General features: G+C 35.5%; 1 protein-coding gene and 1 long non-coding RNA gene across 2 annotated transcripts in view; both read right to left on the bottom strand.

Moving 5' to 3' along the window:
- Window positions 1–55,925, bottom strand: part of LOC127543545 (uncharacterized) — a 592,679-nt gene extending 536,754 nt beyond the window's left edge. Inside the window, exon 1 of the long non-coding RNA XR_007949253.1 lies at window positions 55,832–55,925. This is a non-coding gene — a long non-coding RNA (uncharacterized LOC127543545). The remainder of the gene's footprint in view (window positions 1–55,831) is intronic.
- A 243,765-nt stretch (window positions 55,926–299,690) lies between these two features.
- SETBP1 (SET binding protein 1) lies at window positions 299,691–778,162 on the bottom strand. The gene is made up of 7 exons (XM_051969680.1): window positions 777,753–778,162; window positions 757,643–758,305; window positions 545,309–545,362; window positions 521,019–521,129; window positions 443,591–447,068; window positions 344,880–345,050; window positions 299,691–304,995 (listed from the first exon to the last, which is right to left on the bottom strand). The coding sequence occupies exons 2-7, from the start codon at window positions 758,126–758,128 to the stop codon at window positions 304,376–304,378; spliced, it is 4,920 nt and encodes a 1,639-aa protein (XP_051825640.1). The 5' UTR covers window positions 758,129–758,305; window positions 777,753–778,162; the 3' UTR covers window positions 299,691–304,375.
- Between the last annotated feature and the right edge of the window lie 369,338 nt (window positions 778,163–1,147,500).

A 1,147,500-nucleotide genomic window follows, 5' to 3' on the forward strand; every position in this document is an offset into this window, starting at 1 on the left:
ACAACTTACTTTAAAAAAATGCTGAGGAAAAATAGCATCATCTTCTAAGTCTGTTGTCTCAAATAGCAGTGTTGTTGATACTGGTATTTGTTTTTACCTACCATTAGAAAGCATCCTACCTTTCTTCCATAGTTCTCTGTATTTTTAAGAATGTACCTCAGTTCATGTCATCTTTTCAGAGAGAGAGGAACATGTGATGTAACACACAGTTCAGATGAAATGCCAACATTTGACTTACATCAGAAAGGAGATGACATCCTTCTTTAAATGGCCTGAAGAGACCACAGACATCTTGCTAATTTTTTTCTCCTCCTAACATAGCAAGGCAGCTAGATGATACAGAGGATAAAGTGGCAGATCTGGAGTCAGAAAGACTTATTTTCCTGACACCATAACTTGCCTCAAATACTTACTAGCTGTGACATCTTGGGCAAGTCACTTAAATCTTGTTTGTCCCAGTTCCTCATCTGTAAAAAGATCTGTAAAAGGCAATGGCAAACTACTGTAGCATCTTTGACACAAAACCCCCAAATGGGGTCTAAAAGAATCAGATATGACTGAAATAATTAAATAACAAAATAAGACATAAATCTAAATCAAAACATTCACATCTATTAGCTCTTTTGAAATTTGTAAATCAATTAACAACATTAATTCCAATAGCAATGACATCAGTATGATGATATTTTTTCCCTAACTGGTCAGAAAAGAACTATTACCATCATTCCATATGGAGTTTTTTCTTTGTTTGTTTGCTTGTTTTTGTCAGGATGGTGGAGTTCAGTTGAGTTATTTCATTTCCCAGCGTGGAAATTTCTTCCATCGGTGCAGATTAACTATTCTTCTATAATTTCTAGTCTTGGAGAGTGGCTTGGGTGACTGAAACATTAAGTGATGTGTCCAGTCATAGAACTAGAATGTATTAGAGGAAGGGCTGAATCTTCATCTTTTCAAGGCTATTCTTTTATTACTGACATACTTCTTTTCTCCTGTGGACTTAGAAATTCCAAAATTACTCTTCCCAATTTCCTTCAAACTATTTATAAACTTTTGATTCTCTTTCTCTAAAACAAAATAGAAATATAGAAGATTCTGCTTTTAATCACAACCTGACCATAACAGACACTTTTTGATGAGGAGGAAGTTGATGATAATGATAGTACATTTTGGAGAAAAGAAAAGTATTCTGTCTTTATGGCTTCTTTTCCTTCTATTCTCGAACATCTGCCTATTGTAACAACATTTTACATTCCTATTTTCCATTTCACATCTTCAAGACTCAGGTCAAATATTATCTTAGCCATGAAGCTTGCCTGATCATCTCTTTAGTAGAAAATAATCCTCCTCCTCATTGCCTTTAACATTTATTCTCAATATATGTTATTTTTCACATACCAATATATTTAAGTCATTTATGAATATGTTATTTTCCCAACTAGATTATAAGCTCTTTGAGAATAATAAAAAGCTTTGGGCTTAAAGCCAAAATGTTAAAGTTCATAATATCATTTATTAACTATGCAATATTGGACTGATTGCTCTTGATAGGCCTTAAACTCTTTGAGGACAGGGACTTTCTTTTTTTCTCTTTAATTTCAGTGGTTACACAGCAGTTACTTAATAAACTCTTGTTAATTGATTAAGACACAATCTTTCTGAAAGCCTGAGTTTCTCTAACTATAAAATAAGTATAACCATTCTCTCTTCCTAATTTATATTTTGCTTTTGAGAATATCACCATCCCTGCTGGTCACTCAGATTCACAATTTCAGTCTCTTCTTCAGCTTCTCCTTCACTCATTTCATCTTATCTTGTCATTTCTACCTTAATAACATCTCTTAAATCTCTCTTTTTATCTCTTCTTAAATAGCCACTATTCTAACTCATTTCCTCACCATCTCTATTACAATAGCCTCCTAATTGATCTCTTTACCACTCGACTCTCTTCCTACTCTAGTCCAGTCTTCACTCAGCTACCAACATGATTCTCCTATAGGACAGATCTGATCATACCAACTCCCTACTCCATAAATCCCAGTGCCTCCCTATTTCCCAGGACAAAATATAAACTCCTTCTTTTCTTTAGTATTCAAATCCCTTCACAACCTGACCTCTCCATACTCTTTCCCATCTTATAGTTTATTTTCTTACTCTCTGGCCCCTTCCACTTTCACTCCATGCACCATATGATCCCTCTACATTGTTCATTAATTTCAATTATGTCCAACTCTTCATGACCCCTTTTGGAATTTTTGTGGGTAAGACATTAGAGTAGTTTGCCATGTTCTTCTTCAGCTCATTTACAAATAAGGAAACTGAGGAAATGGGGTAAATGACTTGCCCAGGATCACACAGTTATTTCTTGCACAGAATACTCTCCTACTTGACTTTGTAACTGTAGTCCTTAAAGCATATATATATCTATGTGTATATATACATTCAGACACACACACATGCACACACGTATATATATATATATATATATATATATATATATATATATATATATATATACATATATACATATGTTATGGTTGCTGAAATGTGACAGAAATACTGGACTCAGTCATTTATGTCCAGGATTTTCACTTCCTGGCTATCTGACTTTAGGTGAGTCATTTTATTCCTCATAATCTAATTTTCTTTCTCTGCAAAACAAGAATAATAATATCTGTATACCTATCTTTATAGGATTTTTTTCAGATAAGAGCATTGCCAAGTCATAAAGCATTATATAAATGTGAGTGGTTATTATTATTCATCTCTGCATCCCTTCTAGAAGCAATGAATTAAACCTCAGTTATATGAAGTTAAGAGCTTCAGAACCAAGCTCCAGTATGAATGTACCACCCATGTGTCAATAGGAGGGGGATAGGTCTAGGGTGACATTTAGCTTTATGGCTGGGTAAAGTACAGGCCATTTTCTTTAATTACTCCATCTCCATCTCCATAATTGTGAATTGATGCTGTAAAACAGTTAGCCATCAAAGCCTGTTCCTTAGTCTATTTTAATGCTTGATTATATAATAGTGAAGTGAGGAAAAATTTATTCCCCTAGCTATTTTGCCCAAAGGACCACAGAAGCCTCAAGAATAAGTTCAAGTTCAAGTTAGTGTTTTAAGGCTGAGAAGTGTGGGGATATGTCTGCGACACACAAAATTCCTCATTGTTTCAGGATGCTGCCATATTTGAAGGAACAGAGGAGAGTTGGGACTTAGAAAGATGAGAATAAGGCTCCTTAAAGACTTGTCAACCTGCTTCTGTTAAATTTCAGGTTTAGCACTGCTAAATCATTCTCACTTTCTTTAACTTTACTGTGCTGGTGCAAGAAAGATATAAGTATTTTCTATGGAGTATACAAACTGAGTGAGCTATGTCTGCCTATGGCACTTCACCTTAAAATTTGTGGTTAATGTTCAAAATTGGCTTTTAACTCTGAGAAATGCCCTAAAAGAAGGTGGGGAGCTTTTCAATTCCTCCAACAAGTCTCAAAGCCAATGGGTCTCTGACTCCACCAAAAATAAATAAAAACCCAAATAACAATTTTTACAACAAAAACCCAAACCTTAGCCTCAGAGGCACATGGGCTCTAGGAGAGCTGGAGTTCTGATTGGTGGATAATTGGAAGCAATATCATTCTCACATTGTTATTCCTGACAACAATGATTTTCCCTCTACTATGGAGACAGGACCAGAAGACCTCAAAGTGAGTCTTCTTCGCTAATGTGCCAGTAAAGGTTTTAGAAATAGGCCATTGTTCCCCCCCATCTTCTACTTGCCCCCCAACAACCTCCATCTTGATTATTGCTCCTTTCTCTTTTGATTCTGATCTTCTTTTTCACCAAACAATAAGATCAGAGATTCTTAATCTGACGTTGGTGAACTTGTCTGTATGTTGTTGCTTTTAAATTTGATAATAATGTTTCAATGTAATTTGTTACCTTTGTAATTCAATATGTTTTAGTTCCTGCATTTAAAAACATTATTCTGATAAGGAGTCCATATGTTTTGCAGACTGAAACAGGACTCTCCATGACTTGCACAAAAAGAGAAATATCAAGAAATTCTAAATCAGAGCTTTGGAGAAGAGATAAAAAGAAGAGGAGAGGTGAAAGAAATGAAAACAAGAAGGTAAAAGAAAGGAGTATACAAAAAAAGAAAGGAGTATACAGAAAAGAGAGAAAAGAAAAAAGGAGGTATAGAAGAATGAAGAGAAAAGGAAGGGAAGGACTAAGAAAAAAGAAGGAAATGAAAAAAGATGGAAGATGTGTAGAAATTAAAAAAGAGAAGGAACAATCATTGCAAATTTGGATAGAATAATCAAATATTTTAAATATAAACATGTATAAAATGATACTTAAGGCATCTATTAAGTCCTGCTTTCAGGTTCTCAATTATATGTTTTCATGCATGTGTATATGTACACATAATATTAAAGTTAAGAAGCCCAGAGCAGGGACGAATAATTTGGGTCCTGTTTACTTATTGTCAAATCTAATCACTAGCTGGCTGGAAGTAAGCTTATCAGGGATCTATTCATTAAATTCATTAGTGCTTGTTAGTGAATGATAATGTGTTAAAATTTCTACAAGCCAGTTTAAATTTCAGGTCTTGAAATTCACAGTGGGGACCTAGCCTTAACTAATGTTCTCATTGTGGCCAAAGGAAGGAATCATACATATTCAATTTAGAATTAGTCTTTTGCAGAGGACATCCAAGTAGCATCCAAGTTATTAAATGCCCCCGTGGTTCTTCTGTTTGGGGAATGTGGGGTCAGTGGGTCTATTTATGAACATAGACAGCATGTCCACTTTCAATTATGTGAGCTAATAGAAAAGAATCACTCATAGCAATTCAAAGCTGGAAGAGATCATAAATATCATTTAGTCTAATTCTTTCACACTGTAGATATGAAACTGAGGATTCAAGATTACTGTCTTGTCCAAGGTCATGGTAACAGAGGTAGATTGAAAGTAAAAGCTATTATTTCACAATTCCTAAAATGTTTTTTCCATTATACCATAGAGTTATGAATTCCAAACATCTGATAATAATAATAGTAATAAACTTCTAATAATTGTCTTCAGAATGTAATATATAGTAGGTGAGGGGATGTGGAGGACAAGATTTATTTATCTAATTATGCTTTGCTTTAGCCACTGTTAATAGACCTTCTTAGCCCATGAGACCATGTCAAATGACACTGAGGGAGATTGGACCAATTATGGACTGTGTATACGAAGGAAAAAACCCTGGGATTTGACAAATAATGCCCAGGTATTTTCTTATTCATCCACAGAGTAAATATCCACCTATATGGCATCATTTCAGGAATACCTCAAAGAAAAAATTCTCCTGTGCCAATTCTTCAATGGAATCCTCATATATTTTCATTCTGCCTTTTAGAGATAAAGCTTAAAATACTCTCAAGAGAAGGGAACAATGACTTTTTGGCACACTCAGATATAAACATCTTATAATTAATCTCCATGTAACTCAATAAACATTTATTAAGCACTTAAGTATGCGAATATAAGAGAGAAATGAAATTTAGAAAAGTCAGACAAATTTCAAACATTAGAGTCCTACTCAACTTTTTCTTGTCCATTATTCTTCTTTCTCCAGCTCCCCCAAATCCTTGTCCCCTCTTACCCTTTCAATATCAGTCCTTCTGTTCTCAAAGCCCAGTGGCTATCCTAATTCAACATCCTTCCCTCTCTCCTTTCACAGGACTATTTATTATAGCATACTTACTGGTCCACACTTCTGGTCTTTCCTCATCTCCAATCCATCCCCCACACAGTTGCTGACTTGACATTCCTACTCACTGCCCTACTTAAAAGTCTTTAATAGCTCCTTATTGTTTCTAGGATAAAATGCAAAATATTCATTCAGTCCAGCTTTTCATAATCTGGCTGCTGCCTATACATCTCATATAACTCTCCTTCCTTCCCCTGTATTCTTCATTTTAGTACAAAAAGGTTTCTGACTTTTCTGAATATTCAAACTGTACTCTTGCCTATAATACTTGCTCTTGTCTCTTCCTTCTGGAAAAATCACTTTCATTCATACCCCATGTTCAGATGTTGCCATATTCCAAATGAGATCTTTCCTGATTTCTAGTTTCCTTATTCTTTCTAGTTTGTCTTTCCTTCTCCCCTCTCTGATCTTTAATCTGGAGAAGAGAAAGCAGAAGATGTGCTAGAGCATACTCCTGTAGACTCAGGAGTTAATTGTTAAATTCAGTGTAAGCATTTATATCTCAGAAATCAACAAAGGCTACATACCAGGGTTTGATTTATTGTTTCATTGTCTAGCTTTTTTTTTCCTGAAGAGCCAGTTATTAAACATTTACCAGTACATCCTTAATTAACAGAATCAGATAGCTATTTTTAAATATTTAAGGATTTATCCACTGGGAAGAGGAATTCAACTTTTTCTGTTTGGATCCAGAGACAATAGCTAGGAATTATGGGTTGAAGTTAAAAAAGGTAAAAAAAAAATAGATCCTATGGGGGAAAAGACTTTGTTAGAGTTTCCCCAAAGTAGAATGAGTGTTCTAGAGGAAGTGCATTTCCCATCACTGGAGGTCTTCAAAATCATAGAGGATACTTATTCAAAAAACAAAGGCTGCCTAGAAGACCTCTGAGATTCCTTCCAAATTTGAGATCTGCATTTCAGGAAACTTTAACTGCATATAATTGTACTGTATGTAAGTTAAGATAGAAGTGGAACTGTAAGGAGCTGCCAGAGTTTGAAGACTCTGAATGATAAGTAAAAGAGTTTGAAAAGTCAAGTTTGGCTCAGTAGGCAGCTTGCTCTTTCTTTCTTTCTTTCTTTCTTTCTTTCTTTCTTTCTTTCTTTCTTCCTTCCTTCCTTCCTTCCTTCCTTCCTTCCTTCTTTCCTTCCTTCCTTCCTTCTTTCCTTCCTTCCTTCCTTCCTTCTTTCCTTCCTTCCTTCCTTCCTTCCTTCCTTCTTTTCTTCCTCCCTCCTTCCTTCTTTCTTTCTTTCTTTCTTCCTTTCTTTCTTTTCTCTCTTTCTTTTCTCTCTCTCTCTCTCCTCCTCTCTCTTTCTCTCTCTCTCTTTCTTTCTTTCTTTTTCTTCCTTCCTTCCTTCCTTTCTTTTTTGTTTTTTAACCAAATGGATGATATGACTGATTCTTTTCATGAGGAAGATTAGACTGGAAACTACATAAAAGATTGATCTATTTCTGACAGTGCATTTGAAAAGGGAGTTTGGAGATAAATAAAAGAGATAGGAAGGCATGGAATGGCTGAAAGAAGAATACTGGAAAGATATCATATACAAATTCCTCATTCTTTACTATTTGAATTGAGTAAGTTCTATTCTAGCACAGATAAGAAACAAGGTGGTCAATTATTAGTTGGTTACATCATCAGACTAAAACCACAAAATATAGGCAGCTTTGCCACAGCAATAGAGATCAAATGGTACTAATTCTCTTCCTGTCCTTTTTTATTAATCAGCCAAAAACATTGCAAGTTGATATAATAATTCTTCATCAAACAGGAGGTCACTTACCCAGCTTCTCCTAATATGTGGGACATGACTTAGAATCAGACCATATGCAAAAAACAAAACAAAAAAAAAACTATTTCAATGAAGTCAAAGAAGATGCCAAAAGTACGCACTAAAATCCTCATCATATGAGGTATCCATTTCAGAAGTTCATAATGAGCTATTTTGTGTACAATTCAAGCTAACTAGGGGCATCTTATTTCCTAACCCTTTGAACATTGGACACAGAAAATTAGAGGACTATAATAGGAATTTGGAAGGGGCAAGAATATAGACAACAGCAAAAAATAGTGCAGTGGTTGAAGTGAACCTTGCATTAGGAAACCCTGAGTTTAAATGCAGTCAAAAAGAATTTCCTGCTGTTTGAACCTGGGCTAATTTGTATCTACCTCAGTTTCCTCAGGTATAAAGTGGGGATAATAATAGTATATAGTTCCCAATTCTATTGTAAATATCAAATCAGATAATATTTGTCAAGTGCTTTGAATGAGAAATGTGTTTATTGTTATTATATTATTATTATTGTCATCATCATCATCATCATCATTATTATTATGCCAACTATCATCAAGAAAAGACATCATGACCAAAAATCTTTAGTAACTAGACAAAAGAATTCAAAGTTACATCAGACCAGGATCAATGTGGAGGTAAAGAATCCTATGTTCTTAAATATTCTAATCCCCAATTATGGTAGAGATCTCCCAAGATTCTGTTTTGAGCCCTTTATACTTTCTATGGTTTTTCTTGTGATAATCCACTTCCATGAGATCAATAGCGCTTTCTGTGCAAATGTCTTCCAGATCTATATAACTAGCCCTATTCTCTTTCCTGAGCCCCACTGCCATATTCTAATAAATGGACCTCTCCCCATTCTTTTTCTCACTAAACTTCAGTGACTCTCTCTTGTCCCTAAGATCAAATACAAACTCTCTTTAAGTATTTCAATTTCTCCTTGGTTTCAAGCCTTGTTTCCAGAATTATTATGTATTGTTTCTCTTCACTGACTTTTCCATTCAGTTAAATTGGTCTTCTTATTGTTCCTCACATGTGACCCTCTCTCTGCACATCCCTGAAATTCCCTTTGCTTTCTTCAAAGCTCATATCAAGTGCCAATTCCTATAAGAGCTCTTTCTTGACTTCCCAGGGCTAAAGTATCTTTCCCCAGAAAGTATCTGGTATTTGTTTTATGTAGATTTCATAATTACATTAAGAAAGAAATCTAGCCAGTAAATCTTAAGATATCTTGGAAGGGTTTAGCAAGTCAAAAAAAAGTTTTTAATAGAATCTGTAAATAAGGTTACAATACCCTATATAATCAGAGGGGGGTCATGGGAGGACATGGGGGGAGTAATAGGAGAGACAAGGAAGGAGGGAGGAAGAAAATGGAAAGAAAAGTAGGAAGGAAGGAGGGAGGGAGAGAGGGAAGGAGGAAAAGAAGATGGGAGGGAGGAAGGTAGGAGTGAAGGAAGAAGTAAAGGAAGGAGGGAGGAAGGGAAGAAGGGAGGGAGGCAGGAAGGAAGGGAGGAGTGAAGGAAGGAATGGAGCGAGGAGTAAAGGAAGGAGTGGAGGGAGGAGTGAAGGAAGGAGGGAGGGAGGGGGAGAAGGAAGGAAGGGAGAAGAAAGGAAGGAAGGAAGGAAGAGAGGGAGGGAGGGAGGGAGAAAGGAAATGAGAGAGGGCGGGCAGAAGAGAGGGAAAGAGGGAGGGAGGGAAGAAGTTTCTTACCTGACCAGCTCCAGTTGAGTCCCCAGTGAAACCTATTCACAGAAGCTGTTTGTACTTCACTTGTTCTTGAAGAGGACCATGACATCAGGAAGGTGATGCCATGATATGAAAGTGAATTGGATTTAAGTGAGGGAAGACTGGGCAAGGTCACCTGCCTCACTTTCCTCTCCAAAAGCCACCTGAGTCTAGTGGCAAGATATAGATCAGGAGAAGTGGAAATGGCCCTTTGACTTTTTTAAGCCAAGATTTTTAACAGATCTCAGTTTGACTGAGGCCATACCTATTCATGTTTAAGCAAAACTAAAAGCACTCTGATTCTCTGATTAGCTATCAATGAGTCCCAGGTCAAGCCCCAACTGGTCAATGTTTGAGTCTTGATTGACTCAAGAGTAAATGCAAGCAGCAATCATTTTTACTTTGGCAGAAACTCTGAAGGTCTCCTCCTGCCAGATTTATTTATTTAATTTTTTTTTGACGAGATAAAAGAATCCATTATTTGCCTCAATTGCTCCTAGTCTTAATCATTGAATGGATGTGGCCTCAATCAAACTGAAACCTGTTAAAAAAAACTTTAGCAAAAAATAGGCCACTGTTTCCTGTTGTATCCAGGGCCATCTCCAGTAGTCCTGATCTTTATCTTTTCACTGCACCCTGATAGCTTTGGAGAGGAAAGTGAGGCAGGTGACTTTGCACAGCTCTCCCTCAGTTGGCAGCACATACCTGATATCATGATCATTTTATAGGGTGAAGAATAAACAATAACAACAACAACTCTTTGGTTCCATTAGAAATAAGCTCAATTTGAGGGGGGATTTCATCTCTGTTTTTGTATGCTTAATAAATAGTTGCCTCTACTTGATTGAATAGCACCTCAAGGTATATCTATGAAAAAATTAAGTTTAACAATTGATAGCCATATTGATTTCAAGCCAGTAATATACTGATATGTATTATAAGTGAGCATAGGCTCTTTTAATGCTTTAATCAAGTTTTTACAAAATTGAATCCATTAGTCAATCAGTAAGCACTTATCAAATGCCTTGTTTATGCCAAACAGACAGACAAAATAGTGTAGTGGAAAGAGAGCTGGTCTGAAAGTTAAAAAGATCTAAATTCAAGTCCTGCCTATGACTACTTTGTGACTCCAAGAAAGTCATTTTTGTTCTAGGCAATGCATTGAAACTGCAAATTGCAGAGAAGATACAAACCTGTACTCCCTATATCAAGAAAATCAGGCACTGTGCTAGGAAATCAAATTCAAAAGATAAACCTTTTCTTCAAGAAGGAGGCAGTTTGATGATTGGGGAAGCAGAGTATAGAGCCAGCAAAGACAAGTAAATAGAGGAAATATATAAATAAATACAAAGTGAAAGTGCTGGAAGAAATGGAGGGATGAGGGAAGAATTCTTGAAGAAAATAGCACTTAAGCTAAGTTGAAATGGGAGCTATGGATTCTAAGAGGCAGAAATTAGTTTTAGTCAGGGGGAAAATTCACTTATGTAGAAGAACCTTTTTAGTATACATTTATAGTTTAAATAGAGGCACCATCCTTTAGTTCTTTCTCTGTATTTGCCATTAACTTCCTTTAACGGGTGCCATTTACACATATGTACAAACTTGTGCTTGAACAGACACATATATGTATTTATATATACATATACTATAAAAAAGATGCTTCCAAAAAACCTCAAGTCCTTCCTTGTATTCCCCTGAAAAAAGACACCAAGTAGGATTGATTTATAAAAGAAGAGCATTATAATAAGTAAAGGGCAAAGAAAGTATAATTTTCCTTGTGGTTCATACAGAATTTGTTTTTAAAAATCTGCTCTCATTCCACATAGCAAATTTATTGCAAATGCATCAGCAAGTTCTTCATGTCCAATTTTTTCCCTGTGGAGGAATTTTTGACCTCCAACATCTAAAAATGGAGCCCAACACTGATGTCGATTGGTGATTTTCTTTCAAAAGCTATCCTGTGTTCAGCACTTCCAATCTTTTGTTCACTTCCAGTCAAAAAGACTAAAATTGGTCAGGGTGGATTCTGTACCTGTCAGGATCAATAGATGTTCCCTAAAATGCCAATTGGTTGGAAAAAAATAAATCTCTGTTTGGATTTCATGAATTTCTCCTTTTCCACAACTCCCTTCTCAAACAAGGAAAGGAAAAAAAAAAACCTTTTCCTAAAGCATTTTATAATGTTTCAGAGGAAATTGAAACTTGGCTGAAACATACCCAACCACATCCACAAGCTCACATTCTGCAGTGCTAGGGTCATATGCAATTCTGTGGGCAGATCTGAGGGGCTTCTGCTCATATTCTCTTCTGCTTTCAGTACCCTGACAATGATACTTAGCATCTCCCCTGATTCTTTGGGACTGAGGAACTCAGGAAGATCCACAAAGAGAAAGAGAAGAAATTCAACAAATACCAATTGAGCAAGAAGTCAGGCACTACAAATAAAGAATAAAGTCATTTATATTTGAAGAATAGAAGTGAGAAGTTTCTCTTTGGAACTTCCCATCTCCATTCTGATTTTTTGGTGCTCCTCCCAGATATACAGCACTGCCATACCTTCCCTAAGTCTTTACTAACAGGGAAAGAAAGCATCCAGATAGAGCAATAATTTATATTTCCCTAATGGTTTAAGGATTATGAAGTATGTTCCTTATAACCATGTGAAGTAGGTAATAGAAATATTTTTATTCCCATTTTACAGGTGAAGAAACTTTTCTAGAGAAAGGCAACATGATTTACCAAAAATCAGATGGTTAATAAATTTTATTGTCTGTTTGGACTTGTTCTCCAAATTCACTTTCTTCTATAATGTATTGCCCCACACAGTGATATATCCATTCTTATGAAGATGTTAGGAACTTAATGTATTATCTATTCCAGGTGTTTTTCCATTTTAAATGAGAGCACTTGGAGAGATAAACCCTTAACCCAAAGTGATGGATCACCAAATGTGGATTTTCAGGCATTCTGGGACTTGGGGATGAGAGATATATTAGTGTAAGGAAGGGAAAAGCCTACCCAGTGCCCCTCAAATCAAACCATGTAGACAGCTACCTACTTAGGTTTTGTGAAATGAGACTCAGAGGCATCAAGCTGGTTAGTCAGAGCCAGGCTCCTGACTCCTATGAGGAAAAACTAAGTGATTTTCTGAATAAAAATGACTTCTGAGCCAAGGTCCAGGATAATCTCCTTAACTACATTTAAGTTATCCCCTCGTCATTTCAGCCTAACTGGACTACTACTCCCTCAACTATCTTGCTTCTTTTCCATTCTACCAGTAACACTTTTTTTTTCACATCTCTACCTGTTGGAATCCTATCCATCCTAACTCAAAGGGTGCTTTCTACATGAAACCCCCAGAGAAAAGCAACATATCCCTTCTCTAAATCCCTATAGTACTTTATTTGTGCCTCTTTTATGATGCTTGTAATACTATAATGGCATTTTGTGGTTCATTCATTCATTTAATAAACATTTATCACTGACAATTTGGAAAGCCCTATGTTCATTTTGAGGGGAGGGTGTGGAGGAGAAACCTAAAGTTAAACAAATTAGCCTTTGCTTTTGAAGAGTTCAAGCCTAGTCAATAAGCAGTGTGATATAATAAAATGAGCTCTGGATTTGACATCAAAGAACTGGGGTTGGAATTCAATAATGATATTTATTATATATATTATAATGTATATAATTATATATATTATAAATACATATATATAATAGCCAGCATTTAAATAAATGCACTATGTAAAGCATTTCACAATTATGACTTCACCTAGCTGTTACTTTGTGTGACTCTCTTTGTGACCTAATTGAAAGTCACTCCTGTCTGTCTCAGTTTACTCATCTGTAAGTAAGGAGATTTGAATAGATGGTATCAAAGATTTCTGCTCTAAATTTTGTGATGGCATCACTCAACATTCTGATTATTATTTTTTTGTCTTTTTACCTTATATGATTCTGACTAGGCAGAAAACAAGTCTTATTCATCTTTAATCCTTTATTTCATTCTAGCACAGAGTTTTGAATATAGAGGGAGTTCAATAAATGTTGGTTGAATAAATCTTCCCCCTTCAGAATCAGATACTGGGGATATTTCAGAGACCAGAATTTGGTACAGTTTAGGTTACAGGTCAATACATTTCACTGCATCTTTTTTGCCCCTTTACTACTATTTCTTCAGTTCTTCATGCAAATCTATCTTTATGCAATAGATGGGATTTTAGAATGCAGTATAAATCAATTTTTTTGAAGAGCAAATCAAATTTTAAATGCACCAGTGGGACTCACTATTTAAAGGAATCCTACGGGAAACTCTTAGCAAAGTTAAAAAAAAAATCCCTTTGTAAAGCAAAAAAATTTACCCTGATTTATTTTGTGTGTAAATCTTGATTTTCATATAAAAGATATGCTTAAATCAGAGTGAAGTCTATACATTAATTTACTATCTTTGACATGCTGCTCAAAAACAGGGTTTTTTTTAGTTCTCTCATGTATACATATCTTCTCTTCCTAGCTAAGCTTTTTAAACTTCAGGACCATGCCTTTTCTTTCCTTCGTCATGGTGTTCTTCTGACTACCCTCACACTTGTCCATTCTGCCCTGAACAAGGAAAACTTTCAATAAAAGTTCTTGACTAAACTTTCAGAACATCTTTTGAAGAAGTGAAAGAAGAATGTAAGCTCCTCAAGGGCATCATTTCTCCTGTCTTCACATCCCCAAAGTGGGGAGAACAGAACTAAGTATAGAGTAGATCAATAATATGGTTACTTGTTGATTTATGTATTCTACCTCTCTCAGAATTCCTTGAGTAAACACTATGTACAGTATATAAATATGTATTTGTATATTGTGCATAGTATGTGTGTGTGAGAGAGAGAAAGAGACAGAGAGATAGAGAGATATGAACAGGCTACACCAAAGTTTGTGATCTAAAAAGACCAATTCAATCACATAGGTAGCATTAACACTTGGTAAGATGGTACCAAATACGGGGTCTTGGCTTTATTCAAAAGGAACCTTCTGGATGACTGTGAATAAGGCAGGAAGAATCAGGATATGAGCTCAGAGTGCAATCTCAGTGCAGGTCACATTAGCGCAGCCCCAGTCTTAGTCCCTGCTAAACAAAATCAGCAAAACAAGACTCTGAATTAACAATAGTTCTGGTGGCTTCCAGACCTCCCAGTCCAGAGACCCCAAAGAAAACTTAGAAGGTTAGCAGAAGAAGTCTGTGGCCAATAGGATGGGAGTCCAGCAGGTAATCCCAGAGCAGATTGTACCAGTGCAGATCCAGCACCAGTACCAGTGAAACAGGACTGTGTTGCTATGGTGGGGCAGGGCCACTCCTAACTTTCAGGGCAGAAAAAAGGTCTTATAGTCAAATTCCTAGAAGGATGTCTGAAAACAGCTGCACTCCCTGAAGCTGGGGAGAGTGAACCTAGGAAACAGACCCTACTTTAATAAAGAGTTAAAGCTAAATAATAGGCTAGGAAAATGAGCAGACAACAAGAAAGTTCTGATCATAGAAAGCTACTATGGTGACAAGGAAGATTAAAACATATCCTCAGAAGATAGCAAAGTCAAAGTTCCTACATCCAAGCCTCCAAGAACAAAAAGAATTGGGCTCAGGCTATGGAAGAGCTCAAAGGGGATTTTGAAAATCAAGTAAGAGAGATAGAGGAAAAATTAGGAAAATAACTATGAGTGGTGCAAAAGGGAATTTTAAAAGCTAATGAGAAGAATGCCTTTAAAAAGCAATATTGGTCAATTGGGAAAGGAGGTACCCAAGGAAAATAATTCCTTAAATATTAAAATTGAGCAAATGAAGCTAATGACTTTTTGAGAAACCAAGATACAATAAAGTAAATCCTCCCTCCCAAAAATGAAAAAAAATAGAAAAAAAGTGAAATATCACATTGGAAAAGCAAATGACCTGGAAAACAGATTAAGGATAGAATTATCTGAAAGTCACAATCACAAAAAGAGCATGGACAATATCTTTCTTTTCTTTTCATTTTTTTTGGAATATTTGATATCCTTTATTTTTTTGTCTTTTTATAGCTTTTTATTTACAAGATACATGCATAATTTTTCAGCATTGACAATTGCAAAACCTTTTGTTCCAATTTTTCCCTTCCTTCCCCCACCCCTTCATCCAGATGGTAGGTTGACCAATACATGTTAAATATGTTAAAGTATAAATTAAATACACTATATGTACATATGATGGACAATATCTTTCAAGAAATTATCAAGGAAAACTATCCTGATATTCTAGAAACAGAGAGTAAAATAGAAATTGAAAGAGTCCACTGATCCTGAAGAAATACCAAAATGAAAACTCCCAGGAATATTATAGTCAAATTCTAGGACCCCAGGTCAAGGAGAAAATATTACAAGCATCCAGAAAGAAACAATTCAAGCATAGTGGAACCTCAATCAGGATAACACAAGATTTACCAGTTTCGACATTAAAGGACCAGAAGGCTTGGAATATGATATTCCAGAGAACAATGGAGCTAGGATTACAACCAAGAATCACCTACCAGCAAAACTGAGTATAATCCTTCAGGGAAAAAATGGTGGATATTCAATGAAATAGAGGATTTTCAAGCACTTCTTATGAAAAGACCAGAACTCAATGGAAAAATTTGATTTTCAAATATAGAATTCTAGAAAAGCTTAAGTTGTTAATCAGGAAAGTGATATCATTGGGGACTTAATAGGGTTTCTCTGTTTACATTCCTATATAGGAAGATGAGAAAGTAGAACTTTCTACATTATTATGGAAGTTTGAAGAAGATAGAGGGCAAAGGTGTGAGTGACTATGAAGGGAAAATATCTAGGAAAAATGAAGAAATTAAGGATGAAATGAATGTATTGGGATAAAGAGAAAGAAAGAAGTGGAATAATGTGAATTATTTGCCATATAAAAGAGGCAAGAAAAAGCTTTTATAGTAAAGGAGAAGAAAGGGAGGAAAAGAGAAGTGAGTGAACCTTACTCTCATCAGAATTTGTTCAAAGAGGAAATAACATACACATTCAATATGGGTATAGAAACCCATTTATCCTATAGGAAAATAGGAAGGGAATGAAATACAGAAAGAATGGAGGGTGATAAGAGAGAAGCCATTTTAGGGGAGGAGGTAGTAGCAAAATATTTTTGAGGACACACAGAGTGAAAGGAAAGAGAGAATAGAATAAAAGGGGAGGGATACACTTAGCAAAGTAATTGCAAAACAAATTTTGAAGCAAGTTTCTCTGATAAGGCCTCATTTCTCAAATACAGAGGGAACTGAATATTATGGAATATTATTGTTTTATAGGAAATGATGAGCAGAATGGTCTCAGTAAAAACCTGGAACTCAAGGAAGATGAAATATGCGGAACACAAAATAATAACAATGCTCTGGGATAACCAGCTGTGAATGACTTTGCTATTTTCAGCAGTACAATTATTCATGACTGCTCTAAAGGACTTATGATGAAAAATACTATCCATATACAGAGAAGAAACTGATTGTGTCTAAATACAGATTGAAGCATTCTCATTTTTCTAATTTCTAAATTTTCTTAGAACAATTTCTAAGTTTTATGCAGATTCTCTTTTTCTTCTTTCCTCCCTCCCTCCCTCCTTCCCTTCTTCTCCCCCTCTCTTTTCCCCTCCTTCTTCTCTCTCTCCTTTTCTTCCTCCTCCCTCTCTCTTTAAACTTTAGTTTTCTTCAAGGTTTTTTTTTTATTAGGGTGGGAGATCTATATTTTCTTTCACAACATAACTTTTATGGATATTTTTTTTATAACTTCACATAGTGGTTTCTTAAAGGAGGCTGAAGGTGAGAATAAGGAAGAGAATCTGGAACTCAAGTTTTAAAACAAATGTGAAAAATTGTTTTAAATGTAATGGGAAAAATACTAAATCAATCATTTTTAAATAGCCAAAAAAACCCAATTTTGAATTTGCAGACCTCTGAAAGGGTATCAAAGACCCTCAGAATTCAGATGGAAGTTGAGTCATCCAAAGAGATAAAATGATCCTACCTTGGGATTAGGAGCCTCAGACTGAAGTAAGTCTATGTGTAGTCAATAGTCTTCTTGGTGAGGTACCTTGAGCCAACCAGATGAATAAAAAGCATTTTTCAAATTTTGAAGAGTGTATATGAAGATATTATTATTATTATTATTATTACACGTTCTCAATCTCTTCTCTTACTAATACTCGGTTGATTTATCAGTATTTTTATCACTTTACCTTGACTTTGTACATATTTTGTGTTTATCTCTCTGTGAATTTATTACTTCCCTGAGGAAATAACTTTCATTTTTGTCTTTGGATTCCTAACTGATAAGAAAGATGTGATCCAGTTGAATTGAACAGAATCCCTGCTCCAAATTCAGTATTGTATATACTCATATAGGCAGTTTTGGAAACAAGTGACTTGCATTCTAGTTAATGTTAGTGAGGGAAGATAAAGTTAAATGGTCAAACATGCCAAATAGATTTTTAAAAAAGATTTTAGAGGATTCAGAAAAAAAGGTTGTAAGGCTAAATTAGCCCAATAGGAATTGGAGATTCACAACTTAGTTCTTCTTGAATCTAAAGTCAGGACTCTATTTACTATCTCATATTGTCCCCAATATAGCTTTTAAAAATTATCTTTCTAACGATCAGCAGGATGCTTTGAGAGAATCCTGGAGAGACTTATATGAACTGATGCTAAGTGAAATGAGAAGAGCCAGGAGATCATTGTACAGAGTTACAAGATTATACATTGATCAATTCTTATGAACATGGCTCTTTCCAACAATGAGATGACTGAGGGCAGTTCCAGTGATCTTGTGATAAAGAGAGAGTACTGCAGGAACTGCACACATACATAGCATTTTCACTTATTTTATTGTTCTTTGCTGCATTTTTTTCTTGTTTTTTTCCTTTATAATCTGATTTTTCTTGTGCAGCAAGATAATTGTATAAATATGTATCTATATATTGGATTTAACATATACTTTAACATGTTTAACATATATTGAATTACTTGCCATCTAGGGGATAAGGTAGGGGGAAAGAGGGGAAAATTTGGAACATAGGATTTTGCAAGGGTCAATGTTGAAAAATTATCCATGCACATATTTTGAAAATAAAAAGCTTTTTTTTAAAGTGCCTTAGTAATAGTACCACATTTATAGAAGAAGAAACAGAGTCTGAGAAAGATAAAGTTACTTCCCAATATCATATTGTTAGAAAATATCAGGTTCAAGACCAACTTTTTATAGAACAAAAGTCCCACATTTTGTTGTTAAAAAAATTATCTTTCTTTTCCTTATGCCAGTATCAGCTCCTTCTGGGTTTTAGGATTCTTGGAACATGCCTTCCTATACTGCTGATATTTTACGTGTAATTAATTGCCTTTGCTTTCATCTTCTATAGACCTTGAAAAATATCTGAGTGGTTAAGAGAGATCCCTGGGTATCCACATCAGTTTATGCTTTCTTTCTATGCATCAGAACTATTTGTGTCTTTAGGATTTAGTCCTTATGAGTTTCCAATTCCCAAAATCTTCATTCCTCATTTGGGTCAAGAATTTTTTTTTGTTATTGTTGTTATTTACACACACACACACACACACACACACACACACACAGACACTTATATAAAGTTTGAGTCTGCTTCTCAAAAGACAATAACCCACTGTGGGGAAGAATGAGGAGCCTGAAATTAAAAGGATTTCTCTGTCTGGTAGGTATTGAACTAGAAAATGTATATTATAATCTCTTCCAAGGCCACAGGAATCTTGTTTTCAGTCTAGACCAGTGACAACCTCTGGCCTGCTAGATAAAATATAAGCTGTTCTGTTGGCAGAATTTGACTTCAGCTTCCCCTTTTAGCCTTATTATAGGTTATTCTGTATGCAACATTCTTTCATCTTTGTCTTTGCCAAGACTGTCCCCCATGTCTTTCTCCACACTTTCAAGACTCCATTCAAGTACTCTCTTTCCTACATGATGCATTTCCTGAGCTTTTCTGTTATTAGGACCATTCCCCCATATAATTTTGTATTTATTTTACTTCTTTAGGTGTTCTAAATGTCTTGGTACAGTTTTTAAATGGTATTCCAATAGCTTAAAACTGAGCTAAGTCTTTTTGGGACCCACTATATTTTGTATGCACTTTTGGGGGAAGGAAAGGAAAGGAAATAAGCATTATGTAGTGCCTATCTGAGATAGCTAAGTGTCTCAGTAGATAGAACACTAGGCCTGAAGTTAGAAAATTGTTTAGTTGTTTGAGTTTTGTGTGACACTTTCTGAACTCATTGGGGTTTTCTTGGCAAGAATATTAAAGCAATTTACCATTTCTTCCTCTAGCTCATTTTTACAAATGAGAAATTGAAATAAACAGGGTGAAATATCAGCCTCAGATACTGCTGTATGATCTTGGGCAAGTCATTTAACTCTGTTTTCCTCAATTTACTAGAGAAGGAAATGGCAAACCACTTTAGTATCTTTGCAAAGAAAACCCCATAGACTGTATTGACAATCCACAGGGTACATGGTGTCAGACAAGATTGACAATACCAGTATTTACTATGCAAACAATATACTAAGTGCTTTATAAATAATATATATGTATGCTGTATATGTGTGTGTGTATGTGTGTGTGTATATGTGTATATATACATACTTGGAGAGAGAGACATGTGCATATATATTATATATGTGTGTGCTGGAAAATGTATATATAGATAGATATATCTGTGCTTAATTATATCTTGTTTGGGAGAAATGGAGAAGAAGAATTGGGGAAAAAATAAAGCAACAAGTGCACAGTAGAGAACAAAAGAAAACCTACAAGGAAGCAAAGAAAAGATTACATTTATGAATATAATATCTTCTACCATCAAATTTCTTGAAATGGAAATTTATTGTTTCATATTTTGAATTCTCCTGATGTTCTGTTGAGCACATAATAATTTTTTCTCTTTCTGCCTTTTTTTGTATTTTGTTTTTTCTTATTTTGCTTTTTAAGTTTTAAATAAATTAATAAATTAAAATAAATGAACAGTATTTCATTTGATTCTTATAACAACACTAGGAAGTACATGTTATTATAAACCCCATTTTCATTTAAGGAAACTGAGGCAAAAAGAAATTAAGCGACTTTCCCATGTTCACACAACTGAGGTCATATTTGAATTCTAATCTTCCTGATTTGAGAAGTCCAGCACACCAGCATCTGTACCATGTAGGTGCCCTTTATCTGTGTACATATTATTTTCTCTCAGGAAGATGTAAGCTCTTTGAGCACAAGAACTGTTTTTTTTTTTTCTTTGTCTCCCCAGTCTTAGCATAGAGTCTAACAAACACACAATTGGCATTTCATACTGTAATTATTTCTATGTCACAACAGCCAGCTTTGGGCAGCATGCTCAAAAAGTCTTTGAAAAATATGCTATTTAAATACCAAAGTGTGTCAATGACAAGTACAAAACCAGATTTAGAGCTAAAAGAAGAGTTTTAGGTAAGCTAGTGCAAAACCTTTCATTTTACAGATGAGAAAGCTGACTGCTCAGGAGAAGTTTATTATGTATCAGAGATAAAATTTGCACTCAGGTCTTCCGGGCTACAAAACCAGCATTCTATCTACTACACCATGCCCCATTTAATCAAAAAAATATTCATAGCTCAAGAAATCAGAGTATTCCCTGCCAAGGATTAGCATGAGCAAGTTTGGGCTAATAGAGATATGACCTTTAGGTAAATATTATTTCTTGTTGTTCTAAATAGGCTGATTAGGGAAGGAACTGGGGTTTGCTGAGATGCACGTGTTCCCTTAGTTTGATCTCTTGCGTAATCCACATTAATAAGAAAGACACAAGACACTATCTTTCCATACGCCGGCAGTCACTTTACTGGACTCTAGATAGGATCAAAGTAATTGCTCCATAAAGCAAAGCAGTTAGTAATAACCTAAACTCCAAAAGCCTTTTAATTTTCTGATTCATATCTTTAATCAATTTGCAACACAGCGCAATTGAGTTTTCCCTCCAGTTTCCCAATTGTTTGCTCAAAAGGACTCTGCTCCACTGCCTTTGAGTGACGTGACATTATTGCATTTGTATTGACTTTTACGGCAATTTTTACAACATCCAAGGTGCATAAGTTACATGAAAATGTAGCACAGGCATATTTCAGGACAAAAGCAAGCCATAAATAGGGTGTCCAGCTCTAATGTCCTTAATTCACAAGGGAAGGAAAATACAAATGATATAGAATATACCCTTTCTGTACTTAAATTATATTAATTTCAAATACTTAGTAAATCAGGAAGCTTCATTTTCTAAGATCATCACCTCTGTAGCAGGGAAGGTAAGAGTCATACTATTTACTATTGATGGGGGTGGGAGGAGGAGGGAGAGAGACTTGTAATACACTATATAATGCCCCCTGTAGTTCTTGTTGAGTTCTTTTTAATTCTGAAAGCTCTTTTCATCGTCCAAAATTAAATCCCATTTCATCTCTAAATAATTGTCTTTTTTATTATAGTAAGTTTATATATTTTAATACACACTGCTTTATGAATCCTGTTGGAAAAGAAAAGTCAGAGCAAAAGGGAAAAACTATGAGAGAGATTAAAAAAAACAGAAAAAAGAAGTGAACATAGTATGTGTTGATTTACATTCAGTCTCCTTAGTTCTTCCTCTGGATGCAGATGGCATTTTCTGTCTAAAGTCTATTGGAATTGCTTTGTATCACTGAATTACTGAAAAGAACCAAACCTTTCATAGTTAATCATCACACATACTTGCTGTTATTGTGTACAATGTATTCCTGTTTCTGCTTGTTTCGCTCAGCATCAGTTTATGGAAATCTTTCCAGGCCTTTCTAAAATCAGCTTGTTCATCATTTTTTATGGAACAATAATATTCATATATTATAACTTGTTCAGCCATTCCCCATTTGGTGGGCATCTATTCCTTTTCCAACTCTTTGCTATCACAAAAAGAGCTGCTTCGAACATTTTTGCACATGTGGGTCCTTTTCCTTCCTTTATGATTTCCTTGGGTTACTGCCAGGTCAAAGGATATGCACAGTTTTATAGCCCTTGGGGTATAGTTCCAGATTGCTCTTCAGATTGGTTGGATCAGTTCACAGATCTACCAACAATGTCCCAGTTTTCCTACATCCTTTTCAACATTTATCATTATCTTTTCCTGTCATTTTAGTCAATCTGTGAGATGTGAGGGGGTACCTCAGAGTTATTCTAATTTGCATTTTTCTAATCAATACTGATTTAGAGTATTTTTTCATATAACTATAAATGGTTTTAATTTGTCATCTGAAAATTGTCTGTTCATATCCTTTGACTATTTATCATTTGGGGAATGACATATTCTTATAAATTTGACAGAGTTTTTTATATATTTTAGAAATGAGATCTATATATCAAATGTAAAGATTTTTTTTTCCTTTTAATCTTGTTTCTGTTGGTTTTGTTTGTGCAAACCCTTTTTAATTTAATGTAATCAAAGTTGTCCATTTTGCTTTTCATAATGTTCTCTAGTTCTTCTTTAGTCATAAATTCCTCCCTATTAACTCTGTTTGAAGATTAAAACATGACACCTGAGGCCCAGAATGCTTAAATTAATTAGTCTCCCACCTGCTGGTCCTTTGTTCTTTCAACTATATCACTTTGTCTTTTGGGTATAAATGAGAAAATTATTTTCTTTCCTCTGTTACTTTTCCAGTACCCTATATCTCTTTTCCATCTCCTCAGATGAGAGGAAATTGAAGAATTGAAGAATCATTTAGGCATTCTGGAGGAGACGTTATTTAATGAGGAGCCACGTGACCCCAAAATGAAGGTATTCCTAAAGAATTAGAACAGCATCCCTAGTCTGGACAGTACATCCTCATCTTTGCTCATTCCATGTATTTCTATTTGGTGCCCACATGGCACAAAAATAACTGGTAGAAGAATGAAACATCCAGTAAATCTCGTGGAGTAACTAGCACAGTACTATTATGTCCATTTCACAGATTAGGAAACTAAAGTTCAGAAAGGATAATAACTTATGACATTATCCATGCAATTCTGAGAATCACAAGATTTAGAGATGATCTCAGAGATTATATGCAAGTTGCTTAAATTTTGAATCTGTTTCCTCACATATAAATTGAAAAGGATAATACTTATACTCTTGTGGGAAAACAATTTTGTTAAAGTAAAAACTCACTATATAAATATCAGTTATTATTATTATAGCTTATGCAAGACTGCTTGATTCCCTATTGTCTGTTTCAGCCCAACTTTCTCCTGCTTGTCTTTCAAGATACCCTATAATTGTGTCCTAACTACCTGCATCTAATATACTGCTCCCCTACCTAACTTCTCATTGGTCCCTACATAAACCATCCTTAATGCTTTACTGCCATGCTTTTATCTATATTATTCCTCTTTCTTGCAGGATTTCTTCACTCTCCTTTTCCCCCATCAAAATCTTAAATGTAAAAGATTCTGACCAAGTCTTAACAGTGAATCCTTCCCTGGTTATTAACCAACCCTATGGTGATGAAAAAGCCCATTGCAGACAGGTTAGTAATTAATTGCAGCCTTCCTAGTCTTGTTCTCTGTTGTTTCATCTATGTACATCTTGTCATTCCAACTGTTTTAGAAGCTTCTTGAGGTTATAGAACATGCATGCCCTATCACCCCGACTACTTCCACCTACAGTGTCTGCATCATTCAGCATATAGATAAACACAGACAAAGAATTTCAGAGCTGGGAAAAAGTCTTTGAGATAAGAGTCCAACCTTGTCATTTTAGAAATGGTAAAACAAAGATCTAAAGAAGTTAAGCATTATGTTCAAGTGACTGAGCCAGAACTAAAATCCAATTCTCTGGTCTTTTGGTCCTATATTCTTTCCACTTAGAGAGGCTTCTCTTAGCCTACATTTGTGAAATTAACTTTTTGAACCCAACTGTAGAACTTTCCATTTATCCCCATTAAATTTCATTTTATCCAAGTTATTCTGCATTCCTCCCAAAATAATGAAAGCAGAGATAAATGAAAGACAGCAGTTATACGAACTCAAACAAAGATGATATGCTGAAAGCCAAATAAAAATATAGAGAGGCAATAGCATAATAAACCACCTCCCAAACAATTTAACGATCTCTTTCATAACTTTCATGTGCTCTAGTTGCTCACCCATCTAGTAAATTCACTGACAATTCATTTATCTTCCAGAAAACTATGGGTAGAATATAGTCTTTGCAAAATGCTTCATCATGTTATTGAGTAAATAGAAAATGTCACTGCTATGTATAAAACTGTCCTGTCAAGGGCAAATGTAAAAGCTGCTTTGGAGGAGAATTGTTATCTCATTAACATGATTGCTAATAATAGAAATAGATGCTGTTTGCTTTCTTGGGTTCTTTCAGTCCCTCTCTAAACCTATAATCTCACTGTGTCTTCTCCCTAATTTCCCAGGGGGTAAACTTCTAGGAGACAGAAGAGATCAGAGCTTGGCACCAGATTTTTACAAGTAGGCTATTGAAAAGTGAGAGCCACCCAGACAGAGAGCCCCTCAGCCCTTTAGGACTGCTTCTTAGGTCATTCGGATGATGCATTTAATGGGTTCCAAGAACTGCTAGTGTTACTCTTGAGATATTATGAAAAATTAGCTGTGAAACAAAGCCAACATTCAAGCAAGGCAAATGGCTTAGACAATTTATGCTTTCCCGCTACTATAAGGTCACATTTCCAATCACTAGCATGAGCAATGTGGAGATTTGTTAACTAAAAGTCATTTTGAGTGAGTTTAGCATATTAAGTAGTCAATCTGCAAGGGTCAATCAACAGACCTGGGTTCTAGGTCTGCCTCTACAATTCATTGTCTGGTGACTGTTCAATTCAATCCAATCTAATCAAATATACACCTTTTTTTTTTTTTGCAAGACACAGTACTAGACCCTACCAATTACCACATAAAGCACAGGCAAGCCAGCCTAATTGAAACACCTAGGTACTCTGAAGGAGAACAGGAAGACAGCATGTGCTGAGGAAGTCAAGTCACCACCATCAACTTGCTCTCATACTGGTGGAGAGTGTCCAGAACTAAGAATCCTAGAACCTTGGGAACAACACTTCTTCCAACCTAATGCCCTTAGCTATCAACCCTGGGAATCAACCCTTGTGAAGATGCAACCTCTCAACTTATGCTCAGGCAATAGATACTGAAGACCAAGAAACACCAATCCTTACCACAAAAGTCTGTAGTACTACCAAAAGGTTCGACATCAGAAGCTAATATGATTTAATTAATGGAAATAGCACAAAAAAGAGGAGATGACTTTTGCTTTGCTGCTGTTCTCTAAGGACCATGGGACCTTTCTATCTGACTTATAGCGGAAACCTTTCTTATGTGTTGAATTATAACTGCTGAATTACTCTTTAGGATATGAGCTCTTTGAAAACAGGGACTGCCTTACTTCTTTATTTATATCCCCAAGCCTTAGCACCAAGATTTGTACATAATAAGCATTAAGTAAACACTTAATAAATGCTTCATCCATTCTCTGGGGATTCAAAGAAAAAAAAAGAATTTGTCTTCAAGAGTAATGCAAAGTCCTTTAATTCTCTGATCCTCTTCTATTTAAATGTATATAAAACCAAGGAAATGGAATTGATTTCTAAAATTCTGTTCAGCTCTAAATCTGTGCATTTATACAAATGAACTAAAAAGTAAGCCCTCTGCCCTCGCCCCACCCCCAATATTAACTAGATTCTTTGGGACTTTAGAGTAGAATCTTTTCCCCTTCTTTCTTTTGCCTAGCCAAATCACACCATGAAATACTCAGCTTGAGAAGTTTTTAAAGTAGCCTTTGATCTCAAAATCATAGCATCAATTCAGCAAGTACTTGATAAATACCTATTTTGTTTATGGCACTGCAGTAGGAATTGGGGAGACATAAAGTTTATCTAAGACACACTGTCTACATTGATAGAACACATATGAAGGTCAGACAATAGAAACAGGTGCAAAAATGAGCAGACATAGTTGAAAAAAATACATAACAAAACATAAAACCAATGAATGAATTAATAGATTATATAGCATCTATCTATATAACTGGTTTAAGCATCTATCTTATGACATTTAAGAGGTCATTGGGACTATGGATACTTCAATTTCTTCTCCATTCACTGAATTCAGAGATAATTAATTTTTTTACCCACAAGGATAGTTCAATATCAGGCATATAAATAAATAACTATAATGCAGAACAATACATAATAAGATGGGTATAAGCCAGGTGTACTTTGGGGTCCCATAGAAAGTCAGAGCTGAAAAAAAAATTATAGAGATTATCTAATCCAATTCTCCCACCCCCATTTTGCATGCAGAGGATAGAATGCTTGAGCTCAAATCAGTACTTAGGCACTTACTAGCTGTGTGACCCTGGACAAGTCATTTAGCCTATGTTTACCTCAGTTTTCTCATCTGTAAAATGGGAAAAATAATAGCCGCTACCTGGCAGGGTTGCTGTGAGAATAAAATGATATAATATTAGTAAAACACTTCGCACAACACCTAATGCATAGTAAACTCTATATAAATGCTAGTTGTCATTGTTGTTGTGAAGCCTAGGGAAAGGAATTGAGGTCAATTGCTCTACTTTGAACAAATCAAAGTGGTAGAGTTGGGACTAGAATTGAAATCTCATTGATAAATGGGTTAAGAGAAATAAGCCTAAGATTTTATTTAACCTATATCCTTCAATGTCTTGCAAATAGTATATTCTTAATAAAATGTTTGTTGAATTCATAGTTAACTTTCCCTAGATTAATTCCCAAAGGCTTTATGTGATTTCAGTGCCTTAACTAATTTGTATCTACATTTTCCTAATTTCTTAAATGAGAACAAAAATTCATCTGAACCAAAAAGGCCAGCTCTACAAAATAACCTCTTCAAGGAAATGGTCTAAAAAATAAATAGTAGGGGCAACTGGTGGCACAGTGGTTAGAGTACCAGCTCTGAAGTCAGGAAGACTTCAGGAAGACTGAAGTCAGTTCAAATCTGGTCTCAGGGACTTAGTTGTGTGACCCTAGGCAAGTCACTTAACCCCAATTGCCTCAGAGAAAAAAGAATAAAAAATAAATGGTAATGAATGAATGAATGACTAGCAAGGATATTTTGTCATTTAAAAACGTTAAGTCTAAATTTTTCTGAACCATCTTTTCCTTTTTTTCTTGTAGAGTTAAAGAGCTTTTTATTTTGTGTCAATCTGAAGGAAATATCATAATGCAGGCATGAAACAGAAAATAAAATGCTGTCATAGAAACATTTCTTAGAAAAGTTTTTTTTTTTTTAAATGAAAAGAACTTGACAAAAGAAAAACCAGAATCATCCATGAAAGGCAATGTGAGTTCAGCCTTTTCCAGCTCAAAAGAAGTTATGAAACCCAACTAGCAAACCAAAGAAAATTTTAAATTAAGAGGTCATGTCAAGTGTAGGCCAAATTATAACTTACTTTTGCATTTCTCTTATGAGCCAAGTGGATAACTATTTGGGAAGGAAAATTTCTGTGATATTCAAGACCAGAGATGCATTTGATTTAGTGAGAAGACCCTCATATTAGGAATCAGGAGACCTGGATTCTAACCCTCATTTTGCTTCCAATTCTGTAATATTAATCAAATTACTTATTTCTAGCTCTCAATTTCCTCATTCACACACAGAGGCTTTTGTGTTTGCTCTTTGAGGGTTCTATCAGCTCTACTTACTAGGAGTTGGGTAAAGCTTACTATCAGCAGCCTCACCTGCCTTGTTTTTCCTTTATGTCATAGAGGAATTCACAAGAAGGTTTAGTGACTATATACCATGTGCTGCATTTTAAACGAGAACTAAGGGAAATACTTAACCACAAGGAATGACTATCCAATAGTAGAAATTTCAAACGCAGTGAAGAAAAAAATATTCTGGAGCACCCTTCAAGTCATACCACATTGGGAAGAATCTACTTAGTGTCTTTGTAAGATTGCTCCTTTAGAACCTCCTCTTTTACTGCCCTTTCCTCAATCCTTGGGCAAGCCAAACACATGTGGCTATCATCTTTCACATATACACAGCACAGGAAAGCCTGCTGATCATACATCATTCTCTTTGACCACACCCAAGGACAGTAGCACTATCATATAAATCTTTTAATATTCTTTTCCCCCCAAGGGATATTTCTAGTCACATGATGAGCCCATGCAGACAAATATTTCTTCTTGACTCCCGAAAAAAAGCTGACCTATCACATCATTGTCTCTCTATGTATTAACTTTGACTCAGTTGCCAAAAAGACTAGGTGGATGAAAAATAGAGGATGTAATCCCTACTGACTCTTAGACCTCCAGGAGTGGGCTGCTTTCTCTTCTTTCTGTCAGTCAGAATCCCTCACCTGTTTTCAATAGATTAAACAGGATGCCTCCACTCAACTACTGAAAAAAGCACACAGCTAGCAGCCTACTATGTAGAGTTTAGCTATCTAGTAGAGGGAAATTTATGGGATGATACTCCTGTTAGACATTCCTTGGTTGGGAAGAGAATATGCATACTTAAAGAAGAAAAATATTGAGTCAGGAGAACTATAGAGGGTCTTAGTTTTGACCCTTAATGAATAGAATGTTTCCTCTTGCTCCTCTATAAAATAAGGATACTATATTTTGAAAATTTAAAAATGTACATTTTTAAAAACTAAAATAAAATTTTTTAATTTTTAAAAATTTGTCTTTTGTATTAGTATATTTTGGTTTTCCTAGCACATTTCTTTCTGAATGTATTCCTGTTCACTCACCTGTCAAACAAGTCATCTAGTGTGTGAGTGTACTTTAGTTCTCACCATCCCAATCAATCAATAGGAAGTATTTAAATGCCAGCTTGTGCTAAGCATTGAAAATGCAAAGAAAAAGGAAGATAAACTTTTGTCCTCACAGAGATTCCATTCCAAAGACAGAGGCAATATGAATATAAATACATATAAACAATATTCATATAAAGTAGATAGAATGTAACCTTAGAGAAAAGCCACAAGCAGCTAAGCAGGAAAAGCTTAGCAGAGCACATATTTGTGCTGCTTTTTAAAAAAATGTGTATTTATTTTATTTTTAATTTATGGAATCAAGCAAACATTTCCATAACATAGTATAATGAAAAAATGATTGCACATCAAATTGCAAATCTATTATATACAATGTCTATTTCTTTTAAATCTATAACAAAGGTATCATATAAATAGTTTTCCTACCACTCCTGTCCTAGAGATGGCTATCATTCAACACAAATATTCATGTGCATGTATCTCTCTCTCTCTTTGTGTGTGTGTGTGTGCATGTATATATACATGAACATATATATATGTTTATTATCATTCTGTACATCCTATTTATCAATTATTTTTCTGGCTTTGTGCTGTTTTAAAGGACACTGGTAATATTAAGAGATTAAGGTATAGAAAGAAAGCATTCACAGATATGGAAAATTGTCAAGGTTTTAAACTTTGAAATTCCACTCTCTAAGCAAAATTTCCTGTCCTTCCACCTCTCCCCTTACCTCAATAGAGAAAAATCTGTGTTTCTTTCACTCCTTCCTACTCTCATACTGTCTCCCCTAGTTGTTTCTCTCCTTCCATATATACTCTAGACTCCATTCTTCACCATTTTAAAGATTCATAAACTCAGAATCACTAGAATTCACTAGCCACCATTCAAGACTCCCTCATTCACTTGACTTCTCATCATAAGTGACATGATAATTCAGCATTCTCTACAACCATTTTCTCCACTACAACTCCTAGGTTTTTAATCTTAGCTAGCATTTATAAATTGCTTTAAGATTTGCAATGTAATTCATAAATATTATTTCATTTTATGCTCACAACAACCCTGGGGGATAAGTACAACTATTATCCCCCTTTTACAGATCAGGAAAGAGAGACAGAGTTAGGTCACATGAATACTAAGTATCTGAAGCAGGATTTATCTTAGGTCTTCCAGATTTCAAGTCCTATATGCTATTCATTGAGTCACCTAACTGCTTCTAAGTGTTATTAAGTATTGGAGAGTTACTAAATCAATCACATTTCTTTTGCTTTGTAATCTTATCTATATTTTCACTGTTGCTTGGTAAGCTCTACTTTACATTTTTTCACTTCCCCTCTAATCTAATTTTACTCCCCTCTTCCCCTGTACCCATGATTCTGTCCCCTCACATCCAAAATCTTGTTCTAATAATCATTTTTCCTCTCAACTTCTCTTTATTCCCTCCTTCCTCTATGTCTAAAAATAAATCCCAAATATCTTTTTAAAGAGATTTTCTTTAAGCTATACAGTAAAAACAACAACAAATTTGAAGTTATAATAGCTGGATTCTTTCAACCATCTGTATTAATTACTACCTGAATAATTCAAGTTCTCAGTTTTCTCATATATTAAATTAAAGAATTTGACCAAGTGGCATCCTAAGTTTCTTTCCACCTATGAATGTCTAGTCTTTTTACCCTATCTAGGCATCATTCCATCTTCCTCTTTCTTTTCATGATCAAACCTTTTGAAAGAGTATTTTATAGTTAATGCTCTGCTCCCTCATTGCCTCCTCTCTTCTCAATCCTTGCATTGTAGTTTCAGCCCTTGCCAGTCGATGTAAATCCCATTTGTAAAGGTTGATAGTGACTTGCTCTCCTAATGCAAAGACCTTTTTTCACCCTTATCTTTCTTTTACTCCCTATAATGGTAAACTACCACTTAACTTCTCAATCTTCATGATTCCTTTTCCTTTTTATTATTTTCTAAGATGAATGCTGACCAAGTGATACTTGCCTTGAGTTTCTTCTCATTACATATTTTTCCTTTAATGATCTCCCTCTTTCCTCAAACTTCACCTATATCTACCTTCCCAGCAGATAACTTTTAAATCTTCTATATTTGTAGCCCTGACCGATTTCTCAGTTTCCAATGACCTGCATTGCCAGTTGTCTTCAGGAAATAGTAAAACTGGATGTTTTAAATGACAGTTCAATCTCATTATGTTCTAAATCAAACCTTTTGCAGAAGTTTGCTCCTATCTCTGAATTGACTACTTCTTTCAGTGGTACCAACATTCATGGTTGAAATCATGGTACCATGTGCCTAACTTCTCATTTCCATGTAGTTACTAGTCTTTCTACTTTACCTTGGGAACATCTTTCACATACAACCTCTCTTTATTTCTCCTTTAACCAACCTTAGATAGTCCTTCAATATTACCTGGTAGTCTATATAGTACATTCCTAACAAGTCTCCTCAATTACTAACAAGTGTAAGTCTAAAGGAATGTATTTCACCATCATCACCGCCTCTTTTCTTTACAATCCTAAAATCATTATTCTATTTCAATAGTTTAACACTTCATTTAACTAAATCAAACAAAATATTACTAAGTAGCTATTATGTGGAAATATTGGGAAGATACAAGTAGAAAATAGAATCTCTGTCCTTACATAATTTAAATTCTACTAGGTAATTATGACAGAAATTTAGGCATTGTATACTCATCATATGTCAAGTTCATTACAGAGTTGTAAAAATGAAATACTAGGTGAGATTTAAGGTGGGGAAAGGTTGTTACTGACTGGGGAATTAGGGAAGGCTTAATAAAGGAGAAGACCTTTGAGCTGAACTGAGAAGAAACAGCATGAACAGCAAAGAGTTAAGAGGTCATAATGGTATATTCCAGGGACAAAGAGATGTCTAGTTCTATTAAGCGACAGAATATGCAGAAAGACCTAATATGAGGTAAGATTAAAATTTGAGATATGATGGTATCATATTATAGAGGGCCTTAAATTTCAAGCAAGAGTTTGAATGATATTCCAGGACAAGGAATTCTCTGAACAGAAAAAGATGTGACCAGACCTTTTTGTGGGAAGGCTATTCTTTTATCAGGATGAAGAATTGACGAGAGCAAGAAAAGAGAGGAGAGGGAGTGAAGGCAGGAAGATGCCATTCCTAATGGGTTATTGCACAAGCAGGCCATAATGAAGATCTGTCCTAATTTATTTTTTTAATTTTAATTCACAGGAGAGCAGAGATGTGAGAGTTAAGGTAGAGGTAACTGACTGATGATTAGAGGAGTGAAGAGAATAATCAAAGCTAACACCAAAATTGCAGACTGGGATGACAGAATGCTCTCCTGAATCAACAAGCTCATGTCTAGATCATTTTTATATCTCTCACAATGACTAAGACAGTGACTTGCACAAAGAAAGTGTTCAAAATATATTTCTTGAATTAATATAAAGAACTGCTAGGTGAGGGAATAAGGGATTTCTATAGAAACAATTAGTCCTTGCCTCATCAGGGTTTCTGGTCTCACACAGACTGCACTGACATACTCAACTACGTAAGGGGCAAAATCAATGTAGCATACTAATTAAAAGGAGAGGGTATAAGAATAACCATATATGTGTATATGTATATGTGTGTATACATAGAACTTGTGCTCATTTGAGCAAGACAAGGCTAAGGAAGATTATTCAAAGAAACTCCAGATTCTCAAGATTGTCATCGATGGCTAAAACACTGATTCAAGTATCAAGAAACCCGAGTTCTATTATACCAGGTCTTAGAAATGCTTTTTCAGTTTCTATTATACCAGGTTTTAGAAATGCTTTTTCAGTTTGTTTAACCTCACCATACTTCAGCTTCTCATCCTGTTAAGCCTAGCAATCGGACCACTTTGTGTAATTAGTATTTTCTTAAGGCATGCATAGTGATTGTCAGAAATTCATGTGACAAATGTACAGCTTCCTATGGATTTCTCATTGTTATTATTACTTTATTACTTGTACCTTCATCATGCATAAAAAAGCAAAACACACCCACACACAATAAAATAATCCAAAGAAAAGGATGCAGAGCATAATGAGACATATTATCAATTGTAATCATTTTGAACAACCAACATTAACATGTTGTCTTCAACAAAACCAAACAAGAAACAATATTTCTTCTAGCCTTCCCTCTCACTTTGAATTAATATTATACACCTGAAGTACTTCCTGACCTGCTCAGGTAGCCAGCAGACTTGTGGAAGAGCCTTCACCCTTTGACAGCAGAGAAGCCCTTGACTCTCACTGTTCTGGGAAAGCTCTGTGGACAGGGCAAATTTTCAAAAGCATGGAAAAGTGGGAAGGGAGAGGAAAAACACTGCCTTGACGGTCAGGAAAACTGGATTCTATTATTCAAGTTTCAGTCTGAATGACATATGAAGAGAAGTGTATTTCAGAAGTGCCTACATTAGTAGTTTTTATTTTTTGCTTGGTGAAGATGGAATCCTTAAAAATATAAAGTAATCACAGAAGAATCACCAAGACTTTGAAATGGAAGAGAACTTAAAAGATCATCTAATACAATATTTTCATTTAACCGAAAAAGGAAATTGAAGTCTAGAGGTAAAAAGTAGCATAGTCAGAACTTCAACCCAAATTTTCTGGATCCAAGTACCAATACTTTCTCATTGTATCATGTACAGTTGATCAGATAAACAAGGCTCATGAGAAACAAAGTTTCCTGAAGCACAGAAGGTCTGGATATGAAGAAGGATATAGAGCAGATTTTTCTGCTAAGTGCTACGTCAATGACAAAGAAAGAGGAGAAAGATAAAGAGGAAGGAACAAAAACTGTGATGTATATTCTAGATTATATTCTATCTTTTATTAGATTATAATCTATCTCTCACAGACAAACTAAATTTTGGATCTAAATTAGATGAGGGTGGCATTCCTATGGCTCATTCCCAGCAGTCACCTGGGAGTTAAATGGGGCAATGCAAGACTCCTATCATGTGTAGCTACTAAATCACTAGGCAAATGAATATAATTCCCTAAGGGACAGGAGCAAATTCATGCATTGGCAAAGGATTCTGGGTCCCCATATCCTGTGTTGCCTGAGAAGACTCCAAGTTACACTAGGGAGCGACGCCATATTGTGAAAGACTCCCTCTGCCTCCTATGCTATGTTTCCACCTCTGAAAACAAAAAGTCTAACAGCAAAGAATGTCACAGGAAACTCTGTTCATAACAGTGTTGCTGTACTATACTTAGATCTTCATCTCACTCGTTTCTGTCTCTTAAATGAAAATTCCCTTCTTTTCCTCTCTATATTTCAGCATTTCTGCACATAAGGAAAGAAAGCTTTCCAGGTCAATGAGAATAGGGGAAAATACTGCTATTATTGATAGGAAAAGAATATAGTTGGTGTCACACTAGAAACATTATGCATTTTGTAGAACTTTTTTATTTATTAAAATAGACAAAATATTTCTCTCAAATGCAGAACTATGCCAACCAGAAGAAGTTTCTAAAAAGATTAGAATTATGCCTAGTAGTCAACATAGATTCTTCACAATGACAATATGCAGAGAAGGAGTTCTCACAGATAGCAGGGCACGTATGTTTCTTCCCCATTTCTCCCCATGACCCAGCAATCCCTCTCTCTCTATAGGACAAAAAAGAGATAAACTTCCTAAATCAGCTGTGAAAAAATGCCCATTTGCCTTTGTGCTCCCAGGGGAGTTCTATCTAGGGGTCAAATAGTAAGGAACATTAAAATTTGGGGAGTTATGGTTCTTTTAGCCCTAGAACTCTTTCTGTTAAAATTAAAATAAGGAAACAGTAAAGTTAAGGGGACAGGAATAAAGAAAAATGCCTAAGCATAGACTAAATTCAAATTTCCTAGTTTGACATTCAAGGTTATTGGACAATCTGACTACAGTCTACCTTTTGAATCTCTTATTCCATTATTCCCCCTCTATATACTCTATACAAAATGATCTACTACCTACATTCACATTGAGTTAGAATACTCATGAGTCTTTGTGTGTAACATATCTCCTAAGAGAATTTGCACTTTAATAGTGATTCTGTCTTAAAACAAAGACATGACTCTCTAAAGGCAGAACTGTAGGTATCAATAAACTTTTTATTATTATTATTATTTGGAGATTGAGTGGGGCAAAAGATCTTTCTAGCAGTTTTACATTATAACAAAAACTATTCCTGATTTTAATGAACATAAATCTCAGGGCAAATGACAGAACTCATTTCAGTCTGGGGCCTGGCCTAGATGTACAAGCCCTATTGTCCCTTTCTCACTCTAGGTTAGTGGTATATGTCAATAAGTAAGAAGGAATAAAGTAAAGGAAGAAAAAAATCAAGAAACAACATGAAAAGTAGGTATATAGATTGACCAAAAGATGGATGGATGGATGGATAGATGAACAGGTGGATGGATGGATGAATGATGGATGGATGAATAGATGGATGGTTAGATAAAACATTTAAGAGGTTGCTATGTGCCAGGAACTCTGCAAAGTACTAGAAAATAAAAGACACAGAAAACAGTCCCTATGTTCAAGATTACTAATAGTGGAAGACAACACATAAAAGAGAAATGAAAGTGTAAGGGGAGTGTGTGATGAAGGTAGGTAAAAAGTAATGTTGTACTGGGAAATGGTTAAAATAATAATAATAAATATGGAGAAACTGGAGCCAGGAAAGAAGTGAGCACAGATGACCTGAGGACTTCCAAAAATAGTGGTCTCACCCGTCAGAGGAGGGAATTTCAAGCATAGAATATTTTCAGAAGCATACTGGCAAAGAGGTATGAACATAATTCTCCAATTAAACTGCTTAATCTATGCAGGCACAGACAAATTATAGGTGATACCTTTTTGTATTAATGGCATGGTTATTCAAGACAATAGCTAATCCAAAAGCTTTGAAAGGCATTATGTGATTATTTTGGTAGCACAGTGACCTAATTACTTCCATTGAGTAATGGTGGCTGACATTTATATAATGCCTAAAGGTTTACAAAGTGCTTCACATATATTATTTCATTTGAGCCTTCTAATAACTAGCTCCATGAAATAAATACTATAGGTATAGTAAGCTTTATTTTACAGGTGAGGAAAAGAAGGCCTACAGAGGTATAATTATTTGCCTTTGGTCATTTAGCCAATAAGTTAGGGAGGCAAAATTCTATCCTAGATCCTCCCTAGATTGCTCATCCCTCTGCTGGACTCCAAATCTAGCACTCTCAATACCCCACTATTCAAGTAGAGGATGGAAGTGCAAAGCAGGTGACTGACAAGAAAAGTCAATCAAAAGCAAAATTTGCCACATATAATCTCCAAAGTGGATAAAATACTTCAAAGGTAACTGAAAAATGAAGGCTTTGCCAGCCTAACTAGGCATTCTATCAAGAGGATTAAATGTCCCATATGTGCATGTGGGTTAGACCACTCTTTTGCACTCCCAAGCAGGTCACTGATCCTATACAATTGCTAGAGGATTCAGAAATCTTAGAAATGTGGGGGATAGGCAGAGGATGGCTGATAGGAAAAAGTTGAAAACCAATCAGTATATTATATCAAAATTCAACAAATAAATTCAACATGCATTAATTAAGATCCTAGATGACAAAATTTACACAGATAAGTAAGTACAAAGGGCTAAAAACAATCAAGAAATATAAGAGAAATGGAAGGTATCTCTAGTACACATGAATTTTGTTGTTCAGGTGGGTGTTTTTTCATTCATGTCTAATTTGTAAACCATTTGGGGTTTTCTTGGCAGAGATATTGGAAGATTTGCTATTTCCTTCTTCAGCTCATTTTACAGATAAAGAAACTTATTAATATTGCAAATTAGTGGCTTGTTTAGTAAGTGAATGGGGTCATATTTAAACTCAGGAAGAACTTCCCTGACTTCAAGCTTGTCATTTTATGCACTGTAGCACCTAACTACCCTGTACACATGAGAAGATGGTATAATTCTTAAGGTTCTATGCACCCAGAAGGTATCTAAAAATAAACTAGCAGGGATAATATGGATCCTTTCTCTACAGCTTAGGAAATATGTACACTAATATCTGGGAGCTGGAAATCTCTTGCTATTTTTTACCTCAAAGAATATCCTGTGTCATACCAAAGGCTTCATCATTATGATCTTCACAGAACTCTGAAGAAACAGATAAACAACAAAACCCACAACTTTGTCAACTATAGGTTATCTGATTTCCTCTCTTTGCAAATGAACATTGGCTGCTTATTATCCTAGGAACATTTAGTTAGATTATCAGTCAACCTGGTAGATCTCTAACCCAGCTGAATGGAATGGCAGAAAGAACTCTGGCCTGGGAATCAAAGTTCAAATCCCTGCTCCTACCAGAGTCTCTGTGCCTCATAGGTGTGATTTAAGGTCACACAAATATTAGCCACAGAACCAAAACTTGAAACCAAACCCTCTCACTTCTAATTTGCGACTCTTTCTACTGTATCAAGTCAGCTTCAGTTGTCAAATGAGTAAAATGGGTTTCATAAGAAACTTAAACTACCTGTCTCAGAGGTAATTTTAGATTTCTGCTTTACAAAATTTAGTCAAGATGACAGGAACAGATAATGCGGAATGTTGGAGGGGATATGGGAAAACTGGGACACTGATACATTATTGGTGGTATGAACGAATCCAACCATTCTGAAGAGCAGTTGGGAACTATGCTCAAAAAGTTATCAAACTGTGCATATCCTTTGATCCTGCAGTGTTTCTATTGTGCTTATTTCCCAAAAAAGATCTTAAAGGAGGGAAAGGGAACCACATGTGCAAAAATGTTTGTGGCAGGCCTTTTTTGTAATGGCTAGGAATTGGAAATTGACTGTATGTCCATCAATTGGAGAATGGCTTAATGAGTTATGGTATATGATTGTTATGAAATATTATTGTTCTGTAAGAAATGACCAAACAGATGATTTCAGAAAGGCGTGGAGAGACTTACATGAACTGATGCTAAATGAAATAAGCAGAACCAGGAGATCATTATACACAGCAACAGCAAGATTATACAATGATCAATTCAGACAGATGTGATTCTTTCCAACAATGAGATGATTGAGGCCAATTCCAATGCTCTTGAGATGAAGAGAGCCATCTACATCCAGAGAGAAATTATGGGAACTGAGTGTGGATCACAACATAACATTCTCACTCTTTTTGTTGTTGCATTTTGTTTCTCTCATTTTTTCCTTTTTGATCTGATTTTTCTTGTATAGCAGAATAATTGTATAAATATATATATATATATATATAGACACATATATACATATATATATATTGGATTTAACATATATTTTAACATGTTTAACATATATTAGATTACTTGCCATCTCAGAGAGGAAATGGGGGAAGGAGGGGAAAATTTGGAACATAAGGTTTTGCAAGGGTCAATGTTGAAAAATTATCCATGCATATGTTTTGAAAATAAAAAGCTTTAATAAAAAATTTTTAAAAACAACATTTTACCAAACTAAATGCAACTATTTCTGTCACCAAATGTTACATAATTGTGTTATACTCTGTCCCACAGAGCAACAGTTGATAATTGGATAAATAGAACGTTTAAACCTCAAGGGGTGCTAGAAATCTAGTTATTTATGAGGAAATGTTGTCGGAAATGAAACCTAGATGGATAAAGTGGAAATGACACCGACTCATACAGCTAATTGATAGTGTAGGACCTTAATTTTGTGAAGCCTTGTCCAATTTCCTTTCTTCAGTCTACACCACTTTGCTCTCAGTACCAAGTCATACAGATTCCACACTTTGTGCTTTGTGGATTAACTAGCACCTATTAAATAAAGGAAATAGGGAAATTAGGATGTTTATCACTCCAGACTGCCCAGTCCCTCCTGGCATCTGAAGCTGCTCAAGCTATTCTGAATTCTAGGATCCTGACTTGAATGAATCCTCCTATATACCCTTTGATTCACTACAAGAGTATCTTTAGGATTGTTAAAAGGAGCTTTACAGCATCCCTGGCACTAAATAGAACAGAGAATGGATAGAATGAGGAAAAGTCACTTGAGTCTATCTTCCATCTCTCTCTGACCCCACCATGTGGGCCCCCGTTGCTAGAGTGAGGATGATGCTGTTGCCATAGTACCGGGGTAGCACATGCTGCTACAAAAGCTGGTTCCATCTCGTTCGAGTTCAGGGGATGGGAAAAATAAATTACTCAATGAGATTCTCTCCCCCTGGGAACTAAGGATTAGGCTGGAACTTTATTATTGCTTTAAATAAATAAATTACTCCCTTGAGGCCAGATAAAAACATGCTCTTATTAATTTTAAGGGGGGAGGGGAAGAACAAGGGAAGAACAAAAATCAAAGGAGCCTAAATGTATTGAAGTGGCTCCTCAGAGACTGACATAATAGTAATTTGTATTTATACAAGGCTTCTCATCAAAAGAGGTTTGCAAATAGTAACAAAGCAGTTTTTCAGAGTTGCCATCTTGAGGACAACACAGAAGGGCAAAGGGTACCCCAAACTCAAACTCTTGCCTCAGGGGCATGGTAGATTCTAAAGGCTCCTCTTAGGGTGTGAGTCAAGAGGATAAGAATATGACGAATGCTAAGTCATCAATGGTGTGACCAGTTCAAGCCCTGGGAAACATGCTGGGGAGGTAGAGAGGAGGAAGCAGGGCAAAGAAAAGAGAGAGGGGTCCATTGACCTAAAAATTTGTGAAAGTGTGTAAGGATCTCCTAGGTGATGAGATGCAGCCTAAGAAACATTCTCAGTATGAATAGGAAATAGGAAACATGACTGCCAAGAGACTGAGGAGAGCCCGAGACAGAGTAGACTGGGAGACAACTGAGAACAGGTATTGTCCTTTTCATTGATCAGATCAAATAGAATGAAATTATAGAGGATGAATGTGTCTCTACTTCTACTACATTGCTGGAGCGCCAAATTGTAGAAAGCACACTGGTACGCTTTTTGGTGGATACAGAGATTATCTGTTATTTACTATCAATCAGCAAGCATTAATAAAGCACCTATTATGCACTTAATTAAACATGGTGCTAAGAGCTGAAGATACAAAAATGATATTTTCTAGAGGACATGGCACTTACATAAATATATGTATACAAAAGAAATATAAGGCAAAGAAGGGAGAGAGGCTGTAACAGTAGGGAGTTCAGAAAAGGTCTCATGCAAAAGGTGAGACAAAGCTGAGTCTTAAAGAAAACTTGGAATGCTAAGAAGCAGAGATAAGGAGGGAGAGCATTCCAGGCATGAGAGCGGCATATACAAATGTACAGATGCGGAACAAGGAGTATTTACGCTGGTTGGGCAGAGTCATGCATTATTGGAGTGAGTGGCTCACTTGCAAGGGAGAGATTGGGAGGAGCTAAGAGGACCAAAGTTCCTCCACTTGTGTCATCACTATGATCTCTATACAAGGTACCCACCAGAAGTGATGTCAGCCCACTTATGGGACTTGGGCTGCTCTAGTGCCCTCACACAATAGATGGAAGAATTGAAGAAGTCAGCATGGATAAAGAAGTGTGCTTAGATCCAGTCTGGCATTCCCTAGCTAATAAACTGCACCTTCTGAGCTTACTCCATTTCCTAACCCTAAAAAAGGGCACGCTGCGCAAGTAGCCAATGTTGGATCCTCTTTCCTGAAGCACCATCCTACTTTGCCATCTCAATTCAGTTTCTTATAAGAAATAAGGGCTTCTTTTAGACTATAACATCATCCCTTTAGGGTAGATTACTCTTTCTAACCTTTTAAGGTCTGCCTCATCCTTGTAAACTTTCTGAGAAATACCAGAGCAGAGGACGGAAGGGTTATATCCTCCAATTCTAATCTTTAGCCATTCACGAGTTCAGCTATTAGTTTACCAAAGCTTAGAACAGTGCCTAGAACATAGTAGGCATTGAATAATAAATGCTTGATCCTCTTAAACCAGCAAACAAAGGACAGATATCTATTATTTCTTTTTTCCCAAACCCGGTACTAAGTGCTATGGAGAAACAGAAGTATGTCACAGGGTTCTTGCCCTCAAGAAACTTATAGTCTACCCAAAGAGATCATAAAGGAAGGAAAACCCACATGGGCAAAAATGTTTGTGGCAGCCTTTTTCCTATTGGCAAGGAACTGGAAATTGAATGGATGCCCATCAATTGGAGAGTGGGTGAATAAATTGTGGTATATGAATGTTGTAGAACATTATTATTCTATAAGAAACAACCAACAGGATGATTCCAGAGATGCCTGGAGAGACTTACATGAACTGATGTTAAGTGAAGTAAGTAGAACCAGGATTAGACATAGCAACATCAATATTATATAATGATCAATTCTAATGGACATGACTCTTTTCAACAATGAGATATTTCAGGCCAGTTTCAATGATCTTGTGATGAAGAGAACCATTTACACCTAGAGGGAGGACTATGAGAACTGAGTATGAATCATAACATAACATTCTTATTCTTTTTGTGGTTTACTTACATTTTGTTTTCTCTCTCATTTTTTTTTCTTTTTGATTTGATTTTTCTTGTGCAGCATGGTAATTGTATAAACGTGTATACATATATTGAATTTAACATGTTTTAACATGTATTATATATTTGGATTAATTGCCATCTAGAGAAGGGGGTAAGGGAAAGAGAGGAAAATTTGGAAAACAAGGTTTTGCAAAAGTCATTGTTAAAAAATTACCCATGTATATATTTTGAAAATAAAAAATCTTTAATAAAAAAAAGTTAGTTAAAAAAGAAAGTCTCGTTGTAAAACTAGGACCTCTAATTTGAGACTCCTTCCCTGTTATGATTCAGGAAACTGAGATTCTGAGAGGTTGAATGATTTTCCCATCATCACACAAGTAATAAGTACTGAAATTCTAATTTGAACTGTGATCTTCCTGATTCTGGGTAAAGAAATTCATTTACTATATTATGTTCTCTATAAAAGTTGAGAGAAGGAGAGATCACTGTAGATAGGTACACCAGGAAGATTCATAAAGGGATGAGGACTTCAATACCCTCCAATTCTACTATAAAAATGATTATATAAATATACATTATTCATACATGAAACACAAGCACCCTTTAAAGCAATTTGAACCTAGTAGATTATTCAGCAATTAAATGTGTGTGTGTGTGTGTGTGTGTGTGTGTGTGTAAAATCTATGAAGAACTGAATCATTGTGTGGTGGGAAGGAGAGGATAGAAATCCTTCACATGATCTTAGAGAATACCTTGTTCAGCCACATCATCTCACAGATGAAGAAACTAAAGTCCTGAAAGAGGAAATGATTTCCATCAGATAACAGATTCAAAATTAGAACTTGGGTCTCCAAATTTTCCATTCGTTGCCCTTTTCACTGCCCCAGGGAAGTTCCCTTCCCTTGCCCCCACTGCCTCCAGGGAATGTTAAGTTTCAGAAAGGGGCTTTAGACAAGAAAGAAAATGTTCTCCAACTCTCTCTTTCCCTCTTGGCAGTGGCCCCTTCCTTCCAGCCTCGAGCCAACTTTTTCCCTTCATGTCTATATCTTAATGGGAATTGAGTTTTGTTAGCAATCCATCAAACATTTGAAAAGGTAGCCTCATCTGGAGTCCTCTGTGGGCCCTCTGATTAATGACTTGTTCCACTAGGCTTTGCCCAGAATGAAGGCATTTTAATGATGTGAGAGAGCTCACTATGACTTCTCCCGCAGGCTGGGGTCTGTCACTGGCAAGATGTACAAGTGAACCCACCACAAACTTCCTGGCCCACGGTCTGCCCTGAGGTCCCAGATGTGTGATAATAGGGGAGAACCAGACAAGTGCACCTCTTCCTCTGTAGGCAAGGTTTACCTCCTGTCAAACCTCAGGGAAGCCAGGCTCAGACTCTTTGCTTCAGTCTCAAGTGTGGGGCATCTGCCTGCAAGGTTTCTGTGGCTAAATAATTCTAGCCTTTATGTGAAGTCCCACACCTATGACTGAGCATTGACTAGACTGACCTTCAGTCTGGACAGAATAATCGACTGGATAATTGTGTTTGCCAGATGACTTAGCATTTCATTTAAAGTGGCATTTACCTCAGGCAAAAACTCCTAGATGCACACAAGTCAGTGCTGTGATCCAGCCAAGCTCAGATCACTTTCTTTAATGAGGATCAGATGGTGATCCTTTCTCAGGATATTTTCCTAGGCCCAGTCGGCAGTTCCTAACTTGATGATAAAGTGAAATATTTCCTTGTTTTGGTTGTGTTACCAGTTCTGTCTGTTCCCTGAATCCTTTTGTCATTCATTTCCAAACCCCACATTAACTGAGGCCCCTGTAAAAGTTTCTTCGCTGAGCTATAATTTCTTTTGCTTCTAATATTTTGTTTCTGGATATTCACTTTGTTTGGTCAGGATATGATTTTATTGCTATAGGGAACTCCTGTTCAGGAAATTCCCTCCATCAATGCAGGTGAGCAATTTTTAAAGAACTGTTTTTGACAACTAAAGACACTTCGAGAATTGACAAGGAAGAAACCTAAGTAACTTATTTAAGTTCTTATAGCCAATACCAACCAGAAGTAGGAATTAAAAGCAGGTCTTCCTGATAAATTGATTTTCTACCCATTATACCACACTGTCTCCCCAAGTCAAAGAATCTAGATCTGAACAAAAGGCAATCTATACTTAAACGTGATTCTCTGGAAGAACACTAACCAAATAATCCATAAATATTCATTAAGAGTACACAATGAGCCAATCACTGTGCTAGGTACTGATGGTACAATGACAAAAATGAAACAATCTCTGCCTCAAAGAAGCATTCAGTCTGTTGAAGGAATCAACAAATACTCATATAAATATATTCAAAATAAAGATAAAAATTAATAAAAAGCATTTGGAAGGATGGGGAAAGGTTTTTAATTGTGCTGAATTTAGAAGGGATATAAGCAATATATAGATTTGCAAATCATCTCCACAGAAATGATAATTAAATCCAAGGAAGCTGATGAATTCACTGTAGATTAAAGGTCTCCAATAATGAGGAATGCATCACTTCCTAAGGAAGTCAAATAGTATTTCTAAACTCTTTGAGATTGCTTTAATTCTTGACTTATCGTTTTCTAAAAAGCCAAAAATCTCTCCTCCTCTTTCTGTTTCAGACTCTTTGTCTCTGCCTCTCTCTCATTATCTCTCTCCATTTCCACTTCATCTCTGTCTATGTTTCTCTCTGTATCTCTGTTCGTGTGTCTCTCTGCCTCTGTTTCTCTCTGCCTCTGTGTCTGTCTCTCTATCTCTGTTTGTCCGTATCTCCCCCTTAATCCTTCTGACATTTCTGTTTCTCAGTCTTTGTGTCTCCCTGTGACTTCTGTTTCTTGGGTCAATTTCTGCCCTCTGGAGCTAAAATCACTGGGTGCTTTCAACATTTGTCATCATCTTCTCAATATCATTTTCTCTCTCCTTTGAATGTCCTTCTGAAAATGTGGCAGCAGAAGTGAACATGACATTCTTTATGTGGTCTGGTAAGGAAAGGAGCTAGGGGACCATTGCCTCCCTTATTCTAAACACACTGTATCTCTCTCCTTCAGTTCAACATCAGATTAGCTGGTTTGGCAGCCATATTGCACTGTTAACTCAGTCATTTTAGTTATGTCTGATTATGACCCTACTAGTGTTTTCTTGAGAAAGATACTGGAATGGTTTGCCATTTCCTTCTCCAGTTCATTTTATAGATAAGGAAATTGAGACAAATAGAGTTAAGTGACTTGCTCAGGATCACACAACTAGCAAGTGTCTGAAACCACATTTGAATTCAGATCTTCCTTGACTTCAGTTCTGGCCTTATAACTAAGTCATCTAGATATATTTTAGAATACTCTAAAAACTCCCCAATCCTTTACTTATAGGAATTGCTCCTCAGTGAAGTGATGAATTTTTGTGCCTAAATTTAGGATTTTACATTTACTCCAATTCTATCACATTTTATTAGATTTAATCTAGTCATTGAGCTTCTTTAGACCATTCTTTATCTTAACTGTTATCTAAGGTGTTAGTGATTTTTCTCAATTCAGTGTCATCCAAAAATTGGCTCTCTGTGCCAAACCATAGATAAAAATGTCCAACAATACAGGTCCAAAGAAAGAACAATCCTTAAGGGAATCCTTCATTTCCCCCCAATGGTTCTCCTATGAGAACATTCATGAAAAATACCTCTTTGATTTAATTTTTTAAAAATAAAGTATTTGTCCCTGTAGGTAAATTTGTCACTTATTCTTGTTGTAAATTGAAAACTAAATAATTAAATGCATTTTGTTTTTGATTTCAGCTTCCAGGAAAATTAGATGTAATGCAGTGCATAGGTATCTCTCCATTGCACCTACTCTCTCCACTTTCCTCTGAGCTATATAGTGCTAATTTATTCTTCCATCTTTAACCTTTCTTTGTGTTTTAATCTGTGAAATGAGAAACTTCAATCCCAGGTATGAAACACATCACAAATAAATAGAAATTAAATATGTCTTTTTGTTTCCTTTAAAAACTAAATTTCTTACTTTTTTCTATTTGGTCTCAAGGGCTATGAGAAACTCGTCAGAAGTAGTCCTCACCTAGCAAGTGCCATCTCCTAAAAGATTAACTGTTTTAGAAGACCTGAATGAGCTTTTTAATGTGGAAAATATTGAGCCACTCTTCCCCCCAGAAAAAAAAGAAGTTTGAAGGATTTTAAAGATTTTTATTAAAGGATAAGTTGCAGTTAGTGATGCAGGGACTGGAGTTCAGAAAAGATGTTGTGGCTCAACAGGTAGATTAAGAAATCATTTGAATAGAGAAGATAATTAACTTGAGAATGGATAAAATAACCAGGGAAAGGTAAAGAGAAAAGAAGATACATGATAGATGCCTGAGGTATCAGATGTTTTAAAAAAAAAAAACTGGTTCAGGGAAAAAAATGCAGGAAAAGAGAAATAAAAATCAAAAAAGGTAGCAGGAAGCCCAGGAAAGAAGAGTGTGTAGTGGAAGCAAAAGTGAAGAATGCATACAAAAAGGGGGAAATTCAGCATGTGGTTCAGGAGAAGAAGCACCATTTTGAATCAAATGATCTAAATTCAAATCTATGTTTTGCCCTGTGATTTTTTTTTTGCCAGAGGCTTATTTCTTTTTAAATTAAAGCTTTTAGGCCTCATTTCCAAAATATATAGAGAACTGACTCTAATTGATAAGAAATCAAACCATTCTCCAATTGATAAATTGTCAAAGGATATGAACAGACAATTCTCAGATGAAGAAATTGAAACTATTTATAGACATATGAAGATATGCTCCAAATCATTATTAATCAGAGAAATGCAAATTAAGACAACTCTGAGATACCACTACACACCTGTCAGATTAGCTAGAGTGACAGGGAAAGATAATGTGGAATGTTGGAGGGAATGTGGGAAAACAGGGACACTGATACATTGTTGGGGGAATTGTGAACACATCCAGCCATTCTGGAGAGCGATTTGGAACTGTGCTCAAAAAGTTATCAAACTGTGCATATCCTTTGATCAGCAGTGTTACTACTGGGCTTATACCCCAAAGAAATACTAAAGAAGGGAAAGGGACCTGTATGTGTCAAAATGTTTGTGACAGCCCTGTTTGTAGTGACTAGAAGCTGGAAAATGAATGGATGCCCATCAATTGGAGTTGAGTAAATTGTGGTATATGAACGTTATGGAATATTATTGTTCTGTAAGGAATGACCAGAGGGATGAATACAGAGAGGACTGGTGAGACTTACATGAACTGATGCTAAGTGAAGTGAGCAGAACCAGGAGATCATTATATACTTCAACAATGATATTGTTTGAGGATGTATTCTGATGGAAGTGGATCTCTTCGATAAAGAGAGCCTTAATTGATCAAAGATGGACAGAAGCAGCTACACCCAGAGAAAGAACACTGGGAAATGAATATAAACTGCTTGCCTTTTTGTTTTTCTTCCCGGGTTATTTATAACTTCTGAATCCAATTCTCCCTGTGCAACAAGAAAACTGTTCGGTTCTGCACATATATATTGTATCTAGGATATACTGTAACCTATTCAACATGTAAAGGACTGCTTGCCATCTGGGGAAGAGGGTGGAGGGAGGGAGGGGAAAAATCGGAACGGAAGTGAGTGCAAGGGATAATGCTGTAAAAAATTACCCTGGCATGGGTTCTATCAATAAAAAGTTATTTAAAGATTAAAAAAGAAGAAGAAGGAAAAAAAATTGAAAATCAATTAATTAATTAATTAAAGCTTTTAATTTTCAAAATATATGCTTAGATAATTTTCAATATTCACCCTTGCAAAACCTTTTGTTCCAACCCCAAGATCCTCTCCCCTAAACAGCAAGCAATCCAATATATGTAAAACATGTGCAATTCTTCTATACATATTTCCATAATTATCATGCTACCCAAGAAAAATTAGATCAAGGGGCAGCTAGGTGGTGCAGTGGGTAGAGCACCAACCCTGAAGTTAGGAGAACCTGAATTCAAATCTGGCCTCAAACATTTAACACCTTCTAGCTGTGTGACCCTGGGCAAGTCACTTAAGTCACTTAACCTCAATTGTCTTAGCAAAAAAAAAAAAAATGAGAAAGAAATCAAAAGGCAAGCAAACAACAATAAAAAGGTGAAAATACTATTTTGTCATCTATACTCAGTTCTCACAGTTCTCTCTCTGGGTGCAAATGGCTTTTCATCTTAAGATCATTGGAACTGGCCTGAGTCACCTCATTGCTGAAAAAATCATGCAGTTTCTATGTATAATGATCTCCTGGTTCTGCTCATTTCACTCAGCATCAGTTCATGTAAGTCTCTCTAAGCCTTTCTGAAATCACCTTGCTGATCATTTCTTATACAAAAATAATATTCCATAACACTCATATACCATAATTTATTCAGCCATTCTCCAATGGATGGGCATCCACTCGGTTTCCAGTTTCTCACCACTACAAAAAGGACTTCCACAAATATTTTTGCATATGTGGGTTCTTTTCCCTCTCTTATGATCTCTTTGGGATACAGACCCAGTAGAGACACTGCTGGATCAAAGGGTATGCACAGTTTGATAGCCCTTTGTTGCCCTATGATCTTGAGAAAGTTCCTTACCAGCTCTCTGGGTCTCAATTTCCTCATGAAGAGATTGGGCTAGAAAAGGTCCTCTTGGGTAATTAGGTGACAAAGTAGATAAGTCAGGAAATCTTGTGTTCAAATGCAGCCTCAGAGACTTCCTAGATGTGTAACCCTGTGCAAGTCCCCAAACCCTGTGTGACTTAGTTCCTCATCTGCAAAATGAACTGGATAAGGAAATGGCAGATCACTTCAGTATCTTTGCCAAGAAAACCTCAAATGGGATCACAAAGAGTTGGACATGATACACAAAGTTCCTCCTTGCTCTAAATTTAAGATCTGACATCTCTTTGCAAAGTTTTGCTTCATCTCACTGGGAAATAGTAAGGGACAACAAAGACAAAGGAAAGAATAAATGAGATTGTTGTGTAACAAAAATTTGTCTAATCCACCTCACAAATGAGCACAAGGAACTGATTTAGGTGGTAAAGATACCTAGATAGAAAATGATTCTATCCCTGCTCTTGAAAATATTATAATTTACTATGAAAGTCACACCAGTATGTATGCTCCAAGGATGAAAGGTGTACAAAAAATAAGAGATCCAGACAAAGAATAGGAGAGGAATTTGAGAATCTGCTTAAAACAAAGCCATTTCCCTTTTTCCAAAGATTTCTCTTTTGAGGCAGTTTAAAAGTAAATCCAGAAGGCAAAGGAATACAGCAGATTTTGAAAGATACTCCATAGAAAAAGGAAGAAATTAGTCCACTACCTTATCTTTTCTATATAGTGAAATTTTGACCATCCTCCAAGACCCAACTGAAGTCTTAATTCCTCCATAAAATCTTCCCTGGCTACTCTACCCAGCTTGTCCTTAGGAGTATAGTCCATATTATTCTTTGTCTTTTTATCCCCAATGCCTGGAATGGTGCTAGACACATAGTAGTTGCTTGTGGGCTGATTGAACTTTATAGTCCCCCTCTGAGCTGTAACACATACTTAATGTACTACTACCTTCAGCACTTAGACATGTAGCTTTTATTGTCACTTACCTGTTTTATCTATTTTTGTCTTTCCAACTAGATGCAATAAATTCATATTCCATAAACATTTATTTAGTATCTGCTGTGTAAAGAGCACTATTCAACAAGCATCAAATTTAGAGGTAGAAGGCACTTTACAGATCATCCAATTTAATCCCTTTATATAACAGATGCAGAAACTGCAAGCAAAATAGTTTCATTTTACTCTTTCTACCTCTGGCACCTGGTACTGAGTCTTGTCAAATGGGCAATCAAAAAAAAAGTTTTGTTAAATTGAATTGGATTGTCTAAGGTCACAGAAGTAGAAAGTAGCCAACTTAGGTTTTGAAATCCAGTTTTTAGCACCAAATCCAGTGGGGATATGTGAAATTTTTAGTTAGGACATTATCACTGGCCTTATGAAATTTACAATCTAATAAAAGAATATAAGAGATAAAAATAGCTAACATATTTGGTCCAACCTATGATTTTCCTGACATTTGTTATTTAATCATTTGTCATATAAGATTTTTCATGGCTCCATTTGATGTTTCCTTGGCAAAGACACCGGGTTGGTTTGTCATTTTCTTCTCCAACTCATTTTTATAGATGAGGAAACTGATGCATATTGTGTTAAGTGACTTGTCCAAGGTAATACAACTAATAAGTGCCTGAGGCCAGATTTGAACTCAGAAAGATGAGTTTTTTTTTTTTTTGTTTTGTTTTGTTTTTTTACTTCAGGGAGGGCATTTAATTTATTGTGTCACCTAACTGCCCATAAGAAACTCTTTTTGCCAAGGCAAAGGGCTACTAGTACACAATTTAAAGTTTTTGAAAGTTTTCTACCCTAACCTGCCAGGACAGCTATATAAGAAGAGGGCCTTGAACCTAGATTTTCCTGACTTGATAGTTAACTGTCTTCTATGTGCTATCCCTGACGCTTCGCACAGATATGTGTGGTGCAGTAGAAAGAGGACCAAACTTAGAAGTATGGTATAGTAGAAAGAGGGCCAACAGAGCCACAAACTTGAACCCTAAATGTGACTCTTCAATTACTATGGGATAGATACTATTAGGGATACAAAGGCAAAAGAGAAATCTCCCTTGCCCTCTAGGAGTTTACATTCTAAGGTGCTCTTGATTCATAATACTACCTTCAAGTTCATCTAAGAATGTGAGGGCAGAGGATAACTAAGGAAGGCTTATTGGAGTAGGTTAACATCCAAATTGGACTTAAAAGGATACTTAGGTGGAATATGGAAAGGAAGACCTATAAGTCAAGGGAAATAGGATAAGGCAAAAGGCCCAAAGATAGGAAGGTACAAGATGTGCAGGAAATAGAGCAATTTGTAAAGAGGAGATTACTAGCTATATGCTATTTTTCCTGTATGTCTCCATAATGCCTAGCCCAATATTGAGCATTTAGCAGGAATATGTTCCATATGTATTTATTTATTCATGAAGAAAAAAAAGCCAACTCTACTTTATCCTGATTTCACATTTCACCAAAATCAAATGGAATAAGGAGGGAAAAGCACAGCATTACACCAGTTCCCCGAAAAATAATTCTAAAAAGAAATGATATTTATTTCTTTAAACTTGTAGTATTTATTACTTAGGGATTAAACATTTCACACAAGAGCCACAAACAGGCTATGGTTATGCTGATGTGTCAGTAAGCACAAGCAAGTATCTCTCTGAACCAGTACAATCTCCACAAAAGTAATAATCCAAGTTTTCAATCTTCTACAATGTTTGAAAGTCTTCCTCTTAGATAGAAAGAAGCTAGAAATCCTCATAAATGGATATTTCCCCTGGGGAACTAATATCTTCTCCAGAGTCAGTCTCTAGCACACCATAAGATAGGCTGAAGCAGGATTCACAAATATGCTCCCCAACTATTTTTGCCTTTCCTGGCTGACAGATCCAGGCAAAGATGAAGGTTGTATAGGAGTAAAGATGATTTTGCACCAAGATAAAAACAACATGGAGAACAAAATAAAGATGTGGTTTTTAAAAGATTTAATGAAACATTCATTTTTATAAAAACTAATATTTTCTTTAACTATTAAAACTAGTGACACTGACCTGCAACTAGATCATAGTCTTTTTCATTCCTCATGTGAAGAAAAATATATTTAATGATGAAGCTGTCCTCAGGATTATGGAGGGCAGATGAGTATTAATCCTCAGTTTTAAATACCCAAAATATTGATAAAGTAATACCATTACTATGCATATGTCCAAAGGCAAAGACAGAGTGAAGGAATATGTATAAATATATTTGTATGTGTGTTCACATGTAAACCATATATATTAAATATTCACCTATAGCAAATACATTTGCATATTATATATATATATATATATATATATATATATATATATATATATATTAAGAATACATATAGCAGTTTATTTGTAGTCGCCAAAGAACTAGAAACAAAACTGGTGCCAATTAATTGGGAAATGGTTGAAAAATGGTTTATAAATATAATTGAATACTATCTCATCAATATGTAACAAATGATATATTCACATAAACATGTAAAGACTAATTTAAACCAATGTAGAACTAAATGAGTAGAATCAGAAAAACAATTTACATGACAACAATAATGGAAACAGGAAAAAAAAAAGAAAAGCCTCAGAACTGGATCTTTTCAAAACACTGAGCAATAGCCACTCCAAAAATTGAGGAAGAAAGAGAGGTGCATTCTCAGACAAGGTCAATGTGTTAGGTTTCTTTTACTGCACTATTATGTTGGAAGGGATGTGGGAAAACTGGGACACTGATGCATTGTTGGTGGAGTTGTGAACGAATCCAACCATTCTGGAGAGCAATCTGGAACTATGCCCAAAAAGTTATCAAACTGTGCATACCGTTTGATCCAGCAGTGTTTCTACTGGGCTTATACCCCAAAGAGATACTAAAGAAGGAATGTTTGTGGCGGCCCTGTTTGTAGTGGCCAAAAACTGGAAATTGAATGGATGCCCATCAATTGGAGAATGGCTGGGTAAATTGTGATATATGAATGTTATGGAATATTATTGTTCTGTAAGAAATGACCAGCAGGATGAATACAGAGAGGACTGGCGAGACTTACATGAACTGATGCTAAGTGAAATGAGCAGAAGCAGGAGACCATTATACACTTCAACAACGATACTGTATGAGGACATATTTTGATGGAAGTGGATTTCTTTGACAAAGAGACCTAACTGAGTTTCAGTTGACTAGGGATGGACAGAAGCAGCTACACCTAAAGAAAGAACACTGGGAAACGAATGTGAACTATTTGCATTTTTGTTTTTCTTCCCCGGTTATTTTTACCTTCTGAATCCAATTCTCCCTGTGCAACAAGAGAACTGTTCGGTTCTGCACACATATATTGTATCTAGGATATACTGCAATATATCTAAGATAGATAGGACTGCTTGCCATCTAGGGGAGGGGGGGGGAGGAAGGGAGGGGAAAAATCGGAACAGAAGCGAGTGCAAGGGATAATGTTGTAAAAAAAAATTACCCTGGCATGGATTCTGTCAATATAAAGTTATTATTAAATAAATAAATAAAAATTAAAAATTAAAAAAAATAATCTTTTACTGCACTATTGTTTTAAGCCTAAAATTATGCTAAACTGACTTTTGGGAATCCTTGTATGTATTTGTTGGGGGCAGGGATCAAAGGTACTTCTATTATTGGGATAGAAGGAAGAAAGAAATGGTGGACTAAAAGAATGATAAGCTAAAAAAAGTATCCAAAAAACATTTTTTTCAATGCACAAACAAAAAAAAAAATTGAGAAAAGTAAATACGAGGTAAATATGCATAGAAAACTTATATTACTACCCTGTTAAATTTTATATGCAATTTATATCTAAAAAGATTATATCCAATAAAATTATCTATAGAGATCTCTTCCTTATTCTTTGTATACTGAATTGTTTGTATTTATTACTAATTATTAAATTCATGAAAGAAAATTTAATTTAAAATTAGTTTCAAAACAATATCACATATCACTTAAAGTAACTATTTTATGTCCTTATGCTTTGTAAAATGTGAAGGTTAGCTTTCTATCTCAAAGTCTAAAATAGTAAAGGTAATGAGCTCTATCAGGTTCAATGGAGATAGAAAGGCTGCAACTCAGTAGGGATTAATAAATCCTTCCAAATGGGAGCACTGTGCACCTGTTATTATTAATTTCAGAGAAACTCCTAAGCAGAAAATTGGCCACCTGGTGATGGAGGTTTTTTTTTTGTTCATTTGTTTGTTTGTTTTTTTTGTGGAGTTTTTTGTTTGTTTGTTTTGCCCGAGGAAATTCATAAAGACCATCCACTAGGGTAGGAGGAATTGAAGGTATACTAGCAGCAAAAATCTGAGTGAAATTATGAATCTTTGAAGTACTGAGCTAACTGGATAACCAACTCTCAAAAAGGTTGCTCAGAAATGTCTTGCTCATCATTTAAATCCTAGTACAAGTGTTAATTTTTGAATATTACAGTTTCTGGGGATGTACACTATCCTCCCACTAAATAAATGTTTGTTGAATTGAATTCCACTATCCTCTGATTTTCTACAACACTTAACAAGGGTTCGATTCATTTTGGCAGTTAACATATTCTATCTTATATTGTTCATTATCTTTCTGCAAATGCATCCTATCTTTCCAAATATGCTGTAGATTCCTTTCAGCATAGGGGTTATGTTTAACAACTCTTTTTTTTTTCCTTCTCTTACATAATGTGTTACACACAGTAGGTGTTCAATATATGTGTATTGGTTATAATACACCATATATGCCTCTGAAGCTTAATCTTGGTAAACTCGATGCAGCAAAAACGCAAATCATCATTTAACAAACATGCATGCCAAGAAATCAATATGAATGAGCACTCTGAGCATGAAGCTAAAAACAAAGTAAGGAGGTTATCCACACTTCAGCATTTCAACATGGTGATGGATTATGCCACATAAAATTACCAATAAAGACCAACACAATCACAGAGATGTCTAAACAGCAGAAGAAATATTGGATTCAAAATGTAACTGTACAACAGAATTGATAGAGCTTAGTAAGAGAAATAGATACATGCAGCCAAGATAGAAAGAGTTCCCATTGCTCTGGGAAATCAGTAATTTCAAAAATAAAGAAGGGACACATTCATTTCCATCTTTCATGTCTATCAAACCCAGATTTTAAAATGCTGATTTCCAACAAGATATATCCAATGGATGTCATTCATGCCTCTAACAATGATGTAGAAATGTAAACCTGGGCAGTCAATCACTTGGATTGGACTAACTCTTTTTTTTGAAGCATCAAACACAGATATCTTTTCTCTAAAACTTTCCTTGTGTTTTTTCTCTATTTTTTCTCTCAAGCATTCCCAAGTGTATGGATTTATTAATCTCTATTCATCTGGTCAAAGAAGACAAAGGATCTATTTACCAATTGATCCTAATTCATTTGCTCTTCCACAAGACCTAGTTTAATGTCCTATTGTAAATTTGGATCAAATGATTTCTGGAATGAATCCTGTCCTCCTTTTATCATTCTTACATTGGCCCTCTCCCTGATTACATATTTAACTTTCTCCTGTATGATTATTAAAACAAGGTCCACATGCTGAATTAAGTCCATCATTTTGAATACAATAATAGGTAAGTTTCACATACCTAAACAATGAAATTCTGAAAGAATGTCTATTGGACATAGATAGAATTAATTGCATGGGGAAAATAAGTGAAATCATTTCCAATTGTGTATAGAAGAACAATACAATCATCATTTATTAAGCATCTATCAAGGCCAAAGAAAGTACTATTATGAGAGACACAAAGAATGGAATCTTCAAATTTATAATTAAGAGGGCAAACCATCAACTTAGAAAACTAAAATATATATAATGCATTTTTGACAAAGTACAAAACAATATGGAGTCTGAGGGGAAAAGTCCCAAAGATGGAAAAAATTGATTGAATTTTTCATTTTTCACTGATGAGTAATATAGACATATTCAATCTGACTGATCCCTTGAACTGGTCAACTCAGTGAAATTTTGCAGTAAAGATATGACTAAAAATTCAACCCTTCTTTTAAAAAAATGAGGGATTAAATATTTGATTGGGTTTTTTATACAGGGGAAATGTCCACTTGTTTGACTTAACTGGTTAATCTGGTTAGTGCTAGCCCAAAATTTGTCCCAAATATTTGTTAAACTGAATTGAAAATAGTAGAATCTATTGTCTATAGAAAGAGCACCGTAAAGTTTGTTTTCCACTTATAACTGACCCTTTTAATACTCATAATTCACTGGCTACATAAAGGAGGCTACTAATTGGTGTGGCTTATTGACTAACTTCTGTAACCAACTCAGAGCTTCCTTCTCTGTCAAAGTAAAAACAGACTTGACCTCAACATTCTGAGACATTTGGCCTTTGGCCCCCTATTTTAGAATTTGTGGAGACAGCATGCTTCCAGGATGTGGAGTATACACAAATACTCTTATTTAGAAGAACAGGCAGAGTCCTGTAGTAACAACGTCAGAAATGGTTTTGGTTTTTGCTACTCACAGTTTTGCAGGTTTTTTCACTAGGGTCCAGAGTTTCTATTCTTTGTTCCAGGAAAGAAGAGGAAATCTTTCGTTGTCCTGTAGCTACAGAATGCTCAGGCCTGGATGGAATTAAAGCCGGAATACTCCATGAGAATAGACATTTACCCAACAGGATCTTGAAGACAAGAATTTTTCTTGAGGCACAGGGTACAGAAACAATTGCTCCATGCTCTTTGCCCTTTGGGCAGTTATTGGGAACAGGGAGAATGCTGCCTAAGGTAGTCAATTCTTGGAGCATTTGAAACTACACAAAAGATTGGGGATAAAGTGGGTATCCTATTTGGAGGTAGAGGACCTAGACAGAAGTAGAAGTCATACTTCTGTGACTTATTAACATCTGAACTAAGGCAAATCACTTCATTTTTTATAATATCAGTTTCTTCATCCATATAATAAAGAGAAATAATATTTGAATCATCTACAAACCAATAGTTATGAAGAAAGTGCTTTGGAAATGTGAAATAAATGAATGAACTTCCCAACATATCACAAGGCTTTCCTCATGGGATTGTGCCCTTTCTCCTATACAATCACTCTAGATATTCATCTTAATCTGTTTTCATTTGGAAAAATACATTATGGGCACATCCCAGTTTAACTCCCAATGTTCCAATGAGGAGGGATAGGTATGTGTGTGAATATGTGTTTATTGTCAGGGGAAAAGGTTATATACAGTACACCAAATATGTAATTACTACAGCTTTCCAGAATTCCTGACTTCCCCAGAGAGCATCTTACATGTAGGAAGAATATACATTATGCCATTTTTTTGCATTTAAAATACTCATGCATATAAAATGTACCTTTGAAATGAATTGAATTCAATTCATTTGAATAAGGTTATGAAACAAAAAATGGACATGGAATTATAAATCCTAGATTAGAGTCCTGCTCCAACTTACTAAATGACTATGGTAGAGGCTCTCTGGACCTCAGTTTCCTCATTTGAAAATAGGACTAATAAGATACCACCTGCCTCTCAAGGTCATTGTGGGGAAAGTGCTTTTCAAAAGGCACATTTCTATATAAATGCAAGTGAATATTATTGGGCAATTATATCTCTGAAAATCATATTACTAATTAAATGAAAGCAGCTATGTAGTGCAATGGATAGAGTACCAGGCCTGGAGTCCTGAAGTCACATCTTCTTGAGTTTAAATCTGGTTTCAGATATTTACTAGCTATGTGAACCCGGGCAAGTCACTCAATACTGTTTGCCTCAGTTTTCTCATCTATAAAGTGAGCTGAAGAAGAGAATGGCAAAAGGTTCCAGTATCTTTGCTGACAAAACTTCAAATAGTGGTTATAAAAAGTCAGATTCTACCTGAAATAAATTGAAGAAATTCACCTATTTGTTTTCATAAAGCATTAGGAAACACCACAGTCATTCTCTCATGGTTATGTCAGAAGAATCTAAAATCTGACAGATACTAAAAAAGCTTCCAATGTGGACCCAGAGATGAACTGAGTGTCTGTTATTTTTATTGGAGAGACTCATTCTCAAAAGTTGGCTACTAAATGATGGCTTTTGGGATCCATAGCAGTTCGCTAAACTATTTGCTAAGGAGTAAAAAAGACAGAGATAGGCATTAATGGAGGGAATGCTTAAACTGAAAAAAATCATAAATCCTTTCCCTGAAATATTAAAATGTAATTATTATGCATTCACAATTTTGATCTTTTTTGGATTCAAGGAAAGCAAAATATTTCCAAGTTCACCATAAGCTAATAGAAGCTTATATAATAGCCCAAATCATAAAATTTGACATGGATGAATTCCGTTATTTAGATAAACCAAAATAACATTGTACATAAAACACTAATGTACTAATATAAAAGCAAATGAATTTTAAAAGTCCATGTATTTAAATAAAAAAGACAAGATGTGGTAGAGGAGAAATCAGTAATGGATTTGGGATCAGAAGCACTGCTTTTAAACTCTAGTTACTACCTGTGTTACTTTTGTCAAGTTACTTGACCTATTGGGCCTCAGTTTACTTAGCTTTGTAAGAGTTAAGAGAATTGGACCAGATATGGCCTCTGTGGTCCCTTTCAGTCCTAGATCTAAGATCCTATGATCATGTGCTCCTGCATCTGAGCCACACTAACTTCGGACTCTGCATAAGCCTCTTGGCTTTTTAGGGTCCTGGGAACTCTCCAGTATTATAAACTGCAGAACAATTATTGATTTACATTGGCAGAGAATGTTTATTCTATAGGAATTTTTCACATCAGAGCAAGCATAAGTCAGATACAAACATATGTGCTCCTGCATATGTGTGTATTTGCACATGTATATATTAGGCGTTCAATATTTGCTACAGTGGACATTATTGTTAAGACAACTAATAGAACTTCCACTAAAATTGCTTTCTTGTGACCATCTTGAAGGTCATCTCTCTTCAGACTGGTAACACTGAAAGAACATCTAAACAGAAGTTCACACTCCCCATACCCATTATTATATTCTATACTGTCAATCCTCAATTGGTCATTTCAGATGTGACTTTCCCCAGCACCTGCTAGAAAATTTTTCTTTTTCATCTGTACAAAAAGAGATTTCCTTGAGGTCATAGAAGTTGGAGGGAGAGAGACAGAATAAGGGAATTTCAACTTATAAATTAAGGTCCTCCTGTGCTTTTGAGGGACATAGCATCAACCCAAAGTTATTTTAACCTTATACAAGGAAAGAATTTTAAGTATATTTCCCCTGCAAATCATGTCATTCCTGATATCTCAAAATGTGCATTTTCTCAACTCCACCCAAAGGGGAAAAAAGTTTAGTTCTTTCCTTTACAAGTTAAAGAAGATTGGGCTGATACATGACCTCTTATCTAGAATGAAGGCAGTTAAAAAGGAAGACAATGTGAAATTAGAATCCCATCAAATTTCTTTACATTGAAAATTCTATAATTACAATATGTACATAACTGAATTATGGCTGCTCAATTCCATTCTCACCATAGAAGCCAGCCTTCTTCAGGAAGAACTTAACTGAGCACAGAGGTCTTATCCTAAGGAAAGTTGTTCTAGTCACAGAGTAAACACTCAGGCATCTAGCCCATACTGTTTACTCTTTGACTGAACCTTCTCTCTCAGATGCTAGACCAAGAGTTTTAATCTAAGACAACCACATATTATTGTCATATTATCTCTGGTCATGGGACACAGGTTGTCCTGTCTGATTCTGAATTATATTTTTGTTTTGAAACTCTCCTAACATTCTTTTTGTAGAGATGTAAGATTTTCTGAAATGTATTGTATGCCAAAAATTTTTATAATTAGTTTTTCCCATCTAATTTACATGTCCCTGTACATGCTGATATAATCTTCCACTGCCTTTTCATAAAGCTTCAATGACACTTTCAAAGGGCTTCTGCCATGAAAATATTTTATGGTTATCCTTATGAGGATTCATTCATAGCTTCCACTTTCCCTATTATGATTGTTGATGTAACAATCTCTTCCAGGTTGTATACCCAGAGGGAGCCTGATACTTGCCACCTCCTTTATCCCTTCCTTCCTTCCTTCCTTCCTTCCTTCCTTCCTTCCTTCCTTCCTTCCTTCCTTCCTTCCTTCCTTCCTTCCTTCCTTCCTTCCTTTCTTCCTTCCTTCCTTTCTTCCTTCCTTCCTAATATTCTTGAGTCCCATCCTTATATCTGTAGCCCTAGATCATCTAAGAAGACATTTTCATATGTGGCTCCAAAGATCCCACACTTAGGTTTCAGGTCATCCTAACTTCTCTTGGAAGTCCTTAAGGTTCTGGGTTCTTGATTGTTCTAACATTACTACTGATCTTTTTTTTTTTTTATTTTTATTTAATAATTACTTTATATTGACAGAATCCATGCCAGGGTAATTTTTTTTTTACAACATTATCCTTTGCACTCGTTTCTGTTCCAATTTTTTTCCCTCCCTCCCTCCACCCCCTCCCCTAGATGGCAAGCAGTCCTTTATATGTTGGATATGTTGCAATCTATCCTAGATACAATATATGTTTGCAGAACCGAACAGTTCTCTTGTTGCATAGGGAGAATTGGATTCAGAAGGTATAAATAACCCGGAAGAAAAACAAAAATGCAGATAGTTCACATTCGTTTCCCAGTGTTCTTTCTTTGGGTGTAGCTGCTTTTGTCCGTCATTTATCAATTGAAACTCAGGTCTCTTTGTCAAAGAAATCCACTTCCATCAAAATATGTCCTCATACAATATCGTTGTCATAATGATCTCCTGGTTCTGCTCATTTCACTTAGCATCAGTTCATGTAAGTCTCGCCAGTCCTCTCTGTATTCATCCTGCTGGTCATTTCTTACAGAACAATAATATTCTGTAACATTCATATACCACAATTTACCCAGCCATTCTCCAATTGATGGGCATCCATTCATTTTCCAGTTTCTAGCCACTACAAACAGGGCTGCTACAAACATTTTGGCACATACAGGTCCCTTTCCCTTCTTTAGTATTTCTTTGGGATATAAGCCCAATAGAAACACTGCTGGATCAAAGGGTATGCACAATTTGATAATTTTTTGGGCATAATTCCAGATTGCTCTCCAGAATGGTTGGATTCGTTCACAACCATTGCATTAGTGTCCCAGGTTTCCCGCATCCCCTCCAACATTCATTATTATTTTTTCCTGTCATCTTAGCCAATCTGACAGGTGTGTAGTGCTATCTCAGAGTTGTCTTAATTTGCATTTCTCTGATCAATAATGATTTGGAACACTCTTTCATATGAGTGGTAATAGTTTCAATTTCATCCTCTGAAAATTGTCTGTTCATATCCTTTGACCATTTATCAATTGGAGAATGGCTTGATTTCTTATAAATTTGAGTCAGTTCTCTATATATTTTGGAAATGAGGACTTTATCAGAACCTTTAACTGTGAAGATGTTTTCCCAGTTTGTTGCTTCCCTTCTAATCTTGTTTGCATTAGTTTTGTTTGTACAAAGGCTTTTTAATTTGATGTAATCAAAATTTTCTATTTTGTGATCAGTAATGGTCTCTAGTTCATCTTTGATCACAAATTTCTTTCTCCTCCACAAGTCTGAGAGATAAACTATTCTATGTTCCTCTAATTTATTTATAATCTCATTCTTTATGCCTAGGTTCTTTATGCCTAGGTCATGGACCCATTTTGATCTTATCTTGGTATATGGTGTTAAGTGTGGGTCCATGCCTAATTTCTGCCATACTAATTTCCAATTATCCCAGCAGTTTTTATCAAATAATGAATTCTTTTCCCAGAAGTTAGGGGCTTTGGGTTTGTCAAACACTAGATTGCTATAGTTGACTGTTCTGTCTTGTGAGCCTAGCCTTTTCCACTGATCCACTAATCTATTTCTTAGCCAATACCAAATGGTTTTGGTGACTGCTGCTTTATAATATAATTTTAGATCAGGTACAGCTAGGCCGCCTTCATTTGATTTTTTTTCATTAATTCCCTTGAGATTCTCGACTTTTTATTGTTCCATATGAATTTTGTTGTTATTTTTTCTAGATCATTAAAATATTTTCTTGGAAGTCTGATTGGTATAGCACTAAATAAACAGATTAGTTTAGGGAATATTGTCATCTTTATTATGTTTGCTCGGCCGATCCAAGAGCACTTAATATTTTTCCAATTATTTAAGTCTGACTTTATTTGTGTGGAGACTTTTTTATAATTTTGCTCATATAATTCCTGACTTTCCTTTGGTAGATAGATTCCCAAATATTTTATGGTATCAACAGTTATTCTGAATGGAATTTCTCTTTGTATCTCTTGCTGTTGGGTTTTGTTGGTGATACTACTGATCTTCTTTTCTCAAAACTATTACGTGTATCTCTGTTCTATTAGAGGAAACTCAACTCCTTTTACTTCTGACTCTAAGATCACAATTGGTCTGATCTCACTAGCAGAATAGCTTTGCAGTAAAAAATAGAGAGCATCAGTGGAGTTAGTCTGTCTTACACATATTTCTTCTAATAACAAAAATAAATATTCCGTTTCTTCTTCTTTACGAGATGGTAATCCCTCCTTCTGGTTTTTATCTGAGAAATATCTCTGTTTCTCAGCAGAACAGAGATGTTATATCAGGAAAGAGCAAGTTCCAAATCTCTCCACTGTATATGTGGTTTTTTTTCCCAGAAACTTTTTACTGTTATTCTGGACATCTGCATAAATGCAACTTCTGTAAGATGAAGCTGCAGAGATGACGTCTAACAGGAGTTAAGCCACTCAGTTTTAGAATTTCTATACTGTCCTGATTATGAGATAACTAACCAGACCTAAATGTGATAATATTTTGCCTCAGACATATTTTTGACATTTGTCCTGCTGTAGTCCTTATATACCTTCCTCTCCTCCAAAGGATACCATTAAATCACTATTACTATTGTCTCTGATTAGGAAATATCACAGACTACCCCATCATTCTACTCCACACCCCTGACACTTCCCAAACTAAAACACCTTTCCTCAGACCATTATCTTCCTTTGTTGCCATGTAGTCAGGATTATCTCTTATTTTTATATTTATACCACAATATCAAACCTAATTTCTAGCACTTAGTAAGCAATTAATTTCTTCATTCATTCACATTCTAAATATAAAAATATTAATAGAGAAATAACAAACTATCACAGGAGCTAGAGGCATCATTCACTCCTATTTTTCCTAACCAAGTAATTTCTCCTCTAACATGATTCAGGAATTTTTGAATTAAGGCCTTGATGGGATCATATAGCCCAGAGTTTCTTAATCAAGAGTTCATGATTTTTGTTTTTAATTTTAATTACTGTTTCAATGTAATCGTTTTCCTTTGTAATTTTATTTTATACATTTAAAAACATTTTGAGAAGGGGTTCAGAGGCTTCATTAGATGGCCAAAGGGGTCTGTTACACACACACACACACACACACACAACACACACACACACATACCCCAAATCCTTATTTTAGTCCAAATTTCTCATTTGGTGAATGAGGAAACTCCTCTATTATTTATGACCTCTATCACTATTTTGTCACTTATCACAAGATGTCATTTGCTATTGTCTCTTCAACTTACATGTCTTTTCTCCTTAGTGAGAATATAAACTCCTGAGGGAGAAAGGAAGGGTCTCAGATTGAAAGGGATCTCAGGGGTCCTATAGGACAATTTCTACAAGAAATTATTTTTATAAGAGCAAAAAGTCCAAAACTAGAATATCTTGGTATATCTCTTGGTATACTCCTTGACAAAATGGTCATCCAACCTCTACTCGAAGACCTTAAATGATAGGAAGTGACTACCCCCATTGCATCCCAGTCCTCTTGGGCCCAGTGCTATTTGTTAGAAAGGTCCTCCTTTTGTCACTGTGAATTTTACTTCATTTTTCCTACCATCATTCATATCCTATCATTCCTATACATGCACACAACATTTAGCTTTACATTTTACTACAGAGGGAGGAAAAGAGCATTTATGTACAGCATTTATGTCAGGCTCTGAGCTAGGTCCTTTGCAAATATAATCTCATTTAATTTTCACAATGCCCTGTGAGGTAGGTGCTACTATTATTTCCATATACAGAAGAAACTGAAAGAAACAGAAGTTGTGATTTGTCCAGGATTACATAACTAGTAAGCATCTGAGGTAGCATTTGAATTCAGGTCTTCCTGATTCCAAGACCAGTGCCCTATCTATTGTGCTACCAAGCTGCCTAATGTAGATTCTTGACAAATATTCATTGAATGATGAATATGGAATTAAGCATCTCATGAGCATTCTACCTTATGAGCAAGTCTATGAGAATTTCTATTTGTTCTTCATTCTTACTCACTCTGCATCATAGGATTTCTCCATTTCTTGGTCCAAACTTGCAGTTTCACCAGTGACGGGAACTCAGGGTGGAAACTTTCTCTTCCACTTAGTAATTAAGAACTAAAAGGTAACTCAATGTGACATGTTCATGTTGACATAGCTGAAATGTCAGAGGTAAGAATTGAACTCATGTCTTCTTAATTCCAATGTCCTCTGTCTCTCAGAATAGCCAAGATTCTCTAAATTCCATATTATTGCTTCAATTTCTGTTGCTCACTTGGGTTTCATTTCAGTACATGGTAAATCCTCTTTAGTTTTGGCAACAATTTCTTTTCTTTCAGGCCCAAGGCCCTGCTACCCCAGTTGACAGCAGTGACCCAAATCAAAAATGGCATTGGATTTTTCCTATTCCATGTTTATTCTAGTTTTGGACTTTTTGCTCTTATAAAAATAATTTTTATATTCAATTTTTTGGTTACGTTTATGTTTTCTTGCTGTTATTTTTAAGAGTAGAAAAAAGACTACAAATATTTCTTTGAAGGTAATGCCATATATATATATATATATATAATATATATATATATATATATATATATATATATACATACACACATACATACATATATATGTATATATATACATATATATGTATATATATATGTGTGTATATATATACATATATGTGTATATATATATATTTTTTTTTTGCAAAAGTGACTATATCCACTTTCCTCCCATATACCTTCAATATATTTCTTTTAGCTGGAGATGTATCTAAATAACCCTCAGTTCTATTGCATACATCTATGTTAAAATAGGTAAAATGCACCTAAGTATGTCATTGCTTGCCAGTTAGATCTCAGAGTAGCCTGTGAAGTTAATTCACATTTCCTGATTACTTAAGGAACACCTTTTTTCAAAGCATTTCCTTAGTCTATAAGGGAAAATGTATCTTATGTGATATGATGGAATTATTTATTCACTGGACCAGAACAGCTTTTAAGGTCCTCAAAAGAGGCACTTTCTCCCAAAGTGGACTGGAAATCCAGAAGACTTAGGTTTCATACTTATTCAGGGTTTACAGATTACTGACCTGATAATGAAGCAATCCTATTGCTTCTCCAGCACCCTGAGCTCTGAACACATATAAAATCCCCTCAGGGGGTCTGTGTTAGGGAATACCAAAAATACACAGATATGCAGCAGCTGCTCAGTAACCTCAGGCAGCTCTCAACTCCCTTTCCTCTCAAAAATAAAGAACTTTTCTTGACCAAAAGTATATAAGAAGAGAAAAACCTTTGGAAATAAGTGAATAAGCATAGATGTATCTTTTTTTAAATAAGCCTCTTATTATGTGAAGATCAATTATGATAGACTTAACTCTTCTCAGCAATTCAGTGATCCAAGACAATTCCAATATACTTGGGATGGAAAATGCCATCCACATCTAGAGAGAGAACTATGGGGATTGAATATGGATTGAAGTATAATATTTTCACCATTTTTATTGTTTGTTTGCATTTTCTTTCTCATGATTTTTTCCTTTTGGTCTTTTTTTCCTTGCACAACATGGCAAATATGAAAATATGCTTTAAATTATTGTCCATATATAACCTATATCAGGTTGCTTCCTGTAGAAAGAGGAGGAAGGGAGTGAGAAAAAATTCTAACTCAAAATTTTACATAAATGAATGTTGAAAACTATTTTTACATGTATTGGGGGAAATAATACCATTGAGAAAATATATTTTAAAAAATAAATAAAATAGGCCTCTTAAAAATAAAGCTATTAAGAATAAATTTGTCAAATAAAAGCAGACATGGAACAAAGGAAAGAACAGAAAATTCAGTTAGAAAACTTGGATTCAAATCTTCAATATCTATTGACTATTTAAGTGATCTATGGCAAATAACTTTTCTATGTTCCAGTTTCCTCTTTAATAAATTGAAATGTACTAAAATAAAATGTACTAGATGATTTTTAAAATCATGTCTTGTTTTAAATATTTTGATTCAGAATTGGGAAATTCTTTAGACTTTTTATTAAGATTATTTATTTATTTACTAAATTGTATTTATTTTATTCTTAATAAAATAAAACAAGCATTTTTAATAGTTTCTGTTTTAATCATAAGTTTTAAAATCTTGAAGGTACATAACTTGATCTTAGCTCTCTAGCTGGAAATCAACACTTACATAAGATAAAAACTTCTGTTTAAAGAAACCATTAAACAACAATAGAAAGTTTACTAAAAACAGCAATCCATGGATATGGTTTTCCCCCTGTGTTGTCAAAATGCACAGAAAAAAGGAGTAATGCACTTGAACTTGGAAGGTCTGGGCTCATGTACTGATCCTACCATTTTATTGCTGGGCACACATTATTTCATTTTTCTGAATCTTTGTTTCTTTCTCACAGGGTCATAATCAAGATCAAATTAAATAAGAAATGTAAAATGCTTTGTGAACCATAGAAAAATATGTAGAATAAATAGGATTTGGGGCTAGAAGTGACTTCAGAGCTCATCTAATTCAACTTTTTCATTTGACAGATAAACTAAAGGCTTAGAGAAATCAAAAAATTTGTCAAAGGTCAAAGAGGCAACATAGAACAATGCTGGGCTTTGTACTTAAGTCTTTTGACTTCCAATCCAACATTTTTCCTCTAACCCTCCATTCTTCATAATTAGTAATTATCATTATTATTTCTTTTTAAATTTAAGTTTTTGTTACATTTTAAGTTCCAAATTCTCTCTAGTATGGGAATGGGGAGGGAGAGAAAAAGCAATCATTTGACACAAGTGTATATATGCACGTGTATATGTATATGTACATGTGTATACATATATGCGTATATCTATAACCATACACCCATATATATGTTTTTATATGTATGATATGTATACATGTGTGTAATATGTATGTGTACCTATATTTGTATGTGTGCTTTGCATAAACACATATAATGTGAATATGTGTGTGTATATGGGGGTGGATGTGTACGTAAAACCATAGTATGCATACTTTTTATCAGTTATTTCTCTGGAAATGGATAGTATCTTCCTTACTATAATCTTTATGGCTGATTTGAGTATTTATGATACTCACAAAAATTTAGTCATTCAGTTCTTCTTTAAACAATATTTCTGTTACTATATGCAACATTTTCTTGGTTCATGTCACTCTTCATTATTTCATGCAAGTCTTTCCATGCTTTTCTAAAATTGACTTGTTATCATTTTTTATGGCATAGTAGTATTTCAACACATATTATTCTTCATATCATATTTTAGATTTGTATGATTATAGATACTTGATCAGTTTATTTTTAAACTCACACTTAGGCTAAATTTATAAAAATAGTAGAGCAATAATTATGAGAAAGGTTGAACCCATGACACTTGGTAAAAATCAAACAGAATGCCAAACAGAAAGCTAACCGGGCATAAAAATCTTTACCTTTACTCAAACTACACTAAAGGTGGAGAATATGATCAATCATATTGGAAGGTACCATCTTTTTCAATCAATCAATAATCTTTTATTAAGCAGGATAGTGGGAACATAATTCTAAACTGTTCTGCTATCATATGAGCCTTTTTAGACATAGTCATAAATATGCATTCCCTTTCTACTAGAAGGAACCCTGAGGGGGTTATGGTAATCTGTCCCAAAGCAACTTCTTTGAACTCTGGTTCCATTCCCATCTGATCTTTTAATGTCACCAGATTTATTCTAGTAGAGTAAAGGGCACTAGATTTAAAGTTAGAATATCTGAGTTTGAATCTCTGCTCTGATTATTTGTCAAAGCTACTTCACTTCTCTGGTCATCAATTTCCTCATCTGTAAAATGGAAGCTCAAGCCTATATATAGCCTGAAATTCCTTCCACTTTTAAAACTGTGAGCTTATACATTTTTATAATTATGGAAAAGAATAGAAGACAGCTTTTACCTCATGAGGTACATGATTTTTAAGGGATTTATAGGAAAAGTTGCAGAAGACCAGGATAAATGGCATAAAAGTTGTGACTGTACTGTTGCAAGAAGAACCCAAACAAGCAAAGCACGGATCTGCCAAAGTGGACCCCAGCTGCCATGAATCGCAAGTCATCTGAACCAAGACTCCCTTCAAAAACATCCCCAATCAGTGCTCATTCATCTTCTACCTGGAGACTTTTAGTCAGCAGAATCCCCATCCTCCAGAAGCAGCCTAGCCCACTTTGTTGATAATTCTAATTGTTAGGAAGCATTTTCTGTCAAATTCAAATTTGCAGCCCTCATTTTTGGTGTCTAATTCTGTCCTTTAGAGCTAATTAGAACAGTTCCAATCTCCTTTCTTCACTTACAATAAAAAATTTGGCATCATGTCCCATTATATTTCTTCAGGTTAAACATCCCCATTTCCCTCAAGTGATTCTTCCATGGCTTGTTTCTGGTACTTTTACCACCTCAATTGCGCTCTTCTGGTTTTGCTTTTGCTTATTTGTGTTTTTCTTAAAATAGGGTAGTGAGAGCTGAACATGAATAAGGCCTTTTCATAGAAATTATCATTTATCTAGACCTTGTCCAGCCTATGCTGAAGAAGTTATTTTTCTCCTTATATACAATTAATTGTATTTCTCTTATATCTTTTTAAATTTAGCCATAGTTCTTTCCTGAGATCTTTTTGGGTACCGATGGTCATCTAGTACATCAGCCCATGATTTTACTTTGCAAATTTGGTAGGCATGAATTCTGTGGCTTCACCTAACCCACTGTGGAAGAGAACAGGGAGAAATTCTTAAGAGATTCTCTTTTAGAGAACTTTTTCCCAAGTGAGTATTATCCAATTAAGGACTACTATTTGGATCTGATTATTTAGCCAGTTCTGACTCCAAGTAACTGTTATATTCAACCCATATGCCTGTCTTGTCCATAAGAAAAGTGTGGAATATTTTTGTTAAATACTTTATTAAAAACTAAGTATGCTATGTCTACAGCATTCCCCAGTCTAGTCAGAACATCAATATAGAAAGACAGAATGATGGGGCTGTAAGAATCCTTGGAGATGCCCTAATTTAATCCCTTTGCAGAAATGATTTGACTAAGGAGATGTAATAAGAGGTAAACTAAAACTCAAATCCAGGGCTTCTAGAATCAATGCTCTATCCACTGCCCCACTGTTCCGTGCCCATGATTCTTTCTCCCAACCATTTCTCTACACAGTGTTTTCATGCCCCAAAGAGGAAAAAATAACCTTCAAATTATTCAGTTCTCCAGTTCCTATAGCAATGCAATTCATACTATTAATGTTAAGATTATTTCACTTTTATTCAGCTTTCTTAAAGATCCCAGGGCCTTGAACTTCCAAGTTCCTGCTATGAATGTCTATGTCTTTCATGCAGACTGATACCTATCTCTAGGCTCTTGTTATGTTATCTTCCCTCCCTCCCCAAACTCTGTTATATTCAGTTTTCAAGATCTAGATTAAGTTGCACCCTCTCCCTGAAACTTTTTCTGACTACTCCAGCCTCTACTGATCTCTTACCTCTGAACTACTGCACTAGGTTAACAATGATACTCCCATTTCTACGGGATTACCAGGTTAATAAAATAGTAATAAATAATAAAGATTAGATAATACAAATAGTATAATCTATTTTTTATTGATGAGGAAACTGAGGCTTTATGAAGTTTAGAAACAAACCTACTAAATGGTAGATTCAGGACTTCAGTTCAGGTCTTCAAACTGGAAACTAGAAGGTATGAGCAACTAAGTGGATCAGTGGATTGAGTGGTATTAATAGAATCAAGAAGTCTAATCTTCATAAATTCAAATCTGGCCTCAGACACTTAGTTGCTGTATGATTCTGGGAAAGTTCCTTCATCCTAGTTGCCTCAGTTTGCTCATCTGTAAAATAAGCTAGAGACAGAAATTGCAACCCACTCCAATATCTTTACTATGAAACTCTAAATGGGATCATGGAGAGTCAGACATGACTGAAAAATGACCAAACAGCATCGACACTGGAAGATTTGGTAGATCTTAAGACATATCTTGTTCATAGCCTTGCTCCTCAGTTTCCTTGTGGGTAAAAAAAAATGATCATTTGACTAAATTATCTCCATGGAAAAGATGGGGAAGCTGAGATTGAGTGATTTGCCCATGATACCTCACAGTTTAAAATCATTATTTTTTCACATGTATTAGCTTTGTCTCCCTTGGCCAAACTAAAAGTTTCTCTGGGTTTTTCATTTGTTACAGTACTTTGTACCCAGCAATACATTCTGGGTTGAATAGTTATTATGCCCAGAATCCTCTTGCAAGTCTGGTATAGGGGCTTTATAACTAAATTAAGTTTGTGATTATCATTTATAATATTCTGGATCATAGAAGCTGATTACAAGAAATTCCCAGATGGCCAGTTCTTAATCAGAAATAAACCAGCTGTGAACCTCTGTTTCTCCCTCTGGCTACAAACAAACCCTGGTGGGCCCTCATCAGCCTCCCACCCTACAGGGAACAGGCTAAAGAGCAGAAGTCAGAGAGGATATAGAGAGAATGAGAACTGGCCTTTTGTGTCTCTCATTTACTAGTTCTATTCTTGCTAATTGACTTTCTAGATTCTGTACCATATCTTTCAAATGGCCCTTTCAATTTCACCTTCCTTCTCCTGGATTTATTCGGCTTGGTTGGACCTAATGATATTCCTTCTAGATCTTCTTGTCCAGTCTACTTTCTTGGAACACTACATCTCACCTTCCTGTGTGACTAGTCTGGACCAGTTCTACTCAGACAAATCTGCTCCTACTGGTGTATAGCTGATGAGGGGCTAAATTTTTATTGACTCTCATACATTAATGAAATCCTTCTCTGTAGTCCATCACAAACTGCCTATCCTGCCTATTCCCCTAATACAAAGTCTAACTTTGCAGCTGGGATGAATTAAAAGAAAAACATTTGGTGGCCTCTGTTTCTGGCAGTGTCCTTACCTTAATTAATGTTCTAGATTTTGAAAGGTTCAGCCAGCAGAATCAGGGTCAAGTTGGGGTGGAATGTTGGAAAGAATGATAGACTTAAGAGTCAGAAGATTTAATTTGAGTCCCAACGTAACCCACATAGACATCACAAGCCAAGAGCTGGGAGAGACGTCAGAAGCTATCTAGTCCAACTCTCTCATTTTGCAGATATGGAAGTTAAATGAATAGCTCAAAGTCATACACATAATAATCACAGAAACTGGGATTTGAATTCAGATCCTCTGATTACAGAGTCATCTCTTTTCACTGTACCTCACTGCCTCTCAGTGCTTATGGAGCAGTAACTTCTATTTAGATTAAATTATGGGAAGGCCAATTTATATTAGATAAGGGTCTGAATTCCTGGTAACACTGCCTCCAGAATGAAACTAAGATAAAAGAAAAGGAGAGGGAGAGAAAGAAATCACCTAGTAAGAGCTTTTAAAGGAAGCATTTTAAGAACGGGTGAGTGATTTGTAATAAGAATAGCAACTGCTTATTAGCAAAAGGTAGTGAAAATTGTTCAAGAAACAATTTATTTTTTTAAGAAGTCAATCAAAAAACAAGCATTTGCTAAACTTCTTATTATGTGTCAAGTAGCACACTTAGGCATATGAATATTGTAGCCCCTGTACTTGCTCTTCAATTATGTTTATATTTATTAAATTGAGAAGTATCTTGGAATAAATAGTGAGTAGGGCATTGGACTTACAATCAGGAAGTTGTGATTCAGTCATTTCTATCATGTCGGAGTCTTCATAAACCTATTTGGGATTTTCTTGGCAAAGATAGTAGAGTAGTTTGCCATTTCCTTCTCCAGTTCTTTTTATAGATGAGAATACTGAGTTAATACACAGTTAAATGACTTGTCACACAAGTAATAAGTATCTGAGGCCAGATTTGAACTCAGGAAAATGAGTCCTTTTGATTCCAGGACAAGCATTTTAGCCACTACACCACTTAGACATCCCTACAGTTAGGACGACTTGTGCTCAAATCCTTTCTCAGACACTTGATACCTCTGACCTTGTACAATTCACTTAAACTCTTTTTATTCATTTATAAAAAGAGGGGATTGCATTCCACCTCCTTTTAAAGTCCCAGATAGAACTCAATTGTCTTATGAATTAACAAATAAATGCATAGCCTAGCCTCTACCCTCTAAGAAATTCTGAATTAGAGTATAAATCCATATGGTTTTACTGTTCATGGTATTGATCAAGCAACACATTTCCTTCTCTCATCCACAACAACATCTGCAGTGAATACAAATTTAGTAGTGCTTGTACCTTGGTATTTCTCTATCAAATGCATTCAAAAGAAGATGGAAAGTCCATAGTTTCTCCCCTACACTCCTATCATATCTCCAGCCCCACTGAAAATTACTTTTTAAAAAGTAAGAAACAAGGAACTTGACCACTCTGGTTCACCACTTATTAAGGGCAGGTGTTATCATGCCCTTTGTTGAGAAGAACATTATGAAGCATCCAACAATTAACAGATACAATATATGCCACATGCACACAGCCCCCTCGAGGATGGTGAGCTTTTTCATTTCCCCTATTGAAAAAAATGATGAATTATTAAAGCTCATTCTTTGAGCTCTGTAAAACCGACTCTGAGAACATGGTACTAAATACTTGGTGCTCTGGCACCTCTGCGTCCTGGCTAGAAAATTCATGTGCTATATTGTTTGACACACTCATTCTCTCAGGTGAAAAGCTGCGTGCAAAAATGCATAATTTATTAGGCTGATCCAGCTAAGCTGAATAATTAGATCATCTCCTTGTACCAACCAGGCCACATTTTATGATGATCTTTTTAACACATAATCTAAATTGGGCTGGGGGGTAGAGAGGGAGGGGAGAGATGGGGGATGTAAAGTATTTAGTGGAACAGAGATGCTCTTTCTAACTTACTAGCAATATCTTTCCATGGCAACAAAAGGAGACACCCTTCTCTAGAGCTTTGAATTATCCATTTCAATAACTAACAAAAGTCTCCTAAGTGTTTTAGTAACAGAAATGAGAGAGATATTTTTATTCTTTTTTAAAATGGCACTTTGATTTTTTTTTGAAGAAACAAAATTATGAAAAGCAAGAATTCCATCAAGTCCAATTAGAGAGACAAGGACTTCCAAGCATTCTCAAGAGGAAAGGAAATCAGAAAGAAAAGTGACTTACTTACCCTGTTTTCCAACCACATCTTCAAACCACAGAGATGAGATCTTTCTTCAAAGATGCTGGACAGAGACCAGAGTCAGAGAAACAAGAAAAGTCAGGGAGAAAAGTCAATGTTTAGAGTCCTTCTGGAGTGATCAAAGTGGAGATATGTCCAATATGGAAGATTTTTTAGTTTTTACTAACTCACACTGTCTTCCAGATTCTCCCTCTCTGGTTGCCACCAAGTACAGAAATGGATCTGTCATCCTCTGGAGATCTGTTTTTGAGCTGCCTTTGCTTTGGATTGCTGTCATTTGCATATCGTTCTTCTTGAATGGTCAGCAGAAATGCTTGGTCCAAGTTGTTCTCATATTGGTTTGGAAACCTCGGCCTCCCATTCAATAGCTGGACAACCAGTTCTTCTCTAGCTGGTCACGGACCTCAGCCAGGGCTGTCGTGAAGATAATTCTTCCTGCAATCAATCTGGTTCTGCATGGTCTCTCCTCTGCCTACCTGTTTCCTCCTTTTTTCCCCCTTACCCCATTATAAGAGGTTAAATTTTTACAAAATTTATATTCATAAGACATTTTTGTGATGGTTTAAGCCGATGGGAGATAAGAAGGGTTTGTACACCTGGCCTTCCCAGGGTGGAAAACTCCGTTTGAGAAACTAATCGGCTGTCTCCAATGTTGGTACACGGGCATATATTACAACTTATTGCACGCAGGAGAGGCAAGTTCACTGAAAAGGTCAAGATAGGCCCTCCATGTACTTTGTGATCAAAGAGAATCAGGCAGAAAGAGAAAAATTTGGCAAAAAAATTTGGCTACTGATGACCAAAATAATTTCTATAGTGACATCTTAAATCCAGTAGTATAGATTGCCAAGGCTTTCTTTTCATGGGTTTTCATTGTGTTAGGTATTCCTCTTTTTCAAATAATAATAAAAAGGGGGTAAAGAAGGAAGGAGAAAACAATATATGTACTTTCCCCCCTTGACATTTAACAAAATGACTCATATGAATTTGCCTGGGGCATATAATGAATACTATTGCTGCCCATGTATTTAGTATTTCCTTTGAACATCACATAATTGGTCCCTAGATTTCCCCGAAATCTTATATTTTATTCGCAAAACCTTATATTTGCTATGACTTTATCCTAAGGATTAGCTTCCTTTAAGGCTCAAGATCTTTTCTTTTACTTTGGATATGAAACTACACCCAAAGTTCAGGGTAGGCTCCACTAATAACAATTTCTCCATTAGGAAACAGTACAATTAAAAAAAAAAAAAAGATCAGCAATTTAGGTCTTTGTTTCCTCTAACAATTCAATCCAATTCAATACTTATGCTTATCACTTTTTGTGTATAGAGTATTATGATAAACACTGGGGTGAGGAGGGATTCATTATTAAGCACCTAATATCTCTGTGTTGAGAATACTAAGATAAAAAATGAAATTGTGCCTGCCACCAAGAGACTTATATCCAAGGGGAAAGGAAGAGGGAGGAGGAGGGAGAGAAAAAAAGGGAAAGGGGAAGAGGGGAAGAAGGGAGGGAAAAAAGGAAGGGAAGGAGGAAGGAAGAAAGGGAGAGGAAGGAAGAGAGGGAGGGACAGACCAATAGGCAGAAATAGGGAGATAATGAGATGAGAGATATATACAAAGCAGACACAAGGTTACCTTAATTGGCAAGTCACTGGTAGCTGGTGAAACTATGAAATGTCTCTTTCAGAAGATGATACTCAAATCCAAGGACACAGAGAAGTGAGACTGAGGAGGGAGAGCATTTCAGGAATGAAGGACAGCCCTATATAAAGTTGCAATAAGAAATTGTCTATTTGGAAATATGTGTAAAAGTATTGTACATTTATAACCTATATGAGACTGCTTGCTCTCTTAGGGAAGAAGAGATAAGGAAGAGAGGGAGAAACAATTTGGAATACAAAATCTTACAAAAATGAATGTTGAAAACTATTTTTACATGTAATTGGAAAAATAAAATATTATTAATAAATGATCTCTGCCCTTAAAGAGCTTTCAACAAAGATATCTTACTGTTTGCTATTCAAATAGTATCCTGAGTTCTGATGGGATGGGGAGAGATTTTTGTTGTTGATGTTATTGATGCTGTTTTTTTGGGGGGAGGGAGTTTTTTGTTTTGTATTTTACTATTATTATTGTTGTAACTAGGGATTTTGGTCCCTGTCACAAATGCAACTGAATTATGGGACCAGAAGGCAGGGTACTGTACAAGTGTCTATGAAATAGAGCATAGAAAGTCACAAAAATTGAGATTGGGATTAAGAGGGCTGTGACCTAGATGCTTGAATTATTGTGGAGGAGGAAGATTCTGCCTGGTCTGGTGGCCCACTGTACCTTGCATGGTGGAATAGCAAGAGTGGCCTATAATAGTGAGAAGAGAGGCCATGTGAGAGAGGTCAGATGAACAGCGGACTGATGGGTGTAATCCTGGGCTCAAACCAGAAACTAGACAAATCAAATAGCTGACACAACACAGCTAGGGATGGGTGGGAAGGGGAGAATATTACTCTCTGAAGAAATTGGTACCTGGAACTAGCCTCATGCAAGTTCAGTATATTTCCAACTTAATTGGTGGTTTTATCATGAAAAAATTTCCACTTGAGAATTCAACACAAGATTCACAGTGAGAGCAGAATTTGTGCCCAGAACAGGTAATTAAAAGTAAAATCCTGAGTTCTTTGCTTAGTGCTCTTAAGAGTTTGTTTTATGACTTAATGATAAGAAATAGTCAGAATGTTTCTTTCCTTCTCAAGAATTTGTTTCAAGAGTCTAGCTCTCTCACCCTTGGCATCCTTATGAGGTATGATCAGACCTATACAAGTCAACTTTACAGTTATCAATCTTAAAATTACATTGAGACCTCTGAGACACCTTGTACAATGCCGTCATTTTCACAGTTGGGAAAACTGATGGTCAACAAAGGAATTCACCCAACCTAAGATTTGAGGCAGAGCTAGGAAAATTACTCTCAGTCTACAAGAATAAATTAAGAGCAAATAGTCATTTACTCTTAAGTTTTTCTTCCACTCTTAAGAGAGTTTTCTTGGTTCTCTTCCTAAGAGTTATAACACACACACACACACACACACACACACACACACACACACACACACACACAAATATATATGTTCTCAAGATCTCTATGTCTTTTGTGGTCCTCAATTAAGCCTCATAAGGACCTCTCCAATATAAATTAATGTCAATCTGGGGATGAAGTACAAGGGAGAAATTGGTTACCCTCTCTCTCTCGGAATCTTCTTGGTGAATATTTATAGCTATATGTTTATATCTATAAATGTATGTATATATAGCCTAACTATGTATATATAAACACACACATATGTATATACTTTTACATACACATACAAACACACCTAGACATGCACACATACCAGGAAGACCCAAGTAAGAGAGTAGCCTATAAAAGATATATTGTAGCAAGATAGAATAAATCTGAAGATCCTATGATCACATGCATAAAACTAAAAAGAACCTTAGAGGTCACTTAGTTCTATCTCTAATTGATACAGATGAGGAAACTAAGAAACAAAGAAATTAAATTAATTTGTCTGAAGTTGCCCAGGTTAAGTGACAGAGCTAGGATTCAAATGCAGATAATCAATGATTCACTTTCCCTAAATGTCATGCTACCTTTCTTTGGTACCAAGGGAAAATACTGATACAGCTAATGTCAAAAACTTCATAATCTTCACCAGGAGACATATCTATCATCATCATCATGATCATTACTATAATCATTGCCAATGTATAGCTCTTTATATTTTTTGGTATATTGCCTTTTCATCCTTATAACTCTGTGAGGTATACAGAACACTATTATTTCCATTTTAAAAACAACTAATTTGGGGTCAGAGAAGCAATGTCATCATATGGGAAATGGGAGTTGGGAGAACTGAACTCGAATCCTGACTTTGCCCCAAACTAGAGGAGGTAGGTGGTTTTAGACAAGCACTTTCATCCCTCTTGATCAATTTCTTCACATGTAAAACGAGAACATGGGACTAGACTCTAGAGGTGAGTTGTGAACTTTGAGAAACATAGTTTGTACTTATCTTTCGATATAATTGGTTTTCTAATACTATACATTTTACATTATGTATTTTAAAATGGTATTTTAAGAAAGGGTCTGTAGGTTTTCGCCAGAGGAATCCATACAATAAAAAGGTTAAGAAGCCTTGAAATAGATTTGTCTCCAAGGCTACTTCTATGTTTGACCTCTGTAGAAACTAAGCTGGGATTAGAACTCTGCAGTTCATTATTTCACAGGATTTAGGGTTCAGTATCCTTTGCATCACATCCATCTTCCTGGATGTTTTGGTTCTAGTTCTGACTGGATGGATTGCTAAGGTCTTCAGATGATACTTTAAAATTCCTTCCAGCCCTGAAATTCTCTCATTTTCTCCCTTGTACTTCATCCCCAGATTGACATTAATTTATATTGGAGAGGTCCTTATGAGGCTTAATTGAGGACCACAAAAGACATAGAGATCTTCAAGTAGGCAGCTCTGCATAATTTCTCCAAGCAGTTCACTCTGTAGAATTTCATTTTCAACATGAATGGTCACACTCCAAGCAATGAATGAGATGGATTGTTCAGGGGGAAATGACGCACTCGATTCTGTAGTACTGCTCAATAGTCCCAGTGCAACTCAGCAGTGCGTCAGCATTTTCATTATAAACCCATCAGTGGTTTGGTAAGTACTTGGTAACGGACCCTGAAATCAATACTCTGAGTAATGTCTGAGAATAGCTAGACTGATTGACCTCACAATTTTGAAACAGGAACACACCTGAGGAAAAAAATCTTCTCTTCCAGGGAGGCTTACTGATCTAGATTCATTTCCACCTTTACTCTTCAATGGGATCCCTCTGCATTCAGAGTTACCGTTTATTTGCTAATTATTTTGCACCTGTTGAGAAGTTCTTTGGACAGCCAGGTGTTGCAGTGAATAGAATGCCAGGCATAGAGCCAGGATGACTTATTCATGTTCCTGAGTTCAAATCTGCCCTCAGACACTTCCTAACTGTGTAACTCTGGACAAGTCATTTAACCCTGTTTACCTGAACTTCCTTATCTATAAAATGAGCTGGAGAAGGAAATGGCAAACCACTCCATATCTAAACAATGTATTTGTCAAAAAACATAGGGTCTCTTTTATTTTCAACACCCCTTCTCCAACCATTTCCTCATAAAGTGTTCTTATAAGCCAAATTTACTAAATGAGACACAAAATGTTATCTGTGAGCATCCATACACCTGCAATGAAATGTGTTAGAGACTTGGCAATATATTGGGGCAAGGCACCTGGATTAACCATCACCTAGTCATATGTGGTGATTTAGACTTTTAGCAGAGAAAGCAGAATCACTGATTCTCAGAGTTAGGATAGACACCAGAGTTTTGTCCTGTCCCACTCTGATCTATATAAGAAACTAATCAATAAATTCCTAAGGGGAGGGACGTATATTCAGAGCTTCATAAATTCTTAGATTTGATGAGTTCCAATAAGCCATCAGTAAAGATTATTCTTTAAATAATTGCAATTTTACAAATGAGGAAACTGACACCTGGAGAGATAAGAGGTAGTTTTTAACTTATTCAAGTCTTCTGGCTCCCAATCCATGACTCTACCCATCTCACTTGTAGACTATCTAAATTTGACCAAGCCTTAAAATTTTGTACACAGGTTAAGTCTTCTCTCATTACTCTTTTCATTGATTCCCTGCCCCCCTCCTCTGAATTTATATAGAGAGTCCAGATCAGCAGATTTATCCCTAATTATCTACTGTCTTCTACCTAACTCTAATCACAGTTTAGTCCTAGATCCACAGTAAGACAGCAAACTCCCCAAAGGAATAAAAGAGCACTGCTTACACACCTTGATTCTTAGGTATTTCTCTTCCCCGCCCTCTTTAGGGTACTTGATGTTACAGTGGATAGAGCTCCAGATCTGGAGTCAGGAAGACCATTGTTCAAATATGGCTCAGATACTTAATAGTTGTGTAACCTGAGGCAAGTCACTTAACTCTGCCTCCATTTTCTCATCTATAAGAGTTAGAGAAGAGAATGGCAAAGCACTTCAGTATCTTTTTCCAAAAACAAACAAACAAACAAACAAACCAAAAAAAAAAAAAAAAAAAAAAAAAAAAACTCCAAATAGGGTCAGAAAGAGTCCTCCTGGACAACAAATAACAATACCTATTACTTCCCAGCTCAGCACAGCCTTAGGCACTTAGTAGCTTATTAACTATTTAATGAATGATTCCTTAGTAATAAGTACTGCTACAATAAGATCCTACTGTACTAGGAGAAGCTGGATACCTTAGCATCTTTAAACTATAGATTTGTTACCTTCATAAAGAATTAAGAGGTGTCTTTGAGCCCTGGAAAATTAAGGGGTTTTCTTCAAGTTCCTCTCACAAGTCCCCTAATTGGTGACTGCTATTTAATGTGTTTCTTCATTATCTTCCAAGAGTCAAAAAGTGTCTCTTTTGGAAGCAGATCTCAACTATCTTATTTTAAGGAAGATAAAGGAGTATTTCCACATCCAACAAGCTTTCAAACTTTCATAAGGCCCATTTCACAGATTCACAGGCTACAGAATGTTCTTTCTAATATATCCAAAGAGGATGATCTAGTTTCTACTTTAATAGCAGAGATGAGGAAATTCATTCTTTCACAGGATTGAGGGCTGAAATGGCTTTGGATTTCCTATTCATTTCACATCTGAGGTCTTCCTGCTTCCACTATCTTTTCAGTCCCTATATTCTGGGGGCTTGACCTGGGATTTCATTTCTCTACTAATTCAGATATGCACCTTTTTTTTTTGAAATTTATTCAGGCCTAGTGTCTGTGACACTAATGAGCTAAAAAACCTTGCTCAGGATCAGCCAGGCAATCTATGACAGAGGCAGGACTACAATCTAGATCCTTCCTGGCTCCAAGCCCAGTTCCCCATCTAATATGTCATGCTACATTCTTAGCGTTCTTAGTGTAATGCTGGAGAAACTGAGGCAAGATAGAGATTAGAGAGTTTTTAATATTTTATTTGAGAGAGAGAGATTGTGCTGGGGGCATGTTGCCCCTAGGGCTGATGTCTCAAAGCATCCAGCAGCAAATGTGAATTCTCAATGACATATATATATGCATGAGACTCCAAGCTACCAGGGGGTTTACACATTTACAATTTATAACCTCAGAGTAACTAGCCCTAAATTTATCAGTCCTAATGAAGGGGGGGGTGGAGAAGTTGCAACCAGAGGGATTAAAGCAGAACAATTTAGGGAAACTGAGGCAGAACAATTGGGGAAATTGAGTCAGAATGATAAAAGGGAATTGTGGCACAACATTGGCACTGCCATAATAATAATTACATTTGGACTTGATCAAAAATCTTTAGTGCCTTCCTGTCGCCTATCAAGAAAATTCTTTTCCCTGCTATTCAGTGTGATTTCACCTTACCTCTCCAGCCTTATCTTATTTATCCCTACATACTCGGTATTTCAACCAAAATGTGTTGCTCTGTTCTCACACATGCCTTGTACATTCTTGAATCCTTGCCTTTGGTTACACTGTAACCTATGCCTTTTTTTCCTGTTAGATTCTAACCCATCCTTCAAAGTCAGACTCAAATGCTAACTCCTCCATGCCTTTACTGACCTTCCTTATCAGTAATGACCTCCCCCTTTGACTACATATAACACCAAAGGTCTGTAAGTATATATTAGACAGGCTTTGTCTTATCTAAACTTTCTACTCTCAGCTGTCACAATATTCTTCACAGAGGAGGTGCAAATTAAACACAAAGAGAAGCCAGTTCAGCTCATCTCACTGCTGTCCCCCCTCAACACACGCTTCCTCCCAAACTGAAATGCCCTCCTCAAAGCTCATCAAAATCAGACCCACCATTCCCTTTATATCTTGTGTTCCTTGCTCCATGAAGCGCACTCATAGGGAACACTCCCTCCTCTGACCTCCTTCAGCTTTTCTAGTCTGAATTTTATCACTGCCTCAGATACTGCCTGGTTGGGGAGATCAGACTCAGAATGAGAGAACAATATTAAACTGTCAGCTCATCTAGGGAGCTGCCTCTCCTCCTGTTTTCTCTACTGAACCTAGCTCAGGGCAGAACACACAGCACAGTTCTAAATTGATTAAACATTCCTTGAGTGATTAAAGGAACTGTACAGATTGGGGAAAGGTGATAAGGTGAGGATGGCTGAAATTCCTTTTTAGCTGGCAATGGAGGAGGAAAATCTTCTAAGGGGATTTTTCTTTGTTTCTCCTGAGTTAAGAATAGGTAGTTTTGATTTAGCTCTTGTAGTAATGACATAGCAATCTAAGTAAATGGTCAGAGAAAACCAAGCATCAGGGTGAAAGTATTTCTAAAATTCCAAAAGGTAAAATAAAAGGACAAATCAATCACTAAGCACTAAGGAAACAAAAAAACAAAGCTCCATAGTAATACAGAGAAAAAAGTAATGTGGAATAGACACTGAAATCGACTGAGACTCTCTTCGAAGTTTTCTATAGCTGTACAAGGGGAGCAAGTAGCTTTCCCTTTTCTCCTCAGTTTTCCTCAATCAGAAAATGGAATCAGACTAAAAGATCTCAGAAGGCCTTTCCAGATCTGACATCTTCAAAGACATAGATTCAGCAGAAGAAGTGGCCGAAGGCAGAGATCAGGGTAACAGAGGTTCCAGCAGTCTAGCCCTACTTAATCAAACCTCAGTTCTTTTGAACTCCCAACTCCCAGGAAATTTGTTATCATTTGGCACGTTCTGGTTGGCAGTTTCCCTTTGTACTATCTATGGAAAGAAGAGTTTGCTAAGCAAATTAATTGCCCAAACAAGGAAAATGTTTAGCCTACTTAAGAAGGAAGGCCAACAAACTGTTTCCAAGCAATTATAAAACCACTTTGTATGCAAATAGTGCTGCTAAACAGTGAGTGTGCTAATTACAAATTATTCTTTTCTCTCCACTAGAGCACTTACAAGATTCTCCAAAACACATATTATAGCCCAACTCCCTTTACTCCAGCCCCCAGAGACAGCCCTAGGCTATAAGGAAGTGGGGAGGAGGAGGAGGGTGATTGCACCAGACCTAGTACTTGGGGACCCCCTGCCGCTTCTGTTGCTGAGTAGTGACTCAGGGAGTCAGCCCCCAAGAGGAGCGGCAGGTGCTTAAAAAGACTGATAGCTGTAAAGCATCAGCCAGAAATGCTGCTCCCCACCCCCACCCCCTGTTGTGAACCCCCTCAGGCTGCAAATGTCCCTTTTCTGACTTTTCCCCCCAACTCTACCAAGGCTGCCCTTGATACTCATTTTAACCTGATTTCACCTGGATAGAAAAGGTGAAGGTTGTGAAAAGGGGAGAGAAATAGAATTCTATTAACTAAGCCCTGAAAAAGTGAAGGTAAGTATGTATGTTCTTGAAAGTAATCACAAAGTGTCATTTTTGTTTAAAATATTTTGAATTTAGATTTTTTAATCAATGAAATTGATGCTTACTATTTCCCCTCCCCAAACATATTAGTTTAATTAAAAAGGGCTTTGTGGAATATCATCATTATTATTACTATTTCTATACTAGTTCCTGTTCCAATGTTTCATCATGGCTGGGAGATGGGGATGACTTGGAGACTTTGCCAAGTCTTATTAGGCTGAAAAAGCCTGTCAATAACAGACTGTAAGTCTGCTAAGGACCAGCCTGGCTAAATTCACAGCAGCTCATAGAAAGAAAGGGCAATCATAAGATAATTGTAATGTAATATATGACCTAAGTTATTTTTCTTGAGTTAAAAGTTTGATTATGCAACCACATTCATGTTTCTATTTTTATTTAATTATAAATTATAAATCTGGACTGACAGGATTCACTTTGTCCAATCAAAAAGAAAAAAAGTGTGTGTCAGGGAAAGCAAGAGTCTTACTGTTCACTGTCCAGAAAGCACTCATCAAATGAGAGTCATTCAGATTTTTCTCCACGGCACCAGTTCCTGTAGTACCGAAAGAATGGATCAGAAAGGGGGGAGGGGAGTTATATAATGGAGGGAGGGTAGGAAGTGAGAGAATAATGGGGGAGGTGTGTTTGGATAGGTAATAAACTTCATGATTGGGAAGATGGAGTCTATTTTCCTACTTTCTGATTGGTTGATCACCCTCCCCCCCATCCCCTTCCCCTTCATCTTGCTCCCTCTCTCTCTTCTCCTTCATCCCTTCCCCTCCCTCTCTTTACCATTATCTCTCTTTCTTACCCCCTCTCCTCTTCCCCCTCCCCCCCTACTCCCCCGCCCCGGCAGAAAGTTTAGGAAATCTTTGCAGCTGATTTTCAGTTGCACCAGTGGAGAGGGTTTGGGAGATAGTGGAATGAACACACGAATGAGATCACAGATATTTAAGATATTACAGTACTATTACTTGTATACTTTTGTGTACCCATCTCAGGTCTCCCTTTATTCTAATTCACCCTCTACAAAGTTGCCAAATTGATTTTCCTAAAGTCTCACCAAGTAATGTTCCCCACCCCATTCCTATTAATAAACTCCTGAGGCTCCCTGTAACCTATAAAATCAAATATAAATTCCACTGATATTTAAAGTTTTTAATAAACTGGGCTACACTTACATATTATTCTTCTCTTTTCTGTGAACATAAACTTCCTTCTTCTATCACGGTTCCCTTTCTTCTTTGCCTCCATCTTTCAGAGTCCCTGGCATTTTTGAAGGCAATTCAAGTGTGTACAATCTTAGAGTTTTCCATTCCAAGATGATCTTTAACCAATTAAATATGTCTTGTATATTCTTTAAAGCACATGCTCTCCCACTAAATGTGACCCTCCTATAAGCAGGGACTCTTTTCATTTTTGTTATTTATAATTCCCAGAACTTATCACAGTGTCTAGTTCACAGAAGTAGTTGTTACTTGTTTGATTGATGGATCAGTGATCTCACTGATGTGTATATTCAAGTATAGATTTTAGCCCATCTAGGATTTTTTGTCTTACTTGATTCTACTCCACTGGGAGGTTTTTTGATATTCATGGATACAAATAGAACACAAAGTATTCATTGGTTATCCCTTGCTCTTGATGAATGGCTGACCTATTTTTTCCCTTATCATACAAAGAAGTATAGTTTTAGAGCTGCACATTAAAGGTCATCCAGTATGCCACCTTCATTTTGATGATGAGAAGCTTAAAACTCAAAGGTGACTTGCTTGGGGTTACCCAGGTGGTAAATGACAAAGTTAGGATTTGAATCCTAAATCCATCATTCTTTCAATTTTGCCATAGTGCTTCTTATACATGTCTCTGATATTGTTATTTTATAATATTGAAACTTTACATTTCATAAACCAATTTATTTTCAAAATATTGTCACTTAAGTTATATATACTTTCATCCCTTTCTTGCTGGCTATCCCATTCATCCTCCGAAGCATGTCCTAAGTGTGTGGAAAGGTGAAGAACTTACAGATTAAGCACATATTGATCAGAGATTGTTAACTAAAGTAGATCAGGCCTATAGGCCTTAGTCACGTGATTTTAGCTGAGACCTGGACTGCATTCCATTGTCCAAAGAAGGAATTAAGTGGCCCAAGCTGTATATCACCTTTTTCACTGCATTCCACTGACCAAATAGGGGAATAAAGGTTTATGTAACCAATCACAACCTATAGAGGGTGGGATTTGGGGGGTTCTTTGTCTGAAATGTATAAAAGTTGTAAGCATTTTCAAGTGAATGACTCTTCTCCTGTGGGTATCCTTGCTGTCCACTTCTCGAGATTCTAATAAATTCTTTCTGTACATCATTTGCAGTGACTCCTGAATAGTTAGTTTGGGTAGATGCAATTGCCTCAAACAATTTTGGGGGGCTCATCCGGGATTGGTGTCTTTTGGGGAGACGGGTGCGCACCTTGAGCGGAGGCAGGCACCCACGGAGGAATTTTTCCAGTGGTCTCCGACTCAAGCGTGTGCATCCTCCCTCCCTATCAGACAACGGACCGAAGCAGGGGGACTCAGTGATGTACAGAAACTAATACTTTGGAAGAAACAAATGTCCTGACTGGCCGGCACAGTTTAGAATCCGTACCCTGTGGCTAGGTAAGCTCTTGAAATAGTTTGGGAGTCTTATTGGCTGGGTTTTAGAGAACCCAAGGGAATAGCCCTCGCTAAATTATGTTGAGTTCTGGACTGTGACAGGCCCCAGTGGTAAAGAACTGCCAAGAGAGGCTGCCAAGAAACTGCTGAACTTAGTTTGGGGAACTAAGTAAGATGGGGAAATCACAGTCCAAAAATGAGTGTCAGGACCTTAGGGAATTCCAGTCGACAGCCCATTAGGAAGTCGACTTAAGGACTGGGAAGAACTTCCCAGATACAAAGGAAATGACAAAAGAAAGATCATTAAATATTGCTGCTTTGTTTAGAGCTGCCAAAATATTGGTGGGGGAACGATTTGGCCGAGATTTGGTTCTTCAGAGGATTGGGTATGTCAACAATTGAATCTGTATGTGAATTGTAAAGACTCTTTTAACCCATAGGAATCTACCTATGCTAATCTCTGGCTTGATGGGTCTGCTAAAGTCTTTTTGAACCAGCCCCAGAAACCAGAGTCAGAGAAAACAGAAAAAGAGCCAGTGGCTAAAGAGAAAGTAGTAAAGGAAGAGAAGCAGGATTGGAACCCTTTAGAAGCTCTGCCCCATCCTTATATTCCACCCCAGGGGAGGTACAGTTGAGGCCCAGTTCATGGCTGAAGCTCTCAGAGAGCAGATAAGAGAAGGACAGTATGCTCCTATTTCCAGGGAATTGCACTAGGTGCAGAAGGATATTCAGAGCCTCCCCTTTAGGGAGGAGGCAGTATCACTCCCAAGAAAGACATGGAGTTCAGTGGGAGATGTACGTAGAGAGGTCCCCCTCCCAGCTGGGGATGCTGATATTCCCCCTCAGGGAAGTCCCATTAGGTGGGGCTCAAGGGGGCATTGGATATGTGAATGCACCCCTATCAAGAAGTGATGTCAGGGCATTTAAAAAAAGAATTAGTTTCTATTATGGAAGACTCAGGTGGGACATCAAAACAGTTAGATTGATTCCTGGGCCCCAGTTTATATAGTTGGGGGGAATTAATGCATGTATTGTCAATATTGTTTACTCCTGAAGAGTGCTGCTCAATTCGGGCATAAGCCATGCGGGAATGGGAAAGGAGGCACCCACCCCTGAATGATGGGGCAGTCCCAGCTGAACAGAAGTATCCCGTGAATGACCCAGGGTGGAATGGTAATAATCAGGCGTATAGACAGAATATGCAAGATCTGAGGGAGTTAATAGTTGTGGGGTTGAGGGATGCCTTCCCAAAGAGGCAAAATATAAAGGCCTTAGCTATCACCCAAGAAAAGGACGAGTCACCAGCGCAGTACTTAGAAAGAATTAGAGAAGGAATAAGAAAATATTCAGGAACAGATCCTGATAGCCCAGAGAATGAACAGATGTTAAAGGTGCAGTTTGTATGTAATTCCTGGCTGGATATAAATAGGAAGTTCAGAAGATTGAAGGGTAGATGCGGTCTTCTTTGGAAATTTTATTGGAGGAAACTACTAAGGTTTATGTAAGGAGAGATGAGGACCCGGCTAAGGAAAAAGAGTGGCAGAAAAGGGAATGGGAAAAGCACAGGGATAAGAGAGAAAGAGAGAAATAGGATCATGATTCAGCAGATCCATAACTCAGATGCTGCTAAAAAGGAATATAAGGGACCCAGGAGGGGCTGGGAGTCTGCAAGAAACAATAAAGGAAAGGGTGCATTGAGGAATCTAAATTTAGAATGTTGGACATGTGGAAAACAAGGAAACATATTGGGTAATTTGTTAACATTGTAAGTTATGCTTTATGGAGTTTTCCTAGCTATTCACTATATTGTGAATCTTAAAAGTTCTGAAGGGAACTGGAAGGAAGAATGTAGGAGATTTATGAGGGATTGATTTGTAGGAGCAAATTGAGAACCTGAATGATATCAAAAAGGAATCAGTTGGAAAATGAAAGGAAATAAACTGATTGCCTAAATCTTGAGAAGGATTCCTAAGTGGGAAATTGAGTGGAGAAACAGGAGGGAATCCTTTGTCTAGGAGGGCAGGAGTTGGGGAAGGGTGGCCACATGGAATCCTCTCTTCCCTTCCCCCTCCCCATCAAGTGCATTCCAGTCACTTTCTGTAATGGCTTGGTTAATTGACTGAATATTTGTCTCTTTGAAACATAATGGTTTTCTTGTTTAAGGAATATGATCAGGGATCTATAGTTTGAAAGGGTTATTTCAAAAAGTTTAATTGATGTTTTTAAGAACTTTTCAGATTCTTTTATGTGAAAATAGGAAGTTTTAATTAGCTGTATTGATGCCAATTATTTAAAGGGACTCCAAGGATAATAGTTTTTGCCTTTGTCCTTTTGAAAAAGTTTTTGTTATAGACAATATGTAATTTGGGATTTTTCTGTGTATTGGGTATTTTAAAAGCAAAATGATTGGTATAATATTCAATTTATGAAACATCTATTTGGGTATGTAAGAATTGTGTGAACATTCTGGGATAAATTTCTTACTGTTAAAATTCTTACAATATGTAGATGATCCTTTTGTGGCAGGAAGGTAAAAGAGTGACCTTGTCCAAGTCACTATCAGTTTGTTAAATTATTTAGGAGCACAGGGACTGAGAATTTCTCAAGACCAATTGCAACTGGTGAAAAGTGAGGTAAAACATTTAGGTCATTGTATAAGTGAAGGGAAAAATAAATTAGATCCTGCAAATTACTTGGGGGAAAGAATGGAAACAGTAAAGGTAAGGGATTGGCACACAGGGCATTGGTCATTGACATTTTGACTAATCTTAGGTCACCTAAGAACATTGCAGTGATTCATGTGCAGGGGCACCAAAGAGGAGATTCATTTGAGACAAGGGGAAACTGCTTTCTGGATGAGGAGGCGAAATGGGCTGGAGGAGAGGAATCTGTAAGTAGGGGGGAGATGATGGTGCTAATTCTGGCATTCTGCTTCCAATGCCTCCACCTTCCCTTACCCCAGAAGAGAAGCAGGAAATCCAAAGCCTTATTGCTCATGAGGATAAAGAAAGGTACTGGCTCCTGACAACAGTACCTGACAACAGAGAGGTACTGACCACAGCAGGTATGAGACATGTGCTCCAACATTTACATCAGGACAGTGCTTGGGGTGTCTGAGACCTGTGTGATGTGGTGCTGACTTAGTTTGGCACTGGTTTGTATACAATAGCAGGCAATTGGTCAGTGGGTGTCCTGTTTGTCAAAGGATGAATAGGGTAGCCCAATGACAAACCAAAAAGGAGGAAGGGCCCCTGGTATCAGGCCTTTCCAAAGCATTCAGGTGGACTTTACTATCAGTGCTGCCATCAGTAGGGCATCTCACCTGTTGGTCGTAATGGATCATCTGACCTTATGGGTGGAAGCCTCCCTCCTTGTCTGGGCAACTGCCTCAGCAGTTGTAAAAGTCCTCCCTGAGCATATCACTCCAGGGTATGGGATGGTAGAGCAGATAGATTCGGACCAAGGCACCCATTTCACAGCTAAGATCCTCCTATCTGTGGCCCAAGCTCTAGAAATATCATGGGACTTGCATACCCTATGACCTCCATCCTCATCAGGTAAAGTGGAAAGGATGGATAAGGAAATTAAACAGCAACTGACTAAATTGGCATTAGAGATACAATTGCCCTGGACCAAGTGCCTTCCCCTTGTCTTATTAAGAATAGAACAAAACCCTGAAGGGATGTGGGATTATCACCTTATGAATTATTGTATGGTCATCCTTATCCAAAAGGGATTCAAAATTCTTCCTTGGATCCAACATTTGAGACCAAGGATTTGTTTTTAAAGAAATATGTTCTGTTTTTACTGTAACATCTGAAAACTTCACAACTAAAAGGGTTTATTGCTCAGACTCCTCCCTTAGGATTCACAGTGCACAAGTTTTAGCTTGGAGACTGGATCCTGGTTTGGACATGGAAGGGAGGACAAGCTGATCCTGAGCTGAGAAGGACCGTTCCAGATCCTGTTGACTTCAGATATGGCAATATACACCAAAGAGAAAAGCTGGACACATCACACTTGAGTCAAAGGTCCCATGGATGCGCCAAAGAACTGGGCAGTAGAGACTGATCCAGGAACATTGAAAGTGGGGCTGAAATTACAGGAAACTTAGCAAAGACTGATGAATTGTGCATGTAAAATCTTTTTGACTTGTCTCATTTGGGGAACTCTCTTGGGACTTTTGTTGTTTGTTACTAGATATTACATTTTGTTGAACTGTATTGCTAGGATTAGGGATATTATATGCTATCAGGAAGAATGGGGTGTGGACCAAACCCAAAGGGTTGGAAACTGCACCTTGTATATGCATGTATGATGTTATGTGAGTACATCTTTTGTACTGGTACCTCCAGAGCAGTGGGGCATGAAAATACCTTTCAAACCCTGATCCAAACAATAGAAACTAGCTTTAGATTGACTGACTGTTGGATATGTGGGGGACCCTGGTATGTGGGGGCCACTTACACAGTGGCCCTGGGTTCTTGTTCCCTTGTCTCCAGCCTGAATCTCGAGCAACATGTCAGTGATACACAAAGGAACAGGTTTCTGGTCAGCAGAAGAAAAGCATACCTGGACTCTGACCAGTACAGTTTTAGGGAGATATTGCCTGAGTCAGTCTGGTACAGGGCCACGGATGGGAGAAAGTGAATGTACATGGACATTTACTCGCAGGCCAGAGAAGGGAGCTGCCATAGACTGCAGTAGGAATGTGAATAGATGGGACCAAACCAGTATAACTTGGTATGACGGATCAGTGGTTCGCTGTATCCAACGTTCTAATAGCAGTGAGGGGTGTGCAAGGAAAATGCCACCTGCCTGTTTAATCCCTGACCCAGAGGGACCCCAGATATGGACATGTGTAACCTTGAATAGCACAGCACCAGGTTCAACTTACACTTCAATGGAATGGAAGTGGGAGAATAGAGAAGGCACTGTTAGGAAAATGTTTAATAATTTCTGGAGCCATCAGGATCTAACTGGGAAAATGGTCGCACCTGTCAATGAGTAGTTGAAAGTCATCTTTGGAGATGTAATTCTAATACAGGAGGAGAACCTTAGGTCCCTGGGATGTCAGATATTTTCTACCTTCAAGTGGACCTGTTATATTTTGGTATGAAGATAATCCTGCCCTGAAGAGGCATTATTGGATCTGTGGTGAGAGGGCTTATACCCATTTACCCAAAAACTGAACTGGGGTTTGTTATATAGGTATAATTAGACCTAAATTTTTCTTTCTCCCATCAAGCGTTGGCAGGCAATTGGCGATATGGTTATATGAAGATTTGGAAAGGGAAACACGAAGTGCGGACCGCTCCCTAACCCACATTGACAAATGATGCCAATGGGTGGGGAGATGCCCGGCCTCCAGAGAGAATTATAAAAGAGTATGGCCCGGCAATATGGGCCCGGGATGATAGCGGGGGGCACCGAACGCCAATATATGTGTTAAATCGGTTGATTAGGCTACAGGCAGTCCTACAGGTAATAACCAACCAAACTGCTCAAGCCTTACACTTATTGGCTGATCAGGCAACTCAGAGAAGGGAAGCAGTGTTACAACATCGGCTAGTCCTAGACTGTTTGCTAGCAGAGAAAGGAGGGGTCTCTGGGAAACTGAATTTGTCCACCTGCTATATGCAGATTGATGATAATGGGCAAATTGTTAAGGAAATCACGAAGAACGTCTGTAAGGTTGCACATGTATCCGTGGAGGTTTGGAAATCTCCCTTTACAAATGGCTGGTGGTCATGGTTCGGTGGAAGTTGGTGGAAACAACTGTTGGGATCTGGGTTAATAGCTATAAGTGGAATCATCCTGTTGCCACTGTGTCTACCCTGTATGATTACATTGGTAACAAAAATAGTTCGGAGGTCACTGTCAAGAATCTTACAGAGGATGCCATTAAAATGATGATTTTACAAAAGGAGGGATGGGAGGCAGTAGCAGGGGATGATCCTGATGAAGAGATTAATGAGCAATGTGTAGAAATGTTAATCGAATTTGACCACAATGTTAGTTCTTCATGAGGAAATATATATGTACATATATATTTATGAATAACAGGGGGGATTGTGTGGAAAAGTGAAGAACTTACAGATTAAGCAGAGACTGTTAACTGAAGTAGATCAGGCCTATAGGCCCCAGGCATGTGATTTTAGATGAGACCTGGACTGCATTCCATTGTCCAAAGAAGGAATTAAGTGGCCAAAGCTGTATATCACCTTTTTCACTGCATTTCACTGACCAAATAGGGAGATAAAGGTTTATGTAACCAATCACAGCCTGTAAAGGGTGGGATTTTGGGGGGTTCTTTGTCTGAAATGTATAAAAGTTGTAAGCATCTTCAAGTGAATGACTCTCCTCCTGTGGGTATCTTTGCTGTCCTTTCGGGCCCACAGGCCAGGACGGTCCACTTCTCGAGATTCTAATAAATTCTTTCTGTATATCATTTGGAGTGACTAATGAGTAGTCAGTTTGGGTAGGTGCAATTGCCCCAAACATAGGGAACTTAACCATTTGTGTTCTGGGACTCCTTCTCTGAGTCCTTGATGTCCTGATTGAGTACCTTGCATGACCTACTCTATCTAGATGTTCTGAACATGCTTTATTTTATACTTTGACTATCTTCTTGCTTGTAGACCTAAATGTACCCTTCACATTATTAAATGATAATTAAATTGATACTAAAACTGCTCCTGGAAAAGATATTTCAGGTTCTGCCTCTATGACTTTATCCACCTTCCCTGTGACTTTTCAAATTAGAATCTATTTAGTTTTTCCCAGAAATAGGATGGAATCAGCTCAAATGAACTGCAGAGCCATTTGTTAAATTTTTACTAAAAGTATGTATACCCCTTAAATTATAAAACAACATCGACATTGTGGAGAAGGCCAACTCTTATGCCCTCAAACACACAAGATTAAGTGAAAGCCCAATAAATTCTCAAAGGAAATCAAACACATTAATACACACAAATACAAAACAATTATAACTTTTACACCTGTGATTTTATTTGGTCCTCATCACAAAAATGTGAGTTGGAGTACAAGTACTAATATATCCATTTCACAGGAAGCTGAGGCATAGGGAAAGGGAAAGGTTCTAAAACCATCAAAAAAGCAGGACCTTTTACTTGAAATCAGATCTTTAGTTTCCACTGTGGTAAATGCTAGGAATTTTTGCCCCACATTCAAAAACATGAGTTTATTTCTCCCTTCCATCTAATCCTGAATCAGCATAACAATCACTCTTATCACTTCCTTCCAAGATTATTGCAATGGCTTCTTCTACAGCAATTAAGCATTAAGTTCTATTATAGGGCAAGTAGTTTGCAAGCCATACAAAAGGAAAAACATGCAAGCCCTTGACTTCATAGAGTTTCTATTCTTCAGGGGTGCCATTTGTATGTATAACAAATATTTACAAAGTAATATAGAATAAAGGTAATTTCAAGAGTGAGAGGAGATATTAGCAGCTCTTGGGATTAGGAAATTGGTGTTTGAGCTGACTTTTGAAAGAAGCTAGGAATTCTAGGAAGTAGAAGGAAGGAGAGAAGGCATTCCAGGTACAATCAAATGCCTATACAAAGAAAGGCATGATAATGGACCATGGAAAACAGAAAGACAGTTTGGTTGAGCTATATAGTGCATTTACAGAAACCACATGTAAAAGAAAGAAAGGATGGAATCAAGTTGTGAAGGCCTTTAAATATTCAATGGGGAATCCCTGAAACTTATTGATCAGGAAAGACCCAATTTAAGAATATCACTGGCAGCTGTATGGAATGGGGAGAGATTTGAAGCAAAAAGCTCAATTAAGAGCCTTTTGTAATAATCCAGAAGAAAGGACGAGGACTAGAAGAGGAATGGTGGTTGTGTGTGTAGAAAGAAGTCATTCTTTCTGACCCCAAGCTCCTCTCTCCATTCTCTCCTATATAATGATCCAAATCAATCTTCTTTATCAAATATGAGTTAGTCTTCTAACCTACTCTACTCCACATAAGACCATCTACTCAGCACCTTCCTATTATATTATTATATTCTAGCCAAGTTCTTGGAATTCTGTCTTTAATTCCTTTTCCAAATAGGGACATGTAACATGCTAGCAGCAGCAACAGCATCTCAACTAACATTATTTAATGCCTTCTATGTGCTAGGCACTGTACTAAGAATTTTAGAATTATAATCTTATTTGATCCTCACAACTACTTTGGGAAGGAAATCCTATTATTAAAATTCCCATTTTACAGTTAAGGAAACTAAAGCAGAGGCTAAATGTTTTGCCCAGGGTCACACACCAAGCAAGTGGCTGAAACTATATTTGAATTTAGGTCTTCCTGACTCTAGGCCTTTTTCTCTATCCATATAGACGGGTAGATGGGATACATCCCAGTTATCCCATGTATAGCAGATATTCAATAAATATTTATTGCATTAATATTTTTCTTTATTAAGGCAGAGCAGCAGAAGGCAGGAAATCCGGACTTGTGTTGCCTCTGTTTCTGCCTCTATTTTTTTTTTTTTTTTTTTTTTTTTTTACTTTGGACAAGTTATTCTCTCTCTCTCTCTGAGGTTTAGTTTTCTCATGTCTAAAATGAGAAAATCTGAACATATCTGAAGATGAAGGGATAACAGAAGCTATTTAATACTGCCCACCCCCAGAGAAGTATCTCTTCTCTGCCAGCATCAAAAGGTCATCTTGAAACCTAAAGTAAGAACTAAGAACTACACTTGCTCCCAAGGAAGCCCATTCCACTTTGGAAGAGTTCTAATTGTTAGGAAGGTCTTTCTTTATATTGAATTGTTGTGCCACCATTCTTTTATTATCCTGACTCAGTTTTCCTAAATTGTCCTGACTCAGTTTCTCTGAATTGTGACTTAATTGTTCTGGTCAATCCTGCAACTCCCCTCCCTCTTAATCATCAGAATATTTGATAAGGATAAAAGAGCTTATATTTTAGAATATCAGAATGTCTCTCCCCACCCCAAGCTATCAGAATATCAGATACTATCATATCAAGATGCCTCTCCCCATCTCCGGGGTGCCTCCTCCCATTATGTCATCCCCATCTCTGGTAGCTCACTCGACCCTGTCATAGTCCTGTTTCCCATTCTCAGCACCCTGGCTCCACCCCTGCCTCTGTCTATTCCCTCTTTCTGAGCCACATGTATATAGGTCATTGAGAACTCACATTGTTTGCTGGATTCTTGGAGATGATAGTCTCATCCAGCTCTGGGACCAAACCATGGATCCCTTTGGTCCCAGTAAATCTCTCCCTTTCAAATAAAATATTAAATATTCTCTAATCTCTATCTTGCTTCAGTTTCTCCAGCATTACAGAACCTAAATTTAACTCTCTCCAACTTCATTCCACCAATTTCTCCTAGTTCTGCCTAACCAAATTAAGTTTAATCCCTCTCCCCACATGATATTCTTTCAAATACCAAAAACAGAGATGTATCATTCACACACGCGTGCACGCACACACACACACACACACACATATTTGGTCAATGGGTGGAAAAAAGGGGGAAAATTAAAAAAAAAAACCTGCAATCACAGCAGATTCTTTCCAACTGTAACAGGGTTTTACTTCTTCCCAACCTTAAAAGGGGGGTGGTGGTGGGGGAGTGCAGAGTAGAAAATGTGGCTAACAACTTTGCCAAAGCAATCTTCTTAGAACCACAATTATGGCTCATGCACAGTGAGGTAAATGATCAGAAGAGGATGTGGATCAGGAAATAACCAATGGGAGAATTACCTTCACAATGGCCAGGCTGCTGCTCAGATATCTATTGACACTGAAAATGAATAGCTAGCACTCTGTCATTGCTAGGGGAAAGGTAGAATAAGTGTCATCCTTAATAGAGATGCCAACTTGGTGAAGGAGATCTACTGTGACATGTTATCTGCTATGAAGAAAAATCACTCACTGGGTATACGTATCTGATCCACTCCATAAAAATAAAATAAAAATGGCTACTCTGATCATAAACTCTATGTATTTCTCTGAAGGTAAGAGAAAAAAAGTAATTAAATGCCAGAAAGGAGAAGTTCAAGTTTATATATTTTTTAATGTTTTGAAATTATTTTCTCCTTAATATGTTACATTTTCTACCCAAGCACAGATCCTGTGTCTAGAATTCTCTCTTCCCTCTCCTCTTTCTGCCTCTTTGAATCCCTATCCATAGCTACCTTCAGGGCTCAGTTTAAGTATCATTTCCTTCTAGAGGGTTTTCTTTGTTGACCCCCATGGCCATTCTCCAGTGTCATTCTTCAACCACTGAGCGTTTGTCTTGTATATTTCCTGTATTTACTTATCTGTGAATATATAGTAAAATAGAATCTCATTGAGAGTAGAAACTATCTTAATTTTGATTTGTATCTTCAGCACATATTACAGTCATATAGAAGGTGTTTAGTAAATGTTGCTTGATTAAATTCATGTATTTGCTTGTGATTTCATTGAAAAAGGTAAACTCCTTGAATGAGGAAACTCTTTCTAATGGAGGTAGGTACCTTCTCTGCAATGTATAGTCATAGAGAGTTGGTTAGGGGCATTGAATACTTAAGCAATTTTCCAAGGATTATATGACCAGATGGAACACAGGCATAGATGTAATAGATACAAAGGAACTTTGATGGAGAGGACACCAACATCTAAAGGAATCAGGAAAACTTTCATGAAGATAGAAGAATTTGATCTAAGTTTTGAAAGAACTATATTCTAAGAGAAAGAGATAAAGAGGCCATCCATTTCAAGCATGGGGACAAATAGTGCAAAGGCACAGGTGGCCAATGGGTTGTTATATATATGGACTAGGAAGATAGCTAGAGGGGTGGAATATAGTGTACAAGAAGGGAATGATATATAACATGGATGGCAAATTAGGTTGAGGTCAGGTTGTAAAGGAATTTTTATATCAAATATATGAATCTATACTGTATTCTTGAAGGAATAAGATAGCCATTGGAATTTACTGTATAAAGATGTGAAATATTTGTTTTGTTTTGTTTATTTGTTCGTCATGTTGAGTTCAAAATTAGTGCTAGTAGTACATTAGAAGAAGGAAAAATGTTTGAGTCATCCATCCTTCCTAGCCTGGCCCCTCTTGTAATCAGCTGTCTTATATGAAATGGGAGGCTAAGGTCCAGGGTATAATGAAGGCAAGTAACAGAAAAAAGATCATGACCTCTTTAGGGCCATTGTATTTTTATCTAAAATAATAATATTAGATGACATTTTTTCCATGCTTTACATATTTCAAAATACTGCTACAATCATCATATGATTTAATCCTCACAATACCCCAGGTGAAACATGCTGGTCATACATTCAAAAATTCAATTCAAAAGCTATTTATTTAGTGCCTATAATGTGCCAGAAACTGGATATGCAAGAAGACAAGTATTCACAAAAACTTAAATGAGAATACATTGTATTCCAGACATGGGGTTATAGGATTCATAAGCTTATGCAAAAGCAGAGAATTGGAAAACAGAACATTGAATTTGTAGAATAGCGGAATCATTGGTTACTTTTGAACAAAGAGTTCATAATGAGTGCCAGGTTGGAAAGATATGTAGGAGCTGATTATGAGGGACTTTAAATACCATACTTGGTGAAGTTTGTATTTTATCCTAAAAACAATAGGAAGTCACTGGAGAATTTTGATCAGGGGAATGCATAATCATACCTGGCCCATGGGAAGAATATTCTGACAAAGATGTGGAGCATGGACTGAAGAGAAGAGAAATTGTGCAAGAAAACAGTTAGGAAGCTAATACAGTATTTTGAGAGAGCAGTAATTAGGGTTTGAATTAGGATGGGATTTTGTGAATATACAGAAAGATATGGATATGAGAGATATTTTTTAGGTAAGAATCTGTAAGATTTAGCAGATGTGGGAGAAAGGAAAGGGTAACACAAAGGTTATGAACCTAGAATACTAGCAGGATGATGCTTCTTACAAAGAAAATAAAATACAAAAGTTTGGAGAAGGGATGTGTTTAGACAATAGAATGAGTTCTTATACACACAGAGAGACATATATGCATTGATAGTTATATGGATATGGATAGATATGTGTAGGTAGATAGATAGATAATCATTCAAGAGAATATTTCCAACAAGAAATTAACCACATGTGGTTAAATTTGAAGGAAATTAAGACTATAATTGAGAATCAAGTGAATTGAGAAATATTTGAACTCAGGAGAGTTTTTGATATCTTCAGGAAAGTTTATATAGTATCTGTCTGGGATATAGAATGTGTACTGGTGGTGGGTTAGTTAGAGATAGCTTGAGAACAGATTATCAAGGATTTTCTATGCCAGAGGAGTTTCTGGTTCATTCTAGACAATATAGAGAGACATTTGACTATGTTAATATTCAATTTATGGGAGTAAATATAATAGTTAAAATAAGAAAGTCTGTGTCTCTCTGTCCATAAGTAGATCAGTGTTTTCTTGCAGCATTAAGTAATATATAAACGAACTTGGGAAGCAGTATGTATATTCCCTAAATATATTCACCATTTTGTTTCACTTCCACAGCCAACTTTTGTCAATGTTCTTTCTAGGTCATGGGGAATTTTTTCCCCCAAGACAATTGGTTGATGATATTATGTATTTCATACTTGGTTTACATTTGGAAACTTCTCCAGGTCTGTGAACACAATGATGTGAAAGGAGTAGAAATATCTGTGGGAGAAAATGCTTGGGAAATAGCTCAAATATAGTACCACAAGATCATAGGTCTAGAACTGGAAAAGAAGACAGAGGACATTTAGTCCAACCACCTTGTTTTATAGATGAGGGAATCAAAGCAAAGACATTAACCAACTTGCCTAAGATCATATTGATAGGAAGAATGTGGGACCAGAATGTTTGAGCATCCATAAATGTTATCATCATAGATCTTAGAGTCAGAAGTGAAAGGAACCTTAAAGGGCACTTAGACTAAATCCAAGGAGATGAAATAACTTGTGCAATGGTATATTGGTGATATGTGTCAGAAATGGGATTTGAACTGCAAAAACAGTTCTTTCCATTGTACCATATTGTTTCTACTTCCATTAAAGAATTATAAAATATCAATTTTCTCAAGGGCTACAATGCTTGCAATTATATCTGATGAGTCTACAGGACCACTGCAGCATGAGTGTCCATAAATATTAACAGATGGTCGTTTCACTCTCTGAGTCCAGGAGGCTTCCATGTTTTGGATAATTAATAATAATTGGTGAATTGCATAATAGCTGCCTTTCCAGATTTGAAACCTAGCTGAAAATATACAGCTGCTTGTGCTTCCTGAAACAGGAAAAAGAATTTTATAATTTAACATGTAACCTTCTTCTTTCCTAAGATAAACCAGAGCAAAGACGATGTCCCAGGGGTATATTATCAATGATAAGCTTGGACATCTGAGTCTTTCTTCTTGAAAGACTGAGGAATGGAGCATCTATAATGGATTCATGAAACTTGTTTTTACTTATCTGCAAATTGTAGAAAATGTAATAATACTGAAAGACAAACAACACTGGTGATTTATTATTTCTTTAAGAATAATGGGAGAGGGGAGCTAGATGGCACAGTGGACTGAGCACTGGATCTGAAGTCAAGAGGATTGGAGTTCAAATCGGGTCTCAGACATTTGATACTTACTAGCTATATGACGTTGGACAAGTCACTTAACCCCAACTAACTTGCCCAAGAAATAAAAAAAAAAAGAAGGGGGAAAATACCACTTGTAGCATTTGGTAGATGCAAATCATGTCTGCAATGTCATCTCAGTTATTTTTAATTCTACTTACTGTTTTTAATCAGGGCTGGCATAAGACAAGTTACAATTTAGGTGAACAGGCAAAACAATCACTGAACTTAAAATAACAAGATCCAGAGTCCAGTTCTACCATCAACTATATGATCTTGACCAAATCACTTCATCTTTTTTAAAATCTTATTTGTAAGTGGGAAAGATTGGTTTCAATGATTTTCATGGTCCCTTCCAGTTCTCTACTTTATTTTTTTTATAATAGCTTTTTGTTTCTTCAAATACATGCAAAGATAGTTTTCAACATTCACCTTTGAAAAACCTTGTGTTCCAAATTTTTTCTCCCTCCCTCCTTCCTGCCCCTTCCCCTAGATAACAAGCAATCTAATATAGTTTAAACATGTGCAATTCTTCCAAACATATTTTCATATTCACAATACTGTGCAAAACAATCAGACCAATAGAGGGGAAAACAGCATGATAAAGGGAAAAAAGTAGGCAAACAAACACTACCACAACCAAAAAAGGTGACTTACTTTGATCCACTTGCAGTTTCCATAGTTCTCTCTCTGGATGTAGATGGCTCTTTCCATCACAAGTTTATTGGAATTCTAGCTCTTTACTTTCTAGGACCAGATTTCTCCATAGGCAAGGTGTGAAGTTGCCTTATTTTGGTCTCAGAGTTCCAAGGACTTCTCATACCCCTGGCAGAACAAACAAACACTCCCTCCCACTGCCTACTAATATATTAAATTATCACATCATCATCAATTAAGGTAAATTGAAGGTCCCTATAAAAATACACATCCCAGAGGCAAGACAAACTCAAACTCAAAGGTGCTCTTAGCACAGCAGTATAGAGTTTATTGCTATAGATTAGGCTAAGGACAGAGAATGAAGATATCAAGTATCTAAAAGAGAGGCATTAGTATTACTGCAGCTAGTGTTTGAGTAGCTGGCTAGTATCTTATATTTAAAGTGTATTGCTTCTTATTGATCCATGTATAGGTCTTTGTTTGGATTTTTTTATATAGATGTTACCAATGGGAGAAGAAAACCACAGATTTAAAACTTGAAAGGACCTTAGAGGGCATATAGTGCAACCTTCCTTTCATCTTTTACATACCCACCTACCCACAAATTAATAGATGAAAAAGCTGAGACCTAAATAGAGTAAATGACTGGTTTATGCTCTTGTAGGTATTGTCAAAGCAGGATTTGAATTCAATTCTTCTGAATCCATCACCAATAATATTCCCCTTATGCCATTTTATCTTTCAAAGACTTATTTTAAGATCATTGGATCAAAGTTGTTTGGTTTGGTTGGTTTTGATTTTTAATTTGAAAGGGAGCTTAGGAGATCCTTTAACCCAGAGAGGTTTTTAACCTTTTGTGTCATGGACTGCTTTAGCCCATGGTAAAGCCCATGAACCTCTTCTCCAAATGTGTTGGTATTTTTAAAAATTATAAATAGGAAGGAAATGCTAGATTTTAATTAAAATTTAGTGAAAATAAAGATTTAATTTTCCTATCCAAGGTCAGAGACCCTTTGAAATTTATCCATTGATTTATTGGGAGTCTTTAGATCTCAGATTAAAAATCTTGATCTACCTCTTATTTATAAATGAAAATTTAAGATTTGCAGAGATGGAATAGTTGGCCCCAAACCATGCAGTAAATGATAAAGTGAGAGGGAATTTAAACAAAAGGCCTTTGATGATTTCACAATTTTTTGAAGGAAAGCCCTATGTTGGGGTTGTAAAGTAGAGTAAAGGAAAATGGTGAAGAGGAAGTGAAAAAAAATCAGGGCATGATTTTGAACAAAGCTACATCCTGTTTATGTGCTTAGTCCATGCCAACCATTTACCCTTGCGACATGGATACCCATGGAAGACTAATATTTCTGGCACAAATCTGCATATAGTGAATGTACTTGTTTGTGGAAAAAAACAAGAATGAAGGCTCAGAATGTCCTTAAGTGACCTTATATCTTCTCTAAAAGGGAATGAATCTGTTTTTCAGAACAGCTAAAAAATTGAGGAAGGGTTCCTAATCTGTCCAATGCCACAAAGTGGAAATACAAACAGAAGTTCAGTATCTACATCTTATCAACACCTTATTACCTCTCCCTTCTTTGCCAAAGCAATATTGTTCTAGTTCTAGGTTTTAGGAGGTATTTGAAATAACTAACTGCTAGGATGATGTGGTATAAAGAACACTAGCCTGGATCATTAACTGTGTGATTTTGAATATCTTCACAAATTCTTTCTTTTGCAGAATTTGAGGATTGGAGAAGATAATCTCTAAAGTCACATCATCTCATGATTTAAATGTTCTCTATAGAGTACAAATACAATATTCATCCTTTAAAACTCAATTCAAATGCCATTCTCTTCTATTGAGCCTTTCTATTTGTCCCCATCAAGAAATGATTTCCTCCTTCTTTGAATTCCAACAGTTCTTTGTTCACATCTCTCTTGTGGTCTATGGAAAAGATTGATCACATGAAGGCTGTATATAGACCTTTCATATGCAGACCAAGAAGGGACCTAGAAACCAGTGATCCCAACTTCTTCCTCTTACAAGCAAGGATAAAAGAATCTTGAAAAATGATATGCCTTGCTCAAGATCACACAATTAGTTAATTCTAAATTCACTTGTCTTCTGCTTATATGTATAATTTCTCATAATAGTCAATAGGCTCTTTGAAGAAGGGATGGTCCCTTTATTTTATTTATATTTCTTAGAGTGGTTAGCCTAGCACTTTATGTAAAATTAATAAGTTTAATAAGTAACTATTGAATAATTGAATGTTTATAACACACAAATAATAATAACCTGGTTTATTTGCATACTTTTTTCATCTCTTTACTTTTAACATATTTAGGTGGCAGAATCATAGGATACAAATATTGTAAAAGTTCTCAAAGACTATCTAAACTAACTTACACCTGACTGCTAATGTCCTCGAAAATACCGATATGATAAATGGTTATCTAGTTGCCATTGAAGATGCTATAGCAATGGGAAATTCACTACTCTGATAGACAGCTCACTTGATTTCTATACCATTCAAAATATTAAAAAGGTTTTGTCTATATCAAGCAAAAATCTGTCTCCCTATAAATTTCAATCATAGTTTTCATTTCTGCCTCCTGGCATCAAAAAGAACAAATCATCAAATGAAACTGTTTAAAGTTAAGAAGAGTCTTCAAAGCTTACCAGTGCAGTTCTTCCATTCCTTAGTAAGAGGCTGAGTCATATAATTGAAGAATTTTAGAGATAAAAGGGACATTGGAGATCTTAAAATTTGGAATTAGATGACCTGGGTTCAAGTTTTAGCTCTATCACTTACTAATCACATGACAATGGGCAAATCATTTACATTTCCAGTCAAAAGTATGGTTATATACTAAAACCGTCTACTGCAGATGATTGTTATCAGAAGAATTGCTTAATAAATTACAAAATGCTATATAAATGTGGTATGGTGGAAAGAGCATTTTGAATAAAATTCATTTCTGACTTAATCATTATTATGAGTGTAATTTTGTACTAATTATGAAATATTTCTGGGCCTCAGTTTAATAATCTGTAAAATAAGAGGGTTGAAATATATAAGGAATTCCTCAGCTGAGGTCTGTGAACTTTTGTTTTAATGTTTTAGTTAACTGTATTTTAAAGTAATTGGCTTCCTTTATAATTCTAAGTATTTTATTTTTAAGAATCCAGTTCATGAAGAAAATAAACTCTTACAAAGTCTAATTAGTTGCATAGCTAGTTAGTGAGAGAGCTACAACTAGAATTAATGTCTTAATTTTACTTTAAATTGGTCTAGGTGAGAAATTTCCATACAATTAGAGATATGTTTTTTCTCTTCCAAATTTATCTTCTAAAACAGGTAGTTCTCCACTCTAGCCAAGTTCCTCTCTCCCAACCAAAGTAAGTAAATAAACATATTTTTTCCACTAAAATTTTTTTCCTTAACTATTCTAGTTACACAATGATCTGTTCTTCTGAAAGCCTGAAACATTCATTGTCCCTGGTATTTATTACTATGTGGTCATACATTGATTTAATTTTTTCATATGCATTTGTGAAACTAAATTATAGGCTCTTTGAAAGCAACAGTAGCAGTTGTACATTATATATTTTGTATCCTCATGCTTTGTGCCCAGTTTATACTCAATTAATATTCACTGACTGATTGATTACCAGGCTTTGGGAATAAAATAGATCACAGAGATCATCTAATTCAACATCTTCATTTTTAGATGAAAAAAATTGAGGCTTCAAGAGGGTAAGTAACCAGGTAACAAACTGCCAGGTAACAAGATTAAGTAGCAGGCACAATATTTGAATCCCATTCTTTTAATTCTATGCAAATCTAGTCAGTGTTTTTTCCCACAGTAATATTATTCTTTCCTTCTTCTATCTTCTCACATATCTCCCAAGTGTTAGTCTTTATCCAAGTTATAGTAATAGACATTCTTTAATTATTCAATCAAAAACATTTATGTTTTCAGGGGAGTTAGAGATAATTCTAGTTCTAAGGAATCTTCCAGTCCTAAATTCTCAAGGTCAGAGTATCAGACAGGCAGAGAAATGCCCATATCAGTGAAAGTTCCTGGATATCAACATAATGCAGCTATGTCCTTTTTAAACTCAAGAGATAGATGGTCAAGTTGAAATAGTAGTAGATTTGGAATTAAGAGACTTGGGTATGAATCCTGGCCCTTTTACTGTTACATGTATGACTTATGTAACACTTAACCTTTATAAGCTTCAATTTCTTCCTTTATAAATTGAAGGGCTAGGAATAAAATCATCTTTAGGGTTCTTTCTAGATCTAAATTCTCTGAACTGAATCATTTTTTACAAAGAACCAAATCTGTCACAAAACTTCATAATTATGACCAGCCTGTGAACAATCAGTAATGTATGATATAACAGAAAAGAATATTGTTTCCAAAATATAAGACATCTTACCTCTGACACTTATCATTTATGTGATCTTGTGAAAATTACCTTGTCTTCCTTTCCTTATATATACAATGAGGAAGTTGGACTAGATGGCCTCTAAAGTTCCTTCCAACTTTAGAGTTATAATATAATCATATCATACCCCTCTTTATGGTTCTATGCTTTTCTTTTTCTTTCAATTAACTCGCTAATCATCCCTATACTTCCATATTGGCAACCTGATAACTGATCTGGAAGCAGCTCCGCATTTTCCTTTCCTATAAGGCTGACTCAGCTTCCTGAATTCAGCTTGGCAACTATCGCTGGCCATGGTACTGACACAAATCTAGAAACCAACAATAAAGTTGATGGTTTTGCCCTCTGACACTAGAAGTATATAAAGGATATATTATATGTGTATTGTATTTCAAGGTTGGCAAAACTTGGTTTGGCCTAAGGGATTAAGCCAGAGCTATCATGACAAAACTTTTTGTATTATATTATCTTGTTTTCTGGTATTCATAAGCAAGCCCTCCAGAGAACCTCTACCACATATTTTCCCCAAGCAGAAGAGCTAGGCTGACAAGACATTTTCCAAGACACTCAGCAAGATGTTTAGATAATTCTTAGACATATTTATCATCAAATTTTCTCTTTACCGTTAAACCACTTTTCCAGCTGACCCAAAGTATGACCCTTAGACAGTAACCATTCATCACAGAATGATTTCAAGAATTTGAATGAATATATACCTAGAAGAAATTCCCTGGCTTCCTGATCTAGGCCTTCAATATTACTCACTAAAGAAGTTCAGTCTAAAACAAAAATTAACAATTCAATTCAACAACTATTAATGCTTTCTAAATGCATGATGCTATCCTAAGGACTGGAGATACAAAGGTGAAAAAAGAATAGTCAGTACTCTGAAGTAGCTTAAAATCTAAGTAGGGACACACACACATATGTATATGTATGTGTGTATATATATATATATATATATATATATATATATATGCAAAAATGTACATTGCAAGAAGGCAAATTTAGAGTCCATGTCAGGAAAAACTTCCAAATAATTAGAACTGTCCAAAAATGAAATGGCAGGTCCAAAGTTCCAAATTTCATTCTAAAATAAAAATGGAGGTACTTAATTAATTGATTACCAAGTGCAAATATGAACTCTCACACCTTGTTATTAAAGCCAAGTAATAGTTAAAAAATCAAAAGGGACATTCTTAGAAGTCTCAATCTACAGATTAGTAGGAGAAGAAAAGTGGCCCATTTTCATCACTAATATAGTGCTTGGGAAGAGGAACATAATGCCAGGCAAGACAAGGAGGCCAGGATTGTCTCATTTAGAATACTCAGCTACACTGAACAATCCTTTTTTATCCTTTCTGCTGCCACTTCATTTTGGTATTTCCCTTTCATCTCTGAGTGTACTGACACTGTTCATTATCCTACAGAACAGCAAGATTCAATTGGTTTCTACAGGGATGTCCATTTGAAGAGGCACAATGTGAATGAAAGACCTTGGATATAAGTGGTACACTTATCATGCCAAGACTTTAGCATGTCATTCATTAAGCAGAGAAATTAATGTCAAGCCTCTTTATCTCTTGTGCTATCAAGGGACAGACATGTTCCTTGACAGGACTCTTTGATGTGAACTCATTTGTACAAGAGAATGAATAGCTTTGTGAAAGTCTACATGTAAGTATCAATGAATAAGTACATTTCCTCATCACACAGGTACTGTGTCTAAAGGGAAGAACCAAGTCAGCCTCTCCCTTTGGGGCTACTTAATATTGTGGGCAGAAACCACATAGCTGAACCTTAGGGACTTGTATGTCCATTCTGGACCCCTGCTAATAACTTACTTTTTGACTTAAGACAAATCACTTTCCCTCTCTCTATCTTAGTTTCCTTTTTTGACAAATGAAGATAATCATACTTGTCTTACATGACTCACAGTCTTGTTTAATTTTGTTGACTACACTCTCATCCTGGATATCCTGTCTTCTCTGGATTGTCATGAAACTCTTCTTCCTTGGTTTTGCCTGTCTGACATCTATTTTTCAAGCTTTTTCATGTATTCCTCATTTGATCCACACTAAATGCATTTCTATCCCTAAAATTCTATTATAGAACATTTTCTCCTTTCACTCTACAGTCTACCTCTTCACAACCTTATGAAATGACATATATTTCATTCTCATTTCTATGAACATCATTCACAGATCTATATATTGAGATCTAATCTTTCCCTTGGGGATCAATTACTTTTATTGGACATTTCAAACAGATATTCTGTAGTCATCTCTAGCATAACACGTTTAAAATAGAACCAACTATCTTTCCCCCATAACCCACCCCTATTCCTAACTTCTCTATTTCTATACTGGCACCAACATCCTAGTCACCTAAATTCAGAATCTTGACATTATACTTAAATTTTCAATCTTACTTAGCCCACATATTCAATCACTTACCAAATTTCCACTATACTTTGCTGCCTCTAATGGTGTGATTTTGATATTATCGTTTATTATTCAATATTATTTCCTATCTTTGCTCTATTCACTGTGCCATCTAGCTGCCTAGAGGAGTGCTTTCTACTGGGGAGAAACCATATGCACCCAAATAAGTCAGTTTAAAATATATTACAAAGAGTACTGCATAAACAGTAACTCTTGGTTTGGTCCTTGAAGCAACTAAGGATTTTTGAAGGTTGAAGATAGAAGGAAAAACATTAGAGGCAGAATGGAGAATGGAATCCATAGCCAGCATCAGGTAGGCCAGTTTGGCAGGACCATAGAGTGAGAACATAAAAGCCAGGAAAGGAAAATCATAGATTTTCATGACTCTAGGGAATTTAATCTAGGCCCCTTCCAGCTCAAACACTCAATAGTTCTATGAATCTCATCCAACTTCATTCAGATCTATGAATCTCATCCAGACTTTATTCAAGTATGTTTGGCTGGAGAAGCAACTCATTTGAAGGTACTGCTATGGCATGAAACTCATGGCATATGGCCCAAGGACAGCTATTATGGAGAGGCCTTAATATACTATTATTAATTTTTTTTTAACAGTAATAACAATATTTTGTATTTACATGGCACTTTCACACCTATGATCTCACTTCATCTTTACCATTATATTAAAATAATGGTTTGGAGTGAGGAGAGGAACAAAGTTCATTATACTTATTTTATTTTATTTTTCCTTTGTAAATTTTATCTTTTTTAAGCTTTTAAAAATATATGCATAGTTTTCAATATTCATTCTTGCAAAACCTTGTGTTCCAAATTCTTTTCTCCCTCTCTTCCACCTTCCCCCTTCCTTACACAACAAGTAATCCAATATGTTAAACATGTGCAATTATTCTATTCATGTTTCCACAATTATCATGCTGCACAAGAAAAATCAGATCAAAAAAAGGGGGAAATGAAAAAGAAAACAAAAAGCAAGCAAAAACAACAACAAAAGTGAAAATATTATGTTGTGATCACATCAGTCCTCACAATCTTCTCTCTAGATGCTGATGGCTCTCTCCATTACATCCATTGGAACTGGCTGGAATCACCTCACTGTTGTAAAGAGCCAAATCCATCAGAATTGATCATCATATAATCTTGTTGTTTCTGTATACAACATTCTCCTGGTTCTACTCACTTCATTTAGCATCAGTTCGTGCAAGTTTTGCTAGGCCTTTCTGAAATCATCCTGCTCATAGTTTCTTTTAGAACAATAATATTCCATAACATACATATACTGTAAGTTATTCAGCCATTCTCCAATTGATGAGCATCCACTCAATTTCCAGTTTCTTGCCACTACAAAAAGGACTGCTATCTCAATTGCCTTGCAAAAAACCCTAAAAATAAAAACAAAGGTTTCAAAAATGCTTTACTTTAAGGACTTTGAAGAACCATATTATGTTGTGTGAATTATTGTATCTAAACAAAATTTCTAATATAATTATCATCAAAATAGTTCATGTCCTTAACAGCTTACTTATGGAATGGAGCCTTGGATCTTGTAAAATGTCATTTAGAAACTTGGACATTTCATAGAATTTCAAAGCTTAAAGGGTACCCTGAGCCCAGGTTCTATAACATTCTCTCAATTTCCACATTGCCTTAGGATTTATGAAGAAGGAAAGATGCCTTTCATTGAAACTCAGGACCCTTACTACAATAGAGGAACAAGGTTTCATTTTGTTTTCATATCTCGACTCTATATACTGGCCTACCCACATTAGCTGGTCTGAAATTTGTTGATTTTTGCCTCATTCTTGATCATCTAAGATGACATCCTGTGTCTTGTAGAAAAAAGAATACTAAATTTGATTGTTAGGGGAATTAGATCCAGTTCCACTTCATGGCTGTATGACCATAAAAAAGTCATTTTCTTTCTTTAAACCTCAGTTTCCAAATCTTTAAAATGCACTATTAATATTCATACCACATAAGCAATGACTATGCTCCAGAGCTTTAGTCCTGGAAAATAGCATTATTAAGCCCAGCCATCTTATAGATGATCCCAAAGAGACAATGAAAGATATAATTTCTTCCTTCCATCTGACAAATATTCATCTTTCTGATGGAAGGAAAAGATGTAGGCAGGAGAAATTGGAGGACAAGACTATATAAATATTTCAGGATGACATCTGATGTTGAGTTTGGAAAAAATATTTAGGGGAAATTCACATTTTGCCTACTGTGGAGGTACTAGTATGGGGAACAAGAACTTTCTCAATCAGGCAGGCCACACTTGGTATACAACATTTTTTCTATCATGCAGGACCATAACTGATCAATCTAAGAGATAGAAGAGATTCCATAAAACTTCTCTAAACAATCCAGATCTGCCAATAGATCTTTTGATCTTTTGAGTATCATCCCTACATTTTGTCAACAAACAAAAGTAATGCCTTAAAAAGTTGAGACTTGCTCAGTCATACAATGAGTACTAACTAGTCAGAGCAAGGTCTAGAAGCCAAGTCTCTTGACTGCTGGGTCAGTATTCTTTCCAAAATGCTATCTCAAAGAATACTCAAGGGGCTACAGAACACTCACTTGTCAAGAACTGCAAAAGATTCAAGACTCTTCAGTACCAAGGCAACTTGATAGATTCTGAAATGACTTTTCTTTTTATGGCCTCAAGGCTTTGCTGCTTTTTTCTAATCCTCTGATAAAATTCCTTTTAATAACAGTAGGTTTTCTTTAGACCATGGCATCAGAAAAAACATATTGTACAGATTTACTGCTTCACTCATGCAAGCAATACCTTGGTAGAAAGAAATTCTTTCTACCAAAATACATTGGCAACTCATTCAACTTAATTTGTTGGGGACCAAGAGTTGATGTGACTTAATCATAAACACACACACAAAAAAAATCATAAACACACAGCTAATATGTATAAGAGATACAATTTAAATATGGTTTTCTCAGATTGAAAGGTCATCAGTCTATGGTGGGAAGGATACTCTCTTAGTTTACAACACTCTTATTTGTACAAATCTCTTATTTGATTGATGAAACTGGAGGCTAAATGAGTTGCCAACTTCACACAAATAATAATCATCAGAAGCTTAATTTGAATTCAGATCCTCTGACTTCTGGAACACTGTTTCTTCCCCTATACTATATCGCTTCTTTTTTAAAAATGAGAGCACTGTAAAATATGCATAGAGGATAAGTTAATGAAGTGGACCAAAAGGACAAAGCAAGCTATGGCTCCCTCCCACTAACGTGACAACTGTTCATCTTTCTGACTTGAAGAGGAAGAGGGAGGCAGGAGAAACTGAAGCCCAGAGCCCTCATGGAAATGATTCAATCCCTTGTAATTAATGGGGACCTCCAAAATCAGAAGCAAAAGCCATTAATCATTCAGCCAACTCTCTGTGAGGCTGGCATCACCCCCTCACCCACATACCTTTAACGACTCAATTCACAACGGGTAACATTTAACTGCAGAGACAGTTCTCAGAACAGAGTTTTAAAACCCCTGCCAATAGAACATGCTGGATACTGTCATTAAATCAATGAGTCTGTTCCCTTTTCATTCCATAAAGGTTGCTTACAGAATGTTTCAAGACAAGCAAAAGAGAAATATTGCAATTACTTCAATGGGTGAGAATTACATGGAGCAAATTTTGACTCAGCATAAGGCAGAACTTTCTAATAACTGGAGCTACCCAACAGTGGAAAGGATAGCTTGGGAAGTAAGGAGCCTACTGTCATATGAGATATTCAAATAGGAACTAGATCATTATCAGTCAGGGATCCAGTCCTTGAAAGAAAGATGGCTTAGATGATTTCTAAGGCCAGATCTAATTCCTTGATTCTATGTTTCTTTGCTTGGTTTGTTTTGAGTATTAATTCAGTATTAATATATGGAAACAATGACGTGACTAAAAACCATAGAAAATGGCAGTTGTTCCTGGAGTCCAGCTCAGTTTTAATTTCTTCTAGATAAATTAATAATAGTGAAAAATCATCATTATAAATAATAAGCCCTCGGGATTCCTTAAAGATGTTGCCTAGCAAACCCAACAATTTCACTAGGAAGGAAGGAATTCTCACTGGTATTCTGGGCATATTAGGTTGCATGGCAAAGAGAGCATTGATTGGAGATAAGAAGATTAAATACAGATTTTGATACTTACTAGTTTGTGATTCTGGGCAGCTCACTTAATCTTTTTCACCCTCAGTTTCCTTATTTGCAAAGTGGGAGTTATATTAGTATTCACTTCACAGTGTTGATTATGGGGCTCAAATGAGATAATTATACAAGGTGCTCTATAATCAATATATTGTTGGATGAGGAGGATAATAATAATAACTGTTATTACTATTGCAATTTCTCCCTCTGAAAATTACACATTCAATGGACTGTGTGTTCTTTGAAGATTTAAATCATGTCTTTTTTGGGGTGGGCAGCTGAAAGACAGTCTCCCTTCCTAGTCTTATTAAAGTAAAACCTTTAGTAGTTGAAACCCAACTCACCAAAACCTATAATTAACTAGAATTATCCTGTATATAATTTATCAGAAAGAAGCAGATGTCAGAGGTAACAGATGCAGAGGTCAAAGATAAATCAGAGGTCAATAAGTTGAATCTCTTCTTTTTATTGATGAGGAAACTGAGGCATAGGGTAGTGAGATGACTCATCCAGAAGCACATAATCAGTAAGTATCTAAAATAAGACTAAAACCAAAGTGTATGCCATATCAACTACACTATGACATATTTCATGGATGAGAACAGCAAATCTTTCCTAATAAAATTTAAAATAAAAAAAATAAATAAACCAACCTTTTAAGAGTACCCTGGATTCAGAACAACTTCAGCCCTATCTCCTCTATTTACTCCATCTCTAGAACATGACAATAAGAATTCATGTTCAGAAGATTGACCCATAAGAAAGCCTATGGAAAAGAAGCCTCTGTTAATTTCACAAACAAAAATAGGATGTGGACTCATACATTTTAGGCAGATTTTCTCACACTTAGACATGCATGATTTTTAAGAAGTATCAAAATCAAAAGAGTTCATTGTTTAATATTCAGGTCACTGGAAACTTAAATTCAACTAAATTAGTCCATCCTCTTATGGTAAGTTGAAGTTTGATTCTGACTTTACATTTGGATAATTTTAGTTATTTAGACAGGTTTTATGTTCAGGAATCACTGCAAATTTACAATATTGAGCTATTTGGAAAATGTATTTTTATTAAACTACCTTGAGAAGTTAGTGGTATAAATGCTATTATCCTTTTTTTTTTTTTTTTTTTTTGGACATGAAGAGTCATAGAAACTTGCCCAGAGTAAATAAATGGCAGAGATAGAATGTCAAATGAGATCTCCTGACTTTCCTTTGTTCTTTCAATAACCCTAAGCTGTTTCTTGATGGATTAGATGGAAGGAGAGATCAAGAGAGATTTTCGCAGGTTAAAAAATGGTAACCATTCTAATTAGGGTCTGGACAAAATAAAGAACTCAAAGGCCACCCTTTGGAGAAAAATTTAGTCGAAATATTTGGAAGAATACATGCCCAAGAATAAATATACCTGGTGGCCTTTACTCAACTTGCAAGATTTGTTACTGAAGAAATTCATTATAATACAACAAAATAAGTAGATAGAGATATAGTTATGGATATGTTATTAGGTATAGTTTCTGTGTGAATGTATATATATATATATATATGTCTATAGTGATAGATGTAGGTATGGATATTGAATATGCATATAGAATTTGTTTTTTAAAGATCAAAGAGAAAAAGGGGCCATCACTTAGAAAAAGTAATGTTCCATGACATAAAATTGTCCACTCTAGATTTCATTTTTAAAGTTTTGATTTAACTTTTTAGAAAGACTAAGTAGAAAAAAGTTAAGTGAATACATATTTGCATTTACATAAATGTCAGTCTGTGGAACTGAAATATGTATTAAGATGAGGAGCCAAATTCACAAATATTCTCAGGTGCTCCTAATTTGGTCTTTAATAGAAACAGTTATACATGCACAACTTCATTGTGTATGCTTGTAAGAACATCTAACTTACATTACATGTCTAACATTCCCTATCTCAAAGCACACCACAAAATCCAATGCTCATGCTCTTTAATTTCTTTGCAACATTTAACACAACTGATCCACCACCCAACTGACCCACCACTCAGTCCCCAATTGTAGGGCACCTTCTTTCTTGGTGTTAGAGACACTACACTTTCTTTATTTTCCTTTGACCAATCTAGATTCTTACTTGTTTATCTGCTTAGTTAAGGAGTCTCTTTGTATTTCCTTAAGGGGCATATACCACCGGAGTTCTATCCTGGTCACTCCTCTTTCTCCATATTCTTTCCCTTTGCAGATCCATTCATTCTAACAGCATCAATTAACAATTCTATAGAGATGAACATCTTCAGTTGGAATATATTTCCTGAGGTCCAGTTTTTACTCCAATAAAAGTTAAACAAAAGTGAATCTGAGATAATTCCAAACTTTGAAATTTCATAATTCTGTGACCTGCATCCCCAAATGATATAATAGAATAAGGTCCTTTTCCCAGCCCTAGATCTGTGATTCTATGATTTTTTTAAAACATGTTAGTAAGTATTTATTAAATGTTTACTATATTCCCCAAATGAGATCACAGAGTTAGACCCAACTGTTAAATGACTGAAGAACAACAACTATGTTCCAGGCATTGTGCAAAGTTTTAAGGATACAAAAAAAAAGGCAAAAGACATTCCCTGCCCTCAAAAAGTTCACATTCTCCTGGAGGAGGCAACACACAAATACCTATATTACAAGTAAGCTATATACAATGATCCTATGATTTCTACCTGATTTCTCAATTCAAATTCAATATATGCTGACTTCATCCTCTTTTCCATGCATGTGATCTTCCATATGACTCAATGGAATCACCCTTGATTCAAACCTCCCCTGATTCAAACTTTGACATTATCTTTTACTTTTCCCTTTCTCACATATCTCTTGACCAATGACTTTTAAATTCTTTAACCCCTGATTCTATTCTACTAATACATATCTATGTAAAAGATATTATATATATATATATTATATATTCAGTGACTTTAGGAAATTATATAAACTGACATATAAATATAAGCATACATATTTATATATACACACGAATGTATTATATATACATTCTATATATATTAGTATATGGATAATAATATATGAATTCTAGATTTCCCTAAAATCTGCTTTTTTCTCTCTAGTCTCATTGCTGCTTCCCTATTTCTTACTCCTGCCAAACTGGACTATCACAATTGCCTCTTAAATAGTCTTCTACTCTTCACTGTTACTAGGAGATTCATCTTCCATATGCACAGATTTGATCACCTCACTCCTTTGCTTAAAAACTTGCAATGTTTCCCTAGTACCTGCCAAATAAGGCAAAAAAAATAGCTTGGCATCCAAGTTCTCTCAGTAGCCTAGAGTTTTTCTTCTCTACTTTATTAGTCATATATCTCATTATCCTATGTATGCCATGCATTAGCAAATATGACTATTCTGAACTTTCCTAGTCCTATCACATTGCTCACAATGTTCTATATGCCTGGAATGCACTTATTTCACTGGCTTCTCCATCTCTGTCTTTGGAAATCCTACCTCTCTTCTATAGAGATTCCTAGAACCCACAAATTGGAAATCTTTCTTTCCTCTCTTATATCTTGGATAGCACTATCTTTCTTGTAAGCTCTTACTGAATTGTATTTTGCACTCTCCATCATGTCCTTGCTTATTTTGTTTCCCATCCAAGGACAGTTCCAGCCTGTTCCTACCCCCCATCTCTACTTTTTGAAGTTCTTTTCTTCCTTCCCAGTCCATCCTGACATTCACTCCCAAATAACTAAAATATTCTCTATTTTCTCACCTAACTTTGCCTGAACATCAACTTGGAAGTTAGCATATTCCGCCTTGGGCCACAGTTATTTATGTTCCTGCCCCATCTCCCATCTCACCATTACACTATGAATTGTTTATAATTTATCTTTATCTCCAATATGTAGCAAAATGTTTAATAGAGAGTAGGCACCTAATAATATGTGTTCAATCAAACTGAATTATATATGTACAGTATTTTATCTGAGTTATATTCCAGAGCCCTGCTTCTTAAACTTTCTGCCCTCAGTGAGTACTGAAGAGATATAACATGTTCTGTCTGTGTAACACTGAGAAAGTAGTCACTCAGGTAACAAGTAGTAATCTCTCAGTCTCCTAAGCAACTCTATCAATTAAAGTAAATTTTCTCATTGGGAGCTCCATATAATAATAAAATCATGGGTCCTGTCAAAAATATACATAGAAACATAATTAAATGTGTGTAATAAAACAGGCATTGTATACCTTTGTGTATATATATAGTATGTATATATATATATACATACTAATAAATGTACAAATAGATGATATATTCTAACCATACAATATATATATTTTATATAGAGATATTATATGTATACAGATATTATGTTATCTATATTTTCCACAATGTACTATATGCACATATATACATACAAATACATGTACATGTATATATACACACACACACACACACACACACACACACATACGTGCATAGTTACTCATACAAATGTATGTTTCTGTTTTTTCCTAGTGGGTTCAGTCAAGAGAAGAACTCTCTGAGTGCTATTGAAGAATTCCCTTAATCCCACAGACTTCCTAGTGGTCAATGAGTATTAATGTTCAAATTCATCAGAGGGCCATGCAGTTTTTGTCAAGAGTTCACATGAGGTCTTCTAGGGGTAGAACCAAGATGGTGGAGTAAAGTCAGGAAGCTGATTAAGCTCTCCTAGTTTCCCTCAAAAACTACATGAAACCAAGCCTGTGAACAGAGTATGATGGAATGAAACCATTCTCTAGCTCAAGATAGACTGGAAAAACTTCAAGAAAGATCAGTCTCACTGTGGTCAAAAGGGTGTTCAGCCCAGCTCAGATAGACACTGGGAAAACCAGTGAGAGAGTCTTAATCACAGCAAATCAGCAACTAAAACCCTCAGTTCTGGTTCAGTAGAAGAGCAAACTATGGGGCAGCTTTCATTCCCAGCTCAGAAGGCAAATTCTGGGAAACCAGGTTATTTTCTGAAAAGAGCAGACAAAGCTACCCCTTGTAAACACAAGGGGCCCTTGTACTCAAAGTCAAGATTCAGAGCTGCACAGGAAACTTGGGACAGCGCTCTCTTTACCCCAGAAGTAGCATTCAACCATAAAAGTAAAAAAAGAGGAAATACCAAAAGAAAAGGAAATAAAATGAGCAAGAAACAGAAAAGAATCCTGACCACAGAAAGCTACTATGGTGACAAGGCAGACTAAAACACCAACTTTATTCATATATAACCTTTACATCAAAGTCACACAATAAAGTATTGCTTACTATTTCAGGGTAAACATAAAAGAAAAATACATCCTTCAATCTCGTTTAGATAAAATAAAATAAATAAAATGGAGGAATCACTAAAATTTCAATGAGGAAAAACTGAACTTATAGCTGCTGAAAATCTTCACTTAAAAATTGTCATTAAATCTTAAATCTTCATGCTGAAAATTCTTACTAAAAATAATATGGATGACTGAAAATCCACCAATGTATCAACTGAAACAGACAGGAAGTGGTTAAACCAGAATGGAAATTTGAAAAACTTTTTTTGAGTTGAATGTATAACTACCAGGAAACTATGTTAAGACATAATAATTGAATGACTCCAATTGGTAGTATACATAATTTAAATAGCTCATATTTGTTATAATCCTCAAAAACAAACACATACTTCTACAAAATTTGACAAAAGCAAGAAAACACTAGAACTTTTATGCAATATATACATGATACCTATGGCTATAATAAAAGTGGAACTATCAAAAATAATTCTTTTTTAAATTATGTTTTTATTTATTTCATTAAATGTTTCCCAATTATATATATTATACAATATATACATATACTATACCTATTATTTTTAAAATTTTGATTCCAAATTCTTTTCCTCCTGCCCACTCTTCCTTTACTCCTTGAAAAGCCAAGCAATATCTTAACCACACATGTGAAATCACACACATTTCAATATTAGCCTTCTTGAAAAAAAAATATGGCAACTAGATAGTGCAGTAGATAGAGTGCCAAGTCTGGAATCAGGAAGACTTGTATTCATGAGTTCAAATCTGGCCTTAGGTTCTTCCTAGCTGTGTGACCTTGGGCAAATCATTTAGCTCTGTTTAATGCAGTTTCCTCATCTGTAAAATGAGCTGGAGAGGAAAATGGCAAGGTACTCCAATTTCCTTTTCAAGAAAACTCCAAATTGAGTCATGGAGAGTTGGACATAACTGAATAAAACACACACACACACACACACACACACACACACATACACACACACACACACAGAAGGACAGCTTCAATCTGCATTCAAAATTCATCAGTTTTCTCTCAGGAAGTATACAACATTTTTTATCATGAATCCTTGAGAATTGTGTTGGGTCATTGTTTTGATCAGAGTAGTCAAGTCTTTCACAATTCATTTTAATGCTATTGCTATAACTGTGTTTGATATCCTCCTTGTTTTGCTTATTAGGCTTTATACCAGTTCATTTGAGTCTTCTCAGGTTTTTCTGAAATTATTGTGTTCATCATTTCTTATAGCACTATAATTGGAATACTATTATTATATTATAGCACTATAATGGAATACCATTGTAATGTCCCTCCTTCCCTCCCTCCCCCCCCTTTCTCTCTCTCTCTCTCTCTCTCTCTCTCTCTCTCTCTCTCTCTCTCTCTCTCTCTCTCTCTCTCTCTCTCTCTTTCTTTTTGCTGAGGCAATTGGAGTTAAGTAACTTGCCCAGGGTCACACAGCTAGGAAGTGTTAAGAGTCTGAGACCAGATGTGAATTCAGGTTCTCCTGACTTCCGAGCTGGTGCTCTATTTTCTGTATCACCTTGCTGCCCCTACCTTCTTACTTTGTAATTCTTTGCTCCCACAAAAAGAGCAGCTATAAATGTTTTTGGTCTTTTCTCTCTTTGATCTCTTAGGGATACAGACCTGACAGTGGTATTGGTGGTATTGGTGGATAAATGGATATGAACAGTTTCATAGCCCTTTGGCCATAGTTCCAAATTGTTCTTCTGAATACTTGGATCAGTTCACTACTCCACCAACAATGCATTAATATCCCAATTTCCCCACATTCCTTATTGTACTTGCTATTTTACTTTTTTGTCATGTTATCCAGTCTGATAGGTGTGAGGCATTATTACTCAGTTATTTTAATTTGTATTTCTCTAATTGACTTAGAACATGCTCATGTGACTTTTGATAGCTCTTATTTCTTTTTCTAAAAACTGCAAGTTCATATCTTCACCCATTTATCAATTTGGGAATGACTCATATTTTTATAAATATATCTCAGTTCCCCATATATTGAAGAAATGAGACTTTTATCAGAGAAATTTGTTTTAAGACTATTTCCCCAGTTTCCCACCTTCCAAATTTTAGAAGTATTAGTTTTGTTTCTATAAAATTGTATAATTCCATGTAATGAAAACTTTTCTTTCTGTGATACTACCTTATCTTCTGTCTGTTTGGTTGTATATTTTTCTCTTATCATAGATCTGACTGGTACATTTTTTCCATACTCACCTAATTTACTTATAATATCACCCTTGATGTCTAAATTATATATCCATTTTGATCTGTATATAATGTGAGATGTTGGTCTATGTCTAGTTTCTGCCAACCTACTCTCTAGATTTTCCAACAATTTTTGTCAAACGATGAGCTCTTGACCTCAAAGCTTGCATCTTTGAATTTATCAAACACTAGGTTGCTATGGTCCTTTGCCATTGCGTATTTTGTCAATTTTGATATTTTGATGTTTGCTGCTTTGTAATATAGTTTGAAATTTAGTCTTGCTAGGCTGTCTTCTTTCATATGTTTTTCATAGATTCCCTTGGTATTCTTGACCTTTTTTTTCTTTCAGACACTCTTCTAACTCTATAAAACAATTCTTTGATAGTTTGATTCATATGACACTGGATAAGTAACTAACTGAAGTAGAATTGTCTTTTTTATATTAGTTCATCTTACCTATGAACAATGAGTATTTCTCCAATTGTTCAGACCTGTCTTTATTTATATAAAGATGAATTGTGTTCACACATCCTTGAAGTTGTCTTGGCAGGTAGATTCCCAAGTATTTTTTATAATGTTTGCAGTGATATTTATCTTTTTATCCCTTCCTACTGAATTTTGTTGGTAGCATATAGAAATGCAGACGATTTATGTGTTTATATCCTGCAATTTTACTAAAATTGCTAACTATTTCAACTAAGTTTTTTTTTTGGGGGGGGTTATTATTGTTAATTCTCTAGAGAATACCCTTTCTAAGTATGCCCTCATGGTCTCCTACAAAGAATAGTAGCTTTGTTTCCCTATTACCTATTTTTATTCCTTCAATTTCTTTTTCTTGTCTTATTGCTCGCTCTCTCTCTCTCTCTCTCTCTCTCTCTTCATATATATATATATATATATATATATATATATACATATATATATATATATTTTTTTTTCTAACACAATATTGAATAACAGTGGCGATAATAGACATCTTTGGGGTCACTGCTGATCTAATTGGAAAGGCTTCTAACTTATCCCCATTACAGATAATGCTCAATCTTAGTTTTAGATAAATACTACTTATCATTTTAAGAAAAAGTCCATTGATCATAGGCTTTCTAATATTTTTAATAGGTATAGGTGTTGTATTTTGTCAAAAGCTTTCCCCATATATATCAATATGATCAAATAATTTTTTTGCTATTGATATGGTCAATTATGCTGATACTTTTCCTAATATTGAAATAGCTGTGCAATTCTAGTATGAGTCCCACCTGAACATAGTATATTATATCTTTGTATTATATGTTGTAATACACTTACTATTATTTTATTTAAATTTTTGCATAATTATTCATTAAGGAAATTAGTTTACATTTTCTCTATTTTAGCTTTCCCTGGGTTAGGTATCAAAAATAACATTTGTATCTTAAAATGAAGCAGTTAGGATGCCTTCTTTACCTATTTCTCATTTTACATAGTATTGGGATTGTTACTTAAATGTTTAGAAGAATTCACATGTAAATTCATCTGATCCTAAAGATATTCTCTTTTATGATTTGTTCAATTTCTTTTCCTAATATAGGGTAACTTAAATTTTTTATTTAATTTTCAATTAGTCTGATCAGTTTATATTTTTGTGAATAGTCTTCTATTCCACTTATATTGTCAATTTAACTGTCATATAACTTGGAAAAATAATTGCTTTCATTTCATCTTCATTGGTGGTGCATTTGCCCTTTTCATTTTGACTGTAGTAATTTGTTTTTGTCCTTTAAAAATCAAATTAACCAATGGTTTATTTATTTTATTGTTTTGTATTTTTAATAAACCTAACTTTTAGTTTGGGTTATTAGTTTGTTTTTTATGGATTTTATTAATATTTGGGGGGGATTTTTATTTTGAGATAATTTTGGGGTTTGGATTTTCCCACTAGTTTTTGTAGTTGTACATACAAATCATTTATCACTGTTTTTCTCTTTTAGTGACATATTTGTTTAAAGATACAAATTTTCTTCTATGTTCTGCTTTGGCTACATTCCACAAAGTTTGGTATGTTGTTTCACTGTTGTCATTACTCTAATAACTATGATTTGTTCTTTGACTCACTCATTCTTCAGGATTAGATTATTTAGTTTGCAATTAATTTTTAATCTATACTTCATTGGCTTTTTATTGGATATAAGTTTTATTGCAATATGAAGTTTTATATGCCAAACATTAGAGTTACTATTTGATCCTGGAGGTTATTAGGGAGCTATTGAAGTTTACTAAGTAGATAGGTGGCATGTTTAGAATTTCAATGTAAGAGCAAATTGTTTTGGTAATTTATGAGAATGCAATGAATCAGGAAGAAGGTTGAGGCAAAGAGACCAATTAGCTGGTTATTGCAATAGCCTAGGAGAATGGTGACAGCTAAACTAAGGTGCTGGCTCAGAGTATAGAGAGAAAGGAACGTATATCAGAAAAGTTGTGCAGTTAGAAATGATATTATTTAGCTACAATTAGATATGAATCATGTGAGAATATAGCGTCAAAGTGAGCACATTTCCTGAACCCAGGTAACTGTACTGATGCTGGTATCCTTGATACTAATAAGACAGTTCAGAGGAGTAATTTATATAAGGATAAAAGAAAATGACTTTTGTTTTAGGCATAATTGAGCTTGAGGTTCTACAGGATACATACTTTGAAATAGCCAATAGGCAATTGGAAGTATGTGACTGAGGCATAGGAGAGAGTAAAGCTGAATAGATAGATACATAGAGACAATCTAATCTATGGAAGTTGACAAGCTTACTAAATAGGTGAATATAGAGAGAAAAAAAAGAAAAGGATCCAAGTGGAATCCAAAAGCAAAAATAAAACCAATATACGAAGGTGATATTTATAAATACATTGTTCTCCTCTAGGCAATGTACAAAGATATGAAGGTATGAAGATATAAAAAAAAATCATCATTGCTGAACATATTAACATACTGGCGTCCTATAATCAAAGCTAATGGGAAGAACAAATTGAAAGCAATACAATACCAATTTCAAGGTACATTTTTGGAATTGTAAAATGGATCATATCTGAAACATATCTTAACAAGACCCCAAAATAATATTAATAAACACAAGGTTATCACTTCTTCACCAGAAGGAGGAAGAGAACTGCTAGTCATCCTTAAATATATATAACAAAGATTTTTTTTTAAAACCCTGAAGTACTTGTATACCAACCTGTACTATTTCTATCTGAATTCAATTTTTAAAAAAGCAGGATAATATCTGACAAGAGGTATTCACCCCTGGATGTTATAAAAGTAACCAAAACAACTTGCTCTCTTGATGTAGCCTATGAGATGGCTAACAACCAAAAATGTAATTAAAAGGCCTTTCATAGCTGATGTCTACATAAACTCAATCAACTCTTAATGTATAAGAGAAAAAAATATCAGAATCAATGCAGATTATGCAATATGATAGAAATCGTATAATATCACCAAACAATCTGTAAAATTTAGCACCTACCTGATACCTACAAAGATATGACCATGTAGCTAGAAATATATAGTAGAAGCTTAGCATCTTTTGTAAATGAACAGAAGAACAAATACTTTACACTACTAATATTAATCTGAAAACATCCTGAGTATTCAACAAATAAATGTATTAGTTCTGAGCACTATCAAAATTAGAAAATACCACCCAGATATAACATTTTATCCTAAAAGTTAGGTATGGTATTTTTTTAACAAGTCTTGCCATACCAAACACTCATAATATGCAAGCTACATAGAGGGAAAAGGTTACAGAATAGGGAGATCTAGTGAAAGAAATTAAAACTATGTGGGAATAGGATTAGGTATGTATCATTTCCATCTCTACCTGTCTGCTATTAGGCAATAGTCTCACATTTCAATATGTTTATTCAAGCACAAAGATGAGCTCACATTCTGACATCCTTATTCAACTACAAAAAGTGGTCATTTTGTCCATATTTTAACTCTAGTATATAGAAGATAAAATACAAAAGAATAACAGTGGCCTGGGAAATTGTCCTATCTATTCTTCTCTAAACTATTTTTAAAAATAAGAAATGAATTAGATGTTCTATTATTAATAATAATTTCTATATTACAATGCTTTTATTTTTGTAAGTACTATTTATGTAATATCTCAAATGGACCTCACAATAATCTTAAGAATAATATCAAAAATTTATATGACACTTTAAATTTGAAAGCATTTTTTAAAATATCATTTAATTTGATCCTTACAACAACCCTGAGAAATAGGTGCTATTATTATTTCCATTTGATAGTTGATGAGAGTGAGGCACACAGTTTGTAATTGTAAGTAATTTGATCTGGGTCTAGTATGTTTCTGAAATCAGATTTAGACTTAAATCTTTCTGATTATATGTGCAGATTTCTATCCATTGCATAACCTTGAAGCTTCATTAAATAAAAAGTAGGTACCATAGGTATTTTATAGATGAAGAAACTAAGTCTCTGGAAACTTAAACTATTCATTGTCACTCAGTTAATCAAGAGTCAAAAATGGGAACTAATCCTAAGACATCCTAACTTTAGCTAGAGATTTTGGAATATGATTTTCCAGAAGGTAAAGAATATATAGAATGACTTACTCAGCAGAACAGAAAATAGTGATACAAAGGAAAAAAATAAATATTTAATGAATTAGAGGATTTCCCACTATTACTGATGAAAAGATTAGAACTGGAGAGAAACTTTTAAGCTCAAACACAGGAATGAAAGGAAACATAACATTGTAAACACGAATGAAAAATGATAAAGGAATAAACCAGGAAAAAGTTCACATTCAAATATGGAAAGATGACATGTGTACTCACTCATCCCTATCATAATCTGGGTTCATAGAGGGAGTCTAATTAGACAATGTCTCAGAGTCACTTATTATGTCTTAATGATGTTGAGAATAGAATGGAGAATGGAAGAAAAATATCCGTGGGATGGGAAGGAAGAAAAAGGTTAGGGAAAATTAGCACTCATAATGAGGGTATGTAAGTAGACATCTATATAAACAAGAAAAGGGGGCAGAGTTGTTGACACTTGAATGTCATAGAACAAAAAGTGGAATGGAAAATAGGGATTTAGAGGGAGGGAAGATTAAAGGAAGGACTAGTTCTAATTTAAACTCTAAGGACGTACAAAAATATTTATAGTTCTTTTGAGATGGCAAAGAATTTGAATCCCCATAAATTGGGATGTGAACAAATAAAAATGGTATATAAAGATTATGAAATAGTATCTGGCTGAATTATTATTATTATTGTTAATGTAATGACCAACAAAGATTCCAGAAGATTATTGAACTTGAGATGAAATATGCTACCCACACTTCCTATCAGGTCTCAATATGGGGTGGGAGATAGTAAGGTGAAAAGGCAGCTCTTGGGTGATTAAAACTATACATACATAAATGAATATATGTTACATTATTCATACATAGATAATATATTGGGAGAGGGAGAATGAAAATGAGAGGAAAAAAAGATAGATTTTTGTTCGAAAATGAAAAAAAATTGGAAAAAAAACATTCTTGAACAAACTCCCATCCAATGCAAAAAACTTTTCTACACCTGAATTTTCTATTAATACTTCTAGTACCATGGAACTCATCTCCCAGAACAGGCTTTTGAACCATTCAATCTAAAAATTCTTTCTTAGATTCAGTTAAAATCTTCCTTCTTGTAACTTATAATCCTTTATTTTAGCTCTTCCCACAACATCTACTTACTAATCCCTCTTTGGTGTACTTCTGCCAAGTATCTGAAGATAGCTTATATTCTTCATCTGTAAAATAGCAAGAAAATCAAGACTATGAAGTTCAGAAAAATAAAGTGACTTACTTTAAATCACAGATTTAGTAAATAGGAAAGGTGAAATAGAATCAGTTAATCAAGAAGCTTACTATGATTTACTATGTGCCAGGCACTGTGCTGACTACAAATATAAATAAAAAGAAAGACAACCCCTGCCCTCAAGGAAATTATATTCTAATAAAATATAAACTTAAAATGATTTTTTTTAATGGGGAAGGAGGAAAGGGCTGTGAATATTGGGGGAGAAGGAGGAAACTAGTATCTGGGGCATGATAGAGAAGTTCTAAAGAGTTTAGTCTAGTGGGCAATAATGGTGGGCCAGTCCTATTTCCTTAAATTGACGTTCTCAAAATTGAGGTCTTTTGATTCTTAGTCCAGGACTCTTGACTCTAAATTATGCTAATATCTATCCTACTGGTTGCAAATAGTTGTCCATATCAAATGAGGTAATGGATATCAACGTGACTTGAAAACTGCAAATAATAATGCTAATAACAATGATGATGATAATAAATATTTACCATGAATAGTATATTTCCATGAGAGGAAAGATACCTGGAGTTGAGCTCCAGTTTAATACTTAAAAGTTATTAGGCCTTGAGCAAGATGCTTTCAGGAAAACCTGGAAAGTCCTCTATGAACTCAAGCAAAATGAAATATATTATACAAAGTAACAGCAATGGTATGGGATGGTGAGCTATGAATGACTTTGCTATTCTCAACAATACAAAAATCCAAGACTACTCTGAAGTATGATGAAAAAATCCTATCCATACCCAGAGAAAGAACCAATTGTATCTGAATACATATTGAAGCATACTGGGTGTTTTTTTAACTTTATTTTTCTTGAGTTTTTTTTTGGGGGGGGCAGGTGGAAATCTATGTTTTCTTTACAGCATGACTTTTATGCAAATGTTTTGCATAACTTCATGTGTGCCTTCTCAATGGTGGGGGGCTAAGGGAGAGAATCTGGAACTCAAAATTTTAAAAACAAATATAAAAGTTATTTTACATGTAACTGAGTAAAATAAAAAACATTAAAAAGCTATCTAGTTAACTGAAAATTTCAGAGACACATAGGTCACAGAGTATAGTTTGCCAGCTGTTGTTTGTCCTTTGTTCTTGAAGAGGGCCATGACAAAAGGGAGGAGATCCTTCCTACAGAACTAGTGTTCTATTTATTGGGTTATACTGCATTTGTGGGCATCAAAATATCAGAGGAGATACCACAAATTTTACATAGCAGTTTGGTATGCTTCATATAATTAAAATCTAGAAGGGACTTTAGGAAGAAAGTAAACATTCATTAGATGCCTACTATATGACAGGTACTGTAGCTAGGCACTTAAAAATATTATCTCAATTGATTTTCACAAAAACTGTGGGAGATAAGTGTTATTATTATCCCCATTTTCAAGTGGGGAAACTAAGGTAGACAGTTACTTGCCTAGGGTCAGAGACCTAGTAAGTATGTCAAGCTAGATTTGAATTTAAGTTTTCCTGATTTCAGGCAGAGATCTCTATCTGCTTCACCTTCTAATTGCCTCTAGAAATCTTCTCATGCAATCTCCCATTTAACATAGGACAGTAAATCCCAGGAAAGTTAAAAGGACACACAAGTACTAAGCAAAGATCTGGGACTTCTGTCTCCAAAGTCATGGTTTTCTATTTCAGCAGTAACTATTTCCACACGGGAATGCTACAGAAACCATCCCATGCACCAAAGAGAAAGGAACAAGAAAGCCAGTTTTCCCTCAGTACACAAGTGCATACAGCCACTCTCAAAAGGACCCTGTCCTCCCAGAATAGATGTCTGATCCACTTGGATTAAAATTAGATGTTAGTCAGCTGCCACTATTGACACAGTTCTCTCTGGCAGACAGACTGGAATCCAATCTACTCTTGCAAGATGACCAACCTCATTTGACTTCTCTGAAAACACACAAAACTTAAGGATCACAACTCCTTCTTCTCCTTTGCCATTCAACAGCACCTTTTTTTGTCTCCTCTCTCAAATACCTTGTCCTGGTCTGTTCTACCCCTTACACAGTCATCCACAGAATAACACAGAAACTCAAGATTTTTGCTCCAATAAACTATGTGGTTTGAAATGGGCATATCCTATTTTGGCTAAGAACGAAAATATATAAGACAATTTAGTGAACAAAAAAAACACTTCATTATGATCATAAGAATTGCCTGTTTGGACCTTTTGCACTTTTTAAATCATTATCTTGATGTATGTTAGCAACAGTGGTGAGGAGCTGGGATAGGTAATTCTATTCCTATTTGAAAGGGAAGGGAGAAGAGTTTAAGTAGCTTGCTGATGATTATCCAGTGAAGTAAGGACAAAAGTTGATGAAAATCAAGTTCTTCTAGTCCAGCAGCTCTATTGCATTTCAAACTAACACCACGTAGAAGAATGTGAGAGACTTGTTTATTCATGGTACATTGGTTATATTGAAAGGTGATTAATTGACTGAGTAGAAAATTTAGGAGAGTGGCTACCTCTCAGAATTTATGGGCATTAACATTTCCTTCCACTAAAAAAAAATGTTTAGAAGGTGGGCTGTAGTGTGCTATGCAATCCATAGATAATTCTCTGGGAAGGGAGCCACCAACTCTGTTACACAGAACACAGAAAAATCTGTTGCACTAGTAGCTAGACCTTAGAGACCAATGAAGATATAGACAGAGACTCCATTAAGAAAGGAAGACTTAGAAAATGAAGAAATTATCTAGAAACTAGACTAAGCTTTTGGATTTGGGATTTGTTAATATGGATAACAATCTTAATTCCCTATTTTGCTACCTTATCCTAGTCATCATCATTTCTTGCCAGGATTCCTGCAACTGCCTTCTAGCTGTTCTCCTCATGCTCAGACTACTGAGCAGCAAACATTGTGTGGCTACTGTATACAAAGCAGAGTTGAGCTCGAAGCTAGAAATATTGTCAAGCTACGCTCTACATATACTCTATGTAATTCTGAGCAAGTCATTTAACTATTCAGAGCCTTAACTCTTTCAAAATAAATAATGCTGAGAAGATGTTTAACTGCTATGGTACAAGGAGCTTCCTCATCCAGAATTCTTTATATCAAAGAAATCACAGGTCTAGTACCAATCCCTATGTACACAGACATTTTCCTTATCTATAAAGTACTATACTAGGCCTGAAAAAGATATAGATTGAGTGAGACTTATCTCTGCCTTCAGAGTTTACAATATGCGAATTTTACAATATGTTTCTTTTTGGTTTTGTCATTTCACTGGTATAATGAATTTTTTGTTTAAAAGAAGACTAACCAAGATCAGAGAAGATGGTCCTAGATAGAAAAGGAGGAAGGGAGAGAAAGGAAGAAATTAAAATACTCAGTGGGATAAAATGGAAGAGAAAAAAGAGACACATAGACTCAGTTGGCCCAGAGAGCAGCTTATTGACAGTAGCATCTTGATATTATAGACTATAGGTAAAGGAACTATCCCATAGGAATCACATGTACCAAAAAGCAACCTCAACCAATTCTTTCTCTAGCAAATCAAAAAAGATAACATATGTCCAAAGGGAAAATGGTACCCACGATGGGAAAAGTTTGCTAGATATCTTCCAGAAAAAGAAGGAAAGATTTCATAGCTGCTGAGCAACTTTAGTTTGTATGTGTGTAAGTGGTAAAAAAGTAAGTCTCTCTTATTCAATTAATTATTAACTTGAGTGCTTTCAGGATAGCTGAGTATCCTTAAAGTGATTTCTGCTAAATTCCAAAGTTAAAAGAACTCTAAGGGGTAGCATAGGTCAAACATTGATATTCTCAGATATCACCCTAAATCAGGTCCAAATGAGTCAAAACATATTTTTGTCAGAGAGGTGAATGGCATTCATAGTATCAGAGAGATGCTAGGGCCCAACTAGCATATGGCTTTCATTCAATGATTCATTTATTATCTCTCTGCATTGGGGGAAGCCATCTCCTATGTCTAGAATTCGGTCTGTCCTCATTTCTGTCTCTAAGCATCCTTATCTTCCTTCAAGATTTCTTACATGTTATCTCTTCTGTATAGTCTTCTCAAATCTTCTTAATTAAGGATATCTTAACTGGGAACTTTATGAACTCCATGAACTATTTTTTAGAAAATATTTTTGTACCATTTGGAACTGGCTAAGAAATAAAGTAATTGATTGGTGGAATAGGTTAAGTTCAGAGGAGAAAATAGTCAATGATTATAGTAATCTAGCATTTGACAAACCCAAAGACCCCAGATTTTAGGATAAAAAATTCACTGACAAAAAAAGCAAGGAAAATTAGAAACTTGTATGGCAGAAACAAGGCATTGCCTATGCCTAACACCATATACCAAGATAAGGTCAAAATGGGTTCATGATTTAGACATAAAGAGTGATATAAGCAAAGGAGAAGAACAAAGGATAGTCTACCTTTCAGATCTGTGGAAAAAGAATGAATTTATGGCCAAAGAAGAACTGGAGTTCATTATTGAACACAAAACAGATAATTTTGATTATATTATTAAGTTAAAAAGGTTTTGTACAAACGAAACTAATGCAGACAAGATTAGAAAGGGAAGCTACAAATTGGGAAAAAATTTTTACATTCAAAGATTCAGATAAAGGCCTCATTACTAAACTGTATAGCAAATTGACTCAAATTTATAAGAATTCAAGCCATTCCCTAATGGTCAAAGGGTATGAACAGACAATTTTCAGATGAATAAATTGAAACTATTTGTAGCCACATGAAAAGGTGCTCCAAATCACTATTGATCAGAGAAATGCAAATTAAGATAACTGTGAGGTACCACTACACATCTCTCAGATTGGCTAAAATGACAGAACAAGATAATGAGGAATGTTGGAGGGGATGTGGGAAAACTGGGATATGAATATATGGTTAGTGGTGAAGTTGTAAATTGATCCAACCACTGTGGAGAGCAATTTGGAACTATACCCAAAGGGTTATCAAAATGTGCATATCCTTTGATCCAGCAGTGTTTCTATTGGGATTATATCTCAAAGAGATCTTAAAGGAGGGAAAGGGACCCACATATGCAAAAATGTTTGTGGCAGCTCTTTTTGAAGTAGCAAAAACCCGGAAACTGAGTGGCTGCTATCAATTGGAGAATGGCTGAATAAGTTATGGTATATGAATCTTATGGAATATTATTATTCTGTAAGAAATGATCAGCAGGATGATTTCAGAGAGGCCTGGAGAGACTTACATGAACTGATGCTAAGTGAAATGAGCAGAACCAGGAGATCATTGTACATGGCAACAGCAAGATTATACTACAATTGGACTTCCGGCCAAGATGGCAGAGAGGAGGCACACAGCTGTGTAAGCTCCACATTTTCTCTCAGAATCCATTTCATTACAAGCCTCTGAATTAATGCTTGACTGAAAAAAAAAACCCACAAATAGTTACCAAGAAAAGACATCCTTGAAATTCACCAGGAAAGGTCGGTTTTTGCTCGAGGGCGGGCACGGTTTTAAATTGGGCGCAGGCTGAGGGCAGGCAGCTCATAGCCAAGCAGACCAGAGGGGGTCAGGTGTGATCTCAGCCATCTCTGCCAGGGAGGGGAGAGGGGGGAGGCTTTGCTACAGGATTGGATACTTTGCTCTGGCAGCAAGTCAGTAGCCCAGCAGAGAAGCTAAAAACAGCAGGGGTGAAGAATACAATCTAGAACAGCTGGAGTCTCTCGGGACCTGGCCACCCCTCCCTCACAGTGTCTCAGCAGCTCTCAGAGTCTCAGAGCGCAGGCACAGCACAGTCCTGCTAGTGCCTCGCTGCTGTCCTCCCCCCCCACACACACACAGTCTGTAGAGAAAGCTCGGTAACAACACCCATCCCCTCCCCCCAAAAAAAGCAGATTCCATTTGGGTTTTTTTTCTTTTTTTCTTTGCTAGTTTGTCTTTGATTCTTCTATGAAAAAATGAGCAAAAAATTGAAAAGGACCTTAACCACTGACAGCTTCTATATGGATAGAGAGCACACTCTAAACCCTGAGGAGATTAAAAGCAGACTGTCTCCAGGTGAATCCCCAAAGGAAGAGATCATCTGTTCCTCAGCACAAATGAACCTCATAGAAGAAATTAAAAAGGCTCTCACAAGAGAGCTAGAAGAAAAATGGGAAAAGGAGAGGGAGGCTTGGCAAGAGAGTCTGGAGAAGTCATCCCACTCATTTAAAGACAGGGTGGATAAAGAAATAAAATTCTTAAAAAATAGGATTAGTGAACTACAAACAGAAAATAGCTCTCTAAAAAATAAAATTGGCGAAATGGAAAAAAATTCCATAGAACAAAAGAATTCAATGGCACAATTAGAAAAAGATATTTTAAAAAAGTGAGTGAAGAAAATACTTCACTGAAAATCAGAATCGAACAAATGGAATTGAATGACTCGAGGATACACCATGAATCAATCAAGCAAAACCAAAAAAATCAAACAATGGAAAAAAATGTGAAATACCTTCTTGGGAAAACAACAGACCTGGAAAATAGATCCAGGAGAGACAATCTGAGAATTATTGGACTCCCAGAAAAGTTTGATGAAAAAAAGAGCCTGGACACTATTTTCCAGGAAATTATCAAAGAGAACTGCCCAGAAGTCATAGAAACAGAGGGTAAAATAGACATTGAAAGAATTCATCGATCACCTACTGAAAGGAATCCTAAAATCAAAACACCAAGAAATATAGTGGTCAAATGCCAGAACCTCAGATGAAAGAAAAAATACTGCAAGTGGCTAGAAAAACCAATTCAAATATAGAGGAGCCACAATAAGGATCACCCAGGATCTAGCAGCATCCACATTAAAAGAACAAAGGGCCTGGAATATGGTATTCCAAAAGGCTAAGGAACTCGGTATGCAACCAAAAATAACTTACCCAGCCAGAATGAGCATCTTTTTTCAGGGAAGAAGATGGTCATTCAACGAAATAAATGAATTTCACCTATTTTTGATGAAAAAATCAGAACTTAACAAAAAGTTTGATCTACAAATATAGAATGCAAGAGAAACCTAAAAAGGTAAAAAGAAATCTTGGGAACTATATTTTTGCTATAAAGATGTATAAAGAATACATGTATATCATGTTCTAGAAACTAGAGATGGAAAAGATATTGTACCAGAAAAAGGGTAAAGTGGGGGTACTAAATCTCAGGAAGAGGCAAAGGAAACCTAAGAATGGAGGGGGGTGAATATAGTGAGTATCTTACTGCCATCAGAATTGGCTTTAAGAGAAAAATTCTAGACATATTCAATTTATGGTGAAACTTCTCCTATCTCATTGAAAAGTGAGAAGGGAAAAGTGAAAAGGGAAGGAATAATCTAAGCAGCAGGGAATACAGAAACTGAGAGGGAAAGGAGTAAGATAGGGGGAGGAATTTTAAGGGGGGGAGGGATAATAAAAGGGGAGGGCTATGAGAAGCAAGTGGTGCTCACAAGCTTAATACTGGGAAGGGGGGTAAAGGGGAAAGAAGGGAGAAAAGCATAAACAGGGGTTAACAAGATGGCAAGTAATACAGAATTGGTCATTTTAACCATAAATGTGAACGGGGTAAATTCCCCCCAAAAGAGGAAGCGGTTAGCAGAATGGATTAAAAGCCAAAATTCTCCAATATGTTGTTTACAGGAAACATACCTGAAGCAGGGAGATACATACAGAGTAAAAGTAAAAGGTTGGAGCAAAATTGCTTCAGGTGAAGTAAAAAAAGCAGGGATAGCCTGATCTCAGATCAAGCAAAAGCAAAACTTGATCTAATTAAAAGAGATAAGGAAGGACACTATATTTTGCTAAAGGGTAGCATAGATAATGAAGCAATATTAATATTAAACATATATGTACCAAGTGGTGTAGCATCTAAATTCTTAAAAGAGAAATTAAGAGACCTGCAAGAAGAAATAGATAGCAAAACTATAATAGTGGGAGATCTCAACCTTGCACTCTCAGAATTAGATAAATCAAATCACAAAATAAATAAGAAAGAAGTCAAGAGGTAAATAGAATACTAGAAAAGTTAGATATGATATATCTCTGGAGAAAATGAAATGGAGACAGAAGGGAGTAAACTTTCTTTTCAGCAGTTCATGGAATCTATATAAAAATTGATCATATATTAGGACATAAAAACTTCAAACTCAAATGCAGTAAGGCAGAAATAATAAATGCATCCTTTTCAGACCATGATACAATGAAAATTACATTCAACAAAAAACCAGGGGAAATAGACCAAAAAATAATTGGAAATTAAACAATCTCATACTAAAGAATGATTGGGTGAAACAGCAAATCATAGATATAATTACTAACTTCACCCAAGAAAATGACAATAATGAGACATCATACCAAAATGTATGGGATGCAGCCAAAGCGGTATAAGGGGAAATTTCATATTTCTAGAGGCCTACTTGCATAAAATAGAGAAAGACAAGGTCAATGAATTGGGCTTGCAACTAAAAATGCTAGAAAAGGAACAAATTAAAACCCCCCAGTCAAACACTAAACTTGAAATTCTAAAAATAAAAGGAGAGATCAATAAAATTGAAAGTAAAAAAAAATCTATTGAATTAATTAATAAAACTAAGAGTTGGTTCTATGAAAAAAAACAACAAAATAGGCAAACCCTTAGTAAATCTGATTAAAAAAAGGAAAGAAGAAAATCAAATTGTTAGTCTTAAAAGTGAAAAAGGAGAACTTGCCACTAATGAAGAGGAAATTAAAGCAATAATTAGGAGTTACTTTGTCCAACTTTACGTCAATAAATTCGACAACTTAAATGAAATGGAAGAATACCTTCAAAAATATAGCTTGCCCAAACTAAGAGGAAGAAGTAAATATCCTAAACAGTCCCATCTTAGAAAAAGAAATAGAACAAGCTATTAACCAACTCCTTAAGAAAAAATCCCCAGGACCAGATGGATTTACATGTGAATTCTACCAAACATTTAAAGAACAATTAACTCCAATGCTATATAAACTATTTGAAAAGATAGGGATTGAAGGAGTCCTACCAAACTTCTTTTACAGCCCAGACATGGTACTGATACCAAACCAGGTAGGCTGAAAACAGAGAAAGAAAATTATAGACCAATCTCCCTAATGAATATTGATGCTAAAATCTTAAATAAAGTATTAGCAAAAAGATTACAGAAAATCATCCAAATATACTATGACCAAGTAGGATTTATACCAGGAATTTATACCATTACTGATCACAAAATAGAAAATACTAGGGCTGGTTCAATATTAGGAAAACCATTAGCATAATCGACTATATCAATAACCAAATAAACAAAAACCATATGATCATCTCAATAGATGCAGAAAAAGCATTTGATAAAATCCAACATCCATTCCTAATAAAAAACACTTGAGACTATAGGGACAAATGGACTTTTCCTTAAAATAGTCAGGAGCATATATTTAAAACCATCAGTAAGTATCATATGCAATGGGGAAAAACTGGAACCTTTCCCAGTAAGATCTGGAGTGAAGCAAGGTTGTCCACTATCACCATTATTATTCAACATTGTGTTAGAAACACTAGCCTCTGCAATAAGAGAGAAAGAGATTAAAGGAATTAGAGTAGGCAATAAGGAAACCAAACTATCACTCTTTGCAGATGATATGATGGTATACCTAGAGAACCCCAGAGATTCTACTAAAAAGCTATTAGAAATAATTCATAACTTCAGCAAAGTTGCAAGATACAAAATAAATCCCCATAAATCCTCAGCATTTTTATACATCACCAACAAAATCCAACAGCAAGAGATCCAAAGAGAAATTCCATTCAGAATAACTGTTGATAGCATAAAATATCTGGGAATCTATCTACCAAAGGAAAGTCAGGAATTATATGAGCAAAATTACAAAAAAACTTTCCACACAAATAAAGTCAGATTTAAATAATTGAAAAAATATTAAGTGCTCTTGGATAGGCTGAGTGAATATAATAAAGATGACAATACTCCCTAAACTAATCTGTTTATTTAGTGCTATACCAATCAGACTTCCAAGAAAATATTTTAATGATCTAGAAAAAATAACAACAAAATTCATATGGAACAATAAAAGGTCAAGAATCTCAAGGAAATTAATGAAAAAAATCAAATGAAGGTGGCCTAGATGTACCTGATCTAAAACTATATTATAAAACAGCAGTCACCAAAACCATTTGGTATTGGCTAAGAAATAGATTAGTTGATCAGTGGAATAGGTTAGGTAGTGTTGGCAAACCCAAAGATCCTAACTTTTGGGATAAGAAGTCATTATTTGATAAAAACTGCTGGGATAACTGGAAATTAGTATAGCAGAAATTAGGCATGGACCCACACTTAACACCATATACCAAGATAAGATCAAAATGGGGCCATGATTTAGGCATAAAGAACGAGATGATAAATAAATTAGAGGAACATAGGATAGTTTATCTCTTAGACTTGTGGAGGAGAAAGAAATTTGTGACAAAAGATGAACTAGAGACCATTACTGATCACAAAATAGAAAATTTTGATTATATCAAATTAAAAACCCTTTGTACAAACAAAACTAATGCAAACAAGATTAGAAGGAAGCAACAAACTGGGAAAACATCTTCACAGTTAAAGGTTCTGATAAAGGCCTCATTTCCAAAATATACAGAGAATTGACTCTATACGAAATCAAGCCATTCTCCAATTGATAAATGGTCAAAGAATATGAACAATTTTCAGATGATTAAATTGAAACTATTACCACTCATATGAAAGTGTTCCAAATCACTATTGCTCAGAGAAATGCAAATTAAGACAACTCTGAGATACCACTACACACCTGTCAGATTGGCTAAAATGACAGGAAAAAATAATGATGAATGTTAGAGGGGATGTGGGAAAACGGGGACACCGATGCATTGTTGGTGAAGTTGTGAATGAATCCAACCTTCTGGAGAGCAATCTGGAATTATGCCCCTAAAGTTATGAAACACTGTATACCCTTTGATCCAGCAGTGTTACTTCTGGGCTTATATCCCAAATTGATACTAAAGAAGGGAAAGGGACCTATATGTGCCAAAATGTTTGTGGCAGCCCTGTTTGTAGTGGCTAGAAACTGGAAATTGAATGGATGCCCATCAATTGAAGATTGGTTGGGTAAATTGTGGTATATGAATGTTATGGAATATTATTGTTCTGTAAGAAATGACCAGCAGGATGAATACAGAGAGGCTTGGAGAGACTTACATGAACTGATGTTAAGTGAAATGAGCAGAACCAGGAGATCATTATGTACTTCAACAACGATACTGTATGAAGATGTATTCTGATGGAAGTGGATTTCTTTGACAAAGAGACCTAACTCAGTTTCAATTGATCAATGATGGACAGAAGCAGCTACACCCAAAGAAAGAACACTGGGAAATGAATATAAACTATTTGCATTTTTGGTTTCTCCCTGTGCAACAAGAGAACTGTTTGGTGCTGCATACATATATTGTATCTAGGATATACTGCAATATATTTAACATATATAGGACTGCTTGCTATCTAGGGAGGGGGTGGAGAGAAGGAAAGGAAAAGTCAGAACAGAAGTGAGTGCAAGGGATAATGTTGTAAAAAATTACCCTGGCATGGGTTCTGTCAATGAAAAGTTATTATAAAAAAAAAGATTATACTACGATCAATTTTGATGGACATGGTCTTTTTCAACAATGAGGCCAGTTAAATGATCTTGTCATGAAGAGAGCCTTCTGCACCCAGAGAGAGGACTGTGGGAACTGTGGTTCACAATAGAGCATTTTCATTCTTTCTGTTGTTATTTACTTGCATTTTATTTTCTTTCTCTTTTTTTTTTACTTTTTGATTTTATTTTTCTTGTGTAGCAAGATAATTGTATAAATATGTATGCATATATTGATTTTTAACATATATTTTTACCAGTTTAACATATATTGGATTACTTGCTGCCTAGGAGAGGACATGGGGGGAAGAAGAGGAAAATTGGGACACAAGGTTTTGCAAGGGTTAATGTTGAAAAATTATCTATGCATGTTTTGAAAATAAAAAGCTCTAATAATGAAAAAAGTAAAGAAAGCTTCTTCATTGGGAGCTCCCTATGCTGAAGAAAACACATCTGGATTAAATAATATAAGAATAAACCAAATATAAAAAAACCAAAAAATGAAAAAAAATAAGAATATATTTTTGTAACTATTTAATACAATCAGTTTATTTTATTCATTTAGACACTATTAGTAGAAAAGGTACATATGCTTTATAAGACTGCCAAAGAAGTCCCTGATACAAGAAAGGTAAATCAACTCTGCTCTAATTAGTATTCTCTCCCTCCTCACATTATCTTCTGAATGGTCATTTAATAATACAGCACTTTTTGAGTTGAAGTAGTGCTTTTTTTGGTGAACTTGTACCATTTTTCACAAGGCTAAGAAAATAGTTGTTATTCTTATATTGGGCCCTCAATATTCATTTATTTAATTCAGTATATGTTGCCATTATTGATCACTGATATGGCTTTTCTTAGGGAGAAAGGGTGTAAAACAATATCAAATAACTCTTAATTTGTTCCTTGACCATAAACATTTTTAATTTCTCAACCATCCTTCATTCTGTTACCTAAGAAAATACAGTTATGTCCCCAGTAGTATAAATAACAAATCCCCTGAAGTGGCCCCATGTTTTTCAATTTGCATTATTTAAAATTGTAATTATGTAAAATATGGTAATTGGTTACAGCCCAATGGAAATATGCAGTACAAATTCAAATAACACAACCACTTGAGAGAATTCATTAGTTGCACTAATCGAGACCTATCTGTATTCCCAAAAGAGCACAGTGATCATGTCACTTTTCTGATGAAAAACTGTCACTAGCCTTTCAGAACCTAGTGAATAAAATATAAACTCTGTATCCTGACATTCCAAGACCACCATGATCTCTAGCTCCAACTTATCTTGCCATAATTAGCACATGATACCTCCACAGAATCTTAAAGCTGGAATAGACCTTGACATACATCTAATTCAATTCTCATTTTACAGATAAAGAAGTTGACAGTGAGAAGTAAAGTGATTTGCCCATGGTCACAGAGTGAAATATATAACATATCCAGGACCCTCCGAATCCAATTTTCTTAAATCCAGACATCAGTGTACTTTTTATGAAACTACCATTCTTCTCTTCACAAAATCTATATCCTATCCAAACCAGACTTTCATCCCAATATATTTCTCTTCACTTTCCAGTCTCTATACCTTTTCTTCATCTACTTCATGCCTTCATCAGATTCATCTCATCCCTTTACATGTCCATTAAAATTCCTTCTTTTCCATTAGGTCTAACCTCCTATACTAACCCTTTAATTATCTTCTCATACTCAAGTTAACTGTTCCACTTCAAGTTTCTCTTAGAATTTAAATTATATAGATCTCTATTTTCACTGTTCTACCTTGCCACACCCACAGCGATTTCCATGGGAACAGCTCTTGGGGAAGGAATTTCTTGAGTCTTTAGTTACCATGGTAATATCTCTGGGTGTGGTAGGGCCTATTACATTCTGAGTTATGATATTTGTCCTGTATGTATTTGTTCCTTTGTCCTTCTTTCCTTTAGATTGCAAGGCCCTTGAGACATATTTATCATTATATCCTTAACACAACACTTAGCCTTGCACATAGTAGACATTTAAACAAATATTCCTTGAATCAAATTGAATAATCAAAATTTAAGAATTTCAAAAATTCCTAAATTAATTAACAATAGGGGGAATCATGCATCTGAATCCTTCAAGTAAATCTTAATGGAAAAGAGTGATCTGTCTCTACTTTCTGTTTGCATTGCCTAAATTTTGATCTTCTTCATCTCAAGCATTATTAATTTTCCATTCTTGTTCTTGCTTTGGGAAGAGCTACTTTATGGGTTTCCTAGTAAAGCATTTAATATTACTATTTGTCTTTCCTCCTTGAACTCTGTGGAGATTAGCCTGAGAGAGAACAAGAAAGCTCATTCCAGTGAATGTTATAGTGCCCAGCAGGTTACTAGGGTATTAAGGGGCTGTTAGGGACAAAAGGCAAACATCCAGGTCACAGCATCCTTCTCTGTGGCATGATGCCTGAGCGAGAGTAACTGTTTCTAGGTCAATGTGGGCTCTGCCACATAGTCCTGAATCTCTAAGCCCCAAATCAAACAGAAATACCAACTTTGTCCTGGTTTTAAAAAACCTTTCCTCTGAACCTGCTGTAGCCATTCAAGTTCTTTTGTCATTCAGGTTCTCTAACTGGACTTTTTCTTCTTTCTCACTCCCATCTCCAGTCAGTTGCCAAGTCTTATCATTTAGCAATAGTCTCTATTACTTATAGGATAAAATAATAATTCCTCTGTTTAGCCCTATTCAGTCTATTTCCAGGTAACCTTTCCAAATTAATTATATAACATTTCACCTTCCTGTCATGAAGGTAATCATGAAAGTCTTCCCCATATGCTTTGATTGGGATATTTCCCATGGAAAATGTTTTGTATATGAGTATATGTTTTGTACCTTTCCAATGGCTCCATAATTAGGCAACTTCTGATAGTACATAAACCCTAGTCTTTTTGAAAAAGGACTCCTGGTGATAGGAACTCAAACCAGCCTGTTCCCTCCCTAATGCCAAAATTCCTGGATCCACTCTGAGACTATCTCCCCAACTTCTCCCTGATTCTATCAAATATCCTTTATCTCCCCAACTTCTTCCTGATTTTGGCCTTCAAGTACCTTTTCTCTGACTTTATTCTTCAAGTATTTCCCCAACTCTTCCCTGATTTTATCCTTCCTAATTTTCCCCAGGTTTCTTCAAACATTCTTTATCTCCCCAACTCTTTTTTGGTTTTCCCTCTATTCCTCCTGTCTATAAAAATTGTCCCTTCTCAAAGCATGTCACAATATCATTTTTGGATTTTGTTTGTGACAGGGAGAGCACCTCATTGTGAAATTGTCCCAATCTTTCCTACCTCATCTTTTCAATAATTTATTTCCTAAATCTCATCAGTAGTAGGTCCCTTCCTTTTTGTGAGGGAGAAAGGAGTATCTCAAATATTTACTAAATAGGAAGAGGTATTTCCCTTAGAAATAAAGAAAACTTTAGCTATGTTTTCATCTGTTGCTATGTTTTAGGACATTCTGTGTTCCACATTCTTCAAATGAGGAGGGGAAGGGATTTCACTCTTCTTTCACATCTCCCTTTGTCAAGGTGAGTCTAAGACTGGATGTCAAGGCCCCGCTGATATTTCTTCTTTGTTTTTTCCTGAGCTCAGATGACAGAATACTGAGGCTGAGATAGAGGTTTCTAGACTTGGAAGCAATAGTATGAGTTTTGGATATACAGCTTCTGGCTGTGGGTACTGGGCGGTCAGTGAAGTGGTACTTTCTGCTATTACAATTCTTTTCAGAAAAGAATATAACCATTACCAAGAAGATACCACAGATGAAAAGACTAAGAAGCCCAAACTGTGACACCTGACTTACAAGAAGGTTTGAACTTTGCACAAATTGCTCAAATAGTACAATTCCAAAGTGAAGATGAAATACATGTTCACCAGTTTCACAAAGTGTTTTGTCTTCTAAGTATCAGATTCCTAGAGGAATCTTGAGTATTAGTTAATGTGTGCTATAGTTATTTCTGTCTTAAGGTTTTCTTTTTTAGGTGGAGGAAATAGTTGCTCTATACCTGATCTACTTTGTTTTTTGTTTTTTTAATAATAGCTTTTTATTTCTCAAAATACATGCAAAGATAGTTTTCAAATTCACCCTTGCAAAATCTTATGTTCCACATTTTTTCTCCCTCCCTATACTTCCTTTGTCCCCTAGACAGCAAGTAATCGAATGTAGATTAAACATGTGCGGTTCTTCTAAACATATTCCCACATTTATCATGTGGCACAAGAAAAATAAGATCAAAAATGGGAAAAAATGAAAGAAAAAAACCAAGCAAACAATAACAACAACAAAAAGGTGAAAATACTATGTTATGGTCCACATTCAGTCCCCACAGTCTTCTCTCTGGATGCAGATGGCCCTTTCCATTATAATTCTATTGAAATTGACCTGAGTCACCTCATTGTTGAGAAGAATCAAGTCCATCATAGTTGATCATCACATAATCTTCTTGTTGCCATGTACAATGTTCTCTTTGTTCTGCTTACTACACTTCTGATCTACTTTGTACATTTAATACCTTTCCAGAAGGGACCCTATTAATTCCTTTTGGGAAGACCCTGTATATGAGTCAAACCTACGGTTAGGGCCCTAAACAGGGACTTTAATGAATCATAGTGTATGAAAAAAAACCAGATCCACTTCTTGTAGAGGTTAGTATCCTTGAGGATTAAACAGAATCTAGAATCAGGGCTCTTGCATGATAAAAGGTGCTTTTTCTTATTAGGTCAACAGTACTATATCCTAATTCCATCTCATGTAAACATCTGGAAAATTCTACCCCTCACCTTTACTTTTTGAAATTTCTTGCTCATTAAAAATCCTTTTACAAGACCTTTATACTGAACCTTCCAATTGTTAATTTCCCTCCAAAATTACTTTGCATTTACTTTGGATGCATTTTAAATCTCCTTATGTGAATATCTGCTGGTTTTCCCAGTAGAAGAGAAGCTGTGCGAAAATAGGAAATATTGTGTTCCCAAAATCTTGGACAGTCTCTGACAGACAGTGGATCTCACAAAGTATAGTAGAGTTGGGGCAGCTAGTCTTAGGACCCCCTGTGGAAGAAGAGTACCATAGGTACTACATATAGTTCAGTATTAGATTCCCAAGTAGAAAGTGAGATTTGAGGTGAGCAGTCAAAGAAGGGTAGAATCTGAATAGATGGAATAATGAAAGGACTAATGTTTAGACTAGAGAAAGAGTGTGTCCAAGAGTGATGTTGAACATTCAGGGATAATTTAGGAGGCTAGTATGATAAGAAAGGAAATCAACTAGAACAGGTGACTTTCAAGCCTCAAACAAAATTTTCACAAGATCTCCTTTTACCATTTATTAAACATAAAATAAGAACTAAACATTTTACAGAGTTCTGTTTTCTTCTGTTTTCTTAGTCGTTCTCCTTGTCTTTTTATCTATCATATGAGGGCTTGATATGGAGGATTGATATCAATGCTTATTTATGTTTAATTGATTGATATTTAAGGCAGGGGCAATCCTGGACAAAATTGTGAAGGGGTAAAATTGGCAAAGCTTGCCTCCAGGAAATAAATAACACTTATCTTGCTTTATTGTAACACTGCTGCCCTTCCACTGGTCACCCGCCCCAATCTTTTAAGATGCTGAGTGTCCTCATAGAATGCCAGAGTGATTCAGCTGTCAAGAAACACAGAGATCATGATGGAAAGTGGTAGAGTATAATAAAAAGAATATTGAATTTGGGATCAGAGTTACTGAGTTTAAATCTAAACTCTGCCATTCATTCTCTTTTTGAAAAATATTGTTTCTCTAAATCTATTTTCTTATCTATAAAAGGAGAGGATTAGACTAGATTAGGGGTTCTGGACCACTTTTGTGTCATGAACTACTTTCTAACCAGTCTGGTGAAGCCTACAAATTCCTTCAAATGTATAAAATAATTTATGTAAGATTACAAAAGAAATCAATTATATTACAGTGATTATTAATTTTTAAATTCATTAACTCTGACTTAAGAAGCCTTGAATTATATGTATTCTAAGATATCTTCAATTTCTAGAGCTACAATCCAAGTCAAATGCTTTTTTTTTGTACATGAGGAAACTGGTTCAGATGGAACCACTTTCCTAATATCAACTAATGACCCAAACAAAATAGGCAATATTATATCAGTTCCATCACAAGGGCAGAAAAGACTATGAAAGCCATTCAAAGACAAAAGAGTCACTCTCTAATTGCAGAATTCCAAACTTCATGATTGGTTGTTGAAGAGGCATTTGCAGACCAAGAAGCCTACTCAGGGACCACCTGCTCCTAAGGTTTAGCCTGCCAACACAAGCCTTCACTTTCTTTCAAACCTGACTTCCATCTCATCTCTTGCAGGAAACATTCCCTGATTAAACATCTCACCATTTTGATTGCTCCTTTATTCTGCATCTCCTCAGTATGAAATTAATTTGCATTAATTTGTGCTTAGCTTTGGATATGCTCTCTAGGCGTTTCATATATGTGTGTTCACTCTCCTGCTAGAGAGTAAGCTCCAGGGATCAAGCTTTCAATTTCTTTTGTATCCCGCACAGCACCTAGCAGAACACTCAGCACACAGTGGGCTCTCAATTTCTGTTATTAATGGACCAGAAATATATACTTTGTGTCCCTTTGCATATCCCTGGATTGTTCTCCTAGCCTGGTAGAGTGGGAAACACACTGAACTAGTTAGAGATGCAGAGACCTGGGTGCTAAGCCTAGGTCTTCCACTTTGGACAAACATCTTTTCCTCTTTCAAGTCTCATCCCCAAAGGGGAAGTTAGAATGCCCACTTTGTCTAACTCACAAAATTATTATCAGGATCCAATGAAACGATGTAACTACAAGTGCTTTGAAAAGTATAGAGAAAATTTAAAAATTTCCTTAAGCAAGATAACTTTAAGGTCAGCAGATAAGGGCTATGGGGAAATATCGGTGCACTGCCTGCCAAACACATGAAAATGCTTTATATACAATCATTCTAGGTCTGGAATGATTTCATTTTCCACACCATGGGGCCAGAAGTGGCCCTAAGGAAAAGTATTTATTGTACCCCAGAGTTTTATAGCAACATGATAACCAAGTAGGCATTCTCTGGGAATATTCTTCTAGTCCAAGGATTTTTAAACTAGGACCAATAGTCCCCTATTGGGGGGGAAGGGAAAAGAAGGGGTAAGCAATTTGCATGAAAACAAATAAAATCCCTATTGGAAATTTAGCATGTCTTTTGATTTTTAATGAAATATTATTCTGAGGAGTCTCTGGGTTTTACCAGACTGCCAGAGAAGTCCAGGACAAAAACAAAAGGTTAAAAACACCTTGTCCTAGATGCTGTCCATAGTCCAGAACCAGTAGCTAGGATTTGCACCAGTGTATTGGAATTCATAAGGTATTGACAAGATGCTCAGTTTTTCAACTGATAAAAATAAATGTGTGTCACTTAGTAATGAGGAATAAATAAACTTAGGAAGCAACCAGATAACCAAGTTTCCTCTGAAATACCTCCACCTATTGCCACAAAACAGAGAAGCTACTCCCCAAATCATCCCTGTTCATTCCATTCTATCCTTCAGTAGTGACCTCACCATTTATAGCCTCCACAGTATTGTTTCAGAGTCTGTCTCTCTATTCTAGGGCAGTGTACTGGCTTCTCTTCCCATAGAGAGAAATTATGTCTGCATTTCTAAGATTTCTACCTTGTTCCCAAACTGAATTTGTCTCAAAAATTTGATTTGTATCTTTTGTGGTGCTTGTCTCAGGCACTAGACTATAGGACTTTTTAAAAAAAAACATGGTGTGACCATTTTATTTCTTTTCTTTCCAGAGTTTGGGGATTATGGATGTGGAACAATGCACATAATGTTGGATTTTTTTTTTTGATGTGTTACTTAATCTTACTTTCTTTTTCTCTTTTTATTCTCTGATAAAAGAGATGGCTTTTTGAGAGAGGTTAGGCAGAGGAATATGCTGGGAAATATAGCTGATTTAAAACTAAAAGATTTTCAATACAATTTTAATGTAAAGATAAAATAAAATAAAATATGGTTTAGGATTACTTCATAGTCATTGAGACAATTGGTTGATATAATCAATAAGAGGAAGCCCAATCTACTAGATATGTAATCAGCCTTAGGAGTAGGAAACCTTGGGTTCAGATCCAGCCTATGATATATAATTAGTATGTGACTTTGTCACTTAACTTATGAGAGCCCTAAGAAACTCTCTGAGAACTTGATTTTCTGCATTGTTAAAGCAAGTCTCTGACTTAGAACTCTGAGCACTAATGAAATCACAGATCTACTAAAGGAAAACTTCATATTGGACATATCATTCATTCCCTCTGATTTGTCCTAACAGCCAACAATGTTGCATTTTGCGCTACAAAATCTGTATATCCCATTGTTTCCCTACAATTTTTACATAAACTGACCAACTACTCACCAGCCCATGATGTATATATAGACTGCACTGCAGGACCTGGCCTAGTGACACTTAGTTCTGGCCCTGCCAAATATGACATCTGATATGAACAAAAGGAAGCCTGAGCACAGGGAAGGCCAAAAGGAAGCAAATAAGGGGCTGCACAGGAGTGCTGCCTCCTCTTAATTACGATGGGATAATGGGGCAGCATAATGGAAAAATCTAGCATGGGGCGGACAGTAATTTTGCTAGGCCTGTTATGCAGCAGGCAGCGAAGCATGTTTTATATTTATAATTATTGTGTGCTGTTGTTAGAGGGTGGGTGGTTGAATTCCCACAATACATCACATTACTAGCCCTTGACATGCCCTATCCCTCTGGCTTCCCCTGGATTGGAATGAGCTGATTTGATTTTGCATTAATATCGTTGTTATTATTTCTTGAGACCCTTGCTTTAAAGTTTTCTGTTGACTTTAATTAAAATGTCCTTAGGCTCATGAAGCAAATAGCAATCCCAGCCACCAGGCAGGCTTTCCCTAGGCCTCTGGGCTCTTCAGGACAATTAAAAAAAAAATAGGAGTTCGAATGAGGAGACATCAAATATTGTCTGTCACATATATAAGAGCATAAGAGTACATTGTGGCCAGACATTAGTGGTTAACAGATCCAGATATCACTGAGAGGAGGTAGATGACGGAATTTAAAAAGTCAGTGAGTATGGTCACAGAAGGTCAAGGAGAGAAATCAGTTAGATAAGCAGCAGATGGATTGAGGAGCATGGATTTACCAGAGTCGAGAACAAACTACAAGTCAAGAACTCCTAACAGATAGACAGGAATATACATGCAAGGGACCATTTGAACTCAGGTCCTCCTAACTTCAGGGCTGGTGTTCTATCCACTGTGCCACCTAGCAATCCCAATATACAAATATTTGATACATTTCTTGGTTATTTTAAACAGATTTTAAAAAATAATTTTTATTTGGCTTTTAATAGTACCATATAGAAATACTGTAATGAATACCTCTTATAGCCCCTTAGAAGAAAGGAAGCCTTTTAAGACAAGGGTTGCACTTCTTAATGCCTAGAACAGTTCTGCAAATATTGTTATTAAGTCATTCAATCATGTCTGACTCTTTGTGACACTGTGGACCAAACTATTCATAGGGTTTTTTTGAAATGGATATTGATGGCTTGTCATTTCCTTCTCCAATTTTTTGCAGGCAAGGGTTAAGGGACTTGCCCAGAATCACACAGCAAGCTATCTGAGGTCAGATTTGAACTCTGGTCTTTCTGACTTTAGGCTTTATCCACTGTGCCACTCACGTGCCCCCCCCCAAGAATGTAGGAAGTTACTAAATGCTTGTTAATTGATTTATTATCTATTCTGTCAATTTTCCAAAAAGCTATAAATCTTTTCATTTAGCTTTTTAATTAATTCTCTGGGGTTTCATAAGTAAACTCATGTTTTCTGAAAATAGTGATTATTCTGTCTCTTTGATAATGTGTATTCCTTTAATTTCTCTCTTTTGTCTAATAGTTATAAATAGCACTTCTAGAATTAGGCCAAATACTGGTGTGCTAAGGTTGTGAGGGTGAGGTTCTCTCTTCAATGGTAAAGGCTCCAGGGTTTCTTTAATGTAAAACACACACTATTAGCTTTAGGTGTATATTTTTGATCATATTAAAGAAGGTATACCTATGATTTTGGTAATTATATGTGTATATACACATACATATTTGTATATGTGTATGTTGTATTGTGCCAAAGACTTTTTTTTTCCTATTGATATAATCATGGAGCTTTTGTTGATTTTATATAATTAATTATGGTAATGATGTTTCTAATGATGGATCATCTTGGAATCCATTTTGGTCATTGCAAATTATATTCTTGGAAATTCTGCTGCAACCTTGTTGCTAAGGATCTTATTTTAGATTTTTACATCAATATTCATTGCCTAATTTAATTGCCAATATTTGCCTTGCATTCTCATTCTTTACTTTTTTTTTTATCTTTGGTCTATTTATTAGATGACATCTGTCTTATAAAAGGAAAACAGTAGGGAACTTTATTTTGCTATCTTTGACAAATATTTTCGTAGCAAAAGAATTATGTTCTTTAACTATTTGATACAATTAAGTTATAAGTCCACATACACCCCAACCCTCAATTCCCCACTTAATCAGAGGATCATAAATTTATATCTTGAAACGGACATTAGAGGTCATCCAGCTCAACCTTCTCGTTTTACAGATGAGAAAAAAATGTGACCCTTAGAGACAAAAATATAGTACCTGTATTGATTTTGTTCATGTAAAATATATTTAATTTCATGGAGTTTTTGTGATCATTTCTATCCTTTGCTTGGTTGAGAATACTCAAGGTAGCCACAGCTCTGAAAAATACACAATTCTATTCTTTCCTTCTTTTAAGAAATGTGACTTTTTAGATTTGATTTATATATTCATTTGGGATTTATGGTAGAAGATAGTAAAATATCTTGGTTCAAACTTAATTTCTGACTGTTTTTTTTTTTTAGTTTTCTCATAAATTACTGCCCAATGGGAGTCTGCCTTTCAAGTAGTATATATTCTTAAAGTTTATTAGTTAGTAAATTATTTGATTAAATTCTGATTTTTTTATTGTCTAGTTGATTTCATGGTGATCTAATTTCTATTAAAAATACCAATTAGTTTTGTTGATTTTTGTCTTATATTGTTCTTTCATTATTACTACTTTTTGCTCATTTTCCCTTTAAATTCTAGACTTTTTGGTCTTACAAATGTCTTTTTAAAAATTGTTTTGCTATATCTATGGAGTATACTCTTTGGTTGTTTTTTTTTTTGGGATAACATTAATCTATAATTTAAGTAGTTTCAACATTTTTTGGTATTTTGATATGTCCAGTCTTTAATATCCCTGCAATTATTTAAATCATTCATTATTCTTCAAAGTGCTCTAAAATTGTCTTTATATTTTGAGAGTGCTTTTTATATTGACTCCCAAATTATGATGTGTAGTTATTTGTATAGGATTTAAATAAAATATCCCTTTCTATTATTTCTTCCTACATTTTAACATTGAAATATGGAACTACTCTGAGTTTTTGCAATTTTGTGTGCCATAAATATAGTTTATATAGATTTTAGCAAAGCATTTGATAAAGTCTCTCAAGCCATAATTGTGAATAAGATAAAGAGATATGAGCTATACAATAATATAGTTAGATGGATTTAAAATTATTTTAATAGTTAGATCCTAAATATAATCATCCAAATCCATTAAGTCTCCAGTGGAGGGCTCCAGGGATCCATACCTTGCCCTGTGCTGGTTACCATTTTTATCAATCACTTAGATAAAATAGCATCCTTAGGAAATTTGCAAATGATGTAAAGCTTAAAAGGGGTAGCCAACAAAATCAGCTACCTTCCTTTTACAATATATTTATCTAGTATGTATTGATTTCTGTATGCAAGGTCTCCCTCATTAAAATTTAAGTACTTGGAGGTCAAGGATCACAGGCATTTTTTTGGGGGGGGGTGTTTGTTTTATTTTTTGCTTTGCATCCTCAGAATTTTGGATATTCCCTGGAAAATAGTAAGCAGGAATAAATGTTTTTTAGTTGATTGATTGATTGATGACAGAGTCAAGATTCAAAAGATGTTTTCAGACTAAAACAAATATAAAATTTCAACATGTATGTTGGAAAAATCAGCTTTAAAAATTCAAAATGAGGAAAGTACATTTAAACAATTTATCTGAAAAAAGATATAAGGGATTTGTAGATTTTATATGCAATACAATCCAATAGCCACAATAATAATATCAATAGCTAGCATTTATATAGTATTTTAAAATTTGTAAATAGTACTTTTTGAATATTTTATTCTTACAGCAACCCTGGCAAGTAGGGACTATTATTATTCCCCTTTTACAGATGAAGAAAGTGAGGCAAAGTTTCAGAGATTGTCCAAGATGACACAGCTAATAAATTTCTGAGGCTAAATATGAACCTAGGTCTTCCTGACTCAGGGTTCTGATCCATTGCATTATCTAGTTGCCTAGGCAATATTATAAATTGCCAAAGAAAAGTCTAGTGTGACCTTAGACTTCATTAAGAAAGAAATAATATCTAAGATAATAGTAAAAGATAATGATAAATGTGGGAAAGGATGTGGGAAAACTGCTACACTAATACATTTGGTGGAGTTTTTAATTGATTTGGAGAACCATTTTGGAGAATAATATGGAACTATGCCCAAAGAGTCTCTAGGCTTGTCTCCCCCAAAAAATCATAAAACAGAGAAAAGGACCTTCATGTGCAAAAATGTTTGTAACAGTCCCTTTTATAGTAGCAAGGATCCGGAAACTGAGTGAATATCCATCAAATAGAGAATGACTGAATAAGTTATGGTATATGAATGTTATGAAATATTATTGTTCTGTGAGAAATGATCAGCAGGATGATTTCAGAGAGGCCTGGAGAGACTTACATGAACTGATGCTGAGTGAAATGAGCAGAACCAGAAGATCATTGTACATAACAATAGCAAGATTATACTATGATCAATTCTGATAGATGTGTCTCTTTTTAACAGCAAGGTGATTCAGACCAGTTTTAATAGATTTTTGATGGAAAGAGACATGTGCATCCAGAGATGGAACTGAGTATGGATGACAACATAGTATTTTTACCTTTTTGTTGTTGTTCGCTTGCTCTCTGTTTACTTTCCCATTTCTTTTTCCTTTTGATCTGATTTTCCTTGTGCAGCATGATAATTGTGGAAATAAGTATAGAAGAATATCACATTTAACCTATATGAAATTACTTGTTGTCAAATGGGGTGGGAGAAAGAGAAAAATATGCAACACAAGATTTTGCAAGGGTGAATGTTGAAAACTATTTTTGCATGTATTTTGAAAAATAAAAAGCTATTTAAAAAAATAAGGATCTTTAAAAATAGAGAGGAATAACATCCAGAAATAAACAGGTGATAGTCTCACTGTACTCCATCCTACAAAGAACATCTAGAGTATTGTGTTCTCCTCAACCACACACTTTAAGGAAGATTGTTATTTTTGTTCATGTTCATCCTTCTTTCTTGAAGAGGACCAATGATATTAAGACAATGATATCTTAAAATTTGCAACTAAGTTGGTTTTGAGTAAGGCAGGACTATGCAAAGTCACAGCCTTAACTCTCTCTAGTCCAAAGGCAAGACATAGGTTAGGGCAACTGACAATGTCCCTACGGGACTTTGGTCTTTTAAAGCTAAGGTCTTTCCCAGTTCTCAATTTATCTGTAGCAACACCCATTCAGTAGTTAAAGACTACGGGAAAAGGGAGGCCAGAAATGACCTAGTTTGCCTTCACCAAGAATCATTTTGGGAGGGTGAGGCCCTCAGAATTTCTGACCAGAACAGAAACAATTGAACCACCAAAACCCAGTAGTGATAAGCTGGAAAGAAGTCAGAAGAGAGCAGAGTGTTAAAAGGCCTTGAATACATATATAATAGGCTGAAGAAACTGGGAGCATTCAACCTGAAGAAGAAAAGTTTCTGGGCAAGGGCTTGGAACAGAATGAGAATATTCAAATATTCATCAAATATTTGGAAGGTTATTTTATGAAAGAAAAATCATGTCACAGAGAGAAATTAGGAGCATCTGATTGAATAGGTTGCTGTAGAAGGGTTTTCTCTCTGCTTAAGGTCCCCAAGAAAAGGCTAGATGACCACTTTGGGGATATGTTTTGGAGAGGTTTTTTGTAACTCTGAAATTCAGTGCTTCTATGACATTATGAAGACAATAAAAGTCACTGCAATGGAACTGCTTAATGACACTTGTAGAGGGAAAGAATGCTTGACTAGAAATCAGGAAGAGCCACCCAAATTAATAATAGGCTCTATGACATCAGACAAGCCTTTTTACTTTTTTGAGACATGGCTCGTTCATCAACAATACAAAATAAGAAGCTTGTATGACAAGTGAGTCTCAAGGACTCCTAAAGTAAGTGAATGAATGAAAAAACATTTAATAAGAGCCACTACGTACAAAGCACTGTGCCAAATGCTAGTGATGAAAAAATTAAAAGAAGTAGAGACCAACCCTGAGCTTAAGGAGTTCAAACACCTATTGGAAGTCTCAGCCACAAGTCACCCTATATTAGGTATAGTAGCTGGGCAGATGGGACTGCTCTCTCTTGTCATTCTACTGGGGAGCTTATATTTGAGTGATCCCTAAGATGCCTTTCAGATCCAAGAGACATGCTGACTCTAAAAATGTTGCATTATTTGACAGTCATAAGTCTACGTAATTGTTCCCAGAGTGATAAACAAATTTGAGCCCTCATGTATGGGCAAGTAAACGCCTACATTTGATTGGAAGGTTAACAATACTTACAGTTTTTTCCTACATTCATTTTATTGCATATAGTGTGTTCTATAAGAATATTCCTCCTTTCTCCAACCAATTACCTCCCCCATTCTCTGCTTTAAAATAAGGAGAGGAAAGAGAATTCTGGGACCCAAAGATTTCTATAGGATGGTATAAAAACAAGCATGGTATACACACATACACATGTTCATACACAGAATACTGAATTCCTATTCTGCCACTTATTATTCATGTGGCTTTGAAAAGCCCATTAAGCTATCTAGGCCTTAGCTTTCTATATTTGCAAAATAATGAACTTATCCTGGATGCTCTTTATGGTTTCCTCCAGTTCCAAAACCTATGATGCCTTGAAGAGAAAACAGCATTTTGAGGTGTAAAGAGCACTGTATTTTGCTCCTGCCATTTATTAGCTATGTGGCTTTGGTCAAGGTATTCTTCTTGTCTCAGCCTTAGTTTCCTCCTCTGTAAAATGAGGGACTTGATTAGGTGATCTGTGTTCCCTTATAGTTTTAAATCCTATTATTTAAAGTTAGCATTTCACTCTAATTATAGCCTTCAGTTATCTATTTTCTCCTTCTCCTCTTCCCTTCATCGTTTATCTGTGCAAATAGAAATCCATTATAGCTTTCAGTTCTCTATTTTCTCCTTCCCCTCTTCCCTTCATCATTTATCTGTGCAAATGGAAGTTCATATTGAGTAGGATTAGGGATGGAAAGTGCCATCCATATCCAGAGAGAGAACTATGGAAACTGAATGTCTTGTTTATTTTTTCCCCTTTTGATCTGATTTTTCTTGCACAACATGAAGAATGTGGAAATATGTTTAGAAGAATTGCACATGCTTAATTTATATCAGATTGCTTTCTGTAATGGGGAAGAAGGAACGAAGGAGAAGAGGGCGAAATTTTTTTTAATGCAAAGTTTTGCAAAGCTGAATGTTGAGAGCTATCTTTGCAAGTGTTTGGAAAAATAAAATACTATAAAAATAACGATGTAAGATGAGACTAGCCATTGAGCCTAGTCCTTATGAGCAAATTATGGTCCAAACATCAAATTCAGACTGCTGCCTGTTTTAATAAGGCTTGCTGTCCAGGAACAGTCTTTACATTTTTAAATAAAATTTTGTTGGAACATAAAAAAATACATCCTTGAAGGTTTAAGTCAAGTCCCAGTTATGAAAGACAAAAAGTTCTAGTGGAAAGAGTATTAGCTTTGGCATCAGAAAATCTAAGTTAGAAACTTGGCTCTCCCTTTACTGCCTTTGCAATCTTGGACAAATTATTTTAACTTTTTTGCCTTTTATTTCCATCATCTGTATCATCATAAGATAATTCTACTTGGTAGCAACTAATTGACTAAGTCTATGATCCTAATTCCCAACCTCCATATCATGAGTTCTTCTTCCTGTAAACTCCTAGAGACTGAATTTTTTGTGCCACTTCATTTGGAATCCTGCCTTGTAGATTCCTCTATTATATGTGACTTGTCTCCCCAACCATATTGTTTGCACTATGACTACAAGAGATCATGGGCTGTATATATTCCCACCTAGCACTGTTTGTCTTTTGTTCTCCAAGAGAGCCAGGATATCAGAAAAGTGATGCTATAACATACATGTGAGTTGAATTAAATGAGGGAGGTCTATACAAAGTCTCTCATCTCACTTTCCCCTCCAGAGCCATCTGGGTCCAAAACAGAACAAAACCTGAAGATACCCTCATCCAGCAATTTCATTTCCAAGTGAGAAAACAGAAGCTCAGAATTGACTTGTCCACAGTCATACAGGTAATGAATGGCAGAGCTGGGATTTGAACTTATATCTTATGACTAAATTCATCACTCTTTCTATGGTACCATGTATGCTGCCTCCCAATAGTAATCCATAAATCCTGGCTAAATGAAAATTGAATAAACACCATTTTCAAGGGAGTTGCCTGAATGTTAGTCAAATATGATCCAAATGCCTCTGTGCCTTACACTTGGATCCTCCTCCAGTGGAGGTTGTATGTACTGCAACCTGAAACACTCCTCTCAGCAACCCAAGGGTAGCTATGAAGGGTAAAGATTCCAATGGTTTTTCACTAATGGGGTGGTAAAGGAAAGCCCAGTCACCACATACTGTATTTAATGTTGACGCTGTTCAGTGAAACAATGATTACAATCAATTTGACTACTAATGTGACTTATCTTGTAAATTGCTGGGTCATTAACCTCGACAACATCAATGTACTGTCACTATCCAATTCCACCAAATTAGTGTCCGAGGTAATAGAAGGAAGAATGTATTAGTACATTATTGGTAGCTAATAGAGACAGCAAGTCTCTAATGTGCTATGGAGAACAGCTGAGACATCAGGGACACGGGCAGCAAGTCATTCAAAGAAGGTAAGTGTGAGACCCATAGCAGGATGGCATGGCTGAGCTGCTAGAATGTCTTATCTGGCCCTTGACGTTGATATTGTGGAAGCTGAGGAAACTAGGGACAGGAAGAAACACCTTGGCCTGCAATAAATGATTGTGGCTCTATTTCTTATAAAGGTAGAAATCACATGAGGGAAATATCAAATATTAGGCACATTGGAATAATCAAAAATAACTCAGGAAATATTAAATGTTGTGAGCTGATTTTTTAAAATTAGCAAACTTTCCTTTTGCTTTTAAACTCTTGCATCTGAAATATTCCTAGAATGTCCAAGTGAACTTCCTTCTTTCCATCCTTCTTCCTTCCTTCCATCCTTCCTTCTTCCTTCCTTCCATCTTTTCTTCCTTCCTTACATTTTTCTTTCCTTTCTTCTTTCTTCCTTTCATCCATTCTTTCTTCCTTCCATCCTTCCTTCTTCCTTCCTTCCTTCCTTCCTTCTTCCTTCCTTCCTTCCTTCCTTCACACAGTAAGTGGCAAATTTCTGAAGCCAAATTTGAACTTGGGTCCTCCAGACTCTAGCTGCCCCTCAATTCAAATGTACTTGGATGAATTGGATGATCTTCTATCACTTGAGTGAATATTTATTATGTGCAGAATACAATGGTTTTCGCTAAAGATATAAAATGTGATCATTTCAAAGATATTATTTATCACAATAAGTATTGTGTATAATCAAAGGATTTGTCTGGATTTGAGATCAGAAGACCTGAATTCAAGTCTCAATATAGCTACTTAGAAGTTAATTTCACTCCCTCATCCACAGTTTCCCTATCTATAATAGACGGGATAATATAAAGTCTTAGACTGATTTTTGAAAATTTGGTGGTTTTGTCTTCAAACCATAGTCATACCTCTTTGACCCTCTTCATCCCCCATTCCTTGACTGAACTTTTCCTTGAAATAAAGTATGTAAGCATATAATACATTCCAATTTTATATTCCATATCTGTCTACTAGAGGGAGGAATATGGGTTTCCCTATCAGTTCTCCAGGACTGTGGTTACTCAATATAATTTTTCAAAGTTTGAATACATATTAATATTATTGTTGTTATTATTATTGCCATTATATATTTTGTTCTCTTGGATCTACTTTCTTCACTATATCAATTCATGTAAGTCTTCATGAGTTTCTCTAAATTCTTAATCTTTGCGTTTTCTTATGGCACAGTAACATCTCATTATATTCATAAAAAGAAACACACCTTCATTTATTAAAAAAAACAATTAACCATTTTCTATTAGATAGGTATTGATTTTTGTTTCTAAGTTGGATGCTATACTATAAATATTTACATTTGTATGTCTGTGTGCATGTGTATATATGTATACTAGTATTTTATATATTTTGTTACATATATAATGAGTATAGAAACACATATTACATATCATATATGTTATATATTTATACATACATATATATATATATATATATATATATATAAAACTTTTTTCTGTCTGACTTTGTTAGTATCTAAATTCAAACTGATTTTCAGAATAGCTTTACCAATTCATTTCTCCATCATGAATATATTAATGTGTATATCTCCCCTCAGCCTTTCCAACATTTGGGGATTATCTTTTTTGACTGGATAGATATGACGTAAAACCTCAGAGTTGCTTTAATTTGCATTTCTATTTTTAGTGATTGGAGCACTATTTCCTATGACTGTTGATCATTTTCGTTTCTTCCCCTATAAAGTGTTTGTCAATATTTTTGAACTACTTAGCCATTGGAGAATGGCTCTTGGTCTTATTTGTTTGTATGAACTTCTTATAGATCTTTGATACTAGACTTCTATTAGAGATATTTAATGTAAAAAATCCCTTACTTAAGTTTTTTCTTTCTTTCAATAAAGAGACAAATGTTTGATGAAGAGATTTTTATCATTACTGAACCAAGTAACCATTTTCTCAGGAGCCTTTTTTACTTACTCTAAAATCACAGTATGGAGAATAAGATTCACTAATTTCCCACCTAAAAGATGAACTAGTCATTGTAGTTGTGGACTAATTCTAAAATCAAAGTGATCATTCAGTAAACTCTGGAAGGGCAGGAATCTGCTCTTGTTACTTTTCTTTTGTGTATCCCCTTCTTGGCCTCTAGGACAATTATATACCTACTAGAGGTATTCAATAAGAAAATAACTGCAATTTAAGAAGCATTGGCTTTTAGTTCTGGATCATGTATTATGTGATCTAAACTAAGTCTTCTCAATTCATTTCACTTCAATTCCACAAGAATCACAGAGAACTTATATGAGGTATGATAGATTATAAGCTCTTTGAAGATAGGGACCCTTTTTGTTTTTATATTTTCTATGCCTAGGACAATCTAGTATGTGATAAGTAATTAATTCTTGAAGTCACCATACTAGGAACAATAAATTCAACCTCCTTTTTCTGGGTCTTAATTTCCTACTCTGTAAAATAAGCAAGTCGGGCTAGATGATCTCTAATAAGCTTTTCAATAATTAAAAAAAAGTAGCACCTGGGCCTCCTGGTGAGCCACAGTCATAGCTGGCTGGGCTATCTTCTGTGAGTTTCACACTCTGTAGAGTGCCTGAAAAAATCCATATAGGTCATGACTGTCAACCATCTTGTCTTTTAGCTGGAGGGCTAGAAGTGACAACTTGGTCTGTTAAGAAACTTCTGCATGAATAGTGAGATGTCAAGTTTCATTATATAGAGACCAAACAAGAAGCACATGATAGTCATTCAACCAGGTTTTGTTGAACATCCAAATGGTTTGCAGCTGTATATCAGGTATGAGCTATGCATATTGTGACTATTTCTTACTGTGTATCTTAGGTCAATAAAATGCTTATTTCTATCATCTATTTATATCACTCCTATCTATGTTATTGCTTTTCTTCACAAAGCCCTCTGTATTGGTTCTTGGGTTTAAAATCTCTGCTCAAGAGGTATAGGAAAAAGGCATTGGAATTCACTTTCTTCTAGAAGCCTATCTTTATTTGGCATATTTTTCCTATGATTACTTCTTTACTCCATATTCATTTTTTTGGTGAGGAAATTGGAGTTAAATGACTTGCCCAGGGTCACACAGGTAGTAAGTGTTCAGTATTCTATTGTGCCATCTAGCTCACCATTCTCTTTAAAATTATAAAATTATTTGAATTAAAATTATGTTATCATTTTTTTCATAAAGTAAAAGAATATCAGAGCTGGGAGGAACCTTAGAGCTTATAATGTACCTGGTACATATTAGATTATTAACAAATGTTTCTTGGTTGATTGGTCTGAGTCAATCTTTGATGTTACAGAGAAAGAAGTTGAGGTCAGACAGAAGAAAGAACTTGTCCAAGATCATAGAATTAGCAGCAGCAGCAGGATTAGAACCTGGGTCTCAATTTCTCACCCAACTTAATTCAAAACTTGCTTATTTCATAGAGTTGTTAAAAGAATTTTAAAAGATGAACCAACTTTAACAGATAGAAAGAGTTCACATGAATGTTAGTTATATTCAGGGGATTGATCAGGGGATTCTTCTGGATTTAGGATTGTAGATCTAAAGCCAGAAGATCTTTAATGAGTTAAACAGGCTGCTTACGCTTTCTTGTAGGACTTTGCAGCTCATGGATTGAGGATCATTAGATGATTAAGACTTGCAGATAGTAGTCATTCACTTATTCCGGATTATAAGCAATAAAAGGCAATTTCAGAGTATCCCTTTTTCCCCTAATTCCTTTTTCTAAGAACAAGTTAGAGTACAACCTAGTTAAGAGTATAATTGGAGGCAAAACTAGCTTTCCCTGGGAGCCCTTCATGTTTATATTGTGCCACAGAGCATTGAAATATTGGGAAATACTTTATTTTCTTCCCCTCCCCCACTTAATAATATACCCCCCCAATTACATATAAAGATACTTTTCAATATGCATTTTTGTAAGATTTTGAATTCCAATTTTTCCTCCCTTTCTCTCAAAGACCGCAAACAATTTTATGTAGATTATAAATGTGCAATCATTTTAAACATATTCCCATATTAGTCATGTTATAAAAGAAAAATCAGTATGAAAGGGAAAAAAAAACACGAGAAAGAAAAAACAAAAGCAAAGTGAAAAAAAACATGATTTGATGTGCATTCAGTTTCCATAGTTCTTTCTCTGGATGTGGATAGCATTTTCCATCACAAGTCCATTGGAATTCTTGGATCTCTGTACTGATGAGAAGAGCTAAGTCTATCATAATTGATCATCACACAATGTAGCAGTTACTATATACAATATTCTCTTGGTTCTATTCTCTTCAACCTGCATCAGTTCATGTAAGTCTTTCAAGGTTTGTCTGAAAATTGCCTGCTCATCATTACATTCAAATACCACAACTTATTCAGCCATTTCCCACTTCATGAGCACCTTTTTAATTTCCTATTCCTTGCCACCATAAAAGGAGTTGTTATAAACAACATTCATTCTTATCATATAGTTGGATTCTGAGTTCCTAGACCATGCTCTGGGTAGAGCAAAAAGGATTTACTGAGTGTTAAAATGATAAGGAGAGTTCTGGGATCCAACTTTCTAGCAAGAGAAGAGGTAAAAATTAAATTGATAGAAATACCAGTCCATTCTGACTGAATCTTTTTTTTTAACATCTATTCTAAGAACTCAGAAGGATTCAATAGAGTTGGCCAAATTTGTGGACATTTTTTAGGGAAAGAAATCTAGAAATATAAAGAAACTTTTTGAGTGGGGAAACTTGTTGAGTTATATGGTGAGAGGAAAGGAATTGATGTTATTATATTATATATTCAATTGGGAAGAAGTTGTTGCTATAATATCCTCAAGTTTATTTTCCTTCTGAGAGAGGTTCAAGATTTTTTGGTAGTACTATTAAGCTGGAAGCCTATGTTGAAGTTTAAGATTGAACTTAGAATGTCAAAGGTTTGCTCTTCTAATCATTTCAACTTGTTTCCATTCCAAAGGAAATTTAAACCACAGGGAGGCACTATGAGCCTGGGGCTCTATAAAGAGTTCTAAATGAAAGTGGGATTCACCATAGAGGAAGAATTGTACTGATGTTTTATAGGCTACTGTGATTCTTGTGTGTGTGTGTGTGTGTGTGTGTGTGTGTGTGTGTGTGTGTGTGTGTGTGTTTGCATTGTTTATGAACCTATGTGATTCCTTTGTGTTTTCTACATTCTGTCTGGTGGGCGAAATAAAGGCACTCTTGTACCAGATATGTACTGCTACCTTGAGTGCTTGTATGGGAGCTAGGGACCCATTTACCAACAGCTGTGGAGACCTAAACATGAGCAATATACAAATTATATTTTGAGATTTCCTAGAAGGAATTCTGGGTAGGAGCTGAACTAGTCAAAATAAGAGTGATGAGGGACTGTCCCTAAAACTGAATTCAGTCTTTGTTTTTTCAGGGATGTGATACTGGTCCATAGCTTACAAATTAACTTTCAGAACTCAACTCAGGGTATAGTACTAAAAATTTAAGCTGGAATTGACTCCAATGTCATCTAGTCCACCCTTCTCGTTTCACAGGTAAGGAAAGTGAGGTCATTGGAAATTAATAGAAAACATTCATTTAGTACCTTAGATCTAGAATTTGAAACTAAGTACTCTAACTCTAGATTCTCTTCAAAGATGCCTTTTTCAACAACTGCAGTCTAGTCTTTATTCTCTGAAAACCAATACATATCAAAGTATATCAAAAGGTGTGCTAATTACTCCAACTGAAATAATAAATTCCCTTCTCTTTCCTATACTCATCTACATACAGCATTATATTTTGTTAATTCCAGATGAATAGTTTCTTCCAGAGAATTCACTATTTCCAAGGGGGTAGATATACTACCATGCCATCTCTTTAAAATAATAATAGCATTATATAAATATTTCCCATTTTTTAGTTTCAAAATATCTTTTCCATGCATCATCTTACTTAAGCCTCAAAATATTTCTGTATATATGTGATGTACGTTATTATCCCCATTTGACTAGTAAACAGCTTCAACAATTCACCAAGATCATAAAAAGGACTTAAGAATAGAACTCAAGCCAGAGTTCCTAACTCCTTCTCCACCTAGGCCTATATTGGTGAGTATTGCCTAAGAAACTAAATCTTTCTATTCATTTTAGTTTTTCCCCATTCATTCTGAAGAAATCAACTTCACAGCCAGAAACAAAGCAACTCCACCAAATAGGAGATAAAGCATGGAAACTCTGATAGTGGCCAAATCTGTTCCTATATTGGGTTTAATCTCAAGAGATCGCCGCAGACAAATTCATTATTATTTTTGTTATTACTATTATTAGTTTATCCAAGTTCACAAGATCCCTATCCATAGATCTCAGGGTAAGAATTATTACCGTGCTTTTAGGTTTAGGAAGTGTATTACAAAAAGCCCTTCCACATCACAACTTTTACCATAGTCATTTCAACATATCACAAGTTAGTATAAGAAATTAAATGAGAATTTGGGAGGAGTTTTGTGGACGCTATATATGATATACAAAGATCAGGATATTATACATTAAAAGTTTAGGAACTCAGAAATGCATAAAATATATGTATGGCTATATGTATAACATTATATAATATCAACCCAAATTTTGCAATAAGATACAGTAAACACCTCATTAAAAAAAAAATCAAATTTTTCTGGTAGGAAGGGATTGCCAAAAAAAATTTTACATGGATTTTCTAGATTGCAGGGGCACCACACTCTTAGCCCCCATGATATGGAAAGGATATGAATATATATATACACATATGTGTCATATACATACATAAGTATGTATACACACACAAACACACACACACACACACACACACACACACACACACATACATACAATCAGGATTTGAAGTCAAATATTCCAGACTTCAAATTCAGCTCTCTAATCACTGTGCCATTGATCTACCTTAATGAGAATGCCTTGGTACCAAGTTTCCTGCCCCATCAGGAAGGGCACAGTTGCCAACCCCTCAACCACAGTTCTCTATAGTCATTTACCTGCATTTCACGTCTGTCTTTAGCACTGACAGCTGGCATTGTGAGTGATGGAATATGGTAAAGTATCATAGTTTTTCCTCAGTGCACAATAAAGCTTCCTGAATTCTGATGGCTGTGAGCCAGGATGTGGGAAAATTTGCACTTGTGTTGGGGTAAAGTTCAGCATCTATGGAAAAAAAGGGGTCTGCTAAGCAAATTAACAGTGTAAACAAGGTTATAAGGGGAGCCATTTCTTCTACTCCAGAGACTAAGCTATTTGCAGGCATTTAAGTTGTACACATTTATAAACAAGGTGCAAATTACAAATGATTGATAGCTGCTCATTCAAACACATCTGGCAGACCCCCTGCTTTGCCCAACTTGGTTAGCCATCACTATTTGTACTTGAATGTAGTACAGATGTAATTCTTTCTAAATTATCTTATAAAAACTATGGAATTTATAATTTTTGGCCTCAAAATGTTTCTGAAAAACATAAAGGAAGATGTACCACTGCAAATTAGCATATCAAAAAGCAATCGGATTTCAGTCTTCCCTCAATAGATTAACTGTTATAATGGGTTTCATTTCTAATCAACGAGTTGGATCATAAAAATCACAACTGTGATTGACAATGTGTCATAAAAGCAGATAAATAAATATCCTGCTAGAATTATTTGAATAATAAAATTATGTTCAATACTCTATAAAAATGGACAGAAAGCCACAATTTACATAGAATCTGGTAGCTTTGCTTACTAACTAGGTCACCTTTAATAAGTTATTTAACCTTTCTGAATTATGATTTTCTTATTTCTAAAGTACAGTCAATAATACTTGTGCTTCCTTTACCATGTACTTGATGAGAAAACACTATTTTGTAAATCTGAGATTGCTGTATAAATATGAACTATTATTAAAATCACTACTATAAAACAGAACCTAATTATAAATTGTGGTCATGGCACATAGGAAATACAAATTGATTTTATTATAAATTTGACCATAAATGGCTAATATGCTACCTTTTAATAAGCATTTAATCAACAAATTTGACTTCTATTTTTAGAATTCTAAAAGTAAGATTCAAATGGTCCAAATTTCTTTAAAAGCTATCCATGAGAGACTTCTGGGGGTAGAGACAAGATGGACGAGACAACACACTATTCTTTCTGACCTTCTCCTACAACCCTCAGACTAATTAGCAAATCCAGCCTCTGAATTAGCTCTGAACCAGAACCCACAAATACTAGGAGTGCAACAAATTACCAGCAGAAGATAATTTTGAAGATCACCAGAAAAGGACTGTTTCAATTGGAAACAGGAGGGAGGCAGCCAAGCACAAGCGGATGAGTACAAATGCCAGTACAAACAACACAGAGTCCCGGGCCAGGGTGGAATTGGTGGGGTGGTGCAGAATCCACATAGTGGAGAATCTATGGGAATGTATAGCAGTGTTGGCCATTCTGCCCTGGTTTCAAGCCAGTAGATCAGCAGATAAGATATAAAATGTCAAACACAAACAGAAAGGTAAATAGTGAAGCCTAAAATGTCAAATTTCACAGGAGTTGGCCACACCCACACAACATCAAAAGTGAGTCAACACTCATCCAGTGCAATCACAGCCACTTATAGAGTAAGTTACCTCTTGTAGAGGAAGCTTGAAGCCTCCTCCACCCTGAAAGCAGACATTAACTTTTTTTAAAAATGAGTAAAAAAGTAAAGAGAACTCTGATGATAGACAGCTTTTATGATGAAAGAGAAGAACAGATATCAAATCCCGAGGAAACTAAAGGCAGATTGTCTCCAGATGAAGCCCCAAAAGGTGATATAACCTGGTCCCCATTCCAGAAGGCTCTCCTAGAAGAAATTTTAAAAGATCTTAAAAGAGAGATAGAAGAAAAATGAAGAAAGGAAAGGAAAATTTTGCAAGAGGGTTTGGAAAAGGCATATAACTCATTACAAGATAAATTTGATAAAAATGGGAGAAAAAATCCTAGAAAAAAAGAATTTGTGAAATGGAAAAAAAAATAATTCCTTAAAAAACAAAATTTGTGAGATGGAAAAAAATTCCATAGAATAAAACAACTCATTTAAAAAATCAATTGAACAAATATAAAAAGAAGTTAAAAAAAGTAAATGAAGAAAATAATTCACTAAATTTCAGAACTGAACAAATGGAAATGAATGACTTGATGAGACAACAAGAATCAGTCAAGCAAAACCAAAAAAAAAAAAAAATTGAAAAAATGTAAAATACCTAATTGGGAAAACAACTGACTGAGAAAATAGACCTAGGAGAGACAATCTAAGGACTATTAGACTCCCTGAAATCCATGATGAAAAATAGAGTGTAGACACTATTTTTCAGGAAATCATTAAAAAGACCTACCTAGATGTCATAGAATCAGAAGGTAAAATAACCCATTGGAAGAATTCACTTAACACAACTCCTAAAAGAAACCTGAAAATTAAAACTCCAAAGAATATTGTGGATAAATTTCAGAACTATCAGATCAAAGTAAAATTATTACAAGCAGCCAGAAAGAAACAATTCAAATACTGAGGAAACACATTAAGGATTATTCAGGACTTAGTAGTTTCCACTTTTAAGGCTCAAAGGCCCTGAAATCTGATATTCTGAAAGGTGAAGGAACTTGGAATGCAGCCAAGAATAAATTGCCACACTAAACTGAACATTTTCTTTCAGGCAAGAAGATGGACATTTAATGAAACTGGTGAATTCCATTTATTTTTGATGAAAAGATCAGAGCTAAACAAAAAATTTGACCTCCAAATATAGAACTGAAGAGAAGCATAAAAAGGTAAAAAGAAAAAAAAAACTTGAAAATTATTTCTGTTATGGGTATATATAGAGAATACATATATAATCTGATTTTACTACTAAAAAAGAAACTAGAGGTGGAAAGGGGATTATTACAGGAAAAAAGAGAAAGTGGAGGTGAAATGAGGGAAATTACATCTCAGGAAGAGGCAAAGAAAAGCTATTATAATTGAGGGAAAGAAGGGAGACTGATGATTATTGTGTGAATTTTATTATCATCAGATTTGGCTCACAAAAAAAAGAATATTAGGCATATTGGGTATTACCAAGAAACTTTTCTCACCTTATAGAAAAGCAGGACGGGAAAGTCAAAAAGGGAAGAGGTAGGCTAAATAGAAGGATAACAGAAATAGTAAAGAAATGGTATAAGAAAGGGGGAGGGTCTCTAAAGGGGGAAGACTGCTTGAGGCAAGTAATGCTCATAAATAAAATACTGGGTAGGAGGAAAATGGGAAAATGAAAGAGAAAAGTCTAATTTGGGGTTGATAAGGTGGCAGGAAATACAGAATTAGTAGTTTTAACCATAAATGTGAATGGGATGAACTCTTCCATAAAACATAAGCAGATAGCAGACTGGATTAAAAGCCAGAATCCTACAATATGTAGTTTACAAGAAATACATTTAAAGCAGAGTGATACATACAGAGTAAAGATAAAAGGCTGGAGTAGAATCTATTAAGCTTCAGGTGAAGTAAAAAAAAAAATCAGGGGTAGTCATCCTGATCTCAGATCAAGTAAAAGAAAAAAATTGATCTAATTAAAAAAGATAAGGAAGGAAATTATATCTTGCTAAAGGGTACCATAAATAATGAAGCAATATCAATATTAAATTTATGTGCACCAAGTGGTGTAGCATCTAAATTCCTAAAAAAGAAATTAAGAGAGTTTCAAGAAGAAATAGTCAGCAAAACTATAACACTGGGAGATCTTAAACTTGCATTCTCAAAACTAGATAAATCAAATCACAAAATAAATAAGAAAGAAATTAAAGAGATAAATAGAATACTAGAAAAGTTAGGTGTGAGAGATCTTTGGAGAAAACTGAGTGGTGACAGAAAGGAGTACACATTCTTCTTGGCAGTTCATGGAACCTATACAAAAATTGAACATATATTAGGACATAACGACCTCAAAATCAGATGCAGAAAAGCAGAAATAGTAAATGTATTCTTTTCAGATAACAATTCAATAAAAATTACATTCAATAAAAGGCCAGGGAAAAACAGACCAAAAAGTAATTGGAAACTAAATAATCTTATTGTAAAGAATGAATGAGTGAAACATCAAATCATAGACATAATCAATAATTTCATCCAAGAGAATGACAATAGTGAGACAAAATACCAAAATTTGTGGAATGCAGCCAAAGTGGTAATAAGGGGAAATTTTATATCTCTAAATGCATACTTGCATAAAACAGAGAAAGAGAAGATCAATGAATTGGGCTTGCAACTAAAAAAACTAGAAAAAGAACAAATTTAAACCCCCAATCAAGTTTTTATTCTAAAAATAAAAGGAGAAATAAAATTGAAAGTAAAAAAAAATATTGAATTAATAAATAAAACCAAGCTTTGATTTTATGAAAAAAAAACCAACAAAATAGATAAACCTTCAGTTAATTTGATTTAGAAAAAGGAAAGAAGAAAATCAAATTGTTAGTCTCAAAAATGAAAAGGGAGAACTATCCATTAATAAAGAGGAAATAAGAGCAATTATTAGGAGTTGCTTTGCCCAAATTTATGCCAATAATTTTGACAACCTAAGTGAAATGGAGAAATACCTACAAAAATATAGATTGCCCAGATTAACAGAAGAAGAAATAAATTATTGAAATAGCCCTGTTTTAGAAAAAGAAACAGAGCAAGCTATTAATCAACTGCCCCTCCCAAAAAATCTTCAGGACCAGATGGATTTACATGTGGATTCTAACAAACATTTAAAGAACAATTAACTCCAATACTGCAAAAACCTATCTGAAAAAACACAGAATGAAGGTCTCCTACCAAATTCCTTTTTTGACACATAGTACTGATACCTATACCGGGTAAGACAAAAACAGTGAAAGAAAATTATAGATCAATCTCCCTAATGAATATTGATGCAAAAATCCTAAATAAAATATTAGCAAAGACATTACAGAAAACCATCCCACAACCAAGTAGGATTTATACCAGAAATACAAGGCTGGTTCAATATTAGGAAAACTATTAGCATAATTGACTATTTCAATATCTAAATTAACAAAAATGATTATCTTAATAGATGCAGAAAAAGCATTTGATAAAATCCAACATTCATTCCTAATAAAAACACTAGAGAGTATTGCAATAAGTGGATTTTGCCTTAAAACAGTCAGTAGCATCTATTTAAAACCATCAGCAAGCATCATATGAGATAAACTGGAACCATTCCCATTAAGATCAGGCATGAAACAAGGTTGTCCATTATCACCATTACTATTCAGTATTGTTTTATAAATTCTAGCTTTGGCGATAAAAGAAGAAAAATAAGATTAAATAAATTAGAGTAGGTAATGAGGAAACCAAAATATCACTCTTTACAGATGATATGATGGTATACTTAGAGAACCTTAGAGAATCAACTAAAAAACTATAAGAAGCAATGCACAAGTTTAGCAAAATTGCAGGATACAAAATAAATCCATATAAGTCATTAGCATTATTATATATCACTAACAAAATCCATCAGCAAGAGATACAAAGAGAAATTCCATTTAAAATAACTGTTGATAGTATAAAATATTTGGGAATCTATTTGCCAAGGGAAAGTCAGAAACTATATAAGCAAAACTACACACAAAGTCAGATCTAAGCAATTGGAAAAATATTAAGTTTTCTTGGATAGATTGAGTGAATATAATAAAGATGGCAATACTACATAAACTAATTATTCATTTAGTGCTATGTCAATCAAACTCTCAAGAAAATATTTGACTGACCTAGAAAAAATAACAACAAAATTCACCTGGAAGAACAAAAGGTCAAGTATTTCAAAAGAATTAATGAAGAGAAAAGCAAACAAAGGTGGCCCCAGATCTAAAACTATATTATAAAGCAGCAATCATCAAAACCCATTTGGTACTGGCTAAGAAATAGAGAAGTTGATCAGTGGAATAGATTAGGTTCACAGAACAAAATAGTCAGTAACTATAGCAGTCTAGTATTTGATCAACTCAAAGGCCCCAGCTTTTAGGATAAGAATTCACTATTTAGAAAAAAAAAACTGCTGGAAAAATTGGAAACTAGTATGGCAGAAAGTAGTTATCACACTCTGCATACCCTTTGATCCAGCAGTGTTTCTACTGGGATTATAGCTCAAAGAGATCCTAAAAGAAGGAAAGGGACACATATGTGCAAAAATGTTTGTGGCAGCCAGTTTTTTAGTGGCAAGAAACTGGGAACTGAGTGGATGCCCATCAATTGGAAAATGGCTCAATAAATTGTGGTATATGAATGCTAGGGAATACTATTGTTTGGTAAGAAATGACCAGCAGGATGATTTCAGAGAGGCTTAGAAAGTCCTACATGAGCTGATGCAAAGTGAAATAAGCAGAATCAGGAGATCATTATACACTGCAACAAGACTATACAATGATCAATTCTGATAGACATGGCTCTCTTCAACATTGAGATGATTCAAACCAGTTCCACTTGTTCAGTGATGAAGAGATCCATCTACACCAAGAGAGAGAAGCATCAGAACATAATGTGGAACATGACATAGCATTCTTTCTCTTTCTGTTGTTATTTGCTTGCATTTTTTTTCTCAGTTTTTCTTTTTTTTTTTTTTTTTTGTCGTGATATGATTTGTCTTGTGCAGCAAGATAACTCTATAAATACACACACACATACACACACACACACACACACACACACATATATATATATATGCTTATATTGGATTTAATATGTATTGTAACATATTTAACATGTATTGGACTACTTGCCAGCTAAAGGAGGGGGTGAGGGTAAGGAGGGGAAAATTTGGAATAAAAAATTTTACAAGAGTCAATTCAAGAGTTGGAAAAATTACCCAAAGTTTTGTAAATAAAAAGTTTTAATTAAAAAAAGCTATCCATGAAAGTCTAAATGATAAATTACATTTCTCTTAATAAATTTCCCAGTAGCAAATAGACATTCAAATTCATTCCACTGCCTTGATAGCTAAACTGAATATTGACATCATTCCTTTCTAAAAACAACTACTGTAGCATCAAAATTTGAAAACCTTGCCAAGGAATTTAGCAATGAAAAGATGGAATGTAGGAATTTCTCAGATCTAGTCCTCTTGTATTATTTTGTTTGTTATAATTGCCTAAGATCATTAAGGAGAGCATGACATAGAAGGGATATCCCATAAGGATGACCTGGCCTTAATCTCAGTTTGTGATCTCAGTGAAACTGAGACTGTTAAAGATCTTAGCTTAAAAAGACCAAGGTCTCCCATTGCATCTAGGGCCATCTCCAGTTTCCTGGTCTATATCAGTCCACTAGACCCAGATGGCTCTGGAGTGGAAAGTGACCTTGCACTCTCTCACTTAAATACGATTCATTTACATGTCATGGCATCACCTCCCTGATGTCATGGTCCTCTTCCAGAATGAACAACAAACCAACACAACAACAACTTGAAGAGCAAGTAGGGTAGGTGGTACCATGAATAAGGCACTGGGACTGGAGTTAAGGCCTGATTTCATATTCCTCTTTAGAATCTTATTAATCTTTTTGTCCTCAGTTTCCTCATCTGTAAAATGGAGACACACTAGACAAAAAATGGCTAAGCAGTCCATTATCTTTGCTGAGAAAACTTTCAATGGGACAAAGAGTCAGACACAATTGAACAACAGAACATTATACAATAACAATAAACTGAATAGCATGAATTTTGCCTATGATGCAAATTTTTTGATGATTCAGACTACTTTTCTTCTCCAAAATAAATAGCATCATTGAAATACTAGATTTAGAACCAGAGAATGTAGGTTCAAATCCCAAATCTGTTAGGTTTTAAATAAGTCATGCTCTTCCTAGGTCTCAATTTCCTCAATTATAAAAATACTGTTGTAAAAGATGGCTTCCAAAGTCCCTTCCAGCTTGTGATAGATGATTCTAGGAACAGTTTTTAAAATGCCTGAGAGACTTGGTTACCAAGTAACAGTCAAACATTCCTCCATTTTGGGGGCAATTTTTTGTCCAACAGATATAGGATTCTCAAACAAAGGAACCCACTTGGTAGATCTTCCAGCTCCACAAAAGCACCATCTTGTTTTCAAAGTATTGAAATAGAACCATTATTCATTCTCCCTGTTGAAGAAATATTCTTTCTTAATATCGTCTGACTACATCTCAGAGCATCTCTTTGTATTGCATTAAATAATTCCTCTCTTCCTTGGAAGTTAAACACTTCAAATATTTATAAGATATTGCTTGAACAGTCTGGGGCTGATGGATCATTTTGCTACCTGAGGGACCTCTTCACTTTCCAAAATTGTTATAAGAGAATAATCTTTAATCATTCTTTACTTCTGATTTCTTCAGGTTAAGTGTTTGTGGGTGGCAGCACTTTTACTTGACACTGCCATGTTCTTCCTTTACTTAATTCTCCTCCATGCAGCTTATTCTGAGCTTCCAGGGGAGCAAATGAACTCTGCCTAACTCAAGAGAGCAAAAGGTTACTAAAAAAATAAAACCATTCAAAATAGGGTGCTCAGATGCCTCCTCAACTAAGCATCTGGTCAGACATCAAAGTATAATCTCAGCTAGCTGGAACTCTCTAGGTAAGGGGCATTATGAATTCACATGTTTTTTAGAAAGGGTCAAGATTGGTAATAACCAAACTTCATCTTTATCTAGTGTCTCTTTAGGTCAGGGTGGGAAACGTTTTTTCCTATAAAGAGTCATCTGAATATTTATGATTATATGTAAAATATATGTATATTTCATATGTAATATATAATTCATGGGCCATATAAAATTATCAACTTAGAAACTCAAGCAGTGGGAAGTTGTTGCCCCTAGCATTTAGCTTCTCTTCACCTATACTTGCCTTGGCAGGGCCAGATCAAATGATTTTGCAGGCCTGTGGGGCAGAAGTTCCCCCACTCCTGTTTTAGTTGGAATTTATTTACCCCATTTGTAAGTAGGACTAAACCAAGCCTAAGGTTTAATTGATACCCCCTTCCCCCAAAGACAGTGGAGAAAGGAAGACTCATAGCTTAGCATTAAGCAACTTTTGCAACTGCTCCAGTTCTAACTGTGAGACTTGCCTCTAACAACTAAGTTCTTTTATTATTATTATTTGTGATGGCTTTTTATTTTAAAAATGCATGCAAAGATAGTTTTCAACATTCACCCTTGCAAAATCTTGTGTTCCAAATTTTTCTCCCTGCCCACCCCTCTCCCCTAGACAGCAAGTAATCCAATGGTCATTTCTTTGAAATACATTTCCACATTTATTATGCTAGTAGTTAGGTTCTTACATTACCCAATAGATCAAGAGTCTGTCTTACAGCTGGTTCCTGATCATTGGATTGTAAGCTCTTCTCTTCATGCACCAAAGCTATAGGACTAAAGTTTTGTCTTATTCTTACCAAGTTTTTTTCCCAAGGACTATCCTAGCCCTGAACCACAGTTCTTGTGTAAGTGTTCACTTGATTACCCTGGTTCTCTCTTCTACCCACCTGCTACCTACCTTGTCAACTTTTTACATTCTAATTCTCACTTATTTCTTGCTGCCATTGTTTCCTGACTGAAGAACTAAAATAGCTCACATCAAAAGAGTGTTGTGTGGTTTATAAAGCACTTTTATAAAAGTAAGTGCTACAACTTTTGTTGATCAATCATTTCAGTCATGTCTAATTCTCCATGACTCTGTTTTGGAGTTTTCTTGATAAAGATATTGGAATAGTTTGCCATTTCCTTCTCTGGCTCATTTTAATATAAGAAAAAGCTGGGGGGTGGGGGTGGGCAGAGCCAAGATGGCAGAGAGGACACACACTTTTTTCTGGTCTTCTCCTACCACCCTCAACTAATTAGTAAATTCAGCTTCTGAATTAGTTCTGGACTGGCAGAATGCATGAATGCTGAAAGTGCAGCAGAAGATAATTTCGAAGATCACCAGAAAAAGTCTATTTCAGTCAGGCACAGGAATGGTGAGGTGCAGGATCCCAGCATACACTGTGCAGACCTGAGTGGGATGCAGTCTCCCCAGGGTGGTGCAGACTCCATGTAGCAGAGAATTAACAGGGAGGAATCTACACCAGTGTTGGCTACTCTGTCTTGGTTGTAAGCCAGTAGATCAGCAGAGAAGTTATAAAACATCCAACACAAAAACAAAAGATCAATAGTAAACCCTGAAGCACCAGTCTCACAGGATTTGGCCACACCCACCCAGTTCCCGGGAGTGAGTCAGCACTGATCCAGCACAGATGCAGCCACTTATAAAGGAAGCTGCTGCTTATAGAGGAAGCTTGGAAAATCTCCCCCACTCTAAAAGCAGATCCTAATTTAAAAAAAAATTAGTAAAAAAAGAAAAGGGAAATCTAACCATAGAAAGTTTTTATGGTGAAAGAGAAGAACAGAATTCAAACCTTGAAGAAACTAAAAGCAGATCATCTCCAGATGCAGTCCCAAAAGGTAATATAACCTAGTCTCCATCACATAAGGCTCTCCTAGGAGAAATAAAAAAGGACCTCAAAAGAGAGCTAGAAGAAAAATGGGGAAAGGAAAGGAAAACTTTGCAAGAGGATTTGGGAAAGGTATATAACTCATTAAAATATAGATTTGACAAAATGAAAAAAAGAAAACAACTCCCTGAAAAACAGAATTTGTGAAATGGAAAAGGTAAATAACTCCCAGGAAAATAGAATTTGTACAATGAAAAAAGAAAATAACTCCTTAAAAAACAGAATTTGTGAAATGGAAAAATATTCTATAGAACAAAACAACTCATTTAAAAACTCAGTTGAACAAATACAAAAAGAAGTTTTAAAAGTAAACAAAGAAAACAATTCACTAAAAATCAGAACTGAACAAATGGAATTGAATGACTTGATGAGACATCAAGAATCAGTCAAGTAAAACCAAAAAAATGGAAAAAAATAGAAAAAAAATTGTAAAATACCTATTTGGGAAAACAAGTCACTTGGAAAACAGATCTAGGAGAGACAATCTAAGGATTATTGGACTGCCTGAAAACCATGATGAAAAAAAGAGCCTAAAATTATTTTTCAGGAATTCATCAAAGAGAACTAGCAGTTCTCCCAGATTTCATAGAATCAGAAGATAAAATAGCCATTGAAAGAATTCACTGAACACCTCCTGAAAAAGACCCCACAATTAAAATACCAAGGAATATCATGGCTAACTTTCAGAACCAATGGACCAAGAACAAAATATTACAAGTAGCCAGAAAAAAAAAATTAAATACTGAGAAGCCACATTAAGGATTAACCAGGATTTAGCAGCTTCTGTTTCAAAAAATCAAAGGACCTGGAATCTGATATTCTGAAAGGCAATAGAACTTGTAACGCAGCCAAGAATAAACTACCTCACTAAACTGAGCATTTTCTTCCAGGGAAGAAGATGGGCATTCAATGAAACAGGTAAATTCACTTTATTTTGATGAAAAGACCAGAGCTAAACAAAAAATTTGACCTCCAAATATAGAACTCAAGAGAAGCATAAAAAGGTAAAAAGAATTCTTGAGAATTGTATTTTTGTTATGAGTATACATGGAGAGTGCATGTATAATTTGATTTTACTGTTATAAAAAAAATAGAGGTGGAAAAGGCATGGTACCAGAAAAAGGGGAAAATGGAGATAAAAATAAGGGAAATTACATCTCATGAAGAGGCAAAGGAAACATTATATTGAGGGAAGGAAGGAAGGGGTATGAACATTGTATGAATCTTACTCTCATCAGATTTGACTCAAAGAGAAAATATTAGACTTATTTGGTTTATAGAGAAACATCTTTCACCTTATTGAAAAGTGGGAGGGGAAAGGTAAAAATGGAAAAGATAGGCTAAATGGAAGGGAAAACAAATTGTAGGGGGAAAGTATAAAAAAGAGGGAGGGACTTTAAAGGGGAGGAATTCTAAGGGGGGAAGGCTGCTTGAAGTGAGTGGTGCTCAAAAGTTAAATACTGGAGACGAGGGAAAGGGGAAAAGGAAAGGGAAAAATTATAATCTGGGGATAATAAGATGGCAAGAAATGCAGAATTAATAGTTTTAACTGTAAATGTGAATGGGGTGAACTCTCCCATAAAGCAGAAGAGGATAGCAGACTGAATTAAAAGCTAGTATTGTGCAATGTGTTATTAACAAGAAACACATTTAAAACAGAGTGATACATACAGAGTAAAGGTAAAAGGCTGGAGCAGAATCCATTATGCTTCAGGTAAAGTTAAAAAAAAAAAAGCAGGGGTAGTCATCCTGATCTTAGATTAAGCAAAAGCAAAAATGATCTAAGTAAAAGAGATAAGGAAGGAAACTATATCTTGCTAAAGTGTACCATTGATAATGAAGCAATAGCAATACTAAATATATATGCAACAAGTGGTATAGAACGGAAATTCCTAAAGGAGAAGTTAAGAGACTACAAGAAGAAACAGACAGCAAAACTATAAAATATATCTCAACCTTGCTCTCTCAGAACTAGATAAATCAAACCACAAAATAAACAAGAAAGACATTAAAGAGTTAAATAGAATACTAGAAAAGTTAGGTATGTTAGATCTTTGGAAAACATTAAATGGAGACAGAAAGGAGTACACTTTCTTCTCGGCAGTTCATGGAAGTTATACAAAAATTGATCATATATTAGAACATAAAGACCTCAAAATCAAATGCAGAAAGGCAGAAATAGTAAATGCATTTTTTTCAGATCATGATGCAATAAAAATTACACTCAATAAAAAGCCAGGGGAAAATAGACCAAAAAGTAATTGGAAACTAAATAATCTCATCCTAAAGAATGAATGGGTGAAAGAGCAAATCACAAATACAATTAATAAGTTCATCCAAGAGAATGACAATAATGAGACAACATATCAAAATTTGTGAGATGCAGCCAAAGAGGTAATAAGAGGTAATTTTATATCTCTAGATGCTTTCTTGCATAAAATAGAGAAAGAGAAGATCAAAGAATTGGGCTTGCAACTAAAAAAAATCTAGAAAAAGAACAAATTACCCCCCCCCAATTAGATACCAAACTTGAAATTCTAATAATAAAAGGAGAGATTAATAAAATTGAAAGTAAAAAAAAACTATTGAATTAATAAATAAAACTAAAATTTGATTTTGTGAAAAAAAAAACAGCAAAATAAATAAGCCTTTAGTAAATTTGATTAGAAAAAGGAAAGAGGAAAATCAAATTGTTAGTCTTAAAAATGAAAAGGGAGAACTTTCCACCAATGAAGAGGAAATTAGAACAATTATTGGAGTTACTTTGCCCAAATTTATGCCAATAAATTCAATAACCTAAGTGAAATGGAGGAATACCTACAAAAATATAAATTGCCCAGATTAATAGAGGAGGAAGTAAATTACTTACTATTTAGTCCCATTTTAGAAAAAGAAATAGAACAAGCTGTTAATCAACTCTCTAAGAAAAAAATCCCCAGAACCAGATGGATTTATATGTGAATTCTACCAAACATTTAAAAAACAACTAACTCCAATACTATATAAACTATTTGAAAAAATGCGGAATGAAGAACTCCTACCAAGTTCCTTTTATAACACAGACATGGTACTGATACCTAAACAAGGTAAGATGAAAACAGAGAAAGAAAATTATAGACCAATCTTCCTAATGAATATCGATGCAAAAATCTTAAATAAAGAAATTACAGAAAATCATCCCCTAGATAATACACCATAATCAAATGGGTACAAAATCCAAGAAATTCCATTTAAAATAACTGTTGATATTATAAAATATTTGGGAATCTATCTTCACAGAATAGTCAGAAACTATATAAGCAAAACTACAAAACCCTTTCCACACAAAGTCAGATCTAAACAATTGGAAAAAAAATCAAATGGATAGATTGAGCAAATATAATAAAGATGGCAATACTACCTAAACTAATTATTTATTTAGTGCTATATCAATCAAATTCCCAAGAAAATATTTGATTGACCTAGAAAAAATAACAACAAAATTCATCTGGAAGAACAAAAGGTCAAAAGTTTCAACAGAACTAATGACAAACAAATGAAATGACCATGATTTAGCTGTACCAGATCTAAAATTATTTTATAAAGCAGTGGTCATCAAAAGCATTTGGTACTGTCTAAGTACTAAGACTTATAGGGAGTAGATTAGGTTCACAGGACAAAATAGTCAATAACTATAGTAATCTAGTGTTTGACAAACTCAAAGACACCAGCTTTGGACATAAAAAAAATCACTATTTGAAAAAATGTTGCTGGGAAAATTAGAAACTAGTCTGGCAGAAACTAGGCATTGAGCACACTTAACACTGTATACCAAGATAAGGTCAAAATGGATTCATGATCTAGACATAAAGAATGATATTATAAATAATTTAGAAGAACATAGGATAGGACTTCCGGCCAAGATGGCGGAGAGGAAATACACTGCTGTGTAACCTCCGTGTTTTTCTCTCACTATTCATTTCATTTCATGCCTCTGAATTAATGCTCGACTGAAAAAAAAACATACAATTACTTACCAAGAGAAACCATCCTTGAGACTCTTCAAGAAAGGTCTGTTTTTGCGCGAGGGCGGGGATGGTATTTGGAAGCAGTCTGCGGGCAGCAGCTGCAGCGAGAGCACAGATAGCAGCTCAGAACCGGGTAGAGCGGAAAGGGGGTGGGGCGCGATCGCAGCCGTCTCTGCGGGGAGAGCTTTGCTACAGGATTAGATACTTTGCTCCGGCAGCGAGTCAGCAGCCCAGCAGAGAAGCTAAAAACACCGGGGGTGAAGAATACAACCCCAAACAGCTGGAGTCTCTCGGGACCTGGCCACCCCTCCCCCACAGTGTCTCAGCCCGCTCGGATCTCAGAGCGCTCGGATCTCAGCGCGCAGGCGCCATAGCACAGTAGGACCCGTGCCTCACGAATACCCTGCCCCTCCCCCAAAGAAAGCAGCCTCCATTCAAGGGGTTTGTTTCTTTGCTAGTTTGTCTTTGATAAATAGACAGAATGAGCAAGAAACTGAAAAAGAATTTAACCCTGGACAGCTTTTATACAGATAAAGAGCAGACTCCAAATCCTGAGGAGACTAAAAACAAACAGTCCCCAGGTGAATCCCCAAAGGAGGAGATCATATGTTCCTCAGCACAGATGAATCTCATGGAGGAAATTAAAAAGGCTCTCACAAGGGAGCTAGAAGAAAAATGGGAAAAGGAGAGGGAGGCTTGGCAAAAGGGGAAGGAGGCTTGGCAAAAGGAGAAGGAGGCTTTGCAAAAGGAGAGGGAGACTTGGCAAAAGGAGAGGGAGGCTCTGCAAAAGGAGAGGGAGGCTTGGCAAAAGAGCCTGGAGAAGTCAGTTAAAGAGAGAGTGGATAAAGAAACCAAATCCTTGAAAAATAGGATTGGTGAACTGGAAAACAAAATTGGCGAAATGGAAAAAAATTCCACAGAACAAAAGAACTCAATTGGACAATTAGAAAAAGATCTTAAAAAAGTGAGTAAAGAAAATACCTCACTGAAAATCAGGGTCGAACAATTGGAATTGAATGACTCGAGGAGACAAGAAGAATCAGTCAAGCAAATCCAAAAAAATCAAACAATGGAAAAGAATGTGAAATACCTTCTGGGGAAGACAACAGACCTGGAAAACAGATCCAGGAGAGACAACCTGAGAATCATCAGACTTCCAGAAAAGTATGATGAAAAAAAGAGCCTGGACACTATTTTCCAGGAAATTATCAAAGAGAACTGCCCAGAAGTCATAGAAACAGAGGGTAAAATAGACATTGAAAGAATTCATCGATCCCCTACTGAAAGGGATCCTAAAATCAAAACACCAAGGAATATAGTGGCCAAATGCCAGAACCCTCAGGCGAAGGAAAAAATACTGCAAGCAGCTAGAAAAAACCAATTCAAGTATCAAGGAGCCACAATAAGGATCACCCAGGATCTGGCAGCATCCACATTAAAGGATCGAAGGGCCTGGAATATGATATTCCAAAAGGCTAAGGAACTTGGTATGCAACCAAAAATAACTTACCCAGCGAGAATGAGCATCTTTTTCCAGGGAAGAAGATGGACATTCAACGAAGTAAGCGAATTCCATCTATTTCTGATGAAAAAGCCAGAACTTAACAAAAAAATTGATCTACAAGCACAGAACTCAAGAGAAATCTAAAAAGGTAAGGTTAATCTTGGGAACTATATTTCGGCTATAAAGATGTATAAAGAATACATGTATACCTTGTTCTAGAAACTAGATGTGGAAAGGACATTGTACCAGAAAAAAGGGAAAGTGGGGGTACTACATTTCATGAAGAGGCAAAGAAAACCTAGTATATCTGAGAGAAAGAATGGAGAGGGATGAATATAGTGAGTATTTTACTGCTTTCAGAATTGGCATTAGGAGAAAAATTTTAGACATATTCAATCTATGGCGAAACTTCTCCCACCTCATTGAAAAGTGAGAAGGGAAAAGTGAAAAAGGAAGGAATAAGCAGTGGAAGGGAATACGGTAACTGGGAGGGAAAGGAGCAAGTTGGGGGGGGGACTCTAAGAGGGGGGAGGGATACTAAAAAAAGGGAGGGCTGTGAGAAGCAAGTGGTGCTCACAAGCTTAATACTGGGAAGGGGGGTAAGGGAGTAAGAAGGGAGAAAAGCATAAACGGGGTTAACAAGATGGCAAGTAATACAGAATTGGTCATTTTAACCATAAATGAGAACGGGGTAAACTCCTCTATAAAGAGGAAGCGGTTAGCAGAATGGATTAAAAGCCAGAATCCTACAATATGTTGTATACAGGAAACACACCTGAAGCGGGGTGATACATGCAGGTTAAAGGTAAAAGGTTGGAGCAAAACCTACTATGCTTCAGGTGAAGCCAAAAAAGCAGGGGTAGCCATCCTGATCTCAGATCAAGCTAAAGCAAAAATTGATCTAATCAAAAGAGATAAGGAAGGGCACTATATCTTGCTAAAGGGTAGAATGAATAATGAAGTATCGATATTAAACATATATGCACCAAGTAGTGTAGCATCTAAATTCTTAAAAGAGAAATTAAGAGAGCTGCAAGAAGAAATAGACAGTAAAACTATAATAGTGGGAGACCTCAACCTTGCACTCTCAGAATTAGATAAATCAAACCACAAAATAAATAAGAAAGAAGTCAAAGAGATAAATAGAATACTAGAAAAATTAGATATGATAGATCTCTGGAGAAAATGTAATGGGGACAGAAAGGAGTACACCTTCTTTTCAGCAGTTCATGGAACTTATACAAAAATTGACCATATATTAGGACATAAAAACCTCAAACTCAAATGCAGTAAGGCAGAAATAGTGAATGCATCCTTTTCAGACCATGATGCATTGAAAATTACATTCAATAAAAAGCCACAGGAAAGTAGACCAAAAAATAATTGGAAACTAAATAATCTCATACTAAAGAATGATTGGGTGAAACAGCAAATTATAGACATAATTAATAACTTCATCCAAGAAAATGATAATAATGAGACATCATACCAAAATGTATGGGATGCAGCCAAAGCGGTAATAAGGGAAATCTCATATCTCTAGAGGCCTATTTGTATAAAATAGAGAAAGAGAAGGTCAATGAATTGGGCTTGCAACTAAAAATGCTAGAAAAGGAACAAATTAAAAACCCCCAGTCAAACACTAAACTTGAAATTCAAAAAATAAAAGGAGAGATCAATAAAATTGAAAGTAAAAAAACTATTGAATTAATTAATAAAACTAAGAGTTGGTTCTATGAAAAAACCAACAAAATAGACAAACCCTTAGTAAATCTGATTAAAAAAAGGAAAGAGGAAAATCAAATTGTTAGTCTTAAAAATGAAAAGGGAGAACTCACCACTAATGAAGAGGAAATTAGAGCAATAATTAGGAGTTACTTTGCCCAACTTTACGCCAATAAATTCGACAACTTAAATGAAATAGAAGAATACCTCCAAAAATATAGCTTGCCTAAACTAACAGAGGAAGAAGTAAATATCCTAAACACTCCTATCTCAGAAAAAGAAATAGAACAAACTATCAATCAACTCCCTAAGAAAAAAACCCCAGGACCAGATGGATTTACATCTGAATTCTATCAAACATTTAAAGATCAATTAACTCCAATGCTAAATAAACTATTTGAAGAAGTAGGGATTGAAGGAGTCCTACCAAACTCCTTTTATGACACAGATATGGTACTGATACCTAAACCAGGTAGGCTGAAAACAGAGAAAGAAAATTATAGACCAATCTCCCTAATGAATATTGATGCTAAAATCTTAAATAAAATATTAGCAAAAAGATTACAGAAAATCATCCCCAGGATAATACACTATGACCAAGTAGGATTTATACCAGGAATGCAGGGCTGGTTCAATATTAGGAAAACTATTAACATAATTGACTATATCAACAACCAACCAAACAAAAACCATATGATCATCTCAATAGATGCAGAAAAAGCATTTGATAAAATCCAACAGCCATTCCTAATAAAAATACTTGAGAGCATAGGAATAAAAGGACTTTTCCTTAAAATAGTTAGGAGCATATATTTTAAACCTTCAGTAAGCATCATATGCAATGGGGAAAAACTGGAACCTTTCCCAGTAAGATCTGGAGTGAAGCAAGGTTGCCCGCTATCACCATTATTATTCAATATTGTATTAGAAACACTGGCCTCTGCAATAAGAGTCGAGAAAGAGATTAAAGGAATTAGAGTAGGCAAAGAGGAAACCAAACTATCACTCTTTGCAGATGATATGATGGTATACCTAGAAAACCCCAGAGATTCTACTAAAAAGCTATTAGAAATAATTCATAATTTTAGCAAAGTAGCAGGATACAAAATAAATCCCCATAAATCCTCAGCATTCTTATACACCACCAACAAAATCCAAGAGCAAGAGATACAAAGAGAAATTCCATTCAAAATAACTGTTGATAGCATAAAATATTTGGGAATCTACCTACCAAAGGAAAGTCAGGAATTATATGAGCAAAATTACAAAAAAGTTTTCACACAAATAAAGTCAGACTTAAATAATTGGAAAAATATTAAGTGCTCTTGGATAGGCCGAGCGAATATAATAAAGATGACAATACTCCCTAAACTAATCTATTTATTTAGTGCTATACCAATCAGACTTCCAAGAAAATATTTTAATGATTTAGAAAAAATAACAACAAAATTCATATGAACAATAAAAAGTCGAGAATCTCAAGGGAATTAATGAAAAAAAAATCAAATGAAGGTGGTCTAGCTGTACCTGATCTAAAATTATATTATAAAGCAGCAGTCACCAAAACCATTTGGTATTGGCTTAGAAATAGATTAGTTGATCAGTGGAAAAGGTTAGGTTCACAAGACAGAATAGTCAACTATAGCAATCTAGTGTTTGACAAACCCAAAGATTCTAAATTTTGGGATAAGATTTCATTATTTGATAAAAACTGCTGGGATAACTGGAAATTAGTATGGCAGAAATTAGGCAAGAACCCACACTTAACACCACAGACCAAGATAAGATCAAAATGGGTCCATGACCTAGGCATAAAGAACGAGATTATAAATAAATTAGAGGAACATAGGATAGTTTATCTCTCAGACTTGTGGAGGAGAAAGAAATTTGTGACCAAAGATGAACTAGAGACCATTACCGATCACAAAATAGAAAATTTTGATTATATCAAATTAAAAGGCCTTTGTACAAACAGAACGAATGCAAACAAGATTAGTAGGGAAGTAACAAACTGGGAAAACATCTTTACAATTAAAGGTTCTGATAAAGGCCTCATTTCCAAAATATATAGAGAACTGACTCAAATTTATAAAAAATCAAGCCATTCTCCAATTGATAAATGGTCAAAGGATATGAACAGACAATTTTCAGATGAAGAAATTGAAACTATTACCACTCACATGAAAGAGTGTTCCAAATCACTATTGATCAGAGAAATGCAAATTAAGACAACTCTGAGATATCACTACACACCTGTCAGATTGGCTAAGATGACAGGAAAAAATAATGATGAATGTTGGAGGGGATGCGGGAAAACGGGGACACTGATGCATTGTTGGTGGAGTTGTGAACGAATCCAGCCATTCTGGAGAGCGATCTGGAATTATGCCCAAAAAGTTATCAAACTGTGCATACCCTTTGATCCAGCAGTGTTTCTATTGGGCTTATACCCCAAAGAGATACTAAAAAAGGGAAGGGGACCTGTATGTGCCAAAATGTTTGTAGCAGCCCTGTTTGTAGTGGCTAGAAACTGGAAAATGAATGGATGCCCATCAATTGGAGAATGGCTGGGTAAATTGTGGTATATGAATGTTATGGAATATTATTGCTCTGTAAGGAATGACCAGCAGGATGAATACAGAGAGGCTTGGAGAGACCAACATGGACTGATGCTAAGTGAGATGAGCAGATCCAGGAGATCATTATACACTTCGACAACGATATTGTATGAGGATGTATTCTGATGGAAGTGGATTTCTCTGACAAAGAGACTTAACTGAGTTTCATTGGAGAAATGATGGACAGAAACAGCTACACCCAAAGAAGGAATACTGGGAAATGAATGTGAACTATTTGCATTTTTGATTTTCTTCCCGAGTTATTTTTACCTTCTGAATCCAATTCTCCCTGTGCAGCGGGAGAACTGTTCGGTTCTGCAAATATGTATTGTATCTAGGATATACTGCAACATATTTAACATATATAGGACTGCTTGCCATCTTGGGGGGGGGGGAGGGAGGGAGGGGAAAAAACGAAACATAAGTGATTGCAAGGGATAATGTCGTGTAAAAATTATCCTGGCATGGATTCTGTCAATACAAAGTTATTATTAAATAAAATAAAATTAAAAAAAAAAAAAAAAGAAGAACATAGGATAGTTTACCTTTCAGATCTGTAGAGAAGGAAGGAATTTGTGACCAAAGAAGAACTGGAGATCATTATTGATCACAAAATAGATAATTTTGATTATATTAAGTTAAAAGTTTTTGTACAAACAAAACTAATGCAGACAAGATTACTGGGGAAACATTTTTACATTCATATATAGAGAATTGATTCAAATTTATATGAAATCAAGCCATTCTCCAATTGACAAACGGTGAAAGGATATGAACTGACGAATTTCAGATGAAGAAATTGAAACTATTTGTAGCCACATGAAAAGGTGCTCCAAATCACTATCGATCAGAGAAATGCAAATTAAGACAAATCTGAGATACCGCTACACACCTGTCAAATTGGCTAAAATGACAGGAAAAGATAATGACAAATATTGGAGGAGATGTGAGAAAACGGGATCACTGATACATTGTTGGTGGAATTGTAACAAATCCAACCATTCTGGAGAGCAATTGGGAACTATGCTCAACAAGTTATCAAATTGTGCATACCCTTTGACCCAGCAGTGTTTCTACTGAGCTTATATCCCAAAAAAGATCTTAAAGGAGGGAAAAGGATCCACATGTGCAAAAATGTTTGTGGCAGCCCTTTTTGTAGTGGCTAGAAACTGGAAATTCAGTGTATGCTCTCCAATTTGAGAATGGCTGAATAAATTATGGTATATGAATGTTATGGAATATTATTGTTCTGTAAGAAATGACCAACAAGATGATTTCAGAGAGGTCTGGAGAAACTTACATGAACTGATGCTAAGTGAAATGAACAGAACCAGAAGATCATTATACATGACAACAAGACTATTCGATGATCAATTCTGATAGACATGGCTCTCTTCAACAATGAGATATTTCAAACCAGTTCCAATTGTTCAGTAATGAAATGGGCCATCTATACCCAAAGAGAGGACTATGGGAACTGAGTGTGTACCACAACATAGCATTTTCACTCTTTCTGTTATTGTTTCCTTTCATTTTTGTTTTCTTTCTCAGGCCTTGTTTTCTTTCTAGATCTGATTTTTCTTGTACAGCAAAATAACTATATAGATATGTACACATATATTGTATTTAACATATATATTAACATTTTTAACATGTATTGGACTACTTGCTATCTAGGGGAGGGGATAGAGGGGGGAGAAAACAATTTGGAACAGAAAGTTTTGCAAGGGTCAATGGTGAAAAAATTACCCAAGCATATGTTTTGTAAATAAAATGCTATAATAAAAAATTAAATAAGAAATAATTTTTTAAAAATTAAAAGGGAAGAAAAAAAAGAAAAAAACTGAAGCAACAAGATTAAAAGACTTTCCCATTGTCAACATCTAGGAAATATCTGAGGCAGTATTTAAACTCAGGAAGAGTTTTGCTGACTCCAGGAACAACACTCTAGCCACTGTACCACCAAACTGACCCACAATACAACATAAATATTGTTGATTTATAGTTTTCTCAGTCAATATGTAAATATAAATATATAAAAATAACAAATTTATTTTATTTTCAATTCATGGAACAATCCCATAAACTTATCTTGGAAGGATCTTATGCTTTGGAAATTTATTTGAATTTTTCAGTTTGGGAGAGAAGAGAAATTTGGAAATATAGGAGATAAGGGAATGCTTTCAGGAATACTTACCTCTTGGTGGTAAAATGGGAATGTTTGTGCTTAACTGAACTGTGTTTTCTTCTTTTATGCTTTTAAACTAGGCCTAACTCATCAGTTTAAAGATTCTGGACTGGAATGCAATGAAATATTGGTAGGCTATAATCAATAAAAATACATTTAGTTAATGTAAGAATAAAAATGATATAACAATTAATCTAGATAGTTGCTACTCCCCTCAAAAGTCTGAATCAGAAAGATCTTTCTTTTGTAAAAATTCCACTAAATTTCCTGTGTACCACCAACCCTCCACAGAATAGGCTTTTTATGCCTTAAGCAATAACCAGATTACAACAATTCATGTCCTAGTCCTTCTAATCAGTCAATCCCAGATGATAGTCTCCTTGACTCCTTAAAAGGAAGCCATTCTGGGGCAGCTAGGTGGTACAGTGGATAAAGAACCAGCCCTGAAGTCAGGATGACCTGAGTTCAAATCTGGTCTTAGATACTTAATACTTCCTAGCTATGTGACCTTGGGCAAGTCACTTAACCCCAATTGCTTTAGAAAAAAAAAGGAAGCCACTCCATACTATATAATATAAATTTCCTTGCTACAGCTCAAACAGCCCACAAATACTTTTGCATGCAATTAGTATTATATGGGCAGAACACAGAGAAAAACTATCAAACACAACTGGAAATCTAATAATGGAAAGGAATTTTTTTTTTAGTATTAAGTTCCAAATATTATAAATATTCCAACAGAGGTCCATGGTCCAGTAAACTAGAGAAAGAATTCCTATGTTAAGCAGGGGGATTAGATTAGATGAACTACCATCCAACTCTAAATTCTATTATTCTATGAATGGAATTTGTTGAGGTCATATCATAATAGGGCATTTTCTAGATCCCATAAATAGATTTTTTTAGACTAACCCCTTCTTTTTTTCCCATGCATTTTACTTGGACAATGGTCTTTTCTCAATCCTCCCTTTTCTTGACCTTTCTGCAGCACTCAACAGTATTAATCACCTCTTCTTCTCCCTGGAACATTGAGGCACTTCTCTGGCATGGTTTCCCTCCTATTAGAATGATATTTCTTCCATCTCCTTTGCAGATTTGATATTCAAGACCAATCCCCTGGATATAAGAAGACTCTATCCTAGACCCTCTCTTCCTCTCTCTTTATACTCTACATGTTCTTTCTTCATGATTTTATCAATTTGAATAGATTCAGCTAGCAACTCTAGACAAATTACTCCCAAAGTTAGGTTTCATTTCTCTCTTATTATGTCTTTCCAAATCCTGTTTGAAATCTCCATCTGGATATACCATAGGTACGTCAAACTCACCAACTTCAAAAAAAATTATTCTCTTTCTCCCCAGTTCCACCCATCCTAATCTCCCTGTATCTGTTGAAAGAATTACAATTCTTTCAGTCACATAAATTCACAATCTAGGAGCTATTTTTTCCAAATGGTATTTTAATTTTCCAAATACATGTAAAAATAGTTTTCAACATTCATTTTTGTAAAACTTTGTGTTCCAAATTTTTTTCCTTCCTTCCCTTCCCTCCCGTCCGTCTTCCCCCTCCCCAAGACAGCAAATAAACTGTTACAGGTCAAATATGTTCAATCTAGGAACTATTCTTAATCATCTACTCTCTTTCATCTCCCATGTCAAATCAATAGCCAATTTTTCCTGAATTTTATTTGCATCTACTATTTCCTTCTTTTTACTCACAACCAAATCATATTCATATACATATCGCCTCTTTCCTAGAATTTTGCAGTAATCTATACATCTCAAGTCTTTCCTCTCTCCAGTTCTCCTCCTACACATTACCAACCAATTGATATTCCTAAAGTGCAGATTTGACTATATCACTCTTCTGTTCAAGAACATTTAGTGGTTCCCCATTCCCTTTGGAATAAAATCCCAATACTTCCATTTGGCATTTAAAGCCCCTTACACCATAACTCTAGTTTATCCTTACAGAGTAATTACATGTTACAACTCATACATACGATTTGCTTTTTCTATAGGTACTAAAATATGCATTTTTCTTTTTTTAATTTTTAATAGTATTCTATTGTTCTGTTTGTACCAGCCCTTTTTATAGTGGCAAGAAACTGGAAACTGAAAGGATGCCCATCAATTGGAGAATGGCTGAATAAGTTATGGCATATGAATGTTATGGAATATTATTATTCTATAAGAAATGACCAGCAGGATGATTTCAGAGAGGTCTGGAGAGACTTACATGAACTGATGCTAAGTAAAATGAGCAGAACCAGGAGATCATTATATATGGCAACAACAAGATTATACAATGATCAGTTCTGATGGACATGGCTCTCTTCAACAATGAGATGATTCAGACCAGTTCCAATGGTTTGGTGAGGAAGAGAGCCATCTAAATCGAGAAAGAGGAATGTAGGAACTGGATGTGAATCACAACATAACATCTTCACATTTTTTTTGTTATTTTCTTGCATTTTATTTTATTTCTCTTTTTTCTGATTTGATTCAATTTTTCTTGTGTAGCAAAATAATTGTATAAAATATATGCATATATTGGATTTAACATATATTTACCATGTTTTACCTTTTTGGACTACTTGCTATCTAGGGCAAGGGGTAGGAAAAGGAGGGGGGGGAAGATGGGAACACAAGGTTTTGGAAGGGCTAATGTTGAAAAATTTTCCACGCATATGTTTTGAAAAATAAGAAGCTCTAATAAAGAAAAAAAAAGAAAAATAATAATTTAAAAAAGGTTTGTTTAAAAATTTATAGTTCATGATAATAATTGAATGAATTGTAAAATGTAGGTAGTATAATGTCATTCTCAACAAGGTTATAGTTTTTAAATTATTTTTAAAAATCTAGACAATGCATGCTTATAATAACATAGTTTGAAATTATCAAAAAATAGTATTCTATTTTTCCAAATACATGTAAAGATAGTTTTCAACATTCATTTTTGTAAGATTCTGTGCTTCAAATTTTTCTTCCTCTCTTCCTTACCTTGCTCCTCCATGAGATAGCAAGCAATCTGATATGGGCTAAATATGTATAATTATTCTAAACACATGTCCATATTAGTCATGTTATCATACACACTATCCTCCAGACAAGCTGACCTATTTTTTATTTCCTATAAAAAAGCATTTTATCTCCAGCCTTTGCACATTGTCCTTAGTGTCTAGAATGTTCTGTCCTTACTTCTACCTCTTAAAATTCCTTATCCAATTTAATTCAGTTCAAATGTCACCTTCTTTCCTCATTCTTTGAATTACACCTGCCGTTTTGCCCCAACACCATGTATTTATTTATCTCATTTTTTTATTATATCATCAATGCCTATTATAGATCTTAGAACATGTAGACACTTCATAAATTCTTGGTCCCATGTAAAACATAGGGGCAGCCAGGTTGCACAGTGAATAAAGTGTCAGGACTAGACTCAGAAAGACTTTTTTTCCTTGAACTCACATCCAACCACAGACACCTAATAATTGTGTGATCCTGTGCAGTCACTTAATCCTGTTTACCTCAGTTTCTCCATCTGTAAAATGAGGTGGAAAAGGAAATGGCAAACCACTTTAGTATCTACCAAGAAAACCTCAAATGGGATGACAAAGAGACATGACTAAAAACAACTGAACAATTTAGAACACACCTCAGAAAGATATTCATAATCATAATATGACATTTTTTCCCCTTTCATAAAGTGTGAATTAAAGATTTGAAAAAAGGGGAAAGTTGAAAGGTAAAGAGAAAAAAAAAATCAGAGGTTTGGAAGATCAGGACATGGGAGGGGAAAGAATTCTGTTTTCACAGTTTTGTTGGGGGCATAGGATAGGTAGAAAAACAGAGAAGAATATCTGAGCTTGATCTAAGGAATGCTTTCTTGACAATTCCAACTATCCTGAAGTAGAACTGGCTGAATTCCACATCACTGGGGATTATTAAACAGAAGCTAGATAACCACTAATCTAGGAGGTTGTAAAAAGAATTCCTTTTTGGGTGTTAGTTGGAGGGGATGAAGCCTGAGGTCCCTCCCAGTTTTCATATTCTGTGGTACTTACTTAACATCTTAGTGAAATCCTGACTACTGTGAATTCCAGCTTCCTCTCACCCAATAACAGCTTGGCTTTTTCTCTTCACTCATTCTGGAAGGGGCTGCTGCCACCTTCACTTCCCTGCTGATTGTTCACAGGTGGTTCCCCTTATTTGTTCCCACCTGTTCAGTTTCTCCCAGTGTCCAAACAGCTGTCCCATGTGCCTGTGGGGAAAAGCTCTCAGACTCATTAACACGTACAGTCTCCTGAATAGTTACTACTAAATGTCTTCTGGACCCATCCCAAATGTATCACTTTATACCTGTCCAAATGGCTTGCCATCAGCCAAATGATAACTTCCATTTCTCTAGTCTTTAAGGTTTCCAAAATGCTTTCCTCACAACAACTCAGTGAGGCAGGGAGTTCAGAGATAATTATCATTCTGGTTGCACATGTGATGAAACCTAGGCTTAGAAGAAGTTAGTTATTCACCTGTGGTTGCACTGCTAAATAAGTGACAGAGCCAATATTCACATTCAGGTGTGCTCCTTCCCAACCTACCACCCCCATGGTCCGGTCACCATGTAATATTCTCCTTAGAAAACTTCCCATCTTTCCACTAATGCATTCCCCTTGGAGTCTCTATTTTGCACTGGAAGCCCATAGAACTAACATTCTCGTTGGATCTATTCTTGGCTTTCTCAATATTTCAAAATCACCCCCCTAAAATAGGTAAACCTCCAGTCCCTTTAGATTCCTTTTGTATTTTGTCTTTCTGCATTAGAATGTGGGCTCCTTGAATGCAATAACTGGTGTTGTTGATCTCTGTATGTGTATTTAAATCCCCAAATGCTTAGTACAGTCCCTCACATGTATTGAACACTTAATAAATGATTTTATCTTTCCCTCTTTTCTTCCTCTTTCCTTCCCTCTTTTTCTACTTTTCACTCCTTGTTCTCTCCCCTTCCTTCTCCCCTTCTCCTTTCCTCTTCTATCTCTTCTTCTTCTTCTTCTTCTTCTTCTTCTTCTTCTTCTCTCTTCTTCTTCTTCTTCTTCTTCTTCTCTCTTCTCTTCTTCTTCCTCTTCTATCTCTTCTTCTTCTTCCTCTTCTATCTCTTCTTCTTCTTCTTCTTCTCTTCTATCTCTTCTTCTTCTTCCTCTTCTATCTCTTCTTCTTCTTCCTCTTCTATCTCTTCTTCTCCTTCTCCTTCTCCTTCTCCTCCTTCTCCTTCTCCTTCTCCTTCTCCTTCTCCTTCTCCTCCTTCTCCTTCTCCTTCTCCTTCTCCTTCTCCTTCTCCTTCTCCTTCTCCTTCTCCTTCTTCTTCTTCCTCTTCTATCTCTTCTTCTTCTTCCTCTTCTCCTCTCTCTCTCTCTCTTTCTCTTCTCTTCTTCTTCTTCTTCTTCTCTTCTTCTCTTCTTCTTCTTCTTCTTCTTCTCTCTTTCTCTTCTTCTTCTTCTCTCTCTCTTCTTCTTCTTCTTCTCTTCTCTCTCTCTTTCTTTCTCTTCTTCTTCTTCTCTTCTCTTCTTCTTCTTCTTCTTCTTCTTCTTCTTCTTCTTCTTCTTCTTCTTCTCTTCTTCTTCTCTCTCTCTCTCTCTCTCTCTCTCTCTCTCTCTCTTTTCCTCCCTTGATCCATTTCTCCTTTCTTCTCTCTCTTTTTCCTTCCCTTTCCCCCCTCACTCTCTTCCTTCTTTACTCCAGTTGATAATTTTTAAACATTGCCAACTTTTTATAGACATCTTCCTTTTTCTGCTTCTTAGATTTTGGCTTTCCTGGTTCCCAGCTCTGTGTTCTTTTCACTACTACTTGTTCTATCCATAGGATGATGCTTCTTACTACATATGTGAGGAAAAATAGCTCTTGGTCAGGCATCCAAATGAGGAACTGAAGAAAACATTATAGGGCAATGCTTCATCCAGTTACTTTCCTTTCTTAAATTTTCTAGATTTCAAATTTCTTTCTCTTTATTCTCCTACCCTCTTTTTTATGGGTTAACCACTTCTTTGTGGAAGAAGGAAAACTCTTAAATTAATTACTGATAGGATGTGATTCTTAGGGATTTCCCCCCATCTTCCCCATTAAAAAAGATATTTATAAATCCAAATGAATCTCTAATTGGTGAAAATTCAGGTATGAAAAAGTGAAGATTTCAGGTAACAAGAAAATATAGAAACAGTAAAAAATAATCAAAAGAAAATTTTATTGATTGTCAAACAGGAGATATGATGTCAAGTCCCAGTTCATTGATTTCATTCAGTCATGTATTTAGTACCTACTATATGCCAATCATTATGCTAAGTACTGGGGCACAAAGACAAAAAAAAGACTATTTCTGTCTTCAAGTATTCATATTCATGGGATGGAGGACAGAAATGTGCGTAGAAAATATAAAATACATACAAAATGATTTCTGAGGTAAACCCTCAGATAGAAAGGCATGAAATTATGATACAGTTTCAAAAGAAAAGCATGTCCCTCAAGTTGAGTTTTAAAGAAACTTAGGGAATCTACATAGTGGAGACAAGGAAAAAGTACATTCCTGGTTTAGAGGATTGTTATTATTTGGTTGTGATTTTGTTCACTTATTTTAATCATATCTGATTCTTTGTGACACCATTTTTAAGGTTTTCTTGGCAAAAATACTAGAGTGACTTGCCATTCCTTTTTCCACATTATTTTACAGATGAAGAACTGAGTCAAACAAGATTAAGTTACTTGCTCAGGGTCACACAATTAATAAGTGTCTGTGGCCAGATTTGAATTTATAAAGATGAGTTTTCCTGATTCCATACCCAGAACTCTATGCACTAAACCACTTACCTCCCATGAAGTCATGGATGTGAATGAGGTATAGCAAGACCAATTTAATTAAAGCAATTGATGGAGACTAATGTTTAATGAACCTGGAAATATAGGCTCCTGTGTTGGGCATCAGGGTGAATGCCTTTAACCCTCCAATTAGGGATACTAAGGTTGGTTAGTTGCTTGAATTTAGGAATTCTGAACAGGACTCTTATCAGATTCTATAATTCCAAAATCAATATAGTAAGCTTTCAGGAGTAGGCATGCCACCAGACTATTTAAGAAGAGGGTGAACCAACTCAGGTCAGAAATTGAAAATGAATAGTCATGAGTGGATAAATAAAAGGTAAGCACCAACCAAATTTAAAATTCTCTTAAGAATCATTTGTCAATACATTGTTGATGGAATTGTGAGTACATCCAGCCATTCTGGAGAGCAAATTGGAACTATGCTCAAAAAGTTATCAAACTGTGCATATCCTTTGATCCAGCAGTGTTTCTACTGGGCTTATATCCCAAGGAGATCTTAAAGAAAGGAAAGAGACCTGTATGTGCAAGAATGTTTGTGGCAGCCCTCTTTGTAGCGTTCAGAAACTGGAAACTGAGTGGATGCCCATCAATTGGAGAATGGCTGAATAAATTGTGGTATATGAATATTATGGAATATTGTTGTTCGATAAGAAATGACCAACAGGATGATTTCAGAAAGGCCTGGAGAGACTTACACGAACTCATGCTGAGTGAAATGAGCAGGACCAGGAGATCATCATATACTTCAACAACAATACTATATGATGATCAATTCTGATGGATGTGGCCATCTTCAACAATGAGATGAACCAAATCAGTTCCAATGGAGCAGTAATGAACTGAACCAGCTACCCCCAGCAAAAGAAATCTGGGAGATGACTAAGAACCAATACATTGAATTCCTAATCCTATATTTTTGCCTGCCTGCATTTTTTTTTAATTTCCTTCACAGGCTAATTGTACAATATTTTGGAGTCCGATTCTTTTTGTACAGCAAAATAATGGTTTGGATACGTAAACTTATTTCGTATTTAATTTATACTTTAATAAATTTAACATGTATTGGTCATCCTGCCATCTAGGGGAGGGGGAAGGGAAAAGGAGGGGAAAAATTGGAACAAAAGGTTTGGAAATTGTCACTGTTGTAAAATTACCCATGCATATAACTTGTAAATAAAAAGCTATAATAAATTTTTTTAAAAAAGAATAGTTTGTGGCTTGTCCTACAGGCAAAAGAGAAATAACAAGTTTCTTGGGCAAAAGAGTGGTCAAACTTGCTTTAGGAATATAAATTTGGAATCTGTATAGAGGATGGACTTGGGGGAGAGGAGTAACTGGAAACAGGGAGACCATCAGATCATCAAGGGTCTGAACTTGGACAGAGGTCAGATGAAAGGAATGGACACAAGATAGCTGTAAAAATTGAATCAAAGTTTGAGCAGCTACTGAGGGTAAGTTTTAGAGGAGAGTCAAAGATGATTCTAAGGCTAACAGCCTTAGGTTGTCTAGATTGGTAGCAGTGCCCTCTATAAAAATACAGTTAAGAGGATGGGAGGGTTTGGAAAGAGAATGTACATGACCTTGAGGCAAATCATTTCATTTTCCTGGACTTGCTTCCTCACCTATTAAATGAAGGGAGTGGGAATCCTAATGCCCTTTAGATCATGTAAAGCTGAATTTGATGTGGTATATGAATGTTATGGAATATTATTGTTCTGTAAGAAATGACCAGCAGGATGAATACAGAGAGGCTTGGAGAGACTTACATGAACTGATGCTAAGTGAAATGAGCAGAACAAGGAGATCATTATACTCTTTGACAACGATATTGTATGAGGATGTATTCTGATGGAAGTGGATTTCTTTGACAAAGAGACTTGAGTTTAAATTGATAAATGATGGACAGAAGCAGCTACACCCAAAGAAAGAACACTGGGAAACGGATGTGAACTATTTGCATTTTTGTTTTTCTTCCCGGATTATTTTTACCTTCTGAATCCAATTCTCCCTGTTCAACAAGAGAACTGTTCGGTTCTGCAAACATATATTGTATCTAGGATATACTGCAACATATCTAACATATATAGGACTGCTTGCCATCTAGGGGAGGGGATGGAGGAAGGGAAGGGAAAAATCGGAACAGAAGCGAGTGCAAGGGATAATGTTGTAAAAAAAATTACCCTGGCATGGATTCTGTCAATATAAAGTTATTATTAAATAAAATAAAAATTTTTTAAAAAGCTGAATTTGGTTATTTTAAAATAATCTCTCTAATAAATTTCAAAATATAAAAGTCCCGCAAAAGGGACTTTTGAGAAGATGGAATAATTTTAAGCATCTTAGTAACAGTTTTTGCATCAATAACTCAAATATTATATACCAAATGTTCCAAAATATGGACAATTCAGCAATGACAAGAAGAGGAAAAAATTAAGAATCTACCATAAGCAAATTCCTCCAGAAAAAATAAATGAAGACCAACACATGAACTTGAAATTCTTTCATTTTAGTAGATAAGAGAGAGCCAAAATTGCTCTGGAGTGTAAGTTCTTAATTGTTTCTGTGTTATAGATCCTTCTGGTCCTTGTGATGTCTGTGGACTCCTTCTCAAAGTTTTTAAATGCATATGCTAAAGTATATCAGATTATGAAGGAAATTGATTATATTAAGGAATAATTAACAAAATATTTTTTTAAAAAAAGTTCATAGAACTCAGGTTAAAAATTCCTTTTGTAAAGGGAAAAAATTGATGGTAATCAGATTTTCAGCAAGATCACCTAAAAAATCAGCAATATGATTAAAAGGAAAAAAAAAATTGATTGAGGAGAAATAAACAAGCATATGAAGAAAGGGCACATATCAGTGAATATATATTATGCAATAAAGAAAACTGAATCAATATTCTCTGAGGAAAATGAAGATATCATTCAATAAATATTTATTAAATACCTACTCCATTCTAGGTTGATTAATGGTTGTTGTCCTTCATGCTCAGAGAGGACCAAAACAGCATCATTATATTTGGATCAAGATCCAGTTGATGATCGTGGCTAATCAGACCAATATGAGCTCAAAGGGCTCTTGCACAGATTGGGCACAAATAGACATGTGAACATTTGGAGTGAATATGTCTTTAAGTTTGTGTAACTTGTGTTTTTTGTGCCAAGCATTATAAGCACAAAGAAAAAAATAATTTTTATTCACAATGAGTTTATATTTTAATGGAAAAGATGACAAATACATATAAAATTTGTTTCGAGGAGCTTGACACCTCTTGCCTATAGTTGCTGTTCAGTAATTTTTCAGTAGTGTCTGATTCTGCATGGCTTCATTTAGAGTTTTCTTGGCAAAACTACCGGAATGGTAATACTTATATATTCATATATACATATATATGTATATGTTTGTATATATGTGTCAAGGACCATGCCTAAGTGAAGGGTCAGGTCAATTTTCCAAGAGCCTCCACAGCTATGAATCATAACACTTGAAGAAGTTGCAAAGCAGTCTTTACTGACACAGGCATTGCTTGCGGACTGGGAATGAAATAAATTGGAGGCAGAGGGAAGAGGAGAGAGGTCAGACAATGCAATGGCCTCTCAGTCTCCTTGTATCATCATCATCCTCTCACATGAAGGGATCCATTCTGCTGGACTGAGTTAGATCTCCAGCAGCCACTGGCAAGTGGCTCCTGTATCCCAACATATATGTATACACACCCATATATACCCTAGCTTGTGATCCTGAGCAATGCACATATTATATATATATATATATATATATATATATAATATTTATTGTACATTACATGTGATGTAATACATATGTAGTACATACACATATAATATGCATGTATATTATGTGTGCATATGTGTATAATATGTGTGCATATGTGTATGATATACATATACATACACATACAGTGCTCAGGGTCACAAAACTAGTAAGTGTTTTTAAGTCTGATTTGAACTCTGGAAGATGAATCTTTCTGACTAGAGGCCCAATTCTCTATCTATTGTGCCACTTAGCATTCCCTTGTCTATAGTACTAAGGGGTTATGTGACTTACTTCGTTTCATATAATCATTATGGAGATATGACTTAAATTTGGATCTTACTGACTTACTAGTTTTGGATGCTTACTGACCCATTCTCTATGTGGGTCAGTACCTCAGTACCCCAATATCCCAATACTTTACTACACTACATCTCACACACACACACACACACACACACACACACACACACACACTCATTCATTCACTCATCCACTTTAGAAAAGCTAAATCAATTGCAAAAAGATATTGATAGTAACTAGACAAGACTATATAGTACACTTCAATATTAGTCTTCTCATTAGATAAATCTGAAAAGATAAACAAGAAGCAACATGTAGATTTGAATTAATTGTTTATTAAACCAATTTTGACTGACATGGCAACTTCTAAATTATTAAAATATATTTATAAAATATATATTTCTCAGCAGTAGTGATGCTTTTAAAAATTAACTATGCACTAGCACATAATTATAAACCACAGTATAAAAAGGCAAATATAATAAATGCATTTGTAATATACCTCTTGGAGTACTTCCAGGAGGCTTGGATATTAAACAAATGGAATTGGATGTTGGCTTTTGGCAGACAATTTTTCATCCCAGAATTTTTTAAGCTTTGAGGGGATTTCAGATATATCCTGGTAGCAGACTACCCATAGTGCTTTTGACCCTGATCTTGGAGTAAGGGAGTTTTATAGATAGTGTACAAAAACCAAATAAGTAGAGAGAAGGAAGCAGGAAAAAAGGCAGAATGAGGTCAAGAAAGCCACCACAAGTGAGAAAAATACTCATAAACCATAATTGGGAACTAGCGCTGAGAGATGAGCCACGAAGCTCTGACTGAGCCATGCTTTGCTATTGAGTGCTAGCAATGAGGACAGCAGTAGGTACTCAGAGTAGGCAGGGTCTGATGAGAGTAGGGACTGATCCATTAACTCCTTCCATCTGTTTGTGAAGCCAGTTGTCAATTTCTTGTGAGCACAGTGTATAAACTTGTTTGTCTTTTATACAATATGTTTGATTTAGATTTTATTCATGTACTATAAGCTGTTATTTATTATATTTAATGTTTACAGATGTAAACACGATAAGAAAGCATTCCTTGTTTCAGAGAAATGTAATATTTGGTTCAAAATGCATCTGGAGGCTTGGCAGTAATTGGGAACAGTTGAGTGGATTTAAAAAGGAGGGAGAAAACCAAATTGCCAATGTCCAAAATGGAAAGGAGGGGATTCACAACAAATAAAGTAGAAATTAAGTAAATTATTGGAAACTTCTTCTGACCATTTATATGCCAATAAAACTGATAATTTAAATGAAAGGAAATAAAAATTTTAAAATAATAAAACACTTAGTAAACAGAGCAAGAAATAGAGAATTTAAAAATTCAGTTTCAGAAAAAAAGTTAGACATTCCAAGGACCAAATAGATTTGTGATTTTTATCAAATATTCAATTAATTCAAATATTACATAAAATATTTTCAATAATAGGATGAAAGCCTACTAAATTCCTTCTCATATTGAAATACAGTATTGACATTTAAACCAGACAGGCAGTTATAGTTTTGTTTTGTTTTGCTTTTTAATAAGAGGGAGGTCAGTAACAAACTATTTCAAGCCTAGCAATGAATTTGGAATCAAGATATTCCAAGTGAAGAACCAAGTGTTGGTGAGTACTGTAAGGTGTTATTGAGGCAAACAGTAACATACCTTTTTGCCCTAGCAGCTACCAGAGTTTTGTTTGGAATGGGGAAGATTTAAAGACAAGCCATAATTCCATAAAGGAATGTGTAAACTTGTGGTTTGACAGTGGAAAGTCATACCTCTGAGAAAAAGTGATCTACTAGGGATCTTCTGGCCACAGAAATGGAGGGAGAGCAATGTTTCCTTTGAGTCTGAGAAAATGAGTTCTCTGGCTCAGGAGATAATTGCCAAGTATAGCTTTCCTAGTTTACCTATGACTTGCATATGCTTTATAGACAAGAATGTAATAAAAATCATCATGAATAAATGCAAAATAAGGAAATGCATGTCTAAATGAAGACTAACTAATGACACTCTGAATAATGAATCAATCAAATAAAAATCACATAAACAATTATGCTAACTAGAGCAATAGTAATGAAAAATAATAGGGCATAACTATAGCAATCCTTAGAGGAAAACTAACATGAACTTACATGTTCCAAATAGAAAAAGTATATATCAATGAAGTGACATTCAATTCAAAAGACTAAAAAACAAACAAACAAACAAACAAACAAACAAACAATGTCACAATGCAGAAATCTTTAAAACTAGAGAAAAACAAAGAAATTTGAAAACAAAACTGATAAAACTAAGCTGCTTTTAAAAGATTCAGAAAATTGATATACCACTTTTTAAATTGAGCATGATAAAAAGAAAAAAAATACCAAAATAAAAGTGGAACACAGTGATTTAATAAAAACAGCTAAGAATGATCAGAACTTGCCAAAATTACATATTGGTAGCTTCACCAAAAAAAAAAAAATCCAAGAATTATATATTGGCAAAAATGAGAATTTTTTTTCAAAGAATGGATATCTACAAAAATGTACATTACATAAACTAATAAAACAAAAAAACTTTTTAAACAACTCAATTATATCTTAAAAAGAAATCAAGCAAATCAAGAAGGAACATCTAGGTGAGGATTAAGGATCAGGGACTTCACCCAGATAGGGATGTACAAGAATTCTAGCAAAGGCTTGTAATGTAATTAATGTCTATGCTACGAAAAATTATACCCCCCAAAATACAAAGAATAGTAACTCTACAAACTAAGGGATAAATTTGGACCTGATAACTAAACCAGCAATAAACAAATCAGAAAACAAGAATCTTACCATAATCTATTTATCGAGAACAAACAGAGATAAAGGAAGTATGAATTCTCTCCACTAATACTTGACATATAAAACTTCATCAAAAAAGCTAATTGAGATGATTAATAAACTCAACAAATTAGCGGAAATAAAATAAATTACCAAAAATCATCAACATTTAAATCAATAAAAATCAGGAAAAAATTATGAAAAGAGAAATTCCATTAAAATGCATAAAATATCTGAGATTTGTCCAACAAGACTTGCAAGATTTACATAAATAAAACTATTAAACATGTTTTATAAAACTAGAGAGTGAATGATAAATGGGAAAGATAGACAACTGTTCACATTTGGATCATGTCTGTATAAAGTGATAAAACTACCTGAGTTCAAATACTTTTAAAAATCCAGACAACATAGTTGTACAAAGCATTTGTAGGCCTGTAGTAAATTCAGATAATGACAAAATTCATTTGAAACAAAAATTTTAGAATCTCAAGGAAAAAGACAAGTACAAATGAAGGAAATAAAAATTTATGAGACTTTGAATTACAATATATAGGATGAGTGCAGCTAGGTGGTATATTAGGCAGAGTCTTCATCCTTGGAAGAAGGAAGACTCATTTTTACCAAATTCAGATATGGCCTCAGAGACTTACTAGCTGTGTGTGAGACCTGGGCAAGTCACTTAATCCTCTTTGCTTAGTTCCTTATAAATAAAATGATCTGGAGAAGGACTTGGCAAATCATTTTAGTAACTCTGCCAAGAAAACCTCAAAATGGAGTCACAAAGAGTAGGTTAGAACAGAAGCAACTGAACAAAATCACAAAATGTGTGTGTACACATACACACACACACACATACACACGCCCATTTAGTAATGAAAACTAGTTGATGTCGATTCAAAATAGATAATTAAAATAGATAAAAATAGATAATTAAGTTAACTATTGCTTCAGAAACACAAAAAATACTAGTGAGAGATACTTTTTGGTAAAACTAATGAGAAAACAGGAAAACATTTAATCAACCAAGATTTAAACCAACAATTTACACAGTATTCTACAAAAAAGATAAAATTGATATGCTGCAACTACAAAAGATTACCCCATTAAATAATTCAGAGAATTATATCAGATGACTTTACAACTGTACTATGTCATTTTACTAGAGTAAAAAACTCTTAGCAAGAGAAGAATGAGAAAGATCACAAAAGATAAAACAAAGTTTGAACTGCATAAAATAATTTTTAAAGCTTTTATGTGAATAAAACTAATAAAACTAGTATAAGGAAAGAAATAATAGAGTAGAAAAATGACATTAAATATCACTGACAGAAGTCTAATATCTACGATATTTAGGGAACTGATACAAATTTATAAAACAAAGAGCCATTCTCCAGTGGATAAGTAGTCAAAAGATGGTGAACCGTTTTCAAATGATAATTTACAAATTAGAAATAACTATATGAAAAATATCACTGTTAAGAAAAATGCAAATTAAAATAACTTTGAAGTTGTTTTTAATCACACCACCCAAATTGGCACAGATAACAGAAACTAGGAATAGTCAGTGTTAAGGAGTTGTGGGATGACAGACACAGAAATATTCTTTTAGTGAAGCTGTGAATTGGTTCAGTAATTTTGAATATCAATTGGGAATTATATAAGAAAAATGATTGAATCAAGGAAAAGTCATTTAGTAAGCACTTCCTAAGTACAGCAGGGTAAGTAGGTGATGCAGTAGATAGAAATCAAAGTCTAGAGTCAAGAATATGTGAGTTCAAATCTCAGACATTCAAATACTTATTAATTGTGTGACCCTGGACAAGTCATCTAACTTTATTTGTCTCAGTTCCTCATCTGTAAAATGGGGATACACTGGAAAGGGAAATGAAAAACCACTTCAGTTTGCCAAAAAGACAGGGTAACAAGTCTATAGGACCTGGAAGAGCCCAGCAGAACTAAACCATTGTACACAACAAAAGATAAAGGAGCTCTATGTTGTTAATCTTTGATCATGCCTATATCTAAATCTATATTTATTTATATAAACATCCTTCAAAAAGGAGGTATGCCTAATCACCTTTGATTGGTTAATCAAATGAAAGGTGACCTTAGGTCCTTCAAAACTTGGTCAAAGAGAATCAATTTTCATATCACCAATCTTGATAATTAGGAAAACCAACATTTTCCCAAGACCTCTGAAGAAACACAATGAAAAGGAATACACCCAACAGTCTAAACTTAGAATTTCTTTTACTATCTGATTAGATCTTATCCATGCTAAATCTTTAAGAGAGATTTACCACATTGATTGATTTCTTGATGAAGAAATAGAAAAGGGCAAAAACTTGGCTCTAATACAATAATTAGTTGTTAAATATAAGAAAAATATTCAGTTTTCACACGTGGCATAATGAGCAGAGAAGCAGCCAGTATGATGCATCTGGGTCCTGCTAGCTAGGGAGAATTCTCACCAACTCATCAAAGCCCCACTAACCTGTCTGTATCTTTTCCTTCAGTGATCCCATTACTAGACTTATAGCTCAGGGAAATTAAATGGAACTAAAGTTTTCAAGTAACAAAATATTCAAGCTATATACGTTATAGTAGAAAAGAACTAGAAACAAAGCTGATGCTCCTCAATTGGGGAATGACTGAAAAAACAGATACGTCACAGTATTTGAATATAATTAAATATTATATGAAATGGGAAATTCAAAGAAATTGATTTTTCTCAAATGACATAGAATGAAATTAACAGAACAACAATAACAAAATTCAGTTTACAAAATAGCTATAACAATATAAATGAAAAAGACACAAAACCATAATTCTACTCAGTCCATCCTGCTTCCATGATCAGTAATTCAAATCCATCCATAAGGAGACCCTATGTTTTGTTTTTGTTTTTGTTATGCAGAGTTGGAACAAATTCAGAAACTTTCTTGATTAACATATCAAGGCAGACTATACCTGGTTCCAACACCAGGTCCCTCCTGGTTCCTTCCTGGCTCCTCCCCAAGTCTTCCCTAACCTCTCCCTTTGCCCCAGACCCCGCTCATTACTCCTCCTCTCCCACAAGACTTTAAAAGTCCCACAACTCAGAGGCATGTTGCTTAATCTTATATGTTTCTGCCTCACTTGCTTATATTTGGTTGAGCCTGTAACCTATTTCATCTAAGAAATGGCAAACTTTTATGTCCTGTGATAAATGTCTCACATAAATGTTTCATGAATCAAACCATAAGACTATCCCACTTGGCATTCTCTTAATTTTATACTTCAGAAAGATGACTAATGTGTTTATTTTGCTTGTAACATTTTTTACCTATATTGCCTTGAATATCTCCCTGTACTTCAGTATTCTGACCTGTAGAATGATAGAGTTGGATTAAATGGCTATCAAGTCCCTTCTAGCTTGATATCTGTATCCCTATGATCCTAAATTTAACTCTAAGTAATTTTAAAAACCAGTGTGTTTCCTGGAAAGCAGACAATGAAACATTTTACAACCACTGTTAACTCAAAAAATGCCAAAGAACTCACACAGTTTAAGAGCAAAAAAATTCACTTTATTCCACTGGGGAAGAGAAATTAGACACATGTGTTAGGGCCTCCTCTAACAAGAGATTTGAGGCAGTGGGGATAAACCTTGATTTATCTATTTATGGCTTGATAAAGAATCAAACATAATACAGTAACAAAAGTGGTGAGGCTTAATGGCAACAATGAAGCAAGGTTGTCTAGTCACAAAATGTCCATTCATGCAAGGCTCCAAGTCTAGACCTATTGGTGTTTGTCCAGGCTCAGGGACCATGGATTCTGTGATTTAGTCACAGCAAAGTTCATCCAGAGCTCAAAGGATTGTCTTTATGCTAAGCTCAGGGTGTCTAAAAAGAAAGGGGTGATTTTGCATCTTAATAGACTATATTGTCATATATATATTCACTCTAAAAGGATACTTTTGTTCAATTGTTTTTGTCACAAGGGCCAGATATACATTCATATCAAACTCCCCTTCTACTTCTTGTGATAAAAACTATTATTTTTTCCCCAGGTGAGTTGTTGCTGTTGTTGCTGTTGTTTATTTTATTGAAGCTTTTTATTTATAAAACATATGCTTGGGTAATTTTTCAGCACTGATCCTTGCAAAACTTTCTGTTCCAAATTTTTCCCTCCCCTCCCCCCCCCCCCCCCCCCCCCCGCCCCGGTACTCTCCCCTAGATAGCCGGTAGTCTAATATAGGTCAAATATGTTAAATCCGATATATGTATACATATTTATACAGTTATCTTGCTTCACAAGAAAAAGTGGGTAAAAAAGGAAAAAAAAATCTGAAAAAGAAAACAAAATACCAGCAAACATCAACAGAAAAAGTGAAGATGCTATCTTATGGTCCACACTCAGTTCCCATGTTCTTCTCTTTGGCCCTCTTCATCACTTAACAATTGGAACTGGGTTGAATCATCTCATTGTTGAAGAGAGCCATATCCATCAGAATTGATCATAATATAGTCTTGTTGTTGCTGTGTATAATGATTTTCTGGTTCTACTCGTTTCACTCAGCATCAGTTCATGTATGTCTCTCCAGGATTCTTTGAAATCATCTTGCTGGTCATTTCTTACAGAACAATAATATTCCATAATATTCATATACCATAATTTATCCAGCCATTCTCCGATTGATAGACATCCACTCAGTTTCCAGTTTCTAGCTATACAAAGAGGGCTGCCACAAATATTTTTGTACATGTGTGTCCCTTTCCCTCCTTTAACATCTCTTTGGGATATAAGCCCAGGAGAAACATTGCTGGGTCAAAGGTATGTGCAAGTTCATAACTTTTTGGCATAGTTCCAAATTGTTCTTCAGAATAGTTGGATCCATTCACAGTTCCACCAATAATGTATCAGTGTTCCAAAAACCATTATTTTAAAAGAAATCAATGTGTATTTTTATAGTAAAATCTTGAAACACAGAATAGGAGTAATTGGTTTACATATATTGTCTTGTTGCATCAACTTGGGTAACTATTAATTTTTAAATTCCTTCAACTTTATACAACACTTTTAAGATTGTTAAGTTCCAACTTTTGTCCCACCTCCTCCAGGAATCTTTTCTCACCATTCTAGGATACAAAGATTTCTTTTTTCTTTGATCTTCCACAAAACACTGCAAAAAGGAAACAACTGATCATTTGACTATATTTTTTATAGGATTTTCTCATGCTTCCTGTAGCTACATTTTCATTAATTCAACAAATATTTATCAATAATAATGTTTACTACTCTTTTAAGCTAATAAGGGGCATTCCTTAAGAAGTTTCTCTGAGTCAGGAAATACAAGTATTATTTTACCCATTTCATAGATTAGGAAACCAAGCCCAAAATTACAGTGAGTAAGCACACAATGAAACTTGTTCCTCAGTTAGATTATAAACTGTCTCTAAACCCTTCTCCAATTGAATTATTTTCCAAAAATACCTGCCAAATGAAAATATGTCAATAAAATTTCTTGACAGTTGCCAAACTACTAAACAATATTCTATAGTTACCTATTGGATCATAGTGAAGTAGTTTAGGATGTGTTTGGGTTTCAGCATCAAATGAAGAGATTGACATAGGTACTAAATGTTGGGGTTCGGTCATGTGAAAAATTCACAATGATCATTCTCTTTGACAAAAGGTGAATTTATTTAGGAGAAAAGATTACAAATAAAATGAAGAGATTTAATAGACAACAGGAATTGTCAAGAAGAAATAGAATTGGGAGAGCATATAGTTATCAAAGAAAGTGGTTTTTAACAATTGTTGTTGTTTGTCTTTTGTTCTCTAAGAGGACCATGACAACAGGGAAGTAATGCCTTCCATGATAAGCAAGTAAGTTAGATTTAAGGGAGGGAGGGTTGTTCAAGGTCACCTGTCTCACTTTACCCTCCAAAGTCATCTTAGTCAGTGGACACATATAGATCAAGATGATAGGAAAGGAACTTAGATAAAATGGGAGATCTTGGTCTTTTTAAGACCAACAATTAATAATAGAAAAGACAAGATCCCTAGTGGAACTCACAATTAATAAGGAGAAAGGAAACATTCCATGAAGCTGGAAGATGCCCTTAACTGGCAGGCTAAATCTATAGAGAAGTTTAACACCCTAAAAAAGTTAATAAGTGACATAATGGGGTGAGAGGAGAGAAATCATGTGACATGCGGGAGAGATAAAAGGAAAGATACCAGGAAACAGTGTCATGGCAGACTGACCCAAAAGGATTCAGCAAAGACAGCATGAGCCATTAACACATTTATGGGGGGAATTTAATCTCAGGGCTTGACATAACTCTGATCTGAATTTAGCAAGGCAGAGATGTTCATGACCTCTAAAGAGGGTGGGATTATCAGGTTAAACTGATCCCCATCAGTGCCCTTCCCTGCCTGCCCCAAAGAGCAATTTCATCAATACTCCAGTCCCTCTCTGCCAACCACGCCCAGTTACTCAGGACCTCATTAATAGTATCATAGATTTAGCATTTTAAGGGACTTTAGCAGTCATGAAGATAATAATTAAAAGGGATTGGATTCAAACTAGTACTTCTTTTTTGAAATAAGGTAAACTATAGCACACTGCCTCAAAATAGCCTGTAAGATAAGATATGAAAGCCTTAGCCTAAAATATAAAGTCCTCCACAATCCAAATTTGTTTTCACGATTTAATTTTTTTCTTATAACCTTCATTCCCATTTTTCTTCCTCTCTGATTCAGTCAAACTGATCTATTCTCAAAAGCTTACAGCCAAAACCACATTTCCCTCCTCTATTCTTTAGTAGAAGTAATCCCACATATGTGGAATGTATTCCTCAGTTGTCTGGTAGAATCTTGATTTTGGTTTAAAACAGTTCAGATTCCACATCCTTCTTCATTAGACCTTTCCTGATTTTCCCTAGTGCTCTCCCATACACAGTTAGTTATTAGCAATCTCTTCCTCTTGCAATTATTTTGGATTATATGGCCTTACATATTCATTTATTTTCTTGTGTATATGCTTATCTTATTCCTTCCAGTAGAATGTCTGGTGTTTGAAAGCAGGGACTGTTTCTTTTTTATATTTTGATACCCAGGATCTAACAAAGTGTAATGCACTCCATAAACATTTCCTTAATTGGATTGAAAGTGGGGGCTATTTCTTACACTTCCCATTTTTTCATCATTTTGGACACTAATATTAGGCACAAATAGGTACTTGGCAAATACTTTTAAAGCCTGAATTAATTAATATTCAAGAAGTTAATTTGAAGATGCAATACAATATGGCCATATATAGATATCATAAGGATCAACTCAACAAAATCATTTAACAAATATTTATCTAGCAACTATTACTATATATAAAAATTCATTTTATCTCCAGAATGGTGGCAACTACTACATAAATTTGCAAAGCATATGAAAAGTTAACAAAAATAAATACCAAATCCAGGATCCTGTTAAGCATTATTACCTATGTATGATATCTATTACCCTTTTAAAATTTCAGTGTCTCAGTTTTCTATGATCAATTGCAATTACATGAATACACAATAACTCTCTTATTAAATCTAACTTTAAATATTTGTTATAGAGCATTAATTTAAAGTCTGACCCCTTTTTTGAAGGAATGCTTTTATGAAATTTAATAAAACATGAAGGTCATAAAATTTAATAAACTATTGTACTTTCCATTTTTTAATTTTGAACAGACTAGATCTAAAGTAGATGGCAGTTTGCTATTTTGCGGTGAGAACAGACAAAATGGGAGACTGAGTAGCCTCCATTCCTGGGGGTGGAGTGGAAGCTCAAAACAACAGATTCCTATCTCACTAGGGTAGGACAGATTAAGTATTTGAAATAGAGGAATAAACTAGAAGCTAGATGACCTCTCCAGGATTGTTCCAAATCCAGATCACACAGCATATTGTGGTAAGCAGTTGCTTCAAAACAACTGTAATAAAAGAGTGAGATTCCAGATGCTCATTGTAAGAATATGACCATATCAAATGTTTGGACAAACTACTCCACCCAAAGCAAAACTGACTCCTTAGTTTAGAGTGTGGGGGATGTTGAATTATGGGGTGCCATAGTATATAGTGTTTTGTTTTGTTTTGAAAAGGCTTCATCCACTGAAATCCACTTCTGAGAACTTAATATGTATTGGATGTGGGTACCTATGATGTGCTAACAGATAACTGAATATTATTGAATAAGTGAATGAATATCATAGTAGTTTTAGAATAGACCAATCTCCCCTCACCCAATGATATTTATTTGAAAAGATAAATAAATATAAGTACATTCTGAAAAAATAATTGTACTTAGTTTTTATATAAAAAATACTGAATTAATTTTACGAAACCTGTTTTTTCCCCTAAAAAAATCATATAAAATCTTATAAAACCATAAGAAACCATAGCAAATCCCAGGGAAATGAGGGTATTTAGAAAAACAAATGAATTTGGGAAATTGTTTCATAGTCCACTGTATGTATTACCTTCAGCTATGGGGTAGGGAAAAGGAAAGTCTGGCTTTCAGTTATTGGTGGATGGAGAGGAGTAAAAGCACATGCCATCATAATATAACAAAATCAAGGACTTGTTGATTCTTTATGTAAAGTAAATTATCAGACTTTTAAGAATCCAGAGTCTTCTTCTATATGATTTTTCTTTACCTTTATCCCAAGTCCTCCCCATCCCACCCATAACTTATCTTCTCTCAAGCCACTTTCTTCATCTCTATGTTCCATATTGCTAAGGCAACTCTCTCCTCAGATGTTATTGTTTGTTCTTGATCCCCAAAGAGGACCTGACATCGGGATGTGATTCCATGACATGTAAGTGAATTCAACTTAAGTGAAGGAGGGTTGTGCAAAGTCACCTGCCTCACTTACTCCTCCAGAGATTTGTCCAATAGCAAAATATAAATCAAGGTAATTGTAGATAGTCCTGGATAAAATGGGAGACCTTGGCCTTTTTATGCTAAGGTCTTTAACAAGTTTCAGTTTGACTGAGGCTCCACCCATTCAGTGATTAAAACTGGAGACAAAGAATATCCTTATTCACCTAGTGGAGGAAAAAAAAAATCTAAACAAACAAATAAATAAATCAAGACCAGAACTAAAACCAATTGGGGCTTGGCCTGGGATCTATTTTTTTTTTTTGGCTAATCAAAGAAAGTCAGAGTGGTTTTGGTTTAAGATATCATCTTTAAGAAGTTTAGCCAGTAAACCCCAAGATATCTTGGGAGAGCTCAGCAATCTTTAAAAAAAAAAAGAAAAGAAAAACATGTTTTAAAAAACATCTATAGGTAAGGGAAGGAGTAAAGCGGGGAGAGAGGGAAAGAAGAGGGAGGGAGAGAAGTGTGGGGGGAAGAAGGAAGGAAGAAAAAAGGAAGAAGGAAGGAAGAGAAAGATGGAGGAAAGAAAATAGGGAAGGAGGGAGGGAGGGAAGGAGAAAGGAAGGAAGAGAAGTATTTTTCCAAATGGAGAGGATTGAAAATATTGGGATATTAATGCATTGTTGGTGGAGATGTGAACTGATTCAACTATTCTGGAGAGCAATTCAGAATTATTCCCAACTGTGCATACCCTTTGATCCAGTAATACCACTATACCCCAGAAATATAGAAGTGGGGGGAGAAAAGGAGAATCTATGTGTATAAAAATATAGCAGCTTTTTTTTGTAGTGACTAAGCATTGGAAACCGAGGGAATGCTTATTAACTGGGGAATGACTAAACAAGTTGTGCTATATATAATGAAATATTATTGTGCTATATGAAATGACAGGCAAGATTATTTCACAAAGAACTGGGAAAACTTACAAGAACTGATACAAAGTGAAATGAGCAGAAGCAGAACAGTGTACAAAGTAATAGCACATTTGTTTGATGGAAAACTATAAATGACTTGGATATTTTCAACAAAATGCTGATGAGACAATTTTAAAGGACTCATGTTGAAAAAATATATCTTTACAAAAAGAATTGATAATGTCTAAATACAAACTGAAGCATACTATTTTAAATTTTCTTTCTTTATTTCTTTTCTTATTGACCCAAAAGTTGTGGAATTTGATTGTAATATTCCTGAAAGTTTTCATTTTGCGATTTCTTTCAGGAGGTGATCAATTTAGGATTCTGTCAATAGAGGCTCTCTCTCTCTCTCTCTTTCTCTCTCTCTCTCTCTCTCTCTCTCTCTCTCTCTCTCTCTCTCTCTCTCTCTCTCTTTCTCTCTCTTAAATATAATGGCTACTGCTGGTATTTTTCTTCTTTAATATAATATAATATGATGGTTCTCTCTGGGTTAGAGCGGGTTTCTCTGGGAGGTTTTCTGGAGGGAGCCTTAGTATAAGTTCAGATCAATAATTACCCAAATTGCAGCCAGGTGATACAAGTTCAGATCTTTTATTGTCTCCAATATAACCTGGTTAGCGTAGAAGCCTATCTCTCTGCTTGGTTCCAAGAGCTCTTGCAGCTTTGTCCTTTGCTTTTGCCTCTGCCTCCAGCCAGCACCAAGGTAAAAGTTGTAATGAATCTTTCTTGCCTCCGAGAGAGGGCTTCTGGCTCTCAATCTCCCAGAGTGCTCTGTGTCTGACTCAGAATGCTCCTCTCCAATGTAATTCAGCTGAATTCTCTTCTACCACCAGCCAGCCAAGTGGAAAATGAAATTAATCTCCCTAATTGGACCTCTGCTTTCTTCTTATATATCAGAGAGCGGGATTATGGGTTTTCTTCCAGAGTGTTCTCTGGCCCTAAGAGCTTCAAGGGAGGTGTGAATTCACAAAGTTACAAAGTTTACTTTTTGAATCTCCCATACTTGTGAATTCCAATGAATAAAGGTGTAAACACAAGCATTGTATCAATTAGTTCTACTTAGTACCTTGTTTCAGGTTCTGGCCTAAAACATCAACTCTAATGAGTTAGCAGTTTGTAAAGATTCCAACATCTCCCCCTTTCTTTTGTTTTAGAATATAGGGTGGTCATGACCTCCCTGACTTCTCAAGGAGGTGAGAACCCTCCCAAAAAAAGGTGATCACGCCTTCCCTGACACCTCAGGAAGGGAGATGAAAACACCAAAGGAAATAGGAAGTCAAATCAGATTAGCGGGTTTCTGAAGGGGCTCACTTGAAACAGATACACATAAATCCATCAATATAAGCCAGAACTTGAAACAGATATACATGGTATACATAAATCCATCAATATGGGAGGCATTATACATAATTTACATAAGCACATAGCAATATAACCCAGGCTAGTAGTAATGTAACAAATAACATGAATCAACCTGAGAATTTACACATGTCCATAAGTCCTAGAAACAGTCCAAAAGGAATCCATTGTCCATTAGTTCATGTGCTAGGAATCCAATAGTTCCTGTAAGCTCTGAAGTACTGCAATAGTCTCATCAACAATTTTTCATCTCAAGGAATCCAATGATTCTTGCTGATTTTTCAAGAACTAAAACAGTCTCATCTTGTGTTAGGAAATCCAATGATTCCTGAAGATTTTAAAGTTCTTTTAACAGTCTCATTGTCAGCCATGCTCTTTCAGTGTCAGATGTTTCTTAAATCTCCTTTGTTTTGAAGTTTTTCTCTTTTTCTGTTTCATTTCAGGGAATCCAGTGATTGTTGCTGGTTTTTCAGGAACTGAAAGCTGAAGATTTTAAAGTTCTTTTAACAGTCTCATTGTCAGCCATGCTCTTTCAGTATCAGATGTTTCTTAAATCTCCTTTGTTTTGAGGTTTTTCTCTTTTTCTGTTTCTCTCTGATAGACAAGGCAAAATGCAGCTCATTGGCACCCATCTGATTCGTTCTCCATCTGTATCCTTCTCTGTCTATAAAAATACAAGCAAACCCTTTCTCCCAAGCAGTTAACCTATCTAATTCCCTTCTATTTACCATTTTTGGGATTTCTTCTCATCATCTGGTAATTATATTGGAGTTATTTGCACTGGATACTGCCTTGTTGTCTTAAAAGGCCAGTATTCTCCCCAACTGTAATCCTGCTTGCTTTTCTGCTAGTTGATGACATCAGAGTCCTGAATTTCTAAAGTCTCTCTGGGTGTAACCTCAGCTGCTATCATGCCCCATCTATCTTTTGATTGATATCTTGGAGCTGGGCCCTGCCTCTCACTTTTCTGGGTCAATCTACATTCAGAGGTCCAGTGAAAGCCTCAGTTGCATTTTGGACATGGGGTTTTAGGTTTTCTCTTACTCTGTCCTCTCACTCTATCTCTATATCTACACTGAGATCTAAGATGTCCAACTTTTCCACACTGAAAACATCTACGAGTTTCTCTAGAAGTCCCTTGCCAAGAAGGGACTTTCCATGTTCATCATAGCTTAGACATAATAAGCATTTGTGCTCACTGTGGCACAGCGCCTTATGATCTCCTCTGAAGGAGCATCTTTGTCTAGCCCCCATATAATTCTTTTGCAAACCTCATTGACATTTTCCTTAGCTAAATGTCTAGTCATTATTTCTGTTGCTGCATTGTCTGTTGCTGCAATGGTTCTTATTACAGCTGTTTGCAAACATCCCACAAAATCAGCAAAAGGTTCATTGGGACCTTGCTCTATTTTTGTGAAAGCTTTATTTCCATCTTTCTGTTCAGGGAGAGAATTCCAAGCTTCTATTGCACCCTTAGAAATTTGCTCATACACTGCTATGGGATAATAAATTTGTTCTGAATTCTCTCTATACTGACCTTCACCAGCTAGCTGGTCAAAAGCTCCTGTTTGCCTATTGCATTGGGCTTGAATCCTACATAATTCATGAAAACACTGAAAGCCATAATAAATTTTGTCCCAGTTCTAGACATGTTCTAGATATGGATTTCCAGTCATTTGGGGTTAAGATTTCATAAGACAAATTATCTAGTAACGTTTTAACATAAGAGGATGTAGTCCCATAAAGAGTGCAACCCTTTTTCAAATCTTTAATTTTTTCCAAATTAAAAGGAGTGTATGTTCTCTCTTTTCGACCTGAAGAGTCGAGTTTTTCAATCACAGGATATGCATTTATAAAATCAGATATATCTTCTCCTTCATTTTTTGCTTTAATTAATGCCTTTTCTAATCTTGTCAAATTCTGCTTTACAGGAGAAGCTGACTGTGTTTCTGCCTTTTTCCCTCTCCCTTTTTCCTCCCTCCAGGAAGGGGGAGAATCATGAGATGTGGAATGATCTAATTCCTCCTGCTGCCAAGTATCACACTCAGAATTGTAATTAACTCCATTCTCATCTGATTCACCCTCCTTTTCACCTAGTAAAGTTGGCACTTCTTCCTCCTGCACTTTCTTTTTCTTCATTCTAACACTTAAATAACTTCTTATAGCCAATTGTATTAAATTGTATGTATTAAGTATGTCTTTGGAAATTGAGTTAAGTCCATTTTTATTATAGAATTAACAAAGATCCTCTCCTACTAATTGCCACTTATCTAGATCCAATTCTTTTTCCAGAGAGAAGCAAGAACATATGTTTTTTACAGTTTCTAAAAGTTCAGTGATCTGCTGTAAAATTATAATTTAACCTTGGCTTTCCATAATTTTGACAATGCTCTCTAAACATATTCCTTGAACAGAAACAGAAGGCTATTTTCTAAACATCTGTCCCATCTTAGCTGAAATTCTACTTTAACTCTTTTAACAAAATTTCTTTGTTGTACTCACCCTAATTTCTGGGTTGAGGAGACTTTTCCACTGGATTCAGGATCTGAATCAGCCCCACGTTGGGCGCCAAAATGTGGTGATCTTTTTCTTTTTAAAAATATAATATGAGAAGGTTCTCTCTTAGGGAGAGCAGGTTTCTCAGGGGAGGTTTTCTGGAGGCAGCTTTAGTTGCAGTTAAAGTAATAATCAACCAAAATGCAGCCAGCTGGTAAAAATGCAAATGTTTATTTTCTCCTTCCAAAATAGCCCGATTAGTTGAAGCCTATCTTTCTGCTTGGTTCTAAGAGCTCTTGCAGCTTTGTTCTTTGCTTCTGCTTCTGCTTTCTCTAGCATCCCAAGCCAAGTGGAAAATGGAATGGATCTCTCTTGCCTTGGAGAGAGGGCTTCTGGCTCTCAATCTCCCAGAGTGCTCTGTGTCTGTCCCAGTGTGCTCCTCTCCAATGTAATTTCAGCTGAACTCTGTCCAAAAGCCTCTGTCTGTTTCTTATATATGAGAGAGAGGAATTGTGGGATACGAGAGAGAGGGATTATGGGTTTCTTCCCAGAGTGCTCTCTGGCCCTAAGAGCGTCAAGGGAGGTTTGAATTCACAAAGTTATAAAGTTTACTTTGTGAAACTCCCATACTTGTGAACTCCATTGAGTCAAGGTGTGAACACAAGCATTGGATCAATTACATTGAATTAACACTAGGATTTTAATATCTCCCTTGAGTTATCACCTTGTTTCAAGTTGAATTAACACTAGGATTCCAACATCCTTTCGCTGGGTCAGACACAGAGCACTCTGGGAGATTGAGAGCCAGAAGCCCTTTCTCGGAGGCAAGAAAGATTCATTACAACTTTTACCTTGGTGTTGGCTGGAGGCAGAGGCAAAAGCAAAGGATAAAGCTGCAAGAGCTCTTTGGAAGCAAGACAGATTCAACTTGGTGCTGGCTCTGGAGGCTGAAGAAAGCAGAGGCAGAAGCAAAGGACAAAGCTGCAAGAGCTCTTGGAACCAAGCAAAGAGATAGGCCTCAACTAACCGGGCTATTTTGGAAGGAGAAAAACATTTGCATTTTTACCAGCTGGCTGCATTTTGGGTGATTATTACTTTCAACTGCAACTAAGGCTCCCTCCAGAAAACCTCCCAGAGAAACCTGTTCTAGCCCAGAGAGAACCATCATATTATATTATATTAAAGAAGAAAAACACCAGCATTTTGGTGCCCAACGTGGGGTGCCATAATCCCGCTCTCTGATATATAAGAAGAAAACAGAGGCCCAATTAGGGAGATTCATTCCATTTTCCACTTGGCTGGCTGGTGGCAGAAGAGATTTCAGCTGATTTTAGATTGAGAAGGGAGCGTCAAGTGAGTTCAGCCAGAAGCCCTCTCTGAGTGAGAAGTTTTACTTCGGAACATTGACTGGGGTCGGAGAGGAGCACTCTGGGAGATTGAGAGCCAGAAACCCTCTCTCAGAGGCAAGACAGATTCAACTTGGTGCTGGCTCTGGAGGCTGAAGAAAGCAGAGGCAAAAGCAAAGGACAAAGCTGTAAGAGCTCTTGGAACCAAGCAGAGAGATAGGCCTCTAAGCTAACCGGGCTACCCTTCTCAATCTAAAATCAGCTGAACTCTCTTCTGCCACCAGCCAGCCAAGTGGAAAATGGAATGAATCTCCCTAATTGGGCCTCTGTTTTCTTCTTATATATCAGAGAGCAGGATTGTGGGTTTTCTCCCAGAGTGCTCTCTGGCCCTAAGAGCTTCAAGGGAGGTGTGAATTCACAAAGTTACAAAGTTTACTTTGTGAATCTCCCATACTTGTGAATTCCAATGAGTAAAGATATAAACACAAGCACTGTGTCAATTAGTTAAAAAAACTAACTTAGTTACTTAGTACTTTGTTTCAGGTTCTGGCCCAAAACATCAACGCTAATGAGTTAGCAATTTGGAAAGATTCCAACAGGCTACTAAGTCAAATAATTCTTAAATTATCTCTATTCAATCTATATTCCAAATAAGTTATTTTCCCAATGAGATATTTTGCATTTTGTTCTAGTATTTCAGTCTTTCAACTTTGTTTTATAATGTTATAATGTCTTGTAAAGTCATAGCTTCCACTTGACCAATTTTAATTTTTATGGAGTATTTTTTGTGTCTCTTTTATCAAACTGTTAATAATCTTTTCATAGTTTTCCTGCATTACAAATTTTCCCCTTAATTTTTTTATCTTTTACTCCTATTTGATTTTTAAAATCTTTACTAATTGTTATTTCTTTCTTTAGCTGTTCTAAAAATTCATGTTTGGCTTGTGTTCAGTCTGCATTTTGCTTTGAGGATTTGCTTATAGATGTTTTCACATCAACTAAAAGAGTGTGTGTTATTTCCACTGTGCCAATTTTTTTGAGAGTAGGGTTCAAACATTGTCTATCACTTTCCTATCTTCTTCTCCACTATAAAATTTCTTTTATGCTTCTTTTATTTGAGATACCCCATTCTAGCTATCCTTTCCCTCTTTAATTAGTGTAATCTGTTTTCTCACCCCTTAAATTTGGGGGGATAATATTCTATCATAAACATTTCACACTTGCATCTTCTATCTATGTAAACCCCTTCTAATTGACCTTATATTGATAAAGTTCTTAAGAATTATAAATATCATGTCACATAGGAATATCATCAGTTTAATTTTATTGAATCTCTTTCTTCCTCTTATTTTTTATTGCTTATGTTTCTCTTGAAACTTGTATTTAAAGATAGTTTTTTTTTTTTATTCAGCTCTAATCTTTTAATTAAGAATGCATAAAAGTCCTCTATACTGAGTTTTGCTGAGTACATGATTCTTGGTTGTAATCCATTTTTTTTTTTGCCTTTCAGAATATTATAATCAAGTCCTTTTGTTCTTTAATGGAGAACCTTCTAAATCCTATGTATTACTGACTGTAACTTTACAATATTTAAATTATTTCATTTTCGCTGCCTGTGAGCAGGAGTCAAGGTCTCCTTGACCTGTGAGCTCTAGAATCTAGCTATGATGTTTCTGCAAGTTGACATTTTGGGATCTTGTTCAGATGATGATAAGTAAATTTTTTCAATTTTTATTTTTCCCTTTGGTTCTAGGATATCAAGGCAGGTGTACTTGATAATTTCTTGAAATATAATATCCAGATTAATTTTTTTTTCTTTAGAGAGTACTGTCTTATACCCTTGGGATACAAAGCTAGAGATGAGAGAGGTCTGACCTCATGGAGTTTCTGGTTTAAGAGTAAAATGATATTTACCCACAGAACTATAAAACACAATCTTACATGATGATAAGCAGGATTCATAATAGTGATTTCGTTAGTACAGTATCCAGATGAGGAATCTTGCTTTGTAAATGTAGATTGCTACTTTCTCTATAACTGTGTTCTTTTGCTTCTGTATATTGTGTACCTAATCTACTCCAGTAATAAACAACTCTATTTCTTATCCAGTATCAAACTGTTTTGATAATCATTGTTCTTTAATATAGTTTGAAATCTTTTACAGCCTGACCCTCTTTCTTTACATTTTTTCCATTGATTTTCTTGATGGTCTTTTCTTTTTGTTCCTCCAGATGAATTTTATTATTAATTTTTATTTAACTCTACAATTTAATTTTTGGTACTTTGATCATTATTGCACTGAATAAGTAAGTTAAATAGACTGTCCTTTTATGTTATTGGGTCCCCTTATCCATAAGCAATTAATATATCCCCCAATATTAAAAACCTGCCTTTATTTGATGAAGAATGTCTTATAATTTTGTTAATATAGTTCCTCTGTTTGTCTTAGTAAATAGACTCCCACATATTTTATTCTATCTGCAGTTGTTCAAAATTGAATTTCTCCATCTCTACTTGATATATTTTGTTGGCAATAATTGCCCAGGATCACACAGCTAGTGTTAAGTGTCTCAGGTCCTTCTGATTCTAGGGCCAGTGCTCAATGCACTGCCCCTATTTCATATACTTCAATTTGATAAAAATTATTAGGTTCAACTGGATATTTAATTTACTCTAGAGTATAATGTAATTTTTTAAATTACAGGGTTTTAGAAAAGTAAAGGGCCTTGAAAACAGAATAAAAATTAATTGGAAACTAAATAGTTTTGTTCTAAAGAATAAGTCAATCAAAGAATAAATCATAGAAACAGATAAATTCATTAAAGAAAATGAACACAAATAACATTAAAATTTGTGGGATGCAAAGTAGTATTTATGAATAAATTTAAATTTTTATGTACTCACATCAATAATACTTACATATACTTACATCAATAAAAGAGAGAAAGAACAGATCAATAATTTAGGCATGCAGAAAGAAAAATGAATTAATAATGCTTAATTAAACACCAAAATAAAATCCTGAAAATCAAAAGATTAATAAAATTGAATATTAAAAAACCAAATGAACTAGTAAGTAAAAATAGAAGCTGATTTTATGAAAAAAAATGAACTATTGATTAATTTGATTTTTTTTAAAAAGAAAATCCTACCCCCAGTGCAGTCACTTCTTAGGCCATGACACTATTTCTGACCAATAATGAGATCTCACTGTCAGCGCTAGAAAGTAGCAAGCCCCCATATTTATTGGAAACCAGCATCAACACCCTGCCCCAAGACTAGGTCTGCAGTGAGACACCAGTCCCAAGGCAGATCCACAGGAAAGTCTGGAGCCCTGTGCAAGTCAGCAGGGAGGTCCCTCTTTAGTGCAAGTCAGTAGTTAGGCCTTAAGGTCTAGTGAATGGCAGCAGCAATTTTCCAGCTTGATATAGTGTGGGAGCATAGCCCAACTCTTACAGAGTCACAAAGTAGGCAGAGAAAAATGAGCAAAAACAACAATTATAACAAACTTGAATTTAAAAAGTTAATGTAGTGACAGGGGAGATCAATGCACATATGTAGAACAGGACAACAGTGTCAAAATGTCTGCATGTACAGCCTCAAAAAAAAATGCAAACTGATCTCAGGTTCCCAAAAAAGAACTACTCAAAAAGCTTTAAAAAAAAAACTTTTTTTAAAAAATGAGACAAGTAGAAGAAAACATGGGGAAAGAAATGAGTAATATAAGACAATCGTAGAAAATTAAGTTCCCAATATTAAAAATGAAAAGGGTGAATATACAATAATGAAGATGAATCAAAGCAATTATTGGGAGGCAGTTTACTGAGCTATATATCAAAATACAAACAAACAAAACAACAACAACAACAACAAAACATAGACTATCTAAATGAAATGGATGAATAATAAATAATCTCCTGTTAGAAAAAGCAATTAAACAAGCCATAAGTGAACTTTCTAAAAAAAAAAAACAGTACCATAAGTATTCACAAATTAATTATATCAAACATTTAAAGAATAATTAATGCTAATCTATATAAACTACTTGAAAAAATGAACAAGGAGTCCTACCAAATCCCTTCTATGACTCAAATATGATTTTAATAAGTAAACAAGAAAAAAATGAGCAAATAAATCTACAGACTAATTTTCCTAATAAATATTGGTACAAAAATTTTAAATAAAATATTAGCAAGGAGATTATAGCAATACATCAATGATCTTGTGCTATGAATAGGTGAATTTTTTAAAATTAAAACTGGTTCAATATTAAGAAGATTGTAAACATAACTGATATCAATAAGAAAAACAATAAAAATTATGTGATTATTATTAATAGGTACAGAAAAAGCTTTTGACAAAATAAATTATCCATTACTATTAAAAAGCGCTAGAAAGCATAGGGGAAAAATTTAAATAGATTAAAGATTAACCATCTTAAGATGATAAGTTGTATCTATTTAAACCAAGAGCAAACAAAATCTGTAAAAGCACTAACATAAAATTTTTCAAAAAATCAGGGATGGAATAAGTATGTCCATTATTATTTAATATTGTAGTAAAAGTACTAGTTATATCAGTAAGGAAAAAAAAAGAAAGAAAGAAAGATAGAAAAGGAGCAAGTATAGGGAGATTACTCTTTATGGACAATATGATGGCATACTTAGAAAACTCTAGAGTCAATTAAATATTCAATTGAAACTAATAATTTTTTATCAAATTGAAGTATATGAAATAGGGGCAACTAGATAGTGCAGTGCACAGAGCACTGACCCTAGAATTAGAAGGACCTGATATACTTAACACTAACTGTGTAACCCTGGGCAACTATTGCCAACAAAATATATCAAATAGAGATAGAGAAATTCAATTTTAAACAACTGCAGATAGAATAAAATATGTGGGAATCCATTTACTAAGACAAACAGAGGAACTATACTAACAAAATTATAAGACATTCTTCATCAAATAAAGGCAGGTTTTAATATTGGGGAATATATTAATTGCTTATGGATAAGGGGACCCAATAATATAAAAGGACAGTCTGTTTAACTTACTTATTCAGTGCAATAATAATCAAAGTAACAAAAATTACATTGTAAAGTTAAACAAAATTAATAACAAAATTCATCTGGAGGAACAAAAAGTAAAGACCATCAAGAAAATCAATGGAAAAAATGTAAAGAAAGAGGGTCAGGCTGTAAAAGATTTCAAACTATACTAAAGAACAATGATTATCAAAACAATTTGATGCTGGATAAGAAATAGAGTTGTTTATTACTGAAGTAGATTAGGTATACAATATACAGAAGCAAAAGAGCATAGTTATAAAGAAAGTGGCAATCTGCATTTACAAAGCAAGATTCCTCATGTGGATATTGTACTAAAGAAATCACTATTATGAACCCTGCTTATCATCATGTAAGATTGTGTTTTATAGTTCTGTGGATAAATATCATTTCACTCTGATAAACCAGAAGCTCCATGAGATCAGGCCTCTCTCATCTCTAATTTTGTATTCCAAGGATATAATTCAGTACTCTCTAAAGAGGATAAAATTAAAAATATGGCAGAAAACATGGCAGGATGTGGTGGAAAAATCTGGCAAGATAGAGGGAGGAATTGGATCAAAGATCTCTAACATTCTAGAGAACAGTATAATGTCTTTAATATTCTAATGTCATCCACAGAGAAATATTCCAAAGATTTTTAAAATATTCAAGAACCATTTTAATTTAATGGAAAAAAATCACTAAATTTAAAATCATAAAATCTAATTTTTTGATCCTAATTTTCTCACTTACAGAAATGACTCAAAAATTTTTGAGATTTGATTTTTCAGTTTCCTTGTCAGTGTAGTGTGGATAGCTAGGAGGCACAATGAATTAAGTGCTGGGTTTGAAGTCAGAAAGTCTTTGATTCAAATCTGACCTTAGACATTTACTAAATGTGTGACTCTGAGCAAGTCATTTAACTGTGTTTGCCTCAGCTTCCTCATCTATGAAAGGAACTGCAGAGGAAAATGGCAAAACATTTCAGTATCTTTGCCAAGAAAAACCCAAATGAAGTAACCAAGAAGGAAGTGTTATGAAAATCAAGAATGGAGCAGGATACAAAATAAATCCCCATAAATCCTCAGCATTTTTATATATCACCAACATAATCCAATAATAAGAGATACAAAGAGAAATTCCATTCAAAATAACTGTCGACAGCATAAAATATTTGGGAATCTATCTACCAAAGGAAAGTCAGGAATTATATGAGCAAAATTACAAAAATACTTTCCATACAAATAAAGTCAGACTTAAATAATTGGAAAAATATTAAGTGCTCTTGGACAGGCCAAGCAAATTGAATAAAGATGACAATACTCCCTAAACTAATCTATTTATTTAGTGCTATACTAATCAGACTTCCAAGAAAATATTTTAATGATCTAGAAAAAATAACAACAAAATTCATATGGAAGAACCAATGATCGAGAATCTCAAGGGAATTAATGAAAAAAAAAAATCAAATGAAAGTGGCCTAGCTGTACCTGACCTAAAACTATATTATAAAGCAACAATCAACAAAACCATTTAGTATTGGCTAAGAAATAGATTAGTTGATCAATGGAATAGGTTAGGTTCACAAGACAAAACAGTCAACTATAGCAATCTAGTGTTTGACAAACCCAAACATCCTAACTTTTGGGATAAGAATTCATTATTTGACAAAAACTGCTGGGATAGCTGGAAATTAGTATGGTGGAAATTAGGCATGGACCCACACTTAACACCATATACCAAGATAAGATCAAAATGGGTCCATGATTTAGGCACAAAGAACAAGATTATAAATAAATTAGCGAAACATAGGATAGTTTATCTCTTAGACTTGTGGAGGAGGAAGAAATCTGTGAATAAAGATGAACTAGAGACCATTATTAATCACAAAATAGAAAATTTTGATTACATCAAATTAAAAGGCCTTTGTACAAACAAAACTAATGCAAACAAGATTAGAAGGGAAGCAACAAACTGGGAAAATATCTTCACAGTTAAAGGTTCTGATAAAGGCCTCATTTCCAAAATATATAGAGAATTGACTCTAACTTATAAGAAATCAAGCCATTCTCCAATTGATAAATGGTCAAAGGATATGAACAGACAATTTTCAGATGATGAAATTGAAAGTATTTCCACTCATACGAAAGAGTGTTCCAAAAAAAAAAGTGTTCCAAATCACTATTAATCAGAAAAATGCAAATTAAGACAACTCTGAGATACTACCTCAGATTGACTAAGATGATAGGAAAAAATAATGATGAATGTTGCAGGGGATGTGGGAAAACTGGGACACTGATGCATTGTTGATGGAGTTGTGAACGAATCCAACCCTTCTGGAGAGCAATCTGGAATTATGCCCAAAAGTTATCAAATTGTGCATACCCTTTGATCCCAGCAATGTTACTATTGGGCTTATACTCCAAAAAGATATGAAAGAAGGGATAGGGACCTGAATGTGCCAAAATGTTTATGGCAGCTCTGTTTGTAGTAGCTAGAAACTGGAAAATGAATGGATGTCTATCAATTGGAGAATGGTTGGGTAAATTGTGATATATGAATGTTATTGAATATTATTGTTCTGTAAGAAATGACCAGCAGGATGAATACAGAGAGACTTGGAGAGACTTACATGAATTGATGCTAAGTGAAATGAGCAGAACCAAGAGATCATTATATACTTCAACAACAATAATGTTTGAGGATGTATTCTGATGGAAGTGGATTTCTTTGACAAAGGGATCTAACTCAGTTTCAATTAATCAATACCCAAAGAAAGAACACTGGGAAATGAATGTAAACTGTTTGCATTTTTGTTTTTCTTCCCGAGTTATTTCTACCTTCTGTATCTAGGATATACTATGTGACATATTTAACATGTGTAGGACTGCTTGCCATCTAAAGGAGGGAGTGGACGGAGGGAGGGGAAAAATCGGAAGTGCAAGTTGTAAAAAATTATCCTGGCACAGGTTCTGTCAATAAAAAATTATAAAAAAAGAAAAAGAAAAAGAAAATCAAGAATGGAAAGTATAATCAGGAGAAGGTGATAGTTAATGCCAAAAATTTCAGAGAGATCTAAATATATCATAACTAAGAAAAGATATGACAAGTAATAGATCAGTGGTAACTTTGGAGAGGATTGTTTAATGATAGATTGGAAACCAGACAGCAGAGAGATAAGATAGACAGAGTAAGAGGAAGTATGCTTTCTCAAAGAGTTTAGCCATGAAGAAAAGGAGAGAACTATAGGATGATAAATGCCAACGGCAGCAATATAAAATGAGATAATTTTAAGGATAGAAAAGACATTAATTTATTTAAAGTTAGCAAGAAAGATATTAATAGATGAAAAGATACTGAAAATGAGACAGAGAAAGAGAAAGACTTATGACAAATTTCTGAAGAAATTGGGTGGGAATGGGATCAAGGCTCTATATAGAAAGGTTAGCTTTGGCTAGAAGGGCCATCTCTTCATCTTCAGCCACAGTGAGGGAACATATAATAAAGGAATATTTCTAAAATAGGTTAGATGAGAAAGAGGGAAGATCTCAGTGAATGACCTCAAATTTTTCATTGGGGATGAGATAATGTCCTCACTATAGAGGGTGAGGGGAGAATTACCATGGTAACATTGAGAAGTGATATGAATATTTGGAACAACTTCAACAACTTCAGAGAGTATGAGGCTCCAAAAAATCCACTAATTATCCTGCTCATCAAAGATATTAAATGTCAGTGGAGCAACACAAGGATGCTACAAGAAAGTCAAAGTTATAGAGAGACCTGTAGTGTTGCCTTGGCTACCATGTTCTCTAAGTGTGTGCCTCTTTACTAGTGTACTCTTAAGTCTACTCTTCTCACTAACACCAGTCATGGAAGAGTATATTATAAATTTAGAAGTAGAATATTTTGTTATTATGGCTTTTAGCCTGTCATTTCAGTAAATACTTTGCTATAATCTAGTTGTGTCTATTGGCTATTAAAGATAAATATACCAGTAAGAACTTATGAAACATAATTTTGGAATGTGGACACACATTTCTTCAAGAAGATTTCCAATTCCCTAGATTGAAGAGGACCTAATTTGAGAGTAATACTGAGAAGATGTTATATCAGCCAGATAGGAATAAGATTTACCCTTTCGCTGACTTCATGGGATTGTGAGGAAGGTATTTTGTAAATTGTAAAGCACAATGGCAATGCAAGCTACTGTGATTTCAACCCAGGTTTTCACATTCAAATGTTTCATTTAGTTTTTATGTTTTTTTTTAAACAAATTTCTGTTACATACCTATTAGAGAGCTAGCCCAGTGTTTGGGAGGCTCCAAAGGAAAGTAGGGGAGAGAAGAGTTATTAGACTGACTACTAAACTGACAATCTACAAAGCCACCATACTGACCTCACTGTTGTATGCCTGCGAAACCTATATAGTATAACCACACCATGCCAAGAAACTGAATCACTTCTATTTGAATTGTCTTAGGAAGAGTCTGAAGATAGAATAAGATACCTGATAGAATAAGATACCAGACATTGAGGTCCTTTCTTGAATAAAATTGCCAAGTATTTTAACTCTATTGCAGAGAGCACACCTCCAGTGGGCTGGCCACATTGTTCAAATGACAAATGTATGCTTGCCAAAAAAAAAAAAAAATAATGGAGAATTCACATAGGGCAAACAATCATAAAGTGGTCAGAAAAAGCAATACAAAGATACTCTAAAGGTATCTCTTAAGAACTTTAGAATTGATTGTATGACATGGGAGACACTGACATTGGATCACTCAGCGTGGTGTGCCCTAATCAGAGACAGTGCTGTGCTCCATGAGCAAAGCAGAACTGAATTAGCCCAAAAGAACCACAAAAATATTTAAAATTAGAGAAGCTACTCCAAATGCTCATACAGACTATTTGTGTCCAACTTGTGGCAGAGCATTCTGGACTAATATTATTCTGATTGGCCATAGTTAGACACACTATAACTCAATTCTAACATAGTAATGTCATTTTGGTCCTATGAAAATAAAGGATAACAATAAGATTTCCAATCACTGTTTTAATCAGAATGTACAGTGTAATTATTCCTTGATTTCTTTTTTTCTTTTTGAAAAGTTGTATTTTGTCCACTAATCCTCTAAATAGATAAAAGCACCTATAAAATAAGCAAAATGATATGTTTTCTTTCTCCCATTACTAGCCCTTCAAAGCCTTTTACAATCTAACCTTCTCCTTTCTTTTCTGTTTTCTTATACTTTATTCCCCAACATGTTCCTTTTAGTCCCATGATACTGGCCTCCTTGCTGATCCTTGGATAAGAAACTACATCTCTATCCCCTGGGCAGTTTCAATAGATGTTTGCCATATCTGGGCTATCTTCCCTCATCTCTGTCACCTGGCTGACAGTTAAATTCTCACCTTCAAGAGAAGACTTTTCTAATTGCTCTTAAGAATAGTGACTTCCCTTTATTGATTATCTATCTGCAGCTTACCCTGTATGTTTTGTTTGTAATAGTTGTTTGAATTCTGTTCTCCTCAATTAGATTTCTAGCTTCTTGAAAGCAAAGACTAGCTTTTGTACATAGTAGGTACTTAATAATTGCTTACTGAAATTGCCTAATTGATTAGCTAGGCTTTTTTTTTTAAGAATGACACTTTTACTAATGTGTCTACAGCTTTACTTCCTTTAATTTAATAATTTCTGAAAAATTATTAGGCTGGATACCAATCCATATTCTGGAGCCAAGTTTAAATGCTCTATATGTTTTAGCTACCATTTTCAAGTATCATGTTTTACAAAGGTGACCAGCAACACAATGCTACTTCAGTACTTTGTAAACTATCCCAATAAAGGACTTCTGAAAAGGATGTTTAATAAGCTTTGACTTAATGATTTCCTTGTGACTTTCTTTGATTCTCTGTACTAGGCTCCTTTTTTTGATTTTTCCATATTCTCTCTCCTGGTTACATTAGAGTTAATTATCATCATCTTTATACAAATGACAGGTGGATAAATTCAATGTATAAATCCTTTCTTCGAAGCACCAACTAAAGGTCTTAAATGACCAAATTATAGAAGATTTCAAGCTGAATGTCTCATACCCTTTTCAAACAATATTTCTAATATAGAAGTGATTACCGTTTTCCACACATCCACCTATATTTTGAACTTCTTTATTTTGTTTGAGTATACTATTAGTTATCCAAAACTACAACCTTAGCTTTATCCTTGACATTTCAGTTTACTATATATATATAATCAGTAACTTATGAGAGCTTGTCATTTCTTCCTCTGTAAAATTTCTCATCCAACCATCTTCTTTCTATTAGCATGGCAATCACCTTAGTTTTTGCCCATGTCATCTCTCTCATGAAATACTGAAATAATCTTTTAATTAGTCTCTCTTCCTTAAAGCTCTTACCTCTCCAATGTGTATGGAAGATGCCCTCCATCCAGTTGCCCAAATCCTTTTTTCTAAAGTGAAAGTCTGACCATGTTTCACCTTCATTCAATGAACTCCAAAGTCTCCCTGACACCTGAAGGATCAAATATAAGTTCCTCTGCTGAGGTTCAAAAGTCTTTTGCCGAGGGAACTTCTGGGAGTCAAAATTGCAGACTAAAGAATGAATCATCATAACTCTCCCAAGTTCACCTCTGGGCAAGCATAAAATATCATCACAAGACAGATCCTAGAGGGGTAGAACATCATGGATATGGGTAAAACAATCTGTTAGCCTAAGAAACTTGGGTTGTCTCACTTGGGTGAGAAGAGATACACACAGTCCAGTACAGAAAGCTTCCCAGTGAGCCAGCAGCAAGCTCCACCTCAGGAAACCAGCAGCAGATTCTAAGCTCCAGTGTGATGGAGCAGGTGAATACCAACATCAGGAATCTCCCCAAAATATACTATCACATACACAAGAAATAACTAAGACATAGTCAGGAGAGCCAGCAGACTCTATCTCCATAAACTACATCCTTTAGTGTAGCTCCACATGGGCAGGCATCCTCCAAAGGTTGAACCACCTCCAGGGTTTGGTACAGCTCTGAATGGGCAGGTGTCATCTGGCTTCTAGGTTTTTACATGTTGGGCACTGCCCTGGATAGATGGGTATTCTTCAGGGTTCAGACCACATTGGCACAGCTTCAGACAGGCGGACACTATCCAAGTATCAGACCACCATGTGCTTCATGTAGCCCCAGGTAAAGGCAGAAACACCCTATTGGGACTCAGAACATCTGAGAACCTATCTTAGCGTCAGATAAGCTGCTAGATAGATCCCTATAACTTCCAGCAGCGCCAGCCACCAAACCCTACTCACCCAACACCAAAAACAAGGGTCTCTTTTGGTTCTTAGGCATAATAAGCTGAGACAATAGTCCTTCCATCCTGGAAGAAGAGCTCAAATTTAAAAGAAAGGGGAAAGGCAAAACAACTAACTAAACAAATAAAGGAAGAGAGGGAGGAATAGAGAAAGAAGTGAGGAAAAACAAGGAAAGGGGGAATATGACCATAGAAATGTATGGTGACAGGGAACACCAAGACAAACTCACAAGAGTACAATAATGTCATAAATTTATAAGCAAAACCCCAAAGAGAAATGGGAAGTAGTAGAAAAACTCATGGACGAACACAAAAATGAACTTAAAAATCACATAAGAGAGACAGAAAAAAATTGAGGGAAAGAAATTAAAATAATGAAAGAGAAGTATGAAAAAGGAGTCAACAAAATGATGATTTTAGATAAATGCTTAAAATCATCACCAATCATATGTAATGGAGATAAACTAAAAACATTGCCAATAATATCAAGAGTGAAACAAGGTTGCCCACTATTATTATTACTAATCAATACTGTATTAGAAATGTTAGCTTTAGCAATAAGAGAAGGAAAAAATAAAAGAAGTAATGAGGAAACAAATTTATCAATTTTTACAGATATTATGGTGGTATACTTAAAGAATCAACTAAAAAACTACTAAAAAAATTTAACAACTTTAGCAAAGTTGCACAATACAAAATAAATTCACATAAATCACCAGCATTTCTATATGTTAGCAACAAAGTCCAGCAGCAAGAAATAGAAAGAGAAATTACATTTAAAATAACTCTAGACAATATAAAATATTTGGGAATCTATCTTCCAAAACAAAGCCAAAAAGTATATGAAAACAATTACAAAACCCTTTCCACACAAATAAAGTCAGATCTAAACAACTGGAAGAATATCAAGTGTTCATAGATAGGCTGAGCTAATATAATAAAAATGACAATTCTACCTAAATTAATCTATTCAGTACCATACCAATCAAACTGCCAAGAAATTACTTGATAGATCTATAAAAATAATTTAAAAATTCATTTGAAAAAATAAAAGGTCAAGAATTTCAAGGGAATTAATGAAAAGAAACAAATCAACAAATTAAAAATGGCCTAGCTTTACCATATTTAAAGCTATCTTATAAAGCAGTGATTATTAAAACTATTTGGTACTATATAGCGGATCACTGGAATAAGTTAGGTTTACAAGACAATAGTCAATGACTACATTAATCTAGTGTTTGATAAACCAAAGACTCCAGCTTAAATCACTACTTAATGAAAATTACTGGGAAAATTGGAAAATAGAAAGGCAGAAACTGGGTATTGACCAACATCTTACACCTTAGTACCAAGATAAGATCAGAATGGGTACATGATTTAGACATAAAGGGTGATACTATAAGCAAATTAGAAGAAAAGGGGATAATCTGCCTCTTGGAACTATTGAGAAGGAATTTATGGCCAAAGAACTAGAGAACATTATGAAATGAAAAATGGATAATTTTGATTATATTAAATTTAAAAGTTTTGTAGAAACAAAACCAATGCAGAGAAGATTAGAAGGAAAGCAGAAACAGGGGAGGATGGAAATTTGCATCTAAGGGCTCTGATAAAGGCTTCATTTCTGAAACATAGAGAATTGACTCAAATTTATAAGAATATAAGCCACTCTCCAATTGACAAATTGTTAAAAGATATGAAGAGACAATTTTCAGATGAAGAAATTAAAGCCATTTCTAATTATATGAAAAAATGCTCTAAATCACTATTGATTAGAGAAATACAAATTAAGACAACTCTGAGATACCACAATACACTTCTTAGATTGGTTAAAGTGACAAGAAAACATGGGGGAGAAAGATGAAAAAGGGATCCATAGGTAAGGGGAGGTTAAGTAAGAGTTAGGCAAGTTAAGGAGCAAAATTAAAGCAGAAGAGTTAGCAGAGATAGGAAGAAATAGATACATCAAACTTAAAGATTCAATCAAGAGAGAAATCGACATTATATATCAGCCATACTGATATTGTGGTATATGTGATATTGTGTGTGTGTGTGTGTGTGTGTGTGTGTGTGTGTGTGTATCACATATATCTGTGTTCAACTATAGGCTGATAAGGAGAGGTGGGGTGGATGAAAGGAGAAAAAAGGAATAAAATCTTAAAAAGTGCCCAGCAGAGACCAAAAGAATAATCTACAAGGAATAAAAGAAAAGATGGACCCTCATGAATATAATTTCTTCTATAAGGCCAATATCCTTTCTTGAACTGGTAATTATTTTTATGTATTTTGAATCCTCCCTGGTGTTCTGTTGGACACTTGATAATGTTCTCTTTTGTTTTGCTTTTTCTGTTTTTCTTTTTTCTATTCTGTTCCTTTTTAATAAATTTTTTTTAATTCAAAAGAATGAGAAAAATAGAAGAAAATGTAAAATACTTCCTGGGAAAAGTAACTGACCTAGCAAATAGATTCAGAAGAAACAAACCTCAGAATCATTGGACTACCTAAAAGTCATAATCAAAAAGAGGAGTCGGACAGCTTTTTTCATGAAATTATTAAAGAAAACTGCCCTTAGAATTGAACAGAAAAATAGGAATTGAAAGAATCCTTCAATCACCTCAGGAAAGATCCCAACATAAAAACTTCAAATAAACATTATAATCATATTTCAGAACTATCAGATCAAGGAAAACATACTTTGAATAGCCAGGAAAAAAACTGAAATGTGAGGATGTCACAATCAGAATTATGTAGGACTCGATAGCTACAACTTAAAGAATCTGGGGTCATGGAATATTATAATATTTCTGCAAACAAAAGAGTTAGGACTACAACCAAGAATCACTTACTTGGGAAAATTAAGCATAATTCATGGGGGGGGGGAGGGGAGAATGTTCATTCATTGAAATAGAGGATTTCAAGCTTCATAAGGAAAAGATTAAAGTTAGACCAAAAATTTGGCTTGCAATATCAAGACCCAAGTCTTACATACAGGTAAGAAAAAAAGGAAAAAGAAAACAAAGTATTCAATAGAGCTAAATTGTTTACATGTGTACATGGGAAAATACTTATAATTCTTAGGAAACTATATCACTAATAGTACAACTAGAAAGAATATAAATAGAATATGTGTATATAATGTGAATTTGAGGGAATTTTTTAAAATTATAGTATCAGAAAGAGGAACATCTTGAGTGCAGAAGGAAGAGCTAGAATGGTATAAATTATTTTATATGAAGAGATGTGAAAAACCTTTTAGAGTGGAGAGAAAAATGGGGTGGGTGATGAACATTGATTGAGCCTTACTCTCATCAGTATTGGTTCAAAAGGGGAATAATATACACCATCATATAAATATAAAAACCTAGCTTATCTGACAGGAGAATAAGAGAGGAGGAGATTACGTAAAGGGGGAAAGGAGGAGACTGACAGAAGAGAAGACAGATCAGCAGAGATGGCAGACAGAAACAAAACACTGATGAGGAGAGAAAGTGTGAGAGAAGAGACAGGATAAACAGGAGAAAGAATAGCATAGAGGGAAATACACAAGTAGTAATCATAACTGAGTTTTACAAAATGCAAGATAGATAATTTTAATCATGATATTTGATCATTTGTACAAACAAAACCAATGCAACCAAGATTAGAAGGAAAGCAGAAAGCTGAGAAACAATGTTTACAAGTGTCTTATAAAAGCTTCATTTCTCAAATATATAGAAAATGGAGTCAAATTCATAAGAATGCAAGTCATTCTCCAATTGATAAATGATCAAAGCATCTAAAGATGCAATTTTCAGATGAAGAAATCAAAGCTATCTATGGACATATAAAGAAGTAGTCTTAATCACTTTTTAATAAGAGAAACACAAATTAAACCAACTCTTATCTATCAGGTTGGACAACAAAAAAGGGAAATTGATAAATATTAGACAAGATGTGGAAAAAGTGGGACACTAATACATTGCTGGTAGAATTGTGAACTTATCCAATTATCCTGCAGAGCAATTTGGAACTATGCCCAAAGGGCAACTAATTTATTCATACCCTTTGACTCAGAAATATCACTAATAATAGATCTAACTACTAAAGAGGTCATAAAAAGAGGAAATGACCTATATGTGTAAACATATTTATAGCACCCCTTTTTGTTGTGATAAAACATTGGAAACTGAGAGGATGCCCATTAATTGAGGAATGGCTAAACAAGCAGTGGCATATGAATGTAAAGGAATAGTATTGTGCAATAAGAAATGATGAATAGGTGGATTTCAGGAAAAACCTGAAAAGACTTGGGCAAAATGAGCAGAACCAGAAAAATGTTGGAGACAGTATCAACAACATTGTGTCGTGATCAACAGTGATTTACTCAGCTCTTCTCAGCAACACGATCCAAGACAAGTACAAGGACTTACAAAGGAAAATCTATCCATAACTAGTTAAAAAGCTGAAGGATTCTTAATACAGATCAAAACATATTTTTCCATTTAATTTATTTTTTCTTGTGTTTTTTTCTCTTGATCTGTTTCTTCTTTCATGATTGTGATAAATACAGAAATAAGTTTTACATGAAAACACATGTATAAACTATATCAAATTGTCTACTAACTTTTAAAGAGTAGAGGAAGGAGAGGGAGAAAAAATGGAACTCAAATTCTTATAAAATTGAATGCGAAAAATTTGCTTGGTATATAATTGGGGAAAATTAAATACTATTTTAAAAAATCTTTTACAACCTAAAACTGCCTTTCTAGTGTATTATACAACACTCCCTTTGCCACACTCTGTTGTCCAGCCAAACTAGCTTACTTAATGTTCCTCATACTTAAGACTCCAATCTCTTCTCTATATCTTCACAATAGCTGTCCTCAAATAATTCAAGTCAATAAATATTTGTTAAACAACTGCAAGCACAATCTAAAAACTGAAAGGACAAGTAGAAGCAAAAAGAAAGAGAGAAGCCTGAATTCTAATGGGAAATAGTGGCAATGAACTGGAAATTGCTCATCAATTGGGAAATGACTGAAAAAGTGGTGGAATATGATTGTAATGGAATACTACTGTACTATAAGATATGATGGGCTCAATGATTTTATAAAAGCATGGAAAAACTTGCATGAAATAATGAAGAGTGAAATAATAGAACCAAGAAAATATTATATACATTAAAATAATATTATTTTAAGGACTTTGAGACAGTAAGTTATTTTGTCTATTATCACTACCCAAATTAACTTTTATTGTAAAGGGTATTTGAAGAGAGATTCTACATGTATCTAGAAAAGAAAAGGATACATGCAAGCATTTGTAGAATAATTTTATTTATTTATTTTCCCTTTAATTTTTTTCCTCCAGTTACATGTAAAACAATTTTTGTTGCATATGTATATTCATTTTTACATATTTCTATATGAATTATGTTGGGAGAGAAAAATCAGAACAAAAGGGGAAAATGAGAAAAAATAAAAGAAGAAATGAAAAGGTGAAAATAGTATATGCTGATCCACATTCACTCTCCATAGTTCTTTCTCTGGAAGTGGATGGCATTTTCCATGCAAAGTTTATTGAGATTGCCTTGAATCATTGAGCCACTGAAAAGACCCAAGTCTATCATAATTCATCATCGCACATCCTGTTGTGGCTGTGTATAGTGTTTTCCTTGTTCTGCTTCCTTCATTCAGCATCAGTTTATATAAATCTTTGCAGGTCTTTCTAAAATGAGCTTCTTCATCATTTTTATAGAATAATAATATTCCTTTACTTCCTTATACCATAAATTATTCAGCCATTCCCCAATTGATGGACTTTTACTCAAAAAGAGCTGTTACAAACATTGTTGCACATATGGGTCCTTTTCCCTCTTTTATAATTTCTTTGGGATATAGACCCAGTAAAGATATCGCTGGATCAAAGAGTATGCATGACTTTATAACCCTTTGGGCATAAGTCCAAATTGTTTTCCAGAATGTTGAATTGTTTCACAACTCAATCAACAATGCATTAGTATCCCAGTGTCCCATTAGTGTCCCCTCTAACATTTGTCATTATCTTTTCCTGTCATCTTAGCCAATCTGAGAGTTGTGATATGGTCTTTCACAGTTGTTTTAATTTGCATCTCTCTAATCAATAGTGATTTAGAGCATTTTTTCATGGCTTTAATTTTTTCATCTGAAAGTTGTCTGTTCATATATTTTGGCCATTTATCAACTGGAGAAAATGTGTGTTCTCATAAATTTGACTCAGTTCTCTTTATATTCTAGAAATGAGGCAAAACACTGGCTGCAAAAATTTTTTCTTCAGTTTTCTGCTTTCCTTCTAATCTTGGCTGCATTGGTTTTATTTGTACAAAAATCTTTTAATTTAATGTAATCAATATTATCCATTTTAAGTTTCATAATGTTCTCTAATTCTTCTTTGATCATAAATGTCTCCCTTCTCCAAAGATCTGGTAGTTTATCTATCCTTTGCTCTCCTAATTTGCTTATTGTAGTGCTCTTTAGAGCATTTAGATGTAAAGAGCAAAGATATCTAAATTATGTATCCATTTTGAACTTATTTTGTTATGGAGTATGATGAGATACTGAGTTTTTGACATGTTATTTTCAAATAGTGAGTTTTTATCCTAGAAGCTGGAGTCTTGGGTTTATCAAACAATAGATTACAACAGTCAATGTGCATCTAACCTATTCTACTGATCTACTTCTATATTTCCTAGCCAGTAGCAGATGTTTTTGATGACTGCTTCTTTATAATAGAGTTTTAGGTCTAGCAGTGTTAGGCCACAATGCTTCACATTTTTTCCCTTGATATTTTTTTTTACCTTTTTTAAAAATGAATTTTGTTATTTTTTCCTAGTTCTATAAAATAATTTTAGGCAGCTTGGTATTCGTATTTGGCATTTAAGAAGTAGACTGATTTAGATAGAATTACCATTTTTATTACATTAGCTCAGCCTACCCATGAATAATTGATATTATTCTGTTTATATCTGATTTTATTTGTGTGAAAAGTGTTTTGTAATTGTGTACATACAGTTCTTGGATTTGTCTTGGCAGGTAGATACCCAGATATTTTATTTTGTCTACAATTTTTTAATGGAATTTTTCTATTTCTCGCTGCTGGATTTTTCTGATAACAAATAGAAATTCTGATGATTTGTATAAATTTATTTTATATTTAATTGTTTTGAGTATGTAGAATAATGTTAAACACACACATCTATTTGACTCTAATAGTAGCCATTTCTAGGGGAAGGGTAGAAGAAAAGGAACAAATTTTTATGATGATTTTGTTGCATATTTGAAAAGAATAGCAAATTTTGCATAGTAAATTTGTACTACTATATATAATCATCTTTTTTATTATGCTTTTATAAAAATTATTGTTTATTCCATAAATTAAAAATGAAATTTAAAAAAATTCTGATGGGGAAAGACAACACATAATAGTAAGCAGAATAGGTTTGAGGAGAACTTAGAAATGAAGGTACCTGGTGTAGGGTTATTAAACAGAAAAGTCTGAAAAAGTCAGGAGTGCAATTTGGAAAGATAAGACATAGCTAGCCTGGGTTTCCTCTTTACCATGGAATTTCTGTTAGAAACCAATCAAAGTAAAGGAAGATAGGACTTCCAGAGTGATCTTAGAGATCCTCTAGTCTAGGACTTGTCATCTAATCTATAGGAAATCCTCATAATTATGTTTTTATTTGCATAATCATATGTATGCAAAGATTGCCAAGGAAAACAATTACATTGAAATATAGTTATCAGAAAAAAAATTAAAGGCACAACTTTGGCATCTAGCTTAGCCATGATTCTCAAATTCAGATTATATCTGAAATACAGGACAAGTATTTGAATGAGGAAGTTTTTTTTTTTTAATGTATTTGATTATATAATACAATTGTCTACATAATTGAAGTAAATAATAGACATAAATTCTTTAATCAAAGATGCAGATACTCAGCCACTAAGAGATACAGTGATTTGCTACATCATATCCTACCTAGGGGTCTCTGCCTTCGAAATGCTGAATCAAGTATTCAGCATCACAAGTCCCAAATCAGTTGATAGCACAAGGATCTGAAGAGGTAGGAGATCTAGGACTTAGCTGCAGTGACCATGCATCGTCTTGCAACAGTAGGAATCCCATGACAAACTTCCTATGCTAAGGTCTGTAATACAGTTGTTGACTGGGTCATCAACCTCTTTCTCCATCTTATTAGAATTTTTTTTTCTATTTTATTACTTTTAGACCATTTTTTTGGATGGATCAGCAACAGGTCAATAAAAACTGTCTTAAATGGACCAGATCCAAAGCCATATGTTTCCTAAAACATGGAAAAACAAGTCAGAAAAACCAGTCAATAACTAAATTGTTGACCACATGCTAGAAAGTAAGCCTAGGCTTGTGATCACTGCAACCACAAAACTATAAAATCCAGGCTGAAACAGGAAGGCTCAGATTTATCACTGCCTAATTTCTATACTAATTGTGTCTATTTCAGCTGTCCTGTCTACTTTTCTAGGATTATGTTGACCTCTGACTTTTGTATTCATCCCTGCTCCAGATAGCTCCCTAACCTACTACTTTCTTCTAATTTTCTTTCCATAGTTTTCATAAGTATGAAATACCTTTTCAACATATATTCATTTTATAGCTTGTTGTCTCAGGTTTTCCTATATCATGCTATGATTGTCCATCAAATATGCAATTCAATGAAAATTTACTAAGTTTGATGATCTGTGTTAGGTGCTAAGAATACAAAGACAAAATGAAAAATATTTCATACCCTTAAGGATACTTGGATAAGTATTGTAGTCCATTTCATGATAAGAGGAGGAAGAAAAACTGAACAGAGAAATTAAGATAGGAGAAAGTAGAATAAAAATCAAGAATAACAAAATCATCTTTTTTAGCTAGAATTTGATGTACATGAAAGACTGTTATGAAATGGGTCTGAAAAAGCAAGCAAAATCACACTGAGAACCTTAAAAATCAGGACCAGAAATACCTACTTTATTCAGTAGATAGGACAGTTTTTTTTGAGCAAATGAGAGCAGTGTGCTATGAAGATTATTTGGTCAATTAACTAAACAGTTTATTGGACAGCAGGGAAACTATAAACTCAATATGAATCAATAGTATGACGTGACAGTTAAAAAAAGAAAAGCTAATATGATTATTTCAGATTCTGTGAAAAGAAATCTAGAATCCAGAACAAGGGAGATGGTAATATTCTGCCTTGGTCAGTCTTGAACTAGAATATTGTTTTCAGCACTTGGCCATAGTAAAGTTGAAGTAAATCCAGAAAAGAAGATCCAGGGTAGTAAGATTAGAGAGCATGTTGTGTGATTGTTCAAAGGAAATGGACATCTTTACTTTGAAAACAGAAAACTCAGGAGGGAATCGGTCATCCTCAAACATTTGAAGGGCTATCATATGGAAGAGGGAAGAGGAATTAGAATTGTTCTATTCATCTCAGGGCAAACATAGAAACAAAGGGTGAAAGTTACAGAAAAGCAGATTTAGATTTTGATGTAAAAACAAGATAAAACAAAACAACTTCCCAACCATTAGTGCTATCCAGAAGTAGAATGGGCTACCTCAGGAGAGAGCATATTTTCTTTCACCAGAGGTCTAGAAACTCATACGCAATTGAAATGGGGATTCTAGGTCAGATAAGGTTTATTAAATAGTTTCTGAAGTCTTTTCCAGCTCTGAAATCCTATGATTCCATGCGGGTGACCTATTTAGGCTCTGACAAGAGAGCTTAAGCAGGGTTCTGGGAATGAAGGTGAGAGACCAATGAGAAATATTGCTGGAGTAGAATTGGTGAGACTTAGTAACTGAACGAACATATGAATATAGAGGAGTGCAAGGAAAGAGACTTCAAGGTTTCAAATTTGGATGACTTGTAGGATTTTGGAGTCACATAGCAAAATAGAGAAGTTAAGAGGAAAAGTTGTGTGGTTTCTGTGTATATAATGGGAGGTAGAGGGATAATGTGGTCAGTTTGAAACATAAAATACTGAGTTTGAAGTAACATGCTGGTGGAACTATCTAGCCAATAATGAAAAAAATTGAGAGTGGAGCTCTGGAAAGGTTAAGGGTGAAAAAAACAAAGTTGAGAGTCATATGCATAGAGATAGTCATTGAAACCATGTGAATAAATATGATCACTAAGGGAAGAAAAATGAACCTTGGAAGACACTCACATTGAATTCGTTCATTAAACTTTCATTGAATTACACATGGCACTGAACTTAGCTCTATGGGGAATCTGAAGATGATGAAGACAAGATTCTTGTCCCTGGGTTCCTTATAAATAGTAAATATTAATGTGCTACAGTTGTGAAGCACTTTCTAGTTTTCAAGCAAATTTCATGTATCCTATCTCACTTGATCTTCATGATAATCCTGTGATACAGGAATCCTTAAATAGCAACATCTTGACTTTACAGATTAGGAAATGAAGCTCAAAAAAATGTCTCAAAGTAATACAGCAGACTCCAAGCCAAAACCCCAGTCTTTTGGCTCTTAATATTCTAGGATGAAACATTTATTGGATTTACAAAATGGAGCAAACTTTGGCACAGCTGAGATATAGACACTGTCCAGAAGCCAGAGATATCAAACTCTAGCCACATATGCAAGGCACAAAACTCCCAAGTGCAGCCTGACCCAAATCACAATGTAGCTGGGAAATTTTTAATAGAATAAAAATACAATATAAGAGGGATAATGTTCATTTGTATTTTTTCAAAGTCAATATGAAACCAGCAGGGAGCCATTTCTATTTGAGTTTGGCACCACTGATCCAGACTGGCCCATCTTGCCAACGAAAGATATTTAGTCTTTCAACATAGAGCATAATCAAGCACTATGCTTTAGGAGTCAATTTGAGGATCAAATAAGACATAATCTTTTTTCTTGAAGGACTTGCAAGATGTAGATTTACATAAGGTATATCATTAGAATATAGTGATTATTAAACAGTATGAGTACAAACATCTCCTGATCTTTCTTATTCAGGGAGTCTGATTGAAAGTAGGAGTTTTCAGGATATGTGGTCTAAATCTAGTAAATCTAGCCTCACTGTCAGGAATTAGATGAGATCAACACTGGATTGATTCATTATCATCACAGCCCCAGGGAGAACGTCTAAGAAATTTCTTATTCTAGCCTCCAGCTCTCCCACTGATTCAGTGGTGTTCTCAGATAATACACAATGCTAAGGATTCTACTAGATGGTCTCTCAGGTTTCTTCCTGTTCTTCCCTTGTATTATTATTATTATTTTTAATAATTCTAGGTTAAGTGGAAATCACCAGCTCCAGCCCTTGCCTGTGTCAACTAGGAAAAGAAATGGTCAAATGACAGTGGGTGCCTTTTAACTGAAGCAATAATGTTGACAACAATAACAACAAAAAAAACCCCCAATACCATATAACTTTGGTTCGATACACTCAGTGGGATATGCATACTTTAGGCAGCTAAGCCAGTATTTCCTAAGGTAACACACCAGTGTAGTAAGTTGAGGGAGATCAAGCACACCAGGTGATTGAATCCAAGCAGTTTTCTGACTTCAGCCTGTTTTCCACACAGCAGGCTCTACGTTTAATGGCCCAGTGTCTCACTGAACTCTTAGAATAGCAGCTGACTGTTTTTCTTTGAACATCTTATTATCTTCAGTAGTTTTTCCATAGGGGAAAGATAGCACTTTGCATTTTACCATTTTTAAAAGCATGAGCCTCTATGAATTGCTCCACTAAAATTTGGGGGCGCTTAACAGAGGTCCTCAAACTTTTTAAATAGGGGGCCAGTTCACTGTCCCTCAGACTGTTGGAGGGCCGGACTATAGTAAAAACAAAAACTTTGTTTTGTGGTCCTTTAAATAAAGAAACTTCATAGCCCTGGATGAGGGGGATAAACGTCCTCAGCTGCTGCATCTGGCCCACAAGCTGTAGTTTGAGGACCCCTGCCACTAAATGAATATTGGAGGTCTAAAAGAAGATACTGGGGAAAATAGATTATGGTATTCATTCAGTTCTATTTGGATCAACATGCATGAAATGTTCTAGCTCTTCATTTCTACCCTCTTGGCTTCTTTCTTGGCTCAACTCAAATTTCACCTTCTTCAGGAGACCTTTGCTAGCTTCTTCCCTCTAAGATTACTTTCCAGTTACAGTATATATAACCTGTGTACAGTTATTTGCATACTGTCTACCATATCAGAATGTGAGCTTCATCAAAGCAGGGAATCTCTTTTTGTATTTCCTTGTAACCCTAGGCTTAGAGTAAGTGCTTAACAAATGTTTATTGACTAAGTGATTCTTACATGACTAGCTCTATGTTAGGTGCTATGGGGAGTGAGGAAAATGATTGTGCAAGTATAAAAATCAAAGGAATAAAAATTAATTATTAAGTAACTATTCAGTTCAATTAGACCCTGTCAGAGATACCAAAAACATGAGAGATGTCCTGAAACCTCAAGAAATTAAAAGTTGTTGTTAAAACTAGAGATCAAAACATGGACATTTTAATAACAGTATAAGGTATAAACGGAATTTCAAAATAATAATAGAAAAGGTAATGCATAAAAAAATCTTATGGGGCAAAGTATTTGAAGGTTTACTGGAAAGGAAGAACTTGATGAGGACTCTGAAGAATGGATAGGTGTAAAGTATGTAAATCGATGGACAAATAGAACATTTATTAAAGACTTAGTTATGTTTTGTGAGTGTACAAATAGAAGCAAACTAGGCAGTCTTACATTTCAATAGAAGAAGACAACACATAAAGGAGAGCTAAAAGGGGTGAGGCGATGGCATGATTTGGGGATGCCCAGGGAATGACAATCAAACACCCCACACCACATTCATAAACACATACCTAAACACAGAAATCTAGAAGCTGATAGTCCATTACTCACAGGCAGGAAATAATGTAGAAAGCATTTTAGAGAAAAACTAGAGAGAATATAGTCCAGTGACCACTGTACTGCTTAAATCAAGTAACATTTGGAGTACTATATTTAGTTGTGGGCAGCACAATTTAAGAATGACATTTGCAATCCAAAGAGCTGCTCAAAGCATAGAAACCAGAACAGTGAAAGGCATTGAGTTTATATTATATAGAATGAATCATGGATGTTAACCCTAGAAAAGAGAATTTGAGCGTGAGGTAGAAGAGGTACACATTAAGTGTTTTTAAGTGTTATGAAGGACTCTCATATGGAATTAGGCTTGCTCTACTTGACCAAGAAGGCAGAACTCAGAACTAAGAACATACAATTTAGAGTGATATCAGGAAAAATTTCTAAACAATTAGAGCAATTCAAAAGTAGAATGAGATAGTGAGTTCTACCTCATTAGAGGTCTTTGAAACAGACTGGATGATTGCTTTTCAGTCATATTAAAGTGAAGTTCCTTTTCACATGTAAGTTGGGTTAAATCATAACTAAAAACCCTTCCAATTATAAATTTTGTAAGTCTTTATGTGATACCTAAATGCTAGTTTTGGCTCTAATAAAGTTGCTTGTACTACTTGAAATAAGATGGATAATAAATAAGGTTTCAAATCCTGCTGGTGATGATTCTTACTTGTGTGATTTGGGGCATATTATTTAACCTCCCCAAGTCTCAATTTCTTCATATTTAGAAGGAGGGAATTAAGTTAAAGAACTTCTGTGACTTCTTCCAACTCTTCACACACACACACACACACACATACACACACACACACACGTATATGCATACAAACACAAACTTTTCACCATTTCATAAAACCAGGTCTCCTCAACCCAATCCCTTGTGACTAAGAGGGCCTATGCATGAGATCACTACCTGAAGTTAAGGATATAATCTTTATCTTTTCAAAAAGTTTTCACTAGGCATTGGATTTATATCCCTCAAGCCTAGAAAGACAGAACAGATTGAAATTTAATAACAATTTAATAAATTGTAACAGACAGATTTAGAACAGTTATGAGAGTTCCTTTAGCAGCATTGAGTAACTCAGGGGTAGGAACAGAGATGGTGGATGAGGAAAGTAACTCAGGGGACTGATAAGGAAGCAACAGTAAAAACCAATGTATAACTGAACTGGTTCATTATTCAAGTGAAGAGAAAAAATGAGACCTGAACAGGAATTAGGAGTGGGAAGAGATGGAGAAAATGAAGGTCAGGAGAAGCAATAGTCAGTAAAGCACTGGGAGAGAGGGAAAGGTAGCATATTATCATATAGGAGATGTATTAGACTTCAAAATCATGAAAGTAGATGATGTTGAGTTTTATGATGTGACCTTTCCTATTTGTAGATGATGCAGAATGAAGGTATAGCTCTTAGAACTAGAGGGCCTATATGTTCAAAAGGTCAGTAAAGCAAACTTTCCAAAAATGAAATCAGAATTTGAAGTGGTAGCAATTTACATTTACAAATTGTTTTTAGATTCTCAAAAGCCTATATGTGTATTACTTCATTTGATAACCAGAATTCTATTATATAGATGCTATTATTATCTTTGTTTTACACATAAGCAAATTGAGGTTCAGAAAGGATATGTGATCTTCCCAGTCATACAGCTAGTATACGTATAAGTATGTGGAGAGTGAATGGTGAGTCAGATGCTTACCTCCTTAACAAAGAAAGAAGAGTGACTCAAAGGGAACAATAGGAATCTGGACAAAATGATAAAAATAGATGCAATAAACCTGGGTGACCAATTTCTGCCTCATCCTTATATCTGCAGAGAGATTGAGAGAAAAAAATAGCCTGCAAAAGAGAAGACAGCATAAAAGAGTCTTCCTAGAGAATTCAAAAGCCAGAAAATGCTCTTGTTCCACTTCCTACCATCTCAGGCAATGAATGGACAATATAAATAAAGATGAAGCCATCCAACTAAGCCAAACAAGGATAGGTAATTTGCAGTTCAATATATAGGACCAATTGCTGTGATAGATGCTTTTTTAAATAGCCAGTTCTGCAAAGGATATGAACTGTTTATGTATGATTAATTAAGAAACAATTATCTTTGACTGGGAGAATATGAGGCAATAAATGGACCATAAAATCTAAATAAACACCCAGGCTGCAGTCCTTATTTCTTATTGCAGCCTGGGATATTTATGATTTATTTAAGAAGATGGGAGCAACTGCTTCTCCCCCACCAAAAATAATCCCTAACCATGAAGTAGAGGATGGACCTTTTAAAATTGATTCTAGCTCAGCTCTATGCTTCCTGCCCACAGGTAACTTATGGCTCATAGGTGCTGATGATTCATAGTACTATCATTTTGATTGAACAGTAACCACACCACCACACTTTTTGTTTGGACTGTGACAATAGGCCATAATAGGCAACTCTGCCTTTAGTTTCCTCTGAAAACTGGGCTTCACGCTACTTATATCAAGAATTCTTACTTAACCTATTCCTTGTTGTCATGGACACCCATATTAGTGTGATGAAGTCTTGGGACCTCTTCTCAGAATAATATTTTTAAAGAATTGCAGTAAATGCTAAATTTCAGTTAGAAATTAGTGAAAATAAAAATGTAATTTTTTTGCCATCTAAGTTCACAGATCCTTTGAAATTTTTTCCAGAAACTCTTTGGACTCCAAGTTAAAAATTCCTGACTTAGACCAGTCATCAAAAGGCACAATTTGGATAATGTTACACTTCTGAGCAAACAAACTTTCAATAGCTACACTATTAACTATTCAATAGCCCCGACTCCTTAGCTGAGCATTCATAGCCTTCTATAATCTATTTCCAGTCTACATTACCAATAGATAATTTGCCTCTGTACCCCAAAACATGATGTATGCAAAAGAGCCTCCCCGTCTTTACATTTTTGTTCCCTCTAATGCTGCTAACTAAAATACTACTCTCCTGCCATGGCCTAATTTAAATACTTCCCTTTCCTGGAATCTTTCCCTGATATGTCCCAGAGATCCCTCCCTCCTTCTGAGTTGTGATCTCAGTGGTTTGGGTATATCTCCAATTGTTGGAGAACAGAACAACCATTTTACCTAGTTGAAAGTCTTTTGAGAGTTTCCTTGTCTGAAAAATTCATCTGTCTAAAACTAACTTGATGCTGAACTTTACTAAATTTATTGTTTGATACTCATGTAATTACCATATATTTAGGCCTGATTGCAAAAGCTTTTCACTTTGGAAGGCCTTGACAAAGCTTCTGTTCTGCTTCCCAAGGTCAAGCTCTCAGAAATCCTACTATAAGGTATATATTCCCAAAGAGCTCAAAAAAGAGAAAAGTGCTCTATAATTGAAAATAGTCACAGCAATTTTTGTGATTGCAAAGATCTAGAAACAAGAATAGATACCCATGGATTGCTTCACAACTAAACTAATTTTGATGTATAAATTTAAAGGAATATAAGTGTACTTTAAGAAATAGTGAGCGTAAATATATAGAGAACTGACTCAAATTTATAAGAAATCAAGCCATTCTCCAATTGATAAATGGTCAAAGGATATGAACAGACAATTTTCAGAGGATGAAATTGAAACTATTATCACTCATATGAAAGAGTGTTCCAAATCATTATTGATCAGAGAAATGCAAATTAAGACAACTCTGAGATACCACTACACACCTGTCAGATTGGCTAAGATGACAGGAAAAAATAATGATGAATGTTGGAGGGGATGCAGGAAAACTGGGACACTAATGCATTGTTGGTGGAGTTGTGAACGAATCCAACCATTCTGGAGAGCAATCTGGAATTATGCCCAAAAAGTTATCAAATTGTGCATACCCTTTGATCCAGCAGTGTTTCTGTTGGGCTTATATCCCAAAGAAATACTAAAGAAGGGAAAGGGACCTGTATGTGCCAAAATGTTTGTAGCAGCCCTGTTTGTAGTGGCTAGAAACTGGAAAATGAATGGATGCCCATCAATTGGAGAATGGCTGGGTAAATTATGGTATATGAATGTTATGGAATATTATTGTTCTGTAAGAAATGACCAGCAGGATGAATACAGAGAGGACTGGCAAGACTTACACGAACTGATGCTAAGTGAAATGAGCAGAACCAGGAGATCATTATACACTTCGACAACGATATTGTATGAGGACATATTTTGATGGAAGTGGATTTCTTTGACAAAGAGACCTAACTGAGTTTCAATTGACAAATGACGGACAGAAGCAGCTACACCCAAAGAAAGAACACTGGGAAACGAATGTGAACAATCTGCATTTTTGTTTTTCTTCCCGGGTTATTTTTACCTTCTGAATCCAATTCTCCCTGTGCAACAAGAAAACTGTTCGGTTCTGCAAACATATATTGTATCTAGGATATACTGCAACATATCTAACATATATAGGACTGCTTGCCATCTAGGGGAGGGGGTGGAGGGAGGGAGGGGAAAAATCGGAACAGAAACGAGTGCAAGGGATAATGCTGTAAAAAAATTACCCTGGCATGAATTCTGTCAATATAAAGTAATTATTAAATAAAAATTTAAAAAAAAAAGAAATAGTGAGCGTGAAAAAATTAGGGAAACTTGAAACTCATGTAAGCTAAAGCAGAGTAAAATAAGCAGAATCAGGAAAACATATACAATAACTAAAAAAATGTAAACAGAAAGAACAACTATCAACTCTGGGTGCTGTATAATTATACTGATCAACCTTGGACCCACAAAAGAGATGAGGAAATGAATGTACCACTCTCTTATCACAGCAGAAGTGGGAACTGTAAGAATAGAACAGCACATAATACAAACAGGATCTATATATTGGATGGATTGGCTAAACTACTTCTGCTAAATGCCTGCCTGCCACATACTATTTCTTTTTTAATCTTTATTTAAAAGTAACATTGTCCTGCTACTGTGTTAAGCATCTGAATACTCTGGCACTAATTTATCTAGCTATAAATTTAGTTATCTTGAAAAAACTTCCATACCTAGGAAAGGTGAGGTAGTACAGTATTTAGAACTATCAGAGTAGATAAAGCATTGAGAATGGAGTCAGGAAGATCTGAGTTCAAATGTGACCTTAGACATATAATAATTTGAACCTGGACAAGTTACTTTACCTCTCGTAGTCTGTTTCTTTTTTTTTTTTTTCATCTATAAAATTAGATAAATAACTTCTTTTATTTCTAGGGTTACTGTGAAGATTAAATGAGATAATAATTGTAAAGTACTTTGCATATTGCCAGGCACATAATAAGTACCATATAAAGGTTAACTATTATTGTAATTCAAAAACTATTTTTATAAATTATTATTTATTTTAACATTATTTTTTAAAAATTTTGAGTTCTGAATTCTCTTCCCCATTAAAAAGGCAAATAGTGGGATATAAATTAACACATTTAATAATGCAAAACGTATTTTCTTATTAGCAATGTTGTGAAAAGGCAAGAAAAATAAAGACAAAAAGTCATAGTTTTCTCTCTGAAGGTAGATACAATTTTTCAAAAACCATTTCTTAAATCTTAATATGCTCCAGACATTGTATCAGACATTTGCTCCACACAAATGTATACAGATACAGAACTAGGAAGAAAACAAGTGAAATTATATCTTTCCTCAAGGAGTTTTTAATTGTGGAGAAAGTGGATAAAAATCTATATACTGTGAAAGTGGTAGAACTCAGAAAAAAATAGCAACCTTAGAAGTCAAAGAAACAGAACTACTAATTGCTTATAGACTCTCAGGTTGGCAAGGACAGAATGAGCCTTACTGATTTATCTTGAAGGTGGCCTCCACAGCCTTAGAGTTTGTTTTTATTTTTGTTTTTTCTCCTTGCTAATATTTTCTGATAAAAATAACTTGAAAGAAATGCATTAGCCCACCACAACAAATTTGGTCTCAGGAGACTCCAAGACTAAAAGCTTCCAATTCCAAGATTAACATAATTATCTGACATCCTGTCCCTCATTACTCAATTTCTCCCAAATGGAAAAAGTCTGACCAATCTCACCTGATAAACTTCTCTTTTCAGCCAGTAATACCCCTCTAGTGCTGTATAAAACTCCAGTTACAAATGTATCTCCTTTTGTTCTCTGTATTGTTGTATCTCCCAACATCCCATCAGCTGATGCTAATTAAACTTTTTTATCTTCTAGCTCTGACTTTTGATTTATTGACCTCCAATCAAATCAACCATGGTGGGAGGAATTGCTCTTCAATAGGATCTTAGGAACTGTGGATTGAGGAATTTCCCAACACTATATTCTATGAAGGAAACAAAATGTACACATGAAATTACACGCAAAAATCTATACAAATCAATTCATTTTCATGACAAGTAAGAGAGGGATTCCCTCAGTTGGTCAGTCAACAGGAAAACTGAGGTCCCAGGGTCACATAGTGAATAAGTACTAGAAACAGGGTAAGAGCTTAGGCAGCCTGACTGCCAACCCTGTGCATTATCTACATGACTGGTCCCAGATAAATGGTCAAGGAGGCAACATTCCATTTTGGTACTACCAGCTTCCCTACTGTGCTCCCTTTCTCTCACTGGACAAGGCCCCTCCCTTGGTCATTCAGATTCCCAGTGACCTCAGACTTTTACTCTCTCTCCCATCAATCCCCTGTCCCCAGGAAAGATTGGATATCCTTTATGTATCACTATTGTGAATAGGGCTTGCTGTGTTTCTTTCCCACAGGGATTTGCATTTTAAGCCTTATCTTTAATGGTGGAAGGAAAAGCTTTTTGTTTTGATGAAGGAATTTGATGAAGGTGGAAGAAGCAGTTCAGAGAAACTAAAGGCTTTTCCTACTACTGGAGGGACCCAATATCTTTCTCAAGCATACCCAAACAGGAGGCTATGCCTCATAAACTCCTACTGACACAGAGGTTTTTGGCTTCAGGAGAACAAATCCATCACATAAGATATTTTTCAATGTTCTTCAGGTCCCAAACCCATAGCAGAGGCTTCATAGAGTAATGAATAGACAGTCTGCCTTAAAGGCAAGGAAAACTAAATTCAAGCTCCATAACAGATCCATAATGATTTTGTAACATCTGATATGTCTCTTGACCTCTCAAACAAATTTAACAAAATAAATATTGTAAAAAAACAATAGCATGTAATGCTAATTTGTGGTTTTCGTCAATATGGGGCCTACAAGGATTCATTTCTGTTTGAGTTTGACACTGTGGTTCTAGATAACTAGATAAGAATAAGTTCTAGAAGAGTTTCCAACCTACATTAGTAGAGCATGTTGCTCATCTGGGTTTTCTCTATAGACATGACATCACAGATTCAGTGCTTATGTAAAAACTTCTGTGAAAAATGAAAAGATATACAACTCAAAACTAGGCAAATAAGAGAATCTAAATCTTCTTCTTGAATTCTTACCAAGGGAATGGACCAGTAGGGCACAAACATGTTAACAAAGTTTTCTCAGGTGCTTCTCCCAAATAGTTTATTCTGCAACCCCTTTCCAGCAAAACTGAAGACAGCTTGAAGATCAAATTGATGTAAAATAGCTTCTATGGGAGACAGCAATGATTTTGAGGTCCCCTGGCCTTAGAGGGCTTCTGCTCTAACAATGTCAGTAATTCTAAATCTTCTGGCTTTGGAGTTTGCCTCAGGGAATTTCCAAATCCAGTCTAAGAATAACAATCTATCTGATTCTGAATAGACTACTCCTCAGTTCCTTGCTGACAGAGAGATAATCTGTTGGTCAGTCAGAATCAAATTCCTGAGACCACTCCTTTGTCCTACCTTGAGACCATAAACTTAGAATATCTATAACATAGATACTTGTGTCTCCTTGCTTCTGTTTCTCTGCTGAATTCTATTGGAATCTAGTCTTGTTGTAATGGCATTGCAATGGAAATAAACTTTGCCCCTTGCCCACAAAATGGGTTCAAGCCTGCAAATTCTTTTGAGACACCTCAAGACATTGCTATGTTACCCCAAAACTTTGGAATCTCTTTCCCAACCTCAACAAAATAACTTGCTTAATTTTGTAGACTAAAGCTATTCACATCTAAGGTGAGAACACCTTGGAGTTTCCCTAGGACTTCATTCTTCCTCCTACACACTGAGCAAGCCTAGCTTCCCTAATGCACACAATCCCCCTTTAAAGCTCACTCCAAATCCTGGCCTAAAGACTCAGTCTTCCTGGAGAATGTGAGCAGTAGTGTGAGCTATCTGACTTGGCAGATAGGCTTGTGTGGTATGGCAAATCCAATTTACAAATACTCAAGAGATATCTTAAGTAAAGAATAGAAGTGTTTATTCTAGAATCTGGCAAGAGACAAACTTCTCTAAACTGGAGTTCTACCAGTAGAGAGAAGTTAATTTCCACAGAGATTGAAATGAGTTATATAGTCATGACCACAAAAATAATGCTTGGAAGTAGCATGAACTTGTTAAATTTTGACCTGAATTTTATGATGGTCAGTTTCACAAAGTTTACACCTGTTTGCAGGTATGTTTTATGGTGGTCAGTTTTGCATCTGCTTACAACTGTTTACCCTATTTCATTTTCCCAAATTCCCCAGATAAACTGAATCTAAATTATAAGTTCAATCTACCCTAGTTAATGATTTTATAAGAAACTATATAAGCCCCCCACAAAGAGAACATTTGTTTAGAGGTAAGTAGTTCATTAAACTAGAATAACCAAGGAGACTTAGTTTACCTCAGCTTCCTCAACAAATAGAGATTACCAAGTTTATAGATCTCTTAGAATATCTCCAGGTCACTAAATAGTTAGATTCTTCTCTAAGCAATTAAGTAAAAGTCCAGAAGATCAGGTATTTCTACTGGAAGAGCAAATCTTTTGTTCTCCTTTCCAGAACCTTAACGATTAACAGACCTCTGCAATTGGGTCTGGAATTATCAAGTGACTATTCTCAGTTTCCCATTGTACTCAGGCTTAATCAGTTTGAGGGTAACAAACCCATTGGTGAGTTAGGGGGATGGCTGCCCCAAGCATGTGAAGACTTCCCCAGAGAAATAGACAGATGGGAACTATTTGTTCTAATCACCATGAAGATGGTTGAAGAAGGTGCTTTGGAGCTAGTTTAAGCTCAGTCAGATGCCAGAGACCAAAGTCATGTACTGCAATGTCAGCCATTGCCACTTTGTCCTGTCTTTTTTCTTGCATCTAGACTTGAAGAAAAAGTGAGACTGACCACTTTATATAGCTCTGCCTCATTAAAATCCAATTTGCCTCAAGTCAAGACATCATCTTGGCCTCTTCTAAAATGAATGACAAACAACAATTAGTAAATGAAGAAACACAGAATTTCCATTAGGGTCTATGTCTACAAGGCAATGAAGTACAGTGCTCAAATCTCCATCTGAACTTGTCTGAGGACTGAGCAAAATAACCTTTTATGAATTGCTTCTATAGGTGTGCATCAAGAAAGGTGCTGGTGTGTCAGCAAACCCTTGGGCCATTAGAAATCATTTCCTCAAGGGAAGGGACAATCCTATAGCCCCCTGAATACTACCTATTCTCTTAGATTAATATGATAGTTTACTATAAACCATATATTTCTGGGTTTCTTTTACTCCACACTGTTTTCTCACCATACTTGAATGATGAACTTGTCAGCAACATATATTGGAGCATAACCTCATCTTCCTTTAACTTCTATTTTTCTTTCTCATTCCATATATCCAGTAAAATCCCAGATCACTGTAATAACTCTTTTTACTTCATCTCTCCAACTTTTAAAGCCCATAACCACATTGGTCTTCTACTAGCTCCCAGAATTTCTGAAGGTGCTTCACAGACATAATCATTTTAACACAGATGCATGGGATTATGTGTATATTTTTCCTAAATGTAATTCAAACACAAAAATGCATATGTGCTAATGATCTATATACATAAATATAAGTACATATCTCTGTGTATATATAGACTCTGAGAATCTATCATTCTTTTGGGAAACTGCTACCAGGAATTCAAGAGCTAACACAGCATCAGTTACAAACTAATTGGAGTTCAGGTTGATGTATCTTACTGCCATGATGTTTACTCTGCCTTACATACATATATATCCCCCTACAGACACACACACACACACATATATACACAAATATCTTCACACTTTTATGCTCACATATTGTATGTATACTCAAGGGACACCTGTATGTGTGTATGTGTGTGTGTGTGTATATACACATATATTATACATACACACACACGCATACATATATAGACACATACAAAGATAAATTTACATGTGTATATACTTTATATATAGTGTGTGCATATATACACACAATGTACACATATGTGTCTCAAACCTGGGACCAATATAGTTATATATTCATAAATACACTACGTATACCCTGTCAACTTTCTTCCCCCTACTCCCAGAGTTTGGTCTAAGAAACACAAAAAAGTAAGGTTATATCCATGGCTTTATTCCTTCTAACTAGGCAGACATGTATACATGGAAGCACAGAATTGAGCTCCAGGTAAGCACAGGCAGCAAGAGTTATAAAGACAAAAATCACAGAGCGAGGCAGTGTAATTGCATAGTAGTCTTATGAGATCCTATCTGGGCTGTTGCCCCCCCCCCCCCTCCGATTTGGGAACTGATAGGAATCAGTCTGAATTGGTTACCTGGCATAGCAAAGTAAGTTGTGAGTTTAGTATGCCAATGCTGCAAGAAACTTCCAATGCAGGAATACTACAGAAAACTTCCAATCTACCCAACTTAAGGAATGCTCAATTTTATTCAATTTTATCTGATTCCTAGTTCAACCTGGCCTCTTCTGAATAGTAAAGGAGCTAGAACAAATAATTTAGTAAAAGTAAAGTCATTAACCATTCTGTTTTCACAACCCAGAAATATATGTAGCCCGTACATGTTTTCATGCACATATACAGACTTATTTTTTTAGGCTATTAAAGTTTAAAGCTACCCTAAGAATTTTGGGAAACCCTGCATGTATCCTCATTCAAAAATGTTCACAAATCTAAGAATTCTGTTTTCACAACCCAGAAATATATGTAGCATGTACATGTTTTCATGCACATATACAGACTTATTTTTTTAGGCTATTAAAGCTTAAAGCTACCCTAAGAATTTTGGGAAACCCTGCATGTATCCTCATTCAAAAATGTTCACAAATCTAAGAATTCTGCAACAGAACATCCTCTTCCCCTAGAAAGAGACAATTATAACTCTAGGAAATCCTGGTGGGGCTAAGTGACCTGACCTTGTTTAGGAAGGTATATAAATGACTGAATGAGTGGGCGTGTGAAAATGAATTTATTAAAGACTTATTATGTTCCAAGCACTGTGTTGAGTGTTGAGAATACATAAAAGCAAAGACAGTCTTTACCTTCTAGGAGAGTTCATTCTAATAGACAGAGAAAATACATATAAAGGATTAGTCAGAAAAGTATATTTTGATTTGGAAAGTTATGGGGGTATTAAGTAGAGTCATAGATTGATACATTCTTTTTATAAGCAATTATAGACTTATTTTGATTATGGTTCCAGGAATGGAAAGTAGAAGGGGCATCATGACAGCAAGACACATCAATCTGAACTCCAATGTAGCTTGTAACTATGCTGTGTTAACTTTTGAATTCTTGGTAGCACTTTCCTAAAAGAATGATAGGTTCTCAGTCTATATATATACATAGGTACATATACAGGATTTATATATATGTATATATAATATGCAACTACATATTTATATTGTATGATAATATAATTATATTTAATATGATGATATAAGCAATGCATTTGATTATGACCCAGTAGGGATTCATTTTCAGTCTAGATTGGGTTTATTGTTATCTGAGGTCCTTTCTAACTTCCAAATTGCATAATTTTGAATACTATGTTTTCAATGCAGCCTAATATTACAAAAACTTTTTTACCTTTTTTCCATCTGGCCTGAGTGATAACCATATTCTTCTCCTCTCCAGGTCATTTGAATTTGCTAACTTTCGTTCTAGAGGTTGGCCATCCCTCTATTATAAATATTCTGCACTGGAAATGGTCTTTCATTCTCGTCTCATATTTAAATCATAGGTAACATATTTCTTTAAGATGCCTAAACTGATCAAGGTTTGGACCTAGTCAGTTTGCTTTTGACTTTGCCTCAAAGAAATGCTTGCACAAGTGAAAACAAGTGAAAAGTATATACTCTATCCCTGGCTTTTATATCCCTCTCTCCTCTTGTAAGTTTTGTCTTCTGCTAGGTTATTGGCGTCTATAATGATAGATTACATGATCAAGTGCTCTGTGCTCTCAATACAGGTCAGAGTTTACTTGTTATTACTATACCATGACACAAAGAAGCTTCTGAACAGTCTTAGCTACATTAGCTCAGAACTCTCCTTAGAGACTAGTGGCCCCCACCTCCACTTTTTCTGACCTGTTTTTTAATATTCTAAGTAATTTTTCCATTATATTTACCATTACCAAAACCTTCAAGTTAATTGAAATGTTTCTGAACTCAGAGCCAGATCTTTGAATCACTGTATTACAAAGTATTGAATTAAACAAAGAATTGGAAATTGAATGGATGCCTGTCAGATGGGAAATGGCTAAGTAAATTATGGTATAAGAAATGATGAGCAGACCAATTTTCAGAAAAGCCTGGACAGACTCAAATAAACTGATGTTCAGTGAAGCGGCCAGAACCAGAAGTTGTACACAGCAACAGCAAGATTGTATGATGATCAACCATGATAAAACTTAGTTCTTCTTAGCAATGCAGTGATCCAAGCCAATTTCAATAGACTTTGGATGGGAAATGCCATCTGTATCCAGAGAGAGAACTATGGAGACTGAATGTGGATCAAAGCATACTATTTTCACTACTGTTTGTTTGCTTGCTTTTTCTTTCTTGTAATTTTCCCCTTTTGTTCTGATTTTTTCCACAATGTGAAATATGGAGATATGTTTAAAAGTATTGTAGATGTCTGACCTATATCAGATTGCTTGCTGTCTTAGAGAGGGGGGAGATAAGGAAGGAGGGAGAAAAAAAATTGGAACTCAAAATCTTACAAAAATAAATGTTGAAAACTATCTTTAGATGTAATTGTAAAAATAAAATACCATTGAAATTTTAAAATGTTAAACCAAGGTATTAAACATTAAGTATATTTAATTCCAATACTCTCACTAAAATAGTATTATTAATAATACTATTAATGAGAGTAGAGAGGTTTCCGACCATTAATAAACAAAATATTATTTTTTTTACAAAGGAAATAATGTTCTACCAGAATGATATAGTAGAAAAAACATTGACATTGAAATAAGAAGAGCAGAGTTGAAGTTCTTACTCTTCTCCTTACAAAATGTAGGACCTTCAAGAAGTTATTCCTTGATTTGGGCATTCATTTTCTTATCTATAAATGATGTGTTTGGACTACAATCATAGCTAGCATTTATTTATCACTATAGATAACTCTCATAAAACATTTTACATGTATCATCCCATTTGATCCCCATAACAATCTTGTACTGTTGTTGTTGATCCTCATTTTAATAGTATTTTATTTTTCCAAATACATGTAAAGATAGTTTCCAACTGTTATTTTTTGCAAACTTTTCTGTTCTAAATTTTTCTACCACCCTCTTCCCAAGACAGAAAGTAATCTAATATAGGTTAAATATGGGCTGTAATGTCCGGACTAGCTCTCTGAAGGCTCTCTGGACAAGCTTTGGTCTTAGGTGGAGGAGTGATGAAGGTAGGAGAGCCACCATGAGGATCTCTGCTTCTGTCTCCATCTTCTGTGTCTCCTCTGTGTCTGTGTCTGAGTCTATGTCTGAGTCTGAGGGTGAGTCTGAGATAGAGCTTGAGCTTGAGCTCTCTTTTCCAGTCCTTTCAGTCTTTAAATTCCTCAGTCTAATTACATTATTACATCACACTAAGTATATGCCAACTAGAGTGATTATGTCATTATTTCAAACTAGAGTGATTATATCATTATATCATACTAAAGTGATTACATCATTATATCACACTAAGTATATGTGAACTAGAGAACCATTATCTCATCAATCACACTGAGTAAACACCCTGCTGTAAGTATCCTTGCTTCAAATATATCTTTCCCAGAGTTCCTCCATTATCTGCAGTCCTCTACAATGGGCAATCCTTTTAAATATATTTTTTGATATTTGTCATATTGTGCAAGAAAAATTAGGTTAAAGGGGAAAAAACCATGAGAAAGAAGGAAAAACAAACAAACAAGCTAATGATAACAACAATAAAAAGGTGAAAATACCATGCTTTGATTCACAGTCTCCATATTTCTTTCTCTGGATATGGATGGCATTTTCTTACTCAAATATACTGAAATTGTTTTGATTTACCTCATTAGTTAGAAAAGGCAAGTCCATCACAGTTGATGATCACATAATCTTGCTGTTACTGTGTATAATATTATCATTTTAAAGATAAGGAACCTCAGCTAAAAAAAAAAAAAAAAGTTAAATAAATTGCCCAGAATTACTTAACTACTATCTAAAGCAGGATTTGAAATCAGGGCTTTTTGACTCTAAATAGAATACTATCTGCTATGCCACTGGAGCTACCAGATGTCCTTCTAAGTGCCCTTCTAATGTTCACATTTAGTGATTCTGTGATTTAGTTTCTCATTTAAATTTCCTTTAGTGATTTCTGTTAACAGTACCCACTCTTAACCCACAATGACTTTAAACTGATGGAGTTCATTACAATATACCACTGGAGTGGAGCATATTATTCTACTCCTTCATACCACCATTTCTGCAATGAGGACTTTCAAGGATGGCTAGAAATTCTATCTTTACTTGTAGACAATTTGGCATTAGAGGGCTCCCTCCAACCATCAGAAGAACGAGATCTCTGGCATGCAAACCTTTCTGCCTCCAATTTTTTCAAATTCCCAACAATACAAGTTATGCAATTTTGTCACCACAATGGCATAGGACTGAATCTTAAACAGACATTTCTCATGACTCAGAAAAAAATAGCTTAGTACAATGGAAAGAATTTTAGATAATAAATGATACAACCTGGATTCAAATTACAGCACTGCCTTTACTATTTGTCTGATCTTAGGTGAGTCATTTGAACTTTCTGGACCCCAATATCTCACACATACAACAGAAGGACTGGAATAGACAGCCTTTAAGATCTCTGGAAGCTGTAAATCTATAACCCTGTGCTTCTAAAACTGCCCCTGCTTATTGTGACCCTGTGTAAATAACAATTTCTTCAGGCCTTAATTTCATTTTTTTTTTTTTTGGTAACAAAAAGGAGGTAAATTAGATGACTTCCTTCATCTACATCTATGAACCGATGATCCTGTGAAAGTATCAATTCTTGCTGTCCAAAGAATCTGGGCAGAAAAGTGATGGGCTTGGCTTGAACCTCTAAAATTAGTTCCTGTTTCTTAAATATGTGGGCTAATCACAAGCCCAGCTAAAGAAGGAGACATATAGAACCTGTATACTTCGTGTCCCTGATGCAAAGTTTGATTTGATTCCCAAAGTTTCTACCATTTTGGTTCCTTGTTCTACTTATATAATGACTTATCAAGTAATTAGCCAGTTAATATTTGTTAAGTTTACTATGTGACAGTCAGTGTGCTAAGCTCTAAGGATACAAAAAAAAAAAAAAAAGTAAAAGTGAGCTCTTTAAAGGAGTTCACATTTAACAGGAAAGACAACATGCAAGTAATTATGTACATACAAGTGATACAACATCTTGTGGGGGTTGGGCTGAGGTGGAGGGGACTCATTTAATCTATACATAAAGCCTACCCTAAGTTTCTATTACTATAATGATTTATGACTAATACATTTTTTCAAGTGAAGGATACAGTAGTTATCCATGCTTCCAGAGTCCCATTTATTATTTTTTCAAGTTCAAAGGCAGCACAGAACAATTGAAGGGCCCCAGATCCTGTTGTCCCCTGAGTATGTATTAGTACTACAGAATTTCAGAGCCAGCAGAGATTTCAGAGATCACCTAACTCGTTCATTTTTGTGTTGTATGATTTTGTTGTGACAATTTCTCCAAGCTTGAGAGGTCTAAATTAAAACAAAAACAAAACAAAAACAAAACCCCCAATACTTGGATACTTCAAAAGACATGTGATTTCATCAATATGAATACTCTATCCATTGGCACAGAATTTATTTCATCTATACCTTAATGGATGTTTGTCATAGCTTCCTGGATATGTGTGTATGTATGTGGTATGTGTATGTGTGTGCATGTGTGCACATGCACATACACACAGCTACATATCTGTATCTGTGTATTATGTCAGTTTATGGTTACTCTTCTGATGATACATTTCTCCACACTTAGGCATGCTACTTCTTCTACCACCTATATACAGTCTATTTCTGGAACCACATCTCAAACTTTTCCAGGTTGATAAGAATTAAGAGAGTATATGTTTTGCCAGCATATACTGAGAATTCAAAGCAATTTGGTTGATGACTATATTATATGTAAAAATGAAATTAATGCCTTAACTGTCCAAAGAAAAGTATTAGATTCTTCCCGTCTTTGACTAGGAGGGTCTTATGACTTCTGGCAAAAGCACAATTAAGAATGAAGAAAATAATCTTTTAAAGGTGCCATCAAGGATGGACCTCTGACCAAACTTGTAACATAGATTTATCATTTCCCAGCCATTAAATATATGCATGATATGTTTTAAGAACTCGAGAAACTTGAAATTCAACCCACTGCTTTACTCTCTCCCAAATACAATGTAGGAGAACACAAAGAAAAGATCCTGATGTATAGAGAAAATAGCCCTAGAGTATATCTATTGTGTAAAGCATAGGACTTAACCACGTTCATTTGCTTTTAATTATCATCTCTATCATACAAGGGGTGCTCATTTCAAATCAGTGACAGCATATATCTTAAAGATGTCAAAGTTAAGAAGGAACAAAGATCCAAAATATTCAGAATACCATTCTTTTTATATACTAAAGGATTGGAAACAAAGAGATACGTATAAATTAAAGGACAGCTAAAAAAGTCAGCATACATGAATATACTATAATATAATTACTATGTTGTAAGAAGCAATTAATTTAAAGAATTTAGAGAAGCAGGAAAAACCTTTTAGGAACTGAAGACAAGTGCAATGTGCAGAATCAACAATCAAGCAATAGCTACAATATTATAAATCTTAACAACAGTCTCCCATTTCCCTCTCCAAAAAAGAAATACAGTGTAATTATAGTGTCTAAGTTGGACCCTAAAGAATTTGGAAGATTCATCTCCTTTCTTGGCAAAGGAGGGAAATTGTGGGTGTGGAATACTGCATATACTCTATGATGTTCTAGTTAGTGTTGTTGACTTGCTTTTTTTTTTCTTTGTCTTTTTAATTTTTATTTATTTTTTTAAACAAAGAATGAATCATTGCATAGGAAGAAAGAGGAACATATTTGGAAATGAAGGTGACATGAAAACCAAAGATATCTTTTATTTAAAGTAAAGAAATGTTGTTCCAGTAGCCTGGATTATCTCTAACTTTTTAAACTAGCTATGAGCAACTTCAGAGGGAGAGAGAAGCTGATTTTCTCATGAAGATTATTGCCAATAATTTGACCTGCAAATCAATATATCAATAATCTGGTACAGAAGACTAAGTCGCTTGATCTCTAATCATCTCCATTCTTGTCCTAAAATCTGTGCTTCTATGATTTCTAAATTGAGCTGCATTATTTCTCTGCTTACTAAAAGTGAACTATGATCCTATTCCAAAATTCAATATTCAGGTTAACATTTTTCATTTGAGCAAAGGTGAATTCTAAAATAATTCTTTTTCTTAAAGTAGTTTGATATGGAACAGTAAACTATTAAGTTATCTCAAGATGAATAATGATACATCACTCAGTGCATTGTCATTGCATGTCAAAGAAGAACTCCATAAAGTTAATATATGGCTTAGATGTCAAAATAACATTTCAGGAAATAAAAAGAAAATTCATTACAATCTCCAAGACAAAGACCATTCATTTGGCATGGGGAGCTCACCCATCTCTGAAGGTATCTTTACTCAGAAAATAATATCCTAAGCTTGTGAGGGATGAATGAATTAATAAAAATACATTTAAGAATATTTCATATGCCAATAACAGTGCTAAGTGTTTGGGATTCAAATATATAATTGTAAAAGCCAGACAGTTCTTGCTCTCAAGGAGCTAATATTCTAATGGAGGAGATAATACACATAGAGGAAAGGTGGTCAGCTGAGAGAGTTATGGTCTGGGAAATCACAAAGATGGTGAGTGGAATAATAGAGCAATTTGTTAACAATTCCAGAAGCAATGGTTGTGGGATCTGATTACAGTTCTTAAAGAAAAAGATAGAAATGGTTTGGGAGTTGGGTAGGGAGGAGGAAAGAAAAGAAGGTACTCACTTTTTGCAAAGCAGAAAATGGCTTAAGTGAAGATGAAGATGCATAATTCCAGGAAAAGATTCAAAGTCCAATAGTGGCTTATTTCCTCCCATGGGTGGCTTATGATTATCTGATTTGCAGGATGGAATAAAAAGAGCAGGAATGTCAGGGCTATGGTAATAATGAGAATGGATGTTTTTAGGGATGGGAAAACCAAAGAAATGACTATATGCAATAATATGGAGCTAACAATAATAACATAGCCCTTGAACTGAAGAATTACATTTATTTAAATCCAGCCAGTGCTTTTCTAAACCCTTCTTCCTATGATGTCTCTGAAAGAGTGTGTTGGAGGCAACTTAAACCATCTTGAGATAATTACTGTTAAATTTCAAAGTAATTATTTATACTTCAGCAATTGCCAAATGCTACAAATTATGGCTTACTTTATTGTTTTGTTGACTAGATTTTTCAGATTGATAGAGAAAATATTAATATCAAAGATCAAACTTAAAAGTATATCATGTATATACTTTTTCTTGATAGAGTCATCTATTACACATTGACTAGGACATCCTTATGTATTTGTCTTCCTATGGGATCATAGGAGCTTTGAGAGAAAGAATCCTGCATGTGGGAAAAGGGTATGTTCAAAGCAGCAGTAAAACAAGATTGTAAGCTGAGTTAAGCCAGAGTTCATGAAGGAACCATATCTGAGGGCCTCCACAGAAAGTAGGAAATGAGTTTGTAACAGGTATCTGTAAACTCACAGGGGCAAAGAAAACACACATGGGAATAGTGGATATAGGGGAGGCTACTGAATAATGTAATTCAACTTTGTCCACACTTCTTTATATTCTTTTAACTCTATGATGTAGAACAATAAACTGGTCCTAGAACCCTTTTTGGGTTAGTCAAGGGCCTAATCTTTGTTCTAGGCTCAGACAATTAGTCCTAGGTTAACTACTTGGAGAGGCAAGAGATGTATCTTCCAGTCCATGATCTGCTACTAACTAATTGGATGATGCCACTTCTCTGGGTCTCCGTTTCTGAGGTTGTGAAATTGACTCTTTTGCAGTCAAAAACAAAAAACAAACTCTGATGGTCTCACAATTTTGCTGAGGTTAAACCTTGCTAGTGAAGTCCCATATTAGAGAAGAATTGGTTTGCAAGGATGCTTTAAACATTTCCCAATTAGCATTCAGAACTATGTGTAGCCAAAGTCATTTCTGGGCATAGAGGATTACAAATGATGAGATTCAATTTCCTCACCTCTGAAGTAAAAAGGTTATACTAAATGGCCTTTGAGGTTTCCTTCCCGTTCAAGCTCTGTGATCTATTAATTAATTTTTGAAAGATAATTAATGACAAGTGACATTTATATATGAAGCATTCCATAAGCCTTAGTGCAGTTTTAAGTTATAATAGTTTAAGCTTTCTTAAATTTATTTATTATTATATTTATTACAAACTGTATTAAAGCTTTAATAGCTTAAAACTTCTAGGACACCCTGTATTTTGATATTTACAAAGCACTTTATAAATTTATTTGTGCCTCACAATTACCTTGCAAAAATATTAGATAAATATTATGTTTTACCATTTTGCAGATAACTAAGCTAATGACTCAAATAAATTATGGGACTTGTCCATAGTCACATATTTAATAATGTTCAAATCTTGGCCTAGTATCAATGAGGTACTATGTCATGAGACATAGAGACTTAACCTGTAAGCAAGATGATCTGGATTCAAATACTACTTTGGGCATATTATGCTTAGATGATCCTAGATAAGTTACTCTCTTAGTGCGCTAGATTGCTTTGTAAGTGTAGAGAACATGCTGACCCTGACTGGGAGAGGGAATTCTCTTTTCTGAGTATGCTATATATCATTGCAATAATAGGTCTAGTTCTTATTCTTGAGTTACTGATTTCTCTTCTGTAAATGAAAGATGACAAATATAATTTGAATCATGTGTGTGAGGAAAGGTTATTGTGAAACTTCTTTGTAAATGGGAGTTATCACTTGAATTTACTACATTCAAAACAGCCTAGAACATAGTTGAAGTGTTTTAGGGCTCAAAGCATTCTTGGCCTGTGGGAAAAGGCTATATCTTTGTAGAAAGCTCCCTTGCATTTTCTAAACTTTCTGATTTTCCTGGGCTCAGCATTCCTTCTGTACTGTCAGCAAAAAGGGACAGAGCAAGGTGATGTTTTTTATCGAAAATCAATTCACCCAATGTGCAGGAGATCTCTGCAACATGGCACCCAAATGGGCCAATTCCCAGCAATTTTCCGCAGAATTACCTTCTGTTCATCTTCACGGTTGACTGAGTCAACCTCCTTGTGAAAACAGAGCCTGGGATGACTGGGTTGCTCTGTAGTGCCAACCCTAACTAGAGTGCTGTCATGGAAAGTAAGAGAAGGAAGTGCACGTTTTACTAAAGGTGAAAACCAGGATATCCTGAAATCAAGAAGTGCTCCATTCTAAACATACAGGCCCCAGGAAAAGGGGAATTTGTGGGGATTATACCTGGCCCCTCTCTTACTCTCTATCCACTCTCAGGATGTTTAGATATCAGTCCTCTTAAACAAAGAATAAATCAAACCCGAGCTTTGTTAAGTAGGGTCAAGGGAAATGGGCTGACTCAGTAGTCAGTAGAGGGTCTATTGACAATCATGTTTCATCTCAAAAATCCTCTGAGGTATCTGGTCCTTATATGTCATATCCCATCCCCCCTCTTCTCACCTCTTGCCCTTGAATCAACACTAAAATTGCATCTGGAAATGGCATGTCAATCATTTCCCCTATGGCCCCATTCATCATCCTTATGATTTCCCAGATCAATACTTCCCTTCCCAGCTAACTTTCCAATATATACATTGTTTTCCTTTATGCCCATTACAATATAAACACTTTGGGGATAGGGATTGTTTATTTTTTTAATTTGTTTCCCTAGAGGTCAGGATAATATCTGGTATAATGTAAATGCCTGATAAATGCTTTTTCATTTATAAACTCTGTCATGCAGAGAGAAACCTCCATGGAAGTACAGTATCCAGATCTCTAAAGTCCATTCTCCAAAATGTGTTCCACACACCTGTGAGAAATTCACATTTTCTGACCATAGTCCATTTCCTCACCTCCCTAGCAAAAGCAGTACAGTTGTGATCAGGTCTTGAAAATAGTTCTGTGATGATCTTCTCTTTCACTCTTCATCTATGACTGAGCTCTTCAACTATATAGACATAGCTTCCCCCTATATTCAGACGGGGAATTTTGAATAAAAGAGGTGGCACTTAAGAATGGGCAATCTGAAAATTGTGGAGAAGCTTGGGGAAATAAACATATCCTGGTTTGCCCTGAAAACCAATTATGATATGTTGACCTGAGATTTTAGCAATGTGCTAGACTCTCAGCAATATTGCTTTGGGATTAATAATAGGACTAAGCCCTCATGTTTGTACATAGCATTTTTAACTCTAGTCACTAAAGTTGGTATTATCCGCAGTGTCTGGAATGAATAACTCCCCTTCCAATTTCAATCTGCAGAAATTTTTTCCTTCTTTCAAGACTTTCATGGGCCACTTGCTCCAAAAAAGTTTTTCCCTGAGCAAACAATAAAAGGATCCTAGTATCTCAGAGTTGTTTTTTGTTTTGTTTTGTGTATTTTTGGAGACAATCAAGGTTAAATAATTTGCTCAGGATCACATAGCTAGGAAGTGTCTGAGTCTAGATTTGAATTCAGGTCTTTGACTCCAGGGTAAGTGTTCCATCCACTATACCATCTAACTGCCCCACATATTTCAGAGTCATACAGGATCTCAGAGCCTATCTGCTCTAACTCATACCTAACTAAAAAACCTGTCTACAGAATAACCTGATTAGTGGTCATTAACGTTTGGCTTAAAGACTTCCAGAAAATTAAAACCCACTGTGTGTCATCTGGGGCAACCCATTACACTTTCAGAAAGCTCTAATTATTTGGAAGATTTTCTTTACATCAAACTTAAATCAACTTCTTTAGTACTTTTATTCTTTGTTCCTGGTTCTGTCCTCCAAAGCCAAAAAGAATACATCTAGTCATTCTTCCATGAGAACCCCCCAGATACTTAAAGATAAAGATCAAGTAAACCTGGAGTCTTTGTTTCTCCAAACTAAATATTCCCAGATCCTTCAAAATCCTACCTAGAACATCATCTCAAAGGACTAATTGTCATGTTATGGATGTTTTCTCATTCCTAAAATGTGGCATATGGGACTATACAAAATACTCAAAATGTTATCATATTAGAGCAGAAAGAAAACAGTGAAACTATTACTATCCTAGTTCAGGACACTCTGTCATTCTTAATGCTGCTTAAGATCACTTTCGTTTTCTTGGCTTCTATGCCAATTTTTTTTTAACACATATTTGTAGTCCATTAAGTCTCGATTTTCTTTTGAGACAAAGTACTCTCTGGCCATACTTATTCCATCCTGGTCACTGAAGTTAAATTTTGAAGCCCAGGACTACGATTTTTATATTTACGCTATTTGATTTAATCTTATTTGATCTGAAGATTTAGCCACTCAAGATTGCTCCGAGTATAGAATCTGTCATCCAGTGTTAACTTTCCCTCTCAGATTTGTATTATCTGCAAATTTGCAATAGGTACCTAATAAATTCTATTAAATGGAATATAATAGAGGATGCTTAATGGTAAGTGTGACCAATATTTTTATTTTTATTTAACATATGGAGATATTGGAAGACTGGAAAATGATGAAGTTTGTCAGAATTTGAATCTCTAGTTCCTGGCTCATAAATTTGTATAAATTTTCTGGCATGATAAGCTCCAAGTCTTATCTTGGGAAGCTTGCCATGTCAGGGAACTTCCTTCTTTTCCCTCCTAGGGATGAATGATATGCTAATCTAAAGTCACATTCACTAATAGAGAAGTAATAGGAACCTAGGCTTATTATTTCCTAGTATATAAAGTATTTAACAATACACTAGAAATGATGATTGTTTAACTTAATAGCTGAGATTCTCCTTCATCTCTTCTGTTCCCCTTCTGCTTTGGGTACTAGGGTCTTGAAGTAGTTTAGTATAGATAAAATGGTTATCTTTCCAGGAAGTAAGAATAGTATGGCCACTATGTGGGCAGAACCATGGTGCTGTGTGATAAATGCACTGTGATCATTGTGACCTTGCTATTCATCCATATTTAGCATGTCTCTCCTCTCTCTAATTTCAACCCATTCTTCATGGAGCAATCCAATTTACTTCCTTTTGGCTTTCTTGATTCTCAAGTTGCCTATGGTGTTGCTTGACTCTGAACTTTTACCTCATTGGGCAACCCATTGAGTGACTGGTGTTTCAGGTCCCTTACTCTTTCTTTTACTGGATTTATAATCCTAGAATCACAAAATGTTAGGTCTTGGTAAGGCTTTAGGGCTCTTCCTTTTTTCAAATCAGCCAATCAATAAACATTAATTAAACACTTATGTGCATAGCTCAATGTGAGGTGCTAGGCTTACCCAGATAGAAATGAAAGCCTACTTTTCCACCTCCCATCCAAGGCTTTCTCTTCCAAGTCCTATGTTCTTCTCAGGAACCTCCATTTTGAGAAAGATTCATACCAGCCAGCTATATTCATCCAGCTTAGTCCTTCAGATTCCCCTCAATTACTAGCTCTGATTTATGTGTTGTCTCCCCTTATTAGAATGGGAGCTCCTTGGAGGCTGGTACCATCTTTCTTTTTTACTTGTATCTCTATCCTGAGTGCTTAGTACAATAGCTGGCATAGCATAAGCAATTAATGAATTCCCCTCTCCTCCTCCCCCACCCTCTCTGTCTCTTTCCCTTTCCTTCCCTCTCTCTCTCTTCTCCCCTCTTTCTACTCACTCTCCCTCTCTTCTCCCTCCCTCTCCCTCCCTACCTCCCTTTTATCTACTCTCTTTCCCTCTCTCTCTCTTTTTCCCTTTCCCTGTTCCTCTCCCTCTCTCCCTCCCTCCCTTCCTCCTTTCCTTCTCCTCCCCACTTTCTCCCTCTTCCTCTCCCTCTCCCTCTCCTTTTCCCTCTCCTCCCTCTCTTTCCTCCCCTCCATCTGAAAGAGTCTGTCTTCAAGAAATGTATATACTATTGGGAAAGGCAACATATATTTTGTCTATAAGGATAAATGAAATAAGTAGATATAAGATTATTGTGGGTGTATAATATTAGGTAGGATATCAGGAAAGACCTCACATAGAAGGTGTCACTTAACCTAAATCTTGAAGGAGATTAGGGATTTGAAAAGAGAGAATTGGAGATAGTATATTTCAAGCCTGGAGCTAATCTGTTTAAAGGAATGACAGTAAGAAATGAAACACTATGAGGAAATTGTAACCTAAGATTACATAAGAAATAATTGGAAGAACTGTCTTTACTGTCCATCTTCCATATCTAGCATGACCAGTGAGCACATCAATAACCAAAGTCAATTTGCCATTGTCTTCTCCAAACAGGATTTCTTAGTCTTTTTGTTCCACAGACTTCTTGCCATTCTATTAAAGCTTATGAACCTCTTCTCAAAATAATATTTTTTAAGATTTTAAATGTAAAATTAAAAAAAGAACAATTTTAAATTTAAATTAAATTTTTTTCTTAAAATTTTTTTTTAAAAATTAAACATTGTGAAAGTTTAAATTTAAAAAGTAAACGTATGGGTACATACGTACATATGTATGTGTATATATATACACTTATATTTAAAGTTTTAAAATGTGTGTGGGTGTGGGTGTGGGTGTGTGTATCAGCTAAGTGCTAGAGAGAGCACTGGGCCCTGAAGTCAGGAAGATATGAATTAAAATTCGATCACTGATATTTATTAGCTATGTGAATCTGGGCAAGTCACTTAACTTGTGTTTGTCTCAGTTCCTTACCTGTAAAATGGGGACATACTGAAGAAGGAAATGGCAAACTACTACATCAGAAAACCCCCCATGGATGGAGTCTATGCAGTCACAAATAGTCAGACACAACTGAATGACTCAACAACTATACACACAGACACACACACACACACACACATACACAACCCTACATATATACACATACATACAAATTGATAAGAAAAAACAATATAAGGACACTCTCAAAGTTGCTTTTAAGAACTTTAGAATTGATTGTATGACTTGGGAGACACTGTCAGAATTCCATCTAGCATGGTGTGCCCTCCTCAGAGAAGGTTCTGGGTTCTATGAGCAAAGCAGAATTTATTTAGCTCAGAAGAAACACAAGAGTTAGAGAAGGCACCCCAAATGTTCATATGTACTATATGTATCTGACCTGTGGCAGCATTCTGATCTCATACTGGTCTGATCAGCCATTGTTGGACACATTGTACTATAACTCTAATATAGTGGTGTCATCAACTGAAAACACTGAGGAAAAGCTAAAAAAAAATGTAAAAAAATCAAGAAAAATAAAAAGCTTATGTAAAAAAAAGTTAACCAACTAGAAAAGGAGATACAGAGTCTCAAAGATGAAAATAACTTGTTGAAAATTAGAATTGGGCAAGGGGAAACCAGTAAAGCTATGAGAGACCAAGAAATAACAAAACAGACTATAAAAAATGAGAAAATAGAACAGAATGTGAAATATAAGAAAAAGGACAGATTTGGAGAATATATTAAGAAGAGAAAACATAAGAATAATTGGGCTGCAAGAAAGTTGTGACCTTAAAGAGAATCTTGACACAATAATGTATGAAATAATCTAGGAAAATGGTCCTGGAGTGATAGAACATGAGGGGAAAATAATAATAGAAAAAATCTACCAATCACTACCTCAAAGAGATCCTTTGTGAAAAACACACAGGACTATTATTGCCAAATTTTGAAACCTCCAGATCAAAGATATATTTTTGCAAGAAACAAGAAAAAAAATTAAATACATTGAAGCTACAATTAGAATTGTACAAGACATCAACAGCTACAATAAAAGACCACAGGTCCTGGAATTATATCTACTGACAATAAAAAAAAAAAAAAAAAAAAAAAAAAACTAGGCGTATGGCCAAAATATACATACAGAAAAATTATGTATGATTCCAAATGAGAATAAATGGATATTCAATGAACTTGCAGATTTTCAGGATTTTCTATCAACCAAAACTGAATTTAACAAAAAATTTAACATGTAAGTCAATGTAAAAGATCAGTTTTAAGGAACTTAACATGGACAAAATGTTTAAACATGGACTTATTGATTATGTTTCCCTCTCCCCCCCACCCAGGAAATATTTAAGATTCATATCAACAATAAGATAGCTCAAAAGAAAGATTGTCAGACTCTAAGTAAAAATAGTAATCAAGTTATAAAAATGAGGTGCAGAGGAAGAATAGACACAGAGGCATTAGAGGGGTAGGGCTACTCAATTGGGAATGGGTTAAGTGGGGAGAGATGGGCAAATGAAGAAGCAAAGAGTAACAGAAGAAGACAAGGGAGAGATCCTTGGGTAGGAGAGGTTACAAAATGGCAAGTTAGGGAGCAGAACTTAATTAAAGAAGCAGCAATGTTAGGAAAGACATGTGTGTATGTATAGGTGTGAATGTGTGTATGTATGTATATATCCACATATGTATATCTAAATATATCTTTTCTTAACTGTGTGTATGTATAGGTGTGAATGTGTGTATGTATGTATATATCCACATATGTATACCTAAATATATCTTTTCTTAACTGTATCTTGCTTGGGGGGAGGAGAATGAAAGGGGGAGTAAAGAATAAAGTAAATAAGGTGCATAGTAGAGAACCACAACAAAAAGAATGAAAATGCTATGTTGTGGTTCACACTCAGTTCCCACAGTCCTCTCTCTGGGTGTAGATGACTCTTTATCATTGAACAATTGGAACTAGTTTGAATCATCTCATTGTTGAGGAGAGCCACTAGACCTTACTTTCATATGAATTGTCTCAAAAAAGAAAGAATTTCAAACACACACACACATACACACACACACCCTCAATTGGGTATAGAAATCTATCTGAGCCAAATGGGAAGTAAAGAAAGGGAACAAGAGAAAGAGGGGGGTAATAAAAATAGAGGACTGATTAAGGGAGGATGGGTCAGAGGCAAAAACAGACCTTTTTTTTTTTTCAAAACAGACTTGAGGAGAGAGAAGATAAAAATAGAGAAGAATAAAAAGACAATAAGAGGGATGGAAATACATAGTTAATAATCAAAACTGTGAATGTGAATGGATTGAACTCACCCCCATAATAGAAATAGATAGCAGATTGGATTAAAAACAAGAATCCAATAATAAGTTCCTTATAAAAGACTCTTGAGACAGAAAGTATAGAATTTAAGTAAATGGCTGGAGAAAAATTATTATTTTTCAGTTGAAGTAGCAAAAAAAAAGGAGTTGTGATTGTAGAGATTAATTAAAAAATAAATTAGAAAATACCTCTTACTAAAAGGTACTATAGACAATGAAATAATTGAAATAATATCAATACTAAACATATATTTAACAAATGGTATAACATCCAAATTCTTCAAGGAAAAGTTAAATGAGTTACAGAAAGACAAACAGTCAAACTAAACTAGTGGGAGACTTCAATTTTCCCCTTGCAGAACTAAATAAATAAGAAAGAACTTATGAATGGAGCTTTTTTAAAAGTTAGATATATGGGGGGCTAGGTGGTACAGTGGATAGAGCTCCAGCCTAAAGTCAGGAGGACCTGAGTTCAAATCTGGTTTCAGACACTTTACACTTCCTAGGTGTGTGACCCTAGGCAAGTCACTTAACCCCAATTGCCTCAGGGGGAAAAAATGTTAGATATATCACTGGAGAAAAATGAATAGGAATAGAAAGGACTATACCTTTTCTCAGCTGTATATAGCACTTCACTAAAATTGAGCATGTTTCAGGGTATTAAAAACCTCAGAACCAAATGCAAAAAAGCAGAAATATTAAATGTATCCTTTTCATACCATAATGTAATAAAATTATATTTAATAAAGAACAATTGTGGTAAAAAATAATAATTGATTAGAAACTAAATAACCTAATTCTAAAGAATGATTGGGTTAAAGAACAAATTACAAAAACAATAATTTTATTAAACATAATAACAACATTAAGAAAACATGCCAAAATTTCTGGAATGCTGCCAAAGCAGACTTGGAGGAAAATATATATCTCTAAACATTTATATGAATAAAAGAGAGAAGCAAAAGATAAATGAATTGAACATGTAGTTACAAATCTAGGAGAAAAACAAACTTAAGAAACAGTTTTATGAAGAAAAATAAAGTAGATAAATGCTTGATTAATATGATTTTAAAAATAAAGAAAATCAAATTACCATTTTCAAAATGAAAAAGATGAATGTACTACTAATTAAAATGAAATTAAAGCAATGATCAGGAGTTATGTTGCTCAATGAAATGCCAGTAAAATTGACAATATAAGTGAGATATTTACCAAAAAGTTGCACAGAAGAAATAGAACACTTTAAAAACCTCTGTAAGAAAAGAAAATGAATGAGCCATAAATGAGCTCCCTCAAAAAATCTCCAGGACCAGATGGATTTATAAGAGACTTCTACCAAACATTTAAGAAAAAAGTAATACAACTATATAACTAATTTTAAAAGAATAGACAAAGAATCCTACCAAATTACTTTTATTACTCAAATATGGTTTTAATACCTAAATCAGAGAGAGCAAAAAGAGAGAAGGAAAACTATAGGCCAATTTCCATAGAGAATTTTGGTGCAAAAATTTTAAATAAAGTACTAGCAAAATTATAGATTGTATCACAAAGATTATACACTATGACCAAGTGGGATTTATAACAGAAATGCAGCTCTGGTTTAACATTAGGAAAACTATAGGCATAATTGGTCATATCAATAAAAAAATTGTAATTATCCAATAAGATGTGGAAAAATCTTTTAGCAAAAAACAATAACTATTCCTTTGAAAAGACACTAGAAAGCATAGGAATAAATGCAACTTTTCTTAATATAAATTGTATTTATCTAAAACCTAGAGCAAACATTATATGTAACCGGGAAAATCTAGACTCCTTCCCAATAAAATCAGGGGTGAGCAGGATTTAAATTATTATCATTATTATTCAACATTTTATTTAAAAAGCTAGCTGTGGCAATAAGACAAGAAAAATAAAATGAAATAATAAAAATAAGCAATGAGGAAATAAAACTATCCCCTTTGCACTGGAGAATCAATTAAAAACTAGCCGAATTAACTAACAATTTTAGCAAAGTTGCAATATAAAATAAATACAAGTAAACTATTGTTTTTTCTTATATATTGTCAACAAAATTCAGCAGAAAAAAATAGAAAGAGAAATTTCATTAAAAATTACTATTGGCACTATAAAATACTTGGGAGTCTACCTGCCAAGACAACTCTAGGTACTATATTTACACAATTATAAAATTCTCTTTGTGCAAATAAAGACAGATCTAAACAAATGGAGAAATATCCATTGTCATAGGTAGGCTAAATAATTATTTCATAGAGATAGAAAAGTAATAAAATTCATCTGGAAAAATAAAAAGTGAAGAATATCAAGGGAATCAATGAAACAAAAGTATGCAGGAAGGAGGACCAGAAGTACCAGATTTCAAATTACATTACAAAGCAGTAATCAGGAAAACAATCTAGTAATGACTAAGAAATAAGACTTGTGACTCAGATTAGATACACAATGCATAAGAATCACCCTAACTAACCTAGTATTTGAAAGAACCAAAGATCTAAGCTTTATAAGCAAGAACCCATCATTTGACAAAAATTTCTGGAAAAATTGGAGAGTAATTTGTCAAAAAAAAAAAAAGGCATAAACCAACATCTTTCACCATATACCAAAATAGAGTCAAGATGGATAAACAATTTAAATATAAACGGTAAATGTAAATCTGGAGAACAAGTACCTGCCACATCTATGGATAAAGAAAGAATTTATAACTAAACAGGAGATAGAAAGGATCACAGGAAGTAAAATGGATAATTTTGGTTACATTAAATTAAAAAAAAACATTTTGCACCCTCAAAACTAATATTTCCAAAATTAGAAGAAAGCTAGTAAACTGAGGGAGGAAGGAAGAGAACATTTACAGTAAATTTCCTTAAGTTCTCATTTCTTAAATATATAGAGAGCTGTGTCAAAATTTATAAGAATAAAAGTAACTCCTTAATTGATAAATGGTTAAAAGTATGAACTGGCAGTTTTCAGAAGAAGAAATCACAGCTATTCATAATTACATGAAAAAGTGCTTCCAATCACTAATGGGTAGAGAAATGCAAATTAAAACAATTCTGAAGTTACTGTCTCACACTGACAGGAATGTTTAATGTAACAAAATGAAAATGCTGGAGGAAAAGTGGAAAAGCAGATAGTAATGCACTCTTGGTAGAGTTGTGAAATAAAGCAATTATTCTGGAGAACAATTTGGAACTATTCCCAAAGGGCTATAAAGCTATATAATATCCTGACCCAGAAATACCACTACTAAATTTGTATCCCAAAGAGAACAAAGAAAAGGGAAGGGAATTTGGGATGGGATAATATGCTATAAGAAATAATAAGCAGGATGGTTTCAGAAAAACCTGAAAAGATCTCTATGAAATGATGCGGTGAAGTGGCCAAAATCAGATGAACATTGTACATAGTAATAGCTGTATTGTATGATGTTCAACTGTTAATGACTTAGCTATTCTCAGCAATAAAAAGATCCAAGACAATTCTAGAGTACCCATGATAAGAAAAACTATCCACCTCCAAAGCAAGATCTGAAGAATTTTGTGTACAAATTGAAAGATGCTTTTTTCACTTTATTTCTTGCTTTTTTCTTTTCTTTTCTTTTCTTTCTTTCTTTCTTTTTTTTTTTTTTTTTGAAACACGGCTAATATAGAAATGTGTTTTGCATGACTTCACATGTGTAGTTGATATCATATTGCTTTTCTTCTCAATTGGTGGGTTGGGGCCGAAGAGAGGAAAATAATTTGAAATGCAAAATTTTTTTTTAAAGGATTCTACAAATAATTAAAGAAATTTTCAAGAAAAAAAAAAGCTTCTTTTATCTTGCTCATCAGCCTTTTGCCTTTTAAAATAATGTTTCTACCATCAAAGGTGCCTACCCAGCAGCTTACTTTCCAGCTCTCTGTATTGCCAACCATATTTTTGGAATCAAAGTAATTATAGCTTTGCTCTTGGGCCAGCCCCAGGAAAAGTTCTGAAAATGGCTAAGATTGTCTTCAGAGCTATCTACTTCCTTCTGTTATTTTTCCCTCATTAAAGGTCCCATACTACAGCCATTCCCTTATCCCCATGTCTTAGGTATCTACTGCTGTGTTTAAATTCTTCCAACGGTGGGAAAGCTCACCATATCCTGAGGCACTCCCTTCAGTATTGGACACTTCTAATTACCAGAAATTCTTCCCTCCTTATATTAAGTAGAAATCTCTCTTCCAGTACCTTCCAGACAAAGATCTGAGCTCTGTTCTCTGGAGACAAATAGAACAAACTATGAATATCTTGACACATTAACCCTTCAAATATGGTAAGCTAGCTATCATGCCCTCACCCCAAATCATCTCTTCTCCAGACTAATATCATTAGTTCCTTCACCTGAACTTCATAGAGTATGGTTTATCCAACATCCATCAGAGTACTCAGAAAAACACCAATTTTTCATTATGTTTTCCAAAATGCAACAGAATGCAGAACTGAGCACATACTCCCAATGTAGTCTGATCAGCAGAGCTCACAAGTAAAAATAAAGACTGAGAGAATCTTTAACTGATAAAATGAAAAGTAAAAGTAATAAGTGAAATAAATTTTTTAGAGGCAACATAGTCAGAGGGTATTTATGGAGAGAAGAAAAGAGAGAGTAAAACAAGGGCTCCATATCCAACTTTACTTACTCAAACTTCCTCGAGGAGTTCTGGGAAACATCAAGAATAAGAGAAAAGTCTAAGCAATTATTATAGAAATGCCATCAGTATGTAATATACTATCTGAAACAGACAAAAGGTAATAAAAAGAGAGGACCCACTGTTTTCAGTTAGAAAGAATGGAAGGCATCCAATCTTGTCTCTCATCACTTTCATGCAGACACTATAAGATTAACAAGTGGGTTATCTTTGATAGGAAGAGGGGCAGAATTCTAAAATGAAGACCACTAGAGAAATAAAGATCTTTTGGCTTGGATATTTAGGTTAAAAGGAGTTTGGAGATCCTGAAGTCTTTTTGTTGGGATTGAACTCCACAACATGTCTTGTTTAGCTATATTAAATTCTTATTGTGTATAGAGAAATTATTGTGTATAGGTTATGGGAGAGGAACAAAGTGTAAAAAGGAAAAAAAGGAATGCCCTGCCCTATAGAGTTTTATCATTCTATTAAAGAGGTTAAAAAAAATCAATAGCTGTAGTGAACAATATTCCATGATAAATGAATTAGAGAATTAGAAATCAAAGGGCTGTGGAAAGTCTCAAAACTGTGATCAGCAATCAGGTTATTGGAGGAAACTTCATGGAGAAGATAACAATAGTTAGCATTTATATTGCAATTTATGATTTTGAAAAAATGATTATATTATTCTATTTTAGCCCAATAACAAGCTTGGGAGGTAGCTGCTATTATTATCTCCATTTTACAGATGAGGAAACTGAGATAGACAGAAGGTAAGTTAGTAGGTCACAGTATTTTAGCAAATAAGTGTCTGAAACAGGATTGAAATTAAGGTCTACTAATTCCATGTCCAATACATAATGTGTGTGCCAATTTGCTGCTAGGAAATAGGAGAGGGTATCTGATTTGGATGTTAAATGATAGGCAGAAATTCAACAAATAACAAAAAATTTAAAAAACAATTAAAAGTTTAGCAAGATGGCTCCAGTTTACCTTTAAGTGACTATTGAATTCCTTCTACTGCACTCTACCATATCCCAGATTAACTAGTTCACTTGCTACTTCTTAATTCCAATCATTCCCTTTTCCTCAGTTGTACTTTTGTATGTATAATGATACCCTTTCTCCACCCTAAAACATTCAGAGATACCAATTGGCCACCTTTAGGGGCCAGCTTCTATGCTTCATCACAGAGCCTCCTGACTACAGAATTGTAGGAATTAAAGACTAAAAAGATTTTTTTGTTTGTTTTTTAAAGAAGCAACAGGATTTTTGTTTGTTTGTTTGTTTTTCTTGCCTTCAGCTTTCGAAGGGACAAAATGAGGCTCCAGTGGAGGTCAAAGAAAAAAGGAATCTTTTAACTGTCTCTGTGTCATAGTGATCTTGCTTGCTTGCACAATTGTCAGCCAGTGATGAGAGCCAAAACTAGATGGCTAACGCTGGAAGCCTCCTTTCCTAGGTAACTTTATGAAAATTAAAGTCCAGAGATCTGGGAATGATGGTAGCACAGTCTATGGAAACATTTGAACAACACAAGAGCAGAATGACAATAAAGGGGACAAACCAGGAGAGAAAATTCCTGGAAAGATCAAGCTTGACTATTTGATTGGACAATGGCCAGTGCAGAGGTGAGATTCAAAATGCCTAATAAGCATCTTTGCAAAAGCTGCTTTACATTTTGATGAAGCTGAACTATGTACTTCTCAGACAACTGTAAGTGTAGTGATAAGTAGTTTCTGAATCCTGCTTAAATCATTCTATTAATGTACCTTATGATATTTCTATGACTATACTTTTTTCCTAAGTAAAAATAGATGTCTTGTTCTATACCTGATTTATATTGTACATCAAGTATCTTTCTCTTTTTAACCTCTCTCCTTTTGGCTATCTCTTAGACTTTTGAGCCATAAATATAATATACTTACATAAATACTTAACAGCTTTCCCTAGGAAGCTGGGGTGAGTGATAAACCAATGAATTTGAGAATAAAGATCCTCAGTTTCCTAAGAGGAGGTCAAGTTTCTTCTAGCTTTGGACTATAGGCTGGCTGTAACAATGGGGAGGACAGGTACCCTAGACCTCATGGCCTCAGTTAAATGTTATCACTATGTACTTTTATACACATGGAATGTATCCATTCCTCCTAACTGCTGCTTCTAAGAGGCCAAGGTCTTCCACTGCATCCAGGTCCATCTGTAATTGTCCTGATCTATATTTTACCACTGTACTCAGATAGTTCAGGAAGAGAAAGTGAGTCGACCTTGAGATGACCTTGCATAGCCTTCCCTCGCTCCCTCAAATCCAATTGCATGACTTGGCATCACTTTACTGATTTCATTGTCATTTTTGAGAACATAGGACAAACAACAACAGCCTCTGAGAACTTATAGCTCCCTTTTAGCCTGATCTAGACTCAAGCAGCATCCCACATGCAATCATTGTTAATGATGCTAGATTCAGAATGAAACTATTTTGCGATTTTTTTTTTTAATCTGTGTGTGTATTCCCTCCTAATGGAATATAAGCCCATTGAAGTCAAGCTCTATTTTGGTTTTGTAGTTGTATGCTCATTATGTAACAGATACTGCACATAGTAGTTGTTAAATTGATAGGAAGTTAATAAATGCTTCATGAATTGAATTGGGGGTAAGAGATATAAAGTTTAGCTAAGATGATCTTTACCTTCTTGAAGTTTACATTCTAGCTAGGAAATATGATACACAAGAGCTTTGACAAATGTGTGCTCATTTTAGATCATTCGACCATATCATTTTACAGTATTGGACAAGTTTTATTTATTAAACATTTTCTGAGCAAAGCCTGCAAGACTATAGCCAAGAATGTAAAATGCTTTCGTCTTAATTGGCAGCTTGGCCGGCTGCATCAGAAGACATTAAACTCCATAGAGCAGGATGTACAGGAAACACAATGTACTCTTTTGAGAGGGTAATTCAAAGCTCCCATTTCCTGGAACTGAGGCAGAGGCAGAGGGCTAGTTTGCTGAGGCTGGGAAAGACCCTCAGGATTTATGGGCTTGCTGAAACTCTCCAGACCTGGATCAAATATCGAGGGGAAGAAGAGATGTTCTTTCACCACATCAAGTTCTTAGACACAGGCTGTTTGGAAATGTTTTTCCCCCAGCCTGTGAATTGAAGGCAGATGGAAGGGCATTGATCAGGTTTAGTTGAATAAGTTCTTCTCATAAATGCCTGAAAGAAACAAGAATCTGGGAGGCACTTGAAGAGAAAGGATGCAAAGAAAACTGACGCTTTGGGGAGAAACTATCCCCCCAAAAGAGCTTGCTTAGTTTGACTTCAGTCTCAAGTCCTCCCCAATTAGGTTTCTTTGCTAGTCATTGTCTCAAAGTAGCATCAAGTTATCTTAAGTAACTTTTCTGTTTATTAAATGACTGTTTGAAAGGATAACTATACCTCTATCAAATCCTGCGTCCCAAAAGAAGAACTGTAAGAAGTGATTCTCGTTTCTCAAATCTCCTGCCAGTTAAGTGCAGGTTTCATCAAGCTGGATCACAGAATCAAAACCTGAGTATATCAGAAATCAGAAGGCATCTCTAGAATCCCTCCCTCCTTTTCTCATGCCCCCTTTCCCTGTCTCTCTGTTTCTCTCTGTCTCTGTCTCTTTCTCTGTTTCTGTCTCTCTCTCTCTGTATTTCTCTGTCTTTTTCTTGATGGATTCAACAAGTGGAATGTCACATAGCCTTTGGGGATGTGGGGATCCATGACATATGGACATAGTTAGTTCCATTCCTAAATAAAATTTTTTCCTTCCATATATTCAAAACCTACCTCCCACTCATTAGTTCTGTAATCTAGAACATAATAGAACCCTTCTAATCCCTCTATGTGACAGATCTTTAAATTCTTGAAGGCAACTATACTGTTACTCCTAAGCCTTCTTTTCTCTAAGCAGAAAAAAAAGACTTTGATTATTGGCCTTGGAACTGAGCTTTTTTTCTAAGACTACTCATCCAAAGACTGGGCAGACTGGGATGAATTTTATGGTTGCAGCAATCCATGAAGATTAGAAAGGTGTTTTGATTATTGTAGAATGGATACCTCACACCAATGAAATCACTCATCTCTTGAAATACTGAGGTAAAATTAGGAAGCTACTGTGCTAGATACTTTGGGGGATTTACAGGGTGTGTGTGTGGGAGGGAGGTATAAACTAAATTTCTGAATTCCAGGAAATTTGCTCTGATAGGATTTTGAGACAGAGGACCCAGCTTCAAAATTTGTCTCCAGTACTTACTTCCTATATGATCTTGGGCAAGATATTTAACATCCTTGAGTCTCATTTTCTTCAGATAAAAAATAGAAGACAGAACTAGATGGTCAATTAGGTCCCTTCTAGTTCCTGCTCTCTGTTCTTATGATACTAAGTTTCATTAATTTAGCAAGAATTTGTTGGTCACTTAGTATTTTCCAAATACTCTTCCATATTCCAGGGAAATATCAACAAAATAGTCCCTGTCTTCTAGGTTATACTCTGTGGGACAGGGGAAACAGTATGTATGCAGAAAATTAAATAAAAGACATATACATAGAAATAGGGAACAATGAGTGAGATTGAGATTGACTTGTAGGAAACAGCACTTACAATACTTTGAATCTTGAAGAAAGCCAGAGATTGCATGAAGCAGAGACATAGAGGATGATCAATGAATGCAATGAATCTAGGAGATAGAGTAGAATGAAGAAAGAACAGCAAGTATGAGAGGGATATTCATTAACAGGCCAGGGCAGTTAGATGGTAGAAGGAATAGAGTTCAGGTCCTAGAGCCAGGAAGACCTGAATTCAAATCCTACCACTGACATTTGCCAGCAGTCATTTTACCAGTCTGTAGCAAGGCAAGATATTTAAACTCTCTAACATGAGTTTACTCATTTATAATAGAAATAATGAGAGCAACTGTCTCCTGGGGTTGCAGGGAGTATCAAATGAGTTGAAGTGCTACAATTTTGTTGCAGAAGAAGCATGATAAGAAGCTGGAGCCAGACTTTGAAACAGCAGAGTTTGTAGTTTATACTGCAGGTAAACATAGCTGGAGCTTCTTTCTCAGGGTGGGGTGAAATGGACAGGCTTAGGTTTTAGGAGTAGCAATTTAACAGCTGTAAGAAGGATGAGCTGGAAAAAGGAAAGCCTGGATGCAGGGAGACTAAAATGAGGCTATTGCAATAATCTAAGTGAGGGTGATAAGCTTGAACTAGGTTTATGACCATGTGCAGAGAGAAAAAAAGGACAGATATACTGTAGAAGTTCAGTCTAATCAGAAAACTGATTGGATGGTAGGGTAAGGGGAGGAAAATGTAAAGAATTACCCCAATATTGTAAACCTGGATGACTGGAAGAATAGTGGTATTCTTAATAGAAAAGGGGAAAGTAGGATAAGGGGAAGTTTGGTGGGATAAAATAATAAAATTTATTAGCTTATAATATCTGGATATATTTAACAGACAGTTGTTGGTACAGGACCAGAGTTCAGGAGAGATAAACTCAAGTTGAATAGGTGGATCTAGGAGTCATCTGCATAAAATAAAAGAGCAACAATAAAAATAGTAAATGTTTATATAGTACATATCATGTCCCAGGCACTGTGCTAAGTGCTTTAAAAATATTATCTCATTTGATAATTACAACCACCATATGAAATGTGGTGAAATAGGTACTGTTATTATCTCCATTATACAGATGAGAAAACTGAGGGAAAGAGAAGTAAAATGGCTTTTTCAGGATCATAGGGATATTAAGAATATGAGGCTGCCTTTGTACTCAGGTCTCTCTGACTTCAAACCCAATGCTTTATATACCAGGTTATCTAGCTACCCCAAAGATTGAACCCATCATGCTAATGAGATCAGCAAGAGAATATTGAGAATGAAGAAAAGGGTTTCCAAAAAAGAGCCCTGAAGTACACTACACCTAGTGGGGGAGTGCAGAGTAAATGATTCAGTAAAAGAGCAACATTAATAGAAAAATTAGGGAATTAAAATTCCTAGTTTTACTAAAACTTTAAAGTTTATAAAAAGTTTTCTTACAATAACCTTGTACAGTAGATGATATAGAGTATTATTATTTATAAATTAGGAAACTAAAAGTCACAGGCATTCACTGATACCTATGATTCCATGGCTTGTTAAGTGTCCAAGCTGAAATAGAAAAGACAGTTTATAATTAATTGCCAGTGTCAAGGGACCATAGAGATCTGCCAGGCTGTGATTTGTTGCTGGGGAAAAGTAGGACAATGGTTAATGGTTAATAGCCTTTTCAGTCTTCTCTAACCAGTCCAGCATTTGTAATTTGTATAGAACAGAGGAGGGAGGCTGAAAGCCATTTTCTTGCCACAGTTTTACTCAAAATCATCCCCATTTTAAAGGAAAGTCCTGGAAGCACTTGCCACAGCAATGGGGAAGAGGATATGATAAGATAGAAATAAGAATTAGAATGAGTTTCTGACCAAAAGTGAAATGAGAGTTGAACTGAGGGGGTCAGAAGAGAATTCAAAATTCAGATATGATATTAACCTTGCATAGGCTTTCTAAGTGTAAACCTCTTCCAAAATGGATTAAAAAAAAAAAACTGGATGGAAAGATTATAGTCATTCTCTTTTCCCCCTATTATTTTTTTTAATCAATATTATGTGGCCATGATGGTAGCTGGACAACTGAAGGTTAGATGAAGCTTCCACGTACTCTAATTTGTTCAAAAGGGCAAAGGCTATAAAAGAGAAAGCCAAAAATAAGTAGAAAGTGATTCTCAGAGGGAGTAGGGTCTCTCCACTCATATAACTACAAGACTAGCTCAGTCCCTAGTCCTTTCTCCTTGGATTAGTGCAACAGTCTCCTGGTTTCTTTGGTTCTAGCCTTTTCCTTCTCCAGTACATTTCTTCCCCAGTAAAGAGCAGCACATTAAGAGAAGTCACCTGCTGCTCTTCAGTCATTTGCTGCAACCTCTCCAAGAGTAGGGTCCCTGGACATCAGAGTTCCTATTTCTGACATGTATACATTCTCATTCTTTCCTGTTGGGATCCTTACAAAGTGCTAATTTAGCGTGGTACTTAGCAAATCCTCTAGCTCACTAATGTATTTAAGTACTCATTGGAGTTCACACGTTTGGGAGATTTCAGGGTTTAGTATGAGATATCCGAATTCACACCTCCCTTAATCCCTGCCTCCAGAAGGAGGCAACTTTTGGGAGATTATATATAAAAAGGTTCTTAGCTTCGGGTTAGTTAGTTTATTTCAGAACATTGCCAGGGGTCAGAGGGGAGCACTCTGGGAGGAAGTCCACAAGCCCTCTCTTGGAGCCAAGAGAGATTCAATTCAACTTCCACCTTTGTGTTAGCTTGAGGCTGAAGGGAAGAGAGGCGAAAGACTAGCAGCAAGAGCTCTTGAAATCAAGCAGAAAGATAGGCCTCTAAGAAAAACTAACTGGGTTATTTTGGAGGAAGCAATAAAAGATCTAAACTTTTATCACCTGGCTGTGTATGAAGTGATTATTGATCTTAACTGAAACTAAGGCTGCCTCCAGAAAACCTCCCCAAGAAACCTACTCTCAGAGAGAACTATTATTATTTTAAAGAAGAGAAGAACCCCACACTTTCCACTGAGGGTTTGAGACATTGTGGAGAAGTAAGCTTCAGGGTGGGAGTTGGGGAGAGGGATGTAGAGAAGCGGATGGTTTACTGTTATTTTTATTACTAAGCTAAGTTATTCCACTAAAAAATTGTTTTGAAGTCAACATTAGCTAGATAGCTAGTAAAGAGAAGCACATTGAAAAGGGAATCTTGAGCTATTGTTTGTAAAGACTTGTCATCCATGAAGCACCTACAAAGTGAGATAATTTTCTGTGGCCACAGTGATGATGCCACCGGGGCTGGACTGGCAAGCAAGTACCTCAGGTTGTGAGATAATGATAAGGAATATGGGGGGGGGAGATTGAAAGGGGTTGGGATGTCTGGGAAGGCTTCATAAAAGAAGTAAAAGTTTGGTCAAGTTTAGAATGATTTGAGAGGATATGAGGAAAGTATTCCAGGTAAGAGAAGCACTATCCCAAAAGAGCTTGCAGAATGGAAGGGGCTTGCATAGCTGGAGTAGAGTCTATTGTTTTGGGAAGTCATGGGAGGAAAACAATACAATGCTGTGCCACATGTTTCAACACTTCCTATAGTTTAACCTCCAACAATTAATATATTCACTCTATAGTAATAGTGCTAGTCACAGATTCTCATAACTCAAAAGGATCTCAGAGGCCAGTTAGGGCCATCTGCACCCGACTAAGAATTCTTTTCTAACATATCCCCAAAGTGATCATCCTGCCTTCCTTTGAAAACTTCCAGTAAAGAAGTCTCCATTACATCACAATTTCAGTCACTCAGCTCTTGATCAATTCTAATTGATATATTTGTTTTATCATTAAATTATTCCTATCAGCTTCCTCGGTTATAAAATAGAAACAGTAATAGCACTTACTTTGCAGGATTGTTATTGGGATCAAGTGAGAGAACATTTATAAAAACAAAACTAAACTAAACAAAAAGCTTCTTAGCCTATGCCATGCATGATGTAGTTGCTATATGAATGCTTATTTCAGTGGTTCTCAAACTTTTGTTTTCAGTATGTTTATCTTATTAAAAATTATTGAGGATCTCTCCAAAGAGGTTTTGTTTATCTGGATTATATTTATAGACATTTACCATATTGGAAATAAAAACTATTTTTGAATTTGTAGATCCTCTAAAAGGGTTTCAGAGATTCCCAGGATTCTCTAGACATACTTTGAGAACCACTGGTTTTCATCTCATTCTTTCCTCAGTATCTCTTTTTTATATTCTTGAGATAAGTAGAACACATCTGATGACTCTTTCATGTGATACTTCATTGAATACTTGAAAATAGCTTCATGTCTTTCTAAGCCTCCTCTTAAAGGTAAAATCCTCAATTCCTCTAACTAACCCTCATATGGCATGATCCCTTCATCAGCTCTCCTCTGCACCTGATCTAGTATGATAATAGCATTTTCACAATGTTAAAATATAAAACTGAGTACAGAATTCTAAGTGTAATCTAAGATGACTTATAAGAGGATCCTGGGGACCTTGTACCATAAGGGCATGAAGAAAGCAATATGTGAGGTATGATTGGAGAAACAATAAAACATCCACTAGTCTAGATGAGAACAGTGGTAATGAAATTAAAGAAATTGATTCTCATTTCTTTTATTTATTCTAGGAACAAGTTGGTTATTGGAGGAGTGGCTTGATCTACCAGAGTCTTCCTCATTGTTTGTACAAATATGGACTTCAGGATAAACAACTGGCATGTAAAACCCCAGTTGGCAGGGGAGAGAGAAGCTTGTTACTTACCTTTAAAAAAAAACTTTTTTTCTATTTTTTCCTCCTTCCTTCCTAATCCCTTCAAATATATATTGGAAAAGAAAAAGAAAAACAAATTCCTTGTAACACATATGCACCATCAAGAAATTTTTGTTATTTTGAAAGAAAAAAAAAATCCCCAAAGTATGACAAATTCCCTATCAACTTGTTAGACACAAAGGACTAAAAGCAGTATAAACAATTCTCTACAACTGAAAAACTGGATGAACCTATTCAAATGAAGTATATTTGAATTTTCAGAATTTAGTTATTTGTAGTTGTAGTAGTAAATAAATATGTAGTTATTTGTAGATTTTTAATTTGTTTGTTTTTTTAGAGCTTTTTTCTTTTTAGCTGCCTATCCAATTCAGTGATCCGTTTTTTTTTTCTATTTTGTTCATGAAAGGATTTAGACATTTAATTTTCCCAAATGTTTAAATGGGTTGTACTCCCCAGATTTTGATGCTATTTCATTGTTATCAATATAATCAATGAATTTGCTAAAAAAATTTCAATGATTTATTTTTTGACCTACCACTTTTTTAGAATGAAGTTATTTAGTCTTCAAAAAATTTTAATGCATTTTCAATGACCATTTATTGAAGAAAATTTTATTTTATTATGGTGAATAAATGATGTACGTAGTATTTCTATTTTTCTACATTTGTTTGTAAGGGTTATAATGTCATAAAGAATTGAAAACTAGATGTACTCTTTTCAATTTTCCTTCTAGTAATAATTGGAGGTCTATTAGTTATCTAATGATTCTAAAATGCAGTACAAGTCTTTAATTTCTTTTTTTTTTGTTTGTTTATTTTTTGCTTATCTTTATCTAGCCCTGCAAAGACTTCATTGAAGGCCCCTGCTATTATATCTTACTGCTATTTCCCCCTATAACTTGTTTGCTTTTTCTTTTAAGTATTTAGATACTATATATTTGATATACATATATTAAGTATTGATATTAATTCATTGCTTCTGGTATCTTTCAGCATAATGTAGCATCTCTGGCTATTTCTTTTGATCAAGTCTATTTTTGCTGTTGCCTTATCTAAAATTATCATAATTAACTCTACTTTTTTATTATTGTTATTCTCTAGTGGTAAAGAATTGGAAACAAAATACTTATCAGTTAGGGAATGGTTAAATAATTTTTGGTTTATAAATATAGTAACATATTGTTTGGCTATAAGAAACAATAAATACAACCATTTCAGAGAAACCTGGGAAGATTTGTATAAATCAATGTAGACTGAAGTGAGTAGAGCCAAAAAAAAAAATTCTCCTAAAATAATATTGTTAAAAATTGAATATCTTTAAAATACCTAAGAATTCTGGTTAATGCAATAATTTCCCATGATTCCAGTGAATTAATAATGTCATTCATCTCCCAACAGAGTTGATATTAAAAATATGGAATCACTTACATTTTGGGGGATACTCCAATGTGGAAATTATCCCCCCTCAACTATGGATATTTATAGTGGGAATTGTATATCTCCCCCCACAAAGGGATGGGGAGGTAGAAGAGAGAAAATGATTGCTTGTTAATTGGGGGGAGCGAGTTTATATTGAAGAAAAATCTATTTGATTCACTTTATGCTTGAATTGTTGGGATCACATCTGGTTGAATTGAATCAGTAAGATGGTAGAAATGGAATTGATTAACTTAAGTCTTGCTTACTAGACAGACCAAAGAATGGATCAATTATCTCAACATTAAGGCCTGCTGTGAGCTGTTCTACTTTTGACTCCCTGTTCTCTCATCCTTTACTTCTGGCCATGTCTTAGGGAAGGTGGTTTGTGACTCTAATTAGACCTGGGAAAATCTGGCATAGATCTATTATAGCTTTTCAATTCCTAAGTAGGGTCATGTTCCAGTCAGGGAAAGGCATATAAGTTAATGATTAGTTAAACCCACCAGGTGGGATAGTGGGGTGAAAGAAGCCAGAGCATAAGCTAAAATCCAAGCAGAGAAGAGATAAATTATAAAATTTTAAAATTAGCCAATTTGGTACTAGTTTTATATCTGAAATCCAAAGTGACCAAATGAGAGAGAAGGTCGGTGGGTGAAGTAGACACTGAAGTCTAGAAAGCCAAAAATGTAAGGAGTTCTAGGGAATCAACTCTCTGCAACATAGCTTGAGATCATTTCTGAAGTTTTTGTTCTAGTTAATTAAAGTTGTTTTCATTTCCTGACTGCAACAGTATCTCTATGGTCTTTTGCAGAGTTTTCCAAGCTTTCTTCAGATTCAGCCCCTACTGTTGGTCTTGAAGGGAGTACAACTATGAATCTTTTCTACTTCATTCCAATAATTGACAAAGATGTTCATATCCTTGATCTTACCATCAACCATGAATATATCTCTTCCACATTTAAGAATTCTGAAATCTTATCTGACTATAATCTATGGATTTTTCATCTCTTCCCCTCCTTATGTAACCTTTCAACCAATTAATGATTTCCAATCTTTGGATTCCTCAATTTTCTCCCAACCCATATTTCTTGCACTATCCACTCTCTCCTCTCCATCTTGACTCACAAATTTATGTCACATAACCACAACTGTACCATCCTGCCTGCTGAGCAATTCTACAATACCTTTCTTATCAACTATTCCACTCTACATAATCACTCTTGCAAACATTTCCATCATTTCTAAAACCTCCCATGGTTCTTCCTTCCCCATCCTCTCAGTTGAAGACCTTGCCTTATATTTTGTAGAAAAAATTGAGACCATTCACTCTGAGCTCATTCTGCTCCCCACTTTCTCACCTTCTATCATTCAGATGCCTTCTGCCACTTTCTCCCCCTTTATCCCTGTCTCACATAATTAAGTGGCCTTACTACTTTTTAAAAATATTAATAGCTTTTTATTTTTCAAAATACATTCAAAGAGAGTTTTCTACATTCATTCTTGCAAAACTTTGTACTCCAGATTTTTCTCCCTTTCTCTGAACCTCCCTCCTCCCCTAGATAGCAAGTAATCCAATATAGGTTAAACATGTGCATTCTTCTAAACATATTTCCACATTTATCATGCTGCACAAGAAAAACCAGATGAAAAGGGAAAAAATGAGAAACAAGCTAAAAGGTAAGCAAACATCAACAATCAAAAAGGTAAAAATACTATGTTGTGCTCCACATTCACTCCCCATAGTCCTCTCTCTGGTTGCAGATGGCTCTTTCCATCATAAGTCTATTGGAATTGAGTAGCCCTATGCCTTATCAAAAATAGCCCCTGTACTTTTTTCAAGGACTTCCATTCTATCCTGTCTTCTCCAACAGGTTGCCCCTTTAGTCATCCCCAGTCTATAACTAATTTTTTTTTCTCAATAGCATTTTATTTTTTTAAATACATGTAAAGACAGTTTTCAAATTCATTTCAAAATTCATTTTTGTAAGATTGTGTTTCAAATTTTTCTCCTTCCTTTCCTTCCCTTCCCATTCCCCCAAACAGCAAGCAATCTGATATAGGTTAAATATGTATCACTAATTTTCAATCTCTATCTACTAGCTCACTCTCTACTGTCCACAAATATGCTTATGTCTTCCTATTCTAAAAAATAAAATAAAATAAAGCTCTCACTTGCCCTTCTATCCAAGCTATCATCCTTTATCTTTTCTGACCTTTATAGATAAACTCTTCAAAAAGCTATCTACAATAGTTCCTCCATTTTCTCTTCTCTCATTCTCTTAACTCTTTATAATTTGGTTTAGGATTTCATCATTACACAGGAATCCTCTCATCAAAATTATGAAACATCTCATAGTTGCTCAATTCATTAGCCCCTTCTTAATTCTCATTCTTCTTTATCCTCTCTGTAGCTTTTAAAGTGTCTTCTCTCTAGGTTTTGGGGACACACTCTCTCTTAGTTCTTCTACCTGACTCCTCCTCCTCTGTCTCCTTTGTTGTACCCTCCTCCAGATTAGTTTCTCAACCAGAGGGATCTTACATGGTTCTATCCTGGTTCAATTCCTCTTCTCCCTTTATACTACTTAATTTGGTGATTTTTATTATCATCTCTATGATGATGATTCTCAAATGTATCTTTCCTGCTCCCATCTCTGTGCTGACTTGCAAATTCAAATATCCAATTGCCTTTTATCCATCTTAGACTGGATGTGTGGTACATATTAGACTTGACATGTCTAAAAGAGAACTCATTCTTTTCCCCCTAAACTCTTATTACTGTAAGGACAATACTATCTTCCCAGTACCTCAGAATCACAACCTGGGAGTTATTCTGGATTCTTCACTAAGGCCTATCAATTTCAGCTTTTTAACATATCTCATATATTCCTCTTTCTCTTCTCTAATACTGCTACCATTCTAGTGCAGATCACTCTTATCATCTCATACCTTGCTACAGCAATAACAAGAGTTTGTCTGCTACAAGAGTCTTCACACTCCAGTCAATTCTCCATTCAGCCACTAAAGTGATTTTTCTAAAATATACAGGTCCAATCATGTCTTCTTACAATTCAATAAATTCCAGTGACTATCTATTGCCTATAGGAGCAAATACAAAATACTGTTTGGCATTCAAAGCCTTATATAATATAGCCTTCTCTTATTTATTCACTATTCTTAAACCTAACTCCTTGACATACATTCTTCAGTCTAGTAACTCTGGTGTCCTAGCTGTTCCTCAAACAAGACACCTCATCTCTCAGCTCTGGGCTTTTCTCTGCCTGCCTTTCTGCTTACTATGCCTAGAATGCTTTCCCTCCTCCACTCTATTACCTAACCTGGCTTCTTTTAAGTATCAACTAAAACTGCACCTTCTACAAGAAATCTTTTTCTTAATCCACTTAATTCCAGAGTTTTCTCTCTTTATTTATTTCTTATTTAACCTGAAATTTAGCTGACTGCGTGCAATATATTTGTTTACATGTTGTTCTCCCCTTCCTCCTGCCCCCAGGCTGTAAGCTCTTTTGTTTCTTTGTGTATCTCCAGCACTTAGCACAGTAGGCCCTTAATAAATTGTTGATTGATTGATAGAATTGTGAATAAGCAACTATTTTGTTACTGAATAACCGTTCAATTAAACAAATATTTATTAATCACTTACCAATTTAAAAATTTATTTGTTGCATCTTAAAAATTATGTAGTCCTTGTCCTGAAGAAACTTAGAATTTCATGGTTATGAGGTCTTAGGGACCCAAAGAGACACAACTCTGGTTTATTCTTGATTTTTATCTGAACAAGGGGTTGCAGTGAATTTTTCAGAAAAAGTTCCTTGATCCAAAGGGAATTGCTCCAATTTTCTATCCTTGCCTAAGGCAAAGTCATGCCTTGTCCTGGTTCTTCTTACAAAAATAGATCAGAGCCCTGGTTTATGACTTGTCCAGTTTGGTCAAGTCTGTCTGTCAGTCTCTCTCTCTCTCTCTCTCTCTCTCTCTCTCTTTCTTTCTCTCTCTCTCTCTCTAGTGTGTTTAACAATAAAACTTGAGCTTTGATCTGCCTTTGTATTTCTGTTCAGACTTTTCACTATGCAACCATAGAACTTAAGTCACTTGCCCAGACTCACACAGGTAGAATTGGATGTGGGCAGAATTTGTTGGGGTCTTTTTTTGAGACTAGATATCCCTCTCTTGTTCAGGATAGAAATGCAATTGAGACTGGGCCTGATCCTTTTGCTAGCAGACATGGAAACTTTGACCTGCTCCTTTTCTTATCAGGATTAATTCATCCTTCATTGGGAAGCTTGATGGTCCCCTTCCTCTAGAGTCTCATTTTATTAGTGCTATACTTAGTGAGGACATCTGATATACTTTAGCTCTACTGCACCTCAAAAAACCTGAACTCAAGTGATCTACCAACTTTACCCACCTAGTAGCCAGGAATTATATGTGTACCTCATCATGCTTTATAAAAAACCAAATTTAATCTCAGTTCTTCCTGATTCTAAGCCTAAACCTCAATCCAAACAGCAAGCAGCCTCATGTTTCTTATCTTTTAAAACAGAGGTTGTTTTACTGATACTGTCATTCTCCAAAGAATGTTATGTGAAAAAAAAAAAGCATCTTGAAAACTATAAAGTGCTCTGATTTTAACTTAGGCAAAGCGTGGTTATTCTCACAGTGTAAGTCTGTAAGAAGAGGGGCTTTATTCTACTTTAGCATTTACTGAAGGGATAAGACATGAAGAGTTAATAAGCTATAAAGTGTTTTCAATGAAAAGTACTACCTTGAAGTGGAAGGTAAAGAAGTTTCCCAAGGTACCTTTTAGGAGCTAGGAGAAGACATAAAAACCCCTATTCCATGAAATTTCTTTCAACCTTTCAAAGCATATCTGTATTTATGCAGCTTTAGCAGCTGGACATATGGAACAAAAATGGTGAGTATGCCATCCTGGGTTCAACCTGGGGCTTATTCATACATCTCTCTCTCCCTAGAATGATAACCTTCACCACTAAATGCAAAATCAAACCAAATTTTAAAATATTTACTGAACACTTCTTATGTATTCAGAGATATGGTCAGTACTGTGAGGACACAAGGATTCAAAATGAATAAAATATAGTCCCCCATTCTCAAGTTGCTGATGGTCTAGAGGGGATGTATTTGTAGAGAAGAAAGGTGTCCCAATTCTTTTTATTATTCTCTGTTTGGCCATGTATTAACCTCTAGAGGCCTTAATTTCCATATCTATATTAAAAACAAGTTTATATTAGATCATAGCTTCTTAAATTATCATGTTACTATATGTTGGGGTCATGAAATTATAATTTATTATCAGCAAATATTTAATTTGTACATCTATTTTACCTACCTCTATATATCCAGGTCACATAAAATTTACTTGGGCAAAAAGGGGTCATAAGTGGGAAAAGTTTAAGCCCTATACTAGATAACCACTAAGGTTCCTTCTAGCTCTATGAGCCTAATAATAAAAAGAGAAAGAGATGCCTTCTTTCTTTACCTTTCTTTATTCCTTTGAACTTGATTCCATATGTTTTTGTCTTCTCCAAAATCTCAATCCATTCATTATTTCTGCTTCATGCATTTTAATTCTCTCCCTCTCTATTACCTTCTTGTCCTGTGAATTCAAAAATGCTCCAGTCTTTCTACTCTTAGTCATAATCTTCCTTCCATTTTGCCACATATTACTACTCTACTGTCACCACCACTACACTACTACCTCTTCCTTCTCTTTCTTCTTCTTCTTCTTCTTCTTCTTCTTCTTCTTCTTCTTCTTCTTCTTCTTCTTCTACTACTACTACTACTACTACTACTACTACTACTAACTACTACTACTACTACTGCTACAATTAGGAGAACAATAACTATGACAACTACTACCATTAGCTAGAATTTATATAGTAATGTAAGGTTTGCAAAGTTCTTTGCAAAAATGATTTCATTTGATTCACATAATTACTCTGGGAACTAGGTGCTATTATTATCCCCATTTCATAGTAGAGGAGACCAAAGCAGTCATTCAATAAATTCATATTGAGTGCCAATTTTGTGCATTGAAGATTTAAAAAAATACAAAAGATAATCCCTTCCCACAGGAGTTTACAATCTGATGGAGAAGAGAAAATGCAAACAAAGATATACATATCAAGCTATAGATAGCATGAATGTTCGTCCTTTTGTCCTTTGTTTTTTGAAGAGGAATAATGACATCACCAACAGATGTTTTGATTTTCCCATGAATTATATATATATGCAAATATGCACGTGTATATATTTTTGTTATGTATATATATACATATGTATATATGCATATAATGTGAGCTAAATAGTGAACCTCTAATGAAAAAGATGGGATGGGGAAGAAGATAGTTTAGAATTTAAAGTACAACAACAAAAATTTAACTTAATTTAAAATACATCAATATGTAAACAAATAATTTAGTACAACTTTTTTTTAATTTGTCTTTTGTTCTGATTTTTTTCTTCCATGTATGTGTATTCAAAGAATATTTCCTTAGCTTATGAAAATTCTAGCCATCATGTTTTCTTATTAGATGCTAAATTTTTGTACTCTGCATTGATATATTCTATAGTTTCTATTTTTCTTATATAATCTGCAATGATTGAATGTTCTTTAGCCAGGATTCTTTAAGGATAGTGCTTCTATAATGTCTAATACTGGTAAACTGATCCCTGATATGGCATTACCATCATATAAAGCACTCTACATCATAAACGAATATACATGTTTCAATCATTTGTTTGAAGCTTCTTTGTTGAAGAATTATTGGTAGAGTTTATATGGATGTCATTCATTGAGGACCTTTTGATTCTCTAACTGTATTTTATTTTTTCATATACTCCATCTCAACAAACAAATCCATATCGAAGTTATTTGATTCTGCTTTTGAGAATTGTATGTTCATATCCTTTGGATACCTATCTAATGGGGAGTGGCTATTGGTCATATGCATATTTGTAAATTGCTTATGTATTTCTGTAGTTCCTTTATGATATATCTTTTTGTTTTCTTGAAGATTGTTTCATTTAAAATTCCTTTCTGGTCTTCTGATAGTTTGGGTATTTTATAAGGTATTCTTTCATTTTTTTTTTTTTTTGTAATCTAAGTTGTGTTGCCATATAAATGTGCAGAATGTTATCATTTAAAAAATTCCTTCTGGTTTTGTTTTGATTCACATTGCTCATTTGCTATTTTATTGATTTTTAACCTCTTTCTTTTAAACAAGATTAGCTAAAGCTTTATCAATTTTATTAAAATTTTCAAAGACTTTATTTGTCATTTCTATGTTTTTTGTTTCAAATTTATCCACCTATCTTCTAATTTTAATATTACTTTTATGCTTACTTTACATTTGTTTATTTGTTAGATTTCTAAATGTTTTAAATGCATATTGTATTCGCTAATCCTTTCTTTTTTTTTCTATTTTGTTAATGTATGTTTGAAAGGATAGGATTCTTCTTTCCCCAGAAATTTTGGCATGTAGCTTTATCATTATAATGTTCTTTAATATAATTACTAATTGTTACATTTATTTGTTTTTTGCTCAATAAATGCATTAATAAACATTTAACAAGCACTTACTATGTGTGAGGCTGTGCTGAGTGTTTTGATTATTTAGGGTTTCATTGTTGTCTTTATTTAAATCTGTGTATTGGGGGGAGGTGTTATAGTTTATTAAAGTATATTGATGCTGTTTCTGCCTTTTCACAAAATCCAGTACCTTAATATATGGTCAATTTTAACAGAGTTTCATGTGGTAAGAAATATGTTTTGGAATAGACTCATTTATAAGGGATTCTGCCTTTTACCTCTGGTTTCTCAGTAATTTGCTCAGTTCCCTCTTATTCTTTTTATTTATATTTCCATTAGACTTATTAAAACTGAAAGATTGAAATATTCTATCACTACTGTGTTCCTCTTTATCTCCTTGTTAATATTTCTTTTATGAATTTAGATGCTAAACTATTTGTTTTTTTAGTTATTTATTTAGTTATTTGAAGTGTTTTATTTTCTATGATTGTTTTCAGTATAATGCATTCAGTATAATTTTCAGTTTAATTTAGTAAAATAATAAAATAAAATTTCAGAATAGTTTTCAATATAATCCATTATGTTTTGGTGTAATTTCCTTTTATGTTTTGAATGTTTGTTTTGACTAATAGCATGAATTCAGTTTCTGCCTTTTAGATTGACTTGATCCATGATAAAATTTTTAACCACTCTTTCATTTTTACACACTGTATATCTCTGCTTTTGAAATTTATTTCTTGTAAGCAAAAGATTGTGAGCTTTTTCCTTATCCAATTTGTCACTTTTTTTTCTTTTTATCATGTAATTTAACCCATTTACATTTAAAATAATGACAGGCTTATATTTTTCTCCATTGGTGTGTAATGGTTGTTTTTTTTTTTTTTCAAATTATTTCAAAATAGGATATTTTCCTCCTTTGCAAACACAATACTATTTCTTGCCAGCTATTTCGTCTTAATCTATTTAGGAATACGAAGAAATCTTCTCATGTCTCTGTGCAGTTCATTAATAATTTTGCTTTTTTTTTTTTTCATTTCTCCTCATTTGCCTCAAAATTTCTTTCCCCATTCAGTATTCTCCTTTTCTTCTGGGTATCATTTAACTCCAGAGTTCAAATTTTCCTTCCCCATAGACAGGATGAGTGATCTCTCTAAGCATTAAATCTTTGAAGATAATCTCCACTGAAAAAAATTCCTATTTCCTTTTATAGAAAAATCTCTTTACCCATAAAATCATTCAACTCTCTCCCACCACTGAAATAAGATTGTCCCTTTTCATCTTCCTTTTCAAAACCTGACTATCCCTACTTTCCCCTTCTCCAGCAGGTACTCTTTCTACTGAGAAACTTTATTTCTTGAAGCTGGAAGCCAAAAGCACCAGAAACAACTCAAAAAAGACTAGTTGAAAAATTAAACTCTTTCACTCTTTCCAACTCCATCCTACCTTTCACAAAAGGATAGGATTTATCTCTAACAAGGACTTTGGGCTAGGGTTTACATTTATTTCTCTTTTAAAGTATTTAGGAATGTCTTATTATGGTACCACATTCTCTCTGGAATTTGTAAGATTGGGTGCTGATTAATTTACTTTTCCCTTGCAATATATATTAATATTTGCCTAAACTCTTCCCTGATCTGAAGGCCATTTTCACCTTTGTTAATAAAATTTCTTGTTAGTTTATCTGCTTATGCTCAAGGTCTTTAACTGAGTTTTCTTCCTTCTGAGATCTTTATAAATTTCAGTCTATTTCTCCCTTTCTTTTCTCCTGTTGCTCGTTTTCTGATTCCTTTTCTGTTAATAATGGTTTCACTGTGAGGCTAGATCTCCTCCAACATTGGACAATTAATTCCTGGTTCTTTAGCCACAGTATTGGTCCCAAAAGAATACCGACAAAAAGAAAACTTTCCCTAGCTGGAGGCTTAGTGGAGTGCTACACAACTACCAACCTCCCTTCCTTGTCTGTCCTCCTCCTCTTCCAATATGTGTCCTGCCGCTGATATCTCTGTTCTGTTTTCTTGACAGTTGCTGTATCATCATAACCTGAGCAAAATTCTGTCCTTTGTATCTTTGTAGCACTAGGAGAGGTTGAGAGGGAAAGTGTTCTGTTACAAGACTGTGAAAATTGGTTTGTACTGCTCAGTTGACATGAGTGTGGTGAGTAGTAGGAGAACACTTTTAGAATTGGAGTTTAGCCTTCTCTGTTGTTAGTTTATCAAGCTTTCCTTTTGACTGGGTTCTTGGCTTCCTATATTATGGAGACAGCTGAAATCTTTATTTCTTGCCCATGATTCCTATTTCGGAAAGATTTGAAAGATCATGAGAACTAGAGAAAATGCCTACTTCTACATCTTATTGGTCATATGCTCTAAGGAGTAAAGAGTTTTGTGGCCAAAAATCAGTACAAATCCCTTGCTTATACTTGATGAGATACACTTTAAAAAAATAAATGAACTAGAGCAGAATAAATTTATTCATGTCTTTAATCCATTTCATGCAGTATTCAAGGTTTATTTTTTTTTTTTAGTGTCAGTACCATCAAAGCTAAAAAAAAAACTTTCTAGCAGGTATTTCTGATATGTTCCAGTTGATCTTGCCTTCTTTTGATTATAGAAATTGAAGAGATATTATTCACTTAACTATTCTTCCTGCCAATCTGATCATCATAATGGTTTTAAGTAGGGTCATTCTACATCCCTATGTCATTCTCTTCTTGGATTCCTGGGAGCAATTACACCATACTGGCCAGGGTATTTATTGCCATAGTCCAATTTGCCTGAATTTCAGAGTTTGTATAAAATTAATAGCTACCTTAATTACCTGAAGGCATATATAATAGCCTTCTTTTTCAATCTTTTCCCCATCATTCAGTATAGAGGAGACATTAATTATTGGTAATGAATAATGGGAATGATGATGATTTTTTTGTCATTTTTTGTTATTGTTATTTTTTTATGTACCTCTAACTTGAGTGTGGAGTGGGGAGCTCTTTCTCAAACTTCTGTCTAAAGAGGGCACCTTAAAAAAGAAATCTAGTCAGTAAACTGCAAGTTATCTTGGGAGTGTTCAGAGGTACCAAAAAATGCTTTTAAGAACATCTGAAAGTAAGGGCATAATATTCCATATAGACAGAGGTAGGAAGGAAGGAAGGAAGGAAGGAAGGAAGAAGGAAGGAAGGAAGGAAGGAAGGAAGGAAGGAAGGAAGGAAGGAAGAAGGAAGGAAGAAGGAAGGAAGAAGGAAGGAAGAAGGTAAGGAAGCTAATATTTGAAGCTAGATTTGAATTCAGGTTCTCAGGCCAGAAACCCTAAGGATCTTCCCCTTCCAGATTCATTTATTTATTTAGTTTTTTTTTTTTTTGGGGGGGGGGGGTAGGGGGTGAGGGGTGGGGACAGGGAACTAGGTGAAAGAGGAGATTCTTTGCCTCATTTGCTACCTAGCCTTAATTACTGAATGGGTGCTGCTTCAGTCAAACTGAGACTTGTTGAAGACCTTAGCTTAAAAAGACCAAGGTCTCCCACTGTACCCAGGGCCATTTCCAATCGTTCTAATCTATATCTTACCACTGGACACAGATGGCTTGCACAGCCCTTCCTCATTTCCATGCATTTCCATGTCATGACATCAACTCCCTCATAACATGGTCCTCTTCCAGAAGAAAGGATAAACAACAAGGAGGGCACCTAAGCTTCCATTACATTGTAAGATCTGAGGCAGGAGTGAGAAAACCAGGAATGGTTGGCTGAATTCAGACGCTAGAACTTAGGAAATTGGTTCCAGACAGTGTGACTTCCTGTGACCGACCTTCCTGTATCTCATTTTCAAGGGTCCATCTCATATCTGCCAGTCAATCTTTGCACTGGCAGATATGAGATGACTAAGAGGCAATGCATGAAATTCTCCAATACTATAAGAATCTTCCTTCCTTCCTTCCTTCCTTCCTTCCTTCCTTCCTTCCTTCCTTCCTTCCTTCCTTCCTTCATTCCTTCCTTCTTTCCTTCCTTCCTTCCTTCCTTCCTTCCTCTCTTTTTCCCTCCCTCCTCCCTTACCCTCCCTCCATTTCTCTCTCTGTGTCTCTCTCTCTCTCTTTCTTTTTTTTCTTTCTCTTTTGTGTTTGTATCCCCAGTGGTAAGATTAGTGCCTAGCATATAGGAGGTGCTTAATAAACGTCTTTTGATTGTCTGACTGACCTCAACAATAAGTTATCATAAGATTGAAGTGATTTTAACCAATCGAGGGCTCTGTCAACACAAATGTAAGCAATCAGATCCTATGAAGTTGGAAAGGATTTAAGTTGTGATCTGGCAACAGGCTACATGCTTGATGTACAACAACCAGGTTCACTAGGTTCAGGGAGGTTCACCTTCTCTATAGCAATTTTTGAAGATCATTGAATAAGTTAAAGAGAGGTTGGAATCTGCGTCAGTAAAGAGACAATGCACATAGACAAAATGACAACTTCTTATAGTATTGGAGAGTTTCATGCATTGCCTCTTAGTTATCTCATATCTGCTAGTGCAAAGATTGATAGAGACCTTGAAAGAGAGATACAGGAAGCTCTGGTCACAGGAAGTCACATTGTCTGGAACCAGTTTCCTAAGTTCTAGTGTCTGAATTGAGCCAACCATTCCTGATTTTCTCACTGCACCCCACAACAATTTAGACCAAGGGGCAAAGACAATCTTCTCTATCAACTACTGAATTCAGGAAGATTCATTAAAAAAAAAATACTTATATATACGTGTGCATATGTTTGTGTGTATGTGTAACTTCAATCAAGACAGCAGAGAACTAATAGCATCAAACAGCCCCCTAATAAGGTTGGTCTGGCTGTTGCAGGAGTATAAATAACAGATCTGCTCTGGGGCACAATGATAAAAATCACAAGGCATGAGCTGCTACTGCTGCCTTTTCTCATTGATGTCACCTTCATTCTTGCACTGAAATGTGACTCACACACTCACAGTATTAGGCAGTTTGTGCTAAGGGCCAAATGAACTGATGCAGACAATCTGTACTAAAGAAAGTCAGAGGAGGGAGAGACCATTGCAGGTGGCAGTCATGAGGAAAAAGCTCTGTAGCTAGGACGGCACTCAAGAGGGAAGCATTTCTTTTGGACGTATATAAAATCAGAGCTGTCCTTAGAGCTGAGCAAATTGGGATGATTGCTCCGGGGACTCTCATCCTGAAGTAGCAGACAATGAAGGAGATTACCGCTTATGCCCACCAGAGAGGCCTCTGATATAATTTTTCTTAATGATTTTTTTTCCTTTTCTTATCTTCTCTGAAGTTCAACGTTCTCTAATTACTCAATCAATGTTGTTGATCATTTTCATAGAAGCATAGGATTATAGATATTTGGAATTGAAAGGGACTTTTGAAGTCAATGAGGTCAAACCCTCTCAATGAATAGATGGGGATTGAATTTTAGAGAAGTTAAATGACTTCACAGGATTACATAGTATGTGAGATGAGACTTGAACCAAGGTTTTCCTAATTCTAATAGCCTATCCGTTGTGCTCACTTAACCAATCTCACAGAATAATTTCATCATCATATTTTAGAATTGGAAAAGACCTTGGGGAGCATTATCTTTCCCTTCTTCATTTCACAGAGACCCAGAGAAACAGTTCATGGCATAGTGGATAGATTGCTGAACCTGGAGTTGGGAAGATTTAGAGTTCAAATTCTGCTCTACGAGCTAGGTAACCCTGGACAATTTACTTAATGTAGCTCTGCCTCAGTTTCCACACCTATAGCATAAGAATAATAATAGCAATTGCCTCCCAGGGGTTGTTATGAAGACACAATGATATCATATTTGCAAGGTACTTTATAAACATTAAAGTGCTGAGATGATGGTAATTTTGACACTTGTCTAAGGTCATTCAAAAATTGGGTAGAAGAATGAGGAGACTAGAATTAACACTAGAACATGGGCCTCCTGAATCCCAGGCCATTGTTTTACCCAGGGAAGTGAGTAGATAAGTAATACAATATAACCAGGATTCATTTATACATTTTAACCTTATTACTACTCTTCATCCCCTGAGATATGACCTTGAGGACCTAGGAATGCTTTTTTCAATTGCGCATTCAGGATAAAACATTGAGCAACACGGGAGCATGAGTAGAGGGCTTGACTTAGAACCCATAGGTCTGGGTCTAAAGCACTGAACCTTGCTAACTGTATAATCATGGCCAAGTCACTTCCCTTCATTTTAACTTCAATTTTCCCATCCATAAATGAGGGTTAATAATAATGCTTGCACTATTTATTTACCTCATAAAATTATTATGAGGCAAATGTTTCATAAATCTTAAAGGCCTAGAGAATATAAGTTATTATTACAGTAAAGTAGGAGCAAGGGAATATGCCTGGAGTTCCACATTGGAGACCGAAGAACCCTTGGAAGCAGGGAGATGGAGACAAACTTACTCACTTCATCATTTTGCCTAAGGCTAACCCTAATTCCCACAGATCAGGGCAGATTTTTAACCTCTTCAATTGAATTCAATAATTCAACATACCCTAACTGATTGCCTGCTATGTTCAAGGCCTTGTAATAAGTTCTGGAAATATAAAGATGGAAAAAAAAAAAAAACCCAAAAAACCATGTTTGTTTTTAAGGAGTATATAAAGCATAGAGCTTATTTCTTTATTTCCAAGCTCTTCTTGCTAACATCTATCTTTTCCAGTAAGTCTCAGTTCACTTCTTGCTCTCTTTTCCCCTTGAGATAGTCTGATCACCTTGGGGGAAAAAAATCCATTTCTGTAGGAACTCTCCTGACTGAACAGTGTCCTTTTCTTTATATTAATCACCTTGAGTTTAGTAATCCTCTGTTGTAAGCAAAGCCTCATGCTGGGAGTGAGTTGGGTAGGGAGGAAAGACTATTTTGCACTAAGGAAGATTTTAATTTCCTCAAGGAGACAAGAATTGCATATAAGCAGCTGTATAAATAATTTCAGGAAAAGTGCCTAATGAGTGGTATAGATAACAAGTGGATTATGAATGATCTATAATAACGATGATAACTTTTATATAACATTTTAAAATTTGCAAAGCACTTCTCATAAATTAAAAAAAATTTTTTTTTCAATGACCAAAATTTATTTTTTATTTCTCCTATCCTCCCACAGAGGGGAAAAAAAGAGAAAAGTCTTGTAATGTGTATAATCAAGCAAATAAAATTCTCATATTAGACAATTAAAAGACTCATTTTGCCCCCTTAATTATGCTGATCAGAGTTAAGCCACTCAATGTAGTGTTTTGCTTTGTTTTTTTAGACAATCCTATTGTTACTGTTATAAATTGTTTTTCTCAGTTCATTTTGTATCAGTTTGTACAAGCTTTCCAGGTTTCTCTGAACTTTTTTTTTTTTTTCTTAAATGATTTCTTAGATTTTACACTTCTCAAGAGCAGGGACTTTAGTTTGACATTTTTTGTATATTCAGGGCTTAGCAAGTTGCCTGGTATGTAGTAGGCACTAAATGTTTATTGACTGACTGACTGTCTGAGGATCAGGAGTGGTATTTAAAACATAATTCCAACTTGCTTTTCAAAGTTGTTAGACCAATTCACAATTCCACTAGCAGTTCATTAATACACCTATTTTCCCAAAACCCCTTCAATATTCGACTTCTTTTTTTTTTTTCTTTCTCCCTTCCTCTTTCTCTTTGTCTTCCTTCATTTCTTTCTTTCTCCCTTCCTCCCTTTCTCTCTCTCTTTTTCTTACTTCATTTCTTTCTCCTTTCCTTCCTTCATTCTTTTCTTCTTTCTTTCTTTTGCTCTTTTTCTTTTTCTTTCTTCCTCCTTTCCTTTCTTTTTATTTCTCCCTCTTTCTTTCTTTTCTTTCTTTCTTCCTCCTTTCCTTTTCTTTCCTTCTCCCTCCCTCCATCCCTCCTTTCTTTCTTTCTTTCTTTTTTCCTTCTTTCCTATTTTAATTTTGCCAGTCTGTTGGGTATGAGGCAGAACATCAAAATTGTTCTAATTTGCCTTTTAAAAGTTATTAATGATTTGGAGCATTTTAAAAAAAAGTGTGGCTGTTGATAACTTTGATTTTTTCCTTTGAAAAATGACTGATTGAATGTTTGAGCCATTGATAAAATATATAATTTATGATATAAATTATAAAGATTTATAATCTTTAGAAAGATTATAAATGGATTGTTCAAGGTTATACATCTAATATGTTCAGCACCAAATGATGAGATTGGAGTGGGCAATTCCTGGTTTGAATATCAGGTACAAAGTGAAAGGCACATATGAAGAATTCACAATGGCATTCTTTTTCCCAAAAGGTACCTTTATTTACAAGAAGTTATAGACAATCCGAAAAGATAAAATAGATTCCAAGAATGGTAAATATAAAATAGATTCAGGAGAGCACATAGTTAGCAAGGAAAGGGGTTTTAACAATTAACAAAATAAAAGGTAAGTTCCTTAGTGGAACTCACCATTAACCAGGAAAAAAGGAATATGCCATTATGTGGGAGTATGCCATAGACTGGCAGGCTAAATCCACAGAGGAGTTTAACATCCTAAAAATGCTAGTTAGTTATGAGGAGGAGAAAGACATCATGAGGCATGGGGGATAGGAAATGAGAAGAATGATACCATGAGGCAAGATAACTCCAAAAGGGATTCAGCAAAGATGTCATAGGCCATGGACAGATTTATAGGGAAAATTTAACCTGGAGGGGAGAGGGAATTTGGAATCATAACTTGGCTTTCTGATTGGATACAGTAAGATGGGCTGTTCAAGACTGCCACAGGGGTGGGATTATAGGGCTGAGCTGATCCCATCAGTGCTTTTCCCTGCTTGCCTCTAGGAGTACTATAATCTTATCAGTACTTCAAGATTTCTCTTCCAGTTCTAATTAGTTATACAGGTCTTTCTTACTTGCTTTCTTAATTTCTTTTTTGCTTTTGCTGAGGCATTTAGGGCTAAATGACTTGCCTAAGGTCACTCAACTAGGAAGTGTTAAGTATCTGAGGTCAGATTGAACTCAGGTCCTCCTGACTTCAGGGTTGGTGCTCTATCCAAAGCACCAACTAGCTGCCCCCCTATCCTCCAGGTATTTCTTATTATAAACCTGCTTCTTCTCTGCTCCTCTGGACCCCAGAGGTCCAGAAATGAGCGTGATCAGGAAGATTTCATGAAAAGTATGGCACTTGAGTAATCTATTAGAAAAGGGTAGAATGATGATAAAGTATGGGGAAAGAAAGGGAGGGGAAATTGAGCGCTCAGATCAATTCTTAGTTAGGATAGACTGAACAAGATATTTAAAAGGCATTAAGAAACCAGAACAATGAGTGCAAATAATTAAAAGCTACAATGAAGAGCTTCCCAACAATTAGAACTAAGGGTGCAATGGGCAGCCTTAGGAGGCGTTCTCATTACTAACAGTCACTAAATAGAAATGAGACCATTGCTTCTCAGGAAACTCAAATCCCGCTAAGAGGTGTGAGGGAGTTGGTTGCTTAGACCAGATGACCTCTGAGGTCTAGATCTAATTCGCCTAGATCTAATTTTGTGATGCTTTCTGGAACTGAGGTTTCTTTCAGATGAGCTCTGGGAAATAAGCCTGGAAAAGGAGGGTGTGTTCTGACCGTGGAGGCCTTTCATATTAAAACACTAAGAACTGAATAAACAATATAGCAAACTACATCAGAATGTTCCATTTTCTGTTATGTCTTGTAGAAAAGAAAAAGGACAGAGACATAAACTTCATATTCCTTTTTTTTTTTAATCTAGAAAACAAGTGTTTGATTTCTTTTGGGTTTCCAGTTTCTCACTTGTATTTCTCCCATTTAAAAATGCTTTTCTTCCCTCTTTTGAAGTATATTTTCAGTAAGGTCAGTGAGAGATACTTTGGATGCCAATTCTCTTCTAAATGTAACTCAGAAAAAAAAAAAAACAAATAAACAAACCAAAACTAATGAGTAAAATGTGCTGAATTGCCCTGAGGTTGTCCCAAGTGAAAATCTGAATATAATAATATTATATAGCACTTAACTTTACAAAGCACTTTACTTGTTGGATTTGTGCGAGCTGAGGCAGAGTAAAGTGAGCAGAACTTCAGAGAACTATTTATACAAAATTAAGAGAAACAATTTAAGAATGGTGATCTAGGCAATGACCAGTCAGAGATACCAGGAAATCAAAGAAGGCACATATCCTGATAAAGAAGTGATATACTCAAGATCCAGAATGAAACATATATTATTGGATATGGACAAAGTAAGGATTTGCTTCCCTTGACAATGCACATTTGTTCCAAGGGGTTTGTTTTCCTTCTTTTTCATTTGAAGAGGGAGGGAAGGGTGGAAGTGATAGATAGGAACATAAAATAAGTATTTTTTAATTGGAAAAGTTAAACAAAACTTTTTTATACATAATCTCATCTGAAACTCACAACAACTCTAAGACAAGGCTGTTATTATCCCCATTTTACAAATAACGTAAGTGAGGTAAGTGATAATAGCCACTCACAGGATTCAAATTCAGGTCATCCTGATTTTAAGACCACTACTCTTGTAATACTAGTGACCAATCACCTAAGTTTCAGAATTTAACCTCTCCCCCCCACAAACTATGGCATAGCCATATATGTCTATCACCAGATCAATAGCCTAGCTACACAGTTAAATAAATAAATAAATATTATACATTATGATATGTAATTTTGTATATATGTTCTCAAATGTTAAATCATGAAGCAAGGATTCTTTAATCTATTTTTGGCACTGATGAAGTCTACAGATTCTTCTTAGAATATTTCTCATCTACACTCATAATAGAAGGAAATGCAAAATTTCAACCAGAGATTGGTGTATATATACATACACACATATTCTATAAACATATTTATGCATATATATGTATATATACATGCATGTAATCTATAGGTGTGAACACACATGTATATACACATACATACTTTTCTCCATTCAAGTTCCTAGCCTCTCAGATTAAGAATTTATTTTAAATATATTTAAGTATAACTAGATTGAAGAAATATGCAATAGAGATATAACAACGGGTCCTTAAAATATTGAACTCCAGGGCTTTTTTAAAAGTTTAAAAAAACTTTATTCATATCATTATTAGACTTAGTTAATCTCCACACCAACTTTATGTGCCATTTAGAACAAGTTACTTGATGTCTGTTTTCCTCATCTCTAAGATGGAAACAGCAATGAGTCATGCCCTACCCACATTTAGATGCCTTCTATCTTATTTAGTGGAATCCAGTTTCTCACAGAAAAGTCTTCTTGTGATCATAAAGGCATGAAAAAGTACATACTAGGTCAGACTAATCCTCAAGGCTTGAGATTGGAGGAGAAGAATATGTTATAGTTATTCCTTGATCTTGACCATGATCTCTCAAATCTCACCATGTCTTACAACCTAAACTGTGCTGTTGCCAGATGCTTATCTTAGGGGGAAAGGAGAATGAAAAGGATGTAAGAGGAAGAAAAACTGATAAAATTAAGAAAGAATAGTGTGAAGGAGAAAATGTTTCAGGAATTCCAGAGTGGTTTGGAGGGACCAAAGAAAAATGAACAGAGTTACCAAAAAAAATTGAATGAGTCACTAAATTTTGTTGATTCTTCCATTAAAATGACTTTTTATATATCTCTTTCTTTTTATTACCATCAACTTAGTCCAAGACCTTATCACCCTCCTTCTAGATTATTACAACAACTTCTTAATTGGTCTTATTACCTGCAGACTATTTTCCCTGCAAAATGTTTTACACAGCATTTTCAGATTAGTTTCCCTATATAAACTTCTACTTTCCTCCTGCTACTCCCCCATTCAAAAACCTTCAATGTTCATGGGGTAAATTCCACCCTCTTTAACTATTCAAAGTTCTTTATACTCTGACACTAAACTACCCCCTCTCTACTCTCAATACTTCCTTAGCACTATTTTTTTTTGCCCCAGTGAATTGGTTTCTTTACCTTATTCAAGCATGCTTTCTATTATAGTATCTTTGCTCTAAATGTAATGGAAAGAAGCACGATAGTGATATCATTCCCTCTACCTAAAATGCATTGTCTTTTTCTTTCCTCCAGGTAATCAGTATCCATCTTTCAAGCCCCAGCTCAGGAGTCACTAGCCATAAAAGTCTTCAATTACTCTCACACTGAATTCTTTCCATCCATTTGACATAAGGAGGGAGAGGAAGAAAGAAAAAAAGAAAGGAGGATGAACAGAAAAAAAAAAGATCTCTTCAATGCTAAGTCTATGATTCTATGACCACTCATACCAGTTCCATCTGTAATTAGTCACAAAATTTCTCCAGGCTTCCGCTTCCTCATCTGACTAAGTTACTAGGTCATCATTAAGATCCCTTTCAGCTCTAAACACCTAGGATTCTGCTTTTCTATTCATTTTGCTATCACACTGGACTTTCCAGAGCCCTAGAAAGAGGCCACTTTGGGGTAAGAATTTTCTCAATGAGTCTATACCAAGTTGGTGTGAGCAAGCACCCCCTCCAAAAAAAAAAAGCTATTAAACTTCTTAGTGATGTGAACCAGATGGAAAATAAGACAAAAGAATTCACAACTCATGTTAGACTGAATTGAATGCCTTTAATTTCACACAATGAATAACATATGAATAGGATTAACTTTTTTTTTCTTTTTTTTCCTTTTTTTTTCTTTTTTGTAGTTAAGTGCTCTATACTGTGCTAACCTGGTCTGGTAGCGAAAAGACTGAGCTTTCTTTTAGAAAAAAATGTTTAAAAATCAACATCTAAGATCATGGAGGAGCATGACATTAAAGCATGCCAGATGTATCTACGCCTCAAAGAACAGCAAGTCCATATCCATTTTGAAATGTACAAAAATGCTTTATGAATAAAAACTGTTACAAAAAGAACATTTCAAACAATGTACAAGTTTCTTGCCTCTATATTCAATAAAATACAAATACATTTTTTTGCTCTAAAATATGTTTACATACAATCAAAGTAGAACATGCAAATTACACTTTAAAAAAGGCTTTTAAAAACCACTTATGAATACAAACTAAAAATTAGCCAGCACGACTTGTAAAACAATCTTGTGCCCCATTCTTTTTCTTTTGAAATATATACATATTTAACACGTCATGTGCATTTATTATTATTTAAGAAATAGCTTTAAAAAAAAAGTAAAGAAACCAACATAGGGTGGAGCTGCCCTCCCATGTTGACCAATTGACAGCTCTTTTCCTAGCTTCACTATTTTTGTTTATTTTTCTTCCTTTTTTTTGTTTTGGGTTTTTTAAATTTTTATTATTATTATTATTATTATTATTTTTAGTGTTTGCTACAACCTGGGTAGGTAGACGGGCAGGCTCTGGAGATCCAGGAAGTTCCTTCCTTGGTTGAAATGTGCTTCTCTAAGAACTGTCCCCCTCACTTTGGACTAATTTGGAAGGACCAAAGGCCAACTCTCTGGGAATCAAGAGGCAAGGGGTGGGGAGTCTTGTTTTGTGTAGAGAACATAGAAAGTAATGCAAAGGCATAGACAACTTGACCAGGTTTGAGAGTTCCTGTCTTGAGGCACTGTAATGATATTTGCTGTTAACTGTGCTGTCCTGGACCATTGTGAAATGACTGCCTGGAGAAGGCTGGGAGTGGAAGGAAAGGATGTCTTTAGTTTTCTGCTATGAAATAAGAGGAATAGAATCCAGTAACTAAATTCTGAAATGGCTTTTAAGATGCATCTGCTTCCACTGCCTCCTCTTCTCCCATGTTATAGTTGGGCATTTTTAAGTCCTTGAAAATATATGTATAGAATTTAGACAGTTCCCAGGTAAATCTTCCTACTAGTAGAGGGGGAAAAAAAAGACTCTAAAAGCTCATTATCAGAATATTGTTGGGTAATAAGCTGTAGGAGTGGGATTTTCGACTTAAGCCCTAAAACCAAATCCTGTATGATCTGCATGTAGTACATCACCTTATACTATTATTCTGTCAGTACTTGCTTATCATATTTATAGACACAGCAATATGCAGAACACCAATTCTGACTGCTGCCTAACACACATCTCCCCCCTGCTTGCAGCCAAGTTAACATGCTAATCCTCTGCAAGCCCCAGTTACCACCACCAAGCTGTCACTGGGCCACTGTTCTTTAACCAGAGCTCTGCCAACCCAATTCCCAGGGCCTGAAACTTAGTCTTTACACAAAGGCTCTCATCACAGGGTTGGGGCTGAGAGTTATTCAAACCTCAATCCTTCTCTAAGAGGGTGCAGAGGAACTCCAAGCTCATTTTTACTTGTTCAGGATGCAATCATGCTTAACAAAGCAAAAGACCTTGCCAATTAATAAAAAGGACACATATCCCAAGTAGGTCCAAAGAGGTTGAGGGGAGGGGCTGTAGGCTCTTACATCAAAGTCTTATTATGTAGCTCTTTCTTCCATCAAATCTCCTTAAGTTAAAAGTAGACTTGAACAGAAGTTTTTGGCCTGCTTCAGATGACATTGTTATTAATGATATTCTCCTCACTCCACTATAGACTACCTCCCTTGATTTCTTGAATTGCTCCCTATTAGAAACCAAAATACAGCAAAGAAATGTGGAACAAGAAGGTGTTGTTCATAGACCAAAAAATTGGAGAGAGGCATCCAGAGACCTGAATTGTAGTTATGGTTCTGTTTTTAACTGAAGGACCTTAGACAATAAGGGAAATTATGTTCAAAATCCAAGAAGGAGAGAAAAGGAAAGAAAAATGGCTGATCTTTGACTTATGGAGGCTGGACAGTGTAAAGGGGTGAAGGGATCTAAATTTTCTGCACCTGTTTTCAGCACCTATAAGATTTGGCTTAGAAAAGACACTTTAAAATTGGCTAGTTTGATTTTGCTGTTCAACATAGAGATAAAAAAGGGCAGAAATGGTATATCTGGGTCACAAGTTAAAAACATGGGGGAATATAATCCTTGAATCTTTAATGTCACTAGAACCAGGACATGTGTGGGTGAATTTTGTACTAGTGGGTCCCCAAAAGGGTTATAGGGCACAAAGACAAAACAATATAATTGAGTGAATGGAGCATGAGAAGTTCCATCTGGAGTCTGGATCTCCTCAAATGATGCAATGCCCCAAATTCCCCAGGCTGATTACAGGGATTGAAGGTGTGCTGACAAGTTAGAATGGCCAATGGTGTCAAATCCATGGTGATAATGCCAACTGAGTTGCTCCTGGGTGAGTTGTCCATTGGACAGCTGGCACTTGTATGCACAGCAATATAGAAAAGATTGATGTAGGATAAATTCAAACTTGTGCATAATCTTTGACATTGCAACATTTCAAAATCTACCCTCAACTTCATTTGGACAATTTAAAGGTTTTGTTCTGATGTGGGAATGAAAATCTCACCCTGCCTCAGTTGCTGCTGACCTTTCTCATTTGTGAAATACCATTTGGAAGATGACTAAATTTCCCCTTCCCATTTAAGATTATAAATTATCTTTCTGTATTCTTATTTTATCATTTTTTCCTCATATCTGGAAATAGATATTCTGGAGGGTGGGGAGAAGTGGTGTAGAAGGACATGGTGTAGAAGGAGGAAGTTGATAATACCTATTTGAAATGTTCACATCTAACTGTTAGAAAACATTTTCGGCAATGGAATAGCTTCACATTCAGCCTGAGTCTTGTTAACAGTTTAACTTGGGCTGTAGGAATGAACACTGGAGCTGAGCTATCTGTCCAAGCTAAATCAATGGCTAAAGTACCACTCCAATGAGAAATGTACATTTGAAACTGACCATTTAAAGACGATTTGTCACACACAGTTTGCATTCATGCAGACTGATAGCTTTATAATTACATTATGTACAAAAAATCATTTTAGTTTATTAAGGCAACCACAACCTGGATAACTTGCCCAAGGTGGCTCGATGCAACTGCAGTGGTGATACCCTTGGAGCATTATTATTTTTTTTTTCAGATAAGAACACTTACTCCTTTTTTTTTTCTTTTAGGAAATAACTGCCAAGAGATGATGGACTTCTTCGGGTCTCTCTTGTATGTGTGGGTGTGTTTGGGTACATCTTTTCAACAATTTCCATTAGCTATTTGCAAAGCAAATCACATACAAAGGCATTGACACACACTTGTGTTTTGGCTTTGACTTTTTTTTTTTTTTTTTGGTGAAATTTTCATGTTCATTTGTAGTGGGGTTTTAAAAAGAAGTTTCCAGCTGTTCTCTCCTGATATGTATTAAGCATGAAAATAACATGGTTGACAAAAAAGTCAATATATCCCCGGATACTCCACGTCACTTAAGATGGCTGTACCATAACTGAATATATAATACTTAAATGTGAAACTACACCACCATTGCTAGGGACAGTAACAGTGTAATTTTGAGTGAAGTTTGTATTTATATGTGATTGAGTATGCACTCATGACAGGTGGGCTACTTGATCCAGATACATATGTACAGAGATGAAGGTGAGTGAATTAATGAAATTTATGGCTGAGTGGTGAGAAAGGAAAAGGAAAAAAAGGATGAAGTGATATCATATATTTGTATACCTGATGTGAAAGAGATTTTCTATAAAAAAGTTTAAAAACTGAGTGTAAGAAAGAAAGTAAAGATCTTGTTTATGTGTTTGTGTGTGTAGGTAGGTGTGTGCCTATAGTGGAAGCTCAACTTTAAAATCCAGGAATAGCTGAGAAAGTTTATCATTACAGAAAGATTTAAGCCACTTGAAGATGATGTCATCTTAAATCCTTAGAAGGGTTTTTAAACTGATAAAATAAAGTAAAATAAAAAATTAATCAAATGGATTACAGCCAAGACAGTTGAGGGATTTATAGCTATTGGCCCCCCACCCCCCCAATCTTAGCCCTCCCTTCTCCCTTAGAGCTCCTCCTAATCAAGCATGGTGCTTTTGTGATTGGACGGCCAGCAAATGAGCCACACCTTTCTGCTTTGGATTCTCTTATCTCTTTAGGTGACTGAGAGAACCATCTTCTCCCTTCTGCTGAGCTGTTTGACACTCTCTGTTTTAAAAACAAGCCTGAAATGCAGATTGGCTGGGAAACTCTGTAACACAAACGGCTGTGTTTCCTTTGAAGGTGCCTCCCTTCCTTGCTCCCCCAGAAGCTAACAATGAGACTCCTGGGGGCGGGGGAAAGCAAGTCTGTGACTGCGGCCAGAACCCCCTCCCTGCTCCCTCCCCTTCCCAACCCTCACTTTTGCATGTTCAATGCCTCAGTTTACCCTACCCCATGTTCCCATTTGCCCTTCCCAACTCTAGGGAAGGACTTCATTTTCATTTCCTCTTGATTTTCGGTGTCTCTTAGCCTTCACCTCCTCCTCATGTTGTAGCTGCTGCTGCTGTTGCTGCTGCTGTTTGTGTTTCCTCTTCCCACCTCTGGGTGTTCGTGGTAGAGGAAGAGGAGGAGGAGGGGGAGGAGGAGGGGGAGGAGGAGGAGGAGGTGGAGGAGGAGGAGGGGGAGGAGGAGGAGGGGGTGGTGGTAGAGGTGGGGTCTCTCGGGCCATGTGGATGACAGCCTCAATGGTTGCCATGATGGTATCTTGACTGGTCACTGGTTCCAACACCAAAGGGTTTAAGGTGGGTTTCTGACCTCTCTTGCTGGGGAGGTCAATACATTTTTCTAGCACTGGCATTTGGTCTCTGGAGTCCTCATCGAAGGAGAGAGGCTGTTTTCGGGGTCGCCCTCTCCTTTTCTTAACAAAGTTATTGCCTGTCTTTGATTGTCTCTGCAGCCTTTTGGCCTTCAGGATCTTGTTCACGTGGTCGAGGTTCTTCTTTGTGGACAGGATCTTGGTATAGTTGCACATCTTACGCACCTCACATTGGATTGCTTCAATTTCTCGCCTCTTGAAGCGTTTCTTCAAGGATGAGCTGGCTGTGTGAAAGAGAGAAAACAGAAACTGAGATTTTAGTGTATTCAAGTTAAAATCACAAATTTATACCTGGAGATAATCTCCTTCAATCTCACTGTCAACCTTCTTTGAGGCACAAATCCTCAATTTTCTAAGGTGCTGGGACTGCAATCCAGCTAAATTTTCTGACTCTCAAGAGGTCTTTCCACTAAAACACACTTCCTCCTCACATTGTGATTGTGGAATGGACCTCAGCAATAATAAGAAACCAATCAAAATTTACCTGAAAACTTTTGATTAATATTACACATTTTCTGTGTCTTTTAAATTGATTTGGCAGATTGAATTAAAAAGTGAGCACAACTAAAACACTTTATACTATACAAAAACAAAACTTTAAAGAACTTAAGAACTATGGTCAATCAAATGACCAACCATTATTCCAGAGGAATAAATGATAAAAGGTGCTTCTCACTGCCTGACAGAGAAGTAATGGACTCAATACATAGAATATGATATAATTTTTTCAAATATGGCTAATGTGGGAATCTGTTGTATTGACAACATATACTGTTTTAAAGGCTTTTTTTCTCTTTCTCAACAGGGAGAGGGGAGAGAGGATATCTGTCTTATTAAAAAAATAAAAAATTCAATATGTGTAACAGCACAAAGCATAAGTATTCTCGTGGCATACATATTGCACACACATATTTATTAATATTTATTTATTTAAAAATATGCATTATACATAAAATAATAAAATAAAAATATTTATTAAGTGCTTATTATGTGTCAGGTACTCTATTCTATGTATTGGGAATACAATGAAATAACTACTTCCCTCAAAAAGCCTATATTCTTTTGGGGGGAAAAGGGATAGATAAAATTTATAGACAATGAAGTAAACATGAAATAATTTGAAATATATAAGGCCCTTAACAATTGGGGAAAGATGTCAAAGATACCTTCATGAATGAAGTGATAATTGAGTTTAGCTCTAAAGGAAGGAAAAGCTTCTGAAAGGCAGCAGTGAGAAGGAAGTTCAGGTCAGCCATGGAAGACAGTTTGTGTAAAAGAACGAAATGAGGAGAAAAGACTGTCAGATTTAGGGAACAGACTTGTTCTATCTATAATATTTGATGGTGAACAATCTTAAAGGTGAGATTTTAGAGATTGTAAAGACTTTGAATGCTTGGGTAAAAAGTTTTCTCACCATCACCTCTTGGGGCAATACAGAGTTATTGAAAGTTTCTCATTATAGGAGTAACATGTTTTTAGCTTGTGACTTTAGTAAGATTATTGTGGCAACTAAGTGGAGGATAGTTTTGAAAAAGCACAGGCTGGAACCAAGGCCAGTTTAAGAAAGGATTACAAGAGCTCATGTTAAAGGGCCTAAATTATCCCTGATTTGGAGAAAAAGAGATGGATTTAAGAGATGTTGTAGAAGCAGAAGCAACAAAATTGGGAATATGATGGAAGAGAAAGGGAAGAATCAAGGATGAACAAAAGGTACCAAATCTGGGTGACTGGTATGGTGATGTTTTCTTCAGAAGTGGAAGAAGAAAAAATCCAGAAGCTATTTGGTGGAGAGATAGATTAAGGGATAGAGAACATGAAGTCTATTTGGAAATGTGGAGCTCAAGGTGCCTATGGAACATTCCAATGGAGATTATCAGTGACTGGAGATATGGGACTGAATTCAAGAGAAAGTTTAGGGTTCTGGTTATAGCTTGAGGAGACAACTGCATTGTCATCATTGACAACAGTGAAAATAGAATAAATGAAGGAAAGATAGTAAAGTGAAAAGAGTAGATGGCTTAGTTCAGAGCTTTAGAAGATCTCTGTATCTAGTTACAGAAGACAGAGTAGGAATTCAAAAAAAGAGATGGAAAATTACCGTCCAATGTGATAGGAAGAGAACTGAAGAAACTAAGAATTTAGGAAGAAGGGATGGTTCATAGGATCAAAAGCAGCAGAGTAATCAGGAAGGATGAGTAGTCACTCTTATTCATTGAAGCAGTAACCTCTTTATAAGGGCCTAGCTACATGATAAATAAAATACTAAAGGGTACTGATCTTAGTTTATCATGTTATACTGAGTTTGAACACTGAGACATGGAACACTAGAATCAGAAAATCTAGATTTGAAGCTCGGTTTTGGCAGCTACTAGCTGTATAACTTTTTGAAAGTCATTTAACCTATTTGAATTTCCATTTTTTCATCTGAACAATGGGAATAATTTGTTGTTTTTCAGGTGTCTGACTTTTTGGGATCACATTTTTGAGTGTTTTCTGGCAAAGATGCTGGAATCATTTGTCATTTCTTCTTTCTGATCATTTTACCAATGAGGAACTGAGGAAAACAGACTTGTCCTGGATCATGTAGCTAGTATCTGAGGTTGGATTTGAACTAATGAAGATGAATCTTCCTGATCTCATGCCTAGTGCTCTATCCACTGAACCACCTAGCTGCCCCAATGGAGAATGATATCTATCCTATTTATCTCACATGTTGGCTATCAAGATCAAAAAGAGGCATTGGAGGCAAAAATATTAATAATTTTAGTATCTTACATCACTCCAACTACATAGTAGGTGATCAGCAAAAATTTGTTAAATTAAAACAATGCTATATCATGGACTTTCTCATCAATTAGCTTTCATGGCAATTCCATATAAGGTAACACTCTATATCTCACTTGCATCCCAATAGTGAGAAGTCAATCTATCCTGATGCCATCTGTTAACAGAACATATATTCCCTTTATTTTTTTCAGTGACTCAAGTGCAGGTTGATCATGGGGGCATTGGATTCTTAGTACACATACATGTGACTTTCAATTTTGTTCAATGTTCTGGGTTATTCAGACTTCAGAAAATGTCCACCTTAACCACATCCTCCTTAAGCAGCTCATCCCTCTGTGGACTTCAAGGGAAATATCAGCCAGGTGTTTCTGATTCATTTACACTCAAGCTACTAGGCTGTTCTCTGGAAAGGGCTCTTTTCATGTCCCGGTGACCAGATGCGTCTCCATTTTATGAGCCAAGATTGTCTGCCTCAGGAAGTCCTCTGTTCCAGCCACTAAATGGCCCTCAGAACTGTTTTGTTTTGAAGTACGGAAACCATAAAGTGGGAATAGCTTCAAGATATAGAGAAAAGATGACCCATCCCCCTTTCCCCATTCCAGTATCTCCTCTCCTTGACTCCATACACATACAAACACACAACAAATTCAATCTCAGGAATCCCATTCACAGCCTCCATTCCTTTCAGATATGATTCAGTTATCAACTTATCCTCAATATAAGTAGCTATTTCCCCAAAATGGGGCAACCCCTAACATGGTGTAATGTAGGCTGCATGGTACTTCTAAACCCCACAGCAGGGAAACAAATGTGTTTCATTTTAGCATTGCGGTTTGTTGACCCTTTTCTTGTTTCACACAATAGTGAGAAAGTACAACAAACATCAGAACAAAGGGTTTTGGAAGAGGGGTGGGATTTACACCAGGGGCTATGCTGCTAGATCTCTACAACCCATCCTTACCTCCATCTGGATAAACTTGGGCAAAACCAGCTGAGTAACCCGTCATGTTACTCACCTCACTCCTCCCACGCCAAGCATAGCTGTCCATGCAGGGTTCCCTTTAAAGCCTGGGAAACAGTAAACTTTTGTGTAGCTGCTGGCTCCAGGTTCCATTGGTCAGGTCAGATTTTATTACCATTGGCAAGTCTTACAGGGGGAGTGTGTGATACAGTAGGATCTTTAAAATCAGTTATAAAGATCCAAATTGAACAAAACTGGAGTGAGTTTTTGAATGTAAAAATGGTAATATTTCAGAATTAATTTTTTAATAATTGGCACCCAATTGCTTTAAATATAGTGCCTAATATAGTTTGAGATCAAATTTTTTAAACAGCCAGTATAAATAGTGATTTTAAAACCAACAAATATGCCAAGTTCAAGTATAGTAAATTTCTTTGGTGGTATTATTCTAGCACAAATATTCACCCCACATTCCCGACCTCCTTCTCTTCAGTAGTTTTCATTCAAAGACAGATTGTCACACTATCAGGTATATATAGTATGCCTAAACAGCTTATTAACACATTGGGTCATACTCTGTGTGTGTGTGTGTGTGTGTGTGTGTGTGTATGGAGGATTGTTAAATTGTGATGTTGAGTAATTTTCTAATTTTATCCATTTGTGTGCACATACATGTATGTGTGCATGTATGTCTGTGTTTATGTTCAGATCTGTGATTTCATCATTATGTACTGGAATTTCCAGTAGAGCAACTCTCTCCACTAATGCTGCTTTTCTAGTCTTGAAAAGTTGCCTAGGGTCACTAAGAGGTTAATTAACTGACCAGTCTTCTAATATAGTTCAGAAACATAAACCTGACTCCTGGTTTTCCTGACTCCAAGGTCTGCCCTTTACACACTATGCCTGGCTGCCTCTCTTTTATCCAGTTTGATGGTCCAAAAATGATTAAAAGGGAAAACTATCATCCTGGAGATGAAGTAGGGCAAAATTTTTTTATCCAATATTTTTCCTTCTTTACATAGTCATCCTTAGCCTAAAACAGATGTTTTTTACATGTTTTTATGTGTCATAGATCCTGTGGCAGTCTAGTGAAGCCAGTGGATCCCTTCTCAGAAGAATATTTTTAAATTTAATAAATAATAAGATTCAAAGAAAAGAAAACCAAAGGTCAGATTTCCCCCTCATATAAGATTATAAATCTCTTGAAATCTTAACATAGCATGATTACAGAATCTGTGGATCCCAGATCAATAAATTCTTCCCTAGGATAATTTTCTCCATGACATGGCATTGGGATGGACTTATATAGAAATGACCTTGAACATTAATCCATTTCCTTACTTGAAAGTTTGTTGTACCATTCTAGAAGATAAAAGACTATATTTAAAAATTTTAAGCCCTCTTGTGAAAGAATTCCATAATTTCTCCCAGATAATTCTTTTATGAATTCACTCATAGCAGTATGGACTTCGAAATTAGGAGAAATTGTCTAAAATCTTGCTTCAGAAATTTGACTAGTTTTGTAAATATGGGCACATCCCTTCTCTGAACTCCAGTTTTCTTATCCATTAAATGAGAATAGTAATATAAGTAACACCTATTATCTGAAAAAAATGTCAAGAAACCTTGTAAATCTTAAAGTATTACAGGTATGTGGGCTATAATTAATTTGATTTACTCATATGTTAGTTCAATGAGAAACTGCTAGGTGAGTGGATTCCTTTCCCTGTTACTTGGTGAGATTTTAAGCAAATGCAGATAACTTCTCTTACTGCACCCGCTGATCTATTAGTCCTTCAACTTTTATTCATTTTTACCACTTTCAGATATTTTTAATCTTGAATTTAATTTTGTCTTTAGCCTTTGCCAAACTTTGTCTTTTCTATTCTTTTCCCCATGTAAGCGTGTCATTCTTTTGTCAATTTATGTGGATCTTTAAGAGAGTGTGGGGGTGGAAGGGGGAAGCCAGGACAAATTTCCTGAACTGACTGATATTTCCTACTATAGTAGCTGTGCTGCTTGAATGGAGTAGAGGAGATTCATTTTTTATTGAAATATTTAGGAATTCTTGCAGTAGGAAGGGGACTGCTGTAGTACAAGTAGTTTTCTAGTAGCATAAATCAATTATGATGGGAAGGAAGGAAAGAAGGAAAGAAGGGAGGGATGGAGGAATGGAGAGAGGAAGGGAGAGGCAAAAGAAGAAAGGAAGGGAGAAGGAAAGAAGAAAGGGAGGAAGAAAGGGAGGAAGGGAGGAAGAAAGAAAAAAGGAAGGGAAAGAAGGAAGGAGGAAAAGAAGGAGAAGGGAAGGAAGAAAATAAGGAAGGCCAGGGTTACTAAGCTAGTATCTGAGGCTAGATTTGAATTCAGGTTTTCCTGAACTTAGGCCTAGCACTCAATCTACTTTATCACCTCTGTAAAAAGAACATAGAAGTAAGAGTGCCTCATGAAGGAAAATGGATGCTATGGTAAAAAAATTGAAGGAATTATCCTTGGGGGAAGATTGGTAGAGACTGGGAAGTAGTTGATGAATACTGCAGCTCTAGTCTAGGGTCTCCCTAACCTCCCCTTGTCACTGTGGCATTTAGGAGGGGCTTGTCTCTGTCTCTCTGAGTCCATAGATAATGTTTTTCCAGTTCCCCCATGTAGCCTATCACAGAACTGGGGAACCAAAAGATGATCAGAGATGTAGTCAGATCCAGTACAGTCATTCTTGTTTGTATTCCATCAACTAAGCTTGCTTCTTGTTTCCTATCTCTAATCAAAGATATTCAGGGACACAGGGAAGTCTAATGGTATGGAGTAATGGAAAGAGCCTTGATCTGGTAGTCAAGACACCGAGTTTCTAATCCTTGTTTTGCTTATGACCTGGTATGTGATCTTAGGCAAGTCACTTCTTGAGACTGGATGATCTCTAGAATCTTTTACAGCATAGAATGTCTAAATAGCTCTTTGTCCATGTTCACTCTCACTTTTGCGTGTTCTCTGCAAATTTATACAAATACCATCCTGCCCAATCACTTGGTGTAGTACTCTGCAAAACATTTACTCCAAACAGTGTTTTGGAAGGAAATTCAAGTGCAAAGGGGCAGCAGCCATTGGTTTGGCAGAATTTATTCTTACAAATCATTCTCCTCACTGCTCAAGGATTCACTGTCCTCTAAATGCTTGCAGATTTTTTCTCCTCAAATTGTTCCTTTGCTGGATAGTAATTTCTAGGCTCTTGTTGAGAGATTGATTCCATATTTGCTTTCTCTCCTTTCTAATCTTCTGATATATAGCCTGTTCTTCATTAGTTTTCAAGAACAATTATGAGAGCGTGAGGCAAACTGTGAACTCGTTCTCTGACGATCCTACAATTCACATAATCTTCTAGATACTGCCTGTACTTTAAATTTCTTTGTAAATTATAGAGCAGCTTTAACATTCTCTTATAGATTGTGGAGCAGAGTTGACCAGGGGGCAGCTTAGGTGGCACAGTAGCTAGAGCACTGGGCTTGGAATCTGGAAGACAAATTTTCCTGAATTCAAATTCTCATTTAACTCCTGTTTACCTAAGTTTTTGTCATTTGTAAAATGATCTAGAGAAGGAAGTGAAAAACCATTTCTATATTTTTGCCAAGAAAATCTCAAAAGGGGTCATGAAGAGTCAGATAGGATTGAGAAAGAACTAAAACAAGAAAAATTGACAAAATGCATACTGGATTTTCTATTTTTTTCTATGGATCTCTGACTTTTGTGGTCCATATCCATGGTTATCTAAGCTTTATGAATAAAGGGTAGCTACTATATCCCAAATACTCAGTGAAGAATAGTCCTTCAATTAGTACTCCTTGAAATGAATCAGAGAGCTGAAAACTTCTTCATACATGATCTGACATTTCTTCCCCTTTAGGTAGATGCATAAAATGGCAAGAGTCAAAGTTTCCTTTGCCAAATATCCCTTTTGAAGGGACAACACAAAATGGTCTACTTATGGCCTGGATCCTACTGAAGGCCAGACTTAAGGATTTTAAACTTTTCTTGTATGTCTTTACAAATTTATGCTGCTTAATTCAGTCATGCATTTTTACTGAGAAAGTTAATTCTTCCTTCCTGAGATTTGAGTTCTCAAGATCAAAAAGGCCAAGGCCAACTGCTTTCACATTCTAAAACAATTCTGCTTAAAGTTACAATGATCTGACAGGGAATTTTGTTGTTCTCCATTCCTTCCCTCTTACTTGCATTCTCTCCTTTGTGTTTATGTTTCTTTTTCGATCTTAAGATGGCTCTTGGTGTAGTTAATGTAATATTTTGAAAATGTTAAATTAGATTTAAAAAAAAAACTTCATTGCTCCTTTGATTATTTAAAAATTCTCTGAATGTATCACTTTAAGCTACTCTTTTCTAATCAAGACATCAAGGTCAGCAAAGTCAAAACCAATTATTTTCATGTTTTAAAATGCATTACAAAATATATTAAACTGTGTTGTGAAAATGTCCTCAATATCATATTAAGTCTGTCCCCCTAATCCTGTCTTGCTAATTTTTGACCCTAGAAGTATTTATGATCACAATGGAGAGAAGAAACAGAAACATTCCTTTATACAGTTGGGGAAGGAGGAAAGAGGAAAATATATTGGAAATATGTATATATATGGAAAATATATATGTGTTCCTAGGTATATATATGGAAAATATATATGTGTTCCTAGGTATGCCCCAGAGTAGAAAATTTTGGAGAGCCCTGCTTTGTGCTAACAAATATTTAACTCTTTATGATGTCTTCATGTTCAAATGCCCATTTCAGTGTATGAACCTTTGCCACAGCATAAATAACAAGTCATATTTCAGCCTTGGCTTGCATATTTCCAGACTTGAATACTCTTCTGAATCAGTCCATTCCATTCCTGATCAGTTCTCATAAGAAAGCTTTCTCTTTTACTGAACCAAATTCTGCCTTTCTGTACCTTTCAGTCTTTGGTCCTGGGTCTGATAAATGGAATAAATTTACTTTCAGCTCTACCCTTTTATCCTAGGGAAATCCTTCAAGTACATGAAGATATTTCTTATTTCCTTTCCTTACTCCCTTCCAAAGTTTCTGCTTTCTGAGCTAAACACATGAGTTTTCTCAACTTCTTCTGCACATGGTGAGGATTTGTAATTCTTTTTACCATCATAATGGTCTCTCTTCTGACTGCTGGTGTCATTCTGAAAATGTACAACTCTAAACTCAATTTGATATTTTGAATTAAATATTTCTATTATTTTCCCTTGATTTTTATCTGTACTACATAGAAACAGTTATAATTCTGTGAATTTATTTTAGCTTCGTGACTTAGATGGAATCAAGAAGATTTGAATTATGAATTACTTCAAATATTTCCAGTATTGATTCTTCAGGATTTCTAAGTAAACCAAAATGTCTGTAAAGAGGATTGATTTCTTTGTTGCTTTTTCTTTGATGATGTTTACACTTTCCATTTATCTCCCTTTCTTTAGTTAGTATTTATAGAACTATGTCAATTAATTCTGGATACCTGTAACATCCATATTTTATTAATTTTTTTTTATTTGGAAAGTTTTACATGTAAAAAAATGAAGGATTCATGAAAAATTGGGAAGACTCATATGAACTGAGAAGTGAGCAGAGCAGAAATACAATTTATATCATGGCTATAATAATATAAGGGGGGAAATACTGAAAGACCAAAATTTTGATCAATGAAGTTATCAACTATGACTTCAGAGGACTTGATGGTAGAACATCTCTCTGATCTATTGTAAAGAGGTGGTGGACAATAGATGTGATAGGTATATTTTTAGGAATGGCATGTGTGCTAATTTGCTTTGTTTGAATGTAATTTGTTACAAGAGAGTTTTCTATTAGTGAGGATGGGAAACAAACTGGGAACTAAAAGTAATTTTAAAAGAAAATAAAAGTGTGACAACAACAACAAAATACTTTGTTTTTTTTTCCATTTCAAAATAATGATTGCTTTTCATTTTAGTGATGTACCTTTTATCATTTTAAAGATGGGCCATTTTGATCCTATACTTTTAAAGAATTTAACAAACATTAATTCTGTATTTTACTCAAGACTTTTTTGCATCTATTGATACAATTAATGTAATTTTTATTTCTGTAATTATGATTATGATTAATTGTACTAATTATTTTCCTAATTTTGTGCCATCCTTAAATCCCCCAGGATAAATTCAACTTGATCATAATGAATACTTTTTTGGGATACACTGTTATAGTTTCTTTGCTAAGATTTTATTTAATTTTTTATGTCTATATTCACTAGTGAAACTGAATACAACAATCCAGGTTCAATCTGAATTCTAGCATAGGACTGATACTTCCCTAAAACTGCATCCCGTTTTTCTCCAGGCATATTGTACTATTGACTTGTAAAATCAGCAGCAGGCAAGCCTGCTACCCACTAAAATTTACAGCTTTATCTGAACTGCTATCTAGCCATTGATTATTCACCTTCAAGTTGAAGTCAATCCTTCTTAGCTTCGAACTGAAGAAGTGGTTTTGAATGCCATTAGATCCTTTTCATGTGGCAAAGCACCTGGTGCTGATTCTATTCCAACTGACATTTACAAGATGGGAAGAGGTCCATTGCTTATAAAAAAACTGACTGAAATTTTCCAGATTAAATAGCAAGAGGAGTTCAAGGATGTCTCCACTGTCCATCTCTATAAAGGAAAAAAGAATAGATTGTCCTGTGACAATCATAGAGATGGTTTTTCTTAGTCATTGCTTGCAAGATTCTTGCTGGAGTCCCTTTTGATATTTATTTTATTGATTTTGATTTTGATTTATTGATTTTGATTTTATTACATATATTACCTTCACCTGGAAGATAGTCATCTGCCTGAGAACCAGTTTGGCTTTTGAAAAGGCTGAGCAATGACTGACATGGTATTTCCTGTCTGACTACTCCAGGACCAAGACCCTTGATACTATCAGTCATGAGAATTTATGGAAAATTATGTAAAAAGACTGTTGTCCAAAGAAGTGCTTGCCTGGGTTCTGGAAAATGAACAATGCTCTCACACTTTCCTAGTCACTAATGGAGTGAAATAAGACTAGGTGGTTGTTCCCATACTTTTTAGCATGATGTTTTCAGCCATGTTGTCAGTTCTTTAACTTGAAAAGACTACAAACAAGCCAAGACTAAAATAGGAGTGTTGGTGCATGATTTTTTGTTTGTAGATGATCGCTCATTCAATGCAGCCTCTGAAGCTGAGATGTAACAAAGTATGGATAGATTCTCTGCTGCTTGTACTAATTTTGTCCTGACAGTCAACACCAAGAAAATAAAGGTGCTCCATCAGCCAGCACCACATCATCCATAGGTGGAACCACTGGTTACAGCAAACGGAGAAGTTCTGAATGTTGCGGAGAAGTTCATTTACTTTGGCAGTATGTTTTCCAGAAATATACACATTGATAATGAGGTTGACAAATGCATTGCCATACCTAGCTCAGTGTTGGGGAGGCTATGAAGCAACGTGTGGGGGAATACAGGATTAGACCGACTACCAGATCTACAGAGCTGTTGCGCTGAGCTCATTGTTTGTGGGTAAAACCTGTACAGTATACCAGCATCATGCTAAGAAACTGAATTGCTTCCACTTAAATTGTCTTAGGAAGATTCTGAAGATCACTTGGCAGGCCAGACACTGAGGTCATTTCTTGAACTAAACTACTAAGCCTTCATACTCTAGAGAGGGCAACTCCATTGGCTGGCCAAATTTTTTGAATGCTCAACATATATTTGCTAAAAATTTATGGATAGCTCATGCAGGGAAAACATTCACATGATGGTCAGAAGAAGTGATATGAGGACACTAAGTCTCTCTTAAGAACTTTGGAATTGATTATGTGACATGGGAAAGCATGGCATGTCTTCATCAGAGAAGGTGCTTTGTTCTATTGAAGTAGCTCAAAAGAAACATGAGAAGTGCAAATTGAGAGAATGCACTCCAAATGTTCACACAGACTGTTTATGCCCAACCGGTGGAAGAACATTCTGAGCTCATGTTGGTCTGATTAGCCACAGTTGGACACACTATAATTTGACTCTAACATAGTGGTATCATTTTGGTTCTCTCTGAGAATGAAGGAGAACAACCAACCAACCATTAAGCTACCTCTTTTATTCTTGATTTGAGGTTATTTTGAATACAGGCAATAAATGTTATACCTATCCCAAATAAATGTCATTTTGATAGACTCAACCCATTGTTCAAACATTTTCTCCCCTCCATGCCACCCAAAGTGTAGCAGGGATTCTCCACAAACCACAAATATTGTTTCTTAGGTAATTAGATGATCTCTAACTATTGTTGGCTAATGAGAAGCTTTCCTAATTGTCATGATTCAGGCTTAAATGAAAACAATATAAAAACATTCCCACTGTCAATGCCAGGACTTGGATATGACATTGTATGATCTCCATATTTGATTCTCTTGCTGGCTTTTATTACTTATGTATTTTATTACATATATATATACACACACATATGTACATATATACATATATGTGTATATATATGTATATATTATATATATATATATATCTTCTTCATAATTTATTTAAGTATTTGAGTTTGGAGGAAGACTTCTCTTTGTCCTCCTGTTAAGAGGGCAATGGAAAGAACACTGATGTAGGTAACTGGGTATGTATTCAAATTGAATTGCCATTATGAGAAAAATGTTATTAATGGAAGCATCACAGCCCTCAATTTCAACATTTGTCAAATAAAACCAATGATTCCTACCCTGCCTTATTTTCACAGAGTAATTGTGAAAATAGAGATACACTTGCCTTCTTATATATAAATGGTCTATAAGAGTCCTGCCAGTTCTAAATCCCATGATCTATGTAAAGCACTCAAAGAATCAAAGTTGTTTGTTGAATGAAGTGATGAATAGTATCTTTTTCTCTTTACTTAACAGTATTTTATTAGTATCCTCTTAACTCAAGGAAGAACAAACAGCTTTCTTATAAACAACTAAAGCACACTGTTTTGCAAGATGTGGTAAGAAGGACCAGAAAAGAGTCTGAACACCAATTGCTGATATAGGCTTTTAGAGGCTTGGTGATGGGGAGGAGGGGTGAATATTAGAGGTCCTTTAGTCATTGGGAAGTTTAGAATCAGATGCAAGCATCCCTTCTGTCTCACTTGCCTCCTTACAATTTCTACTTTGATCTTAGTTCTGTTCTCTGAAGGAATACAGAAAATTATCTATTTTCTTCCCTGCAAAATCTTTGGCAGACCTTCACACATTTGAAGACAAAATATATGTCAAAGGAATAGTAAATTGGGAACTAATTGGACTTTAGGTCTAACTGTTATTAATTTTGAACAAATAACTTCATCTCTCTATGCCTCAGTTTCTTCATCAATAAAAGGAGATTTGGGATGCTAATTCTAATTACATCAATACTTTCAGTTTGCAAAACCAGTGCTTCTGTATTACTACTAGTTAACTACTAGTTAACACAATTCAACAAGTATTTCCTAAGTTCTAGACATTATGCTAAGTGTAGGGGAATCAAAGGAATCAAAGACAGATATTCAAACAAAAAAACCCAAAAAGGTCTCTGCTCTTACATCTTATATTTACCCACAAATTTTATATTTTACTATCTAAATCTTTGTTTCCCTTCACAAAAGTTATTCATATAGTCACCTGAACAATGTAAAAAAAAAAAATAACATGACTTTTGAGGGCTTCAATCAGTCTTAAATCCTGTTCTCTAGCATGGGATCCCCTAAAATTGATTATTTCTAAAGTAATTTCAGCTGTAATACTCCATGATCTTGTGACTCTTTAGGGAAACACCTACAAATCTGAACATTTATCTTTGTTAGTGACAGCTGCTGCTTCCATTTACTATTCTTATTTTTAGGCTTTTTCAACCATTCCTTCACAGGACATGATTTCTATATTCTCACCATTCTCCTGTGGTTTCTGTCTACATTATCAAAGTTCCTCCTAAAACAAAATAACCATAATTGAACACTATTACAGATGTAGTCTAATTAGCACAAAGTCAAATGAGTCTATTATTCCTCTTTTTCTGGACACTATATTAATATAGGTCAAGATTTTGTTAACTTTTTTTAAAAACAGATATATTACATTGCTGACTCATGTGGAATGTGAGGTCAACCCAAAACCCTTAGGACTTTTTTTCCACATGAACCATTTTACCTATCCTGTACTTAGGCAATTGAACTTTTCAAACCTAATTGTAGGATTTTATCTTCATCCTTCTTTCATTTAACCTTTTGGTGACTGACCCTGAGCTCAAATTTGTAGTGATAATTTTCAATCTTGATTGTGTCACTAGCAAAAAAAAAAAAAAAAAAAAAAAGTATTCAAACATGTAGGCAGCTCCCCAAAGAGTTATATTTTATTCTGTTTGTACCAGCTAATCACTGTTCCTTTAATTCCCTTTTGGGACTAAATCCAAGTCATCAAATGCATACTATCATTCCTCTGGATGCTAAAGATATTTTCTATTTTTAAAAAAGGCCAGTAAAACCAGTGAGGTATTGACACCATAGGATATGGGAAGGGAGGGGGAAGAAATGCTTTTTTTTTTTTTTTTAAATGACAAACATCTTTATTTCTGCCTGGAAAGGAGATGGATGTACTACTAGATTTAGAATGTTTTTTTTTTTTTTAAATCAATTTATGTGCTAGTGCAAAGCAGGGTTCTTTCTATGAGTGACAGAGAAGATGCTGGTTCTGTTATGTGACTAGAAATATAAATGACATTTTTCTTTAAACCAGAAGCAGTTCTTTTCCCTTGGTAGAAAAGCCTAGATGTGTTTTCTATGGTTTTTGAGGAAGAACCTTGTATCTTTCCAGCCAAACAAGTAGGACTTTGTCTCAATCAGCATTCAGTTATCCTTTCATCTTTTCCACAAGTGTTCCAGATATGTGAGAATTTATACAAAGTGATCCAATTAAAAAATAATCAGGTCCAAAATGGGTTCATATAGAACCTAAGCTTTGGTTCTTAGATAATATGACATGGTGTAAATAACAACCCTGCAGATTGCATTTGAGTTTGGGATCTGCCTCTTGCTAGCCATGTGACCTTGCCTAAATAATTTTACCTTTATGTTTCTAGTTTCCTCATATATAAAATGGGAGTAAAATTATTTTCACTACTTATCCCAAAGGGCAATTATAGGGGAAATACTTTGTAAAATTGTCAAGTACTACCTTTTACCTTCTATTGTTCTTTCTGAACTAACCCTTTTGGGTTCACACAGTTACTACACATGAGGCAGTAACTTGCTAAACTATGCATGTAGAATATGCATGTCTGAGGTATAGCAAAAATCTTATGAAGTCTAAATTTAGAATCTAGAATTAACACCTTAGAATCTAGAGGTGTTAAGAGCATTTCAGAAAGCACTGCAAACCCAACTTTCCTTATTTGAAAAAATAAAACTACTGATTCCTACTAATCTATTTTATTTTTGTAGAAGAGTTCAAAAATAGAGTGTTGGAGATGAATGGGGGCCATGGCACCAATCTTAATTCCCTCTATATGCAAATGAAAAACAATCAAATCCTTAAAAGTTGAGGTGACTTCCCCAAGATGTAAGCCCATTTATTCCCTGTGTCATGACCCTACCTCAAGCTACTAGAAAATAATTAACTGAGGAAGGAAACAATTCTAGTCTTGAAAAATAATCTGATCTGAAAAAAAGGGTGTATTTAGGAATTAATCAAGTACCAGCTCCAAAGAGATTTCTTTAAAAAGAGAAAATTCTTTTTGCAAGGGTTAATGTTGAAAATTTATCTCTGTATATCTTTTGAAAATTAAAAAGTTTTAATAAAAAAAAGTGGAACATTCTTCATTATCATCATCATCATCATCAAATGTCTAAACAGATCCCTCCCATCCCTTGCCAAAAACTAGCCTCAAAGGCAGCTGGGATTTATAGTAAAGTTTATTGGTAGTGGTAGGGGGGTGAAGAGGTGGGGTAAGTTTGGGACCATTATATATTGAAGTTCTAAAGACACAAGCAGTGGAGGTGGGGGGTGGGGAGGGGGAAGAGAAACAGTTATTGCTTTAACATCATTCAAACAAAGTTTGGACAGCCCTGAGGCAACAAACTCTCCTTCCTCAATCTGAGATTTGACAATTTAAGAGGAAAAAGCTCATTCATCATCTTTTCCTTTTAGAGACTATAAATTATTGGCTCATATAGCACCATGTGGCTTGGATTCTGTGAAAAGTTAGAATAAACAAACCGGTTACAATGCAAGGAGTAAGAGAGTGAGTCATAAACAAAACACAGACATATGCGCTCATATAAATAAGGGCCTGGATCGCCAGTTTTCCAAAGTCTGCTTCCCATTAATTACACAACAAAATGCATTTTCCATATGTAAGCCCCAAATCACTTCACTTTGGTGACTTCTTGAAGACAAAAGCCAGGAATTCAAGTGTTTGGGTCTTAAACAAATGAAACCTTGAAAATCTAGAATAACGCCAAGGCTACCAAAATATCTTCTGATACTAGAGAGCCCAACCCTAACATGCTGTCTCAGATGCAGTGACTTCAAACAGTATACATTTAAAAATCATTCAGCATAGCTCCCACGATTGGTTTGGAGGCCCTGCAAATGGATATGGATGATGAGCAAATCATTTTGGATTCACCCTATTTTATGATCAAGTATTGGTCCCTGATAATGGAGACTATACAGGGTCATGGTATTAGAAACCTTGCAAAGTTGGCATTACCATGCCCCAGCATATATTCAGTCTCTTCTTGTTTCAAAACTCCAGTTCTGCTACTGACTAGACATGTGAATACCTTACCCACTATACCCACAGTGTAGTAGTTTTTGTTTTGTTTAGGTATTTTCAGTTGTTTCTAGCTCTTTGTGATCCTTTTGAGATTTTCATGGTAATGATAATGAAGTAGTTTGCCATTTCTTTCTCCAATTCATTTTATAGATGAGGGAACTGAGGCAAACAGGGGAAAGTGACTTCCCATGTTTGCACAGCTAATAAGTGTCTGAGGTTGGATTTGAACTCAGGAAGATGAGTCTTCCTGATTCCAAGTCTGTCACTCTATCCATTGTAGTACCTAGCTGCCTCATAAAACAATAAGAGCTTCCTAATATCTATCTTCTTCAATGCAATTTCCACAAAGTTGCTAAAATGTTTGGACTGAAATCTTAAGAAAGACTCATTCATAGGACTCAGATATGTTCCTCTGGCTCTCAATGATATCTTTCTTCTATTTCAAGTCGACTTTGTGGCCAAAAGCTGTCACCTGGAGTGTCCATATTGCAAATCAAAATGCTGCTATCTCTGGAATACATGGCATAGCAACTGAGCATTTCCCAAGGAGGGAACATGGGAAGTGAAAAAGAAAAAAGTCAGAGTATGGAAATACTGGGAAAATAAGGAAAAGACTGAAGCTTTTTCTGACTTTCTTTTTAAGAAGGGAAACTAAGAGACTAGACTCCTGAGATACATTAAAAAATACTTTAAAAAAAAAAAAAAAGCATTTCCCATTTTAGAAAGATTGGAAAGAGAAAGGTAGAATTTGTTTTGTGTTTGATGGGAAGGAGGAAGCTATTGTGGGAGAGAGATTGATTGACTGAATCAATCATGAATTCATTTATGTGGAAAACATGCATAATGGGGAAGGGGAAGGTGAGGTGACTGCCTAGAAGGAGCTTAAAATATAGCCACAGGGAGAAGACTAATACACATTAAACATGTCAAGAGCAATTTAAGACAGTGAGGCACTATGGCAAAGTCAGGAGGGGGTGGGGAGGGGAAAGAAAAGGTCAAGCAACTTCTGTGTAATTCTAATTCAACCAGTGCCTAGTCATGTAAACCCGATCACCTTTCACAAGAATTATTGAAATGACTTCCTAATTGTTCCCCTTGTCTCAAGTCCCTTTCCTCTTCACTCCATCTCACATAGCTATCAACATGATTTTCTAAGAATACAGGTCTGTATGAATCATATCACTTTAGTTTTCAATAAATAGCAGTGGCTCCCTATTACTTCTAGGGTCAAATAAAATACTTCTGGTATTTAAAGTGTTTTTCATGTAGCTCTAGTTATACTTTCTAGTTTTATTTTACATTACTCTCCTTTATTTAGTCTATAATCAGGCCACGCTGGCCTGCTTGTCACATGAGACAATTGATCTTCTGTCTCCAGACCTCGTAGAAGTTGTTTCTTATTCCTGTCATGTACTTCCTTCTGCCTTCAGAATCTCAGAATCTTTAATTTTCTTCAAAGTTCAGTTCAAACTTCATTTCTCAACAAGGTCTTTCTTGATTTTCCCAGCTGCTGCTAGTGCCACATCCTCCAAGTTATCTTGTATCTACATAGTTTTAAAGATATATTTTACATAGGGATCTAGGTGGTATAGTTAACAGAACACTAGATCTAGAGTCATGAAGATCAAAATCTCATTTCAAATAGAAACAAATTTCAAATTTGTTATTCAAATCTTGTTTCAGATACTAACTGTATGTCTCTGACCAAGTCTGTTTCAGTTTTCTCAGATGTAAAATGGGGATAATAATAGTAATTCCCTTTCAGGGTAATTGTGAGAATAAAATTAAATAATTTTTGTAAAGCACTTTGCAAATTTTAAAGTCCAATACAAATGTTACTTTTAATTATTATACCTAATATACTTTGTATAATATATTATACTAATTATTATATAGTGTTGAATATATATGTTCACTTTTTTCCTTTTTGGTTTTCTCTCCTGTGGTTTTGTCCCTTTTGCTGACTTTTCTCTCAACACGATTCATAAAGAAATGTGTATTAAAAAAAGGTTATATACATGTATTACCAGAAACAATGAAACAATAAAAAAGTAAAGGAAGAAAAAGAATCTATTTGTGCTGTTTTCCCTAATAAAATTGTTGTTGTTATTGTTGTTTGTTCTTCATTCTTAAAATTTTTTAAAGAGAATCATGACATCAGGGAGGTAATGCGATGATATGCAAGTGAATTGGATTTTTTTTATATTTTATTTTATTTTATTTAATAATAACTTTATATTGACAGAATCCATGCCAGGGTAATTTTTTTTTTTTACAACATTATCCCTTGCACTCGTTTCTGTTCCGATTTTTCCCCTCCCTCCCTCCACCCCCTCCCCTAGATGGCAAGCAGTCCTATATATGTTAGATATGTTGCAGTATATCCTAGATACAATATATGTTTGCAGAATCGAACAGTTCTCTTGTTTCACAGGGAGAACTGGATTCAGAAGGTAAAAATAACCTGGGAAGAAAAACAAAAACGCAAATAGTTCACATTCGTTTCCCAGTAATCTTTCTTTGGGTGTAGCTGCTTCTGTCCATCATTTATCAACTGAAACTCAGTTAGGTCTCTTTGTCAAAGAAATCCACTTCCATCAGAATACATTCTCATATAATATCGTTGTCGAAGTGTATAATGATCTCCTGGTTCTGCTCATTTCACTCAGCATCAGTTCATGTAAGTCATTCCAGGACTCTCTGTATTCATCCTGCTGGTCATTTCTTACAGAACAATAATATTCCATAACATTCATATATCACAATTTACCCAGCCATTCTCCAGTTGATGGGCATCCATTCAATTTTCAGTTTCTAGCCACTACAAACAGGGCTGCCACAAATATTTTGACACATACAGGTCCCTTTCCCTTCTTTAGTAAATCTTTGGGGTATAAGCCCAGTATTAGCACTGCTGGATCAAAGGGTATGAACAGTTTGATAACTTTTTGAGCATAGTTCCAAATTGTTCTCCAGAATGGTTGGATTCGTTCACAACTTCACCAACAATGCATCAGTGTCCCAGTTTTCCCACATCCCCTCCAACATTCATCATTATTTTTTCCTGTCATCTTAGCCAATCTGACAGGTGTGTAGTGGTATCGCAGAGTTGTCTTAATTTGTATTTCTCTGATCAGTAGTGATTTGGAACACTCTTTCATATGAGTGGTAATAGTTTCAATTTCATCATCTGAAAATTGTCTGTTCATAAGTGAATTGGATTTAAGTGAGGGAGGAAGGGCTGTGCAAGGTCACCTGCCTTACTTTCCCCTCCAGAACCATCTGGGAACAGTGGCCAAAAATAGGTCAGGATTACTGAAGATGGTGCTGGACACAGTGGGAGACCTTGGCCTTCTTAAATTAAGGTCTTCAACAGATTTCAGTTTGCCACTGAGTAGGGCTGTACCCTACTCAGTGATTAAGGTTAAGTAGCACTTGTATGTATTGTTTCCCCTGATAAAATATGAGCTCCTTGAAGGCAGGGACTATTGTATAGATGTCTATTTATCCACAGTCCCTGGAACATAGTCATTTTTAATAAAAATTTTATTGATTTGCTGACACTTGGGAATACATTCTAACTTAAAATGGATTTTTCCCTTCTTTGAACTCTGACTGTAATTACTAACTGCACAATTCATTTACCAATAAAACAAGAACTGTCTTGTGACATCTTAAAACTTTAAATAATAGTTTGACAACAATATAAACTGTATTTAATTTTTAAAAATTTCTTTTAAAAATTGAGTAAGTTATAAACTCCTAGAGCACAGGAACTCTGCCTTTGTCTGATATTTTATGCTGTTATTGTACCTAGCAGAGTTTCTGGCATCACTTAAATATGTGCTGGGCAATATAACAGCTGGGCAGAGAAGAGTGAAGTTGATCTGGACTAGAATAGTCAGATTTGAACTCAAGATTTGAGGGACATATGAATGGAAAAGACCAAGGAGTAACCCTGCCAGAGAAGTCTCTACCTTATGTCCATAGACTAAATAAGGTATTGATAGAAGATGCTGAATATAGAACTACTAAAGAGAAAAGAATACTAGAAGTCAAAAGGTTCTTCTTATTCAGACTCTTTGTGACTCCATTTGGGGTTTTCTGGGCAGAGATACTACAATAGTTTGCCATTTCCATCTCCTGCTCATTTTATAGATGAGAAAAGTAAGGCAACCCTAACGCAAGTAAGGTTATGTAATGCTGGAGAAACTGAGGCAGGAGACAGATTAGAGAGTTTTTAATATTTTATTAATGGGAGAGTAAGATTGACTGGACAGGACTCTCGTCTCAGATTATCCAGTCAGACAGAGATAAGTATACTGGGACCAAGGAATCCATATTGGTCCCAGGGCTGGAGGACCCAAAGAATCCAGCGTCCAGCATCCAGCTGCCAGATGCCATTCTCCAGCAATGAATGGAAAAACCCCAACTTCTTAAATACCTTTTTGGAGACAAAGAAGAGAAAGGGAGGGAAAGTTTTTTTATCAGGGAGGGGAAGCCATAAAACCTAAAAATTCCAGAGACAAAGAAGTAAAGATATCATGGGTTGATCTTGGAATATTCTAAAGGAATATTGTAAATCCCTAAAAGAATCAGGAGATCTACTATTTTATCTTGCTAATTTATAACCCGAGAGCGAATAACCCTTAGTTTTACTGGGTCAGAGACAGAACAGTTAAGGTAACTGAGACAGGGAAACTGAGTCAGGACAGTTAAAGAAAACTGTGGCATAACAGTTAAGTGATTTACCAAGGGTCACACAGCCAATAAGTGTTTCAGGCTGGATTTGAACTCAAGAAAATAACTTTTCTTGACTCCAAGGCTGGTGCTCAATGCACTCTGCCACTTAGCTGCCCAAAATTTAGTAGTGTGCTATTGTATAAAAAAACCCCACAGGATCTGGAGTTTGAAGAAATGAATTCAAATTTTAGCTGTTATTTCCTTCTGCAATCATAGGCAACTTATATAAGTTTTTGGACCTCTGTTTCCTCAACTGTAAAAAAAGATGAAGTTGGATTAGATGATCTCTAATGTCCCCTTTTAGATTAAAATCCATGATCTTTTGACTGGTATTTTAGATCTCATCCTTGTGGGTTGTTGAGCATGGGCAAGTCACTTCCCATCTCTACGATTCAGCTTCCTCAGTGCCCAAATATGGGAGTTGGACTAGAGTGCCATAATAGTCCAGTTCTAAATTGCAGCATGGTGATGGTGTGGAAGGCATATGGGATGATAATTGATTCACTAGATCAGGAGAACTCACAATGTGTAAATTCTTTTCAATGTGTAGATCAGCAACACCTCTATAACTTAAAATCTCAGAAACTCATTTGAAATCTTGGGAGATTAAATGAGTTGCCTGTGGCCATACAGTAGAGAGATACCAGAGACAGAACCTGAGGAAAACCTCCCTTACTCCAGGGCAGTCCTTTATATTTTGTGGCAACTGCCATGTTGTCAGCTGTGAGAACATTCTAAAACCACCTTCTAACCTACTTGCAGTAGATCCATTTAAAGACATCTTCATTCCTGATATTTCTGATGACACCAAATGTAACCAGTGCTAAAGTGATGAAAGTGATGATAAGAAGGGAAGTTGAAGCTAAGAAGAGTATTTTCTCTTTCTCTCCCTCCTCCTTCCTTCTAACCCCTTCCTTTTTCAAACTAGCCACAGCTTGTCTTTACCCCTAAAGATCATTCTTAATGACAGTCATTACAGAGCCTTTCTGAGATACTCAAAGCCAATTCCCGTAGCACTGAGTAGGAAAGAACCCCCTCCCCCTCCAACAGCTGGGTTCAGTTTGCTAACTTCATTGAAATCAAAAAAGTTTTTTCAAAGACCTCATCATTAATTACAGGAAACCCATAGCATTGTCCCCCTTTCCCATTAACACGGTTGCTTTTGGTGGCCACTAAATTATCTCACCATCATTAAGCCAACAATTTAATTAGACTTCTGGAAATGGAAAGAGCAAGCGAGTCAAGCAAACCCTTTCATCTCAAAACTGATCATAAAATATTTGTGCCCTTTCCTTTTCAGCTGCAGAAAAGCTTGCCCTTGGAAGACATCTTTCATTCTTTCCTCTTTATAAAGGGAGCCTTGAATATTTGATATAAAATGAGTATCTTAATAGAAATCACTTCATGCACAGAATCTATTCTTTTCCTGACTTTGCCTGAGTATGGAGTCCTCATTTTAATAACAACACTTGATGATCCTACTGATGCGGGAAAGATTGCTTTCTAGATTCCCACACTCTCCTAGTTAATAATGTAAATGGCCCTTTAACTCACAAATCCTGGTCCCTTTGAATTCCAATAGAAGATCCGACCTGTTCCCAGCCCCACCCAGATATGAGCCAACTTTGGGGCTACACCCGAAACCCCCTCGAGCTAAGTCTCCTATTATAAAAAGGCCACGCTGCGAACCCCTCTTTGCAGAGATTCCAAACATGGCTACCATGTGAGGACCCTCTGTCCACTGGACCCTCTGTCCAGTGCCCTCCTTATCTCTACCTTCGCCTATACTTTAACTTTGCTTATTTAATAATAAACCTCTTTTATCAATCTAGCTCTCTGGGCCAATAAATGCTTTTATTGGGAACTCATGCCGCTACTAGACCACCTTGAGCCGAATCTGTATCCCAAACCTGCCACTAGACCTTAACCCTAATTTCATTTAGGTACCCCAAAGCTAGACCTCAACACTACTATGTGATGCCTTCCACCCAAACCTCTGGCTGAGTGGCTTCAATAGTTGTGAATGATCATATCACAAAGAAGCTGATAAAATTTATTTTGATCATTACTTCATTTTAAAGAGAGTATAAGAGAGACCCAAAGAGGTTTCCCACATAACTGATACATGTCATACAGAAAACAGACATTCTTTTCAAAAGCTTCTATGGGGAATTACTTTAGAAGGTGTTAAATCTTTCTGCTTCCCCAAACATGGATCAGGTGTTATGATACTGAGGCTGCAATTCCACCTTGGAAAGGTCTTTCATGACCACAATCAAACATCTTCAACACTCTGGGTACAGGTTGTTTCTTTTTAAAATGAAGGAATGGAACTCGACAGTGTCTAAAAGTTCTTTCCAATTCCATCATCCTGTGACTTTAAGACTAAATGGACCCTAAAGTCCTTTTCAATTCTGTTGTGATTGGTCAACTGAAATTGGTCAAATTAAGCAGAAAAACATGAAGCCTCTTCTATCTTCAGGTCTGGGCAAAATTTTAAATTCTCTACTTATTTTGTTTGCCCTATGGTAAGAACTAAGCAGAGAGCATGTGCTAAACATATTCTTGCTGAATTAATTAAAAAGATAAATAAGATGGGGTTCTTGCTCCAAAGAGATTTTTACAGTAGAGCTGTTCGGGAAAGACTAAAACATAAAACCCCATAAGAAAGCAAAACAAAGCTGGATGAAACTGCTTAGCTATATAGTTTTGACTATGACTCCTAAAAGAATTCACACATATACAGAAAGGCAATAGAATTTGAGTGTTCATTATGTATTATAAATATATATGTTATATAATGACACATATACATTTGTACACACACTTAGATATTTATTTTCAGTTCTAATTCTTTGTGACACTAATTTTGTTGTATTTTTTTTTTAAGCAAGGATATTGAAGTTTGCCATTTCCTTCTCAAGTTAATTTAACAGAGGAAGAAACTGAGAAAAACAGCATTTATTGATTTGCCCTGGGTCACACAGATAGTAAATGCCTGAAGCCAGACTTGAATTCACTAAAAGAAGTTTTTCCAGACTTCAGACCTAGCATTATATCCACAGTACCACCTACCTGTCCTCATCTACATGTATACATATACCATAACATATGAGTTGATCTTTTTAAATTGAAGATAAATGTTTCTTTGAATTAGATTTCAATTGTACCTCAATGAAATGAAAAAAAAATCTGCAATAAGTCTTGATGTGAGTGTATTTTAATACCAGTAAAACTGCTTCAAACCCCTTTACTTCAAGTACTTCATTTACTTCAGTGGACAGAGCTTGGATGAGCTCATTTAGTAGTCTTTTCAAATTCAAATCAACACTCCAGAAATGAGTTTAAAATGTATCTAATCCTTTTGCAATGACTTAGAATGTGCTCATAGACAGATGTTAAAAAAACAAAAAAACATTAAAAGTTATTTGTAAAATAAAGATTTATTTTTTTAAATGAATGCTTAAAAATAGATGGTTTCCCACTGTGTTTAACAGAAGAATTTAGACTTTTGGAAATGTATTACTGAATTCCAAGATAGCTTCCAGCTACTGCCTATCAACTGGGAAGTAAGAGGACTTATTGATATTGAAAGCTTGTTGATTTGCTCTCTTTTACTTTGGGGAACATAAGGCCTCAGGCTAGGGTGGAGGGCAGATTTGCTAGATCTAATTGTGTATGGCTATGTACAAATAAAGAGCATAAGAGAAATTACCATAGAACCATTTTGAAAGTAGTGAATTCCAATAGTTTAAATAAAGTTTTTCACTTTCAATGAAAATCTTTACCTTTACCTTTAGAGCAGAGATCTTGGAGATCTCAAGACTTAGAAAGGCTGTGAAAGATCATCTAATGGACATCATAAATTCTCTATACAGTAACAGTAACTACCAGTAACTGTTAGAAGTCATCTTGATGACTTGATGCTTGAACATCTATAGCAATCTATAGCATCTAAATATATATAGCATCTACAGCAATAAGGAACATACTATCTTATGAGGCAAACTTTTCTAGTTTTAGACATAGTTTCTAGTTTTAGACAACCAACTGTTAAGAATGTTTTAAATTATTCTGGAATTTTTCTTTCTACAATTTCTACCTATTCATTTTAGCTATGACCCCAAACATAATCCTTCTATATATTAGCATTTCAAATATTTAAAGACAGGAAAGAGGATCTCTTTAATTTTCTTTTCTTCAGGGGAAATATCCATAGTTCCTTTAACTGATATTCTATTTCAAATGACCTCATCATCCTGGTTATCCAACTCTGTATAAGCTTCAGTTTATGAATGTCCCTCCTAAAATCTGGAGCCCAGAAATGAACACAAAACTACAGATGTCCAGCAGAACTCTAATAACACTTCTTAACATTACTACTTCTATCCTAAAATATTTTCTGGAATTTGAATTCCTTTATAGAATCTTTTGCCTCTCCTTTTCAGCCAAAAGATAATTTGCCCTTGATAAAGGAAGGCTGAAGCAAAATGCTAATGCTCTTCTGAATCACAGCTCTTCTCTCTAGCAAAGATACCATTTTATGAACTGTGATTGGTCAACTGAACAGGAGGTCTAATCTATTTCATCATAAGATGGCAGGTGCTATTGCTCTCCTTGGGGTCACTGTCTGAAATAGCAGTGAGCCAAGGGAGAAGAAGATGGTGGTAGCTTATAGCAATGCATTGCTCCTAAGGTGAAATGGGAATGAATTTGCTCTTAGGTACTCCCTAAGCCACTGAGGGGCATCATCATTCATATAAATCTATATTGTTACTTTGTCTCTTCTAGGTTTTCAATGCTTTGAGCAGCTCCTCTTAGAAGTTTGAGGGCTCTCATCCTAAACACATTTCTAATTCACTGACCCAAAATCTTTTTCCATAGTTCATAATGGATATAAAATAAATTGGGATATGAATCTACCTCACTGACAGTCAACCAAAAAATACTTTCTAGAAAAAATTCAACCAATTACATAAATAACAAATATTTGTTGAGCACTTTGGTGTCTTTCAATCAGTTTGGCCATTTAGATGCTTTGTGATTAAATGGAACAATTTTTATTTTTGGTAATGGGATTCCAAATAATTATAAGAACACACACACACACACACACACACACACACACACACACACATAAGCATAGACAGACAAATACGTCTTCTTTGTTTTTAGTTCTAACATCTACTCCATGATTTTACTTCAAGTAGGACTCGGGAGATGTTTGGGCATTTAATGACAATCAATCAAGATCCTATTCCAAAATCTCACTATGATTGAGTCTAAAAGATGCCAAACATCCAGATGGAAAGTGAAAAACTCAGTCAATCATCCAGATGTTTTGTCTACCATTTTCAAATGCCTGAGCGTTTGGATGAATGAATGCAATTTTCCAATTTGTTTCCTTTTTTTTTTTTTTTTTTTTTTTTTGGCTATTTATAGAAACAGAATAAGACTTTACAGGATAGTCTGTTTCAATGGATTATTAAAATATGGCTATATTACGAGAATGTACATAAATAACATGGTCAAGTATGATTTGCCAAGGTGGAAAGTTAACTTTGATTTAGAACTTAGAATCATAAGATTTTAGAGCCATAATGAACTTTGGAGAACCCCGTTTTATAATGAGAAAACTGAGATTAAAGCAACTTTCCCAAAATAGTTAATAGAATAATTAGGGCTAGAATCCAGACCTTCTGAGCCCCATTTATATATTTGAGATAATCCAATTTTGTTTGGTTTTGAAGCCCAGGTCAATCAACTTGGGCCACTGAAAAACAGTACCTTAAATGAAGAAAAAAACAGAAACACAACTGCTAACTTGGCTCTGACATTTATTCCCTGAGTGATCTTCTGTAAAGTATTTAGCTCAGTTTTCTATGAAACAAGGAGATTGGACTTGATGACATCCAAGATCCTTCCAGATCTAAATCTATGACCATATAATACTAAATTCCCTTTCACCTCAACTCCAATTCCACAACTCTAAGGTGATAATCAAAAGTATTTTAGAAAACTCCCAAAAGGTATTTCCTCTTTTTTTTTTCCCAAAGAAGTAAATTCAAAATTAGGCAAATTAAGGTCACAGATTCTCATGTTGGATGGTACCTCAGCAGTAATCAAGTGCAATTCATACCTGAATATAATTTCGTCTAATAATATATCTGAAAAATGGTCATCCAGGCTGTCCTTGGAGGCCTTTTCTAGCAAGGGTGATCCCCATTCCCTTCTTATGTAGGCTATCTTATTTGGGGATACCTCTGATAGGACATTTTTCTTAGGACAAATTTAAATTTGCCTCTCTGCAACTTTTATCCATTACTGAGAGTTTTGTCTTTTGGTACTAAGCAAAACATGTCCAATCATTCTTCAAGTTAGCAGTCCTTCATATCCAGGATGACAGCTTTCACCTTTCTGATAAACCATTTTTCCTTCAGGTTAAACAATCCCATGTTTATTGTAGGATCATTTATATGACATGATCTAGAAGTTCATCATTGGGGTTACCTTTTCTGAATGCTCAATTTATTAATATATTTTGTGAAATAAGAACCCCAAAAAGGAATGCAATCCCCAAATGTGGTCAGAGGAAAGTATAGTGGGGTCTGGAGCTTCTAAATCTGCATATTCTATCTCTCAGTATAGCCCCAGGTAGCACTAGCTTCTACTGACAAATAATAAATGCTGAATCACTGATCTTGCTATCTACTAAGTTCTTTAGATCTTTTTCAGAACCCTATGACCATGTCTCTTCTATCTTGTACTTGTGAAATACATTTTTGAGTCAGATTATTTTACAATCATCATAATTTAATTTCACCTTATTTAATATGGCCAAATGTCTTAGTCTTCTGATATCTTTTTGAACTTCATCTAATGAGTCCCTTTTGAATTTTGTTGTCTTTGCAGATTAGACAAACATATGATCCATGCTTTGATCTAGATCACTGAGAAAAATGCTATACAGTCCAGCAGCAAGCATAGATGTGGCAATCAAGATGAGATCTATCAAGGTCATAATGAAAAAATGACTACCATTGGGGTACAGCTATTCAATAAGTTTTTGGTTCATTTAACCATATTATCATCTAGTTGTCTGCATCTTGCCTTAGAGGCAGTTAGATGATATACTGGATGAAATGCTGGGTTTGGAGTGAAGAAAATGAGTTTAAATTTGACCTCAGATTTACTATTTGTTTTGCCCTGGGCAAGTCCTTTACTCTGTCTGCTTCAGTTTTCTCACCTATATAATGGGGATAATAATACCACTAAACTTCCAAAGTTGTTGCAAACATCAAAGAAAATATGTAGTACTTTTCACTGTGCCTGGAATATAATACTTAATAAATTCTTATTATCTTTTCCTTATTGGATGAACAAAATGTATTAAAAATGAGAAAGTAGTATAGTGTAAAGTACACTGAACTATAAATATCTATAATATATAAAAAGTATATTTAGTTTTTTTATATTACTCATAAATAAAAACCCATAAATGCTTATTTTGTTCCTTCTCATAAGAACAGAAGAGAGAATGTATAATTGTGTCAAGATCTGATCCTAGGGGCAGGTAGGTGGTACAGTAGATAGAGTGGAAGTCAGGAGGACCTGAGTTCAAATTTGACCTCAGACACTTAACACTTCCTAGCTGTGTGACCCCGGGCAAGTCATTTAACCCCAATTGCTGGAGGGGAGGGGGGTAGAGGTTGAGGAGAGGGAAAGATCTCATTCCAGATTTCTTTTCTTGCCTATCTATTGCTCTTTCTACCAGCAGAACATTTATCTTCATTTAATTAACAGAATTTAAATAGTGAATCAACTAACGAATTCAATAGTGAATTAAAAATTATGAAACAAATTTTAAAAATTGAAACCCAATCAACTGAAAAATGAAAATGTAATTAACTTTATTTTTTAAATCAGAGAAAGTGATTTATAATTTCATCTTACTGATTTCTTATCCCAAAGTCAATTTTCCCTGCCTCTTTCCTCCCCGTTTAGCACAGAAAAAACATGGGGCTTTTTTTGATTTTTTTTTTTTTTTTGGTTTGGTTTTTTGGTTTCCTCAAAGATAGCTGCTTACCAGAAATGGGTTCTAGTTGAACCTAGAAAACACAATGAAAACCACTGGGTGGAATCTACTGAATAGATTGATTTTATGTTGATGTAAATACAAAATTTCTAATAATTTGAACTGTCCAAAAGTATAATGGGCTCCTATAGGTGGTGATAGAAGCAACTAAGTGTCATAGTGGATAGAGTACCAGGCCCAGAGATAGGCAGATCTGAGTTCAAACTTCAGACTGAATGTGTGACACTGTACAAGTCATTTAACCCTTTTGCCTTGGTTTTCTTATCTATAAAATGAACTGGAAAACGAAATCACAAATCATTCTAGTATCTGTCAAGAAAACCCCAAAAGGGGTTAGGAAGATTTGGATACTACTGAAATGTTTAATCTATAACAACCACAATAAGAAAACACAGATGGTAACAGATTGAAGGCTTCAGTGGTTTCAAGTGGAAGCTCAATGATTTGACCATCTATTAGGAATGTGGGTACAATGGTTTTCTCTTCATGTTTACATTGGGGTAGACAACAACTAAGGTCTTTTCCAACACCAAGACTATATGATTCTGGGTCCTTTTGTACATAAGGGTCCAATAACACCTATACACTTAGCTGAAAATAACTAAAAAGTTCCTGCTTGTCTGATGGAAAATAGAATCAAACAAGATCAGAAGAAAGGAAAACAAGTAAAGTGGGTTTGTGTATGCTGTCCAACCAAGTTCTTTATGACCATAGGACACGGGCCCTTTTCAATTCCTTTCTATTTTATTTGTTTTCATTAAATAAGTACTGATAAGTATCTACAAAGTACTTAACCCTGGTGGCTTTTAATAAAGAGATCTTTGCAAATCAAATCCCTAGTTTACTATTCCTTTAAAAGTAGAAGTTGGGGTTTGTTGAAATAAGAAAATGCAGCCTTTTACTTTTTATAATTAGAGTCTGTGTGTTGAACAGTCCTTTCTGCCATATTCTCCTTCCAATATGCTGCTCAATGGTTTTGCTATCCAGAAATGAAAAGAAATTCAGCTTTGGCTGAATCTGTAACATCCTTATGAGGAGCTCAATTTTTGTATTGCCAAACAAATGTTTGCCATACGCCTTCTGACCTTATCTTTCTCTGCTTGTATAAGATCTTTCTAAACCTAGTTCAAGTTCTACCTATTCTAAGAATTCTTGATTGTTTTAATCCTTAAGAATTATTCTGATCTTAGAATTTCTATAATATTCTGCCTTCCTATAATTATTCAGATTTATTTCCATGTCCTGTCTCAGATTACGGGCCATGTTCTATTTCCCTTATATCCCCTATCCCTCCAACAATGCCAAAATAGCAGATGAAGTCAATTTTTTCTGCATTTAATACTTTTTACAAGAAATTCTATGTAAGCCACATTCCAGTTTCTCCATCTTTCCCACCACAATCCTCCCAGAAGGGGAAGTAGCATAAATCCCACTCCATATATAGCTGATTCTTGACCTTGGTCTTTACAACCTTGAGTTGCAAAAATGATTAGACGTTGGGAAGAGGAGAAAAAAAGATGAGGTATTACATAGATATAGATATAACTGCTTAGAGGTTGTTCACTTCTCTTTAGCTCTATGTATCTTTCAATAAAGCCTATAGTAGCAAGCCAAGTATGGATATGTCCCCTTGTATTAAATAATGGTACTCTTTTGAATCAGATACTAATATAGATATGGTAAACATTCAGAAAGCTATGGACCATTTATTTAAATAATGGAAGTCACGATATTCACTAAAAGAAAATGGTAGAAAAACCAAGTTTAATAAATATGAAGAGTATGCAAAAAACATATTTTTGTCTTTCAAATGAATTTTGCAATGTGGGCTGGCTGTAATTATCTTGGTGTATTTCCATATCCTGTCTCATGAAGTAGATTGCAAGACTCTTAGGGTCAAGGACTATGTTTTATCTCTGTATTTCCAATCATGCCTTAGAATTATCAAACATACAAAAATACTTGCTACTGCTTCTGGCTACCCACCTAAACAACCCAAACTCACTAGATAAGAATTTGCCCTCCTTCATGTTACCTGTAGTCCTAATCTACATAAGCTATTTGGCAGATATAAATATAAAGCAATTATCTAGGCAGGCAGCTGTTATACAAGAGCTCTGTGAACTAGCCTTCTGACAGGATGCTTTATGCAATGATCTCAAAAGACCACTCCCTGTCAGGTATAAAAGCATAAAAAAATCAGAAATCCATGAGAAATATCATGTGGGTTCAGGACCATTCACCTCACTACTATATGTAAACAGCCCATGAAATGTTTATGGGGGAAAAAGAATAGGAACTATCTTCTCTAATGCTGACCTCAAAACTATTCCTTGACCCAGCCCTTATGGAAATCTTTCACTTAATAAATATACATTTGTTGGACATCTACAATGTGTCTAGAATTCAATATTTTGATAGAGTAGAATGCAAATCCCTGTTTTCAGGGGATATAATTAAATTGATTTCTGTGAATTTAGCACAGATTCTTGCTTCAGGTCTTCTTTTTTTCCCCCAACCAACTCTTTGCTATAAATTGATGTGGTATTCTAGTACAGTGGCCTCTAAAGCAATATTGATTATGCACCCTATTGGTGAAAAAAAAAATGAGAGAGCGATGGAAGGAGATAGAAAGAGAGAGAGACAGACAGACACACACACACACACACACACACACATACACACACACGACACAATGACAGAGACAGAGAAAGATAAAGAATACAACACACACACACACACACACATTTTCCCACTTGCAGTTGCTGTGGTAGGAATTAGTTATAACTGTCCTAAGGGATCTAAAAATCTCCTGATGAAACTTTCAACAAATCAATGGGCTTAGGGCTAATCTTAGACAATCCTGAATTCAGAAACAGAGAAAACTAACATAGCAACAGGAGATGGAGGGAACTCCCAGAAAAACAGCAAAAGGAGAATAATTAAAGTAATGTTTCCCTGAAGTAATGTCAGAATATGGGGTAGCAAGAAAACTAGAAATGCCAAGCTTTATTTCTCTCCTTCAGAAGAACTAAGTCCCAGATATTACTAATTTAGTCCATGTTGCAGGTGATATAAAATCCCTTCATTTCACAGTGGGCTTAGGAGGGGGAAGGCTAGGAGCTTGTGCATTGGTAGGAAGGGATGGAGTTAAGGATTACTGGTATGTAATAGATGAACATTATGAATAATTATGTTATAGATAACCTCCATGCCTTTCTGTCTTGGGGAGGGTAGGATGATCCTTCTTGCTGATCACATAGTTGTTGGGGTCAAGCCATGGTTGCCTTTCGATGATGCTGCAGATTCTTGGAAGCTATGACTACCTGTTTAGAACTCACTGGTCTATAGAAATATCACTATAGAATGGTAAAGACAGGTTGATTTACCTGCCAAAATGAATTAATCAGTGAGAGACTGTGGCTGAAGTGAATCACAAAATGACAACTCCCTTTCATGGTCTCCAAAATTTAATAGCTATAATTCTTACTATGGCCAGAAATAACTCATTCATTTGTTCATTCATTCATGCAACACTCATTTATAAATCTCCTACTAAGTCTATTATATTCACATCTGGGAGATAAATGTTTTAGAGGATATCAAACAACAACAAACACAAAAAACATAAGATTGGGATTCTCTCTCAAAGAACTCATAATACAACTGAAGAGGAACAGACACACACAAAAAAGTTATTTGGCAATACAATATAAGACAGTGATAAAAGAAATATTTTAAGGCAGAATATGATTAAATGTAAAAGAAATGATACAGAAAATGCATTTCATGAGTTCAGAAGATCAGTAGGTTGGTAGGAAATCAGAAGAGGTGACTGGATTTCAAATTCAGCCAAGACTTATTAAGCACTCTCTGTATATAAACTTGGAGTTTAGTCTAATAGTACTATATAATATGCAAAAGTCAACTAATTAGTAAACATTTATTAAGCACCTACTATGTGTCTGGAATTGTACTAGGAAATAGGAATGCAAATACAAGGGAATACAATACTTTTTATTGTTTTTGTTTTTCTTTTTCTCATTAGCAATTCTTACTCTCAAGAAACGTGCAGTCTAACAAAGTAACACATGATAAGTGCATAAAAGAAGTGCAAAGTGCTATATTAATTACAAGGGGCCAAGGACATTATTAATACTACCAGAATCTTGAATTATGAGGTAAGGAGAATACTATAAGCAAAAATGGTAAAGATGGACATATGGGATTCCTGCTTTGGGAACTATGAATTTAACCGATTTGATTCACATGCATGGTCCTATTAAGGGAGGAAGATGACATTGGCTTGGCAAGGTTGCTTGAGACTAGACAACAGAGGCTCTGAAAAGGCTCTGAAGGACAAGATAAAAATCTTATGTCTTATTTTGAAATTAACAGAGAATAACTGCACAACTAAAGGATATGTTCTGAATATATAAAAATTTGATGTCTCATCATGTTGTAGAGTTGACTTGGGGTTTGTAAAAGTAGCATCTAGTAACTGGATAAAGGTTAAAACATAATATCTAACCTAGCCAGATCATTTCTTGAATATTGTACACGGTACACAACATTTTAGGAAGGAAATTGACAAATTAGGAGCATCCAGAGAAGAGGAAGGGGATGGTGAAGAGCTTTGGCATCATGCTATATAAATCACATGAGGAAAAAAAAAAAGAAATTACATGGATAAGAAAATACTTATGGGGCACATGGGAGCTGATTCCAAGTGCCTGAAATGTCATCATATAGAAGATAGATGAAATTGATTTTACTTGGCCCCAGAAAACAGAACTAGGTTTACTTGGTAAAAGTTGTCAAGGGGCAAAATTTGGTCTGTTGTAAGGGGGAAAAATACCTTATAATCAGAGCTATCTTAAAATGGAATGGGCTGCTTTGACAAGTAGTAGGATCTATCTCACCACAGGATTTCAAGGAGATTGTTCACAAATAAGTTGAACAAGGAAACCTAGATTCAAAGCTGACTTCTGATTTTTACTACTTGTAGGCATCAAACATACTTAATTTTTCAAAGCATCAGTTTCTTCATTTGGAAAGCGAGAGAAATGTGTTGGATAATCTCCTGCTGCTTCAGGCTCTCAATAAGCCTCTGAGCTTTATTCCAATATTGGGATTCTCAGGTTTTGTGAAGGTTATATACCAATGTAGATCAACTTTGGTGTTCTTATCAAACTAGAAAGACTTGGAATATGTGTGGTATGACATGTTTATATGCTAAGAAAAGATGAAGTTACCTAAGAGAGGTTGAAAGACAAAACAGTTGACTACCAATTGATCAGTTATTTTGGGACCATATCAACTTATAAAAACTGTCTAATAAGACATAGAACGATTGCAATCTGCAATCATGGAGGAACATCTATATTAGGAGTTCTTAACTTTTTTTGTGTCATAGACTCCCATTTGGCAGTCTGATGAAACCTATGGATCCCTTCTCAGAATAACATATATTTCCCCCACTATTAAGTAGGGGAAGTAAAATTTTCCTATTACATATAAAGACAGTTTTCAACATTTATTTTTATAAGATTTTGAGTTTTTTTTTCTCCCTCTCTTCCTTCTCTTTCCCCTCCCCATGCAGCAAGCAATCTGATATATGTTACACAGGTACAATCATTTTAAACATATTTCCATATTAGTTATGTTGTAAAAGAAAAATCAGAATTAAACAAAAAAATTACAAGAAAGAAAGAAAAGTGAAAATAGTATGCTTTGATTTGCCTTTAGTCTCCATAATTCTTTCTCTGGATGTGGATAGCATTTTTCATCACAATTTAGAATAATATTTTTAAATGAATAATAAAATATATGATTATAAAGGAAAACAAAGATTAGTGAAAATAAAAGTGCCTCCCAACCAATTCATAGACCTGAAATCTGTCCATGTGCCATGGTTAATTAAGAATATTTGGTCTACACTAATAAAATAATGCATTTTTTAAAAGTAGTAAATTATCCTGAAATGGATCAAATCAATGGATGTACAGAAGGCCCATCACTTCTTCCCAATCTGAGTTGTTTTCTTTTGCTAGCTTTCTTTAAAAATAATTTTTGAAACCATTGGTTTTCACATTATCATAATTTGTGAATCTAACCTTATCTCTTCTCCCTAGGGAACTATCTTTTGTACCAGAGAAAGAGAATAAGATTAAGAATAGGGAGTGAAGGAGAAAGAAGAAGAAGAGAGGGGAAAGAAGAAAAAGGAAAAGGAGGAGAAGGAGAAGAAGAATTAGAATTAGAATGTAATGGGCTGAGGCTTGAGTTGATGCACTGAGGTCCCAAGCACATGAGGCTAAATAGTAATTGGACCATACTCTATTAATATATATGCTTGGAGAAAGAATGGCCCCCGCCCACTCTTTGTTCAAGTCCTGATGTGTTGTATAGGAAAAGACGATTTTGGTGGGTGGAGGAAGGGGAGTGAAAGGGAAGTGGAAAGAGAGACTGCTGGCTGGTTTCTTGACACAGCTGCTTGCTTTGCTATCACGACCGCCCTTCACCTCTGATCCCCTTTTCACCTGCAATCCCCCTTCACTTCTGCTAGCTGGCTTCCTGTCCAGCTGCCCATATTGCTATTGCAATTCTTCTTCACCTCTACTGAGAATAAAGATTGAAGATTTTTCCCTTAACCTGAATTCCTGACTGGCTGATTTTAAATATGTGGTCATCATATTTAGTGCCCTAGGGTGGGAACCAAGGACCCTACTTTCACTGAAGAAGTTTCCAGTGACCAGGAACTTAGGTGAGTATAATAAACAAACAGGGAACTTATTTTCTTAAAGACTAAACTAGTTACCTTTTTTGGCTGAAATGGTCCAGATGCTAGCTAAAGATTCTCCATCCCCGACCCCAATCCCCACACCCCCACCCAGGAGTGGTGCTATAGAAAGCCTGCTTAAGCTGATAGAAGATCAAGGGCTATTTATAACTTGGGAACAGGCAGCTACACTTCTGAGTACATTAAAACGCACCTCCCCTTGGTTCTTAGAGGAAGAGCAAATCTCTCCAGATAATTGGACATTAATTGGGCAACAGCTCTCCACATATTACAAAAAAAACAGTCCTCATTCAATTTCCATCGAGGCATTCTATTTATACAATATAATACAGTTGGCCTTAAGGAACCCTATAAGTTATAGAAAAAAGAAAAGCTTTAGGAATAGCCAAATGGGGAAGCCTAAGATAAAGGAGGAAGACAACGAACAGATTAATGACCATATCCCCACAGGGCACGGAGACTTAAGTGAGGCTCATGGGTATGGTGAATCTGAGGCAGCTTCAGCCCCACCTAAAGAGCAGGTAATTGACTCTTCTCCATCAACTCCACCCTCAGGGATGGAGGGAGGAGGGGTAGTGTGTGTGTGTGTGTGTGTGGGCAGTGACAGCACCAGCACCTCCCCCCCAACATCCAGCCACTCCTATGACTAGATTGCAAAAAGGACTAATTAAGGCCAAGGCGGAAGGGAGAGATGTATCGGAATTTCAACATCACATTTTTCCTGTAATTCAACAGTTTAATTCTTCAGGCCAAGAAAGTAGAAGATACACTCCTTTTGATATAGAAATCCTCAAAGACCTGAAAAAGGCTTGCACTCTTTATGCGGCTACATCAGCTTATGTCAAGATGTTATTACAGAATTTGGTTTTTGAAATCTTGACCCCTAAAGACTGGAAATCTATAGCAAGGGTATGCCTAGAATCTGGACAAAACTACTTATGGTTTTCTGAATATAGTGAGCTTTATAAGATACAAGCCAAACAAAATAGTCAAAATGGAGCTCATGCTGCCATCACCTGTGACCTACTAACAGGTGTAGGTTCCTATGCAGACATAGCAGTACAGATTAATTATTCCATAGCAGCATATGAGCAAATTGCTGCTAATGCTATCAAAGCGTGGGCTTCTCTCCACAATAAAGACGACAAGGGTGAGTCCTTCACAAAAATAACACAAGGGCCAAATGAACCCTTTGCTGACTTTGTGGGACATTTGCAGACAGCTATCACAAGAACTAATGGGGAAAATGCAGTAACAGACATTTTGATAAAGCAACTTGCTAAGGAAAATGCTAATGAATTTTGCAGAAGAATTATACTAGGACTGTACAAGGATGTTCCTTTAGAAGAGATCATAATGCACTGTGCCATAGTGGGTACAAATGCTTATTATACCCAAACTATGTTGAATATGGAAAGACAGGGTCCTTCTTGGCAAAGGAATTCTAGAGAAACTTGTAGATGCTTTCAGTGTGGAAAAGTTGGACATTTGAGAGCTCACTGTAGATATGAAGATAGAATGAGAAGATAAGGTGAGAGAACAAAATGCAACTGAGGCTTTCACTGGGCCTCTGAATGTAGATTGACCCAGAGAAATGAGAGGCAGGGCCCAGCTCCAAGGTATCAATCAAAAGATAGGTGGGGTATGACAGCAACTGAGGGGAGGTTACAGGCCTTTTAACACAACAGGGCAGTGTCCAGTGCAAACAGCTCCACTATCTTTAGATAATTGCCAGGTGATGTGGAGAGATCCAGAAAGTGGTAAATAGAAGGGAATTAGGTTAACTGCTTGGGGAAGAGGATTTGCTTGTATTTTTACAGGTGGAGAAGGAATCAGATGGGTGCCAATGAGCCGTATTCACCTTGTCCATTGCAGAGAGATGGAGCAGACTCTTGAAACAAAAGAGAAGACCCAAGAAATATCGGGTGGTTCTGTTGCTGATTGTGCTCACCATTGAAAGAGCGTGGCAATTATGGTGTTTGACTCATGGACATAGAAAATTGTTGAACTTCAAAACTCTCAGGAATCATTGGATTCTCTGAGACATGGTAAGATTGTTGTAGGACTTGAAAACCCTCAGGAATCATTGGATTCTCTGAGACATAAGATTGTTGTAGGATTTGAAAACCCTCAGGAATCATTGGATTCTTTGAGACATAAGACTTGAAAGCCCTCAGGAATCATTGGATTTTCTGAGAAATGATAAGACTGTTACAGGACTTCAAAATCTGCTGGAATCATTGGATTACCTAAGACTTAAAAAGACTTTTGCAGGACTTCAAAAACTTGGGGGGGATCATTGGTTCCCTGATATGTGAAGCAATGGACAATAGATTGGTTTTGGACTATCTCTTGGCTGCTGAAGAAGAAATATGTGTGACTGCTGTTTACATACTCTCCTTCTAGGACTTCTGGCAATCTTTTACAACACCATGTTGATTTATATTGTTTGTTATACCGTTACTTGCGTGTACAATTCATTTTTGTTACACCACATCAAACCTGCACTGACTGTGGAGAGGGTCATCACTAATAGCCTCTGCATTATTGCTATGTGCTTGTGTAATACCTCCCATGCTGATGGGTTTGTGCAGACCTGTTTCTAATAAGACCCTTCAGGCTAGAAACCCGCTAGCAACCCCCACTTCCCTTTGGTGCTTTTCATCTCCCTTCCTGAGATGTCAGGGAGGGTGTGATTATCTCCTTTTTAATGCTTTCACCTCCCTTCCTGAGAAGTCAGGGGGGTTGTGATAACCTCCTTTTTGGTGCTTTCACCTCCTTTTCTGAGAAGTCAGGGACGGTGTGATCACCTCCCTTGGTGGCTCTGACCTCCTGAAGAGTCAGGGATGGCATGACCACCTGTGTTCTAAAACAAAAGAAAACGGGAGATGTAATGGGCTGAGGCTTGAGTTGATGCACTGAGGTCCCAAGCACGTGAGACTAAATAGTAATTGGACCATACTCTATTAATATATATGCCATTCTTTAATGGCCCCTGCCCTCTCTTTGTGCAAGTCCTGATGTGTTGTATAGGAAATGATGATTTTGGTGGGTGGAGGCAGGGGAGTGGAAAGGGAAGTGGAAAGAGAGACTGCTGGCTGGTTTCTTGACAGAGCTGTTCGCATTGCTATCGTGACCGCCCTTCATCTCCTATCCCCTTTTCACCTGCAATCCCCCTTCACCTCTGCTAGCTGGCTTCCTGTTGCAGCTGCCCATATTGCTATAGTAATCTTTCTTCATCTCTACTGAGAATAAAGATGGAAGATTTTCCCCTTAACCTGAATTCCTGACTCCGGCTGATTTTAAATATGCAGTCATCACATTAGAAGAAGAATAAAAATTAGAAGAATTAGAATTAGGAGGAGAAAGAAGAGAAAGAAGAGGAGGAAGAAGAGAAAGAGGAGAAGGAAGAAGAGGAGGAGGAGGAAGAGGGAAAAGGGAGGAGAGAGGAAGGAAGAGGAGAAAGAGGAAAAGCAGTTTAGCAGAAATGACCAACATACTGACCAAGTCTGACGTATACAATGTTCCAAACCTCTGTAAGGACAAGGGTTGGGGGATATTAAAAAAAAAATTCTGTTTCAAATTTCGTCATTATAATTATACTTTCTAGTAAATAACAATATTTACTGGCTAGCTAGAAAGGAAAGATCATGTGTTTAGAGACAAATTATATCATATATTCTCAACTTTATAGAATATTAGACTCGAAAGAGACCCACTTAAGAGATTACCTTGCTCAATATCCTTAATTTACAGATGAGAAGACTTGAGACTCCAAGTATAAGTGATTGGATCAAGGTCACACATGAACACTCCTAGCTTGTTTTCCACAGTCTCCTCACAGACAACATGGACTGACCAGATTTTTCAGGACTCACCTGCTTCAGATGCTGCTGCTGTTGAAGCAAGGAGAGATAATACTGGCGTTGGGGCTATTGCAATACTTTCAACCGATGTTGGCTTCCTCCTGGTCAACATGGTAGATGTGGGGCCCTCATTCTTATTATTCACTGAAGTCTGATCTGCTTTTAAATGGGGACTTGTAATTCCTAGAAAATAATAACACCATAAGCAGTAGATTAATTAATAGGAACTAGAAAAGAGACAGATGTAGTAAAAAATCAAGAATTTTTGCTTGATTTTCTTTGTTATAAGGGATCACAAAGTTGATGTGGTAGAGAGGCTTTTTATCAAAAGTAAAAATGAAGTAAAGACAAAATGCATTAATAAAACAAAGAATCAAAGACTTCCAGTGTATTACAATGGATAGAATATTGTCTGTGGGATCAGAAAGACATGAATTCAAGTCCTGATTCTAATATATATCAGTTATGTAATCATGAGCAAGTCACTATACGTTTCAGTGCCCCAAGCAATTTTCTATTAAATTATGGGGAATTTCCACACCAGGGAGTTTCCTGTGCCACTGAAATCATGAGTCCAAACAAAGAAAAACGGATGTAGAAGTTGAAAATAACTTGAGGATGTCATATATAGATAAAGAAATAGATACAGTAATCTCTTTTGTGGTGTTTTAAGATTTTGGAGAAAAATCTTTTAAAATGTTAAAAGGGAAAATGAATTACTCATTTTTTTAAAACTAGGGTCTAACTCTGATGGAAAACACCTTCTCCCAAAGAGTTTATAATACATTTAAAGAGCCGATTGTCTCAGTAAAGCCAAAGAATTCTCTGCTAGCCAATGCATCTGACTTTCGGAAGAATTCTGGAGGAGGAATTGCTTAAATTGAAAGAACTAGGGAAGACTTCATATGGAAAATAGAGGTAAACAATTGAGGGATACATGAAGGACATTCTTGGCATGGGGAACAGAATGAATAACTGCATATAGATAAAAACAAGCATGATTGTTTTCAAGGGACAGCATGAGGTGACCAAAGAAAGATATATATTACAGAATAGTGCATCTTGCACATAATAAAAATTTGTTGTATTAGATTAGATTCATTCTATATGATAAAGCCAGACTATGTGGGTGCTTGACACCCAGGCAAAGGAGTCTGACCATACTTCTTTAATTAATGATAGTAACAATAGCAATCAACAATAACAGCAATAATTCTAGTATTTGTTTGTCACATATGCTTAATTCACTCAGTTCTTTTGACCTGGGATGCAGTTTGATGACAGTGGATTGGAGCATTGTGTCTAAAGTTTAAATCTAATCTCAGACACTTAGCTTTATGATTCTGAACAAGTCACTTAACCTTTATTTACCTTAATCCACTGGAGAAAGAAATGGCAAACCACTCTGGTATCTTCTCCAAGAAAACTCCATGCACAGTGTAGTCCATGGGATGATGAAGAGTTGAACACTACTGCATAACTGAACAACTTCCTAGCCCTAGGTGTAGCATTTTATCCACTGTGCCACCTAGTTACTCTAAGCACTCACTATAAAATAATGACAGAGCTGGATTTGGAGTAAACTATTGTTGTGCAGATAAGGATAATTTGGATGACTACCTGAATTCTTTTCTGTCAGGTGTTTCTGAGCTGTATGCACGGAATTACTAGCCTTCACTACCCATTGGATATTTTTTTTTCTTTTGAAGTTTTACTCAACCTTCCTCATTGGTGTTTCATCAAATATTTCCTGAAATTCCACTAAGTGGACATCATTTAAAATAGTCATCAGCATTATCTTTATCAAATACAAGGTACTTGTATTTTAAGGTGAATATCTATTTTTCTGTCAAGTGCTTTGGGTAATTAAGTAGAAAAATTTTTTGCTAGTGGACCTAGTTTTCTGCCATATGTGGTCAGAGGGCATACTGAAACCCTTCAGGTCTCACTTGACTCAACTATAGCACTCTACCAAACAATAAAATAAATTATTTAGCTATAGCTGTCTTGAAGATACCTCATAATTGGAAGTCCTAATAGGAATATGTAATCAGCTACCAATGATACAACTGGTGAAGCTGACTTCCTAATTCTAATCAAGGAAGAAGGATCACAGTCTCAGTGTAGGGAAGCACATTTGAGGACATTAAACTTATAGGTATAGTGGATAACTTTAAAAAAAACTGCATTCTAAAATTTAGACTATTGCATTTTGAAGGGGAAAGGAAAAATGAGATTTCATTAAATTATCTTAAAAAGATAATAAGGTAAAGGAAAAAGAATAAAGTCCTGAATGACAAAGGTCAGGAAATACAGAAGATCAGGCAATGGCTCAATGGACAATAAAGGCATTTAATGTATGGGTGGTTGCAACTGATGGCTATTAACTCTGATAATGAAGAGAATCTGGAGCTAATGATTAAGGTCCATTGCTTAAGTGATCTTTTAAACATCACTAACATTTGTTTTAAATGGAAGCAAGTATTTTTCCCCTCAGAATGTACTTTTTTCCATTGACTTTTAAGGTTGTATAAGAATATTGCTATCATTTGAATCTCACTGATGTGGAATTAGTGGCATTGCAGACATAGGCTCAATGTAGAATTAGATTTATCTTTACTCTCATTATGATTTGTGAAGCAAATTAAAAGTAAAAGCTATCCCAGAAGAAGAATATTTAAACTATGTAACAGAACAAATGAGTTTTTAAAGCTTCAGTAACCACTACTTTCATGCACATACCTTTGAGTCAAGTTACTTTATGTTGGTCTTTGAACCAAAACTTACAATCTCTAAAAAGAAAAGGTTAGATGAAGTATTCCCTAACATCCTCAGTAATGCAAAAACTCTAGAATCTTTATCTGCTTAAAAAAGCAGGGTTTCTACCAGACACTTTATTAAACCTATTAATTTAAGATATTGTATGCACTTTTGGGAAAAATCTAAGTTGGGCTTTTCAATAATTTACACTGACTCTCTTCCTCTGACTTCATCTAAGTTTTGTGGAACTATTGACATTAATGACTATCTAAAGTTTCTGAAAACAAATTGCAAAAGAAAAGCAAAAAAGAGATTGCAACAATTTCAGCATTTAAAAAAATCTTTCTTTTTTGACTTTGTACTTAAATGTACAGAATAGAACAACAACTCAAGAAGTAGAATATCTGCCTAAGAACATCACATGTGGCTGAACATAGCACCTAGTGCAAGACCATCTGTGTGGCACATAACTGAATAAAAAGCAAAGCTCAGGAAGGTAGTAGGAATTAAGTGGCGTTAACTACTGAGACAATCAGAAAGGTCATATCCATGCTCGGTTTCCATTTCATTCCAGGTAGCTACCAAGAAGCAATTAAAGTGGAGGCATTTTGACAGAAGATAGATTGAAGAGTGTGGAACAATTTTGAAATCCAGCACTGGCATTCAATAATGAACTGCAAGAAGCACCATTTTGGAGGGATATCCAGGAGTGCTCTATGTAGTGTACAATATACATTATTCTCTGAAGAGGGGTGGATATTTCTGGAATGGGAAATGTCCTAAAGTTGGTCATTATCTCAGAAATATGGTTCTACTGATCACAATGCTTAGCATGTAGCTGGACAGCTTGGTTACTAAAACTGAGATGCTAGAAAAGGTTTTTGATGCAAGGCCTACTTTCTGTTTTAAATTCTAAGTAATGAATTAAATACACATGACTTCAAAAGGTGTTTAAGTGCAAGATGCTATGCTAGATGGGGGTGGGACAAAAGTAGATATAAGACAAGGCAATTCTCTCTAGGAATTTACAATCTAAAGGGTGAGGGGAGGGGGAGAGATAGACATTTGCAAATAGCTATGATACATGGAGCAGTGAGATAAATATACAAGATAGGCAAGTCTCCTAGGTAAGTGCTCAGAGAAATCCAAAGGAAGGACCAATTTCATAAGGGAAGGATGATAGCCTGATATGATAGAGGAAGTAACACCCAGGATGAAGTGAATCCTATGATCAAAGGCCGTATCAGAACATACTGGAGTAAATATGAACATGACATAATACCGGAACGTCTGAATAACTCGTCCCAAGAGAAAAAAAAATCATGAAAGTTTGTAATTTAGAGTCCTTCCTCAGCTTCTCCAAAAAGCTCACTTCAAGAGCTACCTCAGTCCAAAAGTCTTTCGTTTCACCTCCAATTGTTAATGCTTTCTTTATTGTCATGTTAATTTATATTTACTTATACTATCTGTTTATATGCTATAATCCCCAGCAGAAGGTAAGCATGCTGAGGGAAAGGATTTGTTTTGGGATGTGTGGTGGATTGTATTTCTAGCTATGCATTGTTGTATTGTACATATGCAGCATGCTCTGCACATAGCAGGGGCTTGGTAAATGTTTATTTAATGGAAATAAGCCTTTAAAAAAAAAGTGGAGATAATAATGCTAATAATACCATGGATCCAACATCTGCTCATAATTAAAGTGGGACTCTATTGAGGAAGGGAAAAGAAACCTATATAAAAGCATGCTGCTCTAACCTGGTGACCTCTCTATTGATAATTTTTTTTTAAGTCTCTGTGAAACTGTGCTCCAACATATCAAGGGACAGTCATTCATTTTTCAAAGGTAATCTCTCACAAACCACTTATCCCCTCAAATCTCTACCTGCACACAGTGTTTGCATTAGGGACCATGATTTATGGATTCCTACTCTCGTGCTAGGGAGGCCTACTTCCTGTTGCCGTGGTTACTTGGATCTTAGTTCAAGGTTAAACTACTCCCAAATCAAAATCAGTGGCAGGCACAGCTTCTAACGGCCAGGTTATTGACTACCCCAGATGCGTAAAGGTCAAAGACCAAAGCACTGTTTACTGCCTTGAGGGGGAGTCAATACCTTCAATATTTTTGTTCTGTTTCTTCCCAAGTAGTAGTTGCTGCTCAATTACCTTCTCTCCAACTTGACTAAGGTCATACCAAATTCGCTTCCAAGTTGCAGTGACTTGCCTAACGTATCATTAATGAGCAGTGAGAAGGAGTGATGGTAGGGATGGAGGATATCAGCATCACCTTATTTTTTAGCATTTGATATTTCATGTTTAAAATCTCATTTTGGACTCAGCACTCTATTAGATAATTAAGGGTTGTAGTGTGTTTGGAAATGAGTAGCCCATTCTGGATGGAAGAGTTCATATGGTATATCAATGAGAATAAGAATAAGAAAAATACATTTGTGGAGGGCCTTGAATACCAGGGTAAGATATCGGAACTTTATTTTTATATATAAAGTAAAAAGGCACACACAGAATAAGGGATTGACATGATGATAACCTTTTTGGTTATTTCTGATTTGAGTTTTATGCATGTGTTTTGTTTTCATATTATAGGACTCTTGTAACAAAGTAAAACAGCTAAGTAAAACTAATGATACAGTGACTTGGACTAAAATGCATAAAACATTTTATATCTATAGAACTACCCCATCTCTAATTAAAAAAAAAGCAGAAACTTACTTCTCCAACCCAATTGGAAAAAGAAAAGAAAAACAATTTTCTTGTAACTAATATGCATAATCCAGAAAAGTAAATTCCCTCAACAGTTGTACACAAAAACATGTCTCATTCTGTACTCTAATCCATCACCTTTCTATAAAGAATAGCATATTTCATTATTAATTTATTACATTGACCCAAGTACTTACAGGTTTTCAAAAATATTTATTTTTACAGCATTATTATTCCATTTTTAAAATAATAATTTGTTATTCTACTTCTTAACCATTATAGATAAAGTGGAGTTGGATCTAATTCTTAGAATCTTACATGTGACTTTTAAGTGCAATGGGAATTCACAGAATCAGTCAGTCAATCAACATTTGTTAAGCATTTATAATGTATCAAGAACTGTATCAAGTTCTGGGGATATGAAGAAAGGCAAAAACTCAGTCTCTGCCTTCAACAAACTCACACTGTATCAGGGGAACCACCCCGTAAATAACTACGTACATATAAGTTATATAAAATGTAGGTAGGTAGCTGGAAATAGAAGAAAGGCAACAGTAGCAGAATAGACTGAAAAAGTTGTGAACTGAGCCAAGCCTTGAGGGAATTGGGGAACTTTAGAGGCAGAGGTAAGGAGAGAAATATTGGACATAGCCAATGCAAATAAACACAATTGGGAAGAATCATGTCATATGTGAATAACAGTGTGGCAAGATCACAGAGTTTTTGGAGGTGAGTATAGTGAAGGACTGGAAATGTAGGAAATGATTAGGTTGTAAAGGAATAAAAATAGGATTTTGTATTGATCCTAAAATGTAAGAAGGTGTCACTGGAGTTCACTGAGTGGGGGATGAAGAGTGATATGGTCATAGCTGCTTTTTAGGAAAATCACTTTGGCAGATGAGTGGAGCATGGATGAGGGTAGGGGGAGACTTGAGGCAGGGCAGTCAGTTAAAAGATTACTATAATCATTCAGATGAAAGGTGATGATGGTCTCGTGTTACGGTGGTGGCTATGGGAGTAGAGAAAAGGAGATCAATATATACCAATACACATATAAATAGATATGTGTGTGTGTACATACATACACACATATATATGTATACACACATATAAATGCATACATATACATGTATACACACACATTTTGTACTCTAAGATGGAGACAGCAAGAATCTGAGAATCTGTCTCATTTTGAAGATTATTTCTGTCCCTGGGTAGGCCCATGGCTAATAATTTATCAGGTAAACCTGCTTTCCAAGTGATTTATTGTGGAAAGAAAAAAGGTACACATTCAGTCTCCAATGGCTATCATGTGTTTTCTGCAATACTCCTTGCTTAATCTCTGACTAGAGATTACCTCAAAATGAAAATATTTAGATTCCATATAGGGACAGAGATAGGATCGGTATTTTCCTGGATAGAAGAAACTTCTGAAGAAAACTCCTTCTATCAAAGCAGCTCCAGGAGTTTTTTATAGGTTCAAAGAGTTGCTCTGAGCATTGGGAGGTTGGGTTTAAGTGGCATGCACAGCCAGCAAATGTCAGATGTGGGGACTGAATTCAGATCTTTCTGTCTCTGATGCCAGCTCTCTATCTACCTGACACAATGCTCCTCTTTATAGATAAATGGGAATTAAATATCTTGATTCAATCCAAGTATTATTTATATCTTTCACTAATCTTTATGATCAAACTTATGGAGTAGATATGATTTATATTCTGTGCTCATTTGTATAGCACAGAGAATGAATCCTTGAATTTTTCCATATATCTCCCCCAAACTATAAGCTTCTTGGACTATCTTCTCATCTCCCATTACACAGGGCATGAGGGTGGGCACATGGGAGCTGCTCAATAAACAGTTTTCACTGATCAAATCTGTCAAGTAGAACATTTTTAGTTTGTCACATACTGGATTGGAAGTCAGGAGACCCAGTAGCAGAGCTTCTCTTCTTAGTTACTAGCTAGTCCTTATGGCCTTGGGTAAATTTCTTAGTTGTGTTTTCTCTGTTTTGCCATATCTAAAATGAACAAGTTGGTTTAGACACTTCCTAAGTTCTTACAACAATAAAATTCATTCATTCTAGCTTGCAAGCCAGACACATAATTAGTGCTTAATAAATACTCCATTCTTTTATCCATTCATCCATTCAAACTTCTAATTAATTATTCAATTATAATTCTCATGCCTTTCCCCCCTTTCCTTTTGTACATTAATACTTCTGAGGTATGGACAGAAATGGCCTAAAATGATTGCATATCTTGGAAAATTTCACTTAAAACCTTCCACAGAAAAATAGATTTTCATTAAAGCTTCCTTGTCTGACTTCATACATTTCAGTAGAGTGAAGAAATTAGTTGTCTAGGATTTGGTGGTTTCTTGAACCCTGACCTGTATATCCCTTGGGCCTACAACAGAAAGTTCAACCTTTGCTCTCCCTTGAGAGCTCCAATGATGTAGCTCTATACCTGACCTGAGTCAGATGATCTTAGTCAGTAGTGATTCTTTTCACAGAATAATAGTAAAGGCCAGACTGGTGGCCCCAAGGGAACAATGTTACCATGCAATCTCCATGAAATTTCTTACCAGGATTTTGTGAGAAGGAGAGTTCAGATCTTTGAAAATAATAACCATTGTATATTTTTATTTTTTAAAAAAGTTATGTCCTTATAATGATATTTGCAGGTACATTTGTCAATTCCATTAAGGCTTTGTTGATAAATAGTTGACAGTAAAGCATCTTGAGGATAGGAATCATTTTTGCTTTTTTTTTTTTTTTTTTAATGCCTAGACTAACATGGTATCTAACACTTAGTAGATATTTAATAATGAATTACCTAGCCAATATGTAGATTTTATGCTCCTAGGGTTAAATGTTCACATACTAGAGTACTGGTCCTTGTTATGCAGCTATATATTTATAATTCTGTTGGTATGGAATAGCTCAGAAACCAACACATCTAATGAACCAAATGCTGCAGGCCTGAGGTCCCTGGCCCTCTTCTATAGAAAGATTTTTCCTTATATTATCCTTCAGTGCACAAAACTCAGAACAAACTAATGGAAGATTCCCATACAATCTCTTCCATCTATATTCTGTGTATGTGTTTAGTCACACATTGCATCTGTATGGTAATGTAGATCTCCTTGCTAACTGGGTCACATTATTTGCATTTTGATTACTGCTTATTTAGAGGATACATTGAGGGGAGGGGGAGAGCCTAATTTCACCAGCATGTGTGTGTATGTGTGTGTGTGCATATACACATATAAATAGATAAATGCCTATTTACTGATTTGAGAGAATCAGTCAAAACTTGCTCTTCTCCTGTGGACAAATTGGCAGAAGCTTGATCATATGGGATGCTAGAACTATATCATGATAAATGCGGTTATGGAAACTAATTATTCTTCTTAATGCAATATCAGCTACTATCTGGCTAGAGACATTAATTCAGAATACATTATCTTTGTTAAATGGTTGTCTCTTTAATGTATAGAAAAGTTCCATTGTTTTAACAGAGTCATCAATGGGCTTTCTTTATACCACCCACCTTAATTCATTTTAAAAGGAATATTCTCTACCTCCCACCTTCCTTCCTTCCCTTTCCCCCCCACGTACGCACACACAGAGTCCACATACAGAGCTGTATACTGGGAAGGCCCAAGCTACAGAGTAAAAAGGGGGAAAAAAATCACAGAAACCTAGACCCATCATTAGATAGATCTCCCAATCTTTATCTCTAGTAGTTCAGTCAGAAGAGCTAATACCATGATGATAGCTTTGAAATCTCTTAGGAATTGGATGAAGAGAAGTGATAGTGATGAACTCCCAGCTAATAAACACAGAGTGCTTATTTCGGCAGAATGATCAATTTCTAGATGTCCTGAGGCTTGTCTGATACAGTTGATTTACTCATCCTCGGTTAACTCACTAATAAAGCCAAAGTCCACCATCAGATTACAGAAGAGCCCAGAATTTCTTAAAGGGGCAGCAGAATCTGCAGTGGAAGTATCCCTGGACTATTGGACTACATACTTGGCCATCAGCTGCACTCCCTCTACTATAGGCTTATAGTTGATCATCTTGAGGCTAGTACAGTAATGCAATTAATTTATCTTGTTAGTGGCAATTTAATGCAATGATCTAAAAGAACTCTTACATATTGTGATAAACTTTAGCGCCTCTGGGTGGTTCCTCATGCATTGGGCTCATTTCACATCTCATCCATTATGTAAATGAGATGTGGAAATAGTTTGAGTTTTTTCAATGTCTCTCTACACTGATGGATTGGAGAGTCAGCCCTAGTGAAACTAATAAGGCTAAGTGCATCTCACTATTCCTTTCTACTTAGATGGTTATGTAAGTCTGTGTTCAAGAAATATGAGGCAGTATACATACATCCATACATCTATACATCCACGTATGTTGATCTGACAGTCAGTCTCCACAACAAGGTGGCCTGAGATAAGCCCTGGTTGGGTAGAAGCTGTATTAGTTCCAACCAAACAGACACAAAATAATGTAAGAATGGTACTTACAGCTAATAGTTTATAAAGTGGCTGAAAGGCATTTAGCATAGAGAACATGGCTAAAAGGCTGGGCTTCAAATTTTATTTAACAACAACAAAAAAAGAAAATTTCTCTCTAGTTAAAAAGTTTGAAGAATCATCAACATGGAGCAATGGTGACTTCTAGACATTCCAGAGAGGTGAGAAAGAAAAAAAAAAAGATCAAAGAAATAGCATTTTGGTTGTAGGGATGTTGAATAGATAGAAGTCATTGTGAAGTAATAGTGGGATGCACTGCTACATCATCCTTAGACAAATTCTTACAAAGCAGGAGGGCTTGGTTCAAATTTCGGATTCAACAAATATTAGCTGTGTGATACTGGGCAAGTCCCTTAACTTTCCTAAGGCTCAGTTTCATTATTTGGAAAATGGGGGTTCTAATACCTGCAATATCTACTTAAATATAAAGAAAGCACTTTGCAAACATTAGAGCATTTTTATTTGCATTATTATTATTGAGGTCAGAAAAAGAAATTTATTCAGCAGAGAACTTTGGAAACTGAGAAGGCAATTTTTAAACTCCAGCTGAAGATTCATAGGAAGCCAAGAGGATGACTAGGACTATAGACTCATAGGAGGAGTAAATAATTGTGCTGCAGACTTCCATGCTCCACTAATTTCATTTGGAAAGCTAAAAAAAGAGTGCTAAAAATAACCAAGGCAGGATGCTATTAAAATATAAATAAGTATTTTGCAAGAGGTAGTCTCAAAGCATGATGGACTTTAGTGCCAGATAGGTGACAGTAAAAAGAAAGTTAAAAATAAAAATTTTAAGCCTCTCTGCTGGTTTTAGTCCAATAAAAGAAATCAGGCTTTGAGTAGAGAAAAGAACTTACAGGGGAAGGAATAAGACATTTACCCTGGAAGAAGTTAGTGGCAAAAGATGGCAAAATCAAGATGGTCAAAATTTTTGAGTTAGAAGACACTTTAGGTAACAACTTACAACTGAAAAGGAATTCCTACAATTAACACGTCTGAAAAGTAATCATCCTGCCTCTTCTTGATGACTTTCAATGAAGGACAACTCATTACTTTGTAAGGCAAGTCATCCCACTTTTGTGAGATCTGAATGTATAAAAATTTTCCTGAGATTGAACCTATCTTTGCCTCATTGTGATTTCCATTTGTTGATTCTGAGTCTGTCCCTCTGAAGTCAATTAAAACAAATCTAACCCCTTTTCTATTAGGTGGTCTTTTAATTACTATTATTTTCCTCCCAACTCTTCTCTTATGCTGAATCTTCCCAGTTACTTTAAGCTATACTCATATATGGTCAAAGTCATTTACCATTTCAGTGGTGGTCCCTTGGAAACTCTCCAGTTCTGGTATTGAGAATTAAACCAAATACTCCACATGTGGCCTGACCACAATAGAGCTCAGAGGACCTGTCATCCTCATTCCTGGACAGAGTTTTTTTCTTTAGGCAGCCTGGATTACTACTTCATACTGTTTACTAAAAGACCTAAATCTTTTTCAGGCAAACTGCTCTCTAAACTCTGCCCCCCTATCCTATATTTGTGAAGTTGAATTTTCATAGTCAAGTGGAAGACTTCAAATTTATTCTTAATGAATTTCATCTTATAACCTGCGAAAGCCTTTCTGAATCTTGGTCATCCAGAGTCCCTCCTCACTTTCTGTCATCTGCAGAATTTGATGAGCATACCATGTATGCCTTTAACTTAAGGTGCTAATCTAAATGTTAAACAGACCATGCTTAAACATATAGCCCCAGGGAAGTTTCATGGAGATATCCTGCCAAGTTGACACTGACCCATCAATGACTACTCTTTTAGTTCAGTCATTTAATCAGTTTCAAAATGGCCTAACTGTATTATCATCTAGTCCACATCTTTCCATCTTCTTCACAAGAATAGTACAAGATATTTTATAAAAACTTTGCTAAAATGTAGACAAAATATATCTACTACATTCTTCTGAATTAATGTTTTAGTAACCTTGTCAATAGGGGAAATAATTTTAAGGTGGTATAGCATGTTTTTGATGGTACATGCTGAACTCTTCAAAGCCACCATTCTCCTTTCTAGATGTTCATTATTCATTTTTCAATGGTCAATTCTAGAATTTTGTCAGAAATCAAACTCAAGTTCACTGGCTTATAACTTAGACTCTAGTTTCTTGTCTTATGAATGTCAAGGCACCTGCTCCTTTTCAGGCCTATGATACACATCCTGTTTGCTGAAATCTTTCAGCTTTCAACTATCATTGAAAGTGATTCAAAAATCACATACACCAATGCTTTCAAAACCTGATTGCAATTTATTTTTATCAAATAACTTGAATTCAGAGGCAGCTAGGTGGTACAATGAATAGAATACTGGGCCTGGAGTCAGGAAAACTTGACTTTAAATATGGCCTCAGCTGCTTGCTAGCTTTGTGACTTTGCCCCAGTCTGCTTCATTTTCCTCATCTGTAAAAATGGAGATAATAATAACATTTATATTGAGGTAGTTGAAAGGATCAAATATGATACTATTTGTAAAGCATTTAATATAATACTTGGTACATAATAGGAACTTAAATGCGTATCTTCTTCCTTCTTTGATTTCATCAATTCCACAAGGAAACCTAGAATGTCTTTATTTGCTTATCTTGGTTATGAACTTCCCATGAAGTATTTCTGTTCTATTATTTTGGAGGAGAAACTAAAAGGAAAATAAAAACTGAACAGCTTACTTTTTCTTCCTCCTTTCCTTCTTCCCCTCCTTCCTTTCTTCCCTTCCTCCTTCCCTCTCCTCTCCTCTCTTCGTCTCTCCTCTCCTGTCCTGTCCTCTCCTTTCCTTTCCTTTTTTGTCATTCCATGCTATGGTCCTATCCTTTCTTTGATCTTCCTCATTCTTTGAATATTGCCTTTTAATAGAGGAACTTTTTGCCTTTCTTCTCTCTTCATGCTCAGCTTAGCATTTCATATATTTAATATAGTCCAACACTTAGATATTCATCTTCAGTTATGTGAACTTACTTCCATCTTCTATACAATTTAAATGGGGGTAATTTTAACTCATTATCATTCTACAAACTATATCAGGAAAAGTAAGTTGCAGAGGATAGATACAGTAAAACAATATTCACTGGTATAATGTTTCCTTTTATTAGCACAACCCTGGAAATCTATTTTTATATATATTTGCACATTTCGTTGTTCTACTTTGAATTTTAGAACTTAATTTCAAGATCACATCGTATTTCAGATTTACTTTGCAATTTTGGCCAACAAGCCAAAAATAAAATAAAATAAAAATGAAAAACAGCAAAATTTTAACCTGAAATAACAATAAAATATATTGTAATAGTTAATGCTTAATAAGTCAAGGTAGAGTAGACTGGAGTGAACATTATAAGGAAGAGGACTGACTTCTGCTGATAACCAGATGAATTATCTTAGACAAATCATTTCCTCTCTACAGGTCTCCATTTTTTTTTTAATCTGTCAATTAGGGTGCTAGAGTAGATGATCTCTAAGGTCCTTCTCATGATTCACTTAAGCATTTAGATTGTTGAGAAGTTCTAGTATCAGATTCTAAGACAAGAAAGAATTTCTTTTTAGTTAATGAGGAAAGCAGTATGATACAATGGAAACAGCCTCTGCTTCTTACTCTTAGCTATGTAATCTTGGGCAAATCATCTAATCTAGGGATGCTGTGAAGTTCACCTAAGATAATGAGTATAAAGGACTTTTCAAATCTTAAATGTTGTATAAATGCCAGTTTTATTATTATTATTATTGTTATTGGGGTTTTTGTTGTATGCCTATTATCTCCAGGCTTCCATTCTGGGGCCTTTTGGAACATTGTTTTTGAGCTCAAGTTATCTTTATAGAAAAGTAGAAAGGTATACTGGAATAACTGGACTCTCTAAGGAAAAAAAAGTATAAATTCACACTTTTAAATTTAGTCTGCAGTATTAAAACTTCCTTCATCTTAAACAATCAACAAAACAATAAATCAAACCTTGATATGTGGTAATTATTTCTGAGATATAAATGCCTCCCAGTTAGAACTGGTTTCAGCCTATCTCTAACTTAATCTCCAAAAAAATCAGTTACCTCATCCGTAATGGGGAGACTGGACCAAATAACATCTTATATCCTGTCTAGCTCTAAAACTCTGTGGTTCTAAATATTTAAGAAAATCAAAGAGTAAGGAAGGAGAGATACATATGCATGTCAGAAGTAAGAGGCAACAGGCAATATAATAGATGATGCACATTGAATAAAATGTTTTTACTTAAGTAGGAATTCCCAATAAATAAACAAGAAGCAGCAACAGTCTAGTAGTTAAGAGGACTAGAGTGCAATAAAAAAACAGCTGGATTGAAGCCCTGCCTTTGATATCTCCTCACTGTGTGGGTTTGGCCAAGTCACAACCACCTTGAACCTCAGCCACTTTATCTGTAAAATTTGAGAAGCATGCTGCAAAACTTTACATACCTGTATAAGTCAATTATTATAATTGACTTTTATAAAATCAACAGTAGAGTAAAATTTTTTGGTCATCGACAAAAGTGAAAAAAAAATATAGCTCTTTCTATTCCCCTACCTCCTTGGTCTATATACTTGGAGATTATCAGTGCTAGAAGGGATCTTAGAGATTACTTAGAAATCCCCTTCACACTGTAGATGAAAAAAAAAAAAAGAAATTGCCCAAGAACATGTAGCTAGTGGTTGTCAAAACCTGACACCCTACTTTCCTGACTCAATCCAGTTGTTATACCATATATTCATAGTTGTGTCATATACACACACACGCATATGCATATATAGGTATATGTGTGTGTGTGAGTATATATATATATGTATATATATATATACATATATATATATTTATAAATATTTATGCATTACACACATAGAGACAGAGTTTTGTTAAAAGGCTTTCTTTGGTGGGATGGGTCTGGGCCATGATTCTTTTAGTTACTTTTGGTCCCTTCAAACTCATGTATCAACCTCATGTCCTTTGCTCTAGCTCTAAGACTAAACCAAGTAAGCATGAATTATATTCAACTAGTGAGCTAGAATGAGATTTCAAATTTCAATGTACTTTGTGCTACATCAAGAGAATATTGTTTCTAAATATTTTTCTTTTCATTTTCCTGAGGAACTACTATGGATTTCTCATTTAAACCACAGAGCCCTTTCCTGCAGTTACAGGCATACCACATGCCACTGGGAGGTCAGGAAGGAAAAGAGAGAGATGGGGAGAGAAGAGGGACATGAAGTTTCTTATACATTTCCACTAGACAAAGAAGATGAAGTAAAAGAATCTTTCACAGATAGCTTCTTTGTCAGCCACTGGCTTGTTTCTTAATTCCATTTCGTTAGCTCTGGGTACAAGCACATAATAGCCTAATGGAGGATTAAGAAGTGGCAGAACATGTTGACATACTAATTCTGATTGAATTCTTGATTAGACCACAAAACTGTGGAAAATCCCCATAAATGCACAGAGCTAAAAAATAACTTCCAGGGTTCCATGTGAGTCTGAGCTATAAGCTGCCTGAAGAGAGAAAAGAAAAATAACACCAGGGTTTAGTCAACAAATGAATGGCCAAGAGGTGTCACTGATGCATATACAAGACTTTTAAAAAAGATGCTGGATAGACAATGTCATTTTTTATTCTATGAGTCATCCCTGGCAGCATCTCCAATGGACTGGAGAACTCTGAAGATTTCCAGATTTTGAAACCAGCTATGTTATTTCCCTTTTCCAGACTGAAGAAAGTGAAAGAAGATAGCATGTCTTTTTAAAAAATCCATAGTGATAAGTAGATTGCTATGCAGCCAGAATGGTTCAAAATGGCATTGGCCATTAAGAAAAAAAAAAAAAGCAACAACAACAACAAAAAATGCCCATTCAATTCAGTTCAATAAGTACATTTATTATGTCCCTTCCTTGTATGTGCAAACACTATACTAGTTGTTGAGGTTACAAAAAATAAATATTAAAAAAAAACACAAGAAAGAATACGTTATAAGGATTAATTAAGATATTACAAGTAAAGCTCTTTTAAAATACAAAAAAGTCTTTTGTAAGTGATAATTTTTTGGAGGACCCCTAACATTGAAAGCTATTATATTATCTCGTCTAAGGTATAGACATTCATTCAATAATCATTTATTAAGCATCTTCTATGAATGAAAATACTATGCTTGATTGGGGGTTGGAAGGTAGGCACAAAAGTAATAGAGATACAGTTCCTATTCTCATGAGACTAGTTCTTCAAAGGATTTCTTTTCATCAAAAGATCCATATTAGTAGGTCTTTCCACATCTTTCTAAAGATATCTTAGTTTATGTGACTATGCAAATTGAATGGTTTCCTCTTTCCTTGACATCGTATTTAAAACATTCATCTTCTTTGAGGTCTAATTCAAGGAGTACTTCTTACTACTGGCTTCTTAAACCATGGATTATCCATGCTATAGATTTGGAGTACCTGATTATATTAGATTTATAGGTAGAAGGGTCTCTAGAGGCCATCTGGTCAAATCCCTATATTTTACAAATAAGGAAAGCAAGGCTCAGGAAAAACAAATCAGTTGCCCCAAATCACAAAAAACAAATAAGTATAAAATGTGGAATTTGAAACTAGGTATTCTGATTCCAAAGATGGTATTCTTTCTTAATTTGGTTTACCTATAATCTGAGCTAAAACACTGGAGGACTGAAGACCTATACCAGGTATATGGATTCTGAGGATCCATGATCAGTTCCTTTTCTTTCCCTCTCCATAGTAAACTTAAACTTCCTCCTCCACCACTATCCCCTCTGACCTCTCTATTTACTGTACCTGTTGGTAATTTCCTTTATCTGGAGTTCTTTACCTGAGGCCATTTTTTGAAAAATGGATTCCTTGTAAAGATAAGTGTTTTTATTTTATGCATTAAGCCATTATCAGTAAGATATCACCTTTTCTCCTTTCATGTTTGCTCCATCCTGTTCAGATTCTTATTGCTATTATCTGTAGATCTCTATCTCATTCTCCCAGTCTACAATAATTTCACTACTTGGTCCATAGTCTTCTATGTCCAAAATATTTTGAATACTTTGAGGAATAATTTGTCAACTTCATCAACTCTCATGACCTGTCTCCCAAATTTACCTAATGTTATGCTGAGAAATGTTTAATGAGAATTTTCACACACTTTAAAATTTAATCTGAATTACTGTTAACATCTTCTTCTTCATTTTTTGTTTGTTTGTTTTTTACATCTAGATAATTACTAAAACAGCAATTTAAACTTTGATTTATATTGCCAATTTGAAAATACAATGAAAATATAACAACTGATAAGCTGGTATAAGGTTTTTCTAGCATACCCAAATCTACCTCAATACCTTTGCTTTCTCCAAGCTGCCTAATATTCTTCCATAGAGTCCCTATACTTGCAGGTACTTAGTTATTTAATGGTATTCAATTGTGACTTCTTCAAGAGCAGGGATTGTTTTGGTCTTTCTTTGTATTCCCTATACTTAGCCCTGTGCTTGGCCCACAGTAAGACTTAATAAATGGTTGTTGACTGATTAACTGATGGCTCAACAACATCCTAGAAAGATGAGAAAGTAGTTTCCCTTATTCCCAAATACCTACACAGATGCATAACTACCACATATACATTTCACTGATTTTTCCCTTGCTTCCCAAATACTTACTTATGACATACATGTTATTTATTCTACATGTGACTCTAAGCTCCTGAAAGGTTAAAAAAAAAAAATGCATGATATATTTCTTTCAAATTGTAAACACACAGCAAATAGCAAAGGACTAGATCCAGAGAAAATACTTTTGAGTTCCATCAATATTTGTTCATAAGATTCTTTGGCTAAAAATACTACCAAAAATTAAAAGGAAAGAAAGAAAAGAACCCCTACATACTCCAAACACTTGAAAAAGAAACAAGAATGAATTTTTTTTTCAGGTCTTACAATAAAGTTTTCAGCATTCAATGACTTTTATAATCAAGACAATAAGAATTTTATATTTTAGAAAGTCCTAACAAAAGCAAATTCTTTTTATTAGTCCATTCCAGGAAGGGTAAGATGTAAAGAGGCATGCAATTGTTAGTATCTTCAATTCTTAAAAAGACAAGTATGGAATAAAGTCTATGTGCTAATGGTAAGTGATAGGAAATTATATCTTGGGATCCTAAGACTGTAGCTTAGTCCATTGTTGTCAAACTCAAATAGAAACTGATCCCTCTGGGCTGCATATTGATTTAAAACATCACATATTACTATCATCTACATTGTATATTTTCAGGGCAGCTAGGTGGTGTAGTGGATAGAATCCTAGACCTGGAGTCAGGAAAACTCATCTTCCCAGTCCAAAATCTGGCCTCAGATCCTACCTGTGTGACAATGGGCAAATGACTAGACCCTTGCCGCAGTTTCCTCACCTGTAAAATGAGCTGGAGAAGGAAATGGCAAATCACTTCAGTGTTTTTGTCAAGAAAATCTCAAAAGACTTAGATATGACTGAACAACAATTGTATTTTGTCTATTTTCTTAAACATTTCTCATTTACATATTAATCTGTTTGGGGGATCACTTGGGAGCTTTGCTGCTGTGTGGGTCACAGACAAAAGTCTGACCCCTCTAGCTTTAGGCATTGACTCTTATACTAAGAGAGGGAGGCAGTTTATCTGAGACCATACCAGTTGAGTAACTGCTTCTCAAACTAAGTTTTAATGACAGAAGAAAAATTATGTTTTATTAAAGCTTATTTTTTTAACCTAACAGATCTACTCCCTAATATCCTCCTCCCTTCACTTCCCATCCCTTTCACATCCAGGGAGTCTTCTTTTGGTTTAGTGACTTCTAGATCTCTTTTCACTAAAGCATACCACCACTGCAATAATCATCTTGCTCCCTATTACTTCAGAGAAGTGAAATGACAGCCAAGCAGTGGCAGAGAAAAAAGGTATTTGACTCTGTCCAATCCTTTTTCTAGCACCCATCAGATGAGCAATGCTAAAGATACCTAAATGGGTGAATTAGGAAATATATTTGCTATCTTCTCTGGCATTCCTTTGCCTTTCCATTTGTTCCACTGCTTATTAACAATAGCAAAAAGCCCCAACAAGGGAACAAAACTTCAGAACAAGCATATTTTCTTCTAGGATAGCAACCATGAAGGCTGAGAAACAAATAAGAACTGCCATCAATAAAAATCCCTAGCAATAATGGGAATGATCAGAGTATGATTTGTGCTCAAAAAAGAAAACAATATACTGGACAAAGAGAGACCACATTTAGCTGAGTTCATCAACTTTATGGAAGAGATGGCATTTGAGCTAAACTACAGAGATGTCTATAATTTCCATGGCAGAGGTGGAGATAGCTTTTGAAGCATGAGGAATTGTATGACCTGGTGATAAGAAACTAGAAGTTAAGGGTTTGGGGGAAAAAAACTAACTGTTTAGAGATTGTTTCTATAGGTTAAAAATAGGAGATAAGAATGATAAATTGAGTCAGGGACATTTCTGCAGAACCTTGAAGAACAAGCTAAGGGATTTGTACATGTATGTATATAAGAAACAATGTGTGCTTTTTTTCCCTTTTTACTAGAAACCAGGATTAGTCAAAGTAATAACCATGTGATTATTAAAACAGCAACAACAAGAAGAAAGGTAATAAACTGACTGGGCTTTTCACCTCAACAAGTCAACTCAAGAAATATTTATTCATCACCTATTATAGATCAAGCAATAAGTATCCAAAGGCAAAAGTAACTTTTGTCCTCAAATAGCTTTATACTCTTTTGGGGGAAATGGTATATAGGGAAGTAAGTAAATAATCTGTAAAATAAATAAGAAAACACTTTGAGAACCATTACATCAATAATACTTGAGATGGAGAGACAAGAAAGGTAGTAGGGTAAGCAGGTTATAGGTGTGTCCAATAACATGGACAGAAACAAAGGCAGAATTTTTGTGTAGTTATGAAAGAAGACACAGGAATCCTTTCCTTCCTTGAATAATGAAGGCATTTGCTAATTTTAACCAGAGCATACTCAGAAAAACCTGCAGTTGCCTGTAAGTCACAGGACCTCAAGGGAATAGAAGGTAGAGAATAGGAGGGAGAAAAGGGGGGAGACAGAGAGAGAAAGGGAGACAAACACACACACACACACACACACAGAGAGAGAGAGAGAGAGAGAGAGAGAGAGAGAGAGAGAGAGTGTGTGTGTGTGTGTGTGTGTGTGTGTGTGTGTGTATGTGCTGCTGTGCATGGGTGTGTGTAATCTAACAGTGCCCAGAGCTTTGGAGATCCTGGAACACTTCAGTAGCACAGGCCAGATTCATTAAAAACCCTGGCTACAGTCCAGCAGTTAAAATTGAAGCAGCATATTTATTGCATTTTGCTCAAATAAATCTGAAAACGTGTGAATCATATTCCTTGGAGAGATTGGGAGAAGAAGTAAACAACATCAGGCTAATACTTACAAGCCGAGACTGAGGGAGAACAAAGATACAGAAGGTTCTGCCTTTAAAAGAACTCTGTAAGATGCTTATTAAAGTCTGAGGTCCTATGGTAACTAAACTCTGCCACCATTTTCTCCATCAGCTGAAATCTGGCTCTAGAATCCTATCCAATCCCAATTCCATTCTGTCTCTCGATCCCCTTCCCTTCTCCCTCTTGTTCTCAGAAGCACCCCGACTTAACAGGGTGCCATTCTGTAGCTCTCCATTCTTTCCTAGATGCTGATGCTGACGTGATCCTTCTTTCTAATAGCAAGCAACAGCAGAAATTAAGATTCAATGATGGTTGCTCTGACTAGGACAGAATTGGTTTGGTTTCCTAAAATAGTACATCAGGAAATAGTGGCTTGTTCTGTGCTTTATTCTCTTTAGCCTTTTCCGATGAAATTCTCTGCTACAGCCCAAGTCAGTCATGTACCTTTGTAAAATAAAATAAAATAAATATTTACTAAGTTTAAGCCTCTTTGATGTTTGGGCCATGTTTGCATTCACTTGTCTAATGTCCTTTATATCTTAGTTTGTATAACTTGAGTCTGCTTTGGGATATAAACTCCTAAGCATTGGATAGAATGGGGTAGGAATGGAAGGATAGACTCACTTAAATGCTCCTTAAAATTGTAAGAAAAGTAGGAGTCATCTACAAGGTTAGGATATATAAGGCTAAGAGTTTAAATAAAAAAATTGATGGTGATGAGGGCAGTGGTAATGATAATGATGACATGACCTTGACATAGCTAAAATGGAAAGCACCATAGAACAAAGGCTTTATTTTGACCTGACCCCCTACTTCACACAGAATAGTCTTTTTTTTTTTTCTAGTACTCTCAGGGATTTGGGAGAAATACTCTAAAAGCTTTGCTCTGGATCAAAATGACATTTAACCAAAATCAAGGAGCTAGGTTTATTCTGAGGCAGAGAAAAAAGGGAATACACATTTATAAAGCACCTACTATATGCCAGGCACTTGTCTAAGCACTTTTATAAATATTATCTCATTTGATATTCACAAAAAAAACTTCAAGACAGATGAATCCATAATGTCTATCTGAATATTCTCTTTGTTCTAGGAGTCCTGAAGCTGGCTTAGAACTACCACTTTAGGATTCAAACCAGTCTCCTAGGGACAGTTAGAGAACTAGGGATGACCTAGAATTTAAGACCATATTTTCCAGAGGTTGATTGATTTTGGAGCTGGACCTAAATTAATTCATTATCTGGGAAAAAGGAAGCTAGCTACCTATCCTACATTGCCCAGCCTTTTTTAATTCCCATTGATACATGTGGTGTATTAAATCTCAAAGGAGATTTTGTCAAGGGGAAGCCCAGACTGGATTACTGTTATGGCCTGTTTGTACTGTGACATAACAGAATTCCATCTTAAAAGCTGAGTGGTAGAGGAGATCAAGTCCTGAAGTTGGAATAGGGAAAAAAAGAACAAACAAACAAAGAACTGAGACTGAATCCTATCTTGGATATTTAGTAGCTACAGTTAAGGACACATCACATAACATTTCTCAGTCTCACTTCCTCATCATGATAAGGGGAAATCGAAGCATCAGGACTGTTGTGAGATTAAAATTAAATGGGATGATATAAATAAGGCACTTTAAAAACCTTAAAATGCTATCTAAATGTTTGAGCTTGTAATTAATTATTAGCATTTGTAGTTAGAATGTCCATGTTTGCTTTATCGACTTCACTCTCTGCCATTTGTGGGTAAATCACTTAACTCTCTAGGCCTCAGTTTCTACACAATAAAAATGCGAGGATTGGCCTAGATAAATTCTAAAGATAAAAATACTTTTAGCTCTGAATGTCAAGTCCTGGGAACCCCGATTAGAGATGCAGCAGAAAAATTGTTTCCAAATTCTGGAACTATGATTTAGGAATTCTGTGACTTTGGACATTTCATTTAATCTTTTTTTTAACCTCAATTCCTCATCTGAAAAATAGGGACAGTAAGAGGTATACTGCTTAACTCATAGAGTTGTTCTGACTATTGAATGATAAGATGAATGTAAGTGAAGTGTTTTTATATTGTTAATTATTAATGATGAAAGATACAAAAATAAATTTTGACAACTTGAAAAAGTATTCGATTTGTAAATTCTCAGCCTGTTAGAGAGATCTGAGATCAGTTAACCAATAGAATTGATTCAGCTCAGAGGGGTAACACTTCTCCTCAAGAAGCTTTCAATCTCATTGAGGAGACAAAACTATACAGAGAAAATAACAATGACCTTGGTGTCTTTATGAACTCCACTGCACTTTTGGGATCTGCTCAGGCTCTTTCCCTTTCAGCAGGTGTGTTCTGTTCATTGAACTCCATATTCTGCCTTGTGTTAGCTATGGTTATTTATACATTAGTCGGAGTCATAGTGCACAGAATGCTGAGCTCATCTTCCTGAGTTCAAATGTGACACTTAATAATGAGTGTCCCTGGCAAATAACTTAACCCTTTTACCTCAGTTTTCTCATCTGTAAAATGAACTGGAGCAGGAAAGGAAAAAATCACTCCATTATCTTTGCCAAGAAAACCCAACATGAAGAGTCAGATAGAACTGAAACTATTAAACAACAACCTGTTTCAACTCAGACTCAGTCCTTTGGTTTAGAATTAACCATGCTGAGTGGGAGAGGGAGGCAGAAAACCCAGATAGATCATCCCACTAATATCTCTGATTTCACTGAGGCCTATTCCCTTATCTCGGCTTGAACACTTTTTCAATCTCTTTTCTAGATCCAGCCTCATGAAGTTGCTCATGACTGTTTCCAGCAATAAAGTTTGTCTTAAACTGACCTCACTTAATATTACCTTTCCTTTCTGATTATCCAGAAAGGGACTTAATAGGGTAAAAGATGCTGATAAGAAGGTTAATTTAGCCAATAAGGCAGTATTTATTGGCCATCAGTCTTTAACCCTATACATGGTATAGAGCATTGCATAAAATGGGAAGCTGAGGAGTAAGCATTTACATCCATACTACTATGTTCCAGGCACTGTGCTAAGTGCTTTACAAATATCTGATTTTAATTAATTGAATTAGGTGTAGCTATTTAGGCTTCTCTCTAAGAGAGAACCTCTGCTCACTAATGATTCCACAAGAGAACTCCTGAATTAATTTCTTTTCAGAAGTCTTTGCTTTGAAGATACCACTGGATCACAGATAACAAGAGCATAGATTTAGGGCAAGAAAGAACCTCAGAGACAATTTTAGTCCAATCCGCTTAATTTTACAGATGAGAAAACTAAGATCTACAGAACTGTATAGCCTTGCCCAAGGTCACACAAAGAGTCAGCATCAGAGGCAGGCAGAATTTCAATTCAGGTACTCTCACTTTCCAGAATCAGTTTTCTTTTCATGTAAGTAGGAAGTATTATTTTACTTAATACTCATTTCCAACAGGTATCACAAGGTTAATACTTGTAAATCCTCTGGGAACAAATGCATCTTAAAAAATACTTTTATTTTATAAATAGTAGCAAAAGTTATAAACAAGCTCTCTTGATATGCTAACAATGGTTGCCTTCTTCAAAAGAAACAGTCTTGAGGGTTCAAACCCAGCCTCATCACTTTGTACTATTTAACTATCTGATAAGGAGTCAAGTTTTTGTCATGATATTAATCCTCTCTGTAGACACATTTATTTGAAATAAAATAGGCCATCTTTCATATGTGAATATAACGACATTAACCTATCTTCAGTAAGACACTTGCTTTGAATTATTTTTCTACTGGAGGGAGACGTACGTGTACTGAGTCATTCATACACACTATTTTGGTTCCTTCTGTGTTGTGAGACTGCTGGCTGAGTCCATGTAAGATGTTTATAGACACAGAATTGAGCCAATCTAATTACTCCCACACAGGATCAAACCTTGGTTTTGGGTCTCATTCACACTGTACTCTAACCACTTCCTGACCACAAATGGGTTAAAATATTTTAATTTCTCAGCATAGACTCTTTCACTTTATGGCCTGTGCTCACAGCAATCCAAGAGATCCAATTCAACGAATATCTATTAATTGTCCAATATGTTCAAGGCACTCTGCATGTGAATTGCACAAAATACACTGATTTTTTTTTTTTAACCATCTATTCTAGGGAAGTGAAGTTCCTTAGCTCAGTTACTCTTGTCCACTACATGACTGAGATTAGAAACTAGATTTCCTACCCCCCCTTAATATTATTTGTTTATACAATAAACAAAGGAGGATTTAGAGAAGAAACCAAATAATTGTAAAACCTTTGAAGAATGGAACTGTATGTGACTCTTCAGATCCTCAATAGTACCTTGTAAATGCTTCACAAATACTGAAGGAGAAAGAGAAAGAAAGAAGGAGGAGGAGGAGGACAGAAGAGGAAAAAGAAAGATGGAACAAAGGAATGAAGGAAGGAAGCAGCAAAGAAGGAAGAAAAGAATATTTTTATATACTTGAGGACATTGAGCATCACATGAATTTTATTAAAAAAAAAGAAGGGAAGAAAGAAAGAAAATTGTGTTCAACTACATGTTTTCTATTGACTAAAATAGCAGAGCTGCAGACCTGCTTTCTGTAATAATGATGGTGACTGACTCTTAACTGCAATACCACTAAGTGGCTGCTACTAGAAAACAATCGGCTATTGATTTCCAGGGTCTCTGGTTTCCAACAGACTCTTGGTTTAAGTGATTTCCACCTTTAGGAGCAGTTCTGTCACAACTAATCCCCGTTGACTTGAGGCAACCAGATCCTCCTGTAGTCCTGGCACTCTTGAGGATGTATTGTCCCTAGTGGAAAAATGCCTGGTAGTGGTGTTGAAGGCTTACACTGGTGGCTTATTGACCTCTGTGGCCTTTATTCTCTTCTGTGAACACTGAGTGGGCAGTAGGGACCACATTCTGTTAATCAATCAGACAGAATTAGAAAAATGGAATGGACTTTAGGGATTATCTTGTCCAACCTATTCATTGTGTAGATGAAGAAACTGCTCCTGGGAAGGGAAGAGATTGGTTTGAAATCACACAGCTATTAAGCAGAATAGCTAGGACTTGAACTTAGGCTTTTAAAGGTTTTTGTTGTTGCTGGTTTTATTTAAAATAACAGATTTATCCTGAGTTAAAAGTTATAATTACAAAGTTTGCTGTGCTTTTATAATTGAAAAGGCCATTGTAGATATCTCATTTGATCCTCATAATAAGTTTGTAGGGTAGGTGACATGATTATTCATTTTTTTTACAGAAAGGAAACTGAGAAGAAAGAAATTAAGTGCCTAGAGAGAGTCATATAACTAGTGTATGGAATGGGATTTGCATCCAAATCTAGACTCTGAAGTTAGAATTCTCTTATGGCAATCTGTCTTTTGAACTTAGGTCTCCAAATCATATAGAAAATTGGATCTATTTCTCTATGTATCTATCTCATCACGATTCCAAGACATTCTGAGTTCAATGCTACTTAGGGTTCTTTGATTTGACTAGGTATGTTTACCTTCTCAACCCTGGACCAAGCCAGATGCCAAATATATGTCTATGATCTCTTTCTCAACTCAAATAACATCTACAAGTCAAAAGATGTTTCCCTTAATAGGAAGCATATGAAAAATGTTGAGTCAATAGCATGAAATCTAATCTTAGTTTCAGTGGTTGTAATCTAATCAGTAAGATCTGTTCTCAATGACACATTTATTCTTTCTTTTCTTCATTGAGTTCGGGTTCTACCCACATTTCTATCGCTATAACACCTTTGATGATGCCTCGGTCTTTGGATACTTTCAAGTTTCTCCTTGCCACCTCACCACCCCAACTTTCAACCCTAGATTTTTTCTACCACCATGCCTTCTAAAAACAAGCATTGACCTGTACTTGACTTGGTCCTATGATTTCAAGTAATGAGCACAGTATTGCATTATACTGTCTTATAGTATATTACTTGAGCACTACATTTACCATTGGAATGGGTTGTTGGCCAGGGACATATCTTAGTCTCCCTGTTCTGGTTGTATTCTGGATTTTCAAAGCCTATGGAGAGGGCACAGTGCTACCTATAGAATGAGGGTATGGTGGAATATGGTAAAAAATATAAATTTCCTCCTTCTGAACATTCTGCTTTATTAATGCAGCCCTAGACCACACTCCTCTTCTAAAGAACCACACTGAGGAGAAGGCTATGATATTATTAATGATCCCATGGTCAAAATACTACCTAATCAGTCACTAACCCTCTTTTCTCTGACCTGTGGCTAATACCTTCTGGGAAGCAACAATAGGCTCAGACTTCAATTCAATGGAGAAGGACTCTGGGGCAGTAAGTCAATTCTCCTCTAGCAGGCTCCTGGGGATGAGTTAGTTAGCGGCTGATGACAACATAGAAGGCTGGAATAGCATGGGGCTATAGGGAGAGGAAGAGGGATGAGGGGCAGTGGTTATAGAACTCAAGTTTCCATCCTCCCCTTTCTCAAATAGCTGGTCAATAACAGATCCTCTGAGACAAGTGTTCTGTGGTTAAGAGGGATTGATCTGTGTACCAAAGGAAAGGCCACAACTGATAGGAGGAAAGAACTTGTGATTAAGCAATTTGTTGTGGGTTAAAGGGGATGGGGTGGAATTTTAAAGCACTTTATAGTGTGGTATAGTAGAAAGAATATTAGACTAAGATTCTAGAGACACTATTCCTAGCTTTGATGATAGCTTGCTGTGTGAGTCTGGGAAAATCACTTACCTCTCTGGGTCTTATTTCCCCTGACGGTTAAAAAGACTATTATTAGAACCACTCTTCCCATGCCACAGAGTTTCCCTGAGCCTTGAATCAGAAATCATTTCAAATGTTGTACCAATACAAGGTATCATTGTTAAAAAAAAAAAAAGTGGAAAAGATTGTATCCTGGATTCCTTAAAAGCCAAAGAAAATTTGAGATGGAGTAGTGATACCAGTTATATAACATGTAGTCATGCTAAGTGTTTTGGTGTTATAGAAAGAATATTTAGGTGGGAACAAAAGGAGATGTTCCTGATTCTTGGTTCTCTCACTACTATCACTGACTTCAGTTTCCATCAGTTAAAGAAAGAACTCTCAGATCTAATAGTCTCTGGACAACAATAATCAATTGATTACATATATTTATTAAACACCTATTATGTGCTAGGGACTGTGCCTAGAATGACAAAAAATGAAAGCTAAAGTGACTATTGGTTCCTGTTGTTGTTCAATCATTGTGTGAAATTCTTTGTGACCCCAAATGGGGTTTCTAAACAGAGATACTGGGGTGGTTTGATATTTCCTTCTTCAGTGGTTTAATGCAAATAATGGGCTAAATGGGCTTAGTGCTAAGTTACTTGCTCAGGGTCACGTAGCTAATGAGTATCTGAGGCTGCATTTGAACTCAGGTCTTTCTGATTCCAGGCCCAGCACTGTCTACTGAGATTCTTAGCTGTCTTCTGGACTCCAGTCTATTTGAAGCTTTGCCATTCCATTATATCATGTGAGGCTACATGAAACCAAAATAGAGATCTTTTCATCTGATTTGGTACTGTTACAGGGCAATCACCTGCATTTCCACAGGGAACCTGACAGCTGGACAAATGGCTATAGCAATGAACTGTTGGCAAAAAACAACAACAACAAAAATAAAACAAGCAAACAAACAAAAATTCTTGACCTCCTTCCCCCTTAAAAATGCTTTACAAAGCCAGCTGCTATGCTCACTGCAGTGAGGAAAACAGTGTTTCTACTCTAGGTAAGGTTACTGGCTGGGTGGGAATGAAGCTTTGCCAGCATCTTCCCCTCTGAGAGCATCAGCTCAAAAGAGAGTCCAACAAAGACAATGGCCCTACTGAGCAATGGACAATTGCCCCTAACAGTCTTTCTTTTGTTCATGGAAACATGTCTAGGAGATAAGATATACAACCCAAGTCATAAAGTTGCATTCATTGGGAAGGGAATGCTTGTAGTCTGGGTCTCTTATTTTTTTTTAATACCCTGCTGTTCAGAACTGTTATAAGCCCAGTCTGGGCAGAAAGAAAAGGAGATAGACTTGACTTCCTCCTTATTTGGCCCAAGCAGCAGAGCAATGAATTGCCAGTTTTAGGCCAGGTGGTGGTATCTCTCTGGCATTCTCATAGGAGGCTGTCCTCTACAGCTGCCAGACCTGTCTAGAATGATAAAGAAAGAATTCTTGTGATCATTTTTCTACTTTCTCTCATCCATCCCATAAAGGCACCAAATCCTGTCAATGGTTCCTTCAAAATTCCTCTTATACTTGTCTCTTTCTCTCTGTTATTCTCTAACCATGAGTGACCCTTTAAAGCTCTCACTCTCAAAGCTGTCACTCTACTCATCTTTACTTCCCTTATGCTCATACTCCCTGATCACATCAGATCCTATGGGTGCCATTTTCTTTCTAATATATCCACTCCTAATTCTTCTCCTTAATGTAGCACTCCATGTCCAACTGCCAACTGGTCATTTTTACTAGGTTTCCCCCTAGGTATGTCAAACTCAACATGTCAAAAAACAAATCCATTAGCCTTCTTCTAAATCTACCTTTCCTTCAAACTTTGTCATTTCTCTTGAGTCATCCAGATAGACTTGCAAACCAGGAATCATCTTGGACTCTTAATTTTCCCTTCCTTCCTTCTCTCATCAATCCTGGCTGTATACACATTCCAAACAGTGGCCATGTATGGCTAATTACACTGCTATATCCTGTGCCTCCATCCCTTTATCTCCAACCACAAGGACAGGATACTTCCCTTTATTACATATTTATTTTAGTTTTAAAAATGAAATGTTTAACTATATTTACTGTCTTTTTATTTCTTTATTTTTATTTAATATTTTTACTTTCTCCAGTTACATTTAAAACACTTTTTTAAACATTTGTTTTTTAATATATTTTTATTTCTTTTGTAAAAATTTGCAAACTATACTCAGGAATATTGTGGCTGCATGCTACAGGAAGTCTTTACTTTAGGCGACTTTCTATGACTCTAAAGTGGAAAGAGCTAACCTGCATTGTTATTGTTTGGTGAATTTGGTTGTGTCTCTTTCTTTCTTGGCAGAAATGCTGGAGTGATTTGCCATTTCCTTCTCTAGCTCATTTTTTAGGTGAGGAAACTGGGGCAAACAGGGTTAAATGACTTGCCCAGGATCACATAACTACTAAATGTCCAAGTTTTTTTTTTTTTTTTTTTTTTTTTTTTAACTCGGGTCTTCCTGCCTTCAGAGGTGTCATTCTAATTCTGCTGCCCAAACCTACATTTGCTGGAGGAAGTTTATTTATTCAGGGGTTTCCTTAGCAAGATGAAACCACAAATCTAGTTCTCATTGGTCTTTCTGACTCCAGGCTCCAGAAAATTAATTTTCTATAAGTATTGCTTTAGGCCTGTCATTCAAATTTAAATTCCTCCCCAAAACTTGCAAAGCCCTAATTGTGAATTATCCAATCCCATTTTCTCCTTCTCAACATGTAACATCTGTTCCAGTACCTCACTGTCCCCTCTGCATGCATCCTGCCAATTTGAGCCTCAGCACCTTCATTTTCCTCCTTGGGAATGCTCACATTTTCTGATTGCCTAATGCATCTTTCCCATCTCCTCCATGATGGTTTATGTGGTTACTCTTACTATCACACACAGAAATGGATTTGTGTTTCTTCTTAAGTCCGCCAATGTTTATAGTTTATACCAGACAATTAGGCATTTCTTGTGAGTATGTATGTCTTGTATACTTAATTACAAAGGCAATCCCCCAAGAGCAGAAAGCATGCCTTTTTTTTTTCTCGTAGCTCCTTGGTATAGGTACATACAACATATGATATACCCAATAACTGCCAGTGAATTTAGAGTACTCCTTCTTTCCCTATAGCATCTCAAATGAATATTCTATTTTCTAATGCATCTTGACAGACACAGTAGAAGTGAACTAGCCATGACCTCTGAACTAACAGACCCCAGAGATGCTGTTAGGATGAACAGCTGTACACAAGAGGCTGCAGGGAATGTAGCAGCTCACAGCTGTCACTTATCCCCCAGGCCATTTAGGAAGTATGGAAAGATACTCTGCTCGTGTTCTAAGACATGGCAAGAGGAACTCCCAAGAGGAGAGAATTGGTCAATGTGAGAGAATTCTAGTTTTGGTGAAGTAATTTGTAGTCAGTGCATGAAGAAAAATAATGTAATAAAAAATTTTAGGGAGAATACTTTATGAAAGCACAAAAGTAGTTGGCAAGGGTGGAAATTATTGGGTCTGCATTGGGCCATAAAAAAGAAACTATGTGCAGGAAACTATATTCAAGTTCTCCTTAACAGTGTTCCCCACCCCAAGCAGTAATACCAGTAGTGGAATGCGTGATGAAAAACCCCATCAGATTCTGTATTATAAATGAATACTAAAATTTTGGGTTCCTTATGTCCACACAGGAAAAGAGAGCTCCCATAGTGGAGATGGATCACAGATGCGCTCAGAGCTAAAGGTATAAAGTGATACTAGTGTCAGAAATGTCATCAGGAATGAAAGGATCCTTAACACTTTCTCTCCCTCTTCTTGTATTATGACAAGATGTAGTCTATTTACTCTTTTTATATTCAAAACAAAAGCCTTTCTCTTCATTTTGTGGTAGGGCAAAGAGAAGCTGATAGATACTTGAGCCACTTTCTTTGGTTACATGGTAAATCTGTGGGACCCTAGAGCTTTGAAACTACCTTTTTATTCTTAGTCCAGGATTCAATCAATTAAGTCAATAAGGGGGCAGCTTATCATTTTTTAAACATACAAGATAGAAATTAGATTCTAATTCTAATTGGAAGAAGCCTGATTTATTGGAATGCAGACATCTCTAGAATGGGCATTTGCTGGGTTCTACTCCTTTTTCTGGCATTAACCACAGATATTGTCCCTAGAAAATAAGAAGAGCAAGTTATTTATCTACACTTTTAAGGTTTGTAAATTATGTTCCTTAGAATGTTTGGCAGTAGATATTGGAAACATTATTACTCCTATTTGACAGATAAAAATATATCCTGTTTATGTAAATGAAAGATAAACTCACAATAATATTTGTCTAACCTATCTCATGGTGATTTTGTGATAATCATCACATGAAATGCTAAATGTATGATCTACCTGAAAAGTATAAGATGTGATGTAAAATCAACATATTATAATGATTTTTAAAAAATTTCCTGAGACTACTAGCAGAGGCTGGGGTATTTTCGTCTTCTCCTACTGTTTTGTCTACACCATCCCTGGAAGTAGATTCTCAGCCTTATGAAAGGGCTCCTGGGAATAGGAGCAGGGGAAAACTATGGGGTCAAACAGGTTAATAGCTGCTAAATATGAAGTAAGTTTGTTTTCCTTCAAGTGATCCACTGGCTTATTGTAAGCCTGGGCTACAATTTGACACCACAACAAAGCCTGTATTGATTTCTCATAGTACATTCTACAGTACCCCCTTGGCTTCCTTGGATTGAGTTTTTCTTCTTTTTTCTTTTTCCCAACAGTTTCCCAAACAATGAGGCATCAGTTCAGTACTTGGTGACCTGATATCCTAAGGCAAGATGGAGAGGCCTTTCTGAACAGAAACATACTGGAAGAAACAAAATAGAGGATTTGGTGTGTCATGCTTCCATTTCCGTTGCCCACATAGAGCCTTCCACCTAGTTTGGGGTTGTTTGCTTGAGGTGGGAGGGAGAGAGGCACTGGTGTATGAACTTTACATTATGTGCTAGCTGGCTTTGGATGTCCACATTTAGCTCAAGAGGAACTAAAAGAACCTCTGTTGATAAAACAAAACAAAACAAAACTGGTCAGGTTGAGATGTTCTAGTCCTAAAGAAGTAGAAGAACAACTTTGACTGAGTCTCTTCTGGAGGTGAGTGAAAACCAAAGGATAACATTCTAATTTTGTAATTCAGGTAACTGAATTTTCCAAGATTCTGAATCAGACTGTTTGAGGCAGCTGAGTCTATCTTCCTCTAGTCCACTTGGCTTCCTAATTATATTAAGTAGTTTCCTATAGTGACAGCATAAAGATTTCCTGCAGTTTTCAAGCAATGGGATAATATATGTAAAGCGCTTGGCAAACCTTAAACTGCCATGTAAATGTGAGTTATTATCATTATTATTAATATAATTCTTAATCCTGACTAATTCTTCTGGGATTTTCCTCATTATGATCATACAAATTGTATTCAATGATGGATCTATTTCTGAGTCCAGAAAATTAGAAGCATAAAAATTCCCTACAGATGATATTACAGGTAGATTCTTATTCTGTTTTTGTCCTTCCAAATCCTATTCCTAATGTTTCTTCTTATTGGAGCTGGATGCTTGATTGTGTTAATTTCCAAGGGTAGCTTGTAACTTTTCTTCCTGATCAACCATACATGGGAATGTGAGAGGACCTTGCTTCACAGTACTTCTGTGGCAGCTTAAGTGACTTGAGTCTTAATTTCTTTTCATTGGGTCTTAAACCCAAGTTCTTTTAAAGTCCCTGGGAATGAACTGGGAGGTATTTTTTTTTTTAATCATCGTTGTCCTCGTCATCATCGTTATTGTCATCATGATTTCTTTTCCATGGAGAAAAATATTAAGCTACTGTCTGGCCTTCTCCTTTAGTGTCCCAGAAGCAAAACCAGTTAGGGGTTTGCAATCTGGATCATGTTATTGTGATGGGTTGTTGGAACTATATATGAAACCAAAGAATTAAAACTCAATCCCTCCTACTTACAGCAGAATTTAATTTTTCCATTACTTTAAAATGAATGCATTTGGTATCTAGGGAGTTAAAAAAAGTTTATACAATACTAATTATTACTTGAATTCTCTGTTTGAGAAGAAAAAAGAGAAATCAAATTAAGGACACTCAGAGATCTATTTTGAGCTCTTACTGTCCTCTTTTTTCATTTTATGCAAGTTGAGAAAGAAGAAAAAGATTGGGTCAAGGATTTCTCATCAAGAATTAACTCATGGGAATCTTCAATGACTAGCTGGTAAACAATAGCCAATATTACTATTTGCAATTGGGAAAATGTAAAGTATTCTCCTTTTGGTGTTATTATTTTTGAGGGGCCAAGAGTACGAAGAGTCCCTAAGATGTTGTAGGAATTTCAGGAGCCATTGATGATAGGGTAATGCCAGAGGGGATACAGGAGATTCAAAACAACAAACTTCTGCCCTTTCCCCCCAGGGTTCCTATCCTCTAAATTTCTGGGCCTGCATTGATTTCAGTTTCGATTCTTTCTGATTTGTCAAGGTGGCCTTCAGATTACTGGGAATAGCTTATTCAGTCTATCCAGAAACTTGACCTTAATGGGATATTTATTCTTCACTTAGGAGAGTAACCTCCAGAAGACCAACACTGAAGAGACTTCATTCAGAGAGGGGGCAGTGTGGTACAGTGAAAAAGCACCAGCTTTGGAATCAGCCAAACTGAGTTCAAATCCCAACTTGGATGTTTACTATTAGAAAGAGGACAGAAAAATATAGTGGGGTGAGATTTTTAGAGCAGTGTTAACAAAATCAAATAGAAATGGATCTTTGTAGGCAGCATGCTGACTTAGAAAACCACAAATTAATATTATCTGGATTGTATTATATTTTTATTTATTTTGCTAAATAGCTTCCAATTACATTTTAACCTGGTTCTGGCTATACTCAGGCAACTTGCAATATGTGACATCTTTCTTTTAAAGGATTTTGAGTCACACACCAAATACTTCAGAATTAATTCTAAAGGGGATTGGAGCCATTGAAGTTTTCAGAATAAAGGAATAAATGAATATTTCCATCTCACCACACTTTGAGTTAAAGCATAGTCCTGTGATGCATATAGCCAATGGTGTATATTTCTCCACTCTCAGAGATAACTTCTCATGAGAAGCAATCAAAAAGGGAGAAAAAGATGGGGTCAGATCAGAGTAATAATGCAAGATATAGACTTTATATTGCTAGCATTACATTAGACTTGGAGGCAAGAAATCTGTGTTTCATTCTCTGTTCTGATACTTATTATGTGTCTGTTTAAACTTCTTGGAGCCTCTGATTCCTCTACTATAAAATGGGAATAATAAAGACATTACAAGCAAAGTGCTTTGTAAATTTTCATATACTAAACGGGTATGTTATCATTAGAATTGTTATTAATATAGCCATGCTACAACAGATTCTTATGTGACGGGGTAGAAATCACTGTGATTAAGCTATGAATCTATGAACAAACATGACAACAAAAATACAGGCTGAAAACAAATAGGTTCAAGATGAAGAAGCATACTTTTGATAAAGAAGGAGTGAATCAGAACTCAAAAAAGAATGACTTTAGCTCTAATTCAATGAAGCACCTTTTTCCTGGATCTACTTTCCTCATATGTCAAATGAGAGGTTTGAATTGATGATCTTCATGGTTGCTTCTAGCTCTGAAATACTATGATCCCAAACATTTTTAAAAGGTTCTTTTCTCAAATAAATTGCAAGCATGAAACTCTTTGCAAATATCTAAGTAGTCAATGCTATTAGAAAACTGATCTGGTAGTTTTCTACCTTTTGAAAGGGAGAGATAAATGTAGTCTGGAGTAGTTGAAAGAGGCTCAACAGGCTATTCTGAAGTTGGTCTCTAAAAGGTGTATAAACCTCTTAATGCTTTTTAGGAATTATTTTGCAGTAGAAAATACATTGATCAGGACCTAAGTTTGACTACTGACTGTCACTTAACTAGCAATGTGACTCTGGCCAAGTCATGTAACCTTTTGAAAGCTTCTTCTTGTTCATATGTAAAATGAAGAGGCTATGTTAGATGATCTCGCTAAGATCCATTTTATGTCTAAGATGAAGGTCCTAAGTCGTTAAGTTGTATGTTTTGTCCCATCTTTTTGTCCTGTCTAGTTCTAATTCTTCACCAAAAATCTCTCATGAGGGCAATTCCCTGGCTCCTGTACAGCCTCTGTAAAATGGCCAGTCCTTGTTTGAAGGGTCATAACCTTGGCTGTCAGCCTCACCTGAAGCTAGGTGGACGCTTTTTATACTGGTCTTATTTTTGGCTCCATTTTCCCATGAAGAAAATGAGTATAACATCACACAGCATGTTGTCCAAGATTCTTTTGGAAAGCCTCTCAGATTTTCCTGAAAGAAATGATTAGTCAGCCAAGAGTCCCTTTATATTTATGAATTCTAAAACAAGAAAATATGATTAATTGGTCTAGTGAGGGCATACATGCTGCCTGTGAAATTATCCTTGGTGGGAGGCATCTGTCTTGTCACAATATTAGGTATGTCCCCTCAATAAGATATTGTAGCAAACTGAAGCTGTCACAAATTCACCCACTGCCTTGTCTTTATTTTGAAAAATCAAAATTCTCAAGAAAATACCTTAAACATTAAGGTATTAAATAAAATAATACTATAATATAGCACTGATAAAAATAGATGATTTAATTACATGGATTAGAGTTTTATAGTACCCTTCTAGGGGGTTTCTCTTTCCAATGAATCCTTAAATGTCATTGTCAAATTAATCTTCTTTATGTATAGATCTGACATTAAATGTCATTTTCTTATATTTGTATATGTTGTTTTCCTCTGGTAAAAAGACAGTTCCTTGAGGGACACAACTAATTTTTTATTTCTTTGTTTTTGTTTTTTGTATACTAAGCCCTAGCACAAAGTTTCGCATATACTATTTGTTTGATAAATGTTCCTTGAATTGTCTCTCTGCCCAAATTTTTCAATGGGTCCCTGTTGCCTGATGAATAAAGTTCAGACTCCTGAGGGCATTCAAGACTTTCTATAACCTGCAGTTCCCTATCTTTCAAGCTTTACCTTCACCGTATATATTTTATGGTCCAACTAAACTGAACTAGTCACCATTCCCTGTTTGTGACCAGAGCATCCTTTTTCTTTCTCCATGCCATGCTGTTCCTCTTTCCCCACTACATTTGGAATGCCCTCTCTGTTTTCATGTTTGCTTTCAGAAATCCTTTCAGATCTGGTTCACAAGCTAGGAAGCTTCATGAGACATTCCTTGATCCCTAAATCAGAAAGAACTTAATATTAGTCATGCTTAAATAATCTAATCTATATTATAGCTATTCAATTATTATGTATGATCACATATCTGTATACATGCTAAAAATCCTAACTAGATTGTAAGCTCCATGAAACTAAGACATAACTTAATTGTTCTTATATCTCCTGAACACTTCGTGTGGTGCTTGATTCACAGTTGCCATTTAATAAAGTTATCGAATAACTGAATGTGAAATATCTATATAAAACCCAAGGAGACAGAAGCAATCCTAATGCCCATTCCTTGACATTGACAGAAGAAAACTATTCAAAAAACCTACTGGGGTGCTTGGTTAGTAAACTTAAGTATATTCTTGCTTTCTGAGCCTGAAAAGAATCTCTGTTTATACAATACATAGAGTAGGGCATTTTAAATGGAGTTACAGTTACTATTCATTCTAAATAATCTTCTGTGAACATTAGTTGTTCATAGGGTACATAGCCAATTCATCCCAAAGCTATTTCTACTCATAAGCTGTTTTCTGCTTTGATGTTAGCAGGACACAACTTGTTTTATTGGCTGAGGGAATGATATAACTTCATAAAAACACCACTTTCAACTCCTCGAGAGAGCTACCAGATCAGATTTCCAGTGGTATTGGTTCCTTGAATATCTGGGAAAAGTTTGGGAAGAGAGCCTTTTTAAAAGGGTTACTCCAGGAGGAAATGTCTTTATCCACATTTTCCTTATTCAAAGGAAAATGAATAATCAAGTTTTATGTTTCTACAGAACTACCTCATTGTCATGATAACATTTTCATGCCCTTAAAGTAGAAAGTGTTTGAATAACAATAATAATAACTAACACATGTAATACTTTAAAGTAAAGCAAGCATTCTATGTCTTATCTCAGTTGAGATTGAGAAAATCCTAATGAGGTACTATTATTATCCCCATTTAAAGATGAAGAAACTGTGGTTCACAAAGTAAACAACTTGTGCATGAGTATATTGTTAGTAGGTATCTAAGGTAGGATTAGAAATTAAAAAATCAAATAAGAAAAACCAAGGAAAATTAGGAGAAAAAAATAAAAGCAATCCGAGAAAATTATGAAAAGAAAGTTAATCAACTGGAAAAATGGGTCCAAAAACTTAAGAAAATAACTCCTTGCAAACTTATGTTCTCATAAGTTATGGTCCTGTCACTAATTGGAGCATTCTATTACTATGTCACTTAACTGTGCTTTTATTTGAATTAAAAAAAAACTGAATAAAAGGTAAATTAGCTAGTACAATATGGTTAACTTTTCCCTTCTATACCATAATATGATTTGTTAAGGCATTGATCTACATATACATAGGCTTGAGCAATTCATGTCCTCATAAACATGTCATATATTCAAGGAGACTACTAAATATGAGGTCTGCCCACCAAAATTTCATATCATATACATTTAGTTGATGACTTCTGAGGTGCCCATCAATCTGTATCTTGGAATTGTGAGTGTTAGCCTCCAAATTAATCTTCTTGGCATTTTAAAGAATTATTCTCTTTATGCTGCCCATTGTCATATTTTGAGAACATCTCTTCTGGAAAGGAAAACCTTCAGATACAGTTAAAGAACTATTCAGAACAATTAAGTTCATTACGTTATGTTTATACCTTCTTTTTTACTTCCTGAAGAACCGCCCCCAACTTGATTTCCTATAAGTATTTGTCAGAGTTGGTGTGGAATTAGAATTCTAGACTCTAAATCTTGGAACTCAGAGGCCATTTAGTCTATCCTGTATCTAGGTAAGGATTTTTCCTATAATTATATCTGATAAGTGCTTATCTAGCCTTTGCCTAAAGTAGGGCTATTCAACCTTAGGTATTCAACTCAATAACAATTGCTGAATTAATAACTATGCATACAGTTATGAGTTGAAGCAATAAAACAACTTTGGTGAGTTTCCTCTCTTGTACTATTGCTCCTTAAGCTTCTTATGGCTATTTCTCCAACTCAAATCCATTATTAAATGATGAAGACCTTTCCAGAAAAGATCAGAATTATTAACATGGTTCTCTCGGTCCTTCCCCAAAGGAGTTCCAATGGTATTATGAATAGCAATAGCATAACATAATTGATAGTCAGTCTTGGAGTCATGGAAAATTGGATTCAAGTCCTTCTGATACATTTTAGCCTTGTGCCTTTGAGCAAGTCAATTAACCTCTTGGTGTCCTGGACAATTCTGATAATGTGCAAATAAGGTCCTTCTATAGATCAAGTTTCTATATTTTAGAACTCCCTACACTGACAAAACACCAAGTCTAGATTTGAAAAAAATAACGCTAAATTTCATAGATTGAGCCCAAATGAAAAAGGCCAAAAGGAGAATGGATTGCATTTTTGGAAACTGAAAAAACAAATAATGACCAGATATTTTTCTCTGATACAAAGCAACATCTTTTTAATATGAATATTCTGCCAATATAGCTGTATGGCAGTGAGTCTTCAAATACTACAGTCCTCTTAAGAAGTCGAAATTAATATCACCTAGAGGGTAGTGGAGAGGAATATAGTAGATGCATCACACTACCATACATTCAAATAAGGATTTCTGAATGAAAACTAGTACAAAATGGCTTTATAAAACATATACCCAGCAAAGGATCTAGTCTATGCAAGTGGTAAAAATGAAGAGTAGCTAGATAATTTGTATTCACTGAAGTCCTTGTGATGTCAAGAGAAAGCAAGGTAAGGTCTAGGACTCTATTGGTAGATTCACAAATCTATAAAAGGGCTTGAACAGACCCCCACAAAATGGACAAATTTGGATGGGATGGGATCCATATAACTAGAGGGACATATTTATAACAACAAGATGCCAAATGCATTTGGATATTTTTAAATGGAATTGGTCATCCTCATTTTGACTACAATGAAGAGGATGTCACTCATTTGGATATGTAAGTTTTAGTGTGCATTTCACAATCAATTTCATAGGATGGAAACATACTATCCAGTATCTAGTTCACAAAGTTATCATAAGGAAAGCACTTTATAAAATTTTAAGTGTTACAATAATTAACAATAATTGTTAGGTTAAGTCTTTGTAATTCAGTTTACTTATGGTGTGCTCTTTATACCAACTTAATTTACTTCTATTTCATATATTAAATACATGTAGACCACAGCCAAATAATTGACTAAAATCTCTTTCATTTTAAAATGTATATGTGTCTTTTCTGGCCTAGCAAAAATATTAAAATTTAGGCTTTGAATTTGATTTGCTTTTGACACACTAAATTTAATTCAAAATACGCATGATTGGGTGCAGCTAGATGGCTCAGTAGATATAACATTGGGCCTGCAGTCAGGAAGATCTGAGTTCAAATGTAGCCTTAGACATTTACTAACTATGTGATACTGGACAAATCTGGACAGCATGGTCTATGGAATCAAAAAGAATTAGCAATTGAACAACAAATGCATAATTGTCTCCCAACCTCTGTATCCACTGAAATAAAAGCTATTTTTTATACTTTTTTTTCCAGAACCAGACATCTTTTAGCATTCTGTATAAATTTCTATTCTAACTGCTACTGTTGGGATAGTGGATTAAGTAGGACTAGAAAGTTACAAGAAATTCTCCTGGTTTGGATAAAAGTATGTTTAGCAATGAGAGAAGGAAGAATATGTGAAACTTGCAGTAGAGCTGGGGCCAATTTATTCTTTCTTGTTTCTCTAGTACTAAATATAAAACTCAGTGCAAAATAGGATATTTACAAATATTTGTTGAACTGAATTAAATTGTACCCTAGTCACTTATTCTTTTCCATTATCCTCATCTGTCCCTTTAAGTCCCTACACTTACCAGAACACCCAGGAAGTGATTAAGGATCCCAGGTTGTGGTGTTCACCTAAGTTCCCACTGCTTCCTCACTTTTCCCTTCCCTTGTAATATCTGAACCCAACAAGCTACAATACAACAAAAGGCTGAAAAGGTGAACAGGATAACACCATCACCAAAAACAATGGGACACTATTCAAGGAAGATACTCTTTGAGGTTCTTGGGTGGGGAACATTTTGGAGGAGTAATAAGGAAAAGAGATACAAGCTGGAGGCCATGAAGACTCAGGGTGAAACCACCCACACATTGTAATAATAAGCAGCACTTAGATTTGGGCACTGCCCTCGGAAACATTTACAGGCTTAAAAACATAATTATAAAAGATATGAGGCGGGGAAAGAGCGAAGAAGAAAGTGAGGTGAATGAAAGAACTGTTTCATACCTCAGTGTCATTAATATTGGAGTATTAAATTAAATCCCAGATGAAGAAAGGAGCTGCGTTGAGACAAACACTAAATTCCAAGGGACCAGACCTATGTTTTGAAAACAAAGATATATGCATGTAAAGGAATGCTGTGTGCTCAGTTGTGTTTACAACATGGCAAAGGACTCAAGAATGTAATCTGTTCCTCTTTAAAAAAAAAAAAAAGGCTCCCCTCTTTTCTTCCCCCACCTTCAGCTCCAGATCTGAAAGATGGGATTCTCTGCAAATACTTGGAATGCTCAGTCTCTGCCTGTCTTTCATCAACAGAGCTGGGAAGATGGTGGGGGTAGGGCTGGGGGGGCTGAGGAATCAGCAGGTATGGGTGGAAGGGGCATAAAGCCAGAGAGTTAAACCATGGAGAACACTGCATTATTCTTTCAAAAAAGAGATCAACAGAGAGTAGGAAATATATTTTTTTAATTTCCTATGGCTTTAGGCCTCAGATATTTTCACACAAGTTTGTTCCCCTACTCTTCTTTTCTTCTTCATCTTCTTCTCTGCCCAATGATGCATTTTTCCCTGAAAGGTTTTTGTTTGTTTGTTTTTTACTTTCGGAATGTGTCAAGTGAGTATCTATTACAATGAGACCTACAGACATGATTTTTCTTATTCTAGCTTCTAAGATTTTCCTGTGACCAACCAGGCTTGTGATAAACATGTCCAGTAGAAGGAATTATGGAAATAGAAAATCTGACTTAATATGCCACAAAATCTGACTCCCTAACTTTTGCAGGTATTCATTCTACCACAGCACAGAAATATGTGATCAGCCATTTTTGCTTAGAACATATCCACTGAAGAGTAGCTTAACGCTGAGATAGCCTATTCTTGTTACACTACTGAGTTAGACAGCTTTTTCATACACTAAACCAAGATCACATCCTCTACTTGTTTCCATTTTTCCCTATCAAGCAACACAAAATAGAACTGGTCCTCCTCATAGGTGGCAACCTTCCAAATATTTGTAGTTCACTATCACTTCTCCTTAATTGTCTCTCCTTTAGGCTTATCACATGCAATTTCTTATACCATAGACCCTAACTATCCTAATTGCCAGCTTTGAGATGCCCTTTACTTTTTTACTGTCCTAATTAAAATTCTGAATGGAAATACATAATTCAAAATAAAATATTGTTATTTGCTTGAAAATACTGGGTAAATGCTATGTTTGGAAGTGGTATAAATCTTGGTCAGATTTCTTTTCTACTCTACAATTTTTCCTTCTATCTATTCCTATTTGTGCACAAGTTCTCTATTTTAACTTTGAATGAATGAAAAAATGAAATACCATTTATTAAATGCTTATTATATTCCATAATGTGCTAAGCACCAGAGATTTAAACAAGAAAAGCTAGACGAATTCCTTGAAAGCAAGAATTATTACTCATCTTGTCATCCCCAGGAGCATTTAGCATAATATCTTGTACAAAGCAGGCACTCTAAAAGTTTTGAAGAATGAATGAATTCCTTTTTCTGTCTTAAAATCTTCAACTTCTATATGGTTACTCAAGAAGCTTTACACTTCGTCAGCCCAATAATTCAATTCTACTAACCCCTTATTTAAAAGTTCTCATTTCATTATATGTTAAGTCCGAACACCTTATTTTATACTTCTTTATGTGGAATAGGTGCCCTTATGGAAGAATTATGTCTGTATCCTACCCTTTCATTGAATAATTATCTTACTTTTTGTATCTGATATAGGGGGAAAAGGGTTGGCTTTGGAATCTGGGAGAGCCTGTATTCAAATCCTACCTCTACCATTTACTGACTTTGTGATCTGCACAAGTCATTTATCCTCTGTGAGATTCACTGTCCTCTTTTATAAAATGGATACAAAAATGCTTATGTTACCTCAACGAACTATCAGAAAGGAATAATTTCTCTAAATCTTGGAGCTTCATATAAATATAAGCTATTGTTATTTTCACTGAATGAGCAAAGTCTCAGAAAAGACTTATTCAGAATTGGTTCTTATAAGAATAAGAATATTACACAACTTTGAGGTTGAAAAGGCCTCTAGAAGTCATTGATACAATGCATATTTAATCAGGAAAGTAGAAATCTTATCTATACCATCTTTACCTAGTCATCTACCTTCCTCCTGAAAACATCTAATGATGTCACAACATAATAAATCAACTCATTTCACTTTTGTATAGTTAAAAATCCTTAGGAAGTACTTCCTTGTATTGAGACAAAATCTCTCCCTGCAACTTCTTCAACCCAATCTTTGTAATTCTGCCCTCTGGAGTCAAACAAAACAAGGATAATTCCTCTTCCTCATGACAAGCCTTCATATATTTGAAAGCAGTTATCATGTTTCAAAGAATTCAGAAAAAAAAGCATGGATAGGATACTATGATTAAATATCTAGAGACAGAATACTCTCAATAATAAAATCTTGATGATAAAAGATTATAAAATATTCTGATTAAAATGAAGAAAAAAAGACAAGCTATTGAAAAATACCAATGTTATTGATCAAATTGGATAAAAAAAATACATTCAGAGGATGGAAATAATTGGAATCTAATTGTGGATGGACACAAAAGAATAAGGTCCTGTAGAAACACTAATTATAATCTCCAATATGACAATCTTTCATATACATGAAGATACATTATCTCGTCTTTAGGACTTTTCTTATCCAAGTTAAACATCACCAGTTGCATCAACTGATGTTTATGTCATGGTCCCTAGTTCTTTTACCACCTTAGTTGCCCAGCTTTTCTGTTAATGTACTTCTGAAATTCTGCTCAGAGCAGAACACCATTCAGATGCAGTACAGTGGAATTCTTTCATATTTCTTTTTGGATGCTATGTTTTTCAAAGCAAACAAATAAACACAAAAATTAGTTTTTTGGTTGGATGTAGCACTTTAGACTCACTGAAACTGCAGGCCACAGACATTCTGAGATTATTTTTTTTCCTATCTCACCCTGGATTCAAATACAGGGAAGCTGTACATGGCCTTCATCTCTGATAGACAAAGGAGATTTGACCTGTCTGCTTTCAGTATGGAATAGTTTACTGCATCTTAGGTAAACTGATTGTTCCTAAAGGCTCACAATATTGATGCTGTTCTTAGCACAGATGTTTGAATGGCTTAGCCCACTGCAGCTCAGAATTCCCCAAACTCAAATAATACACCAGCCTCAGCTTCTATAGCAGCAGAAGGTATCAGTCTACTGATTCCTAAATCTTGTCTCCCAGGAACTATTTTTTAGTCAAGTCTCCTGATATTTATGAAATGATTTTTTTTTTTTGCTAGACCAAGTATAAAGTTTTATATTTATATCTATTAAATTCTTTCTTATTGGTTATGACCTATAGCTTTTGCCTATTAAGATCTTATTGGATCTTGCATCTGTCATTTAATATTTTAGCTATCCTTCATGGCTTCCTGTCTGTAAGTTTGACAAGCATGTCATCTATACCTTCATCATGTCTCTAGCTTATAACTCACAATCCTAACATTTTAAAACAACATGAGGCATTCCTTCTTCTGACATGAGGCATTCCTGGATTTAATATAGAAGGGATAAGTATTCTTAGTTTATGAATTATAAAGGCCATCTTTCCTAAAAATTTTAACCATGCCTTGAAATTACCCCTAACCATATTTTGATTTATTGTTAAACATCAATTGAAGGTTAATGTCTATTTTTTAAAAAAAGCAAAAAAGCTGAGTACAATCCTCTTTGTTGTTCTATTTTGGAAAAAAAATTACTTTTTAGCTTAAGCTATTGTCTGCCTCATTGAAGATTGCTGTTCTAAATAAAACACTGATAGAAGCTAGGTCTGCTGCTTAAAAAATGGCTGGCAGGATGTAATTCACACCTCTGAAATTCAAGTATTTTGTCTTTTACTTCATTGCAGTTAAGACTAATAAATTAAGGCAAAGTCCACAAAGGAATGAGTATTGTTATTCCCCTCCCAAAGTATCAACAAACAATAGATGAATTAATTTGTTCAATTCAAACTCATGACAACAGCTCAAGTTCTGTGTTTAGTTTTGACATATGTGACTTCTCTTAAAGTTTTTAATCTCCCATATGTATTTCCTGTGGGTATAACCACAGGCCACATATGTTGGTCTATTCTAGATCATAAACTATTCCTTTTTAGGAGCCACAGAGAGGAAGTTGTCTTTGAACAGTAGCAATTCCTGTGCCAGTCCCAATTTTTTTCCTTCAGAAGTCATTTTTTTTATGATGATGGAGAGATATCAGTGAGATCAAGAGAGTTAACTGACTTGGTAACACAGGCATCCTAAATATTAATTCTTCCCTATAGGGTGGGAGAAGATTGAAGGATAGAGGTTAGCATCAATTTCCCACCTATTTTCCTGAGATCTTTTTCATTTGTCCTGTATAGATATAAGTTAAAGTCTACCATTTGTTTCAGGACATCTTCCTGGGAATCAGGGAAAAAAAGAAAAGTGCTTACAGAAGTAAGGGTATTTCCAGGTATCATTTAATAGAATTCACTTTCCCCCCTACATTTCTACAGAATTATTAGTATAACATACACACACACATATATATATATACATCATCTTTTAAAACATATTATACACAGTACCTCTTTTTAAAATCTTATTTTTTATTGATATCTTTTTTCTTACATTACCTTTATTTTCAAATATAATTTCTTTCCTCCCTTCACCAACAAGTCTTTCCTAATGACAAAGATTAGGGGGGCAAAAGTGAACACTATCCCATACTTACAGACTCTTACTCTCCCCAAATGAGTGGCACCTACATTTTATCAACTTTTCTTCAGATCTCAGCTTGATCATCATAATTAAATAGCATTTAGTTTTGTTTCTTTGTCATTTACATGTTGTAGTAGTAGTTTATATTGCTTTCCTGGTTTAACTTTGTATCAGTTCACCTAAGGCTTTTTCATGCTTCTCTGAATTCTCCATATTCACAATTAATTGTGGTATAGTATATACTATTGACCACACTTTTTTTTTAGTCATTCCATCAATGAAGGTTCTGCATGATGATCAAAGAAGGTTGATATGGTGCTCTTACTAGATCTCTATTCCTTGTCAGGTAAGTAGGGGAGATAATCCCTCTTTTAAAAATGGGAAAAAAAAAAAAGGATCTCAAAAAGCTCAAGTTGCTCAATGAAGAACTTTTAATAAAGCAGTGAAACTGTTACCAGATCCAAAACTTTTGATGCCACTGGTGCTACTGTGCTGATTAATATTTATAGAGTAAATTATTCTAAGTCCTGGCCAGTTACTTAGCATTAGTCAAGAAATACTTATTCAGCACTTAATGTGTATGCTGACAGGCAAGTGGAGTAAGAGCTAGAGAGTCAGTCTCAGAGTCAGCAACATGAGGATTTAAATCTTGCTTTTGACTCATACTATCTGTGTGATCCTTGCTGAGTTACTTAATTTCTTAGCATAAGAGGCAACTTTTAAGATTACAAACTGCAAAAGAGTTGCCAATCTGCTCTGGGGAAAAGTTTCCTTACTAGAAATTTCCAACAAGAGGGAAAGCACAGATTTGGACAGAAACCAAAACATGTCTAGGTCTGTGCCAGGTGTCATAGGACAACACAAGGAATAGAAATAGCTTATGGTACAACTGAGGAAGCATGTGCAAAGCACTAAGTGATGATGAGACTATAGATTTAGGTTCTATTTTTTTTTTTTTTTGGCTGTGAGTGGGATAATATTTCAGGGAAAGGAGCCATCAGTGAAGGCCAGAGTGGTCCAAGGAAGCTATGAAGAATAGCACTTGAGAATATAGCACTTGAGCTGAATTTTGAATAATGAATAGGATTATTATCCATTTAGTAACTAGAAATCAGGAAAATCTTTCCAGAAAGGCTATTTGGATTCCCATTTAACATGTTACTATCTCTGATTTGGTTGGATTTTTAAAAGTCAATTCTTGGTTTTTCTTCCCTCTCTATGTCAATCTAGCAAGCCTCACAAGTAGTAGCCACGTAACAAGTGTTCCCTGTTAAGGCTGTTTTAGAACTACTTCTCATAAAACAGCAGTAAATAATATTGTTTATGGAGCCTTAGTACTGTATTTGGATACACCATAAACCAACATCCCTGTGGATTTCTTTCTCTGCATCCGATCTTGTACACCTTTCTCCCCAGTGTTTAATGCTAAATTGCTTAAGAGCACTGAAGGAAGATGCATGTGCATGTATATGTGTGTGTGTGTGTGTGTGTGTGTGTGTGTGTGTGTGTGTGTTTCTATAGCCTCTTTACATTCTGACTCAAACAGTTCTTTATGTATCTAACCATAGATGTAGAAGGAACGGCAGTAGTTTAGGATAAAAACTGGAAGCTGTGAATACAGTCAATATGTCTGCTGAAGGGTACATATGGTTGACTGAAACAGACACAAGCATTTATATGGATATAATTTCAGTCTGTTTGGGGGCAAGGATTCTCTGGGGTCTCAAATATTCACTAGTCACCCTTGAAAAGAAAAGTAAATACACTGAGCCATAACATGAATAAAATCATTGCCATCATAAAGCCAATTTCTGGGTGAAAAGTTACAGGATCACAGGATTTAAAGCAAAACAGAACCTTAGAGACATTCTAGTTATACCCTACTCCCTTATTTTTACATATGAAGAAACTGAGGCTAAAAGAAATGAACAGATTTGTCGAAGATCACAGTTTATAAGTGTCACAGAAGTGAATTCAAATGCCATGTCGTGTCTCGGAGCTTATATATGGAATATCTTATAATAGAATCATTACATTTGATTTCACAGCCTATTTGATATGGGTTTTCACAAAAAAACCAATGGGACCAAGATGTATTGAGGATTTGGGCTATACTTAGAATCCCCATTGCCATTCAGGGTCCTGGGCATGGTGATGAAACCAGTCCTATCCATCCTTGATTATTCCCCTCAGTACCGGGCCAGAGTTACTCTGCTGCCCCAAAGAACCATAAAGATCTCAGTCTCTCTTCCTTTTTGCTAGAGCTGGGCTGTTGAATGGCCTCATGCCGCCTTTTGCGTGTGGTGCTAATTAACGTGAACCAAGTTACAATATGTGCTAAAGATTCTGGTTTTGTTACTTATTTAATGAGCTTCGTGGGATTTGAACATGAGGCTCAAAGTAGCAGGGGAAACCTCATAATTAGTTTCAATTACGAGAAGTTCCTACGCATTACGATTATTTGATGAACTGCTGAGGGAGAGAGAGAACTACTGAACAGATACAAATCACTAGCTTTGTTTCATTTATTATTATACTTATTTTCTTCTTAATTAGTACTGATTGGCTTATGATCCTAATTAATGCAAAGGAATTTGGAATGGTATACAATGGTATGGCTTAGAAGATGCCAGCATGTACAACTGCTAAATTATTGCTAATTGTTATTTACATGAGGAGGGGAAGACTAAGTAATGCAATGCCTAATTAGCATTAAAGATATGGTATCTATTTCCAATTTACGAGAAGGCAATAGAGATCAAATCATTAGTTCTTCTGCCCTATGTTACTCCCCTTTTCCCTTCTCCCACCAGGAAAAAATACAATGTTTAGATGCCAAGAGTTACTGTCAAACAGTGACCATAAAGTAAAGAAAGCAGATTCCTTGACTCACATCTTGCTAGGTTTTTGCTGAAACTTTGTGAAAGGAAAGTCACTGAGGACCACATGGATCACTGTTATATGCCAAGTGGCAGAGAGATGAAGCCCAAAGCTTCTGATAGCTTCTGAAGTTCTTTAGAAAATAAAGTTTAGGGGGCAGCTAAGTGGCGCTGAAGTCAGGAGGACCTGAGTCCAAATTTGACCTCAGACACTTAACGCTTCCTAGCTGTGTAACTCAGGGCAAGTCACTTAGTCTCAACTGCCTCAGCACAAAAATAAATAAGTAAAAGAAAAGGAAAGGAAAAGAAAAAATAAAATAAGGTTCAGATGTCTCTGTTTTGATTCCTGAAGAAATTGATAATCCTTTAAAGTCTAGTTTCATGGAAGTCATAGAATTCACATTACTACTGAGAGGTAATTCTGTGATAAATTTGTCTCTAAAGGTTTCCCAAGGTTCTAAGCAAAATAGTGGGATCGATCTCATTAGATGGAATTTATTTTCCTTCTTTTAGAACACTCCCCACTCCTTTCTCCTTCCCAGGTTCCATTTGGGTAATGATTAATAAATTCAGAATATTGAACAGTTATCTAGTTCAACTAGAGAGACAAAGACAAATTCCTGGACTGCCATGAATTCTTGTACCAGGTAATAAACAGAAGGAATTGAGTTTGGGGAACTGGCATGGGGGGGGGAGGGGAGAACCAATAAAATGTTAAGATGTGAACGTTCATTATTATAACTGGACCCAGATATAAGTCATTCTGATGTTCACAGAGGAAATCTGAGAAGTGAAAGGGAGTAAAGAGAGGTTTCAGTGAGGTTCCACTAAGACAGTTCTCTGTGCAGAACCAATTGCAATTTGTACTATAACACTGTATTTGAATAGTACTAATATTTTCAAAAGTATTTTAAACTAATAATGATAACAAATATATATGACATTATATGATATAATATGAAGCCTATAATACCATATAGTATATATTACATAGTAATATATATATTATTACATATGATATAGTATATTATACAATAATGTTATATATAAATTTATTATTAATGATTTAATTACTATATAATAAATTACACAGAATATGCCATACATTTTATATACTATGTTTTATAATATATATCAAAATATATAATATTTTTATAATACTAGTACCTGTATAATAAGGTTACTGTAAGAATCAACTGAGATAACAGTTTTGCAAAGCTTAAAATCCCCTATGAATTCTAGCTATTATTGTCATTATTTCAACAAACTCCCTTACATATTAGTGTTCTGTCCCTCCTCAAATTATCTCGAGTTTATTTATCTATTTCTTTTCTGGGTCCTTTTCTAACCAACGAATGTAAACTCCCTGAGGGAAGGCACTGGTTATTAACTGTTGTCTTAAGTATCTATAGCACCTAACATAAGGAATTTTGTACATAGTAGATGCTTAATAGATATTTGTTGGCCTGAACTGAAAATTGCAATCTGATGACTAAGAGGAAGTCTTTGGTTATTTTATCTAATTTCACCTACTTCATAATGCTAAGAATAATAGAGAACTGTCTTTACATTTGTCTTTAGTCCTATACACTCCTAGAAATAATCTCATCTTCTCTTTACTTCTTCCCCTTCACGTATACATTTTCCTTTTTTAAAAGCTTGTTTCTTATCTTCTCTCTTTTCCTCATGTCTTTTCCTGCTAACAGGGAAGAAAGGAAGGAAGGATAAAGAGGAGAGAAGGAAATTGGTATTTGGGCCTTTCTATCATAAAGAGCCCTTTAAAGCCTCAAAAGAGAAAATATATATAAAAATAATCTATATAATGATTGCTCACAAGAAGTTCAACCATTTTTGTGTGCTGTAGTGAAAAAAGAATTAACTTTGGAGTGAGAGAAGCTGGCTTTGAATTCTAACACTGCCACTGGACCAAGCATTTCTCTCCCTCCTCTCCTCCCCCCAAACAGGTTACTCTAAGCTCCAGATTTATCTAGTTTTATACTTTTATCATTTAAACTAATTTTGTGGAAAAAAAGGCAAATAAAACAAGTAACAGTTTTTAACTGTCACATTAATAAAACCTCAGGGATTACCCCTCCAAAAAAGTTATCTTGCAAGGCCAAAAAGAATATTTAAGTTCTGATTCTCCTTTCCTTTTCAGTTCCAATTCTGACATTGATGTCCCTATGCCGCTTGAGTTCTCTGCACATTTTATACACTGTTAACCTTATTGGCAGAGGTCTGGGCCAAGATGACTGGGTCTTTAGTTTCCGTGTTCCTCTGACAGATTATTTTCAGAAAGAAGACTTTTCATCTTCCTAGACAAACATTGTCTTTGGCCACTATGATGTATTTAAAGATGCCATTTTCTGTGGCCGAATAAGTATTTTATATTTTTAGAGAGAGAAAACAAGACAGTAGACACTTGATGTTTCCACATAACACAAACTCTGTCTCAGCTCTTTGGGGAAGGCTTCATTCAAGATTTTTACTCTAGGCCAACTAAGCTTGAATTTTTCACTGTGGATAAATAGCATTTTCTGGACAAAGATCAATTCATATAATTATGCTCAGTAATAAGGTATTCTTTTTTTAAGAAGAGGGACTCACTATTGAATGAGGTCTACATTTTGTTCACATTGCGTATCATTGCTTCCCAATATATGGGAAAGAAAAAGACTGCAAAATGTGTAGAATGCATATTCCTAAAAAGTAAAGTAAAAAGTAAATACTTCTACTTGTGACTGCTTTGTAATATTTTAATTTGCACTTTCACTCCTATCTTTTACACACACACTAATATACAAGAAGCCTTTTAATTTTCTAGGCAATTTCTAATTTAGCTAACTATGGACTTCACAAAATGAATAATTCATACTATAATCTCAAATGTACAAAAAAGGTTAAAGGCATTCTTCAGTGAAGGCCAAAACACAGTAGTATGTACTCATCCTTAAAAAATAAGAACAAAGAAACCTGATATTTGGAATTAATAATGATATGATTAGTCTTGATTTGGAACAAATTGTACCCATTTTATTGACTGGGAATCAAAATGGTCTCCAGGAATTAACATGAATACAATATGCTATTATGAACTGATTCAGTTGGGTTTCTAGAAAAATTTCCTCCCACTTTTTAAATATCAAACCATCAAAGATATTATGAATTTGAGATTTTCTGATCTGATAGGGAGCCATTAAAGAAAATTTTTTGGATGTTATTAATGGAACTCACAGGATCATAGGATTCACAGGTAGAAAGGGTATTGGCTATCATCTTATTTAACCCATCTCACTTTATAGATGAGAAAATTTAGGTCCAGAATAGTAACTCACATAGGTAATGGGTCAGTTTTTTTCTACTCACATGGTTGCAATTTTCATTGAGATCCTTATCATGTTTCACTTGGACTATTATAATAAACTTCTAACTGGATTACAGTCTTTCATTATGTCAAAAAGCTTTATTTAAGTGCTTCCTATGCACCAGATACTTTGCTAAGCTCTGGGTTTATAACTATAAGCAAAAAGGTAGGCCCTGTCCTCAATGATTTTACATTTTAATAGAGAAGGACAAGTATAAAAGAAATTGGAAGTGGTGGAAAAGTGAAGATACTCATGTTGGGATGATAGTGAGGGCTGGAGAATGAACCATGACTAGTCTTAGTCCTTTCCTGAATGGAGGTTCCAGGAGAAGTGAATCAATGGGAGAAGGCAGCTGATGAGTTAAAGGTAGAAGGCAGCAGAGACATAGTTCTCTTTCTTATCTGCGAGAATCTTCTTGAAAGGAGAAATATTTTCTTTTCTTCTCTTTTTTTGTTTTTGTTTTTGTTTCTCCAGTGCCAGACTGATAGAGTGAATAGAGGGGAAGTTTCAAAGACAGGAAAACTTAGACTTATGACCCACCTCCAATAAATAAAAGCTATATGATCCCAGGCAAGTCACTTAACTCAAAATGTTCTAGGAAAATGCTTTTTCATAATGCTAATTTTCATAGATGGTTCTGACTACCAGCATTGATAGAGGAAGTTTCCTCCTCATGGAGTTCCTTGTACTAATGCTATCATAGAACCAGTCTGTATTCCCAGTTCTGGCACATATTGGGTACTTAATAAATTCTTGATTGACAGACATAAAAGAGCTCAGAATTGAATCTAAGGTTTTTGTGACTCCAAATTTGGTACTCTTTTTACTATACCAGGACCCTTAATTTTTTCTTCTGGAATTAAAAATACCTTTCCTATTAAATTCTAGAGCAAGAAGATCAAAATAAATAATTTCCAATCCAATCCAACTGATTTATTAGGTGGTTATTATGAGCATAGCACCACCATGCAAAGTATAATGTGTACTGGGTACCCACAATAGACAAAACAAAATGAAAGAAACAGCAATTCCTTTTACAATAACCCCAAAGAATTGGGTGGGGAGGATGACGGTATATGACACACATAAAGATATAAATACATAATTGGCTATTTGAAGATAAACCATTATATAAGTTGAGCTAGAGTAAGCCAGAGATTTAAAGGAATGGTGCTAGGGAAAAGTATATTTTAGGTATGAAGGACAGCTTGTGCAAAGGCACAAGGTAGGAAGCTGAATATAAGAAAGAGAAAACAGAAGTTTTGTTAAAATATATACTGCATGAAGGAGAATAGGGGGCAGCAAACCTAGAAATGTAAGCTGAAATAAGATTGTAAAGGGTTATAAATGACAAGTTGAGGAATTTATCCTGAAGGGTTTCTAAACAATTAAATAACATAGTTAGATTTGTGTTTTAGCAAGATGAGTAAAGGTTGAATAGAAAATGGAGGATACTGAAAGTCTTATTAGAAAGTGGTTGCAATCATCCAAGTCAGAGGCAATGAAGGCCTGAATCAGGGTGGTGGCTGTGCATGTGGAGAGAGAGAGACAACAAAACAAAACAAAACAAAAACCAAAACCATGTGTGAGATGAAAATCAGACATGGGTAGGAATGAAGAAGAAAGAGTTAGAGATGGCTTAAAAGCTTCATGTTTAGATGACTGGAAGAGTGTGAGTGCTCTCCATAAAAATTGGGAAATATGGAAAGAGTGAATTTAGACGGAGGATAATTAGTTTTCTTAAGGTTTTGCCTACTGGACATCCAGTTGGAGGTAACAAATAGACAACTAGTGATGTAGGACTGTGGCTCAGGAGAGAAACTCATGCTAAACATAACAGACATGGAAGTCATCTATATAATAATATCTAACATTGATATAAAACTTGCTATGTATATTCTGTGCCAGGCTCTGTGCTTTCTACTGTATTTGTTGAATCATCTAGTTGCCTACAGAGATATAATAAGTGAACTCCGACCCCCCCCCCCAAAAAAAATACTCTAAGATAAAGACAATAGATATCAATATTCAATGATAGGAAGAAGAACGTAGATGATGATACAACAAAGAAAACAGAGAAGAGGTCTGGCAAATGGGATGAAATGCATGGGAGAACAGTGTTGGAAAAAGCCAACAGTAAGGAATAAAATGGAAAACATATCTGAAAAGGTGACAAGAAAGTTCCTTGAAGAAAACTGAATGGAAAATTAAAGGATCAAATTACACATATAATATACATGGGATAGCGTACTTTTAGACACACTAGAATATACCCATTGTAATAAGCTTTGATCTTTTTTAAAGTAGTCACTTTGCAAGGCCATTCATTTATTCCAATAATGACATCACAGCTTAGAACATCTGGGGAATTCCTGTTTGAGAACAACCTTTAGTATCAGAAACACATATCTTTGAGTATATTTCATGGAAGCAAACCATGGCTCTTCTGGCAGGTGGTAGAGAGTCATGGTGATAGATGTGATTACTTAGAACAAATATTGTAAATAAGCTGGGGGATCCCTATTTTGAGTCCAGAAACATGTGTGACTAAAATGTTAAATGATAAGTTTATCTGGTTTGTAAATAGACTCTAAAGGTAGTACTAAAAGAGAAGTCCCACACATATTTTGAGTAACACTCTCATCAGTGGAGTCCTGCACAACCTCTCAGAGGGAATCTTTGGAAGTAAAACATTCATATGAATATGTAAACTCTAGCCCATTTGTTAAAAATCCAAAATAAAGCTCCACAATTTTATAGCCACACTTTGTCAATTATGGTATATTAAGCTTACTTTCTCTTCCCATTATAATATGAAAATTCTATAAAGTAGGCATATTTCCTTTTGGTCTCTCAACACAAATATTCTAATGGAGTTCCATTACACTTCTATTACCTTTCATAAAGTTGGTTTGTTTTTTGTTTTGTTTTGTTTTTTTAAACAAAGTCTTACGGCATTTTAGCCTTCAGTGCTTGATCTTCTTGGCCTTTGTACATTTGACTGTTATGGCAAGTGGAGGTAATTAGAATACTTGGAAAAATAGAGCTGGTTAATAGCTGCTTAACAATGAACAATGGAAAAGTCATAGCCCTAAAAATTGATTAAAAATTAGATATTAAATTAAAGAGACCAAACATGTAGTCCTTTTTTAAAAAAATAACTTTTTATTGATAGAACCCATGCCAGGGTAATTTTTTACAGCATTATCCCTTGCACTCACTTCTGTTCTGATTTTTCCCCTCCCTCCCTCCACTCTCTCCCCTAGATGGCAAGCAGTCCTTTAACATGTAGTCCTTAAAAATAAATAAATATACTAGGACCTCAATGGACATAGGGTTCAAACACCTTTAATGGATGAGCAAAACTGAAAGCTATAAAAATCACACAGTACTCTCAGGTGCATACAGCTACTAAATGCTTGAAGTAGAATTTGAATTCAAGTTTTTGGATTCCAAGTCATCACTGGGATGAAATGTCTTGGGTCCAAAACCAGTGGCTTGTGTTCACCATGCTCGAAAAGGCAAAAGCTAAGTAATCAACAATCAAATTGAGTTAAATGTATATGTGTACACACACATACACAGACAAACACACACATACACACAAATTCTTTGTTTCATGGTGAACTATTTCATTAAAGAAGTGATAGAAAATCCAGAAGCCTAATCAATGAGTAAAAACAGGAAGAAATAATGAACAACATGGTGGCCAAGGCCTACAGATAACCTAAATAATAAAATAACTAAAGATTGTTTATTAATTTATTCAAATTAAACATGCAGTGATGATGGATTCACTCAGTACCCGTGGAGAACAGTTGAGAAAGACAAGGTATGAGAATCTTCCAGCCTGTAGTAGCAGGACAGTGTAACCCTGTTCCTTGTCATCTGTTTTTAAGACTTTCTATCATTGTGCATTTCAAAGAACCTACTATCTTTTTCACCCAAAGGGTCAATTTTATACTTGTATGCAGGAATATTTGTACCCAGTCACCTTTATACTAGCGAGTTATGACACAGGGCAAGGATATTCACTCTACCTGTGACTAATTTACACACTGAAACAACTGAAGGGCTTTTCCTTTTCCCCTCCTCCCCATTTCCCTACATTTCTACTGAGTGATTACATTTTATAGTTTTTTTTGGCTAAGTGCTTCCAAACTTACTTCCTAAAATAAGACAGCTCTGAATATAAACAGACATTTCAGATGCACATGGCACTTCCTATCAGTGTGAATTGAAAATCTTCGAAAGATAGCTCTGATGAAGCAAGCACCAACCTAACACTCTAGTGATTTAATTGCTAATTAGGAAGAAGCACAAGTTCAACCTATTGTAGACTAATCAGTTATTAAATCTAGGAGTTTCTTTTCTTGAAGGAAAAAAAAAATTCCTTGGCTTCCATATGGAGAAGTAGGATAGACGAGAAATCTTGAAAATATGTCCAAAATATTTTTCTATTTTTCTTTATACGAATGCATTTTTTTTTTTTATGCAGGGTAAGATGTAAATGTGGAGCCAGACAAAAAATCTCCAGAAGTTTCTGGATTTAAAGACCTTACTTTATCAACAGAAAGATGAATCTAAAACAACTCCCTAGCCCAATCTGAAGATTTTACTGACAAAGATGTCCACTACCATACATTTATAGAAAGGTACTTTTCTAGGGGTACTTGGGATTCATAAGCAGGTTTGTGTAAGCTTCCAACTTTATTCAATTAATTTAATGTAATTCTTTAATATATTGATTCTTTAAAAAGCCAGATACTTGAGTCAGAAATGTCTCTGGAATGGCTCAAGGATATAAAATGGCTCTGGAATAGTTTGTACTTCCTTCATTCTCAAAGAAGGCTAATGACATCACGAGTGTGAGTTGGATTTTAAGTGAAGCAGAGCTGCACAAAGTCTTCAATCTCAGCACCACACCATCACCACCACAAAAATAACAATATGTAATCTAGAGAATTAAGAAGCTGCCCATGGGATGGAGACAGTCCTTAGTTTTGGTTGGGTTCTGATTTTTGCTTATTTTAACACAATATATTATGCAATGCTATGTAACTAACTGGCAAATTTCCAACACAGATATGCTTTTCATAGGAATACTATGCTATACAGCGAAGTTAGTTCTTCTAAAGAATAAAATCTTGCTCATTTGGACACCATTAATGTGTGAGCTATGCAATTCCTAGCACTGGCTGAGCTGCTAGATTGATACAAATGCAGAATCAGAGTCAGAAGGGTTCTCCATGTTCAACTGGTCCAATCCATACCTGAACAGAAGATTTGCTTTATAACAAGCCCAAGCAGTCACCTTATCTGTGAAAAATAACCCATTGTGGAGGGGGGTGGGGCAGGTATAGAAGGAATAAGTCATTTAGATAGTATTTACAATGTGTAAGGTAATGTGCTAAACACTTTTTACAAATATTATTTGTTTATCCTTACTACAACCTTGTAAGATATGTACTGATACTATTGCCATTATATAGTTGAGGAAATATAAGGCAAACAGAAATTAAATGACTTGTGAAGTTTCATACAACTAATAATTGTCTCTGGATGGATTTGAACTCGGCCTTCTTGACTCTAGACTCAGTGCTCTATTCACTTGGCCACCTAGTTCTACTTTTAGACAACTCTGTTACATTGTTATTGTTGATGTTTTACTGTTGTTTTCCTCTTTGCAAGTTAAGCCTAAATCTAGTGTCTTCGCAACTTAATACACATCATTTCTAGTTTTGGCTTCTGGGGTCCCAAAGAAAAAGCTTCATTGTTTATATACCTTCATTTGAGGGCAGTTGTTATTTTCCTCTGAAACTTGTCCTCTTCATTAAACACTTCCATTTCCTTTACTTGATGCACATGAAGCATGGGACATTACTTTTACACTGGATAAGAAAAAATTTACAAATAATAGAGGAAACTAAGTTTCTGGGGACACATTAATTTGCTTAAGCAATAAACTGTTTTAAAGTACTTTAGCAATACTCATTTGCATTTTAACAATCAAAATGCTAATTATATATGATCTTTATCTACTCATAAAAGCAGGCCTGGCAGGACCTTCTTTTGGCAACATGTTGCCAAAAATTGGCATGTGTTACACTGTGGACTTGAAAGCTAAGCAACTGCTCCTTTAAATGTATCCTATAATTCAGATTTTGACTCAGATGGATTTCCTCCCTATTCAGTTGAACTCAATCAGGTTTCACAATATTTATTGGCCTATTAACCATGTGGCATTAGCAGGAGTTGAGTGAGAGTAGAGAGAGTTTAACTGCAAATCCTCCCAGGGAGCCCCTAGGTGACATAATGGATAGAATGATAGCCTTAAAAAAAACTCTGTAGTAAGATACTCACTAGCTAGGTGAACCTGACCAAGTCACTCAATGCTCTTTGCCTTAGTTTCCTTATCTGTAAAATAAGTCGGAGAAAGAAATGGCAAACCATCCTATTACTATTACCAAGAAAGCCCCAAATTGGATAATAAGTCTTACACAATTGAAAATGACTAAACAACATATTTTGATAGTCTATCTACTATATATACTGGCCAAGAAGACTCAAAACAGGAAATATCAGCTAGATATTTTATCTGCTATTCAGTCCATGGTTTTGGTCCCCAGCCACAGCCTACATAGTAACCATCAGTGTGTTACAGCATAAAAATGATTAGATTTGGGGTCAGAAGACTAGGATTTAGTCCCAGCTTTGCCACTCAGAAGCAATGGCACCTAATCTAGGGATCCTGCATCTGTTTTTTTATCAGAGCTATGAAGAAATGAAACAAGCTATCTCAAGGGTATCTGTTTCACTACTTTAGTAAACCTCAAGTGAAGATTAGGTTGTCACTTAGTGGGAATGTTTCAAGAGGCTCCTGGTCAGGATAAGTTAGGCTAGATGGCCCTTTAAACTCTGTGATTCTATGAACTACAAGATGGGAATACTATTTAGACTATCTTTCTCACAGGATTGTTTTGAGGACCACACTTTATAAAATATAGAGTACTGTATTCATATAAATATGAATTATTATCTTGATTGACATAGCTTATTCAATGACATATTAGCTGCAGTCTCTGAGTAATCTCATCATTTGGTACATTGAGTTGTGGCACACCTAAATACAATAATCAATAATTCTGGCTTATTTACATCTTGAAAACCTCACTATTCATTCTTTGTACTGTGTTTATTACTCTGCTGAATCCTAGTCATCTAATATTTGCCCACAGAATAAGCACTATACTTAAAATCAAAGAAGTTATTATTTGAAAACTTTAATTGGGCATTACTCTATTTCAAGATGTAAGCTGAAGTCATGAGTTGAGTTTAATATTTACCTTGAGATGGATACCTTTATGTGACATGTCTTATTAAATGAGCTGGCTCCTTCAAGGAATACCATAGGATCTTTGCGAAGGTCAAATGAAGCAGAATTCTTATCTACTGAGAGTCAATCTTGAAGTAGTCACTCAACAAAAAAGTCCACCTCCTAACCAAAGAGTTATTTAACTCAATCTCTTGGCTCATCCTTGATAGCTAAACTTCATTCAGCATAAGGAATAAATGCCTAATCTCATTAATATAATCCATATCGGTGTGGATTTGCTCTGTACTACCCAAAACTTTGATTTAATTCAGTTGAGCAAGTATTAACTAAAGTACCTACTATGTCCCCAACATTGTGGGAGATGTAAGGTGATATTTAAGCTCAATGATCTGCTAAGTAGATTAAAATATAGTACTCTTAACGGTTCTAAAACTCTAAGACAAAACAATACAAATATAGATTCTGGGTTAATCTTAGATCAAGAGTTCTTAACTTTTTTTGGTGTCCTAGATCCTTTTGGAAATCTGGTGAAGCCTATGGAGTACTCAGAATAATATTTTTAAATATATGAAATAAAATGAAAAAAAAGAAAAAAATATAAAATAAAATGAAAAAAATATATTAAAAAATGAAATATGTAAGATGACAAAAAAGGAAACCAATTGTATTGTGATATAGGCTGTAGATAAACTGCCATCACATGAAATTTATCAATGGGTATAATAACTAATAATTTCAAAACAAGGTTGAGTAAAAAGGAGATTTTAATATGTATGCAACAAAGACAATGTGATATAAAGATATCTGATTTTTACTTGTGACAAAGTCACAGGTACTACTAATGTAATACTATGGTTTGTTGCATTTCTTTCACAGAAGGAAAGGCTAAATTTCCTTTCTAATCCAAGTTTATGAACCCTTGAAAATTTTTCATAGTACTCTTTTAATTAGAAAAAAAAAATCCAAGAACAAAGCATGTTAGAGATTAATTTCACAGCTGTACATGTTGGGAAAAAAAAAAAGCTTAACAGCTTTTTTTCATTTAAATCTCACATCTTCAACTGTTTACCTAAATCATCTTCCATTGGTCTTAGATGGGACTTCTTCCAAACAGCTTTCATTTAAGCTACCCCTTCCTCAGAGACAGTCCTGGAGGAAGTAGTAAAATCAACTGTCGGAACACAGAAATTAATATTCACTCACAGTAGCTTCTACTAGTCAGAACACAGAAGTTAATATTCACTCACAGTAGCTTCTACTGGTCTGATGTCCTTAACACATTTCCAAAAAGCCTCATGGATCCTTCACAAGGAGTCTCACTTTGCCTTTCATACAGTTTGGGAATGAATTACCCCCTATTTCACCCTACCCAAATTCTGACCATTCATCAAGAACCACCTCAAGTCCTAGTTTCCCAAAAAGGACTATTTTGACAATGACAGCATATATATTGAGGTCTTCCTTTTCTTACTTCCTTTAGTACTCCCTCTGTTCTTCTCACATAAATATTTTTTCATAACAGTTACCACTTCATGTATGAATGAATGACTTATTTTATCTAATGATAAATTTGCTCAGGGAAAGGATGACATTCTTTATTCTTCTGCTATTGAGCAGTTCTTCAGGAATATTCATTTGCACTCAAATTCAACTTTAGTGCCTATTATGTTCTAGGTTCTGAAGGTACAAAAATGAAATAAAGTTATTCCCTCCTCTGAAAAATCTTACAGAAACCTTGAAGTGCCTACCAAAGACAATGTTCTATTGAGGTTATAACATTTTGAAAACACTTTTAAGGTGAATAGAGGTGCTATATAGCAAAAACATTTAATCCAGTTTAAGACTGAAAAAATTTTAAAAAGCTCATAGCCTTGTCATGACATGGTCACTATTTGTGTGAATCTGGGAAGGCCATATCACATCTTTAGAATTTAGATTGTTAATCTATAAAATGAACATGACCATAACAAGCGTTACGCTTGAACACTCTACTATTCTATGGTGCTAGAAGATTATGGGAAATTTTTAGAACCATTAAATGGTAAAAGAAAAAAAAATCATCTGGGCTTATTTATTTACTTGTTTGTTTTGTTTTGCTGAGGCAATTGGGGTTACATAACTTGCCCAGGGTCACACAACTAGAAAATGCTAAGGGTCTGACAACAGATTTGAACTCAGATCTTCCTGACTTCAGAGCTGGTGCTCTATATACTGTACTACCTAGCTGCCCCTCATGTGGTTTTTACATCTGGGTAATCTTTCTTTCATTCACTGACTTAGAACCAGTTTAGAAGGAGTTAAGAAAACCAAAGATGCAGGGACTATTCAGCAACTTTCTCTTTTTCCATCCCCCCAAAAAGGGAAAGGAGACACAAGGTGGTAAGATGTTGGGATGATATTAAGTAATAGCTTCTTCAATAGTCATCTCAACTTATGTTAAAGGTGCTTTCATCAGTTCCTATTATAGGTAATTAGTCTTTCATCACTGTCACAAAGGTGGACATTATCTAACTATATTTCCCCCACTGGCATTCCTTTTTCCAGCTTTTTAAATACACATTAGCTAAGAACATTAACTAAATATGCATCACATGTGAGGAACCAAGGGGGAAGCTATAAGATAATATGAGAAAGGACTTCTGCCCTTACACAGTCATCATTGCCCATTACTTTTGATCTTGGGAACTGGGTGAAACATGACTAGGGATTCCAGTGGCAGAGTGTTGCACTTTATGTTAATGGATAAGAGTCCAATCTGACTGTCCCTTAAAACCAGTGACATTTGAGAAGTCCTTAAGTCTTGGTTTACTTATTTACAAATTATGGAAAATAATCTGGATCACCTTTAAGGTATCTATCAGCTCTAAATATATGAGCCTATGATAACACTATAATGATGTTTTTTCTCCTTGTCTAAACCAACTACAACCTTGGGCCTTTACTCAACTAGCAAATAAGGATCATAACATTTATATGGTACTTATTTTGCAAGCTCGCTAGGCTATCTTAAGAATCAAAAGTAATAAAAATATAAAAATACTTTGAAAATTACAAAGCTTTGCAAAATACTAGGTGTCATGATGAGGATAGTGGTGATGGAGAACATTATCATCTTCATCACTCTTATTCTCATCAGACTACTTCTCTGGAGATCTAGCTAGGTTAAATACATAGAGGAACATTGGCCAATAGGCAATGAAGATATTCTGGCTATGGCAACTCATGAGAATCAATGAGTAAAATTATGAAGGCTGTGGAATCACAGATCTTTTGAATTATTGTTGTATAATTTTGGAGAAGGTGCTTCTTTTTGGCCTTGAGTCCCTCAACAATAAAATGGAGGGATTGGATTGAAGAATTTATAGGTCCCTTTCAGTTTTTAAACACTATGATTCTACATTCTATTGTAATTCTTGTAAAAGGTGCATGCCAAACTTTAAAAAATGAATAATTCCAGTAGAAAGACTGACAGGTATCAGTATAATACATTTTTTAAAAAATTGAATTTGAAGTCAAAAGTCCTGGGTTCAAATACCAACTCTATAACTTATTATATATATGTGACTAAGTACACATCTCTTAGGCACTCTAGGCTTTAATTTCTTCAATTGCAAAAAGAGATGGTTGTATTATATCAGAAGTTTTTGCTCTTCCATGTGTTATGGACAGTTTTATAAGTCTGGTGAAGCCTATGAACCTCTTCTCAGAATAATGTTTTTAAATTTATAAAATAAAATCCATTATATTAAGATAGTTATCAAATTATTAAAACAAAACAAAACAAGTCAGGGATCCCAGAATAAAAATTCTTGAATCAAATGATCTCTAAATTCTCTTCAAGCTCTTAATCTATGATCCAATGAACTGATCATCTGGGACTTTTCTCATCTGGAAAATGATCAGGCTAGACTAGATGACATCCCAAATTGTTTCCAGCCCTCACATTTCATGACTCTACAATCCTTTTAATACATTTGGGCCTTCCCTATTTTTTTTCCATCTTTGCTGAGAACATGAAAGAAAAGTAACCTTTCCACAAAATGCAGTACAACACACTTCAAAGATCATGGCCTCTGAAGGTGATGTTTGCATTGAAGCCTTAAAATATGAGCCTGTCTTAATGTTTTATGTTATCGATTGTACCTGCCAGCTTTCTTTGCGTGCCAAAGAATAACAGGACTGTTGTTCCTTTGCTCCTATTGGAGCTGGTGCATGGGCTGGAAAGCAGGCTTTGCTAAAGAGGAAAGACAGTCCTGTTTTTTCAATGAGGAGGTTTTTTTTTTTTTTTCTGATGATGGTATACTGTTAACCTTTTACTCATCGCTTTGGTTCAGGGGGATATTGTTTACCTTGAATATATATATGCGATATACATAAATACACACACGTATATATGTAAAGAGATAATATATTTAGGACAATCTTAAATGTAAGACAATATAATACATGTAAACATAAATGCATACACATATTTGCATGTATCTTATTTATATGCATATGTAATTACATACATATATGTAGAAATTCAATTGATGCCTTTTTAAAAACACATTTATTCCTGAATATGTGAATCTCTGCACCTTTACACAGCAAACCATCCCATTAAAATAAAAATTAAACTAGAAAAAGAGATAATAAGGAGCAGTTTGGCAAAATCAACCAAATCATCAATCATATGTGACAGTATATATAATATTCCATATCCATTGTCCCCACTTCTACAATGAAAGAAGGGAGAGGCATTCTCTTAATTTTTCTCTATTATTATCTTGATATTAAAGGTACAATGCCTTTACCTATAAGAAATACATATGGGATTATTTGATATTCATAATGGAATTTCATAGTGTAATTCATTGAGAATTTATAAGGAGAATTTTATAAAAATTCTCTGGCAACTCATTTCTCTTTTTAAAGCAAAGTCCTTTCTCCAGCATTCTCTAAGCATAAAGGGGGGGAGGGTGCTATAGGAACTCTTAACACTCACCCCATTGTCACATAGCAAATTGTTGAAAAAAATTAGGTTTTTCTAACCTTGTTGTCCTATTGGAAAATTTCCCTTCAACCCCTCAGTTCCTTCTGTTTGAGGTCAACAGTTTTAGATCACATCCTTTCCTGTGAGATGAGCATGGTTTAAAGCATTGAGTTAGTGAGACTGTTCTGGGAGGTGAGGTTTTAACTTCTATCAGGGAAACATAAGAAGCATGATGGCCCACTAATAAATCAGAAGGCAATTAGAGTACAAAATTCAATGTTCAGAAAAACATCAAGGATCTGAATTAAATCAACATCTCAGGGTAATTCAAAGGCTTGTGCCTTGAAGGCAACATTTTATTTAGAAACCAATCCATCTATCAAGCAACATTTCCCCTACTTCTATTCTCTCCATTTATTTTGCTTATTAGGGACATGTGCACCACAATGTGTCCAGTGTTCCTGGGTAGAAACTGACTGTTCATTGTCTCAATCTTTGTTTGTGTTAAGGACTATGCTTAAAGCAAACCTTTTATTTTTCTTGTTCTTTTTTTTTTTTAAACCATCTCCTCTCCCCCACCTCTCAACTTCCTTCCACCCATCTTAAATATCCACACATATTTCTTTCTTTTTTCTCCCACTTCTATCCCATGGACCCAAGAAATGTCCAAACACAATTTCCACTTGGGATCAGATATAATTACATTATCACCACCAAACAAAGCCACTTTTTCAATGTCTAGATTAGAGATTCTTAATTTAAGGTCCATAAATCCCTATAGAAGTCTTTGGGCAGATTTCAGAGTCTTTAAACTTGGAAGGAGGGAAAAAAATGCATCTTTATTTTCACTAACCATTGTTTCCTCTGGAATCCTATTCATATTTTATACAATATTTTGAGAAGGAACACAAAGATTTTCACCAGACTTCCAAAGGGTGAATCCCCAAAAAGATGAAAACGGTTTATTCTAGATTAAGGTTTAAGCAAGGGAAACGGAGTGGGAGGTGGGAGATAATTGTGGGCAACATACAGTTAGTGAAGTGTCAAAATGGGAAGATGATTAGCCCTTTGGAGAGGTACAGAGTGTTAGCACTGCAGAATATAAAGATTGGAAGGGACTTTTGAGGGAATCAAATTCAATGCTCCTTAATTTTACAGATGTTTTACATTTTATAAGCAAACATTACAGTGTTGTCATAGGATCATAGGATGAAATGTGGAAATTAAGGTCCATATATAGAGATGCTGCTACTTAAAGCTATAAACTGTGGTATCTGTTGAATCTGAACTCTTCTGTATTTGCTGCCTTTTTCATTATCCTGCTGATAATTTTGGCAGCTTAATTAAAAAATAAGTATTCACTGAATGCCCACTATATGCCCAGCACGGTACTTGATACCGTGTGTGATACAAGGGTCACATAAACAAAATTCTTTCCTTCAAGGATTTATACTTTCCCTGGAGATGGGGGTTGGGAGTTTCAGGGAACTGCTGCAAGGAAAGACTCAACAAATAAGTACTGGATTGAATGGAGGGACTAAAGTGACAAGAGGTAATCTTCAACATGGACTTGAATAGTTACAGAAGGCTTCATGCAAGGGAGTCTTGAAGGATGAGATTAAAGAAAAAAGGTTAATCATTAAGAAAGACAGAATCAACGATTTAGAGATAGAAGAGAAATTAATGGGCATCATGTATAAACTTCTCAATTTACAAATAATGAAAATGAGGCCCCCCAACCTTAAATTAGTTGCCTAACATCACACAGAAGGAACATATGATAAATCTATATCCTCTGACTCCAAATACAGCATATTTTCCATTGAACTGTGTTGCCTCTCAAAACTCTTATTGGCTTAAGAGGATCTGATTTCTTTAATTTTCTTTAAATCAATACAAGTTCAGCTTTCTCTGACCTCTTAATATCTGACACTAGTAATGGATGACACAACAAAGCCTGTTCTAATAAGTATCTGGAAATTACAAGCTTCAAAAGTATTTTCAGTTGAGAAAGTTATATGGTAATAAAAATATAGAGGATTATAGAGTAGAAATTGCCTTTGAATAGGTCCTCAAAACAGTGACTTCCCACTGGTTATAGAATTTTAGAAAATCTAGTTTTTGGGAGTAAAACTGGCAAACTTCCTACCTTTCCTTCTATATGCTCAGTCATTCTCTCTTATATAACATATGTTCTAGCCAAACTAGACTGTAAGGGGTTCTTTAATAAGGTTCTCTCTTACTTCTGGGCATTCCTACATGTTACCAGTATTTGGAATACACTCTTTTCATATATTCAACTACTGAGATAATTTTGTTTCTACAGTCTCCAAAAAAGTCCTTATTAGATGCTATCTCTGGACCACCTTCCCCATTCCTTCCCCCAGTGATTTCTCCTCTACAAATCACTTATAATATTTTGCATATTTCCTTATGCATTCCACTCTGAATCACATGTATTTGTATACATGTCTCATCCTCCTATTATATTAAACGCTCCTTAAGGATAGAAAACTTGTTATATTTGCATGCTTAAATCCCTAGCATTTGGTACAGTACATGAAAAATAATAGATATTTAATAAAAAAAAACATTGAATTACAGTATGAATAGAGATATATGAGACCTGAAAGACCTCACCCAAATTTGTACTCTGAGAAGCAAGCCCTCAAATGGTGAGACCAAATAACTAAACAACAAACTATTATTTATTTTAGCAAGCTTAGCAGAGTAGGACAACCTATATCCCTAAACTAAAAGATGGGTGAGGATAATCATGGTCTTATAGTATGATTTAAAACAAACATAAACATATAGAGTTGTCAGAATAGTTTTATTAGTTTTACAGACAACTTACATTTTAAATGAAGGGATAATTGAGATGACTGTGTGGGTATGTGTGTGTGGATGACTAGAATGGGTTAAGGAAGAATCATCAACAATCATTCATTTAGTGCTTACTGTATGCTCGTGCCAAGTGACAAAGATAAAAAAACCAAACCTTGTTCCCGTCCTCAAGAAGCTTACATTCTAATAAGTAGGTTGACATACATATATGGATAGAGCCTGGACCTGTTCTTTTTTATTTTTTATTTAGAGTTAGTTATTTTTTATTACCGGAAACTTTGATATAAGAATATTTCCTTTACCAATGCAGGCTGGCACATTTTCTGTAACTCATAGTCTTAAAGAGTTGCCTAGCCCTAGAATACCAAGAGCTTGGGTGACTTGGCCAGAGTCATCTGGCAAAGGTATTCAATCCACATGTTCCTAACTAGAAAGCCAGCTCTTCTTCCTAGAGCTACCTTTATAAACATACAAGAAGATTAGATGGAATGTAATTTAGAAGGTAAGGTACTAGTAGCTGGGGGCACCAGCAAAGGTTTTCCACAACTGAGGAGGAAGAAAGAAAAAGGAAAGAATTCTCTCCATACAAGTGAATCATCCTCTATAGAATTCCAGTTTCTTTAAATAATTCTTACTTATACAATAAGATCTCCAGAACCTTCACAATATAAGGTATTCTCTCAATATTCTTCAGTTTATCAATCTCCTTCCCAAAATTAAACACTACATGAAATATGGTCTTCCCCAAAAAAAGATATCAAGCATTTGTTAAGTACACATTATGTATCCTGCACAGTGCTAAACACTGTGGGTATAGATATAAGCAAAAAGAAAGCCACTTCTTTTCCTCCAGCATCTTATACACAAAAGAAATCAGAAAAACCAAAGAAGAGGGGTAGCAGAAACTCAACTTCTTTCTGTCTTAATTCAGCTTAAGATGGCATTAACTTTTCTGGGCTATCATGCTAGAATGTCAAATTAATTGAATATTCTTTTCACTCAAAGATCAAATTCTTTTTTCAAATAAACTTTTATAGAGCTATATCTCCTTAATCTTATACAAATGAAGTTGCTTTAAAAAAAATCAAGCCTATTATAATATTTTACATTTTTATTAATATGAATTATCATATTAGAGTTATCACTTTGCTTTAGCCTATTAAGATGTTTTTCAGATTCTGATTCTGTCAGCAAAAAGTATGTCATTCACCCCTTTAGTCAAGTCATCAATAAGAATGTTAACTAGCCCAAGTTTAAAGACAAACTTGGGGGCACTCTACTGGAAACCTTCTAAATACTACTATCATTCATTATCTATTATTATTAAACATCTCAGTTTGAACTATGATTCCTTAGTATTTATACAGTATTTCACAACTATTAAAATGTTTTCACAACTACTACAGATAGTAAATTGGAAGCCCTAAAAAAAAAGTCCTAACGAGTTCAACTGATTCTTCTAGCTTATCTAGGTAAATGAGGATGAATCCACTTTACTAAACCAATCTGACACTCCTTTCCACAAGGAGAGCAAGATGGTCTTTGTCAAATGTGTGGTCAAAATCCAGACAAAGTATATTTACAGTGTTCTTCTGCTCTGACAGTCTAGCAATTCTGTCACTAAAAAGAAATGGAATTAATCTGTTCTGAGTTTTTATTAATGAGTACTCTTTATGATTGTTGCTTTCTTTTCTGGACGTTTACTATCTTTAATAATAGGCAAAAATGAAAAATTTAAATTTATTAACAATATTTAATAATGTTAATTTTGGCAGGAATAAAAATCAAGCTTTAGGAAGAACCACTTCTTATACTTAAGATGATCATACTTCTTGAACTCGAAATTGGCATGATCTAAAGAAAGGATTTTCTTTTTGAAAAGCCTTGATAAAAATCATTTTTTTTTGTGAAATTGGGATTGTTCTGGACAGACTAATGTCTGTCTAATGTCTGGACAGACTAATGTCTAAGACCAAACTTAGAAAGTGCATGACTGCTATATTCATTCTGATCTCAAACAATGTCTTATGATAAGGTTAAGTACATACAGCAACACTTCAACAACAAAAAGGAGCATCTTTCAATGGGGCTAACTTTATAGCTCCAGATCTAGAATGGATTGCTGAGGTTGCCTAGTCCAATTCCTTTATTTTACACATAAGAAAACTGAGTATTTGCTGTACCAAGCTGATTCCCTAAGGCAGTGGTTCTCAAAGTATGGTCTAGAGAATCTTGGGGATCTCTGAAACCCTTTTAGAGGGTCTATAAATTCAAAAATAGTTTTTATTTCCAATATGGTAAATGTCTATAAATATAAAAATAAACAAAAACACTTTGGAGAGAGCCTCAATAATTTTTAAGAGGATAAAGATACTGAAAACAAAAGTTTGAAAACCACTGCCCTAAGTAGTCCACTAGCAGCCATCCAAATACACAGTGAGAAATAGAGAGAAAGAGAAGAAGAGGGAGAGAGAGGGAGAGAGAGAGAGGGAGAGAGAGAGAGAGGGAGAGAGAGAGAGAGGGAGAGAGAGAAAGAGAGAGAGAGAGAGAGAGGGAGAGAGAGAAAGAGAGAGAGAGTGTTAATTCAGTGGTCCCTGTTTTGACCTAAACTGTATCTAAACCTCTTAGTATCCTTGAAAAACTGCCACTCATATTTTGGCATCTTGTTGTTTTGATAAAAGACAAGGCATTCTGTCCCTTTGTATGAATTGTCTTCTGAACATCTTCTAATATGATAACTGAGCTGGACACAAAATGCTGAATGAATTGATGTTGTGGCCTTAAGAAGAATCTAAACATATATATCTTTATATATATATATATTTAAAATGCAGGGCTCTGTGTACATGCATGATTTAATTACTTATAGGCTCAGGTTTATTTGCTTTGGAACTTCCTGAATGTCAGAGCTTCCAATTTCAAATATGAGACAAGCTTTTGCCACTGCAACTGCTCCAGGTTAATATAGACCGCAAACAATGGTGTCTCCAAAACTCATTTTGGCTGTGGAAGCTTTTTCCTTCACACCTGCTTCCAACAGCATTTTCTTGGTCTTTGTGAAAGGGACTCCTAATTCCCTTGGGGATATTTTCCTGGTCTTTGAAAAAGGGATTCCTAACTCTCTTGGGGTTGAGTTAACTAAATCTTTATTCTCCTCCCCCCTCTCTGCTTTTCCTAGCTATATGGCTTCATGGTAAAAGGCCATCACCAAGGGATAAGAAGCATCAGGACCTTTGGGAACAAAGTTCTTTATTGCTTATAGTAATGGTATGGTGGAAAGCAAAAAAAAAAAAAAAATCCCAACAACTAAGAGTTAGGAGACAGTGAGTTTTAATCATATATCTGCCATGAATTTGCTTCCTGATCTTGAAAAGGTCAGTTCTCTTTCTGGGTCTTAGCATCCCCATGAATCTGCAAAAGGAGGGGGTTAGATAAAACTGTAAGTTCACATCTGGTTCTAGAATTTTGTTAGCATTCCCTGACATAGGAGGGCCAAAGTTTAGCCCCCCAGTAAGGAAGATTGGAAAGGGACAGCTTCTTCATTTCCTTTTTAACTAAGGTTACTGGTATGATAGAAATAAGGATATTTCTATATATTTTATATATATCATATATATTTCTACACATACAAAGGAATTTTTAAAGATTGATCACAATTTAGGAAAACTGTTAAGCAACTATATACACTGGATTTTTAGTTTAAATTCTTTTTACCAATGCAAAATAAAGCTTTTGTAGACAAGGGATCTATGACTAACAGAAATTAAGTCCCTGTCAGCTGTGAAAAGACAATTTACCACTCATTACCAGAAAGGTCAAGGTTACTTTCTCTATGCACACAATTGAAATTATTAAAATTTAAAAGGTAAAGGTTTTAAAAATTATATAAAGACTTTATGAAGATTCCATATTTGTCGAAGAATTTAAAATATTGCTATAAAAGGACCTTTCTATTATTTGACCCTTTAGTTTGCAAAAAGCCTTCATGAGGATTCTTCATATGCTTTGAAGGTTCTTTAAAGAAAAGAGAATAAAGGACTTTTAAAGATAGATAGAATTTGAGTGACCATAGAGTGACCCTTATTTACAAATAAGAAAACTGAGGCCCCAAGAACACACAGCGAATTCATGACAGTGCTTGGGACAACAATAAGAATAACTTAGCAAAAGTGGCATAGTGGATAAGAGTACTGAGCTTAGAATCTGGAAGACTCATTTTCATAAGTTCAAATTTTTCAGACATTTACTAGCTATAGGACCCTGGGCAAGTCCCTTAGCCTGGCTGTTTTAGTTTCTTAACATGTAAAATGCATGGGAGAAGGAAATGGCAAGTATCTTTGCCAAGAAAACTCCAGATGGGGACATGGAGAGTCTTGAAATAACTGGACAACAACAAACATGCTTAGAGAGTTTCAAAATTTACAGAATATTTTCTTCACAACAATATGTGAGTCAGGTATTGCAAGTATTATCTCTCCCCAGGCTTAAAAAGGATAGCTGACTTGCAGACATTTGTATGGATAAATCTAAATATCAAGACCAGGATCAGAATTCAGGTACTCTGGCTTATGTCACACATTGCCTTCTAACACCAACAACTCTGTGAATGGCTGAAAGGACAGTTCTTTCTAAATACTTCATGGGAAGGAGCTGGACTTATTTGAATGAAGTTTAGAATTAAGCAATGAAAACTACCTGGGGAAATCCCCATTAAAACTTATTCTCTCCCTCCCTCCCCCTTCCTGTTCTTTTTTCTAAGGATAATATAATCTGGTCAATGAATCCAGGCTAATGTGTAAGTTTATAGAGATTGTTATATTATTTCCTCCTGGTCTGAGTTGTATTTTAATCACTCAAGACTGACTCAATAGGAATTTCAAGTGCCATGGTTAGGGGAATGAATGAGGGTGATAGGAGATCTTTTAGCACCTTATTCATGCCACTATCCAGATCATGTATGGGTAGGGTCTACCCTAATAAAGGATAATAATTAATACTTGAATATCAAAAACTTAAGGGCCATAAGTAGGCAGCTAGGTGGAGCAGTAGCACAGTGCGGGCAGAGTATCAGTTCTAGAATCAGAAAGACTCAACTTTTTAAAATCAGATATAACCTCCACTAAGTAGCTAGGTAATCCTGAGCAAATCAATTTATCCTATGTACCTCAGTTTCCTCATTTGTTAAAAGAGCTAGAGAAGGAAATGACAAACTATTCCAGTGTCTATGTCAGGAAAATCCCAAATGGGGTTATGAAGAATGAACAACAAGAAGGGCAATGAGTAGGCTACTATTTACTCTTGGTTTAGTTGGTTGCATTGACTTGATCACTGCATCGATCTGATTCCCACTGTCTTCCAGATGCCAAAATCTTGACACTTTCCAATTCCACTTTTATTTGGCCAGTGCAATAAAGTATTCTAATTTATGTTTTTAAAAACTTTAAATTTGAATTATTATTCCATGCTAGAAATCAGAATAGAATTTTTGGAACAAAGAGGGATTTTAAGAGTTTACCTAGTCTCTCCTTTTACAACAAGGCCCACTGAGAAAGAGGAGTACATAAGAGATAGCATGTACCAAGTGAGTCAACTATCACCATGCATTCATGAGGAAACTGAGGCATGAGAGGAAAATTGATTTATTTACCCATGCTCAAACAACTTGGTCTCTAGACTTGTACTCTAATAATTTTCCTTTCATCACTACAGAACTCCTAATTTTCCTGCCACCCTATTTTAGCTCACTTGAAATTTTATTTGATTGGTTAGCTTTGCAGGAAGATATGAAATTTAGTTATTAGACAAGAAATATCATGAGCTCCAGGGGTGAGGGGATTATTACCAGGTTAGCCATTACAGGTTAGGAAGGGAGGGGGTCAGAAGGGAAAATCATTTGCAGTCATTAGTGCCAAATATTAATTCTTGAGCTTTTTGAGAAACCCTGAGGTGAGGGCAGTTAGCTCAATGGATATAGTGAAATTCCCTAACTACCTCCAAACCCCAAAAAGGCCATATTGATGCTTGAGAGGGGGATGAGAAAAATAAAGTGAAAGAGGGAGGAATAAAGAGAGGCTATAAGAGAAAGGAAAGAGAGTTTCATTAAAGGGAAGTACTGATTTATAGATAGGTTGCATGAGAATTTAAAGTAAATATAAACCAGGATACAATGTACACAGTACTATAACAATTCTATATGATGATCAATTGTGAATAATTTAGCAATTCTGATCAATACAATGATCTAAGACCATTTCAAAGGACTTAGAATAAAAAATGTTAACTACTTCCAGACAAAGAACAGAAAATGAATGCATAGTCAAGCATTAATTTTTTCACTTTTTTCTTGCTATTTTTTTGCAAAATGGCTAATACGGAAATATGTTTTGCTTGATTTTGCATGTATAATTGATATCACATTCCTTGCCTTCTTAAGGAGTAGAAGGAATAGGAGAAAGGGAGAGAATGTGGGACTTCAAACTTAAAAAAAGAATGTTAAGAATAAAAATATTTTTTTTAAAAATGAAAGAAAATGTAGAAGCAAGGATTAAGTCAGATTTACAGATAGAGAAAGCAGGGAAAATAGCCTTGGGATATACTATAGTAGGAGAAAGATGATAAGCTAGAGTTTTGAAGAGGATACTGATCAGTTTTAGTTATTATCATGGTATACTAGTTCAACTTAGATTTTTAAAAAATATATTTAACTTGTTTGATGTAGATTCTTTTATGATTAATTAGCAAAGAATCAAGTTTTATGAGTTATAGGTCATTACTTAAGTAAATAATATTTTATTTTATGAAGCCATGAGTTTGTTAAATATAATATCTCTGATTTTCCAAGCTTTACATGCCTGAAGTAAATTCAACTGCTCTGCTTGTACTATTCTAATGAGGCATTACTAATCAGGTGGTGGCAGCTATCAGAAGTGAAGGAAAAATAATGGGGAGAAATATAGAGACCCTTTAATAGAGCACTTAACCCAGGGTCTATGAAATTTAAAAAATATTTTGATAACTGTATTGCAATATAATTGGTTTCCTTTGTAATGCAATGTATTTTCTTAAATGTTTGCATTAAAAAATAAGATTCAGAAAAAAACATTTCCTAAAGCCTTACCAGACTGCCAAAAGTGTCCATAACACAAAAAAGACTAAAAATCAGCTAATCTGAACTCCCAGACTTATGCTAAAACCTCTACCCTTTCTAAGAGATACAAGTAACACAACCATGCAGTAACAAGAAATTGTTTCAAGAGTATTTTCAACATTTTATATGTAACATAATCATTTACACATTGTTAAAGTCCATGGGTCTACATGGGTTGGAAATAAGCGGGGGAAATTGTTTAAAAAAATATTGATTGCCCCTTTGCACTAAGTCCCATTTACAATGCCTAAGTCCTCTAAACCAGCCAGAACAAAGCCACTTGCAGTCTTGAAAACAAATGATATTGGAGCTCTTAACTGGGTTGGTTACACAGCTGTTTTTTCCTCCTTACTCTTCTCTCAGATGTTACATTTGGAGAATATTTTAGGTGATGCTAAGTAGGCATTTTGGCACTGCCTCAGAGACTAGAGAAGGACAGCTGTCTGGACTCCATCCTATAGTTCATTATCTCTGCATCTGGACAAACATGGGCAGTGTGGAAGACACATTTATAGCAACTAGGATAGAAATGAGAGTTACAAGGCTGTGACAAGTGACTTCAATGCATTCTCTGTGGGAGCCCTGGAGAAAGAGGCTTTACATTTCATGGCCACTAACAAGTGGCTGAAGTCCATCTTTGTGACCAGCTTTGGTACTTTTACTTAACGAGTAGTTGGCATGTTGCCCACTTTGTTCTCAGCCACGGTGAATAGCAAAGTACACAGTCTGGTGCCCTCTGCCACTAGAGAAACACTGGTCTGGGTCTTTCTGCTAGAGTCAGCCATAGTCAAGAATTATAAGCCAGTGCATCTAACCATTTCTCTTGCAAAATGTCTCTCGATGTTTTTTATTTCAAACTCTAAGACTACAGAGAACAATTCCATTCCGAAAACAGGCAAATTTAGCTGAAATTTTCCTAATTATATAGTTTAGAAAGAGATAGAGACAGAGATAGAGGGACAGAGAGAGATGGTAAGAGACAGAGTGACAGACACAGAGACTCAGAGACAGAGACCGACAGACACAGAAAGACACAGACACACATATGCACACACAGACTGAGATTCCTGACAGCTGTGGGCCTTTAAAATACAGAACATCAAGACTGGTCATTTCTCTGCTATTGTTCTCCCTGATGTGTCTGTATGATGTATATGCTGCCATTCACATCTAACTGAAAACGTCCCTACTTTTCCCAACAAAAACAACCAAAGGGAACTTGAATTATTAACTTCAGTTTACTCAGCTATGCAACTTAAGGAGAACCAACACTCCTGGTTATATATTTTAAAACACTAATTCATAGTTTTAAAATTAAGCTTAGGCTTAGAAACAGTGGATTCTGAACTTTAAACTGGTATCAATACCAGTTCCACAGGACACTGAAATTTTTTATACCATACTCAATATCTCTATTAACACCAGCACAAAAAATATTAGGAGATAAGTTCAATGTATCCAGTGATTTTCTTATTTGTCTGGAGCTAGAGAATTTGAATTCAAATCCTGATTTTGTCTCAAGAACCTTTAATGTTTTTACTTCAAACTCTTAAGATTACAGAGAGTAATTTCATTCTGAAAACAGATCAATTTAGCTGAAAATTTCCTAATCCTATAATTCAGAAAAAGAGAGAGACAGAGACAGGGAGATAGACAGAGACAAACAGAGAGATGACAGAGAGACCTTGGGTCACTACTCTCTAGCTTAAAAAGTTTCTTGACCTGTGTAATGAGGGGATGAGACTAATTAACTTCTGAGGTCTTTTACTGGTCTACATCTGTGAACCTATGGGCCTGACAAATGTTTGATTGTTGGCCCAGATCCAAGCACAGGGTAAAAGCAGAGGCAGGAAAGATGAAACCTGATAGTCAAGTTGGCTTCCAGTTCCAACCAGGGAGTAAGAGAGGTCATAGAAGAGAATGTGTTCTTAAGTGACCAAAGAAGCATAGCATGGTGTTAAGAGCACGATATTTACAGGTAGACAATTTGGATTCATATCTCAGCTATGCTACTTACAGATGAGATGCCCTAAACAAGGATTTAAATTCTCTCTTTTTTTTTTAACCTATAAAATAAAGGAGTTGGACAAGTAATCTCTAAATGGGGCAGCTAGGTGGTGCAGTGGATAGAGGTAGGGCCTGCAGTTAAAAGAGCTGGGTTCAAATCTTGCCTTTAGACATTAGCTGTGACTGGGCAAAAATCTAATCCAGTTTGCCTCAGTTCCTCCTTTGTAAAATGAGCTGGAGAAAATGGCAATGCATTCCAGTATCTTTGCCAAGAACAAGAGTCAGACACAAATGAAATGACTGAACAGTTACAACAATAACAAAAGTCCCTTCTAGCTTCAAATAAAACGAGTTCCCCTTACCCTGGGAAGTTAAAGCACAGCTTCATAAAATAGGTGCTTTGGTTTGCAAGGTTACTGAATTACTGAGGCTTCTTGAATGAAGCCGAAGCAAGGCAATGGTCAACAGTGGACCTCCATTCTTGGAATCACATCTGTAACATTTGGCCTAGAGAAAAGATGCCAGAAGACCCTAACTTAAGGCAAGACTTTAATTTGAAAAAAAAATCAGAAACCCTAAATGCTCTGATTTATAACTTCACAGGAAGGGATGGTAGGCAAAAAAAAAGTTTAAAAGAACATTCTGTGTAGAGTTATTATTTTGCCAATGGTTTGTGGGTTGGATGAGACGTGGCATTCCTGAACATTAGACATGACAGATTTTTTTCTTGGGGGAGGAGGATGGCAAGGAAATACAAATACTCTCCTCATATCAATGTTCCCTAGCCCATCTGACTTTTTTGGTGGGGGGAACATTTTTCTTTCCTCTGGTGGCAAAGTAAACTGTAATAATATTAGGAAAAGTAAGGTTTTTTTCCCCCCTTAGAATCAAAAGAATGTTTAGGATTGTGAGTTTAACTTCAATTTTGTTTCATAATGAGAGGAAAAAGAGGAAGAAAGACAGACAAGTAGAGACAAAGAAAGGGAAGATAAGGGGAGTGAAAAGAAGAGGAGAAAAATTTTGTGGGGATAGATCTATAAAAGGGGGCATTTTGGTATTTAACATAAATTACATGTTTTAATGCTTTATAAAAAAGCTTTCAATCCAGGATGTATTATATAATAAGAATTTCTGGACAGAGAAGATTCTTCCCACTATCTACCCATGGAAAAATGGCAAGAGGAAATGAGAAAGAGATTAATGTTATTGATTATAAAGGATTGAGTTCCAGAGTGTGAATTGTGAGGAATTTAACATAGGAAAATGTTTCGGCTTAATAGCAATACAAGATGGAATTAAGGGGACCCTGGGCCATGCTTGCAGTAAGCACCTGTTCTTCAGTTGACAAGACTTTGAATGTGGTGGTATTGGTAGTTACAGGCTTCTGTTTATTGTCTGAAGAAGAGGTTCACTAAGTATTGAAAAGGAAGCTAAGAACCAGGCAGCTGAATATACCAAGTAACAATGATTTGGGCACAATAAACCATGAAAAAATGCAAAACGTTTGAAGACGAGTACCTAACAGTTTCTGCACTGGAAAATAGGGTCCTTAATTCTTAGACAAACTATAAAAATGAAAACTCAAATTTTCTCAGTCTGTAGGCTCTGATTCCTTTATAAGTTGCATGCTTTTGGTTGCTAACAAGTTTTCAGTGCATTTATATATAGCATATTCATATAAAGAAGATTATTTAAATCTAAATGATTAAGCTTTTTTAATGTAAAATTGTTGACAATTCAGATGCGTATTGCATTGAAATTTACCTCTTCCTGCATATGATGGGCAGTATTAGTAATTAACTTGTATGACAAAATTACAGGTTAAGTTTTAAACTATTAAAAGGAACAAGAAGACTTATAGTCCCTTTCTCACACAGCTTATACCAATCTTACAACATCATTTTCATTGTTACATTTCTCAAGAAAAGAAAACCACACAGTGGCTTCTCCCTGAATACAATTGTTCATCTAGTTCACCTCTTTCTTATACAAAAGAGGAAATCAGAGTCCATAGAATTGTAATAGTTTGACCAAGTTCATGACATTAATGAGGGACAGGGCAGACATTTGAACCCAGATCCTTGCTTCTAAATCTAATAATGACCATTTCTACTATAACACACAGACACACAGACACACAGACACACACACACACACACCTCTACCCATCCAATCATACAACTGAGTTCTTAGAGAAGTCATCTAACCATATAGTCCTTCTTCCCTGATGTAAAACAATACTTTCCATAGCTTGGAACTTCACTTCTTTGTCTGAATGACCTCCCCTTCCCTTTCCACTTGGCCAAATATTTGTCATCTTTCAATCACAGTTCAAATCCTCCCTTTGGGAAGCCTTCCAGAATAGCCCCTCTCTTGCTGATTTCTCTTATTTATGAATAAGTTTAGCATTTAATTTATTTTTTAAAATGGATATGACCAAACAAATTATGCTTCAGCTCTCATTGGCTTCCCATTCACCGACTCCAACCCCGGATTGATTGCAATTGAATAATTGAGGCAAAGGCAAAAAAGGAATTCTCTTCCTTCACATCTTCACTTCTGCCTTCCCTGGAGTCTCAGCTAAAATCCCACCTTTTGAAAGAAGTTTTTTTCCAGTCCCATTTGAAATTTATGTCTAATTTATCCTACCTGCATTTTATTTGTACATAGTTATTTGTATGTTCTCTTTCTAATTCTGTGGGCTCTTTAAGGGCCTCTCTTCCAATGCCCAGTACTTAGCACAGTGCCTAACACATAGCAGTGCTTATAAATGCTTGTTGACTTGAACAGATACCTTCAAAACATTTTAGAAATATGCACTCAAATACAAACAATGAATCTGTTATTTACAAACTACTCTATCTAATCATTATTGACACTCATAAACAATTTAAACAAAATTTCAACAAAATCCTGCTCCAGGGCTTATTCCCTGCCTACTGAAGAAATCATATATTCTCTCTGGGCCTCTTTTAACTATCAATTAATATGGTGACAATAATACTTATGATATTTAACTCCTGGGGTTCTTTTGAGGATTCAATTAGATCATATATAAAAAGTACTTTGCTGTCTTTAAACAATAGGTATTATTATCAAGACCAGTTTTGAAAGCAATCAAATTTTATTTCTTTACAAATATTCTAAAAATTATATTCTTCACTAGTTCTGGCTAATCTCACACTTAAGGGATTCAGGCAAAAAGTTTTTACTGCATAATGAAAAAAAAAAAAAGGTAACTTCACTCTTCCACACCACCACCAATTTGTTAAATTTAAGTCATTTGTTGATAAGCAGTTTCAAAAAGGGGTATTCTCTGAAGAAAATAAAACAGGGTTGTGATCTATAATAAACCGATTATGAAACTAGATTTTCATACTTCCTATCAAAATGGCAGAATACATCAATTGGAAAGTTTTATAGGACAGACCAGATTTCCATATTAAGAAACTCACATGCACACCCATACATACCTATTAACTACTCCCTTATTTGCTCCTGTGCTGACACAATGGTACCCTATTTTAGTGCCAGGCACCTCTGCTGGAGCTCAGTAAATACTTGTTGGTTGACTGGCTGGCTTACTGAACAAGCTATTGCACTCTTCCAAAGAAGCATAACTTAATCCAAGGAGTAATTTAACCCTTAACTTGAACACATGGATTTTAACAAGCTTTTTATCCATCCAATGGCAAAATTTTGCTAGAGCAAAACACTTAAGCAAACTCAAAACCAGCATACACCAAACAATGGCAGATACCATTTGGAGGAAATTTGTCCTCCTTGAAGTTGAAATACAATATCTCTTTGTTGATAAAATGCATCTAATCTAAGTAAAAGGTTGTTTGGAGACTTTAATGTGATTTAAGTGTGGGTGCTTCAGAAAGGCAGAGTGATGGATAGCCCAGTCTATGCACACAATATATGATCAGGAAATGTTTCTCCAGCAGGAAGTGCTTCTTGCTGATGAGAAATGGAGGGCCCCCACAGTTTCCACTCAAAAATCTTGCTTAGCACAAGACTAAAGAGAGATTCCCATGAAAACATAACCATTATTGAGGATTTATCTTCATATACTTCAGAAACCATATTTCTTGAATTAGATAAAATTGTCCTTGGCAAAGAACTGACTACTAAAGGGGATTACTGAACTTGGGGAGTAATAGCCATGACATATTTTGTACATTACTGACCTCTCCACTCATGGGGTTAAGAGATAAATTGGTCAATGATATGGTTACTACTGGTTAATGGTAAAAAGGAAAAAAAAAAAACTATTGATGGGCATACTCAGAAATGCATTTATTGTATTGTCAGAGGAGTGAGATGAATAAAGATAGGACCATTGCTTCTTTTCCTTAAAGAACTTCCTATATCCTTATAGATAGATGTTTTTAGAAGCAAGCTTCAATTTAGAAGCAAGGTGGGTTACCACAGCAAATATATAATCTAAGTCATCTTGCATCTGTTTTCTCTGAACTCCATCAAACTTTTGCACTCCTGTTCATCAGTTTGTTTAGATGCATAGAAATACACACAAATATGATTTTATTCCAACTAAAACATAATTTTAAAGGAGAATTTTTTTACTTAAAAAATTAGTCTTTTATTCTAAATCCAAAGGAGTATTGGGCTCTCCATGATTTTGATTTTTCAGAATTTTTCCTTTCTATGAGGAAATAGATGATTGATGACTCAATTGATTTTCCTAGGCTAGTGGTTCCAAAGTGTATGCCAGGGCCATTACGATCATGATTTGTAGATTTGGTATCTGTTAGACAACTGGTAGTAAAGTGAATAGAATGTTAGGCCTGGAGTCTGGAAGATCTGAGTTCAAATCCAGGCTCCAATACTTATTAGATATGTGATCCTGGACAAAATTACTGTTTGCCTCAGTTTACTCAGATGTAAAATAGTGATGGTAAAAGCATCTGCCTTTCAGAATTGCTGTGAGGATCAAATGGGACAATACTTGTAAAAAGTGTTTAGCATAATATCTGCCTTAAAATGTTTATTCCCCATATGAAAAGTCATGTAGCATGTTTTTATTATATCATCAACAATGTGACACCAAAATAGAATAAAATCCGGCTCCTTCCCTGAAAATATGCTCTGGGAAAGGAAACAATAGCAGACAATAACTTTAAAAATTCCATAATTCAAAATTCAGTTGTGTGGCAGGATGCTATGAGTACTTTACCATTTTAGAACAGGGGAAGGTGAGTCAGAATTGATAAACTTTATGAGAAAGGCAAAATATAGACTCTGGAATGGGAGAAATGATTTCAGATATGGAGAAGAATGTTAGCAAAGACACATGTAAAAAAAAAATCATGGCAGACTTGTGAAGCAACCCATGGCAAAAGAGCATTCAATTTGAGATGTCAAAAGTAAGGCTGGATGGATAATTGTGTGGTAAGCCAAATCATGGAGGGCCTTGGAGAATAGGTAGTGCAATTTAAACTTGCTAATAGTAGGAATAGACAGATTTTCTATTTCTGCCATGAAGCAACAACATTCTTCCTTTTCATTCTGGTAAGCATTTTATTTTTCTTTTTGGAGTGGCAAAAGGAAATGGAGGAGGCCAGTTTTCCATAAGGTTATTAGCCAAAGGGGTCTCTGACATGAGAAGAACTTGGCAAATCCCCATAAGAGAGAAGGCTAAATTATGGCCAAATAGGTTGACAGCACCATAATCTGAAGTTTCCTTGATGAAAATAAAAGCCAAATAACTGGTAGCACAATGAGCTATTCCAGTGTGGTGGGGTACTTTCTCCAGTGACTTAATATTTAAAACCTCTGCCAACTTTAGTGAAAAGCATAAAGAAATGAGATCCTTTTCTTTTAGATGTTTTAAGATGAATTTTTTTGTACTATAATTAGCATCAACCGGAACTAGAGAAACAGAGTAGAAAAAGCCAAGGAGAAGAGAGATTTTAGTTATTTGAGAAAACCATCTGTGATATATGGCACTGTCAAGAAGGATTTGGGAAGTCTTCTGGAAAAAGCTATCCAGCTATGAATCCCGCATAGAAATCCAGCTCTAGATAATCAAGGAGATAAAGTGCCTACATACATTGTATAAAGAAGAATGAATGGTTCTTCTACAAGAGAGGGCTTTATATCCCAAACAACTAGACCTAAGAATAGCCATACATATGTAGGGATTGGAAATTTATATTGTGTAAGTAAGTGCAGGAATAATGAGCTGAAAACAGACCCTAGCCTTTTCTTTTCAAGCACACTAAATTTGAAAAATAGCAATGATCACCAATTAATAATGTGGCACAGAGCATTCACAAATCTCTAGACAGGAAAGACATATAACCAATAAAGAAATAACTAAGTTTGCTTAAGATCATTTTTTTTTTGCCTATTTTGCCAAAAAATAAATGGGGGAGGAGGGGAGAGACAAGCAATTCAAAAATTCAATTTCTGCCTTTAAGCAAACATCTCCAAAATTCTATTCTCTCTAATTCTACTTCTCTCCTGCTCTAAAGCTGAATAATTGTGTGAATTCAGGCAAAATCACATCATTCATGAGAATTGGTTTCCTCATTTGTAAAAATTAGACATTTGAACCAGATCATCTTCTGGATACCTCCCCTCCAGATGTTTCTAGAACGACTTTGTTTTATTTTCATTCTATATCCATAGACTCAAAGGAATCTGTTCTGTCATTCCTTTCTAATAACATCCAATTTAAGGAAGTAGGAGACCCAGATTCATATTCTGACTTTACTATTTGCTTCCTCTGTGACCTTGAATAAGTCACTAAATCCCTTTTAAATTTTTGTTTTTTTCAACTGTAATATGAAGTGGTAGATGCAATGACTTCCAAATTTCCTTGCAGCTATTCATCTAAGATTCTATGATAATGCTGTCATCATTATTCTATTAGACTTTATTCTATTCCATCTAAATTTCATTGTTTCTATTCTAACTCCTTTCCCTTCTATTCTATTTCATGGAGGTAGAGAGTCAATTGGACATATTCTTTTAGAGGAAAGTAAACATTGGTCCTTAAGACACAGAATAATCAAGATCTGTTCAGGAATCTACATCAAGAACAACATTTCTCTTTAGACCAAGAAAAATGAAGGCAGATTTCAACACCTGAACTATAGCAGATCATTTGTAGGCTGCTCTTTGCTTCCAAGCCCTTCTCAGCAATTAGACTTCAGCCTTTTAACCACTTTAACTTTCCCAATCATATAATCCTAGAATTGGAAGGATCTTCACTCATGAAATCTGTTTAACTCTTCCTCAAAATATGAATCACATCTTCAACATCCCTCTAATGATAGAGAATTCATTATTATCTCAGATAGTCAATTCCATTTTGGAAAACTTTCTCATTTTCCAGGTTTTTCCTTATATTGAGTTGAAAACTGCCTCCCCATATCTTCTAATTACTGGGTGACTACCTATAGAAGAATCCTTATCAATACTTTGAATTTATGGAGTATCTTCCCTTAAAATGGAACCCATGGGATTTTCATAGTTCCTCATCTTTAGATGAACACAGATGGCAGAGGTTGTTATTCTTTTATTCCTTATTTAAAACCAAACATTTTTTCTCATTTTTTCCCTTTTTGATCTGATTTTTCTTGTGTAGCATAATTATGGAAATATGCATAGAAGAATATTTAACATATTTAACATATACTGGATTACTTGCTGTCTAGGGGAAGAGGTGGGGGAAGGGAAGGATGGAGAAAAAATTGGAGCACAAGATTTTGCAAGGGTGAATGTTGAAAACTTTGCATATATTTTGAAAAAAAAGCTATTACTTAAAAAATTCAAACAGATGAATATAAAATTGATAAAGCCTATATTACAACATAATTTTCTTATATTATTGAAAAATTTTTATTGTAAATTTATTATGTAATTTACTGCTTCCACTGTGAATACTCCAATTAAAATAGCATAGGATTTGACATCAGTGCAGGTTCCAAATCCAGCTTTGCCATGGAATAAGTAAGTGAACAGAAGCAAATCATTGACCCTCTCTCTGCCTCAGTTTTGTGGGAGCTAAGATTTTAGATGAGCTTTAAGATTCCATGCAACACTAACTCCCATTAACTCCTGGGATCTATTGAACTTGTTTCTTAAGATAAACTGTAAACTATAAGCTTCTGGAGGACTTGTATTCCTCCAAATTTTTTTCTAATAATAATAATGTTACTATTCTTCTACTAATAGTTTACTTCTATAGTGCTTACTAAGTGCTAAGCACGATGCTAAAAGCTTTACAATTATTATCTCATTTGATTCTCACAATAAACACAGGAGGCAGCCATTTTATATATAAAAAACTCCTAAGTCAAACACAGGTTAAGTGACTTTCCCAAGTTGACATGTCTGGGATGTATCTAAAGCTAGATTTGAACTCAGGTCTTCCTGAGGCCAGGCCAAATGTTCTATATACTGGCCCACCTACCTGTCTTGATGTTACCTAAGAAAGGTGTTCTTAACCCAGGTTCTATGAAGCTTTTTTTCCCTTCCATATTTTTATAACTATTTCTGTTCTTCAATCATTTTTTGGCAGTGTCCAACTCTTTGTGATCCCATTTGGGGTTTTCTTGGCAAAGAAACTGGAGTGGTTTGTCATGTCCTTTTCCAACTAATTTTTACAGATGAGGAAACTGAGACAAGAGTAACACAGCTAGAAAATGTTTAAGACTGGATTTGAACTCAGGAAGATAAAAGTTTACCCTGTTCCAGGGTTCTTATTTCATTATACACAGTTCTTTTTAAAGTTCTCCATATTTTCATTTTGTGAATTAAAAAACATTATTGTTAGGAAATCCTAGATTTCACCAGACTGCCAAAGGATTCCAAGAACTCCTATCTTAGAACTACACACACACACACACACACACACACACACACACACACACACACACTTTCATATAGCAGGTACTTGATAATTATTTGTTGATCTGAGTGTGTGAAGAAACCAGAATGTTAAAGGGCAGCATGGTATCACAGAAACTATGAAGTAAAGAGAATAGATTCAAATAATCCTCTAGCACTTATCAGCTGCACAATCTTGGGTCAACTATTTACTTTTATTTTCTTTATTAAGTAAAGGATGGAGGCCAGTTCAGATGATCTCTCAAATCCCTTCCAGTTCTAATATATTGAGTTTTAGTCTCCCAGTCTGCTCACTTTTCTTGGAGTACAAATTTGCCTTTCTTTTCTATGGTTCTTTGTTATAAGTATTCACTAGCTTGCCCCTTCCCCTCCTCCCCAGCTCTAAAGTTCTAAATACTAATCTAATGCCTCACAGAATCACAGAATGGGAACTTGAGGTTGCATGGATGGTGGATCTGGGTAGCATTTTCCAAGGAACAATTGAAAAGATACTCCTCCCCTCCTCCCCAATCCTGCTCCTAAATCTATCTGCACTTAAAACCAATTCTGAGCAAGAATGCTGTTCTAGCTTTTGGATCCTGTTTTCTCCCATGGTTTATCAACAGAATGACACACAATCAGCCCTCACCTCCAAGAGGATGATGTCACTTGGTTTGCTTCAGGGGAAGAACTGGCTGTTTGTATTTTAAGCTTTGGAGGTGGAGTTGTGGTTCAGTTCCTCTAGATTGCTCACAGCCTCTCCCACTGTCGGGGCCATCCTACAAAGACATGCTACTGACTTTTGAGCACATTCCTTGCAGCCTCTCAAATGGTCAGAGACTCTGCCCATTTTCTGGTCAATGCCTTGAGGTTGTAAGGATTGTAGAGAGTGGTTTCTGAGGTTTACTTAAGTAGAACAGACTGGAAATCAGGAAAATTTCCATGTCCAATTGATCCCAAGTTTGTTTTTACATTTATGTCACTGTTTGGGTGGTGGCAAAAACTAAAGAAAGCACAGGCGACTATTCTATTGGGAAAAAGAGGTGAAAGATAAGAAGTAACAACTGCTTGTGATGGCAAAAGAAAAAAAGGGAAGGAGAGCTCACCAAAGTAAAAAGAAGATGGAGCTGATGGTGAAAAGGTTCCTCAATCAGGTGGTTCAGTGGAGAGGGCTAGATGTAGAGTCGGAAACCCCTAAGATCAAATCCTGCCTCAGTAGGATCATTTAACTTTCCCAGGCTACAAATGGAGGGAATCATAAAGTCCCTTTCAAATGTTGTTCTTCAGTGGAGCCCAACCATTATTCTGGTGTAGTTTTCTTGGCAAGGATTCTATAGTGGTTTGCCATTTTGCTCTCCAGTGTATTAAGTGTTAAGTGATTTCTCCAGAGTCACCCAGCTAGTAAGTGTCTGAGGCCACATTTGAACTCATGAAAAGGAGTTTCCTAATTCCAGATCCAGCACTCTATCCACTGAGCCATCTGTCTCCTATGACTTGATGAAGCTGAAGTCGGAAGATCTAGCTTAGTCATAACTGCCATTTCCTAGCTATATAATCTCAGGGTAATTATTTATTCTTTAAGAGCATCAGTTTCCTCCTATGTAAAGTAGAGATAATAATACATACCCTCTATACTAGCTCAAAGATTACTTTGATGATCAAAAATTGTCAGAATTCAAATCTAGGTACTCAAGTGCTCTTTTTACACAAAAAGGAATTGAAGCTCTGAGTGATTAAATTACTTACCTATGATCACATGGAAGGAAATGACCAGTAACCAGTAGGTAATGGCCCTGTGGTACACATACTGATTTAGAAAACCAAATACTAACAATATCTAGATTTTATTTTATTTGTATTTATTTTGTTAAATATTTCTCAATGACACTTAATCTGGCTCTGGTTACTTGGAAGTATTATGGGCTACAGGAGGGCAGTATGTGTGTGTGTGTGTGTGTGTGTGTGTGTGTGTGTGTGTGTGTACGCGCATGCGTGCATGTGCTCTGAATTAAACTGTGCCACTTGTTGCAATTATACATTTAGAACTATAAGGGACTTTATTATCTAGTCCAATCTCTTCCCTTCCCTCACTCCCTGACATATACACATCCCAGCTCATGTGAGAAAATCTAAGTCTCTTGAGATAGAGTGACTTGTTTGAGGTTGCATAGACCATGAGAGTCAAGGCTAGAATTTGAACTATGTCTTTCATTATAAATCCAATCAGGGGACTTCCCCTTATGCCAAATGACTACTGGCTCACATTGTAAGACACACATATATCATTATACAAAGGAAAGGGAATGGCTAATAATATAATTTTAATGTAATTTATAAAATAAACATACTTTAAAAATAATATAATTTATAAAATTAACATACTTCAAAAAATCTATATAGATCTAGATTCTAGGAAACTAAAATGACACAAACATTTGACTAATGTGTCAGATTCCCTCAGGTGAGGCTGGGATAGAAAGTATGACAGGGAGTAATCAACAACCATTCACAAGTAGGAAGTTCATTCCATAGTAAGGCTCTTTACTAACATCCTTATCCAATGTTTCATTATCGCATAGAGGGGATTACTGGCTCTTGATTTCTATATCATTAAACCACAGATTTTAACAGATCCTACTGATCTGAGAAGCCTATGAGCTACAGACCTGGTTTGGGGTTATGTTTCTGTGGTCTGAGAAAAAGTCCTGCTAAGTGGCTAAGCACCAGAGGTTTGGAACCAGGCAAGTGTGTTTGTGTGGTTGTGTGTGTGTGTACACACATATATCACATACACAAGAGTTCATTATTTAGTAAGGCTTGGTAGACTTCTGCCATCTGCATTAAAGAAAGCAGTATCACACAGGTAAAAATCACTGGTTCTTGAAATAATAAAGTGTGACTGCATGCTGGCATTATATTAGGTATGATTGATACAAGGAAGTATAAGACACTAAGACTTCAAGAAGCAGTGTGCACAGAGTCAGCCTTTGAGGAGTGGAGCTATCCGGATTCAAGTCCTTCTTCTGTATGTCACTTAATTTTTCAATATTCTAGGCAACTCTTTGAATGTATGTTGAAGAGAAAGGATTGGCTTGTGCTGGCAAAAGTTTCATATATCAGAAAAAATCATTTTTTAAAAAATCTTCATTCTTTTTCTATTTTTTGGTGTGTTCCATGTTGTCTATCTACCAACATACTCTGTCTCCTTAATCTTTAAAAAGCCTTAACTTAATCTTATTATCCACATTAGCTGATATCTCATATCTCTCCTATTCTTTGTGGTGAAATTCCTTAACAAGATGCTCTGTTAGTTAATATACATTTATTAAACACTTCATTTGTGCCAGGCACTCTGTTAAGTAATATGCAGATATCTTGTTTGAGCCTCATAGGAAACCAGGAAGGAGGTTATTATTATGATCCCTGTTGAGACGATCATATGAGATAAGGAAATCGAGGCAGCAGAAATAAAGTGTATTAACAAAGATCACACAGCTAGTAAGTATGGGAGATTATACTAGCTAACTCCACTTTTCTTCTCACTCTCTAGCTTCCAATTCTCTTGCTCCAAAGTTACTAGATCTCATCATTCTCACATCTGATGGCCTTTTTTTCCCCAATTCTGATATTTTTTACCTCTCTCCACTACCAGATAGTGTTATCACCTCTTAAATGCACTTTGAACAATTAATTTTAATGGCACTGCTCTCTCCTGGTTATTATGCTATGCACTGGACCACACCTTCTCAGTCTCTTTTGCGGGTTCTTGGCCGAGATCATGCATTCCAATAATAGAGTTCATAATAACATATAGCTTCTAGTGATAGTGTGAAGATAAAATGATACATTTATAAAGTACTTTGCAATTCTTAAAATGGTATATAAATCTCACAGTAATAACAATAACAACAATTTTATTATTTGATATACAGATGATGTATATTAAATGTTTTGTAAACTTCAAGGTGCTATACTTGTCAGATATTACTCTTTCTGCATAAATACTTCCACAATTTACTCTTAATGTAAGATTTAGATATGTCCTAAGATTACCTGTTTCTAGTTTCAAGAATGGGAGGGAATAACATTTATATAGACCTTTATATGTGCCAGGCACTATGCTAGGCACTTTACAATATTACCTCATAACAATAAGCTTGAGAGTTATACGCTATTATTCTCATCACCATTTAACAGTTGAGGAAACTGAGGTAGACATTAAGTGATTTGCCTAGGGTTATGTAACTAAGAAGTGTTTGAGACCAGATTTCAACTCAGGTTTTCCTGAGGTCAGGTCCAGTGCTCTATAGCCCTATGAATGTAATTGTGGTATTCCCATGAGTCTAGTATAACAGGATCAGGGCATAAGTTTGGGTTACATCTTCCCTGACATTCCCTTCATGCTTTTATGGACTTTAAACTCATCTCTTTTCTAATTTGCCTCTCTGGTTGTCATTAAGCTGAAAACAACTTCACTTTAGAGATTGCTGAACACCTGGAGAAAACTTCTCACTTGATATAAAATGCTTTTGAAAAAGTCTAAACAAAGAATATCCCACCTAATATACTATAGAAGACCTTGGAAGAATAGTCGAGAATCCTAACTTTGGTTGTGGGCATATTTGACAGTTTGGACAAGAACTGCTTCTTAGATGAAACAGTGGAATTAAATGCAAAGACCTAAGATTATAAGGATGATAAAACATATTTACTATTCTTTCTATAGAGAGGTGTGAACAATGGGTGCAGAATTGTGCATATAAACCAACTGAGGTTAACATGGTTATTTGATGTTGTTACAAGGTTGTTGTTATTGGGTCTTTTTTGGTTGTAGTTTGTTTTTTGGTAAGGGGCCAAGAATCGGGAAGAGAAGGCATTTTTTAAAAAAGCACCATAAAACATTTTTAAAGAAAATAATGCTGATTTACGAGTGTAGAAACCTAGATTATAGGGAGAATTCTATCACTACCTAGTTATGAATTTGTGGATAAGTCATTTGACTTGTTTCTCATCTGCCAAAGATAAAAATACCACTGGTCTACCTGCCTCAAGGATAATTATAGACATGAAATGAGACATGCTACTTTAAAAAAAACATTTTGAAAAGTCAAAATTCTGTGCCAAGTAAGGGTTCTCACTTCTCTTTAAGGAAATTGTTTATCTCCCAAAGCTCTCTGACTCTCCATCTATCACAAAGGCACAATGTTTTTATCACTACCAACTTCCCATCCTTTGCCTTGTTTACTTTCTGGAGATTGTGAGAATTACTGAATTGTACTATATACAAAGCATCATTTCTAAAGGGGCTGTGAAACTGGAAGGCCAATTGAAAAGAGGCATAAACCAAGTTAACGTAGAGATTCTAAAGAGCACAAATACTAATATAAGCAGCATAATTCAAGCATCTCCAAAGGGTGTTCATGCTAGACAAGAACTGATGAGATCAGAAGAAAGATATATTTGGTTAACCACAAAAAATCTCCCAAACCAATGACCCTCTTTCTTCCTCCTATCGTGTCAGGACTTGTTGAATCCTTATGGTTGAACCTTTCTCCATTTTGGCCTTTCTTCTACAGTGGTACAGTTTACTTATTAGTTTTTTTCTTCACAAGATGCTTATAATTTTTCTCTTTGAAAAGATACAGGTTTCTCATACTGCTCTTTCATTAGTTTTCCATGTGTACAGAATTTGTCTTCTTAATTAAGTTATTTTTTCATTACCTTAAAAAAAACTTTGAAAGTTTTGTTTATTGTTTATATATTAGTCAGTGTCCTTTAGGTCTCTGCATTTCCCCCTTCTATTTCAACTAAATATTCCCTTTCTATCTAAGGAAACGTGCCTAGCCCCCATATTTAGTGAGGAGAGAAATTTATGGAGAAGGGGTCCACTGAACCCACCATCAATAGCTGATCACTTGTCATTATTGGAAAAGTAAATCCAAGAGCCCTGGAGTGATATCCTTGTAACTAGAAACTCTATTCCCAGTTCAATCCCATAATCTTTGTTCAGGGGAGAAAGCCTTGTGGATATGGCATCTGGCAGCTGCTTTACAAGTTCTGCTACCTATGCCCTTGCTTCTTTAGCACCACAGATCCTGAAGACTGTGAGTGGGGGAGAGGAAAGTCAGGAAGGGGAGGTGGGAAGCAGCTCTTGCTACCAATGCCCTTGGTACTGTCAATGGTTCATATATATATATACATATGTAAATGTGTGTGTACATATATATGTATACACACACATATATGTATATGCACATCTACACATATATTTTCAATGAAAATTATACTCTAGATGCATTACCATTTGCTTTGCTCCTGCACCCTAAGGAATACTATTTGACCTACCTATGAAGTCTCCTTATTAGGAAGTCTTCCTTATTAGAGAGTGAGGTCCCTGGGAACAAGGACTGTCTTGTTTTTCTGGTTGTAACCTTAGTAATTAGCACACTTTTTTGCACATAGCTAGAATTTAAACCTTAGTCACTCATTCATCTGACCATTCTTCCATGCATCTATTCATCCATTTATGACTTCTTTGAAGGTGAGCTCTTCCTCACAGATATCCTGGATGATTTGTTGGAACTTTGTAAATGAAGTGCATCACAACTAAAAGATTAGAATAGTGGCTGACAGGAAAGGAAAAAGAGCATGGATGTAGAATACCTTCCTCTCTACCAAATGTAAGTAAACAGTGCTACACCTTGAATGTGTCTTTAGACATCTTTCATTATGAGCTTTTGGATAAAGATGGGATCCACAAGAAGGTAGAAAGATAAGATGTATCCATTTGTAAGTGAAACAAAACTGGGCTGTATCTTGGGTCTCTCACTCAGCTTCAGGTGTCGATCACGTTGGAATACAACGTTCTTTTCTACAGCTCTTGGGAAGACTATAATTCATTATGTCAGGGAAGATGACTTCTGCTTACACAGAATAGGAAGCTTTCACAAAGGGATATTTATTGAGAAGAAAGTGCAACAAGAGAAATATAAAATACAGCCTGGAATGCATTTTGGCTTGATAAAAGAGGAAACTTCCTAACAATGAGAGCAGTCCAAAAGTGAAAAGGTATGTTCTAAGGCAGTGAATTCCCTATCACTGGGGTGGAGTGGCAGTATTCAAATGGAGGTTTGATGCCTGGCTGTTGGAGATGTTTTAGAAGGTGTTCCTGTTTGATTTGAGTTGGATTTAAATCACCTCTGAAGTCTTTTCTAGTTGGGAGAGTCTGAGATTTTCTGGTTTCTTTATTCCTTCCTACACACTACTTTCAGCCAACTGGCATTTAAAAGCTATTTGGGGAAAAGCATAGTGTATGCCAAAGGTATCCAGCAGGGTGATTTCACCCCAGGTAGCTTCATCCTGAGAAAGATTCTTCTCTCCCAGTCTTTTCCACAGTGTCTCCCAATAGTCCACTTTTGGAGAGAAGAGGTAGTGTGTCCAAACTTTTTTCCACATAGCTATGCTTTTGCTTATCTCTGCCCTGTGACTGGCCACTCTTGGGAAGCCGTGAGTATTGCTGCTTTCCTTAGCCAAGAAAGTCTCAGTGGTATAGCCAAGCCAAGTCTGTCAAAACCACAGTTTCTGTACCACCAATCCAGAATGTACATACTTCCCCACTCCTGTAGTGGTCTAAATAAAACTTCCAACAGAACTTGAGAATCTGTGCCAAACTAGGGAAGATAAATGGCCTGGGGACTCCATACTCTGGAGGTGAAATTTCTTGATCACTGTCTTCAACATATCCAAGACAATACAATTTGTTTCATGTTCCCCAAGTTATGATTTACAAAATTTAATTTGACAAATATTAGATTTCCAAAAGAGCTTTATATAGAATCTTAAGATCAAATAAGTATGTAAAATAGTTAAGACAGGGAAGGGAGGAAAAGGCCTTCTTCAGTAGATACCCCCAAAATGGTCTTCAGTCTGATATAACAGTTTCTAGAGATAGCATGGAAACCAAATGTTTGGCAGAGAGATATTTTTAACAGTAGTTTATGATAGAAAAAAAGTACTATACAGTTTAATATCTCTTACTCCATTCATCTTTCCAATTTTCCTTTTGCTCTTTTACTCCGTGTATGTGTGTGTGTGTGTGTGTGTGTGTGTGTGTGTGTGTGTGTGTATGTGTGTGTATGTGTGGTATCTAAAGAATCACAAAATATCAGACCTGGCAAGAAGAATCATAAGATCATGAAGATCAAACCTTATTTTATAAGTAGAGAAAAGGAGGTAATATGGCTTGCAATGGTCACAAGACAGCATGGAGACCACATAAACTTAAATAAGCATAGCAGATAAGATATAGCCAAGAAGTCATCCAGTCTCTGACTAAAAACCTTCAGAAACAAGAATACCATCCCTTCCTGAGGCTACCCATTGTACTTGTGGATTCCTCAAGTTGGCAGGAAGTTTTTTCCTTACACAAACCCATGTGACTGTATCATTTACTTTTTTTTTTAAGATGAAGTAACTAAAGATTTGAGAAAGTAAGTGGTTTGACTAATTATAAATTATAGCTCTTAAATTTTAGAGCATAGATTAGAACTCAAATTCCAACTAGGCCTCAGATCTATTCCACTTAAAGAGACTGCATGCAGAATAGATCTCACAGTTACTCATTTTAGGATTCCTGATTTCATGATGAAAAAAAAAAATGAAACATGCTAAATTTAATCAGTGCTCCTCTTCTTTTTTGTTCTTTTATTTTGTTAATTTCCACTTTGGGAGATGAATCCTATTCTCCGTTCTCATCCATTTTTAGTCAATATTTTGTCAGAGGCATATTGTTTTCATGCATTTCAAGACTTTTCGTCATCCTAGATAAATCTTTCCTTGGAACAGTTGTTTAGATGTTTCCTCTCTTCCCTCAGTCCTCCAAACATATGAGATCTGCCAATAGGCAAAGACAAGGCCCAACTCAACAGCTCCCAATATCTCTGAGGTTAGCTCAAAATTATTTTGTAGATCACAAATATCTGAGTAAAAACTTGGACATTATTATATTGACCACTTAGCTTAATATCCACATGTGACTAACAAGTGAGTAAATTTATCATGCTCACGGCTTCTCCCTTATCTGAGAGAAGCTTGTTCCCTTTCTACTAGTTTGAAGAAGAACACATGCCTGATATTCATGCGAAGATTTGCATAATTATTAGTTAAGCTATATGGGGACTATGAGTATTTGAAAAAAACAAAGATTATGATTAAAACTTCTTTTGCATCCTTATGAGGGATTTCTCTAAAATACCCAGGATCGCATTTTGATTTGGTGATAAAAAGTTCATTGCTGTGAGCTAAATGAAAGATAGTATCTCTGAGATGCTTTAGAGGGATTCCTCTAATGGCTTAAATAAAAGTTGGAGTAGTTGACCTCTAAAGTCCAGTTTTAAGATTCTGTAATTCAGTTCTCCTCTATTCATTCCTTAGTCCCAGTCTGATTCTATAAATGGCTATTTATAGGACTGCGTACTGTAAGCCAAAGGCTTACACTACACCAAAAATCCTAATAGCTACTATCACCTTCAATACATGAGAGAGGAAGAAGACAAAGAAGCAGCAAGAAGAAGGAGGAAGTGTTGATATATGGAACAGGTATAAACTGTAGATATGATAAGAGATGGCTAGAAACATAATTTTGCCATCTGGTGGGGCAGAGGGATGGGAAATAAATGATTTTCTGACTGCTGAAGGGGAAATGAAGTGTGCAACTGCTGCTATTGCTAAATGGGGTCTCTAATTCCTTTCTTCATAATGATAATGACTCACATTTATATAGTGTCTTTCACTAGCCCAATCCCAAAGAAGTGTCTCAGAGGTGTAACCAGACACATCTCCTGGTTCATTTAAAAAGTTAGGCCTCCATAGGGTAGAATTTTACAATGCTTTTAATGTGAAACTAATTGATGGAAAAACAAATATTCAAATACAGAAGGATGAGGGCAGAGGGAAAGTAGCATATATATCTCTTTCTCTGAAATAGGAGAAGATGGAAAAGGAGAACCAGTTTATATTTGAAATCTTCACTCACATCATACTTTGGTCAAGGCAAAAACTTCCATACAGATCAAATCATCCATGGATAGGAAGGGTTTTATGTAAGCAAAGTCTAATCTTAATTGCTTCATATCTCTACCAAAAGATAGCATTCACGGGAACATATATTTTAGGTGAATCCTCCTCAAGTATTACTGGGTCACTAGGGTAGTGACTTTGGTAGCTGACATCTGGTTCCAGGATTTATTAAAGACCATTTTTTGATGCTCTGGATGCAACAGAATGTTTAGGAGCAATCAAGGATGAAGGCAAGAAGTGGAATGAGCGCATCAATGAATCAAGTTGCAATGAGATAACAAAGGAAAAAGAAAATAGCTCGGATCTTAAATGGCTGTTAACAACATTTATTAAAACATGGGTACTATACTTACTGTACTTACTAAGATAATGTTATACACATAGTTAAATATTTCACAAATATTTTGCAAACTGAATCTCAGTAAGAAAAAGAACAGAAGATATCACTGGAGACATTAAAGGATTGACATTTAGATAAGATTGGGCTGTAAGGAATGATTCTACATTGGTATTGGATTAAGTAACAGAATGTCTTCTTAATTACTCTACTTCTCTTGATCAGTTGTATAATCACTGTTCAACCACCTTAGGGAAGGACTAGTAATTTGATGGGTGAATATGTTTTTGAAAGAAATAGACAGTGGGAAGAACACTGACTTGGGAGTTTGATTCTTTCTGGTGCTGACTTTGTAACTGATTAATTTTTTGGCACTGGTTAAGTTACATCAATTGTTTAAGTCTCAGTTTTTTTAGAGGATAAAATAAAGATGAAAAAAAATCATTGAGCTTGAGAGATAGTATGGGAACTTGGGAGTCATTTAGCTCCAACCTCTCATTTTACAGAGAAAGAATTTGAGGCCCAGAAAAAGAGTCTTTCCTGAGGTCAGACACAGCTAACAATAATAATCTTAAGGTTTGAGAAGTACTTTAGATATGTTATCTCATTTGAGCCACACAAAAATCCTATGAGACTGGTGATATTATAGAAAAGGAAAGCATGACTCAGAATTTAAGCTATTTACTCAGGTTTGACCAGCTAGTAAATATTTCTGGTGAGATTGAAACCCAGAGTTTAAAACTCCAAAGTTCTAACCACTCTGCCATGATGTTTGCTGATAATTTAATAGTTAATAATTTATTAAATATGAATTTAATTAAAATAGTAATTTAAGAGTAGAAACTAGAACCCAGTTCTCATGATTCCCAATCCTACCATTATCCATACTGCTGCCTTTTCTGTCTTACTGGGCTAGTGTGAAGATCAAGGAAAAGAACAGATGTGAAGGTACTTTGGAGGAAAATGTCACCAGAGCCATATAAATGAAAATATAAGGAAAGCATTATGGCAAGACTAGAAGCCAACTGTAAGGCCCTAAAAATAACAGGAGCTGAATGTAACTGGACAATTTATTGAAGCTCAAACAACTCCAGAATAACACAGTCTGGTTTAGGAAAATATTAATCAGATTGTTTCTTTAATGTGTGATCATGGTGACAGGACCCCCTTGGCTGCCCTACTTTCTTATTTTCTGACTAGTAAGTAATGTTTTTGTTTGTTGATGCTTCTGAGTAAAACCGTGACAACATTTTTCATCTAACTAAAGCTCAGAAAATGCAGAAATGTGAACCAACTCTGCTCCTGGCGAGGTGAGGTCCCAAGATTCAGCTCTGTCAGGATGAAAGAGAAATCAGGAACATGGCTTGGGCTTAGGGTTAATTTATCACCTTTCTCAGGCTAGGCTTCACCATTCAGACTGCATGATACTGAAGATGCATAAGAAAAGCCAATAAAAGTTAAAAACAGACTTGCCAATTGACTTTGGGTGGAGGTGGGGGAAATGAAATTTGGATCATTTTATCTCCTACAACATATCCAAAAGGACAGGACTGCTGATTGGTCTTCTTCATTAACCCAAGAGACCATGACCATTACAAATCCCATATTGGGATAGAGATTTGAAGGGGAACTATGAACCTTCCTTAAATGATGACTCATGAATACGTCTCTCTGAAATATGCTAGCTTGGAAAATATCTAATTTATTCATCAATGGACAGTTTCTGTATATTTTATATGTATAATTATTCATTGCTAAGGAGGAATATGAGAAGAAATGGATAAGAAAGCCCATGCCGCCTCAAGAATTTGTATCCTCCTCCTATCCTTCTGCATCTTAGGTATGGGAAGAGGATCCTTTAATTCTAAGCTCTGGGGTAGAGTTGTATATTACTGTGGTTTTATAATTCCCTTGACATTTAAGACAGGGATTCTATACTTTTTATGTGTAAAGGAACTACTTACTGGGCTCTGCTTTGGAAGGCTTATAACCCATCTAGTGATTTTTAGGGGATACTGACAGGAAAGTGGGAGACTTGAGATAGGGTGGTGGCTAAAGTTTGGTGATGGAATATGGGAGAGTTGGATAATGACAGAACAATTTTTCTCACTGCTAGGAAGCCACAAGTAGTAGGAAGGATTAGGATGAAAACTGTTGGTATGGCACATCAACTTTAGTAGTTTTGAACAGCACTTCCCTCCCCAATGGAAATGCCTCAGGATAAAAGAAGGTTCAGACGATCCTAGATTTAGTGCTGGAAAGAAACATGAAGGCCAGCAAGCCCCAGCTTCCAATTTTACATGTGAAGAAACCAGTACCAATAGAAATTAAATAAGGTTACTTAGGGAGGATGTGATGGAGATAGGATTTGAATTTTAGTAAGCATCCTTTTCACAGTGCCATGTTGAAAGGAGTTATGGCACCAACACAGACACACATATACACAGACATACAGACACACACACATCTCCCTCTCCCCCAGCCATGTTCTCTCCTTATTGCCTAAAAATATCAGAGAGACAGAGGAATTATGAACCTCATCCCCTTGCTATAGCTCTTGTAAGGCAGAATTTTGAATGCAGACAGGCTCCACAGAGAGATTCGGATGCTGTGCGGGTCTATTTTCCCCATCTTCCTTGAGCCTTACCACCATTTTAAATACCTGGGAGGTAAAAGAAAGTCCTGTATTCAGGAGTGAAAGCCTTGTTCTCACTAGGTGGAGATCTATGAATTGCTGATTGATCAGAATTAATCTGCTGAGAATTCCTGAATGAAATCTCAACCATGGAAGAAGCTATTTCAGGTTAACTCTATGTTCTTTGCTAGGATAATAAGAATCCTGACATTTTAAGAATCTAATCGAGAAATCTACAGTTTTTTTGGGGGAGGTTTCTCTTTTCTCCCCTCATCAATGACAATACACACCCCCTGGCTATATATGTCCTGCATCTTTCTTTCATCTCTGACAAGAAAGCAAAGATAGCAATGGTTTTTTGCAATTAAGAACCTAACAGCTCCTGAAGGCTCATGAACCTCAAATAATTTCCTAAGAAAACAAATAGACTACACATGAGAATATATGGATGCTTAATGAACTACGAGCAGAAATGCTATGTGATCACTAAACCAACTTAAAAGGGAACTGGCTTTCATTTGAATCCAACACTTCAAACAGTGAGCATAAAAAAACAAAAAGTGAATATGATGAAATTCTAATGTTCAAAGCCTAGGAAGTAAGGAATTGACTTAGACTTTAAATAAGATGTCTGTGGTGGGCAATATCTCCTGCATTTAGGACATTCTGAACCATGAACTTACCTGGAGACACTGAGGAGTCGTAGGTGCTTCTTTCCTTTCGATTCATTCTGAAGGCTTGGATGTCCTTTTCCCTGTATGTTCCAAAACCTTCAAAGCTCCTTCTTTTACTCCCACTCACTTCACTGTCCCATTTGTCATTCAACGTGTTCATATTGCCAAACACATCCAAGGTCTCTGGCCTCGTGCTGCTGCTCTCTCCACTGCTGCTGCTGGAGAACTTCTTAGAACAGGAGTCAGCAGGTTCTCCACTAGTGTCTCCTTTTTCCTTCACCTGTGTCCACTGTTGGGCATCAGAGAGTGACAGGGTCGACAGGGTATCAACCTCAAAGTTACTCTTGGAAGCTTTGTGGCTGACCTCGCTGTGTTGGTGCTTCTGTTTCTCCTTATGCCTACTCTTCTCGCTCACCATGGGGAGGTCTTTGTCAGCACTGCTCAGCCGTTCGCTCAACACATGGCTAGAGAAGCCTGTGGATTTGCCTGCAAAGAGACCACTCAGGTCATCATGGGTCCCCAGGATTCGGTCCTCCTTGTGCTTGTGTTTGTGTTTATGTTTCCTTTTGTGGAGGCGACCACTGGATAACCCAGCACTTCCCACCTTTGGGGGATTGAGAGAGGGCTGTAAGTCTCCAAGACCCATGCCCACAGCTGACTGCAAGTGTACCCCATGCTTTGTTTTGTGTCTAGCAGTGCTGGACATCTTCACATGGGAGCTGGCATGGAACTGGGGAGGCGGCACTGATGGCCTCATAAATGGAGAAGCTGTGCCAAGAGTGTGGGATAGGTACAAAGGAGCTGGGTACTGACCATAATAACCAAGGTTCATCATAGGCATTGATGTGTAAGGCATTCCATAGGGTGCATAGTAACTTCCACTGGGGATAGGGTAGCTGAACCCCTGTAAAAAAGGCACCTTTGTCATGGTGTCATTGGTTTTGGCAGGCCTACCACGCTTCTTCTTGGACTTCATATCTGAGGTCCTTCGAAGATAGAGCAAGGGGTCATACTGTATATATGGCACCGGGTAATAGTGATCAAAGTTGATTCTAAAAATACTGGGATATGGGTTCTCATGATAGAATGTGTAACTCCGGTGGGAGATCCTGAACATCTGGAACTTGTTGATAAGCTCTTCTAGGTCCGCAAGGAACTGGAGGTTGTCACGGTTCTGCAGGCTTTTCCTTTTCCGCTTGTGCTTTGGCTTCTTAATGCTTTCATGGGTAAGGAAATTGTCCACGATGAGATGCTTCTGCCGGTGGCCATGTCGGTTCTTTGTGCTGGTGTCAGATGGGATGGCCTCTGGATTGTCCAAAGAGCAGAAGTCAAAAGAGTACCGCCGGCGGGATTCTGAACTCTTCTCGGCTTGATCAGATGTGCTGTTGTTGTCCGTCCCAATGCCACTGTCACTAGGGATGGTCTCCTCACTATGTGACTCACTCACAGGAGACAGTGTGATTTCCTTCAGGGACCCAATCTCGCAGAGGTGTGAAGGGGAGTTGGCCATCAACCTGGGAGGTGACAGTTTCCAGGTTCCGCTGTGTAATCCTTTCTGGGTTTTGGTAGGAAGAGCACCGATGGGCTGAAGATTTGGCATAGTTTTCAACTCTGAAAAATTGATTTCAGTGCTGGCGGGGCTCAGGTTGCCATTAGACCCGACTAACTGCGTGGAAAGTGGGTGCATAGCTGCTGGTGAAGATGCCACAAGTGACTGAAAGTTGGAAGGCACGGCTGGAATATCCGGCTGGCTGGAAACAGGCCTTGGGTGTTTGATGGCTGTCTTAGGTTCTTCAGATGGGGGCTGCAGCTCTGCCCTAGGTTTTCTGCCCCTCTTTTTGCCAATGTAGATGGTCCCTCTCTTGCTGACATTAATCTGCTTACCCAGTCTGCTGTCAATGGCTGCTCCTGCAGGAGTGGTCTGGGGTGGTACTTTTGCCTTCAAGGCAATGTTGCTGGAGCAGGACAAGATCTGATTCAAGATGTTTTTCCTCTTAAGGGTCTTCATCTTGTTGATGGTCTTGATGGTCTTCTTGTCCAGTACACCAAGCTTTCCAACTTTTTTGTGGAATTTCATCTCGCTCATGGATTTTTCTTCTCCTGGCACTAACTGGGCCAGTTTGGCCAAATTACGTCTTCTCTTCCTCTTCTTAGTGCCAGGAAATTCCCGGCTTATTGGGCTGACTGGGCTGGTGGAAGTTCCCTCATGAATAGTCTCAACAGTGAGTAGAGGCTGTTTCTTTGGTCGTCCTCTTTTCTTTTTAACTGGTGTAATCACAGTGAGACTGTCTGTGTTTGTGTACAGAGGACTAGATGGGGTGATAGGATATGCGGAAGGTGGCTCTACCATGAGTTTTTCAGAAGTGGTCATGGCTGACTCTCGCAGCATACTGGTGGGTTTTGGTTTGCTGCAGGTCCATCTCCGTTTTGCGGCAAATTTAGGATGCTGAATTTCTGGCAGCTTGCTTGAGAGGGGTGGATCTGTGCATGATGGAGGACTCATAACCAGGGGAGTTTTTCGCAGTCTGGCCGCATTACTTGAGAGAACCTTTTCAGCACTTCCAATACCTTCCAGCACAACTGAGGAGGGCTCATTCTCCATAATTTTAGCAAGCTTGGTAGTACGAGGATCCTTCTTGCTTCCTTCAGGGTGAGAAAGAATCCTGCTAGCTACTTCACTGCTCATGGGAATTCCAGAAGCCAAGGCTTTCTCTGGTATGATTTTTTCTACTATTGTTTTCATAGACTGCCTTTTCTTCCTTTTATGGCTAGGTGGGTCCAGGGTTGGAGTCTTGATGGGAATAGTAATCCGGACATGACTCATATCATTTTCAGGATTACCAATGGAACTCACATTTTGCCTGGCTGGTGATACCTCTTGGATATTATCTGTAGAGTAGCCTTCCTTTTTTCCTTCCAAGTTATCATGAGTTTTGGTCTCAAATGCTTTTTGGGCATTTTTGACCCAGTCCAGATCTGAGTTTGGTATGGTTTGATTTACTAAGTCTTTCTTGCTTGATTTCTTCTTGCTGTTTCCACTAGGGGGATCTGGGGGATCCATTGATCCTCCTCCATCTTGGTCTACTAAGGGCGGAAGTCCATTGCACTCAGCAGAGCTGGTGGTCTGGACTGGTGAACTGATGTTGCTTGGGGCTGGGACCACATTACCCAGAAGCAGATCTTTGCTACTGCTAGACAACTGACTCCACGTGCTGCTCACACTACCTTTCTTCACCTGGGACTTGGCAAAGGAAGCCAGAGGCTCAAGGGTTGGAATCTTAGTAGTGCCTGGAGTTTCTCGACTAGACTCCGTCCCAATAAAAGAACTCTGAGTGGCGGGCCCATTATCTGAGCTGGCAGACCAATCTATGTGGCTCTGGGTGCTGCTTTTTTGCTGGTGCTTTGGTTTTAAGGTATCTCCAGTGAAGTCCTGTTGGAGGCTGGGATCATAGTGAAGGGCTGAGTGTTTCTGTGGCCTCTCATAAACCTGAGAGAAAGAGAAGGAGGAGGGGGATGAGTACTTTGGTACCATTAACAAAGTTAATGTTGAGGCTCTTAATTATCTGAAAGTTAGAGGCAAATGATTACTTTAACAACTTCTAACTCCGAGCCATTTTATAAGGGTTCCTTAAACTGCAGTGATAAAACTATATTAACACTGTTCTCAAATGAACCTTAAATGGGATCTAATCTCAAAGTCCTGCTTTCAAATAAAACAGAATCATAGTCTAACTAGTTTAAGTTTAAAATAGAATTATAGAATGTTAGGGCTAAAATAGACTTTAAAAGCCATTTAGTATAAATTATTCATTTTACAGATGAGGAAGCCCAGGTAAAATAAGGTTCTGCCCAAGGTCACACATAGTTGTTTAATAGCAAAGCAGGGACTAGAGTCTGGGTTTTCTGACTCTTAGTTTATGGTTCTTTCATATCTACCATGGATACCTTCCTCCTTTTCCCCCAATATCCTCCTAAAATGTACTTCTTTCCCTTCTTCAACTTTTCCTCAATGTTTTGTAGATCACAATATTATTCATATTTCACTGAAGTGCTGGTATCATAACTCATTAAGCAAGCATTCTTTATAATGCAAAAAAATTCTAGGATCTGAAATCTAGAAATACAGCCAGAGTCTCCCACTCATGGAACAGGAGGGGACCATTAGAGGACAAAAAATAATGGAAAGAGAAGAAAAAATGGGAGTTTTCAACCACTCATCATTCCAACATAAGGTTTTATTTTAGATCCTATACCCCACACCCATAGAGTGCTGTAAATGGTAATATACTCTATAAGCTATTAACATTAATAATTATATTTTTATAAGAAAATAATTACTGTAATTCACTTCTAATGGGGATCCTTTAACCTCTTAAGACAATTTCTTATAGTACCATAGGGGGTTCTTCATATTCTGAGGCACACCCTGGGAATATAGTGTTCTAGGAAAATCAATATCCCTCTTGGGATACTGCCTTGGAATTTTGCCAGCTCGGCTTCATCCCAAGTCTACCCCTGACAGAACCACTTTGGGACTTCAGAAGCTTCCTTGGACAGAAAGACAGAGGTCAGCTGAACATTCAAGGGTGAGGAAAATAGAATCGATATAATAGAGTAAATGAATGCAAACTTATTCACCAGGTTCACGAATGCTAGAACCAGGGGACAGCTTTTAATGTTCTCATTAAACACACACACATAATCCACCCATACTTATAAAACAATAAAAATAGCAAAACTTTATTTTAGATTGTTGGTAAAAAATTTAAAGAATGTGTTCCCCCCAAAGTGGGGGACTAAAAATATAGTCATAAGATATAATCAAAGGTTCAAAGATTTAAGAATTAAATTAAGAAATTAATCAATTAAGAAATGATCACAGAATAAAATGGTTCTGGTAAAGGTTTGAATGTTGGTTTTTCTTTTCCTATTACAATTCCCTCATTTTACAGGTGAGTAAACCTATGCTAAGATCAGGGAACACCTTAGCTAGAAGGGACAGGACTGGAGAGAAAAAAAACAAAACAACAAACAAGTCAGGGCAGGAGGAAGAAGTCCTAATGGGAGACAACTTTCAAGATTAGAGTTTTTTGAAGATTTTCCAGAAAGAAACTAAAACTACCCATTGGAGCAAAAACCTTGGCAAGAATGTTTTGGTCAAATTATAGTTAATCATTCTGGAAACTTAAAAGACATTAAGAGTGTTTGAGGTACTGAATCTTGTGAGGTTGATTATACACACACACACACACACACACACACACACACACACACACACACACACTTAAAATTTTACTGAAACTTCTGGTATACCTACTGTGTCCCATAGGATAAACTCAGGTTAGCAGTTTTGGGGACTTGCATTTTCTGCATTATGGATACACCTGTTCTTGAAATTCCTGAATAATATGCTTCTTATCTGGGTGTTTGTACAGGTACTAGAAGGATTTATAAAATCTCTACTCTATGCAAGGCATACACAAGGCACTGCAGATATCCCAAAACAAAATTGTCACTGACCTTAAGGATTAAACATTTTATCACCATATAAAACAAATACATGTGTAGGAAAATAAGTTGATTTTTTTTTTTTAGAGGAAGGGATGGGGACAGTAGTAGCAGGAAATATCAGCAAAGGCCTCATGTAAGAGATGAATTGTGGCAAAGGCTAAAGTGCCTGGACTGAAGCCTGGAAAACATCTTCCTGAATCCTGACCTCAGATACTTTGTGTGACCTAGGCAAATCATATAACCCTATTTGCCTCAGTTTCCTCATCGGTAGAATGAGATGGAGAAGGAAATGGCAAACTACTATAGTATCTTTCCCAAGAAAACCCTAAATGGGGTCACAAAGAGTCGGACACGACTGAACAGGAAAAGAAGATGAATGGATGCTGAGCTGTGCTTTGAAGGAAGCTGAGTGTTGTAAGAGGCAGAGGTGAGGAGGGAATGGATTCTAGGCATCAGAGACAGCTAGTACAAAGACATGAAGGCAGAGTGTAGTGTGGGTGAGAACAAAACTAAGGAATCCAGCTTGGCTGGACTATAGAAAGCATGAAAGGGAGTAATATGTAATTAGCCTGTAAGGTAGGCTGGAGTCAGAATGTGAATGGGGTTTAAATGCTAAATATAGGAGTCTATATTTTGATCCTGGTAATGAAAGGAAGATAATAGAGCAGATTGAGCATGAGAATGACTTAGTTAAACCTGTGTTTTATTAACATCTCTGACAACTTTGTGGAGGATGATTTTGAGAAGCAGGACATTTGTCAGGGAGACCAGTTAGAAGGCTAGTAACATCCATATAAGATATGATGAGACAAAGCTAACATGGTGGCCGTGTGAGTAGAAAGAAAGGCAGGGAGGTATGGGATGTGTTGTGAAGGGAGAACTGACATGTGATTGAATATATGGATTAAATGGTGAGTGAGAAATTGATGAGAGTGACCTTTTCAATATAAGTGACACACACAAAAAGGTTTGGGGTATTTACAACAAAACAGAACTTTTGGAATAAGGGTGGATTTAGGGAGAAATATAATGATTTTTATTTTGAATATGCAGAATCATCAAATATTTGAATATTTAGACATCATTGAATTTTAAGTGTCCAAAATAGGTAGCTGGAGATATGTTATTTTGCTCAGGAGATAGATTAGGGTAGGCTGTAGAGATCTGAGAGTCATTCACACAGAGATGATAATTAAACCCATGGGAACTAATGAAGAGATTGTAGAGAAGTCTGAGACAGGCCTTGGGCTACATCTACAATTGAGACAAATGACAAAGAGGATGCAAACAAGAGGAGAGATCAGAAAGAAAATAGGAAAACTAACAGAGAAAAGAGTCATTGAAAGATAAAAAGAAGGGGATATTTACAAGGAGAAAATAGTTACCATTTCAAATGATCTAGGGAGGTGAAGAAAAGGTAATTAGATTTGGTAATTAAGAGAACAGTGGTTACATTGGAGAGAAAAGTTTTGGCTGAGTGATAAGGTCAGAAGCTAGATGTTAGAGAGTTCAGAAGGAAAAGTGAAAGGAGGAAAAGAAGAGATAATCAGTGTAGAATACTTTTTCAAAGAGTTTGGTTGAGAAAATGAGATTTGAGATATAGGACAATAGTTAGGATGCAGCTAAGGGGAGTAAGTTACACTGAGGGTTTTTTTTTTTTTTAAAGGATGAGAAGATATAGGTTTCTTTCTATGCAGCTAGGAAAAAAAATCAGTAATAATAATAATAACAACTAGTTTTTATTAGCTATCTTTAATATGTAGTATTTTATTATTTGCAAAGTACTTTACATGTCATTATCATTAGATCCTTATAGGAACCATAAAATAGATGTGTTACTATTCTGTCTCTGTCTCTCTCTGTCTTTCTTTCTCTGTTCTACACTGATTATCTCAGACAGATTTTTCCAGTATCTAAGCTAGTTACTGTGAGTAAATCAGCATATATACACATTCATATTCTACTGTATGCACAGTGTTATACTTTTCATTAAGTATGGGTAGAGGTAGACACTGGGCTGACATAGAATATGCAACTCAAGTTCTTAGTCCTTACTTAACTTACAAATTTAGAAGGAAAAAAAAATATATGTGTACACACACACACACACACACAGAGAGAGAGAGAGAGAGAGAGAGAGAGAGAGAGAGAGAGAGAGAGAAGAGAGAATACCTAAAGAAAAATTACAAAGCAGTGCAAGGGAATGAAATTCAAATGGAAAACAAGTTTTTAATTATCATTTAAAATTGTTTTCAACATTCATTTTTTTTTCAACTTTTGAGTTCCAAAATTTCTCCTTCCAGAGTTCTCCCTGCTTGTACCTATTGAGAAGGCAAGCAAAAGGAAATCAATTCTTTTTTTGTTGTTTTTTAAATCAATTTGGAAGAATATATTAACACTGATGAACTAGAATGTATATTAAGAAGGTTAATCAGAACATATATGTAAGTCCATATCACATAAAATATAAGTAAAGGAATTGAGGATGCATATCTTGGATAAGGATGTATCTAAATGGCTTAGTGGATAGAGCCTTGGGCCCAGAGACAGAACATGAGTTCAAATCCAGCCTCAGACAGTTACTAATTGTGTAACCTGGGCAAAGCATTTAACATCTGTTTGCCTTAACCCACTGGCACAAGAAACGGCAAAAACACTCCAGTATCCTTGCCAAGAAAATCTCATAAACCGTATGGTCCACTTGGTCATGAAGAGTTAGAAATGACAGAATAATAACAATCCCAGTTATTATGAAAAAGCAAGATTAGATCTGTTCTTCTTGATCTTAGTAGACACAGATCAGAATAATGATTAAAAATGACAAAGAAGCAGATTGATAAATAATAGACAAAAAAGAAGCGCTTCCTAAGAATGAGAGCTGACCAATAATAGAGTGATTAAGTTTTGAGAGGCAATTCCCTTTCATTGAAGGTCTTTAACAAAGTGTTAAAAGACCACTTATTTATAACATTTTATTTGTGACTTATGCATTGAGTGGGGATTGGACTAGATGAATGCTGTCAAACTCAAACAAAAATGCTTTGGGGGGAGGGAAGGAAGAGTCATTTTGACTTAGGAATCTATGTTGTGTTGCATTTTTATTTACTTTATTGAATGCTTCTTAATTACATTTTAAGTTGTCTCAGGCCACACCTGATAATTTTTCATGTTCCATTATTCCACTGGAGCTCAATGATTGTCAGTGCATCTGTCTATCATTCAATCAATAAGCACTTATTGATTACTTACTGTTTTAGGTGCTGATGACATAATGTCAAAAATTAAGCAATCTGTCATCATTGAGCTGACATTCTATCTATCTAAGGAATGAATCAAACACATCATATGATAAGTCTAAGATCCAGAATATTGAGTTTTATTTTAGCCCAGTTTTATTTTGAAAATGCAAATGGCATTCCCTTTTTATTTCCCCCTATCACATAAGAGGTATAGAATGATATCAGGGGAACTCTATAACTCATGCAGGATGAATGGGTGAATGGTAACAATGATAAATCAACAAAATTGGAAATGCTGTCATTCAATTAAGGGTTTCTAATGAAACACAATGCTTATGATTTTTAGGCTTTGGATAAAAAAAGCTTGCTAGGAATTTAAGGATCTATTACTCTTGTAAGAAATTTTTTTCTTCTCCACCATCTAATTATTTCACTTGCCACTTAATTCTTTCTTCGAAAAAGACTATGCGATTGTAAGCAGGTTGGATTGTACTGCCTGCATTTGATAGGTGGGCCTGGTTACTTAAAAGAACTAGCAGATCAGCAGAAAGTAATGCAGTTCAGTGTATTTGGTTCTCAATGTATCCATCTGGATCACTGCCTGATCCCATTGTTCCTAATGTCTCTGCTTCAATTTGCCCTGCTGAGAGAGCACTACAATCAAAGGGCATGGTGGACAAAAGAGAAGCACAACAAACGATCATGAGTAATAGCAGGGAAATAGTTCTTAAAACTCTCTAGTCAGATGGGAAGAGAAGAGAGAAAGAGACAGAAAGGAGGAGAGTGGCTTTCAATGGGGCTAGAATGGCTCCTCAAAAGTCCTGGCTGATGGCTACATCCAGTTGTACTTCACAAAATCCCATTTCTTTATCTGTCAACTAGGACATATTATATATATGGGGCAAGGCTGTCACTTCCAATATATCCCACTTTGAGAACTGAGCACTTACTCCACAGAGAGATGAAGTCGAAGAGTGTGAAAAAAGCAGTAGACTATGGGGTCAAGCCAGAGTGTGGGTAGGGGTAAGAAGAATAGTAAGAATAGAAACATTATCCTCAGCCTTTTGGATTTTCATTTTGTGATTTTTGTCAGTTTTAGAACATAATTCTATTTTTTTCCATTTAAGATATGAGGTCCTTGGGGACAGAACCTATATTTTTAAACATCTTATAGTGGATCCTTAAATATGGACTATATAATGACTGCATACTAGATTTTTCATTATTTTCCATGTTCTGTGTTAACCACAATAAACTTTAAATTATAAATGGACCTCCAGTATGTTTTTTTAGCCACTCCTTAACAGTCAGCGTGTGCTTAGAGTACATGTTTTAATTCAGCTGTTCTTTAAGGAAATAAATGTGCCCTTTATGCCCTGAGAGTAAAACAAATTTTAGCTCATGGAATCCTATTTTAAAAGCACTAGGGAAATTTACTATTTCAAAGAAGCCTGTAGTAAATCCCCCTTCACACTTCTGTACTGATTATCACCCATTCTTAGCATGTACTCCCTCCTCTCTTCTATTTCTTTTTAGAATTCCTAATCTCCTTCAAGAATCTGTTGAATTTCTACCTTCCTACTCTCTACTTGAAGTTCTTTCTTTCCTGAGCTGCAGAATATTAGTGCCTTCTCCAACCCCCAAATCATCATGTATTCATTTTGCATTTATTTTATGACTTTCTGACATGAATCAGATTTCCCCTCCTCCCCACCCCTATCAAGTTAAACTCTACTTACAATTCCTTTTGTCTAGCTTTTTCCTTTAGGAGAACTTGGACTTTCATAATGAATACACTGAAGAAAAGTTATTCCCTTTCAATAAAATAATCAATTAACATTTGTTTTATCAGCTAGGCACTGTGCTAGATACAAAGACAAATCTCTCTCTCTCTCTCTCTCTCTCTCTCTCTCTCTCACACACACACACACACACACACACACACACACACACACACACACACACACACCCTACACAACTCTCTAAGAGCACATTATTCTCCTAATAAAATGTAAGTTCCTTGAGAATAGGAACTGTTACACTTTGGTCTTTGTATCTAACACAATGCCTAGCACATTAGTAGCTAATAAAACAAATGTTTGTTGATTATTTTATTGAAAAGGAATAACTTTTGTTCAATGTATCCATTATGAAAATCCAGGTTCTCCAAAAAGAAAGCTAGACTAAAAGAATTGTAATTATAGTTTTACTTGGCTGGGGTGTATGGGGGAGAGGCCTGAGAATCTAATGCATGTCATATATTTTCTAGGGGAGATAATTTTTAAAAAATGATCTCTGCCAAAGATATTTCATCTAATTGTATGAAATAGGTTTTGTAGGGGAAGCAAAATATATGTAAAGATTATGAAAGGGAAGGGAAAGGAAAGGAGTAGGGAACAAGCATTTATTCACTGACTACTATATACCAGGCACTGTGCTAATACAAATACTAATTTCATTTGATCCTCATAAGAACCCTGGGAGGAAAGTGCTATTATTATCCCCTTTCAGGATTGAGGGAACTGAAACAAATAGAGGTGGTGACTTGTCTGGGGTCACAAAGTGAGTAATTATCTGAGGCCAGGTTTAATCTCAGATCTGACCTGCACTAAGGGATCTATCCACTGTGCTACTTAGTTGCCTATATTTCCCTTTTTATTTTTTTTTAATTCACTTAATTTTTTTGCATCATCTTTATCTCCTAATCTATACTATCTCCCCTTTCTTCCCAAAAATCCATTACTCATAATAAAGAATAGAGGAAAAAAAGGTATGAACTATGTCTTTATCTGAAACTCACTCATCTACAAATGGAAGAGCATCAATACAACAAAAGTCTTCTGAGGTTCTAAAAGACTGCTGTGATATGCGTGTCACTTTCTATGGGGTTATAAGAATTACACAAAATTTTAGAGATCATCTACCCACTCAGAGTTTAAGTGAAATGTCTCAAAATGTCTCAACTATAGATACCTGGTTACTATTAATAGAGTTGGGATTCATATTCAGATCCTGACTCCAGATCCATTGGTCTTTCTATTGAATCATTTAATACTGTATTAGCTTTAGGGCTTTCTTAGAATCACAACATGTTAGGGATACAGGAAACTGTAGCTAGTACTTAATCCAAATGCCCATTTGACATATAGAGGAAGAAACTGAAACTCAGATAAGGCAAGTGACCAGTACAAGTCAAATAGGAAATTAAGAGAACTAGGACAAGAAGCCTTCGTACCTGAGTCTTGCCTCAGATTTTTATAGCATGCAATTCACTTACAGAACACTAAAGCTCTACCAATAGTTGACACTTGGTAGATGTTGCTAAGTTGAATCATTACTACAAGAGACCTTAGAAATGACATTCAGATTCCCATATTTTATAGGCAAGAAAGCAAGCTCTAGGTACCAGTAGACTCCTCTAATAATCTATAAGGATTCCTTCTAGGGAAGTCAAAATGCTGAACAGAATCATTTCGCAGTTCAGTCTGGATTCCAACACCAGGAATATAAAAGCTGGTGAGAATGAATTCAAAGACCAAATGTAGTCATCTGAGTGCATGCTTAGGGTAGGTACTAAATATTCAGAAAGACATGCAGAGATACCCGAGCAGAAGATCTCTTCTTCCATATTAGATGGACCTCAGAGTTTAGGTAGAATCCAAGGGATGTGTCAAAGAAGTACCCACAGAAGGTACTGGGAATAGATCCACAAGACCAAAGAGAGGAAGTACCTCTATTTAGTTCATGTAAGGTGACTTAGAACATGCAACTAAATAATGATCCAGAGAAACATTATCTATATCAGAGTACTTGGTGATTTTGCACAGACATACAAAACAGTGTGTGTGTGTGTGTGTGTGTAAAGAATATCCATATTAGATTTTGATAGCCCCAACATTTTGCCTTTTATATAACCTATTATGCTTTCCATCCTTTATTAGTATGTTGAGAGCAGAAATTGGTTAACTCTTGGCTTTGTTTGTTTTGAGTTCTCAATATAGCGACTAGTGCATAGTAGATCCATAATAAAAGCTTGTTGATAGACTACTCAACAGAAAGTGGATGGACCAGAAAAGTAATAAACAAATGATTTGTACCACCTAGTAATGTTTAATTAAAGAGGTGGACACATGACCTGGCAGTAATGTCAGGGCAGAATTCACATCTGCTCTTAACATCTAGGTGTTCTTTTCACCATACTATGTAAATATTAGTAACTTTGTTTCTGAAATCCTGGGGAAAGGAAGGCCCATCCCTGAATTTCCCCAGGACACATTAAGTAAAAAAGCCTCCTCATGAACGGACCCAAAGTAAACTTTCAGAGTCATTTTTACTCTTTTTCTTCTTCCTGGGTTTTTCATGGCTGAGGGGAGCCTTATGTGGTCCATCTCATGGCATTGCCCCACCTAATAATCTCTGGGGATGATGAAGTTGTTCTCATTGTTAGTGATAGTAACTGCTAACCCCCCAAACAAAGGCTCCTACTATATACTATTTCAAGTAGAGGGTAATTCCCCATAATTAAAAATGATTACCAAGATGAACCTCCCCCATCCAACACACACATACACATCCACTGGCCCCAAGAATCACTTTGCAAAATACAATGAGCCTTTTCTTTTCTAGTGGAACACCTAACACAGACAATCAACTGCCTAATTATTTCCCTTTCAGCACCCCAAATCCTCTCTTTTCTGTACAGGGACAGCTGACTGTCTTGATCCCCAAACAAAGAAGCCCATTTCCCAAAGTGCAGGTGCCTCTGGTGACCGGTGGGTCAGAGTTGCCTTCTCTCCCCCTTGGGCTATTTGAAGAGAGTATGCGCATTGTGACCCAGCAGACAAGTAAAATTGTGACTATCTCAGGAAACCCCCTGGCCCAGCTACAAACCCACCTTGTTGCAGAGGTAACACCGAACAACTGACAAGAACCTGGCTCACCAATCAAAGTTAATACTGCAACGCCTCCTCTTTAAATCATTTGCGGATCCATCTGTGTAATGACTCCTCCAGTGTAATTCCCTATTAAGAGGCTTTATCTGGAGAGATAAGCAGCTGGTTTCCGTGTCACTAATTGCTGTCTGCTGTGATTTTAAAACATCTGCACCATTGTGCTCTTCATTTTCATATTCTAATCACCCTGAAACTTGAAAAAGGTACATCGCTGATTGTTTCTATGGGTTAATTAGTACACAGTCTCCTTGTAGAGACAATTTAGAGGCAGTCAGAACCTCAATCAGGAAGTTTGTTTTAAAAATTAATAACATCGGTAGCGGCTGGAGGGACTGACATGTACAGTGACATCGGGATTCTCCTCGAGGGATGAGCTGTCCTTTGTTACATTCAGTGGAAGAGAAAAGTACCACAGAGTAGGAGGAAAAGATGCAGGTAGGGGGAAATGAGAGTTAAATGTGGAAACAGAAAAAGATACCACTCTTTCACATATGTTTGCAATTTTTCTCTCTCAGCTGGAAAGAAATGGCTATCAAGTCCAGCCCAAGATCTTTTCCAACACAAGCTAATATAAGACCATCCTTTCTTATGTGTTGTAGTGGGTAGGGGAAATGTGAAAAAGACAAATCCCTCCAGGATTATGGAGGAGGTTGTATTTCAAAATATTTTTAGTTGTCCTCTAATGTGAACCTCTTCACAAACCACCAAAAGAAGAATTAAATCATCTTTGCTTCTCATTGCAGAATGGATTTTGCAGCAGCAGATCAAAAGCTTTTTTTGGTCATGTCCACACACACACATATAGAGAGAGAGAGAGAGAAAGAGAGAGAGAGAGAGAGAGAGATTGAGATTAGCATGGAGCGGCAGGGTGACCACTTAAGAGACTGCCACAATATTGGCTTCGAGTGAGCTAATTAGAGTGTGGCATCACCTGCATCCATTCATGATGTTAAAACACTAAGCTTTCTAATTGCACTATTCAGTTTCCGAGAACCTGCTGTACCAGCAACTGATAAAAGGGAGAGCGAGAAAGCAATCTCTGCTATACTCTGGCCTTTCTCTGCCAAGTTACATGAACAGCATTTTGTTCAATTCACTGTGTGTGTGTGTGTGTGTGTGTGTGTGCGCGCATGCACATTTGTGCATGTGTCATACTGTCAATTGAACAAGTATTTCTCAAAAATTATATGTTCCTAGCTCTATGCCATGTGCTGAGGAGGTGTTATGGGGACATTGTCTCTATTTCATAGAATGTCCCTGCAATAGTACAGGTAAGACAGAATGAAGATTTAAACTAGACTGAAGAGGGTGGATTGCAACAGAAGGCATGCTTGAATCTGGATTCAAATCCTACCTTTGACACTCAATATTTCTGTGACCCAGAAAGTGTCATTTAACTAATTTTCTTCATCTATATAAAGAGAGAGAAAGACACACACAGAGAAACAGAGAGACAGAGACAGAGACACAGACACAGATGACTAGATGACATCTTATAGCTCTTTTGGCTCTGAATCTATGACTCTGTGATGCTAGGAATGAGAATGAAGTAAAAGAGAGTGTAGAGATACAATGTACAGAATTTGGGCAGGAGTCAGGGGATAGAGAGATGGTCAGGAGAATGAATATGCTATAAACAGATAAAGCAAAAACAGTAGAAAAAATTGGGGTGGAATAAAATGAGTTGTTTTTAAGACATAGTTCAAGGTGCCAGAAAATCATCCAGTGAGAGATTTCCAACAACTGACAGAGGACTGACAGAAGAGTCATGAAAATTCTTACTATCTATATGTAGATTGGAGAAGAAGAGCCAATGAGAAAGACAAAGAAATGATGATAGACATTTCAAGGTCTCTAGAAACATGAAGAAAGGGAACATCAAGAAAGTAGGTTAAAAGATAAACACATAAAAAATTCAGAGGACTATATAAAATTTGATAATTAGAAAATGAATAGTGACTTCTTATATGTGAGAAAAACTCTTTATAAACCCTAAAGTACTCAAGAAAAATCGTGATGTTAACCTAGCCACTTTAAATTGTTTAATATTGTCCTAATTGTTTCATGTAGACTATGTATTTCACTCTTAACTCATCATGTTAATGGTTAGCTCCTTAAGAGCAGACACAGCTTCTTATACTGGTTTTGAGTAGATACATGCTATGCTCAAGAATTTTTTTTTTAAATTTAGGATGTAAATAATTTTAAAAAGTAAATCAAATTGGGTTGAATACCCCCAAAATTAAGAATTTAGTTTTTCAACTCTGGGATTTTTGTATGGGCATATGTGTTTAGTAGAAAGAACTAGCTTAAACATAAAACATCTACAGATTAAATGTTAAAGAAAGCTCCACCAAACAGATCTTGGCCAAAAGTAGGATTTTTTTTTACTTTTTGAAATATTACTCTGCTTTTTATTGAAGATCAAAATGATAGGAAAAAAGCTATAAAAGGTCACAATACAAAAAAAGATACTTAATTAGGAAAAAGAGAAATATTTAAATAGACATTATAAAGGGTTCAATATGCCAAGTTAGCTGAAAAATTTTAAATTAATCTATTAATTCATTTATTTGTTACATTCATCCATTCATCAAACCATAAATGAAAACATGTTATGTTGTTTAATCCTATACTAGTTATGTTAGAGGAGATAAAAGAAACAGAAGTTATTTTGTCACTTAATTCTGCTCTCAAAGAACTTACATTCAAGAAGTTACTTTTGAAAGTATTTGGTACTATGAATAACACATGATACACAGTTTCTTCCATTATTCTTGCATCTGCCTATTGTTACAGTCTTCAATCTAGAAGTCCTGCAACCATGGTTTTGCACCAAATCAGAATATCCTTTAGAATTAAACATCTATCAAGTGGGTTTATTTCCACAATAATGTAGTTGCTGACACCAAAGTCAAATGGCTTTTGTAATATGTTTTGGTCACTAGAACTCACAAAACAACTCCCATGGTCCATTTGATTTTCCTTTTCTTTTTCTAAAAACAGCCATTTTGCAACTGGCCATGTGGACAGGTATAAACACACACCATGACATTAGAAAATGGAAGTTGCCACTAACCAATGCTCATTAGAGCATTAGTCATCCTGCATTGGGAATCCTCTTAGGAGAGACCAGCCATGGGAAGTGTTTCAGTCAAGCTGACATTTATTAAATGCTTCAGTCTGTCAGAAGCTTATAATCTAATGAGAAAAATAGCACCACCGTATATTGAACAATCATAGAATTACAGAATTTTAAGGCTAAAAGGGGCTTGAAAGGCAGTCCAGTTTAATATTCACTGAGGTTCCAGAAGGGAACAAGACTGGTTCAAGATTATATAGCTCTTACGGAACACATCTGGCAATCAAACCCAGCACTTTGTACTTCCAGTTCAAGATACTTTCTATGGCATCTTATAATAACCCTGGTGAGAGAACAGGGCAGAACAAATCAGCAGAAAACCAAGTAACTATACTGCATTTAGGCACAACAAAAGTCTAGAGAAGTGAGATATCAATGGAAGCTGATATAGGAGAGGCAAGTGGGATTTTGAGTGATATATGTGACTAATACAGCCTGCATTCTTGGACAAAGAAACATCTTCTAGGAGGCAGGAAATGCAAAGATGTAGAGGCACAAGTGAGCATGGTGGGATAGGGATAAGATATGGGGGAGGCTTACTGGATGCAGGGAAAATCCAATATAAGTCAAAAATCAGAGCTTAGTATAAAAATAGATCTTTAAGGGTTACAAATAATTCTGAACATAGTGTCTCAAAAGTCTTAGTGCAGTTTTACGTTTTAATACCTTAAATAACTTAAAACCACACTAAGACTTTTGGGATGCGGTCTATTATATCATTTAAGCTCCATAACCTCATTCTGTGAGGTAAGCACTACAAGTGTTAGTTTCTTCATTTTAAGATGAGAAAAATATGTCTTGGAGAGATTAAAGTCTCACCTATAGTTACATAAGTACTAAGTCCCTACCTATAGTTACACAGCTAAGTGTCAGAGGCAGAATTCAAACCCAGATGTGTCCAACTGAAGGCCCAGCATTTTAGTTGATAACATCATGTCTTTCATACAAAACCAAAGGCTACACATGAATGTACTAAATATCAGAACAGTGAGGGGCCAAGCCAAGAGTCTGGTGATTTGTTGTATCCCAGAGTTTGAGAAGATATGGGAGACAGAATGGAAACTCTATCATTTATAACTCATATGGTCATCTACAAAGCTGCATGTACTTTTATGAACAGGCTTTCCTCCTCTATGAAAAAGTAACAGAAGAAAGGTCTTAAATCTCTGGATTTTTGAATAAACTCGAGGGGTCCTAGAGAGAAGACTAAAGTCTTAAACAATGAAACTCTTTTTTGAGGCAATCCTGTTGTCTTCTACTTCACTAGAAGTAGGAAAGAACTACTGAAGTCCCATGATCTTTTTCATTTGCTTACAACTGAAGAAAAAAGAAAAAAAAAGTATCCTTTTCTCTCACAGAGGGTTCCTCTCTCTCCTTGTTTTCCCCTCTCTCTGAATGCCTTTTTCTCCTTCTTTTTGAGGGCTTTTTGTTACTAGTGATAAAATAATTATTGATTATAAATTGAGTTTGAAATGTCAAGAGAATGCTGAATTCACCTGAAAACCCTGCTTTTAAAGCAAGCTATAAACACAGTCAACTGCAGACCCTTATTGCCCCATTCTCTTAGTGTGAGCTTTATTGGAAGTGAGTCCAAACACCACAAAATCGGTTCCAGGCAGCATGTGCTTGGGGTGGGGTTGGGGAAGAATGGGATAACTAAGCACCAGGGAATCTGTGGGGTGTGGATGCTTTCTCAGCAAGCATGGAGCTCTGGGTTAAGTAATGTACGTGTCCTGGGGAGCAGCCAGCCGTTCCTGATTTGGCAATCCTGCAGGACCCTTGTCTAGATAACTCTTCTTACAAACTGAGCACTTATAAAATGCCTTTGAACAATGGCTCACAGTCCTTTTTATTTAATCCTGACATCTGAACAGACTTTAAGAGACTTTTGTGGTGAATACAATGAATGCTCCAGATCTGTGATTTGTCAGGCTTCCTTCCTATATACAGATGCTACTAGGCATCACTTGGAGTAGATATAAGATTGTTCTCTGGCATTATTTTTCTTATCTTTTCCCTTTTGTGCTAGATGTCATGCCTTTGTGAAATGGTCTGCTGCAAGGTTCCTAGAACCAATCTGGAATCTATATCAATTAGATTGATTAGATCCATGAAAGAGCACTGATTTAAGTACCCATCATGTTGTTAGGCATCTTCTTATGCACTGGGGATATTATAGGAATTGGATACATAACTGCATTGGTATAGGAAACTCTTAAATGAGAGAACTATCAGTGCAGGAGGTCACCTATTTTGCAAATGATATTCTTGGAGAGTGGTCCAGAGTTCCAAGAGGTTAGGTAATTTGGCTAGCATAATGCAGCCAGTATGTATCAAAGAGAGTACTTATATTTTAACAAGGTAAATAACATATATTATTTAGATATATTACACATAGATACATACAAAAAAGAAAAGATAACCTCAGAAGGGAAGATAAAGGAGCTGGGAGGTAAGAGAGAGGATGGAGTAAGTAACTAGCTAGCACTTAAGCTGAGTCTTGAAGGAGACAAAAGATTCTACAAACAGGATTAGATTGACAATATATTCTAGACATGGAGGCCAGCCACAAGGGTATGAAGAAGTGACATGGAGTGCTGTCAGAATCATCACCATCACCATCACTAGAAGTTGTATAATGTTTTGGGTTTTGCCAAGGGAATTAGAGATATAGAGGGCCAATATGACTGACCTGCAGTATAAGTAGAATAGCCAAGATCTTTAAATGTTAAAAAAAGAATTAATATTTGATCCCAAAGAAAAGAGGATCCAGCCAGTAGAATTTAATGATTGGAGGGAGGAGTGACGTGGTCAAACCTGTGTTTTAGAAAAATCATGTTAGCTTCTGTGTGAAAGATGAATTTGAATGGAGAGAGACTAGAGGCTGCATGATCAATTGAGTTATTGTCATAGTCCTGGCAAGAGATAATGTAGACCACAACTAGAGAAATAGCTGTGTGAATGAGGAGAAAGGGATGTAGGGAAGAGAAGTTGTGATAGAAATGTCATTATTTGACAAGTAATTGGTTATGTAGTGATAGTGAAAGTAATCAAGGAGTGAAGGATATCCATTAAGTATATGTATGGGCTTGTAGAATCTGCCAGTCTTGAACAAACTGTTTTAGTTTTGTCTTTCTGAAAAAAAATTGGGCTTATCCCCCTGATTGTTGGATGCTCAAATATATATATATATATATATATATATATATATATATATATATATATATATATATATATATTTATAAAACATTCATTAAGTAGAAATTGGAGCCAAGGACCTTCGTGACAATGACAGAATCCTTAGAATCTCAGAATTGGAAAGACCTTAGAACTTGTCTTCTCCAACATGGATTTTTTCAAATACTTGAAAGCCTGTCATCTAAAAGTGGGATTAGATGTTTTACTTGGTCACTAGAAGTTATAATGAGGAGCAATGGGCAGAAATTGAGAGGTATATTTGGGCTGAATATAAGGGAAAACTCTCTATTAACTAAAACCTTTTGAAAACAAAATCTGCTCCCCAGTTAGGTAACAAGTTTCCCCATCTCTGGAAGTCTTTGGTCAAAGCTGGATGACTACTTGTACAGATTTTTTAGAAGGTAACAGGAATATGTTTCTTTTAAACTTGGTCTTTCCTTGAGTGAAAGTCATGCTAGAGGAATATATAGAGAATTGGCTTGGAATCAGGAAGACATAGTTCAAATCTTGCATATGACAAATACTGACTGTGTGACTCTGGATAGGCCATCTCTTGGTGTCCCAGGGATTTCTTTAACACTAAAAACATGTTGCTCTGTCTATGTTAATATTCATTGGCAGAGACTGTTCCTCATTGAGATGAAACATAAGTGCCCTCTTTGTCTTTGGATAGTCTTTCCAGTTGTATTATCTTAAATCTAAAGGATGCTCCACATGTTAAAATATAGAATGAAATACATTTTAAATTGCTCATGTTACATACTGACAAGGGGGGGGTATACTACATGTCATAAAACCATTAGACTGCATATACTAGTTATTTTCAATGACAGTTGTACTAGACCTAGAAATACAGTCTTCACAAGACTAGGCTCCATCATGCCAAGTCTTGACTTATTTTACCTTATCAGGCTATGTTAGTCAGAGTCTTACAGGATGTAGGCAATATTGGGGATGGATGGGATCTCAGATTCATAATTCAACTCCCTCCTTTTACATGTGAGAAAACTAAGACTAAAAACAGGATGGAGTCGTGTCCAAATTAACACAGGTGTTCAAAAGACTACAATTTTACATTTGATAGCAAAATACAACAAAATAAGCATTCAACAAAAACATTGCCGTGCAATAAAATTAGCAATCCAGGAACAGCTCTTGAGGGGCATAACATCTTCCACATATTTCTGTAGCTCTTCTGACCTGCTGATTCTTGTCTTCACAAAGAGTTCAGATATAAGGTCAAGAAATGACTCATTTGCTAGTACTAGATCAACAGGAAACAAATTTCTGTCTCTATAGAAGCCATGAACTTGTTAATCTAAAAGCATGAGGTTAAGTCGCCTATGAAAACTGAGAGGGCCTTGTTCCTATTCTTTAACCTCTCTACTAGCCATGATGTACTCTTAATCAGAATTCCCAGATAACAGAAAACTAAGTCCTAATCTTTTCACTTATTATCTATGTGACAATGTCCCAGTATCATAATTTCTCTGAATCTTACTTATCTAATCTTTAAATTTAAAATAGCAATGAGTGCCCTGTCTTCCTCATTGAGTTACTAAGACTAAATAAAAAAATAATCAAAAGTTATGAAGTTGATCCAAATACTACAAACTGCTCTAAACTCCAGTATTTTAGGGATCCATAATTTCCTTGGTGTAATCAGTCTCTTTGACAATGTAATTCCCCTACATCTTTGGCATTCTGTGGCTAAATAAATAAATGAATAAAAAGACAGAGGGATGAAGAGATAGACAGACTGAAAAGATATATACAGATAGACAGAAAGACAGATATAGATAGACAGATAAAAAGACAGATATATAATCACTATTCTCTAACTTGCTATTCTGACTTAGTTGGACCTTCCTATGAAGAGCTTTCAATCCATTGATATGACTTTTGAGAACTGGAGGAGTCTTTTAATCTAAGGAATCATTATCTAAATTATTATCATTAATAACATAATTATTGTTATTGTTATTATTAAGTAATATTATGACTACCAAATACTGAATTCCTTGCACAATCATCATGTGATACAGAAATGGGTTAGGGCAATATGTATACACCTATAAGTACATGTGATATAATATGCATGCTACAATTATGCAAGTAAATATATGTGTTTACCAACATAGTGTGGCATGGTGACCAGAGTTCTTTAGTCTCTGCAGAACCTGGGTTTCAATCTCACCTCTAACACATGATGCCTGGGTAACCAATCCTGAGCAAATCACTTAACTTTTCAGTAGCCTAGGGAATCCTGTAATACAACATTTGAAGAGATATTTTTCTCCTTGGTAGTTCCTTACACTAATGACCAAGTCCAGACCAAATGGTCTGTCTATCTGTCCAAGTATCCATCCATCAAGGCATTTCTTTAGATTATCTAGCCACTATCCTCCTCAACTTTTTCACCCATCTTTCTTAGTTTCAAGAGACTGGGGAGAGAAAAAGGAAAAACAAAACCCTCTTCCTTCCTCCTTTAGGCAGTAAACCTAGAGCTCCAAAAGCAGGTTTTATTTACTGTGCTATAAAAACAGTCATTTCTCTGACCATAAAAGGAGCCTGACTGCACTGCATCATTTTGCAGCAGTGAGTTTCATGTGGAGTGGGTCTCTGTTATGGTCTCCAGGCTGTAACCCATCTTTTCCTTCTTCATGACCGCTCCCTCTCCTTCACCTCCAGGTATTTATGAAGTAAAATAAAAGGTGATTTTTTCCCACATTTTATTACATGTGAATTTGTAGCCAAAAAAGTATATATTTTGAGGGATAAAACTAAGATTTAATTGTCCTTCTATTTTCTGGTTATTGCCTCATGGCTACATACCAGACCACTCTGTCACTGTGGCAAATAAAAAACAAACAAACAAACAAGTGGGAATATAACCATTTTCACAGGCATTAAATATGCCATGGAAAGTCTACGTCATTCTAATTAAATTAAAGACTTATATAGGTTCTAGCTAGAAAAGGAGAACAAGTTAGCTAGGTCAATCTGAGGGTTGGCAGTTCTTTTTAAGCTCCTCTTTTAAACAAAGTCCTGGATCTTTCTAGGCTTCACCTACCCAGGAATGAATTCTTTCCTAACACCTGAGGAAACATTTATTTCAACGGAAAATGTAATTTGTTAAATGAGTAACATTGGTTGAGTCTCTTCACCCTGAGGGGATGGTATAAAGGCTAGGAGTGAAGTCCTCCCCCCACCAAATTATTGAAGAAATGCAGCTGATGCAATGTTGTTTCTGAAGTCAAAGGTTTCTATTAATTTCAGGGTGCATCTCCATAAGGAATATGGATCTTGCCAAACTTCCTTTCTAGCAAGTTCAATTGAGAAACCACTTAAAGGAGTAAAAAGCAATGGACTAGCAGGAGGCAGAAGGCTGGAGTTTTGGCTCCCCAACATGAAAGCTTTGTGATTCTGAACAAATCACTTCATCTTGCTGACTTTCTAGTTCTGCATCTAAAAAATGGAGGTCTTGAAGTAGATGATCTCTAAGGTCCTTCAGAAATCTTACATTTTATTACAGTTCTTGGAGTCCATGACCTTTTCCCTTCTTTGTGACTTCACTGGCCAACCTAGTTATTTGTCCATGGCACATAAGCAAGTGGCTTTTTCCAAGTCTGAATGAATGTCCTGCTTCAAAGCCCAGAATGCCAAACCTTTCAGTCTTGGGTCAATTAGCTCAAGGTGGGGGCAGGGGGACAATTGGGAGGGGGAAGTGGGAGGGTTTTGCCACATCCATTTCTTATCGGTTCAAAGAACACGGTGGTCTTTGGTGAGTGCCTACCCTAATGTGAAGCTTCTCCAACTTTTAGCAACCTACAGCATCTTAAATTAGAACACGTGCCATATAATTAGATTTCCTTGCCTTACCGACGGCTGTACTCCTTCAGCTTGAAAAGAGAGAGACACTTCAGACAGGGGACGAGAGCTTCAGTGTCGCAAGGCTGTCTGACTGCTCACTAGGGTTTCACTTTAGCTAGGCAGGGAAAGCGCTGTAATTAAAATGAATCCTTTGTACTTTCAACAGCTGCTCCACAGAACTAGAGAAAAGAGAGGTTTTTTAACGAATAAACACAAAGATAAGATTCTAACCCCTGTCATTGGGAAAGGGGGAAAAAGTGATTTACCCTCTACTCTTTAAAAAGATAATTTGCAACTGTCCACACTTTATAATCCAACAATAGCTGTATTCCACACTGATGGCACTTGAAGCAGCATAAAGCACCATTCTTTCATCTAAAGAGCTGGTTTAAGTGGAAAGAACACTAGTTTGGGAGTCGAGAGATCTGTGTTCAAGTTATGGACCTGTCAGTAACTGGTACCTTTACCTCTATGACTATCCTGTTCTGTAAAATGGGGACAATAAAACTCACGTAGCCTAATTTAACTTGTAGGAATTTTTTCTGAAATGAATAAACATTTATTAAGTGCCCATTATATGTCAGATCCTAGGAACATAAAAAAGATGCAAAAAACAGTACCTGCTCTCCAGAAGCTTCCAATCTAATGGGAATCCTGTGGCCTTCCTGCTGGAGACCTAAGTAGAACCTGACTGGTGAGAGCTCACCACATCTAACCCACTCCAGACTCAAAAGAAATTCTTTTTGACTATTTTCCAGACATGCATACCATTCCTACTTTCTATCTCTAGTTTCTAGAGCCTTAAGCTTAGGAACAAATAATCAAGTCAGATCATTCCTGGAAAGCATATGTCAGTTAATTGGCCATTGCTTCTATGTATACTGCTGTTGCTATATACCATGTTATATACCATACCATTATATACTATAACAGTACTACTTTTATAGTTAAGAGAGAACCACAAAATATTAGAGATAGAAGCAGTAATAAAGAATATCTCCCTCAACTTTTATTTGACAGAGCTGGTAAAACAACAACAATAAAAACAAAACAAAACCCATTGTGGCCCAAAGAGATAACAGGTCAATCCCAAAATCACACAGTGAGTTCTGAAAGAGGACCATGATGTCAAGGAGGTCATGCCATGACATGCAAGTAAGTTGTATTTAAGGGAGGGTAAGCTGTGCAAGACTGCAGGGTCCTTTAGGCCTCAGGGCCATCACAGGCACTTGATTTTGAGTGGTACAGTGGAAATAGCAGTCAGGAAGACTTGAGTGTGAATTCCATCTAGGAGTCTTCTTAAGAGTATGATTCTGGACAAATCACTTAAACTATTACTTCAGTTTCTTTATTAATAAAATAGAGATAATAATAGCACCTACTTCCCAGAGTTGTTGTGAAGATCTAAAGAGATAGTATTTGCACATCTTAAAGCATTAAGTAAATGTTAATAGTATATTAGGGGATTTTGAGTTCATATTCCTCTCCTTCCCCCCCCTCTCTTTTTCTCTCCCCACCTTGGATTCAGGGTACAAAGTCCCTGAGGAATTTTCATTTGACATGGTGTCATCTGAGCTACTATTAATTGTATGGTTCAGTCATATTTGAATTTAAAGAAACTTTCTGTAGGATGGTTTGGATACCTTACCACTATGAAGCTGACCATATCTCTCCCCTCTTCTTGAAACTCACTTTTGCTTCTATGATAAAAGACAAATTACTCTCTTTATCTTTTAAAGCCCTTCTCAATCTCTAAAGTACTCCAGCTTTATTGCCAAGTCTCTGTACTAGCCAATCTCCACTCTACTCCATCCACCAATTGCCGTAAAGACACTCCTCTCTTAACTGTCTTATGGAATCCCTTTCTTTCTAGAAGCTCACATACCACCTTCTACTTATAAATTTCCTCATCTATTCACTGGCTAGTGCCTTCTCTCCCTAACTACCTTGTTTTTTTTTGGTACATGTCATATCTCCTATGAGAATGTCAGTTCTTTGAGGGCAAAGCTTGTTTTGTTCTTTGTAGTTGAATTCCAGTGGTTAACACAATGCTTGGCACATAGCAGAAACGGGAATATACAAGTACCTATTGATCAACGGAAAGATATAGAATGTTTTCCCTATTGTATAACTCATTCTTAGTTCCCAACAAATGACTCAGAAATTGATATTTAGAACACAATTTGTTGGAAAGTTGAAGATAATCTGAATAAAAATAACAATAACAACTGTGACTATGTAGGTATATGATATAAAATTGCCATAAACTGAAGAGGGATGAAGCAGGAACATGGGAAATCTATGAGAGGGCTGAAAAAAATCCAAATACTCTGCCTCCCAGCCTGGATCTAATTTTGTACTGATCTCTCAACTGTGCTGATGGTGAGGAAGTGACTACTCTTTGGGATGAAAGGCCCTGGGATCTGGATTTTCTTATAAATTATAACATATGAGAATCCTTCCATCAGCTTCCTGCGAAGTCCCTTCTTTTTCCCCAGGGCTTTGATATAAATCAGGGAGACTCATCATTGTAACAAATACTGGAGAATACCATAAACACAAAAGTTTTTGTGACAACTGCTGACAAATAAAAACTACTCATATTATGATAAATAAGAATTGAGATGGTGTCTTTCTTCATTTGATTTTTAATCCCTAGACTTCTGTTCTGCTTCATTTTTTTTTAAATATCACCTGCCTAAAGTACCGTCCCTCCTCCTGTCTAGGTCATGTTATCAAAGGCCCTTCTTTCCTCATTGTTAAGTTCAAATCCATAACTTCATCTCATGAACATAGAATCACGGATTAATGGTACCTAGTCTAACCCTTTTATTTTACAGAAGACCAGACCATGAAGATTAAACGACTCATCCAAGCTCATGAAGATATGTGGACAAATTGTCAGTTAACAATCAATCAAATCAAATCATTACTAAAAACTCTGTTGGGTGCCAAGCATAATGATGTACACTGGGGATACAATGATAAAAAATGATTCTGACCTTAAAGGGGCTTGCTATCTAGTGGAATGTAATGGCTCTAAACTCTTTGAAGGCAGGGTTTTTTAAAAGCAACATCAAGCATAGATGCCTGACACAAAACAAAGCTTTGTTAAATGTAATTGAATCCCTGGACCACCACTGACTTCACTGAGCTCTCTCTCTCTCTTCTGAACTAAAAATGATGTCAACAGCTCACATCCCCAGTTCTACACAGTACTGTGACAAAGATAGTCCAAGTAATTATCCCCACTTTATAGAGAAGAAAACTGAGGCTCATTCCCACTTAACTCTGCAACTTCACATATGCCATTCCTATAATGTCCTGTCCCTGCCCCAACTAGCTAAATCCTTTATGATTTAATTCAAGTATTTACTTGAACTACTTGAAGCTCTATACACTTCAGCCTCCACCAGCTCAGTGACTCCTTCCTCCTCTGAATCCATCTAGAACTCACACAGGTGAATTGTGAATAATCATACAAGTATAACCATTAAAATACTATACTAATTTGGTGATTCTTTTAATAGATACAGCATGGATCATTAGAAAAAGCAGTAGATATGGAGTTCAAAGACTTGCAACTTAGTAGCCATATATATAACTTGAGGTTTCCTGAACCTCAGTTTTCTTATCTACAAAATGGGGAAAATAATAGAGTAGACTGTCACATATCACAAGCTAGGAATTGCACTAGGAGAATTAATATGATAGATATCTTTTATTAGAAATGTATATTTAAAAAAATAGATCAGTGAAGGTTCAAGTGAGGGAATTATTAGGAAGGTCCCTAACATGCTGGGATGCTTCCCTCTCATAGCAAATCTGTGAGAGGTTATGGACAGAACTCTTGCAGCATGAGGATACATAGGTGAGGTATGATAGGTAGGTACAGGGAGTACCTACATAAATGAAATCCAATTGAGTACAGTAATACCAGTCTCATGGGGTTGTAGGGAGGAAGGCACATTGTAAAGCAGTGTATGTATATTATTAATATCTCAGGTGCTTACAAATAGAATTCAGTGACTGGCTGAATGAGCCACACCTGGCCTATAACTATGGCCTATAATTACCCCATGAGCCATAGCTTGAAAAACTCCCTTTAAGTTCCTACCTAGGATGGAGACACTTAAAAAAAAAAGATTTAATTTACACATGACTTAAGGGGTGTGTGTGTGTGTGTGTGTGTGTGTGTGTGTGTGTGTGTGTGTGTGTGTGTGTGTATTCCTTAGGATCCTTGATTTCAACTCAATCTAACAGGACTTTATTTGTTTGCTAACGGCATCTTTGCTAAGTTTTTACAAAGAATTCAAGAAGGAAAGGAAAGGGAATACTGAGGAAAGGAAAGGGAAAAGTAGGCATTTATTAAATGCCTACTTTGTACCAGGCACTGTACTAAGCACTTTAAATTGTCCCCAAATAAATGACTATATTTGGGGGTGGAAAAGTTTTGCTTTATTATGAAATTTTTTGATTTGGAGAAGCAAAACAGAGAATTTAATATCCCTCTTAATGATCTTTACTCCAAACAACTTGGTATTTGGGGATTATCTACCTTAAATGGTAAATTTTCTGAGCAGAGAAACAATAGGGTTCATTCCTCTATCCCTTCACAGGACCAAATGGGAACAGTTGGTGTACTGTTCTTATGAATAAATAAACAATAAATAATGTGGTAAAGTCAATATAGCTAAATTTCATGAAATATATACAATATTTACAGTGGACAGTAAAGATAGATTGATAGGGTTTGTAGGACTTAGAATAGGTTTCTTGGAGAAAGTATCATCTGAATTTGACCTTGAGAGATTTGGAAAACACATGGGATGAAAGAAGTCTTCAGGATCTAGTTTTGCGTAACTGTCCACTTAAGAACATTAAATGGTGCCCTCATTGCTCTTGGAAGCAACAGCTCAGGGGATACAAAACAAATCCCCTTTCACTTCTGCCCTAGATTTTCTCATCCCAGAAAGTGACTCAAATCCCAAAGTGAAATAGAGTAGTATTTTTCAAGTAAAGAGATGCCCAAGAGGAAATAAAAGAGATACTATTTCCTGAAACAAACAAGGATGGGGTAGCAGCACCATTGATTCCTGGTTTTTGACTAATTCTAGTCAAACACCCATGGGGCAGAAATATGTTTCTTCCTTTGTCAAATTCTACCATATAATCAAAGACATTAACACAGCCAAACTTTCAGATAATATACCCCTAAGAAGTAAACCGCAGGTGGACTTGCTTTAGTTCCCCAGGAAAGTATCAGTAAATTCAACTTTGAGAATTAAAATCTATTTTCCTATTGATTTAATATGCTATCTCTGTGGTCCCTTATGTTTATTGCCTTTAGGGACAGATAGTTCCTCTTCAATAAACAAATATTAAAATGTTTATGGGGGATGCTTGTTTAAGAAAACTTAGGGAATTCTCCATTCTAACCAATCACAAGACCTTCCATACTCTCACCCCAAGTTAATGATAATGCTGATGTAGCAAGTAGGTAGTATAGTGGCAGAGCATTTAGGTTAGAGAAGATTTGAGTTCAAATCCAGTTTTAGAAACTAGCTGTGTGATACTGAGAAAGTCACTTAACTTCTGTTTGCTTCACTTTCCTTAACTATTAAAATGAAGATCATAATAACATGGACTTCCCAGGTAGTTGTGGATATCAAATGAGATAATTCTTGTAAAGCATTTAGCACAGTACTTGGAACACAGTAAGCACTTTACAAATATTTAGCTATTTCAACTAATAATGACAACAATCCTCCCATTTGCATGACACAATTTTTTCAAAGTACCTTTATGACCATTATCTTATTTAGTTCCCTATCATTATCTGAAGAAATAGGAAAATCAGAGACAAAGTTACTGATTTACAGAAGAGGAAACTGAAGCTCAAAGAGCTTAAGTGTCTTATCACAGACTGCTCTTAAAGGTCATTGAATCCAATCTCCTGGTTGGTAGATAAGGAATCTAAACCTAAGAAAAAATAAATTATGTGTCCAAGAGCATAAAGATAATAAGAGAGCAAGGATGTGGACCTGGATGTTTATAAATCTAGAATTTTTTCCAATATGTTATGTTTACACTTCAAGTAAACAAAGCTAGAATTGTTATCGTTTCGATTCCAAGGATCATCCAACTTCTATAGTCATATAATGAAATGATTAAACAACAACATTAAGAGTTATTTTTTTTCAACAAAATAAATTCATGGCCTCCAGGTTAAGAATGCCTACTCTAGCCCATCTCTCTAGTTTAGCCCAGCACTGTTTCTTCCAGTAGCAGCTGAGCTGGTTAAAAGGATCATTGCCTTGGAATGGGCCCTGTTATAGGGTACATAACTGGAAAACTGCATTATAATTCCAATGTAAACAAGAGCTTACTAAAGCTATAGGCCATCCAGGGAAAGAGTAATAAAACAAATAACCAAAAAGGGAGGGAAAAGTGAAGGGGAGACTAAGTTAATCAAATCCTTGACAGTTGTTTATTGAGTGGAGGTGCTGATAGGTCAGCAGCTTTAACATGGATTTCTGCTGGAATAAACATTCAGCTTTCAAATATCTAATTCTGGTTTCTTGTCCAAAAATATGTTCTCCAACAAAGGGTTGGACACTCCTGGTATGGATCCATTTATGGGAAAGAGTGGCCTAAGGAACAGCCTGGAATAACCAAAAGTCATTTTCCAATGGGGCTAATATCTCCTTTTCTGTTTCATTTTATCTTGCCTTTAGCTCCTCTGTTCACGAAAGCTAAAATGTCCTGCAGAAACACTTCCTGGAAAGCAATAAAATTTAGGAGAAAGAGCAATATTACTCTAATATAATGAGCAATTGACTCTAATTTCAAAAGCCTGGATCCTAGTCTTATCTACCATTAAATCAAGTGATCTTGATTAAGATATTTAATCTCACTGAATTTCCACTTCTTCTATAAAACCAGGGAGCTAAATAAGTTTAACTGTTCTAAATTTGACAGTTTAGTGATAAGTGCAGAGTTCCAAAGTTGTTTTGTGTATTAGTCCTAGTCATAGTATGACTGCTAGCTATTCTCATCCATAATATGTTATAATATCATAGGTTATTTTTTGGGGGGAGGTTGTAAGTAGGTTTATGGCTGCAAGGAAAGTGGGGTGTGGAGATATAGCCATAAAACCTTAACTTAGAAACCAGAGGCATGGTTTCCTCTGGGAAAATCAGGAATATTCTGTCCAATAGAAGACAAAACATGGACAAATATTAAAGGAAGATGCAGAGAGTGGCAGGATACTGAGTGGGGTACATATACTAAGAATAGCAAATGCATTAATAAAAGCACCAGATGTTATAGTAGAAAGAATCCTAGACATAATTCAGTGCAAGCCTTTAATTTTATAAATTAGGAAAGTGGGTCCAAAAGAAGTAAACTAACTTATTCAATCCTCATAGCTAATTTCAACAGAGCTGGGACTAGGATTCTTATCTTTTGATTCAATGCATTCAATAGTTACCATTTGTTTAGTTTCAGAAGAAACTTAAAAGGCTAAGTTCCCACCACTTGTCACTGGAAATCAGTCAGACACAGGCATTAACTCTCAACATTAGGAGGTTACTAAGGTCCATTTGAATATGTCAGAGAAGAATTCACAGTGCTGCTGCCTGAACTCAATAAATAGGTAAAGAGCCCTGTATGACACACTTGTATATAAATGCTCTTCTTACAAATAGTGATTAATTCTGTTGCTCTTCTTTCTACTGGTGAGTCTCCCAATTCTTACAAACATCTTAGGGCTCTGCTCCAAGATCCAGTTCAAATCTCATCTATCAAGAACGCCTCCAACTATTAATCAAATTCCTCTTCCCATCCTTATTTGAGGTCCTGTGACACAACCAACTGGCCAGTCAACAATCATTTATTAGGTGTTTAGTATGTGCCAGACACTGAACAAAGCATTAAGGAAACAAAGAAAAGCAAATATAGGATCTCTGGTCACAAGGAGCTAACAAGGAACCATTATACAACTACATAGATACAAGATATATACGGTATAAATGAAGGAAATCTCAGAAGTAATGGGCTATTAAGGAGTAAGAGGGGACTAGAAAAGATCTTCTGCAGAAGGTGATGGATGTTCAGTTTTTAAATAAGCAAAAGAGCATAAGTGAGGAGAGAGCATTTCAGGAATGTAGGACTTGGTGACAGTGTGTCATGTGTAGGTATGTGCATGAACATGGAAGCGCATGGAGGACTATAGAGTATAAATAAGGAAACTGGAAAGGTAGAAAGGAGTTGATCTCAGAAGGACTATAAGAATAAAGAGGAAATTTCTTAGATTTTTCTTAAGCCTTTCTTTTTAGTGCCATGAGTTGGCATATTAGAAAACACAGTCCACTTAGAGTTAGAAAAGGAATAGGTTTAATACTTGCTAGCTATGTGAGCATGAGTAAGCTATAAACTCTTTGAATTTCAGCTTTCTTCTTTTTTAAATAGGGAATGTATATGTATAAAAATATACTTCTATATATTTATATTATAGACACATATATGTAACACAGAAACCTATATAATCACCATGACATATAGAGGGCCCCCCAAATCTTTGTATAACTTTAAGCTTGCATTACTGTTTTTGGGTTTCTAATTATTTCATGTTCTAAATCTTATTTCTCTATTTTGATTTTGTACTCTCTTTAAGGACAAAGGATCCATTATATATTTACTAAAACGCTGAGCACACAGTAGCAAATAATGGCTACTTGTTGATTTACTGGATAGACATATAGACAGACAGACAATAGATAGATAATTAGATAAACAAACAGCCACAGAGATCCATTTATTAAGTGCTTACAATATGCTAGGAAGTGGGCTAAATGTTAGAAATAAAAATATAATAAAATAAGGTGGTCCCTATATATAAGGAGGTTACTTTCTTTTTTATTTTTCAAAATACATGAAAAGATAGTTTTCAATATTCACCCTTGCAAAACTTTGTGTTCCATATTTTTGTCCTTCCCTCCCCACTTTCCCTCTCCCTGAGGCAGCAAGTAATTCAGTATAGATTAAACACGTGCAATTCTTCTAAACATTTTCCACATTTATCATGCTGCTTAAGAAAAATCAGATCAAAAAAGAAAAAAGAATGAGAGAGAAAAAAACAAGCAAGCAAACAACAACAACAACAAAAAGATGAAAATATGTTGTGATCCCCCTTTATTCCCCTCTTTCTGGATGCAGATGACTCTCTCCATCACCAGTCTATTGGAACTGGCCTGAATCACCTTATTGTTGAAAAAAGCCACATTCATTAAAACTGCTCATCGTATAATCTTCTTGTTGTTGTGTACAATGTTCTCTTGCTTCTATTCACTTCACTTAGCATCAGCTCATTTAAGTCTCTTCAGACCTTTCTGAAATCATCCTCCTGATTATTTCTTATAGAATAATAACATTCCATTATATTCATATATTATAACTTATTCAGTCACTCCCCCACTGATGGATAATAACTCAATTTCCAGTTCCTTGACACTATAAAAAGAACTGTTACAAACATTTTTGCATATATGGCTCCTTTTCCCTTTTTTCTGATCTCTTTGGAATACAGACCCAGTAAAGACACTGCTGCATCAAAGGGTATAAGGAGCTTACTTTTTAATAAGGGAAGAAAAAATATTAAATGGAGCTGTAAAGTGGGGGGATAGAGGAGGGTACCAATAGAAGGGTAAAGTTATTGGTGAAGATGTGGCACAGTCTGAAGAATAAGAATAAATGATTATAGCTGGGGTCTATCATGAAATGGTTAAGATTTTTCTTTTTTTAATTAAAAAGCTTTCCTATCTTTTTTTCCTACTTAGTTTCTCATAATTATGTGTTAACTCTACTATCAGTTATCTAAAAATAAGGAAACTGAGATCCAGAAAGTTTATATCATTTGCCCAGGACCACAAAGCAAGTTATTAAGCTAATAAGAAAATCTGAATTAGAACCCAGTCTCTGTATTGCTTTTTCATCTAAGATTCTTTCCATTGTACCATACTTCAGGTTTCTAAAATATATCCTTCAAGACTTGGCTATGCCTAGGTATTTTGCTATGTTCTTAGCTTTATGGAAAACAGAGAAAGCAGTAACTTGCTGGCTCACCTCTAACCCGCCCCATGAGGGTGAGACGTCGGTAGCAGCAGTGAAGGTGGCAGGCCCAGCCAGTGTGTCTTTTGCCTTTGTCAATATTTAACAAGGTGTGTTTTAGAAACAAGAGTGTTCCTAAGGAACTCAATAAATATTTGTTCAACGAATGAATGAAAGAAAGAAATCATGAATGAAAAAAATATATTAGGAGGTCAGGTAATATTTGACAAGTTGTGCCTTCACCAAGACCCTTTATCATGAGTTCATTGAGCAAAAGGTACTAGGGGACAGGAAGGCTTCTTGAGACCATAACACTGAAAAGGGAAAGGGAACTGAATTAGGGGATGGGGTCTCAGTTTCTTCATCTGAAAAACAAGGACACTGAATAGTCTCTAAGTCATCTTGCAGCCAGTATATTGGGCAAATCAATTTCCTTTTCTGGGTTTCAGACTCACCTGTCATATGGAAAGTGTTAGACTGGACAGTTTTTAAGATTCCAGTTACCTCTAAGTTTCCATGAAATGCAAATTAAACTGTTTTTGTTCTCTTTTTTAGATTAGAACATATCATCTTAATCAACAAACATTTATTAAGTGCTTAATATCCTTAATCTTCAAGGAGTGTATATTTTAGATGGGGAAACAATATGTAAATAATGTAGACAGAGGAGATATATCTAGAAGTGCTGATGATCACAAAGCTTGCTGCTGACAGAGATAGAACTAGCAGCTTGGTCTTTCTAACCCTACACTAGATGCTTATGTGGCATTAACACTTTATGTGATTCACAAATCTTGAGCTCTGTGTTGGAGTAAAACTAGAAGAAAGAAACCAAACTGTAATTCTCCCACACAGAAATACAGACCACTCACAAGGTGAAGGAAGCAGAAAGACAAAGCTGCAATGTGATTATGAGGCAACAGTTCCAGAAGAGCCCCAACCCTAATCAACACAGGGTCTGAGGCTGGGATTTGGAGCAAGGCATCTGAGAAGATCCAAGCAGAGAAGAGTAGGCCTCAGTCCAGTGCATCCTTAAGCTCTTTTTCTGCCTTAATAATAATATAATGCTTATTTATATTATAAGCATTAATAATATGCTCATTTAGGATGAAAAGAGAAGTCAAGCATAAACTTGTGGGTTCCTATACTGACTAGGAAGTAAGATGAGAAGGAAAGAGGAAAGGGCAAATACAAGTGGTCAGATGACATTGGCTTACTTATACTAATTAGATCTAGACAATGATAGGTGTTTGATACAAAATGAAATAACTCCACAAGTCTATTATATAGAAATGATATCAAGGATTAGCACTCCCATTTTCTACATTTGAACAAAAAGAACACTTTGAGCAAGTGAATTACCTGATACACAAACTTTTTATTTAAGTCTTTAATTTTCCTTCTATACTGTTCACACTGCCCTCACTAACAGCCAAACCCTTATCACTCAAAGCCTGAATAAATGAAATGACTTCTAGTTGATCACCACCGACATCTAGTCCTATCTGTTTCAGTAGGTCTTACATATCACCATCAGATTAATATCATTTAAACACAACAATTTTAAAAGTTTAAAGAGTTTAAAAGTAACAAAAAAAAAAAAAAAACCTAAAATCATTGGACTGAGAGTTTGAAACCTAACTTGCTAGTATAGGAATTCAGGAACATAATTTTAGAGCTGAAAGGTGACTCAATTTCCTTATTTATACACAGGAAGAAATTGAAACCCAAGGTGAATGCTTGTTTTGCCTAAGGTTGTATATATAATAAAGCTAGAATTTGAACCCATACCACACAACAGAGAAATGTAAATCACTACTCTTGCCAGTGTACCACAATATATTGTTTTTTAAAATGTTTTTTAAAGGCTGATTCTCCTCATGTATTAAATGAAGTTCAAATAAATAAATCTTTAAAGTCCCCTAAATGCTCTGACACAAATTCATTCCCCAATTAAAAAAAAATTACCAAACTCTTCCACTTAGCAAGGTCTTTTATAACATATTCCCATATTAGTAATCCAAACTCCATGCAAGCCAGTCTTCTCAATGTCAAAAAGCACACACCAAGTTTTGTAAGTAACTCTTTGTCTAAGTTTAAGTTGTTGCTCTGCCTAGAATGTCTTCCCTTCATAGACTAAAAAGACACTAGCTGGAAGGAACCTTGAAAACCAATCAGTCCAGTTCCCAACTATATTAATACTTTCACTTTACATATGAAAAAACTATGGCCCAGTGAGGTGCAGTGAGGTAATAAGAAGTGACTCCAACATTTGAATCAAATCTACTATAAAATACTTCTCTGTTCAAATTCTTTTCATCCTTTAAGATGCAGCTCAGATTGCTGTCCTCCATTACATTTTCCTTGACCAGAGTATAAACTGATTTTCCCTTATCTATACTTCTTTTAACATATAAAGTCAATATTACATATTTCCTTACTTATATTGTATTTGTTTCTTGTGTGTATGTGGCCTCCAATAATTAGCAAGATCCTCAAGGGAAGGATTATGTTATACTTTAGTTGTATTTCTTAGGGCCACTAGCATAGGACTCAGAATGAATAAATTGATCAGTTAATTGACTGATTATACTTTTTTCCCTATTCTTTAGTGTCCATGGCACAAGATTTGTAATACAATAAGTGTTTAATACATATCTGCTGGTTGACTGATGAGATAAGTCTTTGGGCCCTTCAATAGCTGTCAATATATTTAGGATAATTACCAGGAAATCACAAATTTGTACTCTATAAATCTTTGGAGGCTTTGTCAATGACTATACCCATCTAGTTTAGAAGTACAGTTTGTTTGGAAGCCTGTCAATCAATCATTGAGTGCAAGGGGAAAGAGGAAAAAGTAATATGATGAGCTGGCCAAGTGATAATCTTGAAATCTTTATAGACATCTTCCTTTAATTCCAATATGAATCAATTCACTTTACCTTTTAACTCATTTGCCTTTCCAGCATGGAGGTAGACATTTTCTCTGGAAATGATCTATTTATAGTCACATTAATTTGATGTACACATATAGTATGCATCACCTATACCTTTAAAATTCTAACCTCTTTGGGTATAGATATAGATGTGGGTGCTTGATGGCCTCCCATCAGGTCTGTGACCTGATTCATTGAAGAAAAAAAAACAGAGCTCAATTTAGGAAACCAGAGCTTACTCTAAAGAAGGCAGGTTCCAAGCTTTCTTTTCTCAGAATGTACTAATGAGAATGGTTCCTTGAGTGTCTTAAAGGACATTCCTTAAATTCAATTGGAATTAGCCATATTTCAACCTTAAAACCAGTCATACATATATAAGAATTATTATATCTTCCAATTTTTGTAGCTTCTTCCTACTTTCACATGGCTTGAATTAATAGGATTGTTGGTAGGAAGCAGTCATGCTGTAATAATAATAACATGGTATGCTGAACACAACTGATAATAAATGACATTTAGTATAATAACAGCACTCTTAAACTTGTGAAGTATTTTGCATACGAAATCTCATTTTACCTTCCCAACTGATATAAGTAGTAAGTATTATTATCTCCATTTTAGAGATGGGAAAAGTGAGGTTTAGAGTGGTGAGTGACTGGTCCAGATCTTCTGGACCTCAACACTATTACTTTGAACAATCAGAAAATAAAATACCTTAAAAAAGGCTCTCTTTTGTGAAGCAATAAGAGAATACAGAATATCAGAAGAGAAATGGAGAAACATGAGTATTGTGTGTAAGGGTGTAGGGATGTGTGTGTGTGTGTTTGTGTGTATGTATATATAATGCTGGCTTAAGTATTTAATTTAATAAAATTTAATTTAATAAAATAATAAATTCAATAATTTAATAAACATTTAATAAGCATCTATAAGCAATCCACTGTGCTAGATGTACTTTGTATCTAATGGGAATAAATATAAAACAAAAGCATTATATATAGGTTAATGTCAACTACACAATAATGAGATGGGGAAAACTAGATCAATATAATTGGATATAAAAATGTTGGGGGTTAGCTGATCATAACCTCAATATGAATCAGCTAAAGTAGGAGTCATAGAATCTCAGTTCAAATTTCAGGCCTGCTATTTATTAACTCGGTGAACTTAGACAAGTCACTTCTTTGTGGCTCAATTTTTTTCTTCATCTATAAAATGTGGGGACTGTATTTAATGATCCCTAAATTTCCTTCCAGCTTTAGAACTATTATTCTGAGACCTATAATCCCATGATATTATTATTAAAAATAAAATTAGGAAGTATATAACATATTCAATGGTAATAAATTATATACCAAGAGAGGTGAGCTCTGATTCCTATGTTATTCTGAGTCTCAATAGCATAGAAACACTAAACTGTAGAACTAAGAGCTATTTCAGAAATCACTGGGCAGCTAGGTGGCAGAATGAACAGGGGGCTAGGTCTGAAATCTGCACAAGTCACTTAACCCTATTTACCTCAGTTTCTTCATCTGTCAAAAGAACAGGAGAAGGAAATGGCAAGCTAATACTTGCCAAGAAAACCCCAAATGAGGTCATGAAGAGTAGGAAATGACTAAAAAAATTGAACAAAAATGACAAAAATCACAGAATCACAGATACAGAATTAGAAAGAACCTAAGAGTGGCCATCTAATCCTATAATCTCAGTTTTACAGATAAGTGGTTCAAACAATTTATTTTCCAAAGTTACACAACAAGGCAGACATAATCTAGGTTCCTGGTTCCAGTGTGATGTTACAATAGATTCTTGACTTTGTAAAATGAGATAGTTTCATTTAATAATTTTGATTGTCCATCCCAATATAAATATTTTAACAGATTAAGTCGCTAGCACTCCTTGACACTTAGGCCAATCCACAATAAATAAGGCCAATGTTGTGGTAGAGAATATTTCCTTTATAATAAATTATATCTTTTAATAGCTAAGGTCCAGAGCTTAAATTCCCTGTGGCTCATTTTACTTATCTGGAAAATGGGGATAATAAAACTTACTTCATGAGGTTGTTAGGCCATTGAGTTTTGTAAAGTGCTTTGGGAACTTTAAAGAGCTAAGGTTTGCTATTAGTAGTACAATTATAATTTCATTCTCCTCTATCTCTGCCAACTTTTTGATCTTCTCTTTAAAAAATTTCCTATATCTTAAAGATAGACATCATTTCACTCTATTTTCTCCACAGCCATAACCATAACGTCCCTAGTAATTAAGCAAGCATACCTGTGAAAATAGGCCTATAATATTATCATTCAAATTTAATAATCACTAAGTGAGCATGTGCAAGGAACTGGGCTAGGCATTGAGAGGCATAGAAAGGCACAATCTCTTATCTTCAATTATTTTCTCGATTGGTCAGTGTTATGGGCTGGTTATACCTCTACAATGTATAACTTAAAATGCCTGTAGGCTTTTCCCCATGGGACAAAGGCTTGTCTTTTTTGGGGACAAAGGCTGTGTCTAGAATAGTGAAGTTTTGTGTCTGGCTGATGCATACTTGCAAATATTAGGATGGTAATGATAATATTAATGATGGCAATTTCCAGGCCAGGCCAGGCATGACACTGCAATTTGTTCTGAGGGGATGCTTGGAAGAAGATTGTACAAATGGAAGACAGAAACCACAGTGAAAAAGAAGTGCTCAAGGAAGCAAAAGGAATGAGGAAAGACAGCATGGTCTTCTTCTGTCTGTCTGAGGGAAGTCCAGCCTCAGCCATTACAAACATAATCCCAAACTGTCTGCCCACAGTCTGAGAATGGAAATGAATCCCTGTTGAAAGTCACAGCTCCAGGATTCCGGGTGCTTAGCTAATCATCCACCTCCAAGTTCTCATTTTCTGGTGCTCACACAAACGCCATACCAAGTCAATAAGGCAGAGATGGATGGGAATGAACTGTAATGGTAATTATAATGCTATTAGCAAACCTTAGTTATTTTAGTATTTTCTCAAGTATTTTATGACACTTATTGGCCTAGCAATCTCATGAGGTAAATCTTTGTTATCAAAAGAATGAATTTATTAAGAAGGAAATCTACACTATTCTGACTCACTTATTGTGGAAATGTCCCATGACTTTGGGAATGAATGCTACACACACACACACACACACACACACACACACACACACACCAAAAAACAAAGATTCATGGAAGCTTTGCAGCATGATATTTTGGTGACCATCAACAGTAATATGAGAATCTCAAAATCTCAACTTCAGTTATCAATGATTTCTTGTAGAGCTTCCAGATTAACTAGCAGAAGAAACATTTCTGATTGAATTAGGAGGACGACCTGATTTGATGCTCCTCTATATACTAACAAATGTTGGTTATAGTTGTCAGGCCATTCTTGGGTAGTCTCAATAAGAAAGGGAGGAAAATGCAGGATGGCTTGAAATTCCATCCTTATTTCCAGGCCTTTACTCAGAACATTCCAACTCCAGAATACCTACTCCTTCCCTATAATTCCAACTACATGTCAAATCCCAGCTCAAGAACCACTACCATCATGAAGTCTATTTTTAATATTCTACTGATATTTTTCTTCCTCAAACTTCCAAAACATTTAAGGGTTTGAAATATACAATTACTTTTCATTCTTACATCATTATTCTATCATGTTCACTTGTCAGTTTTTACTTCATTACTAGATTATTAGCTATATTTTTGGATTTTTCTACAAGTGACTAGGAATTAAGGGTAGGGGTTTGACTTGTGATTTTATTAGTACTGGGAACTCCCAAGCAAAGGGCTCCCTTCACCCTTCCATCAAGACTGGTTAGCATCTTAAGTGAGTTGCTTGGGCTTATTCTACTAATATCTGTTAGAAATAGGATTTGGACCTAGATCAAGTGAGTGAATTTTAGCAAATTTTGGTTCCATACTCAAGATTTCAAAAAATCTGATATCTGATAATAATCATCTTAGTAAAGTAAACTGGGAACTCCAACCTGACAACTGAAGATTGGCTTCTCTGCTAATTTTTTCTTTCTTTACTTGAAAAGTAAACACTCAAAAAAAGCAATACTCAAGCAAAAGATTGCATAAGTCTTTCTGACAGAAGCTCCCAATGCTTATTTGTCATCCTCCACTTTTCTCATGTCACCCTGTTAGCTAACTTCAGGGAGGAGTTTGCTAAAGGCACCCCAATGAGTAATGTTCAATATAAACATCCATTAAGTAGTTAAATACAATCATAAATATCCATAGTAAAGAAGTGAGGTAATTCAAGAAGACTTTTCAGGACAAATTCTTGACGAGAGATTTTTTTTCGGGTTCATGAATTTGTTTTTCACATATATATTTTGATAATTGTACTTCAGTAGAATTTAGTTTCTTCTGTAACTATGTATCTTATCTTATGAATTTAAAAACATACACACAGAAAAAGGTTAAAAATCCTGATTTACAGAAACATAAACATAATTACTCTAGTCACTTTCTCTACCAATTATCAAATACTATTTATGACAAAACACAATTTCAGTTTCTGCAGTGGGATCAACTATTGACACAAACTAGATGAGCTTAAAGTACTGTTCACTTTCTCTGTGCAGTGATTCATCCACTCTTATGCCATGGGAATTTTTCAGTGGAACACACTCATGTAAATCTATGCAGGGAGCAAAGGGTAGACATATTGACTTCTGGCTCTCCAATGGAAACCTAGAATATATTGCATGAGATGAGTTCTCCGGGCCTCAGAATCCATTAAATTATGCCAATGCAGGGATTGTCTTTTGGTGATTTATTTAATCCAGCTAAATACCAATAGAATAATTTGGTGCATTTAGGATTATGACAATGAAAATGTTTGAATTATTCATTTCTCTGGATTTTGAGCTCTGGTGATGAATAAATCGAAAACCCAAAGATTGTTTTTTTTTTTTTTCTTTCTTTTGGCTGTTTATACTTAATTAGAAACCCAGAATTGTTTCTATAGCTCCTTGAGGAGCTTTCTTTCAGTTACCAATTCTCATTAGCTTCTCAGTCCTTTCTCAAGAATCTAGAGAACTTAAGAATTCTCCAAATACAGAGAAAAGAAGGAAGCTCACCTGTAAAGGTTGAGAAAGGTCAGAGGGAGGGTTTAGCAAATGGAGGACAAGGAGTTATGTTGGAAAGAGTATCATAGAAAGCTGGAAACAGTCACCCAAATACATTTCCTTATGGGTTTGACTGATATCATGCTTTTGGAACTATAATTATGTACTTAGTGTGTTTCATTATAGGACGTAGGTTTCTGGCAGAAGAGGAACAAACAGCATGGTATCAATGACAACACTTCAGAAGTTACTCTCAAAGAATCAATTCAAATGAATTAAATTCCATGCCACTCAATAATAACTGTTATATAGTACTCCAAGGTTTACAAATCATTTCTTTCTCAATATCCCTGTGAGAGAGGTTATTATCTGCATTTTGCAGATACACAAATTGACACTCAGAGACGAGATGCCTTGATCTGAACAGCCAGTAAATGTTAAGAGTCAAAGTTTTGATCTTTGTCTTGGGACATAGCTTCAACTATTTGGAAAATAATAACTAGAGAGATGCTGGTTCAAATTCTATCTCTCATAGTACCTTTGTGAAGGTGGGTAAATCATTTAGCCTCCCTGGGTCTCAAGTTTTTTCAATTATCTAATTAGGGAACTGTACTGGGTAGTTCTTGAGATCTCTTACAGTTTTAGATTTATAATCCCATCATTCCACATCTAGCATTCTTTCCAAAGTACTACAATGAACCAACTACCAACTCTTTTAGAGTTTTAGATTTATTTCCTATTATCCTTTTCCATTTACTCTCAGTTTTAGTTTTACTGGATTATTCTCTCTTGGAAAATACAATCTTCCATTACTTCCATTTCTTTGCTGAAAACATTATCAAGAATGTTTTCACTCATTTATACTTAGGCATCCTTTAAAGAAAAACTCAAAATAATGTTTTCTTTGTGATAGCTTTCCCTAAAGGTCTTACTTCTTAGATTCATGTGACATTCTGGACTTCTTGTCACCTCACTTTTCATAAATTACTATATATTTTATCTTTGTATAGGAAGCAACAAGGTGTTGTGGAAGGAATAGTGGACTTGGAATATTGAGGCCTATGGTTAAGGGTTAGCTCTGATACCAACTAGCATGATAACTGAGTCACTTTAACTCTAAGGCTTAGTTTCTTCTATAGGACATTTAGCTACAGCAGCTCTCATGTTTCTTTCAACAATAAAATTCTGTGATAGGTCTTGTCTCTCTACTAAAGTCCATGAGAGCTAGAGTGTCCCTATTAAACTTTTTCTCCTCCTCTGGTATATTCTTCACTCAATGGACACAATAAATGCTTCTTGAAGATAGCTGAAATTCAGAGAGTTTGGCTTTCTCATCTCTTCATGCTACAAAAATCCTTTCACCTCTTTACCTACTCAACCTTAGAAAAATAAATATCTATGAACTGACTTAAAAGGACACTACATCTTTTTATTTTTTATTTCATTTTATTTTAAAATTATTTTATTTTAAATTCATGAAATAAAACAAGCATTTCTTTAATATAGAATAATTTTTAAAATATAATTGCACATGGAACTGCAAATCTATTATGTACAACTTGCTCTTCCTTTTAAACATATAATAAAGTTAGCATGTAAATCTTCCTTCCTTTTTCCCTGCCCTAAACATGGCTATTACTAGACACAAATATCTATTTATGTATATATGTGTGCATGTGTGTATGCATGCATATATATGTATGTAAAATAATTCTTGAGGAAATCTAGGGCTTATAACTTCACAACTATAAACCTCAATACCCATCCCCATCAAAGAGCTCCTAAAATTTCCAAAGATGACTATAATTATCTCAGTAAAGAATAGCTGTACAGGGGTCATGGTTTTAAAATGAAGCTCACTAGATCCCTGGGGCTCTGTGACTGTACTTCCAGAAGCCTACAGGCTGATTTCCTACTCCACTGATAAATGCTTACAATATGACTGATAGTCCTTTTTAGTTTTGGAGATGAGTAACTGACTTCTATTTCTCAGTAAAATTTAGACACCAAGAACAACAATGACAATTGCAAAACTTTCAATGCATTTTAAGGAAGGTCCTTTACTTAAAGGACTCTGAGAGATGGTTAAGGTAGGATAGTCTATAAGGTTCTAAGCTATTCCTAAAGTCTCTCCTACAAGTCTCCAAATAAAAATTGCATTTTTTTATTTACTACAAATGAAAGCTTTTCCATCTTTCTCTAAATGAGCAGGGGAGAATGCGGTCCTGATATGAATTGCTAACCAACAGGTTTATGATGGCATCATAAATATTCAAACAGAACAAGAACATCTTAGTATCAAGAATGGTTCAACTTTCTCTTTAGCAAAGAGATAGGTGGTATCAATTCAATTCAAAAAAACATTGAATCTCAAAATAATCTGTACACTGTCAACACAAATGTACCTTATTAAGCAAAACTTTCCATCTACTCTTCTGCAAATACTGGTTTACATAATGGCTTCCTCATTAAGGAAAATAGTCAGGAACAATAATCTCATTTGGGCTGGATCATTTATCATTCTTAGCCAATAAAAATATAAGAAAAATTATACAGGTTGTATGTAAAGACATTATTCATTCTAGATTCAACCAATCAAAAAATATTTATTAAGTGCTTACTGTGAACCAGATACTGTGCTATGTACCATATATAGAAATATAAAGAATCAAACACCCCCAATTCTTCAAGAGACTACATTTTAATGACTTAATAGGATCAACTCTATCTCTAGTCCCAGGAGTTCTTCACCATTTTTGTGTGTGTTATAGATCCCCTTGGATGTATGGTGAAACTTATGGAACCCTTTTCAGAAAAAAAAAAGGTTTTAAATCCATTAAAAATACAAAGGATCACCAGAGAAACCAATTAAACTGAAATATAGTTGGTGGACTGTGATCACATAAAGTACAAGAATCCCTAAGTAGTGATGAACATAAGTGTTATTTTTAGATATTTACTATTATAATGTAATACAAAAACATGATAAAGTCAGAGATACCATTTGCTTACCTTCATAATTGAGGGAAGTAGTAAATTTCAATGAGGAGTGAAAAAAATATATAGATGTAACTTGTTTCTCTTTATGTTCACAGACCCCCTAAAATTTATCTCAGTGCAATACCTTTTTTTTTTTTTTGAACTATTGGATAATATTAATCCAAACTCATATTCTCATTTCCTGCCCCCAGGCCTCTTTGTTTAGAAGATAGTATTATCAAGTCAAGAGGGCTATCCTGAGTACATTAAAAGTTCTTGCATAGTCCCCTATGGACAGAAATAAGAAAATGGAGTCATGGCCCCTTCCCTGGAGCAGCTGACCATATTGTTGAGGAAACAAGCCTAACACATTTAATTCAATTCAGTAAACATTTATTAAGTACCTAATATGTGTGAGACATTGCACAAGGGACTAAAGAAAGCATAGATATATCAGATATGGGCCATGACCTCAAAGTGCTCAGAGTATAGTAACTAAAATTAAATAGATTCATAAATGCTATAAAACAAAAGAAAACACATAAGCATTGGGAGAGCCTCAGAATACTATAAGAACTCTTGGAAGATCCTATTCAGCTGTTTTGGGGAGGCAGTGCTCAGGAATGCCTCATAGAACAGGTGGATCTTGGGTGAAGAGAATGATTTCAACAGGCTTAGGTAGAATAAAGGTATCCAGGAATGTAGTCTAAGCCCAATGGATAGGATGAACAACAACAAAAAAAAAGATCAAAAAACTGAGGGTTGAACTGTGCTATACCAGTCACTCCATAGGTATTCTTACTAATTAGGAACACTAGTTAGGAACTTCTCTTATTACCTTGCACTTATTTATCTGTTTATACCCAGTACTTCCCAGTAGAAAAAAGTGATGAAAAATACTGATTTTTGTTTGTTTGTTCCTTCATATTCCTAGTGCCTAGCATGGTGTTTTGCTCATAGTAACAACTCGAAAAATGTCAGAAAAGTAAAAGAAATATATTTAGGATAGATCAAATAAGTACAACTGAGAATTCACTATTTACTATAATTGTAACATTTAAAGACTTTTGTGAATGATAGGGGGATGAAGGAGTGCAAGAAGAAAGAGAAAGAGAATGATGTAGCAGTAGTCTCTTAGTATAATAGAAAGGGCATGGGACCTAAGAGTCTAACTACAGAGAAGGTAAGTGCTGGAACATTAACTTTGCCACTTAACAACTCCATGACCCTAAGTAAACTGCTTGAGTTCTCTAAGTTTTGGTGTCTTCATCTTTAAAATAAAGGTGTTGGCCTGGAGAGTCCCCAATGCTTCTTCTAATTTAATACAAACAGAAAATACAAATAGAAAATCTGCCATGGTCTAAAATAAGGGTTCAGGATTTCTGATTTTCTTGGTTTGTGAACTTGGATATTTAAATATTCAAATGCTGAAATAGCCTGCACCTCAGTTTACTCATTTGTAAGGTGGAGTTAATGCGTGAAGGACTTAGCTTGCTATGAAGTGAGGATCAGAGAAGAAAATATATAGAAAGGTCTTTATGAAAAACAATTATGTAAATACTAAACATTATTATGTTACTAGCTCACTAAATTCATCCAATAATCATCATTCTTCAAAACTTTAACAAGATACCATTCAAAGTCAAAAGGAAATAAAATAAGAAGGATTCCCCCTGCTCTCAGTTTCAGGCTGCTTTGAGTCCATACCAAGGGTGAAGGCATGTAAATCACTTGGGAGAGATAACAAGAGCAGCTGATCTATCTCTTTGTGAGCTCAGAAAGATATCTTTCATTAGACAACTCTGCAGATTTGGATCTTGACCAAGAAAGCCTCCCTCCTGACCATCCCAAGTTAAGTGTAGAGCTTGCCAGCAGGATAAATGCCAGCCAAAAAGAGCCTGGGGGACTCTGGAGGCAAGGAAGGGAGTTCTTGCTATATGCAAACTTATCCAAATGACTGGCTTCCAACTGGAATTGGCATGGGATTGGCTGTCAATAATACAGTGAGATAGTGAGGAAGGAATGGGGTCTTGTTCTCACCACAGGCTCCTAGACTCCCACTAGACACTGAGATGTCTGAGGCCAAACTAGACTCATGCCAAATTCTTCATATAATCCAAGAATAATAATAATCCAATAATCCAATAATAATCCAAGAAATATCATAATTTCTTCTTGACTATATTTCTCTATTATCTTCTCGGTTCTTCCTTTTTTCTTCTTCCAATAATACCCTCTCCCCATTACTCAAAGGGTAATCCAAAAATTCAGATTTTCCAAGGCCAATTTTCAGCTAATATGGCATATCTGGATATAGCAAAGTCAGTTGTGACTGAGTCCAATTATGACACAATAAAGACTTCCAAATGAGTAGTCATAGGACACAATATTTGGGTGGCAATCTTAAGATCTCATATGGCCCTTTTGGGAGAGAATTATAGGATCAAAGAATCAGAGACTTAGAACTGAAGGAGATTTCAAAGGCCATCTAATTTACCACCACTACCTTTTTTTGTTTGTTTTGTTTTGTTTTTAACAGATGAGCAAACTGAGGTAAAGAGAAGTTAACTGACTTGTCCAAGATCACATAGGTAATCAACAACTCTGGAGGTGGAATTTGAACACAATTCCTATGATTCCAGTCAATGCTCTTTTTATTCTCAGTTCCATTCTCTTTCTTGTCCAATACTTTGAACACTTGCTTCTTTATACCTACCTCCTATTCAAAGGCAGTAATTCTAATACAGCAATTTGGTTCAAAGAGAACAAACAATCACTAAGACTTTGAAGTACACAAAGGAAATACATCAGGAGTGATCCAACATGTAATATGATAACTGTCCATTTTTCAAAGTAATCCTGATGGTCAGTTATTAACACTAATACAACCGTATGACTAACTAAAATGTCTAATGGAAAAAATGGACTGCTCCAGTAAAGGTATGTTACTGGAAAGGTTTGTATTTTTATGCCCTCTAATTATAAGTCAAGTCAATAAGTTTTGATTGTGAACCTATGATATGTAAGCTATTGTGTCAGGTGCTAGGGATGCAGACACAAATGAAAGACAGGCAGTATTTCCTTTATTTTCTACCTACTTGATACTGTCTTATAAATTTTATCTATTGTTTTCTTTATGTTTTGTACAACACCAGTATGTTTCTTCAATGAAAAGCATAGTCTATGGTTTTTGACAGAAAGTTCTCAAGAGGTAAAGAAATGGAAGAAAGGAAATGAGAAAGAAAAACAGAAAGCAAAGAAGGAAACATAGGAAAATGGCATAATAAAACATTAATACTTAGTCATCATAGTAGCAATAATAAAGCTTACATGGATATGGTGAATCATAAAGCATTTTCCTCACAAAAACCTTAGAGGAAGCTAGTATAAGAATCATGTCCTACATATGGAAGAATTAAAACAAAGAGGTTAAGCCATTTGACCAGGGTCAAACAGAATAAGCAATCAAACTAGGACATTTGGATTTAAGTCCAGAGATGCTTTTATTGTATCTGTTATATCTATTTACTTTATATGCCAAGTGACTTAGGTAACCCCTAAGATCACTTGCAATTTTTGTATTCTCTGATTCCAAAGCAAAGCTTCTTAAACTATGGATTGCAATCCACATAGGCTCATGTAACTCAATGGGGGATAGTGTCACAAAATAATGATTATCAGTAAATGTTTTATTTGCATATCTATTTTATATACCTATAGAACCAAGGTTGTATAAAAATTTATCATGTGAAAAAGCATTATAAGTAGGAAAAGTTTTAGAAGCTCTGTCCTAAACTATTAGCCAAAATAGAAAATGTTTTTTATGCTGAGTTGTAAGATGAGATTTTTCTATTTTCATATTATATAAGAAGGTACACATAATTATAACACAGATACAAAAACAAATATTTGGAAAAGCATTTTGTTGGCCCCAGGGAGGGGGTAGTAAAGGAGAGTTACATGGATTATACTTTTGCTAATATAGGAACTTTATTTCCAGCTAGAATCTTTAATTTTTCATTCTTTTTTTTAGGGGGGTGGGATGGAGGCGGGGAGAAGCAATTAGGCTTAAGTAACTTGCCCAGAATCACCCAGCTAATAAGTGTTAAGTGTCTGCGGCTGAATTTAAACTCAGGCCCTCCTGACTTCAGGACTGGTGCTCTATCTATAATGAAATCTAGCTGCCCCTAGAATCTTTAACTTTGCAAAATAGAATATATCATATCCATTATCCCATTTTATTTAGAAAAGGACTATGTGGAGGTAAGTAAAAATGTTTAGAAAAACAAGTATTGAATGAATGAATGAACAGAACATTTATTGAGCAGTTATTTTTTATGCAAAGCACTTGGCTGAAAAGTAAAATAGTCTCTGCTTCAAGCAATTCACATTCTAAAAGGAATAACCTGAGAAGATAAGTGCTTTGTTTGTTGTCACACAAGTAGATAGTGAAGGAGAATAAAAAGACTATACTCAAATATTCTTACTCTCATTTAAAACTTCTTTCCATTTTAATGTTTTTCCATCCTTCTCTTGGGGAGGAGGAGCAGGGAGAACATAAAGGAAAACTGTCTTAGGAAGAGAGATAGATGAAGATTTTTGTATAACTATTACTTTGATCAGGCATTTATCTTCCTTCCTGATACATCCACAACATAAATAAGGAAAACAAATACAATGATCTAAAGTGAGGGAAGAAATAAAACAATTGTGAAAAGATACTGTGAATCTTGAATATGGAGAGTACCATTTCTACTGGCAGTGTCCAAAAGAGAGGCTTCCAATTGCTTCCCCACAACTAATGAAAGGGAGATCTTCCCTGTGGTTGAAATTCTAGATCTGAAAAATAAACCAAGATCAAAGACATCTGGTTCTCCAGGATCATGCCCAAATTTTAGACAAATTTGTATATTCAGAAATACACATCTTTGGAGTCAGGATTTAGTACAAGGCCAGGAGATGGGGAATCAGGAGCCTCTAACCTGGCAGGAAAGTCACTGTCTCCAAGCCACATTGTTTTCTTGTTAAATAGGACTCAAAAATCTTTGCTGGAGGGATAATATTATCTATGTCACTTAATTTTCTGCTCAGAAAGGTCATTCCTAAGGGCATGATAAGATGGGAAGGAGTTATTGTGTAAAGAGAAGAACAGGATACTTTCAACAATGATGAAGTACCTATATAGGTAGTACATAGAAGAGTTATGAAGAAATTTGGAAAAGCCAAAGTTCAAAGTCTGTAGCATTGTCAAGAAATTCTCAGTGGGATAAAATGGTTTTCCCAAAGACTGATTTAGAGTCTAAAAGAATTTCCCTCTCTGTATGACTTGTTTAATTTAATTAGATTCAAGCTGATGCTACTGGTAGAATCTGTATAATATTATCTACTCTTCCATGAGATTTGGAATAATACAAGACCCTCTTAGGACCTCAGTCAAGAAGGTTCTTAGAGGTCATCCAATCCAACCCCACTGATTGGATCCCTTCCACATAGTATTTGACTGTCATTCAATCTCTGTATCTCAAAAGTCCGATGATATAGTGTTCATTGCCTCACAGTATAGACAATTTCAATGCTGAATCAATGCTGATTGTACAAAAAGTTCTTCCTTACATGGAGCCAAAATTAAACTCCGTTCCACTATTCCTAATTTGATTCACAGGAGCTATACCCACATAATCCTTCTAAACATGTAAGTCTTCCTTTTGGGGGACTAGATATTCCCAGGCCCTTCAAATATTCCTTAAATATTGTTTTCAAATCTTTCACCATCTGGGGTCTGTCTGTCTTTCTCTTGGATATATTCATTTGTTAAGGTCCCCTTTAAAATATAGATCTCAGACCTGAACACAATATGTTAGATCTGCACTGACCAGCACAGAGTACAATGGTACTAACAGATTTCTCTATTCTTCCATCTACGCAGCTGTGGTGCATTAACATTTTGGCAGATGAGTCAGACTGTTGGCTCATACTGAGCTTTGCAGGCAACTAAAAGGTCTAGATCTCTGTCATAAGAATTATTATTATCAGACATCCCAATCGTGTACTTATGCAAGTGATTGTTTTTAACTGAAATGCAGAACTTTACATCTTGTTGTAGGAGAAGGGAGACATGGGTTGGCATATAAGTATACAGCCAATACAACAGATGTAAACAAAGGGCAGTAACTAAAAAATACATTCATTTGCTGTTACACCTTTCCAAAGAGTTGTTCTGAGACTCTGGGTCCATGCAGGGTTCAACATGATTAGCTTTGTTTACATTGTGAAATTCTTTTCTTCTTTCAATGATCTGATGACTTTTATTCAAAATTTATCATGTTCTTTTTAAGAGACATGGCCTCTTGATCTGTAGGGTGTGTGTGTGTGTGTGTGTGTGTGTGTGTATGGAGAGAAAAGGACATGCAGAGAAAGACAAAGACTGAGAAACACAGAGAGACAGAGAGAAGAGAAAGAACCTTAGAAAAGAAGGAGAAGGTCTCTTCTAAAAGTCTGTGTGGTTTTGGGCCACTTATCACCTCTAAAAGCCTTGCTTTCCTGATCTGTAAAATGAAAGGGAAAAATCTTGAGAGCCCTTCAAGTTAGAAATTACTGTGATTTTATGGAAGATATTTAACAGCACAAGAGTTAAACAAGTCTATGAAACATTAAGAATGACTAAGCTATAAGAGACACTAAGCATAATAGAATTTCATAGAAAAGAATTTAATCAATTCAATTCAGGAAAAATTTAACAATCATCAAATATGTGTCTGGTGCAAAATATATTAATTTGCATTTGTTTATATGTTTGTTTTTGAAATGCTTCTAAATTTCTTCATATATAATGTCCCTGCCAATTCTCCTCATCTTTGTATCATACATACAACTGAAAAAATTGAATTGAGAAAATAGGTTAGCCCTCTCTTTTTTTTCCTCATTCCTTTCATCAGGAACTCAACAGAAAATTGGGTGAATAATAAATGCTTAAAAATTTTTGAAACAAGGATGTGGAACAATGATTATCTGGTCCTTACAACATTAATCCCTTTGAATTGTAAATCCATTATGCAGTCCAAGTCCTGTACTAAAACTATCTCACCAGGTAACTGGGCATTGTTCAGTGGGTGCTACTTTTTCATTTTAACAGCTAGTGAGTGTATGAAATTTTGCTACCAATACTGACAGACTGTGATCTATTTCTATCACTTCTATCTGATATCTCAGTGCATCTGAGAAATGATAAAATGCTCTTTAATCCTTTTCTAGATGGTTTTCCCAAAGACTGATTTACAGTCTAAAAGAATTTCCCTCTCTGTATGACTTGATTAATTTAATTAGATTCAAGCTGATGCTACTGGTAGAATCTGTATAATATTATCTACTCTTCCATGAGATTTGGGATAATACAAGACCCTCTTAGGATCTCAGTCAAGAAGGTTCTTAGAGGTCATCCAATCCAACCCCATTGATTGGATCCCTTCCACATAGTATTTGACTGTCATTCAATCTCTGTATCTCAAAAGTCTGATGATATAGTGTTCATTGCCTCACAGTATAGACAATTTCAATGCTGATTGTCCAAGAAGTTCTTCCTTACATGGAGCCAAAATTAAACTCCGTTCCACTATTCCTAATTTGATTCACAGGAGCTATACCTTCAGTAACACATAATCCTTCTAAACATGTAAGTCTTCCTTTTGTGTCCCAGGCTCAGGTCAGCACCCCTTACCATGAAATTACTTTGTATTTATTTCACATATATTCTCAATTTACTTACATGGGTATGGGTTTTTTTTCTACTACCAGTAAAATATAAGCTTCTTGAGGGCAAGGACTATTTAATTTTTGGCTCTGTATCCCCAGCAGCTAATATAGCATCTGAAACATATTGTACTGGAGTTGGGGGAAAAGATTACCCTTCTTGAAAGTATTTTATTAAAAGTATTTAAATGGTATGATTCCAGGGCTTCTAAAGTGCTATTGTTCCTTTCACTTTTCCCCTATTCAATAAAGCTTATGGGCAAAATTATAACACTTCAGTTTAGATCTTTTCACTTTAAGAATTCCACTCATGTTACAATGCCCACATCCTTGGGAAGAACCTGTATGTCAGAGAAAGTTCTTAGGGTTTTTATTTGTTTGGTTTGGTTTTGAATACTTGAGTACAGGTGAAGGATCAGAAGGTTCAAGTGGACAGGAGGAAAGAAAGAAAGGACCAAAAGGAGAGACAGTCTTATAAAGGAAGGACAAGGCTGCACATCAAGGAAACTGGTGTTCTACACATCAAAGATATCAAAATGTCAGGGGGCAGAGACCTGGAAGTGGTAAAAGAAGAGGGTAGAAAAATTACTCTTATTTTCAGAGGAGAGTTTAAAATTGTAAGGATTGATATGCTCTTATTTGTTGGGGAAAAGAATAAGAAGAATGTGTTTATGTGTGTCCACATTTGTGCAATGGGATGATTGAAATGAGAATATGAGGGAAGGAGAAGAAAGAAGAAAACTTGTCTGTTATATTTTACTAGGAATGCGTAAGTACATGCAAAATGTCTAGCACGACAGCTTTCTTCTCTCACAGAAGATAGTAAATTTTAAGAGCCCCTAACATCTTTCATTTTATTAAGTGTGTCACTCACCATGTGGATAATCACCCCATGCATATCCTACCTTGAATTTTTCCTCTAATTGTTTCATTTATGCATGTTTTGTTTCTCCAAACAGAACATAAACTTCCTAAGATATTTTTCCTTCTTTTGTTTCCCCTAAAATCCTAATATAATGCTATGTAAGATAGTCATTGCTTAAAAAAGATTTAGCGAATTGAATTCCAACTCAGTTGCTCTCCCAAATCTCTTGATTTAAGTTCATAAGATAGACGCCATAGTTTTTAAAAATTATTTTATCTTCTCTCCTTGGAGAAGTAGGCAGTTCATCTGTGTGCTTTTGGGGCAGCAGTAATGAAAAGAGTTATTAGAATTCTTGGAAGTCAAAAGAGAAGTGATAGGAAACTGTCAAAGGATGAAATATGGGTTGCCACAGCCAAAAAATATTTCAGTTTGTGACCTCCCCCTCTTTTTGTCACTTATTCTCTAGGATCTCAGTTTTCTCATCTGTAAAATAAAGCAGTTGAATTACTTGAACACTCAACTCCAGAAATGTGTGTGTGTAGGAGAAAGAGAAAGAGAAAAACAAAGAGAGAAAGAGAGACAGAGACAGAGAGAGTATTTGGGCAAAACCCTTTGTAAAGCCTATATTACTATATAAGTGCTAACTTTATTACTACATGTACATATTATTAGCAATTCTAATAACAAGCAAATGAGATAATGTCAGAAGAATGCTTTCAACGATGATGAAGAAATGTCAGTTATTCTGATCAGAGATACATATATTACATTCATTTGGGACTGGTGTCAGTCATCAGAACATATATAAGTTGAATAATGAATGACATAATAATAGATTAGGACTTCAGAAACAAGATTTCCTTATCTGGCTCTGTCCCTAACTTGCTGCCTGATCTTAACTAATCCATTTTATTATTGTATGCCTTAGTTTTACCATTGGTAAAATAAGTGGGTTGGACAAGATTATTTCTAAGATGCCTTTCTAAACTATAATTCAATATATGCTATATGGCATATGTATATATCTACCAACAGAAAGACAATGGATTCAAGATGCAATGTGGAAATTTGTTTTTTGTTTCTTTTTTTTCCCAATTGGAAAAAAGATGAGGCTATAGACAATGCCAAAAAATAAAACATAAAAATAAATTTTAAAAAGGCAGAATGAATAGAAGGTCACTGAAGTACTTTTAAAAATCTCCAAAAGAGAATTAAGGAAATGTGGACAGAACTTCAATCAAGAACAGCATTCAAAGCTACAAGTTGAATTTATGATCCATTTAAAAAGAAAACAAAATTGTACATGAGAAATCCACAGGTTTACATAATTCTTCAAAATGTCTTCTTCTGTTACTACTTCACACGTACAAATGTGCTTGATTCTCTTTGGAGTTTGTTATATTCAGAATAAAAGGTAAAGATATGAGAATTATGTGGAGAGTGGAGAAGTAAAAATTATTTATACAGGGCTGTTATATGGATTATGAGATACTGATACAGACTAGGTCTTCTCTATCCCTTCAAAGTGTTTGATTGGGTTGTAAATATGGTGGATCTGAGGGAGAGCTGAAATGTCCTAAGAATTATAGAAAGCTTCATCTTACTATTAAAAAAAAAATAGTGTGATCCTGTGAAACAACATCTTGGTCTTTCCCAAATGGAGAGGGCCCGAGGAATGGAAACTGCTTAACATTAGAAACCAGAAAAGTTTACAAGTTCATAAACAATTGCTTAATATTAGAAACAGAAAAAGTTTCAAAGTTCATATGCAATTGACCTTTCTTTTTACCTTGATTTTATTGTTAATGCTTAGACTAAAGAAAGTCTGAATCATGCCAGAAGAAAAAGTTACAAACAATAGACTTCCTATTATACAAAGAAGAACAAATGAAATTAATCAAGAGAAGAGAGGAGAAGGAGTTGTGGAGGAGAAGTACAGAGATGAAAGAAATGTACAAGGGCAAGGTGAGACACATAGAATCCCAACCGAATGGAAACAGAACAAATATAATCCAACATGCATTAGCTTAAGTGAGGAAGCCAAACTGATCTTAGGGTGTCAAATATAACAGTTTTAAATAAATGATTGAGGATACAAAGTTCAAGTGAAAAGGCTTTCATGAAACTGAGCTGAATTGGGAAAAAAAAAAAAAAAAACCAAATGGGAGTATTCTGTGTATTCGTCTTTTTAACATTCATTAGCATAGCTGCTGCTGAACTTGGCTCTTTGGTCAGAACAAGGAACTGCCATACTGTGATTCACCTCCATTTCTCAATTGTAGGGAATGCTAAATGTTCCATAGTTCCCATCAGCCTATAACCTTCTTTTCTTTTTTTTTTAAGTCATCTTTTCTTTCTATGCCTGCTTTTCCCTTCCCATATTCTAAACGAAGTTACTTGACAAATCTGTTTTTGGGTGACAGTATATACCTGTCTTGATCCAAATGTGAAATATTATTTTTTAAAAAGTTTGCCTGGAAATGTTATCATCATTGATTCACACTCCCTTTCAAAGATTAAAAAATAATGGATTGGCTTCTATGACCATATACCATTACCTTGGTACTTTAAAAATCATGCTATCCTTTAGATCTTTTAAAGATCAAACAGTAAGTATTTTATTCCTAGGTCTACTGTCCCAGATCTAGGGTTTTTTTTTTTCCTTTTAAACTTTCCTTTTTAAGGGATATTCTTCGATGGGTAAATCTATATCATTGATGGAGCGGGGAGTATACCCCTCCACTAGTAAAAATCACAACTTAATCACACAACTTTATTCTGCTCATGTCCTTCCACCAATCCTCCATGGGGGTTCCATCTACTATTCTCTAACAGTCTTCTTCAGACTAGTAGGCTCCATGGACGTCATCAGCACATGGCCATCCATCAACAGCCTTTACTCTTGCTACATGACCTGCTCACTTTCTTTTCAAGTAGTACTACAGCATCACTGGGGGAAGTCTTTAATGAAACACTCACAAACTTACAAATGACTTTGAAAAGAAATTATTAAATAAAGCAAGAACTGATCCCAAGTTCAATACAATGAATACTTTTTTGATATTGCTAACAGCCACTGTAACTTTTCAAATAATCAAATCTTTGGATTAAGAAGAAAAGGCTCAAATAATTTGCTGAGTGATAATAGGTGTTGATTCTTTGGTGGACATTAGCTATGATACAGATTCAGTCAAAGGAGGGTAATGGACTCATAGGAGAGTGTTCTGGTAACATATCTTTGATTTCTTTGATTAAAGATAGTCTAATATAGTAGAAAGAATGATGAATAGAGAGTCAGAAAAATCTTGTTTTAATACTCATCAGATGGAAAGGCTGAGCAAACGATCAAAAAAAAAGTTGAAGCTGGATAGTTATAGGGAAAGTACTTTGTGAATAATAAAGCACTGTAGAAATACAGACTATTACTTGAAGTATCGTAATACATTTTTTCTCATATTGTCCAACTGGGCCAAGCCCAGAAGAATTAAGGGTTATCATTGATAGTCATTGGCATTTGTCCATGTTTATATGTTAAAAATAAAAATACTTTAAAAGCTACATCATTGAAGTAGAGCAGAGAAATTAAATATAATATAAAATCATTCTAATAAATAATGGAAGAACCTAGATAGTTGAAACTATAAGACTGATTATAATTTTTCAAAGATTTCCACTTAGTTTTTATTGTTACAATGGTTAGACAAATACCTTGAGGGCAGGGAATAACTTAGAATTGCTTCCACAGTGTCTATTAGAATGACTTACATACTATAATTACAATTTTTTTTGGCTGAATGAATGAATTATAAAGCTATTTTCATATCTTTTATCTACTAATCATATTATCCTAGAAATGAATCAGTTCTATCCTGGTCCTTTAGAATAGATATTACCTTCAGGAATCAGGCTGGATAGAATGAGGTAACCAAGAACCATATATTGTTGCAAGTTATCCTAGAGCCCTAGACCATTCAAGGTGCAAAGTATCAAAGTTCCAAACAAAATACATGAGGAATTGAGCTTAGTCTTGCAATTTGTTTCCTATCCTATCTTTTCTAAAAATTGCATTAATGAACTGATAAAAAAAATCAACTGATGAAAGACAAGTGAAAAATTAGGGTAGAAAAATGTGGACAATCAATAATTTATATAATTAGCTCCTGCATAATTGGGATTTTAATTCATTTTTCTATGATACTGAAGAGATCACATCGATAGCTAGACAACCTCTGCTACATCTTATCTACAGAGTATGGGAAATTATGCTCTTATCAGATTAGAATGATTCATATAGATTCTTGATTTGGGACTGACAAATTATTAGGCAAAACCCTATTTCTATTGCATTTTATAACATATGGTAGTAGCCTGTGGAAGTGCAGGAGTTTCAACTTTAAAGTATTTGAAGGAAAGAAATCTAAGCATGTCTAATGAAGTCATCAAGAGTCTCTCAATGTCCTTATTCAAAATTACTTTTGTTCATTCTATAAGAAAATTTCTACTCCTTTCCACTTGCTTTAAAAATGGAGGGAGAAACAGACAGACAGACAGAGAAAGAAAAAGAGACAGAGAAATAGAGAGAGGAAGAAAAAGCAGGAGGAGAAGGAGAAGGAGAAGGAGCAGGGCAAGGAAAAGGAGAATTAGAAGAAGATGACAACAAAGAAGAAGATGACCAAGAAGAAGAAGAAGAAGAAGAAGAAGAAGAAGAAGAAGAAGAAGAAGAAGAAGAAGAAGAAGAAGAAGAAGAAGAAGAAGAAGAAGAAGAAGAAGAAGAAGAAGAAGAAGAAAAAGAGGAGGAGGAGGAGGAGGAGGAGGAGGAAGACGAGGAGGAGGAGGAGGAGGAGGAGAAGGAGGAGGAAGAGGAGGAGGAGGAGGAGGAGGAGGAGGAGGAGAAGGAGGAGGAGAAATAAGAATAAGAATCTCTTTCATTGGACTATGCCCTCTGTCTGGAATCCCCAACTTGATGACTGACTCTTCCTGTTCAATATCTCCCCACACTTCCATTCAAAGGCCATCTCTTTCTCAAAACTCTCTTTGAGGTCCCTCTGACTCCCAATGGAAGTGATTCTCTCTTCTCTAAATTATTAGCACTTTAGAGCTCTTCTCCTATACTACTACATTATATAACTTGTCCTAGATATAAGAGTCTTGGCATTATCTAAAAATGGCACCCACTTCTATCTGCTGGAGACTCTGAGCATTCATTATTACACAGATATTTGACAAAATAAATATGTATGTATCCAAAAAGCTGAATTTTCTGGTGTTAGTAATATATGCATTGATACAACATATACAATCCCTTCTTGCCCCATTCCAGGGACCTGCACCTTATATTGCTATAGCTCCCGACTTCTATCCTTAGTGCCAGACCTGCATATCAACACCCCTATGAAGCTTGAATTTCTCTGGGGCTAAGGATTAAGACTTTCTCCTTCTTCTTCTTCTTTTTTTATTTCCCACAGCTTCTAGCATAGTGCCTTGAACATAACAGGAAGCTAGGTATCCAATAAATGTTTGCTGACTACATGAATGCATGAACTGCTCCTCCCAAATCATTCTTTTTCTTAGCTCTTGCTGCTTTCCTCTCTGTGTCTCACTGGGTTGCAGGGAAGGCAATTCCATGGAGTGTGTGTGTGGCTTATGGAGGTGCATTTCATACTCTTTCACATTAGGGGCCCTCCAACACAGACTCTCCAAACTGTTATGTGAAGTTCTGACAGCTCCAAGCTAATTACCTTTCTAACCAATGCTCTGTTGACTCTCACAACATTCAACAACCTCCAATGAGGTCTGTCATATACCGAGAGATATAAAAGGGGGAAAAGGCAGCAGAGCAAATATTTGCTTACTGACAAACCCTGTGCAAGTGTGTCTCTGTGAGATTCTCCAAACTGAAAGGCCCTAATCCAATAACCCCAACATCTATTTGTGAGACCCACAAGAATGTTTGTTTAAGGCTATTGGTGGAACAAAAAAAGAAGAGGGCAAGGAAGATAGAGAAACAAACAAAATAATGGTCCTCTCATTTTTATAGCCACCAAAGGAAAATTATGCAAAAATATGCAACTTATCAAACTACTATTAATGCTACTGAGGAGGGACATATCTGGAAAATGATTTTTATGAACCAGCCCAATTCTTTTGGTTTGACAAAGAATTATAGAAATTGAATTTTGGGAGGACCTACAAGGTAATCTAGTTTGACTTCCTTCTTTTTACAGAAGGGACAACTGAGCCCTGGGGAGAAACTAAATGAATTATCCAAGATCACCCAGATACTGTATGAAAGCAGAGGTAGAACTCATGGCATCATGCAAATAAACATTCGGTTCAAGGTTCCCAAGGTTCAAAGACCTCTCATTCATAATATGACACTTTACTCTTCTTTTATGGATACAGTGCCAACAAGAAACACCAGATTTAACTTGCATAGAGCATCTAGATGGTTCAGTGAACAGAGAACAAAAGATGAAATCTAGCCTCAGACACTTATTAGCTGTGTTATTTTGAGCAAGTCATTTAATGTCTGTTTGCTTCAGTTTCCTCATATCTAAAATGGGAATAATAACAGCACCCATCTTTCAGGGGTGTTATAAGGCTCAAATGAAATAATGCTTATAATAACCAACTAATAAAAATGGCATTTAGCACAGTGTCTGATATAAACACTGTTAGATATCATCATCACTATTATAATTATTATCATTAATTCCCAATTATTCATTGCCAATTGATGGGCATGATTTTGCATTTGTAAGTAAGGAAAAACCAGGAATGACTTATTCTTATCCAAAGGGATCAAGATATATGGAGTATATTAAGGTCATTCCAAAAGGAGCTCTAAAGTTATAGATCCAATTGAACAAACAAAAACACTCCCCCAAAAATATTGACAACTGATTGAAAAAACACTGGCAGGATTTGGTGTTTCAAGCATATGGAAATTTTATTTTTCATACACATATTGCTGTTCATCAGATATTCATAATATACTTAAATCTGACCAAGACTCTATGAGGGATACAAGAAGAGGAGATGGTAATAAAGTTCTTATTCTTATGAAAATTACAATGTTATTAAGGGACTGTTTTTAAATTTTTTGGACAAGATTCAAGGTTAGTCACAGAACAATTTGAAAATATTTAAGATAGTGTCAAAAAATGAGATTGCCAAAATGAGTGGTAAAAATATACATTCTAGAAGTTTAGAGAAAGGCAAAACCAATTATGTAAGTACATAAGGGAAACTGTGTTTTCTCTTTTAGAGAGATGCTGCCTCTCTTTGTAGGAGATACCATGATATCCTCACTAAATAATGGTTTGATATGATTCTCCAGTGAAGCTGAAAAAAAGGCAAAGGATGAAGGGTGGGGACCTTAGAAGAAAGATTTTTCTGATCCTTTTTTCTAATTCTCCTCCCCACTTCTCTTGATACAAATTTTCCATGAAAAGAAATTTTGCTTTCTTTTATAATAATGGGATGTTATAATAGCTTAAAATATCTACAGTTTTTTCTGAGATTAGTTAGGAATAAATTTAAAAGGTAAAAATGCTATCGTATATATATTTGTTCTTTTCCCAATCGTCATCTATTTTACTAAAAGAAAGCATTTTTTCTATGTTTAAGAAGATGAAGAATGGGAACCACAGAAAGATTAGACAACTTATTCCTGGACAACTAATTAGGAAAGAATCCAGGACTAGAACCCCTGATTCCTATCAAGTGCTCTTTATAAACCTTACTGCCACTATTCCAGATATGAATCCCAGAGGTTAATATCCTTTTGGGTATCTCCTCTTTATAATAGTAAAAACAGTACTGTTAACTGTAGGGATTTTAATCTCCATGTACAAACCAATGTAATTGATTATTTAAGGAATGTAGCTTCTTATTTTATTTGATCATTATGTAGCCTGAGCATTTAATCTGCTCAAATATTTTTCAATCATTTTCTTTAATTGCAGGGAAAACACACTGGAGTGATACACAGACTTTACTGCTTTCCCTTATATATTCCTCTTTCTACTTAAGGAAGAATTTGAATCACCTTTCAGGGTCTTAATCCTCTAATCCTTAAAGGAATTTATTCTCTTCCAAATCCTTGGGGTGAGAAAGCCCCAAACTGTATATTCTAGAGATCATTCAACAGAGCCTATGTGAGGGGGGGGGGGGGGGGAGAATCTTGGACTCTTCTGTTCTCAGGTGAGGTGGAGGTAGTACTAAAAGGGGGAAGAGGGTTGGCTCCAGATGCTTCAAATAACTATCTTGTGGAAAAGTAAGCCACAGGAAAAACCAGTGGGTCCATTTCATGCTAATCATGCATGTATGATCGTTCAATGCACTAGCATAGAACATGGAAATAAAACCAACTTGTTACACTTGGCTCATAGTCCATATTATATACACTTAATAAGTGGGGCCAACATCAAGTAGAATCACAAAATCTTATAATGTTAAAGGACCTTTGAGACCATCTGGTCTAACATGTGTACTTAAATAAGAATCTATTCCACACCAAACATAACAAGTGGTTGATCATCTCTTTGCCTGAACTGCCTGTGAGGGGGAAGCCACCACAGCTCCAGGGAAGAGACAAAATGTTGTAGACAGAGGGTAGTTTAGGAATAAGATTACAAATTACTCATTTAGATCTGAAAATCATCCAAGAGATTCACATTCATTTAATGTGAAACTGAATGGAAATAGCAAAGAAGTGAAATTATTTGCCTAAGATATCAGGGTAATAAGTAGTAGAATCAAGATTGGAATGTTAGACCCTAGACTAGATATCCAGAGCTAATTCCACTATTCCAGTTGATTCTGATGGAGGAGGAAAATGAATCGCATAAGGATTAGATAATTCAGTGCTGGTCATCTACCTCAGAAAATCCAGAACCAGAACTCAGGCCCTTCAATTCCTGTTTTTCTAAATTCTTACTTTTTCAGCATTGTTATTGCTTAGGCTTGTCAGTTTTATTATCACATACTGTAAAGATGCCTACCTTGTGAGTTTAAAAACACCTTTCTCCAAAATGAAGTTGTCAAAGAAAAGTTTGAAAGTAAACAGCATATATAATAGTTTAAAGTAAAACTTTATAAAGTTCCAGACTCCTAAAGAGCTCTTCATCTCAAACCTACTTCTTCCCAACTAAGGCAGACACATCAAAAGTAAAGAAGACACAGCTGCTGCCCAGCCAGAAATCATGCAAAACATGCATGGCAGTCAGCCAATTTGGTCTGGATGACGGCTGTGTAAACATTTTACATAGAGTCTTATAGTTATGATAGAACCATCTGTGTATGTGCATGTGCATGTGTGTACGTGTGTGTGTGTGTGTGTGTGTGTGTGTGTGTGTGTGTGTGTGTGTGATAAGAAAGAGTACTGGATTTGGTTTGGGGGCTTCTGGATTCAAATCTTTTCTCTGCTCCTCACTATTGTTGTTACCTTCATCAAATGTCTTGGCCTTCTTTGTCCTCAATTTTCTTATATGTAAAATGAAGAGGTTCAACAATAAGAGATCCAGATCTTATTCTATGATATTGTGACCCCAATATAAGTTAGGTAGATTTGTAGTTGAATAAACCATAAGCATGCGCTTAATACAGTGGGCCAGAAAGTGAGGAAAATTATGTTCTATGAGGAACTATTAAAAAAAAAATTTGGAAAAAGAAGAGACAGTGGCTATCTTCAAATAGCTAAAGGATTATCATGTAAAAGAGAGATTTAATCTATTAAATGTAGTCTCAAAGGTTAAAACTAGAACCAATGAATTTAAGTTAGAGAAAGGCAGATTTCAGATCACTAAAAGGAAGCAAATGAATCGTGTCTATGAAAAGTATTACCTTCATCTCTAAACCACTTTTATCACAACTAGCATTACATATCAAACCAAGAAAATATTCCACATAGGATATGAGATGAAATGATGGACCCAATTATATGAATACAAAGCAGCAAAAGCCCAGAAATGGCAGAATTTATTCTCAGCATCTCAAATTCAAGAGACATAATTGTGCAATATGCTTAGGAAGACAAGTGGCCAGAACCCTCAAAATGGAAAACAATATGAAGTATTCTCCTTATGGACAAAGTTAATTCAAAACAAACAAACAAACAAAAACTCTTGGATTTCCCTTGCAATCTCATTTCTCAAATCTGTGAGCTCTTCATTTGCATCTTGTTTTTCCATATAGCACAGGCTTTGAAAGAGCAAACTTTCACTGGTTAAAAAATCTTTTGCTGTATAAAGTCTTATAACCCAAAACTAAGGGAGTCATTGTGACTCTGCCCAGGATGCCTGTGTAGGAATCTCCACCTGTTGTGTCTGCTCATTTGTCAAGATTCTAATAGAAATGATGTGGATCTTAACTGTCTATCTGGAATGGAGAAAAGAGTAGGTTTTGTCTCAAGGAATAATATTGATTATTTCATTGTTTAGCCTACATTTGAGAAAAGTTTACCAAAGCTACAACATGTTGTTCATGGAGATATTTTGTCAAATTAAAATCCATAAAGCTTTCTTGATGTTTGAGGATAAACATTTAGTATCTGAACATAAAACCAGTTAATTTTTTGGAACACCAATGTCTTGAAATGAATTGCCAAATGAATTATTTTAAAATGTTTATTAGTTGGAAAAAAACTCACATTTAAACATTCTACATTTAATTGCTGTTCGAATGGTTGTTAAAAACAAACCATTTTGGTAATAATAAAATCCACGGAAGAAATGTGGATCTGTTCTAACTCTAACTGTTAATATGAAATTTCAAGTACAGAAAAAATAGTGAAAAAAATCATCATTATTTTCAATTTATATGTTTTAAACGGTTTTAGACTTTTAATATGTGTATCTATCTTTACATATAACTTCTTGAAGTATGTTTGTGTTGTTTCAGGGATTAAAAACAAATAAAATTTAAATTTAAAGGCACTCTGCTTCTGTGCGTATATTTTGGTCAGAATCTGTGGCTTCATATATATCTCAACATTAAGTATAATGTAATTCTGGCAAATAAAATCTAACTCCAAAGCCTTGTCTTAGCATGGAAGTGTTCTTTTTTTTTTTTTTTTAAGCTTTCTCAGCAAAATGGCAGGAGATAGGAATAGGTATTGATTTAATTAATATAGGAAACTTCTAAAGGAAGAAACTCCCACTACCCAGAGCAGGTCAGAAATTTCTCTGCCTAAAGCAGTAAGAAGGTAAGTTACATGTCCAGAGTTGTACAACCATTACATGCCAAAGTTGAGACTTGAACCCAAGTGTCTTCCTAAGGTCATTTCTTAAACACAAGAATGCTCAGTTGGGCTAGAAGGGTCCTTAGAGGCCATTAAGTCCAACTGCTGTTGTTTCACAGAAAGGGAAACTGATGTTTAAAAAAGTTTAACTGACTTGCCAAAGGCCAAATAATTAATAAATAACTGAGACAAGATTTGAATGCATGTTCCAGATTCCATCTTCAACCCTCTCTCCAATGTCACTTTCCAACCTGCAAAGGCTCCAAATTATATGCCTATGGCGAGCTTCCATATTTGTTATTTGGAGATGAATTCAGCAAAGTTTGGAGAGTCTAATCACCAGAAGACAATCTTCTGGGTTATTGGCATTGTTGATGTTGTTATCCTGATAACAACAATGATCAAAAATAAGTTGTTACAATCATATGATGTTTTATTACAATGAGCATAAGTGGATGGAGTATCTACAACAATGAAATGACTATGTTTGAAGAAAACAATTATCATTATTATTACTATTTCATTGTACTTCCGACTTTATTGGTTTAAAAAAAAACTCCCTTTAAAGAGTTTGGGTAGTTTGTTTGGTTAGAAAAATATTGCTTTAGAAATTTTTACAAGTCATTATAATACAAGCAGTTTTCTCTATTGAGTATGTAAAAGAAAGTAGTACTAATGCTAATTAAGTACAAGAACATTAAGAAAAACATAAAGGTTGTCAAGTTTCCAAGTACTATGACCACAAAAAGGTGTCTGAATAGAAATAATGTCAGTACTGAATTCATTCTAAGTCAAATAATTTATAGAATTATACCAAGTCAAAAAATCTTACAAAGGTGAAAAATCAAATTTGCCTTTGATACTTAGGACCTTTGTAGTTTTGAGCAAGTCATTTAACCTTGTTGGACCTCATATGAATGAAAGGGTTGGATTAATTAGCCTCTGAGGTCCCCTTCCAGCTCTGGGGCTATATTCCTATGATCCTCTACAAATCATTGTTCATGGCTATTTTGAAAGTTTCTGGAAAAATGGAAACATAAGTGATGCAATATTTTATATACCTACTCTTAGAAACTAATTATTTCTTATTTATTTATTTGTGTGTTTGTTTTTGCAGATATCATCTCTCAGCTTCATGAAAAGTTGTAAAAGCTACAAAGGATATTGGGAATTAAGAGCTTAGAGACACAATTTGATATAAACAAAGTGGATGTTAAACAAACATTACAGGCAAGACACTGTCCATATTGATGGCTTGGGGATTGGGGAGTTAGTGGAAGCATAGTCACCAATTCTTACAAGATGACAGGCTGGATGAAGGATATATAAGAAGACATATTTTTTCCTGACTTCATTTTAGCTGCATCCATGATGAGATGATGACCAGAAAGTTTGGAGAAGAAATATTTAACACTTCAAGATGTTACCTACAATTTCTGTATATCAACACAACACTGGTTCACAATGAAACATGAGCAGGTAAATATAATGCAGAGGACAATGAGCAAAAAAATGGGGAGTATGTTGTATGACAAATGAAGAGCTCTACTGATGTAGTTTTAAAAATAGGATGGACTGGGAGATAGTTTATCATGTGAAAAGGCACTGTGAAGATAACATAGCAAGGATAATGTACCATAAATAGTCTGACCCACTAACACACTACATAGCATGGGAGAAAAAATGACTGAGAGGGAGGCAAAAAACTTAATCAGATGAATCAGTGGTTTGACTATTTCAGCAAGGATATAAGTAAAATAATGAGATCACTAATCCTTGTGAATAGTGAATCCTACAAATTAAAAACCAATAACAAAATTTGAAATAAGAACAATACATAACAAATACATGTTATATAACATAATGTACAGTAAGGAAGAACTTAAAATTGCTTAATAATGGGAATCCCTTAAGAATAGGGTCTTATTTCTTAATTCAAACAGAGGCAAGGTGATCAGCTAACAGAGATTTATAGAAGGAATACCCTCATAAAGTGGGGATTTACATTCTAGGCCAAAAAGTTTTAAGTTTTGCCCAAAAATCAACTCTCCCATAAATGAAAATAACATTGAAAGACTATAAGCAGAGAAACCCGAATTTCTATTTGTTGCAGTCCTTGAAAACTCTAGTGTGAAAGTGGAGGATTTTTACTATGTTTCACTGTTAGAGTTACAATACCTTTGTAGGTAAGTAGTGGAAAGAAAAGTTATGGGAAAACTTTTTTTTTCTTCCTACCATTATGGAAAGTAGCATATCAATTACTCTTCTCAAAAGTCTTTGAATTTGCAACTTGACCTCAAGTGAGATGCTGGACTAGTCCTCTGGAATGCTTTAAGGTCAGACTGTGAAATACCAAATAATATCTTGGTGCTCATACCTGAAAGAATCTTTTTGTAACCTGAAATGTAGTTTCTATTAAAGAAACTGCTCTGACTGCATGTTGCCGACCCATACAGTGTATCAAAATATTTCATAATACACAGAATGTAATGGGAGTAGTGTTTCTTTTTTGTTATTATATTGTTTTTCTCCTTTTTGATTAAAACAAGTCATAAACTAGTATAGTTTTTCATTTTAAGAAAACAGTATCTTGTCCTAAAAAGCTTTTTAAAAGTTTTTTTCATTATTCTAGACGATCTCTATTTACCAAATGATGATGAGTGGGGAGGAGAAAATAAATATTTATTAAGTACTTTACAATGTACAGATATTATCTTAATTGATTGTCATAGGACTCACTGTGAGATAGGTGCTATTATTATACCCATTTTACAGCTGAGGAAACAGAGACAGTTAGGAAGTAAGTCACCTCCCCTAGGTCACATAGTAAGTATCTGAGGTTGAATTTGAATTTAGGTATTTCTGACTTGCAGCCTAACACAGACTGCCTCACTTCTTCTAAGTTATCTTTAACTAGAAGTCAGTTCCTCATTCATTAAAAGGGGATACAGTGTAATTAAGAGACTAATGCGTTATGAAGGAAATGACTTCAGCCACTAACTTTGTGATCTTAGTCAAGTCATTTAGATTCTCTGTATCTCAATTTACTCTAACAGATAATTTGAGGTACTAGCATGTAATTTATGAACAATAATATAGGTCATGAAGATCAAATGGAATGACATCTAAAAAACTAAGGCATACTTGTATAAATCCACGGAGAGTAAAGTAAACAGAACCAGGAATACAATACATACAATAACAAGATTTAAGAATTCTTATCAATAAAATGACCAAACAGGATTCCAGAGCACAGATGATGAAGCAGGCTTCCCACCTCTTGACACAGAGGTGATAGATTCCAGATGCAGAATAGGAAATACATTGTTTTTGGACATAACCAATGTGAGAATTTGTTTTGCTTGTCTATGTTAGTTGCTTAACTGTATTTGTTACAAGACTTGTGGTTTTCTTCTATTTTTTTTTTATATGGAAGGTAGAAAAGAGAGAAAATAAATGCCTGTTAATTGGACAATGCAAGAATGAAAAATACATAAAATACATGAGAAAATGTCATAAAAAGTATAAAGCAGATGTTAAAAAATGAGGCTGAGAATGAAAATAACAATGGCAAAGCAGCAGGAATAGCAGGCCACCTCTGGTTATGAACAGCAGTGTGGTCTGATCACCAGGGATCACAAAAATGCGTTTGCAGACAAGTGCTTATAGCTCCGAGGGAAAGGAATGGAATCCCCCATCTTGGATGGATTAGTTATGCTTCAAACTATTTGTTCAAACTGAGCTGATATTTGGTATATTCTGGTCTTGGATTTTTTAGGATTCTCAAGAACTTATGTAACAGGCTTTCTCCCACATAAAATACATTAGAAATGTGGTTTTCTAGTCAAATTTTCACCAGTGAACTGAACCAAAAAAAAGTGTCTTCTCTTCTAAATGGAGGATATCCAATGTTCCTCAAAGGGATAGCTGTGGTATAGACAAAGCATTGAATTAAGAATCAATCAGGGTTCAAATACTCATTCTGACACTTGCCAATTCCATTAATTTCTTGAGAGGTAGAGTGAGATGATGAGTAGGGAACAGGACTTAAAGTCAGGAAGACCCGAGTTCAAATTCCATTTCAGATAACTTGTTAGATATTATTCAACATTTCTGTGTCTCAGTTTACTCAAAATGAAAGAGCTGGACTTGATATTTCTAAAATCCTTTCTAACTCATATCATATCTATGATATATTACTGGCTCTCACTTTCTTCATTTTAAATATCTGGGAATAAAAATAATTTTTCAGAAGCATGACAGAAATGGCAGCCAAAATAATAAAACATTTCTATAATGTATTACAGTTTATAAATGTTATTACCTTGGGGATATATTTTTATATGGACCTAAAATTTATATGACTTAAGAAATAAAACCACGGGGAAAGGCTTGATAATAATTAGATGACTAAAGGAATAACCAAGGATTAATATCTACCATTCTATAGTTTTTATGAAGTTTTTATGGATTGGTTTAGAAATGTAAGTCTATGTAAGTTTTTATGAAACCAGCCGATGAGATTCTATGCATATATTAAAAGTATAGCAAACATACTTCCCTCTTTCTTTTCCTTTTAGTTTGGATCTATGAGTTTATATATGTAGGGAAATTGTCAGTAGACAAGAGAAGTATGTAGTATACAGAAAGACTGAATTATATCTGATTTGTGTGTGTGCATATGTGTATATGTGTGACTTAGGGACAAAAAAAAAAGAACCACCACCAACAAATAGACTGCACTCTTTGGGAATATACACTCTTTGCTAGTTGCTGAAAGGTTAGATGATTGAACAATGTTCACAAGGCGTTCTATCACAGGATGGAAATTCTTGACTCAGGCTAATCCTTTTTTGTCTTTCTGTGTGTCTATTTTAGTATTTCTTTTAGCATATATGGAGCTCTTGCTGAAGAATTTTCTTTCTTTCGGGTTTGCATCTACTTTTCTTTCTTTTTTTTCCTTTACAGTTTATTTTTAAATTTGGGATTGAGAGAGAATTTTGGTGAACACAAATTAAACTCAATAATAGTCCCTTGGTTCCCATTTACTAATTCTGCTAAATAGAGGGTTAGAAAAATTTAAGTATTTTCTGATATTTGAGCTCATGATCAGAATATCTCTTTAAGAAAGGAAGGATTATTGCATATTGAGTATGATGTATGGTCAAATGAGATAATGATAAAGTGCTTAGCATAGTGCATGGCACATAATAAATACTACAGAAGTGATGATGATGATGATGATGGTGATGATATAGAAAAGATTCTTATTTACATATGATCAGCATCACATGGCCTCAGACATTTCCTCCCATATGGAGAGCCTGAGATTCTTGAATCTAAACAAAATCCAAGCCTATTAATTTCTGTTTCAATTCTTGAGATACAATTGAAGTCAGCAATTGCCCCCAGAGAGAAAGTCTTTACAAGCTAAAGGAAATTTAGCAAACAGTAACATCCCCTCTTTCCACAAGAAACTGTGTGCAACTGTAATGAATCATTATTGCCAAACCTTTCATGAGGAAAAAAGGCAAATTTAATGCCAAAGTTCCCTAGTGACACAGGTATTTAAAGGTACTTAAAGAGTTGGTCAGCATGGTATTATGTGGAATTATGAAAAACACTAGATGAAAGTGCATCCACACTTGAATAAAGTTCTTAATTTTAATTCCATTACTTAATCATCCTTGTACTCTGTAGGCCATTTACTCCAAATTTTGTTGTCTGGTATCTCCATGGGCAATATAGATCAAAAGCAAGGTCTTTAAAGTTCAAGGTACTCCCAATAGTAATTGTGTAACTGAAATGATCAACTTATAGGTAGATATGCAGGGATTTGGAGAAGGTGTATGTTTGTTCTTGAGGTTTGAAAGTCGTCACATCTAGGAAGAGTGGTCTAAAGGTCAGGAGCTCTGGGTTCTAGACTACATCTTGAAGAATCTCTGTGATCCTACATAAGTCACTTTCATTCTGGCTAGAAAAATCTGAGTAAGTATTTCACCTATGGTGTTTCAGTCCTCATTTTAATTCTTACAGTTCTCTTCCTCATTCCTTAACCAGAGCAGCTAGGCAGGGGGGAGATTTATATATTCATGAATGAATTTATTAAACACTTAATTACGTGTGAACTGCTGTGATTATAAAAGGCAAGTCTCTGCTTTCAAGATGCCTATATTCTAATAGCAAGGGCCCAATATGCCCAGTCTGTATCAGTCACAAGCCAAATGGAAAGGCTCAGCGATCCAACTTAGGCTTCAGCTGGAGAGCAAATGGTAATGTATTTTCTGTAGCATTATTTCTATTTATTAAACTATATCCATTGAATCATTTGACAGTATCTCTGTTCATTTGCATCCTTTGTATTCAACTATAATACATCTATACAGAAGTACATATACAATCCTCTTTTCAATTAGCTGTAAATATCTTTGTCTGAAGGTCCTACTAAGACTTCAAATTCAACATGTTCAAAATTGAACTTTCCATCTTCTCTCCAAAGTATACCCCAACTTCTAAATTCCCTCTTTCCATTGATAGATCTATCATCATGAATCATGCAGTTAAAAGTAGTTCTGGTTGGACCTACCAACTGAGCATCCTTTTATCTACCTTGTACACCTTTTGAGGTTTTAATTTTTGTTCTTGCTGTTATTTTCCCCTATTTCTTTTAGCCCTTTAAGTGGAAATGAACAATTTGGAGATAATTCTGTTTCTGTATAAAGTACATACTCAATCTTGAACTCCTAAAAACTGTCAAAATGTTTGAATTATCTGGGATTCGTTTCATGAGACATTTGGGCTTATTGTCAGATGTTTCTTCTCAATTTGGAGCACAGTGGGCTCTTTCTCAACTAAACATTAAACTTCAATTTTTAATATCTGAGATGATTTGACAAATCTATATATAGTAGGATCATAAATATGAGTTGGAAGAGACCTCAGAGGCCATTCAATTCAATTCCCACTTTTTACACATGAGGAAACTGAGGCTCACAAAGGCTCAAGTTCATAAAGCTAGGATGTTTCTGAGGAAAGCGTTAAAACCAGAATTGATCTAAACACACTGTTCCATCCACTATGTCATTTCAACTCCTTTGGAGGAGAGTTAGGACAGAGAATGAAAAATTCTAACAACTACCAAGTATTTAAAAAAATCATCTTTCATTCTTATCCCTAGAATTTAAAGTCATAATATGATTTGAAATGAGATGTCTTAAAGATAACAAAAAAGAACCTCATGACCCCATCCAACACTGATCACTGGGTAATCAGGAAACAAAAAAGTGCTTTGAATATGTCAGGATGGGCCAAAGGAGTAAATAGTAGAACTAAACAATAGTTTAAAACTTTGATCTCTGTCCAAAGACAATTAAGATCATTCAAATCTCAAACCTTTTTTCCTCAATAATAAATCAGATTTTCTTTTCTCCTTCAGCTACCCACCCAGTTATCTTTCTACTCATTTTGCTTTGTCTGCCCCCAAACAGCCTTAATTTTGCCTCTGCAAAAATACTGTCTTCAGATGACATTAGAAAATCCCATTATATTAACTTGATATACCACACCTTTGATGATAATAGGATTCACTCTGTATGCTACTCAGACAATGATGCACAGAATGGGGGAGGAAGATTGCATGATCACAGGATCATAAATCTAGAGTTAGAAAGTCCCTAAGAGATTACCTATTCCAATCTCATTTTGTGGCTAAAGAAATTGAGGACCAGGGAAGGAAGTTAATGACTTTCCTAGTTATACAAACTTGGGTAAGTCACACCATTTTCTGAGCTTCAATTTCCAAATGTGCCACTTGAGGGGTTCACAGTATCACAGATGTACAGCTGGGAAGAGACTTCAACCAATCCCTTATTTTAGAGATGAGAAAATTGAGGTCCCAGAAGATCAAGTGATTAGAAAGTTAGTAGTCAAAAGTGTTCACCAAATTCAAGGTTCTGTGACTCCATACTTGGAACTTTATCCTTCTGGTTTGACCAGATCTCATCAGATGTCTCAAGCTGTAATATAATGATGAACATTATTCCCAAATGTGTCTGGAACATTATGATTTCTTTGTCTTTACATCAATCTATCAATTAGAATGTTCTTTCTGTCCAAATCATGACTACCTTCAAAGTACAGCTCAATTTTCAAAGTGTTGTGCAAACTCTTTTTTTTTTTTTTTTTTGATGACTACACTTTGTTTTCTCTCATCCTTTGGACTCTATCAATGATAGTCCATATAATTCACATGACATTGACTCTACCATCACTACTTCTATTCCCTTACATCAATATAAAACTTTATAATGGCTAAGTATTTTTCATATCCATTCTCTTCTTTGATCATTACAACAATGGTCTTAGGGAGGTTAAATGGTATGTTCCACTTTATAGATGAGAAAACTTAGGATCAGGTCAATGAAAGGAGAAGTTAAACCCAGGTATTCCAACTCCAAGGGACAATTCTTTTGGCAATTGTAAGAAAAAATATTTTCTATTATTATCTTGAATCTATTATTTACTGTTATTTAATTTCTCCTATATTAAAATCCTACTTCACTATAAACTCTTTGAGGGTAGGGATAAGGTCTTATAAATCTTTATACATCCCACCATGACACATACAGTGCTTTACACTTAATAGGCATTTATTCAAAATTTATGAATCTTATTTGTTTTACCCAAATTTGTATCAAATAAGAATGTTTATACTACATGATGATCAATTGTGATGGATGTGACTCTCTTCAACAAGGAGATGAACCAAATCAGTTCCATTTGTTCAATAATGAAGAGAACCAGCTACACCCAGTGAAAGAACTATGGGAAATGACTGTGAACCACAATGTAGCATTTCCACTTCTGTTTTTGTCTGTTTGCATTTTTGATCTCCTTCTCAGGTTATTTTTACCTTATTTCTAAGTCAGATTTTTCTTGTGCAGCAAAATAACTGTATGGATATGTATACATATATTGTGTTTAACATATACTTTAATATATTTAATATATATTGGTCTACCTGTCATCTAGGGGAGGGGATGGGGGGGAAGGAAGGGAAAAGTTGGAAAAGAAGGTTTTGCAAGGGCCAGTGCTGAAAAATTACCCATGCCTATATCTTGTAAATAAAAAGCTATAATAAAAAAACAAGATGATGTTTATAAAATATTTAGCACAGTGCTGGCAAATAGTAGGTGTTTAGTAAACTTGTTCCATGTCTCTCTTCCCCCAAAATGCCTCCAAGAAATTGATTACTTAAAACTCAAGGAAGGTGGGAAGGGCTACTGCTAGTTTATATATTTTTAGCAGCAGTGATATGCCTATAACTATTTTTAAGCCTTTCAGTTTGGTTTTATTTTACAATTTAAATCATTTTAATTCGATTTTTATTTGTAATCATAAAAGTTATAAGTATTATTCCACAAAAGGAGAAAAATTGTGGCATATAATTTTTTTACTCCTAGATTTAATTTTTTATTAAAGCATAGAGTAGAAGATGCTTTCTCCTTAGTCCAGTTTTCTTCTTCATTTCACCAAAAAAAATATATTATCTGTGATCCTGTAATATTTCAGATGATAATCAGCTGGCTTTTCAGCAAGTGCTTCTGAAGTGTCTCTATATCTTTAACATATATTCAGTGTGATACAAGTAGAAAGTAGAAAGAATAGCATCTTCAAGAACTCAAGAACCTACTACTCCCAAGGGAAAAAAAAATGCCATGACCTTTTCAGACCATTGGATATCATTCTTAAACTCTAAACTGAAGGGCATGTAGATAAATATTGTGTCATCAGTAATGGCATCAAGAGTAGAATCTATTTTATCCCTATCTTCCTCTTTCTTACTTTTCAAATGAATATTTGAGAATATAATAAGAGATAGGAAATAAAAAAAATCTATCAATTTCATAAAATCTCTGTCAAATGGAAAGGACACTGTCTCAAGATCTGCCATTCTTAGATGGGATCCTATAGGTAAAAGTTTAAGAGCAGCTAAGGAATGTATATGTATCTTCAGTCTGTAAGTGCCAATAAATTATCATCAACGATTTTAGTGGGGTCTTTTTTTCATTTTCTGTTTTACACACACGCATGCACGCGTGTGCATGTGCGCACGCGCACACACACACACACACACACACACACATGCACACACCCTAAAGCTCTTTTATCTTATTTGCACATCAAAGGTCTAATCTCAATACATCAGGAAAGTTTCTTACACTACCATGTTGGAATCTGTCTAATGTCATTCTAAAATTTCAGTGTCTTCTAGGGGGAGAGATTGGCTAAGTTTATATTGGGGAGCCTTGGTTCTCCAAACATCAAGGCATTGTTGCCACCTACCTTACATTGTTGATGGGGCTGTGACCCTTGAAATCCACCTGAGCAACTGCAGTTGGCATAAATTATAGTATAGATAGACTTGCTCAACTTTTCAGAATTAATAAAAGTGTTTTCTGGATTTCTAATTATGAATTTGCACATTTATAGCTATGAGGTTAAATAGTTTGTCTTTATGTTCTATTTATTTGGGACCTGAGGCTTGAAGAGAGGCAATAAATTCAAGCACATTCAATTCAATCATACAGATCACATAATTTTAAAATTGGATTGGACTCCCATATCTGATTCTTCCACAAATAGTTTGGCAGTAAATTTTAATTTTCTTAAATCTGTGATGGCCTGTTTGATGTCACTGAGCTAACTTCAAACAAAAACAGACCCTAAACACATCAAAGATATTATTCAATTCATTTTTCAAGAGTTGAAGGAAAAATGAAAGCTGTTATGCTCAGGGAAAAGGCCAACACAGTTGATTAGGGAAAAAGCTCAGTTTTTAGATCAATGCAAAGGGATAGAAGGAGGGATGCAGGTGGACAAAGTCAATGTCAGACCCTGAAGGCAAAATAAATTAACTCACCTCCCAGGCTTCCTTTTGAATTGAGGAATTAAAGGATATAGATGGGGAAAATGTCAAGTATAGCCTATATGGAAACTGCAGATTCTCAGGGAGTATCAAAGAAAAGAGATAATATCACCCCATACTATGACTTACTAACTGGTAAGGAAAGAACAGGTGTTCATGGGTTCAGAAAAACTGATAAATCAAGACATCCATCTGCCTTTAAACAAGAATGACTTCAAACAAATATCATCAGCTGATTTGACACTCTTGAGGGGACTAACTGTCAATTCTCCCCTAGCTGTCTTTCTTAGCCCCTTTTCTTTGGGTTTCTTTATGGTTTTCTCTCAATCAGTAACCATGCTCTGAGCCACTGGGAAAACTGTCAACACCATCAACATTATTAATCTTCAGTGATCATGTCAATGACAGTCACCACTCATATAAGTCCTCCCTTCCTCCCCAACCTTTTTCTATCAAAAATGGATAAATATAATAGAAGAACATTAGGACTTGAGCAGATAAGCTAAGTCTGGAGAAATAAACAAACTAATTATGACAATTTAAAAAAAAGTCTTTAAAATGACACAGCTTTTTATCTGCTGTAGAACTTTTTAGTTTGTTCCAAATAAGAACAATTTTGGCATAGATTCAACAGAATGAATTTATAAGATTTGCTGGAAGGCAAATCTTCAGCTAAATCATGATGGAAACAGTCCCAGTTAAGAAGGATTAGTTCTAAGGGTCTTATATAAAGGTTTCTGTCCACTCAACTGAACCAAAATTTCAGAATGTACTCACCAAGTGGTTTATATTTCAAATTTGATGAGCTTGAACCTCCTGTAACTATTGGACAGAATATACCTAGGTGTATCCAGAGGATAGAACACATGACATTGACTGTTTTAATAATACATTCTAACATTGTGAAAAAAAATCAGTTTTTAACTAGTGTATGTTATAGTGGTGGGTTGGCAAAGGGACCCAGACCTTCTCTAACAAACAAAAGCAAACAAACACAAAAGAAAAATTTGTCAAGATTTATGCGTCTAACAATATATTTGGGATATCTATCACTGGAAATGTCTCATTGGACACATATCATGCATGGTCTCAGAAGAACTGACATATGTCTAAACAGTGATTAAATACGATATCTACAAGCCCCTCAATTTATAGGATATAATTTCTTGGGGAAAGTATAATGACCCAGGACCGAGAACTTTGTACTTTGTGGAAGTACAAACACTGGTGGAAGCAGTGTTTTTTTTTTTTCCTTCCTTGAGAAATAAAAAGATGAATAGAGGAAAACTGGTAGACACAACACCACAGTAATATGGAACTATAATTCACTGGAGACAATAAGAACACACTTTTTTTTTGCATTAAGAGGAAATTTATACAAACTCAGGTTGGACAGCTAGTGGGTCTTCCTGGACTCACAGTGAATTTAACAAACATCGATAAAAGGCTTATTATATAGACAATGTTTTCTGCAAGGTGTTAGAAGAAATGTAAAAATGAGTAAGCTATATAACCACTTTCTTGGAGTTTAAAATCAATCAGAAGAAATCAAACAATAGAATTAAATCAGAATTCTGCTAGGAATCAAAGTGGCAGGACAATTCTTATAAAGCAACCTACCGAATTCTTCTTGCATGATGGACATTTTCTCTGAGGACATCCAATTCTTGACCCAATACATGGAGCTCGGGCAATTCCTTCTGGCTCAACCATACTGAGCTTGTCTTTGACCTTAAATATGAGGTATAACATGATTAGGCTCTGAAATCAACAATTATAAATATTTGCTAACAATGAGCCCCCACTCCCACTTCTATATGGACATATATAGACACGCAAAAATATACCTACTTTTCCCTAGCTGGCAAAATTTATACCGTTGGATTTACCATTCTGATATGTTCATGGACCTTGGTATCAGTTGTGACATTAATGCCCACACACAAAAGGAAAGGACTTTAGGACTTTATCATTTGGTACCAGTCTATCATCTTAAAGATAAGGAAACTGAGTTGCAAAGGGTTAAAGTGATTTACTCAGAGTTATACAGATTGACTAAAGGCTAAGCAAATCTATGCTGCCTGACTTTCAGCCCAACTCCTCAAATCCAACAAATTAAGCTCTGTACATTGTTAGTTCAGAGCTCTTTTTTTTTCAAACCCAGTACTCTAATCAATATTAACTTATGTATTGAAGCTGTTATATATTTATAAGAATTCTCTTTCCTTGAAGCATGTTTTAAGAAAATGTAACAATTTCTTCTTATATAATGGAAAAAGCTTGCCATTTGAAACTTCTGTCTTTATCAGCATATTCTTCATGTAGTTGTGAAACTATCACTCTCTCTATCTAAGATTCTGGACCTTTTAGAAATGCTCAGGGATTTTATTTTCATTTAGGCTATGACCCTCCATTTAGGCTCCACAATCTAAACTGAGCATGAGATAACTATTGGTATAGTCTGGGAACATGACTGGGAGCCCTAGCCTATGGAACACAGACCTTCCCTTTGGGCTTCATGATGATTTGGGATATATGACACACATTTCTTTTGGCATATAGATTTCAATCACCAATTTAAAGACTCTTAGAGCTTGAAAGTACATTACAAGTCACCCAATCTAACTGTCTGCTTCATCCTATAAATCTTTATCAGATTCTGGACAGGTAGTCACCTAATCCCTTCTCAAGCCTCTTCCAATGAGGGGAGCTCTGCACATATGATAAGACCTCATTCCCATTCTGAAAATCTCTGATAATTAAGAAAAAATTTAATGAGCTAATGAAATCCATCTTCCCGTAACTTCTCCCCACTGACACTTTTCTGACAAGGTGATTCAGAAATTCTTGATCCATGCATCCCTCTCCACTTCATATCCTCTACTCTACCCCACATCCTCATATAACCCCCAACAAAAACAAACAAACAAAGAAAAAACCAGGAACATTTTTGTTTCTTGGCACCATTAGATTCGCTTTGCCTATCTATCCATTTTCTAGATGAACCTCACCATCTTTTCTTTGCTTGATTCTATTTCTTTCATTTGAAAGTAAGTTGTCCCAATGCAAGGATTCTCCTGTTGTAAACCAATATCTAATGTTCTCCTTGAAGCTGATAGTGGGCTTCATGCCTACAAGACCTTAATTATTGCTCTTAACTGACCTATTTCTATTGACTGAAATCACAGGCCTACATTTGGAGAAAATTCGTTAAAATTGTAATTATTAAGAAGAAGAATAGGTAGCATTTATATAGCATTTTAAGATCTAGAAAGCACAGGCATATGAGTGCTATTTTTTCCCTCATGTTACAGGTCAGAATTCTGAGGATGAGAAAGATTAAGTGATTTGAGCATCTGAAGCAGGATTTGAATTCAAGATTTCCTGATTCCTAGTCCAATACTCTGTTCACTATGCTGGTTAGCTGCCTAAGAGGCTTCCGTTTTTTTGGGGGGAGGAATGGGGAACACCATACCTATAATTTCAAAACTCTTATGAAGAAACTCCCTCTATCAAAACACATTGGCTTTGCGACTAACAGTTTTAGAGTTAATGGTAGTACTGATTTGATCAGTCACAGAGTCATTATCAGAAGCAGGATTTTAATCCATCTTCCTTACTTTAAAACTGGTTCTCTTGTTTCTACATGATACTATCTCTTATTATTGATCATAGAGATATGTCCACAGTAGTGGCTGGGGGAAGTGGTTTGAATGGGATATAATATTGAGAGGGGTTGGGGGAGGAGGAAGGAGGGGAAATTACTAGAGCTCGGTTTATTTGCAAGGCCAATGCTAACTTATAGTCTTAGAGACAATATTTCACAAAGTGGAGAATAAATACTTCAACCACCCTCGAGGATCCCTTTTTAAAGTTCCATCTCAGAATATTAAAGCCCTTCTTTGAAGCCTGTGTCCCACTGAAGAATTTCATGCTAATGTAAGTTAAACTATCTTTCTCCTTTATATAAATTTTCAAATGGAAGAAGTTTAACCTGACAGCTGGGCCAGCAAAGCTTTACCAATTCAGGATAACACGAAGAAACAAGGTTGGAACAACTATCTATCTGCTACATAGCACGTTATACTGAAGCAAAAGCATTATTATCTGATACCCTTACCTCAATTTTGTATTTCCCATTATTTTGGGGTTTCTCAGGCCTCAGGTCCTAACCTCTGGTGGTCTACAGGGAGATAATTTCCTCCACACATCTATCTGAGAATCTAACATATAATCAGAACAGTTGTCAATAGAAGAAGGAATAGTATCAAAACAAAATAGGCTTTAGTATCTCTTTTCAAGTTGGGGAGAGAGAGGAGGAAAATATATCCTGGCAAATATTATCTATAGTTTATCAGAATTTCTATACACTAAGTGCTGCCACAAGTTGAGCCTTGCCATTAACAATCTGATATTCCCTTCCATCCCTTTCTGCCAGTCTCATCTGGCTCTCTCTAAACAGGACCTGTTTTTTACCCTAGAAACTGTCAGATGAGAACAGGACATACCCAGGTGTGAGGTGTAAATCAGTGTGAATCAAAGTCCTGGCAGACAGCCCAGATCTTAGAGGCAAAGGAACCCAGAATAGGGCTCAGAAGGCAAGCATTGGTGGAAGTAAAATACATCATGGGCCATAAAGCCTGGGCAATTATGGAGATCAAGTGACTTTTCTGCAGCAAGACCACTTCTGCCACAGGACACCCCGCACTGAAAATGGAAGTGGTAAAAAGGAAAGAGGCAAGAGAAATAAACATGTACTAAAACTCTGGGATACATGGGGAGGTGATGAAGAAGGGAAAGAATATGACCATCCCTTTTCTTAAATCATTATTTAGATTCTTCTTTTTGCTGAAGGAGCCACAGATTCAGTTTACATCTAAAGCTGTCAGTTAAAAAGAGGCTACTTCTTAAATGTTCATGATTAGCTCCCTTCATCAATTAGGGAGAGATAAATCACAGCTCTTTCCCAAAGTGGATAGAGCAACACACTCATCAATTTCCATGGCACCAAATATAAACAGCAAATGATGCTCTTGCAAAATTTCCAAGAAAGATTAAATTTTGTGCATTTAATTTCATCTGCCAAGATGTATATGTTGGAGATGGAGGGAGGAGTGAAGTTTCCTTACCCCTGCTTACATCATGTAACATTTCTGAAATGAAACAGTTGCTTGACATTCAACCCAAAGTAGAAAATCTGTATCATCTTCCCCCTTCCCATCTCATCTCTACCCCATTTATCAGTATTTAAGACTTAATGAACTCTTGGCGGGCTCTGACTTCCAAGAGCTAAATGTTCATGATTGCTATTTAATAGTGAGTTGTCCAATTCACACACATGCCAAGAATCCTTGTCAGTCATCAGAAATATATATTTATTGATGACTAGTTAATCTATGGAGAGATTTTCTGAGGGAATGCCATGTTCAATAAGAACCACTAAGCTGTGTACCTTGCCATTTAAAATCACCAGGGGAACTTAAGTAGAATGGAGAATTTAGTCTTAGCAGACTTCTTACTTCCCCCCTCCTTTTCAACCCTCCATTGATAATCTCCCAGTGGCTGTAAATGAACACAGAGACGAGAGAACACTTGCAGCTTTAAACCTTTTGGTGCAAGAGACTCACTGCAAATGAACATTCTGAGTAAACAAAACCCATCAGGCCCCGGCAAGGGTCCGAAGCCTGATTGGGCTAAAAACATCACGATGGAATCTGCAATTGGCAAAGTAATTGGCATTATTACAGCTGATGGGAAATTTCTGTTGCTGCCTGTGTGCTCCCCTTTTGAAATAATACTCAGCCATTTAATTTGTTCAGTTCTCATCGGGCTGATTGCTCTTTTCTTTTGGAGTTTATCAGGAATGAAATGGATTATCTCTGTGGACTAAGATTTTTTTATCCTTTTTTTTTTTTAACTCTCTCCTTCCTCCCCCCATCAGAGTTTCAAGATAACAGCAGGTATCTATTGGTCCTCATGCTGTAATAATTGTGGACGGTTAGTATTCAGATGTCACTCAAAGCTCTATGTTTCTCAGCTTCAGCTGGAGAAAAAGGATTCATGTTTCTCTTTATAACTGAGAGATGAGTGATATTCAAATCTATAATGGTGCTGATACTTTGGCAAAGGCTAGTCAAACTGGTATGGAGCAAGAATAAGCTCCATTTTGATGCTATAACATATTAGGTTTTGGGTGTATGTAACTACATATCGGTAAGGAGAGAACAGACAAGATTAATCCTGGAACAAAAACATCCTTATAATTTATTTCATTGCATTTGATCAACCAATATTTATTCAGTGACAACATTTGCCCCCAAAACTATCTGGAAATTTTTGGTCCTATAACAGTAGCCATTTGAAGGATTCTTATTCCTATCCCATTTTAGGATTCTTATTCCTATCTAAATTATGAAAATTACTACATTTATGTTTATGAAATTCAGAAAGGATCTGAGCTCAGGCTAAGTATTATTTCTCATTCTTCTTCTAACAGCTTTTCTTATCCACATGGTAGTTATCCTCTACCAGTTGGAATTAGAATTCATGAGAACTTGCACTATTTTTTAACTGTGGATATCAGTTTGACTTTTAAGGCCTAGCAAACCTGGACCCAGAAGATCCTCAACCTCACCCCTTGTATCACTTTCAAAGAGCTGGCAATGGGAATGAACAGGAGTCATTAGTTTATGGATGTGAAGAAGGTAATTTATAAAATCTGAGAAAAAAGAAAGAAAAACTCTTAAGGTAGGCTCCCTAACTCAGAAGGGCTTCAATAATTTCACAATACTAATCTCTTTTTCTATTGTTTTTCCTAACTGATAAATCACTGGACTTGTGTTTTGTCCATATGAATATTCAAACTACTCCCCTTTGAATAGAAGTTTCATTTCTTGAATTTGTATCTCAACACCTAGCATGCTGCCTAGGATATACATGTGTTGTGTTTTTATAAATGCACATCGATAGATTCATGACCAAATGAAAAGGAAGAAGTCAAAAAATCCCTGAGTTCTTACCTTAGAGGCAAGGAATTTCTTTTAAGTATAAGAGAATGATAGACTGGGAATTCAGTAATTAAATTTATATCCTTAGGTATTTAACACTAAGAAATGGAAAGTTAGGCATCAAAGCATTACTCTAGGAATGCTTTTCATAATGACAATAAAAATGCTGACAATAACTAGCAATTGAAGATTCACAAAGTGCTTTACATCTATTATCTCATTTAATCTGCACAAGAACCAGTGCTATTATTATCTTCATTTGATGAATGAGGAATCTGAGGTTAAGAAGTTAATTGACTTGCCTAAAATTCATGCCACTAATAAGAATCTGAGATAGAATTAGAACTCAGGTTTTCATAAAACTAAGTTTAGCAGTTCATCCATTGAGTGACCTAGCTTTCTTTAAAGGTTTCTCAAAAACAAATAAAAATTACACAATTAGGCATATACAATTAAACTATCTGGTGTTTTCCCAGAAGATAGATGATCATATTTGCAAACAATTTGTATTTGTTTCAATAAACCAACTACCCATGGAGCAAATTCTTTGGACTCAATTTTTTTTTGGGGGGGGGCAGATATAAGAGGAATATATAACATGAGACTTGTTATCAAGGACTCTGAAAACTCAAGAAGGGAAAGATACACACACACACACACACACACACACACAAACACACACACAAATAACTATGACATAAGGGTGAGTGAAATAAATTCAAAGAAGCCTTTTAATCAGAAAAGATCAGAATGGTAAAAAGTTTGAGAATGGAAACATGACTTTCATCTAGTGGGAGAGGGGTAAGACAGTAGGTAAAGGTAAATTAAGCATGGAAAGAAGAATTTACCAAGTTGAAAATTGAAAGTGTCACCTTCGGAACACATTAATTTAGTTTAAGGCCTGAATGACTGATCCCAGTTTCTGGATGATATGTGTGAAATAGTTAAGATAATAGATAACAGAACCAGTATCCCCCCAAATGTCAATGACTATATTTTAATAAGGGATATAGACTGAAACTTAGATTTCAATGATATAGGGAATTCCCAGATAAAAAAATTTCTCTCGCCTAAAGAACACTGGCATATTCTCAGCAATTTATAGTCTTAAAAAGTTGCCTAGGGCACTTGGAAGTTATGACTTGCCCAGGGTGACACAGGAAGTCAGAGGTAAGATTTGAATCCAGATTTTACTGGCTCTGAGTTCTCTATCCACTATGCCATGTTGTTTCTCATCTAGAAAATCTAGGAAAATGATATTTAAGAAGAAAAAAATCAAGTTCTATGATTGAGTCTTGAAAAAAATAAACTATAGAAGTATACTATAAGAGACAAGGCTAGATAAGCTTAAAGCAAAAAAAAAAAGGATTTTGGGGGGCTGAAAACTAAGAAGGAGTTAATAATGTGATGGGGAACATTAACAGAAGAAAATTTGTAGAAGGAAGAAGCTAATTATTTCATTGTATTCTGCTCTGGGCAGATACTATCTAAGCACTGTACTCAATTTAGGACAACTATGTCACTGACAAATTAAGACATATCTGGAAGCAAGTCCTCAGGTACCAGAGATTATATAGGAATATTAGCTGAAGAAACTGAGGATACATAGGCTGGGAGGAAAAATTCTGCTAGGAACATTATAGCTATAAGTGCTTGCGGAAGAGACATCCATTTTGTTTCTGCTTTGCCCCAGAGATCAGAACTAGAAACAATGGTTGACTGAGACAGATTTTGACTTGACACAAGAAAAAAGTTTTCTACAGTTAAGGCTGTCCAAAAGTGTACTGGGCTGCCTTTGGGGGTAGTGGTTTCCATCTCACTGAGCATATTCAAGAAAAAGATGAATGACCAGTTTCTATACAAGTTGTAGAGAAGATATCTATAAATAGGTAGAGAGTGAATTAAAGTCTCTGAAACCTCTTCCAACTCTGAGTTTATTTCCTTCCTTTCTACCACTATTGTGTCTTTTGCCTTATATAACAGTGTGTTGCTTGGTGATTCAGATAGCACTGAATTATATTACATTTGTAAATAAGGAGGTGTGATTTAAAATAATAATTGTAATAACTATTTGGAGATTAACCTGGTGAATTAGATATATTTTACATCAAAACATGAGGCAACCATTAAGTACCAAAACTGATTTTTTTTTTGACCAGCCAATCAAATGCTTTGAAAGGCAATTTCTAAAGAGTAACTTCAAACTAGTTTTGAGCACCACTGACTCTTATAATAAATTGTTTAGAGGTAGCAACATTCAGTTGTTGGCATGAATTTTGAGACATTTTTCAAAGTATCAGTCCCATAACCTCATAACTACCCTTTATACGTGAATTAAGTGTCAAGATGTTAAATAAAGAAGGAAAAAAAAAAATTTTAAACAAGATAAACCAAAATAGCACCAGAATTCACCCAAATCTTTCTCTTCTTAAAGCTTATCAAAACATAATTTCACCTTCTCCAGTACTTTAAAGCATTATTAAACATCCTGGAATTAATACTATATGGAAGATGTGACCATTTTGAGCTTCCCTTCAGTTCCCTTACTAATGGTATAGTAGAAAGATTCCTGGATTAGAAGTCAGATGACAGGAGTTTGAATCCCAATTTTCTCACTAACAACTTGTTTGATTTTTGGCAATTCACTTAAATATTTGGGATTTCTGTTTACTCATCTATAAAACAAGGATGAGATAGCCTTGAAGTACATTTCTTATTCTAAATCTAAGATCCCATGACTCTAAGTTATAACACTAACAAAGTATAATGGGAGAAAGAAAAGAATTATTATAATTCTTTTGGGAAGTGCAATGATTTAGCCAAACTGTCTTGAGAAGTTAACTAGAAGTCTGTGCTCTGCTATGACTTCACTGGGCCTTGTTTAATTTTTATTATATGACTGGTTATGAGTAATGGCAGGTGTTATTTTTTCCAAGGTAAGTCTGGGCTGTGGAAGGCTGTGGGACCTTTAAAAGTTTGATATCTGGGTAAAAATAAGTATATTAAAAAGTTATTCTGATCCCACATAGCCTTGGCATCTTCTGTACTGTACTACAAGCTTTTGTACATTTTTTTTTAAGTTTGTGGGAGGTATAAGGGAAAAACTACATAGAAGGGTTAATCTACACAAACACAGACACACACACACACATACACACACATAAACACACACACACATGCACGCACTCATGTACCCACACAAATTAAAACACCTTCCATTATCAGGGAAGCATCAGAAAAATTGTGGTAGAGGGTGTTTGCAGACTTTTCAGAGTAATACAGTCTGTAAGCCCAAGCAAGCAGATGGCTAGAAGGAATTTTTTTCTAGGTCTGGCAAGCTGTTAAGCTTGGACTTAATTGGACTCATTGTAAGATCCTCCTGACACTTATTGATTCAAATCAATGGAAATCAGAGGAAGAAAAATTTATTAAGTACTTCCTATTTTCAATCAAGTAACACAGCAGGAAGAGTTCATTCTTCCTGAGTTCAAATACAGCCTAAGATACTTACTAGCTATTTGGTCCTGGGTAAATTAGTTAATCCTTTTTGCCTCAGTTTCCTCACCTGTAAAATAAGCTGAATAAAGAAATGGAAAATAATTCTAGTATTTTTGTCAAGAAAACCCTGAATGGGAACACAAAGAGTCAGATGCAACAAAATAAGTAAAAAGTGCAACCAAATTGCACTTGACCTGAAGTAGGTTATAATACACTAGAGAGTGAAGATATATGGAGAGAGAGAGAAAGAGAGAGAGAGAGAGAGAGAGAGAGAGAGAGAGAGAGAGAGAGAGAGAGAGAGAGAGAGAGAGAGAGAGCTATCTAAAGTTTCAGGCAAGAATGAGAAAGAGAAAAAGATGTTGCAATATTCTAGATATGGAGAAACATGGTTTATGTGAATGCAGAGCTGAAAGACAAGAGTATGGCCGACAAGCAGAATTCATGAAGGAGAGGCATGTTAAACAAGACCAGAAAGGTAGTTGGGGGATTTTTTTCTGCAAGAAGGCAGATGGCATAAGAAGACACAAAGAAAGTGCTCATTTGAGGTATGAGACTTCTTTAACATGAAGTAGGGCATGAGATATCGCTGACCAAAGCGAAAGGGAATCGAACATGTTCTCCAGGATTCTGAAGGTAATCTAGCCATCTGGTTTCCCAGGGTGAGGTGAAGGTTTCTCATGACCTCAATAAAGGGAGAGTTTTGAAACTGGCTATTCTATTGAGACAAATCTTTCCCTACAACTTTAAAAATTTGCATTAATCCAATCTAACATTTCTGCAAATCCACCTATGATCTTGTCATGCTTCAGAAACTTCAGAATACATTTACAGTGATCAGATTTTTAAAATATCCTCTTCACTAAGAATGACTCTTGCAAAAGTCTATAAAGGAGAAAATAGCACTCAATACATAGACTTATTGGTAAAAAAAAAATATATATATATATATATACATATATATGTATATATATATATATACATAAAATGGACAAATTCTGATATATAAACAAAAAGATTAGTAAGGATTAGCAGATGATTTATAAAATTATAAGGTCACAGAATTCTAGAACAGGAAAGAAACTTAGAGCAATCTGTATGGTGCATTTGGAATATGAAGAACTTGATTCAAATCTTGGCTCCACAATCCTATACCTAATGTGCCCTTCGGCAAAGCACTTCATCTTTTTTGCATCTCAATTTCTTCAGATGTGAAACTAAAGGATTAGACTGGATGGTCTCAGAGGTCTTTGCCAACTCTTATTCTGCTCTGAAGGCTGTATATAACCTGCAACATTATCTAGTGCAACTAAGCCAGATTAAGATGTAGTTGGGAAATACATTGCAAAATAAACAAAAAATACAATGCAAGATATCATAGATAATGCTGATAAATGCTTTTTTTTTTAATGAAGCAGTCTCATGTGTATTTGAGTTTGAAACCACTATTCTAATAACAATCATAAATTTATATAAAAGAAAACTATGATGGCTACTTGCCCAAGATCACACAGATTGTCCATGGTAAAGTTGGGAAAACAGTCTTTTGACTTGCAGTTCACTATCCCTTTCCTTACAACATAAATATGTGGATAGGTCCCAAGACTTAAAAAGACTCTGGTAAAGTAGAAGGCTTGAACATCACAGCATCAAACGATAGGAACTTGCAATGCATTGCTTGGCAATTACAGAGGCAAAAAGCTCAGGCAAGCCACTGACCATTAGCAATGAGTAGCTTCCACAAGGTCTTTCTTCTTAATAAAAATTTTTGTAATGAAATGTAGTAAAGGGCACAGATGGACTCTGGCATAGAAATGTGAAGTTAGTTGATGGAGAGTTGGTATTTAGATGAGAAATTGGTTGTATTTTTGCAGTTTGGGCTCAGGGTGATAGGGGAGGGAAGAGGATGGCATTATTGCACATGTAAGATAGTTCTCTTAATTGTTTTCAGCTAAACCTGCCAACAAATGGACAACATATTAAATGAAATGTTGAAATATGAAGGAAAATATTACTTGTCTGATTAAAATCCTTTGAAAGTTACCTGGTACCTTAGGGCTGGACTTCACCTTCCAATCACTTTTAGCAATATACTAAAATACTTTTAGCAGTACACTGAGGTGGGGCTAAGATTGAGATTAAAGTGAATATAGTCCAGTGTTATAACCCCCCTCAGTCAAACTCTGCTTTTGATGAGAGACAGCTGCTGGCCACATAAGAAATTGTATCAAAATGTTATTAAAATGTTTCACATGTTTATAATTTGTATCCTTGAGAAGACTATAAGTTTCTGGAGCTCCAAGATTGTACATTATACCCACACCTACAATAAGAAGTTAATTGGATGGTTAGTGCACCTTGGGAGATGGAAATACCTCTACAATGGTGTCTAAAGATGTTTTTTTTTAATCCCAGGAGAACTTGTTATGATTGAGGATACTCCATTCAAGTGCCAGACTCTCTAGGAAACACCTGCAGAATTTCTCTTTCCATGAGTAAATGCCAGCACTAATAAAATATATCTAATAAAAATATTGCCAGGGTGAGTACTAAATGATTACATTACTTCCCAGTGAAAGTATGGTTTCCTTAAGAGAAAACTGTTAATTATAAATTGACTGCAGCAAAATCACACTTGTGGTTTTAAATATCCATAGTGCAACGACCACCAAAAATGGGTAAGCAGGTTGGTGCCAAAGTGTAATATATGAAATTATGGACTTATTTGATAGCAATTGATTTTTTAAGAGTTTTAAATACTTCTCCATGTTAAAGAAAATAAATGACAAGAATGCTCTTGAAGAAGATAGAAGAGAATAGGAGACTTAAGAAATGCATTACTAAGTTGGAATCACCCCAGAGGAAAAATGTTATATCCACCATTCATATTTCCATGAGCTTACAAAAGAAGGTGTCTGTGTATACTAAAGACATATCTAGGAACAACAAACATGGCAATATAGATTTAGAAAAATCAGTCCTAAATATGAGCTGAAGCAGCAGCAGCTGACTTGTTGAATGGCATCAGCCAATGAACCATTGAAGCTTCTGGCAATCTTTCACTTGGCAGCCTTCTCACTTAGGGACTACTCAACATTTTCTTATCTGACATCCCTTGGAGCTTTGATAAAATAGCCACATGTCACTGTGTGTCATTACAATTATGGACATTTTTTGCCACCTCAATTTTCTTTTAATGAAGATAAGGTTTGATTTTCTCCCCTATCCTTCCTCTTATATGTCAAAGTAACTTTTCAACTAGGAAGTGGTCTATTGTACACTACTGTGCATACAAAAGACACTCAATGGATATATTTCAGTTGATTGCCTCTATTTTTCTAGCACCTAAATGCCAATGAACATGTTTAAGGTTACAGGATGCCTTATGAAAAAAAAAATCATTCCTTGTTATGGGATATACACATACACACAATTTTTTGTTTTTAGTTTCTGAAATTGTAATTGTAATTATTTTATATGGAGTCTGGCAGAGAATTTAGACTCACAAGTGTACTTTCCTTCCTAAAATGAAAATAACATTAACCAATTTCTTCACTGCTACTACTAACATTAAGGGTGATGAAATTTGAATTGCCCTAATTTTAAATCTTCATCATCAGCACTATATTCCACATCATTTCATTCTTCAAATGTAGCTCAACCTACCACTTTTTGGTTCATATGATAACCTCATCATTTGATTTGAGAGCTCACTGATCCCCATGCAAACTAAAAGAGAGAAGGACTTGCATGCCTGCTATATCAGTTTAAAAGGAAGAGAAATAGAATCTATATATGTGGTAAGATCTTCCTATAAAGACACTAGTTTTGATCATAGAAATGATCATGAAAAAACTATATATATGGTAGCCTGCTCCTGTAATACTGTGTATAATATATATGCCATGACTGTAACACAAACTTGAAGAACAATATAACAAAATTATCAAAACTGAAAGCTATGAAATTACAATGACCAAATTTGTCCCCAAAGAAGAGATATGAGAGGGCACTTCCACCTCCAACATTTACACACTTCTTTGCAGAGGTGAGCTCTATGGATACAGAAAACTTCAGATAGTGTCAAGGTTTTCTGATATGTTAGATTTGTTGAACAATCTCCTCCTATCATGACCCACCTTGCTATTCTCTGTTATAAGCAACTACCTTTTGAAGATGGGGAAGTAAACTTAAAAATATAGGTAATATAAAGAAAAATATCAATAAAATTTATTTTTTAAATTGCCAGATCTTTTTTTTTTCAAGTAAGCTCAGTAGAAATCCCCTGGATCATTTTGTTGTTGTTGTTGTTGCTATTGTTGTGGAATGTTTAAGAAAACAAACACAAAGAACACCTTTTCTGGGAGCCTGGCAAGGTTCCGGTTATCTTTTGCTATACACAAAGTAGGGTTGCCTTCTGAAATCTCTGAATGATGGAGTATTTTAGCAGGCAGTAAAGTCAAACATGAGTCAACAGTGCAATATGGCAACACAAAACCAAGTGATTTCAGACAACATTGGAAGCAGCTTTGCATCTAGGATGAGAGAAATGGTCCTCTTCCTGGATCCCATCTGAACCCATTAGGTGTTCAGAACCCATCAAGTGCTCAGCACTTGGTGCCACATTGTAGAACTGATATTGATAACCCAGAATGCTGGAAGGTGACTAGAGTGGCAAGATGCTTTTAAGATGAAACTATATGAATATGTGCAGAAGAAACTGTAGTTATGTAGTCTAAAAAGTAGAAACCATTGGAAGTGAGGGAGCACAATCACTACCTGCAAAGTATTTGAGGGGCTTTGTACAAGAAAGATTATATTTATTCTGTTTGGAGACAGAGAAAGTACAGTGAGGCAACATTATGTTTGATGTAAAGAAATTTGTCCTAACAATTAAAACTGTCCAATGGTGAAATAGGATGCCTCAAAGGATAGGAGATTCCTTCTCAATGGAGTTTTTCAAATAACTGAGTGGCCACTTGCTGGGTATGTTGTAAAGTAGATTTTGTTCAGGTATTGATTGGATCAGAAAGGCTCTAAGGTCCCTTGTAACTCTGAGTGAATGTGATTTTGTGACCACATATTACAATTGCCTTTTAAGGGACTGAGACCTTGGAGAAAACAGATTTTGTCTCTGAATGTCCCCTGGGTTTTAACCCACTGTCAGATGCAACACCATGCCATGTCCCAGTTTGGTAACAAAGGGCATTGGAAATTCTGTCTGAGACTCAACCCCAAGAGAGATAATAACTAGAATATCTCTGTTCCTGTTTAAAGGAGGAAAATAACACTTCAAAACACTGCTTTTGTTCATGAAGTTCCTCCTCTCTTCTGAACTGCCCCACTTATTCCTGTATTTACCTAACCAAATCTTTCCTATCCTTCAAGACTTAGCTCAAAACCCACTCTTTATATGAAACATTCTCTGATAACTTCAGGGAAAGAGGGAGAAGGAAGGAACCAAGCATTTTTTAAGCGCTGATTTATGTGCCAAAAAAGGTATTACGTTCTCATTAACTCATTTGAGCCTCAAAACAATTCTATAAGTACTCTCATGCACCCCCTATTATAACTTAGAAAACTGAGTTAGATAGCAATTAAATGACTTAAGTCTTATACATCCGAGTGTCTGAGGATAGATTTGAACTTGAATCTTCTTCATTCCAGAATCAGTGCTCTATCTACTGTGCTTTTTAAACAAACTTACTATCCATATCACCTCCTGAATACTTAATACATGTTATCTTGTAATGTATCCTTTCAAAGTATCTATCTATCTATCTATCTATTTATATGTCAGGTATTGATTGGACCAGAAAGGCTCTAAGGTCCCTTGTAACTCTGAGTGATGTGATTTTGTGACCACATATTACAATTGCCTTTTAAGGGACTGAGACCTTGGAGAAAACAGATTTTGTCTCTGAATGTCCCCTGGGTTTTAACCCACTGTCAGATGCAACACCATGCCATGTCCCAGTTTGGTAACAAAGGGCATTGTCCAAACTAAAATCTAATCTCAACAAGATTTTAATTTCCTTCAAGGTAAACATCAATCATTCTTTGGATAACCCTCAATTCCAAGTATGGTTTCTTGAACATGAGGCATTTAATAAATGCTTAGTCAGCAGTCACCAAAACCATTTGGTATTGGCTAAGAAATAGATTAGTTGATCAGTGGAATAGATTAGGTTCCCAAGACAAAATAGTCAACTATAGCAATCTAGTGTTTGACAAACCCAAAGATCCTAACTTTTGGGATAAAAATTATTTGACAAAAACTTCTGGGAAAACTAGAATTTGTATGGTAGAAATTAGGCATGGACCCACACTTAACACCATATACCAAAATAAGATCAAAATGGGTCCATGATTTAGGCATAAAGAACGAGATTATAAATAAATTAGAGGAACATAGGATAGTTTACCTCTCAGACTTGTGGAGGAGGAAGGAATTTGTGACCAAAGAAGAACTAGAGATCATTATTGATCACAAAATAGAAAATTTTGATTATATCAAATTAAAAAGCCTTTGTACAAACAAAACTAATGCAAACAAGATTAGAAGGAAAGCAACAAACTGGGAAAACATTTTCACAGTTAAAGGTTCTGATAAAGGCCTCATTTCCAAAATATATAGAGAATTGACTCTAATTTATAAAAAAATCAAACCATTCTCCAGTTGATAAATGGTCAAAGGATATTTTCAGATGACGAAATTGAAACTATTTCTACTCATATGAAAGAATGTTCCAAATCACTATTGATCAGAGAAATGCAAATTAAGACAACTCTGAGATACCACTACACACTTGGCAGACTGGCTAAGATAACAGGAAAAAATAATGATGAATGTTGAAGGGGATGCAGGAAAACTGGGACACTGATGCATTGTTGGTGGAGTTGTGAACGAATCCAACCATTCTGGAGAGCAATCTGGAATTATGCCCCAAAGTTATCAAACTGTGCATACCCTTTGATCCAGCAGTGTTACTACTGGGCTTATATCAAAGAGATACTAAAGAAGGGAAAGGGACCTGTATGTGAAAAAATGTTTGTGGCAGCCCTGTTTGTAGTGGCTAGAAACTGGAAATTGAATGGATGTCCATCAATTGAAGAATGGTTGGATAAATTGTTGTATATGAATGTTATGGAATATTATTGTTCTGTAAGAAATGACCAGCAGGATGAATACAGAGAGACTTGGAGAGACTTACATGAACTGATGCTAAGTGAAATGAGCAGAACCAGGAGATCATTATATACTTCAACAACGATACTGTATAAGGAAGTATTCTGATGGAAGTAGATTTCTTTGACAAAGAGAAGATCTAATTCAGTTCCAATTGATAAATGATGGGCAGAAGCAGCTACACTCAAAGAAAGAACACTAGGAAATGAATGCAAACTGTTTGCATTTTTGTTTTTCTTCCCGGGTTATTTTTACCTTCTGAATCCAATTGTTTCTGTGCAACAAGAGAACTGTTCGGTTCTGCACACATATATTATAACTAGGATATACTGTGACATATTTAACATGTATAGGACAGCTTGCCATCTGGGGGAGGAGGTGGAGAGAGGAAGGAGAAAAGTCGGAATAGAAGTGAGTGCAAGGGATAATGTTGTTAAAAATTACCCAGGCATGGGTTCTGTCAATAAAAAGTTATAATTATTAAAAAAACATAATGATGAAGTCTTGCACAGGTAGAGTGCTTAAAAAAAAATAAATGCTTAGTGCCATATGCATCTGCTTTGCTTAAAAAAGCTCAAAATGACTTTTTCTTCTTCAATCCATAAGTTTTCTTTAAGTCCACCAACAGTGAGTTCAAGTCCTAATGGATCCAAATAATCAGCATGAGCAAGAGGAAGGCTAACGTCATTTCAGAGAAGTCAAGATAACAGTTAAGAATTTAAGTAATCCTGGAAATGAAGACAATAGAGATCTAACCTGTTTCATTCAAATTATTGGCAGCTAATAAGTGAAAGAATTCTCTTAATCTGAGGTAACAGGATGGTAAGAATTTTTAGGAAAAACTAAAGGATTTTATCTATGTCATTATCTATACCCAAAGAACCTTAAACTTCTGGATTTCAAGCTTAGAACCCTAATATTTTGGGGGAGAAACATCTACTTTGATGGTCATAGTAACAGACTTGAAAATCTTAATAACTAGACATTCTGATTTATCTTGTTCTCCAAGGCCAAGAAATGGGTGCTGACCTATCAGAGTAGTCGTTATGAAATGAAATGGCTAAAAGGTTATAATGGAAGAAAGTAAAAACATTTGCTCTCTTTAGTTAGTGAGAAATGTACAGGATAAGGTGAAATCCTATTTCTGCAACTGAGAAAAGAGATCTCCTTAATAGTAAGTAGTTTTCCCCTTATAGATAATATTAAGAGTCATTCCCCCCCCCCTCCTCTCCTTTCAGAAAGTATTAGACTGTGGACCATGTCTTGAGACTGGTATACACATTAGTAGAATTGCTTCATGATACAATAAGACAGATGAAACCACAATATTTGTTGAATATTTTTAATGCCTTACATTATAGTGTTGAGATGAATCCTGTAATCTCTACTTAAGAATACTACTATAGATCCTTCCACTATTAGGAGTAAATGGCCTACATTTATTTTGAAAATTTCTAAAATAAGTTTCATTTTGTAAGCCCTCATGGATAAAACTAATGATTCATTTTACAATAATTTATTGAGAATCTACTGTATGTATGATAGATTTCAATTTTTATTTGGTTAACTCAAAACTCTGTAAAGACCCCAGATAGTCTCATTTTGAATGAGAAATGTGAAGATTTAGAGCAAGAGATGTCCTATATTCTTAAAAGGATGAAAGGTCCTGCAAATTCAACATGTTTTTGTCCCTTTTAGTATCTACTCTAAAAGCAATTACTGCTGCAGTAATTACTGCTCTCCCAGTTGTATAATGTACTCAGATATTTAAATAGACAACTTAGGTGAGTAGCAGATCTTACTAAAAACAATAGATTTCTCTAGCATAAAGAGGCTGCAAAGAGAACCTTAGAAAACTTAGATTTCTTACTGTTATTTGTCCCTGAAAGTTTTTTTTTGTGTGTGTGTCTTTCCCCATAGGGAATTTAGTTATGATCATCTAAATAATATCAATCAAAAATGGTTTTAGATTTGAGAATGGAAAGATATAGATACAGACACTTCACAATAGTTTCCTGATATATGCTTAGCAAATGCTTCTATGAAAAATATACATGACAAACTTTAGAGTTTCAGCTGCATTACTAACATTTTCTCCATTTTCCATTTATTATGTCTAGACCATTGGCAAAACAATAAATCAAGACCTGATTTACAGTGCTTCTTGATTTCTGAGATGTCAATACTTACAGCAAAATCTAACAATCAGCTCTCAAAATTAAAGCTGGCTTCTCTACAGGTCTACATAAATTTTATATATTTGTGTAAACATATATATAACTACACATACATATGTATATTTCTGTGAAAAGTAGCAATTATTAGAAATGGCAGACACAAAAACTCCAAATTTATTTGGATTATGGAGGATAATCATAACCCCTGACATCTGGCTTAGATCAGTTTTATACATAACTAACAGTCATTGGATCAATATCTCTTTTACAAAGAGGTCAAAGTTCAAAGCCAAAGCTTCTGGTCTAACTCCCCTGACTCACCTGGATATTAGAAGGAGCAAATTGAGAGGGAGGGCTAGGGCTGGAGCAAAGGATTTTGCCATCATGTGCTGGCAGCTAGGGATGGAAAGAAAGACATAGGTTTTTACCCTTGTTTAAGGTTCTCTGACCAGTTTTGATAAAAGTTTCTAGGCATCCCTATGGTAAAGAGATGGACAGAGCATATTTGACAGGATCAGGTGAGGCACAGTATGAGAGAATCTTAAAATATAAAGAGAGGAAAGGCAGTTTTAAGATCATCTAATCTAACCTGCTCATTTTATAAAGGAAAAAAAAATATAAAATAGAGTGGCTAGCCCAAAGAAAAATAAAGCAGGCATAACTCAACTGGATGAAGGATCTAAAAAAAGGAAGATGGGAAAAAGCAGAGGCAGAGAAGTGATCTGGGGAAGGATTAAGATATCCAAAACCTTAATGTTTTATATAAAATGTAATTCTATCTCCTTTTCCAGATCAAGTCCTAAGACATATAAACTAAATTAAGTATAAAAGTAATGTCTTCTATTTCAATAGCACTTTCTAAAGACCAAATGATAATCCAAATTCTACTCCTATTTTTAGTTGCGGGGGAAGCATAATGGTGAGAAGTAGGACTACCCCTTCCTCCTTTAGATCTGTCCAAAGAAATGCAAATTAAATAAAATTCAATGAGTTTTCTGAAACATTGGTGAACTTATGCTCTGGGGTGTATAGTGAAAGAGGACTTGATCCACTAAGGAATAGCCAGAAGAAAAGGGAAGGGTAGTAGTTTTGCTTTTGAAATGGAATTTTTTTTTTCCCAATTGAGCCTTTAAATAAGGACTAGAATGTCACTACTTGTACTTGAGAAGGACTTCAGAGAAGTGGCTTGTGTTACCGGGTAATGAATGGACTGTACTTACAAGCACCTAGGAAAATTTCTTCCCTCCAAAAGCAGAGGGTGTTTAGGTATGCTGTTTGTAAGCTACATGCTTATTGTGAGCTGATAAGAGTTCTGTACTGGAACTGAAAAAGTCATATCTTATACTCTCATTGTTTTTCAGTTCAATCTGAAGATGTGAGTGTAAACATACAGACAGTGCATTGAAGCCCAGTTGGCAATAAATTTGTGATTCTCTACACTTTCAAAGCTGAGAGTTATCAAAGATTAGTGAAGAAATCATGACTATTTTCCTTAAGAGGCTGCAGCAGTAACAGACTTGAAGAAAAAAAAATCCCCTTAAATGCAAGTGATAAGTGTGGACTATGTGAAGGCTGACAGGCCCGATTACAGTTATCATAGTGAGAGGCCCATGGTAAACTCCCTCCTGAAAGGCAGTGACAGTTCCTGGAAGAGAACATGTTGGTGAATTATTACAGACACCAGGATATGAAGAGCTCAGATTCATCTGGAACCCAAAGAGAGAAAAAGAATATATGACAACCAACATTTTGGTGGTAAGGACTGCCAGGTGTTGAAAGAGGGGGAAGGGGAAGGTCAAAATGAAGCACAAGAATGAAGTAAGGAGAGGGGGTTGTTTCTCTTTGAAGAGGTATCCAAAAGGACATTGTTGACTTGAGACAAATTTGGATCTTTCTGATATGAGAATCACACTACAGAAGCATCTGATTTGGGTGTTCCATCGTGAACACAATATTCCCAGAGCTCTTTTGGTTTCTGTAATATAAGCCTGAAGGGGTATTAATTGAGCATTTACAATGACATAATGGCAAAAGAAATGCACAACTGAATTACACCAGTGACCAAGCCAGGACAGAACACAGCATCTCTCACATCCCCTTTATAACCTCAAAATACCCGCAACATCCCTAATTTCCTTTTCATGACCTCAGAGTGGTTGGGGAATACCCCAAACAACCCTAACTTCCCTTAATGACTTGACTCTGATCTTGATCATCCCAGATTTATTCAATGATCGCAAAATACTCACATTTTCTCTCTCTCTTTTTCTCATATAGACCCACACCCACCCAACCCCTTCATCCCCTCATCCCCCCCCATACCATTCTCTGCCTCATTTATTACCTAGCCTTAATCACTGAATAGATGAGGCCTCAGTCAAACTGAGACCTGTTAAAGACCTTAGCTTAAAAAGGCCAAGGTTTCCCACTGCATCCAGGGCCATCTTTAGTCATCCTGATTTATATCTTGATATTGGAGCCAGATGGCTCTGGAGCAGAAAGTGTGGCAGGTGACTTTGTACAGCCCTCCTTCATTTAAATCCAATTTACCTGCATGTCATGGTATTACTTCTCTGATGTCATGGTCCTCTTGGAGATTGAAAGACAAACAACAATACTATTTCAAAAACTTCAAAATTCAGGGGCAGGAGTTATTATGTATTGTTAACAAACCATCCTTACATCTTACATCTCCATCTCCTTATATTCTGCATTTCTGGCTACTCTCTTCAGTAGAGAATGTATTCCTCTCATGTCCTGCAATACAGGAGTAGACTTTTTTTTATTCGTCACTGCCACTTTCAACCCTTCTCCTATCAAAGTAACTCAAGAATCTCTCATCCTATGAGGTTTATTCACTACATATCTCCTTCTCCATATCATGGAAGCTGCTAATTACTAGCATCCAGGTTATTTTCCCTCCTTTCTCAAGATGCTTATTACCTGGCTCACGGTCTTCTCCACCTCAATTCCTGCCCTTATATTTGAGAGTTTCAAATTACAAATTATGTTTCTTCCTAGTTTCATTAACCTCTTCAACTCCTATGATCTCTACCTTCACATTACCCTTAACTAAACATGAGTATGGTTTTACTCTTAAACTATCCATTAATCACAAGGGCTCAACTCTACAACCCAATAGTGTGAAATTTCTTTATCTGATCATATAACCTGTCCTTTCACCTCTCACCTCATCCCTTCAAAATCTACTCTCAATCCTTACCTTAGTCAGTCTTTTTCCTCTCCTAGGCAGGCAACCTCCTTTAATTCCTATAAAATTCCAACACTTTATTTAACTACTTTAAATTTATAATGTTCTCTACTCTAGAAAGCCTTTGTCCTTTCACTACTCAATTCTAATGCTGGATTTCTATCAGCCTTCTCTGCTTCTGCTCTTGGGCTACAGAAAACCACTAGAGGAAGTTATATAACTATGGTATCCACAGCAACATGTAGTTGGCACAAATTTGTGTAATTTCAGTATGACTCTGTTTCATATTTAACTGAAAAAAAATCAAGGTCATCCATCTCGTCATTTCTCTAGTCCAGCACCTCTACCTTTCTGCTAGATATCTTCATCTGAAATTTTCATAGGAATCTCAAGTTCACTATGTTCAAAACAGATTCAATTATCTTTCCCCCTAATGTTCCCCTCCATCTGACTCCCATCTATTCTTTTTTTCTATTCAGGGCAACAACATTCCACTAACTTAAGATCTAATTTCGGAGTCACATTCCAGTCTTCACTCTTAGTCACATCCCATATTCAATCAGTTGCCAAATATTGTTGATTCTGCCTCCACAATAACTCTAATGATTGGTCTCCTTTCCTCTCTATCTGGAAAAGATAACACATTCCCCATACAACTTCAAAAGTAAAAGACCTAAAGCACATATCTGATTATATCAGTCTCCTATTCTAGAAGTGCTAATGGCTCCCTAGTATCCCAAGGATTAAATAAAAACTCTTCAGTGTGGTTTTAAAATTTTAATATTCTTACTGTAGCCTATCTTTCCAGGTGAATAAAACATTAAGCCCAGCATCCTACACTAGTCCTGTGGACTAGTCAAACTGGAATAATTGGTGCTTCCTGGGAATGGCATTCTGCACCTTGGCACAGACTTGTCTCCATGCCTGGAATTCTCTCTCTCCTCACCTCCACTTGTATCCTTAGCTCTCCTCATGTCTTAGTTCAAGGTCTATTTCAATCTTCAAATTTGCTAATGCTTCATCCCATCAGATTTTTAAAAAATTAAGTCTCCAGTATTTAGTTATTGGTGGATATATTATATGCATATCCTCAATAGAAGAACAAATTCCTTGAGAGCAGAGACTGTCTCTCAAGTTTTATATCTGTAAAGTTACATAATAATGTTAATTTTAATATCTATTTAAAAGGAATAGAAGTTGTACACAATAGATATGCAGTTTCATGTGCAAACATCTTTCCCCCCATTCTACTATGTTATGGAAATGCTTGTTTTATTTCTGAAGTTCAGAGTAAAATATAAAAAAAAGAAATCTAGAATATATGAGTCATTAACAAATGCTTGTCAAGTGATTGAGTGTTTCAAGTAATGGATGATTATGCTATTTGCTTCAATTTTCTAGAATACTTTATGCATTGAAATTAATTTAAATAAATAAATCCTGAGCAATTTTAGTTGGTTTTATTGCTAGACAATAATATTTCCATAACATATTAAAAAAAGATATTATCCAAAGGGAAGGAAAAGATGATGGGGTACACATATATTATTCTCTCCTCACAAAAGCATAAACGTTAAAACTCATTAAAAAATACAGGAAAATTTGAGAGCTACATTGGGATTAAAGGTTAACCCAAAAACCACTTTTGGGGGCAATATCTGACAAAATGAACAGTGAAATAATAGGACAGATGAAAGTCTGACTTTTTTTAACATCAAAACACTTGGGAATGAAGTAGTTTTAGTCCTAGCCATGGCCTTAATTAAATGTACAACAAATTACTTAACTGTTTTTGGCCTCAGTTTCTCCATCTATAAAATAGGAATAATAACCTCTGCTTTACCAATCTAATAGTACTATTTGTAGGGGTGAATGAGATGGTTTAAGTGCGAGTGGTTGTGGAAGGTAATGATTTTTCTATGGTGGATGACATGATATAAAATTATTATAATTTTTTTTTATCCTCTTGCAGTTGGATTTGACATGTTTCTACAAGTAAAAGAAAGCAAGCACTTTGTGTGGGATAGGGAAGGGGTACTGGAAGTGATGGTAGCAAATGTTAGTTATTGATATCTACTAAGTTTAGCTACAGAAGGTATTAAAAAAGCAACAATTTCTCTTGAAAAATTTTCTCAAGTATAAAGGATTCCATGTATGAACATATGCTAGTGTGTATATGAACACACAGACTATACATGTATATCTATGTACTGTGTGTGTATATATGTCTGTGGGGCTATATGTACAATTTCCTTAATGAAAAGGGGAAGTAAATGTACGTTTACCTGTACAAAAAGAAGCTTACATAGAGTATTTGCTTACCCCCTTCCTTTTTTCTCAGTTTGCCCAAGGCATCCTTTCAAACAGCCGCCTGGCCAGAGATAATAGGTGGCCCATTTCCCTAACTAGAATCAGCAGCAAATCAACCATCTGCCACTGCAGGGGTCTGAGATTAACCCAGCCACTGGACCATGACTGCAAGACATTTGCACATTTAGATTACCGAAATTTTAGTCTACCATTCAAAGGGGAGGGAGTAGAGGGGGAAGGAAGAAAAGGCCCCCAGGCTCTTTGGGGTTAACCCTTCATAGAGCTTGATCACCACCTGATAGCTTCACACACCCAGTTTTTCTCATTACATACTGTTAAGGAGAGTGAAAAGATGGTGTTCTGTTAATGATCAAAGAGAGTGAAAGACATACACACTTACACACTAAGGATTACCATATGATGGCTAGTGTCTTGGGTCAACAGACAGGATTTAGGCTAGTGATAGCATCAAATTGATGTTCTCTTTTCCCAAAACACAAAATAAAGTCAATGGAACTTACCGGTGGCTGGAATCCTTTGAGGTCACTGGCTGTGAGGTCATTGGCTGTAAGAAGCTGTGGAAAGACAAAAAATTCTCTTTAAGTGATATAGTAAAAAAATGTTGTACATAGCCTCCTCAGGACATCTGATTCTCATATCACTCTCATGATACTGAAACACCAAAAACACGTGTTGTCTTAAGCCATGTTCTATGTCCCTAAAAGCTGTTGAAGGAGTGGGATTTATAACTGGAGAGAATCTTCCAGATTTCTGAGATCTCATTTGACAGAGAAGAAATGAGGCCCAGAGAAATTTCAATGACTTTCCCAAAGTTACAAGTAATTAGGGTTACAGGGAGAATTGGATTCAGTTCCTCTGGGCCAAAATGTAGAGTTATTTCCAGTGGACAATAGTAGCTACACTAATCACCTCATCTTTACTCATGCCATCTTTCTTATGTCCTCTTTCCCTGAACACCTCTATCTCAATTCTATTCATTTTCCAAAACCTAGTTCAAATAATTGCCCTCTCTCCAATACCCCCTCCACGCCCCAAGGATCTCTCTTTCATTAAAATTTAATAGTTTATATTATTTGTACTATTCATTTCACACTTATAATAATGACAGCATGAATAAAGCACCTTAAGATTTGCAAAATGCATTACAAATATTATTTCATTTTTTCCCTTGCACTAGTGCTATAAGAGTTAGCTGTTATTATCCACATTTTATAAATTAAGAAACTGAAGGAGATTAGAAGTAAAGTGATTTGCCCAGGTTACACAGCTGGCAAATATATGAGGTCACAATGGAATTCAGATTGTCTTGACTCTTAGTCCTACAGTCTATCCACCAAGCCACTTATATTGCCTTATAGTATCTTTTGTGGTCACAGTGTCTTGTTGGAAGAAATCTCATGCCTTTCTAAAGTAGAATATAAAAACCTAGAGATTTATACTCAATAATCTGGAAGGAAGGAAGGAAGGAAGGAAAGAAAGAAGGAAGGAAGGAAGCAAGGAAGGAAAGGAAGGAAGGAAAGGAAAAGAAGAAGGAAGGAAGGAAAGGAAGAAGGGAGGAAGGAAAGGAAGGAGGGAGGGAGGGAGGAAGACTTATTATGGACCTACTACATTGCAGACACTATGATAGGTGCATTCCAAATATCATCTCATAATAGAGATAGAAAAATATGTCTTTGCATAACTCATAATAATTTCTACATAGTATGGAATGTATTAGTTAACTGGATGAGTTATTAATTTGTTAATAAAATACCTGCAGTGTGTGACTTGAGAAAAAAAATGACAAGAACAGGGTTGGGGGGGAGGGGGGAGAAAGACAGATGCTTATTTTGATTCCAGGAGTGTGACTGTAAGCTTTGTTAAGCCTGGAGAGAATCTGTGAAAAATAGGAAAGATTTCATGTTTACTGTAACAATATTTTGTTTGGTTCAAGAAGGAGAGGGATTCATGCTGGGCATCAGTGCCTACAGCCATTTCAAAAGCTCAACTGGGCTTTGCAGCTTCTCCAAAAGAAGACATTGATGATGAAGCTTAAATGGTATTAAAGCTGGAAAAGAACTTCAAGCAGAAAGAGACAAAGGAAGGGAAGGGGACAGAGAAGGAATAAGCACCTATGTGATACCTACTATCTGCTATGTACTGTGCTAAATGTTCTCCAAATATTATCTCATTTTAGAATTTTATAAAGATAGTAAAGACTCTTCTCTCTTAGCAATGTGCCATGGCTGGGAGTGGAAAAGAGAGAAAGGGAAGAGAGGGAAGGAGGGAAGGAAGGAAGAAAGGAAAAGAAAGAAGGAGGGAAAGAAGGAAGGAAAGGAAAGAAGGAGGGAAAGAAGGAAGGAAAGGAAAGCAGGAAGGAGAAAGGAAGGAGGAAGAGCAGGAAGCAAGGTAGAGAAAGTAAAGAAGGAGGGAAGGAAGCCAAATGTTTATTGAGCACTTATTATATCCAAGATATATAGCCACCTCCAGGAGATTATACTCTTATTTGGTGAAATAAAAGTTCACACAATAAATAATGAGGCAATATATTAAAATGAGGTATTAACGAAGTATCTTTGAATCCTGGAACCACAAAATCTCTGAAAAAGAAAATCCTTCAGTGTTTTCTTTAAAATACTACAAAGATAGGTATCTTCTCCATGAAACTCTTGACAGATTATTTTTTGATGTCATAGGCATGTGTCTAAATCTTACAGTTTCCTCCAACTGGAATGTAATCCTAAGAGTGATTCAATACTATTGAGATCTTTCAATCAGAAGACAGATTCAAGTTGAGTACAGAAGTTATTAAAGGGTGATCCTTTAGATAGCCTGAGGAGTGTGGTCTGTTAGAGCTGAGCAATGGGGTTTAGGGGTGTTGTGGAGTTCCCCAAAATGTAGCAGGCTAACATGAAGCAGCATAAAAGCAACAAGTGGAAGGATAATCTACAAAGGAGAAACCCAAAGGAGAAATTAAAAAGAAGGCTAAGCTTTGGCAGAGAAAGGAGAGACTAAGGTAGACCACTGAACACTGCAAACATCTTGAAACAGGAATGAAACTATTGATAATACTCAGTTTTTCAAAGACAGAGGGAAGTCTTCCTTCCAATATTCTATTTCTCCAACTTCTCTTTTCCATACCTGTCCAATTAATAGAAACTGTAATATACTATGCTTACTTCTTTAACATCAATATTTCCTACATCTTGCTTTTCCTTCAAAGAGGACTGGGAGTAGCTAGAGATACACAAAATTGAAATTAGGTCAGAAAGCCAAAGTTCTCTCTAACGGCTAGGACTTTTTCTAACTGAGAGCTCCAAGCTATTGCAAATATATTAAAAATTTAACTGGATATAAATTCCTTAAAGCCTCAGAAAAAGAGATCATGTGGACCAGAAAGTCATTATATTATCCCTAAGTTAAAAGTGAGATAGTTGTTGTGAAATAGTATGGCTTAAGAAATCTCTATTCTACAATATCACAACAACAACAAAAATATAGTAAGAGGGAAATTGAGGAGAGGGAGCTCTAATAAGTGGAAGGCAAGGAAAGGAGACAGTGATTATGAATTAGGAGGAGGTGGTACCTGAGTAAGACTTGAAATAAGAGGAAGATTCTAAGGATAGTAAATGAAGAGAGAATACATTCCAAGCTTGAAGAATGCTTGCACAAATTCACAGAAGTGAAACATGGTACATCCAGCTCAGGAAACAGTCTTGAAGGAAAAAGAGAGTTTGTGAAGTATAAAGTAAAGCTGAAAAGCTAGGCAGGAACAATATTGTAGCAGGCCCTAAAATGCCAGGCTAAGGAATCTTTGTTGTATCTTAAAGGCCATATATGCATATGTCTGAGTAGAAGATGGCTTATTGTTTGGAAGAGAGGGAAAGGATGGCTTCTTGTTTGGAAGAGAGGGAAGGATTCTCAAACTTTTTGAGTGTGTGATGAGGTGGTGGAATGCTGAAAGGGGTGGTGATACAATCAGACCATATAATATATTCCTATGTATCTTCTTTAATGCTTATCTTGAACCCAAATAATTAATTGGTTGACATTAATAAAATTAATAAAATGGCTATATTCTCTTTTATCTAAGAAAAGAGAAAGAGTAGGTAAAAAGAAAATGAGGGAGCTTATTTCAAAGCTAGTATTGTGACTACTAATTTTATTAAACTGGAAAAGGAGTTGTAATCCTTACAATGTTCATTATTCAGGCTCCTATTGAATACTGGAACTTACCATTTCACAAAGAATCCTCTTCTGTAACTGGACATCTCAATCTGTTACTAAATTCTGTACCCCTCACCTTATGTGAAGTTATAATTTTCACACATTATGGTTAACAGAAAAGAGGTCATAGAAAGCCCCTCAATTATATGAAGACAAAAGTCATTTTTTCCCAATAAGTCTTCTCTTTCCAAGTCAAATATTCCCAGATCTTTCCACTATTCATTATAACAACCTGGATTCCGGATCCTTTATTATTCTACTTTCTTCCTCTGTACAGTTTAAATTTACCATTAACATCCTCAAAATGTAGTGCTCACAACCAACAGCAATATTCTAAGACACACACACACATACACACACACACACACACACACAAAATAGGTCTAGAATTGGAAGGGTCCTCAGAGGCTTCATTTTAGAGATGAAGAAATTGAGTCCCAGGAAGATTAAATGATCTTTTAAAGATGCTAATCCAGCTCCCCTGATCCTATACTATACCATATACCTCCAGAGTGTGAATGGAACAGAGTACACTGGTACTACTACTTCCTCTGTTCTAATGCTATAATGCTTTGATAGTCTAAGATCACACTAGTTATTTTTTGACTGCTGTTTTCTACTACTGACCAGTATTGAGCTTACAATCCATCAGATCTCCTACATGGTAAAAAAACAAACAAACAAACAAACTAGTCATCCCTCTCTCTTCATCCTGTATTTGCATAATTGGTAATCAATCAATACACATTTATTAAATGCCTACTATGTACTAGGCCCTGTGCTAGATACTACGAACATAAATAGAAAAGTGAAAGTCTTAACCCTTAAAGAAATAGAGAATATATTTGAGTAGAAACAGATACTGTGTGTGTGTGTGTGTGTGTGTGTGTGTGTGTGTGTGTGTGTGTGTGTGTGTAGGAATAGCATTTAAATGGAATGTTGAAAAGAGTTAGGAAATACAAGAGGAAGTAAAAGTAGGACCTGGAGGGGAGAGTCTATGTGAAAGCATATAAGAAGGAGATAGAATACTGTTAAGGAAGAAAAAAAAGCAAGTAGACTAGTTTGTCTAAAAGAGTACAATATGTAAAGGAGAGCACTGTATTATCAGTGAGGAATATTATTTGCTGCCAAATATTGAAAGGCTGTATCCATTAACAGAGGAATCTGTATTTTAACCTAAAGAAAATGAGTGGGGAGGGTTGGGGGGAGAAGTTAAGGATGGGAATGACTATGAGAGTTTCTTTAGAAGGAGAGGAGCATGATCAGAGCTGTGTTTTTACTTGGCAACTTTGTGCAATATGAGGTGGAGATAGGAAGACCAATCATGAGGTTATTGAAATAGTCCAGTTGAGAGATGATGGAGGCCTGATCCAGGCTGGTTGTGCTGTGAATAGAGGGGAAAAGGAAAGATTGTGGGATGGTACAGATGTAGAACTGGGTAGATTTGGCAACTATTTGAACATAAGAGATGAGTTATTCAAGAGCAATAAATTAGGAATAATTCCTTAGTTGGAAAGTTAGGTAACTAGAAAAATAATGATGTCTTGGACTTCTGTACTGAAGTTAGGAGGAGGAGATAGATTTAGAGGGTAAAGATAATGAGTTCTGATTTTGACCTATTGACTCTGAGGTGCCTATGGGATGTCCATTGAGATTTCAGATTCATTTGTGCAGAGAACGCATAGATAATGATAAAATGAAAAAGAGTATAAAAGAAGATGCCCAGGGACAAAGTCTTGGAGTTTACCCATGTTGGGAATGGAAGAGTGTGTGTGTGTGTGTGTGTGTGTGTGTGTGTGTAGATATGGATGATGAATCTGTAAAAGAAACTATGAATCTCAAAGAAGTTCCCCTATCTCATGGATTTTATAATCACAGAATATTAGAGTTAAAAAATAACTAAGAGTTCATCTAATTCTATTCCATCATTTTAAAGATGAGAAAATTGATATCCAGAGAGATAAAATAATTTTTCCAAGGTGGTGGGAGAACCTCGCCTCAAATCCAGTTTTTTTTTTTTACTCCAAATTCTATCTCCAGCTCCAAATTCTCCAGTCATGAATAAAAGTCATGGAGGAATGGCCATTTCTTTGACCCTTCAACAAAGAATCCCACACTAATCAAGCTCTAACTCATCCTGCCATTGATTTCCTAATTGAGAATAGCAGCAAAAATCTTTCAGTTGCTTTAAAAATATGTTTTGTTTTCTTATGTTGGCATTTCTATGACTGAGAAAGAGCCAGATCTATTTGAAAAATAAGAGATGACTGATGGAGAAATGATGTTTTTATCATTTTGTTTTGCTTTTTTCCCCAATTATATAAAATTGGGGTTATTCTCATCCCCCACCCCCCAGGAGCTTTCTTAACTAATCCAAAGCCTCATTATCTCTTTTCTGTGAATATAAGAACTTGCAGTCTGAAGAGCACAACCTAATGCTTATTTTCTATCTTATATTAGTTTCCTTTGTTTTTTAATTAGACTTGGAGTTGACTCTTTGAGAGACAAGGAATAGGTCTTATACTTAAGTGTTGTTCATAGTCTCCTCAATGAACTGGAGATTCTTTGAGGGCAGAGATGGATTCTTATACTCTGAGTGGGAAGGAGATTCATGAAAAGCAGAGGGGTCACTTGGCACAGTATTATGTTACACCCAAAGTAGGTGCTCGATATAAAACTTTTAATTATCAACTCAAGAGAAATAAGACAATATATAAAGGATTCAGAGAAGCCTAAAATAACTGGGGTTACTGAAACAAATAGGATTAAGCTAAAATATTCAAATAGGGAAAGGCAAGCAAACCATATGCTGAAAAACATTTAAGTCCCACATAAAATCAAAGAAATCGATTGATCTGATAAGCTCTATAGGTCTCTCTGTTCTCAGAGGTAATACGTTATTTCAGAGAATTACATATCTAAAACTTAGCTCTTAGGTAATTTGCGAAAATGCTTCTTCCTTCTGTTCATCTCAGAGAAATTTCAAGGGTTGCATGTAGAAAACAATTAATCTCACTTTCACCAACCAAACTGTACACCCTAGCTAGATTCTCAACAAATCATTCCAAATACAATGAGTAAGACTTTAGAACTGGTCACAAGCTACTTTATGGAGACCAGGGCAATACACATGGTTAATAAATGCCCCTCTCTAATCTGCCCTACCATTGATAGGGGAGAAAGATCACAGAGAGTGCATTAAGGAAACACCACTTAGTCTAGAATTAATTATCATGTATTTTGCAACTGAGTAAAAGACAGGAAACTTGAGGACAGTGAAGGAGTTCAACCAAGGATTTATTAAGCATCTACTATATGCCAAGTAGAATTTCAAACTGAAAAAAAAAAAAACCCAACTAAAGTACTTAAGGAATTTTCCTTTCTATTCCCCATTGAGGAAGAAAAATGAATGAAGTAAAGAAAAATAAAATAAAAATTATTAGGTTTTACAGAATCTTAGGGATCACCTAATTCAAATTCTTCATTTTACAGATGAGAAGACTTGAGGTGCAGAAAAATTTGTTTTCCTTCCCCTTGGTTATTCATCATGTTAGAAGTAGAAATTGAAACCTCATCACACTCTTTTGTACCAATGTGTGTGTGTGTGTGTGTGTGTGTGTGTGTGTGTGTGAGAGAGATATTCTCTAATTAACTATAAGCTCATAACTTTTTTAAAAAAATCTTATTACCAGAGATACTCATATACTTTCTCCCAATTTCCTTTTTCCTTAATTCTCTCCATTTCCTTTCTTTAAAGCCCTATCACTCAGACACACCTTCTGGCTACAGAAGAAAAAAATTCTGATATGCTGACCTCCATTATGCGTGTCAGACATTACAAGCACCTAATGTTTAAAAAAAACCCAACTGTCTTAAAAACAACCACCCCTATCCTTCACATCACCTCCTCAATCCCATCCCTATTCCCTATTTCACAAATGACTACTAGAAAGCTGCCTCTCCTGGGAAGGTGCAACAAACCAAAAAAAGTAACAAAAGAAGGAAGATTAAAATTAAATCAAACTGGGACCCTTTGAGTCAGTGTCAGTCATTAATGAAAAGGATACAACCTCTTTCCCAGGACTAGTAAATATCTCCACATGGCAAAGGGATAAGAGGATATGGGAGAGATTGATCTAAAGAGAATTACATTTAAAAGACAAAGGAGAAAGGAGGGAAGTTGAGAATCTTTTCATTTTGCATTTGAACTTCAGTAGCAGCAATTCTTTAGCTCTCAAGTCCCTGTGTGTCTGTCATATTTCCCCAGAAAAGAGTATGATCCTTGAGGTCAAACTATGTACTTTTATCTTCATATTCCCAACCCCAAACAGAATGTCCTGAACATAGTAGCAGCTGAATGTTTATTAAAATAAATTGAAACCAATATAGTCCAAATCCCTTATTTTAGAGATGAGGAAGCTATTACTCTAGAATGTCCAGAAACATCTGTGTTCTCAGATTACTCTTCTATGTCCCTGGGAACTAATGTGGCCTATCCTGTTAGAAATACTAAAGCTTATAATTCCAGTAAGCATGCATACTCTTGAGAAGAGTGAAGGTAAACAGATAGCCCACTTGGGAACAGAGTAGATTCTGTAGTGATATCTTTGCAAAAAACACACAACCTGGCAATCAGAGGGAAAGCAATGTCTGCACTAATCAATACTGACATAGAATTACAGGATAGATAGCAGAACCCACTCCATACCAACTCTGCAATCTCATTCTCCTCACTACCACTCCATAAAAGCATTATGAAATCATATTCCCCTATAATCCCTTTACCAGTCTCTCTGAAGTCAAAACAGGGAATTTTCCTTCCATGGTTAGAGGGGAAGAGGAAGAAGAAGGGGAACGGTGAAGAATCCTTACATGAGAGCATATATTAATGACAAAAAAAAGAATCTAACCTTAGCTATATAAGGAAAGTCATGGAAAGTAATTGGCCAACCAGCAAATTCTTTGGCTAAATACTTTGTCTTATGCTATATATATTTTAAAGGGCTTTTATTAAGATTGCTGGAAAGAGAATTATATTTAAATTTAAATTATATCTATCTCTATCATGTCTTTATCCATCTACCTCTCCATCTGTATCTATCTATCTATCTATCCTCTATCTACTCCTGCCCACTAGTACTTCTATATTGTCATGTTAGCCAATGTCCTAAGGAGTTGTATGGATAAGATACGAGGTCAATAGCTCACCTTATGTTGTTTCTGATCTAGGAATCTGAAGAGATTTAAAGAGATAGCTTTCTGGGAAAGATAAGAAATGGCTAGAATCCAAAGGAGGAAGAACTCCATAAGGCTAATGTGCAAGGGATCAACAAGAAATCTGAACAATATAGAGCCAGCTCAGAAGCATCATTTCCTGGTAAGCTGTACTTCAAAAATTTGGAATCACCAAAATTTTTGAGTCTCTTTCCTATTGCTAAGTGAAAAACAAACCCTTTCAGGAACATAATACCAATTCCTTAACAACTTATTCATGCCCTAGATTTCTCCTTTCGGAAAAAAAAAAAAAAGGCTAAACTGATAAGTGTGGCTACATTTTCAATGGACTTTACCCAAAAAAAAAAAAAAAAAAAAGCACAGAATTGGAAGTGGGAAAAGACAAGTTATTGTAGAATACTATTTATTTTGAAGTTACCAAAGGGTTGATGATACAATGAAATCCTTCTCTAATTTTTATTTTGAAAACTCAAAATTTGGAAAAGAAGAGGATTGTAGGGTAAAGAAAAGACTAAGATTCAGGAGACCACCAACATCTTTTGTTGTGACTTCTGAGCATCTTACTTTTCTTCTCTGTACCTCCATTTCATCTGAGTTCATACGCTTTCATAAATCCATAGCTACTTCCTAAGAGTGTACCTTTACTTTCTTGAATTCTTTCTCATCACTGCCAGTACTATGGGGGCAGTACAGAGACTAAAACTAGAATACCTGGAAGAATGTGATGTCATTTAAGTTCCTAGAGGGTAGGGAATGTCTAGCTTTTGACATGTGTTTGTACTCACTGCACTTAGTTCCAAAGCTTAATAAATGCTTTATCTAATCTAATTTAATCCATGTTTATTGTGTCAGTTCCTGTGTCCCAAGAAGAAGAGGAAGAAGGGAAGTACTAAAGCTGGCTTTTTCCAAACTAAGGTTTTTTCCTAAAAATTAGCGCTGATTTGTTATGTTGTAACAGCTTCCCTGTCGAGCTCCATGATTGGTTGCTGCTTGGGTTTTTTTGGGTTCCCCCCTCCCAAACAGGAATGATACCCTTTTGGACAGATGGTTGCTCACATTGCAGCTTCAGTTAGCTTTCCCAATGAGGCCGAAGGCAAATCCACATTTGAGCTCAAAGTAAACAGCCTTCCAATTCAAAAGGCATTAATTCTAACTGCCAAAGCATTTGGGGTGCTCAGTACAGATGTCAAGTAGACAGTTTCTGACCAAGCTAAGCCAGGGCACATAAGCAAGTTACACATTCTAAGCTGCCATCCTAGCTATGCTGTTTGTCCTTCAGCTAAATCTCTTCAGCCTAGTGGAGTTTTAAAGGTTAAATTTGAAGCAACTGACAGTGCCAATCTCTACTCTAGGGATACTTCCTTTTGGAAGAGCAAAGAATATGGTTGCCACAGAATCCCAAAATCTCCGAGCTGAAAGGGACCTTGGAAGTGAGTTAATCGACTTCTTACCTAGAGCAGAATCTCATCTATCAGATCATTGTGGCATCACATAATATTTCAACTGGGTCACCTGTCTAAATCCCTTACCTGAAGCATGAATCTCCTCTTCATGATCATCAAAAGATCACAGAATACTAGGAAAGGATCTAGCCCAAGCTGTATTTAAAACATGAATTCTCTCAAAAAAATGATGAACTTTTCAAGCAGCTAATACTAACTTTTCGAAACACTGCCAATAATGTTGGTGCTCAAAATTTTAGTTTGTCCGTAAAGAAGGTGGCATAATACTTACAGATCCCTATAATACACACTCCTAGAGAACATCCCCAACTCTAATTTTAAATGTCTTTTGATCCTCACATCACATTCAAAAGTATAATTTAAGTTTTTAAATATTGTTTTGGATAAGAAGTCAAAATTTTCATGAAACAACTCTACTCCAAACTGCCCCTTCCCTTAGTCAGACCCCCACTTGCAGAGAAGGTCCAAAAATTACTACAAGAAATTGTGACTCTAACTTCTTGAGATGGACTTTATCCTAAATTAGGCCACAACTTAATAATATTTGAACTTAGGGAACATATAGACCTTGATGAAACTCCAAAGTGAAAACTTATAATTTTGTAGTTTTATAGTGAATTTTATAATACACTGGGAGATTAGAATAATTTTTTCATAAAACTTACTTTAAATTTTAAATTATACCTAGAGTTTAAAATCCAAAAACCAAAGTGAAAAAGATGTATACATACAAAAATATTTTTAGTAAATAAAAATTGATAGCAGAAAATTGGAAATTGATGTTTTCTTATTTCCTTTACTGACTGTTTTTGACTCTCTAGACTTTGCCACCATGCATTAATTACCTTCTCATTCTGAGAGACCTCTCAGCCCCTATGACTTGGAATAACAACATCATTTCCAATTTGGCAACTCTCCTCTACTGAGGAATTCCTCCTAGAATCTCAATTTTTGGGGAAGCAAACAGGTCAACCATCCTTAATTTCTTTTCCAGTTCTTTTTCTAATTCTCTGGACTTCAATACTGTGCTTCAACATAAGTTATTATCACCTTCCCTCATTTTGATGACTTCCCTTTAGCTACTTTCTTCCCTCCATTAGAGGGAAAGGAAAGCTCTTTGAGGACAGATAATTTTTTTGCTTATATTTATATCTTCTTTGCTCAATACTGCCTTGAACATAATACATTCTTAATTAATTCTTGTTGACTGATTAAATAAGTTATGGAATACAAATGTAACAGAATATTATCATGATATAACAAATAATTAAATAGGAATCTGGGAAGATGTTTTTGAACATTTGATGCAAAGAAATGTGTAAATATGTAAAATGAACAGGAGAAGGTAATGATAATCTACTCCAGGATCTTTACCAATAAAATCCCAAATAGGGCCACAGAGAGTAAGACATGGTTGCAACAATTGAATAACCACAAATAAAAGCTTCATGTCCAGAAAAGGGAAAGTGATTATCCCTTTAGATTTTTTTTTTTGCTACTTAAGATATATAAATTCTGGGTACTATATTTTAAACAAACTATAATACATACAACAGAAACCAACCAGTATGGTAAGGGGATTGGAGATAGTATTATACAAGAATCTGTCTGAGAAACTGAAGATATTCTTCTATAGAAGAAAAGACTTAAAGGCACAATATGAGTTTAGCCTTAGAATATCCAAAGTTATCATATGGTTGTCATAGTAGACTTTTTTTTTTCCCTTTTTTGTCCCAGAGGGTATAAGTTACAAAGAAATTGATTGACGTAAAGAAAAAAAAAACTTTCTAACAATCAAGAGGTCAAAAAGTAGAGTTGGCAACAGGATAAGGGAGCTCCCCATCACCATAGATCTATCATAGATGGATGGCTAAGGTCGGGTGTATGAGAAGAGTGAGAGATAGGGACAGCTAAGTCTAGCCACACAGAAAATTCCTGCTTCAAGCATAGGTTGGAAGTAGATGGCCTTTGAAGTTCCTTCCAACTCTGAGATTTAATTTTTCCTCCAGTGATCTGTAGGGTCCTGCTTTGCTGTGAAATAAATAGGAAACCTGCTCTTATCTTCAGGGACATTAATAATCATTACCTGAATTGCTGCTTCTGTATGGATATTAACTAGCATATAGAAGAGGGTAGGTGAGGAAAGGAAGGAAAGTGGGGAAAAGTCTTAATGGTAGAGAAGAGTGAGCAATAAAATAATCCAAACAAAACCAATTTTCATCAACATTTTCAACTTGGTAAAGAATTCATAAAGTCCCAGTTTTATTTCCTGTGTTCTTTTTACACTTCTAGGATATTCCTAGTACCTCTTCTCGAGGTGTCCAGTACATAGGTTTCTATGTCCTGTCCATTGGTGTCTATGTTATTTTCTGTCTCTGTCTCTGGCTATCTCTATCTCTCTGTGTGTCTTTGTCTCTATCTTTCTGTCTCTATTTCTGCCTCTTTTTCATACACACACATAGTTTTGTATTATTTTGAAAAGATGAGAATTATCAGTATATATCATAATGACAAAACAAAAAAAAGGAGGTAACACTATTTCCATTCCACCAAAGAAGGAAATGAGGCCAGAAACAATTAATGTTTTGCCTAAAGTCACACAATTGATATTCGAAGGGACCCCAGACGTCACCTCATACAACTTCCCATCCAATGCAGGTATCTCTATCAAAATTTCGGACAGAAGTCATTCAGCTTCTGCCTGAACAGGTTTAGTGAGAAGAACCTTTTTACTTTGTGAGATAACTCTATCCTTTGTTGGAGAGTTCTCATTGTTAAAACTCTCTTTCTAGTATTGATTTGGAATCTGCATTCTTTTATAATCCAACCTCTGGGTCTACTCTCCAGATTAGCAAAAAAACAAACAAACAAACAAAAAAATTTACTCCCAGATTTATTCTTGAACAAAATAAACAATAATACTTCTATGACAAAAGACCAATTTTTAATACTGACAGTTACTTCCAACAGTTTAATATTGCTGTTGTCCAGACAATAAAAAAGTGTATCAGGACAATGAATATCTAACCTGTCTCCAAAGATGACTTGCTATGTGACTTTGGATGAGTCACTCATTTTTTTTTTGTCCTCAAAATTCTTCACTTAAGAAAAAAAAAACTGGGGAAATAATGGCTCTCTCTATCTCATTCAAAAATGAACATGTAGATGAGAGTACTTTGGTGAGGATAAAATACTAACAAAAGTAAGACCAATGGGTTTCTTTTATGATCAGAGTCAGGAGGTATGGATAAGGAAGAGTGAGAACTATAAACTGTTCATACAGGACATTTCCTCTTACAACATAATATTTTTGCACTTTTTTCCCAAGTTAGTTGACTAGAATTAAAAGGGCCTCAAAGTCAAAAGGCATCAACAAGCCAGACAAGTGAACTCAGACAGGGATCTTTTAGTTCTAAAATCAAATCAGCCAAAGCAGCTCCTTACATCCTCCTTACCAGTTTTGAAAAAGATTAAATTGAAGTACCTATGTATGTTGTACCAGCATCTTGACAAGTAATGGCAAGGAACATGTATAAGAGTAACACATGGTCCCTGTCCTCAGTGTTTCAAACTTCCAGGCAAAATTCATAAACCGATGTGCAACATGAAATTTTTATATTCCAATTCCAACAATTTTACTAGTTGTATGACCATAGACAAATCATTTAAACTCTCTTGAATTTGCTTTCTTTAATATAAAACACTGCCTCAACTATTCAGCTCACAGGGATGTTGTAACCCTTTGTGAATACTAAAGGGTTGGAGAAATGTGGGTTGTTTTTTTTTGCTACCATTAAAGTAGAAAAATACACATAATTAGGGAACCAACAGCAAGGATCAGATATGAGATCTGTTTTCTAGTTCTAGATTTGTTCTCTCCTTTATTATTAATCTACCCATCTGGGTCTGTTTTTCATGGAAATCATAGATGATATTACACTTGTTACTTCCTTACTCACAGGGTTTTTGTGAGGATCCAAAGAGGTATTGGCACTTTGCCAATTGTACAATACTATAGAAATTATCTATATTGTGATTTCCAAGTTCTTTTCTTCATTAACATTTCTCAGACAGCTCTAAGGAGTTTTAGAAAGATTTTAACTCTGCAATTTATTAGCTGCAAAATACAGGGCAATTTAAAAAAATCTCCTAATCTTAGTTTCCTTACCTGAAAAATGGGGATGATAATACTTATATTACCTAATTTTCAGAGTGACTATGTGGAGGTAATTCAATTTAATGTGTATGTATTAAGTACCACCTACATAAGTGAACTATGTAAATGTAAGCTGCTATTATTTCATGCAAAAAGAAGGCATGGCTGGAGCTGAGCTCAGGGAAACAAAAGAGAATTCAGAGGCAGACAGTGGGTTACATTTTAAGTAGATTTTTAATTTGGAGCAGAATGGATAAAGATTAGACTTCTTCCAAATACCATTCCTTAAACTTTTTGAGTTCTCTTGGGGAAATCTGAGAAGACCATGTTATGCAATCCTACAAATACTACCTCCAGACAACAATATTATTTATATACTATTTCAAGTTTTGTGAAAAACTTTATATGTAGTATCTCATTTTATTCTCATAACATCTGATGATGAAGGTTCTATTATTGTTTCCATTTCATAGATAACGAAACAGAGGAGAGATTAAATGATTTCCCGAAAGTCATATAGGTAGTAAATATCAAGAAAGAATCTGAACTCAGCTCTTTTTGACTCCAAGACGAGCAGAAAAGTTCACTGAATTGGGAAGGGTAAGATTCTAAGGACTATATTAGAGGTGCCAAGGTACTGTTTCATCCTAGCATTGTACCTTTGAAAGTAATGGTCCAACCCTACTAACCCTTCCCCCATTCTTTAGACAGAAGTCAGGTTAGTGATGCTTTTCCTAAGGTAATGGGATGGGGGTAGGACATGAAATTATAATTGTTGCCTCGATAGCCTGTGCCTGCGCATCTCATTACTGAGCAAGGACTGGAATCAAAGTATCTCCGTACAGCTGGTGTCCCATTTAATCTATTCATAATCAAAAGTGATTAGCATAGACGTCTGAATGCTGGGGATACTGTGTGTGAGATCAAAGCCAAAGGTTCTGGCCTAGCTTTCCAGACCCACCTGGATACTGGAAGGGGCAAAGTAAGAGGGAGGGCTAGGGCTGGAGCAAAGGACCATGCCATCATGTGCTGGCAGCTAGGGATGGAAGAAAGGCCAAAGTCTCTACCCTTGTCTATGGCTCTCTGCCCAGTCAATCATGATGAAGCTTCCTGAACAGCCCCATGGTACAGAGATGGATAGGGCCTATCTGGCAGGGTCAGGTGGGGCATGGTGAGGGACAATCTTTGAATATTAAGAAAGGGAAGGTGATTTAAAAATCATCTAGTCTAATCTTAGAATCTTAGAAAAGAAAAAAAGCTTAGGCATAGTAGGTAAAGCAACTAGCCAAGAGTCAAATAACCAGACATAATCTAGCGACTCAACTGGATGAAAAATCTAAAAAAAGGAAAACGGGAAAAAGCAGGGATAGGGAAGTGATCTGGGTAGGGATCAAAACATACTAAATTTTTAATGCTTTTAATAAAATGCAAGCCTATCTCCCCTTTCCAGACCAAGTCCCAAGACACATAGCTCTCCAAACCAACTGGAACAGTAATGCCTTATATCTCTTCTCTTTAGTCAAGGACACCTTATCAATAAATAAGACTTGTATTGCTTTTCCTTATTCAAATTTTATTCATTCTTGAAGGCTCAATTCAAGTCTCACTTCCTCCATTAAGATTTCCATGATTACATTTGCTAACAAATTTATCTCCTCTATATCTAGACTCTTCCCAAGTTACCTAATTATCTGATGGTAACATTTTTAAAAGTTTTAGCTATAGGAAATTTGAAGAAAAGTGGATGTCCATCAACTTGGAATGATTGAACAAATTATGAAATATAAATAGAATAGAATTGTGCAATAAGAAATGAAGTTTCGGAGAAACTTAGCTAGATTTCTATGAACTGACACATAGAAATGTAAGCAGAACAATTTATACAACAATTTATACCTAATGTATTGTAAACAATATTGAAAATCTTCAGAGTCTGATCAATGCAGTGATCTTACTTGACTTCAGAAAAACTGATTACAAAGCATAACTCCTTGTCTTTAAGCAGATGTTGGATTAGAAGTACAGAATGAGGAATATATGTGTGTGTGGAGGTAAGCAAAACAATTTATACAACAATTTATATCTAATATATAGGTAATGGGTACGGTAACGGAAGAGAAACTAAGGCAAGATAGAGATTAGAGAGTTTTTAATAATTTATTTGAAAGGGAGAGATTGTGGGGCATGCTGCCCCCAGGGCTGATGTCCAAAACAGCCAACAACCAATGTGAGTTCTCAATGACATATATATGCAGGTGGCTCCAAGTTACCAGGGGGGTAGACCAAGTCAGAGACGGAGTCAGAGCACTAAAAGCAGGAACCGAGTATCAATCTGGTTCTGACAGGGTGAGGGGAGGCACAGGACATTCTGATAAGTTGGGATGACAGAATGAGGAGAGGCATCGACAGTTTGATAAGTTGGGATAGGGAGAGGCATGGGAAAGTCTAATGATGTCTAAGATAGAAGGTCTTTCTCCTTATCTGGATCATCATGATTAGGAGGGAGGAGTGGTGTTGCACGATTGAGCAGAACAATTAGGAACTGAGGCCAAACAATTCAGGGAAACCAAGGCAGGGCAATTTAGGAAAACTGAGGCAGGACAATAAAAGGGAACTGTGGCATAACAGTACATATATTCAGATATGGTCAATGTTTAAGATTTTTCTTTCCTTGATTCTATTTAATTGTTATGAGAAAAGATTCAATTGGGGGTGGGTATATCATTGGGAAATGATATAGAAAATAAGGATATCAAAAACATTTTTAAAAATATCATCAGCTGTCTATATCAATTATGTGACATATTATCAATATCATATCATTCATTGTCTTCTGTCAATCTCTACATTAATGCTTTGTATTGTTATATAGGTCATTTCATTTAATTGTCATGTTATTTAATTCTCAGTAACCCCATAATTTGTTTTAATTGACTGTTCTCCATACTGCTCAATATTGCCCTTTTTTGATGTCCTTTCCTCCTAAATGTTCATTGTGATCAGATTTTGCAATAGGAGCAGGAAAATAGGATTTAAATTTACATTGTAGCATAAACTAATGGTGGGGAGAATCTCCATATATGCCACCGATGCTAGCACCTTGACCGATATAAAATAGAAAAAGTTCAGCTTGTCAAATTGAGTTATACATCTTCTGGCTTGATTGAATTATCATTAATAAGATAATTTGTGAGTTTTTAAAATGTTAAAGCCAGAAAGGAACTTAGAAGGAATTTCTACAGAGTAAGATAAAGACTTGTTCAGGATCATGGGGAAAGTTAGTGGAAGAACTTGAACTAGGAATTAGATATCTTAATCTCATCTCATGCTCTTTCCACTACAACATATCAGCGTCGTTGCTGTTTGTGATAAAAAAAAAGAAAGAATGGAAGGAAGGAAGGAAGGAAGGAAGGAAGCAAAGAAGGAAGGAAGGAAGGAAAAGAAGGAGGTAGAGTGGAAACAACGAAGGAAGGAAGGCAAAGAAGGAGGGAGGGAGGGAAGGAGAAGAGAGGAAAGGAAAAAAGGAAAGAAGGGAAAGGAAAGGAATGGAAAAGGGAATGGAGAAGAGAGGAGAGGAAAGAAGACAGAGCATAGAAAAGAAGAAAGAAGAGGAAAGTAGAGGAGAAGATAGGACACAGGACAGGAGAGGACAGGAGAGGAAAAGCGAGAAGAGGGAAAAAAAGGAAAACTGTTTTAGTAGATTTCTCAATTCTATTCCCATTTGAGATATTTAGGTTGTAAAAAGGAAAGCGAAAATGTGAAACTTTCACACCATGAAGATGCTTTTGCTACTCTAAGGAATTTCTTATACTTCATTCATTTTCTCATCTATTAGATTTTTTTTTCACTAAGTAATGGATGGAGGGGAAGAATAAGAGAATAATTATTTATAATATACCTACCATGTTCCAGGCACTGTGCTTTTTATAAATGTTATTTCATTTGATCATGACATTGTAAAATACATGTCATTATGAACCCATTGAGGAAATAGGTTAAATGATTTACCTGGGGATCACATAGCCAGGATGTATCTAGGACTAGATAGGCAAGTCTTTATGCCTACTTCAAGCATTCTATCCACCAGGCTATCAGCTGCCTCTGGGTCAGGGCAGAGCCCTTGGGAAACAAAGGCCAGGGCTACTGATTCTGCATCTTGCAACGTTGCCACATTGATACACTCTCCAAATATAAAAGGGAACCCTCTAGAAAGTGTATTACCTCTGGTCACTAGCTTGCCAGCTAATTAAGTGGCTATGTCAGCAGGCTCAGTAGCACCCTGTTAGCCTTGATAAGTGAGTGGCTCCTGCCAGCACCTAATTCATATCCAAGATGGAGATTATATTCCAGGAAGAATCAAGCACTTTATTTGATGCAAAGGAGAGAATACTTTTTTTTTTTTTTTTTTTGCTTCTGTTGAATGCAGGAGTTCTGAACCTATTTTTGGTTGATCTCTGTATTCTTCCCCCACTCCAGAAGTTTGTTGGAGCCTCAATATAGAACCCTTCTCAAAATGGCATCTTTTCATATATAAAATAAAATACATAGGGTTACCAAGAAAGCCACTTATATTGAAATATAATTATCCAAATATCCCTCTCCCCCCCAAAAAGTCTATGTACCCCAGGTTGAAAACCATTGCATTATCTAGAAACAAATGACATTGGTATCAAATAAAGGCCCCAACTTCTCATCCCAACATCTCAGTCTGAGAGGAATGGTTATGTAGATATTACTTGCCTTCCCAAACTGAAAATAAGCACCTGAGAAGTATGGAAGGTTATGTCTTAGCCCTCTACCAAAATATTAAGAAAAGTGCTAGACCTAGAGCAGATGATCAATAAAAGCAATGGCTGCTTAATAGTAGATGAAAGAGAGGTTTCAGAGCATCTGATTTCTTTCCATGAGTTTTCACTAACATACTACATTAAGACAAAAAGACCTTTGCCTGATACCCTTCTACTCAATTCCTGGTATTATGGATCTTAGATTTATAGCCTAAAAGAATATCAAATGTGTTAATTCAAATCCCCATTTTACAGATGAAGAAAGTGAGTGTCACAGATGTCAGGTGCTAAGTAATAAAGTCAGATTTAAAAGTCAAAATTCCAACTTTAAATATAGAATTTTTTTCTTCATTACTCAAAATGAGTTATCACTCTATTCCTTTTAAAGGAGTATTTATTGAGTTATTACTACATGTGGATATATAAGCAATAGGTCTGATCCTCCAGTAGAACATATTTAAATTGAGGAAATAAGATATACACACATGGAACACAAAAGTGCAAAATGGCATGAAATGTAGTATTAAAGTGTTGGATATAGACTAAAAGTTCTTTTCTAAAGGTGTTTGAAAAGTAATGAAATCACTGACATTTGGAGGAGCTAGGGAAGGCTTTGTGGAAAAAGGTAGTATTTGTCTTGGGTTTTATAATATGGTTAGGAAAATGTCCAGGTTCATCCAAGGAGGTCAGAGCTGAGCCAGATTAGCAAAGTTATCCCAGCATGCCGTGGCCAACCTCAACCTATCCTTCTTCCAAAGTATCCATGAGACAGTAAGCCTTGTTTTGGGTGTCTGACCTGTTCTCAGACCCTGACAGGGTCTCATATGTCATTGCCTAAATAGGCATGAAGGGAGCTCACCTCTGCCACTTACTGGCCTTGACAATGCATCTCTCTTTTCACATTGCCAGAGTAGCAAGAATGAGGGACTACCTTTAAGCCTAGAGGCATTTAAAGCTATGCTTCCAGACACTGGCATCATGACAGATCTGCTCTCTTGGCAGCTGATCTGGGTGGCTGTCTCAGCCATGCGTTCAACACTAACAATGTGGCGTCCCTATCGCCTGTACAAACTGGCAGTACTGGAAAGTGTCATTTGATAGAGAGAAAAGAAAGCAACCCTACTTCCCTTGCTCCTCTGGTGATCAATGATTTCAGCTTAATTTGTAACAGAATGCAACTGTAAACGAACTGACAACAGGGTTATCAGCTATTCTGTTGGTAGCACTTGAGGCAATCTTACTTTGATTTGACTAGACCCAGCTGCCCACTGCATGGAATGACCTTTGCCCCATCCTGGGAAAAATGTAATTCTCTTCATGCCTGTTTCTGTCCATGGGGAGTTGGAAACAGAGGCTGCTGGAATAATGGTAAGGTTTCCTAATGACAGATGTTCACGGAAGCAAAGAAATTAGGCGTTGTCAGAAATATAATCTACAAGTCTTCTGTCTAAAAAATAAACAATCTCTTTAAGGAAAAAATAAGGCAGTTGCAAGATTTCCACATAAATAATCACAGAAATCTTTTGTCTCTAAAAGAAAAAATATTAAAAAAAGAAAAAAGCTAAGATGAGGTAAAAATTAAGGAGTCTCTGCTTTTTTTTTTTTTGATAATACTTTATATTGAAACAAGGATGCTCCCTCTACACATTTAATAGAATAAAAAACAACTATATGTATGTTATACATGGCCACAAGAACATACTACATAATTTTTTAATAATAAAAAGCATATATAGGGGCAGCTAGTTGGCACAGTGGATAGAGCACTGGTCCTGCAGTTAGGAGGACCTGAGTTCAAATCCAGACTCAGACACTTAATATTTCCTGGCTGTGTCACATAACCCAACTGCCTCAGGAAAAAAAAAGAATGAAGGAAAGAAAAAAAAATAATAAAAAGCATATATAGAAGTTACCATCAAATATTTTCTTCAAAAAATACATCATTATATAAGGAACATGGGATTTTAGGGATATGGGAATTCCTTAAGAGTCTCAGAGTTGTCTAAGGAACTGAGGCTAATTTAGCAACTAGATATTCCTGACTCTATCTGCAATGTTTGTCTGTTTATAAATATAGCAGTATCCCACAGATACTATGAACTTTGAACTGTCACTTCAATAATCATAATAATTGTGGTAAGTATATATTATTTTATACTTACAAAGCATTTTCAAATTTTTTATATAATTTTATTTTTCTCAATAACACTCAGTAACAGCAAGTCAGGAGAGATAATAAAATCACCACGATACCAAATTTTGTGTCTCCAGAAGAACTAATTGCCCACGGTCATAAATCTGTTAAATGGTGGAGCCAAGACTTACATCTTTATCTTCTGTATCCAAAACCCATGGTCTTCTGATTATATCATACAGAAGTTGTATTTGTGCTGATCCATCTATGTTCTCATCCTTCTGGCCTTGAATTGGTGTAAAGGTTGATGAAGATTGGGGTGAGAGTCTCTGACAATAGACTCTCTTGAATTTTTCCTTTTTATTCTTATTCATCACCTTGGTTTCTTAGCACCTTGCTCTAACCCTTGAAAATGTATGTATGTGGAGAAAATATTAAAGGCATCAGGAGTTGGGATAATTATTCTATAGTACTTATTTAGCACAAGTATAGAGGATACTAAAATATATTTTCATAGTAGATAACGCATCCCAGTAAATGTGACAGAACCATGGAGAGTTGTCAGACACCAAAAGCAGACTAATTTGGCATTCGAGTAGGGAAGCCAGACTGAACCAAGCTACAAACAACATGTATCCCAAAAACACAGAGATATACACTTCAAATATATCAAATTGTTATGCCTGCCCTTAATCTCCCTCCCCTCACTGCCCCCAATTGTAACATCTGTTGAAACAGTTTATGGGCTCATGTTTCATTCCCACTGTTTAACTTAGCTGTGTGACACTCAGGAGAGCCCAGTCCAGTCATTTCAATTAAAGCCTTTTCAAGGACTGTGCCTGTTACTATAGTTGTTACAGAATGTTCTTGTCCTTGTGGCTTTTCCCAAAGAATCCCCATAGTAAAGATCTCCATGAGCTGGATCTAATGCTATATGTAGGCAGAGAGTAGTTTTTCTTTCAGGTTGAAGGGTTGTAGTCAGGGCCATACTAAATTGGGTTTAGAATGTAGGATCATCCAAATATCTCTTTGTACAACTTCTTCTCGAAATTAAATTGACTAATATTAAAATGTCTATTATGGGGAAATGAGATCCCCAAACAACATTCAGGACATGATTAGGAAGGTGGAGATTATGGGATGATTATATTCACACATATATACATATATATGTATATGCATATAGTTGTATGTATTTATATATACACAATGCATGTATGTATTATGTGCTCAAAACCTTTTAAAATCAGTCAACAAGTATTTATTTAGTACTCATGTGCTAGGTCCTGTGTTAAATAGTGGGATACAAAGAAAAGGAAGAACAAGGAGGAAAATGAGGAGGAGAAGTTGGAAGAGGAAGAGCAAAAGGAAGAAGGAAGATGAGGAGAAGGAGGAGGAAGAAAGAAGAGGAAGAAGATGAAGAAGAAGAAATGAAAACTACTCCCTACTCTCAAAGAGCCTAAAGTCTAATTGAGGATACAACATGAATGTAACTAAGGACATAAGGTTTATACAAAGTATTAATCTTATACAGACAGTAATCTAAAAGTGGAAGAAATCACTAACTGAAAAGATCTAGAAAAAGTCTTTATTCCATTCTCTCAACTTGGGCTACTTTTCTAAAGTAATTCTTTACTGCCTGGTTCCTATTATGTTAGAACATACAAAGAGTTAAGCCCTTGCAGGCTTTTCTTTCATGTAAATTTCTATTTTTTGAAAAGTATCAGATTGATTCTAACAGCAATCAAATATGGCATTTATAGTATGTCAAATATTAGCTATGTCACTCAATTAAAAAATCTCAGTCTATATCTGAAGTAGCCTGAACTAGATCTATTGTCACTACCTACTATGAACTTTGAACTATTATAATGTTCACTTTAATACAAGAGGTCATTGACTGGAGTGTGTCTTTTATTTGTCACTATCCAATAGTTAACACCAGTGAATACCAATCCTGTTGGAGTTTTAACATCCTAATTATATATCTTATAAGTACCTTCTTTTCAGGGAATACTCTATTTTATTTACTCAAATATATACAGAGAGAAATGAGACAGAGACAGAGAAAGAGACAGACAAAGAGGAGGGAACCGAATTAGGGAGGAGAAAGAAATTCTTTTTGGAATAAGTTTAATAGGATAAAAAGACAGAAGAGACTTTACAAGATCAAGAGATGAAGATGGAAGGAACCTTCTAAGACTTTACAATATCTTTATTTTACACAAAGAAATTAAAGGCACAGTTAAACAAAATAAATTGCTTAATATCAAACAAGTAGTAGATGGCAGAGACAAGACTTGTAAACATAGGTCTTCTAACTCTAAAATAATTTTTTTTGAAAAGTATTCTGTACTATCTTTTAATGTTTAGTATCCTAAATAATTTCTCTGAGAGTTCCTAGAAAGATGAGAAAGGCAGATTAGTGGTCTAGTGGATAAAGCACCAGGCCTAGAGTCAGAAAGACTCATTTTCCCAAGTTCAAATCTGGCCTCAGACACTTACTAGCTGTGTGACCCTGGGTAAGTTACTTCACCCTGTTTGCTTCAGTTTCATCACTTGTAAAATGAATTGGAGAAGGAAATGGCAAACCATTCCAATATCTTTGCCAAGAAAACGCCAAATGGAATGCTGAAGAGTAGGATACAAGTAAAAAAATACTGAACAAAAAAAAGAGAATGTGAGACATAAAGGGTTAAACCAAGCTTTGCAGGTGAGAATGTGGTTTCTCCAGCTCTTGAACCTGATGAGGCCCTTGCTTCCTATGTGGAGGCTCAGGGAGGCTCAAATTTTCAGGCGCCTCTGGGCTCTCATTCAATGAAGCACCTGTGGGAGCTAAGGAAATCCAAAATCTGACGTAGCTCTTCAGAGAGCTGGGATCCCTGTTCTCATTTACTTCAGGAAGAAGGCCTGCTGCCAACAATAGGACTTGCAACCTGCAGATCTTGATTTCATTTATATATCTATTTTCCCCCAAAACACAGGTTTTCCTCTTGTGCTTTGAGTAGACAGTAATTAATTAGAGTCAGGTTCCCTGGTGGATTCAAATAAATGAGAAAACAGCAGCACTAGGCTAACCTTGCCTACAATGGGTTTTGGTGAAAGAAAGAAGCCAGTAGACTCTGGTTATGGGCTCTGAAAGCTATAGGAATGAGAGGCAATACCAAGGGTAATTTTGGAATTAATAAAATCTAGGAATCTTCAGCTACAATGATTGAACTCTCCTGAGTAACGATCTAAAAGAGACATTCTCAGGTCTCCTAATTCTCTCTATGCCACTTCATCTCCTTTAAGAAGCTTCAATTTATCAGAAATCTTCCAGTGGCTAGAACAGGACCAGTTAGAAAAGAACATCAAATGCCTGGTGATACATACAAATATCTAGAGAATCAAATTATCTATAAACCTTCGATATTAAGACAAAGTAAACTCCACAATGAATGAAGTCCATCTTATTTTCTATACCATTAAATAGCTAAGAATCGACCATAAGAAGATTAAAAAATTATTCAAGATACCTTAGTGTATCAACAAACCACTGATGAATTGTCAGAAGTGGGACCATCGAAAAATAACATTCTAAGAACAATATTTAAGGTAGTATGGAGAAGTCAGACTAGACTAAAGAAGCTACATTCAACCTAAATCATCAGCCAAACTCAAATCAATTCTGTTCTGAAGTTCAAAGAAATCCTACTATGATTCTCTTTCATCTAGTAACATTTAATTTTAACATAAATGGAAAGGACAGTGATGACAATTGTATGTGAATAAGGACAGATGATTCTAGCCATACCTCAATGAAACTATCCAACTTCATCTTGTCCTGTTTCCTAGATTCTAGTTTGTTATGTTAGCATCTTCATGGTCCCCTGAATGCTCATTTCTAACACCCTGTACTCAATCTGATCAGCTGTTTACTATATTTAACCAGACTCTACTAAGCTATAAGACCAAATTTATGTTTCATCCATTTCTTAATGCCTTCTCAGGCATTAAATCCCACTCACAATGAACTCATATGTAATGAACTGTTCACATCATTCATATGGGCTTCCAGAATTATGTAAAATATGTTCTACCACCCTGTATTTTTCTTAGGACACAAAACAAGGTAGAGCTCCAAGAAGTAGCTTAAGTAATGTATACTGATCTGACTTTTTTTTTTAGTTTTCAGTCTAAATCTATTGGATCCCAAGGAAGGAGTAACTTGGGTAAATTTCAGGGACATAACTCTACTTATGTCAATTCACTTTTCTAATGTAAGCTCACAATCCATTAAGAGATCCTCCACCTCAAATCATTAGCAAAGTAGTTGTTCTAGAGGCTGCAGCAAATCAAGGGAGTGCCACATCTCCCCAACCCAAACTCTGCTCCCCTACACCTTTCTGTTTTCCAGCCTTCTGAAGGTTGCATCTCTGTATTATCCAGCATAGAAAAGTGAAAATGAGAAAGAATCTCGCTCTAATTGAAATCACAGCAGTAGCTTAACAGTCTTTGAAGTGTTAGTGAATGGGGAGGAGGTAAATCTAGCAAAGTAAAGGAAGGTTTTTTTTTTTTTTGGGGGGGGGTTAGAGCTGCTTTTCCTGACAACACTCAAACCAACCATAAATCAAACAGTATATAGCTGTTGGTATCAAATATAGTTCCCTGTGCCACTACATCAAAAAGCCTTAATTAACAAATAATTTATTCAGAAAAGGAAGAAAATTCCCTTGCACTAAATAATTGTATTATAAGTCAGGGCCTCAGCTGTTTGCTTTTTTCCCTCTCTGAAAGCATGACAGGAGTGGAAATTGAGCCTTTGGAGAAAGGATAAGTAGAAAATGGATCAAAGTATCTGAGAAGAGACTGTTGGCTCCGGAGGTCAGTAGGGCTCAACTGATGACTCTTCTGTGGGAAAACAGCCTCCAACAAATCTGTCTGCCTTTAGAACCATTTTTAATACAGCTGTTTCTGAAAAGCAGTAACATAAAGTAGCTGCTAGTTTTCTGAGCACAGGTCATTTATTCAACACTGGAAGACTTCAAGAAGTTTAAGGTCTGAGTCCTATTGCCTTCCAGAACCTTCCATTCTCCAAAATACCAAGTAGAATAATGAGAAAGAAAAAGGGTTTAGAGTCAGGTGACACAGGTCTGGCACTTAGTACTTGTGTTACCCTAGGCAAATCAATGAACTTCAGTTTTCTTACAAGTACAATAAAAATAATGATACTTTCAGTACCTATCTCAAAGAGTGGGAAGAAGCCCTTTTGTAAACCTTAAAGAAACAGGAATATTTATTATTAGTGTGTGTATTGGGGAAGATGATATTTATGTACATGAAGTGATGACAGGAATTATAGATTTAGAACTAAAAAGCAACCTTAAGAGATCCTCTAGTCCAAACTTCTTGTTTTAGTTGGGGAAACTGAGGATTACAGGGTTCAAAAAAAAACTTGCCCACACTCATGTAATTCTTATGAGGTAGGGATGGAATTTGAACTTTAAGTCCAGTGCTCTTTGTACCCCAGCATGCCATTTGATAGCAAACCACCTATTATGTATAGAAGTCCACAATTAATTGCCAAATGAGGTAGATGGTAAGTTTTATGAAGTTCAAAGGCACAAGAGATTAAATATGGGCTGGGTAGCATAGGAGGAGAAATGCATTTATCAGGGAAGATTTCAATTTGAGTTGAACCATGGAGAACTGTTCTGTTCTGGTTTCTGTAACAGTGATACACTGTCTCCAGGGGAACCTTTGCTTTTATATGACACATTAGTTAATGTAAAAGTTGCCCCTTCTTACCACTCTTATACCCCATCCTATCTCTGGAAACATAATGTTTATTAAACAATAGTTAGATACTGCTGTTTAAAATAATCTTTGTAAATGTAATGCTCTCGATATTCTGCCTAACCAACACTAACTATGAACGCATCCACAGTCGAACCTTAATTTTAACTCGAGGCCTCCAAATAATCCTTCCACATGTCCTGATGATTACTAGCAAGCCTAACCTAGCACAACTTCCTTCCATTAAGTTTTACAGCCTGCAAAGCTTTTCCTTACTCCTCTTTTCTCATGTACAATTGTAGACTTCCATCCTAAAAGGCCTAATTCAAACCCCACTGTCCTCTATCCAAAGCTTTCCCCAATTAATCCTAACTTCCCACAGTACTTATATCAATACCACACAATATAGTCCTTACTTATACTATTTTCATTCATTCACTGAAAAGGTATTATTTATTAAGCACTTCTAATGTTTCAGGTACTATATTTGTTCTTTCTCTTTTAAATCTTCATCCAACCAGCAAGTTCATAAGCTCCTTGGTGAGGGAGCTCATATTGTATCCTGCACCATTCTTAGTATTTGGGTAAGCAGACAACGTATACCCAATAGCTATTGTTATTCCTTGACTGGCTAAAGGAATAATGCTTTAGGATCCCTGCAGTTCATTATTTCTGTTGACCACGAATACCCAGGGCCAGTTTTTTTTTTTTCTGCCTGTGCTTACCTGTTTCTTTATAATATCGTGATAGTCCTTTAGAATCACAAACCTGAAAGTCAGAACAGAACTTTGTCATTTGTAGAAATACTTCCACTACCTCCCCTTACAGATTCCTATCCAATAGCTACTTGAACACTTTTGGAAATGTGAACCAACAGAGGTATTCACAAAGTGAATATACATGTGAAAATGATAACATTTATACAGTGTTTTAAGGTTTACAGAGTACTTTACATATATTATCTCATTTGATCCTCATAAATCTGTAAGGAAAGTCCTATTAGCCCCATTTTACAGGTGAAGAACCTGTTCCTTAGAAAGGTTAACAATCTATTACAGAGATTTTCCTGAGTGCAGAGAACTGTTACATTGGTTTTATCTACCTCTCACTATGGATGAAGAGGATGAGGATAATGACAATGAGGGCAATGATGATGATGAAGAAGGCAGCAAGGCCAACAATAATCATTACCATCATGATAGCAGCGTTTATATAGTGTTTTAAAGTTTATAAAGTACTATTTATATCATCTTATTTAAAACTCACAATAAGGATGAGGTAGGTGCTATGCTTGTCAAATATCTGAGGCAGGATTTGAACATATAGACATTATCAAGGACATATATTAATAAATAGAACATTATATAGTAGAAAGAATATTGAATTTGAGGTATAAGGAACTGCCTCTAATGCTATATTTTGTCATCTTAGTGACTTTGAGCAAATCACCTCCTGAAGAATCAATTTCCTTTTCTAGAATACAAAAGAAATAGACTAGATAACTCTTAAGATTTCTTTTCTCCCTAAAGCCTATAAATACTATGGGATCTGGAGTCTAATCTCAACTTAATAACTAAGTCCCTGGGTGAATTTGGGCAAATTATTTAATCTCTCTAGGTATTATTTACTTCATTTGTTAATTGAAAGAATTGGACTAAGTGATCCCTAGCATTCTGTAAAGTCACTGCCTAGATTCATTTTCAAATAACTCTATTGGGGATTCAATTCTTTAAGTGGTTTCTACATGAGCCTAGAGATGCTCAACAGAACTCAACAGTGGGAGCCAGGATATATTTCTTAGAAAGTCATCCTTCTAATGGAAAGTGAGAATAGGAAAGAAGCATAGACTGGATATTCATCGAAACTTTAAAGCTGGGAAATTTTTCTTCTAAGTCTCCCATTCTTCTTTCTCCTACTCTCCCAGAATCAGCAAGATTCTATCCTTGTGCCTTTTTCTCTATGAATATCTCCCAAAGGGGTTCACTGATCAATTTAAGAAAGTATTCTGAAATTCCATCTTTCAGAAACTTGGTGTTTGTATAATCTAAGTAGGAAACTGGTTTTAAAATTTGTGTCACTGGTATTTTTCATTCCAAAATGCTACATATGAATATATATGAATCAAAAATGTTTATTAACAGAAATGTGAACTTTTCAGTATGAAAACTGCCTTAATTTCCTTGATTTGAACTGAAAAATTTCTCTGGTCTCCATTTATCCTAGTGGCATTTCATGTTCCCAAATCAATCCCTCCCCTTCCCTAATAGCATTTACAGGTTATATTAAAAGATATGAAACAAAAAAAATGCATCATAAACAAATTAGTTTCGGAACCACTGGCTTATAACACTGTCTTTCCCTGGAGAATCTTGAATAGTGTTGTAAAGCCAAAGGAATGAATCTCTAATAATAGAAATTCAGTGTAATGATAGGCAGCTTGGGAAACATTAATGGGAAAGGGCCAAACCTAATACCTCTCAAATTATACCATGTAGGCAGCTGCCTAATCTTCCTCCCCATAAACCCAGACTAGAAGTTGGGGATTAGAAAGGGAGAAAGAGAAGCTATAGGACTTTCCTATTCCAATAAAAATCGACAATTTGCAGTAATTTGACTGTGATTTAACAATGCTTTTAAAAGAGGAAGTAAATGCCTCATAAAGTCTAGTGACCTATTCACTCCTGTGTGCTTCATCAGGTTTTCAAAGCTGTTGCCCTCCAAAAGAGTCCACCTATTCCAATCCTCTCTGGATAAATGCCAGAAATGAGCCTTACTGAAGGCTTAAGAGAGTTTTTCTGTGCTCTTCCAATTCAAAAACCAGACAGATAGAAAGGAAGGAAGGAAGGAAAGAAGGAAGGAAGGAAGGAAATTGAGAAAACAAAAATCTTTCTATTTCTATTCTTCTCTCTCTCTTTCTCTCTCTCTCTCTCTCTCTCTCTCTCTCTCTCTCTCTCTCTCTCTCTCTCTCTCTCTCACATTCCCCTCCCTGTCCTTTTCTCTTTCAAGTCCTTTCTTTCCTTTTCTCTTTCCTGAACAATAAAAGTTGAATGGCAATGCAAATCTAGCTCTCTGCTTAAAACCCGAGCCAGCAAGGCAGCATGTCACCCATATTTATGAGCTTTAAATGGCTTTTATCAAAGTGAGGTCGCACTAAATCACCTCTGAGCTGTCATAAATACAAATGACTCGACATAGGCTGCAACAAGCCTTCGGGGAAAATTATATGATCTGCTGTTGCAGTTATGGTATATCACACAGGGAGCTCATATATTTCCACTGGCAAGGTAATCCGATCCTTCAAAGGACACTAATGGGTGAAAAGAGGAAGAGAGAGATAGTGAATCAAGTCATGTGCATGCATCTGTGTCCATGCATCTATGTGCAGGCTCATGTGAACACAGAACCATGGCTCAAATGACTAATAAATTACAGAATCTTCTCTGTTGGCAGAACACTGAGTAATAAGTTTAGTCACAGGGAGAGAAAAAATTAGACAAGTTCTTGGATCCCACATAGATTTTTCTCTTTAATAACCAATCAAAGGAGTCACTGTGGTACCATGGACAGGGTTAGGCCTAGACTTAAGAAAATTGGAAGCTAGTTCTAGCTTTGCCACTGACAAGTTGAACTTCAGACAAGTAATTTCCCTTCTCTGAGCCTCAGTTTCCTCAGCAATAAGTGTGTTAGGAAAATAAAATAAAATGCAATTTTATGTGATTTTTAGAAGGTACAGGAACTATGAAGATCTGAACTGGGATATTTTGCAACTTGATGATTTTCCTATATTTTCCTCTGGGATGCCTGAATGTCTTCCAAGCAAGTCAAAGATAATTCCTTCACTGGCAGCTGCTGAAAACCTGGTTTATGACAAAAAAAAAAAAAAAAAAAAAAAAAAAAAAAAAAAAAAAAAACCCTCCCCTCCAGGATGAAAGAAATCACTATAGGAAAGACAAGACCCTGGCAAGAGGGAAAACATTAAGAATCCTTAATGTAACAGAATTGTATCAGTTTCCTCAAGGTGGTTTCTTTCCCTCATAAATAGCATGAGTGAAAAAGACATGGGTTTTTGCCCCATTTGTATCAGTTATTAGTTGTTAAGCTTAGGTCATATCCTTTAACTTTTCTGAACCTCGTCTTTCTCTCTACAAAATGGGTATAATAATAATTTTATTACCTATAAAGGTCAAATGAGATCATTTATGTGAAGCAAGTTGTAAATTTTAAAGTATCATATAAATATTAAATAAAAATGGCCATCTCTTCAAGGGAACTAAACAAGAATTAAGACAAAGAATGGCATAGCTTTGGATACTCTGTATCCAATTCTCAAATACAACATGCTACCAACAATTAAACTCCTCACATGACCATCTATAAATTATCAACTAGTGGTGATTGCAAAACAATATTGTGGAAAACTTAAACATACACAAACATTTTCTTTGGCAGATCAGAGCCCAAATCTGAAGTTGAATTTTGTTACCTGGGCATCATATTGTTTATCCAGTAATTTCTATTCACATCCCCTACTGTCTCCAAGACAAAACATCAATTCCTATGTTTGGCTTATTATATACCTTTAACACCCATCCATATATTTATTTCCAGCTTCATTATATATTAATCTCCTTCTTACACTTTATGGTCTAGCTAAAATAGGTTTCTTTCTATTCTTCAAACACAGTACTCTATCTTTCATCTCCATGCCTTTGCACTGGCCACCTTCAGAGCTCAGAGTACACTCCCTCCTCACTCCCACCTCATCAGATCCATAACTTCTTGAAAGACAAAAGTCCAGCATTGCCTTCTATCTGAAATCTTCCCCGATCCACCCAAGTGCTAATGCTATCATTCTCTAGCTGTTATTGAGTACTTTGTATTTATTTTATATGTATCCAACATACCTTTATCTTATATATTTTTACACTGAGCCAGTTTTCTTTTACAATTGAACACAGGTCTCGAATTTGATTTTCTAATGACTAGCCCCCATCTCATCACACAAGAAATGCTTAATAAACATTTGTTGATTGACTGAAGAATCAACTTGATTATGAAATAAAGGAGAGACATACCTCTCTAGGCTCCTGCCCATATCAATACATTTCTTCCTTCAAGACTCATGGCCCATGAAGGATCCAGGTTTACAGCCTTTGCCTTTTTCTCTTGCCAAGGCTGGTTATGGAAAGAATTACCTCTCAGTTACTGAATATTAAAGAAATAAATAAGTGTATGCTAAAGCCAGTTCAAATCAGCTCAAGAAAGCTGATAGTTAAATTTTTTCACATGGTAGTCAAAAATTGGCAATCACTAAAAATTAGGGCTCAATTCATTGTCTTGTTAATTATCTAGATATGAGAAAGTGATGGAGAAATTGTTAGTAATACAAAATAAACTTAAAAGTATGTTGGGCATACTTTTTTTTCCTGAAGAGCTTGTTGTTAAACATTTTTCAACACACCACTGGAAAATAAGTTATCAGTATATGGCAAACCTTATTTTTTCTTCATTTCTGTGTTACTGTGGGTCTCTGCTTTTTTCTAAGCCATGAGGACTGTTTATAATCTAGCAACTACATTTGTGTTATGCATCTTCACTGTAAAACCTTCCTTGACCATTTCCTTATTATTTACAGTAGTATCTCTTATTTGTGGCAGAAGTTAAACTATCTAATACCTCCTCTTATTTCATCTTCTATTATTTAACCAAGGTAGAAAGCATCGGGGTGATGATCAAGGGAAACACAAGCAAAAACAATATTGAGATAGAACTATAGTGAAGACCATTCTGTTAGAAGATTATGATATAATGGTATTAGAGAATGAAAAGGGAAGCATAGTATAGTGTAATATGGTATAGTATGGGAATAGTCTATCCACAGCTCTTAGCACTAGAAGAATAGATAGGGAAATAAATGATTATAATTCTGGAGGAATATTTAAAAGTACAGGGAATTAGGCAGATTCCTGGTTCATACCAGGGAAATTATTGAGGCTATGACTTATACAAGATGAAGGTGTGGTAGAAAAATTTAATGATTATTGTAAGCAATGTTTTATTTGGCATGAAAAGTTGAGTGAGTGCTGATTCAAGGAAGTATGATGCTGGGACCACTGAATAGCTTTGAGTCTCCTTCCCCTCTGCTATTGTTATCTTTTGTAAGGGATATTTGTCTTAGTAAGGATTCATGGCTTGGTTGTTTTATTATTTTGACATAATGTATACACCCCTGGGAGCAATCAATGTTGACATTGATAACATCAAATTTTGTTTGATATTATTTATAGACCTTCTATTAACTTGGCTTGCATCTGTTTCTCAGTTGCTATATATTACCTAGGGAAAAATAGAAGGCAAAAGACAAGCATTTATTAATCACCTACTACATACCAGTCACTGTGCTATGTTTTACAAATATTAACTAATTTGATCCTCATAACAGACAAGGGAAAATAGGTGCTATTATTAACTTTATTTTATAATTGAGAAAAAAAGGTAGAGAGATGTTAAATAAGGTCATACAACTAGAAGTGTTTAAGGCCATATTTGTATTCAGGTCTTCCTAATTCCCATCCTATTGTTCTATCCACTGCACCATTTAGCTTCCACTGGTCAATTTAATACAACACACTCAGTCAGAAGGAAGAAAGGAATGATGAGGTCCATAAGTAGATAACAAACCTGTCAAAGTGACAGGGAACAATAATAAAAAAGAACTTCATCTCTCCAGATATATGCCAGAGATGCTGTACCATTCTTTGTCCTTATCTACTGAAAACAAAACATTACATTTCTGATTTGTTTTAATGATAATAACTTTCCTTAAAACAGAGAAAATCACTGGGGGAGATTGTGAATTTTTTTACTAGATCATATTTATACCAATAAGGAGAAACTATTTGTTGAAATGAAAATAATAGAACTTTGGGAGGAAGGACTAAACTATATGAAGTTTCATGATAAATAAAAAGAAAAAAATATCTAGTATAGTCTAAGATAAAGGCTAATTTTGGAAATCATTTTCAAAAAGTGTCCAGAAGGATAGAATTCTGAAGAGATGAATACAAATGTCTTCAATAAGGATGTCAAGTTCAAACTGGAGAAAAAGATTTATGTAGGATGAAGAAATGGGACTAGAGAGTGACAAGAGCACTGGAGCTTCTGATTAGAGTAAACATTTAACAAAAGTACATTTTTTTAGCAAAGACACCAAAGAAATATAAATGCAGTGATTACGGATTTGAATTGGAAAAGCATTCAAAGAAAAAACCTATCTCAGTAGATAAAAATGGAAAATGAGTCAAAGCACCCTTGGCAAGGTGAATATATCAAAATACATTGTACAACCATATGTATATGTATTTCGTAGAAGGTAAGAGGGTGTATATACAGGGTGATCAAAAAGTCTTAGTACAGTTTTAATCTTATTAAAGTTCATTAAAGCTGCAAAATAGAATAAAACTTTTGAGATACTTTGTGTATATATACATACACAGAGACATACAAATATATATATATGCATATATGTATTTATGCATACAAATATAAGTATAAATATTTAATGGAAGAAAACACAGTTAACCATTATGCCTCTAAATATAAATCAATCATATAATTGACAACAAAAATAAGATAACAAAATACAGTCTTTTTGTATACATAAACACATTTTAAAACACGGATACGTAAAGAGTTCATAAAATGAAGGGGTAAAGCAAAATCATTTTTTTTCTCTAAAAGACAGAAAATGCAATGCTCACATAAAAATAAATAATAGGAGCAACTGGGTGGCACACTGGATAGAACAATAGCCCTGAAGTCAGGAGGACCAGAGTTCAAATCTGACCTCAGACAGTTAACACTCCCTAGCTGTGTGACCCTTGGCAAGTCACTTAACCCCAATTGCCTCAGAAAAAAAAAAGTAAGTAATAAAAAATTTGTAAAGAGATGCAAATAGGCAAAATACATCATAAAAACACTGTAGATAAATGAAAAAGAAAGAGTATCAAATATGCATGCAACAAATGGAATAGCAATTAAGTTGTGGTTTGTTTGTTTTACAAAAAGCTTGGTAAATTACCAAAAATTTAAGGAAGTTTTAATATTATTCTTTTAGAACTGGATGAATTCAACAGACCGATAAGAGTGAAAATAAAAGGTTGGGCAATTTTTTGGAAAAGTTACATTTGACTGATATGATGGATTCTGGATGAAATAACTAAAGAACACTATAGTTTCTTATTATGACAGGGAACTTTTATATAAACTGATCATTCACTAAAGAATAAGAAAAAAACAATATAAAACAGATCACATCACAATAAAATTAGTAACAAAGAGAGGAAATTATGCAAAAGATACAGATCTAAACTGAGCATAGACATTCTAAAAAATAATTCTGTAAAAGCCTAAAATTTTAGAAACAATAATCATTATAAACATAGTAATAACAATGGAACAATATGCCAAAACTTTTGTGACAGCAAAATAATCCTCAGGGGAAAAACACATAACTCTGAAAACTTATATCAACAGTGGGGAGAATCTATAATAATATAAGTGCCTAAGATAATTAAAAAAAGAAATAAAGAAATTAGCAGTCCAATCGCAGAAAAATAAATTGTACACCACAGATAAAATATTAAACAAAAACCCTTGGCCAAGACAAATGTACCAATAAATTAGAGCAAACACTTAACAAGTACATGATACCTAAACAACAAAAATAATCCTCCAAAATAAAGATAGAAAACACTTATCCAAAAGGCTTTTATGAGACAAATATAGTCCTCATACTCCCCACAAAGGAGAGACAAATTAAAGAAAACTCCTGTCTAATCTCAGTAATGAATATTGATACAAAAACCCTAAAAAGGTTAAATATAAAAGGATCTTGATTCTATATTATATTAAAAATGTTTATTTATAGCTTCTAAGAATGAGCACATTATTAACATACATTACACTGAAGAAACTCTAGAAACACAAATGGATAAGCAAGGATTCCTTTCCTCCCCACTATTATTGTTATGACTAGAGATACTAGTTACAGCAATAAGAGAACAAAATCAGGATTGTAAGCACTGGCAAAAAGTAAACAAAACAATCAATATTTGCAGATAATATCATGACATACCTCGAAAATTCCAACTAATCCATGAAGAAACTAATTTAGGTAACTTATCTGTTCAGAAAGGTAGCAATATGAAAAAATATTCTACTAAAAATCAAAATGTTAATGCAAGAACAATATAACATAAGAGGAAATACTATTAAGAGAAAATGCTTTCAAAATAACTACAAGTAGCATAAATTATTTTGGAGAGAACATAGCAAAATAAATACAGTATTCATCAACCTGTCAGTCAATAAGCATTTATTAAGCTCTTAATATGTTCCAGATACTGGGACTAAGCACTGAGTATGCAAAATAAGACAGAGGAACAATCCCTGCCATCAAAGAGTTCAACTTCAAACCAAAGGGACAAATATGCAAACGACCCATACACACAAAGTATATAAAGAATAAATGAAAAGTAATTTCACAGTATAAGATACTGAGGGTAGGAAGGTCAGGATAGGAGAGAGGAAATTAAGAAAGGCATCTTGAAAAAGGAAAACAAGAAAGCCAAGAGATAAAGACTAGGAGGGAGAGAATCCTAAGAATGAGGGACAGCCACTGTAAAAACACTGAATTGGGGTGATGTATCACATACAAGAACCAATAAGAAAGTCAATGTCACCAAATTAGAGTACATGAATGAAAAGACTGGAAAGGTAGAAAGGCATCAGGTTGTGAAGGTGACAGCGAGTGGAGAATGAATTGAAGTTGGGAAAAATGAGGCAGTGAGAATAACCAGCAGGCTAAGTGCAATAATCAAAATATAAGGTTATTAGGACCTAGATCAGAGTAGCAGCTATGTGACTTTAAAAAAAAAAAAAGAAAGAAAGAAAGAAAAAGAATGTTCATAAGAGATTATATGATAAGACTTTGCCAATGATTTGGATATGAGGGCAACTGTGAGTAAGTTTCTAAGGATAACACCAGTATTGTAAAGATTGGGCAATTGTGAGAATGGTGGTACCCTTGACATTCAAAGAGAAAGTTCAGAAGAGGGAGGGTTGAGGAAAAAAATAATGAGTTTTCTTTTAGACATATTGAATTTGAGATTTTTACAGAATATTCAAAGTGAAATATTCAATAGACAGTTGGTGATGTGAGAATGAAGGTCAGGAACTAGATTAGAGCTCAATAAGTAAATTTGAGAATCATCTGAATAGAGGTGATAATTGAACCTATGATAGAAGATGAGATCACCAAATGATAATAGTATAAAGAGAGAAGAAAAGAGGGTTTAGGACAGACCCTTAAGGGACAAATATGACTAGTGGGTGTGATCTGAAGAAGTAGCAACCAAAGGCAGAAGGATCATCATCAGACAAGTAGAAAGAGATGAGGAGAGAATAATCTCACAATAACAACAAACAAACAAACAAACAAAAAACTAGTAAGGAGGGAATATCCAGAAAAGGGTTATCTAGAACAGTAGTTTGAAACTTAAATAGGAAGAGGGGCCACTAAATCATATAAGAGGAATGCTATGGACCATATGTTGACTTAGGAAACTGCTTGTTAATATTATCTATATTTTATTGTCTTTTTACATATTTTGTTATATATTTTTCAATTCTAACTGCACTGGGAATACGAGAGAGAATTAAACATTTGACACTTCTGATCCAGAGCATCAAAGGTTAAGAAGGTTAAAAAAAAAATGAAGACTGAGAAATGGCCATTAGTTTATTGCTGACTTCAAAGAGAAAAAAATAAGTTCAAACAGTGGAGATTTTGAAACATAAAAAGTGAAGAAGGCTTCTGGACTTTCTCAAGGAGTTTAAGTATGAAATGGAGGAAAGACATAGGATAACCGTGTGGGTGGGAGCAAGTTTTTTTAAAGTTGGGAGAAATACAGGTGGGTTTGGAGACAGCAGGGAAGTCAACAGGAAACAAGGAGAGATTGAAGGTTGAATACAGAAATAAAGAGGGACATTCAATTGGGGAGACAAACAATTTATAGGGTTCAGCCATGCCAATATAATAAAATAACAATAATCGAAGAAGGAAATGGTATAACAGAGATGTGGACTTAGAGTTAGGAAAATCAGAATTCAAATCCTACCTCAAGTATTTACTACATGTGAAGGTAAAGTCATTTAAATCTCCTGTTTCCTCTTCTATTAAATGAGATAATAATAGCACTTACCTTATATTATGAGGAGCAAATGAGATAATATGTGTAAAGTGCTTTGCAAACCTTAAAATTGCAATATAAACAGCTATTTGCTGCTGCTGCTGCTGCTCCTGCTACTACTACTACTCCCACCACCTAAATTTACAGATTTAGTGCTGTGCTAGTCAAATTGTTGAGGGGATATTTTTTCATAACAGAAAAAAAAATAACATTCAAGTGCTTAATGATTGCCTTTTTTTAATAATTTGCTTTTTTGTTTTAATAACTTGGTAGGATTTGGGTCCATTATTTATAACTGAATACTGGCACTTTCCCCTATTTACTTACTTCCCATTTTACCTACTCAAAAGATTTCATTTGTAAGAACATTTTTTTTTTAAATTTTTCATTCACAAGCCCAGTCTGTGTAAGATCTTTCCAAATGGGAATCTCAAGTTTCCCTAGACTATCTTCCCTCAGCCTCCTAATCTATCTGTTCTGTAATTCTTAATTATTTGAAATGAAATAAGTGCATGTGTGCACATGCTTGTGTATGTTTAAGATATTAAGAAAATCATTCATTGCTGAGAAACCACATCAGGGTCTCATCCTTCAAACCGACAGCTGAGAGCATATCAGTGCAAGGGAGATCCCAATTAATAGTTTTAAAGAGCTTATTTCATCCTCTTAAAAATAAGATCAGTTCATCTTCATCACATTTGACTGTTTCTCCTAAATGCCACAATAATCTTCAGTAAAGGGGTTTGCATTAAGCCTTTTCTCTCTATCAGAGAGGCAACAATAATACTTAGAGCTTCAGTAATTCATAGGTCCTACATTCCTATTTGCATTTTGCAAAAGTACTTTTACAAGGTGCTTCCCAGGCCTTGCAGGAAAGAGAAACACAACTTTCCATCTTCATAGGTTGAGAATAAAAGATACTGCAAAGAAGTTTGATGGTAGATATAAAACAAATGGTACAACTATTGTAGCAATTGGATTCATTCAAAACCCATGCCCCTATCATGAAGCCTTTAGTATAAAAAGAATCCCAAACTTATATCATCACCCATATAATATCTTTTCTCAATCTTCATTCTTTAAAAACAAACAAAAGACCTCTGTGAAACTTATGAGCTTTTCTTGATAATCTCCTCAGTTCTCATAAATTCAATTGGTCCATCTATTCATATATATCTCAAATCTCTATATTTGCAGCACTAACATTATTCCTGAAAATTACTCACTCATTTCCAACTGTGTACTGGAGATTTTAAACCAAATGAACCAAAGGTATCTCAAACTTAATATATCAATAACATAATTCAATATATTCCCTGTTTTCAAGCCCACCCTTCTTCCAAACTTTCCTGTTTTTGTTATGGCCATGTTTCTAGCCAACCACATTCCTACTTCAGGCTCTCCTTAATTCCACATATCTAATTAAATCTTACTTTACTTCCACAATATCTCTTATCTTTTCTTTATTCAAAAGACCATTACTCTCCTTCAGGTCTTAATCACTTCTCTTCTAAAATATCACAATAGCCTCCAAATTGGCCTCTCTTACTTTAGACTTTCCCTCCTCAATTCATATTCCACATAGCTTCTAAGGTGCTTTTCAAACAAGTCAATTCCCTATTCAATTAACTCAAATGCTCCCTTTTACCCTCGGGAATACAAATAAACTCTTTTACTAGTCATTTAAATTCCTTTGTGCACTGGTCTCAACCAACCTTTCTAACTTTATTAAACATGACTTCCCTTTACCTTTGTATTCCCTAAACTCAACATGGTGCCAGGTACATTGCAATCATTGGATAAATGTTTGTTGATTGACTGATAAAACTACCTCAGAATGCTTATTATCAATGATATGAATAATTGGAAAAGAAGTTGAAATGATTGCTAAAAAAAAAAAAAAAAAAAAAAAAAAGACACAATTGACGAATTTCTTGAGGGCTATACCGAACCCTTTTAGATATTAGAGGTGTCAGGGAAGGGCTTCAGTGCCTTATGAAGGATTTGTTACAAAGAATTTATAGAAGACATAGTTAAGAATAATGTTACAGCTTTAAAAATTTGTATCATAAAATCAGAGAAGATCAGAGTGGCAAAGGAACACAGAGATCATCTCATGAAATCTAGTCTAAACTTTTTCTCTTCCAGTGGAAGAAATGATATTCAGAGATACTAAATTACTCAACTCAACAGCTTAAGCTTTATTTATAGAGCCTGAAAGTCACAGAACTAGGATGCAAACCCAGATCTTTCTGTCTGCAAATTCACTAAAGTTTTCACTAGATTTCAAATAACATTAAGGTCATAATTAAACAGGAGCAGCTAGATAGCATAGTGAATAAAATACTGCCCCTAGTCAAGATGACCTGAGTTCAAATCTCTTCTCAGACATTTAAGATTTACTAGCTGTGTGACCTTGTACATGTCACTTAACCCAAATTGCCTTTCAAAAATAAAAAAGACATATATAACTAACAATGTCTATATCATTTCCTCACAGTATAGAAGGGGTGGGGCAAAGGGAAACATGTTGGGTTTAAGTATTGTGTAAGTAAAATGAGAATAGTATACTATTTTATACCACTGCATGGGTTTAAGCATTGTATAAGTAAAATGAGAACAGTATATTATTTTATACCACTATTAAAATTTGCAATCCATTTCAATGCAAGAAATATTTATAAGAGTCATACTCAACATATAGCACTGTGCTTGTGCATTGAGGAAGATACAGAAGGCATATTTAATATGCCCAAGACTTACACATAGGAAACTAAGAAAGATTACATGGGATAAAATATGCTAACCAAAATGAATATGATTAATGGCCAAAATGTATGTAGATGTATATGAAAGCATTAGAGAGTTTCAAATCAAAGCATTACGTGGGGTCAGAAGGGGAATGTTATTACAGATCAAGGAGATCAGGAAGGGTTCACCGAGCATAGTTGACTTTTGAAGAATGAGAATGGATGAATGGAAATTTCAAGTATTGGAACTAGTACCATGAAAGTCACAATGACTAGAATTAGAAAAGTTGGAGATCAAAGAGTATAACAGTTTATCTAGATGGTAGAGCAGTACATATATGTGTATTTTATATATATATATACACACACACATACATAAAACTCTAGTAGGAAGCCTGGAAAGGTAAGTAGTGTCATTACATTTTCTTAGTAGGCCATAAGGAGCCACCTTTTTTTTTTTCCTAGCCAGAAGAGTAAGATCTAATCTCATTTAAAGGAGATAATTCAGATTAGAAATACAAAGGATAGATTTGATAGGTAAGTCAGTGCTGCAGTCAGCATTAGATGTTCCTTTTAAGTAATTAGTGTAATAATTTAAACCTATACTATACAGAGACAGAGGACATAAGTGTTTAAGATGACATTTTCCTCCTGCCTAGAGTCATATAAGTTTGGATTGAAGGAAACTTCTGCCCATACTTAATGCTTCCATAAATGGAAGCTGGTAGATGATCAAATTATTCCTCAGATAACTGAAAAATCTACAAATATTCCTATCTCAAGGACTCTGGACAATGTATTGAGTCTCCTCAAGTGAGCTATGGAATTCTCTGGAAACTTCAAGCCAGTCATTTTTAAATATACATGACAGGAAATAAAGGGTGAGAAAATTATATCCCTGTGTGAGCAAAGAAAAATTAGAACAGATAGAGAAGGTCTAAAAGTGCTAGTATATGGTATCATATGTGGGAACAAAGTTATTTTAGAACTGTAAAAAACATCCAGGAAGGCAGAAACAGCACTGTATTGTAAAAAGTGAATTAAAAAAGAATTAGGAAAAACTAGCTTGTAGTTCTGGTTGTCATTAATCAGTTGCATGGCCTCAGAAAAGGCCATTTTCTCTCTGAACCTCAACTTCCACATCTGTTGAATAAAAATTTAAATATATCTGCCTCACTCTACCTCACAAAACTTTTGAGAGTCAGAGTGCAAGTTTTGTGGGAGAAAACTGAGAAACTCCTTGAAGGTAGGCACCAACTTTTATTAAAGTGTTATGTCTCTCCAAGGGCCTAGCAACACGCTCAGCACACAAGAAATATCTGATAAATGTGTTGTGTTAAGAAAAAGTGGGCAAGTTGTGGCTACAAAGAAAGAGCTGATGGGTTTTCAAGAAAAGAAAAAAAGGGGGAGACAAAAGGAGATGAAGAATAAGGAAGCATATACTGTTAAAATACAATGAGTTTACAATCATTGACTTCATTCAATGGCTATTGGTTTGGGAGTCAGGAGACCTGACAGTTGCAGGTTTTAGAAGAAATATCTATTAATCTCTTATAAACTATTTTAGTCTATCTGAGATCCAGTTTGCCCATGCATAAAGTAAGGATGGGGTAGTAATCTCATGGATCTTTAAGATCTCTTTTCTAGCTCTCAAACAACTACAGCTATATTTAAGAATACTTTAACCTTAAAACATAAAAGGTCAGGAAAGTGTCAGAAGAACAACTGGATAGAAGATCAACATTATGTGAATAAAAAGGGAGGAAAAAAAAGAAATTAATAAAAAATTGAGCTTATCATATTCATTGAAAACTCTAATGTCTATAGAAATAGTTATAGTTTAATTCTCAGATAAGAAATAGATTACAAAAAAAAAAAATTGCTTCTTCTTACGATGCCTTATCCAATTTATTTTCATCCTTATGGGGGAAAAAAAGAAACAGAAAAAGACCAAGGACAATATGAGAACTCTGGATATCTGATAGAAAAGCTTTGAAAGGGAACAAAAATACACAAAGGCAAATATACTCTTTTATCATACCATCTGAATTATGGATCTCAAAGAACAACTGAGTCCAAACACATAGAACAGTTTTGGTTTTTTTTTCCCCAGCATGAGATATTCTCTAATCTGTGAGAAATTGTCCCTGCAGCTACTTTTCAAATGGTTCTTATCAACTTGGGGCCATTTTAGAAGATGGACATTTACTATAGCCTTCTACATAACTGTCCTTTCACTGGTAGCATTTCTGATGATGTCTTTTCCTTCCCAGCATCTCAATTACATTTGTCCTTCAAGATTTAGCTAAACACTTAGAAGTCCCTAGAAGCTTGCCCTGACTATACAGTACAGAGTGATATTTTATAGTCACTGACCTCTCACTCTCTCCTTTAGAAAGTATTCACATGCCACCTTTTGACTTCTCTTGTACTATTATATTGATTTATTATGTTCTGATTTAAGTCACTCTGTGATTCAAATTCTGAGCTTCTACTGTACCTTTTAAACTAAACTGTAAGACACTTGAGGGAAGAAGTTACCTTATTTTTTTTTTTTTTAACTTCCTCCACTGCTACTAATATAGTGCTGAAGCACTACTTGTTGGGAGGATAAGTGACTAATTTGGATTGTGAGGATTCTTATTCCCATTTTTCAATCAATTGATATTGAGTTATATAGCCTCAATAATCTTAGAGGCCCATAGGAGTCTTTAAGATTTCCCAAATCTTCACCACTTTTTATAGTATAGACCACTGTCAAGCTCTGCTCAGCACACCAGATCATCTTTAATCCAATTCTTCCATTCTTTCAGGAAGCAGCCAAGTCCTTCACCTGGTAATCTCCTAAACATCTCAAATTTATCTTTGCCACGTCAGTATCAGGTGGTTCTTTTTTTTTTTTTTTTTTCCCCTGAAGAGACTCACTAGAAACATTCATGGTTGCTCCTTCTAAGGGAAAAGAATTTTTTTTTTCTTTCCAAACTAAAGTGTGGCTTAGTTGAAACACCTGTCTAGGTCACTTCTCTCACTTCTGGAATGACCTTGTTAGCTCATACCATTGGCCTTCTGACATTCACTTAAACTGACTGTTCAGTTCCATCAGTCTCTAAGTTACATGAGGCACTAGACCCCTCTCCCTTCCCTTCCTCCAAATACACACATATGCAACCGAACAAAAAACTGGTGGCAAGCTAACCTAGCAGTGTAGGGTCAGGAGCAAGGCCTAGCACTCTGAGAAACAACACCTGGAATCCTGCCAGCAGTCTGTCTGCTGTGATGAAAAACCAAATATGAAATGCTTCAGAAGAGGGAGAGAGGGGAGAGCTGGGGTTCTGGCTTGCATAATATCATGCATTTTGTGTAACCAGCCTAAAGAGTGTGGGGAGCCAGCCAGATGTTTTTCATTTCAGCGGCTGCTGTGGCCCAGCAAATCAGAAGCCAAGCACAACTATGGCTCTTCCAGCAACAGTATAACAAGAACTTGGGTCAGGGTGTTGTCAACTCTTTCCTGGCTGATTCTTGAAGAACACCAGGGGTGTCCAGTGAGGCATGAGGACTCATGTCAGGTCAACGAGTGCCCAGAGGAAAAGCTGGCAAAGGGAAGGAATATATCTCTATCTCAATTAAACAACAATTTGAAAGTCTGGTAGACTTCCCTACCAAAAAACATAAAAACCACTGAATAGTTCTCATGCAAGATTAATGCAAAATTGATGGGACTATTTAAGTTCACTACTGCCAAAACACAAGAAATCCATTTCAACAAGAGATCTATTTCAATGGAAAAAGGAACAGGGGAAAGGGTACAAGAATGAGGAGGAAGAGGAAAAGGATAAAAAGACATCAATGAATTTATTTTTCTTCCTTCAAAGTGAGTTGATTTTGCTAAGGATCTAGATGGCTTAGATTGCAAAATGATAATTTTTCAATTTCCCCAATATTCTAATACAGAGGAGGAAAGAAAGAGCTGAAAGCTATTCATGGGAGGATGATCCCTTGTTTGGCTTCTGCCTTCCCTCCCTCAACTGCTTCAGCCAAAGGACAAAAAAAAAAAAAGTAACTTTCCCAACCCAAACTTAAAAACACCTGTGGTACACATGCAATGAATAAAAACAAACTTCCATGGACAAAGCACTTTACATGCAGTATATAATCTGAACACCACAGCAAGTTTGTAAGGTAATAGTTCTTAAGTGTCATTTTTCTTTCTTATTTTTTGTTGTTGTTTTTAATGGATAAGGAAACAGAGGTCTGGAAGCCTGGAAGTTAAGTGACTGGTCATATAGCTAATAAGTATGAGGTGTGGAATTTAATACTTGGTTTTCCTGATTTCAAGTCCAAGATTTAGCCTATCATTCCATATTGTTAACCTTAATCCCAGTCAGAACCTGTCTTCCATATGTACCCCATGAAGCTATAATCTGCTCTTTAGAGATTTCCCCACTTTCTGTATATCCCTGGTATTCTTGTAACCTGAGTCCATTTGAATAACAGTGACTAGGAGGAAATCACACACTGAGATGTTTTCTTGTTCATGTAAACCATTGCACTGGATTGTTTGGGCAGATTTGAGTTCACTTGTTATTTGTGTATTTTTGATTTTATCTGTAAATTTTTTCACTCCCTCCCTCACATAAACACAGAAGGGATGCTTTAAAGGGATGCTTCTTTTCTCTTACCCCAAATGCAGACTGCCAACATTGGGGAGCTAAAAGGAAAAGGGGATATGTATAATTCCAAAAAAAAAATTTTTAAGTCTTCTATGTGCCCAAAACTGTGTTGGTATTTGAAAGGACTCAAAAAATTAATGAATGAATGAGCACATATTAATCATTTGTGATACACCTCTCCTCCAGGGAACTTGTGCTCTTGTCGGAGACAGAAAAATAAGGCATGTGGGAAAAGAAAGAAGTGTATAAAATAGATGATTGTTGGGCACTGGAAATGTGTACTACAGATAGTAAATCCAAAGCCAGGTCAACATATTTTGCAACATAGGAAAATCTACCACAGATAAAGTAAGATTTGAGCTAACCCTAAAAATTGTTTTCATCAACTTTATATGTTTACTCAGTGTGAGAAAGATGATAGAAAAACATGGGGATTCCCTAAATTATTCCTAACATAATCCAGAGTTTTTGCTGTTTGTCCTTCATTATCGAAGAGGGCCAATGACATCACAAAGGTGATATTTTGACTTATGGGTGAATTATTTTCCTCCATCCATTATATTCAACTGTATGAGAAATCACTTAGAGTCTATAAGTTTAAAAAGTCATTCACTGAATTCAAGAAATGTATAATGGGGCTAAGACATATATTTTTAAAAAAAGCAAGAAAGAAAAAAAGGAAGAATGAAAGAAAAGATTTAACTATTATATATGGTCCCACCAAAAATACACTCTGGAAATTCATTGGGCAGGTAATTGAATTTCAGTTTTTCACAACAAAACATATTACCCACCTTCTCTACCCTTACCAATCTTTGTGAAATGATGCCTCCCATTCTTTCTCCCCCTCAATCCTTCCCCATCAAGGAAATAAATCACACTGGAGGAAACACAATGTACTGTTCTGTGAATCCAGGCTTTGGATTCAATTCAAGTTCACAATGTATAGGGTTTCTTCTCTTTTTTTCCCCCTTTTAAGTCCTAATCTTACATTGTAACCTTCAGTCTTCCTGCTTGGTATTTTAAAAACTGTGTATGGCTTCCCTACACCAAATGTATAATGTAGAGATTGGGGGTTGAGGTAGAGGTAGAGACAGGACTGGATTCTGCTTTAAGGAAGAAAGAAAATAAGAATGAGCATCAGTAAGCATGCCCCTCACTCCTTTGAAGGGAAAGTGCCTGCCACCCCACCCCCACCCATTTGCAACATGTAGGGACTTTCATTTGAGGATTTTATCACTGACAACAGAACTGTGGAAGGGAACCACACATTCTCAGAGTGTGAATTCAGCAATGAGGCAAGAGTACTGCTTTTCCAGTCCTATTTTAAACAGTCCTCCACAGATGCTTTCCTATCTTGACAAGAGAATCCAACTTATATTAATGAATCACCTTAAGAAAAGCCACACAATACATATTCATACAATATTCCTAACTATCCAAATTATAGAACCATAGATTTGGAGCTGAAAGTGGTTTTATAAGGCACTTAGTACAATGCTCTTATTTTTAAAGGAGAAAAAACAAGTGAAATAACATGATTTTCTCTAGGTCATATAAATAACAAATAGTGAAGCTGGGATTTGAACTTAGGTCATCTGAGTTAAATCCAATGTTCTTTCTAGTATGCCATGTCTTCTTTGAAACAGTTCTGTGAAGATTTGTTTCTGAATTGGTGGCATATTATTTTAAATATCCACAGAAGTGGTAAATTACAACTATCTGGAATATGGTTTTGTTTTGGGGAAACAACTAAAGGTTATTTGGAACCAAATCTAGAATAAGGAGCCTGGATGCATTTTCTCTTTGTCTGTACTAATGGTAAACCTATTGTTATAAGGGGGCGAGGTCTTTGGACTTCTCCACCAAGGCCACCATTGATCCAGATTCTTTACTTTCCTTGGTATTTGTTCTTTTATTTTAGATGAGTCTGCTTCCCAGCATCTGGATTTTTGCAGCTATGGGTCTCAAAAAAAAAATGGTCTTCAGGGCAATTCCTGAAGATGGGCTTTATGCCCCAATAGACCATGAACAGCCTCAATGGATTAAGTATAAATTTTCAAGGAGACTTTGTTGAGAGAAACAAACAAACAAACTATTCAACTGGATTTATATGTAAGGCGTCATAATTTTTCAATGAAGTTGGTGGTATCTTTGATAATCAATTAATTATCTTCTGTCTTATCTTTGAGAATCAATTAATTATTTATCTTCTAAACAGGTCTGACAACAATCCAAAATCTCTCTGAACCTCAGTCTTTCATCTGGAAAAGTATAATAAACATTCATATTACCTTATTCACAGAGTTGTGGGGAAAGTAATAGTCAAATCTTTAAATACTAAAAGAAATATAAGCTAATTTTTCCAATGAGAAAAAACTGTTATATTTGCTTCGTGAATTTGCTTCAACTATAGCTATTTATTGCAACATAAATACATGAATCTTAGGCTCCAACTTGATTTCAAAAGTCTAAGCCCCACAATATATAGAGATTGAATGCAATAAATGTAACTGTCTCATTACCTGCCTATTCATCCCCAATACCAATTTTCTTTTTAGATCTATATAGTGGGAAAATCCCCAAACCCAAGCAGACTCATCATCTTCTCAATAAGAAGCTTAAAGAGCCAGATATGCTTCTTTTAGCACCTAGTACCCTACCTTCAAATGAAATAATGATGAGACTATAAATAACATATAAACTCCATTATTCTTAGTCTGATAAAGCTCATCATTTGATAAAGAGAGACAGCAGGGAAGGATAGACAAACCCCAACCTCCTTGAACCTCAGTTTCCTCATCTATAAAACTAATGTCTGTACAACCCATCAGGAAATGAAAAAATAATAATTACTTGCAATATCTCAAAAAAATACATACTGTAAATATTAGTTATTAGCAGGATGATGATAAAGTACTTGGCAAAGCCCTCTGAGATACTCCAAGTTAAGTATTTCTGTGCTTTTTGGTATATTTCATGAATCTTTATGGCAGTCAGGATAAGTATATGGATTCCTTCTCAGGATAATGTTTTTAAATGTATAAAATAAAGTGCATAGAATTTCAAAGGTAACCAATTATATTGCAATAAACATGTTAAAGAAACAAGTTCATGGGGCAGCAAGATGGCACAATGAATCGAATGCCAGCCTTAAGTCAGGAGGACCTGAGTTCTAATACGATCTCAGACACATAATACATCCTAGCTGTGTGACCCTGGGGAAGCCATTTAACTCCAACTGCCTCAGCAAAATAAATAAACAAACAAACAAACAAAAACAACAAGTTTATAGATGCATATTAAGGAAAAACTCCTACATTTAAATAAATTATAATGAATCATTCCTGGAAGAACTTCACTTCTCCTTCCTCTACAAATGTGTCAGAAAAAGGACTCAAACCTCAATTTTGGTTTATATGTGAAAGAGTATGGGAAGTCTGAAAGTCAATCTCTATTTTAATGTTTCCCCAATCAGTATGGATTCCTCTATGTTATGATATCTGCTCAACTCCAATAATTAAGAACAAGATCAGCAGAAAGCTGCCTTGGCTTCAATCTAATCCTTTGGTATCGCCATTAGTTACTCATCTTCTCTCTCTCTCTTTTACACAGATGGTGAATACTTGTTGGAAAGGTAGCCTCCATGCCTGTGAAATGAGGACTTAATTTATTTCATGCACTCTAATTAACCCAATGAGAGAACATTCTATTAATTGTTATTCTATTGTAATTGTAATTCTATTTGTTAATATTAATTGCAGAAAGCAGCAATCCACCAAGTCCATCTTCATTAGTTTGGCTCTATTTAATATCTCTTTGAATCACCTATAGCTACTAGTATATCATGTGTGTCCTTTTACCCAGACAGTCTGTTACAATAATCTCAGAGTTCTAGTGCATTCTGAAGGCTTCAATTATATTTCTCTTCTCCCTACTGATATTAGCTAGACAAAGTCTCCACTAGTTCTTCTATTAGATCCCCTTTCCCATTTCATCAATTAAAAATGCAGTTAGAGTTTAAAAATAGATTTTGTGAGTGGCTTTTATATAAGCAATATTTACTTTGAAAATATAGCAAGAACAAAGTACAAAGATGCCCATTATAAGCTGAAGACATATATATTTTCCTACACTACCCTTAGTTCTGGAGAGAAGACAGTCAACTTGGATCCATCTAGTTTATGTCTCAATGAAGCATGACTACAAGGTGAGTTCTTATCTTAGCTTCTAATGTAGGTTTAGAAAGTTATTTCTAAAGGACGTCCCATGATCCTTAGGACATGCTGGCTCTGGAATCCAAATCCTGGAACATTAGCACACCAGATCCTCCTGACCTTTTAAATTTTCAAGATCAGAGGTTCCAATTCCTTTTACCTAAAATAGAAAAAAAAAAAAAAAAAAAAAAAAAAGCAACAACACAAAAGCCAAGGACTAAGGACTGATTCTCAGAGCCACATGGTCTTGATGGGAAGATATTCCAAGGTTTCTCCATGATGTCTCATTAGAAGCTGTGGACAAATAAGTCTCTGAATGAAATGAGGAAAGATAACTAAGGTTCAATTGGGCCTTTTTGAAGAAGCCAATCTAAAAACCCTCCTCCAAAACCACATAGTTAATAGAGTGGAATCAATTATATAATGTCTACACATGTTCTATAGCACTTCCATTGTAGGTCATCATAACTTTTCCAGCAGCTGGCTCCCTAGCCTCTTCCATCCAGAGACTCACCTATCTAAGGCACTCTGTACAAGCACCAGATACCTCCCCCCTCCAATTATGCTAATTTGACACTTGAATGATAGGTAACAGGTATCCAATAAATACTGACTGAATAAATAATTGAATAACCAAAAGAGTCCCCCCAAAGGTGAATATGGTTGTCCCTAAATTGTTACAAACCCCTTTGAGGCATTGTATTAAAAAGAAAGCCCATACTTTGTGGGCATTATTTTTTGGTAGACAGGGTGTATATATAACTAGGGAGATCTACAATCAGCTCCCACAGTCAACCTCTAAGGGAACAATGAAAAAAAAGTTGGTTGTTCATGAAGTATCTGGTCCCTAACATCTCAACAGAAAGCCTTGAACAACTTTCTATAAGCTTTCTCTACTCTAGAAAATGAATACTACCAGAAAATCCTTACCCTGATGATATTTATTTTATCTTCAATCATCATCATCATCATCATCATCATCATCATTATCATCATCATTACCATCAACCATAACTGATCTACTTCTTTATTTATGTATTAGTAGTAGTTACATCGATTATCATCATCACTGGGATTTGATAATGAAATTTATTGCCCAAGATCTTTAGTGCCAATAAAATAAGGGAATTCCAATTTCTTAGTTCAGTATAAGGCAATAAGGCTAAAAAAAAATGCAGGCTTTTTCACATGGCCCCTTTGTGGGGACCAAAGTAGCAGTTTGAGCATTTGGGTGCTACTGGATTATACACTAGACAAACCATCATTTGAGCCACAGAAGAAAGCATCCTGCTCTCTTTGCATGCTTTTTTTGTCTGGAGTTTGCAGTAACTGCCATATATGTAGTCTTCCATTCTTTTTCACATCTCCCTCTCCCCTCCCCCTTCTTTTGCCCTCTCCCCTCCCCCAATTCTCATTCTCAGAGAATCTATCCAGTTTCTTTAACTCGGCATGTGTCTGGGCAGATGTCCAAGAATGCTCCTTCCCTTCAATAACAACAACAAAGTTTAAAAAAAAAATCCACTTCATTTGAGTGCTCGCTCTTCTCTCACTCTGTCTCTGTCTCCCTGTCTCTCTCTCTCCATTCTCTCCATTCTCTTCCCTATCGAGCCCCACCCCAACTCTTTTTTTTTTTTTTTTAACATTGAATGATTGATAACGTCCCTGTTTTCGAACTCTGGGACATTCAATCTCTTTCTATTAGCCAACAGAATGCTTTCTGTAGGGCAAACTTGAAGCCCAGCCACTAGGCCCTAGGAAGCCCTTTAATTCTTTTCAGAGAAAAATAAGAAAGGGCCAGAGAAGGGGCTGAGGTTAGAATGGGCCCAACAGGTATAAAGCAAACATGCAGCTGAATGACAATAGTCCTTGGTGAGCACTACCCCTCCCAATCCCTTTGTTAAAGTTAGAACACTACATGAAATGCCCCCTTACACAGAAGGGGGAAAGGACAACTAAGAATTATCTAATTGATACCTCTTTACTCTCTATCCCTCACTAACCAGTGAGGCATTTCAGGGAGAGTCCAAAATGATTCAGGCAGAAGAAAAAAAGCTAGAAAAATAAACAGGTGGACATAAAACTTATATGATCTGTTTCTCCATCCATATAATTTTCTTGAGATCAGGATCCATCTATGTCTCTCACCTCTTTATATTCTTCAAAGTAATCAGAACAATCCTTTTCACATAATAAATGCTCAGGAAATGTTTGTTGAATGAAGAAACAAATGATGGATAGCTGGAGAGATAGCCTAGTATTATGGGTTGAGAGTTGGCATTAAAGTCAGAATCATTCAGGTTCAACCTCCATGACTCATATTTACTAGCTGTTTGATCTTAGATGGTCATCTACGAAGCCTTTATTGGACTCAGTTTCCTAAAGCATAAAAAAGAGGATATAATCACACAGAATTGGATGAGACCTCAAAGATGATACAGTGATTTTACAGATTAAATGACCTGCAAAAAATGCCGCACAGAGAACTGGCAAAAATTATAACCAGTCCCTTTTCCACTAACTACCTCATGTGGTTGTGAGACTCAAATGAGATAATGTATATTAAGTACTTTGTAACTTCTAAAGTGCTATAAAATATCAACTATTTTGATATTTTTCCCTCAAAGTACTTTTAATGACAGTAATTTCAAAAAAAAAAAATTCTAACTTATAGTTTTATTGGTTTTAAGGTTAACAAAGAGACAGTTAGGCAGTACAATGAGTAGAGTATCAGGCCTGAAGTCAATAAGACTCATCTTCCTGAGTTCAAATCTGACCTCAGACATTAATCAGTTGTGTGAATGGGGGCAAGTTACTTAACTCAGTTGGCCTGTTTCCTCATCTAAGAAAGGAAATGGCAAATCCTTCTAGTATCTCTGACGAAATAAAAATAAACAAAATGGAGTCACAAGGAGTCAGATGCAATTAAAAAGAATGAACAATAACAACAAAAGTTAACAAGACACAATCTTTATAACCCCACAATGTAAATAAAATCACCCCCCTCTTCAAATATGGGAACTGAGAATCAGAAGGATTAGGTCCTCAAGGCTACATTACTAAGAAGTGATTGAATTCTCTTGATCTCAGGCCTAGGACTCTTTCTACTATACAGTGTTACTTTGATTTTCTAAGCTCCTGGTTAAACATGAGCTAAGGGATAACCTTCAGAACTAGCCACAAACATTTCCATTTGCCCCCAGTTAGATCTTTTCCCTGTAGTAATAATGCCTTCATGGAGTTTATATGTAACATAAAAGTATGCCCACTCACATCGAAGAGGGTTCATGGAATCTTTATATTGCCCCAAAGGAAATTCCAAAGTCTTCTATTCTTACATCTAATTCAATAAGAAACCTCTTTATAACATTCTCAAGAAGTGAACATTCACCATTTAATCAATGCTTGACAGAGGATCTACAATGTTTCAAATGCTATGTTGAATGTTAGGAATAAAGACAAAAACAAAATAGTATATGTCCTCAAAAAGCTTACATTCTACCAGAGAAACAAGACACCCACAGATAATTAAATGTAAAATACATCTAAGATATATATATTAATTAATTTAGAGAGGTGTACTAGAAGTTTGGGAGATTTCAAAAGGTCTTCTCTAGGAAAGTCAGGAAGACCTGAGTTCACATCCAATATCAGGATCTGTGAGACCTTTAAATCATACAAAAAAAAAAAAGTGTGACAATGTTTAAAAAAATTATGGAAAGAAAAATCTGATTCTTAAAGGAGCAAGTCACTTAACCCCTATTTGCCTTAGTTTCCCCAAATCTAATATAAGGTTCAATGAGGATCAAAAATCAAATAGTATTTGGGATATTATTTTTTAAACCAACTCTGTGCCTAACACATAGTAGGCATTTAATAAATATTTCTCTTCATCTTAGAGATAGCACTAGAGCCGAGGTTTAAATAAAATGAAATGTTCTAAGCTGGGGTGGGGAGAGTAAGAAGAAAAGACATAACAGGCAGACAATGAGAGGGGAAATGCAACTGTCTAGGATGAGAAACAGGAAGAAGGCTTTCTGAGCCTGAAACTAGAGTAGGTGAAAAGAAATAATGGATCCAGGAAAGACAGGTTCTCATCCTATTGAAAGAGGCAAACAGAAGATTTTTTATTTTCTCAAAGCTGCAACAAGGAGTCACTTTCTAGGTAGGGAGTGACACAGCCAGGCTTGTGCTCTTAGAATATTACCTTGGTAGCCAAGTAGAGAATGAATTGGGGAAGACAGAGCCCTGAGGAAGGGAGATCAATTAACCAAGCTATCTCTTGAACACCCTCCAGTTATGAGGGATTGCCCATTATCTCCCAAGGCATAGGTCAATAAGAGAAATATTTATTTGAACAGTGTTAGTGTATCTTTTCTAAAAGCTCAGGTGAAGACCTCTCTCTCCTACCCAATGGCCCATGTAAAAGAATCCACACAATAAATCCCTTGCTTGCATTTAGTGACAGAGAAAAGTTTGTCTTTGCACATGACTTACTCTGCTTTCTTTTGTTAAAAAATGTAAACTATGTAACAGAACATGTTTCTTTTTCTTTTTTTTTTTCCTCTCGGCTGCCAGGGAACTTGGAGCCAAATGTAATTATCAGCTCATTTCAGGTACCTTCTAGCTTCCACTCCTTCTGCTTCCTTTAGCCTGTCCCTGTTGTTTTAGGCCTAATTGTCCTATTTTGCATTACATTTTAACTTTGCAAGCTGCCACAGTTACTTTTTTAAGTGGTTGAGGTATCAATCTGAATACTGTAAATAGATTTGGTTGCAGACCCTGCTGCCTGACTTGGGGCCAGTTATATATTCGTCTAGAACCCTAGTTTCTCCAAATGGAAAGAAGGTGAGTTAAAATGGAGCATTTTTTTAAAGAGTAAAATACAGAAAACTGTTCCTCAGAAATGGCTTGCTAAGTGACCCTAACCACAGAAGGACCATGAGCAAGACTGGACAAAGAAAGATTATTTGGTCAGGGATTTATCTCTTTTTCTTTGAAAAGAACCAAGGAAAAAGACTGTTTTGTGCTAGATAAGAGCAGCAGGTGTTGCATTAGATAAAAGTGACAAGTCTGGAGTTAGGAAGATCTGTCTCCCTGAGTTCAAACCTGATCTCAGATACTTTCTAGCTCTATGATCCTAGTCAAGCCACTTAACTTTGCCTGCCTAGGTTTCCTCATCTGTAAAAGGAGTTGGAGAAGAAAATGACAAACCACTCCCTATCCCTGCCAAGAAAATCCCAAGTGGGGTCACAGAGTCAGACACAACTAAATAACATGCTAGGTAAAGACAGCTCTATTTCAGAGAGAGCTAACTGGATTAGTGAATTCAAATCCAGTTTCATTCACTACCTATGTGACCTTAGGCAAGTCATTTAACCTTGGCCTAACTCAGTTTCCCCCCAACTCAATAGGAATCATAATAAGATGAAATCTGTATAACGTGTTTAGCAATTAGTTGACACTTTGCTGTGGTTGTTCAGTCCTATCCACACCTTCCTAAAGCTGAGGACTATGAAACTCACTGAGGTTTTTTTGTTTGTTTGTTTGTTTGTTTTTGATAAAGATACTGGAGTGGTTTCCCATTTCCTTCTCAATATAAGACTGACATTAAGTGACAGGGTCACTCCTATTGTCTGAGACTGGATTTAAATTCAGACCTTCCTGCCTCCAGGCTCAGTGCTCTATTTACTAAGCCCTCAAGCTGCCCCTATCTGGCACATAGTAGGCACTAAAATAAAATGAATTCCCTTGTTCCTTTCTCTCCCTAAAGCATTCATTGGGGATTCTGGTTCCTGTGGTATAGATACTTAGCCCAAAGGCATTTTGATTCTCTCTACTTTTTTAATCCTCTTCCACTCTTATCATTTTTCCATAATCCTGGCACCCTCTTTAACTTTTCCTACTGCATTCCTCTTCACCAATTACATAGTAAAATAGCTAGCTCCTTCCAAATCTACTGCCATATTCACTCCACCTATTTGTCCCTTCTCCACTTAAATTCCAGTCGGTTTACCTTAAATCCACATTACCCTCTAGACTGGGTGAATACCCTGACACTGGTCTTCCTGCCTCTGGTCTCTCTCCATTCCAGTCCACCCTCTTCTGCAGCCAAAATAAGAATATGTATGCAGATCACATTACTTAACTTCTTGACCCAAGCTTTCAATGACTCTCCATTTCTTAAACTCCTTAGCATGGTATTCAAGGCCCTTCTCAAAGTAGCTGTGACCTACTTTCCAGCCATATTTCTCACTGTTCTCTTTCATAATCTTAAGATCCAACCCAGATATACTACTGGCTTTTTTTCTGATTTCACCTTGCCCTCTTTAGCCTTCCTATATTCTTTTTTTTTCTAATACTACTTTTCTTTTTTCTTTTTTTATTATATTATAGCTTTTTATTTACAAGATATATGCATGGATAATTTTTCAGTATTGACAATTGCAAAACCTTTTGTTCCAACTTTTCCCCTCCTTCCCCTCAACCCTTCCTTCAGATGGTAGGTTGCCCAATACATGTTAAATATGTTGAAGTATAAATTAAATACAATATATGTATGCATGTCCAAACAGTTATTTTGATGTACAAAAAGAATCGGACTTTGAAATAGTATACAATTAGCCTGTGAAGGAAATAAAAAATGCAGGTGGACAAAAATAGAGGGATTGGGAGTTCTATGTAGTGGTTCATAATCATCTCCCAGAGTTCTTTCCCTGGGTGTAGCTGGTTCAGTTCATTACTGCTCTATTGGAACTGATTTGGTTCATCTCATTGTTGAATAGGGATATGTCCATTAGAACTGATCGTCGTATAGTATTGTTGTTGGCCTTCCTATAGTCTTGCAGGTTATCCCATCTTTGGAACTGGCTTTCTTTACATCTTTGCCTGCTGAAATCCTTTTCCTTCAAGACCCAAATAAATGGAACTAGTACCCTCAGCTACAAATTATTCTCTCCATTGAATCCTTCATGGCATTTTGTTTTTATGTTTCTACATCTAACCATATTCTAACTTATACTAGTCTTATCTGTATATATAGTCTATCCCTTGATTAAGATGTGATCTTTCTGATTCCAAGGTCAGCTCTCTAATCACTACACCACATTAGTATCATGCTAACAGGAGAAGGTAATAACAATAAAAACTACTAATACAAAACTAAACACAAAATGCTATATGCAGTGTATAAGAGACAAATATAGAGGAGTTCAAGGTGAGATAATATGAGTGAGGGTTGAGTTAAGAATTGGGATAATGGGGGAAAGAAACCAACCAATATTTATTTGGCACTTATGTTAGGTACTATGCTAGAGTATAGTGCCACAAATAAACATGTGAAACAAGATACATATATGGGATTGGTAGCCATCGAAAGGGGTGTGTGTGTGTGTGTGTGTGTGTGTGTGTGAGAGAGAGAGAGAGAGAGAGAGAGAGAGAGAGAGAGAGAGAGAGAGAGAGAGAAAGGAAGAGAGAGAGAGAGAGAGAGAGAGAGAGAGAGAGAGAGAGAAGTGTATTGATGTTATTACTGAGCACAGAACTAAAAGGAGGAAGGAACTGAGGGACTGGAGTGCTCTTAGTGGATTAAAAAGACAACCAGTACAAATGACTTAAAGGAATATGAAGCATTACCTTATGGCCTAGTCAGGTGCTTTGGGCCTATATACAGTAGAGAGTTGAGTTTAAACACCTTCATGGACCTATCAAGTAGGACCCAAGATGAAAGAGTATAGAGCAGTAATATTTCAACTGGGGTAGGTTATTAAGGAAGGCTTCGTAGATGAAGTGGGATTTAAGCTGACCTTTGGAGAGTAAGTAAAATTTGACAAGGAAGCACTGAGAGGAATGAAGGGAGGGGAAATGACATTGGTGAGAAAAGAAAGGAAAGAGGAAGGCAAGGGAAGGAAGAGGGAAAAATACTCCATCCTTCTTTCTTAGAGAGAATAGTTATAATGCAAAGATATAAGCAATATGTCAGAGACAGGAATTCCAAAAGTTTTGGGATGGGAAGGGAGAGAAGATGGTCGCAAGTAAAATAATCTTGGCTGGTGCATATAATTCAGTTCTTCAAAATAAAACTAACAACAATAACAAAAGAGAAAATACATTATGATTTCATTTCCATGAGTAAACCCTCCAACAATACAACATCAAAATACCTTTGTTTATGGTTTCTATATCATGAGCTACTCTGACCAAAAAAGTCTATCACTTGACCATCATCCTTGTCATGATGAGTCCCCCTGGAATTTAACTGAACTCATCTGGACCAGCAGCTAAACAATATGTTATAGGTCCCTGTGCTTCCCACATGACAGCTTGGTAGGACTTGTCAGGTTTTTTATTTTATTGGCATAACTTTAAACTATTCAGAGCTATCTTCAAAGTTAAGTTAAGGCATCTGAATGGAACTTTAATGAAGGTTAGCATAAGGAATAATAAATGACTGTTTATTACAGCCACAACTGTTATTAAAAACCCAGTAGTGAATAATCACCATTAACTGACATTTTCTACCAAATAAAAATAAATCTGTATACAGATATACCTGGTTGTAAACATGCCAGCATGATGATGTACTAGAAAAACCAATCAGGAGACTTGAATTCTAAAGTTAGATTTGCTACTTGTGTGCTTTGGGGCACATTTTGGGCACAATAGAAGGACAGAAATAATTAGTTTACAGTGGTGAGTTCAAACTCAAATAAAAATGCATTCTTGAAGGCTACATATTGACTTACTTAGAAAACCACAAATTGACATTATCTATGTTGCGTGGTATTTTTATTTATTTGGTTCAACATTTCCCAATTACAATTTTAATGTGGCTCAGGCAGTACTTTGGGAGTGCCATGAAAGCCGTTCCCAGTTCAACTTTGAAATATCTGGGCTGATGAATCTTTGAGATTCCTTTCACCATGAGTATTCTATTAGTCAATAAAATCACTTCTATGACAACTCTCTTCCTTCTTTCATCTTCTCTTCTACAAGCTAAAGAAATCTTTTCTTGTGGGATAAAATTTCTCTGATCCATAGAGCATCAGGATAATTCCACAGGCCTCCTCAGGCCCCCTGGAAAAGGGGGCTGAGATTACTGGGGCAAGATTTGAGACACCTCCTCACCCTGGGCCATAGGAAATCCTAACTAGTACAAAGGGATGGAATTAGATTAATTGCAAGATGTAAGTCTTTGCCAAAATAGAAATATCTTCTGCAACATAACATGGGGTTGTAGAATAAGACAAATATCATCTGGTCTTGTTAAAAACAAAAGTGTACCTGTATTTATTTACTTATGCAATATGTATTGCTAAATCTAGAATTGCTAGAAAACATGGGGGAAAAAAACCTGTTACTGTTATGTTAGGGACCCCTCCCCCCAGATGGAATGGAATGGAAAATGTTACACATTCATTAATATTAACTGCAACACACACACACACACACACACACAGGGGAGGGGGGGATGTTTATTCCTTGTTATCTTATGAAGTACTATCTGATTTTGAGTAACTAATGCCCCACTCTAGGATTGAGAGTATACTTGATGTTTTGTGTAGGTAGCAATCTACTCTAATGAATAACTCATAAGGATCTAGGGAAAGGTAAATTATTTTTTATTTATATGACCTAACTACAAGCATTTACTATGTTAGAGATTTTGGTATAATATGGATATATTTTGATTCATTTGTAAAAATGCATTAGTTATCATCAATTTAGAGCTGTAAGGGACCTGAGGGATCATCTAGCTCAGCTCTCTCAATTTTAAAAAAATCAGGAAATTGAGGCCCTGAGAGGTATGTCTTTTCAATGTGACACAAGCAACACTAATGGATTGACACAAAGGTAACATTGACACTTTGACAGTGATAGAAGTGGTATTTAAACCCAGGGATTCACACTCCCTTTATGGTAAGCCAGACACTGCCAATAACAACCCACACAAAATTATTATTATTCCACATGTGCTCAAGAAAATATCATGTTCTGTTTTCCAGACAGAATGATCAAAAAAAAAAAAAAAAGTTTGGCTTCACCAAAATAAAAGCCACTCCTCTTAGGAAGACAAGGAAGTGGTCTGTTATTTTAGGGTTAGCAATCTTAGCTCTCACATGGATTCTCTGGAACCAACATTCAATTTCATATGGTCAATATTCTTAATAATGTCTTACCAGCACATTATTCAGATCATTTTTTTTTACTTCCTCAAGATGTTCACATCCCACAATGACCCCCTTTCTCTTTTTCTCTCCATGTGCTAAGCACCATGTTCTGAAAATTTATTTGGTTATCTCAGAGCACAGTGATCTCTTCCTCTAAACGCAAACCAATAAATAAATCAAAAAAGCATTAAATTTCTGCTAGGCACCAGGCACTTAGGATACAAAGTATAAAACAACAATACTTATTCTCTGTATTCCTCATTTTTTATGTTTAATCAAATGCTATTTTGTATTTAGTTTTATATGCCTGTACCTTGCCTCTGCAACTATATTCTTGGAAAACAAGGGCACATTTTCATTTCTGCTTTTGTTTTAATCTTCCTCAGTATATAAAACACAATGCATATTTCAGTGAATGAGCTGACCAGTGGATTGAAAGGAACGAACTTGTAAGAAAGTTACTTCTTCTCACCTATCCATCATCAAGTATCTTGAGGTACTGAAAAGAATCACTGTCTTTTCTTAGCTGGTACAGTGGTTCATGTCTCAACTCTCAAAGTTTCTAAAGGACATATTTTCCCCCTAGTTCTCAAAGTATGGATCTAAGGCAGATTGCAACACAAAAGCTAAATAACTTCTTTCTCAGTAAATAACTCCTTTCTCTTCCTAAGGAAAGGGGTGAGATGGTGAAACCAGCCTGAGCAAAATAAATGGAAAAATAAATCTCCCCATCCAATAGAAGCTACTCTGTATATACTCCAATTATAAAGTAGTTTCATTCTACATGGTACAAATGAGCTAGAAAGAGGTTGGATCAGGGAATCTGTTCATCAATTAGTAAGTATTAGCTGGTTGCTTATTGGTGAATGTTTGGGATTAAAAAAGGCCAGGCAACAGCAAAACTATAGGATGATCAATTCTGATGGATATGGCTCTCTACAACAATGATTCAAACTAGTTCCAATTGATGGATGAAGTGATGAAGGGAGCCATCTACACCCAGAGAAAGGACTGTGGGAACTGAGTATGGACCAAAACATAGAATTTTCATTTTTTCATTTTTTTCTGTTGTTGTTTTCTTTCTTAGGTTTTTTTCCCCCTTCTTGATATGATTTTTCTTGTACAGCAAGATAACTTGTATATGTATGTATACATATGTATACATATATTGAATTTAACATATATTTTAACATACATTGGACTACCTGCCTTCTAGAGGAGGAGGTAGGGGAAAGGAAGGGAAAATTTGGAATAGAAGGTTTTGTAAGGGTCAGTGTTGAAAACCTATCCATACATATATTTTGTAAATAAAAATATTTAATAAAATAAGAAAAAGGCCAGATCCTAATGGAGAAGGACATTCTATACTTTGCAATCATAGAACTCTTTCAAATCTTATTACGGAGAGTTGAAACAGCAAATGCAAAAACAAGGGGCTTAGAAAGATAGAATCAAAGACTTGAGAGGAAGTTCAAGTACAAGGTCTCACCAGAATTCCTTCTAAAACACAATTCCTTCTAAAACACAAATAATCATCCAGTCATTACCTCTTCTTGAATGCCCTCCTGTCATAGGGACACCCTTATTTTGGAAGTGAATTCATTCCACCAGTGGTTGGCTCTAATTAGGAATAAATTCTGCCTTCTCCTAATATTTGCCCACTAATCTTCATGCCCCATCTAGAACTAGAGAGAATTATAGTTTATTTCTCTTCTACAAGACAGTCTTTCAAGTATCTTTCAAGTATCTAAAGACATCAATCTCCTTTCCTAGTTCCCTTCTTTAGTCTAAGCATCCCTAAGCTCTTCCACTATTTCTCACAGGCCATACAACTAGAACTAAGAAAAGGAATCATGATTCAGATTCATATAATACTTTCCCCTTCTAAAGTCCTCTTCTTTTTATTATCTCATTGGATGCTCTGAAGAGCATCTATCCAAAAGATAGCTAGGTGAGGACTTTTTTTTTCCATTTTGTAGAAGAGGAAGTCTTGTATATGTATTTTCTTTCCTTCACTCATATGATTACAATCTTAGTTTATGTCTTAGTTACGGTCATCTAAACAACTGTAAGTCTTTTAGTCTTTCTGCTTCAAGTGTCACCATACAATGATTCATCCTCCACTCAGATACTGAAGTGATTTTCCTAAAATTTAAGCCTGACTATCATCATTCTTATTAGTAAACTTCAGTGGTTCCGTTATCTCCAGAATTATGTGAACCCAGGTCTTCATGATTCTGTGACCAAATCCCTATCCACTACATACTATTCTGTCTCTCTGATAACAAAGAGTAATCTTCAATCACAAGAAGTAATACAAAATAAAGAAAGCAACACCAGGTAATTTACACAATGATTAAGATTACTCAAAAGGAAACAGTATCTCTAAATACAGAAATGAGTAACCAGAATGGAGAGAGATTCAGAGATTGTAACTAGTATTTTTAGAGATATATTGTATAAAGAAATTAATTTAAAGTAAATGGTTGCAAGACATTTGTTTGGCTTAATTTTGTTCACAGTTAAGGGCATACTAAATTATTTTATAAACAAAAAAAATCACTCCCACCTATGATTAAGAATTGCACTCAATAATTTGGAACTAGGCTCAAAGAGTTATCAAACTGTGCATATTCTTTGATCCAGCAGTGTTTCTATTGAGTTTATGTCCCAAAGAGATCTTAAAGGAGGGAATGGGAGCCACATGTGCAAAAATGTTTGTGTCAGCCCTTTTTGTAGTAGTAAGAAACTGGAAACTGAGTGGATGGATACCCATCAGCTGGAGAATGGCTGAATAAGTTATGGAATATTATTGTTCTGTAAGAAATGATCAGCAGGATGATTTCAGAAAGGCTTGGAGAGCCTTACATGAACTGATGCTAAGTGAAATGAGCAGAACCAGGAGATCATTGTACATGGTAACAACAAGATTATATGATAATCAGTTCTGATGGACATGGCTCTCTTCAACAAGGAGATGATTTAGAGCAGTTCCAATGATCTTGTGATGAAGAGAGCCATCTACACCCAGAGAAAGGACTGTGGGAAGTGAGTATGGTTCACAACATAGCATTTTCACTCTTTTTGTTGTTCTTTGCTTGCATTTCATTTTCTTTCTAGTTTTTTTCTGCTTTGATTTTTCTTGTGCAACAAGATAATTGTATAAATAAGTATGCATATAACATTTATTGAACATATATTTCTATCATGTTTAACATATATTGGACTATTTGCCATCTAGAGGAGGGGATGGGGGAAGGGGGGGAAATTGGAATGCAAGATTTTGCAAGGGTTAATGCTGAAGAATTATTCATGCACAGAACTTGGGAAAAAAGCTTTAATACAAAAATAAAGCCTACATAACAAATACTACACATTGTGTTTAAAAAAAAATTGAGCCCCAAACTTACCATATTAAACTTTCTTAAAGCAATCCTCTGAATTTTCTCTTCTCTGAATTCACAGCACTAAATAATAATCAAATTAAATTAAGTGATCAAATGTTTAAGATAATACTATTATTTGCAGGTCTATTCCATTCTTTGGACACTTCATCCTACCCTACCTTGGAGCATTTCCTGTAAAACTGCCAAACTACTTCATATGCATACAGTTTCTCTCCCTACTTATACTATAATTTCATATATATTTACCAACTCATTGTCTATTTCTCTACACTTTTTGCAAACCCTAGCAGAGACCTGAGAGATCTTTTGTTGTTCAGTAGATGATTCTGATTATTGATACTCTGTCCTGATCTGGTATTTGGGATATAGTTTCACAATATAACAGATTACAGCAATAGATGTGTCCCTGTGCTTTCTAAACCAGTGAACTCTTCATATAATTATATCACTAAGACTAAAGAGAGTGTTGCTTCGGAGCTCAGGAATCTCCCCAGGCTGGTCAGGATATGGTTGAGGTGCCAAATGACTGGATCAATGGTTTTTGACAGCATCATGATACTACTATAATTCCTAGTCCCACAGAACCAAAAATGCTACACTTACCAAAAGGACTAATAAATCAATGTCATCATTGGTCTTCCCTCTCCACTACATTTCAAATACTCTATCTCTCTGTTTGTCTGTCTGTCTCTGTCTATATGTGTGTCTGTCTCTCTGTCTCCTGTCTCTCTAGCTCTGTCTCTATGTGTATGTCTACTTCTCTCTGTCTTTGTCCTCTGTGTCTCTGTTTCTATCTCTATCTCTGTATCTGCCTCTGTGTCTCTGTTTCTGTCTCCATCTCTCTCTCTCTCTCTCTCTCTCTCTCTCTCTCTCTCTCTCTCACACACACACACACACACACACACACACACACACACACACACACTGTAAGTCTCAGAAGGCTCCACAAACATAATTTCACCCTGGTCAAAGACAAGATGAATATAATTACAAAGTATTTAAAAGAGGCTGAAGAGTAGAGGACAATCATAATTTTGTAAGGCAATCTATGTTGGTAAAGTCTTAGGAACAACTCCAGGAACTGTGTTATGTAGAATGATGTAAAGAATATTGCAATTGCCATTAGGAAACCTAAGTTCTTGTCTTAGCTCTGCCATTGTACAGCTGTGTGATTTGGAGTAAGTCACTTCCATTTCTGGGGAGTGAATGTTCTTACAGATAAAATTGGGGAGTGGGCCTAAATGACTTCTATTGTCATTTAAGCCTACTATCATGTAAGTCTGCCCTCACTACAGCAACTATGCCTGTCTCTAAGTCTATAACTTCCAGGACCATTTTCTGCCATTTGAAGAAATGCTCGGCATGAATGAGCTCTGAGATCCTTGTTTACTGTCTGAATTTAACCCAGGGGGCAATATTACCATGTGACCCAAGAGAGAACAAGCCCCATAAGATCATCAATTTCCCTCAATCAGTGCCTGGAATACATATTTAATACATTCTTGTCAATTCTAAGCAAGACATACAGTACTTTAGGAGGACTAGAGAAGAAATAGACAGACAACAGAGATGGGGGAGACAGAGTAAGACAGAGGAGGGAAGAAAGGAGGAAAGGAGGAAAGGAGGAAGGGAGGAGAGGAAGATGGAGGAGGATGAAGGAGCCAGTCACAGACAATGACAGAAATATCTGAACAGCTATTAAAAGTAAATAGGAAGTGCTTTAGAGATAAAGTAGTGTCCAGAAAAATAAAAATTAAGAAGAGGAGGTCTTTACAACCTGGGGGCTGATGTGCTTACAGTATCATTTTCACTGTGTACCCAAGCATAGGCTCCTAAAAGGTTATAAAAACACCATTTATTACCTTTGGACACTGAAGAGCCATTTATGGAAAGTCATGCTAGGATATCTTGTGTTACAGATTCCTGCATTTTGCATGGAAGATGTTCTAAGACTAATGCCTGTGTTTTGCATAGAAGAGACTACTGTGATAATTGGACACTAAAAGTCTTTCAGCCTCTTATTCAGCTTGGGATAGCAGCTACCACATATGTCCAAGAGGATTCCTATTTAGCAATAGAGAAGTTTTGATGGCTGGTTCCCTCAGAATCTCTTTCTTTCATCTGATGCATTATTCCCCCCTCCAGTCCTTCTCCTCTAGTCAGCTACAGACACTAACTTCTAGCTGAAAAGTTCCCCCCCCCAACCAAATCCTTTCTATCTTTCCCAGTTAATGCATTCTAGACTCTTCATGTACCAGCTCTAATGCAAAGGTGTTTCCTGCCCCTTATCCCAGCCCAATGAATCCTCCTTAACTCCTATTAGCAGCCTGTCCAGGTTCTGAAGCAGAGGCAGCTGAATGGGAGGCGGAGGAAGCCTTTCTAAGCTGGCTTGTTCTAAGACTGCTATTCTTTCAGCAGGCTGGTTGGCTTTTATCTGCTGCTCCTCCCCCTATACCTCCCTCCCTCTCATCCCCAGCGCCAAACCTGACCCTCTAAAACCTTACTGTCTGATCAGCCTAAAGCCTGGTGTCCCAAGCCTCCTAGACAACTTCCCTGATAGGTTTTCAGTTTAACAATAGAAAATACCGTGGTACTCTTGAAATGTACTACACCAAGAATTAGGAGATCTGGGTTCTAGTCTTATATTTTTATGTCTATATCTACACACACACACACACACACACACACACACACACACGTTATGACTTTTAACAAGTCATATCCCCTCTTTTTAGCTATTTCTTCAATAATTAAAAAAAAATGAACAAATAAAACACACATGAGGAAACTTTCCACATCTATGAAAGGGCATAGAAGATCTCTGAGGGGCAATTCAGTGAATCCCATTAAGTATCCAGAAGTTGGCCTAATCAATGATATGATTTTGAGCTCTACCATCCCTTGGATCTATGACTATGAATATTTACTGTGGTCCCAATTCAGGCTCAATATTATACTATATATAATGAAAGACAAAGTTGAACTAGGAAAAGCTATGAGAATGATGATCCTTCGTTACTTCATGGACTCATGATTTCATCTATGGTAGTAGTCCCACTATTGATACAAATCACAGTCTCTCTATGCCTATATAGCCTATTTCCAAGTAGAGTGGACCAAAAATAGTCATCATTTAGTGACCAATCCTCCGGTAATAAGCTTCTCTAAACTTAGCAAAACTGATTCAGGGGTGACATGCACATATGCACATAATTCATTGAATTATGTTCATTCCTGAAACCCATCCAGTACTTAGAGATCGGTGAACACCTGCATCCTGCTAGGATCCCCTTGGAGAACCTGAGGTCACCTGTGGGCCAGGATGAAATTCCAGGGTGGGACTTTAATAGAAATAACCCTCTACAAAATTTTAGTTCCCATTTATGATATCTTAATAGCCATAGTTATAAAAACCAGTTCCCATTCTTATAGCTCTTTATGGCTTATAAAGTATTTCTCTTATAACCACCCTATAAGGTAGGTACAGTTAAGTCTAATTTTCAATTATAGATGCAGAAACCTGAGAGAGATTAGGAAATCTGCCTGGATGTGTGTGTGTGTGTGTCACATAATTAGAGAAGAAGCTGGTGAAACAGGAAAACTGCCTGCTGTCCTCAAGGTCCTTAACATCTGGGTTCTTAAACCTTTTATGCATCATGGACCACTTTGACAGTCTGGTGAACTCTTCTAAGAATAATATTTTAAAATGCATAAAATTGGATTACAAAGGAAAGAAATTACATTGAAATACAGACATCAAAATATTAGACTAGAAGATTCACCAAGCCCAAGGTAAAAAACCCTTGATTTAAAGGGAAAACTACATCACTATATAGCACTTTTATATATAACATAATTTAATTATAACTCAAAATGGTACTTGATAAAGTACCAAATAAGGGACAGATAGTAAAAAATAACACAAGAGCTCAGGGGAAGAGTGAGGATGGGCCTGAGTGTACTGGAAAGTTTTTATGGAGGAAGTGACAGTTGGATGAAAATTAAATCTTTGCTAGTGGATGGATTTGTTTCTAAAAACAAAAACACTTTTGTTTGTTTTAACTCTCAAGAAACTCTTTAAGATCTGCTCATGCTTACGGTTCCAGAGATAATAATGAAACAAGTAGGAAGGAGATTGTGAGTGGTCCTGTATATAAAGGGGATTGAGCTTCTGGGATTTACTTGTCCACATCCAAAGCATCAGAAAAAAATCAAATATTGACAAATGAAAACTGATTAATGTACTTCATACATAACAATACTAATTTCTACATTCTATTCCATTTCCCTACTCCATCCCTTGTGGGTCAGGAAAAAGTTCTACTTGTCCAGTTGTTTCTTACAGTCTGTGGCAGAGACTTCTGGGACACTAGGAGGTATGGCCACAAATTGAAAGGAATTTACATTTGCCATCTAATATGACTACACATCTCCCCACTATTTTGTAGTGTGTTCAGAAAACAGATTGAAAAGCCATATTCTTCCCTCTCCAAAACTTCAAGATACTGCTCAAACTCCCTCTCTTCTTTAGAACTTTAAGAAAGAGAGCATTAGAAGGGATCTTAGGGATCATCTTATTCAATTAGCCATTGAGCTTAATTTTTAAAATGATATTGCTATTATTTTCATTTCCAAACACATCCCTTCTCCTAAGAGACATTCTCTTGAACAAAGAATTTAAAAAGGAAGTATGTTTGTGGAAGTGAGGATTAGTCAAAGGAATTATTTCAACACAACTTTACAAGATATGATGTTCAGTATGATGTTCAGTAAAATCCAATCTTTTCTTTTTTTTTAAGCTTTTTATTTACAAAGCATATGCATGAGTAATTTTTCCAACATTGACCCTTGAATAACCTTTTGTTCCAAAATTTTCCCTCCTTCCCCCCCACCTTCTCCCCCAGCTATCAAGTAGTCTAATATAAGTTAAAAATGTTAAAATACATGTTAGATCCAATATATGTATACATATTTGCACAGTTATCTTGTTGCACAAGAAAAATCAGTTCAAGAATGAAGGAAAAGAAAAACTGAGAAAGAAAATAAAATGCAAGCAAATAACAGAGAGAGTAAGAATGCTATGTTGTGTTCCACACACTGTTCCCATGGTTCTCTCTCTGGGTGTAGATGGCTCTCTTCATCACTGCACAAGTGGAATTGGTTTGAATCATTTCAATGTTGAAGAGAGCTATGTCCATCAGAATTGATTGTCATATACTCTTATTGTTGCCATGTATAATGATCTCCTGGTTCTGCTCATTTCACTTAGCATCAGTTCATGTAGGTCTCTCCAAGCCTCTCTGAAATCAACCTGCTGGTTGTTTCTTACAGAACAATAGTATTCCAAAGCATTCATATACTATAATTTATTCAGCCATTCTCCAATCGATAGGCATCCACTCAGTTTCCAGTTTCTTGCCACTACAATCTCTTGTTTTAAAAGGAGAAACTGAGGCTTAGAGTCATTACAAGATTTATCATGGGGGGAATAGAAGAAGGAGATTCAGAAAATCTTAAATTATAAAGATCAAATGGATCCAGTGGTATGAGAATAGACACAGAAGAGGCAAAGGTCCTGGATCTCACACATTATATACCCAGCTTAACATCTGGATTGTGCTCAGGCTATTATCACTTGAAATGTAAGCAACATAGTTCAATAAGCATTGAATTGTGCACTGCCAGCAAAATACTTACTGTTAGACACTAGGAAAAAAGCCCTACTTTCATAGAATTTACAGGATGGTACCGGAATGTGATAGAAAACACAAAAAACCACAATACCAAATAATATATGATAAATGCATAAAAAAATATGATGTGAAATGGGGTGTTCAGGAGAGATCTTTAGAAGGCAACATTTGATTTAACTTTTACAGGATTGGCAGATTAACAGCAAAAGGTGAAGCTTTTCCTGATCTCTCCAACTGCTAATGCTCTCTCTCTCAAATTATCTTATGTTTAACTTTTTTGTTCAGTCATTTTTTAGTCATGTCCAATTCTTAGCAACCCCATTTGGGGCTTTCTTGGCAAAGATACTGTAGTGTATTGCCATTTTCTTCTCCAGATCATTTTACAGATGAGAAACCTGAGGCAAACAGAGTTACATGACTTACCTAGGATCACACAGTTAATAAGTGGTTGAGGACAGATTTTAGTTCAGGTCCTAATCCCAGCCTAGCACTCTTAACTGCTATGCAATCCAGCTACTCCTGTATCTTAATTGTAAGAGTAGGGACAGTTTCATTTTTTTAGCATTTATATCTCCAGCACAAAACACAGTAACTGATATATTAAAGGTTCTTAATAAATGCTTGCTGAGTCACTGACTCTAAGACATTCTAGGAAGAGAATATGTTGTCAGCAGCAGAACAGGATCAGTAAAGCATGGATTATGTATATACAAAAATGATAAATAGCCCTAGTTTATCTGGAACATAGAACATAGAGTACATGTAAGGGTATAGAAAAAGCTATAAATATAATAGTATAAAGCTACAAAAGCATGTTGGCATGAAAATGGGGAGACCCTTGAATTCCAGGCAACTGGAAGACATTTCCACATCATTTCCCCCTACATATTCTATCATTCAAATCAAGTCCCATGTCTTTCATCAAGTTTTTCCAGCTCACCTAAACTCTGCTTTCATTGCTCTAAACTCCTCCAGCACATAATTGCCTGAACTTCATAATTCAACATTTGATAATGTGGTAACGAGACTCAGTTTGTAAATTATCTGAAAGTTCTTGTTTCATGCTCACCTGAAGTCTGGAGTCATTTAAGGTGTAAGGCACAAATATTGCTCATCCATATCTACTGCTTCCAGTGTGATTTTACTGTCAAAGTATAGGCACTCTACTAGGCACCCAAACATGACTCAAGCATTGTCTAACCTCCCACTAAATTTATGATCTGTCCTTTCTATACTAGAGCATGGCCTCTGTGACCTTTTGAGAAAGAAGAATTTCACCATTACTGTCCCACTTCCTTCACTCTTCACATCCCCCCTTTGCTTCCTTGCCTCTGGCAGGAGGCAAAAGGCCTGATTTATTATCTGGTCTGATAAACAGCCTCACATCTTTTGACCAAATAATCTCAGGCCACTTCCTTTTGAAGTAAACTCCAAACATATACAAAATATTTGATCAGAAGTCTGCCACTGAAGACATGAGGAGAAAGAAGTAATAGAAGGAAGGGAGGGAGAAAAAGGGAATGTAGAGAAGTAGAAAAAGGAATCTAATTGGGGTGTAATTTCAAAGATGTAGGAGAGCCATGGTTACAGACAAGAGATAGTTAACCTTCAGCCCACCCCATGAATCTTGCCTTTTTTTTTTCTGTTCTCCCTGTCATCCCTTGTGGGGAGAGGCTTTAGCACTTCTACCTTATCCATAGCTCCAGAGACAAAAGACCTCACTCCCCTTCTCTTCCTGACCACCCAGGATATTTCCTGGCTGTATCATCCATTTTAGAACTTGCCGATATTTAATTTCAACACTTGACTATGTGTTTTCTCTTGTACAGATCTCTAATTATCCCATGTACATATGCCTTGTCTCTCCAAGTGGGTAGAAGCTGCTTAAAGCAACAATTGCATCAGCTCATTTTTGGTACTTTCTTTATTTAATCAGTCAATCAAAAGCATTCATTGAGCATCTCCTATGTGACAAGGGTTGGAGATATATATATACATACATACATATATATATCAAATAGCCTCTTCTCTCAAGTTGCTTACAACTCCTCAGGATATACAAGTATGCATATACAACAGATATACTAAATATACACAAGGTAATCTGTGAAGGTAGCAGCTAGAGAAATTGTCTTAATTTTTTTTCTGTGTTGGTAATCTGGTGGAATCTATGAACAGATACCTTCTCAAAATAATCCAAAAAATAAAATGCATAGAATTCCAAAGAAAATCAATTCTCTTTGAAATAGTTAGTAAAATCTTAAAAACAAAAACAAGCTCACAGATTTCAGAGTAAGAATCCTTGGCCAAGACAATCAGTAAAAAACTCAAGTAAGACGTTTATATTTCTACTAAGTAGAGGTAAGATAGGAGAATTGCATTCAAGAGAGATGGAGTGTCATTTGGGAAGAAAATTAAGAAGATCAGTTTGGCAGGAATCAAGAGTTTATAAAGAGGAGAAATGTATAAGAAATTTGGAACAGTAGGCCGAATTCAAATTATGAGATTTTAATCCTATGGATTAAAATGGAGATTTTTTTTTTCAGTTTTATTCTAGAAACAATAGAAAGGAAAACGAACTGAGGTTTCTTTATTCTGTTTTGTTTGTTTTTGGTTTGGGGTTTGTTTATTTTTTAAGTTGGGAAGTCTTTCAGACTTGTGCTCATTTAATATCACTATGGCAGCATTGTAGAGAATGAATAGCAAAATGGAAAACTTGAGGGAATCTAATTAGGAAACCGTTGCAATAATTCAGACTAGAGGTGGAGAGATTCTCTCCACTCACTTTCTAGTACAAGACTAGTAGTAAACTGATCAAAATACCTCAGTTGCTAGTGTTCTCTCTTGGTAAATACTTTGTATACATTTTGTATTAAATTTTCTATATCTATGTAATTAGCCTCCAAAAGAATGTTAACTCTTCCACAGTTGCTTTTGCTTTTGACTTTGCATGTGGCATTCCACACATAAGAAAGTACTCAATAAATGCTTAACAAAATAAATTCAACTGAATATATGTTAGATCAGATGTTACCCCTCTCTTCAACAATCCTCCAGCTAGGAATGTTCATCTTACTCTCATGCTGCTAGCTGTGACCTAAGAAACTAAGATTGTTTAGGAGATAAATTCTCCCAGGCCACACAGATAACCTCACTCTGATAAATGTTCTGGGATTCCCCGGCATCTTTTTGCTGAGTATGTGTTCCAATATTTCTAAAATCAGAAAAGATAAGAGAGACACCTCCTGTGTATAGAAGTCAGTTTTGGTTAAATGGTTTAGGGAAGAAAAGAATTGAAGGGAATAAGCATTTATTAAGTACTTCCTATATGCCAGACACTGCCCTAAATAAGCACTTTGTAAGTATTATATGGGAAATGAACTGAGATGATCTGTCACTCCCCCCACCAATATCTAATCATATTCCCTCTTCCCTTGAAGTAGGATCATTGGAATGAACTATTTTGGTGGGGGGTTTTAATGTTTTGATTTGGTTTGAATTTGAGATTAATCTTACCTACACATGAATCCCAGTAACCACATGTAAATCCAATCCCAATTCTGTTCATCACATAAGTTTTAATTTGCTCTTTTTTGATATGGGTTAGTTCACCTCTTCTTTGGTAACTTGATAGCCCTCTGCTCTAAGGCCTTTAGCATACTGAGCCAGACATAATGTGTGCACTCGATCATGTCTAAGCCTAATGCAACTCAAATATCCCTAGTTCAGGTGATCCACTAGTTTACGGCTCCCTGGAAGCAGAGATTACAGGTTATGTGTCACGATGCATTTCCCTAAGTCTGGAATCAGGGAACTTTAGATTTCCTCAGTCCTCAAAGATTCCATCACCTGATTTCACGGATACAAAAACAGGAGCCCCCACCCCCACCCCAAGATGAAATGACTTGCTCACAGTATAACAAGGTTGTGGTGAGAAATGGACTTTCAGGAGCCATGACAATGTGGGACAGCCGAGGAAGTGGGCTTTTTGGGCTCCCCCTATCCAAACTTTCCCTCTTTAATACAGAACGATTCCTTCTGGGAAAGCCAAATAGAAAGAAAGCCCCAGACTCCGAGTCTGTCTGCCACCCCACAGCAGGTGTCTGTTTTGCAAAGATCTGCCTCCTGAGAAGCTCTTTCGTCAATTTCAAAGCCAGGGGATTTCAAAGCCATTGAGGCTGTTCAGCAACATAAAGACAATTCAATCCAACAAGTATTTAGTGAATACTTGTTGAAGCCCAGAAAAAGCCCAGGAAAAAAAAAAAGGCAGGGTCTAGAATGTATTGTCCAGGCTGCTCTGCTTATCAAAAAAAAGTCCCACTCTCTGCCCGCCTCCCCCCCCCCCCCCAATCCAGCTGTCTCTCTGTCTCTTTGTGTTAATCCAAACCAGAAAGAGTTAAATCACTTAACCTGGCCATGAAATGGGTGAAAAGATCTAATACAACAGATCTTTCTGTTCTTTGATTTCCTGTCAACCTTATATCTCTCACAGAACAGCAGGCTAACCATCCTAAGCTTTGCCTACCTTAAATAACAACCTATGTCCCAAAGGTATGGGGCTGACAGTGAGGGATTAAGAGGAATGATGATCTCTGGTCTGTGGGCTACTTTATCAGAAGGTTTGAATGGTTGCTGAAGACTTGTTAGAAAAAGTAGACTTGGAAGGAAGGGTATGATTAAAAGAAGCTTTTTTGTATGTCTGAAGAAGAAGGATGAGAAAGAAGAAAGACACTGGATGGCAGAAATAAAGACACAGATATGAGAATGTACGAGTTTTATCATCACTGAAGACTGAATAATTTCTTGGGTTCCAAGGCACTGGCTTGGAGTCAGAAAGACCTAAGTTCAAATATAGAAACGAGACACTTACTAAATCTATGACATCAGGCAAGTCACTTAACTTCTGTTTGCTTCAGTTTTCCCATCTGTAAAATCAGGATGATAATAACACCTACTTCCCAGGGTTGTTGTAAAGATCAATTACATAATAATTGTAAAGCACTTAACACAATGCCTGGTATATGATAAATGCCATTTAGTTTATCTATTGTTATTATTATTATTATAACAGAAGATAAAAGCCTATTTGAAGATTCTATATAAATTATTTATGTATACACACACATACACAAACACACACACACAATGGCTAAAGGTACAAGAGGCCTTCCTATCATTAAATAGATTGTTTGAGGTTAACTGGATTTTCTTGTAGAGAAGCATAGGGAATGAAAAAATTTATATCTCTCCCTCAGATAAAAGTGGGCAGTCATCCTAAGAAACTAAGTTTAGCTGTTTCTTTGAATCACTGACTTAAACACCTCCTTTCCTTGGTTGCCTCCCTATTTCTCTGCATTTTGTAGATATGATCCTCAGGTTGACTGAGTCACTAAGCAAGGCCTGAAGATAGCTCCTCTAGTCATCCATTAGGAATCCAGAATAAGAAAGGGGATTGAAAGCATTCCCAGTTAGTGAAGATTAAGGGGGAAAAAAAGTTTTAAACAAATATGAGAAGGTTCTAGGATGGCTAAAAGGAATAATCAGAATGATACGAACTAACGTTAAAACAACAAAATTCAAGTTGTCATTTTCTAGCTTGAGCCACTGAAAAGATTAAGATTTCAAATGTACTCCAGCCACACACTTAGAGAACAGATTGTCAGAGGGTTGTTAGGGAGGCAATCAAACTTAAGTAAGCATTACAGTAACCATTAGAAGGGATTTCAGAGGTCATCTAATCAGTCCTCTCATTTTACAAATGAAGAAACTGAGGCTCAAGAATGTGATATGAAGTCTTTTTTTAAATGAAAAAAAAATGTGAAAAATTTTTTTCAAAGCCACACATTAGGAAGTAAGATCAGAGGTGGGATGAACCCAGTTTTTCTTAATACAGAATCATTGCTTTTTATATTATGACATAATCAACTGACAGTTCAATAGCAATGTTGTCACTGAAGACATAGAACAGAAGGTTCTCTTCAGGGAGCAAGCTAAGCTCTAAATGAAGAAAGCTCAAAAGATAATGATGCTCCAGAAATTAAGAATACTGCTCTGATCCCCTCAAAAAGCATAGAGTTAAGTTCCACATTTAGCAAAGTTGATATGGACAATTTGATCTTGCAAAAATAGATTAATCACGTTACACAAATTATTTTCACTTCATCAAAGAACTCTCTGCAACTTTTCTTTAAATGCTAGCACCCCTAGTGAATTTCAACATTTATCTAATGGCCCATAACTACATAGAAAAATGGAAGGAAACAGACCAAGTCTTAGGTACCCATAGAGATCAATCAGAAATGAAGCTCCAAGGCAAAATTGAAAAGTTAGTTGTAAAGGACAGCACCCTGTTTACAAAAATTGGGATTCTATAAGTTTTTTTTTTTTCCAAGAGCCAGACAAGAGCCAGTAAGTAGACAGAACTAAGTATTTTTCCAATTACTGGACTTTACAGAGAGTAAAGCAGTTAGTCACAGTACCTGGCACACAGTAGGTACTTGATAAATGCCTTTTGATTGAGTATAGGGTGAACAGTGTCCTATGATTTATCAACATCAGTTTTTAAAACTAAATATAAAATGAGTACAGGACAGAGAGCAATTTAGATGGAATAAGGGAAAGTAGTTGCTATAGTTAATACTTCTCATCCATTAATAGCACAGTTGTTATTAGACAATATCACTGATATTATATATACATAATAATAAAGAATATAAATATATTATTCTTTAAATATCATAGTTTTGTGATTTCTTTGGTATGAGGAACTCCCAGATGAGACATCTCTCTCACTCTGCCTCTCTTTCTGTATTTCTCTCGCTGAATTATCCATTTAAAACCATGAGAGAGAGACACAGAGAGAGAGACACAGAGAGAGACACACAAACACAGAGACAGGGAGAAACACACAGAGAGAGAGAAACAGAGAGAGAGAGAGAGAAAATGGAAATTGTATTAGAATGCATATTATATAACATATATAAAGTTATCTATAATATGTATTTTTATGGTTCTTATAAGCCAGCATAATCATGAGTAACTTCTCTGACTTCTTTGAACCCTAATTTATTTATCTGCAATAAGGCAGAATTAGATTACAGATATTTTGAGATTCCTCACAGCTTTTAACCTTATGATTCACATGTTAGTCTTGTCTCTTGTTACAGTACAAAATCCTATTTAATAACAACTGTTTTTTCTACATACATTCCCCATAGTATTTAGTGAAATGCTTGATATATATAAGATAATCAGAAAAAGCACAGAACAGAATAATATAGAATTGAAGCGAAACTTAAATTGATTTAGAATTGACTTTGTACTATCTTGAGAGATAGGTTGAGGGGTCTGAAGAATCTAGACAATTTGAATACTAGAATCCCTTATAAACATGCATCACATCAACCAAAAATCATGAAATTAAAGAGCTGGACTCTTCTCTCAAGTGCATTCCAGTTCTAAAATATCGATGTCTTTAAGCATTTTATGTGCATAGCTATGTTGCCCCCAACAACATCATAAATGGCTTGAAAAAAAGAAACATTATAGTTAGAAATGCAAACTATTAGAACTAGGAAAAGCCCAAGAGTTCAAGTCCAACCTTCTTATTTTACAAAGAAGAAAAAAAAGAGGGTCTGGAGAAATAAAGCAATTTGATATACATCAACAAAGGTAGTAAGTAAGAATTAGATTGGACCCTAAGCCTTCTAATTCCAAGATTATTGCTATCAAACTACATTACAACAGCTCTTTTTGCTCCCCACCAATATTAGCCATGGCATATAGCAATTATTAAATAAGTATCTGTTGAAATGTGTATAGGAACAACTTTTATTGAGTGATCTCAAGCAATAATTTCCATAATCAGTAGTTCCTGAGCCCATTTTTGAAAGGATGGGCAATCAAGCTGTTGTTCTTTGGTGAGCCGCCCAGCTGTCTAGCTCAGAGGAAACTGCCATGCCGAGGCTACAGAGCATGAAAAGCAGACCAGTTTGCTCTTCCTGCTGGTACTTGGGCCTGCCATCCCAAGAATGCACATCTCTATCAGGAACACCAAGCTGACAAATTGTGACTGGAGGCCTTTCTGAGAAACATGGAGGGAGCAGAGGATGATTTTCAAGCTGTGTGGGGGCACAAGCCACCTTCTTGCTTTAATCTTGTTCATGTTAGTAAGGAAGAAAAAAAGAAACAAAATGCCTAGAAATATACTTAGGGTCCAGAGGCTGACATAACATGTCAATGCAAAGATTTTATTTGCAACTCAGGCAGAAATCTTTTTTGTAAGACTAGCTTTCCATCTCCATTATTCCATAGGGCCTATCACTTCACAATCTATTCAGCAGACATGGTGAACATTTTATTCCCTCAACACCTGCTCTGCTTGATAAAGTAGACTCTATACACACAGCCTTTAGGGGGTAGAGAAGCAAGCAAATTATGTAGAAGGAGGGAAAATAATTTTACACTTCAAAGAAAGTTTAAGTAAACTTTGTAAACTAACACAAAAAATTGACTAGGCCACAAATATTTGAATAGTTAACATCTCTTCCAATTACTTGTATTCAGTAGGTACTTATCAGAAGCCAGAGGAACTTAATTATTAAATAGGAAAAGGTGGGGAATAGTAGATACCAATTGGCAATTTCTACATTCATCCATGTTTGATTTTTTTCATAATTCTACCTGGGGAAAGGGAATGGGATGCTATCAAGGCTGACTTGATTCCATTCAAATGAAGTGAAATTTGTAACATACTCTCATATTACTGCCATTTCTAGATTCTTACACCAAATTTCACAGCCTTCGGATTAGAAAGGATCACTAGGATGCCACCAGATTGTGTCATTCTAAAAAAACAAAGGCCTCATAGAATCTAGAGATGGAAAGGGACTTTAACATTCATTCTTTCCCATTGTTTATTCTACAAATTAATAAACTGAAGTCCAGGAATCTTAAATGACTTGTTCAAAATCACACAAGATACTAAATAGCAAAGGCTAAATTTAAACACAAGATTTTTGGACCTACCATTTAGTAAACATATAGTCTTAACAACTTACTTAGTCGGTTTTAACTTGGCCTTCATTTTATTCATTTACAAAATAGTCACAATACTTGTACTACCTATTCCTACTATGATGAAAAGTTCAGATGAGAATTAATATATACAATAAGCTGTATAGTAAAAAATACCACAAAATTAGATATTTTATCCTATTCCAGTTATCCATTGAAACCAATAAAATAAAAGCAAATCTTACATAAGCCAAGTCATGCTTCCCCCAAACATAATGGCCATACCAGAATCAAATGAAACTGATTATAATGAAAATCTTAATTCCTTTTTTAAAACTTTTTTTTTTATTAAGGCCTTTTATTTTCAAAACATATGCATGGATAATTTTTCAACATTGACCCTTGCAAAACCTTGTGGTCTAATTTTCTCCCCCTTCTCCTTACTCCCTCTCCTAGATGGCAAGAGTCAATATATGTTAAACATAATAAAAAAATAGAACATCTTAATTCTGTCCCTTCCCACTAGCTTAAGGAATAACTCCACTGTTCATTCTGCTGTAGAATCAGAGAATGCTAGTACTGGAAAGGGTATCTAGGATATCTAACTATCATCTAACCCAAAGACCTAATTTCACAAGACCATGTTTTATTCATTTTTATTCCATTTATTCATCCATTCAACATGTATCTATTAAGTCGGAGATTCTTAATCTGGGGTCTACAATCTTTCTTAAGAACTATTTTTGATAATTGTATTTCAATATAATTTATTTTCTTTGTAATTTGATGCATTTTATGTATTTAAAAATATTATTTTAAGAATGGATCTGGTCCAAAGGTGTACAAGAAACACAAAAAAAGTTTTAATGGCCTCTGTATTAAGTGGTTAAAATATATAAAGCATTCTGCTGGATGCTAGGGGAGATACAAAGATAATTAAGATAATTCCTTATTTTTATAGAGTTTACTATAATGTAGAATCTTCCAATGTTTTCCAGGCAAAGTTCTCTGCAAAATGTTTTCTTTATACAGAAAATGCTTAATGATTAACACAGCAGTCTGATGACATTAATAATGCTAGTATTATCATCTTCATTTTACAGATGACAAACTGAAGTCTAAGACCAATAAATTTGTTTTTTCATCTTTGTAAACTAGAAATTGTCTGAACTATGATCCAAACTCAGGCTTCCTAACTCAATTCTAGTATATTGCCTAATAAATCAATAGGTGAATGGAACAATGCATGATTAAATTTGGAGAGATGAAGTAATTTGCCCAAAGTTACACAGTAAGTGACAACAGATGGGACTCGAACCCTGGCCTCCATTCTTCCATAATATCTCTCTCTGTCTCTCTGAATCTCTGTCTGTCTCTCTGTCTCTTTCTCTGTCTCTCTGTCTCTCTCTTTCACACATATACACACACAGAGGAAGGAAATGAAATAAAGGAGAGAAGGAGAAAATGGGGAAAGGGACAGGGAGAGGAAAAAAGAGAAAGAAATAAAATAAAAAGGAAAGAGAGTAGAAAAGGGAAGGGGGAAAGAAGGGAAATGGATTGGGAGGATGAAAGGGGAAGGAAGGGAAGGAGAAGAGGGAAAGGGGAAGGAGAGGTGGTGAGGGGAAAATATGGATGCTGCAAGGCATGGAGGGGGTAAAGGCAAGAGAGTCAAGGGCAATGGGATTTTTTCCACTGGAAAAGAAAATTCACTTACTACTATAAGGAAATAATCCATATCAACACAAGAGCAGGTGTGTTTATAGAAAATTTCATGCATTTTCATTTTTATAGAATGATTCCTATTTTCCCACTGGCTTACATCACTTTAGAGATGCTTTGCATTCCTTTTTAACTAATCTTCAATGGGAGATGACAACTAATATTAAATTTTTGACTTTTTCTACCCTCAACCTGGCACCTTTCTTTTCCTATCTGTGATAGGAAGGATATAGGAACTCATAATTTAGAGATACTAGGAAGTAGAATTTTTTTCTCCATTCAAGAATTCTTTTGACATATGAGAAATCATATAATTCATCGTAGCAATTTCCAATAAAACAAAATGACTATGGAAGCATGGTCCATAGAGCTCTACAAGAGTTGATGACTCCAGCTTGGCTTTATTCTTTCTCAAGTTCTTCATATTCCACCAATAGTGGTTTTTGGTACATTGTTCATATTATTCCTTAGACTTAGAATGCAGATACCTTGCATAAATTAACTTTTAATAAATGATTCTTGAAACTCCTAAAATAGCCTCCCCATTATCTCCATTTATTGATATTATGCTGATCTTTCAAGGCCTAATAAAAAAGTGTCATCTCCTCCAGGAAGCTTCCCCGATTTCCTTTTTTTTTCTGAATTCATTTCAATTTACCAAAAACATATTGAATGCCCACTAAAATGGGATAGAGAAGAAGTCAATACATCATAGTGATCCCACATGAACACAGTTTTAAAACAAAATCTCGAATTTTCTTAACACTCAACTTTCTCCACACCAGACAACTTTCACTCACTGGCCCAACCACACTGTTTTCTCCTTCATATATAATTATTATCACAAACGTGTTTGGAGTGCATGTCAAAGTCCCAAACAAAGAACTTTGAAGTATCTACTTCTTTTGTATTACTAGTGTCACTTTTATACTTCAAAAGCATATATAACTGAAAATTAACTGGACTTGAGTTTTGAAAAACATTTTTGGTGACAAGAATGATCAGCTCAAAGAATAACCTTAGGAAATGAACAAAAGCATTTCCTATAGGAATTTTCACAGAATGAATATATCTTGATGTTTGTCATTGTTTCCCCAATGCATCACACACTGCCTGGCAAACAGTAGTTACTTAATAAATATTTGGTGAATTGAATTAATCTGAATGAAGTACAAGTATATGGTGTGTATCACTACAATTTCACTGATTTTTTTTCCAATTTCAATTAATTCAATTCCCACATTTTATATATGTGGGAACTGAGGCCTAGAAGACTTACCCAAAGTCATAAAAATCAAAGATCAAATCAAGATCTTTACTACTATACTAACCAAGATGATCCAGAAATGATTCTGCTACCATGTTTACTACTATAGCTGACCAAATGGGCCACAAATTCTCCAATTCACAAATAAAGTGAGAGCAACTAGATAAGTTCGTGATCACTTGGAGAGAAAAGTGTGATCTTTCTTAATGCTCAGGAACAAGCTCCTACCTGTGATAGTTCCTGATTCAGGGTCCCCAAGCCCAGATGGGTGGGAGGTTGCAGGAGTAGCACAACCACTCTTAACTGTTGTGGAATTCCAAGAGGGCTCTTCAACTTCACTCATCTGAAAGGTATTTAATAGTAAAGTAACCCCTTTCCTCTTTTTAGACATCAAGAATGACTGATAATTTAATTAAGGAAAGCATTAGGTCTGGAGAAAATAACTAGAAAATGATAAGATGCTGACAGTATCCCAGAGAATATATGTTATTAACATAACTGAGTTTGTTTGGCCGTCAAAATGAAAACATGAGGACTCTTGGCCTGAAACTAGAAAAGCAAAACAAAGCCAGCACACACCGGAATGAATGGAAATGCTTCTATGAGGGTGTATGATTATTTTTAAAAAGTAGATCTAAAAAAAGTAAAATACACTTAGAACAGTTTTCAGTGGTTTAGATCCTTAAAAATATCTTTGCAGGGAAGATACTTAGGAGGGAAAAGAAAATATACTTTGAATGTGAAAAATATAAGTATTATACAAGAAAGCAAAGATTTGGGATGGAAGGGTTCGTTAAACAACATTTCTTTTGTATTTAGTACGTACTAGACTGAATCTCTATTAATAGGTGTATGCAGCACCTCCTCCTGGCTCATACTCCCAATGTCCTCTAGAACTTGCTGATGGGTCCCAGAAAATAAATAATAATTTTTTTTATCCCCTTCAAGTCATGGGAGCAAAATCTGAAAGGTAATAGAAGATGGCATTTTACTACTATCACTCTTGAGTCTCTCTGCTTTATATGCTCCATACTGATTATCAATTATCCAGCCATACTTAACTAGATTTTGGATAGGAACATTCATTAAGATGTTATTATTATAAGAGCAGTTGGGTACAAAGCACCAAAATCAGTAAAATTTTCCCAAGATTATATATAGAATTCAGGAGAAAGTGGGTTAAAAATTAGTGTATACATAGTAGTTCACAGTTAGTGTTTGATGGAAGTCCTTTTTTCTATGAGTGAAGTCCCAGTGAAGTTCCCTTCAAGTGTTGCTCTCTGTTAGGATCTGCTCAGGGTTATACAAAGGTTAGAGATGTACTTCTTCCCTCACTGATATCATACTTCTTAAAGATGCCTTTCCTCTGTGTTTCTAGTTTGTCTTCTTAATCTTCTTCTTAGCTAGATGAATTGGTTGTTACTAGTCTAGTCGTTCAATAATCTGAAAAAGATCAGAGGATTCAGGGAGGGGGAAAGTACATGAGATTTCTCTTTCCTAACTCCTTATCTTTTTGTGGTTTTTGGTGCAAATGGTTTGCCACTTCAAGGCATTCTCAATGCTTGACTGCCTTGCTGCTAGAAGTTCTTCTTGATCATTCTTTTACTGATCTCAATGCATGTCCTATATATTGCATCTGATTTGGGTACATGGATCATGGTACTCCCCTCCTCCAAAAATAAGTATTTGTTCCCACTTAGCTTACATTTATGGTTGGCTAATTAATTCTGTCAATCAATCAAAGAGGCATTCCCAATGATTAAAAACATCAAGGTATGAAACTTATTGGTATTATAAACTGGCTTTAGGATGTATGGTATCGCCTTATTATGTGTATATTAAGCACTAGTTTTATACTAAGTACTGTGGGAGATAGAGAACTAGAAGGCATTGCCACATTGCCTCTCTCCTTGAATTGGTTGTAGAATAGGAGAAATAAGTCAAACTTTCTGCAAAATAAACAGAGAAATTTAGTGCTAGCCATGACTAGTCAGAGAAGACTCTTTGGGGAACTTGAGCCCTCTCAAGAGGAAAGCATTATTTTGCTCTTTGGTTCTATATCCATAGAATCCAGCACAGTGCCTATTACATAGTAGGCAATTAATACATGCTTATTGATAGACTCATTGATTAACTAATATGTAGCATTTGACAGGGCTGAAACACCATTTCCTACAGTAATAGCCAAGTAAGTATTCAGCAAATTTATTTTAGAGTACCTGTAGAGTATCTTTCCAGTTTGAACAACCACTGATTAAATGTTTCACAACTGTAAATACCCCAGCAAAAAAAAGAAGGCACAATACCACCATGAAAAGAAACCACATAAGTTCATATTCTTGGTGATATTGAATTGAAGTGCTAATATTAGTCACATAGGTAAGGAAATTCAGATAAGGATCTCAAAAACTATAGACAGATATTATCTTTATCTCAGCCTTATTTCTGAAACACACACACACATATGCATACACACACTTCTTAGAACAGCATTTCAATAAAGAAGGCAAATCAAAAGAGTGTTATTCAGAGAGAGGATATAAAGATGAGATCAGGAAAAAGGATTTTGTAATCACTCCAAAAAGTAAACAAATTATTCTTCATAGAAAGAAAGAACAAAGCAGGAATGATCATTCCAAAGCAGAAGGAAGAATCAAAAGGTTCAACAAAAAATAAAGCTGGACAGCGATGACTTTATCCATATGCCTATCCATTCACTCAAAAAAAAGTTTACCCCCCTCCTCTCTCTCTCTCCTCTCCACTCCCCCCGCACAACACATTACATATTTTATTTACTCAAGCCTTGCTATTTTCCTTTGTCACCAAAAAAACACTTTCTTCATTTTAAAACAAACCCATACTTTCACATCTTAATTCAGCAAAAGAGAAAAAAAAAGGAGAAATATAAAGGGAAGGCTGAGAAAAAAACAGAGGTTTGGATGCAATTTTCATAATACATTTGCCAAATATATACTATCTTGTAGATAGGTTGTGTAAGAAATGATCACTTCAACTGCTTGTGCTGCAACCTTCTTTCAGGAACTCAGCATGAACTGGAATGACCATCTCTACTTCTAGTTCAATGTCTCCCAAGTAAATAGACAAGTAGAGCTCTATTTCAGTACTTTGTTGTTGTTCAGTCATTTCAATTATACTCACCTCTCCATGACACCATTTAGGGTTTTCTTGGCAAAAATACTGGAGTAGCCTGCTATTTTCTTCTCTACTTCATTTTATAGATAAAGAATCCAAAACAAACAGGAATAAGTGACTTGCCCAGGATCACACACACAGCTAATAAGTTTTTGAGGCTAAATTTGAACTCACAAAGATTACCTGACTTTAAGCCCAGTGCTCTAGCCACTGAGTTTACATAGCTACTCTGTCTCCACCTTAAGCTACCCAACACATACATGCACACACTCATACATATATTTCAGTGATGGGAAGGTTCAAACCACTATTTCCCTTTAGAAAATGAGAGAAAATAAGAATAACTCAGAATAACTCCTATTGGCTGAAAGTGGAAGTGTTTGCCTTAATTATTAATATGCCTACATTTTAAAAAATGTTCAGATAATTTATTTATATTTATACACATATATATACATATATTCATATATACTTCATAATATATGTAAAAATTACACATATACATTTATATATATTTTTCATATATATTATATATATGAATTCATATATTTTTCATATAATTGTATTTGTGAGTATATACCATACTTATGTATATCTCTGAATCTATACAAAGAGGCTCTCTCTCCCTCTTTCCTCCTTTTATATTTGGCTTAGTTTTGTTTGTTTGTTTGTTTGTTTGTTTGTTTTTGTTTTTTTTTAGTCCAAGCCTGTGGTCTCATCACTATTAGTAACTCTTTTCACTGCAGCAAATCAGTCACTAATCTTTAATTCAGTCTTATTCTCTCTGCAATTCTTTGCAATCCTCAGAGACTTAGTAATTATCCAGAGTGACAACCCTGATACCTTAATGGTAGAACTTGAACACAGAATTTCCTGATTTCAAGGTTGATCCTCTGTCAACAATCCTATGTTGCCTCTGTGGAACCATAGATCTATAACCATACAAATACACTTACAAAATACACATAGAGGATTTTATAGAATGTCTCTACCATATGATGTTGCTTCTTCTACCAATCATATACCATTTATACATATTCACATATGTGTATAAACATTTATTTATAAATGTATACCTAAATCATCACTTGCTTTTTATAATTTCTTTGACTTCCATGTGGTGTCTCTTCTTTTCCATTAGAGTGTAAGGTTGTGGATAGGAATATGTTTTCTCTTTTCCTTGTAATAATGGTCCTCAATTTATTCATCTGTCAAATAAAGTGGTTGAACTAAGTAATCTCTTAGGTCTCTTCTAGACCTAAGAGTCTGTAATGTATGATTTATGAATGGAGTTCAACTCTCCTAAATTTGTAAGGGAAGAAATACATAGATATGGAGCTGGAAGAGATTTCAAAGCCCTGGTGCAGTTTCTACTTTCAAAGAGTTTACTAATTAGCTTGGGATATAAGATATATATTCCTGATGCAAATAAGTATATAATCAAAGGCAAGTTATATGGAATAAACTAGAAAGAAATCAGTTCAGAGAAAAGAGAAGTCCCTTCTTGCTCTAAAAGTATGATTCTATGACTTCTCTGGGTTTCCTCTTCTGTAAAATGGGGACAGGGCATTGAGCAAGATGCATCTCCAGCTTGAACATTCTGTGTTATGTGAACTTTTAGCTAGAAGATCAATGTTATTTGGTTTCAGATTTCTTTTGACCTTTAGCCACTCCCCTCATGGAGGAATAGAATGAATGAATAATTTGCTTGGAGGTCCATCAATGAAACAGGTGTTCCAATTATATGAAAGCTTGCTATATGGAATTCTATTATAGATAGTTAAATTATGAGTCTCTTATTTGTTTTATAAAATGATACCTCAAAAAGTCTTCCATAAATCGTAAGTATCTTATTGCTCTTAACATGAATATACTTGAAATTCAATTTATACAACTTTATTTTTATAACAACCATTTCATGAGAGGGAATGCTTAGTCAGAAGAAGGGGTAGCTAGGTTGGTGCAGAAAATATGGTACTGAGCCTGAAGGCAGGAAAATCTGAGTTCAAATGCAGTCTCAGATACTTACTAGGTATATGACTAAGTAAGTCTCAGTTTATACATCTCCTCAACTGTAAAATGGAGATGATAATAATAATAGTACCTACTTCCCAGGGTTTTTGTCAGGATCAAATGAAATCTTATGTGTAAAGTACTATGTCTGGCACATAAGTTGGTCCTTAATAAATATTTGTTCCTTTTCCCTCCCATATCTCTCCCCTTAGATTCATCAGTAGAGGGAGTTTATCCAAAATTTCCTTCACAGATGAAATCATAGATCGGGGGTCTTCTCCTTCTACCCCACATTTCTCCTCTCACTCCTTCTAAAAAACAACCCACAATAATTTTATAAAGTGAAGCACATATGAACTTAAACCAGTATATTAAAAAACCCTGCCATTTGGGCTTCAATAGCACTAACCAACTCATTTGTTCTTTTGCTTAATATATTCCCTGAATGAGATAATCATATCTTTATGCAAACATAAACAAACATTTGCACAATGACATTCACTCTAAAAGGAATAGTAGGTCCCAGAGTGTCTACACTAGCTCTTCTTTTTAATTTGATTCAGGTGTATCAGCATTCTTAGTAATGACTTGTCTTCTTATAATCTCATACTCTGGGCAACTGGGTAGGTTTGCAAAGATGGCAATGATGATTGTAAGCATTTTATTTCCCAATCCACTCATTCCTAAAGCAAATTTCAGATCCATTCTCTCACTTTTTTTGTCAGTATCATTGATTTAGGAGGAAAAAAAAAAGTTAAAAAACATTTGGTGCCGTAATATGATTTCCCAACATTCTCTCCCCTACCTTTACCTAATAAACTTAGCTATTAACATCCATCCCCACTAAAAGGAAGTGGGGGGGGGGAGGTGGAAAGGCAGACCTAAAATTCAAAGAATCTTTTTTTTTCCCTGAAAAACTAGTAATTAGCAGTAAAAATATTTTGAAAGAGAAGTGAGGAGATAAAGAGAAAAACAGGGGAAAGAAAGTAGAGAAAAAACAGGCAACAAAAGCTATGAGGAGATGAAGAAAAAAAGACAATCATTTAAGAAGTCCAATTCTTTTACTGTATCGATGAGTAAACTGAGATCTAGAGAAGGGGAAGAAGGTGAGAAAAACCATCTGGAAGCGATAGGAGGAGGGAAAGAGAAAGAAGACAAAAGGCTGCATTAATATTGAAGGAGCATCTGTAGAGAAACAAGCTAAGAAATCTGCCCATCTGAAGAGCACATTCCGTCCTAGTTATTAGATGCAATCCTGAGTCTGTTACTGAATGGTTATATTTAGCTCCTGATGTAACTAAAGTCAATAGATAGCCATTAGTGGAGCTGCTGCTGTTGCAGTCTTGAACAGCTACACACCCTCCCCTTTCAGCCATGTCAAGAGCTTGGACACTTGCAGCTACAGAACTTCACCATGTTTATATACAAAAGAGCTGAGTTTTGAACAGAGCTGATACCATTGTTAACATACTTTAATGGCCTGCTGTATATAACCCAGCCGCATATTCACAAGATCAGGCCCCTCAGTCCTAACTCCTGAGGGTGCAAGACCTAACTCAAGCAAATATTGCCCCTTACCATTTATGGTATCTTCTCTCCTTAAAACTCGCCTTATCTCCTAGTTTTCAAAGCAACTCCAGAAAACATTCTGTCAGACAAAGGGAAGATCAAACTGTACCCCTGAGCTGAGGGCCTCCTCTTCCCTGCCTGCAGAGTTAGAGCCAGACACTCCCTGATGACTTCTGATGTTTAAGAGAGAGGATGCTCAAAAAGCTTTTTTAAAAAGCCTGATTAAAGAGACCTTAGAGGACATCTAATCTAACCTCCTCCTTTTATATATGGGGAAACTGAGGTCGAGAGAGATGAAGTGACTTGCCCAAGATTACATCAATACCAAGTGGAAATTGATCTCAAGATTTTTAGATACAAACCAAGCATTCTACTCCTTATGTTACTGTGGGCTAGCAGATGGGTAGTACATACAATAAGTACCATGGGATTTCACAAAGGGAAAGAGCCCTGGGGCCCAACAGCAAAGAAGTCTTACTTGAACTGGGCCTTGAAGGATGACTCAGATAACCTGAAATGTGAGATATCACTCTACTTGGGAAGACTGAAACAAATTTAAATATCTTAATAGCATCTAGAGAAAAATCCTGGGAGGGTCCCTCTCAACTGCACAAATTCTTGTTCCACTTAGGGAAGTTCCCTGAAATGTTTTACAAAACTTGTGTTGCGAGGACTTTGAGTTGACAAACATGGGTCAATTGTCAGTAGTACAAAACTCACTAGGACAGAGACTCTTGAAGGAAATCAGACTCCTCATCGAGCATCCTGATACCAAAATGATCCTCTGGCAAGCCTCTAATTCTAGATGAGTGTGAAGGGATACAAAAGAAGTTAGGCTTCCCACAAAGTAGTTGTTCCTTTGTTTTATTAATCATCACTAGAGAAAAGAACTTAAGTAAACTGACACAAGGACACTGCTCCCTTAAAGAGAGCAATGCTGGAGAGACTATTCAGAGCTATAATTTTGGATAAAAAAGATTTTATAGCACGCAGAGACCCAATAACCCAGACCATGAATAGTCAAAAGCACAGAGAGATTTGCAACTCACTAAAAGTAGTAGGTGCAGTGTAAACAGATTATCTTTAGGGTACAGAACTGGCTGATTTTACCTCAGCCTGGAGCATCTACTGGCTATCTACTTTATAGCACCAGGAATAAACTGAGAAGTATATAAGACAAAGCACATACCCCATATAAAACAGATCATTTCCAATGGACAGATGGTGTCCCCTATATACACTACATTAATGACTTTATAGACATGTAGGACTGAAAAGGTTAACAGTTAGCAGCTATAGCGTGGAAAATGGCCCTCTTAGAGTCTACATAAATGCAGCATGCCAAACAAAGGTTGTGTAGCAGATCATCTGTTAAATTAGGTTCTCTCCCCACCCCCAACACCGTCAATTCTTTCATGATAAGTGGCAGGGTCAATAAGCAGGCCAATATTAAGTTTGGAAAAAAAAAGAAAATATTGATGAAATATACCTGTAGAGTATTTATGCTTGTGTCATGCCCTGCTTCCCTGTCTCTAATAATATCTATCCCATAAACTCCTCTAAGGCAGGTTCTAGGTTCTAATAATCACTGAGCTTTGTTTGCACAGTACCTTATATTTGATAGGTACTTAATGCTGCTGATTAAGTTGAACAACTAAGAGAATCTGATTGATAGAAACTTTAGGAAACTAATATTTCTCAGTACCAATAAACATTCATGTGGACATATGAACATACACATAATGCTGGCGTGATCTTGATTCAGAAAGGGATGCTGGTTGAAGAGAGAAAGGAATATAACTGCGTTGAGAATTCCATCTCTGACTTTAGGGACTCGAATTAATTTAATCCTATGCTTCTTAAAGTTTTTCTATTCATGACCCATTTTTGCCCAATAAATTTTTATGCAAATGTTTATGTACATATATAAAATAGGTATACATTTACTGATAATAAATTATAATTTGGCAACTCCCACATTGTCATAAAGCCCATATGGGATCACAACTCACAGTTTAAGAAACTTTGATTTAAACCTTAGCCAGCTGCTCTCAGGTAGAAGACCTAATGTTCCATTCCATTCATCTGGAAAGCTAAAATAATAACTGGGATTTATTTAGCAGATATTTATATGATCTCATTTTGACCCATACAACCATGCAAGCTAAGTATTATAGGCATTATGATTCTCATTAGATATATGAGGAAACTAAGGCTCAGGGAAAAGACATGACTTGTTTATAGTCACATTAATAGCATCAGAAATAGGATTCTTTTAATTTTTTGTTCAGACAGGATTCTGATACAATTTTTTTTTCCTGACTCCAGTACCAGTATTCAATTTAATTCACAACCCTGAATATCTGAGTCATAATAGAATAAGAATGTATATTTTAAGAAAGGAGCATCATATTGGTGATGGATCAGGAGACACAATAGTCATCTGTATATGTTTTTGTGTGCTTTAGGAATGTGTAAAAAAAGGTACAGGATCTTCAAGGATACTTCTCAGAGAGGAAACAAAAAGAATCCAGGGTTCTGATAACTTTAGTGATTTTAGTCATTCTTATCTCTACCTTAACTTGCTATTTTAATCTCTCTGAGGCCCAGCTTCCTCATCTGCCAAATGGGATTATACCTGTTCTGTCTTCTGAGCGACTAAGAGGGTTTAAATGAGAAAAGAAATGCAAAATTGACTTTAAAAATATTATTTTCAATTTTCTTTTTCAGCAACTCAAAGTACTAATAAAGAAAACTAATCCACAACAATAACTCTTGCTAAAACTCAAATATTGAAATGCATCTGTGATGTAAACAGGATGTAATGTAATCCAATAATGTAATCCATATGCCTATTTTGTGTGACTTGGTTTTGCTTTCCTATAAACTCTCCACAGTAGGTCTACCCAATGCGTTGAAGGCTCTTTCCGCTTTCTCCTAACATAAATAAGGGTACTAGTGAAGCACTCTGCTTACTTTTACTCTCTTGGCCTTAACACATAACTAACCACTCATCTCTCTATTATCAAATTCTTTCATGATATCTATTACTCCTATTCTTTTTCCTAGTTCCTCAAATGGGGAAGTACCCATTATTAGCCCTTCCATTTTCTTCTAGTTGATATTCATTTCTACTTTTTTTTCCAACTATATCATTATATATCTACATCATATCACATTTCACTGGCATATAGCAATACCAGTGAAAAGTTTTTTATTTTAAAGAACTGTGGATTTCTTGGAAGATTGGGGTCATTAAAGGAGCTTTGCCATTTTGCAAAGGCAATCCAACCCTCTCTGCTCTTCTTGTTTAGCTCTAATCCCAAATCATCCACCCATACTGTGTATCCCAGAGAGTGGCATGACAACCCATAAAACTCTGCCAAACATCAAAAGAAAATAATTTTCACAGCACAACTTTACTGTGCTGCAACAGTGGGAATTATAATTCAATGAACTTTAGAACCTGAATTCTGCAAATATCACATAAATGGTGCAAGAGAGATTCCCCTAAAATAGAAGCAAGAGCCTCAACCTAGTATCCAGGATTTGAGACTAAAAGTAAGGTTCCCTGGTGTTTATGAACTTTTACCTGAATCATGCATAAGGAGTTCCATAAATGAAAGGGACTGAAATGGGAATATATAGATTAACAGAAATGACATGATTAGTCTCCTTGGATCAGTGTCAAGTCTGAGCAGTCAATTGGTTCTTAGATCCCTTTTACATCTAGATCTATAATCCTATCAGGTAGGATTAACATTCTCCCTTAAAAGTAAGTAATAACCCCTTTCAATTCAACAAACATTTATTCAGCACCTACTACATGAAGAACACTTTACTAAACCCAATGAAGATAAAAAAAAAAAAAAGTTTATATCATAGAACTTAGACTCAGAAGCAAATTGGAAAGTAACTTCCAGTTAACCATTAGTGTAACCTTGGATAAGTGACACTTGTCTTCAAGTCATGTTTCTAAAGGTCTTAGATCTTTGACATGGCAGATGAGAATTCATTTTAATCTTAAAGAGGAGCTTAGAGTGCTAAGAAGAGGAAATGACCTATGGCCTCTCATGTATGGCAGGTACTCTTTATATCCATGGATTTTAGCCATTAAAACTCACATAGTTGAAATTTGGCCTCATTATGAGAGATTCCTTTGAGTCTTACCAATATGTCCTCTCTAGAACCTAAAACCCTACAGACACATGCCTGACATAGTGTTAGGCACTGGGAAGTCAAAAAGAGGCAAAAGAAAGTTCCTGCCTTCCAAGAGTTCATAATGATAGACAACAAGCATGCAAATATGTACAATGGGCTGCATACAAAAAAAAATGAATGAATTAAAAAGAGGGAAGACACTAGAATTTAAAGGAGTTGAGAAAGGCTTCCTGTAGAAAATAGGATATTTAGTTGGAACTGAAAGAAAGCTAGAGAACCTAATAAAGACTAAGATGAGAAGGAAAAGCATTCCAGGCATAGGAAATAACCAGTGAAAATACCCAGAGGCAAAAGATGGAGCATCTAGTTAGTAGAACAGCAAGGAGGTGTAGTAGTCACTGGATCAAATAGCATGTATGTGGGAGTAAGATGTAAAAAGACTGAAAAGGTAAGGGGAGGAGAAGAAGCTAGATTATGAAGGGCTCTAAATCACAAACAAGATTCTGTATTTGATTGTGGAGGCAAAGAACCACTGCAGCTAACCAACCAATACAAATTTAAAAATCAAAAACACAGGGCAGTGTGGCTTCACAGAGAATGTGCTGAACTTTAAAATCAAGAGACCTTTACTAACTACATGAAGAATTTCATCGTTTTTAGTGATATTTCAATGACAAGACATTTAACCTCTCTGGCATCCATTTCCAGATGTTGTAAAAATGGGGATAATAAAACTCGCACTCCTTACTTCATAGAATTATTGTGAAGAATGTGCTTTGAAAAGTTTAAGGTACTATATATAACTGTGAATTCTTATTATTCCAGAGACATCACAGGATAGAATGCAATGAAATGCAAAGATTTCCTGTGAATCCAGGAGAGATGCTAGTAGGATAGAGTAGCCAGATAAAGCTTCATGGGGTTAGTCAGCCTTAAAAGAGCCTTGAAAATAAGCTTTGAAAGATGGTTAAGATTTGAGTTGGTGAATAAGGGTAAGGATATTCTAGAATAATTACAGGGGAAAGGCATTGTTGGGATAATATTCGGTGTAATGGGAAAATGTGGGAAAAGTACACGGTGCATTCTCAATTAAATAAGCTCCTGATCTCACTGAGGATTAATTCCCTAACTATTCTGCATATTTGGAGACCACATCCCCTTCTCTACCCACTATGATTTCCATCAGTCTAAGGACAAGCAGAGCCTTATTTTATTTCATTTGGAGGAAGGAAAAATGTTCTGTTTGTTGATTATTTTTTTTAATCGGGGCTCCAAATCAGGCAGAGGTTTCTGATGACATTCATTCTAAGTCTTTTAGAATAAATTCTGGTCCAGATGTTACTCAAGCTCACTGGAAGGCTCAAAATTATTAACAACAATTAGCAATCATGGGGGTGTGATGGAACTTTTCCTTCAAAGGAAAAAAGCGTGTTATAACAGGTACCAATTTCAGTAAGTCAGCCATGGGAAGGCACCTGGAGTCTAAGTATTTGCTTTGACTTTACTGCAAAATGGATATCATTATGCTCACCTTTTTTTTTTTTTTTGAGAATACTGAAAACGACTTAGTGGGGGACAGAATAATGCAGAAAGAATAAAGAAGACCTGTATTTTTGTCCTGAATCTTCCACAATATAGAAAAGTCACTTTGGATTTGGAGACAACTAGATTTACCTATGTGAACTTGGGGAAATTATTTAACTTAGGGCAGAATTTTCTTATGTACCCCAAAAGAGGGAGTTAAGTGATCTCTAGGATCCTTTCCTGTTCTAAATCTATGGTCTTAGTTGTATGACTGGACAAATCAGTTAACCTCAGTGTCCTCATACAAAATGAATGGGCTAGAACTCATTGAGATCATTAGAGTCTTCCAGACATAACATTTTATGATTAAAGTCATAATATGTGAGTTAATTCACATAAGCTGAAATATATAAACAAATCATATAGGACAAAGAGTACATAAATTTGAAATACATGATATAATATAAGAAAAGTGAATTGATAAGGGTTGATATATAATATATGTGATATGAACTGATGGATGTGTTTATGTGTGTATACTCACACATCCATAGAAAGAGAAAGAGCACACCTAAACTGGCAGTGACCCAATTGAACAGATACATTAAAATATAAGTTACAAAAAATGATTTGGTTCATTCCACTTACTTGTAGACAAGGAAAAGGATCACTACTGAACTTCTCTGGTTAAGCATTAACTCACAACAGGACCTGCCAGTAACCTGTTTGTTAAGGTGCAATGCCTTAGCTATTTAATATATCACTGGTGAACCAAGTCAAGAAGAAAAAAAATGAACAAGGGAATTCCAGGGGCCCTATTTAATCTTTTTAGGACATAAAAATATTTTTTAAAGGATATGGGAAAAGGGAAAAAGTCAAGACTGGAAAGAAACTGAGAATGTCTAATCTTCAGAAGAGAAACTAAAGTGAAAGTAGGACAGTGATTTCTGTCTTCAAATAATTGAAGCACTGTCATGTAGAAGGAGAAAACAGATTTGGTCCACTGTAATGCAAATTTTGGAGTAATATAAAAAGAGACCTATTTATACATTTGAGATTTCTAAAAAGTCCCCAGAATTTTCTGAAAATTATTGTTCTTATCAATTAAATTATTCAAAAATAAGTAGGACAGATTTTTATGAGGAATGCAAAGATCCCAGTACTTGGTTAGAAGTTTGGATAAATAATTTATAATGTCCCTTGAGAATCTAAATTTAAGATAATACTTCTCATTGAGATGCTTATAATCATACGAAAAAAATAACAAGCTTACACGTAAAATGATTCAAGAGTTAGTAGTTAATGTTGTTTTTACTCTTTGCAGTCATGTCTGACTCTATAACTCCTTTTGGCATTTTCTTGGCAAAACCATTGGAACAGTTTGCTATTTTCTTCTACAACTCATTATACAGATAAAAAAAAAAAACTGAGGCAAACAGGACTAAGAGACTTGCCTAGGGTCACACTGCTAGTTGAGTATCTGAGGGTGGATTTTAATTCAGGTTTTCCTGACTCCAGGCCCAGCATTTTATCCATTATGCTCCCAGCTGCCCCAATTCAAGAATAAACACACATATTTTATGGTATGGTCCAAGCAACAAGATTAACAGTAGTTAAGAGGAAGGAAAGATCCATGGACGTGTGTGTGTGTGTGTGTGTGTGTGTGTGTGTATACAGATAAACATGCATACATACATAAATATAATTATGTGTCATATATCATTATGTGTCTATAAATATATGCATATATATGTATACACACATATATGACAATATGTTATATATAAATATAACATATATAAAATATATTACTATGAGAATGTCCATAGAAAGAGAGGATATCACACACAGTTAGAAAATAAATTGGATTTTTCATAGAATAATAATAGCAACATTCCAATAATACTGACCCTAAGGTGGATTTTTTCCATTATTCTAGCAGTAGAGCAAGAGCACACATGATTATCTATCAAAATCATAAAGGGGCACAGACTAGTCCAGGCAGAACTTACCAAAAGAGGAAAATAGGAGGGAAAGGATTTGGCAAAGACTCTCACTAAACAGCCCCAAATCCTATCACTCGTGGTGGTTAAGCCACAAGTTTCAGTATGCAGTAAGTTTCAGTATGCAGAATTCTTTGGACATCTTCTTGCCCAAGGAACTACAAAAACCCCAGTTAATTTCACAAGCCCCATGCCCAATGAGGTTAAAAAGGCATCATCCCTCTAGGTTACAGAGACAGACAAATCTTTCGTTGGGATTTTTCTGAGAGATAATTGGGATTAAGTGACATGTTCAGGGTCACACAGCTAGTAAATGCTAAGTATGTATCTAACTGGATTTGAACTCAGGTCCTCCTTACTATACCATCTAGAAGTCCTTAGACAAATCTTTAAAACCAGATGTACTGGTCAGGTGGAAAGCCAGGTTGTATATGAAAACAATACTCATTTAAATAAATAAGCATTTATTTATTTAATATTTGATATTTAATGTAATTAATGTATTAAGTATGTTAAATATTTAATAAATATATTTCTGTCTGCTCTCTAGTCATGAATTAATATAATGGAATCCTCCCAAGTGGATGTGGATACTAGAACTTCAGTATTTTTTCAGTGACCTGAATATGCTGTCTTCAGAACCATGTAAGCAGTTCTCCTCCTTGTTCCCTTCATGCAACCATCATGCCCATTTCTAATACTATGACTTTTCTCCCCATCTGGAATGTCTTTTCCCATTCTCTATATATTACTTAGCTATCTTTATTTTTTATTTATTTTTTATTTTTATTTTTTTAATAACTTTTTATTGATAGAACGCATGCCAGGGTAATTTTTTACAGCATTATCCCTTGCATTCACTTCTGTTCCGATTTTTCCCCTCCCTTCCTCCACCCCTTCCCCCAGATGGCAAGAGTCCTTTACATGTTGAATGGGTTGCAGTATATCCTAGATACAATATATGTGTGCAGAACCGAACAGTTTTCTTGTTGCACAGGGAGAATTGAATTCAGAAGGTATAAATAACCGGGAAGAAAAACAAAAATGCAAGCAGTTTATATTCATTTCCCAGTGTTCTTTCTCTGGGTGTAGCTGCTTCTGTCCATCTTTGATCAATTAAGGCTCTCTTTATCGAAGAGGTCCACTTCCATCAGAATACATCCTCAAACAGTATCGTTGTTGAGGTATATAATGATCTCCTGGTTCTGCTCATTTCACTCAGCATCAGTTCATGTAAGTCTCGCCAGTCCTCTCTGTATTCATCCTGATGGTCATTCCTTACAGAACAATAATATTCCATAACATTCATATACCACAATTTACTCAACCATTCTCCAATTGATGGACATCCTTTTATTTTCCAGCGTCTAGCCACTACAAACAGGGCTGCCACAAACATTTTGGCACATACAGGTCCCTTTCCTTTTTTTATTATCTCTTTGGGGTTACTTAGCTATCTTTAAAGGACTAGCTCAAGCTCCACTTCCTCCAAAAATCTTATTTCTGCTCACAGTGTTATATGTTGTGACATATTGTATATAGTTATCAAAGAATCTACAATAAAGATCATAATTCAAATCCCATCTCTGTTATTTACCATTTCTGTGTTTGGGAAGTCATTAAAACCCTCTAGACCAAAACTTCCTCATTCATAAAATTCTGTGAACTAGATTCTTGAGGTCTCTCTCAACTCTGAATCTATGAAAGAATGATTTTGCCCATGCTCTGAACTGCTGCTGAATTTAGATTTAGTACTAAACTCTTTGACACTTCATGCTTTAGAGTGGAGATAATGGCTTAGAATGAACAATATGAAATACAGAATGGAAAAACAACTTGTATTAAAAACGGAGGTCCTGAATTCTAATTCCTTTTCTGCCACTTATTATCTCTGTAACTCTGGAAGAATTATTTGATTCCATCTGTGCTTCAGTTTCCTAATCTGTAAAATGGCAATAACTATTTGTATTACCTACTTCACTAGGTTATTAAGAAGAAAGCATTTCAAAATTAAGCTCCTTGAAGACAATGGCTATATATTCTTCACTTCACCTAGTACAATGCATGGAATGCAGCAGGTGCTTAATAAATTTTTGCCATAATAAGTCTTCAGGGCTACAAAAAGGACAGCTTTCTTTTCTTTCTATTCCAAAAATTTTCCAAAGCCAGTGAAACTCCATCTTCTATCTTTACCTAATACCTTTCACCTATCATCTCTTGTTTATCTTCATGCTTCAAAGTGTCAAACCACTTGTCATTATATAATGTGATGTTATTATATATGTAGAAGGAATTAGGTGAGCTGAGGTTTTCTCTTAGCTCTGGTACTAAAGAATTGGTGATCAAATTATTTAAGTATTCTGGGCCTAGTTCTTCTGTGGATATAATAAGGGTGAAGAACTAGAAGACCCAAAATCAACATTTTAATTCTAAATTCAATGGTTCCATTTCACTTTATCTTCTTCATCCTTGGTCAGTCACCCACCATGTGGGAAGCAATTCAATAAATAAAATGAAGGTATTCAAGAGCTTAAATTCTTGTAAGAATACACTTTGCAGTATTATAAAGAAACTTTGAGAGAAATAAAAGTCCAAGGGGAATGAAATGAATAGTTTATATACAAGAATAATTTAGCTGTCAGTTTAGAAGGCTTAGAAAGTTTCTTTGAAGTTAAGCCTCCCATTCTCTTAGATGATAAAAGGAAAATAAAAGAGACTTTCTTACAATTTTTATTTTCATAATGGTTGTATGAGTTCTTCCTAGATTACCAAAAGGGTAACCTCATAGAGGGCAGGAACTATGTTCATCTGTGTAATCCCAACACCTAGACCAAAACACTGCTGAATTGGTTGATTTTTACCTCATGTGTCCAAAGGCCACTTATCATGAAAGTTTAAAGACCTTGATCATGCCCAAGCATTCAGAAGATATCTCACAAATTTTAATTTAATTCAACAAGCACCTATTATATAACAAGAACTGTGTTAGTCAATAAGAATTCAAAAACAATAAAATAAAACAATCTCTGACCTCATAGAAGCTAAATCTTATTGAAGGAAAATAACACATACACTGATAAATTAAAAAAAGAAAAAAAATATATATATATATACACACACATATAGTTAAGAACAAAGACATTTCAGCTGGAGAAGAAGCACTAACAAATGATGTTTAATTAAGCTGGGGCTTTTAAAGGCACTAGGAGGGTTAAGAAGCTGGGAATTAGAGGTGTAGGCCAGAAAGGGGAGAAAGAGAGAGACCTAGATAGTGAGATGCAGAGACACAAAGAGAGACAGAGAGAAAGAGTTGAGAGAGACAGAACTAAAGAGACAGAGCACGAAAGAGAGGAAAACAGAGAGAGGAAGACAGAGAGAGAGAGAGAGAGAGAGAGAGAGAGAGAGAGAGAGAGAGAGAGAGAGAGAGAGAGAGAGAGAGAGAGAGAGACTGTGACAGAGAGAATAAACCACTGTTTTATAAGACATTCAAGGTTACAGGTCAGAACAAGAATGATTAGTAGCAAAGGAGAATGAGAAGATATAGTCAGACTAATAAAAGAAGTACTTAGAAAAGAAATATTTTGAAAGAATCAAAGGAGAGCGTATTAAGGAAGCATTTGGGGGAAGGACGGTAAATATCATCATATGTTACAGAGAGATCAAGAAGAATGAGGGCTGAAAAGAAAAAGACATTGGATTTAGTCATTAAGAGATTTTTAGTTATCTTGGAAAGAATGATTTTAGATGATGAGGGTTAGGTGCTCCCTGGCAGATTGCTAGGAGTTAAAAAGTAAAAGAAGTAATGACAGACAGTTCACATAGGTAAGTAAAGCTCATGTATTATACTTTGGTATTGTGCAGATCCTTATTTATTTACCTTTACTTACACACACACACACACACACACACACACAGAGAGAGAGAGAGAGAGAGAGAGAGAGAGAGAGAGAGAGAAGAGAGAGAGAGAGAGAGAGAGAGAGAGAGAGAGAGAGAGTTTGATTATCTAGTTTTCTGAAAGCAAAGATGAAAAACTCTAACTCAGGAAAAGAAGTAGATAAAGTAACAGATGAAATAAAAAATGAAAATGGGAACAAATTCAAGAAAATAAAAGGTGAAGTACCTAGGAACTATTTAGTATAGTACGATAAAGTAAAGTATTACCTCGCTATCCTCTATGCGTAGTAAGGTAGATAAATAATGCTACAATAAAGGATTTGTGATTTTCTCAACTTGGATACAAAACTCAGATAATATTCTTAGCCTGGATACAAAGGTCATAGAGCAGGTACTGACCTAGACACAGAGAAGTTAAATGAGATTGTCTAGAATTATACAACTGGTAGGCATAAAGGAATGCTTTGAATATAGGTATTTGAGAATCCAAGCCTAATATTATGCATTCTGCAACTGCTTCTATAGTATCTTTGGACAATAAAATAAATGGAGTGGATCAGAATATCTATGAGTCACCAAAAAAGTGTTAACGCAGAACCTTAAATGTTACTGAAGGCAAAATAGGGCAGTGCCCAGCTTCTGACAATGACTAATTGTACAATCTTGGTAAAGGACTTCATCTTTCTGGGAGTCAGTTTCCTCAGGTATTCAATGAGACTAATAATTCTTCATAAGATATTTTGTAATTGGTACCTTAGTTTATAAGCTTGAGGATGAAAGGAATCAAACTATATAAGCCCCTTACATCTAGCAATATTCTGTATACAGGGGGTACTTAATAAATATTGGATGAATGAATGAATCATTGACTAAATGCTGCCAACAGGGTTAATAAATTGGCAGGGATAAAATTCGATTATCTCTATGATCTCTTCCACAACTGAAAATGCTAAGAGACTCTTAGGTGTTCTATTTAAAAAAGAGAATTATATCTTATTTTAGAAAGATTTTCTGGTTGGTGGAGGGGGTGAAATCTTTTGTTTGTTTGTTTGTCATTTAAAGGGATAAGCTTCAATTTTCTGTGAAATTCACTTAAATCACATATTCCATTCCATAATGTTGTCAAATAAATGGAATATTGCTTTATTTACAGTTGAGGGATAAACCACTCCTGATTTCCCACCAGAAAATAACTCCTCAAACTTTTACCAGCCAGTCTTTCCCAAGAGATGAAGATAGTGAAGATACCCAATTATTACATTCAGATGTCCCAGAGTTTACAGTGGGCTGAGAACTAGGGAGGCAAAACTAGTTACTATGCTACCCATGGTACAGTCAATATGTCAGGATCTTAATAAAAGGAAGTCTTCAGTGGAGGGAGTTAAGCTACTTCCTACTTCATTTCCACTGAACTCCGCAGCCAGTCAAAGGAAATCAAGCTGTGAGGAAGAAATCTTTGTACTAAACTGAATATGCTGGGTCCATCGGGGGAGGCTCACTGCTATCTCTGGTGTGCAAATATATATGCTAGGTAGGCAATGCATGCAGAATGAAGAATTAAGTCAATAATTTCATAAGGAGAAAAGAGGAGAGAGAAGGGAGGGGAAAAGATAAGGGAGGGCCCTGATGGCAATGAACAGCTAAAGGGATACATCTGATATCCTAGTCACATTCTCTATAATTTGAAGCACTTTAATAAGCAGGAGTATCCCAAGAATGGCAAATGGGAAAACAGCTATGAAATCATTAGACCATCCAAGAACAATTCATTAGATGCCATGCACAGCACTGCCAAGTTATTAGCAGTAATGTCTCCTGATAAGACGCGACATCTATTTATACACCAAAGCCATTGTATTTAATTCAGTACTTATCAGTTTGCCTTTCTGTTACAAGAGGGGTCAGACTTAGCCTGATAGTAGAGGTCCACTTCAAAATCCAAGAACACTGTAACCCTATATTCAGTCAGTCAGGTATGAAGAAGCAGACAGGAGAGGCCCTTTGTCCCATGGGGGCTAAGCAGAGAGGGAATAAATAGGGCGTGAGGACTAGGTGTAAATGTGTTTTAAGCAGTCTTTTCCTCAGATCCTTAATGTTCTGAAAAATAGACTGAAATACACTTTCTCTAGCAACTCCTATTCTTCACCATTAATTCTCCATGGCCCCACAGCTCCTTCCTCCAAACTTTAATAACTAATCTGCAGTCTTTTTTCACTCAACCCAGTCCTGTCAAGAAGCCTCATGTTTCTGCTTGCCTAAGAGCAATTGTTTGAGGTGGGCTGGAAGAAAAAGGTGTTAGTTATTAATTTTGTGTTTGAAATTCTACCTACTACCACCCTAATTCTAAGCAGGTATAAACTAATCCATAGTGGTTCCCCTGCTTTCTCTTTTTTCTCCTCCTGTGCCCTGGAAAAGAGGCTTAATTGTATCTCAGAAGATGAATAATGATAATAATAATCATTCTTACTACAACAATTAATTTTTAGATAGCTCATTTTTTTCCTCATAAGGACCCTAGGAGATAGGTGCTATTGTTATCCCCATTTACAGATGAGGAAACTGAGGCAGAAAGCAATTAAGAGTCTTCACAAGATCACATGCCTATTCATATTTTTTATTATTTTGGGAGGCTATTGGGGTTAAGTGATTTGCACAGGGTCATCCATCTTATAAATATTAAGTGTCTGAGGCCAGATTTGAAGCTCATGCTCAACCTATTGCACTATCTAGCTGCCCCTTGTCACATGTCTAGCTAGAATATGAACTCAGGTTTTCCTGATTCCTGATTAGTACTCTATCCATTATGTCACCTCCCTGAGGCATGACTCTACTGCTAATTTATGTTTTGGCCAATTCAAGCTCTTTGGATCTTTCTTAGTTTCCTCCTTTATCAATTAAGGAAATTGATGAGTATCTCCTGTAGGAAGGAGAACTACTCTTGTTCCTTTAGTTCCTTGAAATTACTAGGTATATATTCTGTATTTACTTATATCTGCACATTCTATCCCCTTCCTATCTCTGAGAGAATATAAAATTTCTTAAGACAACAGTTTTGCTCTGGATCCTAGAACATATTAAGAGATTAATAAATGCTTGAATGAATGAATGCATCACATAGAGATTTTTCTTGACCCTGGAATTTACAGTATCTTGAACATAGTAGACACTTAATATTTACTGACTTCCTTTACTGAATGAATGAATAGTTACTGAATGAATGGAATAATCTAGGTACCTTCTGGCTCCAATACTCAATGTGAATCCATGATTATACTTTTCTTCTTCAAAATTCCCAAAGCCTTGGTGTGGTGAATGGGAAAAGACATGAAAAATTTATCAGGGAAGAAGAAAAAGAAAGAATTGTTTTGCATCCCAATCTCTACTTAAAGCATTGTCAGTTTTTTTTTCCTTCATTCTTCTAATGACTAAAAACAAGGTATATTTAAAAATTACAAACCAAGTAGGCATCACTACTAAGCATGAGGTAATCATTGCATTCCTTTAAGTGTTTTAAGTATAGCCTAAAGAACTTCTGGGATATTCCAAGGAGAAGAGTGCCATTCAATTCCCCACTCTATCTTGGTTGCCAATCACCTCTCTACATTTAGCTGTGCTTGGTCATTAGCCAATAAACTCATCAGACTAACAACCCTAGCAAAGGCTCTTCTTAGCAACAGCCGCAATAGAAGCCCAGGAAATGGCTAACGAGCTATAAAGTGCCTCTGACTCACCCTTTCTGACATGTCTAGAAATTGAATAATAATTTCTCTTTGCCAATTAAATTCCATGCACTGCAGGTATACCACTGGCTAAATATAGTACTTTCTCCACAATTCTAGGCCTAGGGAAGGCTAAATTCATTCAGGAAAGGGAAGGGGGAGGAAAATGATTTGCTCTCTAGGTTCTAAAACATCTTTCTAGTGGGAAAGGAGATGATGTACTAGACAGAGACTCAGAAGATTGAGATTCTAGAGCCATGTTTCCCACTACCTAGATGTGTCACTTTAGCAGTCATTTGTGGTCACTGGGCCTCAGTTCAGCATCTATAAACTGAGGAAATTGTGAATAAGTAATTCATAAAGTGTCTTCCAGATTAAATGTTCAATGATTTATTTTTCTTTCCTTATTTAATTCCTGCCATAATTTTCTTTCTGTCCTCTTGATTATATTCATGAGCTTCCCTTACCCCCTCCCACAATAACAACAAAATCACATACAAGACAAAACAATGCTAGAATCCTGAATAATAGAGAATCTAGTGGCCAGGAAAAAAAAAAAAACAGAAGAGCAAGAAATAATAAAGGAAATACTATACCTGGTCCCTTGCAGGCAGGCAAAGACTACTGAAACACAACCACACATTCTTGGAAGGTTCTCAGTACCCCCCTAAAACTCTTCTCTAAATAATTGCTAAATATATTAGGCAGTCCAACACTATGAGTAACTCTTGGCTGGCTTGCCTTCCTAAGATAACCGTTTGTTGTTATTGCTTTTTGCCCTAGAATGTTGTGCTGCTACACTGGGAGCTCAAGCCTAAGGGGAGAAATTCTTCTACAAAGTCAGGAGTAGATTACACTGTGTGTGGTATTCTGGTGGTGCTCCGAACACTATTTAGAAAGAGAAAAGAAGGTGGGAGGACAATTGCTCTTACATGCACCAAGAAACATCAAAAAGAATGTACACATTGTGTGAGAGTATGATGGTGTATATGTATGTGGAGAGAGGAGACATAGACATGGATTGATTCAGGAGAGCTCGGAGAGAAAACCATGAGAATATACTAATGGGATTAAGCTTCTAAAGGTCATAGAGGACCATAGGAAAAACTACATGTCTCAGTATTGACAATAGATCCAATGGACCTAACCAACTCTATCTATATTGACCCTATTGGTAGAAAGGAGCCCTATGAAAAACAGTACAGTGGGAGAGGGGGTTATCCATGGAGTATTCAGTTACAGCCCCGATTCCATTCTAATCCAGAGAACAGAAACTTTTAACCTCAACCTTTAGATCCTGCTGTTCTTCTCAGCAGGAGGAATAACTTTGAAGCAACTTTATAAAAGCTTATAGCAAATGTCCAAACTTTGTTAATGCTTCCCCTCCCCAAGCTATTTCTTTGTGTCTCTCTATCTCTGTTTCTTTTTCTCTGTCTCTCTCTCATCTCTTGCTTTTCACACACACACACACACACACACACACACACACACACACACACACACACCCCTCTTGCTCCTCCCCACTTAAGTTTACTTTATGACAAATTAAAGCATTCTCTTACTCCCTAAAGAGTTTTCAGAAGAGACCTTGCAGAAACTACATCATTTTACAGATAAGGAAATTAAGGTATAGAGAATGAAATGATTTGCTCAATTAATGGCAAAACTAGGTTAAAAACTTAGGTTTCAATGCAAATCAAAGAACTCTTGACTTGTAATGGTAGTAGAAGAGGCTCCTTTATTGTATTTGGGGATTTTTCTTAGCCCATGAAGAAACTTAGACTTTTCCAAGTGGGAAGAGGCAATGAAGTAATTCCCTAGTTGAATTTGATTCTATAATACAGTTACAGAAGAATAAGCCTGACTTCCTTTCCCCTGAGTAAAAATCCTTATTGCTATTAACTAACTCATGGGCTTCAACTTGGGCTTCATGCCTATGTTATTCAAATTTATCTACAAGATAATTACAATATTTGTTCTCATTATTGTTCAGAGCTGTTGCGAAGGCACTTTGTAACACTTAAAGGAATACAAAGATGTGTTATTATTATCATAATTACTATTCTAGCCCCTCATATGACTTATTCAAAAGTTCTGGACTTTAGGTGAATAAGAGTATTTCTCTTTCTTTTGCCTCAATAGAATGTTTTGGGGTTTATTCCACTCCAAGACCAAGATCATCATGCCCAGTTATCTGAAGTGAATTAAAATGTTCAGCTTCAAGGGATTCCCCCACTATGGGAAATATGGCTAATCCAGGGAAAGATGCTAATGTAGGGAAATTCTGAATACTTCTTGTCTTGAGAATCATTATAAGAATGCTTGACTTCTCATTTGAAGAATACGGATTTCCCTCGAGGAACAGTGTCTAAGCAGAGTTTCATTATTTTAACTTAAAAAAATTGTGATAGTAGAAAAAAGAGAGGTGTAATCCCCCCAAATTTATCTGTACCAGTAAGCCCCACCCTTTGCAAGCAGTCTCTGTGCTGGATTGTTTAACCCTGGCACCACACACTGATAATTGGGGGGGGGGGGGAAGGTCATTCAAAAGTATGTGCCTGGTATTATTCACTCTGAAGCAATTGATGAGCCAAAGTTCATATTCAATTGTCACGTAATTCTAATTTGATTAAGATAGCATAGCTCTGTCCTAGGAAGTTATGGATTATGAGAATAACTACTTTTAGCTGAAGGCCCAGTTTTTGTGACTCAATGCAATTTTTTACCTACTGTTCTCGTATACTATTTATCACCATCTATACAGAATACTCTCTTCCCAACCCCATCTCTTTATCTATTTAAATCCCACCCATGCTTTGAGACCCAGGTCAAGCCCTATCCATTTCTTTTTTAAAATTAATTTTTTTAAATATTTTTTTTATTTTAAAATATGTGCAAAGATAGTTCTCAACATTCACTCCTGCAAAATCGTGTGTTCTAATTTTTTTCTCTCTCCATTCCCCCCACTCTCTCCTCTAGACAGCAAATAATCCAATATGTGTTAAACATGTACAATTCTTCTATATACATCTCCACAATTATCATGCTACACAAGAAAAATCAGATCAAAAAGGGAAAAGAGAGAAAGAAAACAAAAAGCAAGTAAACAACAACCAAAAACATGAAAATACTATGTTGTGATCCACACTCAGTCCCCACAGTCCTCTCTCTGAATGTAAATGGCTCTCTTTATCACAAGTCTATTGAAATTGGGCTGAATCATCTCTTTGTTGAAAAGAGCCATGTTCATCAGAACTGATCATTGTATAATTTGCTTGTTGCTGTACACAATGATCTCCTGATTCTACTCATTTCATTTAGCATTAATTCATATAAGTTTCTCCAAGACTCTCTGAAATTATCCTGCTGGTCATTTCTTACAGAACAATAACATTTCATAACATTCATATACCAATGACTTACTCCGTCATTCCCCAACTAATGGATATTCACTCAGTGTACAGTTCTTTGCCACTAAAAAAAAAAAAAAAAAAAAAAAAAGAAGAAGAAGAAGAAGAAGAAGAAGAAGAAGCTCTATCCATTTCTTGAAATGAAAGACCCGACTACTCAAGTACATAATAACCTTTTCTGAATCCCTATAGTATTCACAGTTTGTATTACACAAATCATAATATGTAGGTTGTCTTCCATGAATTTTACATAGTAGACCATTCCTGCTAGGTGTGAAGCAATTGAATGGGACTTAAAGTCATGTTTTAAAATATCTCCAGTCTCCTTCTTATACCAAGATTCCTAATGGCAAAGAATAATACTATGACATGTGCTACTGTGCTAGGTTATAGATTGTTCCTTATTATCTTCTAATTCTTAAATAAGTGCAACTATCACTTTCCCAATCACTGAGAAGGTAATTTGTCTTATACGCCTTTAAATGAATCCCAAGGTCTTTAAAAAAGCTCCTAGAAAGATGCTGTCAATTAAAGTGAGTAGAGAAAAAAAGGACACAACCATTCTTGTCTTGAGCAAAAGAGATCAAGAAAAGACTGCTGAGCTGCTTAACCTTGAACAAGTCAGTTACTTGACCTCATTGGGCCTCATCTATAAAATGAAGGGCTAGACAAGATGGTGTCTACAACTTTTCCCAGCTCTGATACTTTGTGATTCAGTGACTTTAGTGTGAATGTAACTATCTTTCTACCAGCATGACAAAGGGTTCCAAGTCTCTTCCTTCTTGGCCATCACAACTAAAACACAGGAATGTAACTTCAGCCTACAGTACCAAAGTTCCAACAAAGCCTGAGAAAATGTCACAGTGGGGATTTGTTTCAGGGAAAAGACCTCAATAAATGACATCATTCTTAGTTCTATCCAGTCTATTGGCTCATCTTACTAGGACTTCTCAGACTTCTGAAGCAGGAAAATCAATGCTTAGATTAGATTCTTATCAGTAGAAATCAGTGTGGAAAAGTACTTTCTGAAATAAAAGCAACTTGGATCAGGCATGTTGTGGTTGGTCCCACTAAAAGTCAGGAATGTGGGGAGGAGCTAGTTTACTCTACGTGCAAGTTGGAACAGACAGTCTAGTTAAAGATCAGAGGCAATTCTGCCTCACACCCTGAGTTTACATGAACTAATTTGGAATCTTTGAAAATGAAATCAGAGACATTTAAGATCTATCTAAATTCCCAGTGAATTTCTAAAAGTAATAACTTTGAAGGGGAGGGAAGAAAAATAAATTCTTGGCATCAAAACCTTAGAGATATTCAAGTGAATCTGACTTAGTCAGACTAGTTCCTCATGAATGATCCTGTTACTTTAGGATATGATCAGTTAAACATTCTATTCCACCCTCCAGGAGCAGCCTGGTAGAATGGGAAGAGCCCTGAACCCATCCCCAGGAGGCCTAGATTGGAATCTCAACTCTGACAATTACTAGTTACTAATCATCGACAAGTTCAAATCTGGCAACTTCTCGCCATGTGACCTAGGGCAAAGTGCTTAATTTCTGCCTCCGTTTCCTCAACTATAAAATAGAGATAATAACAGTACCTACTTTCCAGAGTTGTTGTGACAATCAAATGAGCTAATAATATTTGTAAAGCACTTAGCACATGGTTCACAGCAGGCATTATGTAACTGCTAATGATTATTGTTATTATTAAGTCATATATTTATGTCTTTGAGTTTTGATTACTGCTTCTAAAAATGGGTATAATATTTCTAATATCTACTCAAGATCATAGGATCTTAAATCTAGAACAGGAATGGACCTCTATAATAAATATGTCCAATATCTCTATTATAAATATGAAGAGACCAGTGCATAGGGAAGTTTAAGTCATAGAGATGGCAACCACCAGAAGTGATTTTGTGGCCCAGATCTTCTGAGTCTAAAGTCAGTGATAACAGACCATCTGTCAATCATATGTGTAAAATGCTACCTAAGTTTGAATAAATATTATGCCATTTACAGAGCTCAAGAATTTAGCAATATGCATTCATAGAAGGGGAAGTAATTATCCCCCTCTAAATTGTGGTAATGTGGGGGCAGAACTCTAGTCATGCAACTTCATCAGAATCATAGCTCAGGGGAGTTTTATGGTTAGATTATTCTTAAATGGTCATTTTTATAACTGATATTTTGCGATTAACACTGACTTTTTTTCTTTCTCATAAATGTTCTTACTATTGCAAGTATTTTGCGATTAAAAATATAGGAAAAAAAAATAAAAATATAGGAAAAAGTTTCCTAACTTTTCTACATGGAACTCAAGACATACTAAGTGAGCATACTCAGAATTTGCCATGGCTTATAGCAACAGAAAGGAAAAAAAAAACACATATAAAAAGGATAATTTGGAATTACACTGATGGTTTGATGGTGAATAAGTTAGAAATCATATTTAGATTATACCAGAATCCCTCTCTGGACTGAAGTTCACCAAGTATAGGAAATGTTTTATCTGCTAAATTAACTCTGGAACAGTTCTGCAAAAGGAAAGTGGGACCTCTTTCTGTACGATCAGCATCTTTTCCATATCCCATGTGAAAATAAGGCTCCATAATCGACCTTCCAGGTCTACATCTGAAGGATACACCCTCACAAGTGCATGGGTGATATCCTCTGACCAAGTATCCATCAAGGAATTAGATTTTCCTTTCTTACAGTCCTATAGATATTAACATATTTTGTCTCCATCTCCTCTTAAAAACAAACTATCTCTTCCTGACTTTGATAAAAGCATATTATGAAGGGGAAAAAGCTACAATACATTTAACAAAAGGCAAGTATTCTTAAATTTTGTTTTATTATTTTTTAAATAATTATTTACTAAGTGCCTTCTAGTGCAAGGAATTAAAGATTGAACCTGTGATTTCACTAAGGTGAAGAGTTCTTTTTTACAAAAGGCCAGTAAGCACCTTCTCTTATCAGAGCACTAGTTCTTAACCCAGAGTCCATGAACTTATTTTTAAAAAATATTTTGATAATACACTGGATTTCCTTTGTAATCTTAAATATTTTATTTTACTTTATGCATTTAAAATATTATTTTGAAAAAGGGTTCATAGACTTCACTGGATAGTCAAAAGCATTTATGACAAAATACATGTTAAAGACCACTGAGCATAAAGCACTGAAAAATTAAGTGAATTATTCAGGGTAACATAAGTAAGTATGTGTCAGAGGTAGAATAGATCTAGGTCTTCCTGTCTTTGATATTGCCTATCTAGCCCCAGTTCCTGCCCTTAAGGAGATTTCATTCTACTGTGTTCTATGAAACCCTGGTTATTTTCACAATACACAGAGAACAATTAAAAAAAAAAGCTCCAATGTTAGCAATATTTCCCTCTAAAATGTTAAATATGAAATTATGTAAGTGTCTAGTACATTTGCTGTGGTGCAACTTCTCAGTATAGAAATTAAAGATTTTCTTCTATTTTGTTGCAAAGTTTCCTTAATTCTCCTTTATCTAGAAAGGTTCCCATACTTTCAGACTATACCTTCTACTCCAAAACCAGTCTTTACATGTACTCTGAGTATATTTTAAATTTAAAAAATGTACTCTGGCTAACATTTTAGGAAAGGCTGCATTGAGAGACTCATCTAAATTATAAAAAACTGATTCACTTTGCAAAAGAATTCCCTGCACAGTTCCTTTGAACAACAAGCTCCCTAAAAGCATTAAAAATGAAATTTGATATGTAAACATGAAATCCTATAACTCTTTGGGAATACATCCATCACACAATGTAAGGGACAACTTTCCTAAGATTCTCTATCACAATAGCGCTTATGGTCTTTTGCCTTGTGGCTTTGTCATGTTCTCTTTTACAAATGGCTTCATTTCAGTCCCAGGCAAAGCAACCTCAGGATCTGTGAAATCTGAAAACACTTCAGGTTGACAGGTGCTCTATAAATGAAATATCCTTCAAATTACTGCTACTGTACTGTACTGAATTAAATTTTATCCCCATAACTAAGGAAACAAGCTAGTCTGTGCATCAGCTGCATTCCTTATACCACTCCTATTCATATCTATCTCCTCATAAATAAACTCATTCCTAAAGAGAGAAATCTAAATTACCTTCAAAAGCAATATTATCCTTTGTACATTACTACACACCATCAGAATTAAATTGGCAGGGCTTTGAAGTCTGTAAACTGATTCCTAGGTAGTTGTTCCAAGTGCTAACTCCGCCTGCTACCCACAACATCTTTTTATTTGATGTTCTAGCAGGAAGCACATCTAAAGGAGGATACGAAACTTAAAGCTATTGACAGGGTGACAAGAATGTCTTAGAATGACAGCCGAATGAACTGATCCCATTTCACTGACAAACTCAATTGCCTCAGTAAATGCAATGAAAGTCAATACTGCCCCTCCCTCCCTAGGCTCTGCTCTGTTCTTGCAACCCTGGGCAGTGAACTAGTTACCCAACAGGAGATAGTTGAGATTCATGTTTTTATAGAATATAAAATCAGAAGCAACTTAAGAAGTAGTTGAATGCCCTTCTCAATTTGCAGATCAGGAAACTGAGGTAAAGAGAGGTTAAAATTCCTTGTCCCCATATTCTATCAATAGTTGGTAGCAGAGCTGAGATACAGATGCGAATAGTATGACTTAGTATATTTTCCATCACAGATGCCTCTTTGCAATAGCTCCTCAGATGAGGCTGGCCAAAGGTTTTCTCATTGCCAATAACATTTGTTCATTGCCAAATGGAGATACTGTTTTCTTAGGTAGAGCTTCAAACATGTTCTCTCCTCCCCTTAGGTTCCTTATATGGACTTTACACTGTTGTTTTCTTTCCCATGTTCTTTACCACAAAGGTCCATTTGTCCAAAAACAAGGTGACTGAGGTGCACAGGTGGTTCATCTATGTCTTATGCTTTGGCCAATGGACTTCTGTTTGTGCCAGTACAGCAACAAATAAACAAGCACTGACATTATAAGCAGGTGGTAATAGTATTAAGTTGCAACAGAAATAAAAAAACAAAACAAAGAAAACTAATATTAGGTTGTGCATCCTTGTGTGTGAGAGAGCACTCCATTCCAAACTTTAGCCTCTACATTAATCAGAGAGTAATTCTAATGCACATGCCTTACTTAAGGGGGTAAATAATACAAATGTGAGCAGGGAAAACAAGTAAATGTCATTTTCCCCACCAGAGATGTCATGTTTCACATGTAGGACTCCTTTGAAGAAAGAAGAGGAAGAAGAAGAGGAGGAGGAGGAGGAAAAGGAGGAAAAGGAAGAAGAGGAGTAGAAGAAAGAGGTGTCACCAATACATTGGTAGGGATGTTTTATAAGAAACAGGGAAGTAACTTCAAAATTAAAAAAAAAAATAAAACCAAAGAAAAACCCTCTAAGAACTATGGGAATAAAATTGTTCTTTTTCTAAAACTAAAGAGTAATTTACATCAACTGCCTCTGCTTAATACACTATCTACTCTTCAATCCATTGTAATCTGGCTCCCAAATTTAGTATTTTACTATTATCTTAAAACTTACTAGTAATCTTCAAACTACTAAGTTCAAAGGTTTTAAAAAGTTCTTATCTACCTTGCCCTCTCCACAAGATGACACTGTTGACCATCTCTTCTTTGATGCTTCTTTTCCTTTTCATCATTATGACACCAAGGTCTCCTAGTTCTCCATTTGTTCTTTTTCCTAAATCACTTCTCAATTTCTGGTAATTCCATATCTTCCTCTCATTCACCCCAAAAAATTCCTTATGGATTTACTTCTCTTTCTATCATACCTTCCTTAGTAATTTCTATTTTGTGTCTTTAATATCACTTCTATGTATATCACACCCTAATTATCAACTCCCTTCCTAACTTTTAACCATATTTCAATTGCTTTATAAATATGTCCATTTGTTTTTTCTGCCAGCATTCAATATATCTATTAACTCAATATATCTAAACTGAATTCTTTCCTTTGTATCCCAAACACTGCCCTTACCCAATATTTTCTTTTTGTATTGGTGAAGCCACCATCTTAACAATCATATAAACTCATCCTATTTAATATTCTCTTTGGAAGTGCCTTTTTCATCCCACAGATCCAACCAAATGCCACATCCTGCCAATTCCACTGCTACAATATCTCTTGAATTGATTTTATTTTCATTGGAAACACTCTAATTCAAGCCCAAATCAACAGTCACATACACTATTTTAAAAGTCTCCAGTCTCTATTTTTTCTAGTTTTTCTTAACACTGCAATTTGAGTCAGGCATTTGAATGTAAAACTTTTCTACTCAAAAACCAATAGTGGTTCCCATTGCCTAAAATATAAAGTAATTACCTGGTCACTACCCTTCATATACTCAACCTGGAAAGTCAAATCAGACTATTTACAGAGATTCACTCAGCTCACCTCCATCCTACCTTGTTCTGTTTCTAAGCCAGTATTCAATCACATATGTTACTCCTTGTGTCTACTCCATTTGTATCATTTCTACTTGCAAAAGTTACTCTCTTTTTTGTCTCCTTCTGAGTTGGATTTCTTATAGAAAAAAAAAATACCAAGAACTGACAAATTGTTGTTAAAGAGTAACCTAATTAATCATTATGGAAAACAACAACAACAACAACAAATGGCCTTTAGAAGGGAAACTAGAAAAATTTTTGCTGTGGAATCTACAGTATGGTGCAAGATTATTGAAACAAACAACAACAAAAAAACCAGAGAAAATGTGAGTTTAGGTTTTTGTTTTGTTTTGTTTTGAGCCACAATTTATTTTGAATTTCTGTTCAACAAGATCCTGTTTCCCTATAGACTTGGATGATCCTTGATTTACCCATACCAATAGCCCCTGAAATGCTCTCTTTAAGAGAACTGACTTTTACATATTTGAAAGCAATATCCATTATTTTAAAATACAGAATTAAAACAGCAAATGATTAAAATGAACCACACACACACACACACACACACACACACACACACACACACACACCATAAAATGTTCTACTACTTCACTGACAAAGAACTAACTAAATGTGGGAAAACAGCTCACTTATTCTAGTTTCATCTATTCATGGTCAAAAGTTTTAAGCCAAATGTCAATAAAGTACACACAACATTGCTGCCATCAAAATAAATCAAAGATGTATAAATGATATTACTGATTAATTTCATTAATAAAAAATGAAAAATAAATGAAATTATTGCTTTCCCCCAGGTAATTCGCATACCACTCTATTGGATGAGGGCATAAGATGAGTTAAGGAGAGGGGAAGGGCTATAAAGGGTAAAAGAGCAGCTATTGCTGGCATGTTAACCTTGCTACCTGTCCTTGTTGTACTATATTCTTCTCTGTAGGCATATCTTTTCTATTAGGAAGAAGAGAGAGCATTTTAGAATTTTCCCAAAAGAAGTAAGTTCTATTTTCATGGGATTAGAAAAGCTACATTTTACAAACTCAGTCAATACTTTTTTGATTTATTCAATCTATTTTTCTATTCTAGTCCTCACTGATCTCCTCAGAACACTACCTACCATTTCTAATTCTATGCTGTATTTAATCATATATATGCATTGAAGTGAATAGTTATTTAAGTTATTTTAGGAACAGATAGCTTTGTTGCCCTATCTATACTGTCAAGACTTTAAGAGCAGGAAACCCATCTTCTTCTCCTATATTTTCCATATAATTTACCATCATGTTGGTCATGTCAAAAATAAGAATAAATATTTCTTGATGGCTTTTTATTTTAAAAAGTGACCTACTACATTCCCCTGCCTTCAGATTCTACACCAGGCATTGCTTGGAAAGATGCATTTCTTCTGAAATCTCGTGACAAAACAACACATACCTAAGCAAGGAAACTTCCACACAGTCATGAGCTTGCAAGTTCCTGGCAAAGGTATCTAATGCAGGACTTTTGACCCAGTTTCCTTTCTTTTTGTTCGCCTCATTTGTCTTTCTGTCCTCCTTGGGTTAAACAAATATTTTAGAAATAAATAAAGTTTGGTGTTCTTTGTCTCTCCCTGAACTACAGCTACAATAATCAAAATTCTAGAAAGTTTTTTTTCCCCTGTTGTTTTAGTTTCATTCCCATCCTCACTCTATCACCCAAAAGAATACAGTTAACCATCTAACATACATATTCTTTTTTATTTGAAAAACTTGCTCTTTTAAATTTTAAAAATGCCAGGAAACTCCTATTAGAATGTGAAAGCTCAGGTGTTAGTTTTCTTTTCTTTTCTCCTCTCTACCACTGACAAAAAGAAAAGAGAGGGAAACATCTCTATTCATAATTGAGTCTACTTACCATAGCATTTACTATGTGCCAGTATCTGTGCTAAGCATTGTATTAATGCCATTCCCACTTTATTTCCTCTATCAGTTTTCTCTGCAGACCACATTTCTCTAAATATTCATTTCTTGGGTGCTATAATTGTTGATTATTACTATACTTTGTTTCCCTACAAAATTGCATATATTGTAGATAATACAATTGAGCATATAGACTAGACTCTGTTTTCAATCATCTTACAAGTATACCCTTGCTTAGAACTTCCATCGCTGAAACTACTTTTCATTTTATTATTACCAAAATTAATAGAGTTTCTGCATTGAACTTTAGGGTAGTAAGAGGTTTTAGAGAACAACTATTCCCAATATCTCATTTTAGTGAAATAAGAAAACTGAGGTTAACTGCCAAATCTAATGTCACATGAGTAGTTGATGCAAAAGGCAGTTGAAAGATGATTCTTAATGGGATGGGTCAGTCTTTCCTGACTTTCCTTGGTCAGAGTTTACATGTTAACTATGTATGAAATACTCAAGTCTTTTATAGCTCCTAGAAAAGACATCTCTTTCACCCCCCACTAGTTTTCTCCCTGAGCATAAAGTCTAAGGTAACATACTTTTTTCTGTGTATAGTTCTGAACATAGTAGGTAAGTCATTATATTCTAGCCTCCCATATAGTCTTTGCTAACAAATAATCATGTCTTTGAATGAATAATATAAAGTTACTGAATAAGTTTCCTCATCTGTGAAATGAGTGAGTTGAAATAAATGATTTTTTAAAAAAATCTTTCTTTTTTATTGTAGTGTTCTATCATTTTCTTCCTTACTCTTGACAAATTTACTAAGGAATTAATTATAAAAATAAATGTCGTCCTATAATATATTCAATAAAGTGAATGTTGGGTAAGAATTTCAGAATAATAGACTTCAAATCAGTACGGACCTCAGTAGCCATAATTCCAACCCATATTCAAACAAATATACCTGTTGCAACACATATGACAAATAGACATCCCATCTCTCTGAAGATCTCCAGTGAGTTGACTCTTATTTCTACCTCTAATGTTTCCTTTAGAGATATTATTATACTTGAATAACTATAATATTTAGAAAGTCTTTGCTATATTGAGAATAAATTTGTATCTTTAAGACTTCCACCCACTTTTCCTTATTTTTCCCGCCAAGCAAACAGAACCAGTATAATCTCTTTTCCATATGACTGCTCTTTCAGAATAAATATCACCAGTTCTCTCAATTGAATTTTATATAGCATGGTCTTGAAGCTTTTCACCATCCTAATGAACTACAAATATTCTCAGTTTATTATGCCTCTTATAAAAGAGTAAAGGCTGGCCCTGAATTAAGCCCTATTAAATCTCTCATCTATTTTGAATTCTGTTGAAAGGGATGACATATAAAATGGTCACTAAAAGATAAAGATATTTGGGACTAAGTGGGTCACTGAGACATTAACTTGTGATATTCCTACAATTAATCTACTATTAACAGTTACTTCTCAGATTCCCTTTTGGCCTATACTTGCTTTGACAGAGGCCCATTCAAAAACATGATCTGTTTTTCTAGAAGATTATGTTAAGTAAAGACATCACAGAGACAGTATTTATGAACATAGATAATTATATGATGAATAAACATCACAATATTCTAGCACAAAAGTGAACCTGGTAGGAAAATTAAAAGATTAAGCTTGGTTCCAAAGAAGAACTATGGAAAGTTCCCCATCCTGACTCAAGCTATCCTTCGCAGAAGTAGAGTATATACAAGTAACCTGGCTGAACTCTTTGGGACTTTTTTCATATCCTACAGAACCTCATCATCCCAACAAGATCATAATCACTCTGAAATTCTATCTTCTCAGTAACCTCTGCCCTAGGGTCATTCCTTCCCTCTGACTGGAAAGGATGGAAGATAGGAAGAATTTCTCTCAGGTCCTTCATTTAAGAAGTGCCAAGGTTTACCACATTAGGTGACTGCATGGCTTTATCATCCCTCTCTCCCCAAATCCAGGTACTCTCCCCTTCCCTTCCAACTCTGACTCCTTTTTAGTTTATTCAGAGTTATTTTTCTCCAATTAGATTAGGAGGTTTTTAAAAACCAGCCTGTCTTACCCTCAATACTTAGCACTGTATCTGGCATACAGTAGGCAATTAATCAAACTTTTTGGTTTACTAAAAGATATATGTGGAATATCATGCCAGATTTTTTTCATTGTGTTGATTAGTTGTGATTTCCCCACCTCTTCCTTTACTTAAAAAATTCATTTTTCTGTAAGATACTGCTCTCTGGGCCATCTGTATCCAGAGAGTGGATTATGGGGACTGAATGTGGATGACCACACCGTATTTTCACCATTGTTGTCATTTTTATTATTGTTGTTTGCTTGCTTGGTCTTTTCTTTTTATTTTCCTCTTTTTATCTGATTTTTCTTGTGCAGCATGATAAATGTGAAGATATGTTTAGAAGAATCACACATGCTTAATCTATAGTGGATTACTTGCTGTCTAGGAAAGGGGAGAGATAGAAGGAAGGGGAAATTTGGAACACAAGATTTTTCAGGGATCAAGTTAAAAACTATCTTTGTATATATTTTGTTAAATAAAAAGCTATTATTATTAAAAAAAAGATATTGATCTCTGGGATGGGATGGGATGTAATGAGAGGAGGATACAGGGAGAAATATGCATGATGTAAAAACAAAAATAAAGATGCATTTAAAAAAATAGACTGAATAAGAATTTCTCTGAAATATTCCCAACAAGTAGTCAACTAGACTGCTCTTTAAAACATTTATAGGTAAATGAAACCTAAGCTAATGTTAAAACATTAGTTTGGACATATCCACCAACTAGCAGAATATTGGAATAAGAGTATGGAAGTTATAATTGTGAGATAAATTAAACAAAATTCTACTTTGCAACAAGACAATACTATTAGGGAATTCAATATTCTGAGTATTGGTAGAGGCTGAAAATATTCATCATTTCCCAAAAGATTTAAACAAATTGAGGAAAGCATAACAAAGAGAAGTGGTATAAGTAATGGTATGTCTTTCTCTATAACAACTTGAAGATTTTTTGGTCACAGAAGGCAGATCTACTCCTCCACAACCTATCAAGGATCACTATAATGTCAAAGTGGAACTCTGGAGAAGATGGACAATGTGCTCTAATTAAGCCAATATGTCATTCACTGATGATGTTCTAATGTTAATTAGGAGGTGGCCGCTGTTAATAGTGAGTCCAGGGGAGTAGGTGGGAAAAATCCAGAGCCAATCAATTATTTAGTCCTAGATTTCCCTATTTACAAGCAGAAATGGAGTTAGTTTCCATTAAGATTTGGAGAAATAAAGATTTTTAGGACTAAAATTTCAATTGACTGCTTCAATTTAAAAAGAAGAGATGAGGAAGTGATAGTGCTTTCTCTTTATATGGGGGGGGGGATATGACCACATAAAGCAAAGTCAAGAATTTCAGCTTCTTTTCTGACATATCATAGTAGAGATGGGAAGATGTTCCAAGAAAAAAAGATTTTAAAAGAGGAGCATGAGGCAGAGGGTAAGAAACTCTAAGAGATAAAAAAGCAGAGTTGCAAAAATGGACACACATGAAACAAAAGATTTGTTGATATTGTCACCATTGTTGCTCAGTTCTTTCCAATTCTTTCTGACCTTATTGACCATAATACATTAATGCTGTCCATGAGGTTTTCTTGGCAAAGATGCATTTCTTTTTCCAGGGGATTAAGACAAACAGAGTTTGCATATCTTGGCCAAGGTTACACAGCTAATAAGTGTTTGGGGCCAAATTTGAACTCAGATCTTTCTCAATCCAGGTCCAGCATTCTATTTACTGAACTATCTGACTGCCTCCAACAAAAGATTACATACGTACATAAAGCCTTTTATATTTTACTTCTTCCTCGTACCTTATCTCAACCCAACTAGTGACATTGGATGATTTAGCTTATTTCCTTTCCCCCAAAAAAACCTTCCTGTGTGATTTTTTTTAATTTTTTTAAAATTTTGATTTTTTTCTGATAATACATGTATATTCATTTTTTAAAATCACATCTCCTTATGAGTCATGCTGGGAGAGAAAAATCACAATAAAAGGGAAAATTTTAGTTTATTTCCTATACCTGCCTCTGGATATCAATAACCTGTTCCTCAAATAAGCTTTTCAAAAGTATTAAAGGTTTGGAGAAAGAAAGAAAACTTTAAGAGTGACAAGGTTAGATAGCTTTTGCACAATGACACCTCATTTCACTGACATGGCAATCATCTGTGGCTGTCCAACATAAATGGCTAAGCTTTTACAAAAGCTGTCCATAGCCCTGAGCATAACTTTGACCTTGTGGAAGATCCATAAATCCTAACCACAATTACAATAACCCAAAAGAAACAGTAAACACACACACACACACACACACACACACACACACACACACACAAAGGAGGATGGAAACATTATATATTTTCTATCCCTTCAATAGTCTTATTTTCTCCTCATAAAAGTCCCCAAACCCAGCCTCCTCCAACCTGTCTAGCAACTTGTAGAAGTCACAAAAGCTACATTGTCCAGCTGGTCTTAAGGAAGATTAAGCTGCATATACCAAACTTGAAAAGAGAATGATCTCATTGCAAAATCAACACATCACTTGGGAGCTGGCAGGCAAGCTCTCTGCTGCCGTTCGGCGGTCACCCAAATATGTTGGGGGCTCATCAGTCAAGTTTCCCCCTGAGTCTTCCACTCAGCTGCCCAGCTTGCATGTTTCTGATATGATGACATCACCCTGACTAGATGAAATATTCTGAGGCTAAGTAAACAGACTCTGACACGCAACTCCTTGCAGAAGTTTCCACTGAGGAAGCCTAGGATCTCATTCTAAGGCCTTTTGTCTGCTCTAGAACCCACAAGACAAATTGGAGACCTGCTGACAGCCTGCATAAATCCATTCTGCTCTTATTCCTGAGTTGGTTGTAAAGAGAACAAGGAACAACTAAGAAAAAGAAAAGCCAAAGAGCATGATGGGAAATTCTATAATATAAAGGTAAAATAAAGGACTTGACTATGCAGGCTTCAATGTGACCCTGGGTATGGTACCTTTGTTCTTGTATCGTTTGTGCACTAGAAAAAAAAAAGAAAGAAAAATAGATAAGTCAGGAATAGAGTTTTGGGGTTTGGATTTTTATATGCATCATTATAATTTTAAATGTTATGACTGTAAATCAATCAAATGTCCCTCAACTTTAATAGGTGAATATTTTGTTAGCTTCAGTCTAACATTTCAACCTATCAAAATCCCAGTTCTAGTACTTATTCTGTCCCTATTCTTCCAGTATTTGAACTGATAAAATCTTAAGTTCAGATTAACAGAAAGCTACTGATGCTGAGTGATAGCAGACATGCTAGTTTCATCAAGGGCATGTCAAGTAAATGAAAACCCTCATTGCCAAGTATTCTTATTAACTTCCAAATGCCAAGAAAAGCTTCCAAAATGTCTAAGAATAAAGATCTTGGTGGAAGGATGTGGTCAGGTATGTTTGTTCTGTTTTCAATAAAGATTACTGCATGGGAAATTATTATGGAGATGTTCTTTACTTTAACCAAACACCAATCCTAGTCATTTAGAAAATATGAGCCCAACAAAGAAGGTCCATCCCTTGATCTCTATAGCACTAGGCATATATGAGAAGCCTGAAGAACATCCACAAATGAATTTCAGGAAAATGGTACTTTAGTATCAAGGCCTTCACAAACTAATACAATGTATCTTGAAACCATTTATTCTTGTCATAGTTACAGCATCAGTTAAAAAAAGGCTTTCTCAAAGAACACCAGCCCATCCAAACACAAAGAGCTTGTATTTCCATGTAAAAGAAAGCAGTTTTATTTTACTTTCCATCAATAATCCAATTTCCATCTCTGCGCTTTTTCACTGAACATTCCTTGCTTACAATGAACTCCATCCTCCATCTTGTCTTATAGAATCCCTTCCTTCCTTCACTCAAGTCTCAGCTTCAACATGAAGTCTCTCCTGATCCTTCCAGATTCTAAAGTTCTTCCTCTCAAAAGCAAGTTGTATTTACTATGCATATACTTGCTTATATGCATTTTGTCTCCAGATAAAATGTAAACTCCTTGAGGGCAAAGAGTCTTTCATTCTTTTCTATCTTTGTAGCCCCAGTGCCTAAAACTGTAGCAAGTACAAAGCTTGCAGTAAATAAACTGATTGATTTAATTCCCCCAAGGACTGTCAGAGTGAAATTGTTACAGTTCAATAGAAGGCTGATGGCAAAATTAAAATTTAGAAACTAACACATACCATGATTATTCTCAATGGACAAAAGGAAGAAAGTGAAAGATTATGATTATTATTATTCTGACTCAAAAGATTAATAGAATTAAGCGTGCTTGAGAAACCAGACATACTCTCCCCAAAGGTGAGTTCAATTCAGCAAGTTTAAAGAAGCCTGAGCATAAAAACATAGGACCTCCATATTGTGTTTGAATTTTCTCTACTCATCTATTTTAGGATAAGACAAAGTATGAACTAATAGGAGAGGAATAGTTTATAATCCACCTTTTTCTTCTTTACCAAATTATGTTCAGAAATCTGTTATTTATCAATTTAAATGCTTGAAAATCTTACATAAACTTTGGTTGTACCTGCCACACGGAGTGTCATCTCATGACTTCAAATAAATTTAGGGCAAGAAAGGACTTCTTTTCTAACTCCTTTTTACAATGGAAAAAGCTGAAGCCCCAGAGTGGAAACATACCTATGGCTAGAAAGCTTTCCCAGAGTCTATGGTGAAGGCAAGAATAGAGAGAAACCAGATTTTCTGATTAGATATCTAGTCCTTTTTCAACAACAACATACTTCCTAACCATAAAAATGTCATCATATGAATAAATACATATAAAGATGGACTGGCAATTTCAGCTATAGACTTCTTCAGGGCACTATCTCCCAAGAACAGTGGCTTTGTGACTCCTTTTTAATTTATTTATTTATTTTCTAGCTCTAGGATTAAATGGATGGGCTTCTTTGGATATCACTGCAGGGCACAAAGGATAAGTCCAAATGGTGGGGCTTAAGTGATGAATACGGGGAATTAAAGAGGAAGAGTAAAGCTTCTTAAAAAATAGTCTTTCCAATTGCTCTGTGGCCCAGAAGCTTAAATATTTACTATAAAATTTTCTGTCCCTTGGCTTTTGGAAGCCTCTAGCTCAATAGATATAGTCTCTTATCCTGACAGTCTCAGCTCAAAGTGACCCTAAGGAAACCAGAGCAGAAACTGTTTTTTTTTTTTTTTTTTAACAAAACTAATGATATTCTCTCTCTCTCTCTCTCTCTCTCTCTCTCTCTCTCTCTCTCTCTCTCTCTCTCTCTCTCTCTCTCTCTCTCTCTCTCTTTCTCTCTCCCCCCATCCATCTCCCCCAATATTCTGCACAGACTTTGACTTAATGATTGTTAGAATCTAAAATATAAGTTACAAAGTAGAGAGACACAAAAAAACTTTAAAACAAACACAAGATTGTTCTATTCAATTTGGTCACTTGAAACATAATGTACAAATGTTTAGAAAGCAATGTTTATAGAGGTCAATGTGTACAGAAGGAGGAAAAATCTGATAGAGACATGAGCACCCACAGGTACTTGCTCCAGTGACTTCTCACAATTGGGATTGTAAAATCTACTTAGCCTGCCCATTAAGTTAGGTCTTATATTGGGGCACGCCATAGACTAGGAGCTAGTCTATTCTATTTTCTTCTCTTTCAGGGAATATGAGGAGTTCCTAATTCTTATGGGATGGGGAGCCATTCAATCACACTAAGATAATCAGGAAAACTGGAGAGAGCTGTAGTGAGAGAAATTCTTGAATAAAGAACAGGAAGGGCCATCTCTTTCTAATTATAATCAAACTCTGCATTTTGCCAAATAAGGCTTCCAAAAGTAGTCCCATAGCTAATTTACATACTCAAACAGAACAAGGAAAAGTTGTTTTGATTCTTTTTCTCACAAGACATTGATTCAAATCCTATACCTGACTCTCACTATGACTTTGGTAATATCATTTACTACCTTTAAAGGTAGTGAAATGTTGGAGAAGGGAATAACAAATTTTATATAGTGTATCTGAAGAAAATTCTCCTCTTAATTTATACAATCACAGATTTTTGGATGGAAGAAACCTCTGAGATCATTCCATCTCAATCTCTTAGTTTATACACTAAGGAACTAAGACCATGAAAGGTTAAGTAAATTACCTAATGTTATTAAGACTGGATTTGAACATAGCTTTTCTAATTTTATTTTGAAAATTTTCCCTTAAGATAGGTATTTTAATTAAGATCTTTTCTTCCATCTTACCAAACTGTCCCTTTCCTTTACAATGTTGTACTTGACTCTTCATGACTCCATTTGAGGTTTTCTAGACAAAGATGGTAGAGTGATTAACCATTTCCTTCTTCAGCTCATTTACAGATGGGAACTTGAGATGAATACAGTTAAGTGACTTCTACAGGGTGACATAGCTAGTGAGGTCAGTTTTGAATTCATGAAGATGAATCTTCCTGATTCCAAGTCCAACACTCTATCCATTGTGCCACCTAGTTGCTCCTCCCTCACATCCTGTAATCAATTAAATTTGACAGTGTTCTTGGCCCTTTGGATATACTGTTCCACCAGTTCAGAAGAAAACTGGTTTTCCTGGAAAGGACCAAAGCCTAGGAAGAAATATGAGGGAAAGTATGCCATGTTCCTGCCTTTCTATCCCTGCATAGCCACATTCCTTGGGAGAACAGAACATCAAGGCAAGAGTGGTGGGGATGAAAAGAGAAGAATTCCTCCCCCTTGACTCATATGCTTGGAGCCATCTGATCAGCCTGAGTGAATGATGAAAGCTAAATTTAGTTTGAGCATCCCTGATTCAGGAGGTTAGGGACAATGGAGAGCTAGGCAGAGAGATAGACTCATGGAAACAAGAGCCAGAGAAGAGGTACAAAAAGATTAGGGATGTCAGAATGTCTGGAGTATTAGCTGATTGATACCAAATAAGATTTTTGTTAGTAACGCACACCAAGAGTAGACAAGGTCATTTCTTTATAAAACCTGACAATCTAACAAAGCCTAAGAAATGCACATATGAGAATACTTTAAAAAGCAGATTATATATGTAGGTAATAATTATAAACAAGTAGAAATTGTAGTAGACATGGTAATGTAATGAGTATTGAGAGAATACCAGAGTAAAAGAAACTTATGTGGGTGTATTGTAACAAAAAATTCTGGATGAGGTAATTACATTCATTTCAGTTTAGATAGGATATTATGGAGTAGCCACAATTTAGTGTATCTAGAAGTGGATTAAGAGACAGAAAGACCTGAGTTCAAGTCTTCCCTTTGAAGCATATTGGCTATGACACTGAACAAGTCACTTAATCTCCAATTGCCCCAGGTATTTAGTCTCTACATTTAAGTTGTAGAGCAAGTACCCATCTATATTTGAAGTTCCCTTGATCAATAATAATAATAAAAAAAGAAGTCTAATCCCCATTAGTCCTCCTACTCTATTCCCAAACCTCCAAAAAATAAAAATAGCATAGCGAAAGGTCACCTAGTTTAAGACAGATCTTAAAAGTCCTGGGAATATCTAACAAACTATGCAATTTTAATAAGCCCCTTCCCCTCTCTGCCACTCAATTCCCTGATCTATAAAATGAAATGGCTGTAATAGATGATATAAAAACTTTCAGCTTTAAATTCTATAATTCTATCATTCTAAGAGTAAGCCATATGTTTCATTCCTTCAATCTAGGGCTGGGCCAGTGAAGTAAATTATCAAAGGTGATATTTCCCATGCTGAGGGAATGTAAAGACAAACCTGATCCCAAAGAGTCAAGTTCCATCTTGGCTGACATGGTATAAGTGATGAATGAAATAGCCAAAAAGACTAGAGGTGAAGTAATAAAAATGGAAAAACATAAGTAGGTGGATAAAAATTATTGCTTTGATGTCAAGAAGGTTAAAGAACAGAGGGAAGAAAGAAAAAAAATCATTTTTCTAGAATCAAGGGGTGACTCACTAAAGGCAGACAAGGAGAAATGGGGTGGAGGGGCCAGAAACTAGCTCTCCACATATGGACAAGAGGAGCTTCCACATAAGAAAGGCATGGAAATCCCCCCAAGTTTATTTCACTAAGTTTAAACTAATTTCACCAAATAATTTCCTATCCTTGTTAGGTGCTGAGCTTTTTTATATAGTAGACAATGAGAAAGAAGAAACAAGTGAACTGAACTGAAGGGAGTCTCATCTCTCAAAATTCACATCATCATTTTATCAGGTACAATATCTTAAGTGCCAACTGAATTTGATTCACCAACAAAGCATTATAGTATCCTAAAGCTAAAATTGACAAACAAATTCTAGAGCATTCTAGGCTTCTAGAGATTATAGAAGCTGATAACCTCTAGAAGCCTAGAATAATAGGACTATAGAACTATAGAGTTCTGCCTTTTTTTTTACTTTCAAATTTAACACCTCTGCACTAGTCTATGTAGTGTTACTATTAAACTACATATTGTTGCTATTTTCTAAAAAGGCAATGACGGACCTTATCCATGTCTTTATGGGAAGTTCCTGATATTCTTCCCTGGGAATCTTTTAACTAGGTGATAGGAAGTTTGTTTTAAGCTATTTGTGTATAAGCTCATCTGGACAAAAGAAGTTTGGGTAGGTGAGACATGAAAATAGGCATATAGCACATGAGGTAGGAGCAGAAGAAATCAGAAAAGTTCTAAGAGAAGTGAAGTAATGAGTCTAAAAGGAATATGTATTTACTAAATAAATGGAATATTAGAAGAGGGCATAGTAGAAAGGGCACGACGGAACTGTAATCAGAAAAGACTAGAGTTCTCATACTACTTTTTAAATTTACTTTCTATGATACATTGAGCAAATCAATTAACCACTCTTGCTTTGTTTCTTAATTTACAAAAGTGGAAAAATTATACTTTTGCAGCATGAGACAACCTACCTAAAATATTTTATAAACATTAAAGTGCAAAAAAAGATGTTTTTCCTTCATAATTGAAAGCAAAAAAAGGTCTCTTTAGTTCAATATTTGTTAGTAACATCTTTCTGTCTCTGAATTCCTGCAAATCATAAGTATTTCTTTGATGATTGAGAGTATTTCTGAGATTTGGCTCATCAATATGAGAATCAGAGTATTAGACAGCATTTTGTTCATTTCTGGAGAAACATCTTTAAGGAAGGACGTTAACAAGCTGGAGTTCATCCAAAAGTGGGTAAGCAGGGAGGGGAAACCAGGCCATATGAAGTTATGTTTAAAGGAACTGGCCTGTTTAGCCTGGAAAAGGGACAACTTGAAGGAAAATGATAGCTGCCTTCAAGTCCTGGAAGGGCTGTTGGGTGGAAAAGAGATTAGATTTGTTTGGTTTGGCTTAAGAAGCAGAACTAGGAACAGTGGGTAAAAGTTGCAGAAAGGCAGATTTTCTATTGATATCATGAAAAATGAAAACTTCCTAACAATGAGCCTTGTCCAAAAGTTGAGTCAATTGCCTCATGAGGTAGTGATTTCTCCAATACTGGAGGTCTTTAAGTGGAGACTGGAGGACCATTTATTACAGATGATGAATGGAAGACTTTTTACCTAATCACAGGTTGGACTAGATGATCTTTTAGGTTCCTTCAAATCCTGCAATTCTGTGATTCAAAAGCACATTAAAAAGTAATAAAAAATACACAAGATTGAAAACTGAGAGACTTGGAATCCCATCTAACAAAGTATATTAACCTTTGAGTAAATCATGGCTAAAGCCCTTTTTATTTCTAGCATCATATTATCTAATTGCTATGTGTTATAGGAAATAAAGATATATACTGTAGCTAATATATTGATGTGACAAAGATATGTAATGATATGAAAATTTGAAGCAGAATCTGTGGTGATACAAGTTCATTTTCCTTTTCTCTTAATCTCTTTATTAAAAGTATAGGACAAGACTTACAACAACTGATGAAAAAGTAAAGCAAGCAGAACTATATAAACAATGACTACAGCATGGCAAATGTAAACAACAAAAACCTAAAATAAAAACTAAATGTTGTATGAGCTTAGCCCAAAGAAAATTTTTGAGAATATATTTCACTTCTTTTCAGAGGTAAGTGTCTAAGGAAGCTCTATAAACATTGTAGGACTTAATTAGTGTGTTGGTTAGTTTTTATCAACAACTTTTTTCCCCTTTATTTTTTATGATTAGCAGGGAAAGGGATATATATCTAGATAGAGACATAGACAGAGATAGGAAAATAAAGTGACATAAAAACAAACGACACCAATAATAAATTTTAACACCTTTTGAAATAGCAAAATATTAAAGAAATCCACCTAATTGGTTGTCTTTGTTCATCACATTTTGGTTAATAGACATTTACTATTAATATCCTGAGCCATTCTTTCACATCTGGTTTTCATGGGAATCTGCTTGGGGGAAACTCTGCATGTATTTCTAGAAACATATGCTTATGTTCTCTTTGTTTTCTATGGTATAGTAAAAGATAATGGACTTTACTAATAGATAGATACTATACTCAAAAGATGACAGACCAATAAAAAGGTTGTGGGAAATTGTGCCTAATTGTTTTTTTAAAGACAAGTTTACAACAATTTACAGAGCTGATACGGTTTATTCCAGAGATCCTTTCCACCCCTGTGAGTCCATAATTCAATCAAATTCACAGCTTTAGTACTCAGGCACCCATCATCAATCATGGCTCTTTCCAATAGTGGTAATATTTTGAAGCCTGCAATTCAGTACAAATCCAGAGACTCTTTTCCACCTCTGTGCTTATTTAGGCATTTAACCAAACAGACCAAAGTTCAAATTTTGTATATTAATCTGATTCAGTGAGTCTGCTTTCTCCTGACATTTATAAATAGACTCGGGAGTGAAGATAAGGCATCAGGCAACATTCTAGTCATTGGATGTTTTCTTTTTCTTTTATTGTGGCACATGTCAACAAATGAGAATTTGAAAAGTCCAAGCATTCTAACAACCATCCTAGTGTAGAGTGAATACACCTACATTCCCATTTCCTATTAAAAGAACAAGAAGAGAGAGCTTTATTGCAGTTGGTATAGAAACGAAGTGCTCAGACAAAACAAACACCTAAAGGCCTGTGGAAATTGGCTGATGAAATATTAAGCTAAGGAAACCCTTCTGGAATGAATGAATGAGTGAATGAATTAATGAATGAATACCCTGATTATACTCACTATGTGCCAGGGAATTCAGGGGTCCTCAAACTATGGCCCGTGGGCCAGATGCGGCAGCTAAGGACGTTTATCCCCCTCACCCAGAACTAAGAAGTTTCTTTATTTAAAGGCCCACAAAACAAAGTTTTTGTTTTTACTATAGTCCAGCCCTCCAACAGTCTGAGAGACAATGAAGTGGCCCCCTATTTAAAAAGTTTGAGGACCCCTGTAACACAATGATGGGACAAATGCAAAAGAGTACAAGCCCTTAAGGAGTTTGCATTCTAGTGAGAAAAAAAACAGCACATATTAAGTAAAACTAACTAGGAAAATATATTTCAGATTTGGACAAAGTGGTGAAGAATAGAGTCAATAGAACAGTCAATTAACAAACGTTTCCAGAAATAACACTGGTAGTGATTTGATTATTATTGCTAGAGCAAGAGTAAAAGAGAGAGAAAAAAAAAAAGAATGCATGGCATAACATAAAACTTCAGTGTCTGTGCTTGAACACTGTGGCTGGTTATAAAGCCATTTAAGCATTTTTTAAAATAAGTTAAACATCAATCCATTGATTGGCCCTGTAAAATTTCTTGTCCCTCCTCTATATTTCTGTATTCTTTCTGTCTGTCTCCTAAAATAACAGGATTACTTCCTGTAATCCAAATTTCTGGACTTATTAATGTATTAATTAATTAATTAATTAATGTAAGGAACATATAAAAAAGATTAAAAGGAAAGGTCATAAATACAATCAAATGCAAGAAACTAAAGGAAGAACTAAGAATATGGAATAGGAAGTAAACATCAAAAAGGTTGTCATTTATCAGTGTGCCTGTTCTGTTGAATGAATTCAGAAGAGTCACATTTATACTACTAAGCTGTCTCTATTCACTCCTAGAGATGCCTAGCAGGACCAAAAGAGTTTTGCCAAGAGAGGTAGAATGAATCTGTAGAGGCAGAAAAAACTGCCTAAGAATGTAATTTTCTTTTCTCTTTGAGACAACACCCTTATTAAAATACCCCCATGATCTTGGTGAGCTTGAGTCATGAATTTTCTCTTTTCCTGACAATCAATAGCATTTCCAGCTCCTATGGCTTCCTACTGGGTCCTCAGGATAGAATAGACCCCAAAGAAATAATATTCAGCCTCCTTACCAAAATGCCACCATTACACCATTCCTGTATCCTAAGACCTCAACAAGACCTTTTCTCCAGCAGATGTGTGCTGAAGAGGTGTTTTCCTTTCCTTCTCTTATTTAAAGAAAAAACAAAGCCCATTGCCCTCCCCACATGTGAAATACCACTCAAACCTCTGCGAGATAATAATTTTTCAGTCACACAATGAACCCTGTGCAAAGCAAGGAGGAAAAGCTTGTGTTCCCCACCCAGTCCCAACTAAGGAGGAGCTGTCTTTGGAGAAGCCCAGGTCAAAAGAGATCAAACTCACATACCCAGGAACTACAGGAGGCGGGAATGTGTGTGTGTGGGAGGGGGGGAGGCTGGGGCATGGAGGAAAGACAAGGAAAGGAGGAAGCAGAAAGTTTAAAGGTCAGAACAAATGTCAACCTAACACTAGTACTGTATGAACAGTGTGTAGCTTCACAGCTAGACAAATAAATGTTGGCAAGGAGAAAAGGTATCAGGAGGCTTTATTAACTCTTTTCCTGGAATTACACACACAGGAGCTGTGTTCTGCCATATAATCTATGTAGCACAATATTTATTCGTTGGAGAAGGAAAAAAAATGCAGGACTTATTACTGAGAGACAATATTGAGATCTCATTTCATTCTCCTGTTAAGACAGTAATTACTTGACACATAGTAGGTACTTCAAAATGAATATTGATTTGACTTCACTTTAAAACTGCCTGGTGTCAGGAAGGAATCAAATCTATTTATTACATGAGTGGAAAGAATCACATTGTAGTTACCTTTGAGGATGCTGCCAAGGCATCATGGAGTCAGAAGATCTGTGTATGAATAGTGACTCTGCCATGTGATTATCTAGTCTTAATTTTCCATTTATAAAATGAAGAGATTAAAGTAAAGGATGTCTTTTCTCTGGTCCTCATATAGGGTAACACATCTTCTGCCTCTTTTCTTTCTTACTCACTATTTTCATGTGGCTGGAATGTATTTCCCTCTTACCTCCATTTCATATAATCCATCATTTCCTTCAAAACATAGTCCAACCTTCTACGTGAAGCTTTTTTTGGATCATCCCAACTGTGAGGAGACTTCATTTACTACCTTATATTTATTTATCCATTTTATATTTCTTCTGTATACACTGACATATTGCTTGCATTCCCCATTAGAATGTAAATTTCTAGTAAGGATTATTTTATTCTTTATATTTTTATCACTGTGCCTAGCATAGTGCCTGAGACATAGTAGACCCTTAATCATTGGTTCCTTACTGATCTATTCCAATCTATTCATAATCTGGCAGAGAAGTTAAGAGTCTATTTGGTGAAGGGTCTCTGAGAGTTGGGCATGAAGAGGGAAATCAGCTGGTAAAGAACTATTATTTCAAGGCTTATGGGAATTCTAGGAATTATTTCTGGAAGGTGATATAAAAAAAAAAAACAACTAAATTTAGAGACTTAACTTGGACCTCAGACTTGACTCCCAACTCTGTTACTTTTTGGAGTAAATACTTTAGCATCTCAAAGCCTCAGTTTCCTCATCTGTAAAATTAGATCTGTAAAATCTGTAAAATTACATATTAAGCTTGATAAAAAAAATGACTATGCTGTAAAATTAACTTCATGTATTAGATAAGGGAGCAGTTACTTTGTGTTACAAAGGGATAGGGGCTTTTGACCATAAAATCATCTGTAGCCCTGCCATAGGTGCTTTTGTGAACTGTTGGTTTGCTTGAGTTTACATGTCACATGCCACATATAGCCTGAATAGGCATATAACAATGCTTGTCCTCTGTCCTCAAAGATAAGCCCTGTCACCCTATAAGTATAAGTTGGAAGGACCATCATGTCATCATCTGTTATCCTTTCCATATAAAATAGAGAAGGGTCCCAAGGAAGAAGGGAGTAGTTTTCCTCTAGGTTTTCTCCTAGGAGTGATATTACTCCTAGAGTGATAAGATCTGAACTCTACTCTGTCCTCTGCTTCAAATAAATTAATCCCAGGTATGGAAGGAGAAGAATATAACTAAAAGACTACTCCTTCCAGAAAAACATGACTTTGGACATGAATGATGAATCAGGTGGTTCTCTTCTTCATTCTTAAGAAAATCAATACCTAAAAATACAGAAGACAAAGAGCACATTTGAAAATTACTTTGTCCATTGTAAACACCAAATGCTCACAAACTCCTTCTTACGTCCGTCCCACAGAAATTGGAAAGAGAGCCTGTGAGGCACAGGACTTCACAATCTGATGTCTATCTATGGCTGGGAAGTCCAGTGTCTATTTGGTAAAAGGCTCTGAGAGTTGGGCCAAGAAGGGGTAATCAGTTGGTAAAGAATTATTACCCACCATCCTCACCCCCTTCCTATCTGTGATTTTCCAATTTTTTATCCAAAGACATAAAAAGGTACATGTCAAGGTTGTAACTAGGTTTTCAAGGCTGGATTCCAATTCTGTGCTCTCTTGAATTCTATATATCGAGACTTCTCTTTCAGGTGAGCAGAAGAATGCCACTGGAGGACGTGGAGAAAAGCTGAAACAACCTCATCGAATCCCAGTCCAAGTAGCCTCATGCCTTCTCTGCTGTGATGCTGCCGACTCAACTGAATATATACCAGGCTAGCTATTTAAAAAGCCACGTTGGCTTTCTCCTTCTTTGACTAAATCACCTTTCCTCTTACCTAGGATTCAGCTAAAGAGAAAGGCATGCAGCAGGTGGATTACACTTCCCTGTGGCTTTGCCCAACTTTTCCCCTGGGCACTTTCTAGAGATCAAAAGATTATGCAAGGTTTGTTTCCCACTCCCATCATTCCCCTGTGGGTATGGAAAATGAGGAAGAGCAGGGCAAGAAGGATTTGGGGACTCATCCCTAAGGGTTTCCATGGGATTTTCAAGAGCAACCAATCGTGATTGTCAAAATAATTGAAGGGTATTTTTGAAACACATCAATGTGTTTGAGTAGGGTTTGCTACATTTCAGAAAGGGCAGTTTCTATGTACAAGTCATTGTTTGACAGGGTTAAGCAATGATCACAATAAATCCATTAATGGCAGACTTAAACCTCTTTATAAGAAAAAGAACAAAACACCCTGTAATCACTGAAAATAATCAGTAAATATGAACTAAATCTTTAGCTAGTCTCAACAGATCCCTAATAGAGTAATTGGTAATGTAACCATAGTAATCTACAACCCAAGACCACTAAGCTGGAGAACAAGTTGGTGAGAAATGAACCCTGTTTTCATAATTTTCAAAGTATTTTTTTCTCATCAAAAATGAAAGACAGAGACTGATGAAGAGAAGAATAAGTGGAAGGAAAAAAAGTAAAAAAAGACAGATGAGGAGAGAAGGATAAAGAGAAGGTAATAGGGAAATTATAAAGGAAGTTCAGTAGAACTACCTGAGGGCAGAGGCAACTTTGTTTTGTTTTGTTTTGTTTTGAAATCAACAATACCTAGCCATACTCAATACAAAGAGGGAATTTAAATAATGTTTTGCTCTTCTAATCAAGGGAGAAGGGGAGAAAGGAAAAAATAAAAATACACATGCTTATATGACCTATTATAATCGACCTGAATATGAATCCCATATACTTATTAGTTGAGTAATTCATAACTTCTCTTGGTCTTAGTGTTTTTATCTATAAAATGGGACTAATAATAATAGTACCCACAATAAAGCCCTGTGGGGAGCAAAATAAGTAAGGGCTCTGCAAACCTTGAAGGGCTTATGTAAATGGCATCTATTGATACAGAAACAGAATTTGATTCCAGGTCTTAATTTTTTTTTTTTTTTACAAAATATCTACCGGATTCATAGTACCAAATGAAATTCAATTTCCCTAACCAAAAAAGTTGGATAGTTGATCCTATCCTGATCCATGGTCTATTCAGACTTCAAGTCTGATTCTATTAGATGCATTAAAATATGGATCATGGAGCAATATTTCCTTGGCATTAACTTTGAAAATTAATTTTGCCCCATCTTCCAAAACATGTTCGTTTTCTTGGTTATTCAACATGGCTATGTCATCTTTGAATTTAATAAGCTTTTTTAAGTGCTTTGGGATTTATAAAAAGACAAGTATACTAGCATATTATAGGTAGCTGAAAACTAGTACAATCACTTTGGAAAACAATTTGGAATTATGCAAATAAAGTAGCTAAATGGTGATTGATACCTTGGGCATATAACCCATGACAGTCACTGACCAAAAAAAAAATCTCCACACACAGCAAAATATGCATAGAAGTACTTTTTGTAGGAGCAAAGGAATTGGAAACAAATTAAAGAATGTGTAGTATGGGGGTGGCGGGGAGAGAAAGGATGATGACTAAAGAGAAATAGAAAAAGCCTTATATGAACTGATGCAAAGTGAAGTAAGCAGATTCCCCCAAAAAAGGAGGCATGAACAATGACTACAACAATTTATATGTGAAAGAAAAGAAGTGACAAAATAATAAAAATGAATGTTATAAAATTACAAAGAATAAGTTTGGACCCAAATAAGAAATATGAGAAGATACTTCCCTTCACTGTTTTGCAAAGAGAGGAAAATATCACAAAGAATATCAAATTTTTTAGACATTAGTTTTGGTTTTTTTTTCCCACCTTATTCCTTTCTTTAAAAAAAAATTCTTTTGGGCAGCTAGGTGGCACAGTGGATAGAGGACAAGCCTGAAGTCAGGAGGACCAGAGTTCAAATTAGACCTTAAACACTTAACACTTCCTACCTGTGTGACCTTGGGCAAGTCACTTAACCCCTATCGCCTCAGCAAAAATAAATAAATAAATAATAATAACAAAAATCTTTGTTTTAAAAGATAGCTCTCTGGAAAAGAAAGATATATGGAAATTTAAATAGTAGAAAAACAAAACAAAAAACCAAAAGTTATTTTTAAATATAAACAAAGGAGTAATGAGAGGGGAAAATTTGTTAACACTTCTTATGTTCTAGGCACTGGACTAAGGGCTTTACAAATATTTTCTCATTTTATCCTTACAACACCCCTTGAAAGTAGGTAATATTAATTGTTTCCATGAGGAAACTGAAGCAAGCAGAGGTTAAATGACTAGCTCAGATTCACACAGTCAGCAAGTGTGTGAAGCTGTATTTAAACTTAATTTTATTTACTCTAAGGATGGGGGTTTTATGCATTGTACCAACTATCTGTTTAAAAAAAAATGTTTACTATGTTTCATGTACCATGCAAGGCACTGGGAAGACAAACAAAAAAAAAAGAAGGCAGTCCCTACTGTCTGAGAGGTTATCCCGCAATAAAGAAAACAAAACAAAAGAAGAGACTCCTTGGAAACAAAAAGGCCCAGTGGTGCTTAGTAGACATCAACCGAGGCAGATGGCATGGGCCAGGCCTTAGAATTTATTTGCAGGTCAGATTTTGATGCCAACAGAGTAAATAATGAAAGGCAAAAATAAGGCCTGCTAAGCACTCACTTGTTGCTAATCCTAGGGATGTTAGTGACCATGAGAGAAAACTTAAGGACCTTAATTTTATCTGAGCTACAAATTGATGTGTATGTTCTGGGAAAAAGATGGCAGAGACCTAGCAGGAGAAGCTAGGTGGTACACTAGACAGAGAGGACTCGGTCTGGAGTCAGGAATGTTCCTTTTTGTGGGTTCAAATCTGGTTTCAGACATTTAACTGTATAATCCTGGGGAAGTCACTTCACCTTGCTTAGCTCAGTTTTCTCATCTGTAAAATGAATTGGAGAAGCAAATGGCAAATCACTCCAGTATTTTTGGCAAGAAAACCCCAATAGGATCAGAGAGCCAGATATGAGTGAAAAAAAGGATTCAGCAACAACAAAAGTGGAGGCCTCCCCATTCCCTGCTCCTGAAAGGCCCTCCAGTAATTCCCCTGACCACAGTCCCTCAGCTAATAAATATCTCAGAAAAGATTTTAATCCAAATCCAGCTAACTAAAAGCTAATACCCTTTCCCAATATACCTATCAACTAGAATCAGAACCCCAAGTTTCTAGTCTTGTGATCAGAGGTGTTCATCAGCTACCTAGCTAAGTATTCTTAAATCACTATTGCTACTTCATGTAATTTGTTTCCTTTGAAGGAACTCAAATTCTCAGGCTACTTTATTAATTCAGAGTAGGTAGAGAAAGATACATCAGATACTACAGATACACAAAGGCAATGAAATAAACAAACTCTAACCTTTCAACAATGGACTATGTTACACAGGTATTTATTTTTTATGTGGATGTGTGTTGGTTTCCCTCCTACCACCAACAATGTAACCAGAGATGAGGCCCAACTATTGCTAATGGCTATTACTTCTTAATAAAGAGCAACACTTGGGAGAAGGGATGAGGTTACTGTCAGAGAGGGCATGATTAATAATGGTTAATATGATCTTTACCAACATAAGCTAGATTCACTATTCACTAAATAATTACTCTGTAGGCTGGCATCCTGCCTGCCAAAGGTTGCCAGTGCTAAATCGTTTATCTGATGAGAAAAACAAACAAAATAAGGACCTATATGAAGGCAGAAGAGGTATAAAGGAAGGAATTTTCACCTAAAAAGTCCATATGCAATTCATCTAACTTTAAAAAATGGTCCAGAGTCAGAAATAGGAGTAAGGATAAATCTGTGTTGGTCTCATGCAAACCATAACAGATGTACATGTTCATACACTCCTATATACAGTGAAATAACTAAGGGCCTCTTTTCCTTTCAAAAGACAAAAAAGGGATAAAATATAGTCCTATTCACTGACAGAAGCCTTGTGAATTTTAGTTATGTTATCTTTGAAGTATTTATCTGTGATTTGAAAGTTTCAGCCCCTTTAAAGGAAGCAGATTAAATAATAACATAACAGCATTCAAAACAATACTTTGTGAATCAATGCTGCTTAAAAGGTAGAATATTTCATTATCAGATGTTCACAATAGGCATATTAAACCCATTGGACTGATGACTGAGGCTGAAAATAGTTGAACAATGTTTAAGGTCATAGAACATGTCTGGGCCAGAGCTAGGCCTGAAAACCAGTGTCCAATGGTTCAGATCTTAAGTATTTTCCATTATACAATGTTGCCTCCTAAGTGTGATTTCTGACCTTTCTATGAAAAAGAACATCCCGAGTCAGTCTTAATCCAAGACCAATTATCCCCAGCCCCTCTCTCTGACATGGGGATCAAGGGTAACATCTAGGAGTGACTAGTGGCCTTAAAAGCAAGGAATTTTCAAAATGTTACAAAAACATACTCAAAGTTTCACTTTCAAATTAAATAGTTCAAGAAGATGGCATAATAAAGGTCATCCAGTTCTGGACTGCCACTTGTATAAGGATGGATTTTGCTTCCTTAAAAATCCTAAATGACTCTAACCGTTTTTTATGTCAAGAAAAACAGTATTTATTACCCCATGCTTGTTTCTGACAGAAAATCCTTCTACCATGTATCTTGAATTGTTACCATAAAAGAATTTCTTCATCCCCAATTTAAACAGTCTGAATCAGCATCAGACTGGCAAAAAAGTACATGCTTCTGAAATCCTTCATCACTTTGATTATATTATTTCCCTAATTGCAAACATTCAGTTACTTCCCATTGATTGGGAAGGAAAGTCCACAGGATACTATGGAAAGAACTCTGGAATCTTAGGCCCCAAATTTAAATCTTACCTCTGATACTTAGGTTCTAAACGACCAACATTTACTCATTTGTAATATATGGGGGTTGAACTAAGGAATCTTTGAAGCTCCTTATAGCTATAGACTATGAGCTTTACTCTGGCATTTATATCATAACCTTCACAATCTGCCACCAAACTATATTTCCAGATATAAGTTCCATCATACATTATTTGAAGACTTTGCTCTAATCAAACTAGTCTGGTTATCATTCTGGAAGACATATCTTGCAGTTTCATACTAACCACACTTTGTTCCTGCCAGCCCTATTATTTCACCTAGTCCCACACCTTTACATAACCATGTCCTGAAATTCTGTCTGCTTTTTAAAGCTCTAATCAAATGTCACTTCCTTGGAAGTCCTCTACTATTAAGTCATTGTTTAAGTCAATCATAAGGCATATTTATCAAATGCTGTCCTACACTTATTTGTATATATTCTATTTTAACTAATGGACTGATAGATCCTAAAAAAAGAGACAATTCACACTATTAAAGGACTTCATGAATGAGTAAGTGAACCAAAAAAGAAAAAATAGCATGGTCTGCTCAGAATCTTTTAGCAAGATTGGGACCTTAATAGGAATATTTTGATGCCTGGACTTTTTCTTGAGCCATTAAGTCTACTTATTCTTCTTTCCCTAAGCCTTAGTCAGAGCCAGCAAGGCATAAGTAATGATGGCTGGAAAACATTTACAACCATCTTGATACCCTGATAGAAATATCTGTCTTGAAATAAAATTATGGTCAAATCTATTAATTATGAAACAAACAAATGAGTCAAACAATATTAGCCCACTGTGATGCCTTTGATTTGGATCAGACATTGTGAATCTGACATTTTATAAGAAGGGCACTGGAAAATGTATCTAAGAAATCAGTAAAAAGAAAATCACAGATTGAGCATTTCACTTTAAAGCTAACGAAATCAGCAGGGTTTCAAATTAGGTCACTTCAACTAGGTGAAAATTTGGCTTTTAATGGCAACTGACAGTTTGAAAGACTGGATTATATTAGAAGAAGCAGTCCTTCTTAAGACTCCGAATATGAATATAAAGGCTAGGCTGAGTTTCCACATGTGGATTTATACATATGTTATACTCCATGAAGCCAGCCTCCATGAAATAACTTCTTCTCTGAACATACCAAATATCTTCTAATATTGCCCCAAACCCCAACTTATTTTTCTAATATTATCTTCCATCATTCATGAAACCACAGAACCACAGTCTTAGCTGGAAAACAGCTCAGAGATGATGTAGTATAACCCTTACCTGAAGTAGGAATTTTCTCTGAAATGACTCATAGAAGTCCATTGATAGACCACCACAGATAGAGGACTCATGACCTCCAAGATCAGTCTATTTCACTTTGCATAGTTCCAATCATTAAAAGTTTTTCCATAAATGAGGATAAACCTGCCCTCTATAACTTATATCAGCTGTTCCTAGTTCTGACTTCATGGGCTAATAAAAGAATATTAATCCTTCCTCCATAAGAGGAGCCTTCAAATATTTCATGATAACTATCATGTCCCTCATCTTCTCTTCCTGTTTAAGACTCTTCAGTTCCAAATCAAGCTGGTCTACTTACTATTACCATGAATGTTTTCACTTTCTAATAACTCCAAACGTGTTTCCCTTTATTAAAACTTCACATACTTCTTCTCTTCCAAAGTCTAATTCAAAAGCTATTGCCTCAGTGAAGTTCAATTATGTCTAGCTAGGGTTTGTTAAATGTTCTTCAAATTAATGAACACCACTTGCTCTATCAATCACTTTTGAATTCAGAAACAATGACAAGGCTGAAATGGAAGTATCTAGAAAGACCACCTTATAAAGGAAGGGCAGAGAGGTTAACTTCCTAAGGCATAGGATTCATGCCCTTTTTATCATCATATCCCATAAAGTGCCTTTCATATATGAATTCAATGAATACATGAATAAAGTGCCTTGAACAAAAAAGTTTACTAGTAATAGTAGAAGAGTCTGCATGACTAATTGTACTCTGCTATGACAAGGGCTGCCTCAACTGTCTCAAAGAGTAAGAGTTCATAGTTCATAGACTCACTGTATATCTGAGCTGGAAGGAAACTTAAGAGATCATCCTTTCCCACTAAGAAAATATAGGTTCAGAAATATCGAATGATTTGCCCAAGATTAGAAGAGGTAAAATATGACTTAGGCTATTTACATCAAAAAGGATAATATCTCATTGTTTTACTTCCTATATTTTCTTTTTTTTTTTGCACATGTAAATGAAAAAAAAATCTTTTATTGTGGATTTAAATATGTTCTTACTGGAACTGAAACTCCACAGTGCTAACCTGGTAGAAAGGAACTGAGAGGTGAAACTAACTTTAAATAGGAATGAAACTGATTAAACTTTAGTCACTGGTTGAAAGAAAAGAAATGAAGAAAACAAAAACAAACCACCTTATTATAAAAAGCCAATTGGAGTATGAAAACACTGTCATATGAATAATTTAAGGTTGGAATGGAGATTGTGTCCTCCATTTTAAAAGTTGTCTTCTATTCCAGAGAGCTGAATTGTTAGGCAGATATAATATTTCTTTCAACCAGCATAACTAGACTATTTAAAAATGACCACACAAGATAAAATGGGAAGGAAGCCATCAGAGCTTGTTGTTCACCTAGGTATATTAGGTATTCCCAGTAAATTCAGAGCAAGAGGATATAGGTTTTTAACAAAACCAAAAACATTTAGTAAGCACCTATCATGTGTTGTATACATGATAAAGGTAGAGAATATAAAGAATGGCAAAAACAAACAAACAAACAAACAAAATAACAGTTCCTGCCCTCAAGGAGCTCACACTCTTCAGCCACAACAAATCCTAAGGGGTTTAGGTTTGAAATAGTTAAGAACTTTCTGACATAGAAGGGTGTTTCACAGAGGAATTTGGAAGATTCCTGGTACACAGGAAGGTTCAGATTATTAGATACTAAACCTGGTTCATAGGACATCAATGTCTTTTATGGTCTGCAATATGATGAAAGGACCACAGATGAAAGAAGAAGTAGCCTGTCCCTCTAATTAGTTGTGTAACAACTCAGGAATATCAGTTAAGAGCTGGATACCTCAGTTTTTTCATCTATGCAATAGAAAAAGTAAAACCTCTCCTACTTTACCATACAGGATTAAAATGATCATTCTATGAAATAATGAGTACCAAAGAAGTTTTAAAATTTAGCATCTCATTGGATGTCCATAATTTATGATTTTAAAGAAATTTAATTGAAATCACATGTAAAATATGTCCATAATTTGTGATTTTAAAGACATTTCATTGCATTCACATGTAAAACATGATACATGTTCTTCTTCTAATGAGGTATAATGAATTAGAAAGCCAGGATTAAAAAAAAGGAACATGGAGTCATAGATATCAAAAGAGAAAATTAGGAAATGGTCACCCTGTTCCCTATCCCACCCCATAAGATGATCCTTATGGACAATGACTAAGAGTTATATTTTGATGTGAGAGCTGCCTATATCCTGGTCTTATTAAGAAGACAGATAAGACAGCTGACACACTTGGTCCCCCTGTCTAATTTGCCTCAGATTACCCAGTCAGGAGTAGAGAGCATCTCACTGGAATCTAGGAAATACTTCTGAAGATTCAGGAAGAGAATAGAAAGATGTTCTTTTCCTTAGGAGCACACACAGCTGTTCCCCTTACCTCCATTCCCATCTCATTTAGGAACACAACCCTACTCCCACCCCAGAGACAACGTGCCAGACACTTCCCTATGGAGAGGGGAGTATGTTACAGTTCACAGAGCACCCTAGCCAGCAAAAGCGAGACACTCTGAAGAATGGCAAATTTTCAGAGCTGTGTGGTTTTATATGGAAAAAGGATATTGCATCATTAAAGAGGTTAATGAGCTTAGCAAGGCAGATGCCCTGAATGATAGGGAGGGGAGGGATGGGGGGAAGGGGTGGGGAAGAGAGAGACAATTAAAGGGAATTGCATCTATTCTTCAATGTCAGGCATAGTCTCCAGGCAGCCTCCTGGTGGTGATAATTGCCGACAGAAGGATAAGCTCCAGGTCTCCTGGTGAGCTTCTGGAGTCAACCTTAGTTGCTGGCCACAGACAACCCAGTTCACATATGGCCTTGGACCCTTAGGGCTCTAAGTGGATTCACCAGTACCTTTTTATAGGTACTTTTTATAGATGAGGAAACTGAGGCTCCAGAGAAGTGAAGCCATTTGCCCAAAGTCACATAGTAGCTGCTCTTATTATCATCAGGGTAATATTAGAAATATAATAAATTTCAGCAAAATAAGAGCAGTATCTTCTGCAATTTTTTTTTCTTGAATAAAGTGGAGAAATGCAGGATATACCATAAAGTATTTGTTGTATGTTGGTCAAGTTAATTGACTGAAATAACCATACTGACAGAACACTGAAAATGGACTGGTATCCACTAGAAGGGAGGTTTCTAGTGGCACATCAGCCAATCAATAAATATTTATTATGCATCCACTATAAGCAGCTAGGAGGCTCAGTGGATAAAGTGCCTCGTCTGGAAGGAAGGCTCATCTTCCTGAGTTCAAACTGGGCAAGCCACTTAACCCTGTTTGTCCTAGTTTCCTCATATGTAATATGAGTTGGAAAAGGAAATGGCAAAGCACTCCAATATTTTTATGAAGAAAATGGGGTCACAAAGAATTGGTCACAACTGAGAACAACTGAACAATAGCAACGACAACCACCCACTATGAGCCAGGCACTTCCAAATTCCTCTGTGAAACATCCTCTGTCAGAAAGTTCTTAGTTATTTCAAAGTTAAATCCTTCATGTTGTAACTGAAGACTGTGAGCTCCTGGAGAGCAGGAACTGTTTTTCTTTTCTTTTCTTTTCTTTTTTCTTTTTTTTTTTTTTTTTTGCCATTCTTTATAGCCTTAGCCTTTTCACGTCCGACACATATTAGGTGCTTACCAAAGTGCCAGGCTAAAAATACAAAGAGAAAAAATGAAAAAGTCTCTCTCCTGAAGTAGCTTACATTTGACTACAGATCCCTTGTTTCAATGCTGTTTAGCATTCCCACATTATACACACTGGAGTATGTCTAGGTGGTCCAAACTTAGATGGTAAAGAACACAAAAATCACATTTCATGAGGAAAATTTAAAGGAACTGGGAATGTATAATTCAGGAGGAGAAGACTTAGGAAAGCCATAATCATTTATTTAAATGTTTAAATCACTGCTATGTGGAATGGAGAGGATCCTTGTTCTGGGGTCCTTCAGGGAGAGGAACTAGGACCAAAAAGATGAAGTCAAAGAGACACAGGAAGAAGTTTCATCAGTTAAATTTGTCCAATAAAGCCAAAGGTCACCTCCTGAAGTATAAATTTCCCTGAAACTCAAAGAATTCAAGCAGAATCTGGATGACCATTATAAATTCAAAAGAGTAGATTCCTACATATAATTATACATTAGAAAAGTTAAACAATCTCTAAAGTGCCTCCAAAATGCTATAGTCTCAGGTTACAGGTTACAGCACTATTGTCCTATCTTCTCCCTCCTGGCAGAGGGAACCCAATCTGAATCTCCACCCCAAAAAGTAAATACCTGCCAATAATGAATACTTAGTCTTCTCATCCCAATGACACAACATACTGAAAAATACTTACCATAAAAAAGATAGGCACAAGAGAGGTATTGAAGAGACCTGGCACACATAGGCCCTGCAATCAACTTCTACAATGTTCACTTAGAACACATTCTCAGTATAACCTGAGTGGATAAGGCTTCCCAACAGTGTATCTAGCTCTAATCTCTTCTTAACGGCTCATCCTCTTCAGCAAGATTTAGGAAATAATCCAAAAGTGAAAGTGATGATTTAAACTGTCTCTACAATTTAATAGAGCTCTAAGAAAGAGAGCCCAGAGTTCTGATTCCAGCTCTTTTTATTTGACAACCTACATTCCTTCTCTGAGTGTAGGTTTCCTCATTCACAAAATAAGGGGATGGACTAGATGATCTTGATGGTCTTGTCCAATCTGCAGTGAACCATGCTTACAAAGGAGATTACTTTCTTTTTTTGTCTCCATCTGAAACATTTAAGTGACTAAATGAGGATTAATAGATGAAAAAAATCCATTTGTCCACACATTCTGAATACATAAAGATGGTAAGTTCCAGTAGGTAGCAGAGAGTGCACAGATTCATCTACAGTCTCTCATCCCTTCTCTTCATGTGATCACCATGTACCAGTAAGGTTGGTAAAAGCATGGCTACGATATCTGCTTATAAGTAGAATAAAGCCATCTTCAGTCCATATGAATTTTGAATTCAGTTTCTTGGATTTATTAGGGAACTTCCTTCAACTAAGCTAATGTACTGGGCAGAATTACATTAGTCAAGCTGGTCTACTCCCCATTTCTCAAATGAGCCATGCTTATTCCCATTACTGCACCTTCACTTATGTCAGTCATTCCTTGCAACAAAAATGTCTCCTCTTGCCTCCTTTTTGTCTTTCTAAATCCTGCTTATCCTTACAGATTCTTAAGTTCCACTCTTCCAAGAACACCACCCTTAAGACAGTTAGATGGTGCAGTGGATAGAACATCAGCCTTGGAGTCAGGAGAATTTGATCTCAAGTCTGGTCTCAGACACTTAGTAGCTGTGTGACTCTGGGCAAGTCCCTTAACCCCAACTTCCTTTTCTCTCCCCTCTTACCGACCCCCCTGTAAAAAAGATAGGTTAAAAAAAAGAAGCCTACCCTGATCATCCTCACCTGTAGCAAGCTCTCATAAATAAAACATTTATTTCCTGTCTGTCTCTTTCTCTCTCTGTCTCACTGTCGTTTGTCTGTATGTCTCTCTCTTTGCTTTTGACTATTTCTCTCTGTGTGTCTCTATCACTTATCTGGCTTATAACCTGATGAAGCTTTGTGACATCTCTTGTATTATTAATTTTGTATTGTTATTTAACTTTTCTTAAATATCTCTCCCTGAGTTCAGAGTCTCCCTTTGGATCTGAAAACCTTGCCTTCCTTATCATTGACTTTTTTCCAACTATGTCTTCTTTATTTTGAAGAAGGACAGTCCTAGAAAGTTAGTTTAATATCTTTTTTAATAAAGCTGTTTATTATTTGGAAAATGCATACCTTTTCTCTTTAATTCTCATAACCATCTCAAAACCAAGTATAGGTTTTAGTTTAGCCATTTCCAATTGTGTTGAACTCTGTTACCCAGAATTTTCTCTTTTTTTTCTTTTTCTTTTTTTATTAAAGCTTTTTATTTACAAAACATATGCATGGGTAATTTTTCAACATTGACTCTTGCAAAACCTTGTGTTCCAAATTTTTTCCTCCTCCCCAAGATGTAAGGTAATCTAATACATGTTAAATATGTTCAGATATATGTTAAATCCAATATATGTATACATATTTATTTAGTTATATTGCTGCACAAGAAAAATCAGATCAAGAAGAAAACAAAATGCAAACCAACAACAACAGAAAGAGTGAAAATGCTATGTTGTGGTTCACACTCAATTCCCACAGTCCTCTTTGTGGGTGTAGACGGCTCTCTTCAACACAAGATTATTGGAACTGATCTGAATCATCTCATTGTTAGAAAGAGCCATGAGAATTGATCATCATATAATCTTGTTGTTGCTGTATAGAATTATCTCCTGGTTCTGCTCATTTCCATAGGCATCAGTTCATGTAAGTCTCTCCAGACCTCTCTAAAATCATTCTGCTGATCATTTTTTATAGAACAATAATATTCCATATCATTCATATACCATAACTTATTCAGTCATTCCCCAACTGATGGGCATCCACTCAGTTTCCAGTTTTTAGCCACTACAAAGAGGGTGCCACAAACAGTTTTCCACATGTGGGTCCCATTCCCTCCTTTAAGATCTCTGTGGGATATAAGCCTAGTAGAAGGTGTTTAAATATCTGAGAATTTAATCTGTGTTCATCTGCTCCCACTATCCTGGAATTGTATGATCAGGTATACTTGCAATAGGGTTCTCCCGCTAAAAAGCATGCCTTAGCTTCTCTGTGCCTCAGCTTCCTCTCCTACAAAATGGGGCCAAATGATGTTTAACTTCGAAAGATATAAATGAATAGGAAAGTAAAGGGATGAGTGAGCATTTGGCAACATATAAATGCTCAAGAGGAGTATGCCCTATGGCTGTGTTGCAATGTATAAGGTTATAAAGCAAGAGAGTACTTTGAGATCGTAAGTTAACAGCATCTCTATAGAGGGTCATTAGTATAACCCACACCTACTTGGCCACTCATCCCTCTAGAATAATTAATACTCTCTGTGCGTACACATCAAGAAAGCTTCAAGGATTGGGGTCAGGGGAGTGAAGGGACAATAATGTGTCTAAGAAGGTAGAATAGTCCAACTAAGACCCAGAAGCAGAGGGAATGTGCAGTGAAATAGATGAGTGGGTAGCTTATGAAAATGTTGCCAAAAGTAGAATGTCCCTAACTTTTTTCTTCGTGAGTGTGTGTGTGTGTGTGTGTGTGTGTGTGTGTGTGTGTGTGTAGGTTTGGTATATCAGCTTCATTGCAGGATTTCAAATAAATAAGAGACTCAATTTAAACCAGCAATACTGCTTATCAGAGTTTGCTTTTAACATGTGGGCCCACAGGTCCAAGAATACCAAATCGCTTAGCGTGGAAGGTAAATTAGATCTGGATACAATTCACTTCACCTCAACGGTTCCTGTGAAAGCAGACACATATTTGCGCACAAATGTACTGCATGCCCACATCCACAGACACCTAGGCACACACTCCCAGAGAACATACTCTATCTTCTCACAGGGCTACTGTGACCTCTACAGTGAATTTTTTCAGGAACATTGCTGAGCAGAGTTAGACTAGAAACAGATCAAATGAAGAAAGCCTTTCCAAAAATCATTTGTACTCCTTGTGACTTGGCTGGAACTGTGGACAATTCATATTTTTCCTTTTTTTTAATGGTGTCAGCCCTTTCTTTTCCACCATTTTGCAGAAGCAGAAGATCTCTGGACATAGAATATTGGATACATTTTTCAGATATTTTTCAGTATACTGATTGTTTTTTCTAGATTTTTTTATTCTCTTCTTTATTTTGCTTTTTAAAAAAAAAAAACTTGTTAGATGGAAAGAATGGAGAATTTCATGAAATTTTGACTCTTGCATGTTCAATGCAAAATATAATGAAAAATTATCAACGAACATTTATTTCTAAAATAGGTATCAACATAATGGCAGGGTCATTGTAACTGTTAGGGGCTATTCTAATTAGCTCCTTTTTCCTCCCTCCTAAAAAATAAACACGAGTTGCACTTTGGATTCTCTACACCAGCTTGGACTATTCCTGCTTCCTATAAAGATGGGCACATTAGCACACAGAAAACTCACACCCTTCTCCCACTCAACTCGGACAGATGTGTGTGTTTTAGAATTCTTGGCTGAAGCCCAAAGTTCCTCTTTTCCTTCAAAGTTCGGAGGAACCCTTCCTCCTCAAGTTCTAAATGTCTCAGTTTTGGTGGAAAATGCCCAGTGAGGCAAAGATGCAGCATTCTTCCCACTCTTTTTTCAAAGCCATTCCTCCAGATTAAAAAAAAATTTTTTTCTTAGCTTGTGGACCACACAAAAAATAGGCAGTGAGTTAGATATCTGGCTAAAGGATCATCTTTTGTTAACCCCTGATTGAGATATTTAGAGTACCAACTATATTTAAGGTTAAAAGCAATCAAATGTGTTGGATTGTTCACCTGAGAATTAAACAAAGCTCTCAGAGACAACTCCTTAAGAGCCTTTGCTGGGAAGACTTCTGCATATAAAGTCAGCAAAATGGTCAACGAAAAAACCTTAAAAAATATCAACTCTAATATCCTCATTTTACAAAGGAGAAAACTGAAGTTTAGAGATTGAATCAGTGTCCACTATTGGACAGCTAGCAAATAATCTATGATTTCCAAACCAGCACTCTTTGCAGACAAAGCACCATACTCCTAAGACGCCACCAAGAGCATTTCTGTTCTCAGTATTTTTCTGGGACCTTTTTATATTCCCACAGGTAGAAGAGAAGAGTAACTTAAGTCCATATATTGTTGTTAGCCCTTGAGCTACAGAAGAAGAGTCTTTTCTCCTTTTCAGTTTACAGGTTCATAGACTCATGAACAGGAACCATTACATCCTACAGTCTCTTGTCCATTAAATCATTTATAGCTTTGTGTCATGGCCAGATGATTGGGGAGGGAAGAAAGGGTGTGTGTCAGAGAAATTAGAACTAATTCTTTCAGAGCACATGAGGTCTACTCCTCTTTTTTCCATGATCTATTTTATTTTGAATCACATCTTGATTCTTTCTACTGTGTGTCACAATTGTTACTATACACCCAGATATGGGTATTTGTTTTCTCTTCTGTATGATGACAGACATGTCTGAATGCTCTCTAAGGTCTCTTCCTACTGTAAATCTTATGATCAAGTGGTGTTATTAGTAATGACAGAACAACAAGAAGAACTCCAGCCCATTGGATGATCTTTGGAAAATTTATAGGAAAATGTGAACAAGAATTACTCATGATGACAAGGCATAAAGAGGAAGTGATCTACTTCTGGTTGGAGGGACTTACTCCAAAGATATCATGGTTCTATCAAAGTACTGTACTCCACTGGTTTGCCCAGGAATCCTCATTGCAATTATTACAGAGAGAGTCCTTATCAAATTCAACTAATTTCAGAAACAGAAGGAATCATCTTGAAGAGGAATCCCATTCTCCAACATCTCCAATAATTATCTAAGCCTTCACTTAAAGACATCTAATAAAGGAGGAGGCATGTCTGTTAGCCCATTCCTCTCCCCCCAAGGCCAACTAAGGAAGAATCATAACTATTAGATCTCCCCATTCCAACCACGGCAGTTCAGTTAGCTCTCATTTAGTAAGGTTTTCTTGTCATCAAGACTAGATGGACATTTATGACTGTCCCTAAAATGCTTCCTAATCTAAACTCTATAAATCAAAGAATTAGCTAACCAGGATCTGAGAGATCTTTTGGACCAACCTACTAAATTTACAATTGAGAAGACAGGTGTAGAACTGTTTAATGATTTGCTCAAGCTCACATGTGGTAAGGATGGGACTATAAGTTTGGTTAAGTAGCCTCTCAGTGCTCTAGACCATGGCTTCTTGAATTTTTTTTTTTTTACTCATAACCCCTTTTTGTGTCTAGCCTCGAATATATAGGTATGCAAAATAGGTATACAAATCATTTACTGATAATGAATCATAACTTCAAGATCCCCATATTCAATTATGAGACTTCACATGGGGTAATGAACCATAATTTAAGAAGCTACACTCTAAACTACTCTTTAAAGCTCATCCTTTCTCTCTCTGTCTCTATCTCTTTGTCCCTGTGTCTCTCTTTCTCTCTTTTCACATATACATATATTTGTATTATATATATTATACATATACACATATATGTATATATGTATACTACATAAAATATATATATATATATATATATATATATATATATATACATACAGATACACATTGTGTTGTGGGTATATATACATATATACTATATATTGTATACATACATACATACATACATACAAAAATATATACACATTACAAGGAATAAAAGCTTGATTTAAAGTGGGGAAAGTATTTTTAAAAGGAGGGAATTAGGATATTGGTACAGTCAACCCAAACTAGAAGAGAAGGAGGCAAGAGCAGGAGGAGCAGCATAACAGACAGCTGGTGTTTGGGTGGTAGTAAATCACCCTGAAATGAGCCTCTTCCGTGGACTCAATGAGGCCTAAACAACAAAGGGAGGCCCAGCTTGCAGCCGGACAGCCCGCTAGCCAGCCACAGACACACATAACAGCTTCATTCAGGAGCCCCAAGTCAATACAAAAGCTTCGAAATCAATCCGACATCCCGCCACCCCAGACAATGCCCCAAATCTTCTCAGAATCGAAGTCTCAAACGAGGGGACAGCATTCAGGAGAGATCAAACTGCCGGCCTGACATTGAAAGGGAGGCCAGAAAGAAAAAAAGGGGGGGAGAGAGAGGGAGGAAAAAAGAATGTTCCTGTTTATTAACAGTAGTGGTTGTGCTCTGGCTCACATATCATTGCCTACATTCATTAAAAGGTTGTATTTTGCCAGTTTTCAAGCAAATTACAAACCAGTGTGCAAATGTTTATGTGTGCCAATATCTCTAGTAGGGCTCATCTTCCTACTTAGCATTGCTGTCTTATTCAGAAATGCCCCGTGTGAACCTTCCAAACAGCTCTTTCCCACTGGATCATCAGTTGCTGTACAGTACAGTACTTACCCAAACACAAGCACACACATGCAAATTCCACCAACAGCTTAGGGTGTTGAGTCAAAACCTTTTTGCCTGTGTCTCTCACACTACACAGATGAGGGCACTTTTCCCAAGCTGGGCCCTCAGGGTAATTATCTGCACCATTCTGAACTGCTTAATCCTGTTATCAGCTGCAGACTCAGTTGCCTGGTTCAGGCAAAAAGCCTGTATGAGCTTTATTGAGGGCTGTGTGTAAAGAGGGAACAGAAAAAAAGGTGGAGATTTCATACTCTCCCCTACCAGCCTTTCCTAGGGTTATTGTTACAGTTTCCCTGTCCCCCTTTCCCAGGGGCCCCAGCATTTGAGAGCCAAGAGAATTCTTGGGTCATTGACCCCAACCCACACCCTAGGAAGCCTGTCACCAATAGCAGAATATCACCTGCCCAAGACAGTGGGCCAGCTGCTAAGGCAGAGATGCCAAGCTCTAGGCTCTTAAAGAATAGAATGAATCTGATCCTGGTTTTCCTGGGGGGCAAGCTCAGAGAAAACTGACAAGCCACAGGTCAGGATAAACATGGTTGCCAGGGCTTCCTGAAAAGTCCTGGATAACACAGCCCGAAAATTCTTGGCAGCTCCCAACATAGTTAAGTAACCTTCCATTGAAGCCACAGGGCTCATGGCACAGGCCCAGATATCCACAGCCTAGTGTCTCTCTCCTCCATGATCCTAATCCTGTATAGCCATTTCTTAAAGAAAAATAAACAAAAGAAATTGAAACAAGGAGATATTAAACAAGAACTGAAAAAAAATAAACAAGATTGGGGTAGGGAGTGGAATCTAGAATTCGACAGAGAAGTATTAAGCTGCTAATAATAATAATAACCACATTTACAGAGCGCTTTAAAGTGTGCAAAACACTGCATCCCTGGTCTCATTCTAGATTAACAGCCTTGAAAATGAGATGCTACAAGTATTATTACTCCCATTTTTGAAATAAGGAAAATGAGATTTGTAGCAATTAAGGAACTTGTTCATGGCCACCTAGCTAATAAGCATCAAAGAAAGGATTTGAAACCAAGTCTTTCTGACTCCAACATTCTAAAAGATCTGCCACAGTGTCCCTAAAAAATGGTGGATATCTTGAGCCAACTGCATACCCAATGAATTCTGCAGGACTCCATATTTTATCTGTTCTTTGATTTCTCTGTTTGTAAATGTACGCAAGGAGGAATATATTTCCCCAGTTAAAAAAGGAAAAAAAAAAGACTTAAATGCTTGCTACCAAAGTGCTTTAATTGATACTAAGATGTCAAATTTATGTGTTTTCCCAATCTTTCTAGCCTTTATGAACTTGCAAGAAAAAAGCAGGATAATCTACTTCTGTAGATCTCCCATCTTCTCTAGTGTAATATTTTAGGAAGGACACTAATAAATTCAACTAAGTTCACAGAAGGGGTAAACATGATGGGTTGTCATTTATTTATCTATCATCTATCTATAGATAGACATAAATATAGGTGATATAGATATAGATCAATTGAAGAAATTAGGAATGTTCATCCTGAAGAAGCAAAGAGTTGGGGGAGACTTGTTGATAGCTACTTGAAAGTATTTAAATGCTATTATATGGTAGAGGATATAAATATATGGTATTTATTACAAATCACCCCAGAAGGAGCTTTAGGAATAGTAGACTGGAGGTGGCAGAAAAGCATATTAAAATTACATATAAAGAAAAAGTCTTTTGTGTGACCCTGGGCAAGTTACTTAACCCCAATTGTGAAAAAAAGAAAGGAAGGAAAGAAGGAAGGAAGGAAGGGAGGAAGGAAGGAAGGAAGGGAGGGATGAAGGAAGGAAGGGAGAGAGGAAGGAAGGAAGGGAGAGAGGAAAGAAGGAAGGAAGGAAGGAAGGAAGGAAGGAAGGAAGGAAGGAAGAAAGGAAGGAAGGAAGGGAGGAAGGAAGGAAAGAAGGAAGAAAGGAAGGAAGGAAGGAAGGAAGAAAGAAAGAGAGTCTTCCTAATTGTTAAAGAATAAAATGCCAAGAGCAAGTTCTACAATCACTTCAAGTTTTCAGGGAAAAGATAGAAGTCTATGTGGCCAATTAAATTGGAAACTGAAAGCTTTCTTAGACTAACACAGTACACACAGTAGGGCTTAACTAAAGGTACTTTGTTGTTTGACTGACACAACCCAGAATATGTCATACTTTAAAAATTGTTATAGGACACATCCATTTTGGAATAAAAAATTAAAGAACCCAAAGTGGCATTGGTAAATAGATGAGCAAACAGCTAAATCTTAGATAATTCCAGGATTTCCAAGCAAGAAGTCACATGTGCAAAAATCAATTTCACAATATCCCCAAGCAATGACCATTTATCCTCCACTAAGGCTAGGAACCACTCAAAAAATACTTCTGTTACTCATTAATGTGAGTTCATTTATCTCTTTAGAGAATTCCACTTCATTTCTCCCAGGTCAAGCAAGCCACATGATATAATGAAAAAAATATATATTTATAAAAACACCCACTATGTATATAATACAAAGAAAGGAATCAACCAATAATACTTATTTACTGGCTACCTAACTGCCAGACAAATCTACTCTAAACAAAGTCAGCTAAAACAGCAACATTTTACCCTCATTAAAAAGTTTGGCAAAGAGCTAGAAACTCAGACCCCTGAGCACAAAAGGAATAAATAATCTTAAAATGTTCCTTTTCTACTTGACTACATTGACTGCAACAGCACATTCAGATGGTCATTGTCAGTCCTCTAGGAACAATGTCAAGAATTGATGGCAAGGTGACAGAGAGTCTACTATCTTGCTTTGAATTGGGATTAAAGGTAAAGCAGGAAACATTGCTTGCCATTTCAAGACAGGCATTAAATATACTTTTGTGCTACAGGGACAGCAGCACTACCTAAATGGGGGAAAAGAAGATACTGTGGAAGGAAAAGAGTGGAGTGCACTTAGTTTTTACTTGTTTGTTTATTTAAGATCTTTACATTTAGAAAGAGGAAGGGTCTTAAAGATCAACTACATCTTCACATGGTAGAGAAAAGGAAGGGTAAGAATCCAGCGTCCCAAAACTAATAAGGGACATAGCTGGAGAACTTAGTACAATTTCTCAGTCTCCCAAAGCATTCCTCTTCTCACTCACACTATGCTACTTGGGGGGCAAGGGATTTTTAACTAACACTGATGGCTAATTAGACTATGTCATTTTTCTAGATTTAAAAGAGAAAATCAAAATATGTTCAAATTTTTATTTTAAGTCTATTGAAAAACATTTATCTTTCTTTTCATTTTCTGGACCTTTGCCTTCCTCTTCTCTCATATATATTCCCTCTTCCTCATAATGATAGCTTGCATTTATATGACACATGAAGATTTGCAAAATACTTTTCATACATTTTCTTATTTGATCCTCACAACAATCTTGTGATATAGATACTAGATAGATATAGGTGATGACACCTGTGTACAGATATGGAAATTGCATCTCTGAGAGATGAGAAGACTTGCTCTGGGTCAGAAAACTAGTGAACACAGAGCACAGAATTTTAATCCAGGTTTTGTCAATTGAGTCTCTCTCACATGTTAAATAACTAACTCTTAGAATACTAACTCCATTTAAGGCTCAATCAAGATTCCATTTTCTTCAGGAACTAAAGCACTCCCCCTTTCTCCTTCTTCTCTTCTTCTTTCTCTAGCTTTCTATTTCCATCTCTGTGTGTGTCTCTGTCTGTTTCTGTTTCTATCTCTGTCATTCTCTATCTCTCTGCTTCTGTCTATCTCTCCTTGCCTCTATCTCTGCATCTCTCTCTCTCCATCCCTCCCTCTTGATATTCCTCCCTTCCTCCTTTCTCTCTCTCTCTCTCTCTCTCTCTCTCTCTCTCTCTCTCTCTCTCTCTCTCTCTCTCTCTCTCTCTCTCTCTCTTTCTCTCTGTATGTGAGAGAAAGATAGAGAAAGACAGACATTCAGACAGACAGAAAGAAAGAAACAGAGGCAGAGCCAGACAGGAAGAATCAGAGAGAGAGAGAAAGAGAAGAGAGGGGGGGGGAGCGCTATCACTGCTGTTCTCTCCCTCTTTAAATATTCTTATATTTAATTTCCTGTGTACATGTTGTATCTCATAGCAGAAAGTAAGATCCTTAGGGACAGGGACTACATCATGTTTGTATTCCTAGCACCTCAGACAGTACCAGACACAAAGCAGGAACTTAATAAAAATTTGTGGAACTGAAACAAATATGCACGAGCATCTCAGAACAAACATACTCTATGGAAACATCAAATGCCACATACCCATTAGCTGTCTCCACAGAGGACAGAAGTGAATCAAACCAGGAAGGTATCCTGAGTTCAAGAAAATAGAAGTAGGCGCAGGTGCAAAATAGAAACAAAAAAATGGAGCCTTTCCCCCTTTACCTCTAACACTGCTCATTTTTAGGACAAACAGTTCTATCTGTATTCTCCCAAATAGCTAATTATATGTCTTCTTGAAACTAATGGGGAGAAAAAAGTAACAAGGCCAAATTTTTCTGGTCCCACTCCCACTACCCATTCCCAATCAACAGCTCAGAATTAAGCCCCTCCACAATATCTAGTGCAGGTAGGAGGTGAGGACTAAGGAAAAAGAAAAGAATGGCACTGAAACTTTCTCGTTTAGATCCACTTTCCTCTCAAGGGATTCTGCTGGCTAACAAGAGTAGCTGATTTCCCCCAAGGAGAGGTCAGTTGTTTGTCTCTGTCTCTCCCCCAGCTTCCGCCCCCCCTCCACCCCTCTTCCCCTCTCCATTTTCTGCTTTTGTAGCTCACCTCCTCCAACCCACTTCCCAACAGGAGCTGAAATTAAACAAGCTCCCATATGCCATGCCTCACTTGTTGTCTGTTCCCCTTGCTACCATCTGGCCTATTTGCTCAGCCAGAGAGAGAGAGAGAGAGAGAGAGAGAGAGAGAGAGAGAGAGAGAGAGAGAGAGAGAGAGAGAGAAAGAGAGAAAGAGATACACAGACACAGACAGACATAGACAGAAAGACAGAGATACACACAGAGAGAGACAGAGACAAAGAGAGTGAAGGAGAGACAGCGAGACAGAGGGAATGAAAAACAATGGAGAGCTACAAGTTCTGACAATCTATGATGTGTAATTTATGACCTTTTCATTCGCCATCACACATACCCCCAACCCACCAAGCACTCAACTATTAGGTTCCACAATTCCTGCAGATGAATCATGGTACCAGAATGTGTGGAGAGAGGGGGGTGTTGAAGGGGGAAGAACATGTGGATGTCTCTTGACAGAGAGAGACAGAGACAGAGAGACAGAGAGAGACAGAGACAGATAGAAAGAGAGACAGAGACACAGAAAGAGACAGAGAGAATGAAAAAGAAGGGAGAGCTAGACACAATGAGGCAGGGGGTGATGACGCTGTCTCTCCCATCTGCTCCTTGGCCAGAGTCCCGGATAGAGCAGTAATGGAGAGCAACAGAACCAATGATAATTAACCCAAACACAGACCTGTTTATTTAACCTGTTCAGATAAATCGCCTTGGAGGCTGTTCTCTAGCAAAGAAAGCCTGGGACATGTTTGAGGAACAACAAGGAGAGGCAACAGGAAAGAAGAAAGGAGCTACGATTTCCAAGCAATCAAGGAAGGCCAGGGAATAAATTATTATATTGGGATGAGGGTGGGGGGGGAGGAAGAAAGGAAATTCCCATTTCCTGAAGAGTAGTGATTAAAATATACTCAAGATTTCTGGAAAATGAAAAATTCTCCTCCTCCTCTTCCTCATTTGTATTCCTCTAAGCTTCTAGGCACAAGGTGCTTCTGCACTGATAGTTTTCCAAAACACAATCAATCAGCTATCCTTGTCATTCAATATCTTTCCCTTCCACTCACTCAGAAGGGTATTAGGTCAGAAATAAAAAAGGGTAGGCTACAATATGTAGGCATCAGGGAATGGAGGCTCCAAATGACTATGAAGGTCAGGACCTTCATTAAACCGAGAGCAATCAGTTAATTAACTGCCATTTAATAAGCCCTTACTATGTGCCAGTCATTGTGCTAAAGCCTTAGGTACAAAGGCAAAAAATAGTCCTACCCTCTTATTTACTTATTTACACAGTAAAACATTCCAGAGGAGCACTGCTGACCAAAATGATATTCAACATAGGAGGAAGCAATACAGGGCTGAAGTGGTCAGAAGCCCTAAGGCAATTTCTACTACTATTTTATGTAAGTATCAGTTTCCTCATCAATTAAATGGGAAATATTTGTGAGGATTTAAATGAAAAAGCATGCAGAAAAAATAAAAGTGATATACACATCATAAAATATATTTACAACACACAAGTGATTTTATTGTATGTTGGAAGTAGGGAGTCTACAAACAGGATTTTCTACCAATAACAAAGTGAGTAGTAGGCTTTGTGTCCCAGAGTTTTAGGAAATGTCAGTGCCCACAAAGAATGAAAAAGAAAGAAAACATATGATCACATGTGTGCACATGCACATTACCACACAAATTAAATTCCTGGAACATTATGACTCAAAAGAGAGAACATTCTTAGGACTGCATAGACGCAACAGATATGAGCTGTGATTTGGGGAGCTGGCACCCGAAAGTGTTTTGGCTGAATACATAGGGGTAAATGAAAAGGGTATCGTGGTGGGATTGGCTTCTCATGATTGGAGAAACATGGCATTTGGAATGGGTGAAGAACTGGAATAAGGTTCCAAATGGCTTCATGCTCCTTGCTGGAAGAAACACAGAGATAATTTGAACATGGCGATTTTCAAGCTCCTACAGCTGAGCTCCCTTGCTCTCCCACCCTACACCTCCCACCCAGCCCTACAATTTGGCAAACCATGTTTGCTGGCTGCTCTCATACCCAATATGTTGGGTTGCCTTAGCAACTAAAGTAATTATCTCCTTAGAACAGTTAAAACAATGATCATAAATAATAACAATCAAAACTGATAATAAAACTAATCTTGAGAATTCAGAATTGGGAGTTAGTATAGATCTGAAAATAGTGATCTGTATACAATAAAGAGACACTGTTTCAACGAATCAGGTTACTTTTTGTCATCTAAAAAAAAAAAGATATGGGCAGATAATTATGGTGAGTGAATGAACATTTTTTTCTTGTTTCTGTGGTTAAAAACCTCCTCTAAACTATTTTACTCCCAAGGTTCCTTTCCATTACTAAAACTAGGAATCTATGACTTAACAGAATAAGGTCCAAGTTAAAGTATATTCCATTTATCGGAGCTCTAAGGTAACCAAAAAGGGAATTCAAAAGATTTCCAAGAGCAAGTAGGTGATACAATGCTCAACTTAGAGTCAGGATGACTATATGACCTGGAGTGAATCACTTAACTTTGCAGTTTTGGTTTCCCCATTTGTAAAATGTGCTTAATAACAGCAATTCTTAATAACTTAATAACAACAGGGTTGTTGTGAGGACCAAATGAGATAATCTGCAAAATTCTTTGCAAATCTTAAAGCACAGCATAAATACTAATTATTATTATTATTAGCTAAAATTTTGTGAACATAGATCCCATGATGAGGCTATATGAACACAAAGGAAAACCAAGGCTTAAACAGATGATTTCCAGTGAGTGCTTGGTATAAAATATTCAATCCAACAACAAAAAGAGAAAAGTATCCAAGGCAAATTAAATGGATTAATGTTACTCCTGTTTTAAGATTTAACACTAATAGCAAGAAAGACTAAAGCTAAATTGGAGCTGCACTTGTTTTTTTTAAACAATAAGTACCTGACTACCTGGGTCCCCAATAACTATAACAAGTAAAAAATCTGGTTAAACAGAATAGTGAGGCACATTTTAAGACTTCACTGTACATTTTCATTTGTAGCCACATGAAAAGCTGTTCAAAATCACTATTGATCAGAGAAATGCAAATTAAGACAACTCTGAGATACCACTTTACACCTGTCAGAATGGCTGAGATGACAGAAAAAGATAATGATGAATGCTGGAGGGGATATGGGAAAACGAAGACACTGATACATTATTGGTGGAACTGTGAATGAATCCAACCAATCTGGAGAGCAATTTGGAACTATGCTCAAAAAGTTATGAAATGCATACCCATTTATCCAGCAGTGTTTCAACTAGGATTATATTCCAAAGAGATCTTAAAGGAAGGAAAAGGACCCACATGTACAAAAATGTTTGTGGCAGCCCTCTTTGGAGTGGCAAGAAACTGGAAACTGAGTAGATGCCCATCAATTAGAGAATGGCTGAATAATATGAATACTATGGAATACTGTTATTCTGTAAGAAACGATCAGCAGGATGATTTCAGAGAAGCTTGGAGAGACTTACATAAACTAATTCTAAGTGAAATGAGCAGAACCAGGAGATCACTGTACATGGCAACAGCAGAGCTATATACGATGATCAATTCTAATGGATGTGGCTCTCTTCAACAATGAAATAATTCAAACCAGTTCTACTTGCGCAGTGATGAAGAGAGCCATCTACACCCAGAGAGAGGACTGTGGGAACTGAGTGTGGAACACAACATAGCATTCTCACTTTCTGTTGTTATTTGCTTGCATTATGTTTTCTTTCTCAGTTTTTATTTTTCTTCCTTCTTGATCTGATTTTTCTTGTGCAACAAGATAACTGTATAAATATGTAAACATTTATTGGATCAAACATGTATTTCAACATATTTAGCAGTATTGGACTACCTGCCAGCTAGGGGAGGAGGTGAGGGGAAGGAAGAGAAAATTTGGAACAACAGGTTTTGCAAGGGTCAGTGTTGGAAAAATTACCCATGCATGTGGATTGGTAAATAAAAAGCTTTAATTAAAAAAATTAAAAATTAAAAAAAGAAATATTCAGTTTTCCTAGCATATTTTAAAAATGGATATTCAGAAATTGATTTAAGACAAATATTTATAGGAACCTATAGCTAGTATGTAAAGAGACATACAGGACCCAGATTCAAATAATGACTCTTTCCCTTAATTCGTTTTCAATTCTGAATAAATTCTATATTCTTTCTGGGGCTCAGTTTCCATACACTCAAAATGAGGTGGTAGGATTAGATGACCTTTAAGGTCCTTTCCATATCAAAATTAGTAATCTTATAATATATAGAGGTTAAGCCCACCTGAAATTATCCACTGGCAGACCCAGCTCTGAGCTCAGTTTTTTTTCCTCAAACTGAAATCTTTCTTCCTTAAAATATAATCCTAAGGATTATATCTCTGGAATATCTGGGAGAAGTAAAATGTTGTGAGACTTTATTAGTGCCATTTACTTAAGTGTATAATACTATACTAAATACTGAGGGATACAAAAGAACACCTAGTTCCTGTCTTCAAAACATGCTGATTTGCAAGAAGGGGGAGGGCAGAGAGAAGAGCAATAATAGATGGACAAATGAAACAGTCAAATAATAATTCAAGATATCAAGTACCAAAATGTAAATTGAAGAAAATGAAACACTACTGGAATTGCTTCATAGAGAAGGCATCAGTGTAATTTATAACAGTTGTGAGACCAAATAAGAACAAATGTATGCTTTTAAAAGACATTTCCAAAAGACTAATATAAAGGAATTATCTTCAAACAGGAAGCACTAGATCAAAGATCGCTTACTATTGCGGTTTAAAAATCTGTGGCTCCTTCTACAGAGAGTAGATAGCTTTAGATTTCAAAGAAGAATCTAAGAATTAGCTCCTTTCTTTCCTCCCTCCTTCCTTTCACTTCTTCTTTCTTCCACCCATCCTTCCTTCCTTCCTTCTTTTCTTCCTTAGAAGGATATCAAGCATCTATTACATTTAAGATATAGATAGAAAGATAGAAGTAACATAGAAAGAGAAGTACAGGTCAACTGCCTCCTTCCAAGGAACATGTAATTCATTAGGGACAATTAAATAAGGTATACAAATAACCATAATACAAGGCAGAACATAAGTAATATAATAGGTATATAAAGTACAATGGGAACTTCTAAAATAGGAGGAATCACACCTGATTCTGGAGTAAGAGAATCAATGTTTGAACTGAGCCATGAAGGATACACTCACACACACACACACACACACACACACACACACACACACACATATTGTATAACTAGTGTTAGGATAAAGGACACCATGGAATTCCAGTCAGATGGAATACTATGAACAGGAAGGATGACAAGAAATAATAGCTCAATCTGGCTGGATCATAGAGTACTGAGCTTATGCAATCAGGAAATAAGGCCGAAATATAAATTGAAGTCCAATCAAAATCCCAATCAAGCCATTGTTAACATTATTATTATTTAATAATTAGCAAAATGATAATATTTATTCACACATACATGGAGCTAAATGATTTCAAAAGTACTTTCTTAACCCTATATGGTAGATATTATAACTATTAACCAAATTTTATGGAAAACAAAAAGTTTTGTTTTACTCTACATTTTTCAGGGCAAAAAACGGAAAATGTTTTCAAGTCTTTATCATAGCATAAAAAACTTTCCTCTCATTCTCTTATATGTCTAAAAGAGATTATAATGACAGATATCATCTACTCCTTCTTCTTAATGCACCTACCACTTAAAAAAATTAATTAAAAGAGAGCCATTCACTACTGTACCTTAATGAATATGTAAGGCTCCCCTCTGAATGTCCTTTAGTGAGAGGATTTTGTGCCAGGGAGAGGATCCCAGAGATGCAGGGCATTGTATCTTTTCCAAATATATGCATGTAAGCAAAGATATCCAGTTTCCTGACATTCCAAAAGAGTTCTGGGAGTTGTTTCTACTCAACTAAGCCAATACCACCCACCACCCATATCCATGAAATTCCATAGGCCAATTGTACTGTTGAATATGAGGCCTTCTGACTTTCATTGATGTTGAGTATTTATCCAATCACTAGACCAGCTCCCTGGCAGATATTTTTTTTTAGCCTGCCAAAACATGTTGAATACTTACCTGTCTGTAACCAGTCAAACCGGTTTTGTGAGCATTCACAAATACATCTTCAATTTCTTCAGTATTTTAAAGATTGATTTAATAAAAGTAATCACTAAATCTTCCTTTAAAAATCCCTCCTAAACGTAGAGAATCTTACCTAAAATTTAAATACTATTCAAAGTGAAAAAACAGATTTCCATAAGCGCCTATGAATAAAATAATTGACTAGGATTTTTGAAAATTTATCAGTATGTAGTTTCCTTCAAAGCAGAAATTCTGGTATTGCCTTTGCTTTAGTTTGTATACAACTTTATTATATGTATACAGAACCTATCTCTATTCCTCTCCCAATAGAATCAAACCTTCTTGAGAACAAGAATAATTTATTTTTTTTGTTTTTTGTTTTTTTTTTTGTTTTTAGGGTATTTTTGCCCTTGAACTTAGCAAAGGGTCTGACACTTAGCAAGAGCTTAATAAATGTCTGTTGACTTGACTTGAATTATTACATCATGATTCCTTGAAAGTAAATGAATGTAGTAAGAATCACAGAAATCAAAACTGATAAGGAAAAAAAAAACTTTTTTTAAAGAAAATCTGGGCATAGGAGAAAAAGAGAATAAACTTTTAATGCCCCAAAATTTAAGTTTCTGGAATTATTGATAATTGCATATGCGCATTATGTATCGACTCGCACCCTCCTGGGATTTGTCATTTAAATTTAAAGAATTTTCAAAATATGCACTGGTTTTAGGAGGCCAAAATTTAATAAAATAGAGCTGATGGGATCATCTACTTCCCTGGTCTGTGAGACTACAGCAGAGTTTAATGTTAATAAAGATCTCTAGCAGCAAAGACACATAGACTGTATTCTGAAAGAGTGGAAAGAGATGTCAAAACAAGGCACATTTGACTGCAGGGTTGATGTCACTCACCAAACAATGGCAATTAGACCATTAAGTGTTGTAGGAGATCCTGGTAGCTAGGACTCCTGCTGTGGAAGACAGCTAGAGATGGAGATGCCCTTGGTCTGTGCCTTCCACAGCAGATTAAGCAACCAAGTGAAAAAAGACTACAGTTGTAGTGTTCTTGAAAGAGATGAAGAGATGGGAGCAAGGGAAGAAAAGAAAAAGGGAAGTAGAGGAGAGAAAGGGGGAAAGGCAGAAGGAGAAGGAAAGGGAGGGAGAAGAAAAGGAGAGCAGAGACAGAGGGAGAGGAGGGAGAGAAAAAAAAGGAGAGAATATGTACAAAATATAGGGAATAGCCCAATATTTTAATCAATTCTCAATTATCTAAGAATGTACTATATAGCTGTTTTTTTCCTCATATATGTCTCATTTTGAACTACCTCCATCCTGATACCAGTGTGAAGCACCCACACAAAAAGAGGGAATTTGTTCTATCACTAGCTTAGGTCTATTATAATTTGAAGACTGGTAGATAGGCCCTTTACAATTGGATGCTTCCTGAAGAGGAGAAAAATGAGATCTAGAGAAGTAAAGTCTCTTGCCTTAAGTCCCATATCCAGTAAATAGTAGAAACCCAGATTCTAGTCTAATGTTTTTTCCACTGTTCCATAAAGTAAATAAATCCCTACCATCACCAAAAAAGAAGAGGGAGAAGAGAAATGAAGAGAGGAGGAAAAAGGACATGGCAGGAGATGGAAGGGGAGAAGGAACAGAGACAAGAGGAGGAAAAGAAAGAGGGGGGAAAGGGAGAAGAGAAAGGAAGAGAAAAGAGAAGGGAAGTCAGGGGGGAAAGAGAAGGGAAGTGAAGCAGGGAGGGGAAGAAGAGGAAAAGAAGGAAGGTAGAAAGAAAAGGAAAGGGTTGGAGAGGGAGAAAAAGAGAGGAGAGGAGAATCATATACTATATTCTAAAGTCAAATCAAAATTATTTTTTCTGACCATTAAATGAGTGGGAAGATGCTAGTTCCCTTATTCCTTGTTTGATTCCTGAGAGTGAGAGTGACTGTCTCCAAACATATAAACTGGTCTTCCCCTAATCCCACCCCACAATCCAATCATAGCCTTGCATGCCGCTTGCCTAGGCAGGAAGCCAAGAAGGCTGAGCCACTTGCTGGAGTGAAAGCTGCTATCTGCTATGTCAAATAAGTGTGGTTTCCCAAAATGTCTGGCCCAGACAGACCCCTGGTGAGGAACAGCAGGGCAGGCTTGGTGATAGGCATGAACCTTTGAGGAACTGCCAAGCTCACACCCAAAGTCTCAGAGTCATCCTCTTCTCCTGTCCTCATAAAAGCAGGTCTCAAGGTCTTGATGTCCACAAAGTCCAGATAAAATCCAGAAATTAATATGAGAGTTTAGTTCCCAGAAAGAAAATCCAATGTGATAAACAGGACAATTAAATCAAGTAATTAGCCAATGGAGCAAAGACCAGGAATTTTTTTTTTAAACTTCTATGCTGGATATTGTGAGTGCTACAAGAGGAGACATGACTTCAGGAACTCATGGTCATAATGCAGTGATCAGATTAACACAGACTCAATTAAGAAACCAAAAAATATTATATACAACAAGGGAAATAGCATCATTGGTTGGCATCATAAGGCATGATGCTTCCAGAAGAGATGATACCTCAATGGGATAGGATTTTCTTTATTTCTTTTAAAGACTCTGCATTAATCCACACTAAACTGAATATTAAGTGAGGTTAGAAATCATGTTCTACACTTCTCCCTAGCATGCACCAATACCAAAGGGTTCTCATATACTGTTTTCCTCTTTTTGAATGAATGCCAATAATAGTCAATAAACATTTACTTAGTGTCTGCTATTTATTAAATGCCTAGAACTGTGCTACAAATGGGAACACAAATACTGTATCAAAAAAAAAATCATTTCCCTCGAGGAGTCTACAATGTAATAGAAGAAGACAACCCCCACAAAAGAAACTGAGGATTGGAGGGGAAGGTATCATACTCAAGATCATGGTGAGAAGTCAGTTAGAGAAATCCCAGTTGAGTTCTTTCCTTAGATTTGAATGTCCCATTTCTTTTTTAAACACCTGGCTTGAGCATCTGGTAGAGACCACATACAATGAATGGATCATCAAACCAAGCTGATGTCAATTTTGCTGAGGCCACACTAACTCACAGATCAACAAAGTGAAAACTAAGAAACAGGGGTTCTGGTCCCTTCCTGGCCACTTTACCATATGACTGAGCAAATTCCTCAACCTCTCTCTTCAACAGAGCTTCTCTCTGTAAATGGAATGAAATACTATTTTTTGTCCCTACCCAGTTCATTGGGATGGGATCAAAGGTGAGTCTTTCTGAAAAAAAGCCTAGAAATGGAATGATTATTAATTATTTTTACAGATAGGGGCATTCAGGCATTGAAGTAGCAAGTGCACTATCTGTTAAAAGAAGATGGGATCTGAGAATGACCTCTAAGAAATAGCACTGCCAATCCCACTTCATCAACTAAGTGTACTGCCCCCTTTTAATACAGTTGCTGTGCTTTAGTCTGTGTGTCTGTGTGTATGTATGTTCCTCTGGCTTTCCTGTCATCTGTTAGACTGAATGCCTTGACAATGCCTGTCTTTTCTTCTATACCACTTGTGAACGTGCCCACAGGCTACTAAACAGTGGATGAGCCAACAAATCATTTGAATATACAAACAACCCCAAGAAAAGATCTCCACAAATTTTACTCAAGGGACTGATTTGGGACTTTTAAGGGCTACTCAGTATCACAGCAGGGAACCCCAAAACACTGGGGGAAGATTTCCCAAAGGATCCTACCAAATCTTAAAGAAGCTAAAACATGGAATGATAATTATTTTCACAATGAAAGAGGGCAGGTGATTTCAAACCCAGATACTCTACTCAGGAATGTTTTCAGTGTTCTGTGTGAACAATATCAGGTTTTATGTTATACCAGATCCTAGGTGGTTACCAGTCAGGGTAAGTTAAGGTGATTGCAGGACCATAGGACTAATCTAAAATAGGATTGAAGGGCATAGGAATTCAAACAGAATAGAGGTCAAATCCAAGAAGTTTAATATAATGAAGGGTAGTAAAGGATGCAGGAGTCCTCAAACTTCAGCCCATGGGCCAGATGCATCAGCTGAGGACGTTTATCCCCCTCACCCAGGGTTATGAAGTTTATTTAAAGGCCCACAAAACAAATTTTTTTGTTTTTACTATAGTCCGTCCCTCCAACAGTCTGAAGGACAGTGAATTGGCCCCCTATTTAAAAAGTTTGAGGACCCCTGATTCTAGACCATAGGTTAAAGAGAAAAGAGGGCTTTTTTATGCTTCCTTATCCCACATTCCTATTTCCTCCTTTAACCCTGTCACACATAGAGAGTTAATCTTTCTCCCTGTCAAGTTTAATCCTTTTACATGCACATGTGATCCCCAAACATCTCCTCTTCTCTAGAAGATTGCTCTTCTGTCTCCCTACTTATTTGACTCTCCCCCTGTGCAATGACTCCTTCCCTACTGCCTAAAAGCATACCCATGACTCCCTCATTTAAAAACAAACAAACAAACAAACAAAAAACCCCAACAAACCCTCACTTGAGTCCTGTATCTCTCCTCCCTTTTGTAGCTAATTTCCTTGAGAAGACTACTACAATACATATTTCTATTTCCTTTCCTCTTGATCTGGTAATTCTCTAAAGTCTGGTTTTAGAAATTATCATTTAACCCAAACTGCTCTCTCTTAAATTACTTATGGTCTGTTTATTGCCAAATCTCATGGCCTTTTGCAAATCTTCATCTTTCTCTACTTCCTTACAGCCCTTTAATGCTGCTGATTATCCTTTTCTTCTTGGTATTCCTTTCTCTCTAGGTTTTTGGATACTACTATCTTCTGGTACTCCAACCTGTATTGCTTCACTTTTTTTCAGTTTCCTTTACTGGATTTTTATTCAGGCCATACAAGCTAAAAGTCATTATTCAACAAGTTCTATCCTGGGCTCTCTTCTCTCCTTCTATACTATTTCAATTGGTAATCTCATCATGTTCCTTGGATTTAAATATCTCTATTATGATGATTCTCAAATCAATTTATCCAGCCCTAACACCTTTCTCCATACTTTCAGACTTGCTTTTCTTATTACCTATTGAACGTTTCAAACTGAATGTCCCCTAGACACCTTAAGCCCAGTATATTACACACTAAATGCATTCTTTTTCCTCAAATCCTCTCCCTCAACGTCATTAATCCATTATCCTCCCTGTTACCTACCTAGATGTAATTCTTGTCTCCTTACTTTTATACAAATAGCTGTTTTCATCTTCTCTACCCCATAAGATTATGACTTCAGTGACAGCAGAGACTTTTTTTTTTTTAACTTTCTTTGTATGCACAGTATGTAAGATAGTTCCTGGTAAAGAGCAGGGACTTAATGTTCACTAACTGAATTACCTCTAGATAGTAAATACACTGTCTCATTCTCTCCTTTAACCAATACATTCAACTTTGTATCATATTAGTGATTTCTTATGGATCTGTCACTTTTTATCTTTGTATTCTCCTCTCATGAAGTACCTTGCACAGAGTAGGTTCTCAATAAGCATGGGATAAACTGAATTGAATCTTGTCAACGAACAAAGACCAGTGCTGATAATTGTCCATATTCAAAGGGAAAGGGAATATCTGGGAAGTAATTTAAGTAAATAAACAAACAAAATATCTCAGCATCTACCCAACTCTAAGATAACATATAATGCTGAAAAAAATTAAAATATAAGTTTCAAAGTCTGACCTGACAAATCAAAGGATCTGATCTAGAAGAGGCCCCAAGAGAGGACATCCCCCAAGCAGGCTGATTTCAGAAAAACTTGGAAAGACATATAACCTGAAGCTGAGTGAAGTGAGCAGAACCAGAAGAACATTGTACACAGTAACAGCAAGATAATGTGATGATCAACTACGACAGACTTAACTCTTCTCAGTAACTGATCCAAGACAATTCCAACAGCCTTGGGATGGAAAATGCCATCTGCATCCAGAGAGACTGAATGCTGATTGAAGCATACTATTTTCAACATTTTGTTGGTTTGCTTTTTCTTTCTCATGGTTTTCCCGTTTTGTTGTGATTTTTCTTTACCAACATGACTAATATGGAAATATATTTAAAATTATTGTACACGTATAACCTGTATCAGATTTCATACTATCTTCTGGAATAGGGAGAAAAGGGAGAGGAGAAAAAGAATCTTATAAAAATGAATGTTGAAAACTATCTTTATATGTAATTGGAAAAAAATACTACTGAATTAAAAAAAAGATATCATATCCCTTAAAAAAAATGTAAAGCATTATTTCCCCCACTTTACAGATGAGACAAAAGGCAATTAAGTGACATATCTAAGATTACAAAGTTACTAAGTAGCAGGTGAGGGACCACAACTTAGGCTGCAAGTTTTTCAATGTTAAGTAACATTTCTATAGGTTTATAAAGGTTTAAAGTGTACGAAGCAATTTTCTCAAAACAATATAAAGAGATAAATCTGACAAGTATTTTCATTTTAAAAGTATTGAAATCGAAGCTTAGTCAAGTTAAGGGTTATTTAATTAAAGTGTAAATGAATATTCATCTCCACTCCCAAATCCACCTCCACACTACGTCAGAGAACCAGTTAATGTCCTAGGCAAAACTCAAATCAATGATCTTAGACTTTAAATACATTATGATGAACAAATCACTGAGTTGTTAATCAAGAGATCTAGGTTCAAATCTTGACTCTGACATTGTTTGGGTGACCATGTACAATACAACTGAGTTCTCAAAGCCTATTTCCTCATTTGTTAAATGAAGATAACAGTACTTAGCTAATCTGCTAACTGCAAGACAGCCAGGTCTTGAATCCAAATCCTTTGACTCCAAATCTAAAGCTCTCTGCCCTGTTCCACATTAGTTCAATTAAAGAAGTGAGTTTAATATTTAAGAGATACTGTAATCTTAACCTTGAAAATACTGTCTCCACTGCTACAGAAAGAAAACTATCTAGGTCTTCTCATGTTTTGCAAGTTTGTTTTTGTTTCTGTTTTAGTTTTTTTTTTTTTTCTTTTTTCTTTTCTATTTCTTTCCATAGATCTTCCAGGGCTATTCAATAGAGGCTATCCCCTGCATCTTCCAGTGAAGCATGAATCTCAACACAACACTATGTTCTCCCATTCTCCCTCTAAATCACACCCAATTACTTTTTAAGTTATGGTGTATCTCTCAAACATTAAGTCATTAGTAGTAACAGGCTGCCAACTACTTAAACTCCATTGCTAGTTCAATCCCACTCCTTATCCATCTGCCCATTATTATTTTGGTCAACTGAAGTTAGGAGTCATCTGAGACCAGACATCTTTTCATGATTTGCAATCATATGTAACATCACTTGGAGAAAATATTTATGTGATAGATGGGGAGGGGGTTGTAGTAGGAAGCAGTTTGGGTTCATTGAAAGCACTGAAATGATCCCACAAAATGTGATCCAAACAGCTTTCACCTCTTCTTATTCAATTCTGGGCCCCACTCATTGTACGAATCAGTCAAACCTATCCTTGTGCCAAAAAATAAAATAATATAAATTAGGAAAATAGACATGGACAATATTGGTTCGTCTTCGCCCTCTCAGAAAATATTCCCATTAATTCATTTTAGATGATCAAAGATCTAGAGCTAGAGGAGACCTTACAGATTACCTAACATAACCCCTTCATTTCATCGATAAGAAAATCTAGGCCCAGAAAGTTGCAATTACTTTCCTAAGCTAACATAGGTAGCAAGTAACAGAGTTGGGATTCAAATCCAAATACAATAACTCTAAATTCAGAACACTTCACACTTCCCCACAATATGAATGCCTATCCTTTGTGTCCTGCAATGATAACCTGAAACCATCATAGAATTCTGTTCACACTTCTGGCTATTCTGACTTCCTATGTATAGCTCAGAGTCCTACCCAAAGTGCCCTTTGCACAGAGCTCTCCTTTAAATTTGTGATATTTGAGCCATTATCCTCTCTTTAATAGCTCCACACATTCTCTTTCATATGAACATCTGTATACCTGACAGTTGTCACCTGTCAGGTCAAGTTGCTAGATCTCAACATTTTCTCTTCCAACAATGGAAGATATTCTGATGAATAGAGTATGTTTAAAAACCAGACAATCAATTAAATTATTCATCTTTCACAAAGAAGCAAGCAGCAACTATCATCTTTCACTCTCAGAGGAACATGACAGTGTGCAAGGAGAGCACTGTCAAATTCAACATCCCCAGATATCTCATCAGGCCAAAGGCTACTTGAAAATTTCACCATTGCTCAGGTTTTTCATCTGATGATCTTTTGAGTATATTCCCAATAGAGTCTAATGTCTTATCTCTGTACCAAATCTGCCTTCTTCAGGCAGGCTTCCCTGTTTAATATTAAGCAATCTACCCACACCTTTCAAATATGCTAGCCTCCTTAACAAGACGTTAAGTTAGCAAGTATCATTAGGTTAAGAACTTATAGTTTTTGTTTTGGGCTGTCTATTCATTACTTTTCATTCTTTCTCTCTTTCTTCCATCGATGAAGCTAATGTTCTTTGTGAGCATGTATCTAATGTAAAGTGCAGTACAGGAGAATAAATGCTGGCTCTGGAGTCAAGAGGATTATTTCATTTGAGACACCACCTCTGATGCTTACTAATTGGGTGACTTTGAGGCTCTCTGGGCTTTTTTTTTTCCTTCTGGAATGGATGGCCTTCAAGATCCTTTCCAGCAAAATTTATGATCCTATGAATTCAGTACATTCTACCAAGTCAAGTTAAATCAAATTAAATAATTACTGAGTACATACTTTTGTGCAAAACACCATACAAATTACTCAGGGGAAAACAAAGAAATACATCCTAAAGCTTGTCCTCAAGGAATTTATAATCTAGTTAGGGAGATGGGATATTACTGTGAAGATTAATTGATAAAAAGAATTTAATAATATCTCAAGATAACAGAAGTAAATTTGTTACAGATCACTGTAGAATTAAGTGGTAAATGATATTTAAAAAACAAGTGTTAAAGGACTTCAGAGAAGAGATCAAGTAGGGGTGGTCTAAATTATAGTGTGATATAGTAGAGGGTTAAAAATGAATTACTGTAGAGGGCTGAAACTTTGAATCAGACAAGACAGCACTTAAGACTTACCCATTCGATGTGAGATAATGGCTCTATTAGCATATATTTAGATGATGGCTCCCCTCACCATTGGTGCTTGCTGAATGTTTGGTAGGCAAGGATTGGGTGGGGGGAGAAGTTAGAGTTACTTGGCAGCCAGATCAAGAGAAGAGCGGCTGGAGACTTCGGACTGCAGAATCCAGGATACATCTTTGGCAAACTGAGTGGCAGCTTGCCTGCCTCCTTCACTTCTCCCCCTAAAAACCAAGGACTTTGCTTTATCCCAACTGTGGCTTACCCCAAGGCCCTCCAGGAGCTAACCTGTAGTTTACAAATTACAGAAAAACTAACTTTAGAATCTCACATTTATAAGCTGACCAACCATAAACAAATTATAGATTGAGACTCAGCTTTCTTATCTGTGAAATAATTCAATTCAAAATATTTATTAAGCTCCAACAATGTGCCAAGTATTGTGCTAAAGATAATAACATCTATATGACTCCTGGGATGACTGTGAAAAGCAATTTGGATATTTCATATCAGTTATTAATATTGATTCCCAATTATTTTGTTTCTCTTGTTCTTGTCTCAGTATACTTGGAAAAAGATTTACAAAGGGCATAGGATCTGAATAGGTCCTTAAAGGATCTGGATAGATGGTAAGTAGAAAAGTGGGCTCTTTGGGCAGAATAACAATGTTGTTAACAAAAACAGAGGGATAGAAATATATAAAGCATGCTCAGCAAATATAAGTAAACAAGTTTACTTTGACAATGTATTCATATGAGGAATGATGAGACTGAAGTATAGCAGTAACAAGGCTGTGAAGATCCTTGAATGCGATACTCTCAGTCCAGTAGATGTTTCCCAATTGACTATTAGAGAATGCTAGATGTTGATGAGAAAGAGGAGCAGAGTACTAATAAGTTCTGTCTATGGGAATGAAAAGGTAAATCCCCTCTTGGCCAACCTAAAAGATATGAAAGAGCTATGGACCATAGAAGTTGGCTGCTGAAGGAAAATCCAGGTTAAATGAAATTGATAATTATAGAATAAAGATAGAAAGGTGGGTCAAAGCCCAATTGTGCAGGGTCTTGAATGCCAAAACAAGGAGTTTCATGTTTATTTTGTAGCAATGAAGAGGTATTAGACATTTCTAAAAGAAAGACTAACAGTGGATCAAAGGAAGACTTTAGGAAGAATTATTTTAGTGTGAAACATGAATTGGAACTGAGAAAAAAGAAAAGAACCTGAGAACTAGTTACATAGTTATTAAAAAAAAATCTAAGAGGCAACAAAGACCTGAATTAGTGTACTGGCATGGCAGCAGGAATGGAAAGGAAGGGACAGATCACAAGGTCACAGAATCCCAAACTAGAAAACACAGGAGCAATCTCAGAGATAGAATGGAGAGGATTTTGTAACTGATTGGGTATCTGGAATAAGTAAGAAAAGATTTAAGATGAATTATTTCATGAAACTTTCCCAAATATTTGATGTTTTTTGTAATTTATTTTTAGACCCCACAAATGACCTTAACATGCTGTAATAGACAGAGACCTGGAATAAGTATCACTCAGTCACTCTTGTGTTTTAATCCTCAACTCTGCTACTAATTCATTATTTGATCTTAGATAAATCATTTAAACTTACTGGTCTTCAGTTTCCTCATGTTTAAAATGACAAGGTTATAACAGAAGATGTCTTATACTTACTTCAAGCTCTGACAATCTATGATGTGTAATTTATGACCTTTTCGTTCACCATCACACACCCCCAACACACCAAGCATTCAACTATTAGGTTCCACAATTCCTGTAGATGAATCATGGTACCAGAATGTATGGAGAAAGGGGGGTGTTGAAGAGGGAAGAAGATGTGGATGTCTCCTAACAGAGAGAATGCAATGAGCTGTGTCCTTGGGGTCTCTCAACCATACAGCTGTGAATTCTCAAATCATTCCCATCTCAATCAATTTCCTCATCTATGAACAAGGCTGGCCAAGAGGTCATAAGGGATCGATATAGAGAAAAATCATTCTACTGATAGAAGAGAAGGGCTATCCCAGCCTCTTCAGCAAACTGTCTATTAACCTTTGAAATTCAGCTAGGGCACTATGTAATTCAAAGGCCACAGCCCCCTCAGCTGGAAACCAAGACAGGGTTTTCTTTTTCCACGAAAGGGGAAATTGAGGTTTTTGTGGCAAACGAAAAGAGATAAAATCCAGCCATGTAATGAGTTATTCACTTTCTTATCCCTAACCAAACCCACAGTGGTATCAGAACAGAGAGAAACTCATCTCTTTTGGTGAATCATCTGGACTTGTATGTTCTTATTATAGATTCATACCAAAACTCCCCTCTTGATCGGCATATTCAGACATTTCTGGGAACAGGAGTTCTGGAGACAAAGAAACCTACTTCCTTGACAATTTAAACAAACAAACAAACAAACAAAAAACCCAAGAAGATCTGGCTTCGCTGAGATCCAAAGGGACAGGCACCTTCTTCTCTTAGAGTAAATACAACAGGGCCTACTGACATTTGGGGCCTGTCATTTGATCCCTTTTCAGCTAGCTGACTTTTTCACTGATATCTCCCATCTTTCAAATTAATTATTTACCCACTAGAGATTCTGTTAAGCTATTTCTGATCGAATGATGCCGCTCCTTTGGAAGATCTTTTCTAGTTTACCTGGGCAGGAAGGAAAGTATCAGGGACTGGACCAGTCTGGCACTGTTTTGTTGTCCTGGTTTTTTGTGTGTTTATTTGTTTGTTTATTTTAGGTAGTGAGATTTAGGAAAGAGTTTTAGAGTTCGACAATTATAAGTGATTACAATGCAGAGCCTCTAAAATGTATACTACCTGATAGTTACTGAGGAAAGAGTGGCTAGAGTTCCCAAATCATGTCAACTTGACCCCTGGAAATGATCTCACTTTGTAAAAAGGATAATGGTATTCAGCTAGCAAAACATGCAAAACTACTGTTTTTCTGAGGCTTTCCATGAACAATCAGAACTTTGAAACATTGAAATCAAGGACAAAGAGTCTCTTCCTTGATTTGTAATAAACACACACACACACACACACACACACACACACACACACACACACACACACCCCTCTCTTCATTTCCAGTTCAGCAGACTTCCTGTGCCCCCCACATGCTTATTTCTCCTCTGTTCCAGGTTGTTTCCCCTACTTATACATTCCTCTCTTGTAGTGCCAGCTATTTGAATATTGCTAATCAAAATTCCATCAAGATGTTTTGATATATCTCTTCCTCTTGAGTACCCATGGAACTGGTTGTCTAAATCAGTGGCTCCAAACTCAAATAAAAAAGATTCCAGTGAGCTACATACTGACTTAGAAAACCACAAATTAGCATTATCTATGTATTTTTGTACTTTAATGAATGTTGTTGAATATTTTCCAATTATATTTTAATTGTGCTTAGCTGCATTGAGAATTTTGCATGCTGAGGCCATGTACTTTCAACCATTCACTTATAAAACCATAAATTCATTCAAGCTCTTAATCACATATCAACTTTCTATGTTCTCTCACTGATTCCTCTGCCTAGATTTTCTCTCCCTAGAATGATTTTGTAAAACTTCTTGGAGGTATCAAATGATTTGTCTCATTTCCCCTCACTACAATCTCCCTAGAAGAGTGTTAAGTACACAACTGATACTCAATAAATTCTTACTAAATTGAACTGAAAGTAACTGGATTAAGTCTCCTGGAGAAACATACTCCCTTTTAACATCTATGGTAGCATAATTTTTGAGAATTTAATGTTATATTACTTTCCCCACAAAATCTCCTGCTATAAAACTTCAGTTCAGGATACTTAAGCTAAATATCCCTTTATGGAATACTAATTATTTTATTCTCTTTAACTTCCTTGAAAATTCTGAGTTATCTGAACATGGTCCTAACCAATTCTGTAAAATGTAACATTGCAATAATAATGATGGCAGTGATAAAATCAGTAAGAGATTGTTTATTTGTTTTCCTTTTTTACAATCCAAATTCTGGAGCTTTTAGTGAGCTCCTCACACACATTTCTCCAAGTTATTTCAATTTGGAACAGCAATTAGCATTTTCAACTAGCCATGCAAATATGGCCCACAAATCCATAATTGTAATGAGCTGGGGATCGAGACACTTGTAGATCTTTTCCTCCAAATTTAAATCACATTTATTACATATAATACTCATTTGACAATTCATTGCCTTGTTTTGTCACTTAACTCTGTATACTGATACCCTTTATTTCCCTAAGAATATCATTTGTTCCTAAGAGCTGTGACCACATGATATACTTCTTTGGATCTTCCTGTAACACAGATGCAAGAAACACTTAGTAAGTCACTAGTTATAAAGGAAAGCCTCCACTAAAAATCTCCTGATTCACAAGTATTTCTAGTTTTTAGTAGTTGTATCTCATAAGATAATAAAGTATCAAGGCAGCATCTTATATTAGCACAGAGCTTATTTGACAATGTTTAACTATGGTATTTAAAAAGGTTCAGGAGACATAGTTTCTGAATGATTTAATCATTTATTAATAAGACCAGCATGTTTATTAATAAAATGATGGTCATTTGACCAGCTCCCTCTTTGACCAAAGACTCCTCATGGAGTCTCATGATTTATATGCTGTTGGAAGAATAGGTGTTCTTGAAAGTAGCAATCAACTCTGGTCAACAATTAATGAGAAAATGAATATTACAATGACAGGCTAGACTATCTTACAATGAGTATCATAGAGTATATGACTTGGATAACTCAAGACTTGATCAAAGAGATTTTGAATTTTCATAACATCAGACTGATAAGGGGAAGGATACACATTTTCCCAGACCTGTCTGAATAAACACAATGACAAGAATATATCTATTAGCCTAAATTTATAATTTTTTTCCATCTTTGTTTAAATTTCAGCCATCCTAGCTGGATAAATCTTTAAGAGAAACTTCCCATACTGATTGATTTCTGGATGAAAAAGAAGAAAAGGGGAGATATTTTGGTCCTAATACAATCATTAGTTATTAATACCAGAAATAATAGCTTTTCACATTATTATTTCAGAACTATCTATTCATCTCCTAGACCTTAAACAAATTAACTTGAACTGAGTCCACTCATCCACCAAAGGGTGGAATAAAACTACCATCACCTCAATCCTTGCTCTAGAGTTAGAATATTAGTGAGAAATCATGGGATCATAGATTCAGAGGTAGAAGGGACCCTCTCAGAGGTCATGTAATCTAATCCTCTCATTTTATAGAGGAGGAAACCAAGGCCTCAAGATAAATGACTTATACATAGTCACAAAGGTAATAAGTAACAATAAGTATACTCTAGACTCTGACTCCAAATGCAGGATTCTTTCCTCTGTTAGCAAGAAGACTTATTGTGTAATACCATAGCAAGGCTTGAATAGAAATCCCTATGTCATTGAACCTGTGAGCATTAAAAAAAACCAGCTCATCTACTCTTCTGAATAGGGCAGCAGACACAAAGGGTTTTACTGATTTAGGTTTTCTTCAAGGTCCATCATTACTTGATTACATGAACATAATGTTCATGAAAAGTTCAACTCTTAACGAGTCAAAATACAAGAATGTAAATTTTACAGAAGGCAAATTCTCATGAACTGAAACTCCTTTCATCTCTATTCTTTTTAGCAAAAAAAAAAATCATTCGGTAATAACCCAGTAAAAATCTTTTTAGAATGGTCTATTGGCTCAATATCTTACCATCAGATATTCTTACTAAATATCACTAAGGCGCTCACTTAGAGGGACCTCAGATTAAGCAACAAAGAATAAAATCTTCCCTTTCTTCAAAATCAGAAAGTCAAAAGTCAAAATCTTATTATGCAAGGGTTCTGATTAATCGATTTTGAAGCAATATTTGAGAAAGTGTTGAGCAGCAGGTACATCCGGAGGAAAGAATAAGACCAGAGTTAGAACAAGCTCTGTTTGTTAGCAGAGGGGACAGGTGTTAAGTTACAAAAATCAGAGAATGTGAGCATCATAAAGACACTAACTAAGTGCTAGTCAAAACAGCAAGGTCAATGTTTCTTTTCTGTACAACCTCTTCCTGAAAAATAAAATAAAATAAACAAACAAAACCAAGAACTTGTCTCTTGACTTTAGGTTCCTAAAGAGATCTATACTGCTCTTGTTTATGATTCTAAGAGACTTCAAGAGTGTCTTTATAGGGTAACTTTTTTTGGTGGAGAGAGGAAGGTGTGCATTAACAACTCCAGAAGTGTTACAAGTATATTATGGGAGTACTAAAGAGACCATGTTTGTGAATTATGTCAGCCTCCAGTAGTCAACTAATTACAGTATCATGGCTTTTCTTAGGGTACAGTCTAGAAATACATCTGTGTATTTTCACTTAGTGGAACAACTGTGCCCATTTCTGTACTTGTCAATTCACGAGTTTAGAGGTTTTGTTCACTTCTGGTACCTACCCAGGCGTGGGAGCTTCTTGGAGCCTAGGAATTTCTGGTTATACATGATGAAAATGACAGGGGGTTCTAAGGAATTCAGATGACTAGAACCAAGTTTCAGCAAGTTTAATGAAAAAAAAACAGAATCTCAAAGTCTTGCTCATCTTTACAGGGAAACAGGCTAAATTCGGAGAATATCACATTTGGAAACAAACTATGAATAGCTGAAAAGTCAGAAGGAGGAAATGATACAGAATGATTTTTTTTAAACTAAGGTCAAAATTTACCCTGTATCCTTCAGCTTTTTACTAACACGTGTCCCTCCTCTTTCCTCCTCCCCGCCCCCCGCAACAACTTTAGTCTTTTTTATCAAAGACAAAATCTGTGATTTCATATATGTGGGAAACTCCTGATAAAGAAACTTCCTCTATCAATGCAAATTGGCATCTGCTCTGAAATTTAGACACTAACATAGTTGCCTGGGAACCCCAAGAGGTTAAGTCATTTGTTCAGTCACACAGTCACTCTGTGTCTAACACAGCATTTGAACTTGGGATTTTCCTAGCTCTAAAGATGGCCCTTTATCCACTATCGGGCAGTTGTCTTTGTAGGAAGTTTTTAACCTTAAATGACATATTTTCACATGTTAGGAAAATAAAGAACAAAACAGAAGCTTAGAGAGGGGATTTGGAACAGGATAGGCCAAAAAAACCTAGGGGGATGTTTTTTTTCCCCTAAGGAAAAAATATAATATTTATGAATGTACTAGAATCATCTGAATAAATAGTCACTATGTGAACAAATTACTTTAGAAACATTTAGAAACTTTAGAAAAATTGCAATTTTTATACAAGCAAAATAAGCTACCAAGACAAATTCCCTAGGATCAGAACTTGTGGGTTTTCTATGGTGATCTCAACAGCTCTCATTAATGTAGTGCTTTATGGCCTTCAAAGTGCCTTCTTGATAACAAATAATATTATTTCCATTTTACAGGTGAGGAAACATGAGCACTGTGACTTGTCCAGGTCTACATAGCTAATTATTTGGTAATGGAGATATTAATGATTCCCAACTCCCCATTCAGCATAAGTCTACTTCTATCAGACTGCCTCCCAATTATGACCATTACCAATTAACTATAATCCTTTCTGAACACCTATAGGTTACTACAATCTGAATTATTAAAAATAAAAAGTCAGTATCTTCAAATAAAGTGATGAACATAATCATTCAATTCAGCAAACATTTATGCAAATATTTTATGTAAGAAAATTCACATAGAAATTTGAAATCTAGATCCTATTCTTGAGCCTATAATTATCATTTTCCTGCAGCTACCAATTATGAAGAAAAAGGAAGGGGCCAGGTAGGTGGCAAAATAGAGAGTACAAGCCCTTGAGTTCAGGAGGACTGAATTCAAACCCAGCCTCATTCATTTGACATTTATTGATTATATGACCCTGGGCAAGTCAACCCCATTGCCTCACAAAAATAAACAAATAAATGAAAGAGGAGAATGATGGCCTAGCTATTCAGAATTCTGAGCTTAAGAGCAGTCTGACTCATCAGATCCCACCTCTTCTTAAATCAGGCCTACTAGGTATGTTAATGAATGAGACACACTGAGACCTACAATATCAAGAGGGCAAGTTTAGCCTCATGGACAAACATTTGGAATCAGAAGAGTTGAATTCATGTCTAGCTTAAATGCTTGCTACTTAAATGACCTTAAGCAAATTATTTAATTTCTCTGAGACTATTGTTATATTAATCATTTCAAATATTTCTTCCAGCTTGAGATTTTATAAGGTTCAATAATTAATAATGGTGATGGCAAAAAAAGAAGGGGTTTACATAAGGCTAGTGGTCTATTTGGGATTTGGGAAATGGGCAGGCTATCGAAAAGACAGAGATGAACACATAATCACATCTTTGGTTATTCTCTTTCCCCTTTCTACGTTAGCAAGGTTCCATAAGCAACTTCACAGAACTACAGAATCTCAGAATTGGAAATGTATCACAGAGGTCATCCATACCAATCCATATCTGGCCCAAGATCCCATCTACAACAATGTCAACAATTGATTATGCTGTTATTACTTGAAGACTATTTAGAGGGAATCCATTACCTCTCAAAACAATCTGTCCAGCCATAATCACTGTTTGCCCAGTTTCATATAACTCTTGCTAATTATCTCCAAAAGCCATTGCAGTAGAGTAGTATCTAAGAGATAAAGAAGCAGAAACTCACAGTGGTTAGGTGATTTACCCAGTCACACAGTTAAGCTTGTGCAGGCTGAGACCTAAGATCAGGTTAAGTACCTCCATCTTTGCTTGAAGCTTTTTTCATAGCACCATGCTACTGTGCTGACTCAGTCACTACCAACCACAGAGACCCTTCCCATTACCAATTCTCATAGTAAAAGGCTCACAAAGTTATGTTTGCCTTGTTTCCTGGCAGTCTTACAAGAGGAGGATGAGCTCACTAATTAACACAAAGCAAGGTCTTTCTCATATGTAATCAGAAGAGAAGAAGAAAAGCAATCTTGTATCGCCTAATGAGGACTCCAAGTGCCATTCCATCATCCTATCACTAATTACTCTAGACATCACCAAATCTTCCTAATTCACCTCCTTCTGTTTATTCCTTATCTTTTCTCTCTTTCCTTATATCTCCTCTCTCAAAATTCCTTTCTAAAGCAACAAGAAATATGAAGAGAAAGAAGAAATCTATTAAGATAATGTAAGCATAAAGGTTCAAAGGTAGGGTCATGGATTTTAGAAAGAAAAGGCCTTAAAAGCCAACTAATACAACTCCTCATTTTACAGATGAAGAAATGGACTCAGGGATTAAGTGACTTGCTGAGGATCACACACCTAATAAGTATAAGAAGTGGAATTTGAACCCAGTTCTTCTTGAGTCTTCTAGAACTCTATCCACTACCACCATGGTACCATGCTACACTATTCACATATTTGTCTGGCACACAGTAGAAATTCATTAAATGCTTCCTGACTGATTCATCCCAGGAAGGGAATGATACCTATGACACTTGCCTATCTCTTGGATAGAGAAGCATGGCAGCACAGGCTGTTGGGTTAGTCCATGGCAAAAAAGTTGAGCGATATAACTAGCCTAAGTAGAAATGGGGAAGAGAAAGGTGAGAATGAAAGAAAAGCAGACCAAATGACAAATAAAATTCTAGCTCTGAGAGTTTCTCTCGTACCTCACTGTCTCTAACCCATTTCATATTTACCTGTCTTTGTGGACCTTTGCTGATCCTTTCCACCCCCATCCCTCAATATAATCTCTCTACTCTTCCTATCCCAATATTTCAAAGTCTACATCAGAAGTCTGACTTCCTCCAAGAACCACTACATGTCAGAGATTTTCAATTCTTTCCCACTTTTTGTCATTTTTATCTGATTAGCATTTAATGGTGGGTTCTTGGCATTATAAATTATAAGCTTTCCCAAATGGTAGATATTTTGATAACTCTCCCACACATTCACAAACACACACATACACATATACAATTACACACAAATACACATACACATACTACCTATCACTAGGTATAGCACAAAATAAGTATATGTTGATTCAAAGATCAGTATTAAATATCCCCGAGGAGAACCTGTGAGTTCCTTGAAAACAGAGACTATTTTTCAGTTTTTGTCCCTTGCATCCCAAGAACCCACAGACACATCTTGAACATAGGAGACATCTAATATAAACACTAATTAAATTGAACTAAATCATTCAGGCTCCAGATCAAGTCTTATTACCAACTTCATGAAATCTTCCCTAACTACTGTAGTTCTCAAAGACATCTCTTCTCTGATCTCCGACAGTACTTACTGTCCCTACCTTCACACACTATCTAGTGCTGTCTTGGTCAGCTCCTTGAGGGTAAGTAGTTTGCAAGTGCTTTCATTTTTACTTACTGTTTGAGTCATTCAAGCACAACAATAGTCCAAAGAATTGTATTAGCATTACCATTCCAGCTCCATCATAGCTAATGGTTTATTTTGTGATGATACACAAAAGATTGCTCAACAGTCCACTTTCTCAGATTTGTGTCATCTTTCTTGCCTGACCCTAGGCTCTTTCTTGGGATCACAGCACCATTCCTCCCACTTTCTTATCCTTTGAAAAAAGCTTCTAGATGTATCAAGGAGGGAAAAAAAACTTATGGCTCTTTCAGGAGAAAATTGTTCTTTATAAGCCAGGGATAATCTAGGACCATTTATAAAATTTCTCTGTTTCAGCAGCCTGTGGTCTCACTCTGCTTCTGAAGGCCAGGATTATCTCTGGCAGTCTCCTTTACTCAAAATTTCTCTCTCCTCAGAATCCAATCTGTTGCATTCTTTCCATTCTCCATTCTGTCTTAGAAGTGTACCTACCCCATCTCTATCCTCTCAGGGTTTTCTCCAAATTAATTTGATATCTGTCTATCTGACAGAAGCTAATTTAACAAACCATCCGTGGGTGCTAATGTTTTTAATAAGTATTATGTCTGTATTTACTAGAATCTTAAAGCTGGAAGGAATCTTAAAGGTCAATAATCCAAATCTTTTTTTTTTTTTCTTTTGGCAAAGTAATTGGAGCTAAAGGACTTGCCCAGGTCACACAGCTAGTAGTGTTAAGTCTGAGGTCAAATTTGAACTCAAATCCTCCAGACTTCTGGACTAGTGATAAATCCTCTGTACTCTGTCTCCCAAATATTTTTTAATCCATTGGGGAAACTGAGGCCTAGAGATCAGAACTAAATCATCCAATGTCACAAAAGGTAAAAAGCAGTGAATCAACATTCAAATTTGAGTTGACTCCTCCAGACCCAAGGCTCTTTACTGCTGAATCAATAGTTTCTGCTCACCTTCACCAAGGAAAAGTTAACTAAATCACTAAATAAAACAATCATTAAAAGGTTGATTGTAATGATGGACATCCCATTCACTTTTGGAAGGCTGGTAGTATGGTTGTATGTGGAGGAGATAAAGAAGCACAAATAACTTCAGTATCCTGTCACTCATGCGGTCACCAATCTTTGCTACACATTGGGTCAATTTTGTACAATTTTCTTCACCTTCACTGCCCATTGATGAACACTGGGATATGAGAAAGAGAGAAGTTACCATGCAATAAGAACTCAAAGATTTTTCTGTATGGAAGGTTAATATCAAGTAATCATTCAAGGTGCTAACATGGTTATACAAATTAGTGAACTAGGCTTTAATATAGAGTTTCCACTTTATTGACTACCTATACATCACAGAAAAGAACCCTTAGGACATTACCAGATGAAAGGAACTAAAATGCACCTATATAATTTATCATGATCTCCATGCTATATTGATGAAATCAGACCCTGAGGAATGAAAGACTTCTTAATTGTTTTCGTGTAAGTGACTAAGAAAAAATGTTACCATATACACTGCAATCAAAGATTTAAGTCCAAAGTTCCCTTTCTTTCAATGAGTTAACAAAAATTTTAAAATACCAACAAGATATGAATTACTTCAGCAACTCAAATTAATACTCTGGAAATAGGCCTCAAGGAGAGAGATTCAGGCACCGGCCAAGTTTAGACTATAAAAAACATTGTTTATGTAATAAGTTTATTGCCTTTAGACAGTGCTTTACATTGTTCAAAATCATGTTATAGTTATTAATTCATCTGATACCTTATGAGGTAAGCAAGGCAAGAATTATTATCCCCATGTGACAAATCAGGAAAGAGAGACTTAGGACATTATACACAATAAATGATTCAGACAGCCAACGCTACTAGAACCTTAGTCCAAGACTCTTCTCACTACGTGATCCATCTGATTGGGGAGAGGGAGAGAGAGGGGTAGGAGTTCTCAGTTATGAGCATAAATTTTGTGATAGCATACTGCTGATTATTTTTTAATACATCTCAACATAACAGCTTCTTCCACCATCCTATTTCAATGAGTCATTGAGGTCTAGAGGCAATCATGAGATCTTCAAGACCATGGCAATAAAGGAGAACCTCTGGAAAGTCTTACCCAGATAAAAAGATTTCTGCTATGGGGTATCACAGACTATATTCCTTTCCCCTGATGATTAACCTAAGTGAATTCAGAGAGCTCAGTACCAGATTGACCATCTACTGAGCTGTAGATTGGGCTAAGATCTTGGTGAATGGATAGAGTACCTACACTATTTAAATCCATAGATCCTTTAAGTATTAAGAGCACTTGTTAACAAAAGATTTTCATAAAATCTGAGAGTATTTTAAAATTTGAATAGCTTAGGTTTTACTTGGGGCAGAAACAATCTGTAAGCAGTTTTTAAAGAAGATTTATTAGTTTAGGACGGTTATATGATGTAATCAAGTACAATAGGTTCTTATTTCAGACTCTGCCACAATGGAAAGATGGCAACCACAGACAAGAAAGAAAACTGGGTCCTCTGGCAAGCAGCAAGTCTCTATCAGCTGTGGCATGACAATTCAATTGGACTCTAAAATGCCATTTGTAAATTGCTCTTCTCACACACCAGTGACTGAATTTTAAAAAGCAAAGATATTTTGTAAAGTATCCTCCTTAAAACTGTTATCATTTGATTGGGGGTGGGAGGAAGAGCTTAAAAAGATTTTAGAGACCATTCATTCCAACAATATCATTTTATAAATGAAGAAACTGGAACCCAGGAGGTAATGTGATCTTCCTCATAGTCACACAGCTAACTGGCAAGTCATAATTAGAGCTCATATCTTCTGCCTCTTGATCTAATATTTTGCCCATTAGCCCATACTGCCTTTTCTGATTTCACAATCAACTAGTGTTTGTGCCCAAATGATAATTTTGACTACAATTAATACTACCTAAAACACAACATTAATAAGAGCTCACATTTCTTTGGAATTTTATATATGATTTGATTCTTCCAGCATTCCTGTGAGCAGGAGAGGAAGCAAAGATTGGCACAAGTAAATTGTTCATAGTCACAAAGCTTATAACAGACAGTGCTGGGCCTCTAATCTAGGGCTTCTGGGCCCAAGACCACTGTTTTTTGTTTTTTTTTGTCCTACTGAAAACACTGCCTCATCACAAACATCCTTGTGTTAAAGCCTGATGATGAGATGCTGCATTTTTGGGAAATATTCTTCAGCAGGTTTGAGGTCCTGAAATCATAGGAATTCACATAAACGGAGATGAGGCTCTGCTTCCAATCAAACAGTTATGGGATAAAAGACAAGTCAAGTCTGGCCCCTCCTTTCCCTGATTCTACTCTAATCACCTCCCCCCCTTAACTAATCACACATTTCTAAGTAAAAAGTTATTTCCTTAGCACTGAAAACATTTTAGCCTATTACTAAATCTGTCAACTATGAGAAGAAAAAGGAGAGGGCTCAGTTGATTATCGATTACAGAAAGTAGAAGGGGCAGAAGCGAACATGTTATTCAAAAATCTGAATCACCTAGAATAAAGTTCACAGTAAAGGAAACATACTAGAACTCACACAATTAGGCTCTAGTACTACCTTTATCATAATTCTAGCTGTGAGACCTTATGATGGGTCACTTTTCTTCTCTTGATCTGTTTCTTCATCTGTAAAAAGAGAGGATTAAATAATCTCTATGTACCCTTACAATTTAAAGATTCAATAATTGCAAAAGATGTTATGTGATAAAACTATAATAGCTACAGGTAATCTGTGTACGAGGCTCAAAAACTAAATTTTTAAAGGAATTTTCCCTTTTGAAACATCTTTAATCATCTACTATATCCAAGAGTAAGGAGGGCTAAATTAAAATATTTCACTATTTGGAAGTGATTCTTGACAAGTAGCTTTTATTCCTCCCCAATACATATATATTTCTGGGGCACACAGCCCAGCTCCTTTTATTTAAACAAGCAATAAAAATTCATATGTTCTCCAAATACAATTCACTAGATGAAGCACATAGTTCTGAAGAAAGCTTTCTTCTCTGTCTCTTACACACACACACACACACACACACACACACACACACACACACACACATTCCCTTTCTCTCACTTTCTCTATCTCTCTGTCTCTGTCTCTTATGTGTGTCTGTCTCTCTTGCTCTTTGTGTGTCTCTGTCTTTCTGTCTATCTCTCTTACTGTCTCTGTCTCTCTGTTTGTGATGTCTCTGTCTCTGTCTCTCTATCTCTTTGTCTCTGTCTCTCTCCTCTTTCTCTCAGGCTCATTATGCAGTTTGACTGAATACTACTCAAAATATTTTCTCAATTAGAGGAGAAAACAGGAATTTGCCACTTGTCTGCTTCTATTCTGTTGCCTGTCAGCATTCAGCAAATATTTCAATCCTAGCATTTGCCTACTGCTAACCTCTCTCCTTTAACCTTTGACCCTGATATCCTCTAATTCAGTGACCTTTATTTTCTAATCTTCCCATCCCAGAACCAGTGGCAGAGCAGGGCCCCACAGTGGAACAAGCTTCTTCTCCATACTATGTTTAGCCAAAGGGAAAAATGACGACACCCCCTCATAATTCAATTAGAGTAATAAACATGCTGCTGGGATTTGCTTGAATGTTCAAAAGATGATTAGGAAAATTAACACATTATGTAGGTAAGGAAGCTTCCTATATCCCGGCTAGTCTAAATGAGGACCTCCAGCCCACTTTCTGCTTTCCAAGTCTTCCCCACTCCCATCTTCCCTGCACTCTCACCCTCCCCAGTTCCTGCATATCATCAAGATTACTTGCTTAAACCTGGCTTTCAGAGGCACAAACACAAGATGAAAATAGTGGTAGTAAAAGCAGTCGGTTAGATCCTACCATAAACCTTCTGCTCTATCTCCATGCAATTCATCCTTGATCCCTAGTCCCCAGGATCTGTATTTGGAGAGATTACAGCTGAGCACTCCTTCAACCACCCTTGTCACATCCCTCTATCCCACAGTTCTCCTCAGTTGTATCCCAAGTTGATGAGAAATGGCTAATCCTGGCTGAACTTAGCCAGTTTTAATAGTATGTGCTGATATCTATGTAAGGTTTTATTTTATTTTATTTTTTGGGGTGGAGAGGACATATGTGGTAGAAGGTTTTTTGAGTTTTTTTGTTTTATTTTTTTTTTAACATGCTGCAATGGGCACTGTCTGTTATCTGTCCTTCACATATAATTAATTGTGCTGTCTCTTGGCTCGTTAGAAACGAGACCCCTAGGTCCCAGCAAGCATTATGCAGAGTAAATCATGTTTAAGTAACTGCATAACTAGTGGGTCAGTTTTGTCTTTTGTCTCTGCTGAGACCGTTACTTAGCTTGGTTCTCAAAACGCCAGTCAGGGAGGCTTTCATGTCAGGCCCATATTGAAAGACAAATGTTTTCACCACCTCCCCCTCCCCATTCCTCTTTCCCTCCCTCTGCTTACCCTGTGAATGCTGCATACGGCAGCTGGGAAATAAAAGCCTCCTTTCTGTTGTTCTCCAGGGTACATGGGTGGCATGTACAGTAGAGTTCAACAGAGAAGCAGCAAACTTTAATAAGACAGGCCAAGAAAAAAAGATTGAACAAACTTTCTAAGAGGAGATAGGTTCTGTGTTTGTTCCCTAGGGAAGTCATTTACAACTGTGAGATTCCTTAATTCTAGAGTTTGAGAACAGTCTGTTTAACATAGGGCATCACCCATGTTGGCAAAAGCAGTCACAATGGCTGTTTTTTTTTTTTAATCTAGGATATGTCTGTATGATATGGTAAAAAGAGCACAGGAAGAAGAATTGGGAGATCTGGATTTTGGTCTAAGCAAGTTGTTTCTCCTGTAGGCCTCAGGTTACTCTTCCATTTGTGAGAGCCTTCCTACATTTCTATTCCTCTTATACATCACTCCCTTCCCCACCCATGCATTCTATATTGAAGCCACTATACTGGTCTCCTTGCCATCCCATCTCTCAACATGAGCCATATCCGATCTCTGGGCCTTTGCACTAGCTGTCCCGTATGCCCGGGATGCCATCCTTTCTCACCAGTGCTTTTGGAATATCTGATTTCCTTCAAGACAACTCACCCTTTATCTTTTTTTACAGGAAGCCTTTCCCATTTCCCAGTTATTCCTGTCTTAATTCTTGATTCATTGACATGCTTGGGAATTGGACTATATAATCTCTATGGTTGCCATTGATCTCTACATATATGTCTACATTCTTTGCCTATGATCTGAAACAACAGATAATACCTTGCCCAAGGAGACTTCATATTTATTCTCAGAAAGCTATGGCGAACCCTGGCTTGGGCTTCCACTTTTCTTTTACAGAACTCAAAAGCTTTGGCAGATTTTCTTCCACTAACCCCCCTGAAGTTCAGCATTAAGGAGAGTTAGTCAAGTCTTGGTAATCATGTGCAGATGCAGGTGCAGATGGGGGAATTGGGTCCCAGAAATCATTAATCCCAGAAAAAAAGATTTAAAATAGAAAATATGCCTTTTGATGAAGTTTTACATACAATATACGAATACATTAATATATAACTATATTTGCCAAGCTTTGTTAATATCTTTATTATTCTTTAATATAAAGAATAATTATAAAATACAGCAACAATGTGTTATTATAATACATAATATTAATAACAGTTTATCTTACATTTTTGTTAAGATCTTTTATCATTTCATATTCCACATTTTCTGCTTTGGGAAATATGAGCTCCACAGATATAACCCAGGTCCATTAAAACTATTACCCATTATTCCCCCCTCTCTATTAAGAAATCCAGATCTTGAGCTAGAAGGAAAGATTGTCTCAGAGATTGATGAGATGATCAGCCTAATCAGAAGTGGTTTCTAATTCCTCTTTACCGTACTTTGCAGATAACCACTCATATATAACCAGGCTTCTTATATCTTAGTGTGTGTTTATACATATACATATGCATGTATGTGTGTGTATATATACACATACACATTTTTTCTCCTAAAGCTCTTTGTGGCCAGGAACTTTGTGCTACATATAATTTCACAATAATAATAATAATTATTATTATTACTTCATATAATAATAACAGCAAATATTTTATCATACATTAAAGTTTGCAAAGCTCTTTATAAACAGTACTTAATTTTGTCTTCACAACAAATTTTGTCCTCATTTTAGAGTTGATGAAACTAAGGGAGACTTCAAATAACTTGCCCAGGATCTCACAGATAAAAAATATTTAAGGCAAAATTTAAATTCTACTTTTCCTGACTCTAGACAGTCCTCTATTCATTATATCATCTAGCAACGCATCCTTAGTGAGGTTCTCTTGAATGAATATATATGAATTTTGGGATTGGGAAAACACTTCATCCCAGGAAGAAACAAACATCTTTTTATAGCCATTCACTGTTCAAAACACCAGGAGAAACACATCTTGTCATTAGACTGCATAAACACTTCAATAATTTAGAAAGTAAGAAACAATGATAGGTGAAGCAATAGCAAAAAGAGAAAAAAGTCAAGAGATAGGAGAAAAAGTTTAGAGAAAAAGAGATCTTGTCATTAGACTGCATAAACACTTCAATAATTTAGAAAGTAAGAAACAATGATAGGTGAAGCAATAGCAAAAAGAGAAAAAAGTCAAGAGATAGGAGAAAAAGTTTAGAGAAAAAGAGAAGATAATGTACATATCCCAGATTTTGACTGAAAATGTCCCCCTCAAACCAAAAATGGGATTTCCCTATAGGCTGCCCCCCTTCTTTCCCAACAATTATCTAAGATTTGAGCCAAGCCAAAATAACTTCTGAAATATCAGTTTTAATGGCATATCCACTCTGGGCTCTTCACCCCACACATACAGGTTCACACAGATTTCCTTCTCATATATCCATACATTCAGATATTCTCCAGTTGGCAAATAAGTGACAGTATGCAAATTCTCAAAAGCCACAAAGATTTGCTTTGGTGAGTAGACTGAACAAACAGGGAACAATTTTGCAAGTGGTCCCAGATGGCTCAGCTTCTCTGCTTACAATGGACACTAACAAGATTTGCCATAACTAATTCATTCTTTCACACCATTACCCAGTTCCCTCACCTTGGGGGGGGGGGGGAGGGAAGGAGGAGAAGGTTGGGAATCCCAGCCTTGGCCATAAGTATTTCTTGCTTCCTTCTCACACAGGAAATATTTCACCCCAAGCTGTGTTGGGAGGATTCCTATTTGGGATGGTTAGAATGAGTTCAAGAAGGGTAAAGGTGGAAACATACACAGGCTGATGTTTTTATTTTGCTTTGCTGAAAAGCTTATTTGAGGAAGCAATGACAAAGAGAGTGTTTAAAGGGTTCCCTACAGTATTAGAGAACTCAACAGCAGCCAGAGCATGGGAGCAAAAGCCCAGCAAAAATAAAATGGATTACAAAGAGAAATTGAAACCCTAAATGTCCCCTTATTTCCTTGGCTATAGCTACTTAAAAGACAGGAAATAAACTCATAGTATCCTGCTAGGAAGGAAAAAAATCCACAAAAATCTGATACATTTCTCAACAAAGATAAGAGTAGAGCGGAGTAGCAGCAATGTCAGTTAAAGAAATCTGTAAACATATAGAATAAGAATAAGAAGTTGGGAGTTGGTGGTTTTTATCCATATGATAAGATGGGTATCACCTCATAAGATTTTTCCTCACTTCATTGGTAGGATCTCTTTTTTAATCCCCCCCTTTTTTTTCAAACAAATGACATGTAACAAGCTATATTCTACAAGTTTTTAAAGAAATTATCAATCTTCTTTAACCATTGAAATTTAACTCCTGGACATTATAACTTTTCATGGATCTCTTTCCATCTGGAAGAGAATAGCAGCAACCTGTGGTACACAATCACCATATAACTGGGCTCTTCTATTAATTGTCTACTATCTTCCTATATCCAGTCTCTCTGCCCTCCAGTCCAGCCCATAGACAACTTCCAGATAAAGATTCTTACTGCAATAAGTAGCTGAAAAGAGGTACTGCTTATTTAAAAGCCATGATTGTCTACACAGCAATTTAAAACTATTCAATCTGTTCTTCAAGGCCCTTCCAAAATCTAGCCCCTAAAAATCTCTGACAAACCCACTATTATCCAAGATATATCCTCCACTCCTGCCAAGTCTTTCTCCCACTGTCCTACCTCTTGACCTTTGTTCTTCCAGTATTTCCATGTCTGAAATCCCTCATCTGACATCTGGCAAACATTTCTCCATTTTTTCCCATTTATATGTTCCATTTATATATTTTCCATATATATGTTCTCTCCAGAAAGACTTTAAACTCCTTGGAGGACTCTGTCTTCTACCACTAAATACATCCAAGTTATACAGTTTTGGAGGTGGGGTGGGGTTTGCTTTATGCATTAATCCTTACAAACCCTTAGCAAGGCCAAGGTGAGACTTCTTGCACAAAGACAGTCTCATTTTGCTGCCATGTTTTTTGATTTCTACACATAACCTTGACTTAAATGAGATCTGGTTACTTGCTTTACTTTTTTTCCCTAACAAAAGTATATAGTTAGCCTCTTAGAATAGAAAATGTACAATAATTGCTTTACAGATAGGCTGGTCAACATCCTTGATTCTGGGAAGCAGGTAAGCATGAATCTGTGCACAAGAATTTATAAAAATAGAGACATCACACAGAGATGTCACAGAACCATGAACTTTTAAAAATGGAAGGGAACTCTAACTCTTTAGTTTAACCTCTCTATTGTAAAGATGCAAAATAAAATGGAGGTCGTATACATCAACTTAGTGACAGAGTCAGGACTATAATCCAGGGTCTTTTGACTCATTTTCAATAAAAAAAACATTAGTTATTAAATGTGTGTGTATTTATATAGTATGTATTATGGAACAATCTGTAAAATATATACATGACACATTTATAGAAATAGCTTTACATATGTATTTACCAAAATCAATGTGTACTGGTTATGCAGGTGAAATACAGTGAGAAGAATGGTCAAACATATCTCTGAAGATGATTTTCCTTCATCCAGCTCTTCCCTACTATTGATTGGACATTCTATGCTTTTCGCCTTGCAACAGGACACAGATGGGCTGCCCTCGGGAGGAGGAGAGGGCCACCAAGGGCCAACAATTATCTCTCTGTATTAAATGAGATGAACAAAGGGAACCACTGTAGCTTCCCAGATCGAGGCCACAGATTGTGAAGAATCTGGTGCAAGAGTTAATTTGCAAGCCTAAAATTGGGAGCAAAGGTCACCTGTCATCCAAGAGTAAGGCAGAAAGGCAATTCAGTCATTCAGAAGGTCAGCACTGGCTTGCTCCTTGGAGGCAGAAAGCAGGTGGCAGAGCAACCCCTCAGCAAGTTGCACTACCCACCTGTATGGTAGGTCCTTTAGAGGCAAAGTTGTCCTGAACATCAACAATGGCCCTGGATCACACAGTATATCCCTCGAAGAGTCCCAATGCTCCTGAGCTAGTCCAATGTGACACATATAGTGCACATTTAGCAAATGTCTTCAGACTGACTCACTGAAGTATGCCTCAAACACCCAGTCCCAGGTATAGAGAATATTGGAAAAAAATCTATAAATAATAAGGCAGATAGGTGATACAGTGCATCAAGTGTCAGGTCTGGAATCAGGAAAACCTGAGTCCAAATCCAGTCTCAGACACTAAGCTAGGCAAGTCACTTAACCATGTTTGCTGCAGTTTCCTCATCTGTAAAATGAGCTGAGAAAGAAATGACAAACCACTCCAGTATCTCAGTCAAGAAAACTCTAAATGGGAGTTCCACAAAGAGTTGGAAATATTTAAAAGATGCAACAACACTAAGTGATGACTTATATTTATGTAAATTTAAAGTTTATAAGTACTTCTTATACATTATCTCATCAAGCCTGATAACTACCCTCTGAGGTGAATATTACAACTATTATTATCATTTTGCACATGATCATGGCTAGAGAGCGTAAAAGACTTGCTCGTGGTCACACAATAATTGTTCAAGACAGGTTTTGAACTCAGGTCTCCTAGACAAAAAGCCTAGCATTCTATCCCTATACCATAAAGGTTCTCTCATTGTTTCTATTCCTCTTAATAATATTCTCCTTCCTGAAATATGTCATGTACATTAACCTCTATTAACATAGGGCAGTTCATCTATTCTTATTGATATAACAACCATAGTCTCCTGAGCAGATACTTTTTTTTTTTTGCAAATCCAGGCTCCTTTCTTCTTTCTTATTCTTCCTCAATATCTTTGATGTGAACATCTTCTTTGTCCTTAAACACAATTTATCAGCTAGAACTCTATTCTGTCAGAGTTCAGAAAATGCTTTCTTAAACCACACTACCCATATTTTTTACCCATCATTCAAATGGCTGAAGGAATACCATGTTAGATTTAAACAAACACAAAGATATTCACATTACCCCAAATACAACTGAAAGACAAATGTCGTAGCAGAAAAAGACTTGGTTTCAGTGGAGGGGAGTGCTCCTTTACAACATTTGCCAACTGTACAAATAGAGGGGAAATCATTTAAACTCCCTAAGACTCAATTTCTCTATCTGGATAATGGGGAAAATAGGATCTGCATTATTTCTCTTATCATTTTGCTACAAAATGTTATTAAAAAAACTTAAAGTCGTGTAATTGAGGATTTTGTTGTTATTGTTTTCCATGCTTTCACAGCCATCTCCTTTACTGCTCATTCTATAACCTGTACCTTTAACACAGATACTTTCTCAAGTATTCTACCTCTGATTAAATTCTTTCTGCAGCTAGATGGCACAAGGCTTAGAATGTTGGACCTAGAATCAGGAAGAAAAAAGTTCAAATTCTGCCTCAGGTATTTATTGACTGTGTGACCCCAGGCAAATCATTTGACCTCTGTCTACTCTAGTTTCCCCATTTCCAAAATTCAAATAATAACAGCACCTAAATCTCAGATCTGTTGTGAGGATCAAATGAAGCAACATTTGAAAGCTCTTTGCAAATCTGAAAGTGCTTATATAAGTGCTAGCTGTCACAATTAGATATCATTACCATACTAGAGAGATTTCTTAGAGCAATGACCAGCAGTTCAAGAAAACTTTTTATAAGAACCATATCTTACATGAGTATGCTCCTTCTGTACTTTAACTGAGTCTTTTCTTAAAAAAAAAAAAAAAAAACTTACTGATGGCTTTTCATTTTAGTTCATCATTGACTTTGCTTGTCAACCAATTGATTAATGAATCAACAATATTTACTAAACACTGCATGGTGTTCAGTTCTGTGACATGTGCATTTAACATAGTCTATATCCTTAAAAGTTACAAATATAAGACCAGCACCAATGAAACAATCAGAGAAGAACACAAGTAAAAAAAAATCAGCTGTTGAATATTGAAGTACAGATATGATTCTTCAATTGCTGCAGTACAGTTCTGCCCATCTCCAACTTTTCACAGACTACTCCAGCTGGTTTCTATGATGCCTAGAGCTGGAAAGAATTTCAGAGGCAATCTAATGCCACTCCTTTCTTTTAAAGATGAAGAAAGTTAAACCGAGGAATTTTAAGTGACTTGGCCAAAGTCATACATGTAATAAATGAACCTCCCTCTTCACCTCAGGCCAAATGAGGTTCCCCTCAAATATATAACATGTAGATGTTTCTTTCATTTCATTCTTCTGTGACCTGTCAATCTTCCCCAACTTACCTCAAAGTAAGAAAGTATGATTTGATATTATCATAAAGATGCTGACTGATAATTAGGGTGACCTGATCTCCCATTGTTGTTGTTTGTCCTAGATTTTCAAAGAGAATCAATGATATCACAGGGTGATAGCTTGACTTTAATGAATTGGATTCAGGTGAAGCAGAGTTGTACAAAATCATTAGCCTCACCTGTCATTGAAGTGCAATGGTAAGGCTAAAGTTAAGACAACTGGTGATGAGCCAGAATATAGTGGATGACTGGTTCTTTGATACTGCTTTAGCCACTTTTATAGTTGTTGGAACAAATTTCTCATCCATCTATTCCATCAGAGAAAGTCTTCACATACTTGGGATAGACCTCCTAAATCATCAGTGGGTTTGAGTCCCATTGATTATCCTTAATCTGGTTTAGCCTATCTGTTGAGACTAGTTTATCAAGGTGTGAAGCATGCTATAGTTTCCTGGAGCCACATAGAATGGAATGCCTGATAGACTCTAAAGGCAGTGAGCAGCCCTAAAAAGGGTTCAACAAATCTTCATATCAGCAGGACTAGTTCTCCTTTCCTTACTTACCCCAGATCTGCTATTAAGTTGCTAGGCAGCATTGATCACCTCTATGAACCTCAGTTTTCTAATCTGTAAAACAGATGTGTTGAAACAAATGTTCCTAAGATCTCTTACAGCTCTAAAAATCTAACCATCTTTGCTGGTATGCCAGAAAAACTATATTGATTACCTTTCAATCTTCTTTCTCATTGCTTAGTTCTTCGCAAATAGTATAAACAATCTCACCCTTTCCCAATTAACTGCCTTTTATTTCCTCTTCTCTTTTCTTATTGTCTTTATAACTGAATTTTCCAGTTTTTGTTTTGTTTTGTTAACAACACGGTATCTTTGTGTTAGTCACTATTTGCTGGCACATGAACCAAATATTTTCTTGTCTCTCCATGCTCTTCAAATATCTTTTTCCTTTAAAGGGCAGGCAGGTATACAATATGACTTAAAAAGTGGACAGAATATAACCATGCATTCTACATGGCTACAAGATCCAAATGAAACCTTGCACAATTGCTCTAATCCACATTGATTACACAGAAGGGAATTTTTGATTAGAAAAAGATCTAGTATGGTAAAACATAATGATGCCTTGATAAGGCAACAGGTCCAGATTTTAGTCTGGAACCCTGCTACTCACAAGCTATATGACCACTCTGGATGACAATTTCCTCATTTCCTCTGTAACAACAGCTAGCATTAATATAGAGATTAAAGATACAAAATTTTCTACATATGTTAACTCATTTGAGATAGGGAATGAAATGGAAAAGTATTTATTAAATACTTTCTATGTGCTAAGAATTAAGAATACACAGAGCAAAAGAGTTAATATCATCTCAGTCCCGTCTGCTTCTCAAGGCTATTAGGAGATTTGAATGAGATAATGCAAATGAAAGTCCTTAAAAACTCTTTAATGGCATGAAAAGATAAAAGTATTATTTTAAAAATATGGGGAACCAGGTCTAAAGTCAGGAGGAGCTGAGTTCAAATCAGACCTCAGACACTTAACACTTCCTAGCTGTGTGACCCTGGGCAAATCACTTAACCCTATTGTCTCAGGAAAAAAAAAACAAAATAGGGAAACTGGAGCCCAGAGGAATTGAATGCCTGATCTAAGGTTTGTTAGCTGGTTAGTAACAGAATTGAGACCAAAACCCAGAAAAATCTGACTCCTGGCCCAGGCTTCTTTCCTCCCAGCACACTACAGATGACTTTCTCCCATCTTTCTTTCATCTGTACCACACAATCTAACACTTCATTATATTCTCAAACTGTTTCTTGTCTGAATGTCTTACTTTCCCAAGTATATTATATTCCCAAGTATAGTATCCCAAGTATAGTATTCCCAGGAGAGAAGTAGCATTTGATTTTCCAGTGTCTTATTTCATACAAGTGTGGCTTCAAGTAAATGGGCATCCTCATAGACCAAGAGAGAAAACTACTTTGGATGACTGACTAAAAATAAGTTTTTCAAGAAGATCTTTACCAATCATGACATGCACATTTATCAAAGTTTTCAAAGTTCAAAGAAATGGAGAGGCCCTTGTTGATGTTATCATTTGTGTTTTTGCAAGTGAAAGACAGTGGGGAGGGGGCGGGGAGGAGGTGTTGATTCCTGGAGTTGGATGTGGAAGCTACCACACCATCTAAATAAGGTGTATGATGCTCAGAAAAGAGCCAGCAGAGTAGCCATGGACACTCCAGAGACCATATCTGGCTACATTTTTTTCCTTTACTTCTATATGAGCATCCCATTGGGTTTTTTTGATTGCCCAAGTTCTGGGTCATATGCAGCTATTAATATTGGAATAATAGCTTTTCCCTTCCTGGGTCACTGTTCTGCAGAATCCTTTATGAATGGATTATTTATGAAATCTAGGACACTGGCAATCTCTACTCTCCTTCTCTGCATGAAAATAGACCCCTCTGTTTATAAACATCCAAGAAATTTAAAGACATACAGTCAAGAGATGAAGAGGCAAACACACCCATAACTTGACCAGTGCTACTCACAAAAAATCCTGGGAGCTCTGTCTGAAATACCACAAGTGTTCCATTAGAGAAATTGTCACAAAGTATAGAAAACCACAGAAAGAAAAAATAAAGAGCATTATTGCGACATTTAAAATGATGCCTTCTATGTTGAAGACCTATCTTAAGTTTTAATCAGTGGTCTTTTACAGTTTTGATATTATTATATATTATGTTATTATTACAGCTTCGATATTATTATACTCATTTCAAACAGTTGTAAGTAATGTTAAATGTCTTGCCTAAAAGTAGAGATAAAAAGCAGATTAGTATCTCTAGAATCTCAAACTCAATGTCCTTGGATTCATACCACCTGTAACAGGTGAGACCTACTGCCCTACTAAGACCTACTAATAGGAATATGCAGAGCAATAGTACACACCAAAAACAACCAGGCATTCAGTTTCCATAAAATTTATGGCCCTTTCTGTACCACACAACCTAATATGCCATTATCTTACTGCCTTATATTCTCATTTCTTGTCTGAATATTTTACCATAAGATATATTTTAAATCCTATATTAATGCTAACTGTTGTTACAGAGGAAATGAGGAAACTGTCATCCAGAGTGGTCATATAGTTTGTGATAAGTTTAAGGAATCATGCTTAAGGAAGCATTAATAAATCATGCTTATATACCCAATCAGCAATTCTAAATTTCCCAAATGTGGCAAAGCCTAAATTGAAGTGGCCAAGGATTTCCAGCCAACATTGAAAACTGTCTATGTGTTGGGAGGGGAGAGGGGGACCCAGAGTGGGTGGAAAGCTGTGTGTTGTTGGTGGTTTGCTTTTTTTTTTCCTGGCAAAGGATTAACACGTAGGTTCTTAAACAAGGGGTCCCCCCTTCCACAGCTGACAGCAGCAGCTGCAACCTCTGACTCACTCACAGAATGGCAGGGAATCCAATCAAAGAGAAAAGAAGAAAGTGGACAACCTTTCCTCAGGGAGCATGAAACACAATACCAGCCCTTCTCCAAACCCTGCAGACACCAGTCCTGATTGGAGTTTGCGTTGGAACAAAGGGAAATTGGTATTTAAAAAAAAAAAAAAAAACTCTTCTGAAAGCCAACTCAGCAGATGGTTTTTTTTTCCCCCTCCTGGGCTATACCAGGAAAAAAGGGGAGTGGGAAGGAGGGGGGAAGGGAGGGGATCAGGGAGGAACACAACTGCCACCAGGATACAGATGACTGAGAAGTGACAAAGATGGGCAAAGTGGGCTGACCTCTAACCCGGCGGCTTCACAAAGGGCAATTAAACCATGTGTAGGCGATCTGGACTCTGTTGCTGACTACACCCAACCTGCAGCTGTTGTTCATCACAACCCCGTCTGCAGGCTTTATTAAAAGAGAGGGAACGAGGGAGGGGGAAGACAAATGTTGGGGGCTGGGAAAAGAGGAAGAACATTAGAGAAGAAGGCGGAAGAAAGGGATCATAAATCCCCACGTAAAAACTGAATGAGGACTTAGGAATAAATTGGGTGACATCTCCAAAGAGCATGTCTGTCAAGACTGCCGTCACATAATAATAATAACAATAATTATTATAATGATGATGATTACATCTTACATTTATATAACACTTTAAACTTTTCAAGGTGCTTTCATAGCTTTTATCTCATTTTATCATCCTTAACCATCCTGTACATTCAGTAAGAATTACCATGCTCATTTGCACGTTGAAGAAGCTGAGTGAGGGAATACAGCTAAGAGTTAGTAGAAGAGCCAAGGTGAGGTTCACTTTTGCTTTTTGACATTAAAAACATTGCCCCTAGAAGTAAATCTTTTACAAAATTAGGTGCTTTACAGGATCTTACCTTGAGATGAGCCCTTTCCTCCACAGAAATATTCTCATTAGAGTCCAGAAACTCCCAAGGTACCTCAGATGTCACTCCCAGATTAAGTTATGGTTAAAGATAAAAATCACACTCAGCTCTGTGCTGCTACAAGACCATCCTGCTTCATGCCTCACTGCTGCTGAAGGCCTGTTGAGGATTTGCTTATAGAGAAAGGCCCTAAGAGACTCAAAGAAAGGAAGCTAAAAAAGAGGTGAGAAGCATCAGTGGCAGGGTCCAGGCTCTACTCTGCCAGAGATGAACAACAATGATGATGGCTATGATGATAATGATAATGATAAGGGCCAAATTCATATAGCATTTAATTATGTGAAAGGAATTCTTTACAAATATCATCTCATTTGATTTTCATAATAACCCTGTGAGGTAGGTATTATTATACAATAAAATATAAAAATAAAAAATAAGATTTTTTTTATTATAATTACAGATTATATATTACAGATGAAGAGACTGGGGCAGATGGAATGTTAAGTGACAGCTACTAAGTGTCTAAGGTCACATTTGAATTCAGATCTTCTTGACTCCAATCCAGTGCTCTGTGAATTATGGCACCACCTAACTGCCAATATGAACTATTCCTTTTTTTCCTGTTTTATCCACACCCAGAAAGTAAGGTTGTGGGATCTTCACTAAGCTAGTCATTTCATATTCCTCTAACCAGGAAAAAAAATTAAAAACTGTTTGCTAGTCTGTATAACCTTTTGTATTCCTGTCCCCAACATGACCTGGTGCATCCTCCACGCTATAAGCATTCATCCTGCAAGATCTGGTTCAACTCCTGTTTCTTTATTAGACATACTTTTATAATCCAAGTCTTTCTGTCACTACAATCTCTGTTCTCAATGCTTATTGCAGGAGCCTCTCAATCATCTTTGCATATGCTATGATGGTGTTCAGTAAATGTTTATTATTGATTAAATGAATGAAATGCTTTTCAAGTCAAAATGTTCAAGGAAAAATGGAAGATGCCTAGCAATACCACTGTCACAATACTGAATTGTATTTTTCTCTTCTTGACGTTACTAGGACTTACAAATATTCTAGCCTTAGAATAAAACCACAGAACCCAAGCTCATTCCCTGGCGATAAAGGGTGCCTAACAGAGATGCATTTATCAGACACAGCAAACTAAACAATTCCTTTCTTAAGGAAGAGATAGTGGGATACCTAATCTGGAATTCTCTGTCCACACATTCATGCTTAACAGCTACTGATTGCACCCTTCATTTGTAAAACACATCTGGACACTTTAATAATATCCTGTTTGTTGTGGTTCTTTAGATGATTTGATTATAAATTCCGTCTCTAAGATAAGACTATATACTCCTTGAGGCCTGGGACAGACATGTTGACCTGAATAGAATTAGTTGAATCAATCTGGAGAAGAAAACTCAATTGGGAAAGAATATTTCAGTTAGTTCCCAGTGCCTGGTGCAAAAGTAAGGGATGTAGAATAGATACAGTTGTACTGCTGTAGGAAGAGGTTTCATCTGGGAAAGGTTATTTTTTTTCTATTTTATTTTGTTTCACTTTCAGCACTGTTAGCCTTCTGCCAGTCATAAAGGAATAAGAATGTTTATGTCTACATGCGCTTCTGGGTGCAACAATGAAACTAATTTTACAAAGAAATCAAAAACAAAATTTCCTGCTCTTGTAGAGCTTACAATCTATTTAGAAAGACAATAATGAAATCTGACATTAGTACAGTGTTTTGTGTTTCTGAAGCACTATTCCCATTTATTATCACATTTTATTATTACGCTAATCCTGTGAGGTAAGGAACTGGAGCAGGTGTTATTCTCATTTAACAGATTTTCTCAACTGGCTTGCTGAAAGGATCATGTTTAGAAGAAGGAGGAAACAAACCCAAGTCTCCTCATTCTTTGCCCTTTGCTATTTCTTTTCACCAAAACACAGACTTGTCTCGAGGAGGCGGGGGGAGGAGAGGGGAGACAAATCAACTTACTAATAAGTACAAATTACATTCTCTTGCTCTCTCATTATTTTTTCATCCTCATCTACTATATTCCAAAAGTCCAGAGTCTCTGCCTTTCATAGGTAAAGTAAGCTCTTAGTCAATATGTCTTTTCAATCTGTATTTCAAAATAGATTTTGGCCTCAATTTACAGAAGGGAGAGTTCAGGGATATAGAGGTTTCTTCTGTCTTCAAATACATATGTGGCCTGTAATGCCAGAAAGGGAAGAAGATAAGGTCCCTGACAAGCCATACATCTTCCTAAAACTTGGTTCTCATCCATGCTCAAAAACTTGCAATAGCTCTTGATTTCCTCCTAAGTCATCTTTTTGGCCTTCAAAGTCCTCCACAATCTACAGCTATTTAATCTAATTTGTTCTTATTCCTATTCAAAAATGCTCCATTTGAGTGGTTAGTTTTAACTTATGGTTTCACCCATGCAACCATCACCTGTCTCAAATATCTTCATGATGCTTTCTTTGACTATACTTCTCTCTCCTATTTCTAGGGGTAAAGAAGATGAAGAAGAGCTTAGGTGATAGGATTTGGACCTGTGATTTTTATTGGTACTGGGATCGCTGGTAAAAGGAGCTCAAAGATGAAGGATATTTCTACCAACACAAGTCAGCATCTTCTCTTTACAAGCAGCCTAGAACACTGAAAAGTGTTTATCCAGTGATTCACAGACAATGTTTTTCTGAGGCAAGTCTTGAACCCAGCTCTTTGTGGCTTTAAGGCTTTCAATCAGCTATGCTATTTTAAGTGCCTACTGTTTACAAGAATCTTCACTAGGTACAGTTATAGTTCCACATTTTCCAGTACTCCTTCCCTACAAACTCCTGCCTACCACAATCTCTCTAGTACCTGACTTTAATGCCTGTCCCATGTGTCTTGATACTCAACTATATTCAGTTGAGCATTTGATTATATACTCATTTCTTTCTTAAATTATTTTGTCTTATTACCTTGAAAAAACTGATGTGTTTTTCAAAGAATCTCTAAAATATTATGATTATATTGATTTAAAATATTCACCACTCTGCCTGGTCCCCACTTCTATTCGGTCTGAGACTTTCCCGTCACCCTCTATATCCCAACCCCATAGTGCTTGTCTTTTACTTGCTTTTGTATTCTACAGCAAAATAAAAACTAATATAGAAGCTCTTACTCTTATACTGATTTGGCTGCCAAGGACACTTTAGTGAGCTTATGCTCATGCTGCTCACCTATGTAGGGCAGCTCAAGGAACTATGAAAGCAAGAATTTCCAAGTCAGAACTCTGGCCCTTATCCTCAGTCAGGGAACTTAGATCTATTCCCAGATGTCACCACATAATCTTATTTCTGACTCCACACTCTTTACTCCAACCTACTCAGCATCTTTCTAACATAACTTGCCAAATCCCACCTCCAGATCCTGGCCAGGTTTCATTAGAGAGGGGAGTATATGAGATGTCTCCAAGTCTGAAACAAGACTTACCTTTTTCTATTCAAAGAGGATTGAACCTACTGTCCTATTCTGCTGGCTCAGCTTTCACTCACTGTTCTACCTCTGCCTCCAACTTCTATGTACTCCATGATCCCTGACCTCATAGTTGATTTTCAATACCATAGCTAGTTCTACTTTGACTAGAACTATAGCAGGGACAAATATACAATTCTAAATTTAGGGCCAAAAAAAAAATCAATTGCAAAAGACCAGAATGGCAGGAACCAGATTGGCCATAGTTATTATGATCATGGGATTTTCATTGATCATATTTTTAATATGAGCCATTTTTAAAATTCACTTATCTAAAAGGGAAAAAGATAAGATGATCTTGATTGCTCCCTCTTTCTATATATATATATTACATATGTACACTTTTGTATTATTACATAGTTATATATACAACATAATATTTTGATTATATAATATATACTATATATGTGGTTATACCGTATAGTTATATACTATATTATGGACATACTTGCCAGTGAATGTGTATGTGTGTGTGTGTGTGTGTGTATAGACATATATAAACACAAATACATACATATATATACATATATATGATATACTATGTTAAAATTTACTATACCACATACTATACTTTAGTATCCCAGGATATGCATATATATGTATACACATTCATTTATATGTAGCAAAGTATGCTATTATATACCATACTTGAGTATACTATAGTATACTCTTAAATTTCTTCTACTTGCTTCCCTTTTTTTACTTGAGAACTTTTTAAATATGATCCCAAGTATATAAATATGTAAAATAAGTATATAAATCAAATATTTTCTGATAATAAATCATAATTTCACAACCCTTACTGTTTAAAAAGTTGGGATCTATAGTATATGCAATTATACATAGCATATAATATATTAATACACCTATGTGCATGTGTGTATACACAAACACAGACATACATACATATGACATAGTATCATATACCATCCTAACCATGGGAGGCAATAAGCTGACCATATTCTTCATTCATCAAACAACATCCAGGATATCACAGGCAATTCTTGACACCATAATGAAGGAGAATTGCAAACAAACTGATGAGGTGCAGAAGAAAGTAACACAAAGTCTAACAGTGGGAACCAGATCTACAAGAGACAGCGCTGGGTATAGTATCTTGGCGAAAACACTATGGGGAGAAATGATAGCTCTCTTTAAATATCTGAACACCTGTCAAGAGAAGAAAGCAGATTCATTCTCTCTAACTCCCAGGAGCAAAACTAGGACCAAACCATGGAAGTTATAGCAGGCAGGGTAATTGGCCCACCTGGGGAAAGAACCTGAGACTTTGGCCTCATTAGCACCATGCTATAACCAATTAAGTTAAGTGACCTGGCATAAACCACCAAGTGTTAGGCAAGGGGCTATCTAAAAGGATACATTCCCATCTGCAAAGAGTTAAGGAATGGCCATGGACAATCCCTTCACAATTCTCTCTCCACCCAGAGAAAAGAATTCCACAACCAGTCCTAGCCCATACTGTTAAAGCCACAGGAATCTTGTGCAAGTCCGAGAATAACGTCTAAGAGGAAATACAAGCTTTACAAAACACACCAAAGCAACTTGCATTTGATATTCATGATGGTTATCAAACATCTTCCCAGGCCAGCCAGGAAAGTGGGAACACTTAAATTTTTCAAAGTAAATAAAAGCTTCCACTGTTTATTCTGGTGAGGTCCTAGGCCAAAGGCAAGGGCTGAGCAGGACAGTGCTTAAAGGAGGCATGATCAATAACAACAACAACAACAAAGACCCTCTCATAGAAACACTAGACCCATGGTATTTTGGGAGTCAACTTTCAAAAATATGAATCACCTTGGAATTACAGAATCTGAGTAGGAAAGGGACATCATGTTTATCTAGTTTAACCTTCCACCCAAAGCAGAAACTTTTTAACAGCATTTCTGACAGATGTTTATCCAATCTCTGGCTGATTACTTCCATCAACAGGAAAAATACTACCACATAAGTTAAGCACATTATTCAGTAATTTTATATGCTGTACAATTTTGTGTTTCTTGTGTGTGAGAGAGCATGCACATGTGAGGTACCCATGAGAATATGAATGTTCAGCTATTTATTCCCAGATGCATCAATCTCCTGGGAGTATCAAAGTATTTGTCTGGTTCATACAAATGTACATCTCTTTTTCCTTCCTGCCCAAGGTTTCTTTTCTGAATTTCTGTGGCCACCTGTTCTTGCATTCATCTGCTTAAATTCTCTTTTTCCAAGTTGCATGTATATCTGTCTTTTAATGACAATAGGAGTCATAAAAACAATTTCTTAGGAAAATTTCATCAAGGCTTACAACATGTCAATTACAAAAATTCATAGATAAGGTAGATAAATAAAAATATTTTCCCTTTCTCATATTCCCACACTATTTTTTTCTCATGATTTCCATAATAGATTTTCATTTTCTTTTGGTGGAGTCTAAAAGCTGAATCAACTCCACTACAGCAGTATCTCTGAACTACTCTGCTAAATTCCTTTGCTCTCTGCCCCAGCTGCCCCTAACCGGTTCCAATTACTTCCTGGCCAAAGCCACTTGTGTCTAATAAACATGCAAGGCAGTTTGTGGGATCATTCTGCATTGTTGTATTTTGAACAGAGAGCTTCTGTCTTAAAGGTACAGGATACCAAGAGGCTAGGAGTACAGGGAAGGAAAAAAACGGAATTTACTTTTTCATTTCTTAAATCTAACTGGAGTCCAACAGGAAACCTTGGTGTATTAGACTTTTTGAGGCAGTAAATGGAAAAGAATGAGGGGGAATATCCTCTTCAAACAATAAAATAATGACAGCTGTTAACTGGCAGAAGCAGCTTTCAGCTCAGTTGTAGAACATCGTTCCTTTTACACAACTTAAAAACTTCCTATTTGAGTCATCCTTTGTTCTCAGCTATAAGTATTTGTTACACTGATAAATGCCCACATAACTTTGAAAATTTTTAAATAGATCAAGAATGCCCATCAGTGTTTTCCCCTACACAAATTCTTGTACAGAAAGACATAAGTATTGGGGTTGAGGAAAAATGAAAAATAAAAGGAATATGCCCTGCTCTCATACAATACAACCGAACAGTGAGATCTGAGAGGATACAATAATAATAATAATAAATAGGATATAAACAAAGGGAAAATAGGTTAATGTATCAAGAATCCTGAGATTGGATCAGTTCAATCCAATAGGTACACAGTGAGGAATTACTTTGAGTCCATAATTGCTATAGGCAGTTGTCTATCAAAAATAATTTTAAAGAAAGAGATTACAATCTCCTTTGGAGAGACAGGACCTATATACATGATTCCATTAAGTAACAATGTGAGATGGGATAATGGATTCGTTCAATCATTCATTCTATTTAAGGAAAAAAAAAACTGTATATAGAAATTTGATGGCACCGTTTCTGCCCTTAAGGAGTTAGGAGCTAATAAGTTAATAAGGCACATGGTTGGAAATTATGATTCACAACAACACTTGATAAGTGTATTCAAGAGGTAGAAAAGAAGATTATATGAGGCAAGAAGATGTCCATTACTTCCAAGGAAGATTAGAGAAGGCTTAGTGGAGGAGATTGCTTTTAGGTCTGGCTTTAAAGGAACATTCTTAAAAGATCCTTAATAGAGGATCTAGGGTCACATCCCAGGTATTTCTGTATCTTCCTGACTTTGTTGATTCTGGAAAAATCATTTCACCTGCCTAAGATTCCAACAAGATGATCCTTAAGGTCCTTTCCATCTCTACATGCAGTGATCCTATATTATGCACCAACATGAGCAGTATAGATAATAAGTACATGCGAGTTTGGAGAAAATAGAGATAACCATGGGCTGAAGATAGTCACAAATGTAAGCTAGAAGGAAGCTTACAGGACATCTTTTACAAGGCTTTTCTTTTGCTAATGAGGAAAAAGGGGTCCAAAGAGGTTAATAACCTGATCAAATTCATATAGTTGCTAAGTGGCAGGACTAGAATTTGAAACCAGGTTTGCTGATTCCAAATCAATTATCTTTTCCTGCATCAAGATGCATCAGAGATGAAGACTTACTGTTAGAGGTAAAATTTCAGCTAAATTTTGAAACATAGGTATTAGTATTAAGGAGCATCCAAAAAGATCCTAAACATTGTGAAAAGGGACTTTGAAAAGTTGTCTCTTTTGCAAAAAAAAATTATTTGCTTTAAGGCCCAGAGTTAATTTTATGCAAATGAACCAAGGATCTGAAAGGAATGGGGTAACTTGGGTTTTTCACTAATAGAAAAATGTCATTGAGGAAATTTAAAAAAATTTAATAGAGCTTGTACTTTTACTATAAAAATGATGTTTCAGTAGATCCAAACCCAAGGCTGAGTTCTTTTTTGAAAAAAGTTGCACAGAAGATCACATTCCACATGGAACAATCTCTGGTCTTCTTCCTATTCTACTTCAGGTCTTTCCCAACCCTTGCACACACAATCAGTTGTTTTTCAGCCATGTCCAGGTCTTTGTAAATTCATTTGGGGTTTTCTTGACAAAGATACTGGAGTGCTTTGCCATTTTCTTCTCCAGTTTGCTTTACAAATGAAGGAACTGAGGCAAACTAGGTCATATAGCTAGTAAGTGTCTGATAAATGTTCTTGACTATAAGTCTAGTGCTCCTTAGACCATGTCTCCTAGCCAGCAATAAAAACAATTCAGATACCAGTGTATCTGGTAAATGGAAGATGTCCAGAGTCCAAGGTAAGAATGAAGAACTTATTCAAAGCAGTGGATTTCCACATAGAATCTAAATTCCTTGAGAGTAGGTCTTATTTAAATTTTTTCTTTGCATTCTCCCAGTGTCTAGCATGGTGCTTAACTTATAGTGGGTGCTTAATAACTGCTTGTTGACTGATGGCAAATAATTGCCCAAATATAGGAATGAATTAGTCTGGGTACCATAAGGATCTTCTCGCTATTATTTGCTTTATAACAATAACTACTAACTGACTCTCTGGGAAAAAAAGAGAGACAATGGGCTCAAAACAAGGAAAAGATATAACTTCCCTATATAAAATGAGCCTTCACAATGCATAGAATCAGAAAATGTTTGAATCAGAAACCACATTGGTTCAATACTTGCCCCATCCCACCTTATTACAGACAAGAAAATGGAGGCCAAGGAAAGGTGATTTATCTTAGACCATTTATCTACTTACTGTCCCTAGTCTAAGCTAGAACCTAAATTTTGATTTCCAATCCAGAGCTGTTTCCACTATACTAGATTACCAATCAGAAACATACCCCCCCAAAGTCATTCCTACAAGACAACCTGTTATTTTAACTATAATAGAATGAAAAAAGAGAAACTTTCTTGTTACTGTAAGTAGAAGGAGGTGGGAGATATAGTACAAGGAATATAAAACTGAAGAAAAAGAGAAATCCTCTGGGGATAAAAAAAAATAAATAAAAGAAGAAAACCAGCATCTTACAAAGAAATGATAGTGAGATGCGTCCAAATAGGGAATGGGCTGAGGATCCTGGAGAGAAAGAAGCTTATACTCACAGGGATTCAAAGAATCCATGTGATACTTCCCTAAAGATTTGAATTGATGGAAACTTCCAGCTAAATGAGTGTCATCTAGGCATCTCCCTGTGTGTGTCTACTTGTGCCTGATGAAAGAAAAGTGTTTCAGGTGGAGATTGAAATAGATGACCACAGAGGCTCCTTATATTCTATGATTCTATAAATGTATGATCCCCAGAGTGAGTAAAACAGAGAGGGTTGGCAATTCTCAGAGAAGTACTGGGACACAAACATGTGACCCAATATGGCGAGAATACAGAGAAAACTATAAGGAGAGTTAAGGTCAAAGAAAGTGGACCCTGAGAAGTATTGCAATCTAGGAGAGAATTTAGGGTATGCTAGAATCACCTCAAATAATTTCAAGAAACTTAATTGTTAAATTTTCAGAATGAGCATTTATACCTTAGAAATCAGCAAATGCTACATATCAGGGCTTTATTTATTTATTTGTTCATCTAGTCATCCATTCATTTGTTTATTATTTTACTGATTGTCCCAATTTGAGAAAGAAAAAAAAAAGAATATTTTAATGATACGAATTAAATTTAAAAGTGTCCTATGCATACATATTCCCCTGGAAAGACAGTTTTTTGCACAAGGCCAAAAGGAAAAAAAAATATATTTCTCTTTCCGGTTCCTATTGACTAATCTAGGTCTTAATCATCTCAAAGCCAGATGACTGAAACAATGCTATAATTGCTCTCTAAATCTCCCACCTTTCCCGTTTGAACCTAATCTGCATCCACTACCAGCTGAGTATTTCTCAAGTATGACTTGGACCATCTCATTACTCTGTTCAAAAATTTTCAGTAACTTCTCAGTTTCTTCCTCTACATCTTAAAATCATCTTCTGATAATTTTGTGGCATGGACACCGCCCTGCATTATCAAAGTGACAGCCAAATACAGAATCTAGAAGATCCTCGATTAAATCATAAAGATTTTGAATCTGGGCCTAGGAAGATGCAGAGGCAAAGAATGTCAGAAAAGTCATCCAATAAAAATGAAGACAGGCCTCTCCTCAGAAGGCATGAGATCTTCAAGTCATAAACATTTTTGGCCACAGCAATTCATGAAGTTAACTTATTAAAAAGCAAAAAGTGAATCCTATCATATGCTACTCCTCTGGGGCACATATTGCTTTACTCTTGTCTTTTTACTCCTAGATATCTAGGAATATAATAAAAAATTTTTAATTGATCAATTCTTATCTGCAGAGAAGGAGGGAGAACCCATGTCAAAAAATAAAATAAAATCAGTATTCTTTTGAAATAATGATACTTAGGGAAATTGAGACTCCCGAGATATTACCTACATTTGTACAAGTTTGTGGCAGAGTGAGATCTAATTCTTGCTCTTTTTAATGTAACATGACTATATTTCTATAAGTTATCATGGAATCTACAGCAATTTCTGAATCATCTCAAGGTAGAAGAAAAGCCTGGGGTTTGCTTGACAGCCAGAACATCAAGGTAAATAATATCTTATTTGAAATTTGTATAGAGAGTAGGAACTGGATTTGAAAGCCTTCTCTGGACCATTTTGGCAATGTCCAGGCTTTTCATGTCAAAATCTTTGTAAAGTTGCTTCCAATTTTTCATTACTCAAATCCTGTTATTTATATTGATACTTTATCAAGCAAAGTGGGCTCTAGGGTATGAAAAAGAAGACTTCTATAAACAAAGATGGCTAGAAGTGTCTCACATTATTATATCAAGAACATCTAACCCTAACTAGTCCACAGCAAGGTAATCTATTTAAAAAAAATTAAAACTTGACTTTATGTTCAACTTCTGCTGAACTGAAAAGTAACTGATCTGGAAAATGATGCAGAAAAGAATCCCATAAATACAAGTCTGGATACAAGACTAGCCTGAAGTAAAATTTTATTGTCAATGAAGACTTTTAAACTCTACAGGTAAACTTTTCAGATCCCATTGGAGCTAGCATGCTGCAGTAAAAAGGTTATGAACTAATCATCATCATCATCATCATCAGAAAAAAGACTTGCTGCATTCAAATACTGCCTTATGTGTCATTTAACCTACTTGGTCCCCAGTTTCCTCATTTTTAAAATTTGGGGGTTGGACTACATGTCTTCTAAGGTCCTAGCTCGATAATTATGATGTTTTGTCCTCTTGAGAGGTCCTTCTCTTTGATTACTCCGCTATGAGTCATGATAATCTGCGTTCATAGGACAGTTAGATGATGCAGTGGATAGTGTACCAGCCCTGCAGTCAAAAGGACCTGAGTTCAAATCTAGCCTTAGACACTTAACATTTACTAGTTGTGTGACCCTGGCTAAGTCACTTGATCCCAATTGCTTCCCTTCCCTCCTCCCCCCCCCCAAAAAAAAAAAAAGATCTGAATTCAAATCCAGATTGAGACACAACCTGTGTGACTGGACAAATTGCTTTACCTCCATCTGTCTCAGTTTTCTTGACTATAAAATGCATCTACTTCACAGGGAACTTGTAAGGAAGAAGTGAAATTTTCATGCAAAAGACACTTCTTGGAAATTATAAAATCCTCACTTCCTCTTCTATTCCTTGTACTTCTTTTCTCACTTTTCTTTCCCCCCAAATCCACCTGTAGGTAAATCTAATTCTGTTTGACAGGTCATGCTTTATGACTAAATTGTGGCATGAAAGTTTTTAATACAAGTTTATACCTATAATGGACTTAATTGGGAGAATGTATATGGTAGTTCAGTTTGCTAGAATATTTATCACTCATGTTTCAGCAATTTTTTTTCTTACTGAATTAAAGTAATGGCAAACCAATTATGACTTTGGCTATGTCTAAGGATTGTGTGATCATAAACTCAGAACTTAAAGAGACCTTAGAAGTCATTTATTCAATCCTCTCATTATTACAAATGAGAAAACGAAGATCTAATTTGTCCAAGGTAATAATATAGCCAAAATTTGAACTCAGGTCCTTTGAGTTAAATTCAGAATTAATTTCACTGCATTAAATTGTTAATTTTAACTGAATAAATTAACCAATCCTGCCCCAAAATGGTCTTTTTGGGGGAGGGAAGTGTTGACTTTAGAATTGATTAAGTGTAAGGTAGAGCTACAGAAGTCAATCTAAAGCTATGCAGTTAAAAAACAAGGTCTCCATGAAAAAGATCATTATGTCATGAATCTGAGTTTAAAGCGAGATTGTAGGGAAAAAAGAAAAAAAGAAGAAAAGAAGAGATGAGAACTGTTGAGAAGAGAAGAATAAAGAGGAAAGGAGAGCAAAGGAAAGAAAAGAAATGATGCTTCTGACCGCTTAAAGGAAATTCAGTTCCTTCTCTCTACACAAAGGACTAACACCGCAATTTTATGCCCAAATGAAAATCTGAGCTTTTAAATTCACAGATATCAGTTTATTTTTCACCTTTTTAATATCCCATCTAGTCCCTTCACTGCTAGTTTTATGATTCTTTGTTTTTTAAAGACATATTTTTAAAGCACATCAATGGAAAATGTCTAATGGTAACTAACACTGGGCCCACTGCCTAAGCATGCACTCACACAGAAATGACTTCCATCATCCTTCAAATAGTCTGGTCACAATGTTATGGAAATTAGACTAGGAGCTCACCCACCTCACCGATAACCTCAGCTGTCTAGGCTTTCCCTTCCCTAGGAATCAAAAAATTCAGGCACAGGGTAAAAAAAGGTCAGATTGAAAAGTATGATAAGAACCAAGTTCCAAATGACCCTCTATATTGTGTGAGAAGCCCTTGCCCTGATGCTGGAATTATCCAGTATTTTGCACTAAACTTCCTGCTGCTCCCCAGTCCTCCAGTCCCTGCTAAGTGCTGAATTCTCCTTTGTCTGGTCACACATCAGAATTAGCACAATGCACCACAGATAAGGAATTCATCTTAGATTCAATTAAGACTCACCAGCATCTAGAGGAGGGTGCCCAACTCCATGAATGAAACTGGTTTGCCTGAGCACTGGCATATGCAAATGTATGCCACACAGCACTTGCTGGCATTGTCATCAGTGGAATCAGTCCCAAGGCATGGATTCCAAGGGGTAGCCTGAGGTACTCTGAGGCATTCCAACAGGCACAAGGTAATCCTGGGGGCAATTCTTTTGGCTTTAAAAGAGGCAGAAGAGGTACCTATTAAAGCACAAGGACTTGTTGGGGTTTTTCCCCAGGACACAGAATTGGATTTTTTTTTTAATCCAAAAGAAACAGGTGATGGCTGTTCTATGGGCAGCCATTCAAATCCTTCCATTTCACTGGGAATAAAGGGAAACAGACAGAGGCATTTGTTTACACGATCTCCACCTAACATGATAGATGTTACAACAAAGTAGTAGAGTCAGTGGTGCACATTTACATCATCATGAAATTCCAAATCCAGAGCAGATATGCATTTTTAAAGGATTTCATATAGAATCATTCATGATTCTAGAAAGTTTTCAAAATGATTGAGACACCCTTTGATTTCTGTGCGTGTGAGATTGTATTTTAATACAAAGAGAATCTAGAAGTGATCAAAAAGACCTAATAAAAAAGAAAAGTTACACTTTTAAGCTGTGGGTACGAAGTAAAAATTCTCAAGGGTCCTTTGTACTCACAGAATTTAAAGATTCAAGTTCTCTTGATTTTAAAATGCAGCAATCTAGCAATAAGCTCAGCTTATTGGGTTTAAACTGAAGAAGTAAGTAATTCTTAACTAGGCAGTAGGATCAGTATTATTATAAAGTGCTACCTGGAAACCAAAGAACCAATGAGGTCAAGATTGTTTATAGGAATACCCAGACTATAAAAAGATTCCCTTAGAACTTAGGTAGGTAGGGACACTTATCCCTTCTAGTATTCTCAATCACCAGACAATGAAGACTCCAAGTATAGGTGGAGATGGAGCAGAGAATGAGCTCTTGACCTACATGGTATTGTAAGTGTCTGTCAGAAACAATGATAACCACAAAGAAGCCAGGAATGGATAATGATAAAATTATGTGTTATATGAAATGGCTTTTTGGGAAAGGAGAAAAGCAAAGATACAGAGAGTAACACAGATGATATAAAAACAAAAAAAAAATTAAAATGTACTTTTAAAAAAGGAAGTGGATGGCAATCTTGGTTCAGATGGTTGTTATCATAAGAGAAATTATTATCTAATAATATTTATTCTTGTAACTCCTACAAATCCATGCCTAACACAGTGAAACCTCTATTAAGTGGAATTTACCTAACTAAAACCATTCAACTGAGACTCTTGCTGATCTTTAAGGGAAAAGACCTACGCATACCACGAATTTAGTTTTAAAATCCAAGCTCAAGTTATATCCCAGAGTTAGGACATTAGAAGAGTCAGTAGACTATCCTACCTTCTCATTATACTCATCTTCATTCTTAGAAATCATCACCTTGATGTTCAAAAGTACCACCCTAAGACCATGAAAGATCACAAGACTAAAGTTACCCAGTAAAGCTACTAAGATTGTAGGCTTAATGTTGTAGACACCTGCCCAGAAAATGTCAAGAGTGATTCAAACAATAAAGGCTGAAATCAACTCAGTTAACCAGAAAATTCACTTCACCAGAACTCCCTTACTTCCAATCTCACCTTTAATTTAATTGAATTCAATTCTATTGAATTGAAATTTCACAGTTTCTTTGTTTACATTCTGAGCACTGTATCAGAAGACCTTCACACTTCCAGTTACAATCAAACTGACTGATTGACTGACAATCAAACATAAAACTGACACAGTCATCTGAGGCTGACAAAGGACACAAGTTCTGTTATCAGACCTTCCGACAACATGGTGATAGTGTTATCAGATCTTTGTCTTCTTCATCAAGAAAGGTAGGTAAGAAATACATAGAAAGATAAATCAAGGAAGAACAACTTCTTTCCCTTTTGGGACTTGATTAAAAGTAGGTCTTATCTGTATAAGCCTTAAGGTTTATGTTTGAAGAAGTATAAGCAGTGGCTAGCCAAGCCTTGGAAAATACATGAGCAATAAGACATATATGAGTCCTTACCTTTTTTTTTGAGTGGCTTCGTTCCTCATCCTTGGTGGCTTTGCTATTTTTCCCAGCACGTGAAAGCTTCTGGTCCCCAGATTGCTTGATGGTGATCTTAATCTCAGGTGGGCAAATATAGTTCTCCAGATTCTTGGGTGGCTTCTTAGCCCTCTTAGTGGTCTGGATCTTAAGTTTCAGGCTCCCCTCTGTGAAGTTAGCCTCCTTGATAGAAAACTCCTGCTCTTCCAGGCCATCTCCTGCCACCCATTTCTCACTGTCTGCATTAGAGTTGGAATCCACATCCCGTCCAGAGCCCAGCTCATCTTCTTCCTCCGGCTCCATCCGCTCTCCCCCTGCTGGGATTCCTTTTCCAGATCCTGGTGCAGGGAGCAAAGATTCCCCTGGACAGCTTGGAGTGCCTGGGGGTTTGGCTGAAGTGACAGACAGGAACTCGTTCTCACCCCCCCTTTGGCGGGAGCTGCTTAAAATCTCCCTGGACTCCATGACAGTCCAACAGTCCCACAGGAGTTCTCAGGAGGGGGACAGGGAAAGGGGAGGGGGAGGGGAACTAAAAAGAGGAGAAAACACCCAAAGTCCCCAAAACAGGAATGTCTTGCTACTGCGTTCAGAGTCACAGGGGTCCAGACACGACGAGATGTTCAGAAGTGACCAGATCTACAACTGAGAAACAGAGAGAAAAAGTCAGCAGTTAAGGCATGATAACCCAAGATCTCTATAGAAACTATGAGCCTACCCATCCCACCTAAGGCCTTAGAAAATACATTAAGGGAAGCCATACTGAATTCTCCACAACCCCTGAGGAGAAAAAGAGAAGAGGAGTGAAAGAGAAAAGAATTACAAATTTTTATTTTTACTGATTTCCTCTGTTTTTTTTTTTTTTTGTTTTGTTTTGTTTTGTTTTTGTTTGTTTGTTTGTTTGTTTTTTACTGATTTTCACTAATTTCTTCTACCAGGAATTGAAAAGTAGAAGTTGGAGACTTCTTTTATCGACATTGAAGGTGGCATTGCCACAGCTAAAACCCCAACCTCAACAGAAGAGAAGTTTGAAGTGGTGATATTCTGGTCTAACAAGGTTAATATAAGTGTTTATTTTATTCTGGCTTTCCACAACTACTCCCTGACCTTCAGTAAATTGTGCACAGGCTGGTTAACTTAGCTCTACCTCAATGCCTTCCATTCTCAAAAGCTATTCCATTTGAAAGAAGAACATTCTATCTGACCTTTCCCCTTTATTTCTTGAAAGCAATGTAAAGTTTAGATTTCAGGCTGTGAAAGAAAGAGAAAAAAAGTTCAGCACAAAATTGTTGAGCATATAACAGGGATTTTTTTTTAATAATTGGCATGAATTTAAAATATGCTATTTTTTATAAGGAAAGATATCTACTTCATTGTAGTATGAAGACACAAATTTGTTTAATTCTCTCCTTATTCTCTACAAGCAATCCAGAGAGCTAAGGACAGTTATCCAAGATTTCTCCTCTCTCATTTGTTCCTGGTAGAGACAAAAAACATTTGGGTATCACCCATACTAGAAATAGTTGAACTAAATCACTAAATCACATAATCCCCTAGTCTGGTATCTTGGTCTTCCTTTTCTTCCCCACTCATAATTTTGAAGTGCCTAGTCAAAAAAGCTTTCAGTTGGCAGTGGTTTTCGAGAGTCCCAAGGCAAGAAGCGAGAAGAAAATCGAGGTCATTTTGTTCATCTTCTCAACTTAGCATCTGACACATTTAAACTATCTTAGTAGTAGCAAAGACAGTCATCCCATGGATTTCTTAGGTTTTAAATCTGTTTTTGATTTAAAGACTTGACTGGTAAATATTTCACATTTAGGGAAATGCATAATTATACCTGAAAAGCATTCATTCACTGAAATAAGGAAGGATTTTAAGATTCCCCCCTCCCCTTTAGTATTATCAAGCAACTCTTAGCAGTAAGGGGCTTTTAGGGATGTCAGGAAAGTTTCTTAGATGTCACCATTTCTCAGATTCCCTAGAAACATTGAAATACTTTTTGGATTCTGGAAATATCTAAGCTTGGCAAGAAGGCAGTGTCTTTGTACCAATTACCACCCCACCATGAAGGGGTAATTCTAGCAAAAGGACTATCTATAAGTTTAATAGGCTGTTGAGCTGAAAGGGTGGGAGTTCCCTATCATTGGAATTATTCAAGCTGAAAGTAGAATGAATCCATAGTAATGAAGTATTAGAAGAAGGAAGTCAAACTTAAAGGCCATGAAATCATATATAAGAATCCCTACTAGCCACATAAGGATTCAGAAAACCACATATTAACATTTTCTATGTTTTATTGTATTTTTGTGTATTTTGTTTAATACTTCCCAGTTACCCTGGACGCTGGTTCAGTCCAACTCTGAAGTGTGATAGATAGCATGACACTTCTGGTATAAAGGATTCCTGCCTTGTTTTCAAGGCTGAATTAGACAATAGATGACGTCTCTTCCAATTCTTGGAATGAATCAATAATTTGAAGCTCATTCAGAGCCTGAGCTACCCACCTGTCCATTTCTTTTTGACAATAACTTCATCAAAAGAAAGTAAAAACAAAAAGAAAATTTGGCAACAGATTTCAGAGCTTTTCTTATCTTATTAATAATTTCTATCTAACCCCAGGAATAGTATCATCTGAAGCTGCTATTTCTAACTTTTTCAAGGCCTCTTCTACAATCTAGCAACAGTTTCAAAGCCACAACTAAATTCTTAAAACTTTCTATAATGTCATACTTGGTGACTTTGCATGAGAGGGAACCATGAATAATTCCTGGAAACTAAACTGGCTTAGGGTTCAAGAAATTATATACCACATCATACTACATCATAACAGATTTTTCCACATATAAGTAGTTCCCACTTTAAGTATACTCAAAACAACAGAAATCTGAAGATCCAAAATAAATGAATTGATTGGAATTGTCTGGGAAATATTATATAATCCCAGACAAGTCAATTAAAGTTGTGGCACCCCAGACAATTCCTTACAACTGTAAGTTGCAGAAACAGATGCAGACCTAAATTATTGGTAGAGAGAATTCCTCATCTGGGAGTTCCCTTTAAGAATTAAATCAGAAGTCCAGTTTAAAAAAAAAAAACATAAGAAAAGGGATAGTAGAGTTAAAAAGGCCTTGGGGGCAAGTTCTGCTTTTGACACTGCATAATTTGTATAAACTTTGCAACTATGGACAAGTCATAACTTCTTAGAGCACCAGATAAGAAATTGTAAGACTTTAAGTTACAGGCAAGGGATTGCCCACACTAATAAAAATAATAAATTTATGTCAACCAAAATGAAACAAGACAAAATTCATAGCTCAGTAATTGACCAGGACACTGTAATTCATGAAACACTTTAAATGCCATCACTGTTCCTAAAATATAAATAAGTCCACTAATAACTTCTACCTTCAACTCATACAGTTTTCTCAGACTTTCTCCCCAACTATATCTTGCTCATTCTTTAAGGAAGATTCCACTTATGACCCTCCTACTCTTGGAAAAGCTCTCTTTCTCATTTCTGAATTCCCAAAGCACACATTTTGACAGCTGATTACTACTAGTCCTTCATAGCTTTTCCCACTATTTCAAGAATATAGATCTTAGGTTTCCAGCTGATTTCCAGGAAATTCCTTCACAGTCAGAGATATGTCCTCTATCTATGCTTGCAATCCTAGAGCACACTGCCAGCACTCAGCACACTACTAGGCTCACGGAGGCACTTACTGTTAATTTGCCTCTTGGCAGCTGCTGAGAAGATTCCAAACCATGGCCACAGAATAATAATCTGGGCTTCCTCTGCTTTTCCTGCCTTATGCTCCAGCTTCTTGCAAACATACACACATACACACACACACACACACACCCCAATAGGGTGGGAGATAAAAGAAAGAATCCCCAAAGAAATAAGCCTAACTTGTCTGTTCACTTCAGCAGTGCATGGCACTCTGTACCTCCTCCGCTGGTCTTTTCCCCAGTGTTTACCTGATGGGCCAAGTTCATAATTCCAACCACTTAGCCCAACGTCCCATCAAGTAATGGGAAAAGGCTGCCAAATCCAGATGTAATGACACAGTCCTATGAATGAACATATCCACATATGCATAGACAAACACACGCAGATGCACGGGAATATCAATACAAGGTGAAACTATTTTTCCTTGTCACATTCCTGTAGTCAGTTACTACTTCTAAGAGAAAGAACACAATGAACACACTGTGCTTTTCTCCTGCCTATGTTAAAAAAAAAAAAAAAGGTTAACCCTTTCTAAGAGGTGAATCAGTAGACCCTGGAAATCTGGGATGAGGGTTTCTTAGGGCATCTTCTCTGAATAACTGAGGGGTAAGCTCAAGGAGTTAAGAGTGGGAAGAGAGAAAGAAGATTAATTGGATTTAGAGCTGAACAGATCTTAGAAATCATCTAGTTCAATCCCTTTATTTGTCAGATCTGGAAACGGATATCTAGACAAATTAAAGGCTGGTGTATATGTTCATATACTGAATAACAAAGATTCAAGCCTAGGACCTCTGGACAACACCATTCTTTTTAAGATTCCCATATGGCATTTCACTAGCTGCGTGGTGATGAGAGACTAGTGGTACTCTAAGGGCAATGGGCTAAAAACCTGGCAATGATTTCCAAGCCTGTGTGTGTGTGTGTGTGTGTGTGTGTGTGTGTGTGTGTGAGAAACACACACACACACACAGACAGACAGACAGACAGACACAGAGATAGACACAGAGACAGACACAGAGATAGAGAGAAAAACACAGAGAGGGAAAGAGGGAAAGGGAAAGGGAGAAGAAGAGAGAGAGAAAGAAAAAGAGGAAGAGGGAGAGAGAGAGAGGGAAAGAGAAAATTAGCTTTGTTCTACTAAAGAAAACCTGAAGCAATTTGGAACATAGTGGTTCTAAATACCTAATATCCAAATCACACCTAATATTACCTGGGAGATAGATGTTGCTGTTATTCCCATTTTACAGATAAGGAAATGAAGGCAGAGAGAGGATAGCAGCTTATCCAAAGTGTACAACTAATGTATAAGGCAAGATTGAAAACTAGATTCAGTGATTTATCTATTAAACCACATAGCCTTTAATAGTAAACAGAAATCCCAGCAGCCCAGGGAACCTATATTAGTTCTTCATCCTTTTCCATCCACCCATACCCATCCTTTCCTTTCCTTTCCATTCCTAAAGCTACAACTCTATCTAAGTTCTTATTTTATTTTATGTCTTAATTAGAAAAAAGCAGGATGCATCATAGCAAAAACTAAACTACAATCAGAAGACCCAGATTCCAGTCTAATACTTACCTAAGTAACTTATTTGCCTTCTTAAAACTCCATGGTCTCTATAAAAAGAGAACAATAACATACCCCATACTCAGGGAAGAACCCCTATTCTGCCTTTCTCTCAGTATCACAGTGGGAGTAAAAATGGAGAATAAGAAGCATTTTAAAAACCAAGAGACCATATATAAAAGTGAACTATTATTATTATGATGATGCAATGGCCTTTTAGGATTATAAGATCTGTGGTACAGTGGTAAGAAATTAAATTGGAAGACCTGGAATCAAATTCTGCCTGTTGTAAATTGTTTGATCAGTTACATAACCTCCACAGGCTGCAGTATCCTCATCTGCATAAAGAAAGGGTTGAATGAACTGCATGGGCTCTGAGATTCCTTTTAGCTAATTGGAATTCTCCCTGCCTACACTGTCTTCCAGTAATAACAACAATGCTACAAATGTAAAGTAGCATTTACATAGCATCTCAAGGTCTGTAAAGCACTTTACAAATATTACTTCATTTTAGCCTTACAACAAACCTGTGAAGTAGGGGCTATTATTATCTCTATTTTGCAGATAAGGAAACTTTGCAGAAAATAGTTGAGTAACTGTCCATGGATCACATACATTGCAAGTATCTGAGACAAAATTTGGTTCTTCCTGACTCCAGATTGAGAGCTTTAATCCACGATATCAAATCACTCGGAATGAAAGCCCCAGGTTAAGCTTCTCAAAATGCACCTTGAATATGTCACAATCTTCCAAATCCTTCAGTGACTTCATATTTCCAATTTCATGAAAGCAAAACATTTTTGACTGAATTTATCAAGGTACCACTATCCCCTGGTCTCACAGTTCTGATAAAACCTTATTTTTCTCAATCATGTACCTTCTGTTCTATTTAGACATTTTCTAACTGTCCTATGAATAATTCATGCATTCAAGAGACAGAATAATAGATAGACTGCCAACTTTGGGGCCCAAGAAAACCTATATTTAAGTTCTTCCTCTGACATCTAACTGGTTTTGTGACTATGAACAATTCATTTAAGTTGTCAGTGCCCTGAACAACTCTCAGATTCTAAGCCACAAAGAAGCTGCTGATCTGAATTTGTAAGGAGGGAGTTTCCATATCAGAAGTTCTACTGATCAATGAAATGGTCCCTTCTAACAGTAGTCCTATTGTGCTAAAGAAATCACAGGTCCCAACCATGACTATTTTCATTCTTTCAACTGAACTAATGAACCTGAAGTGGCATTTTCTTCCAGTTTCCCATCAATCTATCCCAATTGCTACTATATCCCTTGGATGTAGTTCAAGTCTCACTTTGACTCCATGAATGTTTATGATGCTCCAAACTGTTTTGACTCTATGCCTTTGTAATAGTTATGGCCCTTGTTTGCAATACTCTGTTCCCTCACCTTTGCCTGACTTTCCTGTTTGTTTTTTTTTAAACTCAGGTACAATCCCACTTTATAAGGTTTCCCTGATGTTCCCAACTTGTAATGGCATCCTCCCCTCTCAAATGGCATTCCATCTCCCTTCTATGGATCTAGGACACACCGAGTTATTTATATGTGGTCTCCCCCATTAAAATGTATGTTCCTTGAGGAAAGGTATTGGTTTTTGCCTTGCTTTGTATACTTTACTTGTATACTGTACTTTACATTGAGTCTGGCATTAAGAGTGTTAAATGAGTTCTTCTTAACTAAATAACTAATTGAAAGAGTAGAATACTGAAAGTCATCAGTCTAGATGATAGTTCTACTTTGGCTCTTTGTAAACTCTTTGACTTTGGGCAAGCTACTTAATCTTTCTATATTTTAGTTTCTATATTCCAGTGATTCTTAACCATTTTTGCATCAGGAGACCTCTCTGGCAGTTTGGTAAAGCCTAAGCAGTCCTTCTCAGAATAATATCTTTTTTAAAGTATAAAATAAAATATATAGAATTCCAAAGGGAACCAAGTATATTGAAATACCATTCTCCAAATATTTTTAAAACAAGTTCTCTGACCTCAGGTTAAGAACTTCAACTCTACCAAGAAAATGAAGGTGTTAAACTAAATAATCAAGATCTAGTGGAATCCAAGTTCCCAGAAGGGAGAAACTTGTGCACTTCTGTCTGACAATACCCAATCCTTAGCATAGGCTTTGGCCTTGCATACAGTAAGCACTTAGTCATTGACTACTAAATTGAACTGAACCAAAATTGAAGATCCTTATAGTTCTAAGAATCTATGAGCTATATCACTTTCCCTTTTACAAAATTATATCTTTCCCTTGGTGAGTTGTAAAGAACATCTATCCAATATAATTTAATTCATTTTTAATATCCTCAGTTCTTATTAGTCTAACATTCTTCTGAATTTTTCCCCTTGACCCCCAACTATTAAACAGTTATTATTGAAAGAGAACAGTTATTATTGATAAGGTAGGAAGAGTTCAGATCTAATGCTTAGGATAACAAGGTAAGTCCTCATTCTGCCTCCAATCAACTATGTGACTATTGATAAGTTATTCCAGACTTTAGCATTTAGAGACAGAATGGGCCTTAAAATCTAGATCTTACTTTCCTCAGTTAAATTAGGATAGATGATCAATGAGGTTTTTTCTGTCTTAAAAATACCCTTTTCTATGTCTTATAGATTCTAAATCATTCTTACATAGGAACACTTCATATCTGCTCAATGAATACTGGTTAATTGATTGATTGCTTCATTCAATCTAAAACTACCCCATACCATAAGGGTAGTCAGTCAAGTCAACTTATAAATATTCATTATGAAATGATTATTTGAAATGCAAAGTATTGTGTTAAGCATGGAAACTACAAAGAAAAAAAAAGGAAAAAAGACCTTCTTCTCACAGTCTAATGGGAATGCAACATGCAAACAACTATATATAACCAAGATATACATGAAGTAAACTGAAGATAATTGAGAGAGAAGACATACAGAATAAGTTAATATAAGTTAATAATAACCTTTGTTGAACAAAAACTAAGCGCTCAATATCTTACCTTTATTATCAACCTACCTACGGATGCTTAATATATATTACTCTCCTTTCTGTACTTTGGATTCCAGCCACATCAGCCTTCTTGATGTCTCTTATACTCAACCATTTCTATTTCCTATCTCTACATCTTTGCCCTAGCTATACCCCCTTTAAAACTCAGATCAAGCAACACCTTCTAGATGAAGACTTTCCTTATCATCATGACATTAATGCGATCTTACTAAAACAAAAAAAAATACATATACTATATATGTATATACATTATCATTTTTTTCATACATTGATTTTTTTATGCACATTTAGCTCTACAGATAACCCATAAGCTGCTTAAGGATAAGGTCTCTAATTTTTATCTTAGTATCTCCAGAATCAGGCACACTATGCCTATGTCCAGTAGGTGTTTGTTAACTGATTGTCATCTACAACTCTGAAAAGCCACTCTACTATTTTCAAAGAGACAAAATGTGAATGACAGACCAAGAGAGCTTCAATGATGACTTTATCAATGTCCAATGTCCAAGAATCAGCAAAACTAAGAACACCTGGTCAGTGTTTTGACTTCTGTAGTGTCTTGAACATAGTACTGATGGAAAGCATAAGATTGATCTCACACTCTCAGCAGAACCCCATTACCCAAGCCATCCTTCACCTACCAGCTTGATAACTGAAAAGGGAAGGAGAGTACCCCTATTTTCCTAGAGACATGGCTGTTACAGTGTGATTTTCACAGAAACCTTTCATTCACACAAAGAATCCTCTATTTCAAGAAAAATAGTCTTCTGAAAAGGGGTTCATAGGTTTGACTAACGGGTTAGAATGGACCTTATAGTCAGAACTACACAGTTCACTCTTTTCTTTTCTTACCTACTATTGGGATCTAGAACACCAAAGTTCAAATATGACTTCTGAGACGTATAAGTTACAGGACCTGGTTTCAGCTTAGCCTCCTTTAGCACAATGGAGAAATTTGTTGCATTTGGAGTCAAAAGTCTGAACTGAAAGCCTAACTTTTCCATGTACTTTCTGTAACTATGAACAAGATAATTAATCTTTCTAGGTGTCTTTTTCTGTAAATCGAAGGAATTGAACCAGAGAACCTATAAGACCATTTCTAGCTCTTGAGCTATGATCCTAAATTGGAGAGACTATTAATACCTAGAGAACATCAATCAAATGAGAAAATGCATATTTTGCAAACCCTTATAGCACTAAATAAATGTGACCTGATTTTATTCCTATTAGGTCAGTCTCCTCACTGTTCTCTTGAAATATTGTTTCCATCCTTGTACTTTTGCTCATACTACTGTCCCTATATTGTCCCTATTTAGAATGACTACCTTGCTATTTCCCTTTTCTCCTAACCAAATTTCTACCCGTTCTTTAAGCCCCACCTCTTCAAAGAGATTACTTTGATCCCCAATCTCCCAATCCCAGTGATCTCCTTCCTCTCTGACCTCCTATTGCACTCAGAGTCTGGAAAATGTCACTCAACACTTACATTCTGCCTCATATTGTTTTCTATTTCTCCTGTGCTAAGTTAGGCTTCCCAAGGGGATTTTAACCTTCCTGATTATGGGACAATGACTTGTATCTTTCACAAAATTGCATAGGAACTGGCATATAATAGGCACTCAATAACTTTGCTGATTGACTAATCAATCAAATAATTAATTAATGGTCACATCAGGAACACTGAATAGTCAGAATAGTGCTCCAAAATTCTGACCCTTCTCTTCCTAATAAAGGAAGGAAATGTAAATGGGAGCAAAAGACAGACACAAGGGAATCTCCCACTAATGAACAGTAAGCTTAGAATACCATTCTCCTAATGAAAGGTTAGCAACTGCTTGCTTTTAATATAATCCTTGAATCAAGCACCTAAAGCTCATTGAATACCAAAAGACTTACAGATCAGGCTTGCTTTATATGGTCTTCTCTCCTCTTTCTATAGGTAGAAATTCTAATCCTGATAAATTGGGGGGGGGGGAGGGAAGAGCAGCTCCAGGAGGCCTACACCATAATTTTTTTCTGGAGAAAGACTATGTCCCCTCATACACATTTGTGTTTGTGCTCGTGCAAGCATATGCACATGAATGCAGACACAGAGAGATGACTATATCCTTGCTCATACCAGAAAGAGCATGTTTATGCACAAGTTTTCTGATTCCAAGACCAAAACTTTTTCTACTCCTACCACATGACTCATCCTCAGTGAAATGTGATGATGACATCTCTGCTGTCTGCTGGAGAGCCCTCCTGATTTCAGAGAATAATCAGTTCTCAACTGGGTCAGAATAGGTCATGTTTCATTGCAGTGGCCCAGAATAATCCATCTAGGTTTTCCCTATACCCTACCTAATACCTTTGCTATTCATCCAACCTAGAATTATAGGCAGAACTTAGTGTAAGCAAAATGGGTAGTCTCCAAGGGCAAAAAATGTAGAAGATTGTTGTCATTATTACATCATTTCCATCATATCCAACTCTTCATGACTTTATTTTGGGATTTTCTTGGCAAAAAATAGTATAGCAGTTTGCCATTCCTCTAGTTCATTTTACACACCTGAAAACTGAAGCAAACAAGGTTAAGTGACTTGCTCCAGATCACACAATTAGCGTTTAAGTCTGGATTTGAATTCAGGTCTTCACTATGCCACCTGGCTGCCCCCTGCAAAAAGATAGTCCTTTTTTCCCTTAAGCAATGTATATGTATGTGTATATTTTTTTAATGTCAGAAAATTCTACTGTCCAAAGTCCATATTTTGTGAAAAACCAAATGGCATGTACTATACAGTTACAGACTCAAAGACTATGATAGAATTGTCAAACCCTGTCAAGCATTTTTAGACTCCCTCACACTTCTGTAGCATTTTAAGTATTACAAGACATTTTCCTCACATCCAAGTAAGTAGTACAAGTATAATTTTGCCCTAAGGCTCTGAGAAGTTAAATGCCCAGCCCATGATTAAACAGTAACACCATATCAAAGTTGTGACTAAAATCCAGGCCTTCTGATTTCCAGGTCCAGTGCTCTTTCCTGTCTTAGATCTACCTGTAATGCCTTCCCCTTTCCATCTCTCCCTAAGTCAAGTCCCAGCTTGTCCATGAAGCCCTCCCTGCCCACTCCAGATACTCCTCTGAACTTCTCTAAACTATAGGTCTCATAATCTAAACTACACAATTCACTCTTTGATTAACTACTATTCAATGCTTCATTCACCAACTATTCATCAACTGCTTCATGTGTGTTAGTCTTGTATCTCCAACAATATTGTAACTTTGTTAACAGTGTTTTATATACTTTTTCATACTTTTCTTTTACATGCCTCATATCAGCAAGCACATTTCTGGAGCAACATTATTGTGACTGGTACTCAAAAGCTATGTAGAAACCTCATGGTCAGGTACAAGAGCTATGCTTCTAAGCCCTAATACTGGGGAGGCTAAGGTTGGCTGATTTCTTGAGTCTGGGAATTCTAAACTGAAAAAAAAAAAAAAAAGATCTAGGGTCCAAACTAAGCCCAGCATCAGTAAAGTGAGCTCCAGGAGATCAGGGGCCCACATATTACCTAAGGAGAAGCAAAAAGACCCTGATCAGAAATAGAGCTAATCAAAGTTCCTGTGGTGATAAGATAATAAACAGTGGGACTGCAATCAGGGGTAGACCCTTTCAATCTAGGAAAGGAAAGAGAGAAACAAGGAAGATGAGAAGGAAGGAACGAAGGAAGGAAGGAAGGGAGGGAGGGAAGGAAAAGGGAGAGAAGAAAAGATGAAGGAAGGAAGAAAAATAGGAAAAGAGAGGGGGAGGGAGGGAAGATAGAAGGAAGAGAAAATCACAAGTACAAGGTCTTTATATCTAATTACCTTTGTAATTTTTGATTAACGATCTCTTTTTTGCATTTCAAAGTTCTCAAAACAGAAATAATAATAAATTCCTCAAAAGACACTGTTACTAATGATTCCATTGGTTTTTGCTACAGCTTTTAATTATTCCACATCACTAACAACTTCCATGACCCAAGTGTTTCAAATAGAAATTCCTATGGTCCCATGACTGACATACAGATCCCTCCAATCCAATCCAAATTCATCTGGTCTGTTCTCAGTCCCCATAGAGTTCCTTCCCCTTTCTATAAATCCTTGGCAAGCAAAATGAATGAGTCCAAGTCTTCATGTTTATTTAATTTAACTAACAGTATTGCTTTATTTTTCTCCCTATCCTCCTACATATTCCACCCCCAATCCTTTAATAATATTAACTTACATTTGTATAATATTTTGCAGTTTACAAAATACTTCCCAATACATTCATTAACTTGAACCTTACTAAAACAGTTTGAGATAGACAAGGAAGGTATTAAAATCGCTATTTCAGAGAGTTGAAAAAAAAATTAGACTTCTCATACTCTCAATTCTGTTTCCTAGAGAAGCCACCAGTTGCCCTCTTCCCTCTAGGACAAAAACATATTTACCAGATACAAACTATGCAAGTAAACCTTAGACAGAAGATAGAAGCAGCAGCAAGAAGTGTTTTCAAAAAATAGACACAACTCCTGATTTTGAGCCGCTTAGAAACCATTTGAGGAAATCAGTTTCTCCTGTATTTGAAACGCTGGCTTTTCCATAGAGTCAGAACTGGAGAGATTTTAGGATGCAAGCTAAATGCAGGAATAGATTCATATTCCCCAGAAAAATTCCAGCAGTGTACTTTCTTCCTTGTCTCCCTTGTCCAGTTATACCAAAGAAGACAAGGTGAGAGGAAGATCAAAGTTTTCTCACCCCTTCAAATACTACCTCAAATCACATCTTCACATGCCACTATTACCCACCAAACATCTTTTCTTCTAAACTTTGTCCAGGATTCCCACCCTCCATAAAGCCTTCCCAGAATAATTCAACCTATCACATATTCATTTTTAACCTGTTCCACTTTCCAGAACACTTTGCATATTTAGGCATATTTCAACATAATTATGATTGATTAGATAGATGATCTTGGTTCAGTCCCCTTAGACAGATTTGAGAATTCAACTGTTAGAGGTCAAGTGAAAAGATCACCAGTTTTCTTTTCTTTTTCTTTATGAAACAGGCTAGATCTATTGCTAGGTCACTGAGACAACTATAGATATGAACTAAGCAAAGTGTTTATTAACTAAGATTGGACAGCAGTAAAATAAAGTTTAAAAGAATATTGTCTCGAACATCCTCATTTTTTAAATCCCCCCATATATGAGACCTATAATAGTAATTTCTTTTGAAATGGAATTATTATAGGATTTCTCAAAACAGCCCTCTACCCAAATACACTTAAAATAAAACAGTACTGGGATATAGAAATGTGATGAGTACTATGAAGTTCACAAAATATAAGACATGACTATTTCTCACAAGAAGTTTAGAGTCTAGTTAATGAGATAACATATAAACAAAAAGAAAGTTTAATAATAACTCAATAGTAGAAGAAAAGGCAGTCCATTTGTCAAATGAGTGATACTAGCAATAACTGCTATTAGACAACCTGGATTGATAGCTATTCAACTTCAGTCAAATCACTTATAGATTTAGAGCCAAGAGGGACCTCAGAGGTCAACCAGTCCAACCCTCTCATTTTACACACGAGGAAATAGTCTCAGAGAGGTCAAGCAACTTGGAGGTCATACAATTAGCAAAAGCCCCTTCAAGTTCTAAATCCATAGTCCTGTGATTCTAAAAGGACAGATAAGTGAGGACTAGAGTGATCAGGAAGCAGTTCATGAAGACTGAAATTTGACTTAGCTTTAAGGACTTGTAAGCTGTGGACAGGTAATAAATACTGAAAGTATCCTACCAAGAAACTATAGGAGAAAAAAGCAAAGATTTGGGAGAGCTCATAGTTTATTCAAAGAAAAGTAAGGAGACCAATAGCAAAGAGCCTATTATAGTCTATAAAATTCAACTTTCCTGATACCTGATTCAAATGTGAGAGAACATGAAAGAAAGAGTAGCTAGATCAGGGAACAAATGTACTATGAAATATTTTCTTAGTAACAATAAGCATCCCAGCTTTGGTGCAAACAAAATCCAGTACAGGCCAATTATGCTAACCTCTTTTTTCTTCCATGCCTATTTAGATCTATAAAATATAGCTAAAAGCAAGAAATTGTTATCTCTGCCACTGCCTATGAGGTTACTTGTGGGGACTCTTATTCTCACTCCATTATGGGCACCTCATCCATTAAATTGTTCTTGCCCCTTGAGAGCCTATGAATGATATAAGAGAAGTAAATGACTAGATTGCTTCCTTATCTGCACTCTGGTCAAGGGTACAAGAACTGCACAGCTCAACTGAACTTTTAAAAGAGATCTTTCTTGACTGTCTTAGACCTGTCCAAAGATTCTCTGGAACTTACTGGATATCGGAACCAAATGGATTGGCACCAATCAAAGTGATCTCCTGGCACCTGGGAGTTCTTGTGTCATGTACGATGTGATGAGATCTGACGTTAGTTTTATTCTATATCCTGACTGAGTTCTAATCTGGATTTGCAACTAAATCTTAGTGATATTTTGAGAAATTCCATTGATAAGCTTGTGCTTCTGTTTGATCTTCTATCAAAATATGATAATAATGCTTGTCTCACCTACCTCCTACAGATATCTTGGAACTAAAATGAGACGAGTTACAAATTTGAATTCTGGAGAAATATAAAGTGTCCTACATAGAAGAGATTATCAGTGATAGGAGAATATGCTCGGGGAAGGAGAACTTTCCCCCCTCTAATTTGACAGAGCTTAGGAACTCTCATTTGTTCACCATCCCCTCATCCTTCCCTAGCACTACAAGAATCAGGCACCTTTAGTAACATGAGGGTCAGCTCAACTCTGTTTGCCTGTAATTATTCTACAAGAGTATGAGGGAGTTAATCTGTGCCTGCTGATCATAATCAGTCATCAGTTCCTGAGGAGAGTGGGGCCACTTCCTACAGCCAGAGAAAGGCTTTAGACTTCAGGGCTGCTTATGTGGTTCATTAGACACCAGTATCATTCACTCTGGTTTGAGTCAGAAGTCATCCAAGTGCTGGTCTTCAAACCAAAGGCCAAAGCTTTCTCCCCCTCCCCCTGCCCCCCTCTTCTTTCAGTTCTGGGGAAGGGAAATTGCCTAAAGGAAAACACAAACAGCAGAGGAAAGCCTTGGCCTGAACCACTGAACCCTGTGGAGAAAGCCAGTTAAGAGTCAGTGATTTCTCCAAGATCTTGTCATCCAAGGTCAGAGCTGTCTCAGAGTGTTACTTTTCCAGAGTTTGGTTCAGCCTAAGGAGGTGTTTAGATGCTAGTCAGAGGCCCAAGAAAAAGAAAGAAGAAAAAAGGAAATGAAAATGCAGAGCCAAAACAATATCCTAGGGCTGCATTTTTTTTTCTTTTGCATGAAGTCTGCTCAGTGGGTGTCCGGGTGTTTTCTTTTCTAAGCACATCACCCTTTTGTTCATACCAAGTAGAGTATTTGTGACCTCAGGAGAGCTCCTATGAATCAAAGGAGAGGTTGAGAAATAAAACCACAAAGACACTAAATACCAATAACTATATTTATATGGCTAGAGCACCTTGCTGAATAGGCTAAAATATAATTTACATTTATTGCTCATGTCCATATTATTTCACAGAATGAAGATGGACCAATAATCCCATTCTACAGAGGAAACTGAGGATGAGGGAAAAACAGTGACAGCTAACAGCAACAAAAGCCTAAAGGTTTTTTTGAAACTGATCTGCATTTGTCTTACAAACCTCAAGTAGGAGGATACCTACTCCATAATTATTTAAAACCAAAGCAATTCCATTTTCTTCTGCCATAATCTTCAATACTATATGTCTCTAAGCAAAACCAATACATTATTTCATTTTTTTTTAGCCAACACATTTCCTCAAAAATGCTAATGTGTTAATAATAATTCACCTCCTTTTTTGGCAGGAACCAAAGTTGAAAAAACTGAAAATACCATCACCAAAATTTTTATTTATTTCCCATCCCTGGGTTATAGGGGAAATAGAGGGGAGGAGAGAGAAATTGGCTGGGTCCCTTCTCAATAGCTTTCTGGTTTCAATTAAAACTTCAAGTCTCCAAGGGAAAAAATTGGCATTCTGGGAGGCTGAAGGAGAGCCAAGAGTCAGTGACTCCACAGGAACCCAGAAAGGATGTCCCATTCCTCTGACTAATTCTCATCTTTCTCCTTTTGCATACATGCTAGTAGAGATGAAAGGACATTCTTGACAGAACTCTTTTTTTTCCTTGACTCTAGCTTTAGTGCCAGGGAACTATTGATTGGGCCCCTAATGGAAGTGAAAGCCAAGATAACAGGAGGAATTAAATAGGAAAATCTGAAGGGAAGGGCATACCTATTTATTTCTTCTTTAGCAAAATTCTCTCTCAATTGGTAATTTTTCACCTACTTATCAAAGATTTCTGTCCCAGATTTCTCTCTTCTCTCATTACCTCCACTCTATTTCAAGACACACCAAAAGTTAACAATATTTACTAAGTATCCTATGTGCTAGGCACTGTGCTAAGCACCATACTAGGCACTAAGAAGAGAAACAATTCCTGTGTTCCTGGAAAGGATGTCAGCTGAGTGGACTGTTGGGTCAATAATGGACCATTACTGGTGTCTGCTGGGTAAAGTGCAAGATGGGAACTCCCAGCAGTTCTTTACTGCATAAGCTCCTGATGTTAACATACAAAAGGATCAGATTACAACCCTTCACTTCTCTAAACCATCTTAGGAATTGCATCAATAAACTCATATGGCGGTTGATATTTTCTTTTCCAAAAGTAGTAATAGACACATTCCCCAAGAAAGTACACTGCTCAGGAGATACTTTCTCTTTATCTCCCTCCTAGCCACCTCTTCTCTCTACCCCCAGCCCCATTTGTTTGTTCCAATAACTCTATTTTCCCCATAAATGAGAAATATCATTTTCCCCTTTTCTGAATGCCTATTACATTTGCTCTTTACCCCCTTTTCCCTGAGCTTAGGTCAGGTTACATTGCTACTACTATCTTCCACAGTCTAGGCTTGATACCAGCCCAACAACTGAGAATCAGAAATGACTGTAGGCAAAAGCCACATACACTCTTTATCCTCTCTGGAAACTTGCTAACAGGGTTATCTCTCCCTATATATTGGTTAACTTATTAGTCAACCCCCCAAAAAAACAAAACAACAAAACACAGCATCTTCGGTCTGATACTATTTCTCTCTGTCTCTCTATGTTTGTGTGTCTCTGTTCTCTCTGTGTGTCTTTCTGTCTTTCTCTCTCTTCCTGTCTCCGTCTCCGAAATCTCAGTGTTTCTCTCTCTCTCTCTCTCTCTCTCTCTCTCTCTCTCTCTCTCTCTCTCTCTCTCTCTCTCATTCCAAACTCTCCAAAGCATCCCAAGTTGCCTAGTTATCTATAGAAGAAAGATATGTTTCATCTCTCTGGGAGTTTAAGGGTCAGAGAAATGGAGAACAGGAGGAGGAGAAAGGGAGAGACTGACCAGGGATTTATAAAAGCATCAGCTATATTTCTAAAGTGCTACTGACCCAGGTTCCCTCCCCTCAGTCACACACCCTCACCCTTCATCCACCCTTTAGTTACCCTACTCATCTGATGCCAAACCTCTAACTCCAACAGGCATAGTGGATGCTGCCCTCCCCATCCACAATGGAGTACCAGTTTCTCAGATATAACTTTCCATCAACCCTCTGCCACATCCCACACTTCTACATTTCAAATGAAGAAAAAGGAGAGGATGGCTCAAATCAAATTTAACTACTTGACAGAAAACCAAAAAAAGAATGGGGATGGGGTGAACCTAAAACTGACAAGTTGTTTCCTGGAAACTTGCTTTTCAGAACTATCTTGGCATAAACCCATGGGAAAAAAAAATAAGAGGGAGAAAAGAGGGAAGAAGGGGAAGGAAGGCAAGGCTGGGAAAGCAAAAGAGTAGTTTTGACAATTCTTACATACTGAATTTCCTACCCCAGAACTTTAGAAGGGGGAAAAGATATGAGAGCTGGGGGAAGTAAAGGGAACGAAAGAGAAGGATTACTATACACCTCAGCAGAAATTGCTCTTTTGGGGAGAGTTTCTCCAGGGATAAGAAGACACACAAATTGCCCTTTTAGCATTAGACGTCAACCATGAGATTATCAGTAGAGTTTATTTGAAGCGGAAACAAATCGGAAATCTTTCTCTCAACTGCCTTTTTAGACAGATATCATACACACTCGGAATCACACAGAGACACATGTAAAGAATAAACGCTACATCAGGGGGCAATAGGAAAAAACCCCCGGAGGCAATAGGTTAAGGTACCATAAGCAAGACATATCTCCTACTACCAATCAAGCAAACTTTCAGATCTCCAATGAAAATATTTCCAATTCGGATTTCATTATGGAGTTGGGGGGTGGGGGAAGGGTTGCAGTGGTTTGGTTTGGGTTTTTGGTGGGTTTGTTTGTTTTTTGGAAGGCAGCATTTCAGCAGTAACTTCATTTAAAGAATCAACATTACATGGAACAGATTTCTAAACAATCCTCCCCATCATAGACACAACTCAAAAACCATCATCACCATTATCATCATTCTTTAAAATATTTGCACTACCAGTTTAATCTACTCATATCTATAAGAAGCATCTAAAAGGTTATTTTGGCCAAATAGTAGAGGCATCTAAATAAATAATTTTTTTTAGGGGTAGGAGGTTTTTCTTGGTTAGTTGCTTCCTTCTGAAAATCACAGAAGGGGTAATTCTTCCATTAATTTCTTGCCCTCTATCTCCTCACAAACATAAACACAGAGTTTATTATAGCAAATTGCTGTTTTTAGGGAATGCCTGTCCTTTCAGTATCAAAGAAAATTAAAAAAAAGAAGAAACAAACATAAATCCACTCAATGTGATCTGAAGAGAAAGACACTAATACACATACACAACCACACACCAACCTTAGAGAACTGGACCATATCTTCCCTGGTTCTTCTTTCTATTAATGACACGTTAGATTCTGATACATTCCACACACACACACACACACACACACACACACACACACACACACACACCCTTAAAAAAAACAAACAAACAAACAAAAAAACAACTAGGTTACAATGTAGCTCTCTAGCTCCACTTAACCTGTAAGTTAAAAAAAAGGGGGGGGAGAGCAAGAAAAAAGAAAAACAAGCCCACCTCCTTCCCACCCCTTTCTGAGCTCCCTCCACTCTTTTTCTGAGTTCACCCCAGCCCACACCAAACCCGCCAGCCACCATCAGCAGGCAGCACGACCGACGTTGGGTGGAAAAAAGGGCGGGGGGGGGGGAGGGAGGAGGGGGGGGAGAACCAGAGAAAAACCAGATTATGCAAAACTCAAAAAGCTCCCAACCCGCCAAGCCTGACCCTTCCACCGCCACAGAGCCATTCCAATCGAGCCCAGTATCGCTCCCCACCCCCAAGATCCCGCAAGAATCGCTCTCCCCCATACATCCCAACCCTCCTGGCTAAGACCAGCATCCCGGTCCACCGCCGCCCCTACCCCAATGCCACGGCAACCCCCTTCCCCCCCCAACCGAGAGACATTAACTTTTGCATGCTGGAAAAATAATAATAATCCTACTCCTCATTCACATCCTTTTCAGGCAAATCGCTCCTCAGGCGAACCCCCGGACGCCCGGGCGATGGTTTCAGGATTCCTCTCCCGCTCCGAGGGTTTTGCTTTTTTGTTTTGTTTTGTTTTTTGTTTTGTTTTTCAAGGTCGATGGTATTTACTAACCCATATCCCAAAAGGCCGGCGCGTCTCGGGAGGGGGGCTGTCGCCTCGGCTCGATCCTCCTCCTCTGTCTCTTTCTCTCTTTCTCTCGGCTTTTAGATCCCGGTTTCAATCGCTCGCCCGAGCCCCCAAAGGTGCTGTTGCGGCAACTCCATCGCGATAACCATCTGTCAAACAGGGAGCCGCGGGCGGGCTACACACGCACGGGGGGCGCGGGAGGAGGGGGGCAGAAAGCGCATAGAGGCGGCGGCGGCGGCGGCGGCGAGCGCGGAGCCCCCGGAGCCCCCGAGCCCCGCAGCCCAGCGCCGCGGCGGCTTCCCGACGCTGCCCAGCTCAGCTCGATAGATTTATAGAGAGAGATATCAAGGGGGAAAATGGCGTCTCCGGAGCTTGAGGAGTCCTGGAGTAATCAAATTCACACACACACACACACACACACACACACACACACACACACACACACACACACACACAGCAGTCTGGGCTAATTTTAGCAGGAGCCCATTAAAAAAAAAAATCCAGTCTCTGATCAATGCAATTTTTTCCCCTTAATGGTGGAATTGATTTGATTTTCTTTAAAAAAAAAAATGTTCTTTCCCCCTTTTTTGGCTTGCAGAAGACGGTGCACGGAGAGCGAAAGAGGTTTTGCTGATCTCTGCAGTTTTAATCAGCTCCGAAGCTTTTCTCTCCTCTCCTCTCCTCTCTTCTCCTCTCTTCTGCTCTCCTCTCCCCTCCTCTGCTCTCTCCTCTCTCCTCTCTCCTCTCTCCCTCGCCGGCGATTGCTAGTGCTGCTGCTGCGGCTGCCGCTGTTGCTCCATTGCTCACCGATCCACCTCCCCCCACCCCCACCCCCTTTGCCTCTCTCTCCTCTTGCTCTCGCTCTCCTCTCTCTCGCTCGCTCGCTCTCCTCTTCCCTCCCTCCTCCTCTCTCTCAATCTGTGTGTGTGTGTGTGTGTGTGTGTGTGTGTGTGTGTGTGTGTGTGTGTGTGTGTGTGTTTGTGGTGTGCGCGCGTGTGTTCCTGTCGCCCGCTCCTTCTCTTGCTCCTTAGCCTCTTCTAAGTCCTGAAGCAGGAGGGGGAAATGGGGGGGAAAGGAGGAGTGAGCCAAGGGGTAGGGGGTGGGGGGCAGAGAATTGGAGAGGAGGCTACAGAAAAATCAAGCGTGCTGTTCCAAGCCCCGGGTTTGCTCTTGGAGTGAAACGTTGGAGCGTACTACTTAGCAAACCGCTCCCCTTTAGCTTCCTTCCCTTTCATAGATGAGGCTAAGTGGGGGAAAAAAATCCCCTGTTTTTTGTTTTTTTTTCCTCTTCCTAAATGATGAATTGGGGGTGGGGGGAAAGAGGAGTTGTTCAAAGGGGGAGAGAAAGAATAGTTTGTTAAATCAGATCTGGAAGCTCTGTCTTCGTATCGCGTTTCCCTCGGTCGCCCCCCCTCACCCTTGTCTCTCACCCTGCACTCCTCCCCACCCCCCCACACCCTCAGCAAACCCCACCACCACCCCTCACTCCTTCTGTGTCTGTTTTTCTCCGAGTCCTGCAGTAGTCAAAATGGGAATGATCAGACCTAGGGACGGCAGTGCTCTGAGCTGGGTTACTGCGCTCAACACTGCCACTACCTGACACAACAGAAGCACTGTTGGGAGGGGGGAGAGGAGAGAGGGAAAGAAAGAGACAACATGTGATAGGCTATAAAATTGGTTGCATTTTTTTTTTTAACCTGGTAATTAAATTTCACTTTCAGGGGTTTATTTTAAAAATACATGGATGCATTCAGATGCTCATTTGCAATTTCTCATTATTTATGATCTCGATTAATTCCTTCTGTTGGTAGAGTTGGAGGAAGGGAGGGGGTTAGACTGTTGCAATATTAATTAGAAATGTATGTTCACGAGTAATTCTGTATTCGACAGTGGTGAAAATGAATAGCCTCAAATCTCCTCAATTCATCCAAAATGTGTCATTTTTAAAAAATTGCTTTGAATATTTGTATTTGGGCGGCAAAAGTTCTTTTCTGGACGACCTCAAAAAAAAAAAAAACATACTTTAATAGACTCTTTTAGGTTTGGCATGACTAACAGACTTCTGTGAATGCTGGATGGGGGCAGGGCATGAACATGATAAACCATGAGGTCCCTTTTCAGGAATCCTAATATCCCTAAGATAATTGAGATATAACAAACATTAAGACAGCCCCCTTTATTTGTAAACTTATTTATATCAAAATATTTATTTATGAAGAACTTTATTTGTGAACATATTTATATGAAGACTTTAAGGTAGCCTCTGAAAGTAAAGGCAAGGAAGTTTGGAGGGGTGAGGGCACCTAAAAATTTCCAGAGCTGTTATATAGCTGATTACATGAAGGAAAGGATGTTGCTTAATGGGTACTCCAGGTGTCTTCCTTCACTCCCAAACAACCTTTCCACGTTAGTGACCTAAAGGGCTAAGAGGAACTGAATCATATGATTCTTCTCCCCTCACTTCCTGCTTCCCCACAGTAGAGCTCACCTCACTATAAACCACAGGTTTTAAAGAGCACACAAGCTCTCTTTCCTCTTTTACTTTTGCAACAGTCAAAATGACCTGTTTCAGAAGACCTTCAGCCTATTTTCATATTGTATAGTCTGAGTGGTGTTAAGCAAGTGCTTAATTTTCTTTTTTTAATCAGCATCTGGAATCTGTATACCCAAATATCAGTGTACCCATTTTATAGATAAGGAAACTGAGAGGTTCACAGCTTGCCCACAATCAGTCAGCAGCAGACTTAGGGCCCATGATTCTAAAGCAACAAGCTGTCTCTCTAGTCAATCAAGAGGGAATTGTACAGGATGAGGCACAAAATATTGTTTATTATTAAATCACCTGTGGCATGAAAAAATACCCTACTGAGAAAGTAAAGGCTTTCATATCAGTTTCCAAATCTATCAGATATAGAAGAAATATTAAAGATGATCTTCATTTTAGTACAAATGATTCTCATTTATAAATGAGAATTTTAATCTTAAATTAGATGATTATCAGGAAAATATGGAGTTTTTTGTTCAATTATAGATTAAACCTGATGGCTCTGAACTCCCCTAATGGATCATAGGAACAAAGGTTGAAGGGAACTTTGAGGTCATTCAGGTCAATCCCTTCATTTAAAAATGAGGAAAAAAAAAAGGTCCAGAAAAACTTAGAGTTATGCAAGATCACAATTTAGCAAATAACAAAGCCCACATTTGAGGTCCAAATTCCATGCCTTTACCATTGTCTCATCCCTGAGATTCTGTGATCATGAGGAACTCCATATTCTTGGAAATTCTCTATATAGGTAGGTTGAAACCAGATAATGTGAAAGTTTGAAAGGAACTGGAGAAAGAGCTACATCATGATGTAAGAGGGGAAAGCAAGGGTTCTGAAATCAGAGAATCCAAATTCAGGTCTTGATATTGTTACTTCCTCTATGAGTATGACTAAGTTTTTTAAATTTCTGTAGGCCTCAGTCTCTTCAAAATAAAAGCTTTGAATTAGATGATTTCTAGGTTTCTTTGCTTTAGGACCTACAAAGGAGGACAAATCCTTCATTTCTAAAAAGAGAAAACTGCTTCGGAGAGAAGTTCAGACTATGAATTAGAGATAGACTCTTAACTCAGTGTAAGATTCTTTCTACTTCATGGTTCTCCTTTAATATTTTCTTAATTTTCTACTTTCTACCTATCTATATCTATCTATCTATCTATCTATCTATCTATCTATCTATCTATCTATCTATATACATATTCCTTGGATTAAAAAAGAAGTTTTCCTGGAGGATTACTGAAAAATGTTATCTCCTTTTGCTCAGAAGTGTACAAATAACTGACAGAATAAGGACTTGTATTCAAATCTCAGGAAAAGTCTCACTTCCAGGAGTGCTGAATTTCTTTGGAGCTCTTCTCCCTCTAGTGGGCCACATAATAAAATGTCTCAAATTCAGACAATTGGCTTTGACTATATATCAGAAACATAGCAAGCATACCTCTTTAAAAGAGCACCACCTTGTAGCCCCCTTCATTTGGAACTTTGGTGGAGAAGAGGGAGACAGAGGCAGCCAAAGAAAAGAGCAGCAAGTGTTTGTCTGGATTTTCTTCATCCTTCAAGGCCTAGTGTAAGCCACTTCTCCCTTTCTTGAAACCTTGACTGAACCTTTGTGTTCCTGAGGCACTTACTGCTTAGATCACACATTTTCTTATTCCCTCCCTCTCTTCTCCCCCCCCCCCCCCCATCGTTATCTTCTCTGGATTGTTTGAAAACTAATTGTTCCAACTTCATAGCCCAACTCAGGTAATGTGCCTTCCATGAAACCTTCAATGACTTGCTGAAATGAAAGAACTTCAAGTTTTCTCTTTTTTCTCAAAGAGTCTCTCCTTAACACTTAGATTTATTTGTGTATTTTTCTTTTATACTAATTAGTAATAATAATAAATAATAATAACAACAATAATAATAGCTAGCATTTATTTTGAGGCAGAGAGGTGGTTCACCAGATAAACTGTAGAACCTGGGGTCCAGAAGATCCCAGTTCAAATTTGGCTTCAGTCCCTAAGCAAGTCATTTAACCCCAGGTTTCTCCTCTATAAAACAGTGATAATAATAATACCTATCTCCCTGGGTAGGATCAAATAAAATATTTATAAAATGGTGTAATTTTTTTAGCTCTGTATAAATGCTATTATTATTTTTATAGTGTTCTAAGGTTTGGAAAGCACTGTCTCTCCCATGTGATTGTAATGTTGATTCCTCTCCCCTCAAGATTTAATTCAAACCACTCCTTCCACTATGAGGATTTTGTATACCAACTCTAAGCTCCCTAACTTTTCTTCTAGTGGACCAGAACCTTTTTTCATTTACTGTAAATTTGAAAGAAGGGTGCAAGCACCCATGCATATACATATATGTATATATATATGAGTGTGTGTGTGTGTGTGTGTGTGTGTGTGTGTGTGTAATAAAAACAAATCCCTGCACTGAAGGAAGCAAGAAAAATGAGGGGAAATCAACTATGGTTTTCTACCTAAAAATCTCATTACAAGTCAGGGACAGCCTCTGCACCTCCAACCCAGAATAAATGCTCAAGGATCTCTGGGAAATGGGAGGGATGGAAGGAGGGGAAAGTATGTAGTGTTTATTATATGACAAGTATTGGCTAAGCATTTTGGGGGGGTACAAATATCTCATTTGACCTTCACCATAACTCTTCATCATAGTTCATCAACCTATTTTACAATTGAAGACACTGAGGCAAACAGAGATTAAGTGATCTCCCAGAGTCATACAACTAGGAAGTATCTGAGGATGGATTTGAACTCAGGTCTTAGGCCCAGTATTCTATTCTCTAAATCTAATTGTTTCTTATGGAAGCAGTTTAATCATATAAAAAAAGACCACAAGTTTATTCTAATATCATGAAAATGGCTAATCCAATCTTGAACTGAATTAAAAGAAGTGTAGTGTCTAGACTATGGGAGATATTTCCCCTCTTTCCCATGTTTCAATCAATCAGACCCTTTTAGAGGATTGACTAGTTTTTTGCACCACACTTTAAGAATTTGATAACTAGCAAAGAATTGGAAATTGAGGGGATGGCTATCGATTGGGGAATGACTGAACAAGTTGTGGTATATGATTGTGATGGAATAGTATTGTAATATGAGAAATAATGGCTAGATGCTCTCAGAAAAAACCTCAAAAGACTTATGTGAACTGATACAAAGTGAAGTAAGTAGAATAAAGGGAAATATATGCCCAGTAACAGCAATATCATAAGATGATCTACTATAAACAACAGCTATTCTCAAGAATATAATGATCTAAGATAACTTTGAAGGACTTACCATTAAAAAATATATATATACATCCCAGACAAAGAATTGGTGGAGTCTGAATTCAGATCGAAGCAAACTTTTAAAAAAATTATTTTTCTTGGGTTTTTATATTGGTTTATGTTTTCTTTTGCAACATGACTAATATGGAAATATATTCTACACATGTTTAACCTGTATCAAATTGCTTGTCTTCTCAATGAGGGAAGTGGGAAGAGAGAAAGGGAATTTAAAACTCAATTTTAAAATTTAATTTTGAAAATTATTAAAATACTAAATAAAAAAAAAGAATTCTGACAATCTTTGCATGAGAACATGAATTGCCAAGGTTCTTGTAACCATATCTTATAAAAGAGTGATTGGGAAATTGGGGTTTTTAAGCACATAAAAATAAATACAGGGGAGAAATGATAATTACCATAATTGCTAATCTAATGTTCTATAGTTTATAAAGCCTTTTATGTACTTTTATGTACATTATTTCATTTATCCTTACAACAGTGGTATAGAAGATTCTGTAGGTGTTATCATCCATGTTTTTAGGCAATCATTGTCTTTAAACATTGAAAGGATTATCATGTACAAGGATGTATGATGTGTATATGTGTGTGTGTGTTTGTGTGTGTATATATATCTAATACAAATAATAAAATTACTAGAAGGCATATATAGATAGAGATATAGATATATAGATATGGAACCTCTTTCCAATACTGAGGAATGACCATCAGAATGTGGTAGCCCATGCCTGCTAAACTCTCTTGATAAGAAAGCTGAAGTTGACAGATGTCTTGAACTCAGGAGTTCTGATCTGTAATAGAGTAAGCCGATTGGGTTCAATATTAATGTCATTGGGGAGGGGGTAACAAACACATGCATACATTCATGTGTGCATACACATATCCATACACGCAGAGATACAGTGATCTGGGAATCCTTGTTGTTCTTATAACAAGATACTCAAGACATTCCCAACTCTAGGCATTTTTACTGGCTATACACATGCCTGGAACTCTCTCCCTCCTTATCTCTGTCTCCCTGGCTTCCTTTACGTCCCAGGTAAAATACTTCCTTCTAAAACAAAACAAAACAAACAAAAAAACCACACATTTTCCTGATCTGATTATTTACAAGTTAGATCCTGACTGTAGTTTTTGGTACATAATTGTTTGATATTGTTTTCTCCATTAGACTACTTGAGATCCTTGAGAGCAAGGGTTGTCTTTTGCCTTTCTTTATAACCCTGGTACTTAGTACAGTCCCTGACATACAGAAGGCACTTAAAAAAAAAAAAATGTTCATTGACTGTGTGACTCAAGTGGTTAGAATGAGATTAGGAGTATAAATACAGCTAATGATCAAATGATCTGGGTTTTAGTCCTTCTTTGCCATTCCAAATATACAAATGTAGGCAAGACATTTATCTCCTTGTGATCAAATTTTTTCAACTTTAAAATGGAGAGAGAGACAGAGACATAGACACAGAGACAGAAACATAGAAAATCAGGCAGAAACAGAGACCGAGAAATATAGAGAGAAAGAGACAAAGAGAGATGAACACATAGAGGAAGAGAGAGAAAAAGGGAGAGGAAGAGAGGAGGAGAGAAAAAGGAAAGGAAGGAAGGAAGGAAGGAAGGAAGGAAGGAAGGAAGGAAGGAAGGAAGGAAGGAAGGAAGAAGGAAGGAAAGAAGGAAGGAAGGAAAGAAGGAAGGAAGGAAGGAAGGAAGGAAAGAAGGAAGGAAGGAAGAAGGAAGGAAGGAAAAGGAAGGAAGGAAGGAAGGAAGGAAGGAAAGAAGGAAGGAAGGAAGGAAGGAAAGAAGGAAGGAAGGAAGGAAGGAAAGAAGGAAGGAAGGAAGGAAGGAAGGAAGGAAGGAAGGAAGGAAGGAAAGAAGGAAGGAAGGAAAGAAGGAAGGAAGGAAGGAAGGAAAGAAGGAAGGAAGGAAAGAAGGAAGGAAGGAAGGAAGGAAGGAAGAAGGAAGGAAGGAAGGAAAGAAGGAAGGAAGGAAGGAAGGAAGGAAGGAAGGAAGAAGGAAGGAAGGAAAGAAGGAAGGAAGGAAGGAAGAAGGAAGGAAGGAAGGAAGGAAAGAAGGAAGGAAGGAGGAAGGAAGGAAGGAAGGAAGGAAGGAAGGAAGGAAGGAAGGAAGGAAGGAAGGAAGGAAGGAAAGAAGGAAGGAAGGAAGGAAGGAAGGAAGGAAGGAAAGAAGGAAGGAAGGAAGAAGGAAGGAAGGAAGAAGGAAGGAAGGAAGGAAGGAAGGAAGGAAGGAAGGAAGGAAGGAAGAAGAAGGAAGGAAGGAAGGAAGGAAGGAAGAAGGAAGGAAAGAAGGAAGGAAGGAAGGAAGGAAAGAAGGAAGGAAGGAAGGAAGGAAGGAAGGAAAGAAGGAAGGAAGGAAGGAAGGAAGGAAGGAAGGGAGGGAGGGAGGGAGTGAATGAGGAAGGAAGAAAATGTTGCAAGCTGGTCAATTAGAAAGTTAAATGAGAAAAACAGAAAAACACTTTGAAAAACAAAAATTTGCTATGCAAGTGTTAATAATTAGCCTTAAAATCAGTTGTAAAAGGTCAGGCTCCCCATAAAGACAGATTTTTATTTCTACCCTCACTCCCACTCGCCACCTTTTCATATTATTGAGGCCCATTTCTGATACTTCCTATATTTGTAATGCTTACCAAGTTATTTTGTTTCCCTGAGCTTTGTTTTTCTTACCAACAAAAGAGATGAAAGGTAGCTCGGCAAAATAGTTACCGTTGGGACCAGTAAAATGTAGGTTCAAGTCTTGCCTTTGATACATACTGGCTGAATGAGTCTGGGGAAACCATTTGATCTCCCTGTGCTCTAGGAAATTCTCAAAGACTATACATGACAGAGAAAGTGCTGACCTCTATGAGCAGAGGAAATTTCTATATCTGAGACTCTCCCAAACCAATAAAATCACACTTACAGTTTCTATCAGCATAAAAAGGCTAAATAATAATAGTGCTGCCTATCTTATAGGTTATTCATTCAATAAATATTCAGTTATTTAAAAAGAAATAATTTGCAAATCTTCAGTTCCTAGATCCTCAGAATATAGATTTATATTTGTAATGTATCTAGTCCAATCTTATCATTTTACAGATGAAACCAAAAAAGAGCCTCAGATGATTTTCCAGGTCACAAAAATAGTAATAGCCAAAGACAGATTTGAAGCCAGATCCCCTTTAGATGTAGATGACTTTTCCTGTCCCATATTACATGTCATATAAAAATATGAATCACTATTATCGCTAATTTAGATCTAGGTTATACTATAAGAAATCAGAAAAAGTCCTTTCTGCCTCTCCCTTTGCAAGGCATTCTTCTTTATATGAATTCTTATCTTTTGCTGTGGCTAATAAGGATCAGAGTACTAAAGAAAATTGTGTGTGGGGGGAATATAATGGTTGGGAAGAGACTTCCAGTTTCTGTATAAATAGTTGAACTAAAATTCTGGAATCTCTCCTTTCTACCTGCCAGGAAATGCATTTAGTAAACTTACTTGGCACTTGTTCATTTGGGAGGATCCCTAATCATTGTCCCAAGATATTGACTTTCATTATTTAAAAGGCAAGAAATTAGAGACAGGATTTAAATTTTTCAGCACATTGGAAGATTTTTTTTCTCATAGTAAATTCACAGTTCCTCAAATCCTGGTCAAATTTAGAATATGTTCAATTTAATCACCAAAATTTTAGGAACTCCTTTAATGCATATTTGCATTAGTTTATATAATACACTTAGCAAAAAAAAAAAAAAAGAATGTTTTGAAGAAATAAATGGAATTTAGGGTTAGAATAACAATATATTGTATGATATGAATGGAATATCATTGCATTATTAGAAATATGAATGTGAAGAATACAGAAAAATGTACAATTATTGGAATTGATAAAGAATGAGAAAAGAAACAGATGAACGATTTTCAAGATGTCCAAAATTAATGTGAAGGAAAACAACTCTTAAAACTTCCAGAAACTGATCAAAGTAACAAGCAGTAATGACTTCAAAAGGCTGATGATGAAGCATGCCTCCCACCTCTTTGAAGAGAGGTGATGGACTAGAGGTGCAAAATGAGGCATGTACTTACAGACTGATTTATTTTGTTTGGCAATACATATATGTATATAGATATATGATATTGTATATTCCATATATAAAGAAAAACTCCCATTTTGGAGGGGTGAGTGCCAAAAAAGAGCACTAATAAAAATGCTTTCAAAATTCTCAGAAGAAGGGAACACAATTGGGAATTGTATTATCTTGTTAAGTAACATACACACACACCACATATATAATGTCTTTTGAAAATAAAGTATATATAACAAAAGTTCCATGTCTTATACAATATTCTTTACTTTTCTCCCTGGTTTATTACAATTGTTGATGATCGTTAAGTTCACAATGAGAACAAAACTTTAAAATAGAGAAAGAAGTGCAAAGAAGGATGGAAAGCTGACTTAAAATTCAATTCAAAAAGGATGCATAAGTTTCACCAGAGAGCCCAAAGAGTCAATGTTACACAAAACAAGAACTCTAATTATAAAGATGAATTTTTTTACATCAAATCTACCCTGGCCTCTCTACAACTTCTACCTATTGCTCTTAGTTCTGTCTCATAGAAACAAGAAAAATATGTTGAATATCTAAAATATTTCAAGTTTCTCCAGGCCAAATATTCCAAGGGCCTTCAATCATTCCTCCTATGGCATAACCTAGAGACTATTCACCAAATTGGGCAGCCACTTCTAGATGCCTTCCAATTTTTTAACATCTTTAACAAAAAGTAGTGCCCAGAACTAAGTATAGTCTGATGATATGGTCTGGCCATGGCAATGTCCAATAAGACTACCACCTCCCTCATCACTCATCTCTCCAATTGCAGTCTAAGACCACATTGTTTTTTTAGGTTCCATTTTGGTCACCAATCATGTTTATCCTCATTGGTCTTGCTGTCTTCTAAAACCTCTAGATTTCCCCACCCCCAGGAGTGGTTATTCATCCAATATCCTGTAGACGTGGAGTTGATTTTTTAAAAAAAATTGTGGTGTGATAATTTAAATTTTCTCCTATTAAATGAAATTTTCCTACATAATGCTTATCCCTTTAGTCCTTTAGTCTGTTTAAATCTTCCCCTACATGTTGATTTCCTCATCTAACATATTAGTTATCTTACTTTTAGCTGTATGCTTGTCCTTTAACATTTACAGGGATCTGACTGAGTCTAAGTAACTGACAAAGACGCCTCTGAATTACTTAACTCATACAAAATGGAATGTTTCAATCAGTGGACCTGTATATCAAGATTCAAGATGTTTCTCTGACCTCTCTCCCTACCTGAGTTCTTTAATTCCTCTCTCCTCTATGAAACTTTTTCTGATCAACCCAATCCATAAAATTCCTTCCTCTATTAGACTTAATGAGTACTTAGATAGATAGATATAGATATACATATGTACATATATATATATATAACATTTTATGGAATTTACCTCATAACTTAAAAAACACAATTCATGGCATATGGAAGACACTTAATAATTGTCAATTTCCTTATTTCTCTTGCTCTACTGGTAACATAGTTTTCTTGTATTCATCCTGCATTTATAACAGCTATAGCATCCTTCATCCTCATTCTACTTGTTTATGCCTAATTTAGGCCAAGTGAAGATGTTATTTCCAAGGTAAATCATTTCTGAAACAAGCCAATGAAACCTCAAATCTTAACAATAATAGCTTATTATTCATTGATCCAGTGTGATTCATTCCCACAGAAGGAAGGAAATACCAAATACATGACATTTGTTACTGTGGACTGATTCTCAAAATTAAATAAACAATTGTTCATTAATAAGCATTTATTAAATGCCTACTATGTATGAGACACTGTTCTAGGTATGCAAATCAGACCAGGAATCAAAGTCAGTGAAGGCCAGTTCCTAACTATGCTCTGGAAACAAGTGACTATTTTGTTTCTCACAGGAATGTAAAAAGGGTTATTCCCCTTATTGGGGAACTTCCCGCAGAGTTTGATGTGTGCTCTAGCTTCTTGCAAAGAGACTAAGCCGTGCTGGGATGACACAAGATGCTCAGGACTAATTCCCTGGCAACACCCATACTTAAATAAGATTAATAGGAATAACTTTCTACTACTCTTAGGACAGATTGGTCATTATAGTTAACAATCCAGAAAACTAACTTTAGAAGGGTTGGATATAAATTCATACTTTTATTATTATTATTTAGTAAATCAATTGGAATTACATAATTTGCCTAGAATCACATAGGTAGTAGCTATTAAGTGTCTGAGGTCAATTTGAACTCATGTTCTCCTAATTTCAAGGCATGCACTCTGTCTACTACACCATCTAGCTATCTCTGTAATTCATACTTTAAGGATCCAGATGTATACTTCTTTCAATGAACTTTGACCCTTCCACTCCATAATCTATACTTTAATGAGCTGCTGTGGCTTTAAAAAAACAACAAATAACAACAAAAACATAATTATTTCTGATAGTGAGCCTATCTGAACCAACCTTGGCTGGTCCATCGTGGAGTCCACACCTGAATCTTTTTAGCTTGGTAAGACCTGTCAGAGCTTGTGTCCTCTTGGCATACCATTCATAAACTCATAAGATGTAAAAATGCCCTACAGGGGGAAGAAAAACTAACTTGTTAATTAGTTAGAATCTTATGTATAGTCCTATTGTGAAAGACTTAATCAATGTTTGTTGAATTAATATTGAATTAAATGACAATCGTTTGTTAGCTTAAGAAATTATACCTTGCTCACAGATCTCTATGTACAAATGATGAAGGAACCTAGGTTGTATTGGGAAGGGGAAGGTGAAAGGTATTTTAAGCTCTCATTTTTTTGAAGTCTCTCCCAAAAGATTTTCACCAAAACATGATACTCTATAATAAACCTTTTTGCAATCACCTCTATATCCAAATTTGCTCATCTTATATTCCATGCCCTTTACCCTCTCGTCTGGTTTCCAGAGGCTAACTAATTATCTTGTAAATTAATCTATACTTCTGTGCTCATGGGTAATGGTGTGTAAATGGAGAATCAGTCCCCTTCTCCATTTCCATTTTCATATTGGCCCTCTAGAGACAATACTTAACTTCTCTAAATTACTCTAATGATGAGGATTTCAGGTGCCATGACAGGCTTTTAGGTTAGATACTTTGGTTAAATCAAGTCCTTCTGGTACCCATCAGATTCTACTTCTAAGGAATTTAACAAATCATTTATTCAAAAGATGTATAAAAATATTCCCAAAACAATATTCTTGCACAATCAATTCACATTATCTTTTCTTATTGACACTCATAAATACAATTAAAGGGATTTTCTTTCAAACAAACAAATGATTACAATTAACAAAAGGAGTATAAATATAAACCTGCCACTGGTTATGATGTGAGTGTTACATACATTTTTAATCATAGCCTACTTGTTGAAGATGGCAGATAGGAGAAGTAAGAGAAACTTATAGCAAGCTGTCTTATTTGTCTTGGGTACCTGGCTTTAGAAACCATTAGAATTCCTGTGTAAGTGTTGCAAAGTATTCCATGGAGTAATTTGATTTGCCAAAAAATCCCAAATGGTTTTGGGAAAAGGTTTTCCTTTTCCCCCTAACCAACCACCGATTTAGATTATAGTTCCCATGATGCAAAGAAGAAATCCTTTTTTTTTCTAGCCTTGACTTAAAATTCACATTCTGTTTCAGCTCAGGAATCTGTTGTAGAGACCCCAATTACTCATGTGAAGGTGATTAATAAATGTTATTTAATTATAATGCTGCTGTGTCACTTTATATAGAAAATAATTCTGATTTATAGCCTCTGAGTAAATATTGAGGCTTTATTTATTGTTTTAATACTCCTACAATATTGATCTAAAAGTGAATTTTAACAGTTTAATCTTCTGCACATAAGAGTATTGTGTAGGCTCATTGGCATTGCAGAGAGCTGATCTCATTCATTTTAAAATCTGTTACAATGTCTAAACCTAGAGTTGCAGTAAAACAGGAACTATTTAGAGCAAATTCTGGGTCTTATCATTCTTTATGCAGCAGCATCTTTAGTCAATCAGAAAATAAAATACAGACATATTGCCTTTGAGGTCAGGAGGCTTCAGCACTATATTAAAGTTGGAGAAGACTTGATTTCCATTTTCAAAACTTAAAATTATTCTGAAACTAAAAGTTTCCTTGGGCACAGATCAGCTTTAACTTGGCAAGTTAGGGAGTGGAGTGAATAGATGGTCTCTTGAGGACCTGAGTGCTTTATAATACTTTGGGTAGCAAACTTATGGCTTTCTTCATGTGTCCAAGACACTGCTATTTAGCTGTCACCACTTCCTGTTGAGTAAATTTAGCCTGAGAGAAAACCAGGCTTGCTTTCCTACTCTGAGACCCAGCCTGATCTTTTCCCAAGCTCTTTAAGGCTAAGTTTAATTAAAGGAATTGTAGCTGGCAAAGCTACAGTCAAGTTCCAAGTGTTGCACCTTCAGTAGAAGAGTGGGTGCATGGTATGTATTTCATCAGTTTAGGTGAATTCTATGTCTGTCTACTCAGTTGCTGTAGCAAAACTCACGTCTTTTTTCTTTACCAGGTATCTTCTCCATAGACCTGCACTACGAATTGGCATTTTCACCATTAGAAACCAACTTATGAGCAATGGCATTATCTGCTGAAAGTTCTTTCCTTTAAAATGTACGTATTACCTAGGAAATGACAGTGGGTACGTAGGTTATCAATATATGAGATAGTATGGCCAAATGGAAAAAATATTAACCCTCACATGAGGGGATCTGGATTTGATAACTATGTAACCACAGTCATTTAACTACATAAAAACTACTTATAGTTTTTCATTTATAAAATAGGGGTGTTGATACTTCTTCTATCTACCTTCCAGGTTTGCTGTGGGGAAAATACTTTGCAAGTATCATTCTGAATTGTTAATATGATTAAGACTTACTACTATCAAAAATTATGGGGCAACATAGGGTAATGGATGGAGAATAGAACTCAAAGCCATGAAGACTTGGATTGAAGTACTGCCTGTGATATATACTTACTATATGACTTAGGGCAGATATTTATCATCCCCAGGGGATTATACATACCAAGAGCTATTTATCTATTAAACAGAAGCTGTTGATCTTCATTGGTAGAAATAATTCTTTCTACTAAGAAATTCACAGGTCTAGTCTTGATTATACAATCATGAATTTGTTGTTGTTTAGTTATTTAATTCATATCCAGCTCTTTGTGATCCCATTTCGGGTTTTCCAGATACTGGATTGATTTGCTATTTCCTTCTACAACTCATTTTACTAATGAGGGAACTGAGGCAAACAGAGTCAAGTGACTTGCTCAGATTTACACAGCTAGAAAGTGGTTGAGGGCCACATTTATTCTCAGGAAGATTAATGTTCTGACTCTAGGCTTGGAACTCTATTCAACATAGTACCACCTAGCTGCCTTTATTATGGGTTACTTAATAAGGTTTGCTCATCAAATTATTTTAAAAGTAGGACCCTTAGGGAATGAACACAAGACTGTTATTTGATAGGGGGAAAAAAAGAAAAGAAAGCTCTGGGATATAGGTAGATTGGGTTTCCCAAAGAGGCAAATCTACCTGGGATATTGCAATGTGAAAATTCAGAAATCTAGGGATTACCAAAATACTTAGGAATTCATCTAGTCAAATTCCCCTCATTTCATGAACAGGGAACTCAGGCAGAAAACAAGATACTAGCCTGAAGTTCATAGCAAAGCTGTTCTTGACTCCAAACCTAGAATCCTTTCCACTCTACTACTTTGCTTACAATTAAGTACCTATTGATTAGACAGTTAAAAACTGGATATCAAAGACAAACTTTATACAGAATCTCAGATGTTAGCATTAGAGGGGGGATTTTAGAGATTATTCTAATCTGATCCCCTCCTTTTATAAATTGGGGAATTAAGGAGTCAAAGCAATTGGACATAATTATCTCCTCTGCTATATTTTCCTATTACACAGCTTTAATGGGTACAGCTCTGCTTATCTGACAAAGTCAGAAGGCTTTGGTTCTAGTCTTTTCATTGCCACCAAATTGCTTGGACAAACCTTTTAAGTCTCTGGGCTTCTATTTTCTCATCTGTGGAATGGAGATTATTATGCTCATTTTACTTACATCTTAGAGTTGTTATAATAAACATGTGAACTAACAGATGTAACCAAAATTTAAAGAGTTAAACCTGTCAACAAACCAGTGACACTTGAGAATTGATTCTAAAGTGAAAGAACTTGTATTCAAAATCTGCTTATTTCCTACTTGACCCTGAAAAGTATCCTAATCAACCTAGACCTTAGTTTCTTTATCTGTAAAATGAAGCTTTAGAGCCATGATTCCTTGACTTGTTATTTTTACCCTATGTTAATGTCAGAGATAGGCCAACTCTCACTGGTAGAACATACAGGAACTCTGACTTCCACATTGAAGTAAATTTATTTAAAAGCCACTTTTAATGCCTTTATTGCCTGACTTACTTTTTATTCTACTTTTTTACATTATTTTAATCCTAAAAACCTGAAATAAATAGCAAACCATTGCAAGTCATTTCCCCTGCATTTAGGAAAGTAGTAGAGCAAAGCAAATATCTGCAAACATAAAAAAATACAGTTAGAAACATTATGCCGATGTAAAAAGAAGCAGAAATAATGCCAGGGGAGCAAAAGAAAAATTTTATAACTTGTCTCAAAAGAATTATAATATTAGTGGATAAAGGCTATGTCATTGCTTTTTATATTTGCATTTTTGTCAATGAATGCAATGTAGCATCTCATAATACTATACTTGTAGACTGTAGGCAACTTGACTCAATGGCCTATGTTGAAGAAAAACTGAAAGTCTTTGAAGTAAGAGAAGCTGCTGAATATTTCCAATTCCCAGGAGAAAAGAGGTAGCTGAGCTGAGCTTGCTTTGCTGTGTAGAGGAATCTTGCCACTTTGAGTTGTGACAGAGGGGTCAAAAATGAAGCCTGTCTTCATTTAAGAACTCTTCCTTATGGCTCTAGCCTGAAGATTAGAGCCTTCCCCCTAAAATCTACCCCAGGGAAAGGACTTGCTTTAATTAAGAAAATCCCTCAAGAGTCTACTGTAGCTGTTTGTTCTTTTCTTTTTATATTTTTGAATAATTAGACACTAGTCTCTAGCCTACTTTATGCTCAGAAGTTTTAATCTGATGATATGTTTGTCTATTTAGGACATTAGGAACTCAGTGATTCAACTTCTTGTAACCACTCTAATAATTACATTCTGGTATTTTTTATGGTAAGAAAAAGCATAGAAAAGGAATAAAGAAATAGATGGAGAGTCAGTAAGACCTAGGTTCAAGTTCCCTATCAATAAATAATCATAGAGTAGAGCAAATCCTTCCCTAGCCTAAATCTCATATTTCTCATTTGTAAAATGAGAATAATAATCTTTGCTTGCCTACCTATATATGATTGTTATGAGGATTAAATATAATCATGCTAGAAAATTGCTTCAGCCATTGTAAAGCAAGGTCCAAATGCAAGGTATTAGATACAATACCCATGCTGTTTTGTTCCTGGTCAACAAAGAAGGAATCATTTCTCTATTGCATTGCTGAGAATGTTTTTTGAACAGATGGGCTAAACTTCTCAGTTTATGTTCATTCCTTCAACCTTCACTTTTATTTTTCTCCTATTCACTCAAGTTCATAAACTTGTAATCATCCTTGACCTCTCCTTTTTTCTTCATTAAACATAGGCAATCATTTGCCAAGTATCAAGAATTTTAACCTCCACTTCTTTCACATCTCTCTCTTTCTCTCCACTTTCACCTCTGCATCACCTCTAACATGGATTATTGTCACAGTCAGTAATTGTTCACCATTATTCTGATATCTCTCTCTTTCTAATCCATGCTTCCTATGGCTATCAAAATAATGTTCTAAATGCACAGGTCTGGCTATATTATTCTCTGCTCAGGAAGCTACAAGAGCATCCTATTGCCTGGAGGATAAAGTATGCATTTCGGAGCTTGACACTAAAACCTTTCATAATCCACTGCTAATCTACCTTTCTCGATGCATCTTCCTATTATTCTCCATTGATGTACTCCACATTCCAGACAAACTAGATTCATTGATTTCCCTGAGCTCAGAATTCCATCTCTTTTTCCAGTAGTCACTGGTCCAGCCAAACTGACCTTCCTGCTTTTCTTCCTTCATTTCTTGTTTATATGTTTTCATCTTTACTATCCACATCTGTGGAATACCTTCCTTCCCCACCTCACTTCTGAGAATCCCAAACTTCTTCATAGCCTAAGAGTAGATGTAGCTTATAAAAGAAACCTTTCCTGATCATCCTTGTTGTTAATATTCTCTCCTCATTCAATTATTTTGACTTATTTATTCAAATGTTTTATCTCGCAGAAGAATGTAAGATCCTAGAAGGTAAGGACTATTGACTCATTCCCTCTGCTCTGAGCACACTTTTTTGTACATTTTGGACCAAAGGGAAAAAGGAAGTGTTTTTATGATTTCATTCCAGTAGGAATATCCTGGTGAGTCAACTCTGTCTACCAATGCAGATCTGCAAGTGCTCTGGAGTAGTCTGGAAGCCCTGAGAGATTAAATTATTTGCCCAAGATAACATAGTCAATGTAAGTCTGATGCTGAACTTAAACATTCTTTATTCGGACACTGGCTTTTTAATTCACTAAGTCAAAGTTGCTAAAATTGTGCTCCAAGGAAACATGAAGTATGCTATGGTGGTTGTTTGTTAATGAGCCTTGCATTGTTTGATATTCAACTCAACAAAAATAATTTCATAGAATTTAATTATAGTAATTACATCAAAAGTTTGTTTAAACAGAAGATTTCTAATATTGTAGAAAACATTTTTAAAAACCACTTCATTAACCAAGATATGTGTGCATGTTCATTGAATTGACTTGAACTCCATTGAACAACTGGGAAAGTGTTGGAATCTTTACAAACTGCTAACTCATTACAGTTGATAGATTATTGATCTGATCTTACAAGAAGATGTTTGGGGCCAGAACCTGAAACAAGGTACTAACTAGCACTAAATGATACAATACTTGTGTTCACACCTTTACTCATTGGAGTTCACAAGTATGGTAGATTCACAAAGTAAACTTTGTAACTTTGTGAATTCACACCTCCTTTGAAGCTCTTAGAGCCAGAGAGCACTCTGGGAAGAAACCCATAATTCCCTATCTCTCATATCCCACAATTCCTTTCTCTCGTATAAAAGAAACAGACAGAGGCTCTCGGATAGATTTCACCGGAATTACATGAAGAGTAGAGCTGGATTGGAGGCTGAAGAAAGCAGAGGCAGAAGCAAAGGACAATCTGCAAGAGTTCTTGGAATCAAGAAAAGAGATAGGCCTCAACTAACCAGGCTATTTTGGAAGGAGAAAATAAACGTTTGTATTTTTACCAGCTGCCTGCATTTGGGGTAATTCTTGATCTGAACTGATACTAAGGCTGCCTCCAGAAAACCTTTCCTCGAGAAACCTGCTTTCTTCCCCAGAGAGAATCATATTATTATATTTTAAAGAAGAAAAAGAACTCAACAGGAAAGTAAATGATATTTGTTTTTATAGCTTGGGATCTAGTGACCTTCTCTTATAATAGGAGGAGACAAATATGAGAGTAGAAGGAAGAAATTTTTGTACTGAAGAGTCACAAGACTGGTAAGCCATTGGTCAGTCCACTGTCTCAAAAAATAGGGACATTGATCTGATTACCTTTGGAAGAGCAATGTTATTCATATAGTAGTAGGGAAGGTGGCAAGATATTCTAAGATAGGAACAAATGTAAAGCATGCTCTAGGTCTAGTTAGATAGAGCTCTTCTAGTCCAATTGCAATAACTCACAGGATAATTGAAATCAGTCTAGAGTAGAGTTCTAAGCTGAAATTCCTACCCAGAGGGAAACATGGCTTCTGGTTTGGATAAAGGGATTCTAACTGGGAGTAGTAAGAGTAGTGACTGAGTAGATGATAAGATATTTCAATATTCATCTCCAAAATTAACTATCTATATGATCTTAGGCAACTCATGTCATCCAGTTTTCTATTATATAATTTGTAAGTTGAGGGAGCTGGATAAACTGATTTCCAATGTTTTTCCACTCTAGGATTTTATAGCTTTTTGGAGAATGAAAATAAGATTGAATAGTCCAGAGAAAGTTAGTACAAATATTTACTAGGAAAAGGGGAAAAAAAGGTTAATAGATGAGTTTTTGAGCTTCCAACTACATCTAATTATTTTCAAGAGGAAAAATGTAAGGATATGGAAACAGATACCTTAAAAGGTATACCTATTGACACAATTAAAAATGTTTCTTTTTTTTTTTTGTAGTATTGTCATTTTTATTATATTAGCTTGGTTTACCCATGGTTTACCCATGAGCACTTGATATTTTTCAATTGATTAGATTTTTTTTCATATTTATTTTTTGGGTACCTTTTTATATTTTATTTTATTTTATTTAATAATAACTTTATATTGACAGAATCCATGCCAGGATAATTTTTTTTACAACATTATCCCTTGCACTCACTTCTGTTCCGATTTTTCCCCTCCCTCCCTCCACCTCCTCCCCAAGATGGCAAGCAGTCCTATATTTGTTAGATATGTTGCAGTATATATCCTAGATAAAATATATGTTTGCAGAACCGAACAGTTCTCTTGTTGTACAGGGAGAAGTTGATTCAGAAGGTAAAAATAACCCGGGAAGAAAAATAAAAACGCAATTAGTTCACATTCATTTCCCAGTATTCTTTCTTTGGGTGTAGCTGCTTCTGTCCATCATTTATCAATTGAAACTAAGTTAGGTCTCTTTATCAAAGAAATCCACTTCCATCAGAATACATCCTCATACAATATCATTGTCGAAGTGTATAATGATCTCCTGGTTCTGCTCATTTCACTTAGCATCAGTTCATGTAACTCTCTCCAAGCCTCTCTGTATTCATCCTGCTGGTCATTTCTTACAGAACAATAATATTCCATAACATTCATATTCCAAAATTTACCCAGCCATTCTCCAATTGATGGGCATCCATTCAATTTCCAGTTTCTAGCCACTACAAACAGGGCTGCCACAAACATTTTGGCACATACAGGTCCCTTTCCCTTCTTTAGTATCTTTTTGGAGTATAAGCCCAATAGTAGCACTGCTGGATCAAAGGGTATACACATTTTGATAACTTTTTGGGCATAATTCCAGATTGCTCTCCAGAATGGTTGGATTCATTCACAACTCCACCAACAATGCATCAGTGTCCCAGATTTCCCACATCCCCTCCAACATTCATCATTATTTTTTCCTGTCATCTTAGCCAATCTGACAGGTGTGTAGTGGTTCTCAGAGTTGTCTTAATTTGCATGTCTCTGATCAGTAGTGATTTGGAACACTCTTTCATATGAGTGGTAATAGTTTCAATTTCATCATCTGAAAATTGTCTGTTCATATCCTTTAACCATTTTGATTTCTTATAAATTTGAGTCAGTTCTCTCTATATTTTGGAAATGAGACCTTTATCAGAACCTTTAACTGTGAAGATGTTTTCCCAGTTTGTTGCTTCCCTTCTAATCTTGTTTGCATTAGTTTTGTTTGTACAAAGGTTTTTTAATTTGATATAATCAAAATTTTCTATTTTGTGATCAGTAATGGTCTCTAGTTCATCTTTGGTCACAAATTTCTTTCTCCTCCACAAGTCTGAGAGATAAACTATCCTATGTTCCTCTAATTTATTTATAATCTCGTTCTTTATGCCTAGGTCATGGACCCATTTTGATATTATCTTGGTATATGGTGTTAAGTGTGAGTCCATGCCTAATTTCTGCCATACTAATTTCCAGTTATCCCAGCAGTTTTTATCAAATAATGAATTCTTAACCCAAAAGTTAGGATCTTTGGGTTTGTCAAACACTAGATTGCTATAGTTGACTATTCTGTCTTGTGAACCTAACCTTTTCCATTGATCAACTAATCTATTTCTTAGCCAATACCAACTGGTTTTGGTGACTGCTGCTTTATAATATGATTTTAGATCAAGTACAACTAGGCCACCTTCATTTGATTTTTTTTTCATTAAATCCCTTGAGATTCTTGATCTTTTGTTCTTCCATATGAATTTTATTGTTATTTTTTCTAGATCATTAAAATAATTTCTTGGAAGTCTGATTGGTATAGCACTAAATAAATAGATTAGTTTAGGGAGTATTGTCATCTTTATTATATTCGCTCAGCCTATCCAAGAGCACTTAATATTTTTCCAATTATTTAAGTCTGACTTTATTTGTGTGGAAAGTGTTTTGTAATCTTCCTCATATAATTCCTGACTTTCCTTTGGTAGATTACCAAATATTTTATGCTATCAACAGTTATTTTGAATGGAATTTCTCTTTGTATCTCTTGCTGATGGATTTTGTTGGTGATGTATAAAAATGCTGAGGATTTATGGGGATTTATTTTGCATCCTGCTACTTTGTTAAAATTATGAATTATTTCTAATAGCTTTTTAGTAGAATCTCTGGGGTTCTCTAGGTATACCATCATATCATCTGCAAAGAGTGATAGTTTGGTTTCTTCATTGCCTACTCCAATTCCTTTAATCTCTTTCTTGACTCTTATTGCAGAGGCTAGTGTTTCTAATACACTATTGAATAATAATGGTGATAGTGGGCAACCTTGCTTCACTCTAGATCTAACTGGGAAAGGTTCTGGTTTTTCCCCATTGCATATGATGCTTACTGAAGGTTTTAAATATATGCTCCTGACTATTTTAAGGAAAAGTCCATTTAATCCTATGCTCTCAAGTGTTTTTATTAGGAATGGATGTTGGATTTTATCAAATGCCTTTTCTGCATCTATTGAGATGATCATATGGTTTTTGTTTGTTTGGTTATTGATATAGTCAATTATGCTAATAGTTTTCCTAATATTGAACCAGCCCTGCATTCCTGCTATAAATCCTACTTGGTCATAGTATATTATCCTGGGGATGATTTTCTGTAATCTTTTTGCTAATATTTTATTTAAGATTTTAGCATCAATATTCATTAGGGAGATTGGTCTATAATTTTCTTTCTCTGTTTTCAACCTACCTGGTTTAGGTATCAGTACCATGTCTGTGTCATAAAAGGAGTTTGGTAGGACTCCTTCAATCCCTACTTCTTCAAATAGTTTATTAAGTATTGGAGTTAATTGTTCTTTAAATGTTTGATAGAATTCACATGTAAATCCATCTGGTCCTAGGGATTTTTTCTTAGGGAGTTGGTTGATAGTTTGTTCTATTTCTTTTTCTGAGATGGGACTGTTTAGGATATTTACTTCTTCCTCTGTTAGTTTGGGCAAGCTATATTTTTGGAGGTATTCTATTTCATTTAAGTTGTCAAATTTATTGGCATAAAGTTGGGCAAAGTAACTCCTAATTATTGCTCTGATTTCCTTTTCATTAGTGGCGAGTTCTCCCTTTTCATTTTTAAGACTAACAATTTGATTTTCCTCTTTCCTTTTTTAAATCAAATTTACTAAGGGTTTGTCTATTTTGTTGGTTTTTTCATAGAACCAACTCTTAGTTTTATTAATTAATTCAATAGTTTTTTTTACTTTCAATTTTATTGATCTCTCCTTTTATTTTTAGAATTTCAAGTTTAGTGTTTGACTGGGGGTTTTTAATTTGTTCCTTTTCTAGCATTTTTAGTTGCAAGCCCAATTCATTTACCTTCTCTTTCTCTATTTTATACAAATTGGCCTCTAGAGATATGAAATTTCCCCTTATTACCGTTTTGGCTGCATCCTATACATTTTGGTATGATATCTCATTATTATCATTTTCTTGGGTGAAGTTATTAATTATGTCTATGATTTGCTGTTTCACCCAATCATTTTTTAGTATGAGATTCTTTAATTTCCAATTATTTTTTGGTCTACTTTCCCCTAGCTTTTTGTTGAATGTAATTTTCATTGCATCGTGGTCTGAAAAGGACACATTTACTATTTCTGCCTTACTGCATTTGAGTTTGAGGTTTTTATGTCCTTATATGTGGTCACTTTTTGTATAGGTTCCATGAACTGCTGAAAAGAAAGCGTACTCCTTTCTGTCTCCATTACATTTTCTCCAGAGATCTATCATATCTAATTTTTCTAGTATTCTATTTACCTCTTTGACTTCTTTCTTATTTATTTTGTGGCTTGATTTATCTAATTCTGAGAGTGCAAGGTTGAGATCTCCCACTATTATAGTTTTGCTGTCTATTTCTTCTTGCAGCTCTCTTAATTTCTCTTTTAAGAATTTAGATGCTACACCACTTGGTGCATATATGTTTACTATTGATATTGCTTCATTATCCATGCTACCCTTTAGCAAGATATAGTGCCCTTCCTTATCTCTTTTAATTAGATCAATTTTTGCTTTAGCTTGATCTGAGATCAGGATGGCTACCCCTGGTTTTTTTACTTCACCTGAAGCATAGTAGATTTTGCTCCAACCTTTTACTTTTACTCTACATGTATCTCCCTGCTTCAGATGTGTTTCCTGTAAACAACATATTGTAGGATTCTGGCTTTTAATCTATTCTGCTAACCGCTTCCTCTTTATGGGGGAGTTTAGCCCGTTCACATTTATGGTTAAAATGACCAATTCTGTATTACTTGCCATTTTGTTAAGCCCTCTTTATGCTTTTCTCCCTTCTTTCCTCCTTACCCCCTTCCCAGTATTAAGCTTGTGAGCACCACTTGCTTCTCGCAGCCCTCCCTTTTTAGTATCCCTCCCTCCACCTTAGAGTTCCTCCCCCTATCTTACCCCTTTCCCACCCAGTTTCCGTATTCCCTTCCACTTAGCTTATTCCTTCCCTTTTCACTTTTCCCTTCTCACTTTTCAATGAGGTGGGAGAAGTTTCACCATAAATTGAATATGTCTAAATTTTTTCTCTTAAAGCCAATTCTGAAGGCAATAAGATACACACTATATTCATCCCCCTCCATTCTTTCTCTCAGATATAATAGGTTTCCTTTGCCTCTTCATGAGATGTAGTGCCCCCACTTTACCCTTTTTTCTGGTGCAATGTCCTTTCCACATCTAGTTTCTAGAACAAGGTATACATGTATTCTTTATACATCTTTATAGCAGAAATATAGTTCCCAAGATTTATTTTTACCTTTTTAGGTTTCTCTTAAGTCCTATATTTGTAGATCAAACTTTTTGTTAAGTTCTGGCTTTTTCATCAAAAATAGGTGAAATTTGCTTATTTCATTGAATGTCCATCTTCTTCCCTGGAAAAAGATGCTCATTCTGCCTGGGCAAGTTATTTTTGGTTGCATACCAAGTTCCTTAACCTTTCGAATACCATATTCCAGGCCTTTCGATCTTTTAATGTGGATGCTGCTAGATCCTGGGTGATCCTTATTGTGGCTCCTCGATACTTGAATTGGGTTTTTCTAGCCGCTTGCAATATTTTTTCCTTCATCTGAGGGTTCTGGCATTTGGCCACTATATTTCTTGGTGTTTTGATTTTAGGATCCCTTTCAGTAAGTGATCAATGAATTATTTCAATGTCTATTTTACTCTCTGTTTCTATGACTTCTGGGCAGTTCTCGTTGATAATTTCCTGGAAAATATTGTCCAGGCTCTTTTTTTTCATCCTGCTTTTCTGGAAGTCCAATGATTCTCAGATTTTCTCTCCTGGATCTGTTTTCCAGGACTGTTGTTTTCCCCAGAAGGTATTTCACATTCTTTTCCATTGTTTGATTTTTTTGGATTTGCTTGACTGATTCTTCTTGTCTCCTCGAGTCATTCAATTCCATTTGTTCAATTCTGATTTTCAATGAAGTATTTTCTTCACTCACTTCTTAAAAATCTTTTTCTAGTTGTCCAATTGAGTTCTTTTGTTCTATGGAATTTTTTTCCATTTCACCAATTATATTTTTTAGATAGCTATTTTCTGTTTCCAGTTCACTAATCCTATTTTTCAAGGATTTTATTTTGTTTTCCACTCTGTCTTTAAATGAGTTCAATGACTTCTCCAGATTCTTTTGCCAAGCCTCCCTCTCCTTTTCCCATTTTTCTTCTAGCTCCCTTGTGAGAGCCTTTTTAATTTCTTCTATGAGATTCATCTGTGCTGAGGAACAGATGATCTCTTCCTTTGGGGATTCACCTGGAGACAATCTGTTTTTAGTCTCCTCAGGATTTAGAGTCTGCTCTCTATCTGTATAGAAGCTGTCAATGGTTAAAGTCCTCTTCAATTTTTTGCTCATTTTGTCAAAGAATCAAAGACAAACTAGCAAAGAAAAAAAGAAAAAAACCTTAAATGGAGTCTGCTTTTTTGGGGGGAGGGGCTGGGTGGTGTTACCGTGCTTCCTCTACAGACTGCAGGGGCAGCAGTGAGGCACTAGCCAGACTGTGCTACGCCTGCGCTCTGAGATTCGGAGAACATGCTGAGACACTGTGGGGGAGGGGTGTCTGGGTGCTGAGAGACTCCAGCTGTTTGGGGTTGTATTCTTCAACACCCCCCTCCCCCCCACACACACATGTTTTTAGCTTCTCTCCTGGGCTGCTGGCTTGCTGCCAGGGCAAAGTATCCAATCCTGTAGCAAAGCTCCCCCCCCCTTGCAGAGACGGCTGAGATCACATCCCACCCCCTCTCCAGTCTGCTCGGCTATGAGCTGCTCCCGTACTCTCGCTGCCGCCACCTGCCCTCAACCTGCGCCCTCTCTAAAACCGTCCCAGCCCTCGCCCTCAAGCAAAAACCAGACCTTTCTTGGTGAATTTCAAGGATGTCTTCTCTTGGCAACTATTTGTGGGTTTTTTTTTTTTTCAGTCAAGCATTAATTCAGAGGCTTATAATGAAATGGATTTTGAGAGAAAAACGCAGAGCTTACACAGCTATATGCCTCCTCTCCGCCATCTTGGCCGGAAGTCCCCAAAAATGTTTCATAAACTTCCATTCACCTTGGACTGAAACAGCCATAAATATTGAACAACAACCGATCACATTTGGCTATCAATCCAAACCTTACATTGTACTTCTGTAAATGATAAATAATTTAATAAATTATACAAGGGATTTTTTTTTTTAAAGGCAACTTCTTGGCTATGTATTTAGAGTCAGTGCTACTTCAGTGTAAGCTACTCTACCTTGCCTAATTCCATCTATAATATTGGATAGAAGGCTATCATGTTTAGAAATATTATTTTGAAGACCACACATAATAATGAAATGTATTTTTAATCATTCAAGAAACATTTATTTAGAATCAGCATAATTTAATTTTATTTTATTCAGAATGAACCCTGAAAATTGCTAGTTGCTTTACAGAATACATGGTAACTTTCATTTAACCAGAATAGTCAAATCTATAAATGTTTTATCTACCTTAGAAATTAATGTTCCCAATGTGAAGTTTTTCCCAAAAATATTATTATCATTATTATTTTTAATGATTTATTTAGGTATCATGCATTATTTGCTTGCTTATTTATCTTATTCATAAATAATTTCTTCATTTACTTATTGAATAGTGTCTTGAACTTTAAAGAGAAATATTTTTGTAACAATTATTCTTGGCATACTCTCTTAGTAAATATATTTGCTAAAGGCTAATTTATTCTACTGGCTGACAGTTAATGGGAAACACACTCTTGGGGACTGAGATCTAGAGTATCAGCAATATAATGCCACAGAGCTACCACTAAGAGCACACAATAGGAGTTTAACAAATGTTTGACAAAAGATTGATCAATGGAAGTTATTATATATCTTTATCATTGACATCTATTAGAGAATAACAGAAATAGGGCATGCAATTGGTGTGAGGGGAAGGTGGATGGTAAGAATAGCCACATTAGAAATGGTTTCTCAAATAAACTTAATATTCTAGACTATAAAATGCTTGGTCTGGAAGTAATCTTAGAGAATATACTACCAAGGCTTTTAATATTATAAATGAGAACTGAATCAGAGAGAGGTAAGTAATTGACCACAGATTACTTAGCTAGGTGTCAATCATTCAATAATCAATAGGTTCTCATTAAGTATATATAATATGCTAGGCATTATGCTAGGTTCTGGGATATTAAAATAAAAGACAACTTCAAGGAATTTTCTCTGGGGAAAGAATGTGTACATGAATACACAGATTACAAATATTTACAAAGTAAATGGAGTGCAAATTCTTAGTAGATGAGGACATTAGAAAAGAACTTACTTTAGAAATGTCACTTGGGATGAGCTTTGAAGGAAGTTAGGGATTTTGAGAGTTTGAGAGTTAGAAGTGATGAGTAAGTCTGTTGCAGACATAAAGGACAACATATGCAAGGGACCTAGAGACAGAAGTTGAAATAAGTTGCAAAAGGAATAGCAAAGTGGTTAGAGTTTGTGAAGGTAAACAATGTGTAAAAAGCCAGAAAAAAGAGACTGAATTTAAAATTTGAAGCATTTTAAATGTCTATCAGAGAAGTATGAATTTGAAATTGGAGAAAATGATTTTGTACTGCCTAAGAATATGATGATGAACTAAGAGTTCATTGATCATTTGTCAATTTTTATTTCTCATTGCTTTTACAACTCTTTCTACTCCCTTATTTACATCTCTCTTGCTGTACTTCAGGCTTATTTTCTGCCTGTGAGTGTTATTTTAAAAGGTAAAGAGCCTGCTACCACATATTCTGTAGATAGAACATTAAGAAGTTTGCCTAGAAGTTAAAAAGTAGATTGTGAGACTATACTATCAAGTAAAATGGATTCTATTGTTGGTTGCTTTCCAGTATGTAGATTTATATGATGGCTCTACCCAGTTAAGATGAATTTGCAGAATGAAGACTATGCACATTTAGCCAGTGAAAGGAGAATGAAAACTCCTCATACAAATTTAGCTTTTTCTCTCTCCTATAGAAAACACAGCTGAGAGCCAGGATGGAAGCCAAAAAAGATCTCTGAGCCGCCAAAACAGGTGCCACAAAATCCATGCACTAAAACTTAAACAATTTTACTCAAAAATGGCCTTTCAGACCATTTCTCAGAGACTGTTTATTCCTATTTTACTCACATTTCTAAAAAGTTTGGTTACCTGGTGTCTGAACACAAAACAGATTAGAAGAGGGAAATTAGGTGGGAGGAGAGAGATCACTACAGGAAAGGTTGTAACAGTAATGAGCAGTGAAGACTGATTGCATAAGAGTAATGTAGGAAACATAAATACTACAAAAGATGGGCACAAAAACAAATGAACAAAATGAAAGTAAGACTATTTAGTGTAAAGGACAAATGATCAATGTACCCATAGTTCATCATCATATTCAAAGGCAGTACAATAATCAATGTTCATACTGATGATTCTAAGTCATCAAGAAAGAGCTAAATTATATTCAGAGTAGTTTGCCTAAGAAGTCAGACTTCATTAAAATATTTGCATTCAAAATGGCTAACATTTGAAAAAAATTTTGATGTTTAAAGGGGATAAACCCACAGCTATAAAAAAAAATAATGTGAGCTATCCAGAATGAATTATGAACTGAGAATTCCAGGTAGCTGAGATCACACTGAATTTAGCCCACAAGAGCAGCAGATGAGAGAGACAGAACCTAAAGAAAAAAATCCTAGGCAAAAATAAATGAGAGTTAGACCATATATAGGATCTCATCTCTGTGTACACATGGTGGCACAGATGTATATACAGATTTAAAATACCTTCCTTTTCAAAGGGCCTTATGATTTAAGATTTAAATATATATCATGCATTGGCAAAGTCTTCATATGGTATGATGTATCATCAGTTAGATTTTCTCTCACTCAGTCAGTCCAACTTGTTTGGCTCTCTGTCCTAGACAGTTAAATCTAAGATTTGAGCAAATTCCTTTACAAGTTGTAAATTGCCTTTGTCCTTTGTCATTCTAGAGCCAATGCATCACATAGAAAATGACACCCTTTTGTTTTTTCATGTTTCATATTTGTAATGGGCTTTGTTTTTCTTGCTGTTTCAAGTGGAGGGAAAACAGAGAAAGGGAATTTGGAATTGAAAATAAAACAAAATTAAATTAAGAAGCTGATGCCCTCATTTGGAGCCATGAAACAGAATTTGAATTTCTCTTATGCAATTGTTTATAGTGACAAATAAATGAGGGAAGTTGCTGCATCAGAGATCTTTCATCAGACTATCATTTATTCAGAATGGTAGGTGCTAGAGAGACTCAAGAATTTTCCTGCTATTTCCTAAACAAGGAACGATCAATTGGGCTCACCCCTTCTGTGTTATATATTTTGTGTGTATGGTATATGCATCATTTTTTGTTTTGTTCAATCCCCAAATGCCCAGAGGAGATGTGATTTCATCCATAGTTAGAAACTCCTGGTATGAGCATTTTAGTGCTTATTTCCACCAGTCTTTGACCTAGCAGATAAGTCCTAGGGAAGCCTGAGGTAGATAGCAGTTAAATGACTTGCTCAGTCATCCCACTTTGAGAGTCAGAAATAACCATGAAGTTTAGGACTTTCTGATGCCAGTCCCTGCAACTGATCACTTTGCCAGGTGGCCACATTTGCCTGGTATTTTCTTTTTTGAATCATTCAATCAATCATGAAGTATTTGTAAAGTATCTACTAGACATCAGGCACTGTGAAAGGCATTGAGAATACATTTATGAATATATAAATATAAATATAAAGAAAATGAATACAATTAAATACAAAATTGCTAAAGAAGGTGGTACTTGAGCTGTGCCTTAAAAATAGCTATTTTATGAGGTGACAGTGAAGTGGCCTATTAACCCAGCAAACATTAATATCACTTACACAGTGCAACTAAAATTTAGAGCAACTAAAAGTGTCAATTAATGTCAGTGTGTGCAATGAAGAAAGACTAATAACAAAAACTAACAACAAGAATAATATGTATGTAATGTCAACATGTACTTGTTGGCTATTTGTTAACCATGTCCTATAAAGGAAATTACTGGTGCATTGTCTCTGGGGTTATTTTTCCAATAGTGAAGATGAGAAATCCATAATTCCTTCTCTAGCTCCATGTATTCAGCAAAGTACTGACAATGACTCAAATGACTGTGATTTTACTTCTGCTTTGCCATTTGCTGGCCATTGCTTTATTTCTTTGAGCTTGTTTATTCAACTGTAAAATATAAAGATAATAAAAATTGTCCTACCTACTGCACAAAGTTTTTATGAGATTTAAATGATGGTTTTCATTTCATAAAAAGGCTCTATAAATAATATAATATATAATGGAGGAAGGGTTTATCCATTCACCATATAACTTGATTAATGCAGTCCTAGAAACCGCAATTGAATCAATTCACCAATCAACCCTGTAAAGTAGATATTTAGAAAATTTTCAATAATTTCACAATTTGTAAATAAATCCAAAATCAGTTTTAGAGGGTTAGAAGATTTTGGCCATTGGATAAAGCCACAGTACCACACAGAAAACATCTTGTAGTTGGTTGAGAGAATCAGATATGTTCTTGGGTCTACACACACAAATTATGTACATTTATACATATACATTACATACATATATGCATAGGCATAGGTATAAATATGTGTATATGTGCTAGAAAGCAAATTGGTCTACAGGTGAAAACTCTGACTGTAAGAATTGAGGATTACAATTCAAGAGTGGAGGCAGATCCCTGATAGAGATCTGTTATTATTATTTTGTAGTAACAAGGATAAGAGGAAATTAGATTTCTCTCTGTGTGTCTCTGTCTCTCTCTGTCTCTCTCTCTCATTTCTGTCTGTCCATTTCTTTCTTCCTCCTATTCCATTTATCATGTCATTAAAAAGACTGCACCATGAATGAAATAAGATACAAATAATGCATCTTCCTGGGATCAGAAAGGCTAGACCAGAAGGAGACAATGGGAAGAGACATACTGAGGACAAAAAAAAATGTAGAAAGATAGTCACACAAAAGGATTTGGATGAAGATACTCTAAAAGAATAAAGGACATTCAATACCAGGAGTTATGAAGAAAAGTAGCTTCGGAAAATGTGACCTTTTCCCTGTGGATGAAAGAAGTGCCATTTGTGGACTCTAGGAAAGCACAAATTCTAAGAGTCCAGCAGAGTTACCTAAGATGAGCTTTATAAGGACTATATTAAAGAGATAAAAGACTACCTGTAGCAGCAATTGTGAATTTGCCACATAGATTTTATATATATATATATATATATATATATATATATATTATATATATATATATTCCTCACTACCATTGTACTCTAAATTTGAAGCCACTTATCTTATGGATACTGTTTATATATGTAGAAGAATTTACATGAGACTTTTTTTGTGGAAATGTTTCTGTAACTACTATTTTCTGATTTATCATTTTAGTAAGTGCCTTTGCTCAAATCTAATTAAATCTATTGTCTGATTATTACTGGGAAGTACATTGGTGGGGGCTCATGTGCTACAGTGTTGGAAGTATAGCCCTTCAAGGTTTCCCAAAGAATTCTGAGAATGGTAGTTAAGTGTCCTCTGTGTGCTCTAATCTGCATAAATTTGAAGAAATTGTCCAAAATGAATGAAACATATGTATAAAAAAATTTCAATTCAAATCAACAAATATTTGAGTGCTATGCTTAAAAATATATTAAGACTTTTTGAACATCCTGAATTTATTTGTGCAGATCTAATAAAAATAGCTTTAAAACGACAAGGAAGAAGGCAGGAAACTGTTCATATGGATTTAGTGAGTCTGGAACCAGAGATAATAATGGTATAATAGAGTTGTGGGAAGAGAGCTAGATTTAGAGTAAGAAGAACTATAAGTTCTAATATTGCCCAGAACACATTCTAATGTGTTCACAGGCAAATGACTTCTCTTATGCTCAGTTTATTCATTTGTATTTTGGGTTTAATAATAGCTATTGTTCTTTATACCCCTATGTGTCTAATGTGGCAATCAAATGAAATAATTTATATAACATATTTTGCAAACATTAAACTATTATGTACACCTCAGTTGCAGAAGAGATGACTAGTCATTTACAAGAGACAATCTCTAAAAAAGATAATAATAAAAATCTTTATTTTTAGATGTCTATTAGATGTGCAGGAGGTATAGATCGCTAATGGAAATTTATGAAAAGAGATAAAACTGATATCATAATATCATTTAGATTACGTAGGATGGTACTTGGGCCTGGACTTTGGCTCTGGAAGAGGATATCTTATTTTAAAGGAAATAATAATTAAGTACAATAATAATTAAGAATTTATACTCATGTGAGGAAACCTGGAACTGGAGAGAGGGACATGATGGAGAATATTTGGATGAGGATCGATGAAAAGAGAAACAATATTTTTCTAAGAGTGTATTGCACAGCACCTGTAAAGGTGGAGGAATTAGATCAGGGGTTTGGGAAACAAATCACAAACCTGTTATGGATCCATGACATTGTCATCATGGGATATTTCTATTCAGCAAACATCTGCTGGTTCTCTCTCTCTCTCTCCCTCCCTTCTTCCCTCCTCTTTCTTTCTGTCTCTGTCTCTCTGTCTCTGTCTCTGTCCCTGTCTCTCTCCCTCTTCTGTCTCTCTCTTTCTTTTTCTCTCTTTACTGAAAGCAGAGCAATTGATTTACTTATTACTTGTCAATGATGATTTAATTCTGCAAAAGATAGAAGAAAGAATACAGCAAATTTTTATCCTGGACCTGATTTTGAATAAGAAAAAGGAAAAGCAACACAATATAGTGGAAAGGAAGAAGGGATTTGGAATGAGAAGAACTAGGTTTGAATCTTAACTCACAATGTACATGACTATAGTTAAGTCACTTAATTTTTCTGGGCCTCAATGTCCTCATCAGTTAAAGAAAGGGCTGGATAGAAGGACTTCTGAGTTCAGTTCCAGCTCCGAATTTATCATAGGAATCTCATGGGGAAATGATTATTTCATCATAAAATATTATTGAGAAGGAAAGAAACTTATTGGGCTTATACCCCAAAGAGATACTAAAAAAAGGAAAGGGACCTGTATGTGCCAAAATGTTTGTAGCAGCCCTGTTTGTAGTGGCTAGAAACTGGAAAATGAATGGATGCCCATCAATTGGAGAATGGCTGGGCAAATTGTGGTATATGAATGTTATGGAATATTATTGTTCTGTAAGAAATGACCAACAGGATGAATACAGAGAGGCTTGGAGAGACCTACATGGACTGATGCTAAGTGAGATGAGCAGAACCAGGAGATCATTATACACTTCGACAACGATATTGTATGAGGATGTATTCTGATGGAAGTGGATTTCTATGACAAAGAGACCTAATTGAGTTTCAATGGATAAATGATGGACAGAAACAGCTACACCCAAAGAAAGAACACTGGGAAACGAATGTGAACTATTCGCATTTTTGATTTTCTTCCCGAGTTATTTTTACCTTCTGAATCCAATTCTCCCTGTGCAACAGGAGAACTGTTTGGTTCTGCAAATATTTATTATATCTAGGATATACTGCAACATATTTAACATATATAGGACTGCTTGCCATCTTGGTGGGGGGGGTGGAGGGAGGGAGGGGAAAAAAACGAAACATAAGCGAGTGCAAGGGATAATGTTGTAAAAAATTACCCTGGCATGGATTCTGTCAATACAAAGTTATTATTAAATAAAATAAAATTTAAAAAAAAAGAGAAGGAAAGAAACTAAGTGTAGTTTGAAATGCTATCTAAACTTGCAGAGAGTATATTTAAAATGATTCAGAGTAAGCTCAAATAGGATTCAATAGGCTAACAATTTATAGGGGAATTATACAGGGGAAGTCAGTTTAAGAAGAATGGAAGATTTAAAATGAAATTTGAAAGAAAGAATGAAAGAGAATTCTGAGAAAAGGGGGCACTATCTAAAGAGAATAATGTGGATGTATAGAAAATTCATTGGCTGACTAAGATTTGAGATAGATATCTATAGAAGATGGAAGCAAGGGCAAATAACTGAGTATGAATACAAAAGAGCAGCATGATTTTATAAGAATTTCATCACAAACACTAAACCTAGAATAATCTAAGTCTGGGGGTGCATGCAAAGAAAAAAGGATTTTCATGCTAAAGAAAGGGAAGGAGAGGAAGATCAAAGAAGAGATGACTTTTTCTAGGTAGATGGTAGGATGATAAAGGTAAGGAGGCTGAACCACTTAATTCTCATTTGCTTGCTTGTTCCCTATTCTGCCTCCCCCAGGAAGATTATTGCACATTTGAAGTATAGATTAAAATTATTATTTGCCTGCTTGATTTTCCCCCCCATCCAAGGAGGACCATTGTACATTTGGAAAAGATAGATTAGAAGGGTTACAATGGAATGAAAAGCTGAAATAAATAAGGAAGTAGTAAAATACTTTTAAGTTCAAATTACCATATGTGAATGAAATATCTCTTAGACTTTTTAAAGGTTAGGAAGCTGAAATTGTTAAACAACTCAGTAATCTTTGAAAGTAACTAAAGAAAATGAAATGATCCATAGGACTAGAGAAGAGAAAATGTCTCTATTTTTTTTTCAAGTTAAGAGTATGGCATCTGCAAATGATCAATCAGCACATTTGACTTTTATTCTTGACAACATTCTTAGAACACACTTAAAAGGGAATCATTTCTGATTGCTTAGTAAGGGAAGCAACGATTCCTGAAATCTTCCATGGTTCCACAGAGAAGAAATCAGGCCAGACTATTTTCAATTCCTTTTTTGACAGGATAACTAGACTAAATTATGGAAATAAAGAAGACATACTATCCTAATATTTCAGAAAAGCATTTGACAACATTTCTCATGCTGTGCTTTTCAATAAACTATAGAACTATCAGCTAATCCATAATCCTCTTAGGTGAATATGAAACTAATTGAATGGATCAAGATTAGTTTGGAAGAAAGACTACAATGGAGTACCTCAGAAACTGACTTGGTGATGTTAAATTTTTTTTAAATCAATAACTTTTGGATGAAGGCTTAGATAGAAGTTTTAAAATTGAATTTATGACATGTTAGTAACTAAAAGTGTGTAAAAATCAAGGTGCCACCAAATATAAACTGAGAAGAATGATGGACCAAGATGAATAAGATTTTGTTGAAAAAAGATCAATATAAAGCTTCATACTTGTCAAAAATAAATTTTATAAGTAAAGAATGAAGAACTGAAAAAAAAAGAATTGTTAAAAAATAAGTTCTTCTGGAACTGGATCTGAGTGTTTTACTATAATTACCATATGTCAGTGGGATGAAATGGTAACCAAAAGAATAAATGCTAATAAATGCTATGCTAGATCAAATTAGGAGAAGCAGAATGATGAGAAGAAATGAAATAATAGATTCTGGTCATACCTACCTGAATAGGTTCAACTCTGAGTATCACCATCTGTGAGTCTACAATTTGTACATGTTTAGAAATATTTGAAACAAGGATAAAATAACAATAATAACATTTATATAGCACTTACTATGTACTAGTAACTGTGCTAAATATTTTTAAATGACCTCATTTGATCTTTACAGCAACCTTGCAAGGTAGAAGCTATTATTTTCCCATTTTAGAGATGGGAAAATTGAGGCAGTGATAAAATGACTTACCCAGGATCACAGAGCTAGTAAGTATCAGATCAGATTTGAAACCATCTCTTCCTTGATTCCAGGTCCAGAATTCTTTCTGCTGAGCCACCTGGCTGATTCCTCAAAGTTTAACTCTCTATGATGGCACCAATTCTTCCATTCTCCTACACCATTTCTCCCAGTATTGGAAGAGAAAATAGATTGACTAAGGAATGATATTATATTTGAAAATGAGTCAATAGCCAATAGTCCAGAACTGCCCAGGAGAAATTGGACTGAGAGTTCAGCTAAGTAAAGCTAATACTATTCTACCAGGCAATAAATAACAAGAGCTTAGATTATACATTAAGACAGAATTGCATAAATCAAGACAATCTGGGAGACAGGTGTAGCATGAGAGCATTGATCTTAGATATGGTATAAGGGTGGTGCCAGGAAGTATGAGACAGGTGTTAATAAAAGAGATAAGGAGTTAGGAAAAAAAACTGCCTGCATTCTAATTTTTCCTTGGGGCAGCTTCATAGCACCTACAAGCTCTTCATACATAGTTTCAGGATGCTGAGCTTCTCCCTCTGTGTACTTTGCAGGGTATATCCAAGAAAAACAGCATCTCTCTAGTTATACATGGGTGACACCTGAGGAACTGAGGGTGGGGTGATTAATACTAGTATGTCTGTAGTGCCCCTCCATCACATCACGTTCTTTTCATTTTTCTCAGCTGCTGAGAAAATGCTTTTCACAGCTATGATGACACAGCCAGAAATATCACCTTTTGAAGACATCATAACCATGAGATATGATGCTCTTTTGGCCGTTAGAGGGTTATTTGCCATAACCATTAAATACAGCCCTGTCACTCCCACTCACCTGAGCCATATTTCCGTCCTCAATAGATTATCCATAAATATAGGACTGGGTACAAATAGAAATAATCAACATTCATAGCTAAAGGACACGTGCCCAGCCAGATCCTGCCAGAGGGCAAGTTGTGCCCTGGGGAAAATTGAAATGCCCTTCAGAGATTAGGCCAAAGCAAAGTCTCATTTGACAGAATTCCTAGGTGTTCAGGTCTCTCCAGTTTCTTTCCAAGCCATGCAAATAGATAAAAAAAAGTACACATCACTATTGTTGAACTCAACTCACCTATATCTTGACAGTAGAAGTATATACCAAAGGACAACTAATAAATAGCTTATTGTCTTTCTAAATTCTATCACCAGCTTCTGCATCTTTAGCTCTGGGTAGACACAATTCCTGAAATCTATGCTTATATAACTCTCCTTTTATTTCACAATGTAGCTTCTGAACATGAATTAATTCTTAGTATGAGGTCCCACAATATTACTGCCCTGGCTGTCAGGAAATCATAATAATGCCTAGTTGTTGCTAGCATATGCAGAGTATGAAAATACATGCACACAATAATAATAACTGAAAAAGATCAAAATATGCTGCTAATAATACTTTGCTAGCGATGCATATGCATTGATTTTCTTTGAATCCAAAGAAAAGTCTTTTGGTGTGCCATTAATATTTCATAGATATTTAGGACTTATAAGTAACTTAGTCTAATCTATTTTTTATAAATGCGAAACTGAAGTGCAAGATAAATTAGGTGACTTGTGTAAGGTCTCACATCTAATTAGGGTTAGTGGCTAGGCTCGATCTCAGGTGGTTTTTCTCTTAATCCAGTTAGTTTTCCAAAGCATAATCACTTTATTTTGCATTGTTGTTCCCAACTGAACTATCCACACTCCTTCTCCTGATCCTATCTTAGACAAAATTCTTCTAGGAAGACCAAAAGAAGCACATAATTAGGGACATTCTGAGGACCAAAAGACATCATGATGCGAAGTATTTTAAAAACCTTGAAGTGATATGAGTTCTAGTTATTATCATTTTTGTTATTATTGTGTTATTTTATTATCATTATTATTATTCCACAATCAGTTTAGTAATGATTTCATTGCTTTAACTTTCTATTGCATCACTGCTGAGTTCCAGCTATGTTTATTGAACAATACAGTGGTGTATTAGTAAAACAAAAAAATAAAAAATAAAAAAAATAATGACAGGGCTCTCAGAGGAGGGGGACAGGGCAGAGAAGTATGGAAGGACACTTTTAAATTTGATCTGAATTCACATTTTACTCATCACTTTCTCAAATCTTAACTATCAACAAAACAATAAATCAATTCTAATGTGTAACAATTAACAAGCTTCAAGTATAACTCTAAGTAACTAAAGTTACAGGTGCTATTTGTGGTCTGGGGACAGAAAGAAGTGAACTATCCCGCCTTCATTTCTGCCCCAATTTCCTGAGTTATTTTTTTTCCCTGAGGTAATTGGGGTTAAATGACTTTCTCAGGGTCACACAACTAAGAAGTGTTAAGTCTCTGAGGTCAGATTTGAACTCAGGTCCTCCGGACCTGATGGTGCTCTATACACTGTGCCACCTAACTGTCCCATCCTTTCATATTTGAATTATCAAAAAAATTAAGTGACACATCTAAACATTTTAAACCAAAATTCAATTCTCCTAGACAGAAGAATTAAATTAGGGCTTTATTGCAAGCTTCCAATTCCCTTTTGATTATAATTGACACCTGAAGAAATCCACATCTAATAAAATGACATGAAACATGACAGAAAGCAAATAGTATCTGATCTAGAATCGGAACTTACTTTAGGTATTGTTTTCTTACTAGTGTTATTCTTGTTGGTCTGACTTCTATGACTTCTTGGAACCTGAAACCCTGTCTATTTAAATACGTGGGATAAGTAATACAAATTGCAAGCTTCTGACTGAGACAGCTTTACAGTCAGTCAACAGACATTTAGTAAGTGCCAAATATGTGCCAGATAATATGCTAAGTACTGGGATACAAAGAAAGTTCCCCTCAAAAGAATGTTCTGAAAGAACTCACTATACAATGGGTTAGACAACATGCAGACAACTATGTACAAACAAGATGTGCATGTACACACACACATACACACACACACACACACACACATATATATATATATATATATATATATATATGATACAGCTCAAAGGGAAGGTATTAAAATTAAGGAGGGCTAGGAAAAGCTTCTTGCAGAAGATTGAATTTTAACTAAGACTTTAATTGAGTCAGGGAAGCCAGGAAGCAGAAATGAGAATTCTAAGTGAATTCTAAGTGAATTCTAATTCTAAGTGAAAATGTTTGGAGTTGGGAGATGGATTGTCCTATTGGAGGATTTGCCAGGAGGCTAGTTATCTGACTACAGAGTATAAGATGACTGGAAAGATAGGAAGAGTCCAGATTATGAAAAGCTCTAAAAGTCTAACAGAAGATTTTTTGTGTTGGATCCCGGAGGTAATAGAAAGCCATTGGAGTTTATTGAATGGCGTTATCACAAAACCTATGGGCTTAAGGAAGATCAGAAGAAATGCTCAGGGATTATAATACAGTTTTAGGAGAAGGTTGACAAATTACTCTTCTTCAGCAGGGGTCATATCATGGAATGATTGACTTAGATGTTTAACAAACCTCAGAGGTCAACTAATCTAACTCCTTATTTATAGATGAGGAAACTCTGGGAGGCTATGAAATGGTAGTGGTGGAATGATTTGCTTATGGTTACACTTAGTTACTAAGTGCTAGAGGTAGGATTTGAATCCAGCTCCTCTTTTTCACATCCAATATTCTTTCTAATATGTCCCATTGTTTCTATATGTTTAATAACCAGCAACTGTCAAGGAAGCCAGCTTATCACAGCTGCAAGACTAAACTGTTAAAGTGTGGTATATTGTGTTCTGCTACTGAGACATTGAATCTCTTATAAATCTCTGATTATCTCTAGGTAGCTTGTAAGGATGCCGAGGCCCTGGCTTTTCACTGCTCATGGCTGAAAGGGTGTTCACTATTGTGAGATGAAAACTGGACCCTGACAAGACTAATTAAAATCTTGATTGAAAATGTGACTCTGAGGTTCTTCCATTTTTTCTATCATGGAAAAATACTGTGGAAGAATATGTATTGACTTATTTACTTGCTTAGTCTTCCATTGCTGATAGAGTCTTACATAAGTGGACTCCTAAATGGTCTCTTCTTCAGTGTGACAATGGACTTGAAGGAAAATCGACAGTAGCTTGTCTTATATATGCAGTTCCCACAATATTCAGCCTCTGTCTGGGCCATTATCTTGGGATATAGCTGGCACAAAAGTGAACTCTTCCCAAAAGCTCTTGGATGAAATTTTATGATTTGCTTCCATGTCAGGCCCAATTTTCTGGCTATATAAAAATTCTTGGTATTTGCTTGGCCCTGTGGCCTGGGCTCACTTGGCACCACACCCTGCCATAAGTTAAGCTAATTCATTCCTCCATCAGCACCTTTCATTGACTTGCTGGTCTTGGATCTCTGCCTTGCCCTCCACCCTGTATCATAGCTCTGGCTGCTTATGAAACTTTGAGGTCCACCTACAACCCTATCTCACCCATGATTCACCATAATAACAAGGCTCTTCACTAAGAAGCATGTGAGAGTAACTTTTTCAAAGAATCAGGGACTCTCTGGATATATTCTTTGATGAGAAATGGAGCATTTCCCCCTGCTCATTGGGAAAAAACCAGAGTTATTATGAACTTTGTGATCCTTGTGAGTTTATCGAGGAAACGAAGTGTCATTTAACCAAGCCTTCAAGTTTCTACCACTACTCTGATAAGCTATAACACAGTCAGGGTTTCATTTCAATTATATTCCATTCAGTTCTTCCCATTCTGTTCAGTTCCATTTAGTTCCAATCTATTTTGCTTCAGGTTGTTCTCATCTTCTTTTCTCCAATTAATTGTTTCCCAAATGCCCAATGATATGCTCATTTAAAATGACAGGAATTCATTTTTTTCTGATCTCAATGCCTTAGACTTTATTTCTAAGACTTTAACCACAAGTTTGGATTTCTAAGAATCCTCCAGAATAATATTAGACTTACTATGGTGTGGGAATCCAAAAGGCTAATATGACATATAGCTTCATTGAAAGGAATCTAGGATAGATTAGTATTTAAAGTAAATTTACTCTTCAAACAGGGTAAATATTTAAAATTATAAAACAGATATCCTATCATATTGGGCAGCATTGACAAAACTGTTGGACATAGAATGAGAAGACAGCTTCAAGCTCAAGTTCCTCTAGTAACCAAAAGTTTAGAGGTAAATTTCTTCAACTTCTCTTATCCTTGATTATCTATTGGGTGTTAAGAAGTTCATGTTTACACTATTCACAACATTAGCTCTTTGGAAGGAAAGTGCTTTGTCAATTATAAAACAGGCAAGTGTGTGGCTCCCTTAATGATTAATGTTTAGAACTAATGCTAATTTTGTCACCAACAAAAAGCAATACAAAATTAACATCTTTCTTCAAAATAAACAGGGTATCTTCTTCACAAAAATCACAGATAATCTAGAGTGTTCTGAAGAGCACAATCAAGGTGGTCAAAGATGTCATAAAGAATTAATTGAAGAAATTTAGGACATTTAGCCTGATGATTAGAAGGCTTTTCCTATGGATACATTTTAGCTGACTTATATAGTATTTGCAGGATTTTCTAGTAAGAACAGGATTCTAATTGCTCTCTGGCTTCAGAATACAGGATTAGGAACAATGGGTGAAAATTACAGAGAGGCAAAGTTAGGCTCAATCTAAGGAAAGGATTCCTAACAATTAGATATATCCAAAAGTAAAATAGACTGCCTCAGAAAACTCCAGAAAATGAATTCTTTAAGCAAAGACTGGCTAAGTATTTGTCTAATATGTTGCAAAGGGGATTATTGTAAAGTAGGGGTTGCATAAGATAGACTCTTAAGTCCATTCCTGATATTGTTTAATTGCCTACATCCAAGGGGGTTCTGGAAATATGCCAACAGTATAAAAACTGACTATTTAGGCACAATATACATTTAAGTCTAATCTGCATTATTATTATTTTCTCTATCACTTTAAACTCGTCAACAAAACAATAAATCAAGCCCTGATTTGTAGTTTACTAATTTTCAAGTAGCAAACATTCACACTGAAGATTTAATAATCAGAAATAGGAGCTGGCTACAATATAAAGCTTCCTACATCCCTCCATTAAGCTTTTCTAAATCCGTTCACATATTCACTCAGCACACATGTACTGAATACCCATTCTGTGCAATACACTGAATTAAGCACTTTGAGTAAGAAAAAAGACAACAAAATACAATCTGGGCCAGAGGAAAGAATACAAGATTGGAAGACAGCAGACAGCCAATTGAATATCTTAGTGCCAGTGTCACTTGGGGTAAATCACTGTTCTGGGCTTAATTTTGTTTTTTTTCTTTTCCTTTTTTAAATTTTTTTTTTTTAGCTTTTTTATTTTCAAAATACATGCATAGACAATTTTCAACATTCACTCTTGCAGAACCTTTTGTTACAGTTTTTTCCTCCCTTCTTTTCCTCACCTCCTCACTTAGAGAGTAAGTAGTCCAATACATGAAAAACATGTGCAATTTGACTTCCGGCCAAGATGGTGGAGAGGATGCACACAGTTATGTAAGCTCCACGTTTTCTCTCAGAATCCATTTCATTACAAGCCTATGAATTATTGCTTGACTGAAAAAAAAAAAAACCACAAATAGTTACCAAGAGAAGACATCCTTGAAATTCACCAGGAAAGGTCTGTTTTTGCTCTAGGGCGGGAACGGTTTTAGATCAGGAGCAGGCTGAGGGCAAGCAGCCACAGAGAGAGCACAGAAGGCAGCTCACAGCCGAAAAGACCGGAGCGGGGTGGGGTGTGATTTCAACCATCTCTGCGGGTGGAGCTTTGCTACAGGATTGTATACTTTGCTCTGGCAGCAAGTCAGTAGCCCAGCAGAGAAGCTAAAAACAGTGGGGGGGGAGGGGAAGGTGGGGGGTTGAATGGGGATGGGGGGGAGTTTGGGAGGAATGGGGGTGTGGGTGGTGGGGGTGTGTGAAGAACCCCAAACAGCTGGGGTCTCTCGGGACCTGGCTACCCTTCCCCCACAGTGTCTCAGCACGCTCTAGGAGTCTCAGAGAGCAGGCACAGCACATCCTGCTAGTGCCTCTGCTGCCCCCGCAGTCTGTAGAGGAAGCTCGGTAACACCATCCAGCCCCTCCCCCCCAAAAAAGCAGACTACATTTAGGGTTTTTTTTCTTTTTCTTTTTTTTTCTTTGCTAGTTTGTCTTTGATTCTTCTCTGACAAAATGAGCAAAAAATTGAAAAGGACCTTAACCCTTGACAGCATCTATATGGATAGAGAGCAGACTCTAAACCCTGAGGAGACTAAAAACAGACTATCTCCAGGTGAATCCCCAAAGGAGGAGATCATCTGTTCCTCAGCACAGATGAATCTCATAGAAGAAATTAAAAAGGCTCTCACAAGAGAGCTAGAAGAAAAATGGGAAAAGGAGAGGGAGGCTTGGCAAAAGAGTCTGGAGAAGTCATCCCACTCATTTAAAGAGAGAATGAATAAAGAAATAAAATCCTTGAAAAATAGGATTAGTGAACTGGAAACAGAAAATAGCTCTCTAAAAAATAAAATTGGCAAAATGGAAAAAAAGTTCCATAGAACAAAATAACTCAATTGGACAATTAGAAAAATATATAAAAAAAGTGAGTGAAGGAAATACTTCATTGAAAATCAGAATCAAACAAATGGAATTGAATGACACAAGGAGACAAGAAGAATCAGTCAAGCAAAACCAAAAAAAAAAAAAAAATCAAACAATGGAAAAGAATGTGAAATACCTTCTGGGGAAAACAACAGACCTGGAAAATAGATCCAGGAGAGACAATCTGAGAATTATTGGACTCCTAGGAAAGTATGATGAAAAAAAGAGCCTGGACACTATTTTCCAGGAAATTATCAATGAGAACTGCCCAGAAGTCATAGAAACAGAGGGTAAAATAGATATTGAAATAATTCATTGATCACCTACTGAAAGGGATCCTAAAATCAAAACACCAAGAAATATAGTGGCCAAATGCCAGAACCCCCAGACGAAGGAAAAAATACTGCAAGTGGCTAGAAGAACCCAATTCAAATATAGAGGATCCACAATAAGTATCACCCAGGATCTAGCAGCATCCACATTAAAAGATCGAAGGGCCTGGAATATGGTATTCCAAAAGGCTAAGGAACTTGGTATGCAACCAAAAATAACTTGCCCAGGCAGAATGAGCATCTTTTTCCAGGGAAGAAGATGGACATTCAACAAAATAAGCAAATTTCACCTATTTTTGATGAAAAAGCCAGAACTTAACAAAAAGTTTGATCTACAAATATAGAACTCAAGAGAAACCTAAAAAGGTAAAAATAAATCTTGGGAACTATATTTCTCCTATAAAGATGTATAAAGAAGGCATGTATACCTTGTTCTAGAAACTAGATGTGGAAAGGACATTGCACCAGAAAAAGGGTAAAGTGGGGGCACTACATCTCATGAAGAGGCAAAGGAAACCTATTATATCTGAGAGAAAGAATGGAGGGGGATGAATATAATGGGTATCTTACTGCCTTCAGCACTGGCTTTAAGAGAATAAATTTTAGACATATTCAATTTATGGTGAAACTTCTCCCACCTCATTGAAAAGTGAGAAGGAAAAAGTGAAAAGGGAAGGAATAAGCTAAGTGGAAGGGAATATGGAAACTGGGAAGGAAAGGGATAAGATAGGGGGAAGAACTCTAAGGTGGGGGGAGGGATACTAAAAAGGGAGGGCTGTGAAAAGCAAGTGGTGCTCACAAGATTAATACTGGGATGGGGGGTAAGGGGGAAAGAAGGGAGAAAAGCATAAATAGGGGTTAACAAGATGGCAAGTAATATAGAATTGGTCATTTTAACCATAAATGTGAACCGGCTAAACTCCCCCATAAAGAGGAAGCTGTTAGCAGAATAGATTAAAAGCCAGAATCCTACAATATGTCATTTACAGGAAACACACCTGAAGCAGGGAGATACATGCAGGGTAAAAGTAAAAGGTTGGAGCAAAATCTACTATGCTTCAGGTGAAGTAAAAAAACCAGGGGTAACCATCCTGATCTCAGATCAAGCTAAAGCAAGAATTGATCTAATTAAAAGAGATAAGGAAGGGCACTATATCTTGCTAAAGGGTAGCATAGATAATGAAGCATATCAATAGTAAACATATATGCACCAAGTGGTGTAGCATCTAAATTCTTAAAAGAGAAATTAAGAGAGCTGCAAGAAGAAATAGACAGCAAAACTATAATAGTGGGAGATCTTAACCTTGCACTCTCAGAATTAGATAAATCAAACCACAAAATAAATCAGAAAGAAATCAAAGAGGTAAATAGAATACTAGAAATGTTAGATAATGATAGATCTCTGGAGAAAACATAATGGAGACAGAAAGGAGTACGCTTTCTTTTCAGCAGTTCATGGAACCTATACAAAAATTGACCACATATTAGGACATAAAGATCTCAAACTCAAATGCAGTAAGGCAGAAATAGTAAATGTGTCCTTTTCAGACCACAATGCAAGGAAAATTACATTCAACAAAAAGCCAGGGGAAAGTAGACCAAAAACTAATTGGAAACTAAACAATCTTACACTAAAGAATGATTGGGTGAAACAGCAAATCATAGACATAATTAATAACTTCACCCAAGAAAACGATAATAATGGGACATCATACCAAAATGTATGGGATGCAGCCAACGTGGTAATAAGGGGAAATTTCATATCTCTAGAGGCCTATTTGCATGAAATAGAGAAAGAAAAGGTCAGTGAATTGGACTTGCAACTAAAAATGCTAGAAAAGGAACAAATTAAAAACCCCCAGTCAAACACTAAACTTGAAATTCTCAAATTAAAAGGAGAGATCAATAAAATTGAAAGTAAAAAAAAAAAACTATTGAATTAATTAATAAAACTAAGAGTTGGTTCTATGAAAAAACCAACAAAATAGACAAACCTTTAGTAAATCTTATTTAAAAAAGGAAAGAGGAAAATCAAATTGTTAGTCTTAAAAATGAAAAGGGAGAAGTTGCCACTAACGAAGAGGAAATTAGAGCAATAATTAGGAGTTACTTTGCCCAACTTTATGCCAATAAATTTGACAACTTAAATGAAATAGAAGAATACTTCCAAAAATATAGCTTGCCCAAACTAACAGAGGAAGAAGTAAATACCCTAAATAGTCCCATCCCAGAAAAAGAAATAGAACAAGCTATTAACCAACTCCCTAAGAAAAAATCCCTAGGACCAGATGGATTTACATGTGAATTCTACCAAATATTTAAAGAACAATTAACTCCAATGCTAAATAAACTATTTGAAAAAATAGGGATTGAAGGAGTCTTACTAAACTCCTTTTATGACACAGACATGGTACTGATACCTAAACCAGGTAGGTTGAAAACAGAGAAAGAAAATTATAGACCAACCTAACTAATGCATATTGATGCTAAAATCTTAAATAAAACATTAGCAAAAAGATTACAGAAAATCATCCCCAGGATAATACACTATGACCAAGTAGGATTTACACCAGGAATGCAGGGCTGGTTCAATATAAAGAAAATTATTAGCATAATTGACTATATCAATAACCAACCAAATAAAAACAATATGATCATCTCAATAGATGCAGAAAAAGCATTTAATAAAATCCAACATCCATTACTAATAAAAACATTTGAGAGCATAGGAATAAATGGACTTTTCCTTAAAATAGTCAGGAGCATATATTTAAAACCATCAGTAAGCATCATAGACAATGGGGAAAAACTGGAACCTTTCCCAGTAAGATCTGGAGTGAAGTAAGATTGCCCACTATCACCATTATTATTCAATATTGTATTAGAAATACTAGCCTCTGTAATAAGAGTTGAGAAGGAGATTAAAGGAATTAGAGCAGGCAATGAGGAAACCAAACTATCTCTCTTTGCAGATAATATGATGGTATACCTAGAGAACCTTAGAGATTCTACTAAAAAGCTATTAGAAATAATTCATAACTTTAGCAAAGTAGCAGAATACAAAATAAATCCCCATAAATCTCAGCATTTTTTATACATCACCAACAAAATCCAACAGCAAGATACACAAAGAAAAATTCCAATTAAAAATAACTGTTGACAGCATAAAATATTTGGGAATCTATCTACCAAAGGAAAGTCAGGAATTATATGAGCAAAATTACAAAAAAACTTTTCACACAAATAAAGTCAGAGTTAAATAATTGGAAAAATATTAAGTGCTCTTGGATAGGCTGAATGAATATAATAAAGATGACAATATTCCCTAAATTAATCTATTTATTTAGTTCTATATCACTCAGACTTCCAAGAAAATATTTTAATGATCTAGAAAAAATAACAACAAAATTCATATGGAACAATAAAAAGTCAAGAATCTCAAGGGAATTAATGAAAAAAAATCAAATGAAGGTGGCCTAGCTGTACCTGATCTAAAATTTTATTATAAAGCAGCAGTCACCAAAACCATTTGGTATTGGCTAAGAAATAGATTAGTTGATCAGTGGAAAAGGTTAGGTTCACAAGACAGAATAGTCAACTATAGCAATCTAATGTTTGACAAACCCAAAGATCCTAACTTTTGGATAAGAATTCATTATTTGATAAAAACTGCTGGGATAACTGGAAATTAGTATGGCAGAAATTAGACATGGACCCACACTTAACACCGTATACCAAAATAAGATCAAAATGGGTCCATGATCTAGGCATAAAGAAAGAGATTATAAATAAATTAGAGGAACATAGGATAGTTTATCTCTCAGACTTGTGGAGGAGAAAGAAATTTGTGACAAAAGATGAACTAGAGACCTTTACTGATCATAAAATAGAAAAATTTGATTATATCAAATTAAAAAACCTTTGTACAAACAAAACTAATGTAAACAAGATTAGAAGGGAAGCAACAAACTGGGAAAACATCTTCACAGTTAAAGGTTCTGATAAAGGCCTCATTTCCAAAATATAGAGAGAATTGACTCTAATTTATAAGAAATCAAGCCATTCTCCAATTGATAAATGGTCAAAGAATATGAACAGACAATTTTCAGATGATGAAATTGAAACTATTACCACTCATAAGAAAGAGTGTTCCAAATCACTATTGATCAGAGACATGCAAATTAAGACAACTCTGAGATACCACTACACACCTGTCAGATTGGCTAAGATGACAGGAAAAAATAATGATGAATGTTGGAGGGGATGCAGGAAAACTGGGACACTGATGCATTGTTGGTGGAGTTGTGAATGAATCCAACCATTCTGGAGAGCAATCTGGAATTATGCCCCAAAATTATCAAACTGTGCATAGCCTTTGATCCAGCAGTGTTTCTATTGGGCTTATATCCCAAAGAAATACTAAAGAAGGGAAAGAGACCTGTATGTGCCAAAATGTTTGTGGCAGCCCTGTTTGTAGTGGCTAGAAACTGGAAATTGAATGGATGCTCATCAATTGGAGAATGGCTGGGTAAATTGTGTTATATGAATGTGATGGAATGTTATTGTTCTGTAAGAAATGACCAGCAGGATGAATACAGAGAGGCTTGGAGAGACTTACATGAACTGATGCTAAGTGAAATGAGCAGAACCAGGAGATCATTATACACTTCGACAACAGTATTGTATGAGGATGTATTCTGATGGAAGTGGATTTCTTTGACAAAGAGACCTAACTGAGTTTCAATTGATAAATGATGGACAGAAGCAGTACACCCAAAGAAAGAACACTGGGAAATGAATGTAAACTATTTGCATTTTTGTTTTTCTTCCCTGGTTATTTTTACCTTCTGAATCCAATTCTCTCTGTGCAACAACAGAACTGTTCGGTTCTGCAAACATATATTGTATCTAGGATATACTGCAACATATCTAACATATATAGGACTGCTTGCCATCTAGGGGAGGGGGTGGAGGGAGGGAGGGGAAAAATTGGAACAGAAGTGAGTGCAAGGGATAATGTTGTAAAAAAATTACCCTGGCATGGGTTCTGTCAATAAAAAAGTTATTATAAAATTAAAAAAAAGAAAAGGATAAATGCACCACTGATGAAGTTGAAACAACAAAAAAAGTATATTTATGCTTTTTTACCCACATTTATTACTATGATCATGTTTAACAAATGAGTTCATAGACAATTTTTGTTTGTTTCTTTTGTACATTACATGCTGCTCCCAATATGAATTTTCTTCTCCTAGCAATATGTTTTTATCTAATTCTTTTAACCCCAACATTTAAAGTGACAATGGTTATTTCTGAATAGTATTTATTATAATCCATAATAAAATTCTTATAGTCTGAACTAAATTAAAAATATGTACCAAGAATTATATCTGAGAATATTTCTCTTGAAATAAAAGTTTTATAATCTTAAAAAGTGCAATTCTTCTATACATATTTCCATAATTAATATGCTAAATAAGAAAAATCAGATCAAAAGATGAGAAAACAAAAGCAAGCAAATAACAATAACAACAACAAAAAAATGAAAATACTATGTAGTGGTCCACACTTAGTCCTCACAATCTTCTTTCTGGGTACAGATGGCTCTCTCCATTACAAGTCCATTGGAACAAGGCTGAATCACCTCACTATTAAAAAGATGGACTTAATTTTCTACTGCAAAATGAGAAGGTTGGACTAAGATGTCTTCTCTGGCCTCTTTTGGTTCTACAAAGTTATGAATTATACTACTGGTAGTTTACAGTTTAAAAAGGGACATAAAACATGGAGGCGATATGATATTTTGGAAGGAATTTTGGATCAAAAATCAGAGTTCTAGTGTCAGGGTCATGATGAACCAGCTATTCAAGAAGTGACTCACAGCCTCAGTTTTATTATCCACAAAAGCAAGGAGCTTTTTCTCATGGTATTTAGTGCTAGATGGAGTTTATGGGCAGTTCTTATAGAAAAAAATACAGATAAATCATATAATTCAAGAACACTTCTCAAAAATCATATTTAAGTGGTATAATAATGTTTAAGATTTTAAAGGAAAGAGATATTATTTCCAATTGAGATAATCATGACATTTTTCATGAAAAAGAAAAATCTTGTTTAAGTTCAATATTGTTAAATGGTAGAATTTGATTGTATATAATTTAAAAATTGAGAGCACTTTGAGTTTATAAATTATGTTTTTGTTCTGTAGAAGATTCCTTTTTTTCTTTGGGCCAGTGTGGCATAATAGTTGAATCAATCCAGAGTAAGAATTTCTGAATAGAAAGCTCCATCTAACTTATGAAGCTTTTATCCACAGAACTGAGAATGGACTTTCTGTTGAGCCTTCTAAGAAGCTGAAAAAAATGCATTCCTCTCCTCATTGTTCCACAACTTAATGCTTTAAAATGGCAGAGTCAAAGCCAACACTTGGTAGAAGTAATGGACTTATTGTCAAGTGAGGAAATTTGTTTGAAGTATAAAAGCTACTTGTTGAATACACTTGGAGGTTATAGAAAATGATACTCAATGTATGGGCATTTTGCAATTATATGCTCACTACTTTTAAATTCTGTGTTCCCTCACCTTCCTCTGATGTTTACAATAAGGCCATTGGGGAAAGAGTAAAAAAGATTAAACCCAATAAAATTTTTATTTCTTTGCTATTGATCCAGTCAAGGAGGGCAAGGCCAGCCCAGTGAAGTTGATGGCTACTTTCTTAAGAAATGTTGAATTATTGTTTACCCCTCAACATCTCTCCCATCCATGAACATCATAAGGAATTCTTATAATTCAGTTATTTAAATTAAACAGCTCTCTTGAAATCTCCTCTTAAAATATAAGATTGGCCTATGAACAATATTACACTACATGAATACATTACAAAAAAAAGAATATCTGGGATTCAGAAATGAGATGTAGGTCAAAGAAAATTTAATTGGGATGAAAAAGATTAGAAGCATGGAATGCTGCCTGAGGTAAGTTGCCCCTAGGGTACCTTAAGGATACAGAATACCCAAATTTCAAAGTTGGAAGGGAACCTAGAGGCCATGTAATTCAACCTATATTTAAAGAATTCCCTTTATCCCAAACCTGATAAGAGGTTATCAAGCCTTTGCTTGAAGACCTCCAGTAAAGGGGAATCTGTTCATTTTTGAGCCATGGTATTGCATTTTTAGATAACTCAACTATCATAAAGTCTTTTCTTCACTTTAATTTTACTTTTTTCCAACTTTCGCTCATCATTCATTTCAATTTCAAAAGAAATTGAATCTCCACATATAAATCCTTCAGATATTAATAAATCCACAAATAAATAGTTGTTTGGTAACATTATGTGCCATTCACTGTTTAAGATACTGGGGATACAAAATCCCAAATGAAACAGTAACTGAATTCAATTCCTCTAGCAGAGGATATCATATGTATATAACTAAGTATTTATAAAATACAAATAAAATACTTTTTGAGGTGGGGTGGTAGAAGAAAAGTGATTCTATTAGTATCTGGGACAGGGATTCAGAAAAAAAGTCTTCTTTTAGGAAGTGGAGTTTGAGTAGTTTTGAAGCAAACAAATTCTAAAAGGCAAAGAAGAGGAGGGAGTGAATTCCAGGCAAGGGGATCATTCAGAGCAAAGGTATGGAAACAGGAGTTGCAGAATATTCTGTGGAGAACAATAAAAAAGCCACCTAGTGTAAAGTGTGATGTACAGAAAAAAGGTACTTGACAGCTGTTATCCTACCCTCTCCAATCCCTTCTCCCCTCTTACTAGTCTCCTGACTAAGAGATAAAGAAAGAAAAAGCCATTTCATAGTGCTGGGTCTACTGCTTGTTCTATAGCCTCCAGGGTAAGAGAAGAAATACCATTTTTTCCAGTTATTCAATCAACAAACAATTGTTAACTTGCTATGTGCCACATGTTTAACCTATATTGGATTACTTGCTATCTAGAGGAAAGGGATCAGGGGAAGAGAGAAAAATTTGAAACACAAGTTTTGTAAGAGTGAATGTTGGAAATTATCATTTCATGTCTTTATACACACACACACACACAAATGAATATACATATATATATATATGCATATAAATTTGCTATGTGCCAGGCACTGTTGTAATACTGGAAATACAAAAAAAAAAAACATGTTGGGGGAGGGGAGAAACATGATTTTTGACTTCAGGAAATGTCCATTCTAATGGTGAAACAAAATGTTATTCAGATATATATAGCTGTACAAAGCATAGCTGGAAGATAATCTTTTTTAACATTTAATTTTTGTTTTATTGAGAAACATCATTCTTTCAAACATCTGATTCCTTCCTTTCTGAAATGGGGAAAAGACTATTCCATTAAATCTCCAGGCAGTCTGTTCTCTTAGGGGAAGGAGAATAACACCATTTCTTCACTTATAGTATTTGTCCAGTGAACTGAACTTTCCAGGGTCCCAACTCCACCTTGAGCCTCCTATGTAAAATGAAAACCGAACTTATTCCTCAATGATTAACAATCTCTCCATTGCTCATATCTTCCTCAAACTAATAATTCTAAACCCTTGGCTGACTGTCATCATGTAAACCCTATTCTCTATTTTTCTCTGCTTGATTCTTTTTTTCTAATTCCCCTTAACTCAATTCTTCTTCCCCAACCCCCTTCCATGTTTCATTAAAAACTTGCTTAAGCCTTCCATTATGCTCTCTGGAATGTCTGTTCCATAGGGACACACTTTCATTTAAAATCTTTTCCTTTTCTGCTCTTTCTACCTTTTGATTCTCATTGAGATCTTATTCCCTTCTGAAAACACAGGCCCCCTAGATTAATTTCTTGGTCCTGACTATTTTCACTCATTCTTCCAACTGTTTGAAGTAGGGGAGATAGAATGCTCCTTGTTCTCTCTTTTTGTCTTTAGTCACCTGTTAGTGTAATGCTGGAGAAAACTGAGGCAAGATAGAGATTAAAGAGTTTTTAATATTTTATTTGAGAAGGAGAGACTTTCTGGGGGCAAAACAGGATCCATGTTGACCCCAAATTTGAATGGGACTAAAATCTCAAAGCATTCAGTAATGAGTGAAGAATTCCAGGGATTTTTTATAGGTTCCAGCTATCAGGGAAACAAAGGCAGGAGGGAGTGGTAGTGCACTGGTGAGATAGACTTTCCAGGAACAGACCATAAATATGGTTCTGACAGGAAGGCTCATAAATCCCTCAAGTTGGGAGTGAAATAGGTAGTCAAGCTAGAGACAGGAAGTCTGGAAGGAGAGAGATAAAGGGTGCCAGCTAGGTATCTGAGCTGAGCCATCTGCTCTTATGGAATGCTAATGGTCAGGGCTCTAAGTTATATCAGTTCTAATGTTCAGGAAGTGGGGGGAGATTCAGCCAGGGAGAATGAGGCAGAACAATTTAGGAAAACTGAAGCAGAACAATTTAGGGAAACCGAGACAGTACAATTCAGGGAAACTGAGGCAGAACAATTTATGAGAACTGAAGCACAACAATTTAGGGAAACTGAGACAGTACAATTCAGGGAAATGGAGGCAGAGCAATTAAAGGAAACTGTGGCATAACAATAGTATCCCAGTTCAATAACCTCTCCTATTCTGAGGTTCTCTCAGTTCACCCAATAAAAAATCAAGTTCAATATCCAACTACTACAGACTTTCTCTCCTCCTCAGTGCCTATACTCTTTTTATTTTATTTTATTTTTTTTAATAATAACTTTATATTGACAGAATCCATGCTAGGGTAATTTTCTTACAACATTATCCCTTGCACTCGCTTCTGTTCCAATTTTTCCCCTCCCTCCCTCCACCCCCTCCCCTAGATGGCAAGCAGTCCTTTATATGTTGGATATGTTGCAGTATATCCTAGATACAATATATGTTTGCAGAACCGAACAGTTCTCTTGTTGCACAGGGAGAATTGGATTCAGAAGGTAAAAATAACCAGGGAAGAAAAACAAAAATGCAAATAGTTTACATTCATTTCCCAGTGTTCTTTCTTTGGGTGTAGCTTCTTCTGTCCATCATTTATCAATTGAAACTCAGTTAGGTCTCTTTGTCAAAGAAATCCACTTCCATCAGAATACATCCTCATACAATACTGTTGTCGAAGTGTATAATGATCTCCTGGTTCTGCTCATTTCACTTAGCATCAGTTCATGTAAGTCTCTCCAAGCCTCTCTGTATTCATCCTGCTGGTCATTTCTTACAGAACAATAATATTCCATAACATTCATATACCACAATTATGGGCATCCATTCAATTTCCAGTTTCTAGCCACTAGAAACAGGGCTGCCACAAACATTTTGGCACATACAGGTCCCTTTCCCTTCTTTAGTATCTTTTTGGGGTATAAGCCCAGTAGTAGCACTGCTGGATCAAAGGGTATGCACAGTTTGATAATTTTTGGGGCATAATTCCAGATTGCTCTCCAGAATGGTTGGATTCGTTCACAACTCTACCAACAATGCATCAGTGTCCCAGTTTTCCTGCATCCCCTCCAACATTCATCATTATTTTTTCCTGTCATCTTAGCCAATCTGACAGGTGTGTAGTGGTATCTCAGAGTTGTCTTAATTTGCATTTCTCTGATCAATAGTGATTTGGAACACTCTTTCATATGAGTGGTAATAGTTTCAGTTTCATCATCTGAAAATTGTCTGTTCATATTCTTTGACCATTTATCAATTGGAGAATGTGTGCCTATACTCTTATATTGATATACCATCAAATGCTTTAACCTCACAATTCCTTGACTTACATTTTTTACATAATTTATTTATTTATCTCACTTCAATCAAACACATTATCTACAAATACACTATTTTCATAATTATAAATTTTGAAATTATCTTATCAGATCAAAATCCATTGTCATTCTATCTCTCAATCTGCTTAGTCATCCCAAATTCTGTTCTTATCTATACCATGACCTTGAACTCCCAGTTATTTCTCAAGTTATACTATTTCTATTACCTTCTCCTTTCCCTATTATGACATCTTGGTGAACCGGTTCAACTCTACATTGTCCTCTTGTGTTTCTGGCCCTCTTTTCATATTGCCAATCATAAATCATGCCCTAACAAGCCTCAACCTTGAATCACTTCCACCATCTTCCACTTTTGATAATATTTGCTAATAAATGAAGCTGGAGAAAAATCATAAAATTGTGTTGAATTTGTCTATTGCAATTTTATGCTACATACTCTGTTGGAGGATGATCCTTTTATTCCTTCATAATTAACTATCACTTTTATCACAGCAGCTTTTAAAAATTTTTCATCCTTCCTCAAATCTACCACAAATCCTTCCCTTTTACTTTCTCATATGAGAATCTTGTTTCATTTTACTGAAAAAAAGTTGAGGCCATTTGCTGAGAACTTCCTCCTTTCCACCTCACTCTCATTATCTAGATGTCTTTTGCTACTATCTCTTCCTTTATTTTTGTTTCATATAATGAAATGGCCTTTCTTCTTGCCAAGTTTAACTTTTCCACATGCACAAATCATCCCATTCTATCTCATCTTTTGCAGCAGATTGCTCCATCCTTCATCTCTGTTGCATCACTTACCTTCAATCTCTCCCTATCTATTGAAAGTTTCCTTAGTGCCTACAACATGCCTGTATCTCTGCCATCCTTAAAAACAAACAAACAAGCAAAAACACTCCCTTTATCCATTATGGATTAATTCCTGCTAGCTACTGCTTCATATATTTCCCTACTTTAGTGATTAAAGTTCATGAGAAGGTTAGTTTTATAAGAGATATTTCTCCTTCCTTCCTTTCTTCTTACTCTCAACTCTATAGTTTGACACCCAACCTCATTTGAACTGAAATTTATCTCTCCAAAATTACTAAGGATATTTTAATTGTCAAATCTAATTGCCTTTTCTTATTCCTCATCTTTTTTTTAAATTTCTCTGCAGCCTTTGATGTTGTCAGTCACCTCCTTTCTTTAATACTTGATTCTCTCTCTGTTTTTAGAGTTACTCTCTCTTGTTTTTCATCCTACCTATGTGACCACTCCTTAATCTCCTTTGCTAGATCTTCACTCAGGTAATATCTGTTAAGTCTGGTTAGTCCAAAAAAGATCTTTTCTTCTCCATGATACTTCATTTGGCAATTTCATGGCTCTCATGGATTTAATTATTATGTTTATGGTGACTTTCAAATTGAAGGCATTTTCTATCTTTTCCTCTAAACCCTTCTTAAGTTCTCTATTACTGTTCAAGGTACCACCATCTCATAGTACCCCAGACTCACAAGGTTGGCATCATCTTTGACTTTTCAGTTTCTGTCTCCATATCTAATTTGTTGCCAACTTCATGTGAATTTTTCTTTCAATAACATCTCTTCCATAAACCCTCTCCTTTCATCTGATATTGCTACACCCATTTGTGTGTCCAGAGTCTTGATCATCTCACACCTGGAGTATTGGAGTAGGCTTTTAATTAGTCTCCCTGTCACAAGTCTCTCCCTACTCTAGCCAATCATTCACTCAGTTGCCAAAGTGATATTCCTAAAGTGTAGAGCTGACCATACCTCTCATTCAGTTAAACTCTAGTGGCTCCCTACTAATACTAGGATCAAATATAAAATCTTTCCTTTGATATTCAGAGCAATGTGGCATAGTGAAAAAGGGTCTACTATTGAATCTATTATTTTCTATGAGTTTATCCTGGACTATAACTAAGGTTTGTCTCAATTGAATTGCACAAGTATTTATTAGGTATCAACAAAATGAAAGGCACTGTGCTAAGAACTGGAGAATCAAAAACAAAAAAAAAAGTGCATTTTGTTCTCAATAAATTTGAATCTTTCCAATTCTAAATACTATTATCTATGACTTCAAGATCAGAACTAGTATATTATGGTCATAGATGCAAAATAAGTATCTAACACAGTAGATTTGTGGTGGTAAGAGTGTTCCACCTCTAAGAGTATACATACAGAAATTGTCAAATACACACACAAAAAACTTTTGTCTCAGTTATAATGTTATTCTCATGATGGTCTAGGGCATAAAATAAAAAATCTGGAAGCCAGAACATTCGTGGTCTAGAAATTCTTTTGTCACTGATTATCACTAGTCAGGCAAACTACCCAACCTCTCTATGTCAGGTTCTTCATTGGTAAAATGGTATGACAATTCCCTCAAGCCTATTGTGAGGACTTAGAAACAAAAGGTATGCAAGATTTTTTAAAAAGTGAAAGCATTATTTGGCTGCAAATTATAGATATAGCTACTTATTTAGTGTCTATAGGGATAAGGGCTCTGCTATGTGAACTCTAACAGGACACCTACAAAAAAAAAAGAATTCAACAAAAAGTATAAGGGAAATTGATCTTTCTGTTTTCTTTTTAATTAACTATAGTGAAACCAGAGTAATCAATCTCACACTCTTTGATACCTGATCTTGCCAGCTAATAAAAATAAGACATGGAGAAGAGAAATGAATTCAGGAGGTGTGGGAGGTGATATATAAAAAGTAATGAGGTTGAGTTATCTAAGTTCACCATCTTAGAAGTTGGCAAGCAAAGTGAGGAGTGTTTATAATAATGCTCTGGTAAACTTGATATGGCTAGTAACAGTGAATTAGTTTTAGTATTAATATTACTTAGCACTATTATAGTTCTTTGTTTTCTAAGCTCTTTACAATCACTAATTAGTTAATTACATTCTTGTGAATTAGGTCAGCATTGTTATTTCTCTTTAACTCCATTAATCCCCTCTCCTCCCTCAAGAGAAGGGTCTCTTAGTCACCTAGTGAAATTTGCATCATTAAGTCAGGTGTATAGTAAAAAAAACCCAGACCCCTAAGGATAGGTCCATATCATACAGATTCGGTCTTTCAGTTAAATCCCAGGCAAATTTATTGAAACACAGCTAATAGTAGCATTAGTCATTCACTTTTCAAAAGGAACCCAAGTTTAATCTCACTTTCAATATTATGAAACAATCATTCTCACATGACATGGTCTATTGGAAAAAACCTGAACTAAGAATCAGGAGATCTGACTTCTACTCCTAGTTATGGACAGATCATCTGTGTGAACTTAGTCATCATTTAACCTTTCTGTGATTATCAATATTTTTTCCTATGTAATCTGACACACTTACTTTACAGTGGAGATTTTGAGGTTAAAATAATATCTTAACATTTATAAAGTACTTTACAAATACTATTTTATTTAATCTTCAGAACAATTCTGTTTTATAGATGAAGATACAAAATTTTAGTTTTGTTTCTAAGTATCTGAGGATAGATTTGAACCAATCCAGGTCCAGAATCTGTGTATTGAGATACCTAGCTGCGTCTAAAGTAATGTGGTACTTGTGAAAATAGTTTCTCTCCTCAATCTGACAGATGTACATTCTCAGTCAGTTATGCATCTAATACAAATTCTTTTTGATTAGTAAGATGAATTTCAAATGTAGGTCCTGGTTATAGTTTTAAGATAAAATTCTAATTACATTTCTGTTCTGGTTACACAGTAATGCAATGAATCCTTGCTGAATCGAATGGAATTGCATTGCATTGAATCACATTTCTTACCTAGTCTGATCTTTTTGAAAGCATAACTTTCCTATCCCTGGCCATTATAAGCTAGGATGAACTAAGAGAACATTTGGAAATTTTATCTCATTATTAAGTCCTGAGATGGCGTCTTCATGTAAACTCTATTGGACAATGTGCTTAAAAGGGAGAAGCTAGAGTAGATGATTTGGGGAGATTTTGGTTTTCTATGTGAGGAAATCTAAATTATGATAAATCTAGTAGGGTCAACCTTATCTATAGCTAAAATAAGTAGTTGCTTATATAGTATAATCATGGTGGAGAGTTTAATACACATAAAAGTAGAAAAAAAAACATGATATAATATCATTTAAGTTCTCTCTTACTGAAATAGTTTAAGCAGGGATGGCAGCAATATGTGTTTGGGAATTTTGTTTTTGAAAGGGAGGTGACTAGATGACCTTTAAGGTTCTTTCTAATGTTCTGATGCTGCTGCATGGAAAGAAAGAGAACTTGAATTGGAGGGGAAGAGGATATTTCATGGCACCACATCACCATCACCACTACCACCAATGAATTATTGATAAGGCACCAGTGAGAGGCTGAAAGAACTCATTGAAACTAGGGCAGATCTCCCTGCTAGTAAATGGTAAAGATGGCTTAGAAAGATGAAGCCCGACCTTGCATAAAATAGAATTGCTTACTCAAACTTCTACCAGTAGATGGTAATTAGGATATAAGGTGGTTCTTAAAATCTTTAAATAACTGAAGACCAGTTGAAATTGGGTTAATATACTTGGTAAAGTAAATAGGTCACCCAAGAGGGAATAAGCCCAGTAGAAAACAGGAGATGTTGGCAACTCTAAGCTTTGAAGGTGTGAGTTTACTCTCCATGCATATGTAGTATGCATGCACCATAATATGATGCTAATGAATGTCCACTCTTCCTATAGTGAAACTGTATGTGTGAGTATGTATATGTGTGTTTGTGCAAGATAGCTCCAGATTTATAGAGAAGACATTTTGTTAGCATCTTATTAATAATTTTGTTTATAATTTGCATTTACATAGGACTATTTATCTCTTGCGGCTCCCTAGTAGCCATAACTACATGTCTGAGGAGGGTATGAACTTTGATTTAGAGAGGAGTCTCACGCACAAAGTAAGTAGAATCTGGCATATATTTCTGGAGGTGCTGAACAATTAGATATTAAACCTCTTATAGACAAGAACAATAGTTCAAGGATCAAATAGGGGTGGTATTTGAAAGATGAAATAGTTCTTATCAAGTAAAAGGCTAAGTGCATGGATTAAGATTGCATTAGAAAATTGGGCAGGTAGCTATGAATGACTTTGAGCAAAACAAAATTAGCAAAAATAGGAAATAAGAAGTATCTCTAAGTCTGTTCAGTCAGGAACTACAATCCAAGAAGTTAAGAGGATTAGTAATGGTACTATTAGTAAATAGGTGAGATTGCTTCTGTGTTAAAGAATATTTTCCTCCTTCAATCTAAACTTTCTGTGCTGAGAAGGTAGTAACTTCCACATATGGATTGTTAGCTGGAAGGAAGCACAGAGGACCTCTCTAGGGGTTTGCTCCTGTTTAAATCAAGGGAAGTTGGTTAGACCTTCTGGGATGTTCTTGTAACAAAGAATGCTTCAAGTTACATGCTTGCAATATGAAAAATCAGTGTGAATTTTATGTTTTGGTCAATTAAGTTTTATTTTGGTTCCAGATATTTAAAGTAACTAGTGGATTATCTATCAGAACCCACAAAACATTTATTTAGAGCTTTAAAAGCTCTAGAAACACAAAGTTACCACTTAAAATGATTTTGCTATTTATCTCTCAGGTGTCATTAGAAGTATGAAGTGACTGAAAAATGCTAATCTAGTTTCCTTGAACTGTGGCTTCCTTTTTAGAAATTTAATAACTAATTGTTTAGCACTTCCAGAAATAATCACAGGATTCTGCTTACTTTATGTAATTATGTATCTTCTTTGAACTGAAGTTCATGAGCTCACCTGTGATCTAATTACTTTAATAGTGAGCCAGAAGATCTAGTTAGTTCAAAGCAAACAAAATACCAGTGGTTTGAAGCTATCACTCTTATGATATGCATTCATTCAGCAAGTTATTTACAAAGTGAAACGTATTGAGAATACAATGGGAAACAGTAAAAAATTTGTATCTTTAGGGAGTTTATTTTCTACTGGAGGGGAGGGTTACAAAAAGTACATAGGTAAGACAATGAAAAATATGTACAAGATAATTTCAGGAAAAGGTAATGTTTCAATCTGAGTATTTCAAAATTTTCAGTGGCTCAAATCCATTGACTCAAGCCTTGAGGAAAATAAATGTAAAAAGCAGAGGTAAGAAGGGAATGTATTATAGGTATAGCTGAGGAGGGAGTAACTAATCTGTACAAATATGACAAAATGAAAAATTGTACATTGTCCATAGGAAATGGTAAGCAAGACAATTTGACTTAAACATAGAGTGCATTGTGGATAGTCACATGCACTAAGCTGGAAAGACAGGTTAGGAACCAAATATGAAAGGTTTTCAAGACTTTCAAATATAGGAGCTTACATTTTAACATACAGGCAGTAGGGAACCACTGAATCTCATTGAACAGGGGAGTGATGTGGAGCATATATTTGGCAGCTGTGTGGGGATTGGATTAGAAAAGTAGAGAGCAGAAATGAGGAAGCTATTGATTTGTCCACGTTATAATAATGAGGGACTGAGTGAAGGTGCTGGCCAGGTGAGAAGAGAGAAAAGGAACGATATGAAAGATCTGTGGAGATAGATTTGATAATATTTTGCAATTGATTGAACAAAAGAGAATGAGAGAGAAGAATCAAGGAAAACTTAGCTATGAAGCTAGTTAACCAACACTTTCCAATTCTTCAAGGACAATTGAAAGGAATTTAGTGATATTATATTAAAAACAAGACTTTTCCTCTTTTATATGCAAGAGCAACTACTCATATTGTGTCTCTGTTAAAAAAAAATCACCATTGCTTGCTTTCCACTGATGAAAGTTATCATTAAAATGCAGACATAAAGACTTACAGTACGGAGAAGAACATAAAAGACGATAATATTCCATCACCTTTTCCAATTGCTTAGGATCTAGATGGCTGTACTATATGATACAATTCCCTCCCTCTTCTCCACTGCAGTACCACCATATTATATATTAAGTTATATGTGAGTCTCTAATCTAATTTTTTTTTAGTGACAAGGTGGTAATTCACAACCCAAAGCTATCCACTTAGAGAACATTTGTAAATAAATGTTGGTATATGGGCATGGAGTTATCATCTCTTTGGACTGCAAAATTAGACCCTGAAACCCAGGAAAGCTTTAGAAGGCCATTGTAGAGATAATTGCTTATAATCATTCTGGAGACCATAGCAACACCTAATTGGTCCTTTTAAATGATGCATTTTACCCAATTGGCAATGCAGTTGCTGTCATGTTTGTAGTAGATCTTTATTAGAGTAATGCTTGCCACTCATTTAAGTGAACACCTGGCACTAGGCCCCAGTTAATCAAAGGGGGAAAAGCTTGAGTGAAATTCCCCCATTTGACAAAATGAATACTTGAAGGCTATATACATAACAGCAACAAAATGTTTATAATAAGCATTTAGTGTTAGGAATCTGTTAAGTTTATCCATCCCTTTAAGAATGCCAAATATTATTACATATGATAATGAGTGAATGGCAAATAATTTATTAAATCTTACTATGTAACAAAGTGTTAAGTAAGTACTGAGGATAAAAAAAAAAAGCAAAAACAGTCCCTTGCCCTCAAGGAGCTTATACTGCTAAGGAGGAGTGGGAGACAATGACCACTAACCCAAATAATTCAGATAGATGTTTCTCAGGGCCAGAGCAGAAAGCAGTTTGTTCAATTTCTGCAGAAAAAGGGCATCACCTCCATTAGCGTAGTCAAATAGAGTGAGGCAAAGGACAGGCAACAGAGAACAACATTTATACCTTAAAATAATTTTTACCACATCTTGGGTCCCAGCTGCCCCTGACTTATCAGGGTGCACAGTCTATCATGGGAATCTACTCCACCCTCAGGGTACAAGAACAGGGGGACTATAGATTAAAAAGCAATTTGTGTGAGATTAAGCAAGGGTACAGGCAAGGATTTTTTTTCTGGAACTGTAGCCCAAACTATGGCAGGGGTCAGTTCTCTGAGAAGGCCGGCCTCAAGTCCATCCTACATAATCCCTCCTCCTTTTTAACCATTTGAGGACTTTTCACACCAATCCTGATACAATTTTTCAACTTTTATTTTTATCTCAGTTTCAGGATTTTCCCTATCTTCTTGACTTATGGGCTCCTATCCCTAATTTTCCATTAACTGGATGATACAGAATTAGAGGACATGGATCTTCAACTTTTTATTACATAGCTAGTCCCTGATCCCTTTTGGGAGAAAATAAATTCCACCCTTTGTTATTCCTTGATTTCTTTGTGAATTTCTGTTTTTTGATTTAAGTTTCATTTCTCCAATTTAATTTTCATAACTGTGTAAAAACAAATGCCCGTCAATTTCTCACATTTCCACTTTTTTCCTTTTAATAATTTGGTTTGCACATCCTTTTCTAACCTCTCACATTTGGCTAATAATTTTTTTTTACATCCCACTTCATAAAAGACTATGCACAGATCTCCTTACACAGAATGGATAATTAATCCCTGAATTCTCTGCTAATTCTCCTGATAAGGCTGTACTAGGAGTAAAATTTCTAATTGTAAAACATATTCTTTCTCTTCCTGCTATTAATCTGTCTAGAGTCATTCTATTTTCCCACGTCATTCTGCTAGTGGCATCTAACTCTTCTGTTATTCCCTTCACAGTATCTCTGGTGTAATTTATCTAATAATATTTACTCACCAGAGTAGGGATGACCCAAATCCAGAACTAGATTTCTAACCTTGAATTCATCAGTTACTATCCTTGACTTAATTCTTCCTGATTTAGTCTTTCTTACTTCATCAAATGCCAAGATAAAAGGAACAGCCAATTGGATCAATGAATAGGTGGTCACTCAGTTCTCAGGCAAAGCAGGTTTGAGAGGGCTGCCTCTATCCCAAAGTTTGCTTGGGATATGTTCATCTAAGAAATGGCCAGAGCTCCCTTCAGTTACATTCTAGACTCAGGTACACGCCACTATAATCCCTAGATTTTGGAATCTTTCACCCTGCCATGAGAGGCAAGCTGATTAATCTCCAGAGGTAAGGAACTAGTATAAAGCATTTCAATTCTCCCAATTGTTATTTTGGGAACAAAAGAAATTCATCTCATGTTTTTCCATATCCAAAGGGAATGGTATTATCTGAATATGAGGCAATCTGTTTTGGGATATGGGCATGGAGTTATCATCTCTGCAGGATGATAACTCTTTTTTACAGAATGATAACTCTCTACTCTTTTTTAAGCCTCTTTTACAGAGTACTTTACCAATTCTACCCAGGCATTGGTTTCTATCACTTGCCTTAACTTCTTACCTTGATTCCAAATCTTCCTAAAAGAACTATATCTATTACATGTATAACCAACTTACTCTTTGATTTGCATTTTCTAAATATCTAGCCTTTATAGCAAAACAAACATTATTCCAAATTGAACAGGATGTTCCATTAAAACTGCTTTCTCTATTAGGACACAAGTGTACCTACTTGAGTAGGTTAGTCAAGCCTCTGCAATTCTATAATTTGACAAACATCAAACTGAATTGTTTATGCAATATCCTTTCCTAGTAATATTAACCCATCTTAAGCTCCATATTGCAGCAGAATATAGCATTAACCCCCTTCACAGGACTGATGGATTCCTTACAGGAACCCACCCAGATACTGGGTAGTCTGGGGTCCATTCACCAACCAGTTCCAGTTCCTTCCCAGATAAATGGGGTCCAAAGTCTTTTAGGGTAGGGGGTTATGATCTCATCTTCTCAAACTACTTCCTGCTCAGAATGGACTTTGAGGTGAGTCATCTTATAGGGTCCCATTTGAAGGGACTTGAGCTGATTGAAGATCCAGTGAATTGAGTCAGACCCCTGAAGCTGGTCAATACAGCTCTCTAGTACTGGTCATTTGACAGTAAATTGCTCACATTCTAGGGGAAAACAAACCTAATTGAAGAGAGGGCAAGTATAAAGAGCAGAATCCTTATTCTTAGGAGATGTGCTTATACTTTTCTCTGAAGATTCTGTAAATAGTTAGGCATCACTCCTTTTTAGAGACAACATTATACCCCAAAAGCAATTTTCAGAAAGAAGGAAACCCATCAGAATTACAGAAGTATTCACCCTTCATTAATAGTTCTCATTTACCTGTAAAAAGCAAGATAGTGATAGAAATTAACCCAGAGTTCTGTATGAGACATGTCTAAAGCCTCTGCCAGCATGCGTGTGTGTGTGTGTGTGTGTGTGTGTGTGTGTGTGTGTGTTTTCTTTTAAACAAGCATCCCTATAATTCTGAACAGGTTTCAGGAGAAGGGCACTTTTAGAAGTCACTCATGCTCTTAGCCTGAGACCAGTGAAAAGGGATTTCACAAGAGCCTTTGTAGCCTGTTGTAGACTTTAAGAAGTTCCACTGGGCTAAGCCCTGGGATTAGAAACTGTCCCGAAGATAAAAAAATTCAGATTTCTATACATTTTCCCACTGATATAACAAAACATTCCATAAGTTACATCCCTCTAAGAAAACTTGAGTTAACTAGAATACTCTTCTCTAAATGAAATGAAAGATATTTCAGTTTTACTTTCAAAAATCAATAAAATAACAGATCTCACAGACAGTTGCATCATTTTTACATTTGCGTAAAGGTTCTTAAAGGACAGTATTTCAAACAGATGCATATATCTTGTAACAAATAGATGACCAGGCCAAATACTCATTTACTTAATTAAAAGATATAATGATTACATATTTTCAAATTGAAAACAGCAAAATATTACATACTTCATCTATGCTTATGGCTTCTATTGACCACTTACTTTGATTATAGAAAAATCAGGAAAAAGCAGAGGCGTGATTATAATAGTATCAAAACTGATTTTCAGGGCCTCAATCTGAGGGCACAGTTTGACAACCAATTATATAGTAACAATCCTATTTTAGCCAATTAAACTCTCAAATGTTGGGTGACTAATTTGATAATTTATCAAATAATCATTTCAAAATTCAAAACTCAAAACAATAACAGTTATAATCCCAAGAGATTTCATCTCAATAGCAAGTTTCAGCAATCAGATTTTAAATCCTAAACGATCTATATCATGTGATTGAAGAACTAGAAAGCTATAAATCATATTCATTAAACAAAGAGACTATGATGCACTAAATGAATATTAGATAATTTGCTGAATGGGTTTTGAAATAACCAATTTTATAGAATTTGCAGTTAATCAGAAATCTAACAAACTTCTCTTGGAAGTTCCTTGTAATACATGTTTAACATATATTGGATCACTAGCCCACTTCAAGGGGGAAGGGAGGGAAAAAAATAGAACACAGGGGTTTATAGGGATTTATGTCAAAAATTATCCATGTATATATTTTGAACATAAAAAGCTATAGTTAAAAAAAGAAGTTCCTTGCATTGCTAAATGGTTGAACCTTTGACATAACATTATAAATGACTTTGCTTTAAAACAACCACAGACTTGAAAAATAAAAACAAACATTCAATTATTAACACCATATAAATGTAAGCTATTCCTTTAAACAATAAAATCAATTAACGTTAAAGTAATTTCATTTAACTAGCAAGGGGGCGGCAGAAGTTGGGGCTGGGGTAAGCTCCAGTGAGTGAGCTTCTAAGAAGCTGCCATACTCAGAGAAGCTTCCCTCAGTGAGGGAAGATTGGGCTGAACCTTTACCTTCACAAGTCAACAGACCTTTCCCTTTCTCCTTCCCCTTCCCCCAAGCTATGTGGTATTTCTCCTAACTCCACTACACTTTCTGACCCTACTTCTCCTTATAACTAACTCTTTTAGGGTACTAGGTCTCTTTCAGGATTTAGCCTGCCATGGGCATGCACCAACCCCATAGGGTGTTTCCTTTCTCCTGGCAAATTACAAGTTCCACTAAGGAATTTGCCCTTTCCATTATTAATTGTTAAAACTCCTTTCTATATTCCCCTACTCTATTTCATATTTACCATTTGTGGTGTTTATTGTATCCCTACAATTCTGGGTCCTGGAACCATATCTTTTGGTGCTAGCTAAAATATCCTACTCTCTGTAACAACCTATCACATCAATAATCACTAATGATTTTAGGTTTCAATATTACAATAGTAACCCCACATAACTTAATTAATGATATTTCACAATTTTCATAAATGATAGTTAAATAGACATAATATAGCTTATCACAAAAATGGATAGGAACCTCATGTAATTTATTGTCATTTCCAATTTTAACATACACACCAATTGAAAAAAAAACACCAGTACTTTAATTTGTGAGATTCTAAATTGATGTTTCATTCAAACTATCAATTTATTATTATTATTTTTTTGTGCAAATCATTCTTTCTTGTCCCTCATTGAGGGGAAAGAGGAGTTTTCTTCCAAAAATGTAACCCAAATTACTGTGTTTAAATTTTTTTTCCTATTTTTATTGATACCTTTAGATTTTCTTTTTTTTTTTTTTTCTATTAAAGCTTTTTATTTACAAAACATATGCCTGGGTAATTTTTCTTTTTTTTTTAAATAGTTTTTATTTACAAGTTATATGCATGGGTAATTTTACAGCATTGACAATTGCCAAACCTTTTGTTCCAATTTTTCCCCTCCTCCCTCCTCCCCACCCCCCATGGCAGGATGACCAATAGATGTTAAATATATTAAAGTATAAATTAAATACAAAATAAGTATACATGACCAAAGTGTTATTTTGTTGTTCAAAAAGAATCGGACTCTGAAATATTGTACAATTAGCCGTGAAGGAAACCCAAAATGTCAGCAGTCAGAAATATAGGGATTGGGAATTCAATGTAATGGTTCTTAGTCATCTCCCATACTTCTTTCACTGGGTGTAGCTGGTTCAGTTTATTACTGCTCCATTTGAACTGATTTGGTTCATCTTATTGCTGAAGATGGCCAGGTCCATCAGAATTATCATCATATAGTATTGTTGTTGAAGTATATAATGATTTCCTGGCCCAGCTTGTTTCACTCAGCATCAGTTTGTGTAAGTCTCTGCCTGGGTAATTTTTCAACACTAACCCTTGTAAAATCTTCTGTTCCAAATTATCACCTCCTTCCCCCCATCCCCTTTCCTAAGTGACAGGTAGTCAAATACATGTTAAATGTGTTAAAATATATGTTAAATCCAATATATGTATACATTTTTATACGGTTATCTTGCTGCATAAGAAAAATCAGATCAAGAAGGGAAAAAAAAACTGGGAAAGAAAACAAAATTCAAGCAAACAACAGAAAGAGTGAGAATGCTATATTGTGGTCCATACTCAGCTCACATGGTTCTCTATTTGGGTGTAGATGGCTCTCTTCATCACTGAACAATTGGAATTGGTTTGAATCATCTCATTGTTGAAGAGAGCCACGTCCATCAGAATTGATCATCATATAGTCTTGTTGTTGCATTGTAAAACAGTCTCCTGGTTCTGCTCATTTCACTTAGCATCATCAGTTCATGAACGTCTCTCCAGGCTTCTTTGAAATCTTCCTACTGGTCATTTCTTACAGAACAATAATATTGCATAACACTCATATACGATAACTTATTCAGCCATTCTCCAATTGATGGCCATCCATTCAGTTTCCAGTTTCTTGCCACTACAAAAAAAGGGCTGCTACAAACATTTTTGTGCATGTGGGTCCCTTACCCTCCTTTAAGATCTCTTTAGGATATGGGCCCAGTAGAAATACTGCTGGGTCAAAGGGTATGTACAGTTTGACAACTTTTTGAGCATAGTTCCAGATTGCTCTCCAAAATGGTTGTATCCATTCAAAGTTCTACCAACAATGTATAAGTATCCCAGTTTTCCCACACCCCCTCCAACATTTGTCATTATCTTTTCCTGTCTTTTTAGTCAATCTGAGAGGTATGTAGTAGTATCTCAGACTTGTCTTTATTTGCATTTCTCTGATCAATAGTGATTTGGAGCACCTTTTCACATGACTACAAATAGTTTCAATTTCTTCATCTGAAAATTGTCTATTCATGTCCTTTGATCATTTATCAATTGGAGGATGGCTTGAATTCTTATAAAGTTGAGTCAATCCTCTACATATTTTAGAAATGAGACCTTTATCAGAATCTTTGAATGTAAAAATGTTTTCCCAGTTTGTTGCTTCCCTTTTAATCTTGTTTGTATTAGTTTTGTTTGCACAAAACCTTTTTAACTTAATAATATAATCAAAATTATCTGTTTTGTGTTCAATAATGAACTCCAATTCTTCTTTGGCCACAAATTCATTCCTTCTCCACAAATCTGAGAGGTAAATTATCCTATGTTCTACTAATTTGCTTATAATATTACTCTTTATGTCTAAATCATGATGTCATTTCAACCTTGTCTTGGGATATGGTGTTAGGTGTGGGTCAAAGTCTGGTTTCTACCATAATAGTTTCCAATTTCCCCTGCAATTTTTGTCAAATAGTGATTTCTTATCCCCAAAGCTGGGGCTTTTAGGTTTGTCAAACACTAGATTACTATGGTCATTGACTATTTTGTCCTATGAACCTAGACTATTCTACTGATGGACTACTCTATTTCTAAGACAGTACCAAATGGGTTTGATGAACTTTATAATGTAGTTTTAAGTCTGGCACAGTTAGGCCACCTTCATTGGAATTTTTTTTTTCATTAATTCATTTGAAATTCTTGATCTTTTGTTCTTCCAGATGAACATTGTTATTATTTTTTCTAGGTCTGTAAAATAATTTCTTGGGAGTTTGATTGGCATGGCAGTAAGTAAGTAGGTTAATTTAGGTATTACTGTAATTTTTATTATATGTTTGGTCTACTCTTGAGAACTTGATATTTTTCCAATTGATTAGATCTGACTTTATTTGTGAGGTAAGTATTTTGAGGTTGTGTTCATAAAGTTCCTGACTTTCCCTCAGCAGATAGGCTACCAAATACTTTGTGTTATTGACACTTATTTTAAATAGAATTTTTCTTTGTATCTCTTGCTGCTGGACTTTGTTGGTAATATGTAAAACTGTTGATGATTTATGTGGATTTATTTTGTATCCTGCAACTTTGCTAAAGTTGTGAATTGTTTCTAGTAATTTTTTTAGTTGATTCTCTAGTGTTCTCTAAATATACTTTCATATCATCTGGAAAGAGTGATAATTTGGTTTCCTCATTACCTACTCCTTTAATCCTAATTCCTTTAATCTTTTATTCTTCTTCTCTTATTGTCAAAGTTAAAATTTCTAATACAATAATGAATATTAATAGTGATAGGGGGCAACCTGATCTTATTGGGAATAGTTCTATTTTGTCCCCATTACATATGATGCTTGCTGATGGTTTTAAATAGATTTTACTGATCATTTTAAGGAAAACTTCAGGCAACTGATTTTCTTAAACACAAATTTGACCATAATATTTTCTGGTTCAATAATCTCTAGTGGCTCCATATTACTTTTCCTAAAGGATAAAATATATATGCATGTTGCTATTTATTTATATGATCATCAGTGCCCAGTAAGGTATTTTGCATTTATCAGTCTTAAAAATGCTTGTTTATTAATTGATTGATTTCTGTCTTTTTTTGATAAGAAAATGAACTGATTATTAGTTGAAGCAATTTTGGGATCTTTTCACTTCCTTGATGTCATGATTATTAAAATTTGGATGAAATGGATATAGACATCAATGCTTTTTCTTTATCTCTTTCCAGGTCTTAGTGCCAAATATTTTTTTAAAAAAATTGTCCTAGTAGAATACTTTATCATTTTCTGATCTTTATCTTTTCACATGTCAGTTTATATAAATATTTACTTGCTGTCTATTAAGAGCGAGTATAGTACAGTAGCTGACAGGAAAGCTAAAAAGGCAATTTCAAGTCTCATTTCTGGCATATATTTAGTGACTCTGGATAAGTCATATATTCTCTCAGTGCTCTATAAAACTCTGTAAAGTCATACATTATTAACAAGCACCAACCTGTATTATTAAAAGGAGTTCCTTCACTTGAAATTTTATACTAATGAACTCACAGGTCTGGTTCCCAATCCCTATATTGGCTAATAATAAGGGTAAAAGATACTTTTACTTCTAATCTCCTTTATAGGGAGATTATTTTTGAAGTCAAATCATATGAACATACATAATTTAATTTATGGGAGAGTTCACCCCATTCACATTTATGGTTAAAACTACCGATTCTGTATTTCCTGCCACCTTAACTCCTTTTCTTTTTTCACTTCCCTTTCCCCCTTTCCCTCCTTCCCAGTATTGTATTTATGAGCACTATTTGTCTCAATGAGCCCTCCCCCTTTAAAGACCTTCCCCCTTTCTTATATCTTACCCTTACTATTTCTATTTTCCCTTCTATTTAGCCTACCCCTTCCCTTTTCCCCTTTCCCCTCCCACTTTTCTATAAGGTGAGTGAAGTTTCTTGGTGAAACCAAATATGTCTAATATTCTTTCTTTGAATCAAATCTGATGAGAGTAAAGTTCACACAATGTTCATCACCCTCTCTTCTTTCCCTCCATTACAATAGGTTTTCTTTGCCTCTTCCTGAGATGTAATTTCACTCATTTTACCTCCACTTTCCCCCTTTTTTTCTGGTACAATCCCCTTTCAACTTCTTGTTTCTTTTTTTATATAACAGTAAAAACAAATTATGCACGCACTCTCTATGTATAACCATAACAGAAATATAGTTCTCAAGAGTTCTTTTCTTTTACTTTTATGCTTCTCTTGAGTTCTATATTTGGAAGTCAAATTTTTTGTTTAGCTCTGTTCTTTTCATCAGAAATAAATGGAATTCTGTATGTATCACTCTGCTTTAAATATGTTTCTTGTAAACAAAATATTGTAGGATCCTGGCTTTTAATCCAGTCCACTTTATGGAAGAGTTAACCCCATTCATATTTATAGTTAAAACTACTAATTCTGTATTACATGCCATTTTATTATCTCCAGATGATATTTTTCTCTTTTCTTTCCCCTTTCCCTCCTTCCCATTATTTAACTTATGAGGACCACTTGCCTCAAGCAGTCCTCCCCTTTAAAATCCCTCCCTTTGAAACAATAAACTGGGAAAACATTTTTACAGTCAAAGGTTCTGATAAAGGCCTCATTTCCAAAATATATAGAGAATTGACTCTAATTTATAAGAAATCAATCAATTCTCCCATTGATAAATGGTCAAAGGATATGATCAGACAACTCTCAGATGAAGAAATTGAAACTATTTACAGATATATGAAAATATGCTCCAAATCTTTATTGATCAGAGAAATACAAATAAAGACAACTCTAAGATACCACTACACACTTGTCAGATTGGCTAGAATGACAGAGAAAGATAATGCAGAATGTTGGAGGGGATGTGGGAAAACAGGGACACTGATACATTGTTGGTGAAATTGTGAACACATCCAGCCATTCTGGAGAGCAATTTGGAACTATGCTCAAAAAGTTATCCAACTGTGCATACCCTGTGATCCAGCAGTGTTTCTACTGGGCTTGTTCCCCAAAGAGATACTAAAGAAGGGAAAAGGACCTGTATGTGCCAAAATGTTTGTGGTAGCCCTGTTTGTAGTGGCTAGAAGCTGGAAAATGAATGGATGCCCATCAATTGGAGAATGGTTGAGTAAATTGTGGTATATGAACATTATAGAATATCATTGTTCTGTAAAAAATGACCAGCAGGATGAATACAGAGAGGACTGGACAGACTTACATGAACTGATGCTAAGTGAAATAAGCAGAACCAGGAGATCATTATATACCTCAACAACGATACTATATGAGGATATATTCTGATGGAAGTGGATCTCTTTGATAAAGAGAGCTAATTCAGTTTCAATTGATCAAGAATGGACAGAAGCAGTTACACCCAAAGAAAGAATACTGGGAAATGAATATAAACTGCTTGCATTTTTGTTTTTCTTCCCAGGTTATTTATGCCTTCTGAATCCAATTCTCCCTGTGCAACAAGAGAACTGTTCGGTTCTGCACACATATATTGTATCTAGGATATACTGTAAGCTATTTAACATGTATAGGACTGCTTGCCATCTGGGGAAGGAGGTGGAGGGAGGAAGGTGAAAAATTGGAACAGAAGTGAGTGCAAAGGATAATGTAAAAAATTACCCTGGCATAGGTTCTGTCAATATAAAGTTATTTTTAAAAAAAGAGAGAATTCACATTTTGAATTTTTCAGGAAAGATTCCCATTCTTGGAGAAGATTAAGTGTGACTAGAAAGGACTTGCTTCTGCTTAGTGTAGAATTATTTATCTTTGAAAGGAGGGCATCTACTCTCTGTTGATTGGCCTACTGGATTCATTGCTATATTTTCTCTTTGATACAGTACATATTTAAAGACTACATTTATAATAAACATTATTATACACACACAAAAAAATAAAATCCCCCCCTTTAGAGTCCCTCCTCCCTTTCTTATACCTTTCCCCTACTGTTTCTGTTTTCCCTTCTATTTAGCCTACTGCTTCCCTTTTTGCCTTTCTCTCCCCACTTTTCAATAAGGTAAGAGAAGTTTCTCTGTAAACTAAATTTTCTTTGAGCCAAATCTGATGAGAGTAAGATTCACACAATGTTCATCCCTCTCACTTCTTTCCCTGAAATATAATGTTTCCTTTGCCTCTTCTTGAGATGTAATTCCCCTCATTTTACCTCCACTTTCCCCTTTTTCCAGTACAATTCCCTTTCCAACTCTAGTTTCTTTTTTATATTACAACAGTAAATTGAAATTGTACATGCACTCTCTATGTAAACCCATAACAAAAATACAATTCTCAAGAGTTCTTTTCTTTTTACCTTTTTATGTTTCTCTTGAATTCTATATTTGGAGATCAAATTTTTTATTTATCTCTTGTTTTTTCATCAGAAACAAATGGAATTCACCTGTTTCATTGAATGCTCATCTTCTTCCTTGGGAGAAAATGTTTGGTTTAGTGGGGTAGTTTATTCTTGGCTGCATTCCAAGTTCCTTTGCTGTATCAGATTCCAGGCCCTTTGATCCTTTAAGGTGGAAGCTGCTAGTTCCTGGGTAATCCTTATTGTGACCCCTTGGTAGTTGAATTGATTTTTTTCTGGCTGCTTGTAATATTTTTAACTTGGTTCAATAGTTCTGAAATTTAGCCACAGTATTTCTTGGAATTTTAATTTTGGGGTCTCTTTCAGGAGGTGTTTGGTGAATTCTTTCAATAGCTATTTTACCTTTTGATCCTATGACATTCGGATGGTTCTCTTTGATGATTTCTTAAAAAAATAGTGTCTAGGTTCTACTTTTTCATCATGGTTTTCAGGGAGTCCAATAATCCTTAGATTGCTTCCCCTAGATTTATTTTCCAGGTTAGTAGTTTTCCCAATTAGGTATTTTAATTTTTTTTTGGTTTTGCTTGATTGATTCTTGTTGTCTCATTAAGTCCTTCATTTCCATTTGTTCAGTTCTGAATTTAGTGAATTATTTTCTTCCTTGACTTTTTTTTTACTTCTTTTTGTATTTGTTCAATTGAATTTTTAAATGAGTTGTTTTTTCCTATAGAATTGTTTCCATTTCACAAATTCTGTTTTTCAAGGAGTTATTTTCCTTTTCTGTTACACAAATTCCATTTTTCTGAGAGTTGTTTTCTCTTTTCATTTTATCAAATCTATCTTTTAATGAGTTACATGCTTTTTCTAAACCCTCTTGCAAAGTTTTCATTTCCTTTCCCCATTTTTCTTCTAGCTCCCTTAAAGATCCTTTTAAATTTCTTCTAGAAGAGCCTTGTGTGATGGGGATGAGTTATATCACCTTTTGGGATTATCTAGAGATGATCTGTTTTTAGTCTCCTCAGGGTTTGAAGTCTGTTCTCTTTCATTATAAAAATTGTTTACGTTCAGAGTTCTCTCTGCTTTTTTACTCATTAAAAAAAAAAGTTATGGTCTGATTTTTGGGCAGGGAAGATTTTCCAAGCTTTTGCTATAAGCAGCAGTGGCTTTCTCTGCAAGAGGCAGTGGCTGCATTGAGCCTGTGCTGACTCACTCCCAGTGCGGGGTGGGCATGGCTAGTTCCCGTAAGATTCTGGTGGTCTGGAGTTTACTATTTATCTTTTGTGTTTGTGTTGGATGTCTCTTGATCTATTGGCTTGTGATCAGGGCAGAATAGTCAACACTTCTGTAGATTAGCCCCTGTAGATTCTTCATCATGCAGAGTTCACACCACATTGGCTCTGTGCTGTCTGTGCTGGAGTCTATGCTCAGTCTGCTTGCACTTGGCACACCTCCCTCTGTTTCTGATTGAAACAGACCTTTTCTGGTGATCTTCAAAATTATCTTCTGCTGGTAATTTGTTGCACTCACAAAATCCATGGATTCTGCAGTTCAGAACTAATTCTGAGGCTGGATTTGCTCATTAGTCTGAGGATTGTAGGATAAGGTCAGAAAGAAATATGTGTACTCTCCACCATCTTGGATCTGCCCCCTGTGTGTTTAAATTTAAATGGTATATAATAATATTACTTTCAACTGATGCATTTGGGAATAAGAATTTAGAAATATGAGTGCATTAATATTATAGAATTGCTACTAGAAGTTTAATTTTTTTATTTGATTTTAAGTTTAAAAAATGGTTATTGAACCAAAGTTCTCTGGTGACTTACCTAAAGAGATCACATGTTTATATCTCTCACACAAATGAAATATGTTGCATTCTAAATTGTATATTGAGTGATTTGTAAAACTTATGAGCTATACTTTAAAATTTCATTCTCTCTTCTGCACATGTATATAAGTTTTATGAAATTTGATCCAATCTTCAGAGAATCTGTCCTTGAGCCAAATAATATCTCCTCCTAGCTTACCTAGGGGACTCACTCCAATCTTCAATTTGTTTCTTAGATTCATGTTTGATTTATTACTGAATGCCAATTATGGAGGAGTTGCCTCCTTCTCTCAGTCACCCGGAGAGGCTCACTAAGCACTACCCTTTTACTGGATCACTATCTGTAATGGTCCCAGGGTCCAGTTCAGCTTGGCTTACTAGGCACTGCCCTTTTCAAGGCTTGCTTTCAGCTTTTACATTGGGCTATACAAGTATACCTTGCATGACTGTTCTTCTTACCAAAGGCCAGGCTTTTCCTCTTTTTAGTTTGTTGGAGCTTCTTCTGGTTTCTGCTCTGACAAGTCTCTTCAGACTCCTACAAGGGATTTCCCCCATAGAGTCCAAAGAAAATTTGGGCTGCTCTTATGAAAGGCCTTTGGAAGTGATGAGAGAGTTGCCAGTGAGAGAGTACAAGTCCAGATCAGCCCCTAGAAAACTGTGTGGGGCAGTAACCATTAACCGAAAATAATTCAAATAGATATTTCTCAGAGTTAGAGCAGAAAGCAGTTTATTCAATTTCTGCAGAAAAAGGGAGTTACCTCCATTAGCATAGTCTAATGGAATGAAACAAAGGACAGACAACAGAGAACAGTTTTTATACCTTTAAACAATTTTTATTCCAACTTGAGCTCTAGCTTTCCCTGACTTATCAGGGCTCTCAATCTATCATGGGAATCTACTCCACCCTCAGGGTACAAGAATAGGGGGACTATAGATTATAAAGCAGTTTGTATGAAATTAAACAAGGGTACAGGCAAGGTGGGTTTTCTTAGAATTATAGCCCCAAACTATGACAGGGGTCAAGTCTCCAAGAAGGCCTTAATTCCATCCCATATAGACAATATAAGTGGGAGAATAGTGGCTAGCAAAGAACAATTTGATCCAGAATGTATGTAGAATGAGTAGGGTTACAGAGAATTACTTTGATGCATCCCACAAAGAAATGATGGCAAAATGGATATGATTGTGGTTTATGGTCCAAGAACTTGAGGTTGGGTACAGAACAAACATCATGTTTGGGTCCTGATGGGTCAGAGTGAATGTAAATAGAATTTTTTCTGTTCTGACCCAAAACTCTGAGGATCTACCCTTCTCAGAATGATTCTTTGGGGAAGGCAAACCAGATCATTTTTTGTCTCATTTGTTATGTATCCTTTAATTATTGAATGATATTACTTCAGAAACACACTGAGACCCAGGGAAGAGCTTTGCTTAAAAAAAACCCTTAAAACCTTAAAGTTTCCTACTGCATGCTAGACCATTGCTAGTTGTCCTGACCTATATCTTGTACTGGACTCTGTTGACTTTTAAGGAGAAAGTGAGGCTGGTAAATTTGTACAGCTCTGTCTCGTTTAGATCCAATTCACTTACAAATCAATCCAACACCATTCTGATGTTGGTTCTCTTTGAGAAAGAATGATGAACAACAGCAACAAAAGCAAACAAATAGCATTTAGGAGCATGGTAGTTTTCAAGACTGGAGGAAATGGCCAGAGAGTATGGAGGGAAGTGAAGCATGACTAAAACTTTTTGTTCTGGGACATGATGATGATGATGATTGTGTTAAAATTCCAACTCTGCCACTTAGAGATCATGGGAATCATAGTTTAGAAGCTGAAATGGGCCTATAAGACCATCTTATTGAATAATTTCATTTTATAAATAAGAAAATTAGAAGCCAGAAAGATTAAATAATTTGTCCCGGATTATATAATCAGTAGCATACCAGGATGTGAAACCAAATCTAACTGTAGATATATTGCTCTTCCCATCATATCACACCAAGTTAGGGGCAATAGTTGTGTGACCATGGTCCTTGGTAGATGCTTTAAAAATGTGTGTTTCCTTTCTCTCCCTACACATTACAGAGCAGAGGTTGTATCTTCTCCTTTCTTTGTAACCCTCATAGCATCTAGCACAGATTAGAAAGGAACAAGACAATATATGTTGATTAAACTGAATAAGTTTAGCCTGTTCCCCAACAAGTGAGTTTAGAATTTTTGTAAGCCATTGGTAGTTCTTGTGAAGACAAAAGATAATAAGATAAATCTAGATTTGGAAGGGTAGTTGGAGACAATTTCTTAAAAGTCATTTCCTGACCTCTGTTTCCTCACAGTAAGGAAGTTGGATTTAAATGATTTCAAAAGTCTCTTCCAGCCCTATTTTTCTTCTGGGTATTTAAGATATAGATAATAGCAGAGACTTCTCAGCCCCACATTAAGAAAAAGCATAATAAAGCATAGAAGAGAAGAATACACTTCTGCTTCAAAGGTTTGCTGATTCAGTTCCCTAAGCAAAACCAAGAGTATGATGTAGCAGAAAGAGCATACTCCAAGTCAAGTAATTTGCATTTAGTCAACTAAATTGCATGTCCCTGACATGTCACTAAAATTCTTGGAGCTTCATTGTTTTGAGTATGTAAAACAGGGATAATGACACCTGGTTTCCCTTCAACAAAGGGAGAAAGCTCACTTCAGACATTATTTTGATTGTGTTGTCTCTTGACATCCTTCATTTTTAGTGAATTTTCATGGAATGTTTTGGGAAAGACCTTTGTCCATGAACTGGGCCTACCTTTTAGGTACCTGATGATGCCTGCTTTTACAAGAAGGCTTTTGGAAGTACTTAAATCACTCAAAATCGCAAACCTGGGGGTCTCTGTGGGACTCAGTTAGATCATCTCCTCTCCCCTATTGTGGCCATTTCCTGGGCAACCTCTTTGAAACTCACTGTCTCTTTTTCTTTCTGTCATAAGCAGCAAACTATTATTGGGACTTCAAAAACCTCAGGGATGCTTGAAACCCAAAGCTATTTGACAGCCCCTGTAACTACTTGCAACCGCCTCCTGGGCTCATTGAATTTTCACCTTCATGAAAGCACTCCCTTCTGGCAACCCTAAGGGAGACTATGGCCAGCCCAAGAGGCAGCAGCCTGAACCCTATGGCTGACTCTTTTCATTAAGTAAACTTATCTGTGCTATCTATCCATATCTTTTGGGGATGACAGACACAACTCTCTGCTTTACATATAAATAATGGGAGGAAAACTCAGAAGTTCCCACAAGCTGTCAGTTAAAATTGCAATTTTTTAACCATGAGGTTGCAAGCCTCACCAATTTTAAAATGCTAATGAATTTTCTCAGAGTTGCGATCATGGGAGATTCAGAGGTAAATCCCTAGTTGGGCTGTCTGAGGACCAGGGTATGTTTGTTTCAGCTTTGCCCATTTGTTTCTTTCCTTCCTTACTATTTTTATATAAAAATGCATTTCCTTCAACTCCTAACAATTGCTAAGGTTCAAACTGGCTGGCTTCTCTGTTCCTTTTGTTTCCATACCTTGCTCATGTCAAAACAGAAGTTGGGAAAATTTGCTTCTGATGTATCCCATTGTTCAGGTGGGAAGTGTTTTTCTCTTCTCTCCTTAGTTTTCTCACATACTCTTTCTTTTCTTTTTACTGACCCTCTCCAAAAGTTCTCAGGGTCCACAAGTTGATTTCTGTTTGAATCTTCCTTTTTAGTTCATCTCTTATGTAGCTGTCTACCCTTTTCTCTTAACTGTTTGTAATTGCTTATATGTAGATAAACTAATTTACAACAAGGTATTAATGGTCTTGTGGGTATTACCCTTTCAAAAGAAACAATTCATTTATTCAGTAGGATGAATCTCTAATTCTGGGACTGAGAGAGAAAATACTTTTCTGATGAGGGGTCCTTGTTATCCCTAAATCATATAGATGAGTGCTCTGCCTTTGGCTGAAATCCACCGTATAGTATATGGCAATAGCTTGGTAGATTCTCTTAGGGAAGTAGCTGTAGAGAGGCAGCATAGTTTAATAGAGAGGCAGACTTCCGAAAAGTTGAGCTAATTCTCACATCTACTAGCAATGACTTAAGGTTTATGAGCCAGGATTTCCTCAGTAGGGAAATGGTTATAACATCTAGAATGTTTACTTCATAGTACTAACCAGAGAATGAAACGAAGTACTATATGACAAATGGTTTGCAAAACTTAAAACTTATATAAATGACAATGATGATGTCAGAGCCTAACTACCCCGTTTTTCCATCATCTACAAAAAGGGGGGAATAAAACACTACAAACTAAATCATTGGATTATTGCTGAGAAAAAAGTGTTTGGTAAAGCTTAAGATATTCTGTGTAAGTTGTTTTTGTTTTTGTTTGTTGTTTAGATCAAGGGAGAAGAAGAAGTTGACTTGAATACATTAAAAACTCAGGGCAGAGATTCTTTACCTGTTTTGAAATCATAGATACCTTTGGCAGTCTGGCACAGCTGATGAACCACTTCTCAGAATAATTTTTTTTAATAAATTTTATTGATAGAACCCATGCCAGGGTAATTTTTTACAACATTATTCCTTGCACTCACTTCTGTTCCGATTTTTCCCCTCCCTCCCTCCATCCCCTCCTCCAGATGGCAAGCAGTCCTTTACATGTTGAATAGGTTACAGTATATCCTAGATACAATATATGTTTGCAGAACCAAACAGTTCTCTTGTTGCACAGGAAGATTTGGATTCAGAAGGTGTAAATAACCCGGGAAGAAAAACAAAAATGCAAGCAGTTTACATTCATTTCCCAGTGTTCTTTCTTTGGGTGTAGCTACTTCTGTCCATCCTTGATCAATTGAAACTGAATTAGCTCTCTTTAACAAAGAGATCCACTTCCATCAGAATACATCCTCAAACAATATCATTGTTGAGGTATATAATGATCTCCTGGTTCTGCTTATGTCACTTAGCATCAGTTCATGTAAGTCTCGTCAGTCCTTTCTGTATTCATCCTGCTGGTCATTCTTTACAGAACAATAATATTCCATAATGTTCATATACCACAATTTACTCAACCATTCTCCAGTTGATGGGCATCCATTCATTTTCCAGCTTCTAGCCACTACAAACAGGGCTGCTACAAACATTTTGGCACATACAGGTCCCTTTCCCTTCTTTAGTATTTCTTTGGGGTATAAGCCCAGTAGAAACATTGTTGAATCACAGGGTATTCACAGTTGGATAACTTTTTGAGCATAGTTCCAAATTGCTCTCCAGAATGGCTGGATGTGTTCACAATTCCACCAACAATGTATCAGTGTCCCTGTTTTCCCACATCCCCTCCAACATTCCCCATTATCTTTCCCTGTATTCTAGCCAATCTGACAAGTGTGTAGTGGTATCTTAGAGTTGTCTTAATTTGTATTTCTCTGATTAATAATGATTTGGAGCATATTTTCATATGTCTATAAGTAGTTTCAATTTCTTCATCTGAGAATTGTCTGTTCATATCCTTTGACCATTTGTCAATTGGAGAATTTTTTGATTTCTTATAAATTAGAATCAATTCTGTATATATTTTGGAAATGAGGCCTTTATCAGAAACTTTGATTGTAAAAATGTTTTCCAGTTTATTGTTTCCCTTCTAATCTTGTCTGCATTTGTTTTGTTTGTACAAAAACTTTTCAATTTGATATAATCAAAATTTTCTATTTTATGGTCAATAGTGATCTCTAGTTCTTCTTTGGTCATAAATTCCTCCCTCTTCCACAGGTCTGATAGGTAAACTATCCTATACTCTTCCAATTTATTTATAATCTCATTCTTTATGCCTAGGTTAAGTGTGGATCAATGCCTAGTTTCTGCCATACTAATTTCCAATTTCCCAGCAATTTTTGTCAAATAATGAGTTCTTATCCCAAAAACTGGGGTCTTTGAGTTTGTCAAACACTATATTATTAAAGTTATTGGTGGTTTTGTCCTTTGAGCCTAACCTATTCTATTGATCAACTAGTCTATTTCTTAGCCAATACCAGATGGTTTTATTAACTGCTGCTTTATAATATAATTTTAGATCTGGTACAGCTAGGCCACCTTCATTTGATTTTTTTTTCATTAATTCCCTTGAAATTCTTGACCTTTTGTTTTTCCATATGAACTTTGCTGTTATTTTTTCTAGTTCATCAAAGTAGTTTTTTGGGAGTCTGATTGGTATAGCGCTAAATAAATAGATTAATTTAGGTAGTATTGTCATCTTTATTATATTTGCTCACCTAATCCAAGAGAATTTAATATTTTTTTTTCCAGTTGGTTAGATCAGACTTAATTTGTGTGTAAAGTGTTTTGTAGTTTTGCTCATAAAGTTTCTGATTTTCCCTTGGCAGATAGATTTCTAATATTTTATACAATCAGTAGTTACTTTAAATGGAATTTCTTTTTGTAACTCTAACTGTTGGGTTTTGTTAGTGATATATAAGAATGCTGATGACTTATGGGGGTTTATTTTGTATCCTGCAACTTTGCTAAAGGTGTGGATTGTTTCTAATAGCTTTTTAGTAGAGTCTCTGGGGTTCTCTAAGTATACCATCATATCATCAGCAAAGAGTGATAATTTGATTTCCTCATTGCCTATTCTTATTCCTTTAATCTCTTTCTCAACTCTTATTGCCAAAGCTAGCATTTCTAATACAATATTAAATAATAATGATGATAGTGGACAACCTTGTTTCACTTCTGACCTTATTGGGAATGGTTGCAGTTTGTCCCCATTACATATGATGCTTACTGCTGGTTTTAAATACATGCTACTGATTATTTAAAGGAAAAGTCCATTTATTCCTATACTCTCAAGTGTTTTTAATAGGAATGGATGTCGGATTTTATCAAATGCTTTTACTGCATCTATTGAGATGATCATATGGTTTTTGTTAATTTGATTATTAATATGGCCAATTATACTGATAGTTTTCCTAATATTGAACCAGCCCTGCATTCCTGGTATAAATCCTACTTGATCATGGTGTATTATCCTGGAGGTGATTTTCTGTAGTCTTTCTGCTAATATCTTATTTAAGATTTTAGCATCAATATTCATTTGGGAGATTGGTCTGTAATTTTCTTTTTCTGTTTTCAACCTATTTAGTTTAGGTATCAGTACCATGTCTGTGTCATAAAAGGAATTTGGTAGGACTCCTTCATTCCCTATTTTTTCAAATAGTTTATAAAGCATTGGGGCTAATTGTTCTTTGAATGTTTGGTAGAATTCACATGTAAATCCATCTGGTTATGGGGATTTTTTTTTTTAGGGAGATGATTAATAGCTTCTTCTATTTATTTTTCTGAAATGGGACTATTTAAGCAATTTACTTCCTCCTCTGATAATCTGGGAAGCCTATATTTTTAGAGGTAGTCATCCATTTCGCTTAGGTTATCAGATTTATTGGCATAAAGTTGGGCAAAGTAACCCCTTATTATCTCTTTAATTTCCTCTTCATCAGTGGAAAGTTCTCCCTTTTCATTTTTAAGACTACTAATTTGATTTCCCTCTCTCCTTTTTCTAATCAGATTTACCAAAGGTTTATCAATTTTATTGTTTTTTTCATAAAAACAACTCTTAGTTTTATTTATTAGTTCAATAGTTTTTTTTTTACTTTCTATATTATTAATTTTTCCTGTTAATTTTAGAATTTCAAGTTTAGTAATTGATTGGAGGTTTTTAATTTGGTCTTTTTCTAGCTTTTTAAGTTTCAGGCCCAATTCATTGATCTTCTCTTTTTCTATTTTATTCAAGTAAGCCTCTAAGGATATAAAATTTCCCCTTATTACTGCTTTGGCTGTATCCCATAAATTTTGATATGATGTCTCACTGTTGTCATTATCTTGAGTGAAATTATTAATTGTGTCTATAATTTGCTGTTTCACCCAATCATTCTTTAAAATGAGATTATTTAGTTTCCAGTTACTTTTTGGTCTATTTAAACCTAACTTTTTGTTGAATGTAGTTTTTTATTGCATTATGATCTGAAAAGAAAGCATTTACTATCTCTGCCTTCCTGCATTTAATTTTGAGGTCTTTATATCCTAATATATGGTCAATTTTTGTGTAGGTTCCATGAACTGCTAAGAAGAAAGTATACTCCTTTCTGTCACCATTCAATTTTCTCCAGAGATCTATCATACCTAATTTTTCTAATATTCTATTTACCTTTTTAATTTCTTTCTTATTTGTTTTGTGATTTGATTTATCTAAATCTGAGAGTGCAAGATTGAGATCTCCCACTATTATAGTTTTGCTGTCTATTTCTTCTCGCAACTCTCTTAACTTCTCCTTTAGGAAGTTAGATGCTATACCACTTGATGCATATATGTTTAATACTGATATTGCTTCATTGTCTATAGTACCCTTTAGCAAGATATAATTTCCTTCCTTATCTCTTTTAATTAGACCAATTTTTCCTTTTGCTTGATCTGAGATAAGGGTGGCTACCCCTGTTTTTTTGACTTCATCTGAAACATAATAGATTCTGCTCCAGCCTTTTGCCTTTACTCTGTATGTATCTCCCTGTTTTAAATGTGTTTCCTGTAAACAACAGATTGTAGGGTTCTGACTTTTGATCCAGTCTGCTATCCGCCTCCTCTTTATGGGAGAGTTCATCCCATTCACATTTACGGTTAAAATAACCAATTCTGTATTTCCTGCCATTCTAATATCCCCAAATTATACTTTTCTTTTTCTTGCCCTCCTCTCCTTCTTCCCTAGTATTAATCTTATTGTTCTCACTAACATCACACAGCTCTCCCTCTTTAGTATCCCTCCCTCCTCCCTTTGAATCCTTTCCCCTTTCTTGTACTCTTCCCTTATTACTCTTTTTTCTTCTCCCTTTCTCTCTCCCACTTTTTAATGAAGTGAGAGAAGAATCTCTGTAAAACAAATATGTCAATTGTTTCCTCTTTGAGCCAACTCTGATGACAGTAGGATTCACACAATGTTCCTCCCCCTCTCTAAGTTCCTTCATGATAGGTTTCCTTTGCCTCATTGTCGCATGTAGTTTCCCTCTTTTTATCTCCCCTCTTCTCTTTTTCTGACACTATCCCCTTTCCATTTCTACTTCCCTTTTTTATGTTATATTGATAAAATCAATTTATTCATATGGTTTTTATGTATATCCACAACAGAAATACAGTTCTCAAGAGTTCCTTTTACCTTTTTCTACTTCTCTTGATTCCTGTTGTTGGAGATCAAATTTTTTGGTTAAGTTTGGTTTTTTCCTTAGAAACAGATGGAATTCCTCTATTTCATTAAATGTCCATCTTCTTCCATGGAAAAAAAAATACTCAGCTTAGCTGGGTAGTTTATTCTTGGCTGCATTCCAAGCTCTTTTGCCTTTTGGAATATCTGATTCCAGGCCCTTTAATCCTTTAATGTTGAGGCAGCCAGATCTTGCATGACCCTTATTGTGGCATCTCGGTATTTGAACTGTTTTTTCCTGGCTGCTTGTAAAATTTTTTCTTTAGTTTAAAAATTCTGAAGTTTGGCCACAATATTTCTCAGAGTCTTTATTTTAGGGTCTTTTTCAGAAGGTGTTCGATGAATTCTTTCAATGCCTATTTTCCCTTCCGGTTCTATTACTTCTGGGCAGTTCTCTTTGATGATTTCCTGTAAAATAGTATCTAGGCTCTTTTTTCAATCATAATTTTTGGGTAGTCCAATGATCCTCAGGTTATCTCTCCTAGATCTATTTTGCAGGTCTGTTGTTTTTCCAAGTAAATATTTGACATTTTTCCCAATCTTTCATTTTTTTGGTTTTGCTTGACTGATTCTTGATGTCTCAATGAATCAGTCATTTCTATTTGTTCAGTTCTGATTTTTAGTGAGTTATTTTCTTCATTAGCTTTTTTTTTTTTTTTGTATATGTTCAATTGAGTTGTTTTGCTCTATGGAATTTTTTTCCATTTCACTAATTTTTTTTATGTTATTTTCTTTTTCCAATTCACAAATTCTGTTTCCTTGCACTTCTTGGGAGTTTTTTCTCTTTTCCAATTCACATTTTAGAAAGTTGTTGCTCTCTCGCATAGCTTCTCTTTCCTTTCCCCATTTTTCTTCTAGTTCTCTTTTAAGGTTTTTAATAGTCTCTTCTAGGAGAGTCTTTTGTATTGGAGACCAACAATTGTCTGGAGACTGTCTGCTATTAGTCTCTTCAGGGTTGAAAAGCTGTTCTCTTTCTGTATAGAAACTATCAATTGTTCTTTTGATTTTTTTACTCATTTTGTTAAAACTTGTAAGGTCTGCTTTCAGAGCCAGGAGATTATCAGCTTCCTCTGCAGAGCAGTGAAATTATATGGATGGGTAACTTTCCTGCCAGTCAGCTACAAAAAGCAGTGAGGTACTGGAGTGCTCTGGGAAAGAGTTCCCTACCCGGGAATAACTCAGGCCTGCAGGGTCAAGCTGGGAAAGTGCCCTTCAAAGAACCCCCACTGTGTGAGATAAGGACTGCCCTGTGGCTAGACACTTAGCAGTGAGAGTTTCACTGCCCCAAGCCAAAGCCTGCCCTGGGGCTGTGGGTGTTAGCAGTTGAGCAGTGAATGGATTTTCAGGGACTGGAAGTGTCTGCCTGGGAAGCACAGTCAGCTGGGGAGGTTTTATTGCCCGAGGGCGAGCCACCCACTCTGCCGATTAGAGTTTGCCCAGGCTATGCCCCCTTGCTGTGCAGATTAGTGACTGCCCCCGCAAAAGCCCCAAACTGAGGGATGTGGCGGCAGGGCTGCATTAAAATCTTCCAGGTTTAAGGGGTTATAGCCAGATCTCGTTAGGTTCTGGCATTTTTTAGAGTTCCCTCTGTTTTAGGCTTTAACTTCTCTGCCAGTTTACTGCTTTGTAGTCAAGGCAGAGCAGTTAGCCTATAGCAGAGTGGTCCCTATAACTTCTCTAGCCACAGAAATCACCCCCACCCTTGGTCTGCTCAGGACGCTAGCATCTCGCTGCCTGTGCTAGTCCATTCCTGGTTCCTAAGGACAAACCCTTCCTCGAGATCTTCCAGATTGACTTCTGCTGGTAAATTGTAGTGCTTCTAATCTTCATGAATTTAAGCAGTGAAGAGTTATTTTTGAGGCTGGATTAAATAGTTGGTTATGAGGGGAATGAGAGGAGCTTAGAGAATCGTGTATGCCTTCTCCGCCATCTTGGCTCCGCCCCTGGAAGTCTCCCAGAATAATGTTTTTAAAGGCACAAATCAGTCAAGAAATATTTGTAAGCCATTATTCTCAAGAAGTTCATAGTCTAATGGAAGAAGCTGAAGGGAGTTGGGGAGGGATTCCAAACAAGAGGCATGATGAAGAAGGAGATAGAGTAATGCAGCCTGATAGCAAATAAAGAGATGATTTACTAGGGCAGTTTTTAAAAATGGGGATTCTAGAAGGAAGTCTCCAATTCCATTCTCTTCAAACAAAAAGAGGGACCTCAGGGGCAAGGGGTATTGAGTGTCAGTTTCAGGGTTGAACTGATCTTTTAAGATGATGATTATAAGGCATGATAGTGGAAATCCAGGGGACAACAGGGGAAATAAATGCATAAGATTACAAAGAATAATTGTATTGAAATATAGGTGCTATCATTAAAAAAATGTTCCTGAACTCCAGGATAAGAACATCATATTAGTGAGAAAAAATTTATTAGTGGAACCAGACTTCCTTCCTTTCTAGCTTCATTTCTCATCAATGCTCAAATTTATTGCTGTCCAGGGCACTGTTAGCCCAACTTCTCTTCACCTCCCCTCTGCCAAGTTCCCTTGTGATTTCCAAATCCCTCAGCCTATAATACTGGTGTGATGTACAGAATCTCCTAGGAACCCACAGAGCAGGGCTTAACAATTTGATACAGCATTTATTAATACCTATTATGTGCAACATATTGTGCTAATGACAATTTAGTATTACCATCAAGGAGCTCACTAAGTTGGAGATAACATGTTTAAAAGACATTTAGCAAGGTTAACTGCTGATGTAATTGGCATTGCAAAATAAATGCAAAGTATATTTTTAATTGGTATTTTTGTTATCATTGTGAATTAAAAGTAGCATGGTACTATCAGTTTAGGTGGCTCTCTGAAACTCAAGGTCTTCAGATGCAATGTGCACTATGGCATTATTTTTTTTCTTTCTTTTTTTTTTTTTTATAACTTTTTATTAACAGAACATATGTATGGGTAATTTTTCAACATTGACCCTTGCAATCACTTCTGTTCCAATGTTTCCCTTCCTTCCTTCTACCCCATCCCCTAGATGGCAGGCAGTCTCATACATGTTAAACATGTTAAAGTATATTTTAAATACAATATATGTGTACATATTTATACAGTTCTCTTTTGCACAAGAAAAAATGGATTTAGAAAGATAAAAATAACCTGGGAAGAAAAACAAAAATGCAAGCAGTTCACATTCATTTCCCATTGTTCTTTCTCTGGGGGGGGGGGGGGAGGGGAGGAGCTGGTTCTGTTCATTACTGATCAGCTGGAACTGAATGGGATCCTCTCATTGCTGAAGATAGCCACTTCCATCAGAATTGATCCTCATATAGTATTGTTTTTGAAGTGTATAATGATCTCCTGATTCTGCTCATTTCATTTAGCATCAGTTCATGTAAGTCTCTCCAAGCCTCTCTGAATCCATCCTGCTGGTCATTTCTTATAAAACAATAATATTCAGCCATTCTTCAATTGATGGGCATCCATTCAATTTCCAGTTTGTAGCAAACATTTTTGCACATACAGGTCTCTTTCCCTTCTTTAATATCTCTTTGGGACATAGGTCCAGTAGTAACACTGCTGGATCAAAGGATATGCACAGTTTGATAACTTTTTGAGCATCGTCCAAATTGCTCTCCAGAATGGTTGGTTCTGTTTACAACTCCACCAACAATACATCAGTGTCAGGGGGCAGAGCCAAGATGGCAAAGAAGGCACACACTTCTCTCATGCCCTCATGACCAACATTAAATTCAGCCTCAAAAACAGTGACTGACTGCTAAAATTCACGAAGATTAGAAGCACAGCAATTTACTAGCTGAAGATAATCTGGAAGATCATCAGAGCAGGTTTGTCCTGAGGGGCAGGAACAGACCAGCACAGGCAGGGAAATAGGAGAGACTAGCATCCTGAGCAGACCAGGGGCAAGGGTCATCTCTATGGCTAGAAAAGTTATAGAAATGACTCTGCCATAGGCTGACTGCTTTGCCTTGATTACAAAGCAGTAAAACAGCAGAGAATTTAAAGCCAAAGACAGAGGGTACTATAAAAAATGCCAGAATCTAACAAGATCTGGCTATACACACCCAAAGCACACAGCACAGCACAGCTGTGTAGCTGCATCCTGCAGGCAGTTACAAATCTGCACGGAAGGGGGCACAGCCCGGGGAGCACAGCCCAGGGCAGCCTCCAATTTGCACAGTGGGGTCATCCTGGTGCTTCCCTTGGCAGGGAAACTTCCGGTCCCTGCAAGGCTATTCACTGGTCAGCTGCTAATACCCACAGCCCCACTGCTGGCTTTGGCCTGGGATAGTGACATTTTCACTGCTCAGCTTCTAACCCCAGGGCAATCGTTAATCCGCACAGCAGGCTCTTCTCAGGGCACTTACGCAGATTGGCCAACCTGCGTTACTTCTGGTGGGAATTATTTCCCTTAACACTTCCATATTTCACTGCTCTTTGAATTCCTTATCAAAAGGCCGATTGATAGCTTCAATACAGAAAGAGAGTAGGTTTTCAACCCTGAGGAGACTAATAACAGATAGTCTCCAGACAATTGTTGGTCCCAACACAAAAGGCTCTCCTAGAAGACACTATTAAAAATCTTAAAGGAGAACTAGAAGAAAAATGGGGAAATTTGATGACCATGTGAGCACCCTGGATACTTTAGAATCAGCTGGAGTCACGATTGGCCAAAGTCCTCGATCTTTATTGTTTTTGAATGTGAATGGAATGGCAATATGCAGTGAGAGCAATTGTGACACTAATCTGCCAGGAGTGACTCTGGCTTTCTCAATCGACCCCCTAAATCCTCCACCCAGTCTCCTATACAACAGATCAAACGTACACAGAGTAGTGGTCAGAGCCATTCTTTCTCCAACCATATACTAATAGAGTGCAATTGGTAATTAACCCTAAGTGCTCGGACCTCAGGGCATCTGCTCAGTTTCAGCCCATTACATCTCCCGCTTTCTTTTGTTTTAGAACACAAATGGTCACACTATTCGTGATCTCTCAGGGAGGTGAGAGCCCCCAAGGGGAGGTAATCACACCATCCCTGACTTCTCAGGAAAGGAGGTGAAAGCACTAAAAAGGAGATGATCATGCCCTCCCTGACATCTCAGGAAGGGAGAAGAAAAGCACCAAAGGGAAGTAGGTATTGTTAGTGGGTTTCTGGGCTAAAGGTCTTATTAGAAACAGGTATGCACAAACCCATCAGCATGGGAGGTATTACTCGAGCACATAGCGATAATGTACAGGCTATTAGTGATGACTCTCTCCACAGTCAGTGCAGGCTTCAATGTGGTGTAACAAACATGAATTGTACATGCAAGTAGTGGTATAACAAACAATATTAATCAAGATGGTATTGTAAAGATTTCCAGAAATCCTAGAAGGAGGGTATGTAAACAACAGTCACACATAAGCCTTTTTCAGCAGCCAAGAGATAGTCCAAAACCAATCTATTGTCCATTGCTTCACGTGTCAGGGAATCCAATGATCCCTGCAAGTTTTTGAAGTCCTGCAACAGTCTTTTTATGAGGGAATCCAATGATTCCTGCAGATTTTGAAGTCCTGCAACAGTCTTATCATTTCTCAGAAAATCCAATGATTCCTGAGGGCTTTCAAGTCCTACAATAGTCTTAGCATGTCTCAGAGAATCCAGTGATTCTTGAGGGTTTTCAAGTCCTACAACAGTCTTATATCTCAGAGAATCCAATGATTCCTGAGGGTTTTCAAGTCCTATAGCAATCTTATGTCTCAGAGAATCCAATGATTCTTGAGGGTTTTGAAGTCCAAAAATTTTTGATGTTCATGATTCAAATGCCAAAACTGCCATGCTCTTTCAGTGGTGGGCATAGTCAGCAACAGAACTACCTGATGTTTCTTGGGTCTTCTCCTTCATTTCAAGGGTCTGCTCTGTTTCTCTCCAATGGACAAGGCAAATATGGCTGATCCCTTCTCCACCTGTAGAGATACAAGCAAACCCTCTCCCCAAGAAGGTAACCTATCTGGACCCTTCCATTCACCACTTTCTGGGTCCCTCCACATCATCTGGCAATTATCTAAAGATAGTGTTGCTGCTCACACTGGACACTGGCCTTCCAGTGGGTTTTAACACCTGTCTGCCGGAGCCAGTGCATCTTTGTCAAGAATCAAGAAGTTAATAGTATAAAGGCTAGATTTAGAAGTTCTCTAGAGTTACCTGTGGCTCCCCCTTTCTTTTATTTTTGGAGGAGAGTCTTAATGTCTCTGTTTCTCCTCTCTACTATTGCCTGTTCTTGAGGATTAAAGGGTATGCCAGTGGTGTGTAAAATCTTATGCTGTGCAATTTGGAACTATGCTCAAAAAGTTATCAAACTGTGCATACCCTTTGATCCAGCAGTGTTTCTACTGGGCTTATACCCCAAAGAGATATTAAAGAAGGGAAAGGGACTTGTATGTGACAAAATGTGTGTGGTAGCCCTGTTTGTAGTGGCTAGAAGCTGGAAACTGAGTGGATGCCCATCAATTGGAGAATGGCTGAGTAAATTGTGGTATATGAACGTTATGAAATATTATTCTTCTGTAAGGAATGACCAGCAGGATGAATACAGAGAGGACTGGCGAGACTTACATGAACTGATGCTAAGTGAAATGAGCAGAACTAGGAGATCATTATATACGTCAACAACAATACTGTTTGAGGATGTATTCTGATGGAAATGGATCTCTTCGATAAAGAGTGCTAATTCAGTTTCATTTGATCAAGGTTGGACAGAAGCAGCTACACCCAAAGAAAGAACACTGGGAAATGAATATAAACTGCTTGCATTTTTGTTTTTCTTCCTGGGTTATTTATACCTTCTGAATCCAATTCTCCCTGTGCAACAAGAAAACTCTTTGATTCTGCACACATATATTGTATCTAGGATATATTGCAAAATATTTAACACATATAGGACTGCTTGCCATCTGGGGGAGGGGATGGAGGGAGGAAGGGGGAAAATCGGAACAGAAGTGAATGCAAGGGAATATGATGTAAAAAATCACCCTGGCATGGGTTCTGTCAATAAAAAGTTATTTAAAGGTTAAAACAAAAATATTATGCTGTGCACAAAAATGTGCAAAATGTTTAGAAGTATATGCAGGTCCATTATCTGTTTTTATGGCTTGTGGCACACCCATAATCGCAAATGCTTGTGTGAGGAATTAAGTGACCACTTGGGTTGTCTCTTTTGCTGCTGGTATTGCAAAAGTGAATTCTGAAAAAGTGTCTACCACAACATGAATAAAAGACAGGCGACCAAAAGATTTATAATGGGTCACATCCATTTGCCAAATTTCATTGGGTCTCAAACTATGAGGGTTCTTCCCTGGAGGAAGTGTAGGAACATGGAAAGGAAGGCAAACTGTACAGGCTTTTACTATGCTCCTACCTTCCTTTCTTGTTATTCCAAATTGTAAATGTAAAGCTCAAGCAGCTGTTGATATTTAGATTCCTGGGCTTCCTGAAATAAAGGAGTATTGACCAACATAGTTAGAAGGTTATCTGCCTTTGAATTACAATAAAAAATAGGACCTGAAAGTCCACTATGAGAGTGGACATGCAAAATATAAATCTTACCTGGATACTTTCTCACTTGCTCCTGAAGTTTCTTAAAGAGCTGATATATATTAGAGAGTACAAATTTTATTTGGGCTGTGGCAATTCTTTGTACCACACCTACTGAATAAGCCAAATCAGATATTATACTTATATCTCCTGCATAATAAGTAAGAGCTAGAATGATTGAATGCAATTCATTCTGCTGAGTGGACTAAAAAGGAGTTCTGACCACTTTCTTTATAGTTAAATCACGAGGCTATACAGCACAAATATTATGTTTGGATGCATCTATAAAGATAGTTGGTCCTTTAAGAGGACCTTTAGAAACCTCTTCAAGAATCCATTGCCAGTTATGTAATAGTGTGGTTATCTTTAGTGGAGATCCGTGTGTAAAATTTGGAGCCATGGCTAATAAAATTTGCCATTCTGGGGTGGTTTCACAGCACACATTAATTTGTGTATTAGTATAAAAGGTGTATATCTTGTCAGGTCTTATCCTAGATAATTGTACTGCTTGCTTAATGGCCTTTAACAAAATTCTAGCCACAAGCCCTGGGTAAGGAGTAAGGCTTTGTTCTGGTTGTGCCGGGAGGTTCACCCACTCTATCACAATGTCTCCTTGATGAAGGACTGCTGTGGGTGCCTCTTGTGTGGCAAAAACTGATATTTTCAAGGGTTTTTGAGTGACTCTTTCAACCACATTGTATAAAGCCAGTTCAACTTCTCTCAAAGCCTCTTGAGCTTCTTTTGTAAGCTGGCGTGGTGAATTTAAAGCATTGTCTCACCTTAAAATATCATATAATGGTTGTAACTGATAGATAGTCAAGCCTAACATGGTTGCATCCATTGGATATCTCCTATCAATTTCTGAAAGTCATTTATGTTTAGCTTCTCTGTTCTTAAGGACAGTTTTTGTACTGTAAGCACCTTAGGGTATACTTCATATCCTAAATATTGAAAAGGATCATGTCTTTGAATTTTTTCTGGAGCTATGTACAATTTGTAGTTCCTTAGTGTTTCTATGGTCTTTTGTAGACATGCTTCTAACATTTGTTCCTCAGGTGCACATCCCAATATATCATCCATATAATGTAAAAATATTACTTTTGGAAATGCTTTTCTTATTGGAGTAAGAGCAGCAACAACATACATTTGACACATAGTATGGCTGTTTTTCATTCCCTATGGCAAAACTGTCCATTCATATCTTTTATAAGGCTCAGCTAAGTTAACACTGGGTACTGAAAAGGCAAATCTTTTCATACCCTCCTTATCTAGAGGGATTGAATAGAAACAATCCTTAATGTCTATAACACAAAGAGGTCATTCTTTAAGTAATTGAGTAGGAAATAGAAGTCCAGATTAAAGAGATCACATAGTTTTCGTCTGTTCATTTACCTTTCTTAAATCGGTCAACATCCTCCATTTTCCAGATTTCTTTTTTACAATAGATACTGGGGAATTCCAAGGATTTAGAGAAGGTTGTAAGTGTCCTTAGTCAAGTTGCTCCTGTATTATATCTAATAAGGCCTGAATTTTATCGCTACCTAATGGCCACTGTTCTATCCACACTGGTGTATCAGTCTTTCACTGGATAGGAATAGATGAAAGTGTTGGCAGACCTTCAATAGCAGCCCTGCTTAAAAACCCAAAGTACTTATTTTTAACCCTAATTGTCGTAAAATGTCTCTTCCCCACAGATTGATGGAGATTTTTTCAACTATAAAAGGAATAAAAACTTTTATTTTGCCTTCAAAAGTCCATCTCAAAGGGGTAACACTAATTTCAGTTGCTATTGATCTTCCTACACCAGACATGTAGATGGCTGCTTTAATTTTTGTCCAGTGACTGAGTCAGTTAGCACTTCTAATGACTGTGTGATCTGTATTAGTGTCTACCAATCCTTCTAATGCTATGCCATTTATATAGATAATGAGCATAGGTCAGTAAGCTGTCACAGCTGCTCTCCAGTATATTCCTGGATTTTGTTGCTTGGAGTCAGAATCTGGGCGATTATCACCAGGTTGCTTATTAGGATTCTGTATCAGTAAACCTGATGCTACTACTTCTCCTGGTTGATAAGTCATACATTGTCTATCTGTATTAATGACTGGGATATTATCTACACATTCCCCAGGTTCCCTCATCAATGTATGTGTGAACACTATTTTGTACGTATTCTCAGGATGTGAAATGGTCAAGCCTACTGTGCCTGGAGGCAAGGTATCCATAGGCTGGAAAGGAACAGATTTCACTTCTCCAAGGGGTATCTCAGTTGTCCCAGCTGCATACAACTCTATTCTCCCCAGTTGTAATTCCTTTCTCCCCTCAGATTGCTTCCTGGTTGATTAATTGTGTAATCCCTTTCTTCCATCAGATGGCTTCCTGGCTGATTAATCATGTCTGGGTACAGGACTTCTAGGAACTCTCTGGGTGTAGCATTGGATGCCATCATGCTCCAAATGTTTTTTGCCTGAGGCCCATCATCCTGTTTCCCTGAATCAGTCTACATTCTGAGGCCCAATGAAAACCTCTGTTCCATTTTGGACATGGGGTATTGGGTCTTGTTCTCCCACTCTGTTTTCTCATTCTGTCTCTATGCCAACAATGACCTTTCAGGTGCCTTACTTTACCACATTGAAAGCATTGATGAGTATCTCTGGAAGTCCCTTACCAGAAGGGACCTGTCTTCCCATGTTGGGATCTTGGGAAGTCTACATCATAGCCTGGCTATAAAAGGCATCTGTGCCCACTGTGGCACAGTGTCTTATGATCTCATCTAAAGGAGCATCCTTGCGTAGTTTTAGTATAATTTTTCTACAAACCTCATTAGCATTTTCTTTAGTAAGTTGCCTTGTCAAAATGTCTGTTACTGCATTTTCACCATTAGTTCATATGATAGCTGTCTGCAAATGTCCCATAAAATCAGCAAAGGGTTCATTTGGCTCTTGTGTTATTTTTGGGAAAGCTTTACTCTTGTCATTTTTATTGTGGAGGGAAGCCCATGCTTTGATAGCAGCAGCAGCAATTTGCTCATATGCTGCTATGGAGTAATTAATCTGTACTGGCATGTCTACATAAGAACCTACACTTATTAGTTGGTCACAGGCGATTGAAGTATTAACTCCATTTTGACTATTTTGTTGGGCTTGTATCCTACAGAACTCACTATACTCAGAAAGCCACAACAAGTTTTGTCCAGGTTCTAAGCATACCCTTGCTATAGATTTCCAGTCACTAGGGGTAAAGATTTCATAAGTCACATTTTGTAATAACATCTTAACATAAGCTGATATAGCTCCGTAAAGAATGCAAGCTTTTTTCAGGTCTTTGAGGATTTCTATATCAAAAGGAGCGTATTTTCTACTTTCTTGACCTGAAAAGTTATACTGTTGAATCACTGGATACATGCCCAGTTTCAGATCACCTATATCCTTCCCGTCCTCAGTGGCTTTGAGTACTGCCTTTTGCAATTTACTCATAGGATGGGGTGATTGCTGGGGGTGTTGGTGTTGGTGGCATCACTGCCCCTTCCACTTCTCCTCCTCCTCCCTCCATCCTGGAAGGTGGAGTTGATGGGGGAGGGTCAATTATCTGCTCCATAAACAGGGTTGAAGCTTCCTGGTGGAAAGGAAAGTGACCACACCCTTGAACTTCACTTAAATCTACATGCCCTATGGGGATATGGTCATTACACTGTTCTTTGTCTTTGTTCTCTTTGTCCTCATACTTTCTCATCTGACTGTTCTGAAAACTTTTCTTTTTTCTATAACTTGCAAGATTCTTTAAGGCCAATTGTATTATGTTGTGTATATGTGTGTATGGATATATATATATATATATATATATATATATATATACATATATATATATATATATATATATGTAATGTTTCTTTGGAAATTGAATAGGAACCATTATCATTATAATATTTACATAGTTGATTTCCTACGAGCTTCCAGTTGTCTAAACCCAGCTCTTCTTCACTGAAGAACCAAGGGGACTTATGTTCTAATGTATCCAGGAATTCATCCATTTGCTCCCAAGTCTTGAATAAGCCCTGTCTCCAGTCTGAGTATGTTTCCTGCAGATTTCCTTTGGGGTAAGGTTGGGGGTGGGGGTGGGGCTGGGATTGGGGAAGAACCTTTTCCCAATATCTGCCCTATTTCTGGCAGAGAAGGTTACTAGTTTAGCCCTTAACAAAGTAAGTTGCCTGTTTGTCTTTTACAATACTCACCTAATTTCATGGTCACTGGAGACTTCTTCAGTGAAAGTAGGGTCCTTGTTTCCATGATGGGCACCAAATGTGGTGACTGCATTAGCACTCTGGATACTTTAGAATCAACTGGAGTCAGGATCAGCCAAAGACCCTTGATCTTTCTTCTTTCTGCACATGAATGGAATGGCGATACAAAATGAGAGCGATTGCAACACTAATCCGTCAGGAGTGACTCTGGCTTTCTCACTCCATCCCCTAAATCCTCCACCCAATTTCCTGTACAACAGATCAAACTTGCACAGAGTAGTGATCAGGGCCATTGTTTCTCCAAGCATATACTAATAGAGTATTGTGCAATTGATAATTAGCCTTAAATGCTCTGACTTCAGTGCATCTGCTCAGTTTCAGCCCATTATAAAGAAAGGAAAGAGAAATTGTGCAAGAGAGCAACAACTTCCTCAAATGTGAATTGGAAAAGGTAAAAAAATCCCAAGAAAGTAGGGTTTGTGAATTGGGAAAAGAAAATAACTCACTAAAAAAAAATAGTGAAATGGTAAAAAATTCCATAGAGCAAAACAACTCATTTAAAAACTCAATTGGACATATACAAAAAGAAATAAAAAAAGCTAATGAAGAAAATAACTTACTAAAAATCAGAATTGAACAAATAGAAATGACTGATTCATTGAGACATTAAGAATCAGTGAAGCAAAACAAAAAAAAAAAAAGAAAAAAAAGAAATATTAGGAAAAAAGTCAAATATTTACTTGGAAAACAACAGACCTCGAAAATAGATCTAAGAGAGACAACCTGAGGATCATTGGACTTCCCAAAAATTGTGATAAAAAAGAGCTTAGATACTATTTTACAGGAAATCATCAAAGAGAACTGCCCAGATGTAATAGAACCAGAAGGTTAAATAGGCATTGAAAGAATTCATCAAACACCTTCTGAAAAAGACCCTAAAATAAAAACTCCAAGGACTATTGTGGCCAAATTTCAGAATTATCAGACTAAGGAAAATATATTACAAGCATCCAGGAAAAAAAATTCAAATACCGATGTGTCCCAATAAGGGTCATTCAAGATCTGGCTGCCTCATCATGAAAGGATCAAAGGGCCTGGAATCTGATATTCTGAAAGGCAAAAGAACTTGAAATGCAGCCAAGAATACCCAGCTAAGCTGAGCATTGTCTTCCATGGAAGAAGATAGACATTTAATGAAACAAAGGAATTCCATTTGTTTCTAAGGAAAAAAAAAACAGATATAAACAAAAAATTTGATCTCCAACCATAGGACTCAAGAGAAGCAGAAAAAGGTAAAAGGAACTCTTGAGAACTGTATTTCTGTTGGGGATATACATAAAGACCACATGTATAATTTGAATTTACTGATATAATATAAAAAAGGGAAGTAGAAATGGAAAGGGGATAGTGTCAGAAAAAGGGAAAAGGGGATATAAAAAGAGGGAAACTACATCTCACGATGAGGCAAAGGAAACATATCATATCTGAGGGAACTTAGAGAGGGGGCGGAACATTGTGTGAATCTTAATTTCATCAGAGTTGGCTCAAAGAGAAAATAATTGACATATTTGTTTTACAGAGAATCTTCTCTCACCCTATTAAGAAATGGGAGAGGAAAAGGGAAAAGGAAAAAGAGTAATAAGGGAAGGGTACAAGAAAGGGGAAGGGACTCAAAGAGAGAACAGAGAGATCCTAAAGAGGAAGAGCTGTGTGACACAAGTGGGGCCCATAAGTTTAATACTAAGGAAGGGGGTAAGGGTTGGCAAGAAAAAGAAAAGCATAATCTTGGGATATTATGATGGCAGGAAATATAGAATTAGTAACTTTAAGCATAAATGTGAATGGGATGAACTCTCCCATAAAGTGGAGGCGGATAGCAGACTGGATCAAAAGTCAGGACCCTGCAATATGCTGTTTACAGGAAACACATTTAAAGCAGGGAGATACATACAGAGTAAAGGTAAAAGGCTGTAGCAGAATCTATTATGCTTCAGGTGAAGTCAAAAAAGCAGGGGTAGCCACCCTTATCTCAGATTAAGCAAAAGCAAAGATTGATCTAATTAAAAGAGATAAAGAAGGAAACTATATCTTGCTAAAGGGCACTATATACAATGAACCAATAAAAATACTTAACATATATGCACCAAGTGATATAGCATCTAACTTCCTAAAAGAGGTTAAGAGAGTTACAAGAAGAAATAAACAGCAAAACTATAGTAGTGGGAGATCTCAATCTTGCACTCTCAGAACTAGATAAATCAAACCACAAAAAAATAAGAAAGAAATTAAAGAGGTAAATAGAATATTAGAAAAATTAGATATGATAGATCTTTGGAGAAAACTGAAAGGTGACGGAAAGGAGCATACTTTCTTCTCAGCAGTTCATGGAATCCATACAAAATTAACCATATATTAGGACATAAAGACCTCAATATTAAATTCAGAAAGGCAGAAATAGTAAATGCTTTCTTTTCTGATCACAATGCAATAAAAAACTACATTTAACAAAAACTTAAGGGTAAATAGATCAAAAAATAATTGGAAACTGAATATCTCATCTTAAAGAATGATTGGGTGAAACAACAAATTATAGACACAATTAATAATTTCACTCAAGATAATGACAATGATAAAACATCATACCAAAATTTGTGGAATGCAGTCAAAACAGTAATAAGGGGAAATTTTATATCATTAGAAGCTTACTTGAATAAAATAGAGAAAGAGAAAAATCAATGAATTGGGCTTGCAACTTAAAAAGCTAGAACAAGAATTAAATTAAAAAACCCTAACCAAACACTAAAATTGAAATTCTAAAATTAACAGGAGAAATTAATAATATTGAAAGTAAAAAAAAAAAACTGTTTAATTAATAAATAAAACAAAGAGTTGGTTTTATGAAAAAAACAATAAAATAGATAAACCTTTGATATATCTGATTAGAAAAAAGAGAGAGGAAAATCAAATTATTTGTCTTAAAAATGAAAAGGAAGAACGTTCCACCAACGAAGAGGAAATTACAGCCATAATAAGGAGTTACTTTGCCCAATTTTATGCCAACAAATTTGATAACCTAAGTGAAATGGATGACTACCTCCAAAATTATAGGCTTCCCAGATTAACAGAGGAGGAAGTAAATTGCTTAAATAGTCCCATCACAGAAAAAGAACTAGATAAGCTATTAATCAACCCCCTAAGAAAAAATCCCCAGGACCAGATGGATTTACATGTGAATTCTACCAAACATTTAGAAAACAATTAACCCCAGTGCTATATAAACGATTTGATAAAATAGGCAATGAAGGAGCTCTACCAAATTCTTTTTATGACAAAGACATGGTACTGATACCTAAATCAGGTAGGTTGAAAACAGAGAAAGAAAATTACAGACAAATATCTGTAATGAATATTGATGCTAAAATCTTAAATAAGGTATTAGCAAAAAGACTACAGAAAATCATCCCCAGGATAATACACTATGACTAAGTAGGATTTATATCAAGAATGCAGGGCTCATTCAATATTAGGAAAACTATTAGTATAATTGACCATATTAATAATCAAATTAACAAAAACCATGTGATCATCTCAATAGATGCAGAAAAAGCATTTGATAAAATCCAACATCCATTCCTATTAAAAACACTTGAGAGTATAGGAACAAATGGTCATTTACTTGAAATAATCAATAGCATCTATTTAAAACCATCAGTAAGTGTGATGAATGCGCTAGCACCCAGGACACCCCAGAATCAGCTGGAGTCAGGATAAGTAAAAGTCCTTAATCTTTATTCTTGGTCTTCAGGAATAGAAGTGAACAGGATGGAAGTAGAATCTCTGCAACCATCTTCTTTCTCGTCTACAGCTAAAGTGACCCTGGCTCATCTTACTCCATCCCCTAGTCCCTCCTACAGTCCTCTGTATACACCAATCATTGAGCCAGCACAGGATAGTAGGAAGGACCATTTTCCAAGCATATGCCCATAGAGTATTGTCCAATCAGTAATTAGCCCTAAATGTTTGAACCGACCTCAGTGCAACAACTCAAGAGTTTGAGCCCTCTACAAGTAAGCATCATATGTAATGGTGATAAACTGGAACCATTCCCAATAAGATCAGGAGTGAAACAAGGTTGCCCACTATCACCATTACTATTCAATATTGCATTAATAGCAATATTAAATGCTAGCTTTGGCAATAAAAGCTGAGAAAGAAATTAAAGGAATTAGAATAGGTAATGAAGCCAAATTATCACTCTTTGCAGATGACATGATAGTACACTTAAAGAACCCCAGATAAAAAGCTATTAGAAATAATCCACATCTTTAGCAAAGTTGCAGGATACAAAATAAAACCACATAAGTCATCAGCATCCTTATATATCACTAAGAAAATCCAACAATTAGAGTTACAAAGAGAACTTCCATTTAAAGTAACTACTGACAGTATAAAATATTTAGGAATCTATCTGCCAAGGGAAAATAAGAAACTATATGAACAAAACTATAAAACTCTTTCCACACAAATAAAGTTAGATCTAAGCAAAAATAAAAAAAAAATATATTAAATGCTCTTGGATTGGGTGAGCAGATATAATAAAGATGACAACACTACCTAAACTAATCTATTTATTTAGCGTTATACCAATCAGACTCCCAAAAATCTATTTTGATCACCTAGAAAAAATAACAACAAAGTTCATTTGGAAAAAACAAAAGGTCAAGAATTTCAATGGAATTAATGAAAAAAATCAAATGCAGGTGCCCTAGCTGTACCAGATCTAAAATTATATTATAAAGCAGCAGTTGCCAAAACCATTTGCTATTGGCTAATAAATTGACTAGTTCATCAGTGGAATAGGTTAGGTTCAAAGGACAAAACAGTCACTAATTTCAATACTCTAGTGTTTGATAAACCCAAAGACCCCAGATTTTGGGATAAGAGCTCACTGTTTCAACAAAAATTGGTGGGAAAATTGGAAATTAGTATGGCAGAAACTAGGCATTGACCCACATTTAACATCACACATCAAGATAAGGTTAAAATGGGTTCATGACTTAGATAGCCATAAGGAATGAGATTATAAATAAATTAGTAGAACATAGGCTAGTTTACCTCTTAAACCTGTGGAGGAGGAAGGCTTTTATGATCAAAGAAGAACTAGAGATCATTATCCATCACAAAATAGAAAATTTTGATTATATCAAATTGAAAAGTTTTTGTATAAACAAATAATGCAGACAAGATTAGAAGGGAAACAATGAACTGGGAACTGGGAAAAATGAACATTTTTACAGTCAAAGGTTCTGATAAAGTCCTCATTTCCAAAATATATAAAGAATTGACTCTAATTTATAAGAAATCAAGCCATTCTCCAATTGATAAATGGTCAAAGGATATGAACAGACACTTCTCAGATGAAGAAATTGAAACTATTTCTAGCCATATGAAAAGATGCTCCAAGTCATTATTAATCAGAGAAATGAAAATTAAGACAACTCTGAGATACTACTACATACCTGTCAGATTGGCTAGAATAACAGGGAAAGATAATGGGGAATGTTGGAGGGGATGTGGGGAAACAGGGGACACTAATACATTGTTGGTGGAATTGTGAATATATCCAACCATATTGGAGAGCAATTTGGAACTATGCTCAAAAAGTTATCAAATTGTGCATACCTTTTGAACCAGCAGTGTTACTACTGGGCTTATATCCCAAAGAGATTTTAAAGAAGGGAACAGGACCTGTAAATGCAAGAATGTTTGTCGCAGCCCTCTTTGTAGTGGCCAGAAACTGGAAAAGGAGTGGATGCTCATCAATTGGAGAATGGCTGAATAAATTGTGATATATGAATATTATGGCATATTATTGCTCTGTAAGAAATGACCAGTAGGATGACTTCAGAAAGGGCTGGAGAGACTTACATGAACTGATGCTGAGTGAAATGAGCAGGGCCAGGAGATCATTATATACTTCAACAACAATACTATATGATGATCAATTCTGATGGACCTGGCCATCTTTAGCAATGAGATGAATCAAATCAATGGAGCAGTAATGAACTGAACCAGCTACACCCAGTGGAAGAACTCTGGGAGAAGACTATAAACCAGTACATAGAATTCCCAATACCTCTATTTTTGTCTGCCTGCCTTTTTGATTTCCTTCACAGGCTAATTGTATACTATTTCAAAGTCTGACTTTTTTATGTAGCAAAATAACTGTTTGAAAATGTATACATATATTGTATTTAACTTACACCTTAATATATTTAATATGTATTGGTCAACCTGCCATCTGGGGGAAGGGATGGAGGAAAGGAGGGAAAAAGTTGGAACAAAAGGATTTGCAACTATCAATGCTGAAAAATTACCTATGCATATATCTTATAAATAAAAAGCTCTAATAATAACAGTAAAAACAATACATCAATGTCCCAGTTTTCCCACATCCCCTCCAACATTTGTCATTATCTTTTCCTGTCATCTTAGCCAATCTGATAGGTGTGTAGTAGTATCTCACAGTTGTCTTAATTTGCATTTCTCTGATCAATAGTGATTTGGAACATCCTTTCATATGAGTAGAATTAGTTTCAATTTCATCATCTGAAAATTATCTGTTCATATCCTTTGATCATTTATCAGTTGGAGAATGGTTTGATTTCTTATAAATTAGTCAATTCTCTACATATTTTAAAAATGAGGCCTTTATCAGAACCTTTAACTGTAAAAAATGTTTTCCCAGTTTATTGCTTCCCTTCTAATCTTGTCTACATTAGTTTTGTTTGTACAAAAGCTTTTTAATTTAATGTAATCAAATTTTTCTATTGTGTGATCAATAATGATCTCTAGTTCTTCTTTGGTCACAAATTCCTTCCTCCTCCACAAGTCTGAGAGGTAAACTGTCCTATGTTCTTCTGATTTATTTATAATCTCATTCTTTATGCCTAAATCAAGGAGCCATTTTGATTTTATCTTGGTGTATGGTGTTAAGTGTGGGTCCATGTCTAATTTCTGCCATATTAATTTCCAATTTTCCCAGCAGTTTTTGTCAAATAGCGAATTCTTATCCCAAAAGTTGGGGTCTTTGGGTTTGTCAAACACTAGATTGCTATAGTTATTGACTATTTTGACTTGTGAATGTAACCTATTCCACTGATCAACTAATCTATATCTTAGCTAATACCAAATGTTGTGGTGACTGCTGCTTTATAATATAGTTTTAGATCAGGTACAGCTAGGTCACCTTCATTTAATTTTTTTTTTCATTAGTTCCCTTTAAATTCTTGACCTTTTGTTCTTCCATATGAATTTTGTTGTTATTTTTTTTCTAGGTCATTAAAATAGTTTCTTGGGAGTCTGATTGATATAGCACTAAATGAATAGAATAGTTTAGGTAGTATTGTCATCTTTATTCTATTTGCTCAGCCTATCCAAGAGCACTTAATATTTCTCTAATTGTTTAGATCTGACTTTATTTGTGTGAAAAGTGTTTTGTAGTTTTGCTCATATAGTTTCTGACTTTCATTTGGCAGATAGATTCCCAAATATTTTATAGTATCGACACATTATAAATGAAATTTCTCTTTGTCTCTCTTGCTGTTGGATTTTGTTGGTGATGTATAAAAATGCTGAGGATTTATGTGGATTTATTTTGTATCCTGCAACTTTGCTTAAGTTGTGGATTATTTCCAATTGCTTTTTAGTAGAATCTCTGGGGTTCTTTAAGTATACTATCATATCATCTGCAAAGAGTGATAATTTGGTTTACTCATGTACTTAAATTGCTTTAATTTCTTTTTCATCTCTTATCGCTGAAGCTAGCATTTCTAATACAATATTGAATAGTAATGGTGATAGTGGGCAACCTTGTTTCACTCCTGATCTTATTGGAAATGGTTTCAGTTTATCACCATTACATATGATTTTTATTGCTGGATTAAAATGGGTGCTACTGACTATTTTAAGTAAAAATCATTTATTCCTATACTTTCTAGTGTTTTTACTAGGAATGGGTATTTTATCAAATGCTTTTTTCTTCATTTATTTAGATGATCATATGATTTTTGTTAATTTGGTTATTGATATAGTCAATTGTGTTAATAGTTTTCCTAATATTGAACCTGCCCTGCATTCCTGGTATAAATCCTAGTTGATCATGGTGTATTTTGGAGATGATTTTCTGTAATCTTTTTGCAAGTATTTTATTTAACATTTTTGCATCAATGTTCATTAGAGAGATTGGTCTATAATTTTCTTTCTCTGTTTTCGTCCCACTTGGTTTAGGTATCAATACCAAAAAAAATCTTTGTCATAAAAGGAATTTGGTAGGACTCCTTTAATCCCTATTTTTTCAAATAGTTCATATAGCATTGGAATTAATTGTTCTTTAAATATTTGGTAGAATTCACATGTAAATCCATCTGGTCCTGGGGATTTTTTCTTAGGGAGTTGATTAATAGCTTGTTCTATTTTTTTTTTCTAAAATGAGACTGTTTAACCAATTTATTTCTTTCTCTGTCAATCTTGGGCAAGCTATATTTTTGAAAGTATTCATCCATTTCATTTAAGTTATCAAATTTATTGAAATAAAGTTGGGCAAAGTAACTCATAATTATTGTTCTAATTTCCTCTTCATTAGTGGCAAGTTCTCCATTTTCATTTTTAAGACTAACAATTTGACTTTCTCCTTTCCTTTTTCTAATCAAATTTACTAAGGGTTTATCTATTTTGTTGTTGTTGTTGTTTTTCATAGAAACAACTCTTAGTTTTATTAATTTAATAGTTTTTTTTTACTTCCAATTTTATTAATCTCTCCTTTTATTTTTAGAATTTCAAGTTTAGTGTTTGACTGGGGGGAGGGAGGGGGTTAATCTAGATTTTTTTAGTTCCAAGCCTAATTCATTGATTTTCTCTTTCTCTATTTTCTGCAAGTAGGCCTCTAGAGATATAACCTTTCCCCTTATTACTGCTTTGGCTGCATCCCAAGCATTTTGGTATGATGTATCATTATTGTCATTTTCTTGGGTGAAATTATTAATTGTGTTTATGATTTGCTGTTTCACCCAATCATTCTTCAGGATGAGATTATTTAGTTTCCAATTACTTTTTGGTTTATTTCCTCCTGAGTTTTTATTGAATGTAATTTTTATTGCATCATGATCTGAAAAGGATGCATTTACTATTTCTGCCTTTCTGCATTTGAATTTGAGGTCTTTATGTCATAATATATAGTCAGTTTTGAATAGGTTCCAAGAACTGCTGAGAAGAAAGTGTACTCCTTTCTGTATCTATTCAGTTTTCTCAAAAGATCTATCATACCTAATTTTTCTAGTATTCTATTTACCTCTTTAACTTCTTTCTTATTTATTTTGTGGTTTGATTTATTTCGTTCTGAGAGTGCAAGGTTGAGATCTCCCACTATTATAGTTTTGCTGTCTATTTCTTCTTGCAGCTCTCTTAACTTCTCCTTTAAGAATTTAGTTGCTACACCACTTGGTGCATATATGTTTAATATTGATATTGTTTCATTATCTATGTTATCCTTTAATAGGATATAGTGCCCTTCCTTATCTCTTTTACTTAGATGAATTTTTAGTTTTGCTTGATCTGAGATAAGAATGGCTACTCCTGCTTTTTTTTTTTACTTCACCTGAAGCATAGTAGATTCTGATCCAGTCTTTTACCTTTACTCTGTATGTATTGCCTTTCTTCAAATGTGTTTCTTGTAGCACATATTGTAGGATTCTGACTTTTAATCCAGTCTGCTATCTGCCTCCAATTTAGGGTGGAGTTTACCTCATTTATATTTATGGTTAAAATTACTAATTCTGTATTTCCTGCCATCTTGTTCTTCTCTTTTCTTTCCCCCTTACCCTCCTCCCCAGTATTAAACTTGTGAGAATCACTTGCCTCAAATAGCCTACCCTCTTTAGGATCCCTCCCCCCCCCCCCCCATCATAGAGTCCTTGCCCTTTTCTTAAATTTTTTTCTTACAATTTCTGTATTCCCTTCTATTTAGCTTATTCTTTTCCTTTTGACTTTTTCCTTCCCACTTTTCAATGAGGTGGGAGAAGTTTCTCTGTAAATCAAATATGTCTAATTTTTTTTCTCTTCGTGTCAATTCTTATGAGAGTAAGATACTATGTTCATCTCCCTCCTTTCTTTCCTTCAAATATAATATGTTTCCTTTGCCTCTTTGTGAGATGTAGTTGCTCCACTTTTCCCTTTTTCTGGTATAATTTCCTTTATCTCTAGCTTCTTTTTTATAACAGTAAAACCAAATTATACATGTATTCTTTATGTATACTCATAACACAAATATAGTTCCCAAGGTTTCTTTTTACCTTTTTATGTTTCTCTTGAATCCTATATTTGGAGGTCAAACATTTTGTTTAGTTCCATTTTTTTCATCAGAAATAGATGGAATTCACTTATTTCACTGAATGCCTATCTTCTTTCCTGGGAAAAAATGCTCATTTTGGCTGGGTAAATTATTTTGGCTGCATACCAAGTTCCTTAGCCTTTCTGAATATTATATCCCAGGCCTTTCGATACTTTAATGTGGATGCTGCTAGATCCTGAGTAATCCTTATTGTGGCTTCTCTGTATTTGAATTTTTTTTTCTAGCTGCTTGTAGTATTTTTATCTTGGTTTGGTAGTCTTGGGATTTAGCCACAATATTTCTTGGTGTTTTGATTTTGAGATCTCTTTCAGTATGTGATTGATGAATTCTTTCAATGTCTATTTTACCCTCTGTGTCCAGAACATCTGGACAGTTCTCTTTGATGATTTCCTAGAATCTAGACACTAGAATAATGTCTAGGCTCTTTTTTTTATTGTGATTTTCAGGAAGTCCAATAATACTCAGTTTATTTCTCTTAGATTTATTTTCCAGGTCTGTTGTTTTCCCAAGTAGGTATTTAACATTTTTCCTGCAATTTAAAAATTTTTTTTTGGTTTTGCTTGACTGATTCTTGGTGTCTCCTCGAGTCATTCATTTCCATTTGTTCAATTCTGGCTTTTAATGAATTATTTTCTTAATTTACTTTTTTTATTTCTTTTTGTAATTGTCCAATTGAGTTTTTAAATGAGTTGTTTTGTTCTATAGAATTTTTTTTCATTTTGCCAATTTTATTTTTAGGGAGCTATTTTCTTTTTCGAGTTCACTAATTCTGTTTTTCAGGGAATTGATTTCTTTACCCACTCTATCTTTTAATGAGTAGGATGATTTATCCAGACCCTCTTGCCAAGCTTCCCTTTCCTTTCCCCATTTTTCTTCCAGCTGTCTTGTAAGAGCCTTTTAAATTTCTTCTGTGAGAGTCTTGTGTGGTGGGGACCAGATCATATCCCCCTTTGGGGTTTCATCTAGAGACAATCTGTTTGTCTAGACTGTCTAGAGACAGTCTAGAGACAAAACCTCTTCAGGGTTTGAAGTCTGCTATCAGTATAGAAGCTATCTATAGGTAGAGCTCTCTTTACCTTTTTAATCATTTTGACCAACCCCTCCCCCCCCCCCAAAAAAAAAAAAAACACACACAACAAAAAAACTGCATTCTGCTTCTGGGGCAGTGTGGTGTTACCAAGCTTCCTCTACAGACAACAGGAAGTAGCAGTGAAGCAGCAGCAGGACAGTAATGGCTGTGCTGGGATCAGTGTCTGTACTGGGATTAGCATCTATGCTGTGGTTAGTATCTTCACTGAGATTAGTGTGTATGCTGTGTCTGCTCTGGGATCAGCAGTTGCACTCTGAGAGTGTGCTGAGAACCTCCTGGAGCTGGGGGTGTGTGGCCTGATCCTAGGAGACTAGCTTTTTGAGATTATAGTCTTTACCCTTTGTAATGACCGCGTATTTAAAATCAGCCGGAGTCAGGAATTCAGGTTAAAGGAAAAATCTTCAATCTTTATTGAAGTGAAGAGATGAATAAGGATTGTGATAGCAATATGGGCGGCTGGACAGGAAGCCAGCTAACAGAGGGGGATCTGAGCTGAAAGGGCCGTCACAACGGCAAATGCAAGCAGTCTCTCCTTCCCCTTCCTTTTCCACTCCCCTGCCTCTACCCACCAAAATCGTCATTTCTTATACGACACAAAGAGTGGGCGGGGGCCATTCTTTCTCCAAGCTTATATATTAATAGAGTATGGTCCAATTACTATTTAGCCTCATGTGCTTGGGACCTCAGTGCATCAACTCAAGCCTCAGCCCATTACAACCCTTTGCATTTATTGCTTCTCTGCTGAGCCAGTAGTCTTGTTGGCAGAGCAAAGTAGCTGATACTGTGGTAAAGTTCTTCCTGCAAATTTTCTGCAGGCTAAGACCATACTCTGTCCTGCTATGGTCTGCTCAGTGTGAATTGTTTTCCATGCTCTAACTACCTAATTGCCTGACACTGTGCCTGGTCTAGCTGTTCCCACCTGTGAGCAAAAACAGGCCTTTTTCCAAATTTCTGCAATATCTTCTGTTGTAAATGTGTTATACTCCCAATATTTGTGGGTTTTGCTAGTCAAGCACTGTTTCCAAGGCTGTTTCATAAAAAAATTAGTCTGCAGGTAATGAAGAGCTTAGATAGACATGTATGTCCTCTCTGCCATCTTGGCTCCCCTATGCCATTATTTTTATACATGCAAAAATGCACATGATGCAGAATTTCTATTCTTGATGTTCAAATGCAAAGTAACATTTTTTTTATGAATTTGTCTATTTGCATGCTTATTTTTTAATTTATTAGTTTGTGTTTACAATAAAGAAGTAGAGACAACTTCACACTGGCATTAAAGACCTTTCTTAATCTGAATCCCATACTGCCCTCAATAAATGTATTTCATTTCAAAAACCTGAACCTAGCCAAGAAGAGAGGGCAGCTAGGTGGTACAATGAGTAGAGTGCTGAATCTTGGGTACAAAGACTTACCTTACTGAGTTCAAATCTGGTCTCAGACATTTACTAGCTGTATGACCCAGGACAAGTACCTTAATCCCATGATCATAATTTCCTCATCTGTCAAATGAGGTGAGGAAGGACATGGCAAATCACTCATATATGCTAAGATTACTGGGATCATGAAGAATTGAACATGACTGAAAATGACTGGACACAAATAAACTGGCTGCTTGCAATATAGCATAACTTGACTTCTTCAATAGGTAGATTGAAAGTTTTTTTTTTTTTTACTATATATAATATGGGCACATTAAAAATTCTAGCAAAGTTTGGGGAAGGAAAACAAAATATAATCTTTATTTTACCAAATGGAAATTTCAACAAAGTCTTTGCTTAATTTGAAAAGCATTAAGAAAGTGTTCATCCTTTCTATGACCAATGTTTAAATCTGTTAGGAAATTATGAAGAAAAGTTGCAAAAAAATTAATGTTTGAATATTTATAATAATTATTTGCCTTGAAACAAAGTTTATCTCTTAAAAGCATCTTATAATTTTTTAACCCATTTACCTCCTTATTTCTACTTCTATAGTATGGCCCTATAACTAGCCCTGTGTGTAGTTATACCTCTGGTTCAACTAGACTGATTCTTCCTTCCACTCCAAATACATTCACCTCCAGACATTTGTTCTTGTTCTTGTTCTTTGTGCTCCATACCTAAAATGCCCTCTCCATTTTCTGATTAGTTGAGTCCTACATTCCTCTCTTTGAAGATTCAGCTTAAATATCAACTCTGTAGAAAAGTGGGAAGATTAAATGTTGAAAATTGAAGCCAGAATGATGTTGTATGATCTACTTCAAAATCTAATCTTTGTACTTACTCATTGTGTAGCCTTTGGTGAACTACATCATTTGTCTGGGTCTCAATCTCTTTATCTATAAAATAAGAAGTTTGGATTAGATGTTTTCTAAGGTTTCTTCAGGCTCTCAAAGAAGGAGGCATCTTTTCCTTCCATTGTGATAACATTTGATTTTAATGTGTCCTGTATAATTTCACACCTGATACTGTATTTTCTTCTCTCATTTTCTAATAGGTTATTCTACATATGCATGAAATCAGGAACCATGTGTTAGAGTTCAAAATCCCTAAAATGCCTGTTTTTCCTGCTAATGCAATAGATGTTCAATAAATATGTAATAAATGCTTGTTGACTATTACATTCTTCACCACCACTGGCCTGAGGTCCTTTGGTACTCCCTTCTCTATTCAATGCTCAAACTGACTTTTTAGAAGACCATAGATGAGTGAATATAGGTTGTTTACCCTCAGAGAAGAAGAGTGATAATGAGAAAGAAGGTCAGGAAAAGGTGAAGATGGTAACTGTGGGAATAATTCAATAATTTATGAATTATGTTTAATGCTCTTCATGTCATATCTGTTTGCTTTGTATGACTTCCCAGTCACTGTGATCTCTCCTTCCTGAAGTACTTATTAGTTGTTCTATTTCCCACTTCACATCTGCACAAAATGTCAGAACTCTTAGGGGCCTTGGAAACCATCAGATTCAATTACCTCATTTTACATATAAGGAAACTGAGGTCTAATGAGATACAATGACTTTCCAACAGCTAATTGATTTTGTTGAGATTGAAATACAGGTCTCCCAAATATAAGCTGGGGTTATTTTTCTCAAATAGAATTTTGTATCATTAATTCTCTCTTCTTGTTTGTCTAATTTTCCATAACAACAACACAAATGACAATTATGTAGAGTCTTAAGGTTTGGCAAAATGCTCCTATTTATACACATGCATGCATATATTATCTCATTTAATCTTTAAAACAACTCTAGATGCTATTATCACCCCAATTTTTTACAGGAAGAAACTGAGGCTAAGAGACTAAGTAACTTGCCCAGAGGCACACAAATGCTAAGTATTAGAGGTAAGATTTGAACTTAGTTCTTCTCATCTCTAGAACCGAAGCTTGATATATTATACCATTCTGCCTCCCATGATTATGACCTTGATAGCAGGGCCCATGTCATACTCTTCTTTGTATCCTCTTCTTCCTACATGCCCTGAATGGCTCTTCAAATATAGTCTGTATGAGATATATTCTGATTCATTGACAAATTGATCATATCTGTGATTTTAAGTTTAATGTTGCTCCAGAAGAGAAAGGAGAGCTTTAACCCCATTATATGATGGAGACCCAGATAACTTGTTCTTTGTATATTTCCTTTTGGAGTTGGGGGCACTCATAATTGACATTCCCATCCATTCCATTTCTGAAAGCTTTAGAAAAATGGTCCGTTCTGATTCAGTGTATGCATCCCGGCAGTTGCTAGTCCATAAGCTTCTTGGGGACAGGAATTCTTCTTTAGCTTCCTCAGTTATTAATACATGCCCTGGAGCCTGGGAAATCTGATTTCCCTTGTCATAGTCTTAGAGACAAATGTCATTAGTGGTCATAAAATAATTCTCTAGACCTGTTTAAACATTCAAACAAGAAATCCATCTCGATTAACTTTTAGAAAAGGTTATTCCACAGGTTGATTATGCACTTCATATTTTCCCCTTCCATATCCTAAATTTACTGCCCTTAATTTTGCTCTCCACCCTATATTCCCTATAATGAATGAGTTATCAGGGAAAGACTAATCCATTTTCAGACAGCACTTTATGATACTGAGGACTGTGGTCACACTCTCTGTTAACCTTTCTCTTCTGATATGTTAAACATTCATATACTTTTTAAAAAATAACTTTTTATTGATAGAACGCATGCCAGGGTAGTTTTTTACAGCATTATCTCTTGCATTCACTTCTGTTCTGATTTTTCCCCTCCCTCCCTCCACTCCTTCCCCCAGATGGCAAGCAGTCCTTTACATGTTGAATGGGTTGCAGTATATCCTAGATACAATATATGTGTGCAGAACCGAACAGTTTTCTTGTTGCACAGGAGAATTGAATTCAGAAGGTAAAAATAACCCGGGAAGAAAAACAAAAATGCAAGCAGTTTATATTCATTTCCCAGTGTTCTTTCTCTGGGTGTAGCTGCTTCTGTCCATCTTTGATCAATTAAGGCTCTCTTTATCGAAGAGATCCACTTCCATCAGAATACATCCTCAAACAGTATCATTGTTGAGGTATATAATGATCTCCTGGTTCTGCTCATTTCACTTAGCATCAGTTCATGTAAGTCTTACCAGTCCTCTCTGTATTCATCCTGCTGGTCATTCCTTACAGAACAATAATATTCCATAACATTCATATACCACAATTTATTCAACCATTCTCCAATTGATGGGCATCCATTTATTTTCCAGTTTCTAGCCACTACAAACAGGGCTGCCACAAACATTTTGGCACATACAGGTCCCTTTCCTTTCTTTAGTATCTCTTTGGGGTGTAAGCCCAGTAGAAACAGTGCTGGATCAAAGGGTATGCACAGTTTGATAGCTTTTTGAGCATAGTTCCAAATTGCTTTCCAGAATGGCTGGATGTGTTCACAATTCCACCAACAATGTATCAGTGTCTATACTGCAACATATTTAACATATATAGGACTGCTTGCCATCCTGGGGCGGGGGGAGGTGGGAGGGAGGGGAAAAAACGAAACATAAGTGATTGCAAGGGATAATGTTGTGTAAAAATTATCCTGGCATGGATTCTGTCAATACAAAGTTATTATTAAATAAAATAAAATTTAAAAAAATGTATCAGTGTCCCTGTTTTCCCACATCCCCTCCAACATTCCCCATTATCTTTCCCTGTCATTCTAGCCAATCTGACAGGTGTGTAGTGGTATCTCAGAGTTGTCTTAATTTGCATTTCTCTGATTAATAATGATTTGGAGCATATTTTCATATGTCTATAAATAGTTTCAATTTCTTCATCTGAGAATTGTCTGTTCATATCCTTTGACCATTTATCAATTGGAGAATGGTTTGATTTCTTATAGATTAGAGTCAATTCTCTATATATTTAAAAAATGAGGCCTTTATCATAACCTTTGATTGTAAAAATGTTTTCCCAGTTTATTGTTTCCCTTCTAATCTTGTTTGCATTTGTTTTGTTTGTACAAAAACTTTTCAATTTGATATAATAAAAATTTTCTATTTTATGGTCAATAGTGATCTCTAGTTCTTCTTTGGTCATAAATTCCTCCCTCTTCCACAGGTCTGCGAGGTAAACTATCCTATGCTTTTCCAATTTATTTATCATCTCATTCTTTATGCCTAGGTCATGAACCCATTTTGACCTTATCTTGGTGTACGAACATTCATATACTTTCAAAATCTATTCACTTATGCTAAGACACTCAGACTCAGAACTAAAATGTCTCTATCAGACTTCTTCTGGAACTCTGGAATCCTGTCCATTAGGTATTTCAAGATAGATGGCAGCAACTAAATGAAATCTAACATGTAGATTCTTGTGGGGTGGTGGTGGTATGGAATCATAAGGGGACCTTGAAGATCTTTTCTGGGTCTCCCTTGAAGTCCTCTGAAATAACAGTAGAATATTGGAAATATGGATGTGAATTGTTTGAGTATGACTGTGCAAGACCTTGTCAAGGAAAGCAGAATGTGTAAGGTTTATGATCTGAAAAACTCAGAAAGAAAGTGATAGAGATACTGTAGTTCTAGATCCCAATAATTGGGCATAAGTGAAAGTAATTGGAAATTGTGATATGAATTAAAAATTAATTCTGATGAGTTTTATGTCTGTCAACATCAGGAAACCTGTTTCAGGAGCAAAGGTGTGGATTTAAATTTTCTAGGTTTCACCGTGGGAGATTCTGTCACAAATACTCTCAGGATTTCCCTTGGAAATATCAGAATTTGTTTTTTGCTACAGAAAAGTTAAAGGACCCCTAGTTTCTGTGAAAATGATTAACCTGTCAATAAATCTAATATAGGACAGATTTGATTTTACTTGACAAAGAATTCAAAGAACTCACAACAGAGTCCATAAAGAATTAAGACAATTCTCTGTTTGCCTCCCTGTATCTCTCTCTCTCTTTCTCTGTTTCTCTCGCTCTCCCATAGTCTTATTTGTGAAGTAGGTAGCTAGGGTGGTACATTGGATAAAGTTCTGGACATGGAGTCTGGAAGACAGATTTAAATGAGTCATTTAACTTCTCTGTCTTAATTTCTTTATCTGTGAAAGGGGAAAAATAATAGCACTTACTTTAACAGAGTTGCTTTGAGAATCACATGAAATATTATACTTAAAATGCTTAAAATTATCATTTAAAACACTTAAAGTATTCCATAAATACTAGCTATTATTCAGTCCTCCAGCCTGGCATTCTGCAATTGATACTCTCCAGTAAGGAGAAAATAGAGTGAAGAATTGCTTAAGAATAGCCTCCTTGATCATTGTACTTGGTAACATCAATATTATATGATAGTCAATTCTGATGAATGTGACTCTTTCCAACAATGACATGATTGATGCCAGTTTCAATGATCCTTTGATGAAGAGAGCCATCTATACCCAGAAAGAGGACTGTGGGAACTGAGTGTGAATCACAGCATAACATTCTCACTCTTTTTGTGGTGGTTCATTTGCATTTTGTTTTCTTACTCATTTATTTTTTTTTAATCTGATTTTTTCTTTTTTTTTAATTTTTATTTAATAATTACTTTATATTGACAGAATCCATGCCAGGGTAATTTTTTTTTACAACATTATCCTTTGCACTCGTTTCTGTTCCAATTTTTTTCGCCTTCCTCCCTCCACCCCCTCCCCTAGATGGCAAGCAGTCCTTTATATGTTGGATATGTTGCAGTATATCCTAGATACAATATATGTTTGCAGAACTGAACAGTTCTCTTGTTGCATAGGGAGAATTGGATTCAGAAGGTATAAATAACCCGGGAAGAAAAACAAAAATGCAGATAGTTCACATTCGTTTCCCAGTGTTCTTTCTTTGGGTGTAGCTGCTTTTGTCTGTCATTTATCAATTGAAACTCAGTTAGATCTCTTTGTCAAAGAAATCCACTTCCATCAAAATATGTCCTCATACAATATCGTTGTCGAAGTGTATAATGATCTCCTGTTCTGCTCATTTCACTTAGCATCAATTCATGTAAGTCTCGCCAGTCCTCTCTGTATTCATCCTGCTGGTCATTTCTTACACAACAATAATATTCCATAACATTCATATACCACAATTTACCCAGCCATTCTCCAATTGATGGGCATCCATTCATTTTCCAGTTTCTAGCCACTACAAATAGTGCTGCTACAAACATTTTGGCACATACAGGTCCCTTTCCCTTCTTTAGTATTTCTTTGGGATATAAGCCCAATAGAAACACGGCTGGATCAAAGGGTATGCACAATTTGATAATTTTTTGGGCATAATTCCAGATTGCTCTCCAGAATGGTTGGATTCGTTCACAACCCCACCAACAATGTATTAGTGTCCCAGTTTTCCTGCATCCCCTCCAATATTCATCATTATTTTTTCCTGTCATCTTAGCCAATCTGACAGGTGTGTAGTGGTATCTCAGAGTTGTCTTAATTTGCATTTTTCTGATCAATAATGATTTGGAACACTCTTTCATATGAGTGGTAATAGTTTCAATTTCATCCTCTGAAAATTGTCTGTTCATATCCTTTGACCATTTACCAATTGGAGAATGGCTTGATTTCTTATAAATTTGAGTCAGTTCTCTATATATTTTGGAAATGAGGCCTTTATCAGAACCTTTAACTGTGAAGATGTTTTCCCAGTTTGTTGCTTCCCTTCTAATCTTGCTTGCATTAGTTTTGTTTGTACAAAGGCTTTTTAATTTGATGTAATCAAAATTTTCTATTTTGTATCAGTAATGGTCTCTAGTTCATCTTTGGTCACAAATTTCTTTCTCCTCCACAAGTCTGAGAGATAAACTATTCTATGTTCCTCTAATTTATTTATAATCTCGTTCTTTATGCCTAGGTCATGGACCCATTTTGATCTTATCTTGGTATATGGTGTTACGTGTGGGTCCATGCCTAATTTCTGCCATACTAATTTCCAATTATCCCAGCAGTTTTTTTTTTTATCAAATAATGAATTCTTTTCCCAGAAGTTAGGGGCTTTGGGTTTGTCAAACACTAGATTGCTATAGTTGACTATTCTGTCTTGTGAACCTAACCTTTTCCACTGATCCACTAATCTATTTCTTAGCCAATACAAAATGGTCTTGGTGACTGCTGCTTTATAATATAATTTTAGATCAGGTACAGCTAGGCCACCTTCATTTGATTTTTTTTTCATTAATTCCCTTGAGATTCTCGACTTTTTATTGTTCCATATGAATTTTGTTGTTATTTTTCCTAGATCATTAAAATATTTTCTTGGAAGTCTGATTGATATAGCACTAAATAAATAGATTAGTTTAGGGAGTATTGTCATCTTTATTATGTTCGCTCGGCTGACCCAAGAGCACTTAATATTTTTCCAATTATTTAAGTCTGACTTTATTTGTGTGGAGACTTTTTTATAATTTTGCTCATATAATTCCTGACTTTCATTTGGTAGATAGATTCCCAAATATTTTATGGTATCAACAGTTATTCTGAATGGAATTTCTCTTTGTATCTCTTGCTGTTGGGTTTTGTTGATGATGTATAAAAATGCTGAGGATTTATGGGGATTTATTTTGTAGCCAGATACTTTGCTAAAATTATGAATTATTTCTAATAGCTTTTTAGTAGAATCTCTGGGGTTCTCTAGGTATATCATCATATCATCTGCAAAGAGTGATAGTTTGGTTTCCTCATTGCCTACTCTAATTCCTTTAATATCTTTCTCGACTCTTATTGCCAAGGCTAGTGTTTCCAATACGACATTAAATAAAAATGGTGATAGTGGACAACCTTGCTTCACTCCAGATCTTACTGGGAAAGGTTCCAGTTTTTCCCCATTGCATATGATGCTTACTGATGGTTTTAAATATATGCTCCTGACTATTTTAAGGAAAAGTCCATTTATTCCTATGCTCTCAAGTGTTTTTATTAGGAATGGTTGTTGGATTTTATCAAATGCTTTTTCTGCATCTATTGAGATGATCATATGGTTTTTGTTTGTTTGGTTATTGATATAGTCAATTATGCTTATAGTTTTCCTAATATTGAACCAGCCCTGCATTCCTGGTATAAATCCTACTTGGTCATAGTGTATTATCCTGGTGACGATTTTCTGTAATCTTTTTGCTAATATTTTACTTAAGATTTTAGCATCAATATTCATTAGGGAGATTGGTCTATAATTTTCTTTCTCTGTTTTCAGCCTACCTGGTTTAGGTATCAGTACCATGTCTGTGTCATAAAAGGAGTTTGGTAGGACTCCTTCAATCCCTATTTTTTCAAATAGTTTATTTAGTATTGGAGTTAATTGTTCTTTAAATGTTTGGTAGAATTCACATGTAAATCAATCTGGTCCTGGGGATTTTTTTTTAGGGAGTTGATTGATAGTTTGTTCTATTTCTTTTTCTGAGATGGGACTGTTTAGGATATTTACTTCTTCCTCTGTTAGTTTGGGCAGGCTATATTTTTGGAGGTATTTTTCTATTTCATTTAAGTTGTCGAATTTATTGGCATAAAGTTGGGCAAAGTAACTCCTAATTATTGCTCTAATTTCCTCTTCGTTAGTGGCGAGTTCTCCCTTTTCATTTTTAAGACTAACAATTTGATTTTCCTCTTTCCTTTTTTTTAATCACATCTACTAAGGGTTTGTCTATTTTGTTGCTTTTTTCATAGAACCAACTCTTAGTTTTATTAATTAATTCAATAGTTTTTTTACTTTCAATTTTATTGATCTCACCTTTTATTTTTAGAATTTCAAGTTTAGTGTTTGACTGGGGGTTTTTAATTTGTTCCTTTTCTAGCATTTTTAATTGCAAACCCATTTCATTGACCTTCTCTTTCTCTATTTTATACAAATAGGCCTCTAGAGATATGAAATTTCCCCTTATTACCACTTTGGTTGCATCGCATACATTTTGGTATGATGTCTCATTATTATCGTTTTCTTGGGTGAAGTTATTAATTATGTCTATGATTTGCTGTTTCACCCAATCATTCTTTAGTATGAGATTATTTAGTTTCCAATTATTTTTTGGTCTACTTCCCCCTGGTTTTTTGTTGAATGTAATTTTCATTGCATCGTGGTCTGAAAAGGATGCATTTACTCTTTCTGCCTTACTGCATTTGAGTTTGAGGTTTTTATGTCCTAATATGTGGTCAATTTTTGTATAGGTTCCATGAACTGCTGAAAAGAAAGTGTATTCCTTTCTGTCCCCATTACATTTTCTCCAGAGATCTATCATATCTAACTTTTCTAGTATTCTATTTACCTCTTTGACTTCTTTCTTATTTATTTTGTGGTTTGATTTATCTAATTCTGAGAGTACAAGGTTAAGATCTCCCACTATTATAGTTTTACTGTCTATTTCTTCTTGCAGCTCTCTTAATTTCTCTTTTAAGAATTTAGATGCTATACCACTTGGTGCATATATGTTTAATATAGATAGTGCTTCATTATCCATGCTACCCTTTAGCAAGATATAGTGCCCTTCCTTATCTCTTTTAATTAGATCAATTTTTACTTTAGCTTGATCTGAGATCAGGATGGCTACCCCGGCTTTTTTGACTTCACCTGAAGCATAGTAGATTTTGCTCCAACCTTTTACCTTTAACCTGCATGTATCTCCCCGCTTCAGGTGTGTTTCCTGTAAACAACATATTGTAGGATTCTGGCTTTTAATCCATTCTGCTAACCGCTTCCTCTTTATGGGGGAGTTTACCCCGTTCACATTTATGGTTAGAATGACCAATTCTGTATTACTTGCCATCTTGTTAACCCCAGTTTATGCTTTTCTCCCTTCTTTCCTCTTTCCCCCATTCCCAGTATTAAGCTTGTGAGCACCACTTGCTTCTCACAGCCCTACCTTTTTAGTATCCCTCCCTCCTCCTTAGAGTTCCTCCCCCTATCTTACCCCTTTCCCTCCCAGTTCCCGTATTCCCTTCCGCTTAGCTTATTCCTTCCCTTTTCACTTTTCCCTTCTCACTTTTCAATGAGGTGGGAGAAGTTTCACCATAGATTGAATATGACTTAAGATTTTTCACTTAAAGCCAATTCTGAAGGCAGTAAGATACCCACTATATTCATCCCCCTCCATTCTTTCTCTCAGATATAATAGGTTTCCTATGCCTCTTCATGAGATGTACTACCCCCACTTTACCCTTTTTCTGGTACAATTTCCTTTCCACATCAATTTCTAGAACAAGGTATACATGTATTCTTTATACATCTATATAGTCAAAATATAGTTCCCAAGATTAATCTTTACCTTTTTAGATTTCTCTTGAGTTCTATATTTGTAGATCAAACTTTTTGTTAAGTTCTGGCTTTTTCATCAGAAATAGATGAAATTAGTTTACTTCGTTGAATGTCCATCTTCTTCCCTGGAAAAAGATGCTCATTCTCGCTGGCTAAGTTATTTTTGGTTGCATACCAAGTTCCTTAGCCTTTCGGAATATCATATTACAGGCCCTTTGATCTTTTAATGTGGATGTTGCCAAATCCTGGGTGATCCTTATTGTGGCTCCTTGATACTTGAATTGGGTTTTTCTAGCTGCTTGCAATATTTTTTCCTTCGTCTGAGGGTTCTGGCATTTGGCCACTATATTCCTTGGTGTTTTGATTTTAGTATCCCTTTCAGTGGGTGATCAATGAATCCTTTCAATGTTTATTTTTTCCTCTGTTCCTATGACTTCTGGGCAGTTCTCTTTGATAATTTCCTGGAAAATAGGCTCTTTTTTTCATCATGTTTTTCTGGAAGTCCAATGATTCTCAGATTTCTCTCCTGGATCTATTTTCCAGGTCTGTTGTCTTCCCCAGAAGGTATTTCACATTCTTTTCCATTGTTTAATTTTTTTGGATTTGCTTGACTGATTCTTCTTGTCTCCTCGAGTCATTCAATTCCAATTGTTCAATTCTGATTTTCAGTGAAGTATTTTCTTCACTCACTTTTTAAAAATCTTTTTCTAATTGTCCTATTGAGTTCTTTTGTTCTGTGGAATTTTTTCCCATTTCGCCAATTTTGTTTTCCAGTTCACCAATCCTATTTTTCAAGGATTTTACTTCTTTATCCACTTTCTCTTTAACTGACTTCTCCAGGCTCTTTTGCCAAGCCTCCCTCTCCTTTTCCCATTTTTCTTCTAGCTCCCTTGTGAGAGCCTTTTTAATTACTTCTATGAGGTTCATCTGTGCTGAGGAACAGATGATCTCCTCCTTTGAGGATTCACCTGGGGACTGTCTGTTTTTAGTCTCCTCAGGATTTAGAATCTGCTCTCTATCTGTATAGAAGCTGTCAAGGGTTAAAGTCCTCTTCAGTTTCTTGCTCATTCTGTCTAATAATCAGAGACAAACTAGCAAAGAAAAACAGAAAAAACTGGAGTCTTTCTTTGGGGGAGGGGCTGGGTGTGTTACCGAGCTACAGACTGCGGGGGGGCAGCTGTGAGGCACTAGCCCTACTGTGCTGCGCCTGTGCTCTGAGATCCCAGAGTGTGCTGAATCACTGTGGGGGGGGGGGGGGCGGCCAGGCCCCGAGAGACTCCAGCTGTTTGGGGTTGTATTCTTCACCCCCGGTGTTTTTAGCTTCTCTGCTGGGCTGCTGACTTGCTGCCGGAGCAAAGTATCTAATCCTATAGCGAAGCTCTCCCGCAGAGATGGCTGTGATCACTCCCCACCCCCTCTCCAGTCTGCTCCCGTGCTCTCACTGCTGCTGCCCGCCGCCTGCGCCCGATCTAAAACCGTCCCAGCCCTCCAGTAAAGACAGACCTTTCTTGGCGAATCTCAAGGATGGCTTCTCTTGGTAACTATTTGTGGGTTTTTTTTTTTTCAGTCAAGCACTAATTCAGAGGCTTGTAATGAAATGGATAGTGAGAGAAAACGTGGAGCTACACAGCTGTGTGCCTCCTCTCTGCCATCTTAACCGGAAGCAATCTGATTTTTCTTATATAGCAAGAGAAGTGTATAAATATGTTTATATATCCGGGGTTTAACATATATTTTAACATCTTTAACATATACTGCATTGCCTGCCATTTAGGGAAAGGGTGGGGGTAAGGAGGGGAGAAAATCTGAAACACAAAACTATATAAGTGTCAATGTTGTCAAATTATCCATGTGTATGTTTTGAAACTAAAAAGCTTTATTTAAAAAAAAAAAGAATACACTGTTTTCCCCCATACTTGAACATTTTACATGACCCACAGTACTAGGAAATAATTTACTCTTCTATATTACATCTTCTTCCTCTACTGAAACTGTAGCTTGCTTAGAGAACGCCTTCACTTGTCCAGGCATTTTTCCATCACTATTTCACTAGCATATATCTATCTCTATTAGCTCCTGGCTTGTCTCAGAAACTCTTGTATGTTCCACTTTTGTGGCTGTCCATTGCTATCTTTGGATCTATGAGGTTTCTTTCTCTGCTAGGGCCTCAATGAGCATGGTTCCCCTTGGGGGGTGTGAGGTCACATGTTTTCATAGGCATCCTTTCTGAGAACTGGATTCCATATGAATGGACTTGGGCTTCTTTCTCTCTATCCCTACTCTTGTTCTTTCTGTTTAGCTTTCCTCTTTAAAGGTCTAATTCAATGACCTAACCCAGATGCTCTGAAACTGGCCATGCATCAATCAATCACCCTTAATGTGGTATCAGTGAGCCAAAAGTACCCAAGGCAAGATGAGTTCATCCCTTAGCAAAAACAAAACAAAACAAAACAAAACAAAACAAAAAAAACTTCATCAATGCTGGAACAAGGAGTTAACCTTTCTAAGAAAATCTCACACCTCATTAAGGATATACAAAAAAGAATTCTAGAGAAGCTTACCACGCCTATTCTAAGTATCACTGTCATGATCAAAATCAAAGGAGTTGGAAAAAATTTATCTTGGCTATTCTGAAAATATTCTATTTAATTAAAAAATTCAATTTATATTTATTATCATTTGAAGAGTATATGGCAATTAAAGGCCAAAGATCTTGAAGAATTTATAGCCTATTTGAGAAGAAAAGGCTTATAATCAAAGTATAATACAAGGTAAGAATCTTTCATTCATTCCTAAAATATTTCTTGAGCACTTTTGGGGCAGAAATAAAAAAAAAGGAAGAGATTAAAAAATGTGCCAGGCATGGCCTTTGCCCTTAAAGAGTTTATGATTTAGTAAAGCTCACAGGACATATATGTACATAAATAGCTATAATAAAATGTGGTAAGAATGAAATAATTGTCTCCAAAGTAGTGCAGACAAAATTGTATTCATTCTTATGAAAATAGAGAGCTCACTACCTGTTGAATTGCCCAGGAAAATCTATAAAAAGGTACCAACATTTGAGCTAAGTCATGAAAAATAGATAAATAAAAGTAATGGGTGTCATTAATATAGTACTTTATAATTTAAAAAGTGCTACCACATTCATTTTATTTGATGCTCACAAAATGAAGCCCATTTAATACAGGAGATGAGGAAGCTGATGTTCAAAGAAGGTAAGCAACTTGGCTCAAAGTGGCAGAGGTAATAAGTGGATCTTGAACCTAGACTTTTAAATTCTAAATAGAAGACTATTTTCATGATGTCACAACTGATCATTATGGGCAGACATTATTGCAAATGTTTGAGGAAATTCCAGTAGGGAAAATCACAAGAAAATGCCTGTATGAGAAGTCAGGAAAAACAAAAATGGATTTTATATAAGGGTATTCTCTCTCTCTCTCTCTCTCTCTCTCTCTCTCTCTCTCTCTCTCTCTCTCTCTCCTCCATATATATATATATATATATATATACATATATGTATATATATGTATATACATATATATACATATATGTATATATATGTATATATATATATATATATTTCTAAAGAAGGCTACAAGGGCAAGGAGGGGCTAAATTAGATGATCTTGAATGCTTTGGTAAACAATGGGGAATCATTGGAGGTAATTCATTAGGATTAGTTATTTGATCAAAATGGTGTTTTAAAAAAAATAAACAGGTATAAAAAAAGCATTTCTTGGGTCCCAGATAGAAGAGATACATAATAGAGGCCAATGACCTTGACAACCACAAAAGTTATTATGAACCTCTTATGTTCATTAAATTCTAGAATGCAGAGAGAAGAATGCTTCAATGATTGAAGAAGGTAATTTTAGGTCAAATAAAATGAGATCATATTGGATAATCCATATATACATATGGATTACTTCATTTATTCATTTTATTTAATAAATATTAAGTTGATTTTATGTGCAATGCATTATTCATGGCACTTAGGAAGATGCAATGATCAGCTGGTCAAGGCTCTGGCACTTAAGGAACTTACAACATGATAAGAGAAATGCTAAAAGACTGGAAAGGAGAGCATTTTCTACTTTTTGACCAGTTTTATTATGGGCACTATGGGAAAGATAAGAATTATTATTTTGTTGTCAGTCTAAATCAAATTACTTTTTTGAATTAAATAATCAAGAAAGATCATCTGTGGTCAAACACTACAACAAATATATAGAATCACTAGTTTGGCAATATCATTAAGCATTCTTTTTGTGCAGATACTAAAATCATAGGATAATAGGGAGGGACTTGAATCCTTTCTAAGGACATAGAGTCTTAATTCCCTCATTTTGTAGATGGGGAAATTAAAATTCAGAAAGTTTTAGTGAGTTATCTGACATCACATGGGTTAGTAAATGGAAAAGGTAGGATTTGAACAAAGATCCTCTGATCCCATGTCCTTGGTTTTTTCCACTGTGCCACAAAACAAGGTCCTTGGCTTTAAAAAAATTTAGAATTTGGTAAGAGAAATGTATTATGTATAAAGATCAGAATAAAAGACCTCAAACAAAGAGGAGATTACTGTATCTTTGAATGATAAAGGAGGAAATTGTGATGGAATGAAGAGTTAAGCTGGCCATTGGAGGATGAGTTAGATTCATACAGGTGGATGGCTTGTTGATAGAATGAGGGAAATCCTTATTGGGAATATAATATGAATGAAGGCTAAGAGGTAGAAATGATTGTGGTATGTATTTGGAGGAGTGTATATTTTGAGGAGTGAGGGGAAGAATTGGGTCTGAGTCTAGTGAAGGTTTAAATGTTTGCTTATGTTGAGTTAGTCATTTTCCATTGTATCTTCACTTCTCAAAAGTTCAAGAAAGTATAGTTTTTCTTGCAGAGATTGAATCTTTAGATCAATAAAATATATATTGTTTTAGATTACTAGGTATAAGATCTTTAAAACATCTGCTAAATGGAAAAACTTAAATGAAAACAAATGGAATGTGTACATCTATTCTTATACATCATGTATATTATATAGATTATATGTTATCATTTATAGACAATATATATGACATATATGAAGCTGTTTTTTTAAAATAATATCAATTAAGCTAAATATGTGTATATATATATATATATATTCAGATTCTCTCTCTGTCTCTGTGTCTGTCTATCTGTCTGAATTTTTCTTTTCAAAAGCACAGGCCTTTCAAGTGTGGCTGGTGTTATTATTTCTCAAAATGAATTTCATTTTGATCCATAAACATTTTATGCCAAGAATAATGCTATTTTAAAGACAATAAGTGCCTATTTCTGCCTGGGGCCTTCAGAAACCCTGTAAAAGAGGCAAGAGGAATTAAAGGCCCTTAATCATATTTGCCCATTTTTAAGTGTTAGTTTTTACAATCTTAAACAATTTCTCCCCTCTTGCTGAGACCTACTGAGCCCCATAAATCTTAATTAAAGATGCAATTTTTTTATGAAATCTAAGCTGCAAGGAATCTTTCTTATTATTTTTTTATTTTTTATTTTTAAGACTAGCTCTATATGTTGGCTCATAAAAGAAATAAGACTTTTACATTCAAAAGGTTTTGAAAGCTGTTATTGCCATTGTCATGTGAAGCTGGTCTCATAATTATTATTATTGTTATTTTTTTTTACACCTTAACTTCACATTTCTATGAAGAGGGCATGAAAAAAAATGCAGCTTACAATGAGCACATCTTGTTTTAGAAGTGAAGTTATGGTCCACAGGGACATAAAGATGGCATAAAACAGGGACCCAGGAACCAATGGTTGAAATGCATTGCTTTCTCTTTCTAATGGTGCTAGTAGGTTTGTATATTTAAAGGGATAATTTCCCACTAAGTTATCAAGAACTAGTTTTAGAGTAGGATTTGTGGGTCTGCTTTGCATCTGCTGCTCTGTGCTGATTTCAGTTCCACACAATAAAGATGATCCTTCCTGGATAAGCTCATCACTTCCAAATTTACCACCATGCTGGTTGAATTAGCACTTCCCTCAGTCTTCTCTTCCTTCTGAGTGGAGGGAGGGAGAGTGGAGTACCAAATTCCTCTTAATGCTTTCTTTTATGGAGGACAGAAACTGAATTTATAACTCACTCTGCATTTCATTTGTTGTTGTGTCTAGTTTCAGTTTCATAGACCCAGATATTAGGAGGTTCTTTCTCTTTCTTTCCCTGTTTACTTTTTATGCTATTTTTCCCTTTAGATTGTAAACTGTTTGAGGGCAAAGATGATTTTAAAAAAAAATTACCCCTGGGGCTCAGCACAGTACCTGGCACATAGTTAGCACTTAATAAATGTTTATTGGATTAGACTAGATTATTGAATTGGATTCTATGTGTTATTAGCCTGTGGATAAGATCATATCTCCATTATGCTCTTGTATCTAAAAGCTATGGCACAGATAATTAAGTATTTTTTCATACAAGAAACTGGGACATCTATACTATCCCCAAGAATATTTCAGTGGATAACAGAGTGGTAATACAATTGGAAGTGAAGGTACTCCATATAGATAAAAATTCATTTAGTTAAAAACCTTCATGATAATTACCTTCCCCTCTCCAATATTAATCACAGGTGTTATGTTAGGCAGTTGCTATGGATAGAGAATTCTAGAATATAACCTCTCTCCCCCTCCCCCCCTCTCTCAGGATCCTTATTCTCTCTAACCAACACACTTTTATGCATAAGGACATAGGAAACATGGAAAGAAACATCTCATTCAGTCATTCAATAAACAATTTTTGATTCCCTAGCTAGGTATTAGAAGATATGAAAATTTAGATTATTTTTTCCTTAAATTCATAAGCATTTGTACTCTTTTCTTCCCACTTTTCCACCTTCCTGAGGAACTCTTGTAATAAGTACTGTCAAAAACAACAACAACAACAACAAATTCCCTTATTATCCATGTGGAAAAATGTGTATTTTCTTCTATACCCTTTAGTGGCCAGAACTCTGAAAGGATGTACTTGAATCTAAGACATCAAAGTGCTTGTAGTTAAGTACCTACTAAGTGTGAGCTCCCTAAGCATATACTTGATGTAATGTAATGATGTGGTCAATCTAGTTGGTGTATACTTAGGGTAATGTGGTGATGTGATGTTCTACAGTTGCACATGCCCATGGTGGTGTGGTGGTGTAGTCCTGCTGGTTATTTAAGGGGAGTCCCAGGGACAGAGGGCTCTCTCTTTCTCATCCACAGTGATCTCAGCTACAGAGAAGACTTTAGGCTCCAAACTCCAGACTCCAGATTCCAGACTCCATCTTGGCTCAACTGCATGGTGCCTTTCCTGTCTCCTTCACTTCTCCACTCTAAGACCAAGAACTTTGCTTGATCCTGAGGTCCTCTAGACAGCTAGCAATACCCTAAGTTCATTATCATGATTCATGATTACTCTTCTGAAATCATGGTTGATCATTATTTTTAAATTTTCAAAATTGTCCATTTTTATACTGTTGTTACAGTATAAATTTTTCTGCTTCTGCTTACTTCAATCTGCATCCTTTTATACCTGTCCTCCCATGTTTCTCTGAAGCCATCTTGTTTACTATTTCTTATAGAACTAGTATTTATTATATTCATATACCATATGTTCAACCATTCTCCAACTTTTGGACCCCTTCCTAGCTTCGGGGTCTTTATTACTTCAAAAAAGATTTTCTATAATTCTGTATGTATAGGTCTTTATCCTTTTTCTTTTATATCTTCGGGATATAGGTTAGTAAAAGTGGAGACAAATCTCTATAAAACATGATCCCTATCTTTAAAGACTTTCTAATGTATCAGTAGCATAATAATATTGACTCAAGACATGAATAGACTATAATGTATTCCCATAACATGCAGTTAATTGGGTAAGGGGATAAGTGTTTAATTGGGTGGAGATCAAGGGCTATGCTCTCATGATTGGTGAGAAACCTCTGTAATTGACTGAGCCCATGACCATACTTCATTCTGGTCATCTTCCTGTCATGATACTTGCCACCATATGCCAACCCTGCCAGCACAAATTTTCCACTTCTTATTCTGCAAACAGTAATCAAATTATCACTATCATTTGTAGAAAGAGGATGACAATCTATTGCCCTATGATTCCATTTTTCATCCCTGTGCCTTTTCAGACCAGAACACCCTTCCTTAATTAACACTCCCCTTTATGCATTATTTTTCACTATGAGTATATAAACTCATAAAGGACAAGCCCTTCTCTCTTTTATCCTTGTCCCCTAAGTGCTTAATACAGTGCTTGGCATATAAATAAATTAATAAATATTTTTTCATGACACTAGTGAAGGGATGAAGAGGGACTAGATAGAAAAAAGCAGAGTACAGTCAAAATTGAAGGACTGGATTAGGTGATTGGATTAGGACTAAAAGGTACATGTACAATGCTTTGTATTCTGTATGCTCATTTGGCAACTGCAGCAGCGAACAATGTTCTCTTTCCCTCCCAACACCTGAGGACAAAGGTTAAAAGGAGGCAGATTTTTGGGGAGAGACTGAATAATGAGAACACATCTGCTTGATATAACTCTTTGCTTTTATTTCAAGTAAATGCCTTTTGCTTTGAACTAATACATGTGCTTTGGTTGATCTGTCAAATGAAATAGTGATTGTGATCTGCGGTTTTGAATGGATGCTGATTAAGAGTGTGTCTTGAACTTCAAGTCGCTTTTAGGGGTCTCATAATCGGTGAAGTAGAGGAATTGTCTTTATTCATATAGTCAGTTATATTACAGTGCACATTTTGAAAACATGAATTTGTTCCAACAGGTTTGATGTATTAAAGAACATTTTGAGCATAATATGAATTTCAATTTCTGTGCCATGTTTTTCTGTGAGAAAAAAGCAGAAGATAGAAAACTATACCACTTCACAATAGCAACAAGTTTTGCAGATTCTACAAGCAAACTTTGTCATGGTCAAGTATTACGTGAATTATATATCTCCTGATACTGTAGGAGACATAAAGGGAGAAGGTTTGATCTGCACTACCCTTACTTCAATCCACACCTTCTTCTGCCATCTTTGAGGCCCTGAAGTTCAGCCATTCCTAAAGCTGAGGCTATGGAAGTAATTGTTTCTTGTAATATTTATATATTTGTTAGTCATTTAATACATATAAAATCTTATTCTTAAAAAAAGTAGGTTCCTATCTTTTCTTTAAAAAACATTATGAAGCATTTAATCATATTATATGAAGGTAGTAAAAGGGAAGGCATTACTCATATATAACATGAAAACAGACCATATATTCTATTAGATCTCTGGATATACCTCCTTCCTCAGATATCTTTTCTAGGTTGGTGTCCATGCCTTCAACCCAATTATGACACTAGTAATGAGCCCTGGGATTCAGAACAATTGATTATATTTAGAATTATATTAGCTGCTTCTTCTTCTTCTTCTTCTTTTTTTCTTCTTTCTTTTTTCCTTCCTTCCTTTTTTTCTTTTTTCTTTCTTTCCCTCCCTCCCTTCTTTCCTTCCTTCCTACTTTTCTTTTTTCCTTCCTTCCTCCCTCCTTCCCTCCCTTCCTTCCTTCCTTTTTTTCTTCTTCTCTTGTTCTTCTTCTTTCTACTTCACTTTATTATTTATTTGCCTTTAGTGTTTTTTCTTTTTTAAACCGAATTACAAATTCTCTTCCTCTTCTTCTTCTGTCCACAGAAAAGGTAAATGATAGATCAATTACAATGTGAAATCTTGCAAAAATATATTTCCCAAAGTCAAGGAAAATAATGTGAGAACATTATACTTCAATTTGCATTTAAAGTTCAGCAATTCTAACTGGAATTGAATGGCATTTTTTCATCATGAGTCTTTGGAAATTATATTGGATCATTGTATTGATCCATTCAGCCATAGCTTTCACAACTGATTATGATTATAATATTTCTGTCATTGTGCATAATGTGACTTCCCTTTGTATCAGTTTTTATAGGTCTTCCCATGTTTTTTCTGAAACTATCCCTCTTGTCATTTCTTATCACAATCATATGCCACAACTTGTTTATAATTTCCCAATTGATGAGCATCCCTTCAATATCTAGTTTTTTGTTACCAGAAAAAGAACTGCTATAAATATTTTAGTACATAAAGATCTTTTCCCTATTCTTTGGGATACTAATCAAAGAATATGCTTGGGTATAGTTTCAAATTGCTTTCCAGAATGGTTAGACAAATTCACTACTTCACTAGCAGTTGATAAGTATACTCCTCATCTTCTCCAATATGTATTATTTCTGATAAATATGAGGTGGTGCCTTGAAGCTGTTTTAATTTGTATTTGTCTAATCAATAATGATTTAGATAATTTTTTATATGACCATAGATAACTTTGATTTCGTCTTCTGAAAACTTTCTGTTTATATCCTTTGACCATTTATTAATTGGGAAACGAATTTTATTTTTTATACATTTAACTCAGTTTTATACTCAATATATATTTGAAAAATGAGGCCTTTATTAGAGAAACTTGCTATTAAATTTTAACATTTTCTTTTATTTTTTCATTCTTTTGACTTTATTGTTTCTCAATGTTGCAGTCATTAGCTTCCATTTGCCCAATTTTAATTTTTAAGGAATTATTTTCTACAATTAGCTTTTGTAACTCTGTTGCATTAGGCCAAATCTACTTTTTAGGGAGTTATTTTTTTTTCAGCAAATTTTTGTAACTCCTTTTCCATTTGGCCAATTCTGCTTTTTGAAGAGTTCTCTTCAGTGGAGTTTATCATTTTGTAAATTCTGTTTTTTTTTTTAAAATAATTTTAATGGTATTTTATTTTTCTAAATACATGCAAAGATAGTTTTCAACATTCACCTTTGCAAAATCTTGTGTTCCAGATTTTTCTCCCTTTCTTCCTCCCTGTCCTCTCCAGTAGCAAGAAATCTGATATAGGTTAAATATGTTTAATTCTTTTAACAAATTTCCATATTTGTCATGCCCCCAAAATCAGATTAAAAAGGAAAAAAAAAACAAGCAGACAAATAAACAATAGCAACAACAATGACAATACTATGCTTTGCTCCAAATTCAGTCTCCATACTTTTCTCTTTCTGTTTATGGATGGGACTTTGTATCACAAATCTATTAGAATTGCATTGAATCACCTCATTGTTGAAAAGAATGAAATCCATCACAGTTGATCATGTTATTACTGTGTATAATGTTCTCTTGGTTCTGCTTACTTCAATTTTTATCAGTTCACGTGAGTCTTTCCAACATTTTCTGCAATCAGCTTGTTCATTTTTTATAGAACAATAATATTCCATTACATTCACGTGGCATAACATATTCAACCATTCCCTCACTGATGGGCATCCACTCAATTTCCAGTTCTTTGACACTACAAAAAGGTCTACTACAAACATTTTTGCACATGTATGTCCTTTTCCCTCTTTTATGATCTCTTTGGAATGAAAATTCAGTAGAGACACCATGGATTCAAGGGTATGCATAGTTTCATAGCTTTTTGGCCATAGCCCCAGATTGCTTCCCAAAATGATTGTATCATTTCACAATTCCACCAATAATGCATTAGTGTCCCAGTTTCCCCCCATCCCTCCAATATTCATAATTTTCTTGTCCCATTATCTTAGCCAATCTGAAAGTATAAAGTGGTCCCTCAGAGTTGTCTTACTCTAACCAATAATGATTTAAAGAAATTTTATAGGACTAGAAATAACTTTAATTTCTTCATATGAAAATTATCTGTTCATATTCCTTGAATATTTATCAACTGGGCAATGGGTTGTATTCTTATAAATTTGAGTCAATTATCTTTCTCTTTAAATTATATATACACACACACATACACACACATAAAATATTTTGTTAGGCAGGAAAATTGACTCACCCTGATTTTTTGTCGACTCTGCCACACCAAAATGATTTGAAGCATTATTTTAAGGTGTTTTTGGAGGGTAACATTGAAAGAATTCAGCTGGATGGCTGCTCCAACTACCATCTTGGTTTTAATTTCATTTTTTCCCCAAGTGTTTCACTGATATAGTTTGCGACTATTGTTCCTTTAACCCTATTTTTTCCTTATAAAATGTATGGTCTTTATTGTGAGATTTTGAATGTTCAATGCTTTTTTTTTGAATGAATGTTCAATTTTAGTAAAATGGTCTATACTTATGTGCCTTATAATATATATAATATATATTTTGAGGATTAAATGAGACAATGTATGTCAAGTGCTATGTGGACTTTAAAGTGCTATGTAAATGCAAGTTACCATAATATATTTTTATGTTTAGATATGAGTGAAAGTGAAGTTTTTTCCTTTACCCCCCTTTTTTTTAGGAGGAGGTAATATTTTTAGAACTTTTTATATGTTGAGAGAAAGAGTTTTGGATTGACCTTTGCATATTTGGTCATTTTGAGGGAGGATGAGAGATACAAAGTGGAAAGAATTTTTGTAGGCAGAGAATTAATGAATAGATGAATAAATATTTCTTTTTTGCCTGATTAACAAGGTTACACTGAGGAATCACACAGAAATGTAGTTTATTTCCAAAGGCTAACTTGTTTAATTTTCACTTTAGGAATAAATGTATGAATCAAGTATTCAAGTGATCAATAAGCTCCTTAGGTGCTTATTTTGAGAGGTACCGTACTAAGTTCTGGTGATACAAAAAAAAAAGTCAAAATGGTTCCCATTCTCAAAGGGCTTACATTATAATACAGTAATGGAAAAGACTATATACATATACACATACATACACACACACACACACACATACGTGTGTGTGTGTATATATATATATATATATATATATATACATTTGTATTTTCATACACATGGATACATGTATATATACATACTTATATATGTGTGTTTGTATGTTTGTATTTAAGGTGTTAGTAGCTTCAGTATTTTGGAATAGACTTCTGCCAAAGATTATGTTTTAAGATTTGAATCCTATCAGAAACTATAGATTCTATAGTTTCTGTGAGAAAGGAATGCAATCTAGAATAAAGGATAGCCAACATGAAGACATGAAAAATGGGATGTTGTGTGAAAAGAATAACAATTAGTTTATTGTGACTGGATCATGTCCTTTATAGTCACCCATAATTTTAGTCTATAAATTATCTTCCTGATAAGCAGAGCTGAAAAAAATTGTATTTAATGTACTTAAAATTAGCAAATAGTTATGAAGTGCCCACAACACTCCCAGAATCAATAATATAAGAGATAAAGAAGTCATGGTCCTAACCCTTGAGGAATATATGATCTTTGGGATATCTTTGATATCTGTATCTAATTTTTATCTACATATTGATATATACGAGTATATAAATACATACAAGAATGTAGAGAAGGAAATGAGTGTATAATCAAGCAAAACAGATGAAAAGATTATAGGAGTTTACAGAAATGCTGCACAAAAAAAATAAGATCAAAAAAGGAAAATTAAAATGAGAAAGGAAAACAAAATGCAAGCAAACAACAGCAAAAAGAGTGAAAATGCTATGTTGTGAAACACATTCAGTTCCCACAGTCTTCTCTCTGGGTGCAGATGGCGCTCTTCATTATTTAGAAGAAAAATAATGAATGAAAGGTGACTTACTCTACTTTTTTTCAGTTGTTCACTACTATTATGCCACCTACACCAAAATTGCAGTGAATCCTTCCTTTCTTGATCTTTCTGTTGCTAATAGTTTTCCATACCTGAATACATTCTATAATCAACGACTGATAGAACCACTCACCTTCTTATAACCTTATGATTTTGTAATCCCAGAGGACTTCAAAATCAATACAAGTCAATATTATGAGACGTCAACCAAAAATTCTCATGTAACTTTAAAAAAATATATTATTTTTTATTTACAGAATAAAATAAACCTTTCTATGGCAATATAAAAAAAAATGATTGACCATGAAACTGAAAATCTACTATGTATATCTTGCTATTCTTTTTACATACACAACAAAATTATTATATAAATTTTTTTCTTTTTTTTCTTCCATGCTTTTCCCCATTCTAAGGATGACCCCAATTGACAAAAATTGGTATGTCTGTGTATATATGTGTGTGATTCTGTTATTCTCTAAGCTAATTTGATTTACTGTTTCTTAGTAAGCCAATCTAAACTCTATTTTCCAGATATGGGAGAAAATATCTCAAGGTTTCTTAGCTGGAATGGCCCCCTAAACACAGTCTAGTGTGGTGAAGAGGCTAATGAACTTGGAGTCACAGATTTTGTTGGGAATTCAAATCATGATGTGGTTACTCACTTGTTTGACCTTAGACATGGCTCAATCTTCATTTGCCTTTATTTCCTTGTCTATAAATTGAGCCATTTGAATAAATAATTTCTCTTTCCTTCCATCTGGAGATCAAGGATTTTATGATCTATAAAGTCAACTAAGGCAACAAGACTCAATTCTTTGAAATGGAAGAAATAGGTCATGACATATCCATCAATCAATCAACAATCATTTATTAAGTACCTCATTATGCATCAGTTATGTTCCAAGTTCTAGAGATATAAGTATACCAAATAACTCCTACTCCCAAGCCATTTGCATTTTATCAGATAAGACAAATAATATACTCAGAATAAGTATAAAATAAATATAAGGAAATTCAAAATAATGTAGTTAGGGAGGATATCACCTGCTGGAGGAATCAGGATTTAATGTAGAAGGTAAGGCCTGAGTTGCATTTTAATGGAAAGGAGGGATTCTAAGAACCAGTGATAAGGAGGGAGTGCATTCAAAGAATGGGAGATGACCAGTGCTAAGACTGGTTAGAAGATAGAATGCTGCAAATGAGGAGCATATAATGATTTGGGTATATTGCAGAATATGGGAAGGGGAGTAATGTATAAATGAAGATAAAAAGATAGATTCACTTTACTCTGCATTTGCTGTTCAGCTTATTTTCAGCTCTAGGAAGAAGATGCTCCTCTTAGGTTAACTCATCATCTCTAGTCTCATCACCATACTTCTAACTGAAGCCTTGATTGACCCCATCTTCCTTTCTGCTTAGAGGACTGGAGGATAGGATATCATACTCCTCCCAATACCTTCCTTTACACAGGAAAGAAATTGGACTTTTGAGCTCATTTCACTGCTCGCCTGCTTGTTTTGACTGGTTTTAACTTCATAGAACATGATGCATCTGCCCTTATACTACCTCATGTCTGGCTCCTTTTGTGATTCTTTTTTTTAGGTCATCTTTCCCATTGGATTGTAAGCACCTTGAAGGTAGGGAATACTTTTCTTTTTATTAATTATATCTCCTATACTTAACACAATGTCTGAAACATTGTAGGTACTTAATAAGTGTTTGTTGAATTGAACTGGTATTAGATTATGAAAGGTTTATAAAGCCAATCAAAGATGTTTATATTTTATCCTGGAATGTATTGAGTAGAGAAGTAAATCATACTTCTGCTTCAGGAAAATTGCTTTGGCAGCTAAATGAAAGATAGATAAGAGTGGAGTAAGTCTTGAAACAGGGAGACTAATAAGGAAGCCATTTTCAATAATCTGAATGAGATTGATAGAGGCCTGATTTATAGCAGTGAATATTCAAGCAGAGATAGAATATATAAAAGGAATGTTTTAAAGATAGAAATTTGACAATTGAATCAATTCTGTTTTAGAATAATGATTTTGAGTCACCGCTGGAATACCCATGTAGAAATGATAATTCAGAACTGCAATTCATGAGAGAAATTGGAGCTAGCTATATAGATTTTGAATTCATCTGCATGGAAATTATCACTACACCTATGGAATTTGAGGAAATCACTAAGAAATAGAGTGAAGAGAACAAAAATCTTTTAGCACAGATTGCACAAGTAGTTAGTCTTAAACTTAGGACTGGAAAACAGCTTAGTGTTCTTTCTGTTATATGATACCTGAAAACTTTGGAGGAACTTCTGAAAGAAAACAACAAGAGAATCAGAATATTATTACACAGAAGCATAGATGCAACCAATTACCAGAAACATGATTCCATGCCCATGTTTATGAGCTGCAATATTTTTTATATTAATCTAAACATTAGAATGACAGGATAATACCTGAATTTATGGAAAACCAAATAGATTTTTTGACATAGTCTTATCCTGAAAGGCTTGCAGTGATGGTAAGAGGACAAAGAAACATCAAAACTGACTTGCCTTCAGGATCTTGTAGCAATTCTATTTAGGTCAATTTCTTTACTTTATAGGATGATGTTTGCTTTATTAAATTATTTTCTTCAAAGTCAACTTTTGTAAAGAATAATATAAGAAATCTGCATTCCAAAAAATAAAGACAATCCCATGTAGGCTTTATCATACAGTGCAGTGCTCTCTTCACTCCTGCCTCTCAGCTCTTTAACCTCCTCTCTCCCCACCAAAATAAAGAAACAAGCCTTAAAAAAAAATGCTCTCCAGGTGTAATCAGATGAAAGGATGATGGAAAAGAGAGCTACCACTTCCACTTGTATAGGGTTTAGCTTGAGACTTCCAGTGCCTACAGATGAAACCTTTTACCACCTTTACCCATCCACTTACAGGTCCTGTTCATGCCTTCTTGGCATGTTCCTCACTCCCTTCCTCTATTGCTTCTTTCTTTTGTTTCTTCCTTCCTCATATCTAAGGGTAAATTCCCACTACATAAAAATTGCTTTTAGTAGAAGGCTGCAGCAGCGAATACTTTGATTCACTGACTCTTTGAATGGTACCTTCTGAATGGGGTTGTTCTGTTCTGAATGAGAATTGTATTGAATTTATGATGACAAACAGGTTACAGTATACAGAAGGGATAATTAAACAGTCTTCTGATAATTACTACAGGTTACTTTTCTTTGAGCTTCAATTTTCTCACCGATAAGATAAAAATGTTGGACTAAATAACATTTATGCTTTCCTTCAGATCTAAATCTAATAACTTATACTCATATACATTTTAAAAAGTGATTTACTTCGGCAGCTTGCCATTTTAAAGTATTTGGTTTTTCCATAAGAACTTCAGAAGTAGTAACTTGAGTTTTCTGAAGCTTGGTTCCTTATTACTATAAATGTTATCAGAATATGCTTTAGTGAGAACAAGGAGAGTGATTTACACAGTAACAACATTATAAACTAAAAAAAAAAAAATCCAAGGATTATGATCAATGAAATGACCAACTTTGACAGATTACTGACTTCAAATTCAGCATAAGACTTATTTTTGTATACTATCAGTTTGAAAATCTGTTTTGCTTGACTATTTATATTAGTTACATGGGTTTTATTTTTGTTTTTTTTTTTTTTTTTAAATGAGAATAGGGAAAAGGGAGAAAAGAAGAAGGAGAGAGAGAGAGAGAGAGAGAGAGAGAGAGAGAGAAGAGAGAGAGAGAGAGTGAAAGAAAGAAAAAGAGAGACAGACACACAGGGATAGAGACAGAGCGAGACAGAGGGTGAGAGAAGAGAAAGACAAAGAGACAGAGAGAGAAAAAAGAGACATAGAGCTAGAGAGACAGAGAGAGACAGAGAGGGAGAGAATAATAAGAAGAAGAACAAGAAGAGGAAGAAGATGAAGAGAGACACAGAGAGAAAGAAATAGAGACATAGAGACAAAGAGGTAGAAAGAGAGAGCCTGAGACAGAGAGAGACACGGACAGACATAGAGAAAAGAAAGAAGAAAAACAAGGAGGAGGAGGAGGAGGAGGAGGAGGAGAGGAGGAGGAGGAGGAGGAGGAGGAGGAGGAGGAGGAGGAGGAGAGACATATAGAGAGATAGAGATGCAAGAGACACACAAAGAGAAAGACATAGAGAGAGAGACAGAGGCAGAGAAATAGAGACAGAGCAAGACAGAGACAGAGAGAGAAAAAGAAAGAGATGTGAAAAAGGGAGAAACAGAGAGAGAGAGAGAGAGGAAGAGACACACACATATACACAGAGAGAAACAGAGAGATACACAAACACACACACATATACACAGAGAGAGAGAGAGAAAGAGAGAGAGAGAGAGAGAGAGAGAGAGAGAGAGAGAGAGAGAGAGAGAGAGAGTTTTAAAAGTTATCGGATAAACTTAAACACTTAAAAAAAGAAAGGCTAAGCATAGAGATCTCTAGAGAAGTTTATAAGAAACTTCTACTTTGTATATGGAAATACCAGGTTTTTTTTTTTTTTTTGGCTTTTGTTAACCTCCAAATAAAACTATATTTAAAACTTAGAAAATGCCTTAAAATGTGTTTGTGGTTAACACTATAAGTGGCTAAATAAAACTTAGTGTATAGATAAAAGCTAGATAGTTCTATAACAATATTCAGCAAGTTTTACAAAACTACAAACCTGGGAGAGAGACAGATATTTAGGGAGTTAGGGAAGGAAGCAAAAAGATATGTGATCAAAATGCTTCTTAGGTTAATAGAAAGCCAAAAATGTCCATATTATATACACTGATCCAGAATTTCCTGGTTTGCAACTATCTCTCACGTGATAACATTCTGTCTTTGAGAACTGTATCCCTCACTTTGTGTCAGGGTCCATAAAGTACACAATTATGAAGCAGAAAGATCCCGAGTAATCCCCTATTTCCTGATAGAAGGAGAGCAGCTACTCCTCGGAACCTAGATGTTGCCTCCACATCTGACAGAAGCTTCACAGTGGGAGTTACTAAGGGATAAGAACTTGCTATTTCCAATTTAAAAGATGAGATTGAGAGCAACAAAAAGTCTTACCATTCATTTGTATTATTTTCATAAACTTTATTAAAAGGATACCCACTAGGTCCAGACAATAAAACAATAGCCACAGCCACAGCAGTAGCAGTACCTCTAGTATCTAAGGGACAGATTCCAGGAGGAAGATACCAGTCTTCTTAGGAGTAGAGCAAAGATAGATAGATGACAGAGAATATAGTGCTGCATTTGGAGTCAGAAGATGATGATTTCAAGTCTGTTTTTCACAAACTTACAATCTGTGTGATTCTGCTTCTCTATGCTTCATTTTCCTTATGTTTAAACATAATAGGAAACCTTAAAGAGAAACACAAATATGAACTAATTAGGTTATTTTCATTGTAGTATACTGTCTGGAGTGAGGAAAGTGATGATCATGCTCTATATCTAACTTGATTCTGTGTGTGTGTGTGTGTGTGTGTGTGTGTGTGTATGTGTATAGAACATTCAAGGAAAACTAGTACCTCTGGTGAGAGGGCTTGCTGAGTCCTTTTCAGGGCAATGAATATACCTTTGGTGTCTATCTGTCACCCAACTTTCACCTATAACTCCAAGAAATTGTAGCATGGACAATGGCCACATCCCAGTGAATACTGTCTCTTCAGATGGATTAAATCAGGTTGGGGTAAAGATAGGATTCAAACCCATCTGTGAGTTAAAAGAATGTCTATCCAAAGCATGTGAAGATTTGAGCCAAAGGAATGAGCAATTGAGGACAATTTGTTCCAATGACCATGAAGACTGGCAAAGTAGGTTCTATGGAGTGCATAGTATTTGGAAAAACACTGAGATTGCCAAGATCATCTATTGCAGACTATCACCAAAGTCTTGACTTTTTGTTTGCCACTAGAATTCAATGACTCAGGAAGACAGAATAAGACTGACAACTTTGTGCAACTCTGCCTCACTTAAATCCAATTCATAAGTCAAGATTCCACTCCATATTGCCATTGGTCCTCTTGAAAAATGAAGGATGAACAACAAAACAATCTTATTGAAGTACTGTGTTCTGGTTTGTGCACCCCATTTTTAAAGGGACATTGGCAAGTGAGTATATCTGGAGAAGAGAGAAATCAGCTAGGCAAAGAAATTCCAAAACACATCAGATATTCATTGGTCAGAGAAAATGAAGATTTTATTCTGGAACAGAGAGGAATTAGGAGGGAACTGATTGATAACTTCAAAAATTTCAATTGTTATCATATAGAAGAAAGTTTTTGCTTGTTCTGTCTGATTCTAGAAGTTAGAAGTAAAAGTAGTGAGTGGAAGGATACAGATGTCAACAGGAAGGAAACTTACTTATAACACTTAGAACTATCCAAAAATAAAATGGGCTGCCTTTGATGATGAGTTTCTTTGCTGGTAAAGTTTTCAAGTGGAGGCCAGATGACCAGTGATTAGGGTAGTACAATTATTATTATCATTTTATAGATGAGAAAATAAACCCAGATTAGTTAATGGATAATCCACTATTGTAAAGAAAAGTAATGATTTTGATTAGAAGATCTCTAATTTACTTTATAACTTTAAAATCTTATGTCTGTGGTTTCATTAGCCTAGACAAAAGTGATCTGAGTAGTGACTCAATGTCTTTTATTAAGCATAAAAAGTATTAAAAAAAGATTCCTAGGAGAAGGATGGTAAGGTAAGCAGTTGTTCTTCATGAAAGAGCTCATAGAGTAGAGGAAAGAGTGGGTGATGAATTAATACTGCATCACTCCTCCCTCCCCCAACCTATATATACACATATGCACACACACACACACACACACACACACACACACACACACACACTTATTAGCTGTAAAACTACAAGCAAGTCACTTAGTTTTCTCATTTTAAAAATAGTAATAATGACTGTGTCTCCTACCTCAAAAAGTATCAACAAATGTGAGCAACAAAATAAGAAAATGAAGAAACTTTAGATCCTAAAATGCTGAATAAATGTCAACTATTATTACGTTACCAGAAGAACAAATGCAAATAGATACAAATTGTGGTGGGGAATATTTGAGTAGAGATCAATAGAAGGAGAAACTATATATCTATCTATCTGTCTAGTTATTGGATTGTAACAAGAGTCCACCTGGACAGGGAGACAGAGTGAGGAAGTTGGAATGAAATAAGTCTGACAGAAGGGTGATGAAGCATTTCAATTAACTAGACTTCTGTAGTTCTTTTTCTACTAAGAACAAGACAGTTCATAATGTTTTTTACTTATTCTAATGATTATTTTAACCTTCAAAAATAGGATGAATTATAAGGGGAAATTATTTTCTGGAGAGGTTATCAAGTGGGGAGACTATCTGCTAGTGTAGTACTGATGAGCATATTGACAAGGAAGAGTTTGCTACCTTAGGGTTTATGATAGAAAAGAAGGAAACTGGTCATGAGCTGAAATGCATTTTTGGAAAGTGACTTAAAGGGTTCATAGGAGTACCATCAACTAAAAATTTAGAGGGAAAATCAATCTAAAAGGGAATAAATAGCTCTCAAGAATAAAATTCTGAAGACACTAGAGAAGTGATTCCCCAAACAGGAAAAACAGGAATTTGTCTAAAGCAGCAAGTGTGGATGAACACTGTAGTTGTTTATACTTACTGACTGATTGGTGTACAAAGAACTCACCAAACAAAAGCATGGATATAAAAGACAGAAGGAGGGGAAGATGACAGAATTTGATGAAAGGATATAGTATCAAATATCAGCAGCAACAACTGCTAGTATTTCCAATGTCCCCCCCACAAAGTAGTTTGTCTATGCTAGGTAACTTAAATTCAACAAGGAGAACTCTCTTACTACCTCCTTTCATATTTTGTCATTTTTCTGTCATTTGTAGTGCAAAAGTTTTCCTCCTTGGCAGAGAAAGAAGCAAATTAAAAAGCTAGTAGTTCTGCTTTCTCTCTATTAATTATTATCATTCTATCTATCTCCAAATAATGAACATATCTCTTATTTGATTTCCTATTTCTCATAATGTAACTTGAAAATTTAAATGAACAGCAACTTTTGTTCATCCTTACCCTTCTTTTTCAGCTTAAAATCATTCTGAACTTTATTATTCTTGATTCTTTTCTCACAGAATTAAGCTGTACTTTTGAAATCAAATTGTACAAACCGTTATTTCTCTGGATGCAGATAATGCTTTTCTTTATAGTTAATTAGGATATTAATAATAATAAAATTGACTTAGTTGTGCAAAGTTGTTCTTTAAATAATATTGCTGTTATGATATATTGTTATATATTCTTTTGATTCTGCTCATTTTGCTCTTCATTATTTTGTGCCTTTCCATGTTTTTCTTTCTTTCTTATATTTATTGAATTAAATACAAAATAAGAAAAAAAACAGAACAGAAAAAGAAAGACAGAAAGGGAAAATAAAAAAAAAAAACATTATCATGTGTTGAGCAGAACATGAGGGAGGATTCAAAATACAAAATAAAGTATTTCCATTTCAAGAATGCATATATAATATAATAGAAGAAATTATATTCATGTATATCTATTTTTTTCTTTGCTTCCTTCTAGGTTGTTATTTTGTTATCTCCTGCACTCTTTTACTTTATTCCTTTCTCCCCCTTTTATCATCTATATTAATCTGACAGAATATAATGTAGATTTCTCTCTTGTTTGAATCTTTAAATTTAATTTTGTTTGATATCAATGTTTATTAGCTCTACTTTTTTTCCTAATAAATTCTACTCCTTATTCTTGTAGTATTACTGTATATCTCTGATTTCCTATCCCTGCTAATTTTTCTTTTAATTCTACTTCTTAACTTGCCTTGCTATTATTTAACCTTCCTTCATTCATGGATCTTCCCTTATCTCCCCCCTGTCCCCCTTTTCCTTCCCTCTTTATCTTTTTCCTATTAATCTATATAACTTGTTTCACTATCATTACTCTCCACACCCTTTTATGCCCCACCTTATTCTATTCTCTCCCCCATTATTATTTTAGAGATTTTTTTTTAGGGGGGGTGCTATACTATTTATGGTATATATGTAGAATTGTCTATTTAACCCATTCCTGATATAAGTAGGTTTTTATATCTATGAGCCCTTCTCTTTGCCCTCTAATGCCTCTGTATTGGATTCTTACTCTGAAATTCATATGTATTACATAATTACTATTTTAAACTTTTTCCAAAGAGTTTTGCTTTTTAGAGTCAGATAATACTCAACTTTGCCCCAATCTTTCTTTTGAGTTACCCAATTACTGATGTCAATCTTAAACATATGGTATACATTTCCTTGTAAAAAACAATTTATCCATGTTAAATTTCTTGAAATTAATTTGTAATATTGGTTCTTATATGATACATTTTCTATTATTACTAAATATTTCTAACTAATAATATTAATAATAACAAATCCAAATATTTCTGTTTGGGTTTGGTTGAGACAAAGTCCTGAAAATCTGCGAGTTTATTGAATGTATATTTAAAATTTATTTTATTTTATTTTTAACAATCATGAATTTTAATATTACTCTTCCATCATTTGGCACATATCTAAGGCACATTAGAAAATTAGAAGAAATCATATTTTTTTTAGAAAAATATACATAAACTCCATTTTACAAACACACAAGTGTTTTTAAGTTTTCAAGAGCATTCTCAAGCTATCTTTCTATAGTAAAAAGGTATTTGAAAACATAAGTCAGGGGTCCTCAAACTTTAAAAATAGGGGGCCAGTTCACTGTCCCTCAGACTGTTGGAGGGCCTAATTATAGTAAAAACAAAAACTTTGTTTTGTGGGCCTTTAAATAAAGAAACTTCTTAGCCCTGGGTGAGGGGGATAATCGTCCTCAGCTGCCGCATCTAGCCCATGGGCCATAGTTTGAAGACCTCTGCGAGTGACAATCCTGAAAGTCTGGGGCCTTAGACAAGTTATCAATAGCATACATTAAACCATAAAAACCAATATTTTCTTTAGAAATTTATAAAAGGAACAAATGTGAACAAGGCAATAATTTCTTAAGTCAAAATCACATTAACCTAGTTTGTGATGTTCACAGCTATTTAGTCAAAATACTGTTTATTAGGAAATATGTGTCCAATCTCATCTCTAATTTCATGGCCATACTTGAAGTGTGGTATTTAAGGAAGAATTTCTTAACTAAGAGAAGGGTTTCCATGAATGTGAAAGTTCTCATAGCTCATAGGTATAGGGGTGTGTGTGTATATATATATATATATACACACATATATATATATATATATACATATATATATATATACACACACTTATATAAGGTGCATATAAATAAGACCAAATTATCTGAATATCTTGCTAGTAAAAGCACTATACCTACCTTTTTTTCATATATATTTTGCAGGAATGTCTTTTTTTTTTTTTTAATTCAATAGTGTGGGTGATTTTGCTGAATATGATGTTTTGGCCATGGACCTAGTTCTTTTGATTGCCAATATATATTATTCCAGAACTTGTGGTTTTTTATTTTGGCTGTTGATAAGTCCAATACAATTCTAATTGTAGCTTCAGCATATCTGAATTTTCGCTTCAGTTCTCCCTTCTGACCTGGAACCCCAATCCAAAAGCTCCTCCTTCCTGCATGTGCCCGCTGGCCTCACTACCCCATTGCTTCTGTACTCCTCAGATGTGCTGGTTCCTTCTGACCCAGGGAAATATCTCATTCCTAATGGGCCAAGGGTCTCTCAGTCTTTTTGGACTCAGATCTCTGACTCTCCATGTTGTCTAGGAGGTGAAAGTTCCTGTAGTGGCTGGGGCTCCAGCCAAACCCAGCTAACTCCAGGACTCCCACTTGCTGTTTTGGCAGAGTTAGCCTGGTAATATTTGTACTTCACATTGATTAATCCTCAGTCTGGGGTCTTTCTTCAGGTGTTGGATTGTTCTAGGAGGACTCTGGTTCTGCCCCAAGTCTTTTTTGTTTTTAAACAGTCTATGTTCACCCTGAGATGCAAATTTGTACTGTTTGTGAGGGAAATCTGGAAAGCCTGAAATTTCTTGACCTACTCTGCCATCTTCGTAGGATCATTCCCCCTTTTTTGGTGTTTTTCTCAGTTCATTGAGCTCATTTCTTACAGCACAGTAGAAATCTAGTAATAAATCTAGAAATCTAGAAATAAGTATAGAAAATTAGAATTGTTCAATCATTCCCTAGCTGATGGACATCTCTGAAATTTCCACTTCTTTGCCACCACAAACAGAGGTGCTATACATATTGTATAACATATAGGTTTTTTTTTTTTCCTTTTCCCCTTATCATCTTTGGAAATAGACTTAGTAATGTTATTGCTGCCTTGTTTATAAATGTAACTTTCCCACTCTTATTAGAAGATAATTATTGGGGCTAAGAAGAAACAAATACTATAGTGCACACTGCTTTGAATTGAAGATTCTGTGTTCTATTTAGTTTATAAAATTAATCTTTTTTTGCCAAGAGGCTTTTGCAGGACAGAACTTTGATGAAAAAAAAGAAAAAACAAAGAGCCTCACCACACAACAGATATAGCAGGGAATAACATGCTATAGAGATATATAAGGCACAGAATCATGACATTGTTGTTGTTCCATCATGTCTGACTCCTCATGATCCCATGGACCTTGCACGCCAGATTTTTATATCCTTCATCATCTTTCAAAGTCTACTCAGGTTTATGTTCATTATTTCCATGACACTATCTGCCATTGCATCCTCTGTCATCCCTTTTTCTTTTTGCCTTCAATCTTTCCCAATGACAGGTTTTTTTTCCATTAAGTCCCATCTTCTCATTATAAGGAAATGAAAATTCATACAAGAGGGCAGTGCAATAGGGAACTTTGTTCATCAAGAAGTCACTTTATTTCTTTGATCCTATTATAAATTATATGGACTATAGAGGAATGAGATAGGAAGAAGGGAGGGCTTTTTAGTGAATTAAGGGTTTTTCCCCATGGGCAATGCAAAAGCATTTTCTTGACTGACCTTTCTTTTTTATTGTTGTAGTAGAAATAAAGAGTTTCTGATATTTAATGTCTTGTTAGTTTGAGAGCTTTCAGAGGGGTTAAAGAGAGCAAAATTAGCTAAAAATGAACAGTTTTGGGATTTCTCTGAATGAGTGTGTAAAACAGAAAGATTTTGTTAGAAAACTACCCCATCAAATATACATGGGCCTTTTTGTTGAGGTGTGGGGTCCAACTGTCACATGAATTACAAAAGGAACAAATGTTTGGCTGACATGCTGATGAAAGAGGTAAACTGATGAATTGAGAATCTTAGTATTTAGAAATCTTTAGTAAATTAAAATCCTGACCCATCATTTATTGAGTACCTCGTAATATATTCTGTATAGTGTAGGCATTCTGAATTTCTTATTCTTGGTCTCTTTGAAATAAGTATAGAAAATTGCAAATTAGTATTCAATTGAGTATAAAATTTGGTATTAAGTTCATTTCTCTCTTTGTAGAACTGGTGGGCTATTTGAGTGTTTTAATCTGTATTTTTTTGTAGATGAGTTATTGTTATCCTTTAGTGTTCTTAGAATTTTCTACAGGGTGAAAATTATGTTTGATCTATACCCAATAATAAGGTTATGTGCTGAATGTTTTATAGGATTTGATGACCCTGCCATTCATATTCAGAGATACACTAGTTACAAGGTATTACTAGATTTTATCCTGGCAATATTCCCTGATTACCAAATGGGGTAAGGAATGGAAACTAACCCCCTATGCTCATGCTCCTAGCCTGGGGCTTAGACCATTTAAGTCTAGAATCCTGGGGAAGAGGAAGTAAAGGCAGGACTACAATATACATAAATAATCTACAAAATTATAATATCTAGTTACAGTCTTTTGTCCTGAGTGAAAACCTACTATGTAAAAAAGAACACTGGAGTTGGAATCAAAGAATTCAGGTTTGATTCTCGACTCTCTAATTATGACTCATCTGACACTAGGCAAGTTATTTTCTTTATCTATTTCCTTATATGTGTAACGAGGGCTCTGAGTAATGATCTTTAAATTGTCTTGTAGCTGAGATGCTCTGTGATGCCTCCGGATGCCTAGACATTTAATCAGATGCCATCATACCTGGAAGATCAAAGTAGAAACTAGATGAGTCTGAAAGGCTACCTACTTTTACTGAAGATTACTTCCATTGTTGGTATCACAGTCTCTGGTATTGAGTACCTATATCGGTTTCTTTATTCTCCTTAGTATTAACCTCCCAAAACACATAATCACCTGCATCATTTCCCTTAGGTAGCTTTTTTGAATACACAAAACTATTTTGCTGCCAATCTCAGAATATAAAGTGCATTGTGCTAATAATTAGTTTTATATTATGCTTTAAGGTTTATGAAACACTTCACATATATTATCCCATTTGATCTTCACAAAATACTTGTGAGATATGTGCTCTTATTTACATTTTATAAATGAAAAAACTGAGACTCAGTGGAATTTCATGACTTAGCCTTAACCATATTTCTCTTAGAGGTAAGGTAGGAACCAGGATTCCTATCAAATTGCCTTCCATTCAAATGGGATATATGTGTTTGTAACTACATTGGAATGTAGTTACAAACTACATTTGTAGTAGACTAGTTAGTAGTCTTGTAACTAGACTAGTTTGTAACTAGTAAGCTAGTTACAAACTACAGTTGTAGTTACAGACTGTGTCTATGTTACAAAGTTTAATTTGGCCAGCCAAGAAAATAATATTCCTAAAGATGTTTGGCAGTTCTTGATTTTCTCTGTCCAGTTCTACCTAGTCCATGCTAGGATCCTCTTTCTTAGCTTCTCTGGAGATACAGAATATAAGATCTATTTTGACTCTTTCTTGACTACATTTCCTGAGTTTAGATTGAAACTGCTCTCTTGGCAGTTTTCCAACAATCCAATCTTCATAAACTTTCCCTGATCCTCCCACAAAGAAGTTTCTTTCATTTGCCAGATTTCCTTCTTAAGATAAAGTTTTTTTTTTAAACTTATCCCATGCTAGCTCTTTCTTACCCTCCCACCTTTTGCCCTACCCCAGGCCAATTTCTTTCCTTCAAGCTTTTCTCTTCTTCATAATTCTCCTTGGACAACAATTTTATCTCTTATCATGATGTTTAGTTCTGGATCTTCTCCAAACAAATCTTACCCAATGTAGATTTACATTTACTGGCACACATATTTACACTAAATATACATTGATTGACAAACCAAACAAAAAAAAAGGGAGATATATAGTCGGTATGGCTCCAGAGAATAGATCTAAGACCAGTAGAAGTAAACTACAGAACAGACTTTGATTCTATATAAAGAACAACTTTATAACAATTACAAATAAGTAGTATGGCAGCTGGGTGGTAAGGTGATAGCATGATGGGAAGGCTCATCTTCCTGAGTTCAAATCCTATTTCATATATTTACTAGCTATGCATCCTTGGGCAAATCATTTAAGCCTGTTTGAAGGAAATAGCAAACTACTCCAGCATTTTTTCCAAGAAAATCCAAAATAGGGTCACAATGAAGTGGACATGGCTGAAAGTCTGAAAAATAACATTAAAATCATGGCGATAGGTGGCTAGTGAGCATCTTGCTGTTAGAAGTCTTCAAGTAGAGATGGGGAATAATGTTGCAGATATTGGAGATGAGATTTCAACTTCTGATGTTGGTGACCTTTAAGTTCCTTTCTACTCCATAATTCTATGAAATGAGATATCCTTGAAAGTGCTTTGATAAATTTGATTATGTTAGTATTATTTAACTCATTATCTGTCTGGCAGGGAATATCAACAAATAGAAGTTGTGATCTTTGTTATTTAGGAGTTTGAATCTTTGAAAATATTCTACATATAACCAAAAAAATGTAAATGTTTGATTCCAACATATATATTACACACATACACACACACACACACACACACACACACACGAGTGTATTGTGTAGGTAGGTAGACATATATGGAAGTAGGTAGACATATATAGAATTAACTCAACTACATTTCTCAAATTGATAAGTGATCAAAGTATATGAATTATCAATATAATTACAAACTATTAGTAAGTATATAAGATTTCTTCAAATTACTAAGACAAAAAAGCAACTCAAATTTCTAAAATTGGCAAAGGTAACAATGAATAGACACAGACTATGTTGAAGAGACTATAAGAGGAGAGGCATGCTATTTCACTCTTACTGGAACTGTCAATTGGTTTAATCACTCTAGAAAACAATTTGTCATTATATGAAAAAATAATTTATAATATATGAAAATAATTTGTCATTATATGAAAAAAATTACTAAAATGTTGGCCTAGAGATTCCTTTTCCAGTTTCATATCCCAAGGAAGTAAAAGCCAGAAGGAAAAGTCTTCTATATATTAAAATATCCATAATAACATTTTTATGATAGCAATGTACTGGAAACAAAGTTTATGGTCATTGGTTTGGAAATGGCTAAACAAATTGTGGTAAGTGAATATAATGAAATATTATAAGCTATACCAAGTGACAAATATAAGGAATTTAGAAAATTGGAAGATTTATATACACTGATGCAAAATAAAGTAAGAAAAACCAGGAAAGCAAATTATCTTGTAAGTAGCATGCAGCGCTTGTGAACAAGACAGGTTAAGTTATCAATCATCCTATGAACCAGAGAAGCCATTTAAACATGCTTAGATAATAGCTTTCTTTTCAAATGCAAGGGAATAAAATAGTTCCTACCAAGGAAAAATGAAAAGTTAAAAAAAAGGCCTTCATTTTGTACTCTTAGTACACCCTTATCTGGGATGTTTACCAGCTTGTGATTTTATTTTTTTTTCTATTTACTCATCTCAGGTTGCTAAATATATATGTTAAACATCTAATGAAATATACATAGAACAGAGCAAAGACATAATCTGCTTCAGAAACAATGTATGTAAGTTATACATATTTCATAGTAGTACATGCCATTAATAATAATAAAACCATGCAAATAATTATGACAATAAAACAATGCCAACTAGAATATATATATACATATATACAAACACACATGCACACATAATACACATGTAGATACATATATACATATATAATACATCCCCCACATATGTGTGTATGTTTGTGTTTATACATGTTTGTATGATGAGGGTTAAAACAACTTCTCCTTTTTCTCAGTCTCATCCCAGGTATTATTATTAGCCACATCACTCAGGATAAGAGGGCATTATTTTTCTTTTGCATAACATTTTTTTTAAGTAATGAAAAGAAAGTAAACAATTGGGGAACAGTTCATTTGGAATACCAGTTATAAGTTATATGGGAGAGAATAATTATTTCCCCTAAGTCTTCCCTTCTTTTGAAGGGAAGACAATTAGGAAAAGATTAATTTATGAATAGTTAATGGATAGTCAGAGATGGAGGGAAAAGAAGGTGTTAGGAATTCTGTTTTTGAAACTCACAGTACTTTTCGCAATATGTTGCTTTTACTGGTGCAACTCCTAATTCTATCTTCATGTTGCACTTTGGTTAGAGCAATAGTTAAAATGTTGTGGGACTTTAAGTCAGAAAGATGCTAGTGCTCATGTTGTCTTGGGCTTTTAATAGCTGTATGACCCTGGCAAGTCACCTCAATCCATAAACATTTATTAAATGCCTACTGTGTGTCAGATGCTGTGCTAAAAGCTAGGGATACAAAGAAAGACAAAAAAGCAGTTTCTACTCTCAAAGAGTTCATAGTCTAGCCTATTTCAGTTCCAGTTTTCTCATCTGTAAAATGGAAATAATAATAGCACAGAATTGTAGTGAGATCAAGTGAACTTCATTTTGATGCATGAAATGCTAAGCAAATCTCAAAATGCAATATAAATGTTAGCTATTGTTATTGTTAACATAAATGCTGACTCTTTGTGACCTCCATTTGGGATTTTCTTAGTAAAGATAATGGAGTGGTTTGCCATTTCCTTCTCCAACTCATCTTAACAGATGTAGAAATTGAGACAAACAGGCTTACGTATTTTGCCTAGGGTCATAAAATAAGTAGTGTCCAAGAACAGATTTGAATTCAGGAGGACAGCTCTTGCTGACTTGTGGCCCAGCATTCTTTCCTCTTCACTAGCTAGCTGCTGTTGTTATTGCTTTCTCTCCTCTATCAGCAGTCATTCACTTCCTAGACAATTCTAGAGGCAATCTTAGTCTTTGATCAGACTCAATATGGCAAGGGTCTTTCCATTTCCTCACTGTTCCTGAGTTGACTAGTCAAGATGGATTCTCCATCTTTATATCTTTTCCTAGCATCCTTAATGCCAAAGTCAATGCAAAGTACAGTAAAATATTTGCTTGGTTGCTTTATTTCTGGCTTCTAAGTATTGCTGTCAGGATGGCAAAACAGGAACAGCAACACAAATATGAGGCATTAGAATAAGTCTGTTATAGAAACTTCTCATTCATTTTCTTTTTTGTCAAAAGGTTCCTTTCACCCTCTCTCTCTATTTTTTGTCCAGAACCATAGCTCTCATGACCTTTCTCAAATTTCTGGTCCCTTTGGTGACTACAGACATTGGAGTCTCTGTGCTATACGTATTAGGACACTCTGCACAACTAAAAGCACATCGATGAGTAAGAAATTGTCTATACAGCAGCTCTTGATTTGGCCAGTCCCAAGCAACTGAGAGAAAATACATTGAGCCCAGTAAGAGGTCCTGTTTAAGCTGAATCAGCATCCTCAAAGAACTTCCTCAGTCATTTGTAACTCTGCATTTTTCCTCTTTTAGCACTGCTTCAGAGACCTTCATCTTGGGCGGTCTGCCTCAGGCCAAGTTGGTAGGGTTTTAAGTTTCAATGAACTTTGAGTTATCAATGCCTCTGTAGGCTTCCAACTTTCCCACAATCAGAACCAGCTCAGTAGCTCAATTCCACTTCTTCTGTTATTTTAATTTATACTTGGGTTGGGACCAACCAAAAGAGATTGGAACTGGAAGAAGTAATTTCCAAAAATGATGGAGATTAGCTCACAGAGAATGTGTAAAAAGGATTAGAAATAGAAGTATATATTGTCTGAGCTGGAAGGAAACTTAGATTTCATTTAGTCCAGGCTTTTTTTTTTTTACAGATTTCATTTTACAGATTTTACAGGAATGACAAATAAAGGGAAAAAAAAGAAGAAACTAAGGCCCAAAGTGGGGGGGGGGAAGACTTGCCTAAATTTAGAGGTCGCTAGGGAGTACAGTAGAGAGTACTTGTAAAGTCAGGAAGACCTGACTTCAAATCTGGCCTCAACCACAAGATGCGTAATCCTTTATATGTCTCCATATCTTTAACTGTTATGTGGAGATAATAACATCCATCTCCCAGGGCTGTTATGAAGAACAAATAAGGTAATATTTGTCAAGTGCATAACACACTACCTAACACATAGGAAGCACTACATGTCGATGTTGATGTTCATGATGTTCATGAGCCATTTGGGGTTTCTTTGGCTAACATCTTGGAGTGTTTTGTCATTTTCTTCTCCAGCTCATTTTACAGATGAGAAAACCAGGGCAAACAGAATTAAATGACTTGCCTAGGGCCACACAACTATCTGAGTATCTATCAAGTATCTGAGGCCAGATTTGAACCTAGGAAGATGAATCTATCCACTGTGGTACTTTGCTGCCCCAAGCACTGTAGAGAGATAATTGCTTTCTTCCTTACTAAATGGTATTGCGATCCATATCTCTGCTCTCCCAGTCTGGTTTTTTCCCAACTATCATGTTGCCAATAATATTGTTTCGAAGAATGAGACAGTATCAGAAGTATGAAACAGTTAAGTGGGATGATGGATAGAATACTGTATCTATAGTCAAGAAGACCTGAGTACAAATTCAGCCTTAGACACTTGCTGTCTAAAGCTTGTTTTTTTTTTTTTTTTTCCCTGATCACTGAAACGTTTCCTTGTTTCAAATCTGTAGTCAGATGATATTTGTTGAAATTGGCTGCAACTACTTTTCAGGTCTTCAATGAAGGATACCGAATGTTGAGGGACCAGGGACATAATATTAACATGTTCTGATCCTGACTATTTTGCCCAGTTGATGGAAATATTTAGATTGTGTTTGATGAAAGAACCAGGCCTTTTCTCAAATTACTGAGTAGTTGAGCTTTTCCCCATGGTGTCATGAGCAAGTTACTTAAATTATTTGCCTCAGTTTCCTCAATTCTAACATGGGGATAATATTAACACTTACTTCCTAAGATTAGTGTGAGAATTAAAGGAGATATTTGTAAAGTACTCCATACAATGTATAGCACATAATAGGTGCTACATAAATGTTTATTCCTCCTTTCCCTACTCATATTTGGGGACAGAAGAATATACCATAATTAAAGGGCATTTGGTGATAAGGGCAAAACAATTATGGTATACTAAAAAGACCACTGCATTAAAAGTGAAGGGTATTATATTTTAACCCTACCTATATATACATTAGCTTTGTGGATTTGAAGAAATTTTCACTGACCCCATTTTCTACTTCTATACCAGATGATGTAGTGAGAAGAGTGGTAAATTTAGAGTTAGATGCCCTGGATTCAGAACCCAACTCTACTACTACCGATATAACATTGGGCAAGTCTTTTCAGTGTTCTGGTCCTCTACTTCCTTATCTGTAAAATGGAAGAGTTCAATTAATTGGCTTCTGAGGTCCTTCTAGCTTGCAGTCTGCAGTCCTGTGATCTGTAGAGAGGTTTGCAGAAGGAGTTGGTATAGATTATTCATTTAACAAGAGTTTAGGCAGCATATTTATAAGCTAGGAAGTCTTGAGAAGACTTATGTTGGTGAAATGACCTGGTTTTATGTCAATGGATGATCCATTAGAGGGACTAGCAATGTTCACTGTGAAAACAGAGAAGACTCTAGGGTGGATAAAGGACATGATGACTGTCTGATGAATGTCAGAAGATGCTGAGCACTGGAGTCTGGATGCCTTTGTTTATAGGAATGAATTCAGAAAAAGAATCATCATGGGATCAGGAGAATTCATGGATGAGGGCCCCTGCATGGAGAAGTGTCATACTTGGAATATTCTCCTTCCTCATCTCTGAATTGTAATTTCCTTAATTTCTTTCAGTCTCATCTAAAAGTCCCACTTTCTGCAAGAAGCCTTTCCTATTCCTCTTCAATCTTAGTGCTTTCTTTTTGATGTTACCTCCATTTTATCATGTAAGTAGCTTGTTTACACTGGACTGTTTATAAAGGCTTTTTTTTTTTTTTTTTTACTTCATGAAACATAATCACAGATACACAAACTTGCAAATTGCCCAATGCATGAAAGACATAATCCCCTTTCCTTTTTTGCACTACTCCAGTCAGATGTTTTACTTTCAGGTTCCTCTTTTAAGCATCCTCCATCCTTCCTGGGCCAGGATGGAGTCCCAGGAACCCTAGCTTCTCAAGCTTCTCTAGACTGACTTACTGCACTAACCCACCAGCAATTAATTCCAAGGTCTTCATGGATCAAACTCTGTGAGGATCACCTTCAATGCTTGAAACTTAGGACAAACACCACCACACTCATTTCTCAGAGTCAAGGAAAAAGAGAGGTTAGGGAGGGAAATTGAATTCTTCCCCTCTCACCAGTTTAATTTATGGTGTACATCCTGGGCACAACAGAAAGGGCATCTGAAAAAAAAGATGAATGGCTCAGCTTTGATAATTTTAAACTATAGTAGCCAGTCAAAGAAAACTATGCTTGATCAGGTGGAAGGGCACATTATGGGCTCCATGTTTGGCAAACTGGGCATGCTCCAAAGGCGCCTCAAGGTGTCTCCATATCAGAAGTAGACATATCCAAAGAAGCACAGGTTATATATAGATAATTATTTTCATATTATTTCCCCCACTAGACTGTAAACTCCTTATGAGCAGAGATTAGTTTTTTTTTTTTTTTTTTTGGTCTTTCTTTTAATCCCCAGCACTTGGTACAGTACCTGGAACACAGCAGGTGCTGAATAAATGCAAATTGACTGAACTAGCAGCTCAGCAAAAATTTCAGATTTTTCACACAACTCTTTGTTTTATCAGGCCTTTGTTTTACCATCTGCCACTAACACAATTCATTTGGTTGTATGAGATGTCCAAGATCTATATTACTGTTGTTCTCTATAATATTGACACTGCTGTCAAGGCTGAATGACAAGAATTTATTGATCCTCATGGGGGAAAAACTTTTGTGTTTTTCTTTTTGGTGAACTCCTCTTACTCCAAGGGGCTTTTGCAGCTTTCTGCCCTCATTGCCTCCCTAGTATGTCTATTTTTTCTTTAGGCTTCAAACTTTTTCAATTGGAACTATCTCAGGAATGCCATGTATGTCTTGGAATCAGGGATAAGCCGGGGGGAGGGTATATCTGGGCTCATAATTCCTGGGGATATGAAATATGAACATAATAGTCTTTTGAGAGGTGCTCTAAGCTGTTTTGTAAACTTAAGGATCCTTTAAAGACAGTTGTTTTCTTTAGGAGTTGTTGCTTGAGGGAAGACTAAAAAGGTGAAGCCTTCTTCAGTCAAGACAGGTGAAGGCTGAGATTGAAATCTATAAAAGTCATTATGGACATATTAAATGAATACAGATTTGCTCATTAAATCCTGGGGTATCATGACCAGGGGATCTCCTTTCAGATCAAATGGGAGAATTCAAGACCTTAAGGAATATTCTAGGTAAAAAATAAAAATGGATCAAAAGGGTAGGATAAATTAATGAGTGCAAAGCAACAAATGGATATAAAGAGAAGGAAGGCTATCCCTTAACTTTCAGGTGAATATCAGGGAAGGGAATGGCCCTTTCTGTTGGAGATAGCACTGGATTAGAAATAAGCAAAAGCTGAGTTTGAGCATTGGGTCTCTTAGTGAAACCTTGAGCATCATTTTAAATTTCCAAGGGTTCAATTTCTTTATATACAAAATGAAGAGAATGGACTAGCCCAAAAATTTTTAACCTTTTTTTTTTGTGTGTGTGTGTGTATTATAGCCCTCTTTTGGTAGCTTGATGAAGCCTATGGACCTTTTTTCATAATAATATTTTAAATACATAAAAAACCAAATTGGAATGCCAAGGAAATCAATTATACCAAAATGCACCAATCAGAATATATTTTTAAGTGTCCAGACTTTACATTAAGAAACCCTAGATCAAAGGATTTCTAAGGCTCCTTCCAACTGTGTGATATTTTGAGGATAATCAAGCTTCCTGAATCTTGTTCACTGGGAAGGCTGATGCCAGCAACACACCTTGCTTGAAGGACCCAATGAAGGCAGGTCCTCTATAGCAAGAAAGAAGAGTTAAAAATCCTCACCAGCAGGTCTCAAATGTAAATAGACACAAGTTCCTGTCAGACTCATTCAGCACTGGGTAGGGCTTCAAAGAAAGAGTACTTTGTCTGGGAACACCATACGCTGAGAACTCAAGGCATCTTCTTTTCTAATTGTCAATTATCTCTGTACTCCAAAGTAAAAATATTTTTCTTTTAATTTTGATCTGCCCCCACATAGTTTCTTTAGGATAAGGTGATTTAAAGGAGATGAAAGAGGAGAATAGGAAAAAAGAAGGGGAAAGGCAAAAGATAGAAATCTCCAAAACAACTGGTCTTCTTACTCTCATTTGATATTAAATGCATAATGTCCTTGGAGAATGCTCAGGGTATATAATGCTGAAGGGATGGGCCGAAGACTCCTTAAAGCCTCCCCAAAGGTAGAAAAGATTACTGATTACAAGAATTTAATCCCCCTTTTCTGGAGTTGGTACTGGACAGGAGTCATGGGGTAAAAACTAGAAGGAAGGTGGGAGAAATGGAACTTTTTTCTCTAACAAAGGACCCTTTATGTGAAGGGCTACAAGCATTGTAAGACATGTTAATTACTGCTGAGAGTTAGTTCTTGCTAGTAGACCAAAATATTACCCTCTTTAAAATATATATACTCCATCCATCCATACACATATATGCATATATATATATGCACATGTGCAAATAGATAATTTATTCCTAGAGGTTTTACACGCGTGTATACATATATATTTAAGATACTGTTTTTGTAGCCCTTGCTGAGGGAGCCAAGCCTGTCCCTGCTCAGCAGCTTGCAGACCCTTCACACAGAGAAAGCAGAAGAAACAAAGACCTGTTTTCTTTGGTTCATTTACAGAAGGGATGGGATTGCAATAGACTCTAATGAAGTAAACAGCAAGGTCTGAGATAATTCAATTCAGCCCCTTGGAAGGAAAACCTGTTGAATTTCCACAATCCAAAGGGGATAAGAAAGGAAAAGAGGGTGAAGGACCCCAGGAATGTTTATTGCTATGCAGCAAACAGCTAGAAAGAATGCTGAGACACTTCCATTTCCCTGACATTGATTCTGCATGCACTCCAGAGAATAAAGCTGCAGAAATTCCTTCTACAGAGTCTTTCCCTCTCCTTTCCTTCCTCTCCCTTGGTGACCCTTCCCCGCCTCCTCCATTCCCTCTTGCCTGGCATGCTTTAAAATCCAGAAGCCCTGCTTGCTAATTAGCACAGTTATGATTTGCAACCTGTCCAACGGTGCCAGGAAGTGAGCTGCAACCTTTTCAAGTGCAGTAAAAGCCATCTCACTGCAGTCAAAACAGAGAGATGTGTTTCAGCTAATTTAGGGGAGGGGATAGCAGGGCTTTGTATATTCAAAGTTCATTGATGACAGGTCACATCCAACAGGGACAGGCGTTCTGTCAAAATGCACTAGTGAATCAGAAACTTTTAAATCTATTTTAAAGGAAGAGTTTGTTTCTGTGAAACATGCCATTAAATGTCCGTGTCCAAGAAAGCCTGTTTTTAATAAGACACAATTTCCAGATTTCTGTTTTTTTCTTAGTTCTAGCCACTAGGATTGTTTCCACACCCTCCCTTTCCCCCACCTCTGAGCCTTGGGGAAGTAAGAGGAAATGACTGTCAACCCAAAGGCACTTGATCCACTATTGACTTTTTAGTTATTGGTTATTTTATTTAGTCAGGTAGTTATTGATGGTTCCTGATTTAAAAATGAAAAAAAACAAAACAAAACAATAGGAGCAGTTATTCCCAAAATTGGTCACAGAACTTGAACTAGGTTATTTCTTTGGTATGACTTCATGGCCTGCATGTTCATCCTTAACACATACAAAAACATTTACATAGAAGGGCAAGTATACTTACAAATCTCGTGGTACCTGTTAACTGGGCTGTTTTCACTGTGTTGTTGGTCATGTGTTCTGGCTGGGTCAGTCAAATGTCAATAATTTATTGGCTCACAATGTGTCTATGTGTACCTTCCTACTTTTCTATTTCCTCCCTTTACTGAGGAAATACTTTTTTGGGGGAATCTCTCTCAAGATTGAAGTGCAAATACAATATGCCCGAAGATAACTAGGCTTAAAGAAAAATCCTCAAAAGACCTAAGTACCCACTTCACATGAACTCTTTGATCTTTAAGATACTGTGTTGTATGAGTTACTAATGAGCTGTCAGGGAGGGCCTCAGCTGCATTGAAAATAATTCATTACTGCAATTAATTAATAATATTTATTATTACAACAATTAGTTATATAGAGCCTTATTTGGAAATAATTGCAATGTATAATTTTGGTCATTAGTAAAAATTTACATATATAATTTCTCAACCTTCAGTCTCTGAAGCTTAATGAAAATAACTCTAGGCCTGAAGTCAAAGGACTTGGATTTGAGCTGTGTCCGAAAATTCATATGGACTTATAGATTGTAGTCCAAAATTGTCTTTTACTAATGAAACTTAAGACAGTAAAAGGGAACTAGGATTGTGAAGGAATTTGAACCCGTGTTATAGGAGGATAAGTTGAAGGAATTTGGGTTATTTACTCTGGAGAAGAAAAGGTTCAAGGGGACATGATAGCTGTCTTCAAGTATTTTAAAGGCTGTCATGGTGAAAAGGGATTAGTCTTGCTCTGCTTGATCCCTGAGGGTAAAACCACATGCAGTAGGTGGACAGTACAAAATAGCAAATTTATGTTTTATGTCAGGAAAAATTTTCTAACAATTAGAGCTGTCTAGAAGTGGAATGTATTGCCTTGGGAGGTGGAAGATTCCTCTTCATTGAAGGTCTTTAAATAAGACACAGAAGATGACTACTCATCTTTAGTTCTTTCTGATCTAGAGTTAGGAATGGTGGTTGATGAGTCTCTCCTTACTTTGAAATTTTGTGATTCTGTGTGAAATGATATTCAAAGTAACTCAAGTTTATGAAGCAGATCCACATGATCAAAAACAGGCACTTCAAGTCTCTGAGCTTGTTTCTTCAAATGTTTGCTGTCGTTGTTTGGCCTTCATTTTCAAAGAGGACCATGATGTTAGGAAGGTGATGCCATGACATGCAAGTGAGTTGGATTTAAGGGAGGGAGGGCTGGGCAAACTCTGTCTCACTTTTCTCTCCAGAGCCATCTGACTCCAGTGAGAAGATATAAATCAAGGAGACTCATATGTAAAATACCTTCAAGGGTTGTTGGGAGGAAAAATACTTAGTAAAACTTAAAATGTTACAAGAAACATGTAGTGTAGTATAAACAGAGCTGTATTTAGAGTCAGAGGTCCTGGGTTCTACCTTTGTCACTCTAGATAATTACTTGGTTTCTCTAAGGTTTATTCTAGCTCTAAATCTATAATCTTATTATAACATTAGAAAGCATGCATTCTTATGATTAAGCCAACTATCCTGTTAATTTTCTTGATTTACTTTTGCTATAATGCCTTACAAATGCCTATATTTTGTAGATTTTATAAGATTTTAAATTTGGAAGAGACCTTGAAGATCATTTTGTCTTACTTGTTACTAAGCAAACTGCATGCTCCAATGTTACCAAACAATGGCTATGTATACCTGACCTTTCCTAGAAGACTTCTGGTGACAGAGAATTCATTACCTCCAGAGATAGTTCATTCTACTTTTAGATAGTTTGTTAGAATATATGTAAGGTGTATAATATGTATATTCTCTTTATAAAACCACATATGCATAAACATTATCTCGACATAACTATAAAGATTTGTATAATAAATTTACATATACCTGTTATATATACACACATATGAATATGCATTTACATATATACAGATATATTATATCTTCATATACAGATATGTTCAGCTTAAGTCTGTTTCTTTGTAATATTTATATCCTAGATAGATTTGCTCTTTGGAACCCAATAAAACAAATTTGTCAACTTCTTATGTCAGTGCTTCAAATATTTGAAGGCAATTATGATGTCTTTTCAATCTATCTATTCTTTGGGCTATTCTCAATTCTTTATAGCATGATTCCTAATCTTCTCATAATTCTGTTTGCCTTTCTCTCGAAGCAATCCTACTTTTTAGTGTCTTTTCTAAAATGTTGGTTCCATAATTGAATACACTATTTCAAAAGTGATCTTTTTAAGATAAAATGCCAGGGATCTATAACTTCATTCTAGAAATTGGCTTCTATTCATACAGACGATAATTTATCATCATTGTTATAAATTATCTGCCAAGCCATGATGTTAACTTATATCAAGCTGATAGTTCATTAAAACAGTCAAGTCCTTTCCACAAAAAGTGTCATCACTTTCTAAAATAGTTTTTTTTTAATTCAAGAGTAAACTAAATTTTACAAAATTACCTTTTTTATACTAGATCTAGTCTATGTGTATCTTTCTGAATCTTGCCTGTCACATCAGCTATCCTTGTTAACTCTGGGTCAGCTACAAACTTGGTGTGCCACATTGATATTTTATCCTAGGATATTTGTAAAAACTTTTGAGGCACAAAATTAGACACTTGCCTCATTAACATTTTTCTGAATCCATGGATGTGCTCATTCAAACTTGACATGCCTAGTGTTCAATTTTTTAAGTGTTAATTTGTCTTTTTGCACATGGAACTCAGCATTTCTCTTTACTAGCACTGGAGCACCATATATTGATGTAGCACAGTAACTACTTATGTGGTAACTATACCATTCATACCATAAATGATAGATTTTTTTCCTAGTTCTTTTCTTTTTTTCTTTTTTTTTTCCCGAGGCTAGTGGGGTTAAGTGACTTATCCAGGGTCACACAACTAGGAAGTGTTAAGTATCTGAGGTCACTTTTGGACTCAGATCCTCTTGACTTCAGGGCTGGTGCTCTATCCACTGCACCACCTAGTGGCCCCTCTAGTTCTTTTCAAAGTGATTTCTGATGCATTGTAGAAAAAGGCTAGGACCACCTGTGCATATGATTTTCAGGAAGGTTTGTTGAGATCTTGTTCTGTGTTGACATGGATCCATTAATGGTTTGAGATTCACTCATTCAATCAGGTTTAAATCTACCAAAACTATTATCAAACCTATCTCTCTCTGGCTTGTCCATAAGACTAGTATGAATTTCAATCAACTTGTTGAAATCCAGGTCAACTATGAGGCTACTGCAATTTTTGATTGATAAATCAAATAAGCCTGTTTTTTTTTTTAAATAAATTCACATTCACAACTTGTTCTTGAGGAAGCTAAATTGGTTCTTTGTGATGGCTGCTTTTTCTTTTCCTAAATGTTCTCAAATTATCCCTTTGATGACACATTAACTGTATATTTCAAATTTTGCTTAGGATTGGTGGCAGTTACTGCCTTTTTCAACATGGTATCTGGTTATGCTCGGTAGATGATCATAGTTCATTAGCATCTTCTTTTTTTTTTTTCTTTTTCAATGCAACATTTCTCATTCCATTTAAATATATAGGGGCATTCCTAGAAGGATCCATTTAGTAACAACCTAGTAAGAATTTAACATTTAGTAACTACTCTTTTGAGTAACAATGCTATATAGTCCTATCATGTTAAACATTTAAGATGAAAGGCAGTGAAGTACAAAGTATATTATAGTTATCTCTTGAGTGAGTCAAAAGCTTTCTAACATAAAATAGCACTGGTAATAATACTTAAGCAGAAACTGCTAACAGAATCCCAACAGAAGCCAAAAAATAGTGTCCTGATGGATTTCACTTGAATTACTTTGGATACCCTGATATTGATGTTAAGAGATGAAATATTTGTTTTAACTTTCTTATCTTTTCCGGCTATTGAATTGTGAAGACAATACTGGGCAAGTCTTCCTTTTAAAGAGGTACATCTACAAATTGGGGACCAATTAATCAACAAGTATATAATAAGCATCTCTTATGTTATAGATACATCAAAGAAGAAAAAAATATGATGGTAGAAGAAATAAAGAAAAAAAGACATCTACTTCCCTAAGACATTAGCATAGTGCAGATTAATATTGTTCCTGGACCCTATAAACTCCATAATATCATAATGCCTAATTATGACTTGGGCATATAGCAGGTAGGAAAGAAGTGCCAGTCACCTGGTATTAAATAAAGATCCATGGTTCATATTGCTTTGAATTTGTGAGAACTTAATTTATATTACTTTGGCAGCAAGGATCTTCTATGCCTAGTTTTGTAAAAGATATGTGGGATAATCTATCTTTCTGTTCCATGGCCTTCACTACAGTGAAACACTGTGACCCTCTAAATATGGATATAATATAACATATACTTGTGGTTTTGGCTTCACTTTTATACATCAATTTTTAGAATTAGTTAATAATGGTGAAATATATTTAGAAATATAAAGACATGTGGAGGAGATGTGTCTGCCTTTTTCTCTACCATCCCTTCATTGACTGCTTGTTTATAATACCCCAGAAGATATGAAATCTAGGATAGTCAACAACAACTGATTGACAAGAACTTATTATGTATTAGCCTTCTAGAGTTAGCAACACATTAGTGTATAACACAATGCTTCTATGGGTACAGCAGTACATGTAACAGCTCAGCCTCTTGTCTTTATGTTTGAGGGGACTCTATTTCTAAGTTAGGGGTCTTCATTTCTCTGTTAATACTATTCTTTTAGTGTTCCAAATCATTATTGATCAGAGAAATGCAAATTAAGACAACTCTGAGATACCACTACACACCTGTCAGATTAGCTAAGATGACAGGAAAAAATAATGATGAATGTTGGAAGGGATGAGGGAAAACTGGGACACTGATGCATTGTTGGTGGAGTTGTGAACGAATCCAACCATTCTGGAGAGCAATCTGGAATTATGCCCAAAAAGTTATCAAATTGTGCATATCCTTTGATCCAGCCGTGTTTCTATTGGGCTTATATCCCAAAGAAATACTAAAGAAGGGAAAGGGACCTGTATGTGCCAAAATGTTTGTGGCAACCCTGTTTGTAGTCACTAGAAGCTGGAAATTGAATGGATGCCCATCAATTGAAGAATGGCTGGGTAAATTGTGGTATATGAATGCTATGGAATATTATTGTTCTGTAAGAAATGACCAGCAGGATGAATACAGAGAGGCTTGGAGAGACTTACATGAACTGATGCTAAGTGAAATGAGCAGAACCAGGAGATCATTATACAATTTGACAACGATATTGTATGAGGATGTATTCTGATGGAAGTGGATTTCCTTGTCAAAGAGACCTAACTCAGTTTCAATTGATAAATGATGGACAGAAGCAGCTACACCCAAAGAAAGAACACTGGGAAACAAATGTGAACTATTTGCATTTTTGTTTTTCTTCCCGGGTTATTTTTATCTTCTGAATCCAATTCTCCCTGTACAACAAGAGAACTGTTCGGTTCTGCAAACATATATTGTATCTAGGATATACTGCAACATATCTAACATATATAGGACTGCTTGCCATCTAGGGGAGGGGGTGGAGGGAGGGAGGGGAAAAATCGGAACAGAAGCGAGTGCAAGGGATAATGTTGTAAAAAATTACCCTGGCATGGATTCTGTCAATATAAAGTTATTATAAAATAAAATAAAATATTAAAAAAAAACAGAAAAAAAACTTCTTTTGTGAACTTGGGTCACATTATTTGCTTGACAGAATGAAAAAGGAAATTATTTTGCCCTGAAGTTAGCTTTGCAGGTTATCATATACAGCACACATATGGAACCTTCACCTCTAGAATTTTCAGTGGACTATCCCCATAGAAGATGGATTAGTTTTGTTTTGTTTGTCTGCAAATGACAGAAGTAAAAGAAATAGATAGATATTTCAGAGGTTAGAGAAAACTTCTAAACAGAACTTGCTAGTTCAATTTGAGTCAACAGTATGACATGAAAGCCATGAAAGGTAAAAGTAAACTTTGGTGCTTTATGAGAACAACATCCAATATTAGAAAAGGGATATAACTTTGTCCTGATCAGAACTCTGTCCTGAGAGTACTGTGTTCACTTCTGAGCATGACAAGTCAAGAAGGACACTGATTACCTGGAGAAAATTCAGTGGAGGATAACTAGGTAAAGGCCTTTGAATTCTATGAAGATCAGAAAGAAAGGGGATGTTTAAACTGAAGAAGAAAAAAACTTGGGCAGAAGATGGGATGCTACTTGGCTTCAAATATTTCCAGAGTCATTATATTAACAGGAAACATACTATATTGGATAGAAAGCTAGTCTTGAAGCCCAATTCAAATCCCCATATCTAATACCTACTGGCAGTGTGATCCTGAGCAAATCATTTAATCTCTCAATTCTCTTGATAATTCTCTAAGCCTAGATTTGAACTCAGCTCCTTCAGACTTCAGGTCATGTGCTCTAAATACTGCACCATCTAATGCCTCTAATTCTCTACGGCTATACTTTGAATGGGGCAGCTAGGTTAAAATGCTGGTTCATATTGCTTTGAATTTATGAGAACTTAATTTATATTACCTTGGCAGCAAGGATCTTCTATGCCTAGTTTTGAGTTCAAAGCCAGCCTCAGGTTGTAGCCATATTAGCTGTATGGCTGTGGACCTGTTCTGTAACCCTATTTATCTCAGTTTGTTAATGTATAGAATAACCTGGAAAAGGAAATGGCAAACTACTCCAATATCTTTGTTAAGAAAACCCCAAACATGGTCATGAAGAATCAGAAATGACTAAAATAAGTGAATAACAATAAGAATTAAAACATTTGTTGTGTGGAAGATGCCAGCTTGCATTGAAGCAGAGAATTTGCTTGCCTAGAAATTTCCTATAACAATGAAATAACAGATTCACTTCCTTTTCCCATAAAAAAGGGATTTTGTTTTGTTCATCTGTCAATGGCAGAAGAAGAAATAGGTGGATATTTCATAGGTTTGGGAAAGCTTCTCAATAGAACTACACAAACACAGGAATAGTTCAGAAAGTAATGGGCTCTAATTTAAGAAAGGCTGAATGCCCATTTTCCATATTCTTATATAAGATCATAGTGGATTAAATGGTCCCTAGCACCCCTATCATCTTTGGATTCTGTGATAAAAAGCCTTCATGTCATTCCTTGTTATATATTTGTTCTTAGTTCTTTAGGATGGAACCTTGTATGACAAGGCATTTATAGAGTTCAGGAATGTAACAAATGGACAAAAAATTTACATTATATACAAATATTTGCCTTTATTTGTACTCCTATATAAGATAATGCTTTTTGTATCAAACTGCATTGCATTTAACTACTTCAGTATTCACTTTTTATTTATGCTATATATTATTAGATGTACTTGTTCTCTCCTCCATTAGAACATAAACTATTTGTAAATAGGAATTGTTTCATTCTTTGTACTTGTATCTCCAATGACTAGCTCAGTGCCTTTGCACAGAATGGTGTTTAGCAAACACTTGATGATTGTTGTAATCAAATGACTATATAATTAACTTAGTAGCTCAATTATATAATTGACTTAATAGTTACATAGGTTAAAGTTCCTCACACACAAATATGGACTTAAAAAGGATATCAGCTTGTTCACCACAATGGAAGAGAAAAATCAACATCTCATCTTAAATCAAATCCATTTGGATGCTTGGTTTCTTGGATTCTTTACAAATAACTTTACATTTGAGATAATAAGAACTGAAGAAGTTCCAAGGGAGAAAATTATTGTGGGTTGGAGAATGTTTTATGGAAGAGGAAGAACTTCCATTGGATCTTGTAAGATGATGAGGCTTAATATAAATGAATATCAAGTGAAGGATTTTTCAAATGGAAAGAATGATATAAGCAAAGACAAAATGATGCAAAAGGTTAGTTAACTCATCTTAATGATTCCATCATCAGACATACTTAGGTATAACCTGTGGCCCAATGCTCCTATACACTCTGGAACCACAGAAACCACTCAAATATTCAGACACCCTTCCAAAAGATAATATTTTTTGGCTTGCTACTGTCCCCATCTATAGTTTACTCAGATAAGTTATTTTTTAAATAACTTTTTGTTGACAGTATATATGCATGGGTAATTTTTTTATAACATTATCCCTTGCACTGACTTCTGTTCCAACTTTTCCTTCTCTCTCTCCATCCCCTCCCCAAATGGCAGGCAGTCTTATATATGTGAAATATGTCATAGTATATCCTAGATACAATATATGTATACAGAACCTAACAGTTCTCTTGTTGCACAGGAAGAATTGGATTCAGAAGGTAAAAATAAGCTAAAAAAATGTAAATAGTTCACACTCATTTCCCAGTGATCCTTCTCTGGGTGTAGCTGATTCTGTCTATCATTGATCAATTAGAACTGAATTAGATCTTCTCTTTGTTGAAGATATCCACTTTCATCAGAATACATTCTCATTCAGTATTATTGTTGAAGTATATAATGATCTCCTGGTTCTGCTCATTTCACTCAGCATCAGTTCATGTAAGTCTTTCCAAATCTCTCTGTATTCATCCTGCTGGTCATTTCTTACAGAACAATAATATTCCATAACATTCATATACCAAAATTTACCGAACCATTCTCCAATTGATGGACATCCATTCATTTTCCACTTTCTAGCCATCACAAAAAGGGTTGCTACAAACATTTTGGCACATACAGATCTCTTTTTCCTTCTTTAGTTATCTCTTTGTGATATAAGCCCAGTAGTAACACTGCTGGATCAAAGGGTATGCACAAATTGATAACTTTTAGGGCATAATTCCAGATTGCTCTCCAGAATGGTTGGATTTGTTCACAACTATACCAACAGTGCATCAGTATCCCAGTTTTCCCGTATCCCCTCCACAACATTCATCATTACTTTTTTCCTGTCATCTTAGCAAATTTGACAGGTATGTAGTGGTATCTCAGAGTTGTCTTAATTTGCATTTCTCTGATCAATAGTGATCAGAGAAAAGTGAATACTTTCATATGAGTGGAAATAGTTTCAACTTCATCATCTGAAAATTATCTGTTCATATACTTTGACATAGCAATTAATTGGAGAATGGCTTGATTTCTTATAAATTAGAGGCAATTCTCCATATGTTTTGGAAATGAGGTCTTTATCAGAACTTTTAACTGTAAAAATGTTTCCCCAGTTTGTTGCTTCCCTTCTAATTTTGTTTGCATTTGTTTTGTTTGTACAAAGGCTTTTTAATTTGATATAATCAAATTTTTCTATTTTGTGATCAATAATGATCTCTAGTTCGTCTTTGGTCACAAATGCCTTCCTCCTCCACAAGTCTGAGAGATAAACTATCCTATGTTCCTCTAATTTATTTATAACCTCATTCTTTATACCTAAATTATGAACCCAGTTTGATTTTATCTTGGTGTACTCAGATAAGTTATTTTAAAAAATCCCACAGTTATTGAACACCTTACTTCTGCCAGAAAGCTTATTATTATAGTAGATAGTAAAGTGACCTCAAATAAAAGTTTGTTTCTAAAATATTTTGGCTGTGTAAATCTGCACAAGTGACTTAACCTCACATTATTGATTATGTCATAAATTGGGATTAAAAAATAAATGCCAATATCTATGTTTGGAAAAATGCATATAATAGGGTCCTAAGCTTCCAAAATGAGTTAATTGATGGAGGATATTACACCACAAAAAAATGCAGAAGGCATAAAAAATAAAACGGAAATCTACAAAGAGATATAGGAAAAAACTTGCAAATAGCACATAAGCTTCCTTCAAAAGGGAAGTAAACTTAGTGTTGCCAGCAGGGCAGTACTTTAATTGACATTCCTTTCTTCCTCCCAGTCCTATACAATCTCTCCAATACTCTTACTGCTGACTTTTAGTTTGTACTTGCCCTGTAAGGCAAATACACTTCACTGTTTCTGGACAGATAACTCACTTCCTTTCAGATCTGCACTGAGCTAATAACTCTCAATAATAATAACAGAGAAAAATTTGAGCCTTCTGCTAGCATGTCATAGACTTAACCTATTGTTATTCTTATAACTAGAAAGGGCTCTATATGGACAATTCACTTCTCTCTCCACAAGACATGTTGTCTAGTAACTCTTCTCTCTAAAAGAACAGAAATCCAAAGATTTAAACTTGAAGGCAAACTTTAAGACATATACTGCCCAACAAATACCTCAGTGAATTGTTAAGAGGACAAAAGATAAATGTAATTAAATTTCCATGTGGAGACTCCCTAAATAGTTTAGTTGATTGAAATTCTTAGGAAGATGGTCTTTTATAGGAGAATGGGACTTGAGAAGAATTTCACTACTGGCCTATAAAAGAGAGCCAATAGACTGATCTTGGGATCAATAGACTGTATCTTTATTCTGAAGTACAGTGAGAAGAGGAGTAAGGGGATATCTTAATGGCTTCCTTCACCAAAAGCTATTAATAATTGCCTTAAGTCAGAAGTGCATATGCTCACCTGTAGATTTCTAAGCAGTAGTTAGAGGACAGAGACATTATCTTAATAGGTGGCAGTAATTGGACCAATATGGGAAATCAAAAATTCCAGCAAAAGAATTCATAACAGAAGAATGTGCTCACCTACTTGACTCAAGAGAAGAGTTCATGAATTATGGCATTCTTGAAATCTTGCCTCCTAATAAGAGGGAGGGAGATTTCTTTTATAGTATAATATAGAAGCCAAGGCTTCTAGTTAAAGTAGGGAGATTTCTTGGGCAATCCCAATCTTGAGCATTCCATGTAATCCAAACCCTTCATTTTCTAGAGGGAAAAATTAAGTAGGTAATTCATGTAAGGAATACAAGAGAAATACCATTACTATCCACCTGTTATTCTGCTTTCTTACTACTCACTGGCCCACTTCCTTTTGTGATTATATATTTTCTGGACTACATTTTTTAATGTAATTTATTATGTGTAAATTAATCCTAATAATCTAATATAAATCCTTAAAACCTATTGTTTGTCTTTCTGTTTTTTGTTCATTCTCAACTTTGAGTCTTTGTAAATTAGAGATTAACACTAAATCGAGTTACTTGGAGAATATTGATGTTAAATGATGAAATTTTGTGTCAGAAAGCAGCTTGGAATAATTTAATTCACTACAAATTTTCATAAATGCAATTTGGTCTCTTCTCTTCAACCATTTAAGTTCTTAGACATGTGAATTGGCCACCTGAACTATTTGCTCAAGATATATAACTTATTCATTGAGCAGTAAATCCAATTGCACATCATGGTCTGGATAATAAGGTCCTCCTAACTGGTCTTCTTGCTTTAGTCTAATCCATTCTCCACACAGTTGCCAAAATGAATTTCCTTAAACACAGATCTCCTCATGTCATTCCCATATATAGTAAACTTCATTGGTTCCCTCTTATCTTCTGGATAACATATAATTCTTCACTTTGGCTTTTAAAAACTTTAATATCATGATCTTTCTCAGTTTTGATTATATGTAATTCCCATTCCTACATACTATGGTCCAGCTAAACTGTATTTCTTGTTTCTCATACATATCATTCCACTTTTTTCCTCTTTAGCATTGCACATGCTGTCCTTCATGTCTGACATGTACTTCTTCTCCTCTTCTAGGCTTATAGAACACTTTCCTTCAAGATACAGATCAAATTTCATCTTCCACCTAAAGCATCTCCAGATTTCTGTCCCCTCTTCTTACTCAAACCTACTTTGTACTTATTCTGTATACACACATATGTGCATGTGCATATATCTACATTTATACACATATACCTACAAATATACTCATATTGTGTGTGTGACAGAGAGACAGAGACAGACAGAGACAGAGAGAGAGACACAGAGAGAGATGACAGAGAGAGAGAGAGAGAGAGAGAGAGAGGAGAGAGAGAGAGAGAGAGAGAGAGTATCTTTTGGCATAGTCCTATCTCATACTTACATGTTGATGAGCCCAGAAGACAAATGATTACTTTTCTCTTCAATATTCAAGGGATAGGTTTCAAATAGTGTTATTCCTGAGGATCTAACAGCATGTATCTCATCAACTATCACCTAATTGTTGAATCGTGAAAGGGAGACTTACTGAAAAGATATAGTAAAAAAGTATTGGTATAGAACACTTCCCCTAAAACACACATACTCTCTTACACAAATTCACATATTCACTGAGTAGGTAGAAATTGAGAGTATAAGAACAGTGAGGTACATGTAGGCAAAAGTCCTTTTCTTTGTAAAATCCTTATAAAGTTTTTCTTAGGAAAAACTCTCCTAAGGTCCAATATCTTTCTACCTGCTGCTGTCTTCAGGTAACTGGTATTTTTACATACATTGGAAGCTGTTTCAATAGTATTAATCACAACTGTTCTGGTGTCCAGTGTTACCAATATGATTCAGTTTCTAATGGATCCTTTGGATGTCCCAAACTCTTGTGTTCACTTGGGCAGTACTACCAGGGAATTGTCATTCACATAAGAGAAAAAAATTATCACAAAGACAAAAAAAGAATCATAAATTGATAGTTACTACAGATAAGGAAGAGATAGGAGTATTGAATCTCCCCTATATGACTTTCATGATCAGACACATATCTGAGTCCTCAAAAAAAAATAAAGTTACAAAAAAGTGGGTTTTCCCTGTTTTATATCCACTGAATTCCATCTCAGCAACTCCTTAGTGTTCAGTTCTTCAGGCTCCATAGCTAGTTAGAAGACTTTTTGTCATCAAGCAGTACCAGCTTCTCAGAAATGAATGGCTAAAGATGAGCTTTTTCAACATATTTTATATATACATATACATGTACCCCTCACAAACATCTAACATCTACATATATAAATATATGTTTCTATGTATAATATGTATGTGTATATGTGTGTGTGTGTGTGTGTGTGTGTGTGTGTATAATTTGTTCTGAAACTAGGTAGGGAATATTTGCATATATTTTAAGGACTTTCCACCTCTAATATATACATATGTATATACAAATAAACATGATGTCTTCTCATTAAAATATTAGCTCCTTGAAGATATGGTCTATCCCATTTTTGTTTTTAATCCCCAGATCTTGCACAGTACTTCTAATATAGTAAACACTTAACAAATGTCTATTGATTGATTCATCTATTTCAGTTTTGCATGTTAGGATGATCTCTTGAATGGTTTTGGTGTCAGCTCAAATAAAAGCAGATCCTTACAATCATGTATTGACTTAGAAAACCAGAAATTAACATTATTTATGTTCTTCATTTATTTTCTTAAACAGTTTTCAATTACATTTTAATTTACTTAGAGCTGCACTGTGGAGTTTGCTGGGCATTTATTGTTTCTACAATGTTCTGAAGGGGCTTGATGTCATCAATTGAAATGTCAAATGGGAACATCTGAAGGATCTTACTATTTAAGAGGAATCATTTTTTGATTCATACTCTGAACACAACATTCTTCATGACAGGGGAAAACATTTTCGGTGAACATATGTCTTCCTTTTCCATGCCTTAGTTGACTTTGGCAATGATGATTGTTCAACCTATCTATTTTTATTTCATTTTAAAGGCAATTGGTATGACCTTAATATGTCTGGGAGAGCAATTTTGTTTACAAGGAAACTTTTGGGCTCTTTTTTACTCTCCTATATAAATTTTAGAAAATAAATAGCAAACAATAATGTAATGGGATGTGGTAGTCAATTGTAGATCTGTGCAATTATAGTATTATAGAAAATTATTTGAATTATCTGCCATCTATTTTCTCATATCTAAATCTTATTACAAAACATGCAGAATTTACAGAATTTGAAGACTAGAAGAGATCTTAACATCCATATAGTTAGTAGGCACACTACTATATGCCTACTATAGTAGTCAGTTGTTATTAATATCATACTATCACAAGTTAATAAACTTAGATCTAGAAGAAATCTTATGGAGTACAAAATTTCTCTCCTGTGCCACCCCTTCACTTTTTAAATGTTATTTATTTATTCCAAACTTAAGAAATAAAACATTTTCACAACATAGTAGAATAGAAAAAAAGATGATCACACGTGAAATTGCACATCTATTATGTGCAACTTGCTATTCCTTTCAAATATATAATTATCATGTAATGTTCTTTTCCCAAACTTTTTTCTTTTCTTCTCTGCTCCCCCCTCACTCTAAAGATGGCTATCATTAGACATATACAAAGTTACACATCTATGTTTATACACATACATGTATATGTGAAATCATCCGATACACACTCCTTTTTATCAGTTCTTTCTTGATGCAAATAAGATCTTTGTTTATATGTCCTTTGTAATTAATTTGGGTATTTAGAGTAGACAAAATGATTTAATCACTCAAAGTTCTTAAAAGACCATTGCTGTCCCTATAAACAATGTTCTCTTGGTTCTGCTTGCTTCACTCTTCATTATTTTATGCAAATTGATCCATATTTTCTAAAATCATTGAGCTTATCATTTCTTTATAGCACAATAATATTCTACCACAATCATGTAACACAACTTGTTCAATCATTCCCCAATTGATGGACATGCTTTCAAAGTCCAATTTTTTTGTCACCACAAAGACAGATGCCATAATTTTTTTTAGACATAAAGGTTTTTTCTCTTTTCCCCCCTAATCATCTTTGGAAACAGACTTAATAAGGGTATTGCTGGATCAAAGAATATAAGCCGTTTAATAAGTCTTTTTCTATGATTCTAGATTGCTCTCCACAATGGTTGGATCAGTTCATAGTTCAATCAATTAAATTAGTGTCCCAATTTTTCCACATCCCATTCAACATTGTCATTTTCCCTTGCTATCATTTTAGCCAATCTGATAAGTATAAAATGATATCTCAAGATTGTTTTAATAAGTATTTCTTTATAAGAATGTAGATCATTCTCCCACTGATAAATGATCAAAGGATATGAACAGACAATTTTTCAGATGAAGAAATTAAAATTATTTGTAGTCATATGAAAAAAATGCTCTAGATCACTAGTAATATGAAGAATGCAAATTAAGACAACCCTGAAGTACCACACTACATGCTTCTCACATCGGCTAAAATGAGGGGAAAACAATAATAATGAATGTTGGAGAGATTGTGGGAAAACTGGGACGCTAATACATTGTTGGGGGAGTGGTGATTCAACCATTCTGGAGAGCAATGTAAAACTATGGCCAAAGGGATATCAAACTGTGTAAACCCTTTGATCCAATAGTGTTGTTTACTTGGCCTGTATGTCAAAGAGATCATAAAAAGGGGAAAAAAGACCCACATGTACAAAAATGTTTATAATAGTCCTTTTTGTAGTGACAAGGAATTGTAAACTGAGTACATGCCCACCAGTTAGTGAATGGTTGAGTAAGTTGTAGTACATGAATGTTATGGAATATTATTGTTCGTAAAAAAATGATCAGCAAGATGATTTTAGAAAGGCCTGGAGAGATTTACATGAATTGATGCTAAGTGAAGTGAGTAGAAGCAAAAGAATCAATATTGTACACAGTAACAAGAAGATTATGCTATGGTCAATTCTGATGGATGTGGTTCTTTTCAGCAAAGAAATGATTCATGCCATTTCCAATGGACTTGTGGTGGAAAGAATCATCTGCACTGACAGGATAATACCTGAGAGAACTGTGGGGACTGAGTTTGGATCACAACACATTATTTTCACATTTTTGTTGTTGTTTGCTTGATTTTTCTTTTATTTCTCATTCTTTTCCCTCTTTCATCTGATTTTTCTTGTGTCACATGTGTGGAAATATGTATATACTAATTAAATATGTTCACCATATATTGAATTATTTTCCATTTAAGGAAGGGAGTGAAGGGAAGGAAGGGAGAAAAAAATTGAAACACAAGGTTTTACAAGAGTCAATGTTGAAAATTATGTATAGATTTAAAAAATAAAAAAGCTTTTAAAATATACATTTTTCTAATCAGTGATGATTTAAAGCATTTTATATGACTATACTTTGTTTTGATTTATTCATCAGAAAACTGCCTGTTGATATACTTTGATCATTTATCAATGGAGGAATGACTCATATTTTTATAGATTTGAAAAAGTTCTTGATGTATTTCAGACATGAAACTTTTATCTGAGAAACTATAAAAATTTCCCACCATTTTTTCCCCTTCTGAATTGGCTATATTTATTTTATTTGTATAAAGCCTTTTTAATTTAATCCACATCTTTCACTGCTTTCTTTCTCTTATTGATTTATAAATTCATATTCTTCAAGTATTCATAATAACTCTCTTTATATGTAGGTCACGCGTTCTTTTGACATCATGTTGGCAAATGGTATAAGATATTGGTCTATGTCCAATTTTTTTCCAGATTGCTTTCCAAACTTCTCAGACTTTTTTTTTTGCCAAATGATGAATTCTTATCCCTACATCTTAAGTCTTTACATTTATCAAATATAAGGTTATTACGTTTATTTTCTACTATAAATTGCATGTCTATTCTGTTCTACTGATCTATCTTTCTATTCTCTCTCCAATATCCTAATAGTTTTGAAAATTAGTGTATTATAATATAATTTAAAATTTGGTACTGCTAAACCTCCTTCCTTTAAATTTTTTCCCATTGGTACCTCTTGGTCTTTTGTTCTTCCAAATAAATTTTGTCATTATTTTTTCCAACTCAGTAAAATAAGGTTTTGGTAATTTAATTAGGATCACATTGAACATATGAGTAGTTTAGGTAAAACTGTCATTTTAAATTACAATGGTGCTGTATACCTATGGAAAATTAATATTCCCTCAATCATTTAAGTCTTATTTGTATAAATAGCTTTTTAAAAATAGTTTTGTTATGCAGCATGATTAACATATATTTGATTGTTTGCCTCTAGAGGAGGAAGGGGGTGAAAAGGAAAGGGAAAAAAAAATTAGAATGTAAGACTTTGTAAGGGTGAATATTGAAAATTACCCATGTACATATTTTGAAAATAAAAATTTTAATTAAAAATAATTTTGTTCATATAGATTTTGGGCTATTTTTTGGCAGTGCAGATATTTTATATTCTCTAGAATGAATTTAAATGGAATATCACTTATTGAGGTTTTGTTTGTGGCATTTATAAATGCTGATGATTTATGTGGATTTATTTTACATCTTGCTATTTTTTTTAATAAAGCTTTTTATTTTCAAAACATATGCATGGATAATTTGACAACATTGATCCTTGTATAGCCTTGTGTTTCAGATTTTTTTCCTCCTTCTCCCCACCCTACCCCTTGATGGCATGCAATCCAGTATATGTTAAACATGTTAAAATATATGTTAAATCCAATTTAAAATATTAAATTAATGTATAAACATATTTATACAATTCTCTTGCTGCACAAGAAAATCAGATTAAAAAAGAAAGTAAATGAGTAAGAAAACAAAAATGCAAGTGAACAACACAACTCCTCTCTCTGTATGTAGATGACTCTTTTCATCATAAGATCATTAATATTGGCATTGATCATCTCATTGTTGAAAAGACTCATCATATTCATCAGAATTGATTGTTGTATAATATTGATGTTGCCATATATAATGATCTCCTAGTTCTGTTCATTCCATTTAGTATCAGTTCATGTAAGTCTTTCCAGGCCTCTATACAATCATTGTTCTGATAATTTCTTATAGAACAATAATATTCCATAACATTCATGTATCATAACTTATTCAGCCATTCTCCATCTAATGGGTATCCACTCAATTTCCACCAGTTTTATTGCACAGGTGGCTCCCTTTCCTTTCTTTAAGATCTCTTTGGGATATAGGCCCAATAGAAATACTGCTGGGTCAATAGGTATGCACAGTTTGATAACTTTGTGAGCATAGTTCCAAATTGCTCTCCAGAATGTCTGGATCCATTCACAGAACCACCAACAATGCATTAGTGTTCCAGTTTTTCTACATCCCCATCAACATTCATCCTTGTCTTTTCCTGTCATCTTAGTCAATCTGAGAGGTGTGCAGTGGTATCTCAGAGTAGTCTTAATTTGCATTTCTCTGATCAATAGTGATCTAGAGCACCTTCTCATATGATTAGAAATAGTTTTAATTTCTTCATCTGAAAATTGTTTGTCCATATCCTTTGTGTATTTATCAATTGGAAAATGGCTTTGATTCTTAGACATTTGAGTCAATTCTCTATATATTTTAGAAATGAGGCCTTTATCAGAACCCTTAAATATAAAAATGTTTTCCCAATTTATTGTTTCCCTTCTGATCTTATTTGCATTAATTTTGTTTATATTTAAAAAAAAAACTTTTTAGCTTAATATAATCTAAATTATCTAGTTAATGTTCAATTATGAGTTCCAGTTATTCTTTGGGCAAAAATTTCTTCCTTTTCCACAGATCTGAGAAGTAAACTATCCTATGTTTTTCTAATTTGCTTGTAATATGACTCTTTGTCTAAATGATGAACCCAGTTAGATCTATCTTGATATGTGGTGTTAGGTATGGTTTGAACCCTAATTGCTTCCATACTAGTTTGCAATTTTCCCAGTAGATTTTGTCAAATAGTGAGTTCTTAACCCAAAAGGTGGGGTCTTTGGGTTTGTCAAACACTAGATTGCTATAGTTATTGACTATTTTGTCCTGTGATCCTAATCTATTCCACTGATTGACTATTCTATTTCTTAGCCAATACCAAATGGGTTAGATGACCACTACTTTATAATATAGTTTTAGGTTGGGTACAGCTAAGCCACCTTCATTAGCATTTTTCATTAATCCCTTGAAAATTTTCACCTTTTGTTCTTCCATATGAACTTTGATACTATTTTTTCTAAATCTGTATAATAATTTCTTGGGAGTTTGATTGGTATGACACTAAATAACTAGATTAATTTAGATAGTATTGTCATTTTTATTATTTTCACTTGGCCTACCCATGAGTATTTGATATTTTTCCAACTCATTAGATCTGACTTTGTGTGGAAAGTGTTTTGTAGTTGTGTTCATACAGTGTCTGACTTTCCCTTGGCAGACAGATTCACAAATATTTTATACTATCAACAGTTGGTTTGAATAGATTTTTTTTTGGTATCTATTGCTGCTAGACTTTGTTGGTAATATATAAAAATGCTAATGATTTTTGTGGATTTATTTTGTATCCTGCAACTTTGCTAATGTTGGAAATTGTTTCTAGTAGATTTTAGTTAATTCTCTAGGGTTCTCTAAGTATGATATCATATCATCTTCAAAGAGTTATAATTTGGTTTCCTCATGATCTACTCTTCATTCCTTTAATCTCTTTTCCTTCTCTTATTGTCAAAGCTAATGTTTCTAGTACGATAATGAATAGTAATGGTGATAGTGGGCAGCCTTGTTTCACTCCTGATCTTACTGGGAATGGTTCTAGTTTGATACCATTATATATGTACATTCTGCTATGTTACTAAAATTATTGTTTCAACTAACTTTTTAGTTGAGTTGAGTTGGCATTTTCTAAGTATATCATCATTTTGTTTCCAAGAAGAAAGTTTTATTACTTTGCTTCCCAGTCTGATTCATTATATTTCTTTTTCTTTTCTTATTGCTATTGCTAGGATTTTCATTACAACATTTAATAATATTGGTGGCAGTGGGCATCTTTGTTTTGCTTTCAATCTTACTGGAAGGGTTTCTAGATCATTCCCATTACAAATAATGCTTGCTGATGGTTTGGGGCAAAATTTCCTCCATAATTTTAAGGAAAAATCCATTTGTACCTATCATTTCAACTGTTTTTTAAAATAGAAATCAGTGTTATATTTTATTTTAAAAAGTTTCTATATTGATTTAATCATTAGTTTGGTCACTTTTATTATTGACATAATTATATTACTAGTTTTGTGTTAAGCAATCCCTATTTTTCTTTTTCTTTTTTCTTTTCAAAACATATGCATCAATAACATTTCAATATTAGTGCTTACAAAACCTTGTGTTCCACATTTCTCCCCACTTCCTCTTCTTCCCTACCTTAGGTAGCAAATAATTCAATATATGTTAAACATGTTAAAATATATGTTAATTTCAATATATGTATACATATTTATACAGTTATCTTTCTGCACAAGAAAAATCAGATCAAAATGGGAAAAAATTAGAAAGAAAACAAAATGCAAGCAAAAAAGAACAAAAAGAGTGAAAACTCTTATGTTGTGATCCACACTCAGTTCTCACAGTCCTCTTTATGGGTGTAGTTGGCTCTCTCCATCACAAGTCTATCCAAACTGGCTTGAATCATCTCAATGTTGAAAAGAATCATGTCCATCAGAATTGATCATGGTATACTCTTGTTGTTGCTGTATACAATGACCTCCTGGTTCTGCTCATTTCACTTAGCATCAGTTTGTGTAAGTATTTCCAGGCCTCTCTGAAATTATCCTGCTGGTCATTTTTTATAGAACAATAATATTCCATAGCATTCATATACCATCACTTATTCAGCCATTCTCCAACTATTGGGCATTCACTGAGTTTTCCAGTTTCTTGCCACTACAAAAAGGGCTGCCACAAACATTTTTGCACATGTGGGTCCTATTCCCTCCTTTAAGATCTTTTTGGGATATAGGCCCAGTACAAACATTGCTGGATCAAAGGGTATGTATAGTTTGATAAATCTTTGGGCATAGTTCCAAATTATTCTCCAGAATGGTTGGATCTGTTCACAGTTCCACCAACAATGTATCAGTGTCCCAATTTTCCCATACCCCCTCAAACATTTGTCATCTTTTTCTGTTATCTTAGCCAATCTGAGAGGTGTATAGTGGTATCTCAGAGATGTCTTAATTTGCATTTCTCTGCTCAATAATGATTTAGAGCATCTCTTCTTATGACTAGAAATAGTTTCAATTTCTTCATCTGAAAATTGTTTGTCCATATCCTTTGACCATTTATCAATTGGAGAATGGCTTGAATTCTTGTAAATTTGAGTCAATTCTCTATATATTTTAGAAATGAAGCCTTTATCAGAATCCTCGAATGTAAAAATATCTTCCTAATTTATTGCTTTCCTTCTAATCTTGTTTTCATTAATTTTGTTTGTACAAAAACGTTTTAACTAAATATACTCAAAATTATCTACTTTTTGTTCAGTTATGATCTCCAGTTCTCTGGTCACAAATTCATTCCTCCTTCACAGATCTGAGATGTAAACTATCCTATGTTCTTCTAATTGGCTTATAATATCACTCTTTATATCTAAATCATGAACCCATTTTAACCTTATCTTGGGATATGGTGTTAGGTGTGGGTGAATGCCTAATTTCTACCATAAGTTTCCAATTTCCCCAGCAGTTTTTGTTAAATAATGATTTCTTATCCCCAAAGCTGGAGCTTTTGGGTTTGTCAAACACTAGATTACTATGATCAGTGACTATTTTGTCCTGTGAACCTAATCTATTCCACTGATTGACCACTGTATTTCTTAGCCAGTACCAAATGGGCTTGATGACTGCTGCTTTATTATATAGTTTTAAGTCTGGCACAGCTAGGCCACCTTCACTGGCATTTTTTTTTTCATTAATTCCCTTGAAATTTTTGATCTTTTGTTCTTCCAGATGAAGTTTGTTATTATTTTTTCTGGATCTGTAAAATAATTTCTTTGGAATTTGATTGGTATGGCACTAAACAAGTAGATTAATTTAGAGAGTATTGTCATTTTATTTATATACACTCAGCCTACCTATGACCACTTGGCACTTTTCCAAATGATTAGCTCTGACTTTATTTGTGTGGAAAGTATTTTGCGGTTTGTTCATATAGTTCCTGACTTTCCCTCAGCAGATAGACTTCCAAATATTTTGTATTATTGACAGTTATTTTAAATGGAATTTTTCTTTGTATCTCTTGCTGCTGGACTTTGTTGGTAATATATAAAAAATCTTGATGATTTGTGTGAGTTTATTTTGTATCCTGCAACTTTGCTAAAGTTGTGAATTGTTTCTAGTAATTTTTTTAGTTGATTCTCCAGGGTTCTCTAAGTATACCTTCATATCATCTGCAAAGAGTGATAATTTGGTTTTCTCATTACCCACTCCTTTAATCCTAATTTCTTTAATCTTTTTTTTTTCTTCTTTTATTGTCAAAGCTAACATTTCTAATACAATAATGAATAGTAATGGTGATAGGGGACAACCTTGTTGCACTCCTGATCTTATTGGGAATGGTTCTATGTTGTCTCCATTGCATATGATGCTTGCTGATGGTTTTAAATATATTTTATTGATCATTTTAAGGAGAACTCCAGGCAACTGATTTTCTTAAGCACAGATCTGACCACAATATTATCTGGTTCAATAATCTCCAGTGGCTCCATATTACTTATCCTAAAGGATAAGGATACTCATGTTGCTATTTATTTATATAATCATCAGTGCACAGTAAGATGTCTTGCATTTATCAGTCTTAAAAATGCTTATTAATAGATTGATTACTGTCTTTTCCTTTTTGGTAAGAAGACCAACTGTTTATTAGTTGAAACAATTTTGGGATCTTTTCACTTCCTCAATGTCATAATTATTAAAATCTGGATGAAATGGATATAGACAGCAATGCTTTTTCTTTATTTCTTTCCAAGTCTTAGTGCTAACAATTTTTTTAAAGTTGTCCTAGTAGAATATTTTATCATTTTATGATCTTTATTTTTTCAAGATATTCCCATGTCAGTTTACATAAATATTTATTTGCTTATTGTTTATTGAGAGTGAGTATAGTATAGTAACTGACTGGAAAACTAAAAAGACAAGTTCAAGTCTCACCTCTGACATATATTTAGTGACTCTGGATAAGTCACATATTCTCTCAGTGCTCTAAGAAACTCTGTAAAGTCATACATTGCTAAGCAAGTACCAAATTGTATGATTAAAAAGAATTTCTTCACCTGACATTTTTATTCTAATGAATGGGACCAGGTCTGGTCCCAATCCCTATATTGTCTAATAATAAGGGTAAAAGATACCTTTACTTCTAATCTCCTTTATAGGGAGATTCTTTTTGAAGTTGTCATGAATTTACATGATCTAATTTGATTTTCACAAAAAATCCTGTGAAACAGACACTTCTGGAAATATTAATTCTATTCTAACAAATAAGAAAACTTAGAAAGTTAAATAATTTCTCCATAGTTTCATTTACAGGTGGGATTAGAAGATATTTCTCAATCTATTGCCACTCCAGCAAGCAAATGAGAGGATAGTCTAAACAAAGATTTGAGATGTATTCGGGGCGGGGGGGAATATTCTTTCTGACTAGCACTTAGGAAATGAGAAAGGAGAATAAAGACGTATTTATGTAAGTAGCATGAGACTACTTAATGCTGGTGGATATTTGATCAAAGGAATGACAAAAAAAGCTAATCCTTAGAAAGATTACTATGGCAGCTATATATATATAATCAATTGTAAGATTGGATAGAATTGAAGTCGGAAGATAGTGGAGGCATAGATACCAGTTAGGAAGCTATTGAACTTATAACAACAACATATTTAACATATATAGGACTGCTTGCCATCTAGGGGAGGGGGTGGAGGGAGGGAGGGGAAAAATCGGAACAAAAGCGAGTGCAAGGGATAATGTTGTAAAAAAATTACCCTGGCATGAGTTCTGTCAATAAAAAGTTATTATAAAAGAAAAAAAAAGAACTTATTACAACAGTTTAGGAAAGAAGAGAGGGGAGACCAATATTAGGTATTTTCAATGGAAGTCATTTTGTTAAAAAAGGATGACTGTAAGAGATTATGGAGGTAGATTCCATAATATAGGGATGGATAATCACAGGAATGAATCAACTTACATGTCAATTTTGAGGATCAAATGAAATAATGTACATGCAAAGTAAATAATGTACATGTAACATATATGTATGGATGTTTCCAGTGTTTGTCTTGGTTATGCAGTCATATTTATATATTGAATGATAGTAGTTTAAGAAAAAGGAGATGTACAGAGATTAAGAGGCCTAAGGAGTTCCTTAAACCATTTCCCATTCTGCCAGGGTGTGGCAGTTACTGATACTTCACTTCCAACAACCTGACTAGATAGATTTTTTCTCTGACAACTCTATAATATAATATCAAACAAGTGGCACAGAGACAACAGTGACCTCTGTAGAGCTACTTAATCACTTCTCTGAGGGTCATATAGGCAGAAAACATTGGGCCCAGATTTTGAATCTAAGTCCTTTGGATCTAAATTGAGTACTCTAACAAGTACCAATCCTTCTCTTTCATAATATTTTCCTTTCATTTATCCTAATTCTGCCCCCTTGGAGGTGTACATATATTTCACCTTCCATATGATAGTTTTTTGGATAGTAAAATTCTTATAAATTTCCAACTGGAAATTTACTAAAACTATTTTCTCTCACCCTCTTACAAGTTAACTCCAGCTGGTTAATGAAGAGAAATTATTTCTCTTAAAAGAAAGATTCCTCCAAATTCTTATAGGAAGGTGGAATCCAACCACTAAGAAGCAAAGTCTCATTCCATTTGATGCTGTAGAATCTAAGTACTTGTTGATCTAGGAAGCTTGTTAGATTTAGGTCTATTTTATGGATGGACATTTCAGAAATAGCACAGAATGGTTGGTGTAGAAAATGAGAGCAATCAAGTAAAAAAACAAAGTTATTTAAAAACTCAGCTGAGTAGAACAGTCAAGGATAGACAGTCCTCTTGGGAACAATTATGCCCAGGCGAAGAGGCAGGCAAGATACATGAGCAAACAATCTCAGAAATTAAAGATAGAAAAGGACTATCTGGTCATCTTGCTTGCTCCCCTTGATAATGGTAGATCGTTCCCTTTGGTGTGTTCCTGAGTGCTTTGTCTAGTCTGGTTTTAAATGATTCAAGTGCTGGAGCTTTCAATTCTTCCTTAGGGAGATTACACTGCAGTCTATCAGACGTCCCTTTTATTCCTTCCCTCCATCTTCATTTAAATTTCCCATAATTCTGTTCCATTATTCCTACTTTTACCATTTTGGTTTACCATGTGTTTCTCTATATATAGGTCTATTTCTGTTCTTGGGATCTTTTGAGTCTAGATTACTGAAGCCTATGCAAACTGCAAATAGCCAAAGGAAAGATTATTGTATGTTCATCTACTTTTGCTGGTAAAATTCTAGGTTTGATTATTTCCCTTGATCAACATAACAAGGAAAGGTAGAGTTATATAATGGAAAATATGATATACTCTGACATTTTTCTTCTTTTATTTTCCTGAAACAATCTCTCTCATATATTTCTTCTTAGCCATATTTCCCTATCTTTCATATGAAATCACCAAGCATCCAACTATATATTGATGGGATTTGTAAGTTTATATTTTCAAATATTTGCATAATTTCTTTACTTCATCCTTCTAAGAAACTGATATTGATGCCCAAATTGTCATTATTTTTCATGTTGGCTTTTTGTAAGTACTTTTCAATCAAACTGAAACATGTGATCATCAATTCTCTGGGTTCCCCTACTAAATAAAGTTTCTTGTTGCCTTTGGATATGTGGTAAAAATCTTCTCTGCCAATTCCTCTCTTTATCTTTTCTAGAGGATCAGTGAGTCATCCTTTTGTATAGCTTCATTTTCTTTCTTGTATTGTTTATAACAAGAATATCAATATAATATATCCAAGATGTCCATTTGTTGCCTTTGGACAAGGATCTTAAATTTTTCATATCAATAATTCAATGAAAGTTTGGTGACAGTCTACAAACTATTCTTTAATTGTCACAGTCAAAAAAAAAAAAAAAGCTTCATCCCCAGATAGCTAGACTACTGGTGATATCCCTCTTTATAGTTAGCTATGTTGTTTCTCAGAAAACAACTAATCTGAAAAGACTATATGATATAGTGGAATTTAATTTCGTTTAGAAATATAAGTATGACCTTAGCTTCAGACTTGTATTCCTAAATGAAATAAGATTGCGCTTGACCACATAGCTTTTTGGGTACAACACATTTTTAACTCAATGTACAACTCTGAGCAAATCAATACCTCTTCCAAAATCTCAGTTTCTTCATTCTTAAAATAAGGGCATTGGGTTCTGCCTTAGAATTCCTGGCTCCCTTCAGGTCTCACCTCAAACACTGAATTGTACAGGAAACATTGCCTGATTCTATCTTCTACCTAGGTAAGCTGTTAGTACCCCATCCACAAATTGTTTTATAATTGCTTTAAGCAATTAAAACTTCAAACTGAAGTAAAGCTTGGTGTATATTTTGTATGTCCTAATATCCATCTTAGGTATTCCCTCTATAGAATTTAAATTTCCTTCGAATAGAGACAGTTTCATTTTTAAACTTTCACCTCAGTGTCTAAACTGTGCTTGGCACATAGTTGATTAATTAATGCTTATTTATTGATTTATGTTTGATTTATCTCAAAGTTCTAACATTATATTACTTTCTGTCTTGACAGATGATCATACAGGTACCACACAAAAGGGACAGGTTTAAGATCCAATTTTTGATCTCCTAACCGATCCTTCTTGCCACTAAATCCATTGTATTCTGATATGTCCTATTGCTTATATATTCTCATCCATCCACCCACCCACATTTTCCACCCCCACTGCTTACCACCACCCTGTTCCTACCATTTGGCAAGTAGTTACAAAGTGAGACTCTCATGGTGATTATGGGTGTTGATAGGAAGTTATTTCTTTTCCTCTCTCTGCAGCCTTGGCACAGAGATTTGTTTGGGCAAGTTGTCCCTGTTGTGATCAGTTATGCACTTAGTTATTTTTGTTCAGGTGCCCAGAAGCCTGTGGGGCATGGATGCCTGGGAAAAGTATTTACGGCCAATTTAGTTCACTTGAGTAAAGTTTCACAATTAGTCTGAGCAGACAAAGTTTGCTTCTGATTCCTTATAGTGAGTCATCTCTGAGGCTACTCTGGTCTTGTCACAGAGCTTGGTCAGATGGAAGAGAATTTAGAAAATATGTAGCCTGTCTCTTTCAAATGACAAAGAAGCAACCTCATCCAAGTCCATAATTCCAGAATGAGGACACTGAGCTCTTAATTATTGAGTTGATTTTTTCCATCACATAAAGCTGATAAGGTCCTCATGGGATCATAGATTTAGAAATAGAAGAGAACCCAAAAGCCATTTTAACATGTCACCTAATCTCTTCATTGTATAGAAGAGGAAACGAGTATAGGGATGTTAAGTCATTTGTCTAAGAACATAAATAGCAAATACTTGAGGTAGGATTATAGGCCATCTGACAGGAGCCAATGATTTTGTGTTTGTACCACTTTGGGAGCCCTTGATCTTTCATATGCTGGATGGAACCTTTCAGGGAACAGTTTTAACCTAGAAGCTGATTTTTTTTTTATATCCCATTGCCATCTTTATTGAAATTATGTTCTCAGTTTAATTTTGTCTCCAGGGGAGGTGTACAGAGAAGATCCAACATATTGAGCATATATTGCTGTCAAAATAAGCTTCCTAATATGCAGATTATATCACTTCAGTATTCAGAAATCCAACGGAACTTCCCTCATCACAGGAAAAAATAAAAACTCTCCAGTTTGGCATTCATCTATCTTACAGAAGAGAGCAGTTTAAATAGTCAAAGGACCTGAATTCCTATTGAGCTTCTGCTGCTTACTATCTGTGTGGTACATCTATAAGTCCTAGTTTCTTTATCTGTAAAATAAAGGAATTAAAATGTGTGACCTGATGTTTTCAAAGTCTATAATCCTAGAAGCCACAATCTACCCCAGTCTTTTCTTAAACTACTCACCTTCACACCATGTTCCATATAAGCTGAAACAGTAGCTGACACTACATTTCCTCTTCCCCTCTCCTCCCTTTATATATTTGTGCTAGCTTCCCCCATTCCTGGAATATACTGCCTCCATTTATCTACCTGTTTAAGTCACTGGGTCCAGATAAACTAAATCTTCAGCTCCTCAAAGACACCTATTATTATAACTGACAACCAAACATTTCTTTAAGGTTTGAAAAGTCTTTAAATACATTATCTCATATACTACAACATACCCCTTGTGAGGTTATTAATATTTACATTTTATAGATAAGGAAACTGAGGTATATACATGGTCGTACAGCTAGTATCAGAGTTTAGGCTCAAATTCAGATGGCTCTTGTGTCTCCACATTCTTTATTTTTTATAAGATGTTATACAATTAAAACGATGCTGGCATGATAGAATAATCAACTTAATCAAAAAATTTAATAGGAATAAATCATTTTAGTTTCAAAAAAGCTGCTATACCCAATGGGAAAATGTGTCTAGAAAGAATTAATATTAGAATAAAGTATTGGAGGTTTCAGGAGACTACAAGTTCAATGAGTTAATATAACGGTCTAGTTGCTCAAAAAGTTTCATTACTAGAAACATGAACCTAGAGAAAAAGAGGTTGTAGTTTTTTTTTTTTTTTGTACTATGCTTTTTTCAGACCATATCTAGAGCTTCATATTCTATTCTGGCCACCACATTGTAGGTCATGCTGGAGTGTATGTATAGAAAGGTTACAAAGAGGGTAAGCAAAACAAAAAAAAAATCATTCTATAGGACTATTGGTTCAAAGAGTGGGATATGATTAACCTAGAGAATAGAAGATATGAAAGTGAAAATGGAAATAGGTAGAGTCAGAGAGCTGTTTTCAAATATTTGAAGGGCTGTCATTCCACAGTAGAATTCTTTTTTTCCTCCTTGCTTTGCCCCAGGGAGAAGAAGTAAGAGTAATTAGGGTGTAGTCACTTGGAGGCAGATTTTAGTTTGTAGAATCACAGAATCACAGACCTGATTTCAGAGTTGAATGGAATTTCAATAGCTACCTCATCCAACCTACACAGAAGTAAACTCTATAAAAACATACTTGGAGAAATAATTACACAACTTCTACTTGAAAACCTTCAAAGAAATGAAGTCCATCATCTCTCAAAGGTAGCCCCTTCTACTTTTGCCAGTTCTAACAGATAGGAAGTTTTTTTCCCCAATATCAAACTTAATTACCTCTCTGTAGCTTCTATCCTTTTCTTATGATTCTTTGGGCTGGGGCAAAGTGGAACAATTTAATGCCTTATATACAGAACAGCCTTCAAGATATATCTGAAGACAGTTATTATGTCTCCTCATGATCTTTTTTTCTCCAGGTTAAAAATACTCAGTTCTTTTAGTCTCTCTTCATAGGTAATTCTTTCAAAATCCTGGATGCCTTCATGTGGATACTCTCTAGCTTCTCAATGTCCTTCTTAATATGTGCTTCACTGAAATGAGCATGATATTCTAGATAGATTTGATAAGGATAGAGTACAGAGAGACTATTAACTTACCATTCATTTAATATATGCCTTCTTAATTTAGCCCAACATCCCATTAATTTTTTTGACTGTCCTATTATTCTCTTACTGTTGAACTTACAGTCCACTTAAACTTTCATATTTGCCTCTCCTACATGTCCTCCATGTTATACTTGTGAAGTGGAATTTTTATACACAGCACAAAACTTTACAATTATCTCTTTTAGTCATCATCTTATTAGATTTCATCCTAATATTATGACTTGGCAATATCTTTTTGAGTACCACTTCTTAATGTGTAACACTTTGAGTAACACTTCGCCGTGTTAGCTGATGCTCTCAATTTTGTGTCCATTTGCAAAGTGGTACATACCATTTATACTGTTATCTAAGTAACTAGAGCCAAACAGACCCTTGGTGTACTCCACAGGTTCCCCCTGATACATTGATATTGAGCCATGAACAAACTAGTTAATGTCTGGTTATTTGATTATTTCTGAATCCATCTAATTATTTTATTGTTTAAAATGTATCTCTCCATCTTCTCCAAAAAAATAGCATGAGATATCATATAAAAATTTAGCTGTAATAGTGGTCAATCACATCTATGGCATTCCTATTATTTATTATTAAATAATCCTGTCACAAAAGAAAAAAAAATGGTTAGTCTAGTATGAATTGGATTTATGTAGCCAGTATTTCTCTTTGTAATTTCTGCTTCTCTTTCTATATATTAGTCAACAGTCTCTTTTATGATCCATTATAGAATTTTCTTAGTTATCAAAATATATTTCACTAGCTTACATTTTGTGTACTATGTTGTTGTTTTTTTTTTTTTTTAAATCAGGATATTTGTCCTTTTTCTGTCTTATAGTATCTATATTGCTTTTCATATTTCAGATATAACAGAAATTACATAATTCCTACTGTCAGTCTTTTGAGGACTTCAGGATTTAGTTCATCTGCACTATGTGAACAAAATTATTAAGGGCAATGAGGTTTTTTCTTAGTCTCACTTTAATTATCTTAAGTATAACTCCCTGCTAGTATTTTTTTTACTGTTATTTTCATTATAATGTTATTCTCCTTTGCAGAGGAAATATAAACATAAAAAAAAAAAACCTTTGTGATATATCTAGAAAGGTCCTCAGGGGCCAATTTGTCTAATCCCCTGATTTTTACAGATGAGGAAACTGAGACCTACGGAGGTTAAAGGATTTTCCAAAGTTATATAGTAATATGCAACAGAAGTGAAATTTAAACCTGTGTCCTCTGACTCTAGGCCAATATTCTCTATACTAAACTATATTGCCATGCTCTAACTTTTTTTTTCCTCTGAGGCAATTGGGAATAAGTGACTTGCCCAGAGTTACATAGCCAGGAAGTGTTTAAGTGTCTGAGGTCAAATTTGAACTCAGGTCCTCCTAGTCAAGGCTGGTGTTCTATCCACTGCACCATCTAGTTATCCCCACGCTCTAACTTCTTAACTTATAGAGCTGTATGACATTTTAATGGAAAGACAATTAGCAGGTACAGTGGATAGAGTGCTGGGCCTGAAGTTAGGAAGACTCAGCCTGACTTACTAGCTGTATGATCCCGGGCAAGTCATTTAACCCTATTTGCCTCAGTTTCATCATCTGTAAAATGTGCTGGAGAAGGAAATGCCAAACCACTCCAGTGTCTTTGCCAAGAAAACTTCAAATGGGTTCATAAAGAGTTGGACATTACAACAACAATGACATAATGATTTACTTCAGGAAGTAGCAAATTTCATCACAGGAGGCTTTTGTAGAAGTTGAGTGACCATCTATCAGGGATATTGTAGAAAGAAATTCATGTGTCCTGTACTTTGGATGATAGAATCATAAATTTACAACCAGAATGGACTTTATAACTTGTTTATTTCAACTTCCTCCTTTAAGACCCAGAATAATTTACCATAATTTGCATAGTTTCTATATAATGGAACAAGGATTTGAAAACAGGTCACTTGACTCAAGGGTCATGTTTTTTCCATTGCTCTATGGGCAAGATGATCATTAGATCTCTTTTAATTAAATACAACAACAAAAAAAAAATTTTAAGACTTATCTAAAGTCTGAATTATGAATTAGATCCGTAATATTCTTAACTCTATCCTAGGGTAAAAGCCATTAATCTGACACTCTAGTATAGAGAGAAAACCATGTGACTCACTTTCAGGAGATACAGGTTCTAATATTCTATTACCCATCTATATGGGAATAGAGAATTCCATAATTGTAGTGAGGATAATATTGAAATTGAGGATAGTGTTGAAATCACACTCAGAGGACCCAAACTTGAACTTGTTTTTCGCTACTTACTGGCTGCCTGGTCATTGTGATGTAGTGGAAATAGTGTTATGCTTGTAGTCATAGAACCTAAGTTCAGATCCTGAATACTGTATCTCTTTGGGGCTCAGTTTCATTATCAATGAGGTGTGACCTTTTAAGAACCTTATCCTTCTACAACTATGATTTTAAATCAGTTCTTCTCTCTAGATTCTAGTTTTCTTACCACCAAAATGAGAATTTTGTTTTAGATAAATTATTCTCAGGGTCCTTCCAGCTCTGACATTGTGTGAGTCTAGGCAATTATTTCTTTCTTTCTTTTTTTTCTATACAAATAATAACAATAACAGAATAGTGTCAGACTTTTTTTTTTTTTTTTTGGCATTGTGAAGAGCTAGTTACCTAATCTGCTTTCAAAAGAAAAAATGCATTTATTAAATACTTATGTGTTCAATAAAAGTATTTATAGTACTAACCAATTATTATTTTATTCTATCTGAATATATTGGCTCTTGTCAAGATGACCACTCAAGACACAAGAATGAACAATTCTGGGTTTGTTATTTGCATTTTGTCCAACTACCATATCACTGACTTTTTGCTTAAAGCTCTTTAAGAACACATGTTGCCTCATTCACTTCTGTTTTTGTATTACCAGATCTTATTATGATACCTAACTCAGACCATACATTTAATAAAAGCTTGCTTGTGTTTTTTAAAATTCCTTTCATATACAAGATGACCATAAACTTGTTAAATTAAACAAGCTTTTATAAAACATCTATTATATTCAGGACTCCCTGCTAAAGGGGAGGGGAGGAGAAGATATGAAATTTAGATAAGATACAATTTTCCCTTCATAGGACTTACTCTCTTTTGGAATGTAATTGGGATTATTTTAATTTTTATCTTTGTATAACCAAAGTATAGTATAATATTTTGCATGTAGCAGAAATGAAATAAATCTGCTAAAATGAACGGAATAGGAAAAATGACTCACAAAATTAACTATAACAGAAAATAGTATATAATAGATCCTAACAAAAAGTATATATAAAGAGATTTGAAGAAATTGAGGGAGAAGAATCAAGGAAATAGTATTTGAGTCAGACACAAAAAGGATGGGTTAGATTTCAACAGATGGAAGAAGTTGAGATGGGCATTCCAAGACATAGGGTATAGCATGAACAAAATCACTTAAACTGGAGAGAGCAAGGAATCTTGTGGACAGTTTGGTTTAACTGGAGTAGGTGAAGGTAAGGGTAGTAAGAAATAAGGCTGGAAAAGTAGGGTGAAGATAGAAACTTTTTAACTTCATATCATTTAATAATATGAGAAAGCTTATTTTATTCTATATATTAAAAATAACATAAGAAAAAGAACACTTAGCATGAGAAGAGACCTCAGGGACCACCCAGTCCAAATTGGATGCAAAAAAGGAATCTCCTATGTTCCATATATGAGGTCATCAAATTGCCACTAGAGGTAATAGGGACATAAAAAGGATACAGACAACAAGAAGTTGTAGTGATGGTAACACATTAGAGGAAGGAACCAGCTTTTCAATAACCCTTTCACAAATCTGGAGCTTTCTTCCTCCTGAGGAACTTAAGAACTCAGAGCCTCCTAATAAATCAATCAAAGCACACTTATTAAAATGATAAAATTCAGAAGGATAATTGTCTTCAAATGAAGAAAAGATTACTATGTAGAAAGGGATTAATTTCAACAAATGTTTAGTGATGCTTATTGAGTGTGCTGACCCTGTGCTAAATGCTGGAAATAAAAAAGCAAAAATGAAAGTCTTTGTTTTCAAAGAGGTGTGCGTGTATGTATGTGTATACATGTATATATATACACGCACACATACAAATATATATGCATATTTTCTCCCTGAAATATGTATGAGATTCTTAATTAGTACATAAATCTCAGACCTACAGACAATGATATCTAATTATAAAAAAAGTTTTAGAACCAATATTTACTTCTCTCTAACTTTTCCTTGTTCCTAGTAACGACTTCTGAAGCTGCACATATACCAACCCAAAATGAGTTCCAGGTAATGATGCTTCATCTATTTGAAGGCAGGGATCTTATCCCTACCAGATATTCTTCCAGGAAAAATTGATTCTTTCTGTAACTTCACAGCATGTTACAATGCAAAGAGCTCTAAGTCTTAGTGTAGTGCCTGCACACAGTAGATACTTAATAAATGTTTATTGAATTAATGAGTGCATCTAGCATCAGAAAGATTTTAATTTGAATCCTCTCTCTGTCATTGCCTTAGTTTATTATGGTAATTACTCAATCTATCTGGGTTTCAGTTTCTGTATCTATAAATGTGGGGAATTAGACAAATTAGATGGCATCTAAGATTCCATTTAACTGCAGTCTTGTCATCTTAAAGATGAAACAAATATTATTGCTCCTGTTCAGAGTTGGGAAAGCTGAGAGTAAAAAAAAAGAAAAAAAAGAAAAAAAAAGATAGGTGCATTCTCAGTGTCACATGGTAAAATCTCCATTCTTAGTTCCTTATTCTATAGTACCACAGTTATATTTTGTAGTTTAAAGCTTCCTAGAATCTAGCCTAAGATTTGCATTCAAGATATACAATCTTGTTTTATAGCCTGTGAGTTGACAAGCAATTGACAATGGGCAATATACAAATTATCAAAGAAAATAAGAAAAATATTTAAGCTGGTAGTCTGTTTTTCCATCAAAAGCAAGGCATAAAGCCACAAAGCCAAGCAGCTTGACAAAGGCCTAATTCTATCAGTTACTCACAGATGGGAATCTCTGCTTTGACACAGGGCAACCTCTGATATTTGGAAAGATCAACTCTGGGAGCAAATGGAGGATTAAACATCAGCTTTGGGAGCAAATGGAGGAGGTTGGGAAGAGCAACAATCTTTGTAGAAGAGAGAAGTAATGGAGAAAGAAGAGGGAATACTGCTTAGCTAAATCCTGTGGGCTACATGTAGCCTTAGGTCATGTGTGCTGGCTACTCGCCATGTTTCAGGATTAATAGATAGGACAATTTAAGGGGCACAATTCATCTTTATTAATAGTAGAATTATTTCCATTTGTTCATGCTCTAATGTGGAGAAAAGAATCCCAGAATCCCAGCATTGGAAGGAACTTCTGAAGACATCTCATTCAACCTGTAACGGAACTGGAATGTCCTATGCCAAATCACCAACAACTGCTTGAAAACTTCTGAAGGGAAATCCATCACCTCCTGATATAGCCAATTCTACCTTTAGATAGAACTTATAGAAAATATTTTCTCATATTAAGCTTTTTTTTTCCTGTATAGCATCTACTTATTGTTCCTAGTTTTGCTTTTTGTGGCCAAAAAGAACATATTAAATTCCTTTTTCCTGTGATGACTATCACCGGACTCTTCAGACACTTGAAGATAACTTTCATATTCCTTATAGATGTCTCCTCCAGACTAAAGTTCTCATGTTCTTTCTAAAGCATGATTTTTAGTTTCTCATGATAATTGTTTTTTTTTAATAAAATGTGGAGGCCCATAGAGAACAGATAAATGCAAGTTAACTGAAAAAATATATATAATGTGGGAACCTGAGTTGAACATTGATTCATTTGTACCTGAAGAAAGTAGAAGAGCCATCACCTTATTTTTTCTGAGCACTATATTACTAATGATGTTGAATAAAATTATTTTGACAACTATAATAAAATTTTATTTTTAAATTTTCTTTTACTATGAATTTATCTTCTTCATTGTCAACTGCAAACATTTTACATATTTTAATATACCAGGCATGAGCTTTTGATGAGCAAGATAAGTTACATAGTCAGTGCATTTGGCTGATCTAAACCACCAAATAATAGTACATTAAAAGGAACTAAACCAACAAGTATATTGCATATATTCAAGGATCACTCAAATTTCAATTAAAAGAGGACGCAAAACTCTAATTTTCTTTATGAATTTATTAGTTATGGACATATTACATTTCTACTGTTAAGAAGTAGTTTCACGTGAGAATAATAGAATTTTATACTGGAAAGAATTTCAGAATTTAACTAGTCAAAAGCAAACCTAGACTTGTTTTATAGATGATGAAACTCAGGTCTAGAAGAGAATTGAATGACTTACACTGTCTGTGGGGTCTTATGCATCAGGCCTGGAATTTGAAACTTATAAGATTTGTTTCCAAACCACTGGTCTTTCTGTCATATCAAACTTTATATGTAGGTACTTTTTAGCAAAAAAAAAAAAAAAAGTTGGAAAGAAGGAGTTGAATAATTGAGTGGGAAAGGAGAACAGATTATATGCTGTTCTTATTTTGTACAAGAAAAATAGGAATTTCCTAGGATGTTTCCTATGTTGGTGATTTTCTTCTTTGCTTATTCACTAATGGTCAGATGGGTCCTGACTAGATTAAAAGATATATATCTATATATACTGGTAATGATTAGTAATTTAACGTCAACGAATAGGTCATCATTCTTTAAAAGCAGAGCTTACATTAGTACAAATTACACATTCTTTCTGATAATAGTTAACCAAAATAAGCCAAAGAGTAAAACTCATTAGATAGGGTATTTACAGGCACTAGATATTTAGGATTTGCTCCCATAACTTTTAAAGGCAAAATAACTTGGGCAGTGGAGTAATTTAGTTCAAGGCAGAGTTAATATCCTTATAGGTTTAGAATGATCCTGAATAGTTTTCTACTTTTGAGTCATACAGAGACAGTAGACAACAGCAGGTAGAACTCTGAGCTTGGTATCAAAAGACCTAAGTTAGAATGTAATCTCTAATATTTATTAGCTATGTGATTTTGAGCAAGTCATTTATATTTCAACTGTCTCAACTTTCTCATCTGTAAATGGGGATACTCATATTTATACTATCTATTTCCTAGGTTATTAGAAGGAAAGCCTTTTGCAAATATTAGATTGTTATTGTGCAAATGTTATCATTATGCACTAAACTTACAGAGTGAATGACTTGGTATCTGTTTTTGATGGGATTGAAATATTAAAGAATGAGCTGGAATTTTAAATCAATGCCAAGTTCAAATGAGATGATGTATATAAAATAAAACTCAATATAAATATGTTTATTAATATTCCTGGACTAAAGCCCTCCTCCAATGTGTCATCCTATCATGGAGATGACCTTGGATTCTTTGAAGGATATGCCAAAGGAACAAACTCCAATATATTCTACCAATCTGGAAAAGCATTATCATGAATAATTTTTCTATTATTTTATAACTAACTGAAATTCTTTTTTTTTTTTCTAGATCATTATAACTAACTGAAATTCAAAGAGACTCATCCTCTCAAGGTTGGTCACCCATGGTGAATTCTTCTTTTCCTCTAACTCATAAAGTTCTCAGTTACAAACTGAATTGATTGAAGACCAACACAGATTAAATCACAGATTTTTAAATTCTGTAGTAAAATTTTCATCATCAACAATAACAATAATAACAATGAAAGATATTATTCAGTGATTGAAACTATTAATCCAACTATATTCAGAGCCATAAATCTTTAACACATTTTAGTCCCACTGCAGATATGGTGTAGTGTAGACAGCATACTAGGAACCATAGATTAAATATCATGTGAGCCAGTTCGATATCTTGTAGAGTTCCTAGATGAAGGATCAGTCATTTTAAAGAAAATGATATTTCTATTTCAACTATGGGATGAAATTTCCATTTGCTGGCATTTTCAAATGCAAATTGTTAAAACTTGATTAGCTGTTGAAAAATGAATGTGGTGTCCAAGGAAGCATTAAGGCACAATACCACCAATTTTGGGATTATTGTAACCTGAGGGGAAATACTTATGTCTAATTAATACATAAAATAAAGAAATTTGGCAAAAGGGTGAAGAAACTTGCCAGAAAGATTCCTTTTTTTAGAAAATTAAATAAGAAACTAAGGGAGGAGAGAGAGAAAGAAAGAAAGAGAGAGAGAGAAAGACAGAGACAGAGAGAAAAAGAGAAAGAGAAAAAAAGAGAGAGACAGAGACACACAAAGAGAAACCAAAAAAGGGACACAGGGTATATCAATGTAAGATAAATAGGAAAAACATCAAGCTATCAAGATGACTTTGATTGTCACTGACAGCAATACTGATGAACTGACAGAATGACACTTGAGTAGTTATTTTTTTTTAACTCAAAGTGCAAAGCACTGTAAATAAACCACATTTTAATTATATACACAAAGGGACTATGTTAGGTCTGCAGATTAAAATAAGATTAGAAATGTGACAAGATAGGGAAATAGGGAAGATAACAATGCAAGACACTTAGAACACTGAATGTATTTGAATGAAGGATGGAAGGAAAAACTCAAACTACAACCAAGAAAAGCTGAACTCTTCTCTCCTTCCAACAAAAGAGGAATCTGGCTGCTGAAATCATTCATAAGAACAAGTGAGCCTCTTGTGAAACCTAAAAGAGGGAATCTTAGAGCAAATGAAAGGAAAATCCTGTGTGATATTCAAAGAACTTTTAGGGGAGGCATTGTAGCATAGTTGATGCTATCTTCTTAACCTTGGTTGTCAGAAAGATGTATATTCAAGTCTTATTCATATACATATTGGCTTATATAAATATGGGCATTTAACTTCTCAGTGCTCTATGTGGTCAATTTTTGTATAGGTTCCATGAACTGCTGAAAAGAAAGTGTACTCCTTTCTGTCTCCATTTAGTTTTCTCCAGAGATCTATCATATCTAACTTTTCTAGTATTCTATTTACCTCTTTGACTTCTTTCTTATTTATTTTGTGGTTTGAGTTATCTAATTCTGAGAGTGCAAGGTTGAGATCTCCCACTATTATAGTTTTGCTATTTCTTTTTGCATCAATCTTAACTTCTCCTTTAAGAATTTAGTTGCTACACCACTTGGTGCATATATGTTTAATATTGATATTGCTTCATTATCTATGTTACCCTTTAGTAAGATAATAGTGCCCTTCCTTATCTCTTTTACTTACATCAATTTTTACTTTTGCTTGATCTGAGATAAGAATGGCTACTCCTGCTTTTTTTTTTTTTTTTTACTTCACCTGAAGCATAGTAGATTCTGATCCAGTCTTTTACCTTTACTCTGTATGTATTGCCCTTCTTCAAATGTGTTTCTTGTAGCACATATTGTAGGATTCTGACTTTTATCTCCTCCAATTTATGGGGGAGTTTACCCCATTCACATTTATGGTTAAAATTACTAATTCTGTATTTCCTGCCATCTTGTTAACCCCAGATTATGCTTTTCTCTTTTCTTTCCCCCTTACTCTCCTCCCCAGTATTAAGCTTGTGAGAATCACTTGCCTCAAATAGCCTACCCTCTTTAGAATCCCTCCCCCCCCCATCATAGAGTCCTTGCCCTTTTCTTAAATTTTTTTCTTACAATTTCTGTATTCCCTTCTACTTAGCTTATTCTTTTCCTTTTGACTTTTTCCCTCCCACTTTTCAATGAGGTAGGAGAAGTTTCTCTGTAAATCAAATATGTCTAATATTTTTTTTCTCTTTGTGTCAGTTCTGATAAGAGTAAGATACTATGTTCATCTTCCTCCTTTCTTTCCTTCAAATATAATAGTTTCCTTTAACTCTTTGTGAGATGTAGTTCCTCCACTTTTCCGTTTTTCTGGTATAATTTCCTTTCTACCTCTAGCTTCTTTTTTATATTATAACAGTAAAACCAAATTATACATGTATTCTTTATGTATACTCATAACACAAATATAATTCCCAAGGTTTCTTTTTACCTTTTTATGTTTCTCTTGAATCCTATATTTGGAGGTCAAACATTTTGTTTAGTTCCATTTTTTTTTCATCAGAAATAGATGGAATTCACCTATTTCAGTGAATGTCCATCTTCCATGGGAAAAATGCTCATTTTGGCTGGGTAAGTTATTCTTGGCTGAATACCAAGTTCCTTAGCCTTTCAGAATATTATATCCCAGGCCCTTCAATACTTTATTGTGGATGCTGCTAGATCCTGAGTAATCCTTATTGTGGCTTCTCTGTATTTGAATGCTTTTTTCTAGCTGCTTGTAGTATTTTTTTCCTTGGTTTAGTAGTCTTGGAATTTAGCCACAATATTTCTTAGTGTTTTGATTTTGAGATCTCTTTCAGTACGTGATTGATGAATTCTTTCAATGTCTATTTTGCCCTCTGTTTCTATGACTTCTGGGCAGTTCTCTTTGACAATTTCCTGGAAAATAGTGTCTGGGCTCTTTTTTTCATCATATTTTTCTGGGAGTCCAATAATTCTCAGATTGTCTCTCCTAGATCTATTTTCCAGGTTTGTTGTTTTCCTAAGAAGGTATTTCACATTTTTTTCCATTGTTTGATTTTTTTTTTTTTTTTTTGGTTTTGCTTGACTGATTCTTGTCTCCTCGAATCATTCAATTCCATTTGTCCAATTCTGATTTTCAATGAAGTATTTTCTTCATTCACTTTTTAAATATCTTTTTCTAATTGTCCAATTGAGTTGTTTTGTTCCATGGAATTTTTTTCCATTTCGCCAATTTTATTTTTTGGAGAGCTATTTTCTGTTTCCAGTTCACTAATCCTATTTTTCAAGGATTTGATTTCTTTTTCCAATCTGTCTTTAAATGAGTAGGATGACTTCTCCAGACTCTCTTGCCAAGCCTCCCTCTCCTTTTCCCTTTTTTTCTTTTAGCTCTCTTGTTAGAGCCTTTTAAATTTCTTCTATGAGATTCATCTGTGCTGAGGAACAGATGATCTCCTTCTTTGGGGATTCACCTGGAGACAATCTGTTTTTAGTCTCCTCAGGGTTTAGAGTCTGCTCTCTATATGTATAGAACCTGTCAATGGTTAAGGTCCTTTTCAATTTTTTGCTCATCTTGTCAGAGAAGAATCAAAGACAAACTAGCAAAGAAAAAAACAAACAAACAAATAAACCCCCAAAACCCAAATGGAATCTGCTTTTTTAGGGGGAGGGGCTGGGTGGTGTTGCTGAGCTTCCTCTACAGACTGTGGCGGGGGGGGGGAGAGTGGGCAGCAGAGAGGCACTAGCAGGACAGCAATGGCTGTGCTGCACCTGCGCTCTGAGATTCCTAGAGCGTGCTGAGACACTGTGGGGGAGGGGTAGCCAGGTCCTGAGAGACTCCAGATGTTTGGGGTTGTATTCTTCAACCCCCTTCCCCCCCCCCCCCCCCCGTGTTTTTAGCTTCTCTGCTGGGCTATTGACTTGCTGCCAGGGCAAAGTATCCAATCCTGTAGCAAAGGTCTCCCTGCAGAGGCGGCTGAGATCATACTCCACGCCCCTCCAGTCTGCTCCACTGTGAGCTGCCTCCCGTGCTCTCACTGCCACTGCTTGCCCTCAACCTGTGCCTGATCTAAAACCTTCCCTGCCCTGAGCAAAAACAGACCTTTCTTGGTGAATTTCAAGGATATCTTCTCTTGGTAACTATTTGTGGGTTTTTTTTTTTCAGTCAAGCATTAATTCAGAGGCTTTTCATGAGATGAATTCTGAGAGAAAACATGGAGTTTACACAGCTGTGTGCCTCCTCTCTGCCATCTTGGCCGGAACCTCAGTGCTCTATGGAAGTCTTTAACTACAAGTTATAAAGAAGTAGGTAGAAGTTTCCACACTGGGAGTCTGCCATATTGAGGTCTAGATCTTCCTCCAATTTCTTTCATGTTGATCAATTCCTCTTGAAGATCAGCCTCCTATAGATGCAATAAAATGCTAGTGTACCATTTGTCTGTTGGTATTGACATAGAAATTCACATCTTCCTTCAATAGTTATATCATGTGATATCTAGATTTTCTCACTTCTTTGTTCTGCAAGTGGAAGCATTGATGGTTCTGACTGAAGCTAAAGACAGTTCAACAAAGTTTTGTATATATTTTGATAATAAAAAGCTATTAAAAAAAGACTGTCCAACCCAAAGAGTTTTTTTCCCTCTATGCAAATCATGTGGGAATCCATTCTTTGGTTGTTTGTGAGAAATAACTGAGGTATATGGGAAAAGGGGAATGAATATCTTACATTACTGATATTAGACACCTCTTTAATTAACCAATCAATATTTATTAGTCACATACTTCTGTTAAGACTCCATGCTGAGTTTAGAAGAGGTTAGAAGGAATACGAAAATCTCTTTTCTGTCCTCAGAAAGCTTATCATATGGAATGGAAACATATAGAAATGAAAAAAATAATTAATGATATAAAAGAAGTATATGATTCATTATAGTGGTAACAGCTGTGAAACCTTAGACAAATAACTTTTTCTCTTTGGGTCTCTCTTTACTTATCCATAAAAATAGAAGAAAGGAATGAGATAATCTCTAATATCTCTCATTGTTCTAAAGTGTTTTAATTAAGATGATTTTATGGTATGCTAATAGTCACCCACTTAATCAGAGTAAGAGTGAAGATCCACATTTTCAAATTCTTGATGGTCCTAAATACATTTTTTTTTCCTTTTTTTGGGAAGCTTTTTATTTTCAAAACATATTCATGGATAATTTTTCAACATTGGCTCCAGAATGTTTAGATTAGTTTACAATTCCACCAACAGTGTATTAGTGTCTCAGTTTTACCACATCCCCTTCAATATTTGTCATTGTCTTTTCCTATCATCTTAGCCAATCTGAGATGTGTGGAATGGTATCTCAGAGTTGTCTTCATTTGCATTTCTTTGATCAATAGTGATTTAGAGCATTTCTTCATATGACTAGAAATGCTTTCAATTTCTTCACCTGAGAACTGTCTGTTAATATCTTCTGAAGATTTATAAATTGGAGAATGGCTTGAATTCTTAAAAGTTGAGTCATCACTTCCGGCCAAGATGGCAGAGAAGAGGCACACTGCTGTGTAACCTCCGCGCTTTTCTCTCACTATCCATTTCATTTCATGCCTCTGAATTAATGCTCGACTGAAAAAAAACATACAATTACTTACCAAGACAAACCATCCTTGAGACTCGTCAAGAAAGGTCTGTTTTTGCACGAGGGCGGGGACGGTTATTAGATCGGAAGCAGGCTGCGGGCAGCAGCTGCAGCGAGAGCACGGAAGGAGGCTCAGAGCCGAGCAGAGCGGAGAGGGGGTGGGGCGTGATTGCAGCCATCTCTGAGGGGAGAGCTTTGCTACAGGATTAGATAATTTGCTCTGGCAGCAAGTCAGCAGCCCAGCAGAGAAGCTAAAAACACCGAGGGTGAAGAATACAACCCCAAACAGCTGGAGTCTCTCGGGACCTGGCCACCCCTCCCCCACAGTGTCTCAGCACGCTCTCGGATCTCAGAGGGCAGACGCAGCACAGCCATTGCTGTCCTGTTAGGGCCTCACTACTGCCCCCCGCAGTCTGTAGAAAAAGCTCGGCAACACCACCTAGCCCCTCCCCCAAAGAAAGCAGCCTCCATTCAAGGGTTTTTTTTTCTTCTTCTGTTTCTTAGTTTGTCTTTGATTATTAGACAGAATGAGCAAGAAACTGAAAAAGAGTTTAACCCTTGACAGCTTCTATACAGATAAAGAGCAGACTCCAAACCCTGAGGAGACTAAAAACAAACAGTCCCCAGGTGAATCCCCAAAGGAGGAGATCATCTGTTCCTCAGCACAGATGAATCTCATGGAGGAAATTAAAAAGGCTCTCACAAGAGAGCTAGAAGAAAAATGGGAAAAGGAGAATGAGGCTTTGCAAAAGGAGAGGGAGACTTGGCAAAAGCAGAGTGAGGCTTTGCAAAAGGAGAGAGAGACTTGGCAAAAGGAGAGGGAAGCTTGGCAAAAGAGCCTGGAGAAGTCAGTTAAAGAGAGAGTGGATAAAGAAACCAAATCCTTGAAAAATAGGATTGGTGAACTGGAAACAGAAAATAGCTCTCTAAAAAACAAAATTAGCAAAATGGAAAAAAATTCCACAGAACAAAAGAACTCAATTGGACAATTAGAAAAAGATATTAAAAAAGTGAGTGAAGAAAATACTTCACTGAAAATCAGGGTCGAACAAATGGAATTGAATGACTCGAGGAGACAAGAAGAATCAGTCAAGCAAATCCAAAAAAATCAAACAATGGAAAAGAATGTGAAATACCTTCTGGGGAAGACAACAGACCTGGAAAACAGATCCAGGAGAGACAACCTGAGAATCATCGGACTCCCAGAAAAGTATGATGAAAAAAAGAGCCTGGACACTATTTTCCAGGAAATTATCAAAGAGAACTGCCCAGAAGTCATAGAAACAGAGGATAAAATAGACATTGAAAGAATTCATCGATCCCCTACTGAAAGGGATCTTAAAATCAAAACACCAAGGAATATTGTGGCCAAAGGCCAGAACTTTCAGATGAAGGAAAAAATACTGTAAGCAGCTAGAAAAACCCAATTCAAGTATCAAGGAGCCACAATAAGGATCACCCAGGATCTGGCAGCATCCACATTAAAGGACTGAAGGGCCTGGAATATGATATTCCGAAAGGCTAAGGAACTTGGTATGCAACCAAAAATAACTTACCCAGAGAGAATGAGCATCTTTTTCCAGGGAAGAAGATGGACATTCAACGAAGTAAGTGAATTTCACCTATTTTTGATGAAAAAGCCAGAACTTAACAAAAAATTTGATCTACAAGTACAGAACTCAAGAGAAATCTAAAAAGGTAAAGATTAATCTTGGGAGCTATATTTCGGCTATAAAGATGTATAAAGAATACATGTATACCTTGTTCTAGAAACTAGATGTGGAAAGGACATTGTACCAGAAAAAGGGGAAAGTGGGGGTACTACATTTCATGAAGAGGCAAAGAAAACCTATTATATCTTAGAGAAAGAATGGAGAGGGATGAATATAGTGAGTATTTTACTGCTTTCAGAATTGGCATTAAGAGAAAAATTTTAGACATATTCAATCTATGGTGAAACTTCTCCCACCTCATTGAAAAGTGAGAAGGGAAAAGTGAAAAGGGAAGGAATAAGCTAAGTGGAAGGGAATACGGTAACTGGGAGGGAAAGGGGTAAGTTAGGGGGAGGAACTCTAAGGGGGGGAGGGATACTAAAAAAGGAAGGGCTGTGAGAAGCAAGTGGTGCTCACAAGCTTAATACTGGGAAGGGGGGTAAGGGAGTAAGAAGGGAGAAAAGCATAAACCGGGGTTAACAAGATGGCAAGTAATACAGAATTGGTCATTTTAACCATAAATGTGAACGGGGTAAACTCCTCTATAAAGAGGAAGCGGTTAGCAGAATGGATTAAAAGCCAGAATCCTACAATATGTTGTTTACAGGAAACACACCTGAAGCGGGGTGATACATGCAGGTTAAAGGTAAAAGGTTGGAGCAAAATCTACTATGCTTCAGGTGAAGTAAAAAAAGCAGGGGTAGCCATCCTGATCTCAGATCAAGCTAAAGCAAAAATTGATCTAATCAAAAGAGATAAGGAAGGGCACTATATCTTGCTAAAGGGTAGAATGAATAATGAAGCAGTAGCTATATTAAACATATATGCACCAAGTAGTGTAGCATCTAAATTCTTAAAAGAGAAATTAAGAGAGCTGCAAGAAGAAATAGACAGTAAAACTATAATAGTGGGAGATCTCAACCTTGCACTCTCAGAATTAGATAAATCAAACCACAAAATACATAAGAAAGAAGTCAAAGAGATAAATAGAATACTAGAAAAATTAGATATGATAGATCTCTGGAGAAAATGTAATGGGGACAGAAAGGAGTACACCTTCTTTTCAGCAGTTCATGGAACTTATACAAAAATTGACCATATATTAGGACATAAAAACCTCAAACTCAAATGCAGTAAGGCAGAAATAGTGAATGCATCCTTTTCAGACCACAATGCATTGAAAATTACATTCAATAAAAAGCCACGGGAAAGTAGACCAAAAAATAATTGGAAACTAAATAATCTCATATTAAAGAATGATTGGGTGAAACAGCAAATCATAGACATAATTAATAACTTTACCCAAGAAAACGATAATAATGAGACATCATACCAAAATGTATGGGATGCAGCCAAAGCGGTAATAAGGGGAAATCTCATATCTCTAGAGGCCTATTTGTATAAAATAGAGAAAGAGAAGGTCAATGAATTGGGCTTGCAACTAAAAATGCTAGAAAAGGAACAAATTAAAAACCCCCAATCAAACACTAAACTTGAAATTCTGAAAATAAAAGGAGAGATCAATAAAATTGAAAGTAAAAAAAAACCTATTGAATTAATTAATAAAACTAAGAGTTGGTTCTATGAAAAAACCAACAAAATAGACAAACCCTTAGTAAATCTGATTAAAAAAAGGAAAGAGGAAAATCAAATTGTTAGTCTTAAAAATGAAAAGGGAGAACTCACCACTAACGAAGAGGAAATTAGAGCAATAATTAGGAGTTACTTTGCCCAAGTTTACGCCAATAAATTCAACAACTTAAATGAAACAGAAGAATACCTCCAAAATATAGCTTGCCTAAACTAACAGAGGAAGAAGTAAATATCCTAAACACTCCTATCTCAGAAAAACAAATAGAACAAACTATCAATCAACTCCCTAAGAAAAAATCCCCAGGACCAGATGGATTTACATCTTAATTCTATCAAACATTTAAAGATCAATTAACTCCAATGCTAAATAAACTATTTGAAAAAGTAGGGATTGAAGGAGTTCTATCAAACTCCTTTTATGACACAGATATGGTACTGATACCTAAACCAGGTAGGCTGAAAACAGAGAAAGAAAATTATAGACCAATCTCCCTAATGAATATTGATGCTAAAATCTTAAATAAAATATTAGCAAAAAGATTACAGAAAATCATCCCCAGGATAATACACTATGACCAAGTAGGATTTATACCAGGAATGCAGGGCTGGTTCAATATTAGGAAAACTATTAACATAATTGACTATATCAACAACCAAACAAACAAAAACCATATGATCATCTCAATAGATGCAGAAAAAGCATTTGATAAAATCCAACAGCCATTCCTAATAAAAACACTTGAGAGCATAGGAATAAAAGGACTTTTCTTTAAAATAGTTAGGAGCATATATTTAAAACCTTGAGTAAGCATCATATGCAATGGGGAAAAACTGGAACCTTTCCCAGTAAGATCTGGAGTGAAGCAAGATTGCCCCCTATCACCATTATTATTCAATATTGTATTAGAAACACTAGCCTCTGCAATAAGAGTCGAGAAAGAGATTAAAGGAAGTAGAGTAGGCAATGAGGAAACCAAACTATCACTCTTTGCAGATGATATGATGGTATACCTAGAAAACCCCAGAGATTCTACTAAAAAGCTATTAGAAATAATTCATAATTTTGGCAAAGTAGCAGGATACAAAATAAATCCCCATAAATCCCCAGCATTCTTATACACCACCAACAAAATCCAAGAGCAAGAGATACGAAGAGAAATTCCATTCAAAATAACTGTTGATAGCATAAAATATTTGGGAATCTACCTACCAAAGGAAAGTCAGGAATTATTTGAGCAAAATTACAAAAAAGTTTTCACACAAATAAAGTCAGACTTAAATAATTGGAAAAATATTAAGTGCTCTTGGATAGGCCGAGCGAATATAATAAAGATGACAATACTACCTAAACTAATCTATTTATTTACCAATACTATACCAATCAGACTTCCAAGAAAATATTTTAATGATTTAGAAAAAATAACAACAAAATTCATATGGAATAATAAAAAGTCGAGAATCTCAAGGGAATTAACGAAAAAAAATCAAATGAAGGTGGTCTAGCTGTACCTGATCTAAAATTATATTATAAAGCAGCAGTTACCAAAACCATTTGGTATTGGCTAAGAAATAGATTAGTTGATCAGTGGAAAAGGTTAGGTTCACAAGACAGAATAGTCAACTATAGCAATCTAGTGTTTGACAAACCCAAAGATTCTAAATTTTGGGATAAGATTTCATTATTTGATAAAAACTGCTGGGATAACTGGAAATTAGTATGGCAGAAATTAGGCAAGGACCCACACTTAACACCACATACCAAGGTAAGATCAAAATGGGTCCATGACCTAGGCATAAAGAACGAGATTATAAATAAATTAGAGGAACATAGGATAGTTTATCTCTCAGACTTGTGGAGGAGAAAGAAATTTGTGACCAAAGATGAACTAGAGACCATTACCGATCACAAAATAGAAAATTTTGATTATATCAAATTAAAAAGCCTTTGCACAAACAGAACGAATGCAAACAAGATTAGTAGCGAAGCAACAAACTGGGAAAACATCTTTACAATTAAAGGTTCTGATAAAGGCCTCATTTCCAAAATATATAGAGAACTGACTCAAATTTATAAAAAATCAAGCCATGCTCCAATTGATAAATGGTCAAAGGATATGAACAGACAATTTTCAGATGAAGAAATTGAAACTATTACCACTCACATGAAAGAATGTTCCAAATCACTATTGATCAGAGAAATGCAAATTATGACAACTCTGAGATATCACTACACACCTGTCAGATTGGCTAAGATGACAGGAAAAAATAATGATGAATGTTGGAGGGGATGCGGGAAAACGGGGACACTGATGCATTGTTGGTGGAGTTGTGAACGAATCCAACCATTCTGGAGAGCAATCTGGAATTATGCCCCAAAAGTTATCAAACTGTACATACCCTTTGATCCAGCAGTGTTTCTATTGGGCTTATACCCCAAAGAGATACTAAAAAAGGGAAAGGGACCTGTATGTGCCAAAATGTTTGTAGCAGCCCTGTTTGTAGTGGCTAGAAACTGGAAAATGAATGGATGCCCATCAATTGGAGAATGGCTGGGTAAATTGTGGTATATGAATGTTATGGAATATTATTGCTCTGTAAGGAATGACCAGCAGGATGAATACAGAGAGGCTTGGAGAGACCTACATGGACTGATGCTAAGTGAGATGAGCAGAACCAGGAGATCATTATACACTTCGACAATGATATTGTATGAGGATGTATTCTGATGGAAGTGGATTTCTATGACAAAGAGACTTAACTGAGTTTCAGTGGATAAATGATGGACAGAAACAGCTACACCCAAAGAAGGAACACTGAGAAATGAATGTGAACTATTTGCATTTTTGATTTTCTTCCCGAGTTACTTTTACCTTCTGAATCCAATTCTCCCTGTGCAGCGGGAGAACTGTTCGGTTCTGCAAATATGTATTGTATCTAGGATATATTGCAACATATTTAACATATATAGGACTGCTTGCCATCTTGGGGGGGGTGGAGGGAGGGAGGGGAAAAAAGGAAACATAAGCGAGTGCAAGGGATAAAGTTGTAAAAAAAAATTATCCTGGCATGGATTCTGTCAATACAAAGTTATTATTAAATAAAATAAAATTTAAAAAAATATAAAAAAAAAGTTGAGTCAATTATTCATATATTTTAGAAATAAGGCCTTTATCAGAATCCTTAAATATTAAAAAAAATCTTTTCCCAATTTATTGCATCCCTTCTTATCTTCCCTGCACTAGTTTTGTTTGTACAAAACATTTTTTAACTCAATATAATCAAAATTATCTATTTAATGTTCACTTATGAGATTCAGTTCTTCTTTGGTCATAAATTCCTTCCTTCTCCACAGATCTGAGAGATAAACTATCTTATGTTCTTCTAATTTGCTTATAATATCACTCTTCATGGCTAAATCATGAACCCATTTCAACCTTATCTTGGCATATGGTGTTAAATGAGTCAATACCTAGTTGTAATGGGCCACAACTTTGGAGAGAGGTGTTAACTCAGTGGAATTGATAAGACAATGGTTATCTAGTTTAGCACAGTTATTAATAGTTCTCTATTTCAGTACGATTGATTTAATCTTACAACAAATAATGGTTCCCTAGTGATGTAATAATTGGTTTATACTCAATATACTGTAATGATGTATTTGTAATAGAATATATAAACTGGGGACAAACTTAGCCAGAGAGAGAGAAGACTTGACCATCATCCTGGTGGCTCTTCTGCCTCCTACATTCTGCTACTGAAACCAAGATCCATTCCAGGGGACCTCCAGAAAGCTAGGCCAGCCCCAAGCAAAGGAGACAGACTGTGAAGGAGATAATGGTCTACCTTTTGGTCTTTATCTCTTTATCCCTTTATCCCTGACTATTCTTGTAGTGATTATTCTGCTGAGACCAAAGCTGTTCTTGAGGCCCTCCAGAAAGCTAACCAGAACATTACACCTAGTTTTTGCTATACTAGTTTTCAATTTTCCCAGTAGTTTTTGTCAAATAGTGAGTTCTTATTCCAAAAACTGGGATTACTGTAGTTATTGACTTTTGTCCTGTAATCCTAGCCTATTCCACTGATCAACTACTTTTATTTCTTAGCCAGTACCAAATGATTTTGATGACCACTGCTTTATAATGTAGTTTTAGTTCTGGCACAGCTAGACCACCTTCATTGGCATCTTTTTTCATTAATTCCCTTGAAATTCTTGACCTTTTGTTCTTCCAGATGAACTTTGTTATTATTTTTTCTAGATCTGTACAATAATTTCTTGGGAGTTTGATTGATATGACACTAAATAAGTAGATTAATTTAGGTAGTATTGTCATTTTTATTAAATTCTCTGGACCTACCCAAGAGTACTTGATATTTTTTTCCAACTTATTAGATCCGACTTTATTTTTGTGGAAAGTGTTTTGTAGTTCGTATAGTTCCTGACTTTCCCTTGCCAGATCCCCAAATATTTTATACTATTGAGAGTTATTTTGAATGGAATTTTTCTTTGTATTTTGTATTTGATATTGCTTAATTATTTATGGTGCCTTATACCAAGATATAGTTTCCTTCCTTTCTCTTTTAATTAGTTCTATCTTTGCTTTCACTTGACGTGAGATCATTACCCTTACTTTTTTTTTTTAACTTCACCTGAAACATAATAAATTCTGCTTCAGCTCTTTATGTTCAATCTGTATGTATCACTCTGCTTTAAATGTGTTTCTTATAAACAACATATTGTAGGATTTTGGTTTTTAATCCAGTCTGCTATCTTCTTCCATTTTATTGGAGAGTTTACCCCATTCACATTCACAGTTAAAATGACTAATTCTGTATTTCTCATCATCTTATTTATCCCAAATTATGCTTTTCTCTTTCATTTCCCCCTTCCCTCCTCTCCAATATTTTGCTTCTGATCACCATCTCCTTCAAACAGGCCTCTCCCTTTAGAGTCCCTTCTCCTTTCTTACTCCTTTCCCCCACCACTTCTATTTTCCTTTCTCTTAGCCTTCCCTTTTCTTTTCCCTTCTCCCCCTCCCACTTTACTATAAGGTGAGAGAAGTTTCTTGTGAAATCAAATATATCTGATATTCTGTCTTTAAGTCAAATCTGATGAAAGTGAGATTCACACAATGCTCATCCTCCTCCCTTCTTTCCTCAATTATAATAGGTCTTCTTTGTCTTTTTGTGAGATATAATTTTCCTTATTTTACCTCCTTTTCCTCTTTTTCCAATGCAATCCCCTTTCCACCTCTAGTTTCTTTTTTATATTATCATAATAAAATCAAATTATACTCACACTCACTAAGTATATCCATAACAAAAATATAGTTCCCAAGAGTTCTTTCCTTTTTACCTTTTTATGCTTCTCTTGACTTCTGTGTTTGGAGATCATTTTTTTTTTGTTCAGGTCTGGTCTTTTCATCAGAAATAGATAAAATTCACTTGTATTATTCAATGTCCATCTTTTCCCCTGAAAGATAATGCTCATGTTAGCTGGATAACTTTTTCTTGGCTATAATCCAAGTTCCTTTGCCTTTTGAAATATCAGATTCCAGGTCCTTCAGTTTTTTAAGGTGGAAGCTGCTAGTTCCTGGGTAAACCTGATTGTGGCTCCTCAGTATTTAAATTGTTTCTTTCTAGCTGCTTTTAGTATTTTTCTTTGGTCTGACAGTTCTGAAATTTAGCCATGATATTCCTTGGAGTTTTAATTTTGAGATCTCTTTCAGGAGGTGATTGATGAATTCTTTCAGTGGCTATTTTACCTTCTGATTCTAGGACTTCAGGGCAATTTTCCTTTATGCGTTTCTCTAAGATAATGTCTAGATTATTATTTTTTTATCATGGCTTTCAGGAAGTCCAATAATCTTTAGAGTGTCTCTCCTAGATATATTTTCCAGGTCTGTTGTTTTTACTGGGAGGTATTTCATATTTTCTTCTATTTTTTTCATTTTTTTAGGGGGGAGGAGTTGTTTTACTGATTATGAAGTCTTATAGAGTCTTTCACTTCCATTTGTTCCATTCTAATTTTTAGTGTATTATTTTCTTCAGTTACCTTTTTTGGCTCCTTTTGAATTTGGCCAATTGAATTGTTTTGTTCATTGCATTTTTTCCTTTGTATAAATTCTGTTTTTCAATGAGTTGTATCTTTTAAAATTTATTTTGTAAAGAGTTATATGCTTTTTTTCATTTTATCAAGTCTATTTTGTAGGGTGCTATATGCTTTTCTCATTTCATCAAATCTATTTTTAAAGAGTTTTCTTTAGATAATTTCTGTTTTTTTCTTTTCCATACCCTCTTGCAAAGATCTCATTTCCTTTTGCCATTTTTCTTTTAATTCTCTTTTAAGGTCCATTTTGAAATCTTCCAAGAAAGCTTTGTGAAATGGGGGCCATCTCATATCTCCTTTTGGGACTTTATCTGGAGTTGATTAGCCTTTAGGAAGGTCAGGGTTTGAGATCTGTTCTCTCTTTCCATAAAAATTGTCTATGGTCAGAATTATTTTTGCTTTTTTGTTCTTCTTCTTCTTCTTCTTTTTTTTTTTTTAAGAGTTGAGATCTACTCTTAAGGCAAAGGCACAGAATCTGCTTTAGGCCCTGGGGCCTGTGTTTCTGACTGACTTCCAGAGCTGGATGATTGCTAGTTGCCAACTTCTTCTGGAGCTCAACGGCTTACAATTTACCTTTTGTATTCATTTTTGGGAGTCATATAGCAAATCTGCTAACACTTGTTTGTAATCAGGACAGAGTAGCCTAAGAACCTCATATAAGATTCCCCAGTTTGTGAAAGGTGCAATTCTCTGGCTCCCCATCCCAGTTCCTTGATCCAGGCTCTCTGGGCTTGTCCGACTGTCCCCTTTGCCCATTTGAAACAGACCTGTTCTGAAATTCTTCCATGGTATCTTCTTCTGGGAATGCATAGTACTCCAGATATTTATGGGTTCTCTCACTCCAAAAGCAGTTTAGAGGCTTAATCTATTGTTGGTCTGAGAGAAGACCAGAGGAGTTCACAGGAAGTCATATCTGCTCTCTAACTTCTTAGCTCTGACTCCCCAAAATTCATTATTAACAAGAAAGGACATAGGCTCTAGGAGAAACACACTGTCTAAAGCTAATAGATTGTGAAGCAGTCATAATATTATGTAATACTTTAAGTCTTGGAAGTGGGTAACATCCATGGACATATGTGTGATGCTTTTATATTAGTGATGTGACTTGGAGCTGTTGGCACAGTGGATGGAAGGATGGCCTTAGGATATGGAAGACCTAAGTTAATTAACTATATAACTACTATATACTATGTAACTATATAATGGCCAAGTCACTTAACATCTATTTTCTTCAGTTTATTCAATTGTGAAATAGTAATAGCTCCTAGCTCTCTTAGTTATGGTGAGGATCAAATGAGATAATATTTCTAAAGTTCTTAGCATAGTGTTCAGTATTACTACTAGGTGCTTGATAATACTAATGGTAGGTCCTTAATGAATGCTTATTCTGTCCATCTCATTACTGTGAGATGTGATATCTGTACAAATCACAAGGGAATATTTAAGGTTTGAGTTGTACCAGCTCAGTGTCTACTGAGTATCCCTAGAAACACCATCAAAAACCTTAGATCTTAGCCATTTCTGACTATTCTGAGTCCAAATTAAAATCTGGGGTTATGAAATTATTCCCTTAACCTCATAACTTTTAGTAATAATTCTAGTGCATAATGACTTATTTCCTTTGTCTTTTTTTTTCTCATTATGACCCCACACAACTTACCTGGGAATTTAGTTGAAGGAAAAAAATTAAAGTGAAATAATAAGTAAGTTTTGATTGTATTTCAATTCATGAGTACTTCATAGCCATTTGGGTAGAGTGTGAATTTCTGTTTTTCTTTCTTTCTTTGTTTCTTTCTTTCTTTCTCTCTTTTGCTTTTTCTTTCCCTCTCTCTCTCTTTCTCTTTGTTTGTTTGTTTCTTTCTTTCTCCATTCTATTGTCTTTTGTTCTCACAATGCCAGAGATGGATCCACCTATTGACATGGATTCATGTTGATAAATGCTTTGCAATATTTTCTCCCCCAGAGAATAAAATAGAGTGTTTAGGAGCCCTAGGGAACCATGTTCGTGTTCACCATATCTTCTTTCATTGATAATAGTGATCATTGATTCCAGGTCATGGTGTTGCTCCCTCAGATCTGCAATTGACCATCTATTAGGTGAATCTAGAGTATGGCATATCAACAGCCATTTTGGATAAATTTCATAGAGCACTATATGTTTCTTTCTCCTTTCATCTCTTCTACATGTGAGACAGATACACAACAGAAATTAGAGAAAAGTTCACAGACAGTTCATGTCAAAAAAGTCCCCCCAGAGCATGACCAGAATACAAACTTTGATAATTGTTTTAAAATAGGCTCTGGTTCTAGTCAACCTGTCTTTTTTCTGTGTCTACAATGCAGAAAAATAAAAGGGCAATCATAAAAGATGGATAGCTTTGGGAGACAGTTATATTAAAACAACAATAACAAAAATAAGACAAAAGGCAGTACATGTTTCTGGAGAATATATATCATAAGTATTTATGATGGTGAAAAATAGGTAAATAAATTTGGGTACTAGGGACATTAGTATCTAGTTAAGACAAATCTGATGAGGTTTTTGAACCTAAGATTTTTATCATTATGAATAAATCTCAAATTACTTATATTTATGAATTCTTCCTCATATTGGAGGGGTGGCCCTTATAACTATATGCTTATCACTCTGGTTATAATAGCAAATTCAGTGTCATTGTAACTTTCAATGTTTTAATGAGTCAGATGAAATTTCTTTTTTTTTTTTAAATTTTTTATTTAATAATTACTTTATATTGACACTCGTTTCTGTTCTGATTTTTTTCCCCTCCCTCCCTCCACCCCCTCCCCTAGATGGTAAGCAGTCCTTTATATGTTGGATATGTTGCAGTATATCCTAGATACAATATATGTTTGCAGAACTGAACAGTTCTCTTGTTGCATAGGGAGAATTGGATTCAGAAGGTATAAATAACCCGGGAAGAAAAACAAAAATGCAGATAGTTCACATTCGTTTCCCAGTGTTCTTTCTTTGGGTGTAGCTGCTTTTGTCCGTCATTTATCAATTGAAACTCAGGTCTCTTTGTCAAAGAAATCCACTTCCATCAAAATATGTCCTCATACAATATCGTTGTCGAAGTGTATAATGATCTCCTGGTTCTGCTCATTTCACTTAGCATCAGTTCATGTAAGTCTCACCAGTCCTCTCTGTATTCATCCTGCTGGTCATTTCTTACAGAACAATAATATTCCATAACATTCATATACCACAATTTACCCAGCCATTCTCCAATTGATGGGCATCCATTCATTTTCCAGTTTCTGGCCACTACAAACAGGGCTGCTACAAACATTTTGGCACATACAGGTCCCTTTCCCTTCTTTAGTATTTCTTTGGGATATAAGCCCAATAGAAACACTGCTGGATCAAAGGGTATGCACAGTTTGATAATTTTTTGGGCATAATTCCAGATTGCTCTCCAGAATGGTTGGATTCGTTCACAACTCCAGCAACAATGCATTAGTGTCCCAGTTTTCCCGCATCCCCTCCAACATTCATCATTATGTTTTCCTGTCATCTTAGCCAATCTGACAGGTGTGTAGTGGTATCTCAGAGTTGTCTTAATTTGCATTTCTCTGATCAATAATGATTTGGAACACTCTTTCATATGAGTGGTAATAGTTTCAATTTCATCCTCTGAAAATTGTCTGTTCATATCCTTTGACCATTTATCAATTGGTGAATGGCTTGATTTCTTGTAAATTTGAGTCAGTTCTCTATATATTTTGGAAATGAGGCCTTTATCAGAAACTTTAACTGTGAAAATGTTTTCCCAGTTTGTTGCTTCCCTTCTAATCTTGTTTGCATTAGTTTTATTTGTACAAAGGCTTTTTAATTTGATGTAATCGAAATTTTCTATTTTGTGATCAGTAATGGTTTCTAGTTCATCTTTGGTCACAAATTTCTTTCTCCTCCACAAGTCTGAGAGATAAACTATTCTATGTTCCTCTAATTTATTTATAATCTCGTTCTTTATGCCTAGGTCATGGACCCATTTTGATCTTATCTTGGTATATGGTGTTAAGTGTGGGTCCATGCCTAATTTCTGCCATACTAATTTCCAATTATCCCAGCAGTTTTTATCAAATAATGAATTCTTTTCCCAGAAGTTAGGGGCTTTGGGTTTGTCAAACACTAGATTGCTATAATTGACTATTCTGTCTTGTGAGCCTAGCCTTTTCCACTGATCCACTAATCTATTTCTTAGCCAATACCAAATGGTTTTGGTGACTGCTGCTTTATAATATGATTTTAGATCAGGTACAGCTAGGCCACCTTCATTTGATTTTTTTTTCATTAATTCCCTTGAGATTCTCGACTTTTTATTGTTCCATATGAATTTTGTTGTTATTTTTTCTAGATCAATAAAATATTTTCTTGGAAGTCTGATTGGTATAGCACTAAATAAATAGATTAGTTTAGGGAGTATTGTCATCTTTATTATGTTCGCTCGGCCGATCCAAGAGCACTTAATATTTTTCCAATTATTTAAGTCTGACTTTATTTGTGTGGAGACTTTTTTTATAATTTTGCTCATATAATTCCTGACTTTCATTTGGTAGATAGATTCCCAAATATTTTATGGTATCAACAGTTATTCTGAATGGAATTTCTCTTTGTATCTCTTGCTGTTGGGTTTTGTTGGTGATGTATAAAAATGCTGAAGATTTATGGGGATTTATTTTGTAGCCAGCTACTTTGCTAAAATTATGAATTATTTCCAATAGCTTTTTAGTAGAATCTCTGGGGTTCTCTAGGTATACCATCATATCATCTGCAAAGAGTGATAGTTTGGTTTCCTCATTGCCTACTCTAATTCCTTTTATGTCTTTCTCGACTCTTATTGCCGAGGCTAGTGTTTCTAATACGATATTAAATAATAATGGTGATAGTGGGCAACCTTGCTTCACTCCAGATCTTACTGGGAAAGGTTCCAGTTTTTCCCCATTGCATATGATGCTTACTGATGGTTTTAAATATATGCTCCTGACTATTTTAAGGAAAAGTCCATTTATTCCTATGCTCTCAAGTGTTTTTATTAGGAATGGATGTTGGATTTTATCAAATGCTTTTTCTGCATCTATTGAGATGATCATATGGTTTTTGTTTGTTTGGTTATTGATATAGTCAATTATGCTAATAGTTTTCCTAATATTGAACCAGCCCTGCATTCCTGGTATAAATCCTACTTGGTCATGGTGTATTATCCTGGGGACGATTTTCTGTAATCTTTTTGCTAATATTTTATTTAAGATTTTAGCATCAATATTCATTAGGGAGATTGGTCTATAATTTTCTTTCTCTGTTTTCAGCCTACCTGGTTTAGGTATCAGTACCATGTCTGTGTCATAAAAGGAGTTTGGTAGGACTCCTTCAATCCCTATTTTTTCAAATAGTTTATATAACATTGGAGTTAATTGTTCTTTAAATGTTTGGTAGAATTCACATGTAAATCCATCTGGTCCTGGGGATTTTTTCTTAGGGAGTTGATTGATAGTTTGTTCTATTTCTTTTTCTGAGATGGGACTATTTAGAATATTTACTTCTTCCTCTGTTAGTTTGGGCAAGCTATATTTTTGGAGGTATTTTTCTATTTCATTTAAGTTGTCGAATTTATTGGCATAAAGTTGGGCAAAGTAACTCCTAATTATTGCTCTAATTTCCTCTTCGTTAGTGGTGAGTTCTCCCTTTTCATTTTTAAGACTAACAATTTGATTTTCTTCTTTCCTTTTTTAAATCAGATTCACTAAGGGTTTGTCTATTTTGTTGGTTTTTTCATAGAACCAATTCTTAGTTTTATTAATCAATTCAATAGTTTTTTTACTTTCAATTTTATTGATCTCACCTTTTATTTTTAGAATTTCAAGTTTAGTGTTTGACTGGGGGTTTTTAATTTGTTCCTTTTCTAGCATTTTTAATTGCAAACCCAATTCATTGACCTTCTCTTTCTCTATTTTATACAAATAGGCCTCTAGAGATATGAAATTTCCCCTTATTACCGCTTTGGCTGCATCCCATACATTTTGGTATGATGTCTCATTATTATCGTTTTCTTGGGTGAAGTTATTAATTATGTCTATGATTTGCTGTTTCACCCAATCATTCTTTAGTATGAGATTATTTAGTTTCCAATTATTTTTTGGTCTACTTCCCCTGGTTTTTTGTTGAATGTAATTTTCATTGCATCGTGGTCTGAAAAGAATGCATTTACTATTTCTGCCTTACTACATTTGAGTTTGAGGTTTTTATGTCCTAATATATGGTCAATTTTTGTATAGGTTCCATGAACTGCTGAAAAGAAAGTGTATTCCTTTCTGTCTCCATTACATTTTCTCCAGAGATCTATCATATCTAACTTTTCTAGTATTCTATTTACCTCTTTGACTTCTTTCTTATTTATTTTGTGGTTTGATTTATCTAATTCTGAGAGTGCAAGATTAAGATCTCCCACTATTATAGTTTTACTGTCTATTTCTTCTTGCAGCTCTCTTAGTTTCTCTTTTAAGAATTTAGATGCTACCCCACTTGGTGCATATATGTTTAATATAGATAGTGCTTCATTATCCATGCTACCCTTTAGCAAGATATAGTGTCCTTCCTTATCTCTTTTAAGATCAGGATGGCTACCCCTGCTTTTTTGACTTCACCTGAAGCATAGTAGATTTTGCTCCAACCTTTTACCTTTAACCTGCATGTATCTCCCTGCTTTGGGTGTGTTTCCTGTAAACAATATATTGTAGGATTCTGGCTTTTAATCCATTCTGCTAACCGCTTCCTCTTTATGGGGGAGTTTACCCCGTTCACGTTTATGGTTAGAATGACCAATTCTGTATTACTTGCCATCTTGTTAACCCCGGTTTATGCTTTTCTCCCTTCTTTTCCCTTTACCCCCCTTCCCAGTATTAAGCTTGTGAGCACCAATTGCTTCTCACAGCCCTCCCTTTTTAGTATCCCTCCCCCCGCCTTAGAGTTCCTCCCCCTATCTTACCCCTTTCCCTCCCAGTTACCGTATTCCCTTCTGCTTAGCTTATTCCTTCCCTTTTCACTTTTTCCTTCATTACTAGACCCTAAACTGTTATGGGCCAGAACTTGAAACAAGGTGCTAAGTCAGTGGAATTGATAGAGACAATAGTTATCTAATTTAACATGGTTCTTAATTGTTCTCTGCTTCAGTACATGTACTTAATATTTACTATAGTTCCACATGATTCACACCTATAATGAGAGAGGATATAAGGTCAGACAAACTCAGCCAGAATCAGAACTAGGGAAGACCAAAGAAGTGGTGGCAGTCCTCTTGCCTCCCCCACAGAAATCAAAACACATTCAGGAGGACTTCAAGAAGCTGACAGAAGCAGAGAAGACAAAGGACTGGCAGCAAGAGCTTAAACTCTTGGAACCAAGGAGAGAGATAGACCTCTAAGAAAGCTAACTAGGCCACAGGAAAGGAGACAAGATTTGGAAAGAGACAATAAAGGATTTGTACCTTAATAGTTGGCTGCATTTGGGGTGATTACTGAACTGAAAAAAAGGCTGTCCCCAGAAGCCCCCCAAGAAACCTACTCCCAGAGAAAATTACATTTAAGAAAGAATATTACACTAAACCACTTCTGTGTTAGTCTTACTCTTTTTATTTATACTGGAATCTTCTGTGACTAAACTTAAGCTATTAGTTTGTTTTTATGTTTGCTTTATGATAGAATCTGAAACCAAGACATGGACTGTCTGATTATCTAATAACTAAGGCAAGAAAGAGGAAAACAGGTGAAAAAGAGAAAATAAAATTAGCCAATATTGAAATGTATAATCTGGCACTTTGAGAAGACTCTAAATTGTCAGGGAGGAATGGTTACATAAAACATCTCCAGAATATCTAGAGAAGGAATTGTTTCTCTTTGAAATGGAAGTTTTTTAATTAATTGGAAGGGAAGACCTCATGTCTAAAACAGATTCAAGGAAACCTATGTAATGGGAGTAATCAGATTTGAGATCCTGCCCCTTCTTCTTTCAGTACCTGTTTATTCTGTACTTTAAATTCAGTTTGCCCTGAGTCATGCTTAATCAAACTCTTTTTCTCAGCTAGCTATGCTAGCTATAATGAAACCTCTTAAACTGATATTGGCTAACATCTTTAAAATATATTATTTAACTAATAGCCTTCCCAGGGATTTTTGTATATTGATGAGAAAAAACATTGAAGATTTCAAGATCTAAAGGAACTACACTGGAATTACAACTTTTGTAACACACTGATAGAGGAGGCATTTGAAGAGAGGTTATGGTAAGAGGGGGAGCTCAGATCACAGACTTGTCTCTTAATCTTTGTCTTTTTAACTAGGTGCCACAGTGGTTACAGCTTTGGATCTGGAGTCAGAAAAACTTGAATTCAAATTTAATCTCAAACATTTAGTAGGTTTAATGTGTAACCTTGGGTCAGTTTTATAATCTCTGTTTGCCTCAGTTTCTTCATTTGCAAAATTGGGAAACTACATGTTATCATATAATGATAGAGTACTTGTTATATCCAAGCTCTGGCTAAAGCTTACTGCCTCTGTCTTTCTGTCTCTCTGTTTCTCTGTTTCTCTTTGTCTCTCTGAAAAGCAAAATAGCTAGAAGTGTCAAAGGGAATTGCTCGATAGTATGAGAGATAACCTCAGATAGGGTACCCATGTATACTCTTAAATTAATAGACAAATGGCTCCACATGTAGTTAAAAGGAACTACTTAAAATAAGAAAATGAAATTCAAATTATGTTAGAAAAACCTTCCTCCCTCATCCTTTATCCTCATACTTTCTAGGCTCCTAGGTTGAACTCAGGTTAAGATTGGGGCCAAGGACTTCCAGCCAAGATGGCGAAGAGGAGGCACACAGCTGTGTAACCTCTGCATTTTCTCTCACTAACCATTTCATTACAAGCCTCTAAATTAATGCTTGACTGAAAAAAAACAAACAAACCGACAAATAGTTACCAAGAGAAGCCATCCTTGAGATTCACCAGGAAAGGTCTGTTTTTGCTCGAGGGTGGGGATGGTTTTAGATCGGGCGCAGGCTGCGGGCTGCAGCGGCAGTAAGAGCATGGGAGCAGACTGGAGAGGGGGTGGGGTGTGATCGCAGCAGTCTCTGCAGGGAGAGCTTTGCTACAGGACTGGATACTTTGTTCTGGCAGCAAGCCAGCAGCCCAGCAGAGAAGCTAAAAAAACCGGGGAGTGAAGAATACAACCCCAAACAGCTGGAGTCTCTCGGGACCTGGCCACCCCTCCCCCACAGTGTCTCAGCACACTCTCAGAGTCTCAGAGCGCAGGTGCAGCACAGTCCTGCTAGTGCCTCGCTGCTGCCCCCACAGTCTGTAGAGGAAGCTCGGTAACACCACCCAGTCCCTCCCCCAAAGAAAGCAGACTCCATTTAGGGTTTTTTTCTTTTTCTTTTTCTTTGCTAGTTTGTCTTCGATTCTTTGACGAAATGAGCAAAAAATTAAAGAGGACTTTAACCCTTGACAGCTTCTATACAGATAGAGAGCAGACTCTAAATCTTGAGGAGACTAAAAACAGACTGTCCCCAGGTGAATCCCCAAAGGAGGAGATCATCTGTTCCTCAGCACAGATGAACTTCATAGAAGAAATTTAAAAGGCTCTCACAAGAGAGCTAGAAGAAAAATGGGAAAAGGAGAGGGAGGCTTGGCAAGAGAGTCTGGAGAAGTCATCCCACTCATTTAAAGACAGAGTGGATAAAGAAATAAAATCCTTGAAAAATAGGATTAGTGAACTGGAAACAGAAAATAGCTCTCTAAAAAACAAAATTGGTGGAATGGAAAAAAATTCCACAGAACAAAAGAACTCAATTGGACAATTAGAAAAAGATTTTTAAAAAGTGAGTGAAGAAAATACTTCATTGAAAATCAGGTTTGAACAAATGGAATTGAATGACTCGAGGAGACAAGAAGAATCAGTCAAGCAAATCCAAAATAATCAAACAATGGAAAAGAATGTGAAATACTTTCTGGGGAAGACAACAGACCTGGAAAACAGATCCAGGAGAGACAATCTGAGAATCATTGGACTCCCAGAAAAGCATGATGAAAAAAAGAGCCTGGACACTATTTTCCAGGAAATTATCAAAGAGAACTGCCCAGAAGTCATAGAAACAGAGGGTAAAATAGACATTGAAAGAAATCATCGATCACCTACTGAAAGGGATCTTAAAATCAAAACACCAAGAAATATAGTGGCCAAATGCCAGAACCCTCAGACGAAGGAAAAAATATTGCAAGCGGCTAGAAAAACCCAATTCAAGTATTGAGGAGCCACAATAAGGATCACCCAGGATCTAGCAGCATCCACATTAAAGGATTGAAGGGCCTGGAATATGATATTCCGAAAGGCTAAGGAACTTGGTATGCAACCAAAAATAACTTACCCAGCTAGAATGAGCATCTTTTTCCAGGGAAGAAGATGGACATTCAACAAAGTAAGTGAATTTCACCTATTTTTGATGAAAAAGCCAGAACTATAAAAAGTTTGATCTACAAATATAGAACTCAAAAGAAATCTAAAAAGGTAAAGATTAATCTTGGGAACTATATTTCAGCTATAAAGATGTATAAGGAATACATGTATACCTTGTTCTAGAAACTAGATGTGGAAAGGACATTGTACCAGAAAAAAGGGGAAAGTGGGGGTACTACATCTCATGAAGAGGCAAAGGAAACCTATCATATCTGAGAGAAAGAATGGAGGGGGATGAATATAGTGGATATCTTACTGCCTTCAGAATTGGCTTTAAGAGAAAAATTTTAGACATATTCAATCTATGGTGAAACTTCTCCCATCTCATTGAAAAGTGAGAAGGGAAAAGTGAAAAGGGAAAGAATAAGCTAAGTGGAAAGGAATACAGAAACTGGGAGGGAAAGGGGTAAGATAGGGGGAGGAACTCTAAGGTGGAGGGAGGGATACTAAAAAGGGAGGGCTGTGAGAATCAAGTGGTGCTCATAAGCTTAATACTGGGAAGGAGGGAAAGGGAGTAAGAAGGGAGAAAAGCATAAACCGGGGTTAACAAGATGGCAAGTAATACAGAATTGGTCATTTTAACCATAAATGTGAATGGGGTAAACTCGCCCATAAAGAGGAAGTGGTTAGCAGAATGGATTAAAAGCCAGAATCCTACAATATATTGTTTACAGGAAACACACCTGAAGCAGGGAGATATATGCAGGTTAAAGGTAAAAGGTTAGAGCAAAATCTACTATGCTTCAGGTGAAGTAAAAAAAGCAGGAGTAGCCATCCTGATCTCAGATCAACCTAAAGCAAAAATTGATCTAATTAAAAGAGATAAGGAAGGGCACTATATCTTGCTAAAGGGTAGCATGGATAATGAAGCACTATCTCTATTAAACATATATGCACCAAGTGGTGTAGCATCTAAATTCTTAAAAGAGAAATTAAGAGAGCTGCAAGAAGAAATAGACAGCAAAACTATAATAGTGGGACATCTCAACCTTGCACTCTCAGAATTAGATAAATCAAACCACAAAATAAATAAGAAAGAAGTCAAAGAGATAAATAGAATACTAGAAAAGTTAGATATGATAGATCTCTGGAGAAAATGTAATGGAGACAGAAAGGAGTACACTTTCTTTTCAGCAGTTCATGGAACCTATACAAAAATTGACCATATATTAGGACATAAAAACCTCAAACTCAAATGCAGTAAGGCAGAAATAATAAATGCATCCTTTTCAGGCCATGATGCAATGAAAATTACATTCAACAAAAAGTCAGGGGAAAGTAGACCAAAAAATAATTGGAAACTAAATAATCTCATACTAAAGAATGATTGGGTGAAACAGCAAATCATAGACATAATCAATAACCTCACCCAAGAAAATGATAATAATGAGACATACCAAAATGTAGGGGATACAGCCAAAGCGGTAATAAGAGGAAATTTCATATCTCTAAAGGCCTATTTGTATAAAATAGAGAAAGAGAAGGTCAATGAATTGGGCTTGCAACTAAAAATGCTAGAAAAGGAACAAATTAAAAACCCCCAGTCAAACACTAAATTTGAAATTCAAAAAATAAAAGGAGAGATCAATAAAATTGAAAGTAAAAAAAAACTATTGAATTAATTAATAAAACTAAGAGTTGGTTCTATGAAAAAACCAACAAAATAGACAAACCCTTTGTGAATCTGATTTAAAAAAGGAAAGAGAAAAATCAAATTGTTAGTCTTAAAAATGAAAAGGGAGAACTCGCCACTAACGAAGAGGAAATTAGAGCAATAATTAGGAGTTATTTTGCCCAACTTTATGCCAATAAATTCGACAACTTAAATGAAATAGAAGAAGACCTCCAAAAATACAGCTTGCCCAAACTAACAGAGGAAGAAGTAAATATCCTAAACAGTCCCATCTCAGAAAAAGAAATAGAACAAACTATCAATCAACTCCCTAAGAAAAAATCCCCAGGACCAGATGGATTTACATGTGAATTCTATCAAACATTTAAAGAACAATTAACTCCAATGCTAAATAAACTATTTGTAAAAAATAGGATTGAAGGAGTCTTACCAAATTCCTTTTATGACACAGATATGGTACTGATACCTAAACCAGGTAGGCTGAAAACAGAGAAAGAAAATTGTAGACCAATCTCCCTAATGAATATTGATGCTAAAATCTTAAATAAAATATTAGCAAAAAGATTACAGAAAATCATCCCCAGGATAATACACTATGACCAAGTAGGATTTACACCAGGAATGCAGGGCTGGTTCAATATTAGGAAAACTATTAGCATAATTGACTATATCAATAACCAACCAAACAAAAAACATATGATCATCTCAATAGATGCAGAAAAAACATTTGATAAAATCCAACATCCATTCCTAATAAAAACACTTGAGAGCATAGGAATAAATGGATTTTTCCTTAAAATAGTCAGGAGCATATATTTAAAATCATCAGTAAACATCATATGCAATGGGAAAAAACTGGAACCTTTCCCAGTAAGATCTGGAGTGAAGTAAGGTTGCCCACTATCACCATTATTATTTAATATCATATTAGAATCACTAGCCTCTGCAATAAGAATCGAGAAAGATATTAAAGTAATTAGAGTAGGCAATGAGGAAACCAAACTATCACTCTTTGCAAATTATATGATGATATACCTAGAGAACCCCAGAGATTCTACTAAAAAGCTATTGGAAATAATTCATAATTTTAGCAAAGTAGCTGGCTACAAAATAAATCCCCATAAATCCTCAGCATTTTTATACATCACCAACAAAACCCAACAGCAAGAGATACAAAGAGAAATTCCATTCAGAATAACTTTTGATAGCATACAATATTTGGGAATCTATCTACCAAAGGAAAGTCAGGAATTATATGAGTAAAATTACAAAAAAAGTCTCCACAGAAATAAAGTCAGACTTAAATAATTGGAAAAAATATTAAGTGCTCTTGGATAGGCCGAGCGAATATAATAAAGATGACAATACTCTCTAAACTAATCTATTTATTTAGTGCTATACCAATCAGACTTCCAAGAAAATATTTTAATGATCTAGAAAAAAAAAGCAACAAAATTCATATGGAACAATAAAAAGTCGAGAATCTCAGGGGAATTAATGAAAAAAAAAATCAAATGAAGGTGGCCTAGCTGTACCTGATCTAAAATTATATTATAAAGCAGCAGTCACCAAAACCATTTGGTATTGGCTAAGAAATAGATTAGTTGATCAGTGGAAAAGGTTAGGTTCACAAGACAGAATAATCAACTATAGCAATCTAGTGTTTGACAAACCCAAAGACCCTAACTTCTGGGATAAGAATTCATTATTTGATAAAAACTACTGGGATAACTGGAAATTAGTATGGCAGAAATTAGGCATGGACCCACACTTAACACCATATACCAAGATAAGATCAAAATGGGTCCATGACCTAGCCATAAAGAATGAGATTATAAATAAATTAGAGGAACATAGGATAGTTTATCTCTCAGACTTGTGGAGGAGAAAGAAATTTGTGACCAAAGATGAACTAGAGACCATTACTGATCACAAAATAGAAAATTTTGATTACATCAAATTAAAAAGCCTTTGTACAAACAAAACTAATGCAAACAAAATTAGAAGGGAAGCAACAAACTGGGAAAACATCTTCACAGTTAAAGGTTCTGATAAAGGCTTCATTTCCAAAATATATAGAGAACTGACTCAAATTTATAAGAAATCTCCAATTGATAAATGGTCAAAGGATATGAACAGACAATTTTCAGAGGATGAAATTGAAACTATTACCACTCATATGAAAGAGTGTTCCAAATTATTATTGATCAGAGAAATGCAAATTAAGACAACTCTGAGATAGCACTACACACCTGTCAGATTGGCTAAGATGACAGGAAAAAATAATGATGAATGTTGGAGGGGGATGCGGGAAAACTGGGACACTGATGCATTGTTGGTGGAGGTGTGAACGAATCCAACCATTCTGGAGAGCAAGCTGGAATTATGCCCAAAAAGTTACCAAATTGTGCATACCCTTTGATCCAGCAGTGTTTCTATTGAGCTTATATCCCAAAGAAATACTAAAGAAGGGAAAGGGACCTGTATTTGCCAAAATGTTTGTGGAGGCCCTGTTTGTAGAACTAGGCTAGAAACTGGAAATTAAATGGATGCCCATCAATTGGAGAATGGCTGGGTAAATTGTGGTATATGAATGTTATGGAATATTATTGTTGTGTAAGAAATGACCAGCAGGATGAATACAGAGAGGCTTGGAGAGACTTACATGAACTGATGCTAAGTGAAATGAGCAGAACCAGGAGATCATTGTACACTTTGATAACGATATTGTATGAGGATGTATTCTGATGGAAGTGGATTTCTTTGACAAAGAGACCTGAGTTTCAATTGATAAATGATGGACAGAAGCAGCTACACCCAAAGAAAGAACACTGGGAAATGAATGTGAACTATCTGCATTTTTGTTTTTCTTCTTGGGTTATTTTTACCTTCACAATCCAATTCTCCCTGAGCAACAAGAGAACTCTTCAGTTCTGCAAACATATATTGTATCTAGGATATATTGCAACATATTTAACATATATAGGACTGCTTGCCATCTAGGGGAGGGGATGGAAGGAGGGAGGGAAAAAATTGGAACAGAAACGAGTGCAAGGGATAATGTTGTTAAAAAATTACCCTGGCATAGATTCTGTCAATATAAAGTTATTTTAAAAATAAAATAAAATATTAGAAAAAAAAGAAAAAAAAAAGAAATGTTCACCTAAAAAAAAAAAAAAAAAAAAAAAAAAAAAAAAAAAAAAAAAAAGATTGGGGCCAAGCTAGAGACTTTCATCCTTCTTATATGTTGCTTGGTAAATATCAGCTTTGGAGTTCACCACTCAGCCTTGTCCTTCATTTTTTCTCTTAACTTGGGCAGATTGAAATTTGTAAATAAGATCAAGACTAAGGCTTTGGAGGGAAAAAAGATGGTGGTTATAGAGGATGATACATAAACAATTAGATACACAAACTAATCTGTGGAATTATAACAGAATTCAACTCAACTCTGCCTCCTATAATCTCCCTCCCCCGCTGCTCCCTAGTTGGAGGAAACCAAAAGACACAAACTTGCTTTCCCTGGGACTGCAATGTAGCAATGTTCTGTACTGCAGCAGAGCTTTACTTTAGAACTAAGAAAAAAAAAACAAATTGGGGCAAGGCACACATGTGGCACATTCTATTGAGACTGGCATTAAAAAAAAGAGAGAGACTAGCATACAGAGGGGGCCAATTCCATCATGTGAGGTAAAGACTGAGGTCTGTGTATTGCCCGGTATTAAAGGAGGATGGTAATATTTTGATGTTCACCATATGTGAAAAGTTTAAAAAAAAAAAAAAGGGAAAGAGTCAGAAAATAATCAATAGGAAGATAAAAGGCAAAAAGACAGAAATTACTAAAGATCTAAAAAGCAAGAAAACTTAATTAAAGACTGTGAGCAGAAGCAGAGGAATCATGAGGGAAGATATTAATTACAGAAAGGAATATAGTTTCCAGATCAGCTAAATAAGTCCAGACAGCTATGAATCAATATTTTAAGAGAAAATAAAATAAATCAGCACTTGTTAAAGCATAGTATGCTGTGAATTACCAAGAGTGTAGTAACAGAATAGCATCATCCAATATGGTTTAAAAAATAAAAAAAAAGAGTTGTAGAAGCAGAATTTATGACTTGTTCAGTAGAAATAATCAACAGAATAGATAAACTTGAATCCAAAGTGGGAAACCTCACCAAAGAAACAAAAGAGAGAACATTTGGGAATATACATACATAGAAATGCTGAACAATATTGGAAAAGCAAAACATAATAACATTAAAAGAAAACATGAATTCCAGACAAGCAAAACATATTGATCTTGAAAAAAATTGTGTGAAGAGATAATTTAAGAACTACAAATCTAGAAAATGGTGAGTCACAAAACCTAAACAATGTAATGCAAGAAATATTATAAAAAATCTGTCAGGATTTTCTGAACACAGAAAACAAAGTGCCAATCTAAAGAATGCACAACTCACCTTCAGTAAACAACACTGTAAACTGCAAGATGTGCAGTGATAAAATCTAACAGTTCCAACACAAACAACAAATGCTGCAAGTAACTAGAAGAAAAACCTTCAAATATAAAGGAAAAAAAAGGTTCACATAAAACAGCACTATCTTTCACCTACTGAAATTTTAGGAGAGAATGAAAGAATGTATGAGCAAAGACATTCAAGATGCAACCAAAGGAAACTTATCCTGCAAATCTGAGCCTAACAATTAATGTAAAAATGTGGATATTCAAAATAAGAAGATGTTTAAAGCATTTTTTACAAAAAAAAGACAAAATAAAATCAAATCTGAATGAATTATTTGCTTTTGAAACACATCAGAAAACAAAAATACATGAAAGTCTAACAACTTTCTTGTAATAATCAAATAATTAATCATCACCATCACCATCCTCCTTCTCTTATTCCTCCTCATCAACAAGAAAATAGAAGCAGTTAAGACATTTCTTTCTCAAATACATGACTAGAAAAGAATGAAATTAATTAGAAACAGAGATTGTATAGAAACAGTTCTGACACATCATGAATTAAACATTACAGCACATTGCCTACAATTAAATCAATTTTTTTAGGAGAGAGAGGGACTAAATTCCATAATGAGATAGCACCAAAAAAAGGTGTGGGGGAGAGGAGAGAAAAGGGATGGGGGAGGGTAAATAATGTGCCATATCAAGTAAAAGTTGACAATGAAGGAGACATAGTTCTAGTCTCTTAGAAAGAAGAGAGTCTATAGGATAATGGACAAGTTGGCAAAGAAAGGGATAGGAGTAATGGGAGAGAAATTTTGTTTCAGTGGTAGGAGGGGTTTCTATTGAAGAATATAGGAAAAGAAAGATTTCTATAATTGAAGATGAGGATCTTATGATAAGTGATATTTGTAAGAATTTGGTACTTAGATAAAACATATCATGCCTCAGATGAAAGGGAATCAGAGCATTTGGGGGGCAATGGATACCCAGGAAAGTGAGAGAACATGTATATAGAGGAATAATTTTATGACAAATGGAAAAAAATTCATATATAAATGACATTGGAAAAGGTAAATAGTCATAATGAACTGCACAGTCAGGAACATAGAAAAATGCCTATCATGGGATCATAATTCTATCCTCTCTATCACCTGAAGAAAGTAGATTTTCTAAGAGTGAATTGGAACAGAAGGAGAAGTAAGAATGGAGAAAGATCTACAAAGCATAAAATAGAAACTATTTAGAATAGAGAACTCAAAATAGATTCCTTAGCACCTTTAATTATATGAAGAATACAGAGACTAATGAAGGAAAAAAAGTATTAATTTCATGAATCAAAGAATTAAATGCTAGAAAGAAGACAGAAAAGAAAGAAATAATGAGGAAAATGAGGGAAAAGGTTTTTTAAACAAAAAGTACAGAAATTAAAATAAGAACTAAAATAAAGCAAGTTGAAAGGAATGAAAGTAAGGACAATTAAACTTGACTATTTAACTGAGATAAGAAAAAGAATGAGAGAATCAGATCAAGTAGATAAGGGGGAAAAAAGGGAAAGAACTAAAAAAAAGCAAACTCAAAAACTTAGGAAAGGAGTAATAAATTTATTGTGGGGGTAGAGTGAGGGAAAGATAAGGGATATAAGCCCAATAGAAAAAAATAATTTCTTTGGATTAGATTAAGCTAAAAACAATTGAATAAATTAAAATCTTTCCACATAGAGAGAAAAATTCCAATTAAGAAAAAGATTAATATTAAAATGAATGTTTGAAAATACAAAGCTAATTCTCATTATTTTGAGTGTGGAAGGATTAAACAAATTAATAAAATGAAAAAAAAAAAGTAACAAGTTGCAAAAAAATCCCCCATACTTCACATAGATTATGTAAATTGCATAGCTAAAAAAACAAAAACATAAAATAAAAGTGAGAGAATAAGACAAAATTTACTAGGCATCAGATGAATTGAAAAAATTCAGGAGTTGCAATCATATCATAAAAAAAATCACCAAAAAAGAGATAAATAATATTATATTGAAATTATAGACAACAAATAAAAATCAATATTAAAATTATATATTCTAAAATAATTTAACATCCAAATTCATAAAGGGAAAAATCCTAAATTATCAAGAATTTAGACTGTAATGTTAATAGTGGCATGAGATTTCATGTCCCTTCTCATTTTTAGAACATCTAATAGAAAGATGAACAAAAAGAAAAATATAGAATTGAATAAATTGTGAGAGACACTCTTGAGGTAAAATATGTATAGTGATATCTACATGGGATTGCAAAAGAATACATAGATATTTCTCTCCACTCTATAGAAATTTTTGCTAAAAGTTAACCATAGATTTGCTTTTACAGAAAAAAAAATTGCAAACAAATCTAAGAAAAGGTAGAAATACTAAGAATATTTTAAAACCACAATGTTTAAAAAACTCTAACCAATCTAGAGAATATAATAAAAATAGGTTTAAAAAGAAACAAATATAAAATATTAAAAGAATGGATTAAAGATCAAGCCATAAAAAGAATTAATCATCATGTAAAATACACAACAAACAAAAATTTCTGGGATGAAAGTAAAGCAGCCCTTAGAAGAGAAAATATGTCTCTAAAAGCATACATTGACAAAATAGAAAAAGAGAGGATTAATAACTAAATACGAATTTTAAAAAATAGAAAGTCACATACATTTATGCAATTCTAAAATAAGCATACAAAAATATATTAAACATTAAAAGAAACTAAGTAACATGGAAACCTCTCACAAACTCTATTAAAAGGATAAATAAAACAAAAAGCCAGTTCTTTGAAAAGAGAAATAAAGTGTATAAACTATTAGCCAACTAATTAAAAGGAAGAAGGGGAAAAACACTTCAACAAAATAACAAATATTATTCTTAACAACTGAAACAGAAAGTGGTCTACTTTTATGAGGCAAATTTAGCTAATTCTTTAATCATGGAAACATACAATTAAAAAGGAGAGCTATAAACCAATATTATTAATGAATATCTATTAAAATTTAAATACAATATTTTTGAACAGACTATAGTGATTTATTCAAGAAATCATTCATCATGAATAAGTTGCTTTAATTCCAAGGATTTAAAGATTCTTTTAATATTGGGAAAACATTCAAAATGATTAATAACAAAAAACATCCCAAATCATGATTTTATTAGTAAAATTTTTTTTTTTTTACTAAATACAATATTCATTTAAGCCAAAAGCTGTACAAAGGATAGGTCTAGAAGGATCATTTTAAATATCAAGAAAACTATCTAACAACAAAAGCATTATATATGATGGAGATACACTGAAATCTTTCCTAATAAATACATAGGTGAATTAAGGATCATTATACCTACTATTACTTGATATAATTCGGGATATACTAGTTAGCAATAAAACAAAAGAAAGAAGTTAAAGACATAACTATCCTGAAAAGAAAAATTGCAAACTATTAAGAACAATGTAAAAAAAAAAAGTTCCATATAACTAATAAGAGAATTGCAAATAAAAACAACTATATGCTTTCACACAAGACTGAGAAATTTGACCTAAATAAAAAAAAAAGTTAAAAATATGCAATGTTGGGGTAGTAGGTGGTGCAGTGGATAGAGAACCAACCCTGAAGTCAGGAGGACTTGAATTCAAATCTGACCTCAAACACTTAACACTGCCTATCTGTGTGACCCTGGACAAGTCACTTAAACTTAATTGCCTCAGGGGAAAAAAAAATAAAAAAGCAATGTTGAATTGGGTTGAAGAAAGATGGGTATGTTAATATACTATTGGTTGTGTTGTAAATTGGTGCCATCATTCTATAAAGCAATTTATAATTAAGCAAAAAATGAATAAAATATCTTGCAATATTCTCTCTAAAATATACTATTCTCTGTTAAGGTTTTCTTGGGGTCTCTGAGAGCAGCCTTCGTTTCAGTTCAGTAATCACCACATGAGTGCAGCCAGGTGTTAAAATCCAAATCCTTTATTGTCTCTTTCAAAGTCTTGTCTCCTTCACTTGGGACTCGGCTAGTTTTTCTGGAGGCCTATCTCTTTCCTTGTCCGAGAGAGCTTGAGCTCTTGCCTGCCTTCCCTGACTTCTGATTCTTCCTAACTCCAAAGCTTTGTGCTTCAGCCTCCAGCCACTAGAAAGGTGGACGATGGAATGAATCTTTCTCAGCCTCTGAGAGTTTCTAGTGCACTTGTCTTTTCTGGCCCTAAGAGCTTCTTGCTGTACACTGAGTACAAACCAAAAATTATATCACTAGGAAACCATTATGTGTTGTAGGATTAAATCAATGCTAAATTAGATTTAACCATTGTCTCCTCAATTCCACTTAATACCTTGTTGCAAGTTCTGGCCCATAACATCTCCTTGTAGGATCAAATCAATCGTACTGAACTATGCTAAATTAGATAACTATTGTACTGACTTAGTACCTTGTAAGAAAACTTTGTTTCATTTCAAGTTCAGAGTTCTGGTCCATAACAATATCTATCATGTTGAAACCAGAGATCTCATTACTAGGAAACTGTTCTAAGGAAATCAAAGTCTCCACAACCATCACAGTAGTCATAGCATAATCTTTTTTGTATGCTAGTAAAGAACTAGAAACAAAATTCATGCCCATTTATAATATTCTTCTCTAAAATGTAATGTTTTCTGAGAGCAGGTTTCTTGGGGGGCTTTTGGGAGCAGTCTTCGGTTCCGTTCAGTAATCACCTCAAATGCAGCCAGGGATTAAAGTCCAAATCCTTTATTGTCTCTTTCCAAGTCTTATCTTCTTTACTAGGGGCTTGGCTAGTTTTTCTGGAGGCCTTCTGGATCTTGGTTTCAGTGTTCTCCACAAGACAATCTGCCACCACTTCTCTGTCTTCCTTAGTTCTCCCTGAATGCCTTCTTTGGCTTCTGAATCTCTGCGACGAAAGCTTCTAGTGCTCTTGTCTTTCTGGATCTGAGAGCTTCTCCTTATATGCCCCACACTGAGTCTACACCAATCATTATATCACTAGGAAATCATTATTTGTTGTAGGATTAAATCAATGCAAAACTAGATTTAACCATTGTCTTCTCGATTCCACTTAGTACCTTGTTTTAAATTCTGGCTCATAGCATCTCCTTGTAGGATCAGATCAATCATACTGAACCACGCTAAATTAGATAATTATTGTCTCTATCAATTCCACTGACTTAGCACCTTGTTTCAAGTTCTGGCCCGTAACACCCATTAATTAGACATTGGCTAAATTGTAGTATGTGAATACAATGGACTATACTAATGGACTACAAAATAAGTATAAAATAAGATGAAGAACCTTGAGAAGAGTAGAATGATAAATATGAACTGATGCAGAGTCAAGTAGCAAAATCAGAAAAATAATGTAATTGGAAAATACCCACCTTTCCTCCATGAATACTATTTAATTATAATGACCAAACTTGGCCTTAGAAAAGAATAAGGGAACATGTATTAAACTTTTCTTATATGCCAAGTACTGGAAGTACTTTACAAATGTTATTTTGAATCATTACAGCAACTCGACTGAGAAGGTACTATTATGATCCCCGTTGTATAGCTTAACCTGAGAGAACTGAGGCAAAGAGAGCTTAAATGTTTTGCCAGGTTACACAGGTAGTGATTAAGAGTATTTTGAATTTAGGACTTCCTGATACAAGTCCAGGATTCTGTCTATTGCACCTCCTATAAAAGAAAAAGAGATTTTAAAAATGTACCTCTCTTGACTTCTTTGCAGAAATGTGTGATGAGGAATGTTGAATTTTATATAAACTGTCAAATACAGTTGATGACTTGGTTAGTGTAAATGAATTGCATTTTTCAGTCTCCTTAAAAATTCTTTATTATAATAGATGGCTTCCTGGATAAAAGGAGGTATATTGAGAAATGGAGATGAGACAAAGAGATATATTAAAATTAAAAAAAATAAAAAGAGAAAGAGAAAAAATAATAAAAATGACAGACTAAGAGATTATGTAGTGAATTAAAAGCTAAACTAAAGGGATCATCAGTGGATAAAAGACATGCGAGTGGCTAAAGAAGTAAATGGATATTAAAAGGATGAAATGAAGGTGGAAGAAAATGGATATTAAAATTGATAAAAATCTATAAAAATAGAATGAGAATCTCCCAAGTTCAGAATAAATCCATACTCATGATGGAAACTAAGCCAACAAAAAGGGTACTAAGAATTGATCACCCAATAGTGGGTGATGAAGTGAAGAAGTATTAGTCAAATCTTTTCTCCCAATTTATCTATTGAGAAAAATTATTTCTATTTAAAAAATCAAATCAAAATAGTTATCTGAATATTAAATGTCAAGATAAATGAGAGGATGCTAAGATGGAACTAAGGTGGTGTCACTGAATTCATGTCAATAGCCCTTGGTCTAATATATCTCAGGAAACTCAACTTTGCAGATGTGATTATTGAGCCAATCATTCTTAGTTGATTTTTGATAATAGTAAAGAGTTAATAAAGCATCATTTGCTGTGCAGTAGAGATGTAAAGTGTTCAGGGGAGACAAGTAACTTTGATGTCTACTTGATACCCCAACTCTCACTGTAGTTCCAAAACACTGTGGCATGTGCAGTGCCTACATCCTCATAAAATTATTTTGTCAGTTAGACTAAACCAGGTTGAGGATAATTGAGAAATTTCAAACTTGTTAGTGAGTTTTTGAGATGTCCATCCCAAGTATGTGAAGATTTCACTCAGTGGAATGGGTAAACAAGAACAATTTGTTGTGATTGCATTGGATGCAGTGCAAGCAGGTGCATTTAGAGCTTAGTTAGCCAAGGAAGACATTTAAGTTATCTACCGCATTCCAGGCCATCACTAGTGACTTTGATTTTTGTATTGTCATTGATGATGATGCTACAATGATGATTCTGGAATACAGAGTGAAGCCAATGTCTCCTCTCAATTCTGTCTCCCTTAAATACAACTTATGCAATGTGTCAATAGACATCATTTATACCATTTTTGCTATTTTGCTTACATCAAAGTCGATGGTCACATGCAAATTTAGGCAGCAAGCGTGGATACACTGAGAGCTGTATTCACGATCCTGCACAGAGGTGGCCCAAGATATAGAGTCATCTTCTCATTTGACTAAAGTAGCAATAAGCTTATTATTAAATTACCATAAATTAATTAATTATTAAGTTATTAAAACAAATATGAAATTATTCAATATTTATTAAATTATTATTAAAGTAATAAGCTGTAGCCCTCTGGGTGTCTGAACAGTTTTATTTAAGAACCACACTGCTTATTCTTGGCATGAGGAAAGGGCTATAAAAGGTGTTTTAAAATGTGTCTGCTTTATCCAATCCTGATCTCTTGCCATGGCATCCCACCTTGAGGTCAAAACACAAAAAAGGTACAAAATATTTTGAAAAGATGGCTTTACTATTGTTACATGAAATACCCAATAGATCTGAAAGAGTAACAGCTCTTGTAAGATGTCAACAGTTGTGATTTTTAAATAGCAGCTTTGAGTGAAACAAGGCTGGCAAATGAAGGCTAGTTTAATGTAATGGGAGCTGGATACATATTTTCCTAGATTGGCCACTGTAATGGGGAACACCATGAAATTGGAGTAAGTTTTTGCAATTAAAACTAATCTACTCTACAAGCTTGTATGCCTACCAAAAGGAATGACTATAGACTCATGACAATGCAATTACTACTCGTTGAAAAAGCACCACACCACCATCATCAATGTATATGCTCCCACCATGACAAACCTGATGAGACTAAAGAAAAATTTTATGAAAGCCTGGAGACTTTATTATCAATGTGCTGAAAGAGTACAAACTTATAATTCTAGGTGCCTTTAACAGCAGAATATTCACAGATTGTGAGCCATAGCAGGAAGTCCTTAGAAGGAATGGAGTGAGAAAATGCAACAACAATAGTCACTTACTATTAAGACTTGTGCATCTCTGTCTAGAGAAGGGAGTAGAGGGAAGGGAGGGAAAAAATTGCAACACAAAGTTTTGCAAGGGTGAATGTTCAAAATTATCCATACACATATTTTGAAAATAAAAAAGCTTAAATTAAAATAAAAAAAATAATTATTGAAACAAACAAACAAAAAGAGAGGGAGAGAGATGACCCTCTCTTCACTAACATTGTCTTTCACTTATCCAAATGCAATAAAAGTCCATGGCTGTACTCTCTCAGAAAACATTCACATTTAATAAACTATTTCATTTTAAGATGATGAGACAGGTAGAATGTGAGAGTAACCAAGGTGATGTGTGGTGCAGATTGCTAGACTAATCATCTCCCAGCTAAAGATTCATATTCAGCAAAAATGGTGGTCCCATTAAGAAGACTTAATTAGTCTTAACAGATTAGAGGGTTTCTCCTTGTGTAAACAAGGAGAATGTGTAAACAGTTCATTGCTAAGGAGGAGAAAGCTGATTTGGTCATGGTCCTCAAGCAATGGAGCCGAAAAGAAGCAGACAGCTTTCAGAGATTTATTGTACAGTATCCCATTTACTCATCTGAGCCAGAATACTTATAAACATCAAGACTGGTATGACAAAAATTATGAGGAAATTCAGAAGCAGCTCAACAAGAAATGAGAGCTCCATAAGGCTTACCAGCAAGATAGTTCATTTATCTCTTAAGTTAAAAAGGACTCTCTTAACTACATCAAAAGTAAAGTGCAAGAATGCTTAGAGAATTGCAAGATTCTTAGTTTAATAATAATTAGTTTAATAAAAAAGCAGATAAAATTCAGCTTTAAACCAATGTCCATAATTCAAAGCATTTCTACAATTTTCTGAAGGCTATTTGTGGGTCTTTGACCTCTAGTGCACCTCAAGTATTCAAGGCTGATAGAAACATACTGGTCGGTTATAAGAACATGATCCTGAATTCTTTCATAGTGTTCTCTAGAGACTGTCCTTAATCAATTCTGAAGCTGTTGAAGTATGCTTCATGTTGAATTCAATCCCTCTCTAGCTGAAATTACAACTGAAGAAGGGATTTTGAAAGCCATAAGGCTCTTCTTGTGTGGCATAGTACCTGATGCTGATTATATTCCAATTGAGACTTATGAAAAAGAGCATCTGCTTCTGATAAAAAAGCTGACTGACATTCTTCAGGTTTCATGGCAACAGGAGATTGTCCTCTAGGAATTCAAGATGTGTCCATTGTCCATCTTTGTAAAAGAAGAGGGTATTGGCTGTCCTGTGACAATGATAGTAAGCTCTCTCTCTTAGTAACTGCTAGCAAAGTTTGTACCAAAGTCCTTTTTAATAGACTGATCGTTAACCTGGAAGATGGTTATCTACTTGAGAGCCAGTATGGATGAGGTGTTTGCTACTTGATAACTCCAGAAGAAATGACAAGAATAGAACATAGGTCTGTAATCCATGTTTTTTGATCTAATCAAGATTTTTGATACTGTTGGCTATGAGGACTTGTGGAAAGTTATGGCAAAATTTAGTTGCCTGAAGAAGTTCGTCAGCATTGTATGTCAATTTCATGATGGCATGCTTGTATGTATGGACAATGTTCTTTTGATTTTTCCAATTACTAATAGAGTGAATCAAGGCTGTATGCTTGCTCCCATGTTTTTTAGTATGATGTGTTCGGGGATGTTGTTAAACAACTTCAATTAGAATAAAAACAGAAAGTCGGATAAAATGATGGTAAATTAATTTCATTGAAAAGCTAAAAGCCAAGACTAAAGTGAAGGGAGAGTTAGTGCATGATTTATTTGTTTAAGTGTATGATTTTTTGTTCACAGATGATCATGTATTCAATGTAGCACCTAAGGCTGAGAGGTGAGAAAGTATGGATTGATTCTCTGCTGCTTGTGCTCATTTTGACTTAAGAATTAACACCAAGAAAATAAAGATTTGTCACCAGTCAGCACCACACACCATTCATATGTGGAATCATTGCTTATAAGAAATGGAGAAATTGTGAATACTATGGGTAGGTTTACTTATCTTTGCAATATACTTTCCAGATATATACACATAAATGATGAGGTTGGTGCATGCATTGTCTGAGCTGGCTCAATATTTCAGATACTCTGAAAGAAAATGTGGGAGAGAAGACATATTAAACTGCCTATCAAACTGAAGGTTTACAGAGTCATTGTGCTGACCTCATTATTGTATACTTCTGAAACCTGGACAGTATATCAGTACCTTGCCAGGAAATAAAATTATTTCTATTTGAATTATTTTAGGAAGATTCTGATAATCACCTGGTAAGATAAGATACCAGGCACTTATTGAGGTCCTTTCTTGAACTAAGCTGCCAAACATTCAAACTATTATAGAGAGTACAATTCTGATTGATTGGGCACATTGTTTCAATGCTAAATGTATATTTACTTAAAGGACTATTTTACAAAGAACTCACACAAGATAAACATTCACAAGTAGAAGCTGGTTGGACTTTCATTGGGGATGTTGGAAAGAGGATGTCCATTTAGGCACAGGTTTGATTGTAATATCGGATATTGCTCTGAACTCTGAAAAATCTGTTTCTAGGATATAACAAAATCTCATTCAGACAAAACTCCAAAGAACCATTCTAATTCAAGCACTAAACTGCTTGAAGTAAGCAGCCCATCATCTAGAGCTTATATTTTCTTTATTAGCAAGAACATCATATAATTGGCATTTATATTAAGTGTTTTTCTTGTCTTTTTCTCCATTAGAATATTCTCTATTTATATGTGATACATGGCTTCAATGGTTCTCAAAATGTTTTTTTTTTTTTACAGATTTTGTTTTATATTTTCTTCATTTTCAATGGCCATTCTTTTTTTTCCCATCCTCAATTATGTAATTCTATGTTTGAGGCTCCTTTCCTTTAAAAGTCTTTTTCTGCAATTGATGCTATAATTTTTATATTATTAACTTCTTTGGGTTAAGGCATTGAAGTTCATTTCCAAAGGCCATTCAGATATCAATCCAAATTAGTTCTAATAAAGATAAGTAATATAGAGATAGTGAAGAAGTATACTTCATCTAAGTGACAATTTTCCTAAATGGTTGTCAGTGAACAAGAGTGGGATGGTGGAATTGTGTAAATTATGTCAAAGGTATTTATTGAAATTCTGGAAGTCCTTACTAGAAATAGTTCATAGGAAGTAAACATTTATCTAGGACTATATCTACATCATCTGTTTCTCCTCTTTCTATCTTATGTCATCTATCATCAATCAATAAAATGTCAAAATATATAAAGCACTTTGCAAAACTTAAGGTACTATCTAAATGCTAGCTATCATTATCATTATTATTATTATCAACATTAATTAGGTATCTATCTATCCAACAACTTATCAGCCAGGATACAAGGACAAGGATAAGCTGATATTCTATTTTGAAATGATAATCAAGCTCATAACTATGCAAATTGGAAAGGATGAGCAAGAGTCAGAAACCAAGCAAATAGATTGGGCTTTGATAACATGACAGATGAAAGACAGTGAAAGACTATCTTACTAGATTAGTTATTTGATCAGTTATTACATGTCTCATTGTTCTAGAATCTTAGAATTTAAAGGAACCCAGAGGACATTTATTCAATTTATGAGCAGAACATCTGCAAGTTATCATGTTGAATTTCTTTGAAAATCTATTGTTGCAGAAGTATTGCACTTTTGTATAGTTTTAACAGTTAGACAAGTTTTTCTTATGTTAAACATTAAATTATTCTCTCTGAGCCTACCTTGTGCTGAAGGAAGAGAATAGGAAATTATGTCATGGGATTTGAATATGAATCCTGACATTACTTGTGTCATCTTAGTCAATTCACTTATGCTTCTGTTTCTACATCTGTAAAATGGCGGAGTTGTAGTTCCTGACCATCAGGGTCCATTTTATCTCTAATAACTATGATTTCATGACCCAAAGCCAGGCAGAACAAGTCTAATTCTCATCCACACAATAACTCCTTAAATTCTCAGAGACAACCATTATATGTTCCCCCTCACTGAAAAACAAAACAAACAAACAACCCCTTTGCAAACAAGCAAAAAACCCCTAAATAACCCTTTCCTGTATCAGTGCAGTACCTCTGTGGAAACATATATCTATATATCCCTTTAGCATGTATGATGGTCTTTTTGAATAAGCAGAAACAAACATTATTTGATTAATATAGGTCAGAAAGAATGGCAGAATCAAAGGATGAGAAGAAAAGAAGTTAATGTCCATTTATCTAAAATGAGTTAGCTCAATGGAAAAATAGAGTGATAAGTCAATGTGAAGTACCTGCAACCAGAACATCATGAAGTGACTGTAAGTCAGGCTCAGACAAAAATTTCTTGTATATTCTTTTGTGACAAAAACTGGTTCCAGAATATTGTCAGATCATAGTTTAATGTAAATCCCAGCATTCTCTTCTCCCCATTGGTAAAGTTCAGGTCATCTAAGAGGTAGTCACTGAATAAAATATCCAGTTTTTACCTTTTGTGAATTTCTAACCCACGCTGATTTAAAACAATCCCTAAGCACCAAGGAAGTATGATCTTGTAGATTGGATCTTTTTTTTTGGTGACATCTTAAAAAAAACTTTCAGGAGAATTTCATCAAATTACAGGATGTTTAAGGTAGAAGACATTTCTCCAACTTGCCCAACTTCCATTTATTTACAGAGAAAAAAATTGAGGCCTAGAGAATGCAAATTCATCAGTGGTAGGGCTGAAGTTTGAAACCAAATTATATTCAGAATTCTTTCAACTGTATTTATTCTATTGTATGGATGTATATATGCACAAACACATATTTCTATATATATGTACATAATACATACCCATATATACACGTAATTTATACCTATACAAATATATATGTAGATATAGTATGTTTACTCATATATAGATATGCAGGCATATGTGTATAAGCAATGTGTGTGTATGTATGTGTATATATATGTATACACATGTTATGTATATACACATGTCCCTGTATTTTAATCATAACATCTGGTAGTATTGTGTTCCACTTGGCTCCTGATCTTGCTCCTGATTTCATGGTCCACTATAAACATGTGTATAGATCTTTAAAAAGCTATATAATATGTATAAAGGAAACCAAACCTAACCCAGGCCTAGTTTTCTCAAGTGAAGAATTGCATTTCACCTCATAAAAAGGAAAGTCTGTTTTCATGCCACTATTAAATAAATTTGCTTCCATTAAGCAGGCAATTCCTTCACACAACCATGCAATTTAGTCAAGCAACTGAAATTTGCCACTGAATCGATGGGTTGTTTGAATGTATATCCTGAATAGCCTGGTTGTGTGGGGTTGCAGAGACAGAGCCTGGCTCCCTCCAAATGAGTGACCCAAGACTGCAAAGTGTTCAAAAGAATGTCTTATGTGAAGGTCTACTCCCTTAGTTTGTTCACCAAGTGAATCATTATAAACCTTATAACTCTGATCCCTGTATGGAAATATTGGTCATAAACAAGTAGGATTCTCAGCTGCTGATCAGCCAGGCAGAGAAACTAATTAACTATTGGAACTAAATCACAAGAAAGAGGAGTCAATTTTTAAGTAATATGGACTAGTTGGAAGAATGCCTATTCTTGGTCTAAATAAATAAATACGTACATGCTTACAGAAATAAATTTCAATTCCTTGTCAGCTTGTAACCCAATACATTGCTGGTAAAAACTGACTTATCCACATTGGAATAGAAAGAGCAGCTGTAGTAACTACAATCTTCAGTTCTGGACAATTTCCAAATTGTTTCCTTTGGGAGGTCCTTGATTTTAAAATATAGAAAGGGTCCAAGAAAGCTGAATATAGAGGTGCCCTAAGAACATGTCTTTCTTAAAAGGATATGTAGCTATGTTGCAATTATGTATGAGCAGCTAGGTGATGCAGTAGATAGAGTACTTGATCTGGAGGTAGGAAGATTCATTTTCCTAAGTTCACATCTGGCCTCAGGCACTTATTAGCTATATGATCCTGGGCAAGTTATGTTATAGGGTTTGCCTCAGTTTCCTCATTTGTGAAATGAGCTGAAGAAGGAAGAGGCAAACCATTCCAGTATCTTTGCCAAGAAAATCCTGAATGAGATCATGAAGAATCATAAAGCAGATAGGTGATAGATTTAATAGGGTACTGGATTTGGAAGGCCTGAGTGCAAATTTGGCCTCAAAGGCTTATTAGCTATATCATCCTGGGCAAGTCATTTATCCTTTGTTTTCTTCAGTTATCAAATGAGAATAATAATAGCACTTTCTTCTGAGAGTTATTATGAAGATCAGATGAGAGTATTTATAAAAGTGTAGATAACAGTGCCTGGCACATAATAGGAGCTATATAGATATTGTTATTATTATTAATTATTGATAGTAATGATAATAGTAATCTTAGAAGGCAATTATTCTCCTTTCCAACATTTCTAATAATAATAATCGTTTGATATTAGGAACTTGGGACAGACACTGGGTGACTGAGAGGGGAAAAAAAGGCTATATAGATGGGCTTTCTTAGGGAACATTCCTTCCCTTTTTTTGCCATGTGAGGGTGATTAGAGAGAAGCCCATGCTTACAATTGTGTGAGAAATGTTTAGAAGCCACAGGAAGTATCCATAATTTCATGTCCATTAATCATTGCTGGAAGTATCTGGGAAACTGTTCATGTGGATTTGGGGAGAGTGTGTGTTCTGTGTATATCCCTTTATAAGATCAGAAAGTGATCAAAGCACTGTTTATATCTATTCTCTCTGTTGCTCCTTGTGAAGTAGCTGAAATTGTTAACGGCAATTTTAAAGATGAGGAAACTGAGGCCCAGAAAAACTTAAGTGACAAGATAGAAACATCTTCAATTTATTTAGTGTTTTGAGGCTTATGGGATTTTGGCACAATGATCCTGTGAGATAGTCAGTGCAAATATTATTATCCATATTTCATGGATGAGAAAACAAAGACTCAGAATTAAGAGAGTAGTGCATCTACATGTCATAAATATGAGTTGGCACTTGAATCTAGAGCTGTGTCTAGCATGGTGTCTGGATTGGAAAATATAAAGGGTACATAAAAAATATAACATGCACTCCTTCAGCAGAGTGGAAAGATTTGAGAAGAGCAAGAGCTCAAATGTAGGACTATGAGTGATGAAGAGGAGATTTGTTTTCCTGATGTCACTTTCTGGTTCTTCTAAATTGGCCTGGCTTACTTATTTTTTTTTCTCAAAACTGACCCTTGACTACTCTTCATGCTTTGGAATAATTAAATGAATAGACTGTCCCTAATGTCCTCTTTCTTCATCTTTAGTTCTTGGAATTCCTCTTTTCCTTCAAGAATTAGACTGTGGACCATCTTCAGTTGGAATACTTTCCTGGTCTTTATCTTTATCTTTATATACTTGGGTATCTTGTTTCTATTTTTGGTCCATTTCAGAGCTGAGATATTATTTACTAAGATAGGATAGCAGCATTATTTTTCCTACTTAGATTAATTTGTCTTAATTATTTATATTCACATCACGAATTACAAAATTGAATTGAGACATATATCTTGTTTTCTGACCAATGGGGATTGCTTGTTTCAGATATAGTTAGCAATTTTGGTCTCTTGACTCTCAGTTCTATGAACTTTTTATTATACTAGAACCCTTTACTATACATACAAATTAATTCAGATGAGATTTGGTTATATCTCTCTATTGGTAACAATTTTACTAAATGGAGACAATTATTACAAAATGCACAGATTCATTTTCTTCCCCTTTCCCCTTTTTACCTTTCTTCTTGCAAACTTTTGAATACAGGTTTTCTATGCAGGCTAATTTAATTGAAAGGGGAAATAATAATTATAAAAATAATATCTTTATAATGCTTTAAGGTTCAAGAAGTACTTTTCAATTTTATTATCTCATTTGATCTTTACAATAACCCTGTTAAGTATATGCTATTATTAGTCTTGTTTTACACTTGAAAAAAAACTGAGGCTGAGAGATGTTAAAGGGTTTATTTTGGCTTCTGCAGTTTGTAAATGACTTAGGTCTCCCTGATTTTAAATTCAACTATCTCCACTAAAACATCTGTCTCTAGGTCTTTTTAGGGTGATAACATTAGCAAAGTCATGCAAGAGATTTAAAAATTGGTATTATATATTGATCTAGCCATGTTCTTTGCATCTAGAATTCCTTCTTTTGTCCCCTGACCTTGTACCTATTCTTCAACGAACAGCTTAGATTCCACATTGTTCATGAATCCTTTCTAGACTACTGTAAGTTTCATTAAACTCTTCCTTCTCAAACTCCTTAAGTACTTGTCAGCTACATTGGTAATATGTAGGGGGTGTTCAGGAAGATCAATCCCTCTGATATGAAAGATTGTTGGGCTCCTTTCAGGCCTGCTCATCCACCTTTGCTGTCCACCTTTATTCACCTCTCACCTGTGACTCTAAGAAGCTGAAATGTACAATGGCCATCTCAGTAAAACTGTCTTGGGTAATACAGATTGAGGGTAACCAACATGCCTCAAACTGATCAGTGAATTAGGGAAATATCGACCCCAAATATATGAAGATTTTCCCCAGTCGAATGAGTGGATGAGATCACTTTGTTCCATTGTCCAAGAAAATAACTGGAACAATTGATGTGGAAGACTTGGAGCTTAGTCAATTGAAGATACCAAGGTCATCCACTGCAACATAGGCTATCACCAGTTGTCTTTTGTCTTGTTACTAGAATTTGATAAATCTGGAAGAGGACAACTATTTTGTGCCTCATTTAAATCCAGTTTGCTAGCAAGTAAAGATACCACCTCAAGATGTAGATCCTCTTCGAAAATAAGGATAAACAATAATTAACTATATCATACAAATTACTAATAATAACACAAACATAGAACTCTAGATACAAATCCTGCTTCTGATACTTACTTAGTATTTTGTTAAACATTAGTCAAGTAGTTTAACCTTCTTTGGGAAACAGTTTCTCTACCAGTAAAGAGAATGGGGGGGGTGGACTAATAACTTACTTTCAACTCTTCTCAAGAATTTCTCTCATAGTCTATTGAAGCTGATTTTGAGGATTTAGAAAATTACACAAAAGAAATAGGCTAACCTACAATGCTAGGAGTAATAGTCTTTATTATGAGAACATTACCTTATACAAGGAAAGTTGCTTTTCTTTAATAAACCCTGCAACCTGGGAGAAGATTGAAAGCAGTGATGAGGATGGGCCATCATGATGGCCATCACCTGAAAGGCAAGGGAAAAAAAAAAAAACAAATTTCTTGAGGGATAGATTGTGTATTTGGGGAGTTTTAGAACATTAGTTACGATAACCTTGAGATGACAGCTAGAAAAGAAAAGGGACAATAATGTTGGAAATACTCCCTGATTCAGGGTATGCTGGATCCACATCATACCAGATCTATGAGCCTGTTGTTAAAGTTTCTATTTATATCATGGAAATCAATATTTCTACTGTTACTACAAGTTAGGGCTCAATTTTTAATTTACTTTTTAAAAATAGGAAACATCTTTTAATGAGGATTAAAGCTTTAAAGTGTGTTGTGCCCAAAGACCAGTGGCTAAACATGGGTCTGGAGTTAGCACCTAGCTTGTGACAGATTTTCATCTTTCCTCAACATTTCTTCCCATCTTGGTCCGGTTACTCCTGAATCAATCTTATACAATGTAGTAGAGTCTAGCATTTTATGAGGAGGAGTGGGGCCTTGCTCAGGCCCATCTGATTCATTCTCCATCTCTGACAACAGTCATAGATGACTTTAGTCAGGAAGTTGGCAGATTCCAGATAAGGGAAGATTCTAGAGACCTTAGATTGTGGCAAAGGGAGCTAGTAAGGGGATTATTATTAGGTCATTAGGGTAAAAAGGAATGATCACAAAAACAAAAACAAAATCCTCTAGTTTTCTGGGCTGCTCTCATGAATTCCATAGTTGCATTATGTCTGATGATGCTATATTATTATCTAATTGTATTTGTTTTAGTATCTCCTTTTCTAGAATATGTATATCTTTAGAGCAGGGATTATATCACTTTCTCTATCCCTTGGAGTCTATAACATAGAATTGGTGTACAGTAGATGCTCAGTAAATACTTGCTCACAAATTGATTTGCTTCTAAATAGTCATGTGGCATTTTCTAAATATTTCATTTCTTTAAGGTCAAGAGCTGACAAATACCAATATTTGTGTTTTTTCTGAACAGAAATGGGGGCAAAGAATACAATATGCAAGCAATATAAATACAGAGAGAAGCAAGCTTGCCTCAATTCCTTCTCAATCTGTCACCATCAAGTAAGTGAATGTGCCTAGAAAGGCGTATAGTCTTTCTGTACTTTGTTCACTCAGCCACCCAGGTTTTTTTTTTTTTTTTAATAAGTAATTTCTTTATGCTTATAGAAAGTTTCATATTTTAATGAAAAATTTCAAATCCATTTTATTATTTCATGTTTATAGCAATCCTGAGAAATTATAATCTCCATGTTACAGATAGGAAGGCATGGAATTTCAAAATTTTGTCTAAGGTCACATATTTGGGCAGGTTAGGACAAGAACATTAAGCCAAAGGATGTCCATCACATAGAAGTCCTGCCTAGTCCATACATTCCACTTCTTTCCTTCCAGCCCATGTTTTTTCCCCCTCTGGGGCTGGACTAACTGGTATCCTAATTAAAGCTGTCCACATTAATTGCAGTGTTTTTCCAAGTGTAGGGGATAGGATGGCAAACAGCTGCTTTCTGCCCTAAGGAGGGAGCAAAAGGACACATGAGGTCGAATTGCAATAGGAAACATAATTCTGGCAATTAAACACTTTGGGCTAAGCCTGTGTCTTTATTGACAAACTAAAGGGGGAAGGAGAGCTGAATAATTTAGGATTTTGATGATTGTGGACAACTAATTCCTGTGAAGCTTACATCCACTTGGTCCTCAGTTACATTACCCTAAACTTTCCTCTTACTTCTTACTCACCTGTAAAAATGGAAATAGTAATGGCGTCTGCTACCTTAGCTATCTAGCAAGAAGATGGCCATAGTGCAAATGAGACTTGCATGTATATAACAGACAAATAAAAATTTAAAATAATTTTACATTCCATCCAACATATTGGCAAAGATGAAAAAAGTTGGTAATAGTATTGAAGATGTTTATAAAGACAAGCATATTAAAATGTTGTTGGAGTTTTGCATTACTATAATCATCTAGGTGGCACAATAAATACAATTTCAAAACTGGAGTCAGGAAGGCCAGAGTTCAAATCTGTTCTTATACTTCCTAGTTGTGTGATCCTAGGTGAATCACTTACCCTTGTTTGCCTTAGTTTCCTCATCTGTAAAATGATCTGGAGGAATAAATCACAAATTACTTTAGTATCTTTGCCAAGAAATCTCAAATGGGGTCATGAAGAGTCTGAAATGACTGAATAACAACACCATTTGAGTTCTGACACAGATCTCTTGAATATGTAATTCCAGAGAAAGCATGCCTTTGTCCCTGGCTAAGGATATCACCCTATCTCTTCTTGTAATTAATACATTTTTAACAAGCCTTTACTCTGTACAAAGTCTGTGCTAGCTGCTAGAGAATATATGCAATTTAGATAAAATCTTCTTCCTGTATTTATAAAATTTATAGTCTAGTAGAGTATTGGGATATACATATATAAGCATAATAACTGCAATTACATACTAAGTATGTTAGTAAGGTACAAAACAAAATGCTATGCGAAACCCAAAGGGCAAGTTCATTACTGAGAGGGGACCAAAGGAGGCTTCATGGAGGAAGTAATATTTGAAATGGATTTGAAAGGATAGATATCAATAAGCAAGAGAGAGATAAGAAAGGCAGCCAAGGCAATGGAGAGTAGAGGTAGGATGCTATGTACCTATGTATGTAGTATGCTCGAATGTACAAAGTAGTCTCATTTGGCTGAAGCAAAACAATGATATAAAATAAGCAAAAAAAGGCAGGATTGAATCTTATTGTGGAAAACCTTAAATGCCAAATAAAGGAGATTGGATGACAGGCAGTAGGAAATCATAGAGTAGGGATATACCCAGATCTATATATGAGAAAGATTATATTGATAGTGTTACATGTAGATAATCAGGGATAGAGAATAGAGGTGAGAAAGTCTAGTTGAGGGTTATTGTTACAGTCTAAGTGGGTGGAAATGAAAGTCTATATGAGAATGGTATAAATAAATTTGGAATTGAAGGAGACAGATATGAGAGAGATCATGGAGATAAAATCTACAGGTTTGAATTCCTATCCAATTTATCATCTATCCTATTCGATATGACCTGAATGATGCTAAACAGTGTACTAAATGTTGCTTGGAATTTTCTTGTCCATAGCTTCTTTCCCATTCTCCATGGACATGTTTAATTTTTCTCCATCTTGAAAAACTTGCACTTGACTCACTTATTGCCTCATGATAGTATTCTCTTTCTTTCTTGTAATGGGATGAAACTGATCAGATGCACTTGGACAGCCAAGCACTTAAGCTTAATTACTTATTGGACAATATTCTATTAGCATATGCTTGGAAAATGGCCCCACTATTCTGTGCTGGCTTGATTTGTGTATACAGAGAATTGTAGGAGGTGGTTCTCAAACTTTTGTTTTCAGTATCTTTATCCTATTAAAACTTATTGGGGATCTCTCCAAAGCATTTTTGTTTATCTAGGTTATATTTATAGACATTTACCATATTGGAAATAAAAACTATTTTTGAATTTGTAGACCCTCTAAAAGGGTTTCAGAGATTCCCAGGATTCTCTAGACCATACTTTGAGAACCACTGAGGGTGGAGTAAGATAAGCGAGAGTGATTTCTGGTAGGGAGAGGAAGGTGGAGACTCCTGTGTCCATTTCTCTCACTTCGACAAAGAATAGAGATCAAGGACTTTTGCTTATCCTGACTCTCTCTCTCTCTCTCTCTCTCTCTCTCTCTCTCTCTCTCTCTCTCTCTCTCTCTCTCTCTCAAAAGCCAAATATCAAGAAAGATTGTATACAATCAGAGCCTCTGTTTTCTTGCTTCTCTTTCACCTCTCAATTCTTTTTAATTTGGATCTCAACCTCATTACTTGGCTGAAACTGCTCTCTCTAAATCTGAAGGTCTTCTCTTAATTCTTATATTTGTTATCTTTCCATGTATTTTGACACTGTCAGTGACTCTTCCTCCTGAATACTGTTTCCTTTCTTGGTTTCCCTGAAACTGCTATTTCTTGGTTCTCCTCTTATATTCCTGGACAAGTTGTAGTCTCTTTTGTTGGATCATCATTCTTTTTCCACCTATTAAATGAGAATGGACCACAAGGCTCATGCCTTTTTTATCTCTTTCTTTACTCTCTCTTTTGGTAACCTCATCAGCTTGCACAATTTCAGTTATTTTGAAGCACATGGTTTTTAAATCTAAATATACAACTCTAATCTTTCTTATACTTTAACTCTTTTACCCCAGGTAGTTGCTAGACATCTTCATCTGGATATCTTGTAAACTTCTCAAAATCAGTCTGGGTTTTTTTTAATTACCCCCAAACCCATCCCTCTTTTGAACTCCCCCATTTTTGTTGATAGTATCAGCAACCTTTTAGTTATCTAGTTTTAACACTGGATCTACCCCTGACTCTTCTTTATTCCCCTTTCTGTTTGTATTCATAGAATTTAGTAGAATACTTGGCACGTAGAAAATGCTTAATAAATGCTTGTTGATTGCTTAATTTCTTTTCCTTCAATCTTCACAAATTCTCTGTATGAAATTTTAAAAAATAAATTAGACCATGTCACCCTGAAACTAAAATCCTTCAATATTTTTAGGGTAAAATACAAAATCATCACCTTGGCATTTAAAGTCCTTTGCCATAGACTTCTAGTTGCTTTTTCAATATGATTTTATTATTATCCTTCATAAACTTTTTGTTCCAGTCAAACTATAGCTGTTCACTCTGTATGACATTTTATCTCTTGTATTTTTATATTTGTCCAAGTGGCAAACCTTCCTTCCCCTGTCCTAACCTAGAATATACTTGCTCCTTAGTTCTGTTTCAGAGAATCCTTATATTTCTTCAAAGAAAAGCTTGTGTTTCCTTTCCTGTGAGGCTTTTCCCAGTTCTACATATTAGTGTTCCTACTCTCCTGAAATAGATTTGTATTTCTTTGCATATATTTATATTTATCCAATTGTATATATGCTGCTTTGTTCCAGTTGAATGCAGACTCCCTGAGGGCATGCATTGTTTTATTTTTGCCTTTGTCCCTTTAGGGTCTAGTCCATTTGTTGTTGTTTAATCATTTTTCAGTCATGTACAAGTCTCCATGATCCTTTTTGGATTTTTCATGGCAAAGACAATAGAATGGCTTGCCATTTCCTTCCTCAGCTTGTTTTATAGATAAGGAGACTGAGACAAATAGGGTTAATTGACTTAGCCAGGATCACATAGCAAGTAAGTGTCTAAGGCTGAACCTGAACTCAGGAAGATAAGTCTTCTTAACTTCATATCTGTCACTTCATCCACTTTGACTCCTTCCTGTCCCAGGCTTAGTTCATAGGAGGTGCTTACTAGGTAGTTGTTGAACAGAAAAATAAAGTACATGCTTCAAGTCTCTCTATCTTTTCAGTCCTTCCTCTGTATTGCTAAAGTAAAGTAAATTTCAGAAAAAGTACATTTGACCATGTTACCACCTCCCCCAATAAACTCCAATTACTTCTTATTACCTCTTGGATCAAATATAAACTGGTATTTGTCATTGAAAGCTCTCCATAACCTGACCTTTCCTATCTTTATAATTATTAGCACATCCCTCCTTCCCATGAACACTGTAGTCCAGCCATGCTTTCCTTCTTGCTCTTCCTCACACACAATATTCTCTCCCTCTCATTTTTTGTGCCACTATACCTGCTGCCCCCAATTCCTTTAATGCTCTCCCTTTCAGTATCTGACTCTCACACTCTATTGATTCCTTTAAGACTCAGCAAATTACTTCCTGCAGAAGGAATTTCTTCATGTCCTCTTCTTTCCCCAAGTTGCCTTCTTCTCTACGACTATTTTCCATATACTGTGCATGCTGTTTTGTGTGACTTTATTGAAATAGTGCCTTCCTCATTAGAATGTAAGGTCTTTGGGCATTTTTATTCATTCTTTATATTATCTTATATCTGATACAGTACTTAGTACATAGTAAGGGCTTAATAAATGTTGACTGACATTGATTAAAGACATGGATTTATTTTGGAGCAGGTTACAATTCTAGTAGCAAGATAAGATAAACACTATGAACTAGAAAATTACAAGTATCCATGAGAGGAAGAGATCAACATGAACCTGAGTAATCAAGAATCATTCCAGGGAGGAGCTTAAAGGATAATACTTGTAGGGCAAGTAAGGTCAGGTGGGATTTAAAAAGACAAAGAGAAACAGAGAGAACATTCTAGGTATGGAATTATTACAAGTTAAAGTGTGGATGAAGAAATGAGAACTGCTTATACATGTGTGTTGGGTGAATACCAGGGGCAATTTGACTCAAGTGGGGTGCACTGAATGGTAAGCAGGACAGATAGATAGATTATGAAGAGATTTCTATGTCATACTGCAAGTTTTTGGCTGTGGTCCAACAGACAAAAAGCAACTACCACATAGCTTCTTGGTATGGGAAGTGATATGATGAAAGTGATACTTTAGGGAGATTAATATGGCTGTTAGTATCTGTCAAAATGAATTGAAGAAAGTCAGGACTGGAGCCAACAGTGATCTGAGCAATAGGTAATGAAGGCCTTTCTGGTAGCAGAAAGATTGGCAAAGAAGGGACAGATCTTAGAAACAGTATAAAGTGAGAGACAAGTGAATTTTTTGGGATTGATTGTATAACAAGGAAGAAAGAGGGTAACAATTCAAAAGGGTTTCTAAATTTTCAAACCTGGATACTGGGATGGATGTTGCTGCAATTGACAGAAATGGGAATTTGGCAGAAGAATGTAATTGATTTGGGAAACAGTATGAATCAAATTTGAAATATTTTAAATTGAGTTGACACCTCAACTGCTAAATCTGCTGTCTTTTTTTCTTTTATTTTTTAGTATTTATCTTGCCTTGCTTTGCTGTTTATTTTAAATATCATTTATTTAGAATAGTTAACTCTCTTTGTTTTTATGTTGCTGACATTTCTCCAAAATATTTATCTTCCTGATTCTTATCTGAAACCCTTCCCTTGCAATAATAACACAAAATTAAAAGAGAAAACAAAACCCACCCTAATTCAACAAAATGTGCCAACTAGGATGAAAAAGCCTAATATTTATAGTGTTCCACTCATCGTATACTATCTCCACCAAGAAAATGGTGAGATACTTTCTGGCTCTTTTTTTTGACAAGCTTAATCATTATAAATTCATGGAATTCAGTTTTATTTGTTTTGTTTTATACATTTTCAGTGCTGTAGTCATTGTGTATATATTTTTTTCTGTTTATGTTTATTTGACTTTGTACCTGTTCATATGAATCTTCATATTCTCTGTTTTCATAATATTCACCATTTTTACAGAACTTTATATTATACTCATCTTCCAGAGCTTGGTTAGCCATTTGGTAATCAATAGGCACCTAGTTTGTTTCCATTTCTTTGATACCAAAAAAAAAAAAAAAAAAAAAAAACCCAAAATAAAACAAAATAACCTCCCCCCCCAAAAAAAAAATGCTGCTGTAAATATGTTGGTGTATGTAAATCTTTCCTTTTTATTTTTGACCTCTTTAGATAATACAGCAAATGGTGAAATTTCTGTGTCAAACGTTATAGACTTTAACTACTTTCTGAATACATTTCCAAATTTCTTGCCAGAATAATTGTTCCAATTTACAACTGAACCACAATGTATTAATATGCCTTCCTTTCTACAATTCCTTCAATATAGACTATTCTCATTTTTTGTCATCTTTATTAGGTGTTAGAACATGAGATAAAAACTCAAGATTTGTGTTTGTCTTATATGTCAATTGGAATATTCTTCTTGATGGTTGTCAGGAATTTATAACTTTTTTTGTATAATATTTGTCTATAGCTATTAACAACTCGAGGACTAACTTTTGGTCTTGCATATTTGTTTTAGTGCCTGTTTTTCTTTAATATCATTTTCTTGTGAGAGATGTTTGATACAAATGTTCCTCTAATCAATGGTCTCTTTTCCAGGTTGCATCAATTTTGTTTATGTAAAAGCTTTTTTTTTTTCATTTCATAAAATTCAGATAATATATTTTATTATTTAAAATCAACTTTATCACTTGTTTGTTTAAGAATTCTACACTTAGTTAAAGATCTTATTATCAGGTGGGATGGGGTAAGAGAAACACTGATTTGTTTATGATTTTATCACCTTATTTTCAAGTTTCTTTATTTCTCTTCTTCCTTTCAAGATTGTCCCATGTACTTGTTTTAGGGTTATTGATTTATTTATTCTCTTGTAAAGATTATTTTTTAAAATAATTTCAACAAAAATGAGCATTTTACAATAGAGACAATAAAAATACAAAAGTATAAACTTTTATTGCCTCAATGTTTGAAAATTATATTAAATTTAACACGATAGTAACATAACATCCTGCTAGACTGCATACTCTTTTAAACTTTCATGTGTTCTTTTCTGTATATTTTTAAATGTTTCTTTAATATTTTTTTCTTTTTTTTTAAATATACAACAAAAAGCTCTCAACTTAAAAAATAAAAATAACAACGTAAAACAAATGCATACATTGATTATGTTTGAAATTGTAGATTTCCTTTTATATCTCTGGTTCATCACTTTTCTGTCAAGAGGTAGAAAGCATGCTTCATTAAGATAGTTTTCTTTACATTATAATGTTACATGATTATAAATTGCTCTTGATATTGCTCACTTTACTCTGCTTCTCTTCATATAAGACTTCTCAGATTTCTCAAGTTTATCTGCTTTCCTTTCTCATTCACAATTTGTTCAACTATTTTTGAATTGATGAATGTCCACTTTTGTTTTAGTTCTTTATTTCAATAAAAAGAATTGCTATGAATATTTTTAGGTGTGTTTGTTCCTTCTTTAAAAAAATACTTTCTTGGGTGTATAGTATTTTTACTATAAGAATATACTACATGCATACTATATCAATATGTATATACAGAAAAAATGACTTTTGGCATGTGAAAAGTTTCCAAAATGGACTAATTTATAATTCTTATAACAGTGTATTATTATGCTTATCCTCTCACAATCATTACAAATATTGCTATTTAATATTTTTGTTATCTTTGCCAATCTGAAAAAAAAAATGTGAGATTGACAATTATTTCATTGCTATTTCTCTAGTAATTTGAAACACTTTTTTTCATGTAAATATTGATAGCTTTTATCTCTTTTTTTTTTTGTAAACTGATTGTCAATATTTATTTTGGTTATATATTGTGGGATAGCTCTTATTCTTGTCTAATTGTACTGATTGTGTTCTATCTTGGATATTGGGAAAATTCACCACAAAGAATTTCTTCAGTCAATAGTTTTTCTTCTAATTCTAAATTCATTGTTTTGCTAAAGCCTTTCAATTTGATGCTATCAAAATTTTCTATTTGATTTTTTAATTATCTTTTTCTCTCTTATATTTTATTATCTATCTTTAAGTTGCATTCCCCCTAGTAGAAAATAAACTCCTTAAGGCCTTGGGTATTTTTTTTTTCTTTGTAAACCTAGAGCTAATCACAAGATCTTGCACTTAATATCTAATTTGTGGTTACAAGTGAGCACTCTTATTATAGAAGTTCCCTTCCCCTTTAATGTTTATTGAATAATAATAGTTAACAGTTACGCAATGCAAATATCTTTACTTTTGTCCTTATTTTATTTTCATAGCAAACTTGTCAGGTTTGTACTACAGGGAAATTACCGAATTTTACATATAAGATAATTGAAATTCATTGAGATTTAGTGACTTCACCATGATTGAATAGCTACTAGAATCAAATATTAGATTCCTAATGCTTAAAAAATATTAATTTTAAATTTGAATAAAAATGAGAAAAAATACTTCCATATAACACAACAAAACATGAGAAGGGGGTTCAATTTAAAACAATAAATTTCTATTTCAAACTGTTTACTTAAAAAAAAAAGCCCCAAACTGAGTTATTAAATACTACAGATTGCTTTCAAAGCTACCCAGATTTTCTGTACTTCCTTCTTTTGTTCTTTGCTGTATATTTTTTTTCTCTTTGCACTTCACTATAGAGAAGATTCAAATTAAGCATGAATTCGCGCACACACACACACACACACACACACACGCACACAGAGACACACATTCTTTATCTCTTTCCACTTCTCTCTCCCCTCCCTCGGCTTTTCATATATATATATTCATTTTAGCCAGTCTCAAAGTTGTTTTAATTTGCATTTCTCTAAAAAATAATGATTGGAATATTTTTTCATAAGCTTATATATTGTTTTGATTTCTTTATTGAAAAACTGGCCATTCACATATTTTGACCATGTATCAATTGGGGAAAAAAAACTCTTAAATTATATTTTATTTTTTCCCAATTACCTGTGAAAACAGTCCAATGCTCTTTCACTAAAGATAGTTCAGGGTTGGGGATTGAGTTGTTGGTATGCATAAAGTCTAAATAATGACTGAAAGATCAGTCCCTAGACTTAGAAGGTTTGAATAGCACATATGTAATGTGAGTAACTTTGTTCTGAACTCCTTCCCTGCAGTCCCACTCCTGTTAGTATTCCTATAACACTTGCTTTTCTAAATATATTTTTAAGCCCATCATTTAAGAAATCTTTGCTATTTATGATGGAACTGCAAAGACAAAAAGTTAATTTTATAGATTCTTCTTCCCTTCTCCTTTCCCTACTCCCCAAACAGGGAATAGGTGTTCTCTTCTATAAATCTTTTACTTGTAAGTTTTTGCTAGCAATGTATTAGACATTTCCTTTAAAATGTCTATAAAATTATGTGTGTGTGTATACACACATACATGTATACACATATATGTTTATATCTGTGTATATGTATATACTTATATATTTATACATGTGTATATATAGGTGTATATATGATGTATAATATGTATATATAATATATAGGTGTCTATGTATATTGCCTGTGCTTTTCACCAGGCAATTATCTCACAAATAAGGGGATTTGCAATGGATATAGTTCTCAAGAAGGGAGAATGAAAAACGGTACAGGACTGAATTATCAGATGGTACCTCTTCTAGATAATGAAGTGGTACTTCATTCTGACATAGGAATGCATGGCTACAGAGACATACACTCTGAGAAATGAATTGTCCATGCAGAGATATATGGGTAGGGTAACCATTCTTTACCCTTCTTAAAACTGGGAGGCAATAGAGCACATAACCTTAAATAAATATTTTTTTTAAAATAACAAATAATAAATGGTGAATAACAACAAATAGCAATAAACTAAATAGACCAGGCAATAAAAAATAAATAAAATTAAATAACAAATTAAAATTTATTCAAGGACTGTCAGTGTGAACATAGTATTTCTATAAAAGTTTATGAAATTCTTCCTATGATGCAGATTTAAAAGGTAGGAGGATTATAAGACCCCTTTACATTGATTGAATTTGACCTGCCACTTGCTGATAATGCAAATGCTTTGAACTTGACCTACCACTTGCTGATAATACAAATGTTTTGAATTAGGCTCTTGCCATTTGATACACTATGAAGATACCTAGTTCCTAAATATTGACAAACTATTTTCTGAGAAGAAAAAAAAAGGATGAATGCTTGACTGGCACAGATTCTCTGTGTATTTAAAGGAAGAAGCAGGGACATGTACTGTACACAGGAAACCTGTCTCCTTTTAGATTTCTAAGCTCTATGTACTCCCAACTAATTTCTGGTAAGTGTACTGCTGGCTTTCATCCTAATTCTTTTGTATTGTCCCTTCTGCATTAGCTGTTCCATTTATTTTTCTGGCATCATTCAACTCAGCTCACATCTTGGCATTGGCTTCCAATTTCTTGCATAGTTTGGAGCCATCCCCCAATCTCTAGGTTCCTCCACTACCAATGCATTTAGGTCCCTGACTATATCCTCAGCTGGCTTTTCACCCCTTTTCTTCTGGAGGACATATTGAGCTACTGAATTTCACATTGAATCTCCAGCAATTTGTCTGGGTAAACCCTGTTGTGATTTCTTAATAGTAATACTATCCTGGAGTTCTTAGGGCATGGATGATGACTTTATTCCATTTGTGAATCCCTTTGAATTATTTTTTGGGTAAATATTCATTGGAGTCAGTTCTCTATTTCTGTATGTGAACAAAGTTCTTATTTCTGGGAAATGAGGAAAGGAAAGACAGAAATTTATTGCAGAATTTCCAGTCCCTAATCCTGATCCACCCTCTCATTTCTATGTCTCTACTGAATGCTTGAATCTAAAGAGTAAAGCCAGTATTACATAATGTTCATTTATTGGTAGATACTGATGAGCAAATTCTAGTTGACAAGATAATTGGGCAAAGAGGTCATAACAGTTCTTTGAGACTTCTTTGAAAGTGAGCAACTGGGCATGCAACCCAGATCAGGACAAGTATAGGAAAACAAGATATCAGCTTGATAATGAGGGCTCCCAAGATTTTTGCTTCCAGAAGCTGCTAGGATATCTTGCTGATATGTTATGAGAGTTACCTAGAAAATAGCATTATTTTCAATTTTCATTTGTTGGTAGAGATCAGATTTTCTTATGTCATACAAAATCAATTTCCTTGGTCTTAGTTGTGGGAATGACATGTTTTAAAAAAAATGTTTGGAGAGATTAGTGGGTTAGTGGGCCTCAAGGTAAATTAGAAAGTAAAGGGATGGAGCATCACAAAAGTTCTATTCATTTACCTTATTGTTATGTGGAAGTGGCCCTGAGTTTCTAAAGGCTATGCCAATTTGTACAAACTCTGGATGGTTGTTAAACTGCAAAGGCGTTGATTAAAGACCCAAGGTCAGTATAAGTTTATAATTCAAATATCAGCTAAGGTAAATGTGGAGAATTTTATTCATAGAAGTTTGGCCATTGGTGATGGTGACTCACAAAATAGGATGAAATACAAAATGACCCTGAACCTTGTGTATAACTATCTTCTGTGCTTCTTCCTCTTATATTTCTTCAATATTAGATGCAAAATTTCAGAAAAGGGTAGAGGATGCCAAGAGATAAATAGTTTTTATTTCCTTTTTAAAATCATTGACAAATACTAATTTACTTATTGCTATTTTAAATATAAGATCTTTTTTGACAACCAATATACTGAATTGTATGACTTTATTGTAGTAATGACTAACATTTATATTATACTTTAAGATGTACAAAATATTTTCTAAATATCATATATAACAAGAAATATTGCATTGTTATGTTAAATATAATTATATCTAAGATGTATGTAGTGCTTTAAGATATGCAAATTATAAATATAAGCAAACTATAAATATAAAATATAAATATATGATGTAATAAAATAATATAATAGAAATTATATTGCAATATATAATAAATCACACAATATATTTTACATTATTGCAATATGTTATATATTGTTTTCTTATGATACTATGTCATGAAATATTGTATAGAATAGAAAAAACATAGTGTAGTATACATAAATATATTATTAAATATAAATTATATATAACATATATATAATTCAGTACATATTTATTAAGCAACTACTGTGGTGTGAAACATTATGTTAAGCACTAGGGATACAAAAAGGGATTGAAAAATGGTCTCTGCCCTCAAGGAGCTTACTTTCTTGTGGGGAAGACAACATGCAAACAAATACATATAAGGCAATCTATATTCTGGAAAAAATAGGAAATAATTATGAGAGAAAATACTAGAATTAGGGGTTAGAGAAGGCTTGCTGTAGAAGATTTTCCTTGGGACTTTAAGGGAAACCAATAGTCTGAGTGAAGGAGAGAATTTTAGTCATGGGCAAGAACTAGAGAAAATACTTGAATCAGAGAGAGTGTTTTGTTCCTGAAATAGAGAAAGGCCAGTGTTGCTGGATCAGAAAACATATGTTATAGAATAAAATATTAGAAGACTGGAAAAATTAGAGGGGGCTAGGTTATGAAGAACTGAATGCTAAACCTTTGTGTTTGCTGCTGGAGGCAATAGGAAGTCACTAGAGTTTATTGAATAAACATAGTATTGGGTGTGTGGGGTGTGTGTGTGTGTGTGTGTGTGTGTGTGTGTGTGTGTGTGTGTGATTTGATTGGACCTGCATCTAAGGAAAATCAATTTGATAGCTGAATGGAGAATAGATTGAAGAGGAATGGAGAGATTTGAGACAGGAAGATTCAGCAGCAGGTTATTGAAATGATCCCAGCATGAAGTGTGATGAAGGTCTGTGCTAGAGTGGTAGTAGTGTCATAGGAGAGAATGGGTTGTTTTAGAAGTGAAATCAACAGACCACGATAAGAATGTGAATATGGTGGTTGAGAGTTAGTGAGGAATCCAGAATGACTCATAGATTGTGGACTTGAGTGACTGGGAGAATAGTATTATCCTCCATAGTAATAGGGAAAGTAAAAGGAAGGTAGAGTTTAGGGGGAAAGGAAATGATTTTGATTTTTGTATATACTGAGTTTCAGATGTCTATTGCATATACAAGTTGAGATGTCTAAAAGGCATTGGAGATGTGATTGGAGGTCAACAGAGAGATTGAGGAAGGAAAAGTAGATTGGAGAATTACCAACATAAAGATTATAATTAAATCCATAGGAGTTGACATAGTATAGAGGAAGAAAAGAAAAAAAAAAAAAACTAGGTGTGAAGTCTGTGGAACACCTATAGCTAGTGGGCATGATCAGAAGGAAGATCCAACAAAGGAGATAGAGAAAGAGCAGTCAGATAGGTAGAAGGAAAACTAAAAAATAATAGTGTCCTAAAAAAATACTAGAGAGAACAGATTATCATGGAAGAGAGAATGATTGACTGTGTTAAAGTGTACAGAGAGATCAGGGAGAAAAAAACTGAGAAATTGTCATTGGATTAGGCAATTAAGAGATCATTAGTAACTTTGGAGAGAGCAGGTTTAGTGGAATGATAAAGTCAGAAGGCAGATTGAAATGTTAAAAAGAGTTAAAGGAGAGAAAGTGGAGGTACTTCTTTATATAGCCTTTTGGAAGATTTTACTTACAAAGAGAAGAAGAGAGATAAGAGTATAATTAGCAGGGATGAAAGGGTTAATTTTTTTTTTTAATAGGCAGGTATAACTATATTCATAAGGAGCAGGAAAGAAGCCAGTAGAGAGGGAGAGATTGAAAACAGATGAAATAGCAGAGGTGACAGAGGGACCAATCTGTTGGAAGAGCTATCATAATCCTTGTTTTCCACAAATGGAAATGGAATCACAAAGTATAAATGACTTGTCCCAGTCTATCTCCTCTGCCACTTAGCTATCCTTATATGTGAAATAAGATATAAAAAAGTTATAGCTGAATGTCATGACCGTTAATAAATTCTCAAAAATATAATTGAAGGAGTTGGTGGAGCTAGTTCAATCTTCTACCATAAGACAATAAGAAATTCCACTGATCTTCTTATGCTTTGCAATCCTCATGATAAACATACTACCACAAATGAAGATAACTATAACATTTATCAATATCTGTTTCAGAGGATGAAGAGAGAAATTTCATGAACAATATGATAGCATCCAAACTAAGTCAGTACATATAATTCTTGTTGTCTCCACTGTCACAACTAAAAAAAATATTGGGACATAGGGTTAAATAATAAAATAAAGAAATAAAGAAATAAAGAAAACCAAAGCTATATAGAATATTCAGGAGTCTCCTTCCTGTAGCACATATTACAAATATGATGACTGTAAATTTAATGCTTCATATTGCAATTATAATGATAGGACTTCAATATGGAGCTACTTAGCCTAAATAATTCAGATTTCCTTAAAGCACATAGATGAAGACAGACACAGTTTGTATTTTTCCACAGTTCAGATCTATATTAACTCTGTGTTAGGCAGATAATGTTTATAGCTTTTGATTGGATGATTTTGATTAAACTAGGGTCTCCAGCCATCTTCTTCATGCTACCTGTGGTGATTCCCTAGTTTGTAATTCTGATAAAGAAACCCTCCTTCATACCATTACCTTATCCAAGGCTGGAATTGTCAAGTGACCCTAAGATCTTCTCCACCCCATCTGGGTCTGATTAGGAGTCCCTCTTTCTTCTTGTCCCAATTATGGTTCTCAATCAAGCCTATTTTGATGATATACAATTCTATCACATGAATACCAACTCAGTGAGTTTCCTCCTCATCTCCCTCTGCCTTATGTTCTCACTTATATTTGTGGGGACAAAACTTTGAATAAATTGTCATATAGTGTGTGTGTATGTGCGTGTGTATGTTTTTCTTTGTCTAATTTCTATCCCAGATAATAGTGTTCTTGTTTGTATCAGTTTCCTGAGTACCAATTCCCTGTAAATTCCCAGATTTTTGCTTTAACCAACCTGTGATGCCAAATAAAGCAAGGAATATTTTCTTTAAAAGGGAATTGAAAGGCACTGGATACAATGAGCACTGGACAATATCACACACACACACACACACACACACACAGTTGAATCTGTTTCAGCAGACAAATAACCAGTGTGGCAATCATTTTATAAGGTGACCAAAGGAGTCAGATCCTCTAATGAAACTCTACTACAAAGTTGATGATTGATTCTGAATTCTGAGTGTTTATAGCATGTAGAGAAGCAGATTAGTGGAAATCAAAGATCTGCATGTGAAGTTCAGAGAAAGATAACCTTTAGAACACGCCAAGAAATATGAGAATGCTTGTGAGGGACTTGGGATCAACTTATGGGTTTGAAGAATAAAATTTTGCTAAGTTCCATTTTACTTATACTTAAGTTTTTCTGAAAGTTTCTCAAATATGAATGATAAGATCTTTATCCTAAATAATGAGTTCATTTATGTTCTTGTTTATCTTTTCCTTCAAGGTACTTTGATTTTGCTTCTACCTTTTAGACTTTTTCTTCAGGGAATGCTACCTATTTAAGAAAAGCTCCATTAAAAGGAACTTATCCAGGTAAAATGAAATACTGTGACCTTCTGGTTTTGATTAATGCTTACTGAATAGCCTTAATTTTCTGATACTTCAAGCTGTACAGTTGAGTCATATTTTTATCTTCAGTTGGATGCAGAATAGTTGTATGATGTCAGTGTCAGTGAATTCAGGGGCTTCTTTAGTCATCTCCACCAAAGCGGCATCTAATGTGAAGAAGAAAATCTTAGGTGGGGAAAGTAAAAGGGAAAAGAAAATGGGGGATAGATGACAGAGCCAAGATGGAGGAAGATGAAGTGGGGAAAAAAAGGTGATAGAGGAGGGAACTCAATTGAAAGGAGAGGGGGAGAAGAAAAAAAAAAGAAAGTTAAGGAGAAAGGAGAGGAGGAAGAAAACAAAGGAAAGGAGAGAAAAAGCAGAATAATGAAGAGAAGAGGTGAAAGAGAAGAGACAGGAGGAAGTGAAATCTGGTCCTTTCAATTTGTTTTTAGGAATTGTTGTCACCAACAAGTTGGAAAAAGATAAAAATAAAGATAGTGACTTTATCATTTACTATTTCTTAGAAAGTTTAACTGTTGAAAAAGAGTGAGTAAAATGAGGAGCTTAAAAGATCCAAGAAACTAATTCATGTAGGATATACTTCATCTCTTTGCCAAGTGGCAGACATGGCAGCCAAAGAAAGCAAATGTTTTTGAGCACAAGTTCATATGTAAAACATTATGAAAGAGAATGACAGAAACTCTTGCCTCCTAAAATATTGAAAAGTACTAGAATATATTTGACACAGAGCTCAGTTGCACCAGATCAGCTCAAGGCCACTGCCGATGAAAGTCATCAAAAAATCAACAACAAAAAACCTATACAAATAAATAAGAATACTTGTAAAGACAAGTCCTATTCCAAAAGTTACCCCAGGTTCAGGACATACTTGAGTCTGTACTGAGCCAATACTTTAGCTCATATGCCGCTACCAATGTTTATTTTATGAGACTAATATATAAGATGTATAAATTCCAAACAAAAGCTTGATTACACAGCATAGCAAAATAGAAGACAGAGAAAATTTCCACCATGGACTGACTGTTCTAGAAATTCATAGAGCAAAAAAAAATTCTCTCATGAGTGAATAACTCAGTCAGTTATGAGAGGTGATAGGAAACCCTGCTGCAGATTTTGAAATGCTTTGAGAAGTTCAGCACTAGAAATTCAAAGCATTGCACTCAGCAGCATGATTTTTCTGAACAGGAATTTCAGGAATAAAAACACCAGGAAACAAGCCATAGATCTAAGCAAAGAATAAAGAGAAAAGCATCCTACCAGCTCTGTCTCCCAGGGATTCATTGCTCTGGCATAGGGTTTCTGCAGCTGTAGGAAAAGTCTCCTGGAGAGGGAAGCAAACACCACACCATATCACATGTCAGTGTCCAACTACTGATGACTATACCAATTCTGGGTGAAATAGACTCAATAATCATAATGTTCCTCTTTTTTGAGTTTCTCTTTTCCACCTCTCTTTCAAATCCTTATTATGTCAGACTTCCTTGTGTTATGCATTTCTACAACATAATATGGAATATGATGTTCAGATTCTGTCCTGATAAACATTGATCTCTGGACTTCAAGCATTGTATGAAATATAATGTAGAGGAAAAGTAGAGTGAGCCTTCCTAGGCATACAAAGGTGAAATGAAACCCATCTGAAAGCAATTTTATGGTATTATTTTCTCATAAGTAATGCTTGTGGAGCCACTGTATTTGATTGAATCTCACCACCACAGTACCTCATGTGCTATTTGAGGAAAAAGAAATGCAATAAAGTGATGAAGTCAAGAAGAATGGTTGGATATGACCAAGTTTTTTGTTTTTGTTTTTGTTTTTTTTAATCAATATTAAAAGCTTTCATAAATAGATTTTCACATATTCACGTAATTTTATAGCTAAAAGAGACCTAAGTGACCATTCAATCCAACACATAAGGGATGTGCTTTGATATTCTCAACATGTCGCCTCTAGCAGTAATTTGAAGGCTTCTAAAGAAGGGGAACTTGCCCATTTCCAATGCAACTAATTCCACTTAATTCTACTTTTGGATTGTTCTAATTGTTCTGAAGTTTTTCATGTCATCTAGTCTAAATCTGTCCCTTTGCACCCAATGTACCATGCTTTGCTCCTGGTTTTGCATTCTGTTCCAGCAGAACAAAGTCTAATCACTCTTAGTTTTTGTTTTAGTAGACTACAAACTCCATGTGAGCCAGTAGTGTGATGTGGCAGCCAGAAAAGCTAATGTGATCTTGGGTGGCATTAAGATGAGGCAAAGCTTCCAGGAAATCAAAGATAATAGTTCCATTGTAATATGTCATTGTCAGAATGCATTGAGGGGTGCTGGGTTTATTTCTGAATACCACGATTTAAGAAAGACATGTATTAGATTTAGAGTGGGAAAAGGAGGGCACCTAGGGTAGTGAAGGATCTTGAATCTGTGACCTATGAGGATCAGTCAAAAAACTGGGGATATGTTGCCAAAAGAATGAAGGGGTGAGAAATAATTGTCATTTTCAAGTATTTGAAAAGCTGTCTTCATAGTGGACTTGTTTTACTTGGCTTTAGAGGACAGAATCAGAGTCAATGGATGTCAAAAAAACAGATTTAAGTTGGATGTCAGGGGAAAACTTTTAAACAATTAAACCACTTCAGAAATGGAATAAGGTGTTTCAAGAAGTGAGGGGTTCCCTCTTCTTGAAGGTCATTAAGCAGAGGCTTCAAACTGATTTTATCAAGTATGTTGGTTCCTTTCAGGACTCAAAGCCCTTCAGTCATGTTTCCTAACCTCCTCATCTCCAGCTCATAAATGTCTCTTTATAAACGATGAAACTCCAATCTAAATGATAGTATATTATATTAAATTCTTTTTTTGGCATCACATATCTCATATATTCAATATATTTCCAAAGAGAAAATTCCAAAAATCACTTAGTGGAAAATATCACGGATTCATCAACAAGAAGAAACAACTATGGTAATCCATGCCCCATTTCCCCCAAATCCTAAATTCTAACACATGCTTATTTTTAGAAAATCTCTCTGAGAGTGAAGTATGCTTCTAGGTAGAAGCATATATGAGAAGAGAATGGTAAAGCTTTTATAAATAATTTTCTGTAACAGTTCATATTCAATCCAGTACAACTATTTATTAAGTGCCTGCTATACATATAATATTGCTCTAAGTTTTAGAAATACAAAATAAAAATGAAAAAAAGTCCTTAAATGTTACAACATAATAGGGGAGAAAAAGAAAGATAAAATGTATCTGTCGTAAAGATAGAATTAAATCTAATCATTAAATGTAAGTCTAATATAAAATCAATAAATGTAAATGTACACAAAGTAGCTAAGTACAAGGTAGTTTGGGAGGGAGAGATTACTACTTTGGTGGTTTGGAAGGTGGAGCCTGAGCTGTACTGCAGAGGAAAAGAGAGATTCTATGAGGCAGAGATAATGATGGCATGCAACTCAGGAATAGCTGGAATGGGGAAATAAATAGCAGTGCATGACAAAAAGGGGAGATGGTGTATCCTGTTAAATGACTGAATTGAAGATTCAGGTTATGGGATTCAAAAAGATGATGAACTATTTGGTGGTGGTGTTCTAAGGAACTTCAACGTGTATCTTGAGAGGCAATGTGATATAGTGAATAGGATGTTGGATATGGAATCAGGAAGACATGAACTGTAGGCTCCCTCAGAAACTTTTTGACGGGGATCCTGGGCAAGTTATTCAATTTCTTTATGGCTCAGCTTTCTCATTTATAAAATGCAATGGCTGGACTTGATGACCTTAAGAGTATCTTGCAGTTATAAATCTAAGGTTTCTAAGATAAACCCCCAAACACAAATCTAATGAACCATTTTAAAAAAGTAGGTCTATTTATGTGAAATTGTATTTTTGCCATTTTGATGGCCCCAAAAAAGGCATTTTCACCCTTCTGGTTTTTTGTTTTTGTTTTTGTTTTTTTTACAATTTCATGGTTGCTGCTGAATTTTCATATACATGATCTTATTTGATTCTCACAACAACTTTGAGATCATTATTATCTCCATTTTATATTTGAAGAAATCAAGACATGGGGAGTATTTCAATGACAGGTACAAGTCCAATCCAATGATATAGATGGTTCTAAAATCCCTGTCTGAATTATCGCAACCATTATTCCTCTGGTCAGGATTTTCTGGTTTCTTTCTCTCTACAACTTGCCTAGCTCCTTGCTTCCAGAATTGTCTTCTGGAAAACATCATTTTTAAAAATCACAATCTCCTCCAGCACACAAAAAAAATTAATGGATCCCACCAGGGCAAATCCCAATGCATAATTTGATGTTTTAGATTAAATTTTCTGCTTGCAAAACTTCCATACCTCTCTTTGCCTTTCTTTACACACACACACACACACACACACACACACACACACACACACACAGCTCCCCAAATCTAAAACTGACTTTTTTTTCTGAGGCAATTGAGGTTAAGTGACTTGCACAGAGTCATGCACCTAGGAAGTGTTAAGTGTGTCTGAGACCAGATTTGAACTCAGGTGCTTCTGAATTCAGGGCTGGTGCTTTATCCACTGTGCCACCTAGTTGGCCCCCAAACTGACACTTAAAGATAAAGCAGCAGCATCTAAGGCCAAAACATATATCTGAATGACATTGAAGTGTTTTTGTTTGTTATTTTATTTTTTATTCTTCTATTTCTATTTATTTTTATTATTTTACATTTTATATATTTTTTATTTTTATTTAAAATATTTAATATTTTTACTTTTCCCAGTTACATATTAAAAAATGCTTCAATCTGTATTCAGACACCATCAGTTCTTTCTCTATGTATGAATAGCATATTTCCTCATAAGCCCTTCAGAATAGTCTTAGATCATTGTATTGTTGAAAATAGTGAAACCATTTACAGCTGATTACCCCACAACATTGTTATTACTTTGTACACAGTACATTTCATTTTGCTTGAGTTCATGGAGCTTTTTCCTTGTTTTTCTGAGAGTATCCTGCTCATCATTTCCCATAGAACAATAATATTCTATCATAATCACATACCATAATTTATTTAGTCATTCCCCAATTGATGGGCATCCCCTCAATTTTCAAAATTATTTTGTGATGAGAGGTGACAAATATTTTTATACATATTGGTGGTCCTTTTCCTATTTTAAAAAAAAATCTGTTTGGGGATTCAATGGAATTGAAGACAATTTGGTCTCCCAATCTCACTTCCTTTGGGATAATCTCTTCTTCCTTATCTCAGTATGGAACTAAAGGAATGATTCCCCCACCCATTCCCACTTGTTTTTCTGCACTATTTCAAGGTCTTCATCATTGCTTTGGGGTATATTTTGCAAATAAGACTTTCAGCAGGTAACTGGAAAAGCTCTCCCAAGAGGAGTATTGATTTTGATGGCTGCTAATTTGCTGCCGCTTGAAAGACATTTAATAGCTAGCCAGCTGCTTTTGTTGTTTTTAGATAGATAGAGATGGCCCTGGGCTTTATTTTGTAAAGAAGAAGAAGCTCAGCAGTCTTTTAACATTTTGGATTTTGTCTACATCTTTTGTTAATATTGGGGCTTCTAGCTGCCATTTTATTTTTTCTTACCAAATTGATCATCTCATCACCCAATAAATAGTTACTGAACCCCTACTATATTGTCAGTCATGAGTTAGTCAGTCATGAGGATCCTCTGATATTTGAGAAGAGGAAAATATGGCCCTTGACCTGAAAGAACTTAAAATCTAGTCAGGAGCGAAGCCTACAAATATGAGAGTTATAGAGGAACCATTGACTAGGGGAATGCTTACTTCAATTACAGAGATAATTCAGAGATCACAGAGATCAATGAGGAGGAAGACAGAGCATACTATCTGCTGAGTGCTTGAAAGGACATTGGATTTAAAAACAGTGGGCCCGGGTTTGGATTTCAGTTCTACTATGTATTTTTACAGTCACTTTCTGTTTCTGAGCCTCATCTTTCTGCTCCATAAAATAATGGGGTTGGATTAAAAGATCTCTATGGTGTTCTGAAAGTTTAAATTCTCTGATTTCTAAGTCCTCCTTTTCAGTCTGAAAAGCTATCATCTAAATGAAAACTTGAGCAGGTGTTAGAATGATGAAAATTGTCTGGAGAAGAAGGTGAGTGTTCTAGGGAAGGTAAAAAGAGCAAATCCAGAAGCAGGACATAAATTATATAGGGACTGGATAGTGAAAGAATTGACCCACTTGGAGCATAGGTTTTTATATGTAGAAGAAGTTGAGAAAAAACAAACAAATAAACAAACTTGGATTGGTAATATGGAGCCGAATTTCTGAGTGCATTGAAAAACAAGAAGAGGGACTGGGACTTGAGCTCGAAAGTCATTGGGACCCATGGTAGATGTTTGAGTTGTGAGTATTTTAGGATAATCAGTTCAACAGCATCAGTGTGTTGAATTCAAGCATGTGAAATTTTGACTCTTAATATAATAACTTAACAGCAAGTCATTTACCTTATCTAGGTCTCAGTTTCAACATCTATGAATACATTAATATTCATCTCCCCATTATGCTGGTCAAATTGGATAGTATGCAAAAAGTAAACCTTATAAACATTAGCTACATAAATGATAATTATTGTTATTGTTATCATATTTTATTATTATTAAAACATCATTTTTATTATAATAATCATATTTATGTTCACCATGGAGAATCAGTGTTGGAAGGAATACAAGAGGCCATCTAGTCTAAATCATTGCTGAACATTTATCCTCTCTATAATATTTATGAAAAATAATCTCCAATTATGGGCTATGCATTGCCTTTCATAGCTTAATTACCATTAGAGTTATCTTATTTTCCTCTGGAAGCAGAAACTGCAGTCAATCTTTAAGTTTCTTGTTATCATTATTATTAGGATTCTTTATCATTGTTTTTGTTGTTATTATTATTATACTCTAACATGCCAAGAAAAATGCTGCTACTGGAGATGTACATACCCAGAGTTAACTCAAGCTGTTTGGATTGGAGCAAAATAGCCACAAACCTTCCCAGCTTGGGAGAAAGAAATACACTAGGGCTGTTTTACAACTTGGTCATGTTGGGGGCTGGTGTTTTCGATGTGGCAATGACCCAGGATGCAATTGTAGTCAGGTGAGGAAAACAGTCTGATGGGTTTCACAGAGAGGAACAGCATTTGTTTCATTGGAAAGATTAGAGAGTGATTCAGCATTCATGAGAAAATGCTGTAACAAAAGGTTAGGGGAATAGTCCTAGGAGTGGAGCCATATTGGGAGCAATTGAGGAAGGAAATGGTCTGGATTTATTGTCTACATTAAAGATATTGTGGGTCCCATGGATACCAGGAGTGTCATGGAGACACAGCTAATAGGTTTTTTATTGGATTATTGTCAGGCTGCTGCACCTGCTTCTAAAGAGGGACAGTTTGCTTAGTTTCCTGGCAAAACCCATGAGCTGGGAAGCAAGAACAATCACTGATGATGTAGAGATGAAACTGATTATTTTTCACAAACTTTCCCAAGAACTATGGAGTTGATCTCCTGCTTGTGGAAATATGTAAGACATTTGAAAATCCAGAGCTTGAAACCAGAGAACTGGGCACTCAATTTTCCTTCTTTCCTAGAATATCAAATGATTCATGATATGCATATAGAGAAAAATGAGGACAATAAGACACCTACATTACCAACTGCAGGCATGCCTTACTATTTTGATACATACTATACTAACATCTCCCTCCAGTCTGACTGATTTCCTCCAATGAATTGAATTAATCTAACTGTTTTGTTGCTGTACTCATTGAAATGAAACATAGAAATGAATAGTAATAGAAAAAAATTGATCAAGATTTATACATGGTTCATATTATTGGACTGGGAGTCAGGATATAATAATTCTGACATCTGTTTTATTAGCACTTTATAATTATATTTATATCTTGAGATAGATCATTAAACTTCCCTGGAACTTAGTTTTCTCATTTGTTCAAGATCTCTAATATGTTTTATTGTTTAGGGTTTTCTTAGTGTACATGCCTCAACATTTTCCCTTTCGTCTCTTTATTACTAGATAATTTGTGCCATAATTTGACTGGCAGAATAGCCCAAGGCAAGGCAAAAGGGTCCATGATCATAAGATCTGACACAAAACTTTGCCAGTTTCTGAATCTTAAGAGAAACATAGTGATAATTACTAGATTATGCTGATTTCCACCATACTCTTAGTACAATTTTATTTCTCTTTTAAAGATGAGGATATTGAAGCCTAAAAAACATCTGATGAGTTTTCCAAACCATTAGGGTAATAAATGGTAGGGGTAAAATTCATTTCAGTTATTTTGGCTTAGAAACTCCAGTATTGTAAGGGACCTGCTATTTGTTATAACCCACACTGGAACAAGTATCTCCTTTATAGAATACCATTATTTACTTACAGACTTCTAGTGAGAGGAACATACTACTTTCTGAGGGCTGTTCCTCATAGTTTGAAAAACACAGGGATCAGTAGTATTACCCTAACTTCAGAGATACCCCTAAGGGAATGACTACCTTGGGTTCTAGAAATTCTATGAATCTTTATCCCATACCAGAGAGCCTGTATTCCTCTGAGGCCACCCTCAGTTAATTTTTACAACCAACTGAAGGATAAAATGAATTAAAAGTAGAGGCATTTAATGAAATGGCATAATTAAAAAAATAAAAAATAAAATTATAATATTTTCCTTATATTCCTTATATGCCATGAATTCACCCCTACTGGAATGAATGACACCAGGAAAGAGTATCATTCAAAGGAACACATATGGAAAACTACATACAAGGAACACATGTAGCCATTTTTACACAATTGGAAGGGTGTATCATACCTGACATAGCAGATCTGTTGTCTTCTAGTGCTGTCATCATGCTCCTCCCTTCCATGCTATTTTGCAAGCCTTATAGTCCCACAAATGCAGATCATTTGGAGGTATAGTGTTTACAAAGATACTCATTGGTCAGAAGAACACTGTTCACTGAATGTTGAATTTTGTTGTTGTATAGTTGTGTACAGCTCCTTGTGATCCCATTTTGGGTTTTATTGGCAAAGATACTGGGATAATGTCCCATTTCCTTCTCCAATTCATTCTATAGAAGAGGAAACTGAGGCAAATAGACTTAAGTGACCTGCCCAGGGTCATATATCTAGTCTCAAGCTGTATTTGAACTCAGGTTCTCCTGATTTCAGGCCTTGCACTCTAACCACTGTAGCATTTAGCTGTCCCTTAGATACACTCTTAAAGATATTTTTTGGTTGTACATTGCTCGCCTGGATGTGTAGAGTATCATTACTCTCCTTATTCTAATAGATTCTGTTTTGCTAGATACTGCTATCTTTGCTGGATGTTAATAATCATATAAGATATAACTCCTGTAACTATTGGCTCTGCTAAAATCCTTGACTATCTCTTCCTAGATTGTGAGCTCCCCAAGAGAAAAAGGCTATATTTTGCCTGTCTCTCTATCCTTAGCATTTGCAGTGCCTGATAACTGACTTAAGGGAAGAATGGCCTCTACTATGGTCTTAGGTTTTTTTCCCTTGATATAGCTTAGTTTAGAAAAAAAATGAAGAAAACTATTTTCAGTAAAACAAACAAAAACCCAAAACCAAACCATACCAAACCACCACTACCACCACCACCACCATCACCACCACCACCACCAACATCCCTTAAGATCCCATCTTATAATCTAGAGTCTTGGCTACTGAAACTTTTCATAGCTCCAATGATGCTGTCAGATTTTGTCTTTCTTCCAGATGCTTGGGTTTCTTGGTTACAGCCTTATCCCAATTTGTAGAGAATTTCCCATATAACTCCCAATCATAATTTGTGATGTCTGAACTATAAATCAAGTAATGGCTATTTGTTTGATAATTATCAAGCAGCTATGTTGTCTAGAGTTTCCCAGTTTTCAAAACCTAGGTTCTCTTGTCAATGAGTAGTCTGGGACAATACAAACATTACCATATCTCTTGCCTATCCGATAGTATTTCTGTTCACATATAGATATAATCAGTCCAAAACCTAAACCTCTCTTAATGGCACTCCTTTATTGAAAATTTTAATAATTAGGAAGTCTGTCTTAACAGCTAGTCCAAACATATACCTCTGAATCTTCCACCCACTGCTTTTAATTCTGCCTTTTTGGGCCAGCCAGAACAAGCTCATCTTTTTTCCACATAGCAGGTCCTTCCAATTCTTGAAGACAGTCATCATGTCCTAGCTTAATTAGCACTGTTCTAAGTTAAATCTCCCAAGTCCCTCCAACCAATTCTCATTCTTATTTATTGGCAACAACTTTGTGTAGTGGGTAGAGTCCTAGTCTTTGAGCCAGGAAAATTTGGGGTCAAAATCCATCTTGGTTATTTACTAATTAATTGTTCCATGGTCTTTTTGTGTCTCAGTTACTTCATTTGTAAAATGAGAAGGTTTGATGGCCCCTACAATCTTTTCTGACCTTGAATCTCTTCCTATGGAAAGTCTAGCCATTTCTATGGAAGCATTAAGGAAATGGGAGAATTAATGCTGAGGCAATAAGGGTATAGGGCAGAAAGGAATCAGGTTCCCCAGAAATCATGTATGTAGAGAATGACTGGTGACAGTAGTAAATAAAAAATAAAAGATTTTTCTATCCATCCCTGGATCCAGTTGTCCTGATCTTTTCTCATTTGAATTTGATTTTTTTTTATTCCCCAATTTCTTTCCAATTCCTTCTTCAGTGTATTCCTGGCAATTCTATTGAGGGGTCATGGAGTCTGCAGCACAAGACAATTAAGTTCTGCCCTTTCCCATCCACTGACTGTGTCTTCTTTGTAACAGAGAAAAGACTCTATGACAAAGAGAAATGATTAGCTTAATGTCATGCTTGTATTATCCTTCTTCTTAGAACATTTTGTTGTTCAGTCATTTCAGTTATGTCTAACTCTTCAAGATCCCATGTGAAGTTTTCTTGGCAAAGACACTAAAGTGGTTTGCCATTTCTTTCTCCAGCTCATTTTACAAATGAGGAAACCAAGGTAAACAGGATTAAGAGACTTGCCTAGGATCACACAACTGCTTAGTGTTTGAAGCCAAAATTGAACTCAGGAGTTTTTCTGACTCCAAGTCTGGCATTCTATGCACTATGCTATGTAATTGCCCCAAAACATCAATGCTGAACCTAAGCATTGACAAAGAGACATTGACAAAGGTTGAACTCTTATTATAATGTATCCTGAATCTTGTCCTTTTTCCCAACCTATATTGATAAAAAAAAACCAAATTGTCATAATTCTGTACCCATAATATCCTTCTCCCTAAACCACACCATTCATTATATATAAATAAATTTACTGAAGGATTAGGAGGAAGATATCACTTATGAAAAATAAGGCAATGATAATAATAATGATAATATGCTTATTTTATTCCATAAATTAAAAATAAAATATATTTTAAATGAAAAATAAGACAATGATATCAACTCTTTCCAAGGTAAAAAAAAAAATTCTATGGCATATTTTGTGAGTACTACTACTAAAAGTAATGATGATAATGTGTCAAGTGTCTCAATGTATAGAGCACCAGGCCTAGATTCAGTAAGACATGACTTTAAATCCATGCTTGGAAACTTATTAATTGTAACTGGACAAGTCACTTTACATTGGTTTACTTTAGTTTCTTCAGCTACAAATGGGGATAATAGCACCTGCATCCAAAGTTTTATGAGGATTAAATATATAATATTTATAAAATACTTAGCACAAAGTGCTAAGTGTGACTGGCACAAAGTAGGTGCTATAGAAATGCTGTTTTATATATAGGACTGCTTACTATCTGGGGGAAGGGGTGGAGGGAGGCAGCGGAAAAATCAGAACAGAAGTGAGTGCAAAGGATAATGTTGTAAAAAATTACCCTGGCATGGGTTCTGTCAATAAAAAGTTATTTTAAAAAAATGTAAAAAAAAAAAAGTCTTCCTATGGAAAAAATCTGATCCAACCATTTATTCAATAAAAAATCTTCAAGGGCTTTTGCATAAATAAATGCTTAAGTATAAAAAATTTAAAGCATCTTTTAATTTTCTATTCACCCATAAACCTCCAGTTTAGTCGTATTATCCTGATGCACTGAAAGGGTTATGTGTGACTTGTCCAGGGCCATATAGTCAGAGATAGGATCTAAACTAATTCCTCACTTCAAGGTCCTTACTCCCCAGATATCTCTCCTTTATGAAAAGAATATGAAATATATTCAGAATTAGTGCAAAGCAATTTCATTGAATTGAGAGGAAGTGCTAACAATAAGGATTATAGATTTAAAATTAGAGAAGACTCTCAGTGGTCAACTAGTCCAAAGCTTCCCTACCTGCCCTCATTTTACAGATAAGGAAACTGAAGCCCAGGAAGTGATATCATTTTCCTAAAATCAGAGTGGTAAACTTTTAAAGTTAAGTTGCTAAATTACTTCACATTAATAAAGAAGAGAGCACAATTAAAAAAAATTAAATCATGATACTTGAGGGTCTTAGTTGTGCTTCAAGGAACGATTGGGTGGCTTTAATAATTAAAAAATAAAGATAATAATGAAATAAGAAAAAAAATTAAAGGATAAATGAAGTAAAAAAAAAAGAAATGCTGTTTTAATGATTAACATAATCACTTTTGAGAAAAAAGTTTACAATAAACAGAAGTTTTATAATTGTGGAACAGGCATTTCAGAAGGAACCTCTAGACAGATTCGGAATAGATCATAAAGCATAGAGTCAGTTGAATAGGAGTCTAGTCTGGGATGAGTAATGGGGATGGGGGATCAGAATAACTGAGATTTATAAGGTAAATATAAAGAAATGGGAATATACTAACTCTTAAAGAGTAAGTCCATGTGAACCTTTCCCAGTAAGATCAGGAGTGAACCAAGGTTGTCCACTATCACCATTATTATTCAATATTGTATTAGAAATACTAGCCTCGGCAGTAAGTGTCGAGAAAGAGTTTAAAAGAATTAGAGTAGGTAATGAGGAAACCAAACTATCACTCTTTGCAGATGATAAGATGGTATACTTAGGAAACCCCACAAATTCTACCAAAAAACTATTAGAAATAATTCATAACTTTAGCAAAGTTGCAGGATACAAAATAAATCCACATAAATCCTCAGCATTTTTATACATCACCAACAAAATCCAACAGCAAAAGATACAAAGAGAAATTCCATTCAAAATAACTGTTGATAGCATAAAATATTTGGGAATCTATCTACCAAAGCAAAGTCAGGAATTATATGAGCAAAATTATAAAACACTTTCCACATGAATAAAGTCAGATTTAAATAATTGGAAAAAATATTAAGTGCTCTTGGATAGGCCGAGTGAATTTATAAAGATGACAATACTCCCTAAACTAATCTATTTATTTAGTGCTATACCAATCAGACTCTCAAGAAAATGTTTTAATGACCTAGAAAAAATAACAACAAAATTCATATGGAAGAATAAAAGGTCCAGAATTTCAAGGAAATTAGTGAAAAAAAAATCAAATTAAGGTGGCCTAGCTGTACCTGATCTAAAACTATATTATTAAGCAGCAGTCACCAAAACCATTTGGTATTGGCTAAGAAATAGATTAGTTGATCAGTGGAATAGGTTAGATTTACAAGACAAAATAGTCAATAACTATAGCAATCTAGTGTTTGACAAATCCAAAGATCCCAACTTTGGGGATAAGAATTCATTATTTGACAAAAACTGCTGGGAAAACTGGAAATTAGCATGACAGAAATTAGGCATGGACCCACACTTAACACCATATATCAAGATAAGATCAAAATGGGTCCATGATTTAGGCATAAAGAACAAGACCATAAATAAATTAGAGGAACATAGGATAGTTTACCTCTTAGACTTGTGGAGGAGGAAGGAATTTGTGACCAAAGAAGAACTAGAGATCATTTTTGATCACAAAATAGAAAATTTTGATTATATCAAATTAAAAAGCCTTTGTACAAACAAAACTAATGCAAACAAAATTAGAAGGGAAGCAACAAACTGGGAAAACATTTTTACAGTTAAAAGTTCTGATAAAGACCTCATTTCCAAAATATATAGAGAATTGACTCCAATTTATAAGAAATCAAGCCATTTTCCATTTGATAAATGGTCAAAGCATATGAACAGAAAAATTTTAGATGATGAAATTGAAACTATTTCCACTCATATGAAAGAGTGTTCCAAATCACTATTGATCAGAGAAATGCAAATTAAGACAACTCTGAGATACCACTACACACCTATCAGATTGGCTAAGATGACAGGAAAAAATAAATATGAATGTTGCAGGGGATGCAGGAAAACTGGGACATTGATGTATTGTTGGTGGAGTTGTGAACAAATCCAACCATTCTAGAGAGCAATCTGGAATTGTGCCCAAAAAAGTTATCAAACTGTGCATACCCTTTGATCCAGCAGTGCTACTACTGGGCTTATATCCCAAAGAAATACTAAAGAAGGGAAAGGGACCTATATGTGCCAAAATGTTTGTGGCAGCCTTGTTTGTAGTGGCTAGAAACTGGAAATTAAATGGATGCCCATCAATTGGAGAATGGTTAGGTAAATTGTGGTATATAAATGTTATGGAATATTATTGTTCTGTAAGAAAGGACCAGCAATATGAATACAGAGAGGCTTGGAGAGACTTACATGAACTGATGCTGAGTGAAATGAGCAGAACCAGGAGATCACTATGCACTTCAACAACAATACTGTATGAGGATATATTCTGATGGAAAGAGATATCTTTGACAAAGAGAAGATCTAATTCAGTTCCAATTGACTGATGATGGACAGAAGCAGCTACACCCAGAGAAGGAACACTGGGAAATGGGTATAAACTGTTTGCATTTTTGTTTTTCTTTCCAGGTTATTTTTACCTTCTGAATCCAATTCTTCCTGTGCAACAAGAGAACTGTTTAGTTCTGCACACATATATTGTATCTGGGATATACTATAACATATTTAACATGTATAAGACTGCTTGCCATGGGGGGGGGGTGGAGGGCGGGAAGGGAAAAATCGGAACAGAAGTGAGTGCAAAGGATAGTGTTGTAAAAAATTATCCAGGCATATGTTCTGTCAATAAAAAAGTTATAATAAAAAAATTAAAAAAGAGTAAGTCCAGGCATAGGATAAATTGTTAGATCTGGTGAAGGGGAGATTATTAGACTGCTCTCTTTATTTTAAACTTTATACTAGGTGGTGATATTATGACCTGTCAGGTCTCAGAAGGCCTACCTCATAGCAAGCAGGATCAGGAGAAAGTATGGGATCCTAATCTGGAGGGGTGTCTTGCATTACTATTCAGAAGACCTTTACAGGTAGCAAGGATAAGAGGTGTCTTGTTGGCAAAATAGATAAAAAATGGGACTGGGATTGGAAAACCTTGTTTGGAATGTGATCTCAGACACTTATAAGTTGTCTGATATTGGATGGTTTAATCAACTATAAAATGGGGACATTAATAGCACCTAGCACCCCCCAGAGGTGCTGTTGTCAAATGAGGTAATATTTGTAAAGCTCTTAGTACAGTTCTGGCATATATCAGTTGCTATGCAAATGGGATAATTATTATTGTTATTGATCTTCTATAACGGAGGTAGGTCTGGGGCAGGGCCCAAGAAAGTGCACTGGGCATAGGATGATGATCTCTAAGATTGCTTCCAGTTCTAATGTTTTTTATCCAAGGTGGAGAACAGTGTGTGGATAAAGTTCTGGACCTCTAAGTTAAGATTGGAAAGTTATCAGATCCTTCTAGTATGGGAGAAGGGAGGGACCTCCTCCCAGGATCTCAAGTGTTTGAGCTGGGGCATATGTACACATGTGCTTATTCCACATTAAGTGGGAGGATCCTTGCCATGTTTATTCAAAGATGGAAGACACTTTGAAAAGCAGTATCAAATGTTAATGCTATTTAACACAAGGATTTGGCTAATTTGAATTACTTGTCTCCTTCAACAATTGTCAGAATCCCTTCTGTCAGGATGACCACTCTGCAGAGGTCTCCTTGACTGTGCCCCACCTCCTTCCTTCTTAAATACCCAGCCTTAGGAGATTTATTTATTTGTACTTGCCCATTAGAGAATGCTTTTTTTTCCTCCAAGTTAACAAATATTCTGCTCTCGAATTCTCGATTTCTCTTTCAGTCTTAAGTTTCTTTTTTCCAATTTCCTCATTTCTGCTAATGGGATTTTTGTTTGTTTCCATAGCACAGAATTCAGAACTTATTTTTTTACTTAAGTAAAAGCACAGAATTTTCAAGTCAGAAAGGCAATTCAGGAGTCAAGTATTATAATTCATATTCTACAAAGAACATTATGATTCACTGGGCAAATAGTCATCCAACTTTTGCTTAAAGATTAATAAGAGACAGCCCACTATCTCCCAGAGGCAGCCCATTACATTTATGGAGAGCTCTAATTGGTAGGTTTTTTTCCTTTTATTAAGCCAAAATTTGCTTCTTTACAATGTACTACATACACTGTTCTGTCTTCTGGAGTCAAGCAAAATGGATGGAATTCCTTTTCTATTTGGAAGTTCTTTCATTGCATGAAGATAGTTATCACTTGTGACTCACTCTTCCTTTTATCAGGTTAAACATTCCTTGTTTCTTTAATCAATCCTTAAATAACATGAACTGGAAATTCTTTGCCAATCTCATGGTTTTTCTTTATACACTCTTCTTCCGAAAGTGGTGGCCTGAAATTGACCACATTATATCAGATGTGATTTGATATACAATGGGATACAATTAATCCAATGGGATTATTGCCTCCCTAGAAACCTTGTTTTTTCTCAGTTAGCCTAAACTTACATTGACTTTTTTGGCTGTCATATGACACTGTTGACTCACATTGAGATTGCAGAACAACAAACACCTAGAACTTTTGTTTTTGTATGAACTATTATCTAATGGTTATTTTCTCATATTGTACTTGTGAAGTTGAACCCAAACATAAGACTTTACAATTTATTCCTATAAATTATATTGTATTTTTGAACCCAGGCATAAGATTGTACATGGCCTTTTAGAATCATTTGTAACTTTTCATCATGTTCTATAGCTTAAGATTTTGTATTAATTGCAAATTTAAAACAATTCCCTCTTTTTAAAAATCTCCCATAATTATTTAGTTTCTGGGTGATTTTAAGTTCCTTGAGAATGTCTAATAGATTAACCCCTTGTTTGTTTTTTTTTTTTTTACTCACTACCATTATGAATTTCACACTCTTCTCTTGTGCCTACATTATTAGAGTTGCCTTATAGTTTATCTTTCCTCCAGATTATCTCTCCTTTCTATAATTTATTCTTTATGGCATGACTAGGTTAATCTTCCCTCGATGACTTTCATTGATGAATCAATCGCATAAGCCTTTATTAAACAACTTTTCTGAATAAGAATCTACAAGGACTCTCTACTGCTTATTGAATCATTGATGATAATAATAATATTTCTCATTTATAAAGTACTTTGAGTCTTGTGAAGCATTCTTCTATTCATAACCTGGGTATTGGGGGTACAAGTATAATGAGAATTGATAAGGGGATCCTATCTGGAATTTCAAAGGAAAGAAATCTCAGGAAAAAGAAAGAGAAAAGACATAATAAGAATGAGCCATTTCATAGCTTGCTTTTTTTTTTTTTTTTTGATAGGGTAGTGTAGATAGATAGGGTAGGTCTTCTGACAAGTATCTATTTGTCTGTGCCTTGCGTTAACCAATCAAGAGGCAGCCTGAAGCACTGATATTCAATTAGTAGGATTTCAGGATATAAGTTTATTTTCATGGAAAGTACTTTTCAGGCAAAGATCTCTTCAAATTGATTGGTGGGAATTCATCAGATTGATTGGTCCACCCCCATTACACTCAGCTCAATATACTTATTTGCATATGAGAAAACTGAGGTTAGGATAATTTAAATGATTTACCTATGGCTTTCTGACTCCTAACAGTACATATCCTTGAAGCCAGGTCAAGTGTCTATTCCTAAAACTCTGTTTCTATTATATTATACTGCTTCCCAGCTTTAAATTCTTCAGCCTGGTCTTTCTAATCTGTTCTTACCCTACCTATGACCATTATGATTAACATGCCTTCATTGTCTCCTGACTGGTTTTCCTACAATGCACCCAGTGTGTCACTATCAAAGTGATCTTCAAACATTATTTACATAATATCATTATATAAATGTTTTCAGAATATTGAATATTTTATCCTGCTACTCCCTGTTCTAAAATGTTATCTTATATTATCCTACGAGATTGTCTCCAATTTCATCATACTGGTCTCTATACTGTCCTCAGAACACATATGTATTTCACCTTTTTGTTAATTGTCTTAGCTTTATTGTCTTCCCTGTCCCTCTTTATAGATCCATATTTTATTCATGCTTCAACTCACCTCACAGTTCTTCCATAAAGTGTTCTCTGATCATTCTTGTCCATGTTAATATATTCCTTCTCTGAGTCTCTGAACTATAGAAATGATTATACCACTTATATTGGCACTGACTCACATGTTATCATGTAATATTCTCTGTTTCATGTGAATATATCCTATAATTCAAATGCGAGTATGAGAGACATCAAGGGTGAAGATCAAGAAATATGCTTTTGTATTTTATACAGAATTCTCCTGGACATATAATCAGGACTCTGTTTGACCCTTGGAGGATAATAACCACAGTTAAGAGGATGATGGGAGCTAGTGTTTCAATCTTCTATTGTACTTAGATCCTGCTCTGAGCTCCCATAATGAATTAGAAAAGTTATTTTGCCAGACCAAAAAACTCTTAAGAATAACCTGGCTAAAGACCAATGATAAACTTAAAATATGGAAAAATTGACTTTGGAAATTGGAAATGATCAAACAAATGGGTAGTCCTTTTACTTAGAATAACTGATATTCATAACTTATTCTATGTTTTGAATAGGCTGGTGAAGCTTATGGCCATTTTCTAAGTATGTTTTTAAATGAATAAATTAAAATACATAGGATTTATAAAGGAATTATGTTGAAATGCAAGTATCAAATTTTTTAAGAAAGCAAGTTCATTGACCCCAAATGATGATGGTTTAACATTTAACATCAGGAAAACAATTAACTTAATTTATCACATAAATAATAAAGTTATTGAAGGAAAGTTGATCTTTGAAATCTAGTCAAAAATGTAATTACAAAATTTCAAAGAGGTGGGGGCAAAAGGACTTGAAAAGACACAACTATACCCTGTTGCCTTTAAAGTATGCAAACATTTTTTTCTTCTGACATAATAATTTTAAAAAATCTCATTGGATGAGCTAAAATTGCACATGATCTTGTATTGTTTTAAATAGCTAAGTTCTTAATTTCAATGCCAGGGAGTATAGGGTTGGGAACATTTTGTTAAATAGAATCCTTCAGGAGCAGAAAAAAGAGTTTGTTATAACACTCCCATTTATCTATAGCAGTTTAGCAGTCACTGGACCAAATAGAGACATTTCACCCAGCAGTTCAAGTGTTTATCATTTTTAGAGATCTTAAGACATAATTGAATAAGCAGAGACACATATTTCAGACAGAAATTGGAAGAAAATCATTATGAAAAGGAAGCAACTGAGAAGAATAGGACTTCTGGAAGCAGAGAAAAGAGTTGTGGAAAAGAGTTAATCTGGGAAACTCAATTTGATGACTGTCCAGTAGACATGTTTTGTTCAAAAAGAGTTTAAGGAAAATGTTGTCTTTGGAATAAGTTTATCCTATACTATGTTTCAATACAACAGTACTGCAATTTTATGTCCATTTTCCTCATGGGCATTGTGATTTTCTTTGGGAGAGCCTGCCATAGGTTTAAGAAAGATGGTGTTTTGTTGGTACTAGTCTTATTTTGCTGTCTTAGAAAGGTTCACTGCTAAAAACTAATTGCATGTCACAGCTGATTATTAACTGAAAGCATCCTGTTGGGGGTTCATGAGCTCTAGTAGTAAGAGAACATACTAATAAATTTAACTGTAAAATCTGAAATAACAGCTGATTTCTGGGGCCCTAATCTGAGAATACAAGTGCAATTTGGGAGAATATCCTAAAAGGGAAAACTACAGCAACAAAACCAACATGATTCTTTTCAGTGAAATGAAAAAAAAAAAAACAAACAAACAAAAAAAAAACCATTGACAAAGCATAATATTCATGTTAGAAAATTTTAAAACCACAGACATGGAAGAACCATTTTTGATATACTCTAAAGGATATCTTCAAAATCAAGAGCTAATACAAGAAAAGTAACTAATCTATCAATACCCTTTGTCTCAATAATCCCCTTCCTAGAGACATATGACCCAGAGAAAGACAAAGACAAAAAAGGTCAATATATAACCAATATATAACAAAATATTGATATGCATACTATTTGTGGTTGTGGTGAATTTTAAAATGTCTGAAAATCTATGATTTATGAATGTAGCTGAATATTATAAAGTAAGAAATGACAAGTATTAGAAGTTATTAGAAATATGGGGAGATTTCTATAAATGGATACAGATGCAATAAACAAAAATGAAGAGTTCAATAACCACACTATTGTAAATGAAAAGATTCCTGAAAGGAAGTCAAACTCTGAGTATTTGAAGTCCTGAACCACAAAAAATGAACCATGCCAAAGAGGAGGAATTGTATTTCTTGATACAGACAATCACAGTATTCAACACTTTTGCTTAATTGTTTTTGTTTGTTACAAATGAAAGTTGTGTGTATGTGTGCATCAGAGAAAAAGATGATTCATACAAAGAAAAAAGGCAGTGATAAAATTTAAATAAAAAAATAACTATATATCAAATAAATAAATATATTAAGTATCTTGCCTCAAAATCCACACACTTAGAAAACTATATCTCTCTTCTTTTTCTATCCCTCTATTTCCCTATTTCTTTTTTTTCCTCTCTGGCTCTCAGCAACCAAAATCTCTGGAAGGTTTCAAAAAGGAAGTGATCTATGATAGAAAGGTGATATAACAATGGCTGGGAAGCCAGCCACTCTTGAAACTTTAGGACTTGGGTTCAGAACCAGTCAGAGATCGATACTGGTAATCACTTAATCTCTTAGTTCCCAATACTCTAGATAATTCTCAGACAATAAATTGAAGAGAAGAAGTTGCTCTGCAATAGTTCCCTCAAGGAGAGTTTCCTATGCCAATAAAATCACAGGTTGAAACACCTCCACATTACCTTCAAGTCCTACCCTCATTCCCTCACCCCAATACATACAGCAGGTTCAATATATTTTAGTTTGGGAAACTTGAATGAGATCTATAAAAATAACTCCCTTCCTGATATACCCAAGCAAGAACATATGGGACAAAAGGGCTAGGTACTTCCCATAAATGCTGTTACTTCTTTGCATTCACAATTTACTTCAGGATGAAAAGCTATGACAGCTTCTGTGTTTAACAAGGAAGCTAATTACTATCTAAGAAATGCTATTTAATGATGATTAAAGCAACAGTAATTAAAGTGAAGAGAAGGCTTTATCTATGCACATGGGAGTAGTAATATTCTCGATTAATGATCTTGTTGTTATTAAATATTTATTGAACACCCATGGTAGCAACAAAAAGTGTAGATCCACCATGAGAGAGATCATAGAAGATGAGTTCCTGTCCATTGGTAGCTTCTATTCTAAAGAAAATTAAATCCCCCCTTAAAACAACACACCTGGAAGAAGCTCTCTGAAAAATAAAATAATAGGAGGCTGAAGCAAATTTAAGTCTGATTGGCCTTTGGAGACTCCCATAATGTTAAACATATGTGAGAATCTTGATTTTCTTCTCTGTTTATTAGGGCAGCTTGTGAGAATTGCTTTCTTTACTATTTATAAGGCATTGGAGATGGAAAATATAATGTTGCTTTGACACTTAGGTTGCTTTGACACTTAGATTTTGAGCTGACTCTGCCACTAATTTGGGAAAGTCAATTGCCCGCTTCTCTCTTTTCTTTTCTGCTGAGGCAATTGGGGCTTAAGTGACTTGCCCAAGATCACACAGCCAGGAAGTACTAAGTGACCGAAGCCACATTTAAACTCGGTGCTCTATCCACTACACCAATTAGCTGCCCCTCCCTTTCCCCCTTTCAATGTTAGCTTCCTGATCTGTGATATGGAGAGAATGTTATGTAACCTATCTATTTCCATACAGTAAAAAGAGTATTGGTTTTGAAGTCAAACAAGCCGAATTCAAATCCTATTTCTCATGCTTGTTACTTGTTTAACCATAGGACCCTAGTTTACTAATCTGTAAAATAAAGAAGTTGGTTCTTTGTCTTTTAAAATCCACAATTCTATGATCTTTCTCTATATTCACAAAGACATGATCCTTGTTCTGAACTTAATTATCTTTTACCTGGACTGGATCTCTGTAAAAGTTTGGTCATCCAATCTCTACATTTACCTTCTCCAATTCTTTTGTGAGATAGTTTCAAAACTATTTTTTTCAAAAGATAAAGAACTTCTATGCTACATTTTTAAATGGCATAATCAAATAAAGTTGAGAAGAAAAGATCCCTCCATGTACACTTTGGGTACATTCTTCCAAAGATTATTATGCTATTATTTGGAGACTGCAAATATAGATAATATACGTGATTAGAAAATACATATGAAAGGTGAACATGAAGGAAATATGTGATCAGGAAATATAGATGGAAGATACAATAAAGCAATTATACACCTATAACATGACAGTGGCTCTGAAAACTCATGTCTCTGATTTTGCAGATCTTTTAATGGCCTTTGATACTGTCTTCTTGTAGTGATGATGTTACATTTCGGTCTGTGGGGCATTCTAATTTCCATTCTGGAAAGTTCTGGGCATTCTGATTTCCTTTAGGAAAATTATCTCTTCTAGTCATCTTCTGTATTGGACATCTTCTCTGGGTATTATGCTGTTCTTCTGGGAATTTCTAGTTGCTGAGCTGTTGTCTGTTAAAAAAAAATCCATTTACTGAAGCATGTGATTACAAAGCCTCTTGTGTCAAAGGCAAACACATTTTCTAATTCCTAAGCAAAGGTAAGGGTATCCATAGCCAGCTAATGGCAGTGACACAAAAAGGGATATGTGAAAATGATCTAAACCTAGACTACTCTCATCTTTTCACTTGCCTGTTTGCTTCTGGGGCTGATTGGAAGTCTATTGACTCAGACAAAGATCTGATTTTGAGTAAGCACACTTCCTGTAACTTCTTTTTAGCCTCCAGTGGTGATTCTATGCTCTCTGCCATTGTGGAGAGGGTCTGGTCCCAGCTGCCAAGAATCCTGCAAAGGTTTTGTGTAAAGGAAATTTTTTGATGCAGAGGAAATCTTTGACATGTAAAAAAAGTTGAATAAGACTAAAATCAAAATGAAGGTAAGATGCTTGCTCTCTGTTTCTGGTTCAGATTTCTGTCTTCATTATATATAACAAACAAATAAAAAGTCTTTGTCTTTTGAAGTGTATTCTGACCAACACAAAATCTTTCTCCCCACAGATATGGATTTGTATACATGTTGTATTCCCATAATAAACTGTGTCCCATTCCCCCCAAATTCCTCAAAGGTTGGGATTGCTTTGTTTTCATTTTTGTATCCCTACCCCTGATAATTAATGATAATAAGAATAACAATAATAATTGGCATTTATATAATGCTTAAAGTTTACAATCACTTTACAATTTTTTGTCTTACTTTATCCTCATAGAAACATTGGGAAAAAGGTTCTATTTTTATTATAATTTTATAAATGGGCAGAGTAAAGTTAAATAACTTGCTATGGTCAAATAGTTAATAAATAACTGAAGCAAGATTTGAACTTTCCTTTTCCTGACTCCAATTCCAGAGTTCTAACCACATCCAGAGTTCTAGCTGCCTAATTGTGAAGGGATGCTGATAGGGAAAAGATCTGTGAAATCTTTGTTTAAGGAAGACGTTGGAGGACAATTCCTCTCCCTGTGTAAATCTGTAACTGATTTGCAACTTTATGGTCTTAGAGAGTACTTAGAACTAAAAGCTAATCAAGAAACATTCATTAAATGCTTACTATGTGCCAGGTACTAGGGTAAGTGATCAGATGAGATATGCGTCCCCTAGGGACACACATTCAGTATGTGTTTTGTTGGAAAACATGTTTTATTAAAAACAAAATGTTATCAGTAACAAAATAAATTAAAGTAAAAATGTATAAAATTAAGGTACAAATGTATACTAGGTGGTACAATAAATGGAGCATGAATGTATGACCCTGGGCAAGTCACTTAACAGTGTTTGCCTCATTTTCCTCATCTGTAAAATGAGCTGAAGAAGACAATAACAAACTATTTACTTCAGCATCTTTGTCAAAAAACCTAAAATGGAATCACAGTTGGACATAATTGAAATGAGTAAATAACAAAAAATGTAATTAAAATATGAGAAAATATTGATTATGAAGCTCAAACAAGAATGTTATGTCTGTACTTGAATACTTCCACAAATTTATGATGTTAAAATGTGTGGATACTGCCTTCACTTAAACAGATAGTAACCCTTCCAAGCAGTGCAATTCTTGATTATGTCTTTCTGCAATTTTTTCACAAGAGGTTAAAAAATGCATGGGAACTCTTCTGTTTGTATTTTTACAATATTTTTGTGTTTTATGGAAGAACCTCATTGAGAAGGAAGGTGGAATAATAGGAACCAAGGAAACCATAAATGAATCCAGTTAGGACAAGAGATGAATGGCTGAGTCCAAAGTGTATGGAATTCTATTATTATTACTAGTATTATTATTATTTTTACAGAATACTGAAAACATAAAAGTATATAATACACTTATCTAGTATGATGGAAGAAAAAGGGATCAGTGGTTTCTCTAATGTTCTCTAATTCCTATTTCATCCAGAATGTCAGCTAATCCTCCATTGTTAGGTGGGAAAATAGAGGGGCTTCCTTTTCCAAGAATCTCTTCTCATCTTGAGAATAGCAGGAGGAAAGGGGCAGAATTCTGATTATTAACTAGTTTGTTCTATGTGCATTTCTTTTCTCTTTTCTAAGTATCTTTAAAGTACTTTGAGAGACTCAATTAACTGGAAATGACATGAAGGTTGGCATGTATGTATGTGTGCGTGAGTGTGTGTGTGTGTGTGTGTGTGTGTGTGTGTGTGTAACTTGTGCGATTTCTCAGAAAAGCTCACTTTCATACATATTTGCCATTGCTGTGCTGCAGCATGCATTAGACTCTCAGTGTCATTCCTTAGATTGTGTTCCCATCTTAGTGTGAATTCACTTATTGAACCTCTTTCTTTTTTGACACTGAGTTGAGAGCAGGGTCATTAGGGCTTTGAAATTTTGAAAGATGATAGAGACTATAATTTTGGAGTAAGAGGCTCCATTCAGGAAAAAAACTTGCCTAAATAAACAGATCAATCCATGAGGGTATTTGGCACTTGGATGAAGAGTTCCAGTAAAGAGAAGAGAGCAGAAAAGGAGGAAAGTGGAAGGGTCTTATCCTTTAAAAGGCAATCTTTTTTCTTGCTTCACTGAAAGTCATTTGAAAGTAGTGAAAAGAAGTAGGGCTCTATATACATGATAATGGTATTCTCTAGCAAACCTTATTAGGTCTGGTATTTGGGGATCAGATTTGATTTATCACATCACTTCCTTTTTTAAAAAACCTTAAATAGTTGTACATAATCATGAGGTTACATCATATTTAAATAAGATACATAAAATATAAAGTATGATACAAAATAAGATAAAATTATTAGCTTGATTTTCAGGGCCTTTTACAATCTTTTCCTCCAACTTATATCTCATTTTTCCATCATATAAATGGAATTTCTTTCAACAAGACACATACTACTATACCTCAAAGACACTGCACTTATGTGAGAATCAAACATAAGGCTGCATGACATGGAGGGAAAAATACCAGATATGAGTTAAAGGATATATTTTTGCTTCCTATTTGGACAGCTTTGGCCAACTTACTTCATTTTTCTGAACCAAACTTTCTTCCCTTACAAAATGTACAAGTTGGATTGTGTTATAGTTAAGATTTCTTTTAGCATTAAATTTGTGATCTTATAAGACCTTACATTTGCAAGACTTTTCAACAAATAATTCTACACTAATTATACTCAATGTAGAATGCTATATTTGGCAGAGAGAAAAATTAAATTTAGAAATCAAAAGGTCTCTGCCTTTATAAAACTAAGTCCAATAGAATTATATTGTACATATGCAAGTAGTTATACCACAAAAAATATTTAAATTCAGAAAAGTGGTTCAAAAGGAGCTCAATGAAGGTTCAAAGGGGGTGAAAAGCCATTTATGGCAATATGAATCAGGGATGGTTTCATGGAGGAGATGGGATGTAAGTTATGATTTAAATAATGTTAGAATTTAATAGATGTGAGCAGAAAGGAGGAGTTTCACACAAAAGAATAGAATAAGCAAAGGTATAAGTATGAAAAAGTGTTTGTTTGATATGTAGGATTTTGAGTGGTTTGAATAATATTGGAAAAGAAAAATAATTTTGCTTGATTAAGGAGTTTGAACTTTGTAGATAATTGTGATTCATAACAGGACTAGAGACAGATAAGTAATATATTTAGATCTACAAATATTGAAGAATAGTCTGCTGAAGATAGACTGAAATGGAGACAGAATAAAGATGGGAAGAGCTTCTTGGGTCATAGATCTAGAGCTATTAGAAGAAGGAGTATTTATTAAGAAGGGCATATCACCCTATGTGCCAGGCACTAAGGTAAATGCTGTTTACTAATATCTGATTTGATCTATTTTACACATATTTCTTAATTTGCTTTTCACAGCACCCCTGCAAAGTAGATGCTATTGTTATCCTTACTTTAAAATTAAAACAAAAAAAGGTAAAGTGACTTGCCTAGACTCTGAAGTCAGATTTGAACTCACATTTTCCTGACTCTAAGCTGAGAGCTCTTTCCATGGTTCTTTTTCTGGATGTAGATGACTCTCTCCATCACAAATCTGTTGGAATTGGCAATCACCTCATTGTGGAAAAGAGCCAAGTCCATCAGAGTTTATCATCACGGAATCTTGAGGTTGTATATAATGTTCACTTGGTTCTACTCATTTCACTCAGCATCAGTTCATGTAAGTCTTTTCAGGCCTTTCTGAAATCATCCTGCTAACAATTTCTCATAGAATAATAACATTTCATAACATACATATACCCTCATTTATTCAGTCATTCCCTAACTGATGAGTATCCACTCAGTTTCCAGTTTCTTGCCATTACAAAAAAGATTGCTACAAACGTTTTGGCATATGTGGGGCCCCTTTCCCATTTTTTATGATCTCTGTGGAATACAGACCCAATAGAGATACTACTGAATCAAAGCATATACAAGTTTGATAGCCCTTTGGGCATAGTTCTATATTGCTGTCCAGAATGTTTGGATCACAAGTCTAACAAAAGGTATGCACAGTTTCATAGCCCTCTGGGCAAGAATTGAGCTATTTACATCCCTACATGGGAAGACGACACTTTAAATTCTTTTTTTTATTTTTTATTATACCTTTTTATTGACAGAACATATGCCTGGGTAAATTTTTTACAACATTATCCCTTGCACTCACTCTTGTTCCGACTTTTCCCTTCCCTCCCTCCACCTCCTGCCCTAGATGGCAAGTAATCTTATACATGTTAAATATGTTATAGTATATCCTAGATACAATATATGTGTGCAGAACCGAACAGTTCTCTTGTTGCACAGGAAGAATTGGATTCAGAAGGTAAAAATAATCTGGGAAGAAAAACAAAAATGCAGTTTACACTTATTTCCCAGTGTTCCTTCTCTGGGTGTAGCTGCTTCTGTCCATCATTGATCAATTGGAACTGAGTTAGATCTTCTCTTTGTTGAAGATATCCATTTCTATCAGAATAAATCCTCATACACTATCATTGTTGAAGTATATGATTGTCTCCTGATTCTGCTCATTTCACTTACATCACTTAGCATCAGTTCATGTAAGTCTCTCCAAGCCTCTCTGTATTCGTCCTGCTGGTCGTTTCTTACAGAACAATAATATTCCATAACATTCATATACCACAATTTACCCAACCATTCTCCAATTGATAGGCATCCATTCCTTTTCCAGTTTCTAGCTGCTACCAACAGGGCTGCCACAAACATTTTGGCACATACAGGTCCCTTTCCCTTCTTTAGTATTTCTTTGGGGTATAAGCCCAGTAGTAGCACTGCTGGATCAAAGGGTATGCACAGTTTGGTAACTTTTTGGGCACAATTCCAGATTGCTCTCCAGAATGGCTCTTCACCAACAATGCATCAATGTCCCAGTTTTCCCACATCCCCTCCAACATTCATCATTATTTTTTTCCTGTCATCTTAGCTAATCTGACAGATATATAGTGGTATCTCAGAGTTGTCTTAATTTGCATTTCTCTGATCAATAGTGATTTGAAACACTTTCATATGAGTGGAAATAGTTTCAATTTCATCATCTGAAAATTGTCTGTTCATGTGCTTTGACCATTTATCAATTGGAAAATGGCTTGATTTCTTATAAATTAGAGTCAATTCTCTACATATTTTGGAAATGAGGTCTTTATCAGAACTTTTAACTGTAAAAATGTTTTCCCAGTTTGTTGCTTCTCTTCTACTTTTGTTTGCATTAGTTTTGTTTGTACAAAGGCTTTTTAATTTGATATAATCAAAATTTTCTATTTTGTGATCAATAATGATCTCTAGTTTTAGTTTGATCACAAATTCCTTCCTCCTCCACAAGTCTGAGAGGTAAACTATCCTATGTTCCTCTAATTTATTTCTGATCTTGTTCTTTATGCCTGAATCATGGACTCATTTTGATCTTATCTTGGTATATGGTGTTAAGTGTGGGTCCATGGACACTTTTAATTCTTTTTTTTTTTTTTTTTAATTTTTTTATTTAATAATTACATTATATTTACACTCATTTCTGTTCCGATTTTTTTTTCCCCTCCCTCCCTCCACCCCCTCCCCTAGATGGCAAGCAGTCCTTTATATGTTGGATATGTTGCAGTATATCCTAGATACAATATATGTTTGCAGAACCGAACAGTTCTCTTGTTGCGTAGGGAGAATTGGATTCAGAAGGTATAAATAATCCGGGAAGAAAAACAAAAATGCAGATAGTTCACATTCGTTTCCCAGTGTTCTTTCTTTGGGTGTAGCTGCTTTTGTCCGTCATTTATCAATTGAAACTCAGGTCTCTTTGTCAAAGAAATCCACTTCCATCAAGATATGTCCTCATACAATATCGTTGTCGAAGTGTATAATGATCTCCTGGTTCTGCTCATTTCACTTAGCATCAGTTCATGTAGGTCTCTCCAAGCCTCTCTGTATTCATCCTGCTGGTCATTTCTTACAGAACAATAATATTCCATAACATTCATATACCACAATTTACCCAGCCATTCTCCAATTGATGGGCATCTATTCATTTTCCAGTTTCTAGCCACTACAAACAGGGCTGCTACAAACATTTTGGCACATACAGGTCCCTTTCCCTTCTTTAGTATTTCTTTGGGATATAAGCCCAATAGAAACACTGCTGGATCAAAGGGTATGCACAATTTGATAATTTTTGGGGCATAATTCCAGATTGCTCTCCAGAATGGTTGGATTCGTTCACAACTCCACCAACAATGCATTAGTGTCCCAGTTTTCCCGCATCCCCTCCAACATTCATCATTATTTTTTCCTGTCATCTTAGCCAATCTGACAGGTGTGTAGTGGTATCTCAGAGTTGTCTTAATTTGCATTTCTCTGATCAATAATGATTTGGAACACTCTTTCATATGAGTGGTAATAGTTTCAATCTCATCCTCTGAAAATTGTCTGTTCATATCCTTTGACCATTTATCAATTGGAGAATGGCTTGATTTCTTATAAATTTGAGTCAGTTCTCTATATATTTTGGAAATGAGGCCTTTATCAGAACCTTTAACTGTGAAAATGTTTTCCCAGTTTGTTGCTTCCCTTCTAATCTTGTTTGCATTAGTTTTATTTGTACAAAGGCTTTTTAATTTGATGTAATCGAAATTTTCTATTCTGTGATCAGTAATGGTCTCTAGTTCATCTTTGGTCACAAATTTCTTTCTCCTCCACAAGTCTGAGAGATAAACTATCCTATGTTCCTCTAATTTATTTATAATCTCGTTCTTTATGCCTAGGTCATAGACCCATTTTGATCTTATCTTGGTATATGGTGTTAAGTGTGGGTCCATGCCTAATTTCTGCCATACTAATTTCCAATTATCCCAGCAGTTTTTATCAAATAATGAATTCTTTTCCCAGAAGTTAGGGGCTTTGGGTTTGTCAAACACTAGATTGCTATAGTTGACTATTCTGTCTTGTGAGCCTAGCCTTTTCCACTGATCCACTAATCTATTTCTTAGCCAATACCAAATGGTTTTGGTGACTGCTGCTTTATAATATAATTTTAGATCAGGTACAGCTAGGCCACCTTCATTTGATTTTTTTTTCATTAATTCCCTTGAGATTCTCGACTTTTTATTGTTCCATATGAATTTTGTTGTTATTTTTTCTAGATCAATAAAATATTTTCTTGGAAGTCTGATTGGTATAGCACTAAATAAATAGATTAGTTTAGGGAGTATTGTCATCTTTATTATGTTCGCTCGGCCGATCCAAGAGCACTTAATATTTTTCCAATTATTTAAGTCTGACTTTATTTGTGTGGAGACTTTTTTATAATTTTGCTCATATAATTCCTGACTTTCCTTTGGTAGATAGATTCCCAAATATTTTATGGTATCAACAGTTATTCTGAATGGAATTTCTCTTTGTATCTCTTGCTGTTGGGTTTTGTTGGTGATGTATAAAAATGCTGAGGATTTATGGGGATTTATTTTGTAGCCAGCTACTTTGCTAAAATTATGAATTATTTCCAATAGCTTTTTGGTAGAATCTCTGGGGTTCTCTAGGTATACCATCATATCATCTGCAAAGAGTGATAGTTTGGTTTCCTCATTGCCTACTCTAATTCCTTTTATATCTTTCTCGACTCTTATTGCCGAGGCTAGTGTTTCTAATACGATATTAAATAATAATGGTGATAGTGGGCAACCTTGCTTCACTCCAGATCTTACTGGGAAAGGTTCCAGTTTTTCCCCATTGCATATGATGCTTACTGATGGTTTTAAATATATGCTCCTGACTATTTTAAGGAAAAGTCCATTTATTCCTATGCTCTCAAGTGTTTTTATTAGGAATGGATGTTGGATTTTATCAAATGCTTTTTCTGCATCTATTGAGATGATCATGTGGTTTTTGTTTGTTTGGTTATTGATATAGTCAATTATGCTAATAGTTTTCCTAATATTGAACCAGCCCTGCATTCCTGGTATAAATCCTACTTGGTCATAGTGTATTATCCTGGTGACAATTTTCTGTAATCTTTTTGCTAATATTTTATTTAAGATTTTAGCATCAATATTCATTAGGGAGATTGGTCTATAATTTTCTTTCTCTGTTTTCAGCCTACCTGGTTTAGGTATCAGTACCATATCTGTGTCATAAAAGGAGTTTGGTAGGACTCCTTCAATCCCTATTTTTTCAAATAGTTTATATAACATTGGAGTTAATTGTTCTTTAAATGTTTGGTAGAATTCACATGTAAATCCATCTGGTCCTGGGGATTTTTTCTTAGGGAGTTGATTGATAGTTTGTTCTATTTCTTTTTCTGAGATGGGACTGTTTAGGATATTTACTTCTTCCTCTGTTAGTTTGGGCAAGCTGTATTTTTGGAGGTATTTTTCTATCTCATTTAAGTTGTCGAATTTATTGGCATAAAGTTGGGCAAAGTAACTCCTAATTATTGCTCTAATTTCCTCTTCGTTAGTGGTGAGTTCTCCCTTTTCATTTTTAAGACTAACAATTTGATTTTCCTCTTTCCTTTTTTTAATCAGATTTACTAAGGGTTTGTCTATTTTGTTGGTTTTTTCATAGAACCAACTCTTAGTTTTATTAATCAATTCAATAGTTTTTTTACTTTCAATTTTATTGATCTCACCTTTTACTTTTAGAATTTCAAGTTTAGTGTTTGACTGGGGGTTTTTAATTTGTTCCTTTTCTAGCATTTTTAATTGCAAACCCAATTCATTGACCTTCTCTTTCTCTATTTTATACAAATAGGCCTCTAGAGATATGAAATTTCCCCTTATTACCGCTTTGGCTGCATCCCATACATTTTGGTATGATGTCTCATTATTATCGTTTTCTTGGGTGAAGTTATTAATTATGTCTATGATTTGCTGTTTTACCCAATCATTCTTTAGTATGAGATTATTTAGTTTCCAATTATTTTTTGGTCTACTTCCCCCTGCTTTTTTGTTGAATGTAATTTTCATTGCATCGTGGTCTGAAAAGGATGCATTTACTATTTCTGCCTTACTACATTTGAGTTTGAGGTTTTTATGTCCTAATATATGGTCAATTTTTGTATAGGTTCCATGAACTGCTGAAAAGAAAGTGTATTCCTTTCTGTCTCCATTACATTTTCTCCAGAGATCTATCATATCTAGCTTTTCTAGTATTCTGTTTACCTCTTTGACTTCTTTCTTATTTATTTTCTGGTTTGATTTATCTAATTCTGAGAGTGCAAGGTTAAGATCTCCCACTATTATAGTTTTACTGTCTATTTCTTCTTGCAGCTCTCTTAGTTTCTCTTTTAAGAATTTAGATGCTACCCCACTTGGTGCATATATGTTTAATATAGATAGTGCTTCATTATCCATGCTACCCTTTAGCAAGATATAGTGTCCTTCCTTATCTCTTTTAATTAGGTCAATTTTTGCTTTAGCTTGATCTGAGATCAGGATGGCTACCCCTGCTTTTTTGACTTCACCTGAAGCATAGTAGATTTTGCTCCAACCTTTTACCTTTAACCTGCATGTATCTCCCCGCTTCAGGTGTGTTTCCTGTAAACAACATATTGTAGGATTCTGGCTTTTAATCCATTCTGCTAACCGCTTCCTCTTTATGGGGGAGTTTACCCCGTTCACGTTTATGGTTAGAATGACCAATTCTGTATTACTTGCCATCTTGTTAACCCGGTTTATGCTTTCCTCCCTTCTTTCCCCTTTCCCCCCTTCCAAGTATTAAGCTTGTGAGCACCCCTTGCTTCTCACAGCCCTCCCTTTTTAGTGTCCCTCCCCCCGCCTTAGAGTTCCTCCCCCTATCTTACCCCTTTCCCTCCCAGTTCCCGTATTCCCTTCCACTTAGCTTATTCCTTCCCTTTCACTTTTCCCTTCTCACTTTTCAATGAGATGGGAGAAGTTTCACCATAGATTGAATATGTCTTAAGATTTTTCACTTAAAGCCAATTCTGAAGGCAGTAAGATACCCACTATATTCATCCCCTCCATTCTTTCTCTCAGATATAATAGGTTTCCTATGCCTCTTCATGAGATGTACTACCCCCACTTTACCCTTTTTCTGATACAATGTCCTTTCCACATCAATTTCTAGAACAAGGTATACATGTATTCTTTATACATCTATATAGTCAAAATATAGTTCCCAAGATTAATCTTTACCTTTTTAGATTTCTCTTGAGTTCTATATTTGTAGATCAAACTTTTTGTTAAGTTCTGGTTTTTTCATCAGAAATAGATGAAATTCGCTTACTTCGTTGAATGTCCATCTTCTTCCCTGGAAAAAGATGCTCATTCTCGCTGGGTAAGTTATTTTTGGTTGCATACCAAGTTCCTTAGCCTTTCGGAATATCATATTCCAGGCCCTTCGATCTTTTAATGTGGATGCTGCCAGATCCTGGGTGATCCTTATTGTGGCTCCTTGATACTTGAATTGGGTTTTTCTAGCCGCTTGCAATATTTTTTCTTTCACCTGAGGGTTCTGGCATTTGGCCACTATATTCCTTGGTGTTTTGATTTTAGGATCCCTTTCAGTGGGTGATCGATGAATCCTTTCAATGTTTATTTTTTCCTCTGTTCCTATGACTTCTGGGCAGTTCTCTTTGATAATTTCCTGGAAGACAGTGTCCAGGCTCTTTTTTTCATCATGTTTTTCTGGGAGTCCAATGATTCTCAGATTGTCTCTCCTGGATCTGTTTTCCAGGTCTGTTGTCTTCCCCAGAAGGTATTTCACATTTTTCTCCATTGTTTGATTTTTTTGGATTTGCTTGACTGATTCTTCTTGTCTCCTCGAGTCATTCAATTCCACTTGTTCAATTCTGATTTTCAGTGAAGTATTCTCTTCACTCACTTTTTTAAAATCTTTCTCTAATTGTCCAATTGAGTTCTTTTGTTCTGTGGAATTTTTTTCCATTTCGCCAATTTTGTTTTTTAGAGAGCTGTTTTCTGTTTCCAGTTCACTAATCCTATTTTTCAAGGATTTTACTTCTTTATCCACTCTCTCTTTAACTTTCTCCAGGCTCTTTTGCCAAGCCTCCCTCTCCTTTTCCCAAGCCTCCCTCTCCTTTTGCCAAGCCTCACTCTGCTTTCCCCATTTTTCTTCTAGCTCCCTTGTGAGAGCCTTTTTAATCACTTCTATGAGGTTCATCTGTGCTGAGGAACAGACGATCTCCTCCTTTGGGGAATCACCTGGGGACTGCCTGTTTTTAGTCTCCTCAGGATTTAGAGTCTGCTCTCTATCTGTATAGAAGCTGTCAAGGGTTAAAGTCCTCTTCAGCTTCTTGCTCATTCTGTCTATTAATCAGAGACAAACTACCAAAGAAAAACAGAAAAAACTGGAGTCTTTCTTTGGGGGGGGGGCTGGGTGTGTTATCGAGCTTCCTCTACAGACTGCAGGTGGCAGCAGTGAGGCACTAGCAGGACTGTGCTGCGCCTGCGCTCTGAGATCCCAAAGCGTGCTGAGTCACTGAGGGGGGGGAAGGGGGGGGCAGGTCCTGAGAGACTCCAGCTGTTTGCAGTTATATTCTTCAGCCCCGGTGTTTTTAGCTTCTCTGCTGGGCTGTTGACTTGCTGCAGATTCCAAACCTGTAGTGAAGCTCTCCCCGCAGAGACGGCTAAGATCACTCCCCACCCCCTCTCAGCTCTGCTCCCGTGCTCTCACTGCCGCTGCTCTCAGCCTGCGCCCGATCTAAAACCGCCCCAGCCCTCCAGTAAAGACAGACCTTTCTTGGCGGATCTCAAGGATGGCTTCTCTTGGTAACTATTTGTGGGTTTTTTTCAGTCAAGCATTGATTCAGAGGCTTGTAATGAAGTGGATAGTGAGAGAAAGCGCGGAGCTTATGCAACTGTGAGCCTCCTCTCCGCCATCTTAACCGGAAGTCCCCCACTTTTAATTCTTAAAAAAAAAAAAAATCTTAAAAAAAATGTGCCCTAACAGTATACCAAGAAGGAATATACATAAACAGAAGTGAATATAAGTGGATTTGAGGGAATTATATAAAAAGCAAGTAAGGGATAAAGGGATAAAGTAAAGGGATAAAGAGGAGGAGTACTCTGGGTGCATAAGGAGGGAGAGGTAGAATGAGATAAATTATTTCATATGATGAGGCACAAAAATGCTATTACAGTGGAGGAAAAGATGGAAAGTAGGCAATGGGTATTGCTTCAACCTTTGATCAATATTGGCTCAAAAAGAGGAATAATATATACAAGCAATTGGACATAGAAATATATCTTATGGAGCAGCTAGATGGCACAGTGGATAGAGCACCAGCCCTGAAGTCAGGAAGACCTCAGTTCAAATCTGGCCTCAGTCATTTAACATTTCCTAGCTATGTGATCCTGGGCAAGTCACTTAACCCCAATTGTCTCAGCAAAAACAAAAACAAACAAACAAACAAACAACAACAACAACAAAATCTATCTTACTCAACAGGAAAGTAGGAGGGAAGGAGATAAGTAAAGAAAATAGTAGGGATAGGAGGATGACAAAGAAGAAATTGATAGAACAGAGGGCAGACTGGGGGAGACTGTAGACAGAAGCAAAATATTGTTGAGGGGAGCAACTGTACTACATACAGCCAACCAACGAAGCATAATATTCCAACCAGTTTCTCAAACCTTATTCTGAATTCTCACTGCTAATTTAATTACACTCACATGAATTGGAGGACAACCTGTAGAACAACCCTTTATTATCATTGGACAAAGGTGGGAGACAGAACAAACATGAGGACACATAGGATTCAGGAAAATATATAATTACTAATCATAACTGTGACTGAATGAATGGATGAAATAGGATGAAATCCCCCATAAAAGAAACAGATAGCAAAGTGATTCAAGAAACAGAATGCAATAATATGTTGTTTATAAGAAATACACTTAAAGCAAAAAAACACTCAGAGTAAAGGTAAGAGGCTGGAGCAGATTCTATTATGCTTCAGCTGAAGTAAAAGTAAAAAAAAAAAAAAAAAAAAAAAGCAGGGGTAGCAATTCTGATCTCAAACAAAGCAAAAACAAAAATAGATCTAATTAAAAGACCTAAGGAAAGAAACTACATCTTGTTAACAGGTTCCATAGACAATGAAATAATGTCAATACTAAACACATATGCAAAAAGTGGCATAGAATTCAAATTTTCAAAAGAGAAGTTAAGTGAGATACAAGTTCATGATAAAATAATATACAGAGCATTACAAAATGCAAAATTGATAATTTTGATTATATTAAATTAAAAAACTTTTGCACAAACAAAACAATGCATCTAAGATTAGAAGGAAAGCAAAAAACTGGGAAACAATTTTTACAGCAAGCATCTCTGATAAAGGCCTCATTTCTCAAATATATAGAAAACTGAGTCAAATTTATAAGAATACATACCATTTACCAATTGACCAATGAATGAAGGGTATAGACAGGAAGTTTTCAGTTGAAGAAATCAAAGTTATCTATAAGCATATGAATAAACTCTTTAAATTACTTTTGATTGAAGAAATGCAAATTAAAACAACTCTGAGGTGCCACCTCACATCTATCAAATTGGTCAATGTGACAAAAAAAGAGAAAGTGATAAATATTGGAGAGAATATGGGGAAAAAATGGGACACTAATGCACTGTTTGTGAATTTGTAAACCTATCCAGTCATTCTGGAAAGCAATTTGGAACTACGCCCAAAGGGCAACCAAATTGTCAATATCACTTAATCCAGCAATACCACTACTAGGTCTTTTTTTCCAGTAAGATAGAAGCTACTGGAAGGTGTTTCCCATCCTTAATCTCCTCCACCCCAAAATAAAAGATGTTGCCATATTAAATACCCATAATTTCCAATTTAGAAGAGTGAAAATGTTTCAAAATAGAGACCTAACAGAAGAAAAATGAAATAATGTAGAAACACAAGTATTGTAGCTGTTCATCAAAAATAATTTATCAGCCTGCACAATGATCTATAGAAGATTAAATTAAAAAGAATAAAACAGGATAGAAACATTTACCACAACTCCTTTGAAAATGATTAAAAGAAGATAATTTTTCAAATGAGGTCAAATTTGGTCAATTGCAATTAGCTCGATCCTCATGAAATAATTCGGCTCTGTAATATTATGATGAGGTCAAATGATGCAATTCTAATTGGTTCAATTGTATTATAACAATTATGTAATTATATAAAGGCTGCTTTTACCATTGTTTGTCCTTCATTCTCAAAGAGGACCATGATATCAGAAAGGTGATACTATGACATGCAAATGAATTTAATTTAAATGAGGGAGAGCTGTGCAAGGTCAGCTGCCTCACTTTCTCCTCCAGAGCCATCTGGGTCCAATGACCAAATACAGATCAGGATGACTGGAGATGGCCCTAGATGCAATGGGAGATGTTGACCTTTTTAAACTAAAGTTTCCAACAGGTCTCAGTTTGATTGAGGCTGCATCCATTCAGTGATTAAGACTGGGTAAATTGGGGCAAAGAATCTCCTTTTTCACCTAGTCCAAGAAAAATCTAAACAAACTAACAAACAAACCAATAAGTAAATAAATTCAGGAGGGGAAGACCCTCGGGGTTTCTGGCCAAAGCAGAAATTTTTGCTATTTACATTAAATCTGAGTCAATTGGGACCCAACAGTGATCAATCATTCCTCCCATCCCTACCTTCAGTGGCCAACCCTTTATCTATAAGAAGAGGTGGGAAATAATGGCAAATTAAGAGAATATTAACTTAGATAACATTTAGTTAGTATTCTGTTTTTTCTCAGACTGCAAAGAAAGTTTTCAAGCCTAGCAGAAACTGAAAACTGGCTTCTTATGATGCTACCAATTAGGTTAGTGATCTGGCAAGGAAGGAAAAATTGTTATCATAAATCTAAGAAATATTTCTTTCAATACAATAAACATTTATTAAGTAACTACTGTGTAATAAGCACTGTGGTTAAGTGATGAGGATGCAAAAAAACCTCAAACAAAACCAATCCCTGCTCTCAAAAAGCAGTCCAATGAGGGAGGGGACAATATGTATAAAATTGGAAGCCCCTTGAGGACAAGAAATGTTTTTCCTTTCCATATTTGTATTCCCAGACATCAGCATGGTGATGACACATAGTAGGTGTCTAATAAATATTTATTGACTATTAACTACCTGAACAAATCAGAAAATAAATACTTTACCTTGTGGAATGTTTCTGTGCAGATGACATTGGGTACTAAAACATGCTAACTACAATCATGAGGGAATGCTCTATCTGTCTGTCTGTCTGTCGGCCTATCCATCTATCTATCTTTGAAAGTCTTAGTCAGTGAAAAAAGTTTTGGTATGGGAAGTCATAAAGATAAATAAAACAATAGGGCAGTTCGCGGATATACATTTTCTAGATGCAATGATAGTGTTGATTTAATTGTAGTTCTGAGAGAAAGAAAGCCAGAAAGAGAAAGAGAGACAAAGACGCAGAAACAGAGAGAGAAAAAAAGAAAGATGGAAATGGAGTTTATACATATGACAGAAGGTTACAAAATATTTAGGGTAAAAATGAATGAGTAGGCACGGTCTGGGAGAGAAGACCTTTATACTTAATAGATGAGTCCCTATTCTATGAGCACATTCTCTTAAGCGTCCTTGAGAATTCAGCAAATAAAAACATACTGGAACTGGAGTGTAATCTCTAAACTACAAGGAAAGAAAAACTTTTGAAATGTTGGGACTTAGCAGAAGATTTTGAAACTGCAAATTGACAGAATAAGATTCATGTCATCTTTTCTACTATTGTATTGTTCTAAAGATCCTTTCAATGAATTGTTGTCACTGTAAGTTCTTCCTTCTTGAAAAGAACCAATGACATCATAGGTGATGTCTTGACTTGCATCTAAATTGGATGTAAGTGAGACAGAGCTAGACAAAGTCATCAGTCTCACTCTCTCCTCCAGAGTCAACAAGTCTGATGGCAAGGCAAAAATCAGGATTAGTGATGGCTCAGGACCTTGGCCTTCCTAAATTAAAGTCTTTAGAATTAAGCTTATACGTCACTATAAAATTACAAAAATCTGTCATTTTATCCACTTAAATAATCATCCTCAGAGCCTAAACATAACATAAAACAGGTCAGAGACTGGTGTTGAGCCATTTATATGTGAGACCCATCAAGATAGATGAGAAAAATAAGAAGACTGTTATAATAATTTTAATAATGATGATGATGATGATGCTCATGTTACTCCCTTGGCTTGGAATGCACCTCTCTTCTTCCAGACACCACCTCAAAATCCTACATAGCTTTTAAAACTCAATTTAAAATTGACACACTTCAAAAATCTCCCCTGGAGTATTTAATCCATATTAATTTCTCATTTTAATATTCTCCTATATATTTTTCTATAATATTTCTTTAGTATTTCATCAGATATTGTTTATATTTTGATTTGTATTTCATGCTCATTAATTATGTCTTTTCAATTAGATTGTGGAATATAGGTAGAAGCAATGAATTTGGATTCAAATCACATAAATGTGAATACTGTTTCTGCTACTAATTAATAATATGATCTTGGAAAAAATAACTTTATCTTTCAGGGTCTCTGTTCTAGGCTAGGGATAAATTCAGATTAGTCTATTCTTTTAGATTCAGTTTTAGAATGAAATCAAATATTTGTAAACCCTCTCACAGTTTACTATAGTATGTTAGATGAACAATAGCATAGGAAGGATATTCAACAAATAGTGATTGAATGGGGTGTAGCTCCTTGCCTCCTCAGGTGCAATGATAGCTAGCACATGTGTTATACATCTGTCAAGATAAAGGGAAGGGCCACTGATGACTTCTGTTCTGACTTTTACTTGAGGTGACCAAAAAGCTATGTTAATGATTGAATCTTGACATTTTTCTGGATCAATTAAATTTCAAAGAAATAACAATATTTCTTTAAGAAAAACAACCTATCCTGCATGATAGTTTTTTAGTAGTTCTATGACAACCTCAGTTTCCTCATCTGTAAAATGAAGGGATTAGAATAAATACTTTCAAAAATTTCATCCAGTTTTATCCAAGGAGATTTATTTGTGAGATCAAAAGGTATTTGAAGTAAGAATCATGCCTTGCACTTTCCTTGTGTCTCCAACAACATTTAGTACTGTGTTTGGCATACAATAGAACCTCACTAAATTCTTGTTTGCTGAATAAATTAAGGGATAAAATTTATACAAGAATCATTTACATGAATGAACATAAATGGGAATACATGCATTCTCTCTTTTTCTCAAATGCTCTCTATTAAGGCATTTACCTCCAATACAACATCCTGGGAAAGATAAATTTCTTGATCATCAATTTGGTTTCTCAAAATAATGCTTCAATATTCATGATGACTGGGTATATTTCAACCCCAAACGGACACACTTTTGATTTGTGTGATCTATATATCTGAGAAAAAATATGCATCCCATTTACCTCAGACAAGTGCCCTAGTTCTCCTGTCTCAGATTAAAGATGCATCCATTGTTGAACTATGCTGTAGTCGTTTTGGCCTTCTCTCTCATTGTTAATATTTTATATAAAAATAGACAGCAAAGCAAGGAAAAATGACCAGGAGCTAAACTTCTCTAATTTCTTCAATTATGGTTAATCCCACTGACACTTTGAGATTGGCAGAATGAGAAAATCAATTGGTGGCTTTCTGTTCAGCAAAGAGGCAATAAATGTGACAAGGCAAAAATGGGACCTGAATAATATCTTTAGCTAGCTGATATACTCTGGAAATATTTTGCTAAAGAAGCATGTGGCATATAGCTTATAAGATAGACTGATAAGGAGTATGTGACCCAAGTAATATTATCTCCTTTTTCTCTGTTTAACTATTCTCAGTGAAAATAGGACTTCAAAAGACCCATGTTTTCTATGAAGGACTTTGTAAGAACCTATCTCATCTTTATTTAGAAATTTAATGCTTACATATTGCTTTCTTTACAATGGTAATGTGAGATAAATAATGCAAGTTTCATTATACCACTTTTATAGTTGAGGAAACAGATCAAATAAATGAAGACTTACTCAGGGACAGAGGGGTAGGAAGTGTCAAAACTGAGACTTGAACCTTGTGATCCTGTCTCCAAGTCAATGACCTGTTTACTATACTACACTCCACCCAAATGTGGAGGACAATTCAAAGGAAGAAATAGCAGTTCTTATTGACTAAATTGTACTAAGGCACTGCAGAAAGAGGGAGGTATCAAAAATGACTGTGATCCTCAAAATCCCTCATATGTCCTTATACCCCAGATCACTTGGTTTGTTTTAGACACACTTTTAAAGCCTAATTTGGCTCTTTGTCTAACACTTTCCTTACAGTCCTCTGGGGGAAAAAAAAAGGCTCCTAGTATACCCTTTCAAGGGGCCAAATTTGACCTCTTGAAATCCTACTTCCTCCAGGAAGCTTTTCTGCCCCTACGGTTCTCCAATGGGGCTGCTAGTTTTTCCATTCAAAGTGGTGAAAAGAGTATTTTAAGGATTTCATATAACATCAAAAATCAGAGGAATTTTCGTGTGTTTAATGTAATTAAAACAGTTGTGGAAGATCATTTGTCCAAATTAAAGATGAGCAAATTAAAGATGAAGCTTAGAAAGGTTAAGTGTCTTACTCAAACTAGGAATAGAATCCAAGTACCATGAATCTTATCCCCAGGCACTGGCTGTGAGACCAAACTGTTCTGTCTTCCCCAGAGGGATATGAAAATGAACTTCTCTCTTGGCTAGGGTCAGACCTGAGGTTTCATGCACAGTTCCGTCTGGACTTGGAAGGTGGTTGTTATTGAAGCCCCTTCCAAACAATCCCTGTAATATTTTCCATCTTGAATCTCAGCAAACATTGAGAACACGGGGTGGGACCTTGGCCCCTCCCAAAAAACTCCTGGCTTGTTTCTATTTATTTAATGATTAATCCTTCGGCACTGCCTTACTAAGTGGAAGGGTAATATTTTCCTTCTGTCTGGACTGGATGAGCTCCCAGCTTCAGTCAGGTACCTTCAGGCTGGGGTACTTAAGATCTTCAACATGCCTTTTGTGTTAGCCATTGGAAAGCCAATGTTAGGGTCATAGAGACCTCCCCCATAGCAGATTTTCTTTGACTCCTTTACTCTAGGGGCACTAGGAGTGTTCAGGATAAACTCTACAGCATTGGTAAAGAAGAAGAGACAGGGGATGTGAACATAATTAATTTCAAGAAGTTTTGTGTTATGTATTTATATATATAATATATGTATGTTGATCCACACCTTGAATATGCTAAAGAGTGCAGTAGGCATACATATTGAGCAAATCCCTATTCATTGCCACTGTAGAATTCAAGGACTTTTTTGATTTCAATGTGTTTTTAGTTATAGTTGAGATATTAACATCAGAAGGAATGTATTTGCATTTATTATATACCTTTCCAATTTGGGCACCTTCACTCATGCCTTCTGACTCAGATTTAATTGGCTGCCAACAGGAAGGGTGGAGGGAGTGGGAGAAAGCTGAAAACACTCATAGAATTTCTTAGAATCTTATCCCCAGCTTTGAGAAACATTGGAACTCAGATTTGAAGGGATCCTAGAGGTCATTTGGTCCAATCCCTAGCTGTTGTGTATGTGGATCTCAAAATGGTATCATTAAAAAAAAAAAAAAAGTTAGATGCAAAGTCAGAGGATTTGGGTTTACATATTGCTTAGCTATTTAATTGTGTGTGTGTGTGTGTGTGTGTGTGTGATTTTAAGAAAGTCTTTTAACCCCTCAGCTACTCAGTTTTCTCCTTTGTAAAATGAGGGAATTGGATTAGATGATCTTCAAGGACCCTTCTAATGTTCAATTTATGATCCTATTAGTTAGAAAAAGGAAAATTAAAGTAGTGGTGTGTAGATTTTAGAAATTCAACTGTATATAATGATTTAAACAAAAAAGGTCTCAAAGATTCCCCTAAAGTCTTCATATACACTAATGACTCAGCAGATAGGGATTCTCACAGCCTCCCCTAGGAGGTAAGATATCTACTTATGTGTGTACATATGTACATATACATATGTGTAAAGATAGATAGATTCATGCATATTCACATATATGTTTATAAAAATTGAGTGACTTAGAGCTAAAGTGACAGAAAGATTGAGTGGGGAAAAAAAGGAACTCTAAATATCATGTGACATCTTATATTATGCAACAGTTGGGAATTGGACTAAATCCCAGATTCTTAAACTGTGGTTCACGACCCCATATGCGATCTTGTAACTGAATATGGGGATTGTGAAATTATGATTTATTATCAGCAAATGTTTGATTTGTATACCTATTTTATATATCTATATACTCAGTCATGTGAAAATTTCTTGGGTAAAAAGGGGTCATTAGTGGAAACATTTTAAGAAGCCCCATACTAAATGACTTGAGTATCTCTTCAAATCTGAGATCTTATAACCTCCTTGGATCTCATTTTCCTCATTTTTAGAATGATGAAGTTGTTTTAGCTGGTCCCTCAGGCCTCATTCAACTCTAAAATCTATTATCCTATCAATGAAAGTGTGTAGGTTTTGGGGGTATAAGTATGTTTGTGTTCATATACTTAAATTCATCAATGGGGACTCGTTAGTTCTCTAATGAATGGAGTTTTGTTATTATCTCTTTTCCTTCTCACATTAATAGCTGTGGATATGAGGGGGAGAGAAAGAAAGACACTGAGATTATTCTTCACATTTTAGACTGCTGGGTTAGGCTAAATATGATCACAGATGGTTTTCATCCAACATCTGCTGCTGGAAAGGGAACTGGGCAAGTCGAGTTTTGGATGTTCTAGTCTAGTTCCACACCATCTACTTTTAAAAGCTACCCTGCTTGCCAGTGTTTAATGCTCACTGGGGAATAAATTTACTCTGGACTCTAGCTCCTTGTGACCTTTAGATGGACAATGTCCATAAGAGAGGAGGATGAAAAGGATCTTAGAAACAGAGCCACAGTATGTATAGCAAGTGTGTGTTAACAGTAGAGGCCTTCATGATTGCAGAAAAATTTGGGTAGTCTTATATAAACTGATGCAAGCAGAATCCGGAGAACTTTGTACACAGTAGTAGCAATATGGTCATGATGATTAATTGTGAAAGATTTAGCTACTTTGATCAAGACAACAATCCAAGACAATTTCAAAGGTCCCATAATGAAAAATGCTATCTATCTGCATCCTGAAAGAGAACTAATGAAATCTGAGTGCTGATTGAAATATACTTTTAAAATTTTCTTTGTCTTTCTTCTTTGTGTATGTGTGTGTGTGTGTGCGTGTGTGTGTGTGTGTGTGTGTGTGTGTGTACATGTGTGTGTGGTGCTTTCTTTGCAACATAGCTAATATGGAAATATATTTTGTATAATTTCACCTGTATAATTGATATATTACTCTCTTCCTTAAAGGATGTTGAAGATATGAGAGGGAGGGAAAGAATTGAGAATTAAATAAAAAAAAATTTACAAATGTAATTGGGAAATATCTAATGAAATACATTTTAAAAAAATTATAAATAGTAAGGACCTTGATGAGAGTGACAAAATAGGGAGTGTATATATAATTGTACCATAAGAAACACCTTTCAATACCAGCTAAATTTTCACCTTTTAGGAAGCCTTCTTTGATTAACTGAGGTCACACAATGCTTCCTCTTCTGAATTTAAATCCGATCCTAAACATCTTAGCATTTAATTACACTAGTTATTTCTAGTAGTACTAAGTATTTCTAGTAGTAGTAGTAGAAGGAGTATCTTTTCAGATAAATTGTAAGCTTTGTAAAGATAGGAACTATAGCTTATATTTCTTATATACCTTCATCTTCTGTCACTTAGCAAAAAGGCTCAATAAATAGTTATTGACAGATTATGAGGTTATTCCATAAGCAGGACTCAACATTTAAGTTCATTCAATAACATCATCCTGAACACTGTCAGATTATATAAATATATGATATTCCTGAATTTAAGGAAACTTTAATAAGGGAATATCATGCATTCATAGACTATTAATATTGGAATATCTTTATATTTGAAACATAGATAGTCATCTAATTAGAAAACATTAATTGACTCACAAAATTTCAATGCAGTGAAACATTTCAGAGGTCATCTAGCTGCATTCATATTTGTCTAAAAATCCATCTTAAAATATCTCTAACAGGTGATCATTCCACTTCCAACTAAAGATCTCCAGTAGATTTAATATTATTGAAATTTCTTCTTTGATTATTATTTATCTTTGAAATCAAATGTACTGATTATTGGGTAAAATACTGAGAAGTGACCCTTGCGTTTATACAAAGCAGTCAAATCTTAGAAAATGTCAGTAATTAAGTTTACTTGCATAGGCAATGCCAAAAACCCGATAATTTAAAATGAATTTTGACTTTGGAATCTACATGATTTAAAAATTTTAATCTACTCTTAGTAAGGCATGTTTTCCTTCCTTATGTTTGATTGCATGGGTATTAAAAGGGGTGCACTTTATTCTGTGAATATACATTAATTAATATTTGGTGGAAAGGGAGGAAATGGGAGGAAAGAACAAAAAGCCTAGGATATGACAAAAGCATATATGTGTTTGCTTCTTATGTTGGTAGTTCAAAGTAGAGGGTCCTTAAAAAAGAAAAGTTACAATTGAAGATTGACTTATATTTATTAGCCTAGGACATGTAGCATGTGACACTTGAGCCTCATTTGGCAGATTCTGCAAAGCTTCATATTCTACTTTCAAAATGGACTAAGTCTATGGTTGTGAGCCCAAACAATTTCAATAACCAGGAGGCATTTATAGACAATTTCTTAGTCCATTTCAATAAAAAAGAAACATAAGGTAATGGGTGCTTCAATGCTCCACCTGAAGATTTTGACTCTCTATCCCATAGATATGAATGTTAGAGAAATTCCAAGGTCTCAGAGATTCCCAGAAAGTAAATGATCTTGTATGTCCAGCCTTTGCTTCTTTCCACCACTGCCACACTGACTTAGTATGGATCATTGTGGATTTATCTGATCAAAATCATCTCTTGAACCTTTACCTCTTTCCTGAATTTATTGTATTTTTTGAACTTTATCAACAGATCTTGTCATAACAGAGTCATCTTTCCACAAGAAGAAACAAAGCATGCTTAGATAGTATTATTTTACTCTCAAATAGAATGAATAAAGACAATATGACAACATATAGACAAACAGAAATTTCATATATTTGTTCTCTTAGCTTTTCTCAGGCTGAAGCAGCTCCCAGATGATGTATAGGCTCTCTTTCTTTAAAAAAATAATATGGGGCAGCTAAATGGTACAGTGGATAGAGTAACATCCCTTAAGTAAGGAGGACTTGAGTTCAAATTTGACCTCAGACATTTAACACTTCCTAACTGTGTGACCAATTTCCTCAGCCCCCCAAAAAAATCCATAAAAAAATTTTTATTTATTTTTCCCTCAGTTGCATTTAAAACAAACTTTTTAAACATTTGTTTCAAATTTTTTTGAATTCTGGGATTCTCTTCCTTATCCCCATCCACAATTAAGAAACTACATATTTAGTTATGCAGAACATTTCCATAAAAAAGAAAATGTGATCCCCATAAATCCTCAGTATTTTTACACCACCAACAAAATCCAAGAGCAAGAGATACAAAGAGAAATTCCATTCAAAATAACTGTTGATAGCATAAAATATTTGGGAATCTACCTACCAAAGGAAAGTCAGGAATTATATGAGCAAAATTACAAAAAAGTTTCCACACAAATAAAGTCAGACTTAAATAATTGGAAAAATATTAAATGCTCTTGGATAGGCCGAGTGAATATAATAAAGATGACAATACTCCCTAATCTATTTATTTGGTGCTAAACCAATCAGACTTCCGAGAAAATATTTTATCTAGAAAAAATAACAACAAAATTCATATGGAACAATAAAAAGTCGAGAATCTCAAGGGAATTAATGAAAAAAAATCAAATGAAGGTGGTCTAGCTGTACCTGATCTAAAATTATATTATAAAGAAGCAGTCACCAAAACCATTTGGTATTGGCTAAAAAATAGATTAGTTGATCAGTGGAAAAGGTTAGGTTCACAAGACAGAATAGTCAACTATAGCAATCTAGTGTTTGACAAACCCAAAGATCTTAACTTTTGGGATAAGAAGTCATTATTTGATAAAAACTGCTGGGATAACTGGAAATTAGTATGGCAGAAATTAGGCAAGGACCCACACTTAACACCATATACCAAGATAAGATCAAAATGGGTCCATGACCTGGGCATAAAGAACGAGATTATAAATAAATTAGAGGAACATAGGATAGTTTATCTCTCAGACTTGTGGAGGAGAAAGAAATCCCATCACATTGCCATTACTTTGTATACAGCATATTTCACTTGTCTTGTGTTCATGGGGGGACGTATAGGCTTTCTAGAAAAGGCATAAGTTTGCTTATGAAAGAGAAGCAACAGGTGTTGCCTATTTTTTAACCATTGTACTAAACACTATGGATACAAATAGAAGGTCAACAATCTTTGCTCTCAAGACCCTACTTTCTAATAAGGAGTCACCATATAAAGGGGAATTGAGACCAAGAAAAGGTATTTTATTCTGGTCTCAGAAATGGTGAATTAAGGGAGTAAATTAAAATTCTTTTTCCAGAAGCTATCATAGTATTGTTTTGATTGCAATTTCTAGATAAAGGGATCAAAAGTTGAGGTAGTGAGAATGGGCATACAAAGGAAGGCAGGTAGCAAAAATGTTGGTTGTTGCAAATGGCTGAAATTTGGTCTATACAAAGGCTTTTCTGCAATTAGACAAATAAATGTAGACTATATATCCTGATTTGCAACTGAAGTTCAACTTACATATCTAGTAAGGTCAACCTTTTTAAAGAAAATTAAGAATTTGTGACTTGGGATTATTTGCAGTCATGATAGAAACTGCCCAAGACCAATGCTTTTCTGTTCATTTGCTATCACTCACATGAACCTTTGACTATTCACCATGATTAACTCATCCCTCAGCATAGGGATGACCTTATATAAAAAGGCCTTTGCCAAAAGGTAGCCTGTTGCCTTTCCACCTTTTCATCTTTCTGACCTTATGACCTTGAATCTGAAGCATCTCTCTCTGCTGTGGTATCTCATCATTTCTTGTTGCAGACCTTCCTTTCAGATCTGGAATTAGACCAAAAAGTGCTGCTTTGTAAAGTGGGAGGAAGAAAAGTGAGGTGAGGGCCAGACAGAACAAGAGAAATTGTATACCTATATTCATTCAAGAAGCATATGTATTAAGCTTACATTATATTATATAGAGCATCACATTAATTATTGACAGACGTCCAAAGGTTACTGTCCTAACATCATGGATCTTAAAGTCTAAATGGGTAAAACATATAAGGACAGATGATTATGATATAACATATTATATGATAAGTAATCAAAAATCTATAAAGCACTATGTAAAGTCTGAAGGTAGGGGATGATTACCAACAGTGAATGTCAGGGATAGAGTTGTAAGGGGCATAGTTTTGAGCCAGATTTCAAAGAAAGGATAAAAATTCAATGAGAGATGGAGGACATTTCATATATAGGAAATAATGTGAGCAAAAGCATGGAGACAGGAAAAATGTGGGCCATGTTTAGTAACATAGAGTAGTTCACTTTAGCTAGAGAGTAAAATACATAAAATGGAATCTATCAAGTCAGGATAGAATGCCATGTAACACCAAATTATGAAAAGTCCTGAATGCTAGGTAGAGGAATTTCAACTTCCTCAGAAGGATTTTCTTTTTCTTTTTTTTAAATTTGGAAAGCAATTTTACTTCATCAACACATTAGGAAACCATAAGGCTGAGGTTACAGTAATTAGTTTTAAATAATAATAACAAATGTGTTTATATAGCACTTTGAGGTTTGCAAAGTGCTTAAAGTCCTTTGCAATCCTCAGGAAGTAGGTGCTATTGTTAATCCCACTTGATAAATGATGAAAACAAGATAGACAGACTTGTCTAAAGTCATGCAGTTTGAAAATGTCTGAGAAAGAATTTGAACTCAAGACTTTATGACTCCAAGTTCAGCCACCTCTCTCCTATATCAGCTTGATATATTTTGCTGTTTTCATTTTCAGTCATGTCTGACTTTGCAATTCCATTTGGGGTTTTCTTAGCAAAGATAGTGGAATGGTTTGCCATTTCCTTCTCCAGCTCATATGACAGATGAGGAAATTGAAGCAAACACAGTTAAGTGACTTGCCCAGAGTAACACAACTCCTAAATGCCTGAAGCCAGATTTGGATTCAGAAATATGAGTTTTCCTGACTCTAGGCTAGGTGCTCTGTCTACTTACCACCTTGCTGCCCTTAACTTGCTACATAACTTTGAGCAAACACTTCATTTCCTTGGGATCCAGTTTCTCCATCTATACTAAAGGACAACAATGGTATCCTACATGCCTGAGGGACTGTCATGAGAATCAAATGAGATAACAGAGGTGAAAGCTTTGATGAGTGATTTGCACTCATCAGAAGAGGTATAGAGAGCTGGGATTGGAGGGAAGCCTATCAGGATTTCCAGCCCTGCCTCTGACATCTATTGGCTGTATGACCCTAGATTATTTAACCTTGTAGGACTCCTGAAAATCCTGTAAGAATATAAGGAGCAGAGAAGGAACTGATCTGCTTTGAGAGAGGAAATTTCATCTGCATAGTCCCTAAACTGCTGAGATCACAGGCTTGGTTAAAAACAAAGAAATATAAGATCATAGTTTTTGATTTAGACAGGACCTTAAAGAGTATCTATTAAATAATATAAGATCCTCTTCTCTGGTGATAAAAATAAAACTCACAGGAGGTGAGTAAATTTTTCAAGATCACATAGCTAATGAATGGAAGTCATGATTTAAATCCATGTCCTTTGTCCCCAAATCTGTCACTCATTTTACTGTTAGCACTATTTACATTTATAATTGCAATCTTAATTTCCTCCTTTTAAAATTTGGTTTGGTACCTCATTACTATGATATTATATTTCAGAAGCCACTGGCTATCGGGAAATGGGCTAGCTAACCTCATTGGCATCTGAGATGCTGACATCTGAAATGGGCTGGAACTGAACATAGTGCCTACATATGGCTCTCGTCTAATTTGTTGGCAAAGGGAAGCAGGAGAGGGAGCGGCATTTCCCCTTTAAGGCCCATGGCCCTCTTTGCTTGTCAGAAGTTCCTTGGCAACACTCCCTTGTGGAAAAGGGAAAATTGAGGGCGGCCCCAAAGCTGATGAAGTTTACATCTGTGTGTAATGTGATGTAATTCCCCAATTTACATACCTATCTGGGATGCGTAAATGTTTCCAAACCACATTGGAAAGGCACATGGGATTTAAACAGAATTTATATGCTGGGGTTTTCCCCAGGAGGTAAAGACATGCAAGACTGTCCAGAGTCCATCTTTACTCTCCCTTTTAAAATCAGGAATGCAGGATTGTGGACCATAGAAGCGAATGTTAAACTATGATGACTGATTTTCTGGTTGGCAAGGGTTTGATCTTTTCTTGAACTTTGCAATTTGACTCCAAACAAGTATATATGATGGCAAAAAAGTATACAGAAATAGGGAAGTCCCAGAGGGATCTGTAGATGGGTAGTCCACAAAACAGCTTGCTTTTCCTTTCTTTGCAGACCAGAGCAGGTCACTGGAAAGACTCTCAGAGCCTGATTTCTGCTGTTTTCCCTGCATTTCCTCACTTCTCTACTCAATAAGGCAAGTGTGACATCTCTGATGCCACCCTTTCCCCTTTACCTGAAACATTTCTCTGTATCCTCATCCATTTTCTCCTCCTTCCTATCTTAGAATAAAATTAATCTCCTTCCTCTTTTCTAAGTGTAACTGTTCCACCCATGTGGCTGCACTTATCCCTTCCTTCTCCTCAGGCATCTTGCTACACTAGTAACCCTAATTTTGTCTTGCACTTTCAAATTCTTCTTTATTGACCTTGCATTATACTATTTAGCTAGGTCATATAATCTAACATGAACATTTTATGGGTGAGAAAACTGAAATCTTAAGTCAAATGACTTGCTTAAGAGGTACAAGCACATCTTGAAGAACAGATATTTAGAGTTATAGGACAAATTGCACCTAGGTTTGTAGGAATTGTTGCATTCTTTATATTTGTTCTTGACAATTGATTTCTTAATTGTTTGGTTAACTATCTTTCCTACTTGAAGAGGACTAAAATAACATCACAATGTTGGGGTCAATGTACACTGTGTTTGATTGTGATTGATCAAGCCAATATAAACCTAAAAAGGTTCTATCATAGGTCAAGCACAAATAGCATGTTTGAACATTTGAGATGGAGCTATCTCTGGATTTGTACATCTAATGTTTTTATCTTTGTGCTATTGTGATTCTGTTTTGTTCAGAGAGCTTTCTTCTGGCCTCTGTGTAAGTACTTATCTTGTGTGAGGTCTCCATAAAATAGTCATTTAAATAAACATTTGTTTGGCATTCCAACAACATGGACATTTTTGGAGTTGTGCACTTTTTAATAGAGTTTGAAAATTTGGCAGTTTAGCTTGAGGGAGGACTATTACCTATGTAATTCAGTACATTATTTTGCAGGTAATCTTCAGAATCTAAGACAAATCAAATTCAAACTACTCAATTTTCTGACATAGATGTGGTAAATTGTCAAGATTCTACAGACATACAATGATGAAGTCAACACAGGGTCTCTGTAGACGGCCAGTTTCATAAGTAGCTTATTATCTATTCTCTCCTATACTTTCTTTCAGAGTCTACAAAAATTCTGGGCTATCTTTGACAATGTGTGCATCAACCTCATCATATATGTGGAATTCTCTGGAAAGTATATTGTCATTGTCAAGGCAAGTGAACTTATCCATAACATTCAAAACTTCACCATTTGTTGTATGGCTGATGGGGTGGTACTACTTGCTGGAGAACCTGTGTTTTCTTTATGTTAATTGTCAGGAAAAAAATAACATGATCAGCAGGAAATCTATCCAAATTGTGATGCATCTCAGTCTCAGAGGCTGTGTTGAGTGCACAATTCTAATCTTGTACTAACTCTCCTCTTTAGTTTGGGCTTGTAGTCTTTTCAAGTTAAATAGTTTACAGTCAATATGGCAGCTGACCTTGATGCCATTTTTGTCCTCATCAAAGACATCTAATGACATCAAAGAAAACATCAGGTTAAAAAGCAAAGGAATAAACACACAATCCTGATTTACTCCATTATGACTGGAAACACATCCTTTATCCAGAACCTGTGCAAACATGCCACCATGAAATTGGCATACAATACTGCTGAATTTCTTCAGGCAATCAAATTTTGCCATGATCTTCCACAAGCCCTCATGACTTTGATTAGGTTAATGGAAGTGGTATACTCTTCTGCTTCTGGCATTTCTCCCAGAGCAAACACCATATTTGCTATTCCTCAACCCTTTATTTAACCACATTTGCTTTCATGTAGAGGACCATTTTTGAGATAAAAGAGGACTTTGGCAAGAATCTTGGCAGCAATGATTAAGAAAGCTGTATCTCAGAGAGATTGTCACAGGACAACTTGTTTCCTTTTTCTTTATAGAAATGGACCATAGAGGCATCTTTGATCTCCAGGGGATAAGCTTCTCTTGCCATATAGCCTATAAGATCTCAGAAAGCTTTTGCATAAACAGTGCACCAACTCATTTGTAGATCTCTGCTGAAATGGAACCAGCACAATCCACTTTCCCACAGAAGAAGAGCCTAATGGCATTTAATACCTTTTCTTCACTTGGAAGTTCAGATGGGGTGGTGTTAATTTCAATCAATTTAGTCAATGATTTTAGCATTGGTTGATGATGATCTGTTCTTTTTATCACCAATCACTGTGACTCCAACAAGATTAGTAAAGATACACCCGAAATTTGGGGGTCCATAAATAACTTTCAGAATGATGTAGAAGTAATTTTGATTACTTCAGGGAAATCTGAATCTCATCTACTTTCTCACTGAACCAATAATATTACAGCTCTCTAATTTTCATTTAAATTTTACTTTTGATGAAGTTAAATACTGCTTTCTTAAAAATGCATGAACTATTCTGCTGATAAATCCTGTGAAATTCTCATTTTTCATTTAGTAGTTTCTGAATTTCCCCATAATTTTCATGAGACCAATACTGATATTTGTATATATTCTGGTCAAAATATGCAAAGATAATTGTCTACTCTTTTCATCACCATTATTTTTCACCATATTTTGACTCAGTTTTTCCTCCAGATCAACCATAAACTGTTCACACTTGGAAAACTATCTAATCTGTTGATTCACATTCATCATTCATATCCTACTTGTCTCTTCTTCTTACAGTGATATAGCCATGTAGTGTATTAAATTCCACATCTTCCTTCAAGGATGCACCCATGACATTTTGTCACATTTAAATAAATGGATGACAGTGTTGGTGATGAAAAGGTTATGAGACACTCAAATCTTCCGTACTAAGTGACCATTGCTGTTACTCTTTCCAGTATTTTTCCCAAGGACTCTCAGCCATGTCTCTGTGCCTACTCTGGCATTAAAGTCACCTATGATTATAAACTTGCTGTCTTTTGGCACATTGGTGATGTATGTCTTCAAGTTTTCATAAAATTTTTCCTTGACCTCATCAAGGTAGGAGCTGATGATGGTTGTGTGACCTTTTTTTTGCAATTAGTCTCCTTTTGGGGAAGCATACAAGCTTGCTGACTATATTGGATTTGATTGACAAACATACATCATCTTCATGGTGTTCCTCATAACAGAAGTTATTCCATAAAAATATATATATGGCTTTGATTTTGATAAGTCTTCTTTACTAACTTTCTTTGACTCAGAGTTGCTATTTGAGTGTGATAGTTGCTGGGTTCTTTCACAAAAATAGTTGTTCATATTTCAAGTCTATTTTATTTCATATTGTTCATAAAGGTGCACATTCCATGTACCAATGCAAAGAGGAATAATCTTTCAAAAATTTTTTGTATTTTTTTTTTGGTATTTTGACCACAGGCTATAATCCCTGCCTAGTGTGGTAAACAAACCAGGATTAGGTGAAACAGACAATCTTTATGATATCTTAGCCCTTTCTTCACAATAGTGATGAGTAGTGAGTTTTTTAAAGAAAATCTTCTAAGGAAGCTACTGAATCCCACTGATGCTTCCTTGAGCCCCACAGCATCCTGTAGTCATCCAGGAAGAAAACAACTTTAAGCTTTGGGATCCCTGTGAGTACATTTGTTACTATAGTTCCAGTGTATAAGCATATGCTACTTTATCACTCACTAGTTGCCAGAGTACTTCAAGATACCTAAAATAGTAAAAATTATAATATAGAAAGATAGTAGAATAGAAAACATAATAAAATGACAAAATAGTATGGTGATGTCTTGACTCATACATAAGTTGGACTTATGGAGGCAGAATTACACAAAGTCATCAGCCTCACCCCTTCCAAAATCATTGAAGTCCAGTAAGACTTCAAATCAGGATGACTGGTAATGGTTCAGGATTCAGTGCATGACCTTGGTATCTTTAATGTCTGAACAAAGTCTGCCCTCCACAGTGACTGCTTCAGTTTCCTTCATGGCTTTTGGAACAAATTGTTCTCATACTCCCATTCCACTGGGGGAAATCTTTATATGCTTTGGAGAAACATCCTGTCTGTCAGGAAAGTTATACTGGGGTGTGGCAGCTGCACAGGCTACACTTTTGAGTTGAGTGACAGGTGGATACCAAAGATAGATGAGCACTTTGAAAAGGGTTCAGCAAACCCTCCCACCTGAAGTACAAGTCCTATGCACACTCTGGTTTCTTAATAAACTACTGTTGAATATTTGATCTGATTCAAATCAAATGTTATTATAGCCCTAAATTCATGGAATTTGAGAGGTGAGGGAGTCATACACACACACACACACACACACACACACACACACACACACACACACACACATCTGAACAACATTTTTTAACAACATAATGGACGATGTGATGTGAAAGTCTTTGCCTAAAGACCCTGGCTAAGAGGAATGCATGATATCTGACTTAGGCCATTTTCTTTTTGGTGACCTCTAACTGTTAGACAATTATTCCTTACATTGAGTTTAAATTTATCTCTCTGTAACATTGCTTTTTGTCATTCATCTTCCTTGTTATTTCACTACACTAGTAAATTTGTGATTTGAAGGATGAACTATCTACCCATAAGTGTGCAGGAAGCAACCTATTCACACCTTATCTTCTTTTGCTTCACATACTCCCTTCAAAATGGATCCATCTCATGTATTGGATACCTAGGTTAACCTAGAAGATTTACTTCACACATTGGAAGCCTTCTTGTAGGTGCACTGGAATTACTTATTATTATATGTTTATACAGATGGTTTTTAAGTAGTTCATTTTGATTATAAAACCATCTCTCTTCCTTTCCTGGTCTGCTGGATCCCTTTCCAGCTATAACCTTGGAATCACATATAAGATTTCTTTTTAACTTGCATCTTCTTATTCCCATTGTTAGTTAATCTGTAGCTAACAAGAATTAGCTTCCTTTATCTTTTTTTTTCATAGTGATAACTTCCTTTGCATTCTGGTCATCACCATCCTTGCTCCAGTTCATATTAGTTTTCAACTGAACTAATTCAATAGGCTTATTATTTTGAATTCCTTACATCTAGCTTCTCCCTTCTAATCCACAATAGTCAGAAAAATCCTCTTAATGCTTGTTCTTTGTGTGTGTCAGAAAACACAATAGTATTGATATATTGGAACATGGAGAATAATGAGTACACTGGTGATGGAGTGTATTATAATTATTGTTATTATTTTTTAAAATACTGCCTTGGGAAAAGAAGTTGTATAAGAAAAAAACTGCCATTTTGTTGCTTGGTTTTATAATACATTCTCTTGATGTGCTGGTTTCCCAGCTAACTCCCAAAATCTTACAATTTAAATTTACCAGTTCTCTCCTATATTGTTAGATTTGCTATTTCTGGTAAGTTTTGCTTCAACTTAATCAGTCTCTGGTGTGAACTCTCATTAATCACTGGATTACACTACCTTTCCTTAGGATAAGGCTTTCTTTGAGCCTTCATGATTGGCCTTAATCACTTCATAAGACCTCCACTCCTGCTTTCAAACAGCTGGCCTGAAGGAAAGGGAAGCCAGGAAGGAAGGTTGTCAGAGCTACTGATTTTCTCTAGTGTCAGAAATAGGGAGTTGTGGGATGGTGAAGGTCAGGATAGTACTATGATGTCATGATGTTGTCATACTTGTGCTTTACATGACTGGCCACTGTGTCCACTCACTCTCTTCTATAGGTAATAAGCTAGCTAGGATGAGAAGATGTGGGAGGTACAGCAGGACTCTAAAAAAGTGCTCCCTGTGGTAGTTTCTGTCTTTCTGAGTCCCTTTCCTAGAAAAAAAGAATTAAAAGTCTGATTTTATTGGATCTCCAAATCCCATGTCCTGAATGATTTCTGGGTCAAGAGTAAGAGTTTCTGATTTTTTTTCTGATAATGGGTTATGCTGGATATCTGAGTCAAGCATTAAGTGGAGACCGTTTTGAATGTTTCCCACTCCTTTAATGTTGGGGGCTGTACAAGTGGGAATGAGGAAAACAATAAACTCAAATTGCATTTCTAGTACTCCTTGGTTCAAAGCATCTTATGTGCTAAGGACTACAATATACTGGGAGAACCATTGGTGGGGGCAACAGCTGAAAAATAAATATTTTATTTTGCCTTTTTTATAATAATTAGTATTATTATTATTAGCCCAGAGAACTTCATCAGTATTGTACATCAGTTTCATGAAGGTATGTTTGCCTGGGTTCTGGATAATGGATAATATTCTAGAGCTTTCCCCACCAACCATGGAGTGAAACAAGGCTTGTTCCAATACTTTTTAGCATGATGTTTTTAGCCATGTCATCAAACATCTTTAATGGGGACAAACATAGAATAAAAATCAGAATTTACCACACTGATTGTAAATTCTTTATCCTGAAAAACCTACAAGCCAAAACCAAAATGGAGGGAATGTTGGTGCATTTTTTTTTTTTTGGCAGATGACTGTGCACACAATGCAGCCTCTGAAGCAGAAATGCACTAAAGTATGGATCAATTCTCTGCTGCTTGTGCTAATTTTGACCTAACAACACCAAGAAAACACAGTTGCTTCATCAGCCAACATCACACCATTCACATGTGGAACCATCAGTTACAACAAATGGTGACATTCTGAATGCTGTGGATAAGTTAATTTATCAAAAATAAAAAAATAAAAAAGGTTAATTTATCTTGGTAATATACTTTCCAGGGATGTCCACATTGAGAATGATACATGCATTGCCAGAGCTAGTTCAGTGTTTGGGAAACTCTGAAGAAAAGTGTGGGAGAGGAGATTGAATACTAAACTGAAGATATACAGAGCCATTGTGCTGACCTCATTGTTGTATTCTTGTGAAACCTGTATAGTCTACCATCATGCCAGCAAACTGAATCATTTCCATTTGAATTGCTTTAGGAAAATTATGAAGATCATTTGGCAAGATAAGATACCAGACACTGAGGTCCTTTCTCCAACTAAACTGCCAAGCATTCAAATTCTATTGCAGACAGCACAACTCCATTGGGCTGGCCCCATTGCTTGAATGTCAAATGTACACTTACCAAAAAGATTATTTTATGGAGAACTCACACAAGGCAAGTGCTCACAAGGTGGTCAGAAAAAGCAATACAAGAATATCTTCAAGGGCCCTTTTAAGAATTTAGAATTGATTGCATGACATGGGAGACACTGGCACAATATCACATCAGAAGGTGCTATGCTCTATGAGAAAATCAGAACTAAATTAGTTCAGAAGAAACATGAGATGCACAAAGTTAGAGAAGCTACCCCAAATATTCATAGGGACTATTTGTGTCCTTCTTGTGGCAGAGCATTCTGAGCTCATATTGACCTGATCAGCTACAGTCGGACATACTGTAACTTGACTAACATAGTGATGTCATTTTTGTCCTCTTCAAGAGCAAAAGGCAACAACCCACCAATTTTATCTGATTCTATGCCAGTGGTAAAATATAAGAGGTTAAGCATATTTATACCTCTAATAATAACTCAATAATGTTAATTAATGAAATTAATATTAATTAATATTACTTTATATAGCATTTTAAGACTTGTGAAGCATTTTACAAATATCTCATTTTACACACACACACAGACTCTGGCAGGTAAGTGCTGTTATTATCATCTCTATTTTACAGATGAGAAAACTGAAGCAAATAGAGGGTGTTACTTGTTTAGGGTCATAGAAGAAACAAGATTCTGAGTCAAGTTTTAAACAAAGTTCTTCCTATTTCCAGTTCTAGAACTCTATTCACTATACAAGCTGGATGCCATTTCTATGGAGAAATAACTCCATTTTGCTAAGGCCATGTGATGAGGGCTTACCTAAATATGTTAATATTAAGGGAGAAGTGGTTTTTTTTTTTTTTTAACTCATTAACTAAGGCCCAGAAGCTAATTTCTATTTGGATCAGTTTGTAATTGCTGGCACTGTGGAGAGAAGATGAATATGAAGGATATCAGCTTGTCCATTCTCTGTGAACAATAGCAAGCTTTGTAGTTCCTCAGTCTTTCTGCACAGAAAGGTACAAGGTTTTTACTGCCAATGTGAGTGTGATAACACTTAGCTTTGGATCCTTTCTCCTGAGTAGGATCAGGATGATGTCAGACATTACCACCATGGGCACATACAATGCCAATATAGCGATGGAGTGTTGCAGGATTTTATGATGTACCCAACCTAAACTTTTTTCCCTGATGTGTGATACCATTGAACCTGTAAGTTTCCCAGCTGGTATAGCTTTTAAGGACAGAGTATTATTACATTGTAAGTTGGAGTGGAACATTCATTATCAGATAGTTCTTAGAAGACCAGTCATAGTCTGATAGATGTAAACATGTAGCTTTGGAAACAGGTGCAAATAGTTGATCAGGAAACTTAATGAATCAACTTTGCATGAGCCAAATTGTTCATGGACCTTGAATATCAAGGATTTCCACAAAAACAGTCGTAGTTTATTATCGACCTCCCAAGATATCTTCTATTTATCTATCTTTTATCTTCTAGTTCAAGGAAAAGAATTGTGGTAGCTGAGGGAACAAGGACCATAGATTTTTGCACAGTGGAGAGGTTCTTTCATGAATTCAAGTTTTTAAATATTCCCCTCACCTTTATATCTACAATTGTTAAACTGAAGATTTGCAAATTTAAACATAGTAAGAGTCCTTAGTAAAACAGAATGTCATTTCCACAGAATTCAAAGTCAGGATTTTTTATGGGATGTCTTTGCTTTGATGGTTAAGTATTTAAAGGTTTTATAAATACCTATCTGTGACAAATTAGCCTGCACATAAGTGTCATAGACATGCAATGTGTGCATAAAATAGCAGAATCCCAACATTTCAAAGTTGGAAAGATCTTAGAAGTCATTTGATCTATATATACCAGGAAAAAAAGTAATTTTCTTTATAATAATCTGTCCTTGTCTTGAAAACTTCTAGTAAGGGAAAAGCCACTGCCAACTGAGGAAAAACATTCTATTTTGGGGTAGCATATATTATTATTATTAAATATTTCCTTACATTGAACCTTATTCTATTTCTTTGTATTTTCCTTTCACTACTAAAATCTTGCAATCTGGGATCAAGAAAAACAAGGCCAATTTCTGACAACCTGTCTCAGCTCATTGAAGTTATCTGATGGGGAGGGGGGAAGAGGGAACTGGATTTCTGCCAAAGAAGATGAGACATTAAGGAAAATGGATTAGCAAAGGAATCCACAAGGCTTTTATTCCACTTATTTTGATCCAAGCACCAGGGGGAGTCTGTGAGTGAGAATAAAACTGATAGCATTGTGTAGCTATGGAGGTCTTGCTAGACCAATTGCACATGCTTATTTGTAGTCTTCTTGCTCTCTACTAGGCTGGTGCTTTTCAGGATTCATTCTCCTCTCTTCCTTCCCTGGGGAAGGCTTGTTTTTGAAAGTGCAGTGAGAAGTCAGCTGGGTCCTAAAAATGCTAATTTGTACATCTCTTTCATCTTTGAACCATTATTCTGCTTCTCAATAGTTTGGGATGGCCACCCAGGACTTTTCATAAGCACCTTCAAGGTCGTGGTAGAGACATTCTGGATAGAATTGTAAGAATGTTCAAGGTCATTGCAGCCTGGAGTGAATCCTGGGAGAAAAAGTAGCCCAGAAAGTAGATAATATCCTGTTCCTGTCCCCTGACCCTCACATTTCTATAGAGATTGGAAATCATCAAAAGATGGGTTCCTTTCACACCAGGGAAGGTATAGGCTGCGAGACCAAGGTAAACATTAGGAGAGAAAGAGGCCAGGTAACTTTATGAAAGATAAATATACAACTGGGTCTTAGAAGGGACAGGAAAGGAAACATAAACATCTCCATTTAGATGATTTTCAGTATATAGGAGGAGGGAAAAGATCAATAATCCATTGAGAAATAGTCCTGCTGGAGCTTTGTAGGATTTCTTCATTCTTCCCAGTAAAGTTTAAATGCTTAGAGATCATCTCACACAACAGAGAAACTTAAAGTTGTGAACAAAGACAACAGAATTTACAAAGAAGGATGGGTATCACTCAGGTATATCTGATTAATTTCCTACATCTAATGTTACTGATATAGTAAGTGTCAAATAGTGAGGGTAAATGGGGCATGGGAGTATAGTTACAGAGAGTTCTAGAAAGGGGGCAGATTGTTGGTCAAAAAATAGGTGGATGGAGTATATCTAAAACAGATAGCTGATTATAAAGAAAGACTAGACCCCCAAAACCAGAAGCTCTAAGGGCTATCAAATATGATAAAACAATTATCCCGATCCTGTTAAAATCTTTACTTCCCTAAATCACACAGATCTTCAACCATTCATCATTTGGTATGTTCTTTGGTCCCTTAACCTTCTTGATGCTCTCCATGTTATCAGTGCTTAATCAAAAGGAGTTGCTATGGAATAACATTTGACCAAGCAATTATCTTTGTTATTCTAACAGAATCAATCAAGCAAGCAAGCAGTAAGCGTTTAATGAGTACTTACTATGTGTCAGGTCCAGTGATAGGGATCCAAAAAAGAGGCAAAAATCTCCTTTTGTCCTTAAAGAATTCACATTCTAAAGGAGGAGATGACGTAAATAATTAGGTGCATACAAGATATATACAGACTAGTTAGAAGGTAGTCACAGGCAACTAGTTGGCACAGTGGATAGAGCCCTGAGCTTGGGGTCAGGAGTCTTCCTCTTTGTGAGCTCAAACCTAGCCTTAAAAACTAACAATGTGATTCTGGGCAAGTCACTAGTTTCCTCATCTGTAAAATTAGCCTGGAGAAGGAAATGACAAACCACTCCAGTATCTTTGCCAAGAAAATTCCAAAAGGAATCATGAGGAGTTGAACACAAAAATTAAATGATGAACAACAAAAAGTCACAAGAAGGGAAGGTATTAGTGGCTGGAGAGATTGGGAAAGGGTCCAGAGAAAGTTTTTGGTGAAGACTAAAAGAAGCCAGGGAAACTAAGAGGTGAAGATGAAGAGAGAGAGCATTCTAGACAGGCAATGCAAAGACATAGAGATGAAGTTTGTAAAAAAGAATAAAGTAGAGAAGATTAAAGAAAAAAAATTCCGTATTGTGAATATCCTTAAATGTCAAATATTTATTTATATTTAGAGAAGGAATAACTATAGTAAGCAAAGAGTAACATGGTTTAGGAAAATCACTTTGGCGACTGAGTGGAAGATGGACTTGTGTGGGTGTAGATTGATGTAGGGAAATCAATTGGAAAGCTAATACAAAAGTCATAAGAGAGCTGCTAAGGACTCATTCTATTAGGGTGTCCATGTAAGTGGAGAGAAAGTCTTATATGAGAGATATTGTAAGATGTCTACATCTTATATCTACATGTACATCTACAATATGTCTACAAGATGTAGCAATGAATCGGGTATGTAGGGTCGAATCAAAATAAGGAAGTCAGGCTAACACTGAGAAAATGATATTGGATAACAATGCTGACTTTAAAATTAATAGGCAATTTGGAGAAATATGATGTACATATACATTACCTCTCTATCTCTCTCTCTCTCTCTGTATATATATATATATATATAATATGATTTTCATATATATATATATGCATAGAGATGTTAATTGAACCCATGGAAACTGATGAGATCTTCATGTGATAGAATAGAGCAAAGGGAGAAGCAGGTTCATAGAGAGCCTTGGAAGGAAACGATAATTAATGGGGATGACATAGATGAAATCCTAATAAAGGAGACTGAAGACAGATTGAACAGATTGGATAAGAATCAGGAGAGAGCAATATCAGCAAAACCTAGAGAGCAGCATGTCTGAGAGGAGAAGGTGATGAACAGCATCAAAGACTGAAGAGATGTAAAAAAGGGTAAAGACAGAAAAAAGGCCATTAGTTTTGGCAATTAGATTATGAATAACTGTAATGTTCTCCTCTCTAGATTATAATGTTCTCTGGGATCAGGTTTCTCAGGGAGCTTCTGGAGGCAGCCTTTGTTTCAGTTCAATGTAATAATCATCTCAAATGCAGCCAGAAGTTAAAGTCCAGTCCTTTATGGTCTCCTTCAAAATAGCTTGGTTGGTTTTCTTAGAGGCCTATCTCTCTCCTTGGTTCTGAGAAATCTTGCCGCTTGTCCTTTGTCTCTGCCAACTTCAGCCTCTAGCTCCCTCCAAATTTAAAGCCTCCAGCCAGCACAAAGGTGGAAGAAAGAATGACTCTGACTCCGCCTCCCAGAAAGTGGGCTTGTGAGTTTCTGACTTATGAATCTCCCGAAGTCTCTAGTGAGCTTGTCCTTTAGTGGACTCCTCCTTATATATGCTCTCTAAAGGGGTGAACTCTATTGTGTGAACTCTCTTAAAGGTGTTATCTAAGTACAGAAGCATTGTCTCTATCAATTTCAGTGACTTAGCACCCTGTTTCAAGTTCTGGCCCATAACAAATAACTTTGGAAAGAACATTTTCAGTTGAATGATAAAGCTGGAAGCCATATTGCAAAATGTGTAGGAGAAGAAGGGAAGAAGATGTACTAATTATAAATGTCATACTAATGGAGTCTCTCCAAGACATATAAGATGGTAAGGAAATGAAATAAAATAGAATTTTTTTAGGGAAGAGGGAGACATGGACATTTCCCTCTGTTGAATAATATTAACTTACGTTTAGTCCATTAAATTTCCAAAATCTTTTTGAAATGTTATTTAGCTTACTTACTCATCTTGTTTTCATGAAGGTAACTTTTTTGAACCCAAGCATCAGATTTTATATTTATCCCCATTTAGCTATTGTATTTGGGCCAACACTTAAATCTTTTAACTATCCTTCCTAACTTTGAGTCATCTGGATATAAAAAAAAAAATCCGGAAAAAAAAATTATGCCTTTGGCCATCATACTAAATAACAAAGGACTAAAGATTTCTGTAATAGAGAATCCAGGTTAAATGCACAGTCACTAGTGACTAATTTGGATGTAGTCATTCAATAACTTTTGAATCTACCTAACAATACTAATTATCTGTTCTAACATTCTCCACAAGAATAGAATGCACTTCATTACCACCATTTCTTCCAGAATTATGGATTACTATACACTGGGACCTTATAGTTTGAATTCACAAATAGCCAGGTGTTCATTTACTATTTCCTTTTTTAGAATGGGCTTCGGCTTCTTACTAATAACTCTTGTTTTGTTCATTAAATTCCAAGAATCACTTTCCTTTAACAAGAAAATAGGACTGAAATAATAGTTAAATAAAATGGCTTTCTTCTCTTTGTTAGTTATCATCACCCCCCACACCCTAAGTAGTAGTCCCACTCTTTCTTTGAAAATCTTTTTTGTCCCAATATTCCTGATGAGAAAAATCCTTTTCTTAGCATTCCTTGTGATCATTCTGTGTTAGCCTTTCTGCTGCTAGCCTATTACTCTTCTGCATTCATCCTCTGTTACTCATCCTTAATTCATCTTCTGTACAAGTCTTTTTAATGTACATCTGCATCCATCTCTTTGGATGTTTTTCTTTTCTTCCTTATTGAAATCATCTCCATTTGCTACTTCAGAATTTTATTCTTGAGAGATTCCCCATCCTATTTAGAATGACTTCCCCTGTAGAATTTTAAACTATTGAATCCTGCCTAATGTTTCTCTCAATGCTTTGTTCTATTCTCTCCAAAACTAGGGTCCATTGCAGACTATGCCTGGTTTCCTTCTCCCTTATCATAAATGCCTTAAAATTTCAAAGTTGCTTTTTTTTTTTGTAATGAAAAAAGTGCTAGACTTGTAATCAGGAATAAGGAAAAATCTGAGTTGAATAAAATTTGGGTCTAGTTTCTACTGCAGTACTTGGTTCTCTCTTATTCATCAGAATTGGGTGTATAATAGCTATTTTCTTTATTAATTCTTGCATCTATTGAAAAATGGAATCCTCATTACTTAGACATATCTTCTACACTGGCAGTCTGATCAGTAACCTAACATTCTCTCACAATTTGTCCCATATATTATAAGAGGAAGTTTGCACAGTTCCTGAGATACAGGTCTCTACTTTTAAAATCCAGGTCTTATGCACTTCTCAATCATGAGATTTTCTAAATACCAGAACTTTTGCTGCTGCAGAATTTACCTATTGCTCTAGTCTACTTTCTCCTTCTTATTGACTCTGAGCTTGACCGGTCCTCACCTTTATAGGTAGTTCCTGATTTGATATAACAGATGTCAGAAACTATTTCACTTTGTTTTTGTGTCCCCAGTGCTTAACAGTGACTGTCATATAGGAGGAGCTTTAAAAATGCTTGTAAGTTGATTTGCTTTACATATCACCTTCAAAACCCAGTGCTGCTGTTAGTGATGGTGATGATGATGATGATGATAATGATGATACCACAGATGACTAATGATGGTTTAAGGTTTGTAGAACACTTTACCTACATTATTTCATTTAACTTTTGTTAGTTTCAGGATCAACTCGATGTTATAGATTTAGTATTAGTTCAATATAAATGAGAACCTTAGCAATCTGACACCTTCCTAATGAGGTGAAACTATACATATATGTCCATAGATATTCTGTATCTATGCTCTTTAATATGCAAGTGAAGAAAAGTTATATTAAGCCTAAGTATAACCCATTATTTCTATTAATGTAGGGGATCTCTTAGCTGGTGCTGAGTCTGCAGTCACATGGCATTTATAGAAAAGAGACTAATCCAGGATCTAATACTTCTGGAAGGGCTGCTTGGAGAAGATCAATGCCAGATCTAAATAGGATCTCTCACAGATCTAAAATTAAAGACTTCATTTCACTCCCAATCATATAAAATTGTATATATTTTCAATGATGTTGAAGCAAAATGAGTCACATTTAGGCCATAGAATTGTGTAATTAACCTAGTTCTAAGGGCATCAGTTCTAGTTGACTAGTTCTAACTAGTTAATTAGGTCATTGGCAAGTGCTATGCAGAAGCTTTCAAAGAAGAAATAGCATATATAGTATTTATTTTTCCAGTTCTTACCAGAGCCCTATTTTTCTTTTTTTTGTCAAGAAGAAGAGCAAGAAACTATGACTTTGATATAACTCTGAGACCTCAAGCACCATCTCTATTTGGGTCCAGTGTCTTCTGTCCATAACACTCATCACAAAGGTAATGATATTCAGCAATTGTTTTTTGAACTAGGATACAATCTGATTTTAAAATGGAAATACAAAAATGAATAACAATTTTCGGGTTAGAATGACCTTTAATAAGTTCTGTGTTATCCCCTATACAATGTATACTGCCTGTAAGCTTTGAAAGATTCATGATTGGGGACTTCCGGTTAAGATGGTGGAGAGGAGGCACATAGTTGTGTAGCTCCACGCTTTCTCTCACTATCCATTTCATTACAAGCCTCTGAATTAATGCTTGACTGAAAAAAAACCCACAAATAGTTACCAAGAGAAGCCATCCTTGAGACTCGCCAAGAAAGGTCTGTCTTTACTGGAGGGCTGGGGACGGTTTTAGATCGGGTGCAGGCAGCGGGCAGCGGCAGTGAGAGCACAGGAGCAGACTGGAGAGGGGGTGGGGAGTGATCGCAGCCGTCTCTGCGGGGAGAGCTTCGCTACAGGTTTGGATACTTTGCTCCGGCAGCAAGTCAGCAGCCCAGCAGAGAAGCTAAAAACACCGGGGTTGAAGAATACAACCCCAAACAGCTGGAGTCTCTCGGGACCTGACCGCCCCTCCCTTCCCCCCCCCACAGTGACTCAGCACGCTCTGGGATCTCAGAGCGCAGGCACAGCACAGTCCTGCTAGTGCCTCACTGCTGCCCCCCGCAGTCTGGAGAGGAAGCTTGGTAACACACCCAGCCCCTACCCCAAAGAAAGACTCCAGTTTTTTTTGCTAGTTTGTCTTTGATTATTAGACAGAATGAGCAAGAAACTGAAGAAGATTTTAACCCTTGACAGCTTCTATACAGAAAGAGAGCAGACTCTAAATCCTGAGGAGACTAAAAACAGACAGTCCCCAGGTGAATCCCCAAAGGAGGAGATCATCTGTTCCTCAGCACAGATGAACCTCATAGAAGTAATTAAAAAGGCTCTCACAAGGGAGCTAGAAGAAAAATGGGAAAAGCAGAGTGAGGCTTAGCAAAAGGAGAGGGAAGCTTGGGAAAAAGAGAGGGAGGCTTGGCGAAAGAGCCTGGAGAAGTCAGTTAAAGAGAGAGTGGATAAAGAAGTAAAATCCTTGAAAAATAGGATTGGTGAACTGGAAAACAAAATTGGCGAAATGGAAAAAAATTCCACAGAACAAAAGAACTCAATGGGACAATTAGAAAAAGATTTTTAAAAAGTGAGTGAAGAAAATACTTCACTGAAAATCAGAATTGAACAATTGGAATTGAAATGACGCGAGGAGACAAGAAGAATCAGTCAAGCAAATCCAAAAAAATCAAACAATGGAAAAGAATGTGAAATACTTTCTGGGAAAGACAACAGACCTAGAAAACAGATCCAGGAGAGACAATCTGAGAATCATTGGACTTCCAGAAAAATATGATGAAAAAAAGAGCCTGGACACTATTTTCCAGGAAATTATCAAAGAGAACTGCCCAGAAGTCATAGGAACAGAGGGAAAAAATAAACATAGAAAGGATTCATCGATCACCCACTGAAAGGGATCCTAAAATCAAAACACCAAGGAATATAGTGGCCAAATGCCAGAACCTTCAGACGAAGGAAAAAATATTGCAAGCGGCTAGAAAAACCCAATTCAAGTATCAAGGAGCCACAATAAGGATCTGTAATGACCGCGTATTTAAAGTCAGCCGGAGTCAGGAATTCAGGTTAAGGGGAAAATCTTCAATATTTATTGAAGCGAAGAGGTGAATAAAGATTGCTATAGCAAATATAGGCAAGAAAGATTGCGATAGCAAATATAGGCAGTTGCGACAGGAAGCCAGCTAAGAGAGAGCGACGCGAGCCGAGGCAACCATGGAGGCAACTGTGTCGGCAACTGTGGCAATGGCCGTCCCAAAGGTCTCTCCTCCCCTTCCTTCTCCACTCCCCTGCCTCCACCCACCAAAATCGTCATTTCCTATACAACACATCAGGACTTGCACAAAGAGTGGGTGGGGGCCATTCTCTCTCCAAGCTTATCTATTAATAGAGTATGGTCCAATTACTATTTAGCCTCATGTGCTTGGGACCTCAGTGCATCAACTCAAGCCTCAGCCCATTACATCAGAGAGTTCAAGCCTTCTGATCGAGGCACAGCCCGTGGACGGTGTGAGGCCGGTAGCGGCCCCCGGCGCGCCGGGACCGGGTCTTCTCGGAGTCGGGTTGCTTGGGAATGCAGCCCAAAGCGGGTGGTAAACTCCATCTAAGGCTAAATACCGGCACGAGACCGATAGTCAACAAGTACCGTAAGGGAAATAGCCTCTGCGTTGTTGCTATGTGCTAGGTGCTATGTGTTCCCATGCTGATGGGTTTGTGCATAATAAGACCCTTGAGCCCAGAAACCTGCTAGCAACCCCCACTTCCCTTTGGTGCTTTTCATCTCCCTTCCTGAGATGTCAGGGAGGGCGTGATTATCTCCTTTTTAGTGCCTTCACCTCCCTTCCTGAGAAGTCAGGGGGGTCGTGATCACTTCCTTTTCGGTGCTTTCACCTCCTTTCCTGAGAAATCAGGGAGGGTGTGATCACCTCCCCTTGGGGGCTCTGACCTCCTGAGGAGTCAGGGATGGCATGATCACCTGTGTTCTAAAACAAAAGAAAGCGGGAGATGTAATGGGCTGAGGCTTGAGTTGATGCACTGAGGTCCCAAGCACATGAGGCTAAATAGTAATTGGACCATACTCTATTAATAGATAAGCTTGGAGAGAGAATGGCCCCCACCCACTCTTTGTGCAAGTCCTGATGTGTTGTATAGGAAATGACGATTTTGGTGGGTGGAGGCAGGGGAGTGGAGAAGGAAGGGGAGGAGAGACCTTTGGGACGGCCATTGCCACAGTTGCCGACACAGTTGCCTCCATGGTTGCCAATGTAATGACCGCGTATTTAAAGTCAGCCGGAGTCAGGAATTCAGGTTAAGGGGAAAATCTTCAATATTTATTGAAGCGAAGAGGTGAATAAAGATTGCTATAGCAAATATAGGCAAGAAAGATTGCGATAGCAAATATAGGCAGTTGCGACAGGAAGCCAGCTAAGAGAGAGCGACGCGAGCCGAGGCAACCATGGAGGCAACTGTGTCGGCAACTGTGGCAATGGCCGTCCCAAAGGTCTCTCCTCCCCTTCCTTCTCCACTCCCCTGCCTCCACCCACCAAAATCGTCATTTCCTATACAACACATCAGGACTTGCACAAAGAGTGGGTGGGGGCCATTCTCTCTCCAAGCTTATCTATTAATAGAGTATGGTCCAATTACTATTTAGCCTCATGTGCTTGGGACCTCAGTGCATCAACTCAAGCCTCAGCCCATTACATCAGAGAGTTCAAGCCTTCTGATCGAGGCACAGCCCGTGGACGGTGTGAGGCCGGTAGCGGCCCCCGGCGCGCCGGGACCGGGTCTTCTCGGAGTCGGGTTGCTTGGGAATGCAGCCCAAAGCGGGTGGTAAACTCCATCTAAGGCTAAATACCGGCACGAGACCGATAGTCAACAAGTACCGTAAGGGAAATAGCCTCTGCGTTGTTGCTATGTGCTAGGTGCTATGTGTTCCCATGCTGATGGGTTTGTGCATAATAAGACCCTTGAGCCCAGAAACCTGCTAGCAACCCCCACTTCCCTTTGGTGCTTTTCATCTCCCTTCCTGAGATGTCAGGGAGGGCGTGATTATCTCCTTTTTAGTGCCTTCACCTCCCTTCCTGAGAAGTCAGGGGGGTCGTGATCACTTCCTTTTCGGTGCTTTCACCTCCTTTCCTGAGAAATCAGGGAGGGTGTGATCACCTCCCCTTGGGGGCTCTGACCTCCCTGAGGAGTCAGGGATGGCATGATCACCTGTGTTCTAAAACAAAAGAAAGCGGGAGATGTAATGGGCTGAGGCTTGAGTTGATGCACTGAGGTCCCAAGCACATGAGGCTAAATAGTAATTGGACCATACTCTATTAATAGATAAGCTTGGAGAGAGAATGGCCCCCACCCACTCTTTGTGCAAGTCCTGATGTGTTGTATAGGAAATGACGATTTTGGTGGGTGGAGGCAGGGGAGTGGAGAAGGAAGGGGAGGAGAGACCTTTGGGACGGCCATTGCCACAGTTGCCGACACAGTTGCCTCCATGGTTGCCAATGTAATGACCGCGTATTTAAAGTCAGCCGGAGTCAGGAATTCAGGTTAAGGGGAAAATCTTCAATATTTATTGAAGCGAAGAGGTGAATAAAGATTGCTATAGCAAATATAGGCAAGAAAGATTGCGATAGCAAATATAGGCAGTTGCGACAGGAAGCCAGCTAAGAGAGAGCGACGCGAGCCGAGGCAACCATGGAGGCAACTGTGTCGGCAACTGTGGCAATGGCCGTCCCAAAGGTCTCTCCTCCCCTTCCTTCTCCACTCCCCTGCCTCCACCCACCAAAATCGTCATTTCCTATACAACACATCAGGACTTGCACAAAGAGTGGGTGGGGGCCATTCTCTCTCCAAGCTTATCTATTAATAGAGTATGGTCCAATTACTATTTAGCCTCATGTGCTTGGGACCTCAGTGCATCAACTCAAGCCTCAGCCCATTACAAGGATCACCCAGGATCTGGCAGCATCCACATTAAAAGATCGAAGGGCCTGGAATATGATATTCTGAAAGGCTAAGGAACTTGGTATGCAACCAAAAATAACTTACCCAGCGAGAATGAGCATCTTTTTCCAGGGAAGAAGATGGACATTCAACGAAGTAAGCGAATTTCATCTATTTCTGATGAAAAAGCCAGAACTTAACAAAAAGTTTGATCTACAAATATAGAACTCAAGAGAAATCTAAAAAGGTAAAGATTAATCTTGGGAACTATATTTCAACTATATAGAATACATGTATACCTTGTTCTAGAAATTGATGTGGAAAGGACATTGTACCAGAAAAAGGGTAAAGTGGGGGTAGTACATCTGAAGAGGCATAGGAAACCTATTATATCTGAGAGAAAGAATGGAGGGGGATGAATATAGTGGGTATCTTACTGCCTTCAGAATTGACTTTAAGTGAAAAATCTTAAGACATATTCAATCTATGGTGAAACTTCTCCCACCTCATTGAAAAGTGAGAAGGGAAAAGTGAAAAGGGAAGGAATAAGCTAAGTGGAAGGGAATACGGAAACTGGGAGGGAAAGGGGTAAGATAGGGGGAGGAACTCTAAGGCGGGGGGAGGGATACTAAAAAGGGAGAGCTGTGAGAAGCAAGTGGTGCTCACAAGCTTAATACTGGGAAGGGGGGAAAGGGGAAAGAAGAGAGAAAAACATAAACCGGGGTTAACAAGATGGCAAGTAATACAGAATTGGTCATTCTAACCATAAATGTGAATGGGGTAAACTCCCCCATAAAGAGGAAGTGGTTAGCAGAATGGATTAAAAGCCAGAATCCTACAATATGTGGTCTACAGGAAACACACCTGAAGCGGGGAGATACATGCAGGTTAAAGGTAAAAGGTTGGAGGAAAATCTACTATGCTTCAGGTGAAGTTAAAAAAGCAGGTGTAGCCATCCTGATCTCAGATCAAGCTAAAGCAAAAATTGATCTAATTAAAAGAGATAAGGAAGGGCACTATATCTTGCTAAAGGGTAGCATGGATAATGAAGCACTATCTATATTAAACATATATGCACCAAGTGGTGTAGCATCTAAATTCTTAAAAGAGAAATTAAGAGAGCTGCAAGAAGAAATAGACAGTAAAACTATAATAGTAGGAGATCTTAACCTTGCACTCTCAGAATTAGATAAATCAAACCACAAAATAAATAAGAAAGAAGTCAAAGAGGTAAATAGAATACTAGAAAAGTTAGATATGATAGATCTCTGGAGAAAATGTAATGGAGACAGAAAGGAATACACTTTCTTTTCAGCAGTTCATGAAACCTATACAAAAATTGACCATATATTAGGACATAAAAACCTCAAACTCAAATGCAGTAAGGCAGAAATAGTAAATGGATCCTTTTCAGACCACGATGCATTGAAAATTACATTCAACAAAAACCAGGGGGAAGTAGACCAAAAAATAATTGGAAACTAAATAATCTCATACTAAAGAATGATTGGGTGAAACAGCAAATCATAGACATAATTAATAACTTCACCCAAGAAAATGATAATAATGAGACGTCATACCAAAATGTATGGGATGGACTTCCGGTTAAGATGGGGACTTCCGGTTAAGATGGCGGAGAGGAGGCACACAGCTGCATAAGCTCCACGCTTTCTCTCACTATCCACTTCATTACAAGCCTCTGAATCAATGCTTGACTGAAAAAAACCACATATAGTTACCAAGAGAAGCCATCCTTGAGATCCGCCAAGAAAGGTCTGTCTTTACTGGAGGGCTGGGGCAGTTCTAGATCGGGCGCAGGCGGCGGGCAGTGGCAGTGAGAGCACGGGAGCAGACTGGAGAGGGGGTGGGGAGTGATCGCAGCCGTCTCTGCGGGGAGAGCTTCGCTACAGGTTGGATACTTTGCTCCGGCAGCAAGTCAGCAGCCCAGCAGAGAAGCTAAAAACCGGGGCTGAAGAATACAACCCCAAACAGCTGGAGTCTCTCGGGACCTGGCCGTCCTCCGCCTTCCCCCCACACAGTGACTCAGCACGCTCTGGGATCTCAGAGCGCAGGCGCAGCACAGTCCTGCTAGTGCCTCACTGCTGCCCCCTGCAGTCTGTAGAGGAAGCTCAATAACATACCCAACCCCTCCCCCAAAGAAAGACTCCAGTTTTTTCTGTTTTTCTTTGGTAGTTTGTCTCTGATTAATAGACAGAATGAGCAAGAAACTGAACAGGACTTTAACCCTTGACAGCTTCTACACAGATAGAGAGCAGACTCTAAATCCTGAGGAGACTAAAAACAGGCAGTCCCCAGGTGAATCCCCAAAGGAGGAGATCATCTGTTCCTCAGCACAGATGAACCTCATAGAAGTGATTAAAAAGGCTCTCACAAGGGAGCTAGAAGAAAAATGGGGAAAGCAGAGTGAGGCTTGGCAAAAGGAGAGGGAAGCTTGGGAAAAGGAGAGGGAGGCTTGGCAAAAGAGCCTGGAGAAAGTTAAAGAGAGAGTGGATAAAGAAGTAAAATCCTTGAAAAAATAGGATTGGTGAACTGGAAAACAAAATTGGCGAAATGGAAAAAAATTCCACAGAACAAAAGAACTCAATTGGACAATTAGAAAAAGATTTTTAAAAAGTGAGTGAAGAGAACACTTCACTGAAAATCAGACTTGAACAAGTGGAATTGAATGACTCGAGGAGACAAAAAGAATCAGTCAAGCAAATCCAAAAAAATCAAACAATGGAGAAAAATGTGAAATACTTCTGGGGAAGACAACAGACCTGGAAAATGGTCAGGAGAGACAATCTGAGAATCATTGGACTTCCAGAAAAACATGATGAAAAAAAGAGCCTGGACACTATTTTCCAGGAAATTATCAAAGAAACTGCCCAGAAGTCATAGGAACAGAGGAAAAAATAAACATTGAAAGGATTCATCGATCACCCACTGAAAGGGATCCTAAAATCAAAACACCAAGGAATATAGTGGCCAAATGCCAGAACCCTCAGATGAAGGAAAAAATATTGCAAGCGGCTAGAAAAACCCAATTCAAGTATCAAGGAGCCACAATAAGGATCACCCAGGATCTGGCAGCATCCACATTAAAAGATCGAAGGGCCTGGAATATGATATTCCGAAAGGCTAAGGAACTTGGTATGCAACCAAAAATAACTTACCCAGCGAGAATGAGCATCTTTTTCCAGGGAAGAAGATGGACATTCAACGAAGTAAGCGAATTTCATCTATTTCTGATGAAAAAACCAGAACTTAACAAAAAGTTTGATCTACAAATATAGAACTCAAGAGAAATCTAAAAAGGTAAAGATTAATCTTGGGAACTATATTTCAACTATATAGATGTATAAAGAATACATGTATACCTTGTTCTAGAAATTGATGTGGAAAGGACATTGTACCAGAAAAAGGGTAAAGTGGGGGTAGTACATCTCATGAAGAGGCATAGGAAACCTATTATATCTGAGAGAAAGAATGGAGGGGGATGAATATAGTGGGTATCTTACTGCCTTCAGAATTGGCTTTAAGTGAAAAATCTTAAGACATATTCAATCTATGGTGAAACTTCTCCCACCTCATTGAAAAGTGAGAAGGGAAAAGTGAAAAGGGAAGGAATAAGCTAAGTGGAAGGGAATACGGAAACTGGGAGGGAAAGGGGTAAGATAGGGGGAGGAACTCTAAGGCGGGGGGAGGGATACTAAAAAGGGAGAGCTGTGAGAAGCAAGTGGTGCTCACAAGCTTAATACTGGGAAGGGGGGAAAGGGGAAAGAAGAGAGAAAAACATAAACCGGAGTTAACAAGATGGCAAGTAATACAGAATTGGTCATTCTAACCATAAATGTGAATGGGGTAAACTCCCCCATAAAGAGGAAGTGGTTAGCAGAATGGATTAAAAGCCAGAATCCTACAATATGTGGTCTACAGGAAACACACCTGAAGCGGGGAGATACATGCAGGTTAAAGGTAAAAGGTTGGAGGAAAATCTACTATGCTTCAGGTGAAGTCAAAAAAGCAGGGGTAGCCATCCTGATCTCAGATCAAGCTAAAGCAAAAATTGATCTAATTAAAAGAGATAAGGAAGGGCACTATATCTTGCTAAAGGGTAGCATGGATAATGAAGCACTACCTATAGTAAACATATATGCACCAAGTGGTGTAGCATCTAAATTCTTAAAAGAGAAATTAAGAGAGCTGCAAGAAGAAATAGACAGTAAAACTATAATAGTAGGAGATCTTAACCTTGCACTCTCAGAATTAGATAAATCAAACCACAAAATAAATAAGAAAGAAGTCAAAGAGCTTAATAGAATACTAGAAAAGTTAGATATGATAGATCTCTGGAGAAAATGTAATGGAGACAGAAAGGAATACACTTTCTTTTCAGCAGTTCATGGAACCTATACAAAAATTGACCATATATTAGGACATAAAAACCTCAAACTCAAATGCAGTAAGGCAGAAATAGTAAATGCATCCTTTTCAGACCACGATGCAATGAAAATTACATTCAACAAAAACCAGGGGGAAGTAGACCAATAAATAATTGGAAACTAAATAATCTCATACTAAAGAATGATTGGGTGAAACAGCAAATCATAGACATAATTAATAACTTCACCCAAGAAAATGATAATAATGAGACGTCATACCAAAATGTATGGGATGCAGCCAAAGCGGTAATAAGGGGAAATTTCATATCTCTAGAGGCCTATTTGTATAAAATAGAGAAAGAGAAGGTCAATGAATTGGGCTTGCAACTAAAAATGCTAGAAAAGGAACAAATTAAAAACCCCCAGTCAAACACTAAACTTGAAATTCTAAAAATAAAAGGAGAGATCAATAAAATTGAAAGTAAAAAAACTATTGAATTGATTAATAAAACTAAGAGTTGGTTCTATGAAAAAACCAACAAAATAGACAAACCCTTAGTAAATCTGATTAAAAAAAGGAAAGAGGAAAATCAAATTGTTAGTCTTAAAAATGAAAAGGGAGAACTCGCCACTAACGAAGAGGAAATTAGAGCAATAATTAGGAGTTACTTTGCCCAACTTTATGCCAATAAATTCGACAACTTAAATGAAATAGAAAAATACCTCCAAAAATATAGCTTGCCCAAACTAACAGAGGAAGAAGTAAATATCCTAAACAGTCCCATCTCAGAAAAAGAAATAGAACAAACTATCAATCAACTCCCTAAGAAAAAATCCCCAGGACCAGATGGATTTACATGTGAATTCTACCAAACATTTAAAGAACAATTAACTCCAATGTTATATAAACTATTTGAAAAAATAGGGATTGAAGGAGTCCTACCAAACTCCTTTTATGACACAGACATGGTACTGATACCTAAACCAGGTAGGCTGAAAACAGAGAAAGAAAATTATAGACCAATCTCCCTAATGAATATTGATGCTAAAATCTTAAATAAAATATTAGCAAAAAGATTACAGAAAATCGTCACCAGGATAATACACTATGACCAAGTAGGATTTATACCAGGAATGCAGGGCTGGTTCAATATTAGGAAAACTATTAGCATAATTGACTATATCAATAACCAAACAAACAAAAACCATATGATCATCTCAATAGATGCAGAAAAAGCATTTGATAAAATCCAACATCCATTCCTAATAAAAACACTTGAGAGCATAGGAATAAATGGACTTTTCCTTAAAATAGTCAGGAGCATATATTTAAAACCATCAGTAAGCATCATATGCAATGGGGAAAAACTGGAACCTTTCCCAGTAAGATCTGGAGTGAAGCAAGGTTGCCCACTATCACCATTATTATTTAATATCGTATTAGAAACACTAGCCTCTGCAATAAGAGTCGAGAAAGAAATTAAAGGAATTAGAGTAGGCAATGAGGAAACCAAACTATCACTCTTTGCAGATGATATGATGGTATACCTAGAGAACCCCAGAGATTCTACTAAAAAGCTATTGGAAATAATTCATAATTTTAGCAAAGTAGCTGGCTACAAAATAAATCCCCATAAATCCTCAGCATTTTTATACATCACCAACAAAACCCAACAGCAAGAGATACAAAGAGAAATTCCATTCAGAATAACTGTTGATACCATAAAATATTTGGGAATCTATCTACCAAAGGAAAGTCAGGAATTATATGAGCAAAATTATAAAAAAGTCTCCACACAAATAAAGTCAGACTTAAATAATTGGAAAAATATTAAGTGCTCTTGGATCGGCCGAGCGAACATAATAAAGATGACAATACTCCCTAAACTAATCTATTTATTTAGTGCTATACCAATCAGACTTCCAAGAAAATATTTTATTGATCTAGAAAAAATAACAACAAAATTCATATGGAACAATAAAAAGTCGAGAATCTCAAGGGAATTAATGAAAAAAAAAATCAAATGAAGGTGGCCTAGCTGTACCTGATCTAAAATTATATTATAAAGCAGCAGTCACCAAAACCATTTGGTATTGGCTAAGAAATAGATTAGTGGATCAGTGGAAAAGGCTAGGTTCACAAGACAGAATAGTCAACTATAGCAATCTAGTGTTTGACAAACCCAAAGCCCCTAACTTCTGGGAAAAGAATTCATTATTTGATAAAAACTGCTGGGATAATTGGAAATTAGTATGGCAGAAATTAGGCATGGACCCACACTTAACACCATATACCAAGATAAGATCAAAATGGGTCCATGACCTAGGCATAAAGAACGAGATTATAAATAAATTAGAGGAACATAGAATAGTTTATCTCTCAGACTTGTGGAGGAGAAAGAAATTTGTGACCAAAGATGAACTAGAGACCATTACTGATCACAAAATAGAAAATTTTGATTACATCAAATTAAAAAGCCTTTGTACAAACAAAACTAATGCAAACAAGATTAGAAGGGAAGCAACAAACTGGGAAAACATTTTCACAGTTAAAGGTTCTGATAAAGGCCTCATTTCCAAAATATATAGAGAACTGACTCAAATTTATAAGAAATCAAGCCATTCTCCAATTGATAAATGGTCAAAGGATATGAACAGACAATTTTCAGAGGATGAAATTGAAACTATTACCACTCATATGAAAGAGTGTTCCAAATCATTATTGATCAGAGAAATGCAAATTAAGACAACTCTGAGATACCACTACACACCTGTCAGATTGGCTAAGATGACAGGAAAAAATAATGATGAATGTTGGAGAGGATGCGGGAAAACTGGGACACTAATGCATTGTTGGTGGAGTTGTGAACGAATCCAACCATTCTGGAGAGCAATCTGGAATTATGCCCAAAAAATTATCAAATTGTGCATACCCTTTGATCCAGCAGTGTTTCTATTGGGCTTATATCCCAAAGAAATACTAAAGAAGGGAAAGGGACCTGTATGTGCCAAAATGTTTGTAGCAGCCCTGTTTGTAGTGGCTAGAAACTGGAAAATGAATGGATGCCCATCAATTGGAGAATGGCTAGGTAAATCGTGGTATATGAATGTTATGAAATATTATTGTTCTGTAAGAAATGACCAGCAGGATGAATATAGAGAGGACTGATGAGACTTACATGAACTGATGCTAAGTGAAATGAGCAGAACCAGGAGATCATCATACACTTCGACAACAATATTGTATGAGGACATATTTTGATGGAAGTGGATTTCTTTGACAAAGAGACCTAACTGAGTTTCAATTGATAAATGACGGACAGAAGCAGCTACACCCAAAGAAAGAACACTGGGAAATGAATGTGAACTATCTGCATTTTTGTTTTTCTTCCCGGGTTATTTATACCTTCTGAATCCAATTCTCCCTATGCAACAAGAGAACTGTTCGGTTCTGCAAACATATATTGTATCTAGGATATACTGCAACATATCCAACATATAAAGGACTGCTTGCCATCTAGGGGAGGGGGTGGAGGGAGGGAGGGAAAAAAAATCGGAACAGAAACGAGTGCAAAGGATAATGTTGTAAAAAAAAAAAAATTACCCTGGAATGGATTCTGTCAATATAAAGTAATTATTAAATAAAAATTTAAAAAAATGAGGAAAAAAAAAAAGAAAAGAGACAAGACTTTGGAGGAGATAATAAAGGATTGGGACTTAAAAAAAAAAAAAAAAAGAAAGATTCATGATTTAGTACTTCAATCCTGACAGAATAAAAGGTGGTACTTGGTTTTCTGTCTCAATGATCTTGTTATCTAGTTATATAACCATGAGTAAGCTACATTTCTCCTCTCATTCTCAATTTCATCATCTATAAAATGAAAATAATAATACTTCCATTGCTTACTTTTCAAAGTTGTCAGGAGGGTCAAATAAGATAATATAGATGTCGTCCTCTGTAAATCTTTAAGGGCTGTGTAAATGTCAGCTATCATTCCCACCACTACCACCACCATCATCACCACTACCATCACGACCATCATTGTAAGCATTAAAACACAATATACATTTCAGTTATTATTATATTTATTATCTTCTTTTGGGACTCCACCCAAAATGCTTATTGCTATGAGTCATTCTCTACTACACGTGTCATTTATTTGCCAAGTTGGGAAAGTGCCAATATGAGGAGGAAATTAAATTTTATAAATGTTATAAAGAAACATGTGACATAAGAAAAGAAACTTTTTGTCAAAACCCCATTTTAGTAACTGAGGCACAATCTTGAGGGAAAGCAGGCCTGTATTTTGGTTGACAATAACTATAGGAACACTTTTAGTATGTTTACCAAAGTCACATTCATTAACTTTCCCTTTAATTCTGCAATTCAATTTAAGAAGTATTAAGTACCTATTAAGAGTGTAGTGCTAGCTTCAAGTGTAGCAAAAACTAGTTTGAAGTCTTATTTGTGAGATATATGCCCTACGGGAACCAGGGTGGGTCTCTGACCCACATTGTGTTCCAGTAAATACCCAGAGATTAAAAATTGCAGAGATAATGGAAGATTCTAGGAAGATGGTTGATCAGAAAATTTCAAACTCTTGGGATTTCCCCACAAACGGAACAAATTTGTACCTTAGAGAAAACATTGACAGTTGAAAAACAAAGAAGACTTGGAGAAGAAGGAGGGTCCTTCTGTAATAAAGGGAGAAGACTGGAAAAAAGATTCTAGTCTGGGAATTAACCTGTATGAAGTGAAAACACCTCCTACTTTGCTCTGCAGAAATGCATAGAGGGGATCTCTGGGTGAGCTGGGTTTGCTTGAAGCCTCCATAGGAATCTGGGGAACTTTCACTTCCCTGACATAGAGGGAAGTCTCGGGTCTGAGTTTGGGAAGACTAAGTAAGGAATCTCAGCTGATTTGTAATGCCAGGCCCAGTTGTGTTACAGAGACACAGCTCTGGAGAGAAGGAGCCAGCACAACTGGCAAGTACAGAGGCAATAGATCAGGGACACTGCTAGCTGTGTATACTTGCAGGAGGGTGGAGCTCTTGATTTGGAGGAGGAGAGAACTGAAGTGAAGGCATACCCCCGCCCCTCCCCAGGATTAGAGGTACATACACAAATAATCCTTTTTTTTTTTTTTTAAATAATGAACAAAGAAAAAAAATAATCTGACCATAGAAATTTACTATGGGAACAGGTAAGACTGGGGTTTATCTTCAGAGGAGGGCAATGAAGTAAAAAAAGTCCCTATGTATACAAAGAGTAATGTTAAATGCTTCTCTGCCCAGAAAGTATTAATAGAAGGACTCAAAAAAGAATTTAAAAATCAAATGAGAAAGATTGAGGAAAAACTAAAAAAAAAAATCCAAGAAAACCAAGAAAATTATGAAAAAAAATTAATCATCTAGAAAAAAGAGATACACAATCTTAAAGAAGAAAAGAATTCTTTGAAAATTAGAAGTGGGAAGGGGAAGCCAGTGAAGCTATGAGACCAAGAAATAAAAAAATAAAATATAAAGAACGAAAAAAATAGGATAGGATTTGAAACAAGGAACTCAACATGGACAAATCATTAATGTGTTGTGCATGAAAATATATGCCATATATTTAAGATTAATATCAGTAATTGGATAACTCAACAGAAAGATTGGGCAAAAAGCAAAAGCAAAACCTTCTAGGAAATGGTAAAAATGGTCAAATGGTAAAAAAAAATAGTAAAAAAAATTATGCTATGCAAAGGAGGTGCAGAGGGAGAATCAATATAGGAGCATTAGATAGTGGAGGGAGGAGGGCTCATAGTTTTGAAAACCTATTTGCATTGGGAATGGGTTAAATAAAGAATGTTACACACACACACACACACACACACACACACATATATATATATATATATATATATATATATATATATATATATATATATATATTCTGTGAAGGATATATCACCCTCCAAAATCTATAAAGGAAACAAGGAGGAAGAGAATAGAATAAAATGAGATATAAAAGGATGTGTAGATTTATGGCTCTGAGACAAGATTTTAGATTAATGGACAAGGGATAAAGGATAAGGTGGGACATAGAAGAGTAAGTAGAGTAATGGTAATGGAACAAGGTGTGCAGATTAATGGGAAAAGAATAAAGGGCAGAATAGGAGGTAGAATAGGATAAGATACAAAAGGTGTTTAGATTAACAAGTGTGGGATAAGGTGTGTAGATTGGATAAGGTGTACAGATTAATGGGAATGAGAGAAAGGAAAGGAAAGGATGGGGAGAAAATATAAGGAAGGGATCCATGGGTGGGGAGAAGGTTAAGTCATAGCTAGGCAAGTTAAAGAGCAGAATTAAAATAGAAGAGTTAGCAGGGATAGGAAAAAAGAGATATACAGAAACACTACAATAAGGATTAGGAGTAGAATTTATTAGATTAAAAAAAGTAGGGCTAGTAATCATTGATCTTAGACAAAGTCAACCTTAAAGACTCAGCCAAGGAAGAAATCTATCCTATATGTTAGCCATATTAATATTGTTTTTAGATACATGTTTACATATGGGTAAATGCATATGTGTGTGTGTATAAAACAAATATGGGTATTTGTCTGAGTATATGTGAATATATATACATGTAGGTCTATGTATGTGTCTTGATATCTGTATATGTGGATGGTTCTATAGGTAGATGTGAATGTGTGTATACACACACACACACACACACACACACACACACACACATATATATATATATATAAAATTATCTTTGTGCTTAACTAGCAATATTTTGTTTTGTTTTGTTTTCCTTTTCTGCCTTTCTTTTTTCTATTCTATATTTTCTTATTTTGTATTTAGTTCAATAAATAAATTTTAAAAAGATGAAAAATTGCAGAGATAGTTTTCCGCTGTATTAGTAGAAGGATTCTTCTTTCCTGAGAAATATATGCCTATATCAATGAATTATAAACACAATATTAATCCCTTTTCCATTCTGTGCCTATGATATAGGAGGCACAAAGAGATGAGGACTGGACTTTATTAACTTTTGGGTCACCCATGACTTTAGATACTCTGGTCCTTCAGTTATCCTAGGTAAACATATGTTTTAAATAAATGGTCTTTGTTCTTGGAAGCAATTGAGGATCTTCAGAAGCACTCTCCAGTTTCTTAAAAGCAATCTGACTTGCACCTTTTCCCTTTCTGGGCCCAAGTCATTGTTTATCTACAGCTCTTATCCTTGCTTTATGTTCTACTAACTCTACAAATTGCTGTCCAGTCCCAAGCAATCTAATAAACAATTTTATATCCTTTTGTTTTTCCTGAATGGATTATTAGGCTGAGATAGTAGAAGATTTGTATCTGGATCACAGGAAATAATAATCTCACTTTCTTTTGTGCCAGTAACATCAGGAGTATTGTATACAAGTACAATTTTTTAAAGGGGGGGGGGCATTGACTAACTGGTGACTTTTCAGAGAATGATGAGCAGGCCTGTGAAGGTCTTGGAAGCCATATTTCATGATAAATGATTGAAGGAACCAGGAACATTTGGGGGCATGATATCTGACTTGAAGTATTAGAGGAAATGTCAAGTTGAAAAATAAACAGTCTTGTATGTTTCTCTAGAAGTCCCAACCAGACTAATAAGTAGAAGTTATAAGGAGGCAGATTTTAGCTGAGCAAGAAAAAAAAATTGTTAACAATTAAATCTATTAGTGGTATAGGACATCTGGTAAAGTATTGAGTCCTCTGCCATTAGAACTATTTGAGCAGAAATTGCTTAGTTTGCCATTAGGAATCCTTTAGAACAAATTGACAGAATAGGAAAGTAAACTAGATCCTTTCTAATTCTAAAATTCTATGGTTCTTCATTAAGAAAAAAAGATTTTCAACATTAATGGTTGAAAACTTAAAAGGCTTATTCTTTTGTCCCTCAGTTAGAAAAGACCACTTAGGAGAATTCCTGTGGCTAGCTTCCCAAAATGATCTTAATGAAGAATTGGCTTCATAAACTGAATCATCTGAAGCATCTCTTTCACTTTCCTGGATGTAGTCATGGTTATCAATCTACTTGTTCACATTTACATTGTCATACGGGAAACCAGGTGTTCTGTTTGGCCAGATGTTGGTTCTAGAACATCTGTCAATCCCATTGCTTTTCACAGGGAAAGGGAACAATTTTCTTTCTGGATTTTGATGAAGATTTTGATTTACTCTCAAACATTAAGAAAATGAGATTGTGTCCTCTATTGTAGAAATTGGGGCTTTTTGAAAAGAAATGAATTCACACTTATAATACTCTAGGATTAATGGTCAAAGAAAATTATTTTATTTGTAATTCTCATACAGCTTCCATAGATATGGTAGTTTCCTGGATACAGGACAAAAATCTAGGTCTGGGAAAACCAAAGAAAGGCTGAAAATGAAATGAAAATAGAGGTCAGATATATGAATGATATGGACCCACAAAAAAAGAGAAACTAGAGGTTGCTGCAGAGCTAGGGATCAAAGGATAAAATGGGGCAGGAGTCAGATAGCACATGAATAGCTGTAGCCAAAACAAGAAAGTGGTCAATAACCAGATAAGAAGTCCAGAGATGAAAAATATTCAGGTACCTGATACAAAAGGAAGACCTAAGGTTAGAAATCAAGTAAACCAGTCAAAACACAAATTAGAGACAGAGACAAAGAGATCTGGATACTAAGGCAAGTCAACACAAGCACAAATAATAGAAATAAGCATTTATGTGATGCTTTCCTCAAACAATTCTATGAAGTAAATAATATGAGCAGATTGGACAAGCGCCTACGTGTTCCTTTGGTTATCTGTGTGAACCCAAATTCTCCCTTAGCTGTATATTTAATGATGTGAAACTTTTAGCTGCTATTTGTCTTCTATGTGCCACCTGTCACACATCCATTCATTTCTCATTTATAATTAGCATTTAGTAAATATCTTCTATGCAAGAAGTAATTAGAAGTGCAAAGACAAAAAAAAAAAAAAACGAAGCTTTTCCTGCCCTTAAGGAGCATATATCCTCTTAAGAAACAGATATATTAGGGGAAAGAACACATAAAAAGAAAGGATATACAAAAGGATTTCCAGCAATTGAAAGAATCAGGAGAGGTTTCTCACAAGAGGTGACTTTGAGCCAAACTTTAATGGAAGGTATGAATTCTATGAGATCGAAGTAGGGAAATAGAAATTCTAGCCATATAATGCAGTTTATTTTTGAAAAGACCTTGAGGTGGGAGAGGGAATGTTGTGTTCAAGAAATAGCATGTAGGCCAATTTAACTAAATATAGCATATATAAAAGACAGTTCGGTGGCCCCGTGGATGGAATGCCAGTCCTAGGGTCAGGAAGACTTGAGTTGAAATCCACTCTCAGACCTATAACTAGCTGTGTGAACCTCATAAGTCAATTAGCTCTGTTTGCCTCAATTTCCTCATCTGTAAATCGAAACAGCAAATTACTTCTGTACCTTTGCTAAGAAAACTCAAATGAGGTCATGAAGAGTTGGACACTAGTGAATTACCTGAACAATAGAGCACATTAGAGAGAGAGAGAGAGAGAGAGAGAGAGAGAGAGAGAGAGAGAGAGAGAAAGAGAATTGTGCAATAAGCCTGAAGATATGAGGTCTAAATACGAACAGAGGATATTATACTTTATCCTACAAGCAATTGGAAGCCAGTAGAACTTCTGTAGCAGTGAAATGACATGGTCATACTTGTGCCTTAGGGTTATAAATTTGACATCTATTTGGCTAATGGATTAGAGAAGAGAGACTAGAGGCAAAGGGACCAGTAAAGAAGTTACTTTGATAGTCCAAGTAAGAGTCCTGAGGTCATGGCTTAGATATATTAGGCTTTTGCTACCTAGTTGCATGCCATCTGGAAGGTGTAATATTTGGTCATTTGAATGTCTTGTGTCAGTGACATCTGTTTACTAGGGATGCTGTGATTTTATGATTCTCTCCTTATCTTTTTCCATTTGGTTTGAAATAAAGTCTGTTGGGCTTTTCCTAATGGAAAGATAGTCACTATAAGCTATTAGAGGCCCTTTCAAATCAAATCAAAATGATGGTGGATATGTGATGGGTTGTGGAGAAAATGAATTGATCCCCATTTATCTTCTCATTTATCCCCATCTCCTTTTCTTTAATCATTCTGAAAAGTCTCTCTAGGGCCACAATTCATGTGTTGGTACATGAAGCCCCTAGATATGTGGACAGGATTTAGGTGGAGCTCTGAGAATTATATTCCCTTGTTACAGATGAGCAGAACGATAGAAGAATGACATCATTTGGTCAAGATCACATAATGAATTAATGAAATAAGCTGGAATTAGATATCATTTCTACTAACTCCTAATTAAAGGTCTTTTCCAAAATACACACTGCCTCTTAAAAGAAAAGAAAAAGGGGAAAAATATATAACTTTAACTCAATCCCATCCAAAGAGAGAAAAAAAATTCCAACAACAGAGTTGATTTTTTCAAAGTTTTGTTCACAAAATATTTTGATTCCATTTGATGATTTGTTTCAGGCAAAAATTCTAAGTCAAGGTCCTTGCTAGCCACCACAATTGTTAATTGTTATTGGCACTGGCTGGTTTTTCTTCTTGAGGAAATTCATCCTGTCCATACAATGATGTAAGAAGCATTTCTTGTGATTCCACACACTCCACCCCCTTTTCCTCCTCCTCCCCTCTTCCCCCACCCTTTTTGTACACTTCTTTCCTTCTTTTTTTATGATTATGGCAACATTGACAGCTATGTTCATTGCAATCTATGGTTGGCTATACCTTTAAGTACCTAGCTTGGAAATCACTTTGTCTCTCTGGATTTGACAAATTATACTCCTGTCTCCCAATTCAGGATGCTTGGAGACAGCACTGTGCTGTCTGGAAGAATATTAGTTCTGAGAATAGGATTGCTGTTAGCACCTCAAACTTTGCTCTCTTGCCAGTAATAACCAAAGCAAGCTTGTATTTCTTTAATGACAAAGCCTCCCAGTGTGTTAATTTGGTTCTGCCCGACACTACATCTTGTCAGAGGAGCCAGAGAAATGGGAAAACATACGTTAATATTGCTGTCGGCAAAATTGCACATTTTTTCTGAGTAATCTGCTTCTAGAGAGTGAGGATCTTTGGCTCCTTACTTTGTAGAGAGCTCCTTGGAGACTGGGAACCCTGTGGAGTAAAACTTCCTTCTTTAGCCAAGCCAAGGACCTTTCTGTGGTTTCCCCAGGCTTCTATGAGAATAAAGAACTTTCTATATACTGCAAAGAAAAATTATGCTTCTATCTTGGTGTCTTTGATTGCTATCAGTCGAGGCTGACAATTTACGTAGCTTTGTGGAAATAGGAACTAGGCTTCTGTTTTCAGTAATGTGAAGGATTCCTGGGTGAAAAAATGTCTTCTACCAATGCTTGTGAACAACTTCTCTGTAACTTAGCATCTTCAGGAACGCTCTAGAGCAGAGACATGAAGTGATTACGCCAGTTTGTCAAGGGCATGACTTGAGCCATTCATTGACTTCAAGGTCAACTTTATATGTACTTTACCATGTCACCACTCATGTGGCCCTTTATAACAAATAATTCAAACTAATTGTTTTTTGTCCTTTGTGTTTGAAGAGAACCATGATATCAGGGAGGTGATACCATGATATACAAGTGAATTGAATTTAAGTGAAGGAGAGCTGGGCAAGGCCACCTGCCTCATTTTCCCCTCCAGAGCCATTTGGGTCCAATAACAAGGTATAGATTGAGACGATTGGAGAGGGCCCTGGATGCAATAGGACATTTTGACTTTTTAAAGCTAAGATCTTCCACAGGTCTCTTGACTGAGGCTTCACCCATTCATTGATTAAGGCTAGGTAGCAATTGAGGCAAACAATCTTCTCTTTCACCTGGTCCAAAAAAATCTAAATAAATAAATAAGTGAATGAATGAATCTGGGAGGGAAAGGCCTGCTTTTTTTTTTTTTTTTTCAGCAGGAATGATTGTTATTTACATTCTCTCTGAGTCAACCAGGACTCTAACAATAATAATCTTAGGAGGGTGGTAGTATCCTTTCTGTGGTTGTTGTTATTATTGGGTAAAGACCCAAGATTTTATTGGTGAAAAAAAAAATACAGGCGAAGGAAGTCTAGCAAATGTAGTTTTTCATTTGTAATCTTTGTAATTCTTTGTAGTTAATGGTCTGAGATTTCCTCAGGGCTCTGTGCCAAGACCTAGGAATATAAAGCAAAGCAAAAGCTGGCTTTCTGCCCTCAAGGAGCTTGTTCTCATTTGTGTGTGTGTGTGTGTGTGTGTGTGTGTGTGTGTGTGTGTGTGTGTGTAACAGCCAAAGAACTGGTAAAGACAAGATATATGCAATGAAACTAGAAGGTCTTCTCAGAGGGAAGTCATTAGCATGAGTGGAAGGGTGAAGAAAGAGAAGAACAAGATAAAATAGGAAGACCATCAAGAATCATAATGATTCAATTATTATATATCAAGATAAGACTTTGAGGTTTTCCTGAGTCTCCAGGTCCATACTATTCTATTCAGGCTTTCATTTAGGGTTTTTAGAGATAATCTTTTCCAATGTTTCTATTTTACATTTAAAATCATAAAGTTATATACCATCAGAGCTCAAAAAATACTTTAAGTTTCTGTATTCCAATTTCCTCATTTTACAGATGAGAACATTGACATCTGAAAATTTGAAGGAATTTTACCAAAGATCACAAGGTGAATTGGTAGGAGATCCAGGACTAGAACATTCTGACAGTTCTCCATAGTATCCCAATATATCTCAATAAAAATAAGCATACTATTGGGACAGTTTCTAAATAATGTTGTAAATAATAAAATATTATTTTAGAATATTAAACAAAGTATCAAACTATACATATATAAATATGTAATATTAAACAAAATATTATACTAAACACAACCTTAGCCAACTATTCATATAGCCACAAAATTTGTTTTCTGAGGAAAAAACTGTTGCTTGGTTGAATTATACACACCATTTGCTTGAAAGTCCATTTTGTCTCTGGGGACATAAGCTTATTTTTATTTTTTAAGTGAAAGACTTAGAATTTACACAAATGTCAAAGGTTAATACTCTAGTCCAGCCCCTTGCTTGAGGCACAATTCCCAACTACAGCACCCTGAAAAGTGATAAGGCCCTTTGTGAAGATCTCCAGGGATGGGAATTCATTATCTCTTGGGAGAGCTCATTTTACTCCTGGATAGCTCCAATTATGAGCATGGTCTACTTCATGAAACAGTAAGTTCCCTAGAGCTAAATAGTTCATTTTACACTCTGTGATCCATACAAGAGATCTGCAGTTTCAATTGGTTGATAAACTGGGACTGACTTTGGGAAATATACTGTCACCAACTTAGATTTTGTCATTGATGATGTAGTCCACCCTCTATCATAATCTTTCTATGGGGAAAGCTGGCATGCAGAAACATTTCCTGAGACATGTATACTTCAAAAGAATACTTCAAAAATCTGGGTCTACTTAGTGGAAGGAAATGAAAATCTAGTAACCAATATAGATCTAAAGCACAGGCTTTGTGATTATCTAGATTCAGATTTATTGACATGAATATCTCTATATTCCAGAGTCCAATTGGGCAGGACCAGCCTGCTTTCATTTCTGGGCAGGATTGATTCTTAGGAACACAGATCTACATGTAGAATAGATTTCAAAGATTATCTTGTCCAATATATTTAAATTACAGAGGAGAAAATTGAGGCCCATAAAGGTTAAGTAGCTCAAAATTACAGCACCAGAGATACAGAGTTATAAGGATATCTAGTTCAAGCCTTCTCAGTTTCACATTTGAGAAAATTGAGTCCTAGAGAAGTTAAAAAAATTGTCCTAAATTTGCATATGACAATTTCCATGTATAGTAGGATTGGAATACAATCGTCTGATTCCATAGTTAGTACCTTTGCCCCTGTGCCATAGTGAAGCTAATTTTCACATCTTTCAAATTTTTATCTCTACATTAGTTTCATTCTCTTTTATTGTGAAGATCATCACCCTTTTTTGTTTTGTTTTGGTAGGGGCATATGTTTATGTGTCTGTGTGAGTGTGTGTGTGTGTGTGTGTGTGTATGTGTGTGTATGTATGAGTTCAATTCTTTAAAAAAATTGTAATGATTATTTTGAACCACATCCAAAATGGTTTTCTAAAGAGGAATTGGCACTTTCCTTTGTTTTCATTTCTCACCAAGAACTCTCTGGTTTCATGGCAACCTTGGGACCTGTCAACACTGCTGTCCTTACTGCAAATGAGCCGATGGGGTGCACTTGGGGGAAATTCTCAGGGACTGCTTGTTTGGTCTGCCTCTTCCTGTTTGCCTTGTAGCTCTAAAGAATGCGGTTACTCCACAACCACTTGTTTTGTGACTGGGGCAGAGGGCATATTTTTCTAGTAGATAAAATGACTTCCCACCATTTGCCTTTTGTTATTTCCCCTTTTTGAAGGGTTGGCTGATAAATGCAGGGCAAAATGTAATAGGCACTTTCCTGTTTTCTGCTCCTTCTCTGACAGGCTTGTCAAGCAGGTATAAGCTAGACTGCCAAGGGGAAAGGCTCCCTGTTCAAATAGAAAGAGAGAAGAGAGCAAGGGTGGATAAGCTTAGGTCTGATGTTATACTCCATGGTAAAGTTAAACCAGATCTCATATTGCATATATCCACAAGTTGATTTTTGCCATTTAGCCATGTGTATAAGTTTCAAACCTGGATGAGCTATTTTATTTGGTCTTAAGCAGATTGCTTCCTTTTGGTAGGTTTCCATCTTTCATCTATAAAATGAAGGCGTTTGGGAAGATGATCTTGAGTTTTATAAGCTTTTCCTGGTCACATTTCTTTTGTCCTTAGAATTCTGAATATTGCTGATTCCATGTAGATGCATAACAGATATTAATTAATTAAATGATGGATTGATGGGTGGATTGTGACATAGAGTGGGCAGAATGTGACTTGATCACAGAGAAGTCTAAATTATAACCATGCTGTTGTCTCATTTCCCATGAAAATTTCTGAGTTTTCTGAGACATGATGGATTGGAGCACTAAACAGTGGTTCTGGAAATATGTTCCTCCAGATCCAACCCTGGTTCTTTATGCCTGTCATCATTCTTTTCCTTATTCTATCCTGGAAATCCTCAAACTCTGGGCTCACTATTTGATTTTTAGCTCTTATCATGCTCTATTTACATGTCCATTGTCACTCCTTTATTTGAAAATTTTGGATTTGACTTTATGGAGAGGCTTCTGGATTTGAAATCAGGAGTCACAAAAGAACTGGATTTGAATTCTACCTCTGGCAACTGTTGGCTATATGACTTGGGGCAAATCATTTAAAATTTGTCAGAACTACATTTTTTTCCATCTGAAAAACTGAGATAATGGTACCTAGAAAATATATGGGTAGTTATGGTGATGTCTTTTGATTCATGAATAAATAGGATTTAAGTGAGGCAGAGTTGCATGAAATCATCAACCTCACTCTCTCTTCAAAAACCATCATTGTCCAGTGGCAGGACAGAATCAAGACAACTGGTGTTGATGACTCAAGATGCAGTGGATGACCTTGGTTTCTTCAATGTTGAATCAAGCTCTAAGCACTCCACAACACTTGCTTCACCTGCCTTCATGACTGTTGGAACAAATTGTTCTCCTCTGCCCATTCTACCAGAAGAAGTCTTTACATACCTAGGGTAGGTACTCCCCTAACTCATCGCAGCATTTGAGACCCCTTAGTTATGTTCAAACTGGTTTTGCCCATCTGCCGAAATGGTTTACCAGAGTGTTATTTGCAAATTCCAAATGTGAATGTCACCTATTATTTTTAGATCATATTGGCAAAATTCTTTTTTTTATAATACATTGCAGCCTGCTTACTGTTTAATCTACTTATAAGCTTAATTATTGAAGACTATTGTATTATGTAATTAACAGCCCTATAGGTGAATGACATGCAGTATGTACTTATTAAACATTTGTTGGATTCTGGTCTAATTGGAGAAATATTGATCTAAAGTAAAGCTTAGGATCATTAAACACTATACAGTTTCATAATGAATCTCATATATTCTCATCCTCATTTTTAGTTCTATTTTTTTTTGCCATCCATTGATTATATATTATTGATGGACCAGATTTATGTGTTGTCCATTCAACTGCATGTCACAACCTGGAAAATGGCATTCTTAGTTTTTCTTTCATGCAGAATAAGGTCAAATTATATTAAATGATTGTACATGTAATTTAAAAGACCCCTTCCCCCCCCAGCCACCAGGACTTGATGCAAACAGCCCAATGTCATCCACATTCAGGACTATTTAGGGGATGTTATTAGCTCCTAGAATCTCACTTCAATTGGGTGTCTTACAGGGTATGACAATGGAAAATAGCTTTGGTAGGCATATATCTTCCTCAGCCTCCAATTCCACATCATCATTATCATCATCACCATAATCATCATCATCATCATCATCATCATCATATTGTCAAAGTTACTTATTATAGCAATTTTAGTTATTCTTGCATGGTTGTAAAACATGCTTGGACAATAAGCATGATGGGGTCTTGGGTTCTCTCTAAGTTTGTCAACTGTATGACAAGTCTAATTAATTTAATCAAAGAAACTAAAATTAGGATAAAAACAGGTGAATGTACTAAATGAAATATAAATTCCATGCCCTTTTAATCCTTCAGGAATTAGGAAAGAGACTGATGGAAATGGGAGGGGAATTTATCATTGGATGGCTGAGAATTAGTCATGTTCATGACCTCAAAAAATTTAATATAGGCCCTAGAGATATTTGAGATAGAAAGCAGTTTTTTTTTTTTTTAAAGTGACTTCTGTGCTTTTGTCTTGATGGAGAGAAGAGACAAATTTTTCTTCCAACTTCCTATTCATTGTACATGGCATTTTGAGGTAGAAGCACTCAATTAATAGATCTAGTATTCAGATTGAAGTCATGTCAGAAACAGAGTCAGAGGGCAGGAAACAGTTTCAAGGAAGATGTAAAGAAGAAAGCTGATTGGTTTCAATGGGGAAATATACATGGAGAGGCTCTTCCTGTCACATTTTCCCTCAGTCATCAATTTCCCTCAATTCAAAAAAAAGAAAAATGAAAGACCTAAAATATGGATAGTGAAGTAAAATAAACCCCCTTACTATGTCCAAAAATGTATTTCATTTTACATCTTGAATCCATCACCTCTTAGTCTGTCAGTAATATGCTGCATAATTGTAGTTGGAATTGTAATTGGTCATTACATTGATCATAGTTCTTAAATCTTTTAAAGTTGTTTTTCTTTACCTTATTTTTATTGCAAAGCTATTTTTTCTTGATTTTATTAAATCTTGACAGATCTTTTTTACATTTTTGGCCTGTCTATTATCATCTCTCACTCTTGAGTGTTTATAGAATGAGATAGATTAACTGGATTTCTAATCAAATTTTCCTTATGCTTCTCCTTTCATTGCTTATTACTGTATTATAAGGCATTATTGCTCTTAATTTTCCACTATCCTCATCTGTATAATTTCATAAATAAGTTTTATTTTAAACAACCATTGCTCTTGCCCTCTATATCTCTCTAGTTGGCAAGTAGATTAAATATTTAATGGTTAAACCAGTTTTGAGAGTCTTTTATTCTTGTTTGACTTACATTGGTTAAATTTCCTCAAGAAATTGCTGAAAACTACTTCAAAATTTTCATTTTTTTTCCCATCAAGAGCTTATTTTGATAGGACAGGTTGGAATATCTCGATTATAGATAATGTCTTGTTTTTTTGTCCTTATAATTTAATGTCTTTATGTATAATTTCATCTTTAATCTAGCAAGTTGATTGGTTATACATTTATAACTGATTCAAAAAGTAATTCTGACATCAATAATTAAATATTTCATGCTATATAGAATAGAATAATTTTTGATCCTGTTTGAAAATTACTGTATCCAACGTTGTTTTTTTGGGAATCTATAATATTATAAAACATTTACTATGTATCAGATACTCAGTTATTGGAGAAACACTGGAAAAATACAATATTCTCCTGTTTTTTAAAATTTTACATCGAATTGTGGAGGGTAGGGGACAACACATATGCATTTGTTAAAAATCTATACTAAAATAATATAAGGTAATTTGAAGCAGATTTTAGAAAAGTGGTGTCAAACTAAAATAGAAATGGATCCTGCAGAGTGCATATTGTCTTAGAAAATACAAGTTAACCTTATGTTCTTTTTTACTTTTATTTATTTTGCTAAACATTTCACAATTGCATTTTAATCATGTAGTGAGTTTGACACTTCTGGGGTAATCAGGAAAGGATTCACAGCAGACAGCTAATTGAGTTTTGAAGAAAACTGGGGTTTCTATGAGATGAAAATGAGGAGGGAGTGCAACAAAGACCCAGAAATGGGAAATAGAATTTCATGTGTGAAAAACAGGAAGTAGGTAAGTAACATGGTCAGATCAGTGCTTTAAGAATATCATTTTGGGAACCCTTGTATACAAAAATATTTGTAACAGCTCTTTTTGTAGTAGTTCCAGAATGGAAACCCAACAGGATGCCTAACAATTGGGAAATATTTCAAGAAAATGAGTGTATGTCATGGAATATTATTGTGCCATAAAAAGAATATCATATGATTTCATATGTACAAATCAGTAGAAATAAACTAATTTATGCAATGACAATAATATACAAAGATTTTGAAATATTTTTTAACTCTCAATAATGAAATGAAAATGCTTCATTTTAGAGGACTAACATTGACAGGAGATCATTTCCTGCCAAAGAGATGATAGACTTAAAATTCAGAATATATCAGTCTTATTCTAATCTAAATCTAATCTTAATCTAAAAAATTCTCACATTAAATATATCCAAATATATCTAATGGATATATTTAATGTGAGAATTTTTTAGATTATGCAAATTTATTTTGAAAATTAAAAAAAAATATATTATATTGGAAGGGATAGTGAAAGAGAAAAAATGATGATGAAAAGATGATGAAAAAAGATAAGCAATATCATATATATATATATATATATATATATATATATATATATATATATATATATTTTAGCCAAGGACAAAAGAAAACAAGCAAAAAAGCAAAGCAAACAATATCTCTTTGGAAGATTTATGGAGGATGGATTGGAAAAGGGAGAGGTTTGAGATGGGGAAACAATTTTGGAAGTTACTGCAGAAGACCAGGTAAGAGCCAATGAGAATATTAGTTATGGTAGTCATTAAATGAGTAGACAGAGGAGGGGGACAGAAGAGATTTTTTTGGGAGGGGGAATTTAAAAGACTTGGCAACTTTGAAAATAAGAGGAAATGTGATAAATCAAGAGTACCTGAATTTGCAGCCTGAGTGAGCAGAATAGTGGTGCTCTTTGTTATGATTCTTACAAGGTGCTAATTCAGTGAAATTGATAGAGACAATGCTTGTTCAGCAGTTCTCTAACTGTAGTTAGTACTTATTAGAGTTCACACCTTTCACACCTTTAAGATTCACACCTTTAACAGAGCATATATAAGCTAGGAGCCTTAATCAGGATGCACTTCAGGAGATTCACAAGTCAGGATTCAGTCCAGGAGATTCCCAAGTCAGAAGCCCACAAGCCCAGTCTCAGAGGCGGAATCAGATTCATTCCATATTCCACCTTTGGGCTGGCTGGAGATTCAGAGGGAGCTAGAGGCAGAAGCTGGAAGAGACAAAAGACTAGCAGCAAGAGCTCTTGGAACCAAGGACAGAGATAGGCCTCTAAAAAAGCTAACTGGGCTATTTTGAAGGAAACAATAAAGGATTTGGACTTTAATCCCTGGCTGCATTTGGGGTGATTACACTGAAACTAAAATGAAGGCTGCTCCCAGAAGCCCCCCAAGAAACCTGTTCCCAGAGAATATTATAGTTCTTGATAGTAGTAATGAAGTTCAAAAGAGAGATGGTTATTGGGGAAAGAATGTTGAGTTTTACATTTTGGACATGTTGAGTTTGAGATTCCTATGAGCAAATCAGTTGAAAATGTCAAATATTCAGTTAGTGATACAGGATTGGAGCTCAGAAAAATTCTACAATATCAGTTAAGACAGATAGACAAATACATATAAGAAAAACTATAGAAGTCATTTAGACAGGGAGTTAGAAAGGAAGAAGAGAGCTGAAAGTGGAGCTTTAGTGGTATAACTGCATTTAAAGGGCAGGGTATATATGACAATCCAGGAAAAGAGACTGAGAAGATTGATCAGCCAGATAGAAAGAGAAACAAGGAATAATGTCAAGAAGATGCAAAAAGAAGAGAGTGTTCAAGAAGAGATAGTTTTGAATAGGGGCAAATTCTCTAGCAGGGATCCTCAAACTTTTTAAATAGAGGGCCAGTTCACTGTCCCTCAGACTGTTGGAGGGCCAGACTATAGTAAAAACAAAAACTTTGTTTGGTGGACCTTTAAATAAACTTCATAGCCCTGGGTGAGGGGGATAATTGTCCTCAGCTGCTGCATCTTGTCCGCAGGCCATAGTTTGAGGATCCCTGCTCTAGAGAGATAAGGATGAGTATGGGATTAATATTTGGCAAACCAGAGATTATTGATAACCATGGAGAAAAATATTTCGATTGAGTGATGATTGTTTTGTTTTGTTTTTTATGTGTGTGTGTTTTCTTTTTTAAAAATTTTTAAAAAATTTCTTTTATTTTTAAAATTTCTTTTTTTTAATTCTTTAAAAAATTTTTTTATTCTTTATTTTTAAAATAATAGTTTTTTTCCCTCAAAATACATGCAAAGATATTTTTCAACATCTATCCTTGCAAAACCCTGTATTCCAAATTTTCTCCTTTCCTTCTTCCCAACTCCTCCTGTAGACAGCAAGTAATCCAATATATTTCAAACATGTACAATTCTTCTAAACATATTTCCACATTTATCATGCTGCACAAGAAAAATCAAGAATCATATGCTGCACAAAAAAAGGAAAAATGAGAAAGAAAGAAAAAAACAAGCAAACACAGCAAAAAATGGTGAAAATACTATATTATAATCTATATTCAATCCCTATAGTCCTCTCTCTGGATGCATATAACTCTCTCCATGAATAATGATTTTGAAAGCCAAATTGTAGATAAGTGGAAAGTGAGAAGAGTGCTACTTCTGACTTAGGAGAGCTTCTGAAAATCGCCTTTCTTTTCTGGACCTCACTTTCTTCATGTGTAAAATGGTAAGATAAGTAACAGGAATCTTTGAATGAAAACTGTCCCAAGATGAGGGCTGAGTATGCTGAATTTTTTTCTTCCCTTTTGTTACATGCCCAACCACCAAGAACTGAATTCAAGTGTGTGCTGGTATTTTTTCCCCTTTTACATTCTTGTCCCCTCAAACCCATATACCACTTTGTTGTTCACAAGCAAACAGTAGCTAGACAAGACTCACTCATAAAGTAACATGCATCTTGATTCTCTGACCCCAAATTCTGTACTATCTCTTTATCACTTTAAATTTTCAGGAGATTAATGACAACACTTTTCTTCTTAGAATATTGATGTAGAGTACAGACACTTCTTTCAAAGAACTTAGTCTAAAATTCTGTCAATAATACTTACCTGTTCAATCTTGGACAATTCTTGGGTTTTAGTGCCTTCATCTTTGAAATCATAAGATTAGCTTAATGGTTCTATAAAACTCCTTATATCTCTCATTCTATTATTCCATCATCAGACTATTAATGGCAGCTATGTATTGTACTACTATTATGCTTCTAACATCATGTTAGGCACTGTGCAATATAAAAGAAATAGATTTGGTTTCTTCCCAAACTTTCCATGAATTTGCTGATATTACAGAATAGCATATGTAATCTAGGAAGATGATTATCAGTAGAAGAACCAGTAGGTTGCAAAAGATAATACCCACAAAAGAGCCAAGAATAAAACCTGTGGCTTTTATACATATTACAAATAACAGACATAATGGAGCAAAGATCTTACTGCATTAGATAAATTCAATTTCATAGGTCTTACTAAGGTTTGATATAATAAGACTTATGATTTTATTGATAAATACATCTATTGAACAAAACACACTGTGTATATTCAATCAATCAGCAAGTATTTATTAAGTACCTCTTTGATGCCAGGTACTATGTTAGGAGTTGAGAATATAGAAAATGAAATTATCTCTATGCTGAAAGAGCTTGCTGACTATAAAGGGCAAAAGAGTATCTTTATATATAAGGAATATATATTAGTATGAAGAAATCATAGAAGTATATCATTGATTGCCAGGTTAGAAGAAGGAAATAAATTAGAAATTTTAGGAGAAAAAGAGAAAAAGACCCCCCCCCAAAAAAAAAAAAAAAAACAGCCTGGTATAGAGTTGTGATGGAATTGATCTAGAAATTGAAAAAAAAATTCTTCTCAACATGCCTAAACAATAATTTGATTATTTAAGAAAGTAGAGAAAATGAAGAAGGCAACTATTGTCCTGGACCTGATTCTGATCAGTAAAGAGTTATGGATTGCTTAAGTAGAAATGATGGAAGAACTTCAGGAGCCTTCTAACATGCCTGATAACACTTGATAGCGAAAAACTGGGCAAAATTTGAGATATATCCTAATTTTTAGGAAGCAGATTCCAATGAATTTGGAGAAGGATAAGTAGTAATCAATGGCCTAAAATTCTATAGTTGAAGAAAACCCAGGAGGGTTGTAAAGCTCTCAAAATTGAAATTCTGAAGACATGATGAGGAAGAAAAAGAACTATTTAATAATAACAGGTAATTTTTTATAGCTCTTTAGTGTTTGAAAAGCATTTTACATTTATTATTCTATTCTTACTATAATAATATGAGGTAGGAGTTAAAGAAAATTATGTTCTTTCAGTAGCAAACTCATCTCCAATTTTAGAATTTTTCAAAGGTAGTAAGAGAAGATGGAAGCTGGGGCATGTTATGGCAGATGAATATAAAAGCATGATATTATCTTGTAAGAATATTATTTTGATATGTTGGAAGGCTTCACCAAGTTATGCAACCAGTCTGCTCCAGCCTTGACCTCTGATTTAGAACTTAAGATTCTACCCCCTGGACACTGACCTCCTGAGCTTCCAATTGGTTAGCATTTGCCTTATCTTGACTAGGCCTCAAACCACCACTTCTTAACTATTTCCATGTCATGTTGCCACATGTGTATCTGCCTCAAATCTTACTCCCTCTTTTAAATCTAGTTCTGAGATCAGTATCTAAATCAGATGTATTCTTCCTTAAAAAGATGCATAACTTAACTTCCCTATGACTCCAAGCTCCATTTCCTCTGATTTTTCTGACTGAAGCACATTTTCTTCCCTGGCTCCTCTATATGTTTCTCTTTTTAGGATGTAACCTCCTTATAAGCAAGAAATGATTTGCTTATATTTGTATATCCAGTGATCGACATAGGGTCTATGCATAAGAAGCCCTTAACAAATGCTTTTTCATCCATCCATCAATCCATCCATCCAATCACCTAGCCATCCATCAATCCATCCATCCAACTATCCATCTGTCCATCTGCCCATTCATCCATTAATCCACCCACCCATCCATTTATTCACCCTCCACTTATTCAAGGAAACAATCAAAGAACATTAAAGACTGCTACTCACTCCTTAGAAGACACAATGATAATTTGATGGAAAAAAAGGAAAACTACTCAGCTCTTATTTTTCTTCCTGTATTTTCTATCAAAGGGAACAGTCGGTCTCCAAAGTAGAAATTATAGGACAACATAGTTAACAGAGAGTAGAGAGCCAAGATAAATAAAAGATGTTAGAGTGTAGATATCTAGCTTTCCCCAGGGAGTTCAAAATACTAGGCAGAGAATCAGTACATTCTATCTTGGGGTCCTGAAATGTTAATAATGCTAATAACAGACATTTATACTGTGCTTTAAGATATGCAAATATTTCATATATACAATCTTACATCAAAATAGATGTTAATGCTGAATTGCTATCAGTGGTCTTTGAAAATTCATTGAGAATATGAGAGTAATCACAGCCCTGGAAAAAGGCAAATATCCAAGTTTCCAAAAGAAGGAAGAGGATGGTGACTTGAAATTTAGGGCTAAGGAGTTTGACTTTAATTCCTGGAGAAATTCTAGAACATATCATTAAGGGAATGATTAGTGTATAACTCAAAAAGTAGTGGACCCAGAGAATAATCAGTACTTTAACTTAATGGGAGATGTCCTAGGGCTTTTATTCATGGTGTTCATCTGTTTCACATATTTATCAGTGATTTCAATGAGGAAATTGACCTTTCACTTGTTTTCCATCAACATGAAATCAGATACCAATGATACAGTCACACCAAGGCAGCATACACAAAGCTCTTGGAATTGAAAGGAAAATATACGGTTATCAGACTTGTGGATCACACAAAGCTAGGATGGTTAACTATGGCACTGGATCAGAGTCACGATCCAAAGGGAACATGGAAAAACTTCATCACATTGTAACTAATAAATTAAAGGTGTTTTTTTTCATAAGTTCTACACTTGAGTTCTAAAAATCAGCCAAACATGGAAAGTATGACCTGATAATAGATCACATGGAAAACAAAACAAAGCAAAACAAAAAACCTGGGATTTTGTAGATTGAAAGATTAGTGAGGCAGTTGAAGTCAGGTGGTCAGTTTGCAGTGTAATATAGGAATCAGCAAAGCTAGTGGGATTTTATGCAACATTAATAAAGGTAGCATTTTATGCCATGTTTTACCCTAGTTATACAATAATAGGAGTGTTAGGTTCAATTCTTAGGGAGCATTTTAGAAAGGGCATTAATAAACTGGAGGATTTCAAAAAGAACCTAAGAGAAAGAGAGGACTAGATTCATGTTAATGCAGCCAAACCCAGAGTAAAATGTAATTTAGGAATTGATAAATGGTTAAAGGATATGAACAGGCAATTTTCAGATGAAAAAATCAAAGTTATCTATAGTTATATAAAAATTGCCTAAATTACTATTGATTAGAGAAATCAAAATGAAAAGAACTCTGAGATATTACCTCACATCTATCAGATTGGCTAATAAAACAAATACAGGAGGAGATGTGGAAAAATAGGGTCCTTAATGCAATGTGGAGTTGTGGGCTAATCCAATCAATCTGAAGATCAAATTGGAATTATGCCTCAAAGTCAATCAAACTGCATATCTTTGACCCAGCAATATCACTACTAGGTATGTACCACAAAGAAAAAGGAAAAAAAAAGTATCTATGTGTACAAAAATATTCATAATAGCTCTTTTTGTGACAAAGAGCTAGAAATTGAATTAGGGAATGGTAGAATAAATTGTGGTATATGATTTTGATGGAATACTATTGTTCCATAAGAAATGATGAAAGGGATGGTTTCATAAAAACCTGAGAAGATTTACATGAACTGATGCAAGATGACATTAAAAGGAACTGGAGAATCTTGTACAGAGTAACAACAATATTGTATGATGATCAACTATGAATGATAGCTATTTTCAATAATACAATGACCTAAGACAATTCCAAAGTACTTATGATGAAAAATGCTAAGCACCTCCAGAGAAAGAATTGATGGAATCTGAAAGTAGATTGAAGCATACTTTTCTTACTTTTTTATTATTCTTTTTTTGTCTTCATTTTCTTTTGCAACATGGCTAATATAGAAGTATTTTGAACGACTGCATGTCTGATCTATATTAAATCATTTCCTTTTTCAATAACAACAATAAAAGTTTTAATAAATATCCATGCCATCATGATTCTTAGTCTTTGGATTCCTAAGAGTCAGGAGTTACTGTATGCCAGATGCAAATATTTCTGATAAATTTCTCCCCTCAAAAACATGTCTATATGATTACTTAGCAATATGTATAGCTTTATGTTCCTTTGCTCCTTTGATGCAGTAACCTCACTGCTAGGCATATACCCCAACGAGGTCAAATATGGAAAGAATGATTTCATATGCATTAAAAAATTCATAGCAGCATATTGCATTTGATCACAAAGAATTATGTAATTATATTGTTTGACCCAAGGGATATCTCTCTTTTTTTTAACAGAGGTGGAGAGCTATGGGTGTGAAACATTGCATTTACTGTCAGACTCAGTAGAAGTGTTGATTATTTATGTTGAACTGATTTTTTTTCCTTCCTATTATAAGGAATATAGGTGAAAAGGGGGGTATATTTTGAAATGATCAAGATAGAAAAACAAAAAGAAATACCATCAACTTTTTAAAATATATATTTCCTTAGCTGAGAAACATGATTAGTGGGTATAATTGATAAGAGACTGAGCAAAGGCACTCAGCAAGGAAAACTATGGTAAAGGAATAAGATTTAGGAGGTGGGAGAAGGTAAGGAGCCATCACTTTGCATTTTGGAAAGTCTTAATAGTTTGTCATATTATTGTTCCATAATAGTTGATTGAAACCTGTTCTCTGAAGTAGTGGGTTGGTGAGCATTGTACATTTGGTGATGATGAATTGGACTCTGCAGATACTGGCATTCTAAAGCTACATAGAACATGATAAAGCATAAAGTGCAGTTAGGTGGGTTGACCATTTCTCAATACATTTTCTAAAGGGAAAAATAAAGTAGCTAGATGTAGAAGTTACAAAAATTTGGAACAGAGTAGACAAAAGTAGATAATGTCATAAATCTCTGAGGAATTGGAGACATTCATGCCTCCTCTCTCCCCATATGCCTAATAGTTCTGTTTCTCTCATTTGAGGGACTGATACCCTAAGACTTTAAAAAGGAAAGGGTATCTAGCCTAAATGTCACCTTTTTTTTCTTTCTCCAGAAATTAGCAAAGTATGGATGATTGAGAATAATAGGACTTCTGTGTCTCATGGGCTAATAATAGATATTAATTTATCTTAGAAATTAAACCTGGTCAGGATTAAAGAATACCTAGACACCAAATGGGAGACTGGTTAGACACAGCTTTTTTTTTTTTTTTAAAGATTGTGAATATACTATGCTTTCACTTATAGATTTTTAAGCTGTAGAATATTCTTGTAAAACTAGTAAATGTTGTTAAGATAAAGGATATAATTCATATTACTTGTGACCCAAAGGGCAATCAAGCTGTGTATACCTTTTGATCCAGCAATACTACTGCTAGCTCTGATTCCAAAGAGATCATTAAAAAAAGGAAAATAACCTAAATGTATGAAAATATTTTTTGGTGGCAAAGAATTGAAAAGTGAGGGGATGCCCATCAGTTGGGGGAATGGCTGAACGAGTTGTGGTATATGAATATAATGAAATATGAAATGATGAGCAGGTGGATTTCAGAAAAAAAAAAAACTGGACTTACATGAACAGATGCTGAGTGAAGTGAATAGAATCAGAACATTGTACACAGTAACAGCAAAATATTGCTTGATGATCAGCTATGATTAACTTAGCTCTTCTCAGCAATACAAAGACTCTTGACAGAAAATGCTATCCACATGCAGAGAAAGAGCTATGGAGTCTGAATACAGATCAAAGCATACTTTTTTCACTTTTTTGTTTTTTTTTTTCCTTTTGTTCTGTTTCTTCTCTAACATCATGACTAATATGGAAATTTGTTTACATGATTGCACAGGTAATACCTATATCAGATTTCTTACTCTCTTGGGAAGATGGGTGGGAAGGAGGGAGGGAAAAATTTGAAACTGAAAATATTATTAAAAAAATGAATGTTGAAAACTATTTTACATGTAATTGAAAAACATAGGATACAATTTATAACAAAAAAGACAAAAGGAAATTATTTCATTGTATCTGGAATCCAGGATGTCATAAGACCATTGTCTTTATTAGAAGCCAATGCAGATTGCATCTTCTTTATTCTTCTTGTGGCAAAATTTGTCAAAACCCAAAATATATGAATAATTCACTTTCATGTACATTTTACATATATCATAATTTTGCTTCCCAGAGGTATTCATGAAAGTTGACTGTTCTGTGGGATAGATGAGCTATTAATAGTCTTATGGACTTAATATTTTTAGTTCACCTTCAACTGTTATCATAGCATTTGGCAAAAAGATAAACTAATTGTTTTATTGTGTTGGATGAATGTTATGACAAATGACATGATGGCTGCCATGATTTAGAAAGATTATAAATTCATTCAGAGGTATCCTAATTAAGACAGAGAGATATGAGGAAAATGCATTTGTCATTCCCTTGATTATATAATTGAAAAAAAAATATATATATGTATGTATATATATATATATATATATACATACATATATATATATATATATATATTTGATTCATGACTGTACCCTCTTGTTGGGGGTTTGAAACCCTTATCTTAAGAATATGGAGATTGGCAGTCCTAAATGGAAACTGTTGGAGCTCCCCCAGTTCTTGTAAATTGTTACTCACCTGGTCTGGGAAGAATGGCATGGTCTCCCTCTGAGAAAAAATAAGGAAAAAAATATAAGATGGCTCCATCCTTAGGAGACCGATCTGATACTTAATGGCAAGTTCATGGGTTGTTGTCCTTTGTTTTCAAAGTGGAACAAAATGACATCAATATGTTAGAATAGAGTTACAGTGTGTCTAACTGTGGCTTATCAGACCAATATCAATATGAGCTTGGAGTGCTCTGCCACATGTTGGAAACAAATAGTCCATATGAACTTTTGGGGTATTTTCTCTAATTTTATGTATTTCCCATTTCATTTGGGCTAATTCAATTCTACTTTGCTCATAGAGCACAGGACCTTCTCTGATGAGATCACATTATGCTAGTGCCAATAACTCCCATGCCATACAATTCATTCTAAAGTTCTTAAAAGATACCTTGAGAATGTCTCTGTATCACTTTTTTTCTGACCACCCTGTGAGCACTTGCCCTGTGAGAGCTCTCCATAAATAAATAAAGGAATAAATATAGGCAAGCGTATATTGGTTATTCGAACAATATGGCCAGCCCAACAGAGTTGTGCCCGCTGAAGTACACTTGAAATGCTTGGCTGTTTAGTTCAAAAAAGGACCTCAGTGTCTGGTGTCTTATCCTGACAGATGATCTTCAGAATCTTTCTAAGACATGATTCAGTTTCTTGGCATCGCACTGATACAGTGCCAGGTTTCCCAGGCATATAGCAATGAGGTCAGCACAACAGCTCAGTAGACCACCTGTTTCGTAGTCAGTCTAATATCTCTCCTCTCCCACACTTTCCTTCAGAACCTCCCAATTATTGAGCTTGCTCTGTGTCAATCTCATTATCAGTGTAGAGATCCCTGGAAAATAACTTATCCACAGCATTTAAAACTTCACTATTTATTATAACTGATGGTTTCACATATGAAAAGTATGGTGCTAGTTTATGGAAGACCTGCGTTTTCTTGGTATTAATTGTCAGGCCAATTACTGGGTCTGTGTTCCAAGGAAATCATAAAGCGAGGGAAGGGAGGATCCACATACGCAAAAATGTAGCAACTCTTTTTGTGGTAGCAAAGAATTGGAAAAGAAGTGAATGTCCATCAATTGGGAAATGGCTAAAAAATAGTTGTGGTTCATGAAAGTAATAGAATATTATTGTTCCATAAAAAATGATGAACAAGATGATTATAGAAAGGCCTGGATTTACATGAATTGATGTTGAATGATACAAACAGAACCAGGAATACACTGTACACAATAACAGCAAAAATGTGCTCTGGTTCACTATGAAAGACTGTTCCCTCTACCTTTATAAAGATGGACAACGGAAAGATTCTTGAACTTCTGGAGCATAACTTCCTCTTGCCATATAATCTAGAAAATTTCAGTCAGCTTTTGTATGCCTTTTTTTGTATGAACAATGGGCCCCACATCTTGTAAATCTCAGCTGGAATAGAATTAGCACTGGTGCTTTACCCATGAAATTATTTTAATGGCATGCAAACTTCTTCAGTAGAAACTTCAGCTAGGGAGTGATTGATTTCAGCTTGAGGTAAATGGTCAATAGCTTCAGCATTAATGTTGGTCTGTTGAGAACTCTATGGAAGTGTTCAGCCTAATCCTCTATGATGGACTAAGTTATCTGACTATAACCTTTTAAAGCACAGAATGATAGAATTTAGAGCTGGGAGATGTTTTCTTTTGCCATGTAGTTAGATTAGCTTGGAAAATGATTGTTGACTGGTATTTTTCTTAGCTATCCTCCTCACTTAAGATTAGCTTTATCCATATTTCTCAACTCTACTATCTGACTAGTCTTTGTATTGCAGAGCTTCCCATTTGTCCCTTTTCTAGCTCTAGAAGCATAACAATTTAACTTTGTCATTGGTCCTGAAAAGAATGTGTTCAACTATTTCTCTTTCCTTCAAGTGAAATAAATTTCTTGAGGTAAAGAGCTATCTTTTTTGGTATTATATCTCTAATACTTTGTCACATGGCAAACACTTAATAAATGCTTTACTACTCATTCATTCATTTATTTATATATTTCTTCAATCTCTCATTTTAGAGCAGCACTGATACCCAGAATGGGGGTAGCAGCAAATAATAGAGAGAGGACTCAGGCCCAAGTACTCCCACTTCAAATTCAATGATCTTTTTACTGTCCTATACTACCTCCCTCTGGGCAGTGTTATAAGCCTACTATGGTTATTGATTGTTGTCTGGAGTGAATGTGCTATTAGAAGAAACATTTTTTATTGTAAGCTAAAATGATTGTTTGTTTTTTTAAATGTAAAACATGAGGGGTTTGAATTTAAAGGCCTTTGTGCTCCTTTCCAGTGTTCTTTCTATGATTCTCTGTTTGCTGCTCCTTAGATCTAACTGGAATATTTCCCATCTCAAACTATTAAAATGCTTTCCTTTCTTTGTGTTTTAGCTTAGGTGTCACTTTTTCCATCATGAGTCCATCCCAAGATGTTTTAGAGTATTTTTTTTTCTGTATTTATCCCTGTCCCTTGTGTAATTTACATTTTGCCTGGTACTCTCATTATTAGTTCTGATAATAAGTTCCTTCTAGGAATTTACAAATGAATAAAAGTGCTAGGTGCAAACAAAGATAATAGGCACAGAAATATAAAGTCCTAAGTAAAGGCCAAAAGAAAAAGGTCATCGGTGACTAGCATCTCCTGCCCAGTCTTTTAGATTCATTTCTGATTTCTCTAGAATCCTAGAATATTAGAACTAAAAGGGAACTTGGAGAGCTAATAATCTATCCCCTTATTATATTGAGGTCCTGAGATGGGAAAGTTATTTGCTTGAGGTCACGCAGTTTCCTTTGGGCTCAATCTGATTTCTTTTTAGTTTGACCATGTAACATTTTGGGCTCATGGACTTCTGAAAGGTCTTGTATTTTTTTCTTTTTTTTCCTTTAGGTGTCTCTAATCTCTGTAAATTGTGAGAGAAATATACTAAACACATTTAATAATAGCTTCTGAATAAATCAAGGACAGATTACTTAACCAGAGCAGCCTGGGTCTCCCTGAAGGCTCTATAGTATGTTTTCTTCTTATTCTTAGAAAAGAGGAAGTAATTTGCTGCCAAATGTCAAGTAACTTGGACAGTCCCCATGTGTGTCTTGAACATTTGAAACTCCCAGGGTCAGCTTCTGAACAAGTTTGGATCCTTCTAAAAAATAACTCTCCTATCTGCAGGCCAGAAACAGAGAGCTGAGGCCAGTGCTTTAAAACAAGAGTTCTTTCTTTTCCAAAGAAGAGTAAGTGCTGGTAGTGAGAAAGTTGTGAATTAAAACCACAATGCCCAAGGTCAGTGCCTATAATAATAACCTCAAACAGATTATGTGGTTTGGAGGAGAGGAAGCGGGGGACACTGCCAGTTGGTTCAGGCACCTGTGGCCTGTTCATGTCAGGATAGGCAGAGATGACTCTTCATTATTGTGTGGAAGTGGGGAAATCATTCAACTTGTCGGGAACATTGGGTACCAACTCTAGCCCTCTAACAAATTTGCTTTATGACTTTGAGCAAGACAAACCTCCATCCTGGACCTGTCTACCCTTGTGTAAAATCAGAGTGATGAACTTGATGAATTTCAAGATCCCTTCACTCTTTAAACATTCAATAATTCTGTGATCCCTAGCATTCTTCCCATGGTTATGATTCTGTAGTTACCAAAACTGGGTTTCACATAATCCAATAGTAGGTTGTGACAGATTATCTTCCTCACCTCCATTTTTACTAGACTGATATAATTTATGCTGCATAAGAGACAGAATGAATGAAGCAGGATGTCATCTCTATGTTTACTCTGGTCAGAACACATCTGGAATGTTGTGATCAGTTCTGTCACCACATTTTAGGAACTATTTTGACAAGCTGAAGTATATTCAGGGGAGAGTGACTAGAAGGACACAAAACCTTTCTGTAAGAGGATCAGTTAAAATAACTGAGGATCTTTACTTTTAAAAAGAGAAGAATGAGAATAGACATGATCACTGTCTTCAAGTATTTGAAAGGTTGTCATGGGGAAGAAGGATTAGATTTGTTTTTCTTGGCTCCAGAGGGCAGAAGAAGGATCATTGGGAGGGAATTATAGAAAAAGTGTGCAGAAGAGAGGGTTTTCCAACAATGAGAACTATTCAGTCATAGAAGGAGGTGCCTTGGGAGGGGGGATTATACCCCATCTCTAGAGATCTTCAAGCAAAGTCTGGAGGGTTCCTTATGCAACTGTTGTATTACATAGGATTGGAATAAATTAGTTCTAAGATTTTATTGTTCTAAGGTATTTTTTTAAAAACAACAATCATATAACTTATTAGAAAGTAAACTCCTTGAGAATAAGACTTGTTTCATATGTTGAATTTATATCTTCAGAACCTAATACAGTACCTGGCATAAAGTAGAAGCTTAATAACTAGTTGTTGATTGATTGATTTTAATGCACTCAGCATTATGCTAGGTTTTATGTTGTGGGAGATACAAAGATATATAATATATAATGCTTGCCTCCATAACATTTAGCATGTAGTAGCCAGTAAAAGCTATGGATGACATGGAACATAGAATCAGAATTTATAGTTTAAATGAACTTGAGAGATTACTTAGTAATTCAATTTCTTAATTTCAGTAAAAAGAAAACAGAAGGACAGAGTAACTGATTTCCTCAAGTTCACCCAACTTAAATGAGCTAGAACTTAAGGATGAGTCTTCTAACTTCTAATCCAGTGGTTTTTACATTCTATTGCACTTTGACTCATTAAAAAAAAAGGCTTTCGTTGATGACACTAGTGAGATGATGAATAAGACATCATCACACTTTTTGGACTTCTAGAAAGTCTTTCTAGCTAATGGTCCATGAGTATACTGCTCTGAGAGAGACAATTGAAAATGAAGATGGGCGACAAAGAGACTTAACTGAGTTTCATTGGAGAAATGATGGACAGAAACAGCTACACCCAAAGAAGGAATACTGGGAAATGAATGTGAACTATTTGCATTTTTGATTTTCTTCCCGAGTTATTTTTACCTTCTGAATCCAATTCTCCCTGTGCAGCGGGAGAACTGTTCGGTTCTGCAAATATGTATTGTATCTAGGATATACTGCAACATATTTAACATATATAGGACTGCTTGCCATCTTGGGGGGGGGAGGAGGGAGGGAGGGGAAAAAACGAAACATAAGTGATTGCAAGGGATAATGTCGTGTAAAAATTATCCTGGCATGGATTCTGTCAATACAAAGTTATTACTAAATAAAATAAAATTAAAAAAAAAAAGAAAAGAAAAGAAAATGAAGATGGGCATGAGAAAGGCATAGATAGTGGAAGTCCCTCGGAACTGAGCCATGTCAGGAACACACCTGCAATAGCAAGT

The sequence above is a fragment of the Antechinus flavipes genome, chromosome 1 (assembly GCF_016432865.1).
Source record: "Antechinus flavipes isolate AdamAnt ecotype Samford, QLD, Australia chromosome 1, AdamAnt_v2, whole genome shotgun sequence".
Classification (NCBI taxonomy): domain Eukaryota; kingdom Metazoa; phylum Chordata; class Mammalia; order Dasyuromorphia; family Dasyuridae; genus Antechinus; species Antechinus flavipes.

What these genes read in the sequence shown, in the direction of transcription:
- SETBP1 (XM_051969680.1), bottom strand. Translation starts at nt 758,128, where the DNA reads ATGGAGTCCAGGGAGATTTTAAGCAGCTCCCGCCAAAGGGGGGGTGAG. An exon ending in CATCATGCAAGAAGAATTCG is followed by an intron (nt 447,069 to 521,018) that starts GTAGGTTGCTTT and finishes TCTTTCTCTCAG; the next exon opens with GTTTATGAGAGGCCACAGAA. An exon ending in AGCAGCAGCATCTGAAGCAG is followed by an intron (nt 304,996 to 344,879) that starts GTGAGTCCTGAA and finishes TCTTTCACACAG; the next exon opens with CCAGCTCATCCTTGAAGAAA.